Source organism: Drosophila ficusphila, unplaced genomic scaffold, assembly GCF_018152265.1.
Source record: "Drosophila ficusphila isolate 14025-0441.05 unplaced genomic scaffold, ASM1815226v1 contig_791, whole genome shotgun sequence".
Taxonomy (NCBI): Eukaryota; Metazoa; Arthropoda; class Insecta; order Diptera; family Drosophilidae; genus Drosophila; species Drosophila ficusphila.
This window is the reverse complement of record NW_025064737.1, coordinates 8097722-9212145: the sequence shown is the minus strand read 5'-3', so window position 1 is coordinate 9212145 and position 1114424 is coordinate 8097722. Positions and strand designations below refer to the sequence as shown.

The 1114424-nt window shown below is 41.7% G+C and overlaps 118 protein-coding genes, 3 long non-coding RNA genes and 5 other non-coding genes across 229 annotated transcripts; 54 read left to right on the top strand and 72 right to left on the bottom strand.

The window, feature by feature from the left end:
- The first annotated feature begins 2586 nt into the window (after window positions 1-2586).
- LOC108097598 lies at window positions 2587-44576 on the top strand. 4 transcript variants are annotated; one of them, XR_001771801.2, is made up of 3 exons: window positions 2587-3131; window positions 36631-36680; window positions 44455-44576. It is a non-coding gene; the product is annotated as an uncharacterized LOC108097598 (long non-coding RNA). The 4 variants fall into 4 exon arrangements; XR_001771798.1 differs by lacking the exon at window positions 2587-3131 and adding an exon at window positions 13410-13837; XR_001771800.1 differs by lacking the exon at window positions 2587-3131 and adding an exon at window positions 17054-17355.
- Window positions 44577-47516: 2940 nt separating this feature from the next.
- LOC108097590 (homeobox protein abdominal-B) lies at window positions 47517-53717 on the top strand. Its single transcript, XM_017199990.1, has 5 exons — window positions 47517-48319; window positions 49202-49431; window positions 49569-49767; window positions 51447-51661; window positions 51725-53717. Exons 1-5 carry the CDS (start codon window positions 47590-47592, stop codon window positions 51914-51916), a joined length of 1566 nt encoding a protein of 521 aa, XP_017055479.1. The 5' UTR covers window positions 47517-47589; the 3' UTR covers window positions 51917-53717.
- Window positions 53718-56562: 2845 nt separating this feature from the next.
- On the top strand, window positions 56563-131632 carry LOC122320764. 2 transcript variants are annotated; one of them, XM_043209189.1, is made up of 5 exons: window positions 56563-58925; window positions 84785-85337; window positions 95759-95806; window positions 129622-129659; window positions 129736-131632. In XM_043209189.1, exons 2-5 carry the CDS (start codon window positions 84879-84881, stop codon window positions 129755-129757), a joined length of 567 nt encoding a protein of 188 aa, XP_043065124.1. In that variant the 5' UTR covers window positions 56563-58925; window positions 84785-84878; the 3' UTR covers window positions 129758-131632. The 2 variants fall into 2 exon arrangements, with proteins under 2 accessions (XP_043065124.1, XP_043065125.1); XM_043209190.1 differs by lacking the exons at window positions 129622-129659; window positions 129736-131632 and adding an exon at window positions 112963-113748 and having other exon boundaries at window positions 56564-58925.
- Window positions 131633-161643: 30011 nt separating this feature from the next.
- LOC108096850 (homeobox protein abdominal-A) lies at window positions 161644-185830 on the top strand. The gene is given in 7 exon segments (XM_017198770.2): window positions 161644-162807; window positions 163774-163982; window positions 163985-164810; window positions 165841-166097; window positions 169932-169979; window positions 183071-183294; window positions 183368-185830. Coding segments are annotated over 6 exon segments (1809 nt in total). The 5' UTR covers window positions 161644-162807; window positions 163774-163903; the 3' UTR covers window positions 183743-185830.
- A 21065-nt stretch (window positions 185831-206895) lies between these two features.
- On the bottom strand, window positions 206896-208709 carry LOC108098016 (glucose transporter type 3). The gene has a single exon (XM_017200667.2). It carries the CDS (start codon window positions 208585-208587, stop codon window positions 206938-206940), a length of 1650 nt encoding a protein of 549 aa, XP_017056156.2. The 5' UTR covers window positions 208588-208709; the 3' UTR covers window positions 206896-206937.
- Window positions 208710-243875: 35166 nt separating this feature from the next.
- On the top strand, window positions 243876-244526 carry LOC108098059 (dynein light chain roadblock-type 1). Its single transcript, XM_017200750.2, has one exon. It carries the CDS (start codon window positions 243963-243965, stop codon window positions 244266-244268), a length of 306 nt encoding a protein of 101 aa, XP_017056239.1. The 5' UTR covers window positions 243876-243962; the 3' UTR covers window positions 244269-244526.
- Window positions 244527-245245: 719 nt separating this feature from the next.
- Window positions 245246-248023, top strand: LOC108098081. The gene is made up of 3 exons (XR_001771816.2): window positions 245246-245299; window positions 245613-245790; window positions 246237-248023. It is a non-coding gene; the product is annotated as an uncharacterized LOC108098081 (long non-coding RNA).
- A 17290-nt stretch (window positions 248024-265313) lies between these two features.
- Window positions 265314-349998, top strand: LOC108087003 (homeotic protein ultrabithorax). Of its 6 annotated transcripts, none has more exons than XM_017184141.2 (4): window positions 265314-267062; window positions 276569-276619; window positions 292321-292371; window positions 347364-349998. In XM_017184141.2, the coding sequence occupies exons 1-4, from the start codon at window positions 266318-266320 to the stop codon at window positions 347663-347665; spliced, it is 1149 nt and encodes a 382-aa protein (XP_017039630.1). In that variant the 5' UTR covers window positions 265314-266317; the 3' UTR covers window positions 347666-349998. The 6 variants fall into 6 exon arrangements, with proteins under 6 accessions (XP_017039630.1, XP_017039629.1, XP_017039634.1 ...); XM_017184140.2 differs by having other exon boundaries at window positions 265314-267089; XM_017184145.2 differs by lacking the exon at window positions 347364-349998 and adding an exon at window positions 319897-332235 and having other exon boundaries at window positions 265314-267089.
- Window positions 349999-350903: 905 nt separating this feature from the next.
- On the top strand, window positions 350904-354726 carry LOC108087001 (modular serine protease). Its single transcript, XM_017184138.2, has 6 exons — window positions 350904-351157; window positions 351875-352178; window positions 352539-353020; window positions 353078-353381; window positions 353448-353669; window positions 353979-354726. The coding sequence occupies exons 1-6, from the start codon at window positions 351091-351093 to the stop codon at window positions 354478-354480; spliced, it is 1881 nt and encodes a 626-aa protein (XP_017039627.1). The 5' UTR covers window positions 350904-351090; the 3' UTR covers window positions 354481-354726.
- On the bottom strand, window positions 354705-356948 carry LOC108087002 (coiled-coil domain-containing protein 63). Its single transcript, XM_017184139.2, has 5 exons — window positions 356487-356948; window positions 356134-356429; window positions 355395-355903; window positions 355140-355314; window positions 354705-355085 (listed from the first exon to the last, which is right to left on the bottom strand). Exons 1-5 carry the CDS (start codon window positions 356709-356711, stop codon window positions 354869-354871), a joined length of 1422 nt encoding a protein of 473 aa, XP_017039628.1. The 5' UTR covers window positions 356712-356948; the 3' UTR covers window positions 354705-354868.
- A 183-nt stretch (window positions 356949-357131) lies between these two features.
- On the top strand, window positions 357132-358106 carry LOC108087026. The gene has a single exon (XM_017184194.2). The coding sequence runs from the start codon at window positions 357169-357171 to the stop codon at window positions 358099-358101; it is 933 nt and encodes a 310-aa protein (XP_017039683.1). The 5' UTR covers window positions 357132-357168; the 3' UTR covers window positions 358102-358106.
- Window positions 358107-358172: 66 nt separating this feature from the next.
- LOC108087025 (N(6)-adenine-specific methyltransferase METTL4) lies at window positions 358173-359516 on the top strand. Its single transcript, XM_017184193.2, has one exon. It carries the CDS (start codon window positions 358322-358324, stop codon window positions 359378-359380), a length of 1059 nt encoding a protein of 352 aa, XP_017039682.1. The 5' UTR covers window positions 358173-358321; the 3' UTR covers window positions 359381-359516.
- A 119-nt stretch (window positions 359517-359635) lies between these two features.
- On the bottom strand, window positions 359636-362039 carry LOC108087024 (T-complex protein 1 subunit gamma). The gene is made up of 4 exons (XM_017184192.1): window positions 361735-362039; window positions 361615-361676; window positions 361034-361533; window positions 359636-360919 (listed from the first exon to the last, which is right to left on the bottom strand). Exons 1-4 carry the CDS (start codon window positions 361766-361768, stop codon window positions 359881-359883), a joined length of 1635 nt encoding a protein of 544 aa, XP_017039681.1. The 5' UTR covers window positions 361769-362039; the 3' UTR covers window positions 359636-359880.
- A 239-nt stretch (window positions 362040-362278) lies between these two features.
- LOC108087023 (splicing regulatory glutamine/lysine-rich protein 1) lies at window positions 362279-364361 on the top strand. The gene is made up of 3 exons (XM_017184191.2): window positions 362279-362522; window positions 362580-363301; window positions 363353-364361. The coding sequence occupies exons 1-3, from the start codon at window positions 362386-362388 to the stop codon at window positions 364234-364236; spliced, it is 1743 nt and encodes a 580-aa protein (XP_017039680.1). The 5' UTR covers window positions 362279-362385; the 3' UTR covers window positions 364237-364361.
- On the bottom strand, window positions 364254-365744 carry LOC108087027 (ADP-ribosylation factor-like protein 6-interacting protein 1). The gene is made up of 3 exons (XM_017184195.2): window positions 365566-365744; window positions 365104-365469; window positions 364254-364896 (listed from the first exon to the last, which is right to left on the bottom strand). Exons 1-3 carry the CDS (start codon window positions 365587-365589, stop codon window positions 364693-364695), a joined length of 594 nt encoding a protein of 197 aa, XP_017039684.1. The 5' UTR covers window positions 365590-365744; the 3' UTR covers window positions 364254-364692.
- Window positions 365745-366740: 996 nt separating this feature from the next.
- LOC108087039 (protein no-on-transient A) lies at window positions 366741-369477 on the bottom strand. Its single transcript, XM_017184213.2, has one exon. It carries the CDS (start codon window positions 369398-369400, stop codon window positions 367196-367198), a length of 2205 nt encoding a protein of 734 aa, XP_017039702.1. The 5' UTR covers window positions 369401-369477; the 3' UTR covers window positions 366741-367195.
- A 405-nt stretch (window positions 369478-369882) lies between these two features.
- On the bottom strand, window positions 369883-385691 carry LOC108087005 (fasciclin-1). 8 transcript variants are annotated; one of them, XM_017184153.2, is made up of 17 exons: window positions 385573-385691; window positions 384706-384967; window positions 377924-378056; window positions 377651-377817; window positions 377334-377564; window positions 377107-377275; window positions 376879-377039; window positions 375267-375275; window positions 374458-374466; window positions 373857-374011; window positions 373700-373790; window positions 373414-373634; window positions 373191-373353; window positions 372984-373131; window positions 372747-372782; window positions 372441-372566; window positions 369883-370947 (listed from the first exon to the last, which is right to left on the bottom strand). In XM_017184153.2, the coding sequence occupies exons 2-17, from the start codon at window positions 384808-384810 to the stop codon at window positions 370943-370945; spliced, it is 1929 nt and encodes a 642-aa protein (XP_017039642.1). In that variant the 5' UTR covers window positions 384811-384967; window positions 385573-385691; the 3' UTR covers window positions 369883-370942. The 8 variants fall into 8 exon arrangements, with proteins under 8 accessions (XP_017039642.1, XP_017039636.1, XP_017039639.1 ...); XM_017184147.2 differs by having other exon boundaries at window positions 369883-372566; XM_017184150.2 differs by lacking the exon at window positions 372747-372782 and having other exon boundaries at window positions 369883-372566.
- Window positions 385692-389154: 3463 nt separating this feature from the next.
- Window positions 389155-391224, bottom strand: LOC108087006 (fatty acyl-CoA reductase wat). Its single transcript, XM_017184155.1, is given in 6 exon segments — window positions 389155-389256; window positions 389317-390028; window positions 390306-390801; window positions 390803-390817; window positions 390888-391000; window positions 391087-391224. Coding segments are annotated over 6 exon segments (1503 nt in total). The 5' UTR covers window positions 391163-391224; the 3' UTR covers window positions 389155-389165.
- Window positions 391225-391612: 388 nt separating this feature from the next.
- LOC108087007 (fatty acyl-CoA reductase wat) lies at window positions 391613-393770 on the bottom strand. The gene is made up of 5 exons (XM_017184156.1): window positions 393665-393770; window positions 393499-393611; window positions 392920-393430; window positions 392152-392863; window positions 391613-392096 (listed from the first exon to the last, which is right to left on the bottom strand). Exons 1-5 carry the CDS (start codon window positions 393738-393740, stop codon window positions 392009-392011), a joined length of 1500 nt encoding a protein of 499 aa, XP_017039645.1. The 5' UTR covers window positions 393741-393770; the 3' UTR covers window positions 391613-392008.
- A 976-nt stretch (window positions 393771-394746) lies between these two features.
- Window positions 394747-396681, bottom strand: LOC108087009 (fatty acyl-CoA reductase wat). Its single transcript, XM_017184157.1, has 5 exons — window positions 396517-396681; window positions 396321-396433; window positions 395746-396256; window positions 394978-395689; window positions 394747-394920 (listed from the first exon to the last, which is right to left on the bottom strand). Exons 1-5 carry the CDS (start codon window positions 396590-396592, stop codon window positions 394833-394835), a joined length of 1500 nt encoding a protein of 499 aa, XP_017039646.1. The 5' UTR covers window positions 396593-396681; the 3' UTR covers window positions 394747-394832.
- A 1176-nt stretch (window positions 396682-397857) lies between these two features.
- On the top strand, window positions 397858-398837 carry LOC108087011 (ATP synthase mitochondrial F1 complex assembly factor 1). The gene is made up of 2 exons (XM_017184159.2): window positions 397858-398147; window positions 398204-398837. Exons 1-2 carry the CDS (start codon window positions 397903-397905, stop codon window positions 398793-398795), a joined length of 837 nt encoding a protein of 278 aa, XP_017039648.1. The 5' UTR covers window positions 397858-397902; the 3' UTR covers window positions 398796-398837.
- Window positions 398829-400717, top strand: LOC108087010 (synaptic vesicle glycoprotein 2B). The gene is made up of 6 exons (XM_017184158.1): window positions 398829-398931; window positions 398985-399309; window positions 399385-399921; window positions 399975-400119; window positions 400179-400584; window positions 400642-400717. Exons 1-6 carry the CDS (start codon window positions 398898-398900, stop codon window positions 400674-400676), a joined length of 1482 nt encoding a protein of 493 aa, XP_017039647.1. The 5' UTR covers window positions 398829-398897; the 3' UTR covers window positions 400677-400717.
- Window positions 400718-401177: 460 nt separating this feature from the next.
- On the bottom strand, window positions 401178-403128 carry LOC108086999 (neuropeptide F). Of its 2 annotated transcripts, none has more exons than XM_017184135.1 (3): window positions 403041-403128; window positions 401444-401723; window positions 401178-401391 (listed from the first exon to the last, which is right to left on the bottom strand). In XM_017184135.1, exons 2-3 carry the CDS (start codon window positions 401717-401719, stop codon window positions 401359-401361), a joined length of 309 nt encoding a protein of 102 aa, XP_017039624.1. In that variant the 5' UTR covers window positions 401720-401723; window positions 403041-403128; the 3' UTR covers window positions 401178-401358. The 2 variants fall into 2 exon arrangements, with proteins under 2 accessions (XP_017039624.1, XP_017039625.1); XM_017184136.1 differs by having other exon boundaries at window positions 401178-401370.
- Window positions 403129-407912: 4784 nt separating this feature from the next.
- Window positions 407913-416037, top strand: LOC108087042 (lysosome membrane protein 2). Its single transcript, XM_017184218.2, has 7 exons — window positions 407913-408510; window positions 413107-413198; window positions 413685-414197; window positions 414595-414755; window positions 414816-415096; window positions 415164-415282; window positions 415343-416037. Exons 1-7 carry the CDS (start codon window positions 408474-408476, stop codon window positions 415790-415792), a joined length of 1653 nt encoding a protein of 550 aa, XP_017039707.1. The 5' UTR covers window positions 407913-408473; the 3' UTR covers window positions 415793-416037.
- Window positions 416038-416043: 6 nt separating this feature from the next.
- LOC108087043 (transmembrane protease serine 9) lies at window positions 416044-419410 on the bottom strand. Its single transcript, XM_017184219.2, has 4 exons — window positions 418447-419410; window positions 417551-417737; window positions 416817-417488; window positions 416044-416305 (listed from the first exon to the last, which is right to left on the bottom strand). Exons 1-4 carry the CDS (start codon window positions 418595-418597, stop codon window positions 416050-416052), a joined length of 1266 nt encoding a protein of 421 aa, XP_017039708.1. The 5' UTR covers window positions 418598-419410; the 3' UTR covers window positions 416044-416049.
- An 11294-nt stretch (window positions 419411-430704) lies between these two features.
- Window positions 430705-440473, top strand: LOC108087047 (calexcitin-2). The gene is made up of 5 exons (XM_017184225.1): window positions 430705-430798; window positions 435781-435941; window positions 437592-437644; window positions 437901-438020; window positions 439571-440473. The coding sequence occupies exons 2-5, from the start codon at window positions 435884-435886 to the stop codon at window positions 439892-439894; spliced, it is 555 nt and encodes a 184-aa protein (XP_017039714.1). The 5' UTR covers window positions 430705-430798; window positions 435781-435883; the 3' UTR covers window positions 439895-440473.
- Window positions 440474-441441: 968 nt separating this feature from the next.
- On the top strand, window positions 441442-442015 carry LOC108087049 (putative peptidyl-tRNA hydrolase PTRHD1). The gene is made up of 2 exons (XM_017184227.1): window positions 441442-441706; window positions 441819-442015. The coding sequence occupies exons 1-2, from the start codon at window positions 441521-441523 to the stop codon at window positions 441990-441992; spliced, it is 360 nt and encodes a 119-aa protein (XP_017039716.1). The 5' UTR covers window positions 441442-441520; the 3' UTR covers window positions 441993-442015.
- Window positions 442006-443781, bottom strand: LOC108087048. The gene has a single exon (XM_017184226.2). It carries the CDS (start codon window positions 443642-443644, stop codon window positions 442085-442087), a length of 1560 nt encoding a protein of 519 aa, XP_017039715.1. The 5' UTR covers window positions 443645-443781; the 3' UTR covers window positions 442006-442084.
- Window positions 443782-443925: 144 nt separating this feature from the next.
- Window positions 443926-519596, bottom strand: LOC108087012 (collagen alpha chain CG42342). 19 transcript variants are annotated; one of them, XM_017184161.2, is made up of 18 exons: window positions 519087-519596; window positions 506559-507781; window positions 467545-467624; window positions 465822-465929; window positions 465618-465686; window positions 464857-464910; window positions 464553-464723; window positions 464058-464163; window positions 459810-459907; window positions 450379-450741; window positions 449947-450015; window positions 449784-449879; window positions 449669-449713; window positions 449548-449610; window positions 446451-446477; window positions 446318-446371; window positions 445873-446070; window positions 443926-445143 (listed from the first exon to the last, which is right to left on the bottom strand). In XM_017184161.2, the coding sequence occupies exons 2-18, from the start codon at window positions 507259-507261 to the stop codon at window positions 444976-444978; spliced, it is 2472 nt and encodes an 823-aa protein (XP_017039650.1). In that variant the 5' UTR covers window positions 507262-507781; window positions 519087-519596; the 3' UTR covers window positions 443926-444975. The 19 variants fall into 19 exon arrangements, with proteins under 19 accessions (XP_017039650.1, XP_017039656.1, XP_017039661.1 ...); XM_017184167.2 differs by having other exon boundaries at window positions 443926-444386; XM_017184172.2 differs by lacking the exon at window positions 445873-446070 and having other exon boundaries at window positions 443926-444386.
- On the bottom strand, window positions 516324-517022 carry LOC108087014. The gene is made up of 2 exons (XM_017184181.1): window positions 516595-517022; window positions 516324-516480 (listed from the first exon to the last, which is right to left on the bottom strand). Exons 1-2 carry the CDS (start codon window positions 516837-516839, stop codon window positions 516405-516407), a joined length of 321 nt encoding a protein of 106 aa, XP_017039670.1. The 5' UTR covers window positions 516840-517022; the 3' UTR covers window positions 516324-516404.
- Window positions 519597-521532: 1936 nt separating the features above from the next.
- Window positions 521533-523942, top strand: LOC108087050 (caspase-3). Its single transcript, XM_017184228.2, has 3 exons — window positions 521533-521899; window positions 522524-522856; window positions 523556-523942. The coding sequence occupies exons 1-3, from the start codon at window positions 521569-521571 to the stop codon at window positions 523816-523818; spliced, it is 927 nt and encodes a 308-aa protein (XP_017039717.1). The 5' UTR covers window positions 521533-521568; the 3' UTR covers window positions 523819-523942.
- Window positions 523943-524064: 122 nt separating this feature from the next.
- Window positions 524065-525206, top strand: LOC108087000 (putative gustatory receptor 89a). Its single transcript, XM_017184137.1, has 2 exons — window positions 524065-524973; window positions 525035-525206. The coding sequence occupies exons 1-2, from the start codon at window positions 524065-524067 to the stop codon at window positions 525203-525205; spliced, it is 1080 nt and encodes a 359-aa protein (XP_017039626.1). The 3' UTR covers window position 525206.
- Window positions 525207-527845: 2639 nt separating this feature from the next.
- On the top strand, window positions 527846-540713 carry LOC108087029 (cadherin-89D). Its single transcript, XM_017184196.2, has 12 exons — window positions 527846-528230; window positions 530884-531209; window positions 531681-532390; window positions 532457-533417; window positions 533481-533647; window positions 533864-536980; window positions 537711-537779; window positions 537927-538163; window positions 539057-539365; window positions 539437-539598; window positions 540013-540219; window positions 540283-540713. The coding sequence occupies exons 1-12, from the start codon at window positions 528137-528139 to the stop codon at window positions 540605-540607; spliced, it is 6684 nt and encodes a 2227-aa protein (XP_017039685.1). The 5' UTR covers window positions 527846-528136; the 3' UTR covers window positions 540608-540713.
- Window positions 540714-541033: 320 nt separating this feature from the next.
- LOC108087030 (derlin-2) lies at window positions 541034-542604 on the top strand. Its single transcript, XM_017184197.2, has 3 exons — window positions 541034-541417; window positions 541501-542021; window positions 542078-542604. Exons 1-3 carry the CDS (start codon window positions 541331-541333, stop codon window positions 542253-542255), a joined length of 786 nt encoding a protein of 261 aa, XP_017039686.1. The 5' UTR covers window positions 541034-541330; the 3' UTR covers window positions 542256-542604.
- Window positions 542605-542980: 376 nt separating this feature from the next.
- On the top strand, window positions 542981-543616 carry LOC108087032 (succinate dehydrogenase assembly factor 3, mitochondrial). Its single transcript, XM_017184200.1, has 3 exons — window positions 542981-543177; window positions 543243-543352; window positions 543409-543616. The coding sequence occupies exons 1-3, from the start codon at window positions 543096-543098 to the stop codon at window positions 543598-543600; spliced, it is 384 nt and encodes a 127-aa protein (XP_017039689.1). The 5' UTR covers window positions 542981-543095; the 3' UTR covers window positions 543601-543616.
- LOC108087031 (dihydrofolate reductase) lies at window positions 543598-544278 on the bottom strand. Its single transcript, XM_017184198.2, has 2 exons — window positions 544138-544278; window positions 543598-544085 (listed from the first exon to the last, which is right to left on the bottom strand). Exons 1-2 carry the CDS (start codon window positions 544215-544217, stop codon window positions 543614-543616), a joined length of 552 nt encoding a protein of 183 aa, XP_017039687.1. The 5' UTR covers window positions 544218-544278; the 3' UTR covers window positions 543598-543613.
- Window positions 544279-544386: 108 nt separating this feature from the next.
- LOC108087033 (soluble guanylate cyclase 89Db) lies at window positions 544387-548521 on the bottom strand. Of its 2 annotated transcripts, none has more exons than XM_017184202.1 (2): window positions 548309-548521; window positions 544387-546782 (listed from the first exon to the last, which is right to left on the bottom strand). In XM_017184202.1, exon 2 carries the CDS (start codon window positions 546716-546718, stop codon window positions 544712-544714), a length of 2007 nt encoding a protein of 668 aa, XP_017039691.1. In that variant the 5' UTR covers window positions 546719-546782; window positions 548309-548521; the 3' UTR covers window positions 544387-544711. The 2 variants fall into 2 exon arrangements, with proteins under 2 accessions (XP_017039691.1, XP_017039690.1); XM_017184201.2 differs by having other exon boundaries at window positions 544388-546782; window positions 548090-548521.
- A 2180-nt stretch (window positions 548522-550701) lies between these two features.
- LOC108086997 (soluble guanylate cyclase 89Da) lies at window positions 550702-553366 on the bottom strand. Of its 2 annotated transcripts, none has more exons than XM_017184131.1 (2): window positions 553031-553366; window positions 550702-552772 (listed from the first exon to the last, which is right to left on the bottom strand). In XM_017184131.1, the coding sequence occupies exon 2, from the start codon at window positions 552759-552761 to the stop codon at window positions 550758-550760; it is 2004 nt and encodes a 667-aa protein (XP_017039620.1). In that variant the 5' UTR covers window positions 552762-552772; window positions 553031-553366; the 3' UTR covers window positions 550702-550757. The 2 variants fall into 2 exon arrangements, with proteins under 2 accessions (XP_017039620.1, XP_017039621.1); XM_017184132.1 differs by having other exon boundaries at window positions 550702-552767.
- Window positions 553367-554621: 1255 nt separating this feature from the next.
- On the bottom strand, window positions 554622-556160 carry LOC108087022 (COP9 signalosome complex subunit 5). Of its 2 annotated transcripts, none has more exons than XM_017184190.2 (3): window positions 555617-556160; window positions 554985-555555; window positions 554622-554919 (listed from the first exon to the last, which is right to left on the bottom strand). In XM_017184190.2, the coding sequence occupies exons 1-3, from the start codon at window positions 555875-555877 to the stop codon at window positions 554774-554776; spliced, it is 978 nt and encodes a 325-aa protein (XP_017039679.1). In that variant the 5' UTR covers window positions 555878-556160; the 3' UTR covers window positions 554622-554773. The 2 variants fall into 2 exon arrangements, with proteins under 2 accessions (XP_017039679.1, XP_017039678.1); XM_017184189.2 differs by having other exon boundaries at window positions 554979-555555; window positions 555617-556108.
- A 224-nt stretch (window positions 556161-556384) lies between these two features.
- LOC108087020 (microtubule-associated protein futsch) lies at window positions 556385-568479 on the top strand. Its single transcript, XM_017184186.2, has 8 exons — window positions 556385-556861; window positions 556925-557140; window positions 557218-557261; window positions 557433-559126; window positions 559185-559403; window positions 559471-559554; window positions 559615-559983; window positions 560211-568479. Exons 1-8 carry the CDS (start codon window positions 556688-556690, stop codon window positions 568154-568156), a joined length of 10746 nt encoding a protein of 3581 aa, XP_017039675.1. The 5' UTR covers window positions 556385-556687; the 3' UTR covers window positions 568157-568479.
- Window positions 568480-568512: 33 nt separating this feature from the next.
- On the bottom strand, window positions 568513-570750 carry LOC108087021 (glycerophosphodiester phosphodiesterase 1). Its single transcript, XM_017184187.2, has 6 exons — window positions 570489-570750; window positions 570092-570411; window positions 569862-570013; window positions 569596-569800; window positions 569362-569537; window positions 568513-569257 (listed from the first exon to the last, which is right to left on the bottom strand). The coding sequence occupies exons 2-6, from the start codon at window positions 570398-570400 to the stop codon at window positions 569104-569106; spliced, it is 996 nt and encodes a 331-aa protein (XP_017039676.1). The 5' UTR covers window positions 570401-570411; window positions 570489-570750; the 3' UTR covers window positions 568513-569103.
- A 205-nt stretch (window positions 570751-570955) lies between these two features.
- LOC108087017 (trypsin-4) lies at window positions 570956-573798 on the bottom strand. Of its 3 annotated transcripts, none has more exons than XM_043208919.1 (4): window positions 573712-573798; window positions 571918-572979; window positions 571309-571349; window positions 570956-571242 (listed from the first exon to the last, which is right to left on the bottom strand). In XM_043208919.1, exons 2-4 carry the CDS (start codon window positions 572529-572531, stop codon window positions 571091-571093), a joined length of 807 nt encoding a protein of 268 aa, XP_043064854.1. In that variant the 5' UTR covers window positions 572532-572979; window positions 573712-573798; the 3' UTR covers window positions 570956-571090. The 3 variants fall into 3 exon arrangements, with proteins under 3 accessions (XP_043064854.1, XP_017039673.1, XP_043064855.1); XM_017184184.1 differs by lacking the exon at window positions 573712-573798 and adding an exon at window positions 573105-573119 and having other exon boundaries at window positions 571918-572758; XM_043208920.1 differs by lacking the exon at window positions 573712-573798 and adding an exon at window positions 573046-573108.
- Window positions 573797-582666, top strand: LOC108087015 (serine/threonine-protein kinase PAK 2). Its single transcript, XM_017184182.2, has 2 exons — window positions 573797-576614; window positions 580537-582666. Exon 1 carries the CDS (start codon window positions 574715-574717, stop codon window positions 576386-576388), a length of 1674 nt encoding a protein of 557 aa, XP_017039671.1. The 5' UTR covers window positions 573797-574714; the 3' UTR covers window positions 576389-576614; window positions 580537-582666.
- A 68-nt stretch (window positions 582667-582734) lies between these two features.
- LOC108087016 (methionine synthase reductase) lies at window positions 582735-584519 on the bottom strand. The gene is made up of 2 exons (XM_017184183.2): window positions 584293-584519; window positions 582735-584242 (listed from the first exon to the last, which is right to left on the bottom strand). Exons 1-2 carry the CDS (start codon window positions 584380-584382, stop codon window positions 582968-582970), a joined length of 1365 nt encoding a protein of 454 aa, XP_017039672.1. The 5' UTR covers window positions 584383-584519; the 3' UTR covers window positions 582735-582967.
- A 138-nt stretch (window positions 584520-584657) lies between these two features.
- Window positions 584658-585672, top strand: LOC108087019 (tetratricopeptide repeat protein 1). The gene is made up of 2 exons (XM_017184185.1): window positions 584658-585270; window positions 585334-585672. The coding sequence occupies exons 1-2, from the start codon at window positions 584756-584758 to the stop codon at window positions 585620-585622; spliced, it is 804 nt and encodes a 267-aa protein (XP_017039674.1). The 5' UTR covers window positions 584658-584755; the 3' UTR covers window positions 585623-585672.
- A 263-nt stretch (window positions 585673-585935) lies between these two features.
- LOC108087040 (protein CLEC16A homolog) lies at window positions 585936-590823 on the top strand. Of its 4 annotated transcripts, XM_017184214.2 has the most exons (12): window positions 585936-586409; window positions 586463-586602; window positions 586664-586812; window positions 586872-587014; window positions 587074-587160; window positions 587216-588006; window positions 588169-588171; window positions 588263-588379; window positions 588479-588940; window positions 588997-589582; window positions 589648-589854; window positions 590354-590823. In XM_017184214.2, exons 1-12 carry the CDS (start codon window positions 586204-586206, stop codon window positions 590667-590669), a joined length of 3207 nt encoding a protein of 1068 aa, XP_017039703.1. In that variant the 5' UTR covers window positions 585936-586203; the 3' UTR covers window positions 590670-590823. The 4 variants fall into 4 exon arrangements, with proteins under 4 accessions (XP_017039703.1, XP_017039704.1, XP_017039705.1 ...); XM_017184215.2 differs by lacking the exon at window positions 588169-588171; XM_017184216.2 differs by lacking the exon at window positions 589648-589854.
- Window positions 590824-591031: 208 nt separating this feature from the next.
- LOC108087037 (28S ribosomal protein S33, mitochondrial) lies at window positions 591032-591613 on the top strand. Of its 2 annotated transcripts, XM_017184210.1 has the most exons (3): window positions 591032-591106; window positions 591164-591288; window positions 591352-591613. In XM_017184210.1, exons 2-3 carry the CDS (start codon window positions 591169-591171, stop codon window positions 591571-591573), a joined length of 342 nt encoding a protein of 113 aa, XP_017039699.1. In that variant the 5' UTR covers window positions 591032-591106; window positions 591164-591168; the 3' UTR covers window positions 591574-591613. The 2 variants fall into 2 exon arrangements, with proteins under 2 accessions (XP_017039699.1, XP_017039698.1); XM_017184209.2 differs by having other exon boundaries at window positions 591053-591288.
- On the bottom strand, window positions 591583-592873 carry LOC108087038. Its single transcript, XM_017184211.2, has 4 exons — window positions 592578-592873; window positions 592351-592518; window positions 592081-592294; window positions 591583-591992 (listed from the first exon to the last, which is right to left on the bottom strand). Exons 1-4 carry the CDS (start codon window positions 592684-592686, stop codon window positions 591626-591628), a joined length of 858 nt encoding a protein of 285 aa, XP_017039700.1. The 5' UTR covers window positions 592687-592873; the 3' UTR covers window positions 591583-591625.
- Window positions 592874-593048: 175 nt separating this feature from the next.
- On the bottom strand, window positions 593049-594705 carry LOC108087035 (protein farnesyltransferase subunit beta). The gene is made up of 4 exons (XM_017184208.2): window positions 594495-594705; window positions 594182-594438; window positions 593436-594107; window positions 593049-593376 (listed from the first exon to the last, which is right to left on the bottom strand). Exons 1-4 carry the CDS (start codon window positions 594591-594593, stop codon window positions 593145-593147), a joined length of 1260 nt encoding a protein of 419 aa, XP_017039697.1. The 5' UTR covers window positions 594594-594705; the 3' UTR covers window positions 593049-593144.
- Window positions 594706-594804: 99 nt separating this feature from the next.
- On the bottom strand, window positions 594805-597113 carry LOC108087034. Of its 5 annotated transcripts, none has more exons than XM_017184203.1 (5): window positions 596993-597113; window positions 596747-596940; window positions 595984-596406; window positions 595134-595556; window positions 594805-595077 (listed from the first exon to the last, which is right to left on the bottom strand). In XM_017184203.1, the coding sequence occupies exons 1-5, from the start codon at window positions 597111-597113 to the stop codon at window positions 594880-594882; spliced, it is 1359 nt and encodes a 452-aa protein (XP_017039692.1). In that variant the 3' UTR covers window positions 594805-594879. The 5 variants fall into 5 exon arrangements, with proteins under 5 accessions (XP_017039692.1, XP_017039693.1, XP_017039694.1 ...); XM_017184204.1 differs by having other exon boundaries at window positions 594805-595053; XM_017184205.1 differs by having other exon boundaries at window positions 596747-596915; window positions 596993-597099.
- A 6368-nt stretch (window positions 597114-603481) lies between these two features.
- On the top strand, window positions 603482-603555 carry Trnat-agu. Its single transcript has one exon. It is a non-coding gene; the product is annotated as a tRNA-Thr (tRNA).
- Window positions 603556-627943: 24388 nt separating this feature from the next.
- LOC108087044 (single-minded homolog 2) lies at window positions 627944-662822 on the top strand. 5 transcript variants are annotated; one of them, XM_017184220.2, is made up of 9 exons: window positions 627944-628213; window positions 629689-630197; window positions 643580-643770; window positions 651174-651298; window positions 656124-656213; window positions 657680-658184; window positions 658778-659601; window positions 660054-660809; window positions 661129-662822. In XM_017184220.2, the coding sequence occupies exons 2-9, from the start codon at window positions 630142-630144 to the stop codon at window positions 661702-661704; spliced, it is 3123 nt and encodes a 1040-aa protein (XP_017039709.1). In that variant the 5' UTR covers window positions 627944-628213; window positions 629689-630141; the 3' UTR covers window positions 661705-662822. The 5 variants fall into 5 exon arrangements, with proteins under 5 accessions (XP_017039709.1, XP_017039711.1, XP_017039712.1 ...); XM_017184222.2 differs by having other exon boundaries at window positions 627944-628229; XM_017184223.2 differs by having other exon boundaries at window positions 627944-628233.
- LOC108087046 lies at window positions 642171-642893 on the bottom strand. Its single transcript, XR_001771160.2, has 2 exons — window positions 642796-642893; window positions 642171-642734 (listed from the first exon to the last, which is right to left on the bottom strand). It is a non-coding gene; the product is annotated as an uncharacterized LOC108087046 (long non-coding RNA).
- A 4287-nt stretch (window positions 662823-667109) lies between the features above and the next one.
- On the top strand, window positions 667110-668528 carry LOC108086998. The gene is made up of 3 exons (XM_017184134.1): window positions 667110-667609; window positions 667666-667802; window positions 668197-668528. The coding sequence occupies exons 1-3, from the start codon at window positions 667287-667289 to the stop codon at window positions 668379-668381; spliced, it is 645 nt and encodes a 214-aa protein (XP_017039623.1). The 5' UTR covers window positions 667110-667286; the 3' UTR covers window positions 668382-668528.
- A 1165-nt stretch (window positions 668529-669693) lies between these two features.
- Window positions 669694-683313, top strand: LOC108102239. 3 transcript variants are annotated; one of them, XM_043209132.1, is made up of 5 exons: window positions 669694-670133; window positions 672244-672398; window positions 681135-681399; window positions 681464-681585; window positions 681656-683313. In XM_043209132.1, exons 2-5 carry the CDS (start codon window positions 672318-672320, stop codon window positions 683084-683086), a joined length of 1899 nt encoding a protein of 632 aa, XP_043065067.1. In that variant the 5' UTR covers window positions 669694-670133; window positions 672244-672317; the 3' UTR covers window positions 683087-683313. The 3 variants fall into 3 exon arrangements, with proteins under 3 accessions (XP_043065067.1, XP_043065068.1, XP_043065066.1); XM_043209133.1 differs by having other exon boundaries at window positions 672237-672398; window positions 681659-683313; XM_043209131.1 differs by having other exon boundaries at window positions 672237-672398.
- A 228-nt stretch (window positions 683314-683541) lies between these two features.
- On the top strand, window positions 683542-684130 carry LOC108102241. The gene is made up of 2 exons (XM_017206980.1): window positions 683542-683794; window positions 683861-684130. The coding sequence occupies exons 1-2, from the start codon at window positions 683576-683578 to the stop codon at window positions 684014-684016; spliced, it is 375 nt and encodes a 124-aa protein (XP_017062469.1). The 5' UTR covers window positions 683542-683575; the 3' UTR covers window positions 684017-684130.
- A 100-nt stretch (window positions 684131-684230) lies between these two features.
- On the top strand, window positions 684231-685406 carry LOC108102240 (putative SERF-like protein). The gene is made up of 3 exons (XM_017206979.2): window positions 684231-684417; window positions 684740-684845; window positions 684904-685406. Exons 1-3 carry the CDS (start codon window positions 684411-684413, stop codon window positions 684971-684973), a joined length of 183 nt encoding a protein of 60 aa, XP_017062468.1. The 5' UTR covers window positions 684231-684410; the 3' UTR covers window positions 684974-685406.
- A 1346-nt stretch (window positions 685407-686752) lies between these two features.
- On the top strand, window positions 686753-693630 carry LOC108102260. Its single transcript, XM_017207014.2, has 4 exons — window positions 686753-686974; window positions 691778-692039; window positions 692095-692248; window positions 693171-693630. The coding sequence occupies exons 2-4, from the start codon at window positions 691797-691799 to the stop codon at window positions 693269-693271; spliced, it is 498 nt and encodes a 165-aa protein (XP_017062503.1). The 5' UTR covers window positions 686753-686974; window positions 691778-691796; the 3' UTR covers window positions 693272-693630.
- LOC108102259 (mesencephalic astrocyte-derived neurotrophic factor homolog) lies at window positions 693590-694938 on the bottom strand. The gene is made up of 4 exons (XM_017207012.2): window positions 694746-694938; window positions 694545-694669; window positions 694319-694460; window positions 693590-694005 (listed from the first exon to the last, which is right to left on the bottom strand). Exons 1-4 carry the CDS (start codon window positions 694831-694833, stop codon window positions 693839-693841), a joined length of 522 nt encoding a protein of 173 aa, XP_017062501.1. The 5' UTR covers window positions 694834-694938; the 3' UTR covers window positions 693590-693838.
- Window positions 694939-695053: 115 nt separating this feature from the next.
- On the top strand, window positions 695054-698722 carry LOC108102257. 6 transcript variants are annotated; one of them, XM_017207011.2, is made up of 3 exons: window positions 695054-695645; window positions 697219-697373; window positions 697470-698460. In XM_017207011.2, the coding sequence occupies exons 1-3, from the start codon at window positions 695542-695544 to the stop codon at window positions 697655-697657; spliced, it is 447 nt and encodes a 148-aa protein (XP_017062500.1). In that variant the 5' UTR covers window positions 695054-695541; the 3' UTR covers window positions 697658-698460. The 6 variants fall into 6 exon arrangements, 5 of the variants coding, with proteins under 5 accessions (XP_017062500.1, XP_017062499.1, XP_017062498.1 ...); XR_001772154.2 differs by adding an exon at window positions 698586-698648 and having other exon boundaries at window positions 695063-695645; window positions 697219-698360; XM_017207010.1 differs by adding an exon at window positions 698626-698722 and having other exon boundaries at window positions 695063-695645; window positions 697219-697696.
- Window positions 698723-699123: 401 nt separating this feature from the next.
- LOC108102256 (transcription factor Sp2) lies at window positions 699124-702315 on the bottom strand. Its single transcript, XM_017207006.2, is given in 6 exon segments — window positions 699124-699364; window positions 699425-699626; window positions 699717-700512; window positions 700515-701545; window positions 701609-701985; window positions 702044-702315. Coding segments are annotated over 6 exon segments (2784 nt in total). The 5' UTR covers window positions 702197-702315; the 3' UTR covers window positions 699124-699139.
- A 375-nt stretch (window positions 702316-702690) lies between these two features.
- On the top strand, window positions 702691-704552 carry LOC108102261 (serine/arginine-rich splicing factor 1B). 2 transcript variants are annotated; one of them, XM_017207016.2, is made up of 5 exons: window positions 702691-702981; window positions 703112-703481; window positions 703696-703811; window positions 703871-703954; window positions 704023-704552. In XM_017207016.2, exons 1-5 carry the CDS (start codon window positions 702818-702820, stop codon window positions 704030-704032), a joined length of 744 nt encoding a protein of 247 aa, XP_017062505.1. In that variant the 5' UTR covers window positions 702691-702817; the 3' UTR covers window positions 704033-704552. The 2 variants fall into 2 exon arrangements, with proteins under 2 accessions (XP_017062505.1, XP_017062504.1); XM_017207015.2 differs by having other exon boundaries at window positions 702692-702981; window positions 703871-704552.
- Window positions 704553-706179: 1627 nt separating this feature from the next.
- Window positions 706180-736228, top strand: LOC108102251 (extracellular sulfatase SULF-1 homolog). Of its 2 annotated transcripts, XM_017206999.2 has the most exons (10): window positions 706180-706862; window positions 714045-714087; window positions 731697-732568; window positions 732624-732950; window positions 733010-733670; window positions 733735-734585; window positions 734648-734958; window positions 735067-735264; window positions 735329-735431; window positions 735492-736228. In XM_017206999.2, the coding sequence occupies exons 3-10, from the start codon at window positions 731805-731807 to the stop codon at window positions 735601-735603; spliced, it is 3327 nt and encodes a 1108-aa protein (XP_017062488.1). In that variant the 5' UTR covers window positions 706180-706862; window positions 714045-714087; window positions 731697-731804; the 3' UTR covers window positions 735604-736228. The 2 variants fall into 2 exon arrangements, with proteins under 2 accessions (XP_017062488.1, XP_017062489.1); XM_017207000.2 differs by lacking the exon at window positions 714045-714087.
- LOC108102252 (D-xylose-proton symporter-like 1) lies at window positions 715590-717707 on the bottom strand. The gene is made up of 3 exons (XM_017207002.2): window positions 717358-717707; window positions 716846-717018; window positions 715590-716783 (listed from the first exon to the last, which is right to left on the bottom strand). Exons 1-3 carry the CDS (start codon window positions 717557-717559, stop codon window positions 715650-715652), a joined length of 1509 nt encoding a protein of 502 aa, XP_017062491.1. The 5' UTR covers window positions 717560-717707; the 3' UTR covers window positions 715590-715649.
- Window positions 718072-720309, bottom strand: LOC108102253 (probable polyol transporter 6). Its single transcript, XM_017207003.2, has 4 exons — window positions 719791-720309; window positions 719552-719724; window positions 719281-719499; window positions 718072-719220 (listed from the first exon to the last, which is right to left on the bottom strand). The coding sequence occupies exons 1-4, from the start codon at window positions 719978-719980 to the stop codon at window positions 718309-718311; spliced, it is 1494 nt and encodes a 497-aa protein (XP_017062492.1). The 5' UTR covers window positions 719981-720309; the 3' UTR covers window positions 718072-718308.
- LOC108102254 (facilitated trehalose transporter Tret1) lies at window positions 720303-723764 on the bottom strand. Its single transcript, XM_017207004.2, has 3 exons — window positions 722275-723764; window positions 722045-722217; window positions 720303-721650 (listed from the first exon to the last, which is right to left on the bottom strand). Exons 1-3 carry the CDS (start codon window positions 722438-722440, stop codon window positions 720526-720528), a joined length of 1464 nt encoding a protein of 487 aa, XP_017062493.1. The 5' UTR covers window positions 722441-723764; the 3' UTR covers window positions 720303-720525.
- Window positions 723886-724301, bottom strand: LOC108102255. Its single transcript, XM_017207005.2, has one exon. The coding sequence runs from the start codon at window positions 724179-724181 to the stop codon at window positions 724032-724034; it is 150 nt and encodes a 49-aa protein (XP_017062494.1). The 5' UTR covers window positions 724182-724301; the 3' UTR covers window positions 723886-724031.
- Trnaf-gaa lies at window positions 724345-724417 on the bottom strand. Its single transcript has one exon. It is a non-coding gene; the product is annotated as a tRNA-Phe (tRNA).
- Trnav-aac lies at window positions 724616-724688 on the bottom strand. Its single transcript has one exon. It is a non-coding gene; the product is annotated as a tRNA-Val (tRNA).
- Window positions 724949-725021, bottom strand: Trnaf-gaa. The gene has a single exon. It is a non-coding gene; the product is annotated as a tRNA-Phe (tRNA).
- A 2239-nt stretch (window positions 736229-738467) lies between the features above and the next one.
- Window positions 738468-742032, bottom strand: LOC108102246 (zinc transporter ZIP1). The gene is made up of 2 exons (XM_017206985.2): window positions 740333-742032; window positions 738468-738830 (listed from the first exon to the last, which is right to left on the bottom strand). Exons 1-2 carry the CDS (start codon window positions 741543-741545, stop codon window positions 738580-738582), a joined length of 1464 nt encoding a protein of 487 aa, XP_017062474.1. The 5' UTR covers window positions 741546-742032; the 3' UTR covers window positions 738468-738579.
- A 2990-nt stretch (window positions 742033-745022) lies between these two features.
- On the bottom strand, window positions 745023-775572 carry LOC108102247 (casein kinase I). 13 transcript variants are annotated; one of them, XM_017206988.2, is made up of 12 exons: window positions 775248-775572; window positions 773371-774436; window positions 758328-758536; window positions 755359-755469; window positions 752222-752373; window positions 751259-751373; window positions 750921-751189; window positions 750662-750832; window positions 749479-749559; window positions 748289-748387; window positions 746530-746636; window positions 745023-745967 (listed from the first exon to the last, which is right to left on the bottom strand). In XM_017206988.2, exons 2-12 carry the CDS (start codon window positions 773394-773396, stop codon window positions 745898-745900), a joined length of 1410 nt encoding a protein of 469 aa, XP_017062477.1. In that variant the 5' UTR covers window positions 773397-774436; window positions 775248-775572; the 3' UTR covers window positions 745023-745897. The 13 variants fall into 13 exon arrangements, with proteins under 13 accessions (XP_017062477.1, XP_017062479.1, XP_017062480.1 ...); XM_017206990.1 differs by having other exon boundaries at window positions 752222-752370; XM_017206991.1 differs by having other exon boundaries at window positions 745023-745949; window positions 775248-775571.
- Window positions 775573-776157: 585 nt separating this feature from the next.
- On the top strand, window positions 776158-780296 carry LOC108102245 (nucleolar protein 6). Its single transcript, XM_017206984.2, has 6 exons — window positions 776158-776305; window positions 776364-777787; window positions 777853-777963; window positions 778021-779261; window positions 779323-779726; window positions 779785-780296. The coding sequence occupies exons 1-6, from the start codon at window positions 776273-776275 to the stop codon at window positions 780190-780192; spliced, it is 3621 nt and encodes a 1206-aa protein (XP_017062473.1). The 5' UTR covers window positions 776158-776272; the 3' UTR covers window positions 780193-780296.
- Window positions 780297-780318: 22 nt separating this feature from the next.
- LOC108102243 lies at window positions 780319-781736 on the bottom strand. Of its 2 annotated transcripts, none has more exons than XM_017206982.1 (2): window positions 781586-781736; window positions 780319-781525 (listed from the first exon to the last, which is right to left on the bottom strand). In XM_017206982.1, exons 1-2 carry the CDS (start codon window positions 781650-781652, stop codon window positions 780447-780449), a joined length of 1146 nt encoding a protein of 381 aa, XP_017062471.1. In that variant the 5' UTR covers window positions 781653-781736; the 3' UTR covers window positions 780319-780446. The 2 variants fall into 2 exon arrangements, with proteins under 2 accessions (XP_017062471.1, XP_017062472.1); XM_017206983.2 differs by having other exon boundaries at window positions 780319-781514; window positions 781586-781698.
- Window positions 781737-781815: 79 nt separating this feature from the next.
- Window positions 781816-784486, bottom strand: LOC108102242 (protein asunder). Its single transcript, XM_017206981.1, is given in 4 exon segments — window positions 781816-782402; window positions 782458-782763; window positions 782834-782877; window positions 782879-784486. Coding segments are annotated over 4 exon segments (2076 nt in total). The 5' UTR covers window positions 784412-784486; the 3' UTR covers window positions 781816-782209.
- Window positions 784487-784902: 416 nt separating this feature from the next.
- LOC108102262 (ATPase family AAA domain-containing protein 3A homolog) lies at window positions 784903-787664 on the top strand. Its single transcript, XM_017207018.2, has 6 exons — window positions 784903-785265; window positions 785399-785873; window positions 785935-786759; window positions 786830-787028; window positions 787086-787204; window positions 787260-787664. Exons 1-5 carry the CDS (start codon window positions 785043-785045, stop codon window positions 787176-787178), a joined length of 1815 nt encoding a protein of 604 aa, XP_017062507.1. The 5' UTR covers window positions 784903-785042; the 3' UTR covers window positions 787179-787204; window positions 787260-787664.
- A 351-nt stretch (window positions 787665-788015) lies between these two features.
- On the top strand, window positions 788016-792608 carry LOC108102248 (arginine/serine-rich protein PNISR). The gene is given in 10 exon segments (XM_017206997.2): window positions 788016-788293; window positions 788296-788691; window positions 788766-789090; window positions 789471-789624; window positions 789860-790102; window positions 790327-790429; window positions 790781-790837; window positions 791229-791353; window positions 791414-791642; window positions 791701-792608. Coding segments are annotated over 10 exon segments (2565 nt in total). The 5' UTR covers window positions 788016-788157; the 3' UTR covers window positions 792498-792608.
- Window positions 792609-792722: 114 nt separating this feature from the next.
- LOC108102250 (major heat shock 70 kDa protein Ba) lies at window positions 792723-795094 on the bottom strand. Its single transcript, XM_017206998.2, has one exon. The coding sequence runs from the start codon at window positions 794843-794845 to the stop codon at window positions 792914-792916; it is 1932 nt and encodes a 643-aa protein (XP_017062487.1). The 5' UTR covers window positions 794846-795094; the 3' UTR covers window positions 792723-792913.
- A 1346-nt stretch (window positions 795095-796440) lies between these two features.
- LOC108087983 (major heat shock 70 kDa protein Ba) lies at window positions 796441-798812 on the top strand. Its single transcript, XM_043209276.1, has one exon. The coding sequence runs from the start codon at window positions 796688-796690 to the stop codon at window positions 798617-798619; it is 1932 nt and encodes a 643-aa protein (XP_043065211.1). The 5' UTR covers window positions 796441-796687; the 3' UTR covers window positions 798620-798812.
- A 179-nt stretch (window positions 798813-798991) lies between these two features.
- LOC108087984 (zinc finger protein 2 homolog) lies at window positions 798992-800981 on the bottom strand. The gene is made up of 2 exons (XM_017185585.2): window positions 800782-800981; window positions 798992-800722 (listed from the first exon to the last, which is right to left on the bottom strand). The coding sequence occupies exons 1-2, from the start codon at window positions 800935-800937 to the stop codon at window positions 799271-799273; spliced, it is 1608 nt and encodes a 535-aa protein (XP_017041074.1). The 5' UTR covers window positions 800938-800981; the 3' UTR covers window positions 798992-799270.
- Window positions 800982-801443: 462 nt separating this feature from the next.
- Window positions 801444-803159, top strand: LOC108088031 (aurora kinase C). Its single transcript, XM_017185662.1, has 3 exons — window positions 801444-801701; window positions 801754-802099; window positions 802161-803159. Exons 1-3 carry the CDS (start codon window positions 801585-801587, stop codon window positions 802979-802981), a joined length of 1284 nt encoding a protein of 427 aa, XP_017041151.1. The 5' UTR covers window positions 801444-801584; the 3' UTR covers window positions 802982-803159.
- On the bottom strand, window positions 803092-805849 carry LOC108088030. 3 transcript variants are annotated; one of them, XM_017185660.2, is made up of 5 exons: window positions 805577-805848; window positions 805190-805518; window positions 804848-805132; window positions 803938-804679; window positions 803092-803881 (listed from the first exon to the last, which is right to left on the bottom strand). In XM_017185660.2, the coding sequence occupies exons 1-5, from the start codon at window positions 805734-805736 to the stop codon at window positions 803823-803825; spliced, it is 1575 nt and encodes a 524-aa protein (XP_017041149.1). In that variant the 5' UTR covers window positions 805737-805848; the 3' UTR covers window positions 803092-803822. The 3 variants fall into 3 exon arrangements, with proteins under 3 accessions (XP_017041149.1, XP_017041150.1, XP_017041148.1); XM_017185661.2 differs by having other exon boundaries at window positions 804881-805132; window positions 805577-805847; XM_017185659.2 differs by having other exon boundaries at window positions 803938-805132; window positions 805577-805849.
- A 419-nt stretch (window positions 805850-806268) lies between these two features.
- LOC108088038 (mitochondrial glutamate carrier 1) lies at window positions 806269-810472 on the top strand. Of its 2 annotated transcripts, none has more exons than XM_017185672.1 (6): window positions 806269-806449; window positions 807514-807573; window positions 808554-808688; window positions 809040-809525; window positions 809588-809728; window positions 809788-810472. In XM_017185672.1, the coding sequence occupies exons 2-6, from the start codon at window positions 807515-807517 to the stop codon at window positions 809930-809932; spliced, it is 966 nt and encodes a 321-aa protein (XP_017041161.1). In that variant the 5' UTR covers window positions 806269-806449; window position 807514; the 3' UTR covers window positions 809933-810472. The 2 variants fall into 2 exon arrangements, with proteins under 2 accessions (XP_017041161.1, XP_017041162.1); XM_017185673.1 differs by lacking the exon at window positions 806269-806449 and adding an exon at window positions 806519-806737.
- Window positions 810442-811696, top strand: LOC108088039 (mitochondrial glutamate carrier 1). Its single transcript, XM_017185674.2, has 3 exons — window positions 810442-810550; window positions 810606-810740; window positions 810798-811696. The coding sequence occupies exons 1-3, from the start codon at window positions 810510-810512 to the stop codon at window positions 811564-811566; spliced, it is 945 nt and encodes a 314-aa protein (XP_017041163.1). The 5' UTR covers window positions 810442-810509; the 3' UTR covers window positions 811567-811696.
- Window positions 811697-811767: 71 nt separating this feature from the next.
- Window positions 811768-813731, bottom strand: LOC108088037 (solute carrier family 35 member F6). The gene is made up of 4 exons (XM_017185671.2): window positions 813378-813731; window positions 813145-813292; window positions 812762-812915; window positions 811768-812700 (listed from the first exon to the last, which is right to left on the bottom strand). Exons 1-4 carry the CDS (start codon window positions 813443-813445, stop codon window positions 811925-811927), a joined length of 1146 nt encoding a protein of 381 aa, XP_017041160.1. The 5' UTR covers window positions 813446-813731; the 3' UTR covers window positions 811768-811924.
- Window positions 813732-814148: 417 nt separating this feature from the next.
- LOC108087906 lies at window positions 814149-816624 on the bottom strand. Of its 4 annotated transcripts, none has more exons than XR_006245796.1 (4): window positions 816420-816624; window positions 815334-815730; window positions 814420-814709; window positions 814149-814306 (listed from the first exon to the last, which is right to left on the bottom strand). XR_006245796.1 is itself a non-coding variant. In XM_043209043.1 (3 exons), exons 1-3 carry the CDS (start codon window positions 816517-816519, stop codon window positions 814511-814513), a joined length of 696 nt encoding a protein of 231 aa, XP_043064978.1. In that variant the 5' UTR covers window positions 816520-816624; the 3' UTR covers window positions 814149-814510. The 4 variants fall into 4 exon arrangements, 2 of the variants coding, with proteins under 2 accessions (XP_043064978.1, XP_017040974.1); XR_006245797.1 differs by lacking the exon at window positions 814149-814306 and adding an exon at window positions 815163-815280 and having other exon boundaries at window positions 814630-814709; XM_043209043.1 differs by having other exon boundaries at window positions 814149-814709.
- A 1559-nt stretch (window positions 816625-818183) lies between these two features.
- On the bottom strand, window positions 818184-820076 carry LOC108087898 (L-galactose dehydrogenase). The gene is made up of 4 exons (XM_017185476.1): window positions 819854-820076; window positions 819205-819646; window positions 818772-819148; window positions 818184-818317 (listed from the first exon to the last, which is right to left on the bottom strand). The coding sequence occupies exons 1-4, from the start codon at window positions 819997-819999 to the stop codon at window positions 818245-818247; spliced, it is 1038 nt and encodes a 345-aa protein (XP_017040965.1). The 5' UTR covers window positions 820000-820076; the 3' UTR covers window positions 818184-818244.
- Window positions 820077-820922: 846 nt separating this feature from the next.
- On the bottom strand, window positions 820923-822435 carry LOC108088085 (L-galactose dehydrogenase-like). Its single transcript, XM_017185740.2, has 3 exons — window positions 821947-822435; window positions 821351-821889; window positions 820923-821147 (listed from the first exon to the last, which is right to left on the bottom strand). Exons 1-3 carry the CDS (start codon window positions 822367-822369, stop codon window positions 821087-821089), a joined length of 1023 nt encoding a protein of 340 aa, XP_017041229.1. The 5' UTR covers window positions 822370-822435; the 3' UTR covers window positions 820923-821086.
- An 894-nt stretch (window positions 822436-823329) lies between these two features.
- LOC108087918 (Golgi-associated plant pathogenesis-related protein 1-like) lies at window positions 823330-824243 on the bottom strand. Its single transcript, XM_017185504.2, has 4 exons — window positions 824142-824243; window positions 823946-824074; window positions 823566-823882; window positions 823330-823510 (listed from the first exon to the last, which is right to left on the bottom strand). The coding sequence occupies exons 1-4, from the start codon at window positions 824181-824183 to the stop codon at window positions 823435-823437; spliced, it is 564 nt and encodes a 187-aa protein (XP_017040993.1). The 5' UTR covers window positions 824184-824243; the 3' UTR covers window positions 823330-823434.
- Window positions 824244-826319: 2076 nt separating this feature from the next.
- LOC108087920 (Golgi-associated plant pathogenesis-related protein 1-like) lies at window positions 826320-827324 on the bottom strand. The gene is made up of 4 exons (XM_017185505.2): window positions 827235-827324; window positions 827041-827169; window positions 826667-826977; window positions 826320-826610 (listed from the first exon to the last, which is right to left on the bottom strand). The coding sequence occupies exons 1-4, from the start codon at window positions 827274-827276 to the stop codon at window positions 826532-826534; spliced, it is 561 nt and encodes a 186-aa protein (XP_017040994.1). The 5' UTR covers window positions 827277-827324; the 3' UTR covers window positions 826320-826531.
- A 934-nt stretch (window positions 827325-828258) lies between these two features.
- LOC108087897 (L-galactose dehydrogenase-like) lies at window positions 828259-829927 on the bottom strand. The gene is made up of 3 exons (XM_017185475.2): window positions 829131-829927; window positions 828536-829074; window positions 828259-828472 (listed from the first exon to the last, which is right to left on the bottom strand). The coding sequence occupies exons 1-3, from the start codon at window positions 829551-829553 to the stop codon at window positions 828412-828414; spliced, it is 1023 nt and encodes a 340-aa protein (XP_017040964.1). The 5' UTR covers window positions 829554-829927; the 3' UTR covers window positions 828259-828411.
- A 1501-nt stretch (window positions 829928-831428) lies between these two features.
- On the bottom strand, window positions 831429-840528 carry LOC108088027 (periostin). Of its 4 annotated transcripts, XM_017185652.1 has the most exons (10): window positions 840464-840528; window positions 839943-840047; window positions 839156-839227; window positions 836379-836692; window positions 835461-835602; window positions 833983-834174; window positions 833630-833915; window positions 832862-833330; window positions 832117-832799; window positions 831429-832053 (listed from the first exon to the last, which is right to left on the bottom strand). In XM_017185652.1, the coding sequence occupies exons 2-10, from the start codon at window positions 840011-840013 to the stop codon at window positions 831568-831570; spliced, it is 2715 nt and encodes a 904-aa protein (XP_017041141.1). In that variant the 5' UTR covers window positions 840014-840047; window positions 840464-840528; the 3' UTR covers window positions 831429-831567. The 4 variants fall into 4 exon arrangements, with proteins under 4 accessions (XP_017041141.1, XP_017041143.1, XP_043064859.1 ...); XM_017185654.2 differs by lacking the exon at window positions 840464-840528 and having other exon boundaries at window positions 836379-836485; XM_043208924.1 differs by lacking the exons at window positions 839156-839227; window positions 840464-840528 and having other exon boundaries at window positions 839943-840055.
- A 1120-nt stretch (window positions 840529-841648) lies between these two features.
- Window positions 841649-854428, bottom strand: LOC108088047 (tachykinins). Of its 2 annotated transcripts, none has more exons than XM_017185682.2 (4): window positions 854342-854428; window positions 843007-843732; window positions 842568-842793; window positions 841649-842215 (listed from the first exon to the last, which is right to left on the bottom strand). In XM_017185682.2, the coding sequence occupies exons 2-4, from the start codon at window positions 843673-843675 to the stop codon at window positions 842202-842204; spliced, it is 909 nt and encodes a 302-aa protein (XP_017041171.1). In that variant the 5' UTR covers window positions 843676-843732; window positions 854342-854428; the 3' UTR covers window positions 841649-842201. The 2 variants fall into 2 exon arrangements, with proteins under 2 accessions (XP_017041171.1, XP_017041172.1); XM_017185683.2 differs by having other exon boundaries at window positions 842568-842769.
- LOC108088046 (beta-galactosidase) lies at window positions 847337-852272 on the top strand. Its single transcript, XM_017185681.1, has 5 exons — window positions 847337-847487; window positions 849489-849710; window positions 849774-849988; window positions 850134-850551; window positions 851057-852272. The coding sequence occupies exons 2-5, from the start codon at window positions 849490-849492 to the stop codon at window positions 852114-852116; spliced, it is 1914 nt and encodes a 637-aa protein (XP_017041170.1). The 5' UTR covers window positions 847337-847487; window position 849489; the 3' UTR covers window positions 852117-852272.
- A 2828-nt stretch (window positions 854429-857256) lies between the features above and the next one.
- Window positions 857257-859598, bottom strand: LOC108087969 (kelch-like protein 18). Its single transcript, XM_017185568.2, has 4 exons — window positions 859389-859598; window positions 858439-859292; window positions 858116-858374; window positions 857257-858057 (listed from the first exon to the last, which is right to left on the bottom strand). Exons 1-4 carry the CDS (start codon window positions 859518-859520, stop codon window positions 857575-857577), a joined length of 1728 nt encoding a protein of 575 aa, XP_017041057.1. The 5' UTR covers window positions 859521-859598; the 3' UTR covers window positions 857257-857574.
- A 215-nt stretch (window positions 859599-859813) lies between these two features.
- Window positions 859814-864160, top strand: LOC108087968 (GRIP and coiled-coil domain-containing protein 2). The gene is given in 6 exon segments (XM_017185567.2): window positions 859814-860019; window positions 860082-860181; window positions 860251-861708; window positions 861711-863326; window positions 863387-863504; window positions 863563-864160. Coding segments are annotated over 6 exon segments (3402 nt in total). The 5' UTR covers window positions 859814-859992; the 3' UTR covers window positions 863646-864160.
- LOC108087970 (DDB1- and CUL4-associated factor 12) lies at window positions 863922-866229 on the bottom strand. The gene is made up of 4 exons (XM_017185569.2): window positions 865642-866229; window positions 865017-865571; window positions 864556-864960; window positions 863922-864461 (listed from the first exon to the last, which is right to left on the bottom strand). The coding sequence occupies exons 1-4, from the start codon at window positions 865906-865908 to the stop codon at window positions 864309-864311; spliced, it is 1380 nt and encodes a 459-aa protein (XP_017041058.1). The 5' UTR covers window positions 865909-866229; the 3' UTR covers window positions 863922-864308.
- On the top strand, window positions 866192-867824 carry LOC108087971 (transcription initiation protein SPT3 homolog). The gene has a single exon (XM_017185570.2). It carries the CDS (start codon window positions 866349-866351, stop codon window positions 867507-867509), a length of 1161 nt encoding a protein of 386 aa, XP_017041059.1. The 5' UTR covers window positions 866192-866348; the 3' UTR covers window positions 867510-867824.
- A 10486-nt stretch (window positions 867825-878310) lies between these two features.
- LOC108088092 lies at window positions 878311-879362 on the bottom strand. The gene has a single exon (XM_017185748.2). The coding sequence runs from the start codon at window positions 879195-879197 to the stop codon at window positions 878499-878501; it is 699 nt and encodes a 232-aa protein (XP_017041237.1). The 5' UTR covers window positions 879198-879362; the 3' UTR covers window positions 878311-878498.
- A 95-nt stretch (window positions 879363-879457) lies between these two features.
- LOC108088091 lies at window positions 879458-880400 on the bottom strand. The gene has a single exon (XM_017185747.2). The coding sequence runs from the start codon at window positions 880398-880400 to the stop codon at window positions 879561-879563; it is 840 nt and encodes a 279-aa protein (XP_017041236.2). The 3' UTR covers window positions 879458-879560.
- Window positions 880401-880492: 92 nt separating this feature from the next.
- LOC108087907 (band 7 protein AGAP004871) lies at window positions 880493-882396 on the bottom strand. Of its 2 annotated transcripts, XM_017185487.2 has the most exons (5): window positions 882083-882396; window positions 881882-882023; window positions 881474-881833; window positions 881253-881418; window positions 880493-881192 (listed from the first exon to the last, which is right to left on the bottom strand). In XM_017185487.2, the coding sequence occupies exons 1-5, from the start codon at window positions 882165-882167 to the stop codon at window positions 880587-880589; spliced, it is 1359 nt and encodes a 452-aa protein (XP_017040976.1). In that variant the 5' UTR covers window positions 882168-882396; the 3' UTR covers window positions 880493-880586. The 2 variants fall into 2 exon arrangements, with proteins under 2 accessions (XP_017040976.1, XP_017040977.1); XM_017185488.1 differs by lacking the exons at window positions 881882-882023; window positions 882083-882396 and having other exon boundaries at window positions 881474-881554; window positions 881611-881758.
- Window positions 882397-884025: 1629 nt separating this feature from the next.
- LOC108088073 lies at window positions 884026-886444 on the top strand. The gene has a single exon (XM_017185723.2). The coding sequence runs from the start codon at window positions 884136-884138 to the stop codon at window positions 886278-886280; it is 2145 nt and encodes a 714-aa protein (XP_017041212.1). The 5' UTR covers window positions 884026-884135; the 3' UTR covers window positions 886281-886444.
- A 4866-nt stretch (window positions 886445-891310) lies between these two features.
- LOC108088087 (band 7 protein AAEL010189) lies at window positions 891311-894053 on the top strand. 2 transcript variants are annotated; one of them, XM_017185743.1, is made up of 9 exons: window positions 891311-891548; window positions 891601-891751; window positions 891812-891944; window positions 891999-892174; window positions 892422-892587; window positions 892645-893191; window positions 893250-893291; window positions 893635-893697; window positions 893772-894053. In XM_017185743.1, the coding sequence occupies exons 1-9, from the start codon at window positions 891374-891376 to the stop codon at window positions 893837-893839; spliced, it is 1521 nt and encodes a 506-aa protein (XP_017041232.1). In that variant the 5' UTR covers window positions 891311-891373; the 3' UTR covers window positions 893840-894053. The 2 variants fall into 2 exon arrangements, with proteins under 2 accessions (XP_017041232.1, XP_017041231.1); XM_017185742.1 differs by having other exon boundaries at window positions 891812-892174.
- A 6586-nt stretch (window positions 894054-900639) lies between these two features.
- Window positions 900640-901644, bottom strand: LOC108087913 (ubiquitin-conjugating enzyme E2 H). The gene is made up of 2 exons (XM_017185498.1): window positions 901523-901644; window positions 900640-901455 (listed from the first exon to the last, which is right to left on the bottom strand). The coding sequence occupies exon 2, from the start codon at window positions 901353-901355 to the stop codon at window positions 900720-900722; it is 636 nt and encodes a 211-aa protein (XP_017040987.1). The 5' UTR covers window positions 901356-901455; window positions 901523-901644; the 3' UTR covers window positions 900640-900719.
- A 10808-nt stretch (window positions 901645-912452) lies between these two features.
- On the bottom strand, window positions 912453-913666 carry LOC108087921. The gene is given in 3 exon segments (XM_017185506.2): window positions 912453-913042; window positions 913045-913441; window positions 913597-913666. Coding segments are annotated over 3 exon segments (774 nt in total). The 5' UTR covers window positions 913660-913666; the 3' UTR covers window positions 912453-912728.
- Window positions 913667-917304: 3638 nt separating this feature from the next.
- On the bottom strand, window positions 917305-919777 carry LOC108088089 (probable citrate synthase 2, mitochondrial). Its single transcript, XM_017185745.2, has 4 exons — window positions 919647-919777; window positions 919388-919593; window positions 918244-919015; window positions 917305-917856 (listed from the first exon to the last, which is right to left on the bottom strand). The coding sequence occupies exons 1-4, from the start codon at window positions 919689-919691 to the stop codon at window positions 917434-917436; spliced, it is 1446 nt and encodes a 481-aa protein (XP_017041234.1). The 5' UTR covers window positions 919692-919777; the 3' UTR covers window positions 917305-917433.
- Window positions 919778-925484: 5707 nt separating this feature from the next.
- Window positions 925485-949028, bottom strand: LOC108088021 (phospholipid-transporting ATPase ID). Of its 11 annotated transcripts, none has more exons than XM_017185639.1 (20): window positions 948646-949028; window positions 940557-940833; window positions 934340-934398; window positions 934064-934276; window positions 933402-933938; window positions 933116-933337; window positions 932797-933045; window positions 931783-932505; window positions 930712-931002; window positions 930423-930596; window positions 930088-930364; window positions 929870-930022; window positions 929590-929776; window positions 928611-928757; window positions 928397-928548; window positions 928119-928342; window positions 927733-928062; window positions 927267-927515; window positions 927096-927212; window positions 925485-927017 (listed from the first exon to the last, which is right to left on the bottom strand). In XM_017185639.1, exons 2-20 carry the CDS (start codon window positions 940588-940590, stop codon window positions 926679-926681), a joined length of 4677 nt encoding a protein of 1558 aa, XP_017041128.1. In that variant the 5' UTR covers window positions 940591-940833; window positions 948646-949028; the 3' UTR covers window positions 925485-926678. The 11 variants fall into 11 exon arrangements, with proteins under 11 accessions (XP_017041128.1, XP_017041129.1, XP_017041132.1 ...); XM_017185640.1 differs by having other exon boundaries at window positions 929632-929776; XM_017185643.1 differs by having other exon boundaries at window positions 932053-932505.
- A 5641-nt stretch (window positions 949029-954669) lies between these two features.
- LOC108088058 (la-related protein 1) lies at window positions 954670-971330 on the top strand. 3 transcript variants are annotated; one of them, XM_017185697.1, is made up of 6 exons: window positions 954670-955621; window positions 966521-967515; window positions 969660-969897; window positions 970261-970475; window positions 970565-970670; window positions 970795-971330. In XM_017185697.1, exons 1-6 carry the CDS (start codon window positions 955474-955476, stop codon window positions 970947-970949), a joined length of 1857 nt encoding a protein of 618 aa, XP_017041186.1. In that variant the 5' UTR covers window positions 954670-955473; the 3' UTR covers window positions 970950-971330. The 3 variants fall into 3 exon arrangements, with proteins under 3 accessions (XP_017041186.1, XP_017041188.1, XP_017041187.1); XM_017185699.1 differs by lacking the exon at window positions 954670-955621 and adding an exon at window positions 956707-957290; XM_017185698.1 differs by lacking the exon at window positions 954670-955621 and adding an exon at window positions 956707-957299.
- An 11562-nt stretch (window positions 971331-982892) lies between these two features.
- Window positions 982893-990483, bottom strand: LOC108088074. 3 transcript variants are annotated; one of them, XM_017185724.2, is made up of 7 exons: window positions 990328-990483; window positions 990171-990265; window positions 985382-985786; window positions 984994-985079; window positions 984649-984732; window positions 983637-983887; window positions 982893-983200 (listed from the first exon to the last, which is right to left on the bottom strand). In XM_017185724.2, the coding sequence occupies exons 3-7, from the start codon at window positions 985779-985781 to the stop codon at window positions 983074-983076; spliced, it is 948 nt and encodes a 315-aa protein (XP_017041213.1). In that variant the 5' UTR covers window positions 985782-985786; window positions 990171-990265; window positions 990328-990483; the 3' UTR covers window positions 982893-983073. The 3 variants fall into 3 exon arrangements, with proteins under 3 accessions (XP_017041213.1, XP_017041214.1, XP_017041215.1); XM_017185725.2 differs by having other exon boundaries at window positions 985382-985783; XM_017185726.2 differs by lacking the exon at window positions 984649-984732.
- Window positions 990484-1002229: 11746 nt separating this feature from the next.
- On the bottom strand, window positions 1002230-1023066 carry LOC108088082 (mucin-5B). Of its 4 annotated transcripts, none has more exons than XM_017185734.1 (7): window positions 1022992-1023066; window positions 1020554-1021021; window positions 1014163-1014743; window positions 1008635-1008869; window positions 1007468-1008168; window positions 1006735-1006840; window positions 1002230-1003471 (listed from the first exon to the last, which is right to left on the bottom strand). In XM_017185734.1, the coding sequence occupies exons 2-7, from the start codon at window positions 1020612-1020614 to the stop codon at window positions 1003173-1003175; spliced, it is 1983 nt and encodes a 660-aa protein (XP_017041223.1). In that variant the 5' UTR covers window positions 1020615-1021021; window positions 1022992-1023066; the 3' UTR covers window positions 1002230-1003172. The 4 variants fall into 4 exon arrangements, with proteins under 4 accessions (XP_017041223.1, XP_017041224.1, XP_017041226.1 ...); XM_017185735.1 differs by having other exon boundaries at window positions 1023008-1023061; XM_017185737.2 differs by having other exon boundaries at window positions 1020554-1021012; window positions 1022992-1023050.
- A 4414-nt stretch (window positions 1023067-1027480) lies between these two features.
- On the bottom strand, window positions 1027481-1031022 carry LOC108088083 (calphotin). Its single transcript, XM_017185738.1, has 2 exons — window positions 1030981-1031022; window positions 1027481-1030408 (listed from the first exon to the last, which is right to left on the bottom strand). The coding sequence occupies exon 2, from the start codon at window positions 1030284-1030286 to the stop codon at window positions 1027578-1027580; it is 2709 nt and encodes a 902-aa protein (XP_017041227.1). The 5' UTR covers window positions 1030287-1030408; window positions 1030981-1031022; the 3' UTR covers window positions 1027481-1027577.
- Window positions 1031023-1059315: 28293 nt separating this feature from the next.
- LOC108088086 (eukaryotic translation initiation factor 3 subunit D-2) lies at window positions 1059316-1061685 on the bottom strand. Its single transcript, XM_017185741.1, has 2 exons — window positions 1060590-1061685; window positions 1059316-1060083 (listed from the first exon to the last, which is right to left on the bottom strand). The coding sequence occupies exons 1-2, from the start codon at window positions 1061571-1061573 to the stop codon at window positions 1059421-1059423; spliced, it is 1647 nt and encodes a 548-aa protein (XP_017041230.1). The 5' UTR covers window positions 1061574-1061685; the 3' UTR covers window positions 1059316-1059420.
- Window positions 1061686-1065134: 3449 nt separating this feature from the next.
- On the top strand, window positions 1065135-1066814 carry LOC108087905 (adenosine kinase). Its single transcript, XM_017185482.1, has 2 exons — window positions 1065135-1065760; window positions 1066078-1066814. Exons 1-2 carry the CDS (start codon window positions 1065274-1065276, stop codon window positions 1066761-1066763), a joined length of 1173 nt encoding a protein of 390 aa, XP_017040971.1. The 5' UTR covers window positions 1065135-1065273; the 3' UTR covers window positions 1066764-1066814.
- A 7116-nt stretch (window positions 1066815-1073930) lies between these two features.
- Window positions 1073931-1074002, top strand: Trnat-ugu. The gene has a single exon. It is a non-coding gene; the product is annotated as a tRNA-Thr (tRNA).
- Window positions 1074003-1075702: 1700 nt separating this feature from the next.
- On the bottom strand, window positions 1075703-1078415 carry LOC108088079 (4-coumarate--CoA ligase 1). Its single transcript, XM_017185731.2, has 5 exons — window positions 1078029-1078415; window positions 1077761-1077968; window positions 1077442-1077628; window positions 1077261-1077377; window positions 1075703-1077009 (listed from the first exon to the last, which is right to left on the bottom strand). The coding sequence occupies exons 1-5, from the start codon at window positions 1078167-1078169 to the stop codon at window positions 1076058-1076060; spliced, it is 1605 nt and encodes a 534-aa protein (XP_017041220.1). The 5' UTR covers window positions 1078170-1078415; the 3' UTR covers window positions 1075703-1076057.
- Window positions 1078416-1081247: 2832 nt separating this feature from the next.
- LOC108088029 (putative glycine-rich cell wall structural protein 1) lies at window positions 1081248-1082985 on the top strand. Its single transcript, XM_017185658.2, has 2 exons — window positions 1081248-1082217; window positions 1082746-1082985. Exons 1-2 carry the CDS (start codon window positions 1082143-1082145, stop codon window positions 1082890-1082892), a joined length of 222 nt encoding a protein of 73 aa, XP_017041147.1. The 5' UTR covers window positions 1081248-1082142; the 3' UTR covers window positions 1082893-1082985.
- Window positions 1082961-1087731, bottom strand: LOC108088028 (conserved oligomeric Golgi complex subunit 1). The gene is made up of 5 exons (XM_017185657.1): window positions 1087532-1087731; window positions 1086781-1087463; window positions 1085063-1086120; window positions 1084339-1085004; window positions 1082961-1083306 (listed from the first exon to the last, which is right to left on the bottom strand). The coding sequence occupies exons 1-5, from the start codon at window positions 1087663-1087665 to the stop codon at window positions 1083184-1083186; spliced, it is 2664 nt and encodes an 887-aa protein (XP_017041146.1). The 5' UTR covers window positions 1087666-1087731; the 3' UTR covers window positions 1082961-1083183.
- Window positions 1087732-1088333: 602 nt separating this feature from the next.
- LOC108088084 (short-chain specific acyl-CoA dehydrogenase, mitochondrial) lies at window positions 1088334-1090180 on the bottom strand. Its single transcript, XM_017185739.2, has 3 exons — window positions 1090089-1090180; window positions 1089786-1090025; window positions 1088334-1089463 (listed from the first exon to the last, which is right to left on the bottom strand). The coding sequence occupies exons 1-3, from the start codon at window positions 1090120-1090122 to the stop codon at window positions 1088490-1088492; spliced, it is 1248 nt and encodes a 415-aa protein (XP_017041228.1). The 5' UTR covers window positions 1090123-1090180; the 3' UTR covers window positions 1088334-1088489.
- Window positions 1090181-1091240: 1060 nt separating this feature from the next.
- On the top strand, window positions 1091241-1093035 carry LOC108087900 (fibrous sheath CABYR-binding protein). Its single transcript, XM_017185478.2, has 4 exons — window positions 1091241-1091537; window positions 1091615-1092093; window positions 1092159-1092239; window positions 1092387-1093035. Exons 1-4 carry the CDS (start codon window positions 1091354-1091356, stop codon window positions 1092924-1092926), a joined length of 1284 nt encoding a protein of 427 aa, XP_017040967.1. The 5' UTR covers window positions 1091241-1091353; the 3' UTR covers window positions 1092927-1093035.
- On the bottom strand, window positions 1092943-1093980 carry LOC108088094 (chymotrypsin-1). The gene is made up of 3 exons (XM_017185749.2): window positions 1093914-1093980; window positions 1093259-1093854; window positions 1092943-1093186 (listed from the first exon to the last, which is right to left on the bottom strand). Exons 1-3 carry the CDS (start codon window positions 1093978-1093980, stop codon window positions 1093028-1093030), a joined length of 822 nt encoding a protein of 273 aa, XP_017041238.1. The 3' UTR covers window positions 1092943-1093027.
- A 375-nt stretch (window positions 1093981-1094355) lies between these two features.
- On the bottom strand, window positions 1094356-1095314 carry LOC108087895 (chymotrypsin-1). The gene is made up of 3 exons (XM_017185473.1): window positions 1095224-1095314; window positions 1094565-1095166; window positions 1094356-1094511 (listed from the first exon to the last, which is right to left on the bottom strand). The coding sequence occupies exons 1-3, from the start codon at window positions 1095312-1095314 to the stop codon at window positions 1094356-1094358; spliced, it is 849 nt and encodes a 282-aa protein (XP_017040962.1).
- A 3382-nt stretch (window positions 1095315-1098696) lies between these two features.
- On the top strand, window positions 1098697-1099824 carry LOC108087924 (chymotrypsin-1). The gene is made up of 2 exons (XM_017185510.1): window positions 1098697-1099332; window positions 1099657-1099824. The coding sequence occupies exons 1-2, from the start codon at window positions 1098697-1098699 to the stop codon at window positions 1099822-1099824; spliced, it is 804 nt and encodes a 267-aa protein (XP_017040999.1).
- Window positions 1099825-1101055: 1231 nt separating this feature from the next.
- On the bottom strand, window positions 1101056-1102189 carry LOC108088088 (phosphoglycerate mutase 2). Its single transcript, XM_017185744.2, has one exon. The coding sequence runs from the start codon at window positions 1102093-1102095 to the stop codon at window positions 1101211-1101213; it is 885 nt and encodes a 294-aa protein (XP_017041233.1). The 5' UTR covers window positions 1102096-1102189; the 3' UTR covers window positions 1101056-1101210.
- Window positions 1102190-1102435: 246 nt separating this feature from the next.
- On the bottom strand, window positions 1102436-1104301 carry LOC122320774 (probable cytochrome P450 313a2). Its single transcript, XM_043209233.1, has 7 exons — window positions 1104148-1104301; window positions 1103884-1104084; window positions 1103611-1103796; window positions 1103462-1103534; window positions 1103283-1103409; window positions 1102657-1103230; window positions 1102436-1102596 (listed from the first exon to the last, which is right to left on the bottom strand). Exons 1-7 carry the CDS (start codon window positions 1104299-1104301, stop codon window positions 1102436-1102438), a joined length of 1476 nt encoding a protein of 491 aa, XP_043065168.1.
- Window positions 1104302-1104767: 466 nt separating this feature from the next.
- On the bottom strand, window positions 1104768-1106602 carry LOC108087894 (probable cytochrome P450 313a2). The gene is made up of 7 exons (XM_017185471.2): window positions 1106446-1106602; window positions 1106193-1106393; window positions 1105947-1106132; window positions 1105817-1105889; window positions 1105636-1105762; window positions 1104994-1105567; window positions 1104768-1104931 (listed from the first exon to the last, which is right to left on the bottom strand). Exons 1-7 carry the CDS (start codon window positions 1106600-1106602, stop codon window positions 1104768-1104770), a joined length of 1482 nt encoding a protein of 493 aa, XP_017040960.2.
- Window positions 1106603-1107156: 554 nt separating this feature from the next.
- On the bottom strand, window positions 1107157-1109317 carry LOC108087917 (probable cytochrome P450 313a3). The gene is made up of 7 exons (XM_017185503.1): window positions 1109128-1109317; window positions 1108872-1109072; window positions 1108632-1108817; window positions 1108498-1108570; window positions 1108311-1108437; window positions 1107375-1107948; window positions 1107157-1107317 (listed from the first exon to the last, which is right to left on the bottom strand). The coding sequence occupies exons 1-7, from the start codon at window positions 1109279-1109281 to the stop codon at window positions 1107157-1107159; spliced, it is 1476 nt and encodes a 491-aa protein (XP_017040992.1). The 5' UTR covers window positions 1109282-1109317.
- Window positions 1109318-1114424: the final 5107 nt, after the last annotated feature.

Sequence of the window (1114424 nt, the reverse complement as noted above, 5' to 3'; positions counted from 1 at the left end):
AGGATGCAGTACATCAACTCTTTGGGGTATGTATTTCTAAAAATTATTAACTTGTATAAAATAATTAAACTAATATTTTTAAATCCTTCTTTTCATTACAGATGATGCCTAAACCTTCCTATTTGGAGTGAACTTCAAGATGCAGTGAATCAAAATCCCGAAGAGGTAAATACCTTTTTTACTAACAAATTAATATTAACTATTACTATTAGTAACAAATTACTTATTTCATTTTTTTGTTTTTTATTTAATTTCAGGGTAAAGTGTAAAGTGTAAATGTTGCGGATAAAGAGGTTGCAGTGGTTATCTAACTTCAAGAAGACGAAAGATTGCAGTGCACCAAGGTTATTTCGCAGTGAGTACATGAATTAGACAGTAAATAATTTAGTTATTTATTTTAAGATGAAAAATAGGACTTAGCGTAGGTAAGCTTATTTAAAAAAGAAGTCAAGAGCAACAGTTAAAGATCTGCTGTATTGTATTAGTATATACATATATATCATATAGTAAGAATAGTTACAAGATTGCTCGTCAGATAAAAAACAACGACGTTATCATTTTTTATATTAATCAATTATTTATATACATATATATATTCTGATCTTTCCTATGGCAGCTATATGATTCCTGCAAGGGTATAAAAAATGATTATGATAGTGGAACAAATGAAAACCTTACGCAACGTTTTTAGGTAAACTGAGAAATATTGCTTAGATTACAAGATTTTAGCGCACCTGTGCTCTTCCTTCGTTCTTTTCGAACCTCGCACGAAAGTGTTGAGGGAGGAACCCAAACAATTTGGACTAGTCGCACGACTCGAGCACGCGTTGTTTGTCCACTCACTTAGCGGTTTGTCTTAGCCCGGTTAAGGAAGTGTCCGCAGTCAGCGAAACACAGAGCTTGCAACACATTTCGCAGGTAAACACGTGGAAAGGCGTCGCGTCGGCTCTTTGGACCGTGTCGATGGCGCTGTGTCCGGTACCCCCATCCCTCCCCTTTTCCCCTCTCCCTATATAGCCTATCCCCTCTCCCCCAAATCCCCATCACCTGAAGAACGGTTGAAAAAAGGGCCTGCTTTCTGTTCGGAACACTAACTGCGAGAGTTATAGTAACTCGCCTTTGTTGACTTTCCTATTAGCATCATGTTCAGTTAGGTTCTCAATAAGGTTACACAATCCTGACATTTAGAGGACAGAAGAAGGATTTTATTACGGAACTTACTTTCCATTTCAGTTTATAAACATTTCCTGATTCACTTGAATGTTTTAAAATTCTTAATATCCATGCAGGAAATATTAAAGTTGGTCAAAGGGTTCAAAAGCAGATTAAAATGTACCCCAAGCAATCCGAAAGAGGTATTTCTGTTAGAATGTTCTTATACCATTTATTTTATTTAGTGCTGGAGCTTTCTCTCCTAACTAAAGCGTTAGTTATGGAATTGACCACATACGTAATAAATCCAATCAAAAATTTTCGTTAAATAGAAAAATTAATACAACAATACTTAAAGTAAAGTTCTTAAAGCTTAGAATTCTTTTTAATAGGTTAAAAAATGTTCTGCCCCTCTGTAAATATTAAATAATACAATTTACTTTGGAAATGGTAACATTTCAAAAGGTTTCCTTATTATAAGCAGTGACTTTGGGTTGAGCAAACTTAAAGAGTTCTTAGTAATTATTCCATTGCAGATTAAGGACTTTCGGTTTCATTGAGGGTCAAACTTATTTCGGCAGGTCGTCCCTTTATCCGGGCAACATTTGCGAGTTAATGCTCCCTATATTGCGCCCCTAAGTGCTGGGAAAGTAAATAAGAGGCCACATGCCACATGAAACATGCCACATGCGGGGGCATCCACCCCGAAAAGTTTGCCACCATAAAACGGAGTCTGCGCACAATAAAATGCATCCGTCCGTCGATGGTGATTGATTTTCGACGCGGCACGGAGCGCTTGATTGCGTGTATCTGCGGCAAGTGACTGGTACTGTTACACTGCGCAGATACAGATACACCGATACAGATACTGATATAGAAACGGATACGGATAGGGATACTTGGGGCGGGGGCGTCAACGGTCGGTGGTTGATTCCTGTCGCCGGCGAATTTATGTATCTGGAACGGAAAGGAGCCGAGAACAACCCCAAACATATTGCAATACTATATGCCAAGACCCGAAATCGAAATCGAAGAATATCGAATGTTTTGTGGGGTGTGTGCGTGCGTTTTCCTTCGAGGGTGCGGGTGCGATTCGAAAGATATATGCCCCGTCATATATCTATATCTAGGCAGTTCCCCACGCCGCCTTATTTATTTGTTTATCTACTATTTATGATACCCGAGAGCCGAAGTCGAAGTCGAAGTTTTTCTTGGACCCCCGTAACGTGTTCGTCACGGTCGCCGTTGTGTGCCGATTTTCCTACAGACTATAACCAAAGCCAATACCAAAGCCATAGCTGTAGCCATAGCCTTATTGGCATCGCACTGGGTGACTCTTGGCGTCGGCGTCGTATATCTCAGGGTTTCAATGTGTGAGTGGGCCATGCGATTGCGATTCCTGGAAACTAACAGCGATTCACAGACAGCGGAGAACTCGCACACCATTCAGTTCACTCGATGACGCTCCGCACCTCGCATTGCTGCGATTCTCGACTCCAAAAAAAGAAAAAACAAAAAATACAAAAACCAAGAAAACAAAAACCATAAAGAAAAAACAACTGCCTCTAACACTTGGCCACCGCCGGCGTGCTTGTTTTCCGAAAGTGTTAAAACAATAAACCAACAACAATAACATCAGCGTTTACAACGGCATCGGGAACTATAACACTGTAATCGAAAGACTATTGGGCCACAAATAAAGATTTAATGTGCACTTTTCATAAACATTCCGCGCCGGCCCAATGACTGAGTGCTTTAAATTATAGCCATCATCAAATCGGAGACCGGTGGCAAACTGTATATCGCCATTATCTGTTATTGCACCTAATCGCCAATAAGAATTTATTAATCGCGCCTTCGAATTTCCATTGCATTCGGAGCCGACGGCAAGTGACTTTTCCGGAAGTTGTATTCAGTGAAGTTCAGAGGCGCTTTAATGATAATTTATTAAAGGTTATCTAAGTTTGTGGCGATCTTCGGTGAGTATAGTTTTTGTTTCTTGAATTTAGGGGATTTGGAAAAGTTATAACTAATTTCTTTCGTTTTAAGAAATAAGTCACATATATATTTTACCTTGAGCTTAAGACTTCATTCAATGTGACTTCTAAGGTGCAAAACAAATCGCAAATCGCAAATTAAAGATTATAATATTTAACTTTCAAAAGAAAGCATTAACATTAAGCCAAAAATAATAATCTTTTTCTAATTGTGTAAATAGTTATCAATTTTATGTTGATTCATTTTGACTTTAACAAATTTGTATATAAATAATAAAAGTGTGTTTAACTCTATAAAAACTATTTTGCACAATGCATTGCAATGGTTTGAATCAGTTATAATTATTGCGATAATGTCAATAAAAGTTTGAAAAAGTTTTAAAGACTTGTACTTTCACTTAATTGTTAAAAAAAGTAAAGATTTCAAAGATTTAAAAGACTTAAACAAAAATATTTTTATTACTGCACTTTATGTTTAAATTATTTTTGAATATGTTTTTTTTTTCTTAAAAAACAGAGTTAAATAAATAGTAAACAGTTATTTTTATACCCTTGCAGAGCAAAAGGGTATTATAATTTCAGTCAGAAGTTTGCAACGCAGTGAAGGAGACACCTCAGACCCCATAAAGTATATATATTCTTGATCAGCATCACGATCAGAATCCAAATCCGTCTGTACGTCTGTCCGTCTGTCCTCCTGTCGGTTTCTATGTAAACTAGTCTCTCAGTTTTAAAGCTATCTCGCTGAAACTTTCCCAAAAGTTGTGTAGTTGTTGCACGCAGTATATAGGTCGGAACGAGCCGGATCGGCCGACTATATCGGATAGCTCCCATACAAGAGAATGAAATAAAAAATTCTTACTCCGTTGTTTTTGATCAGAACGACTTGATTTCTTCCAGATGGCGTTTTCTAACTGCTATTGAATTTCGTATTAAATTTTATCAAAATCGGATAACTCTATCATATAGCTGCCATAGGAGAGATCAAAAAATATATATATAAATAATGGAAAAAAATTATAATGTCGTTGTTTTTAATGCCACGAGCATGATTTTTGGAACATCAAGTTTTTGAAATACTCTTAAATCGAGAAAAAAATTTCATAAAAATCGGAGTACTATATCATATAGCTGCCATAGGAAAGATTGAAAAATCTATATAGAAATAACGGAAATAAAATTATAACCTCGTTGTTTTTCATCAGACAATCATGGTTTTTGGAATATAGAGTTTTCTAATGAGTCTTGAGTTACAATTTAAATTTCATCAAAATCGGACGACTATATCATATAGCTGTCATATGAACAATTTGGAAAATTAATAGAAAAATTGTCATAGCTTCGATGCTGTTTAGCTTTTATGTATTTTGTTCGACATATTTAGTGACTGCAAGGGTATATAAGCTTCGGCTTGCCGAAGCTAGCTTCCTTTCTTGTTGTTCTTCTTTTAAAGTGGCATAGGTTTATGCAGTTCAAATGTTATGTCGTCAAAAAACTCACTTAATCTCTTTAATAAATTTGCAACATAGTTTCAATAAAAATATATAGTTATATCTAAGTTATAAGGATGTTAAAGTATTGTCATAATTAATGATGTTAAGAAGGGAACTAAAAAAAAAACGAATTTCATGATCTTCAATATGTTGAATGGCTTAAAAGATTTGTAGGTAGTTCTTTATGAAACTGTTTAAAAAATGAAATGTAAATAACATATCTTTTCCCAGAATTATAAAATAGTTTGTATGTATTTAATTAGCACTTTAAGGAAATGCAAAACGATGCTCTGCATGCATTCCCACGCATCTGAATCCAGTCAAGACGCCATAAAAAGACGACAATGTTATCATAGCCGTGCTTTATGTCCTTTTTAATTCTTTTCCACTATCTGAGAGTGCGTGATACTATTTGCAGTAATCCTTTGAGGGGGCAGAGAAGGGAAGTAACAGATTTCCGGTCGCCATTCTTCGTTTATGGCATCTGGGAAATTCCCACGACTCCCGTACAAATTCGCTCTACAAGATCACGTACGGCCATAAAAGCCCGCGCTGAAATAACGGGAAATGGAATGGCGGCACTTAAGAACCGCCGTCGCTTAATCCAATTCCGCGAAATGGAGCCACGCTCACCACCCTCGCTTTCCACTTTCCACCCCTCGGCGGTTTTCTTTATCTATCGTCAACCATTGCCATTCCGAGTCCACCACCTTATCTTCAAATGTTTTCGTTACTGTGTGCGTGCGTATCGCGTATCTGTGACTCTAATGGCCGCACACATTGTTGCAGCTCAAGCGGATACAGATACGTTTCTTAATTGCTGCGCAGTGACAGTGGGCGGGGCATATCGAGGAAGTAATGGCGTGCAGATAACGCAGGGTTGCCAGATCTGTGCTAATTTGAAGGGTTTGTGGGCAATATTTTGTTTTTATATGGGTAGTACATTTTCAGGAATCTTAGAGAAAAAAAATTATTTAAGTTCATATATAGTCAAAAACAAATATGTATTATAATTGTCAATGGATTTTTAAGTTAAATGCAGTAAGACAATTTTTTTAACAGTTTTAAAGAAAATCAAGTTCGTCGTTATACAGGACTTAATTTATAATCACAATCGTATAATACTGCAAACATTATTTTGAAACAGTTTTTATATATGTATATTTAACCATAAAATATTAAAAATTGTGTTACTTTTTCTTCTATTATTATTTCCATTTAATTGTTTTCCAGAAGATAAAGTTTAACCATCTTTGCAGCTATATTTTAATATATCCAGCTATATAATTTATTTTCAATTTCCAGAATGATTTTGTTTTTATAGTTTAACACTGTTTTAGGTCCTTTAAACCCAAATAATGGTTCTTGTATTATCTAAGGTGTTTTTGAAGTTCAATCTGTAAGGTGTTGTGATACACTAAAAGCTTTTAGTAAAGTCTCAATCCATATATTTAGGGCAGATAATGAGTTCACCTCATGTTGGACTTGGTCGGACGTTAAACAGACGACAGAAACGTCAGTATAACGCCATCTATTGAGGAGTGTGCGCAATATTTTTATAAGTCAGGTTACGCACTGAAAATATAAGAGCTGAGAAAACGGTTTGTATACTAAAAGGGGCGGAGCCTAAATCCATGATGGCCGCCAACGATTTGAAGCCATGCACATATACACACACACCACTTGAGCTACTGAATTTGGAGGTAACGTCTTTTTGGATTTGGCGTATAAATTTCCATACCCATGCTTTAGTCATTTTTTAGTCAACAGTTTTAATCCTATAAAGGATTAGCTTTCTACCAAGTAAAGTACAGTGCTTACTCGAAATCGTAACAAACAAATCACATAAAACTGGGTGCATAATGTATTTATTGGGTTTTTAACCCAATAAAGCTTGAACATTTATATTAAAAAACCAATCCTAATGTTTCTGCAGCTATTTCGTTCTTACTTTACAAGCCTTGTAAGCTATGAGAAAAGACGATTAAGCAACTTGATACTCCTCTAAATGTGTATATTTAAAAATACCCGTTCTTATTAAAAGGTTGTTACAGGAAGAATTGACATAAAAAATTCGACAAATGTATGTTTGTATCTCTTTCATATTTCAGGCTGAAAAAGATTTTGACAGGAACGAAGTTTTGTATATACAAAATTTATATTTAATACAATTCACAATTATCAGGTGCATGGACATGCAATAATTATGTCTGACCTATAGCACCATTTCAAAATGTAATTTTGGAAAAATACGCAGAATTGACCTTATGTTAACCTGAGCTTACCAAATAAAAAACGGAACCACAACGTTATTCAAATTGGGAATTTTGGTAGGTGATAATGAATGTCTTATCGAAAGACGTTTGGTCAAATGGGAGAGTTCGAGACTTTTTGTTATCAGTATTTAAGTGTGTATGTGGTTATTAAAACTCTTTTAAATATAAGTCGCCTCAATATATACATTACATATAAAGAATCATTACTAAACTCTTTAATTCATACAAGTAGTATGGGAAGATTACAAAACACCTGATTTAAAAAGGCATAGTTTTCGAATACGCGAGTTCAAGGCCCTTTGAAATCTTTACTTGAACATTTTACATCCACTCGCCAGAGTGAAACTCGTTTAAAGTTATAATTAGCTAGCATAAATGAAGCGATAAACGAGTGTTCGAAATGCTCTCATAAACACCCGAATGTCCCTTTCCCATCGGCACCCTTTATTTCCGTTCGAGACTCGCCCGTTCTTTATGATCTAGCATAAACATTAAGCGATGACCTTGGCCCAAATGCGGCTTCGTCGATCGGGCGTAACATTGCGTAATGAAAGGATACACTGCGTGTCCTTGAAGCGAATGCAGTGCCATTACGATCCGGTTTCTAAAGCCATTTGGAGGCCATGAAAAGAGTTGAGTCCTGTGTGCGCAAAGTGCTGAGCGGTGTGGTATCCTCAAGGTCGAAAGGCTTGTGTGGTTGTGGCCCTGTAATACTGTTATCCTTGCCAGGATGCAAATCAGTGCGGCTTGCGAGCTCAGCGGCGTGCAACATGTGTTGCCCGGCGGTCGCGGATCGGTTTTCGTTTCGAGTTGAGGATGGGATATCCGTTGGATAGCAATCGAAAAACGCTTTCCAAAATCGCCGGCGGACCTTCACGTGCGGCAGTAACGGTTTGTGCTCCATCGTCCATCGCGAAATCTAAGCGTCCTCGTAAATCCAAATCGCCACAGACGGTTTCCTCGCTACGTGGACTCGTAAAAGCCAGCTCAAAAGTGACCCTCTCCTGCAGAGACAATAGCCCCGAGCTTCTTACAATGTCGGCAGCTCCTTTTGTCTGCGAAATGCCAAAGAAATGAGTAGAAATAAACGAAAATGCCAGAAGGAAGCAAATTTATTGCCGGCAACGGACTTTGCGAAAATGTCAATGTCGTTTTTATGGCATCAAATGTTTGAGGAGCTTATGCGAATGGCTGTCACAAAGTGGATTCAAACTTATCCCACTCACGAATGCCATTTAGGGTAGATTGTCCGCTTGGATACTTTGTTTTTCGAATGACAGAAAATCGGACTAAAGAGTTGTGATTTCCTTTCGGAGAACTTCTCGTTCGCTTTCCACCGCCACTTACTTTCCTGGAAATGTAACTGCTGCAGACCTTGTGGCCAAGGCCATTAAGCAGCGGAGCTCGTCTTTGTTGCACTCCCCGCGGCTGGGCATTTAAATTGTGTATCTTTTAATGGCGGATCAATGAGATTTATATAATGAGGCCCGCTTTTGTACGCAGCTTTGGGCGGACTCCATAAAAGGCCGCGCTTAATGCGACTCCGCCATTTTACTCAGACTCCACATTCACATTCACAGTCGAAACCAAAACGAAACGAAATGAGATGAAAAAAGAGTAAAGAAATCTGATATCATTCGGCGTCCGTAAAGAAAATAAAGCGGGAACCCTCTTCTTTTTATGGCCAAGGGGTCGTTGAGATTGTGAAGCAGAATTTACCATTTTGGATGCAGTGTTTCCCCCTCTACTCCCCTGCTCCTCGGCAATCCAATCAAATCGAATCCAATCCCATTCCCATTCTCGTTCCCAATCCGAAGTTAAATCGCATCTCCGTCGAGGCTGGGCCTTTGTGGCCGTACTTTTTAACAAGTTTTATGGGATGTCATGTGTCAAATGGAAATGAGAATTTATGTGTTTGTAATTGAAGGCGAGGCGCGGGCAGTCGCCGCAATCTTCCATCCCGTCAGCCAGCGTCCACGGTCCCTCGGCTTCCCTTTCCCTGATCCACCATTTCAGCCACCATTTTGACGGACCCCAAACCTCGAAACCCCGAAACACGACTCCTCGACGAACGTCATGCTGGTGCTGTGTGGTTGGGCCAACTCCTCGCATTTACATAAATTATAGCCCCTTTGTTCGGACGGGAGTATCTTGACTTATCATCAGCAGAGCCCATCCGGACCCGTTCCTTTGGGATGTTGATGTGGATGCAGGCCGAGGAGTCCAGAGCCTGTTCCATCATCATCGCAGCAGGTCACATCTGCAGGCAGATATTGCCTTCAAGAGAGGAAAAACTGAAGGCTTCCCTTGAAGCCCAATTTCAATTAAATCGAAATCACAACGTTTTTATAGCGTGGAGAGTTTTTCTCAAATAAAAATTTCAAAAATGTGCATTTGGTATTTTATTATTAAGGAATATTCCTTACTGCTTAACTTAAAAATTTGCACAATATTTATTTGACAACCTGTTTACAATTTCGTTAGACTCCTTTACAATAAATATTTACGTGCTTTACAAAATGTTATATCTCATAAACATTAAAACATTTACTAGTTTTAAATCTCTTTCAACCTACCTTACAAACGGAGTCAATCTATTAAGTGTTTTTATATGAATTCCATGAATCTTAAATATGGAATGCCTAGCTGACCGTTTTTTAGAGATCAATTCATCTCTTGGTGGAAATGCTAAATAGCAATAAAAACAAAGAAAGCTATATTTTAAAACACTAAATATGTGAAAGGTGTCAAAAATACCCTATTAATAATGACATATTACCTAGTTTACTCATCAAGATAAAAAAGTTGTCAGCAGTATGTGTCAGTTCGCCATCCATTGGGCCATAACGAATGATAAATCAGAATAGTCACTTTCCCAACCCACAAACCCAAAAGTCGGGGCCATAAAAGGCCAAAAAAAAAGTAGAATGAATGTGCTTTATGACCTAACAGTTCATGATAATATATGTATGTGAATAGTCATTTGTTTATTTGCATAATGAACTCGCTTCACTTACTTCTGTTCCCCCGTTCTTTTCGGGTTTGTTTGGATTTTTGTTTGTTATGTAAATTGAAGTTCTGTGCAAAGCCGACGGCCTCACGCAATTCTGATTCCCACAGCAAGTTGCATTGATTCGTTTTTATGAAATCAGCCATCAAATTAAGTTTATGTCTCAATTAGTTTGGATCGTCGATAATATTTCGTTTCGCGAATGGGCCACAACAGTTTGGTTACAATCCGAGCGGACTCCATAAAAGCACCAGCCCTAAGACCTACAACCGTTTTAACTACTGCAGCGAGTAAATAGCGAAGGGGCGGGCTTCGCGGGGAATGCTGGCTCTTCCTAGTGGCCGTCCGATTGTAAAAAACGGTTATAGCCAATTAAACAAAATACTAAAACTTAGCAGTGCTTCCAGAACGGTTGGCAGTCGAATAGTTTCCCCGCCGCTGCTGCTGGCTCATCTTCAATCCGCGGCCACGGGGCGGATGAGTGACGGAGTGAGGGATGAAAAAGGATATTGAGAAAAACCCCTTTCTCCTTTCTCCTATCTGCTTTTGCCTTTCTCCTTTTCCACTTCCGCTCGATTAACTGTGACATTCCGCCATCCACCATCTTTGTTGCCTCTTCCGAACGATTTCTTTACGCTGATGAGCCGATGAAGTTGTGCATCTCTTTTATGGCCAAGCGAAAAAACGACAACGGCGGAGGAAATTACATTTTTTTTTGGCAGCATTAAAATGGCTTCCAGCCAGCTGATGTCAAATGCATTGGGTCTTAGAACAGGAACCAACCCACCAACCTCGCCAAGATGGAGAAAAACAAATTATAATAAAACCAAGTGGATTTAATGGCACGATTAAAAAAATCAAAAATGTAATTTGCATAACAGATTTAATGGTTTGGAGCTCGGCGGAAAAAAGGAGGCCGACTTGAAGTGTGAAGTCGAATAATAAAACCGAATTTACCACAAGTTTGGTAGATTAGATTGGGAAGTAAATTCTTTAAAGTGAATTGACAACACCTTCAGATAAATAATATTGTTTTTGGTGGAACATATTGCAAAATGTAATCATATGTTTACTAGTCACAGTAAAAAGTAAAGCAATGATTACATTTTATTAAAAAATGTGTTAAATTAGTAGTTTTTTTAATTATATAAATTAAAAGCTATACAAGTTTGATGAACAAGTTCTATATATGTAGCATAGATAAAGGAAGTAATTTATTTAGTCCGCTCAAATCAATGAAACCATTTTAAAAAAAGGTATAAGTTTACAGTAAAGTTTTTTTTTTCAAACAAAAGTACTCCTCGCTTTGACTAAATTTAAAAAAAAAAAAAAAAAAATTAATGCAATTTCAAGCGATTTTGTCAAGGAGCGAGCTCCAGATGACCCAGCTCAGCCGTATCTTTCCCAGAATTTTAATCTCCAGTGGCAGCGAGCTGGGGTTTTACCAATTCCGCTTGCGATGCGCACCAATTGAAGCGTTTAGTTGGCCTGCGAGTGTGTGGGTGTGTGTGTGTAGGTTTGCCGCACAGAAAGCCAATTTTTCATTAGTCAAATTGGAAATTAGTTGGCAGGGCAGGACGAGGCCAAGCCCTGCTCCAAGGACCCCATGTGTGAGGGTCCGCCCTCGAAAGTGAAGCAAAGTGAAGTGAATGCGAGTGGCAGGCGAGGAGAATGAGGGCCAAGCCCTGTGGTCGGCAACTGCGGAGGCCATAAATTGCGCCTGTCACTGTCTTAATGTCCCAAAAACTCCACAATCAGCGACGGCCAATGCTTGGTCCCTCCATCCTGGTTCCATTCCCATTCCCATTCCCATGTCCTTCTGGGTGTCCTGCGGCCGGCAGCGCAACTAAAGGAAAAACAACGATAATTTATAAGTCGTAAATGTGCTCGCCCGCCTTCCTTCCTTCGTTCGTCCCCTTGGAATGCGAAAATGCCGAAATGGTGCACAATTTCCTAAATGTATCGCCCAGTCCGAGTCCGATTAGCAGCCGTCCTTTTGTCAGCAAGGACAGCGAAACGACACAGAAGCCAGAAGGCAGAAAGCAGAAAGCAGAAGCCGGCAAACCCAGAACCCAAAAATCAAAAACCACCATTGCTACCCAGACAAAACCCAACCATCGGCAAATGTCCTTTCAAGATGGCCGACTTCCTTGGAGGGAGTTGTGTTTGCGTTTGCTTGCCAGAAAATATCAAATTATTGGCGAGGACGAAGGCGGAGGACCATTTCGGCAAATTGCTAAATATTTTCAAGCTCACTGAATCGAATCGTAAATTATTCGCTCGTAATTTGGATTCCACCAAACCCCAATGAATTGTGGAAACTGTTTTCAGACCTAAGTCTACTTTGACGACCATTTTCCTTAAATTAAACTTTGTGAGGCTCATAATTAATTTTAACATTTTTCCAACTATTTTTCCATAGAAAATATTTGGAACTTGTGAAGCGAATTATCAATCTTGCACGTGTCAACCATTCTTATCTCTTTTTTAATAAGACCACAGAGCACATGTCGAAATGTAAATTCATAGAATTTTGATTTTGAAAGTATTACAATTTCCAAGAAAACAATGAGGTAGGTTTCTGATTATTGCTAAACTTTTTTTATAAGTAACTTCTTGGAAATGTTTTTTGTTTTATTAAAAAAAGTCTTAAATATATTCTAAACATAATTGAAGGTTGTTTTGTACTCATTTCAAAGAATTTAATGTATCGACGTTTTCTCAAACGATTGATATGCATTAAAAATGCGTTTTCTATCTTTTATAAAAATATTATTTATTATAATCGATTCGCCAGAGGATATATCTGCAGTCTGCAAAGTTAATACATGATTTACGAACTATTTTTCAAAAAAAAAAAAAGTGCCGCAAAACCTCGGATTAGTTGAGATTGCTTTAATGGCCATCTTGGCTTAATTTTCCTTTGGTTTTGGTTATTGCCTCCGAGGCTGGCTTTTAGTGCCTAGAAAGGTGTTCGGTTTTATCGATTGGATGTGTGCGTCAGGTGTTGTATCCTCTTCTTCGGGGTGTCTTTTGCTTTGCCGCTTTTCCTCATTTCCATTTCCATTGCCATTCTACATTGCAAGCAGCCACGTCGTCCGAACTCGAATTTTCAATTTTCTACGCCTATGACACAGGGGGAAAGGGGAAAAGGGGGGCTGAGGGGGAAAAGGGGATCCTGGGGTCATGTGGAAATCACGAGAGCGAGAGCGAGAGAGCGAACCAACCGAAAGCCAAGAGATTTCCACTCGCAGAGCGGCGCAAAGTGGTGATTTCGTATTCGCCTCACTCTCGCACACACAGGCCCACTCGCACACACACATACACACCATTGCAGAGCAGACACACACACAACCACATTCGAGAGTATGTGTGTGCGTGTTTGTGTGTATACCTCTTAAAGGCTGTTGTTCTGGTTTTGGCGCTTGGCGTTTTTTACGGTGCGCCGCCCGAGTATTTACCACTTTACAATGGCGTTTTAGTACCGCGAGTCGTCATTGTCGTCGTCATCATCGCCGCATAAAGTCGAAATTAAAACCGCGGAGTGTCAGCCATAAAGCACTAGCACCGACTTAATCCCGGCCCCGATTTGGGTTAATCTGGCTCAATCGCCGCTCGACCACTGGCCATAATTAATACCATTCGCGATCGAACATCGAATCAATGTTTAATTAATAGAACAGATTTGGATTTATGCAGTGGAAAGGTTCGGATATTGTTAAAATCTAAAAGTGTGGAGTGTAAAGTTTGACCTGAAATTGACAAAATACCTTAGTGCAAAACATGAAGAAACTCCGCTGGCACTTCATGCAAAATCTTTATTCTCAAGAGTAAATATCGGAGGTGATAAATCAGAAGTTTACCAGTTTTTAACTGCATTTAATTTACTTTAAAGCGAGTTGAACGACGGTAAGTGGATTGTTTGGCTAATGAACTAGTCAAGAAATACTCAAAATTCATAAAAATTATTTATTACTGCTTCTTGTCCAATAAAAAACAATATTTGGTAAATACTTAAAAATTGAATTCAAAATGATTTTTGAAAAAGTCTTGTTGTCAATCATAAAATAAATACTGTGTTTAAAATTACAAATCAGTTTTAATGAAAATGAAATGATAGCTTATAGCATTTTAAATGTTTTTGTATTACATGGTTATAACATAGTTATAACTATCTTCTAAGAGAAATATATATAAAAATAATAATAAAGACCTTGTATAAGAGTTTGTCAAACTTTTACTTAATCAAATTGTAACACTTCTAGCCATTTCGCAGTTCATTGCCCAATTTAGGCCCGAAATGTTAATTCGAAATGACTTTCCGTTGGCTGAGCGTTCCGCTCGGCGGCGCAGCAATGAAGACCATAATGCTATTATTTTGATTGCCCTGACATTTGATCGAATCGAGGACCACATGCCAATGGCCACTGGGCCAGCGTCTAATTAGGCGGGGAAAAGCGTTTAGCTAATTGCAGTTGGACCAATTGGCCGACGCGGGTGCTCGCTCATTTACGACTGTTCCAATAAAAATAATGCATAATAATGGCAATAAAACAATAAAGTTATGGAACGCCCGGCAGTCGGACAGATAGAGGGAGATAGCCGGCGGGCGAGTGGGCAAAATGAGCACATACGATGGCCATAAATATTTACAGCCAAGCAAACACTTGCTCAAATTAAGTACTCGTTAAATTGGAATTGTATGGCGGTCGGACCACCGAGCTCGCCGAGTGACCAGCAAATTGATAAAAAGATAAATTGAATCATAAAGATGGCCGCTTCCCCAGCAGCGCTCCACATTTTGCTGCCCGATTGCAGGACATTTGGCATTTTTTAATTGCCGCGCAAAGTAATGTAAAAAGATTCGCAGTTGTGTCCCCCGTCGGAGGATGGGTTCTTCTAATCCCAAACTTTGTTTGTTTCTCAAAGAAGATGTGGTGGTTGGGAGACTACGGCTGGTTTTTACGGCCCGGCAACATGAGACCCATCTGCAATGCGCAGATCCCATAGCTAAAACCGTAGTCCATTACACATAGAAAATAAATTACTGCAAGTATAGAAACATTATTTAAAGTGCCTTCTAAATAAGTAATTTGTTTAACTTGATGCGAAAACCAGTGCCAATACACGTATTGTTTTATAAAGGAAATGCATCAGGAATGTGACAAAAATAATTTCGTTATCATTTTAAGTTCATCTAAAAGAAAGCTGTACTTGTTTAAAAGATCTTTTAATAGTACAGAATTCGATTTTTTTTAAAACCAAAAATCATTATTTGGCTACTAGATAATATTATAATTCTTCATTATTTCTTTATAGATTTAAAAAAAAGTGTTTTATATATTCGCTCAAAAAACATTGAATCTTTTTATAATTTATCTCAAATGAAGGTTTTTTTTGTGTGCCTGTACTTTTGGCCTGCCTTTTGTATGATTAACTTTCGGATTTTGTAAAATTATAATGGATCCCTGCTGCGGCCCTTTCTTTGGGGGGTAGGGCTCCCCTGGAAATGGCGCTGCACACCCCTAAATTGCGAGGGTGGCAAACGAATTAAGCTCGTAAAAGCCCACACAAGCGGAATGGGCTCGGGGTATTTTGGGCTTCGCTTGGGGATTTTGCGTGTATTTTTTTTGGGGGTGATGGTGATGATTCTGGCACGGGTTCGGGTTCGGCTTCTGCTTCCGCTTCCGAGGCTCGTAAAACCGGGGAAGGGAAAACCCATTAAAATCGCAACCCCCGAGCGGAATGGAAAGGAATCTGCATTAGCATTCTACCGAAATAACGTTGCCTCCGAGTCCCAGAAGTTACACCATCTTGTAATATTATATGTGCGGGGCTCTAATGTAATACACACACGTGCTTGTGTTGACAAAAATACAATTTCCATCCTAAGCCAAGGAATGGAGAAGGGCTTTGTTTGCATTTCTAGTGGGCATTTCTTTTATACAAGATTATTCAAACAGAAAACTATGCTTTAATGGTGTAAATATTTGGTGAAAACACCTTTGCTTACTTTTATGTTTGATCAAAAGCTATGATTGTAGTATACAAATTACTTTTTCCATATCCATACTTATTTAAAAAGATACATATATTTATCATACTATTTATTTTCATTTTTTAAACTTATAAGAAAACGTTTTTTCTTACACATTCGTTTCTATTTCTACTTTGCTGCAGAAAACGACCAGAAATAAATATTGTGTTGAATTGGGTCCACATAAAATAAAGTGTTTGCACATATATTCCATTAAAGTGTTTACTTCCATTAAAAGCACTATATCTATGTTTAAAGCCATCGTAAAATAGTTTAGAGCGGTGTATAAATTATACTAGTATCATTGTGCATTTATTCTAAAAAGCATTGGCAATTCAGCTCAATAAACTAGAGGCTTTGTTGCTTTAATAGTCAATCGGTTAGCAGTACTCTAATACTTGCCTTTGATTAAAAAAATAAAGACAGTTTGCTGCTCAGAAGTTTAAGTGAATTTCTATTCTAAGTTTAATCCATTGGGCCAAAGCCAAAGGCTTGTGCTTCGGGTTAAATGTCTTTTGCAATAAGAGCAGTTTCCCAGGAATCTCAAGTCAGAAACCGTAATTCCAAAGAGCATCCTAAAGGCTTTTTTCTCGAGCGAGACAATGCCAAAGATGTTTCCATTGCATTTCAAACGCTGAAAGACTTTGCTGATTAGAAATTCTTGTAGTTTTTCCCATTCTTTTTCTCCCTTTGTGCAGAAGAGGGGGAAGGGGAAAGGAAGACGGACAAAGGAGAGGACACAAAGCGAGAGAGCAATAAAATGGCTGCGAACGAGAATGAGAATGAGAATGGAAGGCAGAGCGGACGAGGGGTGGTTTTATTTCATTTTAGAGATACACAACAGCAAAAGATACACATGGCAGGCGCACCAGCGGACACACAGATACAGATACGCGGTGAGCTAGAGATACACACGATACAGTGGTGTGCGTGTGCGACAGAGAGAGCATGCTGGGGCATGCGCATGGGTGCGAGGGAGACAACAGAGAGAGAGGGGGAAAATGGAAGGGGGGCCCAACGGAAAACACATTTTCCAGCCTCGTCGACTTTTTACATCGCATTTTATGGCATTTGGTCGTAAACTTCTTGTTAGTGTAGAGCGGATCGCAGCGCGCGAAGCAATCGAAACAGCGCCACGAAAACAACAAATCAATAGGCGAACGGCCAACTTATTAGGCTCCCCTCGCAATTACCAATCAAGGCTCCCTCGTTTAAAGTGACATTTGGCCAATTACCCATTTAACCAACCGAAAGGTGCGCGAGTGAAAATGAAGCTGAAATTCGGAGACTCAACTCTTGACAAACCGCCGTCGCTTTCCGTTCAGTTTTGCTGACCAAACTGACCACAAACCACGACTATATATACCATATATCTGTCACTAAAAGTCACGTAAGTGCCCCGACTTCCAGTCCTTCATGAAACGAATCGCCGGACGTGAGAGGCGTGTCCAATTTGAATAAGTATTGCAACCGATGCAAGGCCACCCAGCAAAAGGTGTCAAGTCTTCAAGGCTGCGAACGTACTTTACTGCCAAAAGGTGCAATCGCCAATTGCCGCGGCTGTTCGTGTGTGAAATACTGACTATTCCCTTTAAAATCGTGTTTAAATAGTTCCTAAATGTCTTAAGGGGGAAAAAATCCATCTGGCTAAAAAATATTTGGCATTTTACGTTGATTATGCTTGCTCAAAAGTGCATTAAAATAATTTAAAATTTAAATTGTGTTACTTTAATAAAGTTAACCACAAATGCTTGCGCTATCTGATCTAGAAAGATTTCTGTTGATATAAAACTCCAACATTACAAGTCAACTGTACTATTCATTCTTATTTAAAATGTGTGAACCGAGATTAAAAAAATCATGCGAATGAATTATAATGAGAACGTAACTGAAGGAGATAACATTAAATTAATTTATGACATTATTAAAAGAGTAGAGCTTCATGTAAAAGGTGATCAGGTCATTTATTTCAAGTATAAATTATGAAAAGCGTCGAATAATAATTTTTTTCGTAATTGTTTACACATGCTTCTTAACTATTTCGTAATAAAGTAAGCAACACACGAGCGTCATTATTTGCTTATCTGTAAAACAATAACCTTTTTTTATTGGCTGCCAAAAGAACTATTTAATTAAGTTTGCTAGGGCAGCAATTAAATTCAAGAGTGCGATTGCGTCAATCTGTTTATGGCCGAGTTCAAGGGTTAAGCGTGAACCTGCACCAAATTCCAGACTGGGTAAAAGCCTAAAAATACAATCCAGAAATAGCAGCCACACATCGCTACCGTGCACACTTCATTACCGATCAGGTGTTAAGTGCATTCCGACCCGCCAAGAAGAGCAGGACTCCTGCCTTTCTGCTGTTTGGCCGTTTTATGGAGGAATCTCCTCAATTGAGCGCCATCGTTGATGGCGCACTTAATAGCACAAACGCTCAATGAATGCCGCTCTGTTTCTGTTCTTTTCTGTTTGTTGGGATTTATGGGAGGTACTAAAGTCATTAGCGCCAGTCACAGTCGTTGGCCATCAAACGGCGAACCATCGAGCCATCGAAGTTGCGTGCGGTTTTCGGCTCGAAATTCGGCACCTCACCTACTCAACTTCTCGACAAAAAAGGGATCGTAATTGCGGTCATAATTCCATAAATATCCCTTAATCGCGGTAAAGGTGGCTTGGCTTTTACGGTCTAGCCGGTTAGCTGGTTTGTTGGTTTGCTGGCTAGCTGGCCATAAACCGCGAGTTGATTAAAACGCAGTGAAAAGCGGGTTTTAAGTTTGGGTCCCTCCCCCGACATGCGTACTATAAAATAGTATACAACTCGCTAAGCGGCGCGTCGGCCATAACGACCAATCTCTCACGCGAGCGAAGGCGGCCATGATGGTCGTCCGCTTCAAGCCAAGACTGCCTACCTTCTTCAGGGGTGTGTGTACCGCTCAGCCACTGGGTTGGGCCAAGAGAGTGAGTGAGATGGAGAAAAGAGAGAGTAAGAGAGGGATAGGGAGTCTGTAAGGGGAAAAGAGAGGCAAGTATCATTGCTTAATCCACACTGAGGAAAACGTAGGGAAAAAGAGTATTTTTTCAAGTTAATAATTAGTTCACAGCATTATTAAATTTAATTATTTTATAATATCTTGAAAATTTTGTCTTTGCTTATTATGCCTTACAAGAATTAGAAACCCCTGAAACACGTTGCGTATACGTGATGTACGTTCATGTTGAAGTAACTGATAATATTTCATAATCTTTGTTAAACTTATGATCCCGTAATTAGTTGACTTGACATTTATATTGTTTAGCAACAGCAGCAACTGAATTATGTTATAAATTTTCGAATCAGCAATTTATATTTATATGAGTGATTGCGCAATTCATTTAATGGCAATGTCATAGGGGTTAGCTGTTGTGCTGCTTATCTCAATAAAAAAAGTCAGAAACAACCAATAAGAATGGAAGCAGAGCAAAAACAATTAATGTTGTTGGAGTTTATTAATAATTGGATAATAGTTTTTTGGGTCAATTGTAATAATAGTTAATTGTATGAAAATGAAAACCATTTGAACATTTCTAGATTTGTTGAATTCCTGGTCATGAAAATGCCTTCACAACAAAGAAAGGTTTCTATCTCACAGTGTATTCAAAACCGGTTGTCTTTGCTCTCGGAGCGTGCGTATAAGATGCGTTTTCTTATATTAGCAGATAACCAAGTGAACGGAATCTCTCTTCGCGTGAATGTTTGTTGGGTTGAAAAGGCAGTTAAGCTGGTAGTTCGGGACTTCCCCGCCAGGGGAGCTGCGTGCATGCTAAGGTTCGTGTACAGGGAGTTGTCCTCTTTAGTGCGCCGAATCGGCGACAGAGAGCGCTGTGTTTCATAAAAAGTTATAATTACAACTTTTTAAAGAAAACGTATACTTAATAACCGAATTCATTATTAGTATTATTATTCAATAAGTAGGCATTTCATCACATTTTTATGAAAAGTGTTCACACGAAATTTTGATTATTTTAATTACAAAATGGAAGCCAAATTCCAAAAGTAATGTTTCTATGCCAATTTCAATTTATGTTTATTAGTTTCTTTCAAAATTAAGTAATCAGTGTCATGTTATTTCGTAATAACATGTTCATATTATAATTAGGAAAAAAATTATGGCCCATTAAAGGGCCAAAGTTTTTGAGTAAATCTCTTCATAGATTAAATTGGGATTTTCCTAAGCGAGTCAATTATTTTCATCCGGAGTCTAACAAGTGGAAGATAATCCAGTGACCTCGTAAATATTAATAAAAATTATTTAACCTGCGGCGGACCTTCAAGCAATATGGAAATTCCAGTTCTTAATTTTTGATGCTCTTCATTTTTAGATGATAACACAGAACTGTTCAATTTGTGCGTTAAAATAGAAGGCAGATGGAATACAAATATAAATTGGAGGCAGATGACTGGCGGGGGTGGAGTCATCGTCGCTTGACGACAAGAAATGCCCATTCCCTTATTGCCAGTTGTCGGGTTTTATCTATGGACACTTTCGAGTGCAATTGTTCAAGAGCTGCCTCGTTGGTCCCCGCGGGACGTGTTGTCCCATTGAAATGCCTTTGAAATCGTGTTTCTGCGGAGGAAGGAAGCCGGAGTCACCCAAGCATGTAGCTACAAGACTCAGAATGGAAGCGAGCGTGAAAAGGGAAACTGCCAGCAGAGGTGCCAAAATGGGAAATGTTTCTGACTGAAAGAAAGCTGAAAAGTCTCTATAATTTCAGATGATTTATACTACGTTTTTATTCTTTTTTGTTTGCCAATAGCTGTAAAGGTTAGGTTAGGTCGTAAAACCTTGTCTGCATAAAAGTTTTATCTCCTCAATTATTAATAAATATTAGTATTATCTTTTTATTCAATTTCAATTATCATAGACCAAACATATCTTATAATGTATAATATTTGCATTATTATTTTTATTTTTTTTAAAAGAGGAATATGTCAACCACTTTTTTAAAATACATACTATATTTTTTCTGCAAATTTTAAAAAATTTTTATCTTGAAAAAATCTGAATTGGCAGCCTTGACTGGCAGTACACGTAGTACAAATGAAATTCTTCTTCCGAGAAGTTCTCGAGCGTAGCAACTTAGCAAGTCTGCTTGGCGATCGCGAATATTTCCATTTGCCGCCAACAAAATTCCCAGGGAAAAGGCGGCCGCCGCAAGTTTCTCAGTTCCGTGGAAGTGACAGAATCGCCAGCATTTGCTCCACATTTGGCTGGCAGTCTGTCTGAATGCAACTTCCGCCGGGAACTGGCCCCATATGGCACATCATATGCGGATCCACGGGGGGATTGGGGGGTTCGCTTACTCGGGAAAATGTAATGGAAAATGTCTATTCAGGAAAACACCCTCCCAAACGAAATTCCAGCTCCGCCACTGAGGAACAGCCATCGACATTGAGAAGCATTTTAATATTATCGACACTTATTTTTGTGCCATCCGATGTTTTCCCGTTGCTGTCCCAAATTAAATTGGCTCTTCTTCTCAGCCAGATGGGTTCCGAAAAAGCCAAAATATTTGCACTTATGAATATTTATTTTTATTTATAGATACATATATACAAATGGGCAAGTGGCACACACCTTTGCACATTTGAAGTTTGTCGCTCTCAATTTAAATGCCGAAAAATATCTGTTTAAATAAAAGAGAGCTTTGTAGGAGGTTCAATTTATTTTCCATATTTTATTTTTGAATTTCAAGAGACACTTAAAAACTTAACGGCAATTCGCATTGCCATATTTAAAGCTCACCATTTAATTTTATTAGATCGTCCATTTCATGGCTCTAATTTTGCCTCATTAAATTAATTTAAAGACTTAATGATTGTAGTAATTCATTTTGTTACTCCGATTCATTTTAGTTATAAACGCAATCAATGATTTTCTTATAAAAACATTAATAGTGTTAATAAAATAATTGTTTATGGTTAACTTATTTTTTTTTTATTTTATAAGTTTGATTTCGGTATAAACCAGTACAAACGTTTATAATGTTATTTATCAATGTATATACATACATAATTATATAAATAAGTGTTTCTGAAAAAGAAAATGGCAAGTATAAGAAAAATTTCAAATAAAAAGGAGCGCAAGCTATAATCTACTCTTCTGAACTTGAATTTTATTTGCTTTGTTCTTCTTTCTGATTTTGCAACTTATTTGTATCTTGATTTCGAAGTTGGCAGGAAACTTTTGCCCTCCATTTGGATGTACATATATGTACATCCTCGTAGAACCAAGAACCCAAAACCCAAGGAAGGCTGCTCCACGTGCACGCCGGGATTAGTTGGGAGCCAATTTATTTTATGTCTCCCGGCACAAACATAATCATGTCTAATTTTGTTTACTTTCAAAAATGTGCGTGCGTGAGTCTTTCCATGTCACTTGGAGTGTGCTTGTGTGTGTGTGGTGTGGTGTGTGTGTATCCATGGCAGAGTTTTTCAGAGGGGGCTGTTTCCAGACTTTCAGTTTTCGTTTTGGGTCCAGGGACAGGGACTTTTCCGGGTTTCCTGCAGCGCAGCGACGACAATGTTCATTAACTAAATTTAGAGTGCGGCGGCTGGGGAAATTACACATTTACGCCGACGACGAAAAGTTACGCAATCGAATCCCGGGGAGCGCGGCAGCGAAATCAGGATGGCGGAGGGATGGATGGATGGAATGGAATGGAAGGTGTGGAGTGGAGTGGAGTGGGGAGTCCTTGGGCCATTTCGCACTCGAGTGGTAACCTCCTTTCCGGCAGGACGAACTGAACCCCTGGCGATGGGGGTGTGTCCGTGTGGTCGGGAGATGCGTGAGCCTTGTTTTAAAATTGCGTGTTTGCCGGCTGCCCAGAATATTTGCTGTTGGGTATCGGAATTGAAATCGGACTGGTGGAATGGTGAATGGAGGGTGGTTGGGTGTTTAGATGGTTGGGTTTGCGTGCCAAAGTGATTACGTAAAGGGAATGCTCGCCCAGGCAAAAAAGGGTTTCGAAATTGTATTTCATTTTCGGGAGCGGGGGAAAATCGCAACTGGAATGCGAATAATTTGAAACAAAAGTTGCCCGGCACAAAATGGCGGCAATTAAAATGTTTAATGAAATTCAGCCAAATCGCCGTTTTGCAGCGAGGAATTTCCCGAAGACGAAGGCCTTTCAGATATTTTAATTATCTCGGCGTTTGTTTAATGGCCTCTCTAACCCCCCAAAAAGCAGCTGCTCGGTGGGAAAAGCGGATGGGTAACTGAAGCCGGAAAAGCGCTGGAAACCCATCTCATCCATATGCATGCTGAAGAGGGCCAAAAGCGCTTCGAGCCAAGTGAATATGCGGTTTTCAGGCCAAGCCAAGCCAAGCCAACCCAAGCCATTGCAGTCGCAGTCGTGAAATCGGATTGCGTGTAGCCATAAATCTGTGATTTTAATGCGCGTTATTAAATTGCAAACAGCCGCAGTTGGAATCGCGAATGGGGAATCGGGAAAGGGGAATTGGGAATCGCAGGGCCAATAAAATGCAATTAATATGTTTCGCCAACCTGCAACAAAGTTCACCTCTTCGAAGCCTGCACAAATGGCTCCACGAGAATTTCGCGACTGCAATTCGATCGTGTCATCTTCTTGGACTCCATTTTGCGCGCACTTCGATTGAGTCCCGCGAACTGCGAATTTGCATTGTAAATTCAGCTCGAGATCCGGCGTTATTATGGCCGATATCGGGCCACTCCCCCGAGAAAAGGGGAGGGGAACTGCCTGAGAGGGGGAAGGGGGAATCGGAGCGGGTTCGTTATCGGACGGCGCAAACAAGTCACGTCGCCTAATTTATGCGACGGCAACAGCGACGGCCAAAGCTAAAATATTCGAAAAACGTGTCTTTCGATTTTTAATGGCCGCGCATAAATTTCAACATTAAGACTCGTAATAACTTCATTACACGAACTATAATTCTGTTTCTTTTTTCGGCCTTTGTTCGGCTTTCGCTCGCCGGCGGCACTCAAAATGTCATGTTTTGCTTTGCCGTTGGCGGGAAACAATATTGAAATCAAGACTCATCTGCATTCGCACATATTTTACTGAGCCATGTGATCGGGAAAACTTTATCTCAAGTTGGCCACCCACCCACAAAACTATAAATATTTTTAGGATAATAAGGATAGGAGCCTGGGAAAATGGTTTAAAGTAATTTCACTGTGGGATTTGAACATTAAAAGTTTGTTTTTTAGTTAGCTTCCACCACTTTAGTTCAAAAGCAATTGTTTTCATGAGAGTTAAGTGATAAATCTTTTTCGGTTTATATATTACATCTTGTTTATATATTACATTAACCAACATAAACTATTTCATTAACATGCAGAGGAAATTAGTATAACCATCAACATTATCTACTTTTTATATCGTTTTAATTTGAACGTAAAATCATTTTATAATTTATTAACAATTTTTATTTGGGCGTTAAAACATTTTATTATTTATTAGCAATTTTTATTTGTTTTGTATTTAGGTGTTAGTTAATTATGTGGCAATTTATTATAAGCTGGTTATTAATTTGAATCAGGCGGAACAACTTAAGATCAAGTTATACTACCTATTAATAAACAATCAGTTTTTTAAGTTTTAAATCTTATTAAATGCGTTCCATGAATCACTTGAAATACAACCTGCACGCTAGTGATATAATGAGTTTTTGAAATGCACCTGAAGAGGCGAGCTGGTTAGTTAACGAGCATGAATAACAAAGTGCTCGCAGAACCGAGCTCGGGGCGCATATGATGTGTATATCAAATATGTATTTATGCATTCGGGTACAGCCACGCCGCTGACACGTGAGCCCGATCCGGGAATTAGACGTAATCCCCGTCGCTCCGCGAGACCCCCGCCAGCAAATCCTGGGGCCCAAACTCCAATAACTTCGTGTTGCCTGTTGGCTGCCACAAATCTCATTTCGTATGCCGGTCCGCCATCGCTTTTTTTGGAGTCGCGGAAAGGGGGAAAAGCACTACAACAACAATGCCGAGGTGCGGAGGTGTTGATAGAATAACGCAGGGCGTGAATTTTTAGTCGAAATATTACACATACACATGTAGATACAAACACAAATGCAGACACGTACGGAGCCCTGGGGTTATACATATTTAAGCCCCATAAAGGAGCGCAAAGGAGTGGCGAACACCGCTCGCAATCAGTGAGGAGAAACTGCGAGCCGGCGGCCGGGATAAATGCACATATTAAATTTGAAACGTATTTGGAATTTTTGATGAGGCCCGAAAATGAGGTTTACTTGGGGTTTCGGGTTTTTTGGGTGGTGGTTTCAAGGATTTCAGGCGTTTCGGGGTTCGAAATTGGGATGGCGGCATATGGTCGAAAAAAAGTCGGGCAGGGGGTTAAAGGCCACTTTCGATGCGCCATAGTTGTTGCCATTTCTCCCCCTGGTCTGTCAGCCACTTCCGCTGGCCGTTGCACACGGGGAGCGTACGTTGAACCGGGGCCAAGCCAAGTGTATCCGAGAGATACAGATACAAATGCCAGATACCGCACTGCCTGCCCCCATTTACTCCCCCCGCTTCTCGATTCGTTGCGGTGGCTCAGCAAAGATTGGGAACGGGGTCTTAGTCTCAGTTTCCAGCCAGCTTCGCCATCGCTCCATCGCTCCATCGCTCCATCTTTCCATCTGTCCATTTAACCATCCGTCGTCCGTCTGCATTTGTATCTGTATCTCGGGAATGGGAATGGGATTGGGAATGGGAATGGCCATCGTGTGGGCACTCAACCCACTTGACGGCGCGACTGGAACTCATCTCGAATGCGCGCCTCTTATCCGATCCATTATTTCGATGGATTTATAGGCATGAAGGTTGGGCAGCCACTCCATTCCAAATGCCCCAGCCACATACCATACCAAACCATCCCATACCATCCTATAACATACTAACCCATCCCCATGGCATCGTGTCCAGTCTTTTCGTTGAATTTTTTATGCCTCTTTGCCGGTCCTCTCGGTCAGCTCAAATCTCCATCTCCTCTTCTGTTGTTGTCGAGGTGGTTTTATATTTCGTTATCTTACTGTTCTTTTTTAAACTTTTTCATGCCATCGGTTGGATAGGAGTTTGAAGTTTTTGTAGTTATTAGTTGGCACTTAGTTTTGCTGAGCTCATCCGAATCAGAAGTGAACAAAAAATAATAAAAAATACGATGAGTGTGGGGGTTTTGCGCTTGCTATAAAACCAAGAATTTTATGCTAAATTCAATAACAACTACTCCAAAGTTGTAAATAAAAATCTGTTTACAAAACTTGGTAAGGAATGCTAAGATTTCCAAACTAGTTTGTGAGATAAATAAGAGAGAAATAACTGATAAAGTAGAAATTATAGAAATAATATCAGCTATCATTTATATTAACTATTTTAATGAGTACAAATAAATAATTGTTTTAAAATAAAATCAACTAACTGAGCTTTCAGACAAATAAGATCTATTTAATTGCAATTTTGATTAGTTAAAATCATTTTTATTATAAAGGTTTTTATGGTTTTAAAAATAAGTTTGGCAAATCATTTTTATCAAGATTATTATTTTAAAAGGAATTTATATCTTCTTCAACTTATCTGGCAAGAGCCATCTTCCCCTGAAGACTTCCACTCGCCGGGCAGTGTAATTTACAACTGAAACTGCCTCCGGCGGAGGGAACAGAGAGCAGTGGGGGAATATTTTAGAAAGTTACATAAGCAAACAATCCTTTTGTGTACAGTATCTCGGGATCCCGAGTTCCTATCTCGCCAGTCACCCTCAATGTGTTGCTCTAATTTCATTGTTCACGGTCTCTTTGCCTTTGTTTGAGTTTTGAATATGCCGAGCATTTCGGATATATTTTTGGGATGGAAAATGACTAAGGGCGAAAAGGGTTTCTTTGGCTGTTCGGTTCTTGGTTCGTCCAACCGTCGCCATCATAAATCAGTTGAGCATCGACGTCGACATCGACAACAGAGGGCAATATGCGTAAATGCAATAAAATCATAAAACGAATTGTGTCGGCGGGGGAAACTGAACTGGCAACTGGGATGCTAAACGGAAAATTTGAATCTCGGCTCGAGAATTGTACCGTTTTTGGTCCGACGCACGGACGGCTTTATTTTTATGACCCGGTCGCGTTAACTGGACGCAAATAGAGCTCGACGGGGAGCAAAATCTTGAACGGGGGCGGGCTTGACATTTCTGTTGTATAAATACACAAATACATATTTTGATTTGGTGCGCGTGCAGGCCGTGCCCTAATTTTAACCTCTCCTTTTTGGATATTCACGCATCCATTAGTTACACTGGATATCGTACAGTTTGCCGGGTGGCCGTTCTAGATTTTTTTTCTGTGTTGTATTTTCAAGTCACTAACTATGCGGATCCATAAAACGCCTTTACATGTTGTCCCCGCCTCGTTAGCCGTGGATGTTGGAACCTGCATCTGTCAGAGGCACAAATTCTATAGCCGCATATGCAAATGAAGCTGATGCATCCACGAGTACGGAGGCATATGCAAATGCGACTGGTTATGCTCGACCATAGACCATAGAGTATACTATAGCATAGTGGCCAGTCCATATAGTATAGTATGGACCATGGTCCATGGTGTTTGGACGACCCGCGGCGCATTCCGAAGTGCCCTATAAAAGTGTCACTTTTTATTTGGCCCCAGTTGGCCGGCTGATTAGTCAGCGTTCCATGCAAATGGCCAATGGTCTTTCGTCTGCATCTCTTTGGCTTTTCAGCGCAATTGTGCATTTTTTTTTTGCCTTTTTCCTCATGCCATTCAGAAGCCGCTTGGGAGGTGAACAAACTGCCGGCAGCCAAATAAACACGAAACGCTTTGGTCAAAACGCCAGAGACATTAAATCGGTTCGTTTGCATTCAGCGACCCGTTCTTGTTTATTTGGCCAGAAATGTTTCCATAAACAATGTCCGACTTTATTTACAAGAGTTGGAGAAAGAAACGCATTTGTTTACCGTGGATATGGCTGCAATGAAAATGCAATATTCATTTGCAGTCAATAATTGGTTGCGTTGGAGGATGGTAAATACGGTTTATTGATTGTTTGTAAAGCTTTTATTTTGGCACATTTACAAGGGAAAACATTATCTTTATTTAGTATTTAAAAAATAAATATCAAGCACTTCCTGATATTTTCAAAGTAAATAGAACATACCCCAAATAAAATATAACTAATAGCCAATATAGAATGTATTTTCCACGTTCAGCTTTTTGATTTGATTCCAATGCATTCTGGAGCGGGGTTAAAGGGGAGCGAGGGGAGCATTTGTAGCTACAAATGTCCAGCTCCACCGAACTCCCCGCTGCAAAAGGGCGCTCGGCGTTTTGGGCAGCCCGCCACGTGCAATAAATCCAGAGACCATAATCAGGATTTATGGGGCTCGCTGTTGTTGTTGTTGCTATTGCTGTTGGATTTGTTGTTGTTGTTGTCGGCGGTGCTTCAAACATTTTTATGATGTCTCTGCAGTATTTATGAGCGACTGGGCGACTGGGTGAGCGGTATGAGGAGCGGACGTTGGAGCGTAGCAGCCACTGATATTACGCGGCGGGCATAAAATCCGAATAATTTGCAACAGGTGATAATTGTTTTACAATATGTTCGTGCATGCGAGCGGGGGAGCGCAGAGCGTAGAACAAGTGTATTTATGGTATTTATGGGCGCAGGCATAAAGAACCTTGTTAGCACCTCGATTGCTCGCAATCGAATCGCTGAATAGGTCCTATAAATGTACATGTTCCGAGCATTGTTTTCCCCCCCTCCGCCGCCATACACTCACTCGAATTTATTCGCCTCGAATTGCTTATTAAATAAACTTTGCGGCTCTCGTGCAGATTGATTGATTGATTGCCCGACGGATTGCTGATTGATGGCAAATGCCAAAAGCCCGCCGCTCGGGCGGTGTGCAATTAAAAAACTTTTATGATTTGTTGTGATTTTTGTAATTGGCATTTTTACGAGGGCTACCTGACGATGCGGATTCCATGCGGAATCGTTTTCCTGTTCGCAATCGTAATCGCAACCGCTCATTTCTATGCAGTATTCAGTGCAGCTTTTATTGTTCTGCAATTAATTTGGCATTGTTAATAGTTTGTCTGCCAGACTGGCTGGCCGAGGTGTCATAACTCACGTTATAAACGCCACGCAGCTTAGCCGGCATTGTCACACTGACTTCGGCCGTAAAAGGCCACAAACGATACTATGGCTATGCCATAATACCAAATACCATATACCATCCCGAACTGGGGACTTCGGGGTCTTCGGCGGAGCTATCTCGCGACTGGCCCATAATTCACTCGCCCAAAACACATGAATGGCCCTCGCAATCGTAAAAGCGAGGAAAGCCTGTTGTGTGTGGGGAAAGAGTTTTACAATCGTTTAAAAACTCGTCAAAAAATTAGACCTTAAAATATTGTATTTGCGTTTTGGCGGTATAGACAGGGTTTCCCCCGCTTCCCCTCTTCGCTACCCACCACACCCTCGCTTGGGGTTTTTACGAGCCAACAAAATATTTTTATATTAGCAATAATTTCACTAGGCGTGGGGCTCTGATTTGATTGTGCATTTTTGGCATTGTTTGCCTTTATTTTGCTTTGACATTTCGCCGCTGATTCATCGGCAGCAATTAAGGGGGGGGTAAGGTTTTAAAGGCAAAAAAAAGGGCCATGTTTGATCTTTTTTTGCGGCGAAATGAGTAAGTTTATTTTATTGAGCTTAATTACATGTTATTGTTTAACTTTTGAAGAGTATTAGAAAAAAAAAGTATTAAAAAATATTAAGAAATAAGCCTGTGGCGGTTAATCTTCCGAAGCGCCTTAAGAAAAAGTTGTTTTGCGGTGAACATCATAGGGCGTTAACGGATCATCTTAAAAATAAAATGTGATATGCGTTGTAAAGATAATGAATTTCCCGAGGTAATCAGGAAGAGTTTTTTTTAAATTTATTTTTTGTCTATTTTTGGGAGCACTTGAAAGTGAAAAGTGCGATTTTAGCTTAAAAAATCGCTGTTAATTTATTTTTTAAAAATAGAAAAAAATTAAAAATTAAAAAAAACTCTTCCTGATTACCTGCGTATTTATGTTGAGAATTTGTGTTAAAAATTTGAAAAGGATCGGTTCAGTAGATTTTGAGTTCTGATGTTCACCGACTTTCAAAATAACGTCTTCGGCAAAATCGATTCAAAGTATTTTTATACGTGAAAATACGCCCAAATACGTCCAAATACAGTTGTTTAAAACGCTGTAACTCTGTTAGTTTGACTTTAATTTACTCAAAATTTTTACACAATGTTCGCAACACATTGGTCATTCAGAAAAAAATATTAAAAAAAAATTGTAAAAAAAAATTTTTAAAAACCTTACCCCCCCTTAAAAAGCGTTTATTTTTTATTGCGCTTCTTAACCATTTCGCGCAGTGCATATTCTGCACTATCTCCCTCTCGCTCTCGCAGAGTGGGCTGTGCTCTTTCTCGGCGCCATGCGGCCGCCATTGGTCTTGCCTCTCGCTCTCACGCGGTGATCGCCGCATTGCTGCCTCGCTCGCACTCGCTTTGTTCATTATGGCTGGCCGAGGTGAGTTCCGGTGTGGTGACTTTGCCGCTCACTCATGGCGGCTGCTGCGACGTCGACGTTGACGGTGGCAGCGCTGGCTCTGCGTGACTTTTGCGTTTCTTTGTTTTTGTTTTCAATGCAGCTGCTGCACTTTTCCGGCCTGAATACATTTTAGGGAAAATTCTCTTGGCCAAATTAAAATGTAAAGATAAAGACACTTTGTTTAGTTCATTAAACAATGAACGCCGCACACCATTTCCTTATCTTTGCTTTCTTTAAAAATATTAGTTGATACCATTTGTTTACTGTTACGCAAAGATGTTGTTTTAAATTTTAATTGTTCATAAATGGTTAATAGGTTGATTAAAAAATGTATTAAATGTGTTATACATATATCACGCACAATTTCCCGATCACTTTTTGATGAAATTTGCTGAAAAGCAAAATGTTATTCATTATTTAAAGCTAATTAAAAAATAATAGTTTTAAATTTATCATTACTTTTTCCTCTTATAATGCCTGCTTTATCATCAACTTTTGGGATTATTATTTATAACTTAAAAGTCTTATAAATATTGTTTTAACAAAAGTAAACTTATCCGTCGGCAAAAGACTGCGAAAACCTTATAGCTAAAGTCGATCGGTTGGGTATATTTTGCAGCTAATTATAAAAATCCCCTCCTTTGCATTCCAATTATATTATTCTCCGTAGAGTCCAAAACTCGGCAGTGCACTTAACCTTTAGACAATACGAACTTGACTCGATCGCCGTGTGAATCACACTGTTTGATGCAGTTTTAATGGGTCCGGGCTTTGTAACTAAATGCACAATCCTAGGCGTCTTAACCGCTTCACAATTAATTTTATTGGCACTTAAGATTAAAAGGAAGCATCGCAGCGGGCGAGCGTAATTAAAATAATATGAATAATAAAAGAAATTGCTCGCCAGTAGTCGGGCAGCAGAGCAGAAACGCTTGCCAAAAGTCGTATTTCGGCTCCAATCTGAACCCACTTAACCTTAGCCCAACCTTTGCCCCAACACTCACGCACACTGGCAATCGCACTCACAATCGCACCCGAGTGTGGAGTCCGTGAAAATGTTGCCGAAAAGTAAAAACTCAATTTCCAACTAGTTTTTCCTCTGGCCTTTTCTCTGCGGCACATTTCCCCCGGCCGCAAATCTCGCACAGCTTTCAAAATGTCAGCCCATCGATGGTTGTGCGGTGGTTTTTGGTGTCGAGGTCGTTTGGTTGCACTCTAAGAAAATGCTACATATAAACACGGTTACAACATTTTAAAATGTTTTATTCAAAAAAGAAAATACTATTATAAAAAGACATTTTTAGCTTGATGAAATTATAAGAAATTTTAATTAAAAAGAACAGATTCAGTTTACTTTTCTTATAATTGGTTTCTGTTTTATCTATTTTTTCTCTTATTGAATTTTTGTTTGGTTGGTTTTGTTCTCTGTGTGATGACGTGGATGTCAGAATCCCCATCGCACCGCTCTGCGAACCTCTTGGCGAACCACTCCTCGCACCACTCTGCAAAAAGTTAATGGACCGTGCATGTTTTTCCCTCAGCCGTGGCGCTTAACATTATTTATGATGGATGAAAAACTGCTATTTCTACTGTTCCTCTCAACTCGGTTCGCTTTCAACTTCCTTTCGACATTGCTGCCATTGGTTGTTGTTTCAGTTGCATATTCCACATAGTTTCGCAGTTTTTCCCCCTATGCGCACTGAATGGGTAATTATTTGGCCGCTTTGCCCAGCGGAGATTGAGCCATCGACCGCATTTTCCCGATTGATATTTGTTTTTGGCATTTATTTGATGTCGTGTAGTTTGCCATGACTTTTGGCTAATCTAGGGTCTTAAGAGCAGCCATCCCCTCGCATTTTCACTGGGGTTGCTAATCAAGCCAAACAATGCAATCGTGTTATTGTGTAAATCAATAATTAAAGGAAATGGGTTTGATAAATGGAATATGTTGTTCCATATATCATTTAAGGGGAAAATGGTGGATGTCACAAGATTACTGATTGTACTTTTAAATGAAAGTTGAATACTGTGTTACAAGAACAATTAACAAGGGAAAAATAACTTATTTTTGATATTACAAAAGTAATATATACTTTAATAATTATTAAAGACGAAATGTACTATTGTTAGGGTTTTCTAACGTCAAGATATACTTTCGGTACTGTAATATCTAGCTTTCCTGACAGACAAAATCGATTTTCCCAACTGAAAAGTGGATGAAAACCAAGTCTTCAATAACAGCTTCCATCCAATTACCTTTTTTTAGCCGAATTTGAAATCAGGAGATTCGACAGGGGTTCACTTACTCCATTCCCCTTCCCCTCGAAATTCTGACTCGTTTTCCCCCTCGAAGTGTGACCAGCTTAATTAAACCAGCACAGAAAGTGACCGAAGGCGAGTTGCGAAGGGGCCAGGGGTCATCATCGTTAGCAACTGTTGGCCAGCTCGCTTTTTTTTTCCCTTTAATAAAAATAATTACTCGCATTTTTTGTGTGCTGCTTCTGTTGTCTTCTTTTTGCTGCTGTTTTGTGGCTCAGAGCCGCAATTTTGAAGCGTTTTATGGCCGAGTTTTTGTTTCGTGTGTGCGACGGCCATTTTTTGAGGCGAACGCTTTCCAGATTGCAATCTAAATGGCGTTTTTTCTTATTATTTTTTTTTTTCTGCTTGCCTTAATAATTTTTTTTTGCTGTTGTGTTCGTTTTGTTTTGCGGTAGCGACAGCGGCAGCGGCAGCTTTCAATTTATGAAACACGCTTATTACTTCTCCTCGAAACGCGAAGAGCCGCCGCTCGTTACGCGCTCCTCTCGTTTGTTTGCGCCAGGGCCAAAAGCAGGTAATATGGCAATCAGCCCCCAAGGCCGTCGATCGCGGAGAGGTGGGGAAAGAGGGGAAAAGGGGGGTGAAAAGGGGGTACGGTGATCAGTGTCCGTACTTCACGGCCAGCAGATACGATACAAGCCAGAGCTACACTAACAGATACAGATACAAAATACAAAATACAAAAGACAGACTGAGGCTCAGCCTCTGCCACTTGCCAGTTGGCTGGCCAATTACACAGAGCACTCTTGGCCAAGACTTTTCTACAATTTTGTTTGCTTACGGCCTGCCCCTCCGATTTTACCACAGTTAATTGCACAGGTTGCTGCCGCTGCGGCTGACGGGTTGGTTGTTGTTTTTTTTAAATTGTATTTTCCAGGTTTTTAATTAAAGCTCAACTTGATTTTCAGTTTAGTTGCAATTTCAAAGCTGCTTTTTGTTTTCGCACTTGACGCGAAACAGGTTTGCATTTGATTGGCAGGCCAAGAGCCGGACAAACGGGTTTTGGGAGCACGAATCAGGATGCCGAAGACGTTTTTACGATGCCCCCAGCAAATTACAGTCATAGAGCGCTGTTTGCTGTTTGCTGGTAGTTGACTTTCTTTCAGCCAGTACAGAGCCCACTAACTAGCCTTCGGATTAAGTTAATGCAGACAGCTTCCCATCTGCTGACTGGCCTGCCATCCATCCATCCATTTGCCACTCGAACGGGCCGCGGGTTTTCATGAATTGGCCAGAACGCTGGCCATTAATGCCCGGCCCCTATGCAAATGAGTTTTTGGCCAGCTGAATGGGCCATCAAGCAGCCGCGTAGTGCGTGATCCTTCTCCTCCGCTCCATTCACTGGGGAACTGTTTCGAAACCACTGGCCTTCGATTCAGCATCGTTGAATTGTAGTTGAAATTGAATGCAAGCTGTATCTTGTTTCTTCTATTACTTTTCCATGTATTAAATTGGCAAGGAAGTATGTACTTCCTTGCAATGTTTTGTTGAAGACTTACTTGATTTTTTTTCAATGCATCATCTACTGTCTCAAAGTTTGTTTACAAAAAATCAAAAATGTAAATTTCAAGTCAACTTAAAATGACCTTTTTTACGAATTATTCATTAGAAATGCAAATAGTGACCATCAGAATTATTTACAAAGATGCCAAGCTCTTTTCTAAACTCAGGACAAACAACTAACTTAGCTGACACTCAAGGAAATTATTTTAAACATTCAAGTTTAAAACAATACTGGTGATAAATTTCAGGGCTCTAAAATTGCCGAGAAAAATATCAGTAGTTGCATTTGATATGATTTTGCAACACTGCATATTGGTTTTAAAATATTCTAATGTGTGGAATCATTAAAAAATATATGTGTATTCAAGATCATTATTATTTGAATGTTGAAAACGATGCACAGAATATGGAAACATGAGCTGAGGATTGATTTATTTCGGTGTGGCTTTTCCTTGCGACTTTTCACGCAACGCTTGCCGTCGCTTTGGCAGCCAACCGCAAAGTCCGTCGAGATGTGCAAAGTTTGCCTTCGTGCGGCCTTAATGGCTACTGCACGAGTACTTGGCTCCATATATTATAGTATTCGCCATAAGCCATGAGCTATACTGTATGGATACTATATGGTGTGTACAAACATTCGCTGGTTTGTCATACAAGTTTTTTCCTTAAATGTATGTGTGTAAGTGTCTTTTGAAATGGCCGCAGTCGCAGTCACACGGATGCAAAGGCAGCATGTTATAATTAAAATTAAGGGAAGCAACGCGAATGTAAAAAGGCAAACAGAAGACACAAGACAAAAGACAGAAAACAGAAAAATATACTTCTTGAACTTTGGCGGCGAGCTTTGTGTTTCTCTCAGAAGGCAAAAAAAAAAAAACAAAAAAAAAGTGAACTTCTCACTCGGATCGTATTTGAATGTTCACTTGTTCGCGTGTTTGTGTCTCTTTCTGTCTGCCAGCGAGGCCATAAAACCCAAAATAATACTATGTAAAAAATGTTTTGTGGGGAGCCCTCCCCCTTCGTCCCCCTTTGCCCCCCTTTGCCCCCCCTCCCCTTGCCCCTCGGCCCATTAATGGCGCTCGGGTTCGGCGGTTTCGGAGATCGGAACTCGGAGATCGGAGATCGGCTCTCTTCGCGTTCGCATTCGCGTTTTCGTTTCAGCTGGGGGCTTTGTCTAAACAACAAAATATTGAATTTAATTTTTTAGTGTTAGTTGCTCTCTAACAATTTCGGAGTCGTTATCGCATGCGCATGTCGCGTTCGCGCCTCCGTCGAATAAATTTCTGTTTCTGTTTTTGTCTGCCCGCCGCTGCTTTATCCATTCTCGAAGATATATCTCCTGATTCCGTTCACGATCGATCCCTTTCCATATCCAGTTTGCAATCCCGAACACCAATCCCGATTCAATGGAGCGAGTGCGCGAGTGTGTGCGGGTCATTCGGAAATAATTATGCCGTTCAATTTAACATTTTGACCAGTGGCCATAAATGCTGAAATTTTGAGTTCTTACATGTTGAAAAGTTCATTACTTTGTGAGTCCAAACACACACGAAAAATATTTATAACTGCATCGAAAATTTATTCCGGGCCAATATTTAATGACGGCCGCTCAACGGATTTTATGGGTTCGACGATTTCATTTCAATAATTATTATTACCCTCGGCAGTCCACAAATTTTTAAGTGATTGGGTGCAATACTTGTCCTGGCTTATCGTCCATTTCAAAGAAGCGTTCGATGCGGTGAGTTCTGCATCTCAATTTCGAAGAGTGATGGCTGACATAATCATTATTTCAGATTTTATTATATACTAAAGTGTTTGACGATGTTGCGCAATAGAATCTTGCCGTATTAGGCACGGTAATTAGAAAAGAACTAATTGCATTCTTAATAACTTATTCGTTTTTAGTTGTTTTGTTTATTTTAAATGGTAGATTTAATAATAAAATTACCATTTTATATTTACGTTCTATCGGGTTTTGAGAAAACCAAATAAGATGCCAATTATCGGTTTGCATTTACGATATAAGTTCATAGCAAGCTCAAAATAATATTTTTAAATATTTAAAAAGTGGACTATGTGATTTTTAAAGGCATTAATTACAATTAAAATGTTATAGAGCGGTAATTGATTTGACCAACTTTCTCTTTGTTTTTTATTTATGGCCACTCTTCCGGGATATAAATTAATATTTTTTTATTTCTCTTTCAGTTTTGGCTCCCCTAAATAACTACCCAAATAACTGTATCAATAAAAAGCTGGTAAGTGAAAATTAAATAAAGTAAAATATCCAAATAATTAAGGGCGCATACTGCCCTCCGAATTGAAGCCATGCAAAAGGCAAAAGCCAAAGCCCGTTTCCCAGTTCGAGCGAATTACCTTTTTGATTTTTATGGGCGAGACAATTCGATTGCGCCCAGCGTCGGGGGAGCATTATTGTAACATAAAGTGGTCTGCCCCCTGGTCCCCACCCCCCGCTACTCCTCCCCTACCCCTCTTCCCACCCCCCCACCCCCTCTCCTTCCCCAGATCAACGCCCCTGACCAACCAATTCTGATTCGCGACAAGCGCAGGGCGTTAAAGTGTCCAGGCTGCCGAGGCGGGCGGTATTAAAAATGGCAATAAATAAAGTAAAGTACGGCGAGTACAAGATTTCCCTGTTAAGATCCCACACAGGACTGCCCGGCATTGGGCGTGGCTGTGGGCGGTGGGCGGTGGTGGTCGGTGGGCGCGTTGGTTGGCCAGGACAGTGTCCAAGCGGGCCAATTGTGGTAAATCGGAAGTTAAAGACGGCAATAAAACGACGCAATAAAAATCTATGAATGACACATTAAATCAATTGCCAAAAATCACAAAAGCGTGGAAAAAGTCGCTTATGAGTGGATTTGACCACTTGGGTGGCTGTTAAATGAAATGAATTCATTTCAAAGTTTAAGTGAATTCATTTTATGACCGTGAGAAATCGAACAAGTGGGCTAATTAGTCGGCGGTGGAACTACCTTAATTTCGGAGGCGTCTGAAAGTGACTGCCGTGGCAGACCGACGCCAGATGCACTCCTTGAAAGTCAGGTGCATTCCCCGATTAAGCAATGCACTTCAAAGTCCTGACATTTACAACTCTATTCCCATTGTTTGGCAGACTTTCCCAACGCCAAACCCGATCCCGAAAATAACCGGCGTATGTGGCTTATCCAAAAAAAAAAAAAAAAATAAAGAAAAGTAGGAATAACAATTTTTAACGACTTTCGCCAGAACAAAGGGAAATCGTGCACGACAACAAGAAAATAGCAGCCAAGTTCCACTTATGAAGTAATAAAACGAGAAACGGAGGGAAAACACGCTGCCCGGGGTTTATCGGTGGCAGAAATCGGACTGGAACTCGGACTCCTGCCCATATAGCCGCCATATATTAACGATCTGTGGATCGGGGACTCGAAGGACCAGCAGGTCGCTCGGGTGAGCAGGTGAACGGACCGCCTGCTTTCCCCGGATCTTAAATTTCTTTTTTTCTCCTCGAGTGTAAAGGCCGCCGGTGGCCATTTTTGGATGACTTCATTCGGCAGCTTCAATTGCCGGCGTTTCACCTTTTCTCCCCTGCCGCCTGGGCGTAACATGTGCATCCGCCAGATACCCAGATACTCGGATACTCGAATACTCAGTTACCCAGATACCCGATACCAGATACCCGAACTGAGCTGCCAGTGCCTGTATAAAACCCATAAAATATGTGCACGTCAACGCGCTTCGTGCTGTCTTTTGTGCAGCCATTATTAAATTTCTGATTGTGGCTTTCTACTCGCATGTCTTTTCCTCCTCTCATTGTCTGTCCGTTGGAAAGGGGAAAAGAGGATAGGGGAAAAGGGAGAGGGGGAAGGGGAGTGTCGGACTGGCTGACCGACGGACGAACGGACTGGCGGACCAACGGACCGGTTCGACTTGTTATCTCGTCTTTTCCCCTCGGTTGGCTAATCGAGCTGCGCTCTGATGGGGAACTCGGTATTTTCTCCCTTCAGCGGACAGTGGATAAGAATCCAAAAATTGTACTTTAAAATAAAAAAAAAAAAAAAACTGTGGGAATTACATAAAGAAATATTTATGATCTGAACCATTTAGTTTGCTTAGGTTTGTTTAAGAAACAGCACTTTTAAGATGATAAATTCTATCATAAAAATAAACTTTCCAGACTATTTAGTTTTTGATTTATTTCCACTTCCAAAGCAATTAACCTTCTTACGATTTTCATTAAGTATGAAAATATGTTTTCTATTTTATTTATATTATATTCTGTATAATTAAAAACAAATACAATATTTACTGAAAATAACTTTCAGTTATATGTCTTTCGATTCAGCATGTAAGAACAAATTTGATTGGTTTGAAAAAATTGGTTGTATTGATAATTTTTCATGAAATCCATTGATGGTTTTTGGATTTCTATGATCTCAATTATCTTAAGATCTCTAGCAGTATAAGATCATTTATATTTTGCATACTGCTTTTCTTTTTCTGTCCCACAGTGCACCATTAATTGAACTTCTTCCCCCGGCACCCAAATGAAAATTAGCTTGAGGTCCTCACCATATTAGTAAGCGGGAATTCCATGGAATTAAAGGAAAGGAGGGGGATATTTCGAGGCAGGCGGACATTTTAACATTTTCAGGCTTATCACGTAGTCTTTCTTGCTCTTGGTCTTCAGTTTCAGGTCTTTTTTTTCGAGGCAGGCAACCTGCAGCTGAGCAGAGACAATAATAAAATGTGAAATTTATAATTCAATTAATAACGTCTGCGGGGCAGCGCATCTGAAAGATACTCATGGCGGTCGTCATTCGCTGTGCAGGAATGCGTTAATGGTTAACGATTTCGATCCCGATATCTGAGTTTTCCACTCGCAGGGATTGTTTGCGTTCTCCTCATTTCGCAGGATACAAAATCTATATACAAGCGGAGTACAAAGGCAAAAAGTAAATTGAGAACTCATTGAGTGCAGGCAACGACCCAAGAGGGATCGATATTTCCGCCCACTTCCACCCACTGCTACCCCTCCCCCTTCCCCTTCCCCTTCTTTCTTCCCCTTTGTCCTTCGTCCTTGCCTTTGTGTTTCTGTGGGTGTGTTTGTGTATGTGTGTTTTTAGCAAGCGACAACGTCAGCAAAAGTGTTTTCAAACTCGGCTACCCCAAGTCCTTGGGGGTGGTTCGTGTTTTTCCGAGCCGCTTTTCCACCCCCGCCCCCTCTTTTCCCCCCTTCGCTTTCTTTCTTGCTTTCTCTCTTGCTCCCTTTATCCTTGAATGCTTTTGACTTTGCTTATCGCGACCGCCTGTCGTTTCTGCGGGGGTTGTTTGGGCCAACTTCTCCGCCAGCCAGCGGAAGTGGGTGGTTGTGTGGGTGGCTGAGTGGGTGGAGGCCGTTGATGTAGCGAAACTGAAATTAACCTTTAGGGAGCCGGAGACGCGCACGCTATTTGAATAAATATTTTGCTGACTTTGGCTGCCAGGCATTTTGAGCCAAAAAAGGGGCGGCAGGGGCAGCGAAGGGGTGGTTATATCCCTCCCTATATATGTCTGTATGTGCCTGTATCTGTTTAGCTATGTAACTATTCTATGTGGAAATTATGCTTATGTAAATGAGGCAGTCGCTTTAAAAAAAAAAAAAGAAGAAAAAGAGGGATAAGTGAGTGAGGCGATGGAGAAGATTCTGAACGAGAAATAGAAACACAAAGTAGCAAAGTTTCCATCCCCCGCTGGGAATTTTCCGGCGGAAAAGAGAGCTGGAAAAACAAAATTGATGATTTCACTTATTTTTTCTTTCCTGCGTTAGAAAGACTGACTGGGTTTTATGCGAGGGGCTTTGGGGTAAGCTTAAGTAAGGCTGCGATTCAATTTCGCTAAGTTAAAAGTAGAAAAACCTCTCGCCTGATTTGCATATAGTATGCAATAAGGCGGAGCACAAATCTCTGGAAGATTTTCGGGCGATTTCTCGTTCTGCGACAATTAATTCGCCATAAAATCCCCGCTCTTTTATCACACTCCCAGATGGCGGGGTACAAATATGTGGGGATGGATGAGCTGAGACGCCATCAAATAGCCTAACGACATCATAACTCGTGTCTCGTCGTGTTTGCTGGAATTTTAACTGGTGGCCAATTTAATGCCCATAAACGTGGTATTAACACCTTATTGGAGTGGAGCGGGGCAATTAACACTTTGGCCCACTGGCCATAAAGCCGGACAAACAAGAGGCGCGACCGATTGACCAACTGCATCAATGGGTTAAAGATCAATTGCGATGTCGGGAAAATTCCGCTGCTCGAAAAACCCAGAAAGCCTTGCCGCAAAAAGGTGCCATAAAACAGCCATCGGTACTTGCATGATTTTCAAGTTCAGAGCTGGCCAGCTTTATGGGTCTCGATTTTGGCCAATTCGAATCGAACGGAAGCGACAGGGCAATTGTGTCTATTTTTATGGCCGTCACTGTCGCCTCCGCAGTCCTAATTTAGTAATTAAATTTATGAGTTGGCCGAAGGTCACGGGAGAGAACGTAGTGAAAGTAATGCTCGAATTTAAGGAAGTATATAGCTTTATTTTTACCAAGCGAAGGGCAAAAAGAAAACTGAGTCAGAATGGTGAGCAGACAAAAGTCAAACCAACTGACACGGGGCTTCAACTTTCCGTTGAGTTAATTCCGAGCATTAAACCACTTGGAGCCACTTGTATGCTCCGATCCACTCTGCACCACCAACAACAACAACACCACCACCAGCACCACCACTGCTGACTGCGACTAACCATAAAGTGGCCAAAAGTGTTGTTTTAATTTTAGGGGTGTTTACTTTTATTTTTATTGCAATATATAATGCAATCTACATACAATTTCACTTGCCAAAGAGTTGTGGCTCCCGTGGCTCTCCCTCTCTCTCTATCTCTCTCTTACTCTTTCGCTGTTTCGTTCTCCTTCTCTGTCGCTCCGTATATGTCTGTCGTAAAACGCTTTGCTGGCAATAAAAGGCAGTTAACTAGTTAGATTTAATGTACTAAAATATGGCTCAAGTACAGACACGGCACTTTCTCAGGTGCTTAAACTTATATGAATGCCAGATACGATAAACGGCCGTTTAGGGCAATCGCGGCTAATTGTGGCTTCCACATTTTGGCATTAAGCGGTTGGCTCTCAATTAGCGCTCCTGTAATTGATACCTCAATGCAAACGACCCTTTTAGAGAAGGCTAAAAGGGTGGCGGCCAAGTTGGCCAACCTTTGCTGCCCCAAAAGTGTTCTCAAAAAAGTTCAAGATTTTTTTCGAGAATAATAAAACAGCTTTTAGGTAGAAATACGCTCTAAAACCCAAAAGATTTTAGTGCAGAATCTTAAAAGCTGCATCATTCATCCACTCATCTGATGACATATTTATGGGCACATCTAAGATGTTCTACAAACAGTTTCGCATAAAATCCATACCGTCAATTACTTTTGCGCCAGACAAAGAGCAATGACATTTTGTGTACATAATTAAACAAAGCAATTCCCGATCATAAATTGCAGCAACAATGGATGCGTCCCAAAAGGATGTTGCCAAAAAAAAAAAAAAAAAATGAAAACGATGGGTAAACAAAGTGGAAGAGGCAAGGGGCGGTGGCCATGTTGAAATGGGAACACATGTACTGCATCTTAGGGATACAGATACAATTCAGATTCGTTTTCAGGAGAGATACAAAAACAGATACATGGCTGCCTCTGACATCTTTCCACAAAATGTCTCGCTTGGAAGCTGTCAGCACGATATTTCATTTTTCAGCCCCTCCGTCGCTCTTTGTTCTAATTATGGCTCTTGTGTGTGTGTATCTTGTATCTGTATCTTGTATCTCTCGCTCGGATGATTCTGCCGGCCGTCGTCGTTCTGTTGCCCAATTTCTTCTTCTGGCTGGCTCTTTTCGTAAGAATCCGCCAGAACACGTTTCCACGATCAAAAACGCCAAAACAGGAATGGGAAAACTTGTTTGGAAAAGTCACACAACTCGTATCCATCCACTCCGAGCCACTCGCAATCCAAGCTTAGTTTTTCAGTTTACTCGGAATCGGAATCGGGCCGTGTATATCTGTGATTCGTCTCCGGTCTCCGGTGGCTCGACTTCAGGGAAAAGCGAACGGTGCGGGTCCAGTGAAGAAAAAGGGTTCCGAGAATAAAGAGATTCCAGGCCATTAAAGGTGCCGAGCTCCAGAGAGACGTATCATAATTAGCTGGGAGAAAGATCATTAACGATCATCGCGGTGCGGCTCGGTGCGGGAACCCTGTGTCTAATTGGATAACATGAATTTAATTTTATTTCATTTAATTCGGACGCAGCATCTCCGGCCGGAGAATCCGAGAAGCCCGGGAACAAACAGCCGAAATTTTTTATGGCGACTGGCCAATGAACTTCCCGCTCACCATTCTATATTTTCTCGTTCCTTTCATCGGACATATTGCATGTGAATTTGTCCAAGACGATTATACATTTTTGTGGTAGGTTTATTGTTGTCCGAATTTAAATTTCAGCCCGACTCTGGGACCGGGCACACATAATGAAGCCATAAGCCGCCATTTCGGCCATAAACCCATTTGAATATTAATTTTGTTAATTAACTTATTCAAATTCAAGAATCGTTAAAAATGGAAGAAATTCTTTTTATGGCTCTGGCTCTATTACCAAAAAGAACGGTTGACTGCTGAGAAATGTGAGGCAAAGCCAATGAAAGGCTTTATTGTTGGCGACAAAAGATACAAATACAAATTATTCACAATAATTGTGACACCCACCGAACCGATCTTCCCACGATAATGGTGCTTGGGAATCGGGTTATGGAATAAGTCATTGTGGGTTTTTAATAATTTCTTTATTATGTTTGAGCATAACTAGTTTTTAATTTGGAACATCTCGGGTGAAGGCAATATTATTCTATTAAAAAGAAAATATTTTCTTTTTAATAGAAAGAACTGCATTAGATATATTTAATGAAATCATCGAAATCATTTCTAAATATCTATAACTCTACTAAAATAAATCTCATTAATTAATTCAGGATAAATGATAGAAATAATAAAGAGTTATTTTATTAGCATTTTATATATTTTATTCCTATTATCTTTGCTGAAGTAAAATCTATTTAAATAAATTGCAAGAAAATCCAAAATAAAATGAAGAAATCATCGCAGCGATCATCGCGCTTGTTTCTGTGTGCAGGAAAACTGCATAAAAACCATAAACACCCGAGCATTTTCATCCGAACAAATGGTTTGCGTTTCCCATTTCCCTTTTTCGCCGCCCAGAAGGAACTGCAGTCAACTGATTTTACGAGAGGGCCGAGTGCGATCAAAGCGAAAGCGAAACTCTTGAGGGACACATGGACCAGCTCCTCCAGAATGGAATGGAGTACATTGGAGTGGAGTGGAGTGGAGTGGAGTAAAGTGCAGTTGGGCATGAAAGTACCGAAGGCAGACAGTCGAAGGGCAGGAGTTGACTTTGACCCTGACACAGCCTTTTGGGAGATCCGCATGTGTGTGTGTGTGTATCTGTGAGTGTTGCACAATGCAAATGCGAAACGAGAAACAAATTTTACGACGTGTTTGACGGCTGTCTGTCGCTGCTGTCTGCGAGTCTCCTTGTCTTACTGACTCCGAACCACTGAAGTTTCCCCCTCCAACTTCTCCTTTGCCTTCCCTTTCCCTTTTCCTTTTTTCCGGACCCGGCGCTCACTTCCGCAGCGACTTAAACCCCTGACTCCCAGCTGGAAATCGCGGCATCCTTCATCCTGCATCCTGTTTCCTCGGCCCTCGTCCCTGGTTGGCTGCCAGTTTGGCCTGCATTATTACCTGCGCGGTGTCAAATGCAAACAAGACGTTTGCGCCGGCCATAAAGATGACTTCCTTTTAGTTGTTCTTCCTTTCTTTTTAGAGCAGCAAAAAATCATGGCTGGTTATGAAGAGTGGCGCCTAGTTAAACAAACCTTTTTTAATGGGGTTGAAATAGTTTACTTACTTATAGTTTTTTCCTTTCTTTGCAGTAATTTAAACTGAGCAGTTTGGTGGCGTAGATCCATCCGAAAATCAGCAGCGGCTGCACCCACCAAGCACCGCCCCCACCAACAACTCTCAGCGGTGGCGTCCGGCCAAAACCACCTCGTTGCGCCGACAGCGGCGAGCATCTCTCCCTCCAGCGTCAGTTCCCATCCTCCAGGTAATATATATGAATATTTTCAAAAACCTTACTCAGATAAGTATAAACAAAATTTAAACAAAAACTTGAAGTCTAATACTGATAAGAAAATCGTTCAAAAAATATTTATGTATATGTAAGCAACATAGAAATTTATTTATTGCATAGAAGCTTAATTTTATGGTAATATTTTTATAGAACAAAAATATTATAAAAATTTATTGTGAGTAAATTGATCAATTTATTGTAAGACAAACGCTTTCGTAACTATTTGTAATTCGAAAAATTAAAACATAATCGTATTTAGCACAAACCCTTTTCGACTTTTGAAATAGTAGTAACTAAGAAGTTGCTTAATATTCAAAATGAATGTCTTCACATCTGTTTCAATGTAAAAGTTATTATTATTCATCTTTGCTAACATCGAAATCTGGCATTTTTTCTCAACCCTGGCATAAATGTATTATTGTAATTGCCGAGGATGGAGTTTTATGCGATTGTACAAACATTTTGCCGTCAAACGGGTTGAGATTTGCCCTCGTCCCAACCTTTTTACGATTTGTTAACATTTCTTTGCCCTCGACTCCTTGTCTTTGCCTTTCTTCCAATGGCAATTGCCATAAAATTCCCATAATTGTCCATTGCAGCGTTAAATTTGGCAACTGCCGCCCGGAGCGGAAAAGGGAGGGAAATCTTGGCTGAGAGGCAGAAGAAAGGGAACGGAGAGAGCGATAGGGATAGGGGTTAATAGAAAGGAAACCCGGGGATTCTAAGCAATTGTGTTGTCATAATTTGCCGACTGAACTGGCGCACGCATGTATTTGTTTAGCTAATTAACATTAATTAGTCACTTTCCTTTGATGAGTCGTATAATTAGTTGGGATCCTTGGGTATATTTTATATATATTATTTGCTGTTGGCAATCGATAAAAAAAGCGCCAAGCCAAACTAACTACATACAATGTCGACGGGCTAACACGCCCCCCGCCCCCCATCCCATCGAAATCTCGGCCATAGATGGCGCTGCGGTGCGCGCGTGTTAGGTATTCAAATCAGCCCCCAAAAACGGGCAATAAGAGCGCTGGTTGAGTCAGAGAGCGTCTTTTGCGAAGAGCGGAGGCCTTCACACGTACACTGTGCGTGTGAGTTTCGCCTTCGGTGGGTGACCCTCGGTGGCGATGCTTGGAGCACCTGCTGAGCTCAGCGAATTCCAATCCCAGTTCCAGCCAAAGCGATAACATCTTTTCCTCAAGCAAACTAGCTGAAAAGGTCCAACATTTTATTCCTGAAATTCCCCCATCGAAGTTCAGAACTCTGGTGCTCTTTGGTGCCCCCACTCATTTGCTCACACGGACACGTAGAGTGTGTCTGGGATCCACACACACGCTGTATACACTGTACGTGTGCATAACGCGCCACAAGAAGAGAGCGCGCCGCCAGCAACGGGCAACGGGCAACTAGCAACCACCACCAGCAGCAGCAACAGCAACAGCAGCAACATCAACGGCACAGCAGCAACATCGGCGCATGTCCGCGCTCTCTTTCGATTCACACGTACGGGGAGACACACGCACGCACACACACACACACACAGGAGCGTACTGGCGCCGCTGCCTTTTGTTTAGCCTCTTGACTCTTAGGGCGAGACAGAGAAAGAGCGAGAGAACGCCACCGCTTCTGGTTCTGTGTTGTCGGTTGTCGGTGTGCCAGCGATATGTTGTCGCCGTGCGCTGCTGCCTGCCAGTGTAGATTTGTGCTTCGCTCTGTTCGGTTGAAAGGCGCGCGGGCGTCCAGCAGCAACAGCAACAACACCAAACGCCAACAGCAACAACAACAACACTAAGAGCCAAGACAAGCGGCCCTGCAACTTCGTCGAGGACTGGGACTTGAGCGATTTCGTACTCGGTGTCCATTCAACTGGGAGTATTCCGCTCGCACGGTTCGAAACACACAACTTGAACTGAACTTCAGCAAAAAAATAAAAATAAATTAAAACAAGCGTTTTTGGAATCGTAAAAAATTAAATCAAAAATCGAAAATCAAAATCAAAACACAATATCCCCCGGCGATGTGAGGAGAAATAATAACATTTTTGTTAACTGTTGCAAACATTGCGTTTAATTGTTTGTTTTGGTCGTAAAATCAAATTTTATGACCAGCAACATAAAAAAGGCGAACACGAGCAGCAGCAAAAAACAACAACAACTACTGCAGGCCATACAAATAATAAACTATTTATGATAATTATAAAAAAGCGAAAAAGAAAACAAAAGGCAAGCAAAAATAAAAGAAAAAGTGTAAAGAAAACTTTAGCTGACAAGAGAAAATTGGAAAATTTGGAAAATAGGAATTACCAACTGAAAACTGAAAAAGGCCAATTTGAAAATATTGCGTGCGTTTTCTGGCTACCGCGAACACCCTGTGAAACCGAAACTGATTCGATCCCTTGTGCAACAACAAAGTGACTCTCTTCGCCCGCTCTTTGCGTTGTGTGCGTGTGTGAGTAAGTCGGCGTGTGCGTGTGACCGCTGACGGGCGACTGTGTGCGTGTGCGGTACGCAAAATAAAAAGGGCAGAAAATATAAAACTGATTTGGATAATCAAAAAAAAAAAACTAAATTGGAAAAAAATAAAATTATAATAAAATATTGAACAATTAAAAATACTTCAAGTGGAGGAGTGATAAATAAAGACATCGAAAGGTCGGTGGGTCGAGGCGATCGACCCCACTGCACCGCCTTAACCCTTGCCGCCGCTGTTCGAGTGCAACGCGTCCAAGATAACCGTAAATATTCCACCCCTCCCCCAGACCCCAACCATCCCGCTGGCGTGCGCTCTCTACGACCCCCACGATGTCTCGGCAGTCGGGTCGCACGCCGCTGCCGGGGCGTGGTGGGGGCATCACACACACACCCACACCCACGTACCCACCGCCCACCCGCACCCGCATCCGCATCCCCAGGCGCATCCCTCCCTGCCCGCCATGCAGCAGCACCACCTGCAGCAGCAGCAGCAGCAACAGCAGCAGCAGCAGCAACAACAGCAGCAGCAACAGCAGCAGCAGGAGCAGCAACATCTGCAGGAGCAGCAGCATCTGCAGCAACTGCACCACCATGCGCACCACCACCTGCCTCAGCCTCTGCACACCACCAGCCATCACCACAGTGCGCATCCCCACCTGCAGCAGCAGCAGCAACAGCAGCAGCAACAACAGCAACAGCAGCAACATGCAGTGGTTGCCTCATCGCCATCATCGGTGCTCCAGCAGCAGCAACAGCAGTCGACTCCCACCACACATTCCACGCCCACGCATGCGGTCATGTACGAGGATCCTCCGCCTGTGCCAATTGTCGCCGTGCAGCAGCAACACCTCCCCGCTCCGCAGCAGCAGCAGCAGCAACAACAACAGCAGCAACACCAACAGCAGCAGCAGCAGCAGCAACAGCTGGCGACAACACCGGTGGCCGGCGCCCTCAGTCCCGCCCAAACTCCCACTGGACCCTCCGCCCAACAGCAGCAGCAGCATCTCACATCGCCCCACCACCAGCAACTGCCGCAGCAGCAACAGACCCCGAATAGTGTTGCCAGTGGCGCCTCCTCGAGTCTCCAGCAGCAGCAGCAGCAGAATGCCGCAGTTGCCTCTGGCCAGACTCAGATCGTTGCGCCGACCACGGCGAGTGTTTCTCCCTCCAGTGTTAGTTCTCAGAAGGAAGGTGAGGTCCCAGAAGCATTACAACCTAAATGGGGTTGTAAATTACTCCCAGTTCCTATTGGAGACTTAAATATTTTTTGGGGTTAGGGTGATTAGTGAGAGATATCTGTAAAGAAAATTTGTATTCTTTTGTTATTCCCATCAACGTCCTTATCGGAAGCTATAATGTACTATATACTTTATAATTTAGGACTCTTAAAAGCAAGCTAGGCAGTTGGCTTTATTTTTGTGTTGCATTTGCAATAAGTGTTCCAGTTTGTTGATTACAACACACTTGCAAAATTTGATAAGGGTCTCCTTGACCTCTCCTAGGTATCGTCACGGTTTTAATTCGTTAAAAGTAATATGCTTCAATATTTTCGTTTAATTCATAAATGCAACTGTGTCGAATATTGTGACACATAAACTCTATATTTAAAAAAATAAAAAATAGCAACTACACGACACTTTTCATAACTAAAACTAAAAAACGTTTTAAACCTTACATTTCTTTTTATTTTGATCAGTTATTTTGCCTATAAGGAGGATATCTGTAAGGATATCTTCCAGACTTTGATGAGGCTTTGATAAAAAAAATGTTCATGGGTATAATTGATTTCTGTGTTGTTTAAAAATTTTGATTTTATTTTTTAATACAAATAATTAAAAGGAGGGTTAAGCAAGTTTGTAATGATGCTGCAGTTTTATAAAATATCGAGATAACAGAACTAGTATAGGAAATCATGTGTAATAAATGCAGCGTCAAGGGAGAAACTGAAACTCTGAATAAGTAACCCGTAAAAGAGGTCTTATTAAGTAATTATAAATAGTCGTTAAAGCTAGATTTACCAGACCTTGGATAAATATTAATTCCAACCAATCCACGTGCTCCGTTTGCTTTCAGACATCAATATGTCCATCCAATTAGCGCCACTGCACATACCCGCCATCCGGCCCGGTCCGGGATTCGAGACGGACGCCTCGGCGGCGGTGAAGCGGCACACGGCCCCCTGGCCCTACAACGACGACGGGTTCAACCAGTACCACGCCTCCGCGTCACAGTACTACATGGAGCAGCGCGACCGCAAGCACGCCGCCACCATGTTCCCCTACTATCCAGACACCCAGTTTCAGGTGAGTGCCCGAGGTCGTCCCACCAAACACCACCCAACACTCCCTATCCAATACCCCCCAACCACCCCCTACAATCCCTGACTATTCCGTAAACAACTCAGTTCCAACCGAATCCTCATTTGCCACCCTATTCGCAGCAGTACTGGCCCCCCAACTACCGCGCCGACCAAACCACCTCCGCCGCCGCGGTGGCCTACATGAACGACGCGGAGCGCCACGTGAGCGCCGCTGCCCGCCAGTCCGTCGAGGGCACGTCGACGTCCAGCTACGAGCCGCCCACCTACTCCTCGCCCGGCGGCCTGCGCGGCTACCCCAGCGAGAACTACTCCAGCTCAGGTGAGTCCCCTCCACCCCCCAAAGGTCGCCGCATTTAAGCGAGACGAGCTGCGGTCACTGCGAGAAATTTGCATTGCTTTCAACAGTATCTTAAAGGTTATGCTGGAACTGGTTTTCGGAGTGCTCTCAGTTCAGTTAAATTATCTTTTATTCCGCTGTGTAGATTTTAGATTACAAATTGTATTAAATGGTTTTAAAGCCTTATTAAATATTTAAAAATTATTAATAGAAAAAATATTTTTGTTTTATATTAGTCAATTTAATTTTTAGTAAATAAATAAAATATTAAACCTTTTATTTTCAATTTTAATGAAATGTATATTTACCTTTGTGAGAACTTTCTTAAACGACATGTAAACAAATTATAAACAAATTTAATTTAAACCCCACATGAGACACTAAATTATGTAAATTTTAAAAGCTTAATATGATATGATAAAGATTATAGATTTTCTTTGTAATATTCTTCTTTGAGGACAGACATATTTATTTTTGTACTGAGAAAAATAGTTCAAGCCTTAAAAAGCACGTACCTTTTTTTGACAACTGACTTTGCCAAAATAATTTCGAAACCTATTTGTAATTTCTTCCAAGTGCACCTTACATTCTGCTGCTGTTGAGTTGCTATTTTTGTCACCGTATCGGTTGGAATAGCGAACGGCGAGTTGCGGATTGCGAAACCGGCAGGTTTGCCGTTCAATTAGCGTAGTGCAAAACAGCCCATAAATCGATTCTCGCTATTTGGCCAGCGTTACGCCTTAATGTGGGTGTGAAAGTCGTTGGAATTGCATTCTATGGGGTTGTCTGCTTATGTTCTCGTCTTATCATTAGACTGTTTCAAACCTTCAAAAGAGTTTCTGTCAACTACTCATATTTTCCTGGGGATTCCTCATGAGTAAAAATAAATATTTATCGCGGTATATATCATTAAAACAAGTGTTTCCACGACCTCACTTACAGTTTTTCATTTTTAATGAAGGTCTCAAAGTAATTTAAAACCTTTGTTAATCTGACAGCTTAAAAATATTTTTACCTTTTAATACTGAAAAGATATTATACAAATTAACATTTAATAATATTACCAAAGAGGCTGTTTAATGCGAAGGTCGTTACTAGAAATTTGCAACAAATGCATAAATATATTTTAAATGTGATTATTGAATAAAGTACAACAAAGTTCAAAAGTAGGTTTTTTCAAGAATAAAACTTAAATAGTTCAAAAAACTAAAATCTAGAGAAAAGATGCACCAAATTCCTTATATAAAAAATCTCATTCAAGAAACTTTTAATTCGTGCCAGTGATTGAACTTGCATTTAAATGCAAATAAATCCAACTTGTCACTTACTTTGTACGTAAACTTAATTGCTTCATTTGGGCGACCAATGAGCGGGAACGAATGCATTCATTAAACATTACCCACTCGGGTGTGAATATGGGCCTCATGCCAATTCAGAGTTCCGCTCCTCGTACCGCACCAATTAAGGGGCCATAAACGCCGAATTGAATAATTTTGTATTGCGCTTATTGCTAAACAATTTCCTTAATTGCTCTATAAACTTAACGATCGGATATTGCACCAAACACAACAACAAAAACAACATTAAAAAAAGACCACCCGTACTTTTTATATGCATTGAAGATGGTGTGTTTAACCCTATAATTTTGTGTATAATTTAAGGAGCCTCTGGTGGATTGTCGGTGGGAGCAGTGGGTCCTTGCACGCCAAATCCTGGACTGCACGAGTGGACCGGCCAGGTGTCCGTCCGGAAAAAGCGGAAGCCGTACTCCAAGTTCCAGACTCTGGAGCTGGAGAAGGAGTTCCTCTTCAATGCGTATGTTTCTAAGCAGAAACGCTGGGAATTGGCCAGGAATTTGCAGCTGACTGAGAGACAGGTGAGTGTTTAGTACCTATTAGAGCCAAATAAAATTTTTATTATAACTTTTTCTGATCTGTAGGTCAAGATATGGTTCCAGAATCGCCGCATGAAGAACAAGAAGAACTCGCAGCGGCAGGCCAATCAGCAGAACAACAACAACAACTCGAGCAGCAACCACAACCACTCGCAGGCGACCCAGCAGCACCACAGCAGCCACCACTTGAGCCTCGGCCTGAACATGGGTCACCATGCCACCAAGATGCACCAGTGACCCTTGGACAACAGCAGCGCGGGCGCCATGGGCTTTGCCACCTACTAGCAGTTAGCCAATCCGAGTGCGGGCCACCCGAATCCCCACTCGAATCCCCACTCGAATCCCCACTCAAATCCACACTCGAATCCACACTCGAATCATCCCCTTTCCGATCCGGATCAGCAGCACCAGATCAAGAACGAGCTGGCTTTGGACTTTCCCTGTTAGCCCAGTTAACCCAACCAGTAGAGAGACTCCAGCCAGGCCGAGTTAAGATCGGTTGAATGTACAAAAGAACCCAGAGATCTCTACGATGGGGAACCAGGAGGATGGTTTGGGGAGGAAGGAGTGATTTGCCAGGAGGAGGATGAGAAGGAGTAGGAGGATCTGCCCCAAAAAAGTGCGCAGGCGTCGCTGATGAAGGAAACGCAGTTAATTATTAAGTCAGTTCTGCGGATCGCAGAGATCCGATCCGAACAACCCAACACGATAATGCAGCTTAGTTCGGTAGTTGAATATAGATACGAGTAAGATGAACAAGCAGCAGCAGCTGCAGTTTGCAACTGTACGAAAATATATGTATGTACGTATTTCTCTCAAACAAAAACAAAAGCTACCCATTTAGCCTAGGCGAGCACTATGAATTTTCCGAACTATAAATTATGAATATGAATATACTTAAACGTCAGTGAATATAACCCCGCATAAATTATGAATACACGCGTTCGAGTAGTAGATTTTACCACATAACTATCCATGTAAGGCGAGTTAGGCAGAGCAGAGCAGAGCACATTTGTAGACCCAGCTAAATGTTCTTGAAACAAAACAAATTGTTTAACAATTTTCGGACCCCTCACAATCCCCTCGAAAGCAAAAAACAAAAAGAAGCACACACACTCCGCAGTCTAGGATAAATTTTGTCGTGTATGTTCGTCGTGTCGTGTCCTTTGATACCTTCTAAGTTCCTGTATATAAACTAAGACAGAAGCCAGCACTCGATAACTAAATTAGAGCAGATATACTATATACTGCGTACCAGCAGAGATATTCAGTATGTGTATGATATGAACTCGGATTCGATTTTAGCAAATGATTACTCGTCTCGATGAGTGTGTGCATGTTTACTCCATAGTTGAAGTCGCTTTCGAATTAAACTAACTCCAAAACCAAGAAAACAAAAACTTAACAAAACAAATGAAAACAAAACTACTCGTAAAAGCTAAAGCAACAAAAAACTAAAGAGAAGTACATTTTACTGAAGTAAGCGTGAGTGTGAGGGGAAAAGTCGAGGAGGAGGAGTAATTAGCATACCGTAACAGCTACTTACTTACTATATATAACTTACACATAGTACATATTGTAATCGTACATATGCATACATATATTTTCATGTGTATCGACGCCGCTTGATCCTGATATTAAGTCTAAGTTTAGTTGTGTTGTGTAATTATCGATTTTGTTAATGTTTTGCCCCGAGCATTATATTATTATGCCTAAAACCTATACCTACACCTAAACCTAAACCTAAACCTAAACCTAAACCTAAACCTACACCTATGCCTATCATTATATGTGTATAATTAGCCTATACATACTTGATGAAGAAATGATTTCACCCACTGCTTTATTCATGTTCTTGTATTATTATTATTTCGAGCCCTCGATAAGTTGTAGTCTAAAGTCGGTTATGTTTATGATTATGTTCGATTATAGTTTGTTTAGTGAATTTTAATCTAGCGTTAGCAATTCTCTTTTTTAAAAAGTTAATTATTGTGAATAAAATACAACAAGTTGCAGCAGTGCAAAAATATACACACAATTCAAAAGTATCCCAACTATTTCGCGGCATTATCCAATCCGCATTATATCCTTTGATTTCCTGGCTTCCTTTGATTTGTTTTTGGTTTTATCATCTATGATTTCGGTAAGTACACCCAAGAGGAGGATGTTCACACATCGCAAGCGACCTCTCGCCATCGAATTTATTCATAGACATCCAGATACTCGTACTCGTACAGAACGTAAGGCAAAATACGTATGTTCTGCACTATTCGTAAGCAGATCAGTTCGTAATCGCCACTCTCTCAGCCAAAAACAAAAAGAAAACTAAACGTTTTCTGATCATCAAACACTTTGCCAATAATTTCAAATATTTTGTGAATTTCTCTTTCTTTTTCTTGTGTTTTTTGGATTTTTTTTGCCACTGTTATTGTAATACAGCGCTTAAATAAATAAAAACTAGAATTAATAGTCTTGTTTCGGCATATGTCTTAAGATTAAATAAATTATTATGTAACTGTGTTTTCTGAACTTTTCTGGTAAATGGGTAGGTATTCAGTTTTAAAAACCTTGCAATAATTGTAGGAAGTTATGTTCCCCATTGGTTATGCTAGAAAGCATTTCTATCCATTTGATTTGGATCGTCTTTAATCGTTATCTAATAGGTAAATAGGAAGTAGGTTTGGAAAGCTTTTGTTCATTAAGATCAAGATTGATTGGTTTTCTAGATAATGAAGCTCATATATCACTTAAAACAAATCAATTCAATTTTACGGTTGGCAATGTACATTTTTACTGCGAATCTAATTGCTACGCGTTTCGACTTACGTTAATCCCGAACAAACGCAAAAGCATTGGTTAATTGAGAATGTGCAATGTACAAGTGTAATTTAAAAAAATCTAAAAAATGGAAGAAGCTGTGAATGGGCTTAAAATAGTCCTTTGCTAATCTTCGAAAATTTTAACCTATTGCATACGTGCAGCTCTTCAATTATCGATATCTAACAAATTTTTTTGTTGCCTGGGTTTATGGTAAGGGATGCCTTAAACTTCGATACTCCTGTAAAAGCTTGATTTTTATTATGAAAAGATGTATATACATATGTATATAGTAGAAAAAGCAATAAATAAGCTTATAAAAATTATTAACTAACAAGTTCCTTGTCTTTTGAACTGCAATTAGATGTAGTGATAGAAGCTGATAAGTGCTGAAGTTTGTTTAAAGTATTTCATTCTTTGATCCGCCCGAACCTATTGCGTAATGAATATTTTTCACGAAAAAATGTTTTACCAATTTTTGGAATATTCTTGTTAATGGGTTTGCGTGTTTACCTAAAAAGTATACAACTTGCATAAAATATAAGCTACCATTTTTAAAAGCAGATATTGGGGAATTGTCAGATGCCAACTTCTTCATGAAGAACTAGTCTAGTGAAAATAACTATAACATTATTCCTACATTTTAAAATTGTCCGCCACTAATGAAAAGAATTTGGAATTTAAACGAGGTTGAAAGTATTATTTTAGAACAAATAAATCATTGTCCAGATCAAATATTTGCATTGATAATTGCCTTCGCCTTGAGTCGTAAAAGTAAGCCCGGCAATCTCATGTTTGTTTAAATGGCATTCAACCCCTGCCAAGGGGTTGTAACGTTTCCAAAGCTGATAAATGCATACATATTTATACATGGATTTGTTTGTGCACATATTTATGTACCCCCTGGCGCACAGATGTATCTACCTATATAAATTTAAATAAGTTTCCATCGATGCTGAGCTTAGGGCTTCGGGGAGGAACACACGATGAAATGCACCCTGCTGGGTGGACACTTGGCATTTCCCCTCTTCGAAGTTCGCAGACTGCGAGATAAAGTGCCTCGGTTCTGTTCGGTTTCATGCGTTTTTTATGTTATGTACAAGGCGGCGCTTTCACCCATCGAACAGCTTTCGCCGGGTTGGGTTCATTTGGGTGGGAATGGGGATGGTATCGGTGGGTGGTTGCGTCCAATGAAGTAAACAACCCCCGCCAGCCAACTTCTAGTTTTCAGTGGTGCGAGAATTTTAAAATAAATCGATCAAATCGTTGCTGTATCGAAATAGTCAGACAGTGAAAATTGTAAGAAAAAGGTTTAAAGTCTTTAAAATTAGCTTAATCAATGCATATTTTTGAAATTGTTTAACTTTTGTTGGTTAATGATTTAGTAAAGTGTAAAGTGCGTCTTAACTTTTGACCGATTTTAACTAATCAATTGGTGTCAAGCAACTTATGTTAGAACCCTATGACGTGATCATTTCCAGGTAAGAAATATCAAAATATACCCTGGCTAATCTTATTCTGAAACTGTTAGATGCACCTAAATCGTTATTAAAATAAATAAAAAATTATGACTTAAAACCATATACTATATAACAATGACAATTTTTTTAACGTTAGAAATACAAATTACGTTCGTCTTTTACCTTTCAATAGTTGGTATAGTATAATTATAATATATATACTTTACGTAACGTACAGTAAAATTCATTTATTGTTTATTAAACTTATAATCATCGACTTCACCGTTTGTGCTGGCATCCAATTTATTTGTAGCCGATAATTCCACAAGGAAACTAATGTTTGTAGAGTTTATGCTATCCTAGACTACAAGATTCAGCTCATCAACACCCTACCGAGCAATTTACCACTTTTGGAAACATAATCTAAATCTTAATACTTCTATTAGTTATCCTGGGCTTTTTAAAAGTGTTTAGAAAACAAAGGATTTTTATGTTTAAAATCTTATTCGATGATATAAGTCTGGTTTAATCAATTTCTTATTGCTCAAGATGGTATGTTGTATTTGGTATTACTTTTTTATGTGGTGGAGTTATCAATAAAATACATGAGCAAAAGTGAAATTACTTGCGGTGCAAAAGAAATTTAATAATTTCTTTTGATCATGGAGACATTTGTTTTAAATGTTAAGTGTGATTCTAATTGCAGTAATTTTGTATGATCTTCTTAGTAGGTTCAAAAATAATATTCTAAATTAAAAATTGATATCTCGAAGTATTTTTTATGTTATTGGCTTAATTTAAGAAGGTATTTTTCTAGGCTGTAAAACTTTTAAAATATATAAGTTGGCTGGGAAATTTATCTTGGAACATTTGAGGGTTAAAGCACTTTTTACCCGAGGGATCCATGTCGAATTCGCGGCATATGCGGGGTAATGGTAAAAGGTTGTCGCAAAGTGCCCGAGGATGGCTGAAAATATGTACCTAATTCAATACGATTCGATCTGGTAATCAAAAGATAAGCGCGCTGATGGGCGAAAGACGGGATTCGGATTCGGATTGGGATTCGGAGGCCATTGGGGGTTGAAGAAGTCGGATGAGCAGAATGTCGAAGGAATAACAATCAAATGATTAGAACAACAACCACCGCGCTGGGAAACTGGAATTCAAAATTGACTCGTCGATGTCGTCAGCCTCGCCTTCAGTGCCTCCACTTCAGCCTCGGATTCAGAGCCAGATTCAGATTCAGGTTCAGCCGCAGTAGAGCCAAAGTCGAGTTTTCGGGTTGAGCGACGCTCCCCGGACTTGTTTCGCACATAAAGATACAAATGTATCTGCGCCAGACAGCAAATGGCGTATATAAAATGATTGGACATGAGTCGGTGCGCTGTGTATGTGCCTCGGTGTGTGTATATGTGTGTGTATATATCGGGGCTCCAGTGTATCGGGTGGTTGTTTCGGCCAAGCTGCATGGCCGCAGTGCGAGCGAGACGGGGCTACTCCGCACGAAAGAGAGGTGAGATACACGCGCGTTTTATGGCCCGCCGCCGCGTTGCCTTTTGCCTCCTCTCCTCTTGGCTTTTCATCTTTTGGCATTGGGTCTTCGCTGGGCGAGTTCTCATTCTGTTCCTCATTCTCGCTTCTCATTTCCTTGGCGTTCTCGCAAGTGTTGCCATCGGTGGCAGCGCTGCCCGGGTTTACGACCTTCTGGTTGGCGTTCTTTTCCCACTTTTTCCCTCCATTTCGAAGGGGTCTTCTCTCTGTAGTTTCTCCGTCTCCGTTTCTGTTTCTGTTTCGGTTTCTGTTTTCTGGTTTTTGGCTTTGGTTCTGCTTGGTTGCTGGGTTTTTTGTGTGCCATGCTCACCTCGCATCCTCACAGAACTCACATCCTCGACAGCATCTCGACAACCACCTCTGCTCGGCAATATATCTGTATCTATGTATCTGCGTATCTGTATCTGCGCCGGTTCGTCGACTGCGCTGCAACCGAAGCAAAGCGAACTGAACGGAGCGGAGCTCAACTGAACTGAACTGAACGGAACGGAACGTAACGAACCCAACCGCCGCCTTGTGTCAAAGTGAACAGCAAATATTATTTTTTGGACACTTTGCCATCAGGTCGCCGTCGCCGTCGCGTCGCCCGGAGCTGAATGACTCGTAGTCGTCGACGTCGTCGTCGTCGTCCTGCTCCCCGTTCGTCGGCCATTGTCCTGCGGAGCTCCTGCAGTTCCTGTCGTCGCATTCGAGGTCCGACTGTGGCTCCCGGAGCCACGGCCTTTTGTCTGCGGCGGTGCATCAATTGTGTTTAATTGAATCCGTCGAACAAAGCCTGCCTAAAAAAAACAAGGGGGATCCAAAAGAATACCAAAGTATACCCAAAAAAATATATCCAAAAAAATGGAAGAGAAACCAAAAGAAGTGGCTGTAAATCAAGAAGAGCCGGTTCGGGTTCGTTTGTTGCCAAAAAATACAAGAATTAATTATAATAATGACAAAGAAACAGGCACTTTGACCCCACGACTCCGCGTTCGCATCCGCATTCGCATTCGCATCCGCATCCGCGCGCGTTCGGTTGGCCAATTGTGAATGTGGATTACAAATTCGCGTGTGCGAGCCGAGGAAAAAATATGGAATATGGAAAAACAAAAAAGAACAAAAAACAAAGAGAAAACAAAATGAATTTGCCAGCATTTCCGCCTTGCGGTTTGGCAAACTGGAAGGGACAGTGGTGCCGCTTTTCAGACTTTCAGAGCGGGCTCCTCGAGTGCGCGGGGCGTGACTTCAATTAAAGTGATTTGTGGCCTCCGTTTCTGACATACGAGACGTAAATAGCGGCCCTGAATTATGGAGCTGCTAAAGTATGCATATTGGAACATAGTCCTCGCTCCACCTCAGCCAAACACACTCGCCAGTCACGCGTTTCCACCAGAAAGCGCCTCCAAGTTGGTTAACTGAAGGGTTCCGTACTTGAGGTAAGTACATCCGATACAATCAACGCAATAAACTAGTAGTTAACAAAGTTATTTGTCAGAGAAAAACTGGCAGTTAGCAATAAGTATTAAGTAACCTAATAGAAGGGAAATTTTATACATGATTGAATTTTAATAAATGAAAAGTAAACTTGATTTTAACTGTACAAAATCCAATAACGTCATAAGAATAATACTTTTCATAGAAGGAAAATAATGACACCACGTCCAGCAAAGAAATATTTGTTTGAATTAAAGTAATTAAAAATCATATTCTTTTGAATGGCAAGCTTTTACTATTAACAATGTTGTCTTAAATAAAATTCAGATGAAAATGTAGAATGTGTACTTTTAATTTCATTTAATTTCAGGTATTGTTACACTGTATATTTTCTTGTAAATTTTAGTAGTTGACTGAACAGAAACCAATTAAAACTCTTTCAAGCTCTAACTAAAGTTATAATAAGTTATTATAATACAATCTGCAATGTTGTCACATTATGTTTTGCATACCAATAATACAATACAGACTAATTCTTAATGATTGAGGTTTTCAATAATATATTTTCGTTCTGAAAGGCTTATTGTCTTGAAAATGTAAACTCCAAAGCACTATATTATATACCCAAATATCAAACAGGGAATTTGATACATTTTAAAACCTTAGAAATGCGGAATGTGTATTTCGCTTCCCAAGCCCAAGCTTGTTGAGAATCGAGGAATAGTTATATTACCGAGAGTTTCCGGAAGGAGAGCAGCATTCGAATGGCAGACAGGTAGAAGGAACCTCTTAAAGGGTTCTACTCCTTCCCGAAGTGATTTATTGAAGTGCGAAGAGAAACCCGCGGAGAGGCCGGGCAGAGTGACGCAAAATGCGGCCGAGATCCGCAGGATTTGGCAGGATTATGCTGATGACAATCCGGTTCGGGTCACTTCCAAAATCCCGTTCGAGTCCGAGAAATTTCTTGTCCCGGCGAAAGCGTGAAGGCGGGTCATTTATGACCACATCATAAACAGCTAACAGCAGCTCGGGCCTCAAAATATTTTGGTCAGAACAAAGGGCAGTTCGAGACCGTGGCTAATTCTCGGTTGGAGATCGAAGCAACGGGTTGGGAGAAACTAGAGCAACTCAGCTGGAGGTGGGCGATGATGTAACTGCAGCATATGGCACTTCCTGCCCGCCGAATCGAACAGCCAATGAATACATAAGGGCCATAATTGATGACGTGCGGAATGGTGTTCTGTCACAATTTAATTGCCGGGGGCAAAGCCATCCACCCACGGAAAGCGCGTGCTGAGTTCCCATCGACAAATGGCGGCGGAAATTAATGGGAATATGTTTCAGAAGAACATAAATGGAGCGACATGTGTACGATACTCATGCAGGCAATCGTGTGTCACCACCGCCTACATCCATTAAAATTCGAAGGGCTCCAGGGCATCCAGGGTTTGGTTCGGGGGTTCGGTTTTTGGGTACCATCTTATCAGTTCCGCCGAACAGGCAGGCAAACCAGGCGGCCCAAAAATAATGTAATTTATTCCGACACTTTCATAAAAAGAGACCAAAACTCTCGGCAACAAAGCAAGACATTATCGCCGCATAATTAATGCCACATGTTGCAATGCGCTGCAGCGAGACAATAAAAAGCCAGTCGCTCGGTCGCTCGGTCGCTCCTTTTGTCCCCGACTTTTGGAGTCCCAGAAGTGGAGTTGGAGGCATTGTCGCCTCACCCATGAGATATCATAAAGCCATCCCGCTTTTAATTGCCCGCCTAGAACGCCTCGGTTCGTTTCCATATTGAGCGCTCCGTCTCATTTGCATAAATTTATCGAAACGAAAATCAGCGACGGAAAAGCCTGAAAATCCTGTCCCGAATGGTTTCCTCCGTCCATCAATTTTTTCTCCGTCCGCTTTCGCCTCCATCTTCGCTGGCATTGCGCATGCGCCGCTCTGCCAACGGAGGCCATTATAAAATGGGCGGAGTCAAGAGCCGTTAGCTCACCACGGGCTCAGCGGGGTGTGGTGAGTTTCTGCAGCGACCCTTGTTGCCTGGTCGGTGTGGTGGAAGGGGTTGAGTACGCAGGAACCCCTAGATATCGAGTATCCATGACAGTTTCACACGGTTCCCAGAATTTTGTATACCCGCATGTCCTTTGAATCACAAAGGTTTTTCATTTTAAAATTTTCTTTTGTGGGGGATGTTTTTTTTATAAATATCTGAAAACATCTCTTTGTGAAACTATCTTGGTTCGATTTGTAAGATTGCAGACCTTGCTGACAACATTTTGCTGACAAGACGTTAAACAAAAATTTTTTGTTTACAGGCTAGTCTTATATAGAGGAAATTAGCTTCAATCGATTATCTTTATATAGTTTAAATAAATGCTTATTATTTAAAAACTTGAAATAGCTTAGATACACACGTTTTTTTGTGATAGAAAACGAAACCTTTCTGATTTTTTAATACATTTTCAATGTAATTTTTTGATAAGTCCATGTAGCTGATTTGGGTTATAGCAACCAGTAATTTAGTTGACAACTAAAATTCAGTTTGCCCAAATATTTTGGCAAAAATATTTTCTGTTTTGTCGTAGCTTTGTTATTCAAATTGAACCGTGATAATACAACTATAGTAGAATCCGGTAAAAGCTACTTTTAAGGGACCGACGATTTTACTTCGTTATATCACTGACCAAAAGGAGCAAAAAACATTTTTTTTGCTTTACAACTAAAACTAACAGGGAGTAGTGAGAGTGTAAGAATCTTCGTGCCAATCACTGATAAATACAGACATTTGTTGGCATTATTTCAGTGTATTTTTTTTTCGGCACGACTTAATAGTCGGTTGAATTGAGAAAAATTTCGTTCTATACGAACGGTTTGTCGTTAAAACCGGCACAATAAAAAACATACTAAGCGGAGGCACATTCATACAAGTTTGTATGGGGACCAACCAAGACATCGAGTTTTCGTCGCAAAACCCGGACGGACACTATATGCGGCGTCGTTATATCAGGATTTACTTTTTTATTTACTTTTTCGACTAACGTATAATAGCTAAAGATTGAGACGTATCCGAAGGATAGGTAATATATTTAAATTATTTAATAAAGCTACAGTGTTTCCTTTCCTTTTTTTCTAGTTAAAATTTTGTACATTTTTTTGAGACCTCGAATATTACTCCTTAAAGTGTTTAAATTTGTAGTAACATTCTACAGCAGAGCCAATAACGACAAACTTTGAAAATTGTTTAGAAAAAGACTTCTTAGTACGAACATTTATAAAAAATCGTTAGAACAAAACTTAGTTGATTTATGAGCTTCGCTTTAGCCTTTTTAACGGTTTACACTGTACTATGTAGCTTATGAGCTTAATATTTTTTTAATGCAAAACCTAAAAAAGTTTGAAATGTGCTCTTCAAATTATTAAATTAAATATATCAGTCTGAAAAAAGTTATCGAAAATTGTCTACGCGTCTTTTACGCACAAGCCGCCCCGCCAAGCGACCTCTGGTGTTGCAGTTGTTGCTTTCTAGTTCCTCACTGCCAGGGCCAGGTGGCGCTGTAAGGCGCCATTTTCTCTTCTCGCTTTCAAGGCAGAGAATCGAACTCTTCGCTCGCTCACCAACACAATGCAGCTCGCAGTTTGCCTCTGTATGAGTGAGTCTGATTTGAATGTATTTGTGCTGGTTGGCGTTGACGTCGACGCTGGATTTCTTGCCTTCTGAGCAGAAAAATTCTGCTCAAAACATTCCGAATCATTATTTGAAAATTTGAGGAAAATTCTCTCCCAAACGCAAACCAACCAGAAGTGGAAAAACGTATTCCCAGTTAGAGCCCTAATGAGCAAACCTATCCTATTTGTATCCTTCATAAATCTTCCCTTTCCAAGCCAATTAATTTATGGCACCAATGACCAACTCACATCTATTTCACAAATTAAAATTGGTTGCTATCGCTTGTTTTTCCAATTGATTTATGGCAACACATAAAACGTTGAACAGAAAAAAACTGGCAAAGGAAAAGCGAACACGTGGTATAAACTATCAAAGAGAAGAAAATTCTGACGGGGCAGAAGCATTCTAAATGCGTTATTAATTAAACAAATTGTCAGCCGTCGATGTTGGGAAGGAAACTATAATTTATATGCCAGAGACTTGGAAATATTTTCTCGAGTGAGACGTAAGACAGAGGCTCGATGGAAAAGTCAAGTAGCCAATAAATTTGAACCGCAACGGGTATGGAATTTTAAAACAAACCGAAAAGAAAACCTCAACTGATTACAAATGAAAATGCGCGGTTCAAGTGCAGCACTTGTGCAAGTAGAATTGGAATCTTTATGGATTCCCCACAAGGAATTCGAATTCAAAAATGGAAAACTGCAGCCATGATTCCCGTTTTTCGATATCCAAACTTGTTTGACAAATGGCTTCTTTCGATTGCTGATTACTCAAGTGCACTCTATTGAAAGATTATTTTCAAAGGACCCTCGTCATTGGGCATAATTCGCTTGTCAAAATAATCGAGAGGAAGTCGTAAATTCCCCGGTTAATCATATTCGAAGGGAAAGGCAAGTACTTGGATTCTTGCATCTGTAATTAAATCTTCAATCTCTTTTTGGATTGTAGTGTTTGCCACCCGCATTTCGACATTTGCATCTAAATGGTTCCTTCTTTTCAATATGGTAAAACCAGGTGTCACGGCTTTACGCTCTCTATCTGAACTTCTCGCACGGTCTTCATTAATGAAGACACTTAATTAAGAATTCATAAAAGCCGAAACAAAAGCTTTATTTGGCACAGTGGAAGAGGGCAGAGAAAGGCCAGCTTTTGTTCTATTCATAACAGCTCATTTGTATTGTTTAAATTCGGCTTACAGTTGTTATTGATTTCTTAAGGTGTGTGCGGATCTATAAAAACTGTGACAATCCAGGAAATGATTTTAATAAATTTCAGAGTGCATATAAACTGCCTTAAGAGCTGTAACTTACATAAATAAAAAACCCTGAAGGATATTGAAACGTGCTTTTTAGTAAACATCCCTAGTAAATCTCGTTTGGTAAACAGCATATTGAACCATGTAAATTGAGGACCACCAGGGGCGATATTTGCTGAGACAAATTTTTGATTTGGTCCACAGTGCTGTGGACTTGTTTTCTTGTTCAGCGCCAATGAAAAACTTGTTTGAGCCATAAATTCGCGTTGATTTACGCATTTTATCATCGCGGGTTGAATGGCAGCAGAATGATATTATTTTTTTTGTTTTTGTTTTTGTTTTTACAAATTATTGGAATCGAGGAATGGCGGCGTGTTGCTCCATTTGCAATCCGATCCGCTGGCTCCACGTTTCCCGCTTTAGCCGCTGGCAATCAAGTTTTATCGGCTGCTCCCGATGATTATGGGTCCTTGGGAATGGACCCATCCTCTTCTTCTTCTACTTCTTCTTCTTCCGCTGGCAAATCTGTGAGTCGCATTATGCGACTGCTGACCTGAAACCCATTAAGTGCCCCACATCAGAAGGCGACCATTATTAGAGTGCTTTCAACCTAATAACACCAATAAAAGCAGTGCCAAACAACACGACCCCCCGTTCGTCGATCTTGAACCCCCTTTCCCCTCCCCTCTCCCCCTTCTCACTCCCTCTTCCCCCTTACAAAAACAAGTGGAGCGCATGAGACACTGGAAACGACTTTTTGTGCAAAATTATATGCCAGCACTGACTGGCGCCCGACGAATATGATTTTATTGTTGGCGTACTCGCTCGACGGGCGGCCATTGCCACCGCCACCGCCACTGCCACCGCCATTGCCATTGCCACGCCCCATTCCACTTCATTACAATTCATTTTGCAAATGTAAAAAGCGCAAAAGAAAACACTAGAATCAGAGGAGGGGAAAGGAAACCATCCTCGAAATGGTTCTGAAGATGCAGAGAGAAAAAACCTCGTCAGTATTATTACTTATTCTATAAACAAAAACATAATGTGGAGATTATCATAATATTCACATTATATTAATTATAATTCTGACTTAGGCGCTGTTTATGAAGTGGTTATTGTTGAACAAAAGTTTTAGAATGCGGACAAAGTTGTTTAATTTAAACAAAATTCAAGCACTAAATTTATTTATTTATTTATGTGGTAAAAAGTGTTTTGATTATTTTATGTATTTTTTTTTTCATTACTGAGAGTCACTTTCTGAAGTCAGTGTCATATTAATTTCTGAGTTTCTACAGCAAAGAAAGTACAAGAAAGCTATATGTATTTCATTAATAAAATTGTAATGCCAGGAGAATATATGTTACAACTATACTCATTTCAAAACTTCTAAGCAGAAGAATATAGTTTAGCCCCAAAAAATTTGGTAATTTTTTTCGTGGATTGTAGTAGTAGTAGTACGGATCATATAGAGCACTGATTTTTCTCCCTGTTTTTGGGGCATGGCTCAAGTGGAGCTGGATGTGGCGCCGCGCCCACTTAGTAACAAGCCTCTTTGGACGAATAGTGCGCCTTGAATTGCCCCCGACCGCCGGCCGAAGTAAGGCAAATGGCATGAAATGGCCTTTTTCCATTATCCAAATGGAAAACTTACACAAACAGCCAAGAAAATGGTGTCTGTCGAGCGGCGAAAGGAAAGTCAAAAGCAAAACTACTCGTGCGCGTCATTTCCATTGCTTTATCAGGCTGAAATTTCGCACAAACGCAAAAAAGAAAACAATCCACCGAATAGAGAGCAGGGAAAACACATATCGGGCCGCAGTAAAAGCCAACGAACGAGTCCCTCGGCCACAATCCACTTTCCATTTATGCCTCCGCAAGTAAATTGCTCCAATTAGGGAATGCTTCCTTTTGTCTTTCTGTAAGTTATTAATTAGGAATAGTGCAGGTCGCGGCTTGAATAATAACAAAGGGTTTTGGTTATTAACAATAATACTAAGTGCTTGTATTTACAAGAATTCTTTGTTTCATTAAATTAGAAGGTTTAACACTTTTATTTTACCAAAATGTACAAAATTCCAGTTGAAATGCTTGAGCAAAAATATGTTATTTTTTCATATTATTTTTATAATTTTTCAAACAAAGGAAATTGAATAGAAAAATGAAATAATATATATAACTTTTTGAACTGTACGATTTTAAAGGAATCGTACTACGTTGTAATAGTTTTCACTAGCAGAAAAATGTTTTAAGTTTATCAACATAATTATAACATGAAGATTCTTAATAAGAGTAATTATTCAGCTTTGTACATAAATCTTTACGATTTTTTTCTGAGTTTCTCAGAATTTTTGCGCCACTTGCTAACCTTCTAAGCAATTAGCTAACCGTTTGCTGAGTCAAATCACAGAATCGCTGACCCAATTAAGGCAAGGGCAAAGAATGAAATAAAGAGTGCTCGGCAAACACAAGCAGAGCAGAAGGCTTAAAAGGAAAACGCACCATTAAAAAGGCGACAACAATAAAAAGGCAAATAAACGGGTGAAATGAAAGGAAAAGAAAAGAAAGCGAGTGTGTCTCGAAATGGCTGAGAAGGAAGTCCCCTCCCCGCCGCCGGCCTACTGGCTCAAGGTCGCCTGGACAATAATGATGATTTAATGGCCTCATAAATAAATTTATGGCTTCAAACACAAACCGGGCAAGAGACGAACCAAACAGTCGTCGGTGATCAGCGATCGCAGTGGCAAAAACTGGGATCCGCCGAAGAATAAATCGTAGATCTAAAGTCAGGCGGGCTTTCAGGAGTCAGGAGTCAAAAGGATATGGCCACGTAACATACGCAGTTTATGGCCAATACACACAAGACACATGTCAATTCCAGCCCGGCCCTGGAATGAAATTCAAAGTTTATCTGGCAGAACTTGTTAATACCAAAGCGGCATTAACAAACATGTTGACAGTATCTTCCTCTGCTCTGTGTATGTGTGTATCTTTATGGGTCCTTGTGTGCTCATGTGTGTGTGTTTGTGTGTGTTTCTCCAAATGAAATGTGTGCGTTTGGGGGGTTTTAACCCCTTAGGACTCTGAGTTGCTGACGGGGCACGCAACTTGGGGAGGTCGCTGTGCAAACAGAGATTAGGCAAACAATGGAATCAGCAAAAAATGTCATCCGCCCATCAAGGAAAGAGTTGTGAGTTCCTAGGGGCGGGGGGCGTGGCTTGGTGAGAGCTCATCTCAAGAGGAGAGGAATGGAGTGAAGTGGAGCGACGACTTAATTAAATCGAGTGGCGGCAGCCGGGGCCACAGGGCGGTGCCTTAATCGCCGTCATTAAAAAAATATTGTCAGGTGCTGGAACGAAAAGCTGCTGCGAGCACCTGCAACCACATCCACCTTGAGATACTTCCACTTGCCAACAGCAGGAAAAGCAGCAAAAACAACAAAAAGAGCTAAAAGAGCAAAAAGAGCAACAGCAGCAGGAGCCGGCAATGAATATTAAATGAGCTTTGAGCTTCACTTTTGAAAAGTCGCCATTCTCCATTCGCAGTTCGAGAATTACGAAATTAACTGAAAATCGCACAATGGGCAAAATGGAGGAACATGATTGAGAAATAACAAATCGGATTGGGATTGCTTTATAAAAGTAATTGTTGGAAATAAATTGGATTTTCTGAGCTCAGTAACAGACTATTAAAAGTTTCTGCCATCCTTGAAACTAAAATAATACAGCTAACTAAAAATAAAACAATATATTCTTATTCTTATTCTTCAAAGCAATTTAAATTTTGTTACATACAATAAAAGCTAGATGAACATATTTAAATTTTATTAATTATTTGTTGTGCCTTGGAAACAATTTTGAGATATTTGATTCATATTAGGAAATTAATTCCAAAAATATTTCTAAGATACTCCCAATTGCTTCCATTGTCCTCGATGCTTCGACTTCTGTATGGTTATTAACGTTTTCTTTTATTGCCTCCGCGTTGTCGTCTGCATATGCGGCGGGGCACGGGCTGCAAAAAGGAGGGGAAGGGGAAGGGGAAGGGGAAGGGGAAGGGGAAGGGGAAGGGGAAGGGGAAGGGGAAGGGGAAGGGGAAGGGGAAGGGGAAGGGGAAGGGGAAGGGGAAGGGGAAGGGGAAGGGGAAGGGGAAGGAGAGGGGGAGGGGGAAGAGCTCTGGAGCGGTACAGGATGTGCCATTCGAGGGGCTTTCACCTGCGGTGTCAGCGGATCGCCAAATCCCACACACATGCAGCTTGAATTGCAGGGCGGAGCTGCCTAAAAACACAGAAACTTTGTTAGAGGCCGTGTCGCAGCGGCGTTTACGACTTATTAAGTTGGATAAACGTTTACGATATGAAAATGAGTAGAAATCTTGTGTGTGTGGTTAATTAAAAAGGCACCAGGGCAACCGCCGCCCAGCCGGCTCCAATTCTGTGATATAATAAAACGCTGTGAAATGTAACACAAGCCGCAATCCACGAGCCGAGCTGCAGAAATTTATGTGGCACGAGTTTCGGTCTTGTTAATTGTTTTATGATGCGCCCATAAATCCGTGCCCCGGCAGTCCTGCTGCTCCTCCTCCTCCTCCTCCACCTCCCCTCCCTCCATTTCCCCCCGCGATTTCCCTGCTCCTCGAATGTATTCACCTACGCAACAGCATAAGTTGAGCTGCTCGTAAATTACACACGGGACAGGCATTACGGCAAATAGGCAAATGCGCCCCGGGCCGCCCGTTCAACATCATTCAACGTTCAGCGTTCAACGTTCGGCGGCTCTGTCTTCGCTCCCAAACTAAAAAACAGATCCGTCCAAATCCGGCATCAATCGTCGCCCCCGACCGAAAGAGCAGGCTGCTTACATAAACTATTCTGCGAGATGGATGTAGTGTAAAACTGGCAAACTGGCAGCCTGGCTCCCCATCGGCTCCATCAGCTTCATCAGCCACGCCCAAGGAGCCAAAGCCAAAGCGAACGCCACCGCACCGTACATGCGTTCTGACAACCGACGGATGTGTATCTGTGTATCCGTCAGATACTCTTCTTCCGACGGCAATGGCAGCCCAGGCAGCCATGGAAAGTGGATGGTGGATGGAGAGGGGGAAAGGGAAGGTGAAGGGCAAAGGGACGGCCATCGAGGCGAGATGCGACCGAGAACCCACCACCATCCGCTGCTGCTCTACTTTTAGCCACACGCACACACAGAGAGTGAGTTTTCCACAGAGGGTGGGTTTCCACAGCCAGGGAAATGTGCACTGGAAAATATAATAGAATTGTAAGGTTTTGATTAGAGAGTTTTTAAATTTAAATTATTTTAAAATTATTTTAAATGTATATTAAAACTATAAGACTAAACTCAACAATATTGTAAGCATTACCATTCCATTTTAAAATCAAGTGAAGTGTCTTTTAAATTTTTAATTATCATTAATAAATTTTTATCATTTATCATTTGAAAAAAATGAAAAGATTCCTTTTTGACATTTGAGATTAATATTTATTGTCCAGAAGGAAGTAAACATTTTTTTAGAACCATAGTAACAACTATTTCAATTTCCAATTCTAAAATTCTCTTTCAAATTCATAATTTTTTTATATTAGTTTTAAAAGGTTTTTAAAATTTATCAATTTCAAAGTATATGACATTTACTGCGAGCAACGTACGTGAAGATTCTCTTTAGTGTAAAATGTGTAGTGGCTTTTAGTACAATAATAAATATTTAGTATGGGGGCCATTCATTATTGAATATTGCCATCATACGATAGTACCATAAAATTTGTGTTGTTTTAAATTAATTGGTAAATACATTTTATTTCTGTTTAATAGTCTAATGAGATGTCTTATCACACCTCCAACGTTTCTCTCAAAATCACAATCACTCAAAACTAAAACTTTGAAATTAGGCATTCAAATCAGGGAATAAAAGTTTTTACGATTATAAAACATTATAGTTGGAAATATTTTGGGATGGGCTTTAAAAGCATGCGATTCTTTCGCACTCTTTAGGGAAAGAATTTTTGCTTAATCTAAAGAAAATGAATCCCAAGTTGTACGGTTCCCTAATTCAAATATTCGGTACGTTTCCTTCCTGAAATTTCTGTGGAAATTACTTGCGGTTAATAAACTCGCACTTTTAGTTAGGCCGGAAACTTTTCCCATTTAACTTTTCGCTCGGTTCCCGCTGCCCCGAAATGGTTCATTTTTTATTAACTGCTGATGGAAGCCGCAATTTTGGCAGCAGCCGTCTAACGAACTAACCGGAAAGAAGCTTCTTCTCTGCTCTTTGGGCCTTATATTGATGCCTGTTTTTCGACTTTTCGAGGGATCTGCTTAATTTCGCTGTTCTGCTCTGTTTTTTGGTAGTTGCGGCGGCGGTTGTTTGTTATGAATTTTTCATGAAATTGGCAAGGCACGAGGGCTGGCTTTATTTTTTTAAAGAATTTAAAAAATACTCTGCTTGAATTTGACTCTGATTTAAGAGTTTGTGCTTGTTATAAACATATTCTGTTGGAAAACGTTTCAAAATGTAATAAATGCTTACTGCAGTAATTAAGGAGGTACTACAATTTTATATTGCTCGAATAAATATTTGTGTCATTTCGAAGGTTTAAAAAATATTTTGTAATAGTTTATGCAGACTGAAATAAAATAACAAATATTATTGAATTTATTTTGACACATTTATGTAACAAAATATGTTAGGATAAAAACCCAGTTTTAACTGTAGAGTAACCAAACTTCGAAAGACTCTCCCTTATTCCCTGATAAATATTTCGTCGACTCACCATTTAGATGAGTTTCTTGGGCCCTTGATTCGGGGTCGAGTCATCCGAGGAGGACGCTGTGTGTGGCTTTTTCTTCTTTTTAAATTTGTTGTTTTAAAAAGTTTTTTCTTGTAGCTGAAATTTTGATGAGCCGTGTTATCAAAATCAACTTTTTTGTAGACTTCGTTGCGGGCTAAATGATTTTGTTGTTGTTTTCATGCGGCCTTCTGCCTGGCGGTTATTTATTTATTTATTTTTTTAAAGAAGAGAACTTGGGTCTAGAAAAGAATGTTCAATTTGGGGCTGACGCACGCCGAGTGGGAATATTATCCGGGCTTAATGAGATTACCTGCCGGCTGTAAATTTTGTGGACTTAATTTTTGCTTTCGCACCTTTTGGCCTTCCTTCGTCATTGGTTTTCCGAACTTTACAGTTTCCGCCACGACATTTCAATTAAGTTTGCCTCGCCCCGCCCCCTCGAAAAAAAATGCAGGGCGTATAAAAAGCGGAGCTAAATTTGCTCACGTCGCAGCTCCTGCTGAATTTTATGCTGGTCTCTGATTCCCGAATAGGATTGGCTTGGTCCGTCGGTCTGCGATGCATATCGCATCTAATCTTGCATCTAATAAGCATTTTCAATCAACTTTTATGCTGCGTTGTAAAACGTAATCGACCTTACCGTCACGCCCCCTCCTCCTTCCCCTTTTCCCCACACTTTTCCCAGGAGTTTTCCATTCGAGCCCCGCCCACTTACATACGTCGCACAATAACTTAATCCGTAAATTTTATTTTAAAAATCCCTAAAACCGCTCCCGGGATTTTCTCGGCGATGCCAGGGCGATAAATTGAAACCCAACGCCCAGAATCCCATCTGAATCCCCTTTTCCTTCGCCTGCACGTGAGGAACTCACATTCGAGCGTACTTGGAGTTCACGGACTTGGTCGGGGTCACCACTCGTATCCACTTACCGGTGGATACTGCTCTGCTCCCCGTTGGATTCCATCCGTTTCGGCCTATTGGATGGGCGTGCATTTTCGGCGGAATTCATTTGGGCCGTGAAAAATGGAGGCGAGCTGAGAACAGTGGGAGAAAATATTAAGTCGAACACATTCTAATTTACAAGCTATGGATATTTATTAATTAAATGGTTAAATGGCTAACCTAATTTCCCAGAATTAAGTTTGGAAGTTTATTTTCGATTACATACCCACCTCCTAAACAATTTACCAAAAAGAATACAACTTAATTATAGAGTAAAACACCTCTATAATTAATATGAATTATTTTATTGAAAAAAAAAAATGCATTTCATTGTATTATTTTTTCACTGTAAATTGCGGCTTGGCAATTGAGATTTTCCGATTTTCCAATTGCGTTGCAGGAAGAACCTGAGCAACAATTTAGCCTAAAATTCCGTGGGCTGACTCAACAAAATCTAAAGTGGGCGGAAATGGGATGGGAAAATGGGATTGGAGCAAAGGGTATTTTTAAAAATCGAGGACCATTTTGTGTATTTTTTTATCCCTTTCACCAATTTGATGCGTTCCGTTTGATTATTTGCGTGCGTGATGGGCCCAAAAAAGCAGGGGAAACACAAATTTATGCCCGGGCCACCACAAGTGGCTGCTGCTCACCCTTGAGTTTCCAGTAAGTCTCCATCTTCGATCCGAATCCAGATCCATTTGCAGCTCCGTGTTTATCCTCGCGAGGCAGCCACTTGAGTTGGCATCGCGTTGCGCTTGGTTGCCCGTAATAACACGCTTTGATAATTTTCATGGCCGCCTACCGCCGTGCTCCAATCCCCATTCCCATTCCCATTCCCAATCCCCATTCCAATCCCGAATCCAGTCTCAGTCCGGGAAACTCCTTCCCCATCTGCGGATGGGCTTCGTTAAACTTTATTTGAATTTATACCCGCATTGGCTCCAGTTTCGAACCCCAAACTCAGCCCCCAGTTTTCGGTCTATCAAAATTCAGGACATGCCTGGCCGCTTCGCTTATCCTTTCGCTCGTTGCCGAACGTATCCATTTTGCTTGGTTAATGGACATGAAAATTAAACTGAAAATCCACCTTCATCTCCATCTATCATCTGGTGCACCTTTCCTCGAAGTCACTTAGAAAAAATGTTTGTTAAAAATTGAAAATATATTATTTATTTATATAAATTATGTTTATATTTAAATTAAATAGAAAGTCCTATTCAATAGAGAACAAAGTTACCTTCTTAAAATAGTTGATAATCAAGTATCTCTGCATTACTGGATTTTTTAATTCATTTACCTTAAAATCTTGGAAAAGTTTACATTTTTTAGTGATTAAAGATTAAACATACTAATAAATAAATAAATGGCTTCGATCTCTTGTATATTTAATTATTAGTTAAACTTATTTAATTATTTTTGGACTCAATGGTTTTGATCTCTTAAACTTTAAAATACATAATAAATTGATTTCCTTATCTTCTTTTCGCTGTGCAGTAATTTTATGCCCCCGTGCCGCCATTATAGTCCTAGATTTAATGCGAAATTTAGAGAAGGGCGGGGCTATAGCACCGTAGACTATAGACTGCCGATACCGGGGCAATAAAATAAATATGCAATTGCCATCCTGGCTGCACAATACTCAGTTCGCCATTCGCAGCTGTGCAGAAATGCAAATTGCAGACGGGCAGAAAAGTTAGAAGCGAACTGGCAGTGACAATTACCATATAAACGGATATTTATCGGCGCTGTCCGCCGCATGCGACAATTGGCAAGGCCTTCCCCCTTCACCCCCTTTTCCCCCTCTGAAGCTCACATTTATGGCAGCGCTTTGCGATTTTATGGGTTTATAATGCACGTCGCTGATTATCGCGCATGATATGCGAATTAAATTTTACAATTTGCCAAATGCAAATACACTCAGGCAGTCGCCATTGGCCGGACGGCTTTAACCCTCCGCTTAACGGCCATCGCTATCCATTTTAATGAGCGGACCGACCGATCGAACGGAATGGAGCGAAGTGAAGCGGCGCTGAGGAAAGCGGTACGGAACGAGGACAAACGAATTTCAATAATGATTCAATTTTAATTCGAGCGCGACTCTCGGCGGCGGCCTCTTAATGGGAATCGAATGCAATCGGCTAAGCGCTCAATTAGCGGGACATTCGCTTCTATAAGCGGTCTGCGCCAATCGCTTCTCACATATCAAAGGGTTGCGATAGTGCATAAGTGGGGGCAGGGGGGGTTATTTAGGGAGTGGGGGCTTGGGGCACTTCGTGATGGGGTTCCGAAATGCGGGCAGCTGATGTAACGATTTCCAGTCGGGGATTATTGACTCAGAATCAGAGTGCCCGCACTGGAGTGCTGTAATATCTAAACGAGATTGTTCAGTACAGAAATCAAGAAATGTCGAGGGGGATTTTTTGAAACTTACAAATTTGTCATCAAGAAATGAAGAAGTTATAGAAGTATTTATTTAATTTAATTTTATATCCCCAAGCCATATTGATACTATCAAAATAAATAAAAATGAAAACAATATCCGTATTGTTGTACAAAAACAAAAATTAATTTCTGGTTATTAAATAATTTAATACAGTTTAACGAGAAAGAAACTTTGATAAACAATTAATATCATTTTATTTACCAGTCTTAAAGATAAAATTGAATTTGAAAAAGAAATCGAAAACATTTTATTTTAACTAAATATTTTTAAATCACATTAAATTGAATCCCCAAGAGCTGTGAATTTAAAGTATTCAACCGAATTTCGGCTCTTTCCCTTGCTCAATAAATTATTCGCCAGACGTGATAAAAAAATCATTCATCACAGTCCCGAATTAAAATGTTCACCCAATCCCAACTGCATTCAATTCGAATATACGCAAATCCTTTCAGCGCTTGAGCAAGTTTGTAGTCCTCGTCTAGCGTCATCGTTTTTTTCCTCTTCCGGTTGGCAAGTTTACAACGAATTTTGATGGTCGCTCGCATCAAATGTAATATTTTCTGAAATCCAAACTCAATATTCAGGGCACAGCGGATATTTCAATATTTTGCTTTTGTTGTTTTCAATTTACGAACATTGAACATCGGCGAAACGTGTCGCGTTCGCGTGGATTTCATTTATGGCGAACAGAAGAGAACAGAATGGGGCAGAAAGTTATGATATGTCCCGTCGTCTAGAAGTGGGATGTCATATATCGGGGGAATGGCGAGGGCCATATGCATGGCCACAAGATACATATTCAGCCGGAGATACAGATACAGATACAGATACTGCCGGCCCACACATGTCTGGATGCGAATAAGGAATGGGAATAAATGTACATAAATTTTAAATTTCGTTTTTCTCATTTTTGCCCCGCTGTAAAGCCAAATACATGTGTTCCCATTCCCATTCCCATTCCCATTGCCATTCCTCCTCCGTGTCCCTGCATATCATGATCCCTGCAAATAAGCGAATGGGAAACGTAAAAAACAAGCATACTGAACCAAAAAAAAAAAAAAAAAAAATAAGAGGCTAAAACCCAAATGCGAATAAGCAAATCGAAAAGAATAAGCAGCGACTGCGACGGCGGAGGAAATATTGTTATTGCTCATGCGACATGCATAAGCAAAGAGCTCCGCTCCGCTCGATTCTGTCCAAGTCCAGGTCCCATTGCCATTGCCCAAGTTACCAGTTAGCAGTTCCCAGTGCCAAATGCCAAATGCCAAGTGGCAGACCAACCGGAGCGAGGCAACTCGAAAGCGAGGCCCGTATCCCGTGTACTGGATACGTGGTCTGTTCAACGTTGCAACTTGTGCGGCGGTCCGCTTCAGTCCCAAAACGCTGACGAGGGTAATACAGTGGGCACACGCAGAAGAGTTTATGGCCTACTGATATTTCACGGGAAAATCTAAAAAGAGTAAAAAAGTCTTACATAAATATATGGATGAATTAAAAAGCAACCAATTATGTGAGTTAGATGATTGTCTGGTATTTCAAGGCTTTCAATTTTATCCATTTTTAACATTCAGTTGAAATGTTTATATACCTTTAAGACTTTTTTTCATATTTATACCGAATAAAAATTATTCTGAAATTTTTATTTATTTATATTTCCAAAAGCATTATTAAAAAAGCATTATTTAAGAACTTAGAAAATGTTATTCAACATATTAGTTTATGGTTTATCGTGGTAACTTATATTTTAATGGCAACAACCAGCTTTTGATTTCTTTCCTTTAATTATTATATTTTTAGATTATACTATTTTTATTCACTTTGAATATTAATATCTAATAAAGTTTACTTACCCCACTGTGCTTTTCTGATCCGACCCGTGGGCACCTGGGGCAGGAGCAGGGGAGAAGGGGCGGGGAAATCGGGTGGTAAAGGGGGAGGAGGTGGCAACGAGCACTCGGAGAGTTCGTCACATGCAAACAACGACAATGACACGCCGCGGGGATATAGAGATTGTTTTGGCGAGGGGAGGGGGAACCCAGGGATCAGGGTATCGGGAATGAAAAGCGGGATGGAATCGGAGGAGGAGAAGATGGAGATGGAAATGGACGCCCGGTGGCAGTGGCAGCCTGGGTTTGCGTCAGCTCGTGTCATCGTCATCGTGCCATCGTTGACAAATGTTGGAAAAACAAATTTTTATACTTGTTTTCTCGGTGTGTTTTCCCTCCGCACATTTTCTCTTCGTTTTTTTTTTGTTGTTTTTATTCCTGTTGGTTGGCCGGGTTTATTTTGCTGTTTTATTTTTCACAGCGCTGCAAAATATGCCACCGTGTGTGGAGGCGGGGACATAGGTGGCGGATAGTGCCAGTCTGCCACCCAGCCAGCCAGCCAGTCGCTCCCTCGTTTGCCCAGAGATATTCCGAGATATTAGTCATAAAACGAGCACACAAATGCAGATACACATACATAAACAAATATATATGTATGGTATAAATTCATTTGGCCGTGCTGCAGGCCACCCAACCCCAGAATTTCCCGGCTCCACGTGTCGCCACACTCCCGGAGTTATGAAAATGGCGGACAGGTCGTGCCGGGTTTTTATACGAGCGGCACTCACCGCGTCCTCCGTGAAATGGGATACCTAATTTTCTAGGGTAATCCGCCCCAGCAGCCGTACCTACATGCAAACATAAATTATGCAGATCCTGCAAACGTGCTTAGATGACATTTTTCCCGGCAGCCAAGAGATGGTGCGTCCATAAAGGTAACACAAACACACACACACACAGCATCTCTTGTTTTTCGGTGGTGTGAGTGGGAGGGGGGCTAAAATCATTTACGTAATGCTGGCCAGAATACTGCCAACATCAAGCGACACCAACTGCATAAAAAGTTTTTCCGCGCAAATAGCAAAATGGTCAGAAGGACACTGGATGGATGCCCAAGTCCTTATTCCTTGGTTCGTTTATTTGCTGCCCGGCTGCTTGACTGCTCGGCATGTCCAGCCATTTGGCTTATCCTTGATGAAACTAATCCCAACTTTGCCATTTTTATATGCATGTATTTCTGCGAGTGGCCCACAAAAAAGTTTTTTTGCCCAATCTTTTTACGACTTCATTTGACATCCAACAACCAACAGCATCCAGCGAGCTCCAGCGGCAGGGAAAGGAAACCAAACCAAACCAAACCAAACGAAACGAGAGCAGCATGAAAAGTAATAAGTCACCGAGTCACGACAAATGCCACGCCCACCCTCCACCGCCCACGCCCAATGCACAAACACACACATACGTTGAGCTTTGTCAACCACATCTAACTCCCTTTCAACCCGGAGATCTCCCCTTTTTTCCCCTATCTGGTTTTATTTTTTCCATCGATTTGCCAGAGAACTGAACACTGGGTAACAAGTTAAAGTTTAGAAGTGCATCTCTTTTTATTCAGCTTAAAAATTATTTCAGTACCTAGTAATACCTTCATTGCGAATCAAAAACTCCAAATAGCAGAACAAAAAAGGAAAGCATACTTTTCAGCAAGCTTTTAAAAGATTTCTAAATGGTAAATGTAAATATTAATTACAATTAGCTTGTTTCGTGAAAGGTGGAAATTAAAAACTCTTGAAAGGAAAATGAGATCATTGCATAAGTTTTGTTATAATCCGATAGAAATATTTAGGATCTAAAGCTTAGCCCTTTTATTCATCCTAGAAAATTGTGTTGTCCAGTGTGGCTTAAACTCATCAGTGGGTTCGGCAGCTCCTTTGCTGTAGCTGTAAATGATTTCATTGGGGCCCCACCTTAAACCGGCTAAACTTTTTTATATGCGCTTAGCCAACTGGCGCCTCTGGTCGAGCTGCATTCCCCATCTTCGGTCCCGTTTTCGAGCCAAAGTTCTAGCCACTCCCGAGTTGGCTGGCTCCTTGCTGCTGCTGCTGCTTTTGCTGCTGCTGGTGCAATTTCGCGCTGGTTGCATTTCCAGTTTTGTTGCCCCGACGCTTAAAATGTGAACAAGGACCGGCGCAGGGAAGTTGGCCAAAACGGGGGTAAAAAGGAGTCCTCGTAAAAGCCACAGATCGCTGACAGCGCCGTTGGAGCCAAGCGAATTTCGCCGCGCGTTATTGGACACAGCAATTCCGGCTGCCAAGGAAGCGTGGCGAAATGTTGCCAACGAAAGCGAGCCCTTTGCAATGTTGCACTGCGAAAAACTCAATATCGAGTGAGTGGCCGCTTGCACATTAAAGCCACAAGACTCTTGAACTCCATAACTGCGGCTAAAACAAAGTCGGTGGATGGAAACCCCATCCTCGAATCACTTGTCAAGATGTCGCAGTCGCCCCTCTGCGATTGCTGATTAAATTCCAAGTAAATTTGCTGGAAACTCTCCGAGTTTCCCCCATGGACCACTGGTAATTAAGCGGGCTTTAATTGAGGCCCGGCGCACTCGAGAACATTTATCCCAAGTCCCCTCGGTCCGACTTCTCCGATTCGCCACTGTGTATTTACATATGCGCCCTGCTCGCATCGTAAACTTTCTTATGGGAGTTTCTAGTTTTGGCTCAGCACCAAGAATCCTCGGAGATGCGAAAAGTTCAAAACTATTTGAATCTCTGTGCCATAAAAGCGGGGGAAGCCAAATGATTGCCCAGCTCCGTCTCCACTCGCAATTAATTTCCCTCCGCCGTGTCACCGAATTCAGGAGCCCTTGGAACTCCGCCTTTCTCCTCCTCTCGAAAATGCTTTGGCATTCAGCCTATTCCGCTTTCTAATTGAACTGTCACCTCCTGCTCCTCCTCCCTTATGATTTTTTGTTGGCCCTGCCATAAAAGTTGAGATCCACGCCCCACGGCGCAAACAAAGTTTCCTTTCATTTCTCTGCTGCAGTAAATAAATTGAAACGAATTCAATTGGCAGCGCAATGTTTACAGGCATCGAAGGCAAACAAATAAACAAGCGGCAAACGGACAGAAATCGACATGATGTTGACAAACGAAAGACAAACAAATTCAAGAGTCATGGCACCCAGCCCACTTCACTTCACTCTACTCCCCTTCACTCCACTAAACTTCTTCAGTTATCAATGTCAGTCGTTGGCGCCTCAGCCTTAAATTTGTGGCACTGTCCGCTGTCCAGCGAATCTCTTTGGAGCAATAAGCTGTTTGTTTTAACGGCGCTTCACGTTGGTGCTGGTTTTTTTCTTGGACAGGCCAGTCGCTCCACCGGCGGACATAAACAATAATAATGGCACTGGATTCTCCGCAACGGACAAGCCGAACGGACAGAACGGACAGAACGAACAGCTCGACGGGGGAAAGAAAAACACCATAACGTCATGGCGGACAACTACGACTTCATAAATTCGGCTGGCGTATTTATTTATAATAATTTATTTCAATAACAACGCCGGCCATTCATCTCCATCTCCACATCCATCCCCATCGAAGTCCCCATCCATCTTATTTCTGGATTCGTTTCCCCTGTGACTTCATCTTGTGTTTTGTGTCTGGGTTATTTGCTCGGGACCGCCTTGTGTTCGAGTCGTTAAGAGGCGGAGGACCGACTGCATAAGTATTCGAATATCAATTTATGCATCACGAGAACCGGGGGAGCAGGCATATTTTTACAGTTTTCGGTGGAATGCTCTTTGGGGAAAGTGTTTCTCGAGGGCACAGAACAGATCGACTGGGGAATTGATTTTAAAGCGCTAAGTTTAAACGAGAAGTGTGAATAAAAAGCGGCTTTGCCATGAGGCTCCAAACATTTGTTTCCACCTGCTATCCATTGTTCGATCTTCGACGCTTATGTTCATGTTTATTTAATGGAAAACCAAAATGTCAGCTTCAATTATCGGCCTGATTATGAACATTAGTTTAGTATTTATGGTGGTCATGTTGACTGAAAAGAGAGTCTTCAAATTTACATTTTGGGTTTGATAAAAAATATGCGGGGAGAAATCAAAGAGGTTTGGTTTTGAAAAGTGGTGATGGTTTTCCTTGATAAAGGGTTTAATTATAATTTACATTCAATGTGTTAGTCTTGTATATGCATATCTTTATTAAAGAAGCTTGCTAATAATATTAAAGTTCATGTTTTGAAACCATCTTGCAGAGAACACAAAGTATTTAAAATGCTAAACTCGAGCTGGCTGAATTCCATTTGATAAATGCACATATTTTGTGCACAAATATCTCCATTCCCCCACCTTCAGAAAGCTTTACGGCTCCAACTACAGGTAATTCCGAGCCCTCTTACGCTTTTGTAACATGAAATGGAAATTCGCGCTGTGAAAAGAAGGCGGCTATTCAGTTTCCCGTCCTTTTGGCCCGCTCGACCTTCCGTCGCTTTCCGTCGTGTTTTTGTGCAAGTAATTTACAGAATAGAATTCTTGATTAAATTGGAGTACATTTCGTGTTTCGCCCCCTTCGGCTTACCGGCGACCATCTTTTCATTTACCTGGATGTTTGGAAGGTTGCTTGGAATGGGGGGAAAAGGTGGGTGGGTGGTGGGGAGTGGAGAAAGAGCTGTTAAGGCGGGTGGACTCTGCCCCGCCCCCTGCGCACTTCGCATATAAAATGGAGCCGACGTCAGAGCCGTTTGAAGAATATTTGCTGCATATTCAAGGCACCGAGAGCCCTTTGGCAAATCCACGACCGCCCTTCGCTTTTCCGCCCTTTTTCCACCTTTTTTCCACCTTTTTTCCTTACCTGAGTTTGCTGAAACATGCGAAACTTATTTTGCAAGTTTTATGTCGACGTCGTCGAGCAGCAGCTTTTATTTTTTCTCCTTTCTTTTCTTGTTTTCTCCTTTTACATTTTTGCCCTTTTTCAGTTTTTCACATTTGGCTCTCTGGCTTAAATTACAAGTACACTGCAAAAAGTTAAAGTTGAGCAGGGGGTAGAAAAATGTTTATTTTTTATAAGAAGCGCATGCAAATTATTTAATTATTTAGGTGCACTTTGAATTTTTTTTGGCATTTTTTTTTACGTGCATAATAAACAATAATTTAAACGTTATTTATTAACCCTACACAATTTATATTATTTTATTTTACCATACACCTGAGGGTTTGCAATTTTAAATAAAAATCTAAATGATTATTGAGTTTTGCTTATACCAATACCTAAACGAATTTGTATATTAATGCAATACAATGTTTAGTATTGTATTTAAGTCTTGTTCAGTGTAGCGCATGCATAAAATTGTCGGCGAAAAAACTTAGAAACCCAGCGCGATTGAGGCGAGCAAGCAGGATCCAAGGGGCTCCAGTGCCACACCCACCGGCAGGCAGTGCCACTTCTCCACATCCCAATCCACATCGACATCCACATCCATGGCCTCATCCACGCCCCCGGCTCGAATTGCATGGCAAGATGCCATCGCCATTTGGCTGGCTGAATCGCTGGCTGGCTGGCAAACTGGCAGACGATGGCAACTGCGAAGGCGAAGGCGAAGGCGATGTCGATGGCAAAGACGATGGCGATGGGAACCCAAGCATAAAATAGAATTTCTAACCAGCGAGCAGCGACTTAAAGCATTCCCATTTCATGGATTAAATGAGTTCGAGTTGGGAGCGAGGAAGGAGTGAGGGAGGGAACGGGTTTATCTCGGGTCCCAGCCTCGCATAACTCAAGGCCCGTTATGGGGCTCGGGAACAGAATCGAGAAACATATACGATATGATACAAAAAACAAAACAGGCCACACGGAAAGAAAATTATGAAACAATAAGTAGGATACTCAAGCTCTACTAAATCATTTTTATTTGTACAATGCTAAGTTGTAAATTTAAAACGGATATTATTTCCATTTATCTATATAAAAGAAAAGATATAACTTACTTTTAAATCTATCTAAAATACACTTGCATGGGCAAATAGTAAGTTGCCTACTTCCAAAATGTGTTTAATATTTATGGTTTCATATAAAAAAAACTGATGAATATTGATAGCTGAATATCTTTATATTTAATTATTCTAAAACTAGTTAAATTCAAAAGTATAAATAATTACTTAACACTCTGCTACAATAATATACTAAAAATCGGTTTATTTCTAACTAAAATATGGATATCAACAAAATAAGAGCCCTTTGAGGTTCAGATAAGCAACAGAAAAGTCTTGGTTTTTTTCTCTCTGCACAGCAAGATAAAAGATGGCCTTAAAAGGCCTCAAAAACGAACATCGATAATGTGTGAGAGCACAGGAGTGAGGATAGTTTCGGTCTGTTGTTCTGGTTCGAACGAGTTGCGCGCACCAAATACGCAGCGGGATAAACGACCTCGAGGGGCAAACCGCTGCAACTGCGGCACAAAGGCGTTTGTTATGGTCATTAATGCTTTTATTGGCCCAGAACGAGAGAACCAGAATCGAGTCCCGAGTCCTGTCGCTCCAGTTAAGGCCGTGAAATATGAAATTTGAATCCTGCATTCCGAAGGTCACTCGGCAGCAATAAATTTGATCGAACTGCTCTCGTTTTCATCTGAAATCTGTTCCAGGGTCGTTGGCTTGACCTCTTTTTTACGGCCTATCGCCGTTATGTGAGGACATTATGAAATCCCTGGGAATCCGGCGGAGATCGAACTCTTTTTGCCCAGCTGGAAACCAGGTTGCCAAGTGCCCAGAAAGGAGGGAAAGAGCTCTCGCTCCACATAAAGTGATGCGATTAATGCAGAACATGCCCGAACTCTGAACTCATCATCATAAAATCGGGGCAACGACAACTACACACGCCTCGATGGGCGGTGGGCGGTGAGACTGTGGGCGGGGCTAGTCCCGAGCCAAATTAGTGCGATTCCAGATGAGACCCGTCATAACCCCATCCACACTTTCCTTCACTTCGGGGGCCCGATAATAGCAATGAAGTAGAAAATCCCGAAAAGCTCTGAAGCGCATAATGATGAGGAGATTGGAGATGGGAGTGTGGAGTGGGGAATGGGGATTGGATCGGGGAAGGAGGAGGCATCCACAGATGGGGACGCATATCAATGCGAGGGAGGATGGCCCCGGAATAATGTTCGGCTACCGAAATGCCAACGAAACGGAAAACTAATTCCGCCGTTTGTGACTTAAATGGCAAGGCCGAAAACAAAAGCGTGTTGGGGTGCGTGAATCACTCTCCACAGTGGAATGGGTGTGGGGCAAACTTAATTAGCTTAAAACCATTTTGGAACACTTCTCGGGGAAACCTGATTTAGGCATGGACGATAATTAAAGAGCTAAACCCATTAGGTATTTTCATTATACTTTGATTTAAATAATACTGCAGTTCTATTAGGAAAACAAAAGTGGTTTGAGAAAGTGTTTTGAGAACGTGTTGACATCTAAGTGCTATCCATTTATTATTGGTTAATTTATATCCATATAAAGTATACATTTTTTTTTTACAGAAAACATCTATTTCTTTGATAGCAATAAGCTAGTTTTTCATTAATCATTTGTAAGCTTAATATTTTGTTTTTTCTTCCAACAATAATTAACCTAATAACTTTCTTATTATATACCTAATTTCAACATTATTTTTTGCTTAAAAAAATGTTTTAACATGTTGAAACTATGTATCAATCCACTGTGCCCTATTTTCCTATGATATTTTCACAACAAACGGCACGTTTTTCTTGCTGGGCTGGGACTTTGCTGGCGGGATAAACGATTTCCAATAAAAATAAGGCTTTGCTAGTGTCCCGGAAATTCGGGGTTTCGCCTGGCATTGGCATCCCGGCAATCTGGATTCCAATTCAGCTCCAGGTCCACCATCGATGGTATCGCATTCGATTGTTGATGGGGAGCTGGGAACGGTGAGCTAGGGAATATATCCGTGGTGGAGGTCGAGGTGGCACACGATGGGGCATTAAATTGTATTAAAATGCGCAACGCACACACACACCCCGCCCACACCCACTCCCTCCCCCTGGGAACCGCCTCACGCCCCCGAAAATGGTCCCCAAACGCCTTCACTAAAAGACGGCATTTATTTTTAGTCGCCGCCGGTGAGCATGGCCAAAAGTATAGAAAACTTGGGCAAGAGATGTCGGGGGACCGATGTCGGATTCCTGAACAAATGGTATTTTATTTATTTTTATTGGCAAATGTCAACGAGGCGTCGCTTCCTTTGTTTGTCCGCGATGGAAATCAAATTGGAGATTTTAATTCTGGCAAGGGTCCTCTCATCTCTCGGTTTATTGCCAGCCCGATGAAATAGTTTTGCTAATGTATTTCGGTCTCCCCATTAAATCCAAATGCTGATTCATTTCACATTGGATTCGATAAATGTTTTAAGTGAAAATTCTTTGGAGAGATCCTGTTAAGCCTTTATGAAGTTCCGAACTTTAAAAACTACAATACCACACAATCTTAAAAACAGGAAATAAACCTTAGGGCATTTTCATTATAAGATTTTATACTAAATATGTTACTTGAATTTGAAATTTAGAAATATCTATGTATACAAAATTAAATAAAAAATGTTTTCTTTTAATAGCTCAAAAGTACATATTTCGAAAAGTTAAATTTTAGTTCATTTATAGGTACTTATTTAAAAACAATAATCCATCCGATATGGTAAAGCATCAATAACATAATCTTTCCTAATGTCCATAGTTGTACTTTATAAAAATGGTTTTAATAATAAATTTTACCTAAAAAAATTAAAGCTTGGTAATATTTAATCACGATAACTTTTAATTAAAGAACAATTAATCTGCGAACTGAATAACTTTTAATTAACAAATTCCAATCATCTGTTTTTTTAGCTCCAGCAATCCCCCAACAAAATGCCGTCGGCTGAATCGAAAATGTCGGCCATACAAATTCCCGGCGAAGAAAAAGTGGATTTAATGGAGCGCCATGATGGCCAGCAGAAAAGGAAGAGGAAAAGAGAAGAGAGTCGAATGCGGAATGCCGTTGGAATGTGTGAGATTGGGCTGCGTCGACTGCGTCGCCGGCAGCGCTGCCTCCGGGTTTCAATGGTTGCCTAGCGACAGCGACTGCGGCAGCCATCATGGATGTGAAAAAGAGAGCGCGCCGTCCGGTCTCTCGCACTCTCCCTCTCTCGCTCGTGCCAACGGCAGTTCGATATTCCGATTCCAAAGCGGCCATGCTGCTCGCCACTCACCTGCGAATGCGGCTGTTGTGAAGTTCTTCCGACGTGAGCGACCGAATTTCGGAGCGCCCGAAAAAACAAAGGCCCAAAAACAGGATTGCCCACGAGAGGGGGCTGAAGAATTTCGAGGGAGTTTCTGCGACTGCGCCGATACCCAAAAAAAAGCAGAAACAAAGGTCGAAAACCGGAGGACGTTGCCCAGGGTAAGTAACGGTACTTGGGGTGACTTAGAGCGAGAAGGAAGTACTTAGAATAAAAAAGGATGCGCAGAAAGGCTAGGCTTAGACAATACACAAACCAAAAGGAAAAAGTCATTGCTAAATTCAGAAACAAATTGGAGTAATTTTTGAAAACTAGTTGGAATTTACAGGCTAATAATTATAGTATTTTAATTTCTTCGAACCTAAAAAATAATATAAAGTTCTTTCTTAATTTAATTTTAAATTTTATTGTTATTCAGTAAATTTACCATTTGCTTGAACTCCGACTAAATTCCAAAACATTCAAAACTCAGCCATTCTCTTGCTTACTAATACACTCAAACCACCACTCTCTTCCAACTGGACTTTTTCTTGGTGTGCGTGCGGGCTCTCTTATTGCGGCTCTCTTAAAATGTCTATGTGTTGGTGAGCTGGCACTCTTGCTTGTTTCTCTTACCGCTTCTCTTCTCTTTCATAAATGCTGCACCTGTTCACTTGGCGCTCTTAGCGGCATTCTTAAAATTGTTCTTATTTGTTACTATTAAAACAAAACAAACATGAAATAATGACTTTTTCCAAGTTTTTAATCCAGTTTACCTTTTTAATTAGATGTATTAAAAAATAATTGTGCGTACATTTTTCAAATAATTCTACAATTTGTTCTGTTTTTGTTTGGGTTTTTCTCTTCCCCTTTCTCCGCCCTCTGTTTTCTCTGCCGTGACAGTGCCATTTGCTTATTGGACGCTGCACTTCCCGCGCTCTTCCTCTTCCCTCTCCACACAGCTGGAAATCTTGTTAGAATTTAATAGAATCTCAAAAGTCCTGCGCAAGTTTTCGCTGCTTTGGGGAAATGCAATTTCCTTTTTTACGATTTTCCTTGCTTTGCCAGCTTTTCCCACTCGTCTTGTTATTTTTCTCTCCTTTTTTTGGGCTTGCATTCATTTTTTGAGGGGTTCGTGCGGGCGGGAATATAATAAGTTTCTCGCTCGCTTGGCAACAAAGTTGGATGCATTGTGGGTGGCAAGTATCAAACAATGCCAGAGCTCTGCTTTTTGCTGATAAGAATGATTGGGGCAATCGCACGGGCACAACAACAAAGTTGAACAAAGTCTTCGCCAATGGGTTTCCTTCCCAATCGGAAAGTGCATCCTCGAGGGTTCGTGTCTCGGCTTTAGTTGGAATGCATCCCAGATCAAATGATAATGGGTGAAATTATCATTGTCAAATGATTATGGGCGAAATTATCATGACAAAGGCCCGGGGACAAGGGCGAAGGCAGCGAGTTCCAATCGAGGACAGCCGTTCGTGATAAGGTGCGGTTAATTATCATTTCCATTTCCATTCCCGATTGCCGATCCATTCGTCACAGTTTCGCGCCTTCACCCACATAAACAAATCAGCCCGATTGGAATATACTTACTTATACTCCCGTAGACACACTCGCATGTGGAATCGTTTAAATATATCGCGTTGTTTGTTGTTGAAACAATGCGCCTACACATTGAAGCCGAACACAAACATTTATTTTTCGTCTTTTTCATTTTTTTTTGTTTACTTCGCACATTTGAGTAGAGCGAACATCGAGTGGAGAGGTCAAATTTATGCATGACCTTCACGGATTAGAGAAATTTTTTCGTTTTAGCTCAATCATTGGGCTTTATCTTATTTTATGATATTCAGTCAGTCATTTTATATGTCTTCTTTGCAATACTTTTAACTTTCCCTTTGTGTAATAGCATTTATAAAGTTTTTATCGATATAAAATTAAGTAAGAATATATCAGTGTTACATATAAAATCCAAAATGCTGGGAATGATAGGGATTTAAAAATACATTACACAAATATTAAATCTACTATTAAGATTTTTTATTGCAAAACGATCAACATTTAATACAACCGATAACATTAAAATGAGTTAATTAATTTAAACGAATGTTAATTATTGAGTACAATATAACCTTTGTTTATCTTAAATATGGGCTCTCTCCTTAATTTAATGGGTTCAAAATCAGGTGTTATTACCCCTGCGCAACCAATGACTAAAAACTGGTTTTCCAAAGTAAACATATGCGGATTTGTTATCCGAATATCGCGCGACTTCGCAGTTTGGTAAGAGCCATAAAGCATAAGCTAAAGAGGAGAAGAAAATTAAGTAGGTGCAAAAGGCGATGAATAAACAGGGGACAGTAAACAGTAAAAACTTAAGACCGAAATCAATCTGTAAATTGGCGCAAATAACTCGGGCGGGGACATAAATCAGGGGGCATTAAGGGAACGGACGCCGGAGATGAAGCCACTTGACGGGATTCCCGGATTGGCGGCTAAGAATCTTCGGAGGACTCCTTCGAGCAGCGGACGTCATAATCGTTTCAGTGACAAAGCATAAAATTTGAGTTTTACGATTTAACTGGGCCATAAAGCAACCAATTAGTGTCAGTGGCAAAGAAGGGGCGGTGTATCGTTTGGGGGCGTGGCAGGCAGTGCGTGCGGATTGAATACTCGCCTACGGTTATGAGTGTGAAATGCGTTTAATTGCTTTATGATAATTCTGACAGCTCATTAAAAAAGTACACAAAAGAAGCTTTACCGTTCGCTGTTCGCTTCTGTATTTTCCCTGCTCACCGATGGGCCTATATTGCGTTTTCCGTTCAAGTGACTTTTTAAGGAGCTGCCTAAAATACGACTTCCCACTGCCACAAAGCAAGGCAACTCAGAGCCGGGGATCCGAATCTGAATCCGAGTTGGGCCCACGGTAGGGAGTCATAAAAGTGACGACAATTTCGTTTTATTTTTTATGACAAGCGTCGCCTGCGGTCTCCACTTCCCCACTTCTCTCCACTTTTCCCCCTTCCCCTCCCCTCATAGGTGTGTTGTCCTCCGATTCGCATGTGTGTGTGTTGGCTGGTTGTGCAGGTGAATAATTTTCATTGCCGTAAATCACTGTGTCAATTGTGGTTGTAATGGCCGTCCAATGGATGTTCACGAAAATGGAGACATTGTTGACGATTTATGACCAGAAAAAGGGAGGAAGGGAGATATGGCATTATAAGCATGTTGATATATTGTTTAAAAGAAAATAACAAAACAACTTATGGCTAAAACAGCATTTATCATTATAAAACATTAGTTTAAAAAACACAATGAAAATCTTTAATTAAATAATTCATTTGTAATTATTTTATTTTTTTTAATATTGTATTCAAACAATTTACATTAATAACTAGCAAAATTTTCTACAACTATGAAATTTCCCAGTGTAGTAATCACAAATTCAATATTATCAATATTTTCCTTTTTTAATAATTAATAATCGACTGAGTCTGTTCAGTTCCCTTCGCAACGAATTGATTGCATTTGCTGTTCAACCCAGAATAAATTCCTTATCTCAATTAAGAGCGCTGTGTGGAAAATGCATTCGCGACTGGCGGTTATCAATTCGCCCAGTCAACTTCCATGGCCAAGACAAATTGCCTGGCAATTATGATTTACGGCCCCTGATTGATCGAACCAAATCAAACGCGGCCTGGCCAATCGATTGGCCGCAATTCAGGCCAAGAACCGGCAACTCAGTTTGTGGCGGAAGAAGTAGTGTTTATTTGAAAGTCGATCCCCAAACGAAGTGCGCGGTATTCGCTTTTAACTCCCTAAAAACTCCGCTCGAGAGGCAGCTCCTTGGATAAGTAAAATGGCCAGCAGGCTGCAGGAAATTTGAAAACAAACAAGAGTACGCCCCAAGGTGAGTGAGTAAACAAAGATGAAGAATGTCCGCTGATTGACATTATCCGGTGCACACATGCACCTCGTTCCTCGCCGGGAATGGTAATTGGTAATTGATAACCATGGAATGCATTTCCATTCCAGAACCCATGGCTCTGGGCTCAGTCCCATTTAGCATTTCCGTTGCGGCCATATTTCAATCGAAGCGTCGAACTTCTGCGCTGGGAATATCTGATTAACATGGACATCCAGCGGCGAGCAGAGATACTGGCTTTATTAAGTCATAAATTAAGCAAGAATGCTTCTGTAGTTTTTGATGGATAGCTCCTGCTGTCGCTTTCGAGCTGTGGCTAAAATAAACCAAACTATTCGTGCTGCCCCAGCAATTTTTCATTCCAACTAAAATGACAGAAGAGGAGGGAAAATTATTTAATTTACCTAAAAGCTTTGGCAGCTGCTCTCGTTTCCCCATTTTTCGATGTTTTTTTCGGTGCATTCCTTGCTCCATTCTCCATTCTTTTTTTTTTTGGTTTTTGACAAAATGAAATATTTAAACGTCGAGGAAAACGGAAAATCGAGGCTAGGAAACTTGAAATATTCGCCGCTGTGTGTGTGTGTGTGTGTTTGTATCTGTGTCTGCGTGTGTATCTCGGAAATGTCTAAAAGCGTTTCAACTTTAGTTTTCGTTTCTGGTTCTGGCATTCTGCCTGCAGCTCTTTGTTGTTTGCCCCTCCGTTTTATATTCTTTGATTTCGTTCAGTTTTTCATCTCCATTGCCATTCCTTGGCAGAAGGAATAAGTACACTAGAAAATATAATTCTTTAACTTTAAATTAAATTTTTAAATAAATCCAATAAAGAAGATTTCTTAAAACTATTAATATGTTATAGTTTTAAGAAACTATAACATATTAATAGTTTTAAGAAATCTTCTTACAAAATCTAAGCAGCTATAATACATTATTACTTTTAAAACTTTTCATAGTTACCTTTAATTTTATTTTTCCTATTCAAGATTTTGATTAAAAGTAAATTTTTATTATATTCATTAAAGCAACCTTACAGAATTAGTTCCCAAAAATAGTTTTCAGCCGGTGATATTTTTGTCTGTGTTCGTATCATCATCATTGGTCGCCCATTGTGTTTTCCCTTTTTGTTTTTCTTGTTTTCCTTTTGCCAATTTTTGTTTCATTTCTTGGCGCCCCTCTCCGCCCCGCAAACTCACCTTCTCACTCATTCTCGACTCGTATTCGCAGTCGTCTCCTTCGCATTTTCGTTTCGCATCATAATTTTCCGTTCGACGACGACAAAAAGGAAACGACATTGAAAATCACGTTCCTCGGAAGCGGGGAAAGGAACTGCGAATTCCTTGGGCTCCGAGTGGCAGCTCAACCGGCCGGAACGCCCACATAGTTCGTGTTCCGTACTTAGTTGGGGGCCAACCCACTCCTCAGATATATATAAATTGGTCTCCAAGGCCCCACTTCAACCGGGGACTTTTCAAATGTGCTGTAAGCAAAGCACGCGCCGATAAACGAGGGAAATCGAGGGGGCAACTTCAGATTTCCGTTACGTGTTCTTGGCCATTTACCGCTGGCTCCCAAGCTCCCAAGCTCCCGAGCTCCGAAACTCGCCAATTCCATTTATCGGCCATTAGTTTAATGCAGCAACTAATGCTGATCTGCCCCAAGTAAATCGGTTTAGTTTATAGCGAAGCACCTCCTCGTCCTCTCCAACTAAATTTACAATTTTGCAGGTTGATTTTGAGAATATAAAAGAATATTTTATAATATACAAAACTAAAAAACATAATAATCAAGCATTTCACAAAGATTATTAATCTATATATTATCGCCCAGTGAATTCAGAATTTGCGAACTACAAAATTTGAATCACAAAAGCTTAGTCCCAAATTAATCTCAGTACTGTTGATAATGTATAATGTTTTATTTCATCCATTAAAGTCAACTTTTATGAGCCTACTCGCATGTGGGCAACCTTATCAGTGACTTTTAAGACAATATAATAAAGGCAAATCAAGCTGTCATATAATAAAGACAGATCCGATTACCAAATTGAATTATGTGGCGTCGTAATATTTTAACAAATTGGAGCGTGTCACAATGAAAATAAAACTGAATTTATAAGTGAGAGCATTGAAAACAATGAACACCCCCAACATAAATGTTCAAAAATTTGAAGAGCTGTTTTATGGTTTCGCTGTAATACAATAATAAACATTACAAAATCTATTGTTTTTCTTGTTTTCAAGAAATCAAATTAGCAAAATTGTAATAGAAGTAATCCTAATAATAAATCACTAATCAATAAAGTGATTACCACGCTGAACGCACCCAATAATTGAGGCGATAAGCAAGTTGTATTTCTTCTTGGCAATGAGCAAAATATTTTGCTCTGCCCTTTGGGGCCGTCGACTTTATTTAGTTTGAAAGTATTTGCATTAGTTTAATCTGGCTGAGCAGCCAGCGAAAGCTCAGCGAAGGGAAAATTATGACGGACTGATTGGCTGAGTGACAGACTGACAGACGTCGTCTGATGAAAGTTGGAATTTTTCTAAGCTGCTGCTTATCTGAAGTATAAAAGCAAGTGATCCAAGAGCTGCACTGCGTCCTCAGCCATCCGAAGTTGCTGCCACAAGCCGAGGATAATGAAGTAGACGACTGGGTCGTCATGATATGGCCACCGCGTTGCATTCAACTCCTTTCGCGGCAGCCAGAGATACACACACCCAGATACAGATACTCTCGGGCAGATACAGATACACTTGGGGGCCACATGTGCAACGCGCTGTCATTGCCATATGGTGTGGCATCCGTGGAGAACTTTCGGTGTGGCGTCATGTACCAGAATTTTCCCTGGCGGTGGAAAAGCGAGCGATTTCCCAGGGGTCGTGGCAGCGCGAAAACCGCACATGCGCACAGTGGGCCACATACAGTGGGCAAATGGGTGGTTGGAGTGTGGACGTGCTGCCGGTCGAGTGGGGCAACCGAAACTGGTTTTGGAGCACGGACCACACGCGAGGCCCGATAAAGGCTGAATTTGCAATTCACTAAAAAAGGCTGTTTGCCAATATGCTAAATTACCACTTTCAGAGGAACAGAATTTGCTATTTTTATCAACCCGAAGCAGAATGACATGATACAAAAATATGGCACACAAAATCTAGGCAAAACAAATATCAACGAAAATATCAAAATACTTTTTGAATAATTTTTTATGTCAATCTATCTATCAATCTATCTTTGTGTAAATTCAATTTTTATTTTTAACTTTCGAAACAAAGAAAAATCTTGTTTTCTTATATTGCAATTAGATTTTAAAGATGAAGACATACTTATATTAAATAATAGTTTGTATGGTTCTATTTTCTGTAGTTAAGTTTAGTTTTTCTAAACAATGTCTTTCTCACTGTATAAATCTATGTATGTGATAACCAACTGCGACCGCCTTTATTGAAATCTCACCCATAAACAAAAACTAGTTACCAGTATTATTTGCATTAAATGTAAATGCAAACAAAAATGGCCACCAATGCATTTTACTCGCAGATGCACCGCAGCTACTGCAGAACTCACTTCACTTAAAGAAATTAGTTTAACGCGTAGTTAAGCCGCAAACATTTTATTAATAAAGAAACTAATGTTCAGGTGGCAATGCCAATGCAGCGTGCAAGAAAGTCACTCGTTTTTCCAGTAATATGGCGAATAAAATATATGAACTTACGGCCGAAACCCGTTTATTCCCTCCGTCGATAGGGAATTATTTAACCAAAGCCGCGCCGCTTACCGTAAATTGCAATTTATGCCCAGTGGCCGACGAAGTTGCATCAGTTAACCAGTTTGGCGACTTGGCCTCTTGGATGAGGCCCAAAACGGGGGCTCCATTCGGCCTCGAATGAAGTAATCACAATTAATAATTGCTCGATCGGATCGCGGGATCTGCATCTGCTATTTTCGGGTTCGTTGATCCATCCGAATGGCCGCCATGCGCCATTCGCATTTGGAATCCATAACTTTTACGACTCTGGACACTCCCATCCACTCCCGAGATGGTCAACTGGGGAACTATTGTAATGCATCGCACTGCAACGCATTGGAAGACGGCGCGGATTCAATTGTCATAACAGACAGTTCGTTTAGAGACTTCAGCCAGCTGAAGCAGATTGCTTTACGAGGGCAAATATTTGTGCTGCCTGTCGGCATGTGGCATCGAGTGTCTATATCTGCCGATACGGATCACAGACCCATATGCCCAACCCGTTCGGTGTAACAAAACAAAACGCAACACAACAAAAAAGGAGAACGCTGCAAATTGCAATTTATATGGCCGCCATAAACAGAGGCTGCAGCACTTTCACTTTTCCCGGAATATTAGGAACGCTTCATTTTTTGACCAAAAAATCTGTCTCTGTTTTTTTCCGGTAATTGCATTCAGAGCGTAGCACTCTGGCGCGCAGGAACCCAGGAGGTACGTTTTCGGTTCGGAATCGTAAAACCCTTTCCAATCTCGCGACTTCGACCGCTGCGCACAGCCGGAGTCGCCTCCGACGTTCCATTTCCACAGCAGGCGGCAAGATATTAGGATATTTCAGATTTTTACGAATTCGTATAAGGAAAGGTCAAGGGAAAATTTTATTTATTAATTATATTTTTGAAAAAGTACTCAGTGTAGTTCGGAAGATATTAGAAGTTATTTTATCAAGCCTTTTGAATCAAAATTTAGATGAACATTGCAATTTTTATACAGTTGATTGCTTAAGATTATTTAAAATGTTTTTTTTTTCAATTATTATTATTTTTTGCCTCAAAAAACAATAATTATAAAAATATATATAAATAATAAAGTAATCTATAAACACCAAAATCTAATTTATCACATTTTTTAAATGTTCTTTGAAACAAAGAAAACATAATTTTTTTTTGATATTTATGATGTACAATGAGAATATCAACAGAGAACATATTTTTAGCTTCTGCTCTAATTTACCTTCTATGTTAATTTAAATTTGTGATAGAGAGTGGCAGTAACATGTTGTTCTTAGGTTTACATGACCTGATTGGTACAATGGCTCCTCCTGGTTCAGGTTCCTCTTCAGCATTTCAAATGACACCTCCCTTTAAAAGTTTTCCAGTTTCTGCGGAGCTGCTTCTTCGTAGATTTGTTCCATCGTGACCCTTGTTACGATAACAACGAGCCTACATAAATAAATCGAAACACGAATTGAACAAATCAACACGCCGACAACAGAGAATATATACCGAAAACCATTTCTTGTTTTCCATTTGCCGCGTGCAGCTAATCTTCCGAAAACGAAAAATATTAATGAGCCAAAGTTTCTCTTTTATGGAATTTCGATACTGACAGACAGTCGCTGGCGGGGAAAACTAGAGGAAAACTCCATCACTTTGGCCTGGACATGTTTGTCATTTACAAGTTGCGCGGCCAATTACTTTGAGGACCCCGGACCAGCCACCCAGCCAGCCATCCAGCCAGCCACTCTACGGAAAATGGTCGCGTCTCCGGCGGCTCATTATGAAAATGAAAGCAGTTTGCCTCCGGCAGAGGAGGGAGTCATGTATTCCGCCAGAATTTATGCACACGAGCATATTCCATTGGGGAATTCGAGGTCGGTCGATTGCCGTCTGTTTGTCTATCAAACAAGGAAACTAAAAAGATTTCGCAAAAAGTACACAAGAGCTTGGGAAAAAAAACAGAAACTGAATGGGAACGGGGGCAGATGGCTGATGGCGAAAACAAACAAACTCCGTGGACATGGACACTCCACTCGACTGGGACTCCCGTGGGCGTGGAATGGCGGTTCGGGGGCAGGACAGGGGCAGGGGGCGTGGCAAAGGGCACACGACCTATGTGAGCATAAAAGCGAACACAAACATGTACGAGTATGAAGCATGCCACATATGAGGCAGAATCGATGGTGGCATAATCGAATGAGCGGAGGGTAATGGGGCGCACGGAAGACCCGCAACTGGACCCCATGGAATATGAATGCATCTCGAGCATCTCCATATAAATGTCCCTCGATGGAAGTCCGATCCCCGGCAAGGAGCAACTATATATTTATTGTATTCCTGCTTTCCGCAAACACGAAAGCGCACTTCGAATTGGAATGGGAGGAAGGTTTAATGGGTTGGTGGGCTTCGGTGGGCGGTGGGCCGAAATGAATTGAAATAAAATGATAAGCGTGAAATAATAATGAGGAGCGTGTTCCGGCATAAATCGGTTCGTCCTTCCTTGGCAAATGGCGAATGGGTTAGAGTGGAGTCTTTGGGTCCTGGCCGGCCATTTGCGTTGTGTAATCCATTTAACCGGCTGTGAAAAGTGTTTTACATGCGAGTCCGCTTGCTTAAGCCGGGAAATGGAGTGTAGCCGATGGGAAAATATAGAAAAACTCACATATGACAACTAGTTCTCTCCATGAAAAAACCCTTGCTCTTAAGATCTTAAGAATATTTTGCCCATCAGGTTGAAATTTGTTAAAAGAAGAAGTAGTTTTTAAGTTTACTCATCTCAATAAGAATTAAAACATTTTCTACTTTGTAACAATAAATCATACTTATATTTATTAAGAAATAAGTTAAGTTTTACAATATTTATCCCATATGATTAGCTTTATAAATGTATATTAAATAAATTACACTATTTTCTCTGAATTTATCTCATTCCAGTTTGATTACAAATGGAGGGAGTACTTAATCCGTCGGCAGCTGCTTCAGGTGAGTCTCCATTTTAACGTTTCTCATATATTTATATTTACATGCATGCCAAATGAAAGTTATAATAATGGCAGTCTGCATAAAACTCCATCTGCCGACCGGAGAACTATCCAGTTGAATTGTGTCGCAGGTGCAACTTGAAAGTCAGCGAAAATGTTGAAGGGGATCTACGCAAACCGTTGAAGTTCCCCTGCCAGTTTAAATTTTTATTTGCCGACATGATTTTTGCTAAATTACTTTCCCAAAAACAGAACTGCCTGCGTGTGTGTGCGGCATGTGAAATAGTTGGGACCCAAAGTTGTACCTTTTGCTTTTTATTTTCCACATCCTTGTTCAATATGAAAAAGGCAAAAAAGTTGATCAAATAAATGGCGAAATTTCCATATTCCAGCGATAAGAACGGAAACGTGGAGCTCAAAGATTTCCATCAATTCGAATCGCAATCGCAATAGGAAAAGGAAAAGGAAAAGGCGGGCGTGTAACAAGTTGTGCGAATTTCTATGAGGGGTGGTGGGAGGTCCTGGGAGGTCCTGAATCCTGTTCAAGCGGTGGCTGCGCAGGCAGGTACGACTACAACCCTCATCGCTTAGCTAAGTAAATGGGTTGGCCTGCGAACGTGACTTGGCCTGCCCCCTCCTTATCTTTCAACCCCCTTACTCCCCACTTTGGTTATTTAGAGCACATGTCTCCTCCAACTGGGGATATTAGCAATGGCTGCACAATGGAAATTCAGCAAAAGATATACAAATTTCAAACACAACTGTATATTCATATAAATATATATAAGTAAATTGTGTATATTATTTTACCCTGATTTAAATACTATATGTCGTGTAATTTTGAAGATTAGGGTTGTAGTTTTGTTTACTATTTTCTATAATAACTAATCAAACTAAATAGTTGTGGTTAGGCTTATGAGATTATTTTATTTGTTTACCTTTGTAATGCTGGCAAGCTTTGAAAATTGAAATGAAAATATTTTACTAAATGTAAATAAATATCAAAGGAATTCGCCTTGATATTTTTTATTTCATTTTATGTATACTATTAAGCATTTTAAATATTTTTTAAGTAACTCCCTTTTATTCCACTGTACCATCGCCTTGAGTCTTTCGAGGAAGCCAGCCAAAGCCAGTCACGATTCCAAACTAATGAGATATACACGTAATTACATGTGGTTACGCAATATCAGAAATTCGGGCGAGCTCAGCTGGCATTGTCAAGCTGCCTGGTATCCCGCAGCACACAGTTCCATTCGAGGAATCAATGCCCTGGGACAAACCCAGAAATTTAATAAACACGCAAGTGCACGGAAGTAAATTATCCCGTCAGTCAATTATGTATGTGTTGCTACGCCCCCAAAAGAAGCCCCTCTCGTGCTCCACTTTCTCACTTAAGACCTGACTTTGACTTCGACTTCGACTTGGACTTGGGCTGGTTGTCGGGGTTTGGGGATTGGGGCTGATGTCTTGAGACGCCACATAAATACCTCGTTTATTTTCCCCTACTCTCGCCAGTGTGCGAAGTTCCTGTTTGCCTGCTTCATTAAACGCCTGCCACACTCGCTTCAATTGGTTGCTTTATTTGTGGCCGCAATTTGCCAGCCTTTTGTGCTTTTTAATTAAATGTTCTCTTCCGCCTTTTGGCCCTACCTGCGCACTCATCGAAGCCATGGCCAAACCTAATTAAACGCTCCCCAGATCGTTTCGAAGGAGTGAACTTAGCCGGCATATTGTTTACTTGGGCGCAAATGAAAATAATAAAACTTTAGTTACAGCAGGTGGAAATAGATAAGGCAGCAATTAGACTTGAGAAATTATTGCGGAAATAAAATAAAACTTAAAACGAAGGCGGCGAAACTCTTTTAAAACCATAGAAAATGGGTTGCTATCAGTGGTTAGTTTAAATTAAATTTGAGCAGAAGAACTTGTTTCGAGTTATTTAACAAAAGGAATTTTTATTATATAAATTTTAGATCTGAATATTTTTTAATATCGCTCTGCTTATACAAACTTTATTTACCTTAATTGAACACACGTTTAGGGCTCATTTTGTAGTAGAAGGCTCAGAGCAGCTCCTATTTGGCTTGCCGTATCTGAAAGGCTCTAAATAAATAATGAAATTACGTCTGCAGCAGAAAACTTCGTGTATGTGGCTCTGGCTCTTCAATGGACTTCAATGGGGATTTCGTATAGAAGTTCATTTGAAATTTTAATCAGCGCTGCGTGCTGCAAATTCCAATTGCTCGGCCAAATTGAATTAATTTGACTAATTTCCTAGCTACATTTGCATGAAACAAGCTTCTCCGCGGCCTTCCAGCGCTTTGGGACCGACTTGATTACATAAAAGATGCGCAATTAGCAGAGGGCAGTGGGTTTGCAGAGACAGTCCGGCGGGATAATATAAAGGGTTGGCCAGATGAGCGGCCAAAATGTCTAAGGGTTGGGCACCAACTTCATTAAGTGCCAGAAGGTGCTGCCAATTTTGAGGTACAACAATCAGCCCTTTCTCACCTGTTTTTGGTTTTGTGGGTTGGGGATTAGTTAAAGAGCTGTGCCTCAAGTGAAATATTAATGGCAGACGGGATGAAAGAATGAGAAAAATTATAAAACTGACCGTATATATATAAAGCGTTATTTTTAAAACGTTCACATATTTAAATAAAGGTGACGTTTAATCTTGGTAATATGTATATTTTTTCGGTCTCTAATATGATACCAAATTAATGTGAAGATGTTTTGATTTTCCTTAAGTTTTCTTTAATTTTTGTATGCTTACTTAAATCTTTTTTCTTAAAGTGCATTTGTTTTCCTATTTCCCTGTTCTTACATTCCGCAATTTTTGAGGGAAAATTCTTGTCTGTTTTGCTCTTTGATTTATTTGCGTCAGAATTCCGAAGGCCGCGGCTAATTAAACAACCAACGAGCAGCAGCACCTTCAGAGGATCAGCATCAACAAAAATCGAATCAGCTTCGAATCGTAAACAAACTTTTGCCGGTTCGTCTGGTGGATTGTAGATGGTGGGTGGTGGGAGACGGCAGCCATAAACAGCTGCACACCGAACGGGTTCAAGTTGAATCAAGAAGCTATTTCGGATGGGGCACTGAAAGAAATGGCTAGCACTACCTATTATATCAAAAAATAACCTTCAATATTTTTTAATTATGATATTTAAGAATTGTTTAAAAAATTTTTATTAAAATAAAAAACTCACATGCAGTGAAGACCAAATATTTTTTGAAAAGCACAAACTTATTCAAATAAATATAACTATATTTAAAGTTTGAATAAGAAACTAGTATATATATTATAAATTCATTTAAATATTGAATTTAAATAAGAATTTATTATACAAAATATAAATCATTTTTGTTATTTAAAAGACAACTCTTTTTCGAGTGATTTTAAAAAGTGCCGTTAGTGCAATCCCATTCCAACTGAATGTCAGAGGGTCTGAAAATCGAACCCAAAACTCAAAACTCACGTAGCAACCACAGTGGGCACAAGTAAAGTAGCAACCACTATGGTAGAGTCGCTCCATCTCCCTCTTTCCTTCCCATGCGCATGCTGCATCCCTGTCGCACTCACACACTTTAAGGAACACACACACAGGTAGGGCGACTCTTGATGCGGCGGCCATTGAAAGTGGCGGCCATTCCCCTCCCCCTTCATCCAAAAACCGAACTGCGCAAAACAAAACAAAATCTCTTGCACACTCACGTAACCTGAAATTGACTTGAGCCTGAATCGAGGCAAAAAAAATCTGTTGTTGTCGGAATTAAATTTATATTCTAGGCTGGGGCTCAGACCCACCCCCCGCCCCCTTTTGTGACCCACCCAAACAGTAGATAAATGTGAAAAAAACTGAAATTTGTTTGGGTCTCGACTGCATACAATTCTGTTTGTTTGTGACTCACCATAGAACCACATTCGGTATATTATTTTTGTATATGCGTGCTGGGGCACATTTATTTACATTTTTTAATGCACCCAATAAAGAAAACAAAGCACAAACAAGTTTTCCTCTCAGTTTTATTTTGCAGCGCTGTTTTATTTGTTTTTAAGTGGGCACAACTTCGCCTAGCAGATATTTCTCGAGAGTAACTTATGTTTGCCTTGATTTATACGACATTATATATTGTGACGATAAAAGATGAAATTACTTAAATTTATAGAGACATGATACTTAAAAATGTCTTTGTTAAAATAAATCAATAAATTATTTTGACACAATGATGTGATTATAAGTGACACTAAACATGCTGAAATAAGGTTAGATATGCATATTTTAACTCAAATATAAGTTTACTGCGAACTTTTAATTAAATATATTTTTATATCATTTAAATTGGCTCATAAAATCAACTAAGTGTTATATAAAATATGTTTACATAGTAGCCTAAAAATGTACTTAAGCAATAAATCATTTTGAAAGAGTAAGATTACAAAATACTTGTTTGATTACGAATTTAGATAAGAACACAATAGATTCCCACCTAATATTTGCGCAGATCTTATTTTATTTTTCAATATTTAATATCCGAATTATTTTGTAATCATTTCCATTCACTGCTACCCAACTATATAACTTGAACCACCAAAATGGTGGCAGCCCTCCACAAAACCATAAAATATGAATGATGACCCTTGTTGCAAGGGCAATTAACTTGCGGTGCTGCATCGTAATGTCTGCCAATCTGCGAGGGGCAGATTGAGATTAGAATGGAGCTCACAATGGAGAACAAGAGAGATCAGGGGAGTCGAGCGTTGAACCCTGTACCCAGGAGCCCCCCAGGACTCTCCATGCTCGCATAGAAATGGCCACATTTCGGAGCAATCCGAGTTGGACTCTGAATATATAGCCAGAAGCTCGCGCAGCCCGTGGGGAGTGCGCAAACTTTTTGAAAAATTCATATTATTTGTAAGTAGTTGCGGGCACAAACTATGAACTATGAACCCCCAGCTTCACGCTCCCTGGGTTGAGAGCAAAATTGCGTGGCTTAGTGCGCAGCACGAGCTTCGGGGAGCAATCGAGGGGCCTTATCGGAGGGATTTGTGCCAAATGACGGCAGATTGCCAAGCTGCAGCTACAAAACGGCGGGGCCAGATACGGATTCAAATGGCGCTGGCTGCGCAGCCTGGGCTCGCCAACATGCTTTCTGGTGTCTGTCCTTCTTTTATTTTCCCTCGTTTTTCTATTTTTTTCTCGGTTGTTTTTTACACTCTTCCCTCTCGTGTATAATGGCTAGAAAAAGTTGCGCCATCCCCGAGACTCCAAGAATTTGTACAGTGGTTTTAATCACGCTTATAAGAAATAAAATGGATACAATTTGGTATACCTTTTGCTCATCTTTTTAAGTTTTTACAATTTTAGTGGCCAATAGAAAGGGCACAATTATATAAAATATGTTTGGTCAAATTAAAACCATACTTATACTCCGAAATTGTGTATAGATTTGCTACCAAATATTTTTGTTACATGTGAGAAATAAATAACGAATGTTATTTGCCTACAGCATTTACTTAAAAACGAATTTAAAAAGGAATTTTATAGGTGGTTTTATTGAACCCACTGTGCGGCGCTTGACATTCAACTTCTGATGCGGTGGCTCCGGCAGTTGGCATTGCCACCGTGGAGCCAATTTGTTGCGGTTCATCAATATGCCAAGCCGCACACATCCAGCCTGGCCAAAACCACAACCACATCCACATCTTTAGCCACATCCAGCCAAATGGCCAGGCACCGGGAGCCAACCAGAATGACAGTCGGAGTCAGGCGCAAACGGATGCGGATGTGGTTGGGTGGCTCTGCACTCCCTTCCCAGATTTGCCACCCCTCCCCCCTTTTGATGGGTCCTCCAGAGGCGTAGGGAGAGGGCGGGCGAGGGTGGGGGACAGTGGCCGTCGAGGAGCTTAAGTGGCTCCACGTACTGCTGCTGAAAAAAATATGTGCATAAATTTAAAGAATCTCAATTTACTTGGTCCGTGTTCATTTGTGTGCCGGCTGCTGCAAGACTTCGCCACGGTTTCTCTGTCTTTTCGATTCTACGATTCAATGCACTGAGAAAATATGATATATATTTTAAAGAATATTTAGCTAAAAAATGACTTAAAGCCTCTGTTGTACAACTTCCAATTTATGAAAATTTATGCCAATTCAATATTATATATTATTTTTATTTGTTAATACTTTTCGCAACCATAACTCAATGAATCATTTTATCCAGTTTTAGTGAAACCTTCTTCATATTTCTCTGAGTGCCTGCTCAGTCTGGTGATTTGTGAGCTCAATTATGGTACATTTTCTTGTCATGCCCGCCCACTGGCACTTCCAGTGCCACTTCCCCTCGCCTTTTCCCGCTCCACCTTGGCCGTGGTCGTTTTTTGTGGTTGTCACTTTGTTATTTATTCAGCGCCATGGAGAAGGTCTGGACCTGGATATCGGGGACTGGGGATTGGGGATTGGGGAACCTGGGAGATACAAGATGGAGCCCTGACACTGAGGCTGTTAATGAGTTCGTTCGTCTTCGCGCTCCGCATTTGGATGCTAATGAGTGGATGGCATCCAATAAATTCAGTTCGCGGGGCTTTGCTTTTATCGCTCCACTTGCATAATTCACATCGCTGCAGGGTTGCCGTCGATCCACTCCCCCCTTTGCGGGGGTACAGAGGTCAATAGAAATTTATGGTTCGCATTGTTAACGCCACTGATTACAAATTATTTGTATTGCCCCTTCAGCAGTTGGGCACAGGCCTTCGTGCCTGATTACTGATTGCTGCTTACTATATTCGAAGTCCTCTGACAGTCCGCATTGGATAATTTACTGCTCGCTGGTCACTGATAGCTCGTTTTTTAGGGTTGCTACTGAAACCTTTGCGGATAATGTGGACTTATATTCAGTCCGTATAATTTTCTTTATTCAGACTAAGCCAATGTACAATTATTTTTTGTAGAGTGTAGCCATCAATTAACTCATTGGATTAATGGAAATTAATATAAATAGATATGCAATGTGATTTCCATAACATGATTTGGTGTAAGCTTTCACGGTCTTAAAATTAATTCCGTATATCAACTCTTAAAACTGAACTCCTGATAAATCGAAATGGGTTTTCATTCTTTTCCGCCTCAAAAATGTCTTTGTTTCAAAGAGGTAATCAGGTGACTTCCTAAATTTGAAATCCCTTACTTTTTCGGGAGAGTTAAAAAGACAATGCAGAAAATACTGATAATATTATTAACTATTATTTATTATTTACCATTTGACCCAAATTATAATTTACTTTTAATGGGTTAGGCACATTTTATGTTACTACTTTTAATTTCACATATAAACAACCCTTAATAAGTAAATTCATAATCCAAATATTTAAAAAAATTGTATCTTTTTGATAAAGTAATAATTTTATTTGGCAATATATTTTATATTTGTAACCTGCTTTGCATATAACAATCAAAACAAACACTACGAAAGGTTCCTTGCTGCACCCATCGATTTTTGACAAATCCAAAGTTATGCCTAACTTGCCCTGTAAGCTCTTAAAATGCATAGCCCCCCTAAATAAACCTCAAAGCAAATAGCTCGCCAACACATTTCCACAACTCAAGTCAATTATCGTCATGAGAAATGCTTTCTCAGTTGGCGGTTCCAATATCGCCTCGCAGATACTCGTAATTGTCGAGTAACAAACAAGATTGTTAACCAGATTTCGCATATTCCACCACTCGCTCGTCGGCCATTGAAGCGTTGCTTCTTATAAGATATATGTATGAAAATATCTGACGCAACTCCAATGGGAGCGGCACGTGGGCGCCGCCTGGCGGACGAACCGGGAGGCTGTCAGCTGGAAGATACAAAGATACGCAGATACATTGATATCCTTCAGCTGCAACTGCAGCCTCGGGAGACGAATTCCAATCGGCCGATAAAACCAGGCCGCCAGGGGGCGCTTGCTATCGTTTATCCCACGATGGCTGCGGCAAAGCCGGTTTATCTGTCGGTCGGCCATCTTGGATTTATCTGGCCAGCGCACATTTGCCAGATACTTTCGAAGCGCTGTGCGTCCTTTTCTCGCACATGCGCATTGCGACAATTCAGGCGTGGCAACGTCAACGTCGACAGCGGACGCAGCTGCGCGGCCCACGCACACCACTGCACGCACAAATACCAACGCAGAACGTACTGCCCCGCAGCTCCCGCACCATTTGAGCGGGAGTCTCAGCGCCTAAAAAGTTGAACAAAAAACATTTACTTTTTTATCGAACCACTATTGTCTTCTTTGGGAACAACAACGCATCAAATTCAGCTATTTTTTAAAGGAAATTGTTTTTAATTTAATGTTGTTTATTACAATGTATAAGTCAGTTTTAAAGAAACCTTAATTAATTATTTGTTAAAAGTAGAAACTCATATATTAGAAAGCCTTCTCAGAAAGTTAGAAAACCTTAAATCAATTCGTGGTATAACATATCTATACACTCTTCAGAAATTATTTAAAATCCTTTTAATTAGTTATTTATTTCTGAGGTACTAATTTTTTTTTTAATTAAAAGACAGATTTCCAAGAAACTGAATTACAATTTAAAAATATTTCTTTTTATATTATTTATTAATGTAGATCAGTAGAACTCAATTGATAACATGCCGACGGCACTTGAAGCTCGCTTAGAAATCCCCTCGCCCTTAATTCTCAATTCCGCTTCGTTGTTCGCTTTTTCACTCTTTTTCCATTTATGCAAATTGCTATTTTTCGGACCACACACTGGCACCGGCTAATTGACAATTAGCGGACAAATGCTAATGGCAAAAGCCACAGAGCCATGCAAATAGAGCCTCGCAGCCTTGACTAATTGAGGCGACAATTGCCGGCGCTCAGAATTTATTCAATCCACGAGTTTGTGTTTTTTCGTTGGTCTTTAAGTCTTCAAGCTGATCGGCATGGCGAGTGGCCATGTTGGCGTATCTCCATTCGAAAATAAACGCAATTCAATTTGCATAACTGAAATGCAGAATTTATTTTAATTCAGGCGTTGCATAAAACGTACTTCTTTATATGCACTCACACTGCCGCACGCGGAGAATTCGAGTTTTGCGAGGTGGGATCCAGCTGGAATTACAAGAGTCGTTTATGCAAATGCCCCAACTCCACAGCTCCACAGCTCCGCAGCTCCATGAATCCACGACTCCAAGTCGGTTCTCCGTTCTCCGCTTCTCCTGGCCAAGATGGAATATTTCAGTCACGTTAATTCATTCGCGTTTAATTCACGAATAAAGTTCGTAACTTATATAGTGCTCATAATGCATGCAAATTTATCACCCGCCGAGAAACGGGGGGAAATCCATGCCCAGCAGGTGGGTCCATTAAGTGTTCGATTTACATCCGATTGGTAATGAAGGCCCCTGGCAGCCAGTTCCTGTCCGATTCGCATCCCAGCATGCACTTTGTGTTCCCCCGTCTCTCCGCTTCAACTTGATAAGTCAATTTGGGCCCCACAGCTGCCACACAAGCCGAACCATGAATACCGAACCTCGAACCCCGAACACCGGAAATAATTAAAAGAGCCAAAGTTCTGCAATATGGCCGAGGAGACGAATTTCATTAGACAAACTGGCAAAATGTTACCGACAACGAACGGAATCTGCTGGGGATATAAAACAAACTTTGCCGAAAATATTGGCCAACACTTTCCTCGGCCAAATTAAAAAGAAATGCCGGCTCAAGTGCCTCGGGTTTAGTCACCTTTAAGCCAAGTTGCCGTTCCAAGGCCCAGGCCAATTTATATTTAGTCTCGGGCCATGACATTCACGATTCACGGAATTCGAGTGAACGAAAACAAACAGACACAGCCGGAGTGGAATGGAGATGGAGTTTGGCGTATATATATCTCCCATATTTTCATATTTGCCAGGCTTATTCGGGCTGTTTTGTTTGCCTCCGTTTCGTGGGTACACTTAGGTGTGTTCTCCGGCCAAAATAGAAGTCAACATCCGGCAATTGGGGCACTTATATAAGGACGGAATCTTTTTGGTGCACTGTGGGAAATCCGAATGAGAACGTAATTGAAGAAAAACACGCAGGGCGGAAAAATAAAAGTTTTCTTTACCTCATAATAAGTTTAAATATAGTAAGATAAGCTTTATGCTAGTATTAGGAGTTTTTAATGTTGCTTAAAAGGTAATAAAGTTTTAGACCCTTTTTATATGAGAGCACTTACTAATTTGAGTTTTATTGGAGCGTGCTTTGTATCTTGTAATTATAAGAAAGTAACTAAAAAGGTTTCCTAATTTTTGTAATTGTATTTGCAAAATATAAATAATAAAAAAATGGTAAAAAATATATCAAATATACTTAACAGTAATATTTAATATTTATTTCTATAAATATATAAAAGTTGTATTGAAATATTTATTTTTTTTTTTTTTTTTTTTTTAGTAAAAAAGTAAAAAGTGTAAATTTATTAATTAACGGGTATACTGCTACCTATGTGGCAGCTTGAGCAGGTTGTAACTATAGGGGATAACAAAGGGTTGGTATACAGATAAAAAAAAAAAAAAAAATAGAAATATTTATGAAATATTCGTTAATCTGCTGCTTTTTATGGTCAAGAACAATAAAGTTTCGCCAAGTGTACTTCCGTGAAACGTCACTTGGCTCAAATGCAACGGCTGCCACCCGGAAAAGCCAACCAGCGGACTGTAGGGACTTCCTTCCCCTGTCTCCCGCCCCCCAAAAGAAAATGGGAAAAGCTAAGCGGAATGGGAACGAAGCCATTCTTCCGAATCGTTGCCTTGTGCACAAATAAAGGAGAAGCCAGAGCGAAATAAGTGCCTATACGGTCCCCGTCCGGGTAGTTTTGCCAGGGGGTGTGCACTCCGCCGGATTCCCGGCTACGGATTCCATGGATTCCGGCTTCTCTGTCCGTGTCCGGCATTCTTATCCGGACTCGCTGCAACCGCTGTGCAAATAATGGGAGAAAAATCGAAGGGAAGCGGCGGAGGCGGCAGACGACACCTACAAAGTCCACGGGGATTGCAGCCACTCGAAAGAGATTTACTTTTGGCAACTGCTGGTGACGTGGTGCTCCGCATAGTAACGAATTCGGGAGCGGGGGGTCAGGGGGGCAAAGGGCTGCTCCTCCATTTGCCAACTCCATCTGCGTCTACATTTCGGGGACGTCGACACGTTTGGTGTTGGCAAAAGTTTTCTCATTTTGGCAAGATGCTCGCTCGTAACGAAAATTGTCGAGTTCGCCAAAACGCCGATGGGACGAAAGCGGCGGATGCGAAGTGGATGAGTCCTGGCTTGGAGGCGTCACCAGGGGAGAAATGGAGGAATGGAAATGTATCCGCACCGAACCGCACCGCATGCACTGGCGACATTTCTCATTAAAAGTTTTCGGCATTTTGTTGTCTGAACAAACATTCTTATCAGCAGACAGAAGCCATTGGAATAACGAACCCTCCGAACGGAAGGCGGCGAATGCACAAAGCCAATGCCAATGCCAAAGCCACCGAAATCGGAAGACAGGTGGCTGACAGCTTAATCGGCTGTAATGAAATATGGGTGGCTTAATTAATAAGAGGTTTATAAGAAGGGAAAGAGAGAGTGGGGATAATCTCATAGGTAGGTGTAAGCAAATCTTCTGGAAAGTAACAACGATATGAAGCAATTTGTGGAAAGGGAAATTCTTAATATTTTTTTCTTTTTTTTTTTTTTTTATTATTATTTATTTTTGTTTTTAAAAGTCAGCAAAGTCGATATTTTTAAATACAATTTGTAATATCTTTTTTAATTTTAGTGTGCTTTTCTTTTTGTTTTCCTATTTTTGTTGGATATCTTTTGTTTTTATTGAATATTAAATATATTTATTAAAAAGATTTAACTTACAACTTACAACAAAATATAAGCTCTATATTCGTATTTTTATCTAATGGAAAGATACCACTAGGATTGATCTTTTGAATGTGTTTACCAATTTCCAGAGATCTCAATGCCAACACCTTTCTTAACTCTACCTTGAGTGCGATTATTTCCAGTTTTAAAGGGCCAATTACGAAAATGAGCCTTGCCTATGCCACATTGCTGCAATAAAGTATGAAATGATAATTTCCGGAAAAACAGCGGACCTTGAAACTAAATTAGGCGCAACCTGCGAGCAATTATCGTTAGTTATATTCCAGCTCGCAGTTTCGCAAAGGGTTGAGTTAGACAAAAGGGTTGGGCCCTGAGTTCTGGTTCTTTTTCTGTTTCTGTTGCTGTTTCTGGTTCGGTTCAATGTCAGTTAGTCAGGCCCGCGGCTCGTGAGGCCATAAAACAAGGTCGGGCATAAAAAACGAGGCACAAGGGCAAAGGGCAAAGGGTTCGCCACCCACACGCACACACACTCACTTGAATTCCCGCATTATGAGCGCACAGTGGGCGCATTGTCTGTTTTGCGGCCAAAATATCCCGGCGATCTGCTCTCGCTTTCTTCTCTTCAAGATTGTAAGTGTGTGTGTGTGCCCGTCACAGTTCGAAGTTTTACGGTCTACGAGAGTTGGCCGTAAAAAGTGAGAGTCATTAAAAATTTTACTGCTTCTCAAGGTCGTCGGAGGGAATTTTATGTCACTTTTATGGCCTAGCTGCTGCTGCTGCGGCTCCCAATTGATGGCCTTGGCCGCCGTAATCGGCATCGCCATCGTCATTGGCATCGTCATCGCCATCGACTGACCCAATTTGTCTGGGAGATACCTGGGCAATTGGATCAATCGCTTTATGGATGGCCCATTTGCATGACGGAGTTCAACGAACTAACAGCTCCGAACAGTGGGCTAATTACCGAATTTATCAGAAATTTTAATTACAAACAACAAATAACAAACTTAAAAAAAATTAAAATGCCATTTTATGAAACTATTTAAATGTGATCCATATTAATTATCTTTATTTAGAAGAAAAGAAAGTATTGTAAAAAAATGGTTACAATTTTTTAAATGATTTCAGATAATTCTTGTTTGCTTATAGACTAAAAAAAAATAATAAATTTGGGTGAAAGCCAACCTACTCCGCCATTTTAAAGAATTATACTTTTTCAATGGAACCATTTAGGATCCATTTTAAAAGAATTTCGATATGGGACTAGAGCAATGCTTTTATATATTTAAATAATATCAAGGCAGCTTATTAAAAATACAATCCCGCTTTTAGCATCCTAAAAAACGACTCTTCTAGTCCGAAACTTACCAAATACGGACCGTTTATTAACGGAAATCAAAAACTTTTCTCCTTGCTGCATAAAATATTTAATATATTCGCCTGGCTTTCATATCGCAGCCACACACTCGATGCCTTATGAAAGTTTTGCCCGCCTTTTGGCTTATTTGCGAATTTCGTTCACGCTCCACAAGCTGGAAGGAAATTTTGGAGCGGAATAAGGCAAAGATGGAAGATGGAAGAAATGCTTAGTGGCAAGTGCCGAAACTAAATCCAATAACTATATGCTGAAACATTCATGAGCGCAAATTGAACACGTTCTTGCGTCTGCTGCTGGCCAACTTGAGTTCTGGCTTAAGTCCGCTTCGGTTCTGTTTCGGTTCGCTGGAATTAAGTTCAATTGAGTTGGCCGAGAGGGGGAAAGGATTCAAGATTGGGGGTCCAGACAGGTCCATCGGGGCCAACGCACTCGTCACTGCAACGGATCGAATTATCCACACCTTCTGGAAAGGAGTAACGACCATTTTGATTAGAAGTATTTCTCACAGACGTTTCCCTGCATTTAACCAAAATGGTTGCGAGCTCCGAATGGTGGCGCATTCCTCCACTGATTGCACGATTCAGCTGCCAGCCAAATCGGGGTGTGCATTTTGAATTCGCATTCCCTCACACCTCCGCCGGCCAATTCCCCTCCATTCGGAATAATTGAATCGAGAAATTGCTTCGCCCCATGAAGGGAATCCGATGCGAAGTTTGCTGAGAATGGCGACATTCAATCATTGAATTTAAAGCATTTCGAGGAACCCAATTTGATTTGAACCGGTTAGAAAAAAGGGAGATAAAAAGGAGAGGAATCTGAATGGATGTAATTTAAGTGAACAGTAACGCTTGATTTTCTATATAATAGTTTTGAAGTTTTTACTTTAAAATTTAAAATGCAATAATATTTGTTTTTAAAAGCTTTTATAAATAATTTTCCTAATCCTAAAATTAAAATGTATTAAGAAGTCTAATAGTATTATCAAAGATATTGTTTACTTCTGCAATCCATATAAGTAGAGCTACCATCGAAAACAACAAAAAATCAACCCCCTATAACAGCTGTTTGGATTATTTAACCCCCGAAATTCCCACCACCCCAAGATTTTTGGACTGTTTAAGAGAGAAAACCAGGCGAAAGAGAACATTTGGAGCTCTTACTCGTGTGTTTTGGGAGAATGAGAAGTCCACAGGGTGACCAGTGTGATTTCTCAGGCTAAAAATAGAATTAAAACGAAATCGAATTAATTAACATAATTAACTGCCATGATAGCAAGTGAATCGAGAATCGAAAGCTGAAATGAAGCCATTCTCTGTTCGACTTCGGTTGCAATTTGCATTCCAATCGCTCGCAAATCAGTCAGCTTCTATCTGAATCTTGGCATGCGATAAATTCAACAGCGGATGGGTTTATTAGCCACCAAGTGACGTCTTTCCCCCAACCGAAGACTTCCCCCCAAAGGAACGCAGGCAGCCACTTAAATCTCATCTCCATATCGATGATAATGATAATGATGATGAGGATGGTGCTTCTATCTATAATGCCGATGGAACAATGGCGATGCCCTGATGGCAGCCACAAATTTCGTATGCATTCGAAGTTTCCAGGTTGATAGGGGAGATCTCGCTGAAACTAATGGAAGAATTTCGCGATGTCACGAGCGTGAGTTATGGTTAAGTGCACTTTTTGGGCTGCCTTCGCCGAAAACCCCCCACTTTTCCACTCCGACTCACGACTCCCTCCCAATGCCGTGCTGTTTGCGTCTAAATGCAAATTTTGTGTAATGAACATCGCGTTGCAGGGAGGAGTGGAATGCTTCATTATACTCTTACGGATTTGGGTATAAGCTCCGTAACGTGATTGTTTTCGAAAGTTTAGAAGTCATTAAATGTTTCAGAAAATGTACAAAAAATTATAAGTTTGGAGTAACACTGATTACCTAATTTTCTAACTTACAAATAAATTTACATTGATGACAACACATTTAAAAAAATTGTTTAAACCAGGCAATGTATATATTCTGAGTAATACCAATGTATATATTTAATCAAACATGTTGTGCTAATAATTTATTCTAGCACATTAAGAAATCAAAAAATTGTACATAATTTAAAAATGAATTGTATAGTTGAAATGAATTCTTTATTTGTTGCTAGTTTTAAAGTGGTTTAATTAGTAGAGTGTCAGAGTATCTGATTTTCGCTTAGACCATCCCATGTTTGGATATTATTTTTGTGTTAGCATCAACTTCCCGCTGCCTGACTATTAGCTAATGCCTGGGCCGCAATTCGTGACGTGCCGTGCCTTCATCTCTATCTCCGCCCTCCTTCAACCTTTGACCTCCCACCGCCACTCCCACTGCCACTCCCACCTTTAACCCCCTAACCAAACCCAAACTGAAACCCAAACAAAAACAAAAATTCAACCCCAACCGCAGTCCTGTTGCTGCTGATGCGCTTCGTAAAGTTTTTGCAGAAAATTTGAATATCGCTTGGCTTATTTGGCGCTTGGCGAGCAACCACCGTGGATTTTCCACGGAGGGAAAGGGGTGGTGGGGGGTCAGGTGGTGCCTGGCAGCCATGTGTGTATCTGGATCTGCGAGCCACGTTCGAAGGTGCGAAGGTGGTGGGAACGGAGCTGCAACCACCATTTGCAGGAGGGTCAGGAGCTCACGTTGTTTGCACTTGCCCTCAGCCCCAAACTCTTTATCCTGCGTCCTTGCCTCGGATTTTCGTCTGTTATTAATTTTCCTGCTCCTCCGGCCGTTTCCTCCGTCCGCCCCCGAAATTCCCGCCTGGGGCCATTTAGCCCCAATTGCGTCTCGGTCCCAGACTCGCAATCAGCTTCAGTTTGAGCTTCAGCTTCAGTTCCAGTCTTTGTCTTCTTGCCTTGGATGCGTTTCATTAATTAACTGAAATACTCGACGACGACGAGCTTTGCACGTTACAACAATGAATTATTTATATAAAATTTGTCTGGCATTTTTCCACTGCTGCGTTTTTTTCTGCTACGTCGCAAATGTGTTGCTATTTTGTTGGCCAAGAGGTGAAATGAGGTGCAATACTTGGGGTCATTACTGGCCAGATTTTTTCTGTTTCTGCAGGACCTTTGTCCCAGACAGTTTGGTTATTTTTGTCTTTGGTTAACCAATCTGTACAGGGTAAATAATAAATAAATACACCTTTTAATGCATTGGTTGCATGTCTCTTTAAAATTACATTAAAATGCACTTACCGGCGAACGTTATAAAAACGCCAGTAGATAAGCAGGTGCCTCAGCTCCATTGCCCTTTTCGCATTTTCCAACTCTCAGTGGCGAGTTTTTCCACTCGGTGAACGAAGCTTAATTAAATTATACAAATGACTTCCCTGCTTCTCCCTCTTCTCATCTGGCGGGGATTACGTGTCCAGACAAACTTCAGCGTTTCCCATTCATTTCACTTTAAATCTCAGCCAGAACTAATTTTACATTTTTCCTCCATTTTTTCGGTGTTTTTTTCGCTTTGTTTATTTCTGTGGGGAATTGGAGGATTAAATGGAAAGGATTTTAGTCTGACTGGAGGGTTATTCCGCGTCTGGACCGCGATGTTTAATGGATTTTTATAGTCAAGACACCAGCTGCATTTGCATATTATGATCTTTTTTCTAAGGAAGAGGGTAAAATTATAATTATGTACAATGTAATGAGATGCTTTTCATGTTTTTGCAAGACAAATTTATGTTACTTGAAGTTATGTATAAATTATGCAGAAAAGTTGCTTGTGATGTTCCGAAATAAAAGATAAATGTGCAAGTAACAAATTTCATAAGACTTCTTTATGTTGTTCTATACATTTAAATATGAATAATCAACAATGTTTAAAAACAAACATTCATTGCCCACTTTTTCTGTTATTAATCTTTTATTTTTCTTTATTTTCCAGGTAAATACACCTTAACCCATCTGAACCGTTTAAGCTGCTCAAAGCATATTCAATATTTTGGTTATTTAACACGAAGTGAAGTAGGGACTAGAAGAGGTAAGGTAAACAATAAGCGCGAAGCCCATGAATTTTATTTAGTGTGTTTATGAAAATGGCCAACAATCAGACAGAAACGATAACGAAGCGGGACAGGGCGACTTGGCCATCAGCTTTTACCAAAGTAAAAGTGCTCCTGGCCCCGAAAACTCTCCTGTTGTGTTCGCAACAGGAATGCCCGATAAAATAAAATACACCCCATCAATATAAACGACAGTTACACCAGCAGCAGCAGCCACACATGAATCACGTCCTCAGCGTTTTCAGACCAAGTTCCCAAAAAAAAAGGCAAAAGGCAGAACAACACATGAACGAATGCTGCTGAGCGGGGAAACAAATGAAAAAGTCTGTACAAATAATGCAGCCATTTTGGATAACAATGGAAGCTAACAAAGAACAAACAACAACATCGCCCGAAAGGAAAACAACATCGAGAAGCAGGAAAAACAAAAAGAAAATATGCTGGAAAAGGTGGAATCGGAATTCGATTTAAGCGTTCAGTGACTCTGCCCCCCGCTTTTCCTCCTCTCCCCGCGCAGCTTTGCCACATTTATCAAAGTCCCAAAATGCCAACGGACACAAAAACAGCAACAAAGCCAAGAAAATAAAAAGAAAACACAAAAATGTCACATTCGAATTGAATTTAAATGAGTTTGCCGCTTGACGAAGGCCAACTTTGAGGTGGGGAAGGGACCGACCCAATGCGCTACGATACCATACCATCCGATCCGATCCGATCCGATTCGGGGCAGAGCCAAAGCCAGAAAGAACCACAATTCGATAAAAACTCCCAGAAATTATGCCGCCATGCCGAAGGCAAACACAACGGCAAAAGTAAAGCTCCAGGGCCATTAGTCTGCTCAGAGGTCTTTCCCTCCAATCGATTTCGTTTTTTTCTTCCATTGCAATGGCTGCACAGTGGGCACAAAAGTCGGAATAAGAAAATAGATTTCCTGCCTTTAGTTTTCCAAGAGATTGGTTATCGGTAAATTGAAGGAAAAAGTGTTTTTACCTTTTTTGAGTGCTTAAAAGGTCTTTGTTTTGCGAAATAGAAAATGGTCAACGAACTCCCTCGTATGTTTTAAACTTCAATAGTTCTTACTTGCTTTTTTATGGCATTCAAAATGACTGAAAGTAAAGAAAGTGTGCAGAACTTGCACTATGTAGAAGAGATATTAGAATGCATATTAGGAAATACATTCATTCATTCATACATATTTTAAGCTGAAATAATTTATGACCTTCTTAAGGTACATAACAATTTAGCAAAGACTTAAGTTTTGAGTTATACTTATCTCAAGCTTAACTTTAAATAAATCATTTAAATATAATATTCGCTATTGTTTATCAGGAGAACATATTTTTGGAAAATATTCTTTCCAGAAATCTTTATATTTTATGCTGATGAATATCATTCAATTTATGGCACCAAAGTCCCACAGTAATGTGTTGTTTTCTCTGCCTAACACTCCGAGGCCTGCATCATTAGCATTTACACTTGGCTGGTCTATCGATCGCCGCGATCAGAGCGACTTGACATGGCCCGAGCGACGATCGTTTTAATTTAGTTCAATCAGGGGCAATAGAATTAATTACGGGGCTAAGACACGGATGGCGACGACGCAATTAGCTGTGCGTTCTGCCCCAAGAACAGCGTGCCACACAGATAGTGAGCCAAATCTGTGGCAACTAGGTCACGGGATGAAGATGGGGGCAGTGACACATCGCCTGGCACATTACGCCGGAGATATAAATAAACACGAATACTTTGGGAGCAGAATGGACCGCCCCTTTTTGCCGAGGATTGTTGGGCATCTCATTTGGGCAGCAGCCCGTCAGCCTCTCAGCCTGTCATTCCGACTGCCAAATTGTGTGTATCTTTGTGCCTCGTGCGGATGTGACTTGGCTCGTGGAACCCATACACAAATGGCCCCATTCAACTTCCTTATAATGGGGTCCAAAAGTTTCCAGGGCAGCGGGTTCGCCAGTCGATGTGGCCCACTGTCGAATGGGTCAGGAATATAAGGAGGAGGAATATAATTTGGAAAAGGGGACAGCGGATTCCACTGGGATTAAACATCTACGGACAAAACGGACAAAAGGCGGACACGCTCGTACACATTTTTGTATCCATGAGATACGAGTATCTCTGGCGCACACACCCACGTCTCCGTGGCATATCTGAAAATGTATATTTATATTTTTGGCATTCCCCGAAGAGGGAGAGACAGCATCTTCAGGCAGATATGTGAATACATCCAATGTATGACATCAAAGCTGGCTAATGAATACAACTGTCGAGGTCGTAATTTAGGAGACCACGAGTTTGCCTTTGCCATCGAAAGAGCATTTTTTATCCAGGCCAACAAGTTGTATATTAGAGAAATATGTAAATAGCGCTGTTTAAATTAGAATGTTGAGTATCGATTGGAAAAAAATGTCAAAGAAAGCATTTTAATAACGAGCAGCTGTCTTTTTATTTTTAATTATTCTAGCCAATGCAACTAAGGTCTATATTTGCATCTGTAATGAAAAGTATCACTTCAAACACTAATTATTTCTTGTGTATATTCTTTATCGTCATGTTTTCTTCATAAATAGAACTATAGAAATATATTGTTGCGCAAAAGCGGCTACAACCTATAAATATTGATGAAGAAATCAACGATTTCACTTTCAATGCTACCTGTTTGGCGATGAATATTGGCAATAATTGTTCTGCCGCTCTCCATAATTGCGGGGACACTCCCCAATAAGAGCCAATTGAGCCGCATTTCTTTGGACCTCCCAAGAACAACGGCAAACAGAAAAGTGCGGTGGCAACACCTAAAATGAGTTAATGGCCGCATTTATTGCCAAACTGCTATAATAAACAATTTGTTGGGCATTTAACGAATTTTACTACCGCCAACAAAAGCCGGCTGAAGGCAGGGCTTTTTCAAGGGGAAAGGGGGAGGGGGATGTGGGCCAAATGCGAGTGGCCATAAAAATGTTTATGATGGATTATGCTCCGCTACCGCAACCACGCTCATCACTCACTTAATGTTTTACGACACTTTCCATGTGGGACACGTTGAGGCAGGTCTTGGTCTTCCACGGGGGAAAGGCGAAAGGGGGGAAGATGGGGAATACCTGGTCAATGTCAAGGTGAAAAGTGAGGCACATAAAACGGCCGTAAAGGTGCCGCAGATTGATTTAGACCGCCGCGGAGATGAGCAGGTTGAATGGCGACTTGGCGACTCGTCGAGTGGGGCAAACGCATATTAAAATTTTATGGTCAGCGGTAGACGAGTGCCAGACACCTAGACACACTTTGGCACACTCGCACACTTGTACACACTTGTACACACTTGTACACACACACATGCGACAGTAAAATAAAGCATTATTATGGTGGCCATTAAACTCGAGTTGCTGCCGGAAGCTGTATCTGTATCTCAGTCTCGTTTTCGTTCCCGTTCCCATTCACAGTCGCAGTCGCAGTCTGTTTTCACATCCAAGGCGTGGGCCATAGACGCACTGGCCTTGGCCAGGCTTTTTACTCTTGGTCTTGGTCTTGGTCTTTTTTAGAGTCTGGTTCCCATAAAAGTGAGGCGCGCGACTAACACGCGAGTCGGCGGCCACGCCCCCCTTTAGACCCCCTTCTTGCGGCTGCGTTTTTATGAATGAAAGCGATGCCTCTTCGCAGCTCGCTGCTCGTTTTTTGTTGCTTTTTTAGCGGCATTTTATTGGCTTAATGCCGCATTTTGCACCACTGTCATGGCAGACAAACACTTGCACCGCAATTCCGACTTTGTCCTCGCAACTTAAAAGTTACGTTTATTGCTGGGCAAACGAATCAGAATAACTCAGTCAAAGCGAAATGTTAGCTGGGAGCTTATTTGAATAGTAAACAATTCGTTTTGACAACTATTGGGAGACAACTTTTTTGAATAGTAAATTAAATTATACAATAAATATTTCACTAAGTGTTTTCAAAACCAGAAGTTTGCAAAATTTGTATATTTCAAAATAATAGAGAATGAGAGTATAACTTAAAACTATGGTCGAGTTTCGAGAAAAATGATATTGTTTCACCAACCTTTCCCAGAAATTACAAAAGCCTTACGAGACAATTTATTTTGATTGATTTAAATTGAATGATATTAAAATCTTTTCAAAACATCTATTTACAGTTAAGTTTCTTTACCGGGGTTTGCATAGAAAATACTCATAAAATACATACAATTAAACTGTACTTAAAAACACGGATATAATTAGATATTGAATATACATATGTATTACACTTTACCACCAGTTTGAACCAATTGAATATTCCACTTGCGCTCTCGAACTGCGGACGCCATTTAACACCTGCAAATGCCCGAGTCGGTATGGCCACGTTTTAAATTCCACATAGAGCATTCTCAAAAGAGACACGCTTACCAACCTGCGACCAATGACATGGCTGTCAGTCGTTAGCCGGCAGAATGCCTTCCATGTTTTGGACCCGCTTCGTGGCTCCCTGGAACTTCTGCCGCCGCTTATATCGCAACTAATCAAATGCCAAAACACGTTTTCAGCGACTGCTTATCGTGGCTAGACAAAAAGGCAAGGAAAAAGACAAAGACCCAGGGCTCAGCTAAATTAGCATACTGTCAACAACTGGCGGCGGGCGACTCGGATATCAGGGGCATTTGTATAAATATGATTGATTTATGTGACAATTTTCGACAGCATTATGCGGACGTGTCACGCATATGGCTAAAATCAAGTTTCTGTTTTCGGCAAGAAAGAAGAAACTTAAATTGGTCAGAGGCTTGGACTTGTCAGATGCCAAAGCAAAAGAGATTTAACAGAAATTTGCATTCTCATTTTCCCGTATTAAGCGTTGCATCCAAGTTTTAACTACAATCTAATAAACTGGTTTGCAGACAAGAAAAAAATTAGAAAAATCCAGCATCTGCCGACTGCGCATGTGCTCCGATTTTCAGGGGTAACGAAGCGCAGAAATCGTTGACAAAAATCGACGTCGACCTAAAAGATAAATTTACCCACACATATGCAAGTCCAGCTGAAAGTCACACAGATACAAATTCTGAATAAGGAGCCATGTTTTTTTACGGCAGCCATCAATGTTGCCATCTCTGTCGCACTTGAAGGGAATATTTTACTACAGATGCTAGCACCATACAAAATGTACTATATGGGGAATTTAAGTGAAAATAAATCTGTAAATGCTTAAATTATAAGGAAAACAACATTTAAAAAATAAATAATTGGCTAAATCAAAATATATTTTTAGCTGGGCGTCAGCCATGCGTTTTGTGTGAGCGAGAGGACTAGTTAAGCAGCCTGTATGTCTCATTTCCTCTTGTGAACGCACACAATGGAAATGGGCCTGTTTTATGTGTGCGTAAATGTACCACACACAGCTAGCGTCCTCTGGTGGGAGAAACCACAAGGCCGCAGCTGCGCAAGCAACCCACAAGGGGGCGCCAGCGCAAAAGGTTTGCGTATCAGCTCAAACCACCCAGAAAGGGAAATTTTTCAAAAATTGTATTATTGTAACTATTGAATAATAAACTTTATAAATGGCTTCTCTAAAATATTGAAAACGTATCGCAATAGTAAGGTTTCTATTAAATAGTTTTCATAAATTAAAATATATAATTCATACTTAGTCTCCGAAAATCGTGTTGTTTCCCCTTTACAAAAGTCCAAACCTTGCAGACCCGACTTTCTGTTCAATTTCGAAAAAGTAAGCTCAAAGCTTGCTACTTTGGGGCGTCGCTTATGTACAAGCGAGCTTATTTTCTGCACATTTAGGGCCACCACGTCAATATATATAATTGGTCCTGGGCCTGGCAACAACATCCCTCGATGCCGGCGAGATAAAAATCAATATAAATATATGTACTGGGCGGACGGGCGCTGTATATAAACCTTACGCCCTAGCAAAGCGAATACATACAACATTTGCGCACACTTAATGAGCGAATTTATGCGTTTTGCAAAGGATTATGGCGCAGAAAATTTCATTAATTTCATTTAATATTCGCAATAAAACGGCAAACGACCGGCCGCCCAGCCAATTTGCATTTGAACTGCTTTGAAGAGGCAGCTCAAACTTTAAATCAATTTAAATCGGTAGCTTACTTTTACAGCAATCCAACAGCCACGCCCTGATCCCGATATATATATAAATATATATAGATATATAGATGTGCACCCCTCACTTGCGGCTTTCGTTTAGCGCATTTTAATCGAGCCATCGAACGGCATATTAATTTCAATTTTCGGCATAAACTTCGCGCTTTATGGCGACAAAAGAGGGCGGTGAGGGGCGGACTGACAGGTGCCTCTTAATGGCCCCGCCTTATCGCGAACCTGTTGGCGGAGCACTCCACTAAAGGACGCTCTGCAGTCGCCATTCGCCATTCGTTATCTCCCTCGAATAATGCAAGTTCGATTCTGGCTGACTCAGATCGTAAACTGAATGTTTATACTCGTTACTTGTTACTCAAGCTTCGTAAATTGGGTAATTATATTTCATAAGCGATTTCGGAATCATTTTTTCGTCGCCCACTGTCATGCAAAAATCTGAAATATGCGATTTTAATTGTTATAATTTGTATTTTAAACGCAAAAATGGCGACGCTAAGTATTTCAGCTGCCTTTTTTCGGTTAATGATAATAACAATGCGCATTCATTTACAGGGGGTGCGTCATGCTTATTTTAAACAAACATAAAATCGGTCAGCGTCACCTCTTAAAATGCTAATTTTTATTAATTGTAATTGCCAATAAAAAACGGCTTTACAAATAATTAATGATTTGTAATAATTAATTAACATAATTAACTTTTTATTTGAAGAGTAACTTAACATATTATAATTGGTTTTAATGTAGTTCATTATAGCTTAGCCATTATTTTAAAAAGTTATTGAAACATACACATTTAGTTTAATCAAAATTGTTTTATAAAATAATTTTTAGTTTTAGTCGAACATTTCTTTCAATTCAACTTTTCTTGATTGTTGGCACTAAAAGATTATTTATATAATCATCTGTATATGTATAGTTTTTTCCTAAAACCTGCTTAATGTTATCAAAAAGAACAGAGTTCAACCACACAGCTCGAATGTCAATTTCCTAAATGTTGTACTTCCGAAACGCCTAACTAATTCAAAGATGTGTTCGATTGAATAAATTAAATGTATGCTTCGAAGTTTTTCATTATAGTTGCCATAACATAACTCAAGTGGACAATCAAACTTTAATCCGATTTACCCAGTAAGCCATAAAACTCGTTCCCTGTTCGAGGGGAACTCAAAACGTTGTCGCCGCACTTTTGGTCCATGTTATGAACTGATTTTGAATAATGCGCTCCTTAAACTGCAATAACCAGTCGCGGCAACAATGGAACTTTGGAGATGTTTAGGGCTTTAAACTTTACGACTTTACTATTGCGCTCAGAACTTTTCCCAGCAGTGGTCTAGTGTTTTATTTGTGTCAACAAATCTTAACAAGGAGAAAGAAAACATCGTAAATGTTTTTCTCACAGATTAAAAGGCGATAAAACGTGGTTATTGTTCCGCTTCCTCGCATAAACAATTCGCGTATCCAACCTGTCTTTTTCCCATATTTCGCACGTATTTTCAACCTATGAATTCCCGATTGATATGCGGAATATTGGAATCTATTGTGATTCGTTTTGCCGTCGCCATTTTCAATGAACGGACTGCGAGGAAGGAAAAAGAGTGAAGCCAGAATATAGCATAAAGACTTCCAAGTAAATTGAATGCGTTCAGAATGTTAATTGTCTCGGGCCACTTTTGCATCTCGTCGGCGGGAACGAAAAACAGACATTTCGTCTGGTGTGTGGGGCTTCAATTAAAACGCTTTTTAAAAATCTCCGGCATATTTTCATGGCCTGTCGAAGGAACGCATTAAAATGGGCGACGCAGTGCGATGCGATGGGGCCTCGCACTTGACTCTTGTTATAAGTACATCAGGGAGACTCGAGTTATACCGATATGGGACGTTCTTTATCTCCGATATGGCTCTTTCCCTGGACACCCATTGCTGGGATGTGTCGGCCATTGAAATTCAACACGCAAACTTGCATGGATACAACTCCTTCTCATTCACATTCTCATTCTCAATCTTATTTTCCTTGGTTTGCTCGTTGATATTCCCGACATCGGGAATGGGCATAAATATGCCACTCGGATAGCACCATTTTTCATTTCGTTCGGTTTCGAAACAGTTTTATGTCTGCTTTCCCCGCCCTCGGGAAAATCACTTCAGAATGAGCGATGTCTCTGATCTAATTGCAGGGGAACGGGATGCCAAAGTCAACTTGAGACTCAAGTGGCTCAGCCCAAAACACAGAAACAGACACCCAGAAACCAGCAAACCAAGAATCCAATACTGAAATACTGAAATTCGGTGGAAAACTGGTTTTTCAATATTTTGGAAACCATTTCGAGGGTATTGTTGTTGCCGGTGGTCAGGGCTCCGCTCTTTCGTTTTCATATTTCCAGCTCGTATTTTAGTAACTGAATTCCAAGTTGACAGCCAGTCCCTTATCTTTTCCGAACAGCCTGTCTCGGGAATTCAAAATAAATAAATTATTTACTTTGTCTGCGGCTTTGTTTTGGTGTTTTTTGTTATATTCTCCATTTCGGAATCGGAATCGGATCGGGTAAATATTTATGCCAGCCCAAAACCGAACTCAATCTGCGTCCTCGCTCGTCATCGCCATATCTTGTGGCACAATTTTTACGATACCGAAATTAACACATGTTCCGCTAACGTTAACAGATTTCCCCCCTTTTCCCCTTCCCCCCTTTCCCCTTCTCCTCTGGGGAGCTGCAGCGGGAAATTTATGAAGCGGTTCGGCTCGCTTTTTGTCCCGCCTCGAATGCATTGAATTTTAATATTTCTCTTGGCACTTCGGCCATTGGGAACGCACCGCATCCATTTCGGTTATCGCCCAGCCACTTTGGACAGTTCAGTAAATCAATCAGGGAGCTCAGCACTTCTCCGAAAAGAGTCCCCAGCGATACCGTCGATATCCAATCGGGCACCATGAATTTAAATAAAATATCTGACCTGACATTTTCAACCAATTTTAGGGTTTCAAATTCAAATTAGGAATTCAATTGATTGGCTGTTGCTATGGTAAAATAATATTAAATTGTTCATGAGATAAAATTAAGTAGATGGGTTCCCATGTTATATAATACCTATAGGAGTTTTACAAAAAAGAGGTGATTAATATGAAACGATTTATTTAGGATTTAAAACTGTTAATCCAATAATGTTAAAATTAAATTATTTTAAGCTTCTTATGTTTCATTCTTCAACTCAACTTTTAATTTCCCTTCTGTACAATCAATATTTCATAAAAAACTACCCCTTTAAAGGTTAAGGTACTCTTTTCAATTTTTTGGCATGAATTTAATAAAAAGGTTTACAAAACATGCCATTTGCGAAACGAATAGCAAATGTTTACCATCTTGTAAGCGATTCCTTCGAGGCTTTACCCCCGGACACGCCCTAAAAAAAGGGGAAGAAGACTTTCAATTGAAGGCATTTGAAAGTAAACGGCATCCTGTGATTAAGTGGAATGAAAGTAAAACGCATTTCATAAATAGGTAAACAACAAAATGGGCGGCTCTCGCAGGATCCTTTTGTTGCGGTTTATCTGATGAAGGACCATGAGACTTCCATGGGAGCAGCGGCAACTGTTGCCATTACAATGATTAAACGAAACATTTACATGCCGGGTTTTTGAAGAGAAATCCACCCCAGAAGCGACCGCATCCTTCCGCCTTTCTTTCGCCGACTTTTCACCAGGGCACCAGGTGAACGGGGTGGCCATTTCCAATATGGCAGACCTCCGAATGCGAAGGAAAGGGGCGGTGAATATCTCCCGCCCGACTTTCACTTTTCGCGCAGAACGAACTCGGATTTTGATTTACGACCTCTTCTTTTTACGATCCTGTGCCGGGGAATCGCAACAATTGTCATCTAGCTGCAACCCTTTGTCTGCCAACCTGACGAGCCGTAGACGGGGTTCCATTGAAGGGTCGCCGGGCTGCCAGGATGCGGAGGACAATGCGACTCAGCTGCCTGTTTGCCAGCATTCCGAAATCCATTTATGCCGCATATCGTAAAAAATAATGCAGAAATATGCACCTTCGCTCCGTGCAAAGTTGGCTGTCTGTGTTTTGGCTAAAACAAATTTTACGCACCGCAATTTGAGGATATTCTGTTTTTTTTTTGGGAAAGGGTCGAAAGGCAGCATCAACTCGTTCGCGGCTGGGCACCTGATGCAGGTAAAAGGGAAACTTTCTCCTCTCCCTCCGCTGCCAGGTAGCCATCAAGTGAAATTGGAAAGTGTCCTCCGACTTTGGCAGTAATTCGATTGAGCATTTACTCGCCGCACGCGTAATTAAAAGTGCGTCGCTTGATGGGCTTCCAATTTGGCGCAAATGAAGCCACCCACGGGCAATTACGCCCTGCAATTACATTAACTTGGCCGGGGACCCCGTCCCGTTCGCATGATGACGGCCATTATGCGGGGTCTTCGACTCGATTTAGTGGCCCAATCAACGATGGGCTACATCCACATCCCCACACATCTGCATACTATATGCATCCGTTCGTTCGGCAGCAGGAAATTGATCAATTGGGCAAAATTAAGGAGGCACTTTGGTGCTCCCCCGCCCACGTGCTTTTCGGCGGGGTTTCGTGTCAACGTGCCGTTGGATTCATCAATAAATAAGCCAAACTCTGGCCCAGGGACACGACTCCAGTTCGACAGGGCTGAGTGCTCTGCGACATAAGTTGGCTGATTAAATGCGACGTTGCCACATGGGGAAATTGCCAGCGAGGGAGCTCCGAATTGGGATCCTTTCCCTTCTGCGGAAGTGGGGAAACTTTCATAATGATAATGGGAAATCGCTTGATAAACGTTTTAGTCTTGGCAAAGTTAAAATTATCACTAAACTTAAGGATAAGTGTCACTGTTTAAAGGGAAAGAACAACTCTCTTAATTTAAAGTTAAATAAGAAAGGTAAGATTAAGAAATGTTTAATCCATTCAAAGAAATGCATAAGGTTTTCAGTTTATTTGGCTCTTAAAAAACTGATTTGAAAAATATAAAGTTTTAAATGCATAATATCAAACATCTTAAAGTTTTGTTTGAATGTTAGAGTGAACATTTAATTATTATTTATATTTTATAATTATTTAAGTGAAACTTTGACACTTTTCCATGGAATTTAAAGCTTTAAGATGCTTTCTCTCGCTGATTTCTTGGCGAGGCAACCTTAAGGAAACCTTGGATAGTGAGTTCCCCCAGTAACTTCCCCATCCCCTGCTTCTCAGAATAGTTTCGCCGCTTTGCTATCGTTCGCCATCATTGCTGTTCTGCCATCATCGTAAATTACACGAAAAGTATCTATCTTTAGTTGGCAATGCAGCAGTTTTATTAAAATTCCAAAAACCCACCCGCCCTTCGCTCGGCTCCTTGGAGCATCCGAGGCAACATCCCAAGGAACAGCCCCAGTTGGCCATGAATATATGTATGTGGTTCCACTTAGACCCGCAACTTGGACAAGGACGAAAGGAGGGACTCCACAGTCGACAGTCGGCAGTCGGCAGTCGGCTTCACCCTCCTGTTTGAGTTTGAGCCATCGCCATATTGCAGAAATTGTGTGGGGCAAATAGTTTCCCCGGCTGCCGCTGCCGCTGCCTCGTTGCTTTTATATAAACATGAGGCAAGATTAGATACAAATTACACGCCGGCTTCCCAAGGTGGGCAGCATCCTCATCCTCATCCCCCGTTTGGCAATTTGCTCACCTTGCCGGCTCCCTTTTCCCCAGTATCCAGTACCCATAAGTTACCCAGCCAAAGTATCTCGAGTCCGACAGCTGCAATAAGAGCAAAACTTTTGGGAGGCAAGCAAATGGCATTCCTCGCCACGCCCACTCCCCAACCCCCTATTTCCGCTCCCCGCCCCACTGCCATTGCCACTCCCCACAGCCCGTGTATTTTATTATTTATTTATTTCATATATTCTGCAAAGCCGGCGATTATAAAATGTAGAAAAAGTGAGGCAGGAAAAAATATGGAAAACTAAGTTCATGTCCTTATGGAGAAATTGGCTTCTTTTTCAGAGGTGCTGGCAGAATTTCTATTTTCCAAACAAAAAGTAGCATAGAACCTTTATTAATTATTTAAATAATAATAAATTACGAATACAGTTTCATCAGCCATTAAAATGCTAATAACATCTTAATGTCTTACAATTATAACGAAACCATTATTATGTTATACTTTATAATTGTTTAGGAAGACTGATTTAAAATATTTAACAACACATTAAAAATCACACAGAATGAATCTTGTTAGAAAAAATACAAGCATTAAAACAATAAACTTTTTTTTAAAGATATTTAGACATAGCCATTTTAAAAAATAGTCTCAATTTTTCACGCTATATTTTTGGCTGAACTGTTGTGAACTAGGTTCCTGGGGGTCCTGCTGGGGAATGTGGCCCCCAGAAGTAATTTATGTCTGCCAAATTCAAACTTTACTTATTTTCGCAACGAAAAAAAGCGGCGGAAAGTTTGTCCTTTGCTCGGCTCGTGATTTGAGGCTGGGAAAGCGGGCCGGGAAATAAAAGCAAAGTCAGCCGGAAAGTTTTGGGTCCTCTGAGTGGGTGGGCGGATGTCGTTGCGGTTGTGTGTTTGCCAAGTTTTTGGGGAATCGGGGGATTCGGGGGATGCGGGGACCGGAGTTGAGCCTCATTCGGTGGCACGTTTGCAAAATGGCCCGATGCGTGTCTGGAATACATTTTCTGGCTTGCCAAAAAGATGGCAGAACACAAGAGCGAGTCGCAACTTTGGCAAGAGTCCCCGTTCCTTCTCCGCTCCCCCAGTGCATTTGTACACATTGTCGGTTGTAATTCAACGTAAATTTATGTGAAATTGTTTGCCAAGCGAGGAACACGGAAAGCGGCATTTTGTGTTTTCTAAAATTTAATGTAGTTCCACAGGCACACGGGGTTGATGGCAGAGAATTGGGCGTTCCTCTGCTTACGCCACAGAATTTCAAATTAGCAAACACACACGCAGTCGCTGGAGAGTCAACATTCCCTCGGGTTGTGCAGGTTTTCTGGAGCATTCATCGCCATATTAAAGGCACAAGTGAGGAACCCGAAACCCAAAAACAGTTCCCAAAAGCCAAAAGCAAAAACCAGACTGACGAAGGGCTTAATGTTAATTGCGGCTTTTGTTTGGTTTTCCGTTCGATTAAGTTAATGGCGCCATACGGCGCGTCGTGTGTCGTTTCATTTTTGGCAAATGAAATTCCCTGTAATCGGGCTCGATCTTAACGCAAATAGTTACCATTGGGGCTTTACACCTGCCAGCTACATATGGTCTTTTAATTTGCTAAAATGTATGGTATCTAGTACAGGTGTTGGGTAAACTAGTTATAATTAATGATCTTTAAGAAATATAGAGTTATGCTACAAATAAAACTGCATGGTGCAAGAACAAAAAGAGTCGTACAAAAGATTTAATTCATATTTGTAATTGCTTCTTTTTAATTTATGAGAACTGTAAGCATTGGAAGCATATTACTTTTGCTTGTAGCACATTTAAAATATAAATATACTTTATTATAATTAATAGTTTTAGGATTATTAACGGAAATACCATTGTAGCAAACATTACTTAAATTCGGCTAATAGCAGATCCAACTTCATTCGCTGTTTATTTACTCTCCATTGATTGAATCATAATTAAGGAAATGGGACTACAGTGTGGCTTTGATGAAGATCATCTCGTGATCCAACAGGAACGTCAGAAGGGCTAATATTAAAACAGGAACAGCAACAAAAACTGTCAACTTAAGCATCATAAAAAGTCGATTGTATTGACAATAATTTTTCGCATTAAACACACAAAGTTAATGCGCCAGAAGTTGCCGAGCGACTGTAACTCGGAGTGCAAGGTGGACCCCAGTTACACTGAAAAAAATACTGCGTTTCTTCTAATTGTTAACGATTTCGCTTACAACCTAGTACATTCTTCTGTTAATTTAGCTTAAATCAGTTTCGAGACCACTTACTTCTTATGTGAAAGATGGAGTATCAATAAATTCCTTTCTTGATTTTTTGTGAGTGTGGAGAAATATGGAGAGTGGGGAAAATGGAGGATCGGAGCCGGAGAAAGCGGGGAAGTGGATCCGGACCGCCTTAATGGAAGACTCCGATGCTCGTAAAAGTCAGCGGGTTAGGGTCTTCCGGAGGAGCAGAGCGGAGTGCTGTGGAATGGAGTGGAGTTTTTCTCGAGTGCACCGCTGGGCACTTAACCAAACCGTCGGAATTTGTTTGTTTTCTTAGCCCCGCTGCCACGCCCCCTTCAGCACGCCCCCTTCAGCACGAGCATGTGCATCTGGCACACTTACCGCGCAATTAATGGCGCAATTAAATGTTTACTTTAGGCGCTTTCCAACCGCACATAAATGGCAGCCGTTCCCCGTCTCTGGGGGAGATCGAAATTGGGGAGAGGAGGGGGGCTTTGATCGGGTAAAAGAAGGGTTAAATTAAAGATGGATTCCTATGTTCGAGATAACCCCATTATCAGGTTAACGAACAGGTAAGCAGAGCAGCATTTGAAACGCAGAATTCGACATCTGATATTTCTTTTGTTTGGATGAGTATTTTTAGCTTGTTCCGTTTCACACTTTTAAAAACCGATTTTGCATAGAAATTGCAGAGTTAACATTGAAATTCGTCTGCTAATGAGATTGCCTTAGGTAATCTACAAATTGTTTTGGAAGATCTTCTTAATGTGTATAAATTTCAATTTGGCTTGACACTTTGCCGAATGCTTGTCATATCGGGTTTCAATGACCTAATCATCATAAAAACAATACAGAAATGTGGCTATGGGGATTTTATTGGATATTGATAATACCTTTCTGAATTCATAAAGGGAACGATATAAATGTTACTTAAGTAAGGCTGTCGTTCTAGCTAAAGTTGGCAATAAACTATATGTTTATATAGAAAAACATTTTAGCCTGGTTAAAATAAACAAGATGATTAAAAAAGAAGATAGAATATAATTAAGTTTATTTTTGTCAAGTCATAGTATAGATATGCATCTTATTAAAGCTATAATACATTTCTTTTTCAAGAGTGCATCAGTTGCTAATCGTTTAAGCGCAAATATCCTTGGAAAAGGATTTTCTTTCAACCTCTTGTAGAATTTCCGGAGACTTGAGCTTAGCCATCCGCAGGCCGTAAAACAATTTGTTGCAAAATTCAGCAAACAGCCAGAAAAGTGCCCCATAAAAATATTAATCCTTCCGCCGCGTGGCTGGGAAAATGAAAATGGAAACGGCAAAGGGAAAGGGAAAGGGAAAACGCACCGCTACACATGTTCCTCCTTGGGCGAGACTCTCGCTTTCGTTTTTAGGGACCATAAAGCCGTTTTAATGGCCGCAGTGCCTTGAATTCCGTATCTGTATCTGTATCTGTGTGGGCGCAGCACCGCAAATAGAGTGAAAATCTAAAAAATCACAAATCGCTAGGGATGGTCGCTTGGCTAGTTGGTAGGGGTCTGTTCCTCTCTTTTTGCCCGGGATCGCTCCGGCTGGTTTTGTTTTGTTTCGTTTCGGTTCCGTTCTGCTACGTCAAAGAGTTGCAATTACAAAATGTTTAATTGCCGGCAGCGAATGTTCAAGGAAAAGCGAAAGTGGCCTCGGCAGAACGCCGCGGGCGAGTAAAGAGTTGACTTAATGGCACTTAAAAGGCCGTAAAATGCTGAATTATGATTTCGAGGTCGCAAAAAGTAAGCCCCTATATGCCCAAACCCCCTGACTTCCAGCGTGACGTGAGTGCCTCGACTATTCTTGGCCGGGCAGCATACAATCTAGGGGCTAATGACGCATCCTATCCGCCGGGAATGGAGTGACATCGGAGTGAATCGTGTCTCCGCAGGAATTCGAAAATGACGCCTGTCACCGGCGCTGCTTATTTATGGCAATTTCGAGTGCCTTATGGGCGAGACTGCATTTACATATTCGGAACGCTGTGGTCACTCGGCAATCGCAACCGCAATCGCAAAAGCAAAAGCAAACGCAATCACAGACCCAATCCCAATCCCAAGCCCATTTCCCTCGGTTTTCGTTGTCTGTCATGCCAAGTGCACGTTTAACTTGTTTGTTTATACACACATATACTATATTATATATATATATATATGTCTCTGAGCCGTTTCCCTTGTTGTTTTTTAAATGAAATATCACGAGTGGCATGTAGACAGAACAAAGAATGCATAAATTACCCCTCCTCCCCCGTGGAGCTGCCTAAAAATCTCCGCCTTCGAGTTATTGAAATTGATGCCAGTGCCCCGGGTTCATTGCGCCTTATCAGCCAAAGTCTCGCTGTCTTGGAATAAGTGCATTAATTGACAATTTTCAATTTGAATAATTTTTACAGCCATGCGAAGATTTTTAATGCCATCTTTCCTTTCCTTTTTCTCTTGCAGTTCTTCGAGGGACTCGCAGATGGATACTCTGGGCACTCGTAAGTAATGCCAATTGATACGTACGCCCGATAAGTAATCGCTTTATTAACCATCTGAATCTGGGAACCAAGCCAGCGTTTTTATTGATTTTCATTAAGATTTGACGGCCTCGTAAAGAGACGAACCTATGTCTCCTTGGAATTATCAACGTAATCATGATTATATTTTGCAGTGGCATGGTTTCAGATCAAGTCTTTGCAATGCAGACTTTTATTTTCCAATCTAATTGGCAGTTTTAGGAGGAAATGAGAAGCTTTTACCATAGGAATCTAGGTAGAATTAGAACAAGTTCTAATAATTTATTTGGTTTACTTTATTTACTAAACTCTTCCCCCGTTTATGAGCATTTTAATTTCCCTCTGCTCTTATTATAGTTATTATAGTTATACGATCGTTTTATGGCTGCAGTATATTTATTCACACCTTGCCTAATGAATTGGATTGCAAAATGAAGGCGTTATAAATACAAATGTATATTTTTTATGTCCACTTGTTTGGAAAGCTAATGGAGCCTCAATCATTCTAAGGACAGGTGTATGGGACAGCTGGTATTTTGTGAGACATTCCGCCAATATCTTACTCACTTTGCCCGGATCGCATGGTTAGCGCTGTCGACTCATGGGTCGTAAATCAATTTTCGACAGGTTTAGACTCGCCCATAAATTCCACTAGCGATATTTATAGATAATGCGGTTCCAGCGCCAATGAAGAACCCAACCCGATTCCGATTCCGATTCCGATTGCCATTGGCAGTCCACGGTTGCTGCTCCAACTCGAATCAAGATTTTATGGTCGCAATCGTAAATCGCCAATTTTATAGTTAATCGATGGCCATTTAGGCCCATAAGCCTCTCGTTGCATATTAATTTTGGGCAATATATACAGTAGGCGGGTCTCAGACGACATGAAATTGATTTATTTGCTTTTAAAGACGTGTTTGGCCCACAGCTCCCCAGTTCCCGAGATCGTAAAATTAATAAGGGATTAACATGCCATGATTGTGCCCGAAAAAGTCATGAGCCGGGAAATTGCGCCAGAGGTTAAAGTTAAAGCCATCTCATTTTGCCGGCGGAACCGGCTCGAGATACAGATACAAATATACAGAGATACAAAGATGAACGGAGCAGACGCACTGAAAGATACCGAAAACGAAACGAAACGAAAACCCACCCCGAAAATCGAGAGCAATGACAGCATGTCCAAAATCAAATATGGCCGAATTAAATGTTCTCGCTCTCCGCTTTGTGCGCTCCTTCGCAGCGGCCATTGTTGCTATGGCAACGGGTCGTCGGGGGACCCAAACGACAGGGAGGGAGAAAGAGAGAGGGAGAGTCGAGGAGAACGAGAGCTGGGCATGCTCATAAATTCATTTGATTGTTGTTGCCGAACAAGTTTCTTTTTGGGTTTCGTTATCTCCTTCGTTGCGGTTGTCCCCCCTGTTTCTTCATCCTTCTCGTTTTCCTTTTTCGCTCCCCTTCCTATCAGCATTCGGGGGTATCTCTGACTTACTTTGTATGCTCGACTTGAGCACTGGTTGCCAGCTGAGGTCCAAGATTTGGACACCGGCAACTAAGAAACACTTTAGAGGAAAACCTTAATGCGAAGTAAATATTCCCTAGGAATTATTGAAATAGAATTTATGTAGTTATTTGGAAAATGAAAAATAAATTATGAGTCAACTCAAAATTTAAAATATATTTTTTTATTTTAACTCTTGAAAAAATTGAGCTATGAAATTTGTGAAACCATTATTTATAGACATATTCTATAGGCTGGGTGAACTGTTTCAAAAGGCGTTCGAAATAAAACTACCCTTTGCAAGGGTAAACAAAAAATGAATGGGCGAAGCAAAGACAGAAATAAATATTGAAAATCTACTTATGTTCGCCAGAATTGAATTGAGTCATAGACCATATGCTCTTCCTTGTTTATTTTAAGCGATCAATACCAGAAATTATTTTCAACAAATAATTCGATGACTACTTTTGAAAACAGTGGTGCCTATTTTTGCAAAACTTGCAAAATATTTGTAATACTGTTCTTATAAGAAACCGAATTTCAACCCCGGATTTCCTTTGAAATCGATTATGCGCACTACAAGGTACAAGTGCAAGAGAAGCGCAATAGATGGCGCTCTTCTGGTTACACCGACTGACCGTCAGTGTCGCTGTAAAATAAGCCACAAACGAAAACTGTTGATTTACTTTATTTATTTATTAAATAAGTTTCTAAATATTAAAAGATTCGTCATAACCAATACCAACTTTTTAATGTTGAATATTTAATGCTACTACGCTTAACTTTTTTGTAATGCAAGCATAGTTTCTTAATATTTTCTTTTCATATAATATATGTATCACTAACGTAAGTTAGAAAAATGTTGACATTTAATGCCCCAATATCAAATTGTCAAATTTAAAATTTACAGAGCTCTTTATTATTACAGCATGCGCTTCCATGTATAATTTTCAAGTCCCATTAAAAAGTTACTATATTTTAAATATTTTCAAAGATTAAGTTGTCAGAGTGAAAAACAACAAATTGTGCATGCCTTAAATTGTTTATTGTGTGTTGAAAAATACATTATGAGCCCAGCTAAACATTTTAAATGCGCATATTTAAAGTGACTTTATGGCGAAAAAGATTTTTTATGACTCGTAAAATAAATGGCGTTTCCTTAAATTTTGATTGCCATCTGCGAAATTCTGCAGATTTAAAAACAAAACAATACAGTTTTTATAAGAAATTTATTTGAAAACATTCCGTTGTTTTTCCTATAATATAGTTCATATTTCGCTAGGAAAAGTATGTATTAATGCATTGTTATCCATCAGCATTGTACCATTATGATTTTCTTGGGGAAGAGTAAATATCAGCTGTTCATCCATCTGGTTCAAAAAACAAAAGCAACAGGTTTTGTATGCCGGGAATCTTTTTCAGCCATCCAGTAAAATTCGTAAGCGAGTGTTATATAATTTTTAAGAAAGCATTTATTGAAGCATTTTTATTAACAGAGTGTGTGTAAAACTTATTGTTACAAAGTGTAAAAGTAATTAATCACAGTGCTAAGTGTTTTAAGGAAAAGTGTTTCACATCCCGCGTTGCTCGTGCTTCCTCGTGTTACGTATACTGAAGGTATACCGGATAGGATACACTCAGGATACATTCAGTATACGTTTACGAGGTCGCACACAATCACTATGAAATCCGGCGAAAGTGACTGAAAGACGTGTCGCTGCAGTTCGTGATGCAGATTGAGATAAATCCAGTGTTGGTGATATATAGTTCGTAGATCCGTATCGGACACCCGGCGTTGTTGACCCGACGATTGCACGGCCGCAACTGAAAGGAGCAGACAGGAAAAGCAGAAAAGCAAGCCGGCATGTCCTCGTAATTGTCGTTTCCTTTCGGCCCGTTCGTGTCTCGCCTCTCGCTCGCACTCGTGTACTCCCGATTTTACAAGCGTTTTCCTCACTTCCGGTCGTCCTGTGGGCCCGTGAGTCCTGCGGTCCTCGGTGGTTGTTGTTGTCCGGGGTTTTTTGTCGAGCGGGGATGGGCCAGAAGTCGAGAATGATTGCGATAACCTCAGACGTTTAGCCAGCACTTGTCACATAAGACGTGTCTATATCCCCGCTATATGTCCTGGCTCCTGGAAAATATCAAAGGGAACGAGAACGAAAAGAGAATAGTAAGTTCAAGAAGTTACGACAACGCACAAAGTTACCAGATACCTCTGGCATTAATATTCCCAGCCCCACAGCAACAGCAACAGCCACAACCCAACTATTTCGCCAATCGCGATAATCACCCTTTGTTGCCATCCATTATCCACCTGCCCCCAGCCCCCAGGATCTCCTACTTGCGCCCTCGAGCACGTCCTTTCGTTTAATCCCCAGCAAGAACGGGGCGGTCGGCCATCCAACCCAACTCACACAAGTTCGGTGGAAAAGTGAAGGGGGAGGAAGGGCAAGGAGGTTCGCAGCCAACCAGGCAACTCTCTGGCAATCTAATGCCCAAGATAAAATTCAAAATTTATAATATTGCACAGTTTGCCCGATATAAAACGTAAACTTATGGCTCTCGGGGAGTACGTGCCATATTTTTCTATGTGTATGTGCCCAAGTCTCAGCCACTATATATTTGCCTATGTCGGTGCCCTTGTGTGTGTGTCTGTGTGCGAGAGTCCTGGCTCCTGCCACCTTTTCTTTGCTCCTGCCCAACCCTTGCCGGCAAAGAGTCATGAGCTCGTTATGCCTGTGAGATTTCATTTGTGCGCCGAGACAACCCCTGCGCACAGTGGATCCTACCAGTGGGAAAAGATCACAAGCAAAGTGTCTAGAAATCTAAAATAGTACTAAACTACCTTTAAATACATGTGATTGGAGCGTTGCAATCTCTCAATAAATTGTTTTAAATTTATTTAATAATTTAGTTTAACTAAGTACTTATCAATTTCTTTTTAATACATGACTACAGCCGATAACTGACTATTCTCTATATGGGATTTAATAAGTTAATTTGTTGATTGCAAGCTGTGACAGAGTTATCATTCTGAATTTATTTTCAATAAAGAGTACAAGCACTGAAAAGAAATTAGTTTAAAGATAGTTTAATGTTAGTGAAGTATTTACATAAATTATAAAAGCCTTTAAAATGCAATGGCAGTGTAACATAATATAGTGTGAAAAATGAAATACAAATAATAAGATAAAAATAAATAAATAAAATAAATAGACTAATCTGATGTTCGGGTGTTATATAAAATAAACAAAACAAGCTCTTATCCCATCCCTTATTTTTAATAAATTTCTCCAAATTTAACCCCACTGTGCCTAGGCGCTTGTCTGTATGTCTTTGCATACTTCGTCCGGCAGTTTTCGGATGGGCTTGTCAGACTTTCGGGGAGGGTGGTGGCGTTGGGGCGGGTTCGAAGTGGGGGAGGGCGCACACACAAAACGGCCGTTACAACCATAAATATCATTTTTTTATTGGCACAACCCTAAATGGCGGCATTTGGCAAAGCAAATTCCGATGCAAAACGCCGACTCCCGGAGGAACGGACAGCCAGGCAGTGGGATGTACTAAACAGACGGCCATCCGCCCGCATAACGAGCGTCGAGGGCGGACTTGGTCCATTTGGTCTCAGGTTTTTACCGGAATATGCAAGAAGCTCCCCTAAGAATGTGCGACAATTTGGCGAGCCAACGAGCCGAGGGATGCTGCTCGACCATTGCCAGAAATCCTTGTTCGCCAAATCGCCCGATAGCAAGGTACGTGACTTTATGGGAAATCGTTGCCATCCTGGCCAAAAGGTGCCAAAATCGCTGGCTGGAGCTGGAGCTGGAGCTGCAGATGAGCCAGCGGCGGCATGTGGTGTTAAATGCACGCTCCGCTGATCGGGACGCCAAGGGACAGACAAGAGCGTCGCGGGAGAACGGAAACAATTGCTCCGAATTACAGACGCCATTGCGCCATTGTGCCATTGTTGCCAGCAGACGCATTCCGCATCGCCTCATCGCCTCATCGCAACCTCCTCCCATTGCGGTTATACCTGCCACGGACCGCAAAAAGGAGCAGTGAGTAGTGAGCAGTGAGCAGTCGACGCCATCAACGCTTTCAGTTGATTGTTTCCACGCTCCACAGCAGCCGCCCCATGTCCTCGAACACCCAAATCCCCATCCTTCTCAGAAGTCCCACCCACGCATAGGAAAACCCTGCACAATTGTAAACTTTTCAGGGAGCATTCACCACCTCTGGGGCGTAGTTTCCAAATGAGTTTTCATTTCTTTTCCACCTTTTTTTCTGTCTTCTCAATTATTCTGTTCTGCTCCGCTCAGTTCCATTCTTTTCAGTCCGTGGAGTATATTTCTTTATCGCCCATTGGGGATTATGTCTCAGGAATTGAAGTTTAATTTAGTTTTCAAATTTGTTTCACCTCGAATTGACTTTGCGGCGAGAACAAGAAAGGTATGAATGCTTGCTCAGACTTAAAGGATATTAACTTTAAATTGGTTTCTTTAAAATAATATTCTTCAGCAAATTTCGTATTTATTAAAGAATGGAAGTCAAGGTTTTCAGGTATTAAAGCTTCATTTGTACATTGCTTTAGAAACTATTTCTCTATTCTGTACTTGCATATATCTAAAGCAATAGTTTAGTTATCAATATACTTGTATTTGTGGGTGTTATGGGAATAATAAAATTATTACCAATCACAGAAGGTTTTTTCCTTTGCCTTAAACCTGTTCCAAAACTATTCGATGCAAACTCTAATTTAAATTTCTGAATGCTCACGTTCAATTTCTGGCAAATGTGCTCGGTGCGGCTTTTATAAAATTCCGAAGCCGCAGCCGGTGGACAGAACTGCTCGAAATCATGAGGTTGGAGGAGGTTGCTAGAGGGTTTTGAGGAACCGGGCAATATTGCGTCAATGACTTGCAAACAAAATTAGAAAAGAAAACCCGAGCGGTGGGTAGCATATGCTGCTGAGTGCGCTCCGGCATCAAAATGACTACACAAACTTTTCAAATTAGATTTCACACCCAAACTAAACACGAGGCGATGGCGACAGCCACGCCAGCGAAAAATTCAGGGGGGCGCAGGAGGAGGTGGAGATGGAGGTGGGGGGAAAAGCGCCAGAGACAGACTCTGGAATCCAGACTTGGACTTCTGTCTGAGGTTGAAGATGGCCACGACACTTGCGCACAGAGTTCGCCACTGTGTTTTAGTTTATTTTGTTTTATTAAATCGACTAATGGGCAAATGAGTGGGTGGTTGGGGGTATCTGAGAATACAAAGCGACGCCCCGAAATGGACACAATTAGTGTGCAATTTATGCGCCATGGAGCAGCAGCTGCTATAACGATTGCCTCTTGTCTGAGCTGCAATTTGAATGGCCAAATTAGACGACCCCACAGCCCGCCTGTCTGTCTGCCGGCAATTTATGCATTTAAACTCGGAGCAGCGATGACCGAGGTTCAAGACAAGCTCTCGGCAATTTGATAATTCACAAGGCCAGACCGGTGGCATTTAATTTAATGTCCAGGGCGTTAGCCACACATGTAAATTCTCCGCATCTCTGGCATTCCTGCATTTCGGCTTCATTATGTCGTGGGGCAATGGTCCTACAAAATAATCAAATAACAACCCCCGACATCAGAGGAGGAAACGGCTGATAACTTGCAAATATAAATCGCTGAATGCCATATTGTCTGGAAATCTTTGAAGTACATACAGTGAACATACTTAGAATTGTTAATAAAGATATTACTGATTTGTTTAAACGATTTAGATACTCTATAATAGCAAAAGATGATGAAGATTAAGCCCTGTCTGATAATACACGACTTTATATAACAAATTATATATCTTTAAATATTTGTTTCTTATTAGAAAACATAATAATACAAAGAAAGTTATGCAAAGAATAGTCTAAACTAACAGCATAATGACTTTGCCCAGAGTGATTAGATAATATCATCTCTTTCTATAATTTTCCCAAAAAATCAATTCAGTTGTCTAGTTTCCTATACTGAGTGATGACTGTTGGCTCGTGCATATGTTACATGTGCCATCTTCGACGCTTCACGCCTGCATCTGTTCGCATCAGAAGAAATCCCGAATATTGCAATCAAAATTCGGATGAATGGGGATAAAAACGAAGCGGGTTGTTTGCCATTTTGCAGCCATCTTTCCAGGGGGTGGGTCTTCATGTGTGTGTGTGTACGTGTGTGTGTGTTTGTCTGAGACCCAAAAACCGCCCTCGGAAAATGCGTTCATGTAGGTGAGAGTGCGTAATTATGCGTTTGGCAGTCGTAAAACTAAACTTTATGGCTGTCGTCTGCTCGTCGGTTGTTGTTGCCGGTGCAGCTTGCTTGAAACCGATCCGAGTTCAGGGAACGACCTCTCAATTCGAATTTTGAACCTTTTGGCCCGAGAGGCTGCGTCCCGAAGTCGGGGCAACATTGATTGATTTATACGCATGTGAAAAATGCAGCTCCGTAACTGGCGCACCGCTCGTAAAATCTGTCTGTCCGGAGAGGCTGGCTTGATTTAGTGCCGCTAATAAGTAGCCAGTTGGCAGTTTGACCGATTTCTGGCCGAGTGCTCAATGCGCAGACATATTGCGCATACGCCCCATTCGCCATGGGAGCAACGGGAAAAGGTTGCAAGTGGGCTGGGCCGAAGTGATTCTTGGAAGTTCTCAACTTCACTAAAGTTTAAATGCCTTGTGCCTTATAATTAAACAATTTGAGAACAAGATGGCCTAAACAATATGTTACAAGTGCATGCTAGCAATTTCAAAATGAGAGAAATATGTTGCGTGTTTTACCACAGTTATGTAAAGAAATAAAAAATTAAATTGCAGGTATAAATTTAATGCCTTGAAAGCCAAACCGATAAAAAAGAACCTGACTTGAAAGAACTCGAATTACTGAATATGTTCTAATTAATATTTAACGGGCAGAATAATAATAAAAATTCCCAAACTAATGGCTCCATTCTTAAATAGATCAGGTTATTTTTAATCTGGGCAATGAAATTTCAAGAAAGACATTCAAGACTCACCAGCACTTCCAGTCGAAATGGTTGACCGCTCGTCGAGAAACCTGCCAGAGTGATAACGAAAGAAAGGCCAAATCATGCGAAAGGCAATATTAATCCAATAAAAATTGATTACCACGGCGAGTGGCGATAGGAAAAGCGCCATAAATAACCTGCCCCACTGAATGCAAACTGAGTCTGTGGAAGCCGGCAGGCGAAATGGGTGGAATGTGCAAATGAAAATCATTATTATCGCCGGCGATGATGAACTTCATGATGCTCTGTCTCATCAGACTTTTTGTCGTAGCTCGGTGTTTATTGCTGTCGGCTTTCCGGGGTTCCAAGCCCGCAGGCTCTACCCCCTCCCCCTTCCTCCACCCGCAAGCCCCACATTTTACCCCCGGAATGGGCATTTTGTAGCTATCTGTCTGGCAGTCAGTCATTCGGGGCAATTGTTTCATTCATGGACCCGCCAAAAAGGCAAAAGAAGCGTTTATCATCCGAGACTCGCCCCGTCTCTTTCTGCCGCTGTTCAGTCCGTCTCGTTCTACCGCTGCGTAGGCTTTTCAGTGCGAGTGTGTGTGTGTGATTGTGTGTGAGCAAAACAAACCATAAATGTGCGTGAAAGACGAAAGACGAAAAAGAAACGAGGGAATACAAGTTTTTGTCAAAGGGTCGAGGCCCCCTTCTTACTTCCATTAACCCCCCTTGGCCCCCTTAACCCCCCTCATGACCATAAGTCAATGTCAATGGCACGCACACACACACACGCAAACGCACAGATACAATTCGCTTTTGGGGACAGTCGAAAAAGTTGTCGTGTTGACTTTCTGGGGCTGATTTTCCACGTTTAATAGGACCTTGACATGCCATGTTTGCCAGAAAATTTGTTATTTGGTGTTTATGGCGGCGTTTAAGCGTCACGGATCCATTTACCGCAGATCTGCAAAGAGATGGCACAAATGGGAGACACTTGAAACTGGTTTGCAACTGCACCGCTGTCACTCACTCACACAGATACTCACCCATACGAAGGCAGCGCCTGAAGATACAAAATGCAAACCAGTTCCGCGATGCGAACAAAAACCAAAATCAAAACTGACCCTTTTCCATAACGGAAATAAAATGAATAATAAAATAAACACTGGACACACTGATTTAGCACTTTTTTCCATTGATTCACTGGGGGAAGTTGCAGTTTTATTTTTAGCTGATGGCTTTTTTGCGGTTGTTTGCTTTCCAACGTTTTGCGTTCATTTGAAGCCGTTGCCCAACGATTTCTTGCACGCCGCTCGGTCTCTCAAACGGCGGCAGCGACGCCGACAGCGACGCCGGCAGCGCGGCCACTGTATCTGTGCGTATCTCACGGATATCGTAGCCCCAGTACGCCGGAGTATCTGTGTGAGCCGTATCTGTGAGTTCGTTTTGCAGCGGTGTGAGTGCGCCGTTCATGCGCAACTCACACGCACGTGCTTCGAAATTTCCCTGGGGCACTCACACACACACACACACACACAGAGCGTCAAAATCTAACCACTTTGGTACTTTTTGGGCAAGCCAGTTAACGCTTACTGAATCGAAATTGGGAAATTTCGAAATATATCCGCCGAAATATCCCCACCACGTGCGCTGGTCTTTTGTTTTGCTTTCGTGCTTTTCCGCGCTGCAAAAAAAGCTCGCCGGCTGCCCAGCTGCTTTAGCTTTTTGTTGCTGCTGTGGCAGGAGTCGGAGGAGCAGCAGTATATAACCCCGCCCACTTGCCCGAGCGGGTATCCAATCCATTTATGAGCCTCCTTTGCTGTTGTTGCAATTAACGACCATTTGAATTATATTTGCGCTCGTAAACTTTACAAGAACTCTCCGCCGGGGCTGCCCCGAAAAATAAGAGGAATAAGCTGTGGATGCCAGTGCGGCCTTTTCTCATTTTCCCCATTCATTTCGAACGTAGACAGCAGAAATTTTTACGACTTTTCTGCACAATGCGCAAATACTACGACAATGGACCAGTCGAACCGAACCGTTTTCCCCACCCGAAATCGTGCCCCTTCACCTTGGCATTCCACTTTGACTCCGGATTGAAACTGGGCCTGTGGATTTTATTGCCGCTTTTCTCATTTCATAAATCGTTTGTTGATAACACATTTCTGCACTTGGCTTATATTAAAATTCTTGTCGTGAGTAGTTGGAAGGCGTTTTATGTGCCAAGTTTACTTCAGAGTCTAATAAAATTAAAATCTTCTTACTATTTTCTTCTTCTTTAAAACCTTTTATAATGTGTGTTTGTTTGATTTTATATATATTCTTCAAGGAATAAACAACCTTCACCTATGTATATTATATAAAAATAATAATGCTTTTTATTCAGGAATTGAAAAGCAAAACATTGCCAATTTTTTTGTCTTTAAAATCTAGTATTTAAATTCATCAAGTTATTTGTTTGCATTCTGAGGAACTGCAATATGGAATTTTCAGATAATTGTTGGCTTGGTATGGGTGTTCGCTGTTCACCCCTCGCTAGATAATTAACAACCCTTAGCTGTGAGTTGCCTTTTGCACCCTTACCTCTCTATCTTCCTGAATGTGTGTGCGTGTGTTTGTGTGCATCGATGCGCTTACCCCTAATTGCAATGCCATAAAAAAGTGCAATTCAAGCGAAGGACAACCACCGAAGCAGAAATGCGAGAGGTGAGCGGAGGAAGGAAGGCTCTTGGCGTTTTGCCATTACATTGCAACCATGATTACGATTAGAACGGGCATTGTCTTGCCACCAGCAAGCAGGACGAAGGACTCGAATCCCGGGACACAGGACGCAAAACTCTCCGAGGACTCAGAGCCCAGAACTATCAGCAGCAGCAAGAGCAAAGAGTGATGCTTCAGGGGGTTGGGCAGGGATCAAATTATGCGAAACTGCATTTTCACTTTTCGCATCGCCAAGCCAGAGCTATTTGCACCATACGGCCAACTGGAGAAGATGGCCAAGTTGCAGCTGCTCCCGGTTCTGGGCTGTAAGTGTCCTGTCTGGCGGAAAGCATCCTTTTCAGCATGCAAATTCCCTCGTCCTGGCATATCGAAAATCTCAAGAAGTGCACCCAATCAACTGGAAATTGCCAAGCTCCGAGTTAAGTGCGCTGCCAGCTCCCCAGGCATTAGAATTGATAACGAATACAACGGCAGCAACTTCAGGCACAGCTGCAGCAGCAACAGCAGCAAAGTGGAATGCAGCAGCAACACCCTGAGACAATGCTATGGAAGCTCGTTCTATAACAGGGGGTATAAATATAGCAGCAACATCGGATGGAATCAATCTATACTAATATTATAAAGAGGTAAAATTTGTTTGTTTGTTTGTTTGTTTGTTTGTTTGTTTGTTTGTTTGTTTGTTTGCAGGGAATAGGCTCCGGAACTACTGGTCCGATTTAAAAAATTCTTTCGCCGATAGAAAGCTATATTATCGTGGAGTTAAATAGGCTATAATTTATTTTGAAAAAAATTAGGGATCCGTAAGAAAATTGCAATATTGTCGCATATAAAGTGAGTTGCTACCTCATCACACTGACAAACACGCTCCCATAGCATTTTAACTCAATTTTTGTGTTCACTGTGAAATTGTGAAAAAAAAAGAATTTTTATTCAATTTAAGTTGAACTGTGAAAATTATGTGGATCGTGCATTTGAGGATAAATTCACCACTCTGTCCATAGTCCAAAATGCTTAGAGGACGACGTGCAAACATTGGCCGCAGACATCCAAGCCAGCAGCCAGTATATTCACAAAACTTAAGCGAAGAAAGACAAATGAGCACATGGAGATCATTGGCATCATTCAATCGCATGGCATTCCAATATGACCCCACTGCGAACTACAGTGATAATGAAAATTTAGATATTGGACCAATGGCGACTATATACCGATATTGCAGTGCGTTAAAGTTTAAAAGAGAAACGCCTGGATTGTGCTGCGCAAGTGGAAAAGTCAAACTGGAAAAGTGTTAAATCACCATCTTTCTATACTTCCATATATTTGAAAAATGTTGCAATATTGACTTTTATGTTGTTAAATTGTGTTGACCAGCGAAGCGGACACAGGACCTCTAGTATATGATATTAAGAATAATGAGAAGGAATATATTGAAGATATAAAGCATTTTCAAGAACTTAATCAAGAGCAACATCTACCTTCCAGCAACTCTATTAATGGAGTGATTTCATTTTTATAATGCTGTCTTAACAATAAGAACGACAGTTGTATTGAAAATCAAGAATAAAATAAAGCTTCGCCAACTGCAGACTGCAGAACTCAAAACACAGAAGCGACAACAATGCCAGCAGCAATATCACAACGCAGGAACAATAAATAAAACACAAGTCACAGTAGCAAACTCTTCAAAAGTTTCAGCAAATTTAGCAACAAAAGGCAAAGCAGCAACAACATACGAGCTACAACAGCAACACCAATTGATGTTTGAACTGCAGCCAGATAAGCAACATCAGCAACAACTTAAGTTTAAGCAGCAACAACAAAAGACAACTTATAAACGGCAACGGCAGCAACAACATCGGTTACACCAGCAATAGCAACAGCAACAGCAACAGCTACACCAGCAACATCAAGTCCCGGCAGCAACATCAGCAATCGCGACGGCAAACGCGGGCGTTAAGCGGTGCGAGCGGACCGCCGCCGCCCGACTGTCGGCGGTTTCTTGGGGCTCTCGCCTTTGGGGGCGCGTGGGCGTGGCACTTTTGGGGGAGCAGCATAGTGTGCGCCCTGTTGCGCACACGTCTTCCGGATCTCTCTGATCCGCTCGCACGCATAGTTAACCGCTGTGAGTGCGAGGGAGAGGAGGCGAGAGCGGCCATTTTGGTGGGAGCGAGACGACGAGCGGCGCAGCGCAGACGTCGGCGGCGACGGCAACGCAAGCAGCGACTGCAGCCGCTGCCACTTCTGCTGCCACTGCCGCTGCTGCTGATTTTGCTGAGCGGTCAGCGTTGGAGACTTTTTCTGCGGAATGTGTGTGTGCAGGAATCTTGGGGCTCCAGAGAAAAGCGCAGAAAAAATAAGCAAAGAAAAAAGTGGCGAGCGGTCGCCCCGGAGAACTCGTTCCGCCGTTGAGCGAAAACGCTTCGAGTGAAACTCGGACCGAGATCCCCGGGAAAAGGCCGCTCCAAAGAAATGAAAAACCTGCAACACACTGCCGGAATTGATTTTCCAAACTCGACATCTTCGCTTTTTGTTATTAAAGTGGAAAAAACGAATTTCAAGCGGGGTCTTGTCGTTTGGAGCACCTGACGACCTGGCAAATGGCAGCTGGTTGGCTCAAATTGGGTTCAATTAGTTGCCACCAAATGGCAATCTTGCTCGGGCGGAAAGCCAGAAATTCTCATTTGAAAATCACGCAATTTAAATTATTTTAGGGCAGCTCTTCCCTAAGCGGAACGGAGTGTAAATTATTAATTGTGGGCTATTTGAAAGGGCAATTAGGAAACTTACTCCCTTAGAAATGTATAATTTTGGAGGTCACATTAATAATTGGAAATTGTTCAAAAAAAAATTGGGCGTAATTAAACTAATAAGTTGATCAATAAATTTGTTTGGTTACTTCGGTAGAAAAAACCCAAGCCGAAAAAATTAGAATTAAAAAATATTTTTATTTTTATTGAGTGTTTAACAATTAATGCAATATAATTTATAGCTATTAAAAAATCACATATATTTTTTATCACAGTAGCCTTTTCTTTTTCCAAACTGTTTTTAATTAAAACGAATATTTTATAAATATTTTAAGGCATTTTATTACCGCTAGTGGGTGTACCTTCCAATTAATATTAAACCCCATTTTACCCAAATCTGAAAACCAATTATAGGTGTTTAAAGCCGACCGACTAAACTATATCTCCTCCTCTTCTCTTTTCAGATCTGCGCCTTCGCGTGTGCTTGTGTGTTTTTATAACATTTGTGGATTACGCCTATAAAAACTACACTTCACCGCGGAGCCAGCTGAGGGCACCAGCTTTAACAAAGGGTTGGTATCCGAATTTGAATATTTGCCTTTTACTGCCATTTGATATTAATACGAAGTCGAGCGGAGCCGGAGATTGAATCAAAGATGCATAAATCAGGCAGCGTTTTAAATAAATTCGCTTTATGGTTCGGCCAGCCACCGAAGTCGTAAAGTCTTTTGTCTAAAACGAGTAACCCAAACCGAAAACCTAATTGCATAATGATTTAATCCCGGCCAGCGGCTCCGGTGCATGAATCGATCATAATTTCGTTCGGACAATCCATTAAAATTTCTCGCATAATCGCTTTAAAAAGCCATTAACATGGCCATAAGTCCGAGCCGTCGGGATTTCACTCAATAGCGGTTTTCCAGTGCGCGAGTTCGGGTTTCAAGCTCGGTTTCGACGGCCATTAAATGGGAATTCTTCACAAAAGTGTGCATAAAAGTTTACGAGGCATGCCTTTGTCTCCGCTTTTGTTGGTAGCAATTTTATGATTTAATTTGGCAACTGCTTTGCGAATGGCTTCAAAATGGTCAACAAAAAGGAATGGTGGCCGTATAAATATGATTCCCAGTGACCGCTGCTGCACTGTCGCCCAGAAATTGCACGATTTGTGCAGTTTTCATTGCGATTCGATTATGGATGATGCCATAAAGTGTATTCGTTATTGCCATTAGTCGCTCGTAAATTGGCTAACGAATGTGCCGTCTCGACCTGGTCGAAATGCTCCCTTCCCTTGCCCCTTCTCATCGGCCCACCTTGCCGCCAAAAGTTGCAGAGTTCAGACCTCTCGATTGGCGGAGCCTTCACTCGAATATCCCCCAGAATCCACATCCATGAAGACACTGACAAAGACGTTATTCCAGTTTTTAATCTGCCCAATTGGTTGGCGACGGGCGGCGGATCGGGAGAGTCCGACATCGCCATCGGATTGCGAAGGCGAAGTAATTAATATATTGCATTAAATGCTCGTAATCACGCATTTTTATTGGGGATCTCAAGACACACAAAAGCAACAACTGTCTGAAATGTCCGACTGGCATTAGGGCGATGCACTTCGGATGGATATAGGAAATGTTAAGTGAACAATTCATTTACATTATCTATTGCCTTAGATGAGTCTACGTATTTTATATTTTTGTTTGAAAAGATAGCAGTTCTTTTTAAATAAATATACGAATGTAAATAAAAACATGTTTATATGACCCTTTTATAATTCAATACAAACTCACAAGTACTAATTAAAAATTATTTAAAAATACTATAACTTACAATTATATTAAAATGGTAAAAACAATTGAAATTTTTCCATTTATCTTCCTGAGTTACCCTGTTGGCCACTGATTAACTCCATTCATTAGCCGCACCTGCGTCACTTAAACCTGGCCGAAAGCACTCTTACAGCTTGTAATCCGATCGAGAAACATTCAAAATATTATATAAATTATAAGTACGTGAATCCGAGCACTAAAAGCATTTGCGCCAATTAAAATTTTTGGATGACAGGTGCGGATAACCTGCCACCCAAAAGCATTTATTTTATTTTTTATCAGTGTCGTTTATTCACAATACAGGGGCTAATCCCTATACTTGCTATATATATTTTGGGTTGAAGTCTGACTCAAAATCGCCTCCACAAATTGTCATCTGCAATGGACGCTTATCGTTAAATGTACATAATGTGCTTTATTGTCACTTAAGTACAGATTTAAATAATTTTATGACTTCATTTTATTTGTGGACGAGCACAATGTCGACGATCGTAGTCGTTGGCAGGTCTATTTAACATCAGAGGGAAAAAACACCCATCTATATAAATTATAATCGCTCATTATAAGTAATCAATGACATTTCACCCGCATATGAGCTCATTACGCTCCGTAATTACAGTATTATTATTTACTGCACAGACGAGCAGAATAATGATGCTGATAATGGGACACATTTATGAGAGAACAGCAGGAAGTTATGATCTTTAGTTATTTATTTTATATAATATATAAAGTTTTATGCCATAGTCAAAATACGTTTTGATCTGATCTTGTATACCTATTATATTATATTTTAAATATTTAATTTAGGTAGATGATGGATATACATAAATATTTTCCTCGGCTAAAATTCCTAGGAAAGAGATTTAACCCACTTAATTTTCATCTATCTCATTCAGCTATTCTTTTTAGAAGCACCTTAAACTAAATGACCTGTCTGTAATAAAGCCTAAACGATACTTTAAAATAATTAAACTACTGGACTATGCTTCAGAATAGAGAGAACAAACTTTTTTCCCTTGGGTGCTTTGTTTAGTTTTCCTCCTCAAAAGAGGAAAACTCAACGAACTAATTTGCGTTAATTGCCTTCACAGCGCCAGCACACAATGGAGCTTCAAGTGGTAATTGCAGGCATTTCCATTACAAAAGCATAACAGTATCAATATGCCAGACATTTGCATAAATTGTAGCCCCGCCAACCTCCGATCGCTGGAATGTCGGGCAAGTCAAATAAATTTGCTCACCGAACGCAGACTTGACTAGAAAATCGTTAGTCGAAGTGCGACAGAAATGGACAGTTAAATAAATCGAAAGATGTCAGCGAGACAAGAGCCAAGCGAACTTGGAGCCAAAACATGGTCATGGACTTGGATTTGGATTCAAACTTCAACGCGGACATGCACTGACATACAGGGAAAAAAATTATACAATTAACGAAATCGTAAATTAAAACTTTGGCATAAATACAATGAAAGCTCTTGGACCTTACAGAATGTTACGTTAACACAAAAAATAAAACAAGCAAATTAAATTTATATTAGATTTTTTAAATCATATTTTATTTAGATGATATTTGATAAATTCAAAAAAATATTCTTTCGAAACTTTTTACTTGTTTGTAAAAGCCAGCTATAAATTTATATATATTTAGAAATTGTAGTGGTATTTATTTCCGATTAGTTTGGGCTTGAATAGATATATTTTTTTTTGTGCAGCCGCATTGTGGCATTCCCGAGTTTTGAGTTTGATATGCAGAACAGTCACTCGCGTGACAGTGGAACCGCGAAGGGGTTTGTGGAGACTTGGAGTGGTGCGGAGTGGTTGCGGTGGGCTTTGGATGGGTGGTGCGGAAGGAGGGCGTGGGCGAGTTAGTTTGTTGGCATTTCGCACGCATCCTTCATAAATTAGCGAGATTTATGCGCGGGGCCTTAGATTCGCTAGAAAAGCGACTTGAAATCGCGGCGGGGACATGGATATGAGCGGAATCGATACTAAATATCCTCTTTGGCGACGAACTTCCTTCTACATTTTCCCCCACCCGCCTCCATCTCTTTTTTCCGGCGGAGACACACCCAGAAAACGCCGTCTCTCTCTGCGCGTTCGGCCGTCCCTCTCGCACGCTCATTATGCGCACTCGTTTTCGGAGTCGAAAAATCGATGGAATATGCAAAATATTTTGTGGAACCGGGATCCATCCATCCGCCTAAGTCAACAGGGAGTTTCGGCTAACCCCCGAATCCATTCCAGAAACTCTTTCGGAATGGAATGTAAATTTGAACAGCGTTTTCTTTGTTTTCTCGGGCGCAAAAGGCCTTTCTGTCTTGCTGTATTTTTGGGTTCGTTATTCTAAAACGCTTTTCGCCCGGCGTATCTGTATCTCGGGCCCCAAAAGTGTTGCCTAATGTAATCCGGCTGGTATCTGTATCCCACAGATACGCACACCAACCGACCAACCACTCAGTCTCGAGTCTCGGATCTCGAGACTGGGTTTCAATTTCGGGTTTTTCAATCGAGCCTCTAATGCCCAAGGTGGTCAAAGTTGTCCATTTTCAGATTTTAATCGCTGGAATTTGTTTTAAGGCATCGAAATTTATGTGACAGCCCAAATTTTGAGTGTGACACTTTAGAAACGTTTTTATGGTTTATTAAAAAAATATCCGATTGGGCTCTCCAATCCCGCAGCTCGTTTCAAATGTAAAGCGAAAACTAGTTTTTAATTAAAATCTAATTCGCCTTCTCCCAGGGAAACAAAATGGGGATACTATGGGGATGGGAGGAGGAGCACACTCTTTATCGAGGGGATTTGGCAATGCAGCGGGCCAAGTGGAACTGCACTTGAGTCCCTTTTAGGCCGAAGAAGCTGGGGGAAATCGATCGAAAGACATAAAACAAAATGTTTATATTTCGAGAAGTCAAAAGTCAAATAGGAAACGTAAAGATCAACAGACCGAAAGCTGCCATTGGTGGACTGTTCCGATGGGGGAAAGATGGAGGCTCTCTCAGCACTTGTACTTAATTGAAATTTGAAATATGGTATTATGTGCGCGCAGTTCGGAAACAGTTCATAATGCCAAGCTCGAGCCAAGTTCGAGCACACGGCTCCTCTCCTTCGCTTGTTTATTGAAACGCTCGTAATTATCCAGTCGAGTGTAATGGGCAACTGGCTCAAGTGGAGGTGGCTGCCTCCCCCCGCAATTCCCCGTCCATCAATCCATCGTTCCTTCGTTCCAACCCAATGCCAATGCCATATGCACTTGCCCATGAAGGCAGCTCGTCTATTTAGTTGGCTTATGGTGATGGAGGAACGCCGACTGATCGGGATGCTCCCACTAATCACCTGCAGATGTGGTTCTCGATTGGATTATAATTGGAATGACTCACCTCCAGGGAAAGGAATTCAGAGTAGGGAGAAGCAAGGAAAAACACACTATACAATCAAAATATTATTACACTAGGATGCCATTAAAAAAGCTCTTTGGAATTCGTATTATAAATTTATTTCAAACAGAAGATATTCAGAAGATATAAGAGGAGTAAGTATTGTGTCTTCATATTATTATTTCTAATAGTTTTAGTTTTTTATAGGGAATTTAATGGTATGATTATACTACCAAATGACATTAAAATATAAACACACGGGTTGTTACTTAATACAATACTTTTGAACAATACCATTCCTCTAAATCCACTCCCAGAATTTCTGAATTCACTCAAAATTCCACCACAATGCACTGATTAAACTTAAAATTCTTTTACAAGACACAAACAGAACACAACTAAATCGCTGTAAAGGGTTAAATTCCACGCTACTCGGCCCCATTGTTCCCTCAGATTTATGTGGCACTTCTATAAATAATTAAGATTCTAGATGATCGCCCTTTGCCGCAGGCGAAGTGCACCATTTGTTAGCCCGTTTGGACGGGCATGTGACTGGCATAAAAATAGAAATGGCTCCTTACAGAACAACTAATTAGGAAAACACATTTCCAGGGTCCGGCCGAATGGAAAATGGCAGAAACGCTCGTTTCGCCGTGCTTTTCTCACCAAGTGTCCGTCCGCAATTACCGAGCATTTACATAAGCCGTTCATTAAATTTTATTGCACATCGCCGCTATTGTAAATAAAATGTCAACAAGCTCCGTGGCGTCCGACACATTTGCGATTTAAATTAAAACAGACGCGAAAACCCCAAAATCACTAGAAAAGAGGGGACAGAGGAATCTGCCCACACAGATCACAGGCAATTTCTATTTTTATGTGACGAAGACTGAACTTTTTGACAAAACAAACGATGAAAACAGAATCATGGCAGCGCCATTCGAGTGAAAGAATGCGATGCTCCAACGGAATGGCAGAATATTTTAAAATAATTACGTGCTTTCGGCCCCGCCGCGGAGCCACCTCGGTGAAATAAGTTTAATGTTAATTTGATTGCGCTTTTATTGATAGTAAAAACATTTATGCGGCATACAAAATGAATTATGAATGATTTGGCGGACTGTGAGGCGTTGTCAACGAATCGAGCCGGCCGAAATTGTATTCTGAATCCGATCGCCGATCAGTCGATCGTCTTCAGCTGTGACGATCTCGTAGAATTGCCCAATAACGCATTTACGTTCGTTATTATTTGTATTTTTACGGTTGTTTCCATTTTGATTGGACCTAATTGGGCTGTTCGTTCGGCTGCGGAGAACAAGTTATTAAAATTTATTGGCTTATGACTCCGATTGAACAAGCAATTTTAATTTGAACTTTGAAATATTTCTTCGCTCTTTCTAATTGATTAAAATTACTAAACATTTTTAAACAGTTTATAATTACTACATTTAAAATGTTAAAAGTGACAGAAATGCCTTCAAAATAGCCAAAGATAGGAAAGGAAATTTTTTACGTACAGTAATTGACTTAAGAAATATATAAATATAAATGAATTTATTTAGATTAAAAATTCCTAATACATTGGCATTTATTTTGTTATTTAACACATATTCCGTTTGAGAAGAAAAATCATCTACAACCATCTTTGCAAAAGTTATTTTAAGTACTCCTGCAATCGAATCGAATTCTGATCCAAGGACACCGAAATGTCCTTTACCGGGTTACATTAAGGGTTATGCGATTTGCACGGACTGCGTTTTGGACACTACAAGTCCTGCCGCGTTTCAAAGTCCTTGAGTTGCGCAATTAGACGGGCGATTGTGTTTTTTACGGACAGCTGCCGGGATGCCTACCTGTTAGCCTTTTTTCCAGGGAGTATCCTTTCTTCGGATGCAGTTTTTTAGGCAGCTCGAAGGTCAAGTCTATTAACGATCATTTGCCAAAAAATGCAACAAGTTAATGGGTGTGGCCAAGGTGAACAAGTTCTCGGCATGTTCTTACTTTAAATGTATAAAAAACTACACTTTAGCGAATCGATAAATTTAAAAAACTGGCAACTTAGCCTGGGTTTCAAAGGTTTTTTGCCAGGTTTTTAGCTGCCAGTCGAGTCGATTTCTCAGCGAAAGTGAAGCGGTTAAATGGCGGACCTGGGCAAAAAAAGGATGTAGTGGAAGTCGGAGGTCTGGCGGCCATAAACTCGGCGAACAAAAGGTGAGCGGCGGTCGTAAAACGCGACAACATGGTGTGACATTCTGGCGAGGCTGCCGATTCCATATTTTTACCATATCCTGGGCAAGGGGTTTCGGGAACTGGTCACCCAGCGACTTTTGTTTGCCATTTTTATTGTCACTACTCCAGGCGAGGGGTTCCCAAAACGAAAATCCGGCATTTTATGGCCCTTTTCGCAATTGGACAGTTTAACCCTTCAGTGCGGTGGAAAAAGGACTCGCCAGTCCATCTGGATTCCTTCACTCCTTCGAGAGGCCACGAAAGGCGTGCACACGTTTCGTGGTCCTGCTCCTTTTGATTGTGATTTATGGGTCGAGAATAACCGGAAACGGAGAGTGAAAACACGCAATTCCGCGCAATTGTTGTGTGAATAAAAGATAATTCCACAGCGCAGAAGCCAAGTCGCAGAATGTCCTTTAAATATACATCAATGCGATGAGAAAAACCCCATGTGTTATGAGAAGAGAAAATAAATCTGGGCATACATAATGAATATGAAACTGCTGACATGGCGAATCTCAAACAAAATAACCAAAAAATTTTACATTGCAACCATTTAATTTGCATTTTGTCATAAATCACAGAATTTTTGGAGATGTTAAAATTTTTAGTTCATCTTTTGTTGAAGATATATCAAGGATTAAAACAAAGTGCTTCAACAAAATCACTTAAAGATTAAAAACAAATCATTACAAGACGAATGAAGCTTCGAAGCCAAAACTTTTTTGAGTTCACCATAGCCATATATTTCCTCCAAAAATCTTTTGTTTGCCTCCGAGTGCTGAAAGCTCTCCACCGCCTTTGTGAGACGTCTCAATCGCTCCGCAAAGCACCTGTAAAGTATGCTGAATGGCCGTTCAGGTGAGTTAGGCGATGCATATGCATAATGTGGCCAACTGAATTGCTGGCGGGGCGTAATCACGTCTCGATGTGTGGCACGCGATGTGGCAGCCGAAACGGAGGTGCCGCAGAGGTTCTCCTGCCCAATGGCTGACTTTGTTTCGCCGCGAGCGCTGGCCAATTTATTTTCGCCAAGATAATCCCCTGCATAATTGCACGGGGAGCCAGACTCCATCGGTGTTGCCAACTGGCGGACCCCATAAATACTTGTTCCGCCCCGCGGTCATTGGACAATGTCCAGGAATTCACTCAGAAAAAAATGTGAAGCAATATAATTTGTTTTAGAATATAAAGATTTTTGCAAGCAATAAGCCGTTCTAGCAATTCGACTTAATAATGAAAGAGAATTCAATTTAAACGAATTAAAATAAAAATTCAGTTGTAAAAAATTAAGAAGACCAAAAATATTTATATTTAACACAAATATATATAGCTATAAAAAGTTTCTGCATTTATTTGAAACTTTCACAATTATATACAGATTTTTCCTATGTGTAGAAGGGCGGACTGTCGCCATGTCCGTCTGCGCGCATAATTGTCGTGCGTCCGCTTTAAAGTCGCGACCAGTCCTACAGTAAAACTCCCTTTTAATGGCTCCCGGCGATGATAAGGCCACCGAGTTTATGGATCCAGATAGCAAGTGTCACCGTCACGTAAATTCGCCAGCCAGTCGGGGAAATTGGGGAACCTGGTTCTAGGTTCCCAGGGGGTTATTAGCAATGGTTTTATGGAGTTTATGGGAGAGAAATAAATAGTGGCTGTGTGGGATGCTACCATTTGTATGGGATGCACCTTCCTTAATCTCCCGATGATTTATTCGACACTTCGACCATCGGAATTCAATTCTCCATTTGAATTTCTCTGACTTCTCAAGCAGCCCGGCAGTAAGTCGGTCAATCGATAATCGGACGACTGTGACCCAGGCATTTAATGACGAAAACAACGCATTTGGGCTGGAAAGAGTTCGACCTCCGCGATGACCGCATGGATGAATCAAATATAGGATGCACTGAGAAAAAAGGAGTAACATGAATGAAAACGATATATTGAATAAGTTATTTACTTGAACTTGTTTGAATAATCCTAGAAAACAATCTATAATTGTTATTAAAAACTTCTTACAGTTTTATGTGTGGCATGGGATATTAAAGTTGAAATCTAAATGATCTATTTCTGTTTTAAAAACCAAAAAAAGTTAAATATACAAACCATATATCATTAACACATAGTTTAATTACAAATTTGCTACAGTAAAGAAAATAAATAAATAATAGCTTAAAAGTTGAAGTGTTCTATGAAGTTTTCCTTTTCCAAATATTTTTCTTCTTGTGTAAAAACGGGTTTCGATTGGGTTCTGGTTTTTGAGTCAGACAAAGAAAGTGAGCCCAGGAGAAATGCGCAGGGAGAGAAAGGAGCTGTGCGCAGTCGAGGGGATGAAACGGGATTCTCCCTGGCGAAGGCTCGTTTCAATCTATTTACGAAACCAAAAAGTCTTTGAGAAAGGCGAATCGATGGCGGTGCAGAGGCGGTGCTCTTATCACGGCCATTTGCCTCCGCCATTGCACCGCCAGAGTGGTTGATCCGGTTTACGCAGTCCCCAGAAACTCCAATCCCCCAGAAACCACTCGCCGTTCGTGTGAATCTGTTGTTGGCTCTTCGGAGACTCGTTGCGGGGCCAAAGGTCACCTGAGTGACTCTGCCCCACCGGATAAATGAGTGGAGGCCCGCCCATTATGCATGCCCACTTACCCAATCGATTTGGAATCAATTTGGTGTCCAGCCGAAACATGCAAATACCGCTGACATCGCATTGAGTTTAGTCATTAGCGTCACGGTGGTCAATTCACTTCGAATGCTCTCATTACACGGAATTAACTCGATTTATGCCCCCAATTAGGCGCCTTGTAATGGAGCATGTTTATGGACATTCGCAGGCGCACTTTACAGCGAATTAATTTAGTTGATATGGTTTCAGAGTTTCCATTACTTTAATTGCATTTAATAAAGTTGTATTACCTTGAAACTATTACATTCAAATGCTAATATTGGTCAACTTGAGTTTAAGTGCAATTAAAAATATGGTAAACATATATATTATATGATTATTTTATGCTAAATTAATATTTATAAAAAAGCAATCAGTATATTTCAAACTTGAGATATTCAGTGCGGACTTTACACAGTTGATAGTTAATTTAGTAAATTATTAAACACGTTTTTAATACTTTAAATTTTATACAAATATGTTGACCTACAATTTCCCCTCTTAAATAATAACTAATCGATATTTAGGTTCTGGTTTAAAGGCACTTTAATTGTCCATAAGTTTTGTACGATTAGGAATTCCAGGAAATGAAGAGTTTTTAATGCCCAAGTTGAGTATTTAATCGCTCGTCAATTCCCATTGTAGACCAGCAGATTACTCCAAAACTTCATGTTCCCCTTTGCAGACGCCAGTTGAACTTCCAGAGCCGCTCGCATTTCGCAACCAGATGCGGCGCTTTCGACTCTGCGCTTCTCAATTTCCCCCCAATTAGCGCCACTCCCCCTCCCCAACGCCCCTGGCCACTCCCCCTTTTACGAGGCCATCTCCAGTCGAGGCAATCTTGGCGATTCGACTATCGGCCATCGGAGCTGGCGCGAAAATCTTTAAATTGTTGCAAATAGCGTTTGAAAACGTGCCTTTTCCCGGAGATTCGAACACGGGATTGCCGGAATGGGCGAGGATGCTCGGCGATCGTGCCGCCGCATTTGAGAAGAAACTCATTGGCCAGCACTTCATTCCGCTGGACACTTTAACGAGCCCAAATACAAATCACTCACCAGTGGTTCTGACCAGGGGCCAACGAATGCGAGAGTTACGCAAAACCATAATTAACAAACATTCGGCGGAATTCGTTTTACGAGCGGCACTGCTCGAACTTTCTGATTTATTCGACTGTCTACACGAAGAAAATAACATAAGAACTAAGGATTTTGTTGGTATATGAACCTTATGACAAACCTTAGAAGGATTGTCTAGAGAAGTTATAGTTTATTTTCTAAACTTGGAGAAAAGCAACTTGGTTTTTTAAAAGCAATTAAGTTATCAGGTATTTTTAAACACAACTTTGTTATTTAAATTTGAAAGTGGAAAGCCAAAGCTCAGATATATCACAGTGGTTTATTATTCTCGGTGCACTTAGATGGATTAGGCATATGATTTATCCGAGTGGTGGAAATCGTAGGAAATCCCTTCCAGCAGTCACATAACTCTTAGAACCCAGTTGATGGATGGCCGCGTCTAATGAAGTCGTCGGGTCGTTGTCACCATGCTTCCACCATTTGTTTGGGCCCAAAGTGTATAGATCGCACTACGTGACTGCACCTACGAATGGCATCCAATGAGCCGAGTTAGCCGGGACTAGCACTTGGTGACATGGGCTGAGATATACACCGACTAGATTCATCGAATCGATTGCACTGTCTACGCTTGAATACAGGCGGTAATGATTACCAGAATGGATGTACCGAATAGGACTCACTGCTGTTTTCCTGCGCCAATCGCCTCTGAGGTCATTTCCTACCTATCACATCAGACATCCATCAAGGTATTGAGTCTATGAAATCGCAAGTTTATTGGTAGTTTTAATAGATTCAAAGAGATATGTATTATGAACTTTTCTAAGTAGTAATGTCTACTTCCGAGTTGTTTTTATTTAAAGGCTTTAAGTTTTAAACCGGGTAACAATGTTTACTTTTATCGTATTTAAATACTATTCCGAACTTGTTAGTTTACGAAGTTTTTATACCCTTGCAGTTTATTGCTGAAACTCTACCAAAAGTTGTGTAGTTATTGCACGCACTATATAAGTCGGAACGGGCCGGATTGGGCGACTATATCGGATAGCTCCTACACAAGAGATAAAAAAAAAATATCACTCCGTCGTTTTTTTCATATCCGAAAGCTGATCTTTAGTTAGTTGGGAGATATTAGTTGACTATTTCGATAATAGACACTATAATTTAAGTGGGTTTTCGGTTGTAATAAGGCCAAATAGTGACTTACAGCAAAACCAAACACTGTTTTGAGCACCTTACGACCTAAGTTGACGAGCCACATCACTTTTTTCAGACTCAAAAAAACTATTTTTGGCCAATTTTCGCATTTTTGGTCATCACCGTTTTTGCGAAAAATGGCCGAATTCTATTAGGAATTCGTCGGTGTATGACATTCAATATTTAGATCAGTACTTACCGAGATAGAGACAAAAACAAAACTTTTTTTTTAACTTTATGCAATTTTTCCATATTTTAAATGCCATAGTCTCCCAACTGCATTCTTAGTTTGGTTTCGATTTTAGGGTCAATGTTTTATTACATTTAAAATTTGTCAAAACTGCTTTGCAAACTTCTGACTGAAATTAAAATACCCTTTTTTCATGCAAGCATAATTTTTGGAATATAGAGATTATCAATGTCAACATATTCGACATTTATAATATTTTCTGTTTTCCGATGATCCGCTGTTATTTAAAGAACCGAGCAACTGCTGTGCAAAACTACAAACTCTAAGAACTAAGGTACCATAACTCAGATTCGAGATTGCCACACCCATCTTTATTTAAGACACTTAAGTAAAGGATGGTGCGAAGGTCCTTCCCCTGCCTTTCAGCCAATTATGACGTAAATACCGGCCACGCCCAGTTATTGGCAATAGCGATCGTTATCGGACCTCTCTTTTGCATGGCGAAAATCCTTCACCATCTCTTTCTTCGCTAAATGTTCCTTTTCCTTTCCTTTCGGTTTGAACTGCTTGATCGACCCACCCCCTCGGTGAAATTAGTCAGGACGCATGTGCACTGCTTGCACTGCTTAAAGGCCGTAAACTGGTTAGCCGGCCGCTTCGGGTAACGGCTTATAGATGGCGCCGCTGTTTCCTGGCCATTAGCGACTTTTTCCGTAAAAATCGTAACTGGCTTTTTGTTTCTAATTGATGTTTTTCCATCTGCAACATCTGCATTTTCGCAATAGCATCTGTATCTGAACGCGAATCCTTCGCGATGCGTGCGCCTGCGTTTTTGTGGTCCCACAACAACACAACAACAACACTTGGCCATATTTTACCGCTTTTAAGCAGCGCGTAAATACTCACGCTTACTGCAAGAGTCCATTAAACGGTCGTAAAAACTTTACGATTCCCAATATGAGATTCTCTTAATACGATTTTTTATGATATTGAAATCTCCTTTCGCAGCGAGCCCATCATCGCCCATCTTCGAGTCAAAAGAAAGACCATCTGAGGCTCGCTCGCTGTCTCCCTTCTCCCCTGCATCCATCGAGCAGTCAGCTTTTCCGCCTCTTTTCCAGCTGGGGGAAAGCTGGAAAACTGAAAAACCACCGCCGCAGGTATCATAATGGCCATCCCTCGACAACGGGGCGTATGCGTGTGCTTTAATGCCTTGTTGAGGTCTATAAAACACGCTCGTCATCCCGGCGATGACGAAAAGCCAGCGTCTCAGTTGTCGATTTTCATTCAGTTAACCACGGCCAAGGAAAACATAAGGGCAACATACTAATTAATTTGAACTCGATTCTGTGGACATTTGGAAGTTCTTGTATAAATAGTCAGGTATCGTAAACGTATTTTCAGCCAATTTAAGCATTTATGTGGATGTAAATTTAAAACAGAAAAATGGAAATGGAAATGATGCATGATCACAAAACCAAGTTGAGTTTGATAATTATTTTTTAGTTCATTACTTAGATCTTTAACATTATTGCTTCATTAGTTAAGCATTAACTGGTTAATATCACATATACTAGTCGTGTGATAAGGTAGGGCTTAGGACACCTTAATAAACATTATATTCTCGAAACAATCTCCTTCATAACTTCCACCGCAACCACTATAGCCACTAGCACTACAATTATGGGCTGATACTTTAAATAATATTTACAAATATTTCACATTCTAAACACTCAAATGTATATTTCTATTTATGCTTTTAGATTATGAATGATCCATGGCACTGGTAAGTGAAAGCCCATACATTCAAGTTTAGAATTATACTTAAGCCCTATAAATTACCCTTTTACGCTACACCCTCTATTACCGAAATGTACACCTATTGATTGCGGAGTTTACAAGCCAGTGCATCATTAGTGCAATTAAAAGCCAATAAAAGTAGGGGAAACACACCGGGACAGACGAGCGGACGTTAGGTGTGCACTCGTATAAATTTTATTGAGTAATTCGGAGGTGACTCGAGATCGCTGCCGAGCAGACGACTATGACACGGAGACCCAGATTCTCGGGGTGACCCATAAACCCGACCGCATCGGGGATTAAAAAATGATTGCGTGAGAAGGCATTTAGTAATCGTCGGAAGAACTCATTCGTCAGATGATCGGGGGGCGGGGAAGCCACAAGCACAAGCCCGGCCAAACAAGCCGTAAACCGACGCTATAAAAGTGTATCAAATTAGGGAACGAACTGGATGTGCAGGGAGTTTTTACTTCCGCCGCCACTGAGCCGCACTTTCCACTCGCACTCCACGCGAGTCTCACTCAATGCCATTGATTTTATGGCGAGTGACAATTGATTCTGGTCTCATTACTCACTCCGAGTCGAAATACTTTACAGTCTTTTTATGGGCAATTACGCCTGTCTTCTAGCTGGTTTTACGATCCGCACTCAGCGCCGAATCGCACTTGCAACGGCAATAGTTCCCGCGGTTTGGGCCAGCGAAAGGAAAACTGGCTGGCAGCTTATTAATCGAATGGATTTTCGATTGCCCACCAACGAAACTGGTGGTGATTTAAATGTTTTTCGGCAATATCGTGACCAAAAGTAAAACTACAAGACGGGGAATATTATGAGTTAACAAATTGATGTTATAGCAACGAGGTAAAAAAAAATTGAACACCTTTGTTTCTGTATTGTACAAAAATACACCCTTTATAATGTTGGTAGCCGTAAAATTGGATATAAGCAATAAGGGTGTAGGCATTTCTAAATAAATATTAGTTTTTATAATAAAATATAAGAAAATAGTTTAAGAAATAAATTAATAGGAATTGATTTTGTATTTTGAAATAATAAACAATTCATCGCATTTGTAATTGGTTTACTTAATTTAATAAATATATTCAATCCCCAATAAAATTAAAATATTGACATCATTTAATGGGTTTCCTTACAATAAATTTATTTCTAATTTACTTGTATTAACTTTAATTTCCCCATTCTCAGTATGTAATTGCCTTTATTGTTTTACAAGTGTTTCCATTCTTTTTACGCCTATTTTGTTTTAGATACAACCTGTCGCACGAAAGATTACAACGGAGCTGTTTCTTTTATGGTTTGTTCCGCTTTTGTTTAACGGTCCCGAGGATCACACGCAATCCCACGCAATCCCACGCAATCCACCACCGAAGTCAGAATTATTTGACTCAACGCAACACAACGCAACGCAACTCGACTCAACCGAAACCCGACTCCCATCCCCGGGTACTCAAAATAGTGTTTTATTGTTTAAAATTACGCTTCTTTTATTTATTTACGCTTTTTTCAGCATATTCTGCTCACCCAGTTTCAATTTTTATATGTTTATTACGATTATTATCGTTTAATGGGGCTCGCTGGCTGGTTATTGCTCTTTTTGTTATTGTTGCAGCAGTAGTTGTGTCAGACTAACGTGTGAAGTTGTTTTATTATTTGTTTTGATTATCAAAATGGGCGTTTTACATTTTTCCGGTCGTTGGGCGGCCCACCTGCCACGAGCCCACAGCTTATAGCCCATATCCCATAACCCCGGGGCAAGGGCAGTAAATCACGGCCCGCTGTGAGTGGCTGAGTATCTGAGCAGCAGTACACTCAAAAAAAAATCGCCACTGAGTTTGCAGACTTACTAACATTCCATATATGATTTGCTTCTTAAGTTTCAAGCAATAATTTTACTTTCACATATTTTATTTATTTACTAAATGAAACCAAAATCCAAACACTTTGAAAAGTTATTCCTTACAAATATTTTCATTTCCAAAATCATACGAATTCTTTTCAGTGAGTGAGTGAGATCGAGTGCATTGAGTGCTGGCCACTCATTCGCACTCATCGTATGACCCATAAACATAAACCAAAGTGTGGCAAAATGTTTAATTTGGAATTTATGAGCAATTAATTTTAAAGCACTCTGCTGGCCGTTAACGCTGTTTTTGTCCCTCCCCCCGTTGGCCACCACCCACCCTTGGCCATAAAAGATTTAACAAGCCAGCGTGCCAAAAATTGATTGTTTACCCAATCCGCTGATTGATCAATTATTCAATTGTTATCGCCGAAGATTTGGCAATCGTATTTAAGCAACTGCCGTAAAACTACGCGAAAGTCAATTATAAAAGAATTAAACGATTAAATAACCAGGTGAGAATACCATCTAATTGGCAGGTAATAAAGAAAACCATTTAATTTAAATGAATATGTCGCGGTAAAATATAATGCTTATTAAACCAAAGAGATATATTTCTATTCAATAAGCACATGGAATATCAATAAGTTTATTGTAAACATAAGCAACTATATCGTGATATGCATCTACACAATTAAAAAATTTTGTAACTGAATGTAAAAAAAGCTAAATTCAATATGACTTTTTGTCATTAATTTTAATTTAATTTAGCTTTTAACGAAAATAAATTATAAAAGGATGGTGTTTAAGGACTTTTTTCAGGTAAACTAATAAAATACTCATAATAACATAAAATAAAATAAAGAATTGTTTTTGTTTACAAAATTGGAATTAAAAAAGGATAATAAATAAATAAAACCTTTAAAACTTGCCTGGTTTCTGTTTCACTCACTGTGCAAAATACTTTAAAAGAGTCAAACAGCAAAGTTCTCAAAGTGGGTAAGTTAAGAAATTGCAGATTCGCTTTATTTTCGCACACATTTGCCCTATTCAAGTGAAAGAGAGGGAAAAATAGAGCTGAAGAGGAGGGGTGGAGAAATGCTTGTGTGCTGTCCAATTTCAATCGTAAATTTGAAATTTTTCATAAAAATGTCATAACAGCAATTCCAGCGACAAAAAGAAAAGAGAAGAGAAAGAAGGCGGACAAAAGGCGGCGGCCAAAAAAAAAATGAAGAAGCAGAGCTGACTTTTTGCAGAGTCGGCGTTTTTCATCTGCCAAATTTATGGATTTTTCGTAATGCCGCTAGGGGTGGGCCCATAAAAAATGAAATACAAATTTCGGCTAATTTGTATCGAAAAGTGCTCACTCAAACGCCGCGCTCAGCATGAAAAATGCTGGGTAATTTAATCAACAATAACATTTGGCCAAACAAAGCATAAAACACTTAAAAAACCAAGCCACTCAAAGCGGGGCTCAAATAGTTTCGCTCAACGCTCATTCTCACGTTATAAAAATGGAAATAAGGAGAGCACTTACAAACACACTCAAATGAAAAAAACTCACTCAAGGCGCAGAGGCGGCCATCATGCCAAAGAGAGAGAACGAGAGAGTTGGGGCAAGGCAAGTTCGGCATGAGCACTGAGTGAGAGCGGGACGAATATAAGACCCAGCTGCGCTGCCATCTTTCTTATTGCCGCCGCTGCCGCCGTCGGCGTTGAGTGGCTTTCCGTCAGCGAGTGAGTTGAAATGAATTGTCACAGACTCAGCATCCAGTTGCCCATAAGAACGCTCGCATGGCTTTTGTATTGCGCCATAAACGTTTCGCTGCTCGTAACGCCACAACGCTCGACGTTCGCAGCGGCCTTCGCTTTCGCTTCTCTTCTCGCGCGTAAAGCGGTCTCCCTAAAAAATACAAATAAAATACAACAAAAAAATCAACTACAACAAATACCCCCATCCGCAGACAGACAAAACTCAAGTCTCCAACGACTCAAGCGTCGCTGTCGCAGCCGCTGCTCTGTCGACGTCGCTGCCTACGCGGGCAGCAAGAATTACCAATTACACGAAATTTTTATACTCTTTTAAAAATTTCGTTTTATTATAATATTTATTATCGTGGCGCGCAGTAGTGTCTGCGGAACTCAGCTCTCCACTCTTAGCGATTCTCGGCCCTCCGATTCCGATTCGGATTGTACGATTATACGACTATACGATTCTGTTTCCGATTCGCCGTGTTTATTGTTCCGTTTCGGCCGCCGGCTTATTGTCACTTAACTGTTATAGAGCGCATAAAACATATATCTATATAGTGTGTGTGAAAAATTCGAAAAACCGAAAAAAACTGTCAAAACACTCGGTTTATAACTCTCTGTGTGCGGTGCATAAAAATTAAAAAGCCATAAAGTTGACATCGTAAAAGGTTCCGCAGTTCGACAGCTCCAAAGTTCGATAGTTCTACCTGCAAAGTGTTTTATGGCATTTTAAACAAAGTAATTAAAGCAAAGCGTAGGGAGAAAGCATTTCTCCGGCCACACACACTCACTCACGCACACTTGAGAAGTCGTTAAAAGCCGCAGGGAAACTCACTCTGCCATAAAAATACAAGAGTGCCATTAAAAAAGATCGCGCGCCTATAAATCACACGTACGAAATCCCGCCGGCACAACACGTCCATTCGAATTTCCGCGTAATTGATGGCCGCATTTTAATTGCTTTTACAACAAATAAAAAATACACACACCCAGCAAACACACATAAACCCACACACACACTTGTGCCACAGCTGCAGAAACAACGCAACCCGAGACCATATGCAAATTTAACAAATTTCGTTGTGAATTCGCCAGCTTCGAGCGAAAAAGAAGTATTAGAAAAGCTGAAAAGGTGTACAAATACAAACTGCTCACCAAAAGTTCGCTAGAGAAAACTCGATAAAGGTAACGAAATGCATTTCACTTCTCAGAATCGAGAAAAGTAGCTTAAAGTCGGTCAGGTGGCAAAGTTTCTTATCTCTATCTCTTACTTTAACTATCTAAAAGCTACTAATTATTTGCCATCTCATTTGGTCCACTAATTTGGGTTTGACATCAAAAAACCATTGAAGTAGCTTCCTTACTAACCCTTTGGCATTGTGCAGGGAAATCTAGCTGAAAAATATATAAAACATCGGGATTGTATATATTTTCCACTTGAGTTCTGTATCTTGCTTCCCGAAAGATTTATGTCCAATCTAAACATATTCAATTTGGCTAATGTTCTTTTTATGTTTTCCGAGTAATTTTTAAAGGCAGTATATATTTTTTATTTTCCCATTTTTTTTATATTTGTCGCGAGGTTTATTTTCGGTTTTAGTACATTTTAATTCAATCAATTTGGGTTGTGATTTATATTCGCAATTCCATTGTAGTCTATGTTTGATTATAGGATAGTAAAGTAAATTCGAGACAGTAATAAAATATTTTTAGGTGTAGATTTTTAAGTTAAAGTAATTTAATGAGACATAAACACTTTTTATTTTGGGTTATAAGTTTCTAAAGTAAAGAGGGCGATTTAGAAAAAACCAATTTAAAGTTTTGAAACTAGTTATTCATCAAATAATGAACACTTTTTCTACGGTCTGAAACATTTTAAATAGGGATCACTTTTGAATTAGATTAACGCTGTTATAACTAGACAGACAGCTAAATTCTTTATTTTAATGTCAAACAAACACTTAAATCTTAATCTATCGCTGAACCTTAAAGCGTGTTCAATTCATTGCTTTTTTACATAGCAAACAATATAGTCGATTCTTTTGCCTTATTCTGGCTGAAAGCGCTTTTCCATCCGCTGAATTCAAACCAAATTTGTTAAAGTCACACAGAGAGAATGCTTAAAATCTCAAAATTAAATACCCAATCTAGCCATTGAACAAACGACTCAGATATATAACTCGAAACACTCGAAGAAAGCTCCGAAACGAAAAAAGAACACAAAGTGAACTGAACGAAATTCCGAAGATTCGATCCTCGGCCAGAGAGCAAAATATGTGCAATGTCAAAATTTGTTTTCGATAGTATGCTGCCAAAGTATCCACAGTTCCAGCCGTTTATCAGTTCGCACCACCTAACCACCACCCCCCGAATTCGTCATCTGCAGCAGTTGCCGCCGCCCTTGCAGCCGCCGCCGCCTCTGCCTCCGCCAGCGTCTCAGCCAACAGCAGCAACATCAACAGCATCAGCAACATCAACAGCAGCAACAGCAACAACAACGCCAGCAGCAGCAGCAACACGAACAACAGCAACAACAACAGCGGCAGCAGTCCGAGCAGCAGCAGCAACCACAACAGCAATCTCAACCTGAGCGGCGGATCGCTTTCGCCGAGCCACTTGAGCCAGCACCTGGGCCAGTCGCCCCACTCGCCGGTGTCCTCGTCGTCGCCGTTCCAGCAGCACCACTCGCAGGTGCAGCAGCAGCACCTGAACCACCAGCAGCAGCAGCAGCATCTGCACCACCAGCAACAGCAGCACCACCACCAGTACTCCTCGCTGTCCGCCGCCCTCCAGCTGCAGCAGCAGCAGCACCACATCAGCAAGCTAGCCGCCGCCGCCGTCGCCTCCCACGGCCACGCCCACCAGCAACTGCTGCTAACGCCCCCCTCGGCGGGCAATTCGCAAGCGGGCGACAGCAGCTGCTCGCCGTCGCCTTCGGCCTCCGGGAGCTCGTCGCTGCACCGCAGCCTCAACGACAACTCCCCCGGATCCGCATCCGCGTCCGCCTCCGTGTCCGCATCCGCCGCCAGCTCCGTTGCCGCCGCTGCCGCAGCCGCCGCCGCCGCGGCCAGCTCCTCGTTTGCCATCCCCACCAGCAAAATGTACCCGTACGTCTCGAACCACCCGAGCAGCCACGGAGGACTCTCCGGAATGGCCGGCTTCACCGGACTGGAGGACAAGTCCTGCGGGTGAGTTGGGGCGACTATCTATATGGGGGAGTTGGGGGGCTACCATTTCCTTTATAGGAGAAATTTAGGATCACATTTCAACATGTAACTTTGCCGGTTTAATGGGATAACAATGAGTTAAGATTGGCTAGGGTCAATGGTTAGATTTAAATTGTATTTTAAAGATAACAATAGTATATAGTATGTCTGATATCTGTACTGTTTTCCATTCAGTATCCTTGTTAAGAGGTACAATTGTATCTTTAAAACCGTACTGTACGTTTCCCTAGATAGGCTATTAAAAATTTTAGAAATTCAGTTCTTGGTTAAAAAAAAATTAAACCAGTTCTACTTGATGCAGTAATCCTTTACTTAATCGACTGCTTTTGCCAATCTTAGTCCTTATTCACGATGGAACAACGACTGTTTTCTTAATGTGCAGTACCACAAATCTACACTCTTACCTCATTTCTCAATTATTTTTCGCATTCAAAAGTACATTCACCCGTCTTCCGAGAATTAATTTGGCATGCTCTCATTTTGCCGAGCGGAAATGCCCGTCGAAACCTTCAGTAAAATCAGCAAGCACCGCAAAACCGCAAATCCGTTTCGAATGCGCTCTAATTATCGGCAGCCGGGTCCTGGGAACCTGGCCATTTTCGCTTCGGCCACCGTCCATTCATATTGAATGGCCATAAAGTCGGAAAATTAGAGCAGCCTGCGGTGGCCGCTGGCAATTTGTCGCCGGCCACGAGATTCGCACGCACACTGACCTTCTGCTGCGGCCATTTGCATATTAGTAGCACAGTGGCCACTCCGACTACTGCTGCTACAGTGAGCCCTGCTGTGCGTGGGCGTGTTCGGGATTAGTGTGCAATTAGGCAACCGCAGTTGGGCAACGAGGATGCAAATGGCCAGCTCATTAGCATTTGACTTTCGGCAGGGAGTTCTAGCTAGGAACTTGGAGTAAGGATCACCAGCACCTTCCCATGATACTAGTGTTTCTTTCTCTTTCTATGATTCTATCTTTCTTTCTCTTTCCCACCTGCAGCAGGTACACGGACACCGTGATGAACAGCTACCAGTCGATGAGCGTACCTGCTTCGGCATCCGCGCAGTTCGCGCAGTTCTACCAACACGCCACCGCCGCCGCATCGGCGGTATCCGCTGCCAGTGCCGGAGCGATCGGAGTCGACTCGCTCGGCAACGCCTGCACACAGCCCGCCTCCGGGGTGATGCCGGGGGCAGGGGGAGCGGGCGGAGCCGGGATCGCCGATCTGCCGAGGTATCCCTGGATGACACTCACAGGTGAGTCAGCAATCGAAGAAGAGATGATGGGGATTTTTATACCTTAACAAGGGTTGAAAAATTAGAATTCAAAATGGTGTGCATTGAAACTGTAAGACAAGGCATAAGAATTTCCGCTGGAAGAAAGATTACTACATACAATTGATTTTAATAAGTGATCTGTGCTTTATTTGAAATACAATACATAAGAAGATTAATACATTCCTTAAATACTACGGGGTAGTTCCAGTTTAAGTTATTAATTTATTTAGCTGGTATCCATCGAAAAATCCGATAGGCACTTAACAACTACGCCAAACTGCAAACAAACTGAACATTAAATGAAGAGTCTATTCACTATCTTAATAAATAAATCAGGAGTAGAACCATGTACTTCAGGGAATATATATCGTCTTAAATCAAACCTAAATAAATTTCCTTCACGTTCTTCAAAAAGATCTTTTCGAATTTGGTGTGCATATAAATCAGGGCCACTTACACTGAACGAGAACAAAAAATATATTGATTGATCTATGAACAATAGCTACCAATAGCTACCATTGCAATAATTTATTTTTGTTAATGTTTGTTATAAGATCTTGTTCACATTGCGATTGTAGAAGCATTTTAATAATTTGCTTCTGAATTACCAATATTTTCTCCTAGTGTGGTAGTGTGCATGCTTACTCAGTAGCTATTACCCCAAATCCTATAAACAATAGATAAACGTGGCGCAAACATTTTCCAATAGCATTCCCATTTCCAGCGCCATTCCGCCTTCAATTCCAATCCATAATGAACACTTTGCGGGGCACTTCCAAGTCGTTTATTTCGCATAAGTCTTCCAGCGCGATTCGAGTCCGAAAAACGAAACGAACGAAGAGCTAAAAAGTTGGCAGTAAATAAAAATGAAAATAGTTTGAAAAATGCCTCTCTTGTCTGTCGTGTTGTTTGCCGCGTCGATTTGTAATTTAAATAGCCTCAAGGTTGCCCCACACCGACACACACACAGCCCCAAAAAACACTGGGATGTGCCCCGTGCATACGAAATCCAGATACCCGCCAAAAGATACAGATACGGATACAGCCACAGATACAGATACAGATACTCTTCGGCCGACGATCTTTTTATGCGGCTAACGTAGTACCAGCGAACTCGCTTCAAATTTATGTGGGTCAGTTTAATTTACGCGATCCGCTCGCTTTTTCGCGCATTTTGCACAGGCAGATTTATTTATCATTTCTCAGGCAGCCACTCGATTTCCACGGTGCACAAGAGATTGAACGAATTCAGTTTTCCACACTGCCCCGCGGGTTGAATGCCTCCTGATTAATGGCAGACACCATATGAATAGACTGTCAATTGGCCTGAGTTATAGACTGCACATCGGTCGTCTTAATAGAGAGAAGATTGCGCGATGGATTTCATTTGAATTTACTGCGTAGGCATGTTAATTAAATAGTATGAGTTATCTTCAATTAATGGACTGGCAAACGGATTTCAAATAATGGCATTAATAACAGACAACAAGGTAGAACGTTAACGGATTTTCAATCTAGTTATTTTTTACAATATGTTACATGGAACGAATATCTGGTTGAAAAAAATATAGAGATAATAATTTATAGCAATCCTGATATTGTTGATTCATAAAATCGTGACCAGACCAAAGTTCAGGGAGATTTTCAAGTTTGTAACCGATAAAAAAGAACCAGATTTTTTGATTTTATAATTGGCTAGATCTGGGTGTCACTAAATCGATAACCAGTGCTCTTATTAATCTATGCAGATTAAAAACCAATTCCTCTGTTTTAGCGGGGTTTCTCGGTCGCTGAGAACCGAAAAGTTATGAACACACAAGCGGCAAACACACCTCTTTGGCCGTCCAACCAATAGATACACACACATTCTGCAGGCGAAAACCTGTTGGCTCAGAATAAAATGATTAAAAAACCCGCCGCATCGGCCGGTTGCGAAGATAAACGGTATTTCGCACAATGAAATATTTTGCATATCTCCCGCTCACAGCGCCAAGGCGATAAAATTGTCAACGAGATCATAGAGACGCGACTGGCGGCGATGAAAGTAAATACGAGCATGACGCCATTATGGCAGCCAAATGCGCGACACGTCGACGCAGCCACAGCCCCTCCCCCTCTCCTCCCCATTCCTTATCCTCCTGAGTGCACACACTACACTCACACTAGTTCATATGTATATACACATATATATGTTTGCCATAGTCAGTTGCATGTGAATCGCACAAGAATCGCCTCCACTCCCCTGGAAAAGTCTGCTTCGTTTGGCTTTCACTTTGCCAAGCCTGCGAACCCACCCAAAAACTCTGAGACGAAGACCAAGACCCGGACCCACCAGCAACATCAACTACTGCAACAGCAACAGCAGCAACAACTGCAACAAACATTGCTGTTGCTGTTGGTGTTGCTGCTGTAGCAACGGCAACGTTTTACAGCTGAATGCTTGCCAAATGCAATTTAACTAATGAATTTTAATATTTTACGCCAAAGCGTCTGAATGAATTTTCATTTTCACATCGTTGCACCGACTCCGGCAGCAACTGCAACAGCAGCAGCAACAGCAACATTGTTGCCGAAAGGGGGAGTGGCGGAAAAGCCGGAAAATGGCTGGAGCGGCGCGCCTGCACCTGATTATGCTGATAAGAAAGCAAGGAGGTTAACTTTTCTTAATTATCTGGAAAAGCGCAGACCGACAAAGCATGAAAATGGCAAAAGCTTTTCCCATCGCCTTGCGAATTCGCTAACTCAGCACGTGCAGTGAAGAGAAAAGGGGGAAAAGTACACTCGCAGTAAATAATGTTTGCTTTTAGGTTTTGTAATAAAAATACAATGTATGTAATAGGATGAGTTATCTGTAATTAATGCCAATATTATGTTTTGAAGTAGGAAAAGGTTTTTAGGTCAGGAATTAAATCAGATATAGCCCTAGAAATATTCAATCAAAACTATAATATTAAATTCTTCTAAATGTTAAACATATTTTTTTAAATTCTTCTATTCTTATATTTTTAATATATGAATAGTATAAAATAATTTCAAGTGCTCTTTAGTGTTGCCTTTGTGAAGCTAGAACACTGCCTTTGCAAGATAAGAAGCGTCTGGCCCATAAATTGTGCAATCATCAAAGCGACAAAGGAGTCTCGGCCTGCAGAATCTTGTTCATATTAGAGATTTTCTGTCCGTCCGTCCAACAGTCTCTCCGACCGTCCGTCCGTGTGTCAAATAAAGTGGCTACAACGACAGGCGAATGCACAGAAATTTGTGTATTTTAATTAAAAATGCGCCAACGATGCCGAGCAGCTTCATCTGCTTATTAATTAGGAGGAGTCGGTCGGTCGTTGGCTGGCAGTCATCTCCCCCCATCTCGGTATCTCTGCCACATCTCCTCCGATTCTCCACCGATTCTTCCTCGATTCTCCCCCGATTCTTCAGCCATATCTCCTCCGCCAGCTCGGCCATCGTGGTCTACTTAAAGTGGAGCCGGTTCAGCTGGCCAGAGGATCACTCGGCCGGTGGTCCCCCGACTGCAGTTGCCCGGCTAATTCTGCTTTTTGTGGCTGGCGCTGACAACTAAATTGAAAACGGCCCGATTGAGTGGTTTATGAAAGCTGCCATGTGGCACAGATGCCGTCGAGGGGCCACTGGACACACATGATTTGAGGGGTCTGCGCTCCATAAGTCAGCGGGATGCGCCCAAGGCTGTTGGCGCGGAATTTCGCATTAGCCGCACACATGGGGAGCACAACTCCTTAGCCACTAAGAGAACTATCCTAGAAAAACCGAAAGTTAATTGTTTTCCTCTCTCTGCCATTTCAGACTGGATGGGAAGCCCCTTCGAGCGTGTCGTTTGCGGCGATTTCAACGGTAAGTACCGCAATTAACCGGAAACCCTTGAAGTTAATATCCCGACTGGCATTGAGCCAATGGGTTATCGGTCCAACCAGCCGTGGAATATGACGGTCCAGCCTGTTTTTTACCGCCTGCCGAATGGCCTTGAGAAATATGATTTACCTGACGAGCCGACTGAGGCTACTTTCACCCACCAAAACCCTTCTCTGCGGAAATTGCAGCCTGCAATCTGCCGCATTCATTCGTCACACGACTCCCGCTGTCCTGTCATAAATCCCTCATCCTTTGTAGTTTTCCCTCTCCTATTCACTGGGCAACTTCTTTGTTTATCGGAGTCATTTTCTGGCAAAAATCAGGGGACAGACAATGGCTTGCGAAAGGTTTAGACATCCGGCAACTGCTCGCTCTCTATGCTAATTTGGCGAACTCCGTGAAAGTTGCACCGGTAACTCAATCATGCCGGTCAAGTACTCGCCGAGATCGTAAATCACCATCCGCATTGTTCGGGGCCCCCCAAAATCCAAGCTGCTGGTGTCCATAACAATTGGTAAAATACGTTGGGTTCAAATTTAGCGACAGAAAAACTCACTCAAAACTAAACTCGATTGATCGATTTGAGAGATCGACGATCTGCGATGGGTCCGCTGCTTTGGGCCTCGTTAAACGTATTTTTATGGGCGTTTTATGATCTATTTACGATTTTACGCTTGGTCTTGTGCCGTGCATAACGATCAAGATGTTGTGGCCACTACCGAACGATCCCAGTTTTATGGCCCTGATAATGGCGTTGATTGTTTGGCGAATCACCGCCGCGTTTAATTAGTTCGACAAGCGACAAGGGCAGCCACGAACACGAGTAGCCACTGTCAATTGCTGGTTACAATGGCCGGTCATTAATCGGCATTCATTCCCATTCCCAATCCCAATTCCATCTACATGCGCCTATATGCCCATTCACATTTCACTTGAGTTAATGGCGCTTTTCCCATTAGTTGGGGTTCGAATAAGGCATGTAGTCGAATAACAATAGGGACCACTGTGTGTTTATTAATTCACCGCCTAGTTTATTTCCGTGATTATACTGGGTCCCACAAGTTCCAAAAGCAATTTACAATTAGTTTTTGACTGTAATGTCTAATTGAACAAAACGGTGGGTCGCCCTAATAAATAATGCAAAATAAGTTGGCCTTTCTAATTACTTTCCATTTTAATGGTGTAATGTGCAATGATTTTTATTGAACAAGTTTTAAATATCTTCAATCATTTTTAATCTTCAGGAAAGATTACTTCTCAAACTTGCATATGCATTTAAAATATATAAAACAGAAAAAGTTGTTATATGATATAAGGACATTTAAAAACCCAAAAATTAAAAAAAAAAACTAGCTACCAAATTACACAATGGTCATACATATTCCTACTCCAAGCTTGTCGAGTCGCCCCACAAATCTCAGTTATGTTTTATCGATTAGGAAACGAATTCAACCGTTTAAGTGTGTACATTGCGCATACGCACAGTGGTCCCCCAGTGACATTAACAACCTGCCCCTTCCCCTCGGTGTGGCATGTAATTGCGAGCCGTTTAATTGCGCTCGACCACTGGACAAACACTGCGGCCAGTGTCCCAATAGTCTGGCTTTTGTTTTTGGTATGGGGCCTGCTGGTCCTCTGGTCTTTAGTATTTGGTATTTGGTTTTCGGTCTTTGGGGCTGGAATGAAATCGGAGCGTTCGTGCCGGAGTTCTGTGCCACAGAAGTACGTGCCACGGCTCAGCTTTGGGCGTCACAGATCGTTTGATATTCGAGTGGGTTCAGGCCCCCTGGACTCCCCCCTTTTCCACTGGCGATCCTCTGGTGTTTGTTTTGTAAATAAATCACTGGCGTTGGCGTTGAGCGGAGTCATTCGGGCAATTTACAGCACTAACAGCCGCTGTTTGACAAGTAATTAACTCACCGAGTTTCAGTTGGCATTCTGCATAGATTGCTTTGGTGGTTTTTTGCTGTGGTTTCGGGTTACGATCGCCAGATCAGCAGAGAGAAGTGTTCGTCTGGGTTCCCAAGTAATTTTCCTATTTTTCTATCAATTGAGCTTTGTACTTGAATGTAACTACATTTGTCAACCCAAGCTAAGATTTGATATGTTATTTAAAGCTGCGTTAATAAAAAATGATTTCAAAGTTACCCAAACAAGTAATATCAATTAACCATTACTTAAACAACAGCCATAAAAACGTAGTCACAAGCAGTTTATGTTTAATTTTTATTGCTTTTAAGTCATCATAATTTTTTTAAGGAAAAGATGCTAAAATAAATTTTTCAAAGTATTCATTATCAAAGTAAGCATCCAAAAATATTTATGTGAACAGGATGATTAATCACTTTCAACAATATTATTATATTTCAGTTTTTTTAATTTTCAATGTAGACCTTACAACTTATTGCCTTGCTAAATTCTAAACCAAATCATTTAGTTTGATTCAAAGTCTATAATGCTATCGATCTCCGTGTCATGATTTATTTGCATTCCCCGCACAACGAAATCGGCGCGAATGGAATAATAAAATATATTATTTTTATTAATTTTACAAGCCATAATTGCGGGTCGCGATAAGCTCGCCCGCCGGGAATTGAGTTATTGCCACAAAGGCCTTTCTATCTCTGTGCCCCGTCTCTTTCTCCGGCTGTCTGCCCGTCTCTTTCTGAACTCAAAGCACTGTCTTTCGATTTGAACTCGTCGCGCCTGGAATAAATGCAATATCAATGTTTTAATTCAATTGTGCCGGCGATCAATGTCATTGACAGGGGTTTCTGGGGGCGCGAAGATCCGCCATCTCGCAGATAAAGGCTGATCTTTCTGGGGTTAAGATTCCCCCAGCATCCCTCCTCCCCTCCCTCTCTATCTGTGCTGCCATCTCGCTCGAAACATGGACGACGGCTGGCAAGGGTTAATTTATGAGGCGCGATAAGCGAATTCCATTTCGTTTCGGTTTTGTTTAATTTCCGATTCCCTGTGTTTTCTGTTTTCCTCGTCTTTTTTCTTTATTTGGTGTTGCTGTATTTACATTTGCTCCCTCTCTCTCTACCTCTCTCCGTTTCAACCACAGCTATCTCCCTCTGATGGGGATGGGTGGGGGGCTGGGGGAGTGTGCGACACCGTGTTATCGGCACGTTTTGTGTCGTTGTATTATACTTTTTTCGGTTTTTTCATTTCGCCCAGCGGCAGCGGAAAATTCGAAATGACACGTTTCTCCGAGTGTTGTGTTGTTGTTGTTGCCTTTTTAACTACCCCGTGCGGCTGTTAATCTGCGGTTTTAATGCCCAAGTGGCGCAAATTGGCAAAAAGGGGTTTGGACTGCAAGGATCCGGCGCGGGCGGACCACGAACGACAGGCTGACGGAACCACAGACAAGGACAAAATGGCAGCCAGACTGGCGCGGATTTTTGGCACTTGGAGTGGGTCGGCAGACATGTAAATTTGGCCCAGACAAAATCAAATTAAAAGCGCACACGTTCCACAGACAATTGCCGACTAGATCCCCGCCCATCGACGGCGCTTAATCAAAGTTTATTCCCCTCTAAAACGACACACAGCCAGAAAAATAGGTTCTACTATTTCTAAAAATATCTAAACCGCATCCTTGTAGAAATACTCGTTTTCAAGTGAACATAAATTGGTTGTTTTTTTCATTGTATGATTTTTTTTAACATATAAAGAGTTTCTACCTTACATTTAATTCATTTCAATTTAATTCAATATTATACTTTTTAGCAGTGCACATGTGTGGGAACAAACAAACACATCACTGGGCAAACTTTACCCATTTCCATTAACTTAAATATTTAATTTACAAAAAGTTTTATTTAGAACGCGCTCTGGCGTGCGACATTTTCGCAGTTTTCCATTTTCCGCATCGCGTGCAATGCGTGACTGCGACCATTTGCCCCCGACTTTCCTGTTGCGATAAATTTGAAGACAGAGAGTAGTTAATATTAATTTAATCGCGGAATTAAACAACTCGCCGGCGGTGTCGGTTAATGCACTCTTTGGTGCCATTCTTGCGGCTAAATTTATTACATCTTCTGATTAATTGCAGAGATTAGAGTGTTTACGATGCACTCAGTTCTCTTTGATGCTCCACAATCATTGGTTAATGTGCGTGGCAACGAGGTAAATGCATTTGTGAAGAATGGGGAGCATTTAGTTTCTTTAAAATTAGTTTCTGGTTTTCGTTTTAATCAGCAAATAAGTGTTTTATTCATTGAGTTCTTATCCTAACGTTTATGTAATTATGAATTATAATTTCGAGGATTTTCCCAAATTTATGTGTGTACCTTTGACACTTTTCAGCGCAACAATTCCAAAGAAAATTTCCTCGAGTTCTCTTGGGGAATAAAGAAAACGCAGTGCCTATTGTTTGGTAGGAATCCTCCCCTCAAGAAACTCGTTATTCCAGTTCTTGGCTTTTGTGGGAATCCTTCCGTTCCCTCGGTCCTCTCTCCTAATGAAGCAATTCAGGTAATTGGAGTTCCTTCGCCAGAGCTTCGAATGCAATAGTTCTGAAAAGAACAGAAACTTGAAAGGGCCCAACAATGGAGAAAATAAAAACCTGTCGGTGACAAAAGACTTCTTTCTGGGATCATGGCAGCAGCATCGGCCACCATTTTCTCGAATTACTCTCGTTCAGCCATTAACAAAAGGCCAACTGGGCGAGTGTGTGTGAGCCATTAATCAAGTTTGTCAGCCACGAAGAATTCGAAGGGAAGTTCAAGATTGGAAACACTAATAAGTGAGGTGAGGTTCGTTTGCTGCGGTCTGCGGTGCTTCGGCGACTATCAATTTCTCAGGAGCCCACAGGACCACACCTGGGCATTTCGAGGGGGAAATCCAGAGAGGGGTTCTCCGTGGGTATTATAATGAAATTTCCGAGCGAGGGGATAAGCATGAGTTATGCGCACGCCTAGGTAAATATAGAACCCGCATCGATCGATCGATGCTTTTTATACGAATTTAAGTGTCACGTTCTCGTTCGCGGTGGAAATTGGTTGGGGGGATTAGAGAGGGGACACAGAGGAGGAGCGGGGGTGGGGGTGCTTCCCCGAATGGCGTTTTAATACGTCATCGTTTCAAGTCGGCCCACGCAATCTAAGTTATGGCCGACATCTGCCCCCAAGTTCTGCATTCGAATGGGAATGGGAATAGGAATCCGGAGTTCGTGTTTGTTTTCACCAAATAGGAATATTTATATATACGTATATCGTATATATCGAGTGCTGGGACCCGTGTGCACTGGGCCGTGAACGCAGTTGGGAAAACGGTCCGAAAAAGGCAAGGAAAACCCAACCAAAGCAAACAAAACACCAAGAAACAATACCGAAATGCGTTCTCAGTCGAAAGCAGTTGGCTCAATTTATATGTATTTTCAATAAAAGTCGATATAATGCTTGCCAAGGTTCATAGAACGACCAAATGAACTTGGAAACGGCCACAGAAACAAAAAAAAAAGGAGAAAGAAAAAAAACCGTCGGTGGCAGCCAATGAAGGCAATCAATTTCAATTCAGTTTCCTCGCCTTTCCCAAAATGCCAAAGCCAATGAGGCGTCCAAAGGGCAAGACGAGGCCAATTGCAGTTGGGTTACTGCTTTAGAACCTTTTTGGTACCCTTTATATTGGTTAGAAGGCTGTTTCGACTGCCTGGATTTTTATAACATTCAATGTGGATTGTGGGTGGCTAGGAAGAGATAAAATTTAAAAATGCTCAACAGAATAATTAATCATTTAGTGGGGTGAGAAATGTGTTTATAAATTAAATAATTGTATATTAATCAGCTTCATAAAAATAATTATTATTGCGACAAAACTAAAAGCAAAGTTTAATATGTTTAAAATTATATTTTAAACATTCATTTGTAATAAATCAATATTCAAATAAAATTCAATGAGTATACAAGCTCCTTTCCCAAGTTGAAGTTTCCCAGTGGACATTGTCTTATTTTATCCTCCCAAAAGAGTTTCCAACAAAGGAGCCAAAAAGTGTTGATGAACCCTGCCACCCGCCGAATGCCAACTAGCTCAGAAACAGATACAGATACAGATACTTTCCCAGATACAGATACGGACAACTAATTCCACTCACATAGAGAGAGAGTCGCTTTGGCGCCACTTCATTGTGATCATTGAATGGCCGTTGATTGTGTCGCATCGATTCGCGGCGATTTTAATCGCAGGCGGCGCACATTAAACGCCTTTCATTTGCAATTAAATTGCGGCGCACAGACGGAGATAGAAAAAGCGGCAGATACAGATACAGAAAGAGAAGTACAGATACGTTGAGGGTGCTCGAGTTGCGGTCAGTTGGCGACACGTGTCCCCCGGAAAAAGTGGCAGGAACAGACGCCGTTTGCAAAAATCTTGCGGATTACCAATTCTAGACGCCTAATGCCATTTATAGGCCATCGCTACAAATGCTCCACAGCTGTCCGTCCGTCCAAAATTAGTTGGACTCCGGCTACATTTCTGGCTCCCCACCCGGAAAACTCCTCACCCCTCTGCTCCCCTCTTCCCTTCTCTCCTCGGGCGGGCCAACGAATTTATTGGAACCACTTCTGAAGTGGTGGGGCGATGGTGGGGGAGAGGCAGAAAGAGTCTGATTTTTCCGGTTTCCTTTTGGCAAGGCTTTCCTGCCAACCCCACACACACACACACTCACATTCTGCGGCTGGCTTCTTCCGTTTTCCCTTTTCACTTCTGGCCATATATTTTTCACATTTATGTCGGGTATTTTGTCTTATCACACCCTCGTGTTTGCAGTGCGTGCAAAAAATGCCAGGGGCGGTGGGTGAGTGGGTGGTGGGCGGAAAGGTTGTGCCGCCAACCACCCACGAGATTAAAAATGCCATAAAGACAGTAAGGGTGAATGGCTCTAATGGCTGCCGTTGCCGTTATTCGCCATCCCGCTCTCTCCCTCTCTCTCGCCCTCATTCCCTCTCGCTCTGCCATCGCAGTGTGCAAAAAGGAAAGCGAGAAAACGGGAAAAGGAAAACTCAGGCTGTTACCATGTTGGCTTGAGTTACCATGGCTCCTGGTTTGAGCGAGAATTAAGGGCTGTCTGCACTTTCCGGGATACAAAGCGAATATCCGAGTGTTTCGGCCCCGAAAATTGTTATCTGGCGAGATAATGGGAAAAACATATGAGAACATTCATTACATTCGATAATGCAACGGCGAAGCAAGGAGATTTCTGTGGTAAAAGGCACATGGGATTGTAAAAAATTAATTGGAAATATATAAAAAGTTATCTTGCATTCGATAATCAATAAGAAAGTGTTAAATTACAAAGCATAGTTACTATACAGTGTCTGATAAAGATGTAGCATTTTTAGCCGTTGTACATTTTACCTTTGAATCAAAAATTGAAGCTCAAAATGTTTCATATTTCATTAAACTTTAACCAAATCAGCTTTCTTTAAAAAAATCCTTAAAAACACAACAATCTTTAAATGAAGGCTGCCAAGAAATACTCTAACCCTAATTATATTTTTTCAAACTATTTTCCATTTAACTTGATCCTTTAATTCGACACCGTCCTTTGAGAGCAAGATACCATTTTAATTGCAAATTCAAATGGGGCATTCCCTTTATGACCCCGATCCCGTCAGTTTCAGTTAGAGCAGCAGCGAGGAGTAATTCCAATAATGGCGTGAAATATTTGATGAGAATATATTAATCCCCCAGGAGCCTGAGTATTTGCAACATTTGCCAGGAATTTTCTCCGCTTTCGCCCACGGAAAAGAGCAGAACAGCAAGGAAAACAGATAGCGACAGCCTGCCATATATTTTCCAAGATTAAGCACACAATTAGCAGGGGAAATGGGAAGTGGAAGTGGAACCGGGAGTGCGAGTGGGTGGGGGGTGGGGGCGTGGCAGATCTGATAGCGCAAACAACAACATTGGCAACGCGCTGCACATAAATTGCAGAAGAAGCATCCCCCGAAAGCAGGCTTTTCCGCTGCCAGGTTTCTCCACAACAAGCCGCCACCCACTTTTCCTCGCCCTCTGGCGTACGAAATGCCTGTGCGACTGATTAAATTTAAATAAATTTAATAAACATAAATTATTTGCAATGGCAGCCAGGAGTTGCTGCTACCGCTTCTGCTGCCGTTGCTTTTAACCACCCCCAAAAGTCGAGCATGAAAGCAATTTAATGGCGGCGCTTACCTGCCCCGCCCCCTCGTCCTGAATCCTGTATCCCGAGTCCCGTTCGTCCTGCTCATCCGCCCCCTGTTCGCTAAAAGCCACACAAAGGCGCCAGATGTTGCCCGTGAGTCTTGTCGGAACAGCGTTTAAGCGGCTTTTCTTTCAAAGTTTAATTAGTCTTCGCCGCTCCAAGAATTCCGCGCATTTGCATAACCATGGATGTTGTGGGCGGCAGGGGAGAGGGGCGGAAAACTGCTCCCCGGGGATGTCATTTAACCCGGGGAACATTGCAATTTGCGCTAAATGCCCGAAAGATCGTCTCCGCAAAAACAATGAACTCCCGCAACTGAAGGAGAACAGAATTTGTTGAGCCATCACGAAATGCTCACGAGTCGCGACCCCAAACATTCCTCACTTCAGCGGGTGTTGCTATATCTTCGGGCATGTTAAATGTCTGCCCTTTGTTTATATATCTCTCAACATGCCATCCGGGAAGTTAGTTTCGAAAATTCATACCAAATATAAACAAATCAGCATAAAACATACGCACCCCGTGAAATTTCTTCGATCCCGAAAAAAACAAAACCGAGATAAATATACGACGGCATAAATATGCGTACACATTTGTGGATGCCTAGTTTCCATTTTGTATCTTGTCTTCCAATTATGTAAAGATCTCTTTAAAGAAGAAAAATGGATTTCGGAGAAATAAGTCTATTCAGCGAACAAATCATTTTGATCTTACCAACATTGTGTTGGTTTCATTCAATTTTATTAATATCAAATTAAACTTTGAACCCATCATAAATAAATCTATCAAAAATGTTCTTCGAATCTAATCTGTTTATATAAAACTGGTTGGGTGGCTTAACTTCTGTCATAAAAAGTTATCAAATTTAAACTGCTTCTTTACACAATCTTTTGTTCCCATAACTTCTTTATCTGTGTAAAGCATCCCATTTAAGTTTGTAATGCCCTCGGCCCAGAATGGAAGGCCTTTAGCTAGTTCAGCAATATTTAAATATTCCCCAGACCTCGCATAAAGTTCGAAACCCCAAAAGATTTCCACAAATTCCGTTCGAAGACAAATACACAACGGAATTTGCGCGCCAAAAGTCAACAAACAAGTCGAAAGCGGGAAAAGTGGTCAAAAGCAGCAAAATCAGGAAATTTATTTGCCGGCAAACAGTTTGACCCAGCTAGGAATTCGAATTCAAATTCAAACTAATTGCCGGCAACTGAAACAACAAAACGCTTGAACACGCCAAAGCCACAATGTTTCAAAGTTCTTTGTCAAGCGATATGTAAATTTGTTTATTATTTACCGAAAACGAAAGCGAGAATGTTAAAATGTTAGAAAGGGATGGGCGGGAAATAGGAGCCAAACACTAAACACGAAATACTCGTACGGCAAATGTTTGTTTATTGTACAATTTTGTGTCGCTTGATAAACAAGACTCGAAGACTTGTCAGCGTCCCCACGGAACCACTTTCGAATGCCCACACACAGATACTCACGCACACACACTGCCAGAAACTTGGGCAAACTATGGCGCTCTTACCTCCCCCTCAACCCCTCAACCCCTCAACCCCTCCACCTCCTACGAAAGTGTGTGCTTGTGTGCGAGTATCTTTATTGTACGCTTTGAATTGTTTTTATGATTTTTATGTCATCATAAGTTTCAGTCTGCGCTGTGTTTTTTTCAGCGTCTCGTTTTCGTATGTTTTTGTGCTTATTTATACGCGCCGCTGTTTATTGAACAATTACGTTTATGATTATTAACATTTTTAATTGTTAATGTCATTGTTATAGACGCTGTCCCCGGGTCTCAGCCATAACCATTCCCATTCTCGTTTGCATTTCCATTCCCATTCCCATTTCCATTCCCATAACCATTCCCAGGCCCATTTGCACCGTTGACAGCGGCGCCTTGGGACGGCTTTCCTGGTTGACTTGTCACCTCTCTTGTATTCCCTCGGCCAATCCGGGGAATATATAGCAGAATAGCCCATTTCGATCCGGAGCCCGTTCCATTTCGACCGCCAACGCCACCGCGTCTGGAATTTCCTCTGATTCCGAAACAGAAACAGATTTTGTGGCCCTAGCTTTTTCTGTGCCGTTTTGTTTACTCCGCCGACGCTTCAGTCAATTGCAGCCACGATTTATGGCGCGCTAATTGATTTTTAATTGGAAAATGGTTTTCCTTAGCAGTTGTGCAACGGACCGGTTCGACCGGCCAGCTCAACTCGAAAAATATAAACTCAAGATAGCCGCTTAGCGCTTGTCAAATCTATCGAAGCGCTTTAAGCTAATTTATCGCTGAGTGTGCAATTGAAAGTCATCAAATACTCTGAATAAGATTTGAGAGTCTTAACGAAACAGCAGATTTTAATAATCAATTATTTTTTATCTAAAAATAATTAGTAAGAGGAGCAAAAAGGCCTGAGATTATTCATAATACTAAAGTATTAGTTTTTTATGTATAAACAAAATCTCCGAGATTCCTCTAAGTTGCTGACTCACCTTGACTGAAATGAGTCATGTTAGGGTAAAGTAAATAAAAAGATAAAATAGGCAAAGTGTTTAATTAGTTGTTGATTTATAAGTACCTTTCATTGATTGGTTTATTGTGTGAATACATTTTAATTTAAATGTAGTATTACATTTTTTAATGTTTTAATTTTAGCTTAAATTTAGTTGGTCTATTTTTTTCAGTTTTGTTATTATTTTATTTATTTAAATATATATAGTTTCATAAATTCAAATTAACTTTGACTAAAAGGGCTGCCATTAAAAAATAATGTTGCATTTTGGTTACCTTTTCCAGTCTCCAGGTATCTTCTAAAAACGCTAGTATTTACAAAACATTAATAATATTCTCCAAAATTTCAATGGATATCTCATTGTTTGAGAGATCATTGAACCCTGGAAGTCCCCCACAAAGCGGTTCGTCCAGACTCACTCAAAATCCGAAACCCGAATTAAAACGGTGGATTGTATTCTTTCCCAAGCGGATTTGAGGCTATCCGAATAGTTTTTCAGTTTGGACATAAATTGAGTGGAAATGCAGCGGCGTTGGAAAATCAATAACACAGTTGGGCCGTGACTCAAAGTGAGCGCTCTCCTTTCCGCTCGTTTCTACGTGTGAGTGCTCTCTGACATTCCGGTTTGGCTGCGCCGACTCACCACTCACACCAACGCAGCTCAGGCGTTGTCATGCCAACGCGCTCTCTCTCTCGCTCTCACTCTCTCCTTTCGCCTTCGTGAGTGTCTACCTGTGCGAATGGCAGCCATGTTGGATTCCATCAGTCTGTCCTGCGAGCGAGCAGCCATCTCGCTCGCACCTGCAGTCGGCCAAGGCGGCCATTGCGGGGGTCGTAAATCTTGTTTAGGGGCGCGTGTGTCCTGGGAGTCGTGATTTATGGGACGAATTGTAGCTGCTCATTGTAGCGTGTAAATAATTTAGATTAGTTCGGTATTCCTTGGCCCAGGATCGAAGGGATAGGAACTGGAAAGGGGGTTGATTAGAATTGAAATTGCTTTCGCCCCCTTCGTTCTATATCCTGTCCACTCCGCAGTCAATGTTTTTCCCATTTTATGGCTGCTCTCCTCAAATTAAAACTAAAGTAGAGCGGCGCTTGAACAAGAAATTAAATGAAAGGATTCATTTTGAATTTAATTGTTGTTACTAGGATTCAATTAATCAACAGAAATGCAATCAACTTTTAAAATAATTAAGAGCTTCGTGACCACCAATTACTATTTAATGCGTCTCATAAGCTCAAAATAAATTTAAAAGAAGAATTGAAAATCTTGAATTTTAATTGCGTTAACATACTAAAGATTGTTACTGCATTTTTTTCCGTACGCCGTGCATGACTCACCCAAAGTGTTTATCAGTTCAGGTAAATTCAAATGTCACGGGCTCATCCGTCCGTAAATATTTTGCCAACTGCTCAATCTCATAAAAAAATGCAGCGGAAACTAGAAAGAATCCCAATGATTTACAACTGCAGTCGAGGCGACTTGCAAAATCTGCACCTTTCATAATATTACGTAAAAATTGTCCCTTTTTTTACTGTCTGTCGGTTGCCGTTTGGAAAGTCGCAACTTGCAAACCATAAAAAATTGCCGTTGACATGAAAACCTTTTACCAGAAAAACTCCACACAAAGGCAGCAGCAAAAAAGAAGAGACACGACAGCCATAAAACGGCAAGCGGGTAAAAGTGAGAGGCTGCTAGGCAGCAACTGCGACTGGGACAGCAATTTGTAGATAGCGAATTTTTGATTTCCGTAACATAAACACGGAGCCTGTGCCCATTCCGGGCGCATCTTCGCACCGTCGCGCAAAAAATTCGCACAGGTAGCGTGGAAAATTGCTAAAAAAAGAACACAGTTGAGGCGAGACAAAAAGAAGGGAATGGAATGCAGGGAAAATCGGGGAAAAGCGCTGGCTGACTGGCTGGTTGGCCACCAGGGCGAGACCTGCCGCTGGGCGAGAGTCGGTGCCGGTTGCTTCACCCTTCCACGCACTGCGTGCGATGCCAATTCGGAATCCGGAATCGAAGCGGAATCAGGTCCGCAATGGACCCCGGGGAGTCGGTGTCCTGCGGCGGCAACTGCTTACGTCAGGACTGGCCTTAGTTCACTAAACCATCTACCCTCTCCTCGAAAAACCAACAGTTTGTTTGGCTCGTAACTTGCAGACAGACACTCGCAGTGCAGCTCCTCAATTCTCAATCGCCAATCCCCAATCCCCACACACAAATCATGTGGCGACGCCTGACATGTGTTGCCACTGGCCATTTTCGTTTTTGCAGCTCATTAGGCGTTGCCAAAAAAGGCAACAGCATTGTTTTCGCAGTCATTGCCAACATCTGACGCGACTTTCTCCGCTTTTCTCCTCCGCAGGCCCCAACGGTTGTCCCCGAAGACGCGGCCGCCAAACTTACACTCGCTTCCAGACGCTCGAGCTGGAGAAGGAGTTCCACTTCAACCACTACTTGACCAGGCGGAGGCGCATCGAGATCGCCCACGCCCTCTGCCTCACAGAGCGACAGATAAAGATCTGGTTCCAGAATAGGCGCATGAAGCTGAAGAAGGAGTTGCGTGCCGTCAAGGAAATCAATGAGCAGGTGAGTTGATCTCAGAATCATAAATGCATTGCAAAAGCTTTACTGATATACTCCATCCTCTTTAACCTTTCAGGCGCGACGCGATCGCGAGGAGCAGGAGAAGATGAAGGCCCAGGAGACGATGAAATCCGCCCAGCAGAACAAGCAAGTGCAGCAGCAACAGCAGCAGCAGCAGCAGCAACAGCAACAGCAGCAGCAACAGCACCAGCAGCAGCAGCAACAGCCGCAGGACCACCACTCGATCATCGCACACAATCCGGGCCACCTGCACCACTCGGTGGTGGGTCAGAACGATATCAAGCTCGGCCTTGGCATGGGCGTGGGCGTCGGAGTGGGCGGCATTGGCTCCGGAATCGGTGGCGGACTGGGCGGCAATCTGGGCATGATGAGCGCTCTGGACAAGAGCAATCACGACCTGCTGAAGGCGGTCAGCAAGGTCAACTCCTAAGCTGGCCAACTCCACAGCCGCCCAGCCGAGCCAACGAGCCAATCTTCCACCAGCCGCACCACTAGCTCCACTAGCACCACCACCACCACCACCGCCAGGATCAGCTAGCTCCGGCGACAATTTTCATCTCTTCGTCTGTGTGACGCGCGCGACAGAAATCAGAAGATAAACTCGATAACTAAAATACGTAAAGTTTTACATAGTAAATAGTTGCATAAGTCTACAAAACTACATAAACGCAAGTCAGTGGCTTCGGTGGCCCAGAGGCTCTTGGCTGGGTGGTTTCACCTGCTTTGGATCAAAGCTTTCTGAGTGCAGTTGCCTATTTGATAGGCGATTCCCTTCCAGATCTCCAGTGAGAACTTGTGCACCCCGCACTTCTTCCATGCTTCCCCTTCGATTTTTACGCAGTCCAACCCCCAAAGTGGCAATTCAACCCCCAGCCAAAAAGCCTCTGGGCCAACGGGCCCAACTTGGTAATATTAATGGATAACATGGATAACTCGAACTACTTAGAATAGCGGTAATTGCTTAAGGAAGGAGTTAGCAGGAGACGCGATCTATATTATAATGAACATTGACGAATGAGCGATTTTTGATAGTCAGATAGTCAGAGCTCCGTTGCCGTTAATACCGATTAATTCCCAATGGGAATAGAAATTCGGGTTAGTTGGACGGGCTCGAGTGTAAAATTATTTGCGACTGCTGTAGGATAACCTAGTTCGGTATTTAGAGCCACGTTCGACTATGTTAAACGGTATATGAACACATAATATATGGATATATGCTTACAGATTAAAGATACTTACCTATTAGAGTTATAGAGCGTACGTTTTGTATCTACCTATTTATTGGAAAATTCTGTTTATGTTTTTCGAGAAAAAAGAAAGAAAGAAGCCTCTTCCAATGTTTTGTTTAAGTGATGTGTTTACTGTGTGTTTGCTGTATTTCGTTGTATGCCAACGCTTGAATACAATGATTTCTTCAATGCCATATTAATCTTAATTCGACTCAACGCGATTCGCAAGCAGCGTTAGCAAGTAAACAATTAAGCAGCAAGCAATTGCGCAAATATTTCCATGAATACCAGTTGTAAGGACGAACGGTATGCAACATACCCAAAAGCATAATCACGATTTCAAATACGTAATAATAATAATACGAAACACGAAACTAAATCGGAGTTAGGAGGAGCTGAGAAATTAAATGTCGTTTGCCAGTGACTAAAATTTTAAATTAACTACAGTTAAGCGAGGAGTGTACTACAAATCTACAACAAAAAGATAACTAACAGAAGGAAACTCTGAAATACGTATTAGCTTAAGGTTGCAACAACGGAAGAATTAGAAAGATAGGAGGCCAAGTAGGGAGCGAATGGAGAGGACGAACGGCAGAACCCATATACGTAGATTTCAAACTTCCCGAAATTAAATTTACCTAGCGTAGTCTCCCGCGGATTGCGAGTCGCAAGTTGCGAGTTGCAAGTTGAACTAAGGTCAAAATCTATTTATTATACACAACAGCGCGTATTTACATAAACAATTATTGACAAATATATATGAATATATATTACAAATATATACAACTATGAACTTATATGTGTATGTATAAATACCTAAATGTATGTGTATCTAGTATGGTTAACACTAAAGCAGTCGAGTCAGAGTTGAAGTCACGTTTTGCCCGAAAGCCACCAAACACCACCAAAAATCAGCATCCCCAGCCAGCGAATATCCTTTATCCTCTGCGGGAGTATGTCCTGTAGTCCTGTGTTTTCCGAGTCTCCCTAATTCGAGTGATATCCTCGGTTGGCGACAGCCTTTGCCTTGTTTCAGGACCTGATTGACCTGTTTCTGTTCCCGCTTCCGTTTCTGTTTTTGTTGCGTTTCAGTTTGGTTTATGCCTAAGTTTAAGTTTAACGTTTAATGTTTAGTCTCATTCGGACGGCCTAGCAAATTAGCTCGTAAATTAATATTTTGTTTGACCCTTATGCTAAACACTTCTGTTAATTTTAGTTTAAGTTTAGTTGTGACGAATTGTGTATTATATAATTTTATGCGATTTTAAAATGAATGCGAAAGAAATTAACGAACCTTTGTTTTTTTTACTTTGACGGGGAAATGTAACTGCAACTGCAACGAGAACCCATCCATACGCTGACCTTTCGACGAGGTCCAAAAACTCCAAATCAAACTAAATATTAGCTAATGCCTAACGAACATATATACGTAGAGTCAAGTCCATACTATTTACTAACCAACCAAGTTTACTCACCCAGCCGGTAATATCCGGAAGTCGCGATAGATCAAGAACCCGCATATACGTAACTGAATTATATTCGAACCTTAAACAGATCCTAGTGTTAGATCGATTAAAACGGAAGGGCGCCAGATATTTTCCATCGTACTTGTACATAAAACTGCATGACAACTATTTACATTAAGAAAATTGAACGAAACCTAGAAGTCACACTGCGTTTGTGCTCGAACCGATTTCAGCCAAGGGGACTTAAAAGCATGAAGCCATGAGCGAACCCAAAAATAAAAATAACGATAGCATAAGCCAACAACTGCAGTGAAGAATTAATAAATAAATAAAATCAAAAGAAATGGTGTGAAATGATTGTGCAGTGGGTGCTTCCGTTGGGATTTAAAATTTAGGAAAGAAAATATATGAACTGAATGGGAAACATCTGCCTTGAAACAAAAACCATATAAACTATTGGGGATTTAGAGCTTATGGGGTGAAGCCTTTCTTTTGGGAAGCTGGTGTAGCATTCTTATGAATATTCCACAACGATTCGAATGTGGTTTTTGATGAGTGGTTGATTAGTGGGTCACTAATTTGTGCCAAAGTCATTTAAATACCCAATATCCAATGACGTATGCCCACTAACTTGTGCAGAAGACATTTAAATATCCAATATCCAATGACGTATATCATAGCATATGTTTGGTATTGAGCCATTCCACAGATTAATATATTCTCTTCGGACGCATAAATTCAGGCTTGCTAATGCCGCTGCCGCAAATATTAATTAACGAATGCCATTTTGGGCAAATTGATTTCATGCCTCGCAGTAAGGACGATTGGGGTTAGGACTCGCAAATGTCCTGCGGAGGGGGAAGTGCGGCCATTTCCGGCTGAGATACGGCCTTGCAATTGGCATCTTGCCCACGTATCCGGAAATGTTGCAAAACGCCTTTAATTAAATTTAATTAATGCGCCAACAACTCAACGGATTATGATAATAAGCGCACACATAACGACGCCATTTACGGCACGCCCACATGTGCGCTGCTCCTCGGTGAAGGATGAAGGACGAGGGACGAGTGACGAAGGACGAAGGACGAGGGATTCCGGATTCAGGAGGTGGAGGCCAGACGAAGCACTCATCCTGCTCTTGGAGCTGCGACAGCGTAATGGCAGCGTCAACGAGCTGAGTCCTCGGCAGCGGAAACGGAAGCCCCGGCACCCAAATGGCTCATGTATGCAATAAAAGAAACTTTCGAAAACGTCAAAATGGCGTTCCAAAGATTGTCCCATTGATGTGGATGTGGATGTGGATGTGGATGTGGATGTGGATGGGGATACGAATGTGGCTGTCGATGGAGTTGGAGTTGGGTTCTAGTAGGTTGCTTATTGGGTTCACGGCGGATGTCGCCGCTCGCCATTCTGGGCACGTAGTCGGTTCGGCATAAGTTCACATTTGGATGCTGTTATTGGAAAAGTTTTCCTGCGTCGCTCAAACTGCCCCAAAAGGCGATCAACGACGCGATAAGGCAGCGCCCGGAATATACTTCATTTCATATTCGCTGCCAAAACCATTTAATGCAAACCGTCCCGTGACTAATAAATATTCTATAATTAATATACACAGAAATAAGTTCGCATTTAACTTTTAGTGACCCCAAGATTGCACTGCCAAAGTGGCACATTTATATAAATGTTTTATGCATAAATATGCATAAAAATTAATGATTAGTTTTCCCAGATTATGTTTAAAGAATAGTAGGAATTAAATTGCATTCAGTTTAACTTTAGCAAGGTTCAACCATCAGAAGTTTTCAAGCACTGATAGCATTAAGGATTGAACGTTTCCGATCCGCATTTGTTGTAACTAATATCTTTACAAAAATATCTACTATGAATTCCCACCGATCCATGATTTAAACGCAGAGGAACACCCATTCCCTTAACATGTTTTATTCATGTTGTGCGACTGTGGCGGATCCACCACTGCGCGATTCGGCGAATCCGCGGATGGCGTTAGTCGGCCGTGTAATTCTAATGCCAAATCGCACATAAACCCGGCACTTTATGGCATTCGAATTCGTTCGCGGGCTGAGCGCGGCCGAAAAAGAATTACAATATTTTGACAGGGCAAACAAAGCCGCAAGCGCTGATCCTACTTTAAATTCCGTCCCAGCCCCGCGAACTCCGGGATGGTGGAAATGTGGATGCTGCGGCATATGCGAGGCCTAATTACAGCGCATCGCAGATGTTGCCATTCGCGTCCTGGATTTCAGTATTTCAGCCGACAAAATGGCGGCCAATTACCGAGCGCGTTTCGTTTAATTGAAACATAATTTTGCATAAATAAAACAAGGCATAAAACACCCTGTTCGATGGCTTCCTCCCACCGAATGCCGAACTAATGCCACTGCGAAGGGTGATTTTTTTAACAAGTGCAAACAGAGTGTGTGCAAAAAGGGTCCCAGCAACAATCCCAACCCAAATCCGAATCAGATGCGTCGCTATCTCCCCCCATCCCCATCCCCATCCCCACTCCCATTCCCATTCCCACTCCAGAGAACTCAGATCTCCCAGCTCACAGCTCATTGCGAATGCACAGGTTGATTTTATCCCCTGGCACTTTTTCACTTTTTCATGCCTCCGCCGGAAGAGATTGGCCATGTCTCCGGGTAGGCCTTTATTACGGATATGGCCCTTGTTGTTCGTCGTCTGTCCCCTCCACCTTTATCTCCTGTTGCAAAATTGCACATCCCGCCGCGCTGCTACATCATAATTTATTAACACTGCGAAATGAGTTTTTGCCTCTTTTTTTTGCCCGACACTCGCCGAGCGCCGCTTTAAAGCCCTCGGCGCTCATTTATCACAATTTTCACTTTTCAATTTCTACTTGAAGTGCGACAGGGGAAATTGTAAAGTGCAGTTTTCAATTCAATTAATTGAAAAAATTACAAATGGCCGATGTAATGTTGTTTGATAAATGGAAAGGGTTTTAGGTGATATGGGTAGTATTAAAATATTAAATAAATAGAATTTATTTCTTTCGAGTAACATAAACTTATGAGTTTTAAATTTTAAGCTCTTATAGGCTTTTTTTAATCATAAAAAATACTACATACTTATTATATAGGTACTTAAAGCATTATTTTTCTTAGCTTAAACTCGGAATTCCTACAAAAAGTATATTCACTCTTAAGAAAACAACATAATGACTTAACAAATAGGTGTAATTTATTTGAAAATAAACATTTTCCATTCTAAAAATGTGCAACATTGTCATAAAGAAAGAAAACCAAGAGACAGATTACCGTCCAAAAGGCAGGACCTTTGAATCGACGCCATTTTCCCAGCCATTGTGCTGCTGTTATTGCGTTCGTAAGACCCCATTGACATTAACACTAAATTTCAACTAAGCGATCTTCAATATATTATAATAATCCGGCGAGAAACCAACCGACAAATGTGCGCCGCATTCAAATGGAACACAATCTTTTTAATACGAGCACCCCGAGCCGAAAGCACCCCAATCCCAAAGACATCCAACCTTCCTCCCAACATCCAACCTTCCACCCCGAACTTGCCACTTTCACAACGGCTACTTAGTGCTCCCCCCGCATTCCGAGGGGAGGGGAGTGCGGGACGAGGGGCAACTGGAACTCGAACTGAAACACGTTGCCAACATTGCAAATTTTTGTTGATTTAATAAAATTGCACCCACGAGACTAATTTATATGGAATGTTGGTAGCCGAGAAGAGAGAGGCCGAATTGGTTTCAGGTACAACGAGGCCATCCTTGTTGGCTGCACAGTGAGGCAGCCAAAAGGAGATATTAAAAGTATACAAAATAATATAGTACTAAATTAATTTTAGACATTACATAATTACGAGTATTATAAAATACGAGTATTACCTTAAATTCAAAAGGAGAAAGGTAGACTCTTTGTTAGATTAAAAAAAGTTAAATATTCACTCCTGAAGTAATATTTATTTATTGACCGCCAAAATAAATATTACTTCAGGAGTCAATATTTTACTATTATATATGCTTAAGTATATTAAGTAAGCTACTCTTTATAGATTAAAAATATTCAGTTATCATTATTTTTCAATGGCAGACGCCTCTTGTTTTTATAAGATTGCATTTTATTTAAAGTTTTCTTTTAATTTCTTTCAATTTGGAGATCGCTTCCGATAAAAGACATAAGGGTTGTCTTTTAAAATAAATACCCATATTATTGACAGATTACAGACAATGTAATATCAGCGAAACTATTTTTAGATTTCCTTGAAAACTCTCTCTAAAAAATGGCTTGTAGAAAACATGTTCTTTGTCCTTGGCAACCCGCCTAACTGCTTCTCTTTATGATTATTTATTATCCCTAATGTCCTTGGCTTAACTCATAACCCATCGAAAGGCATATGATGACCATGCCCGAACCACTGTGCGGAAAACAACGATGCCAAAAGTTGGCCGAGCGCCTTCGCTTCCCTTCGTTTTCACGGTGGCTTGTTACATTTTCGGAACTTCTGTTATCATTTCGAATTAAAGTTGCCGACCCCGCCTCCCGGAAGCCTTCACCTTGCCTTATCCGCCGGGTGGATTTGCCAGGCCGCCACCATTTTTGTGAGTTCTGGGTGGGTGTTTAGGTGGCTGGCTGGTTGGTTGGCTGGGTGTCGCTGCCATTTGCTGATTTATATTGCATAATATTGCTGAGCTGAAAATTGCCTCGGTTATCGCCATCTCGTATTTGGAGGAGCAGGGAGCGCAATTTGCCAACTGCTCCCGCAATAAACATTCCTCCTGCCTGCACCGACTCCAATTGTTTTGATCTGCGGCAATTTACGAGGCATTTTCCGGGGAAAGCCGCTTGCCCCTCCATATCGGCCATATCCATATCTAATCCCCTGGATGTTATCGATTTTGTTGTGCCAACTAACCGTTCTCATAATTTTTATGCGATCCGCCGCTCCTTTTGAGAGCGACCGCCTTCTTTTGCCAGCCACTTGAACAGATGTCAGCGCGAATTTCTCGACTTTCACCCAATACAATCATATTTAATAAGGAGTTTCTTTCGGGCCAAGCGGTGAGACATTCGGATACCTGGAGTTCTGAGTTCAGAGAGGGGAAAGATACAAGGAGCGGCCGTGACGTATCTGTCAGATTAAGAAAAGGTCGTAAAGTGTGGTGAGCGAGGATGACAACAAGACACGGCCATTGTGCCGCCTTCCACACAAACATGGCAGTTGGCTGGCCCTCTCTCCTTCTCTCTCTCTTTCTTACTACCCTTTTACTCATCACCAACCCCCTCCTTTTTACCAGAGTCTTCGACCCTGACCCCTGACCCACCACTGGTTATAATTTTAATTGTCTGCCGTGGGCATTTTACATTTCTGGCTCGCAATTGAACTGCATTTACGACTGTAAACAGAAGATAAAAACTGTCGCCCGTCCATCGGCAGTTCGGGGATCCCAAGTGCTTCCTTGGGAACGGGAACTGAATTTGATCCTGCCCAGCTTCTGTGCGAAGATCCCGCTCGGCAACTCAGCGACTAGGCAACTTGGCATCTCGGCACCTCGGCGATTTCCGCTATTTCCCAGCGCCAGCCATCAATGGCGACAGTTATGACTGCGGACGGCACATTAAACTGACTTTTACGGCGGTAAACAGTTCATAAAACGAACTCTCACAGCCAGATACGCGTATGTGCTACTCGAAATGAAGATGAAGATGCCACTATGTCCGGGGATTTCACGAGAGACGCGTGTGCCCCGCCAGAAATTACGCCATCGGAAGGCAATTTACGAAATTAATCATTAACAAAAGGGGTGTATTTGGTTGCTAAGGAGAGTAGGTTATGATCAGCCCAGTTTAATTTATTTTCACTATTGCCTTTTCAAATTTTATTACCAGCTAAACTGTTTGATACTCCGTTTAATCTATGACAAAAAAGTTACTTAAGTAAATATGCATAAATATAAATAGATATATGTATATTGAATTTTTGTATTCTTACTTCTTTATTTTATTAAAGCTAATTCACCTTTAGTTAAATCATTTATTTGAAAAGGATTTTAAAATTTTATCGTATTACTCCTTTGTACCTCTAAATTACATAGGTAACTTATCTCGAATTTAATCACCTTTTTACTTCAGTATACACATATTTATGAAATGCCACAAAAAACAAAAGAACTGAGATTTCAATAACAGAAAATAAGTTAAACAGCCCAATTATGAAGCCCATAAACGCTTTTTCGACTTAAAAGACACCTGGAAATTGAATTTTATCAGTGTTTATTTGCCTGCCTTTGTATTCATTGTGATATGTAGATTACTCCCAAAAAGATACAATGAAAAGCACTAAACGGGACAGATATGGCGGCGGCTATCACCCGGTTTCTATGGGTCCAATGGAGCCGATTAAACGATACGCATGCATAATGTTCGGATAGCTCTTTCTCATCCGAATCAATGGCAGGTTGATTTCGATCCGTTGATAAAGTGAAACCGAATTCCACGCATAGGTGGGATCTGCTCGGATTACTCAACTCCACGAGCTTCCCCCACCTTGCAATTCGAGCCGAGAGTCTCCCGCATTTCGGTTCGAACTTCGGAGTCGGCCATCATGTGCATATTTTTATGTACCCAAGCCCCGGTTCTCTGCCTTCTACCTGTGCGTGTGATCCCAAGATGCAATTTATCTTATTTGTAGCCCCTTTATGGGCCATCTTGCTTTTGGCCATTGTCTCGTCTGCTGGGGTCTTTTGTATTCGGTTTCCTCCCCTCCCCAAAACTCCATTCTTGGCTTTTCTGACTGTGCGCCTCCACGCGTTCGGTTTCGGTTTTAATTTAAAACGGAATGGTGATTCCGAAGATATGAGACCGCGGCGAAGACGCAGACCACATGCTCACACGGATCACACAAAGAGAAATTAAGTAGATTTCCTTATAATTTCAAGTTGAATTAATGTAATGCAACCCAATGTATATGGAGTACAAATAATATTTTATATTTAAATTCAACTGCATACGATAAAGAATTTATAAGATTATTGAAGTAAAATTATTTTTATCATGATAAGCGTATTATAATACAACGGATATACAAATTTTGAGATAATCTAATGTACTCCCAGATTATTTAAATCAAAGAATATAATATGTTCTGTTTTAACATTTATTTATTGGGAACTTTAAAATTTGTAATTTAGTTTTTACGTTTAAAGAAATATTTTATTATTTAGAAATTAGATTTTTTGGCTTAAGATATATATTTTATACATGATTTACAACTTTGAACTTATGAAATATAAAATCTTTGAATTTAAATTGAATATGAAACACTTCAAATTTGATCCCAGTTTTTCTCACTGGGCTAAGCCTGCTCAACTCCGTCCCGAATCTACATGGTTACCCCTCCCATCCCCTCCCCCTTCCCCTTCTGCATTCCCCGCCTCCGACTCTGCGCGCTTCACTCGAAATGGAACGAATGACTTTGTCTGTGATAATTTACGGCCACAAGCCGAAAACTTGCACCACAAACAGGGACCCAGACTCAACTTTGTGTCACTGCTGGCTCACAAAGGCGGGCTCTGCTCCGCCGTCTCCTGGCCGTCCTTATGAACGCGGATGTATGGGTGTGTGTGTTGCCACAAAAGTTTTTGCCATGCGGTTTCGGATTACAGTTCTTAACCCTTTCGCGGAGGAAGCGGCCGGGTCGTTTTCGAAATTCTGGGGAAAAGTTTTCCTGCGCTCGAATTAATTAAAATTTTAAATCGCGTCTGTAACTGTTCCTGACGTGTCCGCCTGTTCGTGTGAGTCGGTATTCAATTCGGCTTAAATTTAATTCAATTCCATATGCAAATGTCGCGCATGTTAGCTTGATTATGTGTTAATCTCATTGGATCCCAAAAGCCCCAGCCCCCCGATTCTCTGCAGCGTTTTTATGGACCGCAACATGTCGTAGGCACAAATTTATCGCAGCCATTAATTGTAACATAAATTTATTTTATTTTAACATTTCGCATCGCATCGCCGTAGTCGATGTCGTTGTCGTTGTCGCCGTCTTTATCGAAGGCGCATTATACTTATAAGTCGGCATTTAGCCAGAAACCAAACTCAAACTGAAACAGAAACAGAAAACAGAAACGGCGAGTCGAACTGCAAGGCCTGGTTTTGGAATGGAAACTCGTTTCCGAGCCAGCGACACTAAAAACCGTTGGCGGCTTTTATTTTAGCCAAACCGCCAATTGAATCATTTTTATGGAGCTCATTTAAAGCTCTGAAATACTCGCCCCACATCCCCAGCTGTCGTCTTGATTGGCCGCTGTAACTTAGCATCCGACGGATGCAAATGGAGGGAGCGGTTCAACTGGGAAGAAAGCAAAATGTCGTAGGAGCCATTAGCTCTATCTCTCCAGATAAGCCAAACTTGTTGGCTTTATGCGCGTCTGCGGGAATTATTCCTTTAAGCAATTTATCAATCAGAACTTGGACAATTGGTATAAACTGTTTAAGTAAAAGAGTTGTATATTCATTTATAAAAACATTTTAAGCGTATTAAAGTTAAACGTACTGAATTTATCAATATTATATTAAAACCCATAAAATATGTTTAATGCTATAAGTTAGGAAATTAAGAATAAATGTAATGAAAATATGGTTTTATTTTATATTGATTTTATTATTTAAATTACTTGCTAAATAATAAATATATTTTACAAATAATCACCCATTAAAAAGTACAAAAGGGTATATGCCTTAGTCATTTTCGAAGAGGTCGCTTCAACCACATCTAATGGAAAGGCATATAATATTCATAACTCTTTAGAACCAGTTTCAGATAAAGCAAGACATTGTATACATGGTTACTGAAATTGAAATAAACAATTTAAATTGAGTTAAAATATTGAGGTACAAATTAAGTCGCAAAATTGAACGAATGCAGTTCGCGCATTTTCAAGATACAATCAACGAAGCAATTCAGTTGATTTTATTTCTCTCGACTCAGTATGGGTTTTATTTATATTTTATGGATACCGAGGTTATAATCGGACACATAAAGTGCACGTTTTGATGAGCTGATACATAATTCGGAAATATTAAAGGGGGAGTGTACAACTAATTAACTTCTTCCCAAACAGGAGTGCCTCGACTGAAAATTGGCTGCCAAAATACTTTATGAAATTCCTCGTATTGTAAAAGCACTGATAAAGAATTTTTAAATGAATTTTTGCACTTAATGATAATTACTAATTTTGAAATTCGAATGTGGTATGTTTTTTGGATGATTTTGTAAAAATATTTTTAGCTGCTTTTTTGGAAAAAATTAATCATTTTTAGTGTGAGACAAAAAATGTTATTATTTGTAGTAGATAAGCACAACATATTTTTATCTAAGCATTCAGATTTATAAAACTTTAAAAAAGGGTTTACTAAAAGAAATAGTAAATAGAAAATAAAAGAAATAAAAATTGAATTTCGGCGCCAAGAAAGTGTGCCCTTCATCTTTTCCTCCAAAAATCCAACTGCGATTTGCTTAAGGCGCTGTTTTCAGTCAAACAGACACTTTGCAACACTTCCCGATTCTGTTTTTTAGTTTGCTAGTAAATGTTCCCTTCCAATAAGAAAAGGAGCTGTTTTCATTTGAACCGAAAACACGAAACACAGATGTCGCACTTATTTCTACCGCGCCCCTTTTGCCCGGTAGTTTAAGTGTGAATAGTAAAAGTTGTTACGGCAGCTGATTGATAGGGGCGCTCGTTAAAATTTGGTAATCGAAGAGGACTTTAAGTTTTTTAAAGTTGGAGAAGCGCTGATAAAGAATCATTTAAAATCCTAAAGTCCCAACTGCATTCGTCAAAGTGTTTAGGCCAAAATAAAATTTAACTACCAGGCGAACAGAATGCATTTAGGTGGCCACTCCTCGAACTATTTTTATATGCTCCCAAAAATATGTTACACTTTTTTTTTTTTAGAAAATTTGAACAATTAAAAATCCCATCTAATACATTATATTGGCCTGGTAATATTTAGTCCAAAATCATTTTGAAGTACCATGTGAACAAAAGGCAGGTGGTCACTTTTCAGATTTCTAACTTGTTAAGAAATAAAATTAAAATTTCTTAAACTTTTTAGTCTGCTGAGTTCTTTTACAATGCATGACAGCAGTTTAGTTTCAGAAATACACAATTTAAAATATAGATTCAAAAAAGGTTTGAGTATACGCTTGCATACGATAACGAACACAAGCTGATTGCTTTTCGACTTCGTACAACTAACAAAAGCTGCTTGAAATAAGATTTAAACAGAAGTGAAATTTGGCATTTGGAAATAAAAATTATAAATTAATAATTACCTATACTTCGGACGCTAACACATAGTTGGTTCCTTGTATTAGAGATTGTCAAATTTAAGCGCAAGGAAACTATTTCTATTCGTACTGCAATTAAATGTTTACATTTCAACGCAAATTGAGATATTTATATTTAACAATAAAACCATAGTAATTGCCTTTTTAAGCCTCTATTAACTTGTTAAAATCGTTGACAGTAATTATAATTCTGGAATCTCAATTGATCCTTAGGTTTTATTTAATAAGACCAACTCGCAAGAGAATTGCAGCGCAGCAAGGTCAGCAGACCGCTGTCAATTAGCTTGAAAATGAAGACCTTCCGCCCACTCAAAAACATATCCCCGTCGAATCAGATGGCAGGCGATAGTTAACCTGCTCGATCCGACAATAAATTCGGTAGTCAACTTCATCATTGCGAGGTCGGAGTGGTTTCTACCTGAACTAATGAACACAACACGGCAACTTCAACAGCACCGACAACAATGTCGCTGACACGTTGCACTGCTCGAAATTAATTATGGCGTGGATGGGTTTTAAAAACGTTGCTGTCGCGATGTTCTGTGTTAATTACGACCTTTGTCGCTCCCAAGTGCCGGTTACAAAACAAACCCGACCGACTAACTAACGTGAATTCTGCATTGGTCCATTCCCAGCTGGCCAACAGTCGAAAAGTAGGGAGTGGCCCAAACGAGTTTGTTTTTTTCGATGCCGCCTCAGCTGTCGTTTTCGAGTCGTAAATCCATTTAACGATCCTCCGAATGGCGTCGTTGCTCACGGGTTCTCTCTGGGCCATATTTGTTCGATTTCTGGCTAAGGTTCCTCGGGCTGACTCAGTTCGTTCGGCCACCCGGGAGTGGAATTTCAATGGGATCGAAAACGGGTTTAGTGAGTCTATCTGGCTAATAAACTGACGTCAGTAGTCTAGAATCAATTAACTCATTTATCTGCTACTAGAATACATTAAAGTGTTTATTTTATTATAGTCTTATCTACAATTTAATTGAAATTAACCATATTTTGCGTTTATTTAATATTATTAAGATAGTGAAGTTGTATTAAACAAGGTAAAGGTGCAGTTGTAAAAGTTGAGAGTTACATAAAAATAAGGAAGGTTGGTAGAGATCGTTGTAATTCATTACAATTAAAATAATTAATACTTAAAGCGGAGTTCTATGGTTTCCTTATTTTTTTGTTTCACAGCATTTTGGTGTTACATTTTGCATTCCATTACCAATTTTCTTCTTCTCGAATAGAATGCGTTAGCTGTGCAAGGGAATTTAAAACAGAGAATAGGAGATGCAGCCAGGGATAATTCTCGTTTTAATTCGTTTCTGAATTGCACATTCGCCAGGGCATTAAAACGCCACCAAAAAGAATCAACACGACATTTGCGCCACTTGAAAGCCGGGATGCCCGCGTGGTTTTCTGGCTGTTTGGCCAGCGAGCACCAACTGGATCTTGATTAGAACTCTCAAATATTTATAAAAACAGGGCCCCCAAGTCAGGTGGAGTTGGCCACGCCCGCTTTTCCACTTTCCCACAGCGAAGGCCGTACGTGAGCTCTGGGAATTTACATAGAACACAAATAAATGAAACTACAGTTAGTCGGGCACGATTCGGGTTATGAAATTAACATTTCGAGGGGCCAGCCACCCACTTTCCACCCACTTTCAACCCACTTTCCACCCATCGCCCGCCCTTCGCTGAGGCAGCACTTTCCACTTGGCCGCAACTAAAAATGCGAAAAGTCGACAAAAAGTCTAAAAAGTTTTCGTCCACACTCGGAGCTCCAGCGGATCTCTCTGGCCGAACGAAATGAAATTTTCAGTTGAGTTGCCACAAGCTCCTCGTGCCCCAAAAAACGAGAATGGGAATGGGAATGGGGATGGGAACGGGGATTCTGCTGAGTTGCCTTCGCCGGGGACAGTGCAGTGGAGCCTGAAACAGAAACTGGGAGCTGGCTGAAAAGAGCTGAACAGGACGACGACGACGAGGACGACGACAGTCGACACATTTAACGATTATTGCCGCCCATTAAAAATAACAAGCAAAACTTTTGCGCATAAAGCCGCTTCGGGGATTCATTCAACGGCGGGCGAAGCTCCTTTGCCGAATCCTTTCTCGATTGCAATTGTTGATCCTTTCGCAACTGCTGGGACCTCGATTCGCTTTCGGCCCGCCTTTCGCCGGCAGTTTGCACTCCAATCGCCAAAGTTTAAATTCAATTGCAGGAGTGAGCATTTTTCGAATTTGCCTAATCAAAAGGGTTTTCCAAAAGATGCCTTTGTCAACCTTGACGAAGCCATCAGGAAGTTTTAGTGAAAAGAGACATAGTTTGCTTAAAGAATTTTATTTTTATTTTCTATTTAATTGTAGAGAATAAAATACTTTATTTGAGACTTAGCATTTACAAACATTTTTTAATGGCGTTTTGATTTGGTGTAAGGCAAAAAGTTGTACGTTTGTATCTCAAAACTTAACAATAACAGGTAATGTAATTTAATATTTTATGCCGTCTTTAACACTGTTGATTTATTGGAATTAATGTTTAAAGTTTATGATTATCATTGTTCAGCCACAACTGACAGTTTTTGCTCCTTAAAACTTCAAAATATAAAATAAAGGAAATCAAGATAATCAAGATTTAAATTTAAGGTCTTGTTTTTTGTTTTTGGTGAGGTTCTTAAGCTCGAAAGACTTTTAACTTTCCCATATGTTCATCGGGGGCTGCCTCCATTGAAAGCCCTTTCTCGAAGGTTCACGCTCGATAAATGGCAGAGGCACTTGGCACTTGGCAATCGAATCACGTATCGTTCATGTTCGGTGATTATAAAGTTTTAATGAATACGCACCACTTGTCCCGCATGGCAACTGCCACGCCCAATAGGAGTTCTTCGGCTTCCACATGTCCTTCCACCTTCCCCTTACATTCCCCCTCCATCTGAAAAAAAAACAACTGCAATGGCATTTTATTTTTACAATGGTTCCGTGCCGGGCTGCGTGCGACTCAAGGATATTAACACGTACGCAATGTGTTCCATCGAACCTGATGTGCGAGCATCCGATGTCCTCGCCGGGCATAAATATGAATGCCCTACTCAGGCTCCACCTTTCCAAAAATGGGGAAGGAATCTCAGGCATTTTGGTTCCTTCTTTTTAACCGCTCGATTGGCTTGCATGAGGTACTTTTGCAGATATTCTGAATGCTTTTGAGTTTTTAAAACCAGCGCATTGTTTGAAAGCAGTTAAAGAAGAGACTTTACTATATTATTAAACATATAATATAATATAATAATATATATTTACAAATGTATCTGTTTTGCAGTCAATTAATTTCATAAAAGCTGTTTATGCAATTTTTTATTAACAATAAGCTTAGTTAATTGGACTATTCTTTTACAGGGCGAGCCACCTTTCTTTTTGCAAACTTAGTTCTGATATTCAAAAGACTTTAAATAGGCAGTTCATAAGGAATATTATCAATATTATTTATGGTGTCGAGTACTAATAAAGTACTTTTTAATCTATCGCCCAAGTACCATTGAATTCTGACCCCTTGTATGATGCTTTCCCTCTATTTATGAATTCAAATGCAGCCAGACTAAGTCTGTCCCTTTATCATCTTGTTGGCTCACTTTATTTGCGCATTTTAATGTGCTCCGTTGCAATAATTTCAATTTGCGCATGAATATTTTTTCCAACTGTATGCAATTTTAAATATTCCACTCCGTAATTATATTTATGCAAATGCGCAGCGCACATGTGGGTGTTCGGGTGTTTGGTTGGGTGTTTGGGGATATTGGTTCGGATATGCGTGCTCGGCAGCAGCTTCTGGGCAGAATATAATTTTCATTTTTAATATTCTCTTGCATGCACGGAGTTTGTACATTAAACTTATTTATTGCCGCAAATATTGGATCGGATGCCGATGGCTCCGGTCTTTTCCCATTTGCATTATTGCGGCTCCTTTGCTTCTGAACGAACACATTGTACACACACGAACTTGTTCAATATATATATATATATATATATATATATATATATATATATATATATATTAAATATTTAGTTTATTGCATTATTGTACATTTATTATAGAGTTGAAAGCTTTCTGCATGCAAGCATTTGCATTTCATTTAAGAACGTATTTAAGAAACACTTTAAATGTCTTTTGGAAATTAAATTAAACATAATTTAATAGGAAACATACTTAGTTATTTATAACTCAATAAATACTTGGTCAAGCTATAAAATAAATCTTGCCTTTAAAGACTTAAAACATACAATACAGTACTTTACTTATGGCTAAGTTAAATTGCCAAGACAATAAAGCAGTGGACGTAAGTAACCAACTTAAAGCCTGGAAATGGTTCAACTTGTTTCCATTTATTGGTAGAAGCCTTCAGCTTCCTCTTCTCTCTCTTCTTCTTCTTCTTCTTCTTCTAGGACACCCCCCTTTCTTCGGGAGATTTGAGTGGGAGGAGCTGCCTGTTGTTTGCTCAAATGGAATTTCCAAAGTCGTTTAGCTCCTTATTTTTCTCGTTTCGCTTTTCTTAAATGCCATTTTTTTCCATTTCGTGCGTTCGCATCCAAAGGCAGCTGCCGCCAACTTCCAAGGAGCCAGGCAAGGCGAGGCAAGGCAGCGAGGCATCCGGAAACTTCTCCGGGGTGGCTGTGCGGAATTCCTGAGTGCCGCAGGACGACGATGGCGCACGAGAAGATGGCTCCTGCTGGCTGGCTGCCATCGCATCGCCATCTCCACCGCCATCGCACGAACCAAAGAAACGAACGAACGAGGGAGAACCCACCCCCGAAGGCGCCTTCTTGGCCGTTTGTTTGCTTTGCGCCGCATTTCTTGGCAGCCAACTGTTTCCACACGGAGAGAAAATACATAATTTATTCTTTAAGAATACAAAATTATAGCCAAAAAGAATAATATTAATCTGCTATTAATAATGTATTATTTTATAACTTATTATTTGTATAGCTAGAAGTATTTTTTATTTGCATTTTAATATTTTATTTTAATGATTAATTTTTTTTCATGACTATTTTATTAGCTCATTAGCGTATAATCATGATAAAAGCTTACAATAATTACCCTTACAATGTTTCAAAAGAATTTTGGTCGTTATCAAAAACAACAGAAGATTTCACGTTTTTGTAAACGTTTATGAAATATGCTTAAGAACTTAAATAATAACTATCTTATAATTCTGTATTTATTAAAAACCCCATTAAGGGATCTTGAAATTATGCTAGGAAATAAAATTTAATTTTTTATAGAATGAAATATATTCCACATTACATTTGTGTTTTAATACTTTGTATTAATTTTCCCGGTGCAGCTCCTCGTGAGCAGCATCGTCTTAGGATCTGAGATGCCATTCGGATAGTTTGCTTAGGTTCATTTTCCGTGGGCGGACAAGTGGGTGGGCCTGGGTGGTGTTGGTGCTGGCGTTTGCCAGGGGGTGGTGGGCAGGGTGGTGGAACGGCCATTGTTGCCAGAGTGTGCGGTCGTAAAGAAGATTTATTGGGAAGACGCGCGCGCTTCTTGGGGCGCACGTAGCCAGCGGATTCCATTTGGCCGGGAAGGAAATTGGGTTTGCTCTTCCATATCCCTGCACTCCCCCTGCGGCTTTCCCTTCCCCCTCCCCCTCTCCTTTCCCTTTCCCCCCAACCTTCCCCGCATTTCGACCTCGGCCCAGCAGCTTACTAAATTGCTTTTTCTGCCGGGGAGTCTCAAGAAAAATTACTTTGCCCGCTCGCAAACATACACACACATACACACACAGAAACACACAGAAGCACTTGTCCTATCTGCCGGGTGTAAGGGATATATATTCCTATATCACATTTCTCACATCTGAGACTAATGCGATTGCGTTTTTTGAGAGTTTTTCTAATTTGCATTTAATTTTTTGCAGCTGTTACAGTTCTTCGTACTTAATTTCAGTGTCTTTAAGTCGTTGGAAATTCAGAACGCGTTTTGTGTTTAGTTTAACGATGCTTTATATTGAAAGATAAGCATTCAAATGGAGGGATTAAACTTAAAGTATTTCGTAAGCAACAGGATGTTGTCATTAGCATGGATTTTAAAACAGGTACACAACGTTTAAAGTAATGTTAAGATTGCGAAAATTAATTTAAAGGTTTATTTTTCATAGGTTTGTAATCAAATTAGGAAAGAGACTTAAGATATAGTTCCTTCCAAAAGAAATTAGTTTAATAATTATCCAAGAAAATAGTTAGTTCCATTTTTTTGAATATCGGTCTTTGTTTTGGCAAGCTGTGATTTTTTGTAATGTATTCTTTTACCTTAACTGCACTTGTGTTGCAGATATCCCAACTTAAAATAGGTAATCTGACAGCCAAGGACGATCCATTGTTATCTGCAGTTATCCTTGGCAAGGTGCTCGTTTTTTGCACTTATTAACCCACCGCAGCGGATGCGGCCAGTAAAAATGCGACCAAGGTTAATTGCCAGGAGGGCAAAAAGAGAATAGAGCACCTTTGCAGAATTCATATTTCACGGTTATTATCATCAGCTTGGAAATTTGCACTTGGAGCGGCAAAAAACCGAACAGGTAAGAGGTGCATTTAGAGTAGAAGGTCCTGGCTTGAAGGTTAGATCCTGATATTCGTGTGCCTTGGCTGGGTGTAAAAAACACACAAGACTGTGGGAGTGGAACGTAAAAAGATGCACGAAATTATTCTTGGCATTTCCCACAAGACCAATACAAGGAAATCGAATCCGAGTGAGGAGCAAAGAGCGAGGGGCGAGGACCAAGTACCTGGCCCGGTTCCACTTGCTTGGGCTTGGACTGCTCTTTAGTCGGTTTTTTCGCTTGCCAGCAGCGTTCTTAATCTCGTTTACGACCTCGTACATCCTTGGCAGGGAGCACGGCTCCCAAAAAGCCGGATGGGGACGGGTCCTTCGTCCTGCGGCGCCGGTACAACGCCCATTACAATAAACAACGAGGAGCTGGCGTCGCCATGGCGGGGGAAGGTCCTCCATCCTCCATCCTCCATCCTTCAACCTCCTTCCTCCATCCCGAAGCCCAAGTCCCAAGTCCCGCCCCCTGAATCGCGTATCCTGCCCGTATCTTCGGATGTCCCTTCGCCATTTCCGTTCGCTGGAAGCGGCGAAAAAAAAGAAAGGGAGAATCATTGAGGGGGAGGTGGGGGTGAACACTTTTTCGCCGCCTTATCCTTTTGGGATTTTGCGCCATTAACGTGAATTGCTTTTTGGCCAAATTATGTATACCCCGTGCACAGCAGCAGGAGCTTTAATGTTTTGTAAATTCACATAAGGAAACCATTATCACCTGAAATATGAAAGCAATTTTCATGCATCCTTTCGAGCAGCTTCGGTTCACCCATTTTACCTTGGGTCGCTTTTCTTCGGGCTTCCAAATTCGCAGAATCGATCGATTAAAACTGTAGAAATCGTTCGTGATAAGATTGAGCAAACTCTTCACAAGTTATATACAAATTGAGATTGAGTCTCACATCTTAATCCTTTTATCCTTAATTTTCTATATTGGACATAACATTTATAAGAACGAACTATATTCCATTATTATTATATATTTATAAACAATTTTTGTAAGTAATGAGAGTTGTACGTATTACTGCTTCATTCAAAGCTCAACATTTTTTAAATACTAATGTTTTATTACATAGTTTTCCATTTCTCCTTAGCTTAGTTTACAAACTTAAAAAATCAATTGAGAAAATATTTTAAAGCTGCTTAAAAAATAATCATAAACAAAACTTTAAATTACTTTAATTAGAAATAAATTTCTAGCAAAAATTAAAGCATTTGTTATCCCAGCCTGATGTCTAATATTGGCCTAGCAAAACACGTAATTAAAGTTAAGTTGTAATCTTTTCTCTCATTTAATTTAAATATTTGTGGTTCAACAAGAAATTAGCAATCGCCCGGCGGCAGCTTCTGAACAAAAGAAAGCTGAGAAGCAGCGGTTTTCGCCTGACAATCTGAGCTCATTCCCACCCACCAACTTGGCCAAGAAGGCAGCCGTCGGCATTCGTTGTGTAGCTCCTGGTTGAGCTCCTTTGGTGGCCACAAGCCGAAGACGATGACGATGACGATGGCGATGGCTATGTCGTCTGAGTCTGAGTCTCAGACTCGGTCCTGCCAATTGCTGGGAGCATCGTTTGGAGCCATTTCGGTGGCCATAACAATTCTCGTAATACTTCGGGCATCGCCGACTAAACGATAATCGCGCGTAAATGCGCCACTAAAATCAATACGACGACTTGGAGCCCCGTTCGTGGATTTGGACTCCGGTTTCACCTTCGTTGGCTGTGGACTCCAAACATCCAGCCATCCAACCATCCAGCCATCTAGCCATCCTTTTCGCAGGAGCACAGCCAAGGAAAAGCGAGGACTCCCACGCAAATGGGCGGTTATGCACATGCGCTTCTTGCTGGCAGCTTCTTGTTGGCTTCTTTTATTTTTTGTTCTTGGCCCCCTCCACGATTTTCCTTTTGGCCAGCGTCTCAAGGCGAAATGAAGTCGGTCCGCACACAAATTGAGTGTATTTCAGGGTTTATCAGATGGGGATTTATACATTCACATATGAGCACTTCAATGCGCAGATAAAAAGCGGTCTTTTTAAAGGGGGTTAGCCGAATGACGAAGATAAAAAACCACTGATGTATCATTAGTTGCTGAATATTAATTTGAAATATTTTAAAAGGGGAATTTATTTACTGATTTTCATAAAAATTTATGTTTTCAACAGATGATAATAAGTCCAAAGCAATTAGTACGAAAGCGCATATAAAAAAATATGTTCGGATCTTATTGTGTTAACTCATTTTCACTCTATAAACATTTATTCATAGTATCTCCAGAACAAAAAATTTTACTATTCATTTAATAAAAAGTTATATTATTAAGCACAAACGTATAAGTTCATTAAATTAATCTTGAACAATTAAATGCGCCTCTTAACTTTATTATGGGAAATGTTTCAAGTTTGCCTCCAAATTCGCTGACAAAAGCTGAAATGTCATTTTAATTAGCGAATGCAGCTCATTACAATTCAATTCGAACTGCCTTTGTTCTTCCCGTTCGAAGCGCACTCCCGAATAATTAATTTTCCATTTCACTTAAAGAAATTATACATTTAAATTTCCCCGAGAAGTGCATAATTAACGGCCGAGAAACCCAAGACGCGCCGAGCCGAACATTTTAATCAGCCTGTGGGCCTGCGAGCATATGGCGGAGTCCTCCATTAATTTACGATCCAAGATCCGAGATCGGGGATCCGAGATCGGAAGATCCCAGCGGGCAGGTAAGCAAAATGAGAAATTTATCAAATTTATTGGGGGGAATGAATTGAGATATAATTCAGGGGAATTACAAAGGCGACCAGCCAAAATGGTGGCTTAAAACCCCAATAAATTAGCCAGGAAGAAGTCCGGGAAAGACAAAGGCCAGAAGGCTCAGCCATTATATATTTTTCCCCGATTTCCCCCAACTCCTCATTCCCCGCTTCTGTCCAAAGACCGCACGCTGTGTCCGTAATTAAAAGTCGTAAACTATTTTTACGGTGCCTCGTATATTTGCCGCAAAATGTCAACCCCGATTTGCATGCGTCGCTCGTGGGAAGGTAAATACAAATATATATATAAATATATATCTGGTGGACAGGTGAGGTGCTGGGGAAATCGGTTATCGGGGTTGAATTCAATTAATTGCGGATAGATAAATCGAGATGATCGCAGAGCACCACTGTGAATCGGCATACTTACAATTCCGATTCGAATTCGAGTTCCCAATGATCGAGGCAAAGTAATGGCGACCATCGAGTTCGCCTTCTTAACCATTTATCTCAATGAGACCCCCACTTGCAGTGCCTCATTAATTGGACTTTACTGCCGCCTAAATCATGTGACAAAATGCAAATTAATATTTATACTCGTACCAGAATACCAGTGGAACCCGATTCCCCGGCTTGTGTGTTCGTTCAGCGCAACTTTCAGCGCACACAGCGCATAAATTCATAAATGTGCCAGCACCGCCAATGAATTTACAGTGTAAAACATAACTTTTAATTACGCGAGCAAGGAAAAGTGCGCAAAAACAGAAAATGTCGCCACACAAGTTGCATAAATAAATGCTTAATAATGCTTGAGACATTGTAGTTTCAAGGAAGCGAGGAAGCACTGCCGTTTTATTCAAGCAGGTTCATTGAATAAAATTTTCTGAATGGGTTTTAGTAATGATTTAGTTGGGAAGACATTGTAAATAACAACTGAGATTACAAAGTTGCACTTTTAGCTTGAAGAAAAATAAGCGAAGCCTTAAATTTGAAGTTTCTAATAAATTAAAATACTTCCCACTTAAATGCAACTTTACCTTTTTCTTGTTTTATTAAAAGTAAGCCATAATTGAAGTACTGTGAGTAATATTCCTTTGTTTTAACTTTGGTATCACACTTTGGAATATTCTCACTTTAATGCTACATTACCTTTTTAATTATTTTATAAAAGCTAAAACACATGGCCCATTTACTTAATAACCTTTATGTAACACTTGAATTTATTTGAGATCACAATGAGGTGTCGCTGCTGGACGTGAAGGTGACGGCCGTGGGACGGTTCATGATGCCACCCAGCCGTTCCTGGATCTTCTCCGACGAGAGTAGCTTGGTTTCGGGGATGTAGACCATGCAGAAGAGCAGGCTCATCAGGGCGATGATGGCGAAGAGCATGAAGAGGTACGGCTGGCACTTCATCTCGTGGCCGGAGTACCAGCAGAGGACGAACACGGCGGTCAGCCAGTTGCAGGTGAGGATGAGGGAGCAGCCCACCGGTCGCATGTACCGCACAATGAGCTCCACATTCAGGACCCAGAAGAGCGTGCCCAAACCCACCATGTGGGCGCCCATGAAGAGCGCGATGCAGACGAGGGCGGTCCAGGAGAGCACGGGGAAGTCCGAGGACATCCAGATCTTGAAGTACAGTCCCAGGAAGGCGGACACGAAGAAGATCACCACCGTGGACAATATGAGCAGTGGCCGGCGACCCAGGCGATCCACGAGGAGAAAGCAGGCGAGGCAACCAAGGGCCACCGCCAGGCAGACAACGGATAAGTAAATGTGATGGATCCGGAGGCAGTTCATCAACTGTTGGCCAAAGAATATAAAGATGAGGGCGCCACAGAGCTTCTGGAACACGGCGAGCGCCAAGCACCGCGCGAGACTCCTTCGTATCTTCTTGAACTTGAAGCCTCGCAGCGGTCCTTGCCGCGCGTCCTGTTCACTGTAGGTTTCGTGCCCCGCCAGGTGGTCGATCTCCCTCCGCGGGTTGTACTTCTTGCCCCGCAGCCAGCGGAGCGTCTCCTCCGCCTCACCAATTTTGCCCCTGTCCACGTAGTAGCCCGGTGTCTCCGGCATGAGAATCTGCAGGAACAGCAGGGGGAGCAGTGCCAAAGTCACAACGTGGAAGATCCACATCTCCACGAAGACCGACATGGCGAAGCTGTAGAAGACGCCGCAGATGCAGGCGCCCTGATAGAGCACCACCATGGCGCCGCGTTTCTTGGCGGTGCTGATCTCGGCCAGGTAGATGGGCACCACCACGGAGTGGGCTCCCCCGCACATCCCCAGGATGAAGCGGCCCAGGTACAGCATGGTTACGCTCTGCGCGAAGACGATGATGAACCAGCCGAGGGTGTTGGGCACCGCCTGGATGAGGATGGTGCGCTTGCAGCCGCAGCTCCTGGCCATCAGGCCCACGGGAATGCACCAGAGCGCCGCTCCGAGGGTCAGCATATTGCAGACCGCACTCCACTCGCCCGGAGAAGTGTGAAACTTGTAGAAGCTCCGGTCCATAACCGACTTCTCCGTCGCTGCTGTCCAACCCACTGCGATCCCGAAGAGGAAGGATCCTATGTTGCTGTAGAAGGTCGCCTTGTAGAGGCCGCAATTGCGAGTCTTCTGCTTTTTCTGGTGCTTTGCAATCGGGAGTGCTGGTGGCGGTTCGGGGGGGTTTTTTCCCCCTCGATCCTGTGGGTTGCGGTGGCTCAGGTTCAGGCGGTGGTTCGGGGACTTTCTGTTTTTTTCCCTCGATCCTGTGGGTTGTGGTGGCTCTGGTTCAGGTGGTGGTTCGGGGGGTTTCTGTTTTTTCCATCTCGATCCTGTGGGCTCTGGTTCAGCTGGCACTGGCTCTGGTTCTGGTGCCTTTTTCCCCCCAGCCATCACTCCGCGGTTTTTAGTACCTAAATTAAAGAACAAAAAAATATATGTTCCAGTGTGATATGTTTTTGGGGCCCCAGATGTCAAATTTTGAATTAAACTATTTTGATTTAAGATAGGAAACAATTTTTAAGAATTCATGATGTTCCTTAAAAAAATTTAAGCATTTTCAAATTTTTTACTACCTACTTTGATTTACTTTATAAGGAGATTTACTTCTTTCATTAATTTTAATTAAATCTGTTTGATTCAATTCAAAGTTAAAATGTTAATATCTATTAGAAGTACCGAACTTTTTTGACATTCTTTTTTTGATACTTATATTTTTTTTTTCTTGATACAATACTTTTATATATTCTTTTATAACAAGTGCTGAATATCCAAAGTGCGTTCGATGGCATTACCCGCACATTAAACTCACTAATATGTACGCCCAGTAATTATACAACCTCATTATGTTATAGCCGGCAGAAATAGACGAGGCCCAAAGGAAGGGAAGGAGGTGGTTGTGGACCAGCGATTTACAATATTGCATTTCCAAATCCCCCGCTCCATCGAAATAATCCGGAAAGGGACGCCGAGTTGGCAATAAACTGGCATCTGCAAATATTTGTGTGCTCCCGCCACACATGCACATTTTCCAGAGCTCGCAGTCCGGAGTCCGGAGTCCGGAGCTTGGGGTACTTTATTCCGGAGATTTCGCATCCGGAGCGGTGTTTTGAATTTGTACGGGTATCTCTCTGTACGGTTGTACTTCTGGCAAAGTGCAGATATTTATGCGTATTTGATAGCACTAATGGGCCATTAAATGCGTACGCAAATACAAATACTCACACGTACCCGTTTCTGTGTGTGTGTGTGAGTGTGAGGGGGTGTGGCAGGGGGGTTAGCATGTGTGTGGGTGCCAGGATGAAAATGTACCTAAGCGAATCTAAATGGCATCGGGGGCACCGAACATGCAAAATCATGTACTCGTAAATCTCCTTAATGCCAGCGGCCTCCGGACAAACTGAGACACCCGGGAAATGGCAGGAAAAGCCGGGAAAAGCGGAGGAGCAGGTGGTGCGGAGGGGGAGGGGGCTGCGGGGGTGGTTGGGAGCACAGTTGGGCGTTGTGGGGTTAAGCAGTTCCACATATCGCATGTACACGCATGGTGGAACTGCCGGTTTTACCCCCGAGAAAAAGTCGCAAAGGGGAGGGAGATTTTCCGTAATGGAACTCGATATATGTGTGTATACATATATACCCTATGTGTGTGTGTGTGTGGGCGTAAGGTGCTTTCGAATACGTATTACGTAACTAACGAAAATTAACGTTAATAGCCCTGAGTATCAAAATAATGGCACTCGCCTGTTGGTTGCCTGTTGGGTTTTGGTGTATCCTTCCCCCAGAACCCGAAATAAATTTCAAAAACTCATTCCGGACTTGGGAAGAACGTGAAAATATTGTTACGACCTCTTCGGCTGCTGTGGGTTCGCTTGGTGTGCGAATTTTCGGGGGAAGGCACCTTCCTTTTCCTTATGGAACGTTTCCCATCGAACTAAATTAGATTTTAGTCGCAGAATTACGATGCTCTAGTGGTTAATTGAGAAAAGTGAAGCAGCGATTTTTAATGATGTTGTGATTGCGGGTAAAGGGAGCTGGTGTGGTGGGAAACTCGTTATAAACGGGATGCTCATATGGTTTTCGTTAGGGGGTTTCCAAAAGTACGATAAATCGTAATTCTGGTTCTAAAATTTTATGGAATATCTACAAAATAAATATTGTTTTTATAAGGATTTTAAGAGTAGTATTATTATTATTTAGATACTAGAATTCAGGTTCCTTTAAAGCTCCGAACTTTATGTATTGTATATTTTAAATATACATGCGTAAGCAAACCTTTTGGCAGCGCAATTTTGTTTTCACCGAAATTGAAATTTCGAACCACCCACAAAAAACAGAGAAAATAAAAGATACTTTGGCCCGACATTTTGTGAACTGGGTATGCGTGTATCGTTAATTTTTATTGGCGAGCTCTCGAGATCCCCTTTCGCATTGAAATCGAATGAAATTCAGTTGTTGGTCCTTGTTTGCTTGTTGCTGGCACTCATATCCTGGCTGGAATGGCTGCCACTGCCAGGGGATTGGACCGAAAGGGGGGAGGGGAAAGGGGGAGGGGGAAAACGCAATAAGCAGTTAAAAAATACTCGTAATTGCAGCGGGAGTCAAAGCCCCGGGAGACTCTTGCTGCATGCCTCATATGAGTTGCCATTGTTGCTGTTTTTGTGCTGTGTTTTTTTTCAGGAACGTGCGCATCTCATCGACTCGATTTCGATTCCGCCCCTCGATTTTCCCTTCCATTTTCCCATCCGATGGAGGACAGCGGCGGGAATGACACTCGGCGGACTCGTTCCGCCGGAAATTCATGAATAAGAAGATGAAAATGCTTGTAGCACAGCCTCTTCTTTGCATATTTTCCCGACCTCTTTGATCGAAAGTTTTTCTTTAAAGTTTGCCTTTCCTTAAGAATTTCGAAGAAATTTGGAATTTAATGTTATGTGCACAAAATAAAGTTCTCTCGCCTAGGAAATATATTTTAATCATTTTAAATATAATATTTGAATTTGATATTGAAAAGCGAACCTCCAAACAAAATCTCATCTCAAATCCTTCACTCTCGCATTTGCAAAAAAAAAGTCGGACTCAGTCAGAGGCTTAGTTTCAATAACCTAAGAACTATAAAATATTTAAACTAAAATAATGTTAATTTTAAGTAAAACAGAACTGGTTTTTAAACATTAATACCATACATTCAAATGCGTATCTTTAAACAATTTATAAAGAATAAAATAAGTTGTTTATCTTATAAGTTTATACTTTAAGTCTAGCATACAATTTATAAAATATCCCTAGTGTAAAATAATAAACAAACAATTTGATTAGATTTCAATAATAATTTTGTAAGCGAACATTTTTGAATTATTCCCCTTTCTTTGAGAGGTAGTTATTGATTGAATAATTTAAGGTTTTGCAGTTTAGCATTATTTAGCAAGTTTGTCATTAGAAAAACATATTGAACGGCAATGTTTTCATTTACTAAACTGTTCACACGCCCGCTAAAATCAATACTTTCAAAGGCAGATATAGCATTCCTCCTTCAATACAAAGCCCACTCAATGGTCGACCACCTCGGATGGCTTCCTTTCCATCCGCGGACCTTTCCAGCGCTCCGTAGTTTTCCTTTTGTCCGTCTCGTTATTGCCGTAATATGGCTCGGTCCGCGAGGGAGTTGCTGGCTGTTGTTGCTGCCGCCGTCGCCCTTGTTTTTGTAGTTATAATGGGTAGTGGCATTCTGGACGCTCGGCAGCGGCAAAAATGTTTCACAAATGGGTTCATATTTTGACGTTTAATGTAGCGAAAATGAAGCGGGGATTTATGGAATGCGCACGTTGCCCTCGCGGCTGTTCGCCCGCCTCTTCCACCCATTTCCAATTTCGAAATGGGGAGTGCAAATCAAGAATCAATTGCATTATTAGAAGCGATTCGAGGGGAGGGAGACTCCGTCTGGACATCTTTGTCTGCGTGATAGGATTTTCCCCGGTTCTTAAAGATTAAAACTCGGGCATATTTTGCAGTGAGCTCGTAACCTGCCACCGGTGTCCTTAATGGCCAATAGCGGATGATGAAAACGGCATCGGCGGCCGAAGTTAGCCTAAAATGGCTAATCGACTGCCTTTGGGCACTTGAGGCCAGCAGTTGCCAGGAGCAGTTAGCCAACCCTCCGTGGGTCCCGCCGCACGCCGGGGATCAAGTAAATTGCGAAAACTATGTGCAAGATGGCCTGTTATTGCAGCCGAAGCGCTTGTAATGATGACTCTAAGTGTCGTTTCCTTAAGTGTATTACCTATAAAAAATTTATACAAACATGCTGCCGAATTCGTTCTGCCGTTCGAGGGGTAGAAACCCGGCCTCATCTGCGGCAAGGTGAGGCAGCCGTGGCGTCTTGGCGATAAAATGCAACATTAAGTTGCTGATTTCAGCCACCCTCCTCCCTTCTGGGAACACGGTATCTCCGTTTCCTCGAGTGGCGGCAGTTCATTAGGGTAACATTGCAATTGGGTACGAAGAGGCCGTCGAACGTGCTCGGAGTGTCGGTGTCCCAATCGCCGGCATCCAGTTGGTAAATATTAATTGGCCATTATGCATGCAAATGCCCCGAATCGATTCCTCGAGGGCAATGTCACGAAACAAATATAATGCATAATACGTAATGCAATTGGTACTCAAAATGGGATCTGAAATTATCTGATTTATTTTTATGAATAATTCGTTATAATAAATTGGAGGCTTATTCGAATTATTATGCATAATCTTAGAAAAGATTATAACATTCTGTTTTTTATTAATATTTCCTGGATTTAACTAACTATTAAATTATTACATAAGACCTACAGCTTACTGTTTCACAATTTAAAATGAATAAAAATTACAATTTATTAATATATTAATGTAAAGCCTTTCCCGATAAAGGTTTAATTAAAAGGTATATTTAAATGAAATTTATATATTTTCACATTGTAATGAGAAATTGCGAATGCCTTGTAAATTGGAATACATAATGGCATAAATTCCAGCGAGCCAACTGGTTTCCCGGTGTCCTTTCTCCGTATCCTGCTGCGTGGAATCACCATTCCGCGAAAAGGACGACCGCTCCCATGGCGCTCGTAGTTTATGTTTACGTAGAAATTAAAATAAACGCCGCAATGAGATTTATTCAATGTTTGTATTAAGCTGCGCTGTCCAGGAAACGGGGAGCAAGAAAAACAAGGAGCACAAGGAGCAAAGGGAGCAAAAGGAGCAAAACCACCCGCCTGAAACGGCTGAAACCGGAGTTCCCGGCCATTCGGGGTGATATCCTTAATGGCCTAGCAACTCGCGTTTCTTTTTCTCGCTCTCTTGCGAGAGCAGGGTTGCCGGGTGGGTGGTTCAGTGGGTGGTGGTGGGTTGGGTCCTGCCACCGGATTTAAATTCTAATCTAACGGGGACAGCGCCGCTTGGAGCGCGAGCGTCCTGCGCCGGTTGCGCACTTATCCGGCATGGCGGTAATAGCTTTATCTGCCGACAGAATTATGGCCACTCGCCTGATTCATGATCCTTCGCCCGCGCAGGACCTTTCCCCGGAAAAGGGGGTGGTTGATTCCCGCAGGAAGTGAAGGCATTGTGAAGCTCAGCCATCGATTCGAATGGAGAGTGATGTGCCGCGTATCGGAGCTTTTGTTCTGCCTAGATGGTGTTTTATACAGTTCGTAACCTGTAAATATGTTGTCTAAAATAAAAATATAAAATAACTGAATTGAAAATGTTGTTTTAATATTTTAAGTAAAAATTAGTTATCTAAGTTACATTACTTGTTTTGTAAATGTAAAAAAATATATTTAATTCACTCATATAAGTCTTTAGTTACCCTATGCTCAATTTAATATGTTAACAAAATTGTAAAAATTATTTTTAAAACTTTGTTAAATTATTTCAAGTTATAGAATCAATTACATTTTGAAAAAAAAAAATAGATTTAGTTCCTTTACCAATATAATAAACTATCCACAGCAGAAACCAAACATTTCTTGTCAAAACAGTTTCGCTGAAGTAAATATTACATATTATCCCTCCCTGGACTGTGGATTTTTCCACAGCCGCTGGTTGATCGAGTGTGCAGCTGAGTGAGTCTGAGGCTGAGTCTGATTCCGAATGGGTGGCCTCGGCAGGAGGCAGCCTGCCAGAATCCGTATCTGTATCTACACAGCCCGCCGGGCAAAGAGGAAATCCTGTTCGCCATGCGAGAGACTCCGCAGAGGCGGCGGCCTCCGAACAACATGGAAAATCGATACCAACATGGCAGCCACGGCAGAGCAGCCACCCCGGAAAAATCCGGGCTCAGATGGGGGATGTTTGTTTAATTTTCCGCAGTGCAAGTGATGAAAATCTATTGAATGTGCGGCCAAACTCCCAAAATCTCCGCTGAACGTCCTGTGAAAATATTTATTCAGTGCAGCGCGGAGTGAAACGGAAGTGCGATTGCCAAGCGACGACTGACTTCGATTCTAACTTCCAATCTGAACACAGGCGATATAGGATGGGAATATGGAGTGGGATATAGGATGGGAATATGGAATGGGATATAGGATGGGATGGGCAGGACAGCCGTGAATGACACGCACTCGCTTAAATTGACATTTAATGCCAATACAATGACAGTTATTTTAATTGTGTTTGGGTGCTGCGGCAATTTATGTTATGGCTGTAATTGTTATGGTCGAAGCCAAGTGTTTTGGGGAGAGCAGCTCCAGGATTTGGTATTGTCTTAGCTGATGAGATGTTAGGGAATCTATGGTTTCACCAGTTGAACTTGTGGGCTTGAAAAATACTGTGATATAATTCCATGTTTTGGAATTACATAATCTGGGAAAACAATTTTAACTCCATGTACAAGTGTAATGTGTTCAGATTTTCACAGATGTTTAAGCTATTACCATAAAACTTCTAAAAAAAGATATTTTCTTACCTAACAATTTGATATATATTACAAATCCAGATTAAAAAAAATCTTCTGAATGCTTCCTATATATTTATATATTAGTTTTAGATGGTACTTGTACATAGCTGACTAAGCTCAAATTTTAACAAGTACTCCAATAACAACCCCAATAAATATATTAGTTTTAGTTTAATATTGTTATAATATAAGGATCAAACAATAAATATTTATTTTGATAAACGCTTGTGCTTATATTATTTGGATTTGGATGTTGGGGCTTCGAAACCCGTGGATTAGGGAACTTCGCTCCCGAGTTAAAAACAGGTTTTCGTGGCCATGGCAGATAGGCAGGTATCGGGGTCCCTAACTCGATTGGGTTCCACAGGCTTGCTCCATCCACACTTTAAAGCCGGAAAGCGGAGGGGCGGTGGAGCAAAGAGGGGGCGTGTCCCGCCCCTCTGCGCCGCAGTGCGTCCACATGCCGCTAGATGGCGCGCGGGTCAATTTAGTGGAATTAATGGAATTGGAATTCATGGCGCGGAAATTGAATTTATGGCCCCAAAGGCCGCCGACCAATCGACGCGAGGAAAATCCGGGGTCAGAGGGCACGGAGCAGTGGCAATCGGCTTTTAATGCGCCATTGAACGCTTCGAAACTGTTTGCGATTTCCAGCCATTGGCGAGTGCAGCCAGAAACTCCGCAGTTGCCGAGTTGGGAAAAGTTTTGCCGGCTAACAGGCAACTTTACAACGGATAATGTCGCCCGTAAATCGCGAAGGGGCCTCCGTAGTACGAGTAATTAAAAACACGTTTTGTCCTTTTGGGCCATTAAGGCGAAGGGGAGACCGCATTTCTCGCATGCCTTTCTCCCTGGGAAAAGTTCAAAATAAACTTCTGCGGCGAAACAAAGGGCCAACTCGCACACACACTCGTTACTCCGTGATGTCAACTTTCGTGTTTGGTTTCGCATTCCCATTTCTCCGCACCGCTTTCCCCGTCGTTTTGTTTTGGCCTTTTGTTCCCATACGGCCAACAGCTCGGGACTCACCTTTCCAGCCAGTTGATTAACGCAGACGAATCACGAAATGGTTTCCTTTTATTTTTGGGCCGTCGTTAGTCATTTCGCTTCTGCTTGCGAACAAAAGGATTCGAAACTGGGATTTTGGGAGGGCTGGGATCGATAGTGGGGGAATGCTACTCGAAGATGGAGTCATCGGAGGGTTAGGCTTTAAGGTCGCCAATTGGGCTTTAATGGCAACGCTAAATTGGGGGAAAATCAGGAAAAAAGCGGACTTAATTGCTGAGGAACGAGCAGCGAAAAAGGTTAACAATTCTATTATCAAAACAAGACATAAATAAAATATATTAAAATCTTAAATTTAACCTGTTTTTGTACAAACAATTTTACAAGTTCTAAGAAAACAAATATTTAATATTTTTGATTGATTATTCTAAAATTCATTAATATCCCTAGTTCTTGTGCCGTTTTAATTCATTTCAAGAGACTGGTTTGCAACGGACACGTAAATTTACGGCGGAAACTTGGCCAAGAAAATGGTATTTGGCCAAATGACCCATCCTTTTCTGTCAGCGCCATTTTCCACTTTTTGGGAACGGGCCAAATTGTGCAAAGTTGCGAAACTTTGCAGAATTAATTTGTTAAACTCTGCTGATATATGTGTTTATACAGAGAGCCGTTGGACTGGGAGGCAACCACAGGACCGCTAAGACCGCAATAAAGCCACATAAGCCCTGGACTGCCGGAGGCCAAAATCCAATCTCGCAAATCAGATTGATAAAGCGCCGGCACGCAACCCTTCGACTTGAACCCTTTTTCAGCAGCCCATCAAGTCATATATGTCCGCCGTAAGCCGGCTTTAATTACGCTCCACCGATCCACTGAACCACCGAACCATCGAGCCAACCAATTTCGCACCACCCGCACCAGAAACATGCGACACAATTAAGCATTCATGGTCCTGGTGAGCTTAAATTTTGACATTTTCCTGTTTGTTTTCGGATGAAGCTGGAAAAGGGACCAAAAACCAGAGAATGGAGAAAGGACAACGGACAGAGGGAAGGCAAACTGGGTCCGTAATCAGACACACACGTCCTGTCCCTTCTCGCTGATCCCGGCGACCATTTTATAATGTGTGTATAGCAGCTTAGGGCACCCGGGAGACCCATTGCCAGCGGCACTAAACAATTTTATCATTTTTAATCATCAGAGTGGATTCGGGGTGGTCTGTGTGCAGGTCGACAGACCGGGATTAAAAACTCATATTAAGTTATTATCGGGATGGCAGATATGAAGGACACCACACTCGCGGTGGTAAATTCATGAAACTCTGAAGCTCTGAAACACTGAAACTCCCGTGAATGTCAAGGAAACCTCGTGGCCAATAAAAATTCATTCCAACCAGACGATGTTTAATACATTGTCTGCACTGCGGGAACAAAGGATGGCTGCCAAATTGGTCTTGAGAAGCTGGGGAGCGGGTTCCAAACTCATGGTTAATGCATGATTTAATGCAATTCGGACCTGCTCGCACGCATTCTGCAGTCGGCGGCCAATTTGGCAGCGCATCAACACGCCATTTGGGAACTGGAATGGTTACACAGCGAGGAAATTGGGAAAAGAAAGCGATACTTCAAAAATTATATTAGGAGAATGCAGGATAAATATAACAGAAACGATAGAAGTGGTTCCTAAACATGTTATAGAAATTTTTTGAATAAATTTGATAATCATTTGAAATAATTTCTTTTTGTTTAGATTTATCTTTCGTATTCCTTTCCCTCTAAGTTATTATTTCTTTCTGTGCACATTTAAACCAGTGGTCCCTCTGCAGCAACTCAACCTCGACCCGGGCATTGCACATGTTTCCATTAATGGCCTCTCGCATCCTTGGTGGCAAATTGGAGGCAGCCCCGATGGCCATAACTCTGCTGCTTAGCTGCCATTTATGGCCTGTCGAGAGTTGGCGGCGGAGATGCTCCATTGTTTCCGCTCCTCGTAAGTGAATTGCCGCCGCTCCTCGGGAGATTTCAGCCATTTAATGAGCTGCCATTGCACGGCCACGAGGCTCGTCAGCGGGCCAATGATGTAATGAATACCAGCATTACTAAACGGATCGAAATTGCCTGGTAAATAGGTAATCGCCGAGGTGATGGCTAACCAAACTGGGGTTAGTTAAAGCTCCAGCAAGGATCGAATCGTTTGGTTAAAGTGTGGGAAGATAGATTGGCAGGTTGGTTAAGTTATGGATTAAAGTTAAGTGTTGGGATTTACGTTAAGGAGATAATATGATTATCAATCACGTTACAGCAAAAGAAATAATCGTTGTATTCAAAGAAACCATTTTTGATTATTTCAAATTGTTAATTATACAAACCTTTCTTTAAAACAATATATAATTCTATATTATATGTTACATAGGAAATTGTAACTCTTAATTCAGCGGTTGGTCCTGTTGAAGTACAAAACTAGATTTTACCCTTAGTCTGAATAAGCTGCGATTTAATCCTTTAAGGGCTCTTAACCTCAGACGGATAACTAGAATTTCCGAGTGTCCCCCATCCGTCGTAACCACAATCTCTATCCGTGTAAGTGAACGGAAGTCTTGCTCATCCAATTGCCCATTCTGCAGGCAGAGTAAAAGTTGGAAAACGCAAATGCCGTAATTGCTACACGTATGTATGGTGTATATTCTCCGGGTCCGGAACAAAGCCAAAGCCAAGCCAAAGCCAAAGCCATTAGGTGAGCACACTCTCGTCCGCAGAAGAAGTGCCTCCGCCTGTTGTGAGTCACAATTTTAGAATTAAAACCCGAAATGCATAAATTGCCGTTAACCGCAAGAAACTTTAGCCTTGGCTCGACTCCAGAATTCCGAATTCAGAATCCAGACTCCAGAGCCCCAACCTCTGGCTCCTGCTGCCCCACCGTCGCCGTCACCTTCATCGCCATCGTCGTCGTCATCCGCATCTTCATCCTCGCCGGCGGAGGAGCTGCTCCTCTGGGGAGAGCACAAAAAGTTGCTTAATTTAATGTTATTTGCGCTTTAGCATATAAAGAATTTTGTGTCTTAATCTTTTGACTCTGCGGCGAGCACGAGAGCCTCTGGAGGCTTTGAATATGCTAGTGCTATTTATGCCCGGGACGTGAGTCCGAGCTCAGATCGTTCCACGAAAATGTATTTGTGCAGAGAGAGAAAAGTATAAGTAAACTGGTCTTTAATTAGGAATTATGTTCAAAGTAAAATATAATTTATATGCAGACCAAAAAATATATTCAAAACACTTTATACCACATTTATTTTAGGAAAACGTAGAACTTTGAACTATATTATTAATGTTAGGCAAAAAGAACTTCCTAAAATATAGAAGAAAATTTATAAATAATACAATATATATATACATATTGTGCTATATTTTTATAGCCGTATGGGTAATTCTTTTCTGTGTACTGACTGATTGCAGCAACATAGATACGTGGATGCTGCAGCGGTGTGCGAGTGTGTGATGAGCGCAAAAAAGGGATGCAAATTTATTTCTTCATTTGCATATTTTAAGGAGCTCTCTGCGAAATATATTTTTCGCCATCTTCGCCGCTGTCTTGGTGGCTCTCCGATATTCATGTGCCTTTTGTGGAATCGGGGAAAAAACCCTTTCTGGCCTGATGAAACTTTATGAACTTTGGCTCTGCGCTGCGAGTGAACTATAAATTTGCGAGGCTCCGCTGATTGCCATTGTTGTTCTCCCCTTTTGCTGGCATGTAAATCGTATCTGTATCTTTTGCAATTGTGCGCAATCAGCGAAATTGTAACCAAGCTCGTTTTTCAGCCAGCCCCAATCTTTCGAGCGATCCGCAGCTGATCCCGCCTCAAAGGCATCGTAAATTCCCTGTCATCCGCCATCGGTTCGAAAATGTTTTAATTAAATTCCGCTCCGCCGATGCGATTCATTTCTGGATCGTCATCGGTTCGTGTGGGAGTTGGCCTTAAAAAATAATGTAATGAATATTTATTTCGCTGGCGAAACGAGATTTCTGTCTGGCTTCACAATGGCAAACATCAGCATCTTGATTTTAATTTGGATGCTCAAGCAGTTGTACTTGGAATGATTATTCAAATATTAAAGTTGTTCTTTCAATTGATATATTTCCTCCTTACTTCGTGAAATTAAATAGCGTTTAAAACAACGTACTTTTTTTTAACACCATCTGCTCTATTAGCTATTTCGCTTTAAACTTTGCCATATCATTTACAGCAGATCATAAGTAAGGCCTAGGCAATAATACTTGCTAATAAGTAAGCTGATAGCATCGGTTGCACTTTGAGATTCTCACTTCATGGACAACCACTCCTAAGTAATTACAGATTCTACTTACGCTTCAAGCGGAATTATAGAGTCCCAAAGGAATCATGAAGTTAGCTGCAATAAAAGTGTAGCAATGTACTTGCGTTGAACTGTTATTACATGCAAACTCAATCGAAGAAGTGAAGAGCTGTATTTATAAGATCAACTAGGTGGGTTGAGTTCTTACCCCATTATTACTATGGGTTTGTTTTCCGGCGATTTCTAGGAACTTAATGTACAGCCTACCATTATTTAAAGCTAAATATGGCAATCCTATTTACCATGGTGCTGCCATATTTCACCCTGATTTGGAAAAGAACCAATCCCACGATAATTCCCATTTTAAATTCTTTTATGCCCATTCAGCGAAATAAAAAACGAATCAGAATTGGAATAAAATTATGCGACAATCTGGCCAGGTTCTGGGATCCGTTCGACCATAAATCGCATTAGAATGCAGAGCAGATCCTTATTGATTCACTAATCGAATGGCGGAATGGCAGAGTGGCAGAATGGCGACCCCCTCGCAAATAACTCATTTAAGGCGCGGGCCGTGCGAGGAATCGAAAGCGATTATGCAAATGGAAACGCGGACGCCATGGAAGGCATGGGTGTCGATTTTCAGGGGGGAACTCCAGAAGGGGCTCTCAGCAGAGGAAGACAGAGCGTCACGCGCCGCATAAATATCTGCAAATGTCTCTAATAATAGTCACCAGACGGATATAAAGGAGGCTAAGGCCTCAGCTGCATGGGAAGGAAATGCAAAATGAAAATGCACATCCAATTGGAAAGAGAGGTGGCGCAGCATTTGCGTTTTTAATTTGTCTGACAAAATTTATTTAACACTCATGGTGGCTGGCTCCTTCCCCGTTTTGCTCCTGCAATTGTGTCAAGGATTATTTATGTATTCCCATGCCCCACCAAACAATCTACAGAGGCAAAAACATTAACAGACTCAATTTAAGAATAAATCATGAGTAGCTTCTATGTATTACTCTTTAAAAAACTTTCTGTTAACTATTTTTTGATTATATTTTCTTAAAAATTCATCCAATGAATAATTCTCTTTGTAACTGATTAAATTATTTAAGTGTTATGATTTCAAACTATAGACCGAAACATTTTTCCGTGCATCATGTGGGACTGGCAAATTGAAACCCAACTTTGGTTTTAATTTCAGTTATTTTTTTCGCCTTTGTTTTTGCGCCGAAAGCGCCATAAATAATAAAATTACTCATCCGCATTGCAATCTACTGATAAAAATATATAATTGGCTTTTACTCGCACGGCAGCCGCCGCGGCTGAAAAATCGAATCTGAATCCGAAACCGAATCGCATTTTTGCTACCGCGCATAAATCGCCGATGCGGCGATGCAAAGAGCCTGATAAATAATTTAATCGAAATTTTTCCGGGGCGCGGACACGGTGCAGTGCAGCGAGAAAAGAGCAAAAATGGAAAATGGAAAGCACGCACTTCATTTATTTTTAATTTACAATGACGCCGCTGCATGGAGTTCGGTGTTCGGTGTTCTAGCCGCAACCTGGGGATCCAGCCATTCCAGGAGATCTCATCTTACAGCGCGCTGTTGCAGTTATTTTTATAACTAAATTATATACGCCCGTCTTGGCGGCCCACGGCCACTGGCTCCTTCTCGTTGCTCCACAGCCAGAAACAGAGCCCGAGAACCAGGTCCAGAATCTCAGATCCAAGCCAGGGAAACCAGAGTCTCTCCTCCTTTTCCTGCTCGATTTATGGCGCACAAGGAGCGCGAAACCATAAACAGCTTTTATGGCGTTCTACTGGATTATTGCCAGCGAATCGGTCCAGGCCAAGCCCTAGTCCGGGCCAATCCCCAGATCCTTTTGATTTAGCCAGGCCAATAAATTGCGGGCCCCACATGCAATTGTTTCCCCAGCCTCTGGAGCTCTCTTCAATTACCAGAGTGCTCGGCTTGGACCATTCGCAAAACATGTTGCAAATACTTGATCGTTTGGAGCTTAAGAAAAAATGTGAAGGGAAGGGAGATCTGTTCACTAAATATATACTTTTAATAGAAAATAATATGTTTTTTAAGCTAAGAGCTTAAGAAACTTAGAAAATTGTAACATCCAACCAACAGGAATTATAAAAAATAGTTGTAAGGATTATCACAATAAATATTAAAAGGTAACCATTGCCAGAATCTTCTTATATTAAATCGTACCGAAATCCTGTACACCAAACTGTTCCCCTTGGATTTCTATTTCCATTAACTAGGCAAAAGTTAAGGCGTGTATTTATGTGCCCACTAATAAATATATGTATGAGTTAATCGATTTTTGCTTTTGTTTCTGGCCCAAAGTATTTCCTTATGTAAACGGAATTCATTTATTGCGAATGTTTGTGTTGGCCGGAGGAGCTGAGTAACTTTTTTTTTTGCCAAAGTTGTGGCGGGCCAGTTTGTGGCGACATTGTTGTTGTTGGTGGTGTTGTTGTGTGGCGGTATTGTTGTAGCTGTTCCTTAGCCACCACCCCCCTGGGGTTTATTCATGACGCATAAATCTCAGCGGCAACACTTTATGCGAACACACAGCCGCACCAGTGGAAAAATCGCCAACCACACGCCATGTACTCCTCGTAAATTTCGTGAGTAACTTTTTTACGAAATTAAATCTTGTAACAACAACAGCCTACAACAGCATGTATACATGTATTTATTTATACGTAGGTATGTTTTTTTTCGAATTCATGTAATGGAGTTTGTTGCGCCGCTTGGCCGTGACACTGAGAGAGAAAATTAATAAAACATGAATTAGTTCATTTGGTACTTTAAAAATAAGGAATATGCTTTGCTACAATATATATAAACATTTCTTTAAGAAATCTAGTAAGGTTTTAAAATGTAAGGAACATTTATATTATTTAAACGTTTTTAAGCCCTTAACTCTTTTATACAATTGATTTCGTTTCATTTGAAATAAGTTTGTTAATCCATGTATTTTTAATATGACAACAAAAGTATTTAATTTATCGGATTTAAAACCAAACCTCCTTGAATAGTTGGTTCATGTTACCTTTTATTTGAATTACATTGTAGTAATAAATATTTTTTTTCCTGTGGATCTAAGGCTGGAGGTTTTGGCGGCCCAAAACTGAAGCTGGCCAAACGAGGCTTCGAGGTGGGCGTTGTGGTTGTTGGTGGTTCCCTCGGCCGTAGTCGGTGGTGCGTCGACGTAGTCGGTGGGTGGGGCGGTGGCGGTGTCTTGGGCCAACGCGTGTTTATTGCCCTGCAGCCGGGGGCCAGAGATTTACAGGCGGAGCAGCCGGGGCGCATAAATCTGTCCACTCAGTTGTCCTGCTGCCAGAATGCCAGAGTGCCAGAAGGCCAGAAGGGAATTGGAAAGGAGTTTATGAAACTCGCAGTTGTGGAATTGTGGGCGGACTGCCGAAGATACGAGGCTGCTCTATGGGGATCGGGTTACCCCGGATGGATGAGGTTTCTATATTTCAAAGGGGGGAGGAGGTCACGCTGCAGAGGAGCCCAATGGATGCGGTCAGCTAATTGTTAATGCACTCGCCATTATGGTCATGCACTGGGCAAAAAGGCGGCAGCCACACGTGAATGTAAAATGCATTTTAATTACCAGCCATATATTTCACTTTAAGCATTTTAATGCAAATTGCCCAGTGCTGCGGAGCGGCGGGGCAAGGGGCCATATTAAATGTAATTATTTGGCACAAATTGCGTGTTTAGGATTAATTATGATACGGATAGGCTAATAACGCGGCCCAAAGTGCAAAAAAACCACTTTCAAATTATGCGCCGTCGCTTTAAATGAGCTTTGATTGGCGGCCATCGGATAGGATATCGCATTAAAGTTAATACCACGCACCTAAATAATGCAGTCGCCATACTCGAATGTGTGAATGGGTGTGCGTGATGGGAATTTAATATATAGCGCCTTGTTATATTAGATTTAAAGTGTTGTCGACATGTAAAGGGTTTGCGACTTTTTAAAGCAGTGTTTATTGGCTCATAACAGTGAAATAATAAGGTTTTACTCGAAGAGGGTTGAATAAGGTAATCAGAACTTTCAACTGCATCTTATAATATCATTATTAATTATTAATTCCAGACACTAAAATATTTAAGTAAGCGCGGAATCACTGTTTCGTTAAACTATGTTTTAATTAAATAAATATCATGTATTCTTATATATTAAATCTGTTCTTTATGCAATATTTTTGGGAAACCTGCAGTCAATGATTTTGTGGCACAGCCAAGCTGTTCTTGCCACTCGTGCGCACATGACACTACATAAAACAAATTTAATTACGCAAATGTTTTCATGTCCTTGTAAATTTGCATGTTCACGTAACGCCTGTTCTGAATGGCAGACGTCCTGAATTTTACAGCAGGATAAAGAGGCGGCCAGTGAAATCTGTGGAGGGTCCAAATGCAGCTGAAACTGAGCCCAGTTAATGGGGGTTTAAACAAAATTGAATAAAAAACCTTGAAGAGGCTCAAGGTGAGCGTAGAACTTTCCCTAAGTAATCATCTCGCAGGTTGCGTCATTTTGCACGGCCTAACAAAATATGAAACAATCATAATTTTTTGCCACGGCTAATAAAAAACAAGAACCAAGGCCAAGGCAGGTTGCTCATTAAAAACACACAAGTGCAGCTGTTAATGAGCGATCTCGGCATCGCAATATCTATTCCTACCTCGCAAAAAGGTGAGCGAAGGTACCTTTTTTTAATGGCCGCCGGCGGTCTTGACCTTGGTGCGAATTTTTAAGCGGAAAGAAGGCAACACACACTAACACACACGCACACACATTTTTTATGGCGCATTCCCGTTGCGTGGCGAACCGTTTCGGATTTGGTTTTTTAGCAGCAGCCTTTGGAAATTTATGATTTACGACGCTGGCCGTGTCCAAATCCATCCGAGTGCCCACATCCGTGACCCTTTTGCATGCGGTCCAGGATCGGTGTAGGACGTATCGGATGGATGGGTAGGGTGTAGGATCTTCAGGGATCGGCGGCTGCTGTTTTGTAAACACTCAGTATGAGTTCCAGTTCCCGGGCGCTTGGACGTTGCGGATCGGCTAAAAAACGCATTGGCAGCGGCGATTTTCTGAAATGAGTTGAAATGTGTGCGAAATATGATAAGCCATAAATGGCATGTGTGCAGATTTCCTTGGGAAAGTGTTAAGTGAAGTGTGTCGCAAGGATCGAAAAGGGATCCATGTGTTACGGATGTGTTTGCCAAATATAAAAAAGTGGAAAATTCATGGGGTTAAGGATGTTACATGCGATGAGTAAAAAAAAAGGATGGATATTCAATGTGTATAATGGTAAGTTTCCCAAACAACAAAATCAATTATTTTCATTTCTTGTTCACTTTCTCAAAAGTTAAAAACCTTAGAGACCTCCAACTATACTTTAATATCATATTTTTATTTTTAAATTACAACTTTATCATCTTTATTTGAAGTCAGTTAAATAAAGGAGGTTTATATAACAATAAACTTATTTCACTACCAACTCTGTTCCAACCATGCAAGTTTAAACGTTAAACGCTCCTTTATTTTCCATTAAATAAAAAGGACCCCATTAACTCCTTTTAAAATATTTTAAACTAAATTTCTTCGCATCCATCTTCCACTTAATTGAATTCAAAGGAAGCTCGCAGGGCTCCTCGAATTCAAGGCAGCGAAAAAAGAATTCAAGAAGGGCCCAAGAAAATGGTCGAGATAAATCACAGACAAAAACCGCAGACATGCCTGCGCATCTCATCCGGGGAACATTTCTCGCGTCCCTATCTTTCCCCAGATTTTTCTCAGCGTTTTGAGTAATTCCGCGGAATAAACGACAAAGCAGCCGGACAGCCCCCAACTCCTTTAAAAATAAATACAAAAAAATATAAACCCGCTCCAGGTACAATAACAACGGAACGGAGATCGGGCTGCGACAAATCTTGAGAGAGCAATAAACAACATGGTTGACAATCTTAAATCTTGCGACTTGCAGGCCATCCCACACAGATACAGATGCGGACAGATACAGATACACACTTACAGATACAGATACGAATGCGAATGAATGTCGCAGCCATTATGGAACCCCTTGTTTTTGTTGCCTCCTTTGTGTTGTTCTTGTGTTGGCTCGCTTCTTTTCCAAACGACCAACACCATCGCACTCCCAATGCCAGTGTTCAGTTTTCAGATTCAGACCCAGTAAATGTTGCGGTCATTGCTATGCCGGAATGCAACAACAAGAACATCAGCAACAACAACGGCTGGGTTCAGGCCGCTTTAAAGGCTTGGCCTGTTCTGGCCCGATATGGCCCATAGGTAGGTAGAAAATACCAAGGCCCCCTGCTCTCCAAAACCAAAGTACAATGGGTTGCACAAGAAAATTAATACGTTGTAATCAAAATAAAGGAAGTAAATATAAAAGTTCTGAAGGTGAACATTTTTAAGGGAATGTTTTATATTATTTATTTTAATTTTATTAAAAAACTAGTCTTTTTTATTTTATGTCTTAATAAATTACCAAAAATGTTACATTGCCAAGCAATCCAATAGAAACTTCATTAATGTAAATGAAACTTTAAAACTTTAAATTGATTATATTAAGAGCTACCATACAAATAAAATTGAGTAATACTTCATACATTAAATTTAAACGATATTTACTCAGATTCAACTAAACAGAAGCCAGCTTTTACCTTCAAATTTAAATGTATTTTCCACAGTAAAAAGATTGACTTGGAGCAAGTCAGCAGTTGGCCTTTTGGCTCCGCGTCGAGTCTTTTGGCCGCTTGGCCTGTTTGTTGTTTGTCTCCTTTATGGCTTCTTCTCGTACCCTTTATCGCTATCTCCGATTGCAGTTGGATTTTTCCCCGCTTTTTTGTATATTTTTTACTTTGGGGTCACATTTTCGTGCTTTGCAGGTAAAAGAAGAGGAGCAGGCGAAAAGCTTTTCTCTGGTGGTGGTCGTTGCCATTCGAGATTCGTTCGCGGATATCGAGTGTCTGCTGGTTTTCGCTACCCATTCCCTCCAGTTTTTTGTAAGCCTCTCGAGGAGAACTAAGCCATCCAATAACTTGTAAAATAAGCACTCCTCTAAGCCCGTAAATCATCTCCGAACTGGTTAACGACATTTTAAACACTCGGGAAATCAGGGCCAGACATAAAGATTCAATGAGCGGACGAGACATAAAAACCACAGACAACAAGCTCGAACAGAAGCGTTTGGCATTTGATGTTTATTTAATTTGCCGCAATTCATAACAATTTCGTTTACGACATTTTTACTACTCGACAAATGCCGTAAACAAAACACAGCGTCGATTTGCTCGATTCCCTCCTCGCCTCCTCGCCTCCTCGCCTCCTTTTGGCCCTCGAAACTCGCTCAGGTTTTATGGACTCGAACTCGAGTCTTCGACAATTAAACGCCATCATCGAGTTGATTCGAAGGCGAAAGTGCAGCCAGCACCCCGGCGATTTACGGCCGTTTTATAGATCGTAAAAGCCGCTCTAACAGCCGTCCGTCCAGATGATTTTACGACGTGTTGAAATGCCACCAGGACGAGCTGTTCCGGCACTTGTCCCCCGTAGGAAGACACCGATTCCATCCCGGATTGGATCGCATCGGATGAGATGGGATGTGGCTCAAGTGCAGCGTCGTAAAAACTTCCTCCGTACTCCCGTGACTACTTGAAAGAGCCGTAAAAGGGCTATAAACAAAAGTGGAGCCACCGCAAGTTGTCGGCCAGAGTTACGTGTCGTTATCCGGGCGGATTGTGTGAGCGATTCGATTCTGATTTGATAAGGATAATTATGTCTGATCGCCATAAAAGGACAATAAAGCCGAGGAGGCGGAAGGAGCATATGCTCCAGTAATTGGTCAGATAAAGTTAGGAACATTTGGAGATATTCACGAAAAGAAATTGTGGGGGGTGTTGAAAAGGGGAAATCAAACTGATTACGAAAATATAACTTGGTTAAATATATTGGTACATTTTGGGATACCACGTGTTATATTTTATTAAAATATATAACAAACAAAGAGCCATAGTTTCATGCAACTTATACTTGTATTTAATTACTGCTCTTTAAACCCCTTTCATTAACGCATATTCAAAACAGCCATTAAAATATTCATGAAAAAATAAATGAATAACATATACTAGACTTTACTTGCATCATGATAACAATAATTAACTACGTTTTCTTATCAGAAATATGGGTTCACGTTCTGATGCGTAATCCTATCAGAGGACCGAAAAAGCGAGTGCACTTGCGGCTAATTGAAGTCTGCTTAAAACAACAAAGGGCCGGCGGATCCGCGATATAGCTTATCCATATCGTGCGCGGTATCCATTATTAAGCCAGCCGAAGACGTGTTGATGGTGATGCACTGGGCCAGGAACCAGACATTTCGACAATTCGGACTGTTCGGACAATGGAAAGCCAAAGACAGAGGGCCGCGGACAATGAACAGCGAACAATTGAGCTAATGACGTGACTATGGACACTCGACGCACTCCTCGGTCATTTGGCAGCAGAAAAACGCGGCTCCATTCCGATTCGGATGGCCATTCCCCAACCGAAAGTGCCTGTCTGGTTCATTGTTATCACTCGAAATGGCAATGGCCAAAACTTATGCATCGAAAGTGTTGTTAAATTACGCCAAATTGCTTAATTTCAATAATGAAACGAACCGAACGAACGGACGGCAACCACTCAATGAAATTATAAATTTTCGGCCCAAATGATATGCAAAGAGCTCTGATCCGCGATCGTGACGTCGCCTCCTTGTGTTTCTCATTCCGAATCCGATTTCGAGTGTGTTTCTCCAATTTCAACACAGAACATAAAGTTGTACAAGTTTCAGACAAAAGTAGAAGACTCTTTCTGTCAAAATATACCTCTTAAAATAACATTTTAATGGGATAGAAACTTAGCTCTTGCTGAAACCATTTCACTTAATTTTTTTGCAGCTTTAAGAACTTCTTAAACCAATACTACTTTTTCTCTGTGTATATATACTCGATCCCGTCCAGACGGCGGCTCGACGCTTCCAATTTAATGGGCCCATTGAATCGGTCGTTAATGTTGCTTTTTATTTGGCCTTTTATTCCGTCCACTGTATTTGTGGCTTTATTTCCCTCTGTTTTAGTCTCGTTTTTCGGTTATTGTTGCTGCAGACTTACTCAATTGTATTATTGTTTATTTATGCGAGCTTAAGTAATGCGCTGCAATTCCAATTTCAAAAGATAATTTCAAATTTACTGTCAAATAATTTATAAGACGAATGCCTCTCCGCTGGGGAGCCACTTTTTCTCGAGCTTTATTGGGCTTCTTTGTTTGTTTTCTCTACTGTTTGTGTGCTCCCCCAACAAAAACACTTCTAAATTTGTGTGTGTTTTGGAAGAGATAAAAGCGAAGCCGCTACGAAAAGTTTTTATAAAGTTTTTTTGTATTATTTATGGGCTGGCTGTCGTGGGCGTATACGTAATATTTTATAATTTCCGAGTCGAGGGGCAGAAACTAGTTGAACCGAAAGACTTGTGATTTGACATGGCCGACAGTTCTGATGGCCCATTGATATCGGTTTAAGGCGTCGAATGTCCACTTAATCAATTGCAATCTATTAAAGCTGCCTTTGAATAGCTTAAAGAATGGTCAATAAAATGAAATTGGGTTAGATTTACATTGGGTTAGGGAGATTACATTGATTGGAAATGGTAGAAGCGTGGGCTTTTTGCTTGGCGATTGCTGTTAAAATGCAACATTGTAAAGGAGTTGAGTTAAAGAAGTGGATAATACTTTAAATAAAAATATTCTTAACAGCTTATTAAGCTTAAAATAAAATATAATATTTGTTTGTACGTTTGTAAATGTTACCAACTCATCAATTAAATTACTTTTAAAATAATGACAGAGCTGATATTATCGATTCAACACTAGTAAATCGAATCAATCAACTGCAATTCTTACTGATTTCCCTAATGACGAGTTTTCTGTTTTAAAATCCCCTATAAGTCCCTAGTTTATCATTATAAATTATGGCCACTTTCGGCTGACGCCATCAGAGTCGTTCGACTAAGTGCAGAATCGGCGGCTCACGTCCTCCCGCGGGCCAGTGTTTACTGTATAGATACAGTAGTTACTGCCAGATCGAGACATTGCCCCGGCGAAGGCGTTCAACCCAGAGTGCTCCGTGGCATGGCAATTGCGAGTGGACTGGTGACGTTTGTGGCCACTTTATCATGGCCGTGCATCATAATTTAGACAGCCATTCCACCCACACCGTTGTTGTGGCCAACAAAGAGACACTCGCTCGCAGAGGTTGCAAATAATAAATAAATTCGTTGACATTCGCTGCGCTGACTAAGCAGCCAAAAGGCCGAGGACGTGTGCAAACCTGGCAAAACCTGGTAAAGCTGGTAAACCTGGCCAAGATGGCCCAGCGCGATAGCCACAAAACAAAATAGCTGACCACGCCCACCCATCTCGGCCCTTTGGCCACAAAGTCATTTCCTGCGACAACTTTTTGTGCTTAAACACTCGTATTAAGTATTAAGTATGAGCATATAATGGGTTTGTTTTCATTTTGCGACCCCAAAAAAATGTGAGCACTTTGCTCCGGCCCCATTGATTAAGTGGATCGATTGGCCGGCAACTGGCCATCAGCTCTTGGCCCAAAACACTGAAATTAGTTGGCATTTTAACACGAACACCTGACACTCGACTCCGGCCAAAAGCAGCAGCTTCCTCTCGGGATATGGAGCTGTCTGCGTGGAGGGGGCTCTAGTTTCTCTTTAGTCAAATGGATTATATTGCACTCGAGAAGATGGAGAGGTGGGAAGAGCGGAGCAAGGAGTACGTGGTCCTCCATTATGGATGGATCCTGATGCAGCAGCAAAACCAAATCACACTTCTAGAAAAAGATATTTCAAGGATCACAATGTTCAATAATTGCTGAATATATATTCAAAATCATTTTAGAATTTTTCATTTGTTTATATTTAGGAAAAATTATTTTAGTAGCTTAGTCAAGCGTAACTTATTTGTTCTCTTGTCGTACTAAAGTTATTCCCTATTCATTTTATTCATTCTACATTTTATTTAACTTTGAAAGAATTAAAAATTGGGTATTTTTCGATTGTAATTTATAAAAAACATAATTAGCAAAACATCATTTTTGTTACAATAAATCTTTTAATATTTCTATTTGTGTTATTTACTTTATTAAAAATATTCTTGTAAAAAATAATTTTCTTCTAGTGCATCAATAGGTTATTGATCGATAATTCCATTTAAGGGGGGAAATACAATTAGAAGGCCTGAAATGAGGGCCATCTTTGGGAATGGATTGCAAGTAGGGTATTAAATGAATCTTAGCGATTCTTTTTGCATGTTATTAGGTAATTATTGAGCAATAAAAATCAGTCAAGTTTTTTGAAAAATATTGTAATTAAGCCCATTTATGAGCAATAATGTGGAGTCGTGTTTTTAGGGAAGGACTTTGCGCCGTGCAGTCTCCAGGTCCAGGATCACGACTTAAACAAAAAACAGCAACTGGGCTTTAAACTTAAAGATTCAGCGCTCACCATGAATTAAAGCAAATTTAAAAAAAATTGTTTTTCCATTAAAAAATTTTAGGTTAAAAAAAAAATTAAAAAAAACGCTTTTTTTTTACTTTGATTGTAAAAAAAAACATGTTATAACAAACAAATATGAAAAACCGTTATATTCATGGTGTGGAGAATTTAATTTTAAACATAATGCAAAAAACCGCATTCGATTTAAATAAAATCTCTGACCTGTACATTGCACGGCGATTTTGAAAACACGACTTTTTAGTAGAAGCGTTTGAAGTTTACTTTTGTGCATGTCCGCCATATGACACACCCTCACTAAATTGCTTATAACTTTGAAAATAAGTACCGCACGGCTTTAAGCTTTTAAAGGCTTATTCCCAGATATATTTAGAGTACATTAAGCCAAAAAAAAATTTTTCGAAAAAAAAAATTTTCTAATTGTATTTCCCCCCTTAAGCAAATGTTCGCGCTGAGCACCAGAATTGTCCAAATTATATGTGTGTGGCCCCTGCACCGAGTATATATTAAAAAAATGCACAAGTCTTCTCAAAATCCACTCGATTGCAACTCTTTTTGCCAAAACACTGGTAATTACAGAGGCACCCGAGGGATCTGGGTTCGAAGAGGAGGGGAATCGAGCCAGAGTGGTCGGACTATCACTCCCGTGTGCGTTTGTCGCTGGTGGATGCCGCCAACTCATCAGAACCCAACCCATCTCCGTCTTCATCCACATCCCAGGCACTTCCCATGTGGATCCGCAGCATCATCCGCATCCAGAAGATGTATTTTCACTTAAACGTTTTACTCGGCGAGTAATGGCTTTAATGACTTTAATGGCGTTCGGATAATTTGGCCGCCGGGCAGCTGCCCGGACTTCATCTCCGTCCATCTCCGTTCTCGGTCCGAACTGCTCTTTCGTAATTGACGAAAGTAGATGGCCGCCGGTGAGATGCACATGCTCATACAGGATGCCCATGCGAAATGTATATAATTTGGAATTGTTGTTCCTCTTTAAAATGCACTCGACTGCGGTTCGAATAATTGCAATGAGCAGTTGCAAAGTGATCCGAAACGAAATGAATGCAATTAAATGCAGTTTTCTCTGCAGGTTCATAAAAAGTTTAAGATATGCTTTAGCTAAACTTTCTCACGAAACGGTATTTTTAAGGATATGTTTGGATAGCATATTATTAAATACAAACGTGTTGTTATTTTTAAAACTATATACTTTAACGGTGACTAAACCAAATTATGCTTTGAATAATAAATGTGTTTTTACTTATCTCACACATTTTAATTGCTCAAAAAGTTTTTTTTTTAATTTTAATTGATTCCTTACCAACAAAGAACTATATGTTTCTGATATTTCAGATAGTTCTTTACAAAAATAAATTTGTTCCTACAAAAACCGTATGCCGTTTTGGCCATATACAGCACCGACCAACGTCATTCACCCGCCGCGATTGACCTTGAGCCTCACAAAAAATGCATTGAAGAGTAAGAGCTCAGTTCGGCGTAAATGGCAATTCGTAAAAAAGACATAAAGAATACAGGTATGGCAAAAAAAAAGATACACGAAACGTCGTCACACGGCGACACAAATCAAAAGGTGCAGCATAAAAAATGACATTGGAAAACAGATAATTAAGCAAAGGAGAAAGAGGGGCAAGTGGAAAACGGGATGTTTGACCTGAGAAAGGAGGGGGTGTAAATGCTGCTGTCGAATGACAAGTCGCACATTTTCAAAGAAATTACCAAAAAAAAAAAAAAAAAATGGGAATAGACAAGAAAGAAAACATTGGAAAAGGCACATAAATTTACCGGGACACATCCATAAGCGGACCAGAATGGAGGAGTATCTGCAGAACAGCTGCCAGGGGATTGGAAAAGCGTTGATGGAGGGCCGGGAAATGAAAGGAAAATGTTCCAAAATTAGTCAAACCGGGCGAGTCAATTAAATCGAATGGGATGCCCGGCAGACGGAATTTATCGGATCGCTTATGGCGGTGCAGCTACTTAAAAACGCATTTGCCCGCGGGAAATATCTTAATATTTGTTTACGAAAACATTCAGAAATGTCGCAGTGCAGAATTTACAAGCAGTCTCCTCAGGCGGCGGTCCCAAGCGACTTTTTAATTAAAATTCCGAATGCATCGGACGACGAAAAAATGCTTTTATTATTTTAATTACCCATTTCGGACTCGGATGGCCCGCAGCACTCAATATTAATTTCATAAAAATAACTTTGCCGCCATTTCTGCTTCTGCTACCGCTTCTGTTCATTACTGTCTCTCTTTCAAACGTGTCTTTTGTTTGTTTTCCCGCCAGATGGGTCCCGAAACTCAGTCCCCAAATCCAAAGCGTTTTTTTCTTGTTTCTACAAAAAAGAACTCCAAACATTCCGAGGATAGATACGCATTTGTTCGACGTTCGATAAACATTTATTGGGCAATCCAATCACGGAACTCACGTACCCGATCCGTGACAGTTTCGTTAAAATGCTTTTTCGTTATCTGAATTATTTCTCTCCTTTCTGGTTTATGCTGCCCCGCTCTTCGACTGCCACAAGAATTATGTTTGCTTTATGAAAAAGTAATAAATAAACCATTTTTGTATGCGAACAGTATAGCTTAAGACCCGCAATGAAATCGAAACTGAACTCGAACTTTTAATGGAGTTATTCAATCAGTTTTTATTGCTTAAAAATCACTTAACTTATTTTTTATTCTTATTCATTATTACAATTTTTTTTAAATTAAATTTCTGGCAACAACCCCAAAAAAGTGAAAGCAATTTCAATTTCCAAAAACAAATGTTCATCATTAACTCTAATTTTTTTTTTTTTAATTTATCTTAATAAAGTTGTACATTCTTTGATAAATGGATATATAAAGAATTATCGTTTATTTTTATTTTCAATATTTAATTACCAAAAATTGTAAAATATTGTGTCCTTCTTCGTAAGGTTAAGGACTTAATTGACCATTATTGATATCTATTAAATTCGTTAGAAACTTAGGCTAATAAAATACTTTTTCGCTTTTATATCAATATTTCCGTATGTGTGTCTGCTTTGGGTAAAAGTCAAAGGAAGGAAAAAGACAAAAACACATCAAGACGGTGATTAGAGGAATAATCTTCCCTTCCTGGGACAATTTGTCAAAGCAATCGAGTGGGCCACTAAAAATCATTTAGGGCGAAATAAAAATATTTTTTACGGCCTTTTTATAGTTGTTGCAACAATCTAATAACAATCCAAATAATTATCCAAACAAGCGACGGCAAATGTCAAAAGAAGGAACCCCAGAAAACACAAAATTCGAGCCCAAAGAAGAGGAAGAAAAAGCGGCGGAAGAACGCACTCAATGCCGAAAATGAGCCATAAAACCCCAGTGCGAAATGCTACTGCTCTCTAAGCCACGCCCCCTTCACACGGAAGCCATAACGGCAGAGCCAAAGTGCCGATAACTCAAAAAGAGAGAGGGCTATTTGGCAGCCTCAATGTGCGAGAGAAAGAGGCACTCAAAGCTGACCTGTGCGTGCGAGCGAGAACGCTGCGCGCACCATAATGGCTGCGCGATAAAGAGAGAGTCGCCAGAGCGAGATGGCTGTCTCTCAGGCCGCCACGTGTCGCTCTCGCATTAAAACAAGTAAATCGCCCGTTGAGCATAATCGATACGCAGCTCTTCGTGAGAATGGCTTTTCTCACGCTCTCCGCGGTTGCAGCGCAGTCGCTGCCTCTGCCGGGGTCGTCGCCATAACTGTCGTGGGTAATGGCCGTTTTAAGTGCGACTGAGATGGCCTCATAATCGTTTGCTGAATGTGGCTCAATTGTCTCACTTGGCGCTCTCTTTTCGGTGGCTCTCTTTCTGTGTTTGCCTATGTTTGCTTATTAATTAGTATTGATTTAATTGCCCAGTGAACATTTGACTGTATAAAAAGCCCCTAGGAAAGGAAAAGCTCTCTTTTCTTAACCGCTCTCTTTCGCACTTTTTTTGCAATGTGTGAGCGAGAGAGTGGCGTAAAAAGAGCGCGCGCATCTTCCCATCTCAAGCGGCTGTTAGAAGGGGACATAAAATGTGCCAGGCAGTTAAAATGTAGATTTAAGTAAGTGGAAACGAGATCGTTACGTTGGCGCATAAAAATAAAAATCATTGTGCTCGGGCACTGATTGAAAAAAAAAACGGGAAAACGTAAAAGAGAGCGCAAAGGCAACAGGAAAAGCGGAAAAGCGAGTGGAAAAGCGAGAGCAGCGAACATGTTGCGAGTGCTTTTCCGTATCAATCAGGAATCACCTTAAACTTGTTTTTCCACCTCCTCTCCCTCTTCCACTCGAAATTCATCGCTTCTTGTTGCTCGCCGCTTTTTAAGATTCTTTTCATTTTCGTTTTATGGTTTTTATGGGTTTTATGCGGGTCTTTATGACTTTTATGGGGTTTAGTGCGTGCCAAAAACAAGAGGAAAAAAACACAGCCCCCACAACAGCAACAACTTTTAATTGAATAATGCCGGCGTCGACCGTTTGTTGTTGTTGTTGTGGTTTAAAGGCGTCGGTCGACGGCAATTAGCCAGAGATAAACATTTAATTGGCAAATTCAAAATTGGAAATTGCCATGAAATCCACGCCGACTTGCCCATATTCCAATTTCCCTGGCCATATGCATTTTAATTGGGTCAAAGAACCCGAAATACGCCAGTTTTCTTCCGCGGCGCCACGCTTCTTGGGTGGCAATTTTTCGATTTTGGATTTTGGATGGGGTCCTGAAATATCGCAACATCAAAAACGTGTTTTTCCGCCCCTTATGAAATTTGTGTTGCTATCGTGATACAAATTTTGATTGCAGTCTTAAAACATTTACTTGCCAACTTGTTAGGAAGAAATGCTCACTGCAACTGTTTACTGGTATAGTTTTTAAACATACTTTTTAGATTTAATAGGTTGGTACTACTAGTTTAACGCATATGTTTATATACTATCATTTAAAAGATAACACTGCGTATGAGTGATGAGCTCTGGCATTTCGTTTTACTTTACTTTATGTTTTTTATATGCGCTGTAGTGCCTCCCCTTATTTAAAAAGCAACATTGTATCTCATGTATGCTTCAAGTACCTCAAGTAATTATTGCTTTTATGAGCTCAAATCCAATTATGCACTTGCAACTTATGCGGCTGCGGAAAAGGTAAATTGATAAATTATAAAAAAGAAACTTAATAATATAAATAAGTCGGGCCGCAACCTGTCGCATCGGCTCACAACTCTGTCGGTAATTGGCAAACTGGAGGCACTGGCCGCAGTTAATTGCAGTTTTTAATATCCTGACCCTCTTTGCTGGATTTTTTTCTGAAAGGAGAAGTAGCGATCGGGAAGTGAGTGTAAACACGACATGAAATGTTGCACGGCCACTTGGCCACTTGGCTGCCTCGAAGTGGCTCAAATGGAGACCCCCCGTGGCATGCTACTCCTTTCGGTTTTCCCTGCAAAGGATGGAATTTATGACTCGGGTCGAGGGCCTGTGTAATTGCCACGCAATGCTGCATCCGCATCCGCACACAATTTTCAATTTACAAAAATTAAAAAAAAAAGATGAGGCATACGACGGTGGAAAAACAAACAAGGCGGCAGGTCCTTTTGGCCCGACACGTCCTTTCAGCGGACACATGTGGATCGCCGGCGTGGAATGTCCTTTTAATGGACTCTGCACCGCATCCTTTCGCCGCGTGTTCCGTGCTCTTTGATTGCCGTGAATAGCTGGCTGCATGATTTTATCCTTTCCTCGCCTTTCTCCTTTCTCACCGCCCTTTGTTCCATCGACGCAGATGTCATATATTTGCCGTAGTCCTGCCGGGCAATTATGGCATGTTAAACGGACTCGGACAACAGCTGACCAGCTGGCCCATCCTTTGAGGTGTGCTGTTCGAAAGAAATCAGAAGGGAGTTTCTCATTCGATTTAGCAATTTCTTTGGAGAGTTTAGAGTCATAAAATGTGCATCCCTTTCTTACTCAGATAATACCAATATTTTTTTAATTCTTTATTACTATTAAGATTATAAATTGATTTTACAAATTATTATTCGTTATTAGTTAAAATGACGTATAAGATCTTAAATTAACTTCTTATATATTCTGTAGCTTTAATAAAATTAATTTAATCGTTTTATATATTACAACATAAACTACAGAGTTTCCAGAATAAATGGTATTGCCATAGCTTACCATATGAATATTCCAAATGCGAAATAAACGTCCCCAGAAGTTGCCATGAAAAATGAGAGGAACAGCTTAGTGGTTCCCTCAAACGGCCGAGAATGATGCATGGTACAGTTAAGCCAAGAGGTCGAAAGTGGCTCTGGAGGACCCAGTGTCATCCGAAGCCCCCGAAAACCCCTTCCAGACGTCCATTGGTCCACAGATGCGAGATGGCGGGGCGTCAAATGCGACGCTGAATTTATTACGGGGGGCTTTATTTATGCGCTTATCGCGTTGCCAGTGTTTGGCCTTAGCACGTTGTCAAGTGTTTATCTTGGCCTCGGACCCGGACCCGGCCATCCCGGGGCCCAAAACCAGATCCCCGGACCCAGACCGAAATGAAATACCAAATACCAAAAAGCTTAAAACTGAATTTATGGCTGCACCTAAATCATGCGTCGAAAAAACAACACAAGTTACGAATATATGCGAGTGTTTCGAGCGCGAGAGCGTGTGTTTTTTGAATGAGCCTGTCGCATGATTTAGAGCCAGCGACTCGCAGCCGAAAAATTTAAATAATAAATATTCCATAGTTACACAAACGCACAAAAGCCAGAAAATGGAGGCCCAAGCCCAATTTCGAGTCCCAAAATCCAAACCAATTCGTAAAATATTCAAAGCGAGCGCGACTAAATCAAAACGTTGTCGAAATAAAACGTTTGAAAATTGAATTTGGCTCGGGCGAAATTGAAAAGCATTTGTAACGGAAATGAAAATCGTTCGAGGGTGGAAACAACGAACAAAACTCGATTCCCTCTGACTCTGAATTTAAATTAAGAAATTTATCTTTTCAATGGCCTTTGTGTGTTTTGTGTGTGTGTGTGTGTGTGAGTGTGCGTCTTTGTTGTTGGCTCAAAGTAATTTTTTTCGAGCATCTCCCACCTTTTTTGGGAACATAAAACTAAATGAATTCCATTCCTTTGTTTTGGCAAGCGTTTTCGCTTCGGGTTCTAAGATTGAAATCAACGCAAACTTGAAACTCGATACTTTGTTTGCTTTTTATTAAATTATAAATTTATATGCGGTGAAAACGAGTCTCATGAAGTTATTAAAATTAGCGTTTGATATACATTTAATCTCGCCGTTTTGCACCTCCCTTAACGATTTGTACTTCAGTTGAGAGCAACGATTTTGAGCTGACCAAATGGCTTTTATGGCCGACTTCATGGCTAATAAAAATTTGCATTGTTCGGACCGCAAGTATTTATTTCTACTGGCCGAAACCAGATCGGTTGGCCAAGTCCGCCGCTTTCATAAATTAGCTATCCAACTGCCACGAGAATTAGCATAAAAATTACGCTTCTTAAAGATAAATACCTTAAATTGGTTGTTATTTAGAAGTCAATAACATAAATTCGAAAAGCAAATAATGCCATTTGTCAATGGGATTACGAATTTGGGTCTGCAATATTTTCGCAGGTTTTATTGTTCCCTGAGCATCTGAAATGAGCCGATTCGGCAATTTGTCGTTCGGTATAATGAAATCATGTGTTAATGAGTAATACTTAATTTTGTGCATAATACGTAAATTAAGTGGGTTAGTGCTTTCTGGGAATATCTTTTTGACTATATGAACTAACCATATATATATGATATATATTATATGATATTTAATAATAATCCCATTTAAAATGTTATTTTAGTTCACTCAAAATAAGACTTAAATCTATTTAGTATACTATCTTAAGTCATCCCTGAACCCATTTAACACTTTCCATTTAATTTTCAATTACAGAGCACTCAGTGTGCAAATAAATTGCCTCTCCATCCGATTTGCACCCCAGGACATTGTATATTACACAACTCTCGAGGACCGTTCTCCATTTTGGGCACATTAAAAATTCAGAGCGCGTTGAGGTGAGTCCACAGGCAGCATGTATTATATGTGTGCTACACATTATTTATGGCAGCCTCGGAGTTTGGGAGTCCGTAATCAAAACTGAGATTCAGATGCTGATGATATGCGAAGCGGGGAATTGTGTCAGTGGGCCGGCAAAAGGGTAGCTGAAGGATATTTGGGGCAGTTGAACAAAGCAGAGGCCCTCGGCCAATTTGTGCCATGTGTGTGCGACGTGTCCCTTTCGCCTTTTGCCTTCTGCCTTTCGCCGCTCGAGTGGCACAAATGTAAGGGCCAAAACAGAGGGCAAAAAACCAGATACTGGCACTGACCACCGGCCAATGACCGGACCTGGAACCTGGAACCAGAAGGCCTGAATTCCAACTCGAGCAGCAGCTCATTTGCATTTTCGTCAGCGGAGACAGGGAAAGTGCTTCCAAATTGCCACTCCATGTCCTGCGTTTTTCTACTTCTATTTCTATTTCCATTTGTGAGTCTGTTTTTCGTGTCGTTTTTAATTTCGGATGCCAGTTGGTCTGTTGGTTTTTCTAATTAACAAAGAAATTTTCCATTTCGTAAGTTTCATTCTTTTTTAGGTGTTATTTATCGTTTTTGATGCCGCCCGACCTTTTGACCTCTCGCCATTTGGGTTGCTCAGAAACTTTTGTCTATTGGTGGATGAATTATGCCTAAACAGCGATAGCCATCTAATTAGATGAGTTATGGCGCCGGCATAACGCCGAGTATCTGGCTTTCGGATAAGCGTTTGCCGCCTAATCCCGCCCCGGGGCTAAAACCCAAGCCCGAACCAAAATCGGGCCCAGAGATAGTGAAATAGTCCGACTTGGGCTCGGGGGATTTATGAGCTCGCATTTTGCATAGTTTGCAATAGCACAGAGACCGAACTTGGACACAATTCATTTTCCCCGCCACAAATCTCCCGTTTTGCATTCAGCGGCCATGAATCATGACCAAAGGGGAGGATTGTGGGCTTGGAAAGGCAGGTTTAAAAGTTGAACTTCCCACAATGGGATAGTAAATGTTTAAACATACAAAAATTGTGTTCAATTAAAAACATACTGGACAACCTAAAATATTTTGAAGTGCAATTTTAAAGTAACTTTAAACATATGAAAGAAAAGAAAACTTTAAAAAGCAACTTGATTTACAGACTTTGATAAATATTTTTAAAACAAGATATTTATCGATTAGATTAATAAATATGGTATGGTACAAGATAAGGGTACAATGTAGAAGGTACAAAATGTGCACATTATTTCTTGTAATTAAATGATTAGAGCTATTTATAGTTAAATGATAACACAAGTTTTACTGGTATGGATCCCGAATAATACATATATTTCTCCAAATTATATATTTATTAAAATCGTATAATCTTTTCTGGATCTTGTTTTTTTTAATTCCTATTCCCAAAATTGACCCCTTCAATCGAGGATGTTAAATTGCAAGATGGGTCATAATCAAAATTTCCCACTGTATTGCACTGTAACCCGTTAAATGCAAAACCTTCTCGTGGATGGCCAGAACGGTCAGTTTCGGGTTGCCGTTGAATGGCATCGGAATTTATGCACATTTTATTGACCAGTTCGGGGAGAGAAAAGAACGGAGCGGAGTCGAGAGTTGTTTGTTGGGCCAACAACATGTCCGAAAGTGTTTTATGGCCGTTGCGGGCACTCGAGTGGCCATTTTGGGTCGATCTGGGGATCTGGGGATATGGGGATATGGGGATCTGGGGATCCGGAGGGACATGCACTGGCATATGCACTTTCTGGACTTGTCCGACAAGCACTTCTCCGCCGAGGAGACGAGGGGCTCTGAATACAGATGAGCCTTTGGCAAGATGAGTGTTGTACTAAATACTAAACACCCGCCACTATTTGCAACTCTGTCCGCTTTGATTTATGGCATTCGAGAGCGGCTTAAAGGGGCTTTAAACTAAGCCGGTAAGTGGAATTAGTTTAAGTTGCCGCTGGCGAGTCAACGACCTGCGACAAAGCGGTTCAAAGTCAAAAAGTCAATTATACGGATACCTAAAAATACATCGGCGGGGCTGGAGTGGAAATCTCGTTAAAAGCCAATAACAGACGCCATTAAATGTGCATGAAAATTAAATGAAAACGGCTTGATGAGGTTGCCTGCGGGAGGAGAAAACGCGAGGGAAGCCACGCGACCACTTGAACTTGGGCGGGAATATCAGTTCTTGTGTGCCGTAATTCGAATTTCGAACTGACCTCGACTGTTCCAATTGGAGGGCAAGTTCAATGGCACTCGGGCTCCTAATGGGGATTCCACGGGGGAGTGGCAATCAAAGGCCGCCCCGAGATAAGAACTTTCCGATAAGTTTAATTTATTCGAGCCCACTGCCATCTGTTGCGATGCCAACACTTATTTAATCAACGCGATAGGCGTGAGCTCTACACTCATTATAAATCCGGCATAAAAATATTGAAAGTGGAGAATTAAATTAAAAATGGGTAAGCGTAGTGTTTTTATACGGGACTTAATGGGTTTATATGTTAAATTTGGTTGATTTAAATAGAAGATGATACCTCACGCAGGAATAATACGATTGTATCTTTTTATACCCTTGCAGAGCAAAGGGTATTATAATTTCAGTCAGAAGTTTGCAACGCAGTGAAGGAGACACCTCAGACCCCATAAAGTATATATATTCTTGATCAGCATCACCATCTGAGTTGAAATATGTATGTACGTCTGTCCGTCTGTCCGTCTGTCCGTCTGTCCGTCTGTCCGTCTGTCCGTCTGTCTGTCTGTCCTCCTGTCGGTTTCTATGTAAACTAGTCTCTCAGTTTTAAAGCTATCTCGCTGAAACTTTCCCAAAAGTTGTGTAGTTGTTGCACGCAGTATATATGTCGGAACGAGCCGGATCGGGCGACTATATCGGATAGCTCCCATACAAGAGAATGAAATAAAAAAATTTTACACCGTTGTTTTTGATCAGATCGACTTCATTCCTTCCAGATGGCGTTTTCTAACTGCTATTGAATTTCGGATTAAATTTTATCAAAATCGGATAACTCTATCATATAGCTGCCATAGGAGAGATCAAAAAATATATATATAAATAATGGAAAAAAAATTATAATGTCGTTGTTTTTAATGCCACTAGCATGATTTTTGGAACATAAAGTTTTTTAAATACTCTTAAGTTGAGAAAAAAATTTCATAAAAATCGGAGTACTTTATCATTTAGCTGCCATAGGAAAGATCGAAAAATCTATATAGAAATAACGGAAATATAATTATAACCTCGTTGTTTTTCATCAGACAATAATGATTTTTGGAATAGAGTTTTCTAATGAGTCTTGAGTTATAAATTAAATTTCATTAAAATCGGACGACTATATTATATAGCTGTCATATGAACAATATGGAAAATTAATAGAAAAATCTTCATAGCTTCGATGCTCTTTAGTTTTTATGTATTTTGTTCGACATATTTAGTAACTGCAAGGGTATATAAGCTTCGGCTTGCCGAAGCTAGCTTCCTTTCTTGTTTAAACTACAATTCAACAGAATTACTTTTATGAATTTTCAAACACAAAATTTGAACCATATACAAACTAATCTTACAAATCTTAAAAATCGATCAATAGAAAGGACTTGGAACTGATACACATTTAAACGTTCACATATCACTAGAACTCTGTGTCTAGAAAATCAATGCGAGTATTTATATATTTAAATATATGATTTCAGTACAGATTTAGAAATTACACAAACTAGTCAGCTCACTCCCAGTCGCAAAACACTTTATAATACACGACACACGAAAATAATGAATCGCATACTGGAGCAGGTGATCCACCAGAACGGAACCATGGTGGATCGCATACTGTCGGATCACACTTCGGGATATGTGGTCTCCGACAACATGGCCAATGCAGTGGCTGAATCATCTTTCGATAATACGAGTGCCACGGCGATCGTCAAGCATTTGAACGGACTCTTTGTGGGCATCTGCCAAAGTACAGTTCGGGATATTGACCCGGAGAACAAACTGTGCTTCATTCGACTGGCCACCCGGAAATTCGAGTATTTGATAGCCCCTGAGGAGTACTTTACCATCACAGTTGTTCAGTGAGGAAAATGCAAGCCGTCAGTAGAAAAAATCATTAAATGGCCATTTCCTTAACCGTGAAGATTCAAAAACCAATGAAAAGTGCCAGGACTTTTTGGGAAAAATCTTCTAAAATGTGGCGCACCTTCTAGAATATTGTTTCCAAAATTTCTTGGCAATCTCTAGTCACTAGAATTTTGTTTTCCAATATATCACCAAAACAAACATTATGAACATTTAAAAAAAAAAAAAAAAATCTAAATATTTCTGTATTACCTTAAATGCCTATTTTTTTATTTAAAATAGGTTCTCAAGATATTCTAATTTATAAGTGCTTATATACGTTGAATACCAATGAGGTAAAAGTGAATTGTCGATCAATGTTTCTGGTCTAAGAAATACTTTGAATATGGGGTGGCTATGGTCTTGAACCCTTTCAAATGCCAAACAAACACAGGAAGAATGCTTAAATCAACAGGGCTGCCCGAAAATCCTTTATAATGCCCCGGCGACGTTCCGATCTCGATTATTTACGACATGGCTTCATCGGCCCGGGAATCTATCTATGTATGAACATATATCTGTGAGAATGCGGCATCTAATGCGATAATTCAGGAGATTTACTTCTGTCAACATGACCATTTTGTCCGCTGGATCGGAGTTTCGGGGTGGAATCGTTGCGTAGCGTGGCCTTTGACCTTTTTTCCGTTCCTTTTGCCTTTGCTTTTGCTTCTGCGCTTCCATCTTGATGCCACAATGGAGGCTGGCTGCTATTTTAATTTAAAATGGCAGGACTCGTAACTCATTTTTACGACGCACCCTCCGGGCAGATGAATGTGTGTGCGAGCGAGTGTGTAGAGTATCTTGTCCTATTTTTACAGATCCCTTTGCAGGGGTTGCTATTGCTCCTCGCCGGCAACAATAACTTATCTGGCCTTTTTACCCGACTTTCAACCCGAGTCCATAATCACCACGAGACGCTCCTGGGGTGCTTTGTGCCCCGGCAGCTATCTTTAAGCAGTTTCCCATTGTCTGGCGTCGTTTTGTGGTGCTGGGTAAATATGAATTCGTACAAATTTTACTGAAACTTTATTCAACCGGCTCACAATGGACCAACTTCGATGGTGGCAAGGTCGAGCGATTTTTCCCCCATTCCTCGGCTGTCAGAATTGCGCACTTCATCTGAGGCAGCGTGAAATGAAATTACTCCACGGTCCATTCGGAGTGACGACTTTATTCGTGCGAAATTATCAATGCCCGGGGAAATTAGAAACACTTTGAATTAAATTCGAATAAAACGTTTTTCGAAGAGGATCTCCATGGCCAACTCACTCACATTTCATATCTCTCGTTTTATGAACTCGTCAGGCGGCTACCGTTCCCGTCTCCCGGTGTTCACTGTACGGGTGAGCCAGCACGCTCTATGAATTCAATTAAGTTGTGCCGCAAACCTGAAAGTGAAGTTGCAACGCCACTCTGAGGCAACGAATGTGATGAATACTCAAGCGCAACATCTGCCAATTCCTCGAAAGTAATTTGAATATACGTAAGCACTTATATATTTATTTATTAATTTACGTTAATTTATTCGGACTAAGTTGATTTTAATAAGAACGAATATGGTTTTTTTTTTTAAGTTTTGGCTGTTTTGTCAACACGTGTAACCTCCTTAAAAAGGTTTTTTTCTGGTTTAAAAATGAATATAAATGTCAAAAATGTACAAATATTCTGGTCAGCTAAAAAATAAGCATCTAAGTGGTTCAGTTATATACGTGAATTTTGGAACAAAAAAAAAAAATTTTTTAATTTTAAAATTTGTTCAATTATGAAAATAGCTAATACTGCATAAATAGTTTGAACAACATTTCATTTTATTGTTAAGATTAATTCAACGGTTAAAATAAAAAAATTAGTTTAAATGAAAAATTGAAGAGCATGAAACTATTAAAAATTTTATATAATGATACATCTGAATCATTCTGAATTTTATAGTTTTACCGCCGTCGGCTATCTGCAAGAAAAGAAAAAGAGAGCAGCTCGAAGAATCGAGGAGAATGAGCGCCTTGAAATACTCACTCAAACGAAAAGGCCAAGCCCATTTTCATGCTGGTGGTGGTGATGAAATGCTGGATTTTTTCTGGCTCGTTCAACCACCGCGTCACATTTCCAGTTTCGACTCGCTGCGGCGCAGACGTCGCTCGAAGGGGCGGATGAGCGATTTCTTGCAAGACGGTTAAATCACCAAACAAATCGAAGAATCATTACCAGAGCCAGAAAGAAATGATAAGCTTGAACCTGCATAAGTATTTTATTTCTAGATCCAGTGAAGAATTATTTAAAAACAAGAGTATTTGCTGTAATAAACTTACATTTACTCCGTTTAAAAGTCAACGGAAATAAAAAAGGAGCTGCATATATTGCTCGGCAGATGGCAGCACTGTTTCAATTGCGCCATCTATGGGTTCTGTCAGCCATAGTTTGAGAGTCAGTCGGAGTGTCCAGTTTTAGAGCCACTGTTACTCCTTTGAAGTTTTTCTATGTTACGTAACATATGTTAATATTTAATGTTATTATATCTTTTATAAAATATAAAATGTGCGACTATTTCAATGAGGAAGAACTTAAGAAGAATTTTGTTTTCGTGCTTACCACAAGGTTAGTTTTGGTCATTCTATTTTTATGAGATAATGATTTATTGGGGTTTAATGGAGACGACTAAACGAAAAATGTGCAAAATTAAATTTGTATTATAGCGTTACCAAATTCCATTACTATTACTTAATAATTTTTTTTGTATAAATTTCTAAAACGATTCGGACAACCAATATAACAAGACACTTTCCTTCCAACCACAAAACAACTTTTCCCAATTTAGTTGGCCAATTTTAAATGGGGCATTCCAGAGTTTTTTTTTATATTGGCTCTTTGTGCATTTTCCCGCACCGCTTTACGATCGACATCTACTGGCGAGTTGTTAGGGGTCAACGGAGCATATTGCCAATCAAAGACTTCAATTCAATTTCCCCGACTTGCCGAGACGATAATGGCAATGGGGCATAAAGCCAAGTGCGGGTGTTGCAGCGCAAACGATTCCATTCAAAATCGGAGCAATCAAAGCATCAAGATGTCAGTAAACGCGGTTAAGACAACAAAATTACTTTGAGCATCGTTAGGGCCACGATTCCGGCTCAAAACTTGGGGAATTCTCCGGGGACGCTGAAGGGGAAAAACATGAAAATCATCTTTCAACGCGATGCGCTTTCGACATTCGCAGCTTGGAGCCATCGCCATCCGGCAAAAACAGAACACCAATCGCAATCAGGGGAAGAGAAGGTGGGCGGCAGAGGGCTCCCAACAGGAGTCTCTGGCCAAGAGTTGCACATGTGATGGCCAGGAAAATAAGGCAAAAAATAAGGAGAGATCCAAGCCATAACAGAGACAGCCAGCAAGTGCAGAGAAAGGAGTCGAGGAGCCGAAGACTGCTTTTCATTTGGCTGCCGGCAATGTCCATCCAGTTAGGAATCAACTGGTTTTCTTGGCGGTATGTGTACATATATATACTCCCTGATTCAGCCCTCTTCACTAAAAACCCGATTCGTTATCAGGGCTTGATGAGTCTGTATAACAGAGCACCATATAGTACAAAATATATATCATAAGGAATTTAGCAGTTAATCATTATAGTCTTACCTAAAATCTGTTAGTGGAAATTTATTTCTACATATACCAAATATATAACAAACTTTTATTTAAGTGAACTGATATTTAAATAAACAAATATTTAAGAATATATGTATGTATACCTTTTATTCAAACAAAAGCCATTATTAATTTTAAATTAGTAAATTATTAACTTTTATTATTAAGTTTTCATTTGTTTTAGAAATGTATTACTACTGTAAACTATTTTTAAGTTATGCAACTTTAAGGTTGATTTTAATACCACTATCATTTTATAATTAACCTTAAGAGACTGCAAACTTTGGTTATAGTAAATAAAAAAACATATAGAATACATTGATGCTTATTATTATTAATGAATAGCTTCTTTTGTGTGCCATAATCCACGATATGGATAGTATTTGCTCAGTGCCTTTGTTTGGATGCTCCACTCCATGCAATCGAGAACCACCCACGCCACAGTGACTTCTGCACCACCCCGAAATCCTGCCCCACTCGTCCGTGGAGTCGACTCCATCTAAGCTGATGCAACACCGATACAGATACGGTTCCATCGCTCCTCGCTCGACTCTTTCCGTCTCCTTCTCTCGCCGTATTGCTGTCCTTCTCTTCGCCTCATTGTTCGTCTCGGTTCAGTTTGGTTTGGTTCCGTAAATTACACTTTTGATTTTTAGTGGCCGTAAAATAATCGTAAATGTCGTGGTTATTGCGACCGAAAGTGCCCATTTTGAGTGCTCCCCTTCCAGCGCTGCCCCTCTAACTGATATTTTCGCTCAGTGCAGCTTGTCGATGTCGGTTGGGACGTGCTGCCACTGCCCAAACAGCACGAATGCCCTCCAGTGCAGCCAGTTTTTTTTGGGTTGGAAAAAGCCAGTTTTGAATTTATGCCTTAACAGAAATATAAATAAATTAAATAATAAATTAGATTTCTTAAATTGGTAAAACTCCTGTTTTTTGAAAGGTTATTTAATTGGTATTTAGTTATCCTTTATTTAGTTTACTTCAAAACAAGTTTACTTTTTTTATAGTTTAGTTAAATGAAACCATTCCTTTTTTAATATTAAACCTAAATTACTTGAAAATGCTAAATTGATTCGGGCTAATTTCGGTTGATCCCAGAACTAAAAAAAATACAGACATTTAGTAAGTTAATAATAGTTTAATATTAAGTTGTTTAACCTAACAAATATAAAGTAAATATATTCTCAAAAACAAATACATATGTATATAAATTTCTTACCTGCAGTGCATTTTGTTTTAAAAAAGCCAGCTTGAGTGTCAATCAATCCAAGTTGGCAACACCGATACCCTCCGTGTCTTCCCCCTCCTCTTTCCTCCCCCGCCACCTTCCCCTTTGGGCCAACTCGCTAAGCAAGCTGCACTTGTTGTTTTTAATAAGTTTCTGGTTGTTGCCTTTTCGTTGTTGTTGCTGCCGCTGTTGTGGCTGGCTTTCTTCCTTTGATGTTTCGATTAAGTTCGGAGTTCGCGTTGCCGAACTGGTTGGTTTGGTCTTCCCAGCCCACTTATCGCCACCCCCCTCGCCCCTTTACGACCCCCTTCCCTCGGAGGGAGCATTTTGGCTTATGTTTATGGCCATTTCGTTCGTTTCACTGTCTCTGTTTTCTGGCGCAGCTCCTCGTTGGCTTGATTTTCTTGAGCATTTCACCCATTTGCCATTTAGCATTTACCATTTACCTTTGCTTGTTTTTGGGCTTGTGCTGGAAATTTTCTCACATCGGCCGCTCTGACGCAACTGGTTGCTTATTGGCCCGCTCGCCACTTGGCTAATGCCCCCCGCTACCCGCTCCTCTGAACTCCTTTTCCACCGCCCACCGCTCGCAAATTTCAAATTTGATTTTATTGTTATGATTTCAATTGTTTTCGCAACGTAAACACTGGAGATTTCCAGAGCAGACCATGTCGAGTTGTTGGTTAAATAATTCTTAATTTTTATTGCCCTCCGCCAGGGAGATTTTGCATTTAGCGAGAACTGTTTGAGTGACTCAGACTGAGGAGTTTTGAACAAAAGGAAACTACATCAAGATTATCTAAGTTCTCAAAGGAGTATTCAACAGCTTTCAAATAAAATGAAAAAGCTTCCAAACAAAAACAAAGAGATTATTATATTGGAACACACGTATTTAATAATTTATTTAATGAAACTAATTGAGAACTTCTCGAGAAAATATAAGTTAAACGTATAAATTATATGAAAGAGAATAAAACGTTATTCATAATTTTTAATTAGTCACAATATAAACTCAAATTTATTGGTTCTCATTATTGTTGGCCAGCTTATTAGCATTCACAGACAGTTGCCACACACCAGTCACATTAAAACGCCCAATTTCACGAGAGGCAATTACTCCCAGACACCGCTGAAGATGATCGCTATACCAATATGCTCCGGTAATCGTTTTGAGGCCAGGCCCTCCCAGAAACCGAAGGTCGCCTTCCCGAAACTACAAAAAGTAATAGATCGGGGAAGAAACCCAGAGTCGAAACAAAATCAATTCATAAATCATAAAAATGTGTCATAAAAAATATTGCAGCCATAAATGGGAAATGGAAATGGTAATGCTGCCTTTCAACATGTCCTCGAGTCTCGAGAATGTAAAAAAAGATACTTTTTAGCTGACCTTAGGAGATTTGTTTTGACTCGTTGTTATCGCCGAGCCGCCGAGTTGCCGATCCCAAAAAAGGACACCCAGGTATTGTCTGACTTTGCCAGTTCGATTATAGCCGGCTCGGTAATAAATCATAAAAATATTCCTCGGCAGAACAGAATCGGGAATGAGGCATAGGCCTCTCGTTACACGGTGGATTCGTAAATCCCCTGTAAAATTGGTGGTGTCCCTCCGTAGGTAATACTTGTATATATAGTATGTTGCTCATTCGGACCGATCGCGCCCTCGGGCATCTGATAACAAAACCACCAGCATGGCCAATGGCCCGGGAAAACAAAGGGCCAACAACTTTCTCTTTTGCGCCAGACGATTCGGGCCGCATTCATCCTTGCCAAATATGAGAATTTTGATTTATCTCCCAAAAACATATTTTCAGCGGTGGCTGTTTGTTTGGCTGTCAGTGGAGGCGCCTGGAAATATTTCCATGTATCTGCATTTTCCTCTGGAGAGCGTCTAATTGTGTTTTTGGGATCAATAGTTGGCTGGGCAAATTATCAGCTCTTTGTTTGATTAATTGTATGTATTTTTATAATGTTTCCAATTTTATGAATTGAATATAAAGTTGGATAACCAATTTATCAGTTCTTTGTTTTATTAATTGCATTTATTTCCAAGTTTATATCTTTATATTTAGATGGATATATACTTGGATAACCAAACTAACAGTTCTTTGTCTGATTCAATGTATATATTTTTTTAATATTCCCCTACCTACTATTATGTAGTAAAATTATGAATTAAAATTATGAAGTAAAATACTTTTCTGTTTGATTTCTAGTACACCATCACTTCCCATTGGACCGAGATGACTTCATTTTCATACCATATGACTACAAATGTCAGTGCTGTACTTGTGGTGCCACCCGCTCGTTCTTAAGTTGCTGCCATGATTTACTACAAGCAGATGATTTAATATAACCGCATATATGGATATAGACACACGCACACACCCGTCCATCCCAGAGTGCACTTCAGATGCATTCGACTGCATTGGAAACTGGAACCCGTTGAACAGGCCCAGAATCACAAAGTCACAAAATCAGAAACACGTGTTGCCAGTGAAGCGTCCGTTTTGGAGGAAAACCGGGACGACAGTTCAGGTTCCTCCATCTTGAAAACTGATGCCTCTCCAAAGCGGTTGCTAAGTTGAGAAATTCATTTGGAAAATGTCATTGCACAAGTAAATGTATTTTATATGTTAAAATTGAGTTAAATTTAAATAATAAATATTAATTACATAGTTCTCAGGGTTAAATGGAAATTTGCAACTAAGTTGAATTCCATAGCCAAGTGCTGAAAAATTCATTTAATTACCCCTTATTTTTGTTAATTATTTCAAGTGCTTATACATTTCTAACACAAATCTAGTCAAAATATGCAAATGAAGCCAATACAGTAGTATTAATTTTAACATTCCGAAGTACCAATAAAAAAGCTGTAAAAACAAATTGTACAAAATATGGCTACATTTATGGCGCCATCGAAGCGGGCTTCCTCGAGTCCGTAAATCAAGGCGTCAACGAGCTGCGACCTTGCGAGGGCCCTCGCATCAAGATGCTGGCCAAATCCGACGTCAAAACAAATCGTTAAAATGCCATAAAAGCCACAGCCATATGCAATCACAAACTGAGGAAGGCAAATGCATTCGAATAAAATTTTACCGCCATTTCCTCGGGCATCATCAGCATCGGCGGCATCAAACTAACGGCGGCAGCATCCGAGGCACCTCGTAAAAGCGATGATGTCTATGGGCCATCAGCAGCTCGCAGATACATTTGTATCTACGCGAAGGGGATATCACAATAATTATGGCATACGTCACGGAGATTGTTTTTTATGTCTTTTATATTGATTGTCGGCGTGTCACACTAACAGATCGTAAAAAGGTCGTAAAGTCCGCTGACTCAACTCGAAAATCTCACTCATTTGCCGAAATGAACACGCACATCCCTCGATGCTCTCAGGATCACAAAAGGACACTCGAACCTGGGAACTGGGATGCTAAGGATGTTCGGATCGCTGCCGCATTGAGTGAGTCTCAGCAGCGGATTTCTGCCACTCAAGTGGCGGTGGCGGTGGCGTCAAGTCGTAAAAAGAACATAAAACTTCGGCCTGTGCTTGGTATTAACCGCAATTTGTTTATATAGTTGTTAAAATGCCATTCTATCTTGTTCCGCTCTGTTCTGCTTAGCATTTAATTGCCGACTGCCGGTTTTCTTTTTACGAGCCAATAAAATTTATTTTACGACTATTTAAATGGTTTCATTTGCTATTTGGTAGTACGACAAAGGTACGAGGGCTGGATTTGGCAACAGGTTCTTTAGTATCATGTCACACTACTTAACTGTTTGCTTTTTTATTAGCCATCACTAAGTGGAGGGCTCAATCCAATACATATGTTAGCCACTTTATTTCGACTGGGAATAATATGACTAACTATGGAAATTGACATGAGCTAATAACAAAGATAAATAACATTTATATTTAAGTCCTGCTACTCTATTTTTGTCTTCCATTATCAGCCTTACTTAATTTAAAAATATTATATAGTAAACTAAAAATGAGTTCAATATTTAAGGTACTTTTAATCCGAAAGTATTACAGAATACCCATCGTAATTTCAAGATGCATAAGTTTATTAATATATAAACCAAAAACTTTAACTTAATGTGTAGTTATCTCTGTATTTAATTCATATTGATTATTTGATTGCGATATTTTGTTGTCTTTTCTTATACATCACTAACAAACAGGGCCGGCGGAAGGTGTATACCGGGTGTTGAGCACTCCACACGCCAAATCTTAGCGGGTGTGGAATTCAACACCCCAAAATGCTTGACTTGTAGAAAAAAATGTATTTACATCCATTATTATCAGTTGAATGTATGATTCAAAACTGTTTCTCCGGCCCTGCATATAGAGTATATCGAAGAAAAACGAAGAGAAATCCCGCCTTTACCACGGCCCAATTAAATCAGTTTCTATTTAAATAGATAGATAGTAACTTTCCAAATACTTGCCAAGTTAAGCATTTTCCAACTTAATATAACAGCTACTTAAATAATTATGAGATTATCATAAATAAATCTTTTCAGATTGGTACTTACTCAGTTAGCTCCTTGATCTGCACTGTAATGAAAAGAAAATTTGAAAACATGTATTAGTTTAATTATTTTATACAAATCGGTTGTTTAAAAAATACATACCCCAATGAGGTGATGCACTGCATCCTGGAGTGGAGTTCAATAAGATAACCACTGCAACCACTTTATCCGCAACATGTACACTTTACACTTTACCCTGAAATTAAATAAGAAAAAAAAAGTTATAAATAATTTGTAACAAATAATAATAGTTATAATTATTTTGTTAGTAAAAAAGGTATTTACCTCTTTGGGTTTTTTATTCACTGCATCTTGAAGTACACTCCAAGTAGAAAGGTATAGTCATCACCTGTAATAAAAAGAAGCATTCCAAAATATTAGTTAAATTATTTTATACAAATCGGTTGTTTAAAAATACTTACCCCAATGAGGTGATGCACTGCATCCTGGAGTGGAGTTCAATAGAAGATCACGCCATTCATAATTGATCCTGCAGCCTGTTGTCCAGTCCATTTATGTGGTGTCAGCATACTATATATCTCCGGTAACCGCATTCTTACAACTATTCTTACTATATATATTTATATTATATGTCCCTACTTGTTTACAATTATTAATTGTGTTTGATTTTCACGTACTTCAAGTTTAATATTTGATCAAATTTACCTTTAAAATTTCTTTCATGTTCTTGAAAAGTTTCAGATCTTTATCTGTTGCTTTTAGTTTCTTTGTCAAAATATTTATGATTTCTTAAAATATATAACTTAATTATTTATTGTCTAAAGGATGTACTCACTGCGTAATAACCTTGGTGCAGTGCATCCTGATGTCGAACTTCAAGTTACAAGTTGGATGGTGTCACCAATTATTTTCTGCAATCAGCCAAATACACAACCAAAAACCTGAAAAAAAAAAAATAAAAAAATTGAATTAATTAACTGCATTTTTTTTACAAAAGCCACGTCATCACATAATTAAAAAAAACTGCAACTCACCTTTTCAGGTTTGGATGCCCTGCATCCTGGAGTCCACTACATGCAGGAAGGGATCGGGCACCTTTAAGTTCATGCCAAGTCAGGTCATGATGCAGTGCATCCTAGGAGGAGTCGACCCATGATGCACTGCATCCGGGAGTGGACTCCAGTAGGAGAAGTCCACCCAAGATGCACTGCATCCGGGAGTGGACTCCAGTAGGAGGAGTTGGCCAGATACTCTCTCCCACTCTGGAACCACGTCACTAACACACACGCACACACACACACTTCCAGAGACCGGAAAAAGTTTCTTAGAGAAACTGCCAGTCATCCCGGAGAACTGAGAAATTGGCCAAAATCAAGGGGTATCCCACTACGAATCAGCCAGAACCACTTGGGAATTATATGTGCAAGAAAACGAAAAAAATAATTAATTATCATTGTCGCTGACGTGGCCATATTAATTTAATTAACATTTAGTTAACATTACATTTACATTATATTAAATTAACATTATTTTAACATTAAATTAACATTATTTTAATATTAAATGGATTTTAATTAACATTTTACATTTAAAATAGTTTTTTTTACCTGTTGCATTTTGATTGATTGGTGTTGTTGTTTTATTAAAATAGCTTTTAAAAAATATATTCTGTTCAATTCAGGATCCATCATATATCGTGCCACAAACAACTATTGAAAATTTGTGAGGTCATCGCCCCACTCAAAACTGTTTCTCCGGCCCTGCTAACAAAAACTCACTACTCCCACAATGTTTTTGTAAATTGAACACCTAATTAAAGTGATCCAATTGTCTTATTTATTTCCCCTATTAAAGTCATTCCCATCTTCAGCACGATTGGCTGTGATAATCCTTTCCGGGTTGCCTGACCGTGTTCCCACCTCGAAAGCAAACGCCGCAGGCGCCGCGGGAAAAATTTGCTTTCGAGTTGATGACTTAATCCACCGCAAAGTGGCTCAGTGGTGCCGGGCATGGGCTCATTACGGGGTCAGGAATCAATTGTGGCCCGAGATCGCTGTGAACCAACTGCTTATGCAAAGCAGGCCGGCCAAACAAACCAAAACAATGCCGGCCAGGCCGAAGATACTCCTCGGACACAATGAAGACATTCACAGCGGCCGAATACTACCTACTAATCCTGGCAATGAACCCTTGACTTCTGGCCGCAATTCATCAAACAATTGAGCATTTGCATGCGGCTGTCGGCAGCTCCTCACTTTCCGACTCCGTTTCTCGTATCTGCAGTCTAATCCTCAGGATTGAGGAATGAGGATTGTGGATTGTGGATTGAGGAAGGAGAAAGGAGGATTGACGACTGAGGGCGACTAATTGAGCACTTTTGTTTGAGTGCCTCGGTGCCTCGCGGTTTTCGCCTACTTGTTAGCTGCTGGCCAACAACTTTACGGACCCTCCTCAAGCACTGAGAAAATAAGGGTTTAATAAAAAATATATATCCTAAAATAAATTCCTTCTTAATAGTGAAAAGTTAAAAGAATGTTCCATCATACCTTTATATCAGAAAAATAATTTACTCATTGTTAAAATGTTTCAAAAATACAAACAAGCTCATTATAAACACTTGTTTAATTTTACATTCAGATACATATATTATTTTCTTCTGAAGAGGGTAACATCTTTTCAGCTCATGAAAAACAAATTTAAACATTTCTTTCTTTCTCAGAAACCTAAACTTATTTTGTCTTAATCACTTTTAAAAACTAAAAAGCTATATATAGTTCAAAATCTTACCGTCAGAATCCTCTTTTTTGAGTGAACTATTATTAACTGGAGTGGTGTAAGCTGGAGCTGAATCCTTTTTCACTTTCCACGGCCTGCGAAAACGTGCAAAGTGGGTGTAAACGGATCGAAATGATGATTGTTTATTGTAATTTTTATGACTGCTTTGCACACAAACACGCCAAGGCGCCGATGATTGCACTCCAGGGGTAGCAAGGCCAACAGCCAACAGCCAACAGCCAACAGCTAACAACTAACAGCCGGCTGCCTTTGGCCCAAACTTGTGGGCCACAGCCACAGCAACTGGCCAAGTTTAAGGGTGTGGGTGGAGCAGAGGGCTTAGACGGAGCCTTATCCTACGGAAAGACCAGCGAACGGAGTTTCCAGCGACGACAACTCCAACTACTTGAAAACTTTCTAATTAAGTCATTTTCCAGATAGTTATTGATGGCGGAAAGTAATGTGAGTGGGCGGACTGAATGGTAGTGATATGCACATCACAAGTTCAATAGAAAATAGTTATGATTTAATGCAAAAGGAATAGAAATGGATATCAGACAATAAAGTGTTTTTTAAATATTTATTTAAGGATCCTATCAGAATAATATGAATATATATTTTACTTACTCGTTTAAGCCAATTTTTGATTAATTGGAATAACAATATACTGTAATCATGTTATTTAAAGGATTAAGAATATATATCTCAAAATTGAATAGTAATAACACACCCAAGATTATCTGCAGCCACCAATTCGATGTAATAGACTCTTCAACGATTTCCATTGACCACAAGTATTTAAGGTAATGGTGTGCAATTTTCCACGGGTTCCAATAAATATTCGATATTTATATGAACGAGCGGAGCTAATGGCCCTTAATATCACGTCTTCGAGATCTGATTAAACATTTTGCATGCTCAGAGCTGGCGAATCAATGGCTGCTTATCAATTTCAATCAATTTGCCCAGAGATAATTTACTCCTTAGACACACACTGCGAATCCATCGCTCCGATCTGCCAATCAAGTGCATATCGTTCGAGTTTCAATCGTGAGTGGGGCCATATAATATACTCCGAGTACGGATAGTTCTCCACCTGGCCGCAGCATCGGATCGTAATGGAGATCGGGTTCCGGCTGGCGGGGTGCCATAACACTAATACGCAACTATTACCTGGGACTGGTTTGCTTTATGGCCAGAATCGCCGTTTCCCCGGCCCACCGAATCCGGAATGGGAGAATAAATTAAGCCAGCGTTTATGGAATGGCGCTGGGGGCGGTTATGATGCATTTTTAATTGACGTTCATTTGAAGAAACGCGAAGAGCGCTTCGATTCAATTATGCGCCGCTGTTCGCCATCCAACTAGCGGTTGCAAGTCGTCAGCTTTTCCAGCTTTTCAGCATTTCTCTCCAGTTGGAAGTCGGCTGTCGGCTGTTGGCTGTTGGCAGTTGGCAGTTGGCAGTTGCAACTCCGTCTGCAGCAGCGTCTCTGATTGTATAGGCCATAAAAGGCGCTCGCAACGGTTTTGGGCCAAATTGCCACTTTGTGTGCAAATTTGAATTGTGGAAATGCTGCGCATAAAAATGGAAAAACGCGCGCCTCGCAATTGTTGAGCCATCCGATGTACAGCCAGAAAAAATGGGTTGTGCAACTTTTTTTATATCAAATGCGATTCTTAAATTTTACTATCGAACAATTGTTTTTGTTTAATTTGCATAATATAATTTATATAGATTTATTATCTTCTTTATGTATTATCCTGAATTGCTTAATAAAATCATAAATATTATGTTTATATTTTCAATAGTTTAAATAGCATACTAAATATCACAGCATATATTTATTTAATTAAAAAAAATTGTTGTAACATTAAGTCATGATAAACCTTATTTAGAGTTATTCATTTAAGCAAATTAAAAAATCAACAATTTGATTACATGTTTTATAAACTCACATATAAATTCAAAAGGGAATATTTGCATCTTATTAAAAATAGGCAAGTTAAAGGTAGAATCCATTTTTTCTGCGTGTTTGTTCTGGCATTCGTATCTCGTGAATGCAATCTGCAAACATTTTAAGCGCTTCAGCTCGTCAAGCGATGGCAGTGGAAATGGCAGCCACTCCCCCACCCACACACGCCTCAATTACCGCCGCCAACGTTGGTGGCACTCGCTAACGAATATGCACGCCCAATTGTTGCACATTGCCAGTGCCCCTGCAACTGCAACTTCCCCCCTCTTCCCCCCTCTTCCCCCTCTCCCTTTCCAAGTTCTTCGTGGGGCGGCGTTTGGCTGCATTTGACAGCCGGCGGTGGATCGTCAGTCGGTGGCCCGTCAACTTATTCATTAATTCATCAAATCAAATCGGAGGAGCCCGCTTTGGAATCCCCTCACGATTTATTCGTACTAACGCAATCGCTTTGGCAGTCGTCGATAGTCTTAATTGGCTTCGTTTCGATTCGATTCGATTGTATAAAATAGTCGTTAGGAAACGTGTTCTGCTTAATTGGAAAATTTGTATGTCTTGTCCGTAGGCCTGGCTTTTGCGTTTATTGATTTTCCAGCGGAGTTTAGATGGAAAATTCTCCAAGTTGTCTGTCCAGGTCGCGAGTCGTCCAATAAATCCAGCTAACGGTGGAACGACATTCAAATGAGCCGAGATGGTGGTTTTTAACAAGGTTTATTCACAGGATATTAAATACATGAGCTTTGAGTTAAAGTTAATACTAGTAAGGCAAAAAGAAGCCACTTTTTTAAACATTTACTACCAAAAAGATCTTTTTTATTAGCAATTTTTATTGCTTGTTTAAAATGATCCTTAAATATCTATTTTAATATCAAAATACTATTCAATATATTAATTTGTTCAGATAAATTTAATTAGAACTAATTTCCTAAGTAAACATTTAAGTACTATAGTTTACCACTTGTTACACTTTTTAATATGCATACTCGCCATTTAAATTACAAAATTGTTCCGTAAGTTTCCCATTAAGTTTGTTAGCTTAATTCTAGTGTTTTGTTCTGTTCTCGCCGCTCGCTGTCACTTGTTTAATTAAAGCCCAGCTTAAACGGAATGTATTGTTGCACCCACAATAAATGGGCACTAAATATTCAACTTTGCGCACCGCACACTCCCTCCATGCAATCGATTTACCTGAATTTGACGACACTCGCACACAAATAGGCCTTAAGTTTAAATCCGCAAATATTTATAATTCCGTATTAAATTCATAATGCAGAATGTTTAATGCATAAATACATAATAAAATTTTACGACTTTTACCTTATCTTGTCACGCAAAAACAATAATAAACTTTCATTTAAAAATGAAAGAGGAAATTTTTTCCCTTGCCGTTGCCGAGTTGCTGGTTGAATTTTACGAGTATTTTATTTGTGCACGTTGCAGTTGTCGTTGCAATATCAGTTGTTGCCTTACCCGCTGCAGTTGCAAGTTGCAAGTGGATAGTGGACAGTGGCAACACACGTGCAAAAGGGGCAGGCGCCACAATCGAGCGCCAAACAATTTGTCATTTTTTGCCATTCGAATGGGAGTCGGAGGCGATGATCAATGCTTTGAATTATGATGAGGATTTATGCTTGACACTGTCGCAATGTGGCAGATAGTGCCGGACAGTCCGGACAGCAGATGGATGAATGGATGGATGGCTGGATGGACAAGCATTTACGGCCCTTCCCCGGTCCGCTGGCGCTAGTTTTATGGCCACCATTTCCCCCCAAAGGCCGACGAAGCGTCGTCGATGGCATGAAAACGAACTCCAGAGGCAGTGGGAGCCACCCAGAGAAACACTGCACCACCCAGCACCACCCTGCACCACCCATTGCCCTCGTATGATTTATTAAGTGTTAATAAAGAACTTAAATCCGTTGGATTGCATTTCGCATTCGGCGCATTCTGTTTGTGCCCTTTTTCGCTCTCTGTTTGCCTGGCCTTTGCTTTCGGGTCAACTCCACGCCCACTGCCACTCCCCCTGCCAACCGAAAAAAGAGAAAAAAAGGTGGCCAAAAAAAGCACCGACTGCATGGCCCTCAGGATTTCCTTATCAATGCGTTCCATATTCGCGGCGCGCCGATTTCATTTTGCGCTCTCGCCAATTTCGCAATAAAATTTCGCCAGCCTGCAAATTAAAATTGCAATGTAATTGGTTAATCCATGCGTACATTATGGCCATTGTAGCCGGGCCATTCAAATTTGCAGAGGAAGTGCGCCCGGTAGTTTCATTTCAGTTCGCTCCTTCGTCCACTCATTGTTTCTGGCTCATTTTTTTGTGGATTACATTTTTCATTAAATTTTTCGGAAAAGCGTTCGCGTGGGAGGTCTTTCTATACGTGATCTTTTCACTGGAGGCGGGGCATTATTTTAAATTTCACAAATGGCTTTAGTGGTTTGTTTTTAAAATATTTCCTTGCATAAACAATTGACTAGCTAAGCGGAAAGTTTTGAGCAAGTATTTTAGAACCAATATACAAAACAATATTCTGTTTTAAACATCTAACATGAGTTGTTTTTTAATACGATTAGTATTACTTTTTTTAATTTAAAAATATGTTAAAAACAACTAAGGTAAAGATATAAAACCTTAAAAACATGTTACTAATTAGTTGTACCTATGAAAATGTTGCCATCAAAAAACAACCAATCAATGAAGACAACAAAGACATTTGAATACCAAATGCATCAAATTTGGCCATTTGTTGGCCCATCAACTTGTCGACACCATTGTGCTTCACAATCACTTGGCTTCGGTCTCATCAAAGATCGAAATCCGACAACGAAATGAATTGACTTTGAAAATTCTGAACTATTGAAGTGATAAATCCGTAGGGCGGTGAGAAAAGTGCCCTTCACAACACCACCCACATTTTACACAAAAAAACAAACTGGCAAACACCTAAAATCATTACCAAAACTTCAAATTAAAATACTGTTACTAAATAAATTGATTTATTTAATTTTAAAGGTATTAGAAATAGTTCACACTTGAGTCCCTTTAATTAGTTGTTGTCTAAATATTTTTTAAAATATTTTCTGGCTTAAAAATATATTTTTTTATAAAAGTAAATTTAATCAATATAACAACTTGTAATGTATCACAAAATGACTTAAACAGAAGTTCAATCAGGAAATACTTGGTAAGTTCAATAATTCCCATATGCATTTTAATACTAGCTGGCACTAAAATCACCTGATAGTCCTTTTTTTCTCCAAGTGTACCATCTAACAGGTGCCGAGCCTCATCTAACCGAAAAACGCCGAAAGAAAGAGCCAAAATCTTTATAGACAACACGTAAACAAACGGCGAGTGAAGGCGGCCAGGCACCGAGGAGTACGAGTATTTTGTTGAACGTTTCTGTGTAAATAAACCTCCGGGCCCCACAACTTTGATCTCAGATGAGGGGAAGGGGGAAAGGGGGCTGTTGGGGGGAAGGGGAGGGGGCGGCGAGTATCTGGTACTGGCCGTTTGATGTTTTTGGACTGGCGTCAGCGCCGGCGCTTCCAGCTGCCAAATTGCTGCTTTATTAGCTGCGTAAGTGGCTCCCCCAGAATTTTCCATGGGGGGGATGGGGCCTACGTATCTGTTTTGGACTATGATTAGATTGGGTGCGCCTATCTCACGGATGGCATCGCTCGATTTGAGCGATTGTGGCCAATAAAACAGCGGGTGGGAAGGCAGCAGCGAGCTGCCAAGGTGGCAATTTAACCGCTTGTCTAATTGCCCTGCGCCAGTTTTAAAAGGCGAATGGAGGCCATCAATCAAGGTGCTGGTGTGAAGGAGGAGTTGGTTTTGGCCACGGATTCGGTTGCCTTCGGGGCTAATTGGCCACGTTAAGCATTGTCCATATCCACTGGGCAACTTGGGCACGTTGGGCACGTTGGGCAACCTGGACAGGTGTGAGCTTTCCATTAAACTCCCCTTTTCGCCGAACGGAAGCTCTCGTAAATTGCCGCAACAAGCCGCCGATGACAAGAAAAGCGGGGGCGGTGGCCATATGAAAATGAGATCGCTTTGTATGCAAATGCCTGGGAATCGAATTGCGAATCGGGAATCGCACAATCTCATTGCGACTTTGCGCCAAGACAATCGAAGCCTCCCTTTTTGGGTTCTGTGGGCGGAGACGGGGATTCAATTGTTGAAACGTGTTTACATATCTAGCGGGGAAGAAATATATTATAGCACTACGGCAATATTCTAAATACTCGTACTTACTTACCTAAGTTTAGTTGAAGTACTTGTAGAACTGTTTTTGTGTTAAGCTGCATGGATTTCTCTTGCTTATAAAAATCTAGCAACAGTCTTAATTATGAAATGTTAAACGACATTGGTACTTTTCAGATTTTAGTAGAAGCATTCCAAATAAATTGTTATTTGCAAAATGACTTGAAAATCCAATTGCAACACTTTGGTATAAGCTTTAAAAAATGTATGCAATATAAATTTACTGTATTCTTACAAATATATAAGATTTTTCATATCTATCGTTCAACTGAAGCCATAGCTCTCTACCTTTCAAAGTGTACACAGGTGTTTAAATAATTTTTAAAATAATTGAAAGTAAAACCTAGCTTTTTGTCTAAATGATTTTTTTACAAAACATTTAGCTGCTTAAAAAGAAATCTTAAATTAATCAATCAACAACCAATCCAAACCGCAACTCCAACCACTCCTATATTATTTCGACCAACTCGAGAATGCAGAATGCGGAGGCAAAAACAATCATCGATGTCGAACACAAACAAAACTCGGGGGCTCCCAACTTTCTGCAGGCGGAGGAGGTCCTGCAGGAGCAGAAACCCAGGAAAGGAGCAGGAGCCACAGAACGCAGGCGAAACGAAAGGAAGGGAAGCGGAGCGAAGAAGGGGAGCTGCCCCATTGCATACCCCATAACGTAGCAAGTTTGAATATACTCGTACTCGCACCCGTAAGATTCCCGAGTATATTAGGTAGCAAAATTTTTACGAGCTCATTATGGCTCATTTCGGCGATTGTTGTGATCCTTTTATGCGCCTTCGAATGGCTTCAAATGGTTATGAGGCTATTTCTCTGTCATCCCCGCGAGTCCTCCTCGCACACTCGTCCTTTCCCCGGAGTCCCGGAGTCCTGGAGTCCTGGATTCCGAGTTTCTGGGTCCCGACTCACGATATTTAGTTTGCAGTTGCGACTGCGATTTTACTTTTGCTCCTCTCGCATTTTGCCTTTGGTTTTCCTTGGGCTTTTGGCCGCATATTTGGAAAATGTCGCCGCGTCTCCGATTCGAATGAGTGTGTGTGTGTGTGTGTTTGTATGGTGTGTGTATCTGTGTTTTGTGCAAGTTTTTTGTATCTTTCGCTTGTTGTTGATTTTTCAGACTTGGCACCGAATCGCAAGAGGCGATTGGGGGTTGGAAAAGTGGGTGTAAAAGTAGAAAAGTAAATTTCTTCTCATAATAAGTTTATTTTGCAAACACTTGTGGCAAGCAACTTTGTTTGTTCGTCGTCGGTTTCTGGCTTAATCTACGAGCCGTTTGTGCGAATGTGGAAACTTTGACAAATATTTGCGAAACTTTCGCGAATGGCTCGGCGTTCTCGGTCTGCAAGACCCCGATCTATTTGCATTATGCATATGAATTTATTAGCATCAATTCGCAGCCATATTTACATTGACATTAATATCCCATTGAAAGTATTAACGAACGGATTGAACATTTGGATTTGAATTTGAATGCGAATAGGAAAAGGAAAACCGCAGCACACAAATTTTCCGACCCCCGGATTGAATTATAGTTTAAGAAGAGGTTTACACTTTCATAAACTAAAGTTTTATATCTAAACCATTATTTTATTTATTTAACATATTTGTGCAACTTTTTTAATGAAACAAAAAAGCAAGAAATGTATTAAATAAAATTAAAATATTCTAAAAACAAAGTTCTTATAAACAAACTATTTCATGAAATCAGTAAAATGTTTGCAAAAATTTGATATTTTCAGTTTACCTTTTAAATTTGCAATAAATGAAAGAATAATGCAGTCTCTAAGAAATAAATGCACAATTGAATTTGAAAATTACTTTTTATTCACAACATTTGTATTAACTCAAAAGTTAAGTATCAATAATTATATTCTAAGTATGTTAAAGCTGATATCATTATTATTTTAATATCAGTTTATTTAGTTAAAATTTATAATTATTCTGATATTTTATAGAATATATATTGTTTTGGATGTTTTGATTTGGCTCTTTTCTAAATAAATTCTAGGACAACATTTATATTTGCAAGGCAGTGAAACCGGCTTTATCATTGTTTTGCTTCTATATAAAATATTTTTTCTGTTCGAAAAAAATCCAATTCCGAATTTAAAATCAAATACTAAAATTCCCTTTTTTTCTATTAAGAAAAGGAGACAAAATTTGTGGTCATAAATGCTGTGAAAGTAACTAAAAGCGAGATGTGCATCGCTCGCCGTGCAACTGGCAACTGGCGGTCACTGCGAGGAGCGATTTTCGCCACTCAGTTGAGTGAGTTGGCCTATAGGAAAATCAGCCCTCCTCCATGATGAATTTCCCGCGGCGCTCGCTCGTTTTCCCTCCACGCGAATGATGAACGAGAGGCGAGAAGGCAACCCCGGGAAAAGTGCAGAGAGCGCACGAGCGCTCAAACAAGTTCGAAGGCAGAGCGCTCGAGAAGAAGATGAACTCTCGGCGGGAATTCATCGGAGCGAGCTGGTTTGAGCACACTCAGCGGTGTTTGGTGGCTCTCTGTTTTGGCTGGCGCTCAGAGCCACTCGATTTGGGCCGAGTGGAGTGGTTTCGGGCTGAGTGGTTCGGTGCGGAGCAAAGTCAAAACACTGGCAACTGCGATTTGGTGGCACATTCGTTCGATGGCAACGGTTTGGATAACAGGCGCGCGCTTTGTTTTATTATCCACATTATCAGCGGCATTATTGTTATTATTGGCCCTCAGCGCTTTACCGCTCGCCCACGCGTCCGCTCGTGAATGCCGCGCGGAAAAGTCGCTTTCCACTTGAAGATTGGCGCACCGATTTCGATTCGAGGGAAATCCGTCAGCGAAAATCGCGCCCGTTCGTTCGGTCAGCACTAAAGCTAAAGCTAATAACCGTTCAAATCGTTAAAACCATAAAAATAATAATAATAATTGCAATAACAATAAACATAGTAATAATCGTAACGCTTACGAGCCTTTGATAGTGCCAAGGCAAGCGCAAAACAAGTATTCAAATTCGAATTCAATTAACAGCAAAGTGCAATTGGCTAAAAACACCGAAACCAAAACGCAACAAAGTATACGAAACACTTGTGAAACTATAAACAGTAGTGAGAAAATATTTTAAAATATTTATTGGAGTTATTGTTCAACAAACATTAGTGCTTAAACTAAATAAAGGTCCGAAGTGGAAAGTGCAATAAAAAAAAATAACTTTTTAAAAAAATATTTACTAAATAAAAATTTAAAATTGTATAAATATTTTATAAATATTTAAGAAGAACAACAACAAGTTCATTTAACTAAAAGAAAATCTTGAAGTTTGTTCGTAGAGGAAACTATTCAAAATCTACAAAGATATTAAAAAATAAAAGAAGACAGATTTAATTAAAATTAAAACCAAAAATTAAAAAATTTTAAATTGATTAAAGACATTGTGAAATATACAAATCGTATTTAAAACTGATAATTATTTACAACCAAATGACCATCAGAGACAGCTGCAAAAAAAATATTTAAAAATCCGCCAAAAATTATAGAGCTCAAGGAAAAAATCCTCAAGTGAAACAAGTCAAGACCCAAAGGATTTGAAGCCCGTCTCGGACGGAGCACCGCCAAGATTCTCACCGCCAGCAGCGCAATGAACTCGTACTTTGAGCAGGCCTCCGGCTTCTATGGCCATCCGCACCAGGCCACCGGAATGGCGATGGGCAGCGGCGGCCACCACGATCAGACGGCCAGTGCGGCGGCGGCGGCCTACAGGGGATTCCCCCTCTCGCTCGGGATGAGTCCCTATGCCAACCACCATCTGCAGCGCACCACCCAGGACTCGCCATACGATGCCAGCATCACGGCCGCCTGCAATAAGATCTACGGCGATGGGGCCGGCGCCTACAAACAGGACTGCCTGAACATCAAGGCGGATGCGGTGAACGGCTACAAGGACATCTGGAACACGGGCGGCTCGAATGGCGGCGGTGGTGGTGGAGGCGGGGGCGGTGGAGGAGGCGGCGGCGGTGGTGCTGGGGCCGCGGGAAACGCCAACGGCGGCAATGCGGCCAATGCAAATGGACAGAACAATCCGGCGGGCGGCATGCCCGTTCGTCCCTCCGCCTGCACTCCAGATTCCCGAGTGGGTGGCTATCTGGACACCTCGGGCGGCAGTCCCGTTAGCCATCGCGGCGGCAGTGCCGGCGGCAATGTGAGCGTCAGTGGCGGCAACGGCAACGGCGGGGGCGTTCAGAGCGGCGTGGGCGTGGCCGGAGCGGGCACCGCCTGGAATGCCAATTGCACAATTTCGGGCGCCGCCGCTGCCCAAACGGCGGCCGCCAGCAGTTTACACCAGGCCAGCAATCACACATTCTACCCCTGGATGGCTATCGCAGGTGAGTGTCCTGAAGATCCGACCAAAAGTGAGTGTCCACTGCAGCACAAGTCCACTTAAAGTCCCTTGAATCCCTTCCCCTTCCCTAAATATTCCCCAAACATTCCCTCGCAGCCAAAAGCTTTGTTGTTTTCCCAGTTGTTCAACAGGGCTCAACAGATTGCAGTTGAGGCAACAAAAGTCATCTTGTGACTAATTGCCGACTCTGCTCCGATTAACAGACAAAGTCAACATGTAACGGCAGGGTAATGAAGAGCTCAAATCGATTGAAGCGAAAACAGATAACCACAGCCATGTAATCAAGTTAAACAAATAGTGCTAAAAAAAATTACAGCTAATCGTAAAAGTAACTTAATCAAGCTTACTTTCTGAAAAAAAAAATCATTTATACATTTCAAACTTCTTTGAAAAAGTTGTGTTAAGCTAAAAATTTTGTAATTATAAATTTGATTAAAAAAAACACAATTTGTTAAATAATAATAAAAATAAAATAGTACATGTAACAGTTTTTACAAATTTTACTAAAATAATTTTCAAATAACTTTTGTAATTTTTTTCATTATTATTATAAATTTTCTATATTTCATTTAATATATTTTTTTGGTAATTTATTATGTGTGAACTGAACTTGGCCAAAATCGAAACCTGCAACAGAAAAAAAACCCATGCATAACTGAAGATTTATTTGGCATGAAACATACAAGAACTTGTTTCTTAATTAATTAAAAATAAAAACGTTCGCATTCATTGGAAAATTTTAAGAATGTTTCATATAACATACTGCCCACTTGATAAACCCATTCGAAATGAGCTCTTCAGAATTCCTTTTGGCCAAATGACTTTGAATGAACTGCAAATTGTTTTCCACTTATTCTATTAAAAGCCACCCAGTCGGGTTGCCAATCTGGCGATAGTTTATATGCTAGCCGGCAATTTAAGCGATTTAATCACTGTAAGCGAGATCAGAGCCATAAACTAGAGCCATGGGCAGTCTGAAAAAAAGTAAACGAAACCAGCTTTGGGCCCTCGAATTCCACCTGCTCCGCTTCGCGACACCTTGCAGCGCTCCGTCTGGCTCATAATTTTCAACACTTTGTTTACTAATTTTTGTCACCTTTGCTTTTAATGATGCTCGGCGGTAATTGTTGCAGCGCTGGCAGCCCAAGTGAGCTGCAATTTGTGCAACAAGAGAGCGGCGAGCAGCGTGAGTTATGGCATGCGGCTGAAAGAGCTGCAGAATGGCAACAGCCAGCCAGCCAGCAGAAGTGGCAAGAGCAGCAGGAGTTGGCAGAAGGGAAAGGGGCAAGAATCCTTTCAGGACACACACTGCGCGCAGAAGTCGCGCTTATTACGGTTAACTACGCCATTATGTAATTACGTTCAGCACCTCGCCGCCCGACTTTTCCACGGACTAAAGCCACCAGCCGAGCAAGGCGAACGGCTTGCCTCCGAGATTGCCGTTTGGGCCAAGAACAATGCCAAGAGTAGGTCAGCCGAAGGAGGTCTAGGTGCTCGAAGATCGAACATAAATCGCACTCAAAGTGGTCACTGAGAAAAAAGAAAAGGGATAGACTTTAGAGAGCTAGAGGATACTAAAAGTATTTCGTTTAGTTGGTTAATATATGTTTATTTGTTTAATATTTCAAAGAATTTAAAAAAAGTAGTTCAAAATATATATTATTTTTGCTTGTGTAAAAAATTCGAATCTTGTGAAGGATACCCTTCAAAAATCAATCAAATTTCACTTATAGCCAACGCGAGAGCTGGTTAAAAAACAATTAAAGTTGAGCTAAATTCGAGAGCCTTGCGACAGGTTTTCCCTCCACTCAATCGATTCCGCGAGATGATCAGCGTAATGAAATTTATGCGCTGTCTCGTCTGAAGTGTCGGTGATGAATTGGCCAGGCCAAGAAGAAAAAAAAACACTGCCAAAAACCCTTCGTACAGGGTGTCCCGTATAACACTTCCAGTTCGTTGGACAATCTCTCAGAGTTATAACATCTTAAGCGGAATATTCCCTCTAAGAAATTCTAATAAATTCTTACCTGAAGATGGTCAAACAAGATTAGCCGAAACCATCTTTTTAATTTGTTTCTTATAAGAAAACGAGATGAGTTACCTTTTACGATATTCGCACGAAGTGAGTTGAGTTTTGTGAACTTGAGAGCTGGGAATTTGATTATCTGCTGATGGCATCTACGTGATTTTAAATTTATATATTATTTCTTATCTCAATCTCGATGAACTCAAATCCGCTTGATTGCCATTTGTCAACTGCTATCGCTGGTTTGATTTGCTCCGAACACAAATGCGAATATAATTTAATTTTAAGTGATTTGCTCTGAGCGAACTGATTAAATCGACCGATCGCAACGGAAAATCAAGTCATAAATAAATCGGCGCACACTTCCAGCGATCATCGATCATTTGCCGCTGATCCGAGGCCCCGAAATGCAAGCCAAATTCAATTTTATCGTATCTAAACATGGCTTCACATTTGAAAAACCCACATCAGAGTTTTCTGACCAGCTTTCTGTTGGCGTTGCTATGTTGTTGTTGGTTGTTCTTGTCCAAATGTGTGTGTTGTATGTGCGAACACGGCGAGCGGCGGGCGAGGAGCATTAAATCATTGTCCTGAAGGCTTTTAAGTCATTATCGATAAATTTCAACATAAATTCGTAAATTTGCTTTATTTGCCCGGCACGGTGTGTGAGGTTCACGTCGGCGAAGTGGTTTATGGCCGAGTTCTGCGGCTGTCCCAAATTTGTCCGACGCCTAATTTCGACCAGAACTCGGGGGAAAAGGAAAGAATTTGTTATTATTTGCATACAAATAAATTTAACTCACTTCAAAATATGGTTATTTTATATTTTTATATATAAACTAAAAAAATTAAATAAATCAGAAAGAAGACTTATAATCTTGTTCAGATATCTAACAGCTTAATAAGTTATTTATATTTAATTTATTTCAAAACACCTAATAACTGTTCTTTCCTTTTTCAAAAACAACTTTAAAAAAAAAATTTATTTTTCCTTTCCTCAAAACTCCTCAGAACTCCTCTTTGCATAAAAACTAACTCAATATGTATGGTATATTTTAACTAAAAAGAAATCTGACACTTATTTTTCTCTGTGCATGTAGTCCACCCTGGAAGATAGATTTTATTGTGGCTTGTTATTTTTTTTTGTTCCACAATGACCTTGAGAATGGCCGGCCAAACGGGCAATTGACACGTATCCAGCAATCATAATTCATATTTGCCGCAGTTGCCGGGCAAAGAACTCTCACGCTGTGACGTAATTATCGGGATGCCTGGCATCCTTCTATCCTGGCCCAAATCTACCTGCAACTGCAATTGTAGCAAACACGTAGAACCAGCGCTGGCACGTCATATTTCCTCAAGGTTAACAGGCTGTGGGTTGCCATTCCGAATTGCAAAATTCTGAATTCCGCAGTTCAAATGTCGGGCAACAGTCGCCAGTGCAACATGCAATTAATTTGCCAGAGGAAGTGCGTCGATGATGCCGCTGATTATGTAAATGGCGAGTGCAGGCGAACGCACACAGGAAAGCCTTTCAACGCGCGCTTTTAATCATTTTTTCTCGCGGGGAGCAGAATGCAAAATCAGAGTATCAGAAACAAATCAAAGCGCCTGTGAGCTCCGCAGTTTCTGTGGCGGATGCTAGGGATTCCCCCGTCCCGGAAATCTCCCCTTCGAATCGAGCGAGAATCGCCTTTTTCGGGGATTGGTTTTCGGGTTCTGGGGCAGCTTCTTGCATTTTTTTAATGTATTTTTAAATAAGGAATTTAATAAGCACCTTGGCGGTCCTCAAGTCGTTGGACTGCCCGACTGCGACTGCCGGTCGAGGAGACCAAAGTTGCAAGACGTCGACGTCGCCAACGACGACAACACAAAGTGGCCCAGACACATGGCCCGGCAACAAGAACAACCACACCGAACAACCAAGGAGCTGCAGGGCGAGGAGCAATTTTGGCTGTTCCCTCGTGTTCCTCGAGAACCGCGCAGTTGCAATGGGCGAATACAATGTATTTTTGGTTAAAAAGAGTACAGTTAAATATATGTTTTAAAGAAAAGTTTGCCTAAAAGTTAAAAGAATATGAACTGTTTTTTTATTCGACTTAAAAACAATTTTTTATAAGTAGAAATTTTATAAAATGTTACCCCATAAAAAGTATTTTCTTTTTAATGTTGCCCATGCAACATTGTTTCTTGTTGTTAAAGTATTTATTTGCTTTTTTTCACTATAAAAATTAATCTGCCACCTAAAGATTACCATTTATTAAATTTAAATAAAAACATGTAATCAAATGAAAATAAATCAATATTTTAATTTATTTGTGAAGGTCAATATCAACACCTAATAAACAAAACTTATTAGCTTAAATGACGGCGCTAGGTCATTACAAATTATTATATATTAATGCTATTCAGAATCGGCTAATCTCAATTCAAAACACTCCCTTAAATGACCGCAATAAAAAATGATTAGGTGTTGTATTCTTATATATAATTTGAGGAACGCAAACAAAACCCATAATATATAGAACCGATCGCAGATAAGGAACAATTAGAGTGTATGTACTGTGGGTTTATTCCGCATGGTGACATTGGCAGTTTTTGTTATCGATCATCTTTAAACATACGAATGCCATGTGAACAGGCAGTTATTATTCATATTTGTGGGCCCACTGTGCGGATGTCTTCGCTTGGCAGTTGCAAAATCATGTTTTAAGGTGTTTTTGATACCTAATAAAAACAACAACACGGTTCGGCCAACACACACACACACACGTATGAAATGCAGCCATGCCAAAAGGGACAAGGGTCGTGAATATGAATACGAGGATATATACGGGGAGTATGGGAACATATAGCCGACGTTAGTGACCAAAACATAAGGCTTTGTGCCCTGTTCTCTCCCTTTAACCCTTTGGTGGCTACGTCATAGCCATATCGCCACTTGGAAGACGCCAACAGCCAACAGCCAACAACCAACAACATTGCCGCTCGACGCTCGGCGTGTTTATTATAAAACAACAAATCATTCATTATAACCACTTGTGTGTCTGTATGGGAAAGTGGCGTAAACATGAAAAGAAACACACACACTCTCGTCCAAACTTGGCCCCCCGATTCCTTGTTGTTTCCGATAATATGCATATTTGCGTATTATTTTGATTTTAATAATGATTTATTTATTATTAATAATTCATTGGTGGTGGCCTCTTGCCGGGATTTCGTATTGGGGATCGGACGGCCTGGCCTGATTGCGATCTGATCCCCCCACGAAGCCCAGATCCCAGTTCCAATCCAAGTTCTCCGAGTCCCAGTCCGAGTGCAAAAGCTGCCCACCATTTAAGTCCCCATCTCCATCTCGTTTGAATATCGCTTGTCTTCGGGTTGTGTAACAGAAGTTGGGCTACCAGCAAACAAAAACAAACACGCCGCATCGTAGGAAACGCATATTATAATGAGCTTCAATTAAGATAGAAATCTCGAAGACTAAAAAGACAAAGATTAATGGGTTCACAATTGTCCAGTCGGCTGGCTTCAGGTGGCTTTGCCAATAGAACTGCACAGAGAAATATTTATAATACAAAATATTTGTAAAGTAAGTTTCCGATTTATAGAAAACAAACCTCTTGGTTTGATAGTTCGTAAATTCATAAAAAAATATTGCAAAAAAGCAAGGCAATTAAATATCTTTTATTCAATCAACAACTTTTATTTTTTTTATATTTTATAATATTTTTTTCTTGTGTAGACACATGTTCCAATGCTACATGTTCTCAAGCTTGAAGATCATTAGGCTCATTTCTTTCGCCGCTTCACGCCATTCAAAATTTTACAGCATATTTTATATGAATGGGTTAAGCAGTGTTTCGTTTGGAAAAAACCCCATTTCTTCGAAACTAGTTTGCACTACCCACACTTTGGTTGAAATGAGGGAATTTCAGATTCGTTGATACCCTCTTCGAGAGCCTGTTTTGCAGCTCTCCATGATTTACGAGATCTGCCTTGACCAAAATGTGGGTAACTGTTATAGCAGCTCGGAATATATTTTTTCGTTGTTGGGTCATCGATTTGTTCGCCGCATTCCCCAAACATTTGCTTCCACACTATAATTTATAGATTACTATTTTGATTTATCTGAGCGAAGTTTGGTCAGAAATGTCGGGCTCCTCCTACAGAATCCTTTGCCTCCTTTTTGGGGGCCACATTAATGTCAATTTAATGTTTCCTTAATGACTTCTTCTGGCTGCAACTTCTCGTTGTTGTTGCTGCCGTCCAGTTGTTATCAGTTTGCTGGTCAAAACTGGGAAAGTGTTTATGCTAAATAGCTAACGAGTTTTCCACTCGAAAGTGAAGATGCATTCTGTCGAGTTGAGTTTGGCTGATGGTCTGTTCAAAGTTCTGTATTTCGTATTCTATGCGCCACATGCTCTGAACGTCTATTTATTTGGGTCGGCAATTAAGATTTATATCAGCCCCTTTGATGGGGCAATAAAAGGCCAAAGACGCCGCAGACTGCAGCCGGAAAATGCTCTCGTTTCTCATTCTCCCGGAGAATCCAGACTCTCTCTCTCTCATTTATGCGGCTGGCGACTAATCCTCCCACAAAAACGAAGCGTGCGCCGCCTTAAAGAGTCATAAAAATCATTTTCCCCCGCGGAAAAGGTGTGAAAATCGACGCGGGCGAGGGTTGAGTTTTCCAGGGGGGCGCAAGACCGCAAACTAAATGTTTAATTTTTACAAGTCGCGTCGCATGTAAACAGCATTCAGCATCCCCCCTTTTTTCCAGCCATTTGTTTGAATTTGTCTAAAGTGGCTGGCCTCTTTCCCTCCGCGTTTTTTTTTCATCGTTCTCCGCTCTTTTCTTCTTTCATAATTTTTATTTACAAAAGAAAAATAACAGAGAGGAGAAGCGAGCGTTTGTCATATTTAAGCCCTTTGCCCCTCATAGTTTTTGGCCGTCTTCTTGTTCTTTTTAATTTAATATTTTCTTTGTTGTTTCTTTGCTGGATGTCTGGATGGCCAAATAGTATCTGTGTGCCGCACTCGGCTTCTGTGTGTGTGTCTGTGAGCTGGAAATTACGTTTACTCAGGCGCCAGGCGCGCATATTTAAATACACACGTGTTTTATCGCTGCCATTAAATCATATTTTTATACTTTTACCTTTTCCACGGCAAGCTCACCGCCCCGCCACGCCCCCTCCCCCCTTTAACGCCCACTTTTCGAGGCGCTGGCATTTCGGATTGTTTACATTTTGCACTTTCATGGCATAAACAAAGCTGAGGCGACGCTAAATATTGTGAAAAAAGGCGAGACATCCAGCAAACGCGATAGAAAGAGGCGATAATCCGTGTCCATGAATCAGTCTAAATGGGATTGATAGCGCTAGTTCAAACTTTGAACGCCTCTCGTAGTGCCAGACGAATTATCAAGAGCTATGAAGTGCTTTGAGTGGCTTAGAACAGTAAGAACAGACTTCCTGAATTTAATTTGTGAGCATTCGAAACTGATTAGAGAAATAATTGCGAATAAGGGGATGACTAAAATATTTTACAGATAGTAACAGAAAGTATTTATGATACTTTGTACCAGTATCATAAATACAGTGGCGGATCCACGGGGGGGAAATTAGGGAAATTTCCCCCCCCTTGGAACCACAGAACCTGAAAATTTTACTTGTTTGCTATGGTTGACTTTTCAAATATCACCACTTTGTTTTCCAAAAAATTGGGATGGATAATTTTTGTTTTATAATTTGTAGGGGAAGGTGGGGAATCGTGGGCCACGTTTATATTTTGTTAAATATCTTAACAAATAAATTTTTTTTTCCAAAATTGTAATATGGTATGTTATTCTACATTAAATTAGGTAACTTTTGACTATTACACTTCCTTACAATTCTTTTGTTTTTTCCGACTTTTCGTGGTTTTTAAAAAAATGGTGTTTTGACGATTTTCAAAAATGGTGGGGAATCGTGGGCCACCCCCGTATTTTAATGAAAATCAAACAATTATGATGCAAAACTTTATTCAATTAGTAGAAATGACAAGTACAGTTATTTTAATCGAGAAAATGGAGAAGGATTATGCACAATCAATCTGATACGCAATTATCATATTTTCCATAATATCGTGGCATTATTGCCGAAAACTAACAAAGAAATAGGAAAATTTAATACATAATATTTATTTATTGTTTTATTTATTGATTTACAGCCTCCATTTTGCACAAAACATCATAAACACAACATACCAATGTGATTGATAACAAAAAATTTAAAAACACGGGTGGCCCACGATTCCCCACCAAAAGTGGCTCACGATTCCCCACAAGCTACTTTTTGCAAAATAACGGCGTGTAATTGACTTGTTGAAGTGTCATGCAAAATTACTTTTGTATGTTGAAAAGGAAAGGTCTAACGATAATGTGAAACATATTTAGCTGTGTTTTGTCGTAGCAATTCGTCCAAAAATGATGGAAATAAAACACACAAAAAGGTGTTGCCGATACTTTTTTTGGGCAAGTATTGTGCAAAGCGAATAAAACGCGTGCGTTTGTCAACAACCAATCTAAAAATGATTTCAGGTTAAAAGAAAACGATGACAGGTGCATTTCACTATTTATCTCAAAATACTGCCGACAGGTGGCGGTGGCTCACGTTTCCCCATGGCCCACGATTCCCCACTTTCCCCTACTGTATTTCTCTCGCAATAATAGGTTTGAACCTCAAATCGAAGAATAAGTTAAATTTCCCCCCCAAGAATCGTCTCTGGATCCGCCACTGATAAATACTTTCAATCATAACAAGAAGTTTCAATACCAGACGAATTATCAAGAGCTATGGAGTGCTTTGAGTGGCTTAGAACAGGAAGAACAGACTTCCTGAATTTGATTTGTGGGCATTCAAAGCTTATTAGAGAAATAATTGCGAATAAGGGAATGACTTAAATATGTTACAGATATGGTACAAAGTATTATAAATATGCAAATTCAATAAATAAGAACTATACAAATTAAAGTATAAATACAATTCGAATTTGTATGTATTTTTTTATGAAAATAATTAATTTAATCGAAATATTTAAATAATAATACCATTTGGCGATGTCTCATTTAGTTGGTTTTCTATAAACCATTTATTTTAATGTTCTTTCCTAACTACAACTTTGATCCAAATCTCCTCCGATTACTGCAAATTATCATTTATGTTTTTGCACCTTCCCACCTTTGCCTATTCAAAATCCATTATCCAACCAACAACTACCGAGAACAACAAAGCTTTGGCTAGCAAATCTAAACCAGCTCCGCAACACGTGCGGCTGCTTAACCCTAAGATGCCCCCAGTTCCCCACAAAGCCCCCCATTTCCAAACACCATCCATCTGCATCTCGAGATCTCTCGAGAGCAAACAATTTTGATTCCACATTTTTTAAACGTTTTCTCCTCTCCGCTTTGCTTGCATTTTCAGGTAAGATAAGATCTGATTTAACACAATACGGCGGCATATCAACAGACATGGGTAAGAAAATTTCCACTTTTATTTCGTTACATTATTCGCTCTTAAGTTTCCGAAAAAATAGAGTATAGATCGGGTCTGCACTAACAACCAGTAGAGAACTAATCAAGTTGCGGTGTCGGTGGCTTAGTACCCTAGAATACTTCCTTTTAGGTGGCTAAATTTATGAACTCGGTGGGGCGGTGCAGTGGGTGGGCCGGGAAAACCTGGGGGCCGCGTGTGGAAATGATTGATTCCCTGTCCCATGATTACGCTCCAGTCGAAAGAGCTCGCCATGTTCGAGCTGCTTGCTCCGCTGGCAATTAATATTAAACATGGCAATTCAATTGGCCAACAAACGCGGCCAACATGCACGGTTAATGGGGAGGGGGAGGGCAAGGGGAAAAGGGGAGGGGATCTGGATCTGGGCCCAGTTGGACGCCTCGTTTCGAGCGGCTCCCTTTTCCATATCTCGAACCTCGTGCTATCGGCCTTTTCCCGCTGCCGATCAAGCAGCCGAATTGCGTGTTTTCTAAACATACCCTGCACTTCGGGTGCGAATGCCATTAATAAAACGCTTTTTAGATAAAAATATGAATTTTAAATACCTTTTTTTATGTTTAATTATGCACATTTAGGCGGTGAATGAACATAAAAATGAAGCATGTGACATTTGAATGCTCTTTCCTTGGAAAATGTGCAGGAATTTTCATTATAGAGGTTTTAGCAAGAAGAATACTAAGCTGAAAAGCTTGCCTTTACAAGATTTTCCTGAGAAGATGCTAATATATTATTCTAAGCTTAAAAATTCTTTATTCCTATATTATATATATTTTTTGCAATGGGTTAAGTGCATTACCTATTCGTCTGTTTTAAAAATCGCTTACGATATTCGCTGGCGAAGGCGAACATCAAAGCCCCAGAGCCACTGAAGGCGTTTATTTCAGCCTGTTGTTTGGGACCTTTTGATGCGAGGTTATCAATCAGTCTTGTCTCGCGCAGCTACTTCTTAAAATCCAATTACACACGTGAACAAGGAAAAAGCAGGGGACTTTTGGGGGTAGAGGGGACTCCTCTGATCAGCGCGGGTCTTAAACTCTGTCTTTTTTTTTTTTTTTTTTTTTGTTTTTGCGGGGCAGGGCACTCAAATTACATACATTGTTGCCGGTGCATTGGGGCGAAAAATTGCCGGGCCATCAGCGAAGCTGAGCCACCCAGATGCTCCCCAGTCAGCTACTTCGCTCCCACTTATTATTTATATTCAATTGATAATCTCGTGCAAATCGGTAGCTAAATGTTGGCACAGGCGCAACAAGTGGGCAGCTACTTGGGGATCTGCGATCAGCTATCCCAGATTCCAGATCCACGATCCACGTGCAGGCGGAGAAACGTGGTTTGTTTTGTAGGGATTGTTCATTTGAAAAAAAGGATTTGAAAACTTTAACTATAGATATTGAAAGTAGAATTCTAACTCAGATTTAATTTTTCTTCTTAGAAGATATTTTTAGTCTCTATTAGATTAATAGATTATTAAATTTGAAAATAAAATCTGGTTTTTTCATCTGTTTATACAACAAAACCTCGGCTTAAACAGTGAACTTATAAATACTTCAATGCTAAATTAAGGTGATTATTTTACTTTAAAGAGATACAAATTTCACCTAAATGATGCACTTGAAGAGATAGAAATTTTCCCGGTGTGGCATCACTTTTGGCACTTGCAGATAAGCCGCGATAAGCTGCTCCTGGCTGTGGATTATGGCCAGCACTTAAGGGGCACTGGCTGTTTGGTGGGAGGGGTCTTTAGAGCATCCCAGAGCGGTGAAACCACTCTCTTCCGGCTTCGCTGACATTGAAAGCTGCGTTTTCGGTCCGTGCCCCCAAGAGATAATTAAATAGCGGCCTTAATAGAATTAAATGCCGTGTTTGCATTTCAAAATCCGCAACGTGCCAAAATGCAATGGCCAACGGGCTGACGCCCCCGACTCCATCGGTGGTTCCACCTGGCTGGCCGGAAAAAATGTCAATTTGGACAAGTTTTGATAATTGCGGGTCCCCCCTAGTTACTAAATGTGTGTGTGTTTGCCTGTTTGTGTGTTGGTGTTGCTACTGTGCGGCGCGTTGCAGGTTGCATGTGGCCATGTTGCATGTAGCATGTTGCAGTTAATAATTATTGAAATGTGTGGCCTGCCAGGAGTTGTGCTATGCTCCTTGCGCTTCCTGCGCGGCTTCCTCCATCTGAATGTCCGTCTGGCTGTCCGTCCGCTCGCTTGTCCGTCCGTTTGTCCGTCCGTCAGTGGCTGCATGCTTCGTTACCTTTTAGCCTGGCCAAAAGGCTAACAATGCTTGCATTTTCCCACCTTTTTCACATAACTTTTTCTCCTCCCCTCTCCCTCTTCCACTCCCTTTCCCTCTTCGTCTCCTTGGCTTTGTTTTGTTTTCTGTGTGCTGCTGCTGCTGGTGCTTTTTTGTGTGTTTGCTGGTGGCAGGGTAAACAAGTCGGCCACTTGGCCAACTCGTTACTTCCCGCTAAAACCCTCCCCTCACATGTCGATTGGCGATGTCGAAGTTGTTACCACTTTGGACGCGCGGTCCGGCCTCCGTCGGCCGGCTCCCCTGTAATAAATTCATATTCAAATTGTTAATTGAATATTATTTGTTAAATTTGCAAGCATTAAATGTAAATGTCAGCGGCGGATGTCCGACGCAGTGGGCGTGGCCAATCGGGGGCGAGATCGAGATATCCTTTTTTCGTATGCTCGAATGGTTTTCAAAACCACGTAGTTGGTGTTCACTTTTAATTGAATTTATGCGATTTTAATAGGAGTAGACTGGGGGAGTTTTGTCGATTTGGTGAAATAAACTATTAGGATATTAGATTTCAGATTTTTAACGGAGTTTATAATAATCAATAACTAAAACCAGTGATTTTTTGAATGCTTTTTTTTAATGAAGATTGACTTCCGATTTTTCAAAGTGACTTTCAAACATCCCTTTAAACAGATCGAAGACAAACAGTAGCCAAACTCGGTCACTGTTCCAATGACCTCAAAAATCGCCTGCAAATATTCGGAAACACCGCCCCCAAAAGTAAACAAAAAAATCCTCCCAGGGGAGTTTTAAAATTTGCAGGCGAATGACAAAAAACGAGCGGCAAAAAATGCTTGTGCCAAATGCGACTGTGAGTATTGTGAATACTCAGGGCCTTGTTCGCTGGTCGTTGTCCTTGTCGTTGTGGCTCTGCAATTTCCATAATTCATATTCATAGACATTACACAATAACAACCATAACAACCAGCAAAGCCAGAGAAAGCCGAAACCAGAAAGGGAGAGATGTTAAAAAGAGAAAGAGACCGAGTCCAGACAAACAAACGACAGCACCTGCAATACGGACAAATGTCCGTCCAAGCACTCCCAAAAAAAGACAATAAAGGAATGGCCAAAGTGCAAAAATTCCACATATGCTAAAGGCAAAACGAAAGTCAAAAAACTGTCGCATCACGCTTATGCATAAATTATTCGAGAAGCGAAGCTCGAAGAAGAATTCATCCATTAACTTGATGGGCTTCAAATCACTTTCAAATTAGGCCAACGCACATGTGTACGACATTCGCAACGTGCCAGCAATTTGATTTTACACACTTCGCAATTATTAACTGGGGAGCACTTTGTGTGCGGCAAGTGTAAGTGTTGTACGCTCTCCAACGGAGCAGAAACAGTTCATAAAATGGCAACAGGGCACTTTCGTTTTTACCGTTGGCATTTGCAGCATCTGCAGGACGAAAAGGGGGTGGCAAGGACGTCCCGGCATGTGTCGCCTGCGAGCCAATGGAAGGACATCTGGCCCGGTCAGAACCGGACTGAGTGTTCCCGGGCAGGTTTCAATTAATGAATTAGTAATTTCGGCTTCATTGCCGTAATGAACACTTCGGGGAGATTCGAACGAGGTGGCAAAGCGTGTGCTGATTATTCCGAATAAAACTGAGGTATTAGGAATTAAAAAAAAAATATATACAACTTCGATTAAGCTGACTATGTAAACATGAGAAAGATTTAAATATTCTTAGGCAGAATTATCAAATTACTTTTTTTAATCTTTTGTTTAGTTCCACTAACAGACCATCTTATTTTTAATAGCTTACCAAACAGAACTCACTAATAAACCTCCAGCTAATGTAAACATTTATAAAAACCCACAGAGCACCGTGTATTCACTTCTAAAGTCAATAAGCACTCTTTAAATAGCACAAAACACTTTAGACTCCTTTTAGCTGCTTTGATTGCAGTCCACGGAAAATGCCATTTGCAGTGGCGTAATTTACCATATCATTGTGTCATTAAATCGTGTGTATCTTGGATCCAAAGTGACCACAGTTTCGAATAGCAGTTTGTTTACCGGGCCAGAGTTAATGAACGGTTGGTGTTGGAAAAACAGATAGATTGTAGATGGAACCACCTCTTTGGGGAGTTGTAACCAAAGCGATATTTGCTCGCGATGAGCCACTGAATTCAAATATCCGGGCACCTGTCTTATCGTGGAATTTACATCCGTATCTTTTTCGTGGACTTTCGGTTCACTTCGGCTTGCCCGAAATTCCGTTCGCTTCGCTGTAGGTATGCAATTAGTCAATTAATTTGAAAATTTATTAACCGCCAAAAACCAATTTGCTCCAGATCAGCAAAAAACACACGAGAAACGAACGAAACGAGAAACAAAGGCAAAAGAGCGCGCTGCGAAGATCGCGAATGCCGGCGGTAAACTGGACTCGATTTTGGTCAAGATCACGGCTACAAAAGCTACAAGATCCGATCGAGGCGTTGGTCAGCGGACAAATGAAGGGTCTAAAGGTTGCGGAACTTTCAGCGAGTTAGGGATTTGAAATCGCAGCCCCGAAAGGAGGAGAAACCCCCCCCCCTCGTCCACTTCCACCCATCAAAATGTGGAAAAGTAGTGCAGATAATTTATGGGTTCGGCGGCAGCGGAAGTGCGTGTGTATCTGGGAGATACGAATCGCAGCAGCGGCTACCGATGATTTTCTAGGTCAAAAAGCAGAGTCCGCGAAATAAATGACTTTTGTGCATGTCGCGGACTGCTTGCCGTCGGCTTGGCTTCAACCCATAAATTTTGGTGTATTTGAAAAGCGTTTGTTGTCTTTCCCACTCACTCGCACTGGGGACCCTCTCCTTCCATTTTTGGTTATGATTAACAACGCTCGGTTGGGCTGAAAACCTGCTTTTGGCGGCCATCATGATCAGCTGATCGCGCAGACCCGAAAAACGAAGCAAACGTCATGACACCGCAATGTCCGTTGGCCAAATGAGAAAATGAACCTGGAAGTGATCACTCATAGACACAAGTGACGTATCGCTCTTGGAAACAAGTGCGCTGGTGTGCGTGCATGAACCCATTTTGGAAATGCCAGAAGGCTCGAAATCTACAGTCATCTTCACCTGATATTCAAAGATCATCGCTTGCTCACCGCACAGGTATGCGCTCTCTCTCTCTCGTTTTCTTGTTCTTCTGCTCTTCATGTGCTCTCTCTCTTTTGGGTTCCTCTCTTTCGCTCACCTGGTGATCGATCATCTTTTCGCTCAGCCGGTTTTTAGCCCCTGCTCGAGGAATTAATTTATGTGCTCTCGCTGGAATGAATCTCACCTTTATTCGAATTGGAACATTTCGGGTGACTCTAGACCGTATACGATATTCGCAGCTGTTAATGGGATTTTGGCGAAGGTGAGATAATTCTTCTGATTAGACAGCGGTTAGACAGGTTAAGAAGATTGTTATACAGGCTAAGATCATCTGGAGACGTTAGAAGTTCTCGGATAAGAGATTTAGTTGGATTTACCTGTGGGAGATTTAATCTTGTAGATACTAGCTTTTGTGAGATAGTAGAAGTTATGAATTTATCACGTTTAAAATTTGAATTCAAAAAATATAAATGACCAAAAGAGTGAATGAACGTTTAACCTTGATTTTTTACGAATGAATGATTTATATCCAGCAGTAGTTTAAGTTTGTTTGGTGATTATAAAATCATATATTTAATCAATGTTTTTTTTATTAAGTAGAAGCCCCTCGTATTCCTAGATTTTCCAAAATGAACAAAATTCCTTGCTTTAAGCAGCCCCCTCCAAATCGCAACGTTAAATCAAAGTCACGTTCACAAAATGTCGCCCGATTTCGGGGGAATTTTATTGGGAGCCAGACCCACCGCAGTGGAACCGAACCAGAACCGGGCGCTTGCCTGTAATCTCAATCGATGATCTATTAACGAGTGTCCATAAAAATTATGCAACTTTCCGCTGCAGCAACAAAATGGATGTGCACAACAGCAGCAGCGACAATTGAGCCCGAATGCCATTTCCTTTGTCAGCTGGGGCCATAAATCTTGGCCATATTAACATGGACGTGCGATGAAAGTGCCAGCCAAATATGTCATTGTCAGTTGGGTTTTGGCCAGCAAGGGGATTCGATTGGATGGATGGCCTGGAATGGGATAGGATTGGATTTGGAAAGGGGTCCGAAAATGAGAATCAGACGCCTCTGCGGCTGCCACAAGCGAGTGTATTGACACCTGAACAGGCCAAACATTCGAGGCTGTGTAAGGGAAAAGAAAGTTAGGGCCCCTTAGATCGATAGAACAGGTAGATGGGTAGATGGGTTCGGAAACACTTTCGGCCATAAATCACCGATCCAAGCTGAGGCTGATAACTGGCCAAAAGTCGTATGCCAAGTATTTCGGGGCCTGTTTATCGCACTCGATGCATTTGGAATTGGTCAGAGTATTTTTCCGTATTTATGCGCAACTTTGTTGTTTTGTGTCTGTGACACAAACACAAAACATGACCAAATTTTTGGGCGTGAGCCGAACGCACGAAAGAGAGGGATAGATAGCAACAGAGCGAGAGAGAAAGAGAGAGAGAGCGAGACAGCATAGTGACAGCGCCCATAAATCTCTGTAACATGACACTTTTGGCAATGGAAATAAAATATGGCATTCGCCGCACCAAAATGTCGCACCAGGCTCCCTTGATTTTTGTTCTGTTCTCTTTTTTTTTGTATATGTATTTTTGGCACTGGCCCGTGGCATTTTGGCCCACTGTGTCATGCGACACTCGACGGATCTCGTACAGCATTCAGCTAATTACAAATGAAATTACAATGGTCAGATATCGCCCCTGCCCACCGCAATTGCGATCCTCTGAGCTGCTGTTACTGCTGCTGGCCAAGTGTCACTTGCCGCTGTCATTTTCGTTTCGTTTTCATGTGTCACTTGGCAGGCCTCCACTTCTCGACCCCCTTTACCCCTGTGTCCTCCGCTTGCCACGTTTACCCTCCTTTGGGCCCAGTCCTTGTCCTTGTAATAAAGCAAAACGGCTGCGCATGCGCGCAAGTCACTCAGCAAGAATGCACTCGAAAAAAAAAAAAAACGATCTAAGAAAAGATAAAACAAAAAGCCCAAGTCTCAAATGTTACAATTTTTGATGTCCCATTTTCATATAAAAGTTAGGCGTTTTTTCAATTAATTAAACCAATAAAAATCTATTCAGAAATTGTAATTATTGTAATTTTGTATTTCTTTTATGCGAAAGTAGACCTACACGTATATTTTCTTTGATTGTTCTTGAATGGTATAAAAATTATAATAATTTTAAATGTTTTTGAATTTGAACTAACATTTGATTGATTTGCTAAAGAAATTTGATTTTAAAACCAGAGGATAATGAATATTTTGTATATTTTTCTTGAAAATTCCAAAAGAGCTAACCTTTTTTCTGACTGTTTCGAGAGCAACAACAACCTGGTAAAGCCGCTGCCTCTGTCAGATTTTGTGAGTGTCACTTGGGCTGCTTTGTTGCTGGAGCTCGGGCATCTTGGCAACTGGGATCCCGATCCAGACTCTTGGGTGTTATCTGTCCCGTCGACCGTCTTCAGTTTCGCTGCGGTTGCATCTCGACGACCGCAGACCGAAGACCGGCGACCGACGACTGGCTCCGAATTTGTATCTGTATCTGTATCTGAATTCCAGCAGAAACACGCGAAATGCGCGCCTCGGCGTATAAAACTGTTAACTAACTCAATTTTGTAGCTGTCAGTTGGCCAAAGGGGGCTGCAGAGTTCAGCATGGGTTAATGAGTTGTTGTTGCCCGTTGCCGGCGTGCCGCTTACACATGTCACAACAAATTGCCAGCCGTTGAGGTTCGGCTCGCTCATAAACAAATCACTTGACCCGCAAGGCGAAATTTCGTTAGCCCGGCTTATGATGGATCCAGAGCGGACCAAAATGTAGGATTACAGGCTGAGTGGAGCAGGTATTCCGGGGGCCTGGAGCACGTGTATCACGGTGCAAACTCACGGATGCACGCCGCGCACATGTCTGTCACACAAATGTCACTTAGAGTTGCAAACGCCGCGGACGCTTAGCAATTTCATAATTCGGTGGCGCAGCGGAGGGGGTTCTGTGGAGCACTTGACATTGGCCCCCGGCAGAATGGGGAATGCGAAAAGCGAGTCCGGATATTTAGTATTCGCCGCGCATTCGAGCAGCCAAGTGACCAACAAGAAGCGAGGATCTGTGCACGAGGAGAAATTTTATTAAATGGGACTACCATTAGAAAACAGTCTGATTCATTTTGGTTTATACAACTTTTTTATTTAATAGTTTTTGGTAATGCTAGAATGATAGATCTCAACAATACAATATGTTAAATGTCATACTCATAAATCCATAACATATTTTTTAAAATAACAATTAAAGTAAAATACATCAGTTAAAGCAAACTTTCTTTTTTAAAATATGTATATTTTAAAGCTTAAGGAATAACTAGAAAAGAGTATATATTTATGTATTTTTTAATATTCTAATTTTTAATAAAATGAAAGTTAAATTTTCTGTGCAACCCTGCCCCTTTTGCCACCCCCCAAAAATATCCCCAAAGGAAACAAAGTTGACAATTCAATCATTGCGGGGCTTGGCCACCAGGGGGCGCCACTGGAAGTGTTGGGGGCTTAATATATAGAAAATAGTTAGTTGTATGCACTACAACTACCCACTATCCCACTCCCCGCCATTCCATTGTTTGTTTGTGTCACTTGGCAGCTTCTGGGGTGGGGAAATAAAAAGAAAAACGGGGAGGGGGGAACGGGAAATAGGGAAAATGGAAAAGGGGGCACATCGTTGACAACGGCAACAATTGCAGCCACAACAGTGAAAGGGGGACAAAAGGCGCACCACGCGGTAATTCTGCCCAGAAAGAGTTTTGCCCATGGTCTAGTGTATGTGTGTGTGTGTGAGCCAACAAAACTTGGGGCCATAAATTTGCAACGGATCACATAAATCACATTCAAGTGAAGCTTAACACACGCGCCCAAGTAGAAGACACACACACTCACACCAGTTCTTTTATGCAAGTCCCTTTCTTTGAGTGTGTTTGTGCAAAAAAAGACACTTTTTGCAAGGCGACGAGAAAGGAAAGAGTTGTAATGAGAACTCACAGGGTGCAAAGTGTAGCAAAGGGTTCACCAAAGGTCAACCCAAATGCACAATCTAAAAGGTGTGTTTACATTCGTTCTCGGAAATTTAGTAGTTGAGATAAGGTGAGAAAAAAACATGTTGGGAGTTTCACAAATGAAAACCAGTAACAATTTTTATTTAAAAATGCATACAAGTTTTAAAATGTAAGGGAATTGTATAGCAAAAATGGAGCACAACTCCCAACTACTTCAACATCAAGCCAAATTCCAAACATATTATATTGGCCATCTCTCCATTAAGCCACATATCCGAGATTCCCACCAGGATGCTAAAACTTTCAAGCCAAATTAACTAAACGGTTAAAGCAACAATTGCAAATTGGCAACAAATTCACAGATCATAAAGTGCAGTCGAGGTGGGACAACAATTCGAGCTGCACTTCCGTCTGCAAACTCCGGTTTCCAGTTCTCGGTTCTCAGTTCTCAGCTTCCAGTTTCCCAACACCCAGCATCATTTCATTTGAAGAACTTTGCCATTTGAACTTGACATTTAGCACACGGTTCGAGGGGACTTCTTTGCAAAACAATTGCAGGCCAAGCCAACACAGTGGGAGCGAAAGAGAGGGCTGGATGCGGAGAGAAAGAGAAGGGAAATGCACTTTTGGCATTCCTCGACTGCCAGGGAATGCCATCACACAAACACACCGAAATCACTGAGAAACACACACAAACACATGTGCAGGCCAACAGGACGAAAGGAAACAGTTGCAAGGGTGCGAGAGGAAGGGCTCAAGCCACCCCCTGCCAGCAGAAAGAGAGGGGTATAGAGAGGGTGAGAGCGAGAGAGAGGGGAAGAGTCCGGCCCAGTCTGGCGGCCATTGCAGCACCTGTCGGCCATGCGGCTGAGTCGCGTGCTTGCCGCTTTATTTGCTTCCCGGATTTTGCGCCATTAACAATATGGTTTGCTCCCGTTTCCCTTTTACATCCCCTTTTGGTACTGTCGAATTTGAAGTTTTAAAAACAAAATAGAGATATAATAAAATAAAAAAATAACTTTAAGATTATGTCAAATAAATAATAATATAAATATAATAATAATAATAAATTTGCATTCATTAGTAATTGTTAAATAGAACCTGTGCAATTACTAAATAAAAAAATAATGGGGTAAATGCATTTTAAAATCCATAGGCAAAATTGAAAATTTTTAAACCATTTTTAAGTTTATAATTTCTCTAAATTCATTTTAAAACTACCCCGATATTTGCACATTTTTATAAGTTAGTAATTTAATCCCTCCAATCAACCATTTTTGGCTACAAAAATCCCAAGTAAGCACCTCAGCCAGTCCCTTAGAAATTGGGGAATGCGGGGGATACCTCGTGGAGTTGCTTATAAATTAACCCATTGGCGAAATGAAAATATTGTCTGTTAATTGATCAATGTGTATGCAGCGAGAGTGCAGTGGCTGCCGTGCCACTTGGCATGAACTCAGATGTTGCAGTGTGAGTGGTGATGCTAAAATTTAATTATATTCCGCTTTAGCTGCTGCACCAAATGTTCTGGGTTTTAGGCTTTATCAGCTGCACACACAGTAACACAGACCATGGCTCACACACACCAGCGTACTTTATGTCGTACGTGCAAATTTATTGTTATTGAAATACAATTGCGAAATTAACTGTCAAAGTGTGCGACCCATCGTCAATGTACTCGCAGTGGCATGCCATATGTTTCCCTTTACAGTTTGTGTGTGTGGGTAATGGGGGTTGTGGGGCAAATACCACCCCTTTATGCAAAGCCAACTTGTGGGTTAAAAATATGGTTAAAAGAGTCGCCAAAAGTACACGTTTTAAAGCAAAAATAATGACAAAACTATTACAACAAGAATAAATTACATTAGGAATATAATATAATAATAATACCTCACAAAAAAAACTGTATTAAATTCTTTCATTTTTTTTTTTAATTTCTTTTATACAAAACGTTTTCATATCAGTAAATATTTCCCAATTAACAAAGATTTTACTCATGATTAATGACAGTCTTATGCACTCGCAAGGGCTTTATTTTGAGCCCATTTCTTTGGCCAGCACCAAAAGTTGCCAATACCCTAAATCAGTGGCCAAAACTCGCCCCTTTCCCGTCGCAAAACCGCCCCAAAAACCCCCAACTGTTTGCGCTAAACGAGCTTTGCATATTTACTGTACTAGCAGCAGACATTTTACGATATATTGAGAATTATTCGCAATATATTTTGCAACGGGCAACAGCAGCAGCAACAAGGACGACAAATGTTCCACCGACGGCGGCAGCAACAACAAGTGCAGTGTGTTCGGTGTTCAGTGTTCAGTTTTCAGTGTTCAGTGTTCACTGTTCAGAGTTCAGTGGAAATGCAGGCAGAGAAAGCTTCTAATTCCGGCACTGAAACCATAAGTCTTTGTCGCATTGTACACACACACAAGCACACTCTCTCTCAAACACACACACACACAGATACTCGCAAATACACTGGCAAATGGAAAAGGACGAGGGGCAGACAGTGTTTGTATGTGAGGTCCTGGCGTTTCAGCAAGTACTGCTGGGTTAAAAGGAGGTCCTTTGGGATCCTAGGCCTGAAGTTGCGACCATTACTTAGGTTCGATACACAAGTTTCGCCTATAAATTCGAAACTTATTTTTCTGTTTTCAAAGATTTTGTTTAATTTAGGTAAATTTGCATAAGATACAATTGCACACCCTATACCATTTGTAGGATCTGCAGAAAGTCCCTGCCTCTTGCAGTCTCTAAATTTGTGCGAAAATTGAGCCAAAGTTCAGAGGCAAAGAAAAAGGAGCAACAAACGATTCTTTCGTTTCTGTTTTTTTTTTTTCGTTGGAGATTTTATTGCCTTGGCCTGGACTAAATTTGAATTCAGCTCAAATTGAAAGTTCACAACGCACACTTATATGTACACTTGTAGCCAGATCTGGCGGGGATACAAATATACACATATAGACGGGGAGACACACCGATATTTATGCCTTTTCGAATGCAGCTCAACTCAGCTTTAATTTAAATGGATTTCTCCATGCCGGCAACCCTGGCAGACATATGGCAGCATTTGCAATTTGCAGTCCGAGGGGGGTTAAAAGGGGCCAAAAGGGGGGTACAAATGGATGGGAGGTCGCACTCCCCGGACGGACGACTCCACTGACTGTTGAGGATTGATTGTGCTTGTTGATATTTTGTCAAATAACGCAAATAAATACACAATTACACACTCAAGTGAATCCGTTTGCGAGGATGGGGTGGTTCCGGGGGCTCTACGGGTTTATTTCTGGAGTCATGGGGTTAAACCGAGCATGGACGTGCTTTCTCCCTCTCTGTGTGTTATCCTCGTTTAAAGGATTTTCATTTGTTTAAATGTGCTTTATCGAAAATGGCCAAAAGGCCGCTGGCCATTGCCGTTGTTGTTGTTGCTTTAGCTCCTGTCCCTTGTTGCCACGTGAAATTTATTCGCAGCGGACAGTGGTTTCTAAAACAGTGGGGTAATTTAGAATTTTTAGAAATTTATTCGTATTCTCCTACTTTATTTAATTTTCTTAAAAGTGGAATGGGTTAATAGTATAATTTACAAAACATATAGATACAAAACTATGTATGTTGAACTGAAACCTTTTCTATTTTTTTTTTGGGTTGCAAATATCTCTGAAAATATTTAAAAGGCTCCCATATTTTATAGTCATTAACACACTGTTCGTTCTTTAAATGGCCCCACTGTATACCGACTTTTGACTTTGTCATTGTTTGTTTTTGCCTTCGTCGTTGTTTTTGTTGCTGGGGCTTTTTTCGGCGCACGCCCGTAAATTCCAATGTAAAATGTTGCATTTATCTTGTAAAAATAATAAATCCAGGCAAAGGGACTTTACTCTCTCACGCTTGGCAGCACATCCAGTAACAGATTGTGCCGCCCATCTAAGGGATGCAATCGGAAGGGTTCCGGATGGGGTGAGATTCGGTTTGGGTTTGGGTTTTGCCTTTGGGTTTGGGGATGGTCATTGTTAATGGCCGAATGGGTAAAGAGACGTAAATTTGGCTAATTTTATTAACCGTCAATACGGCAAAACAGACAGAGGGAATACAAGCGGGAAAAGTGGCAACAAAAAATTAGTCAACACTCGGCCATTAATTTAACTTATTTATTGGCTGCTGCGCAGTTATTCCAATTCGAAAATCCCGAACTGCTGGCGCGATAAATTTAGTCGAATGTGAAAATTGTGCTGCTGCATTGCATTTCCACTGCATTCACGTTCACATGCACATGTCGCGGATTTTCATTATAAAATATTGCAGATCGCGGGAGGAGGCGGGGGGACTGTCGCAAAAGAGTTTGCAATTTATTTTAAAATAAAAGTATCTAAAGGCATGACAAATAGTGTGAGATATGTTTTTGCGCACTGCAGCAGGCCGGTCCCCTTTCCCCTTCTCCACCCCAAAAAAAACCCCCTCCGATGCGGAGACATATGATGGGGCGCCGCTGATTTATTTGCATAAAACAGCGCAGCAGACACAGCAAAAGCAACAAAATTCCCTCGGCCTGATTCCTCCCCATGTTGCTTTTATTATTCTTTTTTTTTTTTTTTTTATTTCAAGCTACGCCCATTTTTGACGCCAACGGAGACGCGTCGATTGAGTTGGCTGCAGTTGCCAACTTTCGAGGGGGTGCACAAAGGTGGAGGGAAGGGGATTTCGGGGGGGCTGTGGGATGCCGACGGAGTTCATGAAAAATCCATTCAAAATCAAAAATCAAAATGCCAGCAAACTACAAAGAAGGTGTGAGTGTCAGTGTGGCAGAGAACATATTTTAAAATGGGTTTCATGGCACCTAAAACGATTATTTTTTGTGCGGCAGTAAAATAACACAAAGCTTGTTCAGCACAAAATTTTAAAATGTGTATTCTGATTCATAAAATGCTATCTTTTCTTTTTTTAATAAACATTATGCAAGGCTGACAAAATGTATTTAATTAAAAAAGGCATTTAAACCTCAAAAAAATAGTTAAAACTTTATGGATATCCAGATTAATATTTTAAAATTCAACAAGAATTTAAAAATAAATTACTTGCCAAGAAATTCAAACATTTTTCCTACAGACTTAAGCATTAAAATATTTCTCAATCTGGCTTAAAATTTCTTCTTCCACCCACACTTTCTTTCTACTGCTCAATTCATCATTTGGCAACATTTTGCCCAGCGCCAAGTTGCATTTAGTTGTTATTTATGCAAATTTTACATGCTTCAACTTTTCGCCAAGTGCGTCGTGTCGTTTTCGATTATTTAAAACTTTGTACGGAATTTACTAGATTGCGAGGGGGCCTGAAGGGGGGTCTGGAGGGTGGAAAAGGGGGTTTGGGGGGCAGGGAGATCTCCGTTTTAATGCGCACACCTGACGCGCTCCAACGTCTTCCGCCGGGAAGACTTTTACCTTGGGCCGGAGGATTAGGGTCTGCCCTCCGTGCATAATTTTGTGCGCTGCTGTTGAGGCAAATAAATTCTTGAGACGGCTAAAGTTATTAGATTAGCATTAGAGAGCGCTGGAAGATGGGACAACAGTCCCCGGGCTGAGCTTAGAATTATGATTTACCTGGGGTTATTTACATGAGCATAAACGAAATACCTACGGGCAGCCTCAAATTGCTAAAATTTATGAAAAACTTAACTCACGGCTCGGCGAGTCATGTGGCTTTTATAGTTCCTCAAACAGGCGCGGCAATTTAAACATTATTATTTCTTAAATTTTATAACAAAAAGTGGAAGTTTTCAACATACAGAACAAGATAAGTTTGCATAATTGTTATAATCCTATATATTGTGCCATGATGTTTATGTGTTGTGCGATTTCGTTGAAAAAATACATATGTTGCTGTCTTTTATGATTTATTGGCCTCTTTAATTGAAAAAGGTTTTCTTTTATCTGAAAAAATGTTCATTATTTTTTTGTTTATATGTTAACCACCGATACCTAAATTTTTTATTTAAAAACTAATTTATTTTAAGTTTTATTAACCATAAACTATTTTTGATATATATATTTTTATCTACTTTACTTTACTGTAAGACTTAATTTTTTTTAATTTCTTAACTTTGCTTTTGTACTCTTAATTGGTTCCCTTTTGTTTTTTATTATTTTTTACTAACATGTGAGGCACTTAAAGACCCATTGACCTTCATAACTAAACACCTTTTTCTCTCCATTTATTTCAGGTAAGAGATACTCAGAATCTCTTGCGGGCTCACTTCTACCAGACTGGCTAGGTAAGTCGATGTTTTTTATATTTTTTGTATACCCTTAGCTTATAGTTTTGCCTATGATTTATTTTGAATTTTTGTGAAAAGAAACCCATTTTGAATTTTCACAATTTTTATTCACTTTTTCGATATGCGTTGCAAAGCCATTTTTCGTTTTTTTTGTGGAAACTCTCTTTTGATTTTGAGAATGCCAGATCCCGAAACCCCAGACAAAAACAAATTTTTCGAATGCAACAGACACACAAAACCAAAAAAAGACGAAACCCGTCCAGTCTTTTCCATAACTCTTTCCAAACTCCAAAACCATTGAATCGAGCTTCTTTGAATTTTGCGTTGATTTTTTGCGTTTGGTTGTTGTTGCTGTCGTTGGTGTTGCAACATCATCGCATCACATCACCATCATCCCGATCCCATCCGTTTGTCTTCATTTCGTGTCAGTCAAGAGGAAGCGTCTCCTGCCAGAGTTCGAGAGGTAAAGCGACATGTTCAATTTCCAATAAATCTAGTAAGTTCTGTGTTGTGTGCATACCTACCTCAAACTTTACCCCTAGAACCAACCTACTGTACATAATCCAAACCAATCTATCTGTATCTCGGTGTCTGTCATAGTTCAGCATGTGCATGCCTTCCAAATAGCTGTTGGCCGGGCCAGAATAAGTTATGCAACTGTATGTACATATAATATGTGAAATTATCAGCTCATAAAATTTGCCCAAAATAATTGCCAATTATTCAGTTTGTCAACTCCGGCCAACAAACACACACACACACAAGTGCAACTACCAAAAACTACACTTCACACACACATACAGAGACACATTTCACTTGCTCTTGGTGTGCAATTAAAAGCCACCCACCACCCACCGCCCATCGAGGAAAATCGGGGAAAAGTATCACTTGGCACGCAAAGAAAATCAGCGAGAAAATTGGTGATGCCTAGCTGCGAATTTTACAAAGCGTATCATTTTGTTAGCAGTTTTTCAGCAGGCTGCACTTGACAAGAATCGCCCCGGGGCACGCCAGTCCAAGTGGCACTGTAGTGCAGTCGTACATAGGTACAGTGATACAGTAGTGCAGTGATACAGTGGTGCCTCCCCCGCACAGCCAATTAAGCACACATTTAATTTACTTGCCCGTTTAGGCACTCGAAAGGCTGTTAATTCCTGTTTTTAGTTATGTTAACCAAACACTCGACAGACGACGACGACAAACAACCGGCAAACCTCGGCAAATTTCCTATATGTTTATGGGCAATTTATACAATCGCATAAATTACCAGCACAAACATAAACAAAACTTCCTTCCACCGAGTGCCATTTGCCAATCGTAATCAATTCCTGTCCATAAAAAAAGGGACACAACCCGGAGAGTCCTGTCGCCGACAGCGACAACAACAACATTAACAACAACAACAAGTACGGTTTTCAAGTCGATATCTATATCCGTAGAGCCACCAAACCCAACCAACCAACCCCACGCATAAATATTTATCTGAATTGTTGAAATCTTCAACTGCAGAAAACGTAAAATCCATTAGAAAATTAATAAAGTCTATGGCGGGAAATGTATTCCTATGAATGCGGTTTTCCACTTTCTCCCTCTCCGTTTTCCCGCCTCATTTTTTGTCATATAGAGAAAATTTGTGGCTGTTTTTTGAGGGGCCAAATGTATATTATGCCGACGCTAATAGAATAAAGTCCAATCGATTACAATAATGCTTCTTTGTCTGGATAATGTTTCTGTCTGTTTTCCGATGGGAGGAGTTTCTGGAGCGGTTGTTTTTCAGCCTTTTAAGGATATAATCCATTAGACCAGTTTCACGCAGATGGAATAGGGGATGGGCTATAAGGATGTTTACGTTTACATTTATAAATGAGAGGTAATATTTTATAAATTATTGTAGAATACTACATGCAATGATATAAAGCAATTTAAAAACTTAAACAATTTAACTAAAAAAATGTATTGTTTACAGAATTAGTAGTCTTTTGTTTCTAATAAAATAATTTAAACCTTTTCCTCATCACATAATACTTGATCATTAGCTTTGATTTCCTACCAGCATACAGAGACTTTAAAGTTATGCTTGCAAACCTAACATATTTTATTCAATTTATCCAAATAGTTGTATTCAAAAATGTTTTGATAACAATGCTAAACAACGTAATCATTACGTTGATCTAAAACCCCACCTGCCTTAAAACAATTTCCCATTCAAAACTCTCAGCTAAGATCGATTATATTGTAGATTCGTAGAAGAGATACGTTTTCATTCCCAATAACTAAGCAAATATACAAGATTTGTACACGAGATATGTAAATTTCCCCGCGATCGTTTTGTTGGCCAGATGTTTGCACACACTTTGGAGTTGGCTTCATTATCATTCGGGCGGGGTCTATTTATAAACGGGGGAACATGAATGGAGCATGAATGTCTCGACGAGATCGACGCGTCGGCGCCCCACTTCGCCCCTCAACGAATCCAAATGGCACGCAATTCACAATAATAACATAATAATGTGCAATAAAGTATCTTAATTTGTTGAATTGTTGATAAACTTTGGCGCCACTTTGCGGATAAACATGAAACGAAGCAATTGGAAAATTCTGGCCCCCTTTTCCCATCCCACGAACTGTACCATTTGGTGAACGTAATCACAAATAGATATTTGGCAGGTTGGAAATACTTTTGAGCTTGTTTATCCCATACCAAATTCTCAACGACAATCTGAAAGTTCTCCCCCAGCCATTTCCGGTATTTCGATCCACTTTGCTCCATTGCAATTATCAGTTCGCTTGACTTCTGACATCGCAGGTGAGCGGGGCAAGTAAACACCGAGATGGGAACAAATTCCAACTGCAACAAGTTGAATTATCTGCAAGTGGCCCACGTGCATGTGTGTACGAGTGTGTGTCTATGTATGTGCAACGTGGGCCAGTGTATTTGTGTGAGTGCACTTCCCTATCTGGTCGTTCGCCGTGTCCTCTTAATTGCCCCTGCGAGAGAAACTCGGCAAATTAGTTAATTGGCGGCCAGTTCACTTTGAACCGCTCCTCGGCCACTGGTCGAGAATGTATCTCAACGATGTGAAGATACTTCCGAAGGTATCTTTAAGATATATTTCACGTCTGAGTTCTCCTGGGAGCTATGCTTAGCTGACTTGATAAATAATATTCTTTAGTATTTAATTGAGAACAGAACAAAACCAGCATTAAATATCAAAATATATATTCAGATTTTATCTTAAAAAAAGTGTTATTTTTGTTTTATAACTTTTTGTGGAACTTATTAGCCAACCCTCGCTGTTCAAGATCCGTTTTCTTTAGGTCAAATACAAAGATTTGCCATCCGCCATTAAATTATTAGGCAGAGTTCCTTTTATTTCTTTCTTGAAGTGCTTTTTGATTCTGCCGCATTCTAACCGTATTATTATTAGAAGTTAATATACTTGTTTATATATTTTTGTAGGTATACATGTGTATTTTTTCTGACACCGGTTATTTTTATTGTTTACCTCACTTTGTCAAGAGTAATTACCGGTTATAGTCGATCCTTCTTTAATGATCAAAGTTCAAGATACTCTTCAAAAATTTAAAAGGCTTTCAAAACCTTTTTTAAAACAGTTTTTGTAATTTTTAATATGTGCAATTGATTCAAAGATCAACGAACTCAAGCGCGTTACTTTTATGTTAGGGAATTAACCATTCGTTAATAATGTTATAATGTTAATTTAATTTCAATATTTTAACCATTCAAATTCGTTAGGCTTCCGATTAATGATTAATGGCCTGCGGATTTGAATAACAATTTCTGGCATTAACAACGAAATTAGTATTTGTGTGCCGGGGAGTCCGCCACTCGATTCGCACGCAATTAAAACACTCGAGTCGTCAGGTGAGCAGAAGTACAATAAAACCAAGTGGCAGCTCGCCTTTTATCGATTTTCGGTGGCCATTAGATTTCGCACAGTTACCCATATTTTCCGCCATTCGGAAAACTCCCCCAAATGGGAAACGCCAGCATTCTGGATTCAGCTCCACCTCCGCCGCAAGGCAATGTGGCAGATATTTCTCCTGTTCTTTTGCCAGCTCAGCAGATGAATGCGTATAATTTTCGGTTTGATTTATGGCCGTTGACCCCGCTTTGGGCCACCTTAGTGGCACTGGCACACATGGCCAACCTCAGAGCTCAGACCTCAGATTTTCTATAGCTTCTGATGCTGCCACTGCGGCTTTATCGCTGCGAATGCTAAACGCAGGCCATCCATTTGGGATCTTTTCGGGTGCTTTTTTTCTGGGGGGGCGGGCTTTATTACATTAGGCGTTCGTAAAGTAAAAATTGTGCCACTTTCTCAAAAACACGCACAGCACAATAAGTGGGTGTGTATGCCACTGGCGTTCAACCTGCTGTGGCAAACTGCCGAAAAAAAGGCATCCGGAAAATGCCAGAAGATACGGGGGTTACTACGGAATCGGGGGCCCAAATGTGCTTCGCTGTACGCTTTTGTTTGGGCCCACTGCCTTTGCCTTTCGCCTTTTCCCTTTGCCTTTGCCCTTACACTCGCTTACATAATCAGTCATGTTATCCTTGTTTCGCCGAACGCCACCCAAACACATTAGGATACACAATGCGACGGAGACATGGAAAAAATAATTTATTTATGTCGCTGGCCTCCGGCAGATATCTTTTTTATATTTCCATTGCGTGCGGCGAGGGTTGATTCAAAATCGGTCAACTAATGTGCTGTTATTGCGGGACATGCTGAGGAATGCGCATTTTATTTCTTTAAATAGGTGCCTTAGATTTGGGAGGGAATCAAAAATCTTGGTATTGAATTTAGAATTGCTTTATAGATGCTAAGGAATTTAAACTACCCTGCATGCCGTGTCATGTATCATTTGGGGGATAACTCACCCTATAAACAGGTTTTTTAGGGGATGGCAACCATTACTCGTGTGTATGGGCATCTCTTTTTATCATTGGGAAAAACATCTTATGGAGATAGGAAGGAATAGTTCTTCTATAAAAGATTTCCAGTTCTAAGATAATTAAGTTCTAAGAATTAAGTCAGTTGTTCAATTCATAATATTTCTGTACTTCTTAAATGTCAAGAATTAACTTTATTATAAAACAAGAAAACTTCTTTAAAAACAGAAAACAAATATATTTCTTTAAAAGAATACTCATTTCAACTTATTATATTCCTAAAAACTACTGTAAAACCCTTACACTCATACTGAGTTTCCGCACTTTTCCTCCTTTTGCTCACACGCATCTTTGCCGTGTTCGTTCGCATTTCCATTTCCACAGCTTTTCCGCAGGACAAAAACTGTGTTTTCGGCTTTCCGCACCGAATTCCTTTTGCCATTGATAAATGGCATTCTGCTCGGAGTTTGTTGATTTTATTGCTCTCCGGGTTTCTGGGCCTTCTACTCTGCTCTCGCGCTTTTGGCCATTTGTCCTTTCGCATTCGCCGTCGGCGAAATTTTTGTTTGTTTCCACTTGCCTTGCGCCGGCTTTCTCCTCGAGTTCCTTTTTTTCTGCTTGCTCAACGGAATCTGGGCTATTTATTCACCCAATTTCTACTTTTTTTTTTGTTCCTTCTGCTTTGCACATTTATCATTGTGCCTTCAGCTGCAAACACACACATTTGCAGGGTTCCACCCACCAACTGGTACACTTGAGAAAATCACAGAGTTAATAGTCGCTGACCTTCTTTTCTCTGCTGCCATTTGGGGCTCTTGACATTTCCCAAACCGTCCCGAGTCTATAATCAACCATATTTTATTAATCATAATTGCCATTATAGTTTTTGTGTCTGCGGGTGACTTCGAATCAAAGCCAAATAGGCGAAACCCACAAGAGAGGTGCGGCCACTGTTTGTTTTCTAGTTTTGTTCAGCGAGATAAAAACAATGTCTATTGGTAACTAATGGATTCTCTTACTTAAAAACTTATTTAATTTTTTTAAATCTTTTTCTTTTTGAACCTAAAGCTGTTTGAGTTTTTCGAACTTAAAAAGTATGCTTCAGATTAGTAATAAATTCATTATTTTAATTCATTAAACACATTCCCCTTTGGATTTAAAATGACATTTGGATAAATTCCTATTAAAACTATAATAGCATATAAATATATTTGTTTATTATGATTTTATAAACTGTCACCGATCTGTGACAGTTCCTAAATCTTTATAAACTAAAAGCAAACTCATTGCGAATGCTATATGTGTTTCCACCTCAGCGAACTCATAAATATACTCCCCGCGTCGGCGGATTTGTGCGATTTTTGTTGTATTGGACATACGCATGTTTAACCCCCCGTTTCCTCCACTTCCCCTCGATCCCCACTAATTTGAACTGCTGATGATGACGCTTTGTGCGTGTTGGAGCCCAAAAACAAAAAAAAATCGTCGAGGGCTTGGCCGTTGCTACAAATATACAAACATACTAATACAATTTTTCGGTCTCTGGGAAGATAAGGGAAGAAACGTGTTAACCCTTTAAAACCAAAGGTGCGAAGATTAGCTTTGGATTTCTGCTGATCAGTAAAAAACTTTGTTAGCTAAGTAAATCCCTTAAAATCTTTTTTATTGTATTATACACCATATATTGTATAATATATACCAGGATTTTTATCGACCAAAAAAAAATGTCAATGATATAAATCTTTTGATATTTAAAATGAAATATTGACTTTAGTTTGACTTCCTTAACGTTTATTGAATTAAATCTTAGCCGAAGTTCAAGCAATTTTCTCACAGTGCTTTGGAATAGGGTTTTAAAGGGTTAAGAACTTAGAGCCATCTGTCGGCCATCGGCGGTACCTGAAGAGGGCAAAAGGCAAAGCTTTCGGCTCAAAGACGAGCTTACGGGATCGCAGACTCGACACTGGGCTACAAAAATCGGGTTCCGCTGGCACATCCTCTAGGTTTTAAATTAAAATGCATTGCATGCAGCAACGCGTGGGTGGAAAAACATTCATTTTGATGAGGTGTCGGCTGTAATTTAAACAACAACACCAGGCAGAAACTGAATTTCAATTGCCGATTATATAATTGACTCTCTACCGCTCTCTCTCGCTTGCCGCCTCTTACTCTTACTCTTTCTCAGCCTATTCCCAGTGGAATGACCCATATACGAATTTGAATTCCAAAACCCAGCCGATAATGATGGAGTGTGAGTGCGAGTGCTTTATGGCCGCATAAAAAGCACTCAAGTCGCTCTCTTCGCTTCTCGAGTCGTTTTACCATAAATAAATCGATGAGCACTTGAGCTGCTTGCCAAATACTTAATTTTATTGATCTGTTTGGTCATTTATTTGTTTACAATTTAGTCAGTGAGTGTTATTTTTCTAATGGTAATGTTAATAAAGCTTAGTACATTTGTATTTCACATCCTTTTGCACTCTCTCTCTCTATCTCTCTCTTTGGCGATTTTTAGGGTCATAAATTGTGCAGCCCTCGTAAAACATGCGACTTTTGCAGCTGAGTAATTTCCTTCGTTTTTATTTCGCGGAACATGCGCAAAAAGCAAAGGAAAAGATAAAGAAGAAGAAACAGTCGCGTCGCGTGTGTAGAAAATTAAATTTATTTATTGTATTTAAAAGGTAGCAGCTTTACCTCTTATAAAAAGTGAAAAGGAACAACAACAAAAACGATTCGCACATAAATCTCGAACGAAAAGACGTGCTTAATACTTTTTATGTGTTTTTCTAGACACTTTGCAAACAAAGCGAATGGTTTATGGCGGAAAAATATTGAGTTATTGCTACACTTGTAGAAAAAGCAAACCAGAGTGCTTCGTTCACTTGCTAAGCTAAGAAAACACCACAACACTTTGCTTGAACCGCGCAAAATAACTTGTGAATTGTTATTAAAAAATATTTATTAATTCCTCGTGCGACAGAGAGTGAAAAAAGAGAGAGAGCACTTCCCCTCCACTCACACATACGCGCGGCACCTACTCAACGGCTGCTGATTTATTTCCCATAAGTCAAAACAGGCGAGCATATAAACGCGCCGCGCCAGAGCGAGATAGCACGACTGAGTAGAGAGAACGGGGCTGGGTTATTTGTCTTGCGGCACCGCCATTATTCATTCTGCTCTTTCGCTCTCGCGTTCATTCCATCCACATTCACTGTGCTCAGTCTCATTGAGCGAGTGCGTCCTCTCTCGCTCTCTCACTGTGATTTTAATGGCCGCTCTGAAGTGTTTATCGTTGGCACACAATATTCGCAAAGTGGCATTTCTTATGGCCGTCTCTATCCTCTCTCGCTCCCTAATGTCGCCCGCCCCCTTTTTCGCTCACTACTCGCTTGCTCTCCCTTTTCCTCTTTTCTTGTTATTGCTGTTTTCCCTGGCTTTTCCTGTTGCACTGCACTTGGCGTTTTCCAGAGGAAAACTCTTGGCTTTTCTTCTTGGCAGCAGCTGAAAAACCGCGCCACAATTGGCAAGGCTCCGCTGCCTTCTCTTTTTCTTGGCAAAAAGAGTTGTTTTAAAAATTATTTACGACTGCTTCGCTGACGCTGTTCATTTTCCCCTTTGCACTGAAAGAAAAGCTTATTAATTTTTGCATATCATCTTAAAACGGAAAGCAGATAGTAATTCTTTTTGATAATTATTTATCATCTGGAAAAGGCGTTATTTCAACTCGGTCTTCTTGATTTGACAATAAATTGTTACATTTTCTTTGCCCTAATAGACAACATGTAATTATTGGGGTATTTTTTCTGCTGTGGAAAACTCAAACTCACTTCCATCCTTATTCGCTCTTCTTCTTCGTGCTGCCCCTGATTAATAGTTTTATTTATTTTTAGCGCTCATCTTGCAAGTCCAAAGTCGTTTTGTCGCTTTTGTTGTCGTCGCCAGCGGAATTTATGAGTCTTTATTAAAACGCTGTATTTCTTCTTTTTACGTCTTTATTTATTTTTTCCCTCGTTGCTTTTGTTTTTACCCTCTCCGGCTTTATCAGTTAAACCAAAAATTTTGTTTTTATCAAATTTCTGTCACATTTTGCTGATTTATTGGGCCCCCTAATTTATTGTTTGATGTTTTCCCAAGAACTTTAATGAAGTGGCCGGCGGGGGAAAATAAATAACCAATACTATTCATGGCTCTGCCAGAAGTGTTAATTGGTTCTGAAGAACAGTATTTATGGATTCACGGTTTGATGGATGGTCTGTGTTAAAGGGAAATAAAAATAACTTTTTAAATCTCTTATGAATTTGGAAGGCTTTAAAAGTCTCCTTCGTCAGGCATTAAAAGTGTTTATTTTTTGTTAACGTTTCCTTCAAAATATAAAAGCTATGGAAGCCTAGATTAAACTGAAAATAATAAGTACCACATTTTTCAATTTCAATCAAGAAAATTTGTGTTTATTTTATATTAAAGAAGCACCATTTGTGGAATCGTCACACTTTATCAACTCCAGAATTTTTGTATTGGCCTCATTGCATTCAATACTTCGATACTTCAATACTTCGATGTTGACAAAGTCGGGAGTTTGGGCTTCCAAAAAAAAAAACCAAATAAAAGAAGACACGACCACGACTGCCAACTGGCAACTTGCAGCTGACCCCGCTGACCCTTTTGGGCCAACATGTGAGAACTGTGCGGCTCCAGCTGGGCATCCGATCGTGTGGCTCCGTGTCCTCCGTCCTCCGTAAGATCATGACAAGATTTTCGTGCCCGCAAAAGGAGGATGAGAAATGTGGCGCGGGACACGATATTTCTCGGCGGATTTCGGCGGGAAAACGTTGTAAATTCTCAGGCGGCACGAATTCGAACTCGACCGGATCCCAAATAACAATCGTTAGAGTTATCCTTGACTTATGTATTGTCTTTTGGTCGTTTGGTTTTTTCTTGTTGCTGTTTTAAACATCAGTTTTTTATGCAAACGTCTGAGCAACACATGAGAAACATTAAAAAATTCGTTCGAGAAGCGGCGATCATTAACTTTTTTTGCCGCCGTCAAGGTCGGTGTATTTCCCCGAAAAATTATTCCGCTTGGCCTTCGAATCGGTGAGGAAATGTGTGCAATTTTTTTACGAGGCCATAAAAAGTGCAATGTTAAGTGTCGGCGTCATAAACAAAACGCGCGCCTTGTAGCGGAGGCAGCTCTGCTAATTTGGCCTTCCGTTGAAAATTCAGGATGCAGGATGCAGGACGCAGGATGCTGAGAGGAGACAGGCCATCGGACGTGGCCAGGACACACGCTGTCCTGCGACCTCTGGCCTCGCTACCCAATCCTCTGCCATTTAGGTAGATGGACCAGTGCATTTGGCAGTTTTTTATGGGCCCACCGGCAGTTGGCAATCGTCGCCGTGGCGAACAAAAAAAATATAACAAGAAGCCGAAAAGTCAAAAAGTAGATAGCAGCAGGTAAATGCGGCAAATTGCATTCACGGTCGCAGGACATCTCACCTGATGAGTTGAAAGGGGTTTCGATATTTCAACAAAGTCACAGTAGGTTTCAGTTCTCAAAAGCATCGGGAAGTCTAAGAGGTTCATATTTCGAAATATAAGTGTTAAAAAAATTCAAGAGTTTGAACAGACAATATTACAAATGAATAACATAAAAATAACGATGCTTCAAATAAACTTTAAATTAAAGAGAAGCTAATAACTATGTTAGGACAATGTTTAATTCGAACTTTTGCACTGGAGTATATAATAACTAACTGTTTTCAAAAAAGGTATTTATAGAGAAAAAGCATTTTGGGGTAACCACTCGTAAAATTAAACACACAAGTCTAACAAACTACTGCAGACCAGGGAAAAACCAGGACAAGAAACTGCGGCCAAGAACAAGTCGAGGCTTAGCGAAAAAAAGCAAATTAACTAAGGCGCAATTCGAGTGGAAGTCTTATCAGATTTCTAATTAATTTAATTCTGCCTCGTCTGCCCGACCACTCCCCCTCCGCCCCCTAAAACCTGAGTCGACAAAAATGGCTCAGCTCAGGTGGGGGGAAAAGCGGGAAAGTCCAAGGGGAAAACTGAGGGATGAGGGAAAGCGGACAACGGACGACGAACGACGGACGGTTGACTTCCTGACTCTTGTCAAAGTTTGCTGATTAAATCAGTCATAGAAATGTCGAAAGGAGAACGGAGAACGGCGAGAGACACGGCGACAAATGAAAAACCTTTAGACCAAATCAAATATTTGCCTTGGCCAGGACGGCAGGCCAGGCATTTAACCGTTAGTTTTGTGGTCGTATTATGCAAAAAAAAAACAAAAAAAAACGGAAAAAAGAGTGGAAAAAACTATACAAAGACCACCAGCAGTTGAAGCCACGACACAGGGGGAAAAAGCTAAAGCTAAAACGCTGGCTAAAACCAAACACGAAACAGTTAAGAGGGAGGCAGCAGGAAAAAGCCATCGTCATCGGCAATTCAAACATATGCACGCCTCTGCCGCCGCCGCCGTCGACGTCGACGTCGCTGCCGACTGCTTAGTTAGCCTCATTTAGAAAACGTTTGTTATGCAATGCCAACATTTGTATTCGAAAATGTTTTTTATTCAGTTGTTGACTTTTTTCGTTCGCTCACTCGTTCGTTTGCTCGCCGTTCAGTTGGCGCGGCCTAAATGGCCAACTTGGGGTCTTTGGGCCTGAGAACGTCGAGGAGATGGCCGAAACGATGGCGACATGGCTTTGTGCCGACTTCAGCTGTTTTTTCCTTACTTTTTTCCTTCGCCTTTTTCCTTATGTATTTTTTTTGTATTTTTTTTTTTTTGGTTCCCAACCCGCGCTCGAGTTTGAATTTTAAATGCAATCATTTCCTTTGCCGCAGTTGGCAACCCGTGGAGTAAGGACTTCGTGATTTTCGCTATGATTGTTTAAAATGTTAAACGGGTTAACTAACGAACCGAGAAACCGAGAAAAAAAAAACACGGCACCCATGTACACAAACAAATAAACATGCAAATTCGCTCAGTGTACGAACGGTGATTTCAATCGCTGCACGCCCGCAGAATTTCCACAAAAATTCGAAAACAAAAGTTCGTTTGATTTATGCGTCGAGCGATTTATAAAGATGTCGACTGCAAGTTTTTTTTCTGTTTTTGTATAATTTCTGTTTTGATACATCTCTGTATACTTTGAAATACAAGCATATAGGTATTTTTGGGGTCCACGTTTTCGGGCACTACCTGAAACCCTCCATCAGCTGAATAAGATAAAACATTTCGAGTTTTTTTCGTGTCCGTCGGTCGCTGTCAACCCAATTCAAATTGTGTACAAAATCGTGAGTCGCATAATTAAAATTTATTCGTTATAATCATGGCAGGAATCCGGCAATTGAGTTGTTCGGGTAATGTGTGAGTATCGATAAGCGGTTTAAACGAGAAATTACAAAGACATTTTAAAACACAGTAAGCTTATTACCCTTTTATTCAAAATTAAAATATATGTACATTTGATGTGGTTTTATTTGCTAATTATTCTTTAAGTTAACTTATTGCTTATCAAAACTTGAAGAAAAACTTGTTCGGTTAAAAATAGATGCATAAATGCGTAAATAGTACCTCGTTGAATTAATTATTGTTTATTCAATTCCAATTGAGTTTAATTAGTACTCGCCAGTCGTGGCAAATCGATGTAACGATCGATCCGAAGGCAATTGGAGCAGTTTGGAGTCTATTTATAGACAAACCATCGATCAGTAACAACTGCGAAAATCATGGCGCCAGCTGGGCAGGCGGGAAAAGCAGGGGAAAAGCGGGAAAAATCGCGGTGAAAAGCCGCCAATCTGTCGCAGGCACTTGAGTCAAGTGGTCAGGGCCGCTGCCATTTTCGGTTGCGATGCGAAAAACTTTACAATGGCAATTAAAAGTAATTACCCAGGCCATTAACGCAGCGGCAACTGCAGCAGCAGATACCAAAAACGGAAAAACGCCGGCTAAAAGCCAAAGAAAAGAGCCAGGCGAACCACAAAAAAAAGTGCACGTAATTTATTTGTCATCAATCGGCTGGCAATAAGTCAGACAATCACAAAAATGCTGTCAACATTAAGACATGTGAATACGAATACGACGAATACATTTGTGCAGCAGCAGCAGCAGCGGCAACATTGTGGTTGCATTTTGCCGAGACGATGGTGATGGCGACAAACGGCGGAGACGACGACGTCGCCAGCATTTCAAGATTTATGGGCGTGTAACCTGTTTCTTTAATTGCACATTTGCAGCCCCAAACGACGTCGACGGCAGCAAAAGCTACAGAAACAAAAGCAACAACAAAAAACGTGAAAAATGAATTAAATAAAACTGCATACAAAGCAAACGAAACGATTTGAAAATGAACTGAAAACAGTAGCAAAAACACTCCAAAGCGAACAAAAGCAGCGGCCACAAAAAGCACTGATTTAATTCGCCTTTTTTTTGCACTCCGCTTCTGTTGTTTTTGCTTCGCTGCACTGCATCAACATCAACATTCAACATCGGCCATCAAATCTGGAAATCTGAAAATCCGGAGGCTGCCAATGCAAAGAGAAAAGGTCGCCATTCGTCAACGAGCTTCGCTCGCCATTTTTGGGCCACGGATTTTCCTTTTTTGCTGCAGTGCAGCTGCAACATCGTTAGCGGCTTTCCAAATACGTGAATGCAATCCATCATTAAATTCTATTACCAGCAGCCGTTTAGGCAATTCCGACTTGGAAATCTAATTTACAACGTATTCGTTGGATTAAATTAAATTTAATTCGACTTTTAATTCAACATAGTTAGGGGAAACCCGTCTTAACAATTTTCTCTATTTTTTTACATACTCATAAGGATTTAATCAGTAAAGTTTTCTTTCTTAGATAACCTTTCTTTCGATTTAAAACATACTTTCGATGTTCTCTTTTCACACATTCTTAAAGATTTGAATAGTGATATTTTCTTGCTTAAAATAGCCTTCCTCTTGAGAAATTCTTTTTATTAAAACTTCAAATTTATTTAAGACAAAGTTTTGCCATATAAATGATACAAACATACATCAGCTAATTTTATAATTCTTAGACAAAAATAGGACCCAACAAATTGAGCCCCATCCTTGGGCTTTGGCAAATACAAATAGGGCCGCAACCCAATGAAAACTCGCAGGCAAACAACATCCCAATAACAGTTTTGAGTTTCGTGTTTTTGTCGAATTAAAATTTGCTACAAGGCACGTCTCGGCGAGAGCGCCAAACTTTGCTGCCGCTGATCCTGGGGAGCACACAGAAAAAAGGACAAGGACGAGAACGAGAACGGGAACGAGAAAGGGGAGGAGTGTAAGGATGCTACCCATGCAATCCTTTTGCCGGCTTGCTTAGTTATTCATGTACATTTGTATCCTGCGCATAAAATTGCGGCTGCGGCTGCTGTGCGGAAAGGCAGCAGACAAATAGTAATGAAAACTCTTCTCGACTGCCAGGACACTATTTCTTCCGCTCGTATCGCCCCATTGTTGCAAACGGCAACAGAAACTGAAACGGCAACGGCAACAGCAACGGCAGCATTTCGACATAATGTAAACTAATTAAAATTCAAAAGCCATAAACAGATTTTGCCAATAAAACTTTGCCAGCTAAATATTTTTTGCACACACACACTAGGAAAAGAGGGGGGAAAAAGGGGGGTTAAGTTCCTCCCTAAGGAGGGAAAACAAAGGAAACTTCAGACAGGATTTTTGGCTTCAAGTTGGCCGTTGTTATTCGCATTTTCATGTCTTGCCGCCTTGGGCCAGAAATCTCGGGTTAAAGGCAGCCTTAAAGTTTCGGCTCGCATCTCCAAGATACATTCCCACTTGTTTTTGTTGCCATTGTGCATTGTTGTATCTGCGGAGATGTATAGATACGCCGGCAGATAGATGTGCATATATGCACTATATAGAGTTCGCCGAGTGTGTGTTTGCCGGGGATGCAACTCCAGTCGAGTCGAGTCGAGTTGAGTCGAGTGCAGGAAGTGAAACGTAGGAAGTGTGGCCAACAACATTTTATACTCGAGCGCATAATATTCATATGCAGGCCATAAAAAACTTTGGCAGCTCGACGAGAGATCTTCTTCCGACGTACCGACAATCCCCTCTGGGTTTCAACCTCCCCGCGGAGACACACGAACAGTGGGCTTTTAAGGGGGTACCTTCTTGGTATTTAAAGGGTTTAAAATGGTTAAATATATAAAAAGAAACTTTATCAGATTAGCCACAAATCAAGTAACGTAAATAAATAGTACTTGTCTGCATTTATCTGTCTCTTCTACGTTTATAAAAGTTTATTTCATATTTATATTTTAACAAACTTCTTTATTGTTAACCAAAAAAATGCATAAATGAGTTCTATTTGCTTAAACTGTATAACTGACAATAAATCATAGCAAAATATTGAAGTGAGGAACTCTCTTTAAAATAGTATTACAAACAAAAAGTCATACTCGAACTTTAAAATTGGAGCATTTATCCCCATCAAAATATTTTAAATTAGATTTTATTCAACCCACTTGCTCTGATTAATTTAGGCCAATAACTTGCCATTGCGGCCCATAATGCAACGCTCGATTGTTGGGCAGACATTTGTGCAATATACGAGACTCAAGTCGAGTCGAGTTGAGTTGAGAGCCAAACCGCCCCCTCGCCCCCTCGGCCCGCCCCTTTGACCCCTCGTGTCCCGATTGTTTGTGTTGGCTGCTGAACAATTGAAGTTCGCCGGCGCAAATATAAAAAGTGAGCGAGAGCCACAGATGAAGGGGGGACAGAGACAGAGGAAGAGAGAGAGAGAGATAGTGGCAGCTGATGGTTGTTTTTGTTGTTGTCAGCGGTGGCGGTGGTGCAACGCCTCCATTTGCAAACTGTGGGCCAAAGTTCGGAAAACGGGAGCGGTAGGAGCTTAACTTAACTTTGCTTTTACTGCGATAAAATGAAAATTGCACACGCGCCATAAATAAGGATTCTCGCAAGGATAATTTATAAAACTTTGCTCACAAGCGTTTTACTTATGAGAAGCGAGCGACGCCAGACAACGTACTCCACACCTAAAAAAGGACGAGCAAGGGGGGATTCCCTGCACTGAAAAAAAAATTGTATGATAAAAAGAACAGAGAGCCTTTCTTATACTTTTAAACATGTCTTCGATTCCAAAACCAATAATTCCTTTCATTATTATCATATTAATTATTTACATACAACACTGTTAAAAGCTAGGATGTGTATTTCAAGGATTTTAAATGAACTTTTCAGTGGGGGTATTTTAGGGAATCTTTTATATTAAAATACAGTACTTTTTCAACTTAATTTTCTCCGTTTTCCATTCAGTGTTTCATTGCATTTCCCCCTAACCATTCGTCCTGCTGCTAGTGAAGTTTGTAAATTCCGCAGGAGTTGCGACCGTGACGTATGCACCAGCACCTGACCCTGCAGCTGGCCAAAACCGCCTTCCAACCCCCTATCCCCCCCGCCAAAGGGTGACCCCGCCACCTCTGGAAATGACCGAAATATCCGTAATGGCCAAAACCCCGGAATCTGTTGGCCGGGAACGCACTCCGCCGGCATTGTAATCGATGTGCGAAATAAACAAAAGCGGACATAATTATCGAGTTATCGCGCGGCGCCTTGCTGCGGGTGTGCCTATCCCCCCCTGAAATCCCCTCCCCTTCCCCCTCCCCTCGTAACCCCCATTGTACCCCTTGGGGGTTCGGAATGAATGGAACTAAGCCCGCACCGAAAATGTTCGTTACGACGGCAACGCATCGATATTTATGATGTCATGGATTTTATTGTTGCCTGCTGCAAAATATTCATATGCACACACAGTGCCGAGGCCAAGAGTCCTTTCTGGCCCAGAGACTCCCTCTCACCCCCTCTCCACCCCCTGAATAACCCCCTCCGCCCCCTTTGCTTCACACACGGAAACAGTAAAATGACCATCAGCAGTACAGGATGTAAATTTTGCAGTAAAACGAGACAACGCACAAGGATATGAATGGGTCAGAAAGAGTGGCAAATGGTGGGGCCGAGTGGGTGGGCGGCCAAAGTGGGTGGTTATTGACGTCCTCGATAAGGCGAGAAGCGGAGAAGGAGCCACAGATAGTCCGGCAGGATGTTCGGAGTCAAATTTGAGCAGGTCGTGACCCCCACAACCAACCGAACACCACCCAAAGCCCAGCACCACCCACTCTCTAGGTCAGAGGGCAATAAAATGTTGCCGATATTATTTCGCTGTTGCTGCTGTTCTATTTTTTCCCCCCGATTTTCCTCCTTTTTTTTGCTGGCCTTCCTTTTGTTTGCCGAGAGTGGAGAGTGTGTGCCTATTGCCAAGTTTGATGGGGAACCGGCCAGCATCAGTTAAGCGAACGGCAGCAACAGCAACATCGGAAGTTGCACATATGCCATGGACCCGGTCCAATGATGCGGGCTTGTTGTGTCTATGTGTGTGTGTGAGTGTGTGTGTGTTGCTGCACTTGAGTTATGCACATAGATTGAAAATCGGCGATAACCCGAAAAGAATCGCACGAAATGCAGCAACAAACACGCGCTTTGCAATTGTTTGTTGTTTGTTGGGTTCGTTGGTTGTGCTCCCCCCTCCCTAAAAAAGGGGCGTGGCCACACGAAGTTTGCAGCGCGTGATGCAACACGCCATTATAAAGTTATTAAAAGGGAACACAGCAGAGGCAAAAGATGCCCAAACAAGCCACAGAAACAGGTAGTAAAATTGGGTGGGGCGTACCAAAAGTTGTGCGAATATTTGTGCCACAATGGGGCAGGTGCCTTAATGAGGGTGAGAGAAACCTAATTAGCCGAAGAGTGTGCAACGTTATTAAACTAATGGCGACGGAAGTATTTAATAAAGATAATAATAGGTTAGGGAAAAGTTGAAAAAAAAATGTATTAAATTCATAAATTCAAAAATTCCTCTTAAATAAATAACTATTTTAATCAATTTTTTTGTCCATTTGGTTACAAAATATTTTTCCTACCGTCTGCTGGCAATCAACAATGCCACAAAAATCGAAGCAGCAGAGCGAGTTTGCAACAATGCAGAAATTGTTTATGAGATTAAGCCCATAAACTGCGAAAATGCATTTTAATTGAAGTGCAGCTTTGGGACTTAATAATATTTCGATTTTTGCCCTTTTTGCAGCATTGTGGCCCAGTGGCCGATAGTAAATTTTCCAATATCGCCCAGCAAAAAAGGAGTTGGTGCAAAATGAAGCGAGAGTCGAGGACAATAGCGTTGATTGTTTGAACTCGGTCCGTTGCTCCGATCAATGTTTTTTCCCATCATATTTTTTTCGTTGCAATAAATTGGCAATAAGGGTAAATTGTGGGGATTTATGAACGGCGCTCATATGTGCAAAATAAATTCGTTTTTCGCCCATCAAATAGAGTAATGAGATTAATTAACAGTCGCGATGCCGCAGAGATAGTTAGTAATTTGCATTTCCCAAACGGATGCGGATGCGGATGCGGATGCGGATGTGGATGGGGTACTCAAGATGGAGGGGAAATGCTTTCAGACAAGGCGCTAATTGTCCTGCGTCCTTGGCGGGGAAAACCCCATAAATACTACATGTTTTGCATGAATTCGAAATGAAATGCTGTCTGAACCGAAAAATACAGCAGAACAGGGCATTTAATTTGTATGGAATCCATCAGTGATCCTTTGTCTTCCTTCGCACCACGAAAGCCAAAGGCAGAGAATAAAAAATATAAAATAGGGGAAGCCAGACAACAAGAGGAGGAAACCTCCTGATGGCCAACTCCTTTTGCCGCTTTCATGGCTTTGTTCAAAATTACCATCAAGTTGACAGTTCTATGGCGCGTTGACAGTTCACACAAACACAGTGAAACACACACTAAAACACCCTAAAAACACACACAGATGCACATATGTAAATGTCGCCAACTCGTTGGCTCATTCTTGTGGAAAATGTTTTTCTGCACCGCAAAACGGAAGGAAGGAACTACTGGGCAAACGAAACGAAATGAAGGATGTGTTGGAAAAAAAAAAATAGGAAAAGGGTGGAAAATGTGATGGCCATGCCTTCCCTCGACTTGAAAATGCAAATAAATGTAGGGTTTTGTCATTTTTTTCAAGTCCTTCCACGTCACGAATTCGTCACCGTCCACGTGAAGTGCTCCCCATTCCCATTCCCATTTCCACCTTCCTTGGATTCATTTTTTTCATTTCTTGTATTTTCTTGTATCCACCGCAGTCTGGCACTATTTTTGTCGTTGGCATTTAAAGTGTCACATTTAAATGGGATTTTTATTCGGTCCTAGCCACGCAAATGTGTAAATTTTTGTCGCGCCTGGGTTGGAATTTTAAAATGGGCTCCCACTTTCCCCCTTTGACTCGTCTTTCATTTACAGTGGCAGCGGATAAAAGTCACTCAGGTGTTAAAATACAACTGCACTCATTGTCAACGGATGAAAGATTGGAGATTTTATGGCTGAGAATGAGTAATTCATTAGGCTTCTTTATTTTTCCGCTTAAAATATGTGTTTAATAATATCACTTCCGTTTAAAAAATGTTGTCATTACATTTATTTAACACTTATTAAAATTTAAAATATTTCATGACTTTTCCTAAAAAGGAATCAAAATCTTGGGTTCCCAAAATCAGCTTGGCTCCCCTAGAATATAAATATATTTCCCCCTTTTAAACAGCAGATCGCTTAACGACAATGGGAAACTGATAAATCTCGAGGGACTTGAAAAATACCATGTCTTATCGCTGGAGGTAATTGTCAGGCCATAAGAGTCATTCGAACTCCAATTACAACTAGTAATATATCTCTCTTCTTCGATTTTGGTAAAAAAAAAAAAAGGAAAATGGAAACATCCTTGATCCTTGTCTTTGTCTTTGGGAAACATGGCGGCCATTATTCAAGGGCCGCCACACAAATGTCGCTATTTTCGGTCGATTTCGGTGTTCAAGTACTTCCCACCACTTCACCGCTTTCTCCGCCTTTCTCCTGCTCTTTCTCCCGCTGCAACTGAATGTCTCACTAACTAGCGCATATGCGCACATTTCCCACACACACACTAACACACAGTAACACACTCGGGGGGTTATGGACTAAGTACCCTTGAGCCAGCTACAACATGTTCCAATCATAAATCATAATTCAATATGGAGTACTCCCCAACCCCGAAATATATATGAATATATATATGTATGCAGAGCATGAACATGCACTACAACCATTCAAATGAAATATGCATTAAAATCGCCTACCAATTGGTAAAATAAAACCCGATCGGTTCTGGGGTTATTTCCGAAAACGAAGGGAGCAGTTGTGAGGCAGCAGATATAGTTTTCCCTGGAAATTCATTTGCAACTGATACCGCAATGTTTTATTCTTTTTTAAGAAAGGCAACCAGACTTAGTTAAGTGCTAATTGCCTTAAATCAGATGAGGATTTCGGTTGTCTGGCAAGTACATGCAATGTGGTCACTTAAATTTTAGACTTCCCAGCAAATCCTCAGGAATCCCCGACTTTCTTTGGCAGTGTTCGAGGTATTAGCTAAACATCGGCTAACTAAAAACCCAAAAGCTCCCATAAATTGCCATTGTGATCCCGGTTTTGGCATGTGAGTCGGGCCAAAAAGATTGGCCAGACATCGCAGGAAGATTAGGCTGAGGATTAAGGGACTGCTCACATGGTTATGCAATATGCACTTCGGTCCAACTCGATCAGTTTCCCAGGCCCATAAAGAAACTTGGCAATAGTTCGATGACATCGCGGCAAGCTGCAACTTTTGTGGCGGGAGCTGCTTGTCCATGATTTAAAAGTAAAAATAGCTCCTTATTCATCTTCGATACTAGAGGCAGCTGGATGAAAAGGAAGTGGTACAGGGGGACTTCAGACTGGAGACCCAATCCCAATCCCATTCCACAGCCATTTCGATTCCCATTCTGGGAACGTGCAATGGCAGCTCGCATGTTGCATGTTGCACGTTGCATGTTGCGCCGCGTGTTGCTTTATTTGCATACGAGAGGGGCAGACAGATGCTGGAGATTGTTTTTGGTTGTAGGTGAATACAAGCCAAATGCAAATCAGAAGCTGCGAAGGCGGAGGAAATTCGAGTTTCAACTTAAGGAGATTGGTAGAAATTTGAAGACATTGAATTTGTTTTTAAACTGTAGGAAATGATTAGGAATTTAAACAGATTTATCTATAATATATATACAGGTTTTAATTGGTTCTAGCATTAGTTGAAAATATAAAAACAGAAGTTATTTTAATGTGGCAATCCACTTAAGGCTTCACTTTAAAGTGCGACCAAGTAAATGATTTAAGCTTGCCTGAACCTTCAACCGCTAGTCCTGCTTTTATCCATTGTGTAGGCCTTCTATATTCCACTATATACACAACCTAAGCACATATAGAACCCCTACCATATGTGAGTTCCATCTTCAATCGTCTCTCCTTCAATTCGAGAGTTCGAATCGCTGTCGGACTTGCCAAAAGATTGGCTTTTGAGATATGCCCACAATAAAACACACAAATAAAACTTGCAAACCTGCAGCAACTGCGACTCACCTTTTCTGCCCCTTTGCCCCTTGCCCCAATGGGTTGCCCTGGCCCCCCTATTACCCCCTTCCCCCGTCCCCCTTTTACCCCTTCGTTAACCCCTTGTTGGCCATGCTCCTTTTTTTTGTTGCCTGAGTGTTTTGGCTTCTTGGTTGCGTTTTCTTCTTCTTCTGCTGCTGCTCCTCCGTTGGCGGCAAACCTTTTGTTTATTTTATTATCTTTGGCTATTTGGCTGCTCCATGTGCTGTGCCGCCCCCTCAACCCCCCCTTGCCGCTGCCCCTGCAGCTGCTCTTCTTTGTATATGGAGTGTGGCGAAAACGCTTAAAACGAAATTTATTTAGTCGGCCCAAGCGGAGGTCGCGCGAGATTCGCAATGCGACAAAAATGCGACTAAAAATAAAGCAAAAACGACACAAAGTGAGCAGAAAATGCCAGTGGGAAACTAAAAATGAAATCAAATAAAAATAGAAATAGAAAGGCGTCGCAGAAAATTAATTTTATCGTAGATGTATGTATGCTATATTTTTGAGTAGGCAATTTTTCGATTTTCGGCTTAAAATAGACGTTCGAATCGAAATCAGAATCAGAATCTCAATCCGAATCAGAATCGGAATCAGAATCAGCTGCCAAATCCAATTTTATGATGGCGCGCAGGCATTTGCATAAATGTTTTTGGGGAGGCGAAAGAGACGGCAGCTGTGCAAAGTGAAAGAGATGGGCATATGGCCTACAACAACGCAGCATGTGGCAGCCTTGTTGATGTTGTTCATTCGCGATGGGGTTTGCGGGGAAAAGGGTTGTGGAAGGGGAAGGGGGGAGGGGGAGGGGCAGGACCTATCCTATATAGTGAACTGGACATTGGACATCGGACATGGCATCGCATTGCATTGCATTGCATTGCATGTTCGCCGTGTTTCGCAATTCTCGCATGCAACAGCAAACAGCACGCGAAGACAGATTAGAAACGGACTAGCACCGAACTGCGGGGGGTTAAGGGGGTCCACAGTGGGTGAGGGGGGTGAGGGGGGTTAAGGGGCCACTGGGGGGTTAAGGGAGCCGTCTGTTATCATTGCACAAACACAGCAGGCAGCTGCAGCCGCGAATGCGAATGCGAAAAGCGTCAACTGCAACTGAGCCCCGAATTGAATGCTGAGGCGTATAAACCCCATGATCCGATCCGATCTATCCTGACTGAGTGGAAAAATTAATCCTAAAGCTATGTTAAAGGAAATAGAATTCTCATGTTTCTAAGAGTACAAAAATCAAGAGCTGAAATATAGAAAAAAATTTATGAAATATCAAATAAAATATAGAACGGTAGTAATAAAGCAAAACATATTCAAATAATATCTGCTTACATCTATATCAGATTATAATAGTAAATATTATCCTTAAGGTTGTTGAATAATAGATTTCAAGTGCAAGTATACCAAAAATAAATACCCAAATAATTTAAAGATATTTATTGCACTTAACCAATTTAAGTTTCGCGATAAACAACGAAAACTTTTCGGTGGCGCAATCTTAAATCACAATGGCCGTTCGAGGGGGAATTCACTGAAATATTTGCTTAAGTAAAGGCAATGAACAGCGAAGCATATTCTTTAAGGAGTATCTTCATTACTCTATCCTTTATTTCCCCCCGGATCAACCCTTTTTGGCCCTTCGCAAGTTTAACTGCATTCTGGTAAAAAATTTGCATATGCCGCCTGTCGACGGCAATGGCAAAAACTTCTTAGCATTTTCGCTTCTTTTGTTTGGTTTTTCTGTTTTCTGTTTTCAGTTTTCAGCTTTCAGGTTTGTTTTGTTTTGCTCCACTTGCTCCTCCTCCTTGGTTGTTTTCCCATTCGCAACTGTTGGCATTTCCATTTTGGACGGGTATGGGAAAACTCGAATGGAAATACGAGCCAGCAATTTCTTTAATTTTCTAAACGATTTTAAATTTATTGCCACGTCTCGCGGGCTCCTTCAATTATATTCGAAATCGGCTGCAGGTTGCTGGTGGAGAGTATCTCATTCCCTCTCCTTTTTTTCTGTTTCCTCGGCTTGTTAGTTTGAAGCTGCAGAAATTGCAATAATGTTAATTTCTTGCAGCAAGCCGCCATGTTGCCATGTTGCCGCTGCAACAGCAGCAGCAGCCGCTGCCGTCGAAAAGGGTTTAATTTCATTTCGAGTTTTCAGGCCCCCCTTCGCCCCTCCCCCTTCCCTTAACCCCTAAGTGTGTGCTTATGCAGGAGCAGACCTCGTTCGCTGTGGCTCTGTTATCTGCGAAACTCCATTAGAAAGGCAAAGGAAGCAAATGGCAGCTAACGAAGGCCAACACAAAGGAGTCGGCTGAGGGGCAAGGTGGCAGGATGGCAGACGGAGCAAAAAAAAACTACAACAAGAAGAAACCAAACCAAACGAAACGAACGAACGACGTCGCTTAACGACTTTAAAGAAAAATTAAAAACATCCCAAAAGGAATACATCTTCGCCATGCCGCATACATCGGCGATACAAGTTGACTTTGCAGTCGAGTGGAGTGGAGTGAGTAACTGGGCATCGGGAATCGGGTATCGAGGCATCGAGGCACCGATGCTGCTGCTGATGTTGCCCCACCGACTGTTCTGTTGCATGTTGTCCATCCAACATCCAGAATCGAGCATCCAGAATCCAGCATCCCATCCAGAAAGTCCGTCCTTTCGTCCCGCTCAACATTGTTAGTGGCTCTCGAATTTATTTTAACGAACTAGTTTGGTCACTTCATACAACATTTTTTGCCGGCGGATTCCTCCTCGTTGCTCGCTCGCTCGCTGGCTGCATTTGCTCTTGGGGTTATAAAATATATTCGCCTTATATAAATAAATAAATTGGTAAATGGCGTTTCATTTGGAGCTGCGTCCTCCGTCGTCGCTGATGCGATGATAAATGCGACAAAATCCTGTCGCAGTTCCCTCTGACCAGCAGCAAATTGAATTTATTTGCTCGCAAATGTCGCAAGATGGAGTTAAGGCCAAAACGGGAACAGCGGAAAAGGTAAAAAAAAAACACAAACGTGGCGAAAAGACAACAGACAACAGCAGGGAAGCTGAAAGAAGTCCAAAAGCGAGGTTGCCTTTTATGGCTTACAGCGGTTTGGGCTTGTCTGATTGCCAGCAATGTCGAGTATTTGGCGGATGCTGGCAGCTCGTTGGGAAAAACTGGAGGATGTGGGGATTCGGCTCCGAGATCATTGTCTGCTGGCTGGGGAATTGTCAATCATCGTGCGAGCATGCGGGTTCCAATGGAGACAAATCTTGGGCCATGTGGACAAAACACAACCACTCACAAAAGAAATAACCACTTCCACTTAAAGCAAACCAAAACTGGGAGAAGAATCATCTTAACAAATAGATTTAATACAATTAATTCCAAATGATTAAATTCAATTTAAACAATTTGCTTCTTACATTTTACATTTTATGAAACAAAAAGATATCAAACCTTTCCATTATTAATATCCACCAGAAATCCAAATAATATTCTAGGATTCTGGAGTTAACGTTTCTATTTTCCCATTTCTTTTTTAAAGTTCTTTTATAAAGTTTAAAGCACTTTTCCATTTAAAAATACTTTTAATTCTTTATGTTTTGCAACCTAATTTAGTGGATACTTAAACACAACTCCTCTTTTAGTTTTCACTCGAGTTTATCAATCTTAAACTCACTCTGCTTAAATAAAGAAAACATCTCCCACATAAAGTGTGTTATATAATGCAGCCGAAGCATGAGATAAACGAAACGGAACCACTTTTCATTCTTTTCTTTTCTCTCGCTTTATTTTTTTGGGTGCCGCATGATGAGCAACATCAGCAGCAAATAAAAAGCAACAAAATCGCACCCAAAATGCTTAACGAGCAGAGCAGGCACTTGCAAAATGCTCAAAAGCAAAAGCGAACAGCTAAGAATTATTTACTTCAAATTCCAAGTGCAACATAGAATTCGTGCAGCGGCAGCAACATGCAATGCACGGCAGCAACATGTTACCAAAAGGAGCGACCAGAATGCTCCACAGGGGCGGGGGTTTCAAGGGGGTGGTACGAAAAAGGGGGTTCGGTTGAGGAGGGGGGAAAAAAGCAGCAGCTAAAACGCCGATAAAAGCAACGATGGCAGTTCAGCTTCGTTTGCTGCTCAGGCGGCCATGTTGCTGATTGCCATTGCCGTTGCCGTTGCTGGTTGATGTTGCTGTTGCTGTTGCCAGTTGCCGGTTGCTGTTGCTGCTGCTGCAGCGGCAACTCATTGCAAATGCAGCCCAACTGCGCGCCTTTCTCAAGACTTCGTTTCGGCGACGTTCGGCCAGCATCATTACTTCCATTCAAGCTGTTTGGCTTGGCGTGTACATAAAAAAAGCGCTGAAAAAATACAGAAAAATAAAAAAAATGTAAAAAAAGACTGAAAAAAAAACGCTGCATGCCGGCGCTGATGTTGCTGCTGCGTTGCCACGACCTCAAGCATTTTGGACAATGCGACTGGGCAGCAGGAATTGTTGCCATTGCATGTTGCCGTTGCTGATGTTGCTGTTGTTGCTGTTGCTGTTGTTGCTGTTGCAGCTCCCAAATAAAGCAAACGCATTGCGAATTCCTCTTGGCTGGCTTTTTTTTCGCCGCTGCCTTTTAATGATTTAAAATTCCATTTTAAGAATTTTATACTTAATGATGTGTTTTGCGTTGTATAGCATCGTTGTCCGAAGGAGATCCCCCCTTCCCCGTTCCCCGCTTTTCCCCTCCCCCTGCCACCCCCCTTTTGGTCCAGCGCCTGTGGCAAATGGCGATTGTCGTCGTCGTCGACTTTGCTTTTGATCTAAACGCTGCGTGCTTTTCGTAAATTGCTTTTCGTTGTCGTCGTTTGGGTCTCTTGGGCTCTTACCTTTTGTGGAAGCCGCATGAAATGTGTGCGAGTTTCGTCTTCCTTTTCTCTTCTTTTATTTTTATTTTTTTTTTTTTGGCCCGGAAAAAAGGCAGCAGCAGAATTAAATGCAATTGCAATTTGCAGGCATGAAATCGCAGCAACCAAAATATTTGAAGCGGGATTTATGATCCCTGCTGCAGAAGCAGTAAATCAAACTCCTATTTTTTTGGCAACTGTTGCAAAATTTCCCAAATTCTATTGACGCATGCAAATTTCACGGCGCACCGCCCGCTGGCTTTGTTTTTGTCACCGAAAAGCAGCAGGTAGGGAAAATCCACAGCCAAGTGCGTGCAGAAATATGAATTTTCATAATTTTCGCACAGTCTGCGGTTGGCAAAAAAAAAAAAAGGTCGACTGCTGGTCATAAAACAGCTGCAGCGAATATTTCATATCTTTTTGTTTGTCCTGTTCCGATAAAAACTGCTCGACAATGGATAAGGCAAAAGGTAAAAAGGTTTTCCTTTTGAGATGTTTAGAAAGTGCGTTACATGCCTTGCTTGGAAATTGGCACATGACTCTGTGATTTATGGCTGGAGAAATCAATTCCGGTGACTTTAGGTCACAGTTCAGAGTTCACGGTGGCAATTGCAATTTTCTCTTTGGCCCTTGGAGCTTCGTCGGCTGTGGAGCTCCGGAGTTGGCGGCATAAAAATTCAATTATCACTTAATAACACGGGGAAAATGAAAATTGCGTGCGGCGCTGCACAGTTGCTGCTGCTGCAGTTACACATTGTTATTGCCGCCGTGGGGCAGTTGCACGTTGCAAGTTGCAGGTTGCAGGTGGCCAGCGGCAACATTTGCACTTTGCGTTATTAACAGAAAGGTCGTTAAGGTATTTTAACTTACTTTACTCCTTTGCGAGGGCGTATTTTTATTTAAATTACTTCATTTCGTGCAATTACACAAAAGTTGCGAATGAAAACTTGCAGTAGTTATGTTTGAAATCTTCTTTGCTGAAAAATGGCTTTGCAACTAATTGAAACGGTAAAACTTAAGATTTTCTCATTTAATGCAATATATATGCATGTATTTTAATATTTATATAGCTTAACTCTTTACAATTCCTTTTAAACTAAACAAATTATTTCCTTCTCTCTTTTTTAGGTAAGTGTCAAACATTTATTATACCCAAAATTCCCTAAAAGCATTGACAAAGTGAGTAAATAAATACAATAATAAAACGAACGTATTCAACAGTTAAAGTAGCAACTGAAGAAAAACAATTTTCCGGATTAGCAAAAGATGTGTAACAAAAATTGGAAAAATTACTCATGCGTGCTTGGCAAAGCCCAAAAGCAGAAAAACTTGCAAATTTCAGGCGGTCCCAACCCCTCGAAATCCTCGGGCGAACTCAACGCCCCCATTTAAATTTATTTGCCCAAGTTTACTTTCCCATAGCCCGAAATCAAATCCAATCAATAAGTATCTTAAATAAATTCATGGCGCCCACACACCCCAAACATCCATCCCTTCAGATTTTTTTCTTTTTCCCGGCAGCCACTTAGCTACCTCATTTTTTGTAATGCTAAATAAATTTATTTGCTAATGTAGTTTCTCAGCTTCTTTTTTTCTCTCCTTCTCCGTTTCTCTGGAGAAGTGCAGTGGAGCAAAGAGGGCGGGAGAAACAAAAAAAGGAGCAAGAGCAAGCCAAACGGAATGAAAAAGAAACGTTGGTACTTGTTAGTTTTATCTGCATATCATTGAGATAAATTTGGTGCCGATCAACTGTCTGTCTCCGTCCCTTTTCCACTTCCCCTCCCGCTCTCCTGCCGTCCCTTTCCCTCGAACGGCGTCTGTCGGCTGCCGTGTGGCAGCAGCACAAAAAAAGTCTGCAGAAAAGCCGCTGATTTGCATACGAAAGTAATTTGATGTCTTGCGAGCAAAACACACTCACACACACACATACACACACCGCATCCGGAAAAACAGGGCGGTGGGTGGAAAATAAGCCCTAGGACACGTCATGAGTTACATTTCCTAGTCATCGATAAGCGGAAAAATCGGCGGACGGAAGCTGGGAAAGCAAAAGCGGTTTTACAAATTAATATAAACCAACTTAGACATTTTAGACTACGTATTTTTTTGGCAATTCTAATTTGATTTTAAAGCTGTAAAATTATTATAATGAATAGAGGTGTCATTTTAAAAATTATTTACAATTGATTTTCCTACAAAATTAATCTGCCAAAAAAGTACTTTCAAGTCAAACATTTTTTCATTAATAAATGTTTATTAATTTTTTCAAAACAAAATTTCTTTTTATAAGTATGACATGTTCTAAGAAATATTTCAACAATTTCAATGATGAATGATTGTTTGAATGAATTTATTATTATTTCAACAAAGTATTGCCTAAATAACACAGAGGAAAGCTTAAAATATTTTCGAAAAACTTCACAGAGCCTTAATAACCTAATCCCATTATTCACACTTAAGAAGAAAGAAAGCCGAGCAATAAATCTACCCGAATCCAATTTCCACGCAATATAACAATTACTCATTGACCAAACTGAGCCAGAATCATCACGGCAAGATTGATGTTTGTGTGCCGGCTGGATTTATGTTCGACAATATTTTCCTGGTAGCGCCGGGATAGTTTTCCGGCATTCCCTAATTTGATTTCTGGAGAATTTTCAATTAACCGATTGTCAGCTTAGCCAACCCCCTTTGCCGACTCATATGGTGGTTCGCTCTGAGGTTCGGGGGGTGGCAACCATTTTGCGAGGCCATAATAGTCGCGGCCATTGTAAAATGGCCGCCACAGAGGGAAAATTTAAATTGAATTTCCCAAAAACTCCCACCAACCCGTGCGAAGCTCGTGCGCTCACATAGTTTTATAGTTGTTTGGTCAGTGCATATGTAGATTTTCAGCTGACCTGACAAAAGGCAATGTCAACCCATCTTGCCCACGCCCCCTTATCCACAATGACCCACCACCCACTGAACAATTTATGATCCTGCAAAATTCCTGACACTTAATTGTCTGCGTTTAATGAATGAATAAATGCCGGACCACATTGTCACCCACTCGATCCCCATGGCACTGGTACACACATATATTTATCGCAGTCGCCCTGGCGGTGCCATTAACTCTCGATTATTATTAGTTTTGATTCGATTTTTCCACTTTTGATTCGCAGTTTTTAATTGAATTTTAATGAATTTAATGTGCCGTGCTCCCGAATGCTTTTCGTATTTATGCCGCCCATTTAAATACACATAATGACCGGTCGGAGTTAATCAAAGTGCGCTTGATTATTTTCGCTAAATTAAATTTTAATCATATTTCGGTGGGAATTTATTTTGCACACTAGTTTAATTAGTTTACACAGCTCTACAAATTTTCGGAAGCTCGTTTTCTCTGCTCTTCTGCATGAAAAAAAAAACCGAGAAAAAAAACCGACAAGGACGACAAACGTTTTATTTTCGTTATCTTTTTGCCGCAGGCAGCTGCAAATGCCACGCAAATTAAACAAGCTACCTTTTTTTTGGTCCTTTGGTTGGTCCTTTTTTGTTGTTGCCTTGCCTACTGATTTTTTACCTTTTGCTGGGTGACAAAGTGGCTTCTCTCTCCCTTTTTTTTCCTTCATTCCTGTTCTTTTTTGTGGGCTTGCCGGGGGGTTAAGGGGGTGGTGGAGAAGGGGAAGGCATCCGGTTATTAAACACCCACTTATTACCTCTTTTTATTTACATATTCATGCCGAGCACTCCGCGCTCTGCCGGCCTTAATTGGCAGCCTTCTTATTTGGCCACGTAAATTTCCCGGCTCGCAGTGCCACCAATGCCACAACTCCTTGCAACCTGAGCTGAGCTGAGCGGAGTGGAGTGGCACTGCCCCTGACTCCTGCTAATCGCATCATAAATATTCAGTGTGCCTCGGTTTGGTTTTTTGATTCCAGTTTTCACACCCTCGGGCTTTTGGGGCGTTTAACGTGTTTTATGTCTGGCCAAAGCGGCAAACGGCAGAAATTGTTGCATACTGCGCGGCGCACGCATGTGAAAAAGGGTTTTTCGGGATGCTGGACCCCCAGAACATAAATAATTTCACTAAATTACGCCACACGGAGCCGGAGGATCGGTTCGGAGTGGCGTGGAGTGGAGTGGCAAGGCCTGTAAATAATTTTTCTCAACCAAAAGTTTGTTGAACTTCCCCGCGGCGGCTGCGGGTCCCGCTGCTCGGAAATTAATTGCTTAATTAGTTACGGCCAAACACTTTGAAATATGGCCGACATCGGTCGACTGTTCACGACTCTCAACTGCTCATAATTGCTCTATTAAATGGGCTCACTGTTATGCTTCTTTTTTTTATTCGGCGATTTTTCGAAGGCTGGCCAGCCTGCACTAATGGCCTTAAAGCCCAAGCCCAATCCCAATCCGAAGCCCTTTTGCCTTTGCGACTTTCGTTTGGGGGCTGAGTTATTCGACGACTTTGCCATTAGCCGGGCCATATATTCTATATGGTTCCATAGTCCATGGCCGCTGCAACAAAAACATGTTTTATGTCGCCCCTAATGACCCCGGAGTCTCCAGATTCGAGCAGTGAGCTCCGAGCTGCGAGTTTGCGAGACTGGAGACACTTAATCGCTTTGAATTGCAAAAGCAAATAATGTGCAAAAAAGCATAAGGATAAAGGATAAACCAAAGCGTCGCCATTCCAAGTGTGTGTTGGTTGGTTGGTTGTGTGTGTGTGTGGATGTCCTGGCGGATCCTTGTGGCGTCTTTGTCGGCTCACCGCCCCCGATTCCAATCCCAAACCAGAAAGCAAATCCAAATCCCAAACCAAAGAGAACCACTGCGGCGACCACTGCAGAATGACGCCATTATTTTGACAAATTTTTTGGCAATCCACGCTGTTGTTGTTGTTGTTGTTGGTGGGCCAACATCGCTTGGCTTTTAGCTGCGACTGCTGTCAGCTTTTGTTGGTTTTTAAATTGCATGCAATAATTCAATTTTATATTTCCGCAAAAAAAACTTTATCATTTTTATTGGCGAGCGAAGTTTTTCTTCCTCATCGCATGGGTTAGCGTCGGGGGAGGTCAAGAATTTGTTGGCAAAGACTTTGCATGGATTGTGCGGCCAATAAATTTATTAATAAATAAATATTTGCACAGGCCATAAGAGCTGCAAATTTAAGGGTTCCTCAATTTCATAAATATCTTTCATATTTGTAGATAATATAACCATAATTACAGAAATTGGATTGCTGCCAGATATTGCACTTTATTAAATAAATTATTCTTTTTTGTACCTTTACATTTCTGCCTTCCTAAATTTCAAATTTTCAACTTGCTTACATATTTAAGTTTAGTAAACACGACTATTGCTTATTTCGAATATTTCTGGTCACAAAAATTGTTTTGCCATTCGAGTTTCGAACAAATGAAAACAATTTCAACTATTCCGAGTTTATGGCAAACTTTGCTCAATGGAGCAAAAATATTCCGAGTCGCCGGTGGCGCCACAAAACTGTCCCCTTTGTTGGGCATTGCTGGCTGCTGGGGATGCTCCCTGTTTGGCTTTCGGCTTGTGGCAGGCAGATAACAAATATTTGCAGGAAACCCCGAGACCCTTAATTAGTGTAAAGAAGCCCCCCAACCTCTGAGCTCCACACTCCACTTTCCACTCATAAAATGCGAGCAAGGAAGCAATTTATCAAAGTTTTGTTGCTTAATTGTCGTTTGTGCGGGTGTTTTGGTGTTTGGGCCAGTGAAAGTTTAGTGGGTGTTGGGCGGAAAAGCGGGGCGGATGGGGGTTAAAACCCGATGACTGTGGGCGTGCTCCGTTCATTTGGCTCGCAAGTTGCCCAAGGACGAGTGTAATTATCCTGATAAATGTTCTGCAGATCCCCACCATCAACCATCATCATTATCGATTTCTGCCCCGGAATGGCCGTGTGCAGTTCTCGAGATATTTTCCACATCATAAATATATAAGTACGCAAAGTGCGGCCCGCCGGTTGGTTGGCTGAGTAAACACACGGGTCCGGGCCATCGCCCGTCACATTTATAACAATTTAAAATTGCTCGAAAAAATGGCAATAAAATCCCACAGACAAACGAAATTACGTGACCAATGTGTTTTATTACGATTTTATTGCGAAAATGCCAAGAAGAAGTCAGGTTCGTGCGGCTGCAAAGTGGGTGGCTTGCGGGGATTTCGCGGCGGCGGCAAAAAGAAGGGAAAACCGCAAATATGAGACTGCGTCTGGGTGGAGCGGCAGCAGATTATTTATCTTTCGGCTGAAATCGGCACAGAAGCGCAAGGAGGCAGCAAACGGGAGCAGGAATCCAGTCGAAGGGGGTGGCACGTGAGTTTGCTCGACGGCCGAGGGTTGCTAGCAAAGTTTACCGCGATTTATCACGGCGCTACGCCGCATCAGGTTAATGCACAATTTATGAGGAAAAACACGGTCCAGCCAGGAAAAAACTAGAGTTTAATTGGATCCGCGCTCGGGAAAATGTAACTCAGCTGCCTCAGCAGGTTTATAATATCAAGTGACTAGGAAAAATCCATCCCTTCATTTTCGGGGTGGACAATCAAAGGGGTTGCACCGGAGGCAAAACCATAAATGGCCAAATACTAACGCCCCTCGGTCTCATATTGGTCTATTCAAAATGTATTTTGTTGTCGACAACATTTTATTAAGCAATTTGCATAAATTTCAAAGGCCATATGCTGCACAATCTCGTGAAAGGGGTAATTAATGTTGGGCAGCAAAAAAAACTGAGATAACTGAGTTAGAAAAACAGAATTAGCTTTCAATTCCCGGGAGGCGAGAACTAAAGGTTATTCGAAATCCAAACCTTGAACTATCAACCAACAATTACCAGGCAACTTTTTCCTCGCCAATCTTGATGGCTTGATCAAATGGCTTTCAATATTTTTGATTGGTGCGCTCCATTTCCAGACTTTCGGACCATCCATCCATCTATTTTCCCCCCATTTCCACCATTTTCCAGCCAGCCCTTCACTGCAATCCATCTTGGGATAATAGTTAGTGCTCCCATATTGTCCGCATATTGATTAAAGGTAGGGAGAATAAATTGTGGGTCTGTCGAACGGTCGAGCGGGCAGCGGGTGGTTATGTATAAAATGTAATTTTCAACAAATTATAGCAATTTTTATGCTTATAGAAAAGCGCACTGAGCTCGCAATTTGCTGCACTCGCTAACCCTAAAGGGTAAAGAGCGATTACTTTTATTATTCCAACGGACCATGGACGGTGGATGGTTTTTCTTTTTTTGTTTTCTGGTTTTTTTTTTTTTGCATAGCCAAAGGGGATCGTCTGTGAGCACGGACAGAGGTCAATTCCTTCAAAATCGCCCACTGATTGATGGGTGCCTAGGCAATATATATGTTTCGTAAATTGCACACAGATTTAATGCACTATAATGCAAACTGTATTATTACGAACGAGGAATGTCCTATCTGTTTTGCTTTTTCTCTGGCGGCTGGCTTCCTGGGATATCTGGTTTTTCTCCTTTTTTTCGCCAACACAGAGAACAGAACCGAACAGAACAGAGCAGAATGGAACGGAGAGTCGTAAATCCGCCGAAACTGTCCACAGTTCTTAACTCATTTGGCTTGGCAAGGCGATGAAAGAGCCAGGGCATAACGCGCGACGTTTATTGGCTGCGTCTGGCCATTTATTTCACTCCTATGATCGCTGGCGGAAGCCATTAAAGCCGCCACCGAGAAGCCGGCTTGGCTTGGCTTGGCTTCTTATTTTTCTACCTGCCCTCCGAAAAACCGGTTAGTGGTTGCTGCTACTTCTCCAACTGGCACTCCTGACCATGGCCATCCATTTGGCTGGCAATTCATCAGCTGCATCTTTTGGCGACCCATTAGAGCGTCGCCTTCTGTCTTCTGCCTTCTGCCTTCTGTCCAATCCACGTGGTTGAGTTACCCGTCGACGGGTTAATCATATGCGCAAGTGCCAAAAGCCGATCTCGGCCGGTTTGGCCAGTATTGGCCAAGCAGTCTGCGTGTGGTCTCGGCCATGTCTATGAGGCATCTGCCTCCGCCTTTTTGTACCCCCCGTTAGCCATTCCCGATCTGAGCGGGCCTAAGCACAGTCATTAGTTTAATTGCACTGTTTATGGAGGAGCACTGGCGAGCAGGTTGTGGCTTCCACCGCCACTGCCACTGCCACTGCCTCATCCCGTCAGACGCTCCGCTTATTACCATTTCGCATGCCGCACGCCCATTGCGATAATGTTGTTTGGGCCGTGTTGTTTTAAATTAAATTAAATTTAACATCGGTTAATAGAAAATGCATGAGAATCGTCGGTGGGCAAGGCCAAAGAAGTAGTGGTGAACTAATGGAAATTGAGGGCTGTACTGAATGGGAAAATTGAAGAAAGTTCTACAACATTAACATCGGAATTCAAACTCAATTAAGAAGCTAAAAAGAAAAGAATTAACAAGAAATGCTATTTGGTATTCCTCAAGCGCAGGAAATCAACAATTAGAAAAATATGGACGTGGATATTATTGTAATAAATGTGTAGGGGTTATTATAAAATGCCAGGACTCTCTTAAAAAAATCCAAAGAATTAAATTACTTAGTCGTGATAGAGTCGCTTCAAACTCTTATAATCTTTGATAAAAATCTAGAGAAAATTCCAACAATTAATTTACTTACTCGTGATAGATTCGCTTTAAACTCCTATAATCTCCGATAAAAATCTAGAAAAAATTGCAACAATTATTTTACTTATCGTGATAGATTCGCTTTAAAGTATTATAATCTCCGATAAAAATCAAGAGAAAATTCCAACAAATAGAGTATAATGTTTACAATCAATTTGAGCATCTTATCGCGACAAAATCGACAAGTGCAGCTGCGACGAATGCGAGCAGCAAAACATTTAGAGGCAAATAATTTCCAAACATACTTAAAATCAATTTACTTAATAACCGGGCAATTTGAGCGGTGGAAGGAAGGAAGGCAGGAAGGGGCTACAACCGAAACGCATGTGTACCGGGCCAACTAAACATGTTGCATGCCGCACAAACTTCTGCCGCGTCCGCAGCGGCTGCTCAATTCATTTTGGCATGCGAATAATAATTTCCAGCCAAAGCAGAACAATGGCCGCAAAGCGTTGCACTTGTAAAAAAAAGCACAACAGGAACAACAACAACAACAACAGCAACAGCAGCAACAACAGTGGGCCAAGTTAATAATAGTTGTTCCAACACATACCAAAAAGCGAGCCTCCTAGCCGGCGGGTAATCGTTTTACTCACCCGGCAAACTGGCAACGAGCAATTTGAAAGCGCACAACAGCAACACGGCGAGCGGCAACACCAACAACACGAACAACAACAACAACAACAACTGCAACAGCAACAACAACAACCGGCCAAAACAAATCAACAGCAACAGCAACCTGCTGACCAGTCGCAGCGGACTGTGTTTTTCATCTGCACAGGGAACAAAAAATACAACAAAATAAGTCTTCAGTCAGAAAAATAAATATTTTATGATATCCTCATATTACATTTTTTAAAAAAAGAATAATTCATTTTTTATAACGATCTATTAATCAGAAATTGGCTTCAATTAATACTTCTTGAAATGAAAAAGTATTACAAATTGTATAACAAAAAAGCATATGTTTTAAAATTCATCCTCTTGGGTTTTTGGATTTCCTCGTTTAAAGATTAAAATCATTCTTTCAATTTATAAAAATATTTATCCAATATAAATATCGTTCTAGTTTCTTTCACTTTTTGTTATGGAAGGTAACAACTAAAAGGCTCATTGCTTAGAAAAAGATCTTAGCATCAGATAAAAGTAGGTTTACTTGCATAACTTTTGCAAATTATGAGCATTTTAACATTATAAAAAATCTCTGATTGATTTTATAATAAAGATAGCTATATAATATTTATTAAAAACAATGTTTTGCAGTGTTCCCATCAGCATTGCGATGGTCATCGGGGCTCGTTCCTTTTTTCACGCGCCCAGGAGCGTGTCCCATCCATGTCCCTGTCCCTAAGCCTTTGCCTTTACTTCGCCTTGGCTCTTGTTCTTGTTTTGGCCAGGCCAATGCCAGGGTCCGTGTTCGCATGCGAAGGAAGCGAAAATATGCAATGTCGGTCTGGTCTAAATTGTCCGAGGTCCCGCCAATCCCCCGATTTCCAGACCAAGTGCAACTGCAATCAACTTCGACTGCCTCTCGGCGTGCATAATTCGCTGTTGTAGTGGCTTGTTGCTTAAATTGCAAATTTATAATAAATAGAAGTCTGTTCATTTCGCTCCTTCGGCGTTCAATCATCTGGGCGGTGGATTAGCCACTTAACCATTTGGGTGGGTGAAGAACACGCATTTCATTTCAGTTAAATGCCTTACCTTTCGGAATTCGTTCCGGTTTTTAAGCACCTAATCTGGTTTTCCATTAAATAGCGAGGCGCTTAGAAGGTGGAGTCTTTGGTAAAAATATTGTTATTAAATCAGGAACTCACTTGAAGCGACTTTAAAATAAATATTACATTTTGTAAATTTATTATCCCTACCCTACCTTTTATTTAAATATTTTCAAATTACTTACCATAAATTAAAAGGCAAATTTATTATTAATTGAGTTTCATTGAGGCACTTTAAATTATTGCTTACATTTATTTTCCTGCAAATCTATTTAAATATCTGACAGATTATCAACATGGCCCATAAATTTCCCACAGTTCGTTAAAGCATTTATTATCTTGAAATCCCGATCTGAAAATAACATTTCATTTAAAGTCCAATAAATTGCTGTATTTTTCACTCCTTTACCATTAAAATAATGGATTTTTCCCCGGGCATCCAGCGCTCAACTAATTAAAACTAAGCTCAAATGGCCGCCTGGGCGTGCGAATTGTTCCTACCAACTTATTTGTCAAATCCACTTGGCCATGGTCAAGTTTTTGTTTCAGCCAGATACCAGGATATACGATATATACACACACATATGTGTGTAGTTGTGCACTCTAGTTAGTTTTTCTGCCGAAGCATCCAGCATTTTAGAGCAGAGTTTGTTTTGTGGCCATTTTATTGCATATATTTTGTATAATACGAGGCCAACAACAACAGCATAAATGCCAAAAAATATATACGTTTATATATGTTGTATGTTTGTATGTTTGTTTGTCCGAGCTGACTGCAGAAATTTGTGTGTGGAGAGATAAAAGTGCCAGGGCAACTTGTCATAATAAATTTTGCTGCTAGAGCTGCGCTGCGCTGGCTTTTGCCTTTTTTATTTATGCGCTTTTCATAAAACACAATAGCTTTTGTTTAATAACGCTGCGATTTATTTTTTTAAATAACGACGAGTGCAACAACATCGGCCTTAATGAAGCCCACCAAGCAGACAATTTCATGGGCTTCGATTTTCCAAAACTCTTTTTTCGACCGATTTTTGCAATTAATAATTTGCATAAATTTATGTTCGCTTTAATAATCTGTTAACTACGAAAACAAAGCCTGGGCGGATTGCATGCAGCCAGGGAAAACTGTGGAAAGTCGGTGCAAAAAGTTTATCAATGACTGCACAGGCCCACAAATAACCATCGTCCAGCGATGCAAATAAACTGCAACACTGTTTAGAGACTGCAATGCAAACCCCCTTAGTCTCCCTCCCCCTCCCCCCTTTTCCTCCACCCCTTTTCCCAGTGAAAACAATGTGCAGCATTGAAATGATTAAAACAGCTCCGAATTGCTGCAGCCACAGCCCAGTTGAGTTCGGTTATGGCCAGGCCAAAAGCATCCAGCAAACCAGCATCGAGAATCCAGCGGCCACAACAACTGGCTCGAATCTCTCTTTGTGCAAGAGTGTGTGTATGTGTGTGTGTGTGCGCCACGTTAATCTTTGAAAATCCGAGTGCTGTATGCGGTATTATGCGAAAATTTATCTGATTTAACACCTAATATACAATAACTTAATATGCAGTGTGCTCCGGCACTTGCACGAGCGGTGGCGACCCGGGCCTGCAGTCATCCACCAAAGCCGGGCTCCACCAACCAGACTCCACCCCCCTTTCTCCTCCTTTCCCCTCTTTGGCCATCCCATCTGCCAGGCTTTGATCTCGACCAAAAGCTAGACCAGCCACGGTGGGATAATCGAGTGATTGGGAGCTATAAAAATGTGAAATGTGAAAAATTATAAACACTTAGATGAATTGATAATACTTGGGATGGAAATGATAAATGAAAATATTTCGAAAATTAATAAAAAAAGAAGTTTAAATTTATAAAAATGTTATTAAACTTTCAGCATTAGAAAACCATTTTTATTAAACTATTAAAAAAGTGATTTAAAGTTTACTATAAATGGGACTTAGTTTGTTATAAGACTTTTGCTGTTCAAATTGAGACTATAGCAGAAATTTTATAAAATTTAAGTACATTTATTTAAAACGTTTGACTTCCTTTGGTTATGACCGATTTAGAGTTTTAAACCTTTCCTTTTGAATTTTGTATCCACTGTATTCAAGCCGCAACAACAAAAACTGCAAACTGCAATGCTCAGCGCCCATTTTGCGCCCAAAAAAGCTCCAACAATTGCGGCTGGACTTACCCCTCCCTCCCTCCTTCACACACACATATAGGCTGGCAAACACATATGCACATTGCAGTGTCCGTGCTGTGTCCTGCCACTCCCCCCGCCCCCTTTTTCCCCTTTGCCCCACACAATCCGTGTGCGTTTCGAATGCTGGGTCTCTGGTATGCGGCGTTTGGAAAATGTGAATATGAACTGCATAAATCTTCCAGGGCGGCACTCTTTGCCACTGCGCCTAAACCCCGCTCCTCCTACCCCCTCCCCCTCTCCTCCTCCCCCTTCCCCTGGAAAAGCCCCCTTCTCCAAAACTCTAGAGGCAAGGCTTTACGGCTTTTCGGCTTCGTACTCGCCGTTGACTCGCTCAAAATGCAAACGGACAAAAAAATAACAGGCGGCCCGCTGGCGCTGAAGCGAGTCGGTGCTAGAGTCCTAGTCCTTGTGGTACACTGAAAAGAAAATATAGTAAAGAAGAGCCCTAATACTAGATAAACATCCATTAGATAAGTTGGAAAAAATATATTATAAATATTGAAAGGTAAAACTTCATAAACTTGATCTAAACAGGATCAGTTTTTTGAGGTAGAAATTTTAGTGAGATTTTCTTTCTATTTGCTTTTATAAGGTTTAAAATCTGAAACATAACCTTACTCACTAGTAGTAAAGTCAAATTACCTTAAATTGGTTTTTAATCATTTTCTAGTACCCACATTTATTTCTTGCAGTGCACAGCACACATATTCCTGGGCCGGCCGACTAAGATATATGGCTATAGGTAGTCGGAGCGCAAATGCGAATAGAATGTGGCGGCATCAAAGTTCAGCTCACTTACTCACCCGGCGATGAAAAGCGGGAAAGGGGGGATTTTGGGGGTGCTGAAGGACTTTAGTTTGCTGCAGTTTTATGCGCCGACTTGGGAAGAGGGGGAGTTTGGGGGGGGGAGTGGAGGGGTCTGGACGGGTCATAACTCTCATATTATTATGCATTCATATCGCCATTTTAATCACACTCACACACGCATCGCAGGATGGAATAGCTGTGAGCGATATGGAATTATGGGGATTGCCTTTCGATTGACCATTGCAGCCAGACGACTTACAACCTGTGAATGGAAAATAAAAGGGGTTTAGTTGGAAAAGGAAATCATTTAGGTTCCTTTATGCCCCTACATTATATTTAAAAAATATTTATATTTATAAAAGTATTATTTTCTTATTATAAATAAGTTTAAATTTTGCTAATTAACTGTTTACTTCTTTTTTCGAACCCCCTTCCCCGCACAAGGACAATTTTCTTCGGTTATAATATTGCCAATCAGTTTTCCACACCATTTCCACTAACGGCATATGTCGCAGTGTGTGTTGCAAAATCTATATAATTTGTAGCTAAACAAATTCCAACTGTGTACATTGTGGAAGTAACACTTTGAGGCCCCCCAATGATTTATTGCCCAATTTTACTGCCATGTTTTCTTAATTTCGCATTCGACATTTCCCTTGCACCTCCGCTTTTTCGGCGGCAGCCATGCGCACCACAGCACCACCCCCACACTCGACCCACAACCACCCAGTAGCACCACCCTTCGGGGGTGTACCGTTAGATGGTGGATTGTAACTCAACGAAATAAAATAAAACACGCACCAAAGCACATTCATCCCTCGAGAAATATCGCTTATTTGGTCGGTAATAATTCTTGGCCAGGCCCGAAAAATCCACCCACCCTCGTTGTCGTTTTTCGGCTTTTCGGGTAAAACAAAGGCAGCATCTTTTGCTACTGCTTTTCTTCCTCTTGCCACGTGCGTGAGGAGTGGGCGGGGCGGAGATGAAGGCGGGTGAGGGGGCGTGGCACGCCCCAAGGAAAGGAGAAAGTTTTGTGCCAGCAACTTGAGCAAGACGCATGGCCCAGGGAAATTCTGGCAGGAAACTCTGGAAGGGAAGAACCGAGAAAGGTAAGGTGGCAGAATGGGAAATCCGGGGAACACACAGAAAGAGAGAGGGAGAGAGAGAGAGAGAGAGAGAACAAATTTTTCTCTAGTAGACACTTTTTACGAAATATTTCATCGAAATGTGTCCCTGGTGTAACATTTAATATTAAAGGTGGGCGGATGCGGTGGCCAGACGGGCGGGAAAAACTCGTGGAGGCGGACTCCTTATAAATTAGCCTTATTCTCCAAGACATTTTGTTGCGAATAAAGCAGGAGAAAGTTTACAAAATGAACCGAACCGAACCGAAACGAACCGTAGAGCAGGGCAGAGTGGCAAAAAGGGAAATTCTTAGGAAAGAATAAAACCAATGGAATGAATGGAAAATAAAAGAAAAGCCAAATGAAGCGGACCCGCAGACGAAGAAGAGACCGCTAAAAACTTGGGCCAATAAATCACAAGTTAATTACAGCCGTGTATTAACTCAAGGCGGTGCAACCGCATCGCCGAGCACCACTCAACCGCCCAACCACCCAAACCACCGAGAAAGCCTCCCCCAACTGGGCTACAAATTTCATAATTATATTTTATGCGATTTATTTGTTCCTCGTTGTCATGTCTGTTTGCCGAAAGATAATGCCAAGCTGCGACTTCAGCTTCTTCTCCTTCGCTTATCGGCTACCGAAACTCTCCTTCCTCCCCAATTGTCGTCATGTGTTCAACCATTTTAATTGCCGAACTTTTCCGGGGGGAATGGGAGCACCCAATGTGGGCTCTGGAAAACCCTCTAAATCTCTCGAACCCTCTTCTTCTCGATTTACGCCCGGCATTTTTATTGCGCCCCTCGCAATGGCAAACAAATCATATTAATTATGATTATTAATTATGATTGCTCATTTTATTGGCTTCCCAGCTGCAAGTTTCCAGGCTTCTCTTTTTAAATACTGTAGTTAAACAAACAGTGAATTAAATATTCTTAAAGAAATACGATTAAAAATAAAGTTAATGAAAAAAGAAAAATGGTATACTTTATCTCCTGTTTCGTGACAACTTTAATAAATATCTCTGTTTCAAATAACATGGCAACTTTTATTTTTGAGTTCCCACTTATAATTTAAACTCTTCAGGATACAAGTGGATTATAAAATATTTACCACCAAATCCAGCTTAATTTTCCCTGGTAGTTAAATGAATATCAACGCGATTTCCACCCCAGCTTTGATGCAATCACCCCCCCCAATTATAAATGTATATATTTAATTTGATGGTCTGTTTACCATATTCATGATGTCACTTCTATGGCATCGCTCTCATAACTTGAAAACTTTTCGTTGGTTTTTCTTCGGAAAGTTTCGCTTTGGCCAAATGCCTCTGGGCGAAGCCATTGGCAGCTGCTTCAAGACGAATCGGGGCGGAATTTTCACTTTGTAAGACAAAAGTTTTCATTGCCCTCTCAAGATTGCGTGTGGGCAATGTTTCTTTACTTTTCTTTCGATCCGAAACGTTTTCGTTTCGTTTGGCCGCTCTGTTAACTGTTTTTATTTACCTTTGGTGGGCTTTTTTTTGCCAGGGGCATTTGCATATTTCCAGCCCACAACATCCGTCTAAGCGCCCTCGCCATTTATTCATTAATTCCAAGTCCTGCGACATAAATTAGTTAACTTGGACTCGCAGCTCGGAATTGGCGGGTATTTCGCTCGAGAAATTTAATGTGGATTCCCCCGAGGGAAACTGACATTTCTTTTTTGTATTTTCTTATTTTTTGGGAGGAAGAGTGGTAGCATAAGCTGCGGTTTCTTCTGCCAGTTGGGCTGAAGTGCATGTTTTGCTAGGGAAAACCGAAAAAGAAAAGGCAATGCCAAAGGAAAGCGCACAACAATTGAAACTCCGGCGAGGGCGTCGGTGCCAAGTCAAGTAGAAAAATACTCGTGCAATGCAATAATACAACAAAAAAAACAGGCAACAAAAACTCTGGAAAACCAAACCAAACCCATCCGAAAACGAGGATGGAAGTTTAAATTGATAAATAGAAGTTTAAATGCTCTTTGCTGAATTAAATATCAATAAATAAAATCATGAAATGGGGAATTTATTTAATTTTTCTATGGTTTCTATGAAATATCTTATTTTGGTCTTGAAGCACATTTATATCAACAGCTCTTGAACTGAGGAATAGTTAACTGTATATTTCTTGATGAATTAATAATTCTGTTGGCAAAATCCTTACTAAATTTTAAATACCCTTGAAAAGGGTATGAAAAGGCAACATTGTAACAACAATGGAACAAGGGGCGTGAGCATGGAAAAGCGAACGGCCTGGTTTGGCTGGGCAAAGTTTTCCTTTGCCACGTTTTTTCCGCTCTCCGTTTTGTTTGGGCCCGCAACAATCTTGAACATTTTGGCGCTGTCTTTTGCCGGTCCGAATGGAGAATGGGGATTCAAGCTGAGAGGGGGGATAGAAGGGAAAGGGGAAGGTAAAGGGGGGTTTGGGGATGGAGAATGTGGGCCGCAGGCGGAAACACCCAATACAAGTCACAGCTGGATTTATGTCATGCCTTTAATTGGCTGCTGTGCCGATGTCGAACTCGAACTCGGGCCCAGTCTTTATCCCCATTCCCACTCCCATTCCCATTGCCATTCCCATTCCCGTTCTCGGTTGGCAGTATCAGTATCAGTTTGGAGTACGGAGTACGGAGTACCAGTCCTCCTGGTCCTGGCTCTTCCGAAAGCAACAATTCTGCCTTCATCCATTAGCTGGAAAATCGAGTTTTTTCTTTTTCTTTTCCTTGTTTTTTTTTTCTGTGTTGTACTCCTCGTGCGCTGGCTAAAAAATACAAGTGGCAATATTTCTGGTCGAGAGTCTCGGCGATCCGGGATTCCGGGCAGCAATTAAAACGAAATTTTTCTGCCCGCCGCCATCTTCGGGATTTTGCGATGGCAATTAAAAACGAATTTTGCGCGGCTTCATTAGGCGATTGCGATTGCGAATGGAGGCGGCTGTTGAATTTTCGCCGGGCGGTGGCTTTCTGCCAGCTTAAATATTCATATGGACTACGATTCCTCCTCGGCATCTAAGGCGGAATGAGGAATGATGTGCAGATACAAAGCTACAGATACAGATACGAATACAGATGCAGATGCGAAATGGAGTTGCGGATGTGGACCCCATCAAGTGGCAGCTGTTGCGGGGGCCATTGGGCGCATTCAAATTAAATTCAATAAATTTTTCACCCATATTTTTTGCACATTTTTTTTGTGGCCTTCTCGCACTTGCTGAAGTCAAACGGGCATCGAACGAAATATCAACACTTCGGTTGGCCTGGGGGCGTGGCAAAGGGTTAGGGCGGCTCTTGAGGCCCAGAAGCCGTCTGGGTTCCACTTGGAATTTATGCGCTCCGGCGACAACATATGGTCACGTAAATTCATGCGACAATATACGATATGATGTCACACACACATGACTCGGTGCTTTATTTTTTATGCAAAACGTTGTTGGGATTTCTTTTTTTCTCTGTTTTGGTTTTTGCTCTCCTTATTTTAAATATGTGAGAAGAGACTTCAAGCGCCCAGGGAAAAGTGGCATGGGTGGGGAAGGGGGGTTGAAAAAAACCAGGGGGAAGGGGGGTCTGATTTACGACAGACAGCCGGCCGCCATTCGCTTAAGTTAATAAGCGTGGCCGGAGATACATTTATTGCGAAGGAAAGCTTATCTGAAAGATATTATCGGAATACGTATTCACAAAAATTAAATAATAAATTTATAGAAAATAAAACAGGAAAACAGTACCATAAATAGAAAGGTTCTAAATGAAATGTTTGTCTTATTATTGTACTTATTTCTTTACTCACCTTTTAAACAACATTTCCCTCTGATAGACACACAAAAATCCCAGTAATTCCCCCATAAACATACGTTTATTTTGTGAAGTACTCACTTCTCACTTCACTATTCGACTGCACTGTATGAGCTGCAAGAAATGTCACAATATTTTCCCCGAATTCGGACCCTCGGCTCACCTCTCGCTCCCCAGCAAGCTATTGGCCAGGAGTTATTGCCCGCCCTGCAGCGTTTGGCAGAGTGTGAAATTGGCAAAGAGCAAAATGAAAAACTTTTGGCCAAGCTTGAGGAGGTGGGTGGGTTGGGGGTGGCCAAAGTTTGCAGTTGTGGCCAGCCAGCCAGCCAGCCAACCAGCCAGAGAGCCAACCAAGCAGCCATCCAGCAGCCAGCCTGCCAAGTTCATAATTTCCCAAGAAGATTTCGCAAAATATTAGTTAAACAAAACATAAACCAAAACCCTGCAGACGTTTGTGCATACAAACGTGGGCTAAATCACCTAAAAGCATGCAACATAATTCACCCGATGCCAGCTCCTTGGAACCTGGCTCACACACACTCACCAGCACACACACACTCCGACACTCCAACACTCACACGCAAATGGGAGGGGGGAATCCCAAGAAGCGACGAAGCCCGACGTTTCCGTTTCCTCAAGCAGCACTCCAACATCCTCCCACCGCCGCCCACTTTTAATGGCCCTGAAGTTCAGTTTTCGGCAGTTTGGGGATCGTCTTTTGCATGTGCAAGCTAAGTGAATCGGGTGGGCAGTGGGGCTTTCCTCCGAGGAGCACGCATGAGGGGGTTGGGGGTTGGGAGGGGGCAGGGACTTGGGGGACAACAAGCCGGGTTGACATTAGCGGGCACGGCGCACAACGAAACCCAATTAGAACAGAGATATACGACACCAGGCGAGGCGACGAAACAACACGGAAAGTGGAGACCCTCGACGCCAGCGGAAACATCTTCCCATAGAAAAGGAAGTAGTCAAAGGGGGCATAATTATTATTTTAAAATAATAACCACAAAAACCCTCATTAGATCTTAAGTATTAAAAACAAATATATCCGCTTCGATGAAATAAAATTAACTTAGTTGCCTTAAGTAAGAAATGATTGACCTTTAAATCAACATGAGATGGTTTACTTATTAAATTTTCATATATGTATTGTAACCAAGTTCAGTTTTTAAATTACCTTAGTAAAAATAAAATTATATGGAGTTCCGTACAGTCTTCTCTAACTTTAATTAGTTCATTTAAACAACAGGAGTTCCTAGTCTTAAATCAAAATATCGATATAACATTTAAATTAGTTAAATTTAGATTAGTTTCATCCTAGTTCCATTTCCTTTTTCCCTCCAAAAGTAACTTTGGCTACGATCATGGCCATCTTGGCAGCTCCTTCTTCTCTGATCCTGCGCCCTTTCAACAATGAAGCGTGTAATTACAAGCGTAAACGCTGTGTGGGTGGTGGACCAAAAATCACACGACAGGAGACATTTTTTGAAAAGGGTTGCGCTGAGTTATGGCGGTGGTGCTGGAAGTGGTGGTGGTGCTGGTGATGCTGCTGGCTCTCCGGTTTCTCCGGTGGGGCAAAAGGACAAGGTGGCACATACTCGTACGTACGCGTCGCAGCGCATAATTACTTTACAAGTTCATTATAAACCATCATAAATCTATGGAGGAGCGTCGAGCCGGGCGACGACTTACAATGGAAATGAAAATTTTCAACCTTGGCACTTTCTTTCTTTACGCCTCCCCGCTTTCACCACCCCCCTTTCCCCTTTCCCCCCTTCTGCATCCCCCGCTCCCAGTTGAGCCGTAAATTCTTTGTCTGAGGGATGGGCAAAACAATGGCAAGTAATTCACTTGCGAAAATGTTATTGATTACGAAACAGGACGGCAACAACTGCGGCACCCGGCATCGACCAACTGCATCCCCAGTGCGGGCTACAATGGGACAAAAAGATAGCTATGGGATAGAAAAAACATTGGGGTTACCATTTCAACATTTAAATATAAATTCTGTTCGAACTAAAAATTAAAAATTTTATAAACGAAAGATCCATTGATTGAGGCAGAGCTTTTATAAAATACAACATTGTTGAAATTGTCCTTTTTCATTTTTAAGATAAAACCCACTGAATCCACTGTATCTTCTACACCTTTGCTTGTTTTTGTCGATTTTGCGCAAAAGCAATTTGAGCATAAATCTTCCCAACGACAAACTCGCCGCCTCACACACATAGGAACACTCACACAAAGCCAAACGCACACACACACCACAGCAACTTTTGCAATGGACGCGGCAGGAATCGGAATCGGAATCGGAATAGGAATCAGTAAGGGGTGTAGCACTCGGGATGTGGAATGCAGAATGCAGGATGTAGGATGTGGGCGACTGCAACTTCGAAATTAACTGTTAGTTTCACACGTTCTAGCAGTGAGGACCTGCAAAAAAAAAAAAAAATAATAAAAACAAGAAGGGAAGGCAAAAAGAAAGGAATTGTTGCTCTTAACTTTCACTTTTTCCCGGGCAGACGGTGGAAAAGAAAGAAAAAGCTGCCAGGGAGCAGCTGCTGTGACCCCAAAAGGCCGAACCTTACAAAAAAAAAAAAATACTAAAGTAAACCCGAATTCGACACCGCGCCGAATGACTCCATCTCCCTTCCACGTTCACCCATCTCTCTCGCACACTTTTGGACCATAAGTTTGTCGTTTAGTTGGGGGCAAATAAAAATAAAAACTTCAAGTGCCAATTATATGTGAAATTCCGACACTTTTCGCTTGTTTACTTTTATGCGCCCTTAATGAAGTTTCTGCTGCACCACCTGACCTTTCTCTCCTTTCTCGGGCTCATATGTGTATGTGTGTGCGTGTGAGTGGGTGGGTGGGCGTGTTTTGGGGCGTGTAATGCGAATCGAGAAAGTGCTGGGCGATGCCGGAAGTCGGGCTAATTAATTAACTAAAGGTGGCTATGCGAAATTTGACTAAGCGAAGACGTAGCAAATGACATTTCTGAATGGGTTTCTTCAAAAATAATAATATGTATGGGGAAATCTGATAGTTGTTTGAAGAGTAAATAAGTGATCCAAAAGGTCATTGGTAGTCATATGCAGATATGTACATATCTAATAACGCTATTAAAAATGTAATTAAGGGGAACCATAAAATGAAAAATTCAATTTAATTTCAAATTTAATAAAAAATATGTTAAACTTTGAAGGATAACTTTTATTAAAACATTTCTAACTTTTCTATTAAGTAATTCACTTAATATTTTCACCATTTTTTAGCAAATCTTGTATTTTATTCTCATTTCACAATGATTTAAAATCCCACAACTTGAACCCCACCAAAAAGACATTTATTGTGGGGCATAAAATACACCCCTAACTGATTGTAAAAAATGCAATTAAAAACGCATTCAACGCGATTTTCTCAACAGATATCGGAGAAGAAAGAGACCGCCTTTGAAGCAGAGTCGCAAACGAGTGGGCGTGTCGGATCAGAAAGGCGCACTCTCGTGCAATTAAAAGATACTCAGATACACAAATGGCGATGCAGCCGCCGTCTGATTTGTATCTTAAAGCTTAAAGCCCCCATCCATTGGCAACCGCCACCCAAAAAGCATAAACAATCCGAATCTTATCGGGGTGGCAGCCATTTTCCCGACTTCGGAATCGTTATTTAGATTTGACACTTGGCGCTGATTTTTATTGGAGCGTTTTTGGGTGAGTGGCGGAAATGTTGCACATTTCCGTTCCACAAGCAGCGCCATAACTTCCATCGATAATTATCGGCGAGGCGATGAGGTGACGTCAGAGTTCTCAAAGCGAACTTGTGAATTGTGCGTTTTTAGTTTTTGTCTAATGAGCTCTGAAATCGGGAATATATTGCTGGACAAAGATGTTCTCCACAGATATGAAACAGCTTGACATCGTGCCACTTATTTATTTATTCGATGCTCGAGTCTGTTGTCTCTGGATTTTTGCCGGACTGAAACCGAGTCGAAATCCCCCATTGAACAGCTTCATCTTCGTAGTCACGCTCCACTCGCATCTTAAACAAAATGCCTTCGCTTGTGCTTCGCATTTGAACTGTTAAAATTTCGTCTGCGTATCCGCATCTGTATTTCTGTTCGTATCTGTATCTGTATCTCTCAATCCCCATCGATGCGTTCCGCCAGCTGTCGCTGACTTGTATCTGTATTTCTATCTGTATCTGGCCGTCTATGAAGATGAAACTGGAAATGGAAATAGAACTTGAAACGGAGCCAAAATAGAGTCGTTGATTATTTTAATGATGACGCCGAGGTTAAAGCACGATGGGAAGGCGTTCCACACTCACACACCAGTATATACATACATACATACATAAATATATATATGTATATATAAATACCCCTAGATGGTTCGGGTATACTTATATGTAAATATGGAAATGGCGTGTCGCGTTCACATATATTTTTCGTCTTTTTTTTGGGAAGAAAGGGGTACGTCGGCGTTCACATAGCTCATTAATTGAGCTATTAAGATAAACCCACATCAAATTCAGCGTTCAGCTTCAACGCGCCATGGGTTTTGAACTCTAGACGGGACTTGGGGCACTGGGTCAGTCAGCCAACTCGGTTTCGGTGTGCCAATGATGGCATTATTATACAATTCACATGCTGAATAGAGGCAATAAACAGTCGAATGTATTCATTCATACACAAATTGGCCTTTAATTGCCATGACATGCCGGCCCAAAAGTGACGCTCAAACTTGAACATGAAAGGGAAAACGCCAATCAGTTTGGAATTATAAACAGTGGAACTTTTATAAACGTTTTTTAATCAATTTGGTGAAACAGAAAGTGTATCTTTCAAAGAATAAATTAGAAATATATTTTACTAAGAAATAAAATAAAGAATTAGAATTGCATAAATAAAATAAATCATATTCGCATTGTTCGATTTGATAAACAAAAGATTAGCTTAATAACACAAATCAGGTTTTAGAACACTTACTTCTAAATTGGTAAACATGTTTAGCTTTTATTTAATTCCTCTTCAAATTAAATACTAAACAAATTTCTCTTTTGTTTTAAATGTTTCTATTGTCTTTCTGTTTCTTTCATATTATGTGTAGAATTTCAGTTTTTATGTAATCAATACAACAATAAGGTTCATCGGCTTTCGTCACAAGTCGGCGAACCCTTCGTTGGCCTCCGTTTTCCCCCAAAAGAAGAGCTCTCCCTGCTAAATTGCAAGCGCAACGGGCCCAGTCGTAACTCAAAACTGGGAAGATGCCACAAAACCGGCGATCGGCGATCGGAGTCGCTGGTCAGTGGCCCTGAGTCGCGGATTCGCGGAGACCTGCTACCTGTTGCACCAACAGCTACCGCGAGCTGCATGCAATGAATTATTTTAATGACGAGAGAGAAGCCCCTGCCTCCTCCTGCCTTCATCCCTCGATCCTGGGACATGCGTAAGATACGCCGCCATATCCACATGCCCCGTCCATCCAGTTGAGGTTGAGGTGGAACCAGTTTGGCCCTCCGTTCCACTTCTCAGATCATCAGACGGCCATTGAGAGCTGCGCTTGCACGCCAAAATTACCGAAATAAAAAGAAAGAAGGAAAAAACCACATAAGATGTTACCAAAAGTGTGCGTTGGTCTTAAGCCCGTTCGTTAAGCGGATTTTATCGGCGATCTGTCTGAAATTTCACCGAAGCGGCCCTTTCCTTTCCTTTTCGGCCACAATTACGCGGCACTGCAATTTGGAAGGCTGTACGCGCCACGAACTCAAATCAAAGCGATCTAAATCACTGCGATCCCCAATTCCTCGTGCGAAGAACTCCACTTGGCACATCATTTTTTTTCGGCAAGAAAATCTCAATTACCAGCGCCTAGCTGGAAATGCAGATTTCGATTCAACTCCCCTTTTCTCCACCGAAAAGCAATTAAATTCTGATTGCCTTGTGAGCTGGGAAAACGGGGAAAAATTGAAAATTCGGCTCCTGGCTGCGACAGTCATAAGATACTGGCCAAGTTGGGGGTGCACACCCTAAACGTGTATCTCAAAATTTGATAACCACACGGGCGACGGCAACGGCAGCTGCAGTTGCAAGTTGCAAGTTGCAGGTTGCAGATACTTGGATTGCGTTCGTGTTTGTGCTGGCAATTGCAACTCAATTGCGCATTTGCCACCGCAAGCATCAATATGTGGCATAGGCGTAGTCCCCAGAATGGGAAAATGGTAAGAAGGGGCGAGGGGAGAGGGGAGTGGCATAATCACGTCTGAGCACTGAGATCCAAGGATGCCACGCCTCCCCGTCCCCAGAGTCTCGTACTCCCTGCGGCCAATTTAATTGACAGATTTAGTGGTGCTCGATTGGCAGTGCGGAAAATTAGTTTTCCGTCTCGCAGTCAAGCTGAGTCGCATTTAATTGTTTTATAGACACTCGAATCCGGAAGGCCATGTATTCTCTCTCTCTCTATATATATAAATGTTATATGCGGTATATCTGGCAGATGTCGATAGGTGGGTGTGGGTGCGTGTGTGTGTGTGTGCGTACATCATATAAGCAAGGTGGAACACGCCCCTGAGAAACACGCACGAAAATAGATTTAATTAAATTGCGAATAAAATGCGTGGCACGGGGAATGGGACACATGTGTGCCGCCAAGCCATCCAATTAATCGATGGCCAATCGATTTCTCCTCTTTTGGTAACTCGGTAACTTTCCCCTCGCCAAAAGGGTTTCTTCTTCCGTGTCCTTTGGGCTCGTTTCTCGGAAAAATAAGGGCAATTAATTTCCGGTTGGGCCTGAGAAGTTATAAATGGCAGCCGAGAGTTTTATTGCCACTACGATTCCCCGTAATCTAAATACTGTATCTTGGAGATACTATTCCCATTCGAATTCCAGCTTATCGCACTCGAAGACAGCTCCCCAATTTCTGGTAAAATCAAATCCAGATAGCACGTGACGGTGACAAAAACAAAACATAAATTAGAAGGAGTGCGATAAGGCCGAGCGACAAAATCGAATTAAATATAAGTAGTATCTATGTGTAGCATGTATCCGCATCTGTGTGTATAAATAGTTATAATAGGAGCATAGATCACACGATGTGCCGCATGCAACATGGAGTCGCCCGCCGTCACCTGGAGATTTATGGCCGCTTGCAACGCTCCGAATTCAGGGGTGAGTCCACTCCCCCAAGCGAGCGAGCGAGATGGGTGATACTCGGCTAGAAAGAGACGGGCATAGATATCGCTCCGTTTCGGTTCAAAGTTCGCTGCAAATGGGAAACACGTAAACTGTCAAAACTTTAAATCCCTGAGGAATTTAAGTTAAAAAATATAACACGTACTGGGGACCCAAGCGCAGCTGTGCTACCCAAAAAAAAAAAAAAAAGAAATACAAAAAAAAAAAAAAAAAGAAAACAGAACAAGACGAAGTCGACATGGAACCTTGAAAATGTATCTTCGGAACGGCCGAAGGAAAACCATGGAAGGCCCCATGGAAAACCAACTGGAACAGAATAAATATTCTGAAAAAAGATTTCCTAGACCCACAACCCCTCCCCATCCCCATCCTCTTCGTCCATTTGAGTTCCACCTCCGTTTCTGACTCGTTTAAATTATCTACGAGAAATTTCGCGCCTTGCCATACAAAGTTTTATTGTGCCACCGCCAACCTGCCACCCTGCCACACCGCCTGCCACACCGCCTGCCACCCCGCCGCACATACCAGCATTTAAATTATGTACTTAGAAATACACAAAAATTTTCCAAAAGTCTACAAAAGAAAATGGCACAGCACAGCAGGACGCAGATGAAGAAGAAGAGGCTAAGAAGCGAGCCAGCAAAATGAATTTCGCACTTTTTCGCATAATAAATTCCGAAACTTGGCCAGCACTGCAAAAAAAATCTAAGCTGGAGAGGAAAAAGAGGAAAAATCGGAGGGCGGGATGAAACAAAAAAAAAAAAAAGAAGAATCGAGGCAAAGCAAAGTTTCGTAAAAAGTTTATTTTTGCATATACCAAAGGGCTTTTTTGGGTGGAAGTTACGATAAAATAGTCGCTCGCCGAGTGACAAATACCATTTAAAATTGCCGAGCAAAGCTCACGTACTCCTCAAGTCGGATCTGCCCCTCCTCGTGGCAACTCCTAAATAAAATGAAACTTTTGCTAAACCTCAGCGTGATGTATTCCAGCCAAAGGAGCTGGCAGCCAAGGGAGCACGACTGCCGGGGATTTAAGTTAATCAGCAAACAGGTTTAGAGCTAAATAAATTTATTTATGCCTTTTACGCCGCTTGTTTGGTTGCGAATGGAGCAGAGTGTACTTGAAATTTGCTTTGGAATTCTTAGAACAGCATCTTCGTTTAATTGAAATTCCAATAGCAGCTTAAATAAATAATCTTTGCGAAAAATAATCCTTTTCTGAAATAAAGCCACAGCAAAAAGATTAAAAGCTGTTCAAGAAAACTCTTTATTTTGGAACCCATTTATTTAAGCCTTTGTTGATTTAAAAATACAATTCCGACAAATTGCCATAAACTGACGCATTGCAAATCTTGTGACCTGTCCACTGGCCAATTTTCTCGCACATTAAATGGGTCTTTATAATTCTTGCAAGGCATTTAAAACATATAGCCACATTAAGCAAATTTATCTGCATATGCGAGCCCATAAAGACGATAATTTCTTTGTTTGCATCCTGGCCATTTTATTTCCATATCATTTTTATTGTCTATAAAATTTCTTCGCCATTTATTTCCACCACCCACACAATTGCACTCGCTCCGCAATAACCCTGTATGTGTGTGTGTGTATCTGTGTGAGTAAAAGATAAATGCGTTTTCACTTTATGACTTTCGTGTCGGCATAAATTTGTTAATACCTTTAGGCCAAATTTATAACATAATAAATGCTCATAATATTTAAGTTAACATTGTGTTCGGGCGGCCGAGAGAGAAGGACCGGGTCTCCAAAATGCGAAAGTTAACCTGGATGGGGAGGCGGTGGGCCAGGGGATTCGATAAAATCAGACGTCGTCTGGCCATGGACTCTGCCATACTATATAGTACTTCTTCGATGGCCGAGAGACAGCTGCAGCAGTGCATTTGCACACACTGAATTGAGTTATTGCACTGGAAGGCAAATTAAACTTCATAAATATTTAAAATCAGAGATTAAACACGGCATTGTGCTGCCCTGTTGATGCGACTGCCTTTCCAACCTGCCCCTTCAACCTGCCCCTCTGGCCCCAATCTCGACTCTCAGGTTGCCAATTAAACGGGCATTATCTGGCATAACTGCAATTTAAGTAGCAACATTCGCCATCTCCCCAGTTGCCGAAGTGCTCGCACGTTTCTCCTTTTCATTTTAATGTGGCTCTGGTTGCAATGACAGCCTCTCTGCAACATCGCCGGTTGCAGCGGCAAACGATCAATTTAAAGTAACGATCCCGCCGCAAAAACAGAAACAGAAACACACAAAAACAAAAACCACAAACTGCTAACTGCTAACTGCAAACTGGCAAATGGCGGTACTCGTAAAAATGAAATGTATTTTTTCTGCTGCCGTTGCTCCGGAGATCTCCTTCCCGTTTTCCTCACTTTTCCTCGCCGCTTCCAAAAGCAATTCCGGCCTACGTTCAAACCGCTTGACGATCGCTGCCAAGGAGGAGAATTTATATTTACGACTTGGCCAAACCACGGCGAACAGCAAACAAATGTTGAGCAGCTTGTTGCAATTTTTCAATTTAATTTGCCCGCTGAAAGGCCAAATATAAATACCCAAACTCTTTGTCAATTATCTGTGCAGGAAAATGTGGGATTAAATGAACATGTTATAAACCAATCAAGAGTCAACACAATGTTAAATGCTAAGACATGGAGCTTAAAATGCATTTTATAATTAATTTTAACATTTCCAAAAGACAGAAGAAACGCGTTTTATACACAACCAATAATTCAGTTGCAATAATTTAAATTGTATTAATATTTAGTCATGTTGTGAGATAAAAAATATAAACAGGATCTTTTTTCAGTTGTTTATCATTTAATAAAAAATAATTACTCAAACCTTTGTCAATGCTTTTCGGTTTATTTTATTCCAAACCTTTAAGACCGGATATTACTTGCTAAATATAAATTTAAACTGTTTGCTACTTTTATGATAAGTAGTGGTAATATCCGGTCTAATTCAAATGGGAAAAATACCCTTCAAAATATCTAAATTTGATTATTAACCAAACTTTCCCTCCTTTATCCTTCAGGTACAAATGGTCTGCGAAGACGTGGCCGACAGACGTACACCCGCTACCAGACGCTCGAGCTGGAGAAGGAGTTCCACACGAATCACTATCTGACCCGCAGACGGAGAATCGAAATGGCGCACGCGCTCTGTTTGACGGAGCGGCAGATCAAGATCTGGTTCCAGAACCGGCGGATGAAGCTGAAGAAGGAGATCCAGGCAATCAAGGAGCTGAACGAGCAGGAGAAGCAGGCGCAGGCCCAAAAGGCGGCGGCGGCAGCGGCTGCGGCGGCGGCGGTCCAAGGTGGCCACTTGGACCAGTAGACCCACGAAACCCTGGGATCCCTCAGATCCTTCGGGTCCTTCGGATCGGAAAACTAGGCGGAATGGCGCAGAGACAGATACAAAGCAACTATATTGTAACAAATGAACTATTTACTTAAATGAATAATATTTAAATATTTTGATGGTACTTGTGCGAATACGAAACTTAACCTAAATCGAACCTAATGGAATTATTTCAAGCGTTTGAACCAGCAACCGAAAATACGTAAATGAAACAAAACTACAAACTAATTAACTAGGCTAAGTAAATGAAAGTAGTGGAAAGAGCGCAGATTATAAACCTACTTAGACGTAAACAAGGAAAACAAACAATTTAATTTAGTTCAAAACGAAAAAAGAAATTTCAAGATTCGCAAGCGTAAGGTTTATGTTTATGTTTATGTTTACCACACGTAGAATGATCCCTCGAAATTAAAACCTCTGTCCTGCCCCCTTTGTTGCTTACTGCTATGTTTAAATTAATTTTCGCGGAAAATACTCAAAAATTAAATGAAAAAAAAGAAACCTATACCAATACGATGATGTTGAGCGCGAGCAAAATTCTGTTGATATGAATTTTTGGTAAAATCCAGTTCTAAACCAATTTAAGATACGTAACAAAGGAAACGAAAAACAAAAGAAAACTATTAAACTTTAACTTTAATATAAATAGAATTTGTTAGCCAAGTAAACATATTACGAAACGAAAACAAGGAAAAAAAAAAACGTTTTTGGGAGGATCGAATATTTGAATGTGTATAGTTTGTGCTTATTAAATAAAATAATGCAATTTTAGTTAACTCTGTTTATTTGTAAACGAATTTGTTTAGTTCTCGCCCAAACGACTAGAGTGAAGCTGTTTCTTTAAGTAATGTGTAGTATGTTTACCTTTTAAATTAAATTAATGCCTAATTTTATTATTATTATGTTTAGTTTAATGACAAGCGTTTATGAGATTATCCGACAGAAGTGGCGATTGGAGATGAGAAGTGCGACAAACCGTTTGCCCCGGCAAACGCAAATAAATTATTGGTTTTGAAAAAATCTGAAAAAAAAACAATGAGAAAACGAATTCGATGTTGTGTTATTATTATTTTAGTTCTGCCATTGCGATTTTGCGTTTCTGTTTTCTCCCAGTGTAATTAGAGCCTGAGTTGTTTGAGAGTTCGTGGGTTGCCCGCTTGCATGCGAAATTGCTTTTGATCTCGTTCCGTTAATTGATCGTAAGTTGTACGCTCTATAGAGATACGTATACCCATACCGATAACAAATAACGAATACGATACCGATACCGATACCGATAGCGATAACGATACCATATATAGTTTAGTGGATCCAAACGAGCTGTGCTCGATTCAAGCCACAAGGCGTTGTGTGTCCTTCATCCTTCAGTTGAGTTTCCGAACTTATCCCAGTTGGGGGCCATCCGGAACGATGCCCTGCACAAAATGTATACGTAACTAGAGCCTAAGATTCGATTATAGATATACATATTTATATATATAAATCTTGATATATATTTATGTATTTATGTATGGAGATCGAGTATGGATGGACGAACAATAAGAGAGTAATTTATCTGCGGAACGGAGGCAGATGCAAATACGTAAATAAGAATAAGTTAAATGTTATAGATTTTAAACGCAACGGCAGATGCTAACGCAATTGCGAACCGAAATACGTTACTGTATACTGTATACATACACTGAACGAAACGGGGACGCGTAAGTGGTGAAGGAGGGTATCGATGGATCGATTCGGGGAACTCCCCGCCACCGCAAACCAAGAATAGACGCTAAAATACAATACTTAAAGATTTAAATGTGGATTATCGTAGCAACAGATATACGTAAATAGAGTCCGAATCGGAAGAGGAGGAGTCTTGCATATAGTACTGCATCCTACCACTTACCTACTACTTACTTACGTAATACCAGTGCATTCGTAGTAATAATTATCGCTACATACGTGTACATTGCTAGTGGCTTTTACTTTCAAGTTAAAACTCTCCGACGAGCGAGCTGTCTATCCAGATCGAGATTATTACTTTCCTAACTACGTATTTCCATCAGATCAGACCTACAGATACTTTGCAGCTACATTTTCTACTCGTACGTACTTTCCCCTACCCGCGATCAACGATTGGACCCGCAAGCTCCGTTTATACTTAATCTATGTAACTCTAATTTAAAGCCATTCTATGTTAGCTCCGTAAGTTGTAAATTATCAATATAAACTATACGTAAAAGGAACAAAACACAAAACAAAACAGCAACCAGTGAGAATGTGGAAAATGAAACAAATAAATTAAACGAAACGATTTAAACAATTTATGAATGGCCTTTGGATTTTTGTTGGCAAGTGGATTACGGGGTTTTAAGCTACGAGGAAAAACTTTTGAATTTGTGAATTTGCAGAAAAATAGGTATGTGATTCATTGCAACTCAATGTTCAGCAGAAGTTAAAAAAGGTCTTCAAAGCGGAGTTCGTCAATATCATGCACAAACTCAATGAGCGGGGGATGAGGAAATATTTTTTAAATTTGGCGCCAAAATAGTGTTGTATAACGGACCAAACTCGTCCATGCTAGCTTTGGTTCCGACCGCTGGTTCGAAAGACTAGTTCCTGTTTTGGTTTTGGTGCCCGCCCTTCCAGTAAAAATGTTCTTATAAGTGTTAAGAACAAATATTAGGTTGTGAATCTCGAATCGAATCCCTATTTGGCGAAAAGACCGCAACTTACAAGTCAAATGGTTGATTGTTTTGTTTTTATACATGTATGCTTACATTTACATGCTGTAAACATAAGTTCTGCAATGATCTTCCTAGGTTCTTAACCACACGTTTAAACTTAGCAAAGACTACAACCATTTGGCGCCAAATTTTTGAATTTTGTCACAAAACATGATTATAATAATTTTAAATCTATTCTATTTAGACATAATAAAGACATTCAAAATAAAATTTAATCTAAAAAGACTTTGCTCAGTATTTCTTAAATATTTACCACAATTTTTGTTTAAACAACAAAATTGTCGTTTATCAAACATAAGTTAACAAAACAATCTTAAAAACTTAAAACTTGTAAAAACATTTTAGATTATATTAACTTATGTAGTTACTCTGACTATTCACTTGCTCACAACTGTGAAGCCGGAGGCATTAGACTCTTCGCCATACATTTGTTGTGGATCAGGTGCTCTTAAAACGTGTTTGGCGATTGTTATTATAAGATCAAGCTTGAATATTCCTCGGATCAGTTCCCTTTGTGAGCTCGCTCTGAGTTGTTCTAAGCCCGGCGGCACGTGCTTCCCCCTTGAAATTTATCAGTACGCACTTAATTTAATACTGAGTACTTATGTGAGTGTCTTGTGCTCTCCAGTGCATTAATGGTGCCTAAGAAACATTAAGTTTAACCCAGTGAACATGCGATTTAAAACGTTTTTATCAAACCTCCTGTTCCTCTGCGTGGTCTCATTGAGGCTCAGAACGAGTGAGTAAAGTTCAAAATGATAATATAAGTCGGACGAAAATAAACATTTTCCGTACATATATGAGAACGTATGCTGAGCACACCAACAAGTACAAAAGGTTTTTACCAAAGCCCGAGCTTCTCTCGGATCTCAGAGAGTGGATTTCAAACAAGATTCGAGCCGGTTCATCTTGAAGTCGCGCGTTGCATTCCCATCAGTCCATCAGTCATCTTTGTTTATCTCTGATTTTCAGTTTGCTTAGTATAAACAAGAGAGCACACTGATTCTGAATCCGGAGTGAGTGTACGAGGAAATAAACAAAAATAAAAACAAGGGCTTTTACCTAACGTGCCGGTAGATTTTACAGTTGACTGAGTATATAATTTTGAATAAATGTTAATAAAAAAGTGAACTTTTCAGAAGAAAGCAAACCTTTGAGGTTTGTAATTTATTTTAAATTCATGTATTTATATATATAATGTTATAGATCGCTTTCTATATTTCAATAGAACTTATACATATTTAAATTTTTAATTATCCAGTTTACATAGTTAGAAAACCTTATCTAAGTTTCTGTACTTAAAGTCTAGTTCGTTAACTTGTTTTGAAAGTCAGTTGTTAGGCAAGAATCATCAGTGAGTGCAGCGATTTTAATGTTTTCAATTTGTGCAACTCTTATCATATATGTAAAGTTGTCCACTTGTAAAAGCAAATAATTTATAGATGTTTCTATTCAGTTTTTGGGGATTGCAACTTATCCGAGTTTGAGTGCGACAATGGGAATTGCATTTCGCGGTTCGACGTCTGCAATGGCGAGAGGAACTGCCCCGATGGATCGGATGAGACGGCGCTGACTTGCATTTCCCAGCGGAAGTTTTGCTCCAAGCCGTACTTCCAGTGCACCTATGGAGCATGTGTGATCGGGACAGCGGGATGCAATGGAGTCCCCGAGTGTGCCGATGGCTCCGACGAAACCAGGTTGAGATGCGGAAACGAGGACGATGTCCGCCAGCACGAACGCCGTCTTCAGGGGAATTGCCAGTGAGTAATTCAATAAGCAAACATTGCAACGAAAATTCTGAAAAAATATAACATTGCCAAGCATGTTAAGAGCGACTTAATAAACACGAATTCAATATATACAATATATATATATATATATGTATATTCATTTAGTACAATTCGAAATTAAATGGAACGATCGGCAAAATGCGTACGAATTATCTGCTCAATTTGTTAAGGATCCATTTGCCTAACGGTAAACTTCAGTGTAAAAAAACATTTTAAAGAAGTGACAAAGTTTATTATTTAAATACATATCTTATAGCTAAGAATGTGTTTGGTAAGCCATTAACGTATTCAAAAATTCAATATTTAACGATTTTCTTTAAATATTTTTAGAGACAACGAATTCAAGTGCCCCTCGGGAATCTGCCTGGATAAAGGCAACTTCCTGTGCGACGGCAAGGACGACTGTGCGGATGGCACGGGATTCGACGAGTCGGTGGAGCTGTGTGGCCACATGGAGTGTCCGGCATACTCCTTCAGGTGCGGCACAGGTGGCTGCATCTCGGGATCGCTGTCGTGCGACGGCAAGAACGACTGCTTCGATGGCTCCGACGAGGCTCCCCTGCTGTGCAACACCACCAAGAAGGTAACGACTCCCGTGCCAGTGGAGACTCCGCTAGAACATCAGGGCTGCCCCCTGCCCATTGGCGATGAGAGACCCATCTTGACGGGCAATGGCAACCGCATCCTTAACGGTCCCATCACCCGGGGAACTGTGCGCTTCTCCTGCAAACAGGGCTTTGTCCTCGAGGGTGAGGAGTCAAGTTATTGCGCCAAGAACAAGTGGAGCACGAACACGATTCCGAAATGCGTGAGTGAGTATTTCAGTATCAGCTTCCTGGGAATCCTTTTTCATACTCTATTTTCCGTAGAATACTGCACCTCTGCTGGCGAGTTCGAAGGCTACTCCACCAAGGCACTGTGCACCCACAACGGTCAGGAGGTGGACTGCAGGAAGCCATTCCATCCTCCAGGAACCGAGGTGAAATTCGTCTGTGCCACAGGATTCAAGACCCGCAGCCGTCTGCCGGATATGAAGTGCATGAAGGGCGGCTATTGGAACAGGGTACGCCAGCGGTGCGAGCAGGACTGTGGCCAGATAGCCACGCCCATAAAGAGCTTCTCGGCCAATGGTTACACCATTAACAACACGGTGGTTCCCTGGCACGTCGGACTGTAAGTCTACCTACATACTTTCCACTTACCTTCTGGATTTGTAAATGTTATTTGATTGGTTTTAAGGTACGTTTGGCACAACGAGAAGGACTACCACTTCCAGTGCGGAGGATCCTTGGTTACTCCCGATCTTGTGATAACCGCCGCCCATTGCGTTTACGACGAGGGCACCCGACTGCCCTACAGCTACGACACTTTCCGGGTGATCGCAGCCAAGTTCTACCGCAACTACGGAGACATCACGCCGGATGACAAGCGACGGGATGTGAGGCTCATCGAAATAGACCCGTAAGTATGGAGACAATATAGAGATAGCAACTAGTTTTTAAGAATTGATGTACTTATAATTAATTTATTCAAGAATTGAGTCGAGAGTGATTTAGTTTTGAATAATTAAAATCGTTTCCGGGAAATATTTTTCAACCAAGTTATACATCAATTGCAATTTACAGTGTTATTAAAGGAAGAAAATCTCTCTTAGATAACTTTTAAATGTGAAACTTTCACCAGAATCACCATAGCTTAGTTTCCGTTTCAATTATACCCAATTAAATCATGCATAATGCATAAAGTAAATAAGAAATTGATCTCCCACAGTGGCTACAAAGGCAGGACGGAGAACTATTACCGCGATCTGGCGCTGCTCACCCTCGACGAGCCCTTCGAGCTGAGCCACGTGATCCGTCCCATTTGCGTGGACTTCTATGAATATGCGGATAAGGAGGCAGTAACGAATGGAACGCAGGGAAAGTTCGCCGGCTGGAGCATCGAGAATAAGCACGAGTTGCAGTTTGTGCCGGCGCTTTCCAAATCGCACGCGGAGTGCCGGAAAAATCTGGCAGACATTCAGGCCGACAAGTTCTGCATCTTCACCCAGGGAAAATCGTTGGCCTGCCAGGGCGACAGTGGTGGTGGATTCACCTCCGCCGACCTGCCGATCAACGTCCGGAACACCGATCGCCACTTTCTCTTGGGGGTGATCAGCAATGCTCCCAATGCGGATCAGTGCGCCCACAGCCTCACTGTGATGTCCAACATCCAATGGTTCCAGGACCTCATCCAGAAGGCGATCCATAGAAGCGAAGATACCAGGGCATGAGTTTCCAGAATAGTTAAGCTCAATGTGATTAGAATAGATTTAAGTGCAGAGTTCCGCCGGCCATAATTGTTTGATTACGGAAACATTAAATATCGAATTAAATTGATCCCAAGAAGGGCAGATTTTGTAAGCGATGTAACTTTCCTTATTAGTAATTTAAAACATGATTTGACCACATCACGCTTACAGTTTTAAGAGTGTTTGTAATGAGCTTAAATTTAAAATACACTTTATGAATATATTAGATGAGTACATTTATTTAATTTGATGAGTAATGAGTCCATACATTATTGAAGACATATTGGTTATAGTTTACGATTAGTGTCAAAGCAATTCGCTTTAAAAATTGTATTAATTTTTTTTCAAGAACGTTAGACAATTTCCAGCCTTAATTTTTAGTCTTGGCCGATTCCCGTATATTGAATTTGGGAACTCTGTCTTTTCTGGCTAGTATTTTGTTTGAGTTATCCTCGATATTAATGGCGCCGATGATCAGGTTGACCCGTCGTTCAATAACGCCAATGAAAAGCTTCACATTGTGGACCGTCAAGAAGGTCTTAGTGCTCAGAACATTTAGAATGGGGGCATCATCACAGGCCAGTTGTCTTTAAATAATTTTCAGTTAGCTATAAGTATAATAAAATTTTAGAGATTCGCACCTGAATATATCCTCGATGCCCTTAAGAAGCTGTTCCAGTCTAATAATAAGAGTCCGCTTCTTTTCTCTGGTTTCCTCAGCCAGTTGCTCAATTCTCTCCTTTTCAGCATTCAGATAATCCAGAGCTTCTGTCTTTAGCTTTAACTCCTTTTCGGTTTGCTCTGATTTTTGACGTTCTGTGGAGAGTTTTATGTTATGATTTCGATTGATATACCTTTAATGAAACCAAATAAATCGGTGAAATTTGTTTACCCACCTATTTCATCCTGGAGTTCCTGCGTGGAATCATTCAGGACCTCCACCTCGTGACTCAATTCGTTCACATAGTTAAAGAGGGCAAAGTTCTCGTCCTCCTGCCGCTTGAATTGAGCCACCAGTCGATCGGCATCCTCCTCGCCGTAGAGCAACTTGATCTTCTCGATGATGTCCTTGTATTCGAGGAGCTGCCGCTCGTAGTTCTCCTTCTGGCTCTGCTTCTTGTCCAGCTCCCGCTGCTCCAGTTCAGGATTCAATCTCTTCTGACCCTTAATGTCGAAGAACTTCTGCAACTTGGCATCGTGCTCCAGTCGTCGTTGCATTTCCCGCATCTCTTGGATGTGCATCACCTTGTCGTTCTCATTGCGATCCTTCAGCACCGACAACTTGTTGCACAGCTCTTCCCGCTGATCAAAGGCCAGGGTGGACTGATCGATTAGGTCCATGATGAACTTCTTGCCCTCGTTGAACTGGGTGACCATCGACTGCCACATGTCATTGAAGTTTGCCCTGGATTGGCGGCCATAGAGGTCGGAAATTGAATTGAGTACTTCACATCGGTATTAGGATTTGTTAAAAATAATCCACAACTGAATAAAAGAACTCAACCAAAGCAATAATCATAATAATACAATCACAATATACATTATGATAATTGCTTTCAATTGTTTTCATGTAAGAAATCATAATATAAATAACAATTGGTGACCCAAATTTTTTTCTTTTAGACTACTTTTTACCTATCCTGCAGCATGTGATTAATGGCATCCCTCATCTTGCTGTTCTCTGTCAGAACATCACTACATTTTTTGTTAACCACATCCAAGCGATTCTCCAACTTGACCACGCTTTTCTGGACCTTGCAAATGGTGTCCTTGTAGCAGTTATCTGGCACCTCATTGCGTCTTAAGGCATCGATTTCCTTCTCCATTTTCCGGATGTGTCCTTCCAGCTCCCAAAGATTGGTCCGTTCATTTTGGAGTACTCTTTGGAGGTCGGCCTGATGCCCTTGCAATGTTCCCAGGTGCTTCTCCCTCTGCAAAAGTGGCAATCAACTTAATAAAATAGTTAATAGATTCAAATAGCAACCTACATTGGTATTCTTTCGGGCATGAGTTCCGCCCTCGAGGGTCTTGATCTCCTCCTTTAGCTTCTGGTGTTCCACTTGCAGTACGTTAATCATGTGGTTCTGCTTCTTCAAACGCTTTGCCTTCTCCTCGAGAAGACCCCGAAGATCCAGTTGGAGACCCCGATGTTGCCGCTGAAGTCTTAGCAGCTCTGCAGTGGCCAATTGGTCAAGTTCACTTAAGTCAGCCATGGTTCTCAGTTAACTTATTAAGATGTGAATACGGAGTTTGCAAATCTTATGATTCGCAATTGATTTTGAAAGTAAACAGCGTTGCTGATGGCAGGTTGCTTGGTAACGGATTCGTTATACTGAGTTGAGGTATTTCCGACGAAAGTCATTGCTTGTACTTCGAATCGTTGAATTTTTGTAAAACTCAAACAAAAAAAATATATTTATAAACTTATTAAAAAATTGCAATGTTCTTTAAATTTGAAGACTTGTTAACATGCTCCAGATGTTTTGTTCTACATATGTGAGCCCCTAAAAGTTTTTTGTATGGCAAAAGCTTAACGGTTTAAATCGATTTTTTCAATTCTATCGATATTTTCTAAACGAAACCACCGTGTAGATAAGCAAAAATAATGACTAATGTGATGAGTCAACAGCCGGCTAATTTCAGTTGCAGGTGCAAACAAATTCTGTAAACATGTCGCGAAATTACTGTGGCTACAACCCGCCTCCTCCCAATTTCAAAACCTTTTTTCCGGACGAATACAAAGATCGTCTGCAGCGTCTCCCGAACTTTGGGAAAATGCGAAGATCTTGGGAAGTCCACAAGCGACCGACACTTATAATGCTCCATGTGTTTGCCGATGATTTTGGAGCTCTGCGGAAGTGGATGCACATGGCTTATCAACTGGCAGCTCCAGAGGATTTGGGCCAACATATGGATTTCTACGCGGACGATTTGTGGCAGTCATATATCTTCAATGAGGAGGATTTCACCTTTTTTCGTAGTGACGAAGGTTGCACCGTGGAATCAGCTCCTCTGATTTATGCAGTTAATGCCAAGGGTAAGGTGTTCTTTTTTGGCGATTTTAGTGGCCCGAAATCGCCCGATTTGGAAAGTCTTAGGGATTTTTGCGAGCAGTTGATAAAGGGAAAGTTAGAGGAACCCAAGACGAGAGAAACCAAGGTGGAGGATATCAACTTGGCTAACTGGAACGAAATTATATACTCTTCCGATGAAGATATAGCCCTGTGCTTCTACAACTCCCTCCAGAATGGAACGGATATCAATAAAAACCTTATGACAAATCTGGAACGACTGGCCGATAAACTAAAACAGGAATCGGTGCATCTGTACAAGATGGACTTAAATGGAGTTGATGCACCCAAAAAGTTCGCCGTCGAGTCTACACCCGCCTTTTTTGTCCTGCAAGGAGCCCAAAAATATAATCCACTACGATGCAAATATGAACTTGGCACACTAACAATGCTGAGATTTGTAGCAGAAAACACCACTGAGGAGCTGAATTATTATAATCGTCGAGGTCATCGCAAACTTCATGCGGAATTGTTGGTCCACATAAAGGATTACTTCGATTTAAACAAAAAAAATCATGGGTTTTTTTTGTGATTGTTTCAGCAACTTTGAATTATACTTTTAAATATTGGTGCTCTGAAAAAATCGAGTCAAAACAACAATTAATAGTTTCGCTGTGATAACTAACGTGTTACTATCAAAACTAACTTATGGGAGAATATAATTTTTTTATTTAACTTCAAATTTTACCGCCCAAAATACTATCGATAAATGCAGGGATGATTTTTTAGCCCAAGAATTATAAATCTGGGAAATGTTGAAATTGCAAAAGAAAACGGAAGATATCAAATTTGCTATTTTCTTGGACCACAGAAAATTAATAAACGAGGAATATGGCGAATGTAAACTCAAGTCTGCGCTCTTCCAGTTTAAAGTTAAGAAAACACACCAAGAAGATGAGGAAAAGCATTCAAAGAAACGGAAGAGAAAAGCCGGCAAAGGAGACCAGTCGTCACTAAAAGATATTCAGTTGGTAAATGATTACCTGGAGCTTCTGGGCAAGCCCCTTGAAACGGAGGTGACTCCACCAATAGCCAGGCACTGGGAGGATGCCTATAGCGTGCCCCAACTCCATGGAGCCAACGAAAGCGGGCGGATGCAGAGGTTCCAGGGTCAAGATGAACTACGCAGCGTATACTTAATTCCCGATCGATGCCGGTTCTTCAACCACAATGTGGACAATCTGCCAGCTCTGTTGCACCAACTTCTGCCCGCCTACGATCTCATCGTATTGGATCCTCCGTGGAGGAATAAGTACATCCGCCGACTAAAACGCGCCAAACAGGAGCTGGGCTATTCCATGCTGACCAACGACCAACTGTCGCACATTCCGCTCTCCAGGCTCACCCATCCGCGATCCTTGGTGGTTATCTGGTGCACCAATTCAGTGCAGCATCAGGTGGCCCTGGAGCAGCAGCTACTGCCCAGCTGGAACCTCCGACTGGTCCACAAGCTCCGATGGTACAAACTCAGTACGGATCACCAACTGATTGCCGCTCCACTGGCAGATCTCACACAGAAACAGCCTTACGAGATTCTTTACATAGCCTGTCGCTTGGATGCTCGTGAAGATTACGGGAAGGATATCCAGAAGACCGAGCTTCTTCTCAGCGTGCCCAGCATTGTGCACTCCCACAAGCCACCCCTACTGTCGTGGCTTAAAGATCACGTGGAGCTGGACAAAGATCAAGAGGATCCGAATTGCCTGGAGCTGTTCGCCCGATACCTCCAGCCACATTTCACTTCCATTGGATTAGAGGTGCTTAAATTAATGGACGAAAGGCTCTATGAAGTGGATATAAAAGAAACCTAATATCAATGTATTAAATATGTTCATTTGAATAATAAGTTGAAGTTATTCATGATGTTGATGTTGTTAAAGCAAAAATTAAATGAATTAATAAAACAAACTGAATTCGACCAAATAAAAAATATAAAACATGTAATTTGTAAATGGTATAAATTGTAAATAAAAACTCAACATTTTTTGAAAAGATAAAATTAACTCACATAGTTTATTTTCTAAACATATCATTTTCACAGTAAGATAGTAAGAAAAACAAAGTAGTTATGAGTTTTAACAATTTTATTTGTGTACTGTTAATGAGAGCAAATGCAGCAGAATTTGTGTGTAGGAGGCCCTCGGATGCATTTCCTCCTTCCAGAGAAGCCAACATCCCCTGGACCCAAACTAAATGTTATACATTTGGGGTGGCGTGTGTGGGATTTTGTGTTTTTTGTTTTCGTTTGTGTGTTAAATTAAGTATTAGAGGATAGTAAGCATTATTAATACACGTGGTTAATCGCAGGCTACTACTCCTGACCCTGGGCCATGGCAGCCGGGTTGGTCGGCTCGTTGCCGCCGCGCTTCTTGGAACCCGAGACGATATCGTCGATGCGCAGCAGCAGGATGGCCGTCTCCACGGCGGTCTTGTAGGTCTGCAGCTTCACGGCCAACGGCTCCCAGATGTTCTTCACGTTCATGTCAACGATCTCGCCGGACTCGCCGTCGATTCCCCAGGCGCAAACGCTATCGCCGGTGTGGGAAGCGTGTTTGGCACGCAGCGCGGTCAGGGCACGGATCGTGTTGGCGCCGCAGTTCTGGGCCAGCGTGCGCGGGATGATCTCCAGGGCGTGGGCCACCGCGGTGTAGGGTCCCTTGACCTGCTTGCGCGTCAGCAGCTGGGAGGCGGCCATCTCCACGGCGCCACCACCGGCCACCAGACGCGGCTCCAACACCAAGTTGCGGGCCACGTGAAGAGCGTCCTGCAGGTTGCGCTCCGTCTCGTTCAGGATGTCCTTGCTGGCGCCACGCAGCAGGATGGTGCAGGCCTTTGGCTCCTTGCACTCAGTCACAAAAGTGAAGTACTCATCGCCGATCTTCTTAATCTCGAACAGGCCAGCTCCCGTGCCCACATCCTTCTCGGTCAGCTCCTCAGTGCGGTTAACAATGGTGGCACCGCATGCGCGGGCAATACGCAGATTGTCGGTCTTGCGCAGCCGGCGGATGGCAGTGATGCCAGCCTTCAGCAGATAGTGCTGGGCCAGATCGGAAACACCCTTCTCGGTAAAGACCAGATCCGGCTTTACGGCGATGATGTCGGCGCAAATGCGCTGCACAAACTCCTCCTCGATTTGCAGCATGCGGGTGAAGTCCTGCTCCCCGATGATCTCAACGTTGGTCTGGCTCTCGCCCTTCTTGTACTCCAGCGAGCAGTCGAGCAACACGATACGGGGATTCTCGATGCGGCGACGCATCTTGGCGTGCGTCACGTCCTTATTGATCATCACACCCTTAAGAACGCACGACTCCTCGATGGCACCGCCGGGAATCTTCTCCACCTTGGCGTAGCTAGAAAATTAATACATTTAATTACAAAAACCTCAACCAAAATTAATTTAAAAAGTGCTTCAGAAATCTGTTAAGCCCGTTTACATGTAGGGCTATTGGAACCCCTGGTCTTACCGCTTGATGTCCACTTCCAGACGTCCGTTCTCGCTAAGCGTAACTGTCTCCACGGCATCAAGGGCGATCTTGACAGCCAGGTCCGACCATTTGCCGATGAACTTGGTGCCGACGCAAGCCTTCACCACTTCGGCCATCTTGGCTTTGTCCTTAACGTCCAGCTGGACGCTCAATTGCGACTGCAGGTGACCGACAATGTCTTCAAGGGCCTCGCGGTAAGCGCGGATGATCACGGTGGGGTGGATCTGCTGCTGGAGGAAGGGCTCGGCAGCGGCCAGCATCTCGCCGGCCAGGACAATGACCGACGTGGTACCGTCGCCCACCTCCTCGTCCTGTGTGCGGGCGATCTCAATCATGCTCTTGGCCGCCGGATGCTGCACAGTGATCTCACGCAGAATGGCGTTACCGTCGTTGGTCATCACGATGCCGCCCATGGGGTCCATCAGCATCTTCAGCATGGCCTGAGGCCCCAGACAGGTGCGTATCACATCGGCGATGGCCTGAAAAATGGGTTTCAGTCAGCAGATGGCCTAGAAAATGATGGACAACCTATTCCCAAATCCCAGACATGTGAGTCATACCTTTCCGGCTTGGATGTTCTCCAACTGCACTTTGCGGCCCGATTCTCTCTTTGTGTTTTGACCTGCCGGCAAATAATTCGATTGCAATTGGGTTCCCTGAGGTGTAAATTTCATACTCACTCAACACGAGTATTGGCTGCTGTCCACCGAACATGTTTCTGGCTACTTAATTTATTTCTCCGTGAAAACAATTGAACTCGTGCTGGCGCTGCCGCTTTTTCAAAAGAGAATGAGTGAGGTTAGACCCTCCGATGACACACTGTTCGAGAAGGTTCGATAAAGAACTACTCCAAGCGACTTTGTTGCTATTTTTGGTCCTTGCTGCTGATAATTTATAACAATCTATCACCCTCTTTTTGTTAATTTCCTTAATATTTTAAAAGTTTAATTCAAATTCTTCACAATTCAAAGCAGCAGCTCTTTAAAGTATCGATATGTAGAAACAGTATGTTCACACTTAATGGATTTTTTAATCGATTTCAAGAAGTTGTTACCTAGAAGCTTTTATACATTTTTTTAGTATATTGACTTTGTTTATAATTTTTATACAATAATTATAATTATACATACATATACACATTGTAATTACATTTATCATGTGGCCACTAACATTTCATTGATTTTAATTTTCGTTATCGATAGCAAACCCAAAGCATCCGCAAAACAGCTGTTGCGTTTTGTTTACAAACGATTCCGGTCGGCATATTCCATATTTCACCACAAAATAAATAATAACTGATTTATAAGGTCAAATTACTTTTGGCTAAAGCCATGGACACCAAAAAGATATCTTTTGGGTTCAGTAAGTTGGCCAAGAAACCGAGCATTCTGCCCAGCAAACAACCCAAAGAAGAAAATAAAGTGGAGTTGATAAAATGTTTGGAAGGCAAGGAAATCAAGCTGGTGGCGTAAGATGGAATTGTATTTTATCCTTAAATTCGTGTATTATCAAAATCTTTTTCCAGGGAAAAGGTAGAAGCCGCCCCGCTGGTCATTGAAATGCAGGGCAGCCAGAAGACTTCATCCGCCCTTGCGAGTTTGATGAAGCGACGTGCGGTCCTGCTTGGTGAGGAGGAACCAGATCCAGAGGAGGTGACACCAGCGGCCCAGTCCATAGCAGAGGTAACTGCAGGATGTGGAACGGAAAGCCTGGAGCAACGTGCCGCTCGGGAGTTGTTAGCCGCCAGCCAAAAAAATGGTGACGAGGGGTTAGATGGTCAAAAACTTGTTCTGCCTGCTGTCAAAGCAGACGAACTACCTCTTGATGGCGCCAAGGAGGCAACTCTCGACGACTACGACAATATACCTATCCAGCAATTTGGCTTAGCCATGCTGCGCGGTATGGGTTGGGTGGACCCGCCGCCCAAGAAGAAGGGTTCCGGTCCCATTGACGATGCTCCCTTTCTGCGACCCAAGGGAATGGGTCTGGGAGCTGACAAGGCGTTAAAACCGAAAGCTCTGCTGGTCCAACCAGAAAAGAACGAGGTACTGGAAATCAAGAAGCAGGCCTACGTCCGCATCTTGGGCGGAAAGCAGAAGGATCAGTACGGGCAAATCGAAGGCTTTGACGACCATGCAGGGAGAGTTATTGTCAAAATGGCCATTGGAGGTGCCAAGGAGGCGTTCAACGAGTTCCTTTGTCAACCAGTATCCCGAAAGGAGTACGCACAGTACGGAAAATGCATAAGTAAGTAAGAAGTAAAAAGTTTCCTTCGAATTCACTATAAGTATTTTTTAGACTCTGCCAAGTACGAAGAATTCAAAAAACAGGAAAATGAGCATGGACAAATTATTGTGAAGCAGGAAAAATCACCAGATAGGAAGAACAGTGACCGAAAAGACGAAAGTAACTCACGTCGGGACGCTGAAAGAGATCGTAAGAACATTAAATCGGAAGAACACAGATCAAACAAAGAAGACGATCGACGGAGATACAAAAATGAAGATAATAGGTCATACGATAAGAAAACTTACAAGGATGAAGACAAAAAGTCGTACAAATATGATGAGAAAAGATCCTACAAGGATGAGGATAAAAAAGCTTATAAGGATGAAGATCGCAGACCGTATAAGGAAGATGACCGAAAAGCATACAAAACAGAGCACCGCAGCGACAGAAATTACAAAGAAGAGTCCAATTCCCGTAAAGTGGAAGATCGTGACAGAAAGAAGTATGTGCAGGACTCGCAAAGCAATAGCTCCTCGACCTCTAGGCGCGAAGAACGTAGTCGGTATCGCTCGCCTAGTCCCAGGAGTAACAGCTCTTCCATATCTAAGCGTGAGGAGCGTGATCGTCGGCGTTCGCAAAGTCCCAAGAGCAGCAGAAGAGCGAAAAGCAGTTCAGACGAAGCAGACGACACGGGAGAGTCCACGGAGAGCGATTCGGACTCGGCTTACGAGCGCAGAAAACACAAGAAAAAATCATCCAGCCGAAAGTCAAGAAAGCACTCCAAAAAGTCTAAAAGTAAATCGAAGCGGGCGGACAACGATTCCAGCGAAGACAGTGACGATAGCCAGGATGACGACCACCGCCGACACTCAAGTAAGCACAAAAAGAAGACAAAGAAGAGCAAGCACGTCAGATCCCGCACTCGCTCCAGATCAAGAGGAAGAGGCAGATAGATGAGACCGACGTTGCATTTGATCTATTCAATTGAAATGTTTATTTAAATATAGTTCATGAGAAGCTTAAGTTCTTTTGTATCTTACTCGGGATTATCATAAATTTCAATTAACTCACAAAATAATCACAAAAATGTCTTGTCTTTTGTTGCGCGTTCTTTTTCTCTCTCCGTACGCCTCGCTTTGAGTTTCTTCGCTCTTACATGTTACAAACTTATAGTAGATGTGATGGGGCGAAGACCACGACGGGATTTGCTAGTTATCCGTTGAGAATACTTTCAATATGCTGATTCACTTATCTTTTATGATATTCATTAGTTGAAGATCAATGATCGAGGGTGTATTTAGTGACAGTTGCGATGTGTGCATGATGGCAAGTAGATGACTTAGGCTTGTTAAATATTTTTGGTCAAATGGTGATGAGTTTATCTTGCTGTTCCTGTGAAGAGATTCCCTTTACTGCAGCTTCCTCTTGCCGCATTGGATTTTCTCGTTAATGATCTTCGAGGCCTTCTGGGTAACGGCCTTGAAGACATCCTTGTCCTGCAGCCCCGGCCACATGGCCATGAGCAGGGTTACAAAATACATCAGCAGAAGATTGTTGATAATAGCTCCAATCCAGGCGAGAGCCAAGAGTCCCAGGCTGAAGATGATCACGAACTGCAAAAATGTAGAGAGAGTGATTTCATTTAATAATAAGTATATACTTTACATTTATTTGTAAAATATTTAAAATGATTAACAATGTTTTGATGGACAAAAAACGACATTGAACACAGCAATTAATGCAGGAAATATGCTATTGATATTAATTTAAAAAAAGTGAATAAGCTTTTAAAAAAAATTTATTTCCCTAAAAACGCTTACCACTGTGGACTTCCGCTCCTTGAAAAGGTACTCATACCAGAGCACAAAATTTCCCTTAACGGCACAGACCTGGCCGCAAACGTCTTCGAACTTGGCCTCCTGGTCACCGTCCCAGTTGACGCTGCCGAAGAGCAAGCGCGACACTGTGGGGAACACATAGTCCAGTAGGATGCTGATCAGTCCAAGGAGCGACAGCAGGGTGATCAGCGAAAGGTCCAGGTACCAGAGCACCAAGTACAGGACACTGATGACGCCGAAGACCACTCCTGCGTAGTATTGCTTCTCCCAAGTGAGCACGCCGTACGCTCCCACGATGGCTGTCCGGAAGGGCTCCAAGTCGTGCTTCAACTTGTTGAGAGCACGTTTCTGCAGGGAAAAACGTCCAATTATAATTCTGTTTTCCGCACAATGGCGACGCCGTTTTCCGGCCGGAAGCTCTCGCTGAATATGTCCTTTGCTCACCTGGTCAACCTGTGATGCTGTCATCTTGACTTTTCTTTGTCTCTATAAATCCGCCAGTCGGAGCTCGATTCCGAGAAATGTAATTGAAGTCAAAGGTGTTGCTTTCCGTTTGAGCGAAAAATCAATTTTCCTAGGTGTTTTTTTTAAGCCAACGCCAAAACTTTAGTGTGACCTTGCTCACCGTTAAAAGGCTATATTAGGGGTGGGTGTACTTTTATGCAATAAAACATCGTTTGCTTAGGGGTTGCTTTAAATATTTTGGCGCTTTACTTTTCAAAGCCAAATTAAAAGATATTCCGTTTTCACAAACAGCCTATTTAAAAATTACTTAGATTAAGACGATAATAATTAACATAATTAAATTTAATATAACAAATCAAAAATCGAAATATGTATAAAAATAAGCTTTTATAGCTCATGAAGTAAAAGAATATATGTACGTATAATAACCGAAATTTAGAAAGCATTCAAAAGAAACAAAAGCATCCTATGGAATTACTTATCTAAAAACGTGCATTATATGCAACATTTTTTGAATCTTTTATTTAAAATAATTGGAATCATCTTATCGTAAAAAGAGGCAACTGTCAGACGTGCCCAGAGTAACAATGAGGTTCAATTTATTTATCGAAATTAAAATATGTAGAGATTTTCAGCACATTAAGTCCGCATTGATTTCTGCTAACAATGATTGGTTGCCATTCAATTACACAACATTTAGCTGGGGGAAGATGAGGGAGTCAAAGAAATGATTACTATTACCGATGTGGACCAAATTGGTGTTTTTGTTTGAACAATTGATTACAAGTTGACGTAATATATGAACATCCCCTGGCGATGGTATTAAAGATACAAGCAGAGTTGGAGATTTTGTTATTGTCCTTCTCTTTTTTCCCCCCTAAATGGTTTTTTATGATATATTTTAAGATTACTATACATACTCCCAAGCTTCAATTACAACAATACTTCTAAGTATTTAAAAGACAGAAAGTATATTAAGTATCAGATCCATTTTTATTAAAAATAATTCAGTAGGAATATGTAGATATACATAGGTAAAAACACACTGAGGTATATGACATATGCAAACATTCAATGCGAAATTCCCCTATTCTTGGTTTAAAAGTACGCTGCTACACCCCTTTTCTAAATTCTCCAAGAGATATATATAATAATTTCAGTCATATCTTCATATATTTAATTTGAATGATAGACAAAAGTAATCATTTTACTGGAGATAGTCACTACACATATCTAAAATTATCGTTATGATTAAATAGATGTAGGTAATGGTTAAAAGATGAATGGAATTTTTTAATTGGTATTGTTGCAATACTGCACATCTTGTAAGCTTGGTTTTTTGGATTTGGATTTTGTGTTTCTTAAGGTTTTTGTCCTTTCCTTATCATTACTTCATGGTGGATTCCTTGTTGAGACCGACAGATGATTATCATATTTATCTCAAAATATATAATCAAATGATATTGTTAATGTAGGTGTATGCGTTTACAAGATCCCATTGTGTTGCTGTTTCCCGTTGATCACTCGTGGAACGAGCAAAAGGTCAAATATGAAGCGTAATCAATGAGATTACGTTATGTTTTATCACTACGTTTAGTGGTTTCGGTGTCTAAAAGCGGCGGCGGCCCCATGGGGCATTGTTCCCACCGGCACTGCTGCTGCGCTGATTTCCGCCGGCTCCGAATTCGAAGGAGTCCACTTTGTCCTGACCTCCAGGGCCAGAATTGTTTCCCACCATGGTGGAGTTGTTGCTAGTGTTGTTCCTAAAAACTTCGAAAGGCGAGTCGTTGCCAAAGTCGAAGCCCGAGTTGCTGCCACCTCCGAATCCCTCCTGCTGGTCGAGCAGCGAGTTGAGCTGCTGGGCCTGCATCAGCAGGGTGGTCTCCTGCTGATAACGGCGCATGTCCTCCTCCTGGCGAAGCATCTCGCCCTGGTGGCGACGCATGTTCTCCTCATCGCGCTTACGCATCTCCTCAGCCTGCTTCTCGCGCATCTCCCACTCCAGTTTCTTGCGCTCATTGTCCACCTCGCGCTTCCTCAGCTCCTGGCGCAGCAGCTCGGTCTCCTGCTCGTAGCGAGCATACTCCATCTGGGCCTCCAGCTTGTCCTCCTCCATTTTCAGCTCGCGCTTAAGGGCATCTTGCTTGCTCTTGAACAGTCCGTGCAGCTGCTTCCAGCGAGATCCATACTCGTGCTCGAACGAGTTCATGTCGGCGAAGCGCGGTCCAATGCTGCGCTCTTGGCAGAAGTCCGGCATCTTTTTGTTCAGCGCCTTCTCCGGCAGGCCGTCAGTGTCGTCGTTCACCTCCATCGGCTCCACCAGACACGGACGCAGTGAGGCAGTCAGAAAGAAGCACTTTTCGGTGCACAGGCGGAGGCAGGCGCTGGCCGAGGACTTCTTGGCGAACTCCACGATGCCCTCGCCGGTGTGCTTGCCGCGGTCATCCACGGTGATGCTGGCCCGCTCGATGGGACCAAAGATCTCAAAGGACTGATACAGCAGCTCGTTGGACACAAACTGACTGAGATTGCTGACGCGCAGAATGGTTGCGTTGGGCGCAAAGCGGACGCGCAGCTGGCGACCCTTGCGCATTGAGCCGTCCAAGGCGCGCTTGGCCTTCTCGGCATTTTGGTGGTAGTCAACCTTAAGGAATGTAAAATTCTTGTCCACGTTCGAGAATATTTCACCGATCTCGCCATATGGCTTAAACATCTCACGCAGCTCGTCATCGGTGATGTCTCCGGTCAGGTTACCCACATACAGACGGTTGCGGCCGGAGAACTTTGTTTCGGTGGGCACCTCAATGGGTGGTAGTTCAAGAGTTGGTCCGCCAATGCTGCGCAGACGCTGGGCAATAAAGAAATCTTCACCGCCACGCTGGCCTCCGGAGCCCATCATGCTGTTGTTCATGCCTCCCTGCCCTCCAGAGCGATTGCCGCGACCCGAACGATTATGCTGCGGTCCTCCTCCTCCGGCGCCTCCACCTCCACCGCCTCCGGATTGGTTGTGGCCACCGCCTTGTCCACGGAAGCCCGGCCCTCCTTGGTTGCCTTGATTGCCTGGACCTCTCTGATTTGGTCCTTGGCCCTGGTTGCCAAACTGGTTGTTCTGGTTTTGGTTTCCGCCGCGACCTCTAGAGCCCTGGCCACCTTGGCCTCCCTGGTTTCCTTGATTGCCTGGACCTCCTTGCTCTTCGTGGTTAGCATTCTGATTTTGCTGATTCTGATTGCCACCTCGTCCTCTAAATCCTGGTCCACCTTGACTACCCTGGCCTGCTTGGTTTCCCTGATTGGCCGGACTGCCTTGGTCACCCTGGTTACCCTGGTTGGCATTTTGATTCTGATGGTTTTGGCCACCGCCACGTCCTTGATTGCCCTGTCCTCCGGGGTTGGCGTTCTGGTTCTGCTGGTTTTGATTGCCAGCTGCGGGCTCATTGTTCTTTGAGGGCACATTTGAAGCCGACTTTGGCGATTCGTTAGACTGCTTTTGATTGTTCGCATTATTAGCACCTTGGAAACTCTGGCGGTTCTGGTTGCCTCCTCGATTGCGATTCCCGGCAAAGCCGCCACGGCCACCTCCACCACCATTTCCGCCTCCGGCTCCTGCACCACCACCGCCTGTACCACCACCGGCTACTCCTCCTCCGTTCTGGGTGTTCGGCCCAAACCGTGGTTTTTTCTCTGCAGGACTGCCATCGCCGGCGGCGTTTGGCTTTGGGGCGGCTACCTTGCCGAGGTTCTTATTGGCTAGATTGCCCCTTTGCTGGCGCTGTGGCAACGGCGAGCTCTTAGCAAACTTAGCGGTACCTTCCATTGAAAAAAAATGTTCCGAAAAAACGCTCTGTAGCCCAGAAAACACCGCTGGAAGTGTTGCCAGATAGAAAAGTGAGAGCAATACTAAGCAAAATGACGTTTGAAAGCGAAATGGTACTAAATAATACCATATGCCTTCTGAAATAAATTTAGTATTTTGTTTTCAAAAAGGACATTTCGATGAGGGGTGCATAAAACACTTTTGTTATTTCAAATCTCAAACTTTTAATTAACAAACACTTTTCTGGCTGGTAGGCCTGGGAACTTTGACGGTTTACTAGAACATTCTGAAAAAAAAACATTAGATGAGGACAGAGACAAAGGGGAAACTTGAGCTATTAATAAAGTTGCTCAGACACCTGGTGTTTTAATTAGAGTACATTGTACCAATTAGAAATTTTTAAAACATCCACCGCCCCACAACCCCACTGTTTGTTTTCAATGTTGGCGGCCACAAAGCACTCAAGAAAAACAACATCTCAATTTATTTATAGTTAGTTTTAAAGTTTAATTATTCGCTCAAGCTTGCTGAAGATTCTCGGTTGACATTCGGTTTTCTAGTACATGTATTAATTAGTTTAACTAACGCTAAATATAATCTTGCTGTTCCTTTACGAGTAATTGAAATGGATTCGGTTTATTTGTAAAAAGCGCTTGTCGTAAAATAAAATGGAATAATATTCTTTTGCACTGCAGTTTTCCATAGTTTGCTTGATTTCGCATATTGTATATAGATTTATTCATATATTCCCGTGTCTAACGCTTGCTTCGAAACTCAATGGCTAAGTATACATCAATATATGTGATTTAAATTTTCCTTTTCTGAGATTCTTGAGTTTTACAGTAAATAAACTACGTATATATTATTCTGACAATTAAATATATGAAAAATATGCATTTCTCGATTTGTTTTGGTGTATTTTGGTGTAAATAGCGTGTGGCGCAATATCATTTGTAGTTATACTTGTATTGTTGGGTGTACCTCCTTATATATCTGGATGTCTTTCAAAGCGGAACGTATGGTTTGGGTACAAGTATGTTTCGAGTAAATTTGTATAAAGGTTAAGGTAATGCGTTTATCTTTAGTAAGGCTGACTACGACACAAATTGCGACTGCAATTTCCGATCTCCGATCCGCGCTCTCCCAGCGATTCCTTAAAGCTTACGTGTACATTTCATCAGCGTATTCATTTCTACGTGTTCATTTCTATATTCATTTTTGTGTTCATTTCATTTCATACATTTTACTTAGCTGCTACGGCACTGCACTGCACCAAACGAAACTAAACCACCTACTAAAGATAAGACTGCCGGAATGTCCGATTGGATCGGGAATTAGCAACTACGTATAGCGACTGCCACAACTGGATTTGTTTTCGACTGAGTTCCTAAGTGGGTGGTGGTGGTGAAAGTTGAGAACAGTGTGTACTGGTAGGCTGATAGTAATGCAAGTTCGCTTGGTTTTCTTTGGGGGATAGTACATTTCAGTGTTTCTTTGCCCGACTTAACGCGCGGTCTTGGTTGGTTACGCTAGTTACAATGTCTAACCTATAAGTACATAGCATTAGGGGGAGAGACAGAGAGAAATAGAAAGAGAGTTGGTATATAGTTAGCGATTGGGTTTTTCTAAGTCGGACTAAAAACTAGTTTTAAACTACATACAAAGTTTTAAAATGCAACTGCTCGGGCGAGGGGAAATTTAGTTCGCTTTCTCATCTGGTTGTTCTCGTTTTGGTTTCGTATGCAAGTTAAAATCGGTATCAAAATCCATTCAGTGATGACATGTAGTTGTGTCCCGTGAGTGATTTAGATTACAGGGATTGTATGTATGCTTGTATAGTTTGTAGTTGGCGGCAGTTTCGAAACTTGTTTTACATTGGACTAACCTAGTTGCAGTGGCGTATGTGTTTATCTGGGGGATTCACATGCATAGCGGGCTAATAACTAAGTGCGGGATGGCATTAAATATAATTGAGTTTGTTGGTTGCTAGCTTGCACATTTCTTGTCCGACTTTGATATAGTTCTGTGCCTACGGGGGACCACTCGGTTTGGTTCGAGACAAGAAGGCTGGCGGGCTTAATCGTTAAGTTTAAATGAAAACTTTCAGTTTATTATAAAAATTGTTCACACTTTCCAAATCTTACAATGACTTTGTTTCGTTACATGTTCGTATGTTTTAATGGATAGGGGAATGTGTGGGCGTTTGAGTATGAGAGTGTGTGATGCGCTTATTGCTTCTGCTTCGACATGTACAATGAGATTCGCATTCTACTTAAGATAACTCTTTTCATAAATCATAAATTAGACCATTAACTAAAACGAGCAATTCACAAAAAATATACACTTAAAATCAAAAACACAATCGGATGTTCCATGGTGCGATACAATTGTCAATGCACTTGCAGACAGATCGACGTGGGTCCAAACTTAAAACTTAGCGAGCTGATGAACGTAAGCTACCAGTATAGGTTGAACATAAAATTAAAATGTTTTACAGAGAGTTTCATATTTCATATAATACATAAGGCCGTTGAAAGGGAGTCAAGTTTAATGCTTAAAATTAGGGGGTTCCTTCTTTTTACGACATCCAAAAACCTTTCTTGCCAGCTCTTTTTGGGGCAAAGCTGTCGATGCTAAAGCAAATTTGCAGGCAGTTTTCTGCATGCGTGTCTTTCTTTGTGGGGCTGTGTATATGTGGTTATGTGGGTGGCATGGGCGTGGCAGTTTGGAATGATGATCGTTCCTTGTGACGCATATATTACAGATACAGTTTTGGTTGCTTGTGATTTTCGATCGGCATCAACAAACTAGTGCTGATTATTTACATCCGTGTGGATGTCGCATTAGTCTGATTCATAATGTGTTCTTGTTTCTTGTTCTGTAGACGACTGTGGTTGTAGTTGTTGTGTTTTGATTTGCATTTGCTTTGGATTGTATTGGTTTTTACATATCGGATGCGTTTAGTTCAAGAACTTTGCTACTGTTATCATTATGAGGTTGGCCAAGATGATGCAAATGCTTGATTCTGGCAAATAGCTACCTCCGGCCACGACCACGTCCCTCTCCTGCAGGAGCGGATAGTCGATGACGTGGATGATTCCGTTGGTGCACTCCACATCGGGCCGGTACACGTTGATCTTCTTGTAGTTCCAGATGATCACGTAGCCTGCAAAGGAAAGACATCGTTATTAGATTCAGTCAGGGACAAGTTGCTTATTTTATGCAATCGATGGGTGACTAATGCTAGTGGTTTGCCCAATGAGAGAGCTATGGTTGGGCATGGTAACGGCCAGGTCGGGTTTTTTGTGGGCGGTGCGATGTGGATTTGACAAACGACAGCACTCACCAGTCCATTCGTGACTAGCATACTCATCATGGAGATCTTTCGATTGGACAACGATTAGATTTAGTAAAGCAGAAAGCGAGAAATTTAGTTCGATAGTTGTAGAAAAACAGGTTCGGTTAGTAATGCAGCACGGTAAAGGGGGGACCAATAGAATCAAATCAGATTTATGTGAATCGAATCGACTTGAATTGAAAGGAGAAGCAGCTGAGCCCTTGCCTTCCAAGCGGTTATACTTACGTCCAGCCTCCTCCTCCACGCGGATGCTCAGGGAGTCGCGGAAAGTGGGCAGGACAACGCTGCCCGACTCCTGCGAAAACTTGACCAGGTCCTTCATGGTGTACTCCTTATCCGAAATGGCCAAATGACGCTCCAGAATGGACTTGGACTGCATTTACATTGAAATGTGAGTACTCGAAGGGATAAAGCCTGGGCAAACCAACTTACATGGTAGGAAAAGTCCTGCATGAAGAGCTTCTTGTGAGCCGATGGGTAATCCAGCTCGGTCTTCTGCCATCCCTTGTCCCTGGGCACAAAGTAGGTGAATCGGCGTTGTGTGTTGTTCAGCTGTTCGTTGAAGTGCGAGAACTGGCCCATCTTATATGTGTCGCTATGAAAAGAGAGAGTATTTTAAACTGGGTTTCATTTGAGCTATAAAATCAAATCTTACCTCATCATGGGATCGGTCTCCAGTTTGCCAAGAACTGTGGTGTAAGGCACACCCAAAACATGATCGATAATGTGCACAAAGCCGTTGGTCTGGGCCACATCAGCCTGGATAACGGTGGCATTAACGCCACCACCCTCAACTGTGATCACTGAATCCGATCCTTCACCGCGGATATTGAAGTACAGGAAGGTGCTGTTGTTGACAGTGGGCACCTGAGCAATCTGTTGGTAACAATGCTTTAATTAGAAAATATTGAATTTAAATAATTTGTTAAAGAGAAACACACCAAATTAGCATTCTTCTGCCTGATCTTATCCACATTCAAGCGGTCCTTAATGATGTGCATGTTCAGGATTTGCCTCATCTTGTTGCGGTCACTGCAAAAAATAAAATAAAATTTAATGTTAAATTACATACATTTATTTAAATTTTATTTATATTACCGCAGAACATTGTTGATATTGGACGAGTTCCAAGCCTCATTGCTGGGTGCCAAAATGGTGACTTCCGACAGACTGTTGATGTCGTCCAAAACTGCTCCTCCATTGTCCATGATAACTTCATAGAACTTTCGCAATGCTCCGTTCTCAGCATTCTCCTATAAAAAGTAGAGCCAAATTATTTAAGTGAAGTTATTTAATGAAAAAAACTAAAGATCATACTAACAAAATGGTTGCATGGAGGGGGAATACGCATAAGCTTTCAGGATTTTTTGAGATCTTTTGGAGACGTACAAATAATTACGAAAACAATACAACAATAAGAAAAAGGTCCGATAAGGTAAGCCAATTTTACACATATTGAGTAAGGGAATGGATGGCTGACGAATTGAGTCGTGAATCAATGGGGATAACGCAAAATGATTCACTTCAAACAGCTGAATTTGTGGGATTTTATGGAGGTATAATCTACTGAATCATTCAATTTATTGTTTGAATGGATTGTGCGGTGGTTGGGTTTGGATGGCAATTTGACAGCGAAGCGTGGCACTGATGATTGTTGTGGATTTTGTTCATGTTCTGGTGAAGTCTGTTATTTACTTACGTTCATGAACTAAATAAGTTTTTAAAACGGAGAAACATTTCATTTTTATTCGAAGTGATTTAGTTATTATAAATTCGAACAAAATTGAGTTTAAACATTTAGGGGAACAGTGAATAATTTTGGTGTTGGGTTCCGCGCAGATTGCCCAGTTGTTTCGCCACAGAAGAACATTTGAAATAGAGCACAAGGTAAAATTATTTTATTTTCGTTGCTTTAAAACGTTTTGCAGTCAGCAGGCAAACAGCTTGGTTCCTTTATGTACATAATTATCTAACGGCGTGCACTTCTCAAGCTTTTACAGCGAAACAGTTGTTGGGTTTTTAGAACCAGTAAACACAACTTTTAAAAGAGCATTTTTACAGTACCTAACATTTTTGTAACTAGATACAAGTAATACATAATCAGCAAAACAAAACATATTGAACTCAAAATCAACATTAAAAATGCATCATTTGATGCATTTCACAAAACTGGTAAAACTTTAAAAGTAACAAATTAAATGTCAGCATTTTTTATATTTATCATAAAATAACTCTTTAATAAACACATTTTAGGCGTTTATGCTTTAAGTGCATTTGCTATACTAAACTAGTGCTGCTTATCATTTCTTTGCTTCATTTATAATATATTTCATTTCATTTGCGAATCTGCAGTCACATTTGGAAGACTTTCAATTGACATTACAAAAGAGGTCTAGGCATTATCTGGGATAACATCATGCAAATGGAATATACAGGGGATGCAACTCAAAATGCAACTAAAAAGTAAGAGTAAACTAAATATTAAAATCGGATCTTGGTTTTGTTTACCTTGAACGACTGAATGCGTCAACGTATTGGTTTTTGTTTCAATTTTCGGTGCATCGATTCAATTTTAGAGCGATTTGTGGTTGGGTCGGGTTGTGTTTGTAGTTTTAGATACAATTATTCGTCATGTTGCGAGAAACAAAGGATAGAGGTATGGATCAGTAAATAGCCAAGAGAGCGTATCACAAGTAATTACAACAGAACTAGATTGGAAATTTCGAAAACGATAGCACGATATGGGGGCGCTGACGATTCGAGCGGTCGAATGATATAGCCATTCTACAGTCCGTTTCACAACTATAAGATGAACTAAAAGCTATGTTACTGGACTCCAAAGTCGAACTTATTTCGTACTTGTCGTCAAAATCTGGCTCATAGCTTCGAAACGGATTGTATTTAATGTATATGCCCATGAGGAAGCTATTTATCGGGAGGGTGGTGGTTTCGGATTAGGCTTAGAAGAAACATATACAGCTACGGTTACGATATTATGATCAAAGCATGCCGGCTGATAGCGAGCGATCGATGGTTGACCATTAAAATGCACGGCGATTGAGGGATCGATCGAAGAGCGTTAGCCAATAAATGATAAAGATTAATTTATAAATTTCCTTAATTTATGACGCCATTAAGATACCAATACATTCAATATAGAACAATGGGGTTTTTGGTGAGTGAAGCTTTTGTCGATTTCGGTCAGATCGAGCAAAGCGCGCCTTTTCAGCAATTTTTTTTGTTTAGTATTTGCCAATTGGTGACTAAATCACGTATCGAATTTCGAGAGCCAATATCAAGCGCCTTGCACAACTGAGTCAGTCCATTGCACTTTTCTGTGCGATAACTGGAGTGAAATGCATTTTGAGACGGAAGTTTGATTCATAGAAAAATTTACATGATATACATTGCGCTTAATAATTTTGTTTTTTTGGTTTTTCAGTTTTTGGCAATACTTACATTACACCCAAAATTTTTTAAAATAAAATTTATATTTTAAAAATTATTTTAAAATAAAATTTTGCTTTTGATTTTACATAGAGCCGAATTAGAATACTGACTTTTTGAGCAAAATCCTTTGGTGGAGAAGTTTTGCAACAAATATGGACAAAAATTCAGTTCTAGGTAGAATCAGTCTTTTGGGTTTTCATTTTCATTAAAAATATGTATCTAGGGGATACTTAGAATATATATGTTCTAAACTGTATGTGTTAAGCTGTGGTTTCTGGGTGCAAATTTATTTGGTTTGGCTTTGCCCGCACTTGAGCCCTGCGGAGACTTATACCATGGGGATTTCCTCCCTTGGGAAGTATTGTTTTTGTGAAGAAACTCAATTAAGGGCAAAGAAAAGCAGAGTGCTTGAAGTGTGTGTTGGAATGTGTTTAGCTAATGTTTTGTAGCATTTGCTGGGGCAGCTGGAAAGCGATTTAATTGGTTTCCCAGTATCTTTGGAGCTGCCAACAGCGATATCTTTCAGTGCGTGCCGAGCCAATCAAAATGCCAAGCCTTATCACAAGCCGCAGGCACTATCACTGTTTCTGGTTGTTTGTATCTTGGAGTGTCTGTCTGTGTCGGTGTGTCTACTACTTCACTGGATGCGTTTCTCCAACACCCCACATACCTGCAGGAATTGGGTGACCGTCGTATCGATGATCATCAGCGGTCGGTGGATCAGATGGACCACTCCGTTGCTCACTGGAATGTTGGCCTTGACGATTTCGGCCAGAACCACTCCCTCGCGGTGCTTGGCATCACCCACAATGGTGTTGGACTTTACATACACTAAAAGGAATATATTAAGCATATGTTTAATGAAACACAGTTTACTAAAACTTTTTGGGTTACTTACTTTTGCCGTTCTTCTGCTTGAAGAAACTGACGGTGACCTTGAGCAAATCCTCAAAGGCGGCGGAAGTCTTGGGATCGTCGTGCTGGGCGGCGGCAGTGAAGATGACAGTGTTGGGTATCACATGGCCATCGATGACCTTGGCGTCCACCAGGCTGCTGCGAGCCGATAGCTGTAACAACAAAGGGGTTTGTCAGATACGGGAAGTAAGTAAGCAAGGGGAAATCAACCTTGAATCCCTCATCAACGGGAACCAGGAAGGTGTGCTGTCCGGCGGCATCGTAGATCGACTCCTTTTTGGCCATCGTAACCTGGCTGCGGTAGGTGCGCACGCCGATGTTGTCCACGTTGAACTCCTCGGCGTTCTTGAGGAACTTGAGAGCATTCGGATTGTTGGGGGTGTCCGTGTGGCCGCTCTTCACGGTCAGCGGCTCCAGCACCTCGTCGATGATGTGCATGATCTGTAAACACACAGAGGGGGAAGTTTAAAACAGCTTGCTTTGTGGCCCTATGGAATGCTAAATATGTGGAGGGACGGGCCACTGACCTGTCGCTTGCCATTGCTGCTCGTCTCCACGCTGAGCGAGGGAATGATCCGGGCATTGTTCACAAAGATGTCGCCGTTCGAGTTCTTTGTGATGTACAGCGGCGGATTGCCGGCCATGTCCGATGACACGATATTCGGCAGTCGTTTCTGGGTGTACGCCTCAGTGGCTGTGAAAATAAAAAACAGGGGAATCAAATTGGTCGAGTCACGTTAGTTTGATTATGTTTAATCAGCCTGATGATTGGCAGTGGACATGGGACATGGACTACTCACTAATGTGATAGAGCACATGGGCGGTTTTGCTCTTGTAGCGCTGGAAGGCTTCATTGGTGGGCACAAAGATCGTGCAGCTGCGCAGCGCGAGCGTTGAGTTGGCGACGAGGTCGCTTTCCAGCAGGCTGTAGAACTGCAAAGATAAACGGGTTCGTTACACTACATCCGCCACGCTTTATATTGCCAATATCTTATCGAACCGAGTGGCGAGGGATTGGGGGGATAGTGGGTGGTGGTTCCGGGGTGGTAGAGTGGGTGGGTGGGTGCCTTTTGGGGTGGTTCGCAGACGGTTGCTGGGCGGTTTTTGGCAAAACGGCAACCGACCAGCGCACCATGGCAACGTCTAACAAACTAATAAAATGAGGAACAACATTATGCATGTCCTGGCTGTGATGGCTGGGTGGCGGCGTACCAGAAAAAAAAAATGTGAAGGGAAAAGGAACAAGTTTATTGAACCAATTACGTAAGCCTCGGGGTGGGTTACGCCGCCCAAGTGGATTGTGTGTCATTCAATTGCGAGCGGGATGTGAAAATGCATTTTCCGGCCACCCCGAAAAGGCAGCCACTGACCCTAAACCAGGTCCAGAGTCGGGCAACTGACTGACTGGCGGGCGGACCACCTGCCCCTGCCACACGAGGCCACATGCAACCGCACACTCTGCGGCTTCCCGGCGAAGAACCACTACTGGCCGCCACGCCCCGCTGCACATTCCCAGTCGGCTTTATGAGGTCCTGCGAACATATCTGTGTGTGTCTTAGTGCGCTATGTGTTCTCTGTTTGTGTGTGGGTGCGTGTCCTGCCGAGGACAACACCTTTTTCCGTGTCCTCCTTTAAAACGGTCGTGCGACTCTCGTGTTTTCGTTGCTGCCCAGCATGAGTCATGTCAATTTGGCTTTAAAAGTCCGTCCTTTCCTTTCCCTTTTCCATTTACATTTTCATTTCCCCTGCCTGCTGCACATATAATATCTATGCTATGGCATCGCCACCACACACGCATCTACACTATGAAAAAGGGACCTAATTCAGGAAAGGTTTTAAAGTCAATCTATCGATTATCAGTATTGGAAATCCCTTTTATAAATTAGAAAGACCTTGTGTAGCATTCCCTATTAAAATCCAAATAAGATTGACTTGCAACAGACTATATAAATGTTCTTTTAAATTGCAACCCTGTACTGCAAGTAGTATAATAATAATAATAATATTTTCACCTGCAAAATAATCATCATACTTTGAGGTTATACATAATAAAGTTTGTTCTATAAACAACTTAAAAATTACTTCAACATCTCTTAAGATTTCTTAAAAACTTTCAAGAAAATCTTTAACATAAAGCACTATGGCGAAATTCAATAGTTTACTCAATAAACAGTTCAAAAATACAATAACCAAGAAGTTCTTTGTCCTTTTCCCGGAGTGTAAATACTTTGTAGTGCTGATATCCATTCATTTTATTTTTTGGTAATTCGAGACCGTCAGTTCTCGGGGCCGTTAGCCGTGTTGTTGTCCTGGTTGTGGACATTCGAGTCGCCGCTGGCTTTGTTCTTGGCCCGTTTCCGGTATTGGCCAGAACTGCTTGGCCGGTTTCCATTTCGCTTTCGAAATGTTTTCGCTTATCTGGCCAGAGAGTGCCCTGCTGTTAAGTGGGGTATTCGGGACTGTCTGTGGCATATGTCACAGGTTGATATGGGATACGTTCAGGTATACAATCTATTAGCCAGAATTCGATGGAGAGAAGTTTCACTGAATAGATATTGTTTGCCCGAAAACTGTCACACTTTCCCTTCGGCGGCCATTTTCGATTGCCCATCTGTCAGCATCCTTAGCAATTGCAACCCCCTCGGGTTTCGACTAGAAGCCTTTGACAATTAGATGCAATTACTTTCATAAATTTCCGTTATCGAATGTTTTGCATTTGGTGAAAGAACCGGGCGGAAGGGAACCCATCTTAATGAGTTTCCGGCTCTTTTGGCACATCATCTCGATAAGGCCGTGGGCCCTTCCCCGGGGAGTCTTTTTGGTAAGCCCGAATATTCGCTACAATCGTCAGGGTATTATCCTGTCATCGAAAAACAGTTTCCCTTTCGGGCTGGGGCGTCTCATTTACTATGCAAACATGGCTCCCCCCGCCTCCCAACCGCCAAAGTAAGTGCTCCCAAAGGGGGAGGGTTTCGAAAAGCGCATTTTGATTTTCCCGAGTGCCAAGCCAATGACCCTGGGGCCACAGACTCACCCCAAAAAAGCAAGGGTAAGAGTCAGACGGCGGGGCAAACAATAATTTGGCCAATGGCCCGATGAATACTGGTTAACTAAATTAAGTCGAAAAAAAACACATGTGAGTTGCAGATGTATGTATGTCGCTTGTCTGGTCGAATTTTACAATAGCCTAATTGTGTGTGTTCGTGTTGTTTCTGTTTGGTTTTTGGAATTGCAGCTTACCCTAACTGGCATAAGGCGCCTCAAGGATTTGGCAGTGCTCTGAAAGAGATAGAGAGAGAGAGAGAAAGAAAGAAAGAAAGAGAGAGAACCGCTGGCAGTTCAAACTTGTTTTGTTTTCTTTCGATTTGTAGCCAAAAATTGTACTAATTCCTATACCAAAACAACTACGGTCGTAAGATGGGGAGGCGCGGCGCTTGAGGAAATTCAATTTCCATCATCTAATGGAGCCATTAAAACTAATTAGCCAAGAGAACGAGCCAAGCTTCCTATTTTTCATTTCTTTTTTTTTTTCTTTTTGTGGAGTAGGGACTGAAATCGAAGCAGGAGATCGGGGGCTGAGGGTTTGGTTTCCTTCTGAGCGAGTGCATGTTGTATAAATAAATTTAATTGGTACAAATTATGTATGCATATGTTCAGCAGTACAGTACATATTTTCTTTTCGATAATTGCAGCGGCAGCAGAAACAGAAACAGAAAACAAAAGCGAAAGCGATCTCAACCCCCGAGAATTGGGACTTGAGATTCAGGCGGAGCATTTCTCTTTTAATTGGCAGGGCGGGCAGTGGAGGGGGACTACTACTGTGGGCCTCGGTCCGAGGTCGTCTCGCCCCCACCGGATCGCATACGTATGATTTGTGGCTCCGGACGACGGAGGAGATCCGTCTATGAGCATGTGGATCCATTAAGGTCAGTCGTGGCTCATTCATCGCCTTGCCAGTAATGGAGCTCGTCGCATATCAAATAACGCGCCTTGGCATCGCATTGAATTCTTAAATTAAATTTAATTGAATTCGATGATGCTGCGAGTGAGAGTGTACAGAGAGTGTGTTCCTAGACGGAGAGTTCAACTGAACTGTTCAGTTGACAACCCGGGCTGCTGTCCACACCCCCACAGTCGGCCGACTGCAATTGCACCAGTCAAAGGTTAAAAATTAAAATTAATAAAACACACAAGACGCTGACGCACGACAGGAAGTGGGGGTCAATCGCGGGAGGTCAGTCGGTTGCTCCTCGGACCCGCAGTAGTTCTTTTTTTTTCAGATACAAGCAATTTATGTAAATTAATTAATTACGACTCAAATTTCACTCTACGGGATTAAAAATGCTCCACTCTGGTTTTCTCAACCAGTTTCCACCAGAGCTCCATATTTAGCAGAAGTAATTTACTGGGATTAGCGGGGAATGCAGCAGCGTCGACTCATTCAAAAACTCTCTCTCCAGATCCCCCGGTGGTCTGCCAAGCAAAACCACAAGTCGTAAGCCACAAACCAAGACACGGGCAACCTATATTTATCTAACCCATCAGCATGTAATGAGAAGTGCAGGCATAATGAGAAAAGACTGAAGACTGACTCCAGAAGATTGAAATACTCTTTCAGAGCAATTTTGTATAGATTTCAATTTAGTCCTAGGAAATCGGATTAAATTTCAAGGGTAAGTTGGAAAACACTATCCTAAAGAGTAAGATTAATAGAATTATACTTCTGATATAAGAATACTATTTGAGCTAAAAACTAGTGACAAATTATGAGAAGAAATACAGAAATATTTTCCATTAAAAGGGTTTGCCAAGAGTTGACTTTAATCTTCAGTTTTAACGGCATTAAATTTACATAAGTAAGCGAAGATTATTTTCCGCCCCCACGTTTTTATGACGACTAAATCGACCAACCCTCATGTAAACTGAATACTATATGTGGCCGGAAACGCTTTCCACTGCAAGTGGCAAACTTCTGTTTGAAGTTACGATACCCCGAAGTCAGGGTGCAAATGAGCAAGCCGAAACCCCCTCCCGTTTTTATTTTTCGCTGTACGCTCTGTTTCGTCTATCGCGACTTAAAAAGGTTGTGTTGGCTGGTGGATGCAACTATATATAGTATAGTATGTGCTTCCCTGAGACCCCGCGGTTCAGAGACACTTGCTGCAACAATTACCGCCCGATTTTTCTTGGCTTCTGTCGCACGCTTTCTTTTTACTTGGAATACCATTTAATTTTTGCTCAGCCAACACGTATTTTGGAAGTTAAGGGGGGAAATACAATTAGAAGGCCTGAAATGAGGGCTATCTTTGGGAGTGGATTGCAAGTAGGGTGTTAAATGAATCTTAGCGATTCTTTTTGCATGTTATTAGGTAATTATTGAGCAATAAAAATCAGTCAAGTTTTTTGAAAAATATTGTAATTAAGCCCATTTATGATCAATAATGTGGAGTCGTGTTTTTAGGGAAGGACTTTGCGCCGTGCAGTCTCCAGGTCCAGGATCACGACTTAAACAAAAAACAGCAACTGGGCTTTAAACTTAAAGGTACAGCGCACACCATGAATTATTCCATATTTGAAAAAAATTATTTTTCCATTAAAAAATTTGAAGTTAAAAAAAAATTTCAAAAATAACGTTTTTTTTTCGACTTTGTTTGTAAAAAAAACATGTTATAACAAACAAGTTTGAAAAACTGTTATATTCATGGTGTGGAGAATTTAATTTCAAACATAATGCAAAAAACCGCATTCGATTAAAATAAAATCTCTGACCTGTACATTGCACGGCGACTTTGAAAACACGACTTTTCAGGAGAAGCGTTTAAAGTTTACTTTTGTGCATGTCCGCCATATGACACACCCTCACTAAATTGTGTATAACTTTGAAAATAAGGACCGGACGGCTTTATGCTTTTAAAGGCTTATTCTCAGACATATTTAGAGTACATTACCCCAAAAAAAAATTTTTCGAAAAAAAAAAATTTCTAATTGTATTTCCCCCCTTAAGCGCTAAGCAGGCTAGAAATTAATACAGGGGCTCAGATATTTGTTACCTAAAAGGCTATAAAGCTAACCTTTTTTTTCAAAAAGTATTTTTAAAATAATGACAAGATAAATAAGTCGAGTTATAGAACCAAAAAAATATTTATTTAAGTATGTGGGGAATACAGTTTAAACAATGCCTTGTGAAAAAGTCTATGGCCTCCACTTTTTTCCTGGTGTAAAATTAATAACTCTTTCCCTAGCTGAAACCCCGCCTTTGTGCTCATTACACATGTTGTTCTTGTTATTTCAGCCGCGTACCTTTGTGGGCTTCTGGCTTTTTTACATTTTAATGTGTTTTTCTATGTACTTTTTTTTTTGTGTCCGCGTAGTTTGGCGTGTGAGTTGGTCTGTGAAGGTGTAAAAAGGCAAAACTAAATATAAAACTGTTATGCTCAGTGGACGTCAACGGCCGGTGTTTGTATGCTGGGCTCTCAGTCGGCTGAATTCTGCTTACTTAATTTATGTGGCTTTTCATTTTTACATAACATACTCCGCCATGCATACTAAATGTGGCCAAGTGGAGTTCAGTGGTCGGGTGGACTTTCCGCCAGGGATTTCATGCAGCATCATCGATTTTCCGCAGCCCCAACAACAAGTGAGATGGCTAAAGGTCAAGGACGATGCTGCCGGAACAAAGCTACCTGTGCCCAAATGCGGGTGCCTAGGCCATCTGTCCGTCCCTCTTGCGCAGGCTCCTTTTTCGGCCTCGGTTCGCCCCCTCCCTTTCGCACACTCTGTCAAGGCTTTTCCTTTCAAGGCCAGCGAAATGTGGCGACCCTTGTGGGGGATGGCACGATTACAGCCAAACTTTGATAGCTCGGAACTTGTAGTTTGACAATGGCAGGTATATTGAAGAGGCGTTGCCATTATCAAATTAGTTTTTATGTTTGGTTAGATTATAAGATTGTAATAGACATTTAAAAACGATCTCAAACTGAGTCATTTAAAAACTGCAAAACTAACGAACTGATACTCGAAGATACTTTATCGTTCCTACTTACTTTAATTGTGCGGAAAATGTAAATTTCCCTAGTTAACGAGTTAGCGAGTAAATAACAGACGTCCATTAAGATTGGAATTGTCTGATAATGCGTATAGGAAGAATGATGATATTATCAAAATCTATCAGATTATTTCTGTTCACTTGGTTCCAAGAAACAAAATCTCGTTTTGTATCATTCTTAAAAATCAATTTTATAAATTCATTCTTGTGTCAATAATTTAACTTTAAATAATAATCTGTTAAATTATAAAATATATGAGTTTTGTTTCAAAAAGTTTATGAAATGTATGCAACTATACAAATAATCGATTTATTTTACTGTAGGCAGTGCCTACTGTACCTTAGGATAAGCCAAGGTGAGCGGAGGGCGGTGGGAGGCAGGTGGATTGTGCTGGGGGCTTATTCGCCTACAAGTGTTTTTGGCAGTCGCGCATTGTTTGCACAAACTGTTTCTGCTGCCACTGCTTTCTTCGTCTACCACTTCCTCTTGTTCTTATTATCCCCATCCTTATCCCCAGTCTTCTTCTTCTGACTCACCTGAGAGAGTTCCGAGTCATCGCGCAATTTATCCGCCAAATCGGCGTCGGCGGCTGCGTTCGCGGCGCAGAGCAGCAGCGCCAAAAACAGCGCTGCGACGTTCATTATTCTAGCGGTCGAAGAGCAACAACAAGAGCGACGGCGGTGCTGCAACAACAACACTGGTTTTGGAGCCTCTGCTGCAGCGACGCGTCGGTGGCAGTGTGTGTGTAAGTGTTTTTTTTTGCGGGGAGGCGTGTGCGAGTGCTGCTCTACGATTAATCTGCAATTCAAAGGCAAACAACAGTTAGCCGAAAGTATATTCCCGGAATAAAAGAATTAATTCACAGAATGCGTTTCTGCAGTGCTTGGCCTTTTCTTCTTTGTTTTCGCAAGGTTATCTGCGTTTCCTGTTATGTTCTCTTCGGTTTTTTTTTTGCACAGCTAAGCTCGGCCAAATACCGTTATGTCACATAGAACAACAAGCGAAAAACGGACCACCGAGGAATCGGCAAGCACAACACACAGATAAAACCAAAAGCTGCGCTTATTGTGTATTATTTTTTCCCCGCTCCGTTGTGTTTAATTATTATGCGCATTCCCATTCCGCTGCTGCGGCACTTTTTATATAGTTTCTTCCCGCAGCTTTTTCGTATTTCTTATTTCTTATGGGTAATTCTTGGAAAATCGGGACGCAGAAATCAACGACCGCCACAGAAATTATGCAACTCGGTGGCCGAAAAAACAATTACTTCAAATAGCACACAAACGAACGGGCGCGGTGGTAAATCAATAACGGCAAAACTGGCACCTATTTCAGAGTTATATCTTATGCACAGTATAGATTTTCCACTGGGGCTGAGAGGGGAGCCAGTCGGCAGTACACACCAGTCGGAGGAATCGTAACGTGCGCCACGCTCGAACGTTTTTTTCGAATTGAAATTTGTTTCAAACGAATTCAAACCGAGAACAGGTTTGAGCTAGAGATGGAATAAGTGTAGGGCGGCAGTCTTGTCGGGTAAGTGAGTCCATTATTAAGTACTACATTCTCGCAAGTGCGAAAGAAACAGCAATAGAGTGTGTGGCTTAACCCTTATGCGGTGCAAAGGACTTAAATAGCCTTAGTCAATCCCCACATCATCAGTTGTTATCTTTGAATATTAGTCAAACTCGTCCGCCAGAGTCGCTTTTTCATCCTGGTAAACATAATCCTGTTTCGCCGAATTCATTCTGAAGAACATGTTTAAGCTAGTGTGGATAGTTTTGTATAGATGTACGGCTTAAAAAATTTATCGCAAAATCGCTATGTGTATCCACCTTCAGAAGATTTTAGTGCTATTGGGTTCTAGACTCGGATTTGTGCTGCGGTGCATAACTCTGCTAAGTGAAGCAGTTGGCAACGCTATAAGCGTTGGTTTATAAGCGTTATGGTTTTATAGGATTTCTGGTAAAGTAATGTGGCAATTACCTTGTTTTTGAATAAGTAGGGGAGAAGTGGGGGTTGTGGGCATGGGTCGGTTGTGGGCACCCCTACGTATATTTTCACAAAATGAAGATTGACTTTTGTTGGTAATGTCATTCGCAAGCAATTACCCTATGTATAATTTATGCCAAATATCAAAGTAAACGAACGCGTTTGCTTTTTGAAATGAACGAATTGGTTTTTTTGTGCTTGGAAAAGGTGGTGAAACTTTATTCAAAGATTTTCAATAGTGTATCAATTAAAGAGAATCGATTAAAAAGGTAAGTGTAATGCATTTTTATTTAGTCAAAGCATTATACTAAATGGAACAATATCGATTTGAACCAAAAAATTTATGCAAACACATTTTTTAATTACTTCTTAAAATGTCTGCGAAAGTTGGTTGTGGGCACCACAATTGGGTGGGTTGTGGGCACCCGTTTTTTTTTTGGCAAATTTTTTTATTACCTACAATTTCTTGTAAAATTGTTTTCAAAATTTGTTTGGAACCCTCTAGAACATTCTTGTAGAAATCTTATGCTCTTGGAAAAGGATCCTCTCCCGCTGAGAGGGATTATCACTAAGATTTTCACACTTTATTCTTCATTTTTCGGCTTCCAGAATATTCGTAAGATATAGATTATCACTAAGAATTCCACGCTTTATTCTTTATACAGTGGCTCGCAGCTTATTTCGTGCAGTTACCTACAAAAAGTTCAAATCGTTATTCCTGCTAAACTAAAAAAGATAACTGAAAAATTTAAACGCAGTATTTTAATATGGAATATTAACTTATTTATTGAACGAACGCGATTTTCTTAATCATAAAAACAAAAAAATTATTTAATAAAAACAAAATGTACAGGGTTTTTCGATGCCGCAGCTTATTTCGTGCAGCAGATTCTACTTAACTTATTATTAGTAATTTAACAGATACGGTTTTGTATGTCCATTTTTCTGGTTCAGGACATCTTTGAGATGATTTCCCATGGAGCAAAATAACTTTTTAGTGGTTTCCAGTGGAATTTTTTGCCATTCTTCCATAAGAACAGTTTTCAGGTCGTTTTTGTTCGAAATCTTCCTCTTCCTTATAGCGATGTCCAATATTTCCCAAAAATTTTCGATCTCATTTAAATCTGGAGACTGTGCTGGCGTTATAACGACATGTGGGCAGTTCCAGGTAACCCAAGACTTCACAATTCCTGCTGAATGCTTCGGATCGTTGTCCTGGTAAAATCGAAAACGATCGCGTATGCCCAGTTTTTTAGCAGTTTGGAGTAGGTTATCCTCTAAAATGTTGAGGTACATTGTAGCGTCCTTGATGCCATCTATAAAAATGAGTTTGCCCATGCCAGAGACTGCCTTACAGGCCCAAACAATGGCCTGACCAGCGCTATGTTTGACCGTAGGTTTCAGGTGCTTATTTTCAAACTCTGTATTTGGTCGCCGCCACACAAATTGTCGTCCATCTGAACCAAAAATGTTACATTTTGACTCGTCAGCAAAAATAAAGTCATCCCAGATCAAAATTAGTGAAAGTATGTGCTCCTGTGACCAAATACAGAGTTTGAAAATAAGCACCTGAAACCTACGGTCAAACATAGCGCTGGTCAGGCCATTGTTTGGGCCTGTAAGGCAGTCTCTGGCATGGGCAAACTCATTTTTATAGATGGCATCAAGGACGCTACAATGTACCTCAACATTTTAGAGGATAACCTACTCCAAACTGCTAAAAAACTGGGCATACGCGATCGTTTTCGATTTTACCAGGACAACGATCCGAAGCATTCAGCAGGAATTGTGAAGTCTTGGGTTACCTGGAACTGCCCACATGTCGTTATAACGCCAGCACAGTCTCCAGATTTAAATGAGATCGAAAATTTTTGGGAAATATTGGACATCGCTATAAGGAAGAGGAAGATTTCGAACAAAAACGACCTGAAAACTGTTCTTATGGAAGAATGGCAAAAAATTCCACTGGAAACCACTAAAAAGTTATTTTGCTCCATGGGAAATCATCTCAAAGATGTCCTGAACCAGAAAAATGGACATACAAAACCGTATCTGTTAAATTACTAATAATAAGTTAAGTAGAATCTGCTGCACGAAATAAGCTGCGGCATCGAAAACCCTGTACATTTTGTTTTTATTAAATAATTTTTTTGTTTTTATGATTAAGAAAATCGCGTTCGTTCAATAAATAAGTTAATATTCCATATTAAAATACTGCGTTTAAATTTTTCAGTTATCTTTTTTAGCTTAGCAGGAATAACGATTTGAACTTTTTTAGGTAACTGCACGAAATAAGCTGCGAGCCACTGTATTTCGGCTTTCAGAATATTCGTGAAATAAATAAATTGTCATTTTGTTGATATTGGTTGCGGTTTTTTTTCCATATTATTCCATTTGCAGCATTTTTTCCCAGGGTGCCCACAACCCCCCCAAAAAAAAATTTTAGCTAAAAATTACGATTTTACAAAAGTCCATATGAAATTTTTTCGCATGACAAAATCAAATATGTTTCTTCATAATTAGTTAGCTTAGGTCTCTAGCTTTACACAGATACCCATATGTCCAAATAATATGCACTAGTTCGGTAATTATAAGCCAAAAACAAAACTATGCCCACAACCCCCACATCTCCCCTACTTATTTATTATTTATTTCTAAATTTAATTTTAAAAATGCCTCAAAATATTTTATTTTCATGATGCTAAAATCTACACTTTCCACTTTAATTCCAAAAACAATGAATCTGTTATAAGCTCCACTAAAATGTTTTTAAAATGCTTCAAATTTAAATGCCCCAAATTGTTTGTTTAAAAAAAAAACGAATAAAATTTTACCGTTTTAAAATTTATGCTAAGCTGGTGCACCTGAGTGCAACTGGCCCGTTGCATAATAAATCTCCAAGTTAATTTTGTTTTCTGTCTTGGGTAAGAAACCTAAAAATCGCTCACCCTCTTTTGAGATAAACAATACTATTTTTTTAATTCATACAAGAAATCAATTTATTGCCTTAAAAAATTACTAATTTGATAAGGGTCCATACAATGATTCCAGCAATAATCCACAGTGTAGTTATGAAACTGTAGTGCAAGATTTTCAACCTGCAATGAAAAAAAGGATAATTTGTGGGATGTGATTGCATCCTTTCATCAAGAACTCACCTCTGCAAGAGCTTTCGACCCTGATCAACGGATTCCTTAGTTGGAGGCTCCTTGGCAAGGTAAAGCCGCATGCCAAACAGGGCCTTCTGGAAGTACTTCCTCCAGTCCAGCGCCTCCATATCGAAGTTGTACATGATCCGCTCCTCCGGGGACATCAGAGACCTCAAATGATCAGTGTTCTTGGTCTTAAAGAACCAACTGTTTCGCGAAAAGTGATGCAGAAGGGTAATGCTGGCATGGATATTCCTGTAGAGCTTCACCAGACGCGGCTTCCTGCCCGTGATCCTGAGTACCAGATCGAAAAGAAACCCGGGAAGCGTGTGATAGAAGAACGCGGCTACCGGAAAGAGCCACGGAATGGAAATGCAGTGCAGGAAGGGGTACCATATCATCTTGGTCAGCGGAAACTCCTCCCGACAACAGAGGGTGTGGTTGTAAAATTCCAAATTGCTCATCAGATTCCGCTCACTGGGAGCTAAAGTGTAAATGCTGGGCTGTTTCCTTGGGTTTCTTGGGGTTTTATCCCTGGCTGTTTGCCATATACTAGCCAACGCCACATTGGCACAGTAGTCCACGGGCACGAAGCTGGTGTAGCCCTCTTTCTTGCAGGTGGTCAGGCGCAGGACTCCATGGGCCACTCCATAAATCAGGCCAATTGGTCCGTACAGATTGTCAATCCAACCGACAACCGGTTCTTTGTGGGTGGCAATTACTAGAAGGGTAAATAAATATTAATACTTCTTATAAGATAATGAACTAGAAACGGTATGAAAACCTTATTAACTTTTAACCATAATAGGTGTCAGTGTCTCCTGTTATAATAATAATTAAATTATGTTAACAAAAATATATTTTATATGATATCTTTAATTATTTCAAACATTTTTGATTATCAAATTACGGCATTACTTGTTCAAACTACATATATGAAAAAATGTGAAAAACATGAAAATGTATTATTTGTTTTATATTATACTTATTATACTTACTAACTGCTGGTCGAAAGATGCTTATAGGAAGGTCCCCCGATTCCCGTAGGATCACATCCTCCGCCAGGGCTTTTGTGTAGGTATAAGTGTTGGGGAAGGATCCTTGCAGAGTGGGCGCTACACTTTCCAGCATTTTATCGTTTAGTAGTTCACTCAAGGCCAGGACCTTTTGCGAATCGCAGGAGAGGTGTTCGGGATAGAACTTCTCCTCGATCCGAAAGATTACACAGTTTGAGAACGCAGTGGAGATGTGCAAGAATGCCTCAAGATTTGTCATCTCCTTGGCCAATTGGAGCATCAGTCGTGTGGCACGAGTATTTATGGCAAGTGCCACATGAAGAGGCTCATTGAATCTCACGGTGGCTGCTCCATGGATGACTATTTGTACTTCAGAAGCCAAAAGTCTTCGATCCATTTCACTAATGCCTAGATCGGATTCCAGACAGTCTCCCGAAATTGTGGATATCCTTTGCAATGCCTTGGGCTTTAACTTTAAAAAGGACTTCAAAGAGCTTGAGGATTGAAAATAATATTATTTTTACATAATTTTTTTATACCTTTTTTTTAATAATTTTTACTCACCGGATCCTTTTGCCATATCTCCATGCGCTGCTGAATATCATGACCCCTTTTTGGTCTAACCATCGCGTATATACGTTTTACCTCCGTAGTTCGCAAAAGTTTTTCAATTATCACTGCAAAATTTGGCAAAACGACGAAATAAAATTTCCGTTTTAATCAATTAATGCTCGGTTTTTCGAGGTTATTGATCGGAGTTTACCTTTTCCTAAGAATCCTGTGGCGCCTGTTAAAAATACCACCTTGTCTTTATAAAATCCTTGGATGCCGCTATCCATTTTGCTTGATCCTGGAATTGCCGGTGTCAATATGGAGAAGTTCCTCCGATGCTTTCTATTTAAATCACACACTTCAATCGGAAATCAATTGGGTATGGTCGCGCTATTTATATACCGACTGCGGCGATAGACGCGGTGTCATTTGTCCACTGACCCGGCCAATTGTATGCAAACTTATCCAAATAAAACAAGCCAACGCCTAATGAATAGTCACACTGACAGCCGAATTGCACTCCTCGGGGCACAAAAAACTTTAAATCACTGGTTAACTGAACATAACATATTTAGGTGCTCACTTTTTATTATTAAGTGTACAAATTGTACAAATTTGTTTACATGCAAGCTAAGGGAAAAGGTCCATCTGCGATAATGTTGGGGTTCAATGGTAAAATGAACTCAATTTATAAAGTCGAATGTTTTTTTCGCAGTGAAGGAATGATAGAACTAAAATTGTATTGGAATAATTATATTTTTTTTTAAATTTCAAAACATAAAGATAAACATTAAACTTTCTAGACTGAAATAGAATGATGAGATTATTAGAAAAAATGGTATTTGTATAAAATATATGTCACAGAACTTAAAATTTTGATTATATTTATCATAGACATTTTGGGACAGGACATTTGGCCCATCAATATTAAAATTCAATAACTTATAAAACTAATAGTTTATGTATCTTTCAATCTGTTAAAATGCGCTACCACTTGAACCATTTGCGCAACATTAAATCCGAACAGGGAAAAAACTTGTAGAAGTGTTTTTCCGTTTTTCTAATTAATGCAATCAGCATATTTAAGCAGCAGCGCATTTTAACCACCTATAATACACAACTTTTTAAGAAAATCAAACTACTAGTTTGACTAGCGACCAAAGGACGTAGACAGCTGCATAGATCAGCAAGGATGTGAATGCATAGTGAAGGATCTTCAGACTGCAAAGGGTAATTAAGCATCAAGTTGAACTACAAATCTCTTGGGAAAACTCACCGGCTCTTCAGTTTCAGACCCTTGGCAATGGAAGCTGCTGTTGGCTGATCCTTGCCAATATAAAGGCGCATTCCGTACATGGCGGACTTCAAGTAGTCATGCCAATCCAAAAGGGCAATGTCGAAGTCGTAGATTTCGAGATCCTCCTTGGACATCGTTTCCCTCAGTCTCATCGTGTTCTTCGTGTCGAAATTCCAAGAGCTACTGGAGAAGGGGCCCAGAACGGCGATGTTTTTGTGAATCTTCCGGTAGAGATCCACCAGAATCGGCTTCCTGCCCTTAAGCCGTAGTAGAAAGTCAAAGAAATATCCGGGAAGAGTGTGGAAGAAGAAGGCGGCCAGCGGGAAGAGCGACTGGTTGGTGATGCAAAAGACGAAGGGATACCACAGCATTTTGGTCAGCGGAATGAGGTCGCGGTACACAACCAGTGACCTAATGAAGTCACCATAAGTCAACAGGTTGCCCTCGCTGGGTGCGAAGGTGTAAATCGGAGGACTCTTCACGTTCCCCTTCTGTACAGAACACTCCGCCGTTTTCCAGGCACAGGCCAAAGCCACATTGACGCAGAAGTCGGCCGGAACCATGCTGATTTTGGCCTTCTTGTCCACCGTGGTGACCCTCATAATGCCACGAGCTCCGCCAAAGCAGAGGGCCATGGGTCCAAACAGGTTGTCCACCCAGCCATGCAGGGGTTCCTTGTAGGTGGACATTACTGTAAAGATTCAAGTGGCAGCCTTTGAAGAGACAATATAAGTTTGGTGCACTTACTGATCGCCGGTCGGAAGATGCAGAGCGGCAGGTCGCCCGCCTCCTGCAGGATCACGTCCTCGGCCAGCGCCTTCGTGTAGGTGTAGGTGTTGGGAAAGTTCGCCACCAGGGCAGGGGTCATTTGGTCCAGGACCTCAGCGCTCACCAGCTCTCCCAACTTGAGGATCTTATCCGCGCTGCAGTTCAAGTGCTCCGGGTAGAAACGCTCCGCGATGTCTTCGACGATGCAGTTGGAGTAGGCGGTGGACACGTGGACGTAGGACTCCAGTTGGGTCATCTGCCTGGCCAGCTGGAGCATCAGCCGAGTGGCCCGGACATTGATGGCCAACGAGAGGTGCAGAGCCTCATCGAATCGCACCGTGGCAGCTCCGTGGATGACCACGTGCACCTCGGCCGCTAGGATCCTCCGATCCGACTCACTGATTCCCAGATCCGGTTCCAGACAGTCCCCGGAAATGGCACACACTCGCTGCAAGGCGTCCGGCTTGACCTTCAGAAGCACCTCGAATATCTGTCAATGCCACGAATATCCGGGAGGATCAGATCACAGCTGAATTTCCACACGACACCATCACTCACCGGATCCTTTTCCCAGGTGAAGATGCGTTCCTGGATGGGCACTCCTCGCTTCGGTCTGACCAAGGAGTATATCCGATTCACCTCCGTGGTTCTCAGCAGTTTCTCGGTTATCACTGAAAAGCGTAATCCATGAGCTCGCGATTATAATCCACTGCAGGAGGAGTACCTTTGCCCAGGAATCCTGTGCCGCCCGTTAGGAAGACGGTTTTGTTCTTGAAGAATCCCTGTATTCCATTATCCATTCTGCTGCAGGTGATCCAAGTCGACGCTTCGCGAGCCACTGAACTGAAAATTGATTCCAAACACTTGTATTTATTTGAAACTATATAAGTTATACCCTACAAAGGTCGAATTCAGCATATTCAAGGCGATCGGTGGTCTGCTGTTTTACAGAGGAGTGTGGGTTTTGTCCGCTGCGAACTGGGATCGAATTTACCAGAAGCATTTTAAATGGTTCTATATCAACTGGGTGTTTATTAAATATAATTATATATACATTGCTACACCAAAAAAAAAACCAAGGCAGCATTAATATAAAGTTAATATGCAACCTAATTTATTAAGAAATTTGATATAAACTTATTAAATATTTTACAAAACGTATAAACTCAAAGAACATGTGCAGAAGGGTAATTGACTTCTTAGTCAGCCGATTTTTGTTTGGATCTTGTATATAATTTGTAAGTTAATTTTACAAGTTCAAACCAAAACGAAAAAACAAGGCGAGCTGTCTTCCCTAACGTCGAATGTAAATGGGTTTATGAATATCAGGAAAAGTGTGGTACGGTTTTGCATTCTTATATCACTGCACTCAGTGGCATAAGCGATCTTTACTATGTAGAATGTTAAGGAAGTACTAAATTACCGGCCATAAAAGAGAATCGTGGCATTGACACCGTACAATCGGTAGTGCAGGTTTTATATAGTTACAACATTCCCACGTAATACCTTTCACTTTATTACCCAATTATTGGGTATTGGTTATTTTGCAACAAACTTGTTAACTAACTGAGAGATCGGTAACAAATGCAAATTAACCGACTGCCTTAGCGATTATTAAGGCTTACAAATTTCTGTAATTAGTTTTTAGTTTTGCATTTAACTGGCTATTAATAGGTAATAATATATTCTGATCTTTAGTAAACAAGCAGAAGTTACTTGGCAAAATATATTTTTTGATCCATTTCCGTACAACTTTTATATAAACTTTTAAAGTTCTATCTACGTAATCAAAATAAAACACACGTGTTACACTAATTTATGTATATGTATTTGCTTTGTGACGCATTGAAAGGTCTATAGGAATTTAAGTAGAATTGTTTTTAATAGCTGATTCACACGATGAGTTTGATTAGCCACCAAATAGCGAGTCCGGCCACAAAAAGGAGGAATCCCTGCAGGATGTGATGGAGCATCTTGAGGCTATAAAGAGGGTTACATATAATTTTTATTGGGAAATAAGGTTCATTATTCAACTACCGCTTGATTAGCTTCAGTCCTTGGGCAATGGATTCTGGAGTGGGAGGATCGTTGCCCAGAAAGTAGCGAATGCCTCGAAGGGCCTGCAGGAAGTACTCCTTCCAGTTCAGATTCATCATGTCGAAGTAGTATATCCTGCGATCCTCCTCGGACATAACTTGCCTCAAGTAATCCGTGTTTCGAGTGTCAAATCGCCAGCTTTTGCACGCAAAAGGACCAAGAACTTTCAGGTTCGTGTGTATCTTCTGGTAAACCTTCACCAACTGCGGTTTCCTGCCACTCAGCCAAAGAGCCAGGTCAATGAAGTAGGCTGGCAGAGTGTGATAGAAAAAGGCAGCGAAGGGATAAAGCCAAGGGGTTGTGATGCAGTGAATGAAGGGATACCAAATCATATTCGTCAGCGGGCAATCAAGTCGACCATCGAGTGCATGTCGAATGAACTCTCCGTGGGTAATCTTGTTCTCCTCCTTCGGAGCCAGTTGGTAGATGACAGGACTCTCCTTGGGAGTCTTCAAGCTGTTATCCTTCATAGTTTTCCAAGCGCAGGCTATGGCCAAATTGGCGCAGTAATCCACAGGAACCAAACTCGCTTCGGCTTTGCTATTGATGGTGGCAATCCGAAGGATTCCTCGAGCCACTCCATACAGAATGGTCATTGGTCCGTACAAGTTGTCAATCCAACCGACGATGGGCTCCTTGTGGGCAGCGATAACTAAGGTGTAGGGAAATCATTAGCTTAAATATATATAATAAATATAATGAACTTACTGACTGCTGGTCGAAAGATACAAATGGGTAAATCAGCCGCTTCCCTCCGTATAAAATCCTCTGCCAGAGCTTTTGTATAAGTGTATGTATTAGGAAAGGATCCAACTAGAGCAGTTTCCATGCTGTCCAGCATCTCATCACTTAGCAGCTCCACACAAGAAAGAACTTTATCCGAACTGCAATTCAGGTGCTCGGGGTAGAATTTCTCCTTGATATCGTAGATGATGCAATTGGAAAAGGATGTGGAGACATGAACGAAGGCCTCCAGTTGTTTCATTTCCCTGGCCAACTTGATCATCAAGCTGGTGGCCCTTGTATTAATGGCCAGGGCCACATGGAGAGGCTCATTGAATCTCACGGTGGCAGCTCCATGGATCACGACTTGTACCTCGGAGGCCAAGAGCCTTCGATCCTTTCCACTAATTCCCAAATCCGATTCGAGACAATCTCCTTCGATGGGCCAAACCCTTTGAAAGGCCTCTGGTTTCTTTTTGAGCAGCGGTTCGAATACCTTTAAAATACATTTTATTTTTCTGAGTGGGTTCTGTTTTAAGAATTCGTATCTCGATACTTACCTCATCCTTTGACCAAGTGATAATCCGCTCCTGAATCCTAACTCCACGCTTGGGTCTGATCAAAACATAGATACGTTTCACTTCCGTGGTTCGCAAGAGTTTCTCAATCACAACTTAAAAACAAAAATAATCAATGGTTTATCCATTTCTTCCTTGAACTTTGTACTTTTTTTCAAATTTAAAAGTAAACAAATACCTTTTCCCAAGAAGCCCGTGGCTCCTGTTAGGAAAACCGTCTTGCTCCTGAAACACCTCTGAATGTCGGTCTCCATTTCACCCAGATATATCCAAAACAATGTTTACACTTCTATCTTCCGGCAAAGAGTCCATGCGATTGAGGCAAAAGTTGCGTTCGTGTTTGTCAAAGAACAGCTTAAATGTAAATCACCTTGAATTCGATGCGGTTATTTATACTAAATTTACGTTCGTTCGATGAACTAAAGACCCAGGGCTGGTAATTTCGAATATTTTTGTCGTACTTAGGCATTTAGTCACCAAATTAAATTTAAGTTAAGCCGAAAGCTTCGGAGGTGGGTATTTACATTAAGTTTAGTGCCGAACTCAACTTTAGTTTTGCATCCCTGTCGTGTTTCCTCATTAATATATTTCCATTGCTGATTGGCCAGCCATATGCGATCTGGGAAAGGTCCAAGTTCGTTCTGTAAATATATTTTTAAGTTATTTGCTTTAACAAGCAAATATCTTACTAACTGGCACGGCAATTAATATCGTAATTGCCAATCAATATGATAACAGTTTTGCTGACATAAACCTATTGCATTAGCATCAAGACAATACTAAATGGGTTCTTGAAACAAACAAGTTTCTTGTTGTATGTTTTCAACCGACATAAACAAAAACTCCTCACCTTTGCATATTGTATATCCCAAAAATAAAGAATTTAAATATAAATAAATCATACTTGTTTTGTTAAGAAGGAAATAACATTTATTATTAAAGGAAAAGTTACAGCAGTTTCTTAAAATCTCATCAAATTTCTTTTTATTCAATTATTTCATAGCTATAATTCAATATAATTAGTTGCATCAGTGAGTTGTTGGATAAGCTGTCAGTTACTTATTAATATTTATTTTAAAATTCTTGTTGTTTACAGCGTTGCCAGATCATCAAAAAACAATTTTTACCCTCCCGTCGACTAAGCCATAGCCACCCGAAAAATATCGATATATTTTATCTACAAATCAGAAAAATATGATAAGATTTGTTTTATTTCTTTCGTTTATTTAAACTTTATTAATTTTGGAGCAACGTTAAATTTACATTCGTTGAATCACCTGTAAAAAGAAAGCTTAAGCTTACTCCAATGTAGGAACGAAAGAGAACATTTTTTAAATGTAGAGGAAAGAAAAAATGTAAGTGTAATTCCCCTCAAACTAAATTCTATTAATCTTTCAATTAATAATATTGTTTAATATGTTGCGTTTTGTTTTAAAATCAAGTGCGCCAACCCAAATATCGATACTCAGGTACTGGATGATGTTCTTTGTAAAAGTATCGATATATTCAATTGTAATAAATTTTTCACACCTCACTACGAGTTGTATAATTTTAGTTGTGGGAAATGGCATGCGCCCGAAAATTGTTCCTCCGCGTTTTCCTGAATAACTCCTTGTCGGTGAACCGCACCATCACCATGTCCGCCGCCCGTCGCGCCGAGGAGGCCATCGATAAGCTGAAGGAGAGCAATCCGTACTACTTCAAGTACGCCGGAAAGATTGCCAAGCTGCAGCAGACTTCGGCGGAGGAGTTCCTGGATCGCGTTGAGCGCGTGGTGAACCCTATCAAGGATGGCCAGAGCCAGGCCAGGTAAATCGTGATATCCCAGCCAAAGCAGCCACATCCTAACTCCTCTCTCATTGCAGATCGTATTCGGAGTTGCTGAATCCAAAGCAAAAGCTGCAGGCCCAGGAAACGGGTGAACTGCCCCACAAGAAGCTCAGCGACATCATGAAGCTGGAGCTGCTTGCCGATAAGAGCGCCGATGAGATCTCTCAGATATGGTTGGAGTACCACAAGACCAAGGAGGTCCTGGCCGCCACCTTGTCCACCTCCCAGTACGAAAGCCTAATGGCGCGCGCCAAGGAGCACCCCGTCTTCCTGATCCCACTGCCACGCAGCGAGGGCTTCGAATTCGTTATGCTGCAGTTCGCCGCTAACACGGTGCACTTTACCCCGCTGCTGGCCTACCAGGTCCACCACGAGAACGCTCCCGAGTGCCTTACCCTGGTGCACTACACCGAGGTGGAGGACAAGGGAGTCGTCCTGATGCGCGGCGAGTACGATACCAAGGTGCTCACCGCTCAGGAGGCCCAGTGCCTGGCCAACGAACTGCAGATGTTCTACCTGAAACCCGACGAGGGCAAGCTGAGCCTCCTGGAGACCTTCACCCGCAAACCGGACGAGTTCAAGCACATGGATCTGATCAAGGAGGTGGAGAACATCCAGCTGGTCTAGGCCCTGTCATTTTAGTCAAAATAAACGTTACACACATACCGACACATACCGATAACACAACCAAACCAAACTGTCAGTTCTGCAAATTTCCAGCCCCAAGAGATGGAGCACTTTGACATGGTCATGGAGGAGATTGGTAAATGCGCTTTAGCCCACTGCCAATTTAAAAGCATGGCTCGCTGCCCACAGGTTTTGGGAAGGTCCACCTCTTTGCCACCCTGACGCTCGGTCTCCTGCAGATGCTCACCATTCATGAGACCATGGGTATGGGCGTCATCGGACCGGCCTCCGTGTGCGATCTGCACATGAACCAGCCGCAGTTGGCGGCGGTGACGGCGGCCGGCTTCCTGGGCATCATATGCTCTTCCTACTTCTGGGGCTACATCACCGATAAGAAGGGTCGACGCTGGACCCTGATTCGCACCATTACTTTAAGCAATCTATGTTCCATCGCGTCCATGTTCAGCGTCAACTTCACCGGCTTCTTTGTCATGCGATACATAACGTGCATTTTGTGAGTATAAAGATAAAAGGTGGAAGACGGAGGACGGAAGATGGAAGAGGGAGTTTAATGGGTGACTCCTGTTAGTGTGGCAGGTCCTAGCTTCGTGGCCGGCACTTACCTGAGCGAGTTCTGCTCTCACCGCATCCTGGTGCGCACCATAACCCACATGTACATGTTCACCGGCTTCGCCATGGTCTACTGCCCAGCCTGGGCGACGCTCTTCCTGGCCACCAGATCCATGGAGTTCGAGGTGGAGCTTGTGGGCGACCTAACACTGCGTCCTTGGCGCGTACTGGGCTTTATTTTCATTCTGCCAGGCGTGATTGCCTTCGTTCTGCTGCTTTTCCTGCCCGAGAGCCCCAAGTTTCTGCTCATGATCGGCGACAGCCAGCGGGGCATGGCTGTGATGGAGTGGATATCGCGGAAAAATACAGGACACGCCTTGACCGACGAGCAGTTAGAACACATGCGCGCCTACGAGCAGCACGTTTATGTGAAGCGGCGGAAGAGCCACCAGAGCTTCCTGCGCCAGATGCTCACCGATGCGATGCCGCTGTTTCGGAAGCCCTTCGTCGGTACCTTTGTGTGCGTCTGCCTGGTGATGTTTGTCCTGGGACTGATGTGAGTTCCCTTTGATAAGGGTATCCTCCATTACTTACTCCGCGAATCCGCAGGGCAAATGGCCTGGGCATCTGGTTCACTGCCATGCGGAATCGTTGCAACATGCGGCAGGGCAATAAAAAGGGCATGACCTTCTGCCGAGTGCTCTTCGTTGCTGAAACAGGACCCATTGTGGAACCTGAGGCTGACTTTGAACCGGTAAAGCAGCTCTCTATATCCAGTATTTAATCCTGCATTTAATCCCTCTCGTTGGCCAGGTCTGCGACGACTCCTTCGTGGGCTTCAACGACTCCTTCATCCTGGGATCTGTGTATATCGTGCTGTACAACCTCTCCTGGCTTTCGCTCTTCTGTGTGCCCCGAAAAGTGATGTTTGTCTTCTCCCTGCTGGCATCCTCCACATTTGGTTTCCTGCTGATCTTTGTGACCAACGCAATGTTGCAGCTCTTCTCGCTGGTGTTTCTCCTCTCTTTTCCAGGGGTTATAGTTGGTCTGATCGGGGGAAGCCTTCTGGGATTTGTGCCCACCTACTTGCGCGCCAAGGCATTCTGCATAAGTCTCATGTGGGCTCGTTTCGGAGCGGCTGTTGGCACCATAATAATCGGCTTCACCATCCACGACCATTGCGAACTGTTTCTGCTGGCGGTTTGCATATTGCCTTTAAGTAAGGATTATCCTAATGATTATGTAAGCCTTTTATTAGTATTCAACTTCTCTTTAGTCGCCGCTTGCATGGAGGGTTATTTGCCACTGTAACTGCGCCGTTTTTATTTTTGTACAATAAACTATTAAATTCATCAGAGCTTGTTAACGAAAGAATTATATCATATAAGGAGTAATTATAAATTTATATTATAAATGGGTATTGGAAAAATTGATAGTTGTAAATACGATTTTATGCTATTTTAAAAGGTTTCTAAAAAGTATTCTTTATAGAAAAATGGACCAAAAGTAGGCAGCAAATACACAAATTTTAGATTCTAAAAAATACTCTGACTTAGTATACTTAAGGGAGGCAATTAAATTTGTGGACTTGGGACAGGCATCTCAGGTGAGATCCCCTCGCGTTATTATTCTGATCCCCACTTTTGGACGACAGTTAACGTAACTTTTAAAAATACTAAAATGCGCTGCCCACATCTATATATATATTAATGTGTTGAACAAATTAGAATTCGTCTCATAATAACAATAAAAAGGCAGCGTTTCATCATGCAATCTTTATTTAAATATATAGAATCACGAAAACGATTATTAGGGTACTTCATTTATTCAACCAACATCAAGACTAGAGTAAATACTTAAATCTGTAGCTGCAACTACTTTTTCTCTCCCAACACGTTAAACTATTGCCCCGAAAAACAATGTAAACAAAAAGGCGTAAGCTAATAATTATAATCATGAGTTAGTGACGTTGCCATGGTCGCCTAGATTGGGTTTAGTACACCTCCTCCTCATCCAAAGCGCCGACCTGCAGGATAAAACTATATTTTTCCGCCAAGAGCTTATGCTTCTCCGGTTACCAGTTCTCCTCCGTTGTTTGAATTTTTTCCAAGATTGAAGTTCTCCAGCTCCCGATTCCTCAGGATCTCCATCAGGCCTCCTCTTTTTCCGAACCGAACTCGAGCTCGGTCCCCGTAGTAGGTGTCCAGATCCTGCAGGAACTTGTAGGCATCGGCCATGGTGTTGACATCGTTCTTTCGCGGAGGTCGTGAGTTCGAGGCCTCCACATTGCAGCCTGCGGCAAGAAGAGCGAGGGCCACGCAGACGATCAGGATGCAACGCATTGTTTGGCACATTCTTCTGCAAAAAGGTTACAAGAAAAACCAATTTTATTAAAGACACCGAGTATATTGAAGAATAACATGTTTAAGGGTATTAATTTTAAGTATGAAACATAACTTTTAATGTTTCGCATTTTTTGATATTCATTTAAAATCTAATATTGCAAAAGGTATCTCTTTCGAAATAACATTTAATTTTATTTGTTACTCTTGTTTTGGTTCAAAAACAAAGTATTTTTGAAGATTTATATTCAATATATTTTGAAATTAATGCTAAAAAACACTTCTATTCGATCTGCCAGAGAGTAATTTTATAAGAAAACTTTCATATAAAAACCAGTTCAAGACCTAAATTATATCAATAAGTTACCTGGTTATCTTTTAATTATAATCTTTTGATAGCTCTTATTAAATTGAACACTTTTTTGTTGAAAAATGTAATGCATTTGCCTAACAATTATTCTCAAAGTACTTATTAAAGTTATAAAACCTTTTTTCGAACTTTGTTTAAGAAATATAATATTTTTCTTTTGCTAACTATTTAAAATCATGTTTAAAATGAAACCATTTAATGATCACTTTTGGTAACTAAAGAAGTCAAAATATAAACATCATGCTATTTGCCAAAGTTAGGGAAGGTCGCATGAAATTAGCAGTCGCTAATTGTTTGTATTTTATTTTTTCGCCTTTGTGTACCTTTTTAATTTATGCGTATAAATAAAAGTATAACCGATCAGCGTTTTTAATGTCTTCGTAACGAATTCAGAAAAAAGTCACCCAGTAAAGGAAGTGAAAGTTACAATGTGCAATTAGGTGTTTTTCCACTCAGAATAATCGATTTCTAAGTAGAAAAAAGTGGGTTAATTAAATGCCCATGTGGAGTAATTTAGATCTCGTACCGCTCGGGGACCTATTTAGGGGTCTACTTGGGGACCTCTGGAGGGCCTCAGCTAATAGCGGGCAATCTGGTATGCTAATTGGATGTTGGTTAGATCGCGGCTAAACACAAGCTCACCGCTGTCAACAATGGACACTCAATGATTTTTGGGCGGGTCTGACGCAAATTGCCGATACTTGCACCGAGCAAATGGCAAATAAAGCCAACCACTACGGGCTTAATAAGCCACTTAGCTTCTAGTTAGGGCCAACTTGACCCGAACCAAAGGATGCAGCTATATGAGTCACTGTTTTACGATCGGTCTGGGCCAAAGATCGCTAAAAAGTTCTAGGAACGCACATTTAGTCGGAAGTACTTTACACAATAAATAATTATTGTAATTGGCTTTTAATTTAAGGTGCATTGGCGGGAAAGCGTGTTCCGTTTGTAGAATCTTACCTGGTTCAAGTGGGAAACTGAGTATTTGGGCACGCAAACGATATCACAATGCGATTGTTTTCGGCGTACTGTGTAATCAGCGGACGCGACCGTGAATAAATGTTGGCCAAGAGCCATTGGCAACAGGTATTTATAGGAGTCGCTGGCTGAAGGATGTGCCCGGCTTATCACCACACTACCCATTCCCAATCCCCGTCCCATTTCCATTCGATGCCCCATTCAGATTCCCGAGCAGTCGCGAACGGAAGTTGGGAAAACGATTCGAAACGAACACCGGGCGGGAAACCTCTAAAATGTTTTCACATGCAGTCTAATTATGTGGCTGCTGTCGTGTTTGAAGTTTTGCAGCAGCTGGAACGGAAGAGCTGCTCCCCCGAAAGTGGGAGTTTGAGTGGGAGTGGGAACCCACCCAGTGGGCGGCGTGGAAATTCAAACGGAGATTGGCGTCCGCTAACAAATAGTGACAGTTGGCTAACGAGATATCTGAAAGCGTGGCTATCAGGAGCAGCATTACGCATAACTGAATAAATGACAAATTTTCGATAAGCAGGATTAGTGCCTGCTGCTGCTGCTGCCACTGTTGCTGCTTTGGCTGTTGGAAGCCCCACCTGAAATGGAAATCGGTTCCACTGATTTATGTGCACTCCTCCTTCCGCCTTCGCTGGCGTCAGAACTGCGGCGAAGTATCATTAATTATAGTATTTTGATTATTGTTTAATAACTGTTGGCTTAGACGGGCGACGCTGATTGCGATACGCGACCCGATGAGGTATTAACTGCTCTGCCCGACTTCCCATTGCTGTTTAATTTGGGGTCAGACCGTTAAGTAATTTCAATAGCGATCTGATCCAATGGCCGCACTACTGCATTGGCAGTGCTGTAATCAGCTTGCCGGTCGCCGGACCGCAGTGCGTATACGTAATATGCTTTCCCTTGTGCGCTTGTACCACAACAACGTGACATCACAGAGCGAGTTCTTCTGAATGGTAATTAACTCAATATTTGTTATAAGCGTTCTATCTAATTAGTGCTTAGACTATTACTTATTTACCGGGCTTTAGCTTTTGTCTCTGCTTTCTGTTCTCTACTGTTTTTTGTTGTTGTTGTGATTATCGCTCCAATTAAACTCGTTAGATATTCATTTGCGAGGTGCGGTAGCGTTTCATATTTAAATCTAATTGCCACCCAACATTGTTGGTTCCTCATAGTTCGAGTCGAGAGTTTAGCTCCAGTTCCAGTTCCATTAATATAGAGCACTTGCCTTTGCCAATAATTGGGGCTAAGATAGGCGATTACATGCGGTAACTACTGGTAAGCACTCCCTGTATGCTTACCTTGCGATCGACATTCATTACAGCATCCGCTAATCGGACGACCGCCGTTCGAAGTCCCCTAAACTTTCCCCCACTTTTATTACTGCTGCTCCGTTGGGAAAATATGAAAATTATCATAAATTGTGCTTATTAACCCAGCCCTAAGTTCTGTTTAAAGATGATCTTTGTAACGAAATATGCCTAACTGATTATAAATACTCGTTTCCATTATTTATTGAACAGCTTATCAAAGAACGTTGTAAACAATTTAATGGGGTTCAAAATAAACGTACATTGTTTCCAAAAATACGCCTTAAACGCACCTCACTTACACTTCTACTCGCTTTTCTGACCTCGAGGCGGCAATAAACCTCATATTTGATCAAAATCTAAAAGGTCGCCATCCTCATAGCAACAAATTTATTTTTATTTTGTTCTACAAATAAGATTTTGGTGAAGATTAAAATTATTTACGGCACTGCCTTATATTGAGATATTTAAAAAAACGACTGCAAATTTAACAAAGTCTACTGTTATGTGCTAAGAGATTTTCATGTCAAATTCTAATAAGAGCAATTAACGTTGACAGCAACAGTTGACCTAGCAAACGGGTCGTATGAGCTATTTTTAGACGCAGCTTAAGAGTCATTTAACTGGGAACAATTATCTAGTTAAAATATTTATATTTATACTAAGCAAGAGTATATATTATTTATTTTGTGTAGGGGCCCCACCTTAGCTGACATTTATGAAATTTTTATTACCACTTTAAGGGTTTCCTACTAATAACGAAATAGTTGCAAGTAGGGGAAACCCCTCAATTGGCTCAAGGATATCTGCAATCGGTTGTTCCGCAATTCAACCTACTCGACCTGGTCAACTCTGGCTGCCTTTCGGTTTTTCCCAGCACCTGGTATATGCACTCCATTGTTCTGCTGGCTGCGACTGACTTTGCAGGGCTTTTGTCACCTTCCATGTGCTAAATTGCCAACGTCATCGTGGCTGGGACAATACTTTGGGTTGATGCGGCGCTGCAATTACTACAAAGTGCCTTGTTTTATACAGTTGTAATTTTGAAGTTGCACTCTGAGTTTTTTTCCGGACTTCCATCCGGGCTTTTTCCTCTTTTTCCCAGCAACCTTTCGTGTCGGCTTTGGTATATATTTTTGCATGCCAGCCCCCAATTTTGGGAGAACAGTTTTGAGAACCCTGACGCGTTATTTGCGTAGATGCTAATAATTTCGATTCGACAATACGCTGCCCCTTCCAGCTCGTTAAAAACTACTTGGGATAATTGAGCGTTTAATGTATGCGAAATAGTTTCGAGAGGGGAAATAAGTAAACACATTTTGCTTGTTCACTGACTAGTTTTTTGAGACACATATATGTATTTTGTGCCCAAAATACTGGGGCTTTCCTCAACTTCAGAATTGTCACATTTTGGGCACTTTCCATTAAGACGTCGCCAGACAATAAGTTCATTGGCGGACAAATGATAATTGTACCTAAAAATTTCGCAGCTTAATAACAAAGTTTGCATCTGTACGTGTGTGTTGTTGTTTGGTTTTCTAAATCTGGCAAATATTGATCAATATCAAAAGGGTTAGTCAGATCCGTGGTATTCCACGTGAATTCTCAATTGGGCATAGAAGCGTGGTGAAGTATTTGAAGGGTCACTTGTTGAACGTCATAGATAATTCTTAGGAACAGCAAATAGATATGTTTTCCCTATTTTTAATTTGTTTTGATCATGTGTGGGGATTTCCCTTTGTGATACTACAAATAATTAGAGCAATCGTTCGTGATATCCGCTTTATTACTATAATATAATCATATTTATATAGATACTCCTGTTGACTAACCTAACCCAAGTTCTATTTATGTTGCCGGATAACCAAGCTATTCAACGTGGTGTTTACAAAAGTGAAGCCAAAATGCTAATATTGAGAATTTCTTAAAATCAGGTTGCTCTTTGTTGCCATGTGTTCTACTAATTTGTTCTCATGGCAATTTAAATATTTTATTTTTTTAATAAATCGATACAAGATTCTATTTTTATACATCCACACGCTTTACAAAACGTGTAGCTGATAAAATCTTTATAGGCCTTAACGAAAATTCTTATAAACATTGCCTGTTAGAAAAAAGGTTTCTTTTGTGGCCTACGTGCGTTCACGGACCTAAACAAGGAACTGGTTTTCTTTATATAATATATTTATGGCCTATCCATTTTAAATTAATGAGAATGGCGCGCTTAGATGTTAATACTTTAAAATAGGTTTTCGCGGTTTTTTTTAGCTTCTTTGAATAGTATCCTATTGGAAAAGGAACTTTTGAGTGTAGCCAGGACTCTTTGCTTTCCAGTGAAATGCTTTTAGAACGGTCAGAACCTAGAACCCCGTGGAACTTTCGGAGAAAGCATAAAAAGCGTCGCTTGGAAAATGGGACTTTGGGATGCCCCGGGTGCCATAATTGTGCCCCGCGTTGCCATAAACACAAACAACAATTAGCCAGGTAACAACAGCCGACGGTTGGCGTTGGCAAATTGCGGCACACATGCCATATGGCAGTTAGGAGTTGGCTGGCTGGCTCATTGTCTATTCGGGATCAGATCACCTAAGCGTTTTGGGTTGACGTCGTGGCAATAGTCCGCCAAGCCTCGGAACAATGGCGGGCAATAAAAACTCACACAAAATGGCATTTCTCAGATAAATGTCTATAGGGAAGAACACGTGAAGATGATATACGAGTATAGTGGTCGGGTCGGGAACTACAACATAGTTTGCTATAAAGAGCAAAATAGGTCATACAGCCGGGCTAAGTGCTCTTAGTCAGCGTGATCGCGCCAATATGGCATATGATCATACAGATCTGTCATAAGTATCGAACTAAATAATCTAGGGAACCAATTATCCGCACAGCAAGTTAATAGCTAATCGTTATTGGCTGCTAAGAATCAGAACTGGATGTAATGGCTTTTAATTGCGGCCAAAGCTTCATGCATATTTATGGCCGGCGCGAAAAGGGCTCAGGCACGTGTGCGTGTCTGCTGTGGCCAAGATACCCGTAGATTAGCTACAGTCTGGATTAAATAGAGTCATTTGAGCCATTAAGTTTATGGGAAACTATTTGCCAGCCAAGCGATCCGCGAGACAATGGTTCTAACCCTCGGGGTTTCGGTGTGTCGGAGTTCCGGAGGGTTGGGTGCCAGCCAGCCCAAAGGGGGTTCATAGCCCCGGACCCTCGAAAAAAGGTGACTTAATGTGGCTGGCTGGCTGTTTGGGGGGTTTTTGGGTTTTGGCCAGCCAGCGAGTGGAGCGAACGTGAGCGCTTTTAGCCGAGCTGCCGAGATGCCGAGCTCTGTGTGCTGAGACCGAGCAGAGGCTTTGAATGTGGACCGGTTGTAGAAAGGTTGAGATGCTAGTGCTAGCCGCTAGTTGCTAGCTGTTAGCCGCTAACTGCCAGCCGATCCGATCTCCGACAGATACTCGGCACTCGGATCGGCCGAGAGATCGGGAATCGGCCCAAGAGTCCATATAAAGGTCCCAGCTGCAGTCGAGATTGCCGCATTAAGTTGTCAAAATTTGTGAGAATAGGAAGTGCGTGACAGTTCAGTTCGATTCGAGACAAAGCAGCGAGGCTCTAGCCCAGAACAGAACAGAATCAGAACACAATCAGAACCTAGATCCAAATCTAAATCGCAATCAGAACCAGAATCAGGCATTAGTGTCGTATCACTTCGGAGCGGGACAGTCGCCAGGAACTCACAGGATTACCAACCCGACCTACAAACAATAAAAACCCCCGGTTATTATATGAACACAAAGTCAAAACAAATTAAACCTCTGCGGGTGCCATGCAAATGAAATTCCCCGTATAGCAATCGGAATTTCAATCACAATCTATAACGCCAGCGACCTGTTAATAGTTTAATTTGCGGTCATAAATAATAACACAAGAATAAATTGATTTTCGTAATAAATCAATAAATAACTAACCAGCCGTTTTGCCAGTCGTTCAATCAAGTGAAGCCCGTTCAAAAAAACCAGAAAAAAAAATACTAGGATCGGAAAACGGAAAATCAGATCGCGCCGGAGCCAAAAAATTTTGAGGTGCCGAAATGAAACTGTTTACCAACAAAAACCAGCGCAATGCAAGTGAGTATGCCAGGCCCCAAAAAAAAAAAGTGGCCAAAGTGGCCAGCACTTAATTAAGCCATGCTCACCATTGTCCGCATTGGTCAAAGCCAAAGGCCCATAAAAGTGGATTCGAGCCGTGGTTTTACAGGCAAGGGAGCAAATGCCCCCACGCGATCGTAGATCGTAAAAATGTCAACAAAGATCGCTTGCACAAACTCCCAACTGCTCGCTGCCAAAATGGCCTAAACTGAAAATGTGGTAGGAATGGTGCAATGGATATTTAAACGCTCGTGCATGCTAATCAAAGCGATATAAAACGGTTTCGACATTTTCTCATTCGCATTCCCGGCGAAAATTAGAATGTTAATTACCAAATTACCGACAGCTGGCCGCACGCGTAAAATCGAATTTTAATTTATTGCTATCCACCTGGAAAGTAGACTCGGACCAGTTCCTATTCGCCCGGTTCTTAAGTCCGCAGACTTTTTGGCGGCACGTCGCCTGCTATTAGCTAACAATAACAGATCGAAATAAAAACCTTAAGACACAGATAAAACATCGATGGGGAACTGAATTAATTAGTGCTTTCTAGGGTTGTATCTTGTGTATCTTCGGTCTCTCGGCCAAAGTTGTTAACATATGTTGACAAGACATTGGGCCGATTTGCATAACAACAAATGGGCCATCAAGGGCGTAGGGTTCTATACTTTGTAGGTCACTTGTGTAGGGTCACTCGGATTAATTGTAAGCAGCTGGTGGCTTTACATACGAGTATGTAGATCTCGGATCTTAAATCTCCGATCTCAGATTGTTTTGGCCAAGTCATTCACGGAGCAAAGTCTTCGGAAGCATTCGTTACGTGTGAGTGTGAATTAACGGATCCGGACCGTAGTAGTGCAATTAAGTTTGCATAAATTAAGATCTCAAATGAAATCGGTTGTGACTGAAAATGTCACGTATTACCTTACCATGAAGTTCGATGATTTCAATCAGCATAAATGCGCTGGGAAAACTGAAGGTGAACGCGATGATTGCCCAGTTCGGGTCGACTTGAGTTTGGGTTTGGGTTGGGGTTGGGTCAGAAAAATATATATCTTCGGTTGACAGATCGCCTGAATGGCTGGGATGACTTGCGGAGTTGGCCGAGAACCGAGCGATCTAGCCAACTAATTTGAGGCAGTGCGCCATAAATCAATACGATCAACAGCTCAATGCCCGCTAAACAATGCAAATAGCCGCTATTGTCCGGGCATTAGCAATAACAATATGATCGTGTAAAGTATCCGTTTCGAAGGCGAGCAAATCGGATTTTGTGTATCGGCATCAGCCTGCGGCGAATCGGGGAAGTTGTAAACTTGGCGCGCTACATATTTACTTTTCCTTATTGGCGGGCGTCTAATTGCCCCGAGACTTTGACTGCGACTATTTAAGGGTTTTGGGTTTTTTCGGTATCGCTTTTCGCTTTTTGGTTATGTCGATGATTAAAAGCAAACAGCAACGGATCTGCTGCGATTAATCACTAGCCAAACAAACAGGCTGGCGACAAACAAATATCGTCACGAATGCGACGAGCAAACGACGAGTGTATTAGCCTGTTAGATCGGCACTTGCTAAAAGCGCGGCGAGAGTATCTGTATCTTGTGGAATACCCAAGCACGAATCTCGGAATCTCAGCTTTAGTTACGGCTATTTGCCTAATTTATTGTCGTTTGACGGAAGTCACACACACACAAACACACTCAAATACACACACCTGCCAGCCGGCGAAGGTGTTCCGTCAGAAACAAAACAAATTCATTCTTGACTTCAGTGGGTCAGCACTGTTGGTGACGCTTTTTGACTGGTCAAAACCATATATATTTATTTCGTTTTGTTTTTTTTTTTTGTTTCTGCGCACCGTGCACTTGGAGTCGCGGGTTAATTTTCAGGTTTTTTTTTGGTTTTTTTAGTGCTAGCGCCGGCGAATTGCACCGAACTTGAACTTCAGACCGCTGCAGAGGTTTGTAGCCGTCGTTAGCCTGTCAGTCGTCAGCCGTCAAGCTCATACTTAGTAACTGATATATATATATGTGCATATATCCGATCCGGGCTGAAATCGAGCTGCTGTCTTGCTGTCTTGTCGCAAACAAGTTCACAGCTCACTGAATCAGCTGCTGCGATCGAGACAAGCGTCTTTCATTCATGATGCCGTGTCTTGTGTGTTTTTTGTTTTATTTTTTTACTTTTTTTTCTTTTCGGCCAGGCAGCAATCTTTCTATCATCATCATCGGCGATTTGCCAGCGGACTTTTGCCTTTTGCCGGTGCAATTGTTGCGCAATGCGAGCTCCACTTTTTGCCACTCCACGGAGATTTTCGTGTGGTTTGGCCACTTTGCGTGTCGATTTTGGCATTGGTCATTCCATTGCAGCAGAATAATTTTGAGCGGCTTTGTGTGCGCGGCCTAATTTATGGGTGGGCCCAATGGGACGGGAATTTCGGCTGTCACTCTCAAGGCAAGGATATGCATGAGCATCTAAGGCTACACGGGGAGAAAAAGGTTAATCTCTTGATTAAAAAAGTTAAAAATCTTAAACCTATTCCTATTTTGTATTTGAGTCAGAGTATTTAATTTGGTTTGTATCCATGAGATACTATCACTTTTACTATCACAATCATTTATTGAAAAAAAAATATTTATCTGTTTCTATATATATAAATATAAAACTATCTTTATGACAAGTTCTCAGAATGAATGGTTTTCATTAGAACTCCTAAAAAGTGAAGGAAAGGTAGTTCAAATATGTTTGCACAATTTAAAGCTTTTTCAATGAATTTTTAGGAAAAACAATATTTAACAACATTAGATATTTTTTCGTATTAATTGATTACTCATTGTTGACAGTTTTAAGAGGTATTGAATATTTCATATGACTTTATTTCCAAATATATTAACTCTTGATAAACATTCGAATTCGAAAAGATAAAATTGTACGAATATGTTTATCAATTCCGCCACAATAATTTAAACAAACATATAAGCAACTTGTATTTAGTACAAATTTGTATTTCTAATGCCAAACACTTAATAATATTTTTTTTTGTGCACACTCGAAATTCCTATCAATGGAATATGTGTTTGGATTTCTGGTTTCTTCGGCGCCATGCATAATTTGTCATGTATCATCGCGGTTTGTTTTGATTGTGAAGTCTTGAACCTATTTATGACACCAAAGTTGACGCCGAAGCGAAATTGTTAATGAGTTTATGCTGTTTGTGGCTCTCGATCTCAGTCACCGATGCTGTGGGATCGGATCGTGCCATTTTGGAGCGAGTTTGGGGCGTGCTAGCCCCTAAGCCACCAGTCAGTTCATTGATCTTGGCAGGTGTATCGGTCGGTTGGTTGCCGCTTTCGGTTTCTAACTCCATAGAAACGTCTACTATCTGGGCACACAATCGGGGCTTTTTGGCTGGCTTTGTTTTTATTGCGAGAACTCGCTAAACGATTTGTATCGCTAAATGGGCTGAGATTGTGCGCCCAAAAGTTGAGATCTTCACAAAGTGGCCGTGATCGCTGGAAATCGGTCAAAGGAGAATCGGGTGTGCCCACGCTCTGGATTATCAGACGTCGACTTCGACACAGAGTCAGACTTCTTCCACCGATTTCCGGCCAGATTTCGAGTGCGGAAGTGGAATACCACTGGGGCAAAGGCAAAGACAATAATCTTCGCGAAGGTGAGAGAACAAACGAGTTTCGGTCGTAAAGTGAGTGATTTCACTTCGAGTAAATATGAGTCGAAGTGCAGTCTAGATTGATATGCTTCGATTGCCTTGCCCATCTTCCGTAGTTTTAATTAATATTCCAAACAAGGTCAGTGGAACTGGATTTTTACGACTTTTCTAGGAGCGGCATTCTTATCAAATTGGTGTAAGCAAATCAAACAAAGTCAGCTGCCAAGAAAATTCTCCTGCCTTAAAAAGTAACATGTTCTTATAGTTGTATTCCTATATTTAAGGTGCAACCATAAATTAAACAAATGTTTTTGTTTATCGGTATGCTAAAAAGTTAGCGATTCGCTAAAACCAGTTGGAAGCCGTACGAATTCGTTAGTTCCGTCGATCAACGAACAATGTGGCTTTTAAATTTAGACAATATATTTAAATTGCCGGAAAAAATGTCTGAGAGCAAGGGCAGTTAACTAGAATTATGGGAATATTTTTATATTTCATTTGGGTTTTTTTTTGCGGAGTGCACGTATCAACTTCCCCCGCCTCGATTATAAAATCGAAGAACGTTCATTGAACCGCATTCGTTTTTGGGCATCGTCATCGTCTGTCGTCTGCCGGTTGTCATCGTTTTGTTTATACTACTTTACATTTTGGCCTGGAGCTGCTGTTCCTGCTCCTGCCATTGAGGTAGGTCGCAGATCTCGGCCAACCCGAACCCATTTGACGCGCTCCAATCCGCCGTCAAGGTCAATGGCATGATGGGGCGCCACGGCATCCACGAATCGAGAAACTAGAAGCGCGGAAAACCAGTTCAACTTCAGTTGACTCCACTCCACTCGCACGCTCATAACTCACCCGCTGATCTATTTTATTTATTATTATTTTATTATTTCATTATTTCGTTGCAGAGCTGCTACGATGCGCTGCCCTCGGGATGACCCTGCTGTTCTTCGGGTCGCTGGTCCTCATCGCGGATCCGCTGCAGAGCATCCTGGATGCGGTAAGATCGTCACTCTAGTTAAGGTTGCAAAATATGGCAGGAAATTCGGTTGCGAAATGCGAGTAATATGGGCTGCACTGCCGTCGTTTCAGTTAGTAATGAGGTGTCACGATTAAACGAAACGTGTAATTTATCGACCTACACTTAAATTCAATTGCCCTAGAGCAGTGGGAACATTAAAGGTACTTACGGGAGACTTAGGAGTAATTAATGGATACATATTACTGACAAGACAATGAATTGAGCCCTCGTGCTTTTAATCGATTGAAAAATGAATCGGGAAATTAATTTCAATTGAAAGGAGAAATGAATAAATAAATTTATTCAACTAAAATTGCTATTTATACACATAAAAGAACATTTTTGAAAAGGAGTGCAAATTAAACTTAAAATATATTTTTGGAGCACAGAAAATTAATGAAACTTTTCTAGACCTGTGGCTATTAGACATAATTAATAATTACTGTGATATTTTTCCCCATTTAGCAATTAAGCCTGAAGCCCGGAGCCCTGTTGCACCGACTGTGGCTCTTTCCACCGCTCGACGTCTACATAAATGTCTACATGTTCAACTACACCAACGTGGAGGAGTTCACCTCGGGCAGGGCGAGCAAGCTGAAGCTCCAGGAGCTGGGTCCGTATGTCTACAAGGAGGTCTTGAGCAACCACAACGTGACCTACAACGGGGGCAACAACACCATCACCTACACCCCACGACGCGAATACATCTTTGCACCGGAGCGATCCGTGGGCGACCCCAAGGTCGATCGGATTTGGGCACCCAACATCCCGCTGATGGGCATCACCACCTTGGCCTCCAGTCTGTCCATGTTCGCCGCCTTGGGTCTGAGTGCCCTGACCAGGCAGATGAACTCGCAGCCCATGCTGGAGATGAGTGTCCACGACTACATGTGGGGCTACGAGGATCGCCTGGTGGAGCTCGCCTCGCGGTTCGTGCCCAGCTGGATTGACTTTACCAGCTTCGGCATCATGGAGAAGGTGAGGGTTCTTGGGGTTTTACTTAATTGAAATATAAGATTATTCTTTTAAAGCCACGGGTATTTGTAGAGAGAGGGTTTTAAAGCACATGGTCATGAAATTACAAATTGGGATTATATCAATTAATTAAAGACATAGTTAAGTAATTGTTTTGTGGGCACTTATTAAGACTGATTGAAACCTAGATTGAAAGTGTATTTATAAAATACCTGTTGATTGGCGTTTGATGCGGCAATTACTTGTCATGCATAAAGAAATTGAAATTTGCAACAATGTTTTATATTTCAGAAAATGTGTCATCTTAGTAAAATGCATCTTATTTTTTTAAGTTTTTTTGACGTTTTAAATAAACTTTTAATCTTCTAATAATTTGCCAATATTTGTATAATCCTTTCAGCTGTTTCGGGAGGGTAACGAGAGCAATGTGTTCAACATGAACCTGCTGGAACCCAAGGACAACTACGGTGTGAGGTTACCGGATGCCCCACGTGGCTACACCGTGAACAGCATCAACGGAGAACGTGGCTTCAAACGCTGGGACTACGATGAGAAGACCAAGTAAGTACTCTACTTCCCAGTACATAAAGTTCGAGATTTGCAACTTTACTGCATTTTTAGTGGCACCATGTGCAATCGCATTTGGGGCAGCCACGATGCCACGCTCTTCCCACTGGACATGGACGAGAACGACGAGTTCTTCCTGTACAGGCGAACCTTCTGCCGTCGATTGCCGTTGAAATTCAATAGAGCCACCACCTTCAATGGCACCGATGGCTTCGAGTTCATGATGCAGCCCGATGCCTTCGACAGCGACTTGGGCAACGCCAACTCATCGTGCTTCTGCAAAAACAATCGCTGTTTGAAGAAAGGTGTGGGCAGCGTTTCGCCCTGCTACTACAGTGAGTACTCAGTAACCTAAATTCTCTATAAACGGATTTAGTAAATGTTATGCTTGTTTTTACTCAGACATTCCTTTGGCCATTACGTATCCGCATTTTATGCACGCCGATCCCAGTTTGCTGGAGCCTTTTGAGGGCTTGCAGCCGGATGAGTCGCGTTTCACCTCCACTTTTGTGGTGCAACCGGTGGGTTAAACACCTATAACCATATATGTACCCTTTATAATACTCCCTTTTTCATTTCAGCAACTGGGAGCTCCGATGCAGGGCACCCACTTGCGTCTGCAGGCCAACCAGGTGGTGGGCAAGGTGAACTTCAACCGGTTGATGGATCCCTTCGAGAACATGATCCTTCCCCTGCTCTGGGTTGACCTCAACATCGACGTCTTGTGCTGGAGCCTCCGCATGCTCATTCACGGCATCAAGTGGGGCTTCCCCCTGCTGCAGTGGAGCGCCGCCGTGGGAATGCTGCTGGCCGGGATCTACCAGCTGTGCAGCGCCCTGATGCTCTGCTTCTGGCCGACGGCCAAGCAGTTCCAGAAGGTGGATCAGGTGGAGCGCGGAGCGGCTGTCCAGGTGATCGGAGCTGGGTTGAGCTTGGCCAGCGGACTGCGGAAGCAATCGCTGCAACTCGATCCGGAGGAGCAACTGCAGCTGCTCTTCGGCGGAGGGAACTTCAAGTTGGCCAAGGCGTAACCCGGCAGCAAAGTGGAGTGGCTACCTCAACTCAAGAAGGGGCAACACTGTGATATTTAGGCTTAAGATTCGGTATAAATTATTGTGCTCGTCGGAAACAACTTAGGGAACGTCCTTGCCTACGAACTAGTTAACGATAACGATAAGCTAGGGCTAAAGCTAAAGTCTAGACTCTAGAGTGTGGTAACAGTAAGCAATGTACAGATGAGCTTGCACTCGATAAATACAGGTCGATAGCTATGTAATCAGTGTTGTAATCAGTGGGCGGCGATCGTGTCCTCGATCCACTTCATGTAGTACGAGGTGCGGGTGTACACGTCCGGGAATCCTTCCAGGGCGCATCCCGATCCGAACGAGGTCACGCCCACCAGGATCCAGGGGCCGTCGCGGCTCAGGCGGCACTGCAGCGGTCCGCCGGAGTCGCCCACGCAGGTGCCGCCCTCGCCGTTCAGCTTCCCGGCGCACAGGTGGCCGCCGTGGATGTTCACGAAGCTGCCGTAGGCGTCCTTGCACCTGCAAAAGGTAAGATCAAATACACACATCCGTCATCATGGTACTGAATCAACTAATATAGCAAATATATTTTTATATTTTAAAAAATCCTACATTTTCCTCTGGCAGCAAATGTCAGCAAATGTTTTATCCATTTGTTAAATGGCATTGGAAAAAAAGGAAATATGTTTCTATAAGTCTTCAAAAGTCTAAAAAACTTGAAAAGTAATTAACTCGCTAATTACTTTAGCTGAATACACATGAACACATTTAAATTTGATTCGTAGACAATATTCTCATCTAAGATATTTTTATTTTGAAATTAAACTATGTACTTTTCTTTCTATTCTGCATTTTTTATAAATAAGGAAAATTTTATTATAATAAAAATGCACAGAAGTAACCATTTTTCCAAGAATAGATAATGATAATCATGTGCTATTGAAATTACGAAAATACTAATTTAAAACTGGTTCCTGCAGGACTTCAATTCATTATATTTTGCATTTAAAATTCCCCGTAGGACACTCACCTTCCATTTTGGTGCAGTGGCACCTGAGTTTTCAGCAGCTGATTGGAGAGATCGCCGCTGATGTTGGCCTTGCCCCAGCCGGTGGCCACGCAGTCCACGAAGGCCATCTCCTTGGGCTCCTCGCTGACCTTGAGGTGCTTCTGCTCGGCGGACTCGCCCTCATCCCGCCGCGGACCCAGCTTCATGAGCTTGTCGTTGCGTCTCCGCGAGCGTTTCAAGCTGCGCGGGGAGCGTTGCGCCAGCGCCTGACGCATCCTGCTGAGGATCTTCATGTTCATCAGCTCCTTCATGCTGGGAGCCGTGACATTGCGATAGCGTCTGCGCCCCTGGACGCTCCGCAGGAAGTTGTCGATCTTCTCGGGCACGTCCTCGAGATCAAGTTGCTGGATGAGCACATCCTCGTCGGGCGACGAAGCTGGAGCCTCCGAGAGGTTATCCTGCGATTCGGCCAGCAGGAAGGGCAGGCAAATCCGACGGATGTTGGAGGCCCTTTCGAGATCCGCTGGCTTCGAGAGCTTCATGAGGACCACGTCGTGTCGGAAGTTGTGGTAGCGGTGGTGCATCACGATCTTCTCGACGGGAATCCGCTGCTCGTTGCCCGATTCCACATCACGATCGTGTTCCCCGAGCACCACCGTCCACAAAGGTGGAATGGGCAGGTTAAAGAGATCGCTGGGCGAGATTATTAACATATTATAATCCTGGTTTTACGGGAATATTACCTCGACACTTACTTGTGAACACAGTGGGCGGCGGAGAGTATCCAGTACTGGTGGATGAGCACCGCCCCGCACCAATGGCCCAGGAATCCGAGCGATGGATGCAACAGCTCCAGGGAAGCCTGCCACGGGAACTGGCCTTCGTTCGTGGCAGCTCCGGCAATTATCCGCGGTCCTCTACGCGCTGGTCGACAGCCACAGTCTACAACAAAAAGGTAGTTTATGCAGATTGAAAACTTATATCTGGGTAACATTTATCCTTTGAATAAGTATAAGGATACTCTTTACAACACATATTTTACTTATTTTATTAAAATGCTATTTTTATAGTTTTAAATTACATACTTGAAATCAATTTGACTTAACTAATTTCAATTTTCTGTTTGAGTTACTTTATAGCCAATAAATCTTGATTAATGGTTTCATCACCTCTCATAGAAATAATTTAAGTTTGAGGTGTTGAGAAGCCTATCGATCAATCTTGGCTATTATTACTATTAATTTGTATACGAGTTTGTTTACTTATTTCAAGCAAAAGCATCATAACGATTTAAGTTGATAGGATTTTCTATAGATAGCTTAGTCATTCAAAAAATACTAACTAAAAAGAAAAGTAATTTTATGCGACTTTTTTTTGAAGTCCTGATTATAAAATTATCGGTATTTATTTAGGAAATGATATAAGTATTAGTAATACTTTCATACGTCAGTCATATAAATTCTTTGCAGTTACGTATTAGAAATTGTTTATTAACTCTCTGTTTATTTCCCTATTACGCAGAGCAATTAAAAATTATTAAATTTGTTGTTATATGCAATTAACATCTGACTTTCTTTTGTAGTTATTCTCTGTTAAACTTTAAACTTGTTTACTATGCAGTCCCCGTTTCTTTCCGTTGTTTTTAACGTACCCGTCTCGAATTGCCTGGAAGACGGCAGCAGGAGCAGGAGGCACAGCCAGCTCAAGGTCGCGCTACTCGCCACCGGTGCCTGCCGGTGGCACTGCGAGTGTGACCGCGAGTGTTTGGGTGACGGCGGCGCCGACTGTGATGGCTTCATCATCTTGGTGGCCGCTCCTCGGGCAGCTGGCGCAGCTCAGCCGCTCATCGCGCGCATGACTGACCCACAGAGTCCGTATCTCCAAATAGTGTATCTGTATCTGTAGCTAAAGCTGTAGCTGTATCTTTAGCTGCTGCAATATCTTTATCCGAGTCTTAAGCTTTGTCCTGCTGCCGATGACCAGATGCTTTTCACTTTCACGCTGCCAGTCAAATGGGCGGTCGAGGGTTTTTCCCTCTGCCTTTTTATTTTTTTGTATTCCGGGGACTGTTTCGGGTATTGGGAGTCACTGGGAACGAAGGCGGTTCGCGTCTCTCCAGTCGAGCACTTTTTTCCGGCCTTAAGTCTTAAGTATTATAATTTACGAGGTCTCCCAGCTCCGCTTTGCTTTTCTTTCCACCGCCGCGCATTAATTAGTTCGCTGGCTGGGCGGCGACGACATGGCGAATATTGTGCGCAGAAGCTGGAGTTTTTTTGCTTAACTTGGCCAGAAGTCCGGATCTCCAGTTTCCACTCTCGATTATATAACGGCCCAAGATGCTGGCTGGGTTTGCCTGCGGGGCTCAACTTTTAATAACGGTCACTTTTGACTGCTACTTTTCGGTTTTTAGTTTTTTGATTTTCAGTTTTCAGTTTTCGGTTTTCGATTTCGTTTAGCATTTAGCGTTTTTAGCGCGCGTGCGCATGCGCGACCAGCGGAGTTTGGTGTTTTGACGGCTTTTGATTGGAGGCTTTTTGGATTCGGATTTGGTGGCTGGCTGGTTGCTGGCTGTTCGCTTGGCGCCAGGTGCGAGTGCGAATCGCTGGGGACGAGCGCCAAAATGCAACTGTGCTCTGCTCGGGTTTGCCAGCAAACATTTACCGTTTCGATGGCAGAGCGGCGAAGCAGAGCCGTCGCCGTCGACTGCGGTGTGGCATGCCCCCGCATCAGCATCACCATCAGTTTCAGCATCAGCAACAACAACAACAACAACAACAAAGCCCCAACGAAAGTGAAAAGACAGCGGGACGCTCGGGGGGCAATCAAAAGCCACATAGATGATGGCCAGCCGAGATGGCGGAATGGTTGGGAAAACACAAGAAAAGGGTAAGTTGGCCCGGCTCAACCCACGGAAATCATTTACCGTGGAAAGCGGCATTACCAGCGAATAAATTAGGCAGCAAATAATGATTACTTCGGTTCACTTTGGGCATTAAATGCAGCCTAATGTTTGGTTGGGCCCTGAATGCCTTTAGATGATTTCATAATTTCAAGTTTATTTGCATAATCAACATTGGTTTGTTTGTTGGTGATGAATGCATAAGTATTACTTTGTTTTCATATTTATTTCCTGCTTAAACTTAACTTTTTACTTATTCAATGGCGCAGCATTGAGCTTAAAATGTTCTACTTTTAGTGATTAATAGATAATAGATTAATAATTTAGTGATTGATAGTGATTTAAAATCAACCTTAGTTAGAGGGTTCTTGAAATAAAGTTATAGAAGAAGTTGATTGATTAGTTATAAAATATAGGTTATAAAATATATAGTAAGTTAGTCGTATAAACACGTGATCAACTATTAAACTAGAATTTTGCAGCAATTAGCACTTTTTACGACTTTGTTAACTTCCCACAATTATCTAGCAATGTTTTTGATTGCGATCCCTTGAATGGAAAACAAACTAGCCCCGTATCAAAAACAAGTCGAGAGCTTAAAGTGCTGATTGCATGCGAGCAGGGCATTGTATCTGCCAAGTAAATGTTAAACTGTAGTAATTGCTAAATTAAGTCATACAAGTGGGTCATTACCATAATTATTTATTTATTTTCATTTTCTATTTTCATTTTAGCATGCTCGTAAGGCTTTTCTGTTGTGGCGAAACTATTGATGACTTCGGGTTCGATTTTGACATTAGAATGGGCCGTAATGTCGGTAAACGATATGGTTGGATAAGAGAGCAAGTCGTTTGATCTCGGATTCGTGCTCGAATGATTCCACCAATTATCTAATCGCATTTAAATGCGAAAGGCTGCACAGGTCGTCGTACAGCATTGGATCGTCTCGTAAATGTTACATATAGGTACCTCGATCTATTCGATCTATTCGATATGTTGTGCTACCCATTAATTGCCGGTTGAATGCCACTTTGTGTCATTGCGGCATTTGGAGTGCATTTTTTCCCTACTTCGCGCTATGGTTATGTGTGCCATTTAAGTGAGTAATTAGCGGGCAGCTATTCAACGCCTGTTTCAATGTAAGATGTCAAGTGATTAGTTTAATTGCGATTAGTTTTAAATATATGCGCATAATTCCGGCCTGCCCCCAGTTGAGAGTGAATGATGTGGCGTGTGGCTGCCCGAACCGGTGGCTAAGTGAGTGTATCTCTGTATGTGAGTGCGGGTTACTTTCGTTTTCATTACGCGACCAAGCAGCAGCAGCAGCAGCAGCAACATCAGCAGCAACAGCAACAACATCTGCAACAGCAACTACAACTACTCGAATTCCGTGTTGATGCACAAACTCATAAGTCATGTTGCTTGTTGCTATTGCTGTTGCTATTACTGTTGTTGTTGCTGTTGCTCCTGCTACACCACAGCAAAGCCAACGGGGAAGTTGTTAATGCAACACCAGCAACACAAACAACACAAACAACTTGAACAGCGGCTGGGAAGTTTTGTTTGTGCAGCCGATTGATCATTTAAGCCAAAGACGCTGCCTGTCAATTTGTTGTGGTGGGCGTTGGCATTTCTTCGGCATTTTCCGTTGTTGTTCAATTAAGAGGCGCCTTTTGACGATGACTGACGAAGCTGCTGCGGTACTCGCACCACCGGATAATCAAAATCAGAAACTTGAAATCCGAAAAAACCAAAAACCGAAATCCGTAAACCGAAACCCGAAAATCGCTTGCCCAATCGAAGACAATTTGAAGAAAAGCTGGTGGGAACTTTCCCGCCACGGCGTTGCGAAAATAATAACAATAATGGCTGTGTGCTTTGGCATTTAATTGAAATCGTAAAGCAGCCAGAAGAGAAATAAAAATAAGTTTTACGCATGCCTTGCAGCTCCGATGCGATGACAATCGACGGAAGCATTGCGGGTCAAGACGAACAACCGAACAACCAAACAACCGAACAACGAACCAATTGGTCAGGCCAGACAAACTGGGCACGTAGATCGACGGGAGAGTCGAGTCGAGAGTCGGGAGAAATCGAAGTTCGGGACCTTGAATGAGTGCCGCCGAGTGCAGTTGCTGCAATTTCTCTGCTGCTGCTTCAGTTGCAGTTGCAGTTGCCATTATTCAGTTGTTATTCAATGGCAATTGCATCATAGCGGCAGCAGCATGGATGCTCTGCCAGAGTTCGAGAAACTCGACAATTAGACAAATGGTTGTGTTGGCCGGACAACTTCACTGCCACGCAGCTGATCGATATCGGTCGCTATTTGCATGCCACTAGCAACAGCAATATCTGTGTGGAAGCAACAACAATGCCGCATATCTTAAAGATGCGCGCATTACATTACCAACCAACCAACAACGAGTGGCGGTGGCAACGGGCGCTTTCCACCCGACTGGCGATCAGATGAAAACGAAAGTGCTTCAAGTGGTTAGCCAGCTGTTGCTGATGTTGCTGCTGCTGCTGATGTTGCTGCTGTTGCTCCTACCAATGTTGCTCCACAGCAGCAACTCGAGTCGCACGTTTTCAAGCCGATGCTGCTGCTGCTGCTGCTGCTGCTCAAATTTATCTACTGCCTTGGCTGTTGTGTGTTTCCTGTATCTCCAAGTTTATGTTTGCCGCTCTTGTGTGTTGCTGTTGCATGTGTGCTGCTGCTGCTGCTGCTGCTGCTGCTGCCGCTGTGTGTTGATGTTGCCACTGACAGTGGCAATGGAAATTTCAATGGCAATGGCTTGCCGCCTGCCACATGCATTTGCCGCACATGCGAACTGTTTTGCTTGGCTTTTGTCAAACAAAGAGACGCCTGCAGACAGGCAATTTGACTTCGGAGATGCCCATAAAATTAATTGTTTTATTGTTATTTCATCTCGAGTTGAGTAACTGCCAACGGATACAGTTATCGACGTCTATATCGGCGGCATTTTACTCAGCGATTGCGTAACAAACTCGTCTCAGCACAGAAGCTCTCGGGTAATTAGTTTGACAAACTCTGAAAGCAAATGTTGCTTTTGTCTAGGGTTAATGTACTTGTCATGCGGGTCTCACTTTAGCCACCCAACTGGAACCGAAAGTTCTCTCCCAAGATTTTTGCCAAATTCCAAGACAAACACAAGCTGAACTTTGTTCTTTCTTTTTGCATCTAGTTTTTTGGGTAATAGATGTTTGCAGTAGCTACTTTAATATTCGTTTTTATGATTTTAATGTATACTTTATACTTTTTAGCTAATTACTCGGTTTAAGGGGCTATTACGCCTTTCAGAGCAGGGTATACGTTTTGATTTACTATACTATATATACGATTTCGTAATGATAGTTTACTTCAGTTCAGTAGAAAAGTAAACATTTGTTTTCTGGTTCAATTTGTAGGTAAATACAAGGCAAGTTATTAGTTTAGTTATTGGGTAATAATCAAAATACAAATTAGTTCGACTTTAATTACAGCTATTGATTTAGGAAGGTTAAACTCTTTTAAATAGAGGAGCAAGGAGTGTAATTTAAAATTTGACTTTAATGACTTAATTAGCTCCCAAAAATATGGAAATTTAATTGAGTCCATTTATTCAGGTTTATTTTGGTTTAATAACAATTTTTTGACACCACATATAAAGGTAGTAAAACGGGATAATTTAACGATAATCAATGGAGGCTAAATGCAAATTGATAAAATATTTTAATTTTTCGATCCTCATATATGAATCGCATATCTACTTTCTGAGTCAGAGTATTTACCCTTCGTCAAACGTAGAGATTGTTTTAGGGGTTTGCGCTGTCCGTGTTCGGGCGTGTTTAATTGCAGGCAACTCAAACAATTAGTGGCTGTTAATGCAATAAATTTGAATTAACGTGCATCTGTAAATTGTGTATTGGTTTTGCAGCGGCGAGTCGTGCGGAGTTTGGCCCGCGGAATTTTTACGATCAACAGGTGTGGGAAGCCCCATAAAAACATAATCACAGATGAGCTCCCATTTGGCTAACCAGCTTTCCTCTCTTTTTGTTTTTTTTTTTTAGCCAGACAATGGGACTGCGACTGGATTGGGCTGACTTTCCACATCTGGGCTAACAAGAGTATGCATTGTAAGGGCCCATTGTGTACGGGTATTTGGCTCTGGCTCTGGCTTTGCCTTTGACTTTGGCCATTCCGATCGGCTTTCCGGAGAGCTTTCCATCCACCGGGCCACACAAGATGCCGAGATGCCAAGATGCCAGGTTGCCATGTTGCCAAGCTGCCGAGATGGCAAAATGCCGCCTAATAGCGTCTCACCTGCTGCATTTGCGCTGGAAGCTATTTCTTTTTATTAATAGCAATTAGTTGGACAGGCAAAAAAAAGGCGAATAAAATATATTGTATGCTCCCCGCCTGGAAGTGGCAGCCTCTTGTTTGTTTTCGTTTTCTGCTTTTTGTTTTTATGTGTTTTTCGATTTGGTTTATCCGCGTTTTTCCTGGCTTTTCTTCTAGCAGTTGTTTTATGTGGCGCAAAATTTGCCGTTTCCATGTGGCGCCGATGCGAAATGGCAGCGAATGCAACCTGCTGCTGTGAGTGGGGAGATATATGCTTGTCAAGTCGAAAATGATGCGGATTGAACTCGATTGAACCCGGCTGGAATCCGCCGATTCCCCCGGGGGAGATTGCCGTCCAATCAAGGTGAGCCGAAATTAAATACGAAAATTATGTCAGCTCGCCTCGAGATTATGGCGCACTGCAGATGGCACAGTCAGATAAAGCCAATTACCTAATGCAAACAAGTTGGGGCAAAGATGCAGCCAGCAGACAGAAGACAGCAGGCGGCAAAGAAAGGCAATAGCAAAACAGTGAAGCTGCATCACAATTACTAATTGCACTTTAGATTGGGGCCCGTCAAAAGCCAAGGCAATTGGATGAAATTTGATTTTCAAATGAGCCAGCGGATTAGCCTCCATTTCCAAAAGGGGATGGGGGGGGGTAAACCCGATAACAAAAGGGGGCTCTTTCCACTTATCAGGAAGAACCCCTTCGGCCAGCATTTCGGCCTTATCTGGCAAACAATTCGCAGTGAAAGTGACGCAGTCCGAGATACAAATGCGGCAATTGCTCTGATGTATACAGCAACCAACAAAAAGAGCAGCAGTTGTTGTTTACCCAAACAGCAAAAATTGGCTGGCAATGCTTGGCCCGGCCATGTCATAACCTTAGCCTAGACCTCATCACACACATCGCCCACATATCCACGCCCCCTGGAAATGCACCCCCAACCAGTCGAGGCATTCGAGGTCGCCAAAGATATAAATTACCATAGTCAAGTGGCCTGCTCCGGTTGTTGGCTGGTTGGTTGGTTGGTTGGATGGGGTGCTGCCGAATTTTTGGCCCAGAAGTCGAGAACCACTGCTGACTGCTGGCTTTTTCATGGCTTCCGTCGCCGTAGTCGTTGCCAAAATCAATGAAATTTTCAGCTTCCGCTGTCATTGCACCCTTCCCTTCCCGAGATACAAGCCAAGTGGGGATTGTAAAATTGGGCCGGCAAGGCAATAATTGTTATTATACCATCCGTTTGTCTGGTATTTACTTTGCATATGTGTTTGCAAACTGGTACGAGGAGAATTTGCACTGAAATCGCCGGGTTAAAGGGTTATTTCACTGCTTTAAACGCTTTGCTACTTAAGTGTTTAGAAAACATATCAAACTTTAAGGAAACTCTAAAAACAACATAAGCTTTAAGGGAGAGTTAATATACTAAGCTGGCTTGGAACTTTTGTTATCATTTCATCATTTTAATTGCTCAGTCCTAATTGGCTATTAAGATAAATCTGATTTATTTCATTTATTTTTAGTCTAGTTTTATGGGAACCCAAATTACTTCCAGGTAAAGATTCAACACCTTAGGCTAAAGATGAATAGTATTCTTAATAGAAGGATTTATAGTTTATGTTTGAAGTGAAAAACTAGTCACACTGGGAATGAATGTTTGCTTATGAAACTTCAAGGAGGAAAGGATTTTTGAATCAGAAACTAAATACTGATTTCTGTAAGAAAAATTGTTGTGTCTAATAAGGTACGTAAAAAAATAATGCATTACAAAGCAGATAATATACATTTAATTTCATTTTTTAAAGTTGCAAGTTGTTTAACGATTAAAGTGCTTTTTAAAAACGTACCCATTTCAATAACACACTTTTAAGTTGAAAGACTGTGTATTTACTTAAGGTTTAGTTTAATGGTGATAATAATATTAATAGCTTTGTATCTGGGGCAAATTTAATACAGAAATAGCTCTTCAAACATGAGGAAGCTCCCCTGCTGATATGGGGTATATGTATATCTAATAAATCTCTAGCATTATCTTGGCTGATTGTCAAGAACATATCACATCAGCTGACTAGAAGTGAGGGGATTTGCTTAAATATTTAATTAGTAGTGAAGAGTTTCTCTTTAAAAAGTAGTGTATAATTGTTGCAACGAAGCCCAACTTTCTAATTTCTTATTTAGTATTTTGTTTGCCTGGCTTCCTGGGTGTAAACAAAAAAGAATTCCGGATTTTTTCGGAAGGTCAGTTGGGTGCAGAAGGTGGCCAAAAGGCCGGTGGACAGGCTGTTGGCGAGTCAAATTAAAATTCAGTTTATGCGGCCTGAAGAGTGGAAAGCTCAGGGCGTTATGTAAGCCATTGTTTGTGGGTGGGAAATGTAATAATTCCGAAATGGCCCTCAAAGCACGTGGAAATAATTACGCAAGCGTTTTTACCGGGCCAGCGGTAAATTCAATTTGGCCCGACTGAAGGGGAAATCTGCCATTGCAGCGAAAATCTCAGGTCATCAATTTGCTGTTCGGCAAGGATGCTGGAATTCAAGGGCCTGAACATTCAATTGCAGCGACTAAACTACACGAGACAAGTTCCGTTTGGCAAAACATAAATCTGGCAGCCAACGCACACACAAGCACTCGGCCAAAAAACACACCCTTCCACCCAATAAAAACAAAAAAAAAAAAAAAAAAAAAAAAAAAAAAAAAAACAAACAAACAAGCAAGCAGCGAAATGAGAGAACAAACAAATAGTCAGAGATACAACTACATATAAAGATGCAGATGCAGAGGCAGATACAGATACGGATACGGATACGGATCCAGATACTCTCCTGCTGCAATCGCATGCAGACATGCTGAAAACATTGGAGGACATGTGTAATTTCTCACGTGCAACTGCGGGGTCTCCCCCTCCCCCTCCCCCCTCTACATTTCCCTCCCACTCTTTTCGGGTTCCACCGCCATTTTCACACAATGGTGAGGCGGAAGGACGCCAGCTGAGAACAAACAAAATGCCAAATGAAACAAACAATAAAAATGCTTGTATGTAGCAGCGAGCATAAAAGGAAAGTGCTTAAAAAATAATAGTAAATTACACAGACAAGCACGGGGCTCCGGTGCCACGCCCCCATGCCCCCATGCGCCCCTTGCCCTCAAAGCGCTGCCACGCCCCCCACTGCCATGCATGACAAGCTTGCGTTATTTTTGGGGCAAGCTGATTTAATCCCAGGCAGCCAGCCGAAGGGGCAAGGACGAAGGCGGTGGGGCGTTGAAGGGTTAACGGTTTACTCACCTGCGCAATTTGCAGCACACCACCTGCATCTGGCTGGGAATCCCATGGAACCCATGGACGGAGGATGGAAATTAGGAGGGGTCCTGCGGATTCCCTGCCGTTTTTACGGCTGCTCGCCTTTTTGGGTGCATTTAAATTCAAAGGGAATTCCACTTTCGGCAGATCATGTGCAATTTCCTCCAGAACTCAAATTGTTTTACTCACAAGTGTTCCGTTTCTGATTATGCCAAAAAGAAATGGCTGTGTGTGTGCAGTGCATTAGAGGTAAATGCAATTTAGAGCATGTTGCCCATGACACACGAGATTTGCATTCGCTCTTGGCCAACTGGCGAAAGCGTCTGCTCCATTATTGTAAACTATTGCAGAGCGTGTGCTTGATTTTTCTCCAGCTTATCTTCGACGGGGTGCAAATGGAATTTTATATGATTGCAAAACTTTACCTTCCTCACTCCCTCGAAATTAAAGATTTATTTTCACCTACTGAAATGATTTCAAGAGCAGAAAACTCATCCTCGGCTGGGATACAAATGTTTTCATTAAATTCGGTTTGTTTGGTGGTTTCCTTTGTGACCCGCTTTGTTCTCGGTCGCCATTGTGGTGTCCGCAGCTGCCTTCGCCACCACCACCACCGCCACCATCACCACCCATTGCAACCACCCACTGCCACCACCCACTCTTGTTGCCGGGCTGAAACACTAAACAATACAGCAAAATTACTTAATTTCATGTTGGTCTAATCAAGTTGCCATTGCCGTCGAGCAGGTAAGCGACGAGTGTGTGGCTGGCACGGAACGTCCTCTGCACAAAGGTGGCCACCAGGAGCGGAGGCAGCAGCTCCCAGGGAGGAGGGTCCTGGGTGGGAGGGATCTAAGGGGGCAACCGGCTACCATCAAATAATTCGCTGTTGCCGTGCACCATTACAGTGTCTACACTGCGAGAGAATTATTTATTATTTCTATCTAATTAGGATGATAATAAATCCATCATCTTGTTTGCTATTTCGAATACTTTTGATAATCAAATTGTAAATATTATTTGAAGAGTTTTAGTACATCCGACCATTGTATTAAAAATATAACATTTATGGTGCCTTCTTCTGATTAACTAATTTTCTCAGTTCGCTCTAATGACTTTGTGGAGCACAGCGCTCATTTATCTCAGTGTATCTGGTCCGCTCGTGTGTGTGCCACAACGGAACGTTTAGTGGTCCCACTTATGCGGCAGAGCAAAAGGGAGAAAAAAGAAGGCACAGACGTGAAATGGAAAGGCAAAAACAACATGAAATAGGTGGACAGCTAAACGCTGAGAAATGGGGCCAAACGCTAGAAGGCATTCAAGATTTTAGTGGGTCTTTTAGCCAGGCTCATGTTAATTTCAAACTGTGTCAATGTCGGCTTCCGTTTCCTGCACACACACACACACATAAACACACACACAGAAACATAAGCGCGCAGACATGCAGGAACACACACAAAGACAGGACGTAGCCCTTGGCCACTTGAGATGCAAACAGGTAAAAAGGCCACAAATTTAAACATTTGCCTACTCCAACACGCACCGTCGCACCCACACAACCACATACACACAGTCACACCCCCACACTCTCACACATACAAGTGAGTTTATGAAAAGCTGTAAAGGCGGAACGAAACATTGGTAAAACGGTCATCTGCAATGAGGACCATCTGCTGCTGGTTTTGCTACTGCTTGTGCTGCTGGAACAGCGTGAAAGTGGAACAGGACACCCGGCTGCAGGACACCCGCTGACTGTCCGCATTCCAAAAGCAGCAGGACGTGGGCCAGAAGCCAGGGAGCCTGCTCTTGAGGCGCCTGATAAATTGGCAGCGACATTTCAGCCAAAACTTGACAATTAACAGCTGAAATACACGAGCTGTATATGTCTGCTTTGTGTAATTAAAAGCCGGGCAGACAGCCTGGAAATTGCTCGGCTTAAATGCTTTTTTCTAGATCCTGTCGGTTGGTGGTCCGCTCTTGGCCAAGATTGAATGCGCCACCAGAAATTATGCCGCCAAGTGGCGTTCTGCCTTTTATTGCTGCCGCTGCCGCTGTCGCTGCAGCAGCAGCAGCTGTTTCGGCCGACTTCTTTGGGCCAAATTAACTTTAGCCAACTTGAGCTCACAGGCCAGCCTATGTGTCTGTGTATTCGCAAAGCCGCACGTGTGTGTGTGCTTCGGTTTATTGTGTGTGTGCCAAGGCTATGCTAAAAATTTGTTCAAAACATTTGCACATTTTGATTTGTTATGTTGTGGTGCACTGCAAGAAATGCTTTTCTTTGGATGGCTGTCATAAAATATTCTGCTTTATTGATCAGATAGGCGGGAAGGAGTGATCTCGGTTCAAGTTTATTTCACTTCAAGATACGCAAATCAAAACTATTGTAAGATTTGGCAATGATTTCTAAACGAAATAAATATATTCCTTTCAACTTTTTTTATGAGCCAGCTTTCAATATAAAATTTATGTTTGTTAAATTTTGTTTATGATAAAGTTTTCAAGTATATTTTTTGTATTGAATTTAAAATTATACAAAAAGTTCAAATTAAATTAATAGTTGTTATACAATTTTAGGACTTAAACGATTTAATTTAAATTTTGGAAATAAACATTTTGGAATAACCTTATCTACTTTTAGGAACAACTGATTTCATTTTGATTATGCTTAAAACCAAACGATAAAATAATTCGTTTAGTTTTCAAAAGAAATGTAAATACGATTTTTAAAAAGAAGTAAAAACCCTCCCTGAACTTCCGTAAAGCTTTTAGCCTGAACAAAAAAAGGGGTAAATAACAATAAACATTTAATGCTGGCTTAGTTGAACCTAGAGAACAGTTCCAAGTTCTGGCAGTGAGCTAGTAAGCCAAGAGCAAATCCCATAGTGTCCTTTTCGCAGCCCGAGGCGTCGTAACCCCGGCGCTCAACATTGTATGCCGGCCGATAAGAATTTACCATTTAATTACCAAATGTAAAGTGCAGGCTAGAGCCCAGCATGGAGTTTTCTGCGAGTGTCAAATCCCAAAACAAACCCACGAGCAAATATGCCGCATGCTGATGCCGATGACGATGCCTCTGCTTCCGCCTCTGCCGCTCTGCCTCTGTTGCTGCCTCTGCTCGTAGTACCAGTGCACGTGGTGCCCAAAAAGCACACTGCACATATACATACAGTGCATACTACTGCACGCCCTATGCATCACTCACACCACCACAAGCGTAGCGACGTCGACTGCGACGGCGATAAGATAAAAAGCCACCGATGACATAGAGCACCCAGAGCGCCCAACCTCTGTCGACGTCGACAGCGACGCCGGCGCAGAAGGGTAGCGCATATAAAAGCCGCTGGCTCGATGGCAACGAGCATCACAAGACGGCCAACCGCGCTGCCGAGCAGACGAGTCCAGGTTCTAAAGTCCGAAAGAACAGTTAGCAGTTAGCAGTTTGAGAACGGAGCCAGAACCAACGGTAAAGTTACTCCTCGTGTCGCTGTCTGTCTGTGTGTGTGTTGGTTTGCCTGTGCGAGAGTGCAAGTGGAAGTGCACCTGTGTTTGTGTTAAGAGTTTCCGTTACAAGAATAATAATGCCGCAAAATTTTTCGAAAAAAAAGGAACACATTTCGAAAACCGGACAAAAGAACAAGCCAAAAGTAACGAGCACAAGTGGGTGGCTCAAAGAGCTGCTGGCTGAACAGGAACCAGAGCCCCAGTTTTTCTTGAGTGGGCAGATAGTTTGTGAAAGACTTTCTTCTTTCTTTCTTTTTTTTTTTTGGTAGGGGAGAGATTCGGTAGAAAGAGGGGGACGGGGGAACTGTGCGAAAGCGAAACAGAAACAGCCTCTCGACAATTTAACAACTGCAAGAATATTCTTCTTACTTCCCGCACCTTGGGCGGCCATAATGAATTCATTGAAAGCCTGGCCAAAGTTTTCTGGCCAAGCCAAGGAGAAGCAACGAGAGCTCCAAGGATCCTCGTCCTGTCAGTTCGCTAGCTCTTCCTCTTGCTTGGCCAGGCATGCGTCGGTGGCCTTAGGCCGCGCATTGTCTCGGCTCCTTCGTTTGCTCCACCTCTGCGGCTGCAAATTAAATGTAAATTAATGCAAATTACACGAAATTACTGCCAGTCGGACAATGCAACAAAAGGCAACGTGGGCAGCAGATAGTGGACAACGGACAGTGGACAGTGGACAGCGGACGGCGGACAATTCCCGGAGCGCCCATGGGCTGCATCAGCAGATAAAGAGCAAACGAGGTGGCCACTTGCGTTGTCTATTATTTTAAATTGGCTGCGCAAATTTACGGCCGCGCAAAAGTAATTAGCGAGCGCTGGAAACTGTGCCACTCGAATGGCGATTGAAGACGGGTCATCGGGGGATTTTCGATTTGGCCTTAGCTGCTCGGATCAGCAGCAATCCAAGCTGCCAGCGGCATTCGATATATATATATATATATATCTCGTATTTCCCCTGCCCAATTTGCATGCTGATGCAATCGAAATAACAATCATTTGTCCGCACAAATCGACTGGCAAAATCGATCAATCCCATGTGTCGTTGTGTAGCATACTTTTTAGCACTGCTTCACCAACTGTCAACTATCCCCGAAAGCCATGAATTGTCCCGCATTTTATTCTCTAATAATTTATGAGTATTTCCCCTGCCACACCTCCCCATTCTTCTCCAGTGCCTCCTGCCACCTGCTCTTGCCCTTGCCCCGCTGGGGATTTTGCATAATAAACACATGACAGGCCAAACAAAAAAGCATCCAGTTTATGCAAATCAAATTGTGTTGATAAACTGCCAGCAGGGCGTTCTCTAATTTGATTGCCCAATAAATTGCCGAACGAAATCTGCTCGTTCCACTAAAAATGCAATTAAAACATTGATGTCTTCATATTGAAATTTATAACTTCGCTGATGACTATTTATGGCCGGAAAAGGCAGTATAAAAACGCGGAATTTCCGTCATATTTTCTTTATTAGAAACGCATTGCGTTGCGGAGCCAAAAATGAAACAGAAACTCAAACAGAACCCAATTAACGAGCCTTCGGCGGTGTTGGTTAATGTGGCTGCCTCGTGCCACAAAAGCCGACGCAGTTTGCGGCTGGCAGCGCGTGGCTTTTATGCATTGGCGCATGAGTATTGGTAATTAATGGGCGGACGGGGCGACATCGGCATCGACAACAGCAGCGGCAGCGGCAGCGGCATCGGCATCGGCGTAAATGTCCCCGCCACAATGACAAACAAACTGCGGCGGCACACGGCGTATGCGTAATGTGCTTGCCACGCCGAACGAAACGGTAAACGGAGAAACAAATGGCATCGATGAATTCAATTTGCTCGAATATTCAATTATTAATTCCGAGGATAAATACTCGGCACATCAGGCTATTAAACGGCTTTAAACTTCCAGGGCCATTTCCAATTGCCAGCCGTAAGTGGCAGCGAAATGGGATTCCGGTGCACTGGCTTATATTTCATCTGTCAGCAGATTCGTACCCAGGATATTATTTCAATGATAAAAACCAATCATAAAAATATGGTCCCCTTTTCAAAAAGAGTTAAAAGAAGCTGATCTTTTATTAAGAATTAAAAATATAAATCAATTTCAAGCTTTTTTCTTATAACCCACAAATCTAAAATAAAAATGAAGAACTATTTTTATTATTATTGAGCCACAACTTCAAAGAAATAATTCCTTCTTTAGCTTTAAAAAAATGTGCAGTTAAGAAACTTTTATGTTCAACTCGGTCTTAAAGCTTATAAAATTTTACAAATGAATTCGGTACTAAGTTGTTCCTGTATGAAAACCTTATGTTTCCGTGCCCCTGGCTACGTGCTTGTAATTCGGGTTCTTCTGCAAAGGAACTCACGCAATTGCAATCGCAATTGGAAATAAAATAAAAAGAGCGGCAAATTGAATTTCACACTTTTTGTGTACTTTTGCCAGTTGAGATGTGGATTATTTTTTCACACACTTTTTTCATTTCAATTCATGTACGCCCCCTCCGAATTCTGCTGATGTTAATTGACGCGCACGTGGAAAATTAATGAACTGTGACAGTCCGATTTATTCGCATATGTGTGTGCATTAAACGCTAAATGAAGTTGACATCGGCTGCCACATTGTTTGCGACCATCGCAAAATCCCAATTATTAATATATTAATTAAACAAGCCATTTTACCTATCAAAATAATTGTCAAAATTAATTTTTATGGCAGTGGAATGTGTAAATTTAATTAACTTTACCATCGTGGTTTTAAACCGAGTTGGATTTTGTTGAGATTAATGGTTCTGGCGGAAAATGTGAAGGTAGCTATTTAGCTGTTGAAAAAACTTTTACAAAATAATTCCGGATGTGTTTAATAATATAACCTTTGCCATTTTTAATTGCCGTAGTTTGTAGATACTATGGCATTATGATAATCATATTCCACCATTTTATATTGAACAGCTTATTTATTTTAACCCATTTTGTTAATCGAGGCCATTATGCACTCACCTCCACTTTATATTCGCGGAGGCGGTAAAACAATATTGATAATGTCCCTTAACTTCAAGTGGAATTACAATTTTTGCGCCACCCTTTTTCGTGTTTCAGGCAGCCTTGACTGCGAACAAAAACCAACCTTTCCGCCGTAATAATATAACAATATTAGCTTTAGTAAGAGCAAAATTTACCTGCACTTGACCGAAAACCTCTCGCCGTTTTGGATCGGAGCGCCTTATTTCAATTTGCCGCTCAGCAGATATTCAATTGGCAACTCGGAGATATTCCATTTAATTTCATTTCCGAGGCAAACTGCATTTTTTGCCAGAAGGAAGCGCTTCGCTTTTAGCCATCAGCCATCAGACGTTGGCCGGCGGGGCTTTCTTGGCCAACGGTATCCTCGTTGCCGTTGTCATGTTCATTGCATTCCACTTTCCACTTGACATCCTCGCTGCAATTTCCCTCTGTTGTGGAATTATGCTTTTGCTACCTTAGCCGCTTCGAGCCAAGCTCAACAAACGGTTTTTTTCCCCGAAGGGGGAGGGGCATGGGTAGTGGCCGTCCCCCAGAGTAAACTAAGCCAAATATTTGCTCTGTTTATGCGAAAGCCGTTCCGAGACTAAAGAAATGAATGGAATTCCAATTACACGGTGAAGTGGGTCATGAATTTGGGGTTTGATTTTGAAAATCGTAAGTTTCGTTTTGATTTAGTGAATCCTTAATTTTCTTTCGAAAAACAGGCCTTTGTTTAATATCTTATTTCCCAAAAAGCTGCACTTATGAACTTAACGATTTAGCGAGAGGCAATTCGTATTTGTATTTCCTTATGAAGATGTTACCTTATGTTACCTTAAATTTATAGGCTTGTAAAAAATAATAATTTTCAACCTTTAAAAACTTTATTTTTCCAGTTCAAGGGGACTGTATTTTTTAAACCATCTATTATTTCTTGATAAATTTAAATAACATGGTTACCTGCCGAGAAATAACGACAGCAGTGCAGTTAATGCTCATTTTAATGTACACTCTCAATAGAAATTATGTGAAACAACTGCTCCCCTTTTTTTATTTTTCTGCAGGAATAAGCGAAAATAATAAATCATTGCCTACTTAAGCACAGCTTTAAAATGCGATTACGAGTGACTTGAGCTTCATGGGCCGAGCAGCCATAAACTTGGCAAATATGACGCTCTCGTTCGGAGGCAGTTAATGCAAACACGAGGTTTTCAGGCTTTCAGGCTTCAGGTTTTAGCTTTCAGGCTGGCAATGGCCTGGTCGGGTCTTTTGATGTTTCCAGGAGCTGTTTAGTGCGTCTGCTGCCAAGATACATTCCACAATGCGAGCATGCGAGTACGGGTATATAGTTCTGTCTAATTTAGCACATGGCCCTGCAGCCTGCAGTTTGCAGCTGGCTTCTGATTGAAGGTTAAATGAGCCGTGAGCCCCGCAAACACACAACACTAGATCTTTTTGGGGGGCGGGCGAGGGGCGTGGCAGGGCCAAGACTGAGGCAAAGCCATTGCCTGAATTTGTGTCGCTTTTAGCCCGACAGTTGCCCCCCCCCCCCCCCATTTCCCCCCTTTCTTTTTCCTTCTTTCTCTTTCCCCCAGAATGCATTTGCATTGCGCGCAGCTCGTTCACTCTTTTCGCATCCTTAGACAGTCCTGCTTTATTTCCTTTGCCAGAATTAGCTGGCATAAACTAAGCCAGTCAACTAGAGCAAACCCAATCCGTTTTTCCTGCTACTTGCTACTTCCACTGCTGCTGCCGGTTCTTTTCTATTCTTTCGGTTTTGGTTTCGGTTTTGGCCCTCTTCGTTGGATGTTGTTTTTACGAGGCAACCTCCTCCTAATTGAGAGAAAACTTTAAACTTAATCGCAGTCCACTTTTCGGAATACCCTTCAAATTTTCCATTCCATTCACGCAGCCGTTGTAATTGTGTTTTTCGTTGTCATTGCAGTTCCCCATTTCCGCCAGCAACTGTGGAGAGCCAATAAAAGCGCAATAAAGAAAACAGCCAGCGGCGTAGAAACCAAGCGAAAAGAAATAAAACAAACACAATAATGTCGATCTCCGATTTCCGCAAAAAGAAGCTGCTCTTCCTGTTCAATGTGTTCTTCGGTGAGTATTTATCGGAATGATGAATGGCCTGGCGAAAGCGGAGTTGTTAAAAGAAAGCCGCACGAACTGTCTGTCCATTTTAGTGGAAGAGTTATTGCCTCATCTGGGACTCGTTGCTAGAAAACTTTGATTAGATTGCACTCCGAGTGCCTGGAAGTTCTTTAATAGGATTAAAACACACAACGCTGCCGATTGAGATACGGAGTCCCTCGCTTCACATAGTTGAATCGTAGAGCGAATGACAGATATTAGCATGCAGTTTCGCTCTCGGCTTAATCTTCTCCATTCGAGATGTGCAGACATTGCGTATACGTAATGCGGTGCTCCAACATCGCGTATACGTAAGTGCACAAAATCCACTTAAATACGTCGAGTGAATTCCGTTCCATGTTTAATGCACACAAGTGTTTGCTCGTCAGCGAAGACAAACAAAACTTGCCAATTTAAAATTTAATGGAACGCAATGCAAATGCCGAAAGGGAGCAACTTTTCGAGTAGCGAACGCTCTGTGTGCACAAGGTTAAGTGCTTTTCAATTATGACTAATTCACCGGTGCGGCTGGCTCATCCCTGTCACATGCTAACTTGGCTCACTGCCCGCCTTTCGACGGCAGCTGGCCGTTCCATAACAAAAGAGCAGCGCTCCAAAAGCAAAAAAAAAAGGTAATAAAACGCAAGCGCCAAACACTTGACACTGGCACTGAAGTGGCCGTTTGCACACCGTTGCAAATGATAATGGAGCGCCCGCATGGCCAAAAGCCAAATGCAGGGGCTGTCCCACAAAAGGCACTCGAAGAAATGTCAACCCCAAACTCCACTTGAGTTCTTTTTAGGGTTTCTTTTACTGAAACTCTTGGAGGGTTTATGAACTAGGGAGTAGTTTTCTAAGTGCGGAACCATTCTGCACAAGTTAAAAATGTGAAAAAATAGCAAAACGCTCAAGCATTGCTTATTAAAACACCTACCTTAAATAAGTAAAAAATAATGAAATTATTTTACTGAAACTCATGGAGAGTAAAATAATGAATAACAACATTTATTGACTTTTCTTTTGGTAAACTGTAATATTTTTCTTCCATATTTTTCTATATCAAATTTTAATTAATTTGAAGTCTGAACTTTTATTTAACAAAGTTGATAGCTAGGAAATTGTATTTTATACATTTTATTTTATTCTGATCTGAAGAACCAAATCAATATAGGCAATTTAATATTGTTATATTTTCAAGAACCATAGTTTGTTATATTCAAAAGATTTCCAAAAACTTTCTACAGGTTCATAGAATTTGAATAGTTTAGCAATGAATTTAGTTACTTTCTGGATGAATTATTCTCCAAGTGTCGAAGGGATTTTCAAGTGTTGATGGGTGACAGTTGGGCCGTGCAATTCCGCTGATGTTTGCACCACCGCCGACCGGAATCGTGTCGCAGCCTGCCGAAAAATCCGTACATTGTTCATTGCTCTATTCGCTGTTCTTTTTTTTTCGTTTTTGTTTTTATCTTTTTGGCTGCTTTCCGTCTCGATGTTTGGGTTGTGGCCCCAACCGACCGACTGCAACCGACAATGCAAACATTGCGAGACAACAACATGCAATTCACGCCGACTGCCCCCGAAAATAACAACCATGCCGCATAATGCGTGCCGCAACAGATGTGAACCAAAGCGGCGAAATCGACGTTAAGGACTTCGAGCTGGCCATCGAGGTAAGTGGAGCGGAAATCCAGCTGGCAAAAAATCAAAAGCAAGCTCAAATTTGAATATATACTTTTTTTGCGAGGAGTGCATGCAAGAAGTGCTGCCAACTGCCAACTGGCAAGTAAATCAACAACAAGAGCACTGCAAATGTTTTTCAGTCTATTGTTTTTTGGGGCGATTTGCATGCAGTTTTTATTTAGGGAGCAACTGATAACTCAATTTGCTTGTGCCGTGCTGACTGTTATTGTTTTCTGCCAATTGCAGCGCGTCTGCCAACTGCGCGGCTGGCAGAAGGACACGCCGAAGAACAAGGAGACGTACGACCTGATGATGGAAATCTGGACTGGCCTGCGCTCGAAGGCCGACAAGGACAACGACGGACAGGTGAGCGAGCTCCACTTTGCCACTTTGCGACGCCACGCCAGCCATGCCACGCCGAGTTGCAAAGCCAACTACTGACTACCGACTACATGTCGAGTGATTCGGGTTTTTGTGCGGCTCCATTGTCAGTGCCAAAAGTGCTGAAATCCATGGACTGCACTCGATGCCATTGTGGCAGCAGCTGACAAGTGTGCAGGACACCCCGGACACACACCTACACACATATACAGACAGGCAGGAAGGCAGGCAGGGAAGGTCCTTCGGTGGCACAGACAAACGCAAAAAACGGAAGAGAAATTTCGTTCATAAATTTCCCTTTTTATTGGTGCGGAATGCCGAGAGAGGGCTAAACAAATTCCCTGCCAGCGGGCGGAAATTGAATTGTGAATTATTCGAGCAGTGCAGCCAGTGAATTCCGGCCGGGGACTTCTGCCACCAAACTTTCTTCTTCTCATTACAAAGACCAACTTTTCTCCCTGACTGCAGATCTGCAGGTTTGCACTACCGCCCCCCCTTCCGTTTTTGCCACATCGCTGGCAGTGCAGCAAATTAAATTATAATCCCAACCCCGGCACATAGTTCAATATCAACAAAACGGCGGCCAAAACCCGCAACAATGCGATACAAAGCGAACAGAAATTGAAATGTCAGACCGACAAAACCTCGGCTTAATTCTATTGGCGCATTCCAAGGGTTACGGGCTTACGGATTACGGCTTTACTGGTTTACGGGTTACGGGTTACGGGTTCTGGGGTACTTTGTGCGCAACTAAACTTCGGTCGTACCTCCGAAGCCACAAAGCCACAAAAGTTCTGGCCAACGGCCAAGGAACTTGATGGAGTTTGCTGCCAAAATATGCCAAATCGCCGCCATTGTTGTTCCGCCTTTTGTGGCATTTGCTGCTCGAGATTTATTGTTCGACTCGGAGTCGGAGTCGAAGCACGTGCCATGACACGGTTTCAAATTGGCCGGAAGAAAATACGACTGCAGTTCGTTAGACTACGCATTTCTTAGTTTTTTTGGGCAGCGGCACAGGGTCAAGGATCTGGGGCAAGTCAATTCAGTCTGCGGCCATAAACATAAAAATATGCAGTCGGTTCGAATTGCTGTTTAGAGCTATCTGCCTGCGGCGGGGTGAACTGCCAATTGGCAGTACAAGTGGGTCCTGACCAGACACACATCCTACACACACACACACACTTATTTATGACCGTATTAAAACATGCCAAAACCTAACGGCTGGCCACAATTAATGGGTGGGGGTGCTGGCCGGTACTTGGCTGGGCCAACTTGGTCAAGGCGATGTTGCGGTAATTGCCCTGTTCGGTTTAGGCGGCCAGAAAATGTTAATATCGCATCGCTGGCTGGCATAAATTACACGCCCCCCAAAAAAAAACAAACAGCCATCAGGGGGGCGGATTTTATGGGGATTCTCCGCCGGAGGCGCTATCTAATGTCTAATGGTGCTTTCAGCACGGGGCGGCGGAGGATGCATAAATCTGGGCTAATCCTTGTCCCAATCTCGTCGCTCAATACCTTTATGGCTCTTGCAGGTCAGCGTGGACGAGTGGTGCAACATGTGGGACGCGTACGCGAAGGATCCCAGCAGCGTGATGGACTGGCAGAACGCCTACATGAACTTCATGTTCGATTTGGAGGACGCCTCCCATGACGGCGGCATCGACGTGGCCGAGTTCACGCTGGTCTGCTCCAGCTACGGTTTGGAGAAGACAGAGTGCGAGGAGGCGTTCGGCAAGATGGCCCAGGGACAGAGCGAGGTCACCCGGGAGCAGTTCGCCGCCTTGTGGAAGGAGTACTTCGCCGCCGAGGATGTGAACGCGCCGGGCAACTTCATCTTCGGCAAGACCAGCTTCTAAAATCCAGCCATGAGCTCCGAACACTGGCCATACTGAATGCAAATGCAAATGCAATTGCAAATGCAACAAGTGAAATTATTATTAAAAAACTACTATACTGAATATATATTATCGATGCGGAAGGGGAGGAGGGATCGCGATCCTCCCGATTTTGATGCTCCGTCGTTGTTAGTTGAGTGTTGTTTTCTCTCCAAGAATCTCAAGTTTTGCCCAATTCAATGTTCTAATTTAGTAGCGTAATCTGTCTGTAACCTATTTATACTTTATATACCAAGGCTTCGAGTTACTTGCCGGAGTGCTGGAGTATCTCTACACATACATACATACTCTATATATGCATGCATATATGCAAAAGTGTACCTTTACGAACTACGACTATATCGAGAAATGATATCAATTACGAGGCCGGATCCCCACAGATCCGTATCACTGTGGTGCGTAAATTAAATCAATTAAACTGTCAAATTGTTATGTGTGTGTAGTCGTCGTTTATCGTCTCGCAACTATGGCGTATAAATTTAAATGTAAATGTAAAGTGTTCCAGAAATTACAATAATAAAATCAAAGTATCTACACGAATCTCGTCCTTCACTTGTTGCTGGCTTCTCTGGCTTCGAATTGCACTGGCTTTAATGGGTTTGGTGAGTGTAGGTGTGGTGCAGGCGAAAACAGCAGACAAGTGCGATATAATCGTAATCAATGTGTGCCCGGCAATTTATGAAAATTAAGGATAAAGTTCCTCTGGCCGGTTAGAGTCTAGAAAGCTCTGCAGCGCTTAGAACCTTTTAATTTATGCCCCCGCATGAAGGCAGCACTCAATTAGAGCAAGCCCTAATAATGTTGTCTAATGGAAATGCAGAAAAAATATTACAAAATGTTTGAGCTCATTTCTTCAACATTTTAAATGAAAAGGTGGGTATATGTTAGTGAGCTGTAAATGAAGCCAACCCATAGTTTATGGGCGAAATTAAAATAGATCATATGACCGAAAAAATTTAAAGGTTTCTTTTTTCAAGTACAAACGTACTAGTTAAGTCCCAATGCTTTGGTGTAGATTAAGAACTACAGGATTTCACCGAGCGCCATTAATTTTATTATTAATATTTATATTAATAAAACCTTATAAAAATATTAATAACCATAATATAAAAAACCCAAAAACCCTGGGAGAATAGTCATGGCAAAAAACCCCAAATGTATGTAGTTTTGTTACGTTTCCTACATTTAAAGCCTCAGCCATACAGTGGCGGCATCTAGCTTTGAAACAGAAAAATAGATCCAAGTCTGTTTTTACATTCTACATAGAGGTGGTCCAAGAAAGGTTGTTCACACTTTAGACTGTTGATGCCGAGACATCTATTTAAAATAGAACAAATAATGAATCCAAATATTAGGTAAAAGATTACATTTAATACCAAAATAAAATTAAATAATATAAAACCCCATGAATTTATATGCAGCTAACCAATTGCTGTTCGAAGTTAAGCAGCGGTGTGAACTTCTTATCATGTGGCATCACTTGTGGTTTGTACAATGTGGCATGGCAAAACAGCTGTTCATCTTCTTCCTAACCGGCATTTGCTGCATTTTGAACAAACAATATATATTTTATCTGTTTTATAAAACATGAGCAATATTGTGCAGTACATTATTGTGCGGAGTGATTTGCGGTCGGCGCTTAGTTGGCCTATGGGCGCCGTTATCGCCCAGTGTTGCCATGCCACATCAGCCGTTAATCATTTAAATTCAGACGATGCGGATACCATGGCCTACTTGAAGGACTTGGACAATATGCACAAAGTAGTGCTAGAGGTAAATAAATTTGTTAAACAGTTTAAGTTAAACTCAGTATTTCTTAAATGTGGAAATATTAATGTGTAGAATCTCATAAACTATATTTCTCCTATATTTCCTATATTTCCAGGCAAAAGATGAGGCAGCTCTAGTAAAACTTGGCGAAAAGTTGAAGGAGAATGAGATTAAACACAAGCTGTGGATCGAACAACCAGAAAATATTCCGACATGCATTGCCTTGAAACCGTATGTCAAAGATACGGTTCATAAATACGTTAAACATTTCAAGCTTTTGAAGGAGTAATAAACACGAAAGGTTGCGCATAAGATTCCTTGGTAATTCAATAACGATTCCCATACTTTCTCATTCAGAAATGTTTTCCAGCGGAAGTAAAACTATAATAAATAGTCTACTACTTGAAGCATGGGCTTCTCCACCTTGAGGATATCGAACAGCTCTCCTGTAATAAGGGGACACCACCGGACGTTCAGCCGACGAAGTCTGCTGAGCGAATTGGTCAACTGGACGGTGATCTGGTTCGAGAGATTTCGTGAACCGGTCAAATCCAGAAATTCCAAAGCGCCAAGGCTTCGCAGTCCTTTCAGCTTATTTGCCGCAAAGTCCTGATGGCATAAAATCAGAGTGCGTAGTTGCTTCATCCGGCAAATGATCTCGAGGCCAGAGGTACTCAAGAAACCTTTTCCTGCCATCGGGAGCTGGAGATGCCGCAACGAAGCCACTTCAACGAGGGCCGAGAGCAGCAAGTTGTTCACCTGGTAGGGTGACGACTCCAGCTCCAAGGGTCCAAGGAGCAGGGTGTGCAGGTGGGGGAAGCGGCCAATCTGCGGTTCGTCCAAGTACGGACACACGGTCACCTCAAGCACCTCGATCGCAGGGCACCTCTCCACCAAATGTTGATAGACAAAGGAATTTGTGAGCAACCGCACCCGGTCACGCATGTCCATCCACTCACGGTTAAAATTGGTTGTACAAATTCGCTGGCAGCGCAGTTCGCGAAGCAGGGGAAGCCTTTTTATAGTGCTAAATCGCTGGGCCTTAAGGTTCTGGCAATCGGAAACATTCAACTTCTCCAGCGAAAAGGGCAGATATCGCAAAAATAATCCCCGAAGACCCTGATTCTGCTGCACGTCCAGATTCTTTAGCGTGCTGAGATATTTTAAGTTTATCAGATATTTATCTCTGAGATTGCATTCGCACAGCGTAAGATCGGTAATGTGCTGCGAACTATTGTACAGCAGCAAATGTATTCTGCTGGCAGTGAGCCTCGGGTCACTTAAACTAAGCTCTCTTAAGTTGGGACAGCTAAAGCGCAGCCATTTAACAAAATACTTCAGATACGGCCAGTCCTTTGGAGGTCCATCTTCCAAACGGTGAATGTGTTCACCCGAGAGGCGCATCAATCGCCTTAATCCCAATTTCGTCAGTTTGCCGACTTCCCACATATCGAGTACCCGACTCTTTTGTTTCCACGCTTGTTCGTAGATCGCATGGAATTTTCGACAGCTTGCGGAAAAGGCGAGACAATCTTTCAGGGGCAAGTAGTCGATCACCTTGCGCCAAATGTCGTCGACCAGCGGCAGGTCGTATGCACTCACGGAGCCCGGAGCGTCCTCCTCCTCTGGTTGCTCCCAGGTATTGCTGGCCCACAAGTACAACTTGTAATCATTGTGGCTTAACGACCAGCTGCACAAAGTCTTAGACGCGTCTGTGGCGTCTTTAAACAGCACCGATCCCACTAGCATACGCTCATCCCATTGCACCTCTTCGACCTTCATCGTTCCGTCTCTGGAAAAGTGATCCCAAACATCCCGAGTGGACAGGCTCGTGAAGGCCAAGACCTTCAGCCGTCTCACCACTGCGCGATCCTCGGTGTATGCCAAGTTATTTACAAAGTAAAAGTTCCTCCAACGGAGGCATCGAGTGTGGGACATCATTTTTAACTCTTAATTGTTATTAACGACAGTTGTAAAAATATTACAAAATTTTAAAAAATTATACTTGGTAAAGTTCTGTAGGTGTGATCGGCTTGCTCGTGTCGCCTGTTCTGATTTAAGTCCCAGATTTTCGGAGTTTGAGAGTTTGTTTTCCTCGAATGCTTTGTATCGAAGTAAAACAAAATATAAATAAAATAAATCTACCGGCGAGGTGTGATTGAATATAACCATAATAATTATTTTCCCATTAATCATTTGAATCTAAAATAAAACACAGATTCTAGTTGTTGTCGAGTTTTATTTTCTGAGATTTGTTTTTAAATAATGTTTTCTTGTAAAAAATAGCTGGGTTCTTGCTTATGGCATTCGAAAGTGCTGCAAAAGTACCTGCAGTAGATACAATTATATAGAAGTAGATAGAGTAGACCTATAAATAGAGGTTGCGACATCGGGAAGGCGCAACCTGTCGCAATTTGGCACAGATGCAGATACAGATACAGGATATACAGTGTTTATGATAGGGTGGTTCTATGCGATGTGTGTAGTAGCTATAGTGCTGTTCGATTTCTAAATTTAACAATAACAAGTTACTTAAACTAAAACCGAAGCGCTTGGGTTCGTCTGGATATTGCGGGACCACGCCCACGCTGCGGCCGCTGAGGGGGGCGTTTGGCAATTAGTGTTTCGAGCGCGGATGCTGCAGCGCATTAAGCTCGTCCTTGAGCCAGGCCTGCCAGTTTTCCTGCGAGGGGCGAGACAGAAGTTCAGCCGGAAACGGCCGGAGTTGGATGAGAAAGTTCGGGGGACAGAAACAGACAGAAAGCCAGGACCCGTCACCAACAATAAGCTAAGCTAAGCCAGTGTGTGTGTGTGTGTAGTAGCCAAAGGATACTCGTGTGCGTGTGCGTGACAAAGAGAGAGAGAGAGAGAGAGGGAGAGAGACTGAGATAGGGAGTGGGTTAGGGACAGAGATAGAGTATGCTAATAGCATCTACTTTGCAGAACCGTTAGCAGCAGTAGCAGCAGCAGCCACTTGGCATTTGTTAGCGCTAATTGCAAATGTCAACAGAGCGAAACAGAGCCAGGATTCGCAGCGGAAATCGGAAATGCTTAACTAGTCGCCCGTCTCTGTGTGCGTGTTGGTGTGCCTGTGCCAGTGTGTGCGTGTGCGAGTGGGTGTGCCTGCATGACTGGTTGTGGGTGGGGTGGACTGTGGGTGGTTGGATGGTTTGGAGGTTCAGAGAGGAGTGGAAGGTTCTTAGGGTCTCGCATCCTTGGTGCGCCCGTTGTTCGCCATTTGCTGGGCTGGCTGTCGACTGCCGGCTTCCTTTTCACTCATTGTTATGCAAATTATCCTGATATTCATCATATTCGTTTTCATTATCCTCCGCCTGCTCGTCCTCCTCCTCCTCCTCCTGCTCGTAATCGCTGGCGTTGCTTTCCGACTGCGTTACATCGGGCAAATAATCCTTGTGCACGGGCGTCGAGATGATTGGCTCCTGTGTTAGGTGTTCGTGTGTTCGTAAGTGTGCGAGTGCGTTGGCCAGTGTGTTAGTGTTAGTGTTTTGGTGTGGGTGTGAGTGTGTGTGTGCAAAAGCAAAAGTTAGTTAACCAAGTTGGACAACAACAAGATACTACCAAGTAGAGTGGCGCATGCAAAGTACCAACGATCAACTTTCCGACGGCCAAAAGGGGAAGGCACACATAAAAAACCAGCTGGTAGGTCAACCATATAAGTCAAATCATTTTACAACTTTAAAGCGTAGCCAGTCCCCTTTAAAAAGTGCCTAAAGGGGAGTGTTATTTACAACATTGAGCCAAGAAATTTAAAAAAAATGTAGGTATTTTCAAAATATTTTTAGAAACCCTATTAGTGTTCAATATACAATTAAACTGCGCTGAAAATATTTTGAAGGCATCTAACATTATTATCCTTCTTTCGAGCCTTTTAGAATGTATTTAATATATTGTCAAAGTTAAATATTTATTATATAAGTTTTTATTTCTTTTAAATAGTGTAAACAGTTCATGCTTACTTTTCGGCTTCAGTAAAATAATATCTAAGCAAGAAAGGAATATACTACAAGAAAGGATACAATTTACATGTTTTTAAACTCGGTTGACCCTCTTTGCACCTTATTTTTTTCTGTGTGGTTGCCAGGAAGTAACGGGAATAGGGGGTTTGGGAGGTGGGTGGCCTTTAGTCGGTACGAATAACGCATGCTAACCTTTGGCGGCCGCCATCCGCAGCCGGGCAGCGGCAGCCCGTCGGCGCCGAGGGGGCAGGGGGCGTCCAGTCCGGGCACGCCCTGCTCGCCCTTGTCGCCGCGATCTCCTTTGCGTCCCCGCTTGCCGGGCGGACCGGCGTCCCCTCTGGAGCCCTGCTCCCCGCGCGGCCCCTCCTGCCCGGGAATGCCATCCGTGCCCTTCGTTCCGGGCGGTCAATTGTCCGCAGGGGTGTTCGTTGGGTGTTCAGGGGGTAGGTGAGTGTGAGGTGAGAGGTCAGAGGTCAAAGATGGGGGAGGTGTGCATAAAGGTAGTGAACGAAGAGATACGCATGCAAACAATAAGAAGGAGAAAGAGAGAGAAGACACGAATTATTTACGATTAGCACCACATGGAGTAGAAGAGCTTTTCTACGGAATTATCCTTGGGGATGCTGCACATGCTTACCGGCAGGCCAGGATCTCCGCGCTCCCCCTTGTGTCCTGTTTCGCCCTGGGCGCCCTGCGGGAAAACGGAGAAAACAGATCGGTTATTACCATATTGTTTTCACATCAGCAATTGTTTTTTCGGGGGAAAGTACCTTCATGCCATCCAAGCCCGGAGGACCCTGCAGGGAAATGGAAGAGAAACAAGAGAGTGGAAAAGCGTGTGGTTAGCAGAGCGGCTGGAAATGGAAAACCTGCCTCGCAAATGAGTATTTGGTGTCCTGCGGACCTTGGTTTTGTTTGTTTGTTTAGTAAAAAACCATCACTTTATTGGAAATGCATAATTAATTCGAAAATTATGTTAGTTTCATTTAGCCATTTTACAATTCGGTCATTCTGTCGAATGTTTGTCGTTTCAATTCGCACATGCTACGGCAAATAATTACCAGAACTCACATTCTTTTTTTATTTTATTCGAATTATACATTTAAAATGCAGCAGCACGGATAAAAATATTGTATTTCGTGTTTGTGATGGCATAATGCACTTGCACATCCACATTCGGTATATGCATGTATATAGACATAAATACACGTAAATATATATTTATATATATATTTGTATATTTGTTTTTTTCGTTTGCAAACTCTTCTTGTTTATTGGGTAATTAACAAATTTACACTTACAATTATTGTTAGCGGCTTATTAGGGGCTTAACCTTTTTTTTTAATGTTATTTATAGGTTAATGTTAGGTTTCAATCGCGAAAACACAATTCATTATTCTAGCCTATGGATCGAGAGAGTCGAGTTCGTAGTTAGCAAGTGAAGGAATCTAGAGAGTTAAGAGTGAGTATATAGAGCGCTAGATGCAAGTAAACACGTTGAGAGGTCGAAAACAGCTAGAAAATTAATAATTAATTACGATTAAGTTGCGTTATTTGCGGTAGCGTATGTACACTTTGTTGGGTGTGTTTGACATTTAGAGGATTAAATGAAAATTGACATGCAAATTGCCTGTGTATTCTGTTTTCCATTTGGGGATTATTACAACAACGAGACACATCTAATTGAAAACAAATTGACATATTCTTTCTGATTTTCGATGCCGTTTGCTTTTCGAGAGTAAACCTTAAAGCTGCAAACATTTCCATTTCCCATTTGCATATTCAATAATTCCCATTCAATTTTTATGGGTCTTGCTGTCGATGCGAAAATACGCTGGGCTGAGGCTGTCAAACGGCAGTATATACTTTTATTATCATATTTCCATGGCATTATTTCATTTGCATTGATTATGTTTGCTTTTCGGCCCGTTTTATGCGTCCTTTGCCTAGTTTGGCCGTTGGAATTGAAAATGCAGCAAATGCTCGTAAACGTTAATTTTTATGCTTTCATTTTTCTTCTTGTATAAATAGAATTGTTTGCGTTACTTTGTTTGAGATGTCCATGAAACCAATAGGATACATACTCGTGGTAAGATTATGTATTTATTGTTGATATTTCGCATTCGCAGGGGAGTTAGTTCTCCACTTTCGTTGCCAAGCTTGTTTTGAATTGGAAAGCATGACTTCTTTTCGACTATGGAGTTTAACTTTAGCCTAACTAGATTCTGCGCTTTTTTTTTGTTGATTTATTGAAGTTTTATTAACACTGAAAAATATGCACAATTGGGTTGGATAGCTCTTCGTTATGTATTGTATGTATAAATCTCTTTAATATGTCTTGTGTGTAAGTAAACAATATCTATAACTTGTAGACATTATTGCTCTAGGCATTTGTGAACATCGAGAGAGATCTGGTTGAAAATATCTTACAATTTGCTGTTTGATTAGCACAATCCCTTATTAAAACACACATTTATTAGATATTTGCTCTCAGCTTTGTGTTTTACATTGAAGCTTCGGCGATAATGCTTTGTGTGAACGAGTATTATTCGAATATTCAGACAAAAGCCCATGGACGGCACCTAAGACAATGCAGGATGCAGCAGGAGCAGAAGATCCAGATTCCGATTCCGATTCAGATTCAGATTCAATTGTTAAGAATAATTTAATTACGCAAGTAATTAAACCACTTAAAGCCAATTGCCGATTGATTGCGACCTGGTTTCGGCATAATCCAGCAATTAGTGCTTCTCACTCGGGCAAACACTTGAGATTGAAGGGAAATCGCACTCATCGCTGGCTGTTTTCACGTACCACGGTGCGTATGATTTATGCACTTTCAAGAGGCTTTTCTGCTCCTGCTGCGGCAACGAATGAAATGCAATTAAAATATTTGCATTGCATATTTGTTAGTTGGTTTGCTGTGCGGGTGTTTGATGTGTGTGTGTGGGTGTGGGTATATGGGTGTGTGGGTGGATGGGTGCAGGTGTGGTTGTGTGGGTTCAAAGTGTGTTAGTCGATTCGATTCGATTCGATTGATTGATGTTTGTAAATACGGTCTGTGGACACACGTTTGTTTGCGCTATTTGCTTGTATACATAAATACTTATTTGACTCTTGGGGCATTTTAAATGATATGAATATTAATTTTTTCTCATGCGGGTGGAGGGTTTTTCGCAATTCGCATTTCGCATTTCGCATTTCGCTTCCTTGGCTCGTGCAACTAATTGATTTGCTTACTCGCCACTGACATGCTGCTATTTTGATTTTCGATTTAATTTTCTGTACATGGGTGCGTGTTTGTACAAATTGATATACATATACACTGATACGCCTGCCATATACACATTTAAATATATATAAATATATATATAGACGATAACTGAGCACATTTGACAAGCGTTGCGCGGCTTTGTAACTTTGAACATTGTTTTGCTTTGATTAAATTGGTTTTCCCTTCCTCATATGTTTTTCATTAGGACTTTCTGTTTGAGTGTTTGTGTGTGTATTGGTGTGTTGGTGTAAGTGTGCGTGGGTTTTGGATGGTTTTTTTTTATTTTAAGTCGCATTTCACTGAGACTTTGGCGCAATGTGTGCTGGTTATTATTTAATAGAGACTGCCTTTTAACTAGTATTAGTAGTCGCCCCACACCTGTTGCAAGTAGAAAAAAAAGAAGAGAGATGAGAACACACAATTCGGTTAGTCAAACGTTTAGTAACGAGATCCACGAAAACGAAAGTAACGAAAGCCAGGAGGGTTATCAACTATCTAAGCGGGATAATAACTCAAATTTTGTGTGGTAACAAATTAAAAAGCCAAACAGTAACAACAGTGAGTGGGTTTGCCGAAGTTCAATTGAAATTTACCGGTATGCCAGCCTTTCCCGAGGGTCCTGAAGGTCCTGACTCGCCCCTCATGCCCATTGGACCCTGCAATTACATTCCATTGTAATTATTTGGCCAAACTTTTGGCTATTTCGCCACTTACCGGCAGACCCATGGGTCCCTGATCTCCCTTGTGGCCCTTTTCACCCTGCGAATGGAACAGATTTAGAGCAGGATATCCAAGGATATTAGTTGGCGTGTGGCCTTCGGACTCTTACCTGATCCCCCTTGCGACCGTCCATGCCGCGCTCCCCCTGCAAGCCGGTGTGTCCTGGCGGACCCATGGGTCCCGGCGGTCCTGGCGGGCCGTACAACTGCGAAGGAAATCACATCAGTTAAGATTAATCCTCGGGGTGGTGGCTCAAAAAGGCAGTGGCTTACGTATTCGATGGTGGGCATGTGCGGAGCGTCGGACATCCCGTCATCCTGGCGACGACGCATCTTGCGGTACTGCAAAAGGGAAAGGGGATTATTTATGCCTGAGATAGGGTTTAATTTGTGGTGTAGGTTTATAGAAGTCAGCCATTAAAAATCAATGGTTATAGTCATTGAGATAAATATTAAAGTGTAAGGGGAGTTTAAGTTAAAGGGTCTTAAAAAATACATCTACTTTGTTTGTTTTATTTTATTAAAGAGATTTCATAATATTATAGGAAATATAATAATTTTTACACGAATTTAAGTAATCAGAAAATAAAGAATTTATAGAAAAAGTAAAAGAAAAATATAAAAAACTTATTATATATGCAAATAACTATATTAAGTAACCGTGTTCTGAAGTAAATATCATAAGCTTATAGGGAGTTCACTTACCGAATCACCCCGATCGCCCTTGTCTCCCTTAACGCCAGGATAGCCTGGAGGTCCTGGCAAGCCGGGAGGACCCATAAGTCCGGGTGGTCCGATATCGCCGCGATCGCCCTTCTCGCCCGGCGGACCCTGGTATCCCGGCAAGCCGGGAGGTCCTTCGATGCCCGGCTCCCCGGGCAGGCCGTCCAGTCCTCGCGGACCCAAGGATCCCGGTTCTCCCGGCTCTCCGGCGTCGCCTTTGGCGCCATCCCGACCGTCGCGTCCATCCTTGCCGGCGATGCCAGGCGGTCCTGGAGGTCCTCGCAAAAGGGTCACCGGTGGATCGTCGTAATCCTCGTCGATTTTGGTGCCGCCGGGTCCGAATATCTGCTCGAATTATCGAATAACGAGTACGAGCAAGGGTTGCGGGTTGCGGATTGCGGGTTTTTTTTGGGGGAAAAGAGAAGAGATGGCAAATTTAGTGGGAAGATTAATTTATGCCACGTGGCAGCGCCAAAGGCGTTGCACGCGCTCGTTCCACACGCTTTGATGGGGAAAACAAAAGCGGCGCGTAATTCCAAAGCCAAGGAAAAAAGTTCGCCCACAAGGAGGAGGGTTACATACATATATACCTATATATATATATATTTTTTTTTTTTGGGGTAGGATGGTGCGGCGTATTCTGGCGGTTGTGCCGCAGCGAAAGTCTTTTGTGTGCCACGAAATTGTGTTAAGTGCAAGTTGGAGCATCCATGCCATCGCACCACCCACTTTTCAGACAATGGCCTCATAGAAAATCTTTAAACCCCTCGTGGAGCTCTTGTGGATGTGAAGGGGGGTGAGGGGGAGGTTGAGGGGGTGGGGGTTATAGGAATGGCAGTACGAGGTGCAGGAGTCGAAAATAAAGTCAAGTCAGCGACAGCGACTTTTCTACGTGCTTCGAGTGCCTGTGTGTGCGAGTGTGTGTGTGTCTGTGTGTGAGTGAGTGCCCCCGTTCGAGTGTGTGGGTGCTCTTTGGCTCCTGCCATTCTGTGTGTGTGTGTGTGTAAGTGAGTGCATTGCGAAAGACAATTAATTGTTTTTTTGGCCGTGTTTTTTGGTGGGTTAATGTGCACGCTTCGAGGCAAATTTCCCAAGCACCACCCCAAACCACATAAAGTCCAAAAGTTTCAATGGAGCTTAAGTGAGCACACATACACACACACACACACGTGCACTGCCCAAGGAAAAGCCATCTCAAATCAATGCTTTAAATAGGGTTTAAGCTTGTGGGATTTTAAATTGACCAAATGCTGCATTTATGGCTTTCTAGCAAAAAATGGGTTGCATAAATAAATTGAAGATTTCTTAAAGATATCAATTGGAATCCTTTCTTTCTTTAAAATTTATATTGGTAATATTTTCCATAAAATAAGACACTAATCTTACTAGCTTGACATGACTAACAAAAAGGTTTTAGTTTGAAATCGGCTTACCACTTTCAGGCTTTTCATTCTTTATATAATATACATTATAAAGTACCATTTCTTTTCCAGTGCATTGCGGCTGACGGGAAATTACCGAAAGTTTTTGGGGGCGGGGCTGGGGCGGTGTCGTTCAGACCGCAATGCACCCAAACAAAAACCTCTATTAGGCAAATGCTGAGCGACATAAAAGGCAACTCCGGCAAGAACAACGAGTGCAGCGGAATACGTTAAGGAGCCATGGAAAATGGCTCAAATAAAGGCGAATAGGGAAAGCCATTTACACATGTGGCTCAAGCAAATAGAGACACTCGACGTTCGTTCGCTGGAATATTCAGTCGCATTTGCCATTTAAATCGAGTGGGGAATAAAATGGGCCTCAGCTCGGCTTTAAAGGGGAGTCCTTTGAAGGATAAAGTTCCCCAAGCAGAGCTCAGGATATCTGATTGAATGTATCCGTTTAGTCCTTTGATTATGCATTGCACATATGCATTACCTTTAACAGTTTACCTCTTTCCGGGCATTACGCAATTGATCCTGTATTTGTATCTGTGTCTGTATCTGTATCTGCATCTGTATCTGCATGTGTGTGTGCCTGCGAAAGTGTAATTTCCTTGCGGCATGCCCGGGCATGTGCAACAATTACATTTTCTTCTGTCACAGGAAGTGGCGTACTTACAGTTATTAAAACCCGGCAACAACAGCAACCAAATAGCGAGGAGGCACAACAATGTAAGCGCTTAACGCACACTTATACGGACAGGATGTGGCTTGCCATATGCACAAGTTCTTCGTCCTGCGAAATGGCGACAGACAAAAGGACGAGGCGGCAAAAGACAACCGAAGGAAGGGTGGAAAAGGGGGAGGGGGAGGGGAAAAGCGGAGGAGGAACAGAAGCATAAGTCCTTGCCTCACCACAAATGCACTTCCCAATTTCAACTTTTTCCCTCTTGGCATTTTCTTTTCGCCCGAAGAGCTCATCTGCATGTGGCTCCTGAGCAGGTGTGTTCCTTTGGGTATGTGTGTGTGTTAGTTAGTGTGCGAGTGTGTGTGTGTGTGTGGAAGGATACCTGCTGCTGCTACTGCTGCTGCTGCTGCATCAGTTGGCGCTTTGTTAGCAACTTTTGCACATTGTTCCTAATGCGGAATGGGAAATTCGCTTGGGCTTCCGCCTTTTTGCCTTGGCCATTTGTAGAGCAATTAAAGCGATTTGAATTTAAGCCGAGTGCTTAACGTTTGCCTTCTGCCGTAATTAAGGGACACTTTGAGGGCTTACGTGCCCACAGTTTTCCCGATCGCAAAACCCCTTGGAAAAAACGACTGTGGCGGCAGCAAAAACGCCAGTTGCCAAAGAATAAAGTCGGGCAGAGCAGAGAGGGTTTAAAGGCTTTAAAGGCCAACTGCAGATGCGATAAATAACATAAATAAAAGATTCAGATACAGATACAGATATACAGATACAGATACAGATATAGAGATACAGCTGCTGAGAGCGGCAAGTGAATTGGGTAAATGTTTGTGGGGCTCGCAAGGACGATTGTTGGCGCAGCTGTCTAACTACGATAAAAAAACACTGCCTTTTCGGCAGCCCAAAAACCAATCGGCTTGTGGGGGCGTTGGTGTGTGTGTGAGTGTGCGTGAAAGTGTGCATGTATGTGTGTGCTTCCAAGGAAATCCATTAGAATGTATCAATATTTGTGCGAGTGAGCGCCTCGGGTTGAATTTAATTTTCAAAGTATCCAAACACAATCACACGAATGGGAGGGTCCTCTTAAATTATGCGTAAATATTAAAAATATTTGCTCAAACGCCTTTCAATTTAACGCACAACTGACGATCCAAATGAATTCCATTCCCTTTTTTTGTCACAGCCAACGCACCTTTTTTTGTGCACACTTTAGTTTGTCAATTGTAAATTGTAATTGTAAATTAATTGCCCCAACCGAATGTCAGTCTGTCGCTCCGTCCGGATGGATCCCGCTCAATATGCATCCGGCGGAGTTTCCATTTCCATTTAAAGCGGACGGGGAAGCCGGAGAAGGAAAACAGACAAATGGCCGCACGTAAGCGCGTTAAATTGAAAATCATTTTGATCTCGACGCGACCTTTTGCGGATGTCGCTCGATGGCAACCAGATAGAGAAGGGCCAAAAGGACCAAAGGACAACCGGCAGGAGCTTCAAGTACAGCATGTGCCGCTGTTGAAATCCCCCTCCCCCTCACCATCTCCCTCTCCCTTTCACTCCCCCTGCGTACGAGCATATTTTTCACAATTTTTCATTTTCCCCGGCGTTTCCTTTTTGAAATTTCATATTTTTCTCGGGCCATAACAACGGGCAGAGGGAAGGGCAGAAAAAAGCGCCTGAGGTGAAAGTTTTGCAGCCCGTTTCCGGCTTACTCACACACACCCACCTGCACACACACACACACATACAAACTGTATATAGAGCCGGCCAAAATCCGTACACTTCATGGCGTGTAATGCGTTGCGCGTTTGCCGCAAAAGTTTACAAAACATTCAAGGGTGGCCGGGAAGTTCTTGGCAAGTACGCGAGCGCATTAAATTCGTAATATGTTCCGCCTCGCATTGATACCGATTACAATGGGCCATTAAGGGCGGAACTATAAACAATCTGGAGGAGATAAACTTATGCAACTTGCTCTTTTAAGGGGTACTAACCTAGGAAAATATCATAAAAATTACAAAAGCGGAAGCGATTGGAATTTTTCGACTCACATAAAAGATGCCTCATAAAAGATCGATAAATTAAGTTCTTATAAAACGAACTATTATATATTACGAAATCTTTAGAGATCTTGCATCTTCAAATTTTCAGAAATAAATGATGATCTATAAAAAAAGTAAAATAATTTTATGGAAGTATTTGTAAAATGTATGTCACATTTACTCCACCACAACCACTGTGCCGCGCTCAAAAAGAAGCAAGCAAGTCAAGTTTCGTTGTAAAAATTTCGCGTGATTTCGCTTCGCCCCCAACAATGTGGATGCGGTTGCTCCGGTTGCCGTGATATTGTAATATGTATGAAATTCGGAAGTATTTAGGGAAATCGTTGTTAAAGATTTCGTCGTTTTGCCGCCGCCGTCGTCGAGAGTTCCACATCAATGCCAAGATGGCAGCAGTTGGCATTCGTGCGGTTGGTTGTTGGTTTTGGTTTTTGGTGGCGTTGGTTTCGTATAATTTTGCTACTTTTGCATGCACAGCTCCCCTTCCCCATCCCCATTCCCTCCTCCTCCCCTTCTTCCAACTCATTTCGTATTCCCCATTTCCTGACCCCCAACGAAAACATCCCCCTTCTCGAATTTCCAGCGGAGGCAACCTCAAACCCACGTCAGTGTAACACGCGTGCCTATAAATTTCGATGAGGCTGAACTGAATGGATGGGGGCAATGGGAGGTTATCTGGGGGTGGTGGATTTGTAGGTGGTTGGGGTCAAAGGACATTGTCGCCAAGTCTGCGTGGGTGAGCGCAGATTTCTTTATTCAATCGTTTTTGCGACTCCCACAGCGCTCTCATCATCGGCGGCCATAAAATAAAAGTTACGCACACCCTGGGGGCCAGGACATTACCCCCACCCCCTCTAACCCTCCCCACACACACACACATGTGTGTGTACCCACGCATGTTCATGTCCTGCGGCGTGTTCCATGCTTGACCGGCTTTCCTCGTTTTTCCTTTTATTTTGCCGGCTTTTCAACCCGGACAATCTGCCCGTTCGACTGGCATTCAATACAAGATATATGGACACTGACCGCAAATAATTGCCGCAGCCAAGGCGAAATTGGAAAATTGCGCACAAAGAAAACTCCGGTGGGGAAAAGTGCGGAGGGGGGAGGGGAGAAAAGCGGGTCAAATTTGCATGCTGCGCATTTTTCAATGAACAATGACGTAAGCACACATTGTTGGTCATTTCGTGGCGCTTATCAAATCGGAAAATCGAAAAAGGAAAAATGGAAAGGGAAAGGGGAAATGGGAAATGGGGAAAGGGAAAGTCGTCTCCACTCAAGCTGAAGCAATGAAAATCCAGGCAATGAGCCAGGGATCCGGATTTCGGTGATGGAAGTGGTGGAAGTGCTAAGCTTATTGCGTCGTTTAGCCAACACCCGAGTTGTTCTGCTCGAGCCAACGAATTGGCCAAGTGGCAGCCACAGCGATGAACCCTTTGAGTGGCAGACACATGAAGATACAAACTGAAACACACACACAAGCACACACAGTTGCAAGAAAAGGTCCTGGCACATTTGGATTTGCGTGTAAGCAACCTTAAGTCTTTGATTTTCCTCGTGGAAAAGTGTGTGCGGAAAGCTCTCTCCTCCGGAGTTTCTGGGTTAGGATGTTGGGATCGCATTTCCATCGGGGGCGAGACCGTGTGACGTGTAGCGAATTGACAAGTTTTTGCGACTTTCGCAATTTTTATGACTCCATTTACTTAGAAACAGGCGGTGCGGTGCAGGGAAAACTTTGCGTTGATAAGCAAAGCGAATGAAGAGCAGGGAAAGGGGCGAAATGGGGGGCGGGGAAAATTTATGCTGATGTGAAGGGCCCAAAAGACAACAAACTTGACATGGGCTCCGGCTGAGGAACTGAGCAGCTGAGGAGCAACGATTGTAAAATACATTAGCATAAATTTGACATAAACGCTTCACAAACAGTTTCTTCTGGCCGAGATTGCTGTCAGCCATCCAGTTTCCCCCTGTGACTTATCGTTTCAACTTTATTAAACCGGGTTATAGATGTGGAAAGTGCAAATCTGCAACTGCTAAATCGAGCCATAACATAGGAAATTCCATGCGACGCACACCCGCTTTGAAATTAATTTAAATTTTAAATATGATGCCCGCTCGTAAATTTCATGTTTGTGCTGCGGGCAAAAAATCGTTTTAATACTCTTCAGCCAGCGGGTATTCGGCCTTAGGGATATAGTGCGTTGATACCCGAAATGTTTATGGCATTATTCTCTCTGACAGCTGACTTAGTTTGCATTTGTCACTGGGCTTAGTTCGAACACAGATTCCGTTGGTTGCGAGTGAATGGGTATGGAATATAGGGCACAGAATCATCGGTGTCTTGCAAAACTTTTGTCTCACGCCTCAATACACACATCAAATTCATTTCATATGCTAACCCGTCATCAAAGAACCCCTCCTCTTTCTACTCCACCCCCCTCTTCGCCGCCCCTGGAATGTGGCAATCTATCTGAGCATTTTGCTCTGACGAGGCGACGAAAATAACATGTCAAATTTATAATGCCAGCAATTGCGTTATGCTTTTTTTATGACGCCGACGGCTAGGCAATAACCCCAAAAACAGGAGGAAAAATGGGAAAAACTGGGAAAATGGTTTTGGTTAGAGCCAGATGCCGTTGGCGAGAAAAACGGATAATTGTTTTTAAAAATAACTCGGGCATTTTTTACGATTTGCTGAACTAATTATGGCGTCGATTATTCCTCCAGCGAACTAATTTCGAGAGTAATACAAACTTTTGTATACTTTCCCACCGGTGCAGCCGCTCGTATAGTTATCATTATCATTACCGTTATTATCCAAGCCAGCGAAAGAGAGACATCGCATTGGGGGTTCCCCATTATCCATTCCCCATTTCCCACTTCCCATTCCCCATTTCCCGATCCCAACGGAGGGAAATCGATGCCGCATTGGAAAATCAACTTGCTGCCTGGCAGGCGTCACGTTTCCCCACAAAAGATGACGGCAATTGTTGCAAATCATTTTTTATGCCTTGCACTGCCTGCGGTGCAGCGCATGAGTGCGAATATAGTTATATCTGTTGTTGCCCCGAAAACTTTTGTTTGTTTGCCAGAGAAGAAGAAGTCGGCCCAAAGGCAGAAGCCGCTGCTTATGACTTTCATTTGTTTTGACATCACGTTGTTGGACTGGGAACTGGGAACTCCATCGAGGAGCAGGCGGCAGGCGGCAGAAGGCCAGTATAATCGGCCCATTGAAACTGGCTGGCAAAAACGAAATACCAACAGACTGGTGGCCAGATCGAAAAGTTTTATGGAATGCTTAATAACTCTTTCCTTTATGGGAAAAGTATGCATTTTCCTTTGACCGAGAAAGCATTGCAAGCTGCCACAAAAATGTATGTCTTGCAACTCGACTCGAATTTGAATATTGTTGTGAAAATACGAATATATGTATATGTTGGGCTCTTTAATTGGTTTTAATGCCTGACAAATATTTTGTATAAATTCCTGCTAGCCTGAGTTTTCAGCCTTTTGTGGTGAAGATTTTTAATGCATTTAGGCCTAAAGGATTTTACAGTTTTATGGAATATACTTTTTGGTAAGTAAATATTTAGGATTGCAGCTCAAGTCGATTTGGAATACTTTTAATTGGCTTTCACGCCATCAAAATTGTTTTACAAATACACATTGAAATTCAAAGTTCAAATATATTAAAAAAAATGGTATGATATTTACATTCCTTCACCTTTTGCTTTATTTTTGTTATGAGTACTTAAGTTGAGTCGACTTAAAAACTGAATGAGTGTTAACATCTCAGTCAAACGTTAAGTACTTCTTCCCTTGGGAATTTCTGCGCATTATGAATTGCTGCTGATGTGTGTATTTAATTCCAGCTAAATCCTTTAATGTGTGTTTGGATATTTTCAATCCTATTATCTGGCAAACTTTCCTAGCCATAAAGAGCTCTATCTGCCCTCGTTCCCGAGGGAGAAACCATTGGGGGAACTCATAAAGAAGTTCAGCACGTTGCCGCCGCGCTTTCTGTGTGTTTTCTGTTTGTTGTTTCGCTGCTGGGCGTATTGGAAGTCGTTTCGAATTGGCCGATGCCTGCCGTTCCGCTCGGCATTTCTTTTCGGCATTACGCGTTATTGCAGAAACAGCAGTGGAAGCGGCTCCCATGACTTTGACTTTGCTGCTGCACCCATAATCAGAATGTTTTCCCTCCGAAAAGACTACGTGAAAATGGGCAAAATGCGCAAATGTTTGCGCACTGGTTGAGCGGCATAATACATAAACACGAGCCCCACTGGCCAAAAGGAAAACTCATCCGTGGCGTAGCAAGTTCGCCGGCGGCGCTTATGCATTTTTCATACCGCACACAAACACGTCGCTCCGCTCTACATATTCATATATGCGCAGAAAAAAAAGAAGGAAATAGGAGGAGGAAATATAGAAAAGGAAATGAAATGAAAATTCCCCCATCCATCAACGCGTCAGAGGGCGGCAACAGCTGCCGACACTTGGAGTGCCAATAAAAATGTTAAGTATCTTAGCCGTGTTGACATTCCGGCGGGCCAAAAAACCATAACGTTGAGATACTAGATAAATGCCTTCGATACGGAACAAGTACTTCGAGGGAGGCGCCATAATTCAACAGCCGAGATTAGAGGGCGAACACATTACTTTCGACAGCTTCGATGGGCGGGCATAGTTTTCTCGAATCGCGTCAGGCTGCCAAAAGTATCTGCGAGATACTTTGGCGCTCTTTCACCCTTGTTGTTGTTAGCTCCCTGGCAGCTTGTCAAAGTTGTGTGTGTCTCAGAACTTCTTGCACTTGCTGTAATGAGTTTGGTAACACGTTTCCCCGCCGCAGTCGTGTAAACATGCTCATTACACCGACTGCCAAACATGCAGGTGAAAATCAGTCCATGCGAAAGGACAAGTTTCGGGTTTTCCCCGGGAATATTCATACATGTATAAATGTATTTGTGCATATTTTGTGTGGATGGATATATTTACATTTACGCGGCGTCACTAGTATTTACAGATTAGCATAAAATTAACGCACACGCCCACGCATTTGTACAAAAGTAATTTACATGATAATACACTTCTTGTTTTCAAACTCAATTTACGGCCTGCGCCGTTGAGTTTCTAATTAAAAATCGAGTGGAATCAGGTTCTCTTTTTCTTTTTTTTTTTTATTTGCTTCCATCTCATTTTATCTCTCTCTGGTTTTTTGTGTTTTGTGTTATGTTGATTACTCACCCGCTTGCCGCGTTTGCCGCGCGGTCCTTTCTCGCCGGGAGGTCCTGCAGGTCCAATGGGTCCTGGCTCGCCTCGAATTCCCGGCTCTCCTGGCGGACCTGTGCGAAATGTTAATTTCAGCGAATCGCTTCTAGTGACAGATTTCAAAATGCGAGCAAACAACAATGCCATGGATATACCTACATATACCTATAAACTCGGCAGATACACAGATACTGTGGATTCAACGGATACAACGGATCCAACAGACACAGATACAGATACGCCCGCAAGTGTTGGGCAAACAGTGGGCGTGGCCCTTGTAATTATAGAGCACCGAGAGCTCAATAAACCCCCCTCCACCCCCTCTTACCCCCCTCTACTTCCCCCTTCTATCATTCCCCTCTAAAGCTTGTTGGTTTTGGTCAGCAATTTGTTCAACTGGTTGATGATAAGGGACGGACAGGCTCTTGATGGCTTAACGATGGCCGGGGCTTAGTTGGCAATGCAAATTGTTTATTTGCCTGCGAATGAAATGCCCTGAGTTCACAGTGGTCGACAATCGATGGTTAATATTTCAAGGCTTCTCCAACAGCAGCAGCTTTTGCAGCTATCTCTGCTTGACCTACTTAACGGTGTTCTATATACACATTACGTTCCATTTTACCTTTCCCCTCCGTTCCCCTTCACTCCACTCCACTCGTTGCAATTGGAATGACAAACAGATGCAGAATAACAATTTAATATGCATAAGCTGCACTTTTGCTGGCAGCTGCAGGATGTCAGTACTTATTTATACCGCCGTCAAGGATTCTTGGCTAGAAATTGGATCTCTGTGTGTGCGTGTGGAGCAAATACTTGAAGCGTCTGCTCTTTGCAAATCCAATTTAAGCTCATCACAGGACCTCGCCATACTGGCAATTTAACGCTACCCAGCTAAACCGCTCGCTCTCCACTCAATTTGAGCACTTTGTTTGTAAGCCGCCGCCGCCAGGTTGAAGTGGCCCATAAATCCATCAGCGGCAAATTGACTTTGGCCCACTGTGCCAAACCGACGAGCAACCTGTTTAGTTAGAATAATGAGAAATTGCGTTTTTTTTCGGCTTGTTTGCCATGGCCATTAAACGAGCCCATTTGCACAGTCAACAGGGCAAAGGGGAGGAAAAATAAGGGGAGCCCATATCACAGATAAATCCAATTGTGCGGCTTGTCAAAATGGGCCAGGGCGCAAAAGATATAGAGAATTTATTAAGTTCGTAAAATTGCGTTTTATGTAAAGGACCTCGTCCTGCGGAGAGCATAAATTTTGTCAGTCTGCCAGGACGGAACGGTATAGCATCCAATACAGATCCCGATCCCGTGATGTCGCCTCCCATTTTTGTTTACAAAGCATTTGTCCACAGGCTCCATTGTCTGGACCAAAGTTATTCCTTTATGTATGCATAATTCACCGCCGTTAAGCATTTTAGGCGACAATTGCAAAACAGTATAAAAACTATACAAACAGAAGGGATTCCGATTCGAAGGGGGGCTCTTAGATTTATAGTGTCCAGTTCAGGATATTGGATTGCCGGTCAGCTTAGTGTTTATTTGGTTTGCTGGCAGATGAAAGGCCCGAGATAAGTTTTAATTTCATAGGACGGAAGCTCAAGCCCCCCAGAAAAGATGCAATGCAATCAAGCAAAAAACCCGAAATGAAATGAAATTCAAATAAATCATGGAATAAATTGAATTTTTTGATATTACATCTGGGGACCAAAAGCGAATGCCATTGTTTTGTGTGCCGAGATTTTCGGAGCTTTGCTGGCAGCTGACCGGCATTTTCCGACTGCCAACGACGGACACATCCAATTGCTCAGGGCTGCCACACACACAACAAACACACTCACACAAACACACACAAAGAAAGCTTAACTAATTACGGAAACGATAAGATAAGCCGTCGAGAGCAGACGCAGTGAGTCCCGGAAACAAATGACGTTCCATTTATTCAAATCAAGAGAAGGCAAGGCAAGGCAAAGTGATGTCCCCTGGGCGAGTTCTTGTCGCCGAATTTGGGCCCGGAATAAATTGCAATTCCATGTCCATCAGCACGCAGCATGGGGAAAAGTGGGCGTTCGGCGGAAGTAATCGAATGAGGCATTAGTGCAACAGCAACTGAATCTGCAACTGAATCTGAATCTGCCACAGCAACTGCAACTGCCATCAGATATCGCAGCGGTAGATCTTGTACAGAAAGCACTGAAAGAAGCCCAGAAACAATGGCCAGCAAGCCGAGCATCGTCATCGCAATCACATCGAAATGCCATTGCGACATCGAAGCACTTTGATGCCAGCCAACTGATAAGTCAAGAGGCACTGGATGAAGGGGCAGGGGCACGGATGGAGGGGGAGTGGCACGTGGAGGGGCGGATGGGCGGAGAAGGGGGCGTGGACCCTCGTAATGATGCGGGCTGCACAAACCGCAGCAAAGCGCTTAATTGATGGCGTTGCTCGCCAGCCTAACGAACGACCAAATGCACAAGGGTAACCCACTCATGGGAAACTTAAAGAATCAAAATAAATCGAATATAAATCTGTTTGCTAAATGAGGATTTAATGTAATTAAAATCTTCAACTACGCAGTGAATAACTAGGAATATATGTTTGTAAGAAAATAAAACAAATAACTAAAGAAATACAAAATGTAAACGACTGAACGAATTTATGACCAAATTAATAGTTGATTGAGATAATAATTCTTAGAAACTCAGATTTTTATTACAAAAATCCCATTTACTGAAATTTAATAGAATTATTTAGACTATTAAAACTTTAATTACTGATCATATTCACTATAATAAAGTTTACAATAAAATAGAAAATAAACCGCACAGTAATTTAGAAGTAAATTAATTCAAAATTAAATTCCTTAATGTCCCCATGGTCATAACAAATTTAAAGCCAATTTGGTTGATGGACGTTCAATGTTGTGTTAACCGTAATTACAAGTGGGCGTAATTTCGAGGCATAAAAAAGAAGTTACTAGAACCGAAATTAAATTAAAATTCTATGCTGTCAATAAAAGTTTCAACCGCGGATCATCAACACCATCAATCCGCAATCCATCAATTGGCTAAGGAGGAGTCCGGTGTCATCCCGACGACTTTTATGGGCCATCAATCCATTTAGTGTAGTATATCCATCAGTCGCAGCCCGGCGATTGCCCATTTATTGCGTCCACTGAGTGCCCCTAGTAAAACAATAGTACAAGCTGTCCCACTGAGGTCGGGATCCAGCCATCCAACCGTCTAACATCCCAGCATTTCCCCAGTTCCCCACTTTTTGAACCCACTCCATGGCATCCCATCGCATATTGTTGTACTCCAACTCGATGGTAGTCATGCTAATGAGCCGCTAAAAGCAACATAAATGACATAAAGTTGCATTTTTACGACTGCGGCCAGTGCCACAAGTTCTCGGGGTCTACAAATTTTTATGAGAATCACCGGATTTCTATTTGATTCTCTCGCCCGTTTCAACTATTTTGGAAAGGCATGTTTTTGGGGCTATTTTCGTGTATTAAATTCGAATAAAGTGCAGAAATGTGTTGGGCCCCGGCTCATAAAATCCGGACCGAGCTAAAATGGAAATTCTATTGTTGTTGTGGGAGTGCTATTCATGTGGGCGTGGCACGAGGGGGCGGCTGACCGAACTCCCGGCATTGCGATGCTCATTTAATTGACGTTGAAGTCCGAACTAGGAGAACGAACAACAAAAAAGGTCGTAAATGTTATCGCAAAATCCAGCGGCGGAAAATGAAATTTGAAAATTTCCAAATATGGCAGAGGCTCCAAATAAAATATTTAAAATATGTGTGAGGCCATAAAAATGTGGAAAATGTATGAAAAGCGCGCATGGGGTTCGCCACTCTGATTTCCATTTAAAAGAGCCGGCCAAAAATAAAAGGCGCAACTTAAAGGCCGAACTAATGGCCAAACACACAGAGCAGCTAGTCAATGACTCAATTAGTCGGGGATAGGGGGATATATATTATAGTGTGCTGCATTCCCAGATGCGGATGACAATAAATTAGGCGACCCGCAGCCGCGTGGCAACACTTGAAAAACTCATCCGATCAATCGAACGACCGATGCCCAAAACTGCATAAGTATCCGTATCTGTAAATGTATCTGTATCCGTATCTGTGTATCCGCGTTAAGTGGCTGTTAGATGACGCAAGGGAAAACAAACACACGCATGCTGTTGGGAAAATCAGCTGGCACTTACCAGGTGGTCCCGCCGGTCCCGGCGGACCCTCAATGATTCCCGTGGGGAATTCGTCACCCTTGATGGTTGTGGTTAGTCCACGATCGCCTCGATCGCCCTTGTCGCCCTGAAAAGTCAGAGGGAAAATGAGTCATTCAGGGAAAATTAAGTGGAAAAACCCAAAGAGTCAGCCTTAATGCATAAATAAACGATAAATACGGCGAGACCCGCACGCCATAAAGAAAATGGGAAAGTCAGGAGAACAAAAGAGGACCCAGAGAACCGACAGGATGACAGCGAATCACTGGCAGTCACTTAAGCCGTCGCCGTGTTTATCCAACAGATACAAATAATGCATTAATCCTGGTGACATCTTCCTCCCCAGTTCCTCGTGATTCTTGCCCTTTTTAGGGTGTGTTATTATGGGTGTTTTTGTGTGTGTGTGTGTGTGGATTCTTATCTGAGCCTTTGTCTGTTGGGTAGGATTTTTCGGTGAATCACCGGACAAGAACTCACCTTGGTGCCAGGTGCGCCGGCCACGCCGGGAGGTCCTGCAACTCCTGGCTGCCCGGCCTCTCCTTGAACGCCCTGCGCTCCTGTTTCGCCCGGTGGTCCTCGCTCGCCCGGCACGCCCGGCTGTCCCGCTTCTCCGGGAGGTCCTGGCGGACCCGGCTCACCGGGCTCTCCCTGCGATGAGGAAACATCTTTATTAGTTACGAATCTCCCATGGAGTTGTTCACCGAGTCGGGGGGCACGTGCAGGACATAAACCAAGTACAGGACATGCTGGGACAAAAGAACAAGTTCTCGGAGCAACTCACCTTCAGCTGTATGACTGTGGAAGCGGATACATTGACGCCTGCTTCTTGCAAGTCCTTACAGCGTCAACAATACCAAAAACAACAAAACGTACCGCAAAATATAAATAAACGTTAAAAAAACAATTGGGTTAATCAAAACAATGTTCAAACAAAAACAGTTAGTAAATCATCAAAATAACGTTAGGTTTCAGCTGCTGCAAAAGCGAGATTAGCCAAATTAAAAGCAAATAAACCAAATTAAATGTTCTTAAAGGGTAACTCAAAACTACCAGACAACAAACGGGATGGAAATTCCATTAAAAACTACCAAGGGATCTTCCCAAAAAGTTGCCACTGTCCAAGAAATGAAAGGAGGGAAAAGAGGGGGAAAAAGGGTTTACCAAAACTACGATGTTGCAACGAATTTATGGCGCAGTTTAAACAAAAGAGCCAAGGCAACAGGACAACAGACAGGAGACAACTTAAAAGCATTACAAAGGAGGATGAAGCGAGACAATAAACACAACTACAACTACACAACTAAGTAAAAGGACCAGAAGGACAAATCCAGAGACCAAGGACCAGAGACCAGAAAACCAAGCGACTCAGCCAAGGACAACAAGTTGCGAATAATTTGTTGTTCGCCGGGCTGCCATCGCCTGGCCATCTGCATTTGGCCCCTGAAAAATGGTCTTGACCATGTCTACGTGTCACAGAAAAAGGGGAAAGGGGGTTGGGGGGTTTCCCACAGAGTGGGTTGGATGAGTGGGTGGTGGCAATACCTTAACAGCAACTATCTCCGCATAGCCCAGCGTGCCGCCATGCAGCGTCGTCACCGATCTCTTCAGACCCTACGAATGCAAAGCGGTTTCGTTTCCAGTTTAGTTTAGTTTAGGCTCTATTTCATTTCTGGCCCAGCGTGTTGCAGCAGCCTTAGCGGGTTTTTCGATTTTGGGAATTCAGGGTGATTGGTACGCGCTACTTACCTTCACCGTTTGGAAGACATCCATGCCGGGGTGGCCGACATCGCCCTTCTGGCCCTTGTCACCCGGCTTTCCGGCCGCGCCCTTCTCCCCACTGATGCCATTCAGGCCCTGTGGAAGAAACGCATTAAAGTTTAAGGATTCCGGAGTGAGACCTTACATGGTTCCCTCTGGTGTTTTGATATACTTTCTAAGCTAATTATTCTTTTGTTTTCCTATTGCTCTTTAACTCAATACCTAAAGTTTTAGAAAAGGAAACACTACTCAATCATTTGGTTATGCAACAGTATTTTGACTAATTTGTAAAGAATTAAAATGCTTTATAGAAATTTATCTGTTTTAAACAAATATACAACATAGTTATTGACCTCATCAACATCATAACTTTCCTCTTTAAATATTCTTATTATTGGATGTGAGAGTAACTCAACTAGAAACATTTTTATACCCTTGCAGAGCAAAAGGGTATAATAATTTCAGTCAGAAGTTTGCAACGCAGTGAAGGAGACACCTCAGACCCCATAAAGTATATATATTCTTGATCAGCATCACGAGTAGAATCAGAATACGTCTGTACGTCTGTCCGTCTGTCCGTCTGTCCGTCTGGCCGTCTGTCCGTCTGTCCGTCTGTCCGTCTGTCCGTCTGTCTGTTTCTCTTCAAACTAGTCTCTCAGTTTTAAAGCTATCTTGCTGAAACTTTCCCAAAAGGTGTGTAGCTATTGCACGCAGTATATAAGTCGGAACGAGCCGGATCGGCCGACTATATCGGATAGCTCCAATACGAAAGAATGAAATAAAAAATTCTCAGGCCGTTGTTTTTGATCAGATCGACTTGAATTCTTCCAGATGGCGTTTTCTAACTATTATTGAATTTCGGATTAAATTTTATCAAAATCGGATAACTCTATCATATAGCTGCCATAGGAGAGATCAATATATATATATAGAATTAATTGAAATAAATTGATAACATCGTTGTTTTTTATCCCATGAGCATGATTTTTTGAATATCAAGTTTTTTAACCACTCTTATATTGAGAAAAAAGTTTCATAAAAATCGGACAACTATATCTTATAGCTGTCATAGGAAAGATCGAAAAATCTATATAGAAATAACGGCAGTAAAATTATAACATCGTGGTTTTTTATAAGACAAGCATGATTTTTGAAATATAGAGTTTTCTTACGACTCTTAAATTACGAATTAAATTTGATCAAAATCGGACAACTATATCATATAGCTTTCATATGATCTATAGTCGGAAATATGGAAAATGAAAAGAAAAATCGTTATAGCTTCGATGTTGTTTAGCCTTTATGCATTTTGATCGACATATTTGATGACTGCAAGGGTATATAAGCTTCGGCTTGCCGAAGCTAGCTTCCTTTCTTGTTTATATTCTGCTAACAAAACTGAAAACTATATAAGTGTCCTAATCAGTCATCACAATATTTTATTAAACTTGAAGAAGACTTTAAAATAATCACTGAAATATCTAAAACTAACCGACACCTTTGGTAGTTTCTCAGACTTGATAATCCTAAGTTTTAAAGTTTTTGGTTTCAGCAACATCATTAAAAATCCTTGTTCAAAACACGTATTTAATGTGTCGGATGTTACCACTCCTTGTTACTAAATTTGTCCGTAGCGTATGGATCTCACTTCCGATGGGAAGTTGCCTTAGCATATGGAGCTCATTTCCCGTTCGCAGGACTTGCCACTTACCGGATCGCCCTTCTCGCCGCTGTCGCCCTTCTTGCCGCGCTTGCCGCGTTTTCCCTGAGGACCCGGTGGACCTGGAGGACCTGCAATGAAAAGTTTCGTGAGTTAGTTGTGAAAAAGCAATCTTAAGGTCGCCTCATTAGTTGCCCATTGAACTTGCCGCTGACCCACAGGACACTCGTCGACTCCTCGGCTAGTGGCAAGCCATTATTTCCTTCTCTGTGTCTCTGCGAAGCCCCAAGTTGCCCGAGTTGAGCTGCTTTTTTGGGGCGTTGTTTTTTGGCGCAGTTGGCGCAAATTCATTTAGCTGAAAAATGACTTTTCGCAGCATTTTGTCACGCTGCGGGCAGAAAAGCTGCCGGCGAACAGCGGATGGCGAATGGCTGGCACAAAATATTTACAACCACTTTGGCTGCTATTATTTCGGCGCTGCGAGGAAACTTTATCTACCCAAAGGAGTCGAAAAGGATCCGAAGGAGCCAAAGGAGCAGGACAAAGCTGCAGTCGATGCTTTTCAATTATTTCGCATGCAATTTTCCCCGGCATAAAACTCCGTGGCGAGGTCCTTCGTGTCCTGTAATTTCCCACCACTGCAGGCAGCAGCTTTTTCTTTCTACCAGCTGCCTGTCTGCCCGTTGGCAATTATTTTTATTAGAGCCGACTCCGCTGCACTTGGTTGTTTTATGCATCCACGGTACAGGAAATTAACACCTAAAATTCCAAGACAAAGGCTTCGGAATGGCTTTTGTATGGTCCAATGTATCAGTCGGAAGGTGTGAAAATATTTAATTAAATTAACAGACAACAGCAACAACAAGAGCAGAACAACGGCTGCAGGAAACCCCATCCAAGCCCCCCTACACTTTGAAGTTTTTTTTCGGGCCGTTCCATATAATAATTGTTGTAATTAAGTAATTTCGTTTTTCTACTTCTCCGCTGAAAGAGAAAAAAAAAACCGAGGAGCAGCAGTCTCAACGCGAGAGGTCTTCCGAAAGGAAGCTGCCCTTAATGCAGGAAACGCCGGCAAACAATTTAAATTCATTTCGCGCTAAAATGGCGCCGCAAACTACCAAAGGCACGCGCGCCTTTCGCCCGATGGGTGGCAAAGTGGGTGGGGCAGTGGGCGGTTGTAAAGGGCGTGGCCCTTTAGACTGCCAGACTGTATAGGTGCGAAGTGAGGCAGCCGGCATGACTCCGGCGGTGGTGGCGCCCCTTCCTCCTAATCTACGGATGCTTATTTAATTAAAAAAAGATTTCTCAGTTCACGCACCTAGGAACACGAAAGTACGGAGGCAAATAAAAGCCAAAAAGGCCAGACTAAAAGAGTATATTTACAAGAAATTTTAAGGCTGTTTGCTAACTTTTAGATTACCTGGTGGAGCTTTCACAAAAAAAAGAGCTTGAATATAAGTAGGCCCATTAAAAACCGTACAGCAAGATTATTATTTGCAGTCCACCTAAATACAGAAAATTTCTGTTCTTAATAAAATAAACATTTGAAAATAATTAAAATGTTTTTATTTATTACAGGAGAAATAATAAAGTTCTAGAGTGATTAAAACATTATCAACTGCATTATATAATTTACTGAGTTTAAGTCATATATTTTAATCACTTCTTTGGATAATTGTAATACCTAATAGGAAGAACTTAATGTTTTGTATATGGGCTAATCTTTCACAAGAAAAGCAAATCCAGGAAACGACATTTTATGGCGCTTCTGGCCCTTCGGCTTGGCTTAATCAATAGATCTGCGGAGAAAGCCGTAGAAGTGCTCCGTTAAGCCATCCATGAAATTTCCCTAATCTAGAACTTGGCCCACTGTTCGTCGTAGTCGCAAATTATGCGCTTGCAGCACTTGCCAAGTAATAAAAGCCAACCAATTAAGCGTGGCTAAGACTCGGGCTAGAAACAATGAAGGAGTAACTCGGCCCAGCGGGGAGTAAAGTTGGCTCAAGGAAATGGGGAAAAACAGGGGGAAAAGTGGGAAATGCGGGAAAAGAGGGGGAAACTTGAGCGTCAAGTGTCGTAAGCCAAAGCCAAACGGAAAGCGTTGACGCACGAAAAAAGAAAGGAAAGTACGGAAAATCGGCGAGTTCGGTGGCCTCGGAAAAGGGAGAGCGGGAAAAGCGGAAAAGCCTTTGTAAGGGAGCGGAAAAAGTTAAAATTGCTCTTAATCTAATAGCAACATAATAATCATAATCATAACATCGTTTGCCTTCACATGGGTGCCCTCTATTTTTCCTCTCCTCCGATTTTCCAGCGTTGCCATTAACGCCGCATTTTCCGTATTATTTTCGCGTTGATGGCGCCATTTTGGCTTACAGTTTGTTGGCTGCTAATGGCATTTATTTGTTGTTCTTCCTGCTCCTGTTGATACTGCCGCTTAATGCGCTAAGAAATCTCATTGTGGACCCAAATATACGTACTCACTTCTTTATATAGGTATGTATATATATATATATATATGTATAGGCTGTCAGCGAAACTAAGTGCGTTGCCAGCTGATGAAGTTGTTAAGTCACAACTTGTATTTTTCTTCCGCCCAACTTGACTCGGCAGTGCTGTCGTCTCCAATGGATTTTCCCGCTCCTGATGATGATGATGATGATGGGGATATTGACGATGGTGCCAGCAATTGAACGTACTCGCACATACGTGCCAGCGAAGCTATAAATCCATATCGATGGCATTAGTTCAACTGCAGCATCAGCTTTCCACCCCCTCGCAAAAAAATGGGGAATTATGTCAAGTTGTGAGCGTAATAAATACTCGACTTGGCATCGTTTACGTGCGTACAACACCACGACAACACGTACAGCAAACGGCGGCTAAACAAGTTGGCAAAGTATCCCATCCCAGGAGATGGGTTGACTACATCCTTTTCGCCAGGGAAACCGGGATGAAAAGCCAGAATCCAGAATACAGAATCCAGAAAGTGGTTCTGCACCTGATCGGGGAATTGAAGTTTCGCCGGCTGCAACATCAACTAACTTTGCCGCCACACTTGGGGCTTGTTCATTCTCCCAGAGATTCATCTAATTTGCCAAGTTGCCGGAGCCGCAGACTGAAAAACACCATCCATCGGCAGGGCGGCCAGCGATTTGCGATTCGGGGTTCAAAGTCTTAACTCGGTTCGGTGTGTGGTCAAGGCTCAATTGATTTTCCACCGAAGGGATAACTCTTTTGGGCTCCATTTGAATGGAGGTCTGATTGGGTGCATAAAAAAAGGGGAATGCTAAGTGATTTGCTTGGAATTTGGTCAAAGCAGTTTGCAAATAGCTGACTCAGTAAGCAAATCCGAATTTAAAGGCAAATGCTTAGAACCTCTTAAAGTTATTTTACAATATAAGTGAATTCTAAAACATTTCTCTGTCATTTCAAAGTTTTCGCCGCATATGCCTTTCCAACTTGAGTATTTAAATGAAAAATGTTCCACTTATATTTAACCTAGTTTAATTATTAATATTGTGTTGCCAAAGCCGTCTTTTCATACTTGAAAAACTTTCGCCGATAAGTGCACCTGCTGCTTGTCTTTGAGCTGAGCTAAAAACTTTTGCCGGCATAAATCGGATCGTTTGGCTTTAAGTCAGCCACTCAGCGTTTTCATTAGCAGTGCTTAAACCGAAAGCAGAAGAGGCAAATTAAATTTTCATTTAAACTGGTGCAAGAAAAGTGCGGAAGAGCCGCCCGTGCAGCTGCTCGGCAATCCGGGATCCCTGTCATCCTGTCAAGGACGTCTGTGCGCTGCGCAAAATGAACTGCCAGCCAAACAGTCAGCCAGCCAAACAGTCAGCCAGCCAGGAGTGAAACTTGAAATGCAAACATTGATGGCAAACTTTTAACTTTTGCCGTGACGTGTGTCGTCCTTTCTGCTCCCCAATGGTGGTGCAATGGTGGTGCTAGTATAGGTGGTGGTGCTGATGGTAGTGGTGGTGGTGTCCTTCGTACGTGCGTCAGCGGCAGGCAAATGCAGAAAGCAGAATGCAGAATGTGCAGCCAAATACAAAATGGTGAGCATACTTAAAGCATTTGCTCGAGCTCCATCCTGTTGCGGACATAACTGCAAAAGTTTTCCCTGCCAGCCATTCAGTTTCCCCAAAGGAGTCACGCATTTTCCCACCTCCCCTTCCCATCCCCCTTCTCCCCCATTCAATGCAAATGAAATTACGTAGCCAGCGGCGAGAGGAGGGGTGGAGTGGAAAAACAAAGGACGAGGAAAATATGCGAGTTGTTCAAATGCCAAAAGGCGCACCGAATGCTGTGTTGCGTTGTGTTGCTGGTTGTTTGTCTGCAACTTGCCGCTGTAAATCTTCAATAAATGCGTCTTGCAGTCGAAGGACAAGTGCGAGGTGAAAGCGGGAAAAGTGGGAAAGCCCTGGAAAATGCGGCGCTACATTACATTGAAACAAAAAGGCGGAGGACTTTCGTCCTGGCTCTCGGCAAGGCTCTTGTCCTTGTCGTCTGCTGATATGCGATACTTTCCATACAAAATAACTCTTCTCCTTCGCTCATCGCTCCACTTTTTCATTTTTTTTTTCGCTTCTTTTTTTTGCCAGCGGTGTTTTGTTCGCAAAAGTGTCTCATGTTTTTTTCCTAGGGATTCTGGGAGACTGTAATTGTAGAGCGATTCGGTTACTTCCTGGAAACCAGCTTTATCCCCCGGCAACTGACACACATAAGGAGATAGAATAAGGATGAGGAGACCCTGCCCTGAATATGATTTTCTGATTATCAGCAGAGGGCAAACCCGTTTGTGATTTATGCTCGCTCATTAGGACAGAAACCTGTTTTCCCATGGGCTTAACTGAGAGACAGGTTGCTGCGTCGAGTCACAAATTAAATTGAGCCGGCCAATCTTCAGTCGGAGCTATAATTCAATTCAAGTGGTAACTATGACCATAACTAATTATCTCGCTCGAGTAAACACAAATGCCCCTAATTGACTTATGTGCGTCTTATGTGCAACATGCGGAACATCATAAATGGCAGCAACGAATTGGCAGATCATAATGTTCGGACGGTAATCAACAATGGACCGGGATGAATTAGTGTCCCTCGGGCGGTGTCTGATGTTCGACAAATGCATTATGACAAACTTTTATTGGCTGCGGGGAGAGCGGAACTCACACCAGAAGCAGATTCAGAACGCAGAACACAGGAAGTCTCGCACACAAGTTTCCGAGTTCCTTTGGCGCTGGCTGGTTTTATTTACAGGCGAACATTTGCACGAGGTAAATGTCTGGCGGTTGGCAAAGTGGAAATCCAGACACGCACACATATGACAACTGCAAATGTTTGGCAGCTGGCTGACTCTGTGTGTGTGTTAACATGGCCAGAAGGCAAATGTCTGACAAATCTGTTGCATTATGAAAGCAATATGCTGTCCTTGTTGATCCTGCTCGCATATCGATTTGTCGACACGTCGCTTGCGTCCTTGCAATCATTTCCTCTAATTAAATGCCGGAATGCTGATTAGTGGCAAATCCCGGGCTCTTCGAAAAGCGACGCTTTCTAATGACCGACATTGCGTATACGTAATTTGAGAGTACTCCAACAGGTTGCTCTCGTGTGTGTGTGGCAATTAATTAACGCCGCCTGCGCCACGCCCACCAACTTTAAAGGCCGCCCGCCCGCCAATTACACATGTAAATGCAACGCTCGACAAATGTTTTGCGGTCTGGCCATAAATATTATAGGTAATTGCCACCGGAGGGGCTGGCAAAAAACCATTCTTTGGTTAATTGCAAATTGCATTTCAGTATCCGCACACGGTTTTCAATTCGCTTTGCTATCTGATTGAGTGACGGCTTCATGGCTTTGTGGTCTCGTTTGCCATTTGGCTGACCCAATCCGAATTCGAATCCAAATCCGAATACGTATACGAATGCGAATGGAAATCCCAAACCCACTCCCCCACTCCAATTGGAATCAACAAGCTGACAAATTAGCTTCACATTTGTTTGTCATTTAACTTCTGTTTGTTGTTGTCGCCCCGGAAAATTGTTGTCTGCGGCTTATTGCTCGCTTTTTACTTTTGAAATATTTGTTATTTATATTTCGGTTTTAAATGCAAATTGCATAATTTATTGCAGTTCCTGCTTTAATTTATGCGTCCAGCGCATTATTTTTTATTTACTTAAAATTAATGCTTTATTGTTATATGAATTTATGGGAAATTTTTATGATTTAAATGGCATTTTATGACGGGTAATGTGATTTTAATAGAGCAGCGGGGAATTGAATTTACTTTGATATTTATGAGCGCTGTGTTTTTCGTCTCTGCTTTTGTTAAGCGTTAATAAAATAATTCATTTTCTCCGGCGCTCGCGTTTTCATTTTCCGGCCAGAGATTTGCATTTCGCTTTTCTTTGCTCAGCTTTTGGCTTCTACTCGCTCTGCATTTTAAATGCAATTTGATTAAACCACAATTTGAGTGGCTGTCTGGGTATAATTTGCGTTGTGACAACTACGACGTCCAGAAGTCAGTTTGTTTTGAATCACATAATAGCCTTCAAATGGGGATTTCCGATTAAACACGGCTCAAATAAAGGCTTTGGAGTTAATACACTTAAAGGTTCTCCTCAATGGAATCACTCAAGTTGAAAAGTTTATCACATTGTTTCGGAAACTTCAAGCCATTTGATTTAATGGTAATGTTGTCACTTATTTTCTGAGGTCCTTAAAGTCCAGTTTATTAAAACGCCTGTCTCTCGATGCGAACAGCAAAAACAAAAAGGATGTCGAAAAAATAACAAAAAAAAAAGCAACAAACGGAAGGAGAACACTTGTAAATCCCCGGGGGCTTTACCTTATGTTTAAGTAATTGGTAAACGGCTTTGGCCGGTGTTTGGAAAAAGGCTAACTTGCACACGCAAACCCTTTTTTACGCCATCAGTGGCCTCGAGATTTTAATGCTTTTGTTTTTTATGTGCTTGTTTTTTCGTTTTCGCTTGCGAATAAATAGAAAACAAATACGGGACTAATATAGAAACCCAAGGATAATCCCCGGGAAGTTGTTTCAATGTTTTCCTTTTTTTGGTTCAAAATAAGCAATAGAGTATCTGCAGAACGCGTTCCAAATGAACAAAGGAAAAATCTAAAACAATTTCAGCGAACAGCCCCCATGGAAAAAAGAAGGAGAAATGGCAGAACGATAATCCCTTAGAAAAACACGTTGTTGGGCGGCGAGGATGGAAAAGTTGGGCGGGGAAAAGCCCTCTCAACAATAGAAAGTGTTTGGCGCTTAGGAGTGAAAAAAATGAAAATAAGAATTTCATTTCACTTTCCGCGCGTCTGACACGCTGTTGACTGATGGCTGCCCCCCTTTTCCCCCCTTTGGATCCCCCTGATCGAATGGCATTAGCATATTTTCCGCTGGTGACGAGTGCTTGCGACTCGCTTTCAATACGCTTCCACGCAATTGCACAGTGGGAAAAATAAAACGCCAAGGAAAGCGTCGAAATCGGAGCTATCTTTTCTTGGAAAAACAACAAAGCGACACTCCCTTTCGACTGAATCTGACTGGATGTATGTATGTAAATATATATTCGGTGGGTAAATCAAGAAATTAATCCCTTCAGCAGCTGCGACAGCGGCGAACAAATAATGAAAGACATTTCATATTTTTTGTGCGCCTTATAAACACAACAATGAATGGCGAATCAGGCTGATGAAGAATGATATAATAACAATAATAATAATAATAGCGGATTCCCCGCCGAATCCCCCCGCTCCTTCCCATTCCGAATCCCAATCCCCGACTGCAGATGGGCCATAAAAAATCACAGCACCCACAGCGGGCAATGACAATAAAAAATGTGACAAGTGATACAGAGTAAATATACATGCGAATATGAAACGGGCAGAGGAGCAATGAATGGCAATACGTATTTGTATCTACATGCATATATATGTATCTATAGTCGGATCCGTATCTGTATCTGTATCTGAATCTGCAGCTGCTCTTATTTTGTATTTTTTGTGGTGGAGTTTGTCCAGCGCCTCCGAATGGTTTATTTGCTCTGATGCCGCCTTTTGCTGTTGCAACTCGTGTGTGGCATTTGCACGGATTCCTGTCCAGTTCTCCTCCACCTCCACCTCCACATCCACATCCACATCCTTCTGCTCCTCCTTCCCTTTTATTTTTTTCGGGGGGCTTCATCGGTGGTAAGCCTCTTTTTATGGCCGTAATGGAATGTAACCGAGCCACTGACACAATACAAAATGCAGCTCACATATTGCCATTGCCCGATGAGTTATGGCTTAATTGTGATGTCAGCGTCGGTGGACGAGGTGGCTGTCCAGTCCAGCCATCCAGCCATCCAGCCATACAACTTGTTTGACAGTGTCCCTCGAATAGCGCCAAATTGGAGTTCCTTTGCCGCCGTTTCCCCACAGATTCCCGATCCCCATTCCCATTTACCTTTTGTCAGATGCCCCAGCAAAAAAAGCGGTGTAAATAATTTCTCATCTATATTCCCATATGCATTGCATGGCAATATTTACACCGAAGATAAGCAGCCAGCGGCAAAAGCCACTCAGAGGAAAAATTAAACCACAAGTAAATATGATTTATTCATATTTGCAAGGAGTTGTCTCTGATTGTTTTGACGCGCGTTATCTTATATGGCAAAAAGGTGTACTAAATTCATACAGAAAATGTAAAGAAAACTCTAATTTAAGATAGCTAAATAACCGCAAATAAAATAACATTGGAACATACTATATTTGTATTCCTTTTGGTAAGTTATATTAATGCAATTCCAAGGGTTTTAAGAAGGGTTCCCCTCTAGCCTATAAAGCACTACTAAATTTAATATATTTTCTTGTATTTCCATGACTTTCTGTTGAGTGTATAAGCAAACTAGCAGATCACGCTCCAGTAGTTACTTCCTTTTGACGAGTTGTGCCGGCGATGTGCAACATTCCCAATAAATAAAAAGGGAGAAAGGCGTCGCTGCTGCTGACACCTCAGCTCCCCTTTTGGGGATAAGATCGAATGGGAATGGGGAATGTTGAATGAAAATGGGGAATGGGATGAAGTGACATTTACACAATGGTTATGATGCCGATATGCGCGATATGTTGGAGCCATCACTCATCTGGCGATGTCTCCTCCGCTGCGCGAACACTGATGATATGAATGAATTATGTGGGTGGCTTTCGGTGGCAAGAGGAGGGGGATGCAGGGGGTGCAGGGGGGTATAAATGTGTATAGAGATGTGGAAAAGGGGGGGAAGGGCTGTGTCGACATGCGTTTAACTTGCGGCAATTTTGTAACATGGAATCTGCAGACGAGCAGATGCCGCTGGGCGACAATGTTGGAAACAACGATGCAGTAGCAACATCATTCGCAACAACAACAACAACAAGAACAACAATACAGAAGAAGCGGCATCAGCAACGAAAAACAGGAGGAAAATCAACCTGCAGCTGACGCTTTTGGTGGCATATGTGCCGGCTTGAAGCTTTTGTGGCATTGTTCGTGTGGCATAATTTAAATAATTGAAAGTTTTACGCTTACGCGCATAATGCGATGTGCAGCAACAGCTGAATGGCCGGATGCCGATGGCTGATAGCTGCCCCATTCACATTCACATTCACATTCACATCCACACACTCCACCATTCACATCCACATCCACATTCACGTATCCACATCCAGAGTCCTTCGTACTGTATCCTGTATCCTGCATTCTGCATCCGTTCGGCAGCTGTCCCGTCGCTTTAATGAGCAAATTACTGGCCGATTCTGCGGCCCAGCTACATGGGAATGAAATTAACCAATTTCACTCGCGAATGCAAATGAGCGGCGGCTAAAAAAAAGAAGGAATCATGGCTTTTTCCCTTCGCATTCGCATTCTGCGTTATTTAATTTTCTGCCAGCGGCCATTTCAGACGCGAATCCAAATTAAATGATCACACCGCACCCGGCACAAGTTCAAATAGACAAATGCGCCGCTGCCCCAGGGCAAAAGATACACAGATACGGAGAGACGCAGATACAGATGCGGATGCTGGGCAACTGGCTATGGGCAACCCTTTCGTGCCACCACCACTTCCTGCTCCCCTTTTTGCGAGAACACTGGCTGCCCCCTTCGGTACGTGAGTGCAAACTGCTTACGTTCGTATCATACAAATCATGCAGCTGCCATAAATTCTAAATTGCCAGCCATTTTAGCAGACACACAGCCACCGACAGAGACGTAGATGGATTCCCGCGGAGGGGGGAGGGGTTAGGGGTGGCAGGTTGGCACAATGGCCATGGACAGTGCCGCAGGGCGTGAAAAGAGGGAGCGGGAGGGGGGATGGGGGCGCAGGTTGACTGATAAAAACGATGAAGCGAAACGAGGCAAGTGCCACAGTGGTCCTCCGGGTGATTAAACGCCAATTTATAATAATGCCTTCATATTTGCTGATAAGCATGCAAATAATTGCCTCCACAAGGCTGTAAACTTGTTCCGAAGTGGCTTTTATGCTCTTTTTGATTGCGTTGCATGTTGATCATAAAGATGACCATGTTTATTTTTATTTTTGCTACATATTAAGCAGGTTACTTTGCATACTGAACTTTTACATTGAGAAATCGGATTTTAAGAAAGAAAATAAAATGGAAGCGAAAGAGAAATAAATAATAACCTTAAATTTGATCTTCATGTGAGTTTTAGATTTTTAGATTTATTTAGTTAGATTTCTTTTACAGATGCTGTTTAACCATTAATGGTAATCCCATTTTATGATGATTATTAACTAAATAGTTATCCCTTCCCTGCTGTTAATCATATTCTAGCTCCACTGTTGCAATGAATGTGGTTACTCGAATTGTGAAACATAATGAGACTTGACATGTTATTTGCCCATTGGACGCTTGGCGAGTGTGTGATTGAGTGTGAATGGGATGCCGGGGGAGTCCGTCTCTGTGCCCATTCCCCATAGAAATGTTTGATGTTTTCGGCTCTGAATTCCGCAGAGCAACAGTGATTGCTTAAATGCGCAGCTCGGATGGCCAAAAAAGGATGTTGGAGGATGTGGGATGTAGGAAGCAGGACGATGGAGAGCCACGCCCTTCACTCGACTCCTCGTGTTTTATATGTTTCGCTACAACTGCCACAGACAAAGTTGTGACTGAGGGTCCCCCTTTGTAAATAAATTGAGAATGCGCCACATACACAGACACACACACACACAAACAACAACTTACACACACACGCACAGCACAGTTTTGTATGCAAAAGTCTATTTATTCTAGAGTCAAAATATGCAGCGCACAAAGTAGCAGCAGCAGCAGCTTTCTATTATTTTAACTTTTTATATTTATCATACGCTGCTCAGCTCAGCTTTTTTTTATGAGGCACTCTGCTGTTGCTGCCGCCGCTGGTTGCACCACTCGTCGCCATTGTTGTTGCTGCTGCTGGACCGTCTCTGGCTTCATTATTTTTATTGGATTTTCCTCGGGCCCTCAGACCGAGGGGAATATGATAATGTGGGCACTTCAAACGGGTTCAATAGAACCGTTCCCTACTCCCCTCTTGCCAGTTTCCCAGTTCTTCAGCTCAAGAAGAAAGAAGGATAGTTTCGTGGCTAATCCGGGCTTTTCCGCACCCACACGAGCTCTCAAAGATTGCTAGTCATGTGGTAACCACAGGCTAGAGAACACACATCCTACACCACACACTCATACACACTCAACCGCACTCTATGTTGCTGTCATGTTGGATTGGAATGCATCTAATGGCATAGCATGGCATATTACACATACGCCCTGTGGCGCATTGTCTAATAAATACAAATTTAGACAGCATGATTTGCCAGCAGGTCTTGATATCTCGAGTGCAATGCACTGGGGCTCGATTCAGTTTGAGATTCCAATTCAGAAACATGAACCTGAACCCCGAGAGCACGAGTATATATTATTTATTGGCTTTCGGTGTGCGGGTGCCGACCTTTCGACCTGCATCCCCGCATCCCTGCATCCCTGTTTCCTGCATCCTTAGCCTTCCAGATGGCCAGAGCGTCCGAGTGGCCCTAATGTGATGCGGCCGTGTCTAACAGGGTCATTAGGCACAAGTGCCAGTGCGCTAATTATGCAACTCGAAGAGGCCAGTAACGAGTAACCGGCAACCAGTAACCGACAACCAGTAACCGGCAACCAGAGAATGGGGCAGCACCATCTGCATAAATCTCGAATGGGCCAACACGGCCAATTATGCACTTTATGGTATGTCTGGGCATAACAGCCCCGGAACACTTGGCCAGTTGGCCCACAAAGCGGGTCACATAAATCCCGGTTGTGGCCACGACATGACCCCAAGCCACTGCAAGTCGCATTATGACAAGGCCTGCCAGGTCGCATAAAAAGTGCAGCAAGCGCAACCAGCCACTTGCCACTTGCCACAGGCCACAATGGTTGCAGCTGAAAGATAACCGATCGCATTTGGGCCGCGCCGCAAACCTTCAATTTTGGGGAGAAAGAAATATGCTTCAGCACCACGACAAAACGATTGTGGTTTATGATTATTATGGCTTAGCAAAATCTTGGCTTTGCTCTATTTAAATAAATTGAATTCATGTTTGTTGTTCTTTGTTCGCCAAACTAACACAATAATTACAAAAACACCCAAAGCCAAAGCTATGTTTTCCTTAATTAAGAATTCATAACCAATGGTGTTTTATTATTTAATGCTTAATCTTTCCAAGGCATATACAGCTTCACACCCAAGAATGAGATTTTAATTAAACATATTCTGCCAGGCTTATTGCACATAAATATTTAAATTGTCTTTGATTTCCGTTTCACCACTGACATAACAATTAGAAACTTATCTTCCTAACACAAAGGACTCAAGACATTGCTTTGAAGTGGTATTTATTATGTTTTGAATGCTGCAAAATTATTGCTGAAAGCAGCAGATTTATTTAACAGCTTAAGCAATAAACGGAATAGTTCGTTATTCCCAAAGGAATAACCCCACAAATATGTTTGCTACCCCAAAGGAATTTCAATGTAGTCTTTAAATGGGATTACGTTACTTAAAAAACTTACTTAACAATTGAAAAATGCTGTTCTCCACCAGCTGAATTTAAGTACGGAATATTCCTAGACTCCAGGCAGTAATTTCTATTGTTTTTGGGTCCGAGCTGCTGAACATTTTATGTACCGCATCAACACGTTGTAAGATAAATGTGGCTCTGGTCTTCTGATGCCCGGGCCACCGTTGAGTGGCCAAATTTCAAATTAAAATTAACATTATGCAAATTCCGCCAATTGCCATTATACTCGACATTGTCGCGGGTCGCTGCCGCAGTCAAACAATCCCGCCGCCCACAAAGGATCGCATGGACCCGAGACGTCTAAAGTCCTGAGTCCTAAAATCCCCAAGGCAAGGATATATGTATGTTTATATATACATATATATGGGTATATAAATTCCGATGGAATGGAGAAGTCGCCGGGTGGCAAACTTTTTATGCAAATTAAATGTCTGCGACTGACGCGCGTGCGTTTTGTTTGCTCTAAAGACGGCGACTAGGCAAAAAGCAGCGACCCCAAAGCATTTCGGAGCGTTTTAGTCGCCGGCAAGTCAGGGGGAGAACTTTGTTTTAATGAATTTTTTAGCCGCAACGCTGAGCATTCTCAATGTTTGCTTAATTAAAGCGTGTGTGTGTGTGTGTGGGGAAACATCTGCAGCGCCACCGCTGTTTATTTGCCTTTCAACATGCTGCGCTTCATCATCATTAACAAAATACTAGCGCCGCCAACAAAAGGAGCCTGCTAAATCAAAATAAATACAAGTTGGGCCAGCGACGACAACTGAAACTACTCGGAGTTGTCGACTGATGTGGCGACCAAGAAGTTCAAGACCCTGGAGCGGAAAAATAAAGATGTTGTCTTTAAGGTGGAAGTTCTACACTTAAAGTTCACAGGTTTTAGTGGGATTTTCTTAAGCAGTAGATGTATAAATGAGCCCTTTAAATATTCTTATGATATTTAAGATATGCGAAACTTAAAGCAACACATTTTTATTTCATTTAAATTTGTTTTACATTTTTTTTCGTTATTGTTCGATATAAACTTTGGCAGAGTAACGCCCTAAAATTGATTTAAAGAAAGCATTTTTTATTCCCCGGGAAGTGTGATACAACTATAAAAAACTTTAACCACGACAGCGGACTGAGATTATAATTTCTTTAGTCCAGCTTTTGTTATTTTTCCGCTCCTTCTGCCGCTTTTTGTTTGTTATTTTTTTGTTGGTGCTGCGGTGGCTGGTGAAATTTATGCGCGTTGTTGTTATTATTTTTCCTGCTTCCGCTGCGCCTACCAAACAAAACAGCAAGAGCGGCGGCCAAAGTCTAGAGTAACTCCAACAATGTTGCACCATGCTGTGGCAAAGAGGCAAGAGCAACAGGCTGACAGGAGGGGGGAAAAGGGGAGCGGTGGGGAGGGGAGGGGTGGTGCATAATCGGGTGGGAGTTCTCCATTGAGAAGTGGTCTTTACTTGGACTCAACTAGCGCCAGAGCTCGCCAATCCCCAAACTTCTGGCCCTGTTCTCAAGTGCACTCGTATTTGTTGCTGCCGCTGAAGTTGCTGCCACTTCAGTTGTTGTTGTTGCTAGTTCCTCTACTGCTGCTGTTGCTTCTGCTATGTTTGTGCTGCATTTAATTTGATTGCATTTTATTTACTTTTTCCATATCTATATAAAAGATGCTGGAAGAGGCGCCTCGGCTGCGTTTTTCCATGGTCCGTGAGTTAAATTAATTCCACTTGATACACAATTTTCATCCCGACTGCAGAACTTGCAACAAATTCTGTGCGGCAGCTGGTGCATGTGGCCAGTGTTTGCTTTGTTTTGTTTTGCTTTTCGCTTGGCCCAGAAGTTGATTAAGCGCCAATTTATTAGTTATTCCATAGCTGGACTAGGCCAGCCTTTGCTTTCATCGCTGCCATGAAATATTTTTCATTTCTCGGACGCCGCCGCTCGCTCACTGTTTTCATCCCGAAAAAAACGAAGGAAAAACAAACAGCATTTGGCACACTCATGAATCGCTCCGCTCGAATTGTGAGTTATTCACCAGTTCGAGGGAATTTCGGAGGGTTTGGGGGTTTCGGGGGGTTCGGGGGTGCAGTGCAGCCATTTGCAATGGCGCGGAAAGTTATGGGACCGTTTTGTGGGCATATATATGGCTCATATAATTCCTAGTTTCGGTTCCAATTGATTTACGGCGGCTATTTGTTATTGCAGATTTGGTTGTTCTTTGGGGGAAATGCCAGAAACTAATTAGTGGGAAGTTCTCGCACACTAAGTGGCGGGAATTTATGATTTAAGCTTCTGCTTAAGATGTAAGCATATCGAATTGATGGCAAGGGGCATTAATATCTCAGCGATTCAATAATAGCACATATCTCTTCCAAACGATTGTAAGGTGATTCATTCCCCCCCGTTTTTGCATTTCCCAGCTTGCTTTTCCGACTCTGACATTTTCCCAACGTTGGATGCACAACGATGGATGCCGTAATGCAAATGCAGTGGCAGACGAAAATCTATTTGAGCAAGTATCTTTATCTGTTTGAGCTAAAATATTTTACGGCCAACACACATACGCCTTTCGCTCTGCAACTTGGTAACCGTATTTCAACCTCATTTGACTTCGACAGCCAAACAAATCTTACAGAACCAGCAAAAAATGAATCCCAACAGTTTGCTCGCTCCAACTGAAAAAAGTTGGGTAAATAATTACTGAAATGGGATCAGCTTCTCTTTACAGAAAATCAAAGCCGAAGCGTAGGAAAAAGCGGTGAGGGAAAGCAGTTAGCAGTAGTTAATCACCGGACAAACAAAGTAACCAGGAAGGAAGTAAGAAAAGTAAACAAAACCGAAGAAGCCAAAGAAAAATGAGAGTTGCCTGGGGATTTAAGATTTCCACTGACCCTGGAGGTCACTTTCGCAAACGGAAATGGAAGGAGTTGGAAATATGTACTCAGCACATATCGAAAATGCAGCAACTCAGTGCACTAATTGCAGTCGAAAAAGGGAAAGGGTCAGCGAGTGGGAAGGGGTTTAAATGAGAGGGAGGAACCCATCAATGTTATTCGACGACCGGCGTCAAAATCAATTAAATGGGCAACAGGCGAACTGTAATTGCAGCTTAAAAATTCCCATTGGAGTTGTCGATTTGGCTGCTTATTAGCCAGTACTGTCCAATTTTATAGATTTCCCTTGAAATATTTAAACACAGGATCCCGGGTCAAATTAGTAAAATTTACTATATACGATTTTATAAATTTTAGTTGAGCATCAGAATCATTTTTATATTGCAAGTATTTATTTTTAAATTAACAACAGCACATCTTATTGCAATTGTTGCTCGAAGTAAAAATTTAAATTATCTAAAAACAAACTTGGTTTCAAAATAAAATACATATAATTTGTAAGCTATGCCTTTTTCCAAAAATAGATTGATAGCTACCAATTGAATTTATCTTATTTCTTTATTAATAACCCACCCACTTTCTTCTCGCCCACACCCAAGTCATCGAAGTACAGTGAAGCACTTTGCGTTAATTGCACGCAGACCTCTTCATCCACATTCGATGCTCGCTGTGCTGAGTGGCCGTCGAATGGCAAATAAAAACAGAAATTAAACAAAGTAAATAGAAATTCATCAACGTCATCGGCGACGCTTGGCCTTCGTCTCGGTCTTGTTCTCAGGGTTTTGGCGCTGGATGCAGTTCATCCGGCCTCATTGGTGCAACCTCGGCATCCCACTCCGTAATCCATCCCGTCATCCCGCCATTCCGCCATCCCGCCACAATAAAATCCACAAACATTGGCCGTACTTTAAGCACGCCGACATGGAAGTCGTCACTGGTTTGTGTTATTCTTGCGCTACAATTCCTTCACGAAAGATGTGTGTGTTGTGTGTGTAGTGTGTTTTTTTGCGGGGCAGACATAAAAGCAAACAAAACAATTGCAGTCGGGTCAGCAGACGAGATGGATGGCTGGCTGGACAAATGGATGCATGGATAGACGGATGGATGGATGGATGGATGGAGAACTGGATGGATGGACTGCAGCCGACGCCAGCGCATTCAATGCATTGCCATTGTGGATCATTTTTACTGTGCAATAAAAAGCAACCGCAAGTCGGTTTATGGGCACGCACAGTTAAGACCAAGCTTTTAACACTTTGGCAACTCATAAATTTAAGTAGTTCTTGGTATAATTGGAGTATAATTTAAGAGCTTCTACAAGTTATTCGCTGATTGAGAAACCCAATTTAAAGGGATTTATTTTCGCATATGAATATTTTAATATACTATAAGGTTCAAATATTTAAATGAAATATTTCGCATAACTATATATTATCCATAAGTTAGGTAGCTATTTCAGATTGGATGCATTAAGTCACATATTTTATGAAATTCCCCTTGTAAATTTAAGCAATTACACATCTAAAACCCCTTCAATATATTCTTAAGATTTATAATCAAATCTATTTTCTTAACCGCGATTGTCTGAAGCTGATGGCAATGCCTATGCAATTGATTGGCATCCAAATTGATGTTCTTTTTTGGCTCGTATTTTTTGGGGTCAGCACCTCCACGGGCCACATGGCGCGTGGCATGCACCTCAACTTTGATGTTCCCTGCCGCAGATCGGTGCACCACCACCACCACCCCCACCTTCAGATTCCCCTTGCTTTTACCCCCTCACCTCCCTTCCCATCGAGCAGCTTTGATTCCCTTGTTTTTGTGTGTGTCGTTTTTCAATCGTTTGCATCCATTAATCAATTTTTGTTTTTCCCCCTTCCATTTTCCGATTCGTGTTACTTGGCTTTTTTGCCTCCCAGCGACTTGAGCTCTTTGCGGCCCTCTCGCCATTATCTTGGCCACTCTTGTATCTTTGGCAGCCGTGTGTATCTTAAGTGGACGCCAAGTAGCCCCAATCTATTTGGATCGGCCAAGTGGTCAATGCAACGGAGCTTATCTGCCGAGGAGCAGTTGCCACTTTTGTTGTGTGCCTCACTTCTCCCCTCTCTGCCCCAAAAAAAATATTTCGTTGGCTGCTCTATTAGCCGAATGGTATCTCAGTTCGCATCTTTCTGTTCGCTTTCTTTGGACGCTACGTTGGCCCAATTCCCCCGAGGGCAACAAGGACCCTTTGTCCATTCTCCTTACATTTCCACTTCCCCTTCTCTTCTTTCCCTTCCTGCACTGAGCGAAAAATTTGTCTGCGGGCCACTGACGCCCATTTTCGGTGTAGCAGTTTACTGCGGTTAGAAGTTTAGCATAGTTCATTGTCTTGTTGTTCATCAACTTTTTGTGTTGTTTCGTTATTCCCATCCAATAAAACCCGCTGGGATCGGAAAGCCAATACCACCGCCCCGCAGAAAAGGCAACTTGGTCAAAAAAAGTGGCAGGGAAGGAATTTTATACCAATGTTGTGTTGCCAGAGGGATCGAACACTCTACGCGGTGGATATTTGTTAAGTCAATAAGAGGAGGTAGATAAACGTTGACCCGAAAAACTTTTGTTTTAGCAAAGACTTACATATTTTTAAAGGACGGTTTTAAAAGTCATTTTGATAGATAAAAGACATACCTGCAATAAAGAAAAGAGAATTTATTAGCATTATTAAAAGGAAATTACTTAAAGTAAATCATTTTTAATCTAAATAACAATTATTATACCCATCAACTTAATATTATTATTATTTGACTATTATTTTAGCCATATATGTATATATACATATATTTAAGGAAAGATTATGTATATATTTATTACTTTTGTAATCAATAGATCATTTTGAAATACATGATCTTAAAGTTTTTTATTAAACCATCTGCTTTTGTCATGTTTGCTTGCCAATTTTTTATCCAGTTTTGGTAGCGCACAAAAAAGCCATCCTATGGCGAAACTTTTTCTTACGCCTGAGCTATTGCCCATAAACCTACTTATTTATCCAAACACACTGATTACTGCGACTGGTAATTAAACTTTTGAACTCTCCACGGAGCTGTCATTGACGTGTCATCCGAGACCCCAAAAGAGATGCCGGAAAAAGCAGTAGGCAGTAGGCAATATTCAGTAGGCAGTCCGTAAAGTCCGGGGTCCGTAGTCCGTAGTCCGTAGTCCGGGGTCCGGGAATCCGTAGCCAGCCATCCGCATAATCAGATAAGCAATAACAAAAACAGCAGCGGCCACGCCCACCAACGCCCCGCAATGGGATTCATGACAGGCATAGACAAAGTTGAAGAAGGCCAGACAGAGATCCCGGGGATTCCGAGGTCCAACCTCCGGACCCCTTGGCCATAAGCAGTGGCCACTTAATTGCATAAGAAATGAGCCAAATGGTGCCACACAAAACCCAAAGCTGAGGGGTGGCAACACGCAAAGGAAAACAGAGCATCAGCCCTGCCTGCCCCACATACAATTTTGTCTTCGGCCTGGGCGTTAATTACATTTTTATTATTTTCATTTCGGTTTTTGGCGCAAACGTTACGCCCTTCGATCTCCTCAATAACCCCAAGTCGATTTCAATTCGAATTTCCCGGAAAATTTCGGTTGAAGTGAATTAATGATGCACAGCAGCCCAAAAGTCAATTCGGGTCGTGATTGAGTCGGTGGTTGTGGTGCAACGATGGTTGTGGCAAGAGAGAAGGGAGGTTTCAACAGGATGAGGTGGAGAGTCTAAGACGCCTGCAGCATTGACTTCATTTTTCATGCCACAGAGTGTTCGCCTTGGGTTGCAGGTCACGTGATTGTGTTAATTGCACGACCAAAGCCGCAGAAACCCCGATGCCGATGCTGTCTCTGCACTTCGTAGCTTCGCAGTAATTCCCAGCCGTTGTCTAAGTAACTCCTGCCCCCTGCTAATTGAAAAATTGAAGAAAATACCCTGCATTTGCCACTAATTGAAGCTACTTCAGGTGGAGTCAAGTTGAGCGATTGCCCCGAGCTGAAAAAAGGTGCTCAAGTGAAATAGTACACCGCATGGTAATTGAAAACTTTCACACTCCGCTCCTCGAGAGCACTTCACAATCCACACACACACATACATATGTGAGTTCCATCTTCATCAGCATTCATTCTCCGGCACTTTCCATCATCATTATCCACAGTAGCCTATCCATATATCTTCACGGTTTCTTTTGTAGGCCCAACTGACACTCGAAACTCTGTAAACTGGGCTATAAAAACCCCGGCGGCCCATGATTATAATTATTATTATTGTTTGCGCAGACCGTGTTTTTAGAAAGGAGAGAGAGGAGGGGATGAGGCACACAAAAAAGGGGAACATAAAACCATTAGCAATTCATCTTCCCGACTGCCTGCAATTAGAGGCGGTGAACATACTCGTATTTGGGCGGAGTCGCTCGTCTCGAGTTCATTGCGGTCCCTTTTGGCCTCGAACCGAGTCAACTTCCTTAACACTTTGACAGCAATTTGCGAAATATGTTGCCGGCAATCAGCAGGGAAGTGAGAAAATAACAACAAAAACGACGCAGAGAATACAAAAACACGGCCAGCCAGCCAGACGACCAAGTTTACAAGTCGCATAAACAGAGGCGCGCACAAAAGTATGCTACAAAATGGCAACAGCTTTCGTTGTGTGGGTGTGTGTCCTTCTGTCTCTTTCTCTCTCTGTGGATGTGTGTGTGTGTGTGTTAGTGTGGGTATATACGTGAGGGCTTGGGCCTTTTGTGCACAATCTTACTGACTTCCTTCCGGTCGAGCGGACCGAGTTCTCTGGGCCACAAGTGTTTTCTGGTTTTTTGTCCGACTCGCTTTTTGGCAATTAATTAAAGAGGCCAAAAGCGAAAAGGGACCTCCGGGCTGTTTTTCTCAAATGTAAAGCATGCCACTTCTGTAGCTTTTCCACAATTCGTGCTATATCATCGGTGTTGTTGTTTATTTTACATTTTGTCTGCCTGTCTGCTGTCCAATTTTTGTGTTGTTGCTGCCGTTTTTTTTTTTTTTTTTTTTTGGCCAGCTAAAAGTTATTTTCCCTCTTTCGCTTTCTTGCCCAAATAAAAGCTGCAGGCGCAGCAGTTTGTTGTTTAACTACAGCAACAACAATAGACATCGGCCCAAAAATGAGCAGCGGCAACAACAATGACAACGGCCAACATCAACACCAACAACAAGAACAACAAATGTAACAACAAAAGATAGACTAACAAGAACAACAACAATAGGAGCCACAACAATGGGCTGGCAAGTTGATATTCGTGGGTTTTTCCGGCGAATGTTTCCCTTTTTTCAATTCGGATATTTTTTTCTGCCTGGCTGCGACTTACAATTTCGTTATTTATGACCGTGTCTCCTGATTGTTGCTATTGCTATTGCTGTTGACTGTCTTCATTTCTGGGTTACACGTGCACTAACAACAACAACTAATAAACTGTGTGCAAACAAATTGCAAAGAGCGAATCAATAAGAACGAATACTTGGTATTTTTTGTGCAGTTGCTCCTGGCAGTTAACTTTGGTTTACCTTTGGGCGATATTTAACTAGTTTTCCGAATTTTCTATGCCACGTGGCTGCTGAAAAAGTCCACAAAGTACGTTAAATATTTATCTGCTTGTTGTTCTACCAACAAAATAAAATACAAAATACACCAGCTAACAAATTCTGTGGGCCAACTTTTTTGTCAACTTTTTGTGTGTGATTTTATAGGGTTTTCTGGTTTCTGCCGCTGAAGAGCGTCCTTATCCGTCAGGTAATTGCTCTATTATAGTTATTAACTTAATTTGCCAGCTGGTCGGAAAAGTTTAAGTGGGGCCTGCTTTAAAACAATACTTGACTCCTTTTGTGAATGGATCGAATTGCAATCGTTTCCGCTCGTTCGTGCTTTTCCTCTTCAATTATTCAGACATTTTCCAATCAAACCCACCACCTAGCCCACAGCAAACAAACAATATTGAAATATAGTTTCACCTTGATGTCGGCGAAATTTATTTTCGTTAATTGGTAGCAAAAAGTTTTTCGGTGGAAAAAGTTGGAAAAGCAAACAAAACTGAGAACCGCTGCCACACCCACAAATAACACACGTGAAAAAGCAATTCGCTTTTTTATCCATTTCTTATACCAATTGATATACGAAACGAATACATTTAATCAAATCAATTTAATTTAAAATGTATCAAACAAACGTTTGACAAGCACTATATTAAAGGAACAACTTATCTCTTTGATTTTGTTTCTCATTCTGAACCATTTTAATTTAGCTAACATTATTTTCACACTATCAATATACTTTTCTTATTGATTTATATAATTTTGCAAAAGGGGGGAAAGCAAATACAATCAATTTAAATCAAAACACAGCACCCACACTTTCATCCATATTAATGTTGCATAGCATTATTTTGACAGCTTGAAAATATTTACCCGTCAAATGTGGCGGAGAATGATTGCTGAATAATAAATGAATTAAGAGCTATTTTTTTCGCAGTGCCCACACATGAGAAGGTTGCAAGTTCAAAGGCGCCACAAGGGCGTGTCAGAAGTTGGAGGGCAGAAGAAGTTTGCTTTGCCGTGAACTCTGCTTTAATTAGGGATCGCTAATCAGTGGCAAAACGGGGAGTTCGGAAGTTTCGGGAGCTTCTCCTCCCGTCGATTGAGGAGCGGCGATGGTGAAGTAGTCATTAATTAGCATCAAATAGTGGCATGCAACTCGGCATGGCATTTGCATTTAGCAGTCGCAAAACCGCGGCATTTGCATATGCGAGCAGCCGAGTACGAGTATGAGTACCATGAGTATGAGTACGGGTTTGAGTACGAGTACATATGCATGGCTTGTCTAATGGGCCGTCGGTGCGTGCAGATTGATATATTGGCTCGCTTGAGCGCATGACTCATTGAAGGAGCCGCCGACAGTGCGGCGCACAACACGCCTAATTACGCTCAACGGGTTTTTATGACAGCCTCCGGCAAACAGGCAACTCGAGCTCACTTCCCCTTCCCCTCCTCGGTTCGCTTCTGTTTTCTTGGTAAGCCGACACCTTTGGTTCCGTCACACTCGAGCTGAATCCACTGCTGTTGCTTTGCTGCTGCCTCCGCTGCAGTTTCAGATGCATTTTCCCATTCTCCTCCTCAGACACTCGGCAGCCTTCGACTGATCGCACTAATGCACTAATGGTCTACAGGCTGCCAAGGCAAACGCTCTCCTTCAAATGACAACAAAACGCCCGAGGCCGTTAGTCAAACAAAAAGCCTGATAACAATGCGGCGGCGAGGGATCGTGGGGAAAATATTTACAATGGCCCCGAGTGGCAAGCTGGAAAATGTGCTGCCACACTCACTGCACCCATTATGCAATTTCACGCAATTAGCCACGGTTAATTTCGAACGCACTATTTTCCCTGTTTTGAGGGATTAATTTAAACATAAACTATACAAACAAATCTGCGTATACAAAATAATGCATGCATCACAGCCTCTTTAAATCGCATTCATACACAAACACAAAGTAATCGGTTAATGAAGCTTGAAATTGAGAGCCTGAGAAATTTGAGCAGCAATTAAGAAACGTCATGCTATTAGCTAAGGTTTGATAATTTACTTTAAATTAAATGGAAGAAAGAAACAAATTTTTAAACTCTTAAATTAATATAAAACAATCATATGGAGTAACACACATGCAAAAAATCGGATTCCCTTTCTTTATCCATTTTAGATTGTCAAGTTCAGTAGCCTTGAAATTGATTCTTCGAACAGCTCAAACTTTCATTATGTTTGTGTAGGAAAAATCTTGGTATTCTTTCGAGGATTGTAATACACATACTCCCACCCTCCGCCTTTTCCCAGATTGACAATATGACTGACGAAAATATTCGTTGAGTAGGTACTATATTCCAATCGATATTTGCTCCGCTTCTGGATTGCACCCTGCAGGCAGACATACATCGACATGCGGAATTCCAAAAAGCCAAGCTGACACATAAGCGGAAAAATGGGAGAGGGAAGGAAAAGGGGGCGGGGGAGTTCACAAATGGCAAATGTTTGCTGCTAGGCAGCCCGGCTTAGAGCTCATAACAATGCAGCTTAATAATACAATAAATGCAATCAAAATAACAATAAAACATGCTGCATTGCCCACAAATGGCAACAAAATAAAACAGAATGACTGAATCCATGAGCTGAGCCGCCTAAACGGATGAATGTGCGAGTGTGTGAGTGTGTGTGGATGGTTGTGCCTGGGCAGAAATTATGACAATATGCAAACGAGTTTCACAAAGGCGGCAAAAGAGAACAGACAGGAGGCGATGGAGGAACACAAATCGCAGACAAAGGGCGAAAGGCGAAGCCACGTTAAATGCGGTGGGCTGGCCGGAAAGGAGCTATGAGGCGCTACCGGGGAGGGGGAGGGGCTGAAAATAGTGCTCAGAAAAAACAACACTCGAAATCTCGATATAGGTCCTAACACTGAGAGAAAAATCTGCTCAGCAGAGTATTAAAAATAACATCAGGTTGCAAACATTAACAAATCAACTTTAAAGATGTCATACAAATTATTTATATTTTAATGATAACTAAGATATTTTTTGGGTACACTATGTTAACGCTTTTGATTTTATATGATGCATATTATTTCTTTTATCCCTTAATCTTAAGTCAAAGAATTGAAATGTCCCACGTTCCTCACACCTTTCATTACAGATATAAGTATAATACAACTGTTCAGCAAATATTTTTGGATATTTTACAAATTTGAAATTAGTTGGAAGCCTCCTTGATTGGCAACGGGTTTTAAATATTTCCGTGGAATTTTTCTCTAAGTGCACACAATGCAGACGCAGACTGGAGATGCAGGGCGGTCGTCTGCTCACAGCTTAGACCCGCTGACATGTAAAGAGCATCGACAAAGACTGGCGAAATGGGACGGCGAGGGACAGGTAAGCCGTAGGGTTTTGGGCTTCCAGGGGATGGAGAGATGGAGGGATGGAGGGATGGAGATGGAGAGCCGGCTTAGCAGGAAAGGCAAACATAGTTAATGCCGCACCAAACCGATTCCGATAGAGATCGAACAAGGTTCTAATAACCAGCCAAGGAATAGAGACGAGACGAGATGAGATGCGATGAGGAGCTGAGAGCGAGGAGCTTGTTACTGGGAACAAGCGGCAATTAGGAGCAGGGCCATGCAATTTCCAGTGCGAAATCGAAAACGTGTTTACACGTGGGATTAGTCATGTGATGAGGGTTGCAGCCAGGCAAATATTTTCCGGTCACTTGCTCAACTGTCAGCGGCTCGATTAACTCAACTCCTTTTCAAACTGGATTAAGTTGGACGAGGAATTAAAGCGAGTGGACCGTGTAGACGGGCTTTAAATCACAGGCCTGTCATGAAAATTCAGTTAATTAAATCAATTTTCTGGCTCCCTCGTAAAATTATTTGCCTAACTGTCAACACACTGGAGAACTCAATTATTTACTAGAGTGTGATGGGATTATAGCAACTAAAGGAATTCAGATTTGATTAATACTTATGATCGTAATTAACAAATTTTTCCTTTCTTTAAATTTCAGATAAAGATTAAGCCCGTTCATATAAATTATGTTATAGAGATAATCATTTGGTAAAGAATTTCCCTTTTATAACTGAGCTGATCAACTCTCACAGCAGTTTCTGAATTAAGAACCCGATCCCCAAGTTAATTATGACTGGTTCTGTATCCCCAATTTAAATCTTCTAGCTCCCTTATAACTGTATCCAATAGCCAGAAAGGTCAACACACTGGGAGATTTAATCAACTGATATCGACTATAGCCGAGCAGTCCTGATTTATCGGCTAATCACGATCGACCCACGCATAAACCCGGTGTTTACTCAATCCCAGAGCTTAGCATCGACTTGGCAGCTTGCGCAACTCGTTTGCCCCCGGCTAAATACAAATTATCTGAATTTTGAGTGGGCTTGCTTTGATGCCTGCAAAGCAGCAATAGAGATGCAGATGCAGATGCATATGCCGATGCCGATGCCGATGCAGTTGCAGTTGCAGTTTAAGTTACCAGCCAAATCCATGGCCGATGTCGATTTCCATGCTGAGCCCCTTGGCAGAGTCTTAAGTCTCGAAGAAAAAAAGGTGCGAGGTTTATATGTTGAAAACGTTTTGTTAACAACGGCCTGCCACAAAAACTCAATGGAGGAGTGAGAAAAATTACAATAAATTATATAAAGTGTTAAATGTGTCTGGCAGCTGGCGGGAGATCACTGAACTGCCGGGGAAACAAAACGTTTTCGGAAAGATCTCCAGTTTTTCAGTTTTCGGTTCGGGGACAAACCCTTAAGATTTATGGCGTTTAATCAAGTCGGGTTGTGTGAATAGAACACCGCGTTTGAATAGAGTGTGTGTGTGTGTATGTGTGTGTGTGTGGAACCTCCTCTAGCTGCTCCAACCAATTTGTAGTGACAACTTTAAGCTGCATTTCGTAGCGCCATAAAAACGTATCTTTGTATCTGCATCTGGATCTGGAACTAGACATTCACGGCTTTACGCTCGGGTTGAAGGTGTTGGAGCATTGACGCCATCGGGGTCTGTTAAACATAATAAATGTGATTCTCAGTGTTTGCCTTCAGGTTCTCGCCTGTCTTTCTTTCCCAGTTTTCCCCTCTTTTTCCCCCGGTTTTCCCCTCGAGATGCGTCAGCTCTGTTTTCTTGATAAGCCGGCAATCGTTGTCGTCGCTGTTATGGCTCCATAATCATCGTTGTTGCAGCTCCGTTCTAGTGTTGACTTTAATTGACAACGCTTTGGCGTTGTTGGCACAGTGGGTTGCTACGAATCTACTCCGCACAGTGGGACACAGATCAAGATCGGGATGTTTGTTCAACCGCTCTCTTTGTGTTGCACTCACTGTTTGCATAAACATTTCACTTACACGAAACGCATTTGCCAGTGCTTAATGTGTTTAACTATGTAAATGCTGCCCTGTTTGTTTGCCGAGTGTGCTCAGCTCTTGAGAGATGCTAAAACACTTCACACAGCCCGCGAGGTGAAAAGGCCAAAAATAAATAAATATGAGAGCGCCATGCATGAGTGCACCGAGCAGAGGTGTTAAGTGAATGCCACAAAGCGCACATCGTCCCATTGACTTGAGCGGATTCAAATGCGACCCCACTGTGCACTCCCTCACACACTTATGCACACCACTGTGCAGCTCCAAGATGCTCCAGAATGCAGCGCTCCTCTTGCATACGAAATGAGTGAATAACTGGAATCCGAAAGCGATGCGTAGTTATGAATGGTCCGCTGCCAACAACGTCACAATGTCTCCGTCAAGTGGAGCATAGAAAATGAACATGGCACTCGAAGAAAACAATTTGCATTTCATAGAACTTTTTTGTCGGTATTCAAATGATGGTTAAAACATTAAACCATGGTTAAAACAAAAAACAAATACAATTTTTTCGCTTTATATGGAAATACGACATATTATCAAAGAAGTTCCCACCAAAAACTAAGTTATACCAATTTTGATAAAATCATGTAGGAAATTTATCATAAAATCTGAAGAAAAAGTATTTTTAATTTTAATATTAATATCACTTTTAATAGTGTAGTCATGATTCTATTGGGGGTTTCACTTATCATATTTATCCTTTATTTGTGGAGGTGCAATTTACAGTTCTGTTTGTTTCTCATTGATTTTTTTCAGTGCTACCCTTTCAAACTTCTGAACAAAGCCCTCGAAAATTTGTTCATTGATTTTATGTGTGAATTCAGATGAAAGATAAGAATACGATTTGTTTTTTTCGCTGTGCAAGGCCCAATCCCCAAGACCCGCCGCTTAAAGCTGATTAAAATTGTAAGCTGCTCCGGCGACTGGTTGACAAACTGGTCGACGCATCGGTGGATCGGTGGGTGAGGCAGGAGCGGACAGGTAACCCAAAGCTCCAGACCGCACCACCTCGGTTAAACCCACCGCCTCCCAAAAGCGTTGCGCATGCGTTCTGCGTCGCCCATTCGAGCGGTCGCCCAAAATGCAATTCCACTGAAATTGACGTGACAACGGCGACGAAGATGAGTGTGACAAAAGGCCAGACAGGCGGACGCGAAGCCACAAAGCCCCGGCAAAGGCAATGGCAACGACTCCGCCGAAGAGTCACCAAACCAGACCAAAAAAAACCAACCAGAGGCATGGAAACAGTCGCAGTTTTAGCTGCAGTCACTGTCGCAGTCACTGCTACGCAAATCCAATGAAAACAAGAATGGATGGTTCAATTTTAACACCATTGCGGCAACGAATACTCTTCTAGACGACATTGAAATATAGGTTTCTTAGAAATTTTAATCGCCAGAGAAGTAAATTCTGAAATACTAAAAATGTGATACAATCAAAAGGAAACACTAAAGTAAAAAACACCTATAAATATATAAAAGTCCTATCCATTTCATAGAATTTTAACAGAAAGATAATTAAATGAAATAAATGAGCTTCAACGAATAAGTTGAAGCTTATAAAAATTAAATCACCTATTTTTATAACTAATTTACTTATCATTAAATTCCTATCAAATCGAAAACACACATTCCCCTTGGGGAAGAGCATTACCGTACAGTGGTCACCGCAGACACGGATAAACTAAACCAGCGGCAGCAACGAGCATGTCAAAAGGTGTTGTCTGCGATGCACTTGAAAAACGTGTTGCAGCAGTTGTTGCTGCTGTTGCCGTTGGTAATTTGAATGGCGAAATGGCGACCGATCAGCCTACGTACACAACACCGAACCGAGAGTACTTGCAACGGAGGTGTGTGGTGTGAGGTATGAGGTGTCCCCACAACAAAAAAAAGAGCCAAAACGAGTAGGCAATGTGGGGCTGAGTGCGAAAGAAAGGCGTCACTGATTGGTAAACAGGCAACACGATGAACGGCGAACGACAAAGTACAAACGACAACTGCAACTACGGCAAGAACTACAAGGCGCACTTTGATTAGATTTAGCAACGCTTTGGAAGCGCTCCAATTGTGTGGCAGAGACACAAGCCGAGTGGCAGAGGCCACGGATGCGGTGGTCTAACCACGTTGCATGGCTGGCAGAAACGCGTTTTGGGCCAAAATGCAAATGCGAGCAAATGCGACACAGACCAGACAAGGCGCGCCAGACAGTCAAAAAGGAAAAACCCACAGAACCGAGCGCGACTTAATTGCACTGCCGGCGAAAAGGGCGCGGCTCAAAAAGGGGGAAATGGATGGGCCAACACACACTTTGACAAACGGCGACACTTTTGATTGAGTTTTGCCACGGAATCCTTCGCCCAGGAAGCGATGACAAAAGAACCCCCCAAATACCCCGCTCCCTTCGCAAAGGTAATTGTTGCCACTCCATTAGAAAATCCGAAAAGGGTTGAAGTGCGATTGGGAAACGCTCGATGCTTTGATGCGGTTCACTCGGGCGAAAGAGGCACTAGATAATTGAGTTTCCCATCGAATCGATTCCCTGGCAGCATAGTTTTATTTCTCGGCTTTCACTCACTCACAGAAATTAGATACCAGCCGGAGGTCTTATCTGCTCGAGATTGCCCGGATCGAATTTCAAGTGAAGCCAAAGCAACCGTGAAAATTTGAGATAAAGACCGAGACACCTTGGGAGTTATGTTCCCAGCATATGCAAAAAAAAAAAAAAAAAAAAATAATAAGAATACGAAACCCTCGCTCCCTATTTATAGACCATAATTTATCAACATCAACTGCAAGAAACCAGTTCGCCTTGTCCACTTCCATTGCAGTACAAGTCCTGCTGGTTGTCACCCTATTTTAGAGTCCAGACTCCGCAATCCCGGGTCCCCAGAAATCCCCATCCCTGTGGCAATGGCCAATTACTCATGGCCCGGCCATCACGCACAGTAGCATTGAAATGGTTATTGACTTGCTCACCCCACTCCAAAGTCGTCGGGGGAATCGATGCCACGACGCTCAGCCAGTGCTCTTAACACAGAAATTTTATTGAATTTTCTCGGAAAAGATGTAAAAAATCAGGAACAGAGGAAAATTTAATTATAACCCACGGAGCAATCGACCATAAACGAGGAGAAGGGGGATAACTCGAACCCAAACCGAGCGAGTTTCTTTTCTCTAACGATTATTATATATATATATATATTGGGTTTTTTTTGTGCTGGCCATTCGACAATGATCGATTGTGATTTGTAAGAATGTCGACGCCGTCAAATCGGTCTGAACAATTAATTTCTAAGCAGGCGAATCACCAAAGAGGAAAAGCCATGGCAGTGAAAACGGCTGAAATGGATATGGCTGACCGCTTTCCGGTCAAGATTGATTTGGCTTTCGCAGGGAGTGAGGGTCATTACAAGCAGATTGTGTTACCAGATTGTAAAACACTCCAAATGGTCCATCCGGCAAAGAGGCAAACGACTTCTTCCCAGCAGCAGCGACCCCATGACATTGATGGGGGTTTTGATTTTCCTTTTCATTTCTCATCTGATTGAAACATTAAAAAATATTCGAAAAGCGACGGCAGAGAGATAAACGAGTCGAGACGAGACGAGACGGAATGGGAAATCTCTTGCGGCCTAATGAGCCGTACTTGCCTCTCGCCATGGGGCGTATGAGTGATATTTTGCGCTTCGACGAGCATAAAAAAAAAGAAAATGATGACATTTTCGGCTTTTATGCATACAGCGCTCGGTTCATTTGCATAAATAGTCGAAAATTGAAAATGAATAACTCGGTTGTGGGCTGTCTGGGAAAAATGTTAATGAATGCCGCATAAAAGGCAACAAAATTATTTAGCCATAAAATCCACAGGGACAACACACACGCACACACAACACACACATACAGATTAAACTCAGGGTGTGCCTATCATTATTTTGGGTGGCGATATTCAAATTTTGAATGATGCAATAAACTTTGTGTTTAACATTATTGCCAGCGGACTTTCAGTTGATTTCCGCAGAACTGAGAGGCAGAAAAGAAAAAATATATGATAAATCGAGGGAAATTCTATTTATAAGCGTAATTGCTAATCCCGAACTGAAAACATAATCCACCCACTTGGCCACGCGAACTTGAGGAGTGAAGATGGCCGGTCCCCAAAACCGTCATATATCATCTTTATCGGTGCCCCGCCCCCTTTCTTTCCTAACACCGATTTGCCGCCTTCACTTCGGAAGGATGTTGGGGCTTCATCAACAGCAGCACAGCAGCGGGAAAAGCGGAAAAGCGGAGCGGCGGAAAAACGTAAACAAAGACAAAGCCAGCGGAGACAATGGTAGTGGGAAAAACAAATGAAGGCAGACTATTTGTCAACGCGAATGAAGCCATTTATTATCCATCATAAAACTTGTATTTATCGCTAAATGTGAGGACTGAGGACTGAGGACATGTCGTGCGGCAGTGTCCCCAAATATATCCCCAGAAAATCCTGGCCGGCGAATAGTGCCACTCACCGAATGTTTGTATTGCGGATAGTCAGTCGGACAAACAAAAGAGATGGCTTAAATAAACGCTGAAGGATGAGGAGAGTGGAATGTTGGATGTTGAATGTTGGGTGCTGGGAAAACGAGGCAAGAGCAGCAGCATCACGCAGGCAGTGTCAAGGCAATAAATCATAAAGCAGCCACAGAGAGCCCAATCCTCAATCCCAATCCCCAATCCCCCGAGTTTCCCTACAGACTGGAATTTTTGCCATTGGACGCTGCGTACGTGAGTTTCGGCCGAAATTGGAGCATGTGCGGCGTCATCGGTGTTGTCGTTGTTGTAGTTGTCGTTGTGTCGTTGTCGTCGTTGTCGCCTGGAACTCGCTGAATTGCCGCTGAAAATCACGTAAATGTATAAAAATGAAATCTGTCCGCTGGTCCAAGTGCTGCTCCTCCACTGTATCGCTGGTGAGCCAAAAGTCGAATAAATTTCAGATTGCCGTTGAAATATTTACGCAGCAGCCGCAGCAGCGGCAGCAGCAGCTCTCAATTGGGTTGCAGGAATGGCTTTTCAGCGGCAAGGAAAACCCAAGCACATGCGGCTAATAAACCAAGCCAAAGCAAAGAAAACCAAAACCAAGCTGGGCCAAAAAAAAAAAAAAAAGAAAAAAAGAAAAACCAATGCAGACACACACTTGACGATCCGGTCGCAGCTGCATACAACCTATATTTCGGCACAAGTATCTATATATCTACCTGTACCCTCAGCACTTTTGGGATGGTTGATTGAACTCCATTACACAAACACACACACACACATACATATATACAGACGGAACACACGAACACTTATTTGGCAGGATGACAGACAGGATGGACTGTCAGATTGGACGGCGCTGGGATTCCACTTGATTGATGACATGTCCCAGCAGCAGAGCTCCTCCCTTCGAATCGCTCCTTTTCCGAAGTTTTGTTACCTAATTAGCAAGTTATTTTTTGGCCAACAGCTAACGGTGTTCCAGCCAACGGAAGGAAAAAAAAAATAACGCCGGATTAATGTCAGTGGCAGCTTTACTGAAAGACTAATTTGCCTTGTTAAAAGTGGCTGGCTAATGGAAAATTAGAGTGTGGATATTGACAATTAGTGAGGAAATTTAAGCTAAGTGGTTGAATAATGGAATACCTCGTGATGCTCGTCTGTTTTCACTTGTGTGTGCGCTTTTACCGAATTACATGGTAAATTATACTAATTTTCCAGCCACACATTTCCCATTTTATCAATTAATTTATCGCCTCTCTAATTAAGTTATCACCAATTCGAAAACAACCAGAAAAAGTCTCAAATAAATTAATTCGTTCTCAAATTTATAATTTCCACTGACAGATGTGGGGCGAATGCTCCGCTGAGTTTTGAAAGCCATAAAATTTATATGGAGATAATCCAAAACCGAAAGGCATTTTTATGCAGATAATTTATGTCAGGCTTTAATCATTTTAAGAGCTCAACATATTGACTTTTAGATACATAAAAATATGTTGAATTTTAACTATATTTTGAATGGTATTAAATATAAATATTTTCTATTTCCCTTACCGAATATTTCTAAAATCTAATGAGTGCAATAGAGCATGCCCAATTTGGTTAGCAAAAAAAAATTGTAAAAAAATTTAAAATATGTTCCATTAAAGCCAATAAAAGCCGCACTCCAACTCCAGTCCGCAGATCGATTGCTTTTCCATAATTTAACAACCATTTCCACACTCGTTAACATCCCACTGGACATTGCCTCCAATTGCAATATTTCGAGTCGCGTTCGCCATAAAAAAAAATAAAACTTTCGAGCGCTCTTGAATTTAAATGAACTCACCCAGCTAACAGGCTTAAAAGATTCCCCAGTCAGACAAATTACATTTTTGGCTCATTAAAATGATCTCAGTAGCATGGAGAAAAAATAGCATTACGTGCCAAAAATAAAAGTCAGACACACACACACACATTCACATACACACACACACATCCTCGTAAATCTGCAACGCAATCAGATGAAATTTATGAAATTCCTTTTTTCCTGGGCAATTCATTCCTGTTCTTTCCTTCACATTTCTTTTTTTCTTCGTCGTTCTGTGTGGTTTTGCCAATGAATTTACTTTGCCTTATTTTATTTCTCTTTTAGTTTTGCTCGGTCGCCTGGGCTCTTGTGATATTTTTAATAGCATTTTTTTCCCCGCCAAGGAATGTCGAGCAACGCACATCGATGAGATGGCTGGAACCACAAATAAAAACAATGTTGTGGGCCAGAGAGATGGGGGGCGGCGGTGGAGGGGGCGTGTCAGCGTGGCACACGACAAATAAATTTGTCAACAAATGTGGCATCCGCCGGCCAACGATGTTGTTCATGGTATTGTTGTTGTTCTTGTTGTTGTTGTTGTTATTACTGTTGTGTTTGTGTTTGTGTGTGTGAGTGTGGGTGGTTGTTTGTTTGGGTGTGGGGAAGAGAACAAACCATATCCGCCACCAATGGCCAATGGATCCCGTCCTTTGGATGGGGCAGGAATAATGATGACAGTTGCGCATTAATTTTTTTCTCACTAATTAATAAATGTTGCTGTTGTTGGCGCTGGTTTCAGTTACAGTTGCTGTTGTGCTGATATCTTTTGTGCAGCGAAATGGTTTATTGGCCTATTAGCGCAGCATTTAAATGGCAATCAAGGCGTGGTGGTGGCCAGCACGGTTAAGCCAAAAGTCACGCAAAGTCACAAATTGCTATCCACGCTGGGCAGGTTGGCCGGGTAGCCAGGTTGCCAGTTGGCCAGCTCGCTAGTTAGCCAACTTGCCGGTGGTGGAGAAGCAACAAACAAAGCCAATACAAAAACACACAAACTAACGAGCGGCAGTTCGACGAAGGAGGCATAAACAAAAATGTCCCTTTTTCCTGGCAAATTGAAAACGAAAACGAAGGAAATCAATTGGATGTGCAGCGACAATCGATACTGGTCGAAACCCAGTCGAGGTGTGGTCCGGTGGCTCAGTCTGCTCCCGTCTACTCCAGTCTGGTTTGGTGTGGTCCCAAAACCACACAAGCCTCTGTGGGCACGCTCGAAGGACCAGGCAATGGGTGGTTTTGTCACTCGGCCACCTCGACACGCCCTAAACAACCACAAGCAAATGTGCACGAAAAAAAACCTGATACTCCTTGGCTGCATAACAAATTTAATGGCCCATCATAAAAAGGATTTCAGTGGCCATAAATAAAAAATATTGAACGGGTGCAGAAATACTAATGCTTGGTATATCAATCTGTATAAATTACATTTTTACAACTAGAACTAAGACTTTATTATTAACTTTACTTATAGAAAACATTTTATTTTGTTCATTTCAGTTTGTTATGTGTAAAGTTTGTATGGGGTCTTTTTTAGTGGTTGACAATTTAATTTTATTTTTCAATTCCAAATAAAGATTGATGTGTTTAAACTAACGATGTTTTGTTTGCACATCTCACTACTGGATTTTTTATTTTGCGTATGTCAGTTCTTTAGAACGTATTTTCCATGTGGTTTTTCCAAACATTTACTATATTAAACACAAATCATTTAACAACCCTTCGTCTGGACATTTTAACAAACAATTCATATTCGCAACAAGACACTTTTTTGTGGCTCGAAAAGGCGTGATTTATCATTTAATATCTCCTTTTTTTGCTGTGCACTGACAGCCAAAAAAAAAAAAATGGGGGCGACGAGGGGTTGGCAGGTGCTAGCAACCTAACGGCATATGCAGAGAAGGGAATCCGAGAATCAGGAGAGCATAGCTGATATATGGAGTATATCCACTCGGCGTTATACCCGGGCAACGTGATTGAAATTTATGACTGGCAAATAAACGCAACAGACACACAGGGGATGTTGCCTCCGAGTTGCTACCCCGAATCGTGAGTGGAATTCCAGGAGAAGATGCTGATGCTGAACCAAAACCCATACCCATACCCATACCCATATGCCGCCGCCCTTTGTGGCAGTCTGGTTTGCCAGTGAGAAATTGCAGTGAATAAAAAGCACTTGTACGCATTAAAACCTAATTGGGAATTTCCATAGTTCATATGCCATTTTCCTAACTGCTCCAACACATAGTACATTCTCCCGTTTTGAGTGAGTGGCTACGTGTTAGCGACTCTTTCTGTTCGTAGCTCTGCTACGTTTTGAAATCCTTCCATCTGGATGTGTCTCTGTGGCATGTTCTACATATTTTGGCTTTGCAAAATGTCACACGCAGCCAACGATGTCGCTGGGGCAGCTGGTAAAGTGGATTTTGCGCTCGGCTATGATAAATTGAGGGTTTTCAGCTGGACAACCGAGTGGCAGCCAGTCGGCAGACAGAACCGGACGGAGTGGACCCGTGTATCGTTACCTAAACTCTCCGATGCTTCAACCCTTAACCCGTGGAACCTGAGTGCCCGGAGATCCCATCTCATTCCCATTCCCAATCCCCTTTCCCTCCTGACAGGATGCAATGGCAAATTTTAGGAGTGGAGAACGCCAGCCAAGAATGCGAGTGAATGAGAAGTGGCCAAATGTCATTTGCAGTTTGACAAGCCCAGCCAGCCATGTCCCTGTGTGTTTGTGGTTGCACCCTGGGACCCTCGTAAATTTTCAATGCTCAAATTTAGTATGCTCATAAAAAATGAAATGTGCAAAGCAGGCAACTTTAAGCCGGCCACGCTGCATTTCCCACAGGGAAATCTCTTTCCCCTCCGAGGAATACATTTAATTTATGCCAACTCTGTCCGGTTAATCAATTGAATTAGCTCTTTAAAGGGGACTGCGGCGGGAAATTAACTTTAATTCATATTCATAGTGTTAAAGGGTTAACACGAGTTTAAATAATCCCCGCTAATTTATTTAAATTCGTGTTTTCTATGCCAATCCAATTTAAGCTGCTACATTTATAACTGACAATTAAAGCAAACAAAATAAAGCAGATTAGTATTCCTACAAAAATTATTTGATCTTTAACATTTAAATTATTTATTGAATTTTAAAGCACGCTGGCAATATTTGTTTATCTAGCGTTCTCAAAGCTTCGCAATCCACTTATAAAATCCCCTTTGAAACATTTTAAAAAGTGCCTCGTTCCACTGTTCGACAACTTTCGTTTCGCTTACCAAAATGTGGGATTGCTTTTAATGCTGCCTCCAATGCGATGGCACTCTACTGCCAACTGCTGTCGCACTAATTTTATCAATTTTCCAAGCAAAGCTGGGGGAAAACGTCGATAAAACCCAAAACTAATCGACTTAATCGGAATGCGGCAGGCCCTGGCTTATCCTTTTTGCCAGCAACTGCAATGTCCTTGACGTGAACTTCTCAGGCAATCGACAGAAAGAGAGAGATCCTGAATGGGAGATTGCTATCCGAGGGGATGGGGGCGGAGAAATCGGCAGAACAAGCCTGCATATATAGTATGGTATGTAGCATGCAGCGGGGAAAGAGAACTTGGCTCAACCGATGATGACTTTGCCGCATCGTCTACGCCGCAGATAAGCAAGTGACAAGTCCTTGTGCCGCCCCCGCAGCAGCTTTGATTTATTGTGCGGGGCTTAAAGTTGTGAAAAGACTGTGTCCCGGCGCTTGGCACGCGCTTATCAAGGATCCTTCGGGTACAACAACAACAAAAAAACAGAGGAGGATGAGGAATCTCTCTTTGAGCGGCAGAAATTTATTTATATGCAGTGACTTTGAAAAGAAACTTCGACCGTTGCCAGGCGGGCAAAACTTTCGACCTGCCAGCGCATCGATTATAAAACTTTGTGTCCTATCTCCCAGACTGGAGCCTCAGCTTCCCTCGCTGGAATTGGCAAAGTTGTTAAATAATTGCGACGAGCGTTTACTGTCCTTGCTTCTTTTGGCCTGGCCCACGTTGCGTATGCGTCATATGCTCAATGCATGCGAAACTGGCAAATGGAAAATAGGAAATGGAAAATGGGAATGTGAATCTGGATCGACGGGATTAGCCACAAAGTTTGTCCGGCAGCTTAGCGGGTGAGTTAATTGTGCGAATGTCAAGACAAATTGCGTTAATACGACCAGAGCAGCCAGTCGGCAGAAGCAAATTGTGGCACAAACTCCCACCTCCAAGTGGCAAAAGGTCAGGGGCAAAAGAGAGGGAAAGAGAAAGAGCGAGTTTGTGCAGCCGCGTGAGTGTCGCAAAAGTTTTCAAAAAGTATTTTAAGCGAAATTTATGCAAACCACAAGGCAAACTGGCAGCACGAGTCCCACCACTCCCACATTCCCACTGCTTATTTATGCAAGTGTGTGTGTGTGTGTCTGCTAGGTATGTGTGTGTGTGTGTGTGCCAGGGAAGTGCTCTGCTAATCCCCGAGTAATCAAAGTTTCGGTAATGTCACCAGAGACAGACAACCAAAGAGGAAAAATGTGGGGAAAAACCAACGCAGAAAAATTGCGAAAAACTCAAGGAGGGCGTGGTTAATGCTTTCCCCACCTACATTATATGCTTTCGTGTTCGGGCGGCTGGGAAAACACTTTTCCAATTAATGAAATCTCTAAACTGCCATAAATTTGGTCCGGGACGCAAATAATTAAATTTCGTGGCCCACACGCAACGCAAACGAACACAATAGGGCTCACACAGACACACACACACACTGGCCCCAACGACTTGTTGACTTACGCTTGTGTGGGTGCAGTAGTGCGTAAGTGTGCGTGTGTGTGGCTGGGTCTGACATTTCTGACCAATTGGGCGATGACCGCAAATGTAGGCGGTTCATGGCCAACATTGTGGCTGTCAAATTGACAAGATATCCCGAAATGAGGCAAAGGAACACGTTTGTCGGCGGTGTGGCGTTCCCTTATTAAAGGGGAAAACATTTCCGGTTTCGGTAAATGCTTAAAGGAATTAAGCTGCGGTCAACCAAACATTACCTTCGCAGAGGGAATTGACATTTTCAATTGAAATTGACGTCAAACATTCACAACAGTTTAATTGCAAAGTAGCCCCAAGCATTAGCAGTCTGTAATTAATTACCAATTAGTAGGCTAATTTAATATAATATAATTTATTATATTTGTTGAGAAAACATTGGTTAATATTTATCTGGTCAAAAAAACAAAACGATGCTTGCATTTATTGCTTGTGGCATATTTTTTGAAATAACAACAAAGCTTAAACCCTTTTTAAATCAAATTAAAGTTATTATTTGCATTATAATTTCCAAGAAATAACTTCGTTTACGTGTTTCAACAGCTTTGAGCCAAATTAAAGTTGATATTTACATTATCAGTTCCAAAAATACTGTAACTGTTAACCAGAACACAATTATTCCAAAATATTTATTCATTTATTGAATTTAAAAATTCTTTTAAAACAATTTTCTTAGAAAAATATAAAAAGTTTTAAAAGCATTCGGAAAAATTTCCAAAATGTTATTATTGAAGCTATAAAAATTTTAAAAATCAATCAGATTTGATAAGTAGGTACATCGATTTTAAATTCCACTATTTGGCATTATATAACTATGTATTTAAAGATATACTACTATTTATAGATATAGATAATATATATATATATTATATTTTCTATTTAAAGATATACTATAAACGAGTTTTATTGAACTCACCTGCTTGACACTGGCACTGACCGCCGCCGGATCCCCCCTCTCCGCTGGCCGCTGCCGCCACCTCTGCCGCCTGCCGCCGCTGCTGGCGCCTCGTGAGCTGAAGGTGCGAGACATCGCGACGCAGGCGGTGCAACTCCCGCCGGACGTGCAGCGCCAAGTGTTGACTGTTGTTATTGTTGTTGTTAGTGTTGCTGCCACTGGCCACGTCGCTGGGATTGCTGGCCAGGATCTGTGTCTGATCGGCGGGCCAGTGGAGCAGCTGCTGCTGCTCGAGTCGCAGTTCCAGCTCCACGATGCGGGCGTCCAGTTGCTGGAGGCGTTGCATCCGCTGCTCCAGCCGCGTTTGCCGCACGTTGCCGTAAAGGGCGAAGCTGAAGGCGCAGAGGCACAACACGTAGCTGGCCACGTGCAGCAAGGATATGAACCGGACTGTGGGGCGATTCCGCTCCTTGTTGTTGTTGCTGTTGATAATGGGGGGCTGACAGGGGGGCGGGGCCAGGCGACTAGCTGTTGCTGCTGCTGTTGTTGCTGCTGTTGTTGCTGCTGCTGCTGCGGAGGAATCCGCTGAATTGTGGCCCAACAACAGACTTTGCAGTGGGGCTTCCACCGTTGCTTCTGCTGTGGGGTTCTCCCCATCCGATTGTGAAATGTCCTGGGGCATTGTCCTTGGACTGCCGCTGGGCGGCGCTTTGTGCTTGCGCATGCTGCTGCTGCTGCTGCGTCTTAGATGAAAGGCTCTCCACGAACGAAAAACTCGCGTATGTTGCTGTCACTTGAAGTGTCCTTGTGTCCTTGTGGCATCACAGAAAAAGCACAGCGAAAGCACATATGCTGCACCGCAACGTTTGCCTCGTTTCTCCACCACCTTCCCTTTCTTTTTTTTTTTTGGCTTTACTTGTCTTTAGTTTTTTTTACTATTTTTTTGGCAAGGCCTTCGAGTGATTTTCTATTCTTCGACTGCGGTAGTTGTTGGCCAGCACATTGCGCCCCGTTGCTGCAGTTTTCCGGGGGCCATGGAACGGAAAAACAACGCTAAACTTTTGCTGCTCGTGTTCGTGCCACTCGAGCGGGGAAGTCCTCTGGCCCTTTGTTTTTGTCCTGTCAATCGCCGCTGTGGCAGCTGCTCCTGCCAGTCGTTGACAAGTCCTGTTCCTCGGTTCGCACTTGTCCTTTCAGGGGGCTCTTCACATTGCAACTTATTTAGCTCTGCGTTCACTTTTCAACTGCAACGACACAGAATGAGAAGAAAAGTGAAAAATAAAGTTACGCCGAAACTTTTCGTTGGGGGAAAACGAAAGAAGGAAGGGGTTCCATTTTTTATACCCTTGCAGAGCAAAGGGTATTATAATTTCAGTCAGAAGTTTGCAACGCAGTGAAGGAGACACCTCAGACCCCATAAAGTATATATATTCTTGATCAGCATCACCATCTGAATCGAAATATGTATGTACGTCTGTCCGTCTGTCCGTCGGTCCGTCTGTCCGTCTGTCCGTCTGTCCGTCGGTCCGTCTGTCCGTCTGTCTGTTTCTATGTAAACTAGTCTCTCAGTTTTAAAGCTATCTCGCTGAAACTTTCCCAAAAGTTGTGTAGTTGTTGCACGCAGTATATATGTCGGAACGAGCCGGATCGGGCGACTATATCGGATAGCTCCCATACAAGAGAATGAAATAAAAAAATTTTACACCGTTGTTTTTGATCAGATCGACTTGATTCCTTCCAGATGGCGTTTTCTAACTGCTTTTGAATTTCGGATTAAATTTTATCAAAATCGGATAACTCTATCATATAGCTGCCATAGGAGAGATCAAAATATATATATATAAATAATGGAAAAAAATTATAATGTCGTTGTTTTTCATGCCACGAGCATGATTTTTGGAACATAAAGTTTTTTAAAAACTCTTAAGTTGAGAAAAAAATTTCATAAAAATCGGACAACTATATCATATAGCTGCCATTGGAAAGAAAAATCTATATAGAAATAACGGAAATATAATTATAACCTCGTTGTTTTCCATCAGGCAATAATGATTTTTGGAATATAGAGTTTTCTAATGAGTCTTGAGTTACAAATTAAATTTCATTAAAATCAGACGACTATATCATATAGCTGTCATATGAACAATATGGAAAATTAATAGAAAAATCGTCATAGCTTCGTTGCTCTTTAGCTTTTATGTATTTTTTTCGACATATTTAGTAACTGCAAGGGTATATAAGCTTCGGCTTGCCGAAGCTAGCTTCCTTTCTTGTTTCTCTTTCTTTTCCATGAATTATGTGCAAACTGGACCGTCGACGGTGTCGCCACATTTTCAATAATCAGCCGGGCTCGGCGACCGGATGATGTCCCGCCACCGAGTTGGCTTCCAAGTTCAGCCGGGCGTGCTCGACCCGCATCCAAGGCAACTGAACTGAACTGAGCACCGAACTCTGAACACCGAGCACCTCGCAAGAATCGGGCAGCCGAAACTTTTTTCGCACAAAACTTTTTTCTAGCTCAAGTAGCGGTGGCAGCCACTGACAAAAAAAAGAAGGCATTATAAAAAGAAAAACGCAAAAACATGAAACAAATAAAAAACATCTAAGGAGGTGGGGAGAGGAAGCAACTTGAGTGGGAAGGGGAAAGGCGTTTGACCCATGGACTTGTCGTGTCAAAAACATTTGTTGCCTTCAACTCTGCCCCACATGCCACCGCCAGAAGAAGGGGATTTCGCGGGGGAAGCGGGGGATTGGTGGGCGTTTGGCAATACAAAAGTCATAAAGTGGAAATTATAGCGATGGAGAACAACGCTGAAAGGGGAGGACAACGAAACTGAAATGCTCTTTAGAGAAACGAAATGAGCTTGAGAACTTTTTACAAGTTTCACACAAAAATTATAGCTTTAAAAGTACACAAAAGTTGACCAATATAGAAGCACTCGGACAAAGTTCTCGGGAAGTTTACAACTATTACTCAAGAATAATTAAAAGGATTGCTAAATAATTCATAAATGAAATGACAAGTGGAAGTTGCGTCACTTATAAAATATAGAAGCTTTTAAATAATGATTCAGTTAAACAATGAGTAGAGGTTAAATGATTTCTGCTTGTACAATAATTTAAAAGTCATTTATATTTTCTAGGCTTAGACTTAAATTTTTCCAATTTGCTGATTCATTATGCGGCCTAAATTGCTGATTAAACATTCTAACACGCACGCAAGCCAATCCCTCGCACTTATTTATACTTTCAATATTACTTATTTTCGGTGCGTTGGCATTGCGCAATCATGCGCCTAACAACCAAAACAACAATACGAGGAGCCCCAATAAAACTCGAAAAACAATCGGTCCATTGAAGAGGCCGCACCACCGACAAAAACGCAGGAGCCGCAACCACAAAAAGCAAAAATTGCGCCAAATCCAAAAAAAAAAAAAAAAAAAAAAGCATAAAAGTCAAAAGGCCAATATCAAACAGAAGCGGGAACAACATCGGCATCGGGCCGAAAACAACAATGAGATGCCCGTACCCCTTGATTTTCAGTCAATGGAATGTTTGGAACACCCTAATAAAACTAATTGAAAGTCTTGTGCGCTCCGGAGGCAATAATGGCAAATGAAGACGGCGATGATGATGATGAGGATGCCGATGATGATGATGATGGGCATGCGGATGATGACGCCGCTCGCCGAGCAACAATAACAATTGCAAGGCGGTGGAGAAGCTTTTAATTTAACAAATAAGAGCATGTGAGTGTGTGTGTGAAGTGGAGGTTCGTTGTTCGTTCGCTGGCTCCGAGTTTTGAGCTGACACTGCAATTGGCTGGCCAATTTCCCCCCTTTTAAAGTTCAGCATCGCCGGCATATCGATTTCGATTTTACACAATGTAGCTGCCAAAGGTTAATGCTATTCCGGGGGGCCTGGGGACAGCTAACTCAATATAAAATAAATTGATTTCAAATTTGGAGGAGCGCATGGAGCGCAGCTTTTGTCAATTACATGGGGAGTTCGGAGATTCGACTTCGGTCAAGCAGCGCTATAAAGTATGCTATGAATTTGTTCGACTTTCCATTGCAAATTGAATTAAGCTTGTGTGAGTGTGTGTGTGTGAGTGTGTGGGCGGCCACTTAGCACACATATTGATAGGCGTGTGGGAGTGTGTGTGCTTGTGTGGGCTAGTGCTTCCAGCTGGCAATTGAAAAATTTGATTTGGAATTGAAATGCAAATCAAGCCAGAATTGAATGGCATTAGCCGGACACCAAAAAACGGAATGGAATCCTTGCCCAAGAGGCAAAAGCTTTCTAAGCCATCCAACAATGTTGAGTTAAGTGCCACACGTACGTGTGCCTGCGCTTGTATATGTGTAAGTCAGTGTATGTGTGAGTTCGTGAGTGGTCGGGTTACAGTCAATGGCTGTAAAAAGCTCAATTGCAATGCATTCAAAGGGATTATTGTCCTTATTTATTTTGCTAAATTTATTCGTTACGCACAAATGCGCAAACCAAACCCAAATAACCCGAATAAGAACATGGCCACGAGTCCGGTCGTGGCAAATAAAAACATGAACATGACGGCCATACAACAACATACACACACACACACATCTAATACAAAGACCAAAGAGGGCCAAATCAAAGTAAATAAACAATAAAAATAATCGGGCCGTTAGCAACACATGTGCATTTTTCATCATCACCATGGCCAAACACCATCACCAACCCCCGAAAATCCAACATCATCATCATGCTAGGAAACTTCAGAAAACCTTGTAATACACTTAAAGAAAAATTCTTTTTTCTTGTGAAAAAAAGTCACAGAAAAATATTTAAGGAAGTTTTGGTACTGTATAAACAAATTACCAAGTTAAAATCATAACCTATCCTTAACGAAAATATTTTAACTATATCAGGAATTATAGTTCCAAAGAAAAATGTTCGTTCAGAAGATAAGAATATATTTTATTTTTTTATTTGAAAATGAATTTCAACGAATAATTATATGTATATTAAGACATCAAATATTATTTCAGATTAAGTTTGTGTAGTTCATCTAATTACAACACTTATTCCTTCGAGTGTAAGTTTTTCCTGCCTCTGGCCATAGCAAAGAACTTTGTTGCTGCCACTACAAAAGTAAACAGAAACAACAACAATGGCAACAAGGAGCCCAACAACAACAGGGAATCCCCGACAGCTTCGTCTGGGTTTTTGGGCGAGGCAATAAATAGTTGTCGTGCCATGAGAAAAATGCAAGAAGTGTTTAAGTTTCCTCACTTCCCTTTCTCCACTTTTCCCTGTTTTCCTCACTCTTTTTTTTGGCAACAAGGACCCGTAACCCCCATCCCCTTTGCTCACAAGTGTGAAGCGTCATTTCCTTCGCTCGTCGGAGTTTCCTCTCTTTTTTCTGCTCCATCATTTAAATTGAAAAATATTGAGGAAGCTGTAGTAGAACTTCCTCGAAGTTAACTGAAACTGAGCCACGAAAAGGGCGACAATGTTGCAAGGAAATGTGGGCGGTGCTGGATGGCGGGTGGGTGTTGGTGACGGAATGAATTGGCAAACTTTCGATTTTGGAAGACAGCAAGCAAAGAAAGTGTTGAGCCACTTCGATTTTGATTAAGGATTCGCTGGAGTAACCTTAAAAAAAGTTGCGCTCAAAGAAAGGGAAATAAGCTTTCTTTTGGCTGTGGAATTGGATGTTCTTTGAATAGAATTTGCAGTGAAGGGATTTGAAAGCGATTTGGTAGTGGTTAATGACTATTTTCTAAAAGAAAATTCATATTGATTGGAAGCAACTTGATGAGAAAAAGGACTCATTGTTCTTACTATAATACTAGTAGTATATCAGAACCATACTGTTAGTATGTGATCTATGGTTCTCCCTGAACTTTTACTTTTTATGCTATCTTATTCTTGTATAAATAACTTTGTAGATTCTCGTAAAAACAGCATTAAAATACTTTATAACACTCTGATCCCTGCCTACGCCCATTTCTCATAGTTCACTCCAACCAACTGCTCTTGAAAGATATTCCTGCACTTTTATGTCGGCCCTCTAGTTTAGGATTAAACGATGCGAGTCACTGGATACAAGCTATATCTCGGCGTTAGCTTTAATGTCCGTAACAAAATACTTATGTGTGCGTCGTTTGCCATTTCCCTATAATTTTTACAGCTTGTTTTCATGTAGATGCGGTTGCTGCTCCTCTCACAGTTTCGGGATTTTCTTTTTATGTGCCTTCTTCTTCTTCTTTAACAGGCAGATTCTACACACAAACTATTAGTGCAACTCATTGGCAAGCCGTGTTGTTGTTATTGTTTATTTTACTATTTGCTTTTGTTGCTTTATGGGCGGGCGAACGTCCCCTTGCAACACTGATGGCCACGCCCATTCCAGAGGGCGTGTGTCCATATTTGGTGAAGATTTCCAGCAGAAATTGCCCTTGGGAGAAATTACTTAATTTCGGAATTTCAATTTAGCACTTAGACAGGAAACATGGCACTAAGGAATGGAACCAGACGGTTGGCAAGACGGGTGAAGGGGGATGAGGGGGAGGGGGTGGCGCTTCGAGGACTGAGAGTGTAGTGGTGCGGTCTAGGATGTGTTTGTGTGTCTGCTTGTAAAAATTCAGCTTACACATGCTGTGACTCTTAAAAATTTCCGGAATTTTGGCACGCAATGTTTGCTTTTGTTTACTTGGCTTCCCAACATCCCTTCACCTCTTTTTTTTCTGGAGAGCCCACTTCAGGATTTTTCTAACCTCATCTCTGCCGGCTCCTACACATTCTGTTGCCCAGGTATTTCCTTTTTATGGCCATCATTCACTTTATTTGATTTTGTTTGAGGCAGCAAGGTGCTTAACAACCTAAAGAGGAATCGTAATTAACTTGGGGCCCACACACTCCGGCGAACGGTTAGCTTAACCAACTCTAATAAATGTCCTTTTGTGCAGAGATAAAAAAATTAAGTAGATAAACGAAAAAAAAATATAGAAAGTAAATAAAAGAACACAATTTTAAATTATTAAACATTTCTATTATCGGTTTATGCTGATAGAAAATGATCAGCAATATAAGTTGGTAAAAGTTTTGAATTAAGAGATTTCTTTAACCAAGAAGTAATCATTTATTGGATATATGTATACTCTTGTAATACATTAAATAATTAATTTTTATTTTTAAGAAATATTGTTGATGCACTGGAAACTTTTTTCAGTGCTCTTAGTTAAATTTGCAGGTGGCACACACGACAAAATCACACTAGCTCTGTGCGGTAAAAGTCGCCTACTGCAAACCGGTGATCCCGACCTTTTTACTTACTTTTCACCCCTTCCTCTCCACCCCTTCCTCTCCACCCCTTCCTCTCCACCCCTTCCTCTCCACCCCTTCCACTCCACCCCTTCCACTCCACCCCTTCCACTCCCACTACACTCCTTTCAGGAACTCCTTTGACTCACTGTGCGGCGAGTGAGTGAGTTTGTTAAACAGTGTAAAGTTACACGCAACTAAGCACTTAACTGCATAAAAGCTCGAGCACAGACGGCGGGTGCAAGGTGGTTGAAGAAGAGGGGGGAGAAACGGGGGATGGGGGAGAAAAACCACAGGCGGGGCAACCTTCAACTTGCAACGCTTGACTTTGCGTGCGTTTTTATGAATGAGTTGGCGCCGAGGCGAGCAACAAATGTAAATCCGCGACCCCGTTGAAAGGTCGTCCAACAAGCTGACCAAAACCCGCAGGGCCACCTACCATTTTCCATCCATTTTCCCCTCATTTCCCTCTCCTGCATTTCCCTCCGCTTGTCTGAGGCGAAAATTGAAGCGCAGAGCCAGACCGAAAGAACATAAAACGTTGGCCAGACGAGTTGCTAAAGAGCTGTGGCTATGTAAACAGACACAGCTGGACATTCGACAGTCTCCGTCTGGCCAAGTTCCCTCTCCCCTCCTGCTCCTGCTCCCCCTCCTCCGCTGAAAACCCCGCCTTTGCTCTTCCCATTTCCTCCTCTGTGTGGTATTGTCATGTTGCGGCTAAGTCGGGTTAAAGGCTCTGAGCAGTTGGCCATCAATTGCGCTCTGATCCGGCACTGAAGGCATAGGAAAGCGCTTAACTTCTGCACCAAAGGCGCACGAGTCGCCAGTTGCAAGTTGCCAATGAGAATGCAACCTGAGCTGGAAGTGGCCCCACATCGTGGGAAATGGCAGGGAGACTCCAGGAAACATGGAGGCGAATGGGATGTGATAAGCTAGATGCATGGTCGATAAATCTAGCTGGCTACTAGATACACAGGGAAAACTAAGATAAAGATTGTTTTAATAAGAGCATTCAATTTTAGTTACTGGTTATTATAAGTGACATTTTTATATATATAAAAAACAGGTTCTTAATCTGCATTTTGAACAAATGTTTGGATAATCCCTTAAGCCCCGAAACAGCCATAACTCATCAGGCACAGATAATCTCACCACAAACCCAAAGACCCTTTTAGACATACACATTAATAATAATCCCGGAATTAAGTTGACCGCTCTGGACAAACGGATGTGCTGACAAAAAGGACAGTTTATATAACAAAAGGGGAAACCAATGCCACCCCAAACCCAAAACAGGCACTGTATAAAAAGAGTGATATATTGTTACTACAAAATATTTATCTTATGAGTTTTAAATCATTAATAAATATTAGTGAATTAAAGACACGCCTCGAATAAATCCTGATTTAAGTCCCACCTCACAACAAAGTCACAAGTTTTAATGAAAACCGTGTGGAGGTCCATAAAATGTTGTCTCATTTGTCACCCAGCCTCGTGTGTGTCGCCGGTTTGTTGCGGCCAAAAGTGCAAGGTAACCGCAGAGGGAAGCCTTCCAACCTGCCGCCGTTCGCCCCTCGCCAATTTAAATTTTCCCATAAGCTTTTGCCAGACTTTTCGGCTTGGCATTTAAGTAATTTGCTGGCTGCAACCTGTGGGCTTCCACTATCCATCCACCATCCACAGCTCCACCCATCGGATCCCCTTTTTCCCGTTCATCTCTGTCTGCATCCCGGCGTCATTGGTTGGTAATTTTTCACCGGCTGACAAGATGTCGCCTTTCCGTCGACGATGTCGCTGCCGTTTTGCTGGCCCGGTCGCTCGTCTGTCGCCTTTGCGTTGCATAATTGCTTTGTGGTTAAAGGATTATTTACTTTTTTCCAGCAGCAACGCCCATTAACGGAGACGGCGTTCCTCGTCCTGCCGCCGAATGCCTGCTGAGTCACTAAGACACAGTTTGTCCTCGTCACTAAGCCGACGGCTTGCGCTGATTTGGGCTTAAATGCATTCAGCTCATTTAATTTTCAGTGCACTGAAAAAACCCACCAGACCCGCCTTTTTATACCCTCTTTCAGCTAGAAGTCTCTCTACTATGTGGATATATTTTCAAGCCTTGTTTTGTGTCTTGTTCACAACCTGCTTCTAAAATCAGAAAATCCGAACAGAGGCTTTATTTGTGGCTATTCTAAAACCAGATATACCAGATTGCCCATTTTGACAGGAAATATGTTAAAATTCTTATATTGACATTAACTTTACACCTCAGCTATTTAACATGCAGCAAAATAACCCTGGACTACTTTTTAAACCGGTTTAAGCATTAATTAATGTTTCACCTATTGCTCCTCTGCAAACAAGTATTTTAACAAGAACAAAAAAAATATGATACAAAAATTTTATCAGAGGAAAGCTAATAAGCTTTCTATAAATACTTAAAAATTTTATATTTCTTAAATTTCCAGGGTATGTCAGTCTTCAGTTTTTGAATCCATATTTTTTTGCGATGTTTCCTTTTTTCGTTGGTCGGTTGGTCTCCCTTTTCCATCACTGCTGTCTCACAAATTATATAATTAAGTTAAAGTGAGCGGCGGCGGGCAATTTACGAGCAGCTCCATCGGCTCCCATCTGGCAGCTCCAACTGGGAAATGGTTAGTGGATACAGTATACTGTATACTGGATAGTGGATACTGGGTACTATGTGTAGATACCGGGAACTGGTGTGCTGGGTGTACGCTAATTTCTTAATTCTCACCTTCCGCTCGCAGGGCGGACGTGGACCATTCCATTCCGTGTGAAGGCAGCGGCGGTTCCCGAAAATAGCATTTCCGTATTGCCATGTCTATCGTGACTTTTATTGTTGAATGAACCCTCCTCCGGGCACAACCAGTTATGGTCCGTCCGAGTGCTCGTCCGATTCCCGGTCGGTCCAGAGCCATGCCCACAGTCCCTTTTTCCCTGCTCCTCCTCCTCCTTTTCCTGATGGATCCCATCCCCCATTTCGGCTGATTGCTGTTCATTCGCGCGTTTAATGTGGACGGGTCGAAGCGGAGTGGATGATGCTGTGTTGAAAAACCCCCATGCCAACCCCTTCTTCTGCCCCCAACTATTCTTTCCTGGACTATTCTTTGACTCTACTATCACTCTCGCCCCGTCTCACTGGGCATTTTGTGTTCAATTTAGCGTCATAATTTCGTTTATTGCATGGCCTGCCTTTCGGTCAGCTCCCCGATGCCCGACTGCTCCCCAAAACCCTCCCCACCCCCCCGAAAATCTTCAGAGCCGCTGTCAAGTGTTTTTGTTGAGTTCATCAAAATTGTCGCCGGCCAACGATGACATCCACTTAACGCAATTTTCAGCGCTGAAAGAGACTCACTGCCACTGGCAGCTCCACTCGAGAGTCATTCATTCATTCAGTCAAAAGCTGATGCTGCTGCTGCTGCTAAGCATCCACTCATTCCGTCATTCATCCATTCAGTCACTCGCTCATTTCACACCATTTACAGTTACAATTAATGTTTGTTTGCCTGTCTCCCGCATTTTTAGGTAACCCCCATGCCAAACATCAAAGGGCCCAAGCGAAAAGATGAGCAGGCGAACACCACCCACACAAATATTCGCCCCGGCTTATCTTAAAGCGGCAAAAAGCTTGCATATTTAATAATTGCTCAGCTGAAGTTCATGAAACCGGGTAAGAATACCCCCGAGGAAGGGCGAAAGGTCCCCGGGGGAGTCCCCCAAATGAAAAGGGTCGAGGGATGGCGGCAGAAAGCGCAACCTTAGCCCGCTCATAAACGAATGTTTCTGCTACAGAATTTACACCTAGACGGAGGATGGGGCAGCCTGCGGCATCAGTGGCATGCTTCTGGCCCAGCTGCGGCATGCCCATAAAGTATCTTGAATATTTCAGGTGTGCCGGCAATTTAAGGGTCTCCATCTTGTTCAGGTGCGGGTTCATTAGATGTCCACTGCAACTTCATTTGCGGCAGCGCAAAAAAGTGAAGCGCAAATCTTCGCGGTTGGTTACACTGCCAGTTGGTCAGTTGCCAACTTGTTGTTACTATACGTTGGCTTTAAAGGTATATAGAATGAAGAAAAACTTATCACTAACGACAGCTAAAAATGCTTAAACAGTTTTAAGTATCTATCAAAAAAATAATGGAAAATTAACCATAATAATAAATCAAATAAAAGTAACTATTAAATATTGAACAAGAAAACTATCCTATAACTATCTATAACTATACATATATGCACATGGAATCCACATCTTTCTTCAAATTTACTCAAGCAATTTCTTGTCGGCTATAAAATTGACTTGGTTTATGGCGATATCCCCAGGTTATTACTAAAAGGTGTTTTCGATTTCAAAGTTTAATATTATGTTACTAACACCTTAAACTGATAAAGAAAGGAAGCTTTACTGTTTATGGAATCATTTATTTTATGGTCTCGTAAACGTATCTTTTAAAAATATTGGTAAATTATTATTAGTTACCCATCAATAAATTTTTAATAAATTAAAGAAAAATTCCCATTAGCTATGTACAATCCTTTCCATCATTGAAAAAGGTGAACAGGTAACATTAATGTTTTTCACCTTAAGCTTCAAGATATTAAAATGTATCGTAATCTCACAAATAAGTTAAACAAAATATCTTGGCTCCTATGTATGTAATTTATGTTACAACCATAAGTTTGTGTAAAATCCCAGTACCGGGTATCGTATAAACGTTAGACCCGACTTTGGCATCCCTAGCTGTTGTTTTGGTTTTTTATGCTGCTGTTATTTTTGCTGCAGAGGCTTAGCCAGCGACGACGTCAGAATTTCAATGTTTTTTTTTGCGCTGCCTAGCCTGTTAATCTATTTTTTTATGCGCTTTGCGAGGGCATTCGCCTAAAAGCTAGCTGAGGATTTTTTGCTCCCTTTCGGCGGGTTTCTGCTTTTGATTTGATTTCGTTTTCGTTTCGCATTGTGGGTTCTCCTTTTCCTCTATGTACTATATGGGTTGGTTTTGGGAACGTTCCAAAATAAAAACAAACAAAAAACACCGCTTTTGGTTGTTTGCCTTTTGTTTTCTTTTGTCATCTGGTCCAGCCACCCTAATTTGTTGTTGTTTTTTTGTCAACGTTTTTGCATACAAAGCACACACACACTCGCACACATCCCAAATGAGATTTTATGCACCCCGCTTACTATAATAATCAAACAGTTTGTTTGGTTCACCTCTTAAGTACTTCTCTTACTTTTTGCTGCTATCGAATTCCTCCTTGTTGCCTGCTTTCTGGATCCCGTTTTTTGCCGCTCGCGTTTCACTGCACCTTCTTACTGATTGGGGGCACTTAACATAATTTAATTTCGGCAACTATAAATTACAACTCCTTGCACTTGGCACACACACTGAAGTTGTTTTTCTTTTGTTGTTGTTGTTGTTGTCACAGCTTAAAACATGCTCCTTCTGCTTTCTTTTCGCCCGTTCGTCCTTATCTAAGGACAACAAAGAGGTGGGGAAGAACACACGCCCGGAGGATAGGATCCCGCGACCCCCAAAAACGAGAAATTTTCCCGATTGCGAATTTATCTCCGACGCACACACACCTCCACTTTGGGCAACACAAACAAAGCTTTTGGCGATGCTGTTTTGGTTTAATTTGGGTTTTTGATACGAGCCGACTTCGATTTGTCGTCTGCAAGTTCGAAATTCCCGATTTCCAGTTATTTACCGATTTCCGGAGCGGGTGACCGCGCGAGTCGAGCCGTCGAGACAGATTGAATCGAACATCGGAAAGTTGGGTGCATGGTAAAATAAGTGCAGGGTAGTAGTCTCGTCGGGTCCGTTAGGCCGTTGAAAATACCTACAATACATCGGAAGGTCGGGTGGTTTTGTTCGCACGCAGAAAGCATTTGGCTCTCTCTGGTTCGACCTGAAACTCAGATGCAACGCCTCTCCAGCGGACGAGCTGTAAAGGTCCAGAGACATGGGCGTAGTCTGAATTTTGACCCCATAAAAGAAATATCTTTCTTTTGAATGAAAGGGATTTTCGAAATTAAATGTAAAGTATAAATATTTAGCTTTCATTAACTACCTTAAATTCTATCAATTTAATTCCTTCGCATACACCTAATATAAATCTAATGGGTGAAACTGGGTCCCCCGGCATAAATTGAGAGACACCCATCGAACTCAAACATGAGTTGCAATTCGTTGGGGCTTATGTTTGAGTTGACTGCGGTTCGACGAGTTGCAGAAGGTGTTGCAAGGTAAATAAGCACGGATAACGGAGAAAACAGCAACAAAAACATGATCAACCGGTGGGAGTTACTTATTGTACTTAAAATAATTGCTCCTTAATTATGTAATTATTTTTTAACCATTCAATTATAAAGCAACATTTTGAGAGTTTTTTAGAGTTTTTAATATGATTTAAATTATATAAATTATTTAATTAAAATCAAGAAGAAATATAAACATTTTAAACCACAAAACCACACAGTAAGAACTTATACCTTAATGTTACACGAAATAAGACATTAATTTCAGGTGAAACCTTGCATTGTTATTCCAAAACAGTGCGCTCGATAAATCATATTATTTTGAGCATTCAGCAAGTGCATTTTTGAATGCCAACCTAATAAATCTCTCCTTTCTCTGCACCTTTTTTAAGGCGTAAGATAAGAGCGTATTTCAGGTCACTGGAGAGGGGCAACAACAGCTTCAAGTGGGCAAACCCCTTCGGGACCCCAGTGCGATTGTTCTCAAAAGCCGGCTAAACAACTTTCCTGCTCCCTTCCCACGGTTTTTCGCACTTGAGATGACAGAGAGATTGATGTCGCTAATTGTAATTACATATCAATTATAATTGGCAGCCAATCAGGGGTCGTAGGTGCAGCTTTATTAATTAGCCGCAATTGTTGTTATGTGTTCCACATGCCACGCGTTTCTGTAACTCTCTTAACTCGCTCTCTTCAACGCCCACGCAATGCTCTCTTTGTTACGGTACACTTTTCGGGTGCAGAGAAAAAAATGTTCATTTAAAATTATTAAAAATATATTTTCATAAAATTTTGATTGCAAAAACTTTTTTAATAAAGCTGAGGTTATTTCTTCTGAATATGAAGGACTGGTCAACAAAGCGTTTTCTATGTTTAGTTGTTTTTAAAATAAATTTAAAAGTGCCATTCATTTTTTCTTTCTGTACGCGGTACGTGTAAGAACGGTACTCCTTGAACTTTGGGGCGCCATACTCATTTCCGGTTTCCGTTACTTTGTGTGCGTGGAAAATTTGAATTGCGTGGCAAAGTTGGCCGCCTAATGCTTTTTTGCGCATCTGAATTTTATTGAAAACACATTAAGAGATCCCAACAGAAGCGCCACTTTCGCCGGAAGTTGCCAATTTCCCTGACGAGCGCCCCCTTTTGTGGGCGTGACCCGTCAGGGAAATCAAATTGTCTGGTGCAATGGCAATGGTAAAGCGAATTGTATTTCGCTGCCAATAAACGTAACTTCCCCCGAGAAGGCTAATCAACGTTGGGCAAGAGCCTCAAGCAAAAATGTCGCCAAGAGCGGGAGAATTTCCACCCCAGCAGGCTGATAAGACACCTGCATTGATTAGATAAGCGGTAAAAAGAGAGGGAGCTTTTTCTACACTTTTTATTTTGGTGGCTTGATAGCCGAAGACACCTAATCGCGCTTAGTCACAGGTTGCCAAAGCGCGCAGACGGTCAGAAATGGACGACACCGACTTCTCGCTCTTCGGCCAGAAGAACAAGCACAAGAAGGACAAGGCGGACGCCACGCAGATCGCCAGGACGCCCACCTCGGAGCTGGACCTCAAGCGGATCATAATCTCCCTCCCGACGAGAGAGGACACATACGAGAACTGTGCCAGGACAGGAATCGCCCTGATCCTCAACCACAAGGATGTCAAGGGGCAGAAACAGCGAGTGGGCACAGAAAAGGATCGCGATGATATGGAGGACACTCTACGACGATTTGGGTTCGATGTTCGGACCTACAATGACCTGACATTCTCCGAAATCAACGACATCCTAAAAGAAGGTGAGTTTCCACCAAGTTGGTGTTACATATAGTAATCGTAAATCACTAAAAAGCCGCTTTATCTACCGGATGAATCAAGTTTATTTTCGGTTTGCTTGGTTAAATAAGAAGTTATGAAATATATTTATTGCTTATAAAGTTCCCACTTTGTATATAACCAATTAAAACGATTTAGCTCTTTTTTACAAGAAACCTTGCTATTTATTGTTAAACAAATTAATTTTTAAACAGATTCTAGTTCATTGGAAGTGCTAACATTTTTCAAGCTTCCATATCTTATCTCTATCAAAACAAAGTCACTACTTTAATAACTGCAACAATTATGAGATAAAGACAGTAATCGGTTTTCCTGATCGATCGGAAAAACAAGCGAAAACATTTTATTTTTTAATTTAAATGGCAAAATAACAACAAATATGTTTGAAATACAAAATCCCAACGGTTCGTTGACTTTCAAACGGATTAGATAACGTTTGATACTTTCTTAAAAAGTAAGGGGAATTTCAGGTGATTCAGTGAATTCAAGGTCTTTACTAAAAATAAAATCCAAGAAGTACCCTTTTTTTTATAAGAGAACGAAGTATGTATTTAAATAATATTTAATTTTTCTCAAAATAATTTCAGTTGCTAAGGAGGATCACAGCCAGAATGATTGCTTTGTGTTGGCGGTGATGTCACATGGAACCGAGGGGAAAGTTTATGCCAAGGACATGTCGTATCCTGTGGAGCGTTTGTGGAACCCCTTCCTCGGTGACAACTGCAAGACGCTGAAAAACAAGCCGAAACTGTTCTTCATCCAGGCCTGTCGTGGCGAGAACCTGGAGAAGGCCGTCGAGTTCCAATCGTTTGCGGTGATGACCAGGGATCTGGCCCCCGAACCAGTGGCCCCCGTCCAACCCATCACCTATGCCATTCCCAGCACGGCGGACATGCTCGTCTTCTACTCCACCTTCGATAGTGAGTACTGACACAAGTAATCTGCTCTTCACAGTTTCACAACGAAGCGAAAATGTTGTGGGCCTTGGACAGCTTTTAACATCAATCAATTAAGGGTTGCCTAAGGTTTATGCGCATAAGCATATACAATTGAAGGAGGTTCCGAATTAGTAAAATATAAATGTAGTTAGCTAATGTGTTTAAGAAAATAGATATACAACAATCTTTAAAATTTTACTTCATAGGTAAAGTTAAAATACTCTTAAAGCTCTAAAATGGTGCATGCACTTTTTTTATATGTTCATTATTATTCTTTTGTTGAATTCGTATGCTTCCTTCCTTCTTCGTTTGTTAAATTTAAGTTAATAACAACACACCACTTACATATTTTTGCGAAGCAACCCTCAATAGAACAAACAAGTACTTCCGTAAAACTATATCTTATTTTTGTTTACATACTTTTTAATATGTAGATATTCTACTTACAACCTTACAACTACAAATTAAATTTTATAAAAATCTGAGCAACCATAAAAATGGAAAAATTAAAAAAGTAATTACAATACCCTTACCTTACAGCTGATATTGTCCTTATACACATTTTGTTGCAATAGAAGATTTTAGACAAAAGTTCATAAAGATATATATATAAATTTCAGATTGCGAAAGCTATCTATTCGTTACTATACTTTTCCTGATTTTGACTCTTCTTCCTTTCAGAGTTCTTCTCGTTCCGGAACGTGGACGACGGGTCCTGGTTCATCCAGAGCCTCTGCCGGGTGCTCGACCAGGCGGCCTCCAACGAGGCCTCCCAACCAGACGGAGCCGAGCTGCTCCGCCTGCTGACCGCCGTGAACAGAAAGGTGGCCTACGAGTACCAGTCCAACACGAAGAACGAGGCCCTCAACCAGATGAAGGAAATGCCCAACTTCATGTCCACACTGACCAAAACTTTCCATCTGCGTGTCAAGCCGAAGACCTGAAAATCCACGGGGACTGTGAGTCAGTCAGTCAGTCGGAGGGACACTTTAACAGTAGAAAACTCTTTCACTTAATCGCAATGTTGGCAATTTGTTGATAGAAATACACACACTCATTTCGATGGCACTTATCTGGAATTGGAATTGGCTTAGTGCCGCTGGGGCAGCGATAGCGAATGCGATTGACAAACAGATAGATAGATATAGATATAGGTTGTCTGGGTTGCCGTAGGGTCAGTTGACCGGAAAATGTCGCGATTGCCGCACGTTTGCGGTCTCTGCATTCTGCTGAGGTTCTGGCAGCTCTTGGCCTTGGCCCCCTTCAAAATTGGTGGTCCATCGGGAGCCAGATGTCAAAGATGGCTCACCCTGTCTGCGGCCTTCCGCTGGCTTTTGCTCACCTCGGTGGCTCCTTTCATTTTGTGGAAAAGCGTCGCCTTGTATGAAGCCACAAATGTCCGGCATTCAACGATCTTTAAGATAATTGCTCTGGCCACAATGACGGGTGATGTCTGCATTTCACTGGCTTTAATGGGAACAAACCTTTTGAATCGCAGGAAGTTGGCCAACTTGGTGAATGGTTTGGCCAGGTTGCATCGCCGGAGGAAACTCAGCTGGTGGTCCACTTTGTTTTTGTGGCTCAAGTTGCTCCTTTCGCTCTACGAAGTCCTTTGCAATGTTCCCTTTTTGGGAAGAGCAGGAAGTCGTCTGCCTTGGTCGCAACTTTTGGCCTTTGGAGTTCTGCTCTATGTGCAACATGTGGCCAGTGTTTATGCAAATGGATTGTTTGGAGGCATGCTTTTGATTCTGGAATGCTACAATCAACTGGAGAGGGAGGAACCCATTCTGGCCAGACTTTTGCAAAAGGAACGAATGTGGTCAAGATTGGTTCAGAGGTTCGTGAAAATCTTTCAGTTGGGTTTATTTCTGCTGGTCATTGGCAGCTTCATCAACATTCTGGCCAATATGTACGCCTTTATGTCTTATTTTGTATCCCAACATGGAGTTCCATTAACCATTTCCAATAATTGCCTAATTATGGCAATCCAACTGTATGCTATGGTTTTGGCAGCTCATCTTTGCCAGTTGAGATCTGCGAAATTGAGAAAAAGGTGTTTGCAATTGGAATATGTGCCTGAAGGACTCACTGAGGAAAAGGTAAATTAATCTAACATATATTCGTTGTTTACAAGGTAACTTATTATTAATATTTTATCAGGCCATGGCTTCAACAGCATTTCCTTTGGTCTCACCAACTGGCAGTGCAAATTTTCGTATCTTAGGCCTTTTCACAGTGGACAACTCGTTTTGGCTTTTTCTGGTCTCGTATGCCATGAATTTTATAGTGATTATCCTGCAGTTTAGCTTGGAGAATTATGAAACTGGCTGAAACAAAACAGTGGATCGTTATCAAATAAATCTCACGTAGAAATCTCTCTTAAAATGCTTAAGAATCTCAAGAATAAAAAGGCTATACATTTAATAAAAAATGATACAATAACTAATTTTTTTACTTTAAGTTAAAAATCTTTTAAACAATCAGAAAATGTGTCACTAAAATAAGTTTTTCCCTAAAAAAAATGTTTCGTATTGATTAATACTCTATGCACAGTGGCTCCAAAAATTTATTGTTCAAAGATTCGTTCATTTTTTAAACTAACAGCTGTCGCTAGGTGGCGACACTATAGTTCCAAAACCCGACAAAGCAATAATGGTGGAGCTGTTGACCCAGATACTTGAGCGCGCGCAGTTTAAAATGTAAACATTTCCATAGAAATCGCTTGACTATTAGCTGCATAAATTAGTTTTATCTTTCCCTCGTTGGCCAGCAATATAACTTTAAACAAAAATAAATATATTTCAAAGCGTTGACACTGCAATAAGGTTAAACATGCCATTTGTTGATGTTGCATGGGAGTTCACGCTTTGTTGCCATTTTAAGTTTAAACTTTAAACAATAAAAGTAGAGCAAGTGGACTGAACAAAGTCTGCGTTGCAATCTCGATATTATCATGCAAAGATTAATGGTGACAAACTCCGCCATTCAATAAAGTTTTTGTCACTTCGCCAGCGATGTTCAGTCTCTTCGTGAATTTTGATTTCGATGATTGGCATTGCGTAAACTGGAAATGAAAGTGGCAGTCAGCAAGTCCCCAAAAAACAAGTTGAAATAGATTTGCAGTCAAAAAAACACGAAATCGTTTAAGTCTTCCACCAAACTGCAACATATGATGGTTATTATTGATAATTAATTGCCATTGGCTTGGGCTTAAAAACTGAGAGTTACATAAAGATTAAATGTAAGCGAGGTATTTGCGTCAGAGAAGAAGGAATGTTTGTCTGCAAATGTTCAATTTAATTAGTTGTGTTTTGAAACCACTTTTTTAGCCAACGATGCATACCCAATTTGTTGCTTGCCCCATCTGGAGTTTAAATAATGATTTGTAATATGATGCGGCAGGTGAGTTGATCGATTAGCATATCGACTTGCCCATTGTTTTCCTGCTTTCACCTGCCAACTTCTCGAGCGGCCCTCGCTGATTAGCATTGATTCTTCTTCCAGCGAAGAGCAGTGGCTAACCACAAGCCATCGGCCATCAGCCAGCAGTCAAGAAACCAGGAGCATTCGCACGCGCCAATTTTCCAAGCCGCTGACTCGATCGGTTCGGCTCTTCAACACCGCGCCTCTTGCCACCACTGCACTGCGACAAATTACTACCTACCTATTTTTACTAGCTCACCAGCTTACCAATTTAATAGGTTGCTATCGCTTTGGGCTAATTTCCTTGGTGTAATATATCTTAAAAACACTGTAAGCGAGTATTTTGTTACCACATTTTTTACTTTTATTCATTTTGTGAAGTATTTAGTTTTTAATGGTTTCACTGAAAAAAAGTTTGTTATTCAAGAAAATTGCAATGTACAAATAAATGGTAACTTTTTAAATTAAAATGTATGTCAACACTTAAACGTACATTTGAGCATATTAATGAGCCCACATACATTTTTTGAGATTTAAATTATTTCATACCGATTATTATAAGTGAATAATTTTAGCCTCAATATTTTCAATATTTTTTATTTGTAATATTTATGGTTTGTAAAAATTTGGTATGTTTATTTTTTTCTTTACTATAACGCTGTTCTACTAAGTATTCGAAAAAAATATTCTTCATAAAACATATCAACATTAAATTTCAATATTTCGGAAGTTTTCTTTCAGTGCACACCTTTGCGTAGGTTGTTGTGGGCTGTCGGTCAGTCGGCGTTGCCGCTCTTGCCTCGACTTCGTCTCCACTCAGCTGTTATGTAAAAGCTATTAAGCCGCATAATGCAAACGCTGCTCAGTCTTTGAGCCTCTATCTGCTGTCTTTCGGCCTCTGTTTTCCTTGGCTCTTTCTGCGCGGCGGGCTTGTTAGCATTTTTCCCCAACCTATAAGCCCTCCCTGGGTTCTTTTCTTCTTGTTTTCATTTCTTTTGAGCAGCAGCGCATCTGCGACTTGGCCAAAGGCAAGAACCGTTAAGAGGCCTTTATTGCAACTGCAGCGGTTCCCATTCGATTCATATTGGATTCACTGGATTATCACCATATTGTCTGGGCTTTTGGCCGTGTTTTGTCTAATTTTTCTGACTTGCTAACTTGCCAGCCAGCAATGGCTTTCCATTGCGGCATCTTTCGCTAGTCGCATTGCCATCAAAGGGGCATCATCACCATCACTGCCATCACCATCATCAGCAAACATGAAGCCATCAAAAGTGCCCAGGGCTCTGGGCTTCAGCGAACTGCATGTTTATGCTTTATGTTAATCACTTTTGTTGTTTATACTTTTACGACTGGCTTTTGATATTGCTATTGGACCTTCCTTCCTTGTTTCTCGCTTTCTGGCTGCCTTACTGGCTGGCTTTCTGGCTTTTGGCTTTCATTCATCCATTGGGCCTGGCTTTTGTCTTTCAGCCAGCACGCAACGCACTCAAGAAATAAATAATAGTAGCGCAACGGTTTCTGAGCGAGTCAATATAGCCAAGGATACGTCAGTTTCAGTCTCGCAAAGCTCCTCCCTCGGAAAACTTCTCCCCGCTCTGGCAGCACTTTTCCTCAGTCACCTGTGGTGGCTTTTCTTCTCGTTTCGATGTGTGTGAAAAACTAGTCGGCTCAACCTGCAGTCGGGAAGATAGCTTCAGTTGGTCGCGAGGTGTTTGCGTTGTCGGTTGTTTTTTCGCTCGAAGCGCGATGCGAGCGTTCGGCTAATGCTATACCATATAGTGCTATATACTAACCAAGGAGTGAAATTCGGTGAAAATCGAAAGATACTGCCAGGATATGGCAGCCAAAATGTATTCAGTTCTCCCCTCGCTGGCGATTTTCGGGCTTATTGCTTTGAGCCGAGCGGCGAAGACGGGGCAACAAGTGCAAGGCAAGTTGCAATTGGCCGAAAGCCGTTATGGCCTTTTAAGCCGACTTTAAGCGGGATGTGTTCGTAAATCTCTCGGTTAATGTGTAGTGTCTCCTCCAGCTCGCAATCTCTCTGCTCGAGTGCTAATGTGCGTTGGTCCGCGTAAATCAAGTGCTGGACGCAGTTTGTCGCCTAAGTCTTTCGTTTCCCCTTCCCCCTTTTCCACTCCCCCCTTTGCAACGCATGCAACTCGTTTGTCTCGTTTACAGACCGTTAAATAACCCAAATTTCGAATTTAAATGCTGGTGCGACAGCTTTTCCTCAGGGGCTGGCTAAAAATACAACAAAAAATACAACAAAAATGTGCAAGGAAATCGATTTGTTTTGAGAGCGCATTATCTCAATGCGGCAACCTGACGATTAGTTTATGCAACCACTGACAGCTGACCCACTTGGCTTAGCTATTCATCCATGGAGTGACCCATTTTGGCAACCTGCTCCTGCACCTACCAACTGACAACTACCAACTACAAGCCAAGTTAATAACTCGGCCCGGCGTGAACTCGAACTTAGGAAACCCGACTTCGACTTGGGAACCCAAGTGTCTCCGTCGCTTGTGATGGCAGTGAATGTGGCAATGTTCTAATTAAAAACTTAATTTGTTTGTGTTACTTGGAATGACCGCCTGAGCTTAATGTTCTAGTTGATGGCTAAGAGCGGAGCCAAGTATGAATGGGTAAATGGCTGTGAGACAACCAACCAAGTGGCAACCAAGTGGCAGTCAAGTGCCAAAGCGTTTCATGAGTTCCATGTGAATGGTGCATATGAATTACATATAATTTCTGTTTTATGAGAACAATGAGAATGACATTTATGTTGTGGGAAATGAGTTGGGGAGCACCGTTACGAAAACTCCTCAATCTTGAAAGTGTTAAGTGCAATCGGAACAGAACTGCATAATTATTTAAATGTGAGTCCGGCGAGTGATTGGGAAACATTTGCATTCGAGTCACATGTGGAATAGATTCTGATCACCAACGCGTGGATAAAAAATACGTGGAGTTTCTTAAAGAATTTATAACTGTGGAAATATATTTTGATCTAGGAATATCAATAATTTTAAAGGTTTTTTTATGGTGGCAAATAAATACTTGTAACGAATTTAAATCAGCCGAATTCCGTTTATATGTCGCTTTTAATTATTTTTATATTTTTGTAATATATTCTTAACACTCTTTACATTTTTTTATGAATTTCTGCGATTCTTCACACAGACATACAAAATACATTTCGTTTTTTTATCGAGTAAATTTCCGACTCATTTTCTAATGAACTTTTTGTTTTATTTATTTTCTTTTTAGTACTCAAACATTTTATAACGATTAAGTGTGTTAGGAAAATATATTTCAATATGTATGGAATATTTTTTTATTTTGTGTAAAAGTTAAAGTTAAACATTTTAAACATTTTAAACATTTTTAAGAATATTTTTCTATAAAAAGTTTTCAATATAAGGAAGCACCCAATTAGCAAACAAACCTTATGCATTGATTAATTAGTCTTCCTAACGGAACCTCTAGTTAATAAGTTAAAGTTTTAAGATATGTACACCTTCTTTATGCTGCTTTTACTGCCTATATAACGAATGCTGGCTGGATGGCCCTTCCCTGCGATGAAGGGGAAGCCCCACAAGTGGTTCACACCGAAGTGAGCCAGAAACTGCAAGTAAATAAAAGAAATTGCGACTCGAATTGCAACTGCGGCAATAACAAGAAGCGGTGCAGCGAAAATGGAATAATGCCAAGCGGCAAATAAAACAATAAACCAGCAATGCCTACGACGACAAGGGGCCAAGTTACTTTGCGATGGCCAAGATTTCACTGCATCTGCATCTCCATCTCCATCTGAATCTCCATCTGAATCTGAAAGCAACAATGATAATTTCCCGCTGCAGGAGATCTTCCGAAAAATAGAAAGACAAACAAACAACAACAAAAAAAACCAAGCAAGAAAGAAAATGAAGCGCGGAGAAATGTCAGACGATGTCTTCTTGTCACTTGGAACGCATTTGGCTGGAATGCCTTTTGGGCCAAGAGCCGTGGGCAAACAAAAAATGCTTAATTATGTCATGAGGGTGGGAAGACTTGAATACTTGAATACTTGGGTAGCAGCGGCAGAAAATAATTTGCAAGAGCTGATTGCAGCTGGAGCAGCAGAAGATACAGCAACATGTTCAGCAGCAGATTGAGATTGAGAGAATCCGCGACACGGGAGACAGTTGAATGCATGTGGAAAAGTGTTGCAACGAGCAACTTGCAACTAGCAACTTGCTGCTTGCAACTGCACATGAAAATCACTGGTTGAATGGGCCACGCGACAAACGTAGAAAGTTTTTCGGTTAGCTTGGCGCCTGTTCTGCCACGCCTCCTTTTCCCCCCACCTCCCCCTCTCCCATTTTCGATCCGCACGTCGCACTTCGCGGTGGGTTTTCCAATTGTTGTTCGCGGCGCTTTTCCGTTTTCGGTTCTCAGAGTGTTCGCGGAAAATCTGCATGCCCAAATGCGAAACAACAACGATAATTTGTCAAAGTTTTACTTTTCTTCCCCAACTCCACCTCCAAGTTGAGACTGCTGCCACATATATAGTAATCTGTAATCTCGTGCCCCACTTTCAGGAGGCAGCAACTCCGGCAGCTGTGCGTTTCACACGCTCGATGGAGTCGCCGCGGAAAGCGAAGGTGTCCGCTTCATTCGACTGCGGGAAGATGCCCCCGTGGGCAAGGAGATCCTCCGGCTGCAGGCCTATCCGAGATCCACCGCCTCCCTGAAGGGAGCCGACGTCAGTGGGGACCACAAGTACTTCAACCTCACGGAGCACAACTCCACCACGGTGGTGGTCACCCTGGCCCGCTCTTTGGAGCGACTCGTCGATCGGGATGTCCCCCGGAACCTGCTCAAGTTCCGCATCCTGTGCGCCGGAAAGCAGGAGAAGATCGAGGAGGTAGGTTCTCTGAATAATCTTACAAAATCAGCTTTATAAGCCAGCAAGTTTAAATGTTAAAAACACTTACTATTAAATTTAAAATATAGTTTCGGGTACGATAACTATATATTAAATTGTTGTTTTTGATTGATCAATGTAATTAAATTCAATATAATTTCTAAAATATGTATTGTCTACAATTATGTATCATCTTTGTATTTTGTATTTAAATATATTAATAAGTATCTAAAATGTCAAAAGTAAAGTTATAAGAAGCTCATAACTCTTCACAAGACTTTTAACTAGGAAAACCATTAAATAATTCTTTTGTTAAATTAAAAACTTAAATTATAAAACTTATAACAGAATTTTTGTAAAATCTGAAAGTTTATTGTGATATAAAAAAATCGTTCTTTAAATCAAAAAGAAAATTAAAACTTAAAGTGTAAATAATCACTACACTATACACTGTTTTCCTTCGAATTACAGGGTAGCTACCTATCCATCACAGTTTACATTGAGGATGTGAACGACAATGCCCCGGAGTTCCTGAACGTGCCCTACGTGGTCGATGTGGATGAGAACACCTCCGTGGAGAGCATAATTTTCGAGGGAGTTCAGGCCTTCGATCGCGATAAGCCCAACACTCCGAATTCCGAGGTGCACTTCAGCATGTCCACGGTGCCGGAACAACTTTCGGCAGATGGCAGTCCATACTTTGCCCTGAAAAGCCACCATCGACCACTGCTCATCCTGAAAAGAGAACTGGACTTCGATAATGGCATTCGGCAGTTCAAGCTGCCAATCTTCGCCTGGGATCGTGGAACTCCAGCCAACCAGGCAAACACCACAATAACAATCAATGTTCGGGATGTGGACGATCTGCCACCGAAATTTACAGAAGGTGTTTATCGCACCAGGATCAATGAATTCTACCCGATGACAGGAGCGCCCATTAGGATACCCCTCTACTTTGCTCCTCCCATAATGGCATTCGATCAGGATTCACTGAATGCTTCACTTGTATACGATATCATTTCGGGAAACGAAAGACAACTGTTTCGAGTAAATCCCCACAATGGAGTGATGTATCTGCAGAAGGAAATCGATTTGGAGGAGGAGAGTCTGCCGGGAAATACTTTTGTTCTCCAGCTAGAAGCACGGCAGAAGGATAATCCTTTGAAGAAAGCACTAGCACGGTTAGTATTAAAATCACAAATTAACTTAAAGCAAAACTCATTGTATTTCTTATTAAACATTAACAGCATTGAAGTGGAGGTTCTGGATCTGAATGACAATGTTCCCGAGTTTGAAGCTGATTTCTACAACATTTCCATTGTGGAGAACCTTCCCACTGGCTTCAGTGTCCTGCAGGTTAATGCCGTGGATCGGGATCAGGGCGAGAACTCGGAGTTTCTGTACAATCTGGTGGAGACTAAAGATGCAGCAGGAGCTTTTCGAATTGATTCTAGAACAGGTTGGATAACCGTGCGCGATGATCGATTATTGGATCGTGAGCAGCGAAGATCTATCCAACTAAATGTGGAGGCATTAGAAAGGAATCCCTCTTATTTGGATGATAAGCACTTAAAGAAACCAGGACCCAGTAAGGTTCTAGTGGAGATCACCCTGCTCGATACGAATGATAATACCCCAAAGTTCGAACGTGGGAATCTGTATGAGTTCAAGGTGCCCATAAATGCTCCCACGGGTTATGTAATTGGTCAGGTGGTTGCCCACGATCCGGATGACGGTCCCAATGGTCACCTGTTATATGAACTTCAACGTCCAAAAGGCAGTGGTTACATTCCCTTTCGGCTGGACAACAAGAACGGAACTATTTATGTGGGTGGACCTCTGAGAAGAGGACGCATCGCAGTTTTCGTGGAGGCGAGCGATCAACCCACAAATCCCTCGGAGCGAAGATTCTCTTTGGCGGTGATCACCATTGAGGTTTTTGCAACCATCGATGATCAGGCAATTGATTTTGTGGGTGCTCCGTACGAGTTTTGGGTGGGTGCGAATACCCCACTGGGAACTTCGGTGGGTCAAGTGCGCACCACTCTGATTTACGATGGAGAGGATGAGATAATGTACGATCTACTACACACTTATTCAGAGGGAGTTCCCTTTGCCATCGAGGAGAGATCGGGAATTATCACAGTCATTCGAGAGTTATCAGAGTTCAAAAGGAAAGTCTACCAGTTCGAAGCGGTGGCTAATTATGTAAGTACATCTTTTGTTTATTGTTTGCTTTCAGTATCTCTGTAACTTTTTGATCTTTCACAGCTCTTTGCCAACTCCACGCAATCGTTGGTCATGTCGCGTAGTTCATCTCCTTTGACCACAATCGCCTCGCCAGCTGAACTCAGCGATGAAGGTGTACTCATCACCAATCTTACCATCCATATTGTTAACAAGCCAGAGCAAAAGGTGCCACTGAGACCTGTTATAGAGTGAGTATACTTTAAAAAAACATATTAGACTAATAGGGTTGGAGAGTTTATAATAGGGTGGCAAGTAAAGAAAATTTTCTCATCTTTAAAGCTTTATAGTTACTTATACATAATTATCATATTTATTTTTAAAACAAGCTCTACTTACTGATATCTAATATATTCACTTTTAAAACAAACTAATTCTTTTATATAACGTAATTTGTTCAATTTTAGAGAGATCAACATGAATGTAATAAACTTCCATGTGGAGGAGAACGTAGTGGGTGGCATCATTGGCCAACTCCTGTACAAGAATGGCGTCAATCTGGTGAACAACGATCTGGGAACCTTCCGTGAAATGCCGCCGGAGGCCACTGGTAGAAATCTCACCACGGGCAGCAGATTCCGCAGCAGAAACCGGAGTCGCAGCTCCAAGTCGAAGCGTCGATTACCAAGACGTTTGGTGGGGGATACGAATCTGAAGCTGCGCTACATCATTGCCAACCAGCAGGAGGTGGTCAACAAGATCTCCATCACGGAGGATGGCACTCTACTTACGCTGATCGGATTGGATCGAGAGCAGCAGGCCAACTATGAGCTCACCGTGATTGTGGAGTACAGCACGGGATTGGTGAGTGGAGCGGGGATCTACCAGGTCAACATCAAGGTGGACGATGTCAACGATAATGCCCCTAAGTTCAATGGATTAACCTATGTGGGTCTGATCAACGAGAACTGCGCTGTGGGCACAGAACTCTCCATGAATCATGCGATTCTAATTCAGGATGCTGATGAGGGAGTCAATGCGGAGTTCAGAGTTCAACTTCAAGGGGATTACAGTGAGGAGTTCAGCATAGAGTATGTGAATAGTAGTTCTGCGGGATCACCGAATGCCACCCAACACAAAATGCCATCCACAACGGGCGCTTTCAATATCTTCAACTTGACCGATCAGTGGAACGATGAGTTCAAGTACCAGGAACTGCACACCACCTTCATGCAGACGAACTTCAAGCTCAGTTCGGGTCCTTATTTCCGGGTATCCTACACAGGAAAGAGGGGATTGGATCGCGAGAAACAGCAGTTGTACAACCTGAAGATCATTGCCGCCGATTCCGGAGGCCTTTCGGGTTATGCTCATCTAACTATCCTGGTAGCCGATGTCAATGATAATGCTCCGATGTTCGAGCGCATCTCGGTGTTCAAGGATTCCCGTTTGGAGATCAGAGAGTACACCACCGACATGGAGATCTACTTCGTGGAGAGCTCGAGTGGCTTGGCAGCTCCTCAGGCAACGGCGGCCATGATGCTGGCACCTCCTCCCTATCACATTCCCGGTTCACCGAGGTTTTCTCCAGATCGAGAGAGATCGGTGGGTGGAGGATTGGGAGTGGTGGCAAGAGCGAAATCCAGACGCAGAATGATTCGAGCTGTTTCTGTTAAGTGCCCTCTGTTTGCCATCTATGAGGACACGCCGGTGGGCACGAAGGTCCTTCAGCTGAGCGCCAGTGACGAGGACTTCGGCAAGAATGCCCAACTTCACTACGAACTTCAGGGAGAGCAGGTGGAAAGGACACCAGGAATGCCTATGCTGCGGGTTCAGGGAGTGCGGTTCTTCAACATCGACAAACTCAGTGGCGAACTATCTGTGAATTATCCTTTGTCAGCTAATATAGAAGTGTGGTTGAACCTAACTGTGACCGATATCGATGGTCTACGGGATTCCACCTGCCTGCGTTTCACGGTAATGGATGTGAATAATCACGCACCCACCTTCAAGAAATCCTGGTACAGCTTCGATACTCCGGAAGGCGAGTACAAGGATAGTGTCCTGGGTCAACTGACTGCCATCGATATGGATTTCGGGGAGAATGCCAACATCACGTACAAGCTTAGTGATCTGCATTTACCATTCACTATTAAACCAGCTTCTGGAGTGCTGAAGATAAGCGGAATTCTCGATCGAGAGGTGAAGGATAAGTACAGTTTCCAGGTGATAGCCACGGATAATGCTCCTCCGATGCAGAGGATGTCCAGCAGCGTGGACGTGGAGGTGAATGTGCTGGACATCAACGACAATCGACCCGAGTTCATTGGCTACGATGATCAAACGAAGGCGGTCAAGTTCATACCAAATGTGGCAGATCGCACGATGATGTTGCCGGTTTATAAGGCTTATCTGGATAGGAGCACCCAACCGGGAACCTTTGTGAGGCAACTCACAGCTATAGACAAGGATAATGTGGGCAATGGCAACGGGTTGGTTCTCTACTCCATTCGACACCAGGAAATGCAGGCGCCGCTCTTCCAAATCGATTCAAGGGATGGAACCATCTCCACAATATCTCGCATTAATGGTTATAATGATTATGAACATCTGAACGTTTCGGTTATAGCCTCCGATGTGGGAAGTCCCACTTTGTCAGCCACGGCAATTGTGATAGTGAATCTCCAGGGACAGGCGGTCACGGATCCTCCGAAATCCACGCCCAAACCAGAACCTCCGGCGAATGTTTCCGTATTCCAGCATGCTTATTACGAAGTGAAGCTCACGGAGAACAATGAAGCACCCATCGAGGTGATGCGACTTAATTTGAGTGCTGGTCTCAATCCGGAGAACTATCGTTGGTCCCTGTGGCTGGAGGAGGGTCTGGATGAAACGGATGCCCATCCGCCCTTCGAATACGATGCAAAGAATATGCTTCTGTACGCCTTGAAACCCTTCGACAGGGAGCACATTTCCCGCTACCAGTTGAGGATTCGAGCGGATCGCTTGAGCAGGGAGGCCAGGAACTACGCTAAGGTCTCCTATCCAGTGGTGGATGAGCGGATAGAGGGTCTCTCCCTGAACGAGTGTCGAATACTGGTGCACATTGCGGATGAGAACGATAATGCACCCAAGTTCAAGGGAAACGGACAACCAATTGTGGCTGTTCTGCCGCAGAGTGCCAGCTTTGGTTACCCGGTAACCCGGGTGGTGGCCACCGATCTGGACGAGGGACTCAACGCCGAGATTCGCTATCGTCTGCTGAACGAACCGACTCGACTCTTTGGCATCGATGAGCAGTCGGGTAATATCCGGCTTTTGGGAGATCTTTCCCGCGACGAATGCATCTATGGCTTCGATGTGAAGGCCACCGATCGCATGGGTGACGATGATGGACGGAGTGGCATTGTCAACGTGTTCGTCTACATCATCGATGAGGCCAAGCAGGTGCGTTTGGTGGTAGCCGGAGTTCCCGTCGAGGTGGAACGCCGCATCGAAGGACTAATGGAGGCACTGAGCGATGCCATCGGCAAGGATGTGCGGGTCCGACTGCTGGAGCCCTATTCTGGAGGACTCGAAGCGGCGTAAGTTCATACACTTCAATTTAAATAAACTATTTTTTATTAAAACTAAATTATTGATATTACTAAAACAAATAAGAAAAGCGTAATCTCAAAAATTATATCGAAATATGCAGAATTCTCTTTATGAAACAAAAGGCATACCTATAAGTATTTATTCAAAAGCTATTATCGAAGCTTTTTAATATTAATAAACAAGAAGATACCTAGGTAAACCAGGAATGATAAACATAATTAACTAAGAAATTGTATTATTCCTAGAATTTTTTTGGTTGAAATGGCTTTTAAAAAAAAATTAAGTCTACTCTGTTTCGATGTCAACAGTTCCATAAGAAAATCTGACAAAAACTTGCCTTTTAACAACTAAAACATTATTATCAATTTAACCTATAGTTCATAGGACAATAATTTGACAAAGAGGTAACAACTAGTAACAAAAAAAAACCAGAAATATAACAGTTCAACCTCAAGAATTCCTGAGACTTGCATACGAACAACTAACTAATTAAAACCTAATTAATAACTCAACACTTAGCTCATATAACTAGAATTTGCATGCCCCAAAAAGAGGTTGCAGCAAAACCAGATAGATGACAAGTTATTCTCAAGCATTCCTGAGACATAAATTTTATTTGAGTGGGCAGCTAGGCCGCGTTACATAATTTAATTGGCCATTAAAAGACCCCAACTAACAGGTTCTTCTTCTTCTTCTGTTTATTCCACCCATTTGCAGCACCAATGCCTACATATATGCCGTCGATCCGCACACGAATTCCATTATGGAAATGGAGCAACTGCAGGAGTAAGTTTTCCCCTTGCCAACCAACCCGCCTTCCCTCCTCTTGGCTGCTCGAAAAAAAGAGAGGAATCAATTGACCCAGAACTGTCATGCGAATTAATGGTCTTGAATGGATTCTCTCTTTCTCCATCTCTTTCTCTTTCTCCCAAGAGCCCTGGCTGGCCTCCAACTGGATGCACTGCAACTGCAGCAGCAGAAACTCGACGGAGGAAAGCCCATGCCGCGCATCATCGAATTGGCCGAGTTCGGTCAGTCGGCTCGACCCACTCACGCCTCCGTTTCGGGCTTCATGGGAGGACTGGAGTTTGTGACACTGGTGCTGCTGGCCCTGATCAGTTTGGGGGCATTGATAGCCGCCTGTTGCTACCTCTGCATGCGCCAAAAACGGTATGATTGAGGGGCACTAAGCTGCAGAGGCAGACAGCCTGCAGTTTGCAACTGCAACTGCAAAACCGAAAGACTGTAGCTCATAGATGCATTTCATGTTAGCCATTTAGTGTTAGCTTAAGCCGAAGGCCCCATAATAAATCTTAAGTCGATTGCAAATGTTGTTGTTGCCCTCATGTTGCTGCTCTCTCTGCGAGTGTGTGTTGTTGTTGTTGTGTATTGTTGCTGTTGCTAATGGCCAATGTGCAACGTGCAACGTGCAATGTCCAACTTGGTTGATGTTTCCAAGACTCTGGACTAAACCGGCTGCCATTGGGCCTCTCCTGTCCGATTAAATTATAACGGTAAAATGCAACAAACACAACATCATCAGCTGCAACAACAATGTGAGGCAACAACAACAACAACGTATTGCAATTAGATGAAGATCTGGTGACATCTGTGCAACTACATCCCAAATGGGAATGCCAATCAAATTGACTCTCAGCTCATCAACTGCGCTCATCCTCCACAGAGAAAAGTTTTTATTGACATTGTATGATATCTTAACATCTTTCTAACACTTGAAGAAATTAGGATGGATAGGAAATAGAAATCTTATATTTCTAAATGTATAATTCCATATGTTCCTATTATAGGTAGGAAATATTCAAAATTTTTGCACAACACGTTAATTAAACCTTTATAGGAAATACAATTTCTGCTTTTACTTTAATTTAATTCATTTTTAATTCATTTACAATTTAAAGATATGAAATATATAATAATTTTATAAATCAGCAATTAATAACCTTTTTTCTGTTAAATCAAAAATAAGATTGATTGATGATAACATTTTTAACTATTTCTTTAATTATCCAAACCTGTCCATGTTGCTTCATGACCGATTGCAGACGTCTCTGGTCCCAGCGAGACTTCTCCTCCTCGGACGCGGGGCTCACCTACACCATCGCGGGAATCGGATCCCCGCGGGGCCAGAAGCAGCGACGCCAGCGGCAGCAGCGGCACACGCAGCGGTGCAGCAAGGGCAGCAGCAGCGGCAGCCAGCGACCCACCAGCGCCTTCATGCCGGAGTCCGTCTGCTCCTCGGCGCAGACGCAGTCGACGGCCACGGCCACCGAGAAACTGGAGCAGCAGTTGCACCACCACCACCAGCAGCAGGCAATGGCCACGCAGCAGCAGCACCACCAGTTCCTCAACGAGTGAGTGACCAGCCAAACTCGTTTCCATTCTCGACACTAATCCCCAGCCACAATCTCCGATCTCCATTCAGGCAGCAGCGCCAGCAGCAGCGGGAGTACATCGACGTGCCCCTGCCCAAGTCCATTGCCAAGGCCTCTGCGGTGGCGGCAAGTGGGGGAGATGGCGGGAGCGGTGGTGCAGGCAGCACTCCGTTCGTGCTCAAGTACAACGCCTGCCAGCCGGTGAGCAACCTGTAAGTGAAACCAACACAGATTACTTAATATGTATATTATTTTTTAAGTTAAATAACTACCATTTTAACATAAGAATTTAGGCTTCACTGAGGGTAAAGCCTTTGAATTAATTATTTGTACTTTTATGAATAAGTGCCAGAATTTATGTTTAGGTAGTTCTGTTGTTAAGTTTAAAATGAGTTTGGTAAAATGTTTCAATAAAGTGGAAATGTTACTAAGGGGGAATTAAAAGAGTAGGAATCTTAGACATGATTTATCCCTGCAAAACAAAATTCAAATATAAAAAATATATAAATAATATGTAATATGTATGTAAAGGAACATATGTTTATAAAAATCGGAGTGCGAGTGGTTAGCACTTATTACTGTTTCCAAATATAATATTAACATTTATCTTTAAAAATACATTCCAGAAATAATTACGAAACCTCGCTGTTCTCGCTGCACTCGACGGGTCAGGACTCTGGAGTGGAGTTCTTGAGCAGCCGCGAGTTGTACGAGACCTCGCCGGATTCCTTTCAACACGGCGGCTCCAAGCGCAGCAATCCGGAAGTACTCTGTCCCAGGCATGCCAAGGCCCACATGGAACTGCGTCAGCCTCATCCAAATACAGACAGCAGGTGTGTTGGGAGTTGATTTTGAATTTGCACGGTAATACCCACTTGACCACCCTTCTCATCCAGTGACACCTACGAGGACTCGCTGAAGACCGACGAGCCACTGACGGCTCACAACTGCCGCAGTGCGAACTGCGAGCATCGCCAGCACCAGCACCACCCGAACCACCATCCCCACTACCAGAACACGCGGTTCGAGAAGCGCTCCTGCGTGCGGCACTCCTTCTCCGGGGTCAAGGACGACCTCATGCAGCACTCGCCGCAGATCTCGCTGCGACCTCGGGGCCACGCCCTCCGGAACTCGATGAACGACCTGGAACAGAGGCTCCACAACCTCGAGCAGTCCTTCCGCCGGCCGCTCGAATTTAGCAAATCGAATTCATTGTTTTAGAATTTTTAGCTAGAAAGAAACGCAGTGCAATTTATAGCATAGTCAGCTTAGATTAGATGTTAGTCCGTAAGAAACCAGTGCAATAAATCTGAGAGATTTTAAAGAACAACATTTTCATAGTGTTTAAAGGCAGAAACTAGTTTGGCCTTTATTTATCTCTCTTTCAGTTTTTTTTATCAAGTGTTTAAAAGTTTGAAATTCCCCGGTAGATTCAAAAATCTAATTATCTCGAAAATTTTAAAATCGCGGTCTTTAAATTCGGAGATCGGCTAACTGTGAGTTGTGTACTTGCTAATGCAGGAGGGTATTCGGGTATTTCGGATAAATTCGTAGAGTGTATAAGGTTGATGTACCGGATGTATTAGGAGAGTGGGACATTGATGTTCAATTCTAGAGGTGGAAGAGCGCCGATAGTCCACGTCAAACATCGATGCTTGCAAAAATTTAAAACATCGATGCTTATCCACCTCTACTCTAGCGGATGCATAAAAATAAAAACTAGCGTTCCGTTTTTATTTCCATCGGCCTGAGCGCTGCCCCAAATCCATTTCCGATTGTCAATCCGGAGATCCGAACAACCAGGTGGGGCGACCACTCGAGATAGCTCGACCGCTCGTGGATGTGAGCGGAGCAAGGGGAGGAATTCCAAAAGTCCAAAGGATCCAAACGCAGCCGACTTGCCAAGCTGCAGATTCCAAATCCAACGGAGGAGGAGAAGCCGCCATGAATGCGCTGCGGCAGTTCTACCTGGAGATCCCGGTGGTCACACGGGCCTACACCACGGTCTGTGTGCTGACCACATTGGCGGTGGTAAGTGTCCAACGCCCGAATCGAGGTTCTTTATCGCGGGTGACGTGTACGTGTTTCATTGCCGAACTTTATTTACTTTGCAGCATCTGGACCTAGTGTCGCCACTCCAGCTGTACTTCAATCCCACGCTGATCGTTCGCAAGTTCCAAATCTGGCGCCTGGCCACCACATTCCTGTACTTCGGCACCATCGGCATTAGCTTTTTCTTCAATATGGTGTTCACATATCGCTATTGCCGCATGCTGGAGGACGGCTCTTTTCGCGGACGCAGCTCCGACTTTGTCATGATGTTCATCTTTGGCGGCGTACTGATGACCTTCTTCGGAATTTTCGTCAACCTACTGTTTTTGGGCCAGGCCTTTACACTGATGCTGGTCTATGTGTGGTCACGCCGGAATCCACTGGTGCCGATGAACTTTTTCGGCGTTCTCAACTTCCAGGCGCCCTACCTGCCTTGGGTACTGCTTTGCTGTTCCACGATCCTTGGCAACACCGTGTGGGTGGACGTCATCGGCATGGGCGTTGGCCACATCTACTTTGTGCTCGAGGATGTCTATCCTACGATTTCCAACGGCTATAGACTGATCAAAACCCCCTATTTTCTGTAAGTCTGCTTTGAAGTCTACTAGCATTTTTATAACAACTCCTTTTTGTCCTCAGGAAACGCCTCTTTAATGAGCACATTGAGCGCAATTACCAAGCGCCCGCTGAGGATCGTCCTGGCGGCTTTCCCTGGGGCGACGAAGGTCAACCGCTGCTGCCGGAGCAGAATGTAGCCGGAGAACAGGACCAGGAACCGGTGAATCAAGCGCCGCCGGCTGCAGCTGCGCCGCAATAACAAAACTAAAACACTTGATTGTAAAAACGTCTTTCTGTTCAAAACGACGACGACGACAACAATGTTGTGTACCCCTCCGCCACCTTCCGTTTTGGTGCTTGGTGTAATTAGGCGTATAGTATTTGAGAGGAAAAGAGAGAGGCGTGCAATAGTTAGCCAAAGTTGGTGCAGACCGTGTGTGTATGTCATTTATTAGTTTGTTTTCTAATGCAATGCCCAATTTCCACGCGAGATGTTCTTTAAATTCAAATTTTAGCCCCAAGGGATGCATCCACGACAGATTAAACCTACACTGCACATGTGATGATATATACAAATATGCTACAAATAAACCATGATGTAAAAAGCCCTCCTGCCAGTTTTCAAACCCTGCGTAGCTTTGGCTTTAACTTTTCCTGCAAAGCACAATATCCTTAAGGATTTGGGAAACTGTATAAAATGAGTATAAACAAAGTCAATGTTTTCAAACTATATTCTAAAAGAATATTTTATCGCCAGGTAACTTAGTTTTTAAATTGCCTTGCTTTAAATTAATATAACATTAAATTGACCAGTACTGTTTTAATTTAGTTGTAAAATAAAACCTTTTTCTTTGATGTGCTTATTTATTTGAATTAATCCTCGACCGGAATTCTTAATCTGTTAGTTTAAGTATTCAAATGCGCTCACACACTCTCAAATAGTTGCCACCTGTTAAAAATTGACAGACCAGTGTTGCCATATGAAACTTAGAACTGTTCATGACTGCGGTTTGTTTTTTGTTATTTTCCGCTCACACTTTATTTTGAACCGGCTGGGATTGTTATAGAATATGAATGCTGTGTAGTAAACAAACTCAGGATGTCGAAAATTGTGATGAACCAACTGACCCACCCTCAGCGTGTTCGTCTGCTGTACAAGACTATTCTGCGACTCCACAGAGGTAAGATTTAAGACTAGCCCTCTCACAAATAGCATCCATTTCACATTGGTTCTCAATTTCCGTAGGACTTCCCGCGGAACTACGTGCCTTGGGTGATAACTATGTACGAGACGAGTTCCGGCGACACCTCAAATGCAATCCCATGGAGGCACAGCTCTTTATGACCGAATGGGCTGTGAGTTTTACGTAATTATTGAAAATGTGCTCATTTTACGTATGAACCCTTTGCAGCGCTATGCCTCCACAATCACCCAACAACTGGGGATTCGTGGGAAGCCCAAGGGCGAGTTGGGCGAGCAAATAGACCCCAAGGCCGTTGAAATGCTTAAGGACGACCAGGTGGTGCAATTATACGAACTTATGCTGGCGGCCAAAGGTGTAGGAGATGATAATGTTGCGGAAAAGGACATCCGAGGCAAATAAAAGAAGGTTTACTTTATTGCGACTGTTTTTCTAAGACCTTGTACTCGTATTTTATGCCATTTTCCTCTTGCACACCCAGTGGAACATCGGACTCGGGAGTAACTTCTTGAAAACTGTCGGGGATTGCGGGAAAAAATGTGTCGCACTCAAACTCCTGCTGGATTTTAGTTATGTACAGCCGGTGGCATTTTGGGGAGGCCATGGCCTCCGCATAAACACCACTGCCACCCACGATCCATGTGTTCTCAACCTCTTCTTTACCCTCCAGAAACTTCAGAGCTTCCTCCAGATTTGGAAAAAGAAGTACTGATTCGGGCAGTTCTTCGGGTTTAAGTGTGGTGCTCAGCACTATGTTCAGACGATCGGGGAGAGGTCTCTTGCTTTCTGGAACTCCGAAATAAGTTTTCCTACCCATCACGACGGCATTATGCTTGGCAGGATCATTCGTCTTCTTTGTGGTGTGGCTAAAATACTTCAGCTCGGATCTGCAGGGATTGAACTTTTAGTTTTCAGTTTTATCTTCTATAATTAAAATACTTTAGGCGCCACGGAAGATCTCCCTTGATTCCGATGCCAAAGTTCTCGCAAACCGCCACTATTAAATTAAAGCGCAACATTTTTATTTGCTTTGAAGTTAAAAACTTTCCTTGTAAACCTGTTTGGAACAGCTGATCGAGATTGCGCGGGAAAGCAATCCGATCGCAACCGAGTCTTACCACTTATCGTTCCTTAATCGGATTTTTAGGTCGATAATTTCATTCAAATAGAAAATATTATTAATAAGGATACGCATAGTATTTATTGCTAAATATTCCATATTCCTTTTACAAATACTTAGGAAAGATTGTATTTTAAAGCGAGAACAAGGCCCGGCTTATATTGTTATTAAATACAAATGAGGATTAGTTTTTGAATACGTTCTTTCGTCTTGACCCTATAATACAAATTTATTCGATCAACGCAGTGAATTGATCAAACTTTTTCAAATGAAAGCTGCTGATACAGGTTAGTACCTCCAGCTTTAAAAAATATTTGTATAGTGTTCCCACACTTTATGTAGTATGCATCCTGGCATTAACAATTTATTACAAATTTCTTAAATTCTACAAAATTACTCCGGTCCCTCTAGAAGCCAGTAGGTTTCCATCTCCCCTTTGCCCTTGACCTTGACAAATCCCCTCGCTTCGACCTTGTAGCCGACCTTCTTCACCTTAAGCGCAGTATAGTTGGACAGCTGGATCATCCAGGGATCACTGCTGCTCTCCATTCGTGAGGCTGTGTTAACAGTATCTCCAAAGAGGCAGTACCGAGGTACCTTCATGCCAACCACTCCGGCTACCACGGGTCCTGAATTGATACCCACTCGAATAGCCACGCCGGGCAGAGCATGAGCCTTCACCTTTTTCATAACCCTTAAGGCCAAGTCACAGGCGTGTTCCGCGTGGAGGGGATTCACATCGGGTGCTCCCGAAACAGCCATGTAAACCATGCCTACAGTCTCCACTTTGTATACGAATGGGGAAATGATCTCCTCATCAAGGGCCGAAAAAACCTTGTTCAAAGTGGTCACTGCCTGCATTGCATCCTGAATGTTATTGGATCCACTGTCGTAGACGTTTAGCACCTCAATGAAGATGACAGAAACTTCCTCAAAAGTCTGACAGACGTGCTCCTCGCTCTTTCGCATTCTCTCGGCAATGGGACGTGGTATCATGGAGTACAACAGCTCATCACCCTGCCGTTTCCAGGAATCAGCCAGTTCCAGGGACTTTTCCAACTCATCCGACCGCTGTTCCTCCTTTTCAAACATGATCTCCAACTTGGAGCAATGCTGCCAGCCAGCCATCACCAACTCCCGACTCAATCCATGAGGATTGAGATCGTTGAGGTACAAACCAATGCCATGCAGCTCATCCAGATTCTCGATTAAAGGGCTGCAGAGGAAGATCAGCGAGTCCACGTCCTTGATGTAGAACATCTGACCCTTGAGTAGGATAGATCGAAGACCCACCGAGTGTCGTCTCTGTCCCGTGGCAGGATCAATTTCGTCCTTGGAGGTGGAGGTGGTCGGCTCATCCTTGTCGTGCTCCGCACTAAACTCCTTTGCACTAGCCAAAGCCATTGCCTGGGCCTCGTTAAGACTGCTGGCTTCATCGAAGTTTTCAAAGTCAAAGTTCAAGGCCGCATCGTAGGCAGCGCGGTTGTGTCCTGTTCGGATTAACTCAAACTCAAAGAGAACCGTTCTCATCTGCAGAATCGTCTCCCATTCGATCTGAGTGTCTTTGGGCCGCCGACACTTGAAGCGTTCCAAGATGTGGCTGCCAATGAAAGTTTTTGGATTTACACCTGGATTATGAAGGATCCATGTCTCAACGATTTTCTCGCCAGCGAGTGTGATTTTCATATCGTGATCCAGCACAATGGTGAAGGGAAAGAGCTCCAGGAACACGTTCAGGTCCACCGAGGGCATCTTGAGCTGGGAAGGATGGGCGATGACATTCACCCGCTTGGCCATGTAGTCGCGGTTATCGAAGTCCAGTCGGTACCTTACAATCACAGTTAAAGGCCCTTCGGTAAGCTTAATGGGACCCGCTGTTCCCCCGCAGATATCGTTCTGGCTCTCTAGGACATAGGCGGTCATGTCCAGGCCGTAAAACTCCTTGGCCACCTCTGTCATCTGGCCAATCAGGTACTTGGACATTCCAGTCCTTCCGCTTCGATACAGGATCACTGCGCCATTGTCGTCCATGCTAGTCAACTGCATGCTGGGCGACTTCATTTTGGGATATGTGAACCTCATCTGAACGTGGATGTTGTCGATGGACTGCAGGAAGTCGCAGAAGTACCTGCCCGTGGAGCGGATCATCTTGTCGTAGCCAAAGTTACTGAAGAACCGCACGAAACATTTCCCAAAGAAGTTCATGCAGAAGTCGAAGGACTCGCCCGTGCTGGCAGAAAGGGCAGCTGCAAAGTCTGGCATCAGCTTATCCGGGTAGATCTGGTGGGTTTTGAAGCTCTGGTGCTTGCAGTCGACTATCTGGCAGACCTCCCTCCAGGTCTCCATCCCGTACTCCTGCTGGATGTAGTGCTGCACACTCTCGTACAGCATTCCATACATGGCGGCGGTGGTTGGGGATGCTTCGTCCTGTCTATCGTCCAAATTGCTTTCGCAAAAGTTTTTCCTGAAACGAGCAAAAGTTGGCAGGCGCATAATCAGGGTGTGGGCAAACAAAGTTTTTCCATCGTTCACAGCTGGTAATTAGGTAAACTGTGTTCGACCCCGGAGGATTTAAGTCAATTTCGTTGTGTGGGTCAGGGATTAGCCAAACAAACTCATATATAACCGAGTGATTGATGAGAGCTAAGGATACAAGCGAAGGTTACGGACAAGGGTCTGGGTCAAGAAAACTTGTAAGTAGAGACTCGTAAGTTTAATTGAAAATTTGGGTCAATCAAAAATAATTTAAATCCCTGGAGCCTTTACTTTTAAATAAATAATTATAAGATATTTACTCTTGGCCTCTTTAAATGATTTACTTCATATAAAAAGCTGGATTTACTCCGCTACTTAAGTTAACTTAATAATCTGCTTATCAACTTAAGATGCAAACTTGAAGAGTAAATAAAACACGGTTTCATATGCGCGATGTGCCAAGGGACTTCCTCTTATCTAGCCTTCAACAGCACTCAAGGAAACTCTGTTATTCCTCCTTATAATTTGATTTATTGCCCTGACAGTTTAATTTGTGTTCATGTGCCAGAGCCAGGCAGAGAATCCAGCGACTCCTCTTCCCTAATATCCTTTAAGCTTGTCACGTTCCCGGCTCATTGTACTCCTGACTTATTTCCGTTTGCTGTTGTCGGTAATTCGCTGTTGGCACTGCCTCCTTTTAAATTTTTTCCCACAAATGCTAGCTAACTAAGCCATAAATTCCCAAACATCTTTGAGGGGTTTGTGTAAATATGTTTAATTCTGACCAAAAACATGCAAATTCTAACAAACCTTCGGCCGTAAAAAGTATACTAGAGTTCTGTTGTTCGTGTGTTTAAAAGAAAATGGTTAGGAATGATAAATGGTCAGAGATTGTAAACTGTCAAATATAATATACAGGGCCGACGTTTGGCTTCCGCTCTTTTATCCTCAAGTTAATAATAAGTAGATTTAATCGCTCGTAATTTATGGTTGCTAGGAAGAGGTCCTCAATTTACAGATGATAATACAAAGTGGCTTTATTAAATGTTAATCAATTATAAGTTAAGAGCATCAAAGAATCCGATTTTTCAAAGAAGGAATTTATGTTTTAAAGTTTAAAGTTCTAACTGGTATTATTGTATTTTGTTATACTTTTCTCACTCAAAATTGTTTTTAAATCCTTTGACGAACTGCTTTCGCTTCAGTTTTTAATAAACCCTGTGGAATTTCCTCTTAAATATTGTTGATTACGGGACCGTGAAATTAGCTTATCATATCCCTTGGAACCCCGCTTACTTTATATTCCTTTTCGCCTCGCACCAATCCACTAACCGAACCGCGTCGAGTTCTCCAGCATCGAATCGCGTTGTCTGCACCTCTTAAAGAGTTTTAAATTTATCCGCGCGGCATTTGCTCTTCGCTTATTTATAATTTAAGGAGGCATACGTTTACACACACAGCTACCCCGGATGCGTAAATTCGTAGCATATATATATATATATTATATATACGGACGTATTTTTCGGTGGCTCTCACTTTTCCGGACTCCGTGTTCCGTCGTCGGCAGTTGCTATTGTTACACTAAATTTGTTTTGCCGCCTGTCGCTGCTTCCTTGGCTTCTGGCTGTCTGATTTGTTTCATGATTTCCACTGACGAGCTTCGTGAGAGTCTGTCGGTTCCGTCGGTTCCGCCGTGGGCTGTTGTTTGCCGGAGCTTTCCCTTTTAGCCGGGACGATGTCGGTCGAATGAAGCGAGCCCCTTTGGCGGTCAGGCCTTTTATAGCCCGCCCACTACCGAGTTGCAGTCGGAGCAATATTTCCGGACCACTTAGGACCTACGTGCCTGCGCCTCGACACGCACTTCTGTGTTTGACCATCGTGATCATCATCATCATCATCATCGTTGTTATTCTGTTATTTCCATCGGCAGTCAATGCTCTTTGCCACAATTGCCACTTTCTCTCCTTTCGATACAGTATCAACATTGACACACAAACGAAGGAGTCATTTTTCTCTCCGTTCATTCGTTTTATGGCCCCCACTCCATCACTTTGCGGTATGTGCGTTCGAGGTCCTGGCATTCCGTGCAAAGTATTGTCCTGTGGGGCTTTCGACTTTACTTTACTGCTGAAACGTTGTTTCAGGGATGCAAAAGTAGAAGCACTGCTGGTAACTTTGATAATGCTTCCTAATTATCCTACAATACCATAAACAAATGTTTTGCTCCTTTGCATAATTTAAAATCCCTTTAAAAAATGAAATAGTATTGAAGATTTTATGCTCACAGACCTGAAAAAGTGTAACATTTAGAGGCATTACATATTTTTGGGGTTCTAAAGTATATACCATCAAGAAATAATATTCTTGTTTGTTCTCTTAAAACTAAAAAACTTTTAAAGCCTAACAAATTTTATAGTACCAATTTTATAATACTTTTTATTAGTACTTTCCACGTTATTAGGATTTTGGCTAAACTAAGCAAACTCGTTATGTTGGGTACCAATCCGATTTGAAAAAGCTCTTAAACTTTATTTTACAGTTTTTCCCTTATCGTGTTTTATAGGGACCATATGCTCCCATCGTAACATTTCCAAATTACTTCCGAAATAGATCCCAACGCCCTGAAACATTTAAAACCCTCTGTCAAATGTATCATTGTTGTACAGTTATTCGCTTTTCCATTTCCCTTTTTCCCAAATGGGTGGATGGCTTTGGGGCATCTGTACTTAATGCCTTTCCATTTCACGCATATCCCGGCAATAATGTATGTGAATATATGTGTGTTTGAATCCTGGCTCTATTTGATGTGTTGTTTTAAAGCAATTTAAAGGGGAATCCAAAGCATCGAACAAAAGGCCTTTGTCCCACTTCGGCGGAACGGATTTCAGTCGAGCCTATTAAATAAACGTTGACAATTTTATGGGCAGTGCATGAACGGACAGAAAGGACGACAATCTTTCTGGTCTGAGAAGATATTTCTGGCTCGCTTAAAAGCCACTCAAAATGACATTAATAAACGCAATGGACAGGCGCTTCAAAGAACTACGATATGTATAAGTTGTCTTTCAGTTCTCCAGGAAAAAATACTTAATTAATGCTGTAATAATAATTACACTGTAAAAAAATAAATATCATACTGTAGTTGAAAGAAATAAATAATTTTTCGTTATTCTAACCATATCCGTCTTATTAATCGACGTATAAATAAAGTTATTTGAAACTTCATAAACTAGAAAAAAGTTATTTCTTTCAGTGTAGATACTATCGGTATTGTACCGGAATTAATTGCCAACGGCCCAGACACTTGAGCTGCTCTTTCGCAGCACACGCAAAGTGACTTAATTTAATTCCTGGGAGGAGAAGGAGAAAGGACCCTTCAACCAACTCTACTGAAAGATGGTATAGACTTATGGAAGTCCTTCGTGGGTGGCGCAGTTGATGGTGTGCAAAGTGACACGCAAACCGCCCATAAAAGTTATTAAAAATGGATTTTCGGCAATGGGGGTTGTCTGTTGGAAATGGCTAAGGCGGGGAGTTGATTAAGCTAATAATTGAGGAAACAGGGTTGAGGATGTGAGAAGACTGTCGGGGAAGGGTAGGAAGAATAACTTATCTATATTAAAGAAAAAGTTGTTTTTTTTTTCTGGTTTCTTATAATTCCTGAAGAAATTCCACAAACGTACATATTATTTGAAAAAAAAAAAAAAATGCAATAAAATTATTTAAAAAAAGGGGCTAAAGCGTTAAATAGAATTTCAAGAATCGTGGGCTAAAGAAAACAAAATTTATATTTGCAAATTTAAAAAACGTAACCTTTTCAAGTCTTTTCATTTGATTCAAATATTTAAACACAAATCGTAAAGAGGTAATTTTCTCTTTTATTGCAACAAATTAAGCTTCAGGTGTGGTACAATCTTTCAGTGCAAAGTGCTAAACATTAAGGTACATTGAGTATTCTATTTTTTTAACCCTCTGGTCCCTCCAGCAACCAGTAAGTCTCCATTTCGCCCTTGCCTTTGACCTTGACGGTGCCGCGCGACTCCACTTTGTATCCCACCTGGGCAACTTTATCGCCGGTGTACTTGGACAACTGGATCTTCCAGGGATCGCTGCTGCTCTCCATTCGAGAGGCAGTGTTAACGGTGTCCCCAAACAGGCAGTATCGGGGAACCTTTTGGCCCACCACTCCGGCCACCACGGGTCCTGAATTGATACCCACCCGAATGGCCACGTCGCCCAAATCGTGAGCCTTGAACTTCTTCATCACCCTTAAGGCCAAATCACAGGCGTGCTCCGCGTGGAGAGGATTCACATCAGGTGCACCCGAAACAGCCATGTAAACCATGCCCACAGTTTCCACCTTGTAGACAAACGGAGAGATGATCTCCTCATCAAGAGCTGAGAATACCTTGTTCAAGGTGTTCACCGCTTGCATGGCTCCCTGAATGCTGTTTAGACCTTCATCATAAACATTCATCACCTCGAGGAAGATTACGGACACCTCTTCGAAGTTCTGGCAGACCTGCTCCTGGCTGAGTCGCATTCTCTCCGCGATGGGACGTGGTATCATGGAGTACAACAGCTCATCTCCCTGCCGTTTCCAGGAATCAGCCAGTTCCAATGACTTTTCCAACTCATCCGACCGCTGTTCCTCCTTTTCGAACATGATCTCCAACTTGGAGCAATGCTGCCAGCCAGCCATCACCAACTCTCTGCTCAATCCATGAGGGTTGAGATCATTCAGGTACAGACCTATACCATGCAACTCATCGAGATTTTCGATTAAAGGGCTGCAGAGGAAGATCAGTGAGTCCACATCCTTGATGTAGAACATCTGGCCCTTGAGCAGGATTGACCGCAGTCCCTGAGACGATCGACGTTCCCCGGTGGCCGGATCAATCTCATCCTCTCCCGCGGCTTCTTCCGCATCCGTCGAATGTGCTTCGTTAAACTCCTTGGCCTTAGCCAATGCCATTGTCTGGGCCTCATTCAAATCCATCTCATCATAGTTCTCAAAATCCATATTGAGCACAGCATCGTAGGCAGCGCGATTGTGTCCTGTGCGAATTAGCTCGAACTCAAAGAGCACTGCTCTCATTTGGATCAGGGTATCCCAGTTGATGGTGGTGTCCTTCGGACGACGACAGTGGAACAGGTCCATGACATGGGTTCCGATGAAGCCTTTCGGATTCGCACCGGGATTGTGCATAATCCACGTCTCCACGATCTTCTCTCCAGCGTGCGTGATTTTCATGTCGTGATTGAGGACAAAAGTGAAGGGGAACAAATCGAGAAAGACATCTAACTTTACAGTGGGCATTTTTAACTGAGAAGGATGTGCTTCGGTATTGACGCGCTTGGCCATATACTCCCGATTATCAAAGTCCAGTCTGTACTTTACAATCACGGTAAGAGGACCCTCTGTAAGTTTTATGGGGCCAGCGGTGCCTCCACTGATGTCGTTTTGGCTTTCGATCACATAAGCTTTGATCTCCAATCCGTAAAATTCCCGGGCAACCTCGGTCATCTGGCCAATCAAGTACTTGGACATTCCAGTGCGACTGCTGCGATAGAGAATCACAGCTCCATTGTCATCCATGTTGGTCAACTGCATGCTGGGCGACTTCATTTTGGGATAGGTGAACCGCATAATTAGATGTATGTTGTCTATGGACTGCAGAAAATCGCAGAAGTACCGGCCGGTGGACCGTATCATCTTGTCGTAACCAAAATTACTGAAGAAGCGAACGAAACATTTCCCGAAGAAGTTCATGCAGAAGTCGAAGGACTCCCCCGTGCAAGCGGACAAAGCTTCGGCGATGTCCGGCATCAGTTTGTCCGGATAAATCTGGTGGGTCTTGAAGCTGTTGTGCTTGCAGTCGATGATGTTACAGACTTTCTTCCAAATATCCATTCCGTACTCCTCCTGCACGTAGTGCTGGACACTCTCGTAAAGCATTCCATACATGGTTGACTATTCTAGAAGAAATGTTTTAAACAGTTTTATTTATTTGTTTATTCAACTTTAAACCTAATTGTAGTTATTAGTTAATACACTACTACAAATGACTGAATTTATTGAAATTTTAGGGCAACTTGTGGGATTTGGTTAATTAGCTTTTGATAGAAACATAGGAACTTTTTGGTTTATTTATTTAAACTTGAAATACTAAGAATTTGAAATTATTATAACCAATTTTAAAATTTATAAAATATTGTTCTTAAAGTCCAACCAACCTTCTTCAACAGGTTTCCTTCAAGTAAGGGGCGACTTTTATTCCTCTTTCACGGCGTTATGGTTTCAGTTCAACTTTGCAATTCCTTGAAGCCAATTTATTTATAACTCCATGCAAATCCGATATATATGAACACACAATCTGGGCACATATGCTGGCGACAGTATCCAAGGTAATAAATACACACACGCACTAGCACATAGCGAACACTGTTTCCATTGTTGTTACTTTGATTTTTATTGGACGGGTGCTCACGACTGTGAGTAGGATGCTGTGGATGCCAAGATATCCTCAACGAGTGTGGACTTTGTGGGTGAAAAATTCCTAGCTTCGCAGCTCGCATCCAGGACGCGAATGAAGCGCCTGTCGTTTGTCGCCCGGACTTTTATAGTCCTTCGGCAGTCGTTTTAGACTCCTCCTCCCCCCCTTGCTAAATGGTGGGTCTAACCCCCTCTGGTAGTGTTACATTTCATGTCATTGCTCCTTGTTGATGCCAATTGACGGTTACTTTTCGATAAAATATCAAAAAACGAAAGTTTTATTGCTTTTATACCAATAACTCACACGCACAAACGAAGAGTTTGTCACGTAAATCTTTATAAAGGCGTCCGTTTTGCTTCTACTAAAACGCCATCACTTCTCCTGTAATTTTGTTTATGCTCCCTTTTGATGTGGGATTTTTCGGCTTGTATTGCGCCACAATTTACATTTACTTTTAAGAGGATTTAAAAATTCCACAGCATAAATCGTGGAAGGCACAGACATGAAAACACACGCAGAAATGTTGACATTTTAATGAGCATTCCTTGCAGAAGTGATGATAACGGTTAAACAGGACCGGTATTTGCATTAGCACCCCGCTTTTGGCTCTTCACAGCGGCCATAAACGTGACAACGTATTTAATTAGTGCCCTTCTTCACCGCTCCTCCAATCCTGCCCAGTTGATTGGGCCACGTGCTGGAAGGCCGTTGACATCTCACTTGTAGCTTATGCTCCCAGGGGCAGACAGCAGACTATGAGTCTACTCGGAATCCCCACCCACCAATCGCGAGACACGCAATCGAGGAATAAAAGTTGTAAAATACGCCGAATGACACAAACGATGAAACCATTTGATTGATGAGAGGGACGGAATTACAACAGCCACCAGACGCTAACCAGGCTTTTCGATATTTACATCGAAAAATCCACGAGCAATTAAAGCTAAATTCGACTCGTTGGCACTCGGTTGCTCCTTTGAGGTCTGCTCGTATTCCCTTTCACAATTCAAAACCATTTAAATTGCTCCAATTTTCAGTTTTTCGGCATGCTTAATCTTACGCGTTTCAACTCAATTTAAAAAAAGTTGCAGAGAAGATTAATAACCTAAAAAAAATAATAAAATGATAATGCAAAACAAAAATTTATAAAAGAAAATAAATTTGCTACCATACTGTCAAAGGGTTTTGAAGCCTAGTAACAACGTCTTAGTTTTAACTAATTCGGAACAATAGTATTTTCAAACTTAATTCACTAAAGTATAAAAGGTTATTTAAATTTACCAACGTTTCTTGCTGAAACTACTCAATCCCAATATTTATTACAGAATAGATTTAAAGTTTTTTTACCCTCCTGAGGGTGCTTTTATATTTTTTTGGATAAGCTTGACTTACTTAAAATATTTCCCAAAGGGCTTACAATTCGCCTGTTTGCATAGAAAATCCATAATTTTTTTAATTCATTAAGAATATCCTAAAACTGGCTCTATTTGCCCAGTCCGACCTTGTTGAAGAGTTTGTCCTTAACGATCTGGGCCATCAGACCGTGTATCAGTTCAATGGTTGAGCGGCTGCAGTCTCTTGTGGCCTTGGACAGCTTGTCCTCGGAGCGCTTCTCGTTGACATCGGTGCCTGTGGAGTGAAAAACTGACAGTTATATGCACAATTCCCGATTCCGACTCGTTATGTACCGCGACCTAAAAAGTTCTCACTCTGCTCCAGTTTCTCGGAAAGGTCCATGATCTGGCCGGTGGTGTACTCTGTGTTGGTGAGCAAGCCCGAGCTGCCCAACGTATTCACCCAGTACTTGTTCCACAAAGAGTCCAACAGTTTGCGATCCAGTGCAGACTTAAAGTAGCTAATTTCCAGGGGATAGTACTGCTTGCAGTGAACACCAAAGTCCTCGATTTTGTTTAACGGGATGGTCTGGTACTCAGAGGGCTCCTCGTTTGGAGGCTTGTAACCCTTTGGGTATGTGCGGAAAGCACCAAGGCAGACTTTCCCGGCGGAGACGGTGCGCACCGGATCGACCACGATGGCCACGAAGGGCTCCTGGTACGTCTGATTGAGCATCTGCGTAGAAACATCAATGCCGGACAGCCAGCAACCGTAGCCGGGATGACTGTGGTACCAGCCCACGGCGTGCTCCATGCGGCCCACTTCCTTGGCAGCTTCCATGTAGGCAGTCATGTATTCGTAAGCCTGCGCCTGGGCATTCACACGGGTCTCTGTGCCCTCCACGGGAAGAGCAAATGCATCCATGACAATCTACCAGAACAACATCTTTACTTATAAGAACAAGAACTCTTCCCTTGCTCCAAATACTCACCATCGTGTTGTCCTCAACCTTGCCCAACATCAGACCCATCACCTCTAGTGTTCCGCCAGAGCGGGCGTGCATCACCATCTTGAGGAGCGCCAAAGCCGAGATTTTTATGTCCTTGAAGAAGTGTGGATCCTTTTCCCAGGGCTTTGCGTCAATGATTTGGCGCTGTTGCTCCGCATCGTAGCGGAAAATTTCATCGCAGCTGGGCAGCGTCTGGATGTTGTTCTCCAGCTCCCAGGTCTTTTGTGCTGCGTCGGAGTCCATGGTGAATATACTATGAATGAAATTGTAGCCTTTTGTTGCGAATTTTTTGTTTTATTCCGGCTCTATTCTAGGGATGACACTCGCGATAGCTTACACTATCGATAGCTTATTACCAGTGCTAAGAATGGCACAGTTAAATAATCACCCATTCAAAGATTAAAAAATTCCTTTTTTTTGGGTTACTGATATTACCACGTTATCCTTAAATAAGGTATTGTTCAATTCTTAGAAGACTTTTTTGCCTATTAAATTTGATTGCGGTAATCAATTTAAACTTTACGTTGTTCGCTGTTTTGCAGCACTGGTGAACTGATTTTCAATGCCAGGGCTGCCATTCATGTCAAATAACATTGGAATTCCCCAATATAATATCAAGTGATGAAAAACTAAATTAAACTATTAAAATATTACATACATTTAAATAATTAAAAACATTCAGCATTTGTATTAACTTACATCTCATTAAGCACAACCGAGTTGCCAGCTCTCGCGCCCTTTCTTTCAAATTTAACGCCTATGCCGGCGCATTTCAAGAGGGTTGGCATTACTTGCGCGTCCATTGCAAAAAAAAATTCCTGCACAGAGTTTTCGCCACAATTAACTGACTTCGGCAAGCTCGTAATGTAGGCCGTAAAAAAGCATTGCGTGGAAAAGAGTAAACGATAAGATTGAAAAGTTTGTGGACGTTGTGTTTGTTAAAATCGCGGTCGCCCAGTTTCCCAATTGATTGTAACTCTTTGCGGCTCTTAGTCTTCGCTTCGGTATTCATTTTCCCCGCACCCAAGCCGCATTTGCGACGCCGCTGGGAAAATGTCACTGGATGGCGCTCGATTGCGCTACGAGGACGAAAATGGTGAGTCCGTAGTCCTGGCGGCCAAGGGACGTACCTTTCAGGTTGGCTCCTACTTCAACTGCGACCTAATCCTGGAAGGCCCACAGGAGGAGCGCCTGATTTGCGAAATAATTTGCGACCCCTACGGCAGGGTGAGTCTTAATAGCAGGAAACCCCTATGAATTCCCCTTACATTCAGGGTTGTCAATCTTTAGGTAAACATCTACAACAAGTCCAGCCAGGAACCCATCCATCTAAACGACAAGGCAATCCACGGCAAGCGTCCACTGCTTCACGGCGAACGGATCACCATTCGGGACAAGGTCTACATCTGGGAGTTCCCCAAGTCTTCCAAGACGCAGGATGAACCCAGAACCCCAGAGCGACTGTCGCCCGTCGAGCAGGCCTCGAATTCCTGTCCCTCGCTTAAGGTAAGTGTCTAAAATAATCGACTGCAAGTACAGTCTTCCAAGATTTACATGTTCCCTATGTTTTCTATTTGCGTTAGCAATCGCATCGTCCGCAGACCGATAAACGCCTGACAGTTCACAAGTAAGTGAAAAACAGCAGGCAAACGCCAGCTCAGCTACCTGGCAACCCCTAAAATTCCTTGAGTGTGCAGCCTTACAGCAACAACAATAGGAAAAAAACTCTGCCGCAAGCATGTGTTGCCTTTTTGTTAATGGACCTCATAAAACCCTGTTTTTCCCGGTTCTTTTTCAGCTTTCACTACAGCATCAATTCGGATGATGAGGGCAATACTTCGATAGATTCACGCGATCAGAGCTCTCACTTGGAGGAGGACAGTCTAAATTTCTCCACTCCGCCGAGCACAGAGACCACCGCCTGCGAGTCGCCCAAGGTCGACTTATTGGAGGCCACGCAGAACAAGGAAAACACGGCTACGCCACCGGGCAGCCACAAGAAGTTGTTGCAGCTGTGCGCCCGTTCCGACGTGGTTATCACCTCCTTCTCACCACGCGAGACTGGCGTCAAGTTGCAAAAGTCTTTCACCTGTGTACGCAAGCCGGTTAAAGCTGACACGGTCACTGTGTCCACGCCCAAGAGCGTTTACAGCACACCAAAGGGTGGTGTGCTATCCGAGCTGAACGATGATAGCTGCAGCCGCGATCTGATGGACTTTGGCACGCCATCCACCTCGAAGAAAGCAAAGCGAGCATCCTCCATGTTTCTCATCGACTTAACTACACCCTCAAAGCTCCGACCAACTCCCAAGCAGACACCTTCGGCCATCAGTGTGGACAGCACAGACGAGTCGTCCGATGCATCGCCGCTGGTCATTGATATAACCAACTCGTCAACACCGCCTCAAACAGGTGCTTCACAACGGTACAAAACTCCTAGGCGTCCGGCTGGCACCACAGGCGCCACACCAAAACGAACCCCTCATTCGCTGATAAAAAGGGCGCTGTTGACCAGTACCAAGAAGCAGATCACCGCCAACCAGTCAGGTACGACCACTCCAGGTGCCACGCCAAACAAGCGACCATCGCTGCTGGAAGCACGCAGGCAGTGCCTTACCACTCCCCGCCGCTTGCCCTTCCATCCGCACAGGCGGACACCAGTCCATCGGCCAGAAGAGCGTCCAAGGACTAAGGCGCCCAATACCTCACCACGCAGGCGTACATTGCACTTGGAGTCACCTCGCGAGAACAAGGTCTCCCAGATCAGAAAGTCCTTAGCGGCGGCCAAACGAAGTCCCGCCGTTGACAAGAGCAACAAGCTGGTGGCTAAGGCGTGCCGATCGCTTAACTCGCCCAAGAGCGGCTCCCCCAAGCCGGGATCTTCGAAGCCGTCATCGCCCTGCCCCAGAAAAACATTTAATCTGCCCCAGAATAAGTGCTCAACTCCGGAGAAATTGGACGACTCAAAGGACGAGTTAAGTCGAACGTTCACTGTCATGGATGACACCCAAGGAAAGGAACAGAGTGGATCAGGATTAGTAATTGAGGCGGTTGCTGCTCTTATTTCTGGAGATGTTGAAAGCGACGTGTCCTTTCAGTTGTCTTCCGAAATATTCGATAAGAGCCTCCCGCTCACAAAGTCCACAGAACCAACTTCTACCGAAGACAAGAACCAATCCACAATTGCGGACAATAATAGGACATTTGAGTTAAAATCTGAACAGGAAGAAGTACTGTCCAAGCAAGATGATGCCATACTCGACGAGAACAAATCCAAGCTAGAACCTTGTGCCAAAAATGATTTGAAAACAGTTAAGGATCAGCAGAAGCCAGAAACTCCCTCAGATGCCAATCTTCAAGACAAGGAAAGAAGTGAAGCTTCAGAAACCAAAAAACCAGATACACCCATTATCGAGGATAGTATTTGTGAGGAACTTCATGCAAATATTCCGGTCGAAACTATTGAGTCCGCTGATGAATCTATAGAAAAAGGTGAGTCTACAATTTAATTTGGAATTAATAATAAATTTACTGGCAAATTAATTTACAGCCGGTACATCACAAACTAAAGACGAACAAAGTGCAGATGCAAATTCGGAAACTGTTGAGAATCAGCAGAAATCTGAAACTCCTTCAAATTTCATTCATCAAGACAAGGAAAAAAGCGAAACTTTGCCTGTTTCAGTCGAAGAAAAATTAGAAGTATCTATTGCTGAAGATAGTATCTGTGAAGAAGTTCATGCCAATATTCCTCACGAAACCGACAGTGGTAAGCGAGAAATAAACTTAAATATATTTGAAGAGATCTTTACACTGGTCTTGTTTATCAATTTCAGTTAATCCGGAGAAAGTAATTGGTGAAATCGTTTGCGAAGAGCTACCATCCAATGTTGAATCCACTAACAAACCAATTGAAAAAGGTAAGCCGTAAATTGAAACCTTCGTAAGAACAAAACTGACTTTTTAAATTATTCCGGCAGTCAACACGCCACAAAAGAAAGAAAGCCCAAATGTGGAAACTCCTGTGATTCGGAGAAGCTTGCGCCGCCTCTCTGTTGATCAGAGGGCAGTGGCCACAACGCCACGCAGGAGCACTCGAAAATCCTCAGTGGACGCTAGCCGTATGGCGTTGACGGAGGTCAACAAGAAACCCACTCGCCGCGCATCCTGCTCGGCGGTGGAAAGTCAAGATCTGGGTACACCGCGGCGAAAGCGGCGGTTCTCACAGGAAATGTCCACGCCTACGCGTCAATCAAAACGTCTGATGAATACGCCCAAGAGGAATCTTCCAGTGGATGAGTCAGTTGGTGACATGGGCGTCATTTTGGAGGAAGTTGGTCAAGAGGACGGTAAGTTAAGACCCTATCTTATTCTAAAATTTTCTTTTTGCAAGATAAGATAAGATAAGATTCCGGTTATAAATTTGTGACTTACAGAAATAACTAAATTATACCGCCAAAGCGTACTTCTATTTCAAATAATATTTTAATTAATTATTGAATTACCGGATTATGTTTTATCAAAAATAAATACATAGGTATACTCGGCAAACAACTAATTTATTACTACCTTACAGAGGAAAAATCTGCCATCCCTGAGGATGAGAACTATGGGAACGAACTGGCTGTCGATGAAACAGACAAGGTTGACTACCACGGCCTGAAAGATTTGTTAAAAACCCCCAAGAGCTGCAGCACGCCACGCTTCAAAGGGCTAAGGGAAATGATGCGCACACCAAAGATTCCCGCCTCACCAATTTTGGGCAACATGGCAGAGCTCTTGGACACTTCTGCCGGTAACACGCCCCACCACAAGAGCAGGAACATTACAGTTGCTCGCGTGGATCAGGGAAAGACACTGGATGGAGTTCTGAAGACGCCAAGCGCAAGGAATATCATGGTTCCAAATGAGCCAGCTAGCGCGGTATTGAAGTCCCGCGAGGATTCAGTGGCGGCGACCACCGAATACGATCTGAACATGACAAATACGACGCTGCATCTGGACAAGATCTTCGATGATGTGCCCGAATCGACTGGCGCGAACATGAATGACACCGAAAGCGAGATAAATGTGACTGCGCTCAGCACAGCAACGGGTGCTGATCCCTTAGGATCCTCAAAGCCAAACGAGTCTGTGTCGTCGGAGGCTCTGATGAGTTGCAGTAAATCGGCCCCAGGAGTAGTTTCGCACAAAGATCCTTTGACCAGCACCACATACAAGGCAGCAATGCAGGCCGACCTGAACCTAAGTGCGTTTACAGAAGGAGACTCTAGGACAAATTCGCCAGACCCAAATGAGATGAGCGGAATTCAGTTGCTGGATCAGACATCGGACTCTATGTTCTCGGAGCCTCTCATTGTGTCAAACGTGGAATCCTGCGACGTCACTGTGGACGAGACAAGGGCGTCTGGTCAGACCATTCAACCTAAAGATAACATTGAAGATCGCTCCGACACAGACTCAAACGTAGGTCTTACTGAGCCCCTAGTATTCAGTGATGACGAGGATGAGCCAGAGGACTCTGAGGTGACGCCCAAAAAGCCTTCCAGCTTAGGAGAACCATCTATAGCCTACAAACTCGAAGAAACCTCCGCTTTGCCAAACAACAAATCTGTTAATGAGGCATCAACTGTAAATGAAAACGAGAACAATTCAGTTAGTGAAGTCTCATTGATTGAAGTTGAAGATACTACAATGGAGGACAGTATCAGCGCCACCAAACCGAAAGATAATGAACTTGAAGCTGAGAAAACTCAGGAAATTAAACTAGAGAATTCTAAGGATGAGGAAGCACCTGCTGAGGAAAATAACCAGTCCGCGGTTGCTGATGTAACTATCTTGGAGTCTGAGATATTTGCTCTGGACTCAACAACAGATAGTTCGGCTATTGTTTCCAACTGCAATGCTGATGAGATTTCATCCAACGTCGAACTGAGTTTAAGCGAAGTTCCAGCTGAAAATACTGCCGAAGAAGCTAGCTTGGATCAACCATTACCTTCCGCTGAAATTGAACTTAAAAAGACCACCGATGCAGAAACTCACCAACGGGTCACTGAAACATCACCCTCTACAGATCTTCCAGAAAAAATTGACCAACCAGTCCTCGAAACTTCGCGTTCTGTGGATTATCAGAACGAATCCAAACACGATGAGGTGTCCACTGATACAGAAACTGATCAATCAGCAACCGAAACGCATTCACAAGAACCCATGTCTGATGCGGCCCCTACTGATACAGAAACGGATCAGTTAGATATTAAAGCATCACCATTTGAATCAGACAAACCTGATGAGCTGTCCACAACCGCTGAAACCAACGAACCAGTCATCGAAACATCTCCTTCCGAAGAAGTTCCACAAGAAAAAGCTTGTGAGGTGATCACTGAAGAAAACACTAATTCAGCAGTTGTCGAAATATCGCCTTCAGAGGAACATTTTGAACAGCTTAAGGCTGATGACGAGCCTTCCGATTCAAAGTCACACCACTCAGTCATTGAAACATTACCTTCCGAAGAAAATCCAGAGGAAGTTAAACCAAATGAGGAACCTACTGATGCAGAAAATGATGCAGAGGATAGCGAAAAATCGACAGTTAAAGCAGTGTTCGAAGAAAGAAAACAGAATGAGGTGCCCGCTGATGCAGAAACTGATCAACCAAACATCGAAACTTCACATTCCGAAAAAAATCAAGAAGAACTAAAACTCGAAGAGGATTCCACTGATAATAAACTTTGTATAAAAGTCATGGAAACATCTTCTGCCGAGGAGCTTCCAGAAAAGGCCGAACCTAATGAGGTGCCTATCGATCCAGAAACTGAACAACCAGTCCTCGAAACATCTACTTCCGAAGAACTCTCGGAAGAAATCAAATCTGATCCACCTCTTGAAAAAACTACTGAAGCAGCAACTGATATTGCGCTTGAAAAATCTGTTGACCAAGTTGATGAGACTGATAAAGTTGCTGAAAAACTCCCAATTTTAAACCAAATCGAAGTTCAACAAACTGCTCAAAATGAATCTGTGATTTCAATCGAGGATGAAAAGCCGGAAGCAGAATCTTTATGTGAGTCTATCCCAACTAAAAAAGAAACTGCAAGTGACGAAGAGGCAAAACAAAAACCGCCTGCAATAACAGTTGAGATCGAAGACTCCGGGGATGTGGACTCGTCAGAAAAATCAATTGCTGCAGATGTTGATTCACAAAAGGAGGATGAAGCACCTACATCTAGCGATTCCGATATTTGTGAGAGGAATGAAGATGAATTGGATCAGCCAGAAGAAGCCATTTCTAACGAAAAAACTGAAACTGTAAGCCAAGATTTTGTAGAAGATACGATTTCGGTGGAAACAACAAGTTCTCCAGACAGTAAAGCTGCAGAGTCTGGTCAACCAAATGTAAGTTCTTTAGTTGATGAATCCGTGACTTACGAGGAATCGCCTGTAGATAAGGAGAAAACTGAGAGCTCTAATCAAAACGGACGATCCCACGATAAGGAGATTGATATGGATGCCTCGAGTATAGAGCCCAATTTATTGGATGAAAGCTCACAGATTAACAAATCTGAATCAGATTCTATTTCGGGCCATACATCTGTGGTCGAAAAATCAAAGGAAAATGCGCCAGTACAGGAAGTTGAGAAGGAAAGTCCAGTTCTAGAGTCTTCCGATAAGAAGCAATCCAACGATGAATGTATTGATTTGGATGCTTCAAGTTCAGTCGAGCAATTTCCCCTGGACGAAAATTCCCTACTCGATGATTGTGTCACTGATCAGTCCAAAGGAGTTTCTAGTTTGGCTGAATCATCTTTGTTCGACGCAGCAAAAGAAGAAAGCCCTCTGGATAAGGAAGAAGCTACTAAAACTGATCAAAACGTACCTGCCGACGAAAATATTCAATTGGATGCCTCAAGCAATGATGAGCACCAAACTCTACAGCATCAAAGTGCACTAATTGATGACACCGTCCCTGATCAGCCCGAAAAGGATTGTATTTCCGAAGAGGAGGATAAAACAGGTGTGTCCAAAAAATCATCTAACCAAAACGGAGCTGACGATGAAGTGATTGATCTGGACGCATCCAGCACTGAAGAGCAAATTAAACTGGATGAGCATTGTGTAGTTGAAGATTCAGCGACTGATGAACACAAAGAAGTTTCTATTTTTGATGAATCCTCTAGGTTCGACAAAACAAAGCAAGTATTATCTACGGATCAAGAAGTTGTGGCAGTGAAGCAGATAACTTCCCAAAATGTTGAGCTAAACACATCCGTAGATACCGTGGTACTTAGCAAGCTATTAAGTGATGGAAAGGGAATATCTGTTGATCCTGAAAGCATTGAAGAAGGTGTTTTACAATCGCCCCCTGTGAAGAAGACTCCTGAGAAGGAAAATAGTAAGGATACTTCATTGGTAAACACCAAAGTTTCTACAACAAATACTTTAACAACCGAAACATCTCACCCAGAAATAATGCTAAGTGTTGAGGCGTCACCATCACACGCTAGTAAATTATCCACTCCTTATACAAATCACGAAGACAATATGAGTGAAACTGTTGAAGAACCTAAGATTGATGATTCAATAGCAGAAGCACAGGAGTCCTCAATTAAGGAACAGGAAATTTCAAGCGATATTTCTAAAACACCGTCAGAAGTTAAAGAAGCTCCAATATCCCTCTTAGAAATTCACAGCTTGGAAAAGGAGGAGGTTAAAAATGGAGTCAAGAAACAGTCGATCATTGAACTGAGCGCTAAAAACGAAAATATTAAACAAGTTGAATCAGCCGATGAGCTAATTGACAAATCCAACGACATATCTTGTGAGCAAAACCAGCCAGTTGAACAACAGGATGGTAAATTGTCTCCTCAAAAAATGCAGCCTGAAATCTCATCAACAGAAGTGTGTGAAATCATTGATCTGGATGATTCAAGTTCTAGTGCCCAGGGACCTGAAACGGATTCAATTCTACCTCAAAAACTTTCTGCTGCTATTGCTGAAGAAAAACCTTCTGCATCAAAACGAAGTGTACTTCTAACAAAGGAGCCTCAGGAATCGGATAACCTCTCTATTGCGGATGTTTCCAAATCGTCGCCATTAAAAGAATCAGTCGCCGCTACTGAAATCATCGACCTCGATTTGGATAATACCCAGGAAGAAATAACTAAACCATCCGAAGAAGATAAAACCTTCGAGAAACAAGACAATGAAATACAAGCTAAAGAAAAAGCAGATAGTTCTTCGATCTTGGTAACGACAGACATTCCAGCATTCGAGGATAATTCCGGAATACCTGAAAACAAAAGTGAAGTAAATCCAAGTCAGGAGCCTGCTGAAATAACTTCGACAGGTTTGGAAACCGAAAACCAAGAAATAGTCACTTTGGAATTGAGTGATCTAGAGGATGAAATTTCTGACCCAACAAAAACAACGATGATGAATCGACCTTCTGACAAGCCAGCAAAACATGAGGACAAGTCCCCAGAAGAGAAAGATGCTAAGCCAGTGAAAAGGGCTACTAGAAAGGGATCGGCGTCTTCTGACCGACCTGCTGAAGCTGCCGGTTCTGAGAGGCCGAAGAGACGAGGACGAAAACCATCAGCTGAGGTACCGGAAGTCGAAGAGCATGCTGTGGATAATAATCAAGTGGGTGATGTTCACGCTAAGCGAGGTAGAAATCCATCGGTTGAGGTGGATGAGGCTAAACCTAAAGCTATCGAGAAAAGAAGACGAGGACGTACTCCCTCCGCAGAGCGTTCAGAACCAATCGAACAAAAGGATATAGAAGTCGGACATCAACCGGAGGAAGTCCTGAAACCAATCCTGGAAGAAGAGAAAGAGGCAGAAGTTGAGGAACCAACGGAGGCAAACGAAGAGGATGATACCAATCGAAAGGAGACAGAAAAGCCTAAGAGAGGTGGGCGAAAGGCATCTGCAAAAGAATCGGGTGGAACATCAGACCAGAAGGAAAGGACCGAGAATGTTCTGGAATCCGTCGAAGAAGATAAAATTCCGGAATCACATAATGATCATTATGATCAGGATTCTGAAAAGCCTAAACCAGACGAATCGAAGGAAGAAGCTAAGACAGTGGTGGAGAAGAAGGAGAAGGAGGCCTCTATAGATAAGCCGAAAAGAAGAGCCCGCAAGGCATCTGCAAAAGAAACTGAAACCACATCGGACAAGAAAGAAAAATCTCATGATACTCTGCCAGTCGTTAAAGAAGACCAAACTCTGCATTCCAATGAAGAGCAACCCGAAATATCTGAACCACAGGAGCCTCAACCATCCTTACCAGTTCAGGCTTTAAATGAGGAGCATGAAACTATAACAGAAACTATTACTCAACAGCACCCAGGAAAGCCAACTAGAAGGGCACGCAAAGCATCAGAAGATGTAAGCAAGGTCCCAGACAAGAAGCACAAATTAGAAGAAATACATTCTGTTGACGAGCAGGACAAGGAGGCCATTAAAGTAGTTCCAGCGGAGAAACCGAAACGAAGAGGTCGTAAACCATCTGCAGAGGAAGTGGAAGCGACCCCAAGTAATCAGCACAGTAATGACGCAGAGAAGGCCAAAGCGGAGGAAGCGCTAGTCTCTGTCCAGGAAGACCAGCCGATTCCGGAGGAGGAAAGTAAACCCCCGAAACGAACCCGCAAATCAGCAGAACATGTGCCTAATGTCCAGGAATCAACTAAAGAAGAACCAATCGAAAAACCCAAGCGTCGAGGACGCAAGCCGTCGGTGGACATTGATATTGTAGCCCAAGAGGCTTCGGAAAGGCCCAAGCGAAGGGGCAGAACGCCAGCGGGGCGCGAGGAGCCGCCCTTGCAGGTTGTGGAGCCCGAGAAAAAGACCAGGCGTAATGCTCGCAAAGCTTCGGCCGAAACTGTTGAAACCGTCTCTACCAGCGAGCAGGAGCATCTTCAGCAAATCCAAGAGGCAGTCGAGCCGCAGCCAGAAACAGAACCGGAACCGGCGCCATCCAAGCCGCAGCCGAAGGAGGAGGAGGTGCACAAGACCCGGCGACGCGCCCGAAAGCCCACAACAGAGACGATTGAGGAACCAATTAAAAAGATTTCGCCAGAGGAGCCTGCAGAGATCCCATCGCATTCACGCAGACGTGGACGCAAAGCTACCGAAGATGAGCCCCCGGCAACTGAGGAACCAGTTGAGCCCAAGGCAAAGCTTCGTGGAAGGGCATCTTTGGAGGCAGAGCACAAGGAGGGGACCCCATCAGTGTCTGCTTCTGAGGTCGCAGAACCACCAGCGGCGAAGACAACTCGACGCGGTAGGAAGCCAAGTGCTGATGTGGATGCGACTCCAGTGCCCGCAGCAGCAGAGAAAAAACCAACAGCGCGACGTGTCCGCAAGGCTTCAGCGAATGACGACGAGGGAACGCCGGTGGCCAAGAAGGCGACAACACGACGCGGACGCAAGGAGGATGTCCATGTGGAGGAAGAGACAAAGCAGATCGATTTGCAGGACCTGCCATCGGAAAATGTATCGGCTGTCACGGTTATTTTGAGCTCCCCAGTGAAGACTAGCGACGCCGAAGAACTAACCCCGAGGCGCCGCGAGGGTCGCAATTTGCCGCGTAAAAACTACGAAGAGGCACCAGACGACGACAAACCGCACTCCGCATCGCGTCGGGCACGCAAGCCAGCGGCTTCCAAAGCGCTGGCCAACAAGGCAGCAGAACAAGAAGCACCTCCAGCTACACCGGTAACCAAACCACCCCTCGTCGAGGTTGAAGCCACTCCAGAGAATACGGTTGTCCTGCCGGAGCCAACAACCTCGCAGCGGCGCGAAGGTCGCAATCTGCCGCGCAAGAACTACACGGAGGCGCCAGACGAGGACAAGCCCACTTCGGCTCGAGGTCGCCGGGTTCGCCATCCCACTGCTAAAGCTCTCGAACTGATTGTGGACTCATCGCCGCGACCGGCGACTCCAAAGAGAGTCAAGGACAAGACTGTCGAGGCCGAGGAGCCACCTGCGAAGAAGGCATCACCAGAGCCTCAAGAGGCGTCCGCAGCGGAAGACGAGCCAGCGCCCGCCGCGAAGGGGCGAGGCACTCGACGAAAGGCAGAGGATGCAGCTCCTCCAGCCGGCAAACGAGGAGCTCGTGGAGCCCACAGCGAAACAGAGGAGACGGACCCCAAACCGGCCAAAAAGAATGTACGCGCCACGGCGCGCAAGGCCAAGGTCGAGCCTGAGCCGGAGGAGCATCCGCCTGCCAAGAAGGCACGAGGTGGATCACGTGCCAAGACGCCTGTAGAAGCCTCTGCCACCAACCAGGAGCAGGAGGAGCCGGTCAAGAAGCCGGCAGCTCGCAGTCGAGCACGAGGCGCCAAGGCAGCGGAGCCGGAACCGCCGGCCGAGGAGCCCCAAGTCGAAGCCGTCACCTCTACAGCTGCGCCGCCAGCGCGCGGCGGAAGGGGCAGGAAGGTGCACTTTGAGGCGGCACCGGAGGTCGCCAGCAGTGAGGACGCGCCCAAGCGGGCCACTCGATCCCGCCGGAAGTAAGACGCAGCTATTTTATCCATCAGCTTGCACCACTTTGTATAATTTTTTTTAGTTATTTTATAATATTGCATTTTGTACCTATTTTCTAAACTTCTGTATAAAAAGTTTGCATTTATCAATTAATGAAGACGAGATAATATTTAAGTTCAATTGTTAATCCCTCGTTCCGGTGGGATTAGGTTGGCATGGCTCTACCCGCTCAGAAATGCAAAATCCTTAATAGATTTAAGGCATTACACATTATTAATAAATATATATATAGAGAGTTTATCGTTTAAGACACTATCGAAAATTCACAAAAATAATAAAGATTCGTAAACCTATTGACTGAAACCTCATTATTGAAAAGACAGGAATATAAATCAATCATTGCACTCGTCTTTATTTCTTATCATAATAAAAGGTAGTTTTTAATAAATATGGTTTTTGGTATAGACATACATATCTAATGCTGGTAAACTTTTCGAAGGCTTTCGATTGATTACATTAGGGATTTGGGTAACAAGGGGAATCATATAAAAGCTGCGTGTATGTATATATAGCACATCCAAAACTCGTACGCCATATAGGGCGTATGATTGTGTGTTGAGTAATAAGTAGAAATATTGTACATCGCGTAAGCCTATAAAACTTTGAGAACATTTTAAATAAAGCAGTATTGGGTAAACCAAGTAAATCCATAAATAACAAAATAAATAAGTCAGGACGTAAATAAAATGAACAAAAACTACAGCTAAACACAATAAAAGCACATTACTAAATTATATCTTCAATCTCACTGGGGCTGGTAAACTCGGGATAATACTTTCTAAAGCTTCTACAAAACCACATGCGTACATAAGTTCTTCTTAAAGGCTAAGCTCTGCCAGCTGCTAAATGCAAACAGTTTGTGTAGGTGTGTGCGTCGATCTATTTCGTTTTTGTTCGTTGAATTCCCCAAGATCTTCCTAGGCCTTCATAAGGAGGTGCGGTTCCGACCGCAGCGAATCCGTGAGATACTGAATCTTCATGGTCTTTTGGAAATAGCGTTTCTCGTTGGGTGAATTCACCATGTAGACTATTGGACGGACGCCCACATTCCGCCACAGATCGGCAATGTGTCTGAAAAAATTACATATTAAAATTAAACTAGAATGATAGGCACAAAGAAAAAAGCTCAATGCAAATAAAAAGAAAAAAATTTTTTTGTTTTTACTTTGACTTACAAGTTGATCTCTTCCTTACTGAGAAAGACAAGGCTTATTCCGATCACGGGGGCAATTATGTTACGCAAAATAGCGCCATAGATAGAGGTAATAAGTGTCGAAGATTTGAGGATTGCGAGTGACAAGTAAGTCTCGTGCCAAAGCCCGCATATGATCTCTGGCTTAAGCTTGCGCAGCTGAAAGAGAAAAGATATAAAAACTTAAAAATATAAAACCACAATATTGCCATCTCACCTGGTAAATAGCCAGCGGCGAGCGACTAATCACAACTGTGCGTTGGGTAAACGTCTGGTCGGCGGTCATAAACTTTTGCAGCTGGTCAATCATCCTCGCGCTGTTGTCGTGTAAGCGCAAAAACACAGTGGCCTGTGAGGCCTCCGCTTCTAGAAACTCGGAAATTTGCTTGAGGGAGGCCACCGATTCAGCCTCGTACTGCGACCTGTGTGCGATGACAGGTTAATAATGATTAAAGGACACTTCCACCTGATTGATTGGCTCACCCCATTGGATGCTGTTCACTGATGTTTAACTTTTGTAGCTCCGCCAGCGGCTGTTGGGCCACATTGATTCGTTTGGGGTTAGCCACGACTATTTCGCCGCAGGACGTAAGGCCGGCATCCAGAAGCACGTTCCGATATCCACGTGCGAGGCACTGTTTTATAAAGGGGGTGGAACAGGGGATGTTATTGATTTTTGTATCGCTGAACTACCGGCTCATGACGTCACCCACCTTTTTAATGGCTGCCTTTGAGTTTTCGGGCGCATCAAAGCCGGCCGCTCGATTGGCGATGGGCCAGTAAGTGGGCCAATCCTCGGGCGAGCTCAGCAGGCTGAGCAGACGCTTCTCGTTGGGACTCCGCTGCAGCTTAACAAACTTGGAGGCGATGCAAACGACGAGCAGGGTGAGAGTGCACCACGGTATGGCCAAGTTGCAGAACAGCCAGAACACATTGAAGCAGAAGAGGATCAGGCTCACCGAGCAGCACAGCAGCTGGTAAATCATCTTGAGGGCCAGCCACAACCAACGCCAGTAGGACATTCAGCACAAAACTGGGTGAATTGTATATAGAGCTATAGATTGCTGATCTGGGGTGTCGTATGTCGATGTACTTTTCAGACGCACTTACCCTAATTAGAATGCGTGCCGCCACCACCCGCTATTGCTCCACCTGCCACTCCCTCGTCGGATCCCAGGGAAATGTGCTCTTTTTGGGCGAATTTTGTAATTTTCTATATTTCGAAGGCGGCTCTTATTGCACTGTGGTGTGAACCCGCTTTTATTTAATAGATAACATTAAAAATAACCGTCGAAAAATCAACAAAAATTTCGCACAAGAGGAGCGTACATTTTCCCATCCAATTGTCTATCGCTGTGTTAGCTTATCGGTTATCGTCTTCCACAACCAATCAGCTGTCTGGTTATCGGGGTGGTAACGGTAGTTGAAGCGCGGTTATTTAATATTCAAAAAGTATTTAATTATAAATTTTGCGCTGGTCTGTACCATATTGATTACTTTTATTTTATTTATACTTTGTTTTAATGTGCACAAGCTGGGATTTATACAATTAAAACTACACTCATTTCTAAAACTTACCACAAGAATCCGCAATAAACCATTTCCCTACTACATTTTTCACGTATTAAACGACCCCTTCTAACAGAAAAGACTTTAACTGATTTATGCTGTGGTACCTTCGTGTATTAGTTTCTAACGAATTAGCTAAAAGTCTACAACTTCGTGAGCAGCCGAATCCACCGGCGGATAGTTGGATGGGCCAGGCGGGTGTAAACTCCCGGATAGTACGGATCTGCGCATCCCACTCCCCAGGAGACTATTCCGATAAGGGTTCCCTGGGAGGTAATCGGACCTCCGCTGTCACCTTCAAGAACGATCAGGTTCAGTGTTTTATTATCGGCACCGACAGTATTTAATTATCTTTACTCACCTTGACAAGCATCCGTGTTTCTGGCGGCAGCACAAAACATTCTGGAAGATTGGATAAACGGTAATTAAAAATGAATTGGCTTTGTAGCTTACGGTAGGCAAAAATTCCCAAAAAAGTTACTATTGAAAAGCAATTAAAGCTGGGTTTGCTAAATTGGATCTTAATGATAAAGCTTTTTTATTTTGATTTCTTTTCAACAGACCCAAAAATTACCGGAGATTTATGTGACACACCACAATATGAGAGTTGGGAAAAAACAGCTTGTTACCAACTCATACAATTTTCAGAAGAGATAAATTCTTAATTTGTTCAGACTCAGAGGGAAGTTGTCTAGAGCTTTGAACTTCAACTTCTGGTGACAAACATTTTAAAAGCAAATTAAGTTATGGCGTCTGGCAGAAAAAGGTGGCGGATAAAATCTATTAATAATGGAAACCTCTTTTAAGTTTCTTATTAAATGTTTGTTGACTTATTTAAAAATTGATTAATTTAAAGAACCATTTAAAGATATTTTCGAGCTTTAGAAATTTCTTTGATACCGCAGATCATATTAATCTTTCTGTAGTATGTCTGATAAAATTGCTTAAAGCATCCCTTTTCCCATCTTACGCTTCTGTTACGCCTCCATGGTGTCGCAAGTCGTTGTGGCACTTTTCCTGGTTGACAGTCAGCACAGTGGTGCTCTTGAGTACCGGCGACAAAACGGGATTGGTGGTGCTCATGTGACCCCATCCGGAGACGATGGCGGGAATGCTATCCGAGATGGTCTCGCCCACAGCGGGCAATCGAATCGGAGCCACCTTGCCCAGCGGGGAACTTAGTGCTCCATCCGCCGTTCGCAAGAGGGCCACATCGAAGTTCATGTCCGCCCGATCGTAGGCCGGATGTTTGTGGATGGTCTTCACCGGCTGGACAGTTCCGCCCGTAGAACGCTTGACACTTCCTTGACGCAGGGTAAACTCCCGTGGTTGCATCTCATGACCATCGATGCAATGGGCGGCCGTGATGGCCCAGTTGCTGGACAGGATCGAGGCACCGCAGATGTGAACCGTTTGGCGGCGCAGAGATAACTGGTATGGGAATTCTCCCTCCGCGGCTTCTCTTCCATTGACAATCCGACTGTCTGGAGACCGTTGAGCTGCTGCTTCTACACGGAACGCTTCCAGGATGAAAAGAATCCCGAATTGCAGGAGAAACGAAATCGGGACTCGAGGCTTTTGCATGGCTCTCCGGACGAATGGAAACTAACCAGCTTTTACAATCCGTAAGTCGATATATTCGCTAGCGCTTTATCAATTGGCAGCCGTTATCTGGACGGGTACACGATTTCTGAAGAAGCTGCACCGTTGGCCGTAATTAAGCATTGTCAGTTGGGTTTTTTATTTTACTATCTTCCAGATTCTCTGATTTTATTATTGTTTACAGCGGTGAGTACGGCAATGAACTTCCGCTTTGGTGATAAGTTGAAATGGGTTGCGAATCAGATATTTGATTGAGGATTTAAAAATCATTTATTTTTTAGATAAAAGGCAGATCCAAGGTAAATGGATTTTTCAAAATTTTAATATATAATAAAGATGATTCGAAGAAGAGCGGGTTGGCTACTTCTCGTTTGAAAGTAGTTGGCCACAAATAAAAATCCTCAGTAGATTTAAATTTAAGCTTGTCTGTCTAAAAATTAGTTTAAGAAAATGAAACAACCATTAATAAATTTAAAGCAATATCTTGTTTACTTACAAAAAAAACTAATTTCAAAAAACCTTGCATATATTTATAACTGTGATAAATGTACTAACTTTAACCCTTTGAGGGGCACATTTTTCTCTTTGGCGAAATTTCAGTATTAATGGTTGTATATAGGTTTTCGGGGTCGCTGATTACGATTCTGATATCGGATTGGTGAAATTTTGGATATTAATCTACTGATATCAAAATCGTTATCAGCAACCCCGAAAACCTATGTACAACCATTGATATTTGAATTTCGCCGCGTAACAAATAATGAAATCAAACGGAAAGATTCGTCAAATAACACTATTTCCAACTTATTCAAAAAAATTTTTCATGAAAACTAGCCTGCCGAAAATTCTGAAAAAAACATATGTTTTTGTTCAATGTATATGCTCGTCAGAAAAAAATTTTCATAATTTTTGGAACTGTAGTTTGCACACAGCTGAATTTATTCAAAAACACAACCGTTTTTTCAAGTTTGAATTTTTATAACTAATTAATTAATAACAATTTCACGAAAATTTTTTTTTCATAACTTTTTATAAGTATTTGAGAGTCTAAATGATAATATATTTTTACTAAAACGAGTGCAGTGCGAAAGAGATTAATTAAAAACGGCAAAGAAACAGGTGGGAAGTATACTTCCCACTGCCCCTCAAAGGGTTAACATACTAGATCAAGAAAATCTAAAGAAACATCGATAGTCATAAACGGCTATGACATCGTTATCGAAATGGTCACACTGCCAGACGGTTTTGTCGGAGCCTATGCTCTGCGGTCACACTTAGTCTGCAATTTTCAAGACGTTATTACACGCGCGCTTGTTTTTCGGCTCGTAAAAAACATAAATTGTAAAGCTTAAAAACATCATAAATCCGCGAAGTTAAAAACCAATTTATGCTTGGTTACTAGTAGCAAATAATCATATCGTATACGTATCGCATAATCGCCACAACTCTAGTGCGAGTGCGACAGCAATATCAGGCAAAGTGCAACGATTGCAACGAAGGGGAAAATCCAAAGAAGTTATTAATTTTAGAGTGAAGCGTTTAGCGGTAAAAACTACATTAGGAAGCTGCAGTTAAGTCATGGAACCCTGGAACGTTTAAAAACGGAAAGGGAGTTTTCGGCCTCGCGACAACAACAACAATAGACAGAGGAAGAACAAGACTGCGACGGCCACTCCTTTTGTGTCCGACTTCGAGATGTGTTCGTGTTCGTGTCCGCGTCCGCCTTTGTGTGTTGAGCAATTGAAAACTGGTGATTTCTGAATAAATTAAGGTAGCTAAATTAATAATTAGCGAAGCGAGTGGGGCCAATAAAAAGTGAAAATCTTCTGCGTTTTCGTTAAGCAAAAGAAACTACAACTACAGTTAGAGATAAGAAGAGCTCTCTCACCCACACAAACGAGACACACACAAAAGCGCAGGCCGAGCGAACGAGTGTGCGTGCATGTTTATGACTCACGGCTGGTTCAGTGAGAGGGAGCGAGAAAGAGAGCGAGAGTGGTGGCTTGAGTAACAGTAACAATACCAAACGCAAAAAAACAACAACAAGTCGTCGAGCGTTTAGAATTTTCCAAGTCGAGCGTAACTAAACGCATTGGAGGAAATTTCCCCACGCCAACAACACTCAAACCCAGACACAAAGGGAAAGAAGGAAAACCGATAGCAAGATGAGCTTCACCAAGTGGTTTAAGAAGAAGGAGGCGATCTCCGAAATCGGTGCCCCCACGAATTTCCAGCGGCATTTTCATGTGTCGCGTAACCAGGAGACCGGCGACCTGGAAGGCCTTCCGGTAACTTGGGTGCGTCTCATGAACCAACAGATTACTCGCGATGAACAGGACAAAAATCCCGATGCCGCTTACCATGCTGTTAAATACTACAACTACTCGATCAAGAAGAAGGAGAACGAGGTGTTCAAGCCCTTCATCACCGAGGATGTGATCCACGAGGAGTCCAAGGAGATCGAAAACTATGTCAACTACAAGAACAAGCACAAGTCGCAGGATCCGGAGAAATCGGAGGACGAAAGCAGCAGTGGATGCGGATCCTCGACAGGCAACAGCAACAGCAGCAGCATCAATGACAGCAGCCAGCAGTCAACGGTGCCACTGGACGCGTTGGAAGAAGTCTTTAAGGAGCTAAAGTCCAATCTGGAGCACCGCGAAACGCTGAAGGCGGCGCCACAAGAACCACCACCAGTGCCGCCCAAGAAATCACCGCATGCCATGCCGCCTAAGCCACAGATCAAGCCCAAACCCCGGGTAACCCAGAAGTTCTCACGCACATCGGACCTCCGGCGGGACGAGGACTCCGACAACAACCAGCACACGATTAACACCGACACTATCATCATCAAGCCAGCCGGCGGTGCCCAAGATGCCGGAGCGGATGACAATCCAGATGAGACGATACTGCGCCGCTCGAAGGAGAAGCGAACCCAGAAGACCGATGCCGAGATTTACGATGAGCTGCGAGCCATCTGCAATCCAGAGGATCCCCGGGAACGTTACAAGACCACCCAGGAGGTGGGCAAGGGGGCCTCCGGTATAGTCTTCATAGCCGGTGATTTGCAGAACGAGTCACAGGTGGCCGTCAAGACCATCGACATGAAGAACCAGTCCTCAAAGGATCTCATACTCACCGAAATCCGGGTGCTCAAGGACTTTAACCACAAGAACCTGGTAAACTTCCTCGACGCCTACTTGCTGGAGCCCGAGGATCAGCTGTGGGTGGTCATGGAGTACATGGACGGCGGCCCGCTGACCGACGTCGTTACCGAGACTGTGATGAAGGAGCGCCAAATCGCGTGCGTTTGCCGCGAAACACTCTACGCGATCAGCTTTCTGCACGCCAAGGGCATCATTCACCGGGACATTAAGTCGGACAACGTGTTGCTGGGCATGGATGGCTCCGTCAAGGTGACTGACTTTGGTTTCTGCGCCAACATCGAGGGCGATGAGAAGCGCCAGACGATGGTGGGAACCCCGTACTGGATGGCGCCGGAGGTGGTCACGCGCAAGAAGTACGGCAAGAAGGTGGACATTTGGTCCATTGGAATCATGGCCATCGAGATGATCGAGGGTCAGCCGCCCTATCTGTACGAGACTCCGCTCCGCGCCCTCTACCTGATCGCTGCCAACGGTCGGCCGGACATCAAGAGCTGGGACAAGCTCAGTCCGAACCTGCAGGACTTCCTCGATCGCTGCCTTCAGGTGGAGGTCGACCGAAGGGCCACCGCCGACGAGCTACTCAGCCATCCGTTCCTCAACGACTGCAGCGAGGTCAAGGCACTGGTGCCCAACATCAAGGCCGCCAAGAAGGTGCTCCGCCGCAACGTATAGTTGCTGTGCAATCACCGGGCGGCCAGGCTGCTCTACGCGTGATCGGAAGCGGGTTCGGGATCTGCCCCGATTGTGTATAATGAGTTTTCAATGTAAATTTGTTTTGTGTGGACGAAACCGGAACTGGAACTGGAACAGAATGCTGATCGTAGTCTTTGTAGTGTGTACAACCGTAGAAATAGCGAGAGCGCAGGACTAGGACCCGGCAACTCCCCTTCGAAAACAGGTAAGTCCCGCTCACCGCCCGCCCTTTTCAATTCCCAGGTAGTAGGGCCCATCTGGCCGGTAGCTCATTATTCAAGCGAAGCGATATCCATTTCAACGGAAACCTTTTCGCAATCGCACATGTGGAAACAGAGGCTGTCGGTTTATTGGCCGATGGGTTAGTTTCACGGCGTTGTTTGAAATTTTGTCAAAAACCTAGACGCAAAACGACGATAGTTGGCTATCTTGACTCTTTTAATCTGTAACTGGCTCCAGTTCGAACAACAGATTAAATTCGATCAAGGTTGCAGAGTGCACGAGGTTTTTGTCTTTTGATTAGCTTGTGATTTTATGTCTAGAAAGGAAATACTAAGATCGCCAACAGCTTGAAAAGTCGCAAATGTAATACAAAATTTAAAAAATTTGTTTTCAACTGATAGGATTAAGCTGAAAAGTCAACTTGAATATGCAGTACCACAAGTGACTTATTGTTTTTTTTTAATGATTTCTGATTTGAAACAAAAAAAAAATTTCATAAAAAGCAAAAACTAATCGCAAAAAGCATACGCTTGTGGCATTCCAAAAAACTTCATTTTAAAAAGCTCTTATCAAATTGAACAAAATTTCTATGTGCTAATTTCTTTTGCAGCCCGTTTTGGATATTTTTATTAAAAATAATATTTTTCTTATAACAGTTTATCATAACATTCTTGTCTTAAAACAAAAAGGGAGTTTAAAAATAAGTTGGTTTCTCCTGGTTACAATTTGTACTTTTATAAATCCTAAACCGTGTTCCGTTTTTCTGCAAGAGCTGTTGCAGTATTTTTTATTTTCGTTTGCACACCTATTACGTATACTACGTGTTGAGTTTTTGCACAAGACATCCCATTGAAAACTGACAATGGACAAAAAAAAAGAAAGAAGCCGCTCCGTCAGCAACAACAAACAACAACTAAGTACGCAATTTAACACGCTCGCTCGCATTTCCTGTTTGGAACAACGCTTTGTCTGGCCAAAATATTCATACATCATAATAAAGAAAACTTTAATTCATATATGCATGTACACACAGACAGCAGAGACACCTACGCTTCACGGAGGGCATTTGTATTGGCCTTATCAGCCGAATAAAACAAACTGTTTAAGTGCTGTTGTAATTCCCCCAGGCATTTAGTCCAGAAACCGGAGCGGAATTTATCAAATTCTTAGAACAATTTTCGTTCAATTTCGATGTGATAAGGCATAGCAAAAAAAATCATAGATCGTGAAAGTTCTTTGAGGGAGAGAAAGAGAGCCGCACCGCAGAGAGAACGAAAGTGGAGTCAAAGCTAAGAGTGTGTGGAGCACAAAAATGAGAGTGTGTATAATTGATTCTGATGGCGGTGCTTCTGCTATCCCGACCCCTCTCCTCCTCCTCCTTTCTCTCTTGAGGTTCTGCTGCATCTTTAGTCGCCCTCCCACTTACTCAACTTAATTGCTTCTGCTTCAGGAGCAAGCGAGAGGGGAGTTGGCGACGTCGCGACTTGCAAGCGCTATTTATACTCTCTCCCACTCCCCTTTGCCTTGGCTCTTCCCCTCCATTGTGATGCACTAGCTGTGCATGTTGCAGAGGCGGATCTATAGTAAAATTAAGAAGGGATAGATTTTTAAAGAACAATCCCCGTTTAGCTCCTCCTGGGTCAGCCGCTGACTGCTTCCCCAACTTCTACCGGATCTCTAGGCTCTTTATTTGTTTATATTACTGGCACATACTTTTGCTTTCCGTTTTGCTAGAAAGGGAGGCAGAGAGTGCGATGGATTTGCTTACTTGCGGATATTGAAATCTTGAATTCTGGAAAGAGTGTGAGAGGGCTACACGCGAATTTCGCAAAAACTGATACATTTTTCTTCCCTTTTCATTGCGGCTTCTGGGCGTGGAATCTCAATTCTGAGGCCAAAGTACAACTGGTAACACAGAAAAAAACAAGGGATGCGAAACCAAAATCAATTAAGTATTTATATGAGTTTTTAATGTAATGATAGCTCAACATTATTAACACATACTATACTAAAAACCCGAGCTCGAAATTCTAACCCGCCACTTCCCAGCGATTTAATTTATTTTAAAGGCTGCAAAAATGGAATTCTAGTTTTTTTTGCCATTTATAAAAAAGTTCGTTGAATATGTAAAACCAAATTTGGTTATTTCAATCTTTCTTTCTGTGTAACCATGTGTGCGTTAGTGAGTGAAAGGCCCTCGTGAATCCCCAGAGTCATTTGAAAATGGTCTAGCAAACGACGCCCAAAGACCCAGAAATAATGACTAAACCACTCACATATAGTTCGATTTGGAATGGCGCCGACGAATGATAATTTCACCTTGCTCAAAAGGTTTTTCGGCTGCTTGTTTTTGCCTGCGTGTGAGTGAGTGTTTCGTTTATTGAACCATACACAAGTTGTTGTTTGGTAGCTATGCGGAATTTTAGATGATTCATTCATTACTTTGCGCCAGAGACTTATTTTATTTCCCATTCAACCTCGAGGGGGGGTGTTTGTAAACGAATTCCCCCTCCCCATATCCCCGCGGATCACGCCCGCCAACAATGCAAAGTTGTGTATTATACGGAATCCAAATCCACTGGCTTTAGTAACATTTGCGAACCGAGTGTTTTGTCAGAGTTTCCAATGCCTGCGACATACTCATCCACTCAAACACATGCACTCGCTGCAAGTACACTCGCAATAAAATATACATTTTTGCGGTGCGACTCAGTGGATCACAATTATATGTCTACATGCCTAGGTACACGATCCACGAGAGTACAACTCTTGGCCCTCTTTGCATCTGGAACACGCTCTCATTTGCCTGTCAGTCAACAAGTTACACGGAAAAACCAGTGGTATTTCTTCCATTATTAAGACTTTACATAGGCGTTTTGCAAGCAATTTAAATTGCATTTTTAAATAAGTAGCCAATGTATTCTAACATTATAGTGACTTTAATTAACAAAATTGTTTTGATTTAGTTGACATTTCTGAGAAGCAGGTCGAAAATGCAAGGCCTTTTAACATTATTTGGTAGGTGTGTTTTAACTAATCAGAAATTAATACTTTTAATGCCTGCGCAATTATTTTCTGTGTGATTTCCCTTCTCTTTTCGTTTTCGCCAAAGGAAAATTGTGGGGAAAACTAAAAGTTCTCGGCAGGCCGCGTTTCATTGAAATCAAAGCGTGACTTTCGAGTGAGTGCCGCTTCACATGCTGATAAATATAAACAATTATTGTGCTGATAATTGACATGCTCCGCTCTCCCATGGCATAACAATAGTTCTTTTTAGCATCAGGGAGAACGAGTGAGGGGGAGGCGGTGTGAACAAAATGGGTGAGCTGCGCCAAAAGATTATGCAGATACCCAATGAAATAACCCACCGAAATAGGCGCCATAAAAGTGGTACTGATAATGCATTATTAATTATAATATGCAATTCACCTGACTTCAACCCCCGCAATCCAAGGCCCAATAACCTGCGTGAGTGTAGCGTTCTATTTTTAACGACTTTCTTGGCCAGCTAATCAGCTGGTGGTATCAAATGCGTTGATAACAGGCCCGCCGATAACGGAACAGTTGTTTGATAAGTTGACTTTACAAATTGTGTTTTCGGCCATGCAAACTTTTTTTCGAAAACATAAGGTCACGTTGCCGAAGAACGGTAACTAAAGAACAATTGATTACTTTTTTTTCAAAATTTACAATTGATGTAGCAAAATTACTACTTTGTTACCCACGATTGTACATTCCTTTGCCCATAAACGTATTTCAGGGTGATGACAATTATTAGAGGTCGATGTGTTAATTATTCGCTATCCCATTCTCGTTTTGCCCCGGTTCTTGGCTGCAGTGCAGCTACCCGACCTGGAAGTTTACCAACAATAAATAACCATCGCTTTTTATCTGTATCTTTGCAGCACGAGACAGCGAGGGCAGAGAGATGTGCAGACGCCGGTATATTTGGAGGAAATCGTCGCAAAACCATGGCTCCATATCGCATCGCTCGGGCAGTTCATCGATGGCAGAGGGGCGGGGTTTACCGCTTAGATTGGATTGTCCTATGGCAAATTAGCTTACTCCGTACATGGCGCGTATACATGTATATGACCACGCACACAAACACGCACATATGATATAGATACTGTATTATTAACTGTAGGGACCTAAGTTTGATTACTCTTTATATACCCGTATATATACATAATTGTGATTTAAGCGATTTTATCAAATCTGCATTATGCGATTCTTTATAAAATTCGTCGTAGTCAGTAAGTGCAAACGAGCCCTAAACAGAGAACATGCAATACTTGTTGTAAATTACCAAAAAAAGAAAAAAAAATCGAAACAAAGGCGATAATTATAGCAAGTCGAAATGAGTGTAACAAGTGCCATTAGGACTAGAGCTAGCAGCAGCAAGCGACACACCAGCAAAAACAAAATTATCTCCACAATTTATGCATTTCCCATAGAATACAGATATCGATGCAAAAGATAAATACTTAGACAGATAGCCAGAGCATGTATATTAGCTGATATTCGCAGTGTTGACGGGATTGAGGGAAAAATGATTGATATTCCATTTTAATTAGTACAAACTTAAGACTAACCAAACGCCACAAAAGAACAGATTTAATTAGACTTTCTCGTTCCTTCCCCGAGATATACGCCATACGCACAAAGAAAATTGTAATTCTAAACAGAACCCCATCATAAATAGAGTTGTTATATAACGCGGTAATGTCTGTGTCAAATTTCAAGAGATAAACTAAAAACAAAGAATATCCCATAAGGGAGTATATGCATATAGAAGTGGTATAAGTATACTAAAACTAGTCCCAACGGGAATCACGAAAGAAATATCTAGAAGTGGCGCTATAAAATATCTTTGCCAAAATAGGTTTTTCCTTATTCCGTTCACTTATTTAGTTACATTTTGATGCTATTTCCCACCACAAGATTTACCGAGAGTTATGTCAAAAGCTAGTCGCCCTTTTCTTTTTAGAAATTGTTCTGAAACACAACACAGGAGGATCAGAAAGGGTACTTTGGCCAGCCGGTGTTAGCTTTCTTTAACTGTTATATATACACTTACCGATAGGGATTATCTTTTACTTGCAATTCTGATATTAGTAGGCAATGAATTGCTGCTGCTGCAGATCGGTTCATAGTTAAATTTTATATACGAAATGATACCCAAATTATTGGCCTATAATTATGCATTCATAATTTTTAAAGAGCTTAACTTTTAATCGAAAATTTACTTGATTTTCTTAATTTAGCTTAAATGAGTATTAGGCAAGGCAACGAACGAAGAGTATTTTAGGGTTTTGATGGCCTTTTTGGAAACCGAGACATACCCGACATTACATATTCGCAAACGCATTTAAGACGAACGCAAATATTGCAATTAATAACGTAAATGTATATGAAACTTAAGTCTTCAAACCAAACAAAGAACAACAAAATGTAGCATAATTTTTTATACGCAACTTTTATTGCAATTGTAAAGGGACGAATAGGAGAAAGAAGAAGCTGACATCAATTTTGATCGATTCGTAATTATATTAATATACACAAACACAATTGGCTCTATTTCAATTAAACTTAAACGTAGTTAAAATACAAAATGCATATTAATGTGCAAGGTCACGACCCGACTTGCCAAAATAAACGTAAACAGTATGATAAATAATACGAAGATATATATATATTTAAAAGAGCGGATAAAGCAACGGTACATTATCGCATCAACTATCGCTTTAATTCAAAGAGAAAATCCCGCAATCAGTTTTATGTTTTATGTGCGCACGTTTAGTTTTGCTTGGAACCTAAGTCGTATTCATATATTCTACTATTATTTAGATTTATTTTGCAATTTACGATTTAAGTCAACCTTATACACAGACCCAAAACCATTTAGTTATCGTAGTCCCATCCACTTCGCCCATCGAAGTTGGCCCCTCACAATTGTATGTATTTAGTTTACCTTGCACTGTAATTTTTATTTTGTGTTGTTAAATATATCGTTATTTACTTATTCGACCAAAGCATTCTGTTGATTATTTGTTTATGCAGTCAAAATAATAGCAATCATCTTTTTGTTGGGAGCAGGGAATTAATGATACACAAATATTTATTCAGTATACTTACAGAACATTTACAAATCAATGTGATTAAATTAAATTGGGTCTAAATATAAAAGAAAAACAAAACACATTCAAAATTCAAAAGGGATGCTATGCTTTCGAGAAAAAGTGCAAGCAACTAAATGAGAAGAGGTCTAAAAGATTTAACTATACAATCGTCTAGAATAGGTTCTATTATTTTGACTGCTCCTCAGTTTTCTTTTCACAGCCAAACGTCCTCGCGATATTTGCCCTGAGTCTTGAGTTCCTTGAGCTGGCTTGAGGCTTCCTCCTCAGTGAGATGCAGAGCTTTCTGCAGGCAAAGACGTAAACCATTTGCAATGGCCTGGGAAATTTTTGCACCATCGGCACACAGGTACAACACAGTATCTGGTTTTAGCAGGAACCCTACCAGCTCCTCGGCATCCTCCAACATCATTTGTTGCACATAACTAGGGGTTTCTCCCCGGGAGTGACACATGCGTAGTCTCTCCAGCACTGAGGACTGCTGCCAGGCCTTCAGCTGATCTTCCTTTAGAGTGGCTTCTGCCGTCTTGGCACCAATATAAAGCCAGGAATGTCCACTTTTCCGCTGCGGTTGTTGGCTTATTAGCCTTTCTTTGTGCGCTAGGAAGCCCAAAAAAGGCGCCAAACCTGTCCCAACGGCAACTAGGATTTGGTTGCTGCCTAGATCTTGTTCTGTGTACCGAAATGCATTGCTTAGTCGCGGATAAATGGCCACTTTAGCGATCTGCTCCGGACTTATTTGGTGAATCTTTTCCTCCAACATGCTGGTTGTGACTCCATGCTTCTCGCTGAGCAGGGAGTAGACAATCCGGAGCTCCTGGTTACCGGATTCCAAAGGACTGTTCGCTATCGAATAGGGTCGTGGCACTAGGCGAGGTAAGTGCTCCGCCAGAAAGGCAAGAGGTGGCTTACAACTGCAGCATAGCTCAAGTATGTCCACAAAGAGCAGACCCTGTACTAGGACAAGGGAATTGTAGTGCTCAGTAGCCTGTTTGGAGGACATACAGGCCAGAAATTTGCGCTCCTGTTCATCGCTTGTAAATCCAGCCAGGGCGCTAAGGAGCTGCTTCTGCGGAACGAAGTTAAGGGACAGGCAGTGCGTAAATATCTCACGCGGAGTTGTCTCTGACGGAATGTGTGCCGGTAATTTGGCGTTTTTCTTGGCACAGTTTAGGACCAACTTTAAATGGCATGTGACGTCTGCCTTGTTATTCAGCTCCAGCCGATTAATCAGCTTATCCACAAGTTTCGTGCTATTGCTGGGCAGAATGGCGATGGTGTCTCCGGGTTGGTAGTCAAACGAGGATTCCAGGGTCAGCTCCACCACGCGTTTTGTTTCCGTTTTCTTATCAGCAACCACGAGCACCTTGCTCCCCTTTATCACCGCTGCCTTAGGCTGAAAATCTGGACGGCAAAACGGAAACTTTAAGCCATCACCGCATCTCAGTTGGGCACATGCTTCAGTAGGTGTCTACAAAAACAAGCGTTTAAAGAGGGTTTCCACGGTGTCATCGCACCTACCTTTTCTTCCCCGGTGAATGACACCTCCAGATTACCGACCAGCGGCTTGGCGGGAATATATTCACTCAATATATACGCCCCAATGTCCATTTTATCCGGAATGGATTTGCACGACGAGCAAAGTGACCACAGACAGAGCGCCAAACCAACAGTGCTGAAAAGCTTCTTAGTTTGCTGAACATATGTTAGGTACAATTTAAACAATATCAGGCACCTAAAATTTTAATCAATACTTGACTCACATCGTTACAATAAAAATGACAAAAAATCTTAAAAATATGATTTGATGAATAAATATCTGATAAAAGTTTCTTAAGGATTGTACCTATTAAGAAAGTGGTCCTTTACAACACTCAACGGCGGGCTTCAACCGATAAGTTTTTATCGGCAGCATGAACATTATTTGTTGCTGCACAACAAGCCGAAATTTCCAGTAAGCCCACTAAGATCAATTGGCAACAGGATGGCAGACAACGCCAACAGCGATGACGAGTTCCAGGATGCAATCGGCGAGGAGATCACCGAGAAGGAAGCCACCAGCACGCGACTGAGCGAGAAGGATGTGGACGAGATCGTGGAGAAGCAAAGCCAGCTGGCTTTGGATGACGAAGCGGAACAGGGTGCGGCTGGAGGGGATTGCGTGGTGACACCACCTATCGTGGACTCCGAGCTGTCGATCGAGGAGCTGCGCGAACGGGAAAAGGATCTCAGCCCCGAGCAGCTGGCGGCGAATAAGGAAAAAGCCGACAAACTGAAACTAGAAGGCAACGAGCTTTTCAAGAATGATGATGCCGATGGAGCTGCCAAGAGCTACACGGAAGCTCTGGACATTTGCCCCTCGGACAGCACTAAGGAGCGAGCAGTGCTCTACGGAAACAGGGCTGCTGCCAAAATAAAGTTGGAGGCCAACAAAGCGGCCATCGACGACTGCACAAAGGCCATCGAACTGTGGCCGGAGTACGTGAGAGTGCTCCTGAGGTGGGGTTTAAAATTATTATCCCATCTTTACCTTTTATTCTATATATCTTTAATCTTCTGCAGACGCGCTAAGCTCTACGAGCAGGACGATAAACCCGACGAGGCTCTGGAAGACTACAAGAAAGTGCTGGAGATCGATCCAGGACAGCAAGACGCTCGAGAAGCTCAGATTCGCCTGCCGCCTATTATTAACGAGCGCAACGAGAAGCTTAAGAACGAGATGATGTCTAGTTTAAAGGATCTGGGCAATATGATACTCAAACCTTTTGGCCTGTCCACGCAGAATTTCCAAATGCAACAGGATCCGAGCACGGGATCATATTCCATAAATTTTAACCAAAAACCAAGCTAGTTGAATGTTGTACCGAAAAAAAATAAACAAGGTTAATGTGAGATACAAGACTTTATCAGTGTGAAAGGTCTTTAGTTTAGTACATCTTATTCAGTACGCCTTATGTGATATGTTGGCAACCTTTTAGTTTGCTTCTAAAGTTATCTGTGAGCCTGTATTGTTCATTAAATCTGTCCCAAATAAAATAATACTTGATGTCAAACTGTTCTTTAATACATATTCGTAAGTCGTGACCAAGTCGCAGTTCCCAAGCCGTCACAACAGCAAGATTCCTCATCTCTAGCGTTTTGATACCGATAACGATTAACAAAGGCAGAAGCAACAGCTGACTGTGACACTTGTGTTCTCCGTAAAGAAGAAGAGGAAATTGTTGGAAAAATCGCAATTCGCAAATTACAAAATTAGATTTCGTGCAATCGCAGGCATTTGCTGCCTCCGTTTTGTAGGCCAACTAAGTGGCGTGACCGTGAGCAGTGGTGGATGCAAAAATCCGAGAGAGCAGCGTACCCGCAATTCTCTGCAGCCTGATATGAGATTAACCAGGCGAATCGTGGCCAGTTGATTCCAGCCCAGAAGACACCATGTTCCGGAGTCGCAGCTGGTTCGGCGGACCGTGGGGCGGTCGGCCCAAGAACCGCCTGTCACTGGAGCACCTCAAGTACCTGTACAGCATCCTGGAGAAGAACACCACCGTGTCAGAGAGCAATCGTGGCCTGTTGGTGGAATCTCTGCGCTGCATCGCAGAGATCCTGATCTGGGGCGATCAGCATGACTCCTTGGTGTTTGAGTAAGTTGTGGCATTACTTTTATGTATCAAAGCTAATTCTTTGTCTTCTCTAGCTTCTTTCTGGAGAAGAATATGCTCTCCTACTTCTTGCACATCATGCGACAAAAGAGCGGCGGCTCCAGCTTTGTGTGCGTCCAGCTGCTGCAGACACTCAACATACTCTTCGAGAACATACGCAATGAGACGTCACTTTGTTAGTTCCTTAGCCTTTTCTATATAGCTTTTACATAATAACGGCTTTTAACTTGTTACAGACTACCTGCTGAGCAATAACCATGTTAATTCCATCATGGTGCACAAGTTTGACTTCTCAGACGAAGATGTGATGGGCTATTACATTCTTTTCTTGAAGACGCTCAGTCTAAAGCTGAATACCCACACAATACACTTCTTTTACAATGAGGTTTGGTTACATTTAGCATATTCTTAAGCTTAAAATAATTTGATTATATTTCTTTAAAGCACACAAACGATTTCCCCTTGTACACGGAGGCCATTAAGTTCTTCAATCACCCCGAGTCTATGGTGCGGATAGCTGTGCGAACCATTTCCTTAAATGTATACAAGGTTCAGAACTCCAGCATGTTGCGTTTTATCCGAGACAAGTATGGCAATTCCAATTAATTTTTTGTGATCGATTTTGAAACTTTATTTTTACCTTTAGAACTGCTGCTCCGTACTTTAGTAATCTTGTTTGGTTTATTGGCAAACACATTCTGGAACTAGATACATGTGTGCGCACAGATATAGAGTAAGAGTTGACCTGACATACCTCTTTCTAACGATTAATTCACTTCTCTTCACAGCCATCAGTCCAATCAGAAGCTGTCTAATTTGGTGGCCGAGCACCTGGATCACTTGCACTATTTAAGTGATATTCTGCTGCTCGACATCAAGGATCTGAATGCGGTGCTCACAGAGCACTTGCTGCATAAGCTCTTTGTGCCACTGTATATATTCTCACTGACGCCAGCTCCCCCGCCGCCCTCGTTGGCAGTGGTCACCCAGAATCTAGCTGCCGTGCTCAATCGTAATGTGGACATCGACATTCAGGAGATGCACAACCCTCGAGTGAGCTCCATAGTGGCCCTTTTCCTTCTCTCACTGGTCTTCCTTGTGGTTTCGCATGCTCCGCTGGTACACGCTTTGGCATGGGTAATCCTAAATGGCGACCACAGCGTCTTCAAGGAGGGCGCAGCCGAGATTCTCAACTCGTACGTTGAGCACCGCGAGGTGGTAGTGCCTGGCTTCGGGGAGCCCAACGAGAGTCTCGAGCAGGCCTTGGATACGGTCACCGGGCAGTCCAGCGCCGCTAGCTATGCCCTTAGCGAGGACAGTGGCGTGGAATCCTCATCTCCAGCTACTACGGAACTGGACTCCAACGCAGATGTGGCGGAAGCGGAACCGACGAAGCTGCGAAACATTACCGACGAGGAAAAGCAACTTCTGCAGAAGTCATCTTCCTCGGCAAAGTCGGACTTTGGGGAGGTGGCCAAACCGTTTTTGGACACAGTCCTGCATGCCCTGGATTGTACAGAAAACGATTACCTGGCTCTCCTGTCGTTGTGCCTCATATACGCCATGTCACACAACCGTGGTAAGTGCTGTGCAGAGTTTAGTTACTTTTCATCTATCACTCGGCTACTAAGCTAATGCTGTATAACTTTCCATTGCTCTGATCACCCCATTTGTGCTTCAATTTAATTGCTTTCTGTGTGTGTAATGAATATCTCACATTCTGGTACCTGTCCCACTGCAGATGGTATGTAACTCGTCCACTTTCCGTACTAATCCATCCATAACATGCTGTTGCATTCGGTCACTAACAGTCTTTTCCAAACTATTCCACACAGGCATCAAGAACGAGTGGTTCGAGCAGGTTCTGGCCAAGTCTACGCGAGGTTCCTTCAGCTACAAGACAGCGCTAGTTGAGCATCTGCTGAACATCATAACACAGTCCAGTCAGCCATGTATGTATGAAGTGGTTATTTGTAGACTATGCTTAGATATGCATAGATGTGCCCAGTCTTTTATTGCTTTTTAACAAAACAAATTCCTCTATTTCTTAGCTTCCCGCATTCGCTTGATTACCGTGGAGATTGCCCTAGAGCTGCTGGTTACATTTACCCGTCCCAACTCAGATGAGACTCGTTGCATCACCACCGCCCAACAGGATCTGCTCTTCAGTGCCCGCAACCAGTCAATGGTGGTGCTGCGAAACTTTTACAAGTCGGAGGACATATTCCTTGATCTGTTCGAGGACGAGTACAATGAGATGCGAAAGGCACACCTAAATGTGGAGTTTCTGTGCATGGACTCAACCATTTTACTGCCTCCCACGGGAACGCCCCTCACGGGCATCAATTTCACGCGCCGCCTGCCCTGCGGAGAGGTGGAAAAGGCCCGCCGTGCCATTCGCGTGTACTTCCTGCTGCGACGAACGTGCCAAAAGTTTCTGAACGAAAAGGAGTCACTGCTACCGCTTACAAATGTTGTAAATTTGGTGCAGGTGGAAAATGTACTGGACTTGAGTAAGTTACTTCATGCTAAATATTAAGGCGCTTCTAACTTACCTTGATTTTTTCAGACAACAGTGATCTGATTGCCTGCACCGTAGTGGCCAAAGATAGCAGCAAGCAAAGGCGCTTTCTGGTTATTGATGCACTGCAGTTGATCCTCGTCGAGCCGGATGCGAAGCTGTTGGGTTGGGGAGTAGCCAAGTTCGTGGGTTTCCTGCAGGACGTGGAGGTGCAGGGTGACAAGGACGACTCGCGCTGTCTGCACATCACAGTGCATCGAGGCGGCGTCACTCATAATCGCACTCCGCTGCTCTCGGCCAAATTTTTGTTTGACGATCACATCCGTTGCATGGCGGCCAAACAGCGCCTGACCAAAGGACGCAGCAAGGCGCGGCAAAAGAAGATGTATCAGATTGCGCAGCTCATAGAGATTCCCGGACAGATGGACTCACCAGTGTTTGCAGTGGGTGGCACCATGGCAGCCTCCAGTGGCGGCGGTAGCGGAAACAGTAGTGGCAGCAGCTCACGAAGCAGTCACCATCGACCCATGTTCTCCACGGCCAATCGGGTGCCTGGTTTTGCCGCAGTCCTGCGGGGAAACAACAGCGCCGGGGTCAGCCGTACCCAGATGGCACAAAACCGCTCCATCGAAGGGTAAGTCCAAGTAGTGCTACCTTCATGTTTCTCATTTCCATCCTCATTTGTGCGTCTTCCGGCAGCATTAGGAATGAAAGCGCAGGCCGCTCCCGACGCCGCAGTCCCAGTTCCACTTCGGGCTCGAATCTGAGGGCAGATAACTCGGATCGGGAGCGATCTCCTAGTGTGAGCATGGGCAGCCATAGCTCCTCACAATCTCGAGAGAACTCCCAGCCCAGAAGTTCCGGCAATCGATCGAGGGAAAGCAGTCCCAGGATGCCCAGGCCGCGGTAAACAAAATTACCCCGTTTAATTTCCTTGGAATGGGTTTTATAATTGAGATTTTAGAGGTCATCGAACTAGAGTAGTTGGTTTTCTAAATGTTTTTTTATTGATCCCAGATTAAAGCAACAAAATTTGATTTAAAATTATTAAAATAGGTTTGAAATAGTATTACAGTTAAAAATTATTCTTAGATCAAAATTTATTCCATTAATATATATTTAACAAATATTGTTATATTTTTAATTTTATACATATATAAATGGAAACATTTTTGTAAAGGTATTTTAGTTTCTAACACATAATTATACATGCACATTACGTTTGAGAAATAAATTTCCTTGGGGCATGTTTTATTGACTTTGAATTTGTATTATTATTTTTGTGAAAGTCCTTGGCATGTGCTGAAACCGTTTTAATATTCATTTTCAAAAGCATGCACACATTTTAGAATTGAACATATTTTAATTGTGATAACAAAATTATTCCATTGCTTTTTTATTTTAGTTCAGAGGAGATTCCCCTGGAGGATTTCCAGCACTCGCGCACTAACAGTCCGCATTCGCGGGGCAACCCCTCGCCCGCCTCCCGCTCGCACACGCCCATCCGGGTGCTCCACTACGATCAGTTATCCGGGCACAGCGGATCGCCCCGAGAAGCGTCCATGGTGGGCACCAACGCCCTTCTCAGTCAGCTTAATGGCCTCGCACGCGAGGTGTTGCCGGTTCAAAGCTCCGAGGAAACATCTTTTATAGGAAACGACGGAAACGAAGCCACTGGGGGTTCGGAGGGCAGACGACGAGGAGCCATTGAGACGGTTTAAACTACATAGTTTAGAAATTTTAGTATTACACTTGTGGAGCCTTATGCTTAGATTGTTGCTAACCTTTTGTTATTCCAATTGACTAATATGGTGGTACAGACTCCAATTGCTTTTCTTTTTAAATAAAAGTTGATTTGACGAATTTGATGTGAAATTATTTGTTTATTTACTTTTAATATTAACCGCAAAATATCATTTGCACAATGTATTAAACATTTGTGTAATTTTAAAACTTATTTTTTTCTTAAAAAAAGAACTAATAAATTTAAAATAAGATCCAATATAAATTAAAAAACATTTAAAACAAATTTCCATCGCACAACGGTAAACAAAATTCAACATTTCGTGAATACCCCTTATGTCAGCGTTCATAGTGACTGCCAAGCAATCAGCTGGCGCTTGTTTTTGTTTCGTGACATAACCGCAACTTATTAATCGTAAAATATTAGCAATTAATTACTTAAAACAAACGTTAAATACTACAAATTATTTAGGAAACATGTCCCACAAATACACCGAGCTTATTAAGCTCGGAACCCAATATGCTCGTCGCATGAACTACCTCTCAAACCGCATTTTCGGCGAAGTTGCGCGCACCACTAACGATAAATCCATGAAGGTCTGTACTTAGATTTAATTTTTTAAATTAAACAAGAATCAAGTCGGATTCCTTTAACACCAGGTTGTTCGCATGTTCGCCGAAGAGCCGATTCACAAACGGGACTACGTGATCAACTGGTATCCGCGCCACGTGGAAACGCATTTGCTGATGAAAAACCTGCGCGACTACGGATTATTCCGAGATGAGCATCAGGACTTCAAAGAAGAAATGAAGCGTCTTCGTAAGCTGCGAGGCAAGGCACCACCCAAAAAGGGTGAGGGCAAGCGGGCCTCCAAGAAATAGTTCCATAAATATACAAAACAAAACGTTTTTATTGAACGAATGATAAAAGTGTTTAACTGCGAGTCAGCAATTTGGCACTGCCGGCAAAGACCACCTCGTTGTTTTGCCGGATGTCGTACTCTACGGTCGAGATTTTGCGGGACTGCAGAAGGCGAACAGTGAACAAAGTGTCCGTTTCAATGCGACAGGGCTTAAGAAACTTAAAGCTCTGTTCTAGAACCACGGTGCCGGGGCCAGGTAGTTGGGTTCCCATAATGCCAGCCACCACTGCGTTAAGCAGGGCTCCGTGCACTCGTCGCTCCTCCACTGGGGTTTCCAGGCTGTGAATGTAGTTGTGATCGCCGGTAAACTGGGCAAACTGCTCCAAATCGCATTGTGAGAAGCGCTTAACCACTTGCACCTGCTGAAGTGCTTGGCTGCTCAGTCGCCGGTAGCATTGGTGGAGCATTCTGCAGCTGAATAACCTCTGTGCGTCTTGCGAAATCCTGCAGTAATAATTGACAGAGCTTAACAATGCGCTGATCGTGAGCCTTCAAACGCCACTCTTGCACAGCTTTCAGTAGTGAGGGACTTAACAGAAGTTCCCTGTCAACCTCGCTGGATTCCAGTAATTGATAAAATAATGCTAGACTGTGAAGTACTATTTCCGGGTGATCCGTGCGCACAAATAATCCAACGATCAGCTTTAGATTGTCCCTAATGAACTTAGCTGCTGTTTTGTCTATAAAATAATAAAGCCCATGCTGAAAACGTTTAAAAATCATACTGTTTCCTTACCTAAGCAAAAGTTACACAACGCTGCAATTCCGTGGAGTTTTAGTAGCTGATCTTGGGACTTCAGGGAAGCCAAGAAAACATCTAGGGCATCCGCCTCCAGAAGATGCGGCCAGTTAATTGGATCGTAAGCAAAGTTGGCCAAGTTGGCGGTTACTTGCTCCTGGGCCTCTAAAATCGCATATCAGAAATAAGATCGGGGTACAGGTAACAACAATTAAGAACCTTACCTATGTTTGTCGTTGTATAATACTCATCGACCAGGTGACTGATGTACTCGCGGCGATCAATGCCTTCGGCAGGAGTTCTCCGCTTTAATGTCCTGTGGCTGGAGAACATAAAAGTTGTTCAGGATAAACGCCGCGATTTGAAATGAGACACAAATGGCTATTCACAACCCTAAACCTTTTTTTGACATTCAAATGTAAACGTAAACATATCATCAATAAATTTGAACGCTTGAGCAATTTTTATTAAAAAAATGAGGTGTTCAAAAAGTGAGGTGACTTTTCAAAATACGCGGGCAACGCATATTCGATTTTAAAGATTTTTTTTTATGTTGCCACACTCTTTTCAGACTCCGGTTTATTAGCAATTACATTCTTTTATTTTGAAAATATTGTTGTACAAACACAGCTTAGAAAAAGTTATACATATATTATAGTCAATTCCTTTTTCCATATACATTAAGAAGCGAAAAATACTGTATTCAAAGATAATTTTATTAAAGCGAATTTATTTCGTCAAAGGTAAACGACCATCAAGTAAAAAGCTCTCCCAGATCCAATCCTGAAGCCTTAACTGTGCTCCTTGCTGGGGCTATCCCCTCCCAAGAACTCTGTGGCATTAGAATTGCTAAAGTGGCTCCTGGCAGCTGCAACGGATTTCGGTGGGACATTGAACAGTGGATGGGTTGGCAGTAGCTCGTTTATGGTGTCGCCCAGGACTTGTGGGCTATCAGCGCATTCAGAGTGCTGCGCAATGGAAACGCCGCTGAGGGTATAGCACGTGTGGTAGAGATCTTGGGGTCTGAAAATATATATCTCTGTAAATATTTAAAGTCACTTAACAAGTAAGGAACTCCTTACTTTCCCGGCTTGTCGATAAGCCCTCCGTTTTGTTTTTGGCAGCACAGGAGGATGTACTCTTGCAGGGCTTCCACGTCAAATAATGTGTGCTCCATTTGCTTGTCAACGCCCGATAGCGTAGCTTGTGTGATGGGGATGGTGGCGCCCACCCAAAAGGAGTAGCAGCCGTCGACCAGCTTATTGGTCCTGCCCTGGAAACCTCCTTCATAGGTCATTTGTCGTCGCAGTGTCCACTTCAGCAGAGCCTGCCTGTCACACTTGGTTGCCTCGTTGAGCAGCGCCAGACCGGCAATCCCACAGAAGGTGTAGCCGCCATGGGCCTCTAGATCAGGGGCGCCTCCAAATCCGCCCTCGTAGGTCTGACACTGGGCTATCCAGTCGCCTGTGCCTGCGAATAGCTCTTTGATGACTGGCTCCGGAAGGTTTAGCAGCTTGGCGCAGGAAATGGCACAATAAGCGCCACGCACATCTGTCTCGCCGTCCACGTGTAACCGAAATGAGCCGTCCGATTCGCGCACGCTGAATAGAAACTGAACTAAGGTCGGTCGGTCGATGGCGCGGTAAGCCTGCTCGGTGCCAATGATACAAAGGCTGTTAACCGCTGCATAAGTGGGCGCCAGGTGGGCATATTGTCCAGGTCCTCCACCAAAGCCCCCCGTCGGCGAACGGCAGCTACGGAACAAAGCAAAAATAATGGGTTACTACTACTACTACTACTGGCCTAAAACTGTCTTTTGGAAACCTACTTGCTTAGGAACTGCACGACATGGTCCAGTGTCTGGTCGTCAAAGTTAAAGCTAAGAAGCTGTGCCGCCTGCAGGATCCAGTAGACGCACCACGGACGACTGCTGTCGAGGCACTCGTAGTTGGAAGGCAGTCGCCGCAGCATCGCGTCCAAGTAGTACTGGTGCTCCAGCCGGAAGATCTGGGTGAGGCGCGGGTGGGTGAACATCAGCTGCTCAAAGCGGTCGAAGCATTTCTCCACCGAAGCCTCTGTTTTTTGCTGCAAAACTCTATGGGTTCTTATCTTTTTCTGACCGACTTTCTGGGATTACTCACCTGCTCGCGGGACGTGGTCGTGGACACTTTTTCGTCGTCGAACATGTAGCTCTTCAGGCGCTGGAAGTTCCGGAACAGCAGTTCCTCCTCGGGTCCCATTTTGGCGCTGTTGTATACTCGGTTAAATAAAATGAAATAAACAAAATGAATCGCCGAGTAGGAATTTCACGAGAGTTGTGCGGCAGCACTACGAAAACCCGCTTCACAACACTGGCGTTTTTTTTAGTTAGGGCACTTCACTAGTAGTTTTCCAAAATGATAGTATGATGTTTGTTTTGTTTGAATTTATTTGAATAAATTAATGATAAAATAATATTTCACACCTATATTTACAAGTATAAATTTTACTACAACAAATTCACATTAAAAAAACATTGGTTTTTAGTTAACGTTGGGACATCAGACTCTCTGAGGTAAAAAGGTCATATACGCTGTGTTGAGAACTGGAGTCCCTGATCAAATTATCCGCAGCTTCGTTCGAAGTGAATACGCTATAAAGTTCCATAAATCCGTAGACGGCAAGGCAGATCAGGAAATAAGCCGTCAGAGTGGCCAAAATCTGAAACACAATTAGCAATAAGATCTGCAACAATCGTAAAGAATGAATTTTCTGTTCGGTAACCGACATCACAAACTTACAGTGACACTTCCCTTGAGGATCAGCAACAGCCATCCTCTGGAGTCCAGTTGTATGACCCAGTTTAAAAGGGGTACAGATCCTGATGAAGCATTTTGAGGAATCGATTCACTCTCGGCCCCCATTTCGACTGATTCGGCCCAATTATCGGCCCTTAGGGGCAGATACCAATCATAATAAAGTTGGGTCAGAACAGGTACCTCAAATGGGGACTTTTTCTCAACTTTCTTTCCGTCTTCCAGGTTTTCCGGAAACTGCGAGTCCTTCAAATGCTGAAAGCAATCATTGAAATCAGCCAATGTAAGTTTGTGAGACGAATCGCAATCTTCCGGCATTGTGTGAGTAGATAAATGCGGAAAGGGCACAGCAAATTGTTTGCTCTTTTTCTTGAGAGGATAAGCCTGATTGTGTTTTGGTTCTTCCTGCTGTTACAAAAAATAATAATGTTAATTTTACCCTCCATCAATGAACTCAATTTACAAAAAAAAAAGTTTAAAAGACAAAAGCAAAGAAAACGATAAGAAACTAATGTGCAAAAGATAATTAAAGTTTCGCAATGTATCTCATTCGCAAAGAATTCATGTTTTTAATTCACTTTATAAAAAACACTGCCTTACCGATGTACTCGCAAGCAGTTTGTTTTAAGTTACGCGCTTAGTACAATAGGTGGCGCTACTTAAGATGCCTAAAAACACTCAAAGAAAATTATACAAATTCTTTAAAATAAAAAAAAATGTTCAAAAGGAAACTACTTTTTAAAAGTGATAAAGGTTAACTTATTGGAGCCAAACAAAAACATCAAACCGAAATTCATTTACTAAAAAGTGTAATCATAAGTAAAATGCAACTCACCGGTAAAGGTCGTTTTAGATCCAAAAAATTCAAATCGAATTTTCCTTGCTTGATCAAATCGAGTTCCTCCTCAGTAACAAAATTACCAGAAATAGCCTCGTTGCTGAAAATGTCGTAAAATTCGCCGCGTCCCGAGCACTCGGAAACCTTTTCGCACTGTTCGGTTTCCTCGTTGAAGAAGCTGCGTTGGCCAAAGTATCGTTCCTCGCAATTGAGTGGTGTACAGTTCCTTAGGTAGTCCTTGTCCCAGTTGCGACAGTCCATGAAGTCCTTTCGCCTGCGCAACTTGTTGTTCTGCGGATCGAGGGTCTCGAAGCGGGTATCGAAATGCAGCACTTGCCTGGCGGTTGCCACTGCATCCTGGGCGTGGGCACTTGTCGCGGAGATCAAAATGGGACAGAAGCCCACTCGGTTGAACAGAGACTGTGGAAATCAAAAGGTGTCCTTTAAATTCAAGCAGTCGATTTGTAAAATTCGTAAACGAACAACAAAATGGGGTAATATAATATATTCTCTTTAAAACTTATTAATGAAAGTAACTTTACTTTATGCAATTTATCAAATTTCTATATTCGCTTTGGACAACTGTCTGTTAGTATATGCAAGTTTAATCATAATGGATTGTACAATTTTTATACTATCCACACCTTAAATATAAATTACCTAAGTCAAAATATCTTAACTTTACCCAAATTATTAAATTTCCATACATATTTCCTTCGGACAACTGTCTATATGTACACTATAAAATTTCCGTACTAACCACAGTGGGCCACACCAGAGAGATAGTTTCACTCTTGCCAGGTTCGATCGACCCAAAGTCGCCGCCGAAGATTCGACCCATCGAGTGCACCTGTTCCCCACTGGTTGTATTCACTGTACATTGTCCGTCCGAGACGATCGTTAAGTCCAGCGTGTTCCTTCTGTTTCCCCTGATGCGGTTGGTGACGGTCAGATCTGGTGGGTTTAGTCAATCAGGGGATCGTGCGGGATCAAGAGAGGACCTCACCGAAGATCAAGCCAATGTCGTTATCCCGGGGAACTCGCACTATGACCTTTGTGGCGCACAGACTTCCGTCGGTAAATCGTCTAATGATCAGAACGAAGCAAACCAACAGGTAATATAACATTTTCTGACTGAATTTGCTGGGTTACTTTAAAATGTCTCGAAAAACACTCGCTTGTTAAATTAAAACTATAGCTATTTAGCCAAACCAGATCACTTAATATTGTATTTAAGCTATAACATGGCTCTGTTCAAGATAATTATAAGATATTCTTTTAGGTTTTTTTGGCACGAACTTGTAAAATTTTCTGCAGATCCTGATAAATACAAGTTATACACAGTGGATCAGTTGGTAATTCCGCAGGTTAGCTCCTTTCTCCATATAAAATTCCTCGAATTCTTCAACCCCTTCATTGCCATTCTCCAAGTACTTTTGTAAAGGGGATCGTCACGACGAAGCTCCCTAATGGGTTGTTGTTTAATTAAGTGTAATTTTAGTGCTCAGCAACCCCTAAGACGAGTCCTTTCGATTTGGCTCATATCGTCCTGGTCGAGTAGCGACTGTATCCATGGCCACTTTTACTGCATCCATTGCAATTTATGTTTTAATCATCAAATGCGACCCAATTAATCAACGTTGTTGGCCTTAATTTATGCGGCGGAACTGGGTTTTGAAGTAACCCGACGCGACATCGCACGACAGGTGACATTTCACCCGGAGAAGGGGGACGCGGGTGGGGATTGCGGCGGGGAGAGCCGAGTGCAATGCATATTCATAGCGGCTGAGCCGTAATTTATGCCGAAACTCAAAACTAATTTGACAGGAAATAATTAATTTGGCATCGAAGGAGCCTAAAATAAAAGTGCTGCCAGCCGGTGCCAATTAAAATTATTTCGCTTTCATTACCCAATGGAGCAGCCGTAATAAAAGTCTTACCAGAAACCCAAAAAAAAAAAAAAAAAAAAAAGGAAATTCGACAAACCCAAACCCAAACTCACAGCACATCCAATCCCAGGGACAAAGACAGCGAAATAAAAGGCGAAAACTAAGAAAAAAAAGTTTAAATAATGAAATCACTTCGCACCATCTCGAAATTGCTCATTAACATTTTGTGTTTGCGATATCAACTTGTGAAAATCACAGGGCCCAGCAGACTCCGTTGTGGCTGGAGTCCGGACTCCAGGCCGGGCCAAAACAGACCAGGCCAGGCCAAACCAAACCAAGGCAAAGCGAACCAAACCAAACCAGGCCCAAATGCAGACCCAGACTCCGAGGCAGCCGCAGCTACTTGGCTTTTATTTATTATGCCATGTTGTTGTTGTCTCCGTTGAGGTGTTGCAGTTGCTGTGTTTTCGAAGCTGACTCTTATTAGTTGGGTCAGTCCGTCTTACTTTTTTTTTTTGTTCCAGCCTCTTCGCTGTGGAGGAGGTGTGAAATCTGTTGCATTCCCCTCTGCACTGATCTCCTCTCCTCCTGCTGAATGTCCTCGATGGCCGGCTGGCTTCGTCTGCGGGTCGTGATTTGTCTGCAAAAGACACAAACAACTCCTCGGACCTCAGCAATTTTTCTAAAGGTCGTTTGCTTTACCTTTACATTTGCCTTTACTCAATGAAATTGGCCCAGCTCCCAAAGGCACACAGAGAAAAAATAAGGAATACAGCAGTGAAATCGAGAGGTAAATAGGTCTTGGTAAGAGATTTTCATTAAAAAAGTTAGGGTATTGTATAAATAAAAAATGAAACCATTTACTCTGGCTTAACGTAACAATCATATGATTAAATATTAATTTAGTTTGTAAATCAAGGGAAGAATAATATTTAATATAATTGACCTAACAAATTTATATGGTCGATGAAATGTACAATATTATAAATGCTTTCTTGTTGTGTGTTTCATTTTACCTTTTAAATAAATCCATCGTTATACACTTTTTTTCTGTATCCAACAGTGCGTATGCTTATTTTTAATTGATGTTCAATAATCGCTACACTTTCCTTGTTTCTGCACTTTACTTGCCTTGATAACTAAAATCATCACTTCTTTTCCGAATTCAACATGGCGTATGCTTATTTTAAATAAGTAACGATATACACTGCACATTTTCTGCGAGTGCATCACACATCCCAGCAGCGAAAACTGCAAGTCAAAGTCAGAGATAAGACGACTGGCTAACTGACTGGCTGGCTGGCTGACTGGGTGTATTTCAGTAGCCATTCGATTTATGTTAAATAAGCTGAACGCAAGCTCTGTTTGTTGTAAAATACCAATTGCCAGGCTCATCCTCACGGAGTAACAGAGACAGCCAAAGAGAAAGAGATGGAGTCACAGTGGGAGTGGGAGAGAGATTCCTCTGTGATTCACGTTTCTGCATCATTCGACTTTTATTTTTTTTTTGCTTTTTTAATTCCATGTGTCGATGTCGCTGTTGGTGCTGCTGGTGTTTGTGTTGTTGTCGTCGGACTGCATCAGATTTCTTAATTTAATTGGCTTTATGCAAGGAGTTCTCGCTCTTCCCGGACTCTCGTTCGAACTTTATAGACAAACTGTCTGCAGGTCCTGTTCCTCCTGTTTCTTCTGTGCCCCAAGCCATCCCCAATCTGCAGGCCCGAAGAATCGTGGGAATCGTCTATCTGGGCGCGTGTGGACTGGCTGCAAATGCAAATGCAAAACAGCTTAACCCAATTTTTTGTTTCTTCGCCTTAGCGAACAAAAAAATCAATAAGAAACAAAAGAAAACGCTGCACGTAATTGCAAGTTATGAGCAGCAGCCGCCGCCGCCGCAGCAACAACAAGCAATGGCCAGAATAAAATGAAAATCGTTGAGGTTTTCCATCATCGCGTGCAGGTTGGCAGCGTTTTAAGAACAATTGCAGCGCATTTAAGCATAAATGCCAGCAAAAAGTCCGCGTCGGCGCACTCAGAAAAAAATGTATTTAAAATAAAGGATTGCTGCATTGCAGCACCAAAATATTAAATTTAATAAGAATTAAAATTTATTGGGTCGTGAAATGACATTTTTCTACAATTAAGATTTTAGGCTTCACAAACTTAATTATTTGATGAAAGAGTGATAAACTAAATAAAACTTGTTAAAGCTTATGAATAATCATTTTTATTTAACAATTAAATGAGGCTCCTGTTTTTTTGTTAAAGAATGATCCCTTTTGTCTGAATTTGTCAATCCAAAGTGAGTCACAGTTTGCATTTACTAAGCTGCCTTTTGTAAATTGTAAAGGTGTATAAAATATAAATATAAAAATATACCTTTAAGTGAAATCTCTATCATTTTATTTTGAATTTCTGAGTGTTTTTGGACAGCTTTGGTACGTATCGGTGTGATCGACTGTGGGAGTGTGTGCAACACTTAATCATCAGCGTGAAATGAAGAAAAAGAAATGGCCAAGTCGAGGCCAATTGTGCACTTGGCTCTGCTCTCCTCGCTCCCGAGAGTGTACATATATAATTAAGCCATAAATTCTGTTTTTATGATTTTCCACAAAGTTATGAATTTATGGCAGCCCACAAAGCACTCAAAGGCAGACACACACACAAAAACAACAATTTGCGCCAGAACGGAAGTGAATTTAAATGCGCGCGCATGCGAAATGGAAGCAGTTCCCCCTTCAATCTTCCCGCTGGAAAAAAAAAAACAAAAGCACACCAGAGTTTCCGAAGAGAGAAGACCAATCGTAGTTTGCCCGGCCATGTTTGGCCATAAATGTGTCGAGCACTTTGCCCAGACCTCGTAAATTTAACGCTTTTAAGTTTTATTTCTCTCGTTTTTTTCCGCTGCGTCTCGCTCTCCATTTCGTTGATGGATGTTGAACAAGGGGCCAAATAAAATTTGAATATTTATTGTACTCTATATTTTGTAGGCATGCAAATTCGCCGAGGTCCTACAATTTATTTAGAGCAGACCGCTTGCAGGGTGTCCATTTATGCTGGCAATTCGCTTACAAAATATACACCGAATTTGAGGCATATTAATTGCACTAAATTGTGCCCTGTCGCTGGATGTAATATCCCTCGACGGAGAGCCACTCCTCACTGGGTCAATTAGCATAATCGCTTTTGAAATTGCAACCCGAACTTAACTTCCATCTCCTTGGGGCGCTGCAACTGACTCTTTTTTCGAAGTGGCTAATCGCCCTCCGATGCCACCGATCGTCGTCGGGGTTGTCAAGATCGTAGATCTATACTCGGGTTGCTTGGTTTTTGCAAACGTAAAAAAAAAGTAACGCAATAATTACGGTAATTACGCGAAATGCTCATAACTGCCTGTGTCATGGCTGCTTCCTAATGCGAAAATAACGTTATTAATTTCCAGCCCGCCAACGAGCGCCCTTCGCTATAAGGGCCACTTGATCTAGGCAGCGTGGCCAAGTGGAAAGCCACCCCTGGGGAGCCAATAATTGCGAATTACATTGCAATTATTAAAGCCCTCTAAATACACTAACCAGACTTGAAGGAACTGGCTTTTGAGAGACAGCTGTAACTGCAAATGTAAAGGAAAGCTAAAGCAAACAAGCTATTTATTTATTAAAATATTTTACGCTTTACATATTAGGCATACAATCAGTTGGAGGAAATTGAAAATTAAATTCCATCAAAAATTAAATATAAATAATACTAATGAATTGAGTAATTGAATTGCTTCCAGAAAACTTTTATTTCCAAAGAACTTTTTATTTGTTTCCACCAATATTTTATATTTTTTTGTAATTTCACAAGCTCCACTTTAGCCAAGATATAATACTCTCCAAAAACAAATACGCTTACCCTTTTTCATGAAACCATTGAACACTAAAAAGTGTGTAGAGCATTCTTCTTGTGGCAATTAACTGCACTGGAGTATCCTTTGCAAGTATCCTTTTCCAAAGGACGCCGGACGGGAGTATTCAAAATGACTTGTCACTATCGCGGCGTGTGCTAAATGGGCAGGTGCAATTGGAACCGGCGACAGGGAGACGCGGCTCGTTCGAAGTTCTTGTTTTCATAAAATTGCAATATTAATGCGGAAAATCTTTGGGAAGGGGCAGGGGCAAGAGGCGAGGGGCAAGAGGCGAGGGGCAAGGCAAAAGGTGTGCAGCAGGCCATCATTTGGTGCACATCGGCGTGTTTCTGAATTCCTTCTTTTTCGTGCCTCAAAGGCCGCTCCACATGCTTGACATTGATGCAATTTCGTTTGCCGAACGGCTGCAGCTGAACTGCAAGTAATCCCCCTTCTGGCCAACATTTCCCCACTTAGTCGCAGCAATTAAACGAGATTAAATCGCCGGTGCAAAGCTGCTCGAAGTGGAAATACCAGAGCAGCGATGTCCATGCCCATGTCCATATACGAGTATTCATGCCCAACCTGGGGCGCAATTATATTTGAAAATGCAATAAAATATGGCTAGAGCAGCCACAAAGCGCAGCTAGATTTGCATAAATATTTTTTGTGTTGCACAAAGAACCAGCGAGCAATTTTATTGTTGCCACTCACTTGGGACGCGTCCGAGTTGGGGAACGGTGGGGCATAAATTACACTCATGGCGTTGCAACGGGCTTAAAGGAAAGAGTGCTTATCTCGAAGGCGAAATTAGCTGATAATATGCAAAACACGCCGCCAAATTGCAGCCTGAGCCAAATTTCAAATTGTTACCCTGCGCAAATAAACACGAGCATGCCGCAGGCAGTGGAACCCATTCGAGAACCATTTTGTAGCCAATACGAAAAGCTAATTCCTCACCGTAAGACTTAATTCTTTCTTAGGGGTCTGCACTTTACTTGTTTAATGACGAAATCCGCGAGAAACGTAAGCAGCTTGTACTGTACTTGCTCTAAATATCCTTGGCTTACTGATTTTTGATTTGCCCGAGTTTTGTGTCATAAATAATGTGGAAGTAGAAGTAAAAAGGTTAACTAGAAATCATATGCAAGAAAGGTGTGCATTATTCAGTTCACTTTTAATGTGAGATCTGCATTGGTAAGTTTATTTCTGGTAGAATGGGCGATGTAGTGAACACACGGAAAAGAACAATCTAACAGATCCAACACCATTTGCATTAATCCTTGTGAAAAAAACTAGAATAACTACGAGATAGTTTCAACGATAATCGTTACTTTATCAAACATTACTAACCCTGGCAAGTTGATTTGTAACGGTCTAAAAATATTGAAATGTGCTATTTTAGTTTCGTATTGGCCGAATTATTAAGGCCCCATATACATATATACACGGGTGATATTTTTAGAACATAAATTTTAGATAGTTTAGTAATCATATATAATGCTTAGCACAGTTCTTGGTTTTATCAACGTTCTGAAATTGGTGATTTCGTTTTTTCATGGCAAGTTTTTGTTATCTACTTCCTTTGCTGTTTTTCTTATCGACGGTCTCAACTTTGTCGTATCTTTTGGCCAAATTTAATTTTTCTAAGTGAAAATCTTGGGAAATGTTCTATTTTAGGTGAAACTTTTAAAGATATTTTTAAATGCAGAGTTGCAAGGGCGCCGTGGCTTAGTTGGTTAAAGCGCCTGTCTAGTAAACAGGAGATCGTGAGTTCGAATCTCGCCGGGGCCTATCACTAAAGAGTGATTTATGTTTTTTTTGTACCAATCATTTATTTTTAGCAAGTATTTTAAACCTTTAAAGGTGACTTTATAATGGTATAATTCGAACTTTGGTTGGAGAAATGGATTATCCAAATACAATATAATTTTGTATCCGTTGACACAGAAGTATTATTATATATTTTTAATGGATGGGGGGACTAAACTATAGAGTCAGTTCTTGTTTAATACAATGTTTGCAACGCAACCCATTGTGAGCATTTAAGCGGCTACAAATTGTCTCATTTAAACATTGAAACGCTTCTGATTTCACAATTGCAACGTCAATGGCAATTTGCTGTGATGTCAGTTTGTTGAATTGAGATTCTAATGAGTTGATTGAAGGCTGTAAGAGCAGATTGCAGTGGAGCGGAGGCCCGAACCTGAAGCTCCCAGGCTATTTGATTAGTGGACCCCGACCGACCAGAATCCACTCCGGCAAAATGCAACTGCAAACAGAAAACTGAAAACTTCAATCGGCAAACAGAAAACAGAAAACTGAAAACGGCAAACGGCAGCGGCGGCAAATGTCCATCAAATGTCACGATCTGCTGCCTGTGCAGATCAATCGGCCGATCGATCGATCGATCGATCGCTCTGGGTAGGATAATTACCCGGATCACGCAACTGGAATGGAGTGCTGCAATTCCAGTCCCAGTCGTCTAGCCTAGAAGCGTCGGGTGACCTTGCAACCGCATTTCCCACCCCGCCCCCAAAAATTGCATTTGAAATTGAAATTGGCCACTTGGCTGGCCAGCTGTTTGCCGGTCCTCCCGTCTTCATCCTTGGTCCTCTCGTCAGTGTCAAAGGGCGTCGCTTATCCGGGATTAACTTTCTACGCATCCAGCACATGGCTGAGCGGATCAGGTGCACGCAGAAAATTTGAGCAGAAAAAAATAAGGACACCTTAAATATTTCAGTACGAAGTATATTATTTTTTAAATTATTGTAAAAAATGGTTCTTAAAAACGAAACTGCGTAAGGTCAATCGACTAATAGGTTCATTTAAAATACAGCTTTAGATATAAAAAAAAGTTTGCGATTTTGGTAACGAAATGTAGTTGGAAAACTTGAGTTTAATTCCTCCCAATATTTTAATTTGAAAATTGAAGTAATTTCATTCCTTTCTTTTCCTTTTTTGCAAGTGTCCAATGGGAAGGTTATTTTATTCAATAATTGAGTGTTCTAGGAATCGAATGCTATATTTTTTTCAGTGCTTGGGGCGGAAGCACCTCGAGGGGCTTAACATGTGCATCTCTCGGATGCGAAGCTACATTGACAGGTTTGGGCCGCAGAAATTATGTTGCCAGCGTTCTGAGCGAAGTCTCCTGCCGATGTCGGCAATTATTTATTATCCTGTGTGTGCCCGCAGCCATTGCCACTCTTGTCCTTCCCCCTCCTCCTGCCCCTCCTCCACCTCCTTCCCTTTCCTTCTCCCCTCTGCTCCCTTAACCCCTTTAAGGCCACCCCCTTCTGTCGTTCAAAATCACTGCCGCCACTTCGTCGTCGTCGCCATTTAAGTTTGCTTTTTGTTTCCTTTTTTTTTGTTTTGTGTTGTTTTGCTTTTTCCTCCACTTTTGTGTTTCATAAATTTTCGTGGTTGATTTTTTCCCATTGCCCTTGTTGTTTTTGTTGCTCTGGGCGACGCCTTGCCTTTGTTGCAATTGTTGTTGTTGTTTTTGTTGTTGTTGTTACCGCCTGCTGTGACTGAGATTCCTTGCCTCCGCGAGAGCGAGATGGCCGTACAGAACAGAGCGAGAGGCAGCGAGACCAGAGGTGTCTCCACCCATATTCCACATTCCAGTGGCTCACTTCCACTCGCCTCGGATTTGAGTGGCAATTTGAGTGAGACTGCGACTGCTGCAGTCAGTCGGTTCCATGTGCAGAGTTTGATTTTCGGCTTGGATAACATGCGAATGAATGGTTTCAATTGATAAGAGATAAAGTGTAGTGATTGCGGTGATTTAATAGATCAATTACTCCAGTGAAATTTAAACAAAAATATGAATCTGAATGCGGAATTATATTTTCGAGATTGGGATATGTAATTATTGGAGCAATTAGAAGAAAAAGTAACTGTTCGCACATATTTTGAAATTAAATTAAATTAACCAATGAAGTCAAAGAATTTGTAGTCATAGGACCGCGACAATATTTAGGTCTTCAATAAACGCACATCTATGTATAGTACATTATTATTATTATAATAAATGTTTTATCGTGTACCTTTTAAAGTGAACGTTATTATTGTAAAATAAAAAATCAAATTGCTGACAGCAAGGAATAATTTAAATTATTTATGACCTCTATCTGCCTACTATTTTAACTTACATTTTTTTTAGAATTCTTACATTTTTCCTACTCTATAAAATAAAATACTTAATTACTTTTGATTTCAAGAACCCAAAGAAGCAAAACGCTTGGAACCCCCACACTGAACTTTTCCAGCTTAGTGGGAAGTTTTCCAATGAGTAGAGTATTATCTTCACTCTTGTGTTTACCTTTCAGCACGGTCACATCACATCATATAGCATATCCGACGACCTGCCCCCATTTATTTTCATATAACAGCTCCATAATTTTCTTAATGAACGATTTTCTGTGTGAAGGTTGCCATTGTCATTGCGTCGCAATATAAAGGGGTCATCGGGGGCTTGGGAAGTGGCGGGGGAAGGGGGGGTTAGTATCCCCCTTTCATAGAGAACCTGTTAACGTTAGTTTGTTGCGTTGATTTCGAAGTAAATGACAGAATATTGCAGTTATTGCCAATTACTCACGCACACAGCCCAACCGAAATGTGTGTGTGCGTGTGTGTGTATGCATGGGGCTTAAATGTGCGTGTGAGCCCTGCCCCTCCGACCTGCAACGCGGCTTTTGTTGAATGCATTTTCAATGACATTTGCGATTCGCAATTGGCTTGTAATTGCTATATTTAGCGTAATGGCAGTCAAGAACCCAGCATTATGTATTACGGAAAAAGTATCTAAGGCCGAGTCGCCCACGCTCACTTGCAAAAAGAAAGCCCACACGAACGGAGGCCCTGCCTCTTGGGACTTTCGGTTTCCATATCGTTAAAGCGGAAACACTCAACGGAACTGGGTTACATTCCTAACATTCGCACGAGGTGGCTGCAGCCATTAACCTCTAGGTTGAGCACGAAACTCCTGGCCATAAATCATAAATTCATCGACAAATATTTGTGCCCAAAAACCATAAATTTGTTTCTCTTTAAAAAAGTTTCAAAGCCAAAATCCACTGGACGCAGGAACCTGTCCCTCGAATGCTGCACCTTCGCAGTGACAACAGCTTCTGGGCAAGAACAACGCAAATCGAAGATAATCCCTGAAATCAATGAACGCGAATAATACACTCTTTGCATTTTTGCCAAAATATTTTAAAAGCAATAAAATTAAATAAATTACCATGTTTTTTATCCCCCAGCCGAATATCATGTTTAAAGGAGAGCTTTTAATTTGGCTAAAAGAAATTCAGATCAAAAGAACCGGATTTGTTTAACCATTAACAGGTTTTTCTTTTTTATTTTTATTGTTACATTTTTTTTTAAATAATGGTCACAATCATAATAATCAAATCAAAAATCATACTTAATAGCCTGACCCCGAAATAAATTGGATTATTTTTTCCACTTAATGGTTTCTATTAACAAGCAATGTTTCTGTCGCAGTTCTAATAATTTGTGCTAATTCATATGGGTAATCTCTGTAGAGATTGATCAAAAGCCCGTACATGTGTTCGAGGTGAATTCAAACCGAGCCCAGATGCCGAATCCCATTGCCGAGGGCAGGGCAAACAACAAATACTCAACACATGTCCTATGCCTCCGATCTGTAGACTCGGGATGGGATGGGATTACCGGGCCAACAAGCGCCAGTCCCCAGTGGAGCTGCTCCTTGGTTGCTGGCGCGGCTTTTCGCCTTGTTTACGCTAAGATGGCGTATTGTATAACATCATTATGTGGACTTCGTTCATGTTCATGTCATAATTTTGCTTAGCCCCAGCCGAGGAGTCAGCACCAGAGTCGGCAGTGCATTCCAAGCGCCAGTCTCCTTTCCAGCTTCATCTTCAGCTCCAGCTCGAGTCCAATTCTCAGTCACATTCTCATCTCCAGCCGAGAATCGAGGCTCCAGGCTACGGGCTACGTGCTCCGAGGTTCGGAGTCGGGATTCGTGAATAGAAATCGGCATGGTTCTGAGTATTGGCATCAGAATGTGGCGGCCGCTGCTTGTGCCATGTTTGGGGCTGCGTAATTAAAAATAAATTTTCGCGCTCAGCGGTCACAGGAGCGTTGTCATTATGAGGAAGGAAGGGGCCAAGATGGTTGCTCTCAAAATTTGATCTGGTAACCACCAATTGAAGCCTATTGAGGGTTTTCGGTTAAATTATAATATCAATTAGTATTTTATTTGACTTCCTAATAAGCAATTTTTAAAAACCATTTTTTTATTTTTTTATTTAGTTAAAAATTTGTTTGAAATAAGGGTTACAGTTTATATATATATAAAATATTCCAAAAGGTTCAGAAAAGTTCCTAAGTTTGTTGATTTCTAAATAAATTAATTCTGCCATCCCCCGCAACAGCGCTCCTGTTTTATTTGCTGCTACAACACTTTTCGTTACGTTTTTAATTTAATGAATATTGTGGGACAATTTATTAGCGAACATATTGATTTCAGCGTTTGCCGTGTTCCACCGATGTCTCGTGTGCAGTCCACTGCGAATGCGAATGCGGTTGTGCGGTTGTGTGGTTGTGTGTGCGGGGTGTGCATGTGTTGTTGTTGCAAAGTTTATACGGTAGTTACCAACATAAATAGCAGCAATTTGGCCAGACACCAACAGCAGAGATATAGTGGAGTGGGAACGAGGGGGTTGGGGGCTGGTGGATATGGACGATCTGTAGGATCTGTACGATCTGGCCGATCTGCGCGACCCGGACGCAATCGCCGCTTGCTGAACAAGCGTACAATTAATATGCCCAGCCTGCCGCCGTCGCCGCCCGCTCCACAGGCGGTCCCCCGCGGATCGGTACAGGTCCCCAAAGATCCGCACAGATACCCACAGATCTCCCCTCGCAGTTCCTCAGATCCCCAAAGATCGCGATCCTGGTGAGAGACCCTGCAAACGCCGCAGTCTGAACCCAAAACTCTGGGGGAGCCCTGACATCCCTCCGGCTTTTTTCGGCTCGTTCTCGTTGTATTTGACTTTCGCATCGGCCGAAAGCTGCTGCTGAGTGCGATTTATAGCTCTTAACAAATTGTTAATAAATATTTTATTTATATTGATGAGACAACACGAAATTATTCACAATTTACTCATTCGAGTTTTACGTACTGGCGTTGCAAGCGATTGTGTGCGTGTTTCATACTCGCGAGTGCCTCCCGCAACTTCGGAGTTGCTCCTGATCTTTAAAGTATCTTTAAAGTGTTGCGCCCATTAATTTGCTTGCCAGAGTGTATTGGACTTATTTAGGACCTAGGATCAAGCAAAAAGTAAAGCTTAATAAAGTTGCATTTGTACAAATTATAACTCGAGAGAACATGGGTATGTGTAATTGGTTTTTGTTTAACCCTTTATGTATAAATATCTTTATTTCCGAGTTAGCTAGGATTTCAATATAAAGATGACATTATTATTATTATTCAAAAAAATGTTAATGAAAAAACAGAATAAAAGTGGGTGGTCTGTGTATATCTTCACTATTTGAAAATATAATTTATTAATCCAACCAATTTTTTAAAGCTCTTAAAAATACTAGTAATCTTGTAGTCGATCAAGCTTTATATCTGATATTCCAACTAATTTTAATGGAGCTCAGTGTTGATGAAATAATTTCAGTGGTCGGCTGTGCATTTGTTTCAATTACCGCGCAGATACCCATATGATTGATCTGTGTCCAGCTCTCGTATTCCGATGGCACCCTGTAATTAGCGCGTGAAATGTTTTCGCTCTATAATTGCTTATTTTTTTCGGCCAATTGAAATGGAATTTAAATGAGCTTAGTTGCGGGCAGTCGCAGGAGTGTTGGCTGCTAGTGCATGTGGCCCCTTGGCTTCACACCCCCCGCCATCAGCAATCCTCCGTCCACCATCCACGATCCACTATCATGGTCAGCAGCTGTCAATCACAATGATTTATGTCGCCGCCTGTTGTGAGCATCTGAACATCTGAGCGATCCAACAGATCGCTGTGCATTTGCCTACATCGGCGAGGCAATTTATCTTTCCGCAGTTGCAGCGGCGAAACTCATCATCAAGCGTCGGCGGCTTCTTTCTTCCATAATCGCTCACCTCCCCAGCCTCTCCTGCTCCCTCCCCCTTCTTCTTCCTCTTCCTCTTCCCCCTGCCCTTGCCCCCACCCTTCTAGCACCGCCCCCATTCGAGCGACTGGCGCTTATAAATTTTTTCATTCGAATTTCAGTCCACTTCATTGCTTAATTGTCGCCGCTTTTGATGAATTGTTTGTTTGGATTTGCCGCGACATTTGAACAGTTCCTCAAAAGCGGAAAGTTTACTTTCCTCCCGCAACGACTTTATGTCATTGTTAATCTTGAGGTGTAAGCTAATATGGAAACTAGAGCTAATAAAAAATTTTAATTTGTTTATTACATTACTAAATTTGCGTAAAAATACCTGTAATCCTGCAAGTATAAAATGCAATGGAAAACACAGCACATATGTATTATTTTTTTAATTCTGAGCTATAAGATTTATTATTGTACCCTTAAAATTGGATTTTTATTTATTGCATTTATTTTATTGCTAAAAATTTATAACGTGTTATTTATAAGAGTAAAATATAGATAATTCTATATTCTTAAGGAATGTATAATTGAAGTAACTTAGTCCTAAGACATACCATAACACGTAACAACCTCCAGGTTTTTAGTTTGTTAAAATATAATCATAAACTTACTATTATAGTTTAATAACCTCTAAGAACTATTTTTTGAGCAAAGATCTTCAGAGCTGATAGGAAGTCAAAAGTTATTGCGAAGCCCTGACTGGGGATTGCCCAACTTCAGCCTGGGGGGCCTCTTTCGGCCGATGTGGCAGATGTTTCCCCTGTAATTTGGCATTGTTAGCCGTCTGGCGTTTGTTGGCCAGATCTGTTCGTGCCGCAGCCGCTCCATCGTCGGCCATCTTGGCTACCTACTGGAGCCATTTACATTCGTCTGGGATCGAGAGGGGCTAATACCGGGCGGGACATTATCTTTGCTTTGGCATCTCAATTTACCAATCAAATAACAAATGCGCCGCCAAAGATGCTTATTAATGGCGGCCAACGGTTGAGACGCGGCTCCGTCAAACTGCAACTTCAACTTCAACTCCGGCTCCACATCCACATCCAAATCCACATCGATTCCCGTTCCCATCTCCATTTCTTGGCCCGATTCCGCTTTCAGCCCCAACCGCTCTTATAATTTCCACGAACTCTCCATTGTCGATAATAATTGATTTGATTGATGCTTCGACGGCTGCCGATGCTGCTGATGCTGCCCCAGCCTCTGATCTTTCCACTGATGATTGGTCCCCGCAGCTCAAGAGTCCCCCTTCCAGTTGGCCTGCCTCTGTTTTTGTTTAGGGACCAATTATGGGGATCTTCATCATCGACTTTCGTAGGGTCGCTGGAAAATGGCCGACTGCAGCGGTCTAAAACGTATTTGCGCTAGGATGTGGAAATATCACTTGTTGGCATAATTATTTTGAAAAGCGCCCTTTATTTCTATTAATAGCTGGTTCAGTTCCTCTCAAAAAAAGTCTACACAGTTGCACATAAAAGGTTTTAAAATAATGTAATTTTAATGTTTTACTGAATGTGAACAATTTTGTAGTCGTCAAAATAATTATGAAAACTAGTATAAAGTCAAAACAAACAATTAATATAGGTTTAATTTTCTAATATTGATTTTTTTTTTCCAACACCTTTAGGATTATCGTTGCCCAAATTAAATTTAGTATTTTAAAGTAAGCTTTCACACAAAACAAAGATTAAAAAAAATTCCAAAGCTTGTTCTCCCTTTACCATTGAAATTTGAAGATATAATTTATTAACCTTGACACAATCTCGCTCTAGATCGCCGATCCCCTGGCTGACCCCTTTTTTTCTTGGCTCGTTAACAAATTACCCCAAAACAAAAGCCCAAAGGCGAATTTGCATGCTCATCACGACGACGCCGGCTCAGATTACGATCGGCATTGCTGTCCGTTGTCCGATGTCCGCCAGCTGACCTCAAGTCATGTCATGAAAGGATGGGGATCGGGATCTAAGGAAACAAGTGTAAAGCGTTCCAGGCAAATTGTGCTAATCGCCAGGACACATCAAGAGTGCAGGAGTTTGAGGGGGAATATGTGGGGTTCTACAATCGATATCGCCATCAAAAACCGCTGCTTAGTTCCTGCAACAAAAGGGGAACAAAGGCGATGCTAAAATTCCACTTAAATCCAGCTCTTATGCCTTTCAAAACTAAATTAATCTTCATTGGAAGCAATCGACAGCAGGAGGAAAAGATGTCGAGGGGCAAGGAACTGAGGAACGAGGGCTTCGTTTGGATTGAAGCCGCCAAGAAAAATTAGCGCAAATGATTGACAGCCTAAATGAGAATTTAATGGTAAACTTTAGTTGAATTTTGTTTTTTCTGCTGTTGGAGCCAGAGGATCATTCCGAAGACCCCAAGCCAGAGTTCGCTATAATTTGCCGCAAAAATAACCCTAAAGGATCGGTGAAATCGCTCGCTGTAAAAAGTAAAAGCAAATTGTTTCGCCAAACTAAATTGATACCAAATTGATGCGTCTTTTCTCTGTTTTGTTGATGTTTTGCAGAAACGATTTAAGGCGAGTTAAGAAAGGTTCAGTTACCGTTATAATGCAGATTCTTCCCACTCAGGTCAACATTAATTTTTTATATTTCAGAACATGCTGCATACCCTATAAAATAAATGAGATACAAAAGTTGCTAATTTAATACTTATCAAAGTAAGTCAAATTTATATGGCAGTTTCGGTTGTTATATTAATTTAATATATTATTAATTAATTAAATATTTGTAGTCGCAGTAATATTTTTCTTTAATGCTGATAAAGATATTGCTGTAGAATTTTTTAATAATGCATAATAGATATTCAAAGTATTGGCTATTTGCAACATAATTGATATTGATTTTGGGTTGACGCATTTCCATTTTTAAAATCTCGATCCTTAAATGACTAAGTTGTAAAAATCACAAGAAAGAAAGAAATCATGATACAGAACGTCACATATGTGTATATATGTTTTGAGTCGGAATTGCCGAATCGGTGGGTCCTGAGACCCTGGACACCCTTTTACCTCGACTACTGGTAGGCACTCTCCCTATCTGCAAGCATTTGAAATGCTTTATTTGCATTTTGATGCGACGAGAGGCTCGAACAAGGACAACCGAGGAGGTTGAGGAGTTCGGGGTGAGGGGGGATTTGGGGATTGGGGGATGGGAGACAGAAGTGCATTTTTGCACGCAATCCTTGCACCTACTGCAACTGCTGACTGACCTGACGTCACTTGGCGGCAGCGGACAATTTATGCGCCTCTGCGGGCTGCCTTTGCCTTTTGGCTCGAACCCCCCTGAACCCCTTCGGATCCCCCTCTGCCATGCCCCCTTTGCAGCCCTGTCAGTCAGTTATCGATATGTCTGGCAAGCGAGTTGGCCTGCTGGTTTCCCATGTGCGTGTCATCAAGTTGGTCTAAAGTGACAGTCGCGATTTAATGGCGCGGAGTCGGTCAGCGAAGGCGTTCCCGGCAGACCCACCTTCCCCTCTCCGTCGCCCCCTTTGGTTTGCCAGCCCCAACGATCTGAAATGGGCAGTGTACATATACCGAGTGAATAATCAATCGATTTCAGTTCAATTAGCACCTTTTAGTGTGCAAAATAGCGCGAACCCAAACCCTCGGTGCTGCCCACTCGAAAGTTCCTGCGATTGCGACTCCTGTTCGCTGTCAATTTCGCTGTCGGCGATTGTCAAAAGTTAAGTGCTCCCCGTCCAGTCGCCAATCCAATCCGCCACTCGACTCAATGTCAGAGCTTTATAAACACATAACTGCAAATTATTTTTGCCATTGTAAGGCTGTTTTATTTTTTTCTGTTTTATTTTTGTTTTTCTGTGTTTGATAGCGCCGCGCACAACCTTCACATAGAAAATCTCTCAACAAGAAAATTACAGACAACCGGCGCAAAGTTATATAAGAATGTATAGGCGGAGGGGGGGAAGGGGAAAAAGTGGGCAGTGCGAGTTATTTTCTATCTTTATAAAAGGGTCTCTGGGGCTCTGTCTCTTTCTAAGTAGGGGATTAACTTGGTTCTGGTCAATTTCGGCAAGGGAAAAGGCAACAAAACGAAACGAAGCGAAATAAAAATTGAAAATTATGATTGGTTTGAAGTCGGAATTTCTGTGTAATTATCCACACCGAAAATTGAGGTCCTATTGGGGTTTTTGGAATAGGATCTGGCTGTCAATGGTTTGCGGTTTCCGCTGTCGAAGCCAAAATGAGGGAGAATAAGTCAGCTGCCCTGTCACTCAAACTGAGCTCATTAATTCCTATAATTCGCCGCCGAAACTTAGACAAGTTCCCCATCGAAATCCCCGTCTTGTGGCGCCAGTGGCCACTGAAAGCCTTATCAGCGAGTTATTAATAAACATTAAAGCCGCGATGGCTGCCGTTTAATTATTAATTATGCTATTTACATAACTTATTTAAGAGCGTTGGTGGCAACATGTTCATGCCCAGTTTTCATTAGTGCCTCTTGCTGCCATCTCCTGCTGTCCACTTGATTCTGTCTCAGGCGGCAGACAAATTTTATTAGCTACTTTTTGACTGACTGACTCAGGTGGCAACTGAGCAGAAAACCGGATTTAATAAGCCCGGTTTAGTTGACGAACAGTGGGTAGGTCTCAAATGTCTGGGAAAAAAGTAATCCATCTCGTGATGTGTTTAAAATGGTGTAGAACTAATGACTATATTTTATTATGTGACTAAAACTTTTGTTTGTTTTGCTTCTCATGCTGAAACTCTTGTTTACATTATTTTAAACTAATAACATTATATTATTATGTTTTAAAACCGGTTTTAGCTTCAGTGTTAAACTCTTCATAAATACGACTTCGTTTCGGTTTAAAATGTCTGCATGTTCTTTTACTATCCAATTCAAATATAGATGAATGCAAAGTATTTCGATATATTTAACATACTTTTATTCTAGCCACTTATCCCAGCCTCTAACTATTAATTGGAGCAGAGCCATTGGCTAATTAAGGCTTCTGTTGGGTAAGATTTGCCAAGTCGGGCGTCGGCTAATTGCAATTAATTATTATTGCCGTAATCCATCATACATACTCAGAGACGTTTTCGAGTGTTGGTTTTGGGTTTAGACCGACTTGGAATCATCGTCATCGTCTGCATGGCGACGGCGGCTTCTTTTTGGCAACGAGAAGTAATGGAAGTGGAAAACTTTGGAGGGCCAAACACGCGAATGTCGTATAAGCAATTCTTTTTCCCTTAATTTGTTCTTGGGCTGGTTGTTTATATAATGCAAAATGCAAATTAGACCAACGAACGAGCGACAGCTGAAGAAGAAGAAACGCCATATAATTCGCGCAAAGTCAAATTGGATTAGGGAATTGCATCATGAAAATACTTAGCACGGTAAGATAAGAAGTGACCTGGAAACTTAATGTTGGCTACAGCTAGAACCAGTTTTGTATTTTAGATATATTTTACGAGTCATTTAAGTATTTCCTAATAAAAAAAGAAAATGAGGTACGTGCTTGTAAAGATGTTTAATACGCTTTAAGCCTTTCTTTTTTATTCGACAAGGTGCCTATAAATTTTAATTTAAATTATATAGCAAAATGTAATATTCAAATAATCCTAATAGTAATAAGTTTTTGATATTTTACTTTTATTATAACAATTCGAAACTTGTTATTTTATTAATCTTTAACTATGCAATGGGAACATTTACAGTTCTATTTTGAATATTTTTTATTGATGCATTCTCAATGAAATGTGTGATTTTTATATACAAGCTTAACCTATTTTTTTCCTTAAGGGGAGGGTAAGGTTTTAAAAATTTTTTTTTAATATTTTTTTTTTTATTTTTTTTCTGAATGATTAATATGTCGAGAACATTGTGTAAAAATTTTGAGTCAATTAAAGTCAAACTAACGGAGTTACAGCGTTTTAAACAACCGTATTTGGGCGTATTTTCACGTATAAAAATACTTTGAATCGATTTTGCCGAACACGCTATTTTCAAAGTCGGTGCCCCTAATAACTTCAAAACTACTGCACCGATCCTTTTGAAATTTTAAATACTATTTCTGTACATATTTTACGAGGTAACGCTGTCGAGTTTTTTTTTTTTTTTGTTCATAATTTTGATTTTGCAATGAAAAATTAACCGATTTTTTCCCAAAAAATTGTGTTTTTCACTTCAAAATCTTCAAAAAAATTAAAAAATTGCAATTTTCAAAAAAACTTTACAGCGTTACCTGGGGCGAACTATTATCTAACGAATGAATTTTCATTTTTTGATTTCGGATGATCCAGCACCGAGTTATGAGGGGCACCGCAATTCAACTTTTTTTGGCGACACGTCCGGACAATTGCTACCATTGCCACATTTTTTAATATTTTTTTGTAAAAATTTGGTAAAACATTCTTCTAATGTCATACCTTAATATACCGTTGGTTGAATAAATAAATTTTAACTATGTCGTCAGGAAAAAAATCTCAAAAACATGGCTTTTTTCGCATGATTTGACCTTACCCTCCCCTTAAGTAAAAAGTTTAAGCTGCATAACTAAAACACAATTTTCGCCACCGATCAATATTCCCACGCCGTATTTAACTATGCGTGTCTTTACTGAAGAAGTTTTTGTAAACTTGTTAAAAGTACGGGCTCCAAATGAAATGTTATTTAATGTTATGACGTGTACTTACGTCCAAAAAGAGAAGCAAAAAACGAAAAACGCACCGAACACGGCTGATGATGAAGATTAACAATTGTGTGCGACAATTGTCAACTTTAATTATTTACTAATTGTGTCTGAATTATGAAGAACTGTGGCGGCCGCTTAATTGTCGGGTAATTAAACAGCAACAACAAATTGTTGGCTTCACTTTTTTCCTTTTTTTGGGGAAAAAAGTCGAATGTTACATGGGTTCGAAGGGAAAAACGAGGCTCCGCCCACAAAGTCGTTGTTTTTATGAGTGTAAGCGAGTGAGTGAGAGCGTCGCAACTTGGGGAACAACATGGCGTGGTTCCAGTTCCCATTTTGTTCCAAGCACTGGAAGTTGAGTGAAACTCGCTCACTCAGGCGAGTTGAGTGGACCAAAACAATTTGACTTCAACGCCTCGGAAAGTGCAGACATCACAGAAGAATGGAACAAAGGCAACAACTGCAATTGCACATCAACAGCAGCGAATAAAAGTACCTGTGCTGTTGCCCAGTTATTAATTATTCTAGTTTGCACAACTGCAACCTGCACTCACTGCTCCCCCACAAATGCACTTTGAGTGTAAACACATTTAGCCACGTGAAAGGGGGATCCAGAACATTGGGAATAAAGGGCCAGAAAGCCCTGCATCTTGATAAGGAAATGCGACTGCAAACAGTGGGTTCTCGCTGGTTAATGCAGCGCAAATTGCCCGTGTTACCTGGACAAAAATGCATACAAAAAAGCAAGGGGAATTGAAAAAAATGGCATGCCAGGATTTTTAAACCAACATTTTTTATGAAACAATTAAACTCGATTTAAAAAAGTTTTTTATTCCAAGTTTTATTGCATTGAAATAATTTTTGAGATTGGATACTAAGCTCTTAAAAAGGTCCAACCCTTAAAAAGGAATATTAAAATTAGGAGTAGAGCTAAAAAAAGTAGAGCTAAAATGCTCCCTCGGGAAATATATCTTTGAAAAATGTTTATTATATGTTTCTTTTTTTAAACAACGTACTTATAGATATGTACATACTTTGAATTCTCTTATAAAACATTTACCATAATTTTTTATGTTTACTAAAATTCTCAATAAAACCGTTTATGAAACGTAATTGTGAGGGTGGAATATTAATACATACATACAGAAGTGGCGTTCTGTTTTTTATTTAGTAATTCCGAGTGTTTGTCAGGTTGAAGAACTATTAAAAGGCTTGGAATTTGTTCTTTCTTCAGCTTAGACAACCAATATTTCATTTTAATTAATTTAATTTGTTTACGACTATTGGTCAACAGAGGCAAGTGTTTTATGGAGCAATTCGAAATTTGCGTGCTAGTTTTGGTAATAGTTTAGTTAATGGCTTTATTGATTTGGCTAAGAGTTGGGGAGAAACCTAAAAAACATAAGAGAGGGTTGTTTCATTACCTCCACTATATTTATGAACACAGTTTTCCTTTTCTTTTTCGATAACGTTAAAATGCATGTAGAATAAACTTATTTTAAATGAACATGAATTTTGCATTTGCATATTTAATGAGAAGCCTTTAATATGATTATCAAACTTCGTTTCGTTCTTTAACTCGACAATACTATTAAAGTGTAATTAAGGATATGCACTACATAAAATATTTTTATAATATTTTTATAGAAGGACCCACCTGAAGTTTGGGGCGCACCTTATCTTGCTAACACTCCACAACCACTAAATAATTTTCGTATAAAAATGCGCAAAAAGAAGACGAAGGAGGAAAAAATTTAAAATAAAGTCATAATTTCTGAAATGATTTATGAATTGCGGCGAGGAGGGAACAGCCGGCAGACAGGTGCGAAGGGGGGTTGGGGGGAGTTGGGGGGACCCAACGGGGTCTCTCTCCATTATTACACATTTTATTTAATTTCTTTTCGCTGTTTGCTCTTATTGCAACGCTTTTTAAATTAATTTCTTTGCTGAATTGCATTTTTAGCCCCAGTTCGGCTTGGGTTTAATTCGCATTTCTCAGCAACGGGCGGCGGGGTGGGTGTGTGAAAGGGGGGTGCCGGGGGATTTGAGATCGGCATTAGCATAAACCAACACGCATGCCGTCTGCTGTCTGCCCGAGGGCAAAACTAAAAGGGGAGAAAGGTGCAGGAACTCCTTCGCGGAGCTTGTTAAATTTCGACATGGTCTCTTATGATTAGCTGAATTATGCTTTTCAAATTTGCATTGCGATAAGATCGAGCTTAGCGCCTAGCCAGCTCCGATGCCTCCGACGCGGCATTATCATTTGAATGGGGTATGCATAAAGCAGCTTGTGAGAGGGTGAACGGCAGCGTAAGCTTGATAATCAACCCATTAAGCTGTCTAAACCGCTCCGACTAATTGTAGACTGCAGGGTTTCTTGGCCCTTTTTGAACACCCAACCCCCGTTCATTCATTTTTTAAGAAACCCACAGTTTGATAGTGAAAACATGATCCTAATCTATGTTGAATTTTTAAACCGTTGTAGAGGTTGAACACTGAAATGGTATAATTTGACTAATGAATGATTATTAAAGAACAATTAATTCAATAAATTTTTTTTAAATAAAAGAAATTCAGACGTGGAAGTACAAGTCCATTGAATAGACTTTCAAAAATAAAAATGTACAAGGTATGACATTTCCCCATTTTATTATTTTCCTCCCGCATTTTGCTTAACTAATGTTTAAATTGCATTTGTATGCAAAAATGTTCAATGAAATAAATTTAATAACTTGTACAGCAATGTTTATACAATTTTGTATTTAAATTCGCAATAAATCACATCAATCAATGCCACTCGCTTAATTCTTTAGACTTAACATTGCAGCGTGAATATCTTTGAGGGAAAATCAGATCGAGTGGGCAACTGGTCGCGGCTTATCGGGGAATCATTTTCTTGGCCTGGCAATTACAAATGCAAAACAATTTCTTTTGCCGACTGACCACCGCTGGCACTAGCTTCTCGACCATTTTCCCCTCCGGCTCGAGTGGCAATTAAGCGAGTTAAAAATACTTATTTCTTTTGGCTTTCAACAGTAATGAGATGACCAGAGAAGGAGGAGGGAGAAGGGGGGCGTAGTACGCCCCTGCTTGCATGCTGAAATTTGCATTTTAAGTTGTGTTTAAATATAATTTTTTCCTCTGTTTCTTGGCGCAATTATTTATTGCTGAAAGTGCAACTAGGCGTATGCTTAACTTTGTTGATAATTGGAGTGAGAATAAATTTATAATTTATAATTCATATGTTGTGTTTTTTGTTGCTGCCTCCCGCAATTTGGAGTGCACAAAACATGAACGCTAATTAATGTGATTTTTAAGCGTTGAAAAATTGCAGTCATTTGTATGTACTTTTCTCTCTCCACCGCTTTTTATTTTTTTTTTATGTGATTTTCGTTTTTTTTCCCTAAACGGTTTTCTTTGACCGATTGTGGGCGCCAAAAAGGCGTGACAGACGTTGGCCGCCAGACCCCATGATTAGGGGCATTCAAATCGCCGGCTAATGGCCATCATCAACCCAGCCAGCCAGCCAGCCAACCACCCAACAACCCAGCAAACCCCCTTTCGACTTTCAGTCCACCCTCCGACCATTTTGGAATCGCTCGCAATTTGCCATTTGTCAGCTATTTTGCATTTGAGCCAACCCCGTTTGGACGTAAATCACGTGTGCAAAACCCCCCACCGCTGTCACTCACAAATGACAACGTGTGTGGGCGTCGAATATATCGGTTACTTCGCACCCAGCCAAGTCAAGCCAAGCCAAGCCAAGTCAAGTTAAACCGAACCAAACTGACACGATCCGATCCAAAACTGAAACCATGTAGTGGCTGACAAACCGCAAACCTGCAACTCAAAATTCAATGCTCGGGGACAACTTGCTAATCGGTTAAATTAGCCGTAAAAGAATGCACCAGGCATCGGGTTACGTACTCCCTCGCAACGTGAGAACCTCGGCCACTGTCAGGTGAAGTCCACTTGCGGCAAGCTGGGGCCCTCGCCCCTGACTTCTGCTAGACGTGTGCCACGGCCTCAAATCGAAAAAACCCAACAAGACAGGGGCGTAGTTTGCCTTGAGGATAAATCCTTTCCATGGTAGCAAGTTACCTAATAAGGCTACTGATAAAAATGTATTGAAAAATAAATATGTATAATAATCAAAAACATTAAATTATAGGATTCTAAATCTTTACCTAAATATAGATAAAGTAAGCTCTGTATTTAAGACCCAATTAAAATACATCAATGGTTTTAAGTACAAATGACACTCGAACACTTCTTAGTCGATCATCAATGTTGATAAACTAAATTAATGATTCTTCTTCTTTTAACCATATGCCATTTGTATTGGTATATATTATATATAAAATTATAATCTTTTAGTAAAAGGTGTATCACTATTAAAGAAGTCACCTTATCGAAGTTATTATACATTCCTTCGCGACTTAACTCTTGTTGATATAATCAGCTTATTAAGGGGCTAATCAATCAAAGAAGCACACCGATGGATCAGCGGCAGATTCCACCTTTACAGACCGCCTATCTTTCGATCGGTAGCTGCCCCCGATGAGACTACGCACCTGCAGTCGCGGCGAAAACAGGGGCTGCACTCGCTCGATTCGAGGGGGGTGGAGAAGCAATAGCAATACCAATATCAATGCCATTACCCATACCAGCGCGATATCAATGGCAATATCAATGTCAACAGGTTTCTGCTCGGCGAAGGGGAGCGCCTCTTCCCGAGGATCTCGGCGATGCGATGTGGAGCGTTCCCGATACGATCTCGAGTTTCGCGCGACGCAGCCGCGACGACGATCTGCCGCCGGCGGAGCTCCACTCACACTCCCAATATTCTGGGATCCAATGGGATGGGGATGGGAATTGGGATGGGTATTGGGTATTGGGATCGAACCAAATCGAATCGCATCGCGACGAGCCAAATCGAATGGGCTGGGTCGGTTCATGAGATGCCGGGATCCTTTGGCGACTTAATCATTGTTATTTAAAGCCATTAGCCACAACGCTTTGGCTGCTGGTGTTTTCCGTCAGCGGCAATTTTGATGACATTTCGGCGGCGTCCTCCTAAAACAGATTACACAACCGGGGTTATCATTAAGAGCAGTTTATTGAATACGTATTTTCTTTTCTTTCTTTTTTTTTTTGGCCTGATTAATGGTTGCTGTTAAGGGGCGACAGGTGGCCAAAGGGCCACGATCGATTGGGGCAGCGGATTGGGGAACAGGAAGCGGGATACTTAGGCCCAATAAACGTCGCCCCGAAACGCATCGAATAAATTCTCAATTATCGCCCACGCCTCGACTCTGGACTCTCGACTTGTTCTTTCCTGGCCGAGGCAATTTGTTTTGGCCCAGCTTGGGCATTAATAAAAACAAAACGTGTAGCCTTTGTGGCTATTTAGACATCACAGCTCGCACTGCACCGAAAGAAAAGCCCCTCAACTGTGCAGATCTTGGGTGAAGACTTGTCGAGATACTTCTCTCAGTGTTTGCAGAGCCAGCGATTGAATCGTTTAGAGCCTTAAATACTTCCATAATATAGAGCTACAATATCATTTTGTGGCCCTGCGGCTGCTGCCATTGATCAGGATGCAGGGAAGCAGGGATGCGGGCTAGTGGGGATTGGCGGAGGATAAATATGTTGGCTACACAATCCAGAGCCAGGAAAATGCGGAAACGTGCCAGGCGATTCACATCGCACTCTTTGGGCTCTGGGTTTTTAGTGTTTGCTTCGAATTGAATAGGGGATTTCTTGGTCTACCCTGGACTCTTTTAAGCAAAAGGGGATATTAATGAGAGTATAGAAAAGAAAGAAATTTTTCCAGCGCAAATACCAGAAATCTCTGTAATACTATATGTTGAATACTATATTATTATAATCAACTTTTTATAAATGTTTCGGAAGCGTTCTTAGCTTCATTCATGGAACTTTTACAAGTAAATGCTCCAAACGAGCAATCTTTATGCAGGTATAATTTATGTGGATTAAAGACAGGTATAAGTTCTTATTGGCAGATAAGGCTTTGGACAATTTACTTCTATAAAGATTTACATTTTCTTGTATTTAGTTTTAATAAATATCATACAATAAATATTTTTTTGTTAGCTGTGTCCGATTGCTGGCTATTTAGAAGTCGATACCGATTTTCGGTGGCTTTCATTGGGCTGTGCACTTTTGTTGAACAAATCCATCAAGGAGCAGGCAGCGCCATCTAGTGTTTGGATTAGCCTTGGGGCGGTCTGGGGCATTAGAATCGAGCTGAGCTCCACTCTCCCCCTCCCCTTCCTTTCTCCCGTCTGTTTGAGGCTTGTGTAAACACCCACTAAACTGCTCGAGTCGCAGTCTCCAATGGTTCATAAATCATCGCGATAACAAATTACCGCTGCTGGATGCTGGAAAGGGAGGGGAACCGGGGGAGCGGGGTGGGGAAGCGTTCGAAAAGCAGCATGGAAGTTACAAAAGATCAATCTTATTTGCGCCCCGAAAATAGCCAAAGTTGAGGCTGCTTATTTTCCAGCTTGCCTCAAAAGAGGCGCTTCGCAGCGCGCAGCTCTCGAGTTTGGAGTTTCGAGTTCCAAAGAGTCGAGTCCGGTCGATTAATTTGGCTTGTTCGGCCTGCGAACATCTCTCTTTCTTTTTGGCTGCATTATTATTATTATTGTTATTGCACTGGCCAACTCCCCCCAAACTCCGTCCTAGCCCTCCCCTGGTTTTCCCGCCCGATTGGGCCTGCTCCTCCAGCTAAACAAACTTACAATTTAGATTGAATTTATTTGAGCGCATTGCCTAGACGAGGAGCAGCCAGCCGGGCCAGCTCGGCCAGCCCATTGAGATCTTCATTTGCTGATCTTTCTGGGAACATCTCGGCGGCGTTGACCCCAAAGGCAGCTCCCCAGCCCCAACCCCCAGCCAAAGTCGAAGTAGAAGTCGCAGATCCAGTCAAAGCCCGCCAGTTCGGACGGTACTTGCGTATCTGGCACTGACCAGGCTAACAGGCGATGCCTTTCGCTTCGCTTAGCTTCACTTCACTTTGCTTTGCTTTGCTTTGCTGGGTTTGCTTGGTTTGCTGTGCGTTCCTGCTTTTTGAACTCTATTAAACTCAACGGATTTATTAATTTTGCTGCCGATTAACTGTTTCAGATACCGCTTGACCATTCCACAATATTGTGGCCCTGGCTCGCAACCGAACCTCAGCCGAACTGAACTGAAGTGAACTGGCTCTTCAGACGCGACTCGTCTCGTATCCGTTAGCTGGATCGGTTCATAAATCAAATTTGGTCTGGGCTCTTGTGGCATTCGCAGGGGAAATCGCAAGCGGGCAATCGGAAAAGCCTTAAAATGCCGACAAAGATTGACATTCACATAATTAGACAGTCTGGATAGGAAGCGAGCGAATCTATGGGTCAATAGATTTGGCATTAGTCAAAGCTTTAAATATATGATATGGCAATGGCCATCTAGCAACAATGTAGAGTCCATGATACCAACATCAAGCTACAAAAGTTGAGATATATTGTATTTTGTTATATATTAAGCAGAACATTTTTACATTGTACAGATAAATGTAAAACAAAACAAACAGCAATACGGAATCTTTATTTATAAAGAACATTTCGAATAGAAAAATTGTATGTAATTACAAGTGTGTATATCAAAAATCCCTTCATATGCATTAAATGTTTTTAAAGATTTTATTGATAAATTAAGCACAAAGTTTTGAGTCAAAACTATAAGAATAACAACATCGATTTCATGTGTATTTAATATCTTTGATAAACAAGCTGTTTGGACTTCATTTGTTAGTCGAACTTAAAACAAGAATACAAGTTGAATAATCATAGGATTATTTGCTATTTCAATCCTGTTCCTTAAGTATAGTGTCCTCCGCTCAATCAAATTGTGTTCATTATACTCTTTCTAAATCGGGGTGTGGGAGGAAACCCAATCTGAAATATGTCAGCAATGCAAGGGCACCGAGGAGTGGGCGGTGGGCGATGGGTGGTGGTTAGAGGCAGGGAGGTGGGCACTTTGTCCGTTTGGGTTGGTCGCCCTTCCCGAAGCGGTGCAGTGGTGGTGGTGCTGCGGTGTGGAGTTAGTGGTGGTTAAGGTGGTGCTGCGGTGGTGGCGGCGTTGTCCACTTATCTCGCGCAATTGATCGCGGGTTGTTATAGCCGCTGCTGCTGCTGGCGGCCATTGTTTGCATTTTTCAGCTTGTTTTTTGTTGTTGTTGTTTCGTGCACTGTGTTCTGTCTAAAATGACATTTTTGTCCGGCTGTCCCCTTGGCTGTTGTTGTAGTTGTTGTTGCTGGTCGTTGTTTGTCATGCTCATTGTATGTACGAGTGTTTTTAGCCTGGACAAAGGCAGCCATTTTTGGGCTGCCACAAACGGCAATTATAATTGCGACTACTTATCAGGCGGTCGGTGGGCGGAGAAGAGGAGAAGTGGGTTGGTATGGGAGAATTGGTTGGTCAGTTGCATTTTTCCAAAAGGTAAACATTGTTTTATAGCCCGTTTGCGCTGATTGTTTAAGCGAAAATATGAGTGCATCTGGTACAAAAATACCCTGTAAAAAATTGCATGTTTATCCACTATTGTTGGCCTTAAAAGAGAACAAAAGCTTAAACATTAATTTTATAAATGTTAAAACCCATACCTATACCTACCTACATACACCCAAAATATTGGTTAATATAAAATATTGGTTGTTAAACAATATAAAATAACAACGGCCAAAGGCTCTCCTTTAGAATTTCTCAACTTTCTTAAATTTAAATAAAATCTCTTACATATTCGTTGCCATAAATCCTAAGTGCCTCATTTTCATATACCTGTTCACAGTCTGATAAACTTCCCTCAGCCATTAAATAGGGTATGCACAGATTGCACTTTGTTTACATTTATTCTTTATGGCTTTGCCTTGTTTTAAGCTCACCGCTGTTGTTTATGTACATAGAATAATTATATTTAATTGGCGCCGCCAATGGATCGGAGTAAACATTATGGGGAAATGCATTACGGTCTTCCCTTCATTCTGCGGAATTTCATATGACCCTTTGCCTGGTTAGCAGCAAACAGCCACAAAAAACATTTGTTTCTGTTCTGTGTTTTTTTTTTAATCGCTTTGCGGCTTTTTGTGCCCCGCTAATGTTGGCAGTCCGATATCGGGGAGGGTTATCCCCTACTTAATTGGCAAATTATATAGATCTATATAGAGTGCTTGTCTAGATGTGATCAGCAGTGACATTGATGTGACCAGGCAGCTGCTGACCAAAGCCAACGAGCAAAAAAAAAACGAGTTAATAAGAAACTTGTTACGAAATTAGGCAAGCCGAGGGAAGATTGGGGAGTGTGGGGCAGGAGTGGCAAGTCGCATTAAGGCTCGAGGCGATTACTTACGCAAAACACATGCATAAGTCCTCATCAGGCGAGCGACGTCATCGCGAAATTGATGTGCGAGCAGTCAACAACAAACACCAGCTATAAAATAATTACCAAAAACAGTAGTAGCTGGATAACAAATATTTTTAAATTTATCAAAAAAAGTATAAAAGAAGTGATGTAAAAAGATACAAATTTATAAAGTGAAGATTGTTTAAAACATACCTTTCTTTCTCTTTTTTTTTTGTTATTTTACAAAGAGTTCTCAAGGCTCTGTAATTCGCACATATTAATTTAAGAAATTCAGACCTATTTATAAACCTTTCTTTAAAGCTTTTCGATACATTTAGTTTAGCGATCGTTTACTGTACTTCAAAGCGATAAGGACGACAAGAAGAGGCAGAGCAGCGAGCAGAATAATAAGGAGGCGCGGTGGGCAAAAGCACCTGCACTGCGCACATCTCTGGCGAAGTCGAAGCGTAAATTGATAAGCTGCAAGCTGGGAAGGGGCAAAGCTGAGAAAAGTGGTAGCAAAGCAAACTGGTTGCAAGCCCTTCTTTACTTACCAACACTCCACTCCACTCCACTTCACTGGACTCTCTTATTAGTGCCAGCGATTGACATGCGCTGCCTTCTGTTTTGCCCACTCTGTGCGATGCCTCTTCTTATGATCCTGCTGTTGTCTTTGTTGTCCTTAGTCTGCTCAGCAGGATTTGGGTGAGACGGAAGACTGCAAGAGTCTTCTGGCTAGATAAACATTTGGCTCTTCTGCCTTCCGACTCCGCATTGAATAGTTGCACGCAATGCAATTGACAGTGCCAGCCATTCCGTCCATGGCTGACGTCACAATAAGAGAAAGAATACCTTTTCGAAAGTGAAGGCGCACTACAGTGATAATTCAGTTACAGAAACAACTGATTCAGCGCTTTGGTAAGAAATATAGAAATAAATTACGTATACGACGTGTTGAATTAAGTTTGGTTTTTTACATGAAAGTTTATGCTACTACATTATTTTTAATTATTTATCGCCTAGTCCGCGTAAAAATTTTTTATTCTATTTGTAAATGTTTAATAAAGTATCAATAATGTTTATTTGTTTTGGTTATTATTTACAATTTTAAATACAAACTACATATGTAAGTTACTTTTTGGGGCGACTACTGTACCTTTAAGAAGTGCAGGCAACCTGAAGCATCAACATCTGTGACATGCGGTCAAAGGCGGACGCAGCATATGGCCCATGGCTTAGGGGCTTTGTGTATCCAATCGGATTCCTGGCCACGGACATTTTGCCCGTCTAGCCGAGCGAATATGATTTCTGGTTCTGGGCTGCGGTGTGCATTTCGTACGCCTTGTTCTTTTGCGGTTGTCAAGTGGCACATGTGAATAAATCATTCGCGATAAGCGCGAAGTGAGTGCTCATGTTTATGGACTTAATGGCTTTGGTCACACCAAATAAAATTTGCATATCGGGCTAAAACTAAGAAAACCCGGCTCAGATAAGTTGTAAATAGGGGGAGAGAGCGGTTCAAGGAGATGCCATTGAGCGATAGCACTGATAGCTCTTAATTACCGCCTAATTAATTAAGAGATGAGCGATGTGCCCCGAATTTTCACCAGCAGTGAGCTGGAAAGAGTCGGCTCTACTTTGCACCTGTGTGAGTGCGAACACGCCCCCTCACTGGATTGAGCGCAATAAGCGGGTGCGAGTAAGACAGCGGCAGCACTTCCAAGACCGCCTTGGTTGGTTGCTCTCTTCCAGTCACACGTATGGCGACGCCGGAACGACTGGCACTGGAACACCGTTCGCACCATCTCGCTCCAACGCAGAAGCGTCGCTTGGCGATCGCTCGTTGCCAGGACGACTGGAAAGTGGCCAAAACACACCGCTCGCGTTTCACTTCCCAGCGCATTCCGCCAGGACTGGTTTTTTCATTCGTTTCGCAGCGCCCAGCTCAGTTCTTGTTGGAATCTCAAAGCGTTTACTTGGCCGCAGCGCAACAAAGTCGCGTTTGAAAGAGAGCGAACGAGCGAGAGAGAGCTCCCCACCCCCCCGTGTGCGAGCGAGAGAGCACGATGCAGTAGTCTCCTCCGCGTATGTGTTTCGTTTCAAACGTCTGCGTTCCGTCTGTCCCAGTCCGTTTTTTTGGCACTGTTGTTCATTCGCTCATTCACTCGTTTCTGGCGCTCGCGTGCAGTCGCTGCTCCTTCCTAACGGTTGTTTCGCCGTCGCCAGATTACCGCTAAGGTGCGTGCGTATGTGTGTGCGTGAGTGCTCCCCAAAAAAGTGAAACGATAGAGGCTCAAAACAACAAAACAAAAGCGAAACGCAGCACGCGATACCCTGTAAACTGGAGGTTCTAGACAGGAGTTCAAAAACACAGTAGGGAATCACGTGTGCAAGTGCAGACTGCCGGCGGTCATTCACTTCTCTTTTCACTTCCAAACACCTACGCTCCCTCCCACTCATGTGTGTGTGTGTGCGTGCCAGACAAATGTCACTTTGACAACTTGCCTGCTCCTCTGCCTCTGCTGGCGTCTCTGCCGGCGCCAACGTCGGCGTCGATCGTGCCGCAAATGATTTGCGTGCCGTTCTTGCATTAGCGCTTTTGGTTCCGTGCCGATTTTGATTTCCTCTGTTGCATGCGTCGTCATCGCATTCGCCATCGCAAACATCGCCCATTGATAAACCAGAGCCCAGCCACAACAACACCAACACACTAAAAAAGTGCAAGTGAAAAAGCAAAAGTGTTTGCCACGAAAGAACCAAAACAATAACCTGCTAAACTGCAACTGCCCGAATCAAAACAAAAACGCACAAACAACACTTCCATTTTTAAAAGCAATTGAGAAAGGATTGAGGCATTTCCATTACTCATTTAGAAAATGTCCACATTGGGCAGAAATTTTTTCAAACTTTATTAGCCGAATTCATTACTTGGCAACGTAGACAAAATTATTCTAGTCTAAGAAAGACATAGCTAATATCAAAGTTATTTAAAAAGCTTTCGGGAATCAAGCGGATGGCTTACAACATTACCAGGCAAAAGTTGCTGGTTTTTCATAAAGTTTTGCTGTTAGCAATGTCTCTCAAACTACAACCGTTAATATTTTTCAGGCGTTTGTATTGAAAATAATTAAGTAATTTACTTCAAGGATAATTTATTTTTAATAGTATAATACATGCTTTAAAAAGACTGTAATTATAAACGGTTTTGCCTAAAATTGCCGTCGCTTGGTTTCACCAGTATAATTCCAGTAAATTTAATTCAGAATTTAACCGTACAATTATTTAAACCGATACCTGGCATGCTCTTGTTGATCGAAAATAACTTTATTAGCCACCAGTTTACAACCTAGGTAAATGTGTTACTAACTGACAAGGGAGTGTCTTAGATTTTTTAATTAAATGTCAATACCAGTCATGGAATTGTGAATATCTGTCTTTCCTGTCATTAGAAAAAGGCGACGCTTTAGAAAAACAAGCAAAGACAACAAATTTTGTTTCACTTAAAAGCCCATTAATCAAATAATCTAATTAGCCAGACAATATTTAAATTTGAGAAAACCTATTATTTGAAATATCTAATAGACCCAATAAAACAATTGTTTTCACAAAATCGTTCAACCCGCAATCGAATAAATAAAAAATGGCTTTGCCACCACAATTCCCAGCCTTTCTCAATTGCTGAATCACATTTTCGCATTAAATCCCTCACATAGCTCCAGCCAACTGAAACTACAGTGCAATAAAAAAAGGAGCGCGAGAAATGAAATAAAGCAAACAAAATGTAAGCGTGAATGATAATTTAAAATAAATACAAAGAGGAGAAAAACAAAATTTACGCGTGGCTACAACTCCGAAACCGAAAACCCGCAGCAGGATCTCAACGGAACTGATCGCACTCAGCTCCTGGCTGTCTGAGTGTGTGTGTGTGTGTGCGAGTCCGTGTGTGAGAGAGTGTTGTACACCAGAGCAAAGCCAAATCAATAAATAAAAACCAATTACAAAACAAAAAAAAAGAGTTAAGAAACGAAAAAAAACACAGGAAAAGAATTCAACCTGCAGTACGGGAAAAGACGAGCAGAAGGCAGAAGACAACGAAGAATTGATACGAAAAATAATAAGAGTAAAAATCATTCACGACGGCGACCATAACGAACTCCGCCCTAGCAATGAGCCAGCTGGGCACCGTCTACGCCACGAAGCGGAGGCGACGCAACGGCAAGAGGTGAGTTACTAACTGGGTTCCCAGTCGGTTGGCTTTGCGCCCCACAGATTCAGTTCAATCCGCGAGATACAGATACCGAACGATTCAGATATAAATGCGCAGCGGGAGGCGGAATGTTTGGGGAGCAGCGAGTCCGGGTGCTCTGTTATTACTGAAAGATTTCAATCAATGCGCGTGAGTGGCTGCGATTGGCTGCACTTGCCACTTACCCACTTGCCACCTCACAGCCACCTTGGTTAGCTTGGTTAGCTTGTGGCGCCACCCGCTGACGCTCCATCAATCTCCGCAGCTACTGGTCTTGAATCCCCCAGCAATCCAGCATTCGATTATAAATGATCCGATGGCCATTTGTTGACAAATCGCCATCGCCATCGCCATTGACTTTTTTTTTTTTTTTTTGACTTTGGCCCTTGGCCTGGAGAAGCGTCTTTTTGTCCGCCCAAAGTCTCAAATTGATTTGCATTATGCATGTCGGGGCAGGTTACCGTGAAATTACAGTAGCCGAACAGTTTAAGGAGATGATGATGATGATGGTGATGATGATGAGGGGCACGATGACCATGATGATGCACGGTAGCGGTAGCGGCCCCTCCGGCTGTTCGCTGGGGGAGATCGAAATCTTCTCCTCCCAAGGTGCACATAATTTCTGATAATTTTGTGTACTTAGCTGCTGCAGCGGCACAAAGAATAATGTTTTCAATATAAATATATATGAGAACTCACGCATAATCATGGGCAGCGTCGGTAAATATGCACAAAGCGGACGGGGGGGCACTGCATAACTGGCCACGCCCACCCGCCGGGTGCAGACCACCGATCGCTAATGTTACGACCCCCATAATCAAGATTCGCTGATCAGCTCCAGCACCTTTGCCTTGAAAGAAGCCCAAGACTGTGTCGGTTTATCATCGAAATAGCGAGGAATCCGGATCTATTTAGGACAACACACGGTTATTATCCGGTTGGCTTATCAAACTCAAATTATCTAGCGCGAATTGCATGTCCGCTTAGCTAAAGTGCCTCGAATAATCATTAGTAAATCAGAAATGAACAAGATTTTTAGATAGTAAAATTATTAGTAATATTACGATGCTGTTTTCGGTTGACCAATTTGGTTTATAATTTTTGGAGGAATCTAATTATGAATTTGATGGATTTTTTTTACGGATTGTGTCCCAGAAAAGTTTAGCTTTGAAGTTCTCAGAAAATTGTGTTGCTTTCTCTTTAAACTTTTTAAGGCAACTCTTTCAGTTTCCTATTTTTAAAGTCTCCTTCTTGAATTTTTTTTTTCCCCCTCTCTGTTGGAACGTAAAACTTAATAATTTTCGTTATCGACAGGTAGTCTCGTAATTCGCTGTTCTTTCTGGCTTTATAAAGAAAAAAAAACTGAAAGAAAAAAAAAACAATTACGCTTGCAGTTGGCGAAACAGAAAAAATTCCAGGGGCCTTCAAAGTGCCACCCCGTGGACCCTGGCTGTGGGCCTGGCTGAAAAGCTGAAAAGCTGACACCGACTCTGACTCGCTCGACTGACGCAAAATTGTCACCTTGCCTCTCCCTGCTGCAATGCACACCTGCAATTATTCGAGTGGCAGGTCGAGAGCCTCGCAGTTTTTTAGGGTTCTGCGCTGCGCGGGAACCCTCCGATCATAGTTTTTATGTTTTAATGTTTTTAATGAACTGATCAAAATGTGCTCGCTGGCCTTAGCTTATAGCTAGCCCGGCTCTGTTCTTTTTACAACAATTTAATTGAGCTCATAAGTGCCAGGGAACAGCTGCCCTTTGAAATTTGTTCTTTGTCCCTAGAAACTTGCGAATATTACGCATACGACGCATGGACTAAACGTGCATTTGGCAAAGTTCGCGCCTTGCGTGCAAATATATTATTATAAACTTATCTATTCAATTGAACTTGTGCTATGTTCAGCACTAAAAAGCTGATGGCAGGGAATAGCTATTTTGAAAATATTCCAAAAACCAAAACAAAGTCTAAAAGACAACTTAAGAGCTTTAAAGGAAATTTAAGTTTTGAATACAATTGAATATATTGTGTGTTTCTTAGAAAGAAAGTTAACTACACATATTGAATCCACTTTTTGGTTAAAAAAAAGTTAAACTCTTTTCTTGGTATCCATTGCTACTCAAATTGTTCGACCTTAATATTAGTTTTCTTATTTTTTATCTGAATGATCTAGGAATTCGTGGTATTTTACTTTCCTTCCGTTTTCCTTAGCCCCCGAATGCAATCACTTCAGTGCACGGTTTAATTGGAAGCCATTGCATCCGTTTGCGAGAGTTGTTGGCCATTACCACAAGTAGTTAAAGTTCTGTGCTGCCCCTAACCCCAAAAGCTTACCCCCATCTTGGCCCCTCGCTGTTTGGTTCCACTTGTTGGTTGTTATGGATATATCAGTCCTGCTTTTCTTTATTGATTATCAGCTCGTTGTTTATGCTCTCTATGCGAGCTTGTTGTTTTTATTGCAGCTATATATGTGCAGGGGCTTGCGGGGGTATCCATGTTATTGATTGCTGCAGCTGGTATCCTTTACAATGCTCCTTTCAAGCTGCAGTCGTTGTGCAATTGCAATTAGCCGTGTTTTAAGTTGCAATTGTTGGTGCCGCAGTTGTCTGAGCCTTTGAGCACTGGTTTAAAGTTCAAGCGCTCGTATTTTATGTAGTTTGATTGAGTTGCAAAACTTGTTGGTTAAAAGTGGCGGTAACTCCAACTCCTGTTCAGAGCTTAAAGAAAATTTAAAGGGCTTAGATGAAGTCTGCTTTCTGACGGGCAATTTCAAAACACAAAAACATTTTGATTTAGTGATATCTATTTGTGCGATTTACTGAAAGGTTATCCATACCCAAACGACGTTCCCACCTTTAATTACTAATGTAATTTATTAGCAAAAGCTGTTGCATTTGATTTCTAATTATATTTTAAAGTATTTATTCTCACTATAAAATAAATTATTTTGTAGTACCGAACATAGATCGGTTCTGTTATTCATTTCAACCCCTCCACATTCAGTATCTCATTTTCCTTCTGTAGCAAATTAAATTTGTGAAATTTTTGATGAATTACAGTCGGGAGTATATCAATTCTGGTATTCCCACATGCCAGGAGATCGCTCAGTGGAAAACCGCAGCCCACTGCGACATATGTTTTCGCCGGTTCAGTTCGGTTTGGTTCGTTTTGGTCGGAGCACGGCTTTCAGGGTCCCTCTTTCTGGCCATGACCATATGGCCAGGACCTCTTTCTCGTAGCGCACATAAATTTGGAAGCCGGAGCTCAATTTAATGTTGGTCAAATGGACTGACCAGCCGGCGGGCGATGGCCAAGTGGGTGGGGGAGACACCACATGGCCCATTGGTGGTGGGTTGCTCATTAGTTGCGCCTGCGCCTCGCCCTCCTCACAAAAGCCGGTTCACATGGGGTTAAAAGTATCTCGGCTTGAAAGACCGACACTGCCGGGTTATTCTATTTAGTTAATTACAGTCGGATGGGTGGGGGGTGTCGGAGATCGGCAGATATATCTTTATGTGGCTTGAATGACATATGCCGGAGAATATCCTTTCAAACTTAAGTTAAACTTCCTTAAAGTCGACTTTTCTCACTTGGAAAATGTTGTTGCTTTTTTATGGACGATTTTCTATTGGGGACGCCGTGGAAAAATGGCTTTAAATGCTCTTGCTACCGTCTTTGGTTAACCGTTTTTCCACTGCCAGTTCGCTTCAGTTGCTTGCCGGCGATTATCCGCCTGCCAGTGTGTGTGTGTGTATGTGTGTGTATCCAAGTGTCTATATCCATGGCACGAGTATTGCTCTCCCTGTTCCACTCCCACTCGAAGGGGGCCCGGTGTCCGTGTGTTGGTAATTAACACCATTGCGTAATGCAGCGTATCGAAGCCTAAATAGTGCTGCTCCATATGCCAAACTGGGCGGCATTCGACTGGGGGCCCAGAGATTTGGCCAGGAGGAGGAGAAGGGGTATGCCGATATCAGCCATTAAGCAAATACGAGTGTCTCATTCTGCGCGGCTATCTATCTCTGTCTCATTTGGGGCAGCTACTTTGTTGCCACTTATGGGGCATGGGGAATCCGCATCCGTCATTTAGGAAGGTGTCGAAGTGCTTACAGATTTACAAGCTTTTTAGCCAACCTAAACCCGACTTTCTGTCTGGCCAGCGGATCAGGATCTCCAGTCAGTCAGTCAGAGTCAGTTAGGGATCGGTTTAGTGTCAGTGAACTGTCGAGTTAACCCGTAAACGGGCCACCACTAATCCATAAGCCAGTGGAAGCCCGGCTGACCGACCGAGCGACCGACCGACCACCTGCATTTGGCCAACCCCGAGCCTAGCCCAGGTTACTCAGCGAAAGCAAAACAAAAGAGTTCTGAATTAACCCAAAGCGTTCCATTAAAATCCACCACCGAGTGGCAGTAAAAGTTCCAGCAGCACCAGGAATAGGACTAGCAAAAGGACCACGGCCAAAAAGGACGCACTGTTGCCGTCTGCATTTATTTTTATTTTATTTTTTGTGTTGTATTTCTGCTTTTTCGAGTGTGCGCTGAAGTGGAGCGCCCAAAGGGGCTGGCCAGGAGCGGCGGTCGAGGGAGGTCGGGGTTTTGGGCCGGGACTGCAGTTGTCGAGGAGGTGGTATCTGCCCCGGGCAGGTGATACTTTCGGCTGCCTTTTATCCCTTCACGATACCCTGGAGAAAGGGATTGTTTAACTTTGGACAAAAGGCTCTTTACTGCCAAGAATGGGGGCTGAACTGTAACTAAATTGTAACAAAAAACGCTTCCTAATGTGAGTTTTGTTCAGCTGCTAATATGAATTATAGTTTTCTTAAACAATTTAGGTAGTTTGTCAAATAATATCAATACTCAAGTTTAAAGTACTTTGGCTTAATAAAATTTTAATTTTTGAGAAGTGGTTTATTTAGAGGTTTGGAAGTAAACACGGTTCGGTGATTTATTTGTAAAGTTAAATATTATTTTTATGTGTTTATAGTTAAAGATTTAAATATTATGCTCGAGGAAGTTTTTACATAAATTCCTTCTAATTTCGTAGTTAAAGAAAAACTGATTAGGCATTTGACATTTATTTTTAATATTGTAAAGTTAACAAATTGTTTAAGCTTGAATGAAGCAAATAAATACTCTAGCAAATTTAAACAACTTTCGTTTAATTAATTTTAAAATGTTTACAAGAACAGTTACGACCCTTATATCCTTAATTAAGATGCACGCCTTCAGACATGATTAAATTAGTTATATTCGATGCCCAACGAAAAATCGAAATCAGATACAAAAATTTAAATAATTACGGGTCCGTAAAATGATAAATGATTAAGGCCAAAATGCCAAATGCGCATCATTAGCGCACAGTAGCCCCTTTTCCTTTCCTTCTTCTTGGCCCAATCCTGCGCCCCACTAAATCCAAAGGCCGCGCCCACCGCAGAAGGCAGGGTGAAACCCGCCCCCGCCGCCTCCTCCTTCTTCTGCTTCCTTCCCTTCCCTTGCCTTCTTTGCTCCTTCTTCTGTTCCTAATTCGCCCGCTGCCACTCCCACTCCCTTGCCGCCTTCCTCTTTTTGGCGTTCGCAGCTGTCAAAAGGTTTTCAAAGTTGCCTTTGCCCGGCGCTTTGATGTCGCCCCCGAATGACTGTGTGTGTGAGTGTGTGTATCTGTGTGTATTAGCCATCGGTGTATGTGTGTGTGTGTCAGTACCCAGCGGGAAAAAAGATGTGGAAAATATGCTATTTTTCAGTGGTTTCTTCATACAAGCGGAAGGGCAAAAACCTCCTTCACCCCTTACATTTTTGCCATCTCTCCTTTCAAAATACACGGGGGTGACACACAAAAGGAAGGGGTAAAGGAGGTTTCTATGTAAAAATCCACAGGTTTCAGAAACCCACCCTTATTTAGCGGACCAAAATTTTCAACTCCTACCCCTACGCCTGCTAAAAGAAGCAGGATTTCCAGTAGTCTTAAAACCGAAAACCTACTTCTAAAAACCTACTTCTCACTTTCCCGCTGGGTAGTAGCCCTGCAGTTCTGGATGTCCACTGTGGACTTTTGGCAATTAAGCAATCATGTTTGTAGGAAGGGAAAAGGAATATTCCTAAGTGTTCCTTTCTTTCTCACTCTTATAACACGAATCGTTGCTTGCAAACGACGGCGGCCCGACACCAAATTTGTCTTCTATTCTTTCGTTCGGAGAAAAATGAAATTGACCTGCGTCATTCTTTTAAGTAGTGCGTCTACGAATGGTTGTGAAATTATTTCACTTGTGCAACGGGCAGCGGAAATGTTTAAAAATCATGTAAGAGTCGTTAATATTACAAAAACATTATGGTTTTTATTACAAACTTATTTAAATCTTTTTAGGATTCAGCCATACATATGTTCGCTAAATTCGTTTGAAAGGTAAGTTTGCTTTAAATTAAAAAAAAGTAACATATAATATGTAATAATAAAAATATTTTTGTACCATAGATGGACGCAAAACAGCCGATGTCCTGCAAATACTCCACAGAAATGGTGAACAAAATCTTTCGAATTTCATATTATTTATGTACTTATTTCTTATATTACAAAATAAGATATAAGATATATAATAATATATAAGATACAAAATAAAAAAGAAATAAATATATATATATTTTGTTTTTAATATGAATTTGGGGATGACATTTTTAGGCTTGACATAGATGATTTCGCTAGGGACATCCTCGCCAAAGCCATCGATGAAAACTTCGCCTCCACGTCAGCTACGAAAGCAACGATGGCTTATACGAATTTTCTCCATACAAAATTCGTATAAGCCACCGACGACTCGTTCGATGAAACGGACAAAAAGTTCATCGAGAGCGACATGTATCCCGAAAACGGCGGTGCCATATAAAATGTCTCTATGAACTCGCGTCGCTGCGGCTACGGTTGCTACCCCCGCTGTCGTCGGTGCGGCTTCGCACACTTCATCGACGACAAATCAATTTTGGAACTGCAGGGAGATACATTTTTTCCCAAAGCCCACATGGAATGGCTTTGGGGCTCCTTTCAGTGAGAGACCAAAAGAGATTCCGCTGCGCGAATCGCAAAAATGTTTAATCGATAAAATAAATGAGTTGCCTTTGCCACAGTTTAGCTGTTGTTGTTCTTCTTCTTGTTGTTGTTTTTGTTGTTGTTATTGCCTTTCTCGTAGTTTCAGTTCCCCTGGCTGGCACAGTTGACGTTATTCTTGTGCGGAACTTTTGCCGCCCCGTGGAACATCTACAATAAGTATTCGAGCCAAGGAAGGCGAGCTTGACAAGGGTAATCATAAAACTAAAAACGGCCAAACACTCATACACACACACACTGGCCGTTATAGCCGTAGTTTTATGTACTCACTGCAAGAATGTATCTGGCGGATACAAATTGCCTTTACCCTCGGTAGATCATAAACTCGAAATGCCGCAAAACTTCAGCGATGGGAAATATGTCGCTGGTTCTCGTACACACTTGTATATATGTACATATGTATGTACATACATACATAGATCAAACGCGATTGGCGGCCCCTCAAAAGCTATCGATAACATTTATCACTTCATTAAGCGAAACGAAAGCGAACATTCCTCCGCCTCTGTTTGTACAATTAATATGCAAATGAGTCGCGCGGGGCAAGGAAGATGTACTGCTTGTGGCATCTTAATGTGGCATCATCGCATTCGAAATATGCAAATAATGCGTTTAACAACTTAATTCGGTTCACAATCCATTCAAGAACTGTTTCGCCCCTCTGACGATTAGCGCGGGCCGTGAACCTGAGCCTGGGCCTGGGATTCTACCGATTCTGCCGAGATTCCCATTCGCAGACTTCAGATGATACACTTAGAAAAAAAAAACTTAGACAAAGGTCTTAAGAGTGATAATATTCCCTCGAGCTAACAGTCTCAGATTAAGGATCACATTATTGAGTATTTTTCAGTTTAGTGGACTATTTAGGATCACATTATTGAATACGTTACAGTTTTCTGATCCATTTTGCTATAGCGGATCTTTTCGTATGTTGTTAGGAACTTAAAGCTATTTATTATCATACAATTGGTTATCCATCCTTTAATTCAACCAGTTCTTTAATTGCAATAGAAGCTAAAATTTAATTTTAAACTGTATCCTGAAGACCTTATATCTCATATATTACTTAATATCAAAAAGGACCTGAAGGAAACAATAATCAGTTAAAATGTAAAAAGTGTTATGAGCACCTCAACAATATATTCAACAGTCATAAATATGCTTTTCTTAATCAATTTGGAACCTTTTCTTGTTAGGGAGTTTTTCAATATATTGGCAACTGATTTTTTATTGTGTAATCATCTTCTGACTCCAGATCCTCCAACTGCGATCCACTTTTATCCGCTCGCCCCGCCGCCTTGTTATCTTGACAGAGTTGCGCGATCGTTTTGTAGTCGCTTTTGGTTTCAGCTACTGCCTGCGATTCACTTTTCCCGCATTCGGCCGGGTTGACAAAATTAATGAGTTGGCCAAGCTGTGAAGCTCCTCTCGCTCTCTCTCTCTATCTCTCCATCTCTCTCGCTCTTCCTGTTCGCACTCCTCGTTAATTTTAACAGCTTTGGGATGCTGAGCCTTAAAATTTATGCGTGAATTTGGCGCAGATCCATTAAGTGGTCCATAGATTAGGAGGCTCCCTTTGTGACCAGATTTGGCTGGCTGTTTGCGGCTAAGTGACTGGACCAATGTTGCAGCACGGTAGCAGAGTGGCATGTTCCTCGGTTGACAGCTTCCCTAAATGGCGCTTAAATTCGAGCCCCGCTTTGTTTTGACATTTTTATATGCCGAAAATGTAAATTCAATTAATTGTGACATTTTCGAGAAATACCATTCTGATAGTCCGATGTGTTTTTGCATTTTTTATGTTTACCCCTGGAAGTGGATGTGTGGCATCAACAAGTGGGTGTGTGTTGAAGAAGAATAAGAAGAAGAGTATGCAAAATCAAATTAGTTGCAGTAAATGTGAGCCAAGTGATGACCCACAAATCCGCTCGAGTTGTTTAGAGTTTTAGGTTTTGGACACGCTACTTGGCGTTTTATAGGTGCCGAAAGGGTTGCCGGCTTTCGGTGGCAAGGGGGCACATCTATCAGGTGCAATGGCGGCACGCAGCTCTCGGCCAACACGCATAGGCCAAAGTCAAAAGAGCCAGCCAGCTGATGAATGAACGAGTGTCTGGCTCGTTTTGCGTGAGTATGAGTGTTGATATTTTTTTGTTGTTGTTGTATTTCTGCTAGTCTTTTTGTTCCTACTAACGGTTTGCTGCGATTTTGGCGCCAAATCGAGCGTGTTGTGATCAACAACAACCGCGTTGTATGTTCGGCGGAAGCAAAAGCCACCTGAACACGCTGCGTATGCGTAATGCTTTGCATGCAAGCCCGGCGAAGAAGCGAGCAGAAGGCGTAGACAGCTGAGCGCTGGATGCCGTGAACTCACGTGCCCCCCAAAGGATTGCGTGTCATTTGTTTATAAACACATCACAAAGCCACGGGCAAAGGGGTTGGGGATTGAGGGGTAGTGGGGGTGCCGGCTTAACACCCAGCCGTATGCAAATCCGCAGCAAAGGTCGAGGGGTCGTGGCGGGGATTAAGCAACAATCGACACTTGCAAATGGGAATACGTTCGAAAGGAAACTTTTCGGTTATTTCCCAACTTTGCAAATTGAAACACTTTTTCACCCCCACACACAGCCAACAAAGTATTTAGTTTCGCTGTGTTTTTCTACCAATGGGTTTTAAAAGCAGGGAATCATATAAATGCGAGCCCATTTTTTGATATAACCTAACTATTCATATTTGTTTTAATATGTTCATATAGGAGCATTAAGCATCATTTGGTATATCATTGCAGATTATCATGTATCAAATATTTTTCAACTTTAAATTATGTTAGATAACTAAAAGGAATCTCGACCCAATTGCTGTGTTACGGTTGTAAAGAACTTTCTTCAATATAGATAAATTTAAATCCGAAAATGGTGGGATATATTGTACCTTTTTTTAATTCCATAAAACATTTAGTGGTTCAAAAGCGTCTGGTACAAGCTGTTCTTAAATAAATTAAGTTAAAGTAATTAAAGTCAATAAATAAGTAAAAACATATATCTAATTTATATGTTGAAAATGTTTTTGTGGATTAAGATTTTAATATGATAACTCAAGTCAACTTTTTTTTTCTTGTATAGAGCTAAAAAGCTTTTAATTAGTATATTAATTTAGTTTGTTCGCTTAAGCACATTGTGTTTCCCTCTATGCTTTCCATATCTCGATTGCTCCAGACAAAGGCGGGCGTGGTGCGTCGGGATTCAGGACTCGTATCTTATTTGTTAGATCTCGGGACTTTGGTTTGGTGTGTGGTGGGCGAGACGACAGCCTTGGACCTTGCAATTTGTGTCAACCCAATCCCCGGTCCGCAATCCCTGGGCTCCTCCCTCCGAACCGGCGAACCGGCGAACGACGAAACCCCAATCCCAAAAGTCGTCCGCATTGTAATTTCTTTAAAAGCAATTCATTTCATAATGGGAAAAGGAAAGAAGAAATGTGAAGAAGAATGCCAAATGGATGGAAGGGGGATGGGGTGGGGTGGCAAGGCTGGGAAAGCAGGGAAAAGCAACGTAAATGGCGAAAAATAATACATGGGGAGAATGTATAGAAAGGACGAAGTCGACGACGACGCTGAAGGAGAATAAAAATGGCTTTTTGGGGCTGAAAGTTTGCAAGGAACGCGGCACACACACACATACAGACACACACACACACACTCTGCAGATATCCTTTGTTGGCCAGGATTCCTCTCTAAAACTCTCTCTCTGTGTTTCTCCGGCTTGACGTTTTTATGGCCCCCAGACAAAAGGCTGGGCCACCTTTCACCTTTCTACCGCCACCACCGAAAGTTCTTTACTTTTTGTTGTTTATGGAATTAATTTTATTCCCAGTACTTGCCGCTGGTCCTTTGCCCTTGCCATTTGGTTTCTTTTCTTTTTTTTAATTTTTTTCTGCTCCTTTCCTCGGTATAGATAATAAGAAAATTATACATTTTATGCCGCAAACCGAAGGCGATCGGGGGGCACAGCGGCAACAAAAAATAATACACCGCATTGCCCCCAATTTGGCAGGGGCCTCAATTTGGCTCGGATCGAAATTATTTCTATGTCGATTCCCTTTGCTAATTCGCAGCCTTGACTCCTCCAGTCCAAGTCCAGTGCATTCCGATGCGTCTAACGGTTTCGTTCATCAATATAATCATCCAAAGTCGAGATCCAGCTATAAGTTCGCTCGTTTATCCTTTTTTGCCCAGACACTGATCATTTTCAAATTTCTTCGTAATTGGCCATTTCATTAAATGTGTTCTTTCGATTCGTTTGATGGTAGCTCACATTTAGCGTCGATTTGCTTAGCCACTGGAAGAGTCCTTTGGGTCTTTGAAAGGAATTCCTATCTGCGATCCCTTTATCATCCACCTCAAAAGCGACAAGTTGTCATTCCTGCGGCAGGACAACACCTTGGTGGCACGATAATAGAACTGGGATTGGGATTCGGATTGCTCCGATAGCAACATGGGTGGATTATCCTGCCAGCGACTATTTGAGGCAACATGTCGTTCAGTTTTGTGACATCAAACGGACATGCCACTGACAATTACCCGGGAACTTGCAACAGCAGCAGCAGCAGGGAAAAAATTTAACAGGACGAGGTCCGCCAGCCAATTAACTTAACGCGACAATATCCTGCAAAAGTCGCCGTCCTTTTTTCGTACCGTCTCGTGTGCTTGTGCAGCCGAGCAAAAAGTTTTCCAAATAAAACAGCGCCACACACAAAAACTCAAACGGCCAACAAAACATCTAAAAAATGTCAAATAGTAAACAAAAAACAAGGTGAGGTGGAAGGGTTGGATCGGCCATGAAGGGGTCGTCTCATAAATTACAAAAATAATTACATTTAATTACCGCAATTAACTTTGTAATAATGTCAATGAAAATGATGAGACAGAATGTGATTAAAAAAAGAACACAACTCACACGGAGAGGGGAAAACCCAAAGCGGGGGAAAACGTAGAGTGCAGCTTATAAAGACAATCCGCCAGAACTGTTTGGCTTATCCGCTTACGGCCAAAGATAATGATGAATTAGCGGTAAAGCTTTTGAGTCCGACCACCAGCTAATCCAGATTGCCGCCATTTATTTACGTTTTCCCCACACTCCTTGTGTCCCCTCATAAACGGATTTTGCATTTATGAGTTCTGCGGGTTCCCCTATCCCTCAGAACACCATTATATCACATTCTGCATTTGGCTTTACAATGCTACTTCTGCCCGGCTCCTCGAACGTTTTATGACATTTAATTGGAGTGGTTTCAGATTGCGGTCCGACTTCTGATTTCGTTGCCCGGATCTGTGCATATTCCCGTTTATGATTTGATTCATGGAAACTGTTAGAGGTGGAGTCGGGTAATGGGCCGATTAACTTTCCTGAATCGACACAGGGACTACAAAGGCAAAATATTATAAATTATACAGTATGCACATGTGAAGATATCGATGGCTTACTTTGATTAAGTATGATAACTGACCTCAGTGTTTATTTAATTGGATAAGGTTTATTTCTATTGGAAAAATATTACTTTTTATAGGTTTCGTTTTCACTTTTATTGGTAAACGATTTGGCTATTATTAACACATTACTTAGATTAGGTAGAATTAAAAGTGAAAACTTATATACTTACATTTATAAACTAATTTATATTTAAAATTTCGTTTATACACAAGGTAATTTTCAAAGGTGATACGTTTTAGATTCTTTTCAGTTGATTATCCCCTTGAATAGAAAAGTTAATAGTATTATTTCTCGCATTAACAGAAAAGCGATGGTGAGGGAAAGTAAAATGTGCTGGTCATTTAAGCACGTTCTAATCACGCATTTGCAGAATAAAATGGGAAGGGATATATGTATAGTATCTTGTGCAATCACCCACTCCTCGACAGATCGGCTAATCAGCTGGCCAAGTGGGCATGGCTAATCGAAGCAACCCACCCTGGATGGAGTGTCCGTTTTATTGTTGTAATCCTTGAGAGCCGCCGGTCATCCGGGGAGGATTGAGGTCCAATGTGTGGCTATTATGTAGTTTCTGGTAACTGATAAGTGCAATTAATAATTTTTGACCTTTTCAAGTTCATGCCACCGCCACCGCCACTTCCACCGCTTTTGCCAGCTGACGCGGTCGAGGCCTCCGGCTTTCTGTTCTATTTCCAGGCGGCCACTTTCCATTTATGCATGAAAATTGTTTTTAATTTTCCTTTCACTCGTTCTCTCCCTCTTCCGCTCCCTTTTCAGCCTGAAGCCGCCGCCCAAGGATGGCGTCACGAAGAGCAATCCATCAAAACGGCATCGGGAGCGACTCAACGCCGAGCTGGATCTTCTGGCTTCGCTTCTGCCCTTCGAGCAGAACATCTTGAGCAAACTGGATCGACTGAGCATTCTAAGGCTGTCCGTTAGTTATTTAAGAACCAAAAGTTATTTTCAAGGTGAGTGCCAGTCGGCTAGATTAAGAGGGGGTGGGGGATATGGGGGAAAAAACACCCTCGCCATACGGCGCGTAACTATTTCGGCCTATTAAATCGATTATGAGCGGTGCGAGGAACTCCCCGTTCTGGGTTTGGTTTGGTTGGCTTGGTTGGTCAGACTGCGGCCCAGACCCTAAACATGACTCATAAATGATTCAAAACTAATTTCAACGCCGCGCCAGGAGGTCCTGCTGCTCTCCTCCCAAAAAAAAAAAGCGAAGGAGCGACAGACAAACACACACACACTTACAGAAACACACACACACGCACGTGCTGTTGACGGATTAAGGAGCAGGAAGGAAGCAGCCAGCAGCGTGGGGCGGTCTACAACAAAGCGACTAATGTCTAAGGAAAGCAGGGGGAATTGGAGATATAGTTCCTCGCCTCAGAGGTTTATATATAAAATACCTTTAAGCGAAGGTTTTTTGAGAAGGGGAGATCAATTTGCACTCCTTAAAGTTTTACAGAAAATAAATAAAACAAAAACAGTAGAAAATTATAATGAATTTAGAAATATTGTTTCATACCTCGGAGGTGTAAGTAAAAAATACATTTAAGCTAAGGTTTCTTGAGCATGGAAGTTCAATTTGCACTCCTTAAAGTTGTTGGTAAAGTGCAAACTAAATTTGTTGCTTTTTAATTTTAAAATGCTTCAACACTGCTTTTGAACCCAGAGCTTTTTTTTCTATATAAGAAAAAACTTTTCTGACATCGTTTAAGTTTTCAAACAAGATTTTTCCCAGTGTTTTTGATATTGTCTGTAGCCCAGTCAGTTGGGAAGTAACTGCCTGAAAAACAGGAGCTGGAGTAACTAACATTTGTACTTTCCTAGTTCTACTTTTCTCAGGGGTGCTTTAAGTTTTTTTCGGGACCAAAGTGTGGCTTGACCTAGGGGTAGTTGAACAATGAGCAAAGGGAGAGGAAGGGGGAGGAGAGGGGTCAACATATTTGTATAATTTAAATTAATTAAAACAAATGCAATAAACTCTCGGGCCTTGATGGCTTGATTAACGATTCGTCCGTCCGAGTTCGTTGGCACTTCGCGTTTGTTGTTTTTAATGACCAGCACGAAAAAATGAAAATAAAGAAAATATTTAATTGCTTCATTCGCTTTCGTTTGCGATAAAATTGGCAAAGTCGCGAAGAGGAGGAGGGGATGGTGAGCGGCAGCTTTAATGGGGCTTAAGTGCAGAAATAAAGCGGCTTTCTGAGGCCGATAGACACACATCCTGCCCCACCGAATGCAGTCCACGTGACCGAAAATCCAGGAGTGACCAAGAAAAGGCACCAGAACTTCAGTAAATATTTTGACAATTAGCGGTCAAGCGGAGTTCAGCGTTAATTGCACTGGCAAACTGTTGGCTTAGAGGACGCAAACAAAAAAAAAGGAGCAACCGTTGTGCCACGTGCCGCATTGTGCATTGTGAAAAGTCAATATCAACATTAGTTTCCTTTGCCAATGGCATCCCCTCGAAGGGAAAAAAAGCCAGGGAACCTCGCCGGACACTCCAAAAACAACTACAACAACTACAACAACGACGACGACGGGTTAATGGACCAGAACCGTTGCGGCGTGTGCCCCGGTGAGTGTCCTTTGCCCCTTGCAACACTCATATCCTTCCAGGGGTTGTCACAAAACACAAAACTCGGCGCGAGGTCAACGTTTGTTTTCATTTCGGTTTCATTTGTTTGCCCAGATAGATGTTCTCGGATATTATCGGGATCATTTAATTTACAATTAGTGTTTGTTTGCCTTCGAGCCCTTGGCCATGGGAATGGGTTTGGGTTTGAGTTTGAATTAGGGTTTTCTTGTTTGGGTTGGGGTTTCAAATACAACGTGTGCCGCTCATGGATTACCAGCGGAAGCACTCAAGACGATTAAAATTGATTAGATGTCAACCGGAAGGAGGAAGGATGCTGCCTCTCCACTGCGAGAGTTAACCATGTATCCCCTAGACAATATATATATGTATTCTATACCAAATATATGTACTTTGGGGTTGCGGGATCCCATCTTTAGTTGCTTGACCCTGACTTGCGCAAAAAACTTCTGCTCCCCGAAAAGAGGAAAACACGGAAAACGAAAACGAGCGCAAAACCGAACTGAAAATGTTCTCTATACCCGGGGAAAAGCAAAACTCTGCTTTTGCATTTGTTGTACTTGGTAGAGCCACGCCCCTTTAGCCCAGCCGCCCCCTAACCAACACCAATGATTTAGTACATTTCTCTCTGGTATTTTCGTGCTTTTCTGTGCGCTTTTTCCACTATCTCTGGGTTTGGTTTTTGCCGCAAACTAAATAATTAAAGCGCGCTGCTAATGGGCCATTGTCTTGGTCCGAATTTGAGGGGGTGGCAAGCCAAGTTGGCAAAGGGGCAACTGGCCATAATTGCCACCGGCCACCTTTCGGCCACTGGCCATAATTGTTAAGACGCGCAATTTCTACATTTTTAATGCCAACGGTGGCAAGTCTTCGGGTTGCGAGTTCGACGTCTGCCTAATTGATGAGTTGCGTAATTAAGTGGCAAAGGGAGAGGTCGGAGCAATTGCTGAAACATTAGTTGTTATGACCCTTTTGATATTGATAGTTTCTCCTTTAACGATTATTATTCATTCTATTCTATTTGGCTGTGCACAGCACGCCAAGCTCTAAACGCAGTTTTCCCCAACTGTTTAACCCCCGCCGGTGAACTAATGCCATTAAAATAGTAGTAAAACGGCGGCCCATAAGCAAATTGAGTTCCCAAGAACTGCCAAGTGCTATGCTATCCTATTTGAGTAGCTAGTAGCTAGTAGCTACCTCCAAGATTTGGTAACCTGAGATGGGAACGCATTTGCATTTGCATTGGCGGTTCGCCAAGCCAGCGAGTTCCCACACACGATTAAAATAGGCACTGCGAAAAACTGAAGGCTAAAAATATGGTGGTCATAAAAAAAATGTGGAGTAACTACGGTTTACAACTTCACCTTTTTGGTATTTGTAAACATTAACAAAATCGTTGGTTATGTTTTATTTTATGAAAGGTTAAAGGGGTGCTTTTATGATATATTTTAAATGCATACAGAAGTTGCTTGTTCTTTTGACCCTATTCTAAATTAAAGTAGGTAAACCCTTAGTATACCTACATTTGATTTGAAATTATTTAAATGATAATATCATTTATAAATCTAGGCATCTCTATCCCACATTTCTTAGCATAGATTGGGTGGAAGATCATGTCGCCATTACTTTTGACTTGGCCTTCGGCGTTCTTTTAACTGGTTCTCTCGGGGGTTCGTGGGAAGTGGAGGAGCTGTGGAGCTGTGGAAACCTGCTGAGTGTGTTATGAATGAATCTGCGGCTAAGAGGTTGCACCTGAAGCATGCGACACATGGAGTGGGGAGGTGGGGGAGGTGGGGTGATGGCCTAAAAGTCACCCACCGATTATTGGCCACGACAAGGTCACTTGGTCAGCGAGTCTTTGCATTCCCGCCTTCCCGCTTTCTCCTTTCCAGTGAGGCATTTATGTTATTATCAAAATTGCCTGCAGGCAGTTGCTTCCAATTGGGTTAAAAAGTCTGCGAGAGTAAAGTGAGGGGAAGGGGGGGTAGAAGGGGGGAGGGGGATGAGGCCAAGGCTCAGTTCTTAACCTATAAACATAGTGAACATAAGCCAGTTCCAGCGGCATTTGGCCAATTTTTCGTACATTGTAACATGACTTTCGTGCGTTGCTCCAGTTAAGGCCTTCCATGGTCCCCTTAACCCTCTGTTGCCGGTTCGGTTCGGCTTGGTTCGGTTGGGTTCAAAACCAGACAATGAATGGGTCGCAGGCGGACATGCAATCAGTCAGGCGATGTGGCGATGGCGATGGCGATGTGGCGATGCACTTGCCTACCAGCTCCACGTAGGTGTTGTGTTTTTCTGTTGGTTTCGGCTTTACTTCACTGGTTGTTTTTGCCCCAAGGCGTCGGATTGTCACGCCGGCCAATGCTCAGCTGTTTCTATATACATACTATATGGTATAGCCCAGCCAGTGGGGTTCGTACGATTCGGCTTGTTTGGGAAGTCGAGGGAAGGAAGGAGACAACATTGCGTGACTTACGTAGGTCGACACCCCCTCTGGATTTCCCCTCTCTGCTGACGGGTGGAAAAAAAGATACAATGTCTAAAGGCCTAGTTCAATTTAAAGTCCAATAAACGATTCAGCTACTTTAAAATAGCCGAAGAGCCCTCTTTCTCGATGTAATTGCGCACTGGGCTTGATTGGCAAGTACTCCTTGCCAGGAACTTGAGACCTCAAGGGAACCTTCGGCAAACCAAATAGACTTGTTTATGGGATTCTATGCAAGGTTAATCCAACTTCAAGGAGCTGTGCCACAATGTATCCAAAACAAGAATACACTCAGAAGCTCGCTTTAAGCTAGGGAAAACTAATAAATTTATATTAATTTATATTAAGTGTTTAAAATATAATTAAATCGATGTTTTCAAAAAAGCTATTTTCTTAAACGCAAATTTAAGGTTTGAAGCTGTTTGAAATATGAAATAGAATTTATTTGATTTGGTAATTCTTCAATTTGCATCTAAATTAATCTTGCTGTAATAAATGCCATATCACAAATCTGTTATTTAATTTGAAAATTTAAATTCATTTATTAGGTTTGGTTATATTACTTCTATTTGCATCTAAATAAATCTAGCTTTAATGAATGCCAATTCAAAATGGTAAAACTTAAACTTCAATAAATAAAAATTGATTAATTACCATTTAAAATTACGAGACTAAACAAGTATAAGCCTTCCAAATTAAAGACAATTCGATAGTTAAGTTATTGGGTAAAATAATTATAATAGATTGCTTTTTGTTTGTTAAACTCCGTTTATGTCTAGCATTCTGTCCATCCTTATGTGGACTTACCCCTTTTGACAGCTTTATCGGTTTCTGTTTCATACTTCTCCCACCAAGGAAATATTCCACACCTGAAAGGCAAAATCCACCGAGTAATTCCCACCCACCCGTTAACCTTTCCTTTGACCCACAATGGCGGTGGGGCGCCTCCAGAAGGCCTGTCACTCCCGACAGCTGCCAATGGTTGCTGGTGGTGCCGCTTGTGATGCTACAATGTATATATATATATATATATATATATATTCCGATATATTCCGATATACGAGTATTCCAGCGCCGTCGGCGCTGTCAGTTTTCCAATCAAATCCGCTGATGAGTTTGACATTTCCATGACATATTTGCTTCTGTCGGCACGAAAAATGTTTGCCAAAATGTCAGAAAATTTAAACTTTATTTATTATTCTGCGCCAAGCCGTGCCACCAAATCGGGACACGCCCATTTCCAGCTCCATCTCCAGCATAATTGACGCCACCTCTGGAGCAGAGGGGGAAATGCGGTGGAAAAGCGGAGGAAAGGCGGGGAAAAATGGCCAAGAGTTGGAGGTGCCGTCACTGCAACGTCATTAGGGCGAGTATCTTTCGGGTCTTCTTCGTTCGCTGCGCACACTTTTCCTCTGCCTTTAGTGGTTTTCCCAACTTGTTTTCCTCGCTGGTCTTTCTCTCCGTCTGGCTTTTCTCTTTGGCCACTTGGGTGGGGTTTTCCATAGCCGTGGACGCCATTTTTATGTGTGTACATCATCGGAGCAAACTCTCTGCCCTTTTTTGCCCCACCCTTCGGCTGAGATTTTGCGCTTTTCCGGCCGTTCGCAGCACAAGATTTTCATCCACCGCCGGCGGTTCACGGTGGATGGTCGTCCGTTTAACGACTCTTTTTGAGGGTGGGTTCGCCAAGATGGAAGCGCCAAGCGGGGAAAATGGGGGAAGAACACCAGCGGAAAATGCGGAGTATTTGTCGTAAATTTGGTTTATTCGCCATGTAATAATACAATGTAAGTGCAATAAAGCCACCAGGCAGATTTTGTAACCCGAAACGCCGGACGGAAAATAAACCAAAAAAAAAAAAAGAAAGTCAAAGCAAACCCAACCCAGAAATTAATTAAATGAGTTTATGCACGTACAAAAAAATTAAAATATATGCCGGCAGAAATAATAAAAAGCAGCGCCGAGAAGTGGAATGAATGTAAACTGAGCCTAATTAAATTATGAATAATTACGGTCGAGTCCTAGGCCAAGTGGCTGTAAAGGATCACGCCAGGATTACACGCACATGATGCAATTTGTTTGGGCCACATTAGGAAAAAGCGGGCTAAAAAGGGGGAGAAGGAGTGGGGAGAGGGGGAGGAGGAGGGGAGTGGCCAGAGGCAACTATTTGTTTTATCGCACTTTCGCTAAAATGAACAATCTTTCGCTGTTTTGGGTAACGAAGCCGAGTGGGAGCGAGTCACTTTTGTTAATTTGATAAAAAGGTCAGAAAGGCCGAGATTAAAGCCAGGCGACAAGGAGCCCCAGTTTGCGGTCAGACTTGGCCGGTAAAAGTGGCCAAGAGGCGGGGAAGGGGAAGGGGAAGGGGAAGGGGAAGGAATGCTAACCTGCTAATTGAAATTGAAGCCAAGCTCCGAGAGTTAAGGGTTGCACTTGGTGGAAAGTTTTTTGGGAGGGGGGAGGGGTAGGGGAATTTTCCTCGGGGCTTGCCATGCGTAAATTAACGCGGCCTTTGTTTTTATTTTAGCCGCTGTTTTATTTCTCTTTAACATTTTTTATTTTACCCATTTGCGTTGATAAAAATCATAATTTATGACATCAGCTGGCGTGGCATAATTTTTTGGCCAGGACAACACTATGAACCACCCTCTCCGTCACCCGAAAACCTTTTACTAATATTGTGAAAATATATGAAGTTTTCTTTTATCGTTTATCGCACATAAATCAATTTTTGTGACAAATTTATTATAAAAACCCGCTTGGCTTCCACAAAATAAAACTCCGCCGCCGAAGAAATAAATAAACAAAAGTAATGGGCGGAGGAGAATAAAATGAAATTTTCCTTCGGCAAAATGGCGGATTGCTCGTTCCTCGGGGTGGATAGTTCAAGGATTTCCAGGGGGCGGGGGCAGCGAGGGGGCGAAAGTTCTCATAAAATATTACAATGACACCATAAACAATTTTTAGTACTTTGCCAAAGCCGTAAATATTTATTGTACGAGCATTTTCGGGGAGTTGGGGCAGACACACATATACCCATCACAGTATATATCTATGATATATTGGATTTTTATGAAGTTACTATGGTTATTCCAGTTCCCCCCACTCCGCAAAAAGGTGGGTTTGTAAAACAATTGAGTGGCTTATTTATGGCCAGGCAATTTGCCCAACTTTATTCAGTTCTTTTGAGTGAATATCAAATATTTATGGTTAATAAAATATCCCAAAATGCCACCGTTTGTAAAAAGTGTATTTCTCTCTTGCTCGACTTGCAGTTGTTATGCATAAGGATAAGGAGGAGAATGGAGTCCTGCCACACATACACGCACACGATGGATACAGGACACGAGAGCTGGGAGCCTTCGAGCACGGCCTGTTGGATGGTGATATGTTCCTCCAGGTGAGTTCTGAGTTCCTAGTCTAGAGTCCGGAATCCATACTCCTCCATACTTCCCCCATCACCTCCTCTCAATTGCCTCGATTTGTCTTCATCAGCGGCTGTCTGATGGCTTCATTGGCCAGGATATGCGGCGATTTCATTTGGGGGGTGGGGCAAAGGGGCATAATCAATCAGCGTCTTGTTTTCCGAGAGAGTTTCCATTGATAAATACTGGGCACGCAATCGAAAGGTGGCGGTGGTTGGGGAAATCCACTCCCCCGCTTCGATTCCATCATTTGTAATTGTCTGCAATTAATAAGTGCTCGAATTGATTAACCTAATTGAAAATTGGCCAACCACCGGAAAAACTGATAAATCTGAGGGAGGGAAATGATATGGCTAGCATTAATTAACAGGATTGCAATATGTTTCTTAGTCAGGTTTAGAAAGTATAAATTAATTAAAATTAATTAAAGAAACATTATAATTTCGTGTAAATATATCTGAGATAACCAATTCAAGTTGAATGCCAGAATTGTTAGCCATTTATGTAGCCTGCTGCATATTTTTTCGCTGTTTGATTACAAAATTACTACTTACAATCCAACTAAATAAATTCGCGCACTTTCAAGTCCAAGTGTGCATAAATAACACCAATAGTTTTGTGATTTACAGCGATCTCTCCACAATTAATTAGCAGTTATCATGTTGAAGCGAAACAGCTGCACCGAAGTGGAGCACACATAAAAAATTATGCATTTCAAGTTTATGTGCCAAAATAGTCCAATTAAATTGTCGCACAGCACTCCCCCGTTTCCCCGTGCGCAAAAAGTGGCCGCCTTGGGGCAGTTGCATGTTTTTGCTGAATTAAAAGTGCATGTGCCTCAGTACGAGTATTTGTTTGTTGCACTGTCCGAGGCGCCAACATATGCACTTGTCACAGTCATGACAGTTTAATTTAATGCGCACATAGCTCACCGGGCATTGGAGCAAGCGGCGCGGGCCACCGGGCGAGTGGCGACTGCCCCCTGACCCACCGACCCGCCAACCCACCAACCCACCACTGCACCACCACCACTTCTTCAGCACTCCAAGTCCAAGACAGACACACGCAATTGTGCAACATGCACTTGCTGCAACCTTCTCGCTTTTTTTTTTTCTGCACATGCCGCTTTTTTCGGCGTCGCCGCCACACACACAATTCAATGTCAAAGTCCAAAGTAACCACCCGCTCAAGTGCGGTATGCACCACTAACACACAGTGAGCCGCGATGCAAGTTCCGCGTTGCACGTTGCAGTTTCGTTCGTGTTTGGCTGCATTACGTATACGCAGGGTGGCCCCGCGGGCAAGTGGCGAATTTGAATGCGAGCCAAAAAACAGAAAAAAAAAAAGGAGAAGGCTCGACTTGAATCGAGTGAAGTGGAGTGCACCACCCTTTTCCTGACTGCAGCTAATTGTCGAGCTCAAAACTGCACAATTGTGCATTTCCGTGCATATTTTTAGTCTGTCTCTCGCAGAAAGAGGTCCTTTTTGGGCCAGAAGTGAGGCGAAGTGAACTGAAGTGAAGTGAAGTGAAGGTGGGGCCTTTGGGAGGTGAGGTGTGCATATTTAGTTTTAATACCTCGGGTATTTGTTACCTGTTGCCCCACGAAGTTTTACTTTTTTGCTGCAGCTGTTGCCGTTGCTGTTGCTGTTACAGTTGCTGTTTCTGTGGCTGTTCCTGTTTATTATGGGTCACATATTATCATTAGAAAATGGCATTTTGTCACGCAGCTTTGTTGAGGGCCAAAACACTCCAACACTCAAACACTCAGACACACGCTCACACTGGCACAGCATTTAATTGTCTTCCGTTTTCACTGAAAGTAAAACACTTTCAACACTTTGCTAGCCAACATGATATGAACTCAACTTTCCATGCAACAGTTTTTGGTGGCAGATCCGCAGAAGATATTAACTTGAAGAGAGGGTTCGCCGCTGGGGGTGGGCTTTATTAAGCAATTATCTAGACGAGCATGGGCAAATTGGCCAAACTAGAAAGGCTTCCCCCCCTCCCGGAATCCACATCTACCCCTTTCCCCACCGCGAAGTCTTTCCTGCATCTGCCTAGGAAATGGTAAAATAATCGCTGCCAACTTATCAAATCTCACAACTGAAATGCATACACACACTCACTGAAATACTGAAATACTGAAATATGGACACACAGGCCGGGCACAGCCTCGCTATCTCCGGATCCCCCACTTTATAAAGACGGGCGGGTATTATTAAAATCGCATTAGAAGACGCCGCAGACGGGCTTGTATAAATTGTGGCTGCGGGAGCGACAGAGAGGCCGCGATTCGCCATCGGGTGGGAAAGGGACGGCGACTGAGAAACAATTAGACTGTGGGGAGAAATCTTTCTTGGCCGTATAAAAAGGTAAAATGCCGCAAGAAACAAAAAGAGAACAGCAAAAAAATGTGGAGAAAGAAAGAAAATAATAAGACAGGTAGACAGGACTTGAGTTCGACATTTTATATACACTTTTATGTCTTGATTATTGGTTTAAACTAAATTATCTGAATTTAACGTTAATATACAAATGAAATCCTGATAGTATAGATTAAAACCATAATTCTGTTAATCATAAGCGCAGTTTTAACCAAATACTCGATTTACAATCGCTCTAATTTTGAAGATCTTATCTTATATTTTAAATTTGGTACAGTTAATATCTTTAAATAAGTGAAGAGTTCCTTTGTTTAGTAGTTTAATGGTTTACTTTTTATGAAGCAGCATCTCTTTGTGCTTTCCCACATTAAATCTAATAGAGCCACTACCATTTCATCTATCATATGGACATAGAGCATCCATAAGCATCATATAACATCGGAATCCACTGGCTACCGTTGGAAAGATCTTTATGACGATTATTGATGCGAGAGCAGTCCGCGTGGCCTGATGACAATCCACGGAGCAGCACATCCTTGCGGGCTGTTGATGCGTTTTAAATGATGACGCCACTTAGCATTTATGCCGGCTAATGCCAACTCTCGCAAGGAGTCGCCATCCCCGCTGTTTTGGCCCGATCTCTTACCAGATCGGTTCCTCTTCGGTCTTCAGTCTTCAGTATTCAGTCTTCAGTCTTCTGTGTTTGGTCTTCTTGTGAGCCAATCCTGCGCCTGCTGCTCTGTAATTAGCAGCAATCGCGCACATTTTTCTCCTGCTCAAAATGGGGGGACTTCCTTTCGATGCCGCTCGATGTGGTGGCTGCAAATTGATATTTAAATACGCCCGTATTAATTACGCGCCTTGTATACCACTTTCTGTGTGTTTGTGTGTGTGTGGTGTGTGGTGTGTGTACTCAGCGGTGTTGTTTTCGTTTCGGTTATATTAATTACGGCCGCACCGCCACGGAGGCACTAATGGAGCATTGGCAAATTTGTCTTTCGAAGTGGCCGGTTTTTCGTTGTTTATTTTCAGCTTCAGCCTCAGCTTCAACTCTTCGGTTTTCCTCCTCATTTTCACTTCACACGTCGCTCGATGGATTGCTGTATTGCCATTTTGCCGGCTGGCTTAACCGTTAGCTCCAGTTAAGATCGGGCCGGGAATCGCATGCGTCGCCGCCATTAGCAGTCCATAAAGTCCGACTTTAAAATGCAATCAAAAACAATAATGCGCCAAATAGTAAACAAAACAATGAATCGTATTAAAAAACTTTTGCATGATTTTCTTGCTGCCACAACCACACATTTTATTTTCTTGTTAGCGCTGCGAAGTCTTTTCCTTTGGTGGCGCATATCCGAATAGATAATGACAATGGCTCATCTGGGGATTTGGTGGGGACGTTGGAGGGGCTTTAAGGGAAGGGAACTGAAATGGAAACCTGCAATTACACCAAAATCCACCGACGTTTCGCTCTCTCTCTCTATCTCTTTCTCCATCTGTTTTTCTCGCTCTGTTCAGTTGAAAGTCATTGATTTAATTGCAAGCCATTTCCTGGTTGTGTTTGATGTGGAACTCCAGATCCGACTGGGATCGGGACTGGGTATAAATATGCTCGTGTATATATATCTACCCATATACAAAGCGACCTGTGGCTTGGATGAAATAAGCCGCTTAAGCGCTGATTACGCTTTGCCCGCAACTAAGCGCCGCCATCGTTGTTTTCCTTCTGACTTCAGTTGGAGCCGAGTTCATTCAAAGGGGCGTTACCCGTACTGGTCACTGCAAGAACGCTGAAAACAATTTTACAGAACTGTATCCGAGAGCTAGGATAGCTCAAAATGTGTCTTTAACTAACTTATGTTACTAAATCAAATCAACATTTAGTAAAATTGTTATTTTACTATAAATTAACTTTAAATGTGGAGTATTCAAGGTCACTAATAGACATTAAATTTTGGAAAATTATATAAATTATCTATTTAAATTAGTTTACGAAATTCTCATCCTTACAAATTACTTGTTACCTTGAAATACATATTTAAAACCTTTTAATATAAGGTATTATTTAACATCAATATTTACTTAAATTTTTATATCAATCCTCCAATCCCATTATATTTTATTATATTTTTGTGAGTGTAAAAAAATCCCCGCCGGCTGCCATGATCAATAACATTTCATTCACCAAATTTGACGACCCCTGGCAGCTACTGTAATTACACCTTTACCTTTACGATCCCATCCCAACCCATTCCATCCCGAAGATTCATTCATCCACCCATTGATTTTTGGATACATCCACTTGTCTCTGCAGCACATCAAATTCGAAATCAACAAGAAAAGAAACAAACATTTAATTCATAGTTTTGATTTAATTTTGACCGGTCCACTCTTTCTCTCTGAATTTCTTTGCAGGCCCTAAATGGATTTCTAATGATACTGACATGCGAAGGCGAAGTCTTCTTTGCCACGCACAGCATCGAGAGCTATTTGGGATTTCATCAGGTAAGTGCCACCAGCTACCAGCTTCTTGCCCCTCAGCCGCTCTCCTTCACTCCGTTTTTGATTGATTTTAATTGCCGTCGGTTTTTACATTCCCCGTCTTTTTTGGGTCAATCTCTGGCATGCGGAAGCGGTCCGAGAAAGGTGAAGTCTTTGCCCCAGAACTAGGGAGTGTACACAAGTGTCTACGTTTTAGACAGGTTCCTTGAAGATAAAAAGGAAATCCAAAGATGTAGTCAGAGTTCTATATTTCATATGATCATATTTGTTGTGTATGAACATTGATAGGCATGTTCAAATCACTATTAAAAGGAATATTAAGTTTTTAACAGCTTAAAACCAAAGCAGCAAAAAACTCTTGCTTTATGTAGTTGCAATCCAAAAAAGGTTAAGGGTTTAAGTCTAAGCCAACCCTTCGAAGGATAACGACTTGGCCCAGAATTCACCTGCAAAAAAAGGTGTATACATAATTTTTGTCTTCGATTTTTTCGACAACTTTCTGCGAAAAAGAAAAACAGTTTAAAATCAAGATAGCAGCACAAAAAAATTCTTCCGGGAAGCAGAGTTTGTCTTAAATTTGTTTTATATTTTATTTCTTCTGCACAAGGCGTCAAAGTAAACCAACACCCCCAAACAAAGGCAAGCAATCTGAAGTCTGAGCAAATCTGAACAAGTTGATTAACCTGATTTCCGTATACCCTGACCCAAATCCGATCCAAATCGGCAATCGGTCCTCTTAGCCGCCTGAGCTCGCCACACTCGAAGGGTATGGACCTGAATCGATTCGCGGGCCCGACAGATCATAAATTAAAATCAGATTGCGCAATCGCTGGGAATCTCCTTCCTCGGAGCTCCATCTCCTTCTCCTTCTCCATCTTCATCACCATCTTCACTTCCAACTGAAACTGCAACTCCATCGGCAGTAGCTGGGCGTGGCCAGATTGATTCCGATTTGAATTCGGCCTCCTTCGGCAGCATGTTTGGGGTACACCTTCATTGTAGTTTTTGCCTACTTTATTGTCGAATGGAAATTGAAATTGTAGTTAGCATCCGCTGTTGTTTTCTCCTCGTTCTTTTTTCCCTTTTGAAATTTAGTTGTAAATGTGTAAAGCGGCACTTGCCACGCCCCGTTTGGCAGCTCAATTAAAAGCGTAGCTGCTGCTGGCTTAACGTTTGGGTTTGTTTGCTTTTGGTGTGCGCAGAATGGCAGGGAATCCTCCCCAGAATCCCCATAGTCCCCCAGAATCCGCAGAATCCCTTGTGTCCCCCCCAGCGAAACCTTCCTTCCTTTCCTCCTGGCGCGTGCAGAATTTATGTCTCAATTTGTGGCCAACATGGGGCGCATTTTCAATTTGCGCGCATTTTGATTTATACGCCCCGAAATCCCGAAGCGAAAGAGAGCGAGCGCGAGGGCAAAATCAATAAGAGTGCCCAGGTGACTGACCCCTTGACCAATATAATCCCCACAGTCGGACATTGTCCACCAGTCGGTGTACGAGCTGGTCCACTCGGAGGACCGCGAGGAGCTGCAGCGCCAGCTGCTGTGGAACAGCTTCCTGCCCGCCGACATGTCCAGCATGCAGCTGGCGGAGACTCTGGCGCCGGACAAGGCGCTCTACCTGGAGCGCAGCTTCACCGTCCGCTTCCGCTGCCTGCTGGACAACACGAGCGGCTTCCTGCGTCTGGACATCCGTGGGAGGATCAAGGTCCTCCATGGCCAGAACCGCAAGACGGAGGAGCCGCCACTGGCCCTCTTCGCCTACTGCACGCCGTTCGGTCCGCCGAGTCTGCTGGAGATCCCGCACAAGGAGAACATGTTCAAGTCCAAGCACAAGCTGGACTTCTCGCTGGTCTCCATGGACCAGCGGGGCAAGCACATCCTCGGCTACGCCGACGCCGAGCTGGTCAACATGGGCGGCTACGACCTCGTCCACTACGACGATCTCGCCTACGTGGCCAGCGCACATCAGGAGCGTAAGTATACTCATTCAGATTAAAATTATATTTTATTAATATTTCCGTAATTTTCAACAAGAATAAAGAGTTTGATTCACAAACCCTCAATAAGAAATTGATATTTAATTCAAGTTTGAAATTAAAGTTCAAGTTAAATCACAAATATTTCTAATCTGACCATCTTAACACATTTTAAATGTCTTAACAGAAATAAATAAATTAAAATTTTGTATTTAATGATCAATATCAATTTTTAAATCGCCATTTACTGTTTGAAATGCCTTTTTTTAATGAGGATAAATATATAATCTACATGAATATTGTCTTAATTGTTAAAGCCTAATTTATTGATATTTTGAGATTGGTAATAGTTTATAGATTAGTAGTAGTTTCACAAGTTGCAAATAATAGAGAAACAAGATTTTTCTATTAATTAATGGACTTCTTTTCTTGAAATTATTAATATTTTACCAAATAAACATTTTATGAAGTCAAATGTAATAGGAATAAAGTTTATGGGCTTAGTTGAATTACTCTCATTGTCTAAACTTACACACTTACCAATATATTGATTACTAAATCTAATCAATCTTCAATTTGCTCCCCCACAGTTCTGAAGACGGGTGCCTCTGGGATGATTGCGTATCGGTACCAGAAGAAGGACGGCGAGTGGCAGTGGCTGCAGACCAGTTCCCGTCTGGTGTACAAGAACTCCAAGCCGGACTTCGTGATCTGCACGCACCGCCAGCTGATGGACGAGGAGGGCCACGATCTGCTGGGCAAGCGCACGATGGACTTCAAGGTGAGCTACCTGGACACGGGACTGGCGTCCACCTACTTCTCCGAGGCCGATCAGCTGGTGGTGCCGCCGAGCGCCTCGCCCACGGCCCATGCACTTCCTCCTCCGGTGACGCCAACCCGTCCAAATCGCCGCTACAAGACGCAGCTGCGGGACTTCCTCTCCACGTGCCGCAGCAAGCGTAAGTTGCAGCAGCAGCAGAACCAGCAGCAGACGCAGCAAACCTCTCCCTTGGGCGGCCAAGTGGGATCTCCTTCCCCGGCGGTGGCGGTGGAGTATCTGCCCGATCCCGCTGCTGCCGTGGCCGCCGCCTACTCCAACCTGAATCCCATGTACACGACATCGCCGTACGCCAGTGCCGCGGACAACCTCTACATGGGCAGCTCCATGCCGGCCAACGCCTTCTACCCGGTCAGCGAGAACCTCTTCCATCAGTACAGGCTGCAAGGAGCCGTCGGCGGCTACTACACGGATTACCCGCACTCCGGCGCTCCCGCCTCCGCGTACGTGGCGAACGGATTCCTCTCCTACGACGGCTACGCCATCGCCTCCAAGGCGGACGAGAAGTGGCAGGAGACGGGCAAGTACTACAGCGGCTACAGCAGCGGCTACGGCAGTCCGACGTCCACGCCACAGGTGAGATGAGTCCTGAAATATATCATATGACAGACCTGAAGATATTAAAGATTGTTTAAAGTAGTTCTTAAAAAAAACTTTTTGAATGTTCATAAAACATAGTATAATAAAATTATAAAAATCATTAAAAATGTTGAATTATTTATATAAAATTTCTCTTGTGCGTAAAATCGGAATTTCTTCTTCCATGTTTCCAATAACATTTTTAAGAACTTATTTTCTAATAACGGTTAGCAATATATGAGTGTGTATTACTCATTACCAATTTTGCTGTTTGTTTTAAATCAAGAAAAAAGAAATTTTTAGCCTATAACTAAATATAACATGTTTATAATGAGGATAACTCGAAGTACAATATGCTAGAAGTACAAATAATATCTTCTGGTATGCAATTATAAAGTTTTACTTTTTTTATCAATGGTTACTTATCCAATTTCTTTTTTCTGCCACAGCAAATTCCCCTCAAGACGCCGAAGTCCTCGCCGCAAGTAATGGAGGTGATATCCTGCTCCTCGGACGGACCCTCGCCAGTGGGCGGTGCCACGCCCAACGGTGCCGGCAGTGCCACGCCCAAGGTGGAGCTGACCGCCGCAACAGCGGTTGCAGCAGCGGGTCAGGATCCCTACGAGCGTCAAACGGTGCTGATGTGGGGCACCACCCACTCGAGTGGCGTACCGCTGAACAGTCTGCAGGGTGGACGGAGTGGAACGGGAAATCCTGGCTCTCCCCAGCGGACCACTCCGTTGACCAATGGACTTGGCTACGCCACCGCCAACAACAACAACAACGAACACGAACCTGCAACGGCGGCCAAGTGGAACGGAACGAAGGAACTGCCGGGGAAATCAGCGAGTGCCAGTACGCCGGAGAGCTATCAGATGCAGCACGACGACTCCGGGCTGTACTCCGCCTCCTCGCACACCACATCACCCCAGCAGCAGCAACAGCAACAGCAGCAGCAGCAACTGCAGCAGTCGCAGCGAGGAGTTGGTTCCAATGTTAGCGCCTCCAGCAGTTCCCTAACCAACACGGGCACAGATCAGCAGGCGGTGCACCCACCCAGCTGCCACCAGCAACAGCAACAGCAGCAACAGCAACAGCAGCAACAACAGCAGCAGCAGCACCACCACACCCACTCGCATCCCCACTCGCATCACCATCACCATCACCATCATCACCACGAGACGACGCATCAGCATGGCAGCGAGGTATGGACGCCCGCCTCCTACACGCAGTACTCGCAGTACTTCACGTACCATCATCCGCATCCGCATTCGCATCCGCATCCGCACACGCACCATCCGTCGGCCGGGGGCGGTGGCCATGTAACGACCCAGTCGCACCACCTGCACCACGGTCACCGCTAGAAGGCGTCTGTCTAGATTGCACCCGTAATGAAGCACACGCACCTATGTAAACCACCACCAACACCACCACCAAAACCACCTCACCTTCTGATACCAATAGAAAACTAGACTACAGTGCTCTCTCGCCTGACTGACTACTAACCATAACGATCCTCCCTAGATCATACTCACCACCCATCAGCAGCAGCAGCAGACGCAGCAGCAACAGTCACAGCAGCAAACGCTGGCTGGTTACCCACTGCACCACCAGCTGGTGGGAGTGGGATCGGGATCGCCACCACCACCACCAGTGGCGTTACCTCGATCACCCACTGCTCTGCCGGCAGTGAGCAGCCTGCTCAATGGATCAGCCTCGGCGGGATCGGGAGCACCATCGGACATTCCCTACCAGCAACTGGCCATCGTGTCCGCCGCTCCACTGGTGATCTGCGCCGAGGAGGTGGGCGGTGGGATCAGCGGATCGCTGCATCGGAAGTCCGCCAAGCAGCAGCAGCAATCGCTGCAGCAACTGCAGCAGCAGCAACAGTCGCTGCAGCAGCAGCAACACGCGGCGATCTACCAGCAGCAGCACCACCACCACGCGCAGCACCACCCGCACCACCAGCTGCTCTATCCGGCGAACATAACGGCGCACACGGCACTGGCCTATGCCCCGCCCACCGCCGGAGGGGCGTACGCCGACGGTAGTCCGCTGCTCTCCTTCTCCGAGGTGACCAACACGCTCCTCAACCAGTGAAAGTCACTGGAGAAAGTGAAGGAGAAGAGCAAATGGAAAGGAAAGGAAGGGGAACCGTTAAACAGTTTTGCCAAAATGTGGACTATGACTATCGTATCTTCCATAATCAGAACCAGCTTCGAATGGATATATCCATCCGCACGCCATTCGTCCGCCCACTCCTTGGTTGATTCTCAATCTAAATCAGCAAAAATCAGAAGCAGAAGAAGCATCAGCAGCATTAGCAGCAGCAGAGAGAAGATTTCTATTTATTTTACTGTGATAATTTATAGATACAATGTATTGTATGTGACACTAGGTTGGCCCATTGACAAATCCGTAATAGCCGCATCTTAGCCGTATCCAGACTTCCAGGGAATCCACGGAATGGGTACTGCAACCTTGATCAGCACAAAGTTAAGAGGCAGCACCACATCGTATTTGCGATTCGAGGAGTTTCGCTTCGACATTCAGTTTCAGTTGTAGTTACAACCAAAGATTTCTCTAACTTATAACTATCATTTAGCATAATACGAGTACGATCCATCCAATTGGCTTCGGTTTGTTGCGCCAAACTTTAGTTACATTTCAGTTGAGGAGTGAATGCCTAAATAGTTGCGTTTAAGCGTGCTTAAGTAGCATTTAAGTGAATAACAGATGCTTGTATCCATATTTAATTGAACCCTAGACGTAACGCGTAATGCAAGATAAAGTAATTTTCATGATTCCTATCGTTTAGCAAGTAATTAAATTAATCCGTAAGCGGATATATCCGTACACACATATTGTATTGTATGTTTAAAGTTTTCTTGGAATTTCTAGTCGCCCGCATAAAACATTTACGTATAAATTAAACAAATACCATATGATCTATAAGTGGATGGTATAAATATTTTGCAATTCGGCAGGCATTACTGTAGGTAGTCTGTACTACTTGTATGATGATAACCGACCATTGGTAACCGGCATTGAATAAGCTATCAAAATTACCGCTTACAATTCGATGATTACGTATCCGAAAGTATAAAATAAATTTAAAGTGTAGATAATCCGTCAGCTATTTAAAGAAACATTTAATACAATTTCAATTATAAATTTATAAAAGAAAACCGAGTGCATGTAAAGCGCGCATATCCAAAACAATCAGAGCGAAATAAATCTAGAAAATAATCGAATTATTCAAATGCCTTTTAATGAAATAAATTCTGGGATACATATTCGGTTGGGTAATGAAATATAATTCTGAAATATTCAGAGATCTTCTTGATTAATTGCAAAAACTTATTAAACCAAATTTTCAGAGGTTTGACTATCTGGTAATGTCTGGTTAAATAAAATTTATAATATATGGTGTTTTAACGTTCCACTAACTAAATTTAACTGAGTGAAAAGGCTTCGAAAACGTATGCTGAAATTAATCTTCAAGTGAAGAAATAAACATTCGTTTTGGAAATCTTTTGCCCATTTGAGCCTAAAAGTATGCATAATGAAAACGCTTTTCAAGAGTGAACACAAAAATATACCATTAAACCCACCTCAATGAAAATATAGCATCAGTTAGTGGAAAAGTCGACCCATTTTTAAACTCAGCTGACTATAAGCCATGCTCTTCCATTTTTAAACATTTACCGAAAAGTAAACACTTAAAAAAAAAAAAGTGAAAAGGCTAACTAAGTTGATGTCGTTTAGATTGTGTTTTTGGTATGGGCCATTTAAATATGTTTATGGGTCATTTTACATCTTCTCCGCGAGCTAAATGTGCAATTTGAATTTTTACTAGTGAAAAACTTTTCAGTCTTACATAAGAGGTATAGGGTTATGGGTTATAGGACCTCCATCAGCATAAGTCGTGTTGTAAATAGGCAACTGGCGTCGTCCCAGTCCATAATCACTTGGTTTTCCAAGGTGCAACAATAGTGAATCACAGTTTTCCATGGAGCAATTGCCATTCAACCGCAAGCCATTACCATCTCCAAACTTAATTGGAGGCTTTACTGCCTTTAATTGACGACGACAACATGGCACACACACGCGACGCACAAGCGCTTTGATTGACACCCAACAATCATATTTTCCCGGCTATATGGATAATGGAAAGCATTCATCCGATTCACCCGATGCTGTGTGGCGCCGATTTAAAGACCAAAACACGGAGCACAAAGCCATAATCATCCGGTGAAGCGGGAGCGCCCCGAAACTCAAGTTGAATAGTAAGCAATTCGATGTGGGTTGCGTTGTTTACGCTCGATATTAAATGATTTATTCTGCAGACGTATTATCCCAAGACCAAACACATAACATCCATAACATCCAGTGTGTGTTTTGGGCCTCGAAAGGCAAACCAATTAATCACTCACATCGGTTCCTATGTGCGATACAATTGAACCAAACCGTTGAACCAAATTCACATTGAAGTTATTTGTCGATCTGATGGCTTCATTGTTGAAGAGGCTGCCGCGCACTTGACTCGGGTTCGCTGAATGCCCTCCGGACAACCCGGGGCTAGGAGCAGCTCCTCCTCCTCCTCCTCCTGCTCCATTGCCAAGTGATCGAAGGTCATGTTGAGCACTCGAAATGGGAAACAATGGAGCAATGTATGCTACCTTTTTGGCATTTCAGAACAACCCCGGAGAGAAGTCGAGGCATCAAGTGAACGGCAGTTGGCAGTTGGCCCACAAATCACCGCTGATCTGCTTGGGAAATTTGAAGAGGCAGCCAAAGTGTCAATAAGCTCACCAATGGCTATTGGCTATTGGTAAGGGTATATGACTATTCAAATTCGCCGCTCGTTATCTCCCCGGCGTTTCGGTCACCTTATTGTTTTTGGTGGCCAGTTCGTGTCTTGAGTCTTTCGATTGACGCATCGCGGCGATCGTTCTCTAATAGATTGCAGGCACAACGGAAAGAGAAACTCGAACTGAAATAGAAATAAATTCAACAATTAACAAAAGTGCGCCGTTTGTTTACTTTGATTTACTTAACGTTTTTAGTTTTTTGTTTTTTAGTTTTCTGTTTTTTCCGTTTTTTTGTTTCATCTTCGTGTGTTTGCCGTTTGCTTGGCTTTGGAGCTTGACCTTTAATAGTCGTGTTGTACATTGTGCCATGGGCGTCTTGGTAGGTCCGCCGCATTTCGAGATCGAGATGGAGATGGAGATCGATTTGGAGAGTGGGGTCCAAGAAGCTGGAGCTGGAGTATCAGAAATGCCTGCAATTGAACTTCAAATCCGTTTTCGGCCGCCTGCCCGCCTGGGTAAGTGCAATAAAACGCTGCCAAAGGTGATAATCTTGGCTTATTCATTGCTCTTCATGTCCGTCACTTAAGGTCAATGATATGGCAGAGCTGACCGCACGCCGGACGCGAACGTGATCATCGCTCAACCGGTGACCTTGCTGCATTGTTCGTTTGACAAATTTGTAGCAACTGGCAGACAGCAGACAGCAACTTTTGGCTGAAATTGCTACTTTGCCTGCGACCGGATGCGGCTATAATTCGAGCAACTTCTTCAGCCTCAAACATTCAGTGGCAAAGTTGTTTACTTTAACTCTTAGCACTTTTTCGGTGTCGCAGTGCGTATGCGCAATCATTTCCATATGACTCGTTGTTATCAATTATGTGTGCTAAGCCGCTCCACTTTCGATTTCAATTCACAGCGAGAAGAAGATGATGGAGAAGCCTCTTAATAAACGTGTGAATCTCCCCCACGGGTTGCCTCTATTTGCACAAGTCGTAAAGCTCTTCACTGGAACTCAAATCGGGGGACCTTGCCAACTTTAAACAGCTTCGCCAGCGGAGAACTGACTGAGTGGCGACTCCGAACTATCGGCATGAATTATGTGGAATTGCACCAATTTGGCAATTAAACATGTGTAGCCACCAAGTGGGCGGATAGCAGGGGGCTATAGCCCGACTTAAGAGAGAGAGGGAGAGAGAAATAGCCAGAGATTCAGTGAGCATAAATGGCAGCTACAAATGTTTCGGCCGTTTGTGGCTCATCGACCTTCAATGGAATCACAGCCAGAGATGATGATGATGATGATGATGATGACACACCTATGTACACACGTAGTTTTGTTGTGTGAATTCTGCTGTGGGTCCCACACCTTCTCACTCACTGTTCTTCTTGCCATGACTGGAGTGAACCCCTTTGACATCGCGGCTAATTGCACAAGCCAGCAGCAGAGCAGAGCAAAACCGAATTCCAAGTTCGTGATATGTAAAATTAAAAGTCAAAGAATGTCGATCACGAGAAGAACTCCAGAACTCCCACAACGTTCTCAAATTAATTTTGGCAGTCAGACAATGCATTATCATCCCATCAAACCGACATTAGTCACAATGTTTGGCCAACCTCTGTGTTACGAAACTTAAGTTATTATTTGTCTAAATAATTTGCTGAGAACAAAACGTAGTTGGTACTTTTTTTAATTCATGCTGATTTATTACCTAATCTAAATCAGTGGCTACAAGAATTTGGCGTTCGGAACTTGAAGTTGGAAGGTGATGTGTACATGAATGTCATGATTTATTTTTAAGTGGATTGACTACGATGTATTCTTGTTTTTAATTGGCCTATCCTCACCGGGTAAATTTCCCTAGAATAGTGAATCACTCTCAATCGGATTCTTTTATTCGTACTCCAAATAAATAAATAACAAATAGTTTATCTTACACCAAATCCTCTTAAAAAGGTATTTGTATTGTTTGTATTTATATTGTCAGGTGATAAAATGGTATTGAATTGCCCTTATTTGTTTACAAACTTAATCAGAGCTTTGCACTCCCGGTTGGCAAACCTTGCCCAAACCATCACCGCTGATTGCGAATCTTGAGGCAATCTTCAAGTGTCGCTGGTCATAAGATTGACCTTAAAGTCGGATTTTTTTTTCGGGGATGGTGTGTCAAATGGACCTCCAGCTGCTCCGGCTGCTCCGGCTGCTTGCAAGCTACCGATCGATGATGCTGGTACGATGATGCGGCTTCTGTGGCATCGGCAAGTCATTGCTCACCCAATTTCAAAATATTAATAACTCACACACATGCACACCAAAAAACGGAGGAGGGTGGAAAATATGAGAAAAAAAAACTTGCATTAAATCCGCTCTAAGACAATTCCATTGGCATTCAGCGTGTGGCTCAAATTTCACTAATCACCGAAGCTCCCTCAATCACTCCACCCCTTCCCCCCTGTGGGATCAATCATGGGATCGATCGAATTTTGATTTTCGATTGCCGCAGTGAAGGTCGCCCCCACCAACGATTCATCTTCGGAGGCTCGGAGATGAATTACATTTACATTTCGTTACTGTAATTGCTAACGAATTGCTGGCAGACGATGAGCTAAATGAAGTGTGTGTGTAAACACACACACAGACGACCCAAAGATCTCTCTGATGTAAAGGTCAAATCCAGTTGACATTGCCAGAAACGAAACGAATTTCGAGTTAGTTATTACTTTCCCACACACACAAAAGGTTGAAGGAACTTTTTCGAACAACAATAAAATCGGAAGTCTTGAATTCTACTAGAAACTTTCGAGGCATTTTCATTGATTACCTTTATTTAGTGAGAGACAGAAACCAAGAAACCAGAAACCACGAGCACCATGAACACCATTGAGGAGGACTGCAGCAGCGTATCGCATGGCTCCATCAAGAGTCGGGAGTCCCAATCCCAATCCCCATCCGCATCCCAGTTGCAGTCACCGCAGCCGACGGGAGCCCGCAACCGCAAGGAGACCCCCATTCGCGTGCGGGACATGATCAATCTGTACAACTTCGCCACGCAGAAGAACCAGGAGTTGGAGCAGGCCAAGTCCATCTACTTTGGCAGTCTGCCGCGATCGGAGGAGGAGCAGATGGCTCCGCTCGACGACGCCAGCTATTGCAACATGTCCTTGTCGGAGGACAAGGACAAGGGGCCACTTAGGTAAGGATTCATCCGTGAATGCTTCTTTTCATTCAGTCACTCATCTTTATCCGCAGTCAGGGAACTTTTATAGTGACCACCAACAACGGACAGACCTTGTTGCACCAGTCACTTAACGATGGAAATCCGGCGGACAAAAAGCCGGTAGAAAAGACATACCAGAGCAAAACAACTATTAGGCGCACAGATAAGGGTAAGCTAAGTAACAGATTAACTAAAAAACACAAAAACCAACTAACCATTTCTATGAAAATTAGAGCCACAAATGAGTACATGCACACATTACGTATACGCACTGATTATTTTAAACAGAATTTAAGAAAGTTTTATTTAACAAAGAGTAATTACATTTTTTAAAATAGAGTAATAATAACTGAAACTTAAATAAAATGCTCGTAAATGAGAATAATATTAACTGAACACTTAAATAAAATGCAAACACCTTAGTTAAGTACCAAGTTCTATCTTTCAATAAAAAGTTTATTTAAGTTGGACATTTATCTGACAAATTATAACTTTTATATTAAAAAAAAATACATATTACGTATAACATTGAGAAACCAGTGTGCTAATTATCCCTCCCTTAGGCGTGCGTATTGTTATTGACATATTTTTTGATAAGGATAGCGAGATAGACATTGTGGGCAGTCGCGTGGAGACGGACATCCCCGAGAGCCGCATCTTGACTGACTTCCAGCACCACTCGCTGGCGATGAAGAATCAGGAGCAGGAGCCGGGAGTCCAAATGGGGCCCAGTGCCCAGTCCACTTAGGCCAACCCCCCAGTTAGCCAGTTAGGGGATAACCAACTAAATTCCAGGTTACAATGTATACGCCGAGTTATAAATGTGTTTTTTTCTTTATTTTTGACAGCAACAAACAATATACGACATAAATAAACCATCGATTCACTATCGAAACTTTCGACTTCAACTTCCTCCCAGCTCCGTCACGAAAATGAAAATGGCAAAAAAAACACAAACAGAAAAGGGGGGATAACATTGGTGAAACCCAACGCCCAATGAATATGAAACCTGGCAACTCAATGAGGCAACTGCGAAACACACGACGCGATGAAAACCTGAGTGCTTCAATCTGTTGGCGGTTCTCGTCTTTTTGGCTTCACGACAAAAGGGCTTTTGGGGAGTAGATAAACGACTTGAATCGAAAACGAAGATGAAAATGGAAAATGAAAATCTTCGCTTACAAAATCCAGCCGGCAGAAAATCTGACTATGATGCCGCCAAAAGACCAAAGCCAACCATCCAGCGAATCTGAGATGGGGAAAATGCTTTCGCAATCTGCCGCCCAATCTGGCTTAGATCTCCTTCTTTTTTTTTAGTTTAGTTCTTGCCCCGCTCGATTGCTCTATTTAGCCCACTTCTGCCTGCATCGGCATCCTCTCAGCCAAACAAAGTGCCACAACCACTACACGGAGCAACATAAACGTTCCAATAAATTAGACAAATAAACACCAGTGGGTGAAGGGTTTCCCTAAACGGTGGCATTGCAAATGCTAATAACGTGCAATGAAAATGAAAACGAAGCTGTTAACGGTAAATTGAAACCGAGAATCAAGCTGAAGTCGGAGCCGAAAATGAAAATGAAGCTGCAATGTTAACGCTTTGCTGGCTGGGTCTTAAAAAAAACTTTAAAAAACCCGACTGAACTTCGTTAACTGGCCGAGAAGATTTGGCACAGTGGATTAAGAAAACTCTCTGGAATGGCAAAATTTTTGTATGGTTTTCTAACGACCCAAATTCCATCCTACTACTTGACTTAATTCTTAGGATTATTTAAATATGGCTTTAAAAGATTTGGCACAGTGGCGAATATGTCGCATTGAGTTGTAAAGCCAAATTAATTTTATAATCACTGCCAGTTCTTAAGCCGATTTGACCGCATTCGAAAGTATTTGCATAGATTTCTTTACAAATTAACAGAATTTTCTCTCACGCACGTGGGCGTCGATGTCGCCCACTGTGCGGCGATGACGATGACGAAGCTCGGCTTGGCTCTTCTGTAGACGCGACTTTGGCTGTAGCGGGCGGCCTAATGTGAATCTTAAACCGAGCTGGGTGCACTCGCAGTCTTCAGTTGAGATCGCGCCTTCGAGCGAAGCGGTTGTTTTTGATCCGGCGGAAGCGAAACGAACCCTCAGATACAAGATACAAAATAAATTATAAAGCGCGCTCCAATCCGAAAGGACTGTGAAATTATGTGCTAGAGTGTGCCGATGTCTACAGCTCATCAAATAATTTATGCGAACCAATTTGGCGCGGCGGTTGGCGAGTGATCTTGACTTTGTTTACGAAACGCTGCAAGTTGCAGTGGATTTTCTCGATGCAACTTGGCCGCTGTCTCTGACATTTGATCTTTGCAAAGATCACATCGCACTGAATCACCTCGCATCGGATCGGATGTGTGAAGAGAGGTCCGCGACCATATGGAATATATTTTAGCACACCACCTACGGCGACAATTAGTTTGTACAATTTAAGACTCCGTCAACGACGCGGGCGAAGGTGAGCCCGCCAATCCGATCCAACCGGATAGTTGGAATCGTTCAGATCGAGTTGCATCTCGCTAGCATCTTAATAACTTCCTCTGCATCCATCCATCCAGCCGGGGGTCCAATCGAAAACAATTAGAAAAATGCCAACTATTGCTGGGCCAACTTCGGGTTGGCCCTGCCGTAATCAACCTGTAATGCCAACTAATTGGCATAATTGTTGCTGGATCTGCTGTTGTTTTTGCCTTTGCCCGCTATTATTTGCCGTTGCGGCTCTTGAGCATCTTCGAGTTAGATTCGCAATGCTCTTTCAGTGGAAATGGCTGGCAAAAATGTCAAATAGGCTTCGCCTAGCTGGCCACAAGGCAACTTACCAACCAACGAAAAAAAGAAGAAAGAAAAAACCAACCGAGAAATAAAACTGCAGCCAGCATCACGAGTTCAACCCGAGGAGGATAAAGCGGTAAATATTTTCCGTTGTCAAAAAGGTCAAGACAAGGAAAAACCGCCAAACTAGATGCCAGTTTGTTATTGTTCGCGTTGCCTTTTTTCACTCGACTGCTGCTGCTGCCACACGCACTTGGCTCGAATGGCTGCCGGCCACAACTTGCCACAAATGTTGCGGTTAGCATTGAGACAGATGATCTCGTTAGCTGAAAATATGAGATTTTATTGGGCAACTGAACTTTTGAAGCTCTACGCGATGATGTTCGGACTGGCTAACCTAATAAATTTTACTACGACGGTTGCAGTTTTATGGCCGGGCTTTTAGGCCTTTAAAAACATTTCAATTACTTGCAAACGTAAACTTAACTTGGGTTTTAGCTGCCGCAATAACATCCTAATGGAAACACCGCGTTCATTGTGATTAAATTGCTCTTTAAATTGGTGGATTAATAGGCTATTACAAACATTTTATGTTCTTTTTATTATATTATTTATTTTCTTGAATGCATTTTTGAGTGGAAAATTGAAAGTAATCAATACACAACGCTTAAGTCTTCGCTTCTTTTTTACCATCACGTCTTAACGAAGTTAAAACAAAAATACAACAAAAGTAAAAAAGTTATGTTAGGCACGTTTGAAAAAATAATATAAAAGTTACACCTTTAGAAACATTAGTTAAATAACTTTAAAATATTCTTTAACTCAAGTTCAAGTAGCAAAGTTAACAGCAATCTTTCAATTTTCAACAATATCTCTTTGGCATTATCAGATTTTGTTGGCTTGTCAAAACAGTCATGAAGCTGTTAGTGATTATCAGCAACATTAAATCAAAATCTGTGAAGTCTTCGAATTTTGAAAACGCAGCGAGTCAAGTTTTGAAGTGAGACCTATTGGAACTTGACAAATTAGTTCTAGGCAGAAAACTTTTTCGCCATTTTTGACGTTTGAAGCTATATTAATAAACCTACAAAAAACGCTCTTGACCCCAGCGGATGTTCATAAATCGAAGAACCTGTGCCGAACAACTCAATTTCGCCCAATTTGGATACCATAAACGGTCATAAAGTGCAGTTTCCATTTTGGAGCTTTGTTTGCATCTGCGATTGACAGTTTTATCGGTGTGACTAGTTGTCCAAGTTGAGAATCTGTTTGCGCGAGGAGCGGAGTGGCAAGTGGCAAGGTCGCCAAATTGAATTGTAGGTGGAGGTCGAGGCAGGGGAAGAGCTGCCGATGGCGATGGCGACGGCGACGGCGACGGCGTTGCAAATTCTGTCAGCCAATAAAGCGGCACCAACGGCAGAAGTTAATGTTTTTTAAATTACAATTCATTACGAAAGCGTTGAATCGAGCAAGCGGCTTGGAAGCGAAGAAAATTAGTCTCTTCATTTGGCGGTGACAACAAAACACATTGTTATTGCTTATGATCACCTATGGGGTGATATTTTTGGGAAAGTTATTACTTAGGTAAACAGATTTTCGGTTACGCAAAAATTAGCAACAAAAGAGGCATCGAGGGAATTATTATGCTATGGCTGGATGGAATTAAATGGTTGTTAAGATGCGAGCTATTGTGTAAGGCAATTAGCGCCAACTTAGGGCCTCCCTGCCTGCACTTTCTCATCAATTGTGCCCGGAGTCGACCATTCAATATCTTATTAATAACTTTCAGTTTTAAGCTCTCCATCGACCGAACACCACCACCCATCCCCCACTTTCCCCCACTTTGGATCAAAGGAGAACAATCGGCGAAATGTTGGCGCAAATTACCCCAACGCATTCGCGACTTTTGGCCCTGGCTTTGTTCTGCTCAGCTTTATTTTTGGCCAGTGAGGTAAGTTTTGACATCTACCCTTAGCCGGGAGGCTCGATTGGCAATCGGCGATTGACGGTTGGGGATTGGGGATTGGGGAACTCTAAAGAAATTCCAACGTTTGTTGTGCACGTGAGAGAGCATTGAAATGCAAATCGCGGAATTGTATAAATATTTAAACGCCGTATTTGTTGAGCTCCAAAGGTGCTTATTATCTTCCTTCCGAAGATTGCAATAATTAATAGCTTGAAGATCGTTGTACGATCAATGCTAATGAAGCTCCCACTAAGTGAGCATTCAGCGGCGTATTTAGATAAATTAACTTTACATTAATTTTCACCTGCCCCACAACAATGAAACCATCTCCAGAATTAATAATTCGTTGGGAGTGTGATTATCGTTATTGAAAACGTGACCCCTGGTTCAATAATCAGGAATTTCAGATGAAAGGGGGTGGGGAAAGTTTTCCATAAGTAATAACCCATACCTATTTTCAGCAGAATCAATTCACAGATCAGCATAGTTAAGAAAACAAGTTATCAGTTGTAATTTAAATACTACATTTTATTATAGTAATAATTTAAAAAGCAAATATCAACTTGAACTTGAAGAGGTACTCTTCATTTCTTATATTCCTCATTATATATTCTGAACTTTTCTGTTTAAATATAACCTTAAACATAAAAATGTTACTTCTATTTTACCCAGAATAAATTTGTAATTAGCTGTTTATTGGTTATTAAAAATCAGCAAAACTGAGTAAAACTTTATGTAAAATTTAACGACAAATGAATTGCAAAATACTTGAGATAAAAGTGTTTATGAGTTAAACAATAAGGTAGCTTCTGTGGTGAACGCATTACTCAAAATGCCTTTAAAATAGCTTTTAATCATTGGTTCATTATGCTTTTAACTTTAATTAATTTTTTATTTAAATGAAAATTTATGAAAAATTAATTTTGTTAGTTTTTTCTAAAGATAGGGCTGTACCTGCACCACCGAAGATTTGTTCGTCTTTGCCACCGAATCGCTTCCCAAGACACTTTTGAGCAACGGCGGAAAATGTTGTAATTTTGCGCTCTTTACGCTTTGTTTCATTTTTAATTTATTCTATGTGTGGCGCGAGTGCATCCACATCCATATCCACACACAATTCACACACAGGCCGGCACACATGATTCAGCTCGAGCTTCAGCTCCGTTTGAGTCGAGCAAAGGTCTCGAGGTATATTAAAAGACAAAAGACTCCGCTGACCAAGTGACCTTTTTTTCCGGCTCGTCTGACACTTTTGCAGAAATGGAACACACACTATAAGCACACACACCGAACGGCGGGGAGAATAGTGTGTTGATTGTTTTCGCTATTTGCATACAAGAAATTAAAACGAAGCCCGAGTGGAAAATGAAGCTGGGGTTGTGGGGCTCTTGGGCTCTTTGGCTCTTTGGTTGTTATGTAACGGACGAGTGGGCAACTGGGCGCAGAATGTGTGTTTAGTGCGGCCCGTAAATATGTCCGAAACGAAATTGAGGAGCGTTTCAAATCATGGCAAATTACCCGAAATAAGAAACACAAACGGTTTCGTGAAATTGAAACCTCAGATGGGCCTTGGTTTGTGTCTTTCGGATTGCACAATCTTCTTTTTTTAAGTGCTTCCCTGTCGTATTAGGAATAATTGCACTCCAGTTTAACCCCCTTTTAACCCCTTTGGTTTGTCCCATGAAGCCCACCGAATAAGGAGAAGATCAATTTAGTTTTACAAGCTTCTAGTAGGAGACAATCACATGACCTTATAAGCAGCTAGTTTAAATAAACTATTTCAGTAGACTTTAGTGCAGATGAAATCATATACAATTCCTGGGAAATGTTATGGAAAAGTTATGTGTTCTAATTAAAATACAACCTTGACAGACCTACGCAAAAACTATTGGGAAGTTCACACAAATTTTATCTGCAACTTAGATCTATGAAGCAAAGCCCAAAGTAATGAATACTTTTTTGCCATTAGCTCAATTAAATGGTAATCAGATATGAGCTTTATATTTCCCAAAGGGCGTAGGTGAATCTGTTTGCCATTTGTTCTGTTAAATGACAACTAGATTTGACTTTTTGGTTATGCAAATGCAAGATCGACAAACAATTACATTTTTCCCTAAACGAAATTTAATGTTATATTCGGTCAACAATTGATTTTCGAAAATATCTTTAAAAAATTTGTATCAGGATCTTCTTTATTGTGTTCTCTTTTAACTTTCGATACGAACTAACTCGCTGCTCGCAGGCAGCTAGCTTTCAACCCCCGTTTATGCTTAACTTCTTACTCTCTCGAGAGAGCACATCCTCTCTCGAGAGATCAGAAGTGTGACCAACGCTTACAATATAATCGATTAATATAAAATAATGATATCAATAATATAAGTTAATATACATACTTAATACCCAGCCTGTTACAACTCGGCCGTCCTGACATTGAGATATCCCACTATCTCTGACATGATTATCTTACAATATAAACAGTTAAGATTAGGATTTATACTATTGGTTTTCTTAAAGACTATTATATTTACAATTTTTTCTCAGTTTTTAATTTTCTATTTTATCCAATGCCGAATATTATTAGCACTCCACACGCCTTTGTATGGATTCCGAGATAACTGAAACCCTTCGATATCTTTGAGTAAATATCTGTCATTCTTCAGAACCTTCTCAATGCAATAAGGCCCTTTAGTTTTGGGAATAAGTTTTCTCGCGACCCCTGCCGTACTATCAAAATTTTTAACTACTACATAATCACCTTCTCTAAATTCCGTTGCAGTTTTCTTTTTTGCATTATAGTATGCTTCATTTCTTAATTGCGACTGTAACTGGCTTTCTTCAGCTTCTTTTCTAATATCTTCTAACGTTTTCCTAACATTTACTTCATTACTATCCTCTTCTAATCTTTCCCTTAATTCATCACAAACTTCTCCTCTCTGAGTTATACCAAATAAAATTTCACTAGGCCTCTGTTTTATGCTACTATGAATTGTGTTATTCATTGAATATTCTACTCTTTCAATGATCTTATCCCAATGTAAACCCTTTTCCGGTTCCGTCAATTTTGCTATCATCGGACCTAAGTTTCTATTAATTCGCTCAACTTGGCCGTTTGCCTGAGGCGACCCCGTCGCAATTTTGATGTGTTTAATATTATTTTCCTCCATAAACTTTTCAAACTCTGCTGACGTAAAGCAACTTCCACGATCTGAAATCACACATTTAGGTCTACTGTATGCTCGAAAATAATCGGCCAATGCATTTACTGCTTCCTTAGAATTCGTTGTTTTGGTCGTATACAGCCTAACAAATTTTGTGAACGCATCTACAACAGCTAATATATGTTTCTTTGATCTACTATTGTCCACGGGCCCATAATGATCGATGTGAATAATTTCGAAAGGCTTGTTCCCTTTCGGAATACTGTGCAAATGTCCATCTCCTTTGCCCACTTTCGGGGAATAAGCTATACACTTTAAACAATTTTGAATATGTTCTGAAACTTTGTCCTTCATGTTTGGAAACCAGTAACTTTTGCTAATAGCTTCTAACATTTTGTCCCTTCCAATGTGACCTAACTCGTCATGATACTTGTAAAGCACATGTTCTTCCATACGATTTGGTACATAAAATAAAAGTCTGTTGTCATTACTTTTTCTATATATTACCCCATTCCTCATTTCAAACCACTTATGTTCACTATTCTCTAAAATTTTCCTAATTTCTTCGACCTTAACATCTTTTGACTGGCAAATTATTAAATTAGTTTCAAACGTGTTCGCTTCTATGACCATTATGTTGTTACACCGACTAAGTGCATCTACATGTTGCATTTGCTTCCCTGCTCTATGTTTCAAAACGTAATCAAATTCCTGAAGCTCAAGAGCCCACCTCGCTATTCTAGGATTCAAGTCAATCTTATTTAATGTCAAAGTGAGAGAGTTACAATCCGTAACAATTTGAAATCGCTTGCCCTGCAAATATATCCTAAACCTTCTCAAAGCGTAAATGATGGCTAAAGTTTCCAACTCAAAACTGTGATATTTTGCTTCTGTTGTTGTTGACCTCTTCGAAAAGTAAAAAATCGGATGCAACTTACTGTCTGCCTTCCTTTGCAGAAGTACTGCTCCAAACCCTAACGCACTTGCATCGCAGTGCAACTCAATGTCATCTCTGTGGTCGTAAATAGCCAAAACTGGCGCTTCCATTAATTTAATTTTCAAACTCTCAAAACAATTTAACTCTTCCTCTTCAAACTTAAATACCCTATCCTTTTTCAATAAATCATATAACGGCTTAGCTATGATCGAAAAGTCCTTAATAAATCGACGGAAATAAGAACATAACCCTAAAAAACTTTGAACTGCTTGTACTTTATTGGGAATCGGAAAATTTTGTATTGCTTCTAAGCCCCTATCATCAGCTTTTATTCCATCAAATGAAATCACAAACCCTAAATATTTCACCTTGTCTTGTAAAAATTTGCATTTATCCATCCTAAGTTCTAACTTGTTTTCCACTAATCTCTTAAATACTTCTGCTAATATTTCTAAGTGTTCTTTTACATTTCTACTTGCAACTAAAATGTCGTCCATATATACAATGACTTTATCCTGTCTAATCATGTCTGAAAATATGTCATTTACAAATCTCTGAAATACTTGTGGAGATGTTTTAAGACCCATTGGCATACGTAAAAACTCAAATTGGCCCAATGGCGTAGTAAACGATGTGTATTTTACTGATTCTTGATTAACAAACACATGGAAATAGCCATTCTTCAAATCTAATTTCGTAAATATTGATTTTCCCACTAACTTATCTAAAAGGTCATCAATTAAAGGTATAGGATAGTTATCTTTGGCCATAATCTTATTTAAACGTCTGAAATCTATGCATAATCTAAGATCTCCTGATTTCTTTTTCACTAATACAATCGGAGATGCGTACTCCGATCTACTAGTTTGAATAATGCCATCCCTAATGTATTCGTCTAACATTTTCCTTAACGCCTCTTTTTCACTATAAGACAGTCTTCTAGGTGAGCAACTAAATGGCTTAGAATTTTCTAAAACTATATTCATTTCACATCTTATTTTCGGAACTTCAGGTCGCTTCGCCTGAACATAATTTGTTTCCACTAGTTCAATTAACTTCTTTTGATCAGTATGGCTAACTGTTTCACCAATATTATATGATCTTTCTTTATCTAAATCATCAAAAATATTTATTTCCATAATTTGTCTTTCAAAATTTTCATAAGTCTGTACCGTTTTGCCTACAGTTTCTTCCTGTAAGGGTTGTCCTTCTAAACTTGAATTTCCTAACTTCTCTTTTTCTAACCTTTCACTTCCTAAAATTTTTTCTCCTAAAGTTTCTAACATATCCTCTCCAGCAGATTTCCTATCTGACTTTTCTTGTCCTAAAATTTCACTTTCTAACATTTCCTTTCCTAAAATTTCATTACCTAAACTTTCTTGTCCTAAAATTTCACTTTCTAACATTTCCTTTCCTAAAATTTCATTACCTAAACTTTCTTGTCCTAAAATTTCACTTTCTAACATTTCATTTTCTAACTGTAGGTGTTTCAAATCTTTCCCATTGTAAGGCACCTCATCGATTGAATTAATTTTGTTATCGTCTTGGGTATCAATACTCTCAACCGTAATCATCTTTAGCGTTTCTAAATTAATTTTTAAATCGCAGGCTTCCATAAAGTCTCTGCCCAGCACAATATTACTGCCCATAGATTCATTAGCCACAACAATTAGGTTAAAAAAAATTCTTATTTCTCTTTTCCATATAAAACATAATATTTTTCCAAAACTTTTTAATTCACTTTTGTTTATCCCAACATAAGTTTCTTTTTGAGGTTCTAATTTAATATTTTTCGGCACAAACGAAATTTTTATGAGAGATATTGGGCTACCTGAATCTATTAAGCATTCCGTAATAATTGGCTGATTAGGATTTTCAAAACAAAAAATTTTAAACAGTCTTACATATTTGTTGACATCTCGATTCTTGTTCTTCGGACATCCGTTGATCAGGTGATCGGCAGAGCCACATCCATAACAAGTTCCTGGCGTCCGTTGCGGTTTAGCGCACTCCCTGGCCCAATGCCCTTTTCCGTTGCAGTTGTAGCAGCGCGTCTCCTTGCTCACCAGATCAGTCTTCGTTGTCCGCATCCTGTTGGTTCCAGTAATTTTCCTTGGCAGCATTATGTCCGCAAACGCTCTCAGCATTCTTCCAGAATTTTCGAAACACTGCAGCTTCGCCTGAGTACGCAAATTAGCCGTTGGAATGCCCACGACAAGTCCATCCACGAGCTCGTCGTCCTCCATGTTGACCTCTCTGGCTAGTCTGCTCTTCTCTGTGCGTCCGCCAAATTATATAACGATGTTATGTTGTCCCATTGGGAGATCCAGGATCGAACCGGCATGTTGTCAGCAAACTCGATCAGCATTTCTTTGGCCAGATTAAAACCAGCCGACGAAAAATTGCCATCACCATTTGAGAATTTCGCCACAAGTTCACCGGAATTTTCCTGCACAACACTGCTGCAGACAACGTTGCTGGCGCCGACCTCTTCATCGCTAAGTTGTTGTTCATTCACGCCACTTCTCGCCGCACCGTTGCTTCTCTCTCCATCTCGCTCACTCTTGTCGCTGTTCGTCTGCGCCTTTCGTTCTTGCCCGTTCTTGAAATTCTTGGAAACGCTGCTTTTCTCGGTATTTCGCTCGATCTTGCTGCCCAAATTCGACGAACCGTTGGTTCTGGCGCCGTCGATCTGCCGCCGTAAAGCTTCTAGAAAATTCTGCGCCTTCTCAATTTCCAGGCGCACTCCTTCCATAGTTTCCAGATCACTAGCTAGCTGCACTAGATTTTGCTGCTCCAAGCTTTCGTCTTCCGAATTAATTGACTCCATGTCCAGTATTTCTTCTTCCTCCTGGATCGCTTGGGAAACTTCGTCTCGGTTTTCCGGAGAAATAGCAACCGCTCGTGAAAAAAGTTCCGCCTTGGATCCGGTTGTTGGCAAATTTAGGAGTACTAGCCACCTCTTTAACTGAGCCACCGACACATCATTCATTTGCAAATCCATTTTATTTTGTTTTTATAAATTTAAATTTGAACTTTTAGTCTTTAAATATTTTCTTTTTTTTTTTCCGTATCCCACTTCTGAGATTGTATCAGGATCTTCTTTATTGTGTTCTCTTTTAACTTTCGATACGAACTAACTCGCTGCTCGCAGGCAGCTAGCTTTCAACCCCCGTTTATGCTTAACTTCTTACTCTCTCGAGAGAGCACATCCTCTCTCGAGAGATCAGAAGTGTGACCAACGCTTACAATATAATCGATTAATATAAAATAATGATATCAATAATATAAGTTAATATACATACTTAATACCCAGCCTGTTACAAATTAAATACTAATGAATAATAAAATAAAATTGCTTTCAATTTTATAAGGTGCCTTCATATTATTTTATATACATTCATACTTATCAAATATACTAATGAACAACAATAAGTAACTGATAAAAATCCTTTCCATTTGGTAAAGTGCCTACAAATAACTTCTTTGAATTTAATCAGAAAGTAATTTATTTATGGACATTTATTCTATTGTCGTACATTATTTAATCAGGTGTTTAATGAAGAGATTGTTTACTTTGTCTAAGTGAAAGGAACTCGCATTTGTGAGATTTACCAACGAGATAAGTGCATGCATAATCTGTAATTGGCCACCTTTCTCAGGCACAAGACTTAAGGACCAGCGAAACAAATGACGCAGAGATCAATATCAGCGAGTACTCGTGCCCAGCATGTGTGGATGCAACAAGTGGCAAGCTGCACATTTGGGAGTTGGGACTGGGGGCCGCAGGTTGGAAGCTGCCCTGTCTTGGGCCCAAAAGTGATGAATTGACGCGATGTCATAACTTGGCACATGGTGCCACGGCTTCTTGCAACAGTCGACCTGTGCTGCTGTGTGAAATGTCAACTTTATTTTTAGTCGGTAGTTTTTTTTGTGGAAATTGTGGTTTCTCTATGCCGTGTTTAATTATAAGAAAAAATTTCACGTCGGCAGTTGCAAATTATAGCCCAATGACTTATCGAAATCTGCCACTGGATCTGCTCGTAGTATGTGCGAACATGTGCAGAAGCTTCCGTCAAGTCCGTGAAAAAGATTTTCCCAGCACTCCAAGCAATCTATGAAATCATGAATCTCTGACATCCAAAGCCCCCTTTGTTGGTCCCTTATATAAGTCGCCACTGGGCAGCAATCTCAATCAATAAAAATCTAATAAAATTAATGATTAATGAATTTATAAAAAAATATGCTAAGAAATTCTTTGAGTTGGAAGTAACGTTCTTAATTAATGAAATCGAATTAATTTTTATATGCATATTTTATGAAGAGCAACAGAAGACACTTTTAACTTTGGCATTTAGCATACCGCTATGAAACATTCTTGAGTAAAGAATGCTGATTAAACAGTCAAACCTAGAAACTTGAATATCAAGAACGAAATGCTTATTAGATACACATTGCATTTAATCTCAGGGCTAAGATTTCAATGCCAAATGAGTATTGTTTAATCTCAATCAAAAACTTAGCAATGCTTTCTTTGGGGTAAACGGTAATTAATACATCACTTTAAGATTGTAAAGTAAAGAATCATTACCCAAATGAGACTTTTTTTTTGGCTTTCCTCTCCAGGCTCAAAATGCCATCCAAGCAACGAATCCTGCCTCGCCTCTGATGCAGAAGACATCCTTCTCCTGCTCCGGTCGTCCTGCTGGTTACTATGCGGATGTGGAGACGGGCTGCCAGGTGTATCACATGTGCGATGGTTTGGGTCGCCAGTTCAGCTACACATGTCCAAACACCACACTCTTCCAACAGCGAATGCTCATCTGCGACCACTGGTACATGGTCAACTGCTCCAAGGCGGAGAGCAACTACGCCGCCAATCTCCTAATTGGTTTGTATTCGTGTTACAGAAAAAGAGATAGGATCACGGCTTATTAAATATGTTATCCTTACAGGTCAACGGGACAAACCTTTTGTAAACGATGAGGAAAATAGCTTGCGTACTCCCAGACCAGATCTTCTGGATCGTCCTTATGCCCCTGACTATTCCGGCGAGTCCTTTAGAAGCCAATACAAGGTGGTATAAGTAAAATTTCACTATTAATAGTTGAAAATATTAACCTATTTCTTTGGCATACTCTTTGCAGCAGCTTACTTCCAATCAGAATCAGATACGCGATGATTCCTTAAAGGGTGTTGGATCCGGCAAATTTGATCCCCAGTCAACGCAGACGCGCTGGCGGATTCCTCCTCCCAGTCGAACGATTCTGCCACCAGCTTATGAACCACAAATCGAGCTGCCCAGTAGCACTCCAAAGCCCAGGATAAGCACCACCTCTCGAGCAACAACCACAACTAGACCGACAACCACTACTCGTGCTACCACCACCACCACAACCACCACCACCAGGAGGCCCACGATTACCACCAGGCGAACAGAGGCCTTGCTCAACCGAAGACCCATTTTCCAGGCTTTGGATCAGGATTCAGATGATCTGGGAACGAGTCACAGCACTCGGTACAACACCTCTGCGGATTTCAATTCAGCGGAGTCGCCAATCAGGAAACCATCTAGCACCAAGTTGACGAAGTTCGTCAAACCACCATCGAAGATATACGAACCACCTTTTGTGTATCCCATTTATAACCTGGAGGAGCCGCAGACCCAGAACGCAGGAGTATCCTCCACCCTGCGCACCTCCACGGCGGCTCCTTTTAGTCCGGTTCGATCGGAACCTAGCACCACCACCACACCGAGGCCACTGAGTCGTCCGACGACCGTGGCCGGCGTGCCCTTCTCCTTCGCCACACAACCAACCACGGTGACCACAGTGGGAGTACCGCCACGTAGCGATAATCGAACCCCGGCTCCGGCACAAAGTTTCCGCCTGGCCACGCCCACTAGCACGACGGCCCCTCCACCACCCGCGGCACAGATGCCCTTCAACGATTTGCTGCCGCCGTTCGTGGACTTTGTGCCGCATGATATAGCCACCACCCAGGGACCACCCATCTACTACGAGTGGAAGGTGCCCTCCAACGGCCTTGAGCCACCCAAGTTGGACCCACCAATTGGCGTGGATGGAAGGGAGTACCCGGAGACCACCGGGGACTACGGAGTGACCGGCAAGCAAGATGTCTTCAACACGCGGCTTAACGATATTGGAAGCCATCAGAAGAAGCCGGTCCAGCAATCGAGCACCAGCCATCGACTGGCCATCTCGAGATCCATCAAGGCCAAGGAGGAGGAGCAGCTGGAAAAGGATCAAGCTCAGCGGCGATCCGATGTGGTGCCAGCCAGCTCCACGGATATCAGCCACCTGCGGAAGCAGCTGCTCATTCCGGAGTACGCCTTTCCACTGGAAACCATCGGGCGAACGGGTTACGGTCCCGGCGGAGGAGCAGGAGTGGCGGGAGGAGCGGGGGTATCTGGTGCCAGCAGCGGAGATCTGTACAACTCCTTCCAGCTGAAGATACCCGAGCAGCGAGCCAAGTGGTTCGGCGAGAACCCCAAGTGCCCGGAGTGCCATCCATCGTTCGTCCTGCCGGGAACTTGCGAGCCCTGTCTGCGCAGGTAGTCCCGCCTACAACCCCAACTCCACCTTCACTCCCACTTCCGCACTCGTCCGCCCCATTCCGCCCATCAGACGCCTCCATTATCCGCACCTGCATCCGCATCTGCTCCTAGCCCTAGTATTAGCCTCCGACGAGATTCCCCGGAGAGAAGCATCTACCGCGCATTTAAGTGTTAATGTTATTGTATATCCGCAGATTAATTATTAAACTACACAAAATATCTTGTGAACGGCAGACTCTTTTATTTGTGGGATCCTCTTCGGTTGTTTTTAATTCACTTCAAGGTTTTATTCTTTGGGTGACGAATTATGAATGTAGGGAAAATTATTCTGTGCAAATGGTAAGTTATCTCTTCGTGGAATATAGGTTGGGCCAAGATTAATATCATTTTAAAGAAATTTACAATTGCTATAATACTATTGTTATTTACATTAAACCTTTCGATATTAGGTTAGAAGTTAAACTAAGAAGTCTTTTATATTTCATTCTTTATGGTTTTCGGTTTTGTTTTTCAGTCTCTTCAAAATTTGTTAAGGTCGGTAAAATCTACGATTATGGGGGATTCCAGCAATAAGACAGATTCAATTGCTAATGTAATCGTACCCCCGATACCAAAATTAGGCGATGCGCATATGTACTGGATGTGGCGAATGCTAATTAAAGCTTATTTGTCAGCGATTGGACTTTGGAACAAAAACCTTCCTAAAGAGGTAAAAGGAATCGTAAATTATCGATTACGGTGTATAAATTTAATTTTATTTTCGCCTCTAATTTAGTGCGCCCACACAAAGTTTGTTATTCTTAGCACCTTAGAAGTGTGGGTTTTAAGAAAGGAGTATGAGGACATGACGTGCAGATCTATTTTCGAAGATCTAGAATCACGCTACCGTTCCACTGCGATCCAAAGACGATCAGAAGAATGCTTCATATAAAACCGATAAGATCAAGTATTTAAATTGAATATCTTGCATAGAAACTGTATTGAAACAAACTTTTTTTCTTCTTAATTACTAAGAAATGTTAAAAATAAAAAAGCCGCGTAAAAATCCCTCTGTTTTAAAAATTCCATTTTGCTCATTTCGAGTTTGCCAGTGCTGCCCATTAAAACCTCGCGTTAGGGTGTTTCGATGCCAAACGCGCTAGAGATATTTCACCACTTTTGACACATCGAATAAAAACAAATCAAGTTTGTCTGTCCAGAAAGAAACATAATTTATTCAAACTAAAAACTTACAGCGCCCAGCTGCTGAAATTCACAAGTGTCTGAACAAAATTGAAACTAAATTTTAGCTACTTTCTGTTCAGAACCTAGAACCAGCCTTTAAAATGACACGTAAGTACGGGCATCATGGAGCCATTTTGTTGTCGGTCCGCAGTGCATTAAATATGCGGAATGTTATCTATTCATCGGAATAACAAGGAAATGGTTAATGACCGCCAATGTGAACCTGTCTTGGGACTTTGGGAATATTGTTAAGTGCTCCGAAATCCGCTCCAAAGGTCATCCTTGGGTTTTGTGGCCATAGAGTAGGCAAAATCGATTGGCGGTCGTAGGACATGTGAGCGCCTCTAACCTCAGATTATGTAGATCAACTAGCACGCGCCACTAACCAGGTGACACGTATTAACTAATTAAAACTAATACATTTTCGTAGGTGGAAACCAACGCGATCTGGCCCGCCAGAAGAACCAGAAGAAGCAGGCGGATCTTACAAAGGGAAAGCGCACCGATAACCTTACCGTTGAACAGAGGAAGGCCAGGTTCGTGTATCCCTGTACCATTTAGAATCCCCCAAATCATGTATTCTTTAACTTACAGGGATGCCGAACTAATGCGGGAGAAGCAGAAAAAGAAAGAGGAGGCTGCCGCTGCCGGGACAAGCAAATAGTAGTCCCCTAAACTTGCTAGAATCCGGATTCCGCATGCAAATCTCGGAAGGTTAGGCATATAGTCAGTCGTTCGTCGGCCAAGACCCCGATTCGCCCCAGGACCTAGGATAGTTGACCATGTGGTTTTATTGTACATGAAGCAAAGGCAACACACTCGAGAATTGTATACATTTCAACGCTACAACTACGCATAGATATTACCATTACCGGGCTGTACAGCACGCAACAAAGCAATAGCAATAGGTGCCACCCCAAGGACTTCGACTTTAATTGCGATACGGTTCCAGTTTTCGTTCTTTTTTATTTGCAGTGCTGCTGTACGTTAATTAAGTACTCTTATTTCTCCACCTACCTGACTAAATTATTTACTGTAATGTATATATATAAATTTTCAAATAAAACATAATATGCAGCCGCCAAAAAAAACCATGATGGAGTCTCGATTATGTATTATTAATTTCGACGAATATATATATATATAGATTATGGCACACAAATGACAGTCGATTGGTGCCGATATTAACCTAGAAAACCTTTTATAAATGGTTGCCGAAGAGAGAGTTATAAAGATTGATATTCGGCTACTCAACATTAAGTATAGGTTAAATAGGTTAGAATGTTAAATATAAACTTTAAATCGCACTTCCTCGAGTATTAATAGGTCGTTGGATCCAGCCTCACTGACCGAATTAGGCTTGCCTTAGCCAGCTTTGTAATGCAAACCGTTTGCTGAAGAAATTTGCATACAATGAGAGACAGATCGAAATAAAAAAAAATAAGGAAAGGTTACCTGACATGATTCGATAAATATGAAAGTAGCTGCACGCCACGGACTGGCCCACAAAACTCTCGCCTAGATGCCAATAAGTTGGATACTAGCGTTTACCTTTTACAGATGGGATGGCCAAAAACTTGGCCTGTAACGGCCGGCAAACACACTGAGATAAACCTATTTTTTTATGCATTTCATTTTACAGGAAAAGCAGTTTTAAATTTTAATTTTTATTGCTCGTGATTTTAACTTTGTTGATCAATTTTGCTTAAATCTTTTAACCCACTCCAGATTTAAAAACAGTAAACACTTCTTGGAACAGACTTATAGACGAATTTTATTTAACACATTCATTTTTGACTTATTCACATAACAAAGAAAGATGCCTTTATTTTGGTCATCAAATGCAGAAATGAAAGATGTTGAGTAAATATGCGGTGATTAAATAGTTTGAAAAGGCCACTTAATATTTTTTAAAGGCAGGATATGCACTCTTTAAATAGTGTTTAATTAAAAGCTTACCGAATTATGCCCCTTTTCGGTTGTATTTTGGTCCAGTGCAGTAGCCGATCCATGGCCAAAAAAGGCAGATGGGGCCATGGCGTGCCGAGGTATCTATAGGCTAGCATCTTGAGGTGCTCCAACCCGGGAGACGCGGATGTCGAGCCCAGGTAATGAGAACGTCCACTGATTTGTTTGGCTTGGCTAGTGCCGAGCACTGTAGTCGATCGCCCCACCATTGTTTGACCAAGTGTTTTGATAACTTCATGCCGGAACAGCGGAGCAGCGAAGGCAGTCCGATCGCCTAACTGGTTTCTATCTGCTCTCCGGAGAAAGCTCCTCGCCTTCCACGCAAAAGCTGTCGCTGTCGCTGTCTTTACTAAAAACAGCGTTTAAGTTTGAGAACTTTGTCAGCCAGCCAGAACGAGCGGAAAAGTCAACAAACGCTCGCAAGATGAGAGCAAAATCGCGATCGCTGGCCGTTTCTCTAGTCGCCAGCAGCCCGCGTTTTCAGTCGCTTCGTGAAACCCGCCGCACTCACATCGAAATCGCGCGCAAGTCGGATCGAAATCGCCTCAAAACCGAATCGCACATCGCACTGGGAAACAAAAATATCAACTACTTATTAATTGCGAGGCCGAATCAAATCGATTTCCCTGTCTGCGTACAGAGCAGTACCCGGTGTCGAGCCAAAAAACAAATAAATAAAATAATATTAGAAGAAAGTGTAAGTGTTTTTGGCTGGCTGCCAAGAGGCTGACATTATCAGCGGAGAAATGCAGGCGGTTGGCAGTCGATGGGGCGAATCGGGAGATCAATCGATCGCCGTCGCATGCAAATCGAGTGATAAACGATCGCCTCGAAATTGAAATAACAGGCGAGCAGCCGGCCCCCGGAGGTGGATATGCATATAAGTGGTCGAACAGAAGCAGAAGTGTTTCTCGGGGAGCGGGAGACGGGCGATGGGCAACGGGCAGCGAAGGAGGAGGGGAAGATTGGCAGGGAGGAGCAGTAGGTGGCCCCAGTAGCCGGAGACCTATCTACAGCCAGTCCCCCGACTCAAAGCGCGCTTGCTCGTCTGCCTTGCGGTTGTGTGTGCTTATTTATACAAAATATATTCAATTTCATATAGCTGTCGCTGCTGGCGAGCCAGCGAAAAATTCAATATTCAAATGATCGCTGAACTTCAGACGGCGACTTTTCTGAGCGCCTGCAAAAACCGCAGCATATAAATAATTGGAAAATAATGCCACTGTTTGTTTGCCTTCGTGATCGCTGACCTAATTGGCTGTTAAAATATGGCAGAATGAAAACAAAACCAATACAGTCTGTTTGCAGCGATCATTGCGCTCTATATAGGCGATGCACTGGGTGATGTCAGATTGGCAAACTGACATTGAAAGTCTGCGATCGCCGACAACCTGCAAGCCTTCCTTCGCTTTTTTTGGGAAATCTCAAGTTGAACAGGTTACGGGTTTAGGGATATGTAGGCCATCAAAACGGGAGTCATATACGGGGGCGTATACGTAATGCGACTGGCATACGTTTTATATGAGCCACATTTTGAAAATTCTCCTCGGCTGCGAACCATAAAAATCACATTCGAACCCAAATGGAGGAGTCGAGCACTCAATTCAAAGTGGCCACTCCTCTTGGGAAGTAATTAATAGGGGAAATAAACGGTCTTGAAGACGATCCCGCTTGCCAAAGTTCAGTGACGCGCATCCATTAAGAACCAGTGAACAACGAACAATGTGAAGGTTGCTCAGTTTACAAGGCAAAAGATAACGCCGAAATATATATGACAAAAAAAACATGCCACACAAAAACAGATTCTGACAGAATAAACGAAGGCGTTCGCACACCTACGCCAAATAAAATGGCACAGTGGCGCCGAAAAGCTGGTCAACAGGTGCTGAAAAGTGAGGGCTAGAAGCCCACTTGAACCCAGGTGGCCATGTCTAGAGATTGTGATTGCTCTTCCAAAACGTCCACAGCAAACGTTCTAACGTTCTAAGGTAGCTTTGTTGATTTTCTAGATTTGTAGATCTCCCAAACTAAATGCTCTCGACCTTGCGAGCTATTTATAAGCATTTCGTGTTTTTCGTTTTCTATTCGTCCGCCTTATAAATGAATCATTTTGATGGGCGATCTCTTTATGAGTTAACTTTCGTTTGGCAACGAAAATAAAAGCCGAAAATCTGAAAGATCCTCGAAAAGTGTGCTTTTGAACGCGTTCAATGTCACCGCCTCCCCGACCCTGAAAAGCGTTAACAGAACTTGGAGCCCAATCGAAAAGTATCTCGTGGATGCGCACTTTTTTATCTCGCAATGAAAGGCGCCGCTGCCACCAGTAATTACAAAATCTTGCAACTGCCTTCGTCGGCAAAAGGCAACTTCAAAGGCTGCAATTGAGTTTGCAGCTGCAACGGTTTTAATTGATTTATATGGCAAGTCGAGTGATTGAAAGCCCGATGCCGAGCAAAAAGGCAATTTGACAAAAAATCGAAGACAAAAAGCGTCAAGTGGGAGCTGGAATACCAGAAATCGAATAAATAAATAAAAGCCAAAAATGCCGCGTGCTTTGGACCTGTCAAATTTGGTAGAACGATTTCTACCGGTTACCAATAGGCCAAAAAAAAAAACCCGACTTGGCCACTCAAACGGGCTCCCACTTTCTGTCGGAGATTGAGCAATTTTCAGCCACATCGCAGATTGAGAACGCTTTGTCTCTTCGATATCTTTTGTGTGAGGCGCAAAAAGTAGCGCAGAAAAATGTCAAACTTAATTAAGCGTTGAAGCGCAAACTAATTGTTGAATAGCTTGGCGGGGATCAGGGGATTAGGGGTCACACAAGTTCGAACAACAACAGCAAAGCCAAAGAGTAATTGTCCCGGCTTGCGGCCCACAACATCAGATAAATGCCAAAAACAATATCGTTGTTTTCAGATACAAAAGCTGGACACGCGCTGAGTGCACACGAAAATCACAATTGCCAGCTAGACTTTGCTCGTGGATTGAACGAATTTTCCATGAGCATATAGCCAAAAGCAATTGACATGATTTATATGGACAATATTTTCACATCGCTAGCCTAGACAAATGGGTCAGCCAGTTGATTAATGGCTTACGATAAATGAAAACTTGTGTTATTGAAATTGAAATTTAATTGGAGAGCAATGCAGCAGTTATTAGAGCATTTAAATTGAACTTGCATTGTTTTCATAAAATATTTAATATGCATTTCCCAACTCTTTGTACTGTTCGTGCTTTAATGTATTTGTAAATTTGTGTGACTGTTTAGTTCTATAAAAATGTACACGAGTAATACATAGTCATAAATATTTTATTAGTTCCCCTTGACTAAGTTAAATTGCTTCCTTTCCAACTTAACCCTTTTACTTTTAGACAACTTTATATAATTTTGATTTATTCCATGACATATCTTACCACAGAAATGCAGGTTTTGGAAAGTGCTTTGCATTTTCTTGTTGACAAGCTTTACCTTTCACATTTGGCTGCATCCAAGCACTCATTTACTCCCACTCCGCCACACTTGAGAGCCAAAGAAACTCCATCAACCCACTGAGTGCAATGGCAACCGCGTCCAGTTGCACTTGTCAAGCCGCCAGCACTTTCCAACTCAAAACCTACGACAAGTGGCAAAACGAATTCCTCGGAAAGAGTCGCCCACGCCTCGGCTTGAACTTGACTCCGCGATCTGTGGATCACGCCTATATAGTAATTCCACTTTATGCGCGGCGAGCGGAAGTCAACGTCAGCATTAGATGAGTTCATGCGAATATTAACGCCATTAAACATTCGAGTGGGCTGATCGCCTTTGTAGGGAGTCTGTATTCCCCTCGTATTACGCAGTCTCCTCTGACCCTAATTGCTCGTCGAGATCTCGAGTGTCTTTACTTTGTTTTCCCAACCAGGTCAAAACGTATCGCGTAGCTTCAGAAAGAGTAACCCAAGATGGCAAAGTTAGAGAGGCCAAACAAATGCTTCTGGCGTCTGTGGCCAATCGAAATACTTACCATTTATAAACAGATCGCCTGAGCTGAAACCCGTGCGAAACGCGTGAAAAACGGCCTGTTAATGCGCCACATGTCCGGTTTATCAGTCTGCCAGCTGGTGACGAAACCTAAATAGTTTCGAGCTGCCTTACCGCGCAGAATGCGATGTGATCTTTGGGCTTTGAGACGGCACGCTCCCTTCGCCGACGCCTCTGATAATTGCGCAATTTGTGTAGCACTTCTGTTGGCCAGATTCTTCGCGTTTCTTCGCTGTTTGTAGAGTTTTGCTTTCTGCGTGAGGTGTGAACTCAGCGGAAATGGGTTTTACAAATACCGCCCGTATTTGTATCTGTATCTGCTGGCCGAACTTAAGCTGTGTGCCAAAGGCATTTCCCAGGCAATCCGCGCAGTCGTTCGATAATGACTCAAAGTGTTTCCATGTAAGACAAGACATTTTGGCGTGTGATTATCTCATCAAGACCGCCGCAAGGCACTTGTTCACATAAGATATATCTCACGGACAAAGTGCCTGCATCGAATGGATGCAAAACAGATGCAGCGGCATTTGCAAGTGCCGACATGCGCCACATCAATCCGCAGCCCGGACCGAAGCACGTTAAGCGTTTGATTAATTTAATGACAATGCCAATGGTGGCGCCTTTGGAATGGTTGCAACCCATAGATGCACAGATATATGCATGGATACGGGTACTTGTTTGGCCAGTCGTGTGCGCAGGCGCGGATGATATCAACTTTCCCGAACTGCAGTGACGGCGATCTACAGCCATTTCCAGCTAACTTCCCTGCAGATAAAACACGGTCGGTTAGTCACTCGATTCGTTGATTTATTTTAGAGCTTCTCTAAATATAAATCTTACGTTCGCTCGTTGATTTTACGCTTTCCGTCTATTGTTTTCTTCGTTCCTTCTATTTTTAAAGCAATTTTTTTCATAAACATTTCTGGTCGGTTGTTTGACGTCACAGCTGGTTAAATTGTGGAATCTTTTTGTTCGGCTTGTTTGTCTTTCATTTTGCAACTGCCTTGGTGGTCAAGGTGGGGAAATTAAAATGCCATACAAATGATCGTCTAGTTAAAGCGTAAAACATTTGATTGTTGTGAAACCATAAACAAATAACACTTCTTTCAATTTAATGAACAAACGAGCGTATCTTTGACCAGAAATTTGTCACGTTCCAAAAATGCAAGCTGCTGATAAAGCATATGTACTTCCTTTGGGAAAAAAAAAATTTTTTCCATCCAAAGATTAGAAAAATATTGACGCTGATAAATAAATAATAACAATGAAGTAAAAAAAAAATTTAATTTTGTCTGATTGCACATAAATTCAAATGTTTCCATATATAGAAAACTACAATTGGTAAACAAAATTTCAATAATTAAATATATAATAAATATATTGGAACATGTTATATTGACACAATGTTTACTGTATAATTCAAAATTTTAAGAAATCATTAAAATGACATACATGTTCTGTATTTTTTTCCAGATAATATATTGCTGTCAAAATGCCTAAGCCGCTGCTTAACTCCTGCTGCCTGTGTCAGTCGACACGAAATGGCTCCGTTATTTCGGGCATCCTGGCGATCGTCCTGTCGATTATTACCATCGTGCTTATCTTTACGACAAAAGTGGCTTTTAGGACGATCCTGTTTGTCTCTATCTCCAGCGAAGTCGTAAGGATAATACTCGTTCTTAACTTGATCATGACTATTTTGATATCACTGCTGATGATTGTGGGAGTTCTTAAGGTATGTCGTTGCTTAAAGTCTTTTGTGGCCAGCTTACAACCTGAGTTTATTGCAGCGCAATCACTATCTAATGGTTCCCTGGGTGGTTCTGGGCATCATGATTGCCATCGGTCTGCTGATCTCGGTCATCTACACGGCCGTTGTGCTCTTCATCGACGAATATGTGCTGACTGGCGTCCTCTTTCTGATCTTCGGCCTAATTTGTTGCGGTAAGTGCACTCCTCCATGGGAGGTGCAAATCGAGGGGCATCGCAACTTCTCCTTGTGCGGTTTTTAGCACCGGATGGCGGTTATTGCGGGCCGTTTTTAATTTATAAGCGCATTTATCATGCCATAGTTGCCCGTGCGCTGAAAGCAGAAGTGCCGGCGCCCCAGGCAAGGAGTTTTTGGAGGGGAAATCTAATGGGGAAGTGCAAACAAATGAGGCGCGAAGTGGCTGGCTTTAGCCATTTGTACAACTGCCAAGTTTTGGCAACACTTTGTAAAACGGGAAGGGGTAATCTGCAATTATTCTTAAGCCTTTTTAGCCAAACGAAGATTATTATTAGTCAAAGTAGGTAATAATGCTTTAAGCTACAGAAGTTGTATTGAAACTTTAATAATAGCTGTTGACCCATACAATGCCATTATCCATTGTTATTTCAATTATTCTTTTTAACAGTACGATCAGTACTGTAATTTTAAAAACGTATAACAGAAAAGCATTACAGATAATAATAATTAAATAAATTTTTCAACTACCAACTTTTTCAGTGAAAGTTAACTTAAATTATTAAAGCCCACAAATATGTGTGTTTAAAGCTGCAAAAAATATAAGTCTTAAGAGCTTTCAAAAATGCAGATATTCTTTAGAAATAAATTTATAGTTTCCTGCTAATCAAATCATTGACTGGTATTGTATAAGTAAGATTAATAAATACAGTTTTATTTAATCTATTTACTCTAATTACGTAATAGATTACTTGATACTGTATACTGTTGTTAAAATAGAACAGATAATAAGGTAGTCTATCATTTTTGATTAATTTTTTACATGACTTTATACGAAAACAGAAGATCCGTTTGTAGAACATGAAATTCTAGCCTACTTTTCTGCGCAGTTGATTTAATCAATTCTTTCTTCTATTTCAGCGGTTCTCACCTACTGTTGGTGCGTGGTCTACAGCGAATATGCCAACCTGTCAGAGGAGAACGAGCGCGGGCGCTACAACAAACAGCCGTACCGCCGCTAAGGATCCCCAGGATAACTATTCATCAGCATTTGCATTCTAGAAGCAGACTCTCACCCCCACACACCTTCATCCTAGCTTCTTATGTTCGTTTTTAGTAATTATGGCTAACTAATAATTGTAATTTAGTTGAGGCGCGCCAGCCCTTCGCTCACATCGAATTTACGCGGCCCGCGGCAGTAAGTGCAATGGAATTATGTATTTAACATTTAAATAAAACTTTAATCCAGATATTTTGTGAATTTATGTTGTAATTTGTACGTAATACTTGTAATTGTGAATGAGGAGATCATGAACCGAAAAAGATTAACACGTGGAAAATAAAATCAAACTGTTTATTTATCAACCGTTTGAGAGCACGAGGTCTTGTGTGTTTGTTGTTTTGTTTTTTATTTCAAAATATATGTTTTTCTTTAGGTATATATAGTTATATTCAATTCTTTCAAAGTCTATCAAAATTGTAAATTAACTAAAAATATGGATGTGTAGGGGGCGTTTCATGTGGTTGTTGTTTTAGCTAAGTGGGCGTGTTCCATGTAACTACACAAGTAACTAGCTCTAGGTCGAGCTCTACAGCTCGTTGTGCGAGTACTTCGGCTTCAGCTCCTCGATGCGCTTGATGAAGTCGCCCTTCTCCAGACAGCCTTCACAGCTCTCGTCCCAGTCGTTGAGGATCTTCTTCAGGTCGCGCACCTTTAGCTTCTTCAGGTCCACGTTGTTCAGATCGATTTGTTTCTCTATAAAGGACAAGATCGGTGAGAAAATGTTTTTGGGGTATTTTAAACAGATAGCAGCGAAGAAAAATTATATCTATAACTAAGACATTCTGTATGAAATTGCAATACTCGTACACATTACTATATCTGATGATCGCCACTCTGTCCAGTTATAAAATACTTTAAAAGAGTAATAGTCTTTACTGAACAACATATACTTTTTTTTAGGTATTCACTTTTTGACTAATATGTACATAGGTATAGACTCCGACTATATTTCATTCACAAATTCCTAGATACTTTTCTTCACTTCTCTGCCTGATATTATATTTACCATAGCGAAGATCGCAGATTTGCGCGTCCTTCTTCTTCAGCTTCTCGCAAATCTTCTCAGCTGGCATGGACCAACTCAGGGGTTTGCTCAGTTCGTTGAGGATTCCCGTGGCGGATTCTTCCAGGCCTCCGAGGTAGTAGCACTACGTGGAAGAACGCATACGTGTATCATTTCTGCCCCAAAGAGAGAGGGGAGCGGGGGAGGCACTTGTTTGCCGGCTACTCACGAATCTGTGTTCCTTATTCTTCTGTGTTTTGCAGAACTTTTTGAATTGCGTTTCGATTTGTTTGTAGTCCTTCTTGGTGGAATCTTCTAGCGAGTCCGCGAATTTCCGTACCGTCTTCACACAAACTATGGAAACGAAGAGTGGTGCCCGGTGAAAATCTGCTCCAGAACATCTTTACCACTTACGTGGCCAACCACATACCTTCGCAGTCCTCCTCTTTCAGGGCCATTGACGTTTGGGCCAACGCCGCCAGGAAGCAGATCACCGCAATCATGTACCACGTCTTCATTATGCTGCTTTTTAAGTGTGCTGGACTTGATTTTAATTAACTAAACTGAGTTCTTTGCCTGCGATTTTGATTTGGTTTGTCTGCGGTGATGCCAGATGGTTAAATGGCTTTTCTCCACATTGTTTTGTACTAAAAAATACTGTGTTCCTTGCACCTAGTAAGATATGGCTCGCGCCTCGGCTAAACCTGTTACACAATTATCGACTACCCGCCATTTTCAAAAAAGTAAGCTACAGGCATGGTAACACCGCGATTGAGAGAGAGCTGCTCCCAATTCTCTTTGTTTTGGGGTCCGAATTTTGCTTACTAACAGGTGTGGGGGATCACTCAGCTGCGATTCGACTCTCCGGCTCCCAAAAATAATTTCTCCTCAGTTTTTCATAACGCGCGATAGCGAACGATACAGGGCTGTGCGGTTTATCAATAAAAGCTGAACAAATATGTACTCGAAAGTACTTTTCCCGTGACGTCTTCGGTTTAAATCCCCTTCGACTTCCCTTAAAATAGCCACGTTCTTGTGTGAACCCCCAACAGTATTGCCCAAGTCGGCCAAGTGCTAACTACTCCGCCGGTTAATAGAGTTGTTGTTACCGTTGGCAACAGCCACAGCAAAGTTTTTAACGCTGTAACACCGGATATAATTTGCAATTACATACCCGGCTAAAAATAAACCGATACAAAGCGAAATAAATTGAAAACAGCCTGAAGATGCCTGATGTTAAGTTCCGGGCCGTTCTACCCACCAATGCAAATGCATCGGACCAAGTTACAAGGCTTTCGATTAGCGGCAGCCTGCCCCAGGATCCCCAGCAGTAAGTCCCTTAAGCTACCTGGTTTTTTAAGAACTTAAGGAAAATCGATTAGCCGCTTCCTGGAAAAATAAGGTGCAGAAAATGGCCTTTGCGTGCAGAATTTCAAGCGTCCAAAAAAGGTTTAACGTTTTTGACCCGATTAGAAAATGTTGCTACCAAGTCACGAACAATTTATGGCGCACACATGATGCATACAAATGGGCTACACAATTTTAAAAACTTATGATACAGTTCCTGTGTTCTTTTTTTTAATTTGGGAATTTTCACAAACAAATTATGAATTATTGAGCTATTAGAGCGATAGAGCGATAACAGCAGGCTATAAAGATAGCTTTGGCTTTTAAAATATATGTCTTAGTCTGTCTGGTTTTACTGTATCAATTCCATCATCCATGACATCACCAGAATAAAATCAAATCAGACACGCGCTGAAGATGCCGGTCTACGAAGAAAACAACAAAAGCCGTAACAAATGCTAAAGATGAAAGCGAGGCGAAGAAGAATATAAATTATGGGTCCTGTAGGTGGAAGGTTTGTTAATCAGCTTAAGAACAGTTTAATGAGATCCATAAATCAGAGCCAGCAGTTACATCACTCAGGAGTCCGGGTTCCTCACTGTCTAACTTAACATGCGATAATGAAAACCTTGTTCCTCTTATCTGTTCTTCAGATCGATAAGGTAGTAAAGATTGCCTCTGATATGTGCCATTTAAAGCTCCTTATCTACAAGGTACTTGCAATACTTTGCAGTAGTAAATAACAGGATAAGGTTTAAGCCTGTGGTGAGTAAGGGTAAATTACGGTGAAAAAAATGATGGGCGGTCGTCAAAAATTCCAATAGAGTTCCTTAAATGCTTGGCACGTTTCTGCGCCTACTCACGACTTATGGGAGCTCCGGAATCCAAAAAAACTGGCCATTCCACCATGTGCCAGACAAACAAATATGATGACTAAGCACTCAGTGGGGTCAAACATACAAATCACAGCGTCATTAACACAAGTATGTGATGAATTATGGCGCTTTTAAAAAAGCATAGCAACCAAAAATAAATTTCAAGCGATTTATAGTTTTTTAAATGAATTCATGTAAACATGGAATTTTATTACCCATAAAAGCTGCCAAATATATTTCATAATGCAGTTTAATAGTTAAATGGTAGCAACGATCGTAAAACGCATATAGTTATTTTAATATTTACATTCATATGTTTTTAAGGGCAATGGCTTTTTGGCTTAAATTTATTTATTTGATTTCAGGTTTTTAAAAATCAAACTTTTTTTATAAAACCAGTTCACTTTTTGTTTTTTTGATCTCTTGATAAATAAATGCATTCGTCCCGTTATATGTATGTATGTGTAAATTAAATTGTTTTATTTGTTGACAAAAATCATTAGACAATTCGAATACGCTTGATAAATGAATATTTAACAACTTACTCAGAACTCGGTTTGAATATTTGGCTGATACCCTTAAAAGCTTACATTTTGTGGCACACTCTTAACATTATTAACACGTAGGTGGGATTTTAACAATAGATGTATTGAATGTTATTTCTTTTTTTAATTCCCACAGATTCTCGGTTAACTTTGTCAACAGCATAGACTGCACGGACAACATCACATACCACTTTAAAGTGGTGATACCAACGCAAACGATCATCGAGAACTACAAGCGGAATGGCGAGTGGAGCAGTCTGCATCAAGAGAAGTACCTGAACATCTTTGACGGTACATCCGGCGTTAGCGATAAGAACCCCAATATGACTCAGAGCTTTGCCCGCATAATGAACGAGATTGAAGAGGAACTCCAACTTTCATCCACAGAGACCTCGTTTTGCCTTGAATTTGCCTTCGACTACTCAAACTCCATGATGCGGGTGTACCAGGGCAGGGATACAGGCCACAATTTCATAACCGAGTACGAGACCCTATTCTCCTTATCCGACATCCAGGCGGTTCAGGTGTGGGGCGATGTCCAGAAGGTCAATCAGTTTTCCCTGGCCTACAACTGATTTCAAGCTCCCAAAGATCCCCAAGGTAGTCGGCGCAAGGTAGTTGCATTCTTCAATCGCTTCAATTTGAGTTTGGTGAAGGGGCACTTTTAGTTTGAACACTGCACGACCTTAATCCCCTCACCTGTAGTTCTAATTAGTTTGTTGAATTTGGCACCCCATCTCCATTTGGTTTGCTGTAGTACCGCCATGCTTTCACTCCTCCTTCGTTCGTTCCGCTTTGTTAAGCTCAGATCCTTACTCTTATATCAATCAGTATTAAACAATGCCTTCTCTAATTAGCAAACAGATCAAGATTTTATGATAAACTTAAGTGATTATACATTAAGCTTGCCGATCTTATTTATTTGAATTTCAAAATTACTCGCTATTTAGGTATAATTGGCGCTTTTTAGCAGTTTTTCCAAAACTTTTCTTACTAATAACATCAAATTTTGATCAGCACTGCTTTGACAAATCATTTTTTCACGGAAATATTTGTCACTTATTTGGGTATCGGTCCCCATGTTTCACACCTGTGCTTTTTACAAACTACCCTGTGACGTTAGTAGAGCTCTGCAATTGCTTTTTATCGCAGTTGCCCTTTGTTTATTCGTTTGTAGTTGCTAGTACTCGTTAATTGTTAGGCCAAAGAATTTTTTGTATTATACACGTTGAATTTCTGTGCCTGCTAATGTCTTCCATCTAAATTTCGAACGTAGTTGTAAGTTTTTCATGTAATACAAATACACGCCACGCCAAGTATTAAAAATTGCCTTGACCAGTGCATTTTCCTCAATTAAATGCGTAAACACAAAAATTCATCGGAATTGGTTTTCTTTAATGCTAATAAATTTGAATTGGAAAACCGGCGGAAAACGTGCTTGCATATGTTTTCCTTTGTTTGCATGGTATGATTAAATTACGAGCTCTTCCCGAAATCTTTCAGATCGGCCACTGGATTAACCGCATTGTATTCATACTTTCAGCGAAGAGAGCCTTACCAAAAATGTAAACATAAACATTGGGGCCTGCCCGCCTGCCATCTGCTTTATAGCGCCACAAACATGAAGGCTCCAATGCAATACCTAATGAAATACACATTACACTATTTGCCATAAATTACACATTATATTTATTTTTGCAATGGAATCATTTTCTTCACCCAAAAAAGGTATTTTACCATTAAATGTTTTCAGCTTGTACATACATAGATACACAGATATTTACAATGCCTTACAATAGGAAACTTTACACACACTTTTCATGGACTCACTAAATAAAAAACGAAATAACTCTCAAATAAATTAAGGAGATAAGTGAAACATGAAAACACGCTTCAAATGTTGTATAAATAATATTGCACAAAGAAGTAAGCAGTAAACTAAACACAAATTAAAAACAATAAGGAACTGGCGGTCAGAAGCTGGAATAGACCGCGGACTAGGACACGAGGTAAGGTGGAGTAAATCAGAAAGTCTACTTCTCAAACTTACAGACTAATTACTTGGCGGCTGGTGCGCTGGGATTCTGGAACTGAGGGAATCCCAGCTGCACGAAGTTGGCCAGAGATGCGGGCATATTGGAGTCGGGTGCTTGGGTAATCGTTATTGTATTCCCGGCCAGATCTTGCGTGGTCACCACATGCATGATCTGCGCAGGCTGCGACTGTGTTTGAGCTTGCTGCGGTTGCTGCTGAGTAGCACGTTGTTTGATTTCATAAACACCCTTTGAAAAGAATTTGCAAACAGTTAGAAGTGGCAAGTTTGAGACGCATCAACCACTCACCTTATTTGGAACCTGACCATTGCTGCGAACTTGAGCAGGTGCTGGAGTGGCCACAGGTGGAACAGCTGCAGGCGGAGCCGCACTCTCCGGCCGCGTCTTTTTATGCATTTCTCTATGCTTCTCGTAGTGCTGTTTTGTGGCAAAATTCTTATTGCACACATCGCAGCAGTAAAGCATTTCGTTTGCCGGTTGCGTGTGAATGCTGTTGGGAAAGAATATGTTGTTATTTTAAAAGAAAATAGGAATGATCTACATCATGTTGTACATGTTGTAAACAACGCAAAACACTTACCGCTTGTGCTTGTTGAGGTTGTCTTTCCGAGAGAAGGGCTTCCTGCAGACCTCGCATGTGTACATCTTTTGGCCCGAGTGAGAGATCAGGTGTCGCGACAGGTGCTCTTTGCGGCTGAAGGTCTTGTCACAGCCCTCCTCCGAGCACTTAAAGGGTCGCAAGCCAGCATGCAGCTTAACGTGCTGGGTGAGATGCTCTTTCTTCTTAAACTCCCGCTTACAGGTGGGGCATGTGAGGGAGGGACCAGATGATTGCCCTTCGGTAGAATTATTCGTCGCATTCCCTTCCTGATTTGGCAGTATCTGCTGCGGTGGTCGCGCTGGTTTCGCTTTCTGCCCTTGAGTCTCCTGATTTTCGGATGGCTTGCGCACAACTTTTTTATGCTGAGCAGCTAGAGGCGGCGGCTGGGCTTGGTTGAGCGCTGGGATTGCCAGCGGAATAGGCTGAGGAGCAGAAGCCGGAGCAGCAGCAGGCGCAGGCGCTGGAGGCCTAGCTTGCGGTTTGGGCGCTGTCTGCATTGAAATTCGACTGATGGTAATATTCTGTTTGTTTAGCATGGGCAGCTTGGCGGGATTAGGTGTTGGAGCCGGAGCTTGCACTGGCGCTGGAACGGGCTGTTTTGCCACCTTTGTTATGGTTGTATTCGAGGATAGCCGCTGCATGGCAGCCTGATTAGCCGAAGTCGTTGACTGCGGAGCCGCCGGGTTCATACTGGCAACCTTCTGTTGCTGTTTCACCGGGTTCACTAGCCGCTGAGTTATTGCTGTGGTATTGGCTGGCCCGGAGGGAGACCCCCCGTAGGTTTGCTCTTTGGCGACGGTATTTGCTTTTGCCTTGGTGACGGGGTCTTGAAGTTTGCCGCATCCTTGTTGCTCGTCGGCGTAGTGGGAGTCGTCGGTATATTAGTCACATTCCTTATCACCAACTGCGGGTTAGTGGTGTTGGTTTGCGGAGATCTGATGATTTGCTGAGAGGTCACTTGCGCCGTGTTGGGCAATTGTGTAAGCTGTTGTTGCTGTTGGGTTGGCTGAGGGGGCGGAGGCTGTGGCGCCAAAAACTGGTTTTGGGCCACAGCAGGAGCCGTACTTTGGAAGCTGCCAGCCGGATTGCTTAGCGTCTGCGGTGTCAGCTGCAGAGTGGCCGGAATCGAGGTGGGCGTAAGCTGCATAATGGGTTGACCATCGGCGGTCGCCAGCTGAGGCTGCAGCTTCATCTGTACTTGGTAGGTGGTGGGCAGGACTAGATTCTTGGTGTCTATATGCGCCACTATCTCTGAGTTATCGTCTCGAATAGTGATGGGCAGGAAACACTTGTTAGGTGAGAGCAGATTGGGAGTAGACTGCGGAGCCGCCAGACTAGAGAGCAGTGCAGCGGCATTAAACGGTGTCTGGGCTGGCGTTCCTCCTGCACTGGCTACTCCACCTCCTCCCGGCATCAGCTGCAGTTGAATCTGCGGCTGACTTGCCCCGAATTGCTGTAGCGAGGAGGTAAATTGTGGGGCCGACGGTGAGGAAATGACAAAATTTAATTTAGGCTTTTTGCTCTCGCCGGGATTTGCTGCATCTTCCTGTGCGGAGGAATACTGAGTAGTCGCCTGCAGTTGACTGGTGAGTTGCTGTAGCTGTTGCTGCAACTGAAGTTGCTGAATCTGCTGCCAAAGAGGCTGAAGTTGCTCGCCCAGCTGTGGCTGCAACTGCAATTGGGTGGATGTAACCGGTTGTGGCTGCAGAGGAGTTGGCTGCTGAGGTTTAGCGGGTGAAATGGGTTCCTTTTTGCCAAGTGGCGTTATCTTGATGTCTGGCTTGAGACGAATAAACTCCTCCAAAGCACTGGTGTAAAAGAAAAGAAAGAGGTTTAAGAAGAAGGCTTAAATGGAGGGGTTTACCACTTACGTTTGCCTCTCGCTTTTAATTTGCACTTCAGACGGAACTTGGTGCTGCTGATGCTGAAGTCCGTTGTCAACTGTAATAGTGTACTGCTGCTGGGGTTGAATTCCCACCGCCTGGATGATGGTGTTTAAGAGATTTCCGGACTGCTGAGCTGGACCAGAAGCTGCTGGCGCCGCCTGTGCCACACTGAGGCTTTTTCCGGACTCGTCAACTGCATCCCGGATATACAGCTTGTCGCTACTCGGCGCCGGACGGATGTTGAGGCAATTGCTCAACATCGTCTGGGAATTGCGGCAAGTGGCGCGAAGTCCGTAAGTCTGCTCCACCTGCTGCACACACTGGGCGCAAACAACCTTGGGGAGGCGGTCCTTTTCATCGATCTGAAAAAAGGAAAGTTCTTTTAACGAAAATTTATGGTTATTTAGGTGGAATCACGACCTGCAACGAGAGACACTCGAGGATCTTTTGACTCAGGTTCTTGGCGCGTCCCTCGGGCGAAAAAATGTTCGTTTTGGTGTCGCTGCTGTCCGTGCAGATGCGGCACAGGTCGTAGTAGTTGATGCAGCGGACGTTACTCCCGGCCGTAGCCATTTTTCCGAAGCTCTACAATTGGCAAACTGCTATTTATGTTTGGTTTATTGCACATGCAAATATTTGTTGTTTTTTTCTTCTGAGCGACGCTCACTGCTAGTGATGGTACATGCAATGCAGCCAACCTCGGTGTGAATGCCGATACCGCAACTAAGTATCGGATTAATGACTATCGAGACAGTATATGTGTCCGCAAAACCATATTTGAATTATTAATTTACTTGTGGCTTTGCTGTGCTGTATTAACTACTTCTATAATAATACATTTTCAAGCTTGCTTCCACAAAAAATTTCAATTTCCTCTGAAATGGATTCTGGTTAAAATATGGTCAAAACTCAAAACATAGTCTTAATCAATATATTAATATGCGTTTTAACACAGTAAGAACGTCGTATTACCAAGCTACCTAGTTTTGGGTTACAAATACCTTTTTTACCAACTTCCATCTCTGACGACGTTTCAGCCCTGTCGATAAATATAGAGTTTGTATCGAAACCGCGGAGACGGTCATACTGCGTCGGCCATTTGTCTCTGTGAGTGTGACAGAAAAAGTTCTGTGAAAATCGAACGAGAATTTCAGCGAGCAGGGCAAATTAGAACGTCTGATTAAACTGGAAAAAATGGGTTCACGCAACGAGTGCCGCATCTACGTGGGCAATCTTCCCCCAGATATCCGCACTAAGGACATTCAGGATCTGTTCCACAAGTTTGGCAAAGTTACGTTTGTGGACCTAAAGAATCGGCGTGGGCCGCCATTTGCTTTTGTTGAGTTCGAAGATGCGCGGTGAGTAATGCGAATACACACAATCCATTTGCCTGGCTGATGGAGACACCCAACTAATTGGAGCCTATCTCTTCTCTTCCCTCGGGTTCGTCTTTTACGCCTGCCTCCTTTGCGATCGTTGACAAAACAGCGATGCCGATGATGCGGTGAAGGCACGCGATGGATACGACTATGATGGGTACCGCCTGCGCGTGGAGTTCCCGCGAGGCGGAGGCCCAGGCAGTTATCGCGGCGGTAACCGCAACGACCGCAGCCGCGACGGCGGCGGTCGCATGGGTGGTCGTGGACCGCCGGCCAAGCGCTCGCAGTACCGAGTAATGGTCACAGGATTGCCCGCCTCCGGGTCGTGGCAGGATCTCAAGGATCACATGCGCGAAGCTGGCGACGTCTGCTTCGCCGACACCTACAAGGATGGGTCTGGAGTGGTAGAGTTCCTACGTCACGAGGACATGAAGTACGCTATCAAAAAGCTGGACGACTCGCGCTTCCGTTCGCATGAGGTGGGTTAAACCTTGATATTCATTTTTAGAATTCAAATATATTCGGTTTTCCAAACAGGCAAGTTATCTTTGCATTTGTTTTGTCGGCATACATTATTTACCGTCTGGAATAATTTGATAGGGTTTTCGTTCCATAATATATACATATATTTTGCACTTGTTAAATGTAGTGCTTGATTTGACAGATAACACTAATCGTTACTATTGTTCTCAGGGCGAAGTTGCCTACATTCGGGTGCGCGAAGATAGCGGTGACAACGACCGTGGTGGCGGCGGTGGCAGCGGAGGAGGTGGCGGCGGCGGAGGCGGAGGCCGTGACTACCGCGACAGGTAAATTAAATAATACTACAGAGCATTGTCCAATTTAAATTCATTGATTCCCCCTGCAGATCGCGCTCACGCTCATTCTCGTCGAGACCGCGTCGTCGGGGCACACCCACCTACTCCCCAGTGCGACGTCAATCTTATTCCAGGTCTCGCTCTCGCTCTAACTATTAAACACTACCAAGCATTATCCATTAATCTATATTTCTACGAGCAGGAATTATTAGGAAAAGCAAGATAAATTAAGAAGCCCATTCAATAATTGTTCAAGACCCCGCATACATGTCACTTTGTAAATTGACTGCCCAAACCATCAGCCAGTTAATCAAGTTTGATCATTCAAGTTCGAAAACTCTCACCGAAGCCAACTAATTTTAAAACCACTTGCTTTTCCACCTGTATCACAAGTTCTGAGAAGCAGAAAGGTTCTCTTAAATTTTAACTCATCGGGCATAATTTGACAAAAACAGTTCAAAAATGACAACTTTAAACCAGGGAATTTTTTTTTGGCTACAACTTGGGCATTCCTTGATTTGCTGTTGTATTAATTTGAGCCTTTGCTCTGCCCCTGCACACTAAAATTATATTATAAACTATATTTTGGCTGCAAATTCACCAAGCATAATTTATTAGAATCTACCTTAACGAAACAAGAAACATCGATACAGAATAAATGTCTATAATGAGAGAATGAAAAGAGCAGAAACCCGAACACAAAACGCAATGTCAACCACATTGATAAACAAACTATTAATACTTTTATTTTTATTTTCTTCTCTTCCCCATTTTGCGCGTTTATGTTTGGAGAGTGATTTGGAGGATAAGGAGGATGAGGATTAATGGAGGAGGAGGAGGAGGATATTTTCATGTTGATTTTGGAGTGGATTGCATAAATTTGGATTGATTTTAGGCAATTGGAGGCAGGACATGTCCTTAGATCTTATAAATATGAGTATGTTTATGAGATGGTAATCAGGAATGGATTTGGATTTAGGATTGTTCTGAGCCCTTCGCTAGGACAACGTGGGATGCATTGTCCCACGGCATACTCGCACCTCGGAGGAGGAGACAGGATTTTCACATTGTTGAAGGATTTTGTGTGTGAGCTTTTGTCGTGTTCAGGTTAACGGATGTGTGGAGAAGGAGGAGGAACACTTCAGTTGCCCTTGGACAGGACTAGAGCGTACAGTTTCGGACACGGCCGCATCTCTTCGAGCCCTCGCCCTTTCCTCGGCATCCGCATCGGCCTTACGGTCGGGATTAGGATTCGCTTGGACAGGCTCACACGTGTTGTTGCAATTTTTTGGATCGCACCCCAGACACTAGCTCACCCAGGGAACCGCGTATTTCGAGGCCTTCGCGCCCCTGTCGTTATCATTTCACGGATTTGCTGTGCATCATCCAACGTTGACTCGCGCCCAACGCTGGATAGTGGATAGTGGTCCTTGGCCTGATCCGCTCAGATCCGATCCAGTCTCCCTCTGTCTCGTCTCTCAGTGGTATGTTCGATTGCCACATCTATTTTAACTTATCTTTTAATTTGCGTTTATTAGTTTTTAATTTACTTAAAATACTTTACCCAACTCTTTCGTCTTCATTGGTGTTGTTGCCTCCGAAATGTGGCGATTTGTCGCGTGTGCGTTTTTGTTTTCCATGTTTTGACTAGAAGGGCGTAAAATCTAAACCCCGATTATAGCCCACTACCACTTCATTTGCATGACCTTTCTTTTACCCGATACAATGTAATAATACCCTCAAAAAGCAATTTTAGACCTGAGAACCATTTAACGCGTTCTCTTTGCTTATCAATCAACCCACAAACCATAGTCTTAATATATTTTTGAAAAATATAATCCACCTTTACAATAAACATACATATAAACTAAACCAATGAAGTGTATTTTATTTTGGATAAATCGATTAGGGGTTTCTGACTACAAGATTTTGGTCTTGGTTGGAAATGTGGAAACGTGTACTTCCCGATCCAAAAACTTATATCAGATTCTGATCTATTTGAACATGCTTTAAAAAATATATACCGTTATTTTTGAGCTAGCTTCAAGCCTGGTACATTTATGTAAACGCAAGCAAGCCGACCTATGTGGTTAACAGAGTTCTGTTATCAACACACCGCTGCACACGAATCGGGGAGCGCTTGGAAAAATACAAATATGTATATATATAAAAATAATATAAAAAGTTAGTGGTGATTATTTGCACTCGTCAAATAGTTATGTCGCTTAGTGTATTTAATGCTGCCTTACCCCTTACAAACAAAACTCTCATCAAATTTCTGAGCATTTTTACATTTTGCGCCACGGGCACACTGACAAACAACGTATATAAGCAACACCCGCATTTTGTTGTTGGGTTTTTCAAAAAATAATCGCCAGCTGTTCGGACGCGCGTGGATTTCGGGTCTGTTTGTTTTTAATTTCGAACTGAACGGAGTGGTCGCGAGTTCATTCGGAAACCAACTTTAATAGTGTAAAAAACTACTGTGCAATGCCTATACTCAATAATAAGTGAAATATACACCCCACATGGAAAAAGTGCGCCAAAAGTTCGGAAATCCAAGTAATAGATCGCCTTGCAAATGAAACGTTTTGCCCACGTTAATAATAAATAATTCGGAAAGTGCATGACAAACTGTTGAACATATAGTATCGTGGGCAGTCTTACGAAGGTTTGTTGGTGAAGGCGAAGACATCGGACGTTCGTGGGATCCAATAGAGTTATTTACCGGGTCCGGGCCCTTCATTAATTTACTGCAGTGCGTTGGAGTCGCCGGCTTATCGCCGCCTTTTTCGTCGGCTCCAATTTTATTGAACTCCCTCGGATCGGTCGAACCTGTCTGCTGTTAGTCAGTTCACAGAGGAAGCTCTTAATCGATCGCGATTGTACAACCAATTACCGGGTTTATCATCTAATTCGAAACACTTGGCCCGAACTATAAATAGAAGGTGAAGTGTCCAAATATTACGTAGACAGTACTCAAAGTGAACACAATCGCAATTGCGTGTGGAGTGTGCTAAAGTAAAAAACTTCAAGCCACAGGTAAGAGGAGCTGCATTTTATGTATGTTTTGCTTGGCCAGGGAACTGCTGCGATCGTTAAAATTGCCAACTTTAAACGCAACATCGGCAAATCTGCCCTAGGAGTCATTGTTCTCGCTGCCAACTTAAAAGGTTTTTTATTGATCATAACTTAAAACTAGTTTTATGGGCTGATCCGATTGGCTGATTCAAGCAAATCGTGCCATTCTCCCGTTTATGATACCTCATTAGACATTTCATCCTGTTGAGAAGCGTCGTTTTACGGATTTTTTTAGCTCATCCGTATGATTTGTTAGTGAAAGTAAGGCTCGATTTCGATCGTTTGACGTTGGTAATGTGACCCAGTTGGGAGCCGCACTTTAGGCCAACACTTGGCAGCTTCCTAGGGTGCTTCTTGGGTAATTCGATATGTCAACATAAAGGTGTTGCCCCTTGTGGCAACTACCTAACTTGCTTGCAATACAACCTACCTAGGGGTCTTCAAGGTCTCCTCCCTGGTGGTTTCCTGTCAATCTATGTGTACACTGGGAAAAATTAATTTTCTTAAGGAAGGTTTTTTAAAAAGGTATTTTGAATCAAACTATTTTTAAACAATCATTAAGTAGTTAAAAGAAAACTTGATTATTTGCCTAACAAATTCTCGGCATAGTAACTAGAAAATATGCTTAGCTTCCCATAGCTGAACAGATTTTGATTAGCAATCTTAGATGGAAAGTTGTTTTTTGACAAGTTTAAGTAACTAAATTAAGTTTGAGAATTTGTTTCACCTTGCAAACCAATTAATCTTAAAATTGTCGTCTGTTAGGCATTTTTTGTTAAGTGTGATCGTTTGAATCCCTGCCGCCTGGGTGTCTCTAATCGGAGAGTGGTCCATGTGACCGGCACTCAGCTCTTTGTCCCGCTCCGGCGTGTAAATCTTTTGTTGTGAAGAGATGCTTATCACACCTACCGCCGCCTTGCGACAGGTGCATTTTGAGGTTTCCGCTGGAGCTGTATGGTAAAAGAGGCAAACGGCCAACTGGCAGCCGTGGAAATGAGTATGAAAACCCCTACAGCTCTCCAGTTCGTTTGCTCGAATGATTGACGGGCGGCAACTGTGACCCCTTAACCCTTGTCCGCACTCAATGGGCCGCATCGCGTAAGCAATTTATGTTAATTGTTGTTTGCCTGGTGTTCCCTGTCTTTTGAGACCGGGTACATTGACTAAATGTGGAGGGAAGTTACACACAATACGTTCAACAACCCTTAATATTTACTCAGTGGCGACTAATTGTGGGAATTTTCAAATAAACTTTACACAAGTCACGTACACTGGGTAAACCCGATTGGTTTTCATTTCTAGTGGCAAACGCTGTATTCTAAAACTGTTGATTTCAAGCATAGTCAAGATTTGTTTAGTTGAGATGACAAAGTCGTAAAAACCACTGATTAGATAACTTTTGCGTATATGAGGCAATCAAAGTTTGCTAATATGTGGCATGTGTGATTTAAGTGAGTCACGTAATTTCATGACATTAAAATGAAATTTACTGATAAGCGCAATTACTTCCTTTTCTAACAAAACATTTATAATTTCAGAAATTTAATTTCGTATACAATTTTTAAATTAAATAACTACTTAGAGTATTTCAGCTTCGTATGAGTTAGTTCTGCTTTGTATTTTCCTCAAGCCAAGTATTTAATTAGACGCTTTTTACTTTCCCACACAAACTTTGTGTTCGCGGCGGCAACAAGTTGAAGTCGCGAGCCTGGGCCGACTGTCTAATTGTTTAGACTGTTGCAATTTCTCCTGGCCTTTTTGGAGTTGGGAACTGGTTTTCCCGCTCCACGCAATCCCAGAGTTTAATTCGGTCAACGGCGGGATAAGGCCCGATAATGACGATGACTAACGCTGGCCCCCAGGCATCGACCAGGGCAACGAGAACGGTCCAATTTGGCCTTTTACCGCAATCAGGTTTCGGTTTCGGTTTTGGCCCGCTCGATACGATACAACAAACGTCGACAGGCCCGAATGGAATATGGAATGGATGAATGAATGGCCTGGCTGAATGAGCGATTGGGGGCCGAGTTGTTCGGCTGGCTGGCAATCCATCATTCTGTCCTCGGAACTGGTTGACCAACACCACTTAATGAGTGGACAAGGCGTCTCCGACTCCCATTTGCATCCATGCCGCTGCGGTTCCTCCGATTCCCGATCTCCGAGCGGAGTCATTAGCCACAAACTATGCATATATGGGCCGATACCATGCCAGACATGGCTCGCATAAAATACAGCCATAAAATCAATCGGGAGGCGGATTCCTCGGGGCACGCGTTTCGGGGCGCCGTTTAATTGCAGCTCGCGATTCGTGCGCGATTTTAAACGCCTCAATTTGCATTTTCCCCAGTCGATCTATGAATGGAGAACGCAACGCCTAATGGAGCAGCTGGTTATGCATGTCATTCCATAAGCAAGTGTAAATTAACACATGTAGTCGGGCATCAATTTCAATTTTTTCTTTGTGCCTCTGAGAACTGATAAGGACAATGGGTGGCGATCTCTCACTATCTGGGGTTAATTGGGAATTGAATACGTTTTTATTGAAATGTTTCTGGAACTATTAGAGATAGAGGAGGCACTCAAACAGAGCGTGGAAAACTATTGCAATTGGTAAATACATAAATCAGGCAACAAACATTTACGGATCTTTTTACTTAGTAAAATATTTAAATACGTAACAGACTTCAGTAAATCCACCATTTTGCCTCATACATTTTTTAAAAATAAATTAATAGGAAATAGACGACGTATTAGCTATATTTCGATTGTATTTATTTTTAGCTTTGCCCATGAACCTATCACGGCCCATCGGTTTTCAGTCCTACTTTACGACTTGGCTGGCTACTTGGCCGCAAGGCGCGGTTTAAAACGCCAGTCAAACATTAAAAACATTACGCTCAGCCGAGGGGGTTGGCGCTGGTAATTGTAAGCGGCTATTAAAATAATTTAACGCGCCTCCGTTTGCAGCGGAGCTGGTAAAGCTCGGCCGCTCGGAAGGGCAGAAAGGATTACCCCCGACCCAAAGGGATTAACATAATTTTTGCTAATATTATGAGCAGGGCTCGCAGCGCATAATGCGCTTAGAAATATGGCATGAATAAAGACTGCATTAACCTGAATGGTGGCCACGGCGGCGGCAGCTGCAGGAAGGATTGTGGCATCGCGGTGCACGCAGGCCGAACTTAAGGGTGCCGAGGAGGCGGTCGGGAAAAAGGGGCATGATCCATGATGAGCTGTGCGGCAAAAACGCGCCAAAAAGCAGCGACGTCGACTGCATTAAAGTGGAAAATCCTGTCTGACAACATTTAAACCAAAAAGAAATACATATATACACAAACCTATAGTAAATATGTGCAAAATAAAACCTACAACAAAAAGCCACAAACAACACATAATAAGCGTGAAAAAAGGCAAAATGAGAGCAGAACCTACCCAGTCCCATTCCCAGACTTAGAGTTTCAGTCCGGGCCAGGCCAGGATGAAGTGGGCAATGAAAAGGGAATGCGGCTAGGAGAAAAAACCACCAGCAAACAAAAGAAACGAAACGAAACAAGAAAATTGCCTTACACTCCTAGACAGAATGCCAGAATACTCTAAGAAAAACAAGTACTTTAATAATTGGTTGCATATTTATATTCCTATTCTGCTAAATATCTTAGTTTATTAATATTTTTTTTTGAATTTCCAAGTTATAAACAATCAATTATTTTTTATGAGGAACAAATAGTAGTATTAAAGCGATTCTTCAATGCAAACTTAGAACAGAACTACACAATTTTTTTTCAAATCCTGGTATATTAAGAATTTGTTTGGTCTTTTACAAAAATTAATGTGATTCACCCAAAAACAGTTCGTTGTTATTAAGTAAAAATAAAAACATCACGTGGTTTTGTTTTCCCCAGAATCAGCTTCTAAAAAAATTTTCGATATCGGATCCAAAGGCCAACTCAGCACTAAAACCATCACGATATGCACATTTTTTCTCGTTTTCGTTTTGCACCATATAAACAATAAACGGGCACTAAAAATCGCATTCATAACATCAATAAAAGTTCTTGATTGTTTAGAGGGAAAACAAATTAGTAATGGAAATCACATGTGGTTTTTCCCAAACCAAACACGAACCAAAACATTTTCTCACCTTTATATCCAAAACAAGCGCAGTTAACACGGTCATATTTTTATTTTAAAATGCTGTTTTTTATGATAAGTGTTCGCTTTAAAAACTATAGAAAAAGATTAAAACTGAGCGGCATGCGAGGGTGTTTAATAACGATAACTCTTTCAGAAACGAAAGGTATAATCTCATGCTAAATTGTCTTGAAATGCCATTGTCGATGATTAATGATGCACACTGAATACATATATTAATATTTATGAATAATTTGCTCATATTTAACAGAGCTTTGTGATGTTTAATAACTCCCCATATTGCTGGCGAGTGCTAATTGAAAATATTTCCAAGAATTCCAAGTGTGTTTCGCTAAGGCAATTTGTATTGCTGTCAACATATGCGAGTGCGATTTATCAGGTAGTTTTGTGAGAAGCCAACTGGCAATTGTGTTTTGGTGAAACCATCGGAAGGGATTTCTGGTGAACCAATTGTTTGATATGGGCAACCATTTCCTTTCAGAGCAAAACCAAGTTCCTAAACAAAATTCCTACATTGACGAATTGATTCGAATTTATCATACACATTCTGAATGCGCATTGTTTCCTGTAAATGTTATGGACCGCATTTTGTCAAAGTCCGTGGCAGAGAATAAGGTAAGAAATGAGCCGGCCTAAAAGCCATTCTTGGCCTAAACATGTTTAATGCTCTTAGCCTTTTGCCCTTTTGTCTGGCTCACACCTCTGTGAGTTTTACCGGGGGAAATTAACGACAACTGACAGGCGCAGAACAAAGGACGAAGTACAAAACGAACCAATTCAAATATAAACCGCCTCCGACAATATCCATAAATAAATTCCCTGCCCAGAACGCTCAATCAATTGTTAAAATGGTGAATAATTGATTCGGCAACTCTGCGCGGCAATCAATTAAAAGTCGCTTTATGAAGGCAATGAAAAGTCATTATAGCCATAAAAATAAAATAGCAATGGCAATAAAAATTTCTTAATTGTGATTTGCATGTGCTATGTCGAACTCAATCAGAACTCTTGTCGAGGGCGTTTATTACTCGATGTAAATACTTGTCGGTCGGCTTGTGACATAGTTTATTTTTGCCATAAATATAAATGTTTTTCCTATTTATGACAGACCATTTCAGGTGGGCTGTGATTGTAATAGCGCTTATTAATGTGCTAATATCTGCAATTATTGGACGACTCAAAAGGTGTTTATATCAGATTATTTGCCCTGGCATGGGAACTTTGTTGAATTTTTTACTCACATCAGGTGGAATGCTTTCTAGATGAGAGTGCAACTAGAAGTAATTGGTGCGTAACTGTCATCTCCACCCACCTCGCCAACCCAATGAAGCGTTACCAAAATCATTATTGTCTGCCATTCCAATTGATTGTCTATTTGCATTGTTCGTTTGGCTCCATGAAATCATCGCCGTGCAACTACCTGTTTCCCAGTTTGTATGTGCACAGAGAAAAACCAGTGGTTAGTGAAATTATGCTTCTAAAATCTCTTTTATCCTTTCATTTTAACTATTGCGAAAATGGATTCATTTAACTACACATATTTCTCAATAAAATAAACGCAAATGATAAAATAAAATCACAAGAAACAGCCTGATTCATATCTCAAAAATGTACTAGCTGTCGATAAAATATATCCGCTCGTTTTGAAATATTTTCAAAGTGTGTCTCTGGGGGAAATGCGCAATAGTCCGAGTGTCAAGTCGCAGGTACCGAGCCCAAGATCAATGACTCCCTATGAAGGGAGTTTGGGGGGCTAGAGGCGGTTCCTGGGCGCTTATCAAAAGTTCTGGTCTGTTGATAAACAAGCGGCATGATAAATGGACAGCAATCAATAACGTAGAGTTGGCTGCTTCCTCGACCAGCCAGTTAGTCAGTCCGTCGGTTGGTCGGTTTGTTTACCTGCAATCAAAACAGTTTATGTTTTTCCCTTTCATTCTGTTTGCCTGTCTTGTATGTAAATAAGCCCATAAACACGCGGAGCAAAATAGGCAGGCTAACAAACTGGCGAGGGGAGAGCACCATTCTCTACTGTCGCACTTTGTTTGCCTTCCTATTTGCGAACGCTGCGTATACGCAATGGGTGCAGTTTCATTTCGATCGGTCTGCACATACATACATACATACATACACATATACTATTTGATTTTACTAATTCATTCAAGGTTGGCAGGGTGAAAAGTTGCCGGAAAAGGCCTACTTGTAGTTCTGGCGTTCGCATGTCAAGAGAACACTTCGGGAAAGGTGTTGGTAATAGCACAGAAAACTAACTACCGACGGGCCGAACTGGGTTAAAAGGTGGCTTTTCGAACGGAAGGGGAGACGTGCATTGCGCATACGCAGCGTGGCAGCAGAGTCATAAAAAACGACAACGAGAAAACAAGCGCTCACCTGAAGTCAGTTAAGCGGCAGGTGTTTGTTCAATAAAAGCCAAACAAGCTGGCCTCAACTGGGAAGCGAATCGGCGATTTCAGACGAAGTCGTAATACCCTCAGCTCACCTTTTTTTTCTTTGCCCCCCTCTACAGAAAATCTCATTAATTCGCATTCACATTCGTATTCGCATTCGCACTGCAGTCATTTCCATGAGTTTTGTGCACTCAATTAAAATGCCAAGTTCAGCGCCTGCCAACGTTCAAAACTGACAGCTGACAGATGGAAATTTACCCGGCTAAGGAAAACTCCGTGCTCGGGTCACGGACTCGTCACTCATTCCACGGGCCAACTATCAATCATTCCGCTCATTTAGCTGTGGGGCAGGTGCAAATGTGTCAGTTGTAAATGAGCTGAGAAAGTTCACGAGAGTCTTTCCAGCTTGCCTTCCTTCTTGAAAGTGTCACCGGTTTGAGTGGGGAACACGGTGCGTTTTAATTGAGATGAATAAATGATAACGCGGCTTGATTAAGGATTTCCAGCTGTCCCTCTTCACTTTTTTTTCTGTCTTATTTGCCATCTCTGCCGAGGTGTTAATCATTCTATTTCTGTTTTCTTGCAGATTTACGGGGACAAAGAAGAAGTCTAATACGCTGAAAGCTTAGGTGAGTTTTAAGCAAAGAAAATATATTATTTGAACCTTCTTGTGCAATGGAATTACGCAATTTACCTTTGAGGAGGCAATTAGCCCAGGTTGCGGTCCATAAAATCCGTTTCTTCGCACTTGGGCGGATGCAGTTGCCTTATCCATTGAGTTCCTTTCGGTTCGCTGCTCTTGAAGCGCGGCAATTCGATGCACTGCCTGTGGTTTGAACTCTCACCCCGGGAAATCCGGTGGTAAAATTGGGGAAGGCTGGCGCGTAATTAATGTGCAAAATCACGCGTCTGCATTTAATTCACTTTGGGGCCTGGGAAATCGCCGAGTCGCGAAAGCCACTCGCGAAACGTGGCAACATTTTTGCACGCATTTGGCCGCCTGTCGCTGCGATTGGGCACCCGACATCCCCATCTTGGCCAGCTTCGTCTATTTAAGGGCATTGCCTGCTCTTTCCCAGCAATCACTGAACATGGCGCTGCTGCTGCCGTTGCTGTTTCTGCTGGCAATTGTCCTTTATTGCCATTCCTTCATTAGGAACGAGTCTGGGATGGCATCTTAATGCAATTTTTATGCGCATTTTTGTGCGCTGTAATGGGCCAGACTCGCCGCCCTTCTCCTCTGGCTTCGGCATCCCTGTTGTCGATGTGTCACTTGTAAGATCATTTGAATTGTAATTCATATAATTCGCCGTATTGTTGTGTTGATGGGCCTTTGTGGCGCTGGGTTGTAAGTGCTTTATTTTCCTTTTCCGGGGAATGCAAGGTTGCCGTTCTTCAGTTTCTGTTCTCTGATTTTTTTAATCATGTCGACTGCTTAAATGATTTAGTCATCATGTTTCACAAGTTCAGCAGTTCCAGGAATCCAAATGGTTTGCTTTCACGACGGCAGCTGTTGCCTTTGGCTTAGTGTTTAATTGGGCATGGTACAAAATTTGATCCATAGAAGTGCATTAAAAACGCATAAACTGCGTAAACAAACATGTTTGGCATCCGAGCGAACACCACAAAAGCGCCATCAAAGTGTCAAAAATGGAGCAAATGAAGGCGCACACATGTGGGGATTACAAGCGGGCAAAAGGCAGCGGAGACATAAATTAGCCCATAATAAAGTTCTAAATAAACTCTGCTAGCCGCAGGGCATACTCGTTCATATAAAAATAGTCTCCAGTGGCTCGCCGAGGGGAGGTTTAACCGCATTAAAAATTTGAGAAGACATAAATACGCATAAAAGTCGGAGAAGAATTGCAAGGCAGCTGCCAACTGCACTTTCCTTCTATGCGGAAGTTAAGTATTAGATTATTATTTTCACTGCTGGAATTATGTGGTCTTTATTAAATTTAACTAAGCACTTAGGTTTTATAAAAAAGGGTTGTTCTTAGGAGCAATATTTAATTTCTTTCAGGCTTCCAATAAATCACGAACAAGTCTGTCGAAAATAGTTGCAAAAATATTTTCTAAAAATAAGTCATTGCAATAAATTTTGTGAGTGAATTAACTTTCTAAAAACACTTGATGTTATTAGACTGCATTTTATTGATGGTACCGAATACAAAAATTAAATAAAATCCATTTAGTATGCCATGACATCGTGAACCCGCCGGAATCGTTCCCCCGCCTGTCGGAGAGTCAATCCCCGGGTTTCTGGCATTAGGACAGCAAAGGCAACCAGACCAATTACCAAGATGATTCCAACGGCCACAAAGTATGTGTAAAGGAACTCGGCGGTGGCTTCAAACTTCACGATCACAATGATGTGGATCACCTGCTCAATACACACAATTAGGCCGATCAGGAATGGCTTCACTCTCATCGGAAAGGCTTCGCCCAGATAAACCGATGAGCTGCAGACGAAGAGTCCTGCGAAGAACTGGAAGGCCATGCCCAACCGGCAAACTTGCCACATGAAATAGTCGCTGGTAACGTTGGAGTAATCTCCATAGACTCCGGCCATTCCCAGCATCAATCCAGCCATGCACATGAGTCCGAGAAGCGAGACGAACTTCCTGCCCACGGTGTCCAGCACGCCGAAGGTGATCAGTGCTCCCACCAGTCGGAGAACTGCGAATATGATCGTGGGCCAGGAGTAGGTGGATCCCTCCACGAAGTCCGTGGTGGCAATCATCGAGTAGGAGAGCGGCATCGAGAAGCTGAAGGCCACGAAGCAGCGGAAGAGCAGCAGTTTGAGGAAGGGCATTAGGGAATCCCCCAGCTGCTCACCCACTCCCTGACTGCTGCCCTCCACCACATACAGTTTGGCCTCCTCGTAGGCAATATCTCCGCCTTCCCGAGTCCAAAAAGCTCCCATCAACTGCTTCACACTGTTTCGCGCCTTTTGCTCTTGGTTTTGGCGGATATAGAAGATCGGGGAGTCGATGGTAATGGCCACACTGCCCAGGGCAATGGCGGTGAACACTATTCCGAATATTCCATGCACCCGGTTGATGGTCATGCCCAAGTCCTGCGTCCACTGCGAGTCGTAGACCACCTGAATGGTCACTCCCAGTGCCAATCCATACTGCTCCAGAGCGCAGCACGTTCCTCTGTTCGAACTGGAGGCGATCTCTGCACTGTGAATCAAGAAGGGAACGGTGATCAGGCCAATGCCCACACCACCCACATATCGAGCAGCCAGAATGGATTCATACTCGTAGGGAGCACTCACAAAAATAATGGCGTCGATCAGGTTCATCACACCACCCAAACCCTGAGGAGGAATATTGTTATTGGCACAAGATATCTTCCTAAGTATTTAGTTGATATACTCACATAGAAGACCATTTTAGGCAGGAAGGACGCAGTAATGGCAGACACCACAGCTCCGATTATTACCCCTATGAACCAACTGTACTGGAACTCGAGGGTGTTGGCCCAAATGGGGGTCAAGTTCCAGCCCAAACCTTGAGCCATGTCCATTCCAGCGTAGACAAACAGAAGGGTGGCTGTTGATAGAGAAAGTTGAGATATATGTATTACTTGAGAAAGTAGGTAGGGAGAGAAGGTTTTCAAGGTTGTTTTACCCTTGAAAAACAGAATGCTTTTAAAGGTGTTCATAAAGCCAAAAATATATTAGCTTTTTAAGACGCTGTATTCAACAGATTTGTTTATTTGCCTAAACAAGTTTTCCTTCACATAACAATGAAAAATACTTTGCAATGCAAATTTTATAATTTACAATGTTTTGAAATATTTTAGGTGTGAAAATAGATCTAGCTTTGAATTGAAAATATGTACATTTAATTGCTTCAATAGACTTTCGTCCAAGGCTCTCCTAATCTCACCTGCTGTTCCGGATTGCGTTTGGGCGGGAGTCGCCCAGCGTCTGTTGTTTGTGGTGGTGATCACCACCGTGGTGGGTGGTGGAGGTGGTGGTGGTGGCCGTCCGTTGGTGACATACGTGGTCTGAAATTGCTGGGGTCCCGTGCTGATGTAGGTGGTTTGCTGGACGGGAACTGGACCCGCGGTCACATAGGTGGTCGTCATATTTCCCCTTATATAACCAGACAACGGGCTGAATTCTTATGGACTTGCAAGGAACTGGATCGATTCGTTCGTTTTCGTGGCCACTGGCAGACTGGGCAAGCTTTTATAAAATATTTCTGCGTAAGTAATAGCTATCAGCAAAATAGATATCTGATAATTGATATATTTTATCAGCTGGTAGATACTCGCGTTCTCCTTTTTACGGTAGGCCTGTCGTTGACCGTGATTCATTTCAAGTAAGCTGTGATAAGTCGTGATAATGTCGGTAAAACATTCAAGGGCCACGGGCCACGAACGAATTCAATGCTGTTACTCATCCTTTCTAGTTAACATGGTTTAATTGATCGACTAAAAGGCACAAAGTTCAGATGGCATGAGCCATCATTTTGGGGGTATACCCCCAAAAAAGAGAAAGTTGTTGGCAGTAGTGGGAAAAATGTTATCAATGCTAAATAATTAATTTGATTAACAAATGTCAAAGATAAGATTCCGGGAATTCCATAAATATAAACCAACATTATCTGTCTGCACTTCTGGCAAATTTATAAACAAATCATGTTTGACTGTTCGCTGTTTCCAAAATCTACGTTTAAGAGACCTAAACGAAATCGTGTTTTTATCATTCACTTAGTAACCATTTATTTATAATTAATTAAAAACGGGCTGCATTTTCTTTTATTTATGTATAAATATATAGGAGGCAAACATAAAACTCAATATGTTTGGTGTATGTAAAGCAGATCGCTTTACTACCATAGTCGTATATTGAGCACTCTCTGAAAACGTTTGTTAGCCTTCCGCAGAGTTATTTTCTTTGTTTCCGGAATAACTAGGCCAAAGAAAATCAATCCCACAAACAGGATAATTCCCACAGACAAGTAGTAGTGGTAAAAGAAATTCTCGGAGCCTCGATTGTAGCCAACTATGTTGATGATGTGGATAGTCTGTTCAAATCCCACAACATATCCCACAAGGAAAGGTTTTACTTTCATGGGAAATGCTTCACCCAGGTAAACCGATGAGCTGCACACGAATAGTCCTGCGAATGCTTGGAAGGCCACTCCCAGCTTCCAAACCTGGAACATGTAGTAGGTGAGAAGCACATTGGCAGGATCTGCATAGGAAACAGCCATGCAGAGCATCAGAATAGCCATACAAAGAAGTCCCACTAGTGACAGTAGCTTGCGTCCGATCTTGTCCAGGAATCCTTGGGCCACAAGAGCTCCCAGCAGACGAACCAATCCCCAAACGGTGACTGGCCAACAGGATATATATCCCTCGGTTAGGACGGCACTTTTGATCAGAGATTCGGAGAGGGCAAGGGAAAAGGAGAAGGCGACGAATGCGCGGTAGAGGAGCACCTTTATAAAGGGCACCACTGAGCTCCACAGCTCCTGAAAGAAGGTCCTCTCCTGGCTCTCCGTCACATAGACTCTAACTTCCTCGAAATCTTGATCAATAGAGTTGTTGAAATTTCCCAAAAGTTTCTGATGGCATTCGCGAGCCTTCTCCTCTTTGTTGCGTCGCAAATGGAAGATGGGTGACTCAATTGAAAGGGCTGTCATGCCCAATCCCAAAATGGAAAACACAATTCCTATAATTCCATGAACCTCGTTGACTGAAGCTTCCTTGTCGTCCACCCACTGAGTGTCATAGATGACCTGAAGGATTTCATAATATTAGATTAGCTTCTAAATAAAGTTATTCCGTTGAGTACTCACCTGAATGGCAATGCCCAATGCCAGACCGCACTGCTCCATAGATCCACTAACCCCTCGATAGTTGTTAGATGCAACTTCTGCACTATGAATGAGAAAAGGAACAGTAATCAATCCAATTCCCGCACCAGCCACATAGCGAGCAGCCATTAGAAGGTTATAATCAAAGGGCGCACAGGTGAAAATAATGGATCCAGTGAGTTGCATTAGACCTCCCAAAACCTGCAGAGAATTCTACTAAATCCTTGCTTGTAAGATAAAGTGCTATACGAACATAAAAGGGCAACTTTGGCAGGAAGGTCATAGCCAGCGAGGCAATCGCAGCTCCTGCAAGGACTCCAATAAACCAACTGCATTTGAAAATTTCCGTAGCCGTGGTGTTTAAAGTTTGATTCCAACCCGAACTGTGCGCAAGGTCCATTCCCCCGTAGACAAAAAGAAAGAACACTGTTAATGGAGGGAAATAGATTAGTAACTTTCTCCAACTGAATGGATTTAATCTAATTTATTCACCTGCACATGCAACATTAAGTTGTTTGTTGATTTGGCGCAAGGATCCCGAATTGCTGTTGGTGAAATTCACTGATTGCATCGGTGGCTGCATGGGAGGGAGTTTAGGGATATACCCCTCATCCCGATCCCTTGTGGCGAAGACATTTGAAGGATTTCCATCCGGAGCAGCAGTCACATATGTGATTGTCATATTTTTCTATGCAACTTTCGGTAGGAAATATTCTGTCCGATCCGCTCAGCTTGATGGACATGCAAGAACTATAGAAAGGTAAAGCAACCAATTCTGGTGTAAGTTATATGCACTTACCAGGGGATCATTGCAACTTTTTATAAGCTATTAGATAAAGTCTGAGTCGCCTATAAAGTAGTTCCGACAGGGAAAGTAATCCTCAATGAGGCACGATAAAAACTATTTGGAAGCTATCGTTGAATATAATCAGACAAATTTATTATGTCATAATGATTCTAGGAAGTAATAGCTCAATGCATAATATAATATTTATTAGATACATAATAAGCGAATTTTCTTGGTAAAGACGTTGTTAACACAACGTAAAAATAGATACATCCTTACAGGAAATGTAGTATTATAGAACATTAAAATATTAATCTTATGCATTTTACTTTTTTTGTCAATTTTTTTAAAGACATTGTAGTAAACATTTATTGTTAAACTAATTTTATTAAACGAAATGTATATAGTTGTAATGAGTTTCGCAGTGGGGATCTTAAAAACTAGTAGATCGTTACATCGTACCACCTCTGAAAGCGATGGCCAGCGTTTCGCAGCGTCATTTTCTTGGTTTCCGGCATGGAGACCGCAAAGAAAATAACGCCCAGCGCCATGATGATGCCCACGGACAAAAAGTAGGGGAAAAGGTAGTCCTTGCTGGTCACGGAATTAAAGCAGGCCACTACGATGACGTGGATGACCTGCTCCATGATGACGATGAACCCGACGAGGCCCGTTTTCACCTTCAAAGGAAAGGCCTCACCCATGTACGTGGATGAGCTGCAGACGAAGAGTCCTGCGAAGGCCTGGAAAGCCATTCCGATATTGCAGGCCTGTTCCATGTAGTAAAAGTCAATAATATTGTCCATGTTGGCATAGAGACCAGCTAGTCCCAGCATTAATCCGGCCATGCAGAGCAGTCCCACGAGCGATACTGCCTTGCGACCCAAAGTGTCCAGGAAGCACAAGGCAACCAGGGTTCCAATCAGACGCAGTATGCCAAATACGTACATTGGCCAGACACTTAGGTCCATTTCCGCAACGGCGGTGCTCGAGATGATCGATGTGGTCAGTGGCAAGGAGAAGGAGAAGGCCACAAAGCAGCGGAAGAAGAGCAGTTTCAGGAAGGGCATCACGGAGGCCATCAGCTCCTCGCCCAAACTCCGGTTATCACTCTCCGCCACATAGATCTTGGCCTCATCGAGGGCTCTACTAACGCCATTGGAGGAGGCACCCAGTAGCTTCTGCAGACTCCTTCTGGCGGCTGTCTCCTGATTCCGTCGAAGATAAAACACCGGTGACTCAATTGTGAGGACAGTCATCGCCAGACCAAACAACGAGAATATAATTCCTAAGATTCCGTGCACCAAATTAATGTTAATTCCTTCCCACTCCGCGGTGAAGATCACCTGGATGGCGATTCCCAGGGCCAGGCCGCACTGCTCCATTCCGGCGGTGAAGCCGCGCTGGTTGTTGGCCGCCACCTCAGCGTTGTGGATAAGGAAGGGCACTGTGATGAGGCCAATGCCCAAGCCGGCCACATAGCGAGCAGCCAGGCAGGCTGAATAGTCGTCGGGAACTGCGGTGAATATAACCGAGCCAGTTAGCTGCGTCAGAGCTCCAATGACCTGAAAAGCAAGCAATTGATTTTTGGTCACAATATTAACAAAAATTTCACTGAGAAAGTAAGAATGTCTAATTAATAATCCATTTGTGTTCTTATCAATCATAAATCTGGAAAACCGCAAAAGTTCTTAGTGTATACAAAAGAGAACAGCAATATCTAAGCATGACAAATTAGAAAAAGCTTTTCACAAATAACAGTCTTAGAGTTATTCTAAATTCATTGACCAAAGTGTTCATACAGCATTGAGAATAACCCGACGTTTTGTATAGGGTACTCAAAATTATGTTACAAACATAAATCTATAAAATAAGGTGAAGTAAGGTATTCCTGCCAACTTCTGTAAATATCTATAATAATTGAACTGCAACATCATATAGGTAAAAAAGGTAACTCACATAGTAGACCTCCTTAGGGAGGAATGTCATGGTGAAAGTAGCGGCCAATGCTCCAATAATAACACCTATGAACCAACAGTACGAATACTCCGTGAATAAGAGAACGTTGTAGGTCGGATTCCAACCCAGACTGGCGGCCATATCCATGCCACCATAAATGAGTAGAAAGAATACTAAAAAGGAAGAGTGCTAATCAAGTCGTTTAATTTTAAACTTCATCTTTTTCTCACCTGCATAAGCCGCATTTTGTTGTCTGTTAAATTTGGCAAAGTGTCCACTTTTAAAGGTTGAAGCTGCAGGTTTTTGAGGCTCTGGTGGTGGTGCTGTGGCGATGACTATGGTCTCATTCGGTGGCGCAGGAACTGCACCCACATAAGGGGGTTGCAATCCACTCATTCTTAGAATATAGATGGTATTCCTTTCGTTGCTCGTTCGTTACTGAACCCCACCAGTTGTCCACAATCGTGTTTAAATCGGACAAATGTGGACCGAAGCTGGCGAAACTGATACCGAGCTGATAAGTAAATGACTTTGTAATCAGTTTATAGATACATGTGTCTTCACCGATTCTACTCGATTCGATTCAATTGGTAGCTTGGCCTTGACTGTGATTCATGATCAGTCACATTGGGGGACTTTTTCGGGTCACCAACAACGGGAGGTGGAATAAAAATAGTTTCTTTTTTTTTTGCTTTTGAATCTTAAGGTAAAAGTGGGAATGCCCGAGAGCCGATTCACATACAAATATAAAGCATAATTGGTTAATTGTTTTTTATTTATATCTAATGAAAGTATATCTTATCGTGTTCCGTTGACTTCAGAATTGATTCATTGTTGTCTTAGGAATAACAAAGTTCCAGGTTTTTATTGAAATTTATTTTGAGTTTTTATGATGATGGTTTATTTTACCAAATGTTTATAGTTTCTTAAGGTTGTTATTTGTGCTTAATAGCTCTAAATGAAGATTACCTTTTAGTCACTAATTAGGGCTAGCTTTTAGTTTTAACCGAGAACCTGCTCATCCGCACACTCGGCAAACTATCTTACTTTCTAGGACCTGGTTGGATGCAGCCAAGTGGTGTGTGACGACTCCGCAGCGCCTGTCTACCATCTTCATTATGTTTGGCAGCCACATTCTGGGGAGCAAGACAGCGAGACAAACTCATCGGGCTCATAATCATAACGATAATCATCCCAAAGGCGGTCGGCACTCGAGTGTTTGCTTGAGTTGTCTCAAATTGCGTAATGTCTGCGCCACTGACATTGCCATTTCCATCCGCACTCCACTTTATTACGACCAGCGTAGCATCTTTTCGCGTCAATCTATCTTGTTGCGCCTCAAAATGTCAAATCGCGCCACATGTCTATGGATTCTGGATGCTAAATTCTAGAGGAGATGTGGAGCGAAGGGTAATGTGGAAGGGGGGAAGCACAGACTGTTGCCTGTTCCTTGTCATTTGACGCTGCTCGACAAATTAGCCGGGATCCAGTCACATCAGCAGCAGTGCCATCTCCATTTCGTTTCGAGGGACTCAAGTACATTTTAATGAGTTTGTGCACAAAGTTGTCTAATGGCGTAAAAATTATGAGCGCCAACATGTGGCAACGGATGGATATGGATATATGGATGTTGGTATGGGCTGGGCTCTGTGCCGATGGAGATAGATCTGGAGTGGCACATGGCTCTTTGAGCACTTTGCATAAATTTCTGTACTACTGACTTCGGTGGAAACGCGGCGACGACGACGACGTCTGCCAGCCCACTAATGGAGTCTAATTACTCTGGCCGACAGCCCGACGCGAATCTCTTGGCTAATAAAAACGTATTAAGACAGCGCACAGACATTCCCCAACTGTCGTTTATTCATCGGCTTCTCTGCTCCTCCAAATGGGACATACACGAATCGTCATGTGGCCATCAAGTGAGTGCTCCTCCTCTGCTCCGCAATCCCTCGTGCAGATGATGCCTCTGCCTATGCCTTTGGCTTTAGCTTTGGGCCATCCGGCTCTTGACGGCCATCTCCAGGCACTTCTGGCTGAGCTTCACCACCAACATGAAGTAGACGCACTTCAGCGAAAGCAGCAGCACCGGCTTCCAGTTGAGGTAGGTGCGGGGCCAGGACGAGGAGGTGGGCATTTCGTCGGTCCCTTCCCGAACCAGCAGAAGCAACACAGGTTTATTACCTAATTTTTAACAGAGGCCGAGAAAGTGACATTAAAGTCATGGGCTGGAGTGCCTTAGTATAACCGTGAAGTAAAATAGATCCATGAGGATACTATTGGCAGCAAAAAGAAGTCTATGCCGAAACCCGGGATTGAACCGGGGACCTTTAGATCTTCAGTCTAACGCTCTCCCAACTGAGCTATTTCGGCTATGGATTTATTAAATTTTTTAGTTATTAAAAAATATGAGTTAAAGAATAATAAAATATAAGGAGTAAATATTCTTCTTTATTTTAGGCCGGGGTTAACGCGATGACCTTTTTAATCTAGCAAAGATTATTTTCAAGTCTTTCCATTAAATGCATTGAAAAAATATGAATCACAAAAAGGAAATATGTATCCTGTACATGTTTCCGCCCGGGATTGAACCGGGGGCCTTCCGCGTGTTAGGCGGATGTGATAACCACTACACCACGGAAACACATGTTGGGGCCGATTCAAAAGTTTTGATTTTTCCGGAAAAAAAGTTAAATATGTTTAAAAAGGGATAACAGGACATGGTAAAAATAAGCCAGAAAATTCCATTTGTTTTTTTTTTTTTTATTATTTCTTTAAACTATAAAAATAAAATATACGGTTTCTAAAAATGCATTAAATTATTGCGCACTATCAAAGTTATTATAAATAATTTTTTAATGCATATGGAGCTTTCTAAAATAAATGTTACAAAAATATTATAAATGCCGAAACCCGGGATTGAACCGGGGACCTTTAGATCTTCAGTCTAACGCTCTCCCAACTGAGCTATTTCGGCGGATGAATCCCCCGCGTCGAACTACTGATTACGAGTGCTTAGCGTCTATATATATAAATCCCTTTCACTTTCAAAACACCATCCATTGACTTCTCAGTGAAGTTTCCGTGTGTTTCCTTTATATTTAAAGTGCATTTATATAGATACGAAAATAAAGCTGTATATTTCATTTCCACTTTTTAGCCTGTCATAATTTCTGACAGTTGCAAAAATGCTCGTTGACACTGCATGTCTTATGAGTCCACATCAATTTTACAAAGACTTGTTGCAGCTGCAGGTTTTAAATGTCGGAAATTTCACTTAATAGGTGAGGTACAAAGACAACAATTTTGTTGGTCAGAGCAAAGTGTAATAATTACCCCAAAACGTTTTGAATTTGCATTTTAATGAGGTTCAGGCTAATATAATAACACAATTTTGTACTGCATGCAACGAGGTGTACGACAAGGTTACATTTATTTGCATTTTGTATTTGGCAAGTTTTCAGAAATTATACAGCGATCTTTGAACTTTAAGAAACATATGAATAATGTGGGAAGGCAATAAACTACAACAGCTTTCCAGGCGGCGTGCATATTTTAGTTTTGTGAATATACAATTTGTGAGAAATGTGTTTTTGATGTATTTATTATTATTTCAATTTCAATTTTTGTGTAAATTTCTGAAACTGATGTATTTCAATTGGGACGGTTTGAATGCGAATAAGAAAATAAATACACATTTTGCATTTCTTGTGTTATTTTTGTTCTGCAACCTGATTAGTTCCAACGAAATCGAAATCCACTTCCCAGACTCGTGTCTCTAAAGGTATATAACCTGATCCTACACATATGTATGTATATATTTAAGGTGCAGCACCTTCCAGCTTGAGAGCCTTCGAGAGTGTGCAACTAATGCGGCTTCCGTTTGACGCCCGGCGCTGAAAGCTGAGCCGCAGAATTGAAGACCACTGAGTCAGCCGTCGTCTTCATCATCGTTCTTTTCTATCCTTGCCTCTCATTTTTTTTTAATGATTCACATTCTTGAAAGCCGATTCTCTGAAAGCGAATCCGAGACGGAGGAGAGCCTTGCCCCACGCCCTCGTCCCGCCCAGATGTCGGTTATGATTTATCGCCTGCCCACAGCCCTCATATTTTGAATGTTTTCGACCACTGTCCACTTTTGTCCAAGGTGAGCGGGTTTTCTTTATAGCCCGACCAGCATTATTATTATTATTTTAATTACCCGCCGTTTGTGTGTCATCAGCTTGAAATTGGCTGTTGGCCTGGAGGCCTTTCTGCCGCCACTATTCGCGAATAGAATCCCGAGCAGCGGTGACGACAACAGAGCATTCTTCTGATATGTCAAGAGAATGTTTAACATTTTCGCTAGAATTTCTATTTTCGGTTCGAATCGGTTTTTGTGGCCAGACCTTGACGGCCACGCGAACTGGGAGGATTGAGGGGGAGGGGCTAAGACTTTATTGTTTGTTTAATTTTCGAAAATTTCATTGGGTGAAGGGAAACATTTTCGGTGATCTTGTCTATCAGGCTTTGCGCTAATAATCCCAAATTGTTTGTAATCTTTGTTGAAGTAGCTAAAATCGATTTTCTAGAAATTCTAGAGAATTGGAGGAAACACAAGTACTTCTCAGTTCAGACCACCCGCAAAGTTATATGTCTAATATATGCAAATGTCAGGCAACAATTTCCTCGGCCAAACCCCCCTTAATAACTGCCACACAACGAAGTTGAGGACACTTTTTGCGGCAGCTAGCTGACTTTTTGCCAGCAGTGTGTGTTGCAGTGGAAAGTGGCTAAGTGGGTCACAATTTGATTTGATTTGTTTGTGCCACAACAGTAGTTGTTGGTCCAACTATAGGATATTATTTATGAAGGGGCAGGACAGCTTTAATAGAGCAATTGCAGGATATTTTGCCCAGACGTCAGGTTTCTAATGCGGCTTGTTAAAATCCGCCTCTTTCCATCGCTTTTAACCTTTACAAGCAATCTGAAATTGCTAAAACCGAGTGGTTCAGGCCTTCTGACCATAACTTGTAATTGAGTTAATTGCAAAAATTCTCGTTTGTATGCGTTTTTTTTCTTAGCCAGCAGCTGCAAAATAAATTACTGAAATATGTGTAAAACAAATTGCCAGAGATTCCATTACAAAATAACTGCACACATTTGCTTGCATAAAAAACGAATTCGGTATCTTACTTTATTAAGAAGGAATAAATATTCATTTGGCAATGAGGTGCGGTGATGGAGTCAATTGAAACCTTTAAAACTCAGGGCGTTGGCCCCTTGGGAATTAGCCATAAATCGAAAGAAACGTGAATCTCGACACTTGGCTGGCCAGTGGCCACTCGCCCTGTTATAATTCCGAACTGCTGACAAAACGACAAACAGACACGCAAAAAGGCGAAAGATTTATTGGCAGCCATCTCCACAAACAATTTGTTGCCATTGAAATTTATTGTTGCGACGGCGGAACACGATTTAAATATGTTCCGCTACGAGCATTCACTCACGACATTTGCCTTTTGCCTTTTTATATCCATTAACAAATCGTTCCTAACCCACTCCGATCCGCTGGGTATCTTTTGTATATATTTTGTATATATATTTTGTTTATTTTTTGTTTCGGCTTCCTCGTCCAACACTTGTCGTCTGACCGATTTCGGAACGTGCCTCAAAGTCATTCACATTGTGCTCTTTTTTCGCACATTATCTCGCCTGCCACGAGTTTTATATATTCATTCGAGACAATGTTATTCTCATTTTGTGAAGTGTGCGCCAGTTATATCATAATTTTTTTGCCCGAGGAGGAAATTCAAATTCAAATCAAGGCAAAAGGCGGTGAATTATTTTGTCAAATGGAATCATGAAGTACTTCCACCAATCTGGCATAATAAACTCTCGACTTTTCCCGGTGGTTCCCCCCCTCTCAATGCATCTTTCATAATCGCAAGTGTCGTGCCAAAGTAAGCTTGAATATTTCAAGTCCATTACAAAACTGTCACAACATGTTGGGGTTTTTCGAGTTGAGTGAGCCAGGCCAAACGCAAATTGGCTTACCGCAAGTCGACCCCTGCCACGCCCCCAAAGTGACACTTGCCACATGTTCTAAACCTCCTCCTCCTCCTCCTCCCCTTCTTCTGTAAAGTTATGTAGGCGTTACGGTTTAGCTTTTTGGGGTCCCATTAAACATGCATAAATCGAACTGGAAAAGCAGCCAGCCGCAAGTAACGAAGACGCTGCACTTCGGATGCGAGTGGGAGTTGCTGCAAAAGAGCATGGCTATGGGTTGGCTTTTAAATAGTTAGTTAAGCGTTAAATTGACTCGGCGATGCCATCAACTGGCAGCTGGCCACATGTCAGACCCAATCCCTAGCCGGCTGGCTGCCTTGTTAATTGCATAATTAAGCGCAAAGTTGGACTTGACAGGGGACTCTCGGCCTACGCAGACGCTGCTCCACATTCGCAGACTTGGACTCCGCCAGCTATCCGCCATGACACGACGGCTAATGAATCGCTGCTCCGATCCGCTCAATCCACTCGATCCGCACTCACTGCCAGGAACTCGCCGGCGCTGATAACGCGGAATTTATAATTTTTGCTCGGATGTCAGATTAGTCAACATCGGTCTATTTGCATATTCATAAGTCCCTGCGGAGCCAGCGACTACTGTATCCAGCACTCCCGAGTGGACTTCGACTCCTAGCTGGCTGAGATGTATACATTATTTACACTTAATTGAATGCTTTCCCGTCCTATCTGGAGATATATCTTCTGGCTTTCCCTTTCCTGCGCGGTCTGGTTTTCCTCCGCGACTTCTGTTCCGTGTCTGCCTTGTAATCATTTTGTCTGCTGGATAAGAGACTTCGCACTATTTGATATGCAATCGGAGTGTCACGTCTTAGCGACTTGAAATTAATTAGGTTTATTGCACTCGACTTCGCGAGTCAAGACAGCTTTGGAAATCTAGTAAATCACGAAAAAAAAGTGTAATTGGCGATCAGTTTACAAATTACCTTATAATCATTAAAGAAATATGCAAGTTAATTGGGATTTTGCTTAATAATAATCATTCGACAAACTGTACAAATTTAGCTATCTTATCTAAACGATTTTGGCGTAGACAAACTAAAAACTTTTTTAATGGTTATCTCTGATTTGTATGATGATATGTTCTTAGTTGTATATCTCATTTTGATTTTACTTTCAACCCTAAGAATTACCTTAAACTTTCTTGCAGACTTGTGCCTGGTAAATGAAGACTTATAAATATACTTAAAAGCGAAAACGATGTAACCTTTAAGACAAACCAAAAAAAAAAATGTAAAATGTGGGTAATAAAATTTTATGATCACCTAGCAACAGGCACGATTTCGGTCTTAAGAAGATGGAATTGCCGGGCGTCTGTGCAGAAAGACTCCACAAAGTGGGAGAATCCGCAGTGTCGGAGGAAAGAGAGAGGGACACAAAACCAAAGTCATGATATTCATGAATGAATCAGGAAATCGTGTTGGCTTTCATCCTCCCTGCAAGCCGCCAAACTCTCGGCTCCTGCGGCTGGGTTTTTGGTGAGACAAGTTTGCCGGTGTGGTGTTGCCAAGTCGGGAACACGTTCCCTGTGGTCCAGACCAAACTGGCCGCCCGCTCCTCCAACCTCCTGGATGCCCATGTCTTCTCCTCCGACTCGAGAAACCCCCGATGCCATCTGAGCATGCGTGACGTCTGTCAGCAGGCGACAGGAAGATGCCGCAAAAAAGGAGAAAAAAATCAGCAAGCTCTTTTTGGTCGGGTCTGTTTGCCGAGAAACATGTTTCCTTTTTTAGGGCCGGGGATGTTGGACGGCCGTTGGGTCATGCCTGACCCAAACTTGTTCCCCAGCCTCTCAGGCTCTCTTGCTGCTGCGACTGCAGTTGGTCCGGCCATCAAACCATCCGAAAACAGCCTTGGAGAAACAAGGAAGCTTCAGCCAGTCAAGTGGCTGAGGGTTTCCAGCTGCTTTCACAATGGATGCACTTCAGTTGGCTTTCCATCGTTCTGTTCTCCGCTCTCCACTCAAGTTGGCCCTGCAATTGCGACGGCTATTCTGCTACATTTCGATTGCAATTGCAATTGCAATTGGGGAAACGGGGGAATGGGGAATGGGGGTATTTGGGGTTTCGGTAAAGAACGCAGCATAATTGAGCATAAATAAATAAAATGCCTGGCGAAATATTGCATTTGCGATTGCGAGACGAGTGAGTGGGAGGCTTTCTCTATTGTGCCGCTTTCAAGTGGCTCATCGAGTTGGCTCCTAGCCATTTATCCATCCATTCGGCAGGCGTACTCGTACATACCAATTCATCTTGCATCCAGCGCCGGATGCTGGCCATCTCCATGTATCAGCTATTTTGTGGTGCAACCTGCAACGTTTCGTGCTGCCAGTTTTTCTTTTTCTTTCTGCTGGCTTTATTTGTGTTGCATATTTAACCATAGTTTCGCTGATGCCGTCTGGGCATGTCAAATTCGAACTCCACTCCCAAACTTTTTGCAGGAAGTTATTGCGGTTGTGCAACAGTTAAGCTTGTAGTGAGGAATTGCCCCAACAAGGCAGGGCAGCTCGGGATTTCAGAGCAAAATATGGACAAAAACTTTTAAGAAAAACTGAGTGAATTATTAAAATTTATTGAAGTCACGCTGCGAAGAGAAGAGCAGAGAACAGTAATAAACTTTGCTCTTAAAGACACCAGAAACCCTAACCTGGTTTCATGTGAAGCTCTTTTTTTCTGCAGAGAGCTCAAAATAGATCTTAAAGTTCAGCCTCGAAAGCTGAGATTCGCTTGAAGTATCGCTCTTCCATTGTTGCCGAATCGCAAGGTCGATTCAAGACGCTAAGTACCCTGCCAAATGCAGAAGGTCTTGACTTACTGCGTCTTCTACGGTGTTCGAATCTCGTGAAGAGGTGGCCAAGGTGGAAGCCTAGTTACCTGGCTGGCAATTACAATGCAACAAAACGGCGTGGCTGCCATCACATAAATCACACTTAAACGACCCCAGTAAACCTCTTTACTTGCCCCCATGGAAGCCGCATGTTGAGTGTGGGTGGTGGTTCTATGCGTTCTCTGCGTTCCATGGGTTGCCAGCTCAATGCCAAGAAAATTTACGTGGATCTGCCACGGGATAAGGAAAAAGGGATAAAGGAAAAGGCACTGCGAATGCAGTTTTCACTTAACGGCAAGTGGCACATAAATTTCAGCAAGGACGCAAATACACTTCACTTGGTTGGTTGGTTGGTGGTGGTTCTACTATGGCAGGCAGGAGGTTCTGACAGTAGCCGGCATTCGCTGATAAGTGGACAAAATGTGCATCGCTCTGATTTGCCGCTCCTCCCGCTCCTTCCGCCGCTCTTGGCCAAACAATCTTGGCAAATATTTGGCGGCAAGGGCTCTTCAGTCGAGTCACCGTCGAGGTCAACTGGTGCATGAAATTTCGAGGCAGGCAAAGCAGCTGCAAAGAGTGCAAGGCAGCTGCAAAAACAGCCAGCCGAAAATCAGGTCCAAAAAGATGGTTGAGTTGGCTCGAATCGTGGGGCAGGGAACGCTGTGTGGCGAGCGGAATTATTTCCACTCTGTGGCTAAGCAAATACCCCGGCTTAAATCTTATAAAGAGGTTAAATGTTCCATCATCGTCTTCTTTGCAGGTCACAAAGCCATGAGGCACTTTCTGCTCGATTTGCCGGTGTTTTGAGCGCGGCTGCTGAGGCGCTGGAAACTTTGCTGCAGTTTCCTCCTCCTTTTCCATAACTAAGATGCAGCACTCCAGCCTTCGACTGGCCATTGGCGGCCTGATACTGCTCCTATTTGTGCTCCATGTGCTCGGCAAGGAGCAGGGATCGCACTCCCACAAGCGCAGCCACTCGGCGAAGAGATTCTCGCGGGACTCCAACTCGGCGAGGGAACGTCGCCCCAACATAATCCTCATCCTGACCGATGACCAGGATGTGGAACTGGGGTCCCTGAACTTCATGCCACGCACACTTCGTCTGCTTCGAGATGGCGGAGCTGAGTTTAGACATGCCTATACAACCACTCCAATGTGCTGTCCAGCGAGGTCCTCGCTGCTCACAGGGATGTATGTGCACAACCACATGGTGTTCACCAACAACGACAACTGCTCCAGTCCCCAGTGGCAGGCCACCCACGAGACACGATCCTATGCCACCTATCTCTCCAATGCCGGCTACCGAACAGGATACTTTGGCAAGTACCTGAACAAGTACAACGGATCCTACATTCCGCCAGGATGGCGGGAGTGGGGCGGTCTGATCATGAACTCCAAGTACTACAACTACAGCATCAATCTGAACGGGCAGAAGATCAAGCACGGCTTCGACTACGCCAAGGACTACTATCCCGATCTGATAGCCAACGACTCGATTGCCTTCCTGCGCTCCTCCAAGCAGCAGAATCAGCGGAAGCCTGTCCTGCTAACCATGAGTTTTCCGGCTCCCCATGGTCCAGAGGATTCGGCGCCGCAGTACAGTCATCTGTTCTTCAATGTGACTACTCATCAGTAAGTTTACAGATTTATTACCTATAATACTTTGTATAATGCTTTATTTCTTTAGCACTCCTTCGTATGATCACGCACCAAATCCTGACAAACAATGGATCCTCAGGGTCACCGATCCCATGCAGCCTGTGCACAAGCGATTCACTAATCTTCTGATGACAAAGCGTCTGCAGACTCTCCAAAGTGTTGATGTGGCCGTGGAGCGGGTCTACAATGAACTGAAGGATCTCGGGGAACTGGACAACACGTACATTGTGTACACCTCCGATCATGGTTACCATTTGGGTCAGTTTGGTCTCATCAAGGGAAAGAGTTTTCCCTTTGAGTTCGATGTAAGAGTGCCATTCCTCATCCGCGGACCAGGAATTCAGGCCTCCAAGGTGTAAGTTGTTTGATTCAGAAGTGATTCCTGATCTAATATTATAATATATCATGTAACAGGGTCAATGAAATTGTTCTCAATGTGGATCTTGCACCAACTTTCCTGGACATGGGTGGAGTACCCACTCCGCAGCACATGGATGGACGCAGCATACTGCCCCTGCTGTTGAGCAGGAATCGCGCTGTGCGGGACAACTGGCCGGATAGCTTCCTGATCGAGAGTTCCGGCAGGAGGGAGACCGCTGATCAGATAGCTGAATCAAGAGCTCGTCTGCAAGCCGATCGACGCAACATGAAGCTGGTGAACAGTTCGCTGCTTGAGGATTTCCTCGGCGGCGGAGGAGAGAGTACCACCACCATTTCGAGCAGCAGCAGCAGCACTGCTGCCACTCTGATGAGTTCAACGGTCCAGCAGCCAGACGATGGGGAGGAGGATGTGGACACTGACAACGAAGAGGATGATGGCGAAGGTGATGGTGCCATGGACAGTTCGGCAGCTGCTTTGGAGGAAGACGATCTAGAGGACGCTGCCCTGGAGGAGGGTGATGAGGACCTGATCGACCAGGAAAACGACCTTCCTCTTGCTCCTTATATAACCAAAATGATGCGCCTTAACTCGGAGTGCTCCGATCCTGCTCTACTTAAAAACTGCCTGCCTGGTCAGAAGTGGAAGTGCGTCAACGAGGAAGGTCGTTGGCGAAAGCACAAATGCAAGTTCCACGTAAGGAATACTCTTATAAAACATTTACAAGCGGATAGCATTTACTTCTAACTTTTTATTTCAGCTCCAATTGGAGCACCAGTTGGCTGCAATGCCACGTAAGCAGTACCAACGCAACTGCGCCTGTTTCACACCCGATGGAGTGGTATACACCAAGATTCGAGCTCCATCCGCTGGCTTGCATCGCGTTAAGAAGCGCACTCACATTGGCCATGGCAGGCGGAGAAACAGGCGTGAGGTGTTCCACACCGAATTACCCCACGAGATGGAGGAATTGCTGGATCTCCACCAAGTCGTCGATCAACTCACTGAGCACTCGCATCGCAGCAAACGAGATTTGAACGCCAGCAGCAACGAGACGATTGCCCAGGTCATCCAGCAGATACAGAGCACTCTGGAGATCCTGGAGCACAAGTTCAACGAGCACGAGTTGCACGGTTCCAACTCCAGCATAAATTCCTTTGAGAAGTATCCAAAGTCAGGAGGTCATCGCTGCTTTGTGGATGCAACATCGGGCAAGGTGAACTGCTCCAATGTGATATACGATGACGAGAAGACGTGGCGAACTTCTAGGACTCAAATCGATATGCTGATCAAGCTTCTGAAGGACAAGATTGGCAAGCTGAAGGAGATGAAGAAGCAACTGAGGGAGAGCAACAAGCAGGCATTGGCTGCTGGTCGAAAGAACGAGAGCCGCCGACGGAACGATGCCAATCTGGTGGACAATGGAGCCGGACCAGAGTTCAACATGAGCTACTTCACAGAAATAGGCAGCACCACAAAAACGCCAATGGTCGGTGGACAGAAAGAAGTATTCCGAGGATATGGAAGTGCCAATGCGTTCGATTCCCTGGAGCAGCCACATCGGTTTGCTCCGCGAGCCGAGTGCTATTGCGAACCTGATGTGGGCGAGAGGTAAGTAATCATCTTTACAGGTGCATGATTAGACCCCTTCTAACCGTTGAACTCTTTTACAGCCATGCAGATTCCAAAGAAATGGCTCGCGAGGCGCGCAGGAAACTGAAGGAGGAGCGGCAGCGCAAGAAGGAGCGCAAACGTATCAAGAAGGCTCGACTGGAGAAGGAGTGTCTGTCCGAGAAGATGAACTGCTTCTCTCACGACAATCAGCACTGGCGAACTGCTCCGTTCTGGAACGACAGTCCTTTCTGCTTCTGCATGAATGCCAACAATAATACCTACTCCTGCCTAAGGACCATAAATAGTACTCACAACTATCTGTACTGCGAGTTTACAACGGGCCTAATTACTTTTTACAACTTGACTATTGGTAAGTGAACAAATCATGACTTATATACAGAAGTATTCTTGCTACTTTTGTAAAGACAAATATTACTTTACTAGTTTTATGACTTTTAATTAATATTTTTCTAAACAGACCCCTTTGAGACCACAAATAGCGCAGCAGGTCTTACGCCCGGTGAGAGATCCCACATGCACGACGCTCTGGATCAGTTGAAGGGTTGTCGAGGACGCAGCTGCAGCATCCGGCGACACCAGTCCCACCTGGAGAACGGATCCAGTGCGCCACTACTGCCCATCAATCAAGTGCACCGCAACAACAAACGAAAGCACTGTAAGCTTCTTAGTTTGTAAAGTGGACTTACCATTTGTTATTTCCTGTTTACACAATTTTTTAGCTCCCCTTGCGGCATCCGTGGCCAACTTTGCCTTTGTCGGCCCTCGACTGGACTTGGATGGATTGCCGCCCATGAAGAGGCGAAAGCTATCCAAGTATAACCGGTAAGTAAAGCTGTCTAAGGTTAGATGAGGCAAATAACTTACTCTTTTCTATTCATTTAGATTAACTGGTTCGCAGCAGTCGCACATGAAACGGCGACCCTGGAAGCAGCAGCCCCTCCAGCAGTCGCCGAGGTTCTTGCCCACGCATTCTGTGACTCCAGCGGAGGCCTAAAAAATGAGGATGTTTCTAGTGATCACACCACACACACATATCCTATGCGTACCTTTCTTGCTTGCCCGCTCCTGAACTTCGGTTTGCCCCATTGGATTTCTTCATACATAAATAAGACTGTGTTTTTAATCTATCTTCTTATGTTTAGTTTCGTTTTACCGAACTGTGTGTAGTCCAGTCCCTGCTACATTTGGCTTGCAATATTTATAGTTAGAGCTGAACGTTTGAATTAGCTCTTAGGCCACCTAATTTGTACATAAAATTAGTACCCAAATGCTACGCGAACTAAATAAATTATTTAGCGAATTGGTTACAAGTTAAATTAGTTGAGTAAACGTAGCAATGAATTCGATTAATTGTAGCAAATCCAAATGAAATTGTATTTATTGGCCAATGCTAAGGAAACAATGTTAATGTGTATTAGAGAACTGCAAACATATTTATGCCGACTTAGATTACGTTATAATTGTTAAGTGCCCCACCCAAATTCCCAAAGACGTTATGTATCAGCCCGCTTAAAAAACGAACAAATATATTGTATCTGCCACGTTATTAATGTCAAAAATAACTCTTAACTAACTTTGAATTGAATAAAGTTGCAAATAATAAACTTTTATCAAAAAAATCTGTCTTATTTTAATTATTGGATTTAATATGACTAAAAGATACTTATTAGAATGATCTACTAATTCATTGTTTTTCGTAAAAACAAATTAGAATAACATACTTTCAGGCTTTGATAAACGTCTATTTGCTCACATTGTTTTTGACATGTAAAAATTATTGTAAATCTTTTTTACATGACGTTTTTAAAAGTCATTCCCAAATAACTTTTTAGTTAATAGCAGAATCAAATTTATAACAGTGACCATTCAAATTCAAGAAATCTATAAACTAAATCAGAATTCTTTAAAGGCTTTTGAATATATCGCCCCCTATTAAAAATCATAGGTACTTCTCTGGCAACAACTAATAAGAAATGAGTGCATTTAGCTTTTAATTCCAATGAACAAAAAACAACAAATTTCGGAAATTACGTTTACTGACTACCGGCTATCAAAACCTCAATCAAAACAAAGAAGTTGTATTTTTTGTCGAAATCATTTGTTTAGGCTATCGCATGCCATTGCTTTTCAACTTGATTAACAACAGCCACTTCTCCAGTATACATATTTAGTTCAAGAGCTTGGGTTCAAATGATAATATTGGCTATCAGACTAAGGCATAGGAGATTACCTGTTCCGTTTGCCGTTGAGCCTTTAGCCGCAAGATTTTGCCACGCTCCAAGGTGTGTGCACTTCGTTGAGATAGTCTTGATAGCATTAGGAGAACGCGAAATGCGAAGAGAGTGGCTCGATAAGGGGAGTTCCGTTGGAAACAATCCGGTGGCGTGGACTTTTAGCACCACTATCGTCAGCATCATCGGGATCGGGGCAGCAGATGTAAATAAGATCACCCGATGGCGCTAATTAAGCCACAGAAATGTTTTCATCGGCTGTCAGGTATGTTTACCGCCTGGCAAATTCACACTTGACACTTGACGCGCTAATTTCCGCTGCACCACGGGCATTCGAGATCGGTGGGGGGGCATGATGTTGGGCTGGCTGCCAGTTTGGCTCCGTCAGAGAACATGCGCTTATCTCAGTTATCAGAAAAAAAAAAAAAAAAAATCAGAGAGATAGCGGTCCGGTGAGAAAGAGCAGCGGGGCCAACCCAAAAACCGGTCGGCGCATTTTATGGAGATGTCGTGTTAAATTTTTACGCAAGCAACGAAGTTATCAGCTTGAAATTGTGTTTATTGTGGCCTATGCGACAAAAACGCCTCGATCACATGATACAAAGACCTGGCAACAAGGTCTCGTCCACAAGTCCAGACTGCTTTACGATTCGCCAGATGTTGTTGAGATATCGTGCTGAAATTTCACAATGCCGAGAATCGCCATCGCTCCCCAAACGGGGCCTGGCAATCTGATGGGGGAACTTTATGCCCAGGCACGTATTTCGCTTTATGGCGGGAATTCTAAAAAAAAAACCGTGAAAGCAATCAAACTGCAGAATTCAACCCAGTTTGAAATACCAGAAATATGTTTGCAACACGTAAACTTTTTGTTCTGTATGTTGTTAACTTAATTTAAGAAATATAGCACTCATAACAAAATATTTTCCAATGATATATATATTTTAAATTATAAAACTTGTACTTGGCAATGGAATGCATCCAATTTCAAAAAATAAAAATATTAAAAAAGGTTTTTTTTTTTTTTTTTTTTTGGTTTTAAATGAGCGTTTTCGTAGATTTTTTTCTCCCAGCTAGTAAAAACAAAGAAGCTCAATAATAAATTATAAATTATATATACATGAAACCAATTGTTTGAAAAATAGGTCGAAAAGTTTTTCCCCTTCGAAATTAGTTTTTTTTTTACGGTTACACGAAGTTGTGTGTTTATGGCCGCCATAAGCGGCAAAAACTACTTAAAGGTCTGCATCCACAATCCACAGCCCGTTTAGTATAAAATATATATACTCGTATTTCAAGTAACACAGAAACATTGTCACTGCTTAGAACAAATGGAGATAATGTACTTTGTAGAGGAGATTTCCCCTACTGGAAACCCCCGATAGAAAGAAAATCCAGTGCAAAAATATGAGAATACCACGAAAAATGTTTCAAAACAACAAAAAAGTATTCCATTTAGCTTTTACTATGTCAACTTGTTCTAATTCAAGAAACACTATTGAAAATCCCAGTAGTATTTAATTATTAGTTTAAAACTGTTTACAGTAAATAAATCAATCATCGAAACAGGGAAGGCCCATAATTTGGGTTGAAATAATGTGTTAGACAAGAAATTTAATTTGTGTCATAACTTTCACTATACTTAGTTTTTATTTCTACATAAATAGATATACAATAACTATTAGTTTACATTATAATTATACATAATTAGATCAAGTTTCTGCTGAGCAGTTAACAACCTAGACGTCCTTCTTGGGATGTGCTTCAAGCAGCTTTTGGGTCACCTGCCTGAGGAGCTGCAGCTGCTGCTCGTAATTGTGGACAGTGGCCAGCTCCTCGGCGTGGTTATGGTGAGGTGGGTGATCGTGGTCGTGGTCGTGCTCATGGTCGTGGACGCGGGCCGAACTCGACCTGGTTTCAGTCTCATGTGAGTGCTCAGAAGTCGAGCAGCTGCTGTGGCTATGGCTGTGGCCATGACCTCCGCTGGAAGCTGTTTGGTAAAAGGGATAATTAAACAGTTAGTAACACATTCGAAATAACGAATATCTGGGGGGGCAGAACAATCTAAAGTGTAAAGTATGCCAATCGTTATCTACTCCACAGTATTTCCTCACGGTGATTTACACAACGCTCTCCCTTTGATTGCTAAACTATTTCGTTGATGGTAGCTGGGGATATTGTTACCACTGGAACGCACTTCAATCACCCCGATCTAAGCCATGATTTATGAGCGTTTTGGCCAGCCCTTATCTCGTCCATATATCAACTTATCCGACTTTCGGTTAATCACACATGGATGGCGCAAAGTGTTTTTCGGATTGTTCATCCGTGCTCATCCGTCGAAATTCAGAAGTGAAGTTTCGCGGTGCTTTTTCGGACGGGCAACCCCCGGATTTTTGCGAGATGATTTCATGGCAGGGACGGGATTTTTGCTTCACCTGTTTGCTAGGTACACAGACAGCAGACAAGCAGACTCAAATGTTGGTATGCAAAATAAATCGCAGCAAGGTCTGTTACAAGGCCAACCACGCAGCTTCCAGCGAATCGGCTATATAGAACCTGTTCCCAATTCGCCCGAATCGATTCCGGTTGAAGAATCATCTCATCCGACTGCCAGATGACGGCCTCACTAATTGCCCCTTAAGCTTGGTAACTAAGTTATTGCAATTGCATTGAAGGATTAAGCCGATGATCAATCATAAATGTCAAGATGTTAAACTGAATAAGGTATATAAGACCTACTCTTTACCATATTTCTGAATTGACACTTATCTTTCCCACATGTAAATTAAGAGGATGAGAAATAATTTCAAGTGACAACTGACTGTTTCTGCATGTGAAAAAGTAATTTTCCATTACCGTTCTCATTATGGCTGAACGCGTAGAAAATAAATGGTTTTTCATTTAGAATTCCTCATCTTAAAATATTTTACTTGTTTACTGAGTTTACTGAGTAAACAGAATAATGTATATAAAACCTGCCCTTTACTATAACTCTAAGCTGACACTAATCTTCCTCAGATGTAAATTAAGGTAATGAAAAATAATTTTAAGTGAAAACTGACTGTTTCTGCATATGAAAAAAGTAATTTTCCATTAACGTTCCCATTATTGCTGATCGCGTAGGAAATAAATAGTTCTGCATTTAGAATTGCTTATTTAAAAATACTTAACTTGTTTACTGAATTTTCTCTGAGGATGCTAAGTAAACAGAATAAAGTACCTATATAAAACCTGCCCTTTACCATAAGTCTGAGCTGACACTAATCATCCTCGGATGTAAATTAAGGTAATTAGAAATAATTTTAGTGACAACTGAGTGTTTCTGCATATGAAAAAGGTAATATTCCCATTATTCCTTGACGCGTGGGATATAAATTGTTTTTCACTAAGAATTTTCTATTTAAAAATACTTTACTTTTTTACCAAGTTTTCTCTGAGAATATTTTGAATTGTGAATAACAAATGGCAAATCCAATAATGAATACTCACTCAACTGCTGGAGGCCAAACATGACCAGGAATCCAACGAAGAGAGCCAAGTAGGCGCGCAACCCGGATCGATTCTTCGACAGGATCTCGAAGAACACCACATAGATGAGCGTGCCGCAGGCGAATCCCTGCAGGATGGCCGACACCAGACTGGGTCCGGTCGTCTCCTGGCCGTGATTAATCAGAATACCAATGCCAATGCCCAGTGGACTGACCACGGCGAAGGTCAGCACATAAAGGACGGCCAGTGTCATCCTGGTGCGGGCCACAATCAACTCCACGCCCACACAGAAGGCCAAGACCAACTTGTGGGCGGACACGGCACCGAACATGAACCACACGGAACTGGCGGAGCTCTCCAGGCCAATGGCCATTCCCTCAAAGAGTTCGTGGAGCGACAGGGCGGACACAATGAAGAGGCCTCGCAGCGAGGAAGCCAACATATCTCCGGCGGAGGCGTCCTCCGGGATCACAGGCAGATGGCTATGGCCGTGACCGTGACCATGTCCATGACTGTGGCCATGTCCCTTGGCCTGGCTCTTCTTCTGCTGCTCCAGATCGCTCTGCAGGAGATTCTGCACGGAGAGAGTTCCCAGTTCGGCGGTTCCATTCGAGGGCGGTGGTGGTGCCGATGGAGTGGTGTTTTCGTTGGGTTTCAGCAGGTGACTGTTCCGGATACTGTGTCCCCGCTCGAAGGCGGCTCCTGCCTCGTCCTTCTGGTGGTAGTGGACATACGTGTGCATGGCCTCCTCGATGAAGTACATGAGGAAGAAGCCGCAGCACATGAGCAGTTCCGCCAGCGGGAACGTGAGCTCCCCAATGACCTCGCACTCCTGCAGCTCCTCGACGACCTCCTGAACTTCGGGCAGCAGGTGGAGGAAGGTGGTGGCCAGCAGGACCCCGCCTCCGAAGTAGAGTAAACACTTCACCACTATCGCAGATCGGGCATTCGTTTGGCTCTCCGTCCAGCGGTAGCAGCGGTTCAGCAGGAAGGGAATGGAGCCGCAAATGGCGCTGGCGCAGAATAGAACTACCATGGCGGTGACCTTGGCCACCAGCACACCGCCCACATCCTCATCCTCCTCGTGGTCGTGATCGTGGTCGTCGTGATCGTCGTGATCCTCCCCCTCGTGACGCGATGCCCAGCGAATGGCAGCGGGCTCATCGATTTGCAGGAAGCACTTGAGGAAATTATTCACTTGCGTTTGATTCATTTTGTTCGCTGGCCGCCTTTTGTTTTGGTTCGTTTTTTTTGTGTGATTTAACTTCGGTTTGTTTGGTTTTCCACAGATCTCTCGAAGCAGCTACAACACTCACTCCACACTCTCTGCCCACTTTTGTGGCCAAAAACACAGCAACAGCTCTCTTGGCTAAAACTGTTCCAGCAGCATGTGGTGTTGCGCCTGGAATCTCAATCGTCGAATGGATTGTGCTTGTGGGTTGGGCTCATCTGGTCGGGCTGCGTTCTGCACTTGCATGCCGCTGAGTTTCCCTTTTGTATTTCAGCCAGTTTTCTTTCAGTTCGCTTGAGTTAAGAGCCCGCTAATTGGTAGTACTGGTTGGGCTGGGTTTCAATTTGAATTTTCGATTCGGGTGGTTTATTCGCTGGCTTATTGGCTGCGCACAGGTGTTGATCGCTTGAGGCGGCCTCGCTGACTGACGGAGTCGAGATTTGGTAGTTCGCTTGAATATCTCTTTTTTCGCCGCTGCTCCCACTAGCGAAGACCGACGTGAGCAGCAGGTTAAGCAGGTAAGAAACTGCTCTTAAAGCTCTCGCTCTCCCACTCGCGAGCGTTCACCTGTACCGCCGCTGTATTCCGCTTGTTCGTTTGGCAATAGCGCTAATTGTCTTGGGCCCAGCATAAAGCACTCACACAGATACATACATATGTACGTATACCGACATTTATCTACACATGCAGTGCACAAAGGCCGAAGCAATTGAGTGACTGCATCCGTTCACTTTGGCTAGCATTAAATGGCGCCTGACCTTAGCCAAGATGTATGTAGGATCGCGACTTTTACTTTGCCGCCAATTTGTGGCCGGAAGCAAAAGCTCACTGCTTAGTGGTTTGTGTCTTGAATAAGTGGTAACACATATGTTTAACTAACGGTTTTTAATATTAGCCGCTTTCAGGGTTGCCACAACCTAACGGGATGAAATACTTTGCAGATTGAAATTAAAGTCATAAAAGAAAAACGGAAAACATTACCAATTATATTAAATGTTGTTTCATAAAATATGTGTATTGTCTATAATTTGAGTAAAAAGATATGTTTTAACCAAACCAAAGCAAGTACATATGAGTATTTGGCTTAAAGTGGAAAAGTGCTTCAGATTATAATTCTCTGTGCAACAATATCAATTTGTAAATTGCCATCATCGTTTACATATCTTTAAGAAAGTGTTCACGACTTTAACCGTTTTATTCACATAACGGTCTTAGTATATTAACGGTATTGTTGCCATAAAAAAAGTGAACAAATCTGTTGACGTAAAACAAGGTGTTAGCCATTAACTCGAGCCTGTGAAATGAGTAAGTAAAACCAGATGGGAGCGTGGACGAATCGTGAGGTGAATGTTAGAGCCACATGATCTATCAATTAGTTTAATCAACCACGTCGTAATTGGTCTAATTCTTTTGTTTTTACTGCAAAGCCCATAATAAGTCTTAACTTCTTGGAATAAACATTTCCATTAGTTAGCATAAGTAGCTTTCGACATGTAATAAAAACACGGAACTTTTTTTCAATAATTTCATTTATTTTGGTTTCAATTTTTTCATGTTTTTTTTTTGTTTATTTTCTTATTTTTTGTTCGTTCTTTTGTTGGTTGTTTTTCTCCTTGGTTTGCTTACATCGTTTAATGTTATCATTTGTTGTTGCCGTTATACTTATACATTAATAATAAATCATTTTTTACACAATATTTCTGTTGTTATTTTACTTGTTTCGCGTTTGCAACCGATATAATGCCTACAACACTCCAGTTGGAAAATATTTTTGGGCTCTTCCCTCCGGTCGCGTTATTTGTTCGCTCTATTAGAATTAAATTGTTTCGATTTACTTTTGTTTTAAAACTGCTTTGCCGCAGTTAACAATGTTAACTGCTATACCTGCAAATAGCAAAAGGCCTGCGTGCACTGCTTGCTTGCCAACCATTAAACGCTTTATTTTGTTATCTTCGATCTGCTCCGCTCCGCTCTATTTGTGTGTCGCAAATATGTAAATTTCATTTCTTGAATATATAAATCAATGCATGGGTTATTTTTTTCTGTTTTTGCTTATCAACATTTAAAGTACATAATGTATGTATATTTTGTTTATATTTTACTTTTTATAAACTAGTGCGGTTTTGTTGGTTTTCGGATTCCTTTTCGTCATATAAATATCAATTTTATCGTAATTTGTTTGTGTATCTTTAATATTTTATATATAATACAAATGAGTTTTTAACTATACAGGAAATTTCGGTTAATTGTATATGCAATGTTATTCATGTAAAATTTGAAATTTGATTTGCTGTTTTTTTTTAAGGTTTTACTTGGTTTTTATGCTAGAAAGATTGCAAAAAAACACATTTAATTTGCCTTGTTCTTGTATAGTTAATGCTATTTTTGTTTTTCTTGTTATATGTATATTTGTAATAAGTATAAAAAATTTGTTTAAAATATATATTCCACATACGATTTATTGATTTTAGCATTACTTTTCACGTTTCATGGAGGAGTGTAGAGTAGAGGAAAAACAAATTCGTTCAGAGTCGGAGATGTGTGTGTTTTTGGGTTGGGGGAAGTGGGGAATAGCTGCAGGCAACTTCTTAGTAGTTTAGTACTCATACTCATATCACGTAATATCAAAGAAATGGCTCAGTACATTAGTATTTACCTATCAAGTGATTGATCTGTATGGAAACTTAAGGAGTTCCCTTACAAATTTATTCCGCTAACCTCGCACATCATAAACCAAAAATTACCTAGGAAACGATCCGAAAAATAAATGCTCCAAATTAATTCGACTACCAAAAGGGACTTCTACATTTTGATTTATCCGATACATAGACGTGTATATATATCAAAATACTTGAGTGTGTATATATGTACATATTAGCATTAGAAAAGTGCATTCAAAACAGATCTAAACCAAGCTGCCTACGCTGAGTGCCGATTCATACAAGTATACTGTATATCTGATACTCCATATAGCTGCGCACATACAGCCATTATCAGACAAATAGCAAAAGTTTTCACCAAGAAATTCAACAAATTTTGTTTTGCGAAGGGGACTTTAAACAACAATAAATGTACACTAGTAATTAGAACTCTTTCTAGTCCCTGCGGTCATAAACACATTTTAGAGCTAAGCTATGCAAATACAGGAAAATCCAACACACTGTACTTAACCGCAATTTTTAATCAAATCAAATTTTAAAAAATATATACAATTTAAAGCCATTCCTTATTGTGCCATTATAAAGTTAAAACAGTACTTTGAATTTCTTTTCTTACTTTTTCCTCATCCGATAGATGCACCATCATAAAACCCAGTCCATTCAGAAACTTTAAAATGCAAGGACTTCAGAATGCGTCTATAAAACATTGAAAATGGTTTGCTTTTTGTCTGATAACGGTAGACGTCACTTTTAAAAGTTGGTTTTATATAGCTGCATACATACATATATTTAATTTGAATAGTTTTAAAAAATGATGTTTATTTTCGCTTTCTTTTCATTCATTATAATTTACAAGTTTGTTGGTTGCGTATAAATATGTTTTTTTCTTCTTTCTCTCATTAAATGATGCTGCACTAGTTTTGTTTTCGTCTCTTTAATATATGTATATAATATATATAAATATGCTTTAAGTGGTTTTTGTGTGTGTTTAAGTTTCCTTCAGTTAAGAGCAATTGGGTTTTCTGAGGGGCATTGGTAGTGGAGTTGTAGTGGTTGTGGTATTGAAGAGCTTTCTTTCCGAATCCCTCCACAAGACACCGACGGGATTTTGGGAGGAGCTGCCTAGGATGTGAGTGATACTTTGCTTCTAGTCGGTTTGAATTACGTTTGAATTTTGTTTTCATTTTATTTATAATAGCATTAATTAATAATATAATTAATAATTATAATAATTTATATAATAAACGCAAAATTGGTAAATAATAAAAATAATAATAAAATACAATCATTACAATAATTAATCAAAATTGTTTGTTTTTTACTGTTTGTTTTTTTAGTGTGTATTTAATGTGTACGGGTTCTTTTGTTTTTTGTTTTGTTGTTGGGTTTCGTTTTGTTTGTTTGATTTAATATATATATTTTTTTGTTGCTTTTTGCATTTTGCATCTGGCTTTATATTTATATAAATTACAACGGAAGTGTCGGTGTGTTTGTAGTTGGTGTTGGCGTCAACATCGACGCGGATGGAGGATAACGCAACGTGTGCTGCGACGTTGCCTGCTGGATATAATCCTGACTCGGATTATTCAATACGCTATCCCGTGAGTTTGAATGTGAAGTGGCGCGCAGCAGGGTGACTGCCTCGCGTTCTGGACTACATTGTACACCGTCTAGTCATTTTTGGCGCGTCGATTTCTTCTTCTTTCGTTTAAAGAAACAACAACATCTGGAATATAAGGAACCACTGGAGACAGTTAACCAAGGGACAGAAACGAGACGGATACGGATTCGGATACGGATACGGATTCAGAGGGGGAGACGTAGGCAGAGAGGCAGAGGCAGTGGAGTGGTCGGGGGAGAGAGAGAAAGAGAGAACGGAAAACGGAAGTTGCGCATTAAAAACGACAAAGCAAAAAAATTCACTAAATATCTAGTGGATCTGTTAATCAATGTATCGATATATCTTTCGTGTTAATTGCCTACTTTTCTGGGTCGTTAAGCCGAAAATCGATCAAACCATTAAGTTTTTGGATTAGGTTCGAATATTTATTTAAAAAAATTTAATTGTATTCATCTTAAAAATCATGACTAGAATCAATAAATTTTTTAGCCAACTTAATAAGCAGAATAACAATTATAGCAAAACTTCAAGATTTCCTAATCTATATTAATTTCTGCACAGCTGCCATGTAATTTTAATATTTTAAGTTTTCCCAACAAATTTATTTTGTACAAGGTATTTTCTCTATATTCAGTTTAGCTACATATCGATAAACCGATTAATTGATCGCCTGTTTAACACATACTTTGTTTCATCGACCACTTCGACTTCCGGCTGCTGTGTGATGGGCGTGTTTGAGTGTCCGGCCGTGGGGTCGTCCGGATTTAGTTCGCCATTCGTCGAACTCACAACCTGTAAAGTAAATGACACAGAACAGAAAAAAGAATGGATAAAATTAAAGTATTAGTCTCCACTTTCCATCAACTTTTGTACTAAACATATAGTACGAGTATATACAGTAAGTAGTGATTAAACATAATTGAACGATTTATACCGCTTCATTTATTTCACTAATCAAAAATGAACCAGATAAAATACACTCGACACAAAAACTATCGATTGGAATGACGGTGTAGACATCACACAGAACGAAACTGTTTTACACAACAGGGACTATTTCGGCGGCACTACAAAACCAAGTAGACTACAAATGTTTTATTTATATAAATATTCTTGGTTTTTTGTTGCCATTGCAAATCGAGCTGGGTCTATATTAATTTAAATAAATTTTTAGATCCCTTACAGAATTTAGTACAGAGATTGCCTGGAACGTCAGGAATCGTTTGCAGATCACACACACACACACACACACATATAAATGTTGAATGGGTACAAGACACGACTCACAAATGTACGGATCAGATGACAAAATATAGCAAATACCTCGCGGTAGTGTTGTAAAACACAAATAAAGGAAGGGAAACCCGTTTTAGCTTATGTCGAAGGAGAATGTCTTTTAGATTTATAAGGAAGTGGAGTAGTAGTGTTGGTAGGTCGTTGGTTTGGTGTCTTATTTCTTAGGGTCGTCATCGGGATCGCTTTTCTCATAATAAGCATCAAAGGGGCTATCATCATCCGAGCTCGAATCTTCAGGCAATCTCTGTAATAAGTTGTGTTTGGGTTTCGAATTTGATTCGATACATAAAAAGTGGGTTCTTCAACTCGTAATTGGCATGCCAATGTTGTCGCTTTATGAGAAATGAAGTTCCTCCAGCCGAATTTAGTATTGTTCTACTTAGTCTACGACTGTGGGTGTGTAGTATGTGATCCATGCTTATCTAGAGTAGTGTATGTCTAGTGTGGCATGCAGTCATGTACAGTTACGGCAAGATCAGTGTTGATTAATGCACAGCTGAATCATGCATTTAGTAAAGTGCACAAAAAGAGGAAGGCTACGTTTCTTCTTCGTCACTCATGCTCTCTTTTATAAGGATCCTCAAGCATCAATTAGTTCGACTTTCTCGACGAAATATTCTAGGTTCAAAAATAAAATAGGAAGATCCACGAAAAAATACCCAAGAAGAAAACGAACAAAACGTGTTGAAGAATCAAAATCAAACCGAACGGAAGTGGAGTAAACTATAGTGGAGAGGAGTAGGAATAACACACGTTGGGAGAAAAGATTATTGTTCAGTACCTTGTTGAGCTAATGTAGAGTAAATCAAGTGAAAACATTAGAATTGAAAAGGCCAAAAATATAACAGTCTGCGATAGATAATGGTTCGTTGTAATAATTATAGGAAATATATTTAGGCAAGTATGTACAAAATCACAATCGAACAAGAGTTCAATAACATAATGAGGCGAATACAAATGTGTTTTATTTATATTTATGCTATGTCTCGACTGAATGCTAAGATTCGTTTTTGTTTATGTATGTACAGTTACAGACTGAAGACTGAGCGAGCGAGCGAGCGAAAAAACAGAAATAAAACGGAACGGAAACGGAAGGAAAGAAAAAAAAACGGTTGTACAACACTGGCCGGTTGTCGCAGCGAACTTACCTGCACTGAACCATGCCGATCGGCCGGCGTTAGATTGCCCAGTGTTGCCCCCGGCTTTGGCACATCAGGCCACGCAGCAACACCTCCTTTGGCATTTGTCTGTGGTTGGGCGGGTTATGGTGGTGGTGGTTGAAGTGGTGGTGAAGGATTTGGACAGTTGGTTTGATTAATTTTTTTTTGGTTTTTTTTTTTTGGTTTTTAATTGGGTACAGTTCAGTTCGGTTTGCGAGCGAGCGAGCAATTGTTGGAAACGGATTTATGCAAATTTATCAATAATTAATTTCAATTTTAAAAAATGTTTTTTATTTCTTTAATTTCTGTACAACATAGAGACAGACAGCTCTAATATTATGTGCAAGTGTGTTTAATTTAGGAAGGGTGTGTGTGTGAGTCTAAATAAAACTAAGACATGTCAAGAGTGTGCTACAGTAAAATTAAAAACGGTAGATAATTGAAGCCGAAAGGAAATTAATAAAATCAAGAGCAGAATTAAGAGCACAGTCTATACCAAGTAAAAAATTAGTTACTCTACACGTCCCGTAACCGATCGATCCAAGCATGTTTTTGCAATTTTATACTAGGTTAGTCGAGCTCCTACAAGTAACAGTCTCATTTAAAGCAGTCATTTGAAATCTACTTGAAGTTATCTTAGCCATATCCTAGCAGAAATTCGAAAAGAAAAGGCCAACTGAAAAAACCAAGTCTAAAAGCCAAATATTAACCTAGCGATGTAGCCTACAACCAGACTGAAGAGTGTGTTTATAGAGAGTAGTAGAGCACTTTAGTTCACACTAACCAGTACAGAGATACTTTTCAAGTCTACAACGTCTAACCTGAAGTATTATATATTCTTCATTCTCATTATCAACTTCGTCGTCAAAATCAAAATAAGAAACATCCTATAGTTTTGAACATATCAAATGTTTGCGGAGGGGAGAAGAGTAGGATCAAAACAAAAGCGTTGAGCATAAGTAGAGAAAGAAGAGCAGTTAAGAACGAATGTTAGAAGTAAAGAACTGAGTAACCAAAAAGAGAAAGTTTGCTAAAGCTAAGTTGAAACAAGGATATCGGTTTGTTTTTCTTATAAATATAGTTAAAACGTAAGAGTTCAATTTTGTCAGTGATAGAGAGTACAAATTTGTTTCCCTTTTAGACTGCGATAATAAAAATGAACATAGTTTATACTTTACCTTAGTCGTAACATTATGACGATCTTTATTTGGTGAAATGATGACTTCATGGCCAGTTTGCAGAGATCCGACGGGCGTTGACTGTTTTATGTCAGTGATTTGAATGCATTTTTTTTTAATTTGATAAATATGTTTATATATAGATGATGCAGTAGTTTGTTTTTAAAACACAGAGAGTTACACGCACATGAAACGGTGTTGACAACCGAAAAAAGAGAAAAGAGATCAAGGAGAGAAGAAAAGTGCTGTTATAAATGGCATCAATTGGTTGCTTAAGTTAGTCTCATTATTTTGTACTTATTATACGCTAGCTTAACCACCTAAAGCAACGAGCTTATACACTCAGAACAAGCATTTACCAACACTGAGAGAGCGATCGAGCGAGCGTCATACATAGCTATGCAACACTGATTAAACTTTTTGAATCGAAACATATTTCCGCAGTTCTGTTTCATTTCTATACCTTGTCAGACTTATTTTTGGCCAAATGCGATGGCGGCGCTTGCTTTATGACCTTCATTTGGTCCAGCTGTTCCTTGGTCTTAAATTCAAGAATAACAACACCAAAAAGATTACAGGAGGAAAATTAAAAGATTAAAACACATATCATTTTTTTTCGGATTTGTGTTTGGGTTTAAACTATTGCTTTTTAATTTCAGATCCTAGCTTGAATGTTGTTTGGGGGCACTTTATAAAAATATATATTTCATTCAAGTCATTGAAAGCAGGAAAATATAATATACGCCGTCGGCAACATGAATAAAACTTTAGAACAAACTAAGCCCCATCTTTTTTGCAGCAGCGGCGAGTGGCGGGCAAATGGTGGCGCTACAACGAGGATCCCATTTAGGCTTGCATACATTTTGGTTAATACGAATCATTCAAAGTTGATTTTAAGGTTATTGCGGTGGTGGTATTAGTTAATTGGCTCTGTCAATCGAGTTCCATTTTTCATGCTCGATGCATCCCATCATTAGAAATGATTTTAGAGTTACATGATGGTTAACTTAAAAGTGCTTTCGGGATATGTTTCTTTATATCTAAATGCTTGCATTTCTCTATGTCTCCTATAAATTAGATTAGGGTTAAGTTAACAAATTCGGCGGAGTTTTCTTGGGGTTAGGTTTTCATTGCGTGTCTTAAATAGTGTAGTGTTAATGGTATTTTAGAACAAGTAACTCACCATTGTCTTCCCTGTCCAGTCGAACTCGCCCTCGTCGGTATATCCCTTACGATCGAATAAGTCTTGAAACAGTCTTCGCAGAAAATCATAGTCGGGAGTTTCGAAAAAATCTAACCGCCGTACGTAACGCAAATATGTCGCAAACTCTTCCGGATGTCCATCGCAAAGCACCTGCGCAGAAATAACAAGAGATTAATTAAGGTTTACTTTGATTGAGGGGAGAAAAACATTTGTGGGAATATTTTGGGGCATAGTTCACCTCGATGGGCGTTGCTCGTTTCGTATCACCGATTTTTTGATATCTCTCCTTGAGTGTATCAGCCTTCAGGCCTTGCCACGGCAGTGAACCTCTTAAGAAATACATAAACATATGACCCAATGCCTCCAGATCGTCGCGTCGCGATTGCTCACGCCCCATATGCGTGTTGATTGACATATAACGTGCCGTTCCAGTTAGGGACTTATGCTCCCGATATGGTATATGCCTATTTGTATCTAAATCAATGTATTCTTTGGCCAAACCGAAATCTGTTCAAATATTTAAAGGTAAAGGATAAGTCTTGATTAAAGATTTAAAAAAAAAAGCGAATGACTTACCAATTATATGTATAATTTTTTCACGTTTTGTTGACGTTCTGCCGATGAGAAAGTTCTCTGGTTTCACATCCCTATATATTAAGTGCCGACTATGAACATATTCGATCCGGTGGAGCTAAATTTGTATTTTTCAGCAATTTTTGGGAGAAAATTAAAAACATTAGCTTGTGAAATCATAATCAAATTAAAAAACTGAGCATTATATAGTTCTGGTTAACATATAGAATGCTCTTTTTTTTGGTTAAAAATACATCATTTTTACTGTAGTGTCTCAACTAGCTGTTTTTGGGTTTTCACTGTGAATTTATTGTTCTTTGATGGCAACGGATTTGTTTATTCATCGGTTGTTTTCGCTGATAAATCATAATTATAAAAACTCAAGAATATCCAAGTAAACTACAATTTGATGTGGACATGCAAATTTTATAAAATTACAATGAACGTTTGTTTGTCGTTTGTCGGAATTATGTTTCTGATATTTTTAAACTATTTTTGTAAAGAAGCATTTAAAGTGAGTGATGCCTCCATATGGATGCAAAAAAAAGCTTAAAACTTAGGTATAAAATAAACCTTTACCAGGCGGCTACGATAATGACAAAAAGAGTGAGTCGGAGAGAGTCGAGATAGAGAGGCAGCGACCTATTTTGTTCTTGTTAGTAATGAAAATCAAATAAAAAGTAAATAAAGGAGTTAAAAGTATAAACTAATTTTGAACCAAGCAACCCTAGTAAAAACACATATACACACCCCAACCCACACACGCAAAACAAACAAAAAGTGTTTCGATCTGAGCTTAGTTCTAGTGTTGGTTAATTTGTTGGTCTCGGCTACCAGTGTTGTGAATGTGATTATGTGCAGAGTTATGCGCGTGCTTAAGAAAAACTTTGTTGATTGAAAATTTCTGTTGTTTTTGCTGCGTTGTTTAACTTTGTTTTTGGTGGATTTTTTTGTGGTAGTACTTACTAATTGTATAGCTATCAGAAGTACGCTCTTCAAAGTGAAACGTCTGCCGCAAATATCGAATAAATCTTCGAGTGATGGACCAAGCAACTCCATAACAAGAGCATTGTATTTGCCGCAAGGGCCGAAGTAATATACTTCTGGTACACCCTCTGCTATCGATTGATCGATCGATTTTTTGATTGGTCGATTTATTTTTTGTCGGTTGGTTGGTTGGGTTGATATGGAATTTTGTTTGGAGGAAGCGACCGAGTGTTTATTATTATTTATTCGAGTGTTGGACAGCGCACAATAGGTTTTGGTTGTTCAATTTGTTGTTTGTTGTTGTTTTTGTTGTATTTATGCAAAAATTCGTGAGCAAGAGATAAAAAGAAAGAGATGGGAGAGAGAAGAAAGAAAGATGAGAGATACAAATAGAATAGTAATTCTTTTTTGTTTTTCTATATAACATCTTTTGTTTTTAAGCTGTATTTTTTTTTATTTATCGGGCGGGTCGGGAACAACAAAAAGGAGAGAGACAAAGTGGGAAAGTGATGTGTAGAGAGCAATGGAGTTACGGCTCATGTTTTGGAGGTTAGTGTAGCGCGTCTTACGATATTACCACCTTTCATTTGACAGAGTTCGAGCGAGAATATAAATACATAATCGGGCAACTGTGCTAAACACAACAAGAACAACAAAAATAGAGATTCTCGAAGCATATACACAAGGAAAAGCCTGCTGGACGACCAACCTGAAGATGGAAACTCACCTACCAACTCATCCTTTCTCCTCCGAACCTCAATTGACCTAATCAGTAGAATCTTTAACAGGTGTCATACTTGGGTATAACAGTTCTCTGTGTACTTACAGCTAATCTTAACATTAAAGTAGTTTTCTTTGGTAGTTGTGTGTGTGTGTGGTGTGTATAACAGGTTTTGAGATTCTCTGAATTCCGATAACGAGTTTAATAGATTTTTTGCAACTGTGTTAGTAGTTTTGGTTAAATTATATACATTGCACTTTTATTGTATCAAAGAGAAAAGAGCGTATACAAAGGTCAGTTTGATAAAAATTAAAAGTGAAGTAAAGTATTAGCAAGTTCAACAACGAAACTGTTATACAAATGGCTTTATTTCGCTTGTTTTTTACTTGGAAATACAACAGAAGTAAGGTTTTCCTGATTTTATATACAAGAAAGTGTTTGTGTCTTTCGTTAAATTCTAATTACGACATTTCGTTTACATGCTTTTGGGGGATTGCTTCTTGCGGTTAGAAAAGTTTTTTGCAGATCCGTTAAACGATATTGGAAGTTGCAACCAAAAGTATCATTACTTTTACTACTTTTTCAACACATCTACAGTAAACTAAAAAACTTTACTAACGTTCATTGCGTGAATTCTATTAAAACAAACTAAATTAAGAAAACAAAAAAACCTATATTTTAGCCGTTGAGACACTTTTTAATCAAAAAATAAATTAAAGTTTAAAATATCAGTTTATGGACGAGATGCTGGCGGATTTCACAAGACATATTTTTTATGCATGATGCATTTTGATGCACCTATTAAAAAAAATAGTTGGACAAAAAATGTGAAATGAGGGAAGCAGAAATTTGTAATGCAGTAAAAACAATTGCACTTAGCATAATCTTTTTATTTACTGTCTTAGCATCTGGTTTGCTCCCATAAAGTGAAAATGTTATTTTTTTAATCAAGTGAAACCCGCTTTACTTTCGCCAAAAACACATTTTGGTGATGGTTTTTCATTCTTGGTGGATGCCACACTTACAAGTTGTTTCGCTATCATCAATACAGTCTTAAGTGAAAATTTACGGGCGCAAATATTGAAGAGATCTTCTAATGATAATCCCAATAACTCTAAAACCATGGCATTGTAACGGCCACCGCAAGTGCCCAAATGATAAATGCGTGGTATGCCATCTGGGGCGTTATCGGCTGTATTTCGTTATCGATTCCAATGTCGCATTTCGTTTGCATTTCGGTCATATACAGACAGAATCCACAATTCCAATTCCGATTCGGGTTCGATTTTGGTGGTGGGGATGATGAGTGGGGGTTGGTTGGTTCATTATTTTGGCAACATGGCATCACAATGTGTTATGCAACAGTTGATTGTAGAAGGTTGTTTGTAGGTTGGTTCAATTCAGTTCAGTTTCGAGTTGGTTGTAATGTTGTGGCAGATTGCAGCAGACACAGGTAGAAATATATAGATAAATAAAGAGTAGCGCATGATGATCGGATTCGGGTTTAAGTTTCAGTTTAGCGGTGTTTTTGTTCAATAATTCATAGCAAAAATTTTTTTTGTTTTTGGGAATTTGGTGTTGTAGTTATTGTTGTAGTAGTTGAATGAATAATGGAGGAGCAGAGAGCAATATATTTATATAAACAACAAATAAGAATGGGCAATAGAAACAAAGAAGTTTTAAACAAAACAAAAAAAAAAAAACAGGAATTAATCAAAAGTTTGGTAATAGTTCGGAAATCGATATATATATATATATATAGATGGGAATATATATAGAGATTTTTGAGTTAGCTGTAAAGTGATTTTCGAGCTGTTATACATTAGCGGGTATAGCAGTAGTTGCAGTTGCAGCCTGAGCTGCTCCACTACAATATACAAGTGGTGTTTGTACAGTTTATTTATTGTTTTTCATTTGCTTAATATTTTTCAAATTTCACTTCACGCACCGACCGACCTCCGAAAATATGCTTGAGAAAATCTATTCATGTTTTTCTTTTCGTCGTATTCTTTCCTCGCAAAGAGTTCAACTCTTTCGGGGTACCAGAAGTGTTATACAAAAATAATAAATATATTCGTTTAAGTATGAAACTAATCAATTGGTGGTAACGGTGCAAAACTTTATTACTTTCAGTAGTCTTTGGTTAGTAAAAGATAGAGGTGGGGGATAAAGATAAAGTGTGACAAGGAAATATTGACCGTCTTGGGTTACATTGTATTTTCGAGTACGTTCTGTACTTCTTCAGAGCATTTTGAAATTTGTTTCCCTGCAGAGGTCTTTGGGCATTGGTTGTTAGTTTATTAGTTTGTGTTAGAGGGGACGACAGCTTTGGGAAAAGTTAAGGGTTTGGTCGTTGGACGGACTGCACAGTTATAATTGTTTATTGTTTACATACCATGTGATCCTAATAGTTTATAAAACCTATACTCTAAGTGTAGTTGCGGAGCCTTTGACTTCATAGGCTCCATTTTTATTGCTACATGTTCATTGTTGTAAAGATTTTTGCCTGCAAAAAAGAAGAATATAGGTTAGTTTAGTGTATCTAACAACTTTGGTCATTAAAGAAAGTAAAATCGTTCTAAAACAAATAATAAAAAGCCCAAACTGCAATCAAATCAGAGAAGGAGACCACGTACGTAAGGTGATTTTACATGCTCAAGACCATCGCGATTTGCATGCACTCAACGGTTTTACCTGCCCCACTGCTGTCAGCAGTGCCACGCCCATTACGCCCTCCGACACCACCACCACCACCAAAGCAACACATACGACGACCTAGCCAAGTGGGGAAAAGAATAATAGTAAAACTGAGGCACATTCATTGCCTGGTTCTCAACCACTTCTTGTTTAACTTTAAAGTTTATATTTTAAGACAAACTATAATTTGTGTTTGTAATAGGATTCATAATATATACACTATTAAAAATTATTATTGCATTCCATAATCCGTATTATGGATGGAATTTGAGAAAATCTTTCGGAAGTGGAATTGAGAACAAGGCCGTATATAATTTGAGAATTGCATTTTAGATATGACGACATGACGGAGACGCAGACAGAAGCTGAGAGAAGATGTTAACGTCGAAAGAGTGCGCTCATGTGCGAAATTATGTCATGAGAAAGGCGGTGAGAGAACCCACTGAGAGTGTGTGGGTGGCTTGGGTTCGGTTCATGAGTTGTCTGGGTGGGTGGTTGGATGAGACAGCCGTTGCTGCTTATCAACAGACACAACATTAGAACGCTGATAGACTCAGACGCACACAAATACATAAATACATAGATATAAACACGACGATAGAAATCCGCATGATTTTGATTACATGCTGAAATAATATAGCGCCAGAAATTGTCTTTGCCCACCACGCCCTTCAAAAGCATTTCTTTTAAGATTTCTTAGAAACATAATTGCAAATGAAAAATTATTTGTTGATCCTGCTGGTTTGTCAGTTGAAAACAATTTTATTTATTTTTTCGTACTGCTCAGCCAATAGAAATTACAAAGCTTTGAAGTTGAAAGAAACCTCTTTCCCAAATGATTTAAGTTTTTAATTGCAACTGGTTGATAAAACCCCCTGTCTATAAATACAAAAAACCTCCCTACAAAAAATCAACAAATACCGTGACCTAACACAATATACAATATTAATCATAGTAAAAAACCGCAAACAAATGGAAACAAACCTCAAAAGATTCGTTGTAAACAAGTTGCGCGCTAGAAACAATAAAGTGGTTTATAAAAACTGAAAAAGCGAGAACGAAAAGAAATTTTATAAAGGGCGTGCTGCGCTAAACGAAAATAAAACGAAAGTTCCCAAATTAAACGAGAAACGCCCACGCAAGGCGCCCATAAAAACGAGCCAAGAAAATAGGCGGAAAGTATTTAGGTTGGTCAACGGTCTGGTTTCCCAACTGTTTCTCTAATATATTCTTATTCGAAATGGGGAAAAACACAAAAGAAACGAGCCTGCTCAAAATGAAAAACGAAATTATGTCATTTTGATTGCAATTCAAGAAAATGCCGAAAAAGTAAAAGCCCAAACATTTTGCTTTTATCTTAACGTCAGCACTAATCTAATTCAATAACAAAAGAAAAGAGCCAACAAACACACACTTGGCGAAACGTATTTATAGACCACAATTAATAAAAATGATATCATAAGCAAAATGAAATTGGGCAAAATGCTACGTCACAGAAGCAAATTTAATTTTTATTGTACGTAACAGAAGAGATCCTATCAATTGCTTTAAAACTTTGCGGTTATCATAATCTTAAAGATCCATACAAATGGACCAATTAAATACAGCTTTCGAGAGATGATTATTTTTTGCTTTTTGCCGCCGCTATAGTTTAATGAGTCATGCAAAAACCCCGACAAAACAAAAAGTCTCGAGATGCTGAGGTGGAACAAAGAAAAAGCACGGCTCAGACCGGCTGAAAGAGACAGACTGAGGACTGAGGGGGTTGAGTGAAAGAGAGCGCATGTTAATTACAGTTTGGTGGGCACTGCACAACCGCCGGCTGGGAATTAGCTAGACTGTGCTCGTATAGTACTACCTGTTGGCAATGTGACAACAAATGCACAAAAGGAAGTGGCAGCCCCCAAAAAAATGAAATAAACAACGGCCAGAGGGGCGGGAACTGTATGAAACAACTTTATAAAAGCGCATTTAGCAAACAAAGCCAAAATGACGACGACGACGACGATGCCAAGAAAACAGATGGCGGAATGGAATGGCATTATTTTGTTTTTTCTTCTGCTGTATTGTGCACTCTCGCCGCAAGTGAAAAGGAGCGGGCAACTGTTCCCATTGTGGTTAACAGACCTGGTAAGGAATGCCCGGCGAAAGGAAGTGGCCAACAAAAAAAAAACATGAAAAAATGTACACCAAAAGCCCCAAACGCGACATTATTTGCATGCCAACAGGCAAAAATTGGGCAAGAGATTGGCTTTGAATAAAAAAACCGTTTTCGGGATTCGAAAGAAGATATTTACTCAAAAATCAAAAAGTGTTAACTCATTTATATTCAATATGATTTTAAGGCGTATTATTAAAATAGTTGATTTATTGAGTGCGAAATCATTTCGCGATGAAGGTGGAAGAAATTAGAGTTCCTCTAATTGCAGACTAGAATTTCAGAAGTTAACTAGAAGTTAAGAAATGATTCTTTAAAAACCGCTAGCACTGTTATTAATCCGTAAACACATTTCCTTTAGTATCCAGCATAGAAAACATTTAACAACTGCAAAGTCACGATAAACACTGCACACATTTCTACACGAATGAGTATAACATTATAAACAAATGATTTTAAAACATTTTTGATTGATTGTGTACTTCTTCTAATCATAATTTTGTACTTACCTAAACGCAATTCGCCAAAATTACCACAGCCAATTTTTTTACCGACACGAAAATTTGGTCCGACCATAAGTACACCGGTAGTGGTGCTTACAGATTGGCGGGTGGAATACATGTTATTGCTTGAGCTTTTACCACCTGCTAGGGCTGTGGTGGCATTTGCCACATTACCAGCGGATGGACCGGCAGTTGTCGTTTGTGGGCCACCGCCACTGCAAAGAAAGAGAACGGAAATCGATTAGTAACAAGTTGATTGCAACAAAATAAACATTTCACGGGTCCCAGATTGGAGAGCAACAACCACCTGATAAAGGCTTTAATTTTCTTTAGGAACTTGGATTCCATTAGGTAGATCCCTAAACTCTGGAAAAACTTCAATTGCAGTGTGCCCAACATTAAATGTCAAGCTACTAAAAAAAAAAAAAAAATCCAATTCGTAAGCTATTGACACTTATAGAATGTTTAGAAGTTTAATACGTATCAATACGTACTTTTTCTGATTGATAATATTTGTTTGTATGGATAGATATTTCCGGAACATTTAATTTAAAAGACCAAAAAGCCCCGGGTATACAGGATCGAAACTATTCACAAACGGAAATCAAAGAAGTAAAGTTCAAAAACCTGTTCGTCCACAAAACGAAAATTGTCATTCTGTAGGTGGGCGTTACTACCGACTCATAAATAAGTTTTTATTCTTGTACCCGTTAAAAAAAAAACGGCCCAGGACAATGACACAGAAACTTTTTGCATTTTGAAGTAGCACAACAGAGCACAGACAACAAAAATCGATTCGAATCGAGTTGTGTAGGCCAGGTGAGTTTCTGTTTACCTAAGCTCTTGGAAAAGGGAATAGAGAACTAGCTGCTGGTTATGGCCACATGTCCAGAGAGTCCGCTCAGCCGTAACCATTCAAGTGGAGTTGGGGGAGCGAATTCGAGTCGAGTGGATTGTAGTGGAGTGACTCATGGTCAGACAAGGGAAATATGTTTGATTAAGACAAAAGGTTTTGCTTTGTTGCAGTTCGGGATGGGTGTGGCCACTGAAAGATCTTTTATTTTCCCATGCTTTCCATTGTTGCAAAATTTAGTTCAATGTCGTCGGGGTTAATCGGTATTACATCTCCCCAAGAGTTGCTTAATTGGGTTAAGGGTTACGTTGCCTTCAGCAAATATATTCTTTGGCGAGGACATCGTTCTTGGGAGATATTGTAACGCTAATGAATCACCACGAAAGGGGAAAAACTCAGTCCAATGTGACAAAAGCGACACAATGTAAACGAAAATACATATAATAAAGATATTCCTATCAGCTCTCGCACACTATAATCTATAATCTTTTAATAATTAGGTCGAGCTGTTATATTTTATCATGATAACTTGGTGTATTACTAGGTCAAAATCCGAATCAAATTTGATTTTAAATTTTAAAAATTGACAAATGCTATCGAAGATAAAAGAAAACTGATTACTTAAAGAGTGGGTCAGATATTCCCTTTCGTTTCAAATGAAGTTATATGGCATACTTTATTCATAATATTTAGATAATTGCATCTATTTTAATTATATTAGTTAGTTTATTAGATTTTAGATTTATATTTAAAAATCTTACTTTGCCGCTGAAAACAATCAATACCAAATAGTTGAAATTACGAAATCTCTTCAGCATTGTCTAGTTTGAATGGCAACATTTAATTGAATATCTGATGAAAAGAGAATCTCGATATTGGCAACCGCTCAACCCAAGACGATTAACAGGAAATTATTAGGTATTCCCACTCGTTCCACGACCACATTTTCAACCCCCCTCCCTCATTTACCGTTGCCATAATTTCTACTTTCATCTAATATCAGTCTGCTGGTTGCCGACTATTTTACCAGCTGCGAACGGGAGTCGGAAAATCTTATCTGCCCACGAGTTTCTTTGCAAACTCAAAGAGAGCCAATAACAACGTACACACAACCGATAATTGTACCGTTAAGCGGGACTGTAAAAAAAAATCACAAAGACTAAAAACCGCCGATAACAATTAAAGAGTAAATTACTGTGGGCAAGAGTCAAGGGGATCGAGCAGGCGACGAAATGAATCAGAAACAAGTTCGAGTTCGAGTTCGATTACAAGTTCCTTCTTCGCCCCTAGCAATCACCTCCTGGCCACTTAACAAAAAACACTGGAAACTGCATTTAAATTTACAAACTAACACCGCAGTATTGGTCCACTAAAAGCAGTTTAATGGTAATTAGTGAAAAAGAAAAACAAATTTACTCTTTTTAATTCCAAAAGCATTTCATTTATGCCAACAAGAACGTATAAACCAAAGACTTTAATATAGTGTCACCTCATAAGCAAACAATTAAGGAGTCTAAACGGGAATGCTGTGCTCTTTCCTGTTACATTTTATCTATTTAATGAAAACAAAATGTCTTTCATCTATCAATTCCTAATTAGTCGGCTATTTCTAGTTGGTTAGCTTTCCTAGGGTATCGGTCGCCTCGGCAAGTCTCATTTTTCATGCTTTTCTTGTTATTGCTTTGACTGTTTTATGGCTTAATATCCTGGGGGTAAAACTGGTTCATACATACACACACAAACAACTGTGTCTTTTTGTGTACATATGGACGGGTATTAACGTATAAACGTATAAATGGCTGAATGTCCATCGATCGATCGCCGTCTGTCGCTACTTCTCCGGTGTATCTGGCTGCTCCCCACTTAAAACCATTTTTATTTGGTTGGTCTCCGCGTAATGTTTTTCTTTTTTGTGTTCATTACTTTTTGGGGTCGGCGGTTTCTTGGCTTTCTACGCCTTCTGGTTCTGCTTCTTGCCACTGCCTGTGGCCTGTGGCCTGGTCTCGAAACGGGTTCTCACTTTGTCGCTGCCGGTTGTTCTTAAAGATTGTCTTATTTTTCATGAATCAGAATGTGAGAAAAAGGCTCTCGGCTGGAAATCGCAGCTGGGGATTCGCAAAGCGGTTTCCTTGGCGGCAAGGGGTTAATAATAAGCACAGCTCAATAAGCACTCGATTATCGAATGTATGTATACAAGTTTGGTTTTAATCCAATAACAAGTTTTTGTCCTAATATTTTTTACTTCGCTACTGGCAATGCTTAGTTTAATCACTGTTTTTTCTTTAAGATAACAAATAAAAGTTCATAAAACCTAAAAACCACAAACAAAGTCAACAAACTAGCTAATTTGGATTTATTGATTTAAATAATTAGACTGACTTTGCGCATTTTTTCGAGATATGACATAAGTTTAGCGTCAAAAGAAATAAACACTTGTTGCCAAACCAAACGTTTTTTCACAGCAATACAACGCTAAGAAACCCGTTTCAAAGAAAGTGAATTATGAAAACAAAATAACAAACAATATTTCGGATGTTGTGTTTTGTTTGCTGCGTTTGAACGCAGTGGAGAACAAAATCGATACTTAAAAATAATCCAAGCGCTAAAAATAAAATTATGCACAAGGTGAGTTGACCAAACTCAGTCACTCATACCTCCAAACGGAGGACTATGCATGTATGTGTGTGGGACACTCTTATCTGTATCAGTGTGTGCCTCATAAATAAATCAAGTGTAAATTGAACACAAATCCGACTCAAAGAATAAAGGGCGGGGAAAGGAGAGAAATAGAACAGGGAACACAGAGAACCTGCGCTGATGACGGCAATAGCAGAAACCGCAAACAGCGGAAAATCCCAATTAGAATCCCACAACATTAGCGACAACAACAGTCACGACACCGAAAGAAAAATAGCTATTATCTGATAACACACGTCTTATTAAATATTATACAAAATGAGTAACTAAAACAAGTTGAACTTTTATCTCTACCAAAATGTAAGAGATAACATATTGAATTTGTTTTTAATTAGTTTCTTTTTTTTATTTTAAGTTCATTCCTAGTTAGTTCGTTTTTTCAGTGTTTCTCTGAAGCAATAAGCAGTATAAAACCGCAAAAGAATTTTTGCCTAATTTGACGGAATATTGATTGAAATCAAGGTGACACAGTGGTTTCCAAACTGTGACTAACACGCGTAATTGTAAATTTAATTAAAGCACTGAAAAGGCCACTCATAAAAGAAGCCACAAAAATTAACTTGGTAGTCACAAAAAATTTGGGGAAATTACATAAGCAATCATAGAAAGCAAATGGCGTTTAAAAATAAACAAATGATAAAGAAAATTGAGTGATAAGTGCGTATGTCTATAGCTGTGGGGGGCCTTATCAGTTAGAGATTTGTCGTGACGTTATGCAGTACTTGTTTTTTTTTTTTCTCTCTTGCTCTCTTCCAAAGGCTTACAATTGATTTGTTGCTGTAATTTCTATTTATACAAACAAACAATTTTATTATAATTGCCAGCACAAGCAATTGAATTTCAATTATGCAAATCAATTGAAAAGGCGTGCAGCTAACATAAATATCCGAAGCGGGTATACTCTTAAATGTTGTAACAAGATTTTTTTAGTATCAAACGATCATTCATTTTCTAATATGTACATACCACAATAATGAAGATTTCTATAAATTTTGGACTTTTCCCTTGCTTGGATTCGACAATTGATTAAAAGTATTTGCTATCGCATAGGATCTTTATCTTTGTAATACACCTAAATGTACTCCTTTATGTATTTATATACCTCATGAAATTATTTTTTAAATAAATGAGTATACATATAATAGCGAAGCAGATAAAACAGCTCAATTGACAATACGCTACAAATGTGCTTTGCTTGTTGTTATTAATGTGATTGTTGCTTTTGATGTGGTGTTGTTGGTAATTGAATCGTAATCGAATTGCTATAACGTCCAGCATAACGACATAACGTAACGTGTCAATATCCATTTTCAATGGCATTTGACGTTTTGAACGGCAAAGCGGTACAGTGAAGTACAACAACCAACTACAACTAAAACTACTACAATGGCAGCACTTTGATTCGCATAACATAAATGAACGCACACACTCAGGCTTTCCTCCTCTGCTCTGCACCTACCACCCCTCGCATCACTTCAACTGACCTATCAACACTGATAAGCGGAGAGAACGAGAGAGAGCCTTGCACACAACACCAAGCACTTGAGAACACACACACAGCAACACTAGCACACTGAACAAGTTGGCTAGATAAGCGCGCCTTGATTAGCAGCAACGTCAGACAATAGCGAGTCAAAATGAACGAGTGGCAAGTGTGTAAAAAGAGAGTGGGAAACGGGCGCAGCACATCTCAAAAGTGGGAGGACGGCTAAGAAGGAGGACAGAGGAAGACTGGGAGAGGATGCAAGCGCCACTGCACCTTGCACTGTGGGTAACACCATGGAATTGGTAACCTAATAAGAAATAATCTTTTTTATTCTCGAGTTTATCAAACAAGTAAGAGTTCAAACTTTTCTAAAACTGTTTTTCCACATGCCTCAAATATAAATAAACTCAAATGCGTGCAAAAAATTCCAAAAACATAATTGCCAATTTGCCCCACAGTGATTCCAGATTTGGGGCTGGGCCTGCACGTCACTCAGCCCACTTCCACCGGCAGCAACAAAAACAACGATTCCATTGACGACGTAGTCTATCAACGCCACAGCCTCTAACTGAAAAGTGCACAATGGCTGTAACGTGTGTATGTGTGTTTGTGACTGTGTGGCCGTATGGGGGCGCCTCAATGGCCGATTGACCTTTGCATGTTAGATTAACATTGAATACGAAATCCAATCCCCTTCCCTTCTCCCCCAGGTCCTGTTTGTGGGCCATCAGCCTATCTCTGTATCTGTGTGCGTCTGTGGTGGGGAGGCTTTAATTAGTTTAGCCTCAGCTCGGACACGTGCAAAAGGCAAAAGCTATGCAAATGGGTTCTACAGAGGTCAAATGCTATCGACTATCTCTGGGCAGCATAAAACGCCCACCATACTAAAAGTTCTAATTACAGATGCGGTTATAATAATAGCACAAAAGGTTTCACTTTCATAAAACTTGATTATAACGCGTTTAATTGTCTTCATTTCGGTTTTAATTGTATTATTCTAACCAAACATTTTTTCATATTAGCCAAGTATAGTAGATATATTCAAACTTAAAATGTTTTTGATATTATTTACACAAGTGGAAATCAATTTGCTGGAACTTCGCACTACGGAAATGCGAAACATCTGTTTGCTTTCGGGACAGGTTTCTTATTTTTAATGTAAACATTTACCGGAATATCAAAAAAGTTCAATTATAAAGACGAAAATGTTACACTTTCCGAAAAATTAGCTATGGGTCACTTCACGTCACTTCAAGCATGGTAAATAAAAAGATCTGACATCAATATATGCAACTTTATAGATCCAATCAAATCGAATACACAATTTTATGACTATTATACTGACCCCAACCGTTTGGTAAAAGGTAACTAGTGTTTGTGTGTCTGTGAAACTGTCGGTAATTTGATTTCTAGTGTTTTCTTCCTGCATGGTTCAACCTTTCGGATCGCTTAGAAGGGGTAAGAGTGACCCCGAGAGAACCCCAATCCCAACGAGTCTCCTTCACCCCGTCAGTCCGCCTCCTTTACCGCTATTTACGCCGGATTCCTTCCTTCCGCCTCGGGTGGGCGGTAGTGAATTGACGAGGGCGTGGCTTTTTGACATTGAAAACCCTCACGTGCGTTTGCGTTGCCAACAGAAGTTTTCTTTCCTTCATTTTTTGTTGTTTTTTTGTTGCAATGTTTGCAGCTTCTGGCTGAGTTCAATGTCGCGGCCAATGCAATTTGAGCAATTGCATTTTTACGCTTTTTCTTATTTATCTTTAATCGGCATGTCTTTCAGTCGATTGCCAAACTCAAGGCCGGGAAAAGTCAATACGGTGTGGCCCTGCATATTAGTCAATCTTCTCAGTTTACCGTATCGCTCAAGATACTATTATTTACATTTTATTTTCGTTTAATCAATCGCGATAAGAAACAAAATGGATACAAATTGTACTCTGAATAATATATACATACTGTGTAATGTAATCGTATAGTTCTTATGGATTACATATGAAAATAACCTAATCTCATGTTGTTTGAACCAGTCTAAATTGCTTCTTTTGGAACCAAAAATTCGTTACATATAAAAATTATAAAAACGTTAAAAACTATTCTGGTCACACTACCCTATCTTCGATTATTTCGTGCAACCCTTCGGTTTTGAGCTCTTTTGAAACTGAGCTCTTAACATGTGTTTAACACAAGTGGACAACGTTTGGGAGCCGCAGCAAGGGAAAACCGACATGAAAACGATAAAAGTATGTGAAAACTAACCCGGCGAACTTCGTGGAACGGTGCTTTCAGTAGGAACGAGATGGCGAGAAGGGCCTCATGCATTGAATCCCATGGAAGAGGAAGAGCGCCGCGGGGGATCGACGACGCCCAGTGGCCGTCAAACTGTGAGCAGCTGTTGTTGACTGCGGCCGTTCACTCTTCGTTGTTTTATTTTGTCGTGGCTGCTGTTGCTGATTTAATGCTGATGTGTTTAAAAACGTGTTTTATTTACTGCCTTTATTACAATTATTGAACAAGCTGCATGTCTGGAACTTTACACAATTTTTACACAGTTATTGCACATCTGGTTGGATTGAAATTTAAAAAACATTAATTATATTGGGCTTTTTTAAACACTTCCACTTTTTTCTTTACACTCGAATCACATTTTATTATTATAATTATAGATCTTTTTGTATTGCTCTTTGCGTACTATTTATTAAAACTCAACAGGAAAATGTTTTTAATTTGCCATATCCGCTGCGCTTTGTCTTTGTATGCGTGAGTGTGCGAGCGAGGAAGAAACAATGGAATAAGAGAGAAAAAGATCAGAAAATATGCTGCAATATGCGAGAAATCCGCTCAACTTTCGCCACATTACGAAATTGAAGCCAAGTTTGAGACCCAAGCGCCCCCAACCAACTGCTTTTAAACACTTCTTTGCTTTTTTGTTACTTTTCTTTTGCAGGTCAAAAGTCTGAAAGACAAAGGAGTGCGAGAGAGAGAGAGACTCATATGGAGTGGAGGCAGCAGATACAGATACCAAAAAGGCAGGCAAAATAAATTGTGGAAAAAAGTCATAAATAACTCGAAAAACCAGTTTATGTTGCCGGTGTATATACAGGCAGCTCCAAACAGCAGCAACAAAAGCAACAGCAACAGTAAACAAAGTGTGCAGCAAAACGAAGAAAAGTGCGAGCGAGCTAAGAATAGTACTTAACAAAAACAACAGGGAAGGGGGGAAATAACCAAACTCGTTAAAGTTGTGCAGAAGATGGAATAATAAAGCACAGACAGCTGACTCGAAAACTAAAAGATACACACAACACACATACACAGCTGAGCGCAAAGAGGGAGAGCCAGCGGATATACAATTTTCCAGACTGTCAAAGGAGATAGATAGATAAAGAGATAACAGGGGTGTTTAGTAACAATTTGACAGCCACAACTCTTTTTCTGATTCCAGGCTATTATTTATTTTGCTTTCCACCTTTTTACACACACACACACGCCTAAACGAGGCGCAATAAGACCGTAAAAAACGTGGCTGCATTCAAAATCATTTCAAAAGGAAACTGGAGCAAACACAAATTATTCAACGTCACAGCGATAAAGCGATTAGCGCGTACAACACACCGCGAGATTTGCGAGAGAGTGGCGAAAACACAAGATTGGCGAGGAGGAGACAGTTTAACAACACAACTGCCGTCCCAAACGATCGAAAATCAAATGAGCTCCCCACAAAGAACACCCGATGGCAGAGGCAGTGAGACGGAGAAAGAGACCGTGAGCGAGAGAACGCCACACAGAAAAAAAAATTGGAAATCATATGAAGATCAGTTCTGTGATTTTGCGTAAGGGTAAAAATATTAGAGGTTTATTTAACTTCAGAATGTAACATAATTTTTAAGTAAAAAAAAAAATTACCCTTTTTAATTTTATTAAAAGGATTTGAATTTAACTATCGAAAGTATGAATTTAATTATACAAAGTATATACATCGATCCCTGAAATAGTCAACCTACCATTGTATTTCTTTCTGTGTATAACAGTGAGAGAAGACCAACGTTCGAGAGCGAGGTAAAAACACTTGTGAGCGTGTGAAAATGCGGCAAATAAGCAGTTTGTATTAGTATGTAATTATTGTTCTTGCCGCTGCTGCTTAATGCTGTTCTTGTCACTATTGGGGAGAGCCCAACAAAAACAACAACAACAATACCGAGCTGGGAAAGCGAGTGGCATACTGATAATGAAGAGCGACAGGGACAGGCAGCTTTCATGCGTCAGAGGCCAAAACTACTGCAAGCAAACTCGTTACACAAACAAAACGCACCTGTCAAACACACGCAAACATACAGGCAAACGAGGTGGAGAACGTTAAGCGGAATACATAAGTGAACCAAGCCGGCAAAGAGAGGCTCTCCGATCTCTGGCTCAATGGAGATTTCTTTGAAGCGCAGTCGCAACGGTGTAGTTTCTGTCTGCAAGAGCGAGCGAGAGGGAAAAGTTGGGGTCGGGGGTGTGGAGTGACTCATTCCGTAGTGCCATGCATAAACGGCGATAAGCGAGACAGCTGTATGCCTGCTGCCGTAACAGTGTCTGTTAACAGAAAAAGCCTATGGAATGAATACAGTGGGGTTGATAGGAATAAGTACCTGTTATAATAATTATATCTAATTTTTTATAACATAGGAAAACTATTTTGTAAATAAATAATTATATATTTTTAATGTAATTTAATAGTTTTTAAATTACCTTAAATGATTTGTTTTATTTTTTTCTTTTTTTTTTTAGATCTAGATTTAGTTAATTTGAGGCAAAATCTATACCTTTTTCATTGTCGGCAGCACCTCTCCATCAACACTGGCGGCAGTATGGTCATAATTAAATGTTTAAATATTTATTTAGGGCTCCTCTAATGATTTCACCTTCACTGTAATGTTTATCTTTTTTAACTGCATATCGATAGACCTAGATACACATGATGTGTGCATTTTTCTTGTGGCGGTAATTATCGAAATGTAGAAACGGCACAAAAAAAAAATAAAATAAAAAAACCAAACTCGAGCAACAACTTGGGGTTATTGAGCTCCCTGCCTCCAATTTTCTGTCTCGCTCAGAGTTTGCTGCAGTTGATATGCGACTACGCATTTGACCTCAATTGCAGGGGCGCGACAGAGATGGAGATAACTGGAGATGACTGTAAAATCTACAGCGTGTTGTTTTCTGTTGCTTTTGGCTTTTCTTTGGTGGCCGGGCAATTAATTAATTAAATTGTAATTTATGTTTGCTGTTCCAGCGACATTTATTTGTTTTCAAAAATTAAAAACAATTATGAGTGAAACCACAAGAGGCAACCAAGAACCAAATCAATGGCACAAGGAAAAACCAGTTGATTCTTAATTATCAGTAAGCAAGACTATAAAGTAGAAGACATACTCGGCAGACAATCTTGAGACGAAGGAGAAGGACAAAGAGATACCGGGAAGAGTTCAAAGCCAACTGACTCTTTTGGTTCATTAATAATGACAGAAGACTTTCTTGGGCAGAACGTCTTTTTTTGAAAATGTATTGAAATATCTATTGATGTAGAGTTTAAGGTAAAAGGTTTTTTTCTATTTCAACTTAAATTTAATTTGTTTAGGTATTTAAATAAATTTTTACTTAAAAACTTTTTTTTTCTATTAAAAACGCACCCTTCTGAAATTTTCCTAGATATGCACACTGCGAGTATGTTTTTTCTGTCTTAAGCTCCTGCTACAAACAACAAAAAACAACAAGGCAAAATTTTGAGACAAAAAACGCACTAAGTGTGGTGGAAACAAAAGGAACTCAAACAAAAACCAGACTTGACCTGAGCAACTTGTTAGGCTCCTTTGCAAGCCACGTCTAATCTGTTTGTCCGCCTTTCCCTCCACTTGAAAAATTCCACGACTCCAGACACCGCGATAGAGACAAAGATGAAAAATTAACGCAAATAGAGCAGTAGGGAGGGAGCTTCAAGAAGGTAGCGAGATAAAAGATAAAAGCGAACTTAAGCCAGCCGAGTTGGTTGAACAGCACTTATCCCTTTTCATTTTCTTCATGGCTCTGCTCTTGAAATTTCGAGTGTTGAAAAGTGAGAAATTGACAAGAATTTGTATGGTTCTGTTTTAAAAGAACTTTTAATCTTAAGCTGCAAATGACAAGAACGCAGTTATAGAGTCAGAAAGCATTAAATAAGAACTATACTATTCAAAATCAGTTATACAATTATAAATGCAATTCTACTTTGTTTAAGCTCAACACAAATGATCTTGTGTTTCGTGACTTTTGTTCTGTTCTCTTTTTTGTCCGAAATTTCAAGGATGTTATTCCTGATTTTGGGTCCTGACGGTCGACAGAATTACCTGATGATTCATTGCCGAAGGCTTAACAAGATCCAACCGCAATCGTATGTGGAAAAATGAAAAGGAAAGAAAAAATGAGACTCCGTTAAAGCTTTGTGTCAGCTGTTTGTTTGTGAAATCCCATCGATTTGTTTGACAGGCTTTTACTTTCACCCACGTGTGTTCCCCTCTAATTTTCTCTTTTCCTTTTGGGACTCGAGCATCTAATTTAATTAGATGAAATTTTCACACTATTGGTTTTTTTTTTTGTTTCCACGCTTTTTGCTGTCGTTGCTCTATTCATGCATTTTATTGTACGATTTCTGTTTTGCACTATACGACAATGACACATACAGACACAGCTTATTTGAAAAGCATAACAATTAGTAATTTAATTATTGTTAGACTTCATTAATTTTAATTACCTTAAGAACATCTCCAGAAATATTAGAAAATTAAGTTATTAAGTCTTTGTACATGATTTGTATAGTTAAAAAAAATTTTTTCGGAAAAAGGGGGCGTAACAAGTGGTTCCAAAAAGCTGTATTAAATTGGTATGGTCTTTATAAAAAGGCATAATAAATCAAAATAAGCTTAGATAACATCGAAAGGAATGAAAAACCTAAAATAGGTTATGCCATTGTATTAAATTGAATTGCCTGCGAACTTAGGAAATCATTCGTTGTAGGCCATCGGGTTGTCTATAATTCTGAGCAATCTGCTCAGAGCCCTTGGCTTTTCTGTGGAGCAAAAAGAGAGAAACACCCCCACGCAGTCTCACTCACTCACTTGTGGAGCAAAGAAGAAAAAATAAAAATCCAGCGATTGACAGTCGACAACAGCCTAATGACGTCACCGGTAAGTAGTGCGTGGTGTGTGAGTGTGCGGGTGTTTGATGGGTCACTTGTGCTTTGCTTCTTTATTTCGGTGCGTTCGCCTTTACATTCACATTATTTTTGCTAAATCCGCAACTTGTCCTTGCTTTTATGTGGCAACACAGCTGCTGCTCACTGGTCACCCAGTCCGTCACCCTCCGTTATCCTCTCGCTTTCGTTTGGTTTTCTTGTATTATTATTGGAGCTACTTTTCGCCACACGCAACTTGGCTTTCTTTTTGCGGTTCTTTTCATTTCCCCATTCGATACAGTACAACTTCCCTAACAAAAACTAACTCAATCATGTAATTAACTTCTTCAAACAAAATGTAATAATATTGCACAAAATTCAAGTTGTAAAAAAATCTAAGAAATACAAACATTTTTTTTAAGTTTGTAAAAAAAAATTTTCTTATCAAGCAACTTTATAATGTCAGTTCTGTCTACTGCAATTCCTCCCCAATGGGTGGCAGGTGGCACCACCGGAGTGGCCTACGTTATGTTGCTTGCTGTTCTCGTTTCTAACTGAAAATTTAGGTTATCCCCGTCGCCTCTTTACCATTCCCTCATCATAACAGCTCGGCTATTAAATAATAAAAAGTAATACAAAAAGTTTGTTTTACGTTACATTCGCTGTCTCCATATAAAATGTGTGGAAATGTGAATACTTAAATGTGTGTGTGTGTGTAAGTTTGTTGGTTGGCTAGCAACAAAATTACGTTAGATTAGTTTGGTTAGTTGCCTTCCGTTTTCTTTTATTATGTACCGCCAGTGGCGTGTTAAATAAATGTTGTAACATGATTTCTGTTTTGCCATTTCTTACTTTTTTTTTGTTAAATAAACATGGAAGAGAAAAGGCTCAATCATCACCAGTTGTTGCTTAACCTACTTTAATTTAAGCGGGTCAGCAAACATTTTTAATTCCCTTTCGCTTGAAGTGTTTAATTTCCTGGGTTAATCCGTGTTTGCAAAATAAGGAGCTTGTAAATGAAAAACGTTTGGGTTTGAAATACAAAGTATACTTTATGTTCGCTAAGCCCTGAACCTTCCAACATCGCTTAAAGTCATAGCTGGACATACTATTAAATGAAATCAACGCCACAAGTGCTTGACATTTTTGTCTAAGTTAATAAATTATTTTTGACCTTTTTAACTGAATGCAAAAGCATCTTAATTACGTGCAATCAAGAATCCTAAGTCCTGGATCAACAAGGGTTCTACAACGACTCCCCAGCTTACCAAACTTTATGGCTTTAATTCCCGGAGGTCAAGTAATGAATCCCCGATAAACTGTGCCCAAAAGTCGGCTGTCTCGTACGAATCGTGATGAGCGACGAGCAAACAAGTGCTTTGTATGAGTAAACATGTGGCTGGAAGACCCGAAAATGCAGACAGCAAACATTGGGAAGACCCAATGGCAAACAAATGTGCGTATAAAGAACTATAAAACACAAACATACAGAGTCACGGACACAGAAAGACTTGGGACCGGCAAGAACCTAGAAATGCCAATAAGCGAGCACGAGGTAAATTCATCAGCAACGACTCAACTTTGGACCCACATCCAAGGCGAAAAAGGTGCCTTCCGTCGGCCTGACACAAGGAGGCCGATCAACTAAAATGCCTATAAAATATTTATAATGTGCGTGAGTTGTGTGCACTTCGTTTCCCGCTTCCTTAAACAAAGACCGAAGGCATACACTGTGCACCCACATATGTGGGCATTATGTATTGGATTGGAAACCCATTTCATTCACCCCCTTCTCTTCGCTCTTCTTCTTATTTTGGCTGGCGTGCCAGAAGCGAGAAGAAGCAGACGCCATAAACCAAAAGCAGCAAAAACACTTGCGAAAATAAAATAAAATCAAACACACAAGTTTAAATAGAAAAATCTCTTTGCTAAAAATAAATTCTTTTGGCAGAAAGGCAACAGCAACAACACAAAACTCAACGGATAGTTGAACTTTTAGCAATGCACAGTATTCACTAGGAAATTGAATCACTGCTAGTCCCTAAAATGTGCTTCAGTACTTCAGATCAGTAAGATCACAACTCTGTATAATAAGCTTATTTATGGACCATAAGTTAATAGATATATCTTATATAAATTATATAATGTTGAAGATGAACTCGGGAGTATTGGTTGTCTCAAATAAGAAAACTACCTATTTCTAAGGAACTTCAAACATACATTCTTTTTCATATTTATAATCTTATCGCTATCAAAATATCCATCCGTTTGATAGCGGTCGACCAGAGCAAGCATATGGGAAATTTATGGGAACAACCGACACTTTCGTCGCTTAAGAGTGTTGATTTCCTAGCTCTTATCAATGCAAAAGTGTAAAAATAGTCACAAGCTCATGGTTTCTACGCACAATTTCAGTGTTGATTGGGGTCGGGAAGTCGAGTTTGAACTACGAGTTGGTATGGTGCGTACCAAGGCCTCAGATTCCTAAGCACAGCGTAAAACCAGCGAGCATATTTTGTTTGGCTTGGTTTTCTGTTAAGAATTAAGTGCTAAAAATTGGATTTTGTTGTGGTAGGCAGGCACCAATCCAATAACTATTAAAAGGGTTACCACCACTTGCAAAAAAATTTTAATTTTTGCAATAAAACAGTACGTTAAGTTCTTAAGTTAAAAAATTGGATGAGAACTGATTCTTTGTAAATAATGCTTACATTTAAGATAATTTTTCGGCTCAAAAATTCTTTAAGTTTCAGGATACAAGTGGTAGGTAAACTCTTAAAGAAATCGGACGGCATTGGAGTCTATTAATATAGTCATAACTCACCTTGTTTGCCGTTCACGTCGCTGCATTTTGCCTAGCTAATCTCGCTTGAATTTTGACTCAAGATCTTGATCGCCTTTCCGTTAATTTTGATAATGAATTTTTATCGGCTGCCGCTGCTGCGTTTGATGTACTTGTTGTTGTTCTTCTTGTTGTTGTTCTTGCTGTTTGGCGATTGGTTTGATCCGAAATGCAAGATTTGTTTGCTGCACAAACTGGAGGATCAGCAGGATCTATGGGATGCGTGCGAATTGAGCGAATTATCCTCACCGCGCACTCACACGCACACTCGCGCACTCACTCACACTCACTTAGCGTCCGCGCATGTCGCGCATGCGGCCAACACACACGATCACAGAAGATGCTCTCTCCCACTCGTTTAAGGCTAAACGACAGGTGTGTGTAATGAGGCCGTCTCGCTCTCTGTTCGCTAGCTCACAGTTATTCCTGTTGTTCCTTTTCCTGTTCTTGTTGCTGTTGAGTCGTCGATGTTGTTTGACATTAAGTATTAAATTTGAGCAGCATCTCCTTGAAATTCAAGGCTTTATTTTGTTTTTAATTTTTTTTGCAGGTTTTTGTTGGGTGTGTGTGCTGTGAAGTTGTGTGTAGAGATGTCAGAAGGCGGGCTATTTGTCGTAGAATTGGTATATTACTTTTGCTAATCCGTTTGCCGCTGAACAATTGATCGAGTTTCGGCTTTAACTTTTGGTTCAGTTCTATATTATTCCGGTGCAACTTAGCCAGGTGTGTGTTGTTAAGGGGAATTGTGGAAAACAGTTTCGTGCTACGCTGAATAACTAGGTAAACAAATAATTTTGGCTAAACAATTTGACAAACACACTTTTGCACATTTTATCCAACAATTTGTGTGACAACAAATCCGAAACTCAAAATCGAATTTATTCAATTTGTTGCTATGTTTTTCCCAGTCTCGGCTGACATTTTAGTCAAAAGTGCTTCCTGCTGCTTTAAGGGTGTAGTTAAATTCCAGTTATGGACAATTTAACCGGTCAGTTGCACGCTTATACACTTATACCACATGTGTCAATCGCCTTAAAATCATAGCAATCTGTAGAAAAAAAAGAAAAACTCTTTTTAAACATGCTGAGTAAATGAAAAGCAGAGCGCTGCGGATTTCAACAAAATGCTTGGTTCGAAATCCGCTGCTGCTCCTTGAATTGTTATGGTTATTTAGAACCTACATCAACTATACATATCTTGCAATTGTTGTACTTAATCTGTCATCACCGTATTAAATTTTTTTCTGTTGGGAATATAAAAGAAATTCAATAGACTACAGACTGTAAATGAAGTGCGGTATTTTCTTGGTATATAAGACCTGCTCCCGCCGAGATTGGTCACACTAAGAGCTGAGAGCGCTAACTAAGTTTGCTATTTCTCATTGATTTTCATTAATTTCTGGACTGTTATTATTATTGATATAAGACTTTAAACTTTTTTTCCATCAAGGTCTACAACAGAAAGTTATAATTGACCCAAAAGTAATTGATGAAAATCTTAAAACATCACAAAATTAGGCCAATTAGCTGTCTGCCTCCGCACCAAGTGAAATGTTGGAAAATATCTTGGGGCACAAGGTCGAAGTAAATATTTCCGTACGTGATTTCGTTTATTTTTATAATTTTTCACGTTTTGTTATTCGATGCAAAAAGAGCCAAAGCGGCGATGGCCGAAAAGAGAGTGAGTGAGACAGAGCGAAAGTGGGGGAAAGAGGGTGTAACTACTCGACTTTTGGCCATATTTTTTTCAATGGGCCGCCTTTCTGCCAACGCATCATTTTGTTTGGTTTGCTTTAATTTGTACGCAATTGAATAACTTGTGGGCTTAATTAATTAGCAATATCTTTTCTGCCGATTTACCTTTTATACAGTTTTGCACGCATTTTCACTACGCCTCATTTTTTCACCCATACACTCACATACGCACGCACGCACAGACACAGTTACACACGTTCGGACCGAATTAAAATTTGCAACTCGATTTTGCAGCTGAGCTTCCGTCGCTTTCTCGATAACTACTTAATTCACTACTTTTTACATATTTAGCTGGGCTTCTGTTTATTATACTTCCACCGAAACTTTCCTCGAAAGGCCAAAAAACGCACGCAAGAGAGCACGAGAAAAATGGTGCGATTTTTTCCCTTGCCTGCACACACACACACACTCGAACATGAAGAATCCGAGTATGACCAATTTGGCGAAGGAAGAAAATACTTCAGGAGCATTAGATACTGACTACTGGCTATATCAATCTTATTTAATAATATTAGCTGTCCCTCTATGATTTTGTTTGATTTGCTTACAAGGTTATAAAAACTAACAGTCTTTAATAAACGTGACTGGTAATAAAAATTATGAAGTAAAAAATACCGACTTAAATACCGCGGATTTGCGTAGCCAATTAGCCGGCAACATTGTTTATCTACACTTTAAAACTGACTAAACTTTAATGGTTAACTTTTTTCTGAATTAATCACTGTTAATATATTTTAATATTAAGGCAAACCCATTGCAAAGACTTTTGATAATTGCGAAAAGAAGAAACAAAATATCCATAGCGAGTTTGCACAAACACCTACACTTGCCACAGCTGAAATCACTTTCAAAGTTAGCCGTCTATGTAATATACAAAAGTTGTATACATTTTTAATAAGATTGTAAACTTTTTTTTAAGATTTTATTCCTTATTACGTTTGATGCTCAAAGTTTGTTTTTGCTACTAGTTTGGGTCTAAAAAATACAACTGCCTTAGTTTGGGGTGACCATATTCAAAGAGCCGATATACCGAACACCAATATACCGCAATTGCAACACGTGCGAGTTTCGCTCTCTCTCCAGATAATAAATAAATTATATTTTACAAAGGATCTGCAAACTAAAGCACCATGTTAAAGGCTAAAAGGAAACCTGGCCCGTTGGTAAGTATGCCCGGATTGGTAACTATAATGTGTGTGGTCTAACATTTTACCTATTTAGGCGCGAGCACCGAAAAAATCATCAAAGAAAGCCGCCCGACTGGATTCCCAAGAAGATTCAGCTGCTGAGGAACACAGTGATTTGGAACAGTCCAGTCCAAGCACCGATGATGGCTTCGATGAACCGAAGTCCACTTCAGCCAAGAATACTTCAATAGTTCACAAGGCAAAGACGAACAAGTTTAAGCAGAGGGATGAGTCCAAAAACGTGAAGCCACCCACTCTAGAAGAGATGAAGGAACTGCGCGACACCCAGAACCTATTTCACTCCAATCTCTTCAAGCTGCAGGTCAAAGAGATGCTAGAGGAACTGCAGCTTAAACCCAAGTACACAGAGTTCATAGAAAGTTGGCTGGAGTCATTTACGGTTTTTACCCGGCAACTTAAGGATGGTTTATTGGATCGGACCCACTTGGAGGTGCCTCTAAACTTGCCTCAGGCGCCAACCAGCTTCGTTTTCTCGAAACCCACTAGGGAACCCTATTTAATTGGAGCGGCCGCAATGGGAACCTTGCTAGGTCCTAAAATCGTGATGGACGTGGCACTGGAGATGCCCAAGGAATCCCTGCACAAAGACGATTATGTAAACCTTCGCTATGACCAGAAGCGAGCTCTGTATCTAACTTATGTGGCTGAGAGAATGATGGAGTCCCCAACCTACTCGCAGGATAAGTTCACCTTTAATTACTATGCGAACAATCCGCTCAAACCGATTTTGGAGCTAACTCCAGTAGCCAAGCAAGTGACAAAGCATCTTCAGGTCCGCCTGTTCATCACTGCTCCGCTGAGCAGCTTCAAGCCAGGAAGATTCGTGCCCTGGAACAACAATATTCGACCCGCCTTCTACGGGGACGAGTGGGATGAGGAGGAGCCGCTACCTCCCACCCAACACTACAACGCCAACGTGTTGTTTGATTTGACTTTAAGCGAAAACCAGGCGCATATAGAACAAATCTTTAAAGGCAGGCGAAACTTCCAAGATGGTTTACTTCTTCTTAAAGTCTGGCTGCGTCAGCGGGAATTGGACATCGGTTTCACTGGTTTCAGCTCCCATATTCTTGCCGCCTTTATTGTGTACCTAAACTCGCAACGCATCCTGCACCAGTCGAGCAGCAGTTACCAGGTGGCTCGAACCGTTTGGAACCAACTGGCCAACTCTGACTGGACAAAAGGCATTACGTTGGCTCCTGCTTTAATCCAAAAGAAAGAAGAATTAACCAAATTCTCAGAACACTACGATGTCTGCTTCATGGACGTTACTGGTCAGCTTAACCTGTGCGCGAATGTTCCACTTTCCATTTATCAAAGAATTCGAGAAGAGTCTAAACTAGCAGTGGATTTACTTAATGACATGAAGCTAAACAGTTTTCCGCTTATATTTATGCAAAAGTGTCCATTGTACAGCCGCGTGGATAACATCTTGAAGTAGGTGGTGCTAGCGTTTTAAAATTCTCCTTCCAAGATTAACATTCCATTTTTAACTTATCTAGGATCACCAACTATTCGTGTATTAATCAGATGCTTTTGCTGCATTCCCAGCCTCGATTAAAATACGACTATGCGAGATATGGTTATCCCCAACTTCTGCACATTTTGACAGAGTAAGTAAATGAAGGAACTCATTAAGGTAACTGAACAAATAAAATCTGAACTCTTAGGCTCCTTAAAAAGGGACTTGGTGAGCGTGTCCACTCCATTATTCCTTTGGAAAGAGCAACGACCGCGTGGCCTGTAGAACACAAAGCTCCAGTTATTGGAAAGCATATCCAACTGGGGCTGATACTCCATCCAGAGCACGCCTACGAGGTGTTGAACAAAGGACCCGCTGCCAACGAAGATCCCGAAGGGGCTGCTGAGTTCCGACGGTTCTGGGGAGAAAAGTCGAACCTTCGGCGGTTTCAGGATGGCAGCATCACCGAGGCTGTGGTTTGGGGCACTGCACAGGACTCGCCAGCCAAGAAACGACTAATTGTTCGCCAGATTGTGCTGCATTTGCTCGAGCATCATCTACAACTCGATAGCAAGGATGTGCAATATATCGCCGCCGAACTGGATCAAGTTTACAAGCTGTCTCCTTGGTTCAAGGTGAAGAAACTGAAAACCAAACTGCCTCTGGATCAGGACACAGATGCGGAGGCAGTTAGTCCGCACGTTATTCGCTGCTACGATGAATTGGCACAGCAATTGCACGGCTTAAATGAACTGCCCCTGGAGATTGTTTCGATATCGGGCACCTCACCCGTCTTTCGCTACTGCGAACCCGAGCCAGTTCTTCCACAAGCACGAATAGTAGAAAACCACATCCTGGCCAGCCAAGTGCAGCGGATCATCATCCAGCTGGGTCAAAGCGGAAAGTGGCCAAACGAACTGGCTGCCTTGCGTGCTCTTAAAACAGCTTTCCTCATTGAGATTGGCGAGAAGCTGGAAGCGCAGTGCCACCTGCAATGGAGGATGACCGCCGAGGGTCTTTTGGTTGTCAAGCATGGCTACTGTTTCCTTATAGAGCTGGCCCACAACAAGGAACTGGCGCTGCTCAAGCAGGAGGTCACTGAGCGCGGCATAACCACGTACGTGGACAATCCCGCCAGTCGTTTGCTAGAGCGCCAGCATTACATCCTGCCCAAAGTAAGCGGCGCTCTGCACTCGCTTCATCAGACGCACTCCGCCTTCGGTCCCACTGTGCTGCTGGCCAAGCGATGGCTGGCCACCCAACTGCTGGACGATGGTCTGTGGCCTGACATGGTCACCGAGCTCCTGGTGGCGCATCTCTACCAGCAGCGGTGTGCGCCACAGCCGATAGCGGCTCCCCAAACTGGATTCATTCGCTTCCTGCAGCTGCTCGCGCACAGCGATTTTAATGGCGAGCTTTTCCTGCTTAACTTCAACAATAGCTGGCAGGGTAAGTCTCTGATATTTATCCTACCGAAATCCTATATTAATATTACAAATATTTCAATCAGAGCAACAAATTGCTGATCTGGAGCACAGCTACCGCGGTGAACGGCAGAGCTATCCTCCTTTGGCGGTGGCCACATCCTACGATATGCAGCACGCTGGACGCCTGTGGACCTCAGATCAATCCCCTAGCCAAAGGGTTTTGGGGCACGTGACCCGGCTAGCTAAGCATGCCCTCGAAATCATCGAAACTAGTCTTATGTCCCAGGATCTGAGGTTTGTGCGTCCAGCGCAATTATTCCGAGCTTCCAACGAGGGTTACGATTTGGTCATACAAATTAAGCCGGATCTGGTGCCAAACTCATTGAGCTACGATCTTGGATCCCCATTCGTCTCCTTTGGCCAACCCAATTTCAACTTGCCTCGGGCAGGATTAAATTATCTGGCAAGGATTGTGACACAACTGAGGGTAAGAAATTATAAAACCTGTGTGTATTCGATTTTACATATTTTTTTCTGCCGTTTAGTCAGCATATTCAGACTTCGCTGCCTTTTTCTACAACCCTCACGGCGGCAAAGAATTGGCTATTGTCTGGCGGCCACCCACTGAATTCGCACCAAAGCCCTTCAAGGTTACCGAGCTGCAAGCTTGCAGTCCTTGTGAAAACGGGAAAGTACAAGTTGTTAAAGAGACTCTGATAGAGGACTTTAAACTGCTGCTTAAAGACTTTTACCTACGCATTGCCACGCCAGAGGAACTTCGTCGGGAACAGCGAGAGCATCAGCAACCTAAGAGGTACTTCAATGCAAAGGAGACAAAGGAGGAGTCCGGTCCGAAACCCAAAAAGCAGAAGACACTAAAGGACGCTGAACAGAAGGCACCGCCCAAAAAGAAGGTTCTGGTCAAAAGCAAGTCCCTAAAAGCCTTAAAATAGTGATAGCCATAGCTTATGGACTATAAGTGTAAGTTATTACAAATAGATAATTTTTAAACAAAGTTAAGGATTGTGAAATAAATTTTTTTAATGCTCTCATCCTATTTAAACGTTGTATTATTGATTTTAACATATTTATTAGCACAAGCCGCTCTATGTAACAACTGGCTTTAGGAAAGTTATAAAAATACTACATGTTAGTTCAAAAAATGCATATATGAAAGGCGAAAGTATGAATCTGGTGAAAAGTGACATCACTGTTGCTTCCAGGTGACCCTAGTCTTCTTTTTCCTGTTTTCTAACTCCAGTTCTTGGCAGTTATCATTGCGCTCGATGGGCTCTTCCACGTCGAAAGGTTGTTCTATCTTTGGCTTGTAGACTGGAGCTCTGTTGAGGGTGCGTTGATAGGAATATTTACTCAGTGGAATCGTTCTCCTCTCCTGATTTAATAGCTCGTTCATTTGCTGAGTACAAGTTTTCGTCTCAAAGCACTCACAATTTCTATCTGGGCAGACATCAATGTGGATTCGTCGCCTTGTACAAGATTGATCTAGTGGAGACTCCGGTGTCATAACTTGAGGCCGGTTCTGCATCATTAAATCCTGTTCGGTACAGGTCTGTTGCGATTTGCAATGCCGACATGGATGATTTGTCTCCTCCTCCGAACTACAATCACATTCATTCGATGTATATGTTTCAGTGGAGGCAACTTCCACCAGGTGGCTATTTGAAGTATTGCAACCCGTGGAATTTGTGTTGGGCTGAGTCTGGCAAGCCATGTCCTGTGGTTTCTTCTTCACTGTCGGAGTTTCTTGGCTGGAAATGTTTTGAGTTTGGCAAGCAGCGTTCTGTGGCGTCTCTTGATCTTTTATGTGAAGTTTACTGAAGCTATACTGGGTTTGGCAGCTTGAATTACATTTAACGCATTTGGGACAATGCTGGCAGCCGGTGCTCTTCATCAGGTCGCACGTTGAGGTGCAAAGGCTGCACCGGAGTGGAAATGTGTGTTCCGATTCAGCAGCCTTGATCTTGGACCAACCAAGTTGAGTTGCCATGCTGGCAACTGTCTTTTCCGTAATGGGAAGTTCTTTGGTGGGATGTTCCTGCTGAAAAGGAAAAGGTGTGGCTTGGTTGTTTAGATCGTTCAGAGAGCAAATATTCGTGGTGATTGGCTGTGGTTGGAAGAAAGTCACAGCAGCTTGTGGAGCCAAGTCAACGGGACAAAACAGTCCGTTGGGACCTATACGACTGTAGCTTAGCATCCGAATATCCTCCACTCGCCGAACATCCTGTTGGGTAAGTATAAACATCTCATTTCCCACCTTAAAGGGAACTTGATAAGAAAAAGACGAAAGTAAATAAGAAATTTGTTCAGGAAGAGTTAAATACTCACTGTGGACTGCTGGTGCCGCCTCCTCGGTCACTTGAATCACCTTATTTACAGTGGAGTTATTAGTCATTTTCGTGGCTTTACAAATAATTTAGAAAAAGTTTTGAAGAAAATTACAAACCAAATTTTTACAATACACAAGAGAAAAAGATGAGTTGATAGGCTAAGTGATTTAAATTGTAATATAGCTGGGACAAAATATATTATATCGAAGGAACACAACAAGAAAATTATTAAAACTTTTAGGATTTCATGAATTTATTTTATCTTTAAAAGCTTTTAATAGTATACATCTGTGCGGTAGGCCAAAAACTCTCGATCGTTGGTAGATAATGGCTTAAGTTAAACATACATTTTGAATCTTAAATTAATACATTTTGAGGCAGTATACATTAAGTAATAATAACATCATTTGTTTTCCACAATGATTTTCGAGCCCTAAATAAGCGATTTAATCAAGGAAAAAAACTTTTTCAAAGAATTCTAGAAAAAAACTGAATTGCCACACTCAAAACGAATTAATTAAGCTAAAAATAAAGTCATATTTAAGGAAACAAATTACAAAAATGTTCTTTCTATATTTATAATTGTACTCCTAGCTGAGAAGCGGGTCTCCTCAAATCCTTTTTAACTGCGTATGGACTCTTCTTTGACATTGGGTGTAATGCTGGCTCCCGTCGCTAGGGAATCCTTCTCCTTGTTGCCAAAGTTTGGATACAACATCGCCACTTGCCCCAGCGGCGTGCAGAGACGACCCGAGAAATCCAAGCGTTTGTTGGACTGACTTCGCTCCGCTGAGGAGATGATATCGAGCAGGGATCTGGATAGCAAATTACATTAGTACTTGCATAAATATGTAACATTGAATAAACCACCTTTGGCCGCAACTAGACATGCGGCGCTTGCTAGCCTTTAGAAGGCTATTGGAGTTGTTGCTGCCACTGGCACTTCCGCTGTTCATGGGATCCAGGCGCTCAGGAGAGAGTGGGGATTCCGTGTAGGAGCGTAGAAGGCTGGAACCCGGTTCTGACTTAAGTGGAGCATCGCCGTATGCGGCTCGCAAGCTTTGCAGGCTTTCCAGTAGATTCTTGTGGTGCCCTGTGGTGGCATTAAGCTGGATAAGCTGTTCCAATTCCCTGTAAAGCAAGCGATACTGGTCCTTTGCTTTGGAGTGCTTTAACCTAAGCAAAAAATTAACAATTAACAACTCACGAAGATGTTGATTCCTTTAAAACCTCGATTTTTGCTTACCTAGCTCCATTGGTGTGCGTGAAGGGCAGAACATCGCCCCGCGAAGGCGCTCTTGTAGAGCTCGTGGATGTGCTGCTGGCAACGGACTTCCTCCTGCTTGTCCATGTCCTCCTTGACCAGTAAATGAAGGAAGTGCGGCAACCAACTGATCTGTCGTTGCAGGTGAAACAGGATCGAAGAGCTGGTGGTCAGGGGAAAATATCGCGGGAGACGACGCGCCAAATTGGGAGCACTCGGATCCTTCACCTTCAGCGGAACCATGCGCGACATTTTGATTAGCTGGCCCAGTTCAGCAGTGCGGTAATCCGAGACGCGACCTCCGGGTCCATCGGCAATCGCCGGAGCCTCATCCATGCAAGAGCGCGTAATGCACAGCGAATGGACAAAGATCTCGCCGCCGCGGGCGGACAACATGTGGCTGGTGGCCTTGGAGCCGGTCTTACGTGGCATCTCTAGCAGCACAGAGCGTCCGTTCAGCAGGAAGTTAATTAAACAGGAGCTGGGCCGCGAAGTAACGTCCACGGGTGTGACCAGGAACTGACCCAGGCAGGGCTGCAGATCCGCTGAACCACAGCCGCGTGGTGTGCACCACTTGAGGGTCACAGTTTCGTAGGTTGCTCCCTGCTTTATGCTCGTGGGCAGACTAAAGTCCGGCCCGCAAGTAATGGAATGGGCTCGCCGGCTATGGAGTATCTCCACGTCGTAATTTGCACTAGAGTTGGCATTTTGCTCCTCCTTCATGGGTATGTTGGTTACCGTGGTGCTGGCCAGATCGTAATGGTTCAAGATGAGGTGCGTCAACTTGTACGAGATGTCTGGTGCGCTAACCGTGTGGATTTCGACATCAAGCAGCGGTGATATATTCAGCAGACTGCGGTTGGTGACCAGTGACTCGACGCCCAGGGGCACAATGTTTAAGATGACCAAGTGACAGTGATCGATGGCCAGGCCTTTCTTGGCGGGCGGAGCTGCCAGCGCATTTTGCTGAACCAGCACCGTATTGAATATGTCCTCCAGGCTCTTCATGCTGGTGTTGTCCCTCGCCGAGGTGATGCAGATGACGCGACCCTTGTTGGGAATCCGTGGCAGTTCGTCGGGACCAAGTTCGGCCATTGCAGCCAGTTGCTCGTCCGTGGGTTCAGCCAAAGCCTCGATGGCAGCTCGCAGTCCATGGATTACCGAATAGTCCGAGTTTTGGGGCATATTGCGCGACGGCACGCCCACCATCACCATGGCGTTCATTACGTGCGACATGTTCTGCGTGCTGGGACTCCAGGTATTTACAATATGAGCCGCCGTGTCTGAGACAATAAAGCGAACGTGTTTCTTGCCTGGGAAGAGATCCCAGACCACACGGCAGTACTCGATAGAAGACTCGCAGGCACAAGTCCACAGGCTTTTGCTGAACTGGGTTCCACCGCCACCACCGGCTCCACCAGCTCCCGCTGCTCCCGGTCCACCGCCATCCGATGAGGGCTTTCCCTTTAAGAAGTCCATCGAAATGTACTCCTCGCTGGCGATGCTGAAGTAGCGCGTGTGATCCAGCACGAAGATGGTCTTCTGATTGCGTTCGAACATGATGGAATCGCCTGGTAAGCTAAAACACAGGGCAAAATCAAACAAATGCAAGAAACCAAATTGTTTACAATCCTAGTTCACCACGAACAGCTGATGATGTGGTGAGTCTTAGCCGGCATAACTTTCTGGCAACGCCGAAAAAAAAATGTGAACGAGAGAATAAACCGAGTTTCCGTCTTTATTGGGCTGTTTTTTTCTAGGATCGTTAAAAAGAATAGAATGGTTAACATCTTTATTTTTAAAAAAATCATTTAAAAAAAATTGTTGTTGTTGTAAATGTTTTTTTTAGCTTTGCCTTACTATTCTTCTTCTGTAGAAGAATGTAACATTGTAACATTAACAATTGTAAATATTTTAACAATGTTAAAAATGTTATAAAAACGATCAACGTTGATCAAATATTATATATACTTCTGTTCTACCGACTTAAAATAAAAATTAAAGCTTTTCCTATTGTCACTTGAAGTTCAGCCGTTACCGTTTACCCCAATCTGGCCACACTCTTTAAGAATCACGTTGTTGGATTGTTAAGCAAAAGCCCTCAAAATTTCGTAATATTTTCTAGATTATTTTTTTGCCTACTAAACTCTGAGTTAAAATCGCGTGCAGCGCACCTTAAACTAGCAGCACAATGTCGTGGCTTTTGGGCAGAAACCGTCAGCAGCCCCAGCCGGATCCGTCGGCTAGTTATCCGGACGGAGGTGGTGGCGCCGATCCGGAGGGCAGAACGGCGGGCGAGAAGTCCGGGGATGCGCAATTGAGCCGGGCGGAACGCAAGGCGATGGAGGCGTACCGCTTCGACTCGTCAGCACTGGAACGGGCTGCGGATGCGGCTAAAACTCTGGAGCGTTCAAGTAAGCGGAAAATTTCATCAGCCAGTTGCATAACCACCGACATGCGCTATGCTATCGCAGCGTGCGTGTGAGACTGGGAGTTAGAGTTCACCTCCATGACCCATCATCCATGTCCCATGTTAATCTCGTGCAGAACACGCTCGGGAAGCCCTGGAGCTGTCCAAGATGCAGGAGGCCACCCGGCAGACGGAGTACAACACCAAGGTCAAGGAGTACGAGGCGCACATTGAGCAGGCCAAGGTCGAACAGAAGCGAATCGATCACGAGGAGCGCCGGAAGACGCTCATTGAGGAGACCAAGCAGCAGCAGCAGCGTGCTCAGTACCAGGATCAATTGTCCCGCAAGCGGTATGAAGATCAACTGGTGCAGCAGCAGCGCGTCCAGGAGGAAAACCTGCGCAAGCAGGAGGAGAGTGTCCAGCGTCAGGAGGCCATGCGCCGCCAGACCATTGAGCATGAGATCGAGATGAAGGAGAAGAACCGGCTAAAGCTCCTGGAGCACGAGCTGCGGGCAAAGGCTCGCGTGGATCGTGAGAACAGGGACATCAACCTAGAGAAGATCCGTCTCAAGGCCCAGGAGCACCGAACAACTGTTTTGGAAGGCATAAAGTGGGTGATTGTTAGTTTTTTAACTAGATAACATAACTGATATCCCATTTCTTATTCACAGAACCGCGGGCACGGTTATTGGCGCCGGTGCTGAGGCCATGCTCACCGATTGGGACAAGGTGCTGACTGCTGCCGGAGGACTTTCTCTGCTGGCTCTGGGTGTGTACACGGCGAAAGGCGCTACTGGTGTGGTTTCCCGATACGTGGAGGCGCGTATTGGCAAGCCAACGCTGGTGGGCGAAACATCGCGCTTCGCTTTTCTGGATGCCCTGAAGAATCCGCTAAATTACCTGAAGAGACTGCGTGCCAAGCCCACCGATGCTCTGCAGGGCGTTGTGCTGAATCCGAAGTTGGAGGAGCGACTGCGCGACATCGCCATCGCAACGAAGAACACGCGTATCAATCGGGGTATGTACAGGAACGTTCTGATGCACGGCCCACCCGGAACGGGCAAGACCATGTTCGCCAAGAAGCTAGCAGAGCATTCGGGCATGGACTTTGCCATCATGACCGGTGGCGATGTGGCGCCAATGGGCAAGGAGGGCGTGACGGCCATCCACAAGGTGTTCGACTGGTCGCATACCTCGCGTCGCGGTCTGCTGCTGTTTGTGGACGAAGCTGACGCCTTCTTGCGCAAGCGATCCTCGGAAAAGATCTCGGAGGATCTGCGTGCCGCCCTGAACGCCTTTTTGTACCGCACCTCCGAGCAGAACCCCAAGTTCATGCTTGTCCTGGCGTCCAACACCCCCGAGCAGTTCGATTACGCCATTAACGATCGTCTGGACGAAATGGTGGAGTTCACGCTGCCTGGACTAGAGGAACGCGAGCGCCTCTTGCGCCTGTACTTCGATAAATATGTGTTGCAGCCAGCTGCTGCTGGTGCAAAGTAAGTATTATAAATTGTGTAACAATATGTTTTTATATGAATATTTATATTACGTCCAATTGCTTTTTAGGCGTTTCAAGTTGGACACCTTTGACTACGGACAGACGTGTTCGAAGATGGCCGCTCTGTGCGAGGGCATGTCGGGCCGAGAAATCTCCAAGCTGGGCGTGTCCTGGCAGGCGGCAGTGTATGCTTCCGAGGATGGTCTGCTCACTGAGAAGATGGTGCTGGACAGGTGCTACTCGGCTGCTCAGCAACACAAACAGAAGGTAGGTGTTTATGAAATAGGATGATACGTATAAACGTTAACGTCGTGTGTCTTGTAGATGGCCTGGCTTTCGGATCACGAGCGTGCTGACCACAAATCCATTTCGGGCTCTGCATTACCGCCCCTTAACCTTACTGCCAACAAACTGTGAGGATCGTAATAGGACTTGATTTCGAAGTAGATGCAAACTGCATTCAAAACTTGTTTAGTTTTCTAATGGTTTAACTTTAAGTTGGTAACGCACAGGGCTTTATCTTACTACCGGATACCAAACAGCAGCCGAGACACCAAAAATAAGTGCATATCCGTTACGTGTATGCATTTAAAAGCCTGTACAAAATCGCTGGCGGAAGCACGTGTTTGTCTATAGATGCAATTGAGTTTTACCCACTGATAATTGTATTATAAGCTTACATTAACTGTCTCACTAGTGTATACAATAAGAGGTATATATTTTAACTGCTGTTGTTGCATTTCGTATGTTAAAGCTTTGGACGTAGACTGTAAATTGGAACCGGTAGCGCCAGCACTGTGAGAGATTTATATTAAACTTCTCGCTGGCGCGGCCAGCAATTTGACTAGTCCGCAGTGTTTTCCTATAAATGAATATGAAAAAATATATATAATTTACTTGTTAGAACTGTGGTTTTATTTTTTTAAAATCTCCAAAGAAGTAGGGACTTCTTTGAATGCACATAAAGAAAAAGAAAAATATCGAAAAATATTTACCACCGTAAAGAAACTATAATGCAAACTTTTAGGTATAATAACGACAAAAAAACAAACAGTAGGTATTTTTATGTGTTAATACTAAATAAAATCTTGTTCGTAATTCAGGAAAACAAGATTTACTATGTATTACCATTTATATATTCACTAATTAATTGTGAATGAATACTATTTTGCTACTTGTTGTTTTTTGAAAATAACAGTATTCGTTGGATACACCCTAAAAAATACCTGGCACTTGAGAGCCACACGTCGTCGACGTTTCGTTGCGAATGACAAAACGGGTCGAGCGAGAAAATGGCGTAGAAGTCGAGGAAAATTCGTTTCGTTCATGGAAAAACTGAAGAAATACGGAAAACATAGTAAAAATTAAAAATAGGTTAACTATCCTGTGAGCAGAGATGTTTCCTGGTGGTAATGGCAACGCCGATTTGGGCTACAACAAGCACGCCCACGTTCATGGACACGGACATGGTCACGGACACAATCAGTTCTTGGCGCAACCCCCGCCGCCGCCCACACACTTTTCTTTGCCACCCGGGGAGGTCAGGGCTTGGTCACGCCGATGGTGGCCACAGGAATCCCACTCACCATGCCAGGTGGACCTGGTATCGATTGGGCACAGCTTGCCCAGCAATGGATTCACATGCGAGACGCTGCTCCGGTCGCAATGCCTGTGGCCCCCCCGCCGCCTATTATAGGAAATGTGCGAGAGTTCCACAACCAGGCGCTAGCGATGCCGCTGCCCAGTGTGATCAGAGCGGGTCATCCTCAGCTGCAGGAGCACGGGGAGGCGGATATGGATATGGACGACGAGAATGAGCGAGGTCATGGAGCTGAATCGCCTCCACCGCCGGCTCCAGTTGTTACACAATCCCAATGGATGGCGGCCAGCGAGGCGCCGGCCCCGGTCGTTGACAGCATCGGCGGAGCGGGTGAGTGGAAATGCCTTAAAGATAGCCATCTAAACAGGTCAGGAAATCACCCCCATGATATCAATCTTTTGCAGCTGTTACGCTGGGCAAGCAGCCATGGAACAACTGGCAGCAAGGCAAATCGGCGGGCAATCCAACGGCGCATATACCTTCGCTGCTCAAGCTAAACGTCAGCAATCCCAATGAGCCGCAGCAACAGCTGCAGTTGCAGATGCAGGCGCAGCAGCATCAACAGCCAGCGCATCCACACCATCCACAAGCACCGCAGCCACATCCACATCACTTACCACCACATACACAGCATCAACAGCAGCAGCAGGCGCAGCAGGAAAGCGGAAGTGGCAGTGCAAGCAGTGAAATTGATGCCAATAAACGCAAAATGTTGCCAGCTTGGATAAGGTGGGTGCCCCCATGTGTTGACTGTTACTTTCTGCCATTTAAAAATTATCTCCACATAAACAAAATTGAAGTTTTTAAATCACAAACTAAACTCTTTATTTCTGATGCTTTTATGTTAAATTCATGTTTAAAAGAGTTACAAAAGTTACAACATTTGATTTGATAAATTTTATTTTTTTTTTTTTTTATATTTCTATTGGAATTTATAATTTTAAATTTAATTGGTTTGCAAAATTTACAAAAGCATTTGTGATATATTGATTGTTTGAACTGATTAGTTTTAATAAAAATTAAATTCCAAATTTGTGTATGGTTCATTCATTTTTAATTCATAGGTCAATGATTAATATATTTAATATGAAAATGTTATTATTTTTTAGGGAGGGCCTCGAGAAAATGGAGCGCGAAAAGCTGCGGCAGCTAGAGCGCCAGCAGCCCTCCAATGCGGCGACAGATGACGAGGTCAACCAAGTTAAGCAAGTATCAAGCAAAACACTAACAACACCTGTTAATCTATTGAACATCGCGAACGTGGTAAGTAAGCTCAGGGCTTGAAGGGCTTATTGACTCTTAAAACGGACCGAAAAGTGCCAAAAGTGAGGCACAAAGCTCACCCCAATTGGTTTGCACACTAACCCCAACTGGACTGAACTAAACTGAAACAGATTGTTTCGCCAAACGCAAAACACAAACTGAAAACCAGACGGACACTAGTGCAGACTGCCGATAGAAGCGCAGGCTGTCGATTAAACATTCCCTTGAAATTCAGGCTAGCGACAGCGAAGATTCCGTCGACTTGCCTGGGGAGGCGCATGGAGAGCTGAAGGACCAGCAGATAGGTAATGAATTAATAAGTAAGGATGGCGGCGATGTCAGCAGCAGTGATGAACGAGAAGAGGAGCAGCAGGGAGGTCCCATCGAAAGCGGAAATCGGGAGGCGGCGGAGCATGTGAAAGCGGCTACCGAAAACGATGTCAATGGTAAAAACTACGAAGAAAGATTGGCGGATCTGGTAGGCATCACCATTTGACCCGGATGTTTGCTCAGCCAGGCGATGAAATCGAGTGTAGCTCAGAGGCGAAGGAACTGCGGAATCCTGGCGACAATTGGCTGCTGCTCTGCAGTTCGTTCACTCTCCACTAGAGTTTCATTCCCTGGCCACCGGCGGCACATCCAAAACCATTTGTATAGTTGAAAACAATCTGTGAATGAATACCAAATACCACCCGTCTGTAGATGCTTGTGGTCCGTCGGACACTAACCGAAATCCTGCTGGAAACCACAAACGAAGAGATTGCAGCCATTGCAGGCGAGACTCTGAAAGCACACCGTGCGAAAGGTACATTATGCATTACACCTAAGTTCACCCCAAAACCGATCTCTTCCAGCGGTCGCGCGCGTGTGTGTGTGTAAGTAGTTATATAGATCGTAAGATGGCGCGGATAAATCGCGGACTATTGGTATCCGATCCAAGCTTGGATGACCGGATCTTTCGGCCAATCGATTGCAGTCGAACTTTCCGTCGAACGCGTATCCACCTCTTTTAATCATATGTCTCTGCTAATCTTTGAATCCCAATAATGAATTAATAACAAACACCACACAAACCAATGAAATCACTTGCTGAATTTTTTAATCGTAATATATAATATATACCTATATATATATGTATGTATGTGTAAATCAAAAGCGTCATCAGCCCAAGTGATTCGCAAAAGCGCCTTGTCCTCCATTACCGGCAACTTGGGTAAGTAACCAAATTCCAATTTAGCCCGTAAGTTTCTTTTGCACCTTTTTGTTTAGAGGTAGTCTGAGTTTTGCTTAATATCCCCTCTTTCTGTACCCTGAATCCTAATGACGAGATATTGGATATTCCTCTGGCCAAGTTATAACTTCCTCTGCTTCTTACTACTTTGAGCCATGGTTAAACCTATGTCGACCTTTTTTGGCGCAGTTTGGTCTTTCTAGCTCGCTTTTCGCATATTCTTCCCCTTTTCCAAGCCCCTTTCCGTATAAAAAATTTCTCAAAATAAAAATACATCGAAAATCAGTCCAAAATGTATAAAAATAAAAAACTGCGCCCCATCTACAATGAAGCCTGGTAGCAACAATTAGCACTTGACTGATTTGAATTATAGGTTTAGCTGCCTATGGCGATTCTTCCAGCGAAAGCGAAGAGGATGAGGACGATGAGGGCGAGCGCCAAGCGGATGCAGGAAAGGATGCCGACAAAAGCGTGCTACTAAGCGCGGAGGAGTTGAAGGTTAGTTTGCATCAATAACAAAAACGCTATAATATAGTAACAAAATCCTCTAATTTGTAGGCTCGCATACGGCGCAGCAAACGATCCTTCGAGAGAGTCATTGACGACATTGAAGATCGAGTGGCCAAGCAAGAGCAGCTTGATGAGCAAACCCTGCAGCGACATCGCAGGCGGGAGCTGGAGCGCTCTGGTGCGACAGCTGTTGACCACCGACGATCGCCGGTCACTCACGAACTACCTGGTGAATCGGTCAGTCAACCATCCCACGAAAAGCCGCAGCAATTCAACGGTATGTGTAGCGTATACTATGTATTCCCAAATCTCCACTGACAACAACCTCTTTGAAGGTAAACGACCCAGTCGCAAGGAGCGCACTACTCGCTTCAGCGACAATAAGGACGGCAAGCAGCAGTCGCATAGCTACGTGCAACAAGTGGTGGCAGCAGCAGCTGTGGCGCCACTGGGCAGCCTGACCACTAGCACAGGGTCTCAGAAGCTTAAGCCCGTTCCCAATCCGGCCACCAACCTGCTGCAGATGCCCGAATCGGTGGCCACCATGCTGAGTGCGGCTGACAAGGCGCTGCACAAGGCGAACAAGTCGTCGCGCAAGTCGAAGAGCAAGCGCCGCCACTCGTCCACCTCGTCCTCCTCCAGCAGCAGCAGTGGGAGCAGTTCGAGCAGCGACAGCGACGACAGCAGCAGCAGCTCCAGCGGATCCAAGACGTCCAGCAGTCGCGGCAAGCGAGTCAGTCGCCATGGACATGGTCGCAGCCACGGCAGCAGTCGGAGCAAGTACGAGCGCCGCGATCGGGACAGAGAAAGGGAACGGGATCGGGATCGTGGACGTCGCCAGGATCGCAGTCATTACAGTGGTGGCAGCAGTGGTGGAAGTCATCGGCAGCGTCATCGGCGGCGATCTCGGGACTCGCACTCCGGCGAGGATACAGGCGGTCGCAGTAGCTACCACCGCTCCTCGCGAAAGAGCAGCAGTCGCAGCCACGATCACGGCGGCGGCGGCAGCAGCAGCAGCGGGCGAAAGCGACACCACACAAGATCCCGCTCCAAGTCGCGCAGCACCCACCACTCCAGCTCCAATGCATACTCCTCCTCTTCTTCCGCGTCGCATCCGCGCAAGCGCCACTAAGATTACGACTACAGCTAATTGTTACACTGTGTAATTATATTTTTTCTTCTGTTTAAGATGCTTTTAGTAAACAGTTTTAATCCAGCATAATAAATTCGGATTTCCAACGAATATTATTTTTTGATCGGAGGGTTGAAAATCCCTAAGTTTATTGGGATACTGCGGAATTGATTGTCAAGTTCTCACAATAACTTATGAGACTCATTGTAAATTAAACACAATATGTTAATTTTAAAACAAATAATTTATTATTCATAAGTAGGTCTAAAACAATTTGTTGCTAACTTAAGACTGGATTATTTCAGGTAATACTATGGTTTTTTGGGAATATTCGATCGAAACATTCTCATCAGTCTCACAAACTTAAACAAATTAGGAATTTAACCGATAATGAACAAGGATTAGTGTCTTTGGACTTAGTCGACCTCCTCAACAGTGGGTCCCGAGTAGCCGCCAAATCCTCCGGCCTGCTGGCCGCAGTTGGCCCCAGGACCACCAGCTGCTCCCGCTCCCGCTCCCTGCTGATGCATCTTAGTCATAATGGGCGAGCAGTGGCGGGTGAGCTCCTCCATCTTGTGGTCGAACTCCTCCTTCTCGGCGGTGGTGTTGCTATCCAACCACCGGATGGTCTCGTTGCACTTCTCGAGGACCGAGTTCTTGTCTGCCTCGCTCAGTTTGCCAGCTTCTGCCTGCTCCACCGCTTGCTTCACGTTGAAGACGTAGCCCTCCAGAGCATTTCGGGATGTTATGCGCTGGCGGTGCTTCTCGTCCTCGTCGGCGTACTTCTCCGCCTCGTTCACCATGCGGTCAATCTCCGCCTGCGAGAGGCGTCCCTTGTCGTTCTTGATCGTGATGTTCTTGGCCTTGCCCGTGCTCATCTCCTTGGCGGACACGTTCAGGATGCCGTTGGCGTCCATGTCGAAGGTGACCTCTATCTGGGGCACACCCCGTGGAGCAGGAGGAATGCCCGACAGGTCGAAGGTGCCCAGCGCATTGTTGTCCTTGGTCATGGCTCGCTCACCCTCGTAAACCTGGATGGAGACTCCGGGCTGGTTGTCCGAATAGGTGGAGAACGTCTTGGTCTGCTTGCACGGAATGCGGCAGTTGCGCTCGATCAGCTTGGTCATCACTCCGCCGGCGGTCTCGATTCCGAGCGAGAGTGGTGCCACGTCCACCAGCAGCACGTCCTGGATCTTGCCGGTCTGGTCTCCGCTGAGGATCGCGGCCTGGACCGCCGCTCCGTAGGCCACCGCCTCGTCCGGGTTGATGGATAGGTTGAGGCTCTTGCCGTGGAAGAACTGCTGCAGAAGGCTCTGCACCTTGGGGATGCGCGTGGATCCACCCACGAGCACGATGTCGTGGATCTGGCCCTTGTCCATCTTGGCGTCGGTGAGTGCCTTCTCCACGGGCTGCAGGGTGTTGCGGAAGAGGTCCGCGCACAGCTCCTCGAACCGGGCGCGGCTCACCTTGGTGTAGAAGTCGTGGCCCTCGAACAGGGCGTCGATCTCGATGGTGGCCTCCGTGCTGGATGACAGAGTGCGCTTGGCCCGCTCGGCCGCCGTCCTGAGGCGTCGCAGTGCTCTGGGATTGGAGCGCAGGTCCTTCTTGAATTTGCGCTTGAACTCGTCAGCCAGGTGGTTGACCAGTCGGTTGTCAAAGTCCTCGCCACCCAGATGGGTGTCTCCTGCCGTGGAGCGCACCTCGAACAGCGATCCCTCGTCTATGGTCAGGATGGAGACATCGAAGGTGCCGCCTCCCAAGTCAAAGATGAGCACGTTGCGCTCCCCCTTCAGGTTCTTGTCCAGTCCGTAGGCCAGGGCAGCGGCTGTGGGCTCGTTGATGATGCGGAGCACGTTCAGACCGGCGATGTGTCCGGCGTCCTTGGTGGCCTGGCGCTGGGAGTCGTTGAAGTATGCGGGAACTGTGATGACGGCGTCCGTGATGCTCTCGCCCAGATACGCCTCCGCGGTCTCCTTCATCTTGGCCAGCACCATCGAGCTGATCTCCTCCGGCGCAAATCGCTTGGCCTCACCCTTGAATTCGACTCCAATCTTGGGCTTTCCGCCATCGCTGACCACCTTGAAGGGCCAGTGCTTCATGTCCTCTGCAATTTTCGGGTCGTCGTACTTGCGTCCGATGAGGCGCTTGGCGTCGAAGACTGTGTTCCTGGGGTTCATGGCCACCTGGTTCTTGGCGGCGTCGCCGATGAGCCGCTCAGAGTCTGTGAATGCCACGTAGGAGGGCGTGGTGCGGTTGCCCTGGTCGTTGGCGATGATCTCCACCTTGCCGTGCTGGTAGACACCCACGCAGGAGTACGTGGTGCCCAGATCGATTCCAATGGCTGGCATTGTGTGTGTTTGTGTGTTTGCTTACTTGGTAGTGGATATGTAGAAATTCCAACTTTTGAACTCTTGCTCTTGTTCTTGCAAATAACTTCTTGATTGCTAGTTACTCAGTTGTTACTTGTGTTTAATTAACTTTTAGTTGAAGGTTTTTCACTTTGTTTAGCTTCTTCAGCTGTGCTTGGTTGGTTTGCTTAGCTTTTGCTTAGCGATGTTTTCACTTTGCTTGTTTGAAATGAATTGACGCTAAGAGCGCCGACCGGCTCTATTTATACCCAGGCGCTCTCTTCTCGAACATTCGAGACGCACTCTCCCGAACCGCCGAGAACTGAGTGAGAGAGCAAGCTGCTGCAGCAATGGGAGTGAGCGAGAGAGGGAGACTGCTAAATTAAGAGAGGGTAAAAAAGTGTACTTTTGTTGCGTTCGAAAATTCTCGACTTTTCTCCGGGCCAAACAAATCGACCTACCGCAACAAATGGTTTTGTTTTGAAGTTCTGGAAAATTCGAAAGAATGTTTATTTGTTTATATAAAAAGCCGAGTGAATAACTTATTTTTAAGATAGAAACTATTCTGCGCTCGACAAATGAAGATGTGTATGCCAATTTTACAACATTTTTAAGGTACAAATTGACGGGTATTTTAATTAATCTGTTGTTAGTAAAGTCGATAAAACTGTTAGTAAGGGTTTAAATAAACATACATAGATCAAAGTTCAGACTTTTATGTATGTACATACATACATATATGCAATTGTTAAACTTTCTTGAATAGGTAAAGGAATAAGGCCATTCTAGAGTTATGTTAAAAAATGCAGTTTTGAGAACTCGTGTATCTTAAAGTTTTAACCGCTCACAAAAGGAGGTCAACAGCCCTGTAATAAAATTCGAAAACGGGGAGATTCGGATATTTTTCCCATAACATTTCGGGATATCATTTTTAAGGCCTTAATACATACATATGTACATATCCTGATAAAAATGTATACATACATATGTATATTTGCTATCTCTTTAAAACATTTTAGCACATTGATATTTAACAGAAAAGCTGCACATCATGCTCTGCTACATACTTATGTACATAAGTATGCAAGTCAATAATAAATAAAATAATTTAAAAGTTTAAGAAAAATAATAAACCTTTACTAACAACTTTACCGACTTTACTAACAGCACAAAAATAAATATGTATCTAAATTAAACTGATTAAATAAAATACCCGTCAATTTGTACCTTAAAAATGTTGTAAAATTGGCATACACATCTTCATTTGTCGAGCGCAGAATAGTTTCTATCTTAAAAATAAGTTATTCACTCGGCTTTTTATATAAACAAATAAACATTCTTTCGAATTTTCCAGAACTTCAAAACAAAACCATTTGTTGCGGTAGGTCGATTTGTTTGGCCCGGAGAAAAGTCGAGAATTTTCGAACGCAACAAAAGTACACTTTTTTACCCTCTCTTAATTTAGCAGTCTCCCTCTCTCGCTCACTCCCATTGCTGCAGCAGCTTGCTCTCTCACTCAGTTCTCGGCGGTTCGGGAGAGTGCGTCTCGAATGTTCGAGAAGAGAGCGCCTGGGTATAAATAGAGCCGGTCGGCGCTCTTAGCGTCAATTCATTTCAAACAAGCAAAGTGAAAACATCGCTAAGCAAAAGCTAAGCAAACCAACCAAGCACAGCTGAAGAAGCTAAACAAAGTGAAAAACCTTCAACTAAAAGTTAATTAAACACAAGTAACAACTGAGTAACTAGCAATCAAGAAGTTATTTGCAAGAACAAGAGCAAGAGTTCAAAAGTTGGAATTTCTACATATCCACTACCAAGTAAGCAAACACACAAACACACACAATGCCAGCCATTGGAATCGATCTGGGCACCACGTACTCCTGCGTGGGTGTCTACCAGCACGGCAAGGTGGAGATCATCGCCAACGACCAGGGCAACCGCACCACGCCCTCCTACGTGGCATTCACAGACTCTGAGCGGCTCATCGGCGACGCCGCCAAGAACCAGGTGGCCATGAACCCCAGGAACACAGTCTTCGACGCCAAGCGCCTCATCGGACGCAAGTACGACGACCCGAAAATTGCAGAGGACATGAAGCACTGGCCCTTCAAGGTGGTCAGCGATGGCGGAAAGCCCAAGATTGGAGTCGAATTCAAGGGTGAGGCCAAGCGATTTGCGCCGGAGGAGATCAGCTCGATGGTGCTGGCCAAGATGAAGGAGACCGCGGAGGCGTATCTGGGCGAGAGCATCACGGACGCCGTCATCACAGTTCCCGCATACTTCAACGACTCCCAGCGCCAGGCCACCAAGGACGCCGGACACATCGCCGGTCTGAACGTGCTCCGCATCATCAACGAGCCCACAGCCGCTGCCCTGGCCTACGGACTGGACAAGAACCTGAAGGGGGAGCGCAACGTGCTCATCTTTGACTTGGGAGGCGGCACCTTCGATGTCTCCATCCTGACCATAGACGAGGGATCGCTGTTCGAGGTGCGCTCCACGGCAGGAGACACCCATCTGGGTGGCGAGGACTTTGACAACCGACTGGTCAACCACCTGGCTGACGAGTTCAAGCGCAAATTCAAGAAGGACCTGCGCTCCAATCCCAGAGCACTGCGACGCCTCAGGACGGCGGCCGAGCGGGCCAAGCGCACTCTGTCATCCAGCACGGAGGCCACCATCGAGATCGACGCCCTGTTCGAGGGCCACGACTTCTACACCAAGGTGAGCCGCGCCCGGTTCGAGGAGCTGTGCGCGGACCTCTTCCGCAACACCCTGCAGCCCGTGGAGAAGGCACTCACCGACGCCAAGATGGACAAGGGCCAGATCCACGACATCGTGCTCGTGGGTGGATCCACGCGCATCCCCAAGGTGCAGAGCCTTCTGCAGCAGTTCTTCCACGGCAAGAGCCTCAACCTATCCATCAACCCGGACGAGGCGGTGGCCTACGGAGCGGCGGTCCAGGCCGCGATCCTCAGCGGAGACCAGACCGGCAAGATCCAGGACGTGCTGCTGGTGGACGTGGCACCACTCTCGCTCGGAATCGAGACCGCCGGCGGAGTGATGACCAAGCTGATCGAGCGCAACTGCCGCATTCCGTGCAAGCAGACCAAGACGTTCTCCACCTATTCGGACAACCAGCCCGGAGTCTCCATCCAGGTTTACGAGGGTGAGCGAGCCATGACCAAGGACAACAATGCGCTGGGCACCTTCGACCTGTCGGGCATTCCTCCTGCTCCACGGGGTGTGCCCCAGATAGAGGTCACCTTCGACATGGACGCCAACGGCATCCTGAACGTGTCCGCCAAGGAGATGAGCACGGGCAAGGCCAAGAACATCACGATCAAGAACGACAAGGGACGCCTCTCGCAGGCGGAGATTGACCGCATGGTGAACGAGGCGGAGAAGTACGCCGACGAGGACGAGAAGCACCGCCAGCGCATAACATCCCGAAATGCTCTGGAGGGCTACGTCTTCAACGTGAAGCAAGCGGTGGAGCAGGCAGAAGCTGGCAAACTGAGCGAGGCAGACAAGAACTCGGTCCTCGAGAAGTGCAACGAGACCATCCGGTGGTTGGATAGCAACACCACCGCCGAGAAGGAGGAGTTCGACCACAAGATGGAGGAGCTCACCCGCCACTGCTCGCCCATTATGACTAAGATGCATCAGCAGGGAGCGGGAGCGGGAGCAGCTGGTGGTCCTGGGGCCAACTGCGGCCAGCAGGCCGGAGGATTTGGCGGCTACTCGGGACCCACTGTTGAGGAGGTCGACTAAGTCCAAAGACACTAATCCTTGTTCATTATCGGTTAAATTCCTAATTTGTTTAAGTTTGTGAGACTGATGAGAATGTTTTGATCGAATATTCCCAAAAAACCATAGTATTACCTGAAATAATCCAGTCTTAAGTTAGCAACAAATTGTTTTAGACCTACGTATGAATAATAAATTATTTATTTTAAAATTGAAATTCCAAATTGTATTTCTTTTGGGTGAAGAGTTTAAAGCCCATTTTTAGTCAGATAAATTAACTACGAATAAGTACGAAAATAAGCTTGCAGGTGTATATTTTTAATTTTTATCAATAACAATGGGAACTTTTTTATTATGAATTGTAAAAAGTTTTATTGCAAAATTAGTTATATGATATTGGTTAAATGTATGTGAAGTGTTTTATTGCTATAAAACCGGAATTTTTATAAATACTTTAAAAAAGGATTAAAAAGCTAAACCTAACCTTATTAGCTTAAAAATCATTTGAATTTTTAACTTAGTAAATATTTCTCCTTAATTGTCACATGTTTGCATAAGCCAGGATTTCTACATTAAAAACTTTGTTAAAACTGAGTAAAGCAAAAATAAAATTATAACTAATTCGGGTTAATCTTGCACTTGAGTTTTATTTCTATTTTTTTTGTTATTTTGCTCCTAGCTTTTTCTGTTTTTACCAAAGGGATCTCCGTAGTCCCTGCCTACTTCATAATGACTCATTTTATTGCGATGGATGGTCAGTAGGGCGCCGCTCTTGAAGTTCTGCTCGCAGACTCCGCATCTGTAGGCCATTGAAGGCAGCTCAGTGGACGGTGGAATTCCTTGTTGCTGTTGTAGTAGATCGCTGGGGTCACGTTGCAGACGCATGCGCTCGATATCTTCTGCCCGTCGCTTGTTGACCCTGGAGTTTTCATAGGGATCCGCAGCAAAGGCTCCTTCGGTTAAATTGCCTGAGTTTACCGCCTCCTGATGTCCCTTTTGGTTCCGATGGATATTCAGGAGCGAGCCGCAAACGAAGCTGTCTCCGCACACTCCACACTGATATGGACGTTCGCCAGTGTGCCGCCTCATGTGGATCTTCAGATCATTGGATTGCACGAAGGTCTTGCTACACAAGTCGCAGGAGTAAGGCCTTTGGCCGGTATGTAGATGCATGTGCCGAGCCAGCTTGTTTTGTGAGATGAACTTCTTGGAGCAAATCTTACACTCACTGGGTCGCTCGCCGGTGTGCTGGCGCATGTGCAAACTGAGATCCTGACTGCGCGGGAAGGCCTTTTCGCACTGGCTGCATTTATACGGATTTTCGCCGGTGTGCCGGCGAATGTGGATCGTGAGGCTAGACATAGGAAAGCTGAGGCCGCAGTAGGGACAGTCTTTCCGCTTGGCTATCCGTTTTCGTGGCGAATTTTCCGGTGCGTCATCGGTTTCCAAGGGCGTTGCGTCGGGATGAAACGCCTGCATGTGACGGCGAAGGGTGTCCTGCCGCTTGAAAGAGCGTGGACAGTGCTCACAGGTCAGTAGGCCGGTACCACTACTCTCGTTGGCCAACTTCGAGGCGGCAACGACTGCTGTCAGCCTGTGAGCATGCGAAAAGTGTCGGGAGAGGGATTCGGTTTTAGCAAAAACCCGTGGACACTCGGCACATTTGTAGATAAAGTTCTCCGAGTGGGACAAACGGCTGCCTAGCTGGGAAGGTCGCGATTGAGATAATTGTTGGTTCTCTGGCTCCTCTGGCAATATCTGTAGCTTAGCAGGCTGATCCGCATCCTCTTTGTGAAGCTGTGCTGTATACAGCGGCTCTTCTTCTGTTTCAGATTTTAATATTTCGGAAGTGTCTAGGTCTTCAAACTCCTCCTTTACTTCCGTCTGTTGCTCTTCGTAAGAGGCGGACCGAATTTCCTCCATATCGACTACGGCCTGCTGACCACCCAGCTGCACCACCTCCACATGGCCTTCATCCGGTTTGGGTGCATCAACTTGCTGCAGATACAGATTCTGCAAAGTTTTCTGTGCACTCTCTACATCAAGAATGAATTCGTAGGCACTGATTAACCGGCGAGTGCAACTTTGGCACAGCTGCATCGGCAGATTCGGATCCGTCCAGGTGTACTGTTTAGGGAACCATATGGATATAAACCATTTCTAATTATGATTTAAGTATCTTTTACCTTTACTTTGGACACGGATTCCAACAGCTCCCAGAGTTCCATATTCAGGTCGTTGTACTCGATCTCATCGTGGAGGCACAAAGTGGTCTCGTGGGTTTCCAGACAAACGCGACACGTTTGGGAACTTATAGTTATGTGAATCTCTGTTGTTTCCATGATTTCGCATCATCAACCCAAAACAAATCAACATAAACTTTTGTTTACAACAGCTGTTTATTAGAGATGGCTATTTAACAACAGCTGTTTCCAGCCTCTGCAATATTTTGTGGTTATGCGCTACTCATTTTCAAGTTAAAATACTGTTTGCATTATATACATATATTAATATTGATTTTTCATATCTATAAAAAGTTAGCTGTATTTAAAAACCTTATCTATGATAAACATTATCTGTTGCAAATTGTTTCAATAGGTAAACTACTGTACAAATGAATGCCTATTTTTATGAAATAATAAAATATTCTATCATATTTGTTTGTTAAATTCTATTTTATTTGTTTGATTTCAATGTGATACATTTTAAACTTGAAACATCCGATGTTAAATATGTTTTACTTTTTCGGTTAAAATATAATTCTTTTGACGGTTGACAGCACTGAAAACTCACGAAGTCCCTTTACTAAACGATACTATCGCACTTTTGCCATTCTCCCGATCGCACACACGCCCGCTTCACAATTCAAACGAACGGCATTTTATTTTCACAGGATTCGGAATAGTGAATGTTTAACCCAATACCGACTTTTTACCTTTGTGTTTTGACCAAAATTTGAATTTTTAAGTTGTTCTGTGCCCGTCACACCATGTCCCATCCATCCGACCATGTGCTACGTCCCAAGGAAAATACATCTACTCGAAAGCCGGAAATATCAGCTGCTGTTCTCAGCTTACAAAAGAAAAACTTGCTTATAGGAAAAAAGGTAGCAATGAATGGTAGAAGCAAACTGTAAACTGTATTAATGTTTAATTCAGCCCACCAGTGAGAACGTGGCTCCTGGCGCCAAGCCCCTTCCCGGGTCTTCGGGCGCTGTGATTAGGAGTGCGGCGACTGGCGTGCGACCGCCCAATAAACCCGTTCATGGAGTCTCTCATCCCGTAGTTCCCTCCACGGGAAACAAGTTCCAGAAGCCAGTGGCGCCCCCCGTTAAAAAGTCCCCTTCGGAATTCGTGGCTCCCGCTCCAGTGGCACCCATAAAGAAAACCGAAGCAATCTCAAAACCAAAACCTGCTGCTGCAGGCTCAGAATCCTCCACAGAATCTAGTGCTTTAGTGGCCAGCAGCTCAGGCAGTGCCACCGACAAGGAGAAAGGCAAGACTGGTGGGTACTTAAGCCAACATACACCTTTTGATAACAGCAACTATAGTGTAATTCCCTGCAGAAACCCAGCCTCAAAAACCTAAGAAAACCTGGGAACTCAACAACTTTGATATTGGCCGCCTGCTCGGACGCGGCAAATTTGGCAACGTTTATTTGGCGCGCGAAAAGGAATCTCAATTTGTGGTGGCCCTGAAAGTGTTGTTCAAGCGTCAGATAGGCGAGTCCAATGTGGAGCATCAGGTTCGTCGGGAAATTGAGATACAGTCACACTTGCGCCATCCGCATATCCTTCGTTTGTATGCCTACTTTCACGACGATGTGCGCATCTATTTGATTCTTGAGTATGCACCCCAAGGAACTCTGTTCAATGCTCTGCAGGCACAGCCGCTGAAGCGTTTTGATGAGCGTCAGTCGGCCACCTACATCCAAGCTCTCTGCTCGGCACTGCTTTATCTGCACGAGAGGGACATTATCCACAGGGATATCAAGCCGGAAAATCTGCTGCTTGGCCACAAGGGCGTACTGAAGATCGCCGACTTTGGCTGGTCCGTGCACGAGCCCAACTCAATGCGCATGACGCTGTGCGGCACTGTGGATTACCTGCCGCCAGAAATGGTTCAGGGCAAGCCGCACACCAAAAACGTAGATCTCTGGAGTCTGGGAGTGCTCTGTTTTGAACTGTTGGTGGGCCACGCGCCCTTCTACTCGAAGAACTACGACGAGACCTACAAGAAGATCCTTAAAGTGGAGTACAAGCTGCCGGAGCATATTTCCAAGGCAGCCGCACACCTCATTTCAAAGCTGCTGGTCCTCAATCCGCAGCACCGCCTTCCGCTTGACCAGGTGATGGTGCACCCCTGGATCGTGGCGCACACGCAGTAAATCTTTGCTTTCATTTTGAGTTATTTCCTTTTAATTTACAGTTTTAGTTAAGGCTCGCCGCGTAATTTAATTATGGCATCTTAAAATTTCATTTAGACAGATTCGAGAAGTTAACATTTATGAATTAAGTTTATTATTATCATTACCAATAAAGTTTGTGTCGTGTTTTCGAATGCTAGGCGAGTGTGTCGTGTGTACATTCCTACCTTATGTGGCTACCTAATCTCTAGCGAAATGAGTTGACGGATTTCAAATGCAAATGCGAAATGTTTAGGCAGCGACAAAAACACAGGCCACATTGCCCAAATGCAGTGAAGCGAGTTATTTTTATCACAGAAAACCAAGTACAAAGAAATATTGTACGCAGATGGAAAGCAAAAGAGTATGTTTCTGAGATACGACGAAATTTTGTTTTAAATGGTTGTGGATTAAGCAGTGGAAAAAAGAATTACTTTTTTGCGACAAATATTTTGTAAAGCTGAACCGAACCAGTCTTAATTATAAATCGATTTTAGTTCATACAATGAACCGGCTTTCTCTAATCATTTCATTTTTCTGCGAGTTTTCTTTTTGTTTCATTTGCTAGTAACGAAATGATGGTAATCATAACGTTGAAATTTACTTATAAACTAAATAGATTAGGGCGTGCTCACCCCAGGATAGATTTCGATTTATAATCTCAAATTTTTATACAAATTCATTGATTGGTATGCTGGGTCTCATATTATCTTTTACCAATTCAGATCCCTTAAATCGATGGATGTGTGAGCACGGCTTTAAATTAAAGGGGTTTTAAGCCTTTGCACACATGCCGCTCAATATTGACAGAAAATTATCTTAATTAGTGTCTAATAACCTCGCCTCCTTTTTTGCGCGCCGCCACATTTGAGTAGTCGTCTTCTGCAAAGCAGCGAATGTTAAGAAATAATAAGTTTAATGCATATCGAACAACTTACCATCTTGGTCTTCATCAATGCCATCTTCTAGATGAATGCCTTCAGCAAACTCCTTGCCCTGGTCAGCCACAATTTCGTTGTTCAGATTGTCAGTGTCTAGCAAATGTTGCGGCTGCTTCACGGCCACATCGCCCACATCGTCATCGTCATCTCCTTCACCACCTCCTCCAGCGCCGGCTGCCTCAGCCATTTGCTTGGCCGGCTCGTCGGGAACGGGTCCAGGACCAGGAGCAGGCAATTCGCCGTCGAAGAAGTTCTGTCCGCCACCAGCTGCGGGTAAATTAAAGCTGGGCTCGTTCAACGCGTCCTTAACCTCGTGGGCACCCGAGTCTTCGATAGGTTTGGGCGCCACACCCAGATTCTTGTTACTCTCCAGGTCATGTTGTGCATTTGCATAGCGATTGTTATTTTCGTTCTTGGGTAGCTCCTCGGCAGCTGTGTCCACATCGACAGCCTCGCCCTTGGTGTCTGTCTTGTCCTCAAAGTTCTCAGGAATCGGAGCAACGTTTTCGGGAAGTTTGCGCTCCGTCTTGGCAGGCGGCACAGCGAGCGGCGGCAGTCCACTACTGCTGATCTTGGGTGCTACGGATGCGTTCGGAGCACCACCCGCCTTCTTGACCGCCGCTCCACCCTCCGAGGCCTGTGTGCTGCTCTTGCGGGGAGCGCTAAGCGGCGAAACTGGACCGCCCGACAGCTGCGGCTCCTCCTGCTGCTGCTTCTCATTTAGCGATTTGGGCACAATCTGAAAGTTTTCAACAGAGTTTATTATGAGGCTGTGGTTGTTGCGCACGGCAAAAGGCAGCAGAGGCAGCTGCTGCGGCTGCTCCTTTGTTCCGTCACCATTACTCTTAATTGTAGAGTTAGTAGCTGCGATTGTTAGGTTTTTGTTTGGGTTAGTTAGCAGATTTACCCCGCCGCCAATCCTGTAGAGGCCTTCACTCACTTGCACTTGGGCATCGAAGGACTTCTCGTTGTGCGGCTTTTCGATGCTGTGCGCCAACTGGGCGGGATTGGAGTGCCGCGTGGTGGGCATCTGTTCGGCGGGCTTGTTTAGCTGCTGCTGGTGAACATGGGCCGGGGCTTCGGCGGGCTGGACTTTAGGCACATAGTTGCAGTTCGTTTTGAACTCAGCAATAGTAGTTTCTAGAGCGTGGATCTTATGTTCCCCATCGCGCTGCAGTTTGTCTAGCTTTTCCTGAAAAGCAATGAGGCTTAAGGATGCAATATGAAAAGAGCTTGTATAACTTTTTACCTTCCAGGCGGCCACCTCTTGCTCCTTGCTGGCCTTATCTTTATGCAGATCCGCCAGAACCTTTTTCAGCTTTTGATCGAAGGCGTTCGTGTCCTCTACATGTTTCTTCTTGCTCTTTAAGCAGTCGGCCTCCAGTTCGGAATACTTTAACTCCAGCAGCTTATACTTCTCCACCTGGGCGTCAAACTTTTCCTGGAGGGCGCGTTCCGTTTCTTGTTGTTTCTGCGCTGCTTCCGCTAGTTGGCCCTCATATTTTTCCTGGAGGCTCATCTTTTCTGTGCGCAGCAGGCTCATCCTCTTCTCGGCGGTGGCTTTTTCCGCATTAAGAGCTGTAACATTTTGATTAAAAATTAATCTTATTGTCAGGAAAAATTAATATGGACTCACATTGCATCTGGACATTAAGGCCCTCCTGAAAGGCGCGGCTCTCGTCCAATTGGTGTTGGGACATTTGGTAGATCACTATCATCATGATGAGCACGATGAACATACTCATCAGAATGCAAATACGGACGCGCCCGGAACGCGCGAAACGAGCCGAACTCATTTTTCACTCAGTTTCAGCTAGCAAATAAGACAATTACAACTTTTTCTTACGAGAAAAGAATAGAATGTAATCTCAGCGAAAATGTGTTGCAAAATTCTTTTGTTGTGCTTATGCAGAAGTGTTGCAAAACGACCATGGTCGGCCGCAACGAAGGAAGAAGAATTATCAACGCAGTATGCTATCGGAATTTGAAATACATTTTTTACTTACATTTTTAAAACAATTTTAGGAGCTTATGCATTTATTTGTACTTTTGTACTGAATAATTTTGTTGTCAAATTTTATGAATGAGTTGTTGGACAAAGTTTCGGGTTCAGTTTTTATTGTACATATATATTTTTTTTAAGAAATTGCAAACGTCCAAGCTCTTAGTTAAATTGATTACTTTTTTTTTGTAAATATGTGCAAAAATTATTTAGGCTGGCATGTTGTTGTAAAAGTTTAAAAAGTGGGTAACCCCTTTAGTGTGACCACGTACACTTAAATTTTGCAGATTTTTGGCATTATTCTTGAGCGGACGACATATTTTAAAGGTGCCGCAACGGTCACTCAGCAGACGACCAAAAACGGCGACGCGCGAATAGAATACTAACAAATAGATTTAATTTAGTTTTATTGCCCCCAAATAAAAGTTGCCTAGCAGAAGTAACCGTTAAGTTTAAACTTTAAAGTAACCAAGTCAATTAGCCGAGCTTTGCACAAACTAGTGAAAAGTGAGTTAACATTGCTGGCGGATGGGGTTTTTTGGGCGAGGGGTTAGGGGAGGAGGATTTTATTTAAACATTTGATGGACTGCGAGAGAGACACTTGCGAAAGTATGCGTATCGGGAGAGTGCGGCAATCAATTCAATTTAATAAAGGTGCTCGAAACTGGTGGTAAACACGGCAAATTACGTAAAATCCCATACAAGTGGTTGCTGCTCCAGTATTCCCAATAATAAGTGTGCCTACAGTAATAACAATAATCTAGATTCCAAGGCGTGTATCACCTGGCCAAAAAGGTAAAACACGCGGAACCGAAAGAAAAAAAACTCGCCGTAAAGTGTCGCGCCCCCTCCCCGACTTCTCATATGTTTCGGGCAATAATCAATAACTTGACTGCCATTTACCTTCGATGCCGCAATCTAAAGTGCTTTTTTTTACAACACTTTTTATCAACGAAGTTCATAAAACTTTATGATTTGTATGGTGTTTTAAACTTCTTTCGTTTAAAGTAAAACCTTGATATCTTTATGCTGGAATTGTTCTGCCAAAAATGAGAAGAGATAAAACGTTCAGACGTTCTTATCGTCTGCGCAATGTGGATAACCCGTTATTCGGCCTTGCCAGTTAAGCATACATATATTATAACTACATATAAAGCCAATGAATTTGATAAACTTTTTCGATTCGCACTTTGTAATTGTGCTAACGAAGCAATATTTGTTCGCGAGTGCAGGCTAATGGTATTGATATTTATATGCCGCTAATCTTCGTCATGTCAATAAACTTTGGTCCCCGCCTTTTTCTTATCAATAACCTAACGCAGTACCCCTATATTACATACCCCCAACGGAATTATCAGCTGTTTAACTTTCATAATTATTTATTGTTTAATTGGGTTAACAAATGAACTCGATATATCAAATACTGCAGAGATGCCCTGAATTCTTTTTCGTTTTTTAAGTTTTGAATTAAAAACAAACTAGTTTGAACCAATTATTCAGATATGTACATCGGTACATATGTACATACATACATATATCGCATATCTTAAATGAGCGTGTTTATTTCGCAGAATGTCGCGCATTGAATCCAACGAAACACCGCTACAACAGCCCAAGCACCAACAATTCGCGTAAGTTATCAATAAACATTTTAATTAGCCTGTTTAATGTAATCACAAAGGAAAACAAAACGTATTTGTTTTGACTATTATTTTTGCGTGCTCAAACAACAAATCAACACCAGTCAACACAAATTTTAGAGCTACATATCTATACTCTGACAACAAACAAAAATGTAATTTGTTTTTCGAGTGGTATTCAATAGAATGGAGTTTGATGCACTGTAATTTTCTGTTCTACGAAATTAAAAAGGTCCTAAAAATTTTGAAGTTTATATAATTTTCTTATATTTTAATTCAAAAAACATGTATTTTCGCTCAATAAATATTTACATACATATATGTAAACAGACATATTTTTTAGTGAGACATTTTGGCTCTCACTGTATTTTGGGTTTATCATCGTTAAAGACTCGTCACATGAATAGACATTTATTCTCATTTCATTTTGAAGTGTTTTGCCCTCAGCCATCAGAAAATGTTCACATTCGTTCCACTTCCCACCACACCCCCCACAAGTTTCAATAAATTTAGGACAAATCTACAGACAAGGATAGTGATACTATGACATAATATGATTGCATTTGCACTTTGTTATTGTTTTTGCTATTGTTCTACAAATGCAACCGAAAATAGACCCAAGCTAAGACTAGATATATTTATTCGATAGCAACTACATATTTACATATATACAACGTGTGGTTTGTTGGCAAGAAACCAAGTATTTTTTGCTTATTAATGGCCAACTCATTTGACCTTTCTTATGCCTCAATTGCCAGCCCAATTGTGGTATCCTAAGAGCATTGATGGGAAGTATGTACATATATGTGGGCCAAGTTCAAAGCCAATAAGACAATTGTTTACATTTTGTTGTTGCCGCTACTCATGCAAAGCGAATCGCAAAGTTAACGCAGTGCAAATATTTGTCAATTAGCCAACTGAAATGAGAGAACGACTAAGGAATGCTCTGATCTCTTTGTTTTTAATCGTAGGCTGCTGCCAAAGATCATCAACGGTGGAATTGCTGGCATTATCGGTGTGACATGTGTCTTCCCACTGGATTTGGTCAAGACGAGGCTGCAGAATCAACAAGTCGGACCAAATGGCGAACGCATGTACAACAGCATGTGAGTGCAAAACAATAATATAGTTTTTACTGGGCCATATCTTACTTACAATATTCAGACAAATAACTAAATTTAGTTTTTGAAAATGGTAAATCATTGGTTTTAAAATTTTTAGATTTGCTTTAGTTATTTTTAAAACTTCATTTACATTCACATTTCATTTCAAAATCAACGTTCTTTTCTTATAGTATATTAATAGATTTTCAACCTTTTTTTTTTTAAGATTTAAAATCTTTACTATACGTATATGTAAAAGTTTTTTGGTAAATTCTTAAATGATTAAGAAAATATACATAACGAAATAGTTTTATTATGTTTAGAGCGCTGTTTCTAATCCCATTTTAAATTCAGGTTCGATTGCTTCCGCAAGACGTACAAGGCTGAAGGATACTTTGGCATGTACCGCGGCTCTGGTGTTAACATCCTGCTGATCACACCTGAGAAGGCGATCAAATTGACCGCCAACGACTACTTCCGCCACAAGCTGACCACCAAGGATGGCAAACTTCCGCTCACCAGTCAAATGGTCGCTGGAGGTCTGGCAGGTGCCTTCCAGATAATCGTCACCACGCCCATGGAGCTGCTGAAGATCCAGATGCAGGATGCCGGCCGAGTGGCAGCGGCAGCCAAATTGGCTGGCAAGACGGTGGAGAAGGTGTCGGCCACCCAGTTGGCCACTCAGCTCATCCGGGACAAGGGAATTCTGGGTCTGTACAAGGGTATCGGAGCCACTGGACTGCGGGATGTCACTTTCTCCATCATCTACTTCCCACTATTCGCTACACTCAATGACTTGGGTCCCAGGCGCAATGACGGATCTGGAGAGGCGGTATTCTGGTAAGATTTCCTGTTAACCATGCTTTCTAAATGTTATAATTATATGTTTTTGTTCCCTGCAGGTGTTCCTTCCTTGCGGGTTTGGCGGCGGGTTCTACGGCTGCCCTTGCTGTCAATCCATTTGATGTGGTTAAGACGCGGCTGCAGGCGATTAAGAAGGCCGACGGCGAGAAGGAGTTCAAAGGCATATCCGATTGCATCACGTGAGTGATTATAAATACTGTCAAGTGTGGATTCCCTTAACAAACTCAACCCTTTTTAGTAAGACACTGAAGCACGAGGGACCCACTGCTTTCTTCAAGGGCGGCTTGTGCCGAATGATTGTGATTGCTCCTCTGTTTGGAATTGCCCAGACTGTCTACTATCTGGGCGTGGCTGAGGGTCTGCTGGGCTATCAGAAAAAGTAGAGAAAGAGTGTCAAGACAAAAGCATTTTAAGTTTACTCTCTGAATATTGAATGTATGTATATCGTGTTTAAATGTTGTTAAAGCTGTCCATGAACGTAATCGTGATGTGTCTAAAGTAAGCTAAAGTAATCGAGCGGTGCGCTAGCCAGTCAAGTACCAAATGCAGTTGTTAAAGTTTTCCCCCGTACCATATATCAAAGTATGTATTTAGACCATGGCAGAAGACAACCGATGCTCCAATGACAATAAGATATATCAGAATCAACGCTAATACATAATATGTAAATGTTTTTGTTTTATATCATAGTTTATAATTGTTGTGTTCGGTTAACACTCTCTATTTACTCTTGCTTCCTGAGCAATTCGCAGCTAGCCATGAACATTTGCCTCAAATTGTATTAGTAATGCATTTTCCTTAGCCGCGAGGCGAAAGTTTAACTTTTAGTAGCATTCAAGAACATGACTGTAGCAAATTGTATGCTTTATGAAAACCGTCAAAAAGTGAACAAACGAAATAAATTCTGAATTATGTAAATTCGAGTTTGGCCCTCACAATTGTTTCTTGCTGGTTTATGAGATGATTACCTTTGTTGACCAAAAAAAACCGGCACCGTTTAAGTAAGATGTGGGTGCAGCCAGTCTAATGATATCAACTATAGTTATTTTATCGTAGTGTCTTACCTAAAATTATAAATGGCGGAATTGCCGGTATTATTGGCGTGACATGCGTCTATCCACTGGATATGGTAAAGACTCGCCTGCAAAGCCAGCAAATCGGTCCCAATGGCGAGCGCATGTACACCAGCATGTGAGTGGGTTTAGCAGCAGGGATTATTAACTTGCTAGATTAATGTCTTTCCTAAAGTGCTGACTGTTTTCGAAAGACGATCGCCAGCGAGGGATTTTTTGGAATGTACCGGGGCTCCGCGGTCAACATCTTGTTGATCACTCCCGAAAAGGCCATTAAACTGACGGCCAACGACTACTTCCGTTATCAATTGGTCAACGAAGAGGGTGTTGTAACATTGCCTCGAGCGGCATTGGCCGGCGGTCTAGCGGGAATGTTTCAGATCGTGGTCACAACACCCATGGAGTTGCTCAAGATCCAGATGCAGGATGCCGGCCGCGTGGCCGCTGCGGATCGAGCAGCAGGAAGAGAAGTGAAGCAGCGGACGGCCATGGGCTTGACCAAGCAGCTCCTGCGGGAGCGTGGCATCCTGGGTCTGTACAAGGGAATAGGTGCCACCGGAGTGCGCGACATCACCTTTTCCGTTGTGTACTTTCCGCTGATGGCCATTATAAATGACAAAGGGCCACGAAAGACGGATGGCTCCGGTGAGGCGGTCTTCTACTGGTCCATGCTGGCCGGACTTCTGGCTGGGATGACTGCCGCCTTCCTCGTCACTCCAATGGATGTGATCAAGACCAGGCTACAGGCCGATAGCGAGCGTCGGTTCAACGGCATCCTCGATTGTGTGGGGCAGATCCTTAAAAATGAGAGTGTAACGGCATTTTTTAAAGGTGGTCTATGTCGAATGATGGTGGTTGCTCCACTTTTTGGGATCGCGCAAATGTTCTACTTTTTGGGCGTGGGCGAGATGATTTTAGGCATCGAAAAGAAAAAATCTGTGTAAAATCGTTTGAGACAGGGGTTTGCAGTCATTTGTACCATTCCCGTATTTCGTTTCATTATTGTTTCACCTAAAAATGGATTTATGAGAATGTAACTTTTAAATTTTCTTTTAAGGACCTATCAGTTTATAATGTATATATATATTATATATGTATTTATATATAAATGTTCGTCCTTAAAGGCCAAATGAATTTAATTTAAATACAGGTTCAAGAAAAATTAAATGTGTGTATTTGCTTATATGATGTAAATTTTAAACTCTTATAATCAGTATGTAATTTTCAAGAATCAGCCCAAGGTTGATATCCAGCCCATCTCTCTTATCACAATCCTTTCACTCCTGTTACTCCTCAGTTTCTTTAAATCACATCTGCTGGTCGGCTGTTCGGAACAGTTGCATTATCCGTATTCAAGTCCACGTAACGAGCACGGTGCCAGCGAGCCACTGCAGTCCGATACCAATCCAAAAAGAGAGCCTGCCGGTAGAGGATGACGCCCATTTGCAGGATAATGAAGCCCATGATCGTGACCAGGTTAATGTACTCCCATTCGTTCATAATTACAAACACCCAGATGAAGTATACGCGTAGTCCATCGGCCAGCAGGCGGTTGGCACTTGAAGAGTACATCGCAATGAAAAGGCCAACAAAGTTGTAAAAGGCACAAGAGACCGTGAAGCTGATCAGGGCCATAATCAAGGAAGGATTTCCCTGCAGTCCCGCAAAGAGATCGCTCCAATCGTCGAAGACCGCACGCGAGCTGCCGTTAAAGGGACTCACGCTTGGCAAGAAGTGCAAGCAAACGGCCAGAAGCGAGGTGATGATCAAGCCAAAGATTCCTTGCCAACCAGCGGCCTGCAAAGGCGCAACATTCGAGGTCTTGAGCTGCTTCTCCTCGTAAACATACTGTAGACCGTGCAAAATCTCTGCTATGATAATTAGCAAGTCGCCGGTCAGGATGCAATTTTTGTCAGTGTATGGCAATGTAAACTGGTCATATTCCACGCGCTGAACATCCAGACTGATGATGTCTAGCAGACCACAGGATATGGTAAAAATGGCCAGCCAGTGACGACAACTGAGTGTGTGGTTTAAAAACATGGTGCTGAAGATACCCACGAAGATCAGAGCGCCGCCTAAGTGGAAGATGAGTCAACGTAAGCTAAGATAAGGACTGACGGCGACTAATATACGTACCCCTTATCATTTGAAAACTGCTGGCGTAAGTCAAGTAAAGTCCGGTAAACAAAAGAATAGAGGAGACCGCATCCAGCACGGTGGGCAGGAGCATGCTCAAAGGGCTGAATTCGGTGCTATCCGGCGTCAGGATGCTATCCAGATCAGAAATGGTCTGTAGAGTTAAAGGATATTGTTATTTTCTTATAAATAAATCATTCCAATCGGAGTCTCCAAAACGATCACATATTTTCAAATATAAGCAATACGTTTAAGTACAATCAGCGTAAATTTCTTTAACAAATTTATAAACAAATGTTGTATAAAAGTTATGGAGCCCCATTAAGGCAATCCCTAAAGCTTATTTTAAACTGGCTTTTGAGCCGGCTTTTATAGCAACTTACCCCACGACGATTCGAGATCAGGCGAATCACTTTAAAGACCAAAAAGCAAAGGAATTCTCCCAAAAACATGAGCAGGGTGAAGACCACTGGATGCTGGAATCCATGGGGTTTTCCATCGCTGCCAATCACCTGCTGCTGATTGGCCCATCTGCAACACACACAAGCAAACGCATCGAGTGCATATTTGTTATGATGTTTATTCTGGCTATTATAAAAGGGTTTTCGGTACTCACTTCACCACCAGAACGTTGAAGGTGCCGCTAAGCACAAAGACCAGTGACAGAAAAGTACGATGATCCATTCTGCGGCGGAAAATTAACTTTCTGGGCGCAGCGTTCGCTAATTCGATTTACAAATATTGACGTTCTTTGTGCAATTGTGACTGCGCAGTGATAAGTGCAAAAAGTGCGGCCAGGTGGAATAGCTGGCTGCCCTTTAACAGTTGTATATCCTCAAGTGGCTACCGCCACGTAATTTCAATTTAATTTCTCTCGAGCTTACAAATTAAACAACTTGCAATTTTTTGCGATTAGTGCGTATTATTTTGGTTTTTACTGGACTTTTGTTGAACGTTTTCTTGCTTATAGTGTGACCGTGTATCAACCCATGGAGCTGTGCTTTAAATACTAAATAGTTGATTAATGACAAAGAAGGCAAGGTCATACTCTCATGCAACTCGTCTTTTTAAAGAAATGGAGGGATTTTTAAATATGGTATTGTCTTCATATAAATATTTTATTTATTCCTTATCAATTTATTTAGTTAATTTGAATAAATAAATACAGGTAACAGCAAATAGCTTTACTATATTTATCGCTTTTTCTTTTAGAAACACTTTTTTGTTTGTCAAATTAAAATAAGAGTCGGTTTTAAAGTTAAGTTTGCAATATTTACAGGTAAGGTTTGAATTATGTCTACAGATATTAATAAGAAGTATATTTTTGTATTTTGCGTATTAAGTTATACTTACTTTAACAAGTTGAAGTAAAAAAATATTGGCGAAATTGTTTGCAAAGTTTTTATTAAACTCAAACTTAAAAAATATCACAGGATATGAAAAACCATTTAAATGAAAATACATGTTGTGGTAATAGTGCATTTGTAATCCAATAGCTATTAATTTGTCTGCTCTGGCGCTTCTGTGGCGTTCTGCGCTATTTTCCTGTAAATAATTTAAGACTTTTGTATAGTAAAAAATTTTTGTAACATTTCCAGCAAATAATAACAAGCAAAATAACACAATTGGCAACAAAAAAGCGTGTCCTGTCGTCTCACCTGTACTCTGAAGTGTTTTTCATGTGTTGTGATTGTGTTTTTGAGTATCTTGTTTCCTATTCAATTTTCGTGTTGTGCAGTGTAGGTGTTCTTAGAGCTCGTCTCGTGATTGAGAGGACGACGGCAGAGTCACCTCCTCGACGGAGCCCAGGTGAATGGTTCTATTTGGCCGACTGAACTTTGGTATGTAGGCGACCGAATCGCTGTTGCTAACCACCGAGTTGTGTAGATGTTCCGTGGGTGCCGCGGGATCGGGACTAGTGAGTGTGATCTTAGAGCCAGTGGCCACTCTGTGGAATGCATGTAGGTTTGATATTGTGGGTAGTGAGCATTAAGACTGTGGTCAAAACAATAGAGCAAAAGAATTCGCGATTGCATACTATAACATTAGAAACTTTCGAGATTAAATTCCCAAAAATTTGTATTTTCTTGCATTAATAAATTAACAAGATATTTTTTTAGTCTTATGTTTTGATGGTCTAGTTTGCCTTATTTTTGAAAAGAATTGATAGAAGAGCTTAAATGTTTTTGACTTTTTTTAAGAATAAAACGTGAAAACAGTTTAAATGAATCCTAATTTTCAATATTGGTGTCAAACATTTGTAGGACTTTTAACTAAATCTGTGAGTTTTGACCACACCATTATTGTGTCTCCAAACTATTCTACTAAAGGTTAGTAATGCGCTACTTGGCTGGGATTAGGTTTTGGGGAACAGTAAAAAACATCATCTTCTCTCTTGTACCTTCTGTACAGCTTTTGGAGGTGATTGTAGTCGAAGAGGGAAGATCTTAAAGTGGCTGAAAGGTTTCTATTGGCGCTGGCGGGCTCCACCGCGTGCTCCGCGCAATTTTTGGGGGTTTCTATTGCAGATCAAATCGTAATCAGAGATTCGGAATTAGATCCGCCACCTTACCTGTCTCTGGCCTGCATGCTGGCCTCCACATCCAAGCTGCGCGGCTGCCGGAAGTCGCACTCCAACGAGAAGGCCGAGTCTCCTGGGGTGATCAGCTCGGGATCGTTTTGGATCACCACGATGTTCGTGTAGAGGTCACCATCTCGCAATGTCTGGCACTGGTCCAGCTGGAAGTTCATCTCTATGGAGCGGGATCCCTGGCTGGAAGTGGGCTTCATGAAGCACGGCGCCGTCTGTTTGTAGAAGCTGCCACGCGTGTACATCACACCCGTAAAGGGCTTTTCCGTCTCCAGCACCACGTTCATTGAGTCGGCTCCGCACTTGAGGTTCACCTTTTGAATGCCCTGGTCGCTGCCCTCGATTTTAAAGGTGTCCGAAAGGTCTTGTTCCCAGATTTCTGCAATAGGCCGAAACAATTATTTTGGGGATATTTGGTAACATTTTCAGATTTTCCGGTTGTTATTTAACACTTCAATCACTTGTGAAGTAATTAATGTTTCTACTATCTACTGCAATTAAATTTTTTTGAAAAGATGAAGACAGGACACGATTTAGATTTGCATAAAAGTGCATAAAATAATTTAACTTTTGAGGTCACTGAAAAATATATGTATGTGTACATATGTGTATCATATTTAAAAATATAGTATACGAAATAGTAACCAAAAAAGGAGGTTCATTCCAAGATACACATAAGCACTTGTACGCAACTAAATTAACCCAAAAAAATAAGATTATTTTCATTTAAATCATTTTTAAAATTTTAAAAACAGTAATTTTTACTTTCTTTTTAGCCCGTAAAAAATTACTCTTCATTTCTTTTGTTTCCTGCTGTTGGCTTTCTTTATAGAAACAACAGTTACATTTATCTAAGCCTACAATTTCTAGACATTTTACCCAACGAACCGTTGAAGTTCACTCATCTCCCAGAAAGCCGGCATTATTGAGCTCCCCTAACCGGTTTCTGTTTATTTATGTCTGGCAAGAATAACCCGCAGCAAAAGAACTTGGCATTGAAAATTTCTCCACCCAATATGGATGAATCAGTCACAGCCCTTTTTTGTTTACCCGAGTCGACGACCTTACCTTGGTTTTGATGTTTCTTTTGCTTATTGGCCGACACGCTGACAGCCAGCAACACGTTGCAGGCGATCAAAAGCAGAATGCAATTCCGCAATCCCGACATATTGTTGCACTTTAGTATTATCTAACACAAAACGATTAACAGTTGTCGCGGAGTTTTTTGGTTTCGGACACGTCTTTACAGGTGCTGGCCAAGATTTGAACTGACTGCTGATTGCGCCTGCGCAGCGCATATAAACGCGACTCGAAAGCTCGGCTTATTCCTCTCGAGAAAGAAAACTCGAGAAAAAAAGAGGTGACTTAAGAGAAAAAGAGGCGGGTAAGCGGAGAGCAAGTGAGAATTTGGTCAATAGCAGAGCATAAAAATATTTAATTGTACTGCGCTTTTGATAAGGCGAAAATTTATTGGCATCGCCGTGTGGAAAAGCGAAATAAATCCATAAAGAAAGACGGGTTCCGAGGATTTGATCACCAAATACTTATTAAAAAGGTTTGGGGTTAACTAAAATAAATACTTCATTTATAACATTAATAAAATTACCTATATAAGAGTGCACTCGAATGCAGGGTCGTGGAAACAATTAAAATTTTTAGTAAATTGAAAAGGTTTTATAGATAGGGATTTGTTAGATAAATACATTTTTAGGCTACCGGAATATAATAGTAAATGCTGATTTAAATCCTTTTTAAGCTTTGGTAAACTTAAAATACCGTAAACCAGGGTATCAATGTTTATTTAAAGCGGCAGCTTTAGGAAAACAAAATACGGCATCGGTCCAAAGACATTTCCGCTTTTCGCGTGTGGCATGTGGATTTCAGCTTGTGTGCATTCGTTTCGCATTTTTAGCGCTGCATTCAACCGATTTTTTGCTGCCGTTCATTATTCAAAATGTTATTAAACTTCCCCGTTTTTGCGTCTCTGGCTTCGGTTCGATTCGGTTCTCCTTCATGCAACCAATTTAATATTTTGAGCAGTGGTTGGTTTTCCTCTCGCCTCGTCTTGTGGTTTTTGGCGAGTTTTCCACCTGTCTTTTGTTGTTACTTACATCTTTTGTTTTTCGCTTATTGCGTTAATTAAAGTGTAATTAGTTAACGATTCGGTTTGGCCATGCCAGCGAAAGGTGGAAGTGGCTGTTCAATATTGGCCAAAAAATGCATTTACTTCGAGACATTCGTGGAAACTCTGCTGAACATGATTAAGTTGTTATGCCTCCGTGTGATTTTGACTTTAATTGGTAGCTTCAATGTCCAGAGAAATTTGCAAATTGATTTTGGCATTGTTTGACTTAAATTAAATAATAAGTAATGGTACTAGTTTAGTTAATAATGTATTCATGCTGTTTTGTAAACATCTAATCAACGTATTAATCGCTCATTTTATTATTAAATGTTACTCAACTCTGTAGTAAAAGTTTGCTTTGCCAATTAAAATTAATTTAATAACTTTACTTAAAACTTTAATAATATATAATATTTGGGACGTACATATGTAACTATTATAACTGCTATCAAAATGCAAGTCTGTGTAACTTACCTTTCCCATGATTTATGCCACACCTAAATGATTTTTGTTTGAAGTGCTCTTCACTTATCGGTTATTACGATTGTTATTGGTTATCTTTTGCCATTATCACCTGCAAATTAAACGGTTATCAATTTCCACTTGCAAAGTAAATTGATTTTTTTCCCTTTTCAAGCTATCTCAAGTTCATTTCTAGGGCACTATAAATCCGATCAAATAGGTCACTCAGGAAAAAGAAAAACACCTTTAAACATTGCAATTAAAGTCTTTATTTATGTCGTTTTGTTTTTGGGTTATCCTCAATGTTTACTTCTTCTTCAATGCTGCCCAATAGACCGCCAGTTCGTTGCCCTCCCAATCGAATTGTTTAGTCAAAACACTGAAAATGAAAATGAAAAATTTACATAATGCCTTAATAGAGAGGATCGTGAAAATTAGCCAGCAAATAAAGTGGGGAAAATGGAGGAAAATCACCGCACATATTCGTAATGCCCGTGGTATACGAAAACGGAGAAGTGGAGAGACCAACAAGTTCAACATTGAATCGGGAAAAATCGAGGAGACTTTGGCACAGTGGGAAGTGGTCGGTAATCGATGAGGAGGGGGAAAACGATTGGGAAGAGGTTGTCTGGTGCCTACTGCACCGATGGCCAAGATTGACAATGATCATGCACACACACATATGTGTGCACATATAAATGTATGGACAACTAAACGAGGAGTGGACCACAAACCGCAGGGAAGTGGAAATGATGTAATGGTAACATTGTATCCGAGTTGCACAATTTTCGCTGTGCCGCTTTTGGCCAACTTCCGAGTGGCCGCACACTCACTTTTCTTTCAGGTATCGCAGCACTTCCTGCTCCTTATCGTTGAGTCCCAGTTCGAAGGCCTCCAGGTTGATCCGCAGCAGCTTGCGTGTCTGCATGCCCGTGAGGAAGGTGCTCACCTCGGGCAGACCCTTCATAGTGTAGAACATGGCCAGTTTGCCCAGCTCCACTCCCCGTTCCTTGCAGATCTCCGAGGCTTTCCGGGCAATGGCCTTTTGGTCATCACTGGCCGGATGCCACGGCTGGGGTCCATCGTTGGTGAGCATGCCGAGGGCATGGGCTGCGGCACAGATGACTCCCAGGTTCTGGGACTTGAAGAAGTCCAGGTATTCCAGCAGCGTTTCATCAATTAGGGTGTACCTGGCATAGGTAAGGACCGTCTAAAAAGAAAGTCATTAACTACATAAGGGAAGAAAACAATTTTAAAAAAACGTACATCCAATCTTCCCGCCGCTCGGGTTAGGAACTCCTTAAGGATCGAGATCGGGTATGCAGACACTCCAATAAACCTGGCCTTGCCCTCTTTAACCAGCTGCTCTAGAGTTGGCAGCGTCTCATTGATCACAATATCCAGATCCTTCGCAAACTCGATGTCATGAATCTGAATAACGTCTACGTAGTCAAGGCCCAGCAACTTCAGACTTTTCTCGACGCTCTCGCGGGTTTTCTTGGCACTAAAGTCGAACATGTTCTCGTAGTCAAGTTCATAGCGAGCCACTTTGGTGGCAATGTAGTAGGACTCCCGAGGCACATCCTTCAGAGCCTTGCCGAGGACCTCCTCCGAACGACCCTGTCCGTACCAGGGGGCCGTGTCTATATAATTTATGCCCGATTTCAGCGCTTCATGAACTGTCTGGATGCCTTCTTCAAGATCAAAGCTAAAAATAAAACATTTTTTGTAAAAAAAATATTAAACAGAGGTTGAAATTTTGTTGAAAACTTTCAAATCTTTTGGGATTTTAATATTCGTTGTAAACCAAAATTATTTTAAAGTTAACCTTACGCATTTCATTGAATGGCAAACTATTCACTATTTTGTTTTTCTCTGTGCAAAGATTAATTCAATCGACAAAGATCTCTCTTACCCATAGTTGGCGCAGAGGGCGCCGCCTCCGAAAGAGACTTTCGAGACTTCCAGGCCGGTCTTCCCGAGGCTGCGGTACTCCATTCGCCGCACCTTTGCCTCATCGTGGAAACCCTTGACATATGTGGCCGGTAATGTTCCAGACATTATTGATAATCCCAATGTATATATTTCGCCCTCTGTTGAAATTCGATCGCCAGTCGACCAAGTACTGCCTATAGATTGCCAGATGTTTAGCTTATATTTCGTTAGTCAGAGAACACATCTTATCTAAGAGAAATGTAGACAAACTCGCAGTACCTTTGTATTTGTGTGGGCAGGAGCGGTTTTAAGTATTTATACAGTTGATATAAGTGCATAATATCAAAAGAGTCACATTGAGAATGTTTTTGAGGAGCGTAATTTTCTTGACTTTCTTCTCTTACTCTCTCTGCTTCTCCCATTACAAACAAAACAAACTTTAGGAGGTAAATTAGTGTGATTTCAGTGTTTGTATAAACAAAACACAATAATAAAATTTGAAGTGCTGTTACTGTATATGTGCGCAATCATTAGCTTTTACCTGGTACCGCAAGCTGATCTGCATCTGAACCTGGGCTTATCTTGAAAAAAAATATAAAAAAACCATTGGCTGGATTTTTATGCATTATTTATTTATAAACGTAGCTTTAAATGAGAGAGAGTAGTTTACATAGAAACCGACAGGAGGGCTGACGGACCGACGGACAGACGTATTTCGATTCAGATCGTGATGCTGATCAAGAATATATATACTCTTTGGGGTCTGAGGTGTATCCTTCACTGCGTTCCAAACTTCTGACTGAAATTATAACACCCTTTGCTCTGCAACAAAACATATCTTACATAAAATACAAATGGTATTTCGTATTAAGGCTTTATTTGTCCAATCCCAACATTTAAATAGGGAATCCTTCTTATATTTTTTATCGGTTTTTTTTTAAATCAGCTTATATTACATATACATATGTATGTTGCGGAACCGACATCATCATTCAACGAATGTCAAAACCTAAATAGATTAATTGTTAATACAAATGGACAAATTCGCGTTTTCTGTAAAATTATTTATTTATTTATTGACTTTCTTTTAATTTTGAGATAATTTTGGTTTTACAATAGTTTATTGAATGCATTTAAAATCCATTCTTCCTGTTTTCCGATGTATTCCTTTCTTGTTCAAATCTCAAGTTCGTTTTCCCATTTGGTTGACCGTTCACTTAAACATGTTAACTGTGGACAAAGTGGAGCCCCAGCTGTAGGATTTGGTAAAAACACTGAAAGAAAGGCAGACAAATTAGTATATGTTTTAGATAATCATGTAAATACATGTAGTCTTAAACAGTCTGGACTGGATATAGTAAATGTCAAACCAGTTTGGTCGGGCTGAGGCCAAGTTCGTGCCCGTGATGCAATTGCTAACACCAAAGTCGACTTGCACAGTTCCCTGTTTGGCGTAACCAGTTGTTGGCCAACTTACTTTTCGCGCAGGTATTGCAGCACTTCCTGCTCGTGGGGAGTCAAGCCATCGATGACTGCATCCAAGTTGATCCGCAGCAGCTCTCGGTTCGGGATGCCGATGAGGAAGGTGGCCGCACCATCGAGCTGCATGGTGTAGTACATGGCCAGCTTGCCCAGCTCCACGTTCCTCTGCTGGCAGATCTCGGCTGCCCGTTTGCCAACGGCCAGAAGTTCCGGACTGCCAGGATGCCAGGATTGTGGTCCTGCATTGGTCAGGAGTCCCAGTGCGTGGGCGGCTGCGCAGATTATTCCAACACCCAGCTCTTGGAAGGTCTTCATGTGGCGCAGCAGTGTGTTGTCCAGGAGAGTGTACCTGGAGTAGTTGAGCACCGTGTGGACGCGACCCTTCGCCCGCTCGGCACACTCCTTCAGAACGTCCACATCGTAGGCGGTGATTCCGATGAACCTGGCCTTCCCTGCCTTAACATACTCCTCCAGGACAGGAATGGTCTCATTGAGCACCATGTCCAGACTGGGTGCGGCGTCCACATCGTGAACCTATGAAAAAAAGGCACATCAGTTGGTGATTTACTCAACCAACTGGGTAAATCCCACCTGCAGTATATCCACCCGGTCCAATCCCAGTAGGTTCAAACTACGCTTCACACTTTCCCGGGCTTTCTCTGCCGTATAGTTAAACATCTTCGCGGGATCCATCTCGTAGCGCGCCACTTTGGTGGCTATATAGTAGGCCTCGCGAGGCACATCCTTTAGCGCCTGGCCGAGAAGCTCCTCCGAATTGCCGTAGAAGGGAGCGGTGTCTATATAGTTGATACCGGACTTAATCGCCTCGTGCACCATACGAATTCCCTCTTCACGATCAAAGTCGTTGGAGAAAAGCTTGGAGAGGGTGGCACCGCCAAGCGCAATTTTGGAGACTCGCAGACCCGTGGATCCCAGTTGGCGGTACTCCATTCGACGCACCTTCTCCTCATCGTGGAAACCCTTGACGAAAGTGGCTGGCAGAGATCCCGACATCTTCTACTATTCAATGTACAAGTTTAAATAGACAATTGATTTAGCAAAACTGCGCTTTTATAGCTGAGTTCTGTGGTTTCAGTTGTAGATAAGAACTTTCAGAGGGGCTCTCTTTTAGAAATGCTCTCTTCTTGATAAGCTTTGGAAGAGAACACACTCTTTTTGAGTACCTTGTGCTTGCATATACATATATAATATTGTGTTGTGTTTGTACCAACAAACGGTTCAGTATATCATTTTATTATTGTGAATAAATGTGTACAAACCTTACACTAGAAAAAATAGGGTGGGAATCCACACCAGTCAATTATTTTTGATCTTGGTTCGAGACTTGGTGATATATACAAACTAAGAAAACCAACTACAAAACGCTTCGGTTGTCGTCTTTTCAATATTTTTATAATGTATATTTCTGATTTATTTTATTAATATTTATTCTAAAAAAAATTTTTTAACCTAACTCAGTTGCGAGAAACAAACTAAAAGGATGCGTCTGTCCGTCCGTGCAGATCGTGATGCTGATCAAGCTACAGTCGAATCCCGATAATTCGTACCCCGTTAAATCGAAAATCGCGATAATTCGTAAAAAATTCTGTTCCCTTGAAAAAAAATCCTTTGAAAAAAATCTCGATAAATCGAATTCCCGTCTAATTCGTAAAAAAAGTGATCCCCCTGCCATTTCGAATTATCTGGACTCGACTGTATAAGATATAGTCATCCGATTTTATGAAACTAAATTCGAAATTCAAAAGTCTTAAAAAACACCATCTGAAAAAATCATGCCGATATATAAAAAATCAACGGCGTGTTTTTTTGTTAATTAATAGACTCGGCCAGAAGGTAATAAAATGCATTCGCTGAATACTTTTTCGTATTTTATTTAGTTTGCTGCGAGTTAACTCGGCATAACTCAAAACGTCCCCACTTCAATGTAATGTATTCTTTACGAGACAACAACTATTTTAGAAGCCAAAACATTTTTACTGAGATATATATGGATCAATTTTAAATATACTAAAAATTTACAACCGAAAATGGCTCGAGGAAAGCAAATCACAAGGGGCCTTAAATCCTGAAGTGCAGGCAGAACGCAAGTATGACGAGAATAGCATCGACTTGAGGTAGATTGGAGTTATTTCCACTGCAAATAAAATAAAGTTTTTAAAGGCTACATAGTTAAAGTAAGGTTTAAGTACTCCTTCGGTTTTGGAACATTTTTTTTGAACTCCCCATATGCATTTACTCGTGGCAAATACCGCACTACTACGTAGAAGCCTCCTTTTTCATCTTTGGCTTGGCCAAAACCCATTTTCTTGGCTTTTTTCCACACCAAGGCGGTAAAATGTGCTGTTTTCGCGTCATACCCAGGCTTGCTAAAATCATAATCTTTGATTTCATCGTACCAGTCTTGAACACATTTATGGGGATCTTCATCCCGATAGCACAAGTTTTCGCCGTATACTTCCCGAATTGCATCTCTTGAAGGTTTAATTTCTCCCATGCTCCTAAGCTCCTGTTGACGCGTTTGATGAAGTAAATTAATAATCCCTATAATTTAAGAACACAAGGGACATACTCTAGCATAGTTCTCACAATCACGGGTTAGCTCGTCGTCCAGTTCCAGTGCCGGACAGCCGTGTTTTTCCCTCAACTCGTTGTGCCTGTCAAGGGCTTTCGACTTGGGGCTGGCGTCGACTACCAAGAGCTGTAAGTATTCACGTTATAAATGTTTGTGTTCCGGAAAATTTGAAATTTATTTATTTTTTTTTTACCCAACAGAAAGCCAGAACTAGTAATGTGTTCACCAAAGCCATTTCTAGTGTTATGCACAAAGTAAGTATGAATGCTTTGACAAGTCTCAGATTGTTGTAAGATATTCGGCCTCGGGTACCATGATCACAAAATAGTTTTCGATACGTTTATCTTGTCTTTACCGGGTGAACTTTTACTGAAAGTTAAACACGAGTTTATAAAGCAATAAAGCTAAAGTAAGAACAAAATACTCGATCGCCCTCGGAACATTTTCTTTCAATTTTCCATTCACATTTACTGGTGGATAATATCTTGCTACCACGTTGGTGTTTCCTTTTGCATATTTGATTTGGCCATAGCCCATTTTTTTGAATTGCATTTACAGGACTGGTATAGTCATAATCAGCGAATTTATCGTACCGATATTGAACAATTTTTTCGGATTTTTTAGACCAATAGCACAAGCTTTCCCCATATTTTGGTCCTGCAGCGCTTGAATGTTCCTTTGTCGGTCAGCTCCTATAAAAGCGATTCATATGGTTAATTAACAAGCCGAAGCTTATATACCTTTGCAGTTATCATTAATATCGAGCGAAAGGAGTTCAAGCTAAACCATATCAAAGCATGATAATTTTTTTTTAATTTTTAATATTTTCACAATTTGATCCTATGATAGCTATATGAAATAGTTATCCGATTTTGATAAAACTTAATTCGAAATTCGATAGTAGTTAAAAAATACCATCTGGAAGAAGTCAAGTCGATATGATCAAAATCAACGGGGTGATCTTTTTTTTTTTCAATCGTATGGGAGCTATCCGATATAGTCGCCCGTTCCGGCCCGTCCGAACCTACATATGATACAATACACAGCGTGCAATAACTACACAACTTATGGTAAAGTTTCAGCATGATATCAATATAACTGAGAGACTAGTTTACATAAAATCAGACTGACCGACATACGTACTCGTCTATGTCAGTTCAGATAGTGATGCTGATCAAGAATATATATTTATTTTAAGAGGTGCGTTGCAAACTTCTGACTGAAAAAAGAAAGGAAGCTAGCTTCGGCAAGCCGAAGCTTATATACCCTTGCAGTTATCAAATATATCGTATATAATCAGAGCTATGACGATATAACTACAGACGTATTTCCATTTAGAAACTTTTGCTTTATACAAATCCGTGTTTCTTTCTAAACTGGTTGTAGTTGTTAAGGCTTTCCTCCTTTGAGCCAGCTTTGACCACCACAAGCTGTAGGTAACCTCGTTATAAATGATTGTTTTCTAGTTTAATATTATATTTCAATATTTTTAGATTCACCCAACAAAAAGCTATAACTAATAATTTGTTTACCAAAGGCATTTTTATTGCAGTGTATATTGACATGTTTCAGATTGCTATAAGAATGTACATCAATTTGGAAGGAGTTAAAAACAAGAAAGGAAGCTAGCTTCGGCAAGCCGAAGCTTGTATACCCTTGCAGTCATCAAATATGTCGAACAAAATACATAAAGGCTAAACAAAGGCCATTATTTTCCATATTTTCAACAATTGATTTTAATATTTTAATAAAATTTAATACCCAGTTCAAGAGTCATTGGAAAACTCTATATTCCAAAAATCATGCTTGTCTGAAAAAAAAACAACGATGTCGATATCGATTTTTCGAACTTTCCTATGGCAGCACATGATAAAGTTGTCGGATTGTAATAAAATTGTTTTCTCGATTCAAGGGTTATTAAAAAACTCCATATTTTGAAAATCATGCTCGAGGGACAGATGGAAAGAGGTATTTCGATGCAGATCGTGATGCTGATCAAGAATATATAATATATACTTTATGGGGTCTAAGGTGACTCCATCACCGCGTTGCAAGCTTCTGACTGAAATTATAATACTTTGCAAGGGTATATTCAAAATTCAATATTCCAAATTTATGGCTGTGTGATAAAAAACAATTACCTTGTGATTATTGATTGATTAATTTGATAAAGATTTTTCGAAGTTTTTTTGGCAGATAGCCATCGGATTTTATGAAACTTAATTCGAATTCGAATTCAAAAGTCTTAATGAACACCATCTGAAAAAATCATGCCAATGCCAATAAAAATCAAAGTCGTTTTTATTATTACAATTTCCGTCAAAAAATTAAAAAAAATAGACTCTGCTCGAAAGTAATACAAAAAAAACCATTCGCTGAATAATTTGTCGTATTTTATTTAGTTTGCTGCGAGTTTATTAGGCATAACTCAAAACGTCCCCATTTCAATGTAAAGTATTCTTTACGAGACAACAACTATTTTAGAAGCCGAAACATTTTTACTGAGATATATATGGATCATTTTTAAATATACTAAAAATTTACAACCGAAAATGGCTCGAGAAGAGCACGGCACAAGGGGCCTCAAATCCTGAAGTGCAGGCAGAACGCAAGTATGACGAGAATGGCATCGACTTGAGGTAGATTGGAGTTATTCTTTCCACTGCAAATAAAATATAAGTTTTTAAAAGCTACATAGTTAAAGTAAGGTTTAAGTACTCCTTCGGTTTCGGGACATTTTCTTTGAACTCCCCTTCTACATTTCCTTGTGGCGAATACCGCGCTACTACGTAGAAGCTTCCTTTTTCATCTTTGGCTTGGCCAAAACCCATTTTCTTGGCTTTTTTCCACACCATGGCGGTAAAATGTCCTGTTATCTTTTTATAACCAGGCTTGCTAAAATCATAATCTTTGATTTCATCGTACCAATCTTGAACACATTTATGGGGATCTTTAGACCGATAGCACAAGTTTTCGGAGTATAATCCATTAGCAATTGAATGTTTAATTTCTCCCATGCTCGTAAGCTCCTGTTGAATCGTTTGATTTAGTAAACTAATAATCCCTATAATTTAAGAACACAAGGGACATACTCTAGCATAGTTCTCACAATCACGGGTTAGCTCGTCGTCCAGTTCCAGTGCCGGACAGCCGTGTTTTTCCCTCAACTCGTTGTGCCTGTCAAGGGCTTTCGACTTGGGGCTGGCGTCGACTACCAAGAGCTGTAAGTATTCACGTTATAAATGTTTGTGTTCCGGAAAATTTGAAATTTATTTATTTTTTTTACCCAACAGAAAGCCAGAACTAGTAATGTGTTCACCAAAGCCATTTCTAGTGTTATGCACAAAGTAAGTATGAATACTTTGACAAGTCTCAGATTGTTGTAAGATATTCGGCCTCGGGTACCATGATCTCAAAATAGATTTCGATACGTTTCTCTTGTCTTTACCGGGTGAACTTTTACTGAAAGTTAAACACGAGTTTATAAAGCAATAAAGCTAAAGTAAGAACAAAGTACTCGATCGCCCTCGGAACATTTTCTTTCAATTTTCCATTCACTTTTACTGGTGGATAATATCTTGCTACCACGTGGTGTTTCCTTTTGCATATTTGATTTGGCCATAGCCCATTTTTTTTGGAATTGCATTTACAGGACTGGTACAGTCATAATCAGCGAATTTATCGTACCGATATTGAACAAATTTTTCGGATTTTTTAGACCAATAGCACATGTTCTTATATTTTGGTCCTGCAGCGCTTGAATGTTCGAATGTTTCTTTGTCGGCCAGCTCCTATAAAAGCGATTTATATGCTTAATTATTAGCCGAAGCTTATATACTTTTGCAGTCATCATTAATATCGAGCGAAAGAAGTCAAAATTAACGCAGTGATCATTTTGTTTTCAATCTCTGGTATGGGAGCTATCTGATATAGTCGCAATAACTACACAACTTTAGGTAAAGTTTCAGCAAGTTACTTATATAATATGTATTACTGAGAGATTAGTTTACATAGAATCAGACTGACGGACATATGTACGTACTCGTCTATGACAATTCAGATAGTAATGCTGATCAAGAATATATATTTATTTTACATCAAATACAAATAATTTGTAATACATCTAATAGTAATGTTTAAAGCCTCTTATATGTTCAAACTAAACAAATAAATAAGAAATCAATTTTATTATTTTAGTTCGACTCATATTGAATCAGCTCATATTGAATATGTATGCTGCGGAACCGCCATCATATCCAGCAACCGGAGTCAAAATCTGTAGAGTTTAATAAATAACAAAAATCGATAAATTTACATTGTCTATTAAATTGCTTATTTATTTCTTAACTTTAATTTTTTCAAATCTTGATTTTAATAATATGTATTTTATTAAATTAATTTTAAATCCGTTCTTCACGTTTTCCGCAGTCCCTGTGTTCCCTTCTTATCATTTGGTTGACCGTTCACATAAAATTGTTAATTGCGGACAAAGTGGAGCCCCAGCTATAGGATTTGGTAAAAACGCTGAAAAAAATGGAGAAAAATAAGTACATGTTTTAGGTATAAGTGCAGACTTAGCCAACTTACTTTTCGCGCAGGTACTGCAGCACTTCCTGCTCGTGGGGAGTCAAGCCATCGATGACTGCATCCAAGTTGATCCGCAGCTGCTTTCGATTCGGGATGCCGATGAGGAAGGTGGCCGCACCATCGAGCTGCATGGTGTAGTACATGGCCAGCTTGCCCAGCTCCACGTTCCTTTGTTTGCAGATCTCGGCTGCCTGTTTGCCAACGGCCAGGAGTTCCGGACTGCCAGGATGGGTAGGTGTTGGTCCAGCATTGGTTAGGAGTCCCAGCGCGTGGGCGGAGGCGCAGATTACTCCAACGCCCAGTTCCTGGAAGGGTTTCATGTAGCGCAGCAGTGTGTTGTCCAAGAGGGTGTATCTGGAGTAGTTGAGCACTGTCTGGACGCGTCCCTTCGCTCGCTCGGCACACTCCTTCAGAACGTCCACATCGTAGGCGGTGATTCCGATGAACCTGGCCTTTCCTGCTCGAACGTACTCCTCCAAAACCGGAATAGTCTCGTTCAGCACCATATCCAGACTGGGTGCGGCGTCCACATCGTGAACCTGACACAAAAAGTCACATCAGTTGATGATTTACTAATCAAACTAGGCAAACCCACCTGCAGTACATCCACCCTGTCCAATCCCAGCAGGTTGAGACTCCGTTTTACACTTTCCCGAGTTTTCGCTGCCGTATAGTTAAACATCTTCTCGGGATCCAACTCGTAGCGCGCCACTTTGGTGGCTATATAGTAGGCCTCGCGAGGCACATCCTTTAGCGCCAGGCCGAGTAGCTCCTCCGAGTCCCCGTAGAAGGGAGCTGTGTCTATATAGTTGATACCGGACTTAATCGCCTCGTGCACCGTGCGAATTCCCTCCTCCCGATCAAACCCTTTGAAGAAGAGGTTGGAAAGGGTGGCACCGCCAAGGGTGATTTTGGAAACTTGCAGACCCGTGGATCCCAGTGGTCGGTACTCCATTTGACGCACCTTCTCCTCATCGTGGAAACCCTTGACGAAAGTGGCTGGCAGAGATCCCGACATCTTCTACTATTCAGTGTACAAACTTAATGAACAATTGTCTCAGCAGAACAGCGCTTTTATAGGCTGAGTTCTATGTTTTTAGTTGCAGATAAGAACTTTGAGAGGGGATTTCTCTTTTAGAAAGGTTCTCTTTTTGATTAGCTTTGGAAGAGAATAAACTCTTTTTAAGTACTTTGTTTTCGCAAATACATATTTATAAAAATGTGTGTTGTGTTTGTACCAATAAACGGTTGGTAGATTGTTTAATTAGTATTAATGTACTGCAAAAATTTGGACGATAATTGTATCCCCTATCGCCTAGAAGTCACCTTTTAGTCACTTCTGAAAGTTAGAATAACAATTTTACAACTACAATTATACGAAAACAACTATTTCACAAGTCACTTCTAGAAGTTTGAATGAAGATAAGAAAGCAATAAATGTATGTATTTAGTTTTTGTAAAATGATTTCCTTTGCTTGGACGCCGGTACTGCTTGTGGTTAACAGGAGGTCTCAAGAATTCACTGTTTTTCCTATTTTACTAAAAAAAATTTGTCCTTTTTTTTTACCCACATCTCATTTCGAGACAAAAAAAATTGTATAATTTTTAAAGGTTGTTTGTTTATTTTCATTTGGAGTTTTCATTGGTCTCATTTTTGGATGATATAGAGTTGAAAAATAATAAATCTCCTACTTTTAAAGAGCAAAGGGTGTTATAATTTTTAATAAATATAGTAAAAATATGTTCTAGAATTTATTGTCCAATTGGAAAACTCTTCTGGGTAACTTTTGCAAGTGTCGCGGAAGTCACTTCTAAAAGACACTTCGGAAGACACTTCTGGAAGACACTTCTGGGAGACACTTCTAAGTTACTTCTTGAAATGACACTGAAGAGTTACAGTTCTTCCCGAAGGACGTCACTTCCGCGATGCGAAAGCTTTATCCTTTTCAACTTCTAGAAGTGAGTAAATAGTGTGCTGCAGGCAAATACACTAGGAAAAATGTACGATTGAATAGTTAATTATTTTCAATCTGGATTTGAGACCTTGGTCAGAAATTTAATCTAGCAAAATTCATATTGACAATCCTGCTGTCACAGCAAATGTATACAGTCGACTCTCGTTAATTCGAAACTCGAGGGACTCTTGAAATATTTCGAATTATCGAGTGTTTGAAATATCAAATGGTTCGAAATTTCGAAATTTTCGAAAGAATTTTGTTATACTGGCTTGCTTTAAAGCACAATTCTGCTGCGCACACTGCTCAATAACTTTTTTAAGAGAAAAAGTGCATGAAATACTTTTTCATCACTTTCGTTTTGTAGACATAAGCTTTGTAAGGTATAAAATGAGGATCTTGCTTCCTTAACTGACACCTCTGCCAAAGGTTCTTTATACTTTCTAGGGCTCATAGCTAACATTTACTTTTAATATGCATACCAACGAAAGAGTAACAGTAACTGAATAACTACGCAAACCAATTCGTAGGAAGTGTGTGCGTCAAAAACTACATAATCAAAACAAAAACAAAGGCAAGTTTGAACTTGTCGCAAAATTTTTTCTCTGCAACTTTGAATTGTCGAGTGTTAGACGCTGATGAGTTCGAATTAACGCGTGGTTTTGTTAAATATCAATGATTTTTTCGTTCGAATTACCAAGTGTATGAAAATGTATTGATTTAGTTCGAAATATAAAGAGATTTCGTAGGGACCTCGTGATAACTTTGAATTATAGAGAGGTTCGAATTATCGCAGGTTTGAATTAACGAGAGTCGACTGTATTTTTATACATTTGTCTTAATGAATTCGCGTCAAAAAAACGGTTGGAGTATTCGATGTAACATTTTGAAACCACGGACTCGAACCATTTTCACAATTTTGGTTATTAAATACGCTATTTTTTAATACTATTTATTTTATTTATCAGAGAAGATTCTGAGCTTGTTGTGGCTTCCAATCAATTGACAAATCGTTAAGAGTAAATATAAATATATGCTTTATATATCATGTGCTTGAAGTAGGGACGAGGGCACCGCTCAGAAGAAGTCGTCGAAGTCGCCCTGCGGCTGATATCCGGCTCCAGGTGGGATCAGTTGGGGTCGCTGCTGCTGGCGCTGGGGGCGTGGCACGATGATGTCGTTGATCTCGTGGATAACGCCATTGGTGGCCACCACATCACACTTGGTGACGCCGGCGTTCTCGATCTTGGGACGGCGATCGCGGGTGATGCGCAGATGTTGGCCGGAAATGGACTCGATGGAGCGGACAAACGGCCAGTTGGTGGGAATAATGCCAGTACAGCAGACAACATCCTCCACGATGTGGGTCTTGACCAAGGCCGTGGGATCGGTGGGCTTCAAGCCCTCAGCTGAGTCGTTCAGTTCCTCGAAGACATCGTTCTTGGGCACCAGCAGAGTGAGACTCCTCGAGTCGTTGGACAGCAGCTGGGTGAGATTGGCCTTGCGCACCAGTTCCAGGAACTTGCTGTAGTTGGGATTAGCCTCCAGCACTTTCAGAATGTTCTGGGGAATCAATTTAGGAAAAATTTAAAGGGAAATCTTAGATTGAATCCACTGATGACTTACATTCTTGGGTGGCGCCAGGGCACGATCCACCTTATGGAGCACAGATCCGCAGCTTTCGTGGTCAAAGTGCACCAAGCGAGCGCAGTTAACCGTGGCGCGGTTCATCACATCCGAGAAGAGGGCATGAGTAGAGTACAGGTTCAGACGCACACTTGGTCCAGCCACCGTGGGCAAGGACTTCTCGGTAAGATCACAGGTCTTGATCATCGGTTTGACCACATGGTAGTTGAGGAACTCCAGCAGGTCCAGGTTGTGGTTCAGCAATTCCGGTTTCTCCGTAAGCATGCGAGCCCACTCCGTGTTCTGCAAGGCCTTGTCGGTGGGTGCGAAAACGGTCACGTTGTCCAGATCATCGAACTGATCATCGTAGCCAGAGGCCTCCAGCAATCGCTGGAAGATGGTCAGGTTGTTGTGGGACATCAGCGAGGTCATGGGCAGAGCAGATTCCGTGGGGAGGATGGTGTCGATCACGTGCAGCACACCATTGGTGCCCATGATGTCCGCATCGATGATCTTGGCCAGATTGTTGATGTAGATCGGAGCAGGTCCGGTCTGGTTGGCAGCCAGGCGGGTGCGGTTGAGGAGCAGTGGCTCTCCCAGAAGGTTGTAGGCGGTGGTCTTGGCGCCAGGAACAGTGGCCACCGAGCAGAAGGTCAGGTCAAGCAAGTGGTTCTTCAGAATGTCTATGATTTAAAGGATAGCTTATAAAGTATTGAACTTCTTCTTGTGGAATCCTGCAACTCACTTGAGGCACAACCACGACCCTCCTTGAGAGCACGACGCAGATGCGGTTCCAGTTTGTCGAAGGCGGCATCGGTGGGCACAAAGATGGTCACCGGCTTCTCATCCTCCAGCAGGGCACTCAGATTGGTCTTCTCGAGAACAGTGCGCATGATGGACATGTCCGCTCGCTCCCTGATGATGTCCATGATGTTCTTGGTCAGTGGCTTCAGCACTCCATCCAGGGTGTGGACGAGGGCCTGCTCCGACAGCTTGTCGTGCTTCTCGATGGGCACACAGTTGGCGGCATAGCGATAGGGTTCCAGTCCCAGAGCAGCCGGCAATTGGTAGCTGTTGATGCGGATCTTCTGGTCGGGCAGCTCCGTCTGCAGGAGCTTCTCGTTGGGCACATCCTCCAGCTGGACTTCACCGAGCACAGCGTGCAGTTTGTAGATGGAGGGTTTGGATGATTCGCTCTTGGAGTCCTCAACGTTCTATTATTTTAAGAGGAAAACATTTATGTTGTATGTTCTTTCAATTCAAAAGTTATAAAAAGAAAACTACGATTTGTAAAGCTCCTAACGAACATTTTTACATATTTTTTTAACTTATGTGTTTATATTATTATTTTATTTTTAAAACTCCCAGTTTTGCAAAGTGGTTGACCATGGTAAAGACAATATATAACATATTTTAATTTTCATATTGATTATTCTGTTGGTAATTAATGTATGATTACTTATTAGTTGAATGACAGCCTTTTTTGTTATATTATTTTTAAGGGTCTACTCACGTTCTCCTGCTGTTGGTGACCGCGGTACTCCACAAAGGCGGCGTCGTTGGGCACGAAGAGGGTGACCTTCTTGCCACTTCCTCCGCCCAGCATCTCGGCCAGCTCGCCGGCACTTCGGGCACTCTCGATGAACTGCTTGGCTCCCATGTCACTGGCCGTGGCCTCCACGTCCTTGATCTCGATCTTCTCGCAGGGCGTCGTGAAGTCAGCGTTCCTTGGGCGTCCATATCCATAGCAACATTGGCGAGTCAGCGTCAGCGTTTTCTTCTTGCCATTTTGATTAACACTGGAGGGGAGAAAATATTCAATAGATTAAGTAATATTTTATAATTCCTCCTTGGCAATCTCCTTACATCTTGGTGCAGACGTGCTTGTTGGGCTTTTCCGCGCAGGAATTAACGCTGAACTGGAATTGGCCAAAGAGTGGGGATCGCACCACGTTGGTAACGCCATCACGTTCCTGGCCAAAGGTGTCCACTGTTTCTTCAGCCTCCGTCTCGCTGGCCACGGTATCGTCTTCCTCCTTTTCGGTGCACACATTGGGTCTGCATATGATAAAGCGGAAAATTAGTTATTGGTTAATAATTTGCTTTGGCAAGCTTTGGGGAAGTGGGTCAAAAAACTGGTTCATGACTAAACTAAGCTATCGCCAATATAAGGATTTCTAAGCCTCGAAAAATATCGGTAGACTAAAATAGCATTTAAAGTGCAATAGGTTAAAGCTATCAATATTCCATTTAAAAATATATTTATAATATTTTATTCATATTTTTCTTGTTAACTTTTCTAGAAAATCTCAGATCTACAAATTCCTTGCTAATTACCTAGTCATATATCATACGTGTAAATTGAAATTCCAAAGTACTCTATTCCTATAATTCTACCTCAATCGAACGAATCAAACCTAGCCAAAGGCATAGTATATAAATCAGTCGGTTCATCAGCACTCGCTAACTGAATGTTTGCCAAATGGATTTGCACAATGCTCCCACATAGAAAGAAAAGTTATACTATAGAAACCTACTTCTATATAAAAGCGTTTGTGTGTTGGCTTAACAGCTTTGCCAGTCCATCAATTCAATTATGGCAACGATGAGACTTGTATTTTGGTTTTTGAATGCGAACTCATTGTGTGCGTAATTTTTAGAAATTTCCCACTGAACCATAGACATACTATACGTTCAAATATATACAAGTGTATATTTTCGTTTTTATGCAGCTAATTTTTCAATTTGCCACATCTCTGACTTTCATTTCACTATGCCCACAACAACGAGTTCATTGCTCACTGCAAAAACGACGACGGGCTGATTTCACAATTTAGAAAAGTGCAAGCTAGGCTGTAAAAAACTATTTATTCGTGCACTTATCCAATATAGGAGGCACTATATGTTCGTTTACTTTACTTATATATATAATATATATTCAGTGCCCAGCTGGTTGGACAATTAATCGAAGCAGCAATCAAGCCCTAGAAATATTAAGCAGCCTCAGCTGGCAGCAATCTCGGATGGAAAATTATTTAAGTATTTATTATTTAATTGATATGCTCGATTGCCGCTACAATGGCGATAAGCCAGCCAACTTTACACAATTAGAGAATACTATTGAAGACACAATACATTATACAACCGTGCTTAATAGGTCGAATGAACTTGACATTGTGCTCTCTTAATTGCCAAATGCCAAGAACGGCGAACGCAGAATCACTCGAGTGCGGTGATTAGGAAAGACGCGAAATTACTGACCATAACTGCGGGAATTATCAACCATCGAGAAGCTGGGAGGGGGCACTATTTTCCTGGGACTCCCCTCGATAAATGGTACTCACCCCTTCCACCAGGGCTCCTGGGCAGCTCCAAAGCCAAAGCCTCCGAAGGAGTTGAAGAACTCATTGCCAAAGAAGGGGAACGACTGCTGGAAGAATATGGCCGGGTTGGGGGCATTCACATCCGTCGTTATGGTATCCACATCTGCGAAATAAGGAAATCCAATTAAAGCAAGTTGCTTATGATACAAAAGAAAAAATCATCATAATTTGATGCCTCTAATTATAATCGTACAAACTAAGTTTTATATTTGCGAAAAGGCTTTGTAAAAAGAAACGACATATTTAAGTTAATTAAATCTGTGTTTTAAGGTAAAATATTTAAAACTTTAGTTGAAAAAAATACGTATTTGCGGAAACAATTTATTTGAGTTAAAGCATCAGCTTCGATCGGCTTACTTATAATCAGAGAATGGAAACACAAGAATGAGGTTAACTACCGCTTGAAATAATTAAACAATTTTAAGACAGCTATTGGCTTTAGTTGAGTGATTTATAGATTGGAGTGGCTTTAGTCACCGTAAAGATTTAATTTTAGATTTAGCTTCAGATGTAGTTAAAGATTATTTAGTCTTAAGGTTGCCAATATCAATAAAAATTTAAAGTATGTCCAATTAGCACATACCCATTAAATAAAAAATCAAACATTCTAAACGAGAACATTTTAAATGAACAGATTGTATGAAATCATTAGTAATCTTAATTTACTTTGAGAATCTCCTTTAGGAACATAATAATGTAAAAGATGATATTTGTAAAACTAAATATAATAAAACATTAATAAAGTTTGATGGCTTTCCCTAAACTAAGAAGTGATCAAAAATGTATTAGTTACAAATTTATTTAGAGGCAACATACTTTAGAAACTCTATAATTTTGTTGGTTTTTTTTTGATTGAATGAAAGATATATCTTCACTTACTGAAAGGCTTCTGCTCGGTGGCCTGAACGGGAGCGGGGGCTCTCGTCTCCTGGCGACCCTGCGGCGACTGCTGCAGCTCGAGGGGCACGAAATCGGTGTCGAAGTCGCTGTTGAAGAGTGGCAACAGGTGAGAGGACTGCAGCTGGGGGGCCAGCGGGGCAGGACCGCCGGGGCCGTTCCACACGCTCGCCATCCGCTGGGAGGCCTGGACATGCAGTGGGTCTACGGGCTCGAGTGGTGCGAATGGTGCGAGTGACAGGGGCGGAAACAGATTGCGATGCACCGGCGATGGGTGGGTTAAATGTGGCATAAAGCTGCGGATCGGTGGAGGTGTTTGGTGTAGAGTAATGTGGTTAGTGTTGCTGTATTCTGTATTCTGTATGTGTGTGTGTGTGTTCTTTTCATGCAAATTCCATGGCGAACGGAACGAATCGAAACGGAACCGGGACCCAATAATTCATATGCCTTCATTGTTACCGCGCATAAAAAGAAGCTAAACTCTACCCCTACCAAACTAAATATATCTGGGTATATGTAGTATATATGCTGATCGTGCTCATTGTTTAGACCTTTTGCGCAGCATTTACCTGATCCGCATATTAAGCGCCTCCCAGACGAACACTATATAGAATCAAATAGAAATAGCTTTTTAAGTGCCGAAAACAATCGCTGAAAAGAGTCAAACAAAACTTGAGAAATGTTCCTGCAGTTGTCATCCATCAACCGAGATTTATGTCAACAGTTTTTTTGTTTTTTACTGGGTCTCCCAATGCATTCCAAATCTCGACTGGAATATATATTTATACATCGAAGCAGACATTGTGATTCAGAAACTTTCTATGAAGACCAAAGCGTTAGCCAACTTGAGATATTTTTCCGCTGCGGGTCATTAAAATTCGCTTGGCGGTAGCTAATTAAAAAAAAGCTCGCAATAAGTGCTAAATGAAACAAAAAACAAAACGAAACTAGCTGGAAATAAATAATAATAAAACAATAATGCCCAAAAAGGCAAAACGTAAACAATTTGTTCGCTTGCTGACTTTGGGGTACTTCGGTTTATACGATTCATTTCTGGTTCTGGAGTTCTCTGCCTTAAATGAGTCATTCGGATGGGACGTGATCAGTAGGGCTTGAAGCCGCTTAGCCAGATTTTCAGGCGATTTAAGCCGACAATACGATATTTAGGCTTGGCTTTTAGCGATATGAATAAGAGCCTCATTTTTCTTTCAGGTATAACATATACACCTACGTCAGATTTGCTTTGTATTTCATTGGGATTTTTTTTGAAGGAGAAGTGCATTTGAGTTTGGAACTTATTTTACTATAATATAATACTAGCGATAAAATCTTTTTGAAATTTTAACATAAACATTTCTTTCACACCCTTAAGTAGCAATATTTTTCTATTTTATTGGTTGGTAAATCATTCATAATTATTTTAAAATTCATTCTCCAACATTTGTTATGTATTTAATTTTAAGTAAATATCTTGACTGTTAGTGTTGTAATGACAGTTCCAGAAGCGCTAAAAACACTAAGCACCTTCTTAAACTAATTGATTTGTAAATCATTCATGAATACTTTGAATACTTGCCCTCCAGCAAAGTACAATATTTGCAGCTGTAGTATGCACGACCAATTTGTAAAACGAATGAAATTTAAAAATTAACCACATTCTGTCCGCTGGAAGCCAAAGCGAAAGTCATTGGCCACAGACCGTGAGGAGATAGGAAAGGCAGGGCGGTGAATGTGGCAGTTCCAGGGAAATGTTTACGGCGAGGGCGGAGATGGGTCCAACCAAATGGCTGCCTGATTTAATTAAAGCGCAGCCGCGGCAGCCAGAATCAAAACATTCCGAGACCGTAAAAAAAAGGGGGAAATGCGAGACCAAAAAAACAAAACAAAAAACAAATTGTGGGTGACCCAGTTCGAGGGCAGATTATACAGTTTTTGGGGTAGTCTTTAGCCGGGGCATTACCTGCCCACAAAATAGCACTTAGTGTCGTGTGAAATGTCAATTGCTTTCAGGGCCAAAACTGTTCGAGAATTGTGTCAAAGATGAACCCTCCGGCGGTCTGAACTCAAAGGTTGCAAAGTCAGCCAAGTGTGGAGCAGCTCCGAAGATCGGAGGAAGAAGATGTGGATGTTGTGGTTGCCCAAGTCCCGCGGTGTTGCCCCACTTTGGTTGCACATTGTATTCTTGCGATGCAGTATCTTTCGCAAAAATAAGATAAATGCAAGTCGGCCAAGACTCAGATCGTGGCCTTTTTTCTGTTCCCAATTGCGGCGAAGAATCGAATTCGATGGCGAATAATCGACAGACAATCTCTTCGAGTCAACAGTTTCAGTATAAGTTTTATCAATTGAGGTCAATACTCGCTGGGCTTTGGACTTTCTTTCTGGGGGGAACTTTTTGCTCTTTCAGCTCCCTTTCGCCCCGCCTCCACAAAACCATAAACATTTCGGTCAACTTTATTTGCAGTTTCGTTTAGCGGGCGAAAATTTCTCCAAGAACAAACAGGGCTTGTGGTTTGAGCTCGGAAATGTCATAAAAAACAGTGAACCCGGTATTAGACAACTTTTATGGGGTGTCATTGGGCTCGAAACCCGTGAGGAACGTAAAAAAGCATGAACGTTTAAATATTGTAACTTTAAAAGAATTTTCAAGTTGTTTCACACGTAAACTTCAGTGATGTGTTTGCTTTGGTAAGTAGTTGTCAATGGGTTTTTGTGCTAATCTACTGGGGAATGATGGGACTCAACTAATTATAGTTCACCTGGAATCATCTGAGGATTCGGCAGAAGATTCCGCTGAGAGCCCGTCTGCAAGAACTTCTTCGGAAGTTGAACTGGAATTCAACAATTTAGTTATTGCGAAGGGTTTATTTAGAAGATTAAAGCTGTTTAGGGGAGGGGAAATCAACCAGAAGGTGTACTACAGGATTAAAGCGATTATAATTAGCAACTTTGATCGCAATTTTTTTTATAATTAATGTATGAAGCTTCACTACTCAGTAGTCAGTGTTAAAGGGCTTAAACACAATATACGGTTTTATAAATGCAGATATTTTAATTAGTAGGTACTATTGTTACATTAATAATGTTAATCCGCTTGTTATAACTGATGATATACTTTGAGAGATTTTTTAAACGATTCAATTTAGGGATCTAGTTAGTCATTTATCTGAAAAATCAAATCTTTAATGTGATATACACAAATGGATCCACTTCAAATGGTTTTTGTCTGTAATGAAGGGCTCTTCATGATTTTAGATACTTTCGATTCGTTAAAGTATATGCTAATGGTTGGTTTTTTTTTCGAGAAGGTTCCAATTTTGATGGCCTTAGTCTTAATGTTGTTTTTGGAACCCAGTAGGTGTACAGGCATTCTTAGCTTTTCGAATGTGTTCCGATAACATGAAACATATAGTTCATGCCTTATCAAAAGATGTCGATGTGTATATGTTAACCAGTAAACCCGCAACGCAAAACAACTCAAACTACGTGAAATGTGCATGAAACGAACGCTACACAGCACGAAAAAAGAGTCCAGTTGTTACTCACCCGCTGTAGAAGGGAACAGCCTGGATCTGGATGGATCCCAGGAGGAGCAAGCAGGCCCACAGCCGTAGCATTTTTGGTATCACAATCTTGAGCCTCAGTTAGGAGCTAATTAAAATGGAGGGGGATTGTAAATGAGACAAGCTGAAAGTTGCTGTAATCAAGGGAGTAATCAAGTTGCTGAAGCTGAATGGCTGGATGGATCCGAGAAATTTTCACTGCTCACTGTTGAAAACAGCTGGGTCGTCTAGTCGAGACCAGAAAATACAGGTTTTCCACGCAGCGGTGCACTCGCGTATGTAGGTGACTGATTTGGTGAGTGAGAGCGACGGTTGGAGAAGAAATTTTTCCACTGTCTTCACGCATTAATTGCGAATATGCTGCCACTCACTTGTAATTATTGTCAATTGTCTTGTTTTACCAAAATTGGCACACACTCAATTATCAAATGTCTCTGGCTCCTGGCCACAGCTATCAGCCAACAGCACTTAAAAACAGGCAATGGCACAGTCACAGGCACTCACGAAGTGGTAAGTAGTTTTTGGTTGGCTCGAATGTTGCCGCTTCAAGTCGTAGTTTTGAAATTAACAAGAACGTCGATCATCTGGTATTTATAAGCTGAACAGTCGCTGCCATGGTAGAATAAGTGTTAGTTTGTCTCGTCGGGTACGTTAGTCCATTAATATTAAGTGAGAAAGAAACACCAATAGAGTGGCTGTCCGGCTTAAAACTGCCATATTACAATAAGTGAGAGAGCCACCCGAACATTAACGGACTGAGCCGAACAATTTGTGAGCCTCTGCTGCTGCCGCTGCTTCTGCCGACGTCGGCGTCCAAAGATCGCTGGAGCTTTGGGGGAACTGGGAGAACTTTTGGGGACGTTTTGAAATCGGGTATAGTCATGTATACTGCGGGTGGCAGGAGGTGTGAATGATTTGTGAAAGTGCCAACTTAGTATCACACTATAGAAGAAAGTGTGCAAAGTGAAGCAAATGAGTAAGAAACTTGGAAAATTACCCCAAAATATTCATTTACAAGAAATACTGTTAAACCCAAAGATTTTATCATATATTTCTAAAATAAATCGTTCTACATTTTCCTGTAACAGGGTTCAAAGTTCGTATTTTCATTTGATTTATTTTGTTTTGCATTTACCTATATAAGAACTATCTTGGGCCTGAAAGTATCGGTGAGTAATAGCACTTCCCAGAAAACATTGCAGGTAAAAGTGCAGCTCAAGAGGGTTCTGTGTTGTCTTACCTGCAAATGTTGGGCTGATTTAAGGTGCGCACTTTGAGTTCCGGATTTCCCCGTAACCCCTAAAACCCATCAATCACTGCTGTTTCTATTAGTAAGCCACCCAGTGTTTTGGTTTGTGGCCTCTCAGGTCTGAACCAGCTTATTAGAAGTCTTCTCATATTTTGAAACTGTTTCTTTCCGTTTTTTATTGTGTTGTTTAAACAAGATGTCAGCTTGTAGCTACATGTGTAGATAAAATTGAATTTCTGGGAACTGTGAGAAGACTTTTTAATGTGTTCTCGTATTTAATTGCTCATTGTTTTGATTTTAGTCAATATCAGATAAAAAGAAAAAGAAAGTCTACTTTGAAAGGAAGAAGCTCGAATGCTCTTTCACCTTGAATGTAAAGATTATATATTAAATTAGGTTTCCTTTAAATAACATTTTTATGATTTGTATTAATACATTGATTTCACTTTTTGAAATAAATATTTATTCATTATTTACAATATTTATTTGTGCTATTTATGTATGTGTATATATCTCTTGTATACGTAGATGTACCACAATGAAATTGTTTCATTATATATATTTTGAAAATAAATAAATGTTTCCCCTTTTTTTCTCTTTTATGTGCATTTCAATTTGTTCTAGTATAATGTACTTTATAGTTTTGATTAAAAGTTTACACTTAGATATGCAAATAGTATAATTGAACCCACTCAAATCTCGAATCTTCGTTCAATTCCAATTAAATTAACAAAACATTATTTGCAAGTCTCGTTATACATTAAGCTGAAATTGTGTGTCATTAACAAAGTAAATCTTATCGGTGTACTTGTGTGTGTGTGTGTTCGTGTTTTAAATAATCTCCAGCCCAGTGATTATTTGAAACACTCTTGTGATCCATTCTGTTTCCAAATCTGCTCTCCCGGTCCCCTGCGTCGATCCGTATTTCCCTTTCCTAGTTGTGCAGCTCTAAGAGGAACTTCCATCAAGATCATTCAAATCATTCAACGTCGTCTACTCGAAAAGTGCTGAGTGGAATGAAAGAAAAAGAATAATTACCCAAATAATTAACAAATGTCGTACACAATTTTTTTACAATTTAAATGGGATTCCCAAAATCACGAAAGAAATACAATATAATGATGATAGAACAAAGATAATTGATTGGACACTCAGCCGGAAATTCAGGTGATCAGTTTAAAAAGTTTTTGGCCTCAGATTGTTTGTTAAATTTATTTAAAAGCTTGATTAAGTATTTGTTCTCTTATGAGATGTTAAAATTAATATTTATTTATTTATAAATAATATTTATTTACATATTATTTAATAAAAAAAGATCAAAGAAATTTTAATTTAATTATATTAGAAGTTAAGAATTACCTGGTCGCTTGCCGCGCATGCCCAAAAATCCATTTGGCGCCCGCTTTTCTTCCCAGAGATATAGCCATGGGTGAACCAGAGATTGCTGATCCCCATTTCCGATTCCGTTTCCCTCCAGATCGCTCTTCTTACCGCGCACCGCCACAAATTTGCTATTGAAGTCGGCGAAGCGCTGTTGTTTTCCCCTCAAGTCGTTGTAGGACTTTTTAAAGAAATTGTGCCAGAACTAGAGGCCATTAGATCTTCATATCTCTTAGAAAGCAAGACAGTGGACGCTTATATGGACTAATTACTAATTAATTATAAACTTAAAAGAAATTATTTGAATACTTTATTTATTTAACTTTAATCAGAAATTACTTTTCCTAATTATTACCTAAAGTTCATCTTAATAAGAGACCACTGTACTTGCCAAAAGAATCAGGATCAGTCGACTTACCTGTGAAAGAGCAGCTCGCTTAAAGTGTTGGTGGGAAACGTCCTTCTTGCCCCGCATCCCCACAAAGGAGTTCACAGGCGCCCTTTTCTGCGACAGTTCCATGGCGTCATCCCCTTCCGTCTCCTGATCTTCATCCCCACCCAGAAGAGCAGGACGCTTGCCCCGCATCCCGGTGAATCCTGTGGGCGCCCTCTTGCCCACAGGTGAGCCCTCACCGGCCGTCAATCGTTCGAAGAAGTCCTGCAGCAGGCTTTCCCGTATCCGCTCCTCCTCCAAATGCTGAAGGACATCTGAGAGGCGGGCGTTGATCGGGATGAACTTCTTGCCGCGCATGCCCACAAAGGACGTTGGAGCCTTCTTTAACCGCAGTGCGTTCTCGGAGTAGTAGCTGTTCCCCTCTTCATCGGCGTAATCGAGAGGATCGGGTCCTGATTCGTGTCCTGTTTCCAGCCAGTTGCCTTCCGAGGTGTCCCGCTCCTCCTCCTTCTTGCCGCGCATCCCGATGAAACTGGCTGTGGGCGCCCGCTTCACCACCCTGCGCAGCTGGTCGGCGGCAGGTGGCACCGGACTGGCCGAGGTCTCTGGCTCCACATCCGCCGCAGTCGAAGGTGCCGTTAGCAGAAGCAGCAGCAGAAGCGCCACCGCTATCAAACCGCTTTGGGGACGCATTGGACGTAGCGAGCTTTTAGGCGGGCGTGGAAGTCAATGCGCTGCTGGAGGAGCGAACTAATAAAATAAAACAGTCATAAGCCATACATGTAAACTCAAATAATTAATCTTTTTAAGAAAGAAAGTCATTTTAAACTAATGCGGCCAATTAGATGGTATTATTATCAATATTAAGAGAAATACATAAATACTTTGAAACAGATCTATAGTAAAACCCATTTGAAACGCTTTAAAATTTTCCTACCAATTTATAATTATTTTGTTCTCATTATTCCATAGGTTACTATTACTGCCCAAATATATACATTTGTAGAAATACTTAGTTCTGCTCTTAATTCTTGGTATCCGTAATGCAAATGTACTCGTATAGTTTTTAACTTGCAAGCTTTTGACTGCCCGGAATAAAAACCGGAGGCAGAAAAATCCTCACAAAATGTTTTCCATTTCATTTCCTGTTTTGTTTGTTTTGATTTCGTTTTTTTTATTTTGATTTTGTCTTTTTATTTTGCATGTGCTTTACATAGTGCATTTCGCCTCACCAATTCCCGGTGGCGGCGTCTACTTGACCTTTTTGCAGTTGTTTTCTAGGAAGGGCACGGTGCATGAGTGGTTAAAGGGTTTGGTTGCAAAAGCTGAAGGTCTTAAACATAAATGCATGTGGCAATTTAAATAGGACCAAAAAAATCTCAAGCAAGTAAACATATATTATTTTTACACAAATTTTTTGTTAATGAGCTAAATGTTATTATTCAACATCTAAAATTCACCTATTGGTAATAACAAATTACGTAATAAAAAACACAACAATGACCCACCAACTTATCTTTTGCTCATTTTGTTAGCATATTAATATTTTGAGTCATTCTATTTAGAATTTAATTTACAGAATTGCCGCATGGCTAAAGTTTCTATGAAAATGGGCGTAAACACAAGGCTGCTCGCTTGCAGGTCGTTTGGCGAGATGCAATTGAGGGTAAAATTTAACGGTTGCTGATGTTGCAATTTATAGTCCCAAATGCAAACACGAATGGAGATGTGCAGAAGGGTACACTCAAGAATCTTGAAAAAGTCTGGAATCTTTAAAGAAAAAATGCTGACTTGCTTTTACTCCAAATTTTTTTTAAAGTTTTCTAAAAAAGGAAAATTAATTAGATGCCTTTACTTTTGAAGTCTTGGCTATTTCATTTATTAAAAGCGTTTGAAAGTTTTGTTTAAATGTTGTTGAAAATTTTAATATGAATCAAATTTAAATAAAGATATATAATATAAGTTTCATTAAATTGATAATTTTTTAATTTATTTAAAGAAACAATATATCTTTTGCGGCTTTTGAGTATTTGTTGTTTCATCTGCAGTGGCAAGTGCAGCATCCCAGGCCACGAGTATCTGCAGCGTGTTGACGCCACGCATGATTATGCCCCGCCTTGTAAAAGTCAAATTGCCATGCAAATGCCCCGGCCCGATGGCTAAAACCAGGGGGAAAATGGTGTTGGAGCTGCAGCGACAACTGGAGCAATAGATGCAAAAACTGGGCGACGTCTAACGATGCGCACAGGAAACAACAAACATGTAATTCAATTGATTGCCACCGGCGGCGTCAACCGCAAACAAGCAAACACTGCGAGGAGCAAAAAAAAAAAGAAAAAAGAGGAGAAGAGCTGGAGCAATTCAATTGAACTTAGCAAAATGCATTTGAATTCAATTGATGTTGAGTTTGCCACAATCAACAGGTTGCTCGGCACTTAAAACTCATCACTATTATGCTTACGACGCCTTTATTCCGCAATGTTTGCTTGGAGTTTGAGTTGAGCTTAAGTGCTTAAGACCCCATAGTAGTCGCTTTTAAAGTTTAAATTATAATAGCAAGGGAAAAAAGGAATAGACCTAAAATGCCAAAAGGACAATTGGATGAGGAATTAAGCTACATTAATTTATAAATATAAGAACTTATATAAATATTGAAATCATTATCATACCGAGAACAGCAAAGTATTTTATTAAAATAAACAGATGTGGTAAAATTTCATTTAAAATACAATAATAATTACTTATCATTTATTAAAAAAGCGCTTCTCTTATGAGTCATAAATTAATCAATAAAATCCGTTGATCCGATTTAAGGCAGAATTATTTCCCAGCTTAACCCACTGTGCGATGTCAAACTAATGCCACGAAAGTTTGCTGCTGCAAAATTAACAGCGTGCAAATGTGGCGAGCTTCCGGTTCTCGAGCTACCTGGCCTCGGCTCGTCAGGCCACGTCCTGGAAATCAGGACATCAGGACATCAGGTTGACAGCGGACAGCCGGACAATGGAGCCTACTAGGACTATTCCTGAGTCCCGTGCTAACTCCCTCTGCTGCTTTAATGCGATGCCGGGCGAAATGCGGATAAGCTGTTAACTTGGCCATGTCTGTTGTCTAATTGTCTATGTAGGACGCTCTCTATCCCCCGAACGTGTGTGTGCCTCGGGGTTTTGATGTGTGCGAGTGTCTGTGTGCGTGTGCATCCCAAAGGACACTTTAAACTGCCGACAGGCGTGTGAGATTAAAGACGTGCCAAGTCGTCCTACGCCTAGATTTACATTTTGGCCAACACATTGTGTGTGCGCTCGCTCGTCTTCCTGGAGAACGGTTTGTGGTTGGCCTTTTTGGTGGGTGGGTGGATAATATAGGTCCATTAGCCCAGTTGAAGGGACAGCGAAATGAGACCCAACAACAACCGACGGGCCAACTGAACCAGAAGGCCGGCAGAAACGTATGAAATTAATAATAAAACAACATGGAAAATTCACTTTTTGGCCAATTGCCGGCGGCTGCATTCGCATGTCACCCTATTTTGCATGCCAGGAGGCCAGAGTTCATGCCAAAACAAACACAAACACCCGGACACACCAACACATACAGTTAATGCATAAAAAATGAGGCGTGACTGTACTTTTAAATCGACTCTCCGTCCTGAAAGCAGCTGCAGCCCAATTTTGAGTTTCCACCGGCATCTGGGCAGGCGTGTGTATTTTAAATAAATTTACATTAATTTTTTGGGAACGACTTCGATAAGCCTTTGGGCCATGGCCAATTGTAAAGCTCTCGCTCAATTCAAATAAAAGGACGACCTCAATATAATGGGTTGAAAGTCAAGGATCATCTGATGCTAAGACAACTTGATTATTTCTTGTAAAATAACCAATCTAAAGAGGGTTAATAAAAACAGAATTGTATCCTCAGTGCTCTTAGAAGATACGGATGACATTGATTGCCCTTATAGAATTCTTATAGAATTTGGAATTAGTGTAAACATACAAACAATTCAATTTGTATCAATATTATTAATTATGTTCTTTCATTTCATTGTAAATAATAATCATCTTCTAACTTAAGAGTGTAAACAGCATTTTATATAATATTTTCTAAAGTATATACCCTTTGCTTATGTAATCATTGGATAGTTCTCTTAGTTTTATATTTTTTTTTCAAAAAATGTTAAATTTTTCCTTAGTGGTTTCTACACTGCTACACTTTTGTAGTTTATTGTTCTTTCAGTTTCAGCGAAATGTTGCCCAACAAATGTTGCCTTTGCGGTGCAATTATTCCGGCCACATGTTGCCAGTCGCGTCTTCGGTTCTGCACTTAATCGGGAATTCTACGCAACGCACGATCAGTTTGAAATTGTGTTTGGAGCGGAACGCTTGGCGCACTTTTCCCTTTATAGCTCCAAATCGTCGCGTTTGCAGTTCGTGTTTTAATTTGGTTTCTGTTCCAAATAGACTAAAAAATAATTACTTCTTCAACTGAGTGCAGTTGTGATCACCGAGGTGAGTGTCATTTACAAATTGGAGCTCGACGCAGCAGGCTTTTTCTAAAGAGAACACCTGGTTTTCTTTCCACTGCAAAAGAACAATGGGCGATCGGCAACTTTCTCGCCTAATTGTCAGTTGAATGGAGCACACAACGGGGTTCCAGGGCAGTAAATTTCGGGTAGTTCAGTCAGGTTGTGGAAATGCAAAATAATCTATTTAGGTCAGATGCCTAAAATGTTCTGGGCTTGAGCCCTTGTTAGTGTTCCCGTTCTGATTCTCCCTTCGGTTTGTTTAAATTTGTTGGATCGGGTTCCCATATAGGGAATTTTTTTCGTTATACATATAGTCTGTAAAAGGTTAATTGCCGTATCAGGGCTGATATTTTACAGATCATTTACTTTAATGGGAACTTTGCTTATCAGGATTAAGACAGATGAGAAGCTTCTGAAGATAAGAAGTCGGGAATCACAGCTTGTAAATCACAATCGAGAGTAAATACTTATGCATTAGGTTCAATTAATTTTAATTTATTATCAACTGTCAATAAAGCGTGTAAATTGCACAAATATAAACGGGTTTGCAACAATTTTTGAATCTCGGACAACATTTTTTAATTACTTCAGTTCAAAATATGTTGATAAGATCAACAACGGAGATTCCCAATAAATTTAGCAATTGAGTTACCCTTGATAAGCCCAACGTACTCTTTAGCAAAATTACTCTATTATAACATTTAAAATTGGTGAAAATAAATGGAAACTATTTATCAATGAATCATTGTCAACAAAACAAACTACTCCAAGCGGAAAACATTTATGAAATGATGACAGTCAAGCATCAGAGGATTATGAATCACAAATAATATTCTTTCGTATGCTGAATATACATTATGCTGCCTGGAAAAATATTCATAGTTCAGCGCAATCAAAATAATCCGCATCCAGAACAAAAATAAAACACAAACACACGTAGCATACATTTGTCAAATCGCATAAGGTGAAGACGCTAAAGCAAAGAAAAAATTTGTGGCGATAAGAATGAATCCATAATAAAGTGTCCGAGTACTGAAATAACAATCCATTATTATTGCCGAACAGCTGCCGTGGAAATACAAAAGTATTTATGAAGCTCTGCGCCAAGCAGCCAGATTAAATAATTTACTTAGGCTGAGCTTGCATTAATTAACGAAACCCGATGGGAATGCAGGCACAGGCCCGCAAGAACTCCCGCCAAAATGAAATGAGGGTAAATGGAATTAATTTCAAGCAATTCATAAGCAAAACAAACAAAAGATTATATCGTTTTGTTGTCACTAAGCAATTGAGCCGTGAACTTCAATTGAATTGAAACGAGACAAGCTTTGCACTGCGTTGAACTCAACTGGGTTGAGCTGAACCGCGATGATTTAGATTGATTCTCTAGGAAGCGGAACGGGTTAAGACTTTATACTAGCCGGAAGAAAGTCCCGTCTCTGGGCATAGGGAAAACAGATCACTTTAAGATCTTAAGTGCATTCTTCTAAGATTACGCAAACAGCACATGGATTTACTATCTAGTTATCAATAAATATTGTTCATATATTATTGTTCAATACTAGTTATTCCAGATCGGTATGACAGATAGATATTTTATTTTATTAAATTCTACTCATCATGTACGATTGAAAGTCTTTTAAGTTCTTAAAATGTGTGTCACTTTTGCCTACTTTCAATAGTCTAGGTGCCTCTGTTATCACCGAAGACAACATTTTTTCTTGAAAACATCGGTGTTTAGTATTAGATAAAGTCAACTTAGTTCTTTGTTATAAGTATTTTGTGTAAAATTATCAGTACTCCTAATTGCTACAAGATGAAAAAACTGCTTCACCGTTTTGGTAACCAAGTTGTTGTGAAATAAAGGGCTATGAAATAGTTTACATTCGTAGGAAACTTGGAAAACGTTCTTAAAAAAGTAAAAAAAATGTATTAAAGAAAACATTTCTTATTTCATTTCTTCTTCTTTATCTTTGATTAATAGGATGAAGTTCATTCTATTGGCCTTGGTGGGGCTGTTCTCAGTGATGGGAACAGCTTCAGCGAATCGGACCTTCACAATTGACTACGATAATGATCAGTTTCTAAAGGATGGAAACCCCTTCCGGTTCATTGCTGGTTCCTTTCACTATTTCCGTGCTCATCCAGCCACTTGGCAGCGGCATTTGCGAACCATGAGAGCAGCGGGTCTAAATGCAGTTACAACGTAGGTCTTTCATACATTAATAACTAATAATGAATAAATAGTCATCCTAAAAAATACTACTAGCTACGTCGAATGGTCATTGCACAATCCCCGGGATGGAGTTTATGTCTGGAGTGGAATTGCCGATCTGGAGCACTTTATACGATTAGCTGTGGGCGAGGATCTGTTAGTTATTCTGAGACCAGGTCCTTATATTTGTGCAGAGCGTGATATGGGAGGATTTCCCTACTGGTTGCTAAACAAGTACCCAGGAATTCAACTTCGCACAGCGGATATAAGTAAGTACCCTGATTAGCTATAAACACATTTGGGATTATAAAGAAATAATACATTTAAAGCTTTAAAATTCCTATACTATATCTTTGGTTTACACATTTATAAACACTGTTTATCCTGAATTCAATTGACACATTTTTTCCCCAGATTATCTTAGCGAGGTACGCATATGGTACACCCAATTGTTTGCCAAGGTGTCCAAGTATCTTTATGGAAATGGAGGACCAATTATCATGGTCCAGGTGGAGAATGAGTATGGATCTTATTTTGCTTGCGATCTCAACTACCGCAATTGGATTCGTGATGAAACCGAGAGTCATGTCAAAGGTCAAGCGGTGCTCTTCACTAATGACGGACCAAGTGTTCTTCGCTGTGGTAAAATCCAAGGCGTTCTGGCCACCATGGATTTCGGAGCTTCTAACGATCTGAAGCCCGTTTGGGCCAAGTTGCGAAGGTACCAGCCAAAGGGACCGCTGGTTAATGCCGAATATTATCCTGGGTGGTTAACCCACTGGACGGAACCGATGGCCAATGTGAGCACGAGATCAATTACATCGACTTTTATGTGAGTTAAAAGTGTTGTTTTTACCTTAAATATAATATCATATATTTAATATTTATTAGACAAGGAAGCAAATATTTTTTTTTATTAAATTTAAGCCGTACGTTTTCTGAAATAGAGTTGGAAATGATTTCTGAGACACTTGAATTTATTTTCTTACTAAAAATCTGCCATAATTGTTTTTAAGCCACACGCTTGCATAAAAAGTACTGCCTCGATGACTAGGAACTATCTTAATGACTACTAAATATTTAAATTACAGTATAGAACATCTTTCAGAGATAAGTATTACATTGCGCTCAGCTTTTTAAGAATCATAATGCATAGCTGTGAAGCACAGATTTTTTTAGTGATCTCGGAAACCTGTTTAGTGAAGTTTGTTTAGTTAGTTTTCTTTCGAACTACCTACATTATCTGTCACTTCCTATATGACTAAGAACTAAAAACTAAAAAACATATGAGATTATTATTGCATTCAATTTATGTTTATGGTTTCACTTTTTTTCAGAAACATGCTGGACAGCGGTGCCAGTGTGAACTTCTATATGTTCTATGGCGGCACTAATTTCGGCTTTACGGCTGGAGCAAATGAGATCGGACCAGGAAACTACATGGCGGATATAACTAGCTACGATTATGATGCACCAATGACGGAGGCTGGAGATCCTACGCCCAAGTACCAGGCCCTGCGTCGCATCATCGCCAGGTATCTTCCCCAGCCAGATCAACCGGTTCCCGGACCCGTTCCAAAAAAAGCCTACGGAACAGTTCGCCTGGTCAGCTGCTGCTCTCTACTTTCTCCAGAGGCACGATCCCGACTTTCCACTGGCTTTGTGCAGTCTGCAAAACCAAAGAGTTTCGAGGCTCTGGGGCAGTATTCTGGATTAGTGCTTTATGAAACCTGGCTGCCCAGTTTCCAGCGGGATCCTAGTATCCTGAACGTTCCCGGAATAGCAGATCGAGGTTATGTCTATGTGGACGGGGAGTTTGCGGGTTTGCTGGCCAGGGAAACACCCGTATTCGAGCTACCACTGAGTGCAAGTGCCGGAAGGAGGTTACAAATCTTGGTGGAGAACCAGGGTCGCTTGAATTATGGTCGCCAGCTGAATGATTTCAAGGGAATCCTGCGGGATGTGCGTCTGGACAAGCAGGTGCTGAACAACTGGAATATGACACAGTTCCCGCTGGAATCGTATGACAGTCTGGAGCAGCTGATTACCCATTCGGATGAGGCAGCTCGTCAGGATTTCCAGCAGCTGAAGAAGTTGCGAACCATGCTTGGCACTGGACCAGCTATTTACCACGGCCAATTGGATATCCAGAAGGAAGCGGATCTGGCAGACACCTATCTGGATATGTCCGGTTGGGGCAAGGGTATTGTCTTTATAAACGGAGAAAATCTGGGCAGATACTGGCCACTGGTGGGGCCACAAGTCACCCTGTATGTACCGGCTCCCGTACTCAAGGTGGGTTCCAATCGGCTGGTGGTGGTGGAGTACCAGCAGACACCCACCTCACAGGAGCTGCATTTCCGGGATAACCCAATCCTGAACGCGAGAACCGTTTAGCTCCTGGCCTAAGGACCTTCGCGACGTGCATCCATCGCCATATAACATCATGCATCCATCATTCGTTAATGTAGATCTAAATGTAAATTTATGCGGTTTAAGTTCTTTGTGAGACATTAAAGCGACTCCGACGGACGCGTCTTGTCTGCCTCGTTATCCCTTTTGTAAAGGACTCATTAAAGCTGGGGGGCATATGGAAACGTGGGCAGGGGAGTGACGGGTCTGTCATGTGTGACCTTTGTGCCTTGGCCAAATTAATCCCTAATGATTGAAATTGAAATCCACAGAAATGCGCTGATGACAAGCTGTAAGTCAAAGGCGGGTCGAAAAATGAGTCGCGTCTTGGTTCGTTGATTCTGAGGTGCCTAAAAGTTTTTTTTATGACAGTTTCAAAATCCCTCTCTGTTTGTTTCCTCAAGAAATTTAGGTTTCTAAGTAAGTTGCCCCGAAAATTCTCTCCTGATTTATAAATCAGTGCATGTGTTAGACTTTGGGTTTGTGGAGATAAGATTTTTTGATGAACCTTCTTCAACTCAAATTACTTTTAAATGCCTACAGCATTTTTACATTTTAATTATATCTAAATAAACTTGTTTAATATAAAAAAAGAGTCTCATGTACATTTAGTTTCAAGATGAACACATATAATTATTTATAGGCCTTGGCTTTAAATTAACTTCGTAATCTTATTTATTCCTTATCAATCAAAAAAATTAGTAAACACTTGAAACTAGTGATTGAGTAAGAACAAGGTTTAATTATTTAACACTTGTTTTAAATAATGGGGTCTGTTAATTGCAAGTTTCCTTTTTAATATAATATTTATAGCTTTGAATAACATTTAGTTATCCAGAACTTTCTTTTAACTGCCATAAAATATTTAGCTAAATTGCCAACCTGGCCAGCAGATGCTATTTTTGTTCGCCATTAGCCGGAGTGTTCCGGCGTGGAGAATCACTCCCCACTTGGCCATTTCTTGATGCCGTAATGAGTCCGGCAGCTACAGTTGTTGGCCGGGTTAATTAGTGCGGACTCACACACTCGCATGCAGTGGCTTACATTTAAAAGGATCTTTTAGGCGCAGCTGCAACTCAAGTATTTGTGTATTTTGCTGGCTACACATGCTGTAATTGCCCTGTTCTCGTTGTCCAAGTTGACATAAAACAAGTTAAGACCCAGGGGCAGTTTTAAAGCGCCGCCTCATGTCGCCCGGTGGCCACCACCCATCATCCCATTCCACTCCTGGTTTTCCAGTAGTGTCTTTTTGGGAGAGTGCTCCCTTGTAATGGAATGGCGTTGCGTGCTGCCACCGGATGTGTGCCATCATCCCATTCCGGCATCCCAGAATCTGGTCCCCTGCATTGATGTTGCTTTTTATTAGCTTTGGCCGCCGGCTGCCAATTGATGACGGGCATCCGCCACAAACAATGTTTTTGCTCTCGCCGGACCGAAATATGTAAAACAAAAGCAACTTGACTTTGAAAATTCCCAAGAACTTTGCTCTTCTGATTTTATCACTCAATTGTTATGAGGATCTTGTCAGCTAATAAGGCAAATTAACACATTGTCAGCTGAAGTCGCCCAAAATGTATTCCACAATAATCAGGAGTCACTCCTAGTTCCTAGCAGTTCTAACTCCAGCTTTAATGTGTGAAATTTGTGAGGATTAAGTAAAATTTCTCGTTTTATCTTCTTTAAATTGGGCGTAAGCCACCCAAGAAGTTTAACGGTCAGATGGTCAAATGCGTTGACATAAAAACTTGTTGATATTAAACAGACCCCTGAGATCAAATAGGTTATAAAATCCAATAAGAAAGTTAAATTATTGCACTAAACAGCTGAACCATTAAATTTAAATGTTTTGTTTTTATGCTTGAGGCGGATGTTTTGACAACGTTTTCCATAATTCCAGTCTAAATATAAAAAGTGTGAAATCCAATAAAGTATGGCACTGGTCAAAAATGTTACAAAACATATTTTTCAAATATTCAACAATTTAAATGTGTAATTCTAAAACTTGGTAAGTAAGATATTTTGATTTTAAGGAGAATAATGTAATCTTTTAATTTTTAATTTAAAGTTTATGTTGTTTAAGTTTTTTAACGTGATTGGTAACCATAATTTTTAAAATTTTCGACAATTTTATTGCCAACTTGATTTCGTGTTATTCAGGTAAACAATATTTTACAGTAATATTGCAAGTCTTAATTTTAGTTTTCACTTACGAATAAGGCCAATCTGTTTTGGATATATCTTTCACTTTGTTTTATCTGTTTTCCCAACTGCTCGCGTGACGACCGCGCCGAGAAGTATGCAACAACTGAGCGACAGATCGAAGCGACAACGGACCTTTATAAAAGCTGAAGAAGGACAAACCGAAACAGGAAGCCCGACCGGCAGGACACGAAGGCAAGCTACATACACACTCACATAGAACAGCCGAGCATCGGGTTCGTGCATATCAACAATTGGTCGAATAGAATCTGAAGCGATACGAGGTGTGTCTGTGTGTGTGTTTGCGTGTGCAGTGTGCTCTTTTATGCGGCGGCCACTTCACCGTGGAATAAAAATTTGCCTCTTCGCCGAGCAATTGAATTGAACGGAAAGTCTGTTTGCATATGTGAATAAAACATATGCAAAAAGTAGGCGAAATTCAAAAGGTAAAAAAATGGAAAGCGAAATGGGAATGGGGCAGCAAACTGGCAAACTGGCCAACTGGCAGAGCCCCACATGTAAGAAGGAAAATTAATTTCGATTTCTGTTATTCCATACGCATTTCGCTTTTGCTTTATTTTAATATTTATGATTTACATTCACCTTTTGCATGCGAAATGGTCAAATAAAAATTATGCACTTTGTTGGTTTTTCCCGCGCTATTTGTCCAAAAAATTTGTAATTAAAATTATTCCCACACGCAGGCCATTAAGCAAACAAAACCATTGTCCCCAATAAAAACCCTGTTAATTTGTATTTAGTTTAATAAGTGTGGAAAAACAGTTGCTTTAAATAACAACTCGAAAGTGTTCAACAAAAACAACTAATAAAAAAATATTAACTATGGAAGAAAAATTAAAAAAAATGAATTGTTTTTCAACAATGAATGCTAACAATAATTTTTTGGGGATCTTGTATAGTTGTCTTGTTTCCCAGTTTTTATTGATTATTCGTTTTAATTTAAGAAAATTAAATATTGATAGCTCGATTTAAGCTCGATTACACAACGTCTTTCAATGAATAATAACCTTTTTTTCTTATGTTTTCACAAAACCTAAGAGTTTACTCCTAATGAATTCGATGAACCACTGGTCCAGTAGATCAAACACTTTGAAATAAATAAATTTAAAGCGTAGAGGCGGGAATCATCTCATATGCGTCACGAACTGAGCCGGAAAATTTGTTTCTGAAAGATTTAAGCGGGAACGACCATCTGAATTGCACTTGAGGCGAGGTCGCGGCATTCAAGATAAGACGCCCGCAACACCCACGCGCCACTCGGAAAGGCCAAGTGGATGCCACACATCCGGGGGCCAGTAGTTGTTCAGCTTGTTGCAACTACAACGCCACCGTTTTTTCGGTCTAAAATTAAACGTGGAAGCACCGCCGTTTCCTGATGCTGGCCCCATCTTATCTTATGCGCATCCCTTCTCGCGAGATTTCCTTCCGCCTTGCGCCATTGAGTCGTAAAAGTTACAGTGTACAGGGCTCGCTAAAATTTGCATTTAAATTGCAACAGATTTTGGGAAATGGAAAATAGCCAATTTCTCACTCCTGCACAATTAGCAGATTTCCCAACTAAAGGAATCGTTCGACGGCCATTAAAACTCCCACAACGACTACGCATTGCGAATTGTCCCCGTTGACGCAACAAATATTTGCTGGAACCATTGGTAAACATAATTAGCATTTAATTAAAATAAAATTGCCCATCGATAGACAAGCAATTTGTGATTTGATTATCACAATCAAATAAAACCGCCGCAAAGCCTTTCGCTTGTGTAAATAGCCGACTCCGCGAATTGGGAACAGGACCAGATAAGGTCCTATACCGCTGGTACCAGCTGATAACTGCGGAATATGAACGTTAAGTGTGCGATTGATTGGATTATGGCTCTTTTGCAGCGGATGGCATTTTATGGGTCAGTGATAGACGTCATAAAGGCTTTATTTTGGTTTCGTTTGGCTCTATTTTTGGATGCCGCATTGCCACCTGTTGCTCGGAAATTGCCCCGCTGGCGATGCACTTTGAGCAGGTGGTGCAAATTGAATTTAAAATTGCATTCCGCGTGTGGGAGGTGTACAAATACAAAGGGAAGAGCGACACATCCGGCCGAACTGATTGATTCGAAGCGAGGGAGGGCAGTAAAGTAAGCAAAAGCTGCTTAATAAAAATATAGGAAGAATTCACGACAGAATTAACTATTAACCAGATTTAGAATAATTATTATAAAATTATTAATTTGATTTTCAAATTATGTTCCAAAATTTAAATCAAGTTTACTTTTAGCTCAAAATAAAATAGTTATATTATTAAATATATTAATATTCATTCAAAAAGAATAATTATTTTATGTATAATTAATTACATTATATATTGGCTATGAACTTGTTAAACCTCCTACGCAATTTTGCCCATTTTTTGCCGTTCAGATTGCTTTGTTATTTGTCAACCACTTATTGTTGAGCAAATAAAAAGTATGTGCCGCCCATATGGCTGGTCGAAACACAATTGATTTATAGTTGCGCGAATTTTGTTATTGAAAGTGGCAAAGGGAATGTGAAACAGAGAAAAAATAATAAACAAACTCATCTACGCTTTATAAATACAAAAACTTTGTAAAATCTCATGAAAACTAGGAGAATTGTGAGGTAATTGAATTACCTTTAAATATTCGGCGTCATTCAATTTGACTGGTTAGTGAGTTATAGCTTTAATATTATGTCAGGGTTAAAAACATTAAATACTTTAAATTAAAGTTGTAATATTCTGAAATTAAAACAAATGTATATAAGAATTGATTGGCTTTATTTGACCCATTTGTATTTTCGATGTAATGAAATTCATTCCAACTTTCACTGTACTTACCACACAGTTGCATACTAATTAGAATAGTTTTGCGATGAGAGTTAAACAACAACTTAATTTTCACTGAACATGAATTACACATGTTTATTTGAAGGATTTAAAATTTAGTGAGTATTTAAGGCTAGGCGTAGAAACTAAACAATTACATAACTGGAATGACAAACACTAAAAGAACCGTGATTAATACATGAACAATTTTGACAGACCTGAAGGAGCTGAGCTGAGCTGCACACGAGGCGACCGCGTATAAGAGGTCGCTAAAGCTTGGTTACACTCAACAATCGTATCTAGGCTAGACTATATCGATTCAATTCACATAAATTACCTAAGTCGAGAGTGGCTAGAGAAACGGATTTGGCTGGCAGATTGAGCGGGCTACTCGATCCGAATGACCCCGGCTCCGACGCCTCCACTGTGGGCACACATGGGCGGCATGAAGGTCCATTTGTCGGTCTCCGGATCGTACACCTCGACCGTGGATAGATTAGACTCGCCATCGTAACCGCCAATGGCCCACAGCTTGCCCATGTTGGCGGCCAGGGCAACACGCGACCGCTTGCAGTTCATAGGCGTCACCAGCTTCCAGGTGTCCGTCTGCGGGTCGTAGCACTCTACAGAGCGCAGGAATGAGTTGCCGCAGTAACCGCCACAAACGTATATCTTCCCGTTCAGCGTGGCCACGCCCAGGCGACATCTGCGGTTCAGCATGGGCGACATCTTCACCCAAACATCCTCGTTCTGGTCGTACCGTTCCACCGAGTCGAATATGGACAATCCATCGTGGCCGCCCAACGCGTAAACATAGCCGTTCAACTGGGTTACACCACCAGCCGATCGATACTTCATCATTTGAGCAACCTGCATTGAAAGTTACATTATTTTCCTCTTGCTTTATGGGAAATAAACATTGACTCACAGTCTTCCAGGTGTTGGTCTTGGGGTAGTAAACCTCAACGGTGTTGAGCGAGGTGACGCCGTCGTAGCCACCACACACATAGATACAGTCATCAAGGGCGGCCACGCCCACCGCACTGCGTTTGCACAGCATGGCACAGCCTTGTGACCACTTGTTCTTGCGTGGATCGTACACCTCGACGGTGGAGAGGCGCTCGGTGCCGTTGAAGCCACCGAAGGCGTAGAGCTTGCCATTCAGTACAGCCACTCCCACTCGAGATCTGTTCGAAAGCAATATTATTAGAATGAGATTAAATACAAATGTAGATGTACTAAAAAACGTACCTCATCATAGACATCTGCTCGCCCATTTTCCACTTCTTGGTGATGGGGTCGTAGATCTCCACTGTGCTTACAGACTCTCCCGTGCTGGCCAGTCCGCCCACGGCGTAAATTTGTCCAGTGAAGAACTCCCCGGAGCGTTGGCGAGTGCGAAAGCTTTGCAACAGTCCCCTACGCTCAGGCATCAGGTGAAAGTCCTTGGCCTCGTCAAGAAGATCACGACACTGGTGCGAGGATCGAATGAGCTCTTCGCGGGCCACCCGATCTGCCAGAAACTGCGGCGAGAGCAGTGGCAGTCGTACTGCAGCCAACACCTGGGGGAACAATTCCGAGCGCTTTTCCTCCGCGTACTTGACCCACTTCATGCAGGCCTCGAAAATGACCTCCTCGGTGCGCACATTGAGCTCATCTCGGCGCATGAGTTCTAGAAGTTGTTCGCAGTCCAGGGCAAGAAACTCCTCCGACTGCGAGACTTTGGCAAAGTTTTGGTCGATATACTTATCAGCGGCATCGATAAGCTGTCGGCAGATCATGGAGTCGGCGAAGGTGCGGATACCCAGGACGTTGTGCGGATGGAAGCGGGAGATCAGAAAGCTGGCGCAGGCGTCCCGGACGTTGGACAGCTGCAGGAACGAGGCGCCCACCATCAGGCTCTGCACGTTCTGGTTGTCGATGCGCACCTGGCCGCTGTAAACGTAGTTGATGAGGCTCTCCAAAGCGCTGGGCTCGATGGCACTCTCCTTCATGGTGATCTCCTTGATCCGGCTCTCGGCCATGTTGTTGGTGAACATCGCATAGAAGTACGGAATGGTGGCCGCCAACACTACGCGGTGCGCGGAGAATGTCTGATCTTCAACCTGCAATGATTCGGAGGCGTTATATATTTTTAGACACAAGATAATGACCGTATCTCTGAGCTGCGGGTGATTGCTCTGCACTGACCACCCACCCACCTTCAGGGTGACGTCGCACAGCTTGCCCATCCTGCGGATCTCCTTAAACAACGGGAAGCTCTCCCCGAACAGCTGCTCATGCTTGTAAACAAAGTACTGCTCCTCCAGTTGGCTATTATCACTCAAATCCATCACTTCCGCGGATGAAGAAAAATGATAAGGAACACAGTAGAGATGCCAAAATTTGTTTGCTTACTGCAGCGCTGGTGGTGAGCAGTTGGCGATATCACTATCGATAGCGGTCATTATGGAAATACGTATGTATCAAAACTGCATAATATTTATTTTTGTTATGAATAGTTTCAATTAGTGCTGAGTTTCACTAAACGTATGAGTCAAAACTGCATAATATTTATATTTATTAGGAATTTTTTTCGATAATTTGCTTGCCTTGCGACACCTTCTACGGTTAAATTGGCTGCTTTGACAACCCTATCAGCTGTTTGTGTGGCAACCAAGTGTTTTCTTTAATCGGACTGATTTACGGTCCAAAGCAATTTCCCAACAAGTTTACTAACTAAAAAGAAACCATCGGAACTGAAGAACTCGAAAAGTAAATGGTTGGACCTCAATTAAATGCAAGAACGCGCAGTTAGCAAGTAACATGGACACCGCATCACCGAGGGAACAGGTCAGTGGAATGGTGTCACTAAAGTTGATGATGACGTCTCATTTTGCTATTTGCATTTGCAGAAGAACACGAATCCGATCGAGGCGCTAAGCAAAGATGAAATCATCAGCAAGTACAAAGGCCTGCTCAACATAGCTAAAAAGGCAAAGCAAGCAAAAGATGGTGAGTGCGAATAGGATGCCTTCAGAAAATAAGAGCCCGTTTCCTGACCCCGCCGTCTCTCTCTTTCAGAACTCACCGAGGAAAATCGCCTTCTCAAGGAGGCACTTAAGCGGGCGGCAGAGAAGCAAAGCAGCCTGCCAGCCATGCAGGAAATGGTCCAGGATTTCACTGACAAGAACCTCATCCTCACGGAGCAAGTTAACACGCTCAAGCGCAAGACCAAGGAAGATGCCGATCGCTTGGCACAATTCGAGATTGAGAACGAGAGCCTGAAGCGCCAGTTGGGCCGCCTGAGTGACGAGAACGATGGCCTCCTGGCAGATGTGGATCGAATGGAGCAGGCTATGCAACAGGTCAATGCCTTGGGCAACGAACAGCGAAAGAATCTGGAACTGTTAGAGGTGGATATTGTGAAGATAAAGGAAGCGGAGGCAGAAAACGCAAATCTCCGCCAGCAACTGGTCGCAATGGCCGAGGACTCGGCGCTGATGCAGCAAAAGTACCAGAGCATCAAGGAACTCAACTCGGAGCAGCGCAAAAAGTTTAACTCTCTAAAGGATCGCTTTATAGATGTCCACCGCAAACTGAAGAACCTCAAGGAGTGCAAGTGCGTGCTCCTAGAAACACAGCACGAGTACGCTGCTTCCGTGTCCAAGTGGCAGGTGGAGATTATCAAAGCCTCACAACTTCTGTGCGCAAAGATGTCGGCACTACAAGCTGAAAACGAAAAACTGAAATTGGACACCGAAAAGGCAGGCAAGAACCATCAAAACGGCGATCTAGGAATTGACCGCAAGCGATTGCAGCAGAGAATATTGGAACTGGAACGCCTAGCCAAGTTGGTGAAGCAGGCGCAGGAGCAGCAGAAGAGCCATCTCGACGTGCAACGGATTCTTAAGAAAGTAACTGCAATCGAAAACCTGGCAGCCATCGTGAAGGAGCAGCAGAGTGTGGACAAGGAACAACTGACAGTTTTAACAAGAGCGCAACAGAAGAACGAAAACCATTCCAGCAATCTAAATGTATGTCACATCCAGGCAAAACTCAATCAGATGCAAAGCATCGTCCAAATCATTGAAAATGAGCGGAATAATCAGCAGCGGAAGTTGGAGGATCTGGAAGCCATCTGCGTTGAATTGCGCCAACACAACGAGGATTTGCTCACGCGTTTCCATCTCAAAGAGCAGGAACATGGTGAGTTGCTCACGGAGATGCGCGAGTTAAACGAGGCTCTGAAAGGTCGTGGCGATGCCATCTCCCGCCTCCAAGAGCAGCACGAAGCGGAGGTGAAGCGTCAGCGGGACTTGGAGGCCCAACTCTCCAGCAGTCAGCAGGCGGAGCAGGAAAAGTCTCAGAAGATTAAGCAACTTCAAAGTCGGGTTGAGGAACTGGAGCAGGCCAATGCGGATGCCCAGAGCGATGTTCTGTCCACATCAACGATATCACGAGCAGAGGAATTGAGTCGCCTTCGGGAACTAGACGAAGGCTACGAGGAGAAGTACCACAAGCTGAGAGCCCTTGCTGCCAAGCTAAAAAAAAGCTGCAGGAGCAGACGCAGCAACTGAAGGAAATGGAACAGAGTGGCGCCTTAAAACAGGAGTTGGAGGCAGTCAAGTTGGCCCAGGTTCAACTGCAGCAGGATCTTAATGCCGCTCGGGCTGAGAATCAGAAACTTAGGACCAAAGAAAAAACGAAACACTCGAGTGTCCTGAACCTGGAGATCGAAGCAGCAGAAAAATCCCTGAACGAAGTTAGTGCAAAACTTACCGCCAAATCCAGCGAGTTGGAAACAGTCAGGGAATCGCTTGCCAGCAAGGAAAATACTATTATCCAATTACGCAAGGAGATTGCCATTTTGGAGGAGGCCAAGAATGGAGAGGCGGCACATTCCTTGCAACTTAAGGAGCAGATCGACCGCATGCAAGTGCAGGTCAAGGACGCCGTTCACAGCAAGCAGCAGGCTCTCACTCAAAACAAGGATTTGGAACAGGGTGTTGAGAAGGCCAAGCTGGAAGCGGAGCAATTGCGTCTTCAGTTGGCGGAAAGCGCCCAGCAGTACGAATCTAAGCTAAGCATTGCCACCCAGCAACTAACCACTCGAACCGAGGAGCTCGAAATGCATTTGGCAGAACAGAAGCGTTTGGAGACGGCGTTACGAAATGCGGAACGGGCTCAGGATGATCTGCGAGTGGAGTACACCGAATACAAGCTGAAAGCACAGTCGGTGTTGCGCAAAAACCAAAGTAAGGGCTCCAACAGGGAACAGGAGTTGGAGGAAGAGTTAGCCAGTCTACGGGAAAGTGAAAAGAATTTGCGGGCCAGCAACGATGGTCGGGCAGCGCGCCTGGCCAAAATGGACAGTCAGATAGAGGCACTGCGACAGGATAATGCTGATCTGCAGAAGCGTAGCAAAGAGCTGCTGACACTGGTGGATGAATTGCGGCAGCAAAACGACTTGCTGTCGCTGGAGAATCAACGCCAGCTGCAATTCCAACAAGATCTTATGCAGCAGCATCGCCAGCAATTGGAGAAAGTGGACGCTGCCCACCAGTTGCAGTTGAAACAGGTGCAGCAGCAACTGGAGGAGGCACAGGCGAAACAGATTAACGTATCCCAGATTAGCAGCACATCCGCTGCGAGTGGAGAGCCCAGTCCTGAACAGGCAAAGATCGATTACTTGCTCATGGACCACGAATCTGGCTTGGAGAATCATGTTGCCGATGTCTCCCTTTCGCAACTGGCTGCCCAGCGAAAGATCTCCACTGCCTCGAGACGTTCCCACGATTTTATGCCACTTGATGAGCTGCTCAACACTTCCATGAACCAAATAACCAGCGACACTGTAACTACCATCTCCAATTTCGGCCGCAGCGTTTCCCAACAAGAGGATGAAGAAGCGGAAATGGCCGCGCGCGGTGACTTTTCCGTCCAGGGTGCCCAACTACAAGCCACAAAAGAGCGGCTGATCATCCAGGAAACTCGCGTCAAGCACTTGACTGCCCTTTTGGCGGAGAACGAGCAGGATTTGGCCAAACTCACGCAGATGAACGACATGCTCAAGGAGGAATTGCGACGCCAAGAGCGTTCCGAGGAGCGGGAGCAGCACATGCACAACTCCGAGTATTTAAAGAACGTTTTTCTGAAGGTGAGATAAGTTTATATAGACCATTAATTTTTTGTTGATAAACTCAATATACTCTTCCAGTTCCTTACATTAAACAATGTGGATGAGCGCCAGCGTTTGGTTCCAGTGCTTAATACCATTCTGCGCCTAAGTCGTAATGAAATGGACATGCTGAATTGTGTTGCCAAGGGGCAGAAGGGTACGTCTTTCATAAAAATTATTTAAAAGCCTCTACTATAAATCATCACTCTTTCTAGTGTCTTCCGATGGCAGCAGTCGCAGCTGGACGGGATTCCTAACAGCGTGGAGTGGAGGAGGCACTCCGAATAACAATAACTAGCTATCACCATAGATCATAAATATATAATTATGGGTATTGTTGGATGTGGATAGTCACCAGTCATTAGACAGATGCGTAGCATTCATTCTGTAAATCTTGTACAATTTCCTTTTTTTTATTAACGTATTTTAAAATTGCCCGTTGCTATTTGGCACACCGTACTTTGTACACACTTATAGGTATATGTTCATATTCGTTGTGTTGAGCGCCCTATACAGCACTCATCGAGCAATATACGCGTTGTAGATCGAAGCCCGTTCATGTATTTAAAAACAATTGGGTTTTCAATGGTTTCTTTAATTTGAAATTCTATTACCATATAGATCAGACTATTAATCAATGCTAACGTTGTCTATAAATTAGTATTCCATTACTTGTATTGTATGTACTATATATAAATAGGATCGGTAATCATGCATACTTTACACTTAAAAACGGTGTATATTGTTCACACACAATATAAAATATAATTAAAACATAAAGCCTAAAATAAAATTCATTCAAACTAAATCTGAGTAGACCAACTGAATTAAAAATTGTGGACTTGGCGGAATACACGTGCGGGTGAGCGATTTAAAAAAATTAATGAATTAAAGATCACAAGTCGAATAACTACTTAAAGACTAATCAGTAATGTGAGCCCAGATCGCATCCCATGCTAATCTATTGCCAAACGCCCGCGTAGTTGCCCACCAGAGTGGCTGGCAGTGGACCACCCGCTGCGAAGAGTCGCATCCTGGTGCTATCGTAGCAGTGAGTGTAGATGGCCGGCACGTACTTCACTTGCTGGAAGCCATCCATTTCGTCCTCAGGATACTATAATATATATAACAGACTGGAGTGAGCTGCCATTCTTTTCATCAGAGGTGTTTTTGTAATTTATCAGGAATGATAAACCACCTTCACTTACCACAATTCCTTTGCTGCACTTGAGAGCCACAGTGCGCGACGCGTTTACACTGCTTTCTAGATACTTTCCGGCACGGATGTCGTAGAACAGAAGCATTCCTAATCCTGTTCCCACGGTCAGCAGGTTGCCCTCGAAGGAGGTGGCCCTTATTCCACAGCCACTATAGCGAGAGGTAATCTTCTTGATGGTCTGCAGCGTGCGTGCATCCAGCAGGATGGTGTAGGAACGGCAGCCGACAGCATAAAGGCCGTCGCTGTGGTAGGCAATGCTCACGTTGTCCTGGCAGTTTGGCAGTTTGCGGGAGAGCGTCTGCTTGAAGGTCTCCGCGTTGAAAATGTGAATGTAGCCGTTTAGTGAGAGGGCAGCGATCTCCTTGAACTCCTTGTTAAAGCATAGAGAACGGATCTGGAAATGATCAGGATGTGAAAATGACTTCCATAGATGGATCTTACAGTACTCACTCTCTGGGCAGTGCGAACTTCTTTGACACTAAGGGGATGTATTGTGGCAAAGGTGGGACAGGCTTCCTCGCCGCCATCTGGGAACTCCATGTGGTCCTCGTTGATGCGCCACAGAGCCATGCGAGAGTCCTTTGACCCGGAAACCAGAAATTGATCATCCAACCAGCACATACCCATTATCAGGTCGCGATGGCCGCCTTCACCCACACAAACGGGATCCAGCGTTGGCAGTCGATACACAGCGATGTCGGACGAGTTTCTCGCCCCAGTAGCTAAAAAGGAACGGCTGGGTGACAACTCAATGGCATGCAGTCCACCCTGGACCTCCGGATGATTCGCCCTGCTGTTGGACAGCGTGGGAATCGCATCCACGCGCCGCATATTCACATCGTAGACGAGAAGTTTGTTGCACTTGGTCCCGAACACAACTTGCCTGCTGCTCAGCCACTTGGAGCAGAAGACCTTGTTGATGTAGCCCAGATTGATCTGCGTTTCGCGAAGCATGTCGTGGGTGAGCACATAGCGGCTGGTGTACTCCACGTTGACGCTCCTTCGCTGCATGGAAAGACGGCACAAAGTTCACGTTAGCAATGCAAGTGGTGCAAACCCAATAAAAAGTACTCACATCCCGCAGACCACTTTCCCGGCTACGCAGGTAGTCGCAAAGGTTGTATGAGGTGTTTAGGACCTCCTCCTGCTGCTGGGGGGTCTCCTCGTCGCTGCCAGAGTCTTCGTAGGTGACAAAGTCATCCGGCTTGTCCGGTTTTCTCCTGCGCTCCTGGCGCATCGCCCGCTGCTTAGCCCGGCGCTCTTCCAATCGCGAGTTGACATGGCAGGACGGGTAGGTGCCCACGACGCTGTCGCGGATGGTTCTCACCATCCCGTTGAACATCTTGGGACGATTCTCTAATCCGATTTGTTGTCTTTTTCTTTATTAGTTATCATCCATCAGCAAACAAAAATGGTGGTGCGTAGTCTTAAGCGGAATCACTGGTTCCGCGGCGAACGAATCTGAACTGATAGTTTTGACTTGCACGAAAATTGTAAGGTGGTACAAGCGACATTTAGAAAAGAAGAAAATTCTGTGGGTTCTGTTAAGTCCATGTCCCATTTCAGACTGATTTCGTGTTTTTAAACAAAAAATAAGGAAAGTATGTGAAGCATTTATTTATTTACAGAGCCCTCAGCCATTTTAGTAACACAGTATTTTGCGCTGTGAATTTGGAAAAAGTGTATATTGTTCCTATCGGATATAGTAACGATAGTCCATCTCTGACATTTTCCTTAACATCAGCTGTTGTGATTGAAGTGGTGACTTTGTTTGTAAATAAAATGAACTACAACGCCAAGCGTGTAATGCGCCAGAACTCGGTTTGCATAGGGTCTAACGATCTGGCTTCGTCTCCGATAATGGTAGGACCCGCCCCGCCTTCGGCGCCCAGCACGCCGCAACTGCAGACCACCGAGGACATCAAGCCGATTCATGTGCAGCGCCAGGTTATCTTGCTGCAGAGTGCCCCTATTCCGCAGAATCCTTCGCCGAATCAGCAGTTGAGCTTGCCTGCTCAAAATGCAGCAGGCGGTGCCAGTGGAAGCAACATTGCCAATACTCCGCAGATACCGGATGACGCCCCAGTGTCTCTTCTCACGGAGATCGCCGATATTATGCGCAGTTTCGGGGATAGCGATCAGCCAATAAAAACGAGCGTCAAGCTGGTGGAGCAGATCCTGCAGCAGCAACTGCGTGGCATCTTCAACGAAGCCTCTTTGGTGGCCATGCGACGCAAGCAGAATCCATGTCCCTCGCAGGCGGACTTCGAGTTCCTGATGCGGAACCACCCAGTAAAGATTGCGCGCATGCGAAAGCACCTCAAGGATATGCGCATCCTCAAGAGGTTTCTCAGCATCCGGACAGGAAGACCCCAGGACTTTATGGACGATCTGGAGCAGCAGGAGGAGGACGAGGAGTTGGCCATTGATGTACACGAGTTGCACGACGAAGATCGCATGCGGCGGCTGTTCCGAGCTGATCGAATTTCGCAGATTCTTACGGGTCAGCAGTATTTAGAGTTCAATGAGGCACGCAAGACATCCTTCTACTGTCGCCATGGCGAGAAGATAAAGAACAAGTTTCGACGCTTTCTGGACCTTCCGGCCGACCTGCGCATCCCCACACCCACCATGAACATCTTGGCCTATTTGGCGCATGAGACCATTGCCGCCATTGTCGACTACTCAATCCTGACGCGACTAAACTCGGGCAACCGAGTGACCGAGCCATACAGCCGAGTGACCTCCGCTGGCGGCAGTCCGGCCATGATGCACGTCTGTCCCGAGGTCACACAGGGTCGTGGCATGGAGGTGGTCAAGCCAATAAGTGTACCGGAGATTCACGAGGCCATGCGCCGCTTCCGGCAAATGAGCAGCCGGAAGATTGGGCGATACCGCAACTCGTGTGACATCGATTTCCGACGCAGTTTCCTAGCCATTTAACTTATTTCGTATACTGTTTCTAGTTTGGGAAAGTTCTAACTGATTTTGGCAGCGATTTTTGTTTGGTTGCAATTTGATGTAGACGAGTTTTGGGTTCAAAAATTCAACACTAGCGGTACTACTAGTTTTAAAAATGCAACGAATATTGGTTATCTCTTTCATTTACATTGTAAGAACTGTTTAAAATTTAAATAAAATATTAATAAAGCTTACCTTTGTAACATTTTATTGCTGAATTTTTGATAAAAAATCTGCAGATATTTAAAAATAAAATGAATAAAGCATTTGAAAAAGTGTTACATGTTGAAATCTGAATTACATACTTTATGTTTTGGTTGTTAAAAATGTTCGCAGTTCTGAAAATAGGCGATTTATAAAAATTGGTTTTTAAATTTTAGATTTCTGGCCATATTCTACAATCAAAAGTTAAAATTTGCTACCAAATATACTTTATTGTTATTGGGGTCGGCAGGTGGAGGGGAAAAACGCAGAGCCATTATGGACCAGTGAATCATCCTCATATGGAGCCGATAAATTGAAACGGTAAACGAAGTTGAAACTGGCACCGACAGATAAATAAAAGCTCAATAAAGGAATTGGCCGACAGCAGCATTCACACGTGCGGAAGAGAGAGGGAGAGAGAGAGACGGACATAAGCAACAACAAGGACCTGCAAGGATGGCGCAGGAGTGCGAAACTGCAGCAAAAGGCATTAAGAGAAGCAACTCGCGAACGCACTTAATAATCAACATCCTGGTGTGCATATAAATGTGTGTGGCATGAATAAAAACGAGGGATAAATAAGAGTATCTCGCGGTGCATTTCTAGCGGTAGCGTTTACTCGTGAAACGGAAGAGGATTAAGAATCAACTTCATCTGCTTTTCAGAACAATTATTCAGTCCTTCTGACTTTTAAACAAGCTGAAATTTATTTATATTTAATTAAGAAGTATTCACCAAATTAGTACTGAATATAAAGTTGCCTAGCTTATGCTTACTAAGAAATAATACAATTAAATTTGGTAGGCGGTTAGTTTTTAAAAAAATATATGAATAAATCCTCAAAGAAAAAAAAAGTTTTTTGGATTGTAGAATGCGATTTCATCCCTTAGAATTTTAGACTTCGATGTTCTGTATCCCCACTGCTCCCTTTAAACGGATCAGACTAAACACTTAATGTTGATTGCTCTCTGCTGCAACTGTAAATCCATCGGCACATTATTCTTAATCGATTGTTCATACGCCTAACGAGCAGCGGGCCCCAAGTCAAAAGCTCCTCGATGGCCAGTTAATGAAAACAAGCTGCCTGTGACGAAATTAAGCCAACAACTTGTTATTTTTTTCGCTGCTGGCCTTGTGCTGTTCGCCTTGCCTCTGCACTGCCTTTTCCACTCCACTCTCACTCTTAATGTTACCAAATTTGCATTTCATGCGGCTCCTCGCGTCGTCCCCATCAGGACCACCATCATCATCAACATCCTGGCGCTCGCCATCGCCATCGTCTGCGCCATCATTTCTTCGTATTGTCAAGTCACGTAGCCAATTTCCAGGCGGGCTAAAGTCAATATGCCCCAATCCCGAATATCCCAGTTCCCTTAAACTTAACTTAAAGCGCAAAGGGGAGGAACAAATTACATATATGTATGTGTATGTAGATATGACCATTTAATGGTCATTTGGAAATTGGATATCTTATTAAAAGATAAATTGGTAGTATTATCAATACCTATAAGTGATAAATATTTCTAATACATTATTCTTAAAATATAATATGGTTGGTTTAAAGTTAATTTTAATCACTTTTAGCTATTTTAATATATAGAAGTTTCACTTACCATTGATTCGCAGGTCAGAAGTTTTCCTTGATTTCCTTGGCCATGGGTTGTCTGCAGCTTCTTGCAACAAAAGTTGTTTGAATTGTACCATAATTTTTGTAGCTCCTTAACGGCAGCGTATTGTAAACCGTTTTATTGGCGGCTACTTGCACTTTTAATACACTTTTCTATGCATTTCCTCTGTTATTAAGTGATTTGCGTGACATTTCCGCACCGCGATTTCATAATGAACCACTTGCCGCGCGAACGTATGACGGACTGAATTGCATGGGAGCGCGATCAAGCCACTGCGAGAATATCATGTGAGATTGCTCAGCGAAAGTCATACTCATGGTATAATAAGTATAATTAGGGGAATGTTGTCAGGGTTGGGCCGTTGTCAGGGTCGGGCCATCTCAATATTTCGAATATTCGTTCTAGAACAATCTGTTTGTGGGTGTCTAGAAACTTCTATCGGTCACTCGAAACTTTCCACGTGACTACTTATTTCGGAATTTCATTCTTCTACGCGTCGTTGCTCCGTGAAGAAAAAGTGCTCGAAAAAGTTTTTTTTACCTGGCCGAAAAAGGTGAATATCACAAGAAAACAACATGTCATCCGCAAGGAGAGCATAAAAATACGTTATATAGTTATTATTTTACAAAATACTAAGATATAGTTTCATTGTGAGATATAGTTTGGCTATATCATACCATAATAGATTAATACCGCATGTCGTCAGGGTTGGGCCACTTGTGTAGTCAGGCTTGGGCCATCATAATTTTTACATTTTATTCGAGTATTTTCGATTTTTGTTGTAATATTTAAGTTTTTTGTAGCAAAAATATGCAAAATAAATTAAATAGATATCCTTAAAAAAATATTTCGATGGATTGAAAGAAGATGAATCATTTGTATCTTTTTCTTTAGTGTTTCTCTCTACAAACGAAAAAACAACTCTGAATAATTTGATATTGACTGTAAAATCCCAAATAATTAAATAAATGAACAAAATAATGTCAGATTTACCTGAATTCAATTTTATTCCACCACATTACGATATTGTCAACGATTTTCTGAAGGTGGCCCAACCCTGACTACATGGCCCAACGCTGACTACATTTTTTTTTTTTTTCAAACGCCTATAACTTTTTTTTTTTTTGTTTTTTTGTTCTCTTTTTTTGGTGAACACTTCCTCTTGCTTGTACCTTTCCAAAAATGTATAAACTTATTCTGAATTGTCATTGGTTCAGAAGTTATGGACATAGGTCAAAACATGGCCCAACCCTGACAACATTCCCATATAATTATATAATTCTACCATATAATTGTATAATTCTACCATGGTCATACTTTGAGCGTAAGCGAGAATTGCATGTGAGATTTCGCAGTGAGAGAGATGTTTTGAGCGTAAGCGGTGCTCACGTCTTGAGAGAACTAGAGTAAGCCGTGCTTTGTGCTCAGAGTGCAAATGAGAATGCGGAATTCGTGCATGTGAGATTTGACAGTGAGAGAGAGGTTTTGAGCGTAAGTGATGCCCACGTCAGAAGAGAACGAGAGTAAGCTGCGCTTTGTGCTCAGAATGCAGATGATAGTGCTGAAATCATGGGAGAGTTGCTGGTGATAACAAATTTTTATACTCGCTCTCTTCTAAGCTCTCAATGCAAAATTCTCCCATATATATTTCGATCGCGCTCCCTTGCAGTTCAGTCTGTCATGCGAGCGCGCGGCGAGCGGTTCGTAATGTAGTCGCGGTGCGGGAAATTCGCGGAAATCACTCAATAACAGTGTAAATCAACAGAAAAGTGTATTAAAAGTGCAAGCAGCTGCCCCTCCAAGTGTTTAAGTCACGTTGCAGTTAAGGATCTCCAACAAATGTGGCACAATCCAAAAAACTTCTTGTCCTTGTATGAGTGTGATGATCTGACCAGCAAGAAGTTACAGTCAACCCGACGCTGGAAAAAATCAGGGAGTTACTTTTATCCTGTTAAACTGAGGTAAGTCAAGCATATATATTCAAGTTTATTAGGTTAACCAAATTTGATTAGGTTACATAATATATTAAACAATTTTTAAATGCCTAATATTAATTAAGCTACATGTAGAACCAAGAATTTAATGTGTTATACTGATGCAAAATATAAAAAAGTTTTCAGTGAAGATAATTTTCCAACACAAACAGAAGTGGTTAATTTTAATTAATTTCATTATGACTCTTTACGTGAGGACAGTGCATGCGAAGATAAATATCTCATTAGTTGCTTTTCTTAGTCGACGTCTGCCGTTGAGAGACTTGCAGTTGGTATGGCTAAGCAATTGGATATTTTTGAAAATCCGTTCAGCTAAACTTTTTTAATTACTTTCACTTTCTCAAAAAGTTGCTGACGTCAGCCCGGGGCAATTTGTCCCGATGGCAGCCTCTGAGACTATTGACAGAAGCCTATGCCCCAGTCAAGGAAACCTAGAGAAAAAAAACCAAAACAAAAACAGTCTTAGAGAGGAGCATATTACACGGCCTTTTAATTTGAGACCGTCTTGAATTGTGTTGACACAAGTACTCGGGCTAAATACGTTGGAGCCGGTCTTATTCAAAATGAATGAGATTAGACGCCTCCTGCGAACCGATCCCATCACCACCCACGTCCTTCGCCCGTCCAATGGACATAACCGGGGGCAATCTCATCTCATTGTCATTGGGGCCACAGCTTTCATGGTCAAAGTACTCCGAATTGCGAGTGGCAGTGGCAACGAGTGTGTTTGGGTGCTCAGGTGGAGGACAGCTGACTCGAGTACAAGGTGACTGCAAAAAGAATATTGTCTTCATTTAATTAGTTAAGTGCTGGAACAGTTCTATATTGAATGGAATATTAAAATAATTGACCTACTTGCTTAACAACTGCTTGTTTTCCTTCTACGCAGCTAATTACAACCTCAATTATGGAAACCCGCATGTGTGATGGCAAATCAATACAGGTATTCAATTTGTAAACATCAATTTAATTTGCTTAAAGTCATCTATTTTGAACTTAAATTAGGTAACGAAATGTGAGCTATTTAAATATGTCAAATAAACAAACATATGTGGTCTTGCATACATATATGGAAAAGTATAAATGCTTTATACTGGAAAAGTATTTATGCTTTAATATTCCTTAATATTCAATTTGGCAAATAGTATACAGGAAGTTAATTTACTCTAGGGGAACTAATTAAGTATTAAAGTTTATAAATTTAAAAACAAGTTTAAGAAAATTTGTTCTTCAACCTTATATATTATTTATATTAACCCTTTAATAATAATATTTTTATTTAAAATATTTATTTTGTTTGTAAATGTATGCGTTTACTTTTGTTATTAAACATACAACTAAATTTTTCTTTACTATTTTACTAGACCTTGGTATTTCAAATTGTTGTTTTTAAAAACTGGGGACAGTTTTCATGGTCCGAATCGGTTAACAGTGAAGGGAAGATGGGAACAGTCCTGCGCATTGGGGGATGGGAACAGCATGCAACAGTTAGTCGACTTGAAAATCCCCTCAAATAACTCCGTTTGGGAATGGAAATGAATGAACAGAAACGGAATACGCCCGAGACTTACGTTGCAAAAGGCGAAATTTGAAACGAACCATTCCCAGTCAAAGGATGTTGGTTACATCACAAGGCAAGGAAATGTGAGCGGAGGATTGGCTCAGGATAAGATCTGGTGTTGGACGCATAAATGTTCTCAGTTTTTTATTAGAGTCATGACCGATAAAAATAAAAAAAACAGTATGCAAAGCTTATTATTTCTGTGCTTTGTCCCTTAAAACAATATTCAATGATGGTCATATTTTGTTAAAAGTTAAACCTTTCTAGAAAAAAATTTAAAAATATATGTCGATAAATATTTGTTATTTGAATGATAAGCCCATATTTGTTTTTTTAATTCGTACCATAAAATTGCTTTAGATGAGATTTCATGAAACAATAATCTCTTTGCATAAATGCATACATTAAATTTTTGTTTTTATAGAATTTAGTTGGTGGGAATTTGTTTACCTTTTCAATTTTATTAAATATTTATAAAAGGTATTAATTCATGATACACGAGTTGTTTAAACTGTGTCAAACTTCAAGGTTGCTAAAAAATGTCACCGTTTAGAATGGAAATTCACGTGTAACCTTCATTTTCGCTTTGTCACTTGCGTTGTTTTTTGATTTGTTATATCCTTTTATTATTGATTGGACACTTGTCTGCCATCAGATAAATTACACGGCAAGTGTTTAAATGTCCTTCGAATGGACAAGTAATGACAGAAAAGCAAACTTTTTATACGGGCGTGGCAAAAAATAAAAGGGGGTCGAAAAAGTTGTTGCACTTTTGTTTGAATTTTCTTGGCTCTTTCATGCTCCCGTGGCCGCGGAAAGTTTTTTTTCTTTTTTATTCGCGATGGCCTCTATGTGACTTTTGTGAGTGGGCCTGTGGGTAAATTTCGGTTGGAAGAGGATTACCCCGTTTTCCTTAGTCGGCAGCTGCTTTAAAACTTTTGATGCTCCTCATACATATGCTACATGTGTACTCTTAAGAGCCTCTGGGCGAACTTTCCACTGTCTAGGAAAATGGAGAAGCCAAGGAGATGGCATTGTTTGATGAGGGGGAGGGGGTGGAGGGGTGGATGTGCGGTCGAGGACACCCTGAGGGGTTAAACCTGTCTGTCAAAGTTATAATGTGTGGCTGCCTAATTTGCTGTGAAAACTGATTTGCACATAATCAAAAAGGTTGTCTCCCTCAAAGCTTAACAATTGAGGTTAAGGTTGTCACACAGACCTGTTATTAACCATCATTAAATTGTTTAATTATTCTCTCTGGTCTGCCCTGTGTTGTCATTTGTCGTGGATTTATTGTGACAGCCTAAAGTTTACAAAAGCCGCATGACTTTGCATAATATCCATTTAATTAACAATTATTATATGTGAGCACTTTCAATCAACGCTTCGAATAATTAACAGCGCATAAAGTTACCTTTCCTTTTGTTTATATATTTTGGTGCAATTCCTAAAATCAAAATTTAATTTAAAGAGTTAACTTAATGACGAAACTATTCGGGAATAGTTGAATATTATTTTAATATTTAACTGACTAGCGCAACTCATTTTCCTGTTTGGTTTTTTTAACGTAGTTTACCAATTTATTTCATTGCAACCAGCCTTCACAATTTATAAGCTAAAATGCTGCTTAGCAACATAAGCCAAAAAATAAACAACTTTGACAAGATTTAAATTTTAAATATTGACCACAGAAACTGTTTGTCATATTTTGCACAAATATTGATTTAAGCTTTTGATACTTTAACAAGCTCAATACCAGATTATCGAATTACTATTAAATGGTTCAATGAACAACTGAATGTAAAACTTGCCTATTGATTTTACTAATTACAGTTCAATTTCACAACTCCAGTTAAACGATTGCTCGACAAACGATATTCAAGATAAACACAAATACTACCAATAAATGAGCGAAAGCCAAATCCATTGATATCTGCATTATGTCTTGTTAAATTGGGTGCTTACGCTCCGAATTGCACACACATCCTCCAATGTAATTCAAATTCAATCAAATCTAAAATTCATATTTACCGATTGTTCGCATGTCGATTGCCACATTATGCGCTCCGAAATGATACTACCAGCTTTTGGCGATGACTTACACGACCTTTTTTTCCCGTCCGGCTCCGTTGAATTATGCAGTATTTATGGCAGCCAGCGATAAACTCGAAGGAAAATTAGTACAGCAATCTGTGGCCCCACATAGTTGTACTCTTTAAAGCCAGCGCGATTGACCCCTGAATATGTAATGAGGTCAAATCGAGGGGGTGCGGTCGTGGGCGGAATAAATCAGCGGTGGCCCATCGTAAATTCCGAGGACTGTGTGGCCAAAGAATCGTTGGCCAGGCGGCATATTATTAATATTTTCCATATCGCTTTTGTGCGTTTTTAATACTTTGTTTGAGTTCTTGGAAAGTGAGACTCAGAGCACAATGGCCAGCTGAGGATTGCAGCCGGCGCAAGGGCATTGAAATAAATCAAGTCGGGGACCGGAGACCGGAAACCAGAGTCCAGAGACCGAGACCGAGTATAAAAATCAGCGTCGACATGCAGGCCACATCTTTAGCGAAAGCTGCTCTCAGTTGGCATGGGCACACGGGGCGTATGAGTAACCGCTGGCGAATACGAATCCAAACCCGTGGCCAAGACCTACGGCTAGTCTCAATCAAACAAAGCGTCGTTGTGCAGCTTGCTAAAATCACCGAAGTAAGGGGGCACTGGTGATTGTCCAGGCTCGGTTGGCTAGCTGACTTTCACCATCCCCTCAACTCATAAACAAACAATGGCGCTGAGGGGCCAGCCTGGCTTAATGAGTGTAAGCCACAAAATCAACGAGTTAAATCGTGTAAAGAATGAAGCTGGATCCTGAAAACTGGATGCATTACACTACCCAAAATACATTAGGGCTTTAAGAATTTAACAAAATGTATGAAAACAACTAAAAACTATGTTCTAAATTCGTAAACATCTGTTCATGTTTAGGATATGCACTTCTAGCTCGCCCAGTTAAATAAATAAATCAAACAGTTTTGCTTTATTTGGATAAAGATTTTACATAACCCCTGAAATGTGCTGGTTCAGGTATTTAGGTCAAAAACCTGGTTGGAGTACACAAAAACAAGAACGAATTGTACTGATATAAACAAAAAATATATTTGATACAACTTAAAGTTTATAGCTATTATTAAATGGGTTCATAAATCAGCTGTCTGCAACATAACAAAATAAATTTATTTATAAATAATTTAATTTAATTTGTTAAATTGTGTTTCTTTGTTCCTGTCAAAATGTCTTGCAATTCTAAAATAAACCAGAGTCAAACAATCTCCTCTTACTATATGTGGCTTTTAGCCACAAGATGTTCTGCCAGTGCAACGCATATTCCAGTGCATTTCGTCCTGGTTCCGGGCTGCACATTTATCAAATTCTAATATGGCCAAACGAGCCACCAAACCGACCCACAACCGCCAGCTGTCGACGCTCCGGGAAATGGATGTGTGCCTTCCTGCTTACGAATGCCTCATGGCCGATGAGGCACTCTGGCGGAGTCGGGACTTTGGTCAAAACCAACAATGGGGAAAGGCAGCAAAGTATGCGGCAGAGGATCAAAAACATAGCTCCCTTTAGTTTTCAGCTCAAAGGAGAGGCGAACAATGCGGCAAAGCAAACGCAAAGGGACAAATCAATGTGGGTAAATAATTTGCGAACGAGCCTTATTCAATGGCCCTTTGATTGATTCGATAAATAAATTTTCTGGGCAAACGGCAGCAAATCGAATTCTAATTTGGCTCAAGAAGCTGCCAATATTGCAATGCAATGCAAGTACATACTTTGATGTTTAATTATGGAAAATGCTTCAACACCAAACACTCATTAAATTGTTTGGTCGAATTAAATGTCCGAGTGGCGACCGTTTAAGGCCGAGTGGTCAAAAGGGTTGACACGACCAGAAACAGAAGCCTCAGCTCGTTTGTGGTCTGTGGGTGCTGATTTACGACGACAGTCTGTCATAATGTCGCAGAGCCCTTTTGTTAATGCAGCCGAATCGAACTGAAAGTGGCATTCGACATTCGGGCCGGAAAGAAAATCAATTTGTCAATAGCAATCAAATCGTTTTTAAAGCACTAAAGCGCATTGCAAAGCTGTTAAACTTTTAATTCCATTTGGATGGCGGGACCAACAAATAAATCAAAGTCAGTCGAGGGTCGACGTCCTTTCCCTCCCCCATCACGATTTTCCTCCTCTTGGTCCCAAAAGGTCGCCAGCTGCAGCGAATGAATTAAAAGTACCGACCAACAAACAAACAATCCAGCGAATGGTCAAACAAACATACAGTGCGTATAGTAAAAGTTTTCAATTTCGCTACAGTTGTGGCCGTGATTTAAGTGCTACGCCTGCTGTGACACACCAGTTCGGAATATACGATTCCAACTCCGAATCCAACTCTCGTGCCCAATCCGCAAATAAATTCATAATATAAAAAAGGAACAAAAAAAAAGAAATGGCGGAAAAGGGCACATAAATTTCCACTGGCAGCCATAATTTGAGCAATCATTTAGACATCACGTAAATACAAATGCATTTTGTCTAAATTGTTTGCTTCAATTTCGATTTGAGTGTGCATTCAATTGAAATTAAATTCAATTGTTTTTTTATTGCCAATCCCATGCACTCTGACACTCACTCATTCTGCATTCCAGCCACCCAGCCACCCAACCACCCATCCACCCAGCCATTCAGCAATACAGTTTTTCCAGCCGGGAGTGCGATAAACAATACCCCATGCATTTTTAAAAATTGCTTGTATTTGAGATTAACGACATCCGCCGTATTTATAGGCAAAATGTTGATACGCTGCCAGGAACAACACTTGGCCAGCCACTTCTCTGAGGTCATTCTGGCCAAAAGTACGACTGCGGGGCATGCATGTTTTGGGTGTGTATCCCGGTTTCCCGGTTTCCCGATCCCGCCACCGAAATACCTTATCCCCACAGTGGGTTGCAAGGATAACCAACTGCAGGCATAAAATATGTAAACTAAAAATAACAAAATTTAAGTTGCTGAACTCTTGAAATAGAATTTTCATATAATTGGTTTCCAATGTTATTATAAGTACCAAATGGATTTTAAAGATATTAAAAGGTAAAGATTGTAATGGAACCTCTTCAGCTCTTATAAATATTGTTATTCATATTAGAATTCAAAGAACTCTAATAAATATTATTGTAATTTTTGTAGAGGTGATTCAAAGGCCAGACTTAGCACATGAAATAAAATGAAAACTTTTGGGAAGATATAACAAAATAGTTGAAGCATTTATGTTAGGCTCAAAAGCCCCAACATTTTTCCAATAGAAAACCACTGTAGCTTCGTCTGAATATTTATTTGTTTTTGTGTTTCGCAGCTGCACGGCTACGAAAAAAAAAGGAAATCGAAAAGGACTAGAAGCGAAGCAGGAAAAAGAGAACAAATCGGGGCGGAACACATTTCATAAATCTTATCCGCGATTGAGCACAGCTCCGACAGCCTTCGAATTTGTTTTCGATTTTTTTTTTTTTTTTTCGGGGCAAAGCTCCCTCGACGGTTATTTTGTGGCCGATTTGTTTTTCCCCGATTGCTGTTCGACGTGCTGGTCGCTTTTCTTGGATGTTTGCGATGTTGGCTTTTTCTTTGCAGGATTGGGCTCCGATGGCTGGCAATCCCGCAAGGAAGCGGCGGTCTTGAGCAACTTCTGGTGATTGTAGGGACCGAAACGAGTACGCGGATCGGAGCTCCGACCAAAGGATATAAAGGCCTTGGGCTGCTTGAGTGGCTTGCAGCGATCCTTTGGTGGCGGGGTCTCCACATCGGTCGTTGAGGATGGAGGTGGTGTTTTGGGCTTCTTCTTGGTAACACATTTCACTGGTGGATACCAACGCCTAATGCCATCGTAAAGCATTCGCAGGGCAAAAATAATGGCGATCACTGCGGATATCATCACCAGGATCACAAGGATTAGCCGGCAAATGCTCCACATGACCGACCTCCTTCCGCTCTCGTGCCACTCCTCCTTCCCGTGGGCTTCCACCTGGCGGGCCACCTCCTTTCGCAGCCTGTGGCAATCGTAGGCGGACATCAGACCAACGCGGGACTTAAAGGGGGCGGGAAGGTCATCCGCCCACCATTTGTCCCACAGATCCGCCTCCTCCGCGCTGGGCAGCAAATGGGCACAGTGGGCACACACCTCGTTCATCCACTCCTGGCACTCCCTGCTCTCCAGGTTCAGTCTGCAGGCTGGATTCATATTTGTTACTTGAGGGAGAACTATTTCTAAGATCTTGTATTTCTAAGCTTGCTTAAATTTTCTTTATTGCCCTTTGAATTGTTGGAAATTCCTATTTTATTCGCAATTTTATATAAAATTATTAATGGCTAAATGATTGTCATGTCCTACAATTTGTTAACAAATTTATAAACCAAATATACCCTCTCATTGATTTCATATTTATTTTATAGCTACTTAGGCTTATTTTGTAATTCATAGTGACGAAAACAATTTCCGAATTTATAATTATGGAATATTTTGTCGAATTTAAATATTTTATTTAAACAATAGCAGCGATTATCATGGAATTTTAATATATGTAACTACGAAGCATGTATAGTATCATTGAGAGCTTTGAGAATCGGACCGATTTTTTCCAACTCGCTTTATAAAACTGGCCCATTTTATACTGTATTTTCTTTTGGGCACAGGGCTTGACCTTTCAAAATTTGAGGGTGCTCTGCCATAAGTTTGTGGTGATCCTGCCTCAGCCTGACTAGTAAAAGGTTCCGGTTCATTAGCAGCCGGTAAAGAGAAGTTTCTTGAAGAAGATTCGCTAGCTTTTTGTGTTGGTAACCCTTTATTTGTTTTCATAGCTGCTCCACAATCCTGCTGACTTTCTGCGACTAGCGATGAGTGTGGCAATTCCATTAAGGAACAGTAGTTGGCCTTTAGTATACCACGGCCTCGACCTCCGTAGGACATTTCACGACAAACGCCTATTGGACAGCTGGCAAAGAGATGTGAGGGCACATCGATTTCGGGTGTAGTATTGGAGCTTTCTGTTTGTATTGCACCACTGGATGGATCTTTGTTTGATCCTGCTAGAAATTGACTATCGGAGACACTGGGTGCAGGACTATATCCTCCAGCAAGCCGTGCTTCCTTCTTCCCATCCCCTTCGGTCTGGACGAATAAGCAGCTCCTGGAGATCAGCCAGATCCAAAATCCGATCACAAAAAGCAAGAAGGTTAGCATCAGGCATAGGATCATTGGGCTGACCTCGAATTCTTCGTGAGCCTCGGATTCCAGTTCGCGTTTTAGTTGCATGCATTCCTCGGATGTGATCATTTTGTGTTTCAGATTTTCCTCATCACTCCATTTTGGCGGATGTACTCCAAGGCATTTTTCTTTAAAGTAAGACATTTTAACAAACCAATGTGTTTTTTTTCTGTTTGACATATAAAAAATCAACGACTTGACTATGAACATAAAGGTTTAAAACACAGTTTTATTAAAATCTTACTTCATTTTTAAGTTAAAAACATTTTAAATATAATAGTTTCGCAGGCTTTAAATATTTTATTTTTCAAAGCCTGTCAATTAAAAATAATAATTTTTACCGGATTTGTGTGATTTTGAATCCTCTTACTTTGAAGACGAGGTGGGTTTGGGAGGTGGCGCTGGTTTGTCGGGAAGGGGAGGTAATCTTGGATGAGGAGGAACAGGTGGAAGGTTGGGATGCGGAGGAATCGGAGGAAGTGATGGCGGTTTGGGATGACGAGGAAGCGGAGGAAGGGATGGCGGATCAGGACGTGGAGGAATAGGGATACCGGCTACCGACTTAGTAGAAGTTTCTGGCTGGGGGAGAAGTGGATAAGGATCGCTATCAGCTGTTCGATCGGCTCTTCTGCTGGACGAAGGCTGCTGATTTCCAGTCCGACCTCTTTGGCTGCCAGACGGCCGTTCGCCATCATCAGGACCTCTAGTGGTTCCAAAGGGTGGCCACTTCCAAAATCGACTCCATTTCTTGTCTTCTTCCGGTGGAGTTCCACTTATTACAACTTTTGGTGAAAACATATGTAGATAATCCAGTTGGTCATCGCGATCGTCGTCTTTTCTTCGTTTATCATCCTCATTTTGTTCATTCTCATTCTCATCATTAAATGGTTCCATTATTGCCAAGGGAATTGGAAAAATCACAGTGACATGACGTTCAGGTGCTAATGAGGAAAGAACTTGCAAATGCCTTAGCTAATTTGAAGAAAAAAGGGTAAAAATATCGATTGAAAAAGATATTTTTCAGTCATTTACTTGTAGAGTAATTTGGTTATCGGACATCACATCGGAGGATTCCTTTAAAAACTGTGATGCTTTGGCTTCCCCCTCAGCCAAAATGACTCTAGCCCTTGCTTCCCTCACAGTTTCAGCTTCGATGGCCAAAGAGCGCTCCAAACTCTTGGGTAAAGATATTTCCATGCTGCCAGAGCGATCTCTAATATTACTGATATGTTAAGGGACAATATTTGGCTTACATGTCCACTCGCTCTACTTTCACTCCCCAACGTCCTGTGATTTCGGCCACCGCTTGCTGGATTTCCTTGGATAATTGTTGCCTGGAGGTCAAAAGTTCGTTGAGTTTCATGGAACCAACAATATTTCGCAAGGTGACTTGGGAAATTCTTTCGGTGGCGTCTCTGGCATCGTCCACCTTAATGATCGAGTCGATGGGATTGTGGATGCAATAGAACACTACTGCATTCACTTTTATGGTCACCGAGTCTTTAGTAAGCATCTCCTGGGGACTCACATTAACCACATCTGTGCGAATATCCACCGTGTCATAGGAGTCGATACAGGGGAGCTGAAACACCAGGCCAGGACCAAAGGAGTTTCTAAAAGTAGAAGATTTAAAACCTAATTCATCTAGTGGAAAACTTCACCTGATGCGACCCAAGCGAAACATCACAAGTCGCTGGTATTCCATTGCCACAGTTACAATAAAGCACAGTGAAAAGGGTAAAAATATCAACACAAAAAACCAGGACAAACACACAGCTATTTTTTCTATAAAGGCACTATTACCTGTAAGAAGTTAATTAAGGAAACGGTCTTTAAAGTTCTTAAAAACTATCTTTTCATACTCTCATCTCGTGAAGGTTCCTTCTCATCATTCTTCTCGTATTGAACCACATACGGATCTCTCATTACAACTAATTTTTTGTACATCCTTAAACATTATATTCCCAATGAAGGTTATTTCAAATACCTATTGAATCAATTCTATTTCGTATCTGTCCCAACTTGAATTGACAATCCACTTAGTTGTTTGAACTTTATTCGATCCCCTAGAGTTTCATTTTTAAATTTAATATTTGCATAGTGTGCTCCGAATTGTAACTGAAAAACTTAAATTTTATTTGAAATTGCATTTTTCATGCAAGTTTCATGAATGGAAAACTTTTTTTGGCAGCACGAAAAGAAGAAATAAAAAAATTCTCGAAATGGTCAGTAAGAAACAAAAATTGGCCAAAAAAAAAAGGAATAAAATGAAAGGGAGAAAACTTTATCGCAGTGCGATGCTGACAAAAGTTCACAGAGCAAAAAGAAGGGGAAAACTTTTGTTTTCTCGCCTTCTTCGCTATTTTTTATGGAGCGACAAACAAATGGCAACTGACTGACCAGGCTTTAATACCATGAAGTGGCAAGATGGCCGAGAAGATGGCCAAGAGCGAGGGGGGTAATAACTTCGAAATGACTTTTGTTGCTTCCTAGCGGCAGTCTGGAAGTTGTGACTCTTTTTTTTATTTTTTTATTTTTACTTTTGCCCTTCCGTGACCACATGTGCCGGGCTGAAAGAAAGTTTTTCCTCTCTCTCAACAGATTCATGGCCCGAGCGCCATCATAAAGTAATTTATGCGATTTGCCCATTCTTCTGGTGACCCCAACCCGTGAACCATCACCTCCTGCCACAATTTATCTGATTGCAAGTGCAGCGACATATGGCCAAGTCCGAGAGCCAGTCCAAATCCGAGTCCCGAGTCCAACTCCAAGTCCAGCCAATTACCCTGGCGCGTCACATAGAAAATTACTCTATTATATTTCGCTCTGATGACGGATAAAGTTATTAGTCCCCATGGAGGAGGTATTGTGGCTTCTGCCATGAACTTCGAAACAAAGAGCAAATGAATGTCCTGACCCGCTCTGATAAACTAATCCATCATTGTCAGTTGTCAGGAGCGGAAATGGGGTTCCTGCATGGCAGACGGGCAAAAAGAGCTGCTCTGTGAAAACAATACGAGATTCCACCTGTTGCCGTGTGCAAGTTGGCAAATTAATGGCATTTCAATGCAGTCCCAGATACCGATGCAATTGCCTCAATCATCGCTGATTGGAGGGCGATAAGTGTGGCTTGTCAATTCAGTGTGGATGGCTTGAACGATGGATGCGAAAGTGTATTTATCCAGAGGGTTTTTATGTTAGTCGAACTCAGCTGCAAATTGAGATAAAATGTGTGGCAGACTTTTAAAGGGAGCCACTGTTGAATTGGCGGTTTTTGATTAAAGGAACTTTTGATCGTGGCCACTCGAAGTCAAAATGGTTCTGTTTTTATTGGCTTAATAAATCATTGCTTTATTGTTTAAAAAAAGCGTTAATATTTCTCTTCTGTTAAATTGCAAATAAGTATGTTCGTTTTAAAGTTCTAAAAAATTGAATACATTAAAATGATTTACCCAGTTAGTATATGATTTTTTTGTGAGCGAATTATACAACAACACCATGTGAAGCTTTAAAGATGAAATAAAGTACAAATATAAAACAGATATTTAAATAAAGTGTAAATGGTTTTTGACAATTGAGAAGACAGAAGACCGCAAGATTAAATATTGTCTTTAATTCAGTGGCCTAAAATTTTTTACAACAATTTAGGGTAAAAGAAAGGAAAATACGTCTATTTGATTTTTTATTTTTGTTACTTTCAATTGGTTTCAATTATCAGAGATCAATAACTAACTTTTAAAACCAAGAAAACGAAAAGTGTGCCGTGCAAACTTGCCTTATAAAAAACAAAAAGAAATGACTCATTCCATTTTTTACCTTATCACATTAACATCCATAGCATCAATCTAAATTTCAAGTTTTATTTTTTAGTTTTTCTTTTTCTTATCGATATCTAGGAAATAAACCAATTTTACAATGCTGGACAAGCCAGCATCGGTGGGGGCCACGTGGTTTACCAATCTGTCCGACATACAGGTGGACGCCATCCAACTGCTGGCCTTCTCGATCCGGGATGATGGAGCCGAGGGCACAGTATACCGCACCCATTTGTGTCTCAGTCGATTGGGAGTCACTCCCATGGTGAAATCGAGGATGCTTCACAAGCTGATCAACGTTTGCCGCGGCAGCGATTTGGCCTTTCTCTACTTCCTTTTGGAAGCCTGTTACAAAGGCGCCGGTTTTGCGTACAGCGAAAGGATTTTGATGTCGGCTATCACCTTTCTGGATTTGGAGATGACCATGCGGGAATTGGATCGCATTTTGCCACCCGGAGTGGAGCGACTGAAAAAAAAGTCGATTGCTCCTCCGCCGGTAACTAAATCCATATCCTTGCCGCCATCGCCAAACAGAAGGCAATCCGATTTTGGAAAAGTCCGATCGCCGTACTTCACGTCGCTGCCAAAACCAAAGGTGCCACATGTGGGCAAAAAGATCACCGCCAAAAGACCTCATTTGGTGGTCACCTTCCCCTTTTGGCCAGCTGGCGAGAGGCCCAACTACAAGGTGAATGACGAGAGCCGCTGGTTTGCCACCTACAAGTTCCAGCCGGTGAAGCGGATGCTCTTCAAAATGGTGGGCGACATTATGAGTGACTATTGGGAGAAGGTGAGCGGAACGGGTAGTTTCATTCCCGAGGATGAAACCTTCCCCCTCTGCGAGTTCCACAAGGCGGCTCTGCGCAAGGAGCAGCTGGTCAAGGATGCGGCTGTGGTCAAGGCGCATAAACAATGTCTGGCTCTCGTGGAAGTAAATTCCCGTGATGATGTAGCTCTAAAGAAGCGCATAATTGCCCAGTTGGACAAGGACATCGAGGACTGCACTCAGCGATGGAAACGCCTTCGTGACCGCCATCACACGGATGTCATGTTGATCGAGGATCACGATCAGATGTGCTCAATGGGCAAGGTGCCCACAACAAGGCAGGAAAGCAAAATCAAGCACCTTAACCTGGAGGCGGATATTGGTCGTTTGAAAACCAAACCCACTATGGGTGTACATTTAATCACCAGCAAGGCAACCGTGAGTCGTTTGAGCAGAGTGCGGGTTTCGGATCCGGAAGATGAGATTCCCTGTCCATTGGAAGAGCCGGAGGAAAAGCTGACCAAGTGTCCGCCTCAGCTTCTGGGAAATAAGAAGCGTACGCGGAGGGTGATTATGACACAAACAAAAGTAGGTGATGAGAGGCCACCTGTAACCTGCAAGAAGCCATCCTTGAAACCGGGACGCTTTTTCAAGAGTACTCGTCGGCACAGTCCCTTCGTGTTCCACTACCATGAGATACCACCAAAGGATCAGGACCCTGCTGCTCGCGATGTGATGCGCAGCCAGGCCATTCGCACCTTGAAGGAGGAAAGTTGTCCCTCCAGCGAGGATGGCTACAATGGGAGGATGCATCCGAGGGAACAGGTGGTGACCGCCATCGTTGAGTGCGCCCAAGACATGTGGTTCGGTTCCCTGGAGGCCTATCAACGAAATCAAGTTTCTCTCAAGTCCGAAAAATTGAAAAATTCCGATGAGTCGGTAAAATCCGCAACTACTCCGATTTGTGGACTCCGAGAAGACGACGGCCTCGAGTGGACAAAGCAAATCAAGCACTTCGATCCCGACAATCGGAATCTGATGGAACGGCTTTTAAAGGATGGATTTGATATTCTGCGACGGGATCCGCGATGCGTTTTTGCCGCCTTTCCCAACTCCCACAAGTCGTTCGTGATGCAAGAGTGGATCAAGCGACGATATGGAAAAACCTATAGTCACGAGGAGATCGGCAGGACGGTTCAGAAGGGCATAAACACCTTTCATCGCCTGGAGAGGATTTTATCGCATGCACCCAGTGCAAAGTACGATGGATATTCGGCAGATGACACCTACGCTGACCATAAGCGTCTAAGAGCCCTTTCCGAAAAAATCAAGGAAGACTACCGTATGCCGCTGAACGATAAGATCCTGGCCCTCACTCGAACCTGCTGGCAGGCCATGCGACCCCATTTGGTCAGAGGATCCACATTGCTGAACAGCTTTTTCGCCTATCTGCCCGTCAGATATGCAGATATGCTGTAGAATGTAGAATAGTGACCAAAGATCTGGCAAGAAAAATTCAATGTTTCCAAATTGTATGTTAGCAAATTTTTGTACCGTCCTTTTTTACCAATGTATACTTTTAAGTATGCTGATTTTTAATGTAATTGACAAAGTAATAAATGAGAAACTCATTTGAAAATGAATGAATGGTTTTAGTGGCAAACTGTTTTTTTCATCAACGTTGGTTTATATTTATTCATTAGGTTTTGGCTTTTCAATTCAAGTACCTTAAAGTAAAAGTATTTAGTTTCTGTAACGTTGCCAACTAGAGACGTACCACTCTAACCGAAAAGAAAAACTAGTCGAACTAAACATTACCAATATAAATGAGGAAATTTAATTAATGGGCGGCATACAAATAAGTGGATAGCGTGCCGTGGCAAGTCGTGGTTGGCGTGGCAAGTCCTGCTGGAACTCCTGCAAAATTCATTGAAATTACCAAGCGTGAAATGAGCAGCTGTCACAGCGACACAAAGGAGCTCCTGAACGAGGCGACTTGAGTCGAGTCCTGGTCGACATGCAAAGCCAACGACTAAAGCAAAGAGCGAAGTTCTCACGAAACCGATTCCAATACCCACACTCACCAAAGCAGATTTTTAATAAATTTACCTATCTGCATATATATAATTATTAAAGATTTTTTCGAGAGAGTAATTCAAATAAGTCAATCTTGGCATTGTATTTTCTTTTCTTTCTTTTATCTATAATAATGAATTATTAAATTTTCTGTTTACTAAAGACTTCTGTAACTGTTTTATAAGATTTTCCGAAATTATTCGAATATTATTGCAAATTCCAAAACAGAAACGGGAATGTCCTTCAGTCGCCTTGCCAAAGCGAAGAGGAGACAAAAGCATCCTGAGATCTAGACAGCAGGCGAATGGCAATTTGAAATTTCATTAAATTTGTCTCAATGCAGACACTTTTTCCCACTTTCGGTTTCGTTTTTTTCGGATCCATTGTTCAGCGCTGGCAATGAATGGTGCGAAGGCAGAAATTTGCCATGGAAATCAGCACAGATGACTTGGCAACGGTTTTGGTATTGGTATTGGTGTTGGGAGGAAATTGGGTGAATCCCCTAGTCGCCGTGTGGCCTTTAGGCCATTCGATGCTCAATGGGCGAACGCCACTTGCGGCCACCGAAAAGTTGCGAATAAATTCAATCATGTCCAAATTGTTTTGGGCCGCACTTAAAGCCATAAATTAGTGTTGCATACGACCGGAGCTGTTAATTCCCGCAATCAGGAGCCGTATTGTTGGCTCCGGCATAAATCTGGACCGGCGATAAGTCCGTGCCAGGACGAATCCCATATGTATTCCTCCAGCCGGAAATGTCCGCCGAGCGCCTTCAAGGAGCCAAAAGCAACAAGCGACTGAAAGATAAAATCCCTTTTTTTTTCTTGCGTTTCTCGTGCGGATTTGTGTGCTCACTAAAGTGCAGAAAGTACAAATGCCGTGACATCAGCGGGCTGGTGGGGTTTTCAGACATCCTGCGTTGGGAAATACGTAAATTTGCCAAGTGGGTAAAAATGTGAAAATGTGTTGGCATTAACAATGCCAAGCTGAGCTTAGATAAGACGTGGAATGTGAAGAGGATAAGGACGGACCAAGAAAAGCATTGGCACTGGCAAAGGATAAGGATGGGCAGGTGACCAGTAAGTCGTTCCGGCCAGGACATGTACTTCCATGAAGAGCACCTGGACGTGGTTGTAAAAACATTTACTTATTAAATGCGTACTTTTACTGGCAAGCACAAGGTGGTATCTGCATTCGAAGGAAAAATGTTTAAAAGGAAAGAACATTATGGAAGTATTTTCTCGTGAATTGACGACAAGTCAGCTGTGTCTTTAAATTTAATATTGTTTGTAGTGTTTCTAGTAAAGTCTAAAAACTAATACGGTTGTATGGAAAACTTAGTGGAATCGTGTATGCTACATATATTAACTTGAGGAGGATGATATTTGGTAATACTTATTTGAACGTTATATACCCTTAAAAACCAGTTGATCATTTCGAATGACGATAACTGATTTCTGCACTTTACTTTTTCTTTGTTGAAAACTCCTCAATAAAGAGTTTTCCAGCTAATTCAATTGCTTACTCTACAACTCCGTGACTATTGTTTCCTTTCGCGCACTAAACCCCAAATTCTTAGAAAGCTTTCGCTGAACATTGAGTCACACATGTTTGGCAAATGTTTAGTCCTTGTCAGCAAAATCCTGGCCTTGACTTAATTTATGCTCGGCAAAAGGTTGCTGATATGCATAAACATGTGTTGGGTGCTCAACTGGGGCGTATAAATGTCTTGCTAATGACACTCATCCACACGCACAAGAAAGGACAATTGTTATTTAAATTGCGTGTTGACTTTGCTTAAAGTCAAACATGCGCCAACGAAATTCCGGAAAAAGGGCAGAAGAGCCGGCTAACCAAGGCCGCTGCTGAATTTATGCGATACGGATGCGAAAACGAATCCGAAACTGATGTATTCACCAAAAAAAAAGGACGCACTGACAATCGAGAGGGAAAACTCAGGCAGAAAGCCACTAACGAGCACATTTAGCCTGCATTTTTTACCCGCCTACATTTTTTGCCGGCCACACTCGTGTGATCCTGTTTCGCCTGTTTTCATTCATGTCTTCCACTTCATTCATTCTTTGGTTTCCGGTGCTCCATTTCGTCCTTTCTAGTTTTTGGTTTTGGTGTTTCTGCGGTCACACACTCCAAATGAATTTTCAGTTGCATGTGACTGGGTGGAAATGTTGGTAGGAGAGGCCAGTGGCCAGGGAATATGAGGTCAAAGACCCTCTTGTACTCTTGCTGAGAGCAGTCTTAATTTGCTCTAAAGCCTGGAGTATTTTAGTTTCTCATACACTGGTCAATTCAATTTAAGTTTAAAAGACGGTTTAGCATTTACAATAAATTATATTAAAGTCATTTAGTTTTAATATTTTGTGTAAAGTATTGACAATTATTAATTGAATATTATCAATATATAACTACTAAAAAATAAATGTTTATAAATAAATTTGGGAGTCTTGAGAATAGGACATTCTTAGATTTTATAAAGATATATTTCTTTACGTTCTTAATAATTTTGATTGTGTTTTGTTTTCGGATACCAAATTGTTCTGTAGCTTTCCATATGCCGTCCATCCACTCATTTTGGCCTAGTTATAGTCATCCGCGGTTTCTGTTGGCACTAACTTCATTTGGCCCTCGTTTTCATTAGAACGTGGCCAGACTGAGGCCAATGACGAAGTGACCTGCCCTCCACCCAAAAAGCCCGCCAGGAAACCAGTCAATTTGCCAACTTATAGCGGCAGCAGCTCCCTCAAAAAACAAAAAATAAAAGCCAAATGCCAAGCTACCAGCTAATGGTGTTCTAATTATTTTGGTATTCGCGCGAAAAAATTCGCAATAAAATCGGAAATTGTTTTTTCTTAATTAGATTTTTGCAGAGCCGATTCGTTAAATCGTTTTTCATGTTAATTGGGAAATTCCCCGAAAAACGAGGGACACGCCCCCGCCCGCAATCCCAAAATCCAGAGGCCGCCCAATGCCGCAGCAAACTGTCGATGGGTATAAAATAAACCAATTTCCTATCGTCGCATTGCCGAAGGCTTCCGGCCGGGCGGATCCGGATCCGGAGTTTGACCGCAGACGCGGATGTGTGTGCGGGTGTGTGTGTGTATGGGTGTGCTGAAATTTGGCATGAAAATGAAAACGAAAACGAAAACTTTTACACACGCCCCTCCGGCGACCGCCCACCGCGACCATGCCCTATTCGCGCAACCGAAAGTTGTGTAAATGTGGGGATTTGAGTTGGAAAAGCATAAATATCGGCACCGCCAAAATGTCACGCTTCTGCACCCCGAAACTCGAAACCGAAAACGAAAATGGCAAATTGAAATAGGAACAATTTCGAGCGGTTTGTGGGCACTACTACTGCATTTGCACACCCACACATACACATACACACACACACACAAGTATTTGACGGCAGCACGTTTTAACCCAATTTCAGTGTTCGCCCAGCCACGTGGCTTTTAATTGAGCTCCCACCGTCAGTCACATCTAATTATAATTGCTCACGATGGGTGTCAGGGAATCTTTTTGGCTGGGTAAAGGTGCAGACTTGGGCCAAGGTAATATTTCAATGTTATCGTGCCAGTCATCGTCACGTTCACGCCTCCAGGTATTATCATTGGAAAAGCCTTCGCGCCAGCCAGCGTTGTTTTCCCCTTCCCGTTCACCTTCCCATTTCCCTAGCCTTTTCAGCCACTTTACCAACTTCCCCTACTTGGCAGGATTCCCCTCAAAGCGGCTCAAAGGGACCTGCCAAGAAGCCCGCCAACCGGCTTTGGTAACTAAAATTAGGAGCTCTTCGTGTTGGGTTCATTTTTCCATGTCAGATTTTGACACTTCAGACGCGGCGCGGCGTGCCTATGGTACAGTGCGTTTCGTAGCTATAGGTGTCTTAAATATTCAAAAGGTTACCAATTAGAAAAGCATGTGATAAATTTTAAATATATAGAACATTTAATGAGGTTTAGCAGATGTGTTGAAATCTAATTTTAAATTCGTCGCTATTGTGATGTGATCAGCTTATGTTATTTGTTATTTCGGTTTAAAGCTACCTCCATCCTTTTTTTTAAGCAAAACTAGCAGTGCACAATATGTATTTCCATTAGCTTCCGATCCCTCATCTCTCATTCTGACCCTTTGCTCTTGATGTCACCGATGAGTTCTCTTGAAAAAAGTGGCTTGCTTATAAGCAGAGTAATGTGCACTTTTGGGGTTTTCGTGGGTTGACAGTGAATGGGTTGCAGTTGAGCTTTCCCAGTTGGAAAAGGGAAATTTATGAGCTCTTGTGGGTTATGTGCAATTCCGCTCCCCCTTTCGATGTTTGCACGAATTCCACTCGCTTACATGGTGGCAATAAGTGAGGAAATTCATGGGAGTATTTGCAGGCGGTATCTCTTATTTCATAGTGTTTACTTTGAGGGAAACATCAAACACAGGAGTCACGTAATTTTTTTCCACTAATAAATAATTTCAAATTTGTCGTTATGAGCGATCAAAAGGAGGGAAAGGATGACAAGGGAGCTGGTCAAGAGTCAAAGAACGAGCTGAATGCACCACCGAAGGAACCACCTAAAGATCCTGAAAAGGAAACATTTCGACGTCCTTCATCCGAAGATGGTACAGGTCGCCAGCCTCCTCCCAGTCGATATATCCAAACCAGTAAGTGCTGAATAAATTATATACTATAGTTCCTAACCAATATCCTTTCCAGCTGAGGACGACAAGAGTACCAAATTCGAGAAGTGTGCCGTTTTCATCTGCTGGATACTTTTTCTGATTGGGTTTCCCTTCTCCCTGTGCTGTTGCATAACCGTGGTTCCCGAGTATGCTAGATTAATTATTTTACGCTTGGGTCGGCTGAGGTGAAGTCTTATCCTTTCTCCACAATGATAACTACTCATTTTAAGTTCAAAAATCCGTAGAAGGGGAATTCGAGGACCAGGCTTAGTGTTCTATTTCCCCTGCATCGATGATGTGCGCGCAGTGGATATGCGAACCGAAGTAACTAACGTGAGACCGCAGGATGTCCTCACAAAGGACTCGGTGACGATCACTGTGAACGCAGTTGTTTACTATTGCATCTACAGTCCCATTGACTCGATTATTCAGGTGGACGATGCCCAGCAAGCCACGCAGTTGATTTCACAGGTCACTCTAAGGAACGTCGTGGGAACAAAGACACTCAATGTCCTTCTGACTTCGAGGCAGCAACTTTCAAAGGAAATTCAACACGCGGTTGCTGAAATTACAGCCCGCTGGGGAGTGAGAGTTGAGCGAGTTGACGTGTAAGTACACTTTAAATTATTTTTTCTTTTTTTTTTAAATTATTTATATACATTTTTGATATATCACAAACTTCACCATCTATATATCATAATGAGTTCTTCAATAAAATTTGATTACATTTCCAATTGGAGCTTTTATGAGTTGATCTCATTATATTAAATACGTACAGATTGTCACTTAATTGTTGTTAACAATTAATATATTATATAAAAACAATTAAAAAATTAACACAAATTTTACCATTAGGATGGATATTATATTGCCTTCCAGCTTGGAGAGATCTTTGGCCAGCGAAGCGGAGGCTGTAAGAGAAGCACGCGCAAAATTAATTTTGGCTGAAGGAGAACTTAAAGCTTCGAAGGCTTTAAAAGAAGCCTCTGATGTGATGTCAGAGAACAAGATCACACTCCAAGTATCCACACTCTTTAATTTATTTGATGTGTGTTTAATGCACTTTACTGTTTTATAGTTGAGGCATCTGCAGGTCCTGTCTTCGATCGCCGCAGAGCGACGTGTCAGGATCATTTACCCCATTCCTCTCGAGATAATGGAGCCCTTTTTGGATAAAAGCAAGGACAAGGGAAAGGATGATGGTGGAGATGGTGGTAAGGATGGTGAAGGTAAAGATAAAGGTGATAAGAATAAAGGTGGTAAGGATAGTGACGGCAAGGATAGTGCTGGCAAGGATAGTGATGGCAAGGATAAAGGTGGTAAGGATAGTGATGGCAAGGATAGTGATGGCAAGGATAGTGATGGCAAGGATAGTAATGGCAAGGATACTGGTGACAAGGATACTGGTGGTAGCAACGAAACTCGAAAGGAAGGTGGTGAAGGTGAAGGCTTTTTGTCCCATTTCTTTTTTAATGAAAAAGTCGAACCAAAACCAAAAATTGAGGAAGACGACGAGGGTGACCCAAATGTACAAAACTCGGCAAAGACCGATAAATTATTATTAAGTGAAAATAATGAAACACGCCATTCAATTAATGCAGATTTGAGCAATCAGAGACCTACATGTAAGTGTATCTTCAATTTTGTTAATTTCACTTGAGATATATTTTGTTCGTTCTTCAGATGTCGCTGTGAATATGGATTCAATCAAACCTAAACTTTCGGGTATGTCACGAAATAATAATATTAGTAGATGTTAAGAGATCTCACATTTAAAGTAAGCGACTTTAATAACATCGTACTTATATAGAGATATAAGTCGCATAGCGTAAAATCAATTATTAAATGCAATAACTACCAACTTTAACTTTTGGCAGATACCCCTGGTGGGTATGAAACAATTATTTTTAGGTGTTTTTAGATAATAACGATAATGATGAACGGTTGAAATAAAACATCACCTGTGTGCACACAAATTTCCGCTTAAACAGCTAAACCGCCACACGAAGGTTAAAGTTCTATGATATATTAGACTTATATTGAGTCCTTAATCTTGTCCTTATTTTAGGCTCTTTTGCCACGGATGGCAGTGCCAGGGCGAGGGAAACGCCAAGAACATCGCAGCGGCCAGGCGAGTGATATAGAAATTCAAAGTGATTTGTTGTTCCACCTCCTCTAACCGTCGTGTCGTGTCCCGAATTTCAGGTCGAACCGGCGGCCTGGCGTTTATGGACCTGCAATCTTATCGGGACTTCCTGCGAACTCGTTGGTAATCAGCCGGCGGCTGGCAGTCTCCTGGCAGCAGGACAATGGGAAGGCCAAGCGTGAAATGAGCAACAGTCACGTCAACCAATAGGGCCACAAACTTGATTGAAGGGCATTATCCCAGCTCCCAGCTCCCCAGCTTCATCCAGTGGAGCGACATTGACACTGCCATTGAATGGCCTCCAAGCGTTTTTTGTGACACGATAAAAAAATAGCTGAATACTTCGTATTTTTCTCTTGCGGTGGGAATGGAACCCCGTCGACTTGCAATTTATCACCTTTAATAAATTGGAAGTTTGGCGGTCGATACTTCAATGGCGGGATAGAATATAGTAAATCTTCTTTCATAGAGCAGTTGACATTTAAAAGCAAAAGCTTTATAATAGGGAGTGGCACATCCCAGTAGCTAATTTCTCCAAATGTTAATTCTATTATTTCCTAAGTCTTTCGAGTTTCGGGCTGCCATAAATCAGCAATTGTCAAGCGCAACCAATTAACTCCCAATTACCGCCGACAGCAAAAATATACTCAAAAGTCACTCAGCAATTTTGGCTTAACATTATAAATTTGCCCAACTTTGTGCATTTATTATTTAATTTGGACAAGGCAAAAAGTTGCCACAAAGTGGGCTGGGCGTGGCAGGATGTTAATGCAGTTTCTGTGTGTGCGAGCACGAGTTCATGAGTGTGTGTGTGTGTGTGTGTGCGTGTGCACACCGTAACTTAGCAACGAAAGTTTTGAGCTAATGTGCAAGAAATGGCAAAGAAATCAAAGGAAACGTGAAGCCGACTACAGTCCCACCAACTAAAGTGTCAAAAGGGGAAATATTGCGGACTACAATTTAATTTGGAGGATGAGAAAAAAAATTAATTAAAAACAAGTTTAAAAATATGAAACGTAAATGAATAAAACATATGAGAAAAATATTCTATTTGGTCAACGTGTCGTATGAGTAATTTGATAAAACCTGAACCAAATCTGTTTGCTCAACGTGACGTGTGAGTAATTTTTTTTGCATATGTGTTCATATTTAGCACCTGATTCAAAACACTGATTGGCAACGTATTTAGTAGTGTTTGTTTGAGCTTTGACTTATTTAAAAATTGTTTAATTTTAGAAATAGTTGGGCTGTGCACCTAACACTGATAAAATAACACCAAATAAACGCAGGAAAGTATGCTATAAAAAGGGATTGCAGAAAGTTTTGGCTCGAGGACTTTGACTTTAGAGTTCCGACTGGCATTCACCTTTTAATGGCAACTCGTTTGGGCTTCTTTTGTCGGGAGTGAGTTTTTGGCACTGCTTTGTTGCTGTTTGTGTTTGCGTTTTCGTTTACGTTTTCGTGTGTTTTTTGCATTTGCGTTTTGGGGCGAGCGTGCGTAAGTTTGGCTGCGTGCTCATTGCCCTGTGCGTGTTCGAGCACACACGCTCGCAAGTGGAGGATCCACCTCCTGCCTCCTGCACTCGTCCTCCCGCCTCCTCCTTCTTTGTGTACGTGTTTATCCAGCTGGTACACCTGTGTGTGGCTGTGTGTGTGTGTGGCGGAGAACGCTTTGAGTCTTGCGACGGCAGCTGCTGCTCTTTTTCACCCACTGGAGCTGCAATGCAAATTCAAATTTGATTTATGCAAATGGCACATGCAGCAGGAGCAGCAAGTGGCGCCCGGCTCCCGGAAGCCCCTGTTTGCACTTGCCACTCTCGCCAAGTGGCCAACAGCCAAATAAGCAATCTCCCATAAGAGCTTGTGAGTTTTGTGGGCGCAGCCGACTTACAGAATCCCCATTTCCCCCCCAAATCCCCAGGCGGAGATTCTTTAATTCACGTTTAAACAAAACGCTGACGAATGCCGGCCCTGCCATTGGCTTTGATTTGTTTTTTGTGTTTTTTTTTGTCTTCGGGATTGCACTTGACATTTGCCATTTCAGCTGACCGTCTCCTATGCTTTCACTAACCAGTTAATGCACATCGAAAAAATATTTTTTTTATTTTTTGTGATAAACTTTTTATATTGAAATGAGTGAAAAACTGTTTGGATGAACTATTCAACTGTGAAACAAAAAAGGTTAATTTTCATAAAACCAACTTAAATCAACGTGGCAATTGGTTTATCCGTGTACAAACAATGGATTGATGGACTTCCGAAAAATAAACATAAGCTCAATATTTTTGTTTGTCCAATTATCACTTTCCATTTGTTTTAAGTCAATTAAAATTCTTTTTTTTTTTTTGGGCTTAATACTTAAATTCTTTGCTTGATTGTTTGATGTGTGAAATTTAATTTAGCTGTACTAATATTGGTAAACACTTATATTCAATTTTATTATGATTAAAATCACACGTTTATCATGTTTTTTCTAAATGATTTCCGTTTGAAACAAAATTTTATGTACATTTAACATTGATCTGATGGCATTTCCGGAAACTATTTAAGTGGAATCGGGAGGCAACTTTTTCGTGTGTAGCTCCACTGGCCTTGCAATCATCCGGACTTGCTCCGGTTGACATATGTGGCACTGTGACCGTATATGTTCTGCCATCTGTTAACCCGGAGAAGTGGGAAGCGGTGAGCGGTGAGGGGTGCAAAGGGATCGGGCGCAGAGGTTCAGCTGTCACTCAGATCGCTCCGCTTTGGTTTAAGCATTTCCTTTTTTGGTTTATTCCAGTGACCTCAGGGGCGGGATTTTGCTTTTTGGGGGATTTGATGGACTCGATGGTTTGGGGAATTCGTTCGTTCTCGGCTCTGGCTACTTTTTCGCTTTCATGTTTGTCATTGTCAATCTCATTTATCGACATCCGTTTAATGTCCAGCAATTTGAATGGGGCAGACCTGAGTGGTATTCAGTGCCTTACTTTATCATTCGCATTTCAGTTCAAGGTTGCCTGTGATTTTTTGGAGCTGGTCGGGGTTGTCGTACATCCGTTTAGGTATATCTACACAGCAGATTGATGACTTCTTTTTTTAGTAAGAAGAGCAGAGGCTTACAGTTAAAAGTTTGGGGTTAAACCTTTTTTTTTATTAAATGCTGGCTTAACTAATAAAAATAATCAAATCAAGGGGATGAAAAGAATACAAATTTATTTGTTAATATAATATTTTAAGTAAGCTTTAAAACATTTTATGTATTAACTGCACTTTAAATCTTTATGTTTAAAGCACCCTGCTTAGTATTTAATTGTGGTGCAACCCAAATCAAGGGACTCCACAAAGTCGCATGATTAGGAAAACTTAAGGTTCCCCAACGAAGGTGTCTGTTGGTAAACATCCATGCCTAGGCGTTAGTTCCCCACTTCTTTTAATTGGTTGTGGCAATGGGGCTCCTTAAGCCCAACCGGCAGGGATCTGAACAAAAACATTCCCAGCTAAACAAGCTGTAAGCTGCCTGGTAATTGAAGCTGCATTGTTTGGCGTATTTCCAAAGAGGACTCCAATCCTGACATTGCACATTCTCAGCCGGCAGTTGGGGTTTTCGGTTGGGAAATGGGAAATGCGAGGAACGGGGGTAAGCAATTGTGTAGGCAAACAATGGTCATGCCGGGGAGACATCCTGGCAGGCCAAAACCACTGGGGGAGTCTCAGGTGTCTGGGAAGCAGGGAAATCCAAAGGAATCTGCACCGAGTGGCAAGCGATTGCCTGGGTTTGGGTGGAATTAACAAGACATTTATGCGGGGACACACACAAAGGTGTGTCTCTGGCAATCGTATCCGCATTTTCGCATCGCTGTCTTGGCATAAATTAGCCGTCGAAGGAGAAACTGGAACACATGTCCTTCGCTTTGTCAAACGGGTAGAAAGAAATAACTTGCAAACAGTGTAGCCCCTTTGGCCAGGAGGGAAGCCCCAAATGCAAATTGTGTGTCGGCAAGTTGGCAGTCATAACTAACTCGGCGAAGACGTCGCCCGAAATTTGTTTGCCAACAACAACACGCCGGTAGTCTCGAGAAAAGGAGCTGGTCCTTAATGAGCCAGACTCTGTTGGTGGAGGGCGGATCCAGAGATTGTTATGTAATGTCGGTACAGCTGAAACTTTCCATCAAGTACCGGAGGAGTGGCTGGCTTTCATTCCGTGTCCCGCCAAATTGTCAACAGCCAGGAATTTTGCATGAATGCCAGAATAAGAAGACGGCACATCGCTGAAAGGGCTTGAGTTTGAGCTTGAGAAAGTCGCAGCTTGTCGGGCGCTTCAATTTCATTAACTAAGTGGTCCATACCAATTAAGTTTTGTGCATTTTGGAATAATATAAATTAATTAGAATATGCTAATGAGGCCTGCCTCCGTCGCCTGACATTACCGTGCACAGCCAACTCAGCGGAGTTTTCCTCGCTGCGAGTCAATTGGCTTGAATAAATTAGCGACAGTAGATGCATGCTCAATGGCGGGCCAGTTGGCTTTAAACGTCTATTGACCCGCCGCCCATTTGGCCATTGAAAAGTATCTTCCGCGCCCTGCACATATATAGCCTGCTTAAGTCGGAGCTGACTCAAGTTGGGATATAAATGTCTGGACAGTTTCAGGAGCTCGGGCCAAAGGTATTTGATTGAAATTGTTTCGATTAAATGGGCAAGATAACATTTATTAAGTTTCTGGTACTGGGGAAGTCTTTAAAAAGTATTTTTTTTTTTATCTGCAAGAAATGTTTAATTTGTTTTTAAAACATGTAAACCTTCTAAAGAAATACAGCCACAACTTTTGTTTTTGGAGGGATAAAAATCCAAGCTTGTAATCAAAAAGAAAATCATTTTTCTTTAAAGCAGTCAAATTTACGTTTATTAGGTTTTGCGTCCGTGTTAACTATAATGAATAGTTTCTTTTGCATCGTAATCTAATAAATTGTCTCAACACTTAATAATATCAATGAATTTAAAGGTCTTAAGAGCTTTGAATACAAGCAATTAATTCCTTAATTCAATATTCACTTGTGTTTGTCAAGCGTAACTATCTAACATAATTAATTTAATTTAATACTCTAGGGCAGAATAAAGCTTATTCTCAGCAATCAGTTTGTTGAGTTGTCACCATCTTAAAGCAAGACACGTGTTATGGCCCCAAAGAGTGAGGACGATCTGACTGAGAAATCCCACTCTCCTCGGCACCATCGCTTTCAATCGAATGTCTCACTAAAGATATCATTTCGTTGTCGCAATGTGAAGATAAAGTCATTCAAAGTCGAAAGCGGCAACGACTATTGCATAAATTCGGTACCGTAGAGACTTGGCCACGTCGTATTCTAATTCGATGGCAGCACACGCAGACAGAGAGGCATTCGACCTGCCCAGAAACCCAGAAACCCCCGAAACCCCTGAAAGCCCCGAAAACCCCTGAAATCTTCGGAATCGCTTTACTCTCCTCCTCCACAGAATTGTCTGCGCAACTGTCTGGAACAGTGCACTCACATTGGCCATGGACTCTGGGATTGGCAGGAAGGAAGGAAGGTGGCCAGCCATTCAGTCACTCGGATATTCAGACCAGGCCAAGCAGCAGGCGTCAATAAAGCCAAATTCACGTCTAGATGCCTTCCCTTTCCAGTTTTATGGAACCAATTTCGGGGACAGGCAGACGATTTCGTTTTGTCAGTTTTGTGAATTATCGCTTATTCAATTTTTCCACGAAGATATTGATTGGTCTGCAACACACAATTTCCCCAGAAAAAAAATGAACATTTCAAAATCAGATAAAGACAGAGCAAAGGAGAAATTCACAATTTATAAATTGTCCTGAATGGTTTTAGAAATTTCAATTGTTTGCTAACCAATTAAAATCTCTTTATTTGGCTTTTCGATTGACCTTGAATTTCTCACCGTTTTACTCATTCCATTTTCATGTCAAATTAAATTTATTAAACATTCAACGACGAACCTTCGGTTGTCATGAACCAGATTGAACCTCTTGGGCTATCAAAAACAATGGTATAAATAATTATCATAATTAAATCATTGTTTGCACATGACTGCACTTAGTCGACGGAGCAGTTTTCCACTTTCGAACTCAACCGAGCGATGGGATTGTCAACCCTTTCTTAGATTCAGACTAATCTCGCAAATTAATCAGAAATCACCTGCTTGAGGCCCCTTGAAAGTGTTGAATGGAGTTGACATCAGCTTCAATTATGGCCAGTGAATTCGTAATTATCCCTAATGGAGCAAAATTAATTTGTTATCGGGACATTACGGCAATATGGTTTCATCTTGCTCGACACAATTAAGGCCCGCAATTTAATGGCAAACATCTCTTCAGGACATTGGGCAGGCAATAAAATTGTTCATTTTCTTGAATTTAAAATGGATAAGGTTGTTGCCATGGCATCAAATTTAATGTTAGGCAAACAACAAATGGAGTCTCCAAAAATAGATTACTTTCCTTTACGTTCTTTTTTGTAGTATAAAAATAATTGCAAATGAGATGGGCTATAATTATTTATAGCACAACAAGTGAAATCTACCTTGAAAGTGTTCGACTACGAAATTCCTGCCGTTCATCATAATATTAACTGTTTGTGTGCAAAGGTGAGGTTGTGTATTAAGGTAAATTTATGCAAGAATTTCAATTAGATTGGTGATAGCATATGCAAATGTCAATTTCAATATTCAGACTGCCTTGAGTATATTAGAAGGTCCATTTCATGGTCCTTTGATGAGTGGTAAGTAAATTACTTTAATAACTAACATTCCTTCTGGTAACATGCAGTATTTAGGTGAATTTATCTGTGAAATAAAATAACAAAAGCTAACCAGGCTGCTAATCTCAATGTTTGTATAATGGTTTCCTTAAAGAAATTTCTGCATATTTGAAACAAAAAGGGCAGAAGAAAATAAGACTTAAAATTTCGATATATTTGTCCATATACAAACTGTTCTCTTACAAAGACTCAACAAAGGACCATCCAAAATACTCAGTCGTCCACAGGATCTGCATCCGCACCTGGCAGAGCGTTAGAGTCGCCGTTATAGTCTCCGTTGTGGTTACCATTGGGCTCATCCTCGTCATCCGAGAGGAGGTCGGAGAGGCTGAGGTCCGAGGACTTCTTCTCGAGGCCCTCCTCAGTGAGATCCTGAGAGGGCAGGACCACGGGAAGGGCGTACATCCTGACGCAGAGGATGACGTGTTCGCGGAAGAGCTCCTCCGAGTGCTTCATGATGGCGGCGGCTCGATGATTAAGGGGATCGTGCGGATTCGGATGGCGCAGCAGCTGCGGCAGAAAGGTGTCGAAGATGTTCACCAGGTCGTAGCTGGCCGACCAGGCCTGTTTGAAGACATTCATGCAGACCAGGCCCGTGGTGAACTCGATGTTCGGGTGCAGGATCTTGGTGACGAAACGGACGCGCGGCGCCTTCAGCGGATAGTCCAGCGGCATGGCCACGTTTACCGTCCACACGCCGCCCTCGTAGGCGGTGCCCAGTGGACCCTCGAAGCGCACATCCAGGTTGGCCATATCGTCGTCCACCGTGGTGCGGTAACCGGAGGCCATCAGCCGGTTAACATCCCGGTGCAGGCGCCGTCCAGCCATCGGCGACGTTGTGTTTGCCATCGCGATCCTGGCTCTGTGTCCTCTGGCGTCGCCGTGTGGGAACTACTGGGATTTTGAGTGCACTCGCCTGCTACACAGAGGTACCTTCAAAACTATGCAGCTAAGACCCCCGGGAAAGTGGAATTATTACCCTAAAGCCGCTGAATCGAACCGCATTGCATACTCACACATAAAATCAATCCAGAATTTTGCTGTTTTTTCATTGAAATTTTCTACAAATATAAAAACACCGCCTACAAAAGCCCTCTAATCTAGATTGCTGTTTATCACAAGGCACACTCTGTCAATGGAAGTGGATTTAAAGTTGTTTGGGATTCCCTTGAACATTCGTCTTACAAATAAAAATGTATCAGAGACTGATTTTTATTTCACTTACATGATTTTTAGTGTTTATAAGTAAAAAATAGTCATAAAACATGTAGGTATTTAATGTTTTTTTTTTGGCAAATAATTTATGTGAAAAGTAAAAAATCAAAAAAAAAAAAAATATAAACAAAGAATGCAAAAAAAAAAAAAGAAACATGAGAACAAAGAAGTAAAATAACTAAAAAAAATTATTTACATGCAGTATAAAAAGGTATTAAATTAAAGGCTATCAATATAATTTATGTAACATAAATTTGAAAGCATTAAAACACTTTTTAAGTATTACCTTATGTTAACACAATAATGCAGACATACTAATCCTATTAATAAATTAAGTGAAATTAATAAAGCAAAAAATCAAAGGTCAAATAATTAAAAAATGCATTTGCATTTATTACAAAATTATACTATTAATGAATTATAGCTTGTCAATTCTATTTATTTCGCATATATGTATATTAAAGCGTTAAATCACCATTTTAATCCTGCCTTATGTTGACATTGGACGTTTGCCAACTTTAAAAGCTTAACCCTTAAAAGTGACAATAAATAAGGTTTGTATTTCTTGGCCTAAAATTATCAACCTCACTTTGTTTTTTTTCGGACGTGTCGCATTGCGTCTAAGCGGATTTTGGCTCTTGGCCGAGCATTCATTCATTAATTGGGCGTGGGTCAGATAGTGGGGCAAAAGCTTTTGGCCGGAATGCCAACTGTGTGTAATTGGGCACCGGGGAAGACGAAGCACCCAAGGCATCGAGCAGTCCTTGTGACCAAATTCACCCACTCCAATAAGTGGCCATTCCAAGTTGAATGCATTTCTGATTGCTGGCCATAAATCAAAGATCGTCTGCTGGCGTTTCCATAAAGGAAGCTGCGATAACTTCAATGGCAGTCCGACGGAGAGTGCATTAAAGTTAAATGGACTTGGACTAAATGCTGCAAATTGCTGCCATGGCTAACAGTCATGGATACAGCCACCCGTAGCTAAGGATTGCATCTATATATCTGTATCTGTATCTGTGAGCTCGAAACAATGGTAAATAACGACTAGAAAATTGTAAAAAATGTTGACAATGTTTCTCATGGCTGGCGAATCGTTTGGCCCGAAGCTTTATTTTTAGTGCGACAGTAAATGCGTCACTCCCCGCTTTTCCACCATCAGCCTTTCCTCTACCCCCTTCCCCCTTCCCCTTTTACCCCCAAACGCCCCTTTCTTTTTCCAGTCTGCGTTTGGAATGCGCTTTGTTGCAGTTTTCACAGTTGAGTGCGCTCATTGTTTTCGCTGTCAGCGAGCGGCGCGTCGACAATGAATAATTAGAATTTTGTTGAAGGTCCATTGCTCATTTCCCCCACACCATGGATCCCCCTTTTTTTCGTTCAGTGAAACCCCTGCTATACAACCCGCCACTGTTTGCTGGGGCCAATTCATGCGACTTTTAATTTGCCGGCCATGGACAGCAAATCAAACAAAGGCGATTTAGGATTACAATGAATAAGCGCTTTGAAATTCGGCTGCAATATCTGAAATCGAGTTGGATAGCAAAGAACGAAATTGCCAATATCTGTAGCTACGTTATCGGGTAAATTTGACTAGCTGTTACTACTACATATAATAGCAGCATAACTTTTGTAGTCTATTTTACTTGACCATTGCTGTTTCCATACTTCTCTTTAACTATAAATAATATAAAATAAATGAAATTAAATACGCTTCAAAAGATCTTTTATACTTAGATTTAACAAAGAGCTGAGAACTTTGTATGAATTAAATAAAAAACACTTTATTGGCGCGGAATCTATTAAGATTTGATTCATTGACCAAATAAAATGTAATTTCCTTGTAAGCGCAATCGGAAATCTTTGCTAGTTGTCTAAAACCCTCTTTTCTCCCACCATTTTCACAAGATATTTTGTCGAATACACCCGAAAGTTTTAACATTCATTCCGAAACCGAGCAAGGATAGCGCCAAGTAGCCAGACTTCAATGTGATTTTCGAGTGCATAAATAAAATCTCAAATAGATGCCATTAAGAGCATTTTAGCCGCCATTAAAGCAATATGGAAGCCCCCGTCCAGAACCCAGTTTCAGACTATTATGCGAAGAAATACGATTATCGCGTAAAATTAACGCGAAATTAATGCAAACTACGCGCGGCAGCCCAAGGATGAGTTCCAGAATATCCTGGCAGCGAAGGAGGAGGACGAGGCGGCTTGGAGGGGTTATCTCCTTGGCTGGGACATTAGGGAGTAATCTCAACAGGGGCGTTAATTTTGCGAATTGTAATCAACTGGGAACGAGCGCGGTAATGAAGCTGTTACGGTGCCCAACCATTGACCACGTCAAAGTCAACACTTCAACAAGTGCAAAACAGCGAGAGCGAAAAATTCTTGCACTAGGCCCGAAAACAATGGCCAAGCTCAAACAGTGCTTTAGGGCCCTTTTCCTCTGGACGCCGCGGTTCGCAGCATATAAAACAATGGACCGGGCCAAAACAATGGCCAGCGACAAAAGGTAACCGCGTAAAGGATAACTCAAAAGCCACCGACGAAGAGAACCGGACTCGTCCGGGCCAGAACAGGGCAAACCGCAACCGCAGGTCTAACCCGCTGGCATTTTGGCAACATTCCACAACGCTCTCCCTTCGCCCTTCGCCCTCCTCCTTCCAATTCCCCTTCGCCTCTGCCACCCCATTGTGGCACATAGCCCCGCCCCCTTTGGGGACCTTGGCCACTGGGCGGACGTCCCCCGTGGAGGAAGTGAAATGCACACAAATTTGTGAAATTAACTTGATCATTTTTAATGAAATTTTCCCAGCAGGCGCTGGAATGAACAACAAATTTTAGCCAATAAAGAAAAAATTAAATGGGATTTTCGCTGTCATCGATTATAAAGTTGGCATTGAATAAATTAAATTTCCTTTGGTTTATGCATGCTGTTTATGCTGGATTTAGCGCCTATTTTCATTTATTTGGTTGTAGTTTACAATTTTAATATATCAAATAATATTTATCTTTAGCGAATGTTTATGTAAAAACAAAGAATTGTAAAATATTTTAGGAATAAAACTTTTAAATTCAACTAAACTGAAAGTTTTGCAGACAAATAATATCCATTCTTTAAGTAAATTTCCTTTTGATGATTTAAAAAAGAGATTTGCATACTGACTTTTTAATAAGTAAAACATATGCATTACAAACTACAGAACTCCAATAGAAAGTGGGGGACCACTGGTGCTAATAATTGTCTGAATTAACGTTAAAGTCAAACTTAAAGGGAGGGAAAAAGCGGGCAAGCTGAAAAGTGGCAGCAAAACTCAAGCAAGTGAAAAGTGAGGGGCAGGGGGAAGCAAAGTAAATTGTTGCTGTTCCCTAGTAATAAAATATTTGTCGAGCGCCATTTACAAAGTCATTTTCAAGCTCAATGTACTTTCAAAGTAATGCGCTCCACCTGCCCGCATTTAGACCCCCGCTCCTCCCCTTTTCCCCCTCCCCTGCTCCTTTTGGCCCACTTCCCCGCCTTTAGCCCACTGGCAGTTGTTCTAGTTTTTATTGCCAACGTTCGCCATTTTATGGTCTCGTTTCAGGTTGCCTGGTTTGGCTGATGCTGATGCTCTTGCCACTTTGCCTGTGCTTTTGCTTTTTCTGTGGCAGGGGAAAGGTGCGATATTTGAGGCATCAGCGCGTCGTTTGCCTTGCTAAACACGTGCTTTCATTTAAAACGCCGTAAATATGTCGCGTAAATATACGCATTTTTTGTTTGCTGACATTTGGCTGGAGCCATATGTAACCCGTATTCCATTTTTATTGAATATTTTCCGTTTCAAATAGGATTCGCGATTGCGTGGACCAAATCCCAAAGAGTTAGTATTTCTTGGCATTCCTAACAATAGAAAATGAAAATTTAAGAACATGTATGGGAGCAACTTCTAATAGTTTTGGCATGAAAAGTAAACAGATTGTATTAAAAATTATTAGACTATCTAATCATGACCAAAATAAATCATAAAATATGATTTATATTGTGCTATAGCACAACAAAATATCAAACCATTTGGTTAGCTCTTTAATTACGTATACGACCGATATGCCAGATACATATATTTGTTTAACAAATATTATAAGATTTTTCTATGTCTTAGCCTTAAAACCCATAAAATAACTTCATTAATTCCAGTTAAAACAAGTTGCAAAATTAGTTACAAAAGAAAAAATTGAGAAAAATTTAAAAGTGTTTCTGGTTGGCTCAAAAGTGACCATCTCACTGATTGAAAACCTTAATGCACATAAAAGCACCATTTAAGATTTCCCAACTGTTTTACGGAGATTAAACCATATCCCTTATTGGACATATGTCAGTAAGGAACACAAAAAGGGAAAAGTGGAAAATATTGTGGGGAGAAAGCAGATCCAACTTCATGACCAAAAGACGTGCAAAGTGCAGGCGATTATGGCTGTCATAAACCGATTAGGTCACATGAATATTTATGGGTGAACGCGACGAGAACGGAACTCAAATGCAGTTGGAAATCCAAGTGGAGCTGAGCAGAATGCAACAAGCGAAAAAATTTTCCACTTAGTGTGGCCATAATCATATTTCCATGATGTGACTAGGACTTAAATATGGTTAAATGCGTCTAAAGTGGTGCAAATATTTGTTCCACGTTTTGTGCTGTAATTTTTAGATGTATCCATGCAAATATTGGTTTGGCTGTAAACATTTTTTGTTTCTTTACCGATGTTTGTTTTTGCCTTTTATTGTTACATTCCCTGCAATGTTTTCAAGCAAACCCAACAAAAGGGAACATCAATATTCCGTTTTTCTTCGTTGCTTTTTCCGCAATATAAATAAAACATTTGCATTTAAAAGGCTTTCATCGCCCGATCAAACGGTAGCTGGCAAATAATATTTTTTCCACTAGTTTTGCTGGGAAAAATGATGAATGACGGTTTCCCTCTATGACACAAACGATAAACGCTGTCAACCGAAGACTACTTCTAGATAAATATACTCTTGCAGATATGTTGGTTTATTTCGTCCATCAATTTGGCCAAAGGAAGAGGGCTATGTAGTACTTGACCTTCGCCAGCAGAACATTTTGGCCGGTTGATTTATGCCGGCAATGGATTAAATCGATTTTAATCGCTCCCATAAGTGAGTGCAATCTAGTGCCCAATAAAACACACGCGATTCCTGCCCCGCAAAGTCCTATGTTTTCCACTTCCCCAAATGGCAACCAGATTTTCTGCAGTGGGCGTATGCTTGTATTTCTTCGCTTGATTCACTCGCCAATAAATTTCTCTAACGCCATAATCGTTAAATCGTTCATCCGTCACGGACAATGATTGTCCTTATTAGCCAACTATGAACTTGACTTCCGATTTAGTAGTGTAAGAACAATTCAGAGCTAAAATGTATCAAAAAGCTTTTAATTAAATAATTCATTTATTAATATTTTATTTCTTGTAATTTTCATGATTTAATGTTGCTTGTTTGTTTATTTTTATATCTACTCCCAATGGGTTCAATGGCCTAAAAATTAGATGCATTATTCAATCCTTACAAGGTAAAGCTTCATTTCACAAACTGCCTAATGAGCTTATATTAGCCCTCATAAACAAATTACCTGCGTAATAATATAATTCAGGTCCCATAATATAATACCAGCTTCATGGGTTTTCGCCACAGTAGTCGCCGGCGACAAAATTTTGAAATTATTCTCGCCAAGTAATGTAAACTGTTGCGACAGCAGCGGCAGATAAAACAGCACAGCCTGCAGCATCAACAGCTTGGTAAACAAATTTCCATTTGGTGCTGAACATTTTTGCAACAAATCTGCCCGAGAACCCTACTTGTGTGTGTGTGTGTGTGTGAGAGTGTGTGTAATGTTATACAAATTTCCTGATTTATTGTAAAAGTTTTTATGCGCATTTCAGTTTCTGTTCAAATAGTTGAATGCGATATGTGTGCAAAGTGTTCTGTGTGTTGACGGGCACATGACAGTCAGACTGCAGATATTTATATACACAGCTCCAAACTTATACAAATACGCTGCCCAGTGTGCAAAATGCAATTAGAGCAAGCTAAAAGTTAAAACGTTAAAAGTGATAAGCGAAGGTCATCATGAACCTAAGCTTTCCATGCGAAAAATGTTATATTTGGTAAATATTCGTAAATATACACACATGTTGCTTATTTTCGCCTGCAGGTATAATTTAATATTCTAAGTATCAAATTCTATAGATGAATAAATAAATATGGTAAGTGGTTTAACAAAAAAGAAAATTATAAAACTTAAAACCATTTTTGAGGCTGATTAAGTTAGGAGTTTTGCTTGCAGTTAGGTGATATATCCGATAAGAAATATTTTCACAGAAATAACTCTTTAACCGAAATTAGATGAAAATTCCCTCGACCGCAAAAGTATGCAATAAGAAATTTTTGGGAATCAACAAAGCAAAGTTTATTGAACTCTACCACAAAGCAAAGTTTATTGAACTCTACCGCAAAAGAAAGTCAGCTTATGCTCATTTATATACATTTCCGTAGCCATAAGACAAAACAGGGATTACTTTCAAAACTGCGTGTAAAGTCAGCTTAGAATTGTCCCCAAACTTGGCGGGACATTTCTCTTGATCAATGTTGTCTGAATGTTTTTAATTTCAATCTTCGCTCTGCTTTTCAGGCTGGGTGTGTGTGTCATCTTGATTGACAAATTGAAACGAATAGCTGAAGATATATCAGACAAATGCCGAATATATTGATTTTCGTCTTGGAAATAACGAGGCCAGAGTGTGAGAGCAAGGAGGAACTTCATAGAAACAGATGTTGCTGCTTTTGATGTGAGATGAACTTAATTTATCCAGTTTCGGCTACTCAATTCAGCAGTTTGGCTCAGTTTCGTATGAGCTGAATTATTAATGAAACCCCGCAAAAAGAACAACAGGAGGTCAGCGCCGGAGTGAATTTATTGCGGGCCGACAGTTGTATTGTGTCAAAATTTGTTGCCAAACGAATGCCAGAACAATAGTAAATTAATTAACTTGGATCGCAACCAAAAGGGCCGAGAGCGGCACGTGCTGCAAATGTATAATCACTAATTAAAGCGGTTGCAGCCTTAAAGCCAACAACTCGACTTGAGCTGCTCGTTGGCATATCTTATCTGCCAGTTGGCCCGGCCAAGCCAAGTGGAAAGCATAATTCGCGATTTGAGTCCTGGGAAACAAAAGGACCGCCGAGCAGGGCACAAGAGGACACCTCACTCGTCTGTTGATAATTACAAGGACAAGCAGATAAGGATAAGCGACAACTGCAGTCCATTCACCAAAACCTAATTCAACGAACAATGGGCCAAAGTCGGGCCAGATGGGAACTATGCTGATGATGTTGACGATGACAAAAATGGGATACCAAATTGCAAACAATGCGGCAAACTTTTCCGGCTCTTAATTAAGCCGCAAGCTATGAGAGAAAGTACCAAGGTGGAACAAGAGGCGGCAGAAATGCGTTTCGACTTTTAAATTACGCATACGCGACGTGTGACACAGTTGATTGTCCATCAATCTGTCAAAGTGTTCATCAGTTTAATAAAAAAAAAGCCTGTGTATACAAAGAAAAAGAGAATTTTTGCATTTCTCTGCAAGTATTTTTTTTTTAACAAGTATCATAATGAATTATTTCAACTGCTATGCGGATCGAATGGCCTTTCAACCTTTAATTGGTTTTAATGAAAAGAATATATAAATAATTGAACCCTTTATTGTATTAATTAAATAAGAACCTTTTTTTGTTACCTGTGACAATAAAATTGTTTAGTAATTCGATTAAAAGGATGGGGTTAAAGAACTTTTGCGGTTTCGTTCATCACAGAGTGAGCCAAACCCAATTCGCAAAGCTGGAAAAGTTGGAAACCATTCGGTGAAACAAACTGAATGCTATCCAGCGGCATTCACTCCATCTTCTGGCTGTCTGGAAAAGCTGAACTCCCTTTACTGCCCCACATTTTCTATCGCAACTTTCCTGCTGTGCGGAAAAATAGCGAGTATAATCGCAATTATTTCTACCTGCCGGCACTTTTAGCACATTCCAACGGGCAAAACTATGTGCGAATATTTCTTCGACTGGAAAATGAAATAGTGAATGCCAGAGAGAGCCAGAAAGGTGCAAAATGGGAGGGTGGGAAATTCAAACTTTGGAAAGTTCTGTTTGGGAAACACTTAAAGCTGTTGTGGTGTTTGTTTTCTATAATCTGATACAGCAGCAAGATTATCATAACATAACAATTACTATTTTCTAAATATCTTTGTTGTAATATTATATATGGTATCATTTTAAATAATCAATATTGGTCAACAATATTGTCCCTCATTAGCAGTGAAAATGCAGACAATTGATTTATTTGTTTTAACAACTGTGTAGAATGCATTGCTTTCATTAACCTGTAATTAAAAATGATTTAACTCAATGGCCGTGAGTATAAAAGGAATATTAAAATAATTAAACAATTAATTGGTACAAGAAAACCTGGCACATGAGCCATAAATAATCAAATGTACATTTAATTATCGCTATTTAATTTGAGCCGCACTCCAAGAGCATAGCAATTGACAGAAGTCATTAGGTAAGTAAATTTTAAATTCAAAATATGAAAGGATGTAAAAATCTGGTACATTTTTGTAGGTTGAATATCAAGCGGAGGGGAAGCTTCCTGGAAACTGTCAAATAGATGCCAACAGTTACTGCCACTCAGTCAGTTACGATTTTGCTCTTGCAGCGTGTCCTTTTCTCCTTGGGCCAGTCTTTGTCTCCAGAGGAAGAGTTATAATTTTCCTGCGTACCCGGGCAACTTTTCACTCAGCCCAACACAAACATACGTGCATATACATATAAACATAAAAATATATACATACATACAGAGATAGTTATTTTCCACAATGTCTGATGTGTTTGTCTGCGAGTTGCTTTTGTCGAAAGCAACTGCAACTTATTTTGCATATCTTAAAAAATAGAACATACGCAGATCCCCAAGCAGCCTCGGTCCGCGCCAGAGACCATTATAATACAATAACATTGAAGGAAGTTGGGGGAAAAGGGATCTGAGAGCCAGAGGGCCTTAAGGCTGCGGTTTGATAGCGACTCGAGTGCAGCCGCTGTTGCTGCCATAAAGTTTTTGGTCTATAAGGAAGTTATTGCACTTCCCCCTCCGCTTCCATTTTGGCCAACGACAAAATTCATATTTCACAAAAAAAGATGCAGCATTTTATACTCGCTCTCTCTGGCAATGAAAGTGATTACGGCGATATGGGGCTCAGAAAGCAGTCCTTGGAGAAGTCACTCAAGTTGTCTTCTTGAAGTTTACCCGGAAGTTAATGAAATGAGACCACAGACAAACTGGAGGAACGGAGTGCAGCTTAAAGCCAAAGTTTTTCGGAATGCTGCCGAGAGTGTTTTATTTGCGAGTAACTGCAAAACTATAACAATTATAGCAGAATAGTTGTTACCCCTTTGACGCTAAAATTGTACGAAGGCCATCTCATTTTTTTAGAGACGATTGCTGGAGCAAATTAAGTCAGTAATGGAAAATAATGGTATAGTAGAAGCATTTCCAAGTTTAGATTTTGTATAATTTAGTAACTCATGTGTTCTGCAAGGCATTCCTATTCAATTTAAAGTTTCTGAATTCTTATTTGCAAGTATAAACTTGTACCAGTCCGAAAACTCCTTTCATCGCAATTTTCAGAAGTGCAGAAGCCTTACTTTAGTCAGTTTTTAAAATATGCCCACATAGTTGCATGGCAGACACTATTTCGAAAATTTTTTAATCTACGGTTTTGTTTTTTTTAGACGAGTGCGAGTGGCAACGAGGGCGATGGGTTGGAAAGCACTCTCGCATTACTTTTGTTTTAATATTGCAGCAAATGACTGAAAGCAACCCGGCATATGTGCGAACATTTTATATGACTACTGCCACACACGCGAGTTATAGTTCTCTGCCAAGGAGTCCTAGTGTGAATTGGTGTCTGCCAGAGTCCGGTTGTCAAATTTCAAGAAGAGTTTGAGTAATTAGACGTAAGCCTTTGAGTTGATTTTCAAGACTGAATTCATATATTCTTCAGCGGTGACCAAGTTGCCACCGCTGCCGAGTGTACATAAGTTCTTGTACGCTAATTCATTGATTGCTTAAACATAAAATACAAAGTGAAATAAACGAATGTTTACAAAGAATTCCTCCAACGTCTGCTTGTGTCATCTAACCAGTGCTTTGGGGTAGGGGCATCCTGTTGCAGTGTCAGAAATCTTTCGGCGGGGCTACGACTCAAGTGGTCGTTGTCCCGGTTTGGGCTGTTGTTCAGATTGCAACATAATTACAATGCAAAGTAAGTGGGCACCCGGTCAGTGTACCAATTCCAGGGTAGCTCTGGGGGGTTTAGCCTGTCCTTGCGGTAATGTTGCTGTCGTTACTGTTCCCAGTTCTTACAGAGAGCCATTGGAGCGTGCAGGTGCGAAAAAAACGTAGGAATAAAAGCGACGACAACGCAGAACACAATTCGCTAGCCCCAAGAGTACCTTATGCCCACCTAAAAATGTGCAGATATTGTGGTGATCGGGTCGACGAAGCAGAAATGTCTCAACATCTTAAAACGTGTGAGATTAGTGAGGACAGAAAGGAAAGATTTAGGTGTAAAACATGTAAAAAAGGGAATACGGAATTACAAGTACAGATGTGGTTGAATGATTGTCAAAAATTTATTATCATATTGAGCTTGTTAATTCACTAATTGTTATTTTTTCTGTAGATATGTTATATTTAATCGTTGATCCGTTTTTAATAAAAAAATCTATAAACTGTAGTAGTGTACACTGTGTTGTGTTTCGTGATGTGTTTCGTGATGTGTTTACTTTTTAATCAATTCGTTTGAGAGGAATTCCGGTTTCGAAAGCGATTTTGGTTAGAAGAATGGAACGGTTTTCACTGGTCATGGTCATGGTCTTGGTTTGAGCCTTGGTTCCTACTGTAAATGGCCAGTATTTTTGTAATGTATAGCCAAGTCCGTGTTGCCCTCAGGAGTACATGTCCATTTATTGGTGCCTCGATCGCATTTATACTTCAATGATTTGGCAAGACCTTCCCGCGTGAATTGACATTTATTGGTTTGACTCGGCATGAAATCGGATTTGCCCGATACATCATCATATATCAAAAACACTGTGCCAACATTTGGATCGATGGGTGCTCTTGGGTTTGCTTGCCTAAAACGCCTGACTTGAGCAGAGACGCTCATGGCAATCAATTCCCTTTCCCTTCGTGCCGCTGCCGTATTGACACGGGGGCGATGTTTCGATCGTTAAAATAAGCAACGTGTTTCTGAACGAAAGAGTCTTGCGGACAACCGCCGGTTTTTCCATAGCCTGTTATCCTTCTTGGATTTCCTTGAAAGTTATCTCGTTTGCAATCGTAAATGATAGTAAGTTGGAAACCTTTTTGCGGACGTGGACTCATATAGTCATACGTTTCTGATGCGAATTTGAAGTTGCAATTTCGTTCTAAATCACACGCCATCTTTGGCGGATACCGTGCACTTTCGGCATACCTTTCACCATCTTTATTATCAAATAGAATACCCTTATTAACCACGATATGATGCTTCTCACCACACTCTAACGTAACCTCTGTTGGCGGATCTGTTAAGATGACATTCGCTGTATGTGCGCTTGCATATGTCTGTACAAAGAAAAGATGAAAAAATATGAAAACCAGAGAACTTTGCACTTATACAGCTTATTAACTGTACATCACGAAAATACGAGAAAAATTACATGTTACGTGTCAAAATAATTTTTTTGATTAAAAAAAAAAGAAACGTAATTTTAACTTACTGCATTTTGCAATAATGACAACACAAGGATCGGGCCCAGAACTGCTAAAGTAATCGCTTTCATCTCAGCTGTAGCGACGATGAATAAAAACTGATGTTTGTTTGCTCAAGACAAGGCTTTTTATAAGTAAATCATCGTCTCAAAATGAAGTCTAGCAGCGGTAAGGTTATCAAGCTGTGCATTTGACATCAAGTCACTTGTTTATGTGTTATTCTTTTATAATGTGATGATCTCAAGAGTCAATACGAGTGATTGTGTGAATGGACATTTCTATGATTTCTGTTTCATCATTCGAACGGTTTTTCCAATTTAGACTTTTGCAATTATTTTTATTTTCATTTTTTTTCACTTCTTTCTTTGTCGCTCGAAAATATCCTTGGTTTGTTGTCAATTGCTGAAAATGAACACGCGCTGAAATGGGTTTTTTGTTGTCAATCACTCAAAAACAACATGCACTGAAATCAGCTTTCTGCTTATCACTCGATGATAACAACATCTACTGAATTAAATAGCTGTACGATTTTACTAGAAAATAAATAAAATTTATTACTCAGTGTATTAAAATATAACGTTTCAGAGAAGTGATTGTGTCGCATATCAAGTTCTCTGAAACGTTGTATTTTAATACACTGACGAACGAATTTTATTCTTTAACTGGGAAAGTCTTATGACTCATTAATTAGACATTTAGATAATGAGAAACGAACAATTTCAACATCTGCTAAAATAATCAAGATCCGCTTAAAAGCATATGATTCCTTTTATTCGGGCAGAACAACTTCAAGAGCGCTGATAAGACACATACCAGGGGTGTTAGTTGAAGTTTGCCGGTTTGACTGTTAGATGTCGCTAGCAGTACTAGTACATTTGTATCATTCAGTATATGTGTCATTTTTTTCTGTTGACATTAACCTCAAAAAATACACAATTCGCATTCCGTCAAAATAAAAACGTCATAGTTGTTTACCTCAGTGAATATGTCGAGTTTCGTTGCAAGTAAATCGCATTTGCGGCACCAGTGCGGGACCAGTGTGGTGTGGTGTACTTCGAGTTATTGAAACCTGGTGAAACGGTTAATAAGGATCGCTACCGACAACAAATTATCAATTTGAATAATGCGTTGATCGAAAAACGGCCGGAATGGGCCCGAAGACATGGCAAAGTTATCTTGCAACATGACAACGCGCCGTCTCATACCGCTAAACTGGTGAAGGACACATTGAAAGACCTTGATTGGGAAATATTATCGCACCCGCACTCTCCAGACCTCGCCCCGTCCGATTATCACCTTTTTGCGTCAATGGGACACTCACTGGCAGAGCAGCGCTTCGCCAATTTTGATGAAGTCGAAAAATGGCTCGTCGAATGGTTTGCCTCGAAAGAAAAAAAGTTTTTTTGGAATGGTATCCATAATTTGCCTAAAAGATGGGAGAAATGTGTAGAAGCCAATGGTCAATACTTTGAATAAAAAATTTTTCACATTCTCTTGAGGATTAAGTGTTCTTTTTATCGAAAAAACCGGCAAACTTCAACTAACACCCCTGGTACCTATACATAACCGGAGCACTACTGATACAAGTAGAATATGCATATGAAAACCGTGTGCTCGTAGATAAGAACGAATTTCAGAATTATGAGCTGTCGGAATTTTTGTCCATTCGTAAAATTGGCAGTCAGAGAATTGAATTAAAATGTTTTGTTTCAATGTTTCAAGAACTTTGGGCTGTCGGAATTTTAGCCGATCGGAAAATTGAAGTCGGAGAATTGACCGTGAATGGAAAACTCCTTTTTCAGAAGTGCAGAAGCCTTACTTTAGTCAGTTTTTAAAATATGCCCACATAGTTGCATGGCAGACACTATTTCGAAAATTTTTTAATCTACGGTTTTGTTTTTTTTAGACGAGTGCGAGTGGCAACGAGGGCGATGGGTTGGAAAACACTCTCGCATTACTTTTGTTTTAATATTGCAGCAAATGGCTGAAAGCAACCCGGCATATGTGCGAACATTTTATATGACTACTGCCACACACGCGTACCCCAGATGGAAGGCGACCATTGTTTTATTTTTTGGGTCTGGCCAGGCTGTCCCGTCGACAGCAGCGTCCACACGAAGAGGAGCGCTTCTGATGCGGATGTGTTTTATGCCCTCCCCATCCACCCACTTTTGCGTGGGTGTGTGCGTGCTCAAGTGGGTGAATTTGAGCGTGTGTGTGCTTGTGTTTGTGTCTGTTCGGTGCGTTCGCTTTCCTTTTCTGGCTTCCAAGGCCACAGAATCAGCGCGCATATAGAAGCAGGGCGTGTGTCTGCATTTCGCACACCCAAAACAGTTTCAAATTATGTTTGAAAAAAATTATACGAGAAAAAAAATGAACAGCGTGTAGCTGCGCACAGAGTTGCAATAAAAAAGTTTTCGTGATTTCCCTCAACAATAAAATAACTGTGCGGGAAAAATAGTAAATACTTTTATTAAAACGTTTTGCAGCTTATTTTTTCCACCAACTTGGGTAAACATATTTCAACTTTTATCATTTACATTCGCCTCCACGTTACTCCGCAACGCTCCCATTACCATCGGAAACCTCTCATGCTCAAAGCAATTAATAATAAGTTAAGAGCTGGGGCAAAAAGTAGTTCCTGATCATATAATAATGCTTAAAAAAAACCCGGAAATTTATTCATGTGAATGACTGGCTGTAAAATTAAGATTGGATTTATTGGTGCTTATACTATGGGATTTTAATTTTTTATGATTTTCCAAATGATTTGTTGATTATAATAAAATATAAAGTTAGGGCATATTTTAAAGGTTGGTATTGTGGTACTTTATTTTTTTTTTGCACTTCCAGTTTTAAAATGGTAACTAAATTATAAAAATGTATCTCATTATTCAAATTAAACCATTTAGTCGTATCAGCTAGGTTTGTATTTCTTTCTAGGTCGCTTGTTATGTGGGTCAAATGTATATTCCCGTTAAAAAATGAATATCAAATCCAAGAGAGTGGTAACTAGGGACCAGGCTCAAACACCCCAAAGGACTAGAACCCACAGGAGGAGAGGTGTAATAAAAATAACAATAAAATATCACTTACAGTAACAATGGCCCCTGTCAATGAACAAAAAATAGGGGAATACAATCGGAATCAGGATGGAATGAGCTTAGCCAAACAAAGGGAGAAATTGAACAAAAATCAATCAGTTGATGGAATGCTTTCAAAAAAATTACAATAATCACAAATGCATTTAATGGAATTCGACGCGTATACCCAGGGAACGACAAGGGGGAATGCTGTGCACATATTAATATTCTTGATTTGTCCAGATTGATTCAAATAGCTGAGGAATGTTTGCATTAATCCAATTAATGGTTACATTTGATTTTTGTTGTAAAATTGTACAGTTTTGTTCGCCTTATTAAAGCCTTTATCAAGTGTAAAGTTATGGTAGGATTCTCCAATTGGATTGGATTGCACGATATATTTATGGTCCATTTTGAGGCTCAAATAAAATGTCTAGGCAGCCAGCGGAAATGGGTATTAGACACGTTTCTTCGTGCTGCGGACATCAAAGCAAAATTTATGTATTTGAGTCAACATCTTAATTACAATTTTTCCAGGACGAAAAAAGGACTCCTTGAATATCAAAGATGTCAGAAATAAACAGCCGAATGTCAGGCAGCCAAGCCAATTACAACATGCCAAAACCAAACATATGTTAATGACAAATATCTAAGGTGACTTTAATACGTGCCGTAAAATAGAGGCTTTTCAAAATATAAAATTTTGGAATGGTATATTTATATTTTTTTTAAATACCAATAATGCTATTAACTATTGTACTATCACTTCTTCTTTTCATTCTTTTTGCAATTTGCTTCCGCTGCCTTTTTGTCCGCTTCCCTAATAAAGTTGCAAATTTCCGATGAGGAGAAAGACTTTGGTCTCTCGATTGGAGCTCCCAAAGCTCGTGACCATATAAACTGGGCTTGAACACCTATAGCTCGGGAAACGCCGAAGAGGACCGTGTAATATTGCAGCTCATTTAGGCAGTAGTGCTGCAGCAGGACACCTGAATGGGCGTCCACATTGGGATACGGATTCGCCACCTTGTTGAGATTCTTGAGAACCTCCGGGATAATCTTCCACAAACGAGTTACAAGCTTCACACCGGGGTCATCCGCGCAGTGTTTCATGGCAAACTCGTTTTGCAGTACGAAACGCGGATCGGTGTCCCGCAGCACTGCGTGTCCATAACCGGGAACTACCTAAAATACAAAAAGGTATATCGTTATAATCAAATATAATCCTAACAAAAGTATTTAGTTTAAAAAAATAATTGTGTAATAGCATGTCCAAATTAATACAACTGAAAGCAGAAAGTTTTGGAAAGAATATCAACAACAAGAATATAAAACAAAAAGAACCTTTAAAAGATATTTCAGACTTTTAACGATACTTCAACTTTTTTAATTTAATTTTAAAAAATTAAATAAGATTATTTTAACAATATTTTTTTTTGATAATTCCCTAAAGATTTTTTTTGACATATTTTCTTAAATTATTTTCAGTGTACCCCTGATATCCCGCAGCTATCATAGATAGCGTTTTTCAAGATAATCTATGCTAATAACACAACTCATAAGCCGACTCACCTGCCCGCTTTTCAGTGTATCGTCGATGAACTTTTTCAGCTCGTCGTCGGTGGGGTCGTCGCCAATTGCCTTCCTGAGCTTCGTCAGCCAGACGAGCACTTCCTGGTTGGCCAATCCGTGGAGTGGTCCAGCCAGGCCGCACATGCTGGCCGCGAAGGAGAGGAAAGGATCGCTGAGAGCCGAACCGACCAAGTGGGAGGTGTGGGCGGAAACATTGCCGCTCTCGTGATCCGCATGCAGGACCATATAAAGTCGGATGAGGTCGACGAAGTCCTTGTCGGAAAGTCCGAGCATGCGGCAGTAGTTGCCCGACCAATCCTCCTCCTCGTCCAACTCCCGGGATCCCTCGCCGTCCTTGAAGACGTTGTTGTAGATGGCCGCCGCCACGGTGGGCAGCATGGCGATCAGGTTCATCGAGTCCTCGTAGGTGTACTCCCAGTAGACACCCCGCTTGGCTCCTTTGTTGTAAGCCTCCACGAACTTGCTTTGGGCAGTTAGGCAGGCGCAGGCGGCGCACAGCTGGGCCATCGGATGCACACTCTTGTCTATTGAGTCGATCAGCCGGAAACAGTAGTCTGGCACATTTCCACGTGTCAACCACTCCTGGGTGACCTGCTCGGCCTCCTCCTTGGTGGGCATTGATCCGGTGGTCAGGAGGTAGAAACAGCCCTCCGGAGTGCCCTCCTGGGTTCCCTCGATCACCCGCGGAAGCTTGGCACACACATCCTTCAGCAAAATGCCGCGGTAGAAGATTCCTTTGTTTTTGTCCAGGCTGAAAAAATAGTAGAATATAGGGGTCAGAAATATTTCGAATCGAAAAGTATTCGCTATACAGTTTTTAGCTTTGTATATTATTTTACTCATATTTTTTACATCATACATTTAAAAGCAAGCTTATACTATTTAATCAAAAACAGAGAAAAAAAATGTAAAAGACATTGTTAGTTAAGAAAAAAAACTTTTGTAACAGTTTTGACAGTTTTAAAAATATTTATCAATCAGTAAATATTTTTAATCAAATAGGTAGTAAAAATATTGAATTAAAACGGAAAAAAACATTCAATTGTAATGTGTAGATTTTTAGAAGATTTTTTAGCTTGAGGAAACCTATCCATGAAAGAAAAAAAAAACAATTTTAACATACCTGGAGGTCTCACAGAACAGGAGCGGAAGTCCTCGCATTCCGCCAATTACACTGTTTACGCTGATCTGGCCAATAATTTTATGGCCATGCAGACACTTGATACCCAAAAACTTGTTACGCTCCTCGGGTATTTTTTTGGCCAACTTACTCTTTATACTTGTGTCTTCGCCGCTTTTGCATTCACAATACAAACGCTTTTGGATGGCCTGCAAAGATATTTAAGAGAAAGCTGGGATTGGATTATTTTATATATTGGCACCTTAATGCTGTTTTTGCAGCATCTGCATGTAATATTTTTCAGCATGATGGTGTTAATTTTTAAGACCGAAACATTTGGTATTGCAATTTGGAATTTTAAGAATAATAGAAGATAAGTGATTTGACACGTAAGCCAAAGACTTATGGTTGCTAAAGTCAAAAAGTATAAAACACATATCTAGTGATTAGAAAGTGATTTTGGTAACCAGTAACAAAACAGTCCTTATTTTAGGGAATTTCTTAGTTCTTCCAGCTTCTAAACCTATTTTACGAACATAAGCACCAATCATTTTCTCAATAATAACTGATTTTACTTTTGTCTCTTTTGTACTCAGATTTAAAAGCAATATTATTTAAAGGCAATTTCATGTGGTTGACAAAGGCCAGAGGAGCTAAACCATTGGCTGCAATTTGTTGTGTGTTTCAAGGGACCAACTTTAAGCTGCAACCAAAATTAATTCTTGTTTGTTTGTCGCTTAACGAAATTTGTGGGTCATTTGTGCGGCACCAAAGCCGGAATGCAGTGAACACAGCAGCCCACCCACTGGCACACACTCTCGTTTTCAGCTGGGAAAACTCTGTATGAAATTGCAAAAAATTAAATATCTATTTGTAGTTTCGGGCATTGGGGAATTTTGCGTTACTTTGGCTCATCTGACAGAAACAGAGAGAGCGAGTCGAGGATTTCGAGTGAGTGAGTGGAATTGGTACTTTGCTAGCGTTTTTCATCTGCCATTGCCCATTGGGCTGCACTTTGGGGAATTTTTCGGTTTTTACTGGCATTGCCTCAACCCGGCAAATTTATATTTGTTTGTTTGCCGTTCTGATTTTGTCCAGCTTTGGGGCAATCAGCGCACAAAAAGGCTGGAGTGAGATAAAAACTATATAAAACTTTGCTTTTAATTAAAACATATTTTACATACACATGCAACGCAAAATAAAACCGTATAAATATAAAAATATTTTTGCACTGCTTCACTAACAGCCATCAAATGGAAATTAAAACTTTATCGCTCGGTAGATCTCGCCCCGCTTTTTGTGAACCTTTCACTCCGCGGATGTTCTGTAAATGGGCATTCAGTCAACAAGTATTCCACTTTGACTTTATCCATTCATTATTCTCCTTTTTTTTGTGCTGGCAAGTTTGCCATTTTATTAATTAACATTCAATTAGCGAAAACGATGGCGGCCTTTTCGCATTCAAGTGGCATTTAAGCTATTCACAATTTTGAAAGCCGGCCATTCAAATGGTTAAATAGAGCCTGCTTTTCTAAATTCAAAGTTTTTCCATAAAATACGATCCGCTTTTTTCGCAGTTTTAGTTTTATCTCTCTTTCAGGTGCTTTTAGTTTGTGGCATTCAATCTTTTCGGCTGCCAACACTGTGAGAAATACAATGCATTAAAAATTGAGTAAGTAATTGAATAACAAATAAGTGAAAAAAAATGTTTTTTGCTATTGTTGTATCTTTTAACTTTAATTAAACTTTGGTCAAGTAAAGAAATCAATACAAAAAAATATTAAAATATTTTCACATGCTAAATTTTCATCCAATGACAAAATGGTGTCCTAAATCACTGGTTGACCTAAATTACAATTTTGTAGAGCCAAGCCAAAAAAATAAAATTATACGTCTGGTTTTAAAGCCATATTTTCTATTTTTTCTGAGTGCCATGAATTTGGCTGCATGTCCATGTTGTCCTCCATAAATTTCCCGGCTTGAGTTTTTTTTTCGTGTTGCCTTTGGTGTTTGGCTCATTACAAGTTTAAATAATTTCCTTCGCCCCACCTCCTCTTTTGCTCCTTTGTTTGCCGTTTTTGCCCGGAATGGCGAAGGCAAAAGCTTAAAGTGGACACCGCCCTTGAATGCGAAATCGAATTTCGCACTTAAGCAGCTGTCAGCAACGGTATCTATCTTGGCCCAAGTACCCAACCCGCCACGCCCACGCCCACGCCACTCGACTCCCCTTCGTTTTTGCTTTGCCGAGAAAAGTTGCATCATGGACAAGTTGCAAGCAAAAAACATAGGAGCGAAAAGGTTGCAAACAATTTTGTTGCCCTAATGCATAATAGAAAGTGTCGTATCCATGACAGCCAAACTTTAAAATCATTTTATTAACTTAACTTTGTTGCCAAGCAACTATAAAAAAAAATTCGAAACTCAGAGATTCTTGGCCCGAGAGCGGTCAAATAAATGGAACGATATTCGTACTTGACAATATTTAACTTGGGGTTTTCTCCCCAGAGCTTATTTGAGTATACACATCGAGGGGATGGGGAGGCAATATGTTTTCCCTGCCGGAACTTAAGTTGGGTTTCACTTTCACTGGGTGGCGATGGGATTCCTTAAAGTTGAGAGGAATGTCATATGCAAATGCAATTACAATACTTTCAGCATCGCTTTCTTATTTTCCTTGGGCGAGCCAATCGATGTCTCTTCTTTTTCCCCTCTTGATGATGGGTTCTCTATGCGATTGAGTGTTCGGGGTGCTTCTCCAGGAACTTTGACGTTTCTACTAATGAAAGTTCGTCCTCTTACGTGCGTATGTGTGTGTGTGTGTGTGTGTGTGTGTGGAAGTGTCAAGGAGTTTTAGCTTAGGTGGATATTGCTTGGCTTTTGTTGACATCACGTCGAACCAGTTACGAGTGTCAGCTCGATTTTCCCTATTTTTTCGCTTGCAACCCGAAATTCACGTGTCTGAGGTCACGGTGTGTCGATGATTTTGACAAATCGGTAACAAGGACGTGGCCACCTCTAAGGTCACACAATTTTCTGGGGGTATGTTTGTGGACCGAAGGTCTTAATATGCTTTTACCACACGTATGAAACTTAAGTAATCCGAAAAGACCCCCCGAATAGTAGGTGCTAACGACTAGATTTATATCAAGCACTTTTTCTTGGAGCTCATAATTTCACATTTCTTAAACACTTCTTCTTTGAGCTTTCAAAAACCAAGATAAATTATATATAACCTTAAGTGCCATTAACATAAGTTTGATTTAATTACCTTATTTGAAATGCATTTAATTGCTTTCTCTATAATTAAACCTTCTTAAAACTACAATTTAATTTTAATGGATATTTAAACACAGAAAGCTGCAATCGCTTTAAGGGATTTAAAACCTTTGTTTTCATTGGTGCCAATTAAAATATGTACGTACATTGTGTAATGTAGGTCGATGGCATGTATCGCTTACCGCTCGAAGGTTTTACGGGCGAAATGTTACAGTGTTTTACTGCCAACCTCAACTTTTCATTGCGCAGAATGCACAGGCGTTGGACAATGCATGGAACTCCACTGTTTATGATAAGAAAATGTTTATACACGGGAAATATGGCACTGAATTTTCCATATTTGTGCACGCAGCAGTAAACAGAGGGATGATGTAAAATTACACTCGAGGGCTAAATGGCGGACAAGGATTGTGAGTTGAGATTGTTAATTAATGTTTTATTGCCGTTTGACTCAATTATTCGTTAAACTGCTACGCTACCTTTCGTTTGCATTGAGTGCCTGATTAAATGGCTGGATAAACTCGAGCATAATGAGTAATTAAGCGGTTAAGTGCCGCGCATAAAAGCCTCAAGTTCCGCGCCTCCGTCGCTGCAAACCATAAACCCCTTCCCCGCCCCGCCCCTTTCCCCCCTCAGATTTATGCCAAGCGCAGTCGGCACTCGGCTTTCTGAATGGATTTCTTTAAAATAAAAGCAAATCAAAGTGAAATACATTCAAGCACCATTTGGTCGGCAAGTGTTTGCCTGCAGTACCGGAGGATCCAACAAGTTATTCAGCTGGCTAAAGACGCTTTTATCTCGCTTTTTCGCCGCACAGACGGGGCCCCCAGAAGGAAATGCGGCCAAGTGGTGAGCAGTTAACACAACACACATGCACTCCATCCACTTCAAGCCTCCCCGGCACTCGGCGTCTGGCATAGCATTTCTCTCTGGGTCTGTGGGCCAAATTGAGTATTAAGTATTTGGAAATTTTCTGTAAAAATAAAGTAAAAACCTCAACGTAAAAAAAGGAAAATGAAGGCAACAGGAAGTGCTCCACACACACACTCACACAAATATGCGGAAGCGGAAGCACTCACATTACCCAACATTCACACACACACATATCAAAAGTAGCGCAACCCAAAGAGAACTTTCAGACTGATGATTACTCCACCCCTTTTGACCGCCAGACATTGATGCAATCTTCAGGTGGAAGCTTTAAAATGTTTGCAGGGAAAAATATAATTTGCAACTTTGTAGCTTGTAACAAAGATTTTGTGTATTTGTAAAGTACAAGTCATTTGTTTGATTTTAAACTTATTTTGCAACTAAGGCAGGCTTACAAAGTTACACCTTTTTAATTTCTTGAGTTTTTTGTATGATGTTTGTACACTTAAAGAACTTAGTAATGACTTTTCAAGTGTCGCAATTCGCTTTAATATAAATGAATCTTCTATGAGGAACATAATAGGAACATAAATAGTTTCTTAACCAAAACAACTTACAATTACTTACCCGATATTTTAATGTTCAAAACTGCAGGGATGATGGAAATGTCAAAAATCTGTATTCGAAATACCAATATCTAATAATTAAGTGCGATTGGTTCTGCAGCACAATCTCTGCCGACCAGTGTAATATATCATCAAATAACTTTCATGATTTTATGTATTCTTTATTTTTGTAGCCTTGGCTTTGAATACTACAGAAGATACACATCAATTTAGTTTTATGGCCATAGCTTTCGATTTCTACTTGGCCCAAGGGGGCCATTTTCGGTGATCCCTTTCGGCATTTCAAGTTATTTATCTGCATGCTAAGATTTTGAACAACTTTGAAAGCGATTTTCCTTGATAAAGTAAAGCCAATTTGTGTTACCTTAATAAAGTTGTCTATTTTATGATGATTTTTTTTCCCGAAATTTGTATTGAGTATAATTTAGTCAATTAAATTGCTTGACCCCAAAACCAGCAGAAGGCATTTTCGGCCAAGGAACTGCGTCATTGCGGCATCTTTTGGCCATTTTTCTTTCAATCTTAACTTTTCCTTAGCTTGTGGCGCATTTCGGCCGCATTCATTCCTCACTTTAAGTCTCGACATTTTGACTCGCAAATTAAAATAAATGGCATCACATTTTTTCTTTGAGATTTCTGCTGTTGTGCTCCATCTCTTTTATCTTCTCGTCTCTCTCCAAAGTGGATATTTAAACGACATTAAGTTGACTTAATTTCAACGCCTTGAATTTACCCGGCATCTTCAAGTTTTTCCCTTTCCGATAACGCAAAAAAATGGGGGAAAAAAAACAGGAAAGTGCCGCGAACAAAAGGGCAAGCAATTTGATTGTAACAGATTTAATTACAAAGTTCCGACCAAGTCGTGTGTTAAATTTGACCAAAAAGTTCATAAAAATGCATAATCTTAATGTCCAGCTAATGAGGCGTAAACAAGTCACGGGTTTGAGTTGGGCGTGCTTTCAACTTTTTCCTTTAACAAATTAAATGTAATTTGTTACGCAAATTGAGCACGATCTGACAAAGAGCAGATACTGAAAAGCGATGATGTGTAGCTAAAATCGTTAAAAAACACTGAGGATTAAATAAAGGTTAATTATCAAAAAAACTGAAAGCAGCATCCACCTTTGTACATATTATTACAAGCCAATTTGACCTTGTGAACAAATTATGTATAATTAAATATTCTGAATAGTTAGACAATGAATAAAAGTTAAATGAAATACTGGGAGAGTGCTTTTCAAAATATTTCAGGTTTATTTTACCATTTAAAAATGTACTTAACGATACTTTATTTTATTTTGCCTAAAATCGTAGATAAAAATAAAATGTTCTCTTTATTTGGTTTATTAGTATTCTTTCTCGTCTTGTATAGCAACAATTTGCACATTAAACTTAAGATTAATTCCAACAATTTGCAAAACTTAGATTTCTTGTCATGCAAAAATATGTATCCGAATCATTCTGGTTTATCTATTTAGAAGTATTTCCCGTTTTTTATATAAAAAGCCACGTTTAAGTACTTTTCTTAAACACTGCACGCTAATAATAAATCACTTTAGACCTTTGTTGCTGTTCAAACCCACAGCCCGCTTATTCGAATGCCCATGTGTAACAACCAAAATGTTTTGGGAGTCCTAACTAGAAAACCCGATACTGCTAAAAGGACTTAACCCTAGGGACTCTCTAAGGCATTTGCAGGCTTTGTTTCTATAACTCTAATTAGGAACACAGACGTGTGGACTTTTCTATGTGTGGTTGTGTCTTTCTTGGGGGAGTATATAGAATAACGCATTGGACTTTGAGACGAGATTGGTTTCAGCTAAAGGTAAATAAGCTACTCTGGGCGGTGGCTAACACCGCCTATATATTATATATTGGCTAAGCACACAGCACATCTTTAAGCAATTAAGTACACTTTCAGTTTCCCAAAGATAGTTAAAACCTAACATTACACTACATCTTAAAGCCCTAAATTTCATTCAATCATTATGGGGGTCACTCTCATAAATGCAGTCAACGATGATATAAATACGTGAAATAGGAGATTTTTGTGCTTCCTTGAGGCTATTGGGAGTAAGGGTAAAACATTTTTAGATTGTCACAGGAAAGGAAAGGACTTGATTGTTAAGGGACACTTAATTGGGAATTGTAGGCAACGTTATATTGGGTTTATGTAAAAGTTATTCATGCAAACTATAAGGGATAAATAATGTCTTTGGATGATGGTTTTTTGAATACCTGTAAAAAATAAATAACTGACAAAATTAAACATTTACACAAAGAAACTATTTTCAATGGGAAAAAACTGAGATTATACCTATAAACATTCATAGTAATACTTTTTCTATTAATCTGACTCACATTCACAAATAACTAAATCATTCACACCCTTACTAAAAATCTACCACTGATTTCTGACTAAAACTTTAAACTTATCCCTACTTTTGCTGACTTAAATTCATAAAAAGTTTTTTGGTGTTTGTTGTGGAACCCGCTACCGATCCAGCACCTGCATCTAAAGCTTAGAGATTAATCGTATCGAGGTCCTGACAGGGAGCACGAGGACTCATGTCGTCCGTGCCGCCGCTGCCCCTCCCATTTTCTCCCCCCATCATCCGTCCATCAGCAGTTATATCCGCCATCGACGAGTGATTTTGGTTTTGGTTCTGTCGCAGATTTGTGTTGTTGTTGGCCATATGCTGGCCGGACACGTTGTTGGTCTTTGAGGCTGGTCCATCTGCCGAATTTAAGTTGTTGTGTAGCGCCTGTGTCTTCTTGGTGCCCAAACCCAAGGGAAAGGCAAAGTCCTGCGGCAGCTTGTGCATTATCTTGCCGGACGTGATCAGGCGGCCAAAGCCCTCCTGGAAAGGGTAAGAAGAATTGGAAATTAATAAAGTTAATAATTGAACCTTTTAAACTTTTTAAGCAGTTGTACTTACCTGATGGGCAAAGGCATAACCTGATCGTACTGAACGACGTCCGCGACGAGATGAAGCTGTACGCCTTACATCGCTGGAGGCTCTCGAATGAATCTTCTTCAAGGACTTTTGACGGATCTGTAAAAAACGTAGGATGTATTAAGGAAACAACTTTGTATTAATGACCCTCACCTTATCCGAAAGGCTCGGATAAACATCCAACAGGTAGAACTTATAGGCCAAGACAGGCGCTACTAGAGCCATCACAGTGATCAACATGGTGACCCAAAAAGTGAGATCCTTCATAGCCTGCGTCAAGGAACCCACATAAGGGCCTCCAATCACATAATTGTAGAAATAGTCCAGTACAAAGTACCAAATCAAGCTACCCCAAATAGTCACATGATTGACAACGGTCCAATAGGAGGTGTACAGAGATATCTAAAGAATAAATGAGGTATATAAATGATTTTTAATATAAGATAAATTACAGAACACATCGTCATTAGGCGCACAATTATTTGTTTTAAAATAAGGGTAAGCCGGCAAAAAAGTCTCTTGGGTAATTACTTAGTACTGATTTCTGGTAAGCTCTCAAAGTATTAACCTTTAACCCCAAAATTAAGGGTGCAATAGAAAGAAAAGAAAGTAGACTTACCTGTGCTGTATTGTCCACTATGAGAATGGTGGCCACAACTGCCCCCAAAGTCATATGGTCACTAACAATGAATCCGTTCGCCGAAACGCCGTCCTTGTAAACGCCGTAAGGAATCAGGAACAAAACCAGCGAAGTGAAGGCACCGTGCAACACGCTGTAGATGAACTCGCGTATGTTGAACAGCTCGCTTTTGAGACCCGGAGTGTAGAGGCGTGGGAACTCCAAGCTGTTCTTGTCCGAGACATCCTGTTCAAAGACGCCCAACGCCAAAACGGGCAAGGATGTGTAGAACAGATTGTAAACCGATATGAACATCGGGTCGAACACCGTCTGCGGTTGGGATTCAATTAGAGGGGATTTTCAAAAGCACCTTTAGACAAACGCACCTGAGCGCTGAAGCCGCAAAAGAGCGAATACCAGCAATGGCACAGGGTAAATGCAAAGTTCTTGTAGAAAAAGTATCGTAGAAATTTGCACATGCGGTAGTAGGACCAGCGACCATGAACCAGCAATAATCGCTCAAGGTATCGAAATTGGGCAATGGAGTAGTCACTGGATAGAACGGCCTGTAAACCTTCTTGGCCAGAGATACCAACTCCTATGTGGGCAGCTGTAAAAGGGATTATAGGTACTAAGAGTAAATATACCCTAGTTTAAATCATACCTTTAATCATGGACACATCATTGGCTCCATCACCAATGGCCAGGGTGACTGCGTTTTTGGCACGCTTAATTAGCTCGACGACCAGCGCCTTTTGAAGTGGTGTTACCCGGCAACAAATGACCGCCTTGCACTGCGAGGCTATGTCCAGAAATCTAAACAAATCATTATAAATTATACATTTGTAAAAACAAAAATTATATAGAAGTACACCCACTTGTTTTCCAATTCCGGCGACAGGCAGTGCACCAAGGAGTGACCATTGACAACCAAGGCAAAACCGGTGTTTTCATCTATCACAATGGATGCAGTGCCTCCATCTTCGCTCCTCTTTTCATCGCCGAACAAATCATTGCATTCAGCACTGTTTAAACAAACCAAACCCTAATTAAATTCTATATTATAACATGATATTCAACAAACAAAATGGTAATGTTAACGGCAAATTTTAGTGAAGAGAGTGATACGACTTAATGAGTTATATGTACAGATATAGACAAGCAACTACTTTGCATGAGACACCGAAGAAGAAAAACTATTTAGTTAATGAAGAAAACTGGACAGTGACTGTTTGTTTTTGTGGTTCTGATATTGGTTTTGGTTTGGACTAAAATTTTAGTTTATTTTTTGTACAAGCAATGAAAAACAGACAGAACTCAAACAGATGCTGGGTGTTTTGAATTTGTACGAAATATTTTGTAAGAAAAAATATAAAGATATAGTTTACTTGACGGGCGGAACAAGCACCAATAGAGGGTTACATCCTTTGGTGGGTAGTTTAACTATGTTCTCTTTTAAAATTCACCTTTATCTAAACATCAGTTAACACGAATAATATAGGAAGTATTTGACTAATTGTAATTTCAGCCAAGCTGTCCTTTAAGAACAAAATATAAGGGATCTTAGGAAAGGATTTCTAAGATAAAATATCTAAGATCTAAGATTGATAAAGTAAAGAATAATGCACTTTAACACATAGTTAATACACTGTAAATTATAAAGCGTTTTAGGCATAACTGGAAACACTTAAAGAAGTTGTAGACATTTAGCTAAAGTAAGTTTAAATAAAAGAAAGATTCTAGCTTTTCTACTCAGGTTAAATTTCACTTCAGCTAGAAACATGTTTGGAAATTCTTTAGATTTTATAAGCTAAACTATTTGAATTATTTGAGTAATTTTTAAGGATTGCCCTCTACCTGTCCGGTCCGCCCTTATTATCCTTAATTTTGTCATCCCACCTAAAGGTAACCACCGAAATGGCAGGCGGTGGAGGCGGAGTGGGCGGGAGATTCGTTTCCTGCATAAAAGCCGACGTTTGTGTCATTGTCACACTCATCGGATCCATGTTACTGTCACTATTCATTCGGTCAAAAGGATCCATGCCTAAAAAAGGTTACGTACAATTTTTAAGTATTTGTTTATTAATTTGATGTGCGCATTTTCATTTTTGAAAGTTTTTTTTTGGTAATTACTTACCTCCTGGTCGAAATCTGTTGTATATTTTAATGGACTCCTTAAACTGTCTTAACTGTTTTTCAACCTCTTCCACCGAGTTCCCATCTACTATAAAGACATCAGCCAGCTCATCAGTAAGCAGTTGACAGGAGTAACCGATGTTAATAGCAGTTTCTTATAACGAAATAAATAAAATAATTTTTTTCAACCTTTAATATAGTTTCCCATCCTAAACTTACCCTGCTTGTCACCCGTGAGAACCCAGATTTTAATGCCTGCATTTTGCAAATTGGCAATCGACTTGGGCACACCGTCCTGCAGTTTATCTTCGATGGCCGTTACTCCAACCAGCTGCATATCGCTTTCGATTTCCTCGTAGATCTCGTTCAGCTTTTGTTCCCGGGAATCCATCGAAAGGGCGGCCTCCTGTTGCCTGGATCTCCAGTCGTTGTAGTACTGCTCGGTTAAGCGCCTTTCGGCTAAAGCTAAAGTTCGCAGGCCTTCGCCGGCGAATTTCTAAGGGAAATTATTTTATTAGTTAAATATGGGAATTATAATCCCTAAGACAACCTACATTGAGGTGGTCCTGCGTGCGCGCCTTAAGATCTTCCTGTCCGCCATGCAGACGATCGTATATCACATTGTCCGCTCCTTTGCAGTAGAGCACCACTGAGTCTCCGCGCCGGAGGATCACAGACATCCGCTTGCGGACGTTGTTAAAGTCAAGGATATTCAGGAGTTCATATTCCTGTAGCGATAGTAAATTATTAATTTCAAGTTATCCTAAATCTAAAGTTCTTGATTAAGTTTATAATTGTATGTTTATATTAAATATAGGTTCTCACAATCATTATATCACTCACCTCCATCTGACCCATAACCTCGATGGTAATACTATTCGGTGTTCGTGTGCGAAAGACAAAGCCGAAATTGCGAGCGGCCGAAACGAGAGCGGCTTCATCGGGACTTTGGGCCTGATACTCCAACTTCCCGTCCACCGTTTCGGCCATGACCGTGTGACAAAGGGCTAAGAGTCGGAAAAACACGTGGGAGTGCTCCTCATCCGAACGGACAGCATCCAGCAACGTGCGATCGTACCACCGGAATTCCCTTTCGTGGTGAGGATTGGCCGAAAAGTCAACACTTTGGAGAGCCTGTGGAAAAAAGGTTGTATTAATTTATGAACTGGCATTGAACAGTAATGTTGTATTAACTGTAGGTTACTGTACGTTAAGCTTGGCTGTATACGATATTAAGCAATGTTAGCACAATTCTTAGTAATATTAGTCCCAAAGTTTTCAAGCTTAATAGCTAATTGTTATGGTACTTAAAACAATTTTTAGTGGTTTCGTAGCTTAATGTTTAACATCCCTTTTACAACTTAAATTTTTGTATATTAGTTGAACAAAATATGTGTGTATATTTCAGCAGGACTTAGAGCATAAACGAAAATGAACTAGTAAATTAAAAAAAAAACTTTTATCGCGAATCATAATATAACGATGAAAGTGAGAAATAAAACATAACTAAAGTGACTGTAATGGTTAATCTTTAAAGTAACTCAATAAAAAAGTTTGTTGTAGTTATGAGCAATTGAAGCTGAAAAGAAAATAAAATCTTTGGTTTGGCAAGAAAAAGTCTTGTAAACTAAAAGTAGATTTTAAACTGCATAAATTTATAAGTTTTTTTTTGTTGAGTTCAAAACTTTCTCTTCTTTTTAATCGAGACAAGAAAACAGTGTTTATAGTACTTTCAGCATGATACTTAAAGCACAAAATTTGAGTAAGGCAAGTCCTTCAAGAGCATTTCGTTCAATGTTCGAGTGAAAGCAGTAAACATACAAACAAAATATATATATGAACATGTGTATATCAAACAGATTTACATGAAGCGATAATTTTGGGTGTGAATTGAAGGACATGCAGCATGCATACGTGCACTCTGTGAGGCGACGAACTCCAATTGGTGGCGAATGCTTTGTGGTGGTGCTTAGTGGTGCTCGGTTCGCTGAGGTGCAAGGTGGACTGTGGCGCCCCATCGTGTTGGGACTCGAGTTGGTGGCAGTAGGGAACGCCCAGCGTGACTGTCGATGGGGATTTCTTGAACCGGATCTTGACTAATCGCTTGCGTTGGTGCTTTGGATGGTGCGAGTTGTGTGTTTCTGTTTCTGTTTCTGTCTGTTCATTGTCATGCAAAATCTTTACTTTGTCGCAGCTGCTTGTGCGGGACAATTGTCGCTGCACAAATCCCGCTCCGCTGCGCTTGAAGCCGCCGCTGCTCCTTCGCTCCTCGTTGATGATGGGTGGACTCAGGCCGCCTCCACCACTCAAACGGGACTGCGGTGACAGGCCACCCGGTTCATCGTCCTGGCTCCTGCTGGGTGCCGAGTATCGCACCTGCTTCAGTCCTTTGTGCTGCCTTTCAACGGATTCTGTCGCCGAGGCAGGATGCTCGAGTTCCGATCGCGGGGACACGGGAGTGCTGGCCACTTGCGCCTCCCCCGTGGCGGTGACCACCAGGGAGCTCTTCTTGGCGTGCACCTCCGCCTTGTGCACTAGGATGATGGGGGGTGGTGCTGCTGCAGGTGGCGCTATCGAGGCTCCACCTGCGGGACTGGGTCGGTTGTTGGTGTTGCTATTTTGGAAAATTGTTTGCTGCTATAACGAGTAATGTGAGTTGTTGTTTTTTGTTTTTTTTTTTCTTTCTTTTTCTTTTGTTTTGTACATTGCCAGACGCACAATTAGACAAAGACACACACACCGTGGAGTTTGGGGAGAGATCAAAGTTAAAGTTTGACTTGAACACCCAAAGAAGAAGGCTAAGGCTGGTATTTCTACAGCCAGACAGTGCAATAAACGGACACCGACACACACAAGACAACATACCCTCAACCAAGTTGGCGGTTAAATCGGTTTAGCAGACCCGAATAACCCCTTTGGGCCACGTACCTCCGTTATCTCGATTAGCTCCCCCGTCCGCAGGTCAATCACATCGCCGTAGCTGCGTCCGTTGATGCTGCACTTGTTGAACGTCATGATGTTCTGGGTGAGGGTGCCCGTCTTGTCCGAGAAGATGTACTGGATCTGGCCCAGCTCCTCGTTGAGCGTCGTGGTGCGGGCTTTGGCATAGGTATTGGTGGTCGCATAGTACATCTCCTCATCCCAGTTGATGAGGAACGACTGCACAAAGCGTATTACCTGTGGGCGATTACGTATGACATATATATTGTGCATGGAGCTCAAGCATTGTGAAGCACTTTGTACCTACCTCTACTGAAACGTAGAGTGAGATTGGCACAACTGTGTTTAAGACTATGGCATACGAGAAGAACACCAGCAACCCGATGACGGTGGCCCCCGTGGGTATGTACTCCTTGGGTATGATGTTCTCCCAGGGCAGATACAGCTGGAAATGCTGCCCAATGAAACCCTCCCACACGGCACAGCCGATCGCAAAAAGGGCGCAAATCGACACCAGAAAGAGCACGATCTAAAAGGGATTCAATAGTAACATTTAAAAAGGCTCTTAAGTCTTTGTCTCGTAGTTATCTCACCCCAATGATAATAAAGTTGAGCAGGCGATCAACACCTGTGCTTTTGAACTGCGTCTTTCCGGAATTCTGCATCAACTTGGTGTCCACTCCGGCGAAGACCACCACACCATAGCACCACTGCGTGTTCCGTAGAACACATCCCCTCAACAGGATCTTCTCGTTGTCCAAAGCGAACCTCTGTCCCCGCCAGATCAAGGTGCCATCGAATTTATTCAGCAGGTTGTTGGGCCTCTCGCAGATGATCTCCCCGTTGAAGTTCCACAGCGAATCATGGCGATCGCCCAGCTCGATGGTCTCCGTAAGGCATTGTTTCGCCTTTAGGTTCGTCTCACCATCCAGTTCCGCGGTCTCGATGAAACAGAGACCATTTGGCTCGGATGTGGACAGCAGCAGGGTGTCGGCTGCCACGAACTGATTGTTGTCCAGCCGGATCACATCGCCCACCTGCACCTCCGACCACTTGGCCTCCACCAACTTGCCATTGCGCAGTGTTTTCGACTTGCGATTGTTCACCTGCGAGTCGGACAGATGACGTTGCTGAAAGAAAAACACAGAACAATTTACGGAGGCTGGCATTATAAACAATTTGTTTACTTGGATTTTATATATGATTTGATGGCTCATTTCAGGCAATGGCAATTTATCTTCATTTTTAAACTTACTATATCATCGTAGGCATCCTTCACGGCAGTCAGAGTGAGTACTCCTATCAGGGGAATGGCTGTGGTCACGGGGGTCAGCGAGGATATCGCGGGTATCAGCTGAAGGACCAACAGACACAGGAAATAAAAGTTGGCCAGCCGCTGGAATTGCTCCAGAAGATTGAAAGGCAGGAACGTAAACAGCGAATACTTGGAGGTCTTGATGTAATTGTTCTGAGCACAGAGAATAATTAACGATTTATCATTGAGTTTATATATATTCTTAAAGAAACCTACGTGATACTTGAACTGGGCATTAAACTCTTTGTCGTTGGCGCGGATTCTGCGTTCGTTTTCTGCGAATAAAAATTTTGTCATTAAATTAAAGTAAAAAAAATTATAAAAATGATTGAGGTATTATATTAAACTATTATAGGCGTAGAAATGTGTTAATAATAATTAAAGTAGTATTATAGTATTTAATTTATATTAGCCTTAAAACATATTTTTTCCAGCGACTTCTTTCATTACCCGAAAAGTAGTACGAGCTGCGGCGCCTTCTTAACTGGGACATGCGCCTCAAATTGGTAGAAGATTTGGACTCCGAGGCCACCGAAGGATCCCTCTGCTTGTACTGCTCCTGGTCATCGGATCTGTTTGCTGATTGGTTTTCGGCTCCAGGAGCCAAGCTGTAGAAGCTATCATTGATCATCAAAGGCGTGGCAATGGTTTGTGTGGAGCTGCCAATGTTCATTCCCTCCGGCTGGGCGAGACACGCCTTCCGACTGTCATCCTGAGCTGAGTTCCTTCTGCCCGGCTCTTCGGCCTCCTCATCTTCATCGCAGTGCAGTCGTTTCCTGCGATTTTTTGAGCTCCTGGCGAACTGAAACCAGCGCGTTCTTCTACCGTTTGCCGGACTCGAAGTTTCCTTGGCGATATTTGCAGATCCTTCTTCATTTCCGTGTCCCGTTGTTGGTTCATCCTCCTCCTGCTGTTCAGAATCCGCAGGATGGCCACCCAGAACGGCCAGTTCCAGCGTGTCCGGACGCTGGCGTAACCGCCGGGCGGCCTCGCTGCATCTTCTGCCCCCAATCATGACCAACTCAGGCTGCAGATGGCACAATCTCGATATAGCAGTACCTCATTACTCTTCATTCTACAAGGGGAAAGCGAAAGTTTAACGTGTTGCCAACTCCCCGGAGATTAAAATGCAATTGAAAACCCATCGGCACCGAAACAAACTTCCCTGGGGAACTGGCCCAATGAAACTGTACCATCCATCATTTTGATAGACTGCTCCCCTTTCAGCTCCGTTGTTGAAAAGCCCCAAACAGCTGGAAGCGATTCTCATCAGACTGCGAGTGTTTGCACGCATATGTCTGCCCAATAAATAAATAAACAAATTTCTGCTTTGATTTCGGATACCCAGGGGGAATGGCTTTTGAAGGGTATGTTACATACTTGTTGGGCTTTTTAAATACAGCAACGTGGGCTGATTTGCTTTAAAATTGTAAGCTTTATCTGAAACCTTTTGAAAATAAAGCACCACAACTTTATTTATTGGTATTTTAAATAAATACAAATTAAAAAGTCCAATGAATTACAATCAATGCTTACATACCTTCACAATGAAGGCAATACACCCTGTCACCCTACAAGTAATGGGTAAAAATATCATGTTGATATCAATAAAACAATTTATTGGTTTAAGTGTTTAATTGCTGAATATGAAAAGGCATTGTAGGCTATTTTAAACTGGTTGACTGCCACAGCAGGCTATCTCTTTCCTCACAAGGAAAATCGTTGTAAATTATGTTCTTGTAATTCGATTATAAATTCTTCAAACAATAATTTATTGAATGAGATGTAAGCCAAAAAACATCGCAAACCGATTTTAGGAGAGACGCTAATTGATTTCGGAATGCTTTTCGTTTGTTGTTTCAATATAATTTATTGAATGTACCACGATGCATTGTTTTCGTGGGGCTTTGTTTTGCCAATTCAAATTAGGGAAGTTGAACTATGCATACGTGAATGTGTATATATATGTACATGTTACTTGATCCCCATTAACACCCTTGTAAGGCCGTATATATTTGTCTAACAAATCGAACATACTGCAAACTATTAATGAGGCCTGAACAGGTATGTATGAATCTACTTCTCAATGCTAATAAAATTAAAGTTAAAGTTTAGGTGAAGTACAGATTGGTTCAAATAGTTTTAAGTGGTTCGTTTTCTTTAGTAAACTTCACTATATTTTATTGGACTGTATTCACTGTGGTTTCAATACCAAACGTTTACGCCTTGAGTTGTAGGAATTTTCTCGGAATTTTTATGTGAGCACATCTGGTTGCATTATGCTTGAGCACTGGACTACAAACAGCTCGGATGTTTACTTTTCTGCTTTATGTCCGATTGAGTAAATCTGCAGTAAGCACTGCGCTCCGACCCCACTAAGTTGCCTTGGTGTTTGTTATTCTAAACTCAACACTCAACAGGTGTCCCTTATTCGGGCAACAATAGAAAGGAAGCTGCAGAAAAGAAAAGTCCTCTCTCTTTTGTTCTCTTTCCTTCCATAAATTTGGGTGAGCGGGTGGCAGTCAATGTCAAACGTGTTGTCAAGGCCACGGCGAATGCAGCCGAGCAAGGATATGAGAGGCACAACGGTAAAGGAAATCGGAAATTGGATCTGAGACGAAAAGTTAAGCCACAGTTTTTGTCTCTTTACAGAGTATAATAAAGCGAATCGGCAAAAGTTTGACCCCACATCCGCTCGATTTCCATTCACACTGCTCCGCAAACAAGCGGTATTTTTTTTGTTGTGTGCCCAAGGACTTGGGCAGTCACAGCTGATAGGAACTCTCTCCTCTAAAAACTTGTACTCTCTCTCTCTACACAAGAAAAAACCGCATGATATTAAAAAATGTAAGAAAACGATTAACTTCCACTGGTGCCTTTATAAATATTTTAAAAATCATTTAAAATATTCTTTAGAAAAACTGACAATATTAATTTACCGATACTTTTGTATTTTTGTTTGTTTGTTAGCCATATAATTTTCTGTGAGTATGGCAACAACAAAGCCGGCTACCTCTCTTTTTCTCCTCAGCGATATCCTGCTACGAATATGAGTCATTCATGTGAATGTAAATATGCTCCTTGCTCTCAATTTGTTTCGCTGTCTTGAGTTGTTTTTGCTGTCCGTGTTTCCTTCACTCGCATGCGTCACCTTTGGGTGGCGTTGAAGGGGGAGGCGGAAACAAATTAACTACAAGAAAAGGCCAAAAGAATCGATGAAGGCTCAATAATTATGCTGAGAGCACGAAAAACACAACAAAACAGGGGCAAACAGGGAACATGTTCGGTGCCAGGTGCCAAATGCATCATCATTCGCCCCTCCTTTCTTCCTCTTCTCTTTCTCTGCCCCTTTCACCCAGCTTCGTACATTTTTAGCACATTTATTGCACTTATTTTGCACCGCTTGCGTTTGATTTTTGCGAATTTTCGCTGCACTTTTCTTAGTTTTACATAGGGTTTTTCGCGGAATCACTGAATATGTTTAGGCACGGCAACTGCAACTCGAATTTTCTGAGAAGCAGGGATTAAAAAAATTGCCTCAAGGCAACGCGAAACGCGAAGCGGTCCGCAGCGCGATAAACAAAAAACGGCCAAACGCCAAAGCCAAATGGCCAACTGCCGCGCAAAGTGCGGCCAAAATGAAAGACGGCGACTGCGACGGCGGCGCCGACTGCGCTGCCAAGGCAACCGTTAGCTTGGCAACCGATTCACACACACTCTGAAACGGAAACGGTTTGAAGCGGTTCGAAACGGCTAAGAGTAGCAAAAAGAAGAGCTTGGCTCAAAAGAGAGCTATTGAAAAAGCTTGGAAATCCAAAGTTTGCTTTGCCAACTATTTCATGTGTGGGCTGAGCTGATCTTAGGTTCAAAGGGTCAAAGCACAATGAATAATAAATTCCATTTACAACTGCGGCTTAAAAGAGAAGAGTAATTACTAGGCTTAAAGCAAACCCTATACAGTATTTTTAGTTGGCCTCAGCAGACATGATCAACGATCTGCGGCCAAAAGGCATTAGCTGATAAACAGAAAACAGTAGAAGGAAAGAATGGCAAAGACGAAAACATATACTCATGTGTCTGCTACTAAAACCAATGTACAGAAGCTTTACAAGTTTGCTTTTTAGATCGAACCATAGACTCTTTACGGCGGAAGTTCGGCTAAACTTATAGCCCTAACTATTTTTAAAGAGTGCTTCATGGTCAAGTTAAAGTACGAGCTTGGGGATTATAAACATTCTTAACATTCTTATATCTGCATTCAAAATCAGGTATTGCTGTAAACTTTGTAACAAAAAAGGAAGTTCACTGTAGTTTGTTAACTATAAATTAAATGTAAGTCCCAGAAAACATTGGTAAGGGAAAAGACACATTCAGATATTAATAAATTTTAATGTTTACTGTTAAAAAACAGATTCATTTATTATTTAGAATGTTAACTACAAGTTGTTCTTTTTATGTCGAAATCGGTAGGGTGTTTCCCTGTTCGCCGTGGCCAAAAGTCGGTCAACAATTTCCCAAGTTTGTCAAGCATAAAAATGAGCAAATTTCGTAAGTCACCCCAAGAAGAAAACTACGGGACAAAAACTCGAGAGAGAACAAGAGAGGCGCCAAACAAATTAGAGGTTCTTTCCCTTGCTCTCGCACGTGAAAAGAAAGTGCACTCTCTCTTGCTCTCCCTCTCTTTTGTTCATTCAAATGGGCAGCAATGTCAATGTCAGAACTAAAAAAAATTATTATTGGGGCTTGAAGAAGTGGCGCATATGGGTTAATGAATGATTGCAGGGGGCGGGAAAGTGTAATCATACCCCATGCACACTGCTTTATTATTTTCCTTCCAGAACAAAGCAAACTCAATCAGCCAAACAACCAATGCACATATAAAACGAATTCCCATTGAATAAAGAAATTGAAAAAGATAGATTGGGTAAATTTTGTTTTGCGGTTTTTGTGGCTAATAAAATTGCAGGCGCGTAATGTTTTTAAAGCTTTCAAAAGATGTGCATAGAGCAATTAATAAAATAGCTCTTTCATCAAAGCTCTTGTGCAAAAACAAATAAACTAGTGTTGCATTTATTTTCAATAAACTGTAGAACAATTACAACTGATCTAGAGCAGAGAACTGAATACAATGGGGTTGATTGCAGGAAGAAATTTACTACAAATAGAATTTGATCGAAATTGGTGAGAAATGTTAGGAATTGGGAGTGCGATAAAATAGGACTTTAAGCTTGATTTGTGTGAAATGAGTGAATTTTATGCAACTAAATACATGTTTTCTGTTTTTAACTAGTTTGATTAGTAGTATCCTAGTACATTGAGTTAACACACTAACAAGTCAACAAGTACCCACCCTTGAATTGTAATAATTCGCATTCATTCATTTCATTCATTGAGCGGCCAAAACAAGGCGCCTAATAAATCGAAGTGCCGTTCTGGCCAAGCTCAAGGCACTCACGCACACGCATCAATATACAGACATATATGTGTGTTTACTTGGACTCCCCCGCACACACACACACACACGCAAGCAATTGGTTAACGGCGCCTTTGTGGAATAGTGTCATGGCCAAAATCGAGCAACGGTCGGCTTTTTGTTAGAGTTTCTCGTTGACTTTCCCTGCAATTGGTTTAGCAACGCCAAAGAACTGGGTCACTATCTGGCCGAAATCAGTAACAACTGTTCAACTTTTTGCCACCCTGATGGCGAGATTTCCCAATCTCGAATGCGAACGGATTTGAGCAAAATCAATTTGTGGAGCGGATCGTATTTAGATATGTTGCGTATTGATTCGTATGGTGTGTTTTATTTAGTCTTAATTTAATAATAATTATTTAATTTAGCCTATATATAAACCCCATTTTTTTGGGACCATCTTTAGAAGTGAATAGCCGTAAACATTTAATCTATTAAATGAAAGTCTAAAACAGTTTTGTTGTATTTATTTAACTTTGTTTAGCTTTTGTAATGTTAACTATTTTCATATTTTTGCACGCCAATTCGTGTGCCGAATATATAACTTTATGATAACTTATTCCATTGCTATAAATTACTTCCTCCCTGTTTGGTAGTCTTCCAGAAACTTCTTCTGTAAGCTGTTTACAACTTGAGTTTATTTAATTTTTAACTTTCAACTTTCTTTCCAATTGAGTAAGCAAAAACTCTTTTCCTAAAGTAAGTAGAACTCAGTAAATTCAACATTAAAGATTAGCTTGTTGTTTTGTGGCCACTCCACTTGGCAGATCAAGTGCCTGTCAACTTGACTCAAGTGTTGGCTTAGACTAAAAACTAATTCTTAAACATTTAAGAAGTTGTTTATTGGTAAACAACACGCACAATAAGCATTTTATATTAGCTTGATCTTTGTAACTGCTCTTCATGTCAACTTGATTGCATATCATAACTTTTAACTTTCACTTTCTGTCGTGCACTCACCTTTGGCCAATTGTGGTTGGGTTTTTGTGCCCATTATGAGGGAGTCCTTCGGGGATGTGGGTCCCTAGCGGGTTTCTATCTGATCTGATGGGGCCGGCAGTGATCACACGGCTGACGGCATCCAGGACAACTGGCCTCCGGTTCCAACTGCGATTCCGGCTCCGACTGCCGGGACTGCTGGCTGTGCTGGGCTGTCGTCGTGGCTGAGCGGACTGATTGGACCGAGCGGACGCCAACCTCCTCCATATGGCGGCCTTGTCGAGCCGCCGATGGCTGCCTGGAAATCAAAAAAGAGAGGACGGGAAAATGTGGATTCAGTAAGCATTGAAGTGATTCGTCATCGGGTGAAAAAGTTTTGTTTTTCCTAGATTTCTCTGTTGAATTTTTAATGGTGTTCATAAAGCTTTTTTTAAATGCTGTCAGCTGTTGACCTAGAAGCCACTGGTCAGTGGATGTGGGAAAGGATTGTCGGCCGCCCAGCTGGAAAACCAAGGCAAACTTTCCCCGAAACAAGTGAACTTGGGCTTGGTCTTCGCTGGTCTACTTAAATTTTGATGCGTTCACATGCTAATTGTCACACGACCGAGCTGATTTACTGGGGTTGGGGCCTGATGTGTCCATTAGCAGCTGTCCCCGTCGTGTAACTGCCATGAAATGTAAATACGCCCCCCAGGATGATGTCCTTGACGGGTTACAGGAGCTGGCAAGGACTGCCACTGGGCGTATACGTAATGCAACCTGCACTAATTGCACGTAGGCGGGGTTTCCTTTAAATGCTGGCGTAATATTTCATAATTCATTTGCGTACCGGATGCACACAAAACTAAGGTAAAATGATGATTGAAAATTAATTAAAGCAATTACAACGCCTGGCAAACAAAACAGACCCAAAGTAAATACACAGAAACGATTTGCCTAATGTGACTCACTCCGGCGACTCGTAAACAAAGCAAAAACGAAGTACAAAAGGCAGATGAGAAAAGTTGCGAGTGCACATGAACCCGGCAGAAAAGAAAACAAAGTTGAGATTGAAGCGAATTGTTAATGCTCTTCCTTTAAAAAAAATTAATGGGTACTGCACGAAAAGTAGAAAATAAATGTGATCAAAGGAATCAAACAAAATTAAGTGTAGTATTACAAGAAAATTGATTTAATAAGGAATCATTTCATTATTCTCAGAAAACTTTTAGCTGTAAATAAGCAAAGTACCCTATTAAAGTAGCTTAACCCTATGCTAATTGCAAATAATAAGAGTCCATTCATGAATAATAAACAAACGAGCGATTTGTGTGCCGATCGCCAGTCCCCAATAGGTCACTTGATTGGAAGACTTTGTTGATCGTTCGTTCTCCGAACGCATTCCCCTTGTCCCCAATCTCAAGAGTAAGTGACTAAGTGGCAAAAACCCAACGAAATTGCTTGCTGGATATTACTGATCGGTTGTGTGTCTTTAAGTATATTACAACTGGTTAGGCTGAAGTATAAATAAAGTGACAAGCCTAAAGTCTTAAACTTATTTAATTTATGAACAATAATTTTGTTTTAGCTGTTAACCAATCACATTTTTCCTTCCAGATTTTAATTAATGATATTTATCACAGAAATGCCGATTTTACCAAATGAAAATAGTCCATAGTTTCCAGAAATACTTAATCGACTTGGCGAACACCCGCAGAAATCATTATGTATGGCCGACACGTTAATTATGCATAATTATATTCATCTACATTATTTTCGATTGTTCTCCACGTTTTCCCTTCCCTGCGTTACATAAAATAGTTCGATATCTATTTATGGATCATTACTTGCCACGAAAAATGGGGACCTAATGTACCTTGAACTACTTAGCAGGTTAAATATATTTTATACAATTTTGGGTCATGCCAATTTAAATTATAAATATTTGATAAATATTATTAATAATAAGTATGAGATCAACTAAAAGTTTGAATGAATTTTGTTATCGTTATCGTTCGTTATACAAAACCAAACAAACATTAAACTTTTGTTTCAAATAGAAAAAGGCAACACAAATTGCTTCAATAATGTTTTTGTAAGTAATTTTATAGAAATATTCTCGTCATTATGAGACAAAGTAAAATAACAAATGGCTAAGAATTTCACAGTTGTCGGTTGTATGAACCGATAACGTGTAATCTAACAATCAGTAGCAAATCCATCATTTTGGAATTCTTAATTAGACAGCCGCTTGATAAACTCGTTTCAATTACCGTATCATGTAAGGAAAACGACAAACAAATACAAACTTAATATTTCTTGAATATATTGCTCTTGTTTGCCCGTCGGCCAAACGCGGATACAAAATCGCACAAGATACTTGCCCAGCGACTCGAGCAACTGCAAATGAAAGGCAATCAATGCAATTGAATGTTGGAGCATCAATTTCAATTGATTTGGCGCAATTAGAGCACCAGCCGTATCAACTGTGAGGAAAAGGGATTGGCAGGAGCAGGGAGCGGGGAAACACCCACGTGCAAATTGAATAGAGACTGGGTCAGATTCATCGACGGAGAGGTGGGAAATCGGGTGGCTTATGGTCAGTGGAGCCGTGCCGGTTAGCGCCGCTTGAGTTCCACCATAAAAGCCGCATAAATTATTTAGGCTGCATTCGAAGTCTTCAAGGGACGCGGCTACTGAGAAAGTAAGCGTTTCTGAATGGAAATGTGCAACCAAGGTCAACGCTTCCCACATGAACGGCCTTTTTTTTACCCCTACGTAAAACTCTCTATTAGCTCTTTGGGGAACCCATATTTTCATGACCGTCGGTCGTGCAAAAAATTTCAAACAAGCGGGCGCGGGGCTAATTAGAATGTCGGAATTTTTGAGTTGCGTGGAAAATTCAAAAAGGTTAAACGGCTGAAAAACATTAAGTTCTAGCAAAATCTTTCATTCCGTAAACTTAAAGTTTACGATACACATTCAAGAACAAATGTTTTTTTGTTCAGTTCGTTTAAATGCAATTATTTATATTTGTTAAGCAATAATAATTAAACACAGAAAAAAGAATATAAATTGGAACATTTTGGGAGAAATAGTTGTTATTCAAAAATCTAGAAATACATGAAGTAAAGACAATTCATAAATATTCCAAAATATTTTATTAGGAGATTGTGTAATTTAAAATTTTGTGTTTCTTTATTTTTGCAGTAGACGTGAGATAGCAATTGCATTTTTAATGCGTTGTTGCACGAGAAACAATGCAATTATGAATATATTGACGAGTTATTTATATAATAACAAGTGAATTACAATTGACTAATCTAGTTATTTCAATGACGTAAAATAAACAGTACTACACGTTTTTTTTGCCTTGAGGATAAGTGTTAAAATAATATGTACTGTATATTCGTAACCATTGTGTTGGTTTATTTTTATCACCCTGACAGCTCAAGAAATCCATTACTGGCAACCCAAGTGCCAGGGGAACATCTTAAGTTGAACTATAATCCCTCATAGAACATTCCGTAGATTGACAATCAATAATGTATCCACGTTCGTGGTTGGGAAAGGACTCATCGCAGGTAATTACCATGCAGTGGCCAGTAATCCCGGGACTCGTGGGAGTGCGTGCTCCGTGTGCTGCATTAAAAATGGATATGATACTGAAAAACCCGGGCTTGATGACACGTGCCCCACTATTGGAGGCTTCCTCCAGGTGTGAGAAATCAGCAGTGCTGCCGTTGCTCCCGCGGACTCCCCTTTGAAATCCTCCCCAGACTTGTTGAACCTAACGCCGCAACGAGACCTTCTATGTGGGAACATCTGTCCGTCAATTTCTCGATTCCATTGTGCGACGGATCGAGCGGTTTGTCTTTGGGCCCGGTTGTCACTTCAATGGCAGCGACGAGCGGGGAATTTGGGTTATCCCAGGTGGGCTGTGCGTGTGCTGGCAATTGCGTGATGGGAACACCTCAGCCCATCGCTCCTCTAACTCGCACGATTCCCATCGCCAGATAGCGAAATTATGTATCCAATGCGGAGTGGGCTAGCTGATGTGGGGCGTCTACAACGAGTGCTTTAAGCCAAATTGTCGCTGGGAATGCAAAACAAAATGCGGGTTGGTGTCGCAGTTTGGTAGATAGTTAGAGCGGCATATTGGAATACCCAAAACAAAAAAGAAAACAATAACGGATAGAGATATTCCTCGGCTGGTTAACCAAACGGGAGCCCTTTCTAATTGGGTTCAGGCAAGGTGTTGTTGGGTTACACAATAATTGGTCAAAAGGGACTTGGGTAATTAAAACCCCTTTCAAGGTACCTAAATTATTTATACAAATGTCTGTAAGGTGTAGCAAGATTTACAGTATTTACTTAAATGAATATTGAATGAACAATTTTGATAATTGCAAGTTAGTCAATATAAATTTGTAATAAGCAAAGGGCCTCTTATAGGATTTATAAATTTACAATATCCCTAGTTACTGATATAAGTTTATCGTATTTTTCACAATCTTCTGTAACCTTAACTCAAAGCAATCTATTAGCGAAGACCGACGTTGCTGATTATAAAAATGCCAGCGGGACCCCCACTAAGTACGTATATTTCCCCAAACCAACCGAGTTCATGGCGGACCTTGTTCAGTTAATTTGTGGCCATGTTAATGGGGCACCAAACCTCCCTGCTCGTATTGGCAGAACCTTTCTCTCTCTGGCTCTACTTCTATCTCTATCTCTCACTTTCTAGCCTTCCATCCCGCTCTATCCTTTCCTTTTGTCCACTTGTCTATCACTGTTTGGCCTTTCGGGGGACCTGTGTGGAATGCAGTTGGAGTTAAGGTAAATCAATTCAGTGCCCAACTATTCCCCCAGAGTATTTTCCCCACACCCCGATACATATATATTTTGTGTACATATCGGAATATAGCGACTATAATTTGGTAGGACATGTGGTGAAAACACATTTCACGGAACTCTGTGAAAGGAGTGGCTTGCATTTTTTTCGTTCACGATTTGATGAGTGGAAAAATTCCAGTGCAGATTTTAATACTTTTCCTTTGGTAGTTGGGTCAGTAGTGCACTTTCCCTGATTTTGAAATCGTAACGGAGCTTGCTGTTTTCCCTGAGTTGCAATTTACGTTGCACGATTCCCTGGGACTTTGGGTGTAAAAAATAGGTGTATAGGGTGTATAGGTTTATGAAGCGAGCAAGTTTGGGATAATACTAATACCATACATTTTATTTTAAGTACAGATTTTAGCAACCTTATTATCGTACGTAGTTGTGGGCTTTGTTTTTTAATCAGACGAAAACTATTTTATAATAACCTTAAATTGCTGGGTAAGTCTGGGTCGGGAAAGTCTACCAAACCGATTATTCCGCTTTTATCTGGCCACGAGATTGCTTCTACTCAAACCCCCAATTTCTTCACCACTTTCACCTGGTCCTTCGTCCTCGTCCTCGTCCTTTGCGTGTTCGTCTATTGCCTTTGACAGTGACCGTAGTCGTGGTCGCAGTTGTTGGTGGTCACCAGTAGTCTGGATGGTTGGCGTGTGGCGTGCACTTATAGCTGACTGACCGATTGTCCACTGTCCACTGGTGAATTGGGGGGATTGGGGACTGTGGCTTGATGGGGGATTTTTAGGGGCCACAAATAAGTGCGGCCCTGTCCGTTCTTGACCGCCGTACTCGTTCTGAGATAGTCGCCCACGAGGCTGCTCGACAGAGCTCTCTTAAAAAATTGAGTTGTAGCCCCAAGTGTGTCAATCAAAAGTGCCACAAGTGTCTCCAATGTGTATCGATATCGGTCGGATAGCGAGTGAAAGAAATATCCCCAAGGTTGCAGGAGAGTTTGTTGGTTGTTAGGTGAAAACTGTAACTCACTTGAGTTTTGTTTGCACGTTATATATTTGTATATGGTACTTATTCTAGTACTTCATAACTTAACCTAATTATTTAAAGTTTGCTAAATTCAAATATTGTTTTTTTTTTGCAGCATAAATATAACAAAACAAGATAACAAAAAAGGGTATGTTTTTTATATGTATATTACATTTTAATTGTGTTTTTGATTTAAAAGTGGTCATTTATTTGGGGAAAGCAGAACAAGTAACTTGGTAATAGTGCAATAGCGGTGGGAACCACCCAATTCGCATTGATTACAAATTTATAAATTGACCGCAACAGCAAGCTACCAAACCTAATTCCCTATTATTATCTATTATTATCGGTAATATAGATTATCATATTAAATAAGTGTATTTCTACTTCGTTTTTGGCATAGCTTATTGAAGTACAAAATCGCTTTTCGTAATTTTCTTGCCTTTGGCAATCTTTGTATTCATTGTTCTCTGCACTTATCTCACCTGTGGGTAGAAGCAATTTGTATCTCTCAATGCCTTATCTTTGTCTCAGAAGTTGTGTGGACAGTAAATATTTCCATCGTTCAAATGAGTCATGAAGCATGAGAAACCAAAGACCCTAATTATTTTGCTCTATCTGTAAAAGCTTGGTGTAGTTTCAAAATATTTTAATTGCACATTTAACGTTCCTAAACGTGACATTATTACTACTTAATAGCGAATAATGAGTTATGTTTCCAAGTTCTACTGAACTAGATGCTCCTTTTATCTGTGATTTATTTTTGCTTCGTTTATCTAAACTTTGACAAACACAAACAAATTTTATGAAGTAACCATAGAATCGCCTTGCTTTTGATATCTTAAGTTTTGCAACAACCACATTCTTAAGTAATTATTTTTAGGAGTCGAGGGTTAACTGCCGGCAAAAAGGTAAAAGATGATAAAAACAATTAGAAACACCGCTAAGGAATGGAAAAAAAGTAAGGGAATGGGAAATGGCTGAAATTAGTTTTTGCCTCGCTTTTGGTGAATTCTTCAAACGAAACTTTTTACTCTGGGATGACATCACTTGAAGAATGCCGCCGATCAAGAAGAGAAACCGAGTGGAGACACGTGTCTGCATAGCTCAAACTTCAATTTCATCTTTTTATTTTTGACTCCAATTTTACTGAGCTAAGCATAAATCTATCACAGCGAAGTGAAAAAGGAAATCGGAAAGAAATATGATAAGTAATCTTGAATTGGGACTCCCCGATTTTAAAGTTCGTTCTTGATCTGGTCTCAAAGGAATTACGTCATTGATAGATAAAAATCCGTTTTCATTTTAACATTAAAAAAACTATGTATATAATATACTTGGTAAAATTGTGGCATTTTTTTTCTGAGAAAAATTTCAACGATGGCTTCACAATAACATTAATATATAAATATTTCTTTCGTTATAATAAAAAAATTTGGTGACTTGAAAAGTAACTCATTTTTGTCTCTTTCTTTATTACCTTACTTATTTATTACACTTCAACTATTCAATGTTTTATTAACTACAAGCGCCAGACGCCTGGCTAAAGTCAATGACCAAGATCTACGGATAATGCCGGTCACTAAAACCATGACTAGACAAAAACTGCAGACCACCCACTTGCGCCCGATTTTAAAAAGTTCGTATAAACCTATGCACCTGTTCGGATGATGAGTTGTCAGCTTGTGTGCTTAACATAGAAACGGAGATTGCAACAGATTAGCTCGATCCCCGGCAGTTTAGCCGAGTTGCAAATTTCCTGAGAAAAACCCGTGGAACATAGAAAAGAAACGACGGGAAGGAGGGTGAAGATTGTGAATATTGCGCCAGCTGTTTATAAGTCACTCAAAATAATTGGAAACTTGAAACAACAGCAACAGTGTTGGCACTCTTGTTAAAATCAGATTCGTAGCTTTTCTTAAAATTAAGGAAAGATTTTTAAACTAAATCTGAACATTTTTTTAAAACCTTTCTTTTTGTTGCTCGCTAAATTCTTAGAAGTCATAAAATCAGGCTGCTATTCGCTGGTATCAAAAATATTTAAAGCAAACATTTTTTTAAAGAACAACAACTTTCCAAATGATAAAACACGCATTAGATTTTTTTTCAAAAGTTGGATAAAACTTTAAAGAAAAGTATAATGGTTTTGCAATGAATCTTGACTCTTCGAATATTAATACTATTAGATTTTTCAATTTCTGTGAAGGCTCTTTGTCTCAGAAATGTTGGCAGCACTGATCAAAAAACTCACCCGGCAGAAGCCCGATGGAAAGGGGATGTTTGGAGGTCTGGAGCGGAGCAGAGCGGTAAAGCCGAGCTTGAGACTCAAATGCCGGAGACGACGTAGAAGCTTTTGAATAAGCCGCTGTTGTTCGAAGTTGTTGGTGTCGTCGTTTTAGCTAATACTGCAGCTGTTGCATGTGCGCTTTCTTGAGATTTGAATTATGCTGATTTTGTTGCACTTGAGATAACTTTGCGAGGCGGATTAGAAACTTTTGACGAACCGAAAAATCCGAACGCAAACTTAGAACTAAACGGAATTTATCAATTGGACCCGTTGTTTTTTAAGAGCTGTGATATTTCCGGCCAATCGAATGGGTTTTTTTCTTCCGACCGCACAACCGCGCCGTCTAAAACTTGGATTACAACAGCGGCGAATTGTCGGCGGCGTAATACCAACTCATGGTAGAATAAGCATAGGTGTCTCTTCGGGTCCGTAAGTCTGTTGAAAAAATGAGCGCGCGAGAGGGAGCTACAATCCAATTCTCTTTCGCTCGCTAGAGAATTGAGCTTTGCGCTCTTCTTACCAACTGATAAGCGGTAAATGGTGTTGCCAATGCGAGTTGCCAACTGGGGGGTCTTGGGAAAAAGCTTCATCTGGAAAACTAAAGCCAACTGAACTGTGAGGCAGGTAAACCTCTAATTACACCCGAGGCTCAAAAGCTCATGGGGGAATTTCCCATGAGTAATCGGTTTAAAGTATCACAAAGGTATTTAAATAAGGTATTTTTTAAAGCATTTCTACCTTGTGGATCAGTTGGGACTTTAAATAATGGATTAAAAAAATGATGGAATCAATTAATCTTTAATTTTTTTTAGTCATTCTTTTTTATTGTTAAAAGTTTAAAATTAAATAGTAAAATATGATTTATATATCCTAATAAATTGGAATTTAATTAAAAATCAAAATCGTCGTCAATATAGGAATATAAAATTCAAAAGCTTGCACCTTCAACACCCCGCTAAAAAAAGTAAGCCAAAAATAAACATTAGGGTGTTATGAACAATTAAGGAATGAGATTATAAAAAGCGCAGAACAAAATATCCCACAATTAGGCCAAATCGTTCAACAAAAAAATGCTTACCACTTAAGTGCTCGGCTTAACCCTAAACAATTAATATAAATTTAACCGTAACGATTATGCGAGACAATCTTCATTAATTAGACACAAGTCGAACATAGAACAAATTAGCCAAGGGTTCACGTCCTGTGGAGGCCCACAACCCAAACCCACAATGTCATTAACGTCACGTCGCTTTGCCTGTGTCGCCTTCACCTATTTCCATCGCAGGATAAAGGGTGCAGTAATTATATTTACCGTTAATCCTGATTCCCCACAAAAGGACACCGATGGAGTGGGCAAAAGGGTAAGCAGATGAACAGGAAAAATGCAACAAAGACCGTTAGCGGATGTTGTTGGTGCTAAAATGGGTTTACAGCGGTCACAATCAACCTCACTAAACTCTAATACCTTCGCACTTTATCTACCCCTTTTTACGTAGTAATCTGAAAGGTTCTAAAATTTCAAAAGGTACAAAGTTGCCAAACATAACTATAAATATAAACGTATATAATAGCTTTCACCCTGGGTTTGACGTTCAAAAAACTTTTAAAGCAAGATACAATTTAAAAATATTATAAATATAATAAATGCACGAGGAAAGTTACTCGATAACCCAACTTTATGCAACAATAATGCAAGTATCTACCAGGTATCCTTTGCTCGACTATAAACGTGTTCACTTGTTTCCCCAGCAGTTCATTTGCATAGTATTCGATTAAGTACGATTTACTTTTCCGTTCTCAACGGTTTCCATTCTCTATTTCAAATGAAAAGCGTGAAGCTTAAAGTGCGTTTGGTTCCATTGCGTGAACACTAAATTCGAGTGCGGTGGATTGTGAGCTGGTGGCTGCACTCAGAAACCATTTGATTCTTGAACTTTGCCAGTTTCCCAATAACAATAAGCACAGAACTAGCTACTCAAACCGCAGCTGCATAAATTGTTCAGGGCTTTGCTTTCGGAGCAGAAAATTGCAGTTGATGGTCTGCCTACTTCTGAACTACGTTTTTAAGCTAAATTTAAAAGGGGTTTAATCCAAATAGAGGGTAGCTTCTACCAAAGAAGTAAAATTTAAGAATTCAGTTATCAACATTAAGTTATTAACATAAAAATACTAGTTTTCCCTAAGTGCATAAATTAGTAATAGATTTTCACAACATTATGAATATTGGCATTTTCCAGACCATCTCCTTTGCCCTGGAAAAGCTTTCCTTGACAAATATTTAATATCGTCAATGCATTCCGTCGTTGTTGCAGTAGACGATGGATAAAATAGAAAAGATTGTGTCATACATGCATGCATGTACTATATATCTATCAGAAATTTGTCTAGCATGTCGACGAAAACTCACATATTCGGCAAGATAGTTGGGCACCCATCCAAAACGAGATAGAGGATGGACAAAGAAAAAAATATTTTTCCATGCGTACGTATAGAAAATTGAAGTCTCAAGAAATCTGTTAAAATTGAGAAAAGCAATCATAATGCATATATTGAAGTATTGACAGACGAGCAACTCGAGAGTTACTTTTCGCAAAGAAGAAAACCAATTCTCCCTTCGAGGTTTCTTTCCCCAAGGAGTCGATGTTTGTTTCAATTTAGGTCCTCGCACAGATGCGATTGCCTCCGACAAAACATTTTAATTTATTTACGACTCTGGTAAAAACGCTTAAATTAACAGCTGCGCAATGTTTAGCTAATGCAGAGGCGGCAGCTTGTGATAAAATTGTCCTTCCTTTGGCTAAGGCTTATGGAATAGAACATCCTTCCCACTGACCTCCACTTATAAACAAATTTAAAATTTACCAACCATTTTTAATTTATTTAAACAGTTTTAAGAGCCCTTAAAATTGTTTACTTAACCTTTAATTTATTAAATGTACCCCCATCGGCCATATAAATTCACTTTGTTTTCAGAGTATAATGCAGTCGTTTTACTGCATATTAACATTTTGATCTTTTGTTTTATTTCAAAACTCGATTCATGGGCTTTTGTCAGCTTTTGGTTTTTGTTGTCTGGCTTTTGGCTGCGATAACTGGCCCAACTGTTTTCACTGGCTCAAAGGCGACATAAAGTATATTTTGATTATTTTGTGAGCCAGAAGTTGAGCATTTTAAGGCCCGCCGGCATTTGCATTTCAAATATACTTTTACGACAGCCTCTCCAGCCCCTCGACCCGCATTCCGTTCGACACCTTCCCGCAGGACCCCGCAGGACTCAGCAGGATCTTCCGCCGCGGGCGAGACGAGGTGAGCCACATGGAAGTGGGTGAAATACCACAAATGGCGTGTAAACACAACAAAGAGGTAATAACAATGGATGCCAACGAGGTCCCTGACTTCGAGGGCCTGGGAGGGGTAACTCTACCGCATTCCAGGTTCCAGGAGCCTTTGAGGGGAGTCCTACATAGGGCAGGACTACAGAACGCAGGACTTTAACCCAAGCACCCGCACTTTCGAAAACATTTTTATTTGTTTCTCCGTAAGCTGTGTCAATACACAATAAATTGAACTGTGCAAGAATTTATGTTGGCACTGTGCGAGGACATTTGGCACCCTATCTGTCCCCATGCTTTTGGAGCCTTTGGTGCCTTCGGCTGCGTTATCGCACTGGGGCGTCAATTGCCTGTTGGCCACCCCCTGGGGACTAAAAAGTTCAATAATATTTATTTGTTACTTGCTCTTTGACAACAAAGCACACCAGATTATACTTACTCCTAGGCCGTCGTTCATCAAGTCGCGAATGTTGGCCCCCACACACCCACTTACATAATGGCGTATTGTCACACAATGGCCGAGACCGCAGATGCCTTCGCTTTGGCAGTAAATTCCGGCCACTAAAGGCGATGATTTTTCAACAGACACCGAGCTAATTTAGTGACCAAATGCCAACTCGGTCACCATTGTGATTTACGGGGTCACCATTTGCACGACTCCAATTATTTGCTGTATTACTGTGACTTTAACCTACACAAGAAATAAAGTAGTTCAATTATTAATTCATAGCTTGGACTACTTAAATGTAATTGCTTGAATTTGGTACAGTTAAGAATGAGTAAAAATAAGTTTAGTAAAAAGAACGTACTTATAGTTAAAGAATTCAAAGTTAATTTTATAAATTATTCAATATGCAATTTAAAGCCTAGTAATGTTTATTTTTTTAAATTTCCTCTCTTGAAATACATTTGTCTAGTTGGTTCATAACACCAAATAATACATGTATCGTTGTATATTTCTGGCAATTACCATAAGTATTATTGTCCTTTGTTGATCTCGTTTGGGCGGACAATTGATATTCATAAGCGATAATGGAAGGAACTGCCCGGCGGAAACAAGTGTTTTGTTGGTCATCTACAAATAGCATCCGTGGCACAAAAAAAATAAACCTCCAATCTTCTGTTGCAAAAAGTTTTATAAAGCGCATGCGCAGGCAAGCAGCCGGCAAATTGCACGAAGGCTTGGAGTTCGTAAGACCATGTTCGATTCCAAAGTCCAGGGAAACCAAGGGTTCGGGAACGATACAAAGCTGGGGAAGGACGAAACGAACCGGAATCCGATGTGAAACACAGGAGAAACCCGTTGGGGAACGTGCAACGGAACGGATTTGAATGGGATTCAATCGCCTCGGAATATCAAGAAGCCAGTGGGATGGCGTTGCATGAGCGCGTTTCAGTCGAAAATTTGAATCCGGTGCGCGTGGACGTGACTCGGATGACGGAAAGGACACAACATCCTGACCAGAAGTCAATTTTACGCGATTTCTGAGTGGGACTTGGGCCCAAATGAAAGGGAGCAAAAGCAATTGTGCAAACAAAAACGAAGATAAATATGCAAAAGTGGGAAAACAAAGAGAGGAAAAATTAAGACAAAGTTAAACCACTTGATGTCCCCTTGGGTGTCCTGTGTCAGTGTCCTGCAGTGCCGCCTGTCGAGTGTCTTTTGCCGAAATCACTTTTAAAATTTGTTTGCTCTTGCCGTATTCAAATGGATATTAGAACGCCGCGCTGAACTGAAGAAAACACAAGGAGCAAAAACAGGACCAAAAGAAACCGAGGATTTCTCCAAGGATGCGTAAGCGTCCGCCGTAACGTAAAAAAGGGATTATTGTGCATCATTTCGGGCAGCGAGTAAAAAAAGCGTAAGGAGGCGAAAGAAAATATATATTCTCAAGTCGGATTATGCGATAAATTCCTACTGAAGTGTAAATGTTTTCTCACGTGTTAAATCGTTAAATATAAGCCAGCCGAGTTAGACATAAATGAACCGCAATTGGTTTTAAGCGCGGCCATATGGCCACTGTAACTTATTACCAAGAACCTTAAACGGCAAAAAAGGGCCATGGAAAAGCAATGTGAAACTTGTTAAACACTATAAATGGTCCTGCTCCTTCAGGTTTTTATGTGCCAAAAGTTTTGCCCATTAGTCATCGAGAACACTGGGTGATAGTTCTGCATGGCAGCCGTGCAAGCTATTAACTTTTGTGCGGCGGCACGAGAAAGTGAGCCGAGATCGAGTGAAAAGAAAATTTTAAGTTATTAATTGCAAAACGATTATGAAAGTTTAAGTGGAAATTGCTTGATTTATATTTCTTGGCAAGTTCATGCACTTGGTTCTTTTTTTTCCTGATTGAGCTGTTGAAATAAAAGTTGAACATGAAAAATTACTCTTGAGGAAGTTTTTTTTAAATGCAGTTCAGGACTTAAATTGTGGTAGAAAAAATTTAAAATTTCACAAAAACTAAGCCCTTAATTAGGTTTTACAATTTTTTCAGTCTTTGCTTTTTCTATAGTTTTCACTAAAATGAACAATTATTTCACTTTGTTTTCATTTATTTTTTTTGGTTTATTATTTGGTTATTATGGGCAAACCATTTTAATAAGTACAATAAAATCCTATGGCAAACAAACCTGTAAGGTTGAATGTATTTATTAGGGCTTAAACGAATTTGTGCTGTTCAACTAAATAAGTTTTCGAGAAGGCCAAAAAGCCAAATAAACAAATTGGATTACCACACACACAATAAACCCGAATTCTGATGCTAGTTTATTTGTCTATGTTGGTGCCACTGCAGCGCCAATAAAAGTTTACCACTCAACAAAGGCGAAAACACTTAAATAAATATATAAATCAACCAACACACAAAAATAGTGCAAAACGAGACGAAAGACCAAGTAAGCAAACAATGCGACTGCAGGAAAATCGCTTGAGAAAACGCATCGAAAAAGTTGTGGCAGTTTTTTGTGGAAAATAGAAATAAAATCGAATGAAATAAAATAAAATGGAACAGCACAGTGGTTAGATAAAACCTCGATGGGGAGGCAAGCTAGGATCTCCCAGCCCCGAGTGTATTAATTCAATAAACCTATTTATACGAGACTTCGGCTGGGATTTGGGAAACGGAGCAGAGAATGCGACAAAGTTTGCCAGCCAAGACGGCGCAGTGCAATCAGCAGATCCTGGCTTTGGTCGTAAGGAGCGAGGAGAGCGAGGGGAAAGGAGCCAGATTCGATGCCGCAAACGAGTCCCAATTGGAGGCTGGCGGACAATGAGCGCACAAAAGGCGCTGTAAGTGTCATTGCAGCCAGGAACTGGGCCACTGGGACTGCCACGCAGGACTAAAACCAGAAGAAGAGCAGCAGGAGCAGCTGAAGCAGCAGCATCAGCAGCAGCAGAAGCAGCAACAGAAGGACCAGAATCAGCAGAACCAGGACCCGGACAGCAACGCTGACAACCGAGATGACAGTGGCAGGAACAGCAGGACGAACAGGACGAACCAGAAGAGGAGGAGCGACGCGGTGTCGCCGATTTTTCCATATATCCCGACCGGCATCTTGGCTGCGCATCAGCTCCGTCCTTTTCGTCCTGGCACTTGGCTTTGGGATACGTAAGTACAGCTCGGGGGTTCCCCACACTACTTCAGTGTGTGCGTGTGACTTTCATACATTTTTGATTTAATTTAACGCATTCACGTTCAACACACACTCCAAAGAAGGGGGAAGTTGTATAAACGGTTGCTTTACCTCGTACTTTTAAATAAAAATGTGATTTTACAAATTATTTTGAATGAGTATTTCGTGTGTTTGAGAAGCCCTCTGATACTGAGTAATTTAAGTTAAGCTTGGATACAAAGAAGAATTTTCAATTTTACATAGGAATTTTCTTATCTTCCCGTATTTTTGGTATCCCCCAAGAATTTGGAGTACTGGGCAAAAGGAACCGCGCATAAACACTTGGCAACACACAACACACATGGATAATGGCCCTCGTCCCAAGACGCGACATGGTTGCTGGCAAATTATTTTAGTAGTTCTGGATCAGCAGGGAGGAGGGGTGGGATGGCAATTGTCTCCTGCGTATCTGGTCCTTGGAAACTGCGGCGGATGGGAGCCAGGACTTGAGCTTCCTATTGTTTCATTTGATTTGCTGAAATTAGATTAGAACAAGCCACGGGGTCAGCGAAATAGCAAAACAATAGCCCATAAAAGTTGACAAAATGTTGTGCGGCAGTCTGCAGTCAAGGTTTTTTTGGGGGAGAGTTTCACAGTCACTTTTATCTTCATGTTTTTCTCTTTTCTATAAAATTTAATTCGATTTTTTTACTTAATTAAGCCAACCCAGTTCACCTAACAAAATTTCTCTTGGGTTTTGTTGTTGGTTTCGTTGGTTTTAATGGCAATTGAATTTTATATTTAATTGGAATTTAAAATTTACAGAAAACATGGCTAAAAATTACTAATCGATTTTTGTGTGCTGCATTAATCTTGTTAAAAAATGCTTCATACTTTTAGGCAACCAGATTTTAAAATATTTACAATCGAAAAACCGTCTCAAAGGTTAATACAATAATATTCCTATCAATAACATTCCTTTAGTTATTTCTGTCTCTTTTAGTTTTTCCAACTTTAAATATGGTAACCAACCTTTAACACATTCTGGCATTAGTAGTAGCCATCTGTTTATTTGTTGTCATAAGTTGTTAAAAATTCTGTGATTGAGAAAAAACACTTTTTGAGTCAGAAGCAGCTAAGAAATTTGTAGTAAAAATCCTTCAGAAAAATGGAATATTGTGAAGTAATGGGTGGTTTGATAGTGTCTGCACTTAAGGAACAACAAGGACCAATAAGTTTTCGGCAGCTTTTGGTATACGTATCCAAAGAGCTCAATGTCCCACAAAGGAAAATAAAAGAGACTTTGAGGTATGTCGTTCGATTGGGTGTTGAAGAGGAATACATCGCAAAGTTTGGGAACCGATACTCTATGAAAGGAGAATTCTCTGACGAAGAAATAAGATGTACGCTTGAAACAGCTTTCAGGAAAAGAAAAGAAATAGAAGAAAGGGAGTGTCCAAAACAACTTATAGATCGAATCACGAGTGTCTCACAGAAGCAATCGAGCGAGAGTGATGATGAAAATACGATGGAGATATTAACCTATTCTGATGAAGAGGAGGTAATGGTGTTTAATGTGATAAAAAAGGAGAAGAAAGTGGAAAATCCAGAAGTGTCGGATTGTACGTTATCAGAAAAGTCCAAAAGGTCCGAAAGATCCGAAAGGTCAGAAAGGTAAAGTTTCTGATTAAAAAATTCTGTAAAACTCACTAAATTTCCGAGCTATGTGCATATTGCTTTAACACTTTAGGTCCCAAAAAACTTTAAAGCTACACTTAAACGAATTCATCTAATGAGTTATTGTTTGTAAACAATCAGGATTTGTTTATTTTACTACGAAACTTGTTCACCACAACATAACTTTTTACCTTAACGAGGGATTATCCGCCCCTTTAAAGCAGAAAACTTTTTATACGAGTCACAACCGCTTCCGTAAATTGTGAGAACAATATTGTTTTGCCAGGTCCTTAACCCCATTGCCTTCTGTGTGGCACACGCAGTTGCTCAACTTCCCTATTCGGCCCGATAATCACGGCGAAAATAAAACAATAAATTGTACCCCATTTAATGCTCCGCTTCGCCCTTTTGTCTTCGCAATGCCCCACAAAGGCATTAACGAAATTGAAAACTTGCCAAAAAATGTTTAATAAACACATTTTCCGTAGTGAAACCCCAATCCTTGGCAAATCCCTTATCCCCTATACGCTTTTCCCACTTCAGTGGCCCTGCTACCCCTTCATTACAACTCTTCACAAAATGCGCTTTCGGAAAGTTTGAGTGCAACTCGTTATGCCAAAATACAGAATGGGCCAACAAAGCAGATGTAAGCCAACTACTGCTCCCTGGCTCCCACGAAATAGTCCAAAAATATAATGCGGCCGAAGTTTGTCTTGCTGCCGTCGCTTTTGTTCTCGAAAACCTCATTCCAATTTTTTTCGAAAATTTTTCGGGGATTTTGTGCAATAGTTTTGTGTTTGCCTTCTGCATAGTGCCGGATTCCTGCTAATTTCGAGAATGTGCCGGCAAAGTTGTTGAGCCTCGAATCAAAGCGGCCTACAGGTTGACTCGGCCTGACCTTTCCCCTCTGATCCTCTGTTTGGTTACACCTGGCCAAATGGCCGAAAATCCTTTAAGGCTTCTCCGGGGTCGAGATGTCGTGTCCTGCTGTCCTGTCGTGTTGCGTCGTGTGTGCGGTGGTCGCTGTGAGGGCCAAAAGTGTTTGCTTACCTTCATAAATTATAAATGGGTTTGCGGAGAGACCAAAACAACAACACAACAACAATAATAACAACAGCAGAAGCATCATCAGCCCTTAGGCGTCGTGAGTGTGCGACCCACACACACACAAGCGCACACACACATCCATTGTCAGTTGACCTCAGACTCGGCAGGTCCTGTGATGACGGAAAATATTGTAACACAAGCAAAGTTGAGGCGGGCACATGACAGTGCCCCAGGTCAACAAAATGTCCAACGGTGGAGTAATTTGTATCACATGGCTTTATTTGAATCCGAGAAACCCCGCGGAATTTCATACCACACATGAAATTTAAATTGCGTTGAATAATATGGGTTCTGACGTGTGCGAAAAATCCAGACTAACAAATGTGGGTCGCAGTTTCATGTAACAATTTCATTTTGTTTTTAATGTTAGAGAGTTCATAATTAGGTTATTGTATTTTATTTCAGTTAAAATTTAAAGAAATTTAAAGAAATTTCCTATAAAGTTCAGAGATTCTTTCAACAGTTTTTGCAACAGAATTTCATTTTCATTTTTCATAGAAATTAATACACAATGTTGAAGATAGATGTATCTACTTCCTTCCTTCCTAACCACCCTCCACTCTATTTTCACTTCTTTGGAGGCGTCCAACGTTGCGGATGTGTAACTTTCGTTTCGCAATTTGGCCCACTGTTTCTCATTCGCCATGCAACTAACAATTTCCTGTTCACATACACACAATCACGCTCACAATGTAAGCCGAATAGCCTTGATGCGCTTTTGGCTCGCAAAATGTGGGCTTAAATTATTCAGAGGGTCAGGGGTCAGAAGCAGCTGCAGCTGCGTCGACGCTTTGGGCAATCAAAGACAACAACAAGTGTGTGTGTGTATGGGCCATTTAATTGCTCGGAGAATAGCAATGGGGTATGGCCAAGGGGGATTAAGCCGGGTGGTGGAGCAGCGACGAAGACGTAGCGATAAATGACCCACAAATGACAAAGTGCAGCGGCAGTCAACGAGCCTTGTCTTTATTTCTTGCCGAAGTGTGAAAGGAACAAGACAAACCGCCAAAATAAAAAAGAAACAATCCTCCGGGCCTCAGTGGTAATTTATGAATCGCAGCAGGAGTGGCAAAGAAAAAAGGGATGTGCCGCATTCTATGTCCTGGCAGGAGGCCCTATGAAAAATTATTGTATTTCTGGTCAACATTTGCCTACTTATTTATAGCTGTCCGGTTGGACTTCTTCCCAGAAGAATTTCTACTTTAATTTCCTCCATTCCCAAACCAAAAATGTTAGGTAAATATTTTCCAGGAAAGCCATAAAAATAAACTAGATAAGAGAACAGTCTTACTGTATATTCCTGTGATGTTGAGATTCTGCATAATTATTCCTCTTGATTTATGTACGGAAAAATCAGAGAGCATAGAAACCATATCTTTAACGAAGCCAAAATAAATAAGAAATGGGAAATGTACTTGAAATTTCTGAAGAATGCTCTTTAAATTCAAAGTCAAGATGGCAGTGCAAAACTTTCTGCTTTTTGATTTCCCTTTTCATTTTATAGTCATTGTTATTAAGGTAAAAGGTTACTTAACCCTTTGTAAAAATATGTTTTATTCATTAAATCCGTTCTGCCTAAAAACCAAATCAAATCCATTTTAAATCCATCTAAATTAAGATTTCCTACTTTTTTTGGCTTTTAATTTCCCCAATGGTTTTTGCCAAAGACCACAGCTCACTTATCATCTCGACCCGACCCCACTGACGGATTCATCTTCGTCAGATTGAACCTTTTGTGTCATAAATTATTTATGTTTATGCACATTGCGATGACATTTGATCACAAGTGCCTGGCTTTGCCATAAATATTTGAGTAAAAATCAAGCAGGGGTGAAAAATTGTATTTAAAGTGGCATTTATCAAATCGATCAATAAACAATTACCAAAATGCGAATGCTCACAAAATAAATAAATAAATAAATAGCTCTCACACTCACACACACACATACAGCCATGGGATCCTATGAAGATTGCATAAATGCGAGTATCTGTGTGAGTTGGCAAACAGAAACGCTGTCTACGCATTAAAGATACATTTGCATGAGTGTGTGTGTGTGTTTGTGTGTGTGGGTGTGCTTGAAGGGGGTGAGAGCTGCGCTATTTCATGGCAGTCTGTTATTCGAGCGGCTTTTCCCTGGCTGTCGGTGAGGGGAAATGTTTGTGTTTAGTGGGAAATTGCTCTTTGCCGCCATTATCCGAGGATTCATTCAAAACTGAAACATATGTTGGGTGTCACTGTGAAAATTGTACAACGGATCGGGATCGGGGGCTCTGGGAGGGGGTGTTCAATATGGCCCTCTCCCCCCTTTCCCCCCTCTTCCCGCCTTTCTCTGCTTCATGCCCACTTGGTTCTTTGTCGGCACGCCCACTTTTCTCGGTGACTGTGTGCCCTGGCTCAATTTATTTTTATGGCATCGTGTTCCCCGGTCTACGTGTTCCCAGAAAACGGGCCAAAAAGTAAAACAGCAAAGAAAGCAGCAGTGGCAGCGAAAGCAGCAGCAGCAGCCCTCTTTCGCCCTTTGAGGTTCATTTCAGTTTCAGTTTCGCAGTAAATTGAAATTGGAGCATTGCCCAGTGTTGCGTATACGCACTGTTGTACGTTGCACGTTGTCTGTTCTCCGTGGCAAGTTGTTAGCCTTGTGCTAAAGTAAAGTTGTTAATGGCCATGCTGAGACGACGGTTTCCTTTATGTCCTTATTTATTTTTTAGGGGAGATTCCTGACAAAGGGAATGTCGAATGTAATTTTTAAAAGTAACTATTATTAAATAGTTCACCCTCTTATGCTGCGTGCCTTTCAGAAATGTTTTATTATGCGCATTGTTCACTTGCATAGCTTGAATTTTTCAGGAGCTACTATATTCTACTAGTTTCTTATGTTTTACAGTTTTAAATATAAAATTATTCAACGGACGAAACTTTTAATTAGTTTTTGGTTATTATTTGGTTTGATTACCTTATATTTTATTTTTTAAATCTCAGCTCTGGCTTTGGTTTTTTAAGATCGTGTTCTCAATTTGTTCTTAACCCCACGGCAATTTCTTTTCGTATAAATACGTCCCCAAGGCCCGCCATTTGATGTGACTCTCAGCTTGTAATTTGGCTCATTTGAACTTTAATTGCTTGGCGGCCCCCAAAGGGGACTCATTAAGATTGCCAGCCCGCAGCTGGAGAAACACAAATCTGGCGACACAACTATCAGAGTTCCTTTTTCCCTCCCCCTCCACCCCCTTTTGACCCCCAGCGAAGTTACTCATAAGTTAGATAGATGCAGCAAGCTGAGTCCTCGGGCTCGTGTTTTATGTGCACTCGAGGCGGCTATAATCCAAAGTGCTCCCCGGTGAAAAGTTTTCTGGTTTATGCCAGAATGTGTGTCGATGGTTGCTGCTACTTTGCTGGCTTTTCCCATAAACACCAGAGTCGGCGGATGCGGGCAGGATTGGGAGGAGGAGGATGCCCTCACAGGTGCGGATGAGCTTCAGATGGCCACGAGTCAAGTGGCTCTCCGTCTTCCTTTGGCCACAAGCGCTCGGCGTTTTAATTACGGCCGCCGCCGCCATTTTGTCCTTGCAAACAACCATGACTTTTTATTGGACATGTAATTACTGCGTGCTTTTTCGGCTCGTCGGCCCACGCATATTTTTTATAATTACATGAAAAATGAAGACCAGCATCCGATGCGAGTTCCCCAAGCATCCTGAGTGTCCTGATGCCACGCTAATGATGCACGCGCCACGATGATTGCGCGGATTAAGACCTCCTGACCTTCAGCGAGACGCAAAGTTGAAAATGCTTTGAACCAGAAAAAAGTGGAGCCAAAGAGGCTACTCAAAAGTAAAATACAACATATATAATTAACATACTTATGCAAATTTTATTCTTAAAAAAGAAACTAAAATATGTTAAGCGTTAGTGAGCAAAGTATGCTATGCATTAATATCTCGCTCAACTAAAATGTAAGCAAAACTTCCAATGCAAAAATGTTTAATAACTTCACTCGACCGTGAAGTGCATCGAACGACTTTTATTTTTTGCGCAAGTAACGTTTTGAGAATAATTAAATTTCAGTTTTTCCCTACGCAAGTTAATCGATACTGAAGCAAAAAAAAAAGCGTGCTACTAACTAAATCCAATCATTTTTTCATGTTCTCCCTTTATCTCCCCTTATCTTACCCTAGATTTTGCACCATAAAAGGCAAAATCCATGAAATATTAACTAAGGGGTCAAAGTGCCAGGACGAGTACACCATATGGGACAGTCTGGACCCAATCCCCATACCCCCAGCTCCCCTGCAATCCTGTCATGCTTCAGGTGACTACGTCATTGGCCGACCAGGGCTGCAGCATACAAAGTGAAACATGGCACATGGCAGACATCAGCACAATGGGAGGGCTTAGCCAATTTTAAGGGCATTAAAATGGAAAAGTTTCGCAAATCGTTTTTTGTGGGAAGACATACGCATGTTCGCATGCCTTTATTGTGCCTTTGGCTACGGCATAGCTTGGCCAAATTAGCACTATTCTTTTAATTATTTCCCAGCATTCGCACACAGTTGCCCAAGGACAGAAATTGGTTTTTGGCCAGGTTAAATTGGGTCTTTGAGGCCAGAAACATCGAAAGGGCATGTTTGTTTAGTTGGCTTTTTGTGTTAACCTGTTGTCATGGTGCATGTGTGGTTTAATTTTTGTTGGCTCCATATACTGTTTTTGGGAACAGTAGTTTTCTTTTAATACGATTTTTGGACTATGCATACATTTGATTTTAGCGATATTAATATTATTACTTACAATTTCAGGAGTAAGGGTTGGAAATGCAGTGCAATTTCGTTCCTTGTTTGTTATACTTTAATGACAAACCCATTACCTGAATGTTGCCACTCTTAATGGCATTGGAGTTGCTGACGAGCTTTTCCCAATGCGGCTGCTCATTTTGCAGTGGCCTAAGCCAATTCCGCAATTTACATAAGTGTTGGCCACGGTGGACGTGTGTGCTGGCCATTTCTGTCTGCCACCGGTCGAGAGAATGCCAATTTCAGTAATTTTTGCGTCAGCCGCCAGCCTAATTTGTGGGCATTACTATTCCGCTGGCGTTTCAGCTGGAGCCGGCTTAAAATATGAACTCCCAGTCCCGTCGGGTCCATAATCGGGTGAGGGATTTAAGGGGAATGTGTGTATTCGAGACACTATCCATGGAAACGGGCAATTCTCGTTGAGGAAAAACAAGAAAACAATTTGAGTGTTATTGCACGTTCCACTCTTTTTGCCTCGTTTGTATGTGTGTGTGTGTGTGTGTGTTTGCCCGACTGTCGTCAAGTGCTCTAAATGGCCAGATCACACTTCGGTATGGGGATAGGCGTTTTTCCCTGGTAAGCCAAACAAAGCGAGGACACGGCAAAAACCCAGTAAATTAATCGGCTTTGGGGGATAGTTTGTGGGCGCATATCGCACTCTTTGCAACCAGCATTGGTTTTTCGGTTTTCTAGAAGGACTAAAAAATACCCAATGCACCACAAAAATACATCTTCGTTTTTGTTTGACTAAGCAAAATCCTTTGAGGGAAATCAAAACCGATTTGATTGCCAGCTAAATCGGTTTTAATTGAAAATGCAAAGTCTGCCTTGAGCAACCCGTTACTTCAATGATTCTTTTTTTTTCTTAACCCCCTTGGGATCTTCCAACTTGACACACCAAACAAAACGAAAACAAGCTAAAGAAACCAAAAAAAAAAGTATTACCTCCCTGCAGTGGATTTAAAATTTACTATTTTGTGGGAGTGAAATTTTCAATTTGCATTTTAACCAAAATCCGCTTGGAACCTTTTTCGTGGACAGGCAAATGGGCCTGGGGTGGACCTTATCAACACAACCAAATCACACGCATTCGTTCGAAATGATTTCGTGGGTAAAATTTATGCGGTTGCCCTGTGGATTCCCTCTTTTTCACTTTTGCCTCCACTTTTTTCCCTGGCTTTTCTTTTTGCTTTTTTTTTTGGTGTGTGCAACCAGACACGTAGAATATCTGGGCAGCTGAAAGGTAACGAGAGTGGCTGAAATTTCTTGCTCTACCTAAATCAAGGCTCTGACAAGCACGTGAAATGAAATAATTTAAAAATGCAAATTCTATTTTATCAAACCACTGATATCTTAGCCCTTGAAAACAGTACCAAATCCCTGGCTTCTCATTCCATCCCACATTTTGGGAAGCATTGAACCGGCTGGGATTGGTTGGAAGTTTACCGCAAATGAGTTGGCTTTCCCATCACGAATATTTCCGATTTTATAGAATACGATATCAAAGAAATGAGCTGCCTTTTGTGATTGTGATACTATTTACAAACCGAATTTCGAATTAACGTTATGAAAGCCAAAATGTGTAATTTATTTTCATGTAGCAGCATATTTCAGAGTTAGTTTGGATAAACAAAGTCATTTAAAGAGTTGCTTACGTCGAAATGTTATGTTAAAAAAAAATGTTATCATAGCAAAAACTAAAGCTAACCAAAATATTGAAATCAAACAAATTCGCATGCAGACGGAAATGTTTATTTTCTTGTTCGCTGTGGTGCGGTCTGCTAAAAACTTTTCTTTTCAATGACTTCGACTGCCAAGTTCATGCTTCACATCATCCTTCTGCTGTCCGCCTCCAAATTTAGTGTATGAGTGTCCTGGGGCAACATGTCCTTCCCAGAGTGTTGGGGCAGAAAGTTGCTCAAAGTAACTTTTTGAGTGGCAGTGTGTTGAGCTAATCAATGGTGTGTTCGTTGCCTAGTCGGAAAAATGTTTCTTCATTTTTCCTGCGAATTTATTGCCTAAAGTTATTAGCTTTCTAATCTTTTTAATACAGTTTTACTCTATTGATGGGCCCTTATATCACTTGCCCAGAGTCAAATAGATTTTGTGTTCGGCCATCAATTGTGTAAATATTTTCCCGATAGATCTGATGTGTGACATTTTATTTGTGGGAAACAATACAGGCTAATGCGGGCAAAAAATAGTAAATATGCTCGTGTATGTGCTAGAAAACTAAAACAGTAGTTTGTAGGCAATTAATTTGATTAACTAAACGAGGTGCCAGGAGGCAGAAGTTGGTGTGTTGGGCCTCAGTTTACTCCTGCCGCGGACGTTTGTTTCACGTGTATATGAAATGATTATGAGGCTAAAGTTACCATTTATTTTTTATGCTTAATTTTCCTCTAGGGCACAAAGTCGAAAACATAAAAAGGAAAAGTTTAAAAGGGAAACAGAAACCGGCAATGGTAAAAGGAAAAGGCAGCCAAAGCTACAAAAAACAAACAACTTTTAGCAGAAAAAAAGTGTGGGAAAAAATAAGTGGAAAGGAAACAGAGAACAAAAATTAAATGAAAGCCACCACGGGCGGTGACATTAAGCGGCAAATTTTTATGATTTTAATTAGCATAAAAGCGTAATTGAAAATTAACTGAAACGAAATACATGTGCCTCTGAAATTGAGAACGGGAATGTGTGTGTCGGACCCCTATACTCATTTCAAACAAAAAGGGAGGGACATTTTATTTGTTTTGCTTTAATTTAAATTCAAAATTTTCCACCTTGCATAAGCCGATTGCAATAATTTTCCTTGATTCGCCGACGCTTTGATGTGCGCCACAAACATTTATTAAACGTGTTTATTTAGGACTTTTTCGCTTGTCGAGCGAGAATTTAAATGTTGCTGATAAGAATATTATAATTTAAAGCAGCAAAGGGGAAAGGTATTGATTCGAGGACGCCGTCCAAAAAAAGGTGATAATATTTGGGTGCAAGGACCTAATAACTTTTTTAGTTTTTCCTAAAAGTTTTAGCTTACCAACTTTTGGGTCACATTTCTAAAAACTTTGGAAGTCTTTTTACAATTGGACAAATTGGAAAAATACTTGGTGATTCTTGCAATCCAATTCTACTTTTCTATGTTCCTGGAAAAGCCTTTAAATACGTACCCTAAAAACGAAATTTTAAGCTGCCTAAAACATTAATTCCATTTCTCCCTCTTAGCAAATGACCAACTTTAATTAGAACCCCCCGTAATTAGCCGTCCCTATTCCCAAACAAGCCCTAACTAAACGTACTCTGCTTTTTTTTTTTTGGCTCTCCCACAGAAGTTGTCACCTGCAGCAATCCGGAACCTCGGGCGAATCCGGTGAAACTGACACGGACTCCGAGAGCTGCTGAGGGACAGCTTACGACGGCCACAAGATCCACTTTACCAGATAGGGCAATGACAACACAAAACGATCTAATTACGACAGCCAGCAACTTGACGACAGCAAAAAAGCCAGCCGCAGCAGCAGCAGCGAAAGCAGCACAAGCAGCTGAATCAGAATCAGAATTACTAGGAACGGAGCCGACTAGCTCGTGGAGCTCCACGGCCGTAGCCCCGAGCACGTCATCAGCAGATGTGGCAGCGGCAGGAACGATAGCAGCCAGCCAGTCAGCACAAATTGGGCTAACTACTCAGGCCACAACAGAGCAAACAGAGGCACAGACAGCAGCAGCAGCAGAAGCACAAGCCTCAGTGACAGCAAAAGCAGCAGCAACACAATCCGCAGCAACAACAACAACACAAGCTGCACTAACAACAAAAGCAGCAGCAGCAGTTGCATCAAGTGAAACCGCAGCAGAAGCGGCGCTCATATCAACAATTTATCCAGCATCAACGGAAACGGATGTGCACAACTCCATTGAGCGACTGCCAGAGCGAAGTGGAAAGATGGCGACGGCGATGCATCCGGGTGTCGCTGATTCATTGACCAAGGGCTTTTCCATACCGACCTTCCTGCCTCCGTTTCCCGTTTTTGCGGCAGCGGATTTGCCCGCTTACCGTGCTGCTGCCGATGCCGCCGAGGCGGCCAAGTTAGCGGCAGAGGCGGCGGCGGCGGAGGCTGCCAGGAAAACAGCGGCAGCCGCATCCTCCGAAGCGGTGACAATGTCGCCGGAGGAGCAGCGTCGGCAGAACTTTAATGAGCAGCACTCCTACTTGGCCGCCCACCGCGAGGCGGCCGAGGGGGCGGGGACGGCGCTGCGACGCAACCTCACGATGCCCGTGCTAAACATCACCGCCCAGATGGGGAACCACGCCTACATGCCGTGCCAGGTGAGTGAAGGGTGCACAGGAAACAAAAACCGTTAGCCCAAATAAATATGCTAGGAAAAATATCAGAAAGGGATTTACATTAAGCCCATATAAGTATGCTAGTAAAAATGTTTTGGAAATTTAGCAATGGATTTTTTAATCTTTAATTGTTTTCAAAATGGTTAAATATAAAGCATGTTTTAATTCATTTTTAAATTCTAAAAATAATTTAAATGAAGTTTTTTAAATAATGATTGTTTAGTGAAAATAATTCATAATTAGTTTCTAAAGTATGGTTGCCAAGTGTTTCCAAGAATAACAGCGTTATTTTCTGAGTGCATTTGTTTGTTGTTCCTGACACACAATCCGCTGCGTCAACTTGTTTGTGTGGCGCGGAGCTTCGTGTGATATAAGTCGGGTAATCCTTAAAGGTTCGCTCTGGGAAAAGGTTTTTAATAGGAGATTACATTTAATTGCGAATATTATATTTGAATTAAATGTCACGACTCATAAGTAGCTGACAGCTGGTTAAGCAGCTTAAAGAGTTATTCTAATTGAATATAATAAATAGGTAGAAAACCTTCATGAATATTTTAAAGTTTGTAAGGCGTGGAAATGTCCACATCCAAACATTTACCGGAACCTTCTTCGTAGGTATGTCTGTTGAGATAATACCTACCATAATTGGTTTTCGTTCTAAGCCCAAGGAAGACCTTTGCCAATTATTTTACAAAACTTGTTTACCCTTCCGCAGAGCTTTACCACTAATTCCAGAAAAATTAGGTTAACCAAAGGACTTTCAACCAATTCAAAAATGTGAACTCCCCCAGCTATCTTTAACGGATTAGCTAGACCTTAAGGCCACACACGTCACCAGGGATTTAATTTCCAGCCCTAAGACTTTAACCACTCAAGGCAAACGACCCTGACTCACTTACAAATTCCTCGAAACTTAAACCAAAGCGAAGACAAGCCAGCGACAGACTGACTGACTCGGCGCCCATCCTCCCACTGCTTCAGGATTCCTTTTTAATTTCAACGGACCGGAGATAAAACTAGCATTTACATATTGCACACAGACACGCCTCCACACATCCGCAGATACAGATACAGATACAGATACAGATACACGGACGACGCAGATTCAGATACAGCTAGATAGAGAAAAGCGAAACACTTATTTGCATGCATACATATTGCACAGTGTATTTTACATAAGGCTACAACAGACATCAAATTTACATGCGTTCGTAGGTGTTTCTTTCCTTTTTCACACATGTGTGTGTGCATAAGGATATCTGCTGAACGGACTTAAACAAAGCCCAAAGAACAGGTCCTGCAAAGAGGGAGAGCAAAAAGTATATATTTATAAATTGTGCGGAATTGTAAACGGCAAATAGAAGCCTGAGCCCAGGCGCTTGTTTACGTCATAAAAAATAAACGTAAACAGAATGAATTGTTGATATGCAAATGAAATTATGCTGATCTGTGCCGGACCACAGGCGAAAGAAAATAAGGAACAGGGCTAAAACAGGAGCAGGAACTAAGGACAAAGCGAAGCGCCAACTGTGAGAATATTTTAGCAAAAGATGCGCATCCCCATCCCCGGATTCCGTCTTTGAATCCGACCTCATTTCCATTTCCGGACCTCGACATTTACTCGGATCTCAGATTTAACGTCCGCTGATTCGCTTGAGCCGTCAGATTTCTTTTTTTTCTTTTGCAACTTAACGCCGAAACGACAGGCAAACGTGGCCGGATTAGCTCGTCGGCCCGGGGTAATTATTCATGTATGGATTAGTTAACATTGAATGCAATCTGTGTAATGTGAAAGCTCATTAGCGGCAGATTGCCAAAGATTAACATAATAATAGTTATGTAAATGCTGGCGCTGCCTTGAGCTTTGATGCTTTAATAGTTGACAGATTTTGGGAGGGGGGAATAATTTTAAAGGACTTTTGATTGTTTATGCTTAGCTTCAGGAGAATAAATAACTTAAGTAAGCTATTACGAATATCGTTACCAACATCTTCCAAACAAGTTGTGCTGATTAAATTTGTTTTGTGAACAAATATTGACTTATTAAAAAGGGGCTAGCTGTTCATTTCTTTCTTAGTTAAAATAAACCCGATAAGCGTTATCTAAATTAAATATCCAATTTTCAGATACATCGACTGTCGGACAAACCTGTTTCGTGGGTGCGCATGCGCGATAATCACATTATCAGTGTAGACGAAACCACCTTTATAGCGGACGAGCGGTTCCAGTCGATTTTCCAGGAGGACCACGATTACACCTGGTCGCTGCAGATCAAATACGTTGAGCCAGGCGATGCTGGGTGGTACGAGTGTCAGATGGCAACGGAGCCCAAGTTGAGTGCCAAGGTGCACCTGCAGATAGTCAGTGAGTGCTTACAAATTATCTATAAAATCATGCGGATTATCACATTTAATTTAAGAATAGTTTCATATATTAATACAAAACAATATCCTATAAGTGTAGTATAAGTGATTGCATGTAATTGCATCTCTCGAATTCAAAATTAGCACTCGAAAACTTGTAAGATTTATTATAACGTATGCACAGACAAATTTTGTTAAAATTATATTAAACAGAATGCTATTTTTACTTTGTACACTATGGTAGGCAATGGTTAAATCATTTTACAAAACCCAACCAATTGATATGATGGGTAAAAGGGAATTTTAGTATTGTTCCCCTTCACGACATTTTCTAATGACAACTATTTTCTTTATTCCTTCCCAGAACCCAAGACTGAGCTGATTGGGGACCAGAGTCGCTTCGTGAAGGCGGGCAGCAAGGTGGCGCTGCACTGCATCGTCCGGGGCACCTTGGACCCGCCCAAGTACATAATCTGGTTCCGCGGCAAGAAGAAGATTAGCGAGAGCGACGAGCGGTCTGGCTGGTACACGCAGCTGGATCGCAATATATTCGGCACCGTGGGCGATAATCAGAACACGGTTAGTTGGGTGTTTACGAGTAGTGAGTGGGCGGGCGGGCGGTCTTAATCTGCTAGTCGAATGCCGCTGAACATAAACATTTATTGCAGATCGGCTCATTAATTATACCGGTCGTGCGGAAGGAGGATTCCGGCAATTATACGTGCCAGCCGTCGAACAGCGTCTCCGTGTCGGTGGACCTGCACGTGCTAAGCGGTAAGTTAAGAGCCTCAGGGGCCCAAGAGTCCTGCCATATCCTATCTACCTGAGTGTGTGCCAAAATGAATGATTCATATTAATCGCAACTGTCGCCGCCGCGACGAATTGCGATGGCCAACAGGTGAATATTCCGCATCGGCCATCATGTCAACAGCTCCGAGGACGACGGCCGGCGGAAGGAGCACGTTCCTGTCGACGCTCGCTCTCCTGGGAATCCTTGGACTCCTCTGGGCGGTGCAGGGACACACGATGCACACACCGCCATCCCAGACGTGACTCGCCTATTGAACGAACGCATGCCCTCCCGGCGTCGTGGCGTCCGACTTCCAATTATTTGTAAGCTTTTGCGCCATCTGCAGTTACGTAATTTAGGTTAGAGATTAATTAAAGGCGGCCTTGTAAATAGCGAGGAATGTGTAGGGAGGAGCAGCAGGATCCCGGCCGAAGCGGACACTGACGGTCCTGTAATTAGGTTAAACGTTACCATAACTCTCATGTCTGCGTGTCTCGTACTGAATATTCCCCCATACCGAATTCAATCTAATGTACAATTCAATTTAAAGAGACCCCCATTTCGAGTTGTGAAATCGAATCAATAATTAGATTATTGTCAGAGAAATATTATTAAAAGAAAATAATAAAACTGAATCATAAAAATCCATCGTAATTAAAAGGCATTCAATAAATCATGTGAAACTTTATTTAAATCTGTGTTCTCTCTGTGCTTTTGGTTTGCTTCATTCCGATGATGGTAAATCGTTTATGAATATTATCGGGCTTAACTAATTGATTGGCTGTATTAGTATTCTCTGGCGGGCCATTGATTAAAACGGAAAAGGTTTAATTCGTATATTTTTCAGTGCCATAAATCTGCTTTTAATGCCAAATGCGCATTTTCTTTATATGAGTTATTTCGTGGTGCTAACGAAGTTTAATTTGTGGATGCTTATTAAAAAATCGCTTTTTAAATATTTGTGTTTGCCCAGAGCAAACCAGTATTTTCGTAGTTGAAGTTAAAACGGAAATCGGATTGATCAGACTTAAAGCTTATTATTTGTGAATGGGAAATGTTTGCTTTTATTCGCAGCTCTTTTCATTTTTTAAATTATTTAAAGCCCCAAAAGAAAACCCAAAAAGTCATTAGATGCGCAGGATTTTGTCTACAGTTTCTGTTCGCTGTGAAAGTATTTGACAACATTAAGCTAAGTAAGTCAAACCGTAACCCATTTTCGGGGAAGATTTTCCCTCAATTGACGTGGCCTATAAAAAAAGGCAACCAGCAAACGAATTTTCTCAATGGGGATATGCATAAATAATTTAATATTTTATGGTAATGTGGCTCCGACTCCAATGATACTGCCGACCTTGCTTGGTACATCAAAGTGACGAAAGGAAAACAAAGATGAGCCAACACTTATGGCCTGGCCAAGGGGAAAGGGCCAAGCAGAGTGCATAAAAATAACACAAGCCATAAACTGGCGAATTCCAAGGGTCATAAAGCCTTTAAGGTAGCCAGTCTATTTTATTGCAGCGGAAATCACATCTCTGTCTTCCCCGAGAACGGGGAGAATAAAAAACACAGCGAAACGAGGGAAAACAAACAAAAAGTATGGAGTAAAAATAAGAACAACACGTAAAATTTGTCGTTGTCCTGTCAAGTAGGAAAATTCTCTCCGAGCAGCGAGTGGGATGGACGGAAGTGAAGCAATTTTCAAGAAACACAAAGAGCCGAGGGATGGAGGGGGCAGGAGGGGGGTTTGGGGTTTATGGGAATGGGTAGTCCGACGAAAGGCAGTAAATATTTTTCACTATGTTGCTGATGCTGATGACTGACTCGCCCGACGACAGCCGGAGTCCCGGGCGAAAAGGGGAGCCCCGCTGGCTTAAGTCCAACAACTCGGCAGGACCCGCGTCAAGGCAGGAAAAGTCAAACAAGATGAAGCCAGTTGGAAATGTCCTTGCTCGACGGCAAAATAAGATCCGAGAAACAACAAGAAAAACCAAAAATAAAACTTTAAGATAAGCTACACGAAGAAAGGGAGAGTGAAAGTTAAGTGAACACTTTCAAGTGACAGTTTCATCCAGCGTTTATATATATTCCTTTCTCTCTGCGCTAAATATATTCAATATCCGATAAAACATTGCCAGTCCGGGCTTGGATTTCGAAAGCAATTTTATTTGAATTTTCGCTTGAGCCGGCCTGCGAATGGCAATCAAATTACTGAACTCGTTCCACACTTCGAACCGGGACAACTTGATGGCCGTCAAAAAGGCAATGGGCAAAATATGATATTCTGCCATGGAACGTTTTAAAATTTGACCAAGATTTATGTGGGCTATCGAATAAGGGGTACAATTTATTACCGTTCATTAAGCATTAAAGACACTAAAGATATTTACAATGTTTTCAATTAGCGATGCTTTTGATTGAAAATATTCATCCCAGCTTAAAGGTATTAAAAATGCTGTTAAATGGTAATCCTTTTCAATTACTTTTAATTTGCCTTAAAGACGTACAATTCTCCCCCACATTTCTACACATTTTTTGTGTTTGTTTTTCAAAGGATAATTGAAGTCTGGTCCAACCCCCGCACAGTGGTCGGTCCCATAGGCCAAAAATCAAAAAATCAATTTTGGAATTTTAATTTCAAGTTTGGCGCATCTGTTTATCAATAAAACAAGGCTTTAAAAGCAAGTATTAGTTTTGTCTTGCTCCACATATTTGCGGAGAAATTGGGGTGCAAAGTGAGCGCACAAACCCAGCGATCAACTGAAAGCGTGCGCATGTCTTTTGAAAGCGTTAAGTTAATAATTAAAAAAAAATATAAAACAATCGTTTAATATCCGAAAGTGAAATGAATATTAAAGTTGAAGGTTTGTAGATTGTGTTTTTCTAATTTTTATTAATTTTACATGCTATATGTGACTGTGACAATAATTGTTTATCCACCTCAATTTTACAAGTTCTGCAGAACTAAACATCAATATTCTGCAAAGGTAAAAGTTGTGTTCCCAAAACTTCTCAATAATGAAATTTTTTTAAAATGTTAATCAATATTTAATTAGTATTATCTGTGAAAATCATCTGCGAATAGCTGCGAATCCGTTCAGAATCTGTTAAAGAAGACGAGTACCTCGTTCCTTTTTCATCAGTTTTTGATTTTCTAGAGTAACCATTTCTAATATATATTGAAAAATTTATTTTTTATTACTTTTATTTTACTATAAATTTATGTTAATCATCGTTTTTTGTTATCTTTTGTTAATTTTTTAACCAAAATTAAGTGTTTAACAAATATAATTTTTGTCAGTTACGCTTAAAAAAAAGTGTAGTATGCATTTGGGAGTCAAATTTTGAACATTTTATGGTAAACACGATGGTAGCGGATATATTTGGCTTTAATGGTGCTGATACTTAAAATATAACATTCATACGCTATTATATACCTACAAAAAAAATTTCAACTCGATATTCCTACTGGAAGTATTTTTGGCCGCCTTCTCCATACAAGACCGACCACTGTGCCCCGTTGTCATGGCATTTTCAACTTCCATGGTGCTTTACCATTTCGTTTTTTCCCCAGAACTTCTTAATTTTCTCGCATTTTTTCCCATAATGACCGAAGGAGTACATGGAAAACAGAGGCGAGTGCACCCAATGACATCTGGCCCAGACTTGACCGTTTTGTCGTGTAACAATTTTGCTGCTGCTTTTGGTGGCAAGTCGAGTCGAGACCAGATAATTGGGTTAGCTCCGAGACAGGACCCCTTTTAGTCCCGCCCTTCGGAGAGAAGGAAGCGAATGCGTTTTATGATCCTTTGATGTCCAAAGTTGGCCTTCTACTCCACCTTGCACTTCGTGCCATCAGCACGAATTTGGTTGCCCTCTTCACTCGGTGTTTTAACATATTTTTTTACAGATTCTCCTTGTTCTCGAAGCACTTAGGACTTGCAAGTGTTTTTTGTCGTCTTAAGTTGGCTATTTGAACCGAGCGTGCTAGTTGTGTTTGCGGTCTCGCATTTCTGTAAACAGTAAACAAGTCAAACCGAAAGTATACAGCCCAAGTTCCCGAATCTGGTCCAAAAAGTAAATAACTCCCGAGTAAATAAGTCAGTAGAAATCTACGGATAATTGTGTTGAACCGTCCAAACAGCCAGACAATTGTCGAAGTCAACAAATTATTAGAAAAGAGTGCTGCGTTCCTTCCTGTTGACATTGTCTCCTTCCCGAACCCTAAAAGCTGAAGCTAATCCGCATTATTTTTGTATTTGGGCCGCTGATATACGTCAAAGCCATTATCGGACATGCATCTCTGGAACGGTTCAATTTGAGTAAGATAAATTGCGTTTGCGCAAGAAATTTCTGTCCGAAGAATTCAAATCATTTCGCATTAGCGAAGTGAAACAGGATCTACACTCGTATTTTTGTATTGGCACTCGCAGCACGGACATCCGAATAGTGTTTTAAAATAACACTGAAACTTCTTTGTTCAAAAATGTTTTCTACTAAAACTAAACTTGTGATATTTATATGATACTAATTAACTTTTTTGTAAGAAGCTTAAAAGTTTATTTTAAATAAAAATCAGTTTTATAACAACTATAAATACAATTTACTTATTTTTAATAGTCTTATTTGTTTGTATTTCTTTGTCTTGTAGCTTAAATCGCTTTTTTTTAAATTGACATTTTTTAAAACCTATCTATTTTATTTATTTTATAACATTACTTGAATTGTATTGCATTTTTCTAAACTTTTGGCTAAGTGTACTCCCACACCCGGTTATTCATTCCTGAAATGGGTTTGCTTTAATGCGCGTAAATGCAAATCATTATCAACAACATTTGCATTGAGCAGCATCGCCGATGGAATGGCCCGGAAAGTGGGGACTACAGATACGCGACTGGGGAGCCACACCATTTGAGGGAAGGAGCGTTGGAGAGGAATCGCAAATGGGTGTACTATCGGCAACCGCACATTGTTTCCCCAACTGGCAGGCTATTAGGGCTGATGAATTTGCCGCGCAGCTTGCAGTTTTAAATATTTGCACATTTCGCAGTGCGAGTGCCCAGCAGCCAGTGCGATTTGGTAGGCCCAAAATCGGGCGACTCTAATGATAACCGCCCATTCAGCTAAAGCTCATTTCATTTGCGTTGCCAAGCTCCCAAAAACTCACACACACTGAGGGAAAACCCACGTTGTCCAACTTTTCAGGGGCCAACAAAGAATCTGGAAATTCTACCAAGGAGGAAATTCTTTCACCGAGTTATGTTCGCTATTTTCGGATCGGCTTTTGTCTCCCTTGCCGGTGCCACTGCCACTTTCAGTGGCATCAGCTATTGCCACTGCCTTCCGCAATCTCTTGCAGATTTTTTTCTTTTCAAACTATGGCACAAATGTTGAAGTGTACATTATTCTTAACTTTTTTTGAGTTCGATAAGCGAAGCCAGAAAATTATGATGATGGCGCTGATGCCGGGATGCTGATGATGCTCCTACGTAGCTGATGTGCTGCTGATGATGATGTTCGACTCGAGATAACCCGCCAACTTGAGGGGCAAACAACAAGTTTGTCTTCACAGCAAATTCGTTCGTCATGTCGAGGGGGAAAAACTTGCCGGGAGGATACAAAGGCCGAGGATGTAGACCCCAACAAGTCGAAGTTCCGATTGGCATGAGCGTTTTTTACTTTGGGTGTGTAAATAAAACCAAAAATAAATAAGTAAATTTTGGCTTGCTTAACCAGAGTTTTTTGAGTGGCAACATAAATTATTATTAGCTTAACCAGCAAGATAAAACTTAAGAAGTGCTTGAAAGAATTTTGTGAATATATCCTAAATGCCTTTAAACAAATGATATTGGGTAATATGTAAGCATATTGATTGTTTTATTAAATTTTTTGACTATATCAAGTAAGTGCTTTATAATAATTATGTCCTACGTGGGTGTGTAAAGAAAATAAAAAATGAATGAGTTAGTTTCAGCTTGCTTAACTAGAGTTTTTGAGAGGAAACATATATTATAATTAGTGATCCGGGGAGATTTTTTATAAACTTAAATTAGATTGTATTTATATTCAAGATGCTTTTTAAAAATCATGGAATGACAAATAAAAAATGATGTTCGATTCAAAGAAACAAATTTAGGTAATACAAACAAATTTAATTTTTTAACATATACTTTTAGCAATCATTTTTTAAGTAAGGAGTGTTCCTAATAATTATGAACCTTATTATTCTTACAGATAAAGTCCACCCCCGCTTTTTTCGTGTTCATTCAACCTTTCGCTAACGAAGTGCCTTTGGACTCTGTTGACATTCTCCGTAGCTTAAGCTAACATTTAGACGCCAAAACAAGTCTGAGACTCCATCTCGCCCACTGCTAATTAGTATCTGCCCCCGAAAGAAAGTGCCATAAATTTGAAGGAAAAGTTTGTGCGAAACTTATTTCGAATTATACCAACTCCAGCTCACGCCAAGCGGCGTCAATTTGTATTGGTCGTAAAGTTTGGCACTCACCTTGCGGCTTTAATTAAAGCCATTGCAGTACAAATTTTAATTATAAAACGCTTTCCTAACCTTGTGGAACGAACAATCAAATTATATGTTGTTTACAATTTTGTGGTACGCGCTCCTCCGTTTTATTTTCTTTTTCGACTTATTGACGATGCCTGGAAGGCGGATGCTGAGCTGGTGACCCGGACAATTGTTTTAATTTTCCGCACGTCGAGCGGCGTTTAGAAGGCAATAAAAAATTATTGGCCAAGGGCGCAATTAAAAAAGTCGAACGGGCGCGGCTTAACGAACTCCGCCCGAACTTTTTACGGCCCAAACATATTTATTATTGGACGGAAAGAGGGGCGGGGGACACTCGGGGTCATCGGAAGCTAAATGTTTAGGAGCCATCGCTCTAGACATGGTTTTACGGCTTATCCCTGTTTGCCTTTTTTATGACATTCTTAAGCAAATATTCGAATCGAGTTTATGAGATTGCGATCCGTACTTTGTAGCAACTGCTGATGGTGCAGACCTTCTGGCAGGCAGGCAGGCTGAGCATTTGTTTCCCATAAAACATCTCTGGCTTATATCGAAGGCGATAAAGAAATCAGTTGATGGCCTTGGCCGAAAAGGGTTATCGTCGGCGATGTCCCTTAACCCCGACTCATAGGCCAATGTGTGATGGATTATGGCAAATCGCTGTGGTGACAAGTGCTCACAGCAGCAGCCCCATCAATTAATCACAGCCGGGAGTGCCACTAATTTGGGCCGTGGCAGCATGAAAATTAGCTGGCAAATTGGCCAGCCGACGGCAAATAAATGTTCATAATAAAAAGATAATAGCGCTCGCATCAATCGAATATTGATTTGATTGGGAAGGAAGCACACTGCGGAAGAGATAGAAGAAACCAATAAAAGATAAATGCAGGCACAACCAAAGAGGAATCGTGAGTTTAAGACCACAAACACACACACACACACACACACAGAAGCACACACTTCCCCTCAAACAAATGCAGCGCCAGCAATTTTCCACTTTAAGCAATTTGTGTCGGGAGCAAGCGGCAGCGGAAATACAACAGCCAAATATATATGTATCGGAAAGTATCGCTAACATGGCTCCGCCCGAATTTTCCAACTGTCCGCAGGCCCAAAGGGGAGTTGGCGATTCGGAAGCGCAGATAGGACGGCCAAAATACTTATCGCCACCCGGCGGATGTGGATGCTCTGGCCGGTGGAAGTTTCTATATGCCCTACGCGGTCGTAATTAAAGTGGCCAAATCGAATTCCTCGCAGGGCGGGCCAACCGATCCCAGGCAATCGAGTCGGCCAACTTTAAGCCAGATTTTGTTCGCACTCAAAGGGGATTAAAACTTAAACGGCACTTGCTTTTCCAGCTAAGAGTAATTGTCTTGGGCTTAACTGAAATTGATGGAGAAAAAGCTATTAGCCACTCAATGAAAAACTTGTTTCTTTAAATTGTATCCACAATCAAGTAGCTAATTAAATAATTTTATTACCATTTTTTATAATGTTCCCCAGAACAGATTGAACCCAAGTTAGAAAGGGTACTTAGAGGAAACATTCCTTTGGAAATCAAACCGATGCTGGGCAGCTTTGACAGCTTGTTTACATCAACGTCGTTGGGCCTTGACTTTGTGGCCGAAAGACCCACTCCCTTTTTTAGCTTATCGGGAAAACTTTTCACCGGAATGTAGTTTGCAGCCAAACGGTTTTTTGAGATTTTCCGCTTGTCATTTGAACGGGAAACCACTGAAATTAGCCAGTGAAATTCCATTCCAAGATGGACGGCTGCCAAAATCGCTTTTCGCAATTAAATATTTCACACATTTTTCAATGTTAATAATTCAATATGTTTCGCACGCCCTCAAAGTCTCAATAATGTATGGCAAAAAGTTGGCTGGAAAATAGTTTGAATAAAAGTGGGTGAATTCCCCATTTGGTGTGTTTTTTTTTTTTGCACTTTTGAAAAATGTTCTGCAAATTTTAGCAATTTCAACTTGTCCGAAACTGAACGGAAAATCGCTTGTCAATTGCTGGACAAAAACGTGAGGCCCACAGTGGCCTAGATTACGAAAAAATATATTCCTCTTCTGAATATGATTTAAAAACTCGTTGCGTTGAATTTCATTCCCTTTAATGGGTTTCTGGCCGCGACTGCGTGGGCCATAATCTCGCATGAAACAATAAAAGAAACCATAAACGGCGAAAAGGACTCATTTTACATGTGATACAAGACACGGTGGCCGCGAACTTTGCCTAGCTACCATCCCGAAAATTGGAATCGTTTCGGGGGCCGGGCAAAGTTGGCATAGAATGGTTTTTCTGGATGTCAGGTCGCCTTCTGATTTTTTCCAGAGTGACGCCCCCATGTAGCGCGTCCGGATCCCCCCAATCCCCCGGATTCCTCCCGATCCTACCAAAAAAAGCCAATATCGTCGGCGCTGACGGCGCTGGTGATTCTGATGGTGATGCTGATGGTGACAACCACTGACATGCCCCACACACATTGCCGCAGGGCTTCGTGGGTGGTGCGGAGTGTGGTGTGGGTGGTGCTGGGTGGATTGGGTGGATTGGGTGCCGGCTAGGACAAGGTAACAGCCCCCGAAATGCAAATTCTGGCAGTGTGCCGCCTTTCCGTATTGGTTTTGTTTCGCTTATACGCTCAGTGTATCGATTTAACTGCCCGCGCGGCTTCCCGTCGAGCGACCTCCTCCGGCGGATCCTCCGGTTGTCCTCGTCGTCCTGGCTGTGGTTTGTTTTGGGTTTCATTTTCCAGCTTTCCAGCGTTATTCCCTTTTTTTTTACGTATTTTTATGTTTGGCCCACAGCCCGTTGTAGTTGTCGGCATCAGTAGAACATCCACGTACTCGTTGTTCGCGTTGCGTTGTTGTCATTGCCTGTTTCTGTTGCGCAGGAAATTGTTGTATGCAAACATTAAACTTTCAATAGGTCAATTTTGCGTTCGGCACCCACGGCAAATATATTTTGGCAAAAGCAAATTTAATACTGCATATGTTTTGTTGTTTAGCCACTTTACAGTTTGTCGCCCCATTATTTTTCCTACAGCTTTCGTCCTTAAACTAAGGCTATCAAACAGATTTTCACACTCTGGCCATTTGAATAAAATGATTTGCGCACAATGGCAACAAAAAAATCGAATCAAAATATTGTGCCAGACACAAATATCAAAATAATTGCCTGCGACTTTGATGGACATTCATGCACCTGTCCGTACGTGTTTGTGAATAAGTATTTGTGTGTGTGAGTGTATGTGTGTTGATTTGCGGTTTGGTTTTCCCTTAGGACCTTTCGTAAATAGTTTTTGGCTTATGTCAGGGGATAAATGTTCAGAAAAAGTTGTTGTTTCTGCATGAATCTGTCAATAGGTTAAACGAGAATATATTGAAATATGTGTTTTATGGAAGTACAAGGGAATGTTTGAGCATTTAAGGAACACAAAATTTATTTATTCACAAACGTTGAAATGCAAAACTAAAAACCTGTAGTTATGTAACGAAATAATAAAGAATGTGCTATACAAACCATGTTATAAATTAAAAAAATGTAATACAGAAATTAATTTTACCAATTATTTGTTATATGCAGCTTTATAACGTGAAAATTCAAAAACAATTAAATCAGTTTTAATTGTGCATTTAATTGCTTTTAAAGAAGATTGATGGCATTAAGATTAAATGCATTTTATGTGACTTAATTGGACATAACACCTAATAAAAACATATATAGAGCAGTATACAGTTTACATTTCCAATCATAAATGCACTTTGACAATAAGCTATTTGCTGCAATTTAAACTTTCGTCAAACCCTTCCAAAATTTGGACATGCAGATTAATTTCCCGGACAAACAAGAAGTCAATTATAATCTGCGTAAAACAATTGAAGAAGCCTCACAAAAGTGTCCGGTCCAGACAACCCGTCGGCTGCATCTGCTCCGGAACTTCTGGTGCAAATTAGATCGTTGTCCAAATTCGATTGTTTCATTTGCAGCGTTTTACCCGCCCCTTCCCCCTTTCGCTTTTCCCCTCCTTCACGACTGCATTTTCCTGGGAGTGCATTTGGTGTCCGAGAAAAGTTTTGCGCACAGTTCTAATTAGCGCACTAAAGATATTCAACACTCAGCGTAATTAAATGGAATTTCAAGCGATGCATTGCAGCCGGCTGGCAGTTGGGGCCAAGGCGCCTTTAATTACGGGCAGCATGCTCCTTTGCTTGCTCCTTCGGCTGCTCCTTGGGCGGCTGCTGCTGCTGCTGCTGCTGCTCCTGCAGATAGTGGCAGCAAACAGTCCGGTGGATGGAGCAACTTTTTCGGTGGGCGGTAGCGGCGGCGGGAGCGGCAAAACTTGGCCGCACAAATTAATCATAACTTTGGGGGCGCTGCCACTGCTGCAGGAGCACTGCCTTCGTCTTGGCCAAAATGTTGCCAGCCACGCCCATTAAATGTGGGCTAGGCCCGGCAGCTTGGAGCATTTGCATGCTGCAATTTTCTATGCGTCGGCGTTGCCGGCTGTCCAATAAATTTCAGCTGTGCCGTGGCATTTATCAAAATAGCATAAACTTTGCGAGCGGCTGCAGCTGCGCAGTGGCACGAGACAAGAAAAGTTCCCTGCCTTTGGCATCTCAAGTTTTCCTGTTTGCTTTCCCCAAATTGCCTGCCGGAAACTTTGCAGTCGAGGCTGCAAGCGTGCCGTAAACTCGGCCACCCATGTCCTATTTCAGCAACCATACACTGCACTTAAATAAGCGTACATTTTATATATATAAATATTATATAAATAAATTAACCGACATTTTTAAGGGTTAGTATTAGTCAGCTAATTTGACACCACTATTTTAACCATCTAATTAAGATGTTTCAAATTGATAAGATTATTTATGAGATTGCAATTTAAAAAGTTTCTAAAAGAATTCAAATTAGCTTGTATTATTATTGCAGTACGTTTTTTCTTGACTGGCAGTAAAATCTTTTTATTTTTTCTCAGTGTAAAGTTTTCCACGCTTGCCCATTCCTCGTGGCTTAGAATAGAAGTTCAAGTCTGCTGCTGAATGTTGATAAGCAATAAGAAGCGAGAAAACGACTACTGTTGCATCAAAGCAACTTCGAAGAGGCGGCAACTTTTCTGACAGGCGGCTTACAATTCAAGGAGAAAGGGGTGTAGAGGGAAAAGTTGGAAGTTCGATTGTTATTCGAAGGTCACACTTTCTAGCTTAACCGTAGCTGTTTGCAAATATTCAAGTTTCTTCAAACAAATAATATCCCCAAAAAAAAAAAAACTTTCAACTAATTGAATTCGATAAAAACACAAAAATAATGTGAATGCAAAACTAAACTATTATTTAAATAACATAAATATGCAGTTTAATTCAATAAATCTCGTAATGCAACTAACAATTCCAGCAACTTAATATTTATGATATATTTTGAATTTTATTAACAGCTTAACAGCTTGTATACGTAATTTAACATGGCCAAGCAGTGTACTGTAAACTGCTTGGTGTTGAGCTGCTTACCGGATGTACCGCTTACAAAGCAGCTCATACGTTCCACAGCACTCAGCTTTTTTCCGTATGAAAATCAGTTACGATTTTGAACTGAATAAGATCCATTTGAAGTTTTTTAAAGTTACTAAAGAAAATATTTCAAAACTTGAATATAAGGTTTTTAATACAAAAATGGATTGTCATTTAATGCATTTATTTTTAAATGTTTTGTGTGTCCACATAGAAGCCAGTCGCACTTGCTGGCAACCACAAGTATAGAATTTTTAAATAAATAATATAAATAGCTAACGTCTAAGTGGAAGTCATAAATTAATTTAAATTAGTTTAGAGAGAGTCCAGTAATGGGCACTGGGAAGTCTAGACCTCGTTGCACTCCAGATAGATCTGGCGACAGTCGAATCCAGAGCGTCCTCTGCGTCCGGCGTCGTACAGTTCCTCGAAGTTGCTGCCACTGCTGCGGCCCAGAACATAGCTGGTGGCATAACTAGAATGGTGAAGGATTTAAAAATAATTAATAATTGAATTCTTAATAGTTGGTATTTAAAACTCCATTTAAAATTTAAAGGCGATCCCTCTTGAATTCAATTGGTATTTTAGTAAATTCAAGATCAAATCAAGTAAAAAGGTTCAATAACTTTAGCATATATTTCAATTACAAGTTTTGCTAGGCTAATAAAACAATATTTTAAATTTAAATAGTAATAAAGTTATCTTGCTATTACATTTGCTTAAGCTTGTTCATATTAAGAACAGATATGCACAACTAGTAACGAAAAAGAGCAAAAAATTAGATTATAATTTCAGAACGATTAAAATTGATGCATTGAATTTTAATGTTGGTGTGCACTGCTGAATTCGAGATCAGAATAAAGTTCAATCAAAGTAAATACAACTTGATTTTAACAATGGCTGATACTTACGATCCCAGCTGGCAGAAGATGCTGCTGCCGCCGATCTCGCGGACGCACTCCGTGTTGGCGTCGCACATGTAGCGCTGCGTGCACTTGTCCTCCGAGGTGCGGTACGTGCGGACGTAGCCCTTCATCAGCGAGATGCCGGCGACGACGGCGTCGCTCACCGAGTCCCGCTTGCCGAGGGAGCGGGCCGCCAGGGAGCGGTGGGAGAAGGAGGTCTTCAGGGCGTCCAGCAGGTTCATCACGATCTGAATGAACTGTGGATGCGGAAGGGGGAGCGTTGTTCAGTGGAGTGGAGTGTGTGTGTGTGTGTGCGTGTGTTGATTTCAAGGGGAACGGGGGAGAGCGGGCATTAGTTAATTAGTTTTGCATTTGCTGTGCCAATACTAGAGTGGTGTAAGTGGTGTGTGTCTGTGTGTGTCGGTGTGCATAGGAACAATTTACATTCTCAGCACTGGGCAACAAGATTTGGGCATTAATATTTGGCAACCTGGTCCAATGTCTACTGAATACTGTGTAAAATAAAAGATTTTAGTAGTCATTGCTATATTGGTTTCTTTTAAATTGTAAGTATCTCGAATGTAATTATTAAACATCACTGTCAAAATAAACTTTATAATAAGGGCGTCAAATTAAATTCAATATTAAACCATACCAAAAACTACTTTGTCCATCACATAAATTGTTAATATTGTAATTATAAAATATTATTTCTTTTTAAATGTATTTCTTAATTTGTATTTTAAAAAAAATTTAAATTTAAGCTTTTAAAAAAGTGTAAAAATATAAAGCTATGCTGAATGTCTCAGGTGATAAGAAATACTTTCAATTTTAAGGCTATTTAAATACAAGTTATTTAAATATGTATCAGATTATTAGAAACACTTTTCATTTATTAAATTTGGAGCCTCTTATATTTTTTCTGCCGCTAACTAAATTGAATCCATACATAAGTTACACCCAAATCTTGTTGCTTGGTGTGGTTCTAAGTGTTGTGAAAGCAATAAAGATGTTTTACCTCGCCAGCTTGCTTGGCCATCGAGTTGACTTGATCGGGGTCTCTGGTGCCTAAAACGGCAGACATCACAGCCACCAATATGCCCTGTGCGATTATTAGCGAGGTAGAGGTAGAGGAGGTAGGCGGGAAGCAATCATAATCAAAAGAGTAAAAACGAGAAAAGCCAGGCACCCAGAATCAGTACAGTATCAGTATAAGATATCAGTATGAGATATATAAAACAGAATATAACGCAAAGAAACGGTAACAATCGAACAGCAAAATTACGACAAAGCAAAACAAAAGTGGCACAAAAGCAATCAGTGAGTGTATACCATGTTATGGGCTAATGGATCGATAGATTACCTGCATGGGAGATCCGCCGTTGTCGACCTTATCGATGCCATCGCTGGGTGCTCCGCCGCCCAGCAAGGTGTTGATGATGCGAAGACCTGCGGAGATAAAGATAGAGATTAGAAATGTGTTTCTGTAATGGAAAATGTTATAGCAAATCGATCAGTGATACCAAAAAAATATCAAGTGGCTTAAAAAAACATTTTAAAAAGTATGCTTTGAAAAGTAGTGAGTTAAAATTAAACAGTAAGCCGCAGGACTTCTGATTTCAATAACAATTTTTTAGATTTTTAGAAAGCTTTTCTATTGGCTAAATATTGCGAAAAATATGTTTTGCACCTTTAAATGTTCGTTTCTCCAATTTAATTAAATTTTTTCTAACAAAACATTTGATTCTTACCCATTGAGATAACATTGGCCCAGGGACTGCCGCCTCCCAATCCAATGGAGTTATCCACATCATCGGACTTGGTGGGTGCGTTGACGGCTCCATTGAAGAACATGGTCATTACGGTGGACAGCATGTTGGACCAGGTGAATCCGCCGGGCCCTCCAACGCTCTCCTGGATCTGATTTGTCTCCAGATCGTCCTCGATGTCATCCAGGGCCACCTTCTTCGAGGCGTTCGGCTTCACCGCGAACTTCCGTGCCACACTCTCATCCCGGTAAACAGGTGACTGGGTCACCTGGTGTTGCCGCTGGTAAACCTCCTGCTGCGGAAAGGCGTAGGTCATCAGCAGGCAATTGCTGGCCACAATGGAGAGCAGCAGGCAGGCGTTGACTTTCCGTTGATTCCACATGACTACTGGAAGAAACAGAGGAAGAGATTGGTGTCGGTTAAGCCTATTTTAAATTCATCAAGGGTAGGGTTCGTGAGTCCGCATAACAACACTTTCACGTTGCTCAACTGAGTACGCGGGAGTTTTCTGAACACATAATTAGCCATTGGGTTCAACGGTGGCCCATTTAAATGGCACATGCTTGCCCTGATTTCAGTATGCCATTACAAATTTGATTTAAATTCCCAATAAAATATAAAGACTCTCACAAACACAATTTATAGTGAGTTTGATGTATAAATTAATTATAAATCTCTTAGAAAAATTGATTTATTGAAAGATTTATGTCTGATATTTTATTGATTTTGCCTAGCTTTACTATGCCATAGAAATGCGAAACTGTTCTGGACAGAAACGTTTTAGTTTTGTGAGTGTGCATGAATAGCTTGTTCGCAATAAATTTAGCTATGCCATACAAATCCAAAAACGAACCGTTTGTTTTGATTAAATAACATTTTTTTTTGTTTTAAGATTGAATGAGATTTGTTCCCTTTTCCAAACTTTAAGACACCAATTCCGTTCTGGCTTTGCATATTATTATAAAATTTAAACAATAATCCCCCCTGCATTCAAATCCCAAACAAGTGCTTTTAACTGTCGCCCAACGGAGTTTCCCAATCATTGTCAAAATTTTCCCATCGCTCGAGCTTAGTGTATGTTACAATTTCCATGGAAACCAGATAAGAAAGTTGTAGCGGCGCGTAATTAAAGGCGAAGCGTCTTCATTCGCTTCCGAAACATCCAGAAACGGGTCTAACTGCTCCCAATTAAGGTGTCGGTCAAACCGAACCTGTTCGCCAGTGGGATGAGCCTTTGCGGCATGGAAACTAACCGAGTGGCAGGTTGGGCAACATAGAAAGCCGCCACAGGTGTGGTGCAAGTACCGGCAATTAGCTGGCACTTCCTCACTGCGATCGACTCGCTGGATTAGCGATATTAGCATCGAGAACCATTCACAATTGGTCACCCGATGGCTGCGAATCAGAATGGGATCGCCAAAGAGTGAGTGAGTGGATGGGTCTTCATCTCATCTCGGCTTCCACATACTAGATCTTCTTGGTGCTACACCAACAACCAGTTTAAGCGGGTCTATCTAGCGGTTCTTTCGCTGAGGCCTCGTGCAACAGGTTCCCGTTACAATTAATAAAGCCAAGCAGCCAACCAGCCAACGAGGCTGCGGAATGCCAATGGCTAAGATTGCATTGATTTCCATTTAATTGCCGGCCGCAGAACAGGCTCTTCAGAATGGGTCAGCAATGGAAATGTAAATTGTGGAGCCATCTATCCATCTAAACTCCATTCATCTCACAGCTGAGTGAGTGGACTTTTGATTGTTTGTGACACAACTCGACCCAGTTCCCTGGAAATTACTGTGGCCATGTAAATTTAGAAAGCTGTTAGTTCGGGAGACGCTATCGCGAAGCGTGATTCAGCGATTAGTGGCTAAGATAATGGTAATTAATAGCTCGAATGTGTGGCGGAGAAATTTGATCAGAGTGGGAAATTAGCCGTGGAAATAGCGATCGACAAATTAGTCACATCGATACCCAGTGGCCTTCTGTGACATAATTTTACTGGCATGCCTGGTAATTCCCTCATTATCAACAGCTCTTTCTCCATCAAAGACTCTAACTTACTCTTGTTTAGAGGAAAGCACGCAACTCTAATTGGAAGTCTCGCACGCAACTCTTACTTTCATGGGCTGCCTTAAAACGGCAATTAAAACCTCATCGCAGACAACGGGCAATATCACAATTTCAATAACAAAAATTAAGAGAGCAGCGGCAATTACACTTGCCGTTGGTCAAAAGTCGCAAATTAGAAAGTGTGGAAACCGCAACGTTCAGCAAGAGAAACAATTTTCGAGGAGCCTCGGGGGCGGGGGTGTAACAATAACCAAGTTCTTTGCCAGTCGCCGAGCAAAATATCATTGTAATTTATGTGCTCGCTGGTCTCCCAGATATTTATTTTCAGTTTCGTTTGCGGTCTCGTGCCAGAGCACGCTCCACTGGGTCTTTGGTCAAAGTCAAAGATGAGAAAGCGGTAAAACGTTCGTGATTTGCGGTAAGTGGGCAAGCTCTTCGTCGTCTTGGGTTTCTGGGAGAGGAATGGAATGGCGTGGTGAGGAGTGGAGAGGATCGGCTTGGAGGGCCCTGACTCATTCTGCGGGCTCAGCCGGGTTTCTGGACAGTCACGGGGACAGGTTTCCGGTTGAGAGAAACTCAAGCAGCCTCGAAAAATTCACATTTCACTTTCTTTTCGGCCAGAATCAAGCCAAGGTTTGTTGACCGTAAAAGATATTATAAAAATTTAATTAAGTGTTTGAGCGTCGAGTGCTTAACCTTAATTGGAATGTTCAGTGGCTTTCTAGCGCGTATGTGCCTTAAGTCTTTCGTTTGGTTAGCTGGTCAGCAACCCCTGAAAGAAAACCGCTGGCTAACTGTCAATTGGCCAAAGTGAGCGCCGTCTGAGCTGCATTTTAATGTCGCTAGGGCTTATTGATTATTTGGTAACACCACGCAGTTTGTGATGCAATCGCAGGGCAAAAGCAGTCAGTGATCCACACTGGCAGAGAAAACTTATCTCTGAAAACTTTTACTGACCCCGAAATTCAGTCGCCAGAAGATAAATGACAGCCAACTTGAGGCCGCACGAAAGCAGAACAAATTGCACTTGCAATTTCCACAGCCATTATGGTTATTAGTCAGCTGCATTTGATGGACAAATTGCAACTGCCATTGTGCAGCCTCGCTCGCTTTGGTTAATTCACGAGTGGCTCTGGTTAAACAAACCGCCTCACATTCTCCCAACTGCAGTTGAGAAAAACCGAACCCAATTCGGTCTAGCTTGGATCGGACCAAACATGAACTGTATTAAACACGACTTAACAGCTTCAAAGAAAAACTTTCACCTCGCTCGGCTTGACAACGCCAGCCGCAAAATGCCAAAAGCAACAACGCTCGGCCAATGAATGAAAGTTATAAACAACACAAAAAAAAAAAAAAAAAAAAATAAATACTTGCTTCAAGACAGACAAAAAGCTGAAGCCGAAGAAACCCAAAGGAATGCACATAGGCAAATGGATAAACAAACAGCCGACAATCGTGACCTTTTGCAGGCAATTAAATAAATAAATTCTTTATGGCAATTGGCCAAAAACTTGGCCAGCAGGCAGGCGTTAATTGGCCGATCTGGGCGGAGAAAGGTATGCCGAGAAGGCGGATACCCACATTGAATCAAGGCCACAGACAAAACGGCCGCAAGGTCTCCTCTCCTCTTCTCTCCACTCTACACTCCTCTACACTCTCCACTCTCCTCCTGCCCAAAAACCACTCGAAAACGAAATTCTTTGGAGCGGCAGTCAACAGGCGCCCATTTGGGTCAGTGGGCGGCCATCATCGGTGCACGTTGCTGCCTGCGTTTTTTTTTTTTTGGTTTTGTCTCCTTTCTGGCTTGAAAAGAACTTGGCTGAATGCACATCTCAGTGTATGCGTGTGCGTGTGTGTGTGTGCGTCGCCCGGCACACCTCATCGCACCTCTTTCGACGGCTTTGACATGTTCATGCCCCGTCCAGTCGATGGGTTTTTGTTTGCCTTTTGCTTTTCCATGCAAAGTTGTTAACTCGCTTACCAGAAACTCTCCCCCCTCTCTCCCTCTCTCTCTCTCTCTGTCTCTGTCTCTCCTTCCGACGCTCTACGCTTGTTGTTTTTACTGCTGGATTTATGCTCGAGAGTTCTGTTATTTCTTTTGGCCTGACCCAAATATTTGGCTCTTGCCATATAGCCCCAATTTGTTGGACAAACAAACGTACGGCACGACTCGAGGCCAAATAGTGGCAGCAGTCGATCAATTGTCAATAACTTTCTATTGCCAGATTCTTGTTAAGCGCACTGAATTATTTGCGTTGCATATTAGTCAAAGTTGGCTGAATTCAGATTTAAATGTGCTCTTTAAATAATTTTAAGCAACTGTTACAATTATAATGGTTTTTAATAAATGTGCGACAAAACATTGCCCCCAAAAATTTGTTGTGGCCGACTAGTCTATCTATTTCTATTCGTTTTAAAGTAAATCCTTATTTCCCTTTTCAGTATAAAAATGTTATGCGTAAAAAACTATTTCATCTACTACCATGATTAACAATTTTTTGTGACAAGTACCTTTAAAATGCATATACAAATAAACCTATTAAAAAAAAAAGCTTTAGACATTCAAATACATAAACACAATTTAAAATTCAAATCCGATTCAAAAATACATAAGAAGATTTGCAGTAAACCAATTTAAACCATTTTCAATGCCATTGCAATTTTAATATTCGACTATTTTTCGTTGAACAATTTAAATTACCTGTGTATTTGTCTGCAGTCTTTTAGTTTGTCGAGTCGAAGCAATTAAAATAAAATTTAATTACTGCTTCAGATGAGTTGGTTTGGCTCTTCGCACTAGAAAAAACGGGCAATATTAGCACGCGATTGTCAAGCACACAATTCACTTTAAAATTCACCCAAAATTTTGCACTGAAAAATTGCTCTTTCTTTTTCAGACTGTCGATCGATGGAAACTTTCGTTTGCCACTTCGAGAGACTTCGGATTTCACTTGGCACTTTTTTCGATCTTGCAGTAGATTTTTCGATGTTGCTGCGACTGCTGCTGAAGTTGTCTGAAACGGCGATCGCCTTGAACTTGTGCTTTTATAGCCTGACCCATTTTTTGCATTCGCGATGGGCCTGGAAGCCAGCCGAAGAACTGCAGCCGCAGAAGTTCGAAGACGAACATGTTGGAAGTCAGAGATAGTTGCACACTTTGATTCATAAAAAAATAAATCTAATAAGGTAACTAAAAATAAATATGAATAAATAAAATATGAAGTGTAATCATGTTGGAATTTTACAAAATAAGTTTTGTAAAGGAAATTCTCGATTAACTCAGAAGAGATTTTATTTTCGTATAAACAAAAATCTTTAAAATGTAATTTTCTTGCATAAGAGAAAACAAAGATACAATAATTTATTATGGTATACATATATTAAGAAAACTCTATGGTTATAGTTCATAATTAATTTAGGTAATTTTTTCGGGAAAAAAGCCAGTTTGGCATCACTGCTCGCCGGCATGTCGCCGCGCCTGCGCAGTAGGCTGACAAACTAGGTTCGAACCGCGATTCGACGTCGAACACGTTTGCTATCGCCACATCGCAGGTGTGACTTCGCCGGCACGATCCATCCATCTGTTGTCCGATATTTTACCTCCGTTTTGTTTGCCATTACCTTAATGCGTTTATGGCCCATTGTTGTCTGTTGCCTGAAAAAATGGGTGTGAACGGTTGGTGTTGATCTACCTGGTTCATCTTCCGTCAAGGCTTTTCATCTCATTTACATGTCGCCGGGCAGTCGATCATTTTCCTTGTTGTGGGTGACGAGTTATTGTTCCTCTTAAAACCTTGACTAGGACAGCTCTTCTGAAAAGTGTTTTCGAAGATTCAACAACAGCGTGATTCATTAGGCTTAAGACGATTGCTTGGCCCAATCTCCACTCACTGGTAAATTAGGAAACTTCTGGCCAAAGAAAACATTTCAGGGGATTGCAAAGGAACAAAAGAGGGTTTTTTCTCGAATTTAACTAAAAGGGAGTCCCCGCCAGCCTCCTCCAACCTCTCCTGCTGGCCAACTACACGTGCAAAAAAGTTAAGCCGTCGAGGCAAAAGTTTGCCAAGGATGTCTGGCAGACATCTAGTCGGGCGAAAAACCCCTCCCCCTCGCCTCTCTGCCCTCCCCCTCATCGTTACTGCTTGGGCATTAGAGCCCTTGCGAAATCAAATCGGAAAATAGAAATGGAACAAGCGAACGAAGGTTGCCATCCTGAACTGCATTTGTATGTGTTTACATTTAGTTGTATTCGATTTGCATAGCCGATTGGCATAGGGAATGGGATTGGGTCTCCAGGAATGGGGAGACTGGAGTGGGGATAAAACCGGGATCGGATGAGTGGTATGCTGGGGTTAGTCCACCCGTAAATCAATGCCAACTGTGCGGGCAATCAGCATTTGGGGAGCGACTGGTTCAACCCATCCAAGTGGGTTATTAAGTGGTCTTAAAGCCGAGTCAAGTGCCTCTGTTCTTGCCATTCTGTGAGTGTGCATGTGTGTGTGTGTGTGGCTTGCTTATTGAATAAATGCGGTGGGATTTATGCAAATCCTTGCGATGCACTCCACACATCCACGTCCACATGCCGATGGAGAGGATGACCACTTGGGCATATGCTTAATGCGGCCATAATTGCTCCGCATTTGTTATCGCCGAGCGAACTGACTTTGCATATCGGGCAATTTCAGCTGTAGCCGGGATTCGGTGGGATTACCGATTTCCCGTTTAATTTATGTGCACAGCTCGTTTTTGTTTGCCAATTCCAATATTTGTGTGTTTACATTTGGCATTCCAATCCACTTCTACCCCAACCCAATCCTCCGCCCCACCCCCTTTTTCACCCCTCAATCACATTAGCCTAATGATTTCCCTGTCAACCAAAAGTGGACCGAGGAGGCGGGGCGGCCGCAGACTAAACATGAAGCATAAATCAGCTTATCAAATCGGCATTCAGTAGTTCGGTTTATAATTTGTACAGGCAACACAATATTTGGCATAAATGATGAATTGTTTGCGGAATACTGCGCCAACCAGAGTGATTGTGCCGTCGTGTCTGTGTGTTCGTGATGTGGTATTATCAGATAATTCCCAATAGAGCAGCATCCGGGAACAACTAATTTGGTGAGATCTCAACATAAAATACAAATTCGACTCTGAAGAAGAACTAATTTTATTTATCTCGATGCCCATAAACACATAAAAAGCAAGCAAACCCAATTTTCATACAATCCAATTTTAGTTAGAAAAGCAAAACTCAAAGGAATCAAACTTCGTATTGCAGTGAAAAAATAGAAAACCGAAGCAAATGAATTGCAAATATAAACAAATCGTTACTAAAATATTATATTACCTTAATGCGAAGAAATGGAATTTTTTCCATCCCGATTTCTAGCATAACATTAAAAAAACTCTGCTTAAAGAAATCGAAACTCGACAACAATTAGGAAACAATTTAATTAAATTAGCAAGTTCTTTGGCCCCAAAATTCTGGTTCCAAATTAGCAAGGCGACCCAAAGTGAAGTGAAGAAAAAAAAAGCTGACCCACTTTCTGGTGGCGGTGTGGTGCAGACAAATCGAAATCAAGGCATTAACAGAAAAAATACAAGAATGGGCGGCGGCGGAGGAAAAAGTGGTGCGTCAACATCTAAATTGCGTTCGAAAGAAAGCGAAAGACTTTGTTGCATGCTTTCAGGCTGATGAAAATTTATGCACAGACCTCCGAGGGACTTTCCCTGATCATGATGTGTGTGTGTGTGTGTGCGAGAGTCTACTAATATGAAATCAATAAATTGTAAGCATTTTTTTTATTGCCATCAGGACTAGGGAACAAGCGTTGTGTGTGTGTGTTTTTATTTACTCGATTTGGGTCTTCTTTTGCATAAAGGATAAAGATGCCAAAGCGGAGCGAAAGACGATGATGCTGCTGTCCTATTTGGATCCGGGTACGGATTGGGATTGCGAAATAAGGAGAGCGAAACTGCCACGCTCTGCGAGTTTATCTGCGCAACAACCAACAACCACTCGAGAAATAATGATGTCTGATGGCAGAGTCGGGTAACAACGCAATGGCAATGGCAATGGCAACCGAGCAACCGAGCACTGCACTGAATAGAACAAAATGGAACAGTCACTCTGCGGGCAAAGGCCAAGACAATATTGTCATGTCTAATATTAAATATGCCTTTCTCCGCTACACACACTACTGCAATTGTGCTCCTTAAACAACAAGGGGCAGCAGCTAGTTGCGAGTGATTCCGTTTCCAGCAAATGCTTTTGTCATGGCAACGAAAGCTGAGGGGGGAAAGTGAGCTTATAAAACAGTGCAGCGATTATTGAGATTTGGGAAAGACTAAAGGGCTTTGCCATATCTACACACTATTTCCCAGATTCTATGGTAATCAGCTTTAGCTTTAACTTTGCCAGTCAGCTTAAATAAACTAAAACGAGCAGAGCAAAAAAAGTTAAGCAAAACAGTTAAGTTATTGCAAAAGTTCATTAAACTTTTTAACTCAACTAACTCAACAAACAGAAAATCGAATGCCATTGACATAGGGAATATACATTAAAGTTTTAATGAGTTCATTAAAAATCTGAAAAAATTGCTCTCACTAATGTAATTTGTTCAAATAGTTGATATAGCATGTTAATAAGTTAGTTTATTTTGTAGCTCGCCGCTTTGTAAACCTTCTGCTTTCAAATCTCACAAATTTTAATTAGACCTCATAAACTTGAGGCTGTTTTAACTCCTAAAAGCACCCCAGATGTGGCGGCCTCTTCGCATATATCACGTTACCATCAATGTGGCAAAATGAGCCCACCCACCTTTCAACAGCCGGCCAAATTCATGCCAGGTCAGTTTCGGCCAGTAATGAACTTATGCAAATGAGTGAGTTATACCGCGCACAGAATATGGCATTCCAATCAATATCCTGAAGTCTGAATGCCATTTGCATTTATGCGACTTGAAATGTATACGCTGCGTGCATTTGGAAAATGGGAGGACAAATGATGAAGGTTTTGACTTGGAAAATGAAAATTTAAGAGTGTTTAATTTACTCCCCAAACTCAGCAATTTATAGGAACCTTTATCACCATTATGTTGCAATACCAAGAACCTTTAACAACAAAAAACGTAATTTTTTATTGCCATCCATCAAAGTGTGTTTAGGCATTAAAAAAATGACGTTGGCAACATTCTTTGCGCCTTTAAAAGTGAAAATCAAACATATGCTGGCCGTTTTTACGACACAACTTTCACCCGCTGTGGGTTTATAATGCAAGTTTAATCATAAAACAATGTGTGGAGATATTTTTATACAATTTAGTTTGCATGGCAATCTGCGCAGCATCCGCTTGCCAACAGATGGGAAAAGCAAAATTACCAGCGGATCCGGGAAAGTCTCCTCCACGGCAGCTGTTGACGAATGCCCCGGCCCAAGGGTATAGGGTTACGGGCATCCTTCCGATCCTGCCGCGATTCTCCGGCCCTGCACTCCGCGCATTGGGCACCGGCAAAGATAAAGTACATTTCTGTGATAAATATAACAACAAGTACCCAAGGCACGCACAAGGGCCCATCAGGGCTCGGGTGGAAACGCATCCAAAATTTCATGCCCAACCTTGGTTTTCAGGAGCAGAGCCAAAAAGAGGCCAATACACAAAGAAAAACGATCTAAGTTATGAAATCAAATATCATGGTTTAGTTTTAACATTTACAAGTTATTGACTTGCTATTGAGCACTTATTTCACAATGGTATAATTAATTATAGAGGTATAATAATAATAATGATAATAATGACTTGAAACTTACAGTTTGGTAAATTATTTGATATTTAAATTGAATAATACTACATAGTAAAAATGGGTAAGCTGTTGTTAATTAAACAATTAATTGGAAGTAAAATTCTTTCTCTGTGCACTTTTTGGCAGTTGTTATAATGATGCCAACGATACATCATCGCAAAATGCTAACATTTTCGGCAGCCCCGGCAGTCAACAGCTGTTGCCGCTGATGAATCCTTTGGGTCCGGCCAGCCAAGGGTATCCTTTGCTTTTGCTGCCGCCTTTGCCACTGTCGGAGCCAGAAAGTCCTTCCCCCTGCCCCCTAATATTTCAATATTTTGCGCATAAAAAGGCGCAAGTTATTTTTCATACTCTGCCACACCTCTTATCATTCCTTTTTTTCGTGCTAATTTTCCCTCCGAAAAACCAAATAAATCGTAGCAACTTCCAAATGTTTGCCCCTTGAACAAAGATATCGCCGGCGTTCGGAACAACAATAACATAATTAACAGCCATAGAATATTCAAGACACGCGTTGAATTTTCCTGCTTTCCTATTTTCCACCGTCCCTTTTGCTAGTAGAAGAGTTTGCCGTTTTATGTTTGGCAAAAATTCTTTTCTGTTCGGAGAGCACACACATTTATGGCTCGTTTTAATTTGTTGTGCGTGCCTTGTTTATGTGAAATCTGAGTTTCGAAAAATCCGAATGTAACAAAATTCTGCAATGCTAAATATACTATGAGCAGGCTTAGAAATGGCAGATGAAGAGTGACCTAAAAGCATTGTCTATATTTCATAAGTAAAGCCATATGGTAGTCGAAACAAAAAGTGAAATGAAAGCCAAAGGTAAGAAAAACAAATAAAAATCCAAATAAAGAAAAAATTAAGATAAGAACAGACTTTTGAGGTTGGCCTAAAAATGAACGTGCATAATGGCCTTTGGGATTGTTTGCACTCGAAAAAGAAAGCCAAATTTAACAACTACAAGTCGTTAGTTTTGTTAAAATATAAAGAAATTTAGTCTGTAAACAAGTAAAAATTTCGTTTCAAGAGAAAATTTTATTATACGAAAAAATATGAAAAAGGAAAAACAGAAAAAGTCGAATAGCCAGAACTCATTTATTTAATGACTGACAGCTCCTAGAAATTTGAAAGAAACTTTTTAATTAGAAATCTAAAACTAATGCAAAAAAAAATCTGAAATGAAAATCACCAATAGTTAACCCAAAGCATCACTAAATTATTAATCACTTAACACTCCTCATCTTCCAGGGACAACAATGCGGTCGATGATTAGACGGCTTGGAGAGTCAATTTATAAGGACAGACAAAGCAGGGAACCCTTGTTCATTGGAGATTGGAGCAAGCCGGTGAATATATCTTGGTCAACAGACAAAAAGCTTTCATTAATTCAATATGCTTACGGGGGGTCAACTATCATTAACTAGCGCTGCAGACAAGCATCGTTCTAATGATAAAGACGATGATAACCGATTGGGAGTGCGAGTGGATGTGAGTGTGCGGAATGTGGGAATGAATTAGTTTGCATTAAGTATACGCCACAGTGTACACATCAGAAGCTGAGCAGGATTTAAGAAGTTGATGTGTGTGAGTGCCCGTGTGTGTGTGTGTGATTGTGACTTTGTCTGTGTCTGTGTCTGTGTCTGCATCTGTGTGTTGGTAAGGACTTATGACTCTCGCTCATTTGGCTGCTGTCGTAGAGTGCCAGAAGCCCTCGGGGAGATTAAGTTGCCGCCCGCTCCTCCCCAGAGACTGTGTGTGTGTATGTGTGAAGCATGGAATATTAATTCCTTAAGTAATTCACAACATTTGCAACTAATGTTTGTTAATGAGCTATGCCGCATCGCCCCGCATCCTGGCTTTGGTTCTCCGCTTTTGGCAACGCCTGGGAGGTCAAGGCGAGTGCTGCGGGTGTCTGCAGCTTTCCGACTTGTTAAATGCTGGAATTACCAAAGTGGAAAAGTGAAAAGGTCCCCCAATGAGCCAGGCGACTGGAAGCCATGACAGCCTCGCTCCCAAAAGCCGCACACAAAACACTTAATGAAATAATTATGTAAAGCAAACAACCTGTCGTTCTATGCCCGCCTTGGCCATCACCTTTGCCGCAGAGACTTGCCTTTGACTTTCATTAATTTGATGATATCCAATCTTAATTATTATAGGGGAGGGTGGTCCCATACCGACCGGTCGTACCATACCGACCCCCCCATGTTTCTCAGAGATGGCGATGCTAGCCGAATTGTCGGTAACTTCAGTGAAAAGCTGTTATAACACAGACATTTTGGAGATAGATAGCCACTTTGACTTATTTTGTTTCACTGCAATTTTTCCGTTTGTTTTGTTTCAACGCCTGTGACATTTATTTTTGAGCTTTACTGAACTTGAGCTTAAATTTTTTTTTCTCCGCATAAAAATCGGAGAGTAAATTTTTCTGATCGTTGATAGTCCTAGCTTTCACTCACATAATTAGAATTACATCGCTCTTTGCGTCTTTAGTTAATGCCGAGCAGTTAATCAGAAAAGGTCGTGGTGGTCCGAAACCGACCGCTAGGTGATGGTCCGAAACCGACCCCCATTTATTGGCAGCTTAATATGTCATAGCGTATTTTTGATGGAAAATATGAAAAAGTAAACAAGATTCAGTAAAGAAAAGTAACAGAAACAGCAAAAACATCAGAAGAAAGCGAAGAGACAGTCATCAACGAGCGGCTTTCGAAAAACAACTCGAAAACATCGCGAAAACTTACTATGAGAAAGAGGACAACTCAGACTTCATCAATTGACTACAGTGCCCTTTATTTCATACATTAATTTTTATTTTCTGGAAAGAACCTTCAATATATTTCTTAATAAACGTCAAAATCATTAAATTCTATTTTATGTTATTAAATTTTTCTGTTAAGAAATAGGGGGTCGGTTTCGGACCACTACTTTTGAGTACGACCAAAAAGTAGAGTTTTATATTTTCCTGAATATCTAACGCTTCAAAGCACCTACGCACTTACTAATAATTTAGATGTATAGTAAACTGATCCCTCTACATAGTAAATTTTTGAACTGAACTGAAAAATTGATTTTTCTCACCTTTATCGCTTTTGCCTTTTAGAGGGTCGGTATGGGACCACCCTCCCCTACATTTAATTAGATAGCTTTTATACGACCAGACTTGTGCGGAGACTTTTGTGCTTTAAACTTGTTTATTTTCATTTACAAGGGAAACTGGGGCTTTAAAGTCTCACTTTATCAATGAACATTATGATTGCCTGGATCAAAAACAGAACAAATTACAAACCCTTCAAATAAAGCAGGATAGCAGCCATGTCAGGGCACCCAAACTAGTTTATCACATGCTGATCATACGCAGGCTCCCATTTAGTATGCAACAAATAGCGGGAGGAATGCCACTCACCAGCAGGTGGGGGCTTGTAAAATAATTTGAAAACAGGGCATTAGCGTAATGAAGCATGGAAAAGTGGGCGGTCGCCTCGGGGGCGGGAGTGAAAGTAGGTAAAGCTGTTGGCAAGCAGGTGAAAAGCGCACATAAATGCCAGAAGTTATGCAAGTCCTTAACTTTCATGAGTATGCCACGCTGACAGACGAGCGTTTCGGGGAGTTGGACGCCAATGAGGGGGGAGGGGGTGGAAAAGGTTTTCATGGCGGAAAGGGAAAAGCGCCGCCAAAGAAAACTGTTGTTGCAAATGCAGATAGCACTAGCTGCTGCCTGGGTGCAAGTGGCGTATCACACATGTTTGTCATGTGAATGCCGCTGCCTCAAAGTGTCTGTCTGGATTCAGGTTGAGTGCGAATTCCCTTACAGAACTTTACAGCACACAAACACACTTGCCGTCAAATGTACAGAAAGAAATAAACTGCCACAAAAAGTTTACTTAGTTAAAAAAGAGGAAGGGAATATTTGTAGTCTGAACCAGAGCTTTTATAAATATTTAAAATTTTTTATTCCAAGAAAAAAAGTTGTATAAAATTAAGTAGACACGTTTTATAAGAAGATAGAAAGATACAATATTTTGTACCATTTTTTATTAACCCCCCTTTACCAACTTTTGTAACCTCTTTTGATTAGAAAACCCTTTCTCCCAGTGCACCGACACCTTCCCGGAAAGCCTCGTATTCTTATTCAGTGCGTAATCTTCACCTTTTTCACAGTTTTCCCGTGCACTTTTATTGCATCCTTTTAGGGCGGGTCCTTGGCGGCGGAGCCGCAGGAGCAGGAGCTTGTATCGACAAAAGTTGCACCTTGAATTTGCCACTTTATGCCGCGAGCTCCCCGCACTTTGCCGCCAGTTAAGTAGTTGTAAGCTGCATAATGTATTTACGCAAGCACCGGAAATTGGGTGCCACGAGCTGGGTGGCAAGGCAACCATAAAGCCTTGTGGCAGCCATCGTGCTAAACGCGCATAGACAAGTGTGATCCCCTGTGGATGCCAACGGGGATGTGGGATGTGGAAAGTGGGTGGTTGGATGAAGTATAGCGGCATGGAGGATGTGGATGCGGGCACTCTTTGGTTTCTGCCGGCATATTTTATGGCGCTCTGAATCCAGCTAAATTGCAACAACTCGCTGCTGCTGCCGAGCGGATTTGATTAATATGCAACGTGCACGTAGTTCAGCAAGCTGCGGTTTACGAGGCCGTCGACTACCACTCATATGGCTGAGATTCGAAACTTTTTCCGCTCTGAATTAATTTTTACTGGATATTGAATTTTTCCCTAAATCGGAATCATTTTTAAAGCCAAACTAACCCACAGAACCTCGTTTATGAAATTTGAATATCTTTATTGATAATAAGAAAGGAAGCTAACTTCAACTAGCCGAAGCTTACTCTATATTCCCTCGCAAAATGCATGAAGCCTAAACTACATTTAAATAATGACGATTTCTAATTTATTTTCCTGTGACAGCTTTATGGTATAGTCGTTTCATTTTCATGAGATTTATATAAGTTATTAATTTATACAAAATCAATGAAACAAGAGTTCTTTAAGATGCATGCCACTTAAAAATCTGATTAAAATTAGAAAGGTTATGGACTTTGAATTAGTGTATCAGAAATCAGAAGAATTAAAAAAAAACTCGGCCAAAAAATAAAAACTAACTAATGATCCATATAGTCGTGCGATTTTTAAGAAATTTAATTCAAAATTCAAGAGTCCTTTGAAAACTGAATTTGTAAAACTGCAATTATAATACCCTGCAAGGGTATACAAACAGAATTATATTGCTATCGCCAACTGTATATGCAGATGCTGCCGTTTTGCATTTCTTTGAATGGGAACTGTATGTTAATTTCCTGTGTAATTGGCCAACATTTAGTTTTCAACTGTCTCCGGCAAGAGAAAAAGGCGCAAAATACAATGCAAATATAGAGTTTTACGAAGAGGCAGCTGGAGGAGGATAGGTGGGATTCGGCAATCGTAGAGTTCAGGGTCCATTTCCTCGCCCTCATTGTCATAATCATCAGCAGCGTAGTCATAATAGGCAGCCTTGCCAACCGACACCGGGCGAATTTTGTTCGGCAATATGCAAATTTACTTAAATGTCAACGTTGGTAAAATTTTAAAAACGACAAACGCAGAATTCCATTCCATTCGAGAAAAGGGTGGCGAAACGTGGTCGGCGGCACTGGCAGCAATGTAAAATTCGTTGGAATTGTGCACCAAATAAAGGGACGAGCCAGAAGAGATGGTGACAAACTGCAAACGTCAACCAATTTTTTTCCCTTCACTTTGGTATGTACAGAAAATGGGAGAGTGAGTGAAACTCGGTGACAATGATGTTAACTAGAGTGTGAAAACTATGATTGGCTGACAACGGGGAGGCGGAGGGATATGGGGGAGGGGGCGGGATAGGTCTCCATGTACATGCTGATTTATGCCATATTCTTGCTCATCTCACCGCTCAGGGGTCGTCACCTGAATCACTCCACTTTCCTCGGCTCGTCAGCCACTCTGCGTGCGCTTGTTGAAACAAATGCCACAAATGATTTTCATTTCTTTTTCATTTCCCTCTGCCTACACTTTTCATTCCCTTTAAACGCCGACTACTCTGAAAGCTGGCTAACTTTAAGTAGGATAATCATTTTTAAGCTGGCAGAATCTAGGCTAGCTAATGGACAAATTGTGGCTCTTTAATTTGGGTTGAAAATGTGGCAATTCAGTTGAGTAATAGGAATCAGCAGCACACATGAAAAGGAATAATCAAATAATCAAGTCTAGTTTTTATAACTCCATTAAAATAAATTAGCCTACGTAATGCGTTAAAAAAAGTAAAAAGGGTAATTTCCACTTAATTAAATTAATTTAAACGAAATGCGGGAAAGTACAGTTAAAAATGCACAAAAAGCCCGTGACTGCTGAACTCACAACTAATAATCCGAATTCCAACATGTAGTTGGTTTATGCATGGACACACCCACTTCCTGCCCAATAACCACAGAAAATTACTCCCGAATTCATTTGATTTCAGCAAAAGTTACCCGCTGTGCCATGGGTGGAAATATTTTGACATCCAGTTGGTTTGCCACGCTTCCCAGCTTTGCATCAGTTTAATACGTTGTTAGTGAGAATAAATGTTGTCCCTCCTCTTATTTTTTCTAGTCAGTTTTTTTTCCCTATTTGTTTTTACTTTTTGGAACTGTGCTAGCGGCTAGCGGTAACATCATGAATGAATATTTAACATTCTTGTCTGCAATTCTGGGGCTACACTAGAATACATAAGTTGGCTGGTGAGAACCTGAAAGAAAAATTAACTTGCATTTTTTCATTTTCTTGGTCTTCAAGAATTAAATTTTCGTTGGTATCCAAAAAGCCAAAACAGTGTGAAAAGCGAAGAAAGCTGCTTTAGTTCATAATCGCAAGTAAAATGGTTGTAAGAAATTATCGATTTAAGTCCATTGAAGAAATCGTATTTTATTTATTTGTATTTCACTTATTTGGTAGGGCTTAAGAATTATTGCAAACACTTCATATCATTTCAATTGATTTTCCATTTCATTTTAATTTCCATTCCATTGGCATCCCCTTAAAATTTGAAGTTGCAAATCAAGTATACGCAACGTTGGAGCAACTCCTTACAATTTTGTTTATTTAGTTGATTAAGTTTCGGTTTTATTTTGGGTTTGGTTTTTCTTGGCTTGGCTGCGTCTAAAATTTTAGTAAGTCTTTTATATACTAACTAATGTTTACATTTAATTTTTGGCTTGCTTTGGTTATTTATTTGAATGGAACGCAATAACACCCGTTTATTTACATTGTTTTTCAATATTCATTAATCATTATTTTGTATGCATAAAAATGTACTTTTAGTCTAAAGAAATCAGGGATATTTTGAAGTTATACGTACATATTTACAATTTATAGCTTAAGGAAACCAAATAAACATTAATTAAATTGTTTTCTTACTTAGTCGTAATTTCGCTAATGAGCTGAACTCTTCGGTTCCGTTTCATAAAATTCCTTTTTAAACCAACTGCCTTGACAATTTACTAGTGATTTCCCTTTAGAATCGCATCCTTTGAGACTAGTTAACTTATTTATGATACAACCATGGCAGATCCCAATTAAGTAACGCAGTAAAAATGTTTCTTATCTGTCAAAGGCGAATTCTGTGCATTCTATTTACACAATTCTTGCAACGTTTTCATCAAAATATCCGATATGCTGGAACCTATACGTGACTTTCAATATTAATGTACAGCCAGATGGAAAATAAACATGAATCAAGTTCGGATAGTAGGGGAATTCGTGTGAGTAGTCCTGTAAATATTGCCTAGCTGATGAATGACCTTCTCCAACATCCTTGCTCTGTGATATTATGTATTTAAATCGAGTAAAATCTTAGTTTGTAGCCTCCTTTATAGCAAAAAATCCAAGCAGCCAGGCGACTCAGGTTTTGTCCTCCGGCACTTTGGTGGCACTAATTGAGCTGCTGACTCCGATGAAGCCGACCCCTGATTTGGGTCCTGTCGGCCCGCCTCCTTCTGCTCCTGGCTGCGAGCCCGATGTCCTTGCGGTGGCCTCCTTGCTGGCAATCGGCTGGCAGATGTCCCTGGCCAGTGCAAATTTAATAATCCACAGAAGTGTCAGAAGCGTTGAAACATTCCGCCAGTGCAAATAGCCGTGACATCCAATTAGCGCACTCCAGCTGACACTGCCCGACTTAATGGCCGAAGCGGAATATTCACCTGCCGATCAGAACGGAATGGAACAAGTTATTCGACAGCGCAGAGTGTTGCGGTTTTCCGACACCGGCATAAATCCCGCCGTGGTCGCAAAAACTAATTCAATAATGACACTGCAATCCGCCCAATTTCCCCGAACCCAAATCGCACCCAATCCGCAGCCATCACAATCAATTTTTGACTAAAAATTAAATCTACACGGACACGCGACTCCAGTCCGGCTCAACTCGTCCGCATTCGATTGGATAAATAAAGTGACCATTGTAATTAAATATTTCTATTCAAAAATTGAACGGCAAACATGAGTGGGTGTCTGTGCGTTTGCATGCGGTTTGTGTACGCCCGTGCGGCTGGTTCGCGAATTTCATGTATGGCTAATACAGCTGATGGATATTTGTGGCATTCGCCCGAAATGTGCACACGGCAAATATTGGTCCGAAATGAACTGAGCGTTTCAAGGTAAATAAAGCTGGATCATGATCCCCCAGGCGGTGCATATGAGCTAAATTCTCAATAGGCAGTGCGAAGAAATATTTAATAATATTGATTTCTAACTTACACTAGCAAATTAAAGTTCCTTGTCGCATAAAGGAAACTTGACTTTACGGGAACAGTATGTTTAAATTGATCAAATTATCGTCCCTTAATTTTCGCATGTCAATAATGAGCCTACAAGCTTACCCCAATTAGGCAAAATTAATTATCAGTTTCGCAGCACTAGCTCTTTCATTTAACCCCCCCAGCATCAATTACCATAACCACTATGCGTATACGTATCCGATGGCAACGGTAACAAAATGATGCGAGTCATCAGAAAATGAGTCTAAAACAAGCTGCGGTCTGCGGAATCAGTTATGCAATATGGCGTAGCCCGTCGAATATGTATGAAATTACTTATTTAAAATAATTAAACTTGAATAAATTTAAAAGCCAACCACACGCTGACATTGCCACTTTGCGAGGCGCAGGGGAGAGTGCCGAGTGAATAAGCAAATTAATTATGCCACCGAAAAGGGCTAGGTTCAGGATAGCTGATTTAATAAATCACAGAGAGGAGTGCAATTAAAATAAAAATCCCTGAATAAATAAATGATAATATCATTAAGTTATTAATAATCATTTGTCATGACACAACATTGCGCCAACGGCAACAAAAATTGTAATATGCCACAACAATTGTGCCGCAGAAATGACATTAAGTTTATTAACCTTTTCGCACTTGCACACGATTCGTTGAAAATTTTAATAAAATTATGTAAAAAGCGCAAAGTGGGGGCAAAGAGGACTGTTTTCTGACTGAAATTTCATTATTCTCTGGCACTCAGCCAAGCAAACACACACACCCACACACACACTCAGCGACTCCCACACATATCTCTGGAGCATTGTTTTTCATTATCCTCGGCTTTAACATCCTTTCACTCATTTGCCCGGCTTAACAACAACAGCAGCAGCAAAAAAAAGGGGTGGCAAGCGGCCTGTAAGCCTTTCTTTTATCTGCGTCAATTAGTCGAATATTAAAAATACATTAATTCCTTGTTATAAATGATGTTTGCTCTCACCCCGCATCGCGGCCATTTCGCAGAAAATTAATTTGTGAATTTAATTTTAAAATCCCGGCAAAAGCGTCGCTCTCGTCGATTGTTTGCCCTTTCTGACCTAGACACAAGCACCACTCGAAAGCCGCCCGCAGACGAGTCGGCGTTTTTATGGCCATTATTTGTAGCGCGACAATCGTCACTCGGCCCTTTTCCCTTTCAGCCTAGAATCAACTTGTACCTGTCTGCCCGAATATATCCTGCTGCGGGTCCTTGTCCTCCGTCAGGTGTCATCAGTCACAATCGCTCGGCATTTGTTTTGCCGGATCTCAGCCGAGTGTGAGCGAACACTCCACTCTGTCGAATCGTATTGTCAGCTGCTGAAGAGCCTTTAAGTAGCGTGCTTCGAACGGAGTGCGACAGGCTACAAATAGCAGTCAAACACAAACACACAGGACTCGTCGCAGGACATGTCGCAGTTGACAGCCGGGAACAGGAACTGGATCAGAAATAGGAACGACAACACAGCCATCAGACGGGATGGACAAACCATTTAAATGCAGGCGGAAATTTGTGGCAACAATCCCACACGGATAAAAATTATGCAAAACACCATCGATTGCATTATTGCACAACAAATAAGTCTCAAAGAGAAAACCCCTTTTAATTATATTAAATGCGAGTGGGTGTGCAGGACTTTTTCAGTATTATTGTTGGATAACAAAGAAAAAGCTTTGTTTTCAAAAGATAATTAAAATACAACCGAGTCGAGTGGAAATTTTCCGAAAAAATTAAGCGCAGTCGGAAAAAATTCTATAATTTATGTGTGGTGAAATAAATAAAATATAAAAAAAGTTTATGGAAGCAACGGGTATCGATGAACGATATGGCCATCAGTTAAACAATATTTATGACCATAGTTTCAGCTAATAGAAACAATACCACCCGAGGGCAATTTCAAAACGTATTGTTCTCACGTTTTTTTTCGGTGTAAGCCAACAGCGAGGCAAATAGAGATGGGGAGTCAGAAAAATGGACAGATAGCTAACCATTACGGAGCGACATTTATAGGTCAGTCATCGTAGTCTGCAGCATCACTGTCATTGTTGTAGGCGTCCTTGGTCCTCGGACTCAACAGCTTCCCTGATGCCTGGCGGACATTGAGCAAATAACGCAATTGTGGCCATTTCGAGATAACAATAAAACTGCAACTGTTTCTTTACTGGTACCGACTCTTTCGGTTTGGTTTTCGGTTTCATTACGAGTCGGTTCGTTTCGTTTCGCTGGCATTGTGTTTGCAATTGTAGGAAATTGTGTAAACAAAATAAAAACCCTTTCAAATGGTTGCAACAGTGGTTTGTGGCCATTGAAAAGGGGAAACAGAAATTTGTGTTAAATTTTCTGTGCCTTGTGGCGGTTTTGATTCGATCATTTTAGCTTCGGATGAGTGCAATTTACCTTTGTAATTGGTGGGCCTTCATAATTCGGGTTGCTTGTCTCACTGTGCGGATATTTCGCGAAAATCAAAAGTCAAACCGAACACAAACGCATCCAAATAAAATTCAATTAGGCTAAATGAAAACTTAATTCAATTGCTCTGCCGTACAGACAGACAAACAGTTAAAGCAGCCCCACCATCGACCTCACCTCTGCCACCCACTGAATCACCCACCCAATTTACACCCCTTTCTCCTTTTCCCGCTCCCTTACTCTTTCCCTTTCCCTTACCGTTCAGCACGTGGAGCACAATGGTGCGGGGGGCACTGTTCGAGGGGCTGCACGTGTAGTTGCCGGAATCCAGTTTGACTACGGCCGGAATGATGAGAGAAGCCGTCTGCAATGATATAATAAGAGCACATTCAGACAGAGCCAGACACATATGGGTACAGTGGAGATTCCTTTAAGGCAACAGAGGTAGTTAAGTATATTTTAGAAAGCCAAGATGATTAACTAGGCACACAAATAGCAAGGGACGTGTGGTAAAGTAACATACATTAACATTTTAAAGTATTATTTATTGAACTAAAAATTCAACATAATTTTCATTAACTTACTTGGTTGTTGGATAATAAATTGTTAGAAATACTGAGTTTATATAAGTTTATATTATTATATTTACATTTACATTAAAAAAGGTAACCATAAATATAACTTAATATTTTTTATCAAACGTTAGTTTAATAAAGTTCATTTTGACTGTATTTATGTAGGTATATGATTTTCGTTCATCTGACGAGACAGCGGACAGACGACAGAGAGTGTGGCAGGTGCGAATTGCCGGGGCCGTATTAAAAATGATAATTTGACAAACGTTGACAATAAGAATTTAATAAAAATTATTTTACCTGCCTCGACTTCACGGCAATTTGCGTAATGAAAAGGCATTTAATGGGAGCGCTTTTCAGTGGGCAAATTGGTAGGCGAAAGCTGGGGTGCGGAATGAATGCGGTAAGCCACTTACTGTTATCTGCTTAATGAAACTGCTGCTTGGCAGCATGGTTGTTGTCGTTGTGGCAGCCGTCGTTGCTGCAGCCTCTGTTGTCGACAGCCAGGTTGTTGCCGCAGTGGAGTCACCTGTCGCCACAGTTGTTGCTGTTGCTGCTGCTGCTGCAGTTGCTGCCGCTGCTAAGGAGGCTGCAGCTGCCGAGGTGAGGAGTCCTGCTCCTGTCGTCGTCCCCGAAGTCGAAGATGTGGCATCCACATCGGCAAGCAGCTGGGCTGTCGACGTCTCCGTGACAAAAGCCACTCCCGACTCGGCCACATCATTCTGGGACATGGCATCTAAAATATATGAACGTGTTATGGTTACTAAACCATTAACCGACTCCGAGGATGTGGCTCCTGCTGTTGATCCTGTGGCTGTCGTCTGTGCTGTTGTTGGTGTTGATGGTGGTGTTGCTGCCGTTGTAGTGGTGGTGGTCGTGGTTGTTGTTGTTGTTGTGGTGGTGGTGGTGCTGGTTGTCGGCACTTCCGCTGGCAGATCGATGCGTTCAATTTCCGTACGCCAGCCGCGACGATTATGCAAATAGATTTGCTTCTGATTGTAAAACCAATTAATGAAAAGCGGCGGCTCCAGAGCCTGGCTAATTATGCAACGCAATTTCACTTGACTTCCGGCCTTCACATGTCGCGTTGACTCGCCAATTAATTCGGTTTTCGGCTCTGCAAAGGCAGACACAGACAGGGAAAGTGAGATGGATGTAGTAGTGGACTCCCAAGGACTCACACACAGACACGTTGCAAGTTTGCTCTCGAAAGTGCAACGGTCATTGATTTATTGTCTCTGACATTGCAGATTTATAGGTGTGTGGTCAGGGGTTTGAGTTTCAGTTTGGGTCGTGATTTGATTTTGGCAGCGGTTTTGCCGGATTGGTTGGACGAGAATTAAGGGGCTTTAAAGTGGTTTTACCCGGGCATTTCAATTGCATGTCGACTATTGCCAGAACAAATATATTCAATTACTAACATTTAAATGTGCAAATGATAATTTTTTCCACACAAAATACATAAGATAAATAAACGGAAAGTGTAAATATTTATATTTTTACGCCATATTTGTTACATTAACCATGTTCAGTTTTGCCCGAATAAGTATGCTACAAAATTTAATCGCATTATAAATACTCACCCACAATCCTTAGATGAACAATTGCACTGGCTTTGGGCTCCGTAGACACCTGACACTCGTAGGTTCCTTCATCCTTCAGCTGAACGTACTTAATTTGCAGAGACCAGCGTTCGGGATTCGGAGAGAATACCGATTGAAAGCGCTGATCTGCGATGAAGGTGGTTTGATCCACGGTGAGAATGTGGCCATCTCTCATCCGCAGCCAGGAAATCGGCTTCTTCACCAGCTGCTTAACCTGCGCAAATGAGAATGAAAGTTTACTTTCGATTATCGGGGAAATCATTCGAATGGGCGGCTTCAATTTTTAAAATTAATTCAATTATCCCACACAGAGAAAGCAATTTGGAAAGTAAATCCCAGCAGTTTGACTCTGGGGAGGTTGGTCAGTTCGATGATGATGATGATGATGTCAGCAGAACTTTGCCCTGTTTGTGCTGCCCCACCTCAGCGGTATACACTTTGGTAAACTCAACGAGGCGGTTCCATGGAAAAGGGGAGATGGCTCCCTGGTAAACAATAACGATAACAAAACGACGATTCATTTGTGTCAATAATGGCAATAATAATTTAGTGGCAATTTGCCCAGGCAGCCTTCGATCGGCAGAAACAAAACAATACACACTAAATTGCCAGTCATCGATACGGAAGTGCCCGGAAACCCACCATTCCACCATCAGGTACAGATGTCTATATTTAAATATGGATATGGATTCGCAATAACCGGCATGCTCGCCTATAATTACACTGACCCAAAGCGAAAACAGCCAACCAGTTGCGAAGGGGCAAACTAAAATCTCGCTCCTCCAATCGAACTTTCCCCTCTTTCTCTCAGTGTTATTATTGGCGGGGGAGTTATTGTGGTAACTGGCCGAAACGAAGGCGTCGTGACAGAGGCAAATGACTGTCTTTGAACCACTGTCATCAACTACATTGTCGGTGTCAGGGCCCAGACAACGAGGAACTCCGACGACGACGACGAGGACAACGTCATGATTAGATACTATAATCATTTGCGTTTTATGTGCTTGTTGTTGCCGCCATTGTTGTTGTGGATGTCGCCAAGGAAGTGGCGCTGGAGCAGCCCCATTGAACCCCCACTGAACCCCCAGTAGCCGCACCCCCGTCGGAGCTATTATTGTCGGTTGAGCACGTGCTGTCAAAAACCATCTTCTTCAAATGAATATGAACATCTCCGCATGACCGACAAATCAACGAGCTGGAGTGAGCTTAGAGCTTAGAGCTTAGACACCTGCAGGGACACAACGGCATCATTAAAAGGATCTTAAATCTCAAATCTATTGCAATAAAATTATTTCCGTCTAATGATTTCTTATTAAATATTAGATTGATCCTTTTAGGGAACTTAGGATTTATTCAGACAATCTAATCATTACAGACGTTTCATTGGAATTATTGTTTTATTGTATTCAGTTGAGTTGAGCACCGTTTTGAATAATAAAGTTTATTACTTGATAAGAAAAACTTTACGGTCACGAAAGTAATTAAAGGATGCCGGCTCTTAAATTGTAAGTACTTAAACCCAATGCTATTTTTGACTGGTATTGTATACTCCACAGCACTGTCTCATTGGCTTGCAGTCCGCAATTAATACGTTAATAAATTCAGCTGCAAATTTAAGCCCTAATTAAACGCACTGCCTATAGATGAGTAGCATTCGTTGGCATGACTGTTAAATTAATCACTTCCCAGTGGAATAACGAAAGTGCAGAATTTACGTATAAACTGATTTGCTCAGATATCTGGAAAAAATTGAAAAAGCAATCGATGGAAGCCACTGTGCGGTGTGGGAGTTTATTAAATTTCGCCACAGTCTCCGCCAGGAGCGCACGGCTCTAAGGACATTATTATCGGTCTGGGCATCGACATTATACCCGGTATTAAGTGAAGATGCTTATCCAGTCGGGCCGACGAGCTTGGGCATTCAGCCAAGTCAGGACGTTCGAGTACGTGGCAAGTGTAAGTAAGTCTCCAGCCGTTGCGCCTCCTTTGTCCTTGCGGCTGACAAATATCCCTGTGTGGCCTGGTTTTCCCTTGCAAAGGTTCCCGCCCGGCATTAGCTAATTTAAATTTTTCGCTGCCTGTGTAGATTGCGTTTAATTCCGCCGTAAAGTGATGGCCTGTCGACACTTATCAAGATGCCCGACTGTTTGCCATTTAAATATTGTTAATTAGTTTTAGCTGCAGTTCAAACGGCCCCGAAAACTGGGTTTCCGGGTGTCCCGAGTCTAGAAACTGCCATATCCACATCCACAAGCATTTCCACTTCCTACGCTCGATGGGTTTTATGTTCCCCCGACTGTCGTCATCACCCGCTACAGATTGAGATTCGCGTGAGCATCGTTTTCCATCACAGTCGAGCAGACAACAAAGTTTGCTCATAACATTGCGAATTTTCGTCTAAACTTGTTTGCAAATAATTTCTTTTATTTTGTTGATTCTCCCCGGTCTTCTGTGCCGCGTCTTCCTCTTTCTTTTCACACAACAATACACCTCAAAGTGCCTGCTTTCATATCTTCACCAAAATAACACAGCACAACAAAAAAACACAAAAATGAAAGAAAACTTTTCGCTGAGTTGCAAAAAAAAAAAAATAACAAGAAAAGAATGACAGCCCGTTGGATGGGAGAGTCTGTCGATTCTGGTAAAAAATATTCAAGTGCTTGCAGGCAAAGCATTTTTGTGGCTTTCCCCCTGCTCAATATCCAGGACCCTTCCAATCCTCGATTTCCCCCCGATTCGTTATCCTTCAGCTGCTTTCTTTGTGACGCCCACGGTCTCAAAATGTATTATTAATTGATTAGGTTTAAGCAGATTTTGAGATTATTCCGGGCATATAAATATATACACGATGCGCTGTGCCAACAGCCAAAAGCGAATATGGGATATCCATGGTTGTGTGTGTGTATTCAAATTATCTGATAAATTTTTTATACTAGATTGTTTTTCGATTTCAGCGCGGAAGGTTATGGAAACGTTTAGCCGGGGGAAGTTTGTATATTTACTTTATCTAGAATTGGTTAGAAAAATGCAAAAATATTAAGTTTATGCTAAAACCTTTACTGTTGACTAATATAATGAGATGACATAGTCAACTTTTGTTAAAAAACTTATAACTTGTTCAATTGCTTAATTTTTCCAGTAGATTTCACTTGACTGATCAAAGCTTAGATTTCCTTTTTATTTACTAAATTAAAGATACAAATACATAAATAAAACTTAAAATATGAGAAGTAAATTTTATAAATGCAGCAAAAGGTAAGTAGATAAAATTCTTTACGCTATTCCTGATGCTCGCTGCATATTTTAATTAACTCGACACCTCATCCCCCCGTCGCTTTTCTTCACAGCTCAGTTCCTTTGAACAGGCATCCCAAAGACTTATATATGTTTGTACGCTTCTGTGTTTGGCCATCTGCAGCCGTCAGTCGGATGGACTATTTATTCCTGCAACTTTAAGTTTGCTGCACGCTTTAGCAGTAATTTCCTGTCCAAACAGTAACCAGTAAATAGTAACTCTGGAAGTGGCAGCGATAGAATCCTGCAGCGCCAATTATAATTTGCAATCCGAAGCGCGGATGTGCGGATGTGCGGATGCAGCAGGCATGGAGCCAAGGAACGACGGGTAACTAAGTTATTAGCGGATGCCAAAGGAGCTCACTCTCCTCTTCTTTTTGTGCGTATATAAATGTGTACTTATGTACGAGCGGATGTTTAAGCGTACATAACGACAACTATTTGGGTCATCGTTTTTGAGCAGTCCCGAACAAAAATGTGTCGCCTTTAGCTCCTTCTGCAATATACTCTTTTGACGGGGCGTATAAATTTGGCCCAGAAGCTTGTAAACTAGTCATGGAGAACAAATCCATTCAGCACTTTCGAGAAATTCTTGCTATCTTTGCATTCGAAGTTAAGTTATGTCATTTCAGCTTAAATCAATTATCTGCTGGAATTTTGTTGTATGAGACTTCCTAGCTCCCCAAATAAAAAATGAAAATCTACACCAAACTTATAAATTCTACCAAAAAATATCTTAACTTTTTTTTTATTTAATTAATAAGAAATTAGTTTTTCTTATATCTATACGCCAAAAAATTTGGAAAACGCTTTTATTCACTCTAAAGCTTTGCTACTTTACTTTGCTAGAACCACTTTTTATGAGTTTATAGTTCTTGGACTTTTAAAATAATATTCAAGTGTATCCATCTGCTTATGTATGCCCTTTGGCCAGGGCGTGGCATCGACATCAGCATCGGCAATTTCCGGTTTTGTTTTCGCTCAGTTCCGACAGCGGCCAGCGTAAATTAGTTCAAAGCTCTAAAATGGCGAAAAAAGGAGAGCGGAAGTCGAGCCAATCGATGCCACATCCCCTGGGCTCAACATCTCCCTTTTCGGCTTCCATTTTCCCTTTGTTGCCGAACTGATTGAGCCCAGGGAGAATTGGAGTATCAGCTGCTTATTATAAATTATCAATGATTAATAAAAATGCTTCTGTAAATATTTGCAGAGCCAACAATTTGGCGTAGAACTTCTCTCTGATGGATTGTTCGGTAAACAAAGGAGCCTGAAAGAGTTTGCTCGAGCTGGCTGATTGAATTTCCAAGAAATTTCTCAGCCCGTTGAACCTCAAATATCCCTTCAATTATTCCATCCAGAGATTTGCGAACTCACAATTCAGCGTGGCGACATTCTTGTTGTTCGATTTTGATTCCAACAGGGAAATCTAATCAGGATCTCTGCCTAATTAGAGGCAACCTCACGTTTGCAGTGACACAGGAAAAAATCATTGCTCTGCTTAACTATGTTTGAAAGTACTTTCGCGCACTAAAAATCACGCCTTTAAATTTTGAAAAAATCATTATATTCAGTTAAATTATTTAGTGCCTTTTCTGTGTCAAATTTAAGGATTGAATTTAAATAAAAAGAGACCACGCTGTAACGAGTGCCAACCTATGCTAAAAACCTATTCAATAAACATAATATCATAAAAGCGATTTTCCCCATTTTAATCGGATTTGAATGAGTAATTTTGTGTATGGTACAAAATCCAAATACCTGGACTTTTTAGTAACAAAAAATCATTTTATTTATTAGTCAGTATGACCCTGGCAGCAACTTTGATATGTTTAAACTGACAGATTTTTCGAGGTAAATAGGACAAACATTTATAACGAAATCATTCAAGTTCTTTGTAAGCCTATTGTCATTTTAGGTAGATTAAATATTCTTTGTGAGTCTGAACTTTTAAATATAAGTTATTTGTTAGTCAGTATGACCCTGGCAGCAACTATGATATGTTTAAACTGACAGATTATTCGAGGTAAATTTGTGTGATAGTACAAACATTTATAATGAAATCATTCAAGTTCTTTGTAAACCTATTGTCATTTTAGGTAGATTAAATATTCTTTGTGAGTCTGAACTTTTAAATATAAGCATTCAGATTCAATATATATATATATGCATTTTAGGAAAAACATTTTTGCACTGTGTAGAGCTGCTCAACTTACATTGCACGGCAGATAGGCATGGGTGCCGGCCTGGCTAATTATTGTCTGGTAATCATCTATTGTTGGCGGTGGCTTCAGCGTTGTTGTTGCCACCGGTCGGCGGGTTGTTCTCCTCGTTGTTGTTGTCGGCGCTGCTGGTGTTGTTGGGGCAGGTTCTGTGGCGGTTGCTGCTGCTACTGCTGCTGCTGCTGCTGCGGTGGCATCGAATGCCGTTGCATTGGGGCCACTGGAAGAAGGGGAAGCTCCTGCAGATGTGGCGTTGTCCTGCGTGATGATGTAGCTCTGCTGCTCGTGGATATTGCGATTGCTCATAATCAGATTCGCCTCGAGGGCAGCGGTCAGCCGCTGATCGCCATTGTTGTTAATGTTATTAATGGCCACATTGTTGCGGGAGCGATTCGGGGCTGCATCCAAGGCTGCAGCCATTGTTGGCCCAAATGCGCTGGCTTTGTCCGCCGTTTGGGCCATTTGCGTTGTCGCCGGAATTAATGCCTCGCGCCTTGATTGAGTCCTTTGAAATGCTCGCCCATTTGTTCCATTGCTGTTTAATATTGATGTCTCCTCCGACTGCCCTCTGATAGCTGGATAATGGGAGAAAAAAGGAAAATGAATAGGTTGTGAGTGGAAATTAATGACTTAGTGTTTTGTTTTCTCTCCCTGTTGTCCCCCGACCAACTTAGCTGTATATATTTCAAATGCCATGATCCCCATTTATCTGGAATACTCGTTACGACAATTAAAACGATTTACGACCCCGACATTTTTGTTCAATAAATTAATCTTCACTTTTCGGCAGCCCACCTCGGCCCAAAATAGACGAAAAGTTTAAGTTGAGTTTCGAGGCGAATGAAATTAATTAGCTAATTACGAACTTGAATTGATTTGCATGTACTTTGCGAGAGCTGGAGTGGAGCTCTCGATGACAGCAAAGTTTCGAGGAGTGTTTGGCGGGCCAAAAGCTGATAATTGGCATTAAACTGTTCCCTCGTAACCTTGGCAACTCATAAGGCGCCAACTGTTGAAGGTGAAAAGGGCCACGCCCCAATGTCCTCCACCTGGAATCGCAGTAAAATGTATATGCATGGGAAAATCAACTATAAATTATACGCCTTTGACATACGATTCGGGACCCTTTGGGGCTTCCCGGATGCAGATTGCTGGCTGCAGCTCCCCATACACATGCAACGCGTAAATTTGCCAAATTGGCGCCATAAATTTCGAAGGAAACTTTTCGAAAGTCAAAGATAGAAACAGCCAGAGAAAGGGAAAGTAAAAGTGCGTGGGTGAGCGTTAGGGTGGTAAAATACTTGGCAGTATGTTGATAAGAAAGTAAGCCAAAGGTTGGCAATAACTTTTTCCGCTGTGATTTAAATTGAATGAAACTTTGTGCCCTGGAGTCACAGAGTAAATAAGTGTGCAAGATTATTGCGAAAATGGCCAAAAAGAGTTGGTGGGATAAACAACGTATTCGGTACAGCCATGTACCTGTACATCAATATTGGTTCTTGGGGAAGGCATACAATATATTTATGCATGGCCACAAAGATAAATCGTATATTATTTCTACTATTTAAAATCATTAATTTAAGAATCAGCAACACATTTTTCAGCAATACCGTAATAAGTGAAGGATATCTTTAAGTCCATCCACCCAACTTGGTTTATTTCCACCGCACAACAGAGTGTGTGTAACGCGGTCTTAATTAACTAATGAACAGAGATCACACAGATACACAGAGAAAAATGGGAATCATGAAGTGCCCTTTGCCAGCCATTGAATCTGGAGTGGAATACGGCAAAGTGGAGAGGAGTCGAGTGCTCCGGCATTTTCTAATCAAGTTCAGCGTATTTTGCCGGGCTCAAAGTAAATGCAAAACTCTGGAAGCCTCTTTTAACGATTCCAGCCAATTCGTGCGTTCCCAGCGGGAAAAGAGATGTGGAAAATATGCTATTTTTCAGTGGTTTCTTCATACAAGCGGAAGGGCAAAAACCTCCTTCACCCCTTACATTTTTGCCGTCTCTCCTTTCAAAATACACGGGGTGACACACAAAAGGAAGGGGTAAAGGAGGTTTCTATGTAAAAATCCACAGGTTTCAGAAACCCACCCTTATTTAGCGGACCAAAATTTTCAACTCCTACCCCTACGCCTGCTAAAAGAAGCAGGATTTCCAGTAGTCTTAAAACCGAAAACCTACTTCTAAAAACCTACTTCTCACTTTCCCGCTGGGTTGTCTGTGTGCCTCTCTCTTCTCTCTGTATGTGTGTGTGAGTGGGAGAAAGTGTCTGTGCGACAGTGTGTGTGCGTTATCATGTTTTATGTTTATGCTTCGTGTACGTGCAATAAAGATAAAGCGATTGCATATAAAAAACTTTTTAATTGCCTGCACTAATGATGCACTGCAGCCAACTTGATTATAATAAAGTTACAAAAATTCCATTTCCCTTGAAGCACAGTGGTCAAAGAAAAAAGAAAATCAACAAGCTGGATGTCAAAGCAAAATATTTTTGATATTCTTTGGTCCTTCATTACGCATGTAATTTAAACTTGTTTTGTAAGCATTAAAATGCTTTCAGAATTGTCTTTTGAAATGAAAAAAAGCTGTATTTAAAACAAATTTATTTACAACACGTTCAGAGTTACAAAGGCACCTGGTTAAAATTTATTTAATGTAAAACTGTATATTTTTTATGAAGTCCTGAAATGATTTATTATTCGTTATTATGCTGGTTAAGCCTTGAATGTTTGTAGGTATCTCTTTTGAACCAGTAATTTAAAACAAACCGAATTTTTAAATAGTTAATGAACACCAACATATCCTCCTTTATCATATTTTAAAATGCAGTACGGCATGTTCGAAGTATTCACTTTATCAGCAGTAAATTAGTGAAAAGTTTTTCTGTTTTTCTGCTCGTAGACCACTGTCAGATGCTTCAACTCATTTGCCCGCAAAGCTTATAAAAACAAACAGCTGCCGTCTGAGGGTCCGAGGCCCTCGGAAAAGGACGAGTAACGCGGAACTGGAAGTGGGCGAGAAAAAGGCGTGTCAGCCAGCGATGAAACAAATCAAAACAGTATAAAAAAGTGCAATAAAACAAGCGAATTACTGAAAAGTCCGAGGAACAGGCTCGGCGCAAAGAAAAAATGAAAACAAAATAATAAACTGAAAATATTGCGAAAAAAATTATCATTTAGGGCAGCGCTGCATAGGGGTATTAAGGATATTAGGGGACCAAAAAAGACGGAAGGACACGCGACAACTGGCAGAGCCCTAAAAAATTTGCTTAATCTTTCCGCGACAAGACAGAGGGGAAAGTCGCAAACTAAAAAGTTGTAAAAACAGACACGAACACAGCCCCCCACTCCACTGTAAAAACAAATTGTGCGCAAGAGAAAAAAATAAAAAGGAGACACACAGAGACAGGGAATGAGGAAAATCAAGTCGAGCACTTGACAGAGGATGGAGGAAAACTTGCGTAATGAGCCCGGGGGTGGGGGGAAAGGAGAATGTGTTGGGGGGAAAACTCTCACACATAAAATGAGCCTCATCATGCAGAATTTCATTGACTCGGGGACCGGGGAAAAGCTGCTGGGACTGCAAGGAAACTTGAGCTTCCTCCTTACACTAAAATTAACCGAGCAGGCTCCCAAGTCCCGCGGGCATTTTTAGTCGAAAGTGTTTTAATCAAACGCCTCTCTACACTTTCCTCGGCCGGAAGCGAGTTGAGTTCGCCGGAGTCTAAGTTTGTCCGCCGTTGTTATTGTTCCGCAGTTGCTTGTTTTTGTTTGTTCGCCTCTGTTATTGTTATGGCAACAATAATAAGAACAACAGGAAAAAGAAAAACTATGTGAAAAAGCGCAGCTGAGCAGAGGAAAATTTTCGCACACATTATTTTTTGCACATTTTCCTTTAATAATTTTATGTTAATTTCTGGCAAACTTGATTCCTTTTTTTCTCTGCCAATTTGAAATATGTATGTTTTTTATATCCATATCGAATTTTAGCAAATAAGGAAAAACGAGAGCTAACTCACAAATTAAAATGAATTGGGAATATATATACACTTTTTGTTAGATCATAAATTTATAATTTATTCATATATATTTCAGTATCAATTTAAGTTTTTAGGTTGAGGTTGAATGCTGCTTGTGATAATATTGAAAAATTGCGATAAACTTTTTCTAACCTTGACATCTTTTTGAAATCATAAAAAATGTACATTTAAAAGAATTTAAATGATTGGCGTAAGAAATGTGTTTTTATGGTTCAATTTTTTGCAATTAAATACTTTATTTCGCAAGAATATTTGTCTATGAACTATGTTGTCCAAGAACTAGTGTATCTTTTATTTTACTTCAGAGGAAAATCGTCTTACAGCATCAATCGAAATTGAATAACAAAGTAAATTTTTATTATCTTGGATATTGGCTTGAAAGCTCCTTAAAGATATTTCTTTCAGTGTTTGCCCCCTGCAGGCTGACTGATGTCCGGGAAGCGCCTTCGTTGTGTCCGTCTCGGCTGACAACATTTCGACACTTTTCCTAATTATGATGGGCATGTTGCCGGGCTGATGAGGCTAATACTCGGCCCTGATGGTGATGATGATGATGGAAATTGGCTTAACCCCAAGGCGCCCGGCGGCAGTTATGGAGCGGCGTAATCTCTCCCCGGCCAACGCGAGTTAACGCGATGCCAGGAGGACTCTCGGCCGGACACTCTCATCAAAATGCCAGTCTAGTTTGCCGCCGTAATGATGACAGCACCGGAGAAAGTGGGCGGGGCCGAAAAACAGGCCGTAACTTTGTGTAATAATTGTTGTTAAGCGTTTAAGTCGGGCGTGCCACTTTGGCGGCTAACCAAGTGGCATCTCGTGGGAAAATAACCCGAGACTTGAGCAACTTATCGCTACCGCAAGTCAGTTCGGCCAAAAAGCCAACAAAGGGGGGCTTTTCGAGTGGCGAGGGCCAGAACCTGCGGTTGAGTTGGGTCCGTCCGCTTTTGGGCAGGCAGGCTCTTGTGAGTTACTTGACTTTTTGCTACAAGCATTCAATGGTGCTCAACTGGGCAGCTGAATTTGATTAAACAAAAGTAAAAGTTTTTAAACTTTTTTCGCTCTTCCACTTTTGGCCAGCGCAGTCCATCCTTTTCGGCCCGCTTGTTGCCCTGATTGTTGTTATTTCCCGTTCAATTGGCTGAATCTCCTCAAGCGTTTCGTCAATCACTTTCATGGCCAGAAGAATCGAACAGCTTGCGAGGGGAGGCAAGAGACCGAAAAAAATAGGGCTAAGCGAGGCGGTGGATAGCAAAGTTGCGAGCTTTTAACACAATTTAAATCATCCAAAGGCACCCCTTAAAAGTCCTGTTCCTGCCTCGCCACCCACTGCAAATTCCTCCCATCCATCGGCCTTGCTGCAGTTTTTTCCACTGCTTCCGAACTTTTCTATCGTAAAAACAAAATTCTGATAGGGCAAATGGGTGAGGACGGGAAAGAGGTCGAGGGGGGAATGCAGCGTTTGATCGAGTTTGGTTCATTGATGAAAATGTCGAGAGTCACTTTCGTTATGCTTTAGTTTTAACTTTTAGTTTAGCAATTTCTGACTTTTCATGTTGCCATTTTGATTTTAATTACCTTTCTCTCTCTTGTTTTCCATAGTCCCTTTTTTTTGGTGTTTTTATTTGACGAGCGTTGTAGCCCAAGGACTCGCCCCCTTAACGGTCTTTTTTAATTCCTTTTTTCAGGGGAAAGGTACCAATCGTGGACAATTTGGGAAAACCATTAATTGGTGGAGAAAAGTTAACCGCTCAACGGACTTAAGCGATTGCAATTTTCGTCTTTTGGCTTTTCCCATTACAAATGTTTATTTTTGTGACCCACATAATGACTTCATTATCTAGGATTATTCTCTTTAACTACTCTGTGACCATTTTGAAATATTTTCTCTTAAGCCGGAAAGTGTTTACAAAATTTATATTCTTATTCTACCTTTAACTTAAACATATGCTAAGATATGTTGTAAATATCCAAGGCTAAGATAAAGTTCTGTAAATTTCTGCCCGCTTAGCTCTGTTGCAAGCATACCGTCATAATTTAAATTGACCCTGACAAACCAGGCGAAAAAGTCCCAAGTAAGTAGCCCCGCTCCCCAGGCGCACCTCTCCCCTCGCCTCAGACAGGCTGCGCTAAAATATGCTCAAAGGCCAAAGACGTACGGCAGGAAATGCCTTAAATTCGCCCACAAAATGCTTTTAAGCCGCGCATATCAAATTGTTTTCCATGAAAACACGGAGAAAAGATTGGAGAAAGGGCCCGGGAGACGGGGATCCACCGACGAGTCATTTAATATGCGACAAATGTATCGTAAGAAATAATTTCATATTTGACGCAGCTTACCCGGCAAGCAGATGAGCAGGGCCAACAGGATCAGGCGCCGCGGCATCTTGGCCAACTCCATTAAAGTGCCAAGCAAATTGATAATCCTTGCTCCGTGTCGAGTCTGGGATTGAACGTGTTTCGCGCTACCCGGGCTGCCGATTCGCTTCCTTGCTCCTTGGTCGCGGTCCTTGGCCAGCTAAATCCTTTGGCCTTAACTGGGTCACATTGGCTGTCTGGCGGCGTTGGGCCGCTGGAGCCTGTGTAAATTTATCCCTGCCTCGACGGGGATTCCGTTGCGCTGTTTTTCGCTGTTGTTGCTTGTTGGATGTTGCTCTTGTTAATATCGCGCATACGCCCTGACACGAACTGCTGCAATATCTTCCGCTGGCTCGCGTTGCTGGCGGTACTTGGGCGCCCAAAATCGCAGGGTTAACATATTTTCAAATTGCACTTGCACGGTAAGCTTGTCGGGGCAATCTAAAATAACTAAAAGCGCAAAAAAATGTCATATGGCAAACGGAAGCTGGTAGCTGGTAGCTGAAGTTGAGCGGCAAGAACAACACGTGGCCAATTTTAAATATTCCCACAATGTGCCCGTCGAGCTGTTTGCCATCCTACGTTTTAAGTCCCATATTCCAACATTCTCTGGCTCCTCTGGCCCGTGGCCCAGTTTATGGCCGGCATTTTGCGCCGCGTCCTGTTTTTGATATGTTTGTGTAAGTTTTCGGATGGCTTGGGTAATGTGGGTGCTCTTGGCATTAGTTGCCCAAACGAGGTGTTCTAGTTTTCTTCGGACATTGCAATCTTATGCGGCAGATTTGTAAAATAAGTATTGTGTAAATGCAAATATAATATGCATAGTTCAACATTTATTCAGGGCTGGTGACAGCAATAACATTTAAACAAGGAATCCATGGGATTTAAGTGCTAAAAAACAAAGTTCTTTACATTTTCAATAAATATTATATCAAAAAGGAACCCGAATAAAAAAGGATTCATTTTCCCTTTTTATAAATAGCAAAGCAACATAGGCTTAAGTAATTGAAATACAGAACTGTTTGAAAAGGTCTTGCATTTATGGTCTAAAAATCCAGGGGATTAGAAGCGATTTACTGGCGAATATGGTTCTCGGAACTCGAGCACATGTAGTTGTGTAAGCTCGAGCGGGGCCATTCCATTTGGCCAACTTCTGTTGCCGTCGTTTGCTCGGTTTCCCAGCCACTGCGGCCGCTTGTGTTACCTCATCTTTCTTTTACGCCCCAGACTATTTGGCATTAACGAAATTTATTTATGCGGGTGTTTAGTGGGGCGTAAAAGGAGTACATATGGCCGTCCGGGCGGGCGGCCACGCCCACCGGGCCAACTTACGGATGCAGGACACGCGCAGGATGAATTGAAAGGATTCTCGGTGGCTAGCCAAGGTGTAGGTAGGTCGGAGCTGTCCAAGTCTGGCCAGGAATAATGATTTAAATGCTGTTTTGTCTCTGCCAACAGATGGGCTCGCAGTCGAGGCCAAAGTAGGACGACTACAGCCAAAGTCAGAGTCAGAGTCAGAGTTTGAGAAATGCCAGGCATACATAAGTAATGGCGGTGGAGTAGGTGGCCCAATGAAGCGTTAACTCAAATGTTAAACAAATGTAATGTTCCGGACGACTGGGTCGTATGCCCTCAAGGATGAGAACCGGTTGGACCTTGAGCCGAAGCCAGAGCCAGAGCGTGGATAACACAAATAATATTAAATTGATTGCACAAACAAAACAGCAGCGGAAGTGTAAATGATTTAACACAATTCCTATTTCTACTCGCATTCCGCATTCCGCATCCTCGACTTTTGACTGCTGTCCGTCTGGGTTTTGGCCATCTGCTACTCAGGCACTCAGACATTTGGCGATGCTCGCTGGCGTGGAAAGCGGGAAATTCCTAGCTCTTGTAATTTAGTTTATTTTGATTGCCGTTCAATTTCGTATCTGTGTCATTAAAGCGTTATTATTTATATGATTATTTTAATGCGATGACTGTTTCGGTCATTTTGGTCACTCAAGCATTTGCTAGCTTATAAGTTTGTTAAATTAAGCAAAAAGTGGTGATTTATAATCGGTCTTTTAATTATTTTCAAAAACTGTTTAAAAGGCTTACTGGATTAATTTTATTACACTATTTTTGTTAAGTTTTTAAAAATTATTTTTGGGATTGTCATTCTCAACCATGATCACTAAGAAAAACCAAAACATGTCGTATTCGAAAGCTGATCTGTTCACTTAGGCGCAAGATTTATTGTTATTACTTGTTTACATTACAGTTCACAAAGCATTTTGTTTTCTTGTTTTATTTAGAAAAGTAGGTTATCAATAGTTTCGTTCAACAGTCACGTTGTTTATTTTTATATCCACTTAAATGTGCTTTTTCTCCGCGACACTTTAGATCGCCAAATTAGTAAAAGATCTTTCATCATTAACCATTTATAACTCTCACTGAAGAATTTTTGAACTCCGTTTGGCGGCTATATAGCGAGAAGCGAACCACGCTTGGCACCGGCTAAAAGTAAACTAAGCCAACTGCCGACACCTTAACAGGCCAAACCAATCGGGCCCGAAGTGAGCCGAAGAGCTCGGTTCGGTGGCGTATACGCAATATTCGGTAACAGCGGAAGAGAACGCGCTGCTGTAAGCGAGAGTTTACTGTTGCAGGAATGCTGGCCAACATGAGATGTTAACTTACCAAAGTCTGTCAACGAAACAAATGCAATTACACGCGTAAACTGCTCCATTGTTATTAGCCTTGTTTTATTCATTTAGGAGCAGTTAGGCAAATTCCTCATTTGGATTTAATGTGAACTCCAGACTGCAAATGCATAAAATCGGAGAGAGTCACTCGTTTTCATTTAAGCCTTGACAATTAAAGGATAAAGGGTGAGCGGGCCAAAAGAGGACTATAATCATACCATTTATAGCAGCTTAACAGTGCGATAACATAATTCCTCATTAACGTCCAACCAAAGGCGCCTGCACAACGCACGAAAAAAGTGCTGGCCAAAAAAGGAGGGCAAAAACAAAGCGGATGGAAAGGATACGAGCGAAAGTGGGACATCGTCAGCCAGAGAAAACCGCATCTTGGCCGGATATGCCTTGGCAAAGTGCAAAACACAGGATAACCGAGGATATTGCGGGCTGGCAGTGCAGGGAAAACAAAGGGCCAAATTATTATGCAGACGAACGGGCCATAGATGTCGCCGCGAATTGCGAAGACATTCGCGGCTTTGAAGGGCAGAGTTCGCTTTAGAAGGGAAGCCAACAAAATCAAAAAAAAAAAGGAAAAGCGGAAGCTTTTGCATAAAATTCAATTTGTCGTGTGCAGCAGCCATGAATATGCCGAACTCCGGCTTTAAGCCGAAACCGATGGTGCTCCCCTGGCTCCCATTCCGCCCCCAGGGCGTAACATATGCGCGAAATTACTTACGTAGTCCTGTCACTGACAGTTTCGGATCTGGAACCACCCCAGTCCACAATCCACAATCCCGAATCCCGGCCCGATCCCCAGCCCAATCCCAGCCCAATTCCCATCCAATCCCAGACCCCACAAAGGCTTGTAAAACAATGGCTGCATATATGCAGAAGACACATTCACTTTTTAATACGGCCCCACCCACACACCACCACAGCCGCATACCCACACACGCACACACAATTGCGAATTTTTTATTGTTTATGTAGTTAAATAATTGAACCACCCACGGCCACACACAGAATCATTGGCAAATTAAAACGATTTTTACATACATATATTCTTTTGTTTCACTTCACGCTGTTGTGTTGAGCAGCCGCAGCTAATTGTTTTTCACAAAACGAAAATAACTAACGACATTACTCAAAAACATTCGCCAGTAATGCAAATATGTTAAGAGTTAATTAAACGCTTTTTATTGGGGCTTGGGATGTCGATTGCCCCAATGTATTACCTTTAAAATAAAATATATTGTTACTCATTGATAAGCCTTTTTACTTAAAGTATTTAAGATTCATTTAATAAATTGAATTCCATAAATGTAGCAGAATTTTTCTTCAAAGAGGAAGTTTACTTGACTGCTCCCAAATAAAAACCTCCACCAGGCGGACATACCTTTAATCCTTTTCCGCTTTCATTCCAGCTATAAACAATTGAGCGAATTACACCTGTCAGTTCGAATGAAGAAATATTTTTCGCTTAGCTCTGCAGTCCACTCAATAGAACTCAATCATGCAAGACCCTTGAAAATGAATTCCTCCTTGCCTTTTGCACACCTTTCACTTTTTCCTCACAAGTCATTAATCACAGTTGTTGAAGAGTGGGTGGAAAAAATTAAAAAATTACTCAAAGAAGCAGATAAAAAATTGGATAAGAAAGCGCAAACTTAAATGGGTCGCTGGAATTAATGCGATTAAATTGGACAAACGCCTGCCTTGATAACAAGGGGATATTAAACTGAGATGGAAGACAGACTTTCAGATTCTTTGAGTAGAATATCTCTATAGAAGTCATATATTGAAGTGAAGAAGAAAGGAATTAAAACCTTTGTCTGAAACTGGATTTTAATTAAGCTTCGGAGTGCCAATAGCAGAAGATAATGCAGATGAGTGGAAGCAAAGAATCTCTGTTGAGGAAAATAAATCACCAAAATTGGTAAAGTATATGTAACAATAACGTTTTGGTGTAGGAACGGGTATCTAAACGGTTGCACAGTTTCAGCCCTTTTACCAGTTAATATCTGCCGAAAATCAGTGCATGAAATTTCTGGCCAGGAAGAGGCATGCCAGGCAGGAAAAACATAAATTTCTAGGCAAAATGTTCAGCAGCCGCCAATTAATTCAAAATTTATAGCCAGTCAAGCACTAAGGCATCATTGTCCACAGCCCGGCACATTCATCGTGTCTGGCTAATGTGACTCCATGGGCGGCGGTATTGGAAGGGGTCGGTGGGTTGGTCGGTTGGGGGATAATTCCAATTTGCTGCTGAAAGGAGGAGGGATTCGGGGGATGGAGGGTTGGGGGCAATGCAACAAGGGACCGCATTAGCCGCAATGGCCGTGTGTGACAGCTGGACGATGTCGCATATGAGTAGTGGGAGTAGTTGGTCCTGACTGTGTCATTTATGCATTGCCGACTGATTGATTTGGCACACTCCGGAGCCCCACAGCTCCAGGGGGTCAAGTAAATGCTCGGCCAGTGTTCCTGTGGCTGACAGCCACTCATCCCTGAAGTGTTGATCACAGCACTCCGAAAAGGGGACTAGATATGTCCACACAAGATACTGAACCTCACATATAAGATGAATTAAGAGGGAGTATTTAATCTGAACCTCATTAGTCATCAGTAAACTAATCATAGAAGAGCCACGTTTTTATATTTGCCATAAAACTCATAACGAAGTGCTGTTCATTTTCAGCAGATTATATTATTAAATAATATAAAAGCCATTCAATAAATAATTACTTTTTAAACAATACCTTATTGAGCCAAGGTATTGGTATTGGATAAAAAACAAAATAATATTCATAATATTTTGCATGCCTCATATATTATATTTATCATAATTAAATAGACCTTCTTTAGAAATAATCCTTCTGATGTACTAAATATGGTAATATTTTAATTTAGGCTTGTAGCCCATACAGTTTCACATTCAGTTTGAACCGTAATGAACAGACAGCCCATTGCAATCAAAGATCATTTCAATTTGCTACATTTAAGCCGAGTAGATAGCATTTATGGCAGTAAATACAGTGGGGAAGGAACCGTAAATGAAGCCCTAAACACAGTTCAAATGACAGTGAGAATCTTTTGCAAATCCTCTAGGCAACAATTACACATTTGGCTGCGAGCCGGTCCGAGTTGCTCTGTGCTGGCATTAATGCGGTTAGGTTGTGTAACCTTCATCTCAGTCGCAGGGGAATATCCGACTATCCTCCCCTTTTGAGCCCCAAAAGTGCCAAAAAGTCTAAAAAAGAAATTCGTTTTTTCAGTTTCAGTTTCGGGTAGCTGTTGTTTCGGTCCTGTGGCACGGCGTCCTCTGCATGACAACTTCACTCTGTTGCTCCATTTGCAACATTTATGGGATTTCGTATGTTGTTGTCTGTCGTGTGTATCTGAATCTGTGTGTGCGAGAGGTCATTTTATTGTTTCCAGACAAAATGGTCAAATGGGAATTTGGTTTTTAGCTCAGCTTTTACCCATTGTATGCGATAGTAGCCGATGGATTTAGATTGAACTGTCGAACATGTTACTGGGGCTTGTCCTGCCGAATGCAGAGCAACTTTGCTAGATAGGCCGATGAACCGACCAGCCAGTCTGCTAAAACAATGCAAATGATTAGAATAATCGCCGTAGGTGTTTCCCTTGCCGGACTTACTTGCCCATAAACACAAATTTCAGTTTGCCGCAATAAAAGTTTACATTTGGCCCTTTCTAACGTTTTTATTGCTCTCGATTGACTTTTAAACCTAGTTTCATTCATCCCAATCAAAGTAAATTTCATGAACTCAGTTTCGAATGGAATCGAGAAGGGTAGACAATTTATTTAAGCCTTTGGGAAAGCGTGTGCAAAAGCACTTATATAAATTATTCATTGATAAATTCTCAATTATCAGAACCCGCCAGTTTTTTCGGTACGAAATCAACGAACGAATTCGTTAATGCTAATTTATGTTTCTCCCGCTGACAAAATGGGGGAAATATTCATTCATTTCCACCTTATACAAGTATCTTTTATCTTCCTCTCCTTTAGAATGCCAACTTCCCCCGTGAAAATTTCTGACACGTTTGCAAATTAGGTTCTGTGGTTAAAGTGCTAGCAAAATCTCTGTAAATGTGTCTAGAAACTGAGAACAGTCGATTAGTTTTGGTTTCATACGTTTGTACAATTTCGAGCAAAAATTCAACAAAATTCTGTCTACGGGCAATAAAATAAAGTTAGTGAAATTTAAACTGATAAGTTTATTTCAATGTTAATTTTTATATTTTCGACTGATATTTTAGTTTAACATTACCATGAATTATTCCTTCAGCTTAAGCTAATTTGATTTAGGTGGTCCAAGAATTTTCTCGATCTCGCAGAGTCTGTCCATCACCTGCTGGTTTCTGGCCTTTTGGTCCTTAAGTTTTTCTCCAATTGCATCCAAAGTGGCCGCGATGGCCAACAGCGAAACATCGGTGGTCTGAAGGTCCCTCAGCAGGGGCGTTATCTTTGCCACGGGAACGGAACTAGGATCTGCGGGAACCTCTTCTGTTGGTTTTTCTTCAGAAGTACCTGCCGCACCACTGGTTATAGTTTCTACTGATTCTGCAGTTGGCTCTTCAGCTGCAACAACAGGTGTTTCTGAAATCACTGGTTCTGGCGAAGTTTCGGTGGTTTCTACTGCAGCTGGAGCTTCAATAGTTTCTACTACTGAGGCCACAACCTCAGGACCAGACTCTACTGCAACCACTTCTTCTGCTGGAGGTTTTTCCAATACTTCTCCAGAAACTATAACTGCGGACTCAGTTGTGGTTGGAGTTGCTTCGTCAATTACATTGGTACTCTCTTGAACTATATCCTCTACAGGTTTTGTAGCCGTCTCTGTTACTTCAGATACAGTAATCTCTTCCGCTGCTGGAACAGTTTGCTCACTGACTTCCGCTTTTTCTGGTTCTGGTTCAGCAGCTGCAACGGTTGGTTCAGGAACCGTTGGTTCGGGGATCGGCGCGGCTGGTTCCGGAATTGGTGCAGGTGCGACGGGATCGGCGACGGCCGCAGCAACGGCTTCAACTTCAGGTGTTGCAAGTTCAGACGCAGGTGAAGCTTCTGCGATTGTAGTAGTATCTGCTTCCAATGTCGTTGTAGGAGCTGCGATCGGAACAGCATCCTCGGCCGGAGCGGAAACCTCTGTAACAGTTTCCGGCGGAACTTCTGCTGTCACAGGAGCAACTGTTGGTTCTTCATTAACAACTGGTGGATCTGGTGGGATCTCTGCTGCCACAGAAACTGGTGCTTCTGCTGGTGGTTCCTCTTTGGCAATTGGTGGGTCCTGGCTCGCAGCTGGAGTCTCCACTGGTAAAGGATCCACAGGAGTGACAACGATTGGTTCTGGTGTGGGTATCGGCTCTGGAACTGCGGCTGAAACTTGTGGAATTGGTGCAGGGGATGGTGTGTCTGGTATAGCTGCAGGTGTTTCAACCGATGGCACAGAGACTATAGGAGTTTCCGGAACTGGAGCTGGAGCTTCCACTGTTGTGGCAGCTGGCTCTGGAGGAACTGGTTCGGGAACTGGTGTAGCAATTGGCTCTGGAGGAACTGGCTCGGAAACGGTTGCAGCTGCTGGCTCTGGAGGAACTGGTTCTGGAACTGTAGCTGGCTGAGCACTCTCAATTGCAACAGCCGCTGGTGCAGCGGGAGCTGGTTCAGCTTCTGGTGGTGCAACAGCAACTGGTTCTGGTGCAACAGTGGCAGCTTCGATAGCAGGAGTCTCAGGAACAGCAACTTCCGGTGTGACAGCCACAGGAGCAGCAACTGCGATCTCCACAACAGCTGGTGGTGCAATGACAGCCGCTTCTGCTGCTGCAGGTGTTGGTGCGGCCACGACAACAGGAGTGTCGACGATAACTGGAGCAGCGACAGGAGCAATATCTGCTGCAGGGGCTGCAATAACTGGAGATTCCACAGTTGGTGCAATCGGGGCAGGGGCTTCTGGTGCAGGTGTCGGTGTTGCAGCAACAGGAGGCGCTTCAGACTGTGAAACAGCAACCGGAGTTTCAGAAACAGCAACAGGTGGGGTTGCGATCTCAGGAGCAGCAGCAGGAGCCACAGTAGCTTCCGCAACAACAACTGGTGACGCAGCGATGACCGGAGCAACATCAACTGGCGTCGCAGCGATTACAGGAGCAACAGCTACCGGTGTTTCGACAACTGCCACCGGGGTTGCAACTGGTGATGCAGCTATGACTGGAGCAACAGCAACAGGAGTCGCAGGAACTGGAGTCTCTGCGACAGCAACAGGTTCGGCAGCAACAGCAACTGGAGTCGCAGCAACTGGTGGTGTAGCGATCACGGGAGCAACACTAACTGGTGTTTCAGCGACTAGAACCGGTGATGCAGCGATAACAGGAGCAACAGCAACTGGAGTCTCAGGAACGGGTAGTGTTGCGATCACAGGAGCAACAGCGACTGGTGTCTCAACAACTGCCACCGGAATCGCAGCAACCGCAGCAGGTGGTGTTGCGATCACAGGAGCAACTGCAACAGGAGGAGCAGCGATCACAGGAGTTACAGGAGCCGGAGGCTCTGACGCCACTGCAGCAGGAGCTGCTGTTGCTGCAATAGGAGTGGCCACTGGAGCGACGGGAGCTGCAACAACAGGTGGCGCCACTGGAGCGACGGGAGTTGCAACAGCAGGAGATGCAGCTGCAGGAGCAGCGACAGGAGTGGCAGCAACCGGAGCGGGGGCAGCAGGAACTGCAGTGGCAGCAACCGGGGTTGGAGCAGCAGCAACGGGAGTGGCAGCAACCGGGGCAGGAGCAGCAGCAACCGGAGCAGCAGGAGGGGGAGCAGCAGCAGGAGGAGCAGTAACTGTCTGAACACTCGCAGTGGGGGGAGCAGCAGGAATTGGTGTTGCAACGACCGGCGACGGTGCTGCAGGAGCCACTGCCACGGGGCTAGCAACTTGCACAGGAGGAGCTGCTGCTGCATGGGCCACAGGCGTTGCCACTGGGGCAGAAGCAGGTGCTGGTGCCGCTGCAGGTTCCATGTCCTTCTAGTTTCAGGCCTCTCTCACGGTTAAACTCGTTTGCCCTTTTGCGGAGCTTTTCACTTATCCGGTGATTAGTGAACGCAAATTTTCATGGTCAGCCTTTCATGGTCAGTAGACATCTGAAAGCAGAGGAATGAAAATGTGGAAAAGGTGAGACGTGAAAAACATTTGGCCTTCAGCTGGGTTGTTGCCTTCAATTAAGATCGATAAGAAAAGAGGTTCGCAAAAATATAAAAAGAGAAAAGAATAAAGAACAAAACAACTGTAGAAGAAGAGAAACCAAATGGGGTTTTCGTTCTGCTTTTAAGTGATTGCTGCTAAATAATCAATAAATTATTTTCATATTTTATTTAATAACCGGTCCGAAAGAAAAGAAAATAAAAAGCAAAGAAAGTTGGGGGTGTATTCCTTATGAATTAAAACCTGGATTAAAGAAGATCTTTTATTTGTATTATATTTTAAGTTCGTGTTATCGCTAACTTAAATAAGAATTTTTCTGCTTGTCAGTCATTTTTATATACCATTATTTTATTTAACTGATTAATTGATTTAACTTTAGACCCATAAAACAAAAATATATTGTATTATGGCTATCGAGTATTGATGTTAAAGTCGGCCTGTTGGGCGAATCCTCGTTATAACATTTCTCCTTTTTTAAATCATTAATAAATATGTTTGTAATAATACCAACCGAACAGTAAAATAGTTCTTCACAGCGACCGACTACTCGTTGGGAAAACCCGCGGATAACTGGCCCGTTGACTCAGTTTTCCTGGACATTCTCACCTCTTTTCATCGGTTTACGCCGTTCAGAAGTCTGACAACTGCCCATTGAGCGCCAGAATATACGCATAGTTTCAAGTGCCTTGCGTTTATTTCGGTTTCACTTTAAGGTGCTTAACAGCTGACCTTTGTCAGAATTAAATATTTTCCGGCTCGCAGGGGAAAGCATTCGGTGTGCGCTAAAAAGTGTGCTACATGCGTTTTCCCCATTTCGTATGAGGGATGTTCCTCAAATTATGGCATTATTGATTCCGCTCACATCTTGCCAGATGCATTGAATTCATCGTGGAAACCCTTTTAGGGATTTATTCCTGCTCCATTGCATATCGCTTAGCATCGCTTTGTCAACTGCACTCGCAGACACATAACTGGTTATTTACACAATACTGATTACTTTGCCGTATTTGCAATGTAGTTGTCAACAAAATGCGACAGTTCCCCCAATCTCCTCTATCCCCTCCCCCAATCCACTTCCCCTCCTTTGCGACCGTCCGCCATTGAATGTCTGATGCAATGACAGTTGACAAACTGCCACTACGTAGCCGTTGGATCGGAACACATTAGCTCGGTGGAAATGTAATCGCAAAGAACTAAGAAATAAATCTTTCAATTTTTCGAGTGAATGCAAGGGAATGGAGAGGGGGAGGTGGATTGAGGGGGACAGGAAGTGCAGCCAAATGTAAAGCAATCCGCAGAGGCAGCCGGCAGTTGCACATGCCGTCCGCTGGAGCAAGTGTAATGTGATCTGCGTACAATTTGCAGCCGTCGTTTAAAAAAGTCCAACACCTCGCCTCGTCCCGCAAACTCCTTTCTCTCCGGAAAACCCAGCACACTTGAGACTTTTGCAAATAGTTTTTCCACATATGAACAGAAAGAATTTCTTCTCGCCAAATAACAAAAAAAAAGGATTGCTGGCGAAAAGAAAAGAAATACATATATATAAATAGACGAGATGGGAAAACGCTTATATGGAAATGATTTCACCGTAGAAATGGAAGTGGAAGAGCGAAGCGGAGTAGTTGTGAAGATTGAATTGGCAGTTCAATTTCACGTATTATTGACATTTAAGCGTAAGCATTTGAATATAAACTGAACCCGGCTCAGGGATTGAATGCTCGGAAGGCCGAGCGCAGGAAGGACTCGCTTCCACAGGATGCACAGACATTGGCTGCCTATTATTTTCTGTGCGATAAATCAATCGCATGAAGCAAAATGCAGAGAAAATACCCAGATAAGTGGAAATGAAATTACACCAAGCATACAAATTGTATTTATACTTTATTCTATCTCCTCCCGCATCACTGCGCACGACAATTGATCTAAACAGAAAAGCGAAAAGGAGTTTGCGTATCAGAAATAAATGTATTCCTAAGATCTGACAGTTAACATTTGATCTCTGCATCTATGATCTATTAAAAAAGATTCAAGTGATAATACAATAAATACAATGTTTACAAAACGAAAAAATTAATAATGAAAATAAATCGCACTCATAGTTTTCATCCCTTTATAACCAAATCAATAAAATTTAAGTGTTCGAACTTCGTTGATATTTCATAAGCTAAAATAACAATTTAAGCCGAAAATCTACCTGCTGGATCAGAGGTCGAACAAAGCTTCAACAAATAATACAATAATTTTTTAAAACTATTGACATCGCGATTCCGCCACTTTTAGCAGGTGAGAGGATCAACAACTAAAACATAAATAAAAAACAGAAATCAGTGAAACATATAAACCTAATTGCCGTCATTTTGCACGCATTCCGGGCGTGTGGAAAGTCGAAAGTCCGAATGCGATTGGAAAAGCCAAATACAAATATGAATACAAATGCGGGGCGAAAATCGAAATTGCAAAATGTGGCAAGAGGAGCTCAAGCTTCAATCCGGGCCCGCTTCCGGGTGTATTTTGCTAAATTGCAAATATTTCTCAATTCGCATGCATCAGCAGAGAACGCAATGCAAACAATTTTCACCCGGCGGCCACAATAAAAAGGGAAACCCCCGGCGAGCGCAAAAAACCCAAACACCACCCACACGCAGGAGGGCACACAAAGTGCTGGCTAGGCAAAAAAATTCGCAAAAATCGGCGCCGTATGGCAACCCTGGTCGCTGTGCGGCTGCTGCAACTATGGCGCAATTTATTTCCAGTTTGATTGGTTTTTTCGTGCTTAATTGCACTTGGCTTGCGGGAGGGGGCCTTTCTGACCATCCAATTGGGATCCGGGTCTGTGTGGATGCGAGGGGGGTGTGGGGGATTGCTGCCCCAATTGGTTGAAAGGTCGCGCTCATCACGTGCTTTAATAATTTATTCAAATTAACACGCGTCAGCCTGCCCTTCTGCTCCCCTGCGCTGGCTTCTACTCCGTTTATGCGGAGACCATATTGAACGAAAAACTATCTAATGGAATATTTTAACTTTTACAATCACATCAGCTTGAAAAACTCTCTTATTTAAGGCTTAAGCTAAATTACCAAATGTTTTTGTTAGCACATGCAATTAATAATACTTTAATCATACCATTATCATCTTAATCTTTATCGATTATTTTCCAAATATCCTATATGTTAATCAATAACAATTCTTTATCTCAACAATTTGAAGCATAAACATGATATGGACACAGTGAGTGGGTCAGACTACGCTCGGTTAATGGCCAACACTTTGTGGTCAGAGCAAACCGGAAAAACTGGCAGGCAAATGCAAAATATTGCACACAAGCACCCACTTACGGTCGGACCCATTTCCACTTTTCACTCCATTTTCACCTCTCCCCGGGAAAGTGTGAGTGTGTAAATTACAGCTACATTTTTAATGCATTTTTATTTACATTTACATGGCAGCGCAAACACACAGCCCAGCTGCACGGGGGGAAAATTCTGGCCTGACACGAACTTTTGACACTTGACAATTTGATTGTTTTTAAGGCAAAGTGTTAAATTATGCAAAGCACATAACAAACACAAATCGAAAGGCACGCACGTACACTGTATCAACAGCAACGGAAAGTACAATATTTAATTTTAAATAAAAAGCCAAAGAACAATTTGCATCAATTAAATTCTGAGAAATACTGTAAAAGCTTCAATGGTTTTTGAAGATTTGTGTAGTGGCAAAATGTTCACCTCAAGCGTTTGTTTTAAGTGCTTAGTTTGGTTAAGGGTTGTAAGTGCTTAGCTCTCTTGAATGGTTGTCTACATTGCATAAAATCACAAGATAAGTTCAAGCTAAATTAATATTTAATCACATAAAAAACTAAACTTAAAAGTTATTAAAAGCAGAAGCAAAACCCTTATCCTGCTATTATTTCCCGAAGATATCTTCGGCTGTTTAAAAAATTCAAATGAATTGCACAATAAATGGGCAATATTTACTGCGTAATTGCAACTAATGTAGCAAGTTAAACGGCAGTAAACTAATTACGATCCCTTCGCCTGGTTCAACATAATTTTCATTGCATTTTTTCAGCCCTTCCACGCCACGACTCCTTTTCCACTCCTTCCAGGCTCTATGCTCCGACTCCTTGTTGGCTCCTTTCTTGTGGTAAATTAACTTGAATGCCGCAATGTATTTACCGGTACTCTTGGCGAGGAGAAAAACAAAGAAGAATATGGCGAAGGGCAAAAACAATGAAAGGGCTCCGGCTGCAAATGGAAAGGGTTAAAGAGCAAACAAATCCGACAAGCCAGGAGAAATGTTGCAGGAAAGGTGGAAAGGTAGGAAAATGCGCGTGAAGAGGGGACGAAGGGCGGGGCAGGAGTCGCGTAACTTTTATCATTAGTCCGCTGGGAAATTTAACGGGCACTTAAGTTTTTCTCACTCGTTTTCAACTTATTTTTTCCAGAACTATTGTTTAGCCATAGCTCGTTTTCCCCGTTCGCACCACCATTTTCCCAACATCCCCAGCTGTCACCTTTCGTTTGGCTCCCGCTCAGCTCGTTTGAAAATTTATATTATGTTCCCTCCGATTGCGGCACTAAGGTTAGCAGCATCATTTATAAGGAACTTTTGTTTTGCTAAGCCCCGCCCTTCGCTTCGGTTTTTGCGGATATTGTTGCAATTTATTTTATTGCATTTTGTCTACAGTTTGTGGATTTAATTTGGCCCCCAGCACTGCGAACTACAATCTGGTTTTCACCCGAGCTTAACAAGCTGCCAAGTTTTTAATGCCAGGCCTAAGCGAAACTTTTTCGATTTGGTTCGGGGTCCGGTGCTCGGGGTCCCTACTACTTTCTTCCGCATCTTTGACTTCATTTTTATGATTTCATGGGTTGATTTTGGCCGAGGGACTTTGGATATTGCGCCATTAGAAAACCAGTGGTCACTTTACCAGCCAATTTTCGTGGCCTAAAAGGGGGTGCTTAGAGTTACAAGCTACCTTAAATGCGGTTTCAGATAAGGTGACACCAACTGGGCAACGTGTTTCGGGTTCCTGTCCAGAAGATATCACAATAACACGATGATACCAGGCAGGACCTCTCTTCTCTTCGGATGAAGCCACGTATTCACACAGCATGTGCCCAGAACGGGGATAAACTAGAAGTTCTTGTCCTGTCTCTGGGTTTTGGTTTCGGGATATTTTCAAGATGTGAACATATGAACGCTTAAAGAAATGTCAATTACATTTGTCGATGTGGACATTCCTGGCTGGCTGTTGCCATTGTTGCTGCTGAAATTTGAAATATCATTGTGGAGCCGGGTTCTAGTCGGGTTTCCATTCAACGCCGAGTGGCATTTGTTCAGCAGGCGAGACGAGGCCGCAACTCAGCTCGGCTGTGGGCACTCAGCACATGTCATTTTTGGGGCAGGGAATTATTCCCAACTCAGACCCACTTCACCCTTTCCCTCCTTCGGGTGGAATTGACAAAAGTTCAGACAATTTTAGCAGCACGCACATACACAATTTATGAACTTTTCACTCAGAAGGGCTGGCAACATGTTTCTTATCCAGCTCCACTTGCCTTTTGAGGTTTTAATTTAACCGAAATGCTCGTTTGACCAACCAACAAATGTGCTCAAAACAGCTCTGCTGCAGAATTTCCGCATTGTTCACATCATAATTTGAATTGTTTTGCCAACCTTTTGACTTATTTCTTTGATTTGGGAACAAACTCTGCGGTTAGTTGGGCAATATCATTTTTACTGAAACTATTTTTTCCAATTGATTGGCATCAAAATTCTTTTACAACTTTAAAGTAGTTATGGTATAAATATTTCTGCCTGCAAAGATGCAAAAGATGAAAAAATAAAACAAATGCTCAAAATATTTAAAGTTTATTAGGGGTGCACAAAAGCATTTTCCAACGCTCCACTGCAAACTCACCTGCTGCACATTCCACTCTTGCGTTTTCTGTTCGAATTCAGTTTTATTTTTACTGAATGCATTGATGTGCGCTCTTTTTATTTACCATTTATGCTTGCCTTCCTCCACAGATTGTTTCGCTTCGCTGGCATTTGAATTTGCATTCAACCAATTAGTATGGCGCGGTAAACAAATGATTATGTCTTGTGTAAGTAGTCAGAAAATTAAATGTATCATAAACTTAAAATATGTATTTATTTCCATTCAATATATTTTGTTATTCATCACGGAAGGTTTGAGAAGTATAATAACCATATTATATAAATAATGAAATGCTAATGATTCCTGTTTAAAAATAAAGGAAAAAGAAGCTGTACAATTTATACTACAACAAAAAAATTCCGATCTCAGAATTATTAAGTTTGAGATTTTGTATTCAGGTTTGCAGTAACTTAAAGGTTTCTCGTTTTTCAGCGAATTATCTTTTAAGTTAATGCAGCATCTGGTTCACAAGTTTCTTATCGCTAACACTATTTAGATCTTAAATTTCCTCCCTTCAGAGTGAACTCCCCCACTGACACTCATAAATAGAAGCCACAAATGGTCCAACATGTTTGGGGTGCACCCAATCAAAGCGCGGAAGCGCGGGGAGCAAATGACTCTTGAGAATATGTGGTAAACGAGGTCCCCATTCAGGCTAAATTCTATGGGAATTCTATGGCACTTCCTCCGATTCCATTCAATCTCGATTCAAAGCCAGCTGTGAACGGCGAAATGAGCGAATCGGACTGGCCCGAAGCCACCGCCTTTGACTTGGCCAAAAGCGGCGTGCGAGTGGGGTGCCGAGTGGGCCACATAATAAGCTCCATTTCCGCCATTCCTCGCCGAATTGCCAGCACTTACACTCACCTTAGCACCACATTGAGAGGCGGCCGAAGCAGGTGCAAATAAAACGCTAAATTTGTGTACTTTTCGGCGGCAGCGGTGGCCTGCCTGAAAACGCCCGCTTGAAAGGGAATTGAAAAACATTTACCACAAAACGATTCACATACGTGAGGTTCGCAGGACGCTGAAAAATGCCAGAAGGAGCGAATAAGAAAGCTAAAAGCTGCACAAGCAGAAGCAGGAGCAGAAGCGCCGGGAGTTTAACAAAAAACTAATGCGGAAAAAGCGTTTGCGTTCGCCCAAGAGCCCAAAAAAGCAGGTTGCCAAGTAAGCAGAGTACTCTTATACCTGAACAAAACTGAACTGAACTGAACTGAGCTGAAGGGAACAGAATGGAAGCAGGACTCCTAAGTGCCAAGCATATGTCTTCCAACAAAGCAGATAGACACATTCACACGTTAGTGTCGTCCTTTTTGCTTTCCTCACAAGTTTTTAGTTCAGTTTTTCCACCTGCTTGCCATCGGATTTTTCCTGCAGTGCTAATGTCTTGCCAGTGTCCAGTTTTATATGTAATCCCCTCCGTTGAGCGTCCCTGATCTCATACATTTCCACTTTTTATTTGATTATTTAAGGTGGTTTTTATTTTTCAGTCATTGCGAAAACTTTGTCGAGTTTGTTGGTTTTGCTCCCCTTACTATATCGAGGATGTGTTGGCATGGATTTTGGCTATTTTTGTGCAGATAAATGGAAGATTGTTATAATTGGCCTATTATGTATTTTCTGACACAGAAACTTTAGTTAGATTTCTGTGAGTAAAATAATCTTTTAATTTAAATGCACTTCATAAGTTCTAGCAAGTCTAAATTCTCTATACAATTTTTATATATTTTTTTACGAAAAAATATAAAACTTAATTTTCCCGGAGTGCATGAAGGGATTACCGTGACCAAAGTAGTCGACATCCGGACACAATTTGCGGGCAGCCCAGCCAAGCGGAGAATGACAACCCTTGACCATTTATTACCTTGGCCAGAAAGGGACGAGTAAGCCATCATCCAGGTATTTACTCTTGTTTCGCGCCACGAAAATCTTGCCACGTGCCACATTCCACGTAGCACGAGATTTCCTTCCTGTCGGCGGAACCTTTTTAGCATGTCCACGGGGAAAATAAACGAGCCAAGAAGGAGTTCATCGCAATTCAGTCGGGGGAAGTGCGCCGGAACTGCATTTTTGAGTCCAGTTGAGCTCGGGGATTGTGAAGTTCGCCGGCTTTCCACTCTTAATTGATTCACGAGCTGCGCACGTAGCACGCGGTAATACGATGGACTTTTTACGAGCTGCTCTGATTTATTCAATTATAATGAGCGGCCTGACAAGCCCTGACTTTCGGCACGCGTGAATAATGCAATTCGTATGGCGAATTGAAGTGCGTAATCTCTTAAGGATGGAGAGCAGATAGGAGCCAAGTGGCCTTCCCGGCCATCCTGGCTCCCATTACAGGACCTCCTCCCAAGGACGATCACATAAACACGCATTTCCTCGGAGTGGGACAAATTAAATTACACCAAAGCAGCTTTCATGTCTAGGACATGCCGTTGGCCAGGGAGCTGTGTGTTCTGGCCGGGACAAATCGTAATTCAAATAAAACAATGTAATTTGCGACAGGAAGCCGGGAACGTGGCCTAATAGGCAAATGCCCCCTGCTGGTGGCACACACAAGGAAATGTTCGACAACAAAGGAAGCTTGCCGCATAAACACGTCCCCGAAAACCGTTGCGAGGGCTTCTGAATTTATCATTGAAATTGGAATAAAGTTCTTCAAGCAAGAAAAAATACAAATAAGAAAGAAAATGCTTAAAAATACAAAACAGCAAAGTGGGGAACTAAATTCTGGACGGAACTTCGATTAATTATCCGAACATGAATGTTTTTCCGCTGCAAACAGCTTAGCATTATTGTAATCCCTGCTCTGACCCCGGATGGGAGTACACAGAAGATAATTCGAGATTATCGCCAAAGAAACCGCAGGAGCAAACGGAAAAGTTTGTGGCACGACAAACCGAAGCAAGATATCATTTCGTGGCTCGTACTTGTTCATAAAAGTACCCACACCCACCCAGCAGGGACTCACATACAGATGCTCATACAATTTATGGGAAAACAGATGTATTCGGCTTTATTTATTTGCCGACTGGGTTAGGGGATTGGGATCGAGGAGAGAAGAGGGGAGGGGGAGGGGAGGGGGAGGGGAGGGGAGGCTCCACTCGTTGTCTTTTGTGCCACCGCATCACAAAAATAATCTCAAAGGACCCTCCTCGCACTCCCACACAAAATCGGGGGAGAGACAACGGCAGAAATCATATCAGGCAACATAAACCCACAAATGCGTGGAACACAGGACCGAAATAAGGAACAGCAGGAGTACCAGTACCAGACATGAAAACAAATCCCTTTGCACATTTTCCGAAAATGAGAAAATGCAAAAGTTTTGCTTCGGTCGGTAAGACAATGCTCGGGATGGAATGGAGCAGGTCCTCTGGCTCATAGAAAAGCGGCAAATTAAAACAAACCTCAGGTTGCCCGTATTCGGAAATGAGCAAAGAAAAAAAAAAAACAAAAACGAAGGACCAACAACAGCTACAAGAACAACATCAAAATCCAGCCGAAACTTGAGAATATTTTGGCCAACTTTTTTTCCGCCTTTCCTCTGTCTTTCCCTCTTAGTTGGCTCTGTGCATTGGACCAAGTTGATGAAATGCCGAGGGGTGTTGTCTGGCAGCTTTCCCTCTTCATGGGCGTGCGAATGGGGGCGGTTCCCCATTAACTGCGAGATATTTCTGGAGGGGCAAAGGCGTTAATGTTCGCTGATGTTTACGTACGGGAATTAACTTATTTGTCAGGTACTTGTTAAGCTAATAGGGGCACATTTAATGCAATGAACTGAAAATTACTGTCACACAAGATTTACTAGAAGGAATTAACCTGAATGTTAAATTTATATTTTCACGCTCCGAAATGTAATGCAATAACCTGCACATGCCAGCAATTACAAGTTTTCTCCAAAGTTATTTCTGTGAACCTTTCCTGGGACTTACTATTTGACAAACATTGCAATAGCAAACCTTGTAGTTTATAAGATTTTCTTATTCATTTTTGCTCGATAATTCAATAACATACATTTTAAAATTACAGATTCCCATTTGCAAAATGAACTATTCCACAAAGACAAGTCCCCAGGATGCAGGGCAAATAAAACCCCTGGGAATTCTAATAAATATTTATATTTGCTTACCTCCTGGTGAGCCCCCCGCTTCCTTCTTTTACTATATCTCGGCCCAGACGAGGCTAAGTCTTAACAGGAAAATGTGTTTTTTCATTACGACTGGCAAGTGCGCTTTGTAGTGGGTCCCAGAGTGTTCTTGTCTGTCTCGAGTGCACTTCTCTGACGCTCTGGCACTGGATCCTTCCTTTGGCACCCAAGCCTTTTTCGAACGCTTCCCTGCTCGCCTGCAGATGGAGGGGAATTTCTCATAACGCCAGGACGAAAGGCTCCGACGAAGACGACTTGGCGTCCTCCGCGCAAATGAAGCGCAATTAAAATGTAATTTTTATGCAAATTCCGTGCATAAGTGAACTTTTAATTAATTCAGCGCGAAAATAAATGAGAACTTTGTCCATAATTATGAATTCCTTTGCCCCATCCTGACCATTTTGTTGCACTGCACCTTTTACATTCGCCAAAAGGAGGGGGAGTTGTGCAGCTGAAATTACAAGCAGTTTCGCCAACAAGCAACTAATTTGTTGGGTCATTACAAGGAGAATGATTTTTCCACAAACCCCACAGACTACACCTCCTTTTTCATTGAAATCTGCGCTCCAAATAATTTCCCCCGGCGATACATGAAACTCCCATATTATAACGGGGTAAACACGTATTTTTATCAATAGAAGAACGGAAGTGAATGCTTTATAAAAAAGTATGCCCAATCGCCTGACTGATTACGGTTTGCCCCTCAAATACGGGTATTTTTTTCGCACGACCATCTGTGCGGCACTAAACGCTTAATTAAAATAATAAATGCTCTATTAGACGGCGGCAAAAGTACTGCGGCTGCTTGGCTCTCTTTCTCCTGCAAAAGTCGCCAGAATGGCGCATAAAAACCGCGACACGTTTAGCAAAAAATATCAAAGTGTTAATTTAAATTGCGATACGTGATGGGAATCCAAACGAAGGCTTCGCCTCCCCATTTTCCGTTTCCGCTCCTGCGTTTGGTTTTCGCCTCCTGACTCCTGCCTCATGCCTCATGCCTCATGCCACGTACGACGGGTTGCGCACAATTTTATGCACGTCCAGCGTGTAAAACACCTAAAGGAACGCCATCAAGCCGGCATCGCCCACTTTGGATAACAGCCCATTCAACGCCCCCTTTCCCCCTCCTTGTGGTATTTCGTTCAGCTGCCCCGCCATCGATTAGTTTTCATTTTGTGAACAATTTTGCATTGGCTGCACTGATTACGGCTACCGAGTGGGCCTTTTTTGGCATGGCTCTGAGGTGGAGCCACCGTCCTTTGCACCCTCTCATCGAAAAACCTCGAAAATCCCGAAAAGCCTCTCTGTCCGTGGCTGTTATCCAATCTTTTAGGGGGCACCTTTGCCCGCATTGCGGACCGTTTGTCGATCGTTGAAGAACGAGGCTGCCAAAACTTCTCTGGCTAATTCTGATTTGGGGTTAAATATTCAAGGGGGTTGGGAATAAATGTGGATGCCCCTTACTCGAAAATAACAAGATACCACATACTTTTGCATTTCTTTTTTAACATGGCATTGGTTTACAAACCAAGTGATAAACAGCTGAAAAGTTTGGCAAACGTTTACAGCATGGTTTCATCTGTTTTTGGTGAAATGTTTTGCTTGAGATATAAATTATTAAGAACTATTTTAGTTATTTCCATTCGATTTTGGATAACATAAAATTGTGTACGGAATTTATATTTTCACACAACATAAAGTTATGTGCTTTAGTGCCAAGCATCATACTAAAAATAAGGATTCATTGAATAGCTTTGATTTAAGATTATGAATAGGCTTTATGTGAAACCCATTTCCTTTTTCCACATATTCTTCCCATCGTACTATAAATTATTAAGGTATGCAAATTTAATTATGACTGTGCATTCGTTCTTAAATTAAAATGCTGAACAGTGTCCCGAAATCGAATGATATTAAGCAAGGCCAAAATCCTGAGCTTAAAAGTAATTTTAATTCCTTAATTGGGTTTCCCATACATTATCCTTATTCTCACTATTTCATTCCGATGGCCATTTATCAGTCGTCTTGGTTACGTAAATTCTCCATGTTTACCAAATAATCAGGGTTGCGAGATTCATATAGCCATACATCCACTTGTGGGTACATACATGCACACTTTTAATACATTGCATCTGTGTGCATTTATTGTTGATTTTTTCGCTGCGAATTTACCCACAATAAACTCGATAAAGCGAGAGAATCGAGAAATTCGGGACCGTTGTCAGCGAAGTGTGGCATTAAATGGAAAAATGTCGAGTCGAGAGTTTTCCAATTTTATTGCATATGTTGGACCTGGAGCACTCGCTCGCACATTGCCCAAATCGATGTCGACATTGACATCAGCATCAGTAAATGCCTCAGTGGTTGCTGAAGGTAACTTAAAGCTGGTGAAGTCCGCTTAAGCTGCGATTGTGAAGAGCTCAAAGGACTTAAGTTGTCCTGGTTCAGTGAATACTGACACTGCGGCCAATTCAGATAATTTTCTTTACTGATAAGAAATTTTCAATCTGCCTGACTATGTACTTCAACTAAGCAGAACACCGATTTATTCAAATGCAAGTAAAGCTAACGATCCACACCACTTTTTGATAGAAAAAATAATGTGGGTATAACATGGTATGCAATTGAAAAGTCGGAGTAAGTATTTTTAACCATTAAAAAGCTTATCTTCTTGGGTATTTCTTGACGTATCTTGGCCAAATAGGAGCGCAGAACTAAAAGAATTACTGATTTTTACAGCTGATGACGATGTTGAAAATTAAAATTTTGTCGCAAATTTTCGCATTTTTCTTCTCAGCTACCATTAAAAATCCCATGAAGAACAATATAATGCCCTGTTATAGCGACCCTCAACTGAAGGGTCCCCCAGCGATGTAATTTCGAATGCAAATCTATGCATATGAACCTATGTATGTGTGGCCCTTGCATATGGTACATTTTTCAGTTTGCACCGCTCTGCTTCGGTATTTATGTATTCGCCTAAATAAATGAAATATGGCAGGCATTTTTTTGGAGTCCGGCCAGCGTCCTGCATAATTATTTTGCCTGGCCCGTATGCAGTGTGTGAAAACACGATACTTGGCATGCGAGCGGCCTGGTAAAACGAGACCAATTTGCAAAAGTTCTAATGCGGCTACAACAAATAATAATAATCACGGAACGGAACGGAACGTAACGGCCAGCGATTTGCCACTTGAACGTTGCAATTATATTTAGTGTAGCGCCCCCGTTTCGGTTAAGCCTTTTAGAGCCGAACAATGTGGGTTCAAGGGGGGCGAGCGGTGCAGATTGCCGCACTTTGTTTGCCCGGTCCGGGCTTTTGGCCAGGCCATTGCATCCGATGTTTGCCATTTGGCTTTGGCCCGCTCCGCAACTAAGCCAACATCATTGCAACACATCGGCAGCTGTAATGGCGACAGACCCCCAATATCGCACCGGTCATCGAATGTCTGCGGGGGCTTACTGGGTCAGCGGGGGTTGGAGGAGGTCAGAGGGGCTTGGACCAATGTCAGCAAACTATTTCAGTTTCCATTTAAAACGCAAATTAGAAAAAATCAAAACTAAACATTTGCCACTTTTTTCTTGCGCCATTAAAGCTGTTCGTAATGAGAGCAAACAAAGCAAACTTAATTTAAAGAGTCTGAGAAGGAAATTAAAATAGAAAGAGTGAAACAGAGCAGAGAAGGGGAGAAAATACTCTCGAACTCAATGTTTTTCATTAACTGTCTTGACGACTTGCAGTTGTTTTGTGAGGCAGTGAGTATCTCAGTGTCTTTAATTGCATATGCAACAGGAAACTGTATTTCAAGAGCCAAAATATATTATTGACATTTGCAGTAAGGATTCTCTATCTAAACTTGAAAAAGGAAATCTTTGACTTAAGTGGTAAAGGTTTTTCAGCAAATTCTTGCATTTTCAGTTTAAATGCTTGACAACACTCTTATACTTACCTTAAAGATGTCTTAAATCAGTGTGGTTAATAATAACAATACACATGTTTCAGTTCAATCTCATGCCGGTCTTGGCATAACTCCTCGTTAATAAGTTTACCGCCGAATTCAGCGGCTTTACGCACTAACTGAGTTAATTGTGCAACGGTGCGTATGAGTAATGCAGTCGACTGTGGTCACACATCACCGCACACACAATGCGACTCCGAGGACTCCCCTTTCGAACTTCCACTCATCCTGCGGGGATGCTCGCTCTCCCGCTGCTTTTAAGCATCATTAATTCGCTGCGAACGAGGCAGGAGTAATTAAGTATACGCACTGGACTAAGCCCGTAGTCACAGGATGCAGCTGGCGGATGGAGATCGCAACTCAGCGCATCCGAGGATACATTACAAATGTGCGGTGTATCGGTGATGGGTCCATTGTTGCCACGACTAACTGCTCTGGATGGGCATCAGTTTTTAATGGGCTGCGGTCAACAATTTGGCCACCCTTCTGTGGGTGGCTGGCCTCCTTCGTTCCCTCAGCAGTTACAATTTGCTTGACCTCTCACTCGGCACTGAGGGCTCTGTTCTGCTGTTGGCTTTAATTTGATTTTATTGGTCAAGGTGTTGGTGGCGGTCCAACTGCCAGTCTGCCATTTTCGGCCAGGCTGGTTATTAATGATGCTGGGCCAGGAAATAGAGGGAGCGACATTAAATGCTGTCATCATTCATTAGCCACAGCCATTAGGCAGTTGTCTGCCAGGAACTCTGTTTAAGTCCCTAACACTCGCACATAACTGACTGGCTTCCTGAAACCCCCAACATACACGTTTCATACATGTGAGAGTACTGAAAGAAATAAGAAGTGAGAATGCTTTAATAATCATATGCAAACTAAAGAAATTTTTGTGACAGATCCGTAATTGAAGTTACTGTATGACCAATTAAAACCAGTCAAAGTGGATAGAATTCAAATATAATTTACACAAAAATTAACTTGTATTTATGATATTAGCTAATTTTAACTAACCTTTTTTCTAGTGCTTCCTTCGAAGTCCTTCTCGAACGGCTTTTGGTTGTTTATGTCCTGCACATGCAAATAAAATCCATAGGAAAAGCATTCGTTGAATGCGATTAGATTTGTTCCGTGTTTCAAGCTGTTCCTCCCTTCCCCCTTCTCCCCCTGAAAGCAACCAGTTAACCACAAATTCATTTGAACTGGCCCCTGTTCAGTTTGCTGCTCCTGGCCAGCTGCTGACTTAGACATCCTTCCTGGTCTCGTACCGAGCCTTCCTGAGCCATTATTGTTGTCTTAGTATTTTAATTAAAACGTGTTTACATTCTGCAGAGACCCAAACGCACACACCTGATGCCTTAGTTAGGTTTATTTCAGATCTGTTTGGCCAGTTTGAGCGAAAGCCCTCCAAATTATGTCTTAAGGATCTAATATATTTCCTTTATGTAGTTCGGTTATTTTGTTTAAGCAAATACCAATACTTGCATACTAAAATGCCTATTCCGTTTATGGACATTCATAAGTATTTCAATGAGCATTGAAAATTAAATTAACAATGAGGATTTTATATTAAACTTAAGATGTTTCTGCCATTCCAAAATATTCAAGTTGAAAATCTTGATTACATATTCCATTTGGATTTTCTTCAATTTTGCATTTCTAGCCACCTTTGGAACGTGCCGAGCAAGCCAGACGTTCCCGTGTGCCTCGTCCTTTTTACGTTTTTGTTTGATATTTGCTTTTGTTGCTAGTGTTTGGCTTGCATTAACTTTATGACCCTTAACACATAACATTATACGCCCACTTGGTTGTGGGTTGATGGCCATTTTGTTGTTGGTGTTTTCGTTGTTGTTGGTGGGAGAGGGCCACCGCAAATGGCATTCAGACATTGCCGCCATATTTGATCAAATAATCGTAAATAAAGTGCTATAGTAATAATTTTTTGATGTCCCTCTAATGGGCTTTACGTGAGAACAACATAAATTGTGATTTAGTGCCCAGACAATGTAGAACGTGTTGACCGAAGGACGAAAGATTTTTCTTACCTGTTTGAAAATGACCGGTGCTTAATTTAAGCGGTTTTGAATACTCTTTTTCAGGATCGGGGATAATTCTTTTCAACAGGAAACATTAAACAAGCTCTTTAAATGCGATAGCGTATATTTGTATCCAATCATATATGCTTTACACGTTCCAATAAATCACATAATGAATCTCTTTATTTTAACAGATATTCAAAAACTAAATTTCGTTAGCATATAATTTTAAAAATTAATTACAGCTTACCGCACTTTGTTATTTGCTTTGAAAAAATAATTAAGTTTCCACACGAAATGTAAGTAAATAAAAATGTCCATCAAAAAGAAATGTGAAAATTCATTAGCCGAATATTCATTTGGATTAAAGTTTGCCATTAAGCAAACACACTGCCGCGGAAATGTCAAATGTGAAAAGGTCAAATACCCGCCTACACACACATACACACACAGAATCATAGGCACAGGCACATTGTGCTTAACAATTCGTTAGGGTATACATGTGTGTACAATTTAGAGGCCATCAATCAAGTCAAGTGGAAATTTATAGCACTTTTGTTTGTTATTATTCGTTTATGCATGAGTTAATTAGAATATTGGCTCTAACCTTGCCCCAAACCTTCGGTGACCCTTTTGTTGCTAATGCACAAAGATTTACGATGTGTGTGTGCCTGATTGTGAATGTCTTGGTGCATTAGGCCATATGTTCGACCGTCCGTGTGTCCGTGTGCATTCAGTCGTAACTGGAAAGGCAAAACTCTTCGACCAAAAACTTGGCACGTGTCCTGATCGAAATACTTGACTCGCTAATTTTCCTTCTTTCCGCTTTGTTTGGTTGATAGTTCAGTGCAAGGTTTTCATCAAGCTGAACATCTTGTGGCTTTTGATGGCCAAGGGGCAAAGCTTCCTGAACTACTTGACCCAAATTTAATAAGCACTTCGGTTGCTCATTCAACTTGATAACGAAAATTTGAGGCCATTAATTGTAAGCCTCTTTTGGTGTTTCCTTAAATGTTGAATACTTTCAGGATTAAGTGAAGCTCCTTGAAAATTTCGGAGCCATAATTTCCCCCAACATAACCCTTAAAAAAAAACAAGTTTATTCGAGTTTCCGACTATGAAAATACATTACATTACAAGAAATAATTTTTATTGAAGGTAAATATTATTCCAGCAATTTCTTCAATGTGTTAGGGAAAACCTTAAAAACACAATGGAGAGAATAAATATGTAAGATTAATTTACATGGATTAATTTATTACTGACGTATTTTTGTTGTTTTAATGATTTTAACCAAGAAAATTATTACCTAATCAAAATATGGTTTCATTCAATTCTGGAAAATGAATTTATAAAATTACCAGCCAAAAAATTTGAGAGCCATATTTGAGTGGCTTCCGACCAACAATATGTGTTACCCTGCCAATTTAAGAACCGTTTATCACTTAACCCTCGCCGTAATCCCCACGTCATCGGAAGGTTCAGCGAGCTATCTAAAATCAGAGAGGTGAGCAACACCCTCGAACGCAGCGGAAATGCCAATTAGAAAATATATGTCAACAGGCCAATATCAGATACGATTTCTGCCCTCCGACCCCGCCACTTAGGAACAAGGAAGAGAGCAGCCAGGAGTTTCATAAATCATAAAGAGCGGAGGTCCTTCGGCCGAGAGCACAAACAACGCAGGCGCCGCTCCTTGATTCGAATCTCGCTCTGCCTCTGTAAGGATGCTGTTATCCTTTCTGTTAAAAACTCGGCGGTTGAAGTCGTCATTTAACGAGTTTGCTCGCATTCCAGTGCAATAAAGGGCCCAAAGGTGGCAACTTGTCAAATGGCCTGGCTAAATGGTGATGGCCAAAGCAAATGTATGTCAATTAATACATTGAAATTTCATTGGCATTTCGCGACGGGGCGTGGCACGCCATTCTTCCCAAGTTTTTAGCTGCTCATTTGGGGGAACACAATGTTGTCTATGGAAATTAATAGCAAATATTTGCAGAACAATTTGTTTGCCTGGGCTTGCAAAATTCGCATCCACGAGTGGGGAGACGGCCAAATCTCATTTCAAAGGTTGTGGCTGCGGGGGCATAATCAATTTAAAAATGCCTATCGTTTTATTGGGACCCCAATAAAAAATGCAAAACAAAGTCATTCTGCTCGCCTGAAAATCCTCTGCCAGCTGCACCTTTCGTCCGAGGGAACAATAAAAAATTTTCCCATCGCCTCGCCAGCTGTTTCCCGCCCTTCGCCGCCCTTTGACCCACACTACCATCAAAAATCCCCGCTAATAATTTGTCAATATTACGTGAGCAGAAAATTGAATAAAAAGCACTTTTGCATTGAGCGCCGCCATCGACGGAGGAAAAGGGCCAACAAATGGGATCCCGACTGAGGAAATTTCTATGCTGGAAATCAAATAAATTGTTACAAATGAGTGCAACTTTTGCTTTTCTGCCTGCGTTGCTGCTTCCTTTGCCCAATTTCGATTTTTCATTTGCTAAGCTGATTTGCGAAGCCCCCATGCTAAAGCCCCCCTCCTCATCCCCTCTGTTTTCGCCTCCCCACAAAGTTTGGCCATTGCAAAAATATGAATAATTCAGCGTGCGATTTCGGTTTGGTCTCCGACTGTCTTTTTTCCACCTTTTCCCACACACACACACACACACATTTGGCATCGTCTCTCTTTCGGAAAACTGAAGCTGTAATAAATGCAAATGAATTGACGAAAAGTCGTGCATTTCGGCTCTTTGTTTACACTTCTCTGATTTGATATGCGCATCAATGTCAAGTCCCGGCGGTGTTCCCAGCAGGACAAATAGAGGTCCGAAAGCGATATGGTATTTTCAATAACGCCGCATAAATTCCAAAGCGAACAGTTTCCGTGGGGGTCAGCTAAATATTTATGTGAAAACGTGGTGAAAAGGTAACTCTATATTCATCACTTTGATGGTGGAAGTGCTAGGTATTCAGGGCCAAACTAATCTAACTGTCTAATTAAAATTCAGGTGGAATTACATGTGCGCGTGTATCAACAAAATAAACTTAATTACTCACACTCAGCAAGCCGAAAAGGGTTCAAATTTATTCCGCATAATAGTGCTTCAAACATAGTTCGCCCAAAAACCGCAGAACTGAAGCCACAACAAAAAGTTGGATCTACATAAAAATAGCTGATATAAATACACACCGGATAATTTGGCACATCTAATTACAGGAGTTGGTGGTTCCCAGTGCAAACTGGTGGTATTTGGTTCCCCAAAAACGGGGAGGGGGAATTCGAGTCGATCCGAAAGTGATTCGAAACTATTACCCCGACCAAAGACGGCAACAATTGATGGCTACGTGGGGACGGGGCTCCGGTTCGGAGGTCGAATGCAACAAATTGCCGAGCGCCACTCGAAGCCGTCAGCAGCAAGCAAGACAAATTCCATTTCACTCATTGCCAGTATTGACAGTTGCACACACAAAGCGGCAGCGGGATAGTCCTGCTGACGGCTGAAGGCTGATTGTCGAGTGGGTGCAGTGGGTGGTGGGTTTTCGGTGGTGGTGGTAGTGGGTGGTTCCAGGGCGACCAGCTCAATTTGCTTGTGTTTGTCCGGGGGCCAAATGATGATCGAGCCACTGCGGAGGCCGCTCGACTGCCTTTGCCACTGGAACTGCAACTGCGACTGAATCCGCTCCCGATTCCTGCATCTGAGCGGGAAGCTCCCTGCCTCATAATGCAAACAGTTGGAGTGCCCATCCAGAGAGCTCTATCCGTTAGGGAGCACAGTGGTTTTTAGACCTAATATTGGAGGTCCTATTTCACAAACTTAACATAACTTAACTGCAGAAAATAAGAAATCAGTTTACCAAACTATTGCAGAACTTTTAAAATTAAATTAGAGCTGTGCCTTCTTAGAATTTAAAAAGCTGTTTAGAATGCGAAAATTCCCGAAAACAAATTCTATCAAGTTTTAAATTAAAACGTAAGCTTTCTAAGCCAAAAACTGTACAGTTTTTTGTTAAAGCAGACTTATAAAATTCCCACACGTAGCAAGAGCATAATTTATTGTTTATCTCCATGAAATTAAATTACAAAATGTATATACAGAGGAAATCCTCAGCACTTTAAGTAATTTTAAAATATAATACATTCATAGTAGCTCTCCACAAAATGCCACGCAGATGTCTGTGGGGCATGCTACATTTTGTGTGGCAGGCCAGTGAGTGTCGGACATGATTAAATCATTCTTGTTTGTTTTTGATGAGGTTTTATATGCAAAGCACACAAATAATTTTTTCTGCAAAGCCTTTTGAGCTCAAAGCGGTGCGGCCTTGAAAATCAAATCTGTTGCCCCAACAAGGCCTCCTTGCAACCTATTCTATATACTTCTTACATTTTTTTTCTGGTCAGATTACTTTTTCGGTTTGGGGGAGTCGGAATCAATGTTCGAGGGTCGGAATGTGGGCGCTGGATGGATGCACTTGCACTTGGATGCCTGTGTGTGCATTTGGGATGCCTTTGTCGAGATGCCATGGCATGCTGCTCATTGCTCCCCCCACTCCCCATCACCCTCCTCCTCCCCCGGAATTCCCACCCTTGCTGCGCCTCAGCTGCCTGACTACTTAAAGCGAAAGTAAACTTTGCTTTCGAGCAGACTTCGCAGCGCACACACATGCTCGCACACACAAATTGCTCTGAATGTTGCCATCGCAGGGGGAGGGGGTGGAAGTGGGGGGTGTGTGGGTGTAAGTTGCCCCTCCTTCATCTTGTGTAGGTGTGCGTTTCATTGCGGTCATTTAGCCGGTCCTCAATGCAGCGTGTAATGTGGCCGCTTATGCGATGGAATGATTCGCGTAACTATTTTGAACCCCCTTGTCATTCCATCCCCTTGCCATTCCATTCCAGTTGCAATCGAAATCGCAATAAAATACTCGAATAGCCCGAATTGATTTCCAAACTAAGCGCTGCTTTTTCAGCGATCCAAATCCAAACGAACTGGCTACCCCTTTCGAAATTGAAATTCATAAACTGCCAGCGAAAACATGCTTTCAATGGCCTCTCCCGCTTGTTTATTACTTTGTAAATGCGAAACAAGTGTGCTGGGGAACACGAGCAATCAGCCGCCCTGCGACCCATCTGTCTTCCTGCCCCATGTCCTCTGACCCCGTGATCCCCCCAAGCGAACCCAACCCGACCCAACCCCACCCAGTCCACCCTCCGTTTGCATTGTTCGGTTGTGTAAAAAGTTTTGTATTACAAAACACAATCAAACACAGATGCACTTGGTGGGTGGAGCACTGCGGGATTCCGAAGGGGGCGCAAAGTTTAAGGCTCTTTGTGTCACTTCTAGGTAGCTGCAGGCGGAAAAGCCCGGGTGGGGGGACGATGGGGAGAGCCTGGGGGATGGGTATTTTCCGGAAACGCATGCGACACGATGGCCAAAGGGCAAAAGTCGCCGCTGCTCGTCGTCGCCGCATAATAATGTCAGCAATGGGCGACGTCTTTTTCCTGCTGTAAATTGCAAAAATGCAGCCAGAGGATATGCACATGTGCACATTTTCTTTCCCTCCCTTTTTTGTTGCAGGTTTCAAGACCAAACGGAAGCCAAACTCAGACCCTGACAAGCTGCAGCAACCGGCAAACAGCAGCAGAAGCCAACAGAAGCGACTTCGGAAAAAGGAGAATGAAAATGTATAGAAAAACAGGCCTGGGCAAAAAGTTTATGTACATTTAATGCACGGCAGCAGGCTACAAGGAAACAGCACAATAAATCCAGGATACATTAAATAACACAAACATGGGGGCCAAAGGGGGCGTGGCCGGCTCACACAGACAGACAGGCAGGCGGCCATATGGAGCGAGCGGTCAACTTCCCTTTTCGTGTTTTGCCACGCTAAAGTTTTCTCGAGGGTGAGTGACTTCCAGGGTACGAAAATAGGGTAGATGATAGGAAAAGTTCATTAGATAATTTAATTATGTATATACTTGAATAGAATATTTAAAACAAAAAAAGAATTTTATTTTGTTTAGAATGCGTTGACTTTTTTGTCTTTTCAGTACCTAACAAATTAATAAAAAATCTTAACAGTTACCCAAAAAATCTCTATTTGAATATTAGTCAACATATAATCTTTATAAGTTAAATAAATAAGAATGATAAAATAAAGATAAAATTTGTTGAGAAAGTTTTTACAAAGATTTCTAATTAATGTAATATTAGAAAACCCAACTGAAGCAATAGTAATTTGAAAACGAAATAAGTTAGCAATTATTTTTTAGGACTTGCATATCCATTACTTTAAAGTTATTATCTTTCTTTGTTAAAGAGTAATTTACAAGTCTACCCCCCGGTTGTGTCCCCATCTCGTGTTTTTGGCTGTTTATGAAAGTTGACCAACATGATGACTCGGATGTGTGTGTGCGCGTTTCCTGTCCATCCATGTTTGTGTGAGTGAATTTCAGCGGAAGTTAAACAAGGCCGGGGGGAGGGGTTCATTCCCGCCCGGCGGGGGGTGGGGGGTAAGGTGTGTGTGATTACGACAAGGACTCCTGCGGCAACTGGCAGCAGAGCCAAGCGCTGTGTGCTCATAATAATTTCTTATTTAGTGAGCCACCAGGTGATAGGCGCCACAAAGGACTCCCCACCACGACTGCTCCCCGCTTTGCCGTTCGCCTATTTTCGCATCATTTTCTCCGTCGTCCCGTTTTGACCTCCGTCGTCCTGCTTGTGGCCCAGATTTATTCGCTTTTTCCAGCCGCCTTTGTTCGGAAAGGTATTTAAATTCAAATTAGGCGAGTGCCATGTTCAGTTCTGGTGACAAGAAAGTCGCCAATGGAGGTAGGGCATGCAAATAGGGGGAATGAAATCTGTGGCTCTGATTAGCAGCAATGGTTGATAATTTTCTTCTTGTTTTGCTGTGGAGTGGAGCATCTTGAAGTGAATGTGTGTCAAGTGGCCAACACGCAGCTGGCTGAAAAGAAAAACCTGGAGAAATGGGGAGAGCGAGCTGACCTCATTCGTGGTGGACTCTTGAAATGAGTTCGTTCACTCGTAATGCGCTTAACCACATAAAATTTAGCTCAAATCAGCTCATTAAAGGCCTACCGCACTCGACACCGATACACACATCCTGCAACGGGAGGAGCGGCTATTAAAGGAGGACCCAAAACGAAAAACTGGATCCAGAGACATGAAAAACATTTTGTTTTCGGGTGAGGGGAGCCGTCATAAAGGAGAGTTTATGGAGCCACATTAAAGTGCGGAAGTAAGTGGCGCATAAAGGACCAAGCACCAAAAAAAGTACACAGAAAAAGAAACTAAAAATGCAGCTCCCGAAAAAAGCACTACGAACAAACAACGTGAAAGTCAGACACATTAAATATGATATATTAGTGAGATGGCAGTCAGAACATGAGATATATTTTATGGCTCCGGGGGCAAGATTCGGCGACCCGAGGGAAACTTTACAGCGGTCAATAAGTCAGTTCCTTCCGTTTATTATAATATTTTATACTTCTGCTTGTTTTTCCTGTTCATCCCAGAAATGTTATTATCTTTTACTAAGGCTAATTTTTTATGGCCGTCCTTGGCAATCTCGAAAGATCATTATCGATACATTTTTCGGGGCTGTTTTTTATCTGCGTCAATTGTCGGAATTTTTGGGGCACTAAATAAAACTCTGGGTATGAATAATTGCAAAATGTTTGACCTTATTATTATTTTTTAACATTTGCATAAATAGATTTCCATTTTCATGTTTGATTCGTAATTAATTATTACGCTTTTAATGTACATGCTTTAATGGCAATATATTGATTGTCATTGACAAATGAATTGTATTGTGAATTATTTGTATCGAATGAAGAGGCAAACTTAAACTTTTGGGGAGTTCAGATAACTCTCGTTATATTGTAGAAAATTCCCTCCTTTGATAACTTTTCACTCCGGCCGAATAATCAGTCTCCTTTTTGCGACGCCAACAAGTGTGGCACTTGATCTTTTTCTTGCCACTTGCCACCGCACTCAGATTGTGATTGAGTATGTGCAACTGAGCCAAGGGCCAAGAAACAGGGTCCAGGACCTCATCTTCGTTTTTCCCTCTTTGTTTGGACATCGGCCGAGGGGTGAGTGATGAAAATTTCGATGATGCCCATCCAACAATGCCAGTTTGCCGGCGGAGGACGGGAACGGAATTTAATTTTGTGCGAGACTTGGGCTGCTCGCACAGAAGGACATGGTTGTCATCACCGCTGCATCAGCTGTCCCTCAACATCGACACCGGACCGAAGATAAAACCCAATTTGTTGCAAATAAAATAAAAAACAAAGCGGGCAGCAAATGGACACAAGGAGCTCCTCTTGTTGCCCCATCAGCAGGCGATGCAACAAAAGCAGAAGCTGGTGCAATTGAGCAAATTCATGGCAAATTGCCACTCGACGTCTGCTGGTGTCCAAGGAATAGGAATCAACGTCTGCAACGGGTTGCATTTCAGTCCGCAATCGATGATCGATGCCGAAATTAGAAACCGGAAAACGCATTTGGCATAATTTCAGTGCTCCACTCCACTCCCCCTTTGCTGTGTTTACGATTCGTTTATGCAAAGTCTGCCCAGCTGCGGGCCAATAAGGGGGAGTCAGACAATCAGCTTACCCACTCAAAGATAAATCTATATATATATATACAAGAGAATTTTCCATTTCAAACAGGTAATCGATTTTCATGCTTGTGGCAAAATGTACAAAAGAACTGAAACGAACCCAAAAGTAAACCAACTTTGTTGTCTGTTTCGTTTGTTTTCATTCTTATGTTTTTCCCTCGGCAGCTGGATTTCGGTTCCGCCTCCACCTTATTCTTATGCCATCTGCGTGTGTGTGGGAGGGCGGCTGCGGGTATCCGGTGCGTATACTTGATATTTATGTTGAAAACTTAAAGCAGTTAAGAGCTCGTCGAGCTTAAAATATTCCATCGGTGTCTGACAGCCAAGTTTATCCAACTTGTTGATTTACTTTTCGCCCCACTTTCCGGGGCCGAAGTTAAACCACATCAGTGTTTCTTCGCCTCCTCTCCATTTAAAGTGAAACCTGCCTGGAATAATCACGGTTCAAGATCGTGTTTTGCTTTTGATCTTTTCGCTGATTTGCATACGGAGGAATCCACTTCCGAACAGGGCTTTATTGAACGCATGGCGTTTCTTTTTAAAGGTCTTCATTGTAATCAAAGCTAATAATCTCCATGGAAATGCCATTATTTTGTATAAGATTTTTCCTTCTCAGTAAAAACTTAATCTTATAGGACTTGTCATTCTGTCTAAGCTTTTTAAACATTTGCATTCCCAGATTGAGCCCAAGTGCCTTCGATTATTCAGTGACTCTTTAACCACTATTAAATCTGAATACCAGGTATGATGCATATATTCGAGGCATTCGAATTTCTAATCTGCCGACAAAATATTCAAGAGTGCAAAAGTGCACATGTGCCCAACTCGGTTGACAACGGCAAGAAAGAATCCAATTACGGTGGCTACTGGAATATTTTTGACAAGTATTCAATGAATTTCATTCGAGATTTGTAACCCTGGCAGCCAGACATTCGCCAGCCAGCCGTTCGCAGCCAGGAAACGAATTAGAAATGTGTAAAACAGAAGTTGCTCCTAAGGATCTAAGGATCCAAGGAGCGTGGGCGGAATGAGGAGCGCCCAGTGAAACGTGGAAAATATTCCCTTTTTTTGCGGCTGCGGCTGCACAGGAAGGGAATCGGGAACTGAGCCCTGAACTCAATTCCTCGCCAAGTCAAGCCGGAAAAGGAAAATGATTTCCGGCCAGGACCGGCTGGGTGATAATTCTGCGGGATCCTAGAACTTTTTATGCAATCATTGGGCGGATTGTCAGTTAACTCGCAGCTGGCACTGCAACTGCGACCAATTCATTTCATCGAATTATGAGCACATTCCCTAGCTGCAGTCACCCCTCATTGCATCTACATAATTTTAGACATCATTCTCTTTCTCGCCACCAGAAAAACCCGAAAGTTTTAGCTCAAATAGCGAAAAAAAATAACGTTGTCAAAATGTTTGCACAAAGTTCTGCGAGAACAGAACTCGTTGCGAAGCGAGCCGAAGAAGTGGAAAAAATTATCACTATTGTTGCAGATTTGTTGGGCGACGGGGAAATTTGTTTTCCTTGCTGTTGCTTTTCCCCCTGTTGTTTTTGATGGAGGTGTTGGTGGCATTGATAACAATTCTCATTTCGTTGGCGACAACGGTGGCCACTCGTCTCTGTCTAGTCGTGCGTAAAAAATACAAAAGGTGTATTTTAAATATGTTCAATTGGAGGAACACAACTAAGCTAGTTTCACAAATTTGCATTAGAAACAGAATGAAAAGAGTGTCAGTTGTGTGCCTTGGTAAAAAGGAAAACTGTTTACGGAATCATTTTACGTAATTATAAATTAACTAAACCTTTGTCACAGATGCGTAGCTACGAAGAATTAAGGAACAATATCTATAGTAAAAAATTTATAGAAATATATACTCGTATATAAGAACAAAACCATTTTTAACTTGTATTGTTATTTATGGGATTCTTTGGATTTATGTCATACCATTTATAAAAAACCTTTTTAAATTGAACCCTTCGCAATATTTGTGGCCCCGAGGTCTATCCTCGATTAACTGACTCGTGGCAAAGTTTTCCCCCTGACAAATGATATTTAAATGAGCTGCATTTGAAAAGTTAACGGTGAGCGGTGCCCAAAGCAAATGTCACAAAATTGACAGGATCCTCGAAAAGAAGAGAAAAAACTGGCACAAGACGGCAAATTAAATATGCCAAAAGGCAAAGGCGAAATCCGAGCTGGCCAAAAGAACACAAAACTTTTGGCTTACAAACATTCCTAAACTCTTCGCCCCGCCGCGTCTCATCCCTTACTGAACCGCCTGCCCCTTGATCCCAACTAATGTCCAAGATGGTAAATCCGTTGCTTAAACGGCTAGAGGGCCCGAAGCCAAATGCTTTGGCGGCAACTTTAAGTCGCATTTGGTTTCCTAATGCGGCTCAGACGGCTTCCCATGCGCTCCTTCCAAGGAAAAGCGCGTGGGGCAAATTGAAATGAAATTGAATTTAGCCAGGGGTCGCTGGAGCGGAGTGAAGCGGGGAAGGGGTAGCATGGGGGTGTTGTAAAAAAGTTGACGCGGGTGTGGCAGTTTTATTTACAACTATTCCTCATGTGATGTGCTGGGGAAAATGCAAAAGAGTTTAATTTGCAATTTGTCGCCCTCATTCAACGCTTAACTTTTCACTCGGGCGGTGTTTGTGGTTGCATATGCAAATGCCTCGGCCATCCACTGCCACCTCCAATCCCCCAATCCCCTGATCCCCATTCCCCGCTCCTCACCTTTTCCCCCGGATTGGCCCGCAGCCCTGCATATGCGATAAAATGTACAAAGTTTTGCGTTAAGGCCCCACTTGAGTTGGGCTCGGAGTTGTTGCCGCTGGCAAGTGCCCTAGCCTGCTGGCCTGCCAGTTTGTTAAACGCCTTTCAACGGCGTGGTTAGCCAAGCGCAGACCTTGAAATGCCGCACATGCACCCCTTCTCGGCCAGAAGCGGTATGGTAGATGGTGGATGGTAGTTGAAACTAGTAGCTAAGGCTGCTCTATGGTGGCTGGCAGTTGGTAGTCGGTGTAGTTGGTGTAGCTGGTAGCTGGTAGCTGGAAGCGGCAGCCACTCGAGCAGCTAACCAGCCGGAGCAAACTTTTCTGCGGCGAGCGCTTTAAAAAACCATTCCGCAAAAGTCATTCCGTAAGTTGGTCCTGCATCCCGCATCCTGCAACCCGGCTGCACACTCTCTCACATGTTGATTTAGCAAACAAAATGTTTTAATTGAATAACACTTTGGTGTTTCACTGCCGCTCACTGGCAAGTTCAAGTGCTCCGCGGTCCAACTGTGCGTATACTTGATGGCTTGCTCGATTGCTGGATTGCTGGCTTGCGTGCTGCATTGTTAATCTCTGCGCGGCTCAGTTAAATAAGTTATTAACTGCATTTTTCCACAGCAGTGCTGCAGTGTCGGGGGGAATTAAAATTAATCTGCTGCAATTTTCGCTGGTGGAATTTCGACAAATATTTTCACACACTTATTTCACACCCACTTAGTTACTCGTTCTCTCGGCCACAATGTGTGAACTTATCCATGCAAATTGAATAGGTCTAAATTCAATTTGGCGCACAACAAAAAGAAATTGGCGGGTGGCAAACCAAAACAAAAAGCCAGAGCTTTTTGGTAATTTAGTTGAGCGATTTGCATTTTCGCTGGGGAATAATTTCTGCACTTTTGTGCTCACTGACTGCCCAAATTGAATTGACGAATAACAAAAAGGCAGGATGCATATGAAATTTGAGCATTTATATGAATTTAATTAAATGCTGTTGAATACGAAAACATTTTGCTTAAATTGTCGCACGCGCAGCGCCGCCGCATCAGAATTTGCATTGATTGATGCCGTATTCGGTGATTTATTGAACCTGAGGTTTGTCAGCCAAACAATTCCCCCTCCCCTCCCCTCCCCTCTCCCCTCCCTCAATTATTGTGATTGTCAGTCGGTAATGGCGGGGGTTGTGCTCTGCACAATGCATATTTATTTAGCCGGGTTTCATTTTGTGTTTCTTGGAACCGCAGTGATTGATGTGGCCATGTTATCCCCAAATAACTCTGACTGCACCCCCATCGTTCCCTGACATCTGATGGCACATATATTTGGTCAAAAACTCAATTTAAATTGCATTTGTGTTCGCTGCGCATCTGTCAGTGCGGCATGTGTTGCCTGTCAACGCAGCCCTTTATTCGAACAACTATTAGTTAAATAAAACAAACAGGGCAAACATTAGTTATCGACAGAGTTGGCAAACAGCTCGCTGGAGTCGTCCTCCTCGTCGCTCTCGGAGTCGAAGGCGTTTTCCGGTATATCGTACAGTCGGACCATCGGTTTGTTGGGGTCTTTCATGATCAGATACTTGCCATCTGGCTGCTTCATCATAATGTCGATCAGGCACCGCAGGATTCCCCATGCGTTGTCCATGTTCAGGTTGATCTGGGTGGCGAACTCCTGCGGCTTGAAGTTCTGGGTTCCCAGGATCACGTGGCGCAGGTGGTCCCTTGGACTCACTCGGGAAACGTAGCCCAGCTTCAGCTGATCGGAGCCAGCCAACACGGCTTCCACAGTCCAACGAGCCAACTTACAAGCATTGTTCCGCAGTTCGGAGGCCAAAACAGCTCCGCGCTGCGAGTCCAACTTCTGGCGCCACTCCACGCTGTTGGTCGCCTTCGAGTCCCACTCGTTGAGAGCCTTGATCGAGAGGAACTGCAGCTCCCCATTGGGGCCTTGAATCACCCCATTGTGCTTGCATCGGGCGATCAGCACGATGTCGTTGCCCAGATCCCACTTGCGGTAGCGGTAGCCAATGGAGGCCAGCTCCACTCCCGGCTCCTCGAAGGGATTCCGCTCCTCGAACTTGTGACGCGGCTCCTGGTCGCCAAACCGAAGCACCTTAAAAATATTATAAAGGTTTACAAAAAAAAAAAAAAAAGTTAAACGAAACAAAATTTACAATTCAAATAGAAAGAAGATTAGCTTCGGAGAGCCGAAGCTTATATAAAGTTATATGAAGAAATGGCGATTTTTCAATTTATTTTCCATATTTTTACCGATTGTTCCTATAACAGCAATATGATATAGTTTTCCGATTTTCATGAATTTTATTTAAATTGTTTATTTTTGTATAAAACCAATGAAACAAAATTAGTATAAAAGGCATGCCACTTAAAAATGTGATTTAAAAACGAAAAGCTATTGACTTTGAATAAGTCCACAAATCCATTTGTTTGTAAATTTGGAAAGGGTTGCATCTGAAAAATTTAAAAAATCGGCAAAAAATAAAAAACTAACTGTTGATAACTAATATTTTTTTGATTCTAACCTTATTTTAGCCACCTACTTTGGCATTCTGTTCGCCTGGTACTTCAAAACGTACTTAACGAAATAAATGTATTTACCTGCTGACTGAAATTATGGTTGATAAGGGTGGCCTCCATGGCCAAGCTGTGTGGCGAGTTGATGGAACCCTCCTTGTCGATTGGGGGTTCGTGTGAAGTCTCGTTCACAGTCAGCAGATCGAACTGGGCGTTATCCCTCTTATCCAAGAACACCTTGCTGCCCAGCTTCTCGATCACCACATCCCAGGAGTAATTCGAGCGAGTGCAGCACATAATGGTGGCCAGAATCTCATCGGTGGCGAAGACATTGCCCATGGTCTTCGAAAGACGACGGATTATCGGGTCATCCGTGGTTGTCACCGTGTGCACAATGCGATCCATCTTGAGGAGAGGCTTTTCATTCCGTAGATTAACTCGATCGTACAGCTTGTCATAGTAGTCCAGGGAACCACAGGTGATTATGTCCTGACCCTCTTTGATGTTCGGTAGTGCAAGTTTGAGGAGCCGTGGAAAGTCCAAGTCCTCGATGGAGACCCAATTGGAGCGCACCATCACGGAACTCTCGCGAAGTCTGGTCGGAGCATTCCGGGGAAACCGGCGACCCATATTCCGGCGTGCGTCGCGACCCTTTCCGTATTTAATGCTGTTTCCGGTTCCGCCTCCCGACGAAGGTCCTCCGGCCACGCCCAACAAGGCGTTGCCACGCCCCGTGCGTCCCCTGGTCGCATTGTTCCGAGTATTCGGGCGATAGCGTCCCCGCTGATAAGGTTTGAAGGACCTCGACCCAGTGCTGTCCACCAAGTGGAAGGTGGCGTCGTCGTCCTCGTGGAAGTACGCATACTGACTGTTGTTCCCGAAAGTCGAGGCATACTTGCTGGGGAACTTGTTCTCCTGCGCCGCCACCGTCCAGTCGCAGATCTTGCCCAGGCGATCGCTCTTGCAGAACGGCTGGTAGGGCACGTCCAAGTCGGGGATCTCACAGGGACCCCATCCATGCTCGTTGTACTGCACGTAGGGCTTTATGAACGGGGCGTAGTTGGACATGTCGGTGCCAAGAAACTAGGTTAAATATCCAAGTATGAATGTATATAAAGTGATGTGCTTTCTAGGTAAAAGTTATACAAAGCTGATTTCGATTATCGAGGGGTCTGGAAGCTTTGACAGGTCGAAAAACAAAGGCAAGACTGAAAAAGGCTATTAGATCCATTAAATAAGTAATACAAAACATGTAAATCAAGCTACAAGAATGATCTACTTTTACTACACATAAACTAAAGCTACACAGAATTGCAAATATATATATTTTTAATTATATGCAATATTTTAGATTATTGTGGATTAAAATGCCAAATTCCGATTATTAAAAGCTTTTTTTAAATGAAAATAGTAGGTAAGGTCAGGTAACTCCTTAACGTCAATGTTGCAAAATCAAGTAATACATTAAGAGTCGTAGATCCAAAAACATCATAGATAGAAACAAATATAAGTAAATAATGACAACTTGTCTATGATTTGAATTTTCCGGTGAAAACATTTTAGAATTTCTCGTCACACCGGACACGAATATATACCTGCCGAATATGCCATTGAGGAGAAACGAAGAATCAATTGGAAGAGGGTGCGGTTTCCTGCCCAAAGACGCACAGATGAGGCTCCTAATGAGGCAGCCACAATGAAGAAATGTGGAATTTCCTGTTCATCTATCGTTTCTCCACCAACATTACGCTGTTCTGCTTGGCCATAATTCTTTTAATTATCCGCATACTGAGCTGATGCAAGATGCCACTCCCCTTCGAGTAGATAAATTCCAGTTTCTTATAAACTTTTTTAAGAAAATATACGTTCGCGAATAAATGACGGGATTAGCACTTGACAACGCACCTAAGCTCAACGTTCATATCGACATGACTCCATCCACGTTACTCCAACTGAAAGCCATTGTTCGGCTCTAAGCACCTGGAAGGCAAAGGAACAACAGCGGAGTTGAGTACAATGGAGCTGGCATCCTGTATGCAGGATCTGGTCAGCTGCTCCCCCGGCGTCTCTTCATTCCGGGTCGGTTTCCTTATTCTTGGCGCCGAGCACCTCGAAACAATCTCGTTAAGCGTAAAGGCCAAATTATAGTAAAACTAACAGAAGGCAAAAGGTAATCACATAAAAAGCTTGTTAGATAACAACGTGAGAGGCGGCGAAAAAGGAAGCGGACATCCTGCCCCCCGGCTCATCCCCAAAAAGCAACATGTCGAGCGTGTGAATGTGCCTGGATGTGTGGAAAATGATATGGTTAAGGTGTGGGGTGGTGAAGGGGCAGTGGGAGGGGATGGGGAGTGGGAATGGGTGTGGGTTTGCGGTGGCACCTCCCGACTTCCAGCTTCCAGCTCCCAGATTCAGAGCTAAGCTTTGTCAAGCGACAGGGTGTCATGTTGATGTGTGTGTCACTGGCAGCTGCTGCTTACATGGCCCAGCTCCAGATTCCCTCGCACTTCTCGGCTAATACAGAGGGAAAACCAGTAGAAGCATAAAAGTCAAGATAGGGGATACCAGATAATAAAATGTAAGGCATTCATTTGTATCCGTAAGTTTACAAGGCACCATAATGGATGTAGAAATAAGTTATCGATCTCATTACTGATCGCAAGGATACTAACAGTACATTACAAAATTTTTAATAATATTTTATTGTATATAAATTGATAAATAAAAAGCGTACGCGGATACCAAACAAATGATCTAGTTCCTTAATATTTATATTTCTCTATTTATCAGTATTTTTCGGGGCTTAAAAGATATCAATTCTGGTTCCCCAAAACGTAATCTATATTTATTATGTGACTTTGCTTGCAAGTAATAAATTGAGTAACATTTTTTCCGAGTGCAGACTTAAGCCGGGATGAGTGTGCGTGCGACAGTGTGAGTCTCTGTGTGTGTGTGTGAGTGTGGATTATAATTGCCATGCGGCTGTCAGTGACTGCAGGCGGCGCCTAACTGCACACAGCTGCAGATGTGTGGCTCGTGTTGCAATATCATTTTTAATGCAAACCGCATGCCACATTATGCAGCTGCATTGCCACGTCACCGCTGCGGTTTTCCCGCCCCCCTCAGCCACTCCCCTTTCACCTATCGTCATCCTCATCTCATCTGCCATATCGCCACTGCTGCTGAAGCTTTTCCACTGCCGGTCTTGTAGGAAAAAGCGGCAGCGGTTTAGCTGAAGGAATACGGCCAAGAATAATGCCCTGGCACATAAGTAAGTACTTACGTACGGCGAACAAAAGCAACAAGAACAACAGCAACAACAGCAGCAACAACAACAGCAACTACTTCTGCTATGTGCTGCCAACAAAAACAAAAACAACAACAGCTGAAGCAGAAGCAGAAGAAGCAGAAGCAGAGGCAAAGTGAAAAACCGCTTGCATACTTTGCGGAGCTCGCGAGCGATAAACGACGCCATTGCCACCCGCTCATGCACCTCATCCTGCCCCAAAGGGTATGCCACACTGGCTGCCGTCCGACTGAGTGCGAAATTAAGAACACATTTTCGCAGCACAATTTATTTTCAAAATTACTCCGAATTAATGCACAGTGTTGATGGTTTTTCGCTATTTTATAGCGACAAATATTGATAACATGTCGCGGATTATTCTATTTGCAGGTCCTTGAAACAAAGTGGATGCTATGTTAAACACGGATAATACGAAAATACATTCCTGAAAATGAGAATTTTAATGAATTTGTATTTGAGGTCATGTGCAATCAATTATTACAGTAAATTTGATTTCGATGTATTTCCCATCACATTTATTGTTGACTTAATATTGTATAGCAAATATGTACTTGATGTACTTGTTCTTAAACATGAGATTTAATTAAATATATTTTTGTTAATCGCCAAAGGCCATTGTTCACATCAAAATACACAAGTTGGCTTGGCTGAATAAGGATACCATTTTGCTATTAATTAAGTCTATCTCAATGGGTGCTAAACTGTATTCATATTATTTATAACTTCTTTTATTACTATTTTATTCTGTATGATACCTAGGGTATTCCTTATTCGTTGCCTTATTTAAAAATTCAGATTTTGTGTGGCTCCAACGCGCGTCGGAAGCTCAGGCTGCTTCTGCAGCTTTTGTGTTGCATAAAAATTAAAATTTATGCCAGGCAACTTGTGCAAAGCACTGCAAATGCCATTGTTTTTCATTCCCCACCCTCCAACTGCCGCTACTGATGATGTTTTTTTGGCGGCGGAAGGACGTTCACGTTCTGGGTGGCTGCATTCACTCCCTCTTTCACTACCCCTTTCACTTCTGCCCACCGCCAGCTTGTCAAGCCCACTTACATTCAATTCATTCATCTCCGGCAGAAAAATGAAAATAAAAGCCCCCAAAAGCCGCCACTTCTTGCCGCAGCAGGCCATCGTAATTGCAGAGCAATTATACATACTTCCACCGACAAGATGGATACGTAATTAATAGCACATTAAATTGGGCCACAACAATATTAATTGTCCTGATTGATTTATGCAGGTAATTAACATTTTAAGCAACTGTGGGAAATAAATATCGTTCCTGCTCAGCAAACTGAGAAATGGTTTGGGATTGCTGTTCTCCTCCACTCACACAATTCGATTCATCAATCAAAACTGGGAGCGAAAAATAATTAAACGAAATGAGCACAAGATAAGTGTGGACCATAAAACATCAGATGGGCTTTCTCAAGAACCGAGGCGCAAATTACCATAGGAATGTCAATGTGGATACTGCACTTGAGCACAAAATTTCTTCCACTGCTTCGAAAAGCCCCGATTCGTCCAGTTTCGCAGCGACTTGGTGCTTCCTTTAGGAGTTTCTGCGACTGCCAGAAACCAAAAAAGATGGAGCTCCCGGAAGGAATCCTCATGGGCTTTGGCAATCCCCTTTTGGACATCACTTGCATGGTAGAGGACAACGTGATCCTGGAGAAGTACGGCTTGGATGCGAATGCAGCGATTATTGCCGAGGAGAAACACGATGCCCTGTTCGACGAACTGATGAACATGGAGGACGTCACCTACTCCGCGGGAGGAGCCTGTCAGAACTCGATGAGGGTGTTCCAGTGGATCGTGCAGACACCATTTCGAGCAGTCTTCGTTGGCGCCGTAGGAAAGGACAAATTAGGTGACCGCATCGAAAAGAGAGCCAGAGCCGATGGTCTGCAAACACTTTACCAGCCGAAAGAAGAGCTCCCAACAGGTAAGACACTTTGTTTTGAGTATTTTAGAATTTATTTTGAACCTATAAAACTCTGGCAACAAGGGGAATTGGCCTTATAAAATTTAACAAGTCTGGATCAATTATAAAACTTTGCAGAATACATTTTTAAAAACAAATCGAAATAACCAATCTAACTTTTATGCTATAAAATAATACAATTCTTTTATTAAACTAATATTTTAGTTTACTAATTAATTACTAACTAACTTAAATCTTTTGTGATTGTTTCTTAATCTATTTTAAATTGTATACCATATATATATTTTTTTAATATTTAACATTTTTAACTTTCGAAGGCTCCTGTGCAGTGATCATCAATGGCCCGAACCGCTCCTTGGTGGCCAACCTGGGGGCTGCCTCGCTCTTCTCGGAGGACTGGGTGGATGATGAGGACAATGAATGTGCCCTGGAACGCGCCGCGTACATCTACTTCACGGGATTCTTCCTGGCCGTGTGTTCTTCAGTCGTGGAGCGAGTTTCGAAGATGTGCTGCGAGTCCAATCGTATTGCGATCCTCAACTTCAGCGCCGTGTTTGTGCTGCAGATGCAAAAGGACGCCCTGGCTGAGATTCTTCAGTATATCGACATTATCATTTGCAACAAGGAGGAGGCTATTGCGTACGGAGACGTGCACGATTGGAAGACGAAGAATGTCTTCGAGATTGGCTCTCGGCTGCAAAAGTTGCCGAAGGCAAACGTTCGCCCACGCCTTGTGATGATCACAGATGCTGTGTGTCCGGTGCTCATCTTCCAGGAAAACGACCGAGTCCTTGAGTATCCAGTTCCAAAGGTAACCAAAGGCGAGGTGTTCGATACGAATGGTTGTGGCGATGCCTTCGTCGGCGGATTCCTGGCCATGCTTGTCCAAAAGATGCCCTTGGATTACTGCATCCGCACGGGTATATTTGCCTCCCAGCAGATCCTAAACGTAGTCGGAGTCCAGATCGAAAAATTGCCAAAGTTTAGCGAAAAGTGCATATAAATAGGAAATACCATCTTGCCCTTAAATAAATTTTCAGTAAAGTTCTAAGAATCTTTAGGTATTTTCAAATTCTCCGCCCATTCCAACAAACACGAACGTGTTAAGCCAAATAAATTCTTAACTAGATTACCAGATTACTCCTTTCCCTCCATAGGCTATCAATATAATAATTTAAGGACCAGCCCATGTTCGCCGGTCCTCCGGCACTTCCTTTAACCCGCACCTAGCGCCGGCAAAGGAGTCCTGCGGCTCTCGGTCTGCCTTTGGCTCCGGGAAAAATAAATACATTTAAATGTATAAAGCTCTCCTGCCGCCGAGCTGTGGTTCTGGGCGAAAGGCAAACAGAAGTGATGTAAAAATATGCGTTGCATACTTTGCAGCGCCAATGTAAATTTCCTCCTTCGTCCCGCCGGGAGGAGCTTTGTCTTTCGGGTCCTGGCGTCTGCTGCCTGCTGCCTGCGGCCTGCTGCCTGCCGGCTGTTGACTTTGGCCTGACAAAATATTGCTACCATTTCAGAGTCGAAGACGCAGACAACGCGTCCGGAGAAGCGAAGCCGGGGCAGCTGGACATGAGCACGTGCCAGCGGACAGTGGACCGGATTTTATGTGGCAATTATTTCCATTTTTAAGTTCGTAATATCCTTAAAGTTCATTTGGCAGTACAATTTAAGATTTTTAAGTAATATATTCTGTATACTAATTAACTGTTTTCTATCGGGACTTTTTTACGCTTGTTTATAACTTTTTCCGGCTCTGCAATGCGTTAGTTATGACCATCAGAGATTAAAAAGGGATTTAAAATTTCCATCCAACTCTTAAATACTTTTTAATTATTAAGAATTAAATATTTAACCACTGTCTAGGGGGAGTGCTGAGTAAAACGAAGAAAGGGACGGTGCAATGGCTGTCTTCCACTGATTAAAACGATGCGTCCTCGTGACAGCGATTTTTTCTCGTTAAATCCTTAAATGTCTCTTCGTTTATCGTGAGCTTTGTTTTTTAACTTTCGCAGCGTTTGCCTTGCTCTGGGAATTGACTTCGGCCGCTGGTCGAGCGACGGCAGAGCTTGAGCGATAATTTATGCATATATCCATGGTGATTTATGACATTATCCCTACCGCTTCTCCATCCACTCCCCCTCCAAACTGTGTACCCAATGGCTCAGCTCCTCTTTTCCAGCTCTCCGTTCTGGGACGCCGCGCAATTAGCCGAGGGAAAAATGAGCAGCAAACAGCGAGTCAAAAGATTTCCTTTGTCCAAAGTCAAACAACTTAAAGCTCAAACTCTGGCTGAGGCCCTCGATTACTTTGCATTCTGCAACCGCAAACTTTTGCGGCTGGCAAAAGAAGCGGAACGAGTCGAAACGAAAGGAGTCAAAACGAGCTCAAATCTTGGCTAGAAACTTTTCAGATTTGTCATATGCACATCTCAAAGCTAATATTCCGACACATGGCTCCTCGACCCGAGGGCCACATGAGATATGAGTTATGACTTAGGTGCGATCTCTCTCCTCAGTCGGAATCCGAGTTGACAGCTTAATTACGGCAGTCAGAGCCCAGACTTTGCACTCGACTCCGGCCGGGATTTTAATTAACTGGGCCGGAATTTTGTTGAAATCTTTGTGCGGGGCGAATACAAACTTAATTTATTGGTGCAGTTTCGGTTCAGTGAACAATGAAAGCCCGAATTTTAAGATGATTCTGACTAAATCATAAAAATATACAGACCATGCCACACGTTCAACTGAAAAGTTTATACTTTTACTTTGCTCGTTTTGCCACAGACTCGAGGCTAATTTATGCAATTAAGTGATTTAATTTGATTAGGCCGAACACAACAAAGGACAGACAAAGGCAAGGCAAAGCCAAATCGAGAGAGTAACTAAGGTAAAGAGGATAAGGCCGAGGGCATTTGGGCCCCTGGCAAATTGCACTTGTCATGTTCGTATAATTGCGTCTGCCCTTTGGGCTCGTAGAAGAAAACCAGACAGAACAGTTGGGGGATAACTCAGAGCAGACAACAAACAAACACGCGTGACGTGAGGCGATGCTCATAAAAATCACTCATACGCAATGGGGGACAGCGGCAATAGGAAGCTCCCAGCGAGCAGGACAAGTTTCAAATGCTACTTGTAACTTTGTTAGAACAGCCACCGCGCAGTAAATGTTGAGAGTTCCCCGCTTCGTGTTTGCGCTGCGAATGGCGAAAGTTTCTTTTCTGTGTTTTATACATTGTAGCCAGCCAACTGTCGGCCAATGCCAATGTCTCGTTATGAACCCTTTCGCCCAAGCTACCACCCTCCGCCCGACAGTTTCCTGCTCATTTTCCCAGTCAGTCAGTGAGACATTGTTCTAAAGCCACAATCGCACAATAAGCTCTTCTGCACAGTGAAAAATAAAAACAATAGAGCGAAGAGAAGAAAATGTTGTCTTATTGTTTATATTTCCAGGTACACGTGATATTCTCAGAGCAAATATCCTATTTGATTTAATGGCTGAGTGCGCCTTATGAAAATGAATACATTATCAACATCGTTTGTTTAATAAAAATAACATAAATTCTAGGCAGCCATTTTATGGAAGTGAAGTTATTTCAAGCAACTACTGTATATCAAAATAAACAAAAAATTACAATTTCCATTAAAAGTATGGTAATCGCTTTATCTATTAAATATGGAGATTTATTTAAGGAGCTTTGAATCATTAAAACTTATCTATATTAATTTTTTCCACATTGCAGAAATGGACTCTTTATTTTTTTACAGTGTCCCTCATCTTGAGCACTGATAACCAATGCCATTGTGCGTATTGTTCCGCTCTGTTTGTCTGCCGGGAGTTCACTACATACGTATATGTGGTAGCTTGTGGATTATGTGAAATTATCGAAGATTTCCGGAATAATGGCGAGTCGTGTCGTCTGCTAATGCCTGACATGGCTTCGTCCGCGGCCAATGATTTCCAGACCCGAGTGAATGGAATCGAGCTGAAAGCACTTTCATTACATGTCACAGCCACATGGCGGATATTAATTGGAGACTTAAAGAGCAGAACCATTGTGCTAGCTTTCATATAATATTGGCGTGTTTTTGAAGGAACTTTAAGGCTATCCGCTGTTCTTGCATTTCCATTCCCCCGAGCAGCATCAATTGCAAAATGTCTGAGTCATTTGCATAGAGTTATTCCAGGGTTTTGCGAAGGGCGGACGGGCTGAGTGGCTGGTGGTGGTAAAAGTTTTATGTTAGCAACGAAGAACGATAATTTGCAGCAGTTACAATATTTCATGGAATATCTCTTGGTTTTTTATTCTTATTCTTTTTCTTCTTTGCCGCAAAACGCAAAACTTCAATAAAGTAACGGCAATAAAAAGCGAAAAAGATTTTTCCGTTGCTTTATGGCGAGATCAATATTTTGACAACCGCAAAGTAACACAAATAATAGACAAATTTTCATTCTGTTTGTGTGTGTGTGTGTGTTTGTGTCTGTGTGTTGCCATAATTTCATCTGCCAAATGTCGCTGTCTGAAGATTTGTCAATTGAATAAATTGTGCAAAATATATATTCCTTCTTTTGTAAGTAGTACATTCGAATATACATAAATAAATATGCAATGCGACTTGCAGTTGTTTGATTGGGTTCTGGAGTTGCTGCTTTTGTGGCCACTCAGCGCTAATGGACTTTAAAGTGTGTTCTCAAGCGTTCATTGCCACAATCCTTCCCAAAAAGCGTCGTCGGGCAATGGATATCTACAAAGTTTCTTCGAGTTCCCTCGGCTTGCATTGTTGTCACCATATCACGCATACGCCCCGTTGCAGTGCCACACTGAACCAAAAAGCAAGTCGAGCTGGTTGGAAGACATCCAAGTGCAGCCCCAATTTCAATGGGCGACCCGATCCACGAGCAGCTGGCCAAATAATGAACTGCCAGCCAGCCAACGCCAATAAGAACAGCAACCCAATCACAATTACACTCCCCAGCAAAAAGTCTTTGGTGGCCCGTTGTCTTTGTTTTTCCAATTTCGTAAATGGCTTTCATGCATGTGCGAACGACTGTGTGTTAATTAGCAATATCAAGAGCACTTAAATTTGGTACAGATTATAACACCAAAAGTTTCTGCTTCCCACCCGGATTGTGTGCTCTTTGTTCTGGCATTGAGTTCAATTCTCAAGTTGCTCATTTCGTGAGCTGGCTGATTGTGTTTGTGGCCGAGTCGGCTATTCGATTGCCAAGTTTTTGGCCATTTTTGCAGCAGCTGGAAATAGTTAGCTGTGGGCTGAAGATTTGAACTCCGGCCATTCCGTGGCGATGGCTAGAAAGCATTTGAATAATTCCGGACTGGGCCACTTCAAAGGCTTGACCAACTGAAGCTCTCAGCTCATTTAAACTGCATCAGGCAAGAAATGTCTGAATCCAGCCATCAAAAAGGCATTACCACAGTGGGAGAATAAAAAAGGGAGGCAAAGCGACTGAAGAAAGAGAGCTAAATGCGCATTTAACAATAAATGAGCAACGTTTTCGGAAATTAACTTTCAACAACATGTGTTGAAATGCATTTATCTTCCGCTCCTCTAACGAGTCCCAAGCAAAACTCACTGGAGCAACTGGGCAGAAAGTTGGGAAGGGGGGATTACACAAAGTAGAGGTGGAAATTAATTTGAGCGCAAGAAAAAGAAGTGGAAATTATGAGTGGCTGCCAAATTGTGCTAAATGAGCCCAGGCAAGTGGAAATTAAAAGCGAGCCCAGTACAGGAACAGTGTCCTAACCATTTCCCCCACCACTTTCCGTTCCCCCGAGGCTTTGGGTCTGGTCCTGGAGCCACTTGCATTATGATTGCATCATTTGGGGCTAATTTGCATTTAAATACTTGGCTCTGTTATTGTTCGAGTGCAGCAGGAAAACTTTTCGCAGGACCAGGAGAAGGCGGAGTACGTGGAGCAGGGAGCAGGGAAAAGGGAGCAGGAACAGCAGGAGCAGGAGTTGGAACAGCCAGCCAGCCCTGGGCACCTCGCACAAAGTTATGCCAAGTCAAGGATATCACGAAAATTGTCCTGGTCCTGCTCCTGCTCCAGCCGAGGCGGGCCGGACAACTTCTGTTAATGCGTTTGAATAATGAATGGGAGCGGCTAGCGGGTCTGGGGGATATGGGTCCTAGAAGGGATGGGGTAGTTCCGTGCACCTTGCACTCGGCGCATAATCCCGCAGTCCTTAGCAGATAACAATGTACAAACTGGCGCCGACGGCGTCCAGTCGTTGATGGTCATTACTTAAAGCGTCCGTCCAATGCAGCGCGAAAGCCATGAACGGCGAATGAACTGGAAAAAAATGCTAATCCTACAAATAATAACATAATAATTGTAACACTTTACTATATTGAATTAAATAATGGAACATGTTTACAACTGGTTAGGTTAATATTTAAAAAGAAAACATCAGGTTATTATATGGTCTTACAATAGTTTGAATTTATGAATGAAAAATATAAAAGCTTCTACTTTATTTCAGAGCAATTCGACCACTCTTAATACCTTATATATCAAACTAAGTACTCTACTTCTAGAACGGTTTCTCAATCAGTGTAATTAAAAGTAATTTTCCTAACGGAATCGTAGATATTGTAATTATCTGACCAAATGAATTTATTTAATTATGTATCACAGAACTTTTACGTAACTTTCTGTGATTGGCAGTGAGTTTCCTTCGAGTGTGGGCAAGTGAGAACTGCCGGCCATCTGCCTGGTGTAAAGTAAAGCGAAGATTTATTGAATGGCAAATGAATCATTTCTCTCTCTCTCTCTCTCTAGTTCTCTCAACTCTTTGGCGCTGAAACCTGCTACCAGATATGCCACTCCCCCTTACTTCACCCCCCGCCCCGTCCTTCATTTCGTCGCACTTTTAATAACTTCTATAAAAGTTTTATGTCTCTTGGTGGCAGCAGCAAACTTGCATGCTGCTGCAACAGAGCAAAAAGTTTGCGTGTGTTTGGCACTTGAAACTTTACTTTCGCGGGATCAAAATGTGCTGGCTGAGGGGAAAAACGGAGAATTTATACATACATATATATATAGGTATTTATATGCAAAGCAAAATCGGTGGAAAATAATCGCGTCAAGTATTTAAAGTGGCATTAAAAATATTGAAAAACTCGATAAATAGTTGTTAAGTTCGCTGCTGTTGCTGCCAGATAATCCGCCCAAGGGGGAGATCTCCTCATGCAACGGTGCGTATACGTGTTTCTGCACTTTATAAGTGGCTCCAGCTGGATTCGAATTTGCCCTGCCCTCCCAGTCCTTCCAGTCGCTTTGCTCTCGAGAGTGTTTGCCCTCGGACTTAAGGCTCTGCAAGTTGAATGAATTATGACCCCTGGCTAAGTGAGTGCTTTAGAGAATAATGCAGGGCATATAAATATTTAAACTGCAACTGGTTGAGCACCAAACATTGGGTAAAAAAAAAATAATACTACTAAAGGAAGCCATATCGATTGCACAGAAGTTCTGGGTTGCTGTGTCACAAGCCAAACAGTTTCCTTGGGAATTTATGTGGGGCAAATATTTGAACAGGAATTGGTTTAGCATGCGGTCGGAGTTTCCGCCCGGCTTTCACCGCAAATGAGTTTGGCAGAGATCATACAAGATTTCGATGCGTTCAATTAATTTCATTCATTGCGCCAATTACTTTTGCGGTGAGAGGCATCTGGCAGATGGAACGCGACAGGCGTCCCATGGCAGATACATCTCAGGTGACGACGCTGCCGATGGGGGAGGCAGCTTATTCGGTTCAGGCAATTGATTTGCCAATTTGCCAAATAAACAGACTCGAGAGAGCGAGTGCTGCACACTCGAATACGACGTGTATTTGCCTCAGTGCGCCAGTTTATCAATTACCGACACATCGAAACGCAAGACAGACAGTTGGGGCAATTGAAAACTGCATCTCGGGCAGCTGCTAATTGGGGTCCATCTCCACAGTTTTAATTAGCCAGCGCAGCTGAGTGATTGCCCAAATGAATGGATACTTATGTACCTTTCCGTGTCATTCGAATCTGGGGCAGTTATCAGTCGACAACTGTGCAAACACGTGTTTTTTTGTTCGAAACTCTTGGGTATCTTTCGGTGGGGCAGAACCCCCAAAAAGTTACTCTAAATTGGCTTTTTTTCTGCCTTTAAAACGTGAGCCTCTTTAGCTCAGTGGCAGAGCACTGGTCTTGTAAACCAGGGGCCGTGAGTTCAATTCTCACAAGAGGCAAGGTCGTCTGGACTTTTTTGCATATTTTCTTCCCGTCGCCCCAAACTATTTGCTGATTCCAGCATATTTCAAGCTTGATTGAACTGCTGCAGCCTGGCTTTCGGGGCTCCTCAATCAGGAGTTGACGTTTTCGATATTTGACTTATGCAGGCGGGGGGATCGTTGCCGTCGTCTTCCGAACTCCCGTTCCTCCGTTTAGACAAGTCAATTGACTGACGGCTGCGATTTCGCGTCGCATTGCTGCTTTCACGGAATTTTCAGCTGAAACAGTGGTCGAAACAGTAAATTTTATTAATTTAAATAATCGACTTTAAACAATGTTAAATTACCTTCTTAAAAAGCTATATTATCCAGATTTGAGTCTGTTTTGATTATTATGAAATGCAAGAAAAGAATTTAGAGTATGGCTACTTAGTTTCATTTTATGGTTTTCAAATCACGTTTTGCTTGTTATGTTATATTTCAATTGATAATTGCACACCTATCCAACCGAGGATTTTTAATATATTCAATAGGGCATATTAAAATAAATATAGATTATACCATTTTGTATATTATTAATAAATAAATGCAGAGGATTTCAAGCGGAACAACACACCCTTTACACCTACAATTCCTAAAAGATAAATTGAACATTTTGCCCATCTCCTGATTCCCCGCGCACCGAGATGCAATAATTTGTGATGCCGTTGACGTTTGCCACTCCCCCCCCCTTCCCCTCCCCCTCGTCATCCCCCTCCCCCTCCCCCTCATCATCCCCCTCCCTGCACTCCCTCCCATTTGACGGACGCCCACAAACACACGCACAGTGAGTGAACCGCATGCCGAACGATTCACTTCCGCCGAGATCCTTTGGCAACTTCATCATGCGCATATTCACAGTTCATAAAACCGAATATGGGGAGATGAGGGGGAGGGGGAGGAGGAGGGGGGTGGTGGAAAAAGGGGGTCAGCGGGGGCATGTGCGACGGCACTGACAGCGGCTCAGCAAATCGAAATAAAAATTTATGTGCACATGTTTGAATTTATTGCCCGTCTTTGGGTGCCCGCTATCCTCGCACGGATTCGATGGATTCCACGGATCCACCGAATTGGGGGCCAGAGGATTGAGATCCGGGCAGAGATTGCGGGTCCTTCGTGGCGCTCGCTTGCGTGTGTAAATGTTATTCAATCGAATGTGAAATCATATGAGCGCTTGCTCTCCACTCATAAACATTTTATTTACCTTTAATTTCGTGAAAAGCTTCTTTTTGTGCGGCCCCCGTGATTTGGCACCCGGAACCCCCACAGATGGTGCCTACCGTCCCCATTCCATTTCTATGCGTGCGATTTTTATGACTAAATAAAATGATTTTTTACCCCGGGAGGGTGGAGTCACGGCCCTCGACGCAAAATGGCAATTCTTTGTTTGCCCAATGAAAGTGTTTAGCCATAAAGAAGCAGCGACACAATTCCAGTTGAGTTATGGCCCCAATGCCCGCCCAAACTCACACAATATTTTTATAACCAAATTGATGGGATGGCAACGGTAATCAAATGTTGTCGGCAATTGTTTTTTGAATGTTACTTTAGGCTGTGGGGATTTCAGAGAGATTTGTGACGTGTTATTGGTCAAGGGAAACAGAAATAGCTGCAGGCAATTTGTTAGACAAAAGTAGAGTTTTGCGCAATCAAATCCAAATTTCAAATCTATTTCCCACTACAATTCAACCTAACAAACATTTTTTTTATATTAAATATTTTTGGCTAATTCGAATAACACAAATAAACATTCAAAGCTTTGGTTTGACATCAGTTGTTAACAGTGAGACGCCCAAATACTTTATGCTTTTTGCACATTTTATACCCTTGCATCGGAAAGTTATTCCACGATTTTATACATTTGCATTTTCTATATTTGATAAGAATAGATCAATATTATTCTGAGTAGCAAGGGTTTTGGGAGACTTTCAAGTGGCACTTTGACGTGCAAATATCAACAAAAACTCAGAAAGTCTCCCCAGCTTAAAAACTAAGACAAGGCTAGATTATTCCAAACAAGAGCGCGGGCGGTTGTCAGTTTTTCTTGGACAGGGCGACGAAGAGATCGCGGGCGTATCGGCGGACAGCCTTTCCGTTGTGGTTCTGGGGAATCTCGTCCGCGAACTGAACTCCAGCGCGCAACTGTTTCTGGATGTCGGGCAGTCGCTTTGCCACGTAGTCGATCACCTGCTGGGCAGTCAGAGTGGCATTGTCCTCCTTCACAACCAGAGCTCCGGGAACATCTCCCTGGGTCTCATCGTACACTCCGATCACGCACACCCTCTTGACCTCCGGCATCTCGTCGATGACCGCCTCCACTTCGGCGGGCCACATCTGCAGACCCTTCCACTTGAGCACCTCCTTCTTGCGGTCCGTCATGTAGAGGTAGTCGTCCTCGTCGAAGTAGCCCATGTCTCCGGTGTGGAACCAGCCCTCCTCGTCCCGCATCTTCTTGGTGGCCTCGGGATCGGCGAAGTATCCGTTCCAGTTGAAGCCGTTGTGCACAACGATCTCTCCAGTCTGGTTGACTCCCAACTGGTTACCATCGTCGTCAAGGATCTTAATCTGAATTCCGGGCAGCGGATTACCTGCAGCTGTGAGCTTCAGATGTCCGTGGTTGAACACGATGAAGCCAACCTCGGTCATTCCGTACGAGGAGTTGAGTACGCCATTGGGGGCCAGTTTCTTTATCCGCTCCACCGTGTTCTGTGTCATTCGTCCGCCTCCGAAGTTCAGCTTCGTCAGACTTGCCATCTTCTCTGGAGTTGCAGTGGGACAGTCCAGAAGGGAGCAGCAGTGCTCCGGCGGAATGAGGGCATAGGTGATTTTGTACTTGCTCACCAAGTGCACAAAGTACTCGGCAGCAAAAGGTTTGCTGCTGATGATACGAGTGCAACCATTCACAGTACTGAAGATTGTGGCCCACAGCCCGGTGATCCAGTCCAAACTAGCTGAAATGTAGATCGTGTCGTAGCCATTCATGAAGCTATATCGAAAGAGAAAATATTTTTATTTTTATCAGATTAATAATTTAAATAAATTATTTAGTTTGCGTGGCTTTATCACTAAGCCACCGAAAAAACCTCAACAAATTTTAGATAAGGCGCACTTTTTTTTTAACACTTATCTTTCATTCATTAAAAGAACGAAAGGTGAGCTCTTTAAGTTCTTTGAGATTAAAATGCGTAAGTGCTTAATAGTCATTATATAATACTTAAAAAGTTTTCAAAAACTTACATTGTCTCCTGGCTCAGAATATCGTTAGAGATGCACACAGCCTTTGGCATTCCAGTGGTTCCGGATGAGGTGAGGATAGCCACTGTCTGCCCGGGTCCCTCCTTCAGCGGAGTTGGCCTAGTAAGAATCAATCATGTATATAATAACCGATATCTAAAAGAACTATGTATCCCACACTCACTGGTAAAAGAACTCGGTCTTTGTAGGATGAAGCAGATCCTGAATGCTGAGGATACCTTCCTTAGTTCCAGTGGTTAGAATAATCTCTGGCTTGAACTCCTTGGTAGCCGAGTATAATTTGTCGTAATGGTCAGCATCGGTAAAGATGATCTTTGGCTTGGAGATAGTGTACAAGTGCTTCAGGGTAGCTGCGAATAGTAAACATTTAATATATTTTAAAGGTTATCAGAATTAACTGGTTGATTAAGTAAATATTTTTAAATTGTTCGTAAAAATATGTACTACTTGAAACTAAATTAAAAAACAGGTGATATACGTACATTCTTCGAGGATCGGGTTGGCAGACTGGAAAGGTGTTCCGTGGAAGAAACAAGCAACGGCGATGGGCATTATGTAGGTAGTGTTCTTGGCGGAGATCCCAATGATATCCTTGTGATCAAGCCCGCGGCTCTTCAAATGCTGGGCAATGCGAATAGCCCAAGTGAGAGCCTGCTGGTAGGTGACCTCAACGCCCTCGGAATCCGAAATCTGCAGAGCCACAACATATCAAGGAGGTCCTGGGTAAAATCCTCGTGCTATGAAACTCACCTGGCACACATTCTTGGGCCAGTTCCTCATGTTCCTGAAGATAATACGTCCCAGGGAAGTTTCCGGCTTGAAGGGACTGCTCTGCGGAATACCCTTCCAAATCTTCTTCTCCGCATCGTAGCTGCAAGGCAACTTGGACATTTTTGCTGCAATATGACTGAAATGCACACCCGAAAGATCGACCACTATCTGTGGAACTAAACGCCCGGTGGGCCTCTTATAAAGACAGGGATCCACAAATGGCTTATCTGCAGACGATAAGCAGGGCCTAGGTTAAGTGCAAGGTGTCAATGAAAGATAAAAGTCGCAAAGTTGACCACACGAGTGGCGTTTATGCATATATTCATAAAAACTAATCAAATAACGAGCGATCGGTTCTTTAATTGAAGGGTGTCTTAGTCGAGATATGAGTTATTAAATTTTAGCTTCTTCGTCAATGGCAACAACCCATCCCTAATTGTCAAACTATTTTATCTTTGTTCCGGGTTTTACCGCGTGAAACATATTTGTAAATAGAAAACCCTTAATCCAAAGACTAGATACGGTTACTTTGTATTCCAAATATTACGCAAATGCTTTCACTTTTTAAAGGGTATCTTAAATTCGGTAAATGCGGTTTGGACTTTGAACCATTAATGGCTCATGGCTCCTAAATGCGTGATATTAAAATTAAAATGGAAAGTTTGCGTATTTATTTCCAACACTTAATTAGTCACTAGATATTGACACGCGCTCTCAGTATGTTTTCTTAAGGCCATTTCTATAGCCTATTCTGCCGGCATTTTGATATGAATACAACATGATATCCCATTCAGCAGAGCCATGATAAGTCAGTAAATTCCCCCAAAACGAAATGTACCCAATTCAGTGCAATTTAATGGGTTTTCTTTAGCCCGGCTCCCAGCGCTTTCTTTACATCTTGCCTTTTATTTTCCCTTTTTTTCTGCGCTGCGGCTGACAAAAAGTTGGTGCAGCGAAAACGTTATTTAAATACCTTGGCGAAAAAGTTCGCTCGCAAGATATTTGCAAACATCTGTTTCCTGATTTTCCAGCAATGGCAGCCGGCAGAGAAAATCAACTTTCCGTTCCCGGTGGCACGTGAACTAAAACCAAATTCTGTGGCAAGGCTGCCGATGATGAAGTTCGGCTTTGGGCGAAGTTCCGGCTACAGCAGACCTGTGGTTGCCTTAACCAGGAATGGTTTTTAACTGGGCGAATATATGTGCACCTGGGCAGCGTGAAAAACACGTCATTTAAACTTTCTTTTTATTGCATTTTTAATGAAAAACATTTAAAATAACACCTGGCAAGTATGTAATACTTATTAGCGATCGGGCCATCAAAGCAGAAGCAAATCAATTCGATTGGCACTCCTCCTTCAGATCTGAGTGGGCTTACATTATTGTTGTCATGTGTAATTAAAAAATAAGTGCCTAGAAACTAAGCCCCTGCCTGCAGTTCGGGCTTAATGGAGTTGGCTTTGTGCGCTTTCGATAAGGTTTCCATGGTGGCTTATGTACCCGACATTACAGACACTGCACTTTGATTTGCTCGGCGTAATCTTATCGGGCTTTAGCCTTAAGTAGGGAATTAATTTTCCCAGCAAAAACTATCGTAAGCAGACGTCACAATTGGAGGGAATTACCTAAAACCAGAGGAAATGGAATTTGATAATCGGGACGGGGTTATCTAAGGGTATTCCATAGCATGATATTGCCGGAAGAGTTCCCTTTTCGGGGAATGAATAGAATCATTTTGTGTCGCTGCGGCTCTTGTTCGATTTTTGGGAAACCCGTGACTTAAGGGCCGGCCAGTTGGAAGATATTCGCGGTCCCAGTGAGTTGGGTATTCTTATAGCGGCTAACTAGCTAACTGGGTAACTGGCTAAGGTAGTTGTTTGGCTTTCCCGCCCAGTGATTCGACCATCCGTCGGGTTTCCTTTATTTTCTTTCCGTGAATTGCTGGCTGTGCAACTTATTCGCATTCTGTTGCAGGAACTGCTTTTTGCTACAGCTCCACCTCTTGCAGTTCAGTGTGTTATTATGCACTGGTTTTTCCTTTTCCCTAAAATTTTTTTTTCTTTTGCCTTATTCTATGTCTCTTCTTTTTGGCCCTTTTCCTTTGGCTGCTTTTCCTTCTGCTGCCGCTGCTGCTGCTGCTTGCTGCACACAAGTTTTTCATTTGTAATTCAAGATGTCAGTCAGCTGGGAGAACCAAAACTTAATTAAAGTTCCGCACTTTTACAGAGCCAACTCCTTAGTTATCCCGGCTATCTCTCTCGCTTTTCCGTATGTATTTAGCCACTCCCAGAAAGTGCGCCCGTTTCGTTTAAATTCAAAGTGTCCGTCTGTCCGATTTCTCCTGCTCCAGTTTTTGCACCTGGGGGCTTATCTTTCAGGTGCAAGTTTCGCCTGCCGCACCTGCAGCAAATGTCCGGACTTGCGACTTTGTTGGCCTCCCCTCCGGATACGGGTCATCCACCGAAAAAAAAACCAAGCCCCGGAGCATGTGTGAGCGAAATTTTATGAGCTTATTTCATACTTTTCACTTCTGATTTGGTTTCAGACTAGCAGACTCGCTTCCATGTGCAGATTTCGACTTGTTGAGTTCTCCCCGGCTCGCTGCTTTCAGTTTCATCGGGAGATATCGGTTTCACTCACGGCTCCCCGTATAAAACATCTAATTTAATTAGCTGACACAGACGGGTGTCCTCTCTTTTTTCCATCTCTGATATTCGCTGTACCTGCAAACTGCTGGGGGAAAATTGGGGATGTCGGAGAAAAAGCTGCAGAAAAAGTCGAGGGACTCATTAGGTATGCATTGAGTTTCCAGTGTCCGGTGGCAGCGACCGAGAAACTTTTTGATAACCGTAATTAGCATATGAAGAAAATCAGACTCGGACACTTTTCTTTGGAACGCAGACAGGTGGAAAGCCGTTAAATAAATTCCATTATAATTAGGAGTCATCCTGGTGAAGTAATTAAAGAAGTACTGTAAAGAAATTATCAGACAATGCGATCTTATTGAAAAGGGTTTTTATCTTTGGTTTGTTTTCAGTATATAATGCTATTAGTTAATGCCTTAAAATCTTACATTCATTAACTATGTAGTCGTATGCTTATACAAACAGACTAGCAAAAAAAGAGAAAAACCACAAGTTAAAATAAAAGTTAAACGAGCCATATAAATCAAAGTTAATTTATTGGATACCTACAATTTGCGTTTCATTGATTCATCCCTCTCTTGCCCATTTTAATAAATCTATAATTAATTCAGTTTTTCCCTTGGACATCTCCGTATTTAAACGGTTTCTGCCTTATTCAATCTTTATGTTCTCTGCATTCTGCATACATTAACGCTTTCAATCGCCTCAATGGCCAATTCTTTTCGATTGAAATCCTAAAATCTCTCTTAGCCCAAGTTATCGCCCTCGATTCTCGATGCATCTATAAATATAGTCGTGTTGCACCGCCCGTAGCCGAGGGATTCGCCACTGAGCCGCGGGATTATCGACGTGTTGCCTTCCATTGGACACTAACCAGAAACGCGAGAAGTGGCCAATGTCAATGCCGTGGCCTTGGGGAAAGGGGAAAGGTGGGGCAGGTGGAACGGGTAACGGTAATGGGCAAATGCAAATTCAGAAACCGAAACAGAATCGGATGAAAGTGGAACAGGGAACAGGATGGCGGGGAAGCACTACAAAATAATCCAACAGTCGCCGCGAGAGAGAACCACTTCCCATTTCTTCCGGCCACAGAGAGAGGTGCCATGGCGATGATTAAATCAGTTAAGAGCCATTGGCCATTGCAGCCAGTTGTTCTCTGCCCGGGGCCAAGTCCCCCTGGCCAACGCAGCCACCTCCCCAAAAACATTCCCTTCCGCTTTCCGCCTTCGGCTGTTGCGCTTTTTCTGTTTTGCTCTCGGCGTTTATTTCGGCCCTCTTTTCCTGGCCAAATGATTTAATTTCATGCATTTCGCTTTGCGGCAATGGCGATGCTTATTAGTTGCAATTTGCCAGCTGCGGCCAAAGTTTGCTCTTGCCCAAAAACCAACAGCAAGCCCATAAAACCAAACCAAATACTTTTAATAATTGCTGTCCTAAGAAGTTTACGGAATGGGTAAAAATAAAGGAGGAGGCGGCGGAGGAGGAGGAGGTGGAGGAGGGGGTGGAGGAGGCGGCGGCGGCAATGTAAGCAATATTTGTGTTATGCAACTAACTAACTAATTGTGAGTCTAACTGTTATAATCTACATCTTAGTGCTTATTAAGTTTGCTTCAGTTCCAATCGAAAGTAACTACAAATATTTAAAAACAAAATGTAGAACTGAAAAACAAGTACAAATAGTTCTCTGCTGACTAAGAAAATTTGTTTATATGTTAGTGAAATGCCAAAAAATAAATTAAATTAGTCATCGAAGTATTCGTAGAAACTAAAACCTATCAAACTATTAAAAATATCCCAGGTCAGCAAATAATTGCTTAGAAGACAATTACATTCTTTGACGCGCATTATGAAAATCATAATTAATTTTTCTCAGATTTTTATGTAATTAAAGAACGGCTAACCCCTTGCAGCCAGGGTCTCTCCACTGCAATCCCGGCACAACTAACCTTTTTCTCATTTGCTGACTTTGCGCCACAACTTTAAACAACCGTGGCTCGTTATTTGCTTAGTCCCAACTCAAAGAGAAATCTTTCCGTGTTTCTTTGCCCACAGAAAAAGGGCGGCGGTGGTGGAGGAGGCGGAGGCGGATCCGGAAATAAAAACAAAGGAGACGGCGGCGGTGGTGACAAAGGTGGAGCCAAGAAAGGACAAGACCAAAAGGCAGCCGCAGGCGGTGGCAAGAAAGGAGGCAAGAAATAGCAACGGTGGCAACATCAAAGCGCATTAAAAATTACAAATTTAGAGTTAAGTTGAAATTAAAAGTGATATCAGGGAATATGTATCTATAATGTATGTGACTCTCTAACAATTATTTGGCGGTGCCCGCTCGTTCTACAAATATGTTTGGATACAGGTTAAACATTTTGAATGCTCGACTAAACGTTGAAATGCCGGAGAGAACGGGTTCCGTTCAGCTCCCTTCCCTTCCCTTCCCTTCCGTTCTACGCATTCCACTCGGATGAACTTCACAGGCCACTTCATTCGACTCCTCTAGCGAAACCAGTCCTGGGACATCCCGAAGAAGGAAGCTGCGCTCGATTTGGATTTGCCACTGTCTCCCTTGCGGGCTCCATTGCCCCCCGTCGATTTCCTCGTCGGCGTTGTTGTCGCCATCTAAGGGTGAAAGTAGAGATAGAGGGATAAAGAGAAATGTTATTAATTAATTAGGACTATTAATTGGTAGTTTGGCTGATTAATCTGTTAATTTGCGGTTGGACTTTCAGATTTATGGCGAACAGCAAACGGCAAACCAAAAGCAGACACACATAATTAGAGAACGATTTATACCGGCGCAGATCGCAGCTAATTACTAAACATGCGAGTAACGACCAAGTAGCCAGCCGCGGGCATAAATTAACATTTGCCCAGCGATTTGATTTCAATAATTGCAGCGATTCATTAATTAGCATTTAAGGCACTCCTACACGCGTACATAATATATACCCAATCATTGTGCCGATGTTTTGGCCATCCACTTGGAAGTTTTGGTTTTGGTTTTCAAGAGAAACTTTTGCCAAGCACTTCTGGGCGAAGTGGAGAAGCAGCAGCAGGGCGATGGGTAAAAGGGAGGGAGAGAAAAGTTGCACCTAATTAAAATTTGTCTTGCGGCATTCTGGCTTATTTATTGCTGGATGGACCAAATTAGTTTAATTAAACTGCTGCTTCAGTTTGAAGAGGTTTCCAAATTTGGAAATGAAGCATCTAATAAGAGGAGGGGGCAAGTTCTGCTCTTTAAATATTGGTTAAATAGTTATTAACATGCAGCATGCAAACGAGGAATGATAACAAAATATCAACAATCAAATACCATTCCTACCCAACCAGAGTAAATGTTGAAACTATTTACTTAGGATTGCAATCGATAGAAATCCTAGGAAAGAAACATGGGAACAGATAATTATAACTCGATAAAGATTGTACGAGTCGAAATAGTTTAGAGGCTGTGGGTTTTTGGATCGATTAAATTATTTGATTTGCTTGTATAAATAAATGATTTACCAACTGTATAATTTTTTTGTTTAAAAAAAAAAACCAAAGTAAAACCTAATATATATTGTAACCCTGAACATGTAAGCAAATCGAACTCAAACTAATTATTTCAAAGATAAACCCGACAGCCCCGTATCTTATCAGCCATTCACTCACTTTCTCTGCTGTTTCCTGAACCGGGGCTTTCCGTTCGATGCCAGTGGTTCTTCCGGCAGCTTGGGGCATCACAATAGGCAACAGGGGGAACCAGAGCGACGTGGATCCGGAGGAGCTAAGGCACAGGACATTGGGATCTGCTTCGTGGGCCAAAGTACTGGCTGCCGTTGCGCCCTGAGTTGGAGCAGCGGTCGAGGGTGTCAGCACTCCCAGTTCGCCCTGAAGACGGCTCGAAGCTCTAGCCACATGCGCTGTTATGTGCTCGGCAAACAGCTCGAAGTCAAAGGGATCGATGCAGTCGCGCAGTTCGTTCTGCTGGGAGTGGATTTGTTCGTAGAGATTCCTCTCCTCACGAGTAACGGCAAACACACGTTCCAGGAACTTCAGATCGAAGTACAACTGCAGAGCAATGTTCTGGCTAGATTTTGTGCACTCCGCTCTGGCCAATCCCTGGTAGTGGGAAAGCAGTTTTCCCAAAAGCCGCTGGATGAAGGCTTGCAATACTTTAGGTGGCAGTGTTTGGGGAACAGCCTGGTTCAACGCCTGGATCAGCTGATGCAGATACGTTTGCAGAGAAAGACGCGGTTGGCTAGGAATGCGAATGGTAGACTGAACACTTTGCTCCTGGTCCTCGTCACGCTGCTCCAAAGTCAAAGTCTGCCACAGCTGTAAAGGAGTTCATTTATATTATAGGGAAATCTAACATATTATTCAATTACAATACCGCAAAATCGCTGAGAACAACTTCATGGTTAATAACTTTAGGCAGCTTCTCCTCGCAGTTGTGCCCAGCCAGCACATCGTCAACGATGAGCAGCCAGAAGGATAGCATTTCCTCTTCGATCAAACCGCAAATACGCTGCCAATGCTCGATCCCCAGTCCTGCGATGTTGTCAGTCCACTGCCGCCAACTTGAAGGCTGACAGAAGCATAGCTTCAAATTGGGGCACAGTTCCACCAAGGCCAAAGTATTTCTTAGTGCCAGGAGCAGAGCAGGGCGCTCTCTGAGTTGCAATCCCTTTAGGTTGGTTAGATACTCGGTCAGCTGCTCCTCGGCTGTCTCGCGCAGAAAAGTGATAAGCGATAGTTTATCCTCCGCCCGTGTTGTCTGCTCCTGTAGCATCACATTCAGCTCCTGGACGATATCAGCAAGATGAGAGTCAAAGCGTTTGCACAGCTCCATGGTGGCGCCATCGTAGCCCTTTGTGCGGTTAGCCAGCCGCTTTGGTTGATCACTTAGCGCCGCCGCCAAGCTCAAAGGCAGATCCTCGCTCTGCTCTCGCCAAATTTGTTTCGGCGACTGTGGTTGTCCGGCTTCGATGAGCGAGAGCACCTGCTCGTAGGTCTGCTTCATGGCTGTGGCCCAACTGCTGCGGATGATCTCTCGCACTCTGGCATTAATCAACGGGACGTACTTTCGTACGTAGAAGTCCAACTGACTGTGCTTCAGATGCAGCTGCTGTTCCAAGCGGACGAAGTCCGGACGACCGTTGGCCCTGGCCGCCGTTTTGATGTCCTGGATGGTCTGCATGTTGCTGACCAGGGCGAAGACCTGCTGCAGATGAGCTGCTGCCAGGGCGTTCATCTTATCCAGCCACTGCTGAAGGGAAGCGCCCAGTTGCTCTGGTGTAAGCTGAGGCACCTCAAACTGCGGCTTGAAACCAGCTATGATTTCGGGCAAAAGGTGAGCCAGCTGCCGCTCGCTGCTCTCCATCCGGTTAATGCTGGGCGGGCATGTAGGCGAGGAGCAGTCGGCCAAACGGGTGAAGAGGAGGCTATCACCTGTGGGAAAATTACCATTATTATAACACAGAAAGTACTAATAATATACATAAGAGTAGGCGCAAATGTTTTGTAAACATCTAACTGATTTTTTTACACTCATCAAGACTACAAATGTCGGACTCTTCTCTTAAACTAGCCAGGCGTTGTGGAGTCAAAATAGAAGGAGCACTCCGACTCCTTTGCTCAGATAGGTATACGGACAAGTTACAGGAAAAGTCCCATGATAGTCGCATTGAGCGCGGTGACTACTATGGCATATACTTCCTGGACAAACAGCCAAGTGTTTACATCGTGCTCTTTCACAACCGCCCCATACAACATTGCCTTACTCTCTGGCCCACAAGTGGTGCGGAATTCCGGTGCTTTGACGGAATCGACAAGAACTCCACTTTGGTCAGTCTGGGGAAAACCGACTATGTGACCTGTTTGCAGCACCAGTCGACCTACACCAACAATCTTTTAGAGGCGTGTGGGGTCAGGTCTTCAGGTCCCCATCCTTTGGTCACCGTAATGCATTACCGATCAGTCGAAGATACCCAAATTGCGGCCGCTTCTTCAGCCAGTGCCCTGTTTCAATGGGAGTGCCTTTTGGTACTCCTTATTCTCTCCGTGTTTTTGTGCCTGTTATTTAGGTTTCGTCATTAAAAAGGTTCTTACCCAGCAAACATTTGTCCAGCAGATCCACGGTGCTGTTCAGAACGCTCAAACTGGCCAGGATGCGCTCCTTAACTCGACGTGCGTCGGACGGTCGGCTCTGCAGGCAATTAAGAAAAGCGGAAGAGCGCAAACCGAGAAAGGTTTTTAGCACGGCACTTAAGTCGCTCTTGTCCAGCAATAAAAGGCTCTGTAGGCAATCCACGGCCATTTCGGGAAGAAGTTCCTCCCTCTCGAGTGCTGCCAACACTGCCTGCTTAATGGTAACGTGGAAGGGACGCAGGATCTCCCATTGCTTGCGGGCCACCGGTAGCTTCTGCATCAGGGCACTTTGGCCGTCCAGCTGCAAGCCTGTGCTGATGTGCCGGCTAAAGATAAACAGCTCGGTGGCGGCATAAAACCTGTCGTTGTCCAGGTGCGTCCAAATGAGTTCCGGCAACGCGGTAAGCAGCTTAATCTGGGCCATGGTACCGTAATATGTCTGCAGCTTCCTTCCGGCGTTTCGTTGCTGCAGTGCCGCTTCCTTGGGATCCGCAGTTGTGGTGGACTGGAAGCCCAGGAGCTGCTGCTCATTAAGACTGCGGCAGTTGGCCTGCACGTGACGCACTTGCTCCATAAGCGTACCTGCCGACGTCTGCATAGCCGCAATGGTGTCCGCCGCCTGCAGGAGGTCCCTGTACCGCTCTCTAGGGGATTTAATAATATTTTTAGTTTGGAGTTCTAGGTTCTGGGGGTGCCACATCACATCACTTACCCGACATGGGTGCGCAGCTCCTCACGCTTGTTCTCCACCTCCGTCTGGATTTTCTTGTGCACCAAGTCAATATCGGACACGCTGTACTTTTCGAACAGCATGTCCACGTCCAGATTTAACAGATTGGTCGTCATTTACTCGGATATTGAATTTTTAAAAACAATAACAGAGTAATCAATGTGGCAGCGTAATTAGTGTGACTGTGGCTGGATTGCGCAAATATACCTAAGCCGTGTTTATCGATGATTCTCCATTATAGCCCGGCCGTTACACAAGTGCAATATTAAAACATGAAGTTATTAAAATATAACAAAATAATATATATATAAAAAATAATATATATATAAAAAATGGTAATTGTTTACAAGTGCGGTGCACGGTAAATACAGCTTACAAAAATAAAGTAAAATATGGAAACGATGTAGTTTTTTCTAAAACTTCTAAATCCGTTGGCGGAGAGTGAAAATTTTGCACCGTTTCTTTGTTATTAACAATTAAAAATTCGATTTGTAGTACAAATTCGGATCTGAGAGACCGTATTTGCATGTGATGTGCCGATTATTGCAGTCGTCTGGTGGCGGTTTATTGCAAATACGGTCTTTCAGATCCGAATTTGTACTACAAATCGAATTTTTAATTGTTAATAACAAAGAAACGGTGCAAAATTTTCACTCTCCGCCAACGGATTTAGAAGTTTTAGAAAAAACTACATCGTTTCCATATTTTACTTTATTTTTGTAAGCTGTATTTACCGTGCACCGCACTTGTAAACAATTACCTTTAATTGACACTTCAAAATGTATAATTTACATAAAGTTTTAAAAAATACATATATTTTATTAAATGCATTTGTCTGGCATGAGGTAATAACAGCAATTAAGTAAAATAACAGGGGTTTGTCACATGAAAGTAAATGCAAGTTTTCTGGCTTTTCGGGCTCCAATAAGATAATGTACAATCACTCGCTGCCCAATTCACGTAAAACAGCGTTGGCAATGACGATCCTTTGGATCTCCGAGGTTCCCTCGTAGATCTCCGTGACGCGGGCGTTACGGTAATAGAGCTCCGCTGGAAGGTCAGTGGTGTAGCCCATCCCGCCCAGCACCTGGATGCACTGGTGGGCACAATAGGTGGCCGCCTCGGAGGCATGCAGCTTGGCCATGGAAGCCTCCTTGGTCATGGGCAGTCCGTTGTCCTTCAGCCAGGCGGCACGCCAGGTGAGCAGCCGGGAGACCTCAACGCGAGTGGCCATGTCGGCCAGCTTCTGCTGGATGAGCTGCATCTTGGCTAGCGGCTTTCCGAAGGCCACCCTCTTTTGGGAATAGTCCACGGCCAATTCCAAGGCGGCTTGTGCGATTCCCGTGGCCTGTGCGGCAATTCCAATCCGACCGCAGTCCAAAGACTGCATGGCTATCTTGAATCCATCGCCGGGTGCTCCAAGAACTTGACTTTGTGGCACCTGGACATCCTCCAACACCAATTGGCAAGTCGAGGTGGCCCGCATGCCCATCTTGCTCTCTTTCTTGGCAATCGAGAGTCCTGGAACGTCCTTTTTCGTGAGGAAGGCAGTGATTCCCTTGTGCTTCAGGGCCTTGTCCACGGTAGCGAAGACGACTCCCCCGCTGGCCTCCTTGGAGTTCGATATCCAAGCCTTGGTTCCATTGAGCAGGTAGTTGTCTCCGTTCAACTTGGCTGTGGTGCTGGCAGCTCCTGCATCCGATCCGTTTCCGGGTTCCGACAATGCGTAGAAGCCGATGTGATCACCTTGGGTGTAGGGCACCAGGAAGTCCTGCTTCTGCTCCTCGGTTCCATGCTGCTGCACTGCACCCAGGTATAGGTTATTCACGCCCATCACAATGGATACGGCTGCGTCTCCGCGAGCCACCTCCTCCATGCCAATTGCGTACGCCTGGTAGTCCAGTCCGGATCCGCCTAAGAAAAAAAGTTTAATTAATGGATAATACTTAATACGTACTTTAAATCTAATCAATTAATTCCAAGTTGATAAAGTAAACTTTTAAATAGAAGTGTAGCAGAGAATTTACAAACCACTTCATTTTATTTACATATGATTTCTACATTTACATATATCCAAATCGAAGCACAACAATTTGTTATGTAAAAATTGGAAAACTGTATTTTTGAAATTAAAAAACATTAGAAATATTACTTTGGTTATTGAGCAATAATTGCATTTATACAATGCTGTACTTAAAATTTTAAAAACCAACAATTATTGTTACTCAGTTCTTACCGTATTCCTCTTTTATAGCCACCGCCATCAGACCGAGCTCCCCCAATCGACGGACCTGCTCTGCCGGATAGAGTTCCTCCCGATCGTGATGACGGGCCTTAGGAGCCAGTTCCGCATTGGCGAACTCCCGGCAGGTCTTCTGCAGAATCTGGTGGGTTTCTGGGAGAGCAGCTAGGCATGCGATCCCCCTATCACCACCTCCGATTCTCCGCACACTCCATGCGCCACTCGATCGTTGACCTGCGAACGGGAACCGCAAAATCGATCACCCGCTCGTGGTGAATCACCTATGGAGCTCCTCACCCAACGTCCGCGCTACTCTGATCAGCTGCTGCATTTCGCCGTCCAACTGATCCCAAGTTAGTAGTGTCAGCTGTCTTTGCTACTGAAGAAGCTTTCTCCGATATTTTCGCTCCGATCGAAATAAACCCGAGGGAGAACATCTTTTATAAGCAGCTTTCTCGCGGCGAACAGACAGGGGCGTCCGCTGAAAGTTAAAAGGGGTTGTTCCTATATAAAATATTAAAAGAAAAGTATATATTTGAGTAGCTTACAAAGTTTTGCACACAACTCTTTTAAATTTCTTAATTGGCAAACGAAAAATAATGATGTAAAAAGTTAAAGCTTTTTTTATTATTAAATGATTTTTATTTTTTTTTTTTTTAAGTAATCCCTTTATGCTTTTTGTTTTTAATATTTCTACTATATATGAGTTCCTTACATAATAGCAAATTTTACATATTGTAGCTTTACTTGTAAATTTACCAAGTTGTTCAGCTGACCTTTACAATACCGAGAATGAAAAAAAAAATATATAAAAAGCGGTTCAATGATTTTAAGGTATTCGAATCCATGAAAAACCTTGTGGATTTCCTACCGGCCGAAAACAAAATTAAGCATTGCTAATTCCCTGTACACACCCACTTCTGGTGAAAGGTTCAAAGTCCTTTGAATAATTTTTAGCGCAAAATACAGTAGGCATTGTTTTGTATTTACGTATGTTAAAAAAAGATGGACTTTGAGAACGATCAACGACACGTGCAGTTAAAGTCATTTCCGTGGTTTTTATGTTAGGTTTTTTTTTACAAAAAAATAAGAGGAATCAAAGTTTCAAAAACAAAAAGTTGTAAATAACGTTAGATTCACTTTTATAATTAGCTTTGAGTATAAAATTTAACATTTATTTTTCAAATACAGCTTACCTTACTTTTCTATTATTACAAATTAAAGGCAGCCCTCTACATCCCTATGCTAGCGCCATCTCCCGAAAGAATAGCTAACTACAAAAACTACATAAGGCATTGTAGTTAGATTTTTGCCCGCGTGGAGAACAGCATTTCAAATAAATTTGATTTATAACAACGTGTTTAAAAGTTTAGATAAAATATTTATTAACAAGCAAAAAAAATTATAAAACAAATTCATAACCTAGTAGGTCGAATAAAGCTGTACAAGTTTGAAAATATATTTTAGAACTGCCTCATTTCCCAATTTACACAATCTACCAAGCCAAGCAATTGCCTGTTCAAAATTATAGAATTTTTGCAATATACCTATTGAGTATCGAAATGAATTATTTGATACAACGCGGTAAGGTGCGCCAACAGGCGATAAATGTGCCGGAGGGTCTGCCAGAACTTCTATCTGATATTACTCGCGAGGTTTTAAGGTGCCAACCGACGAAGGAGTGTCTCTGCCAGTTCATCATTGATTATCTCCACTCTGTTATTGTGACCAGGGAAAAGGCTTTGGGTGAGTGGTTCTGTCCTCTTAATTTACTATACCTAATTGGGAATCCTTATCCTACTGATTTATTTTAACCCTTGCAGTGGCCAAGACCATTTTGGAAAGGGCTCTTCGCCAAGTGGACAGCATAATATCGGATCTCTGTGTATGCGATCTGTCCAAGGAAAAGTCCGAGTTGATGGGCCAGGTTTTGGAGGACTGTTTCCGCAACTTCCTCGAAAAGCGTCGCTGTGAGATGCGTCGCGGAAAGCAGGCGATAAACTTCGAGGACGTGGACATCCTGGAGGAGCTGCTGCTGAAGTGCAAGTTCTCCGATGAGGAACTCAGCATGTCGCGTCCAGCGATCGAAAGTGCCTACAAGCGCTTCGTGGAGGCCTACATGTCAGCGGAACGAGGCGCCGATGGAACCGAGCTGCTTTACCAGTACTTCCGAGATCGGGAACTAAAGCGAATTAATGAGGCGATGCGCGAAAAGGCGGCCATCACAATTCAGTCGGCGTGGCGTGGATACTGGGTGCGCCTCCAGTTCCCGCAGGAAGTTTGCATCTGCACTTGCGCTGATGTAAGTTCAACTATCATTTATTAAAAAAATAATATTTTAAGCTATTTATTATATTTCCCCAACAGAAGAAAGAGGATGACGAGGAAGAGGAGCGAAGGCAGCGGGCAGCTAGTATTATTCAGAGATTCTTCCGCAAGGTCATGTTGGTAAGTCTAGAATCAAATACATAGTTCATAGAATATAGTATAGAAATCTCCACAAATCTCTCGTATTAAATATTTTATTGTGGGACTTACTAATCCATTTACCGATCGTAACGTAGACTTATTTTTATATCGTTCTCGAATTTTCAGCGTGCTGCCACCAAACCCATCGCAGATCCTTGTGCGGAACCTACGGATGCAACGGAGCCTTCAGAGGCCACCACTTCGCCGGATGCAACGAAGAGTGGCCTTACTGATGTGGATATAACGACGGCGAGCTCTGCTCCCGGAGCAGCTTCCGTTCCTGCAACAGCTCCTGCCACTGCTCCTGCCACAGCCCCTGCAACAGCTCCTGGAACTGCTCCTGGAACTGCTCCTGGAACTGCTCCTGGAACTGCTCCTGTAACTGCCAAAACATCGGAGACCGGTTTGGCAGAGCCAGAAGTACCGCCTGCTGAAGGTCCACCAGCGGAAGAACCAAAGGCAGCCGAAGCTCCTGTGGAGGAGGCACCACCTGCTGATGCGGCTGAAGAGCCTGCAGCAGCACCACCGGCAGAAGAAGCGGAACCACCACCACCACCACCTCCCGAAGAAGAGGCTGCACCACCGCCCGCTGAGGAACCCGCTCCACCGGAGGAAGCCGCACCACCACCCGCCGAAGAAGCACCCGCTGAAGAGGCAGCCGAGTAGATTCAACCACACTACATTTATTAGTTATCTCTTAGTTGTTAAATTGATTTTGCCAGCAAGTGAGTAAATAGATCTGGAAGGGCTTAAGTCCACAGCCCTTGCTATTCCATTTGCTCTCCTATCCACTCACTGAAGGTAGAAACCCGTGTATAGACATCCGGGGAGAGGTACAGACCACAAACCACCAGTCCGTAGGATACAATGCCCACTTGTCTTAGTCCTTGCTTAGTTTGCATTACCAGAGGTCCACCAGAATCGCCCTAAAAATAGATATAAGGAGTTCCTTAAATACAAAATACAATATAAGATTTGAATTTAATTCTCGGACTTACTGAACAGGCTCCCCTGAAAGGTCCTCTGGCACAGATTTCCGTTTCCGTAACGCTTTCCATTCCGGCATCTCTACACTCCCGGTTCGAAATGGTGTGGTAACTCATTCGCTGAAGAACGTTCGGATAGTTAACCTCATCGAGGAAAGGAAAGGGCACTGGCAGACGAAGACCCCATCCCGTCAATGTCACGGGAACTCCGCCACCCACAAACTCCTTTTTCTGGGATTTATACTCAATGGAGCTTATGGTGCCATTGTTTAACTTTAGTGCAGGGTCAATCGACAGCACGGCAAGATCACTGGTCACCAGTTCCTTGTACTTGGGATGGATGCTGTACGACAGCACCTGGGAACGGGACCCCTTCTCGTTCAAACCCCTAATTCCAGCCACCACTGACATGCGACTTGCATTTAGACCTTGGCAACAGTGAGCTGCAGTTAGAACCCTATTTGGAGCAATGATGGATCCACCACAGAAGTGCATTTGACCTCCGCGGGTTTTGTACTGCAGGGAAACCTGATAGGGTATATGTTCACCAGCTGGAACATCAGCTCCTCCGACAATTCGATGTGGAGTATATCCACTTGGCTGGCGGGCTTTTTAATTATAATTTTAATTTAACTAAGGAAAACTTATTATTTCTTTTCGAACTCACAGTTAAGCCTTCCACACACGCCTCCCACAAGTAAAACTCCGATCAGCAGTAGCTCAGTTGTGGACATTGTTGGTTGCAAAATGTAACTCACTTTGCAAAAGCCACGCTACTTAAACAATTGTTTGGCCCTCATTTGAGAAAGAATTTGCATGAGTATCGCAAATATCTGGGGCACTTTGGATACTTGGTTATGCCATTAAATTTGATCTTGAAATTGAAATTATAATGAGGAGTTATGCTGGTAATGTAACCTAGTTGCGTGCTATGGAAATATAGAAAAGGTAAAACTGCAAATTTGCAAGCCTCATGGCAAAGGTTAAAAGACATGAGTTCATTACAACAGAAATAATAATAATAATATCACGGAATTAGGACAATAATTTTAATTTTATTAAATCGGTATTTACGTGTTCAAATTATTTAAATTTTATCTGATTGCTCTTTAAGCCATTCTTTCCTTAATCCAACCATCGAACATGGACACTCTGGTGTAGACATCAGGACTGTTGGAGGCGCAAAAGGCAGTGCCATAGGAGACCACTCCCACTTGCTTGTAGGACTCACCACTCTTCATGACCAAAGGACCGCCAGAGTCTCCCTTAATATAAAAAAAAATTAAAAAGAGTAATAAATAATCTTAAGTAAACTCACATTACAAGCTCCCTTGCCGAATCTCTCCAAAGCACAGATCTCAGTGTCCGTCAGTTGGGTCATTGTCTCCTTGCACTTGGAGTTGCTTAGTGTTTTGTAGTTCAGTTTCTGTAGTACAGTAGGATACTTGGCAAAGGGTCCTGTTCCAAAGTGGAAGACAGATCCCCATCCAGTGAGCAGAACCTCCTGATCGGCTCCCACCAAATCCGAACCACTCACATCGATGGTGGACACTCGCTTATCATCCAATTCAAAAGGTGGATCGATCTTGAGAATGGCAATGTCACTGGTCACCAGTTCCTGGTAGTTCTCGTTCATCTCGTAGGACTGCACTTGGGATCGGTATCCTGTGCTGTCATTCAGATCCCTGATTCCTGATACAACGCTAATTCGACTGGCATTCTGGCCATTAACACAGTGAGCAGCGGTAAGAACGCGATTTGGTGCAATCAGCGAACCACCACAGAAGTGCCTTTGCTTTCCACTGCGAGTGAGGAATTGCATGGAGACCTGGTAGGGAACATACTCATCCTGGGGTACATCATAACCTCCAACCACACGCTCGTTGGAATTGGTGTCTGCCTCCTCGAAATACTTGTCCACTGAAGGGAAAGATTTAATATGCAAAACTCTTCGGTTGTGTTATAAGTTATACTTACAATCTATGACGTTGCCCATGGGTTTACCTAGGACAACATCTAGAGTGGCCAAAACTGCCACCAGCAGCACTAAAGAAATTACTCCGTTCATGGTAAGACTGAGCTTGAAACTAGCAGTGCATCCGAGGTTTATATACGCATCGCGGAGCTCCAATTAATTGGGCCTTTTCGTTCTACTCGATTCATTTGAATTTTATCGAGTGGAGCTGTGGGCGGTCGTCCCACCTCATGTAATGGGTTACAAGGTCGCTGGGCGACGATAGCAGTGGTCTAGGTGATAGGAAACGACAGTTGGTAAGGAGAAACTACAGGGAGTGGTCGAGGTTTTAGCTAAATAAGATATATAAAGAAATTAAAGAGGTAACTAAGTATTCTTTTTTTCACTGATACATTATTTTATTGGAGCTGCAAATGTATTGACAGACAAGGTATCCAGCTTCCGCAGTTCCCTGGAATAACACCTACGCAAAGATGCAGAACCACTGAAAGAATCAAAACCACAACCAGACTGCCAACCAACTCCTTTCCAGAGCGATCTGCCTCAGAGTTTTAATCAGCGAATAATTTAAATATTCCGATTAAACAAGCCCTGCGACTTCAGCGGACATTTCTTTTAATTCACTTCGCGGACTGGGAGACAAGGAGACCTGCCGCTGGCAATCAGCACCTCGGACACCTCGGAGGCAAGTTGCCACAGATCCAAACGAGGCAGAAACTGCAGCAGCAGCAGCTCCACATGTTCGATGCAAATCAGGCTCGGGTTCTGCCACAAACCCAATCCCAATCCCATTCTCAATTCCAATCCCTCTGCTTCCCTGAATGGCGAGTGCTATCTGGTCCACATTCGGAGCCAGATGTGTCAGTTCCGGGCCTGATTGCAGCCGGCTAATGAATCATTTTGGGTGTAGCCCGATCTGGACAGGGACTTCGGCTGTACTCGTATGGCTGTGTGTGGCGCACTGGCGCGAATTAATTATGCACACCTCGCGGTTTCGCGGCGACTCCTCCGTTTTGCATCCTGGCTGCCGTTGAGGTCTTGATCTCTGGACTTCTGTGTTAATTGTCCTGCGCGGAGATACAGCGCCACGGAGCTAGCGAACCAGCAAACCAGCGAACCGATTTGAACCCGAAATGGCTTTATTATATCGCCAGCGAACACCCCACCCACAGGATGTGTCTGGGCATCCGAGTCCGAGTCCGGCGCCTTTTGTTAATTGGACCACCCTGCCAAGGCATGACTTATCTGCTGGCTTTATGCTCGATTCCTGGGTCTAATTTGCATGTGAGCTCGGTGTGCCTTCGACTTTTCTTGACGGGTTAATCCGTGTGTTAACTCATTAGGCTTTGTTCTAGCCAGGGAAATGTAATCAAGGAAAGGCAAACAAAAGAAAGGTGGCTTTGCTTTAAGAATTTTGTTTAATAAACTATTTTCCCGTTTTGATTTAAGAATTTGAGGTTTTAATCAAACGGCCTTTAGATCACCAAGGAATCATGCAATATATTAAGTAAATTGTATAAAAACCTAAAGCCACTGGCTTTTATACTTAAAAATATCTAAAAAGTGAATATAATGTTAAGGTTTGCAGTTGAATATGATTGTTAAATTTTAAAAAGTTTTCAATTAATCTCAATACTATTTTTATTGGCTTGGCTTAATGTTACTTACCTTTACTTATACTTTTTTGTAAATTTACTTTAAAATGTTGTTTATAAGAACTTCTTTTCGCTTCAATCTGCATTTAAAAGTGAAAAACATTGTTGCGATTCCGCAGTAGATGTTCAGAATTCCCACTAATAAAATGCACTTTAATCATTTAATCAGCAGACTTCCCGACAATATCCTCCTTTGGAGGGCCTGCGGATCGGTTCGGTGTTAACAAGATAAGCATCCTGCCTGTCCGCTCCGACGGGACGCCATCATTATTATGACATTTTGTTTGATTGCCTGCCCCGCCGATGCCCTCATTCATGGCCATGTTCGGCAGCCAACTTCTGTGGAATTGTGCGTGTGGCCAAAAAGAACTGGCCAGAAGCAAAGTGAGCGTTCATTCCCGGTGCAATTTTTATGGGCTTTTTGTTTTCGGGATCTGTTTTCTTGTTTGTCTCTTTGCCGCCAACGTCTTCAGCTTGATTTATTGGCCGACTTCTTAAGGCAGAGCCGCTGGTTTTATGATCTCCGCGGAGTGGGAGAAGTGGCAGTTTATAAGCCAGGTTTTAAAACCAGTAGCCAGCCGGAAGGGTATTGCCTGCTGTCTTGATTTGCGGGTCAACCGGGAGCAGGTGGGCATAAAAACAAAATATTTCTCCGGTTCGACCTGTATGCTAATGATTATGACTGTTGCCAACATAAGCAAACGGGATCAGCTTGGCCAGCCGAATGAGTTTTCCGCTTCGCAGGCAATTAATTTTCGCACTCGTTTCCAAGTGGAAAATTAATTGCGTGTTTTGCATAATCAGTAAATTGGTCGTTTATTTTAGTACTTAATTTGCACAGGATCGCACCACGAGGTGCACCTCCATTTCTGCTCGCATCGCCCCCGTCCACCGGTCTTATAAATTATGACTCTGGACCCCAAACACATGCAGCGATCGTGGCTTTGGCTCTGGCCCAACCATTGGCAAATTAAACAGATTTTTATTTGCAAATCAGATAAGAGATCGTGGCACTGAGCAGCGGACAGATACGAACTCGCTTCTGGCCAGATAAGCAGATACCGAATCGGGCTAGCTCAACTGGCTAATATTTATCGGTCGCGTGAGCGTGTTACCTAATTGATGACAACAGGTAGGCGCTTCTGTCAAGCCCAGTTTTATGATGGCATCTGTGGACTGCATCCCTGCTAGCTTATGATAACCAGACACGCAAGGGGACATCCAAAAACAGCAAGGAGCTGACCAGCAGGAGATCCAAGTCAACTACTGTTTGCTGGGGAGTGTTTCTAAAATTTATTTGGTTCAAATTTAGACAAGTTTCGATATAAAGAAAAGTGAGGACTCACCTTGAAACGTTTAACACGTAATAAATAAGATTTAATTTAACAATTCAAGTGTATATTTATTTAAATACATAACCCATTTAATAGTTCGATTAAAACAGTATATACAAAATTTAATGATTGACATCTTTTTGCTAATTATTAAAAGTTATTAATTGTCTATATCACTTTTTTTTACAGTCATCGTTATAATTATTTTTATACGATACAAATGGATTAAATATATATGATAAATAAAAAAGTCCACCGTTATTTTTTATAAGTGTACATAAAACCAATACAGGTATTTATAGGAGATATCTGTGGAAGGTTACCCAAATTCAGCCCACATTGCATGGTTTCAAGATCGCAAAAAATTACATGTTTGCATCGCCAAATAAATGATAAGACCCTTTTAACTGCGGATGTATAAAATGCATGGGGTGCAGTTGCATTTCATTCATTACCAAAAAAGTAAACGTGATATCGTAGTCAAGAATGGTAATCCTGAAGCTGTTTTGTATTTTCCTGATCCTCCAACAAGGATGGGCTGAATTGGTGACCTCAACTACTGAACCACCCACTCGAATTAATGGTGGTCAGCTAGTGAACGAAACCGTTCCCTTCCAAGTGTCCTTGCAAATGCAGCGTCGAGGTCGCTGGCAGCACTTCTGTGGTGGTTCCATTGTTAGTGGACAACATGTCCTTACGGCAGCTCATTGCATGGAAAAGATGAAAGTGGAGGACGTCAGTGTGGTGGTTGGAACTCTGAACTGGAAGTCGGGAGGACTGCGCCACAGGGTGGTGACCAAACATGTCCATCCCCAGTACTCGATGACTCCGCGGATCATTAACGACATCGCTGTGGTTAAGGTTACTCCTCCGTTCCGTTTGGAGAGATCTAATATTGGTACTATTCCAATGGGTGGTTCCGATCGCATTGGTGAAAAGGTTCCTGTTCGTCTAACTGGCTGGGGATCCACCACTCCGGCTACTTCATCAGCCACTCTTCCGGATAATCTCCAGGCCCTGAATTATCGCACCATTTCGAACGAGGAGTGCAACCAAAAGGGTTTTAGAGTGACCCGGAATGAGATCTGTGCGTTGGCTGTTCATGGACAAGGAGCATGTGTGGTAAGAACAAACATATTTTCCTTTAAAAAGTACCTCATCAGATTATATTTAAGTTACGAAAAGCTCACACTTAGAAAATTTATGCGAGTAAAGTATTTCTTATTCCGTATGATTATTTGTAATATCACATTTAATGGATGTGAAAAACCGACAATTCCAAACGCCTTCCTTAAGCCTTAACCTAATTTTCTAAACATTTGCATTTAAATCTACAATGTGAGATAATGAATTGTATTAAGAAACCCAAGAAGAGTAGTTGCATTGCCTCTTCGCAACAATGAACTGCATATCCTACAAAATACACATTTGATTTCTCAATTTCAGGGTGACTCTGGAGGACCCCTGATCAAGCCCGGTCCCCAACCGCATTTAGTGGGCATTGTGTCGTACGGCTCGTCCACCTGCGCCCAGGGAAGACCCGATGTCTACACACGCGTGTCCAGCTTTTTGGCCTACATCAGCCAGGTGATCAACCAGGACCTGGCCCAATAAATACCGTCCAGCAGCGCATAAATAAACCGTCTTGAACTTGACTAAATTCCTCGGAATCTTTCGTTCGTGGGTTCGCCTCTCCCCGTTTCTCTTCTCTTTGGCGACTAATTAAAAATCTTGTTCAATATTCGCCACAGCCGTGGGGAGGAGGCGGAGGAGTCTGGGTGGAGTCCACCGAGTCCACTGAGTCGCCTCTGCATCGCCATGGTCTCGTAGTCTAGGCTTGGCCCGACTCCAGCGAAAAACTTGGGCTGCCGCCTGCCAGGGCGACCATGATAAATGCAAAAAGCAATTTATCGCGCATTTAACTCAATTCAGTTTCTTTATGGCAGCAGAACGGCGGTGAAGTTTTGGGGGAAGGGGGTAAGTTGGCAGGGGGAGGAGGGAGAACGTTTCGCAGACACGCACTCCTCTGCCGAGGAGCCAGGCCTTGTAATTCGATATTAGATTTTATGCGCGACAAATACGAAGTGCAAACATTTTTATGTTCCCGCCGTTTCTATGCTGCGATTGGTACTTGTACTGGAAACGATTTAACGGGGCGCCGACTTTGACTCCGTCTTTGACTTGGGCTCCAACTTTGGTCTCGGCTCGAGGTGGGCTGAGTAATTAAGTTCAAATAATGTGGAGCTCATGCCTTTTTGTGGTCCAGACAGCCTTAAAAGAACCTCTTTCCGCAGAGGATCCATATTTGCCCTTCCTGCAGCTCGTTTCATGCTCCCAATTTTTATGGATCAATGCGAGTCTAACATGGAAAATCTGGCCCCGAATGAACTCCCATATAGAGGCAGCTGAAAGCTAACAGCTAACAGCGATTCAAATGCGCAGAAGAGTAAAACCCAAGCAACCACCCATCACCCGTCTTCTCATCCCGAGACAATCTGAGCGGTGACTGAAAGTCGCCTGAGTACTGCTCACCATATAAATTCATTTAGATCAATCAATTCAATTTGTTTGTCAATAAGCCCTAAATGAGTATTTCATTTAAACAAATTAAAATTCGACCCATGTGGAATGCCAGTGGCTGCGCGGACTCATCCCGCAGCAATTAAAATTGACGCGACACACTCGATTCCCTGATTTCTTAAACGAGCGCAATGGAAACACATATAAATACGGCTGGACTTTGGCTCAGATCGAGACCCAGATCCAGACCCTGGGACCCAAGACCGAAGAGCAAGAGACCAAGAGACCAATGCCCAGCCCATCGCTGTTGACTCTTCATTGTCAATTAAAATCAAATAAATTTATTTGCTGCTTGACATTCGCCTTGCCCAAGTTTCCATCGCAGCCACTTTCGATCTGTTGGTTTTTTGTTTGGCATGCAAGTGCATTGAGCTGATTGCTTTGACCTTCTATGCCCGAAAATCACGGATCGAGCCGAGATCACTTTGCCTTCCCCTGGTTGGCCACCGATTCCATTGCCTTCTTGACCGTCTCGGGATCCCCGAGGAACTGCAGGGTGCCCAGAGGCTTGAGGTTCTCATCCAGATCGTAGACGAAGGGAATGCCAGTGGGCAGGTTGAGACCCATGATGTCCTCTTCGGACATGCATTCCAGGTGCTTGACCACGCCCCTCAGACTGTTGCCGTGGGCGGAGACAAGGACACGCATTCCCTCCTTGATTTGTGGCACAATCACCTCATTCCAATATGGCAAAGTGCGCTCAATGGTCAGTTTGAGTGACTCCGATTTGGGGAACTCCTCTGGCTTGAGTTGGTCCTTGTAGCGAGGATCCTCGACGATGCAGGCGTAGTACTCGTGATCCTTTTCCATGGGCGGAGGCGGAGTGTCGAAGCTGCGTCGCCAAATTTGGACCATATCCTCGCCGAACTTCTTGGCGGTCTCGGCCTTGTTAAGTCCCGTTAGTCCACCGTAGTGGCGCTCATTGAGTCGCCAGGAGGAGCAGATGGGGATCTTCCGGTGCTCGCTGGACTTCAGGACCGCCGTGAGGGTGTCTTGGGCTCTGGACAGCAACGAGGTGTGGGCCACATCGAACTCCAGGTTGGCAGTTTTCAGGGCACTTCCGGCGGCACAGGCTTCCTGCTGGCCCTTCTCGGAGAGCTTGGCGTCGAACCAGCCGCAGAATAGGTTCTTCTGGTTCCACTCCGACTCCCCGTGCCGCACCATCACGATCCTGTACTTTCCCTTTCCCTCGGACCCATTGCCACCGGAGGATGTCTTCGAGTACGGCCTTTGGCTTCGGGCATCGATGTTTGCCAGACGACTCAGCATTTGGCCACACAACGAGTTCCTGGCCAGAGCCAGCATTTTGGAACTTAAGATTTGGAAAAAATTTTAAAGCCTAATTGTGTGCATTTCGAGTGAGTTTTTAGAGATTAGGAAAATGGAATGGGAGCTTATAGTCAGCACACTTTGATGTTTCAAATAATAAATTTAGCATAATTTTTTTTAAATAATTCAGGGCAAAAGTAAATTAAGCTTATTGCACAAACAAAAAAAAATACACTCTTTTGTAATTTTCTTAAAAGAAATATATTGACACTTGTAATTAACTAGGGAATCAACAAATGTAGAAAAAATATATCATTACAAGGAGAACAAAATGGTAGTGAAGCTTAATGTCTTCAAAAATCAAAAATATAATATTCTAGCCTCGTCTTTTAAATTCGAGCTTTGGAGACTGGGCCAGTTCCATGACGAAGTTGTCTACAAATTCCAGATCTTCATAACGAAAAGTAGTGCCGACTTCAAAGTTTCGAAGTATCTTGGCTAGACCGAGCTTAGCAGTCATCAACGCAAACTTCCAGCCTAAGAAAAAAATACAGATAAGTTATTTTAAATTGCTGTAAAAAAATTTGATACACAAACCTATGCAATTTCTTTTTCCCTTTGAGAATGGAATAAATGCGTAGGGATGCCTTTCGAGGATGTTTTCCGTCAAAAAGTTATCAGGATTGAAGGTTCCTGCTCCTGAACCCCAGACATCCGGGTTCCGGTGGGTACTGAATATGTCAATGCCGATCGTAACTCCTCTGGGAACAAGAATTCCATTTGAAAGACGAAAATCCTCCGAGGTTTCTCTCGGAAGGAAAGGAATGGCCGGGAGCAATCGCAAGGATTCATTTACCACGCGATCCAAGTAAGTTAATTGCTGCATATCTTCATCGGTGACTTCAAAGTCCTCTCTCGTTGGAAATACCCTTTTAAGCTCTTCATATGCTAAATCCTGATAATTAGGGAACATGGCCAGTAATATCAGAGTGTGCCAAACAGTGAGGCCACTTGTCTCGAATGCAGCTGAAATCATTATACTGCATTCGCTCGCCACATCTTCATAGCTAATATCACCATCACGGTATAGTTTAATCGCTCTATTAATCACGGTGTTGGGAATGTGTAGTGAGGTATTTTCTGAGTTGCACTTAAGTCTTTTATCGATTATCTAAGAAATAATGCTTAAGATCGTTACAGTTTTAAAGAAATTACTTACCTACATTTTTAAGTGTTGTATTAATTAAATCAGCGTCTTTCAATCTCCTTTTTTCAATACCGCAGACTTTGGCAATGAGATTGTTTTGGAGGAAGGGCATCACAGTATTTAGCGTTACTATACTTGCAATTCTGAAAATTAAAACCGTTTAGGTAGAAAACATCGTTAAAAAGTTTGCCTTACGATTGATAGCTTTCCATAAGTTTATTGTTTTTGAAGTTTTCATCATCATGCACATCTGAACCTAGAGTAGTTTCTGCAAAGGCAAAAACAATTTTTACCTAATGAAATAATAATTTTTATCTTCGAGACAATATTAAAACAACACTTACTGATTGATACCCTAAAAGACCACCGTAGTATATCTCGAAGCACATCGGTCTCGCCCTGACCAATAAAAGTATCCAACAATGTTACCAGTTTTTTAGTCTCATCATTTAAAATGGGAAAAAAGAAGAGCAGGACATTCGTTTTGAACGCAGGATTCATTAGCTTGCGACGAACACTCCATATGGGCTCTAAAAAATGTTTTAGTTAATGGCACTAAATTTCACACTTACATATATATCAACCAATGTTTATTCGGTCGGTTTTAATGAAGTTACCTCTGAGTGCCAGCAGTCCAAAACCAATACAATTGTTCATAGCACTAACTGTGTGCGAGGACTTGTTTATGCATTCGGAAGATACTAGGACATCCTTTATTATTGTTGGATCCCTTGTGACCAAAAGTGGCACCGGTCCCAGCCAGGAAAGGACTGTTGAGCCATGCTTGTCCATGAACTCGGATCGAAAAGTCATTCCGCCTGTGGATGGAAAAGGATTCTTTAATAAATCATATAGAATATTTATCTGGCAGTTGTTATTACGTTTTTTGATAAGATGTTCCAAAGCAATTCCCAGCAGTGGCAGTCCCATTTTACCGGGCAACTGAAGCATCAGCATATAAAACCTCCGTCGACTCCAAAGAAAACGGATCCACCAAAGTATCAACGCGATAATTAAGAGGTGTACTGCCAGCATTTTTACCTTATTTTGTGATGGGACTCTAGGTGTGTCCAAGTATATATCTCTGTTTGGGACTCTATTCGTTGGCTTCAGGTCAAGATTTATGAATAGCAGCGAACCTCTACTTGGAAAGACGTATTTATGGCTAACCCCACTCTGAGTACATGGTAGTACTTGACCCTTATTCACATTTGGTCACACACATTAAATCTGCTAGGCTTAGATATATATAATATAAGGAACACATATGTGGTGGTCAGAATAAAAAAGTTGATTAAAAAAAAAATCAAAATAAAAAATTCAAGAATACCAATTTAGAGAAAAATTTCAAGTGGCAAAGAAATATTTTTAAAGTGGTTTAATTTGATTTGGATTTGTATTTAGATTTAAAACAACACTTTTAAGAAGTATAACGCACACCAACATATTATATTAGGCTCTCCATAACCAATAGTTCAACTCCCGAAATAAAAAAAATCTGCTATGATTTCCGACGTTGAAAAGACAATGGTGGTGATTGAGCCAACTTCATGATCAAGGTGTCAACGAATTCCAGATCCTCATAGCGAAAGGTAGTGCTTACTTCGAAGTTCCGTAGTATCTTGGTCAAAGCCAGCTTTGTAGACATCATTCCATATTTCCAGCCTAGAAAAATAATTATAAAATTATTATTTACAATTGATTCGCTGAGGAAAAAGACAACGTGCCTATGCAATTTCTCTTTCCCTTTGAAAAGGGAATAAATGCAAATGGATGTTTATCGCGAATTCTGTCCGGTAGAAAGTTGTCAGGATTAAAGACCGCAGCTTCTGGACCCCAGACATCTGTGTTCCGGTGAATGTTGAATATGTCGATTAAAATTGTTACTCCTTTGGGGATGATAACTCCGTTCGATAGAAGCAGATCGTCTGTTGTCTCCCTTGATACCATCGGAAGGGAAGGAATCAATCGCAAGGTCTCGTTTACAACGCGCTCCAAGTAATCCATTTTTAGTAGATCCTCGTAGGTAACTTCGAAATCTCCAGTCGATGGGAAGAGTTCCTTGAGCTCGTGGAAGACCATATCCTGGAACTTGGGAAACATGGCCAGCAAAACGAGAGTGTGGAAAACTGTCTCAGCAGTTGTCTCAAATGCAGCGACAACCATACTCATACATTCGCCTTTTACTTCTTCAAAGGGAATTCCCCCATTTCGAAAGAGTTCGATGGTCCGGTTGATGACAGTTTTGAGCTCAGGTTTCCAATCGATTTCTGTTCTTGAGTTTAGCTTTTTGTCAAGTATCTTTATAAAAAAAAAAACATAAATTCCTTCAACTGACTACTTTACCATACCGTACCGTTTTAACTTACTTTGTCGAACATTTGATAAACATTAGAAACGTCTTTTTGTCTTTGCTTTTCATAACCAAGCAGCTTTGAAATTATTTTGATTTGAAGGAAGGGTATCAAAACATTGAGTGTGGTGAGTCTTAAAAGTCTATAAAGAAAATTTATTACGCCAGTAAAATCATTGGTCTTTCATTTCTCTTACGACTGGTAGCTTTCCAAGATTAAATCGTTGTTGAAGTGTTCATCTTCCTTTACATCGGTTCCCACAGTGGTTTCTGTAATCAACTATCGATCAGACCAAATGAAAATATTTTTACAGCTGACTTGCTTACGAGTAGAAATTCTAAACGACCATCTGGTCAAGTCTGGGAGAATATACTTTTCGCCCTGATCCACATAGGAGTCCAATAAAGCCACCAAAGTTTTTGTTTCGGCATTAAAAATGGGAAGAAAGCTGATCAAAACATTGTGTTTGAACGCGGGAGTCATCTGCTTGCGCCGCTCAAGCCACTTGTCCCCTAAAAATTACAAGACACAAATTAAGTAAATAAAATACTTCAATCGTTAAATTTAAGTACCCTGAAGTGTCACAAGTCCTGATCCCATGCAAAGAGCCATTGCTTTTGTAGAATGCAAGTTTCTGTTGATGCATAGAGGTGCCATGTACACATCCTCAGCCACTTTTGGATCCCGTGTCATTATAATTGGCAATGTACCCATCCAGGTTAAAATGGTTGATCCATTCTTGTCCATGTACTTCGTTCGTATACTCATTTTACCTTGCAATAAAAGAGTTTCAGGATTTGACTTCTATTATGCGACTTCAGTTACGTTTATAGAATAGAAAGTAATTTGCAGCGATTCCGATAAATGGGAGTCCCATGGATCCCGGCAACTTCCACATCAGCATATATAGTTTTCGTCTATTCCACAGGAAGCGGATCCAAAGAATTATTCCCGCGACAATTATCAACTGCACCGCAATCATTTTACTTCAGTTTTGAACTACTAAGCTGGTTGTGTTGGAATATATATCTTATGTGGTGGCTCCGTTTTCTGAGTTCAGCGGTAACCTATTTATGACTTTCACCTCCACTGCTTAATTACTTACTTTTAAACTTTCAGATGATTGTCCACCTTCATTGGAGTTCTCACGATTTGCACTTGAAGAATAACAAATTTCCTGGGAACCACTTGTATACTTTAAGCTTAGTTTGTTAGGCAACATAAATTGTATCTTTAACTGAAATAATAGATTTATATATTATACTTGAAAATTGATTTCTTCTACCGGCGAGCAAAAAAAATATAAATATATAACATATATGCATGTAGGTACACAATTTAGATTTTATTTAATACCTACAGAAAATTTAAACTCTGATTATTCTATTTATTTATTGATTCAAACATAAAATTCTCACTACCAGAGGACAACAAAATGGCTTCAAGGTAAGTACATCTACAATACATTTTCAGGAACTTCGGTTAAAAATTATTAAAACTTATATGATAATATTTTAGTTCTTTGGATTAGCTCTCTTAAGTCCGTCTTTCAAAAGCTAATCCTGGGGCCTTAATCAATTCAATGCCTACGTTGTCAGCGAACTCCAGGTCCTCATAGCGAAATGATGTGCTCACCTTAAAGTTTCTGAGGATCTTGGCTAAAGCGAGCTTTGCAGACAATACTCCATACCTCCAACCTAAATAGGTAGGAAAAAGTTATAAAAAGTGATTACACAGTCATTTGACTAACTTACCTATACAATTCCGTTTTCCCTTCGAAAATGGAATGAAGGCATAGGGATGCCTATCGCGCACATTGTCTGGCAGGAAGTTGTCTGGATTGAACTTCCCAGGATCTGGACCCCAGTAATCCGGGTTGCGATGAATGTTGAATATGTCGACTCCAAAGTTTACTCCCTTTGGAATGACAACTCCGTTCGAGAGTCGGAAATCCCGAATTGTTTCCCTCGCAGAAATCGGAACGGAGGGCATCAATCGCAAGGTTTCATTCAGAACGCGGTCCAAGAAAACCATTTTCTGCAGGTCCTCGTAGTCCACATCGAAGTATCCTGCCGTTGGGAAGAGCTCCTTAAGCTCTTCAAAGGCGATTTCCTGGTACTCGGGAAACATGGCCAAAAGAAGAAGTGTATGACGAACAGTTAGACCAGTTGTCTCAAAGGCAGCGATGACCATGGCACTACATTCGCCTTTAACATCTTGCATGGGCATTTCTCCGTTCCGAAACAGTTCTATGGATTTGTTGATCACAGATTGCATTTCAGGCTGTGCGCTGTTTTCTGTCTTTGTGTTGAGCTTTTTGTCGACAATCTATATAAAAAAGGGTTAAGATAACTATAAAGTTCGGGAAGCTAAAGCTTTTATAATCTTGCAGTAAAACTAGAATCTTAAAAGTCCCTAATAACAACCAACTTTCTGGTTGCCGGAAAAACGAAAACAAAAATTAATTTCAACATCTTTTTTTTATCTTTTCGAAAATCAATCCGATCTTCAAGAGCTTAAAAAAACTATTTTGCCCTGAAAATGATGTTTGTATGCTGAAAAGTAGCAAAACGTATTTTTGCGTCCTTTACTGTCAATACTTTACTTCTTTACCCAACTTTCTTGGTGAATCTATAATATCGTCTGCAAGGGTTCAAAAACTTAACTTTATGAAGGAAGGCCAAACTTACTTTTTGAATCATATTGTCAATATCTGTTACAATCTTCAACCTCTGACCTTCAAGTCCGCACAACAAGGCAACAATTTTGTTCTGAGTGAAAGGCAACAAAATGTTCAGGATGACTATTTTCATGCCCCTTTAAAAAAGAAAAAGTTAGAATTTAGGGAACGCCTGTCAAGTTATGCTATTCTCTTACCGCTGATAACTTTTTAAGGTGGTATCGTTCTTAAAGTTTTCCTCGTGCTGCACATCGGTCCCCACTGTGGTTTCTGTAAAGAAATAATTTATTAACAGAAGTAAATCATAGTATTTTGATTATTCTTCACTCACGAGTGGCTATTCTAAACGACCATCTGATTATGTCATTGAGGATATCCTTTTCTCCCTGACCGACGAGTGAGTCCAGTAAAGTCAATAGCGATTTAGACTCGGCATTGAAAATGGGGAAAAAGCTGAGAAGTACATTATGCTTGAATGCCTGGTTAATGTGCTTGCGACGTTCACTCCACTTGGCTCCTAAAGGGAATTTTAATGTTATAAAATTAAAAACTAGGGACATAGATCCTGTACCTTCCAATGTGAGCAACCCTTCTCCCAAACCGTGGGCAATCGGCCGAGTCAATATGGAACTCCTGTTGATGCATTCCGGTGCACTCAGGACCTGCTCGGCAACCTTTGGATCCCGGGTCGCAATAAAAGGCGTTATTCCCAACCAGAGCAGGACAGTTGATCCATACTTGTCCATGTACTTTGTTCGAATGGTCAGTTTACCTGTGGGGTAAGGGGTTTAAAGTATTCCACTTCTGGTTGCTTTGAACAAATTTACGATGGTTCAAAATGCACTCGATTGCAATGCCCAGAATTGGAAGTCCCAATGGACCTGGCAGCTTGAGAGCCATCGAATATAGCCTGCGCCGATTCCATAGGAAGTACATCCACAAAAACAATCCAATAGTTAGTAGAAAGTCCTTTGTAAGCATTGTGTATTAAGAAAACTGAACTAAAAGGAATGAACACTCTAAAGTAGTTCTACAAACTGATTTCACTTTAAGGTTTCCGCAGGGTTTTTATAGAAGAGCGCAGTTATTTCAGCGTAGTTAGTGCTTTGTGGTCAATTTAATAAGTATAAAGATGAACTTGGTTGCCAAAATATACGCTCACCTCGTGCTGCCCAAAACAATGTTGGACTTCGTCCATTTGGTAGGCGTTTAAAAAAGATTTCTGATAGGTTATAAACCAGACGTTTAGAGGTAATTTAAGCTCAGTAACTTAAATGTAAGCTTACTAAGTAGTTTAAACACTTAAAAAAGCTTCTGATTTTGATGGACGCCCAGACACCTCACCTAACTAAAGCAGTTTGCGGTTACGCGCACTTCCGGATTTGGAGAATCTACCCCCCCAAAACTTGGAGTTCCGAGGCCTGATGATCCCCTCAATCGCCGGGCGATCCATCATCTACATTGGGTGAAAAAGCAATTAAGCTCGAATCGCGTCAACCGCTTACGAGTCTAAGGCGAAGCTTACCCAGCTAAGCCAAAAAAAAAGCCGAAAAAAAGAAAGAAAACAAAACTATAGACAAGAAGCTGCTGGACCGCAACAGGTAAATCACTATCGAAGCGGCAATTAAAGTCACGAAAAATGTCAGCGGCGATAAATTATTTTTTAAGTGCGTTCCCCGAAAAGTTGTCAAAAAGTGTTAGAAATTTTCACCGCAAGCCACACACAATGTGAGTACATGTACGTGGAGGTAAAATCGATGCGTGGTGGTGTCCCAAGGCGTCTCAAGGTGTCTCAAGGTGTGGCAGGCTGCCCACAAACATGGACTCGGCACACGCAAGCCCCAAAAGATATTCACGGAATGGGGACCTACACCAAAATAAAAGTATGAAAAGAGGAATAAAAAAATTACAGGAACAATACCACAAATTTCTAATAAAGAAAATTATAAAAAAATAAATAAGAATCATAATGATATTTAACAAGTGTATAACAAATCAATTCGTAACTAAATGGTATTATAATAATCCGGGAAAATATCAAACTGGCAGTTCATTTATTACAGGTTAATACCACATATTTTAGTTTTGCCTCTCATAATATAGTATTTGTGTTATAATAGCTTCCTATTTTTTTTTTCAGTGCATAGTCTGGGGCTCGTGGAGGACGGCTGATAGCCGCGCGATAAGCAACATTACCGTACAATTTTCAATTAACACGCGGGGGAAACTCGCGGGGAGCGGTGATAAATTCCACAAAACATCGACCCTGGCGCTTGCAGGCACACACATACACACACATACAGACACACACACACACAGCTTGGCCCGCCGGATCCCCAACAAATTGTCTAATCTAATGCCCAGCTTGGAGCTGCCCAGAGGAGTCTGCAGAAGGCTGTAGGACATGGCCATCGCAGTCCTCGGAACTGATCTATGGTAGCCGTTAGTGTCGTCGGCAGTGAAAAGTTGTCGACCTGCACTGGCAAAATGCAGTGAATGCAAATGCAGGCAAATAATCGACAAACGTCCAACAAGCCAACTGGCCGTGGTAGACAATTTATCATCCCGACTTGGGCTTCGGTTTCGCCTCCAGTCCTCCAATCCTCCAGTTCTCCAGTCCTCCAGTCCGGTGGCCGTAAAAGCTTCTTTATGGCCGCTTCTGTGTTCTGTGCTCTGAGCCCCTGGTCACAGGTTTCTCGGGATCCAGACTTTCCCAAATAGCCGGGTTGGAAGCCCCTTGCCGGGCACAAATCTTTGATTTTATGTTTTAGCTCCACTTTGCCCGCTCGCAATGACATGTTTTTATTTTCGCTTGCGTTTTTCGACGCTGTTTTACGGTCTTTCAAATGATTTACATGCATAAGTTGAGGGATTGTGGCAGATATTTGGCCATTTCCTAGGCCCTTAGTCTGAATTATGGAATATGGTCCTTTTTCCATGAATATATTATAACAATATTTTAAGAAATCTCAAATTTTAGATTTTCCACATAAAAAGAAGCTTCGTGGGGGTAAAGAAAATGCAACAATTATTTTTATTATATTGTACATGTCGTAACTGTTTTGTTTATTAAAATGTAAGAAGCACATAAACAAATTTTAGTAGCTTCTTTTTTCACATTGTTTCTTAAAAACAGAAATTGAATAAAATAATGGCCAATATTTGTAAAAGTCAATTTGTAATTATTTTAATAATTAACCCATTAACAACTTTTTTATTTGCATCTAAAGTTGTTTCTTTTAATTTAATTTTTTAATTTTTTTTCTACTTTCAAAGATCGAGATAAAAACTTTCGATGTACATTCAAGCCTTATCCTCGAACCTAATCAACTTTTCAATTTTCCTTGAGCAAACAAATGAAAAGCAAAAAGTGTCTTACCACTTTTCCCATTAGATGCGGCGCTTTCATCATTTTCAGGAGGCGCGTGAGGAGTTCAAAGGTCGCCCAAATGACATCCGTACATCGCCAGTGGCTGGCCGAAAAATAATGCTGCTCCTCCAGCGGAGCTCTCCATGGAGCCGTGGAGCTACTGCACAGCTGCAACTGCAACTGCAACTGCGACTGCAATCGAGATGAAGATGAAGATGCATCGGATGAGCACACACGTCCGCTGGCCATGAACTTTGCTCGGCTAACCCCTTCCTGCCATTGAATGTTGGACGTTGAATTTCGGATTGGACCTGCGGCAATTTGAGCACCTGGCGGCCTCATGTGTGCACTTTCAGCGATCATTTTCCGTTTTCCCCAGCGCCGCGAATCGAAGTCCATTTGCGTAAATTGAAAATGAAGCGGAAAAAGGATTCAAACACCTGCGAAATTGTAACAGAGAAAATCAGACTACCAAAGTAATGGCACGTAATTACCTGAAACTTGAGTCATGCAAGGCAAACCCACTACCACAAATCCCAGGGTCTTACCTACTCATATTTTGTGGGTGTGTAAATTAAGGCTAAGCTCTAACTATCCTAGATGCGTGTGGGTTCAAGCTTTAACTTCCGAGACTCCCCACCCATCAAACGACGTGGACATGGACATGCATGCGATTTTATTTTGATAATAATGGCACAGCCAAAAATAATTATAATGATCGTGATCACAATCACCGATCGGGAAGGGGGGGATCCAGGCTGGCCAATGACTAAGCAATTTACCGTTTCTAAGACGGGTATAGATTTCTGGGGCCAGACCCCGAGCACATCTTCAATGAAATTTCAGGTCAATTGTCTTGCGGCGGCTGCGTTTGGCTGTTAGTGTCTTGCGGTCTGGGATCCGAACTCCAAACTCCAAACTACAAACTCCAAACCCGAACCTGGGACCCAGAACGAGAACCAGACTTAGACCGCAGCCAGTCTTGCCCAGTTCAAATGCCTTTTTTTTTGTGTGGTGCTTTTTTTTTATTTTGTATTTTTCGCATCTTCGTGCTTGCGGATTCTCCGACATCTAAACATCGAATGCCTCGAACTTGGACCCTCCTCTCCTGCGGATTCCTCCCGTTTGGCAAAGACCTGCCTGCGTAGGCGCTTTCACAGATTAATTGAAGTCATAAGCAATTGTAAACTTATCGCTTTTCGGTCTGCCGATCCATCCACCAACCGGATAATTCTATAATATTTTCTCTGCGGTTTCCTCGTCTCACGTCGACTCGTCGTCTCTCCTCAGACTTTATCGATTTGCAGTTCGAAAATTGCTGGTGGTGTTGGCGTTTGGTTAATTTGTTGCTATATTTGATTGTGGCACACTTTGCGCAATTATTTGATTGCGTTTCTATTAAGTCCCGATACAGTTCAAGAGTTCAACAATCAGAAGCCGCTCCATTCGCAGCGTTTATTTCGCTCAATTTCGAGGTTAAGTTATTTTTACCGATAAGTGTACTGATGTTATGGGGGATTCTATAACTGATTTTTAGGTTATTTCAATTTACAAATAAATATGAATTTTTCCAAACGATAAGGCAAAAAAGCAGGTTTAAATACCTTTAAGTACCTACATGGTTTAATTAATTGTTTTCACTGGTTCCTAAGCAAAGTGAGACCCATTTTGTTTATCTGTTTTTACTTATTTTTGGGGTACTATTTGTTTCAAATTGTATGTTAATCTTTTACGTGATTTTACGGGACTACAATTTTCAATGCTCAATTGGATATATTGAGCATTAATGGAATATTAATGGAAACTGCACTACATTCTACAAACTTTACTGATAGTTATTAAATGTTGAGAAACTATTGAAGGATGGGAGAGATAAATTTCGAAGCAGGGAACCCAATTCCGCAAACTTGGCAGCTATTAGCCGCTGTACGCCCCGCCATCCAGCGACTCCGCCAAACAATGGCAGTAATAAAGTTGGGATGCAGCCCATCCGTGACAATGGAGGAAGCGCCAAAGGCAGCAATTACGGAGCGCGTCGGGACGAAAGGATAAAAGCCGGATGCTCGAATATGGGTAATAAATGCGGCACGGCAAGATGATACACTTATCCGCCGCCGCAGCCACCGCCACACCACACGCTACCACATGATGAGTTAAATGGCAAATGCTAATGGAAATATGACAAGGAAGCGGCGCTCCATCCTTGAGGCAACCATGTATGCAAATGGCACGCTGAACGCTCGAGAAGGATGTGCGCCATGTGAATTTAGTGGTTACGGAAACTCTGCGGCAGTTAAACATGGCGTCTTGCGATTTTATTGCCGCCTCGAAAGTTTGCTTACGCTTTGTGGCATAAATGAGCCCAGCGAAGTGCGGGGATTCTTCGAAGGAAAAGGGGAAGGGAAAAGGGCGGGCGAAGGGGAAAGCGAATTGAAATTCATGGAGCAAACCCCAATCTGGGGAGCTTGGAGCGTGCCCGAAGCCTTAATCTGAATCAGAGTACATATGGGCCTATGTGGTTATGGCCAGAACCCCGCCCTCCCGAAAATCTAACATATGTTTGCTTGTTCACTTGTTTTGTGGCAGCTAAATTGCAGACAAACAATTAAAATGTTTATGCGGCTCAAATTGAAAATTAATTGCTGGCGTTTCGCCTGCTTCTTCTGCGGTTTTAATTAATTTTTTTGTTTGCCAAAGCTACGCACATATGTAAATTATGGAAATCTTGGAAAATCACTTCTCCTCTACAGCTGT

Coding starts and splice junctions, on each gene's coding strand:
- LOC108088074 (XM_017185724.2), bottom strand. CDS start 985,781: ATGTGGAATCAACGGAAAGTCAACGCCTGCCTGCTGCTCTCCATTGTG. Junction 984,733..984,993: donor ACGGCGGATCTCCCATGCAG/GTAATCTATCGA, acceptor ATAATCGCACAG/GGCATATTGGTGGCTGTGAT. Junction 983,888..984,648: donor TGGCCAAGCAAGCTGGCGAG/GTAAAACATCTT, acceptor CCGCATCCACAG/TTCATTCAGATCGTGATGAA.
- LOC108102245 (XM_017206984.2), top strand. CDS start 776,273: ATGTTAAAGGCTAAAAGGAAACCTGGCCCGTTG. Junction 776,306..776,363: donor AAAGGAAACCTGGCCCGTTG/GTAAGTATGCCC, acceptor TTACCTATTTAG/GCGCGAGCACCGAAAAAATC. Junction 777,964..778,020: donor CTTCTGCACATTTTGACAGA/GTAAGTAAATGA, acceptor CTGAACTCTTAG/GCTCCTTAAAAAGGGACTTG.
- LOC108087040 (XM_017184214.2), top strand. CDS start 586,204: ATGTTCCGGAGTCGCAGCTGGTTCGGCGGACCGTGGGGCGGTCGGCCC. Junction 588,380..588,478: donor AACACAGTCCAGTCAGCCAT/GTATGTATGAAG, acceptor TCTATTTCTTAG/CTTCCCGCATTCGCTTGATT. Junction 589,855..590,353: donor CCCAGGATGCCCAGGCCGCG/GTAAACAAAATT, acceptor TTTTTATTTTAG/TTCAGAGGAGATTCCCCTGG.
- LOC108087043 (XM_017184219.2), bottom strand. CDS start 418,597: ATGATGAAGCCATCACAGTCGGCGCCGCCGTCACCCAAACACTCGCGG. Junction 417,738..418,446: donor TTCCAGGCAATTCGAGACGG/GTACGTTAAAAA, acceptor TTTTTGTTGTAG/ACTGTGGCTGTCGACCAGCG. Junction 416,306..416,816: donor CCACTGCACCAAAATGGAAG/GTGAGTGTCCTA, acceptor TACCTTTTGCAG/GTGCAAGGACGCCTACGGCA.
- LOC108088082 (XM_017185734.1), bottom strand. CDS start 1,020,614: ATGGAGTTGGCCAAGATGCCGCGGCGCCTGATCCTGTTGGCCCTGCTC. Junction 1,014,744..1,020,553: donor CCTGCTCATCTGCTTGCCGG/GTAAGCTGCGTC, acceptor CCCATTATCCAG/CTATCAGAGGGCAGTCGGAG. Junction 1,006,841..1,007,467: donor GTTTCATTAAGCAGATAACA/GTAAGTGGCTTA, acceptor ATATCATTGCAG/ACGGCTTCTCTCATCATTCC.
- LOC108087984 (XM_017185585.2), bottom strand. CDS start 800,937: ATGGAAACAACAGAGATTCACATAACTATAAGTTCCCAAACGTGTCGC. Junction 800,723..800,781: donor AATCCGTGTCCAAAGTAAAG/GTAAAAGATACT, acceptor TTCCCTAAACAG/TACACCTGGACGGATCCGAA.
- LOC108087970 (XM_017185569.2), bottom strand. CDS start 865,908: ATGTTCAACGGGATGGTGAGAACCATCCGCGACAGCGTCGTGGGCACC. Junction 864,961..865,016: donor AAGTTCGCACTGCCCAGAGA/GTGAGTACTGTA, acceptor GATCATTTCCAG/ATCCGTTCTCTATGCTTTAA. Junction 864,462..864,555: donor AGTGCAGCAAAGGAATTGTG/GTAAGTGAAGGT, acceptor TATATATTATAG/TATCCTGAGGACGAAATGGA.
- LOC108087012 (XM_017184161.2), bottom strand. CDS start 507,261: ATGCGCAAGCACAAAGCGCCGCCCAGCGGCAGTCCAAGGACAATGCCC. Junction 449,714..449,783: donor ACGGTCGCAAGGGGGATCAG/GTAAGAGTCCGA, acceptor TTCCATTCGCAG/GGTGAAAAGGGCCACAAGGG. Junction 446,372..446,450: donor CGGGCTTGGATGGCATGAAG/GTACTTTCCCCC, acceptor GTTTTCCCGCAG/GGCGCCCAGGGCGAAACAGG.
- LOC108088047 (XM_017185682.2), bottom strand. CDS start 843,675: ATGCGTCCCCAAAGCGGTTTGATAGCGGTGGCGCTTCTGCTGCTGCTT. Junction 842,794..843,006: donor AGCGAGCTGCTCTTTCACAG/GTAAGTCGACTG, acceptor AATGGCCTCTAG/TTCTGGCACAATTTCTTTAA.
- LOC108087044 (XM_017184220.2), top strand. CDS start 630,142: ATGAGCCAGCTGGGCACCGTCTACGCCACGAAGCGGAGGCGACGCAAC. Junction 651,299..656,123: donor ATGGTGATATGTTCCTCCAG/GTGAGTTCTGAG, acceptor ATTTCTTTGCAG/GCCCTAAATGGATTTCTAAT. Junction 660,810..661,128: donor CGCATCAGCATGGCAGCGAG/GTATGGACGCCC, acceptor GATCCTCCCTAG/ATCATACTCACCACCCATCA.
- LOC108087920 (XM_017185505.2), bottom strand. CDS start 827,276: ATGGCTTTGGTGAACACATTACTAGTTCTGGCTTTCTGTTGG. Junction 826,978..827,040: donor ATTGTGAGAACTATGCTAGA/GTATGTCCCTTG, acceptor ACGATTCAACAG/GAGCTTACGAGCATGGGAGA. Junction 826,611..826,666: donor AATGTCCCGAAACCGAAGGA/GTACTTAAACCT, acceptor TTTTATTTGCAG/TGGAAAGAATAACTCCAATC.
- LOC108087005 (XM_017184147.2), bottom strand. CDS start 384,810: ATGAACGTCGCAGCGCTGTTTTTGGCGCTGCTGCTCTGCGCCGCGAAC. Junction 377,040..377,106: donor CAAGCAGAAGAACGGCAAAA/GTAAGTAACCCA, acceptor TATTCCTTTTAG/TGTATGTAAAGTCCAACACC. Junction 373,791..373,856: donor AATATCAACAATGTTCTGCG/GTAATATAAATA, acceptor TATTTTTTGCAG/TGACCGCAACAAGATGAGGC.
- LOC108088083 (XM_017185738.1), bottom strand. CDS start 1,030,286: ATGGAACCTGCAGCGGCACCAGCACCTGCTTCTGCCCCAGTGGCAACG.
- LOC108086999 (XM_017184135.1), bottom strand. CDS start 401,719: ATGTGCCAAACAATGCGTTGCATCCTGATCGTCTGCGTGGCCCTCGCT. Junction 401,392..401,443: donor CAAACAACGGAGGAGAACTG/GTAACCGGAGAA, acceptor TTTATCCTGCAG/GTCGGCGCTTTGGATGAGGA.
- LOC108087022 (XM_017184189.2), bottom strand. CDS start 555,877: ATGGACTCCGACGCAGCACAAAAGACCTGGGAGCTGGAGAACAACATC. Junction 555,556..555,616: donor AGGTTGAGGACAACACGATG/GTGAGTATTTGG, acceptor TTGTTCTGGTAG/ATTGTCATGGATGCATTTGC. Junction 554,920..554,978: donor TGAGAACTTTTTAGGTCGCG/GTACATAACGAG, acceptor TTCACTCCACAG/GCACCGATGTCAACGAGAAG.
- LOC108087015 (XM_017184182.2), top strand. CDS start 574,715: ATGAGCTTCACCAAGTGGTTTAAGAAGAAGGAGGCGATCTCCGAAATC.
- LOC108087000 (XM_017184137.1), top strand. CDS start 524,065: ATGTCGCGATTGCCGCACGTTTGCGGTCTCTGCATTCTGCTGAGGTTC. Junction 524,974..525,034: donor AAGGACTCACTGAGGAAAAG/GTAAATTAATCT, acceptor ATATTTTATCAG/GCCATGGCTTCAACAGCATT.
- LOC108087905 (XM_017185482.1), top strand. CDS start 1,065,274: ATGTCAATGTGGATACTGCACTTGAGCACAAAATTTCTTCCACTGCTT. Junction 1,065,761..1,066,077: donor GAAAGAAGAGCTCCCAACAG/GTAAGACACTTT, acceptor TAACTTTCGAAG/GCTCCTGTGCAGTGATCATC.
- LOC108102246 (XM_017206985.2), bottom strand. CDS start 741,545: ATGAATCAAACGCAAGTGAATAATTTCCTCAAGTGCTTCCTGCAAATC. Junction 738,831..740,332: donor GTTTGGCCTCCAGCAGTTGA/GTGAGTATTCAT, acceptor TTTACCAAACAG/CTTCCAGCGGAGGTCATGGC.
- LOC108087009 (XM_017184157.1), bottom strand. CDS start 396,592: ATGGAGACCGACATTCAGAGGTGTTTCAGGAGCAAGACGGTTTTCCTA. Junction 395,690..395,745: donor TATCTTTCGACCAGCAGTCA/GTAAGTTCATTA, acceptor CCTACACCTTAG/TTATCGCTGCCCACAAGGAG. Junction 394,921..394,977: donor GGACTGAAGCTAATCAAGCG/GTAGTTGAATAA, acceptor CCCTCTTTATAG/CCTCAAGATGCTCCATCACA.
- LOC108087900 (XM_017185478.2), top strand. CDS start 1,091,354: ATGAATTATTTGATACAACGCGGTAAGGTGCGCCAACAGGCGATAAAT. Junction 1,091,538..1,091,614: donor GACCAGGGAAAAGGCTTTGG/GTGAGTGGTTCT, acceptor TAACCCTTGCAG/TGGCCAAGACCATTTTGGAA. Junction 1,092,094..1,092,158: donor GCATCTGCACTTGCGCTGAT/GTAAGTTCAACT, acceptor TTTCCCCAACAG/AAGAAAGAGGATGACGAGGA.
- LOC108087050 (XM_017184228.2), top strand. CDS start 521,569: ATGGACGACACCGACTTCTCGCTCTTCGGCCAGAAGAACAAGCACAAG. Junction 521,900..522,523: donor CAACGACATCCTAAAAGAAG/GTGAGTTTCCAC, acceptor AAATAATTTCAG/TTGCTAAGGAGGATCACAGC. Junction 522,857..523,555: donor CTTCTACTCCACCTTCGATA/GTGAGTACTGAC, acceptor TCTTCCTTTCAG/AGTTCTTCTCGTTCCGGAAC.
- LOC108087024 (XM_017184192.1), bottom strand. CDS start 361,768: ATGTTCGGTGGACAGCAGCCAATACTCGTGTTGA. Junction 361,534..361,614: donor AGAACATCCAAGCCGGAAAG/GTATGACTCACA, acceptor CCCATTTTTCAG/GCCATCGCCGATGTGATACG. Junction 360,920..361,033: donor CTGGAAGTGGACATCAAGCG/GTAAGACCAGGG, acceptor TTAATTTTCTAG/CTACGCCAAGGTGGAGAAGA.
- LOC108087023 (XM_017184191.2), top strand. CDS start 362,386: ATGGACACCAAAAAGATATCTTTTGGGTTCAGTAAGTTGGCCAAGAAA. Junction 362,523..362,579: donor AAGGAAATCAAGCTGGTGGC/GTAAGATGGAAT, acceptor ATCTTTTTCCAG/GGAAAAGGTAGAAGCCGCCC. Junction 363,302..363,352: donor ACAGTACGGAAAATGCATAA/GTAAGTAAGAAG, acceptor AGTATTTTTTAG/ACTCTGCCAAGTACGAAGAA.
- LOC108087016 (XM_017184183.2), bottom strand. CDS start 584,382: ATGGACATTGGGGCGTATATATTGAGTGAATATATTCCCGCCAAGCCG. Junction 584,243..584,292: donor CATTCACCGGGGAAGAAAAG/GTAGGTGCGATG, acceptor TTGTTTTTGTAG/ACACCTACTGAAGCATGTGC.
- LOC108087898 (XM_017185476.1), bottom strand. CDS start 819,999: ATGTCTGGAACATTACCGGCCACATATGTCAAGGGTTTCCACGATGAG. Junction 819,149..819,204: donor GAGCGGCGGGAAGATTGGAT/GTACGTTTTTTT, acceptor CTTTCTTTTTAG/ACGGTCCTTACCTATGCCAG. Junction 818,318..818,771: donor CTGCGATACCTGAAAGAAAA/GTGAGTGTGCGG, acceptor TTTCATTTTCAG/TGTTTTGACTAAACAATTCG.
- LOC108087895 (XM_017185473.1), bottom strand. CDS start 1,095,314: ATGAACGGAGTAATTTCTTTAGTGCTGCTGGTGGCAGTTTTGGCCACT. Junction 1,095,167..1,095,223: donor CATGGGCAACGTCATAGATT/GTAAGTATAACT, acceptor CTTTCCCTTCAG/TGGACAAGTATTTCGAGGAG. Junction 1,094,512..1,094,564: donor TCGGCAAGGGAGCTTGTAAT/GTGAGTTTACTT, acceptor TTTTATATTAAG/GGAGACTCTGGCGGTCCTTT.
- LOC108088085 (XM_017185740.2), bottom strand. CDS start 822,369: ATGTCGGGATCTCTGCCAGCCACTTTCGTCAAGGGTTTCCACGATGAG. Junction 821,890..821,946: donor ACCGGGTGGATATACTGCAG/GTGGGATTTACC, acceptor TTTTTTTCATAG/GTTCACGATGTGGACGCCGC. Junction 821,148..821,350: donor CTGCAATACCTGCGCGAAAA/GTAAGTTGGCCA, acceptor CCTTTCTTTCAG/TGTTTTTACCAAATCCTACA.
- LOC108087001 (XM_017184138.2), top strand. CDS start 351,091: ATGCGATTTAAAACGTTTTTATCAAACCTCCTGTTCCTCTGCGTGGTC. Junction 351,158..351,874: donor CTCATTGAGGCTCAGAACGA/GTGAGTAAAGTT, acceptor GTTTCTATTCAG/TTTTTGGGGATTGCAACTTA. Junction 353,382..353,447: donor GTTCCCTGGCACGTCGGACT/GTAAGTCTACCT, acceptor ATTGGTTTTAAG/GTACGTTTGGCACAACGAGA.
- LOC108102239 (XM_043209132.1), top strand. CDS start 672,318: ATGTTGGCGCAAATTACCCCAACGCATTCGCGACTTTTGGCCCTGGCT. Junction 681,400..681,463: donor CGCCGCCAATCTCCTAATTG/GTTTGTATTCGT, acceptor TTATCCTTACAG/GTCAACGGGACAAACCTTTT. Junction 681,586..681,655: donor CCTTTAGAAGCCAATACAAG/GTGGTATAAGTA, acceptor TACTCTTTGCAG/CAGCTTACTTCCAATCAGAA.
- LOC108102243 (XM_017206982.1), bottom strand. CDS start 781,652: ATGACTAATAACTCCACTGTAAATAAGGTGATTCAAGTGACCGAGGAG. Junction 781,526..781,585: donor GGCGGCACCAGCAGTCCACA/GTGAGTATTTAA, acceptor TTTCTTATCAAG/TTCCCTTTAAGGTGGGAAAT.
- LOC108086997 (XM_017184131.1), bottom strand. CDS start 552,761: ATGTATGGAATGCTTTACGAGAGTGTCCAGCACTACGTGCAGGAGGAG.
- LOC108087033 (XM_017184202.1), bottom strand. CDS start 546,718: ATGTATGGAATGCTGTACGAGAGTGTGCAGCACTACATCCAGCAGGAG.
- LOC108087029 (XM_017184196.2), top strand. CDS start 528,137: ATGGCAGCCAAAATGTATTCAGTTCTCCCCTCGCTGGCGATTTTCGGG. Junction 528,231..530,883: donor GACGGGGCAACAAGTGCAAG/GCAAGTTGCAAT, acceptor CCCCACTTTCAG/GAGGCAGCAACTCCGGCAGC. Junction 533,418..533,480: donor TCGAAGCGGTGGCTAATTAT/GTAAGTACATCT, acceptor GATCTTTCACAG/CTCTTTGCCAACTCCACGCA.
- LOC108087049 (XM_017184227.1), top strand. CDS start 441,521: ATGAGCAATATTGTGCAGTACATTATTGTGCGGAGTGATTTGCGGTCG. Junction 441,707..441,818: donor TGCACAAAGTAGTGCTAGAG/GTAAATAAATTT, acceptor CTATATTTCCAG/GCAAAAGATGAGGCAGCTCT.
- LOC108087918 (XM_017185504.2), bottom strand. CDS start 824,183: ATGGCTTTGGTGAACACATTACTAGTTCTGGCTTTCTGTTGG. Junction 823,883..823,945: donor ATTGTGAGAACTATGCTAGA/GTATGTCCCTTG, acceptor ACGCGTCAACAG/GAGCTTAGGAGCATGGGAGA. Junction 823,511..823,565: donor AATGTTCCAAAACCGAAGGA/GTACTTAAACCT, acceptor TTTTATTTGCAG/TGGAAATAACTCCAATCTAC.
- LOC108102254 (XM_017207004.2), bottom strand. CDS start 722,440: ATGAGTGGATTGCAACCCCCTTATGTGGGTGCAGTTCCTGCGCCACCG. Junction 722,218..722,274: donor ACAAAATGCGGCTTATGCAG/GTGAGAAAAAGA, acceptor CTTCCTTTTTAG/TATTCTTTCTACTCATTTAT. Junction 721,651..722,044: donor TCCCTAAGGAGGTCTACTAT/GTGAGTTACCTT, acceptor CTTGCTTTTCAG/GTCATTGGAGCTCTGACGCA.
- LOC108088058 (XM_017185697.1), top strand. CDS start 955,474: ATGACAGTGGCAGGAACAGCAGGACGAACAGGACGAACCAGAAGAGGA. Junction 955,622..966,520: donor GGCACTTGGCTTTGGGATAC/GTAAGTACAGCT, acceptor GCTCTCCCACAG/AAGTTGTCACCTGCAGCAAT. Junction 970,671..970,794: donor GGACCTGCACGTGCTAAGCG/GTAAGTTAAGAG, acceptor GATGGCCAACAG/GTGAATATTCCGCATCGGCC.
- LOC108102240 (XM_017206979.2), top strand. Junction 684,846..684,903: donor GTTGAACAGAGGAAGGCCAG/GTTCGTGTATCC, acceptor TTTAACTTACAG/GGATGCCGAACTAATGCGGG.
- LOC108088087 (XM_017185742.1), top strand. CDS start 891,374: ATGAGCGATCAAAAGGAGGGAAAGGATGACAAGGGAGCTGGTCAAGAG. Junction 891,549..891,600: donor CAGTCGATATATCCAAACCA/GTAAGTGCTGAA, acceptor TATCCTTTCCAG/CTGAGGACGACAAGAGTACC. Junction 893,192..893,249: donor GAGCAATCAGAGACCTACAT/GTAAGTGTATCT, acceptor TTCGTTCTTCAG/ATGTCGCTGTGAATATGGAT.
- LOC108088094 (XM_017185749.2), bottom strand. CDS start 1,093,980: ATGTCCACAACTGAGCTACTGCTGATCGGAGTTTTACTTGTGGGAGGC. Junction 1,093,855..1,093,913: donor CGTGTGTGGAAGGCTTAACT/GTGAGTTCGAAA, acceptor ATAATTAAAAAG/CCCGCCAGCCAAGTGGATAT. Junction 1,093,187..1,093,258: donor CTTTCAGGGGAGCCTGTTCA/GTAAGTCCGAGA, acceptor ATCTATTTTTAG/GGCGATTCTGGTGGACCTCT.
- LOC108087048 (XM_017184226.2), bottom strand. CDS start 443,644: ATGATGTCCCACACTCGATGCCTCCGTTGGAGGAACTTTTACTTTGTA.
- LOC108102250 (XM_017206998.2), bottom strand. CDS start 794,845: ATGCCAGCCATTGGAATCGATCTGGGCACCACGTACTCCTGCGTGGGT.
- LOC108087027 (XM_017184195.2), bottom strand. CDS start 365,589: ATGACAGCATCACAGGTTGACCAG. Junction 365,470..365,565: donor CAGCATCACAGGTTGACCAG/GTGAGCAAAGGA, acceptor TTTTCCCTGCAG/AAACGTGCTCTCAACAAGTT. Junction 364,897..365,103: donor AGGAGCGGAAGTCCACAGTG/GTAAGCGTTTTT, acceptor ACATTTTTGCAG/TTCGTGATCATCTTCAGCCT.
- LOC108087025 (XM_017184193.2), top strand. CDS start 358,322: ATGTTGAAATTGCAAAAGAAAACGGAAGATATCAAATTTGCTATTTTC.
- LOC108088038 (XM_017185672.1), top strand. CDS start 807,515: ATGTCGCGCATTGAATCCAACGAAACACCGCTACAACAGCCCAAGCAC. Junction 809,526..809,587: donor TCTGGAGAGGCGGTATTCTG/GTAAGATTTCCT, acceptor TGTTCCCTGCAG/GTGTTCCTTCCTTGCGGGTT. Junction 809,729..809,787: donor GGCATATCCGATTGCATCAC/GTGAGTGATTAT, acceptor AACCCTTTTTAG/TAAGACACTGAAGCACGAGG.
- LOC108088027 (XM_017185652.1), bottom strand. CDS start 840,013: ATGCTACGGCTGTGGGCCTGCTTGCTCCTCCTGGGATCCATCCAGATC. Junction 839,228..839,942: donor GCTGTTCCCTTCTACAGCGG/GTGAGTAACAAC, acceptor GTTGAATTCCAG/TTCAACTTCCGAAGAAGTTC. Junction 834,175..835,460: donor CAGGAGCCCTGGTGGAAGGG/GTGAGTACCATT, acceptor TATCATATGCAG/ACCCAATGTGTGCACCGAAA.
- LOC108087007 (XM_017184156.1), bottom strand. CDS start 393,740: ATGGATAATGGAATACAGGGATTCTTCAAGAACAAAACCGTCTTCCTA. Junction 392,864..392,919: donor CATCTTCCGACCGGCGATCA/GTAAGTGCACCA, acceptor GAATCTTTACAG/TAATGTCCACCTACAAGGAA. Junction 392,097..392,151: donor GGTCTGAAACTGAAGAGCCG/GTGAGTTTTCCC, acceptor TACCCTTTGCAG/TCTGAAGATCCTTCACTATG.
- LOC108088088 (XM_017185744.2), bottom strand. CDS start 1,102,095: ATGCTGGCTCTGGCCAGGAACTCGTTGTGTGGCCAAATGCTGAGTCGT.
- LOC108087038 (XM_017184211.2), bottom strand. CDS start 592,686: ATGTTCTCCAGCCACAGGACATTAAAGCGGAGAACTCCTGCCGAAGGC. Junction 592,519..592,577: donor TTATACAACGACAAACATAG/GTAAGGTTCTTA, acceptor ATGCGATTTTAG/AGGCCCAGGAGCAAGTAACC. Junction 591,993..592,080: donor CACGATCAGCGCATTGTTAA/GCTCTGTCAATT, acceptor CCGGCGACTGAG/CAGCCAAGCACTTCAGCAGG.
- LOC108088030 (XM_017185659.2), bottom strand. CDS start 805,736: ATGAGTTCGGCTCGTTTCGCGCGTTCCGGGCGCGTCCGTATTTGCATT. Junction 805,519..805,576: donor CCTTAATGTCCAGATGCAAT/GTGAGTCCATAT, acceptor AAAATGTTACAG/CTCTTAATGCGGAAAAAGCC. Junction 805,133..805,189: donor AAGAGGTGGCCGCCTGGAAG/GTAAAAAGTTAT, acceptor ATTGCTTTTCAG/GAAAAGCTAGACAAACTGCA.
- LOC108087034 (XM_017184203.1), bottom strand. CDS start 597,113: ATGTTATATTACCTGTTGGTTTGCTTCGTTCTGATCATTAGACGATTT. Junction 596,407..596,746: donor CTCTGGTGTGGCCCACTGTG/GTTAGTACGGAA, acceptor TGATTTCCACAG/TCTCTGTTCAACCGAGTGGG. Junction 595,557..595,983: donor ATCTAAAACGACCTTTACCG/GTGAGTTGCATT, acceptor TTTTTGTAACAG/CAGGAAGAACCAAAACACAA.
- LOC108087011 (XM_017184159.2), top strand. CDS start 397,903: ATGGCATGCGCCCGAAAATTGTTCCTCCGCGTTTTCCTGAATAACTCC. Junction 398,148..398,203: donor GATGGCCAGAGCCAGGCCAG/GTAAATCGTGAT, acceptor CTCTCATTGCAG/ATCGTATTCGGAGTTGCTGA.
- LOC122320764 (XM_043209189.1), top strand. CDS start 84,879: ATGATGGCCAGCAGAAAAGGAAGAGGAAAAGAGAAGAGAGTCGAATGC. Junction 95,807..129,621: donor TCCGTCGGCAGCTGCTTCAG/GTGAGTCTCCAT, acceptor TTTCTCTTGCAG/TTCTTCGAGGGACTCGCAGA. Junction 129,660..129,735: donor GATGGATACTCTGGGCACTC/GTAAGTAATGCC, acceptor GAACCAAGCCAG/CGTTTTTATTGATTTTCATT.
- LOC122320774 (XM_043209233.1), bottom strand. CDS start 1,104,301: ATGCTGGCAGTACACCTCTTAATTATCGCGTTGATACTTTGGTGGATC. Junction 1,104,085..1,104,147: donor GGAACATCTTATCAAAAAAC/GTAATAACAACT, acceptor TTCCATCCACAG/GCGGAATGACTTTTCGATCC. Junction 1,103,535..1,103,610: donor GTCTTTTAGGGTATCAATCA/GTAAGTGTTGTT, acceptor TTGCCTTTGCAG/AAACTACTCTAGGTTCAGAT.
- LOC108088021 (XM_017185635.1), bottom strand. CDS start 935,138: ATGATTGGGGGCAGAAGATGCAGCGAGGCCGCCCGGCGGTTACGCCAG. Junction 934,399..934,573: donor CAGCTCGTACTACTTTTCGG/GTAATGAAAGAA, acceptor TTTTATTCGCAG/AAAACGAACGCAGAATCCGC. Junction 928,063..928,118: donor TTTGCGGCTTCAGCGCTCAG/GTGCGTTTGTCT, acceptor TCCCAACCGCAG/ACGGTGTTCGACCCGATGTT.
- LOC108097590 (XM_017199990.1), top strand. CDS start 47,590: ATGCAGCAGCACCACCTGCAGCAGCAGCAGCAGCAACAGCAGCAGCAG. Junction 49,432..49,568: donor ATCCAGACACCCAGTTTCAG/GTGAGTGCCCGA, acceptor CCCTATTCGCAG/CAGTACTGGCCCCCCAACTA. Junction 49,768..51,446: donor CGAGAACTACTCCAGCTCAG/GTGAGTCCCCTC, acceptor GTATAATTTAAG/GAGCCTCTGGTGGATTGTCG.
- LOC108098059 (XM_017200750.2), top strand. CDS start 243,963: ATGAATCGCATACTGGAGCAGGTGATCCACCAGAACGGAACCATGGTG.
- LOC108102262 (XM_017207018.2), top strand. CDS start 785,043: ATGTCGTGGCTTTTGGGCAGAAACCGTCAGCAGCCCCAGCCGGATCCG. Junction 785,874..785,934: donor ACTGTTTTGGAAGGCATAAA/GTGGGTGATTGT, acceptor TCTTATTCACAG/AACCGCGGGCACGGTTATTG. Junction 787,029..787,085: donor CTCAGCAACACAAACAGAAG/GTAGGTGTTTAT, acceptor TGTGTCTTGTAG/ATGGCCTGGCTTTCGGATCA.
- LOC108098016 (XM_017200667.2), bottom strand. CDS start 208,587: ATGGCTGGGGGGAAAAAGGCACCAGAACCAGAGCCAGTGCCAGCTGAA.
- LOC108102247 (XM_017206986.1), bottom strand. CDS start 773,396: ATGCAGCGACGTGAACGGCAAACAAG. Junction 748,388..749,478: donor GTCATAATGTTACGACTAAG/GTAAAGTATAAA, acceptor GCCCAACCACAG/ACAAATGCCAAAGGAGGTGT. Junction 746,637..748,288: donor ATCGGCATGGTTCAGTGCAG/GTAAGTTCGCTG, acceptor TTTACTTTACAG/GTTGTGAGTTCGACGAATGG.
- LOC108088089 (XM_017185745.2), bottom strand. CDS start 919,691: ATGCTGAAAAATATTACATGCAGATGCTGCAAAAACAGCATTAAG. Junction 919,016..919,387: donor CTGTTCTGTGAGACCTCCAG/GTATGTTAAAAT, acceptor CTATTTTTTCAG/CCTGGACAAAAACAAAGGAA. Junction 917,857..918,243: donor ATACACTGAAAAGCGGGCAG/GTGAGTCGGCTT, acceptor TTTGTATTTTAG/GTAGTTCCCGGTTATGGACA.
- LOC108102253 (XM_017207003.2), bottom strand. CDS start 719,980: ATGACAATCACATATGTGACTGCTGCTCCGGATGGAAATCCTTCAAAT. Junction 719,725..719,790: donor ACTTAATGTTGCATGTGCAG/GTGAATAAATTA, acceptor CTCCATTAACAG/TGTTCTTTCTTTTTGTCTAC. Junction 719,500..719,551: donor TGCCAAAGTTGCCCTTTTAT/GTTCGTATAGCA, acceptor AATTCTCTGCAG/GTTTTGGGAGGTCTAATGCA.
- LOC108087924 (XM_017185510.1), top strand. CDS start 1,098,697: ATGGTAATCCTGAAGCTGTTTTGTATTTTCCTGATCCTCCAACAAGGA. Junction 1,099,333..1,099,656: donor ATGGACAAGGAGCATGTGTG/GTAAGAACAAAC, acceptor TCTCAATTTCAG/GGTGACTCTGGAGGACCCCT.
- LOC108088084 (XM_017185739.2), bottom strand. CDS start 1,090,122: ATGCAGCAGCTGATCAGAGTAGCGCGGACGTTGG. Junction 1,090,026..1,090,088: donor CAGAGTAGCGCGGACGTTGG/GTGAGGAGCTCC, acceptor TCCCGTTCGCAG/GTCAACGATCGAGTGGCGCA. Junction 1,089,464..1,089,785: donor GGCTATAAAAGAGGAATACG/GTAAGAACTGAG, acceptor TTTTTTTCTTAG/GCGGATCCGGACTGGACTAC.
- LOC108088037 (XM_017185671.2), bottom strand. CDS start 813,445: ATGGATCATCGTACTTTTCTGTCACTGGTCTTTGTGCTTAGCGGCACC. Junction 812,916..813,144: donor TGATCTCGAATCGTCGTGGG/GTAAGTTGCTAT, acceptor TTAACTCTACAG/ACCATTTCTGATCTGGATAG. Junction 812,701..812,761: donor CAGTTTTCAAATGATAAGGG/GTACGTATATTA, acceptor TCTTCCACTTAG/GCGGCGCTCTGATCTTCGTG.
- LOC108087002 (XM_017184139.2), bottom strand. CDS start 356,711: ATGGCTGACTTAAGTGAACTTGACCAATTGGCCACTGCAGAGCTGCTA. Junction 355,315..355,394: donor GGAACTCCAGGATGAAATAG/GTGGGTAAACAA, acceptor AACTCTCCACAG/AACGTCAAAAATCAGAGCAA. Junction 355,086..355,139: donor GGCATCGAGGATATATTCAG/GTGCGAATCTCT, acceptor AATTATTTAAAG/ACAACTGGCCTGTGATGATG.
- LOC108088086 (XM_017185741.1), bottom strand. CDS start 1,061,573: ATGTCCAACTACGCCCCGTTCATAAAGCCCTACGTGCAGTACAACGAG. Junction 1,060,084..1,060,589: donor ACCATAATTTCAGTCAGCAG/GTAAATACATTT, acceptor AATATTTTTAAG/GTGCTTCGGTTTGGCGACCA.
- LOC108087894 (XM_017185471.2), bottom strand. CDS start 1,106,602: ATGATTGCGGTGCAGTTGATAATTGTCGCGGGAATAATTCTTTGGATC. Junction 1,106,133..1,106,192: donor AGGACTTGTGACACTTCAGG/GTACTTAAATTT, acceptor TGTAATTTTTAG/GGGACAAGTGGCTTGAGCGG. Junction 1,104,932..1,104,993: donor GGGAAAGAGAAATTGCATAG/GCACGTTGTCTT, acceptor TTATTTTTCTAG/GCTGGAAATATGGAATGATG.
- LOC108088031 (XM_017185662.1), top strand. CDS start 801,585: ATGTCCCATCCATCCGACCATGTGCTACGTCCCAAGGAAAATACATCT. Junction 801,702..801,753: donor ACTTGCTTATAGGAAAAAAG/GTAGCAATGAAT, acceptor TGTTTAATTCAG/CCCACCAGTGAGAACGTGGC. Junction 802,100..802,160: donor CAAGGAGAAAGGCAAGACTG/GTGGGTACTTAA, acceptor AATTCCCTGCAG/AAACCCAGCCTCAAAAACCT.
- LOC108087039 (XM_017184213.2), bottom strand. CDS start 369,400: ATGGAAGGTACCGCTAAGTTTGCTAAGAGCTCGCCGTTGCCACAGCGC.
- LOC108086998 (XM_017184134.1), top strand. CDS start 667,287: ATGAACACCATTGAGGAGGACTGCAGCAGCGTATCGCATGGCTCCATC. Junction 667,610..667,665: donor AAGGACAAGGGGCCACTTAG/GTAAGGATTCAT, acceptor CTTTATCCGCAG/TCAGGGAACTTTTATAGTGA. Junction 667,803..668,196: donor TATTAGGCGCACAGATAAGG/GTAAGCTAAGTA, acceptor TCCCTCCCTTAG/GCGTGCGTATTGTTATTGAC.
- LOC108088039 (XM_017185674.2), top strand. CDS start 810,510: ATGATTACCTTTGTTGACCAAAAAAAACCGGCACCGTTTAA. Junction 810,551..810,605: donor AAAAAACCGGCACCGTTTAA/GTAAGATGTGGG, acceptor ATTTTATCGTAG/TGTCTTACCTAAAATTATAA. Junction 810,741..810,797: donor GAGCGCATGTACACCAGCAT/GTGAGTGGGTTT, acceptor TCTTTCCTAAAG/TGCTGACTGTTTTCGAAAGA.
- LOC108087047 (XM_017184225.1), top strand. CDS start 435,884: ATGTCGATCTCCGATTTCCGCAAAAAGAAGCTGCTCTTCCTGTTCAAT. Junction 435,942..437,591: donor CCTGTTCAATGTGTTCTTCG/GTGAGTATTTAT, acceptor GTGCCGCAACAG/ATGTGAACCAAAGCGGCGAA. Junction 437,645..437,900: donor ACTTCGAGCTGGCCATCGAG/GTAAGTGGAGCG, acceptor TGCCAATTGCAG/CGCGTCTGCCAACTGCGCGG.
- LOC108088029 (XM_017185658.2), top strand. CDS start 1,082,143: ATGGGTAAAAATAAAGGAGGAGGCGGCGGAGGAGGAGGAGGTGGAGGA. Junction 1,082,218..1,082,745: donor GAGGAGGCGGCGGCGGCAAT/GTAAGCAATATT, acceptor CTTTGCCCACAG/AAAAAGGGCGGCGGTGGTGG.
- LOC108087917 (XM_017185503.1), bottom strand. CDS start 1,109,281: ATGCTTACAAAGGACTTTCTACTAACTATTGGATTGTTTTTGTGGATG. Junction 1,108,818..1,108,871: donor AGGGTTGCTCACATTGGAAG/GTACAGGATCTA, acceptor AATTCCCTTTAG/GAGCCAAGTGGAGTGAACGT. Junction 1,108,571..1,108,631: donor GTCGTTTAGAATAGCCACTC/GTGAGTGAAGAA, acceptor ATTTCTTTACAG/AAACCACAGTGGGGACCGAT.
- LOC108087020 (XM_017184186.2), top strand. CDS start 556,688: ATGTCACTGGATGGCGCTCGATTGCGCTACGAGGACGAAAATGGTGAG. Junction 557,262..557,432: donor AAACGCCTGACAGTTCACAA/GTAAGTGAAAAA, acceptor GTTCTTTTTCAG/CTTTCACTACAGCATCAATT. Junction 559,127..559,184: donor TGATGAATCTATAGAAAAAG/GTGAGTCTACAA, acceptor ATTAATTTACAG/CCGGTACATCACAAACTAAA.
- LOC108102241 (XM_017206980.1), top strand. CDS start 683,576: ATGGTTTTCGGTTTTGTTTTTCAGTCTCTTCAAAATTTGTTAAGGTCG. Junction 683,795..683,860: donor ACAAAAACCTTCCTAAAGAG/GTAAAAGGAATC, acceptor CCTCTAATTTAG/TGCGCCCACACAAAGTTTGT.
- LOC108102260 (XM_017207014.2), top strand. CDS start 691,797: ATGCCTAAGCCGCTGCTTAACTCCTGCTGCCTGTGTCAGTCGACACGA. Junction 692,040..692,094: donor TGATTGTGGGAGTTCTTAAG/GTATGTCGTTGC, acceptor AGTTTATTGCAG/CGCAATCACTATCTAATGGT. Junction 692,249..693,170: donor CTTCGGCCTAATTTGTTGCG/GTAAGTGCACTC, acceptor CTTCTATTTCAG/CGGTTCTCACCTACTGTTGG.
- LOC108102259 (XM_017207012.2), bottom strand. CDS start 694,833: ATGAAGACGTGGTACATGATTGCGGTGATCTGCTTCCTGGCGGCGTTG. Junction 694,461..694,544: donor AGAATAAGGAACACAGATTC/GTGAGTAGCCGG, acceptor TCTTCCACGTAG/TGCTACTACCTCGGAGGCCT. Junction 694,006..694,318: donor AATCTGCGATCTTCGCTATG/GTAAATATAATA, acceptor TGTCCTTTATAG/AGAAACAAATCGATCTGAAC.
- LOC108102257 (XM_017207010.1), top strand. CDS start 695,542: ATGCCTGATGTTAAGTTCCGGGCCGTTCTACCCACCAATGCAAATGCA. Junction 695,646..697,218: donor CTGCCCCAGGATCCCCAGCA/GTAAGTCCCTTA, acceptor TAATTCCCACAG/ATTCTCGGTTAACTTTGTCA.
- LOC108088073 (XM_017185723.2), top strand. CDS start 884,136: ATGCTGGACAAGCCAGCATCGGTGGGGGCCACGTGGTTTACCAATCTG.
- LOC108087042 (XM_017184218.2), top strand. CDS start 408,474: ATGAAACTGTTTACCAACAAAAACCAGCGCAATGCAA. Junction 414,756..414,815: donor GACTACGATGAGAAGACCAA/GTAAGTACTCTA, acceptor CTGCATTTTTAG/TGGCACCATGTGCAATCGCA. Junction 415,097..415,163: donor CGTTTCGCCCTGCTACTACA/GTGAGTACTCAG, acceptor GTTTTTACTCAG/ACATTCCTTTGGCCATTACG.
- LOC108087906 (XM_043209043.1), bottom strand. CDS start 816,519: ATGTCGGGATTGCGGAATTGCATTCTGCTTTTGATCGCCTGCAACGTG. Junction 815,731..816,419: donor AAAGAAACATCAAAACCAAG/GTAAGGTCGTCG, acceptor GGCCTATTGCAG/AAATCTGGGAACAAGACCTT. Junction 814,710..815,333: donor AGCATGCAGGCCAGAGACAG/GTAAGGTGGCGG, acceptor TGCATTCCACAG/AGTGGCCACTGGCTCTAAGA.
- LOC108102261 (XM_017207015.2), top strand. CDS start 702,818: ATGGGTTCACGCAACGAGTGCCGCATCTACGTGGGCAATCTTCCCCCA. Junction 702,982..703,111: donor GTTGAGTTCGAAGATGCGCG/GTGAGTAATGCG, acceptor TTGACAAAACAG/CGATGCCGATGATGCGGTGA. Junction 703,812..703,870: donor GGCCGTGACTACCGCGACAG/GTAAATTAAATA, acceptor TTCCCCCTGCAG/ATCGCGCTCACGCTCATTCT.
- LOC108087032 (XM_017184200.1), top strand. CDS start 543,096: ATGTCGAAAATTGTGATGAACCAACTGACCCACCCTCAGCGTGTTCGT. Junction 543,178..543,242: donor TATTCTGCGACTCCACAGAG/GTAAGATTTAAG, acceptor CAATTTCCGTAG/GACTTCCCGCGGAACTACGT. Junction 543,353..543,408: donor TCTTTATGACCGAATGGGCT/GTGAGTTTTACG, acceptor AACCCTTTGCAG/CGCTATGCCTCCACAATCAC.
- LOC108088028 (XM_017185657.1), bottom strand. CDS start 1,087,665: ATGACGACCAATCTGTTAAATCTGGACGTGGACATGCTGTTCGAAAAG. Junction 1,087,464..1,087,531: donor GAGCTGCGCACCCATGTCGG/GTAAGTGATGTG, acceptor TAAATCCCCTAG/AGAGCGGTACAGGGACCTCC. Junction 1,085,005..1,085,062: donor TTGTTCTCAGCGATTTTGCG/GTATTGTAATTG, acceptor ACTCCTTTACAG/CTGTGGCAGACTTTGACTTT.
- LOC108102255 (XM_017207005.2), bottom strand. CDS start 724,181: ATGCCCACCTCCTCGTCCTGGCCCCGCACCTACCTCAACTGGAAGCCG.
- LOC108088079 (XM_017185731.2), bottom strand. CDS start 1,078,169: ATGTCCAAGTTGCCTTGCAGCTACGATGCGGAGAAGAAGATTTGGAAG. Junction 1,077,969..1,078,028: donor GGCCCAAGAATGTGTGCCAG/GTGAGTTTCATA, acceptor GTGGCTCTGCAG/ATTTCGGATTCCGAGGGCGT. Junction 1,077,378..1,077,441: donor AAGACCGAGTTCTTTTACCA/GTGAGTGTGGGA, acceptor GATTCTTACTAG/GCCAACTCCGCTGAAGGAGG.
- LOC108087019 (XM_017184185.1), top strand. CDS start 584,756: ATGGCAGACAACGCCAACAGCGATGACGAGTTCCAGGATGCAATCGGC. Junction 585,271..585,333: donor TACGTGAGAGTGCTCCTGAG/GTGGGGTTTAAA, acceptor AATCTTCTGCAG/ACGCGCTAAGCTCTACGAGC.
- LOC108087971 (XM_017185570.2), top strand. CDS start 866,349: ATGAACTACAACGCCAAGCGTGTAATGCGCCAGAACTCGGTTTGCATA.
- LOC108088092 (XM_017185748.2), bottom strand. CDS start 879,197: ATGAATCCAGCCTGCAGACTGAACCTGGAGAGCAGGGAGTGCCAGGAG.
- LOC108087907 (XM_017185487.2), bottom strand. CDS start 882,167: ATGTACAAAAAATTAGTTGTAATGAGAGATCCGTATGTGGTTCAATAC. Junction 881,834..881,881: donor TTTCGCTTGGGTCGCATCAG/GTGAAGTTTTCC, acceptor TTCTACTTTTAG/AAACTCCTTTGGTCCTGGCC. Junction 881,193..881,252: donor ATAACCAAATTACTCTACAA/GTAAATGACTGA, acceptor TCTTCAAATTAG/CTAAGGCATTTGCAAGTTCT.
- LOC108102252 (XM_017207002.2), bottom strand. CDS start 717,559: ATGACGACCACCTATGTGACCGCGGGTCCAGTTCCCGTCCAGCAAACC. Junction 717,019..717,357: donor AACGCAATCCGGAACAGCAG/GTGAGATTAGGA, acceptor CTCTATCAACAG/CCACCCTTCTGTTTGTCTAC. Junction 716,784..716,845: donor TGCCTAAAATGGTCTTCTAT/GTGAGTATATCA, acceptor ATTCCTCCTCAG/GGTTTGGGTGGTGTGATGAA.
- LOC108087026 (XM_017184194.2), top strand. CDS start 357,169: ATGTCGCGAAATTACTGTGGCTACAACCCGCCTCCTCCCAATTTCAAA.
- LOC108088046 (XM_017185681.1), top strand. CDS start 849,490: ATGAAGTTCATTCTATTGGCCTTGGTGGGGCTGTTCTCAGTGATGGGA. Junction 849,711..849,773: donor GGTCTAAATGCAGTTACAAC/GTAGGTCTTTCA, acceptor AAATACTACTAG/CTACGTCGAATGGTCATTGC. Junction 849,989..850,133: donor ACTTCGCACAGCGGATATAA/GTAAGTACCCTG, acceptor TTTTTTCCCCAG/ATTATCTTAGCGAGGTACGC.
- LOC108087035 (XM_017184208.2), bottom strand. CDS start 594,593: ATGGGACCCGAGGAGGAACTGCTGTTCCGGAACTTCCAGCGCCTGAAG. Junction 594,108..594,181: donor GTCGTGCAGTTCCTAAGCAA/GTAGGTTTCCAA, acceptor TTTGTTCCGTAG/CTGCCGTTCGCCGACGGGGG. Junction 593,377..593,435: donor CTTATCGACAAGCCGGGAAA/GTAAGGAGTTCC, acceptor ATATATTTTCAG/ACCCCAAGATCTCTACCACA.
- LOC108087021 (XM_017184187.2), bottom strand. CDS start 570,400: ATGTCCTACTGGCGTTGGTTGTGGCTGGCCCTCAAGATGATTTACCAG. Junction 570,014..570,091: donor CAAAGGCAGCCATTAAAAAG/GTGGGTGACGTC, acceptor TTTATAAAACAG/TGCCTCGCACGTGGATATCG. Junction 569,538..569,595: donor CGCCGCTGGCTATTTACCAG/GTGAGATGGCAA, acceptor TTTCTCTTTCAG/CTGCGCAAGCTTAAGCCAGA.
- LOC108087010 (XM_017184158.1), top strand. CDS start 398,898: ATGGAGCACTTTGACATGGTCATGGAGGAGATTG. Junction 398,932..398,984: donor CATGGTCATGGAGGAGATTG/GTAAATGCGCTT, acceptor CGCTGCCCACAG/GTTTTGGGAAGGTCCACCTC. Junction 400,120..400,178: donor CTGAGGCTGACTTTGAACCG/GTAAAGCAGCTC, acceptor CTCGTTGGCCAG/GTCTGCGACGACTCCTTCGT.
- LOC108087017 (XM_043208919.1), bottom strand. CDS start 572,531: ATGCAAAAGCCTCGAGTCCCGATTTCGTTTCTCCTGCAATTCGGGATT. Junction 571,350..571,917: donor CATGGAGGCGTAACAGAAGC/GTAAGATGGGAA, acceptor CCAATCTTCCAG/AATGTTTTGTGCTGCCGCCA. Junction 571,243..571,308: donor AAACACGGATGCTTGTCAAG/GTGAGTAAAGAT, acceptor TCGTTCTTGAAG/GTGACAGCGGAGGTCCGATT.
- LOC108088091 (XM_017185747.2), bottom strand. CDS start 880,400: ATGTCAAACAGAAAAAAAACACATTGGTTTGTTAAAATGTCTTACTTT.
- LOC108087913 (XM_017185498.1), bottom strand. CDS start 901,355: ATGGCAAACACAACGTCGCCGATGGCTGGACGGCGCCTGCACCGGGAT.
- LOC108087969 (XM_017185568.2), bottom strand. CDS start 859,520: ATGGATTTGAGTGATAATAGCCAACTGGAGGAGCAGTACTTTGTTTAC. Junction 859,293..859,388: donor TGTGCGACGTCACCCTGAAG/GTGGGTGGGTGG, acceptor GAATCATTGCAG/GTTGAAGATCAGACATTCTC. Junction 858,375..858,438: donor GAGCAGATGTCTATGATGAG/GTACGTTTTTTA, acceptor GCTTTCGAACAG/ATCTCGAGTGGGAGTGGCTG.
- LOC108087983 (XM_043209276.1), top strand. CDS start 796,688: ATGCCAGCCATTGGAATCGATCTGGGCACCACGTACTCCTGCGTGGGT.
- LOC108087014 (XM_017184181.1), bottom strand. CDS start 516,839: ATGGGGGATGGGATCCATCAGGAAAAGGAGGAGGAGGAGCAGGGAAAA. Junction 516,481..516,594: donor GTCCGCCCTGCGAGCGGAAG/GTGAGAATTAAG, acceptor ACCATTTCCCAG/TTGGAGCTGCCAGATGGGAG.
- LOC108087003 (XM_017184140.2), top strand. CDS start 266,318: ATGAACTCGTACTTTGAGCAGGCCTCCGGCTTCTATGGCCATCCGCAC. Junction 276,620..292,320: donor CGGCATATCAACAGACATGG/GTAAGAAAATTT, acceptor CATTTATTTCAG/GTAAGAGATACTCAGAATCT. Junction 292,372..347,363: donor ACTTCTACCAGACTGGCTAG/GTAAGTCGATGT, acceptor TTTATCCTTCAG/GTACAAATGGTCTGCGAAGA.
- LOC108087031 (XM_017184198.2), bottom strand. CDS start 544,217: ATGTTGCGCTTTAATTTAATAGTGGCGGTTTGCGAGAACTTTGGCATC. Junction 544,086..544,137: donor GATCTTCCGTGGCGCCTAAA/GTATTTTAATTA, acceptor CAATCCCTGCAG/ATCCGAGCTGAAGTATTTTA.
- LOC108102251 (XM_017207000.2), top strand. CDS start 731,805: ATGCAGCACTCCAGCCTTCGACTGGCCATTGGCGGCCTGATACTGCTC. Junction 732,569..732,623: donor TTCAATGTGACTACTCATCA/GTAAGTTTACAG, acceptor TTATTTCTTTAG/CACTCCTTCGTATGATCACG. Junction 734,586..734,647: donor GAACCTGATGTGGGCGAGAG/GTAAGTAATCAT, acceptor ACTCTTTTACAG/CCATGCAGATTCCAAAGAAA.
- LOC108087030 (XM_017184197.2), top strand. CDS start 541,331: ATGAATGCGCTGCGGCAGTTCTACCTGGAGATCCCGGTGGTCACACGG. Junction 541,418..541,500: donor TGCTGACCACATTGGCGGTG/GTAAGTGTCCAA, acceptor TTTACTTTGCAG/CATCTGGACCTAGTGTCGCC. Junction 542,022..542,077: donor ATCAAAACCCCCTATTTTCT/GTAAGTCTGCTT, acceptor TTTTGTCCTCAG/GAAACGCCTCTTTAATGAGC.
- LOC108087037 (XM_017184210.1), top strand. CDS start 591,169: ATGTCCCACAAATACACCGAGCTTATTAAGCTCGGAACCCAATATGCT. Junction 591,289..591,351: donor CTAACGATAAATCCATGAAG/GTCTGTACTTAG, acceptor CTTTAACACCAG/GTTGTTCGCATGTTCGCCGA.
- LOC108087897 (XM_017185475.2), bottom strand. CDS start 829,553: ATGTCGGGATCTCTGCCAGCCACTTTCGTCAAGGGTTTCCACGATGAG. Junction 829,075..829,130: donor ACAGGGTGGATGTACTGCAG/GTGGGTTTGCCT, acceptor TTTTTGTGTCAG/GTTCACGATGTGGACGCCGC. Junction 828,473..828,535: donor CTGCAGTACCTGCGCGAAAA/GTAAGTTGGCTA, acceptor CATTTTTTTCAG/CGTTTTTACCAAATCCTATA.